At 41.0% G+C, this 1,153,433-nt stretch overlaps 1 protein-coding gene across 1 annotated transcript; it reads right to left on the minus strand.

Annotated features, from left to right (window-relative positions):
- Window positions 1–257,852: 257,852 nt before the first annotated feature.
- Window positions 257,853–910,820, minus strand: LOC126418849 (uncharacterized). Its single transcript, XM_050085837.1, has 5 exons — window positions 910,782–910,820; window positions 518,574–518,651; window positions 280,788–280,874; window positions 264,877–264,941; window positions 257,853–258,140 (listed from the first exon to the last, which is right to left on the minus strand). The coding sequence occupies exons 2-5, from the start codon at window positions 518,617–518,619 to the stop codon at window positions 258,030–258,032; spliced, it is 309 nt and encodes a 102-aa protein (XP_049941794.1). The 5' UTR covers window positions 518,620–518,651; window positions 910,782–910,820; the 3' UTR covers window positions 257,853–258,029.
- Between the last annotated feature and the right edge of the window lie 242,613 nt (window positions 910,821–1,153,433).

Below are 1,153,433 nucleotides of genomic sequence, written 5' to 3' on the forward strand. Positions count from 1 at the left end.
TATATGCGTCGTAGACGACAAGTTAAAAGTCGTGTGCTTATAGCACCAGACAATATTTCACCAGTCCGTTCACAGTACAACAATAAATTCCGTAACTCAAAATCGTGGTTTCGTCTTGATTCCAAATATAAGATAACAAGCTTAGCTTTTCCAAATGCAGTCTTATACCAGAGCTAGAATCCTGTGACCAGGCCTTCCTGCCTGGGGCAACTTCGAGAAAATCTGAAAGTGAATCTCATTAAATTATTTGCAACGACCGCCAGGCTCGTAGAATCTGAAAGAAATGTTTAGTTTTGTAACCGGCGGCACGTCTTTACGATGAGCTAAAAGAATTTCTGTTAAGGCCCATGTCTACTGTGGACAAGCAAGGTTTGGATTACAAATTATTTCAACAGGGATACAGTTTTTAAGTCACAAACAACTCTATTTTCAGTTTTGTTAATAATTTACATTGGCTGATAAAACCTTCGTTCAACGCTCCTTACGATTCGCGTCCGGGTCATAAGCCAAGAAGAAGAATAGTAATGACAAAAGAGGTCTGAGTTCAAAGACAAAATCTCAATTCCATGGAATAGGCATACATTGTAACTTAATATACTGTTCCGTGGTAAAACTCGCAAGTTACTCGTACAATATTTATTGTAAATACATGTAATCTATACATTTCACATTCATGTCCATCCAGGGGAAACAGTACACTGGCTGAAGGCAAGTTTGGGAAATACAAAGTTAACATAACACATAATAACAGTAGTAATATCACGATCTAAATTAACGATCAAAAAATGATGTAGGTCACACAGTTGCGATTTGACTAGAATAATGTTTATTCAGAAAGCAAACTAACAGCAAAAGTGGTCGTATTTAGAGTTACTGTTACACTCGATCGCATTTCGATTTGACACAGTTCGATCATTGACAATCTCATTGTGAATTACGCATCGTTAACTATGCGAAAAGTTAGAGTTCATACCAGGCGCGCGGATGCTCACCGCTCAGAGACTAAGTAGCGCGATACCACACAACGCGAAATTTTGTAAGTCGTTTCACTTCCTAGATACCTAAAGACCGACCGTCCGCTTTCGTGTCTCCACCAACACTGTTCCCTTCGGCGTCTGCACCAGCACTGTCTCTGCCCGTCCCCGATCGTGTTCTCCCGCGCACCGAACATCTTCGCTAAACTGACTAGGGCAGTTTCCGTTCCTGAAGCCGTCCATCTGATTGGCTACAGCTTATCCTACATTATTTTACATTTTAACATAGTAAATAATCAAAGCTTGACCACTTTCACGTTCTAAATAAAATGGCAACAATATCCATTGTTAAATTCTTTTACATTAAACCAACACATTTTCCTTCTTAACTATGAATGCCACGGCCAGTAGCTTTGCACCAATGTGCTTTCTGATAAATAAATAGAGAACAAAAGTAACTATTATGCACTAAACCTTACAGCAAATAATCTATTACCTAGTGATTCAATAAGGTGTCATGCTGTCGTCGTTCAATGTGTTTTGTGTAGAGGAAATGATAATCTGATGCTAAACTGAATACACTGATAATTTAAATTTACTATATCTTTTAAACAAATAAAATTACGGAGTTGATATTTACATTGTCTTTCATTTTAATGATGGGCTTCTATACGAAATGTAGATCGTTAAGATCGACCAAAGCGTTCAGATTTTTGCATTCAGGTCTTTGTTACAAAACCTGTTAATATCACTTTGACAGTAAATCCTAAACTATTATAGATATGATCAATCTTCAAGTTTTATTGGGATCACGATCGAAATTTATGGAGGATGGCAGATTAAAATTACTGTGGCTTGATTCCCTGCATTACTACAGAATTAAATAGTTTTCATAAATGTTTCCCTTTATGGCCGATTTTAGGTCCGCCATACTAAACACTGCTACGTCTCCTTGGCCACAAACGGCTTCTACTGGATTTCCCTATGCCTCACTCGCACACAAACAGCACTTAGGCCTCAATACACAATAGACGCCTTTGAGTTCGCCACCTCATGGTGAATCTGCACCCATTGTGGCACGCGGTCCTGAACGACTTGATTCGGTTCACAATTCCTGTAGGCTGACTCTTTCAGCCATATATTTAATGACAGCAAAATACTCGTTAACTCAAACACCTCCACTTCATAATATGTTGGCGTACCATATATGTTATGAAGTAGCACCCAAATGTACAAGACATAAATTCATAATACAATAACATAAATGTCCTAAGCGCCAGATCAATAGTGTAATTATTTGTAGCGGTCGAAGCGTTGGCTTGTTGTTGTTAGGTAATTTATCTTATTATTATTTTAACTGCTTCATGATCAAATAATTAGGTTTCCACAGACCACTAATACTTCTGCAAGTACTGTAAAATGATTATTTTTTGATGATGTTATTGGCTATGTTAATATTTGTAAGGGAAAATGATATATTTGAAGAATTGTACTCAGAGAAACAGTTGTTAGGAAATTTCATGTAAATGATGTGGATTTGAGCTCAGTAGCCCATTTACGTTGTTAGTTCACATTTCCAGGTTTGCATTTAAGATATCCTTTACATACTGCATTACCCTTTCAATATCCCCATATACTTTCTCTATCTGTTCATCTTCAGCTTGCGACTTCGGCACGTATACCTGAACTATCGTTGTCGGTGTTGCTCTGCTGTCGATTCTGATTAGACCGGGTTGTTCTAATCAGAATCGACAGCAGACCAACACCGACAACACCGACGTCGCAAGCTGAAGATGAACAGATAGAGAAAGTGTATGAGGATGCTGTATGTAAAGGGGGACGAAAATCTAATAGTCATGGGCGACTGGAATGCAGTTGTAGGGGAAGGAGTAGAAGAAAAGGTTACAGGAGAATATGGGCTTGGGACAAGGAATGAAAGAGGAGAAAGACTAATTGAGTTCTGCAACAAGTTTCAGCTAGTAATAGCGAATACCCTGTTCAAGAATCACAAGAGGAGGAGGTATACTTGGAAAAGGCCGGGAGATACGGGAAGATTTCAATTAGATTACATCATGGTCAGACAGAGATTCCGAAATCAGATACTGGACTGTAAGGCGTACCCAGGAGCAGATATAGACTCAGATCACAATATAGTAGTGATGAAGAGTAGGCCGAAGTTCAAGACATTAGTCAGGAAGAATCAATACGCAAAGAAGTGGGACACGGAAGTACTAAGGAATGACGAGATACGTTTGAAGTTCTCTAACGCTATAGATACAGCAATAAGAAATAGCGCAGTAGGCAGTACAGTTGAAGAGGAATGGACATCTCTAATAAGGGCCATCACTGAAGTTGGGAAGGAAAACATAGGTACAAAGAAGGTAGCTGCGAAGAAACCATGGGTAACAGAAGAAATACTTCAGTTGATTGATGAAAGGAGGAAGTACAAACATGTTCCGGGAAAATCAGGAATACAGAAATACAAGACGCTGAGGAATGAAATAAATAGGAAGTGCAGGGAAGCTAAGACGAAATGGCTGCAGGAAAAATGAGAAGACATCGAAAAAGATATGGTTGTCGGAAGGACAGACTCAGCATACAGGAAAGTCAAAACAACCTTTGGTGACATTAAAAGCAACGGTGGTAACATTAAGAGTGCAACGGGAATTCCACTGTTAAATGCAGAGGAGAGAGAGCAGATAGGTGGAAAGAATACACTGAAATCCTCTATGAGGATGAAGATTTGTCTGATGTGATAGATGAAGAAACAGGAGTCGATTTAGAAGAGATAGGGGATCCAGTATTAGAATCGGAATTTAAAAGAGCTTTGAAGGACTTACGGTCAAATAAGGCAGAAGGGATAGATAACATTCCATCAGAATTTCTAAAATCATTTGGGGAAGTGGCAAGAAAACGACTATTCACGTTGGTGTGTAGAATATCTGAGTCTGGCGATATACCATCTGACTTTCGGAAAAGCATCATCCACACAATTCCGAAGACGGCAAGAGCTGACAGGTGCGAGAATTATCGCACAATCAGCTTAACAGCTCATGCATCGAAGCTGCTCACAAGAATAATATACAGAAGAATGGAAAAGAAAATTGAGAATGCGCTAGGTGACGATCAGTTGGGCTTTAGGAAAAGTAAAGGGACGAGAGAGGCAATTCTGACGTTACGGCTAATAATGGAAGCAAGGCTAAAGAAAAATCAAGACACTTTCATAGGATATGTCGACCCTGAAAAAGTGTTCGACAACATAAAATGGTGCAAGCTGTTCGAGATTCTGAAAAAAGTAGGGGTAAGCTATATGGAGAGACGGGTCATATACAATATGTACAACAACCAAGAGGGAATAATAAGAGTGGACGATCAAGAACGAAGTGCTCGTATTAAGAAGGATGTAAGACAAGGCTGTAGCCTTTCGCCCCTACTCTTCAACCTGTACATCGAGGAAGCAATGATGGAAATAAAAGAAAGGTTCAGGAGTGGAATTAAAATACAAGGTGAAAGGATATCAATGATACGATTCGCTGATGACATTGCTATCCTGAGTGAAAGTGAAGAAGAATTAAATGATCTGCTGAACGGAATGAACAGTCTAATGAGTACACAGTATGGTTTGAGAGTGAATCGGAGAAAGATGAAGGAAATGAGAAGTAGTAGAAATGAGAACAGCGAGAAACTTATCATCAGGATTGATGGTCACGAAGTCAATGAAGTTAAGGAATTCCGCTACCTAGGCAGTAAAATAACCAATGACGGACGGAGCAAGGAGAACATCAAAAGCAGACTAGCTATGGCAAAAAAGGCATTTCTGGCCAAGAGAAGTCTACTATTATCAAATACCGGCCTTAATTTGAGGAAGAAATTTCTGAGGATGTACGTCTGGAGTACAGCATTGTATGGTAGTGAAACATGGACTGTGGGAAAACCGGAACAGAAGAGAATCGAAGCATTTGAGATGTGGTGCTATAGACGAATGTTGAAAATTTGGTGGACTGATAAGGTAAGGAATGAGGAGGTTCTACGCAGAATCGGAGAGGAAAGGAATATGTGGAAAACACTGATAAGGAGAAGGGACAGGATGATATGACATCTGCTAAGATATGAGGGAATGACTTCCATGGTACTAGAGGGAGCTATATAGGGCAAAACCTGTAGAGGAAGACAGAAATTGGAATACGTCAAGCAAATAATTGAGGTCATAGGTTGCAAGTGCTACTCTGAGATGAAGAGGTTAGCACAGGAAAGGAATTCGTGGCGGGCCGCATCAAACCAGTCAGTAGACTGATGCAAAAAAAAAAAAAAAAAAAAAAAAAAAAAAAAAAAAAAAAAAAAAAAAAAAAAAAAAGAGGAATTATGTGATTTATCAAGTAATTATGTTTGATGATGTTTGGCTTGTGGGGCGCTCAACTGTACGGTCATGAGCACCCGTACAAAGTTCCAATTTTTACACAGTCTACTTTTTTACACAGCCCGGCTCTATCTACTACCATGAGTGATGATGATGATGATGACGAAATGATGAGGACAACACAAACACCCAGTCTCCAGGCAGAGAAATCCCCAACCCAGCCAGGAATCGAACCTGGTATCCCGTGATCCAGAGGTAGCAACGTTAGCCACTAGACCACGAGCTGTGGACAAGGAATTATGTGATTCAATTAACATTAACGCCTTAGCACACGGGTAGCGAAGAGTCGGCTGAGGGACCGTGGCCTGGTACGAGTGCCATAGCGCTGAACCTGGCTGGCACATTTCCCCTTCCCCCTCCCCCCTCCCCGCCGTGCCACCCTCTCTGAGCGTAAGGAAGGGGACACTGCACACTTGCTGCTTTTAAGTCAGTATTACCTAGTTTTGCCGTGATGAAGACACATATTTTTTTATGGTACAAACTGTCAACATGCGGACGGACACAGACAGTTTCTCAGTTTTTCGCACTCAAGTTGTCACGTTATCGCTTGTTATTTAGTTTCATAAACGGAAAAACGTCTTTCACAGACATATGTTGGTAGAAATATACTATGGCAGCACTTTTTCAACCTCATTACGGAAAGGTTCAAACCCTACCTGAGGAAAGCAATATAGACGTGCTGGTCAGTTTTAACGCACATGATGAGCGGCTTACATTGTTTATCCACGTTTGCGACATTCAATTGTCACCTGGAGATGGACTGAGAAGCCGAAAGCTGGATCATGTGAAAACAAATGCAATTTTTCAGAATATTAGAAAATGTGTGATTCTTCGATTTCTCCAGGCGTAGTTTATGACGAAATAAATCTCGGGTGAACAGCCTGGTATGAGTGTGCATAGGACACAATATTTCGGCAATCGACCACGTTGCCATCATCAGGTGCGCTTGTGTACTGACCTGCGGTGGGCCGGCGCTAGATATATACAGGACAATTCCCATCCTCCCTCAGGCGCTTCCTATGAGTCGGTGCGGTCCGCGCCCCGCGCGCGGTCCAGGTATAGCGTCCGTTCTCCCGCCATCTGGGCGCTGCGTCCCAGGTCTTCTCGTTCAGGAGGGTCTGCCGGCACCGCTCACGTTATTCTTCCCTCCTCCCCGGAAGTCGGTACACTCTGGGAAATGTCCTTTTTCTTCTTAATCTGTATATTGAGCAAGCGGTAATGGAAACAAAAGAAGAATTCGGATTAGGTATTATAATCCATGGAGATGAAATAAAAACTTTGAGGTTCGCCGATGACATTGTAATTCTGTCATAGACAGCAAAGGACTTGGAAGAGCAGTTGAATGGAATGGAAAGTGCCATGAAAGTTAGGTACAAGATGAACATCATAAAAAGCAAAACGAAGATAATGGAATGTAGTCGAATTAAATCGGGTGATGCTGAGGGAATTAGCTTAGGAAATGAGACACTTAAAGTAGTAAAGGAGTTTTGCTATTTTGGGAGCAAAATAACTGATGATGGTCGATGTAGAGAGGACATAAAATGTAGACTGGTAATGGCAAGGAAAGCGTTTCTGAAGAGGAGAAATTTGTTGACATCGAGTATAGATTTAAGTGTCAGGAAGTCTTTTCTGAAAGTATTTGTACGGAGTGTAGCCATGTATGGAAGTGAAACATGGACGGTAAGTAGTTTGGACAAGAAGAGAATAGAAGCTTTCGAAATGTGGTGCTGCAGAAGAATGCTGAAGATTAGATGGGTAGATCACATAACTAATGAGGAGGTATTGAATAGAATTGGGGAGATTAGGGGTTTGTGGCACAACTTGACTAGAAGAAGGGATCGGTTGGTAGGACATGTTCTGAGGCATCAAGAGATCACCAATTTAGTATTGGAGGGCAGTGTAGAGGGTACTGGGAGATGAAGCAGCTTGCACAGGATAGAGTAGCATGGAGAGATGCATGAAACCAGTCTCAGGACTGAAGACCACAACAACAACAACTTCTTAATCTGGGTGATTGCGGGTTCCCACGCCTTGCTAAGGATGTAACCGCTGTCACGATTTAGTTGTGGCTCCCTTACTCTAATCTCTATGGCTTCTTTGATGACACAGTCCCAGTATTTGGAAGTCTGTGTCAGGACTTTGGTTTGGTCGTAATCCATGCTGTGGATTTCCGACTGGCAATACTCAGCGTTTGTCGACTTACTGTGCTGTTGCAGTCTAGTGTGCCGTTGATGTTCTCGGCATCGGTCCTCAATGTTACGAATAGTGTGACCTATGTATACACTCCCGCATTCGAAAGATATCTGATAAACCCCTGATTTACGTAGACCAAGGTTGTCTTTGATACTACCAAGAAGGCCATTGGTTTTGCTTGTAGGACGGAAGATGGTTTTCACTTGGTGTTTACGTGAAATGCGTTCACTTTTTCCGGATAAAGCCCCACAAAACGGAATAATAGCCAAGGCCGCCTCCTGCTGAGGTTCATCCTCAGTTTCCGCCGGTGCTGCAGGTGTGGGATGCGAAGCCTTCCGAATTTGTCCTTCCTTGTAACCGTTTCTCCGAAACACGGTCTTCAGATGGTCCAATTCTTGTTGGAGACTGTCCCTGTCGGAGATGGTGTGAGCTCTGTATACAAGAGTTTTGAGCACGCCATTCTTTTGTGCCGGTTGGTGGCAGCTATCCGCATGTAGGTACAAATCGGTGTGCGTCCTCTTCCTATACACGCTGTGGCCCAAAGTGCAATCAGCTCGTCATCTAATCAAAACATCTAGGGGAGGAAGCATCCCACCAGTCTGGATCTCCAGGGTGAACTTAATATTCTCGTGTATGGAGTTGATGTGAGTGAGGAAGTCTGCCAGTTTATCTCTTTCATGTGGCCAGATAACGAAGGTATCAACAACATATCTAAAGAAACAGATGGGTTTTAGATGTCCTAATTCAAGAGCTTCCTCCTCGAAATGTTCCATGTACATATTTGCGACAACGGGTGAGAGTGCACTCTCCATGGCTTCTCCTTCTGTCTGCTCGTAGTATTCACCGTCAAATAAGAAGTAAGTTGATGCCAGAACATGTCTGAAAAGGTTGGTGGTCTCTTCGTCAAATTTATGACTGATGAGTTCCAAGGATACTTGTAACGGAACTTTAGTGAATAGAGATACCACGTCGAAGCTCACCAGTATGTCAGATTCCTTCAGCGTAAGGTTGTTAATGCGTCCCAGGAAATACGCGTAGTTACGGATATGGTGTGTACATCTCCCAACGTAAGGGCTAAGCAGTTGTTTGAGGTGCTTGGCGAGATGGTACGTTGGGGCACCAATATTGCTGAAATGGGACGTAACGGAATCGATTCCTTGTGCACCTTCGGTAGTCCGTAAAATCTTGCAGGAACATTAGCCCTCGGCCGTAGCTTCTTGGTAATCTCGTAAGGGAAGCCGGAATCCTTGAGAAGGGCCAGAGCCTTCCTCTCGACCCTCTTGGTAGGATCGGTGTCAATCTTGCGTTATGCGCTGTCAAAAAATAGCCTCCACATCTTCTCAGCGTAATCCTGTCGGGATAGGATCACTGTTGCGTTGCTCTTGTCTGCAGGTAATATTACTATGTCTGGATCTTCTCTTAGCTCCCGTATGGCGGCCCTTTCCCTGTAGGAAATGTTCGGTTTCATCAGCTTCGGGGGAGGAGGGAAGAATAACGTGAGCGGTGCCGGCAGACCCTCCTGAACGAGAAGACCTAGGACGCAGCGCCCAGACGGCGGGAGAATAGCCGCTGTAGCTGGACCGCGCGCGGAGCGCGAACCGCACCGCCTAATAGGAAGCTGGTTCAAATGGCTCTGAGCACTATGGGACTTAACATCTATGTTCATCAGTCCCCTAGAACTTAGAACTACTGAAACCTAACCAACCTAAGGACATCACACAACACCCAGTCATCACGAGGAAGAGAAAATAATAGGAAGCGCCTGAGGGAGGAGGGGGATTGTCCTGTATATACCTGGCGCCGACCCACCGCAGGTCAGTACATCAGCGTGCCTAATGATGGCAACGTGGTCGATTGCCGAAATATTGCGTCCCATGCACACTCATACCAGGCTATTCACCTGAGATTTATTTCGTCATTAGAAAATGTGTCCCTCTTGAATATTTTATCATGTTCTGCCAAGCGCCAACGGAAAATTTAGTAAATCTTAAAGGGATTTGTCTTTAAAAGGGACTTACCTTGCAGATCAGTCAGTTACATCTGCACATGCTCAGGGGTGTTTTCGACAGAAACGAAAACGGTCTCGCAAACAACTCAGACACAAATGTTAGATTGGCAGTGTTCAAAAATGGTTCAAATGGCTCTGAGCACTATGCGACTTAACTTCTGAGGTCATCGGTCGCCTAGAACGTAGAACTGTTTAAACCTAACTAGCCTAAAGACATCACACACATCCATGCCCGAGGCAGGATTCGAACCTGCGACCGTAGCGGTCGCTCGGTTCCAGACTGTAGCGCCTAGAACCGCACGGCCATTCCGGCCGGTTTGGCAGTGTTCTCAAAACTTTTAAGAATATCTCCTTGTAATGGTTTGAAGGCTACAATGAATCGTCGAAATTTTGCATTTCCTTTAACACCAGTCAGCTTAGGAAATTGGACTGTGTTTGTCTGAATTGTCACTTCTACGAAGAGATTTTCGTTTTAAATGCATCCCCATCAGATCAGAAGAAAGTTGTATGTCACCTTGCAATATCTTACTGTAGACAGTGTGCAGGCAAGCCCACTGAAAATACGAGGTCTGTAAATCATTGCAGATGTTCCAATTTTCGTTCCTGCACTCCTTTTTCCTCCATAGATTCAACAATAGCTAGTTTGAAATAAAAAAATCGCCCCACACGTGCCCCTTGGCTCTACGAAAGTACTTTACTGTAATATAGAAATTTTACATACTCCTCGTTCAGAGTCGGCCGCAGTGGCCGAGCGGTTCTAGGCGCTTCAGCCCAGGACCGCGCGACCGCTACGGTCGCAGGTTCGAATCTTGTCTCGGACATGGATGTGTGTGATGTCCTTAGGTTAGTTAGGTTTAAGTAGTTCTAAGTTCTAAGGGACTGATGACCTCAGATGTTAAGTCCCATAGTGCTCAGAGCCATTTGAACCAGTTTTTTCACTCACTCACTCACACACACACACACACACACACACACACACACACCACTACTACGAAAAAAAGGAAACATGTTTCAAATACAGTTCACCGAAGACTGAATAGAGCACTCATCACCTGGAGAGGTCGGCGAGAAGTAGGTTCACATGACGAGGCAGACCACGTTGCCGACGATTAGTCGTCTGAGAGAGCGGCCGACGTTGGAATTAGCGGCGCTGACGACGCCGTTGGTCGACTGCAGATGCGTTGACGTTATGGTTAGGAGTTGAGTAAGCAACTTCGTCCGCAGCTCGTGCTCGTGCGGTAGCGTTCTCGCTTCCCACGCCCGGGTTCCCGGGTTCGATTCCCGGCGGGGTCAGGCATTTTCTCTGCCTCGTGATGACTGGGTGTTGTGTGACGTCCTAACGTTAGTTAGGTTTAAAGTAGTTCTAAGTTCTAGGGGACTGATGACCATAGATGTTAAGTCCCATAGTGCTCAGAGCCATTTGGACCATTTGACTAAGCTACTTTGGGCTGATTCGCGTGTTGCTCTTCCCACTCATGGACTTATTTACTTCCTTAATTGACTCGCTGTTGAGGGATTCAGCAATTTTCGTTCACATATTTACTTTTTATGGAATCTGTGCATTTTAAGCTTAAATAACAGCTTATAAGCTGCTGAAAATTGAAATGGCTGCGGACGACGACATCGTCTTCTGATGAAACAATTCGTCTTTGACCCTTTATTTGCGTTTTAAATCAAACTTATTTCTTCTTCTCAATAAAATATTTTTATCCGCTGCCACAAACCCGCGCCAAGTCCATGCCAACAGGAAATCTCAAACACTGGTCACTATAAAATGAATTCAGCTCCTGCTTCTTCATCGCGCATGAATTTCACCTCTGTTATTAATCCCACGTAGGATTTTGCTACAGCAAAGGTTTCACAAAGCTCACAATAAATACAAGCCTCTGTCATTTAGCTCTGCCTGACTCCTATGAGTCTCCCTTGACAAGTGACTCTTGACCATTATTGCACGGCGATGTTCTGTGGTCACAACTATGAGGCTCACATCTCGATGCAGCTGCCACCAATCCCAAAGTTTTGTGAAGCAAGGGATGTACCACTCGCCTTGTGAGAAAATTAAGGATATAACTCCAAGAGCTGCAGGAAGAAGTTGTCCTCAACTTGATATCCAACAAAATCTGGACACCCGTGGCGAATTCCACTGCAGAGTGAACACCCAGAGATTCTGCACACATATCCTTTCCCAAATGATGAAAACATCATGTACAAACTAGCGGACGGCACCATTTGTGCTAAAACAATACTCTGAAAAGCGTACCTTCTGTGATTATTATAGGAACAGGCCAAACGTATCCTGGTGATCACAACTTTTTTCGGGTTATTACGGTACAACAAGTTGCCATTTGGGGACATAAAGTACACCCGCTATTTCGCAGCGCTATCTGGAACAGCTGACATTGGATGTCCAAGAAACTGCGGACTATTTAAACAACCTTATAACCACAGGACAGGACACAAGACATCTGTCGCGGAATCAGGAGACGTTACTGGAAGTTTTGGAAAAAGCCAACCTCACATGCAATAAAGATAAATGTGTATTTTTTGTCAGACCGCTAGAATAGGTTGGATTTATTTATAGAGTTTCAGGGGTCCATTCTGCACCTTGACATATGGAGACCATAGAAACACTCCGGCGCCCACTTATACCAAATAATTCAAGTCAGTTCTCAGACGCTTGAACTATTATCAGAAATATGTTCTCCTCATTGGAGCGCATGCACAGCCTTCTGTGAAGGATGTATGTGGTATTGGTCATCTGTCTGCCGAAAATCATTCCACGATCACAAGCAGGCTCTCTTCCAGCCCACGTCTCACAGTATCTGTTCCTCAGAGATTCTTAATAGTAATTGTGGACACATCACATTATGGGCTAGGAGGGATTGTTGTTGTTGTTGTGGTCTTCAGTCCTGAGACTGGTTTGATGCAGCTCTCCATGCTACTCTATCCTGTGCAAGCTTCTTCATTATAGCCCACAAATTAAACAACAAGGAAAGCCCTACGTCTCTTGCTTCAGAAATTCTGATGACTGCCCAATGCACCTACGGCCAGAGAGGGAAAGAATCCCTAGCAATCACTTTTATACTAAAAAAATTCTGTGATTGCATCAGTGGCAAATTGTTCACCCTCTTAACCAATCACAAGACACTGCTGTCTTTTTTTTTCATAAGAGAGCCAGTGTTCCATAGGAAATCGTAAGCCATATTTTTGTCCGTATACCTACATTAAGACTTCAGTATAGCTCTATGACACAACATACAAAGGTCAACGTATTCTGCTGCTTTCCAGCAGGGCAGAACATGGATTTGGACATGGCGTCACAACCGTGTTTTGGTACAGATTTGGTGTCCATTGAAGGGGTCACCTTGTTTCCCTTTCGCTCTAGAACCGTCAGCAGTTTAATTCTGAGCGACCCCATTCCATGCGTTGTGGTGCCTCATGCCTGACACGAGCAGCCAGTTGACGAAATGTTAATCAGCAAGCACGACATTGCAGCATACTGGCATTGTCATTATGAACATCACGTTTTTTGAAGAGGTCATCCTCCGAGGGGGAAAGGGGCGTCAAAACTAGGGTTATCATTACCACAGTCCTGCAACGACATGCGCTAGGACTACACTCTCAAGAGCATTGGGGCTGAAGATATCGAGCATATCCTCGCCAACTGTCGCCCTTGCCAATAGCACCAGGCAGCTCCTGCAGGGAAATACTTCCTGTGGCCTCCTCCATTTCAGCTATGGTCATCGTTTTATCTAGGTTTTGCAAGCGTTCAAGGGCAGACTATGGCTCATCTTCATCGATACCTATCTAAATTTCCATAAATCTCAAACATGTGGCCCATAACTGCAACACAGTCTATTGGAGCTCTGGCTCAGGTCCTCTCCATTGAATGGTTACTTGCTGCGATCGTCACAGACAGGACCCCAGTATTCTTCCACAGACTATCAATAGTTTCTTAAAACTACTATATTTCATCATGTGTGTATGGTCTCTTCGATTCTGCTTCTCTCGCGTGGGATAATAGTTTATGTGCACTTTTAAAATACAAACGGACAAGCAACATCAGGATTGAAATATGGAAGACTTTCGCATGCTGTTCTTTGTTTCAAATTGGATCACATCTCAGGATGGAGTTAGCCTGGCCGAAGAGCTCCACGGTCATCCTCACTGGACCAAGCCATCGACAATGAAGACCGCCGCCCACAGTGACAAGCTGCCAGCAGAACGACCCATGGTTTTAAGCTCCGTGAGGACGTTTGTGCGATGGTATCCTAACATCAACTCAAGTCAATATTTCGGTTGTCCAACTATTCGCCATCTTCAGGAGAACGCTGCTTCTGCTAATGAGACCCTCTAATAACCTCTCAGCATCAGCAGAAGTAGCGTTCTCCTGAAGATGGCGAACAGCCGGATCGCCGAAATATTGAACCGAGGTAGTGCCATCATCTGTGACTTCGTAGGCTTTCCCGACGTAATAAGCCTTGAAATTGAAAGTCTCTTCGGGTTTGCTGCGGGATTCTAAAATCAACTAGATTCAATGTTTCGGCATTCCAACTGTTCGCCATCTTCAGGAGAACGCTGCTTCTGCTAATGAGTCCCTCTGAGAACTTCTCATCGTCAGCAGAAGTAGCGTTCTCCTGAAGATTGCGAACAGTTGCAGCGCCGAAATATTGAATCGAGTTGATTTTAGGATCCGGCAGCAAACCCGAAGACACTTTCTGTTCCATCATCTATCTACTACGGCCGAGTGATGTTACATCATACAGCTCCAGCTAGCCACAATAAGGACAATACGGACACGTTGTCTTAACTCAGTCCCCTGTCGGCTTCACGATACATCACGATACAGGCTGGAGTCTGCATCAACACAGCAGCTGACCAAAACATGCCAGTCTGCTTACAATGAGATTCCAGAGGACAACATGGAGATCTGCGGCGCTAGCAGCTTTATCACTCACCAGGCTTATTTTACCACATGCACCCTACACGAGAGATGCTACTTCCCTCTGCAGATAAGTATCTATAGGAACACCGAGCTAGTAGCAGTCTGACTAGTCTTTACTTAAGAGGCTGTCTGGCCATAAAGTCGAATGTTCCATCTCCGGCACCACTGGCACCAACCTATCCGGGTCGCCACAGTAGCACCACAACGAGCCACCAGCTGTCCCAACCAGAGTCATCACCTGCAGCAACCTCAGCCTCAATCAAGCAATGTATTCCTATAGTGGTATGCGACAGATGGTTTTGATTTTTTATAGTACTAAGTAACGCTAATGTATAATAGATACACGACTGGACTTTGAAATAATTTAGTGCTTTGGATATCACGAATGAACTATTATCTCTAAGACTTCATATTTCATTTGTAAAAGCAAATGAGAACGATTATCATTTAGGCATGTTTGCCTCAGTAGAATGGTTTCATTTTGTGTGTTTTTATAATAAAGTGTTGAGGATTAGGATATCTTATCTGCACCTGTGGATTCACTCACGTCCTTCAGTTACCGTAACTGCAGCCTGGTTAATACACAGGTTATAGAAAACCACTGTCATTTAATTTGGGAAATCAATACAGAACAGAATCAGTACTAAGACATTAAGCGTTTAAAAACCAAAGCTCCAATGAGGAACGAAAACTTTGTATGCTTCATAAAATAGAAATATGACATCAGGTGTACAACATAACAAATAGGTACAGATATGTGTCATGAATTAAACGAGAGTCAAGGAGGTCGTATATGACTAAAATGGAGATTTAATTTCAGTGTGACTGGATGAAACGTGGACCAAACGGGTTGTCATGAAAATGGAGAAGACTATTTAAGATTTAAGGACAAGAAAAGTATTAAGCTGAGAGAAAAGACCATTTGCGGCACTAATCATATTGAGAACTTTATCAGTGTCTGGACTGATTAGGATTTTCAATATAATATGTTGTCCGAAAATCTGTTTAATGTTGTTACAGTCGCTTTATCAAAAAACCAAACGAAAAAGATTGTAAGGATTATAGAACAGTTAGTTTTATATGTCATATTACATTGTCTGTATGTTCCGCTAGTAAAATTTTAAATCAAAATTTTGGAATTAATTGGAGAGTACCAACATTATTTCATGAAGAAAGAGGAAGAAGAATTGATAACAGATGTCTGAGAATCACAGACCGAAGAATATTGGATGTTAACAACGCCATGTGTATCTGTTTTGTTGATTAGGAAAAGGAGAGTGACAAAACTAACACAAATATTCTCTTAAAGACCTTAAAAGGTACTGGCGTAGACTGGAAGAATGCAAAGGTGATAAAAGAGCTGTGTACATGAGAAAAGATGATTGTGAAGACTGATGAGACGGGAACAAATGAGCCTAGTATTGGAAGAGCTTCTGCACAAAGCACTGATGCTCAAATCGTTACAGGCACTGAAAGATAGCTAAAGCCGGATATAAGCTCAGCCGAAATTTTTGCCATAAACCTAACGGTGCTCCGAAAGGATAGGCTAAACACGGTTGGCGGTGGCGTGTTTGTTGCTGTTAGAAGTAGTTTAACTTGTCACGAAATTGTAGTTTCTGTGAGTTAGTATGGGCAGAGGTCTTGGTTGGCAACCGGAATAAAATAATAATAGGATTCTTTTACTGACCTCCCAATTCAGATCATACAGTTGCTGAAAGGTTCAAAGAAAACTTGAGTTTGTTTTCAAACACGTAACCGACTCATACGGTGATAGTTGGTGGTGACTTTAATTTACCGTGGATATGTTGACGAAAATACATTTTTAATTCCGGAGGTACGTATAAAATATCATCCGAACTTGTGCTAAACGCATTCTCTGAAAATTATTTCCAGCAGTTAGTTCAAGAGCCCACGCGAATGGTAAACGGTTGTGAAAACACACGTGACCTCTTAGCAACAAATAAACCTGAGTTAATTACGAGCATCAAAACCGATACAGAGATTAGTGAACACAGGGTTGTCGTAGCAAGATTGAATATTGTAATCCCCCAATTCCTCCAAAAATAAGCGAAAAATATACCTATTCAAAAAAGCAGATAAAAATACACTTCACGCCTCAGAGTAGTGAAACAGCTTAAATCACTTAATAGAAGCAAGTGTTCTGGTCTAGACTGAATAACATTTAGGTTCCTTTCGGAGTATGCTGATGCATTAGCTCCATACTTAAAAATCGTATACAACCGTTCGCTCGACGAAAGATCTGTACCCAAAGCCTGGAGAGTTCCACAGGTCGCACCAATATTCAAGAAAGGTAGTAGGAGTAATCCACTAAATTACAGGCCCATATCGTTAACGTCGATATGCAGCAGGATTTTGGAACATATATTGTGTTCAAAGATTATGAAATACCTCGAAGAAAACTGTCTACTGACAGACAGTCAACATTGGTTTAGAAAACATCGTTCCTGCGAAACACAACTCGCTCTTTATTCACATGGAGTGCTGGGTGCTATTGACAAGGGATTTCAGATCGATTCCGTATTTTTGGATTTCCGGAAGGCTTTTGACACTGTACCACACAAGCGGTTTCTAGTGAAACTGTGTGCTTATGGAATATTGTCGCAATTATGTGACTGGGTTTGTGACTTGCTGTCAAAGAGGTCACAGCTGGTAGTAATTGACGGAAGGTCATCGAGTAAAACATAAGTAATTTCTGGCGTTCCGCAAGGTAGTGTTATAGACCCTTTGCTGTTACTTATCTATATAAACTATTTGAGAGACAATCTGAGCAGCCGTCTTAGGTTGTCTGCAGATGGCGCTGTCGTTTGTAGACTAATAAAGTCATCGGAAGATCAATAGAAATTGTAAAACGATTTAGAAGCAATATGGGAATGGTGCGAAAAGTGGCAGTTGACCCTAAATAACGAAAAGTGTGAGGTCATCCACATGAGCGGTAAAATGATTTCGTTAAACTTCGGTTACACGATAAATCAGTCCAATCTAAAAATCATAAATTCAACTAAATATCTAGGTATTACATTTACGAACGACTTGAATTAGATGGAACACACAGAAAATGTTGTGGGGAAGACTAACCGAAGACTGCGTTTTAATGGCAGGACACTTAGAAAATGTAACAGATTTAGTAAGTAAACTGCCTACACTACGCTGCTGCGCGTTGTGGGATCCTTACCAGATAGGACTGACGGAGTACATCGAAAGCGTTCAAAGAAGGGCAGCACGTTTTGTATTATCGCGAAATATGTGAGAAAGTGTCGCAGAAATGATACAGGATTTGGGTTGGACATCATTAAATGAAGTAGTTCATGGTGTGGGTTCCTGCAGTCGTGTCCTAGTTCATGAACCACGGGCAACGTATGAGTGGCCAAGTAAGTGGTCCCGACAGTGGGGATACCAGTTACTTTGGAATAAGGCTGGACATCTCGGACATATTCTGAGGCGTGGTCACCTTTGTGCTCATACGGCAAAGACTACCTAATCCACCGGTTAGTCCCTCAACCGTTAGGGGTAAACCCCAATGGGACTCGGGGCAAGTAAGGCTAGCAATCTGCTTCCCTGGTACTTTAAATATGATGCTGGCAACAATCAGAGCAAAATGCCTCGGACCTTTGGAGGTGACGGAGTCCCACCTCTAACTGACATACCAGGGACTCCTAAGATACGACTTGTCAAACAAATGGTAATGAGATGGGGAGCTATTAATATCAGTGGGGGCTACTCTGGGAAGAAGGTAGAGCTGGCAGAGGCTGCAAGTAAGATGGGGCTGGACGTTTTAGCTGTTAGTGACATTCGGGTAAGGGGTGAGGAATAAGAGGAAGTGGGAGAATACAAGGTCTACCTGTCAGGAGTCAAAGCAGGAATAGCACAATGGGGTGTAGGGCTTTACATCAGGAAAGAAATGGAACCCAGCGTAGTTGCAATAAGGTATGTAAACGAACGACTGATGTGGATAGATTTGACAGCGTCCAGCAAGAAAATTAGGATTGTGTCAGTATATTCGCATTGTGAAGGGACAGATCAAGATAAGATGGATAGTTTTTATGAGGCACTCAGTGATGTAGTTGTTAGAGTAACGGACAAGGAGTGTTCTGCTCATGGGTGATTTTAACGCCAGGATTGGAAATCGAACAGAAGGGTATGAGAAGGATATGGGTAAATTTGGAGAGGATATGGAGGCCAACAGGAACGGGAAACAACCCTTGGATTTCTGTGCAAGTATGGGCTTAGTAATCACAAACTCCTTTTTTAAACATAAGAACATTCACCGGTATACTTGGGAAGGCAGGGGATTCAGATCTGTCATAGACTATATAATAACAGATCAGGAATTCAGGAAGGCTGTGAGGCACACACGTGTATTCAGGGGATTCTTTGATGACACTGATCATTATTTAATCTGCAGTGAAATTGGGATTGTGAGGCCGAAAGTGCAGGAGGTCAGGTCCATATGTAGGAGGATAAGAGTGGAGAAACTTCAGGATAAGGAAATCAGGCACAAGTACATAACAGTGATCTCAGAAAGGTACCAGTCAGTTGAATGTAGTCAATTACAGTGATTGGAAAAGGAATGGACAAGGTACAGGGACACAGTACTAGAAGTGGCTGAAGAATGTCTTGGAACAGTAGTGTGTAAAAGTAGGATGAAGCAAACAGCTTGATGGAATGACACAGTCAAGGCAGCCTGTAAAAGGAAAAAGAAGGCGTATCAAAAATGTCTACATACTAGAACTCAGGTAGACAGAGAAAGTTATGTTGAAGAAAGAAACAAAGCCAAACTTATAATTGCAGCATCCAAGAAGAAATCTTGGGAAGACTTTGGAATCAGGTTGGAGACTATGGGTTAAGCTGCTGGAAAACCATTCTGGAGTGTAATCAGCAGTCTTCGAAAGGGAGGTAAGAAGGAAATGACAAGTATTTTGGACTGGTCAGGAAAACTGCTGGTGAATCCTATGGATGCCTTGGGCAGATGGAGGGAATATTTTGAAGAGTTGCTCAATGTGGGTGAAAATACGATCAGTAATGTTTCAGATTTCGAGGTAGAATGGGATAGGAATGATGACGGAAATAGAATCACATTTGAGGAAGTGGAGAAAATGGTCAATAGATTGCAGTGCAATAAAGCAGCTGGGGTGGATGAAATTAAGTCGGAACTCATCAAATACAGTGGAATGTCAGGTCTTAAACGGCTACACAGGATAACTGAAATGGCCTGAGAGTCGTGACAGGTTCCATCAGACTGGACAAAAGCAGTAATCACACCAAACTTTAAACATAGAAAGAGAAAAGTTTGTAACAACTACAGAGGTATCTCTTTAATCAGCGTTGTGGGTAAAATTTTCTCAGGGATTGTTGAAAGGAAAGTGCGAGTATTAGTTCAGGACCAATTGGATGAAAATCAGTGTGGGTTTAGGCCTCTTAGAGGTTGTCAGGACCAGATCTTTAGCTTACGGCAAATAATGGAGAAGTGTTATGAGTGGAAAAGGGAATTGTATCTATGCTTTATAGATCTAGAAAAGGCATATGACCGGGATCCTAGGAGGAAGTTATTGTCTGTTCTACGAGATTAGGGAATAGGAGGCAAACTTTTGCAAGCAATTAAAGGTCTTTACATGGGTAGTCAGGCAGCAGTTAGAGTTGACGGTAAATTGAGTTCATGGTTCAGAGTAGTTTCAGGGGTAAGACAAGGCTGCAACCTGTCTCCACTGTTGTTCATATTATTTATGGATCATATGTTGAAAACAATAGACTGGCGGGGTGAGATTAAGATACGTGAACACAAAATAAGTAATCTTGCATATGCGGATGACTTAGTTGTGATGGCAGATTCGATTGAAAGTTTGCAAAGTAATATTTCAGAGCTGGATCAGAAATGTAAGGACTATGGTATGAAGATTAGCATCTCCAAAACGAAAGTAATGTCAGTGGGAAAGAAATATAAACGGATTGAGTGCCAAATAGGAGGAACAAAGTTAGAACAGGTGGACGGTTTCAAGTACTTAGGATGCATATTCTCACAGGATGGCAGCATAGTGAAAGCACTGGAAGCGAGGTGTAGCAAAGCTAATGCAGTGAGCGCTCAGCTACGATCTACTCTCTTCTGCAAGAAGGAAGTCAGTACCAAGACTAAGTTATCTGTGCACCGTTCAATCTTTCGACCAACTTTGTTGTATGGGAGCGAAAGCTGGGTGGATTCAGGTTATCTTATCAACAAGGTTAAGGTTACGGATATGAAAGAAGCTAGGATGATTGCAGGTACTAGTAGATGGGAACAATGGCAGGAGGGTGTCCACAATGAGGAAATCAAAGAAAAACTGGGAATGAACTCTATAGATGTAGCAGTCAGGGCGAACAGGCTTAGATGGTGGGGTCATGTTACACGCATGGGAGAAACAAGGTTACCCAAGAGACTCATGGGTTCAGCAGTAGAGGGTAGGAGGAGTCGGGGCAGACGAAGGAGAAGGTACCTGGATTCGGTTAAAAATGATTTTGAAGTGATAGGTTTAACATCAGAAGAGGCACCAATGTTAGCACTGAATAGGGGATCATGGAGGAATTTTATAAGGGGGCTATGCTCCAGACTGAACGCTAAAAGGCATAATCAGTCTTAAATTATGATGATGATGATGATGATGATCATTAAAAGAAAAGCATTTTCCTTATGACGGAATCTTCTCACGTAATTTCAATCACCAAACTTCTCCTCAGAATGCGAAAATATTTTGTTGAACCGACCTACGTAGGGAGAAACGGTCACCACGATAAAATAAGGGACATCAGACTCGTACGGAAAGATATAGGTGTTCGTTCTTTCCGCGCGCTATACGAGATTGGAATAATAGAGAATTGTGAAAGTGGTTCGACGAACCCTCTGCCAGGCACTTAAATGTGATTTGCAGAGTATTCATGTAGATGTAGAGGTTGATGTCTCTCGATATATATGCTAAAATGTTACATGTAAAGGATGGGAAAAGCAACATTGAGGAAGAATAAAGACGATTTAGAATTAAATTTATTAACCAATATAGCATTATCAAAGGACGAACCACAGTTATCGACGAAAAAGCTTATCAGAATGGGTGAAAAAGTGACAGAAATAGGAAATATTGAAGTGTGACTGAAAGTAACATTGTAAAAAAAATTCACGGACCAAGTAAATTTTTTAAGCCACTTAGGAAGCTTAGTGACAGAAAGCAGATTTTGTGCGGAGAAAATAAGAAGCAGAAAATCTTTACGAAAAAATATTTTCGATAGCTCAAGGATACGTTGAAAGCAAAACGTATTCATAAAGATCTAAGAAAGAGTTTCAGAAATAGGTTTATTTGTAATATAGCCAGTTGTGGGAATGAATCAACGGCCGTTAAAACGTTATTTGAAATATAGTTGGGTATTATTGGCACTTTGCTTTCGAAGAAACTGCTTACAATAAATACGAATGAACAAATAATTAGAATATAGGAAGACTAGTGAAGCTCAACTCTGTGGTCGCGAGATATTTCGTGACGAATCTGCCTGCAACGATAGCCGCTGAAAGTATAGTTATGTAGCTCTGGTCAGACGTACTGGAGGCTGCCACAAGTACGCTGATGCCGCACTTGTGCCTAGTATCCCACAGCTCTTTCTCTCTCTCTCTCTCTCTCTCTCTCTCTCACACACACACACACACACACACATTCTCTCGCCATCTCTCTAAAATTCAAAAACTGCAGCAGTGAGCATTCGTAGTTGCCTAGTTCGAGCGCAAGTAGATCGTCAGTAGCGAGACTGCCTGTAGATGTTCGTGCTGTTCATGCTTTTCTATTCCTTATTGAGTTACTAGTTTAGACCGTTTGACACGAAGTCAAAAAATGAATTTCGTGGCATTATTTGTGCAATTTACTTATTGAGTGGAAGCGTTTGTCTAAGCTGAAAATGGGAAAGCAGAAAGAGAGAAAGATTTCTTCTGAGCCGTTTGGGTACGCTTTACAAACAACTCCAACAGCAGAAGGAATATAAAACATCTTGTGGACAACGGTGGTGGAGTTTTAGCATGTACATGCACGCTGGTTATGATAGATTTGTAAAAAGTAGGTATAATCAATAGTTATGATATCAAGGAATGCAGTGATACGTTACTTAAAAAAACAACCATTTAAGACAAGACCTTGCTAACGTACAGGCTGTTTGTGCAGCAGCTTGTCGTGTTGGTTTAAGAACTATGCGGCGGATGTGGCGTGAGGAAAAATCCCCAACTATTGATCCCTTCAATGAAACGTTTAAGCAGCACGGCCCTTTCATCAAGCTAAACGACATTGATAAAGACGTCTTCAGCAGCCAGTCCATGAACTTCACGACAACGGGGAGTACCCAAAATCAGAAAAATTGAGAAAAAGTTAACTTAAAAAATAAATTTTACTGGACCTGCTAGATATGTGGGACACGTACTAAACGATATAGGATTTAAAAACTGTAGTCAGAATGACGGTAGACAATTTTTACTTAAGCGCAACATTGTGGGCTCCATAAATAATTTTTTATGGTCAATGAATTCGTTGCATACCTTACGTGACATGCGACATAAATACTATTTGGATGAAACAGGGGTTACTCAAACCTATTCACTGAAGTACATCTGGCAGAATACGTCCAAAATGGTGGCCTTATGATATCTGTTGGTTAACGGGCCAGGTTGATTGTTGTGAATGTGGGGTCAGAGAAGACTGGTTTTCTTAATGGAAGTGAATATTTTATGCATTTTCGTTAATGTGCTTACTTGTTTGAACTTCCAATATTCACATTTCATTTTACCCTGCTAAGCGCTTTTGTTACTGAATTAAGTCACTTACACATCATATAAATATATAATACCTAAGGGTTGTCTATAATAGTTTTACGTACTTTGGACTACAAGCAACGAATTGAACGATAAGACCTTTAAAATGTTTTTAAATTAAAATAATGTACACGTACATTGCTTCTGCCAAGATATGATCGGCATGTCCCAAATCAATATTTCCCAGCAAAAACGTAATTATATTGGTTTTTACCAAATCAGAAACTATTACAACCAGTAATGACTGAGCATGGGTCAACTGTCTGGCAACAGCGCAGTAACAACCACTTTCCAGTGCGCCTCAGCAGACCTGTAGGGAGTGTTCAGCCGGTTTGCTTATCAGGATTTGCTAGCGCGTCGCTCATATGCCGAGACAGTGTCATGTAATGACTGTCGGTTTCCCTTATTAGAAAACCGCAGTGCTGAACATACGTCAGAGGCCTCTTGCTCATTAGCTAAAAGAGTAAGGCACTAACAAAAGAACAACACCACCATTTGTACGATTTGAGATTAGGTATTTATCTCTTGTGCTATCATTCCTTAGCACTCCTCGTTGATTTTGCTGTACCATTTCTCAGATGCCTCTACCCACGATATGCTTTACAAGCTGTAGTCCTATTTGTAAAGAACGAACTTATTCTTAAACACAAACACTGTATCTGTGTGTGTGTGTGTGTGCGTGTGTGTGTGTGTGTGTGTGTGTGTTTGTGTATGTAAGTGAGTGTATGTATTTGCAGGAGTGAATGTGAGTGATGAAGTGTTGTAACGTACAGGGGCTACCCCTGTCCAGCCGAGTAACACAGAAGAAGGTAGGTTCCCATCTCCAGTGGGAAACTGTGTCGGCGATCTCGCGTTTGAGTGATGATGTGTGACAGTAAGATAAAATCTTCCGGAGTTAAATTTGCCCTTCATTTGGATCTCAATGCGAACATCAACGAAATGCATTCGACAACTGCGAGTACGTTTATACACGAGCTGTATACATGATTAGTGGCAGGTGAAATTTGTGCCAGACAGGGGCCCGAACCCGGATTTCTCGCTTAACGTGATCGGTGGCCTTAACCGCTTTGGCTGTTTATGCGCGTCTCCTGGAGCGACCCATATATCAGATTTTCTACGTACGAAGCTCGCAAATATTCCTGTGATTCCCAAACAGTGAAAGACAATTTTACGTCGTATTGCAAGAGATTGAAATGAGTCCGAAGTAGTCCTAATATACAAGAAAGGAAATTCTAAAGATATAAATAACTGCTGCCCTCTACAAAGTTTTCACTAGAATTTTCACCGCCAGGATGAGCGCTATCCTTGACCTATAATAACCCCTTCAGCAAATTGGGCATCATACCGTGCCTGTACGGATTCTTGAAAGACATTTGCTTGGACCTGTCATACTGGTGCGTTTGAGGCTCCGACAGAACAGAGAGTAGGTGAAGGCTTTATTAAAATCATATATATATATATGATTTCCACAGACCGAACGTGAGGAGAGGGACCAGTGTAATTGGTGTTAATACAAACCATAAAAAAATGCACGGAAGTATGTTTTTTAACACAAACCTACGTTTTTTTAGATGGAACCACGTTAGTTTTGTTAGCAAATCTGAACATATGAACAAATATGTAATCAGTGCCGTTGGTTGCATTGTAAAATGTTAATTACATCCGGATATATTGTAACCTAAAGTTGACGCTTGAGTACCACTCCTCCGCTGTTCGAGCGTGTGTATCGGACAGCACCGAATTACGTAGGGATCCAAACGGAACGGTGATGGACCTTAGGTACAGAAGAGACTGGAACAGCACATTACGTCCACATGCTAACACCTTTTCATTGGTCTTTTTCACTGACGCAAATGTACATTACCATGAGGGGTGAGGTACACGTACACACGTGGTTTCCGTTTTCAATTACGGAGTGGAATAGAGTGTGTCCCGACATGTCAGGCCAATAGATGTTCAATGAGGTGGCCATCATTTGCTGCACGCAATTGCAATCTCTGGCGTAATGAATGTCGTACATGCCGCAGTACATCTGGTGTAATGTCGCCGCAGGCTGCCACAATACGTTGTTTCATATCCTCTGGGGTTGTAGGCACATCACGGTACACATTCTCCTTTAATGTACCCCACAGAAAGAAGTCCAGAGGTGTAAGATCAGGAGAACGGGCTGGCCAATTTATGCGTCCTCCACGTCCTATGAAACGCCCGTCGAACATCCTGTCAAGGGTCAGCCTAGTGTTAATTGCGGAATGTGCAGGTGCACCATCATGCTGATACCACATACGTCGACGCGTTTCCAGTGGGACATTTTCGAGCAACGTTGGCAGATCATTCTGTAGAAACGCGATGTATGTTGCAGTGCTCTCTGATACACACGATCGAACAGCGGAGGAGTGGTACTCAAGCGTCAACTTTAGGTTACAATATCTCCGGATGTAATTAACATTTTACAATGCAACAAACGGCACTGATTACGTATTTGTTTATATGTTCAGATGTGCTAACAAAACTAACGTGGTTCCATTTAAAAAACGTAGGTTTGTGTTAAAAAACATACTTCTGTGCATTTTTGTATGGTGTATATTAAACAGTTACACTAGCCCCTCTCCTCACGTTCGGTCTGTGGAATCGGTTCGTCAGTATTTGATGTGGTTCACGAAATATATCCAGCGGTAACGTTAGGTGACCCACACTGTATATCCTCAACATAGTTTGCGAGGTTCTTGAAGAAAACTACGGATTTGTTATAGAAAAGGCTGTGAAATAAGCTGACAATATATGTAGATAACTATCCTCAGCACTCCGAGAAAAATTAATCTCTAAATTGAATTGGAAAATAGAGGGAATCCAATATCTGCAAATGAGATTAAGTAACCAGAGACTAGCTGAAAAATAGTTCTGTTTTCAAATCATGTAAAACAACTTCAAATTTTAATTAACAAACTTTCATTGGTCTGCTATAAATTGGTCAAACATGAACTATAGCAAAACAAAGTGACGAATGAAAGGACAGCTGGGGGAGATATGCATGTTCGAAGTGCCCACCTACTGAATGTCACAGAATGTGAATTTGAAACGAGACATACAGCCAGAAATATTCCGACACACAGAATGGGACTGGCAAGGTTAAGAAAGACATTCTTTAGGCTTCAAGTCTTAGGAGTTTGCTGGGCCGAAGGAAACAGTTATTGACCACTATATAGTGTCAGTAATAATTAATGGCTGTTTCTCGCTGACCACTCACCTATCAAGGCGAAATGACATGGGATTATTGTAAGGAAACTCATAGGAGGTCAAAGAGGAATTAAAAGATTAATATTAGGATACACAAAGCAAGACAGAGAGATAGTAGTAGATGTAAGAAATACAACAACGGACAGTGATCTAATGTAAAGAGTTAATACCTTGAAATGGCAGTGGGCTGATCATGTCGCTTAAATAAAGAATGGCAGGTTGCCGAAACAAACGTTAGACTGAAGAATAATGAAAAAAAAAGGATGAGAGATAGACTTACGAAAGAAAGCTGGACTCAATTGGCAGCCTCACGAAGCCAGTCGATGAGCAACTTGACTGAAAAGTAGCGGCACCAGTTTCTCTGAAGCTGTCAACGGCGCAGAGAGCGTAGTGTTAATTCGACACCTTCCATACCGCATCCCAATGACGCCACTGACAGAGGTTGATGAGATAGCGTCATTTCGGCTCTGAATGTTCCGTGAGGGTTCGAAACGTGGAACTGGTATATTCATAAATGCAGATGCCTGTAAATAAGTCTTAATATACTAAATATGGAAGAGTGATTTGCTGTTGTCGTTACTGCTTTTTTAGCCTTTGAAAGTGACCTACTACAATGACATACACTGGCGTGACAAAAGTTACGGGATACCCCCTAATACTGAGTCGGACCTCTTTCGCCCACCGTAGAGCTGCAACTCGACAGGCGGCTGGTAGTCCCCTGCGGAGATATTGAGCTATGCTGCCTCTACAGACGTCCATAACTGCGGGAGTGTTGGTGGTGCTGGATTTTGTGCATGAACTGATCTTTCGATTGGCCCTATAACTGTTAAATGGGATTCATTTCGGGTGATTTGGGTGGCCAGATCATTCGCTCGAATTTCCCAGAACGTTCTTCAAACCAATCGTGTACAATTGTAAACCGGTGACAAGACATTGTTGTTTGGGAGCATTAAGACCATAAATGGTTGAAAATGGTCTCCAAGTGGCCGATCGTGACAATTTCCAGTCAGTGGTCGGTTCATTTTGACCGGAGGACACATCTTATTCCATGTAAACACAGACCACACCGTTGTGGAGCCATCACAAGCATGCCGGCAGTTTGGTTCCTCGGCTACGTGATGTCTGACCCACTTAACAACTGAAATCTGGACTTATCTGACAAGGTGACGGTTTACCAGTCGCCCAGTATCCAACCGCTATGGTGACGAGCTCAGGAGAGACGCTGAAGGCGATTTCGTGCTGTTAGCAAAGGCTCTCGCATTGGTCGTCTGCTGCCAAAGCCAATTACGGCCACATTTCGCCACACTGACTAAGAGATACGATCGTCGCATGTCCCACATTAATTTCTGCAGTTATTTCAAGCAGTGTTGCCTCTCCGTTAGCAGTGACACCTTTACGCAAACGTTGCTGATCTCAGTCGCTAAGTGAAGGTCGTCAGCCACTGTGTTGTCCATGGTTAGAAGTAATGCCTGAAATGTGGTATTTTTGGCACGCTCTTGATACTGTAGATTTCGGAATACTGAATTTGGTAATGAAATGGAATATTCCAGCGTCTAGCTCCAACAACAGTTCCGCGCTCAAAGTGTTAGTTCCCGCTGTGCAGCCATAATCACGTCGGAAGCTCTTCACATGAATCACCTGAGCACAAATGAGGCTCCGCCAACGCATTGTCCTTTTATACCTTGTTTACACGATTCTACCACCTGTATAGCTGCGTATCGCTATTGTAAGAGGTATGCGCTATATGCGCTGCCTGCAACAGGCAAGACTTAAGAGAGTCTCTGACCAGAGAGCAGTATGTAGTTAGTTGTTGCTTGTCGCTAGTCGACAGTAGTCTTGAGTAGTCTGCGTGAGTCGGCAGTAGTCGGTAGTAGTCAGCAGTAGTCTGCACGTGTGTGCAGTCTGCTCTGGTCGGGACTCTAGAGGATGAGTATTATTGTAGAAGGTAAAGAAGCAGCCTTGCGCTTATCTAGTAATGTATGTTAACTGTCATCATTTTCTTTTAAAAAATGCCCTATAATAATTTTTATAATATAAAGCATTTTTTTAAGAAAAAAGCATTCATTTCAATTTAAAGATTTTATCCAATGAATAATTAATTCCTTTCACGAGTCACAAAGCATAGGCCAGCACTGCACGGAGCTGTGCCGAAAATTTTTTATGTAAGAGCAGATATATTCACAGTTTTTATTGAGGTACGAATTTTTGCTTTTTTCATTCAGAATACAGGGCCGTGGCGCAGCGCTGCTGTCGTCATAAAATTTAGCAGGTTACTGAATTTTCCTTTTTATTATTTCGGGGTTTAGGAATTGAATTTTGTGAGTACATTAAATGTGAATGCATTTCTGCACAGAGATTAAGAATGGGAACCAATTTTGTTCAGAGGTTACCATATTAAAAGATTCATTTAATTATTATTTACGTGGGGAGGTTACACTATGGTTCATTATTATATAATATTTTTGTGGGGAGGTTACACTTGGCGACATCCGGCCAGGATAGTATTTCTTTGTGAATCTTCTGAGAAGTAGTCATATATCTGCTCTTATTTACTTAAATGTAGTTTGCATCTGGCCCAACGCATTTACTAATTTGTCACTCTTTCTTTCTCAGATCATCGGCAATTTGTTGCTCTTTCTTGTAATTGTGTTTGTTGCATTTTTGCATTGTCCTTGTTTCATTTGTACTTAATTTTGATTTGTGTAAAATGCCGCGAAAAACTGGTAACAGTGGATCGCGATGTGCAATGAGAGAAATAGCTGACTCGAATAGTTTGACCGATAATACCTGCGACACTCAGTGTAATAGTGACAGCCCTCCATTTACAGACAATCAGTGCGTACCGACCACTAATATTGACTTTGATCCTAATGATGAACAAACAAATTCAATTGTGTCCTCTGTTAATTTAACGACAATTGATGACGCGGGACGTTCTGTTACAATGAATGCTGCCCAGCTTGACACACCCGGTTTGCGAAATTTACGTAATGAACAGACAAATTTTTCTAACGAAACTGAACAATGTACTCAAAGTACGACAGATTTATTTGATTATGGTGTAGTGACCAACAGTGGACATCCGATTGGCAAACCTTTTCGAGAATCACAGAATGACCAAATGTTTACACAAAACGTGACAATTGCAGGTATGCCATCAAACAGCACAGAGAATAGAGTAGGTAATATTGGCTTGGATCAAATTACGGCAGTATTGCTACGACTTGATGAAAAACTCAAACAGTGGAATGAAAACTAGACAACAATTTTAAATAGTTGAATGAAAGTTTCAAACAGTCAAATGAAGAACACGACAACCTTAACGAACAGAACAAACAATTTAGTGAACAGATTACAGCAGTTACCGTGCAACATCATGATACTAAAGAACAATTACGTGAGGAAATTAAGGCTTGTGCTAGTAACAGTAGTGAAGAAATTAGATCTGTTGCACAAGAATTAGGTAATAGACATGCAGGCACAACAGAATTACTTAGAGATGAAATTAATGCAGTCTCTGAACAATGTTCTGGAAATGCGACACAGTTACGCGACGAGTTTAATTTAAAGTCACCAGAACTTTCACGCACTCTGAATACGGAAGTCGATAAGAAATTTGAACAACAGATCAGCCAAATTGACGAACGTGTTAAAGTGACAGTAATGAAAAATGTTTCAGTCACTAACACGTCACAGCATACACCACATTCGGAACATTTGTCACACTCACACAGCCAGTGTAAGTTAGGAAATTTACAGAGACCACACGACTTAGAATCCGAAGTGACACAGACAAACAGATTCTTATGCAATCCTGAACCTGTTCACACATTCAGAGACGATAACGTTGATTATAAGCAATTATTATCCGTAAGAAAATCTTAGGTATTTAAAAATGACAGAGCACAGGTACACGCTTTGAACTGGACACGACAATTTGCTCTTGAATTTTTACCGGGATTTCGTGTAATGCAGAAACTAGAATTAGCATGGATACAGCAATTTGCTTTTGAATTTTCAGCGGCATTGCCTGCAATGCAGAAGCTAAAGTTTATTTGTAGCGCGTAACAGACCTCAGGGGATTCATTACGCTTTAATGAATATGTGCCGTAGCGTGCACAGGGCCCCGAGCCGTAGTAGTGCTGTTTCATCTTTAGCTTTCTGCACTGCTGCCTTCTCTTCTACTATCCTTTATATCTATCAAAACAGCTCTTCAACTATCGATCTATCTATAATTAAGAATGAGTAAAGAAAACCTGATATGACAAATTTTACCGAAAGTGAGAGTTCTCTTTAGAGACTCCAGAAATGACAACTATCGCCGTAATTTTAATAACGGATAAAATTGTAATGATCAGTAAGTACAGCATTTTCAGTATCGTCAAAATTATCAGCAACAGGAACCACATTTTGGTAACAATAGAGGTTTTTCACCGCAATAGCAACAAAACCAGCCAGTTAGCATACCTAACCAACAATGTAATGTAGAAGGTCAACCAAGCTTTAATGTTTCGCCGCCTGCACGTATAGCTTCAGCTACAACAAATATTAATGCATAGCAACAAGGAAATAACTATGTACAGAAAACACACCATTTCAATTCCTATCGCAATGCACCGTATAGAAATGATTATCATGACAGACGTAAAAGTAATGAGCACAATTTTCAGCGTACGTGTAATAACAGTCGGTCTTATCAGCAGCAGACTCATCCGCAACAACATATAATCATGAATGAACCAGACAGTAGATATCATCCCGAACGTAATACGCCAGGAAGAAATAACAGAACAGTACAAATAGTCGAAATGCCACAGCATCCTCCCGCAAATAATAGCACGTCAGATAGAATTTGACTAGATACAGCACAGGTTGCATCTTCCAGTAACGCAAGCAATACTTTTGACATGCAGAATCTTGTACACGAAAATGTTATTTGAAACATGCCTTGTTGAATGCACCACTTTCATCGCACCCAGATCTTACCAGAAATTTTTCCATTGCTACAGACAGTTCTAACACCGCTTTAGGCGTCCACATTTTTCAGGAAATTGAAGAAGATGGTTCTACAGTAATTAAAAACATAGCCTTTGCGAGTAGCATTCTGTCACCTGCTGAACGCAATTATTCTGATACAGAACTTGAAACATTATGTGTTGTATGGGCATTTACGAGATTTCGGCATTTTTTTTATGGAAGACACAATACCGTTTATACAGATCATAGAGTGATATAGTTTTTACTTTCCGCTAAATTTACACACGACAGATTAAGTAGATGGAAACTTTATTTGCAGGAATTTAATTTTACAATTGTTCACATTCCCAGTACACAAAATATTGTAGCAGACGCACTATCCCGTTCTATCAGCAACAATCAGCAAGACATCGCAACCAACTTCTGCAAAGCAAATTTCAGCGTCATGTACATTCAACAAGTTGCATTTGAGAATTTCATTTCGTCGTCATTACAAGACATAGCACAAGAGCAGAGTAAAGACAATGTATGGAAAGAAATTAAACACCTTTGGCAAGATAGGAATAATGTTACCATTAGAAACCATTACACTGTACGCAATGACATTCTGTTTCGCCGCTCTCACCCTGACACCAACAATTGGTTATTACGCATTCCTGACGAGCTTGTTAACAAATTAATCTGGTATACTCATTTAAGTTACGCACATTACGGAGCCAGAAAATGTTTTCTTATACTGAGACAGAACTGTTATTTTACTAACATGGAGAAACGTATTTGACGAGTTTTAGCGTCATGTAGAATCTGCCAGAAAGCTAAGTCAGATACGAGTTCACATATTCCTCCATTACATCCCATTGTACCTGTTAAATTGAGACACATGGCCGCTGTAGACATTTTTGGTCCGATTCCCAGAACTAATAGAGGTTTTTGCTACATCTTTGTCGCTGTTGAACTCACTTCAAAACTTGTTACCTTCACTCCGTTACGCAAAGCTACTGCTAAAACTGTTTCGGAAGCATTTGTAGAACATTTTCTATTTCGTGTAGGGCATGTATTGAAAGTAATTTCCGACAATGGATCACAGTTTCGATCTGCTATATGGACACGTATGTTACGAGCTAGAAACATTTCTCCGATCTATATATCCAGGTACCATGCTTCTTTGAACCCTTGTGAACGACTAATGAAAGAAATTGGTAAACTATGTAGAATATACTGCCATAAGAAACATATTGATTGGGACACACACATACTCTCATTCCAGGATGTAATTAATTCCATACCAAATGAATCTACTATGCTATCTCCGTCTGTTATACTGAAAAATGTTGAACCACCTAACAAAATTAAAGAATTAGTAACCTTTCCTACATCTCGTCGACTACGACACCGTGAAATAATTGACATTGCGCTGAACAACATCAAACGTGCCGCAGAGCGCCGGAGAAGACAGCAAAATCAGGTTTGTACACGCCGTGACTTTCACATTGGACAGAAGATATTAGTACGCACACATTATTTATCTAACAGAGGAAAAAGTAGATATAGTAAATTTGAGCTTCTATATGCAGGTCCATATCGAATTCGCAGCATTCCTCACCCCAATGTAGTACACGTCGAAACTTTGAGAACCAGAAAAACCAAAGGCAATCACCATGTGTCCAACATCAAACCCTTAATTGAATGAACATACTTCATGATTTATCACACTGTAATGCTATTTCCTGAATTTTTTTTTATGACCACTTATGCAATTATATTCACATGAACACTTACTGATGATTATCGTATTTTTTCTTGGCAAGTGCCCGGCAAGGTAAGGTTAGCAGGTCGCTTTTCTTGTCGTTACACATCAGACTGTGCACATTTTCTATTCTTCATGTATGTATGATTGTTTTACTGTTTTGTTCGTATGCACTATGAAATAATTAAGATGTAACAAACACCAGTTGACTTTGGCATTTTGCCTTATGATATCTCAACATCGTGACTATTTTACATTTTTTTTGCTGCTACATTGTGATACTCTGTGTACATTTTTTGCACCTGCACACTGTCTATGTTTTTGACATGTTACGTTTTCTGTCATGCTATGCTGTATGCTCAATTATATCACTAGAAACCAGCTTTTATTTAATGGGTATATGATTTAAATGCAAGACATTAATCATTGTTTATCATTTTCAGAAAGAAATAACGTGTAAAAGAAATAAATTAAACAGAAATGGGAATTTTACCTTCTGAATGAACGAAAGAAGATACAATACCTCGTCACGAAGAGTAAATGGATCAGAATTAACAAGCATTAACAAGAATATACTATACACATCGTATGATAGCAGTTTTAACCAATTTTTTCTTTCAGAATACGAGGCGATTGATGCAGGCTGTCAGACAGAACTACACATCTTAGTTTTAGTGATGAAATACGCTAGAAATAAGGAACTTTATACTATGAATAGTTGTATAATGAAGTGTCTTTTTGCAGATGATAATGAATGATGATGAATAGTGATGCAGAATATTCTAATATGGATAATGCAGTTTTTGTTTATAGGTGATGATGCATGGGGGCTTAATTATATTATGAATGCAAATACTTTTTAATTTTAGTAGCTGCATGTCCGGCTACGAAGTCTCGTAACCGGTTGACCCTGACTAGTATTTGTACGCAATCTGACTGCATAGAACAACAACAAAGAAAGAAACGAAATTTCCGTTAACATAATCAATTAATTAAGTCCCCAGCAACTATGAAAGCTGCGAAACAACAAGGCACAAGTGTCGCTGTTCTGTGTGTGGAAGTGTGATTCAACGTACACATCTGGCACGGTTCTTCCTCAATAGGACAAGATATTTTAAATACCATTTATACTGAAGTAATTAAAAAAATAAACAGAAAAACTATAATTGCACATAGTAACCAGAAATACAGTCTAATACAAGAACACGAGCCAGATGCTTTGTTGACTGAACCTGTGACCAAGAGGCACTATTGTTTAAGACATTGAAATAATAAAAAAAGAGGAATTTTTTACCTTCATATATATTGACGAAAAGCACACTCTAATCATTACAGCATCCCCAATCCAACAATATCTGGTGTCTAGCCCATCAAAACAATATGACAACATCTGAACAAGCACTCTCCATGGGAACTTCTCAACAACGACTCACCACTGCTACATCTCAACAAGCACTCTCCACCACGACTTCTCGTCAAGAACTGCCAGTGGAGGCGGCTGAATAATAGTCTTTGGCGCAATCTCTGGCGCTGTGGCTCAGTGTAGCCACCTTTCAATGATAATAATGGAGTTATGATGATATGGATAATGAAGGTTTTCTTTGCAGGTGATGATAGTAATGAAAAAGAAGTTTTTCTTTGCAGATGAGGATAATGTTGAAGTTTATGTGTTTATGCTATGTAGTTAATTAAGTATTTGTAGCAGTTCGTTTTGACAGTATGTCTTATGTCGCATGGTATGATGATGAAGGTTTTGGAAAGGACAGCTAGAGAACATATATATTTAATACACATTTCGTTACCTGTTAATTCGAAGTTCACTACTTTTCAGCATAAAATGCGTTTCTTCTTTCAGCTTAATAATCCATTTTGTATTTTTTGCAGGAGAAATTATTCACGAAATTAATGTACTATAAGCAGTTGGTCATTAAACCTGTGTCATTCATGAATGTGATCACATATACTCTATTTGTTTCATAACCTTGCTACAGCTGACTCATGGCGAATGACGTTACACATCTTCATTTGCAGCAATAAGTCAAATGCAAATATTGTTGAGCCCCAGCAATTAATTATCGATCCCAACGCAATGCATTTCCAGCACACTAAAAAAAGTATTACCAGCCCCAAATAATAATACCAATTTAAGAGAGTTATGAGTAATACTGAATGATGTTTTCTAATCACAGACTTTGAGTAATAGCTACAGTACGTTACATTTTAATTATGTCTTATGACACTTAAATGATGAGTTCTGAGTAATAGTGAATAATATTTTGTAATAATGCATGCATGCTCTACGCTCTTTAACTCCTGTTTTGAAGGATGACTTCTGATGACTTGTAACTGACCACTGAGTGCCAATAATTAGTGCCAATAATTAATTTTAAATATGTCATATATCACATGAATGATGAAAAATGTTTTGTAATATTCAATACTTGCTGACCAATGAATGCCACTGTTTCTTATACTTTAAATTTATATTATGTTACTTTTATGCTATATATTTGAATACCAGTAGCTTGATGCTACACTCATTAGCTCCTGTTTTGACTGATGACTTCTGATGTTTTGTAACTGGCCAATGAGTGCCAATAATTATTTTAAACATGTCGTATGTCACTTGAATGATGAAAAATGTTTTGTAATATTCAATACTTGCTGACCAATGAATGCCACTGTTTCTTATATCTTAAATTTATATTATGTCACTTTCATGCTATATATATATATATGATTACCAGTAGCTTGATGCTACACTCATTAGCTCCTGTTGACTGATGATTTCTGATGTTTTGTAACTGGCGAATGAGTGCCAATAATTTTTTTTAAATATGTCATATGTCGAAACTTCCTGGCAGATTAAAACTGTGTGCCCGACCGAGACTCGAACTCGGGACCTTTGGCTTTCGCGGGCACGTGCTCTACCAACTGAGCTACCGAAGCATGACTCACGCCCGGTACTCACAGCTTTACTTCTGCCAGTACCTCGTCTCCTACCTTCCAAACTTTACAGAAGCTCTCCTGCGAACCGCACTTGAATGATGAAAAATGTTTTGTAATACTCAATACTTGCTGGCCAACGAATGCCACTGTTTCTTATATTTTAAATTTGTATTATGTCACTTTTATGCTATATACATGAATACTAGTAGCTTGATGCTACACTCATTAGCTCCTGTTTTGAATGATGACTTCTGATGGTTTGTAACTGGTCAATGAGTGCCAATGTTCTCTGTAAATAGATAACTTATGAACATTATTCTGTAATGCGTCATACATGGTACAGAAATGTTCAGTAACTGGGCGATGAGTGCCTCCAATTAATCAAATCAGTTGATAGACTAGTAATTATCAATGATGACTGGCATAAGACTTAATGTCCTTCACTTTCAGATCTAATTACCAGAAATTATTGTAATATCCGTTTGTCCTGTCTATCCTCATGCTCATGGAGCACTATATTTGGTTTTTGCACTAATTCTACCTTGGTGTACCTTACAAGAACGTGGTGTTGACACGACATGCTGTCCACCACCTTGAGCGATGGAGATGTTATTATGGTCCCACTGTTTGGTCTACCTAATGTACTACCAAAATGATAACATGGAATATTACTACGACATTTCAGTGTCTTGGCTACACTGATTAATACTTCAGGGAAAAGAACTTCAGATTGTCTCACTTGGTGTTGTGCTTCTGTAGAAAGATATGGACTTTCAGTGCAGCTGCGTGCAACCTAATGTGCTACAACCATGATGCAATCCGTCCCTTTCCTATCCTAGTTCTTGTAAAACAGTAAAACAAAAACTACAGTGCGTGTGCACTTTATGTCATTTGTTAATATGATTTGTACTCATTCCGTATACATTTTGTGATTTCCTGATATATTCTGAGCTACTGTGCGTGGGCACTTTATGTCATTTGTTAATATGATTTGTACTCATTGTGTATACATTTTGTGATTTCTTGATATGTTCTGTACTACAGTGCGTGTGCACTTTTGTCATTTGTTAATATGATTTGTACTCATTGCCTATACATTTTGTGATTTGCTGATATGTTCTGAACTACAGTGCGTGTACACTTTATGTCATTTGTTAATATGTTTTGTACTCATTGCGTATAAATATTGTCATTACTTGCTATGTTCTGTACTCAGTGCATCTGAACTATATTTTATTTAATGTTCTGCACTTATATACACGTATATATATATATATATATATATATATATATATATATATATATATATATATATATATTCTGTGATTGTAAACATAGTTAATTAGGAAAAATTTGTTGCTCATGGCAAGTCCAATTGACTCTCCATCGCTGCCAAATTTTTGCCCCCCCTCCCCAGTGGAGGGTTATGTAAGAGGTATGCGCTATATGCGCTGCCTGCAACAGGCAAGACTTAGGAGAGTCTCTGACCAGAGAGCAGTACGTAGTTAGTTGTTGCTTGTCGCTAGTCGACAGTAGTCTTGAGTAGTCTGCGTGAGTCGGCAGTAGTCGGTAGCAGTCAGCCTTAGTCTGCGCGTGTGTGCAGTCTGCTCTGGTCGGGACTCTGGAGGATGAGTATTATTGTAGAAGGTAAAGAAGCAGCCTTGCGCATATCTAGTAATGTATGTTAACTGTCATAAATTTCTTTTAAAAAATGCCCCAACAATAATTTTTATAATATGAACTAATTTTTTTTAAATAAAGCATTCATTTCAATTTAAAGATTTTATCCAATGAATAATTAATTCCTTTCACGAGTCACAAAGCATAGGCCAGCATTGCACGGAGCTGTGCCGAAAATTTTTTATGTAAGAGCACATATATTCACAGTTTTTATTGAGGTAAGAGTTTTTACTTTTTTCATTCAGAATACAGGGCCGTGGCGCAGCGCTGCTGTCGTGATAAAATTTAGCAGGTTACTGAATTTTCCTTTTTATTATTTCGGGGTTTAGGAATTGAATTTTGTGAGTACATTAAATGTGAATGCATTTCTGCACAGAGATTATAAACGGGAATCAATTTTGTTCAGAGGTTACAATATTTAAAAAATGATTTTAATATTTATGTCCGTGGGGAGGTTACACTTGGTTCATATTTAATATTTCCGTGGGGAGTTTACACATGGTTCATTTACCTAATAAATTTTGCGGGGAGGTTACACTATCTCATGACTTATCACCTCACTGGACTACAATTTAGTGACAGGGCCAACCATGTTAACTGAAGTTTCATTACGCATCCGTTGAAATCTAGAAATGCATTTTGGCTGCGGAGAAACGAAGATATCGATTCCGCTTCCTTGTCTTCCGTGTCTTTCATGGCTTCGCAATGGCTGCATTGCATGACGTTGCACCAGAATTTTCATGAGGCAACGAAGTTCACATAGCTAACACTTTATATCGGTTTGACAACATGGGGTTCTAGTAGGTTTGTCATTAAATGTTTGAAATCGCTGCGATTCAGAACCAGCTGGTACATCTCTGGAATCCGCCTTGGGTGCGACACTAGTGTAGCAGACATCTTCAGTTAAGTCTCTCCTGAGCACAGATCTTCTTAAAGGAAACTCCTCCACAAATTCGGTGGTAGCTTAGCTCTTTATCCACTTCTTTCAGACGTTAGATGTCCGTTGGTAAGGTCTCTTCCTGTATGGTTGTCCTCCTTGCTGTTTTAAGAACATATTATTTCGACTGCAGGTGTGGCCATCTGGCGGGATTGTGGAATATGGCACTTCGTCTTGGTAGCTAGGCTGTGCGCATATCGGTTGTGTAACGTCCTACATTACTGGCAGAAGTAGTTGGCCTATCCCGCAAATCTCTTCCGAAGGTGAATTTTCCGGCTGCCTGAGGGGGTTGCACTTTCAGAAAACTCCAAGGTACTTGCTAAATGAGTTTGAGAGCGCGATTTGGCACCTCCTGAGTTTCCCTAGGCGACAGCTCCATGTTCCAGGACTAGCCTTCCTATCACTTTTCTCCTCAGTTTTTCGGTGTGTAGGAGCCGTATTACATTGTAACACCAGATTCATGATATCGTATGCTACTTTTATGGTTGGATCTTCCACTGAGCAGATGAGTTAATAGTTCCCGTCCGAAGGCACAATGAACTCAGAGCACACCTGTTTCTCGGCTCGGAGAACAGCAAAAAACTGGGCTGTCATAATCGTGACTTCCTTAAGGAATTTTAAATTCATTTTACTATGATAATTGCTACTCCATTAAATGTGTTTGGGAATCCATGCTCTTTGTTCGATGCGTCAAGGAGGAAGAATTTTGTGTTATGTTTGGAAATGTACTGCGTCACAATGCAATAATTTGGATAACCACAGCCATATACAACTTGCGGTTCCAGTGCATTGTTACAGTAGCGTGCTTCAAAGCACAGTAATCGTTGTGCGGACACACTTCATTTGCGAAATGCACTGGTTTCAGTGTATGCGGCAAAACGAGGAAGAAGACTTTTATTGAGAGCGTATATGGACATGTAGCACAACATGGTCTCGTGCTAACTGCGACTGTCTGAGTAAAAATTTTGCCGTGAGATATTCGCGACGTAGATATGGGAGAGGCTTATTTGCTTCAACTAAAACAGCGCTAAGCGGTGTAGAATGCGTTTTCCCCAGGCACACTCTAAGTGCTCTGTTCTTACATTTGACTGATCGTCTTAGACTTGTGTCTGGATCTAACCCAAAACCAACACAGGCATTGTCCATGTATGGTAATATTGTCTGTCTCACACACACGATGGCTCGCAATATATTACAGTACTTCTCTTCTGTAATGTGTGTCCTGCATCAAAGTTTATGACCGATATGGCGTCCAAGATATTTGACTACTGTCATGGTGGTAATTCATACGGCCTGAGCTTCAGTTTCTGTGGGAAGAACCCTGCGTCTGGTGAAGAGTAGAGCCGAAGTCTACGTAGGTGGTATAACGAAAACATTTGTCGCCATACACAAGCGTAATCTTGACATACCATGATTTATTTTCTGCAGGCCGCAAGGAAGGGAGTCACCAGGTAAATAAATACACACATCGTCAGTATACCTTAAAACTGTGACATTTTGTGGCCAACTGTCTTTTATGTCTGAAGTAAATATACTTAAAAACACTTGTCAACCTTGGGCCTGGACTATCATTACCACTTCTTACTACCAGTGATCGATGTTGTGAGAGTACAAGCTGTGGGGGGTGAGTAGAGCGGTGGTTTCCCGCCGCAGAGCACGTGGCTGGCGGTTGCTTCAGGGCCGTGGTAAGCGGTTAGCGTTTACGAGGCCTTGGAAAAACCGAGTAGGGGCTAGATAGGGGATAATATGGCCGTGTTTTCGCGCTTGGAGGAATTTATATGCCAGAAAAAAGTTGATAAAAACGAAACTAAGAGTGACACAGAGTTGCGAGTTGGCACTCACGCACAGAAAAATATGTAAGGCACGACTAAAATATATAAAAGTTTCTGTCATCTTAAAAATTGTAAATTTATGCAAGTTCAAAAGCTAATATCTCGGCAATGCTTTGCCGATTAATATGAACAGACTATTTATGGATGCGGCTAGTAGAGCTGCATCGAGCAATCATAGCCGATTTCGCTGAAAATGAACATTTTTGAACGAGAGGCCGGAATATGGAATTCGACTGAGATAAACTGTGCTTTTGGTAATAAATAAATTTAAAGAGACAGAACTAGAGGCAGCATTCTAAAGTTTAAAGAGGTAGGTGATTAATTATATACGTATTTTTATTTGTTTATTTATGTTAAGTATAAGAAATCTGGGAAAAGTAATATCACACCACAAGAACATTATTTGTGAAAAAACGGTGGCAGATACAGAAAATTGGACCTTAAATTGTTATTGCCCGCAAATTTTCCATATTTTGCAATGTATAACATGAGTTTTTGTGTTTAGTTTTAGAATATTCATGATTATTGTGAAACATTGTTTTCGGTTAGACAGTCGTTTCGAGGGTGGATAGGACGGCCATCTTTGAGGACAATACAGTTGGTTTTGAGCGACGCTAAGAGCTGGACGTACCGCCCATCTTGGGGTAGTAGTGGGTTGGTAGCCACGTTCGAGGACAAATATGTATGTAGCGACCTTCGAAAGCGATCAAGTGGAGCTCAAATATAGTGGTTTGGGACAGCAGACAAGAGTCTGTTCTGCGAATTGTGAACAGACTGTCGAGTGCAGTGATCGCGACATTTGAATTTTATAGTGAAGTGTTGTAGCATCAGTTGTTAAAGGCCGCCCTTACGTAAAAATCCCTAAGACTACATTTTAAGTGTTTAGTGAATATATTGAAAAATAGAAGTAAACGTGTTCAAATTATAAATCAACGTGAGTGGCTCAATATTTTAAATTTCACCGCTATGCCTGCCTGCATTGTTTTTTATATTCTGTTTCAGCTTAAAAATTGAATTTTGCGACAGGTGTGAGCTGGCACTCTATGACGAAAAACGTAGCCAAACATTGAGACCGGCCACATCTCTGGGCCGCTCAATTATGCATTCGAGCCATAGCGCGCCGGGGCTCGAGCCAAAATATTCGAACTTCAATATGTAGTGCCAAGTACCGTTGTAATAGAAAAGTTTGCTCTCGAAGCTATTGGAAATACTCTGCTTATCATCTTTTGGCAGGCAGTATTGAAAAGGTGACACTGTCATATATGTTGCTTATGTCATCAAAAACAGTAATACAGGGTGGCGCAGGGGAACGGGAAATTTTGAGCGTTACAGTTGGCAGCGCTGTAGCGCCGGCAGATGTTCGAAACTTTGCACAATTGATGTGAACGCATTGCCATTTAGTAATCATGGAGAGTTGGACTGGTACTGAACGTGCAGTAGCTGTGAGAGCGTTTTACAAAAATGATGATAGTGCGACTGCCGCGCAGAGAACATTTCGACAGCATAACCAGCTTGGACGTCATGGACGTGTCCCATCTGCGCAGCGATTACAACGTGGGTGCGTAATTTTGAAGAAACAGGATCTGCCTTGAAAAAGAAACCTCCAGGTGGCATTCCAACGGTTCGTACCCCAGAGAACATTGTAGCTGCTAGAGCTGCCCCGTTCGACACCATGCATCTTCGCTAGGGATTAAGCGGCGAAGCTTACAAAGAATAGTGCACGAATTAGACTTCCATCCCTATAAGTTGCAGATTGTGCAACACTTACATGAACGAGACCCAGCGTCACGTATTGAGTTTAGTAGCCAGATATTGGCTAAAATCAAGGAGGACGCGAATTTCCTTGGTAACTTATGGATATCAGATGACGCCCATTTCCGCCTGAACGGATTCGTGAACAAACAGAATTTTCGTTATTGGACACAGGACAATCCTTGTGAGTTTCACCAGCGACCACTACATAGCGCCAAGGTCACAATATGGTGCGCTGTGTCATGTCATGGTGTTATCGGCCCTTATTTTTTTGAACGTGTGGATGGTAGTGCAGTAACAGTAACATCCGCTCGATATGTTGAAGTGCTTCAAACATTCTTTATACCGAGACTGTACGAGCTTAATCTTAACGGCGAAAACATGTGGTTTCAGCAGGACGGAGCCACGTCACACACTGCTCGACAATCGATGGCAGCAGTTCGTCAATTGTTTGTAAGACGCATATTCCACGTAACGGTGACATTGCATGGCCTTGCGAGATCCCCTGATCTTAGTGTGTGCGACTACTTCCTGTGGGGATATCTTAAAGGCAAAGTGTACCGTACACGTCCTGCAACAATCCATTAACTGAAGGAGAACATTGAAAACGAAATCACTGTCATTCCCCAAGATTTGCTACACCGCGCATTCCAGAGTTTTCATAACAGGCTGTTAGAGTGTGAACGCCGAATGGGAGCACATCTTTCCGATGTCATCTTTATAAAGTAAAGAGACACTTTTCGACATTTTGATTGTAAAGACATACTGAATAATGGCATACTGAATACATTTACTGTCGTTGATAAATTACTAGTTTTATGAATTTATTCATGAAAATGACGTTATTTCGAAATTTCCCGTTCCCCTGCGCCACCCTGTATATCTGTTGTCCCTGAGAATGGATATGGGTTATAAATTTTACCAGTGTTGATTTCGTGCCACGTCTTCTCCTAAAACCAAATGGGTTTTACCGAACTGATTGTGGTGCTCATACCTCAACTCATGTCTGTGTTTCGACATTCTTCCAGCACTTTGTGTACATAGCTCAGGTGGGTTATTGGCGTATAAGATGCTGCTTCACCACATTTTCCTACAGCACTATTTGTGATTTCTCCCATTAGGGTTGGTTCAAATGGCTCTGAGCACTATGGGACTTAACATCTGTGGTCATCAGTCCCCTAGAACTTAGAACTACTTAAACCTAACTAACCTAAGGACATCACACACATCCATGCCCGAGGCAGGATTCGAACCTGCGACCGTAGCAGTCGCGCGGTTCCTGACTGCGCGCCTAGAACCGCTAGACCACCGCGGCCGGCTCCCATTAGGGGATATCAGTTCTTTTGTTCCGAATATTATCAAAAATGCGACGAAGATGGTACCTCCCTTCCATCGTCAAGGAAGAGAGCTTGCAGAAACGTACAATGAGGTGACAAAAGTCACGGGTTACCTCCTAATACCGTCTCGGGTCTCCTTCTTCCCGGCGTAGTGCAGTAACTCGACGTGGCATGGACGCCACAGCTCGAAGTGCAAAATGTCACTGAAAGTCCCCTGCAGAAATACTAAGGCCTGCCGCCTCTATAGCCGTCCATAATGGAGAGAATGTTGCCGGTGCTGGATATTATGAACTGATCTCTCGATTACATCCCATGAGTATTCGGGCGATATGGGTGGCCAAATAATTCGTTCGAATGGTCCAGAATGTTCTTCAAACCAATATCAAACAATCGTGGCCCGGTACCATGACATCATTGTTTGGGAGCATGAAGAGCAAGAATGGCTGCAGGTGGTCTCCCAGGAGCCGAACATAACCTTCTACAGTAAAGGACGGTTAGTTTGTACCAGATGCCCAGTCCCTCCGTGTAAACATATCCCACACCATTATGGAGTCACCATTGCCTTACATAGTGACTTGTTGGCAACCTATACCATGGCTTTGTGGGGTCTGTGCCGCACTCGTACCCTATAATCAGCTCTTACCAACCCAGATCGGGACTCATCTGACCATGCCACGGTTCTTCAGTCATCTAGGCTTGAACTGATATAGTCAAGAGCTCAGGAGAGGCGCTGCGGTCGGCGATTTGCTGTTAGCAAAGGCAATCGCGTCAGTCGTCTGCTGCCAAAGTCCGTTAACGACACATTTCGCAGCACTGTCCTAACGGAAACGTTCGGCGCACGTCCCACATTGATTTCTGCGGTCATTTCAGGCGGTGTTGCTTGTGTGCAGCATTGATTACTACAGGCAAACGCCACTACTCTCGATTGTTTTGTGATGACCGTCGGCCACTACTTGTACGTGGTGAGAGGTAATGCCTGAAATTTGGTACTGTCGGCACATACTCGACATTGTCTATCTCGGAATATTGAATTCCCTTACGATTTCTGTCCATGCGTCTAGCTCTAAACCGAGCGAGGTGGCGCAGTGGTTAGCACACTGGACTCGCATTCGGGAGGACGACGGTTCAATCCCGTCTCCGGCCATCCTGATTTAGGTTTTCCGTGATTTCCCTAAATCGTTTCAGGCAAATGCCGGGATGGTTCCTTTGAAAGGGCACGGCCGATTTCCTTCCCAATCCTTCCCTAACCCGAGCTTGCGCTCCGTCTCTAATGACCTCGTTGTCGACGGGACGTTAAACACTAACCACCACCACCATCTAGCTCTAACTATTATTTCGTATTCAGAGTATATTAATTCCCATCGTGGGGCCATAATCATGTCGAAACCTTTCCACATGAATCTCCTGAGTACAAATCACAGCTCTACCAGTGACCTTTCTTTTTATAGCTTGGTTGGGTTGGAGGGAAGAGACCAAACAACGAGCTCATCGGCCCCATCGGGTTAGGGAAGGACGGAGAAGGAAATCGGCCTTGCCCTTTTGAGGGAACCCTCCCGTCATTTGCCTGAAGCGCAGGATGGCCGAACGCTGGTTTGAACGGTCGTGCCCCCGATTGTGAGTCCAGTGTGCTAACCACTGCGCCATCTCGCTCGGTTTTATACCTTGTGCACGCGATACCACCGCCATCTATACAGGGGCGTACCGTTATGCCATAACTTTTGTCACCTTGGGCACTACTTTTCCAGATAACAGGGCTCTTTTGAGCACCTCAGCAGTTACGCATTCGTTTCGGAAATTGCCTTATTCATCTTGTCATCAGTGTACTGTTCAACTGAGACGTTTCAAGCAGTCATTCACTAATTTGTTCGAAAAGCTGTTGCACAGTTTTAGTTACGGGCTATACGTAAACATTTAATCCGTTTCCAAACGTTAAACAGGTTTTTTTATGTTTATCCAAGCAGATTTCTTCTTATTTTTGCGTAGTCGGTTTAATTTAAAGTCTATTGAAGTTTCAAGCAGTCATTCACTAATCTGTTCGAAAAGCCGTTGCACAGTTTTAGTTACAGCTATACGTAAACATTTAATCCGTTGACAAATGTTAAACAGGTTTTTTTAAGTTTATCCAAGCATATTTCTTCTTATTTTTGCGTAGTCGCTTTAATTTGGTTTATGTAATTTTCTTCCGATGCGCGCTTTTTGCACAATTTAATGCTTCTAGTCGTCCAAACACTCCATTATTGCATTCCTCACCCCGTCATATTAGTAATGTTTTAGTTTTCGGAACACATGGTTTATGTCGTGGGACAGATACCATCGCAAATACCAGTACAAGCAATAAAATCCGAGTAGTCGGTTCTTGTTCCTCCACATTCAGAAAACGTTTTCCGAAACATTAGCCGACTTGTTCAAGTCTGCTGTCAGAATGTTTCACTTGTGGACAGCCCATATAATACCTCGTCACATATGAGAACGGTGCGTAGATCATCAGATCAAAGGATTTTGCGACTACCTTCCACATCAAATCTAATATTAAACTCGGTGACACAATATCTACAGTGTTCTTTCGTTGGTTTGCTGCAGTTATCCTCGTCGGGGATCCGTCATTTAAAACGATTAAATTATCTTGGTCGACAATGTCCTCTTTTACTTTGCCGACGCTGTTTTCTTGGTCTGAGCTACAAGCGGAGTGATGAGCAATAAAAACGCCTGATATTATCTTCGGATGTGACACAGAATGAAACACGTTACTGAGTTGTTGCTTCTTTACGGTCTTCCTGTGCTGTTTGGAAACAGATATTACGTTAATTTGACTCCCATTCCAATGCAGCTGAAGCAGCTTGAAGTTGTATCTCTTGTCCACTTTTAATGTAACGAGCGTTCCTGTGCGCTATATCCTTAACATATCCCTCCACTGTTGGGACCAAGACTTAATAACGATTCTGCGATACATTCTTTTATGTTGCTGTTGGTCGATCCTGTAATGTGAATAAAAGCGAAATGTAGCTAAGTCTTGCACGATTGTAAGATGTATCTAAATTGTTGATTGGAATATGTCAAGAAAACACTCGTTTTCAGAACAAACAGAACATCTTAACGACTAGAGACAGGACGTCCATATTCACAAGACACGTACATTAGAATGTTGTGTAGAACATCGATATCACCGAGCAACATCACCTACTAGTAAACTGTGACTGCAGCTCTAGTTGTAATAGTTCAATGTTACTTGAGAAGATGTGCAAGATGCTTCACAAACGTATGCTCGAACCGTAACGTCAAATCAGTGACTTTCAAACAGGGCGCATTATTGGCATGAGTGAAGGTGATGCACCTGTCAGAAAAACTGCTGCTCGTGTGGGACGAAGTGTTTCACCAGCGCAACCTGTGTGTGCAGATCTGTTCACGGAAGGCTGTAGAACACGGTCATGACGAGATGGGTCGGGTCACACCATTCAACCAACCCGCCCCCGAGAAGATCGACACATCATTTGACCGCCATTGCGGTACAGATATGCGTCTTCCTCGACTCTGGCGCAACAGCGGAACACATCGTACATTGTCAGGGGTGAGAGTCCGTCACCGTTTTTAACTGCATGGGCATCTTGCGCGTCGTCCACTTTTCCGCCTACCTTTGACGAATGTACAGAAACATGCTTGATGGCAACGGTGAATGGAACAACATCAGTGAGAACAGATACGGCTTCAGATAGTGTTTTTGGCCGAATTCAGGTTCTCTTTCTTTGAAAATGAAGGCCTCATTTTGGTTCCCCACAGACAGGAGGAGCGGCATCACAGTGACTGCACTCGCGCAAGATATACAGCCCCAACTCGAGGCCTTATGATGTGGGGTGCTATTGGGTTCAACCACAAATCACAGTTGGTGGGTCTCCAGGTTACTGTGACCAGTGTGACCTACGTGAATGACGTCTTGTGACCCGTAGCCATACCCCCGCAAAATGGACAACACCCCAGATGCAATTTTTCAGCAAGACAATGCACGATCACATATTGCTTCATGAACATGTGGCTTCTTGGTATCACAAGACATCAACCTTTTTCCCTGGCCCACCAGATCACCAGAATTGTCACCAATCGAAAATTTATAGGATATGGTGAAACGACGGGTGCAACACTGTGACCCAGTGTCAACCATCACAGATGAATTTTGAAACCAGGTGACTGCAGCGTGGATGGCTATGCCACAGGACGCCATTCGCACCTTATATGCGTCGATGCCATCATGCATGGGACAAGTTATCAGGGTCCATGGCGGACCCTGTGCCTTCTTTCCAACGCAACACATGCTGAACTGGGGTGACTGAAATGATAATCATTGTTGCAGAACATACTAATGTATATGTCTTTTGATTGTGAACGTCTTGTCTCTAGTCATTCAAGGTGTTCTGCTTTTCTGAAAATGGGTGTATTTTAGCAATTTCGGGAAACTTAAGCTGTGAATAAAGAGTAAGAGTCTACTTAAAACACTGACATACACCTAGGTTATTCGTAAGGTGGTGGTGGGGCTCCGTCAGTGTGCGCCATGGCGATGTTCTTGCCGTTGAGGCACTAGAAACGTTATCAGAATCGGAAGGTTATTAGTATATGTAAAGAGCTGTCACGACTTGAGACTGAAAATGTGGACTTTTTAACTGCGTAACTATGCCGGCATGTGATGAAACACGTGGTGGAGCCTTGACTACTTTTTCGTTGTGTGGGAGATCCTAGATTCCACAATGGTGTGGCCGAGAATTTTGGAGTCGCGTGGACAGCAGTATGTGAAACACTCAGCGGCGTAACGGATCAGATAGTTTTAAAAACACACGAGTGGACTCGATTCACGTCTAAATTGCAAGAAATTAATAGGGATAACCTAGAATGGTAAAATATATTTCGAGTGCCTACTGTAATACGGGCTTTGGATTTTACCCAAGTAGAAATTAGAAAACCAACATTACATGATGAAGAATTCATCAGTCGGGGAAGTTACGCGTCTGTTAATGTGCATACTACCGTAGATGCAGTGAGAAATTTACTAGAATAAGTGCAAAATTGTTTGGTAGCGTGCGTATTGCTATCATATGGAGACGTAGCCCATTTGAAAATATAATTTCTGGGTGCAAAGGGGATGATTGATTACTTGTTGATTCAGGGTGTGGAATATCTCAACAGTTACTCACTCCATTTAAGTCAGCAAGGAATGATAACAGCGACGTCAGAGGAAGAGCGATCGATAGTGGAGAGAGCCTTGGCCAACTGAAGCAACGGTTTCCAGTCATCGGTAAATATGTAAAACTGTTTTTAGAGAGAGTCCCCAAACTAATAGTAACGTGCGCTGTACTGCACATAACCTCTGAGCACCAGCAAGGTACATCTCCATTGTCATTTGGAGGACGGACAGATGTGGAAGAAGACGACGGCGAATGTGGGAGTCCTGATGAAGACGAGTCTGCCGACAGACAGCTGGAAAGCAGTGAAAGCAAGGTTCGCTCGTCGTGAACAGAAGCGGCAGGAAACACTCTGTTCTTTTTTCCTTGAATTAATTATGTACAATTCTAATGAAATAAGCAACAGATTAGAATTGTAATTACAATTGAACGTAACATAATTACAAGACACCAAGAAAAATGCTCAAAACATACATTTACTTCCTTCCTTCACACTATAAAAGGATATAGTAACACAAAAGTTTAACAATATAGTATTTATGTTTCATACTAATAATTCGCCTGTGTAGATTTGTCCCCCGCAGTTTTCTCTAGCTTTTTTTTTTCGCTTCTATTTCAAGGTATGTAGTCCCAGCTGTCTCAACAATGCAACTCTCTGAAGTTTCAGTAAAGACAAATCTTTTGTATTTTCAGTTTCATATGTCGCAAGGGTTTCACTCCAGATCGAACGTATGTTGAGGTTGTCAGTTTTGCTGTTGCAGGAGCAACAATTAGCCGCGTACGTAAGTATGACATTGCCATCTGATCTTCATTTCTATTGCTGTCTTTAGAGGTTTTTGATGAGTGCTTGACACCAACCGACATAGCTTCTTAAACCTTTCTAAAAAAGGATTATTTTCCTGGGAAAGCTATACGGCTATGTCTTTTTCCCAATCTTTCACTTTATTTGGTTATTTCCTGTTTCCTTCAGATAGAATTTCTTTATAATGTGACTCTTCATATCAGTGAAGAGTTTATTAAGCTGTGCTGCACTGTACCGTTTGCCAGTTCAGTGGAAGTATTCCTGTGCTAGATTCCTGCAGCACAACTATTTTCTCGAATGTCAAATGGACGAAAAGTGTTGTTAATGGTGGTTTTGTTGGCTTCTCCACCTTCACTTACTTCAAGACATGTCGATAACAGGTTCATAAACTACCACGGCATGCGCGTAGCTCAAAAATGGTTCAAATGGCTCTGAGCACTATGGGACTCAACTTCTGAGGTCATCAGTCCCCTAGAACTTAGAACTACTTAAACCTTGCTAACCTAAGGACATCACACACATCCATGCGACCGTAGCGGCCTCACGGTTCTAGACTGTAGCGCCTAGAACCGCACGGTCACTCCGGCCGGCTGCGGGTAGCGATCATTTACATTCAGGCGCTACAGTCTGGAACCGTGCGACCGCTACGGTCGCAGGTTCGAATCCTGCCTCGGCCATGGATGTGTATGATGTCCTTAGGTTAGTTAGATTTAAGTAGTTCTAAGTTCTCGGGGACTGATGACCTCAGAAGTTAAGCCCCATAGTGCTCAGAGCCATTTGAACCATTATTTGTTGCTTGTTTTGTTAACTGGCAACGCCAAATAATGTGAAAGAAAAATTATATGTGGTGACAGATTGATCTGTAACATAGGTTAGCTTGAAAGGTAAGAAATTATATGTAACTTGACAAAGCCAACGAATGTAAAAAGAAAAACATGGTTGTGCTTACAGACTGAACTGTAGTTTAGACTGTTTGAAAAATCGCCTCTATAGTCGCCATTATATTTATGGGATTTTCCGTGGTTTTCGTACGTCACTGGTCGAAGGCGAAGACTCATACTGAATTTTACTCGTTATCCTATCTATTATCACCTGCTGTCTGATAATAATAGTAGATATATATACTGCAAGACCCCCAAGTCCGAAAATAACATTTTGAACCATATAATTAGCAGGTGCTGCTGTCTTTAATTCGGCTACATGTAATTTGGGTAACACTACTAGAGATCTAAGGACCCAGCTTACATATCAGTAGACCTATAGCCATCGGATGTAACCTACATTTGTTCCCTTTTTATGTACGCTTTCAATAAATAAAATGCAAGGCGAGCATCGTAGCGCTCAAGAAATTTTCAGAAGTGCTTCCTACCCATCGCCGGTGACGTTGTTTATTTTCAATGATGGACCTAACCGTCGCTGCGCTCGTTGCTTGATGCGAAACTGCCTTGTGATCATCTGTCGCTCGTGGAAGTTTATCGGCCTTGTTGAACAGCATGTGTCTCATGTTGCTGTTACATAGGTGTATTGGTGTCAGACGTGTCTTGGTTGTCGGTAAGATGACTTCACCGGTAGATTCTTCCATACGGATTTCGTAAATGTTCCGGAGTGCAATACCTAAATGGTTTGGAAAAACCCCGAGAAGCTACTGACAAACGGTCCATAATGGACCATTTCCCTCCTTCACTGTACTTCACTGTCCATCTCTCACCGGGACAGGATGAACACGCTGAAAACTCTCAAGTTGTCACCAGGAAACCGGAATAATAATTCAAAGTCAGTTATGACCTGAATCGCGAATTCTAATTGTGAATTCCGCGCAACGTTTGTTGCTAGGCAACTTTGGTGCATCTCTTTGTATATTCTATAGTTCTTTCGCTTGCAGCAGATAAAAGGTATCATAGAATCTTCCTTTTCTTCTGAATAGTCTCAAGCTCTTACAACACCTTTAAACAGCATTCGTAATGGAATACAGTGCTACGCAGTATTACACTCCAGTCCTTATAAATAATGTAAGAAAACTCCTTAATTCTCTTTGATTTACAGCGGCGACTATTCAACTAACGTCACCTTTTGTTGGCTTTTTTCATTCATTACATTTTCTCCTACTGTTTCCTCTTAGGTGCTTTGCTATGTGTTTTTGTTTAAACTATCTACGATGATTCATTCTTAACATGTTTGTAGTTAAATCATTTTCCAGTTGTATCTCTCTCCAAATATTCGTATCATCTACTGCCGTTGATATTAATAAAGAAATATCAATATACTATTTAACCATTATTAATCTGTCCTTGATATGAGATATGTGGTCTGAAATGCGGGAGTGTGGTATAACCGCTGTTGATAATGCAGTTATTGTTATTATTATTATTATTATGCGCTATTATATCTTGTTGTTCATTTGGACAACAGATATCGTACGTTATTGTGTGGACCAAATATTGTAGAGGATGCCTGCATAGAGGAGATTACAGGGAAGGCAACACGTTCCAATATTACGACGTGCATTGTGGGTGTGTATGTTTTATGAAGAGTGACGCCAATCATGGCTGGCCAGATCACTAATCATTGACAGATGAATTTATATTAGAGGGTCTCTAAAAATGTGGAAGATCGATACATTAACCATGAAAAAACGTCGCTGGTGGTAAGGTCACACCATAATGCCTGTTAATAGATGGTTTTATTCTATGACACGTTAGTTTATATAGATGGTGCTCAGAAACCGTCTGTCGTTTTGCAAGGGTGTTGGATGGTACGTTGTTCTGATAAGTAATTGTTAAGAACACAGTTCGATATGTTGCGGCGTTTCCGATTTAATTGTTATTGAAGCTGACCAAGCAGGTCGTTTCGCCTAGAAATTCAAGCAGCCTGCAAGAGACTGCATGTCAAACGTGTTTTTCGTTTTGTTTCCTAGAACCAAAAAAAGAGCAAAATAAAAATTGGACATGGTACCGTAGGAAGAAGAGAAATCAGACTGCGTTCAGAGTAAAGACACATAAATTGTCAACATTTTATCAGTAGACCTTTAAAGGATTCGTAACAAAGTTGCCGATTTCCCTACCTTCCGGGAAATTCGTCGCGTTCAGATTATTGCTGAGACAGAAAGCTGGCTGAAACCCGAAATAGAAAGCTCTGAGGTACTTATTGAGTCATGGAACGTTTATCGGTAAGGCGGATTAGACATTGTAGGAGGGGGAGTGTTCATCGCAGTTGACAAAAGTATTGCTTCTAATGAGGTCGAAGTTGAGTGTGATAGTGAAGTTATCTGGCTGAATGTATCGTGAGTCTGTGAAAGGGTCTATGCGTTAAGAATAAACAACTACCACCGCCATAATTTAGCCAAACATCTGGCCGAGAACTCTGGTCCTACTAAAACTGCTAAACAAAACTATGATTTTCACCCAATCACTCGTTGACCAGTCTGGTGTGGCAGTTGAAGATAAAAAAAAGTTTTAAGCTTAACGTTTAAGAAATCTTTCAAGCAAAAGAACTGTGCAAAAATACCTTCGTTTGACTAGCGCACAGACTCCCACACGGTGCACATAGTAATAATGATACCTGGCGTAGAGAAACAACTGAAAGAGTCTAAAACAAATAAGTCGCCAGGTCCCGATGGAATCGCAATTCGGTTTTACAGAGAGTACTCTATGGCACTGGTTCCTTACTTATTGTTAGATGACATTTATCGGGAATCTGTCGTCTAGTATAAAGTCCTAAGGGACTGCAAAAAGTGCAGGGGACTTCTGTACATCAGAAAGTTGATCCGCTAAATTCCACACCAATATCCTTAACACCGGTTTGCTTCAGAATCCTTGAACATACTGTGACCTCGAATATATTAAATTTTCTTGAGAGCAAAAATCTGATGTCCGCGAATCAGCACTTTTTTAAAAAGCATCGCTCGTGCGAAACTCAGCTTGCCCTTTCCTCACATGATATCCTATATATCATGAATGAAGGGCAACAGGCAGATATAATATTCCCAGATTTTTTTAATGTATTTGCCACTGTGCCCACAGTACACTGTTTATAAAATTATGAACACACGGAATACGTTCCCAGACATGTGACTTGCTCGATGACTTATTAATTAATAGAACGCAGTATATTGTCCTCTGTGGTAAGTGTTAATCGTAGTCAAGAATACCTGCAAGCTGCAGGAGTGCGTCGGTAAGTGTGATAGGAGCGCTATTGTTGTCTACAGACAAAATGATTTGCCAGCCAGGGCGTGCAACAATACGCGGTTGTTTGCTGATGGAGCTATGATGTACGGAAAGTATCGAAGTTGTGTGACTAGAAGGATACAAGGTGACGTCGACAAAATTGCTAGTTGATGTGATGAGTGGTACCAGGATGCAAATATAGAAAAATGTAAGTTAATGCGGATGAATAGGAAAAACTAACCCGTAATAATAGGATACAGCATTAGTAGTGTCTAGCATTACACGATCAAGTCGTTCAAATATCTGGACGTAATGCTGCAAAGCGATATGAAAAGGAGTGAGCATTTGAGGATTGTGGTAGGGAAGACGAATGGGAGACTTCGGTTTATTCGGAGAATGTTGGGATAGCGTGGATCATCTGTAAAGCACACAGCGTATAGAACGCTGATGGCGCGTATTTTTGAGTAGTATTCGAGTGTTTGGGATCCCCACTAAGTCTGTTTAAAAGGAGTCGTCGAAGTAGTTCAGAAGTGGGCTGCTAGATTTGTTACCGGTAGCTTCGAACACCAATAAGGTATTGCGGAGATGCTTCGGGAATTCAAATGGGAATCCCTGGAAAGAGGGCAACGTTCTTTTCGAGGATAACTGTTGAGAAAATGTAGATAAGCAGAATTTGAAGCTGACTGCTGGATAATTCTACTGCAGCCAACATACTTTTCGCACAAGGACCACGAAGATAAGATTCTAGAAATTAGGTCTCTTGCGGAGGAATATAGACAGTCGTTTTTCCCCTCTCCCTAGTTGCGAGTTAATGAGGAAAGGAAAATACTACTAGTGATAGAGGGTTCTCTCAGGCATACTCCGTACTGTGGTTTGTGGATTATTTATGTAGATGCACAAATACAAACCGTGCCAATGGCTGAACAGTGTCATGCGCTATCATCTTCGCTACGGGAACAACTGACACTAATTTTATTTGGCAGACATCTTGAATTTGAGCCTGATTGGCTAACTTAAATGCTAATTAAATTGGAAACGGCGCAACGTATCGAATTTTTTCGTTTACAGTTATTTCTCAACACAACATACTCTGCAACACCGTTACAAGCTTTACAGACTGTTGCTGACCACCTTCTATATTTAAACAAACCAAATGAGTTAGCTACTTGTCCCGCAAGGAAAATTCTACACTATGTGATCAAAAGTGTGCGCACACCTGGCTGAAAATGACTTATAAATTCGTGCGCCCTTCATCGGTAATGCTGGAATTCACTATGGTGTTGGTCCGCCCTTAGCCTTGATGACAGCTTCCACTCTCGCAGGCATACATTCAATCAGGTTCTGGAAGGTATCTTGCGAAGTGGCAGCCTATTCTTGAGTGCTGCACTGAGGAGGGGTATCGATGTCGGTCGGTGATGCCTGGCACGAAGTCGGCGTTCCAAAACATCCCAACGGTGTTCTATAGGGTTAATGTCAGGACTCTGTGCAGGCCAGTCTCTTACATGGACGTTATTGTCGTGTAACCACTCCGCCACATTATGAACAGGTGCTCGATCGTGTTGAAAGATGGAATTGCAATCCCCGAATCGCTCATCAACAGTGGGACGCAAGAAGGTGCTTAAGACATCAGTGTAGGCCTGTGCTGTGATACTGCCACGCAAAACAACAAGGGGTGCGAGACCCATCCATGAGAAACACGACCACACCATAACACCACCGCCTACGTATTTTACTGAGGGCACTACACACGCTGGCAGATGAGGCTCACCGGGCATTCGACATACCCACACTCTGCCATAGGATCGCCACATTGGATGCCGTGATTCGTATTTTCACTGTTGAATCGTCCAATGTTTACCCTCCTTACACCAAGCGAGGCGTCGTTTGGCATTTACCAGCGAGATGTGTGGCTTATTGAGCAGCCGGTTGACCACCTCCCACCTAACTGTCATAGAACTTGCAGTGGATCATGATGCAGTTTGGAATTCCTGTGTGATGGTATCGATAGATGTCTGCCTATTACACATAACGACCCGCTTCAACTGTCAGCGTTCTCTGTCAGCCAACAGACGAAGTCCTCCTGTACGATTTTGTGTTGTACTTGTCCCTACCACATCGGAAACAGTGGACCTAGGGATGTTTAGGATTGTGGAAATCTCGCGTATAGACGTATGGCACAAATGACACCGAATCACCTGACCACGTTCGAAGTCCGTAGGTTCGACCGAGCGCCCCATTGTGCTCTCTCATGATGTCTAGTGAGTACTGAGATCGCTGATATGGAGTACCTGGCAGTATGTAGCAGCACAATGCTCCTAATACGGAAAACGTATGTTTTTGGGGGTGTCCGGATATTTTTGATCACATAGTGAATATGGAAACGGTCAAACACCAAACTTTGACACAGATTATTCTTTGTAAACTCTCCTCCTTTTTTTCGAAATACTACATTCATTTAATTTGAAGACAACCGGATCGTTCGAAGAGAGAAACTTGGAACAGATCACGCCTCGCAAATATTGAGACCATCTGCCTACTGTCGGCGATTTGCTTGGAATTAACTGCAATACAAAATAATAACTAATGATGACAAGGGTCCTCTGGAACAAACGACGACGTCATTGACTTTCTGCAGTCAGTGCTAAACGGCGATTGTGGCGGTGTAACGGCGACGCCAATGGGCAACGGATGACTGGAAACAAAAAAAAGGTTCAAATGGCTCTAAACACTATGGGACTTAACATCTGAAGTCATCAGTCCCCTAGACATAGAAATACATAAATCTAACTAACCTAAGGACACCACACACATCCATGCCCGAGGCAGGATTCGAACCTGCGGCCGTAACAGGTGCGTGGTTCCGGACTGAAGCGCCTAGAACCGCTCGGCTACAGTGGCCGGTCGACTGGAAACAATAGAACACGTCTACACTATGTAGTTAAATATATGAATCCCCTATGTAATGCGGAATTGATACAAGGTGTCACGACTAGCCAGTGTAAAACGACTCGGGGAGTTTTGTACTGATAGTTGTGCTATTAGTAAAGAAAGAGTAACTGTAGAACGGGTCTCTCGGGAGAGCTCAGTGACTTCGAAAATCTATCTCTCCTAGGTATGAAATCCATCAGAGACTTTTCAGCCCATCTAAAGCTTCCAAAGTTGACTGTTAGGGATGTGACTGTGAAATGGTGAAAGAGTACAGTACTACCCGATATAGAAAAGATTTGCCTCATTGGGTACAGTAATATTCGTTGTGTAACAACATACTTCGTTTTCCTTGTCTGAAGAGCTGTTTTATAGTAACACAATTTTATTCAATACACTGAAACCGGATGCTGACGTAGAAAAGAAGGAACATTTTTATCTTTAGTTTTTCATATGTGCACTTCCTTCAAAAATAGATCCCTCTATCCAGTTTTGTGACGTTTGAGAAATGAGTGAATGGTTTGTTCTCTGCTGACCACAGACAGTCGATGCAGTATCTGTAATTGTTTTCCTGAAGTTGAAACACCTATTTTCAGTGTGGCAATGGCTCTGAGCACTATGGGACTTAACATCTGAGGTCATCAGTCCCCTAGAACTTAGATCTACTTAAACCTAACCAACCCAAGGACACCACACACATCCATGCCCAAGGCAGGATTCGAACCTGCGACCGTAGCGGTCGCGCGGTTCCAGACTGACGCGCCTAGAACCGCTCGGCCACACTGGCCGGCTTTCAGTGTGATCCGTAAAACTATAGAATATGGAAATGGTATGCATGTGGATTTTTAAGAGCAGCTAGAGATAATGATTTCCCTTTGCAGAATGTCGACGAGAAAAAACTTTTTGATTTAAGATGCGTGTAAAGGTAGGCAGGCAAAACTCATGGGGAACTTAGGATTCTTTGGTAGTGACAATGAAACCACTTGTGGTGAGTTTAAGGTGAGATAATTGCATGTGGTATTTTTAAGCTGGAATACTTGCGTTTGTAAATGTAAGCTGAGAGTATTTAAGGAGTGCGTGTGCAGAATTTTAATTAGGAACAAGCACTTCCACAAGGTGAGTACTGACTTTGTCTCAATCTGACCAAGAGACAATGGGAAACAGAGGTGCTTGTTCAAACTTCCAGTGGAGGATCCATATGTGACATAATTAAGTAATAATGATACCAAAATTACCCTTGTTAATTACATTCGTGTGAAGCAAGTTAGAAATTTTGATACTCTGAGAGAGAGAAAGGTGAGTTGGCCATCTGCCCAGCAACACAATGAGGGTTACCTTGTGGTGGGAGATGAGCGTAAATCCTGCAGATTATGTGGTAGGTCCGTAGGAATGGTTACGTGTGAAATTTAATCTGAAGGTCTGTGACTTGTTAATCTGGTTTGAAATTTTGTTGGGGAAGATTTCATACGTACTGGATAAAGTCGGTTATTCTGTTTTATTTTACAAGTATAATCTGTGTAATTTGAATGTGGCGACTTAGTTACAAGTAGTGTACCAAAAAATTAGAATTTTCTTCGAATAGCCTGACCGCTAGTAAATTCTCTAGGTTATAAATGTATGAGCCTATGAGAGTGTGTGTGTGAGAGAGAGTGAAGTAGTGGATATCCGTACCGATCCAGAACGTGCACTATAGTAACAAGAAGAAACATTAAGAGCCGGTCGAAAGGCGCTGCAGTCTGGAACCGCAAGACCGCTACGGTCGCAGGTTCGAGCCCTGCCTCGGGCATGGATGTTTGTGATGTCCTTAGGTTAGTTAGGCTTAACTAGTTCTAAGTTCTAGGAGACTAATGACCTCAGCAGTTGAGTCCCATAGTGCTCAGAGCCATTTGAACCATTTGAAATATTAAGAGACCGTAGGGTATTGAAATGTGTGCGTAATATACCCACTGTGCAGAGAATTCGTTGTTTTCTTTTATGTTTAAGTGTATTGGAAGAAATTTTGTAGCAATACGCGGGTACAATCTCAGAAAATAAAAGAGATGTGAAACAAAACGGTGGACACGCTCATTCAGTAGAGGGTAGCCATTTTGTTCAGACATTTTTGCCATTAGCTCCTAGTCCTAGAACAGCCAAGCTCTGATTAAAATGAATGCAATAGAATGGGAATGTGGTCTTGCCAAGGTGGAGTGAGTCCACCGGATATGTTTACAGACAGTGCCATATTTAAAATTTAATAATCAGATGCGTTTAATTCCGACGCGTTGAGACAATTAAAACGAAAAAATTATAGCAAACAGTTGGGAGATGGGACTATGCTACCAATGCACTGTAGCAGTGGCTACGACAAATCATATCAACATCTCCGACGCACACGTATTAAAAGCGCTCACTTGGCAGGCCACACATCTAGTAGGCCTGACTGCAAGATGCAACAGGTGGGGGAGTTGCGACAGGAAAAGATAACGGTAGTAACCTATTAGTGGAAACGCGAAGGAACAAACACAGCTGAACCAAGGCCAGGTAGACCTCATGTACTAACGGACGGCAACGAGCACTTGCGGAGACTGGTCGTAAAAAGTCGCATGACGTCAGCGCTAGGAATGTCTCATGGTTTCCAAAGCACTACTAACAGTATAACTAGCGCACTGAGCGTGCGTAGGGAGTTAAAAAGAATGTAGCCAATGGTGCAAAGAACAATGCTACTCGACAGTGTATGACTGAATACGAGTGATTTTGTGTGATGGATCATGCCGTAGCCTGTACCAATTCGCTGGAACGCTATGAGTTGAATGATGACTGGAGGACGCTAAGTACCGTCATGTGTAGTGTCATCAGTGGAAGTACGGAAGAGTTGGCATTACAGTATGCGGGTGTTCTTCGTGGCTATGGTCGCCATATTGTGCTTTAGAAAATGCTAAGTGCGGTTTGATGTGAACACGTATGGCAGCTGATAGAATTACATTTTCCTGTTGACATATGCGTCTCAACTTAATCTCTGATAAGGACAGCAGCTGAAGTAACGAATTAGAACTGGTGTTATAGCAGGAACTTGAGCCCAGATATCCTGCTTACTACACAGAGGTCTAACGAGTACACCACCATAGCACTGTGACTAGCACATATGCAGGTGCTGGCCCAGTCCAATGCCCTCCCTAAATGATGAGTTAGGAAGGGGAAGCAGATTTCTGTGAACATTAACACAGCTACTAGGTTAATAATGCGTGAAGATTTAATGGGTGAAGGTTCTCTTTATATTTTGTAAAAAGAATTTCTTCAAGCAGATCAATTTACTAAAACAGAAAATTGAAGCCTTGAGTTCACTGGTCTTCACCCCAATTGGAATTGACGGCTCTTATCTCCTTTGTATCGCTACAACTCACTTAACTTTTCTTCTTTCTCCTTTTTCGTTTGGGTCATATAAGGATCACGCACCAATTTCAATGCTTCTTTCTTTGTTATTCTTTCGTTTTCCTCCAGTATTCTTTCATATTTTCACTATGTATTCTTTTTCTCTCCTCGGACCCTGTCTTCTTCTCCCCCTTGCCTCGGAATCCTTCCATTTTTAAGACTTTCCTCTTGATACTCTCTCTTTCTGTTGCATATTTTTTACTTATATTTTTTCTTTCCAAATCTTTCCTAACTTCCTGAATCCAGTCTATTGTTGACTTCTTGACCCAAAGATATTTAAAAATCTGTATGGTTAATCTGTTGCTATTCATTCTGTATAAGTGCCCAAAAAATAGGAGTTGCCTCCTTTGTAGTGTTTCATTTATGTTTTCTATGTTGCGATAAACTTCTTCATTGCTTCTTAATTTCCATTCCTCTGTATTTTTTGGTGGTCCAAGTATTTTTCGCATGATTTCTCTTTCTAGGGCTTCAAGTTTGTGTACTTTGTAGTTCAGTACTAAACATACAAAGATATTCTGGCTTTACTACTGTGTTGTAGTGCTGTATCTTCAAATTTTTGGACAGACACCTTCTGTTGTAGACATTCCTAGTTATTCCATAAGCTCTCTCGACTTTATGTACTCTTTCTTCTATAGCGAATTTCTCTAACCCATTTTGTGGATAATTTCTCCCAAGTATTTAAATTTATTTACACTTTTTATCTGGCCAATGTCTGTTGCTAGGGATTCTGGAACATTTTTTATGTTTGTCATAAATTTTGTTATTTTTCCACAGATATTCTTAAACCTTCTTTGTTGGCTATTTCTGCAAAGAGATTGATTTACATTCCACAATTTGCTAGGTTTTCAGAAAGAATGGCAAAATCATTCGCATTTGCTAAACAGTGAATTTCAGTACCTTTGTTTCTAGTTCCGAGTATGATTGGTGATAGCTTCTCTCTTTTAGTTATTGTTTGCATTCTCTTACTATTTTCTCTAGAAAACAGTTAAAGAGGAGTGGAGACAGGCTATCACCTTGTCTTGCACCTGTTTTTATGTTGCATGCCTTCGATATTTCACACTGAAACTTTACTATTGGTTTGGTGTCTGTGAGCGTTTCACGAATAAGGTTTGCTAATTTAGATTTGATGCCGAATTCTCTGATCACTTTATCTAGTGTTTCCTATCAACTGAGTCAAATGCCATTTTGAAATCTATAAATGCTACAACTATATCTTTGGAGTTTGTCAGTGTGTGACGATTTATGGACTTTAGGTAGAAAAACTGTTCTGAATAAGATCAGTTAACTTTTATGTATTACTAAACTATTTATTCATATTTCAAGGTAGAGGTACATCTAGTACCAAATAAAACTGTTACAGACATAAGAAAATCAGACTGCCACATGCTTCTTGTGTGAACACCACCACTAAGGATTGTAATATCCACGCACATATTTATTAAGAAAATACGACATCATTGTGTGTGGAATCTGAGCGACCATTACCGTGATATTAATGAAAAAGGACTTCATCGTTACTAAAATATAAATAATAATTGTCAGTGACTTAATTTATAATTCTGTGGAAACCTGTATCTCAGACAATACCTATGGAAAAAATCATAAAAATCTCCATCCTTTGTTGTATATGATTCTTCTAGAATATTCCTTCTTCTTGTTCGAACTGTTGTAATGATCGGATGTCATTGCTGTCTTGTAGCACTGAGGTCTTTAAAACACTGTATTTTTTTGCTAATTTAATATTTGAAAAATATAGTTTATGTGTCATTCAAAAGAATCTTCTTTGTTGGAATTTTATTTCATTGCGATTCTCGTCGTATATAAATGTTAAGTTTCCCGATGAGCTACAAAGGAGCGCAGCCATTAGCGCTATTAATCTACAGCCAGGATTATTGGTAAATGCTGAATAATTAGTGATTAACATTCAGAAATAGTTTCAAACGTTAATGCATATACAGGGTGTTACAAAAAGGTACGGCCAAACTTTCAGGAAACATTCCTCACACACACATAAAGAAGAGATATTATGTGGACATGTGTCCAGAAACGCTTAATTGTCATGTTAGAGTACATTTTAGTTTCGTCAGTATGTACTGTACTTCCTCGATTCACCACCAGTTGGCCCAATTGAAGGAAGGTAATGTTGACTTCGGCGCTTGTGTTGTCATGCGACTCATTGCTCTACAGTACTAGCATCAAGCACATCAGTACGTAGCATCAACAGGTTAGTGTTCATCACGAACGTGGTTTTGCAGTCAGTGCAATGTTTACAAATGTGGAGTTGGCAGGTACTCATTTGATGTGTGGATTAACAAAGGGCAATAGCCGTGGCGCGGTACGTTTGTATCGAGACAGATTTCCAGAACGAAGGTGTCCCGACAGGAAGATGTTCGAAGCAATTGATCGGCGTCTTAGGGAGCACGGAACATTCCAGCCTATGACTCGCGACTGGGGAAACCTAGAACGACAAGGACACCTGCAATGGACGAGGCAATTCTTCGTGCAGTTAACGATAACCCTAATGTCAGCTTCAGAGAAGTTGCTGCTGTACAAGGTAACGTTGACCACGTCACTGTATGAAGAATGCTACGGGAGAACCAGTTGTTTCCATAGCATGTACAGCGTGTGCAGGCACTATCAGCAGCTGATTGGCCTCCACGGGCACACTTCTGCGAATGGTTCATCCAACAATGTGTCAATCCTCAATTCAGTGCAAATGTTCTCTTTACGGACGAGGCTTCATTACAACGTGATCAAATTGTAAATTTTCACAATCAACATGTGTGGGCTGACGAGAATCCGCACGCAATTGTGCAATCACGTCATCAACACAGATTTTCTGTGAACGTTTTGGGCAGGCATTGTTGGTGATGTCCTGATTGGGCCCCATGTACTTCCACCTACGCTCAATGGAGCACGTTATCATGATTTCATACGGGATAGTCTACCTGTGCTGCTAGAACATGTGCCTTCACAAGTACGACACAACATGTGGTTCATGCACGATGGAGCTCCTGCACATTTCAGTCGAAGTGTTCGTACGCTTCTCAACAACAGATTTGTGACCGATGGATTGGTAGAGGCGGACCAATTCCATGGCCTCCACGCTCTCCTGACCTCAACCCTCTTGACTTTCATTTATGGGGGCATTTGAAAGCTCTTGTCTACGCAACCCCAAATGTAGAGACTCTTCGTGCTCGTATTGTGGACGGCTGTGATACAATACGCCATTCTCCAGGGCTGCATCAGCGCATCAGGGATTCCATGCGACGGAGGGTGGATGCATGTATCCTCACGAACGGAGGATATTTTGAACATTTCCTGTACCAAAGTGTTTGAAGTCACTCTGGTACGTTCTGTTGCTGTGTGTTTCGATTCCATGACTAATGTGATTTGAAGAGAAGTAATAAAATGAGCTCTAACATGGAAAGTAAGCGTTTCCGGACACATGTCCACGTAACATATTTTCTTTTTTTGTGTGTGAGGAATGTTTCCTGAAAGTTGGGCCGTACCTTTTTGTAACACCCTGTAGTAAAGGTACAGAAAAGATGTAATGTATATTATTTGTTGATCGTAAAACAATGCCTGAACCAGATCCAATAAGTGGTTGTCTTACGTTAGCCGCCATCTTAGTGAAATATTGCAGCGGCAGTTTTAAATCAATCTTTTAAACAGACGTAAATCTTGATGGTCAATTTTTTGGAAAATAATTGTGTATTACTGGCCCAGAACCCACTCAGAAACAATAACGTCGACTTAGGATGTGAAGAATGTTTAAATATAGTGCAAACAGAACCTTATGTGATAAAAGAGTTCTCTGCTAATGTATGGAGCCTGATTATTTCGTGAGAACTTTTATTAAATATTTTTGACAGGAAAGAATACATTTAGTGTTGTGCTTGTGTGCTATTTAAGTGTAAAAACTGTTCATTCTGCTTAAGGAAAAGTGTTGCCACCTTGAATAACAGTTCGATAAATTGTATGACATGACTCTTGTGCATGAACTTATGGCCATTTACACTGCTTGACAGACAACATTGCTACACGATCCCAGGTGGATATTTCTTCAACAGAATAACTATCATCAGCCGGGAGAGGCCGCAATTAAATGAGGCCTCACGTTGCGCTAATAATAAGTAATTGGTTTTGTTGTAGTCCCGCCCACAATTTGTAAAATACCGCAGTCTAACCGCACGCCCCAGGATCTACCATAAAGTCTATGACGAAACATTTGAGCCCCGCACTAAATATACGTTTGGCCACAAAACTAACTAGTATATTTCAAGAAAAGCGATTTATGGCGTATCTTAATACTTAAACTATTCATTACATTATTTCCAAGTACTTGCAACAATAGGGCATCCTTAGGTTAAACATGACAACATAAAAAGGTTTAGAAACAGGTTTGGCAATAACAAACCACAAATAAATTGTAATCTATTCAAGTGCAGCTCCTCAGATGCAATGTGATATTTTTGTAAGACGTCATTATCCAACATTTACAAACAGTATCGAAATTGCCACATTTAGTAAAAAAACATGAAAGTATTCCCAGTTGTGAATTCTAACAACCATAAGTTTTAAAAAGGAGTGCCGGCATTGAAAATTTGTGCCTGATCTGAACTCGAAGTCCCGAAGCCCCATTCCCTATTTTAAGCGAGCAATCACCTTCACCGCCTTTTCTTTACTTTTTTGTATTCAACCACTTTCTCTTCCCAAAGCAAGCTTCCTGGCTCCCAAAGGGAGTGGTGGGGGGCAAAGTGGGCAGGAGTCGCAGCCCAAGGCCTGAACACTATGTCGTCCCCCCCCCCCCCCCCCCCAGGGATCAAGGATAGCATGGGGAACATGGAACCGAGATGCAAAGAACATCAGTGATTTATTTAGTTATTTTTCTTTGTTTTTGTTATTTTTTGTTTATTTTTTAATTACCATTAATACCACGAACAACAACAGGAAACGAACGTCGCGAGGAAGAGGGCTAGGGAAGACAGCAGACTCAGTGAGACTATCGACTCATAGTTCTCTGGAGAAGAAGATTCCGATGACCAGAGAATATAGAGGTTCTAAGAGTGGAACAGGCGGGGATCAACTCCTCATGGCAGGAACACCCCAACTGTGGGGTAGATTAAGGAAGGCACTACAAAGAAAATTGTCTGTATTTGGGATTAAGGACAGATCCACAATGGCGTTCATTAAGGAAGTGCCAAAATCAAGGAAATTTTTCTCGTCGTCACCAAACGAGTACTGAAATGCGTGTCCACAAATACACGCCACGGAGTACGTCTTCGTTTGTGGGAAGTATCCCGATTACAGGAAAAGGAGTAGGTGAGGAGGTATCTGATGAAGTGTCGTACGGGTAATTAAGACCGTCATCACACTCATACCCAATCTTACATATGTTGTCGTTCCTGTGTCACAATCTGTACCCGTACACAAGTTACGTAATTCCCGTACAGAGAAGGACATCTTGATTGAAAGTCGCAGCCTGGAATCGGCGGATAAATACAATACTGCAGTGTCTGTGTTGTTAAAAAGAACGAGACAATGTTCCTTTGTATACCCATTCATGTCGAAAGGAACAGGCACTGCGCTGACAACAGCCTTTACGGAGTACATGGAATAAATTGGCAGTTGCCAATATGAACATCCATCAGCTTTATAAGGGTATGACGACAGTGATAATTGGTGCGACGGCCGCGGTGGTCTAGCGGTTCTAGGCGCTCAGTCCGGAACCGCGCGACTGCTACGGTCGCAGGTTCGAATCCTGCCTCGGGCATGGATGTGAGTGATGTCCTTAGGTTAGTTAGGTTTAAGTAGTTCTAAGTTCTAGGGGACTGATGACCACAGATGTTAAGTCCCATAGTGCTCAGAGCCAATTGGTGCGACAGTGGGACTCGAACCCAGGTTTCCCGCTTTACGGTTTACCAGGCAGCGACTTTCGATTATACTGTCCTTCCCTGTATGGGAATTACATAAAATGCGTAGTTGTACAGGTTGTGACGCAGCAACGACGACATATGGAAGGTTCAGTGGGGCTGCGGCTCATGCGCGAATAGCCAAACTGGTTAAGGCGATTGCTCGCGTTAAGTCGGGAAAACCAAATTCGAGTCCAGGTACGGCGCAAATATTACTGTTGTCATTCTCTTATAGAGCTGATGGTTGTTCTCTTTGCAACTGTGAGTACATGTATGCATTCTTCACGATTCCATTGTTCTTCTTAACAACACAGGGAATGCAGAATCGTACGAATAAAAAAAGGTGATCCTGTAATTCACATATTCTGTCGATTTTCACTCCTTTTGGTGCACAGCACAAAGCCATTGCAAAATCATCCATATCGTCTAACGTCAGATTACCGTTATCGTCTACTGCGCGATTGAAGCTAGGCGTCTAGTGATTCGTCCGCTCAACATATTATGGTTTGCTTCCAAGGCGTTTTTTGAAGCATATGGTATTATTTGACATGCCACACAGAGATTAGCAGGATTTCATCGTCATTATTTTCTCTTTTTTTTGCGTTCGAGACAGGAGACTGCATTTCATTTCTTATCTTACTCGCTGCTTGTCTTGTATGTTTCGAACAATGTATTGTTGCTTTTTGTATCTTCACAATGAAGATTTGGACGACTTTCGCACTCTTAAAGAGGCTCTGTATCCGTTGCCCACGGATTTATCCATCATAGTGTCCTCATGGATCCAAGATTCAACGTCGCATTAGATTGATTCATGTTCCGGATAGCTAGATCCATTGTGTTTCAGTTTCGCCACACTCTCATTAACACTTGCTGCAATGTCCATATGCTGTTTCATGTCCATAGCCGCATTCTGACGTTGCTTATCCTGTGAGGTGTCAGTGGCGATTACAATATCCTCGTCATTAGATTTACTTTTATCCTTTGCTATGTCACTCTCCATTCCGTTCCTTTGCTCTTTGGCAATAGATTCACTAACGCTCGCTGCCATGTCTACATGGCGTTCCACTTCCATAGGAGCATTCTGAAGTTCAGTAAGAGGTCTACACATAGCCCGTTTAACCTGCCAATGATTGCCTGTTAGCCAGGCAGGCAAGTTGCCGCACGTTGACAGCGCAGCGGGCCTGCTGCCTGCCCTACCCAGACCAGCTTAAGGACTCTAGCTTGCCTTTCCGTCTTCCTGCTGTGCTACGCTACGAGACAGTTTATCCTGTACGCCCTCATTGTCGTGTTATGAGTAGGGCTCAGAAGTTGCTGAAAAGTATTTTTGTGTCCATGTATGACAAGGTGAAGCACAATCACTATTAAATCATTTTGGGTCATTGTAGGCCAGAAAATCTTGGATTTTGTAATTTTTTGCTTTCCTTTCTGGCATATTTCGGACATATTCATTTATTTCGATATGAAGAGTTTTCTCTCAATTCGTGCCGTCGTCAAGTCATCTCTAACATATGTTTCCTGTAGTAAGCAAAACCATCTCTGAAAGTCGAGACCCTTTGCAGCTAAGAACGTGAGGATGTCTATTACACTGCAACACCAACTAAAGTGAGGTACCGAAAGTCAGGTTTCTATAACCTTCACGTGTTTCAGCTAGATATGATACCCGTTATATCTATTTTAATTACTTTTTCCAGGATGTGCATTGTGTGTTAACTGAATGTATTCAGTGGCCAAAATAGTTCACTCTGCGCTCCCCAAGTGCATTCGAGAGAATACGAAGTCTTTTAATATTACGTTAATCTAAAAAGTAGGTGTCTCAAAGAAGAAATTTTTCTATTATACTAAGCCTTCTTTGCACTGCGATGCATTCCACCAAATGTGATATTTAATATCCACTGACGCACTTTTTTCCAAATATTAATCAATGTTAGCCCTAAATTAAGAAAGCCTATGTACTTCTAAATGGCCTTAAGTCCTTAGCACACCTTTACATACATTTGCCAGCCCTAAATCTTTGTCCTCTACCAAAATATTCATGGAGTGAGGAGAATGTTTATCAAATTTACTAACATGTAATAACATAGTCGGAGTAACCGAATGAGTGTTCTCACACAATTTTCATTGCGGGACACCTACCGATTTGACTGAAACCGCCACGTAAACTCGTGAATAGTTTCGCCCTGCTGGACTTGGACTCCGTTTCGTGACTCCAATATATTCCTCAATTGTTAATTCCTGTTCAGTCTCCTTTACGTTTAATTTGTTCATTTTACTGCCACGACCGTTATGATAAATGAGCTGCAGTGGAACTATCTACGTGGACATACGAGTATACGAGGCTAGTCAGGTTGGATTGATAGCGTAACCTGTTGGCCGGATCAGCAGGCTTAACCGGTCCCGTGAAGCTTGCCAGACTTGCGGAAAACAAAAATGGCCTGCTTCAACTTCTGTCCTTCAAAACAAATGTACTCTTGTGTCTCGTTGCTGCTTTGATAGTTGCAGCGGAGATAGGAGGAGGCGGAGTGGAAGGAAAATTTGTAGTGTTCAGCGTGACGTATATTATCATATGGTTCAAATGGCTCTGACCACTGTGGGACTTAAGATCTGAGGTCATCAGTCCCCTAGAACTTAGAACTGCTTAAACCTAAATAACCTAAGGACATCACACACACCCATGCCCGAGGCAGAATTCGAACCTGCGACTGTAGCGGTCGCGCGGTTCCAGACTGTAGCGCCTAGAACCGCTCGGCCACCCCGGCCGGCACGTATATTATCACTGACATTGAAAGCAACATCATAGGATAACTTATATTTTTTTGTCAGCATCATCGCTCACCTTGATGCTGCCTTGCTCTTAGGTGACAGTCTCAGTAACTTTGATGTACACATTTCTCCAATTTCAGACAGTTGTGCATTCACAGTTCGGTCAGATAACCCTAACAGAACAGTTGCATATTTTATTACTGCCTGGCCGAAAAGTTTCAGTGGCCATATGTGCAGGGCGTCTATGGGCACAATTTTCCGTCAGTTGTTGAGTGAAAGTGGACATGGAGTATGTTCTGGGATGGTTTTTATACACAACGTACGACTCATGACCGCAGACAGTTACGTAATAAGGCATGTGCTTTTGTAATTCTACTTTATCTATTCGACTGCCATTTAAATTTCCATGCCAAAAGTTTTCAGAGCACACTTCTTCACTGAAACTATAATCTGTCCCATAAGCACTTTTCTGGTCATTTCGAGTGACTCTTCGTACGGCATATTACAGACCCTCACACATCTCAAGCCAATATCTGATTAAATTATTAAGACTGTGCTCACAGATCCAAGGCCGCCCATACTTATGGGCAAGTGCGGCCGTCCCCCCTAGCTCTCAGGGAAAGGAAAAAAGTAGTGTATCCGGTGTTATTCTTCCAAGAAACGATTTAAAAGTCGGTATTACACAGGTTTTTAACATGGTCGGTTTTAAAAACTGTATGGTTACTTACAAGTCACCATTCGTCTTTCAGATTATTACAAATATACCGTACCCGAAGGTCTAACCCCCCCCCCCCCTCGCAGCCTTGAAACGGGCGCCCTGGCACAGATCCATCACTACAATCAAATTTTTCGCTATCATTGTTCCTGACTCTTTGCCTACAAACTGGGTGGCATGGCACGTTAAATGGCTATAGAATAGCTAAGGTAAAAGTACAAAAGCAGATATCTTCTTACATAACTATCTGCGATGGTAGAACGTATGTTATGACAAAGACCAACCCAGAACATGCTTCTTGTCCAATTCCACTCAATATCAGATGTCCTGTACATTTGCCTGCTGAAATAAGTCAGCCGGGAGTAATGACTTATGCAACTGTTCTACGAGGGATATTCGGAAAGTAAGGAACGATTGGTCGCGAAATTGAAACTACAGTAAAAATCCAAACTGTTTTTTTTCCATGGTTAGCTAATCTTTCCAGCTATTAATCTACATAGTCGCCGCTCACATTTAGACATCTGTCGTAGCGTTGTACCAACTTTTCAACACCCTCGTCATAGAAGGTAGCCTCCTGTGTTTTCCGACAACTTTCTACGCTGTACTGCAACTAGTTCTCTGTGCCAAAATGTTGTCTTCATATCCAGCGGTCCCTTTGAGCGGAGATGAAACTCGGAGAGAGCCGGGGCCGGGCTGTATGATGGGTGATCAAGCATTTCCCAATGGAAATCTTGCACGGCCATCTTCATTGCCCCTGCAGTGTGGGGCCGAAAACTGTCATGAATAAGGTGCTGCCTGACAGATAAGTTATGTGTTTTTGCATAACATCAGGCGAAATCTCTCGGCAGACACTCATACTTAGCGGGATAGACTATTTCCTACACGTCTCTACGCGCTCTCTGTGCGCTCAGAAATAAGAATAACGACGCGATACTATCCATGGGCTTACTAGAGATGCTGTCCAGCACGTCAATGCAAAGTTTAATCGGTTTTCACTGTGGTTTCCATTTCACGATCGATCGTTCCTTACGTTCCGAATAGCCCTCGTATTAGAACGCTCTGAACAGGCAATGAATACATACACCCAGTTCACTGCGATGTTAATTTAATACGTAACATCTCCGCATCAAGAAACTTTATTTACGTCATCAGTCATCCAATTCCGAATAGCGAGGGGCGTAGGCTTTCCGAATTTATTCTCAAAACCGAATGTGAAGTATTGTCTCCTTGAGGAGGCCATGTTACTCGAAGTTCATTCAGTTCACACCTCCCTTCAGCGCAACCAGAACTTCACAGTAAACAAGTGCTCTGATGCCTACAGCCGGCCGGAGTGGCCGTGCGGTTAAAGGCGCTGCAGTGTGGAACCGCAAGACCGCTACGGTCGCCGGTTCGAATCCTGCCTCGGGCATGGATGTTTGTGATGTCCTTAGGTTAGTTAGGTTTAACTAGTTCTACGTTCTAGGGGACTAATGACCTCAGCAGTTGAGTCCCATAGTGCTCAGAGCCATTTGAACCACTCTTTTTTTATGCCTACAGCCGCAGTATACTTCGTACGCAACAGCTGCCAGGCATCGACTGCTAACGAGACGCTGCTGGCAGCAGCGCTGTCTCATTGTGATATAGGTCTCTGAGCCTCGTAATACAACGTTAAAGATAACAGCAGTTGTGAAGAACGACATTCTTGGAGTCTAAAATTTAAATTTTCTATCTCAGCATCTCATCTTACAGGAGGATTATACAGCATGAGTCATCAAAGTGGAAACGGGATACAAAGCGAATTTAGAGGGAAGATTCATGACCACAAGAGGAAGAAAAAGCACAATCTCAGGGTTGAGAGTGCCGACCGTTGGCACATTTGTGGCCTTGTGGCTTCGTTTGGTTGCAACGGTGGTGTCACCTGTTGTCCATGCTAGGAAGGCATGAGCCCAGAGGGAGACAGTCGGTGGCAAGCCAATAACGAGATAGGTGGGCAAGCACTTCTAATGTGGACTGGACCACGAGTTGCCCAGTTAGTTATAGGAAAAGTGTGTTTTACTCGGTCTGATATACGATCTTGTGACTTACTAGATTGCAGTTATACGGCCATTTGAAAACATAATGGAAACATTACCACTTTTACAGGTAATTCGTGGTTTTACAATCCCATTCATTTAAAGCCAAAGATATTGCTCGTGTACTCGTTCGTCTGTAATGCCAGCATTGCCTGGATCTCTGCACCCACCCACTTTTACAAGGCCCTCCAAATCCTCATATACCATGTGCTCTGCCTGGCCTTCTGTATCCACCTTCCTTCCCCCACACGGCTCCTGTACGACCTCATCCCCTTTCCCTACCTACTCCTTTTCCTCCAACATCGCCGCAATGATTACACTGTCTGCAGGCTTCATCCCCCCCACCCAATGGTTTCCTCCTTCCTCTCCACCGCCCGACTGTTGCCGCGCCTCTATCGCTGTATCCCTCCCTCTCTCCTCTTCCACACCCTCCATCTCCTTCATCAGGGCAATTTCCGCCAACTCCCCCTCCTGGATGTTGAACTCCGCCATGACATCTACCCTTCCTTCCGACTGTAACCAAGCCTTGTTCCCTCCCCTCACTAGGGCCCCCCTTTTCCTCTCCCCTTCTTCTCACAGATTGGATTTGCCTCCCTCCCCCCCCCCCCCCGAGTCTCTGCACCTTCTCCTCAATTGTGTCCCTCCCACATCCTTCCCTCCCCAGCCCTCTTCGACACACCCCGCCTGCCACCCCCCATCAACCCCCCCCCCTTCTTCCCTTCTCGCTGATCTCCATGCCCCTGGCAGATCCTGTGTTTTGCTCATCATCATCAGTGTGCTACGTCAGTGTTGTGTTTGGTGCTGTTCTCCTGTGTGTTGAGAGCTGTGATTTTAATTGTGTGCTGGACTTGTACATAGTGTTACTGTCAGTGACTGTTATGTGCTGCGCCATCCGTCGACAGTTTTATGCTCTGGTCATACATCGCCTTGTGTTGTTTTAAGTGTCCCAGTGTGTGGTTTTTTGTGTGTGCTACTTTTTTACGGTTTTTATCTCCATTTCACAGTCACTCCCTTTTTGTCTATTTTTTCCATAAAGTTCCCCCTCTTTTTTTATCTATGTACACCATACTTCCCCCTTTATGTTATTTTTAAATGTCTTCTATTGTATGTTCTATCTCTTTCAGATGAAGAGGAGCACATATGCTGCTGCCAGCCTGCCCGATAGGGAATTGAAATGCAATAAAGAAAAAGAAATCATGTACTTGTTTGTTAACAGGATCTCTTCAACGTGATGCAGCACGGCCTCCTCGGGTGTGCTGTGTCTTCTTGGAGCATCACATTCACACCCGCTAACGGCGAAGGTACCCTTTCCTCGAAGCAATTAGGTAATTGTAACGAAAAGGCTATGCAATGGAGTCTGACGTTGTCGAGAACGATCTTGATACAGGCAACGAGCAGTTATTCCAGTAACGCCGTTCACAAGGATCATGTCAGTGTATTTTGCAATCGCGTACTCATCCATGTTGCTCTGACACTCACATACACATGAATAGGCTCGAACCAGATCAGTGAAGCAGGACAGAAATCATGCTGCATACGTCAGGTGAAACATTGAGGTATAAAATTTTCTATCGTGATTACAACTTCCCCAAAATACAAAGGAATAAAACGCTTGCACTGATAGTTTCCAACGAAGGATTCTTTCAGTGTAATAAAAAGTAATTACTAATCACCCTTCTCCCATTCATTACAAAATAGTGATACATCAAACACTTTGCACCTAGAAATCGAATGCGTCTACATGCAGGCTTGTGCAATATACAGATAGAATTTCACGACTACCAAGAGATTACGGAAGTATGTTAGTGGAGATGGATGCAAGAAGAAACATTTTTAACTAATTATTCCATGGCATGCCGTAATCAGTTCATCTGTGGATTCAGAAGACAAAAAGCTGAAAACTATGTTCATTAACACAGAATCTAAAGTTTTGATGTAGGCAAAACGCAGCTCTACACCTTCAAACGTTTTATACGTTGACATCTATATTAATCAAATGGCTCTGAGCACTATGGGACTTGACATCTGTGGTCATCAGTCCCCCAGAACTTAGAACTACCTAAACCTAACTAACTTAAGGGCATCACTCACAGCCATGCCCGAGGCAGGATTCGAACCAGCGACCGCAGCAGTCACGCCGTTCCTCCAATCAAGAACATTACAATTAGCTGGGATGTTATGAATCAGTTTCTTGTCCAGTCATTTACGATAGTTGTCCCCATTCATAGCCGGCCGAAGTGGCCGTGCGGTTAAAGGCGCTGCAGTCTGGAACCGCAGGACCGCTACGGTCGCAGGTTCGAATCCTGCCTCGGGCATGGATGTTTGTGATGTCCTTAGGTTAGTTAGGTTTAACTAGTTCTAAGTTCTAGGGGACTAATGACCTCAGCAGTTGAGTCCCATAGTGCTCAGAGCCATTTTCTTTTCCCCATTCATATAATCGCAATAATATTGGGATTTAGATTTCAAATCACTAATTAACTCTGCTCGCTATATGAAACCCGTTGCTTCTCCACGGTGGACAAAAACAGCTCTTTAGCCACCCCTACTATTACTCATTATAGCTGGAACTTCGTCATGCTTGCTGCTGTTTCTCATGGTGCAATGCTTACGCACCCACTATTCGTCCGTAGTATGTTTGTCCCTTTGTCAATATTTCTGAATGCGCTCAAGCGTTCTGCATGGTTTGAAACAATGTCGGAACGTTCTCTTACGATGTTTCTCTTATTTTTCCATTTTTCGAAGCGAAAGAACTTTAGTAATTTTCCTATCTCAACCTTGGGATTTCCTTCTTCTGCTCGGAATACACAAAACTAATTCTTCGAATAAGTGGTTCATTGAAGTCACCTAGAGAAACTACTATTACAGGAATCCTTTATCTTTCTGGAGTTTTAGCTTTTATCTGGTTTCCTGCGCTTTCTAAAAGTCTTTCAGAATGTATTTTACTGTTATTCTGAAATTCCCTACCATGTCTGCAGGCCGCAGGATTGCTTTCTGTAGAGGTATCACTTCCTGATTCTGTTTGTGTTGTTTTTTTCTGGCAACATTGTGAAACATTGAATATAAGCTCTAGTGGATCTGAATGTGTCCTTTTTCGCCACATCTTCCTCTTGTTTTCCAATTTCAGGGGTATTCACGACTATGGATATCACAGCACCGTGCTACTGACATCTCGCGAGATTACGCTAAACCATTTGATGGTGTGTGAAGAACTGACATTAAAGCATTGTCAGTGCGATGCGTTTTCCTTATTCAGCTCGGTACTTGTTTACTGCGACACCGCCGCGCGTTTCTGATAACGGCCATGAGAAGCCAAGAGCGGTAACAACTTAGCTAGATAGGACACAATCGTACGATGTATACTAAGTAGCCTGTTCATTGCCTTCGTACAGTTCCCCTCGTTTTTGGTCGCTAAATGAACAAAAGAATCCGAACATGTCACTGCATGTCACTGAAGGGTCCTTAGCAACTTTCCAGAGACCTCTTTGTGTGTTATTGTTTGATATTCGTAAAGCAGACCTCTTGCTGCCCACATGTGGTATTTGATTGAGGTTGCCAGAATGCTAACGAATTGTATTCGATGTCGAATGTAACAACAAAAGCAGGAATTTCTATATTAGTTTACATAGTGTTGGAAATAAAGGAAGTAATCCAGATTTAGCCACTGGGTAACTCATTCGGACAGAAGAACATTTCTCAAACGTAGTCTTCCATTTGCGGTTGTAACACTATAACCAACTGCTGAGCCAATATTAAACCACGATTGTGCTCACAAATTTATGACTACATGAAGAAGTGGCCGACGCAGCGTGTATTTATCTGTCGTCGTGGTATTTCTGCAGAGTTCTGAGAGCATCCCCTGTCTCCCATTGTTGCCTTTTCTTATTCGTCTTTTCCTACTGTCATCAACACACGTTGCCGAGATAAAAGATGTGATACTCCATTCCTGCAGATCCACTGGTCATGAGCATCGGTACCAAATACGGATAGGAATGCTCTTGCAAGATACCTAGCGACAACAATAGTGTGTAATACCATAGTCACTTTCGCCAACTCGCCACGAGTGGCCGTGGAGGAGGAAGGGGCCGGACTCCCTGGGGCGAGCCCCCGAGAAGCGGGACACTGCCGTAATTCTGGACGCACACAGCAGGAAGCCAGGCGGACGTCCTCGCCTCGCTCAAGGACGGCACTATGCGAAGGACCTGTCTGACAATGAGAAACGTGCCGTGACGAGAACTGATGGACACCTACAGTCATTAGAAAGGAATGCCAAGAATGTAGGCGAGAAAGCATTTGAGTTCTTCTGGCCTGGTGGCAGTCATTTTACCTGCCTTAGAAAGCAGGGATGTGCTGACAATTCCAGTACCCCACAAGCAACGGGAGAAGCGTGAAAAAAGGGCGGGAAATTCGCGCAGGGAGGCGTGTGAAAGAATCCAGCATTCTTAAGAAGATGTTTTACGCGTCAGTGCGGACATTCCTTGTAAATGACGGACGCCAGCAGATTTTGAGACGGAGCCCAAACATGACTCTGTCCAGGGCTCACGCAGAGAGAGCAGTTATAAAGAAGTGTTGTGTAGCTGCTCTCCCAACAGTCTCAGAATGCAGGAAAACATCTTAAGAATGTGAAATCGTGAGGAAGATACCGACTCACGAGCCATACCCCAGCACACGCCTGATAGCAAATTTCCACACTGCACAGAGAGGCGTGGCTATGAAACGGCGATCTGTCATTGGGATACACTGAAAATTTCGTCCGCCAATGCTAAAGCTGAAAGGAAAAATATTTTGAGGAGGAGTTGAGCTGAGAGAGGGAGAAGAAGCGAGAGGGGAGTCGTGGAGACATCGCGGAAGCGAGAGGAGATGGGCGCTCCACCACCCATCACCAACGTCCGCCTTCCGACACTGTGACAGCACAGCTTTGTCCACGCAACTGACAACGGGTGACAACGCGGAGATCGTACCAGGGGCCCGCTGCAAATCCGCGATTTTTGACGAGGGCAGTCGACTTGCGCCACACAGCCCCGAGGCGACACGCCGCACCGATGCAGCGCCTGCCGCCGACAGCAGTATGTGGCTGTGTCCTACGTGAGCGACAGAAGCTAGCGACAGCGCGCGACAGCTTCAGGCGACAAAACACAACCGCAGGTGTAGTTATGGAAGTGTCGTAAGTGAACGACATCTGTGTCGCTGCCTGTCTCCCGCTGCATCCTGCGACGTTTGAATTCAAACATGTTTGAATCTTGTCGCTGCAGCACGCGCGCCGCAGAGCGACAGCCACGTGTCTTCTTGGCAAAGCAGTGGAGCTCACGAGGCGGCAGCTATGAATTACTTAACATCCCTTTTTAAGAAAACTATTCGGTGAAAAAATTTGATTCTTCCACAACCTATAGCTTTATATCCTTAAATGATAAAGGTCGGATTTTTATTCGTTATTCACCATAGTTACTGTGCTGCACGAAATTGAGTACATGGCTGAACGAAATTTTTAAGAATTTGCAGAAGTAAAATTGCATTGTATAGACTTTGCGTATAGTTCATTTAAGGCCATACATTATTCAGCATGAAATGTAACCGATATATCTAAATTATATTTAAAGTTGAGACCAGAACGATACCTCTTTTCATTCTTGAGATATTGGTTGTTATATCTGCAGACAGATCGCTCATGTCGAGTCCGAACCGTTCCTGCGCTTCGGGAATCAAGTGGTCGTAAAAATCGTCGTATCTCATAAAAGGTTCAAGATACCGAAAAGACGATATTAGGAAATGACAGCACGCAGAAAGTTAATTTGCAGAAGTAAAATTGCATTGTATAACCTTCCGTATAGTTCATTTAAGGCCATACATTATTCAGTATGAAATGTAACCGATGTATCTAAATTATATTTAAAGTTGAGACCAGAACGATACCTCTTATCATTCTTGAGATATTGGTTGTTATATCTGCAGATGGATCGCTCATGTCGAGTCCGAACCTTTCCTGCGCTTTGGGAATCAAGTGGTCGTAAAAATCGTCGTATCTCATAAAAGGTTCAAGATACTGAAAAGACGATTTTTGGAAATGACAGCACGCAGACAGTCTTATCGTATGATTAACACTCGATATGTTTTTGTAAACGCGTGAGCAGAGCCAAAAGAAGACTCCCTATAACTTACATCATGAGGTTTTGTCCAAATTTTCATAGGCAAACAAAGGGGGAGAAATAGGTAGACGGGGTATCAAGGTGACCAGCATGAGGTCTAGTTTGGCATGAAAATGTTTAACTGCTTGAAAGTAATCACGGTAATGAACGAAAAATTAATTAAAAAGCTGAGGAAAAATTAAAATATTTCACAAAAAGCTGCTTTAAATGAAGTGTCAAAAATGTCATTTGTTCAAGACCTAGCTATTTTGCACATAAAAAGATACATTGGTTCGGTATTTAAACGTCAAAAAGGCTTCCTTGGAATCAAGTACGTCAGGAAGGCAAACGAAGAGTCAGTCTTTCTGAATGAAACTTGAAATTAAAAAATGGAAGAAATCACTCAAATATTTTATGAAATTATTTGTGTAAAAGAAATAAGTAGAACAGAGAAACATTCTACATGCCTTTGAATGATGCTCGAAATCATGACCAGAAAGTGAGGTGCACCAAATGTTTCCATAATATTTTTTGTTTCATACTTTTAGACAAATCATTACACAAAATATTTGACTCTTTTCAAAAATTTTGTAAGCTTTAATTTTACAGAGTATTTACAGTAATTGAAACGCTTGGCCTTAACACTGACAGCAGGTGAATTACGTTTGCAACATGAAATATCTGTAAAATATCATAGTTCATTGTAATTTTTTAGGAATTAGATGGGTGTCATATACTGGGATAGGTGTGAAACCTAAAAAATATGCTTTGCGATGCAGTGTAAACAGTATACATAAAACTTACTATACAGAATCATAATTGAGTCAGTAAAAATATAAGAATTACGTAGAATCGAACTCAGTACCTTATCCTTAACGCAATTACAAACAGTATACACTACATCTACAGCACAGCTACCAATTGTCCGTGCATACTTTCCTTGTCCTCATGTTTGTATTTAGCATAGTTAGTCATGTAATAATTATTCTTCTGCATTTATTGGCGGTTAAAAGTTCTTGATCACGTAAAAAAACATTCGTATTTAATTTATTGTTGAGATAGTCGAATGCTCCTCTGCTCATTCACGTGTATTCGAAGAACTTGTCTGGTGATCTTTGTAGTTGACGATACTTATGAAATTCTCCATGGAGATTCCTTCATTTGTAAATTTCATGCAGAGCATTTCTTTTCGCTTTGTTTTCTTAAGTAAACCTAATTCTGTAGCCTTATTCTCTAGCTACAGAATTCTACAGGTTAAGGACGCCGTTTTATAGGAACAGCTGGTTGGCTCTAAGCAGCCACCTTGTAGCGCGACATGGTCGCTTGCACGCAGGACACCCGAGGTTGTGGCCCAGTGTTGCTGCTTGTCACTGGAGTGTCGCGTATCTGAAAGTCGCTCGCTGTCGCTCGCTTTTGTCGCTCACATAGGACAAGGCCTAAGACGAACGATTACGAAAAATAGTGAGACGATTCGTTTCCTCCCTTCCCGTTAATAAACGAGTTGTGTCTACGCTCAGTCAAATCGGCCCTGAGATTCGTAATTTTGTTTTGTTTTGTATAATCAGCACGAAAATAAATACATTACTGTTATGGTTTGGTCACATAAGCAATCCTTGACATTCATACATGAACACCTTAATGTCGTACCATTTGTGTTTGATTTTATTTAATTATTGATATCAATTAGTTTTTGGCGCCCAATGCGGAGCGCGCTCATGGGTAACGTTCATTGTATCTGATGTCACAAAATAATTTCACGAGTTCACTACAAGTGATAACAGTAATAAACTAATAGTGAATGAAGTATGCTACAGTACAATGAAGGCTGATGAAGGTGTTCTTAGCAGTTCGTTACTCAATTCCGTTCTGAGTATTTGCTGAGAAAATGAAGAAACCGAAGTGACACATCTCTTTTATCTAACAAGACCTTGCCTTAGATCACGAGACAAGCACGCCGCCTAGGAGCTAACAATACACTGCTGCATTCATCTCTCTGACATTGCTTCCGCGATAGTTAAGGCAGGTAGTTCACAAAATGAAACACAAAAACAGTTGCAATTTAGCCACAGAATGAAAATTAAATTTGCGATCTCGATGTTAATAGAAAAAGAAGATGTTACGGGAATTTATCCTGCTCGGCTTTCAGTGACAGCTCATTACAAAAAAAACTAAAAATGAATGTAAAATGACCTTGTCCGAAACTAAAAACAGTATGATACTGCACACCCTTGACCTTAAATGGAATGTATTTACAGCCAATGTTATGCTATATACACTCCTGGAAATTGAAATAAGAACACCGTGAATTCATTGTCCCAGGAAGGGGAAACTTTATTGACACATTCCTGGGGTCAGATACATCACATGATCACACTGACAGAACCACAGGCACATAGACACAGGCAACAGAGCATGCACAATGTCGGCACTAGTACAGTGTATATCCACCTTTCGCAGCAATGCAGGCTGCTATTCTCCCATGGAGACGATCGTAGAGATGCTGGATGTAGTCCTGTGGAACGGCTTGCCATGCCATTTCCACCTGGCGCCTCAGTTGGACCAGCGTTCGTGCTGGACGTGCAGACCGCGTGAGACGACGCTTCATCCAGTCCCAAACATGCTCAATGGGGGCAGATCCGGAGATCTTGCTGGCCAGGGTAGTTGACTTACACCTTCTAGAGCACGTTGGGTGGCACGGGATACATGCGGACGTGCATTGTCCTGTTGGAACAGCAAGTTCCCTAGCCGGTCTAGGAATGGTAGAACGATAGGTTCGATGACGGTTTGGATGTACCGTGCACTATTCAGTGTCCCCTCGACGATCACCAGTGGTGTACGGCCAGTGTAGGAGATCGCTCCCCACACCATGATGCCGGGTGTTGGCCCTGTGTGCCTCGGTCGTATGCAGTCCTGATTGTGGCGCTCACCTGCACGGCGCCAAACACGCATACGACCATCATTGGCACCAAGGCAGAAGCGACTCTCATCGCTGAAGACGACACGTCTCCATTCGTCCCTCCATTCACGCCTGTCGCGACACCACTGGAGGCGGGCTGCACGATGTTGGGGCGTGAGCGGAAGACGGCCTAACGGTGTGCGGGACCGTAGCCCAGCTTCATGGAGACGGTTGCGAATGGTCCTCGCCGATACCCCAGGAGCAACAGTGTCCCTAATTTGCTGGGAATTGGCGGTGCGGTCTCCTACGGCACTGCGTAGGATCCTACGGTCTTGGCGTGCATCCGTGCGTCGCTGCGGTCCGGTCCCAGGTCGACGGGCACGTGCACCTTCCGCCGACCACTGGCGACAACATCGATGTACTGTGGAGACCTCACGCCCCACGTGTTGAGCAATTCGGCGGTACGTCCACCCGGCCTCCCGCATGCCCACTATATGCCCTCGCTCAAAGTCCGTCAACTGCACATACGGTTCACGCCCACGCTGTCGCGGCATGCTACCAGTGTTAAAGACTGCGATGGAGCTCCGTATCCCACGGCAAACTGGCTGACACTGACGGCGGCGGTGCACAAATGCTGCGCAGCTAGCGCCATTCGACGGCCAACACCGCGGTTCCTGGTGTGTCCGCTGTGCCGTGCGTGTGATCATTGCTTGTACAGCCCTCTCGCAGTGTCCGGAGCAAGTATGGTGGGTCTGACACACCGGTGTCAATGTGTTCTTTTTTCCATTTCCAGGAGTGTACATCTATAACGTGGAGATATTGTAGATAATAGACTAATGCAGCGTTGGAAAACTATGAATTCGCAAGGAAAAGTTGAATGTAGGACTATTGAAGCACAAAGGAAGTAGAATAAGTAGGTAAATGTGCATCTGTTCAGTTTAACACAGATATACCACTGACAACGTACCCTAACAGGCTTCATTTCACTTCCATAATTTATCAGCTATTGGCAGCCAATTGTTTTTTTTTTTTTGTTTTACATCAGGTGTCATAAGGTATTTGTCCACATACCATAAATGGACTATTACTCTTAATACTTCATTCCCTAATCTCATTCCCTGATCATCGCCTGACTTAATTCGACTACAGTTCGTTACACCCCTACTTAAGTGTACACATGAAATGAACTAAAATTATAGTCTACATATAATGTTTACTGCTTAGTGACTCAGGAGGCCTTGCGAATAAAAGTGAACTGCGTTTGGAGAACGATCTTTTCTATTTGCTGTACACTTCACAGCGATAGAAGTAGGAGAAAAGCGGCAGGTCAGGTTTATCATACTGAGCGTCGGTAGAGTAGACGCAGCGCCCTGACGTTGGTGCATTTTTCCCCGAATTAAGTTTCTAATATCTCAAATAGCGAAGTTAGTTGAAAAACATCAGTGTATTCATATGAGAATTACTATAGAGATGTAATTGTTAGAATAATTTGCTACCTTACGTGGCATTTCAAATGCGACTAAATTCAATGATACATTGTTGTTGTTGTTGTGGTCTTCAGTCCTGAGACTGGTTTGATGCAGCTCTCCATGCTACTCTATGCTGTGCAAGCTTCTTCATCTCCCAGTACCTACTGCAACCTACATCCTTCTGAATCTGCTTTGTGTTTTGATCTCTTGGTCTCCCTCTACGATTTTTACCCTCCACGGTGCCCTCCAATGCTAAATTTGTGATCCCTTGATGCCTCAAAACATGTCCTACCAACCGATCCCTTCTTCTAGTCAAGTTGTGCCACAAACTTCTCTTCTCCCCAATCCTATTCAATACCTCCTCATTAGTTACGTGATCTACCCACTTTATCTTCAGCATTCTTCTGTAGCACCACATTTCGAAAGCTTCTATTCTCTTCTTGTCCAAACTGGTAATCGTCCATGTTTCACTTCCATACATGGCTACACTCCATACAAATACTTTCAGAAACGACTTCCTGACACATAAATCTATACTCGATGTTCACAAATTTCTCTTCTTCAGAAACCATTTCCTTGCCATTGCCAGTCTACATTTTATATCCTCTCTACTTCGACCATCATCAGTTATTTTACTCCCTAAATAGCAAAACTCATTTACTACTTTAAGTGTCTCATTTCCTAATCTAATCCCCTCAGCATCACCCGATTTAATTTGACTACATTCCATTATCCTCGTTTTGCTTTTGTTGATGTTCATCTTATATCCTCCTTTCAAGACACTGTCCATTCCGTTCAACTGCTCTTCCAAGTCCTTTGCTGTCTCTGACAGAATTACAATGTCATCGGCGAACCTCAAAGCTTTTACTTCTTCTCCATGAATTTTAATACCTACTCCGAATTTTTCTTTTGTATCCTTTACTGCTTGCTCAATATACAGATTGAATAACATCGGGGAGAGGCTACAACCCTGTCTCACTCCTTTCCCAACCACTGCTTCCCTTTCATGCCCCTCGACTCTTATAACTGCCATCTGGTTTCTGTACAAATTGTAAATAGCCTTTCGCTCCCTGTATTTTACCCCTGCCACCTTCAGAATTTGAAAGAGAGTATTTCTGCTAACGTTGTCACAAGCATTCTCTAAGTCTACAAATGGTAGAAACGTAGGTTTGCCTTTTCTTAATCTTTCTTCTAAGATAAATCGTAAGGTTAGTATTGCCTCACGTGTTCCAACATTTCTACGGAATCCAAACTGATCTTCCCCGAGGTCCGCTTCTACCAATTTTTCCATTCGTCTGTAAAGAATTCGCGTTAGTATTTTGCAGCTGTGACTTATTAATGATACATTGTCTCTATTGAAAGGATTCAGAACTTCTCTCATTGTCGCTTGATTTCGTAAGACTTTACGTCGTCTGGCAGTCAGAATTTATTGCAGACGTACAGAAAGCTATTCATTATCGTACAGCTTCAAATCGTTTTATCTGCAATTTCTACGAACAGTGATCCCAAAAAAAGAGAGACCACTTCTGATGAAGGGCATGATGACATCATGCCCTAGAATTAAAAAAAAACAAAGCATGCCTGGAATTAAATTATTCTTTAGAAGCATGTAAAACTCCTGGCCTTTTGTACAGATTAAAAAGAATCCTTGTATTTTTGGCTGTCACATAAAGCTGTAGCTAAATGAATTCGCATTTTGACGTCAGCTGTTTGCGACACATGAAAATTTGTGCCGAACTGGGACTCGTTCCCGGATATCCTGCTTATCGTGCTGAATCATTAGACTTTGTGTACAAAAACGTGCGACGTCATAAATAAAACTATAGAAACCTGGAAGAACCTATTGTTGCACTGGTTTTTAACACTCTCAATCCAATGACGATCTTCAGCTATCGTATGGAGTGTAGTGCGTGTCGCGACACCAAATCTCTCTGTCATGGTCATCCGTAACCGTACATAAATAAGTCGCTACCATTGGTCGGTATTCTATAATATCACTACATGAGAAAGTAGAAATAGGTGTCACCGTTATTCGGTGGTTTTGGAGTGAGGTTTCGTATAGTACACCAACTATAATATGCTAATTGCGTCTGCAGTTTTAATTATTTTTCTGCAAACTAAGTGCAAACTTTAACACTAATTACTATTAAATAGCCAGTTTATTCACCGACACTTGGCACCCTATGACAGGTAATATAATAAAACTCTAAAACATGCTTATTCCTCTTGATTCGACATCAACCCCATCGCCACACAGAAATATTTCACGAATAGTTATTTTTTGTGTGCTTTGAATACCACATGGGACGCTTTCTCCTACTGATTTTCCGATACATGCACTTATACAATTAACCGACACCATCACGACGAATATTGTTCATTAACACATACTTTACGATATGGTCGAACAACGATTAACACGTCCTGTTCATTGACATAGTTTGTCCAACTCAATACATATTGGGTACCGCAAACCTCCTATGTTTGCAACACTTGGAGATGCTTTACAAATACCTTCTGTAACGACCCTTGAGCGGTGAATGTTAACGAAACAACCAGTCAAGCTAGCTAATCATACACTGGCACTGCTGCTGTTGCTGTCGAAGACAATGAGATGTAAGTGGATCTGGTTGACAACTGCTCAACGATATAAGTAAAACTGCTGTACAGTTGCTCCCACAATATATGAACAAGTCTCATCTTCGTACGTCGCTGTACATTATCTATTTCTATCATCACTCGGAAATCATGTCAGATGCTATTGGCGAATAGCAACATCGTTTTGACAGATACGTATATAATTGGAAACTCGGATTTATAAACCCTCACGCCTTACAATTGCTGTGTACTAATCACGACAAATGGCTCTGAGCACTATGGGACTTAACATCTTCGGTCATCAGTCCCCTAGAACTTAGAATTACTTAAACCTAACTAACCTAAGGACATCACACACATCCATGCCCGAGGCAGGATTCGAACCTGCGACCGTAGCAGTCCCGCGGTTCCGGACTGCAGCGCCTAGAACCGCATGGCACTAACCACGACAGTCCACATCTGTCTGGAATGGTTGTAATAGCTAACAGGTTCAACCTGTAGGTCTACGTTGGGTTGGTTGGATGGAGTGGTGCGGGGCGATGCTATACTGAATTTCCTGTATGTTATTAAAAAAGAATAGAACACAAATTATATCATGAACCGCTTTTATAAACAAGCTGGTAAGCTCGAAATTGCCAGTACTATGTAAATAATACAGAGGGCGTCGATTTTACGTTAACTCCTGTATGGAGAGGGAATTCTACAGAATGCATTCTTTATCGTAATATGTAAAGGTTAGCCACAGATGATACAGTTATCTAAAAGAAAAATATTGCAGAGCTGGAAGACTGTAGAGTACGGCAGATATGCCGAGGTTTGATGCAAAGAGAACCGTGGAGTTGGCACTGGTCGCAGTGTACACAACGGAAGAAATCCAGTGCTATTTTACTACACAATGGCCGGACACAGTAGTTATCGTAAAATACCAATAGTTGAATTAAATTGTTATGGGTACATAAGGTAAAAGAAGACACAGGACTGTGCGTAATACACACATCAGAAAACGTTTTGCATCACCCAGGTTCCCAGAGCTCCTGAAGATAGACGATGACTGTGGATATTGTATCACAGACACAAGGAAGGAGGTAGACGGCTCATGTTGTCTGTAGTTCATCCATGCCTAGACGGTCAACACCGCGGTTCTATTGCTTCCGCATTGTTACACTGTGCCAGGAAGGGCTCTCAGCAAGGGCAGTATAGATGCGTCTCGGGATGAATCAAAGCCGTGTTTTTCGGACCAGGAGGAGATACACAGAGACAGGAACTGTCGATTACACGCTTCGCTCAGGCCGCCCAAGAGCTACAACTGCAGTGGACGACCGCTTCCTAAGAATTATGGCTCGAAGGAGCCCTGACACCAACGCCACCCTGTTGAATTATGTTTTTCGTGCAGCCACAGGACGTCGTGTTACGATTCAGACTGTGTGCAGTAGGGTGCCTGATGCGCAATTTCACTTCCGACGTCCATGGCGAGGTCCATCTTTGGAACCACGGCACCACGCAGCGCGGTACAGAGGGTCCAACAACATGCCGAAGGGACCGCTCAGGATTGTCATCACGTTCTCTTCACCGATGAGTGTCGTATATGCCTTCAGCCAGACAATCGTCGTAGACGTGTTTAGAGGCAACCCGGTCAGGCTTAACGCCTTTGACACAGTGTCCAGCGTGTGCAGCAAGGTGAAGGTTCCCTGATGTTTCGGCTGTACGATACGTAAATGCCATCCTCCGAACGATAACGCAACCATATCGGCAGCATATTGGCGAGGCATTCGTCTTTATGGATGATAATTCGCGCCCCATCGTGCACATCTAGTGAACGACTTCCTTCAGGATAACGACATAGCTCGAGTGTAGCCAGAATGATCTCCAGACATAAACCCTATCGAACATGCCTGGACACATTGAAAAGGGCCGGCCGACCGAAGTGGCCGAGTGGTTCTAGGCACTACAGTCTGGAACCGCGTGACCGCTACGGTCGCAGGTTCGAATCCTGCCTCGGGCATGGATGTGTGTGATGTCCTTAGGTTAGTTAGGTTTAAGTAGTTCTATGTTCTAGGGGACTGATGACCTCAGAAGTTAAGTCCCATAGTTCTCAGAGCCATGTGATCTACCATCCAACCACTCCGAGGAATCTATGCCGAATCGCCGTTGAGGAGTGGGGCAATCTAGACCAACAGTGCCTTGATGAACTTGTGGATAGTATGCCACAATGAATACAGGCACGCATCAGTGCAAGAGGACGTGCTACTGGGTATTAGAGGTACTAGTGTGTACAGCCATCTGGACCACCACTTCTGAAGGTCTCGTTGTATGGTGATGCAACAAGCAATGTGTGGTTTTCATGAGCAATAAAAAGGGCAGAATTGATTTTTATCTTGATCTCTATTCCAGTTTTTTGTACAGGTTCAGAAACTCTCCGAACCGAAGTGACGCAAAACTTTTTTTGATATGTGTATAGTTCATACCCTAAGGTGTGGTTTCCCGAACACTACTATTCATAAAATTGCGTTAGGTGATTGTTTGTGCCTGAACCCCGAAGCAGATACACGTAGTAGGCCTGTAGTAGCATGTATACTACAGTCTCTCTCTTTAGTAGGTTTCCAACATCTTACGACTGTTTATGGATGAAATGAAATGTCGTGTGGCTAAGGCCCCCCGTCGGGTAGACCGTTCGCCTGGTGCAGGTCTTTTGATTTGACGCCACTTCGGCGACCTTCGCGTCGATGGGGATGAAATGATGATGATTAGGATAACACAACACCCAGTCCCTGAGCGGAGAAAATCTCCGACCCAGCCGGGAATCGAACCCGGGACCTTATGATTGACATTCTGTCACGCTGACCACTCAGCTACCGGGGCCGTTCGGGTACTACTGATGTGACATATAGGAAAACGAAATATTTTACATGATCCCTTAAGCATGGAGACTTACGATTAGATAACCATTTAATAGACAGCATCCTGACCAAAGATATTTAGGTCTAATTTAGAAACCTATGCAGTTTTCTGTTATTTCACAGGTCTTAAGAAAAAGAACCAATATTCTGTATACTTAAAGCATATCCTAATCAGAAATAACCTTTTTAACTGCTGTTGATGTGTTCTGTGTGCAAAAAGGAAAAGTGTAAACGGAAGAGAACGAATAAAAAAATGAGAACTTGAGTATATGGTGAAGACAAGTGCTATGATGGAATAACATATAAATTGCTAAAGTAAAAAGAAGAAGCTGTTGTAAATCTGTTGGTAAGTTTCACATGTTAAATTAAACGTAGTCTAAAGAGAAATCTGCATACAGATGGAGAATATCAAACTTCGGCATTAGGCGTAAATAGCAATGATAAGAGTCCATGCTTTGAAGTTCTGGTCGAAAAAAATGTATGTTTATTATGTTAACGGAGGCATGTAAAAATTATTTATATACCTGCAGTCCTGTTCGGATCTGCTAAAGAATGATTATATTGTATCCCAATGTAGAGGACTGCATCTTGTGCACCTAGCATCAGAGCTGTCCTATGCAGTGTTAAAAACTGAATAGTAACTAAGTGTAATGGGCACTCATTTGCAGAAGCTGGAAACTTAAAACCTTATTTTGATGGTTTTCGGGAATTTGGAGTAAAAGGGCTGCCAACAAACGCCCAGCAATATATGGAATATTTTGGTAATACTGTGGAGCATTAGATATGAAACAAATTTAAAATTACCGAATGCACCAGCTAAAGCAATGGAAAGCAAAAGATATCTCCAAAGCATTGAAAAAGAATATAATGGGTATATATTACAGTTCGAGACACGCAGTAGCTTGTTCGTATGTATTAATTACTCATTGGAGAAAGAACTGGATTATTTGGAGGTAGATATAAATTATAAGTTAAAAATTAATATGGATGTTTATGGTGAGTTGCTTGCTGATGATGCTGTGGTATTCGGTAAGGTGTCGAATTTGAGTGACTGTAGGAGGATACAAGATGACCTAGACAAAATTTCATGTTGGTGTTACGAACGGCAGCTGGCTCTTAACGTTGAAAAATGTAAGTTAATGCAGATCAGTAGGAAAAACAAACGCTTAATGTTCGGTACAGCATTTGTAGTGCCCCGCTTGCACAGTCAAGTACTTTAAATATCTGTGCGTAACATTGCAAAGTGATATGAAATGGAACGAGTATGTGAGGATTGTGGTAGAGAAGGGGAATGGTCGTCTTCGGTTTATTGGGAGAATTCTTGTAATGTGCGGTTCTTCTATAAAGGAGATCGCATATAGGAAGCTAGGGCGGCCTGCTGTTGAGTACTACTAGAATGTTTGGCATCCGCACCAGGTTGGAGTGAACGCAGACATCGAAGCAATTCAGAGCCGGGCTGCTAGATCAGTTACCGTTTGCTTAGAACATCATATAAGTGAAGCAGAGGGGTTTCGAGATCTCAACTGGGACATTCTTTCGAGCAACGCTGTTGTGAAAATTTAGAGAACCGGCATTTGAGCTGACTGCAGAACGATCCTGTTGCCTCCAACTACTTTGTGAGTAAGGATCACGAAGATAAGATACGGGAAATTAGGGCTCATACGGTGACATACAGACAGTCGTTTTTCATTCGCCTTATTTGCAAGTGGAACAGACTAGTAGTTGTACGGGGTACCTTCCGCCACGCGCCATATGATGTATTTCGGGGTTCGAAAATGGTTCTAATGTCTCTCAGTACTACGGGACCTAACATCTGAGGTCATCAGTCCCCTAGAACTTAGAACTACTTAAACCTAACTAGCCTAAGGACATCACACACATCCATGCCCGAGGCAGAATTCGAACCTGCGACCGTAGCGGTCGCGCGGTTCCAGACTGAATCGCCTAAAACCGCTCGGCCACACCGGCAGGCTATGTCGGGGTATCGGTGTAGATGCATACATACATGTTCCTGAAATTACTCCTAGCAAGTATAAAAAAGAATAATTTTCTTTGGGCAAATGAATATCCGATGATAAATAAAGGTTTTGCACAGGTATAATCGATATTTTTTTCACAACCACAACAAAAAAGAACCCTATTTACAGTTATCTATATGCGTCTATACTGAATATTGACGCTTTAGTGTAGCTGCAAGTGGACTGTTTCAAGGACAATTCGTAGAGTCAAGTTTTGTAGTTTTGAACAGTCCCTGCGAAACATATGGCCGTGGCAAATGCATCTCTTTTCTACCTCAGCAGGACTATGTGTGACAGTGATAGGAACCTTAAGTAATGCATAATTAAAGACGAGGCAGCGAGGTTTATTTGAACATTGCGACGGAGAACTACGACGTTTTCGTTAATATAATTTTCGTCCACTATAGATATACAGCACTTCTCGTCTTCCATATTTTGCGGAGAAACTTGCTTACAGTCGCCAGCACTCCCGTTCCTTAACTGTCACATCACAATTCGGCAATTATCCAGCATTACACCCAACTTGTACGTGATACCTGAAAACTGCACACAGCACGCTGGCAGCCATAACATCTCAGAAACTATATCACCTAGCACACTTATGAACCGTAAAGGAAACCGGTAAGCTGACATGGATAGATTAGCGCTGTGCTATGCTTCACTGTCCCGTAATAGTGGCTATCCTCCTAGTTTTGTTGTCCTTTTTAGTACATGGCGATTAAACGAACATTGAGGTAGACTATTTCGAGAGCTCTCTACCGAATAACAATTTCAAATCATTTTATCACAGCGAGAAACAAACCGAAGCTTTCCATAGCATTAAAGACCTCTTGGGCAGTATTTCTTCGTGCTGACTGCAATTACATGTTGGAAATATTTGTCAAATTACCTGAGAAAATGCAACTGACTGCTCTTACGAGGTAGATGCAGAATCTTCGACCTCTATGGTATTGTGTTACTGCTCTTAATATGTGTGCGGATACTGTTGATCAGATAGTTGATGCATATCACTGAGAGTGTGGGAAACTCAGCTGCATCAGTTTAGAAGTTAGACTGATGGTGGCTAGCACTAATAGGAAGGTTGTATCTGCGGCTACTCCATTACAGTTGACGTTATCTGACTGGCCAAATTTGCTGAAGGTATGGCCAATCATGATAGCGAAGTACTGGGTACTTTGGCACCACAGACAGTGGAAGGCATCTATGGTACGTGTGAACACATTATCTCTGGTTGAGTCGGGGGACGACGATGTACAGTGGCTGCCAGACGCCAAAGTGTTGGTGGTAGCCTAGAGAGGTAGTGCAGAGGTCGTACGCACTGAAGTTGTGGGTCACAGAAGTTAATTTTTTTCGTTTTTCTTTGCTTGTTTCTGAATACCACTTCCATTTCTATCGTAGTGGTAACAGTAGTGCAGTTTAGTGAAGTATATCCACAGTGAGATTTTCACTCTGCAGCGAAGTGTGCGCTGATGTGAAAGTTCCTGGTGGTTTAAAACTGAGTGCCGGACCGAGACTCGCCGAACTCGGGACCTTTGCCTTACGCGGGCAAATGCTCCACCATCTGAGCTACCCAAGCACGACTCACGCCCCATCCTCACAGTTTTACTTCTGCCAGTACCTCGTCTCCTAACTTCCAAACTTTACAGAAGCTCTCCTGCGAACCTTAAAGAACTAGCACGCCTGAAAGAAAGGATATTGCGGAGACGTGACTTAGCCAAAGCCTGGGGGATGTTTCCAGGAGATTCTCACTCTGCAGCGGAGTGTGCGCTGATGTGAAACTTCCTGGCAGGTTCGCAGGGGAGCTGCTGTAAAGTTTGGAAGGTAGTACACGAGGTACTGGCAGAAGCAAAGCTGTGAGGACGGGGCGTGAGTCGTGCTTGGGTAGCTCAGATAGTGGAGCACTTGCCCGCGAAAGGCAAAAGTCCGGAGTTCGAGTCTCGGTCCGGCACACAGTTCTAATCTGCCAGGAAGTTTCAGACCAGCGCACACTCCACTGCAGAGTGAAAATTTCATTCTGGAAACATCCCCCAGGCTGTGACTAAGCCATGTCTCCACCATATCCTTTCTTTGAGGAGTGATAGTTTTCCAAGGTTCGCAGGAGAGCTTCTGTAAAGTTTGGAAGGTAGGAGACGAGGTACTGGCAGAAGTAAAGCTGTGAGGACGGGGCGTGAGTCATGCCTGGATAGTTCAGATGGTGGAGCACTTGGCCGCGAAAGACAAAGATCCCGAGATCGAGTCTCTGTCAGGCACAGAGTTTTAATCTGCTGGTGAAGTATATGTTTGTGGCCTACAGTGTGTGATATGGCTGTAGAAAAGTTCATAATTCCCACCATTATTCAACAGTCCACCCTTACGTTACAATGTGAGGCTCCTATGAGGAAATGGCCTGTATGCCATTGCTTCGGTACACCTAAATTACAATGTAGTTCGTATCTAACCGTTGTCAAGCAATAGTTTCCAACGCTACTCCAAGCCAGGAATTATTTAAAAGTTTGATATTAGTATTATTCCTTTAAATAATGTAGCCTACTGTAATAATTGTTAAACATTTCGAGTCTTGTATTTGTGGCCTGAAAATGTGTTTTGAAAAATCAGAAAAAATTGTAACAGGTACCCCAAAACAGTAGATGGCAGTGGAAGAAGGTGGTGGAGCGCTTGCAGAAATTTCATCGGCATGATTACTGCAGACTGCAAAAATAAAATTGTATAAAGGCCTGAAGCATATGCTTGGTGTGCAGGTAAGATGAGCGAGGAGTCCATCTGATGGTTAGTCATGATGATGTATTAACAGAACGCAAGTGATGCACATTTGATCTACAGAGTAGCGGATATGGGGATGGGGAGGAAGAGGGAAGTGTTGGTGGTGGTGAGGCGGGCGATTGACTTTGGAGATGACTCACACAACTACCTAAGGGCGTTCTCCTTAGAGGACCTTGATTTTTGACGTTGCTGATAAGAAGAACGCTGTGTTTTGGTAACCACGTTGATTCACTGCTACTATTGTCTGTGGAGTATTTTCATTTGTGGCGGCCTCTCCTTCATAGACGATCGCCCCGCACAGGTTTCTGAAACACTTGTGCGTGCACTCTCATTATGCTCTTTCGACATAGATGCCACAGATCACGATGTACCCTAATTTACGGAGCAGTCAAGCCTCCGAACCGAACGTTCTGTGAAGAGTCGTGGACGTCCAACCACTTAGCGCCTAGTGGCAGTTTCCCTGTCCTTCTATCTCCTTCCGCAGATGCTCACGAGGGTAGCATACGAACATTCGACCAGCCTCGCGGTTTTCAAGATTCCCTTTCACAGGCTCCACGTGATAGTAATGTGTCCTTGGTCAAAGCCGCATTAATAAGTAAGGTAACCGCCAGAATACTGCATTCAACAAAGGAAACTTGCATGCCTTAAGTTGTAGAGGTGCAGGGTGTCAGTTCACGGGATGAAATTCTACGTCATCGACATCTACATGGATACTCTGCAAATCACATTTAAGTGCCTGGCAGAGGGTTCATCGAACCACCTTCACAATTCTCTATTATTCCAGTCTCGTATAGCGCGTGGCAAGAATGAACAGCTATATCTTTCCATACGAGCCCTGATTTCCCTTATTTTATCTTTGTGATCGTTCCTCCCTATGTAAATCGGTGTCAACAAAATATTTTCGCATTCGGAGGAGAAAGTTGGTGATTGGAATTTCGTGAGAAGATTCCGTCGCAACGAAAAACGCCTTTCTTTTAATGATGCCCAGACCAAATCATGTATCATTTCAGTGACACTCTCTCCCATACTGCGCGATAATATAAAACGTGCCACTCTTCATTGAACTTTTTCGATGTAGTCAGTCACTCATATCTGGCAAGGATCCCACACCGTGCAACAGAATTCTAAAAGAGGATGGACAAGCGTATTGTATGCAGTCTCCTTGGTAGGTCTGTTACATTTTCTAAGTGTCCTGCTAATGAAACGCAGTCTTTGGTTAGCCCACCCCACAACATTTTCTATGCGTTCCTTCCAATTTCCAATTTCATGGCTGTTGTACTTGCTTGGTCAATACAGGGACGGTTAATGCCGGTTGTGAATGGCGCTGGAGTTGTCGTCCAGTGATGTTCCACATTTTTTCGACTGGAAACAGACCTGGTAACCAAGAAGGCGGAGGCAACACCCTATGCAAAGCTGCTCGTGAATGGGAGCACAACAGGTCGAATCACTGGACTGACGTGCAGTTTTCCAGTCAGGGAGCATGGAGTAACCACGAGAGTGCTCCTGCTGTCATCCGAAATCGCACCAGAGACTCCTTGCGTAGGTCCATTGTGCCTAGCACGCGGACAAGTTGGTTGTTAGTTGTAGGCTCTCAAATGGCCTCCTCCTAACCAACAAACGCCCATTACTGGCACCTAGGCAAAATCAACTTTCATCCAGCTCTCCAGTGAGCTCTCGCTTGACAGCGCTGAAATTGCAAATGGTGGCGGGGTTCTGTGATATTCACGCTTCAGGGCGTCTGACCCGGAGTTGTCTTTAAAGTAACAGATTTGTGAAAGTTCGTTGTACCACTGTGGTGTCGTCTGCTGCTCAAGCTACTGCGACAAATGCAATACAATACGCCATATGCCGAGCACTGCGAGAAAACATCCCAAAGATGTTCGGACTCACATGCGGTTCCCCTTCATCAAAATGTCTCGGCTCAAACTGGTCTAGGGTTTGAAGCGCACGTGTCGCATTACGCGCCCTAAATTAGACACTTGCGACCCTTTGGTTGAATTGTCTGGCTGGCGGCAAGTGTTCTAAATAGAAAGTTAATGTAACATAGAATAACAGTAATAATAATATCGGGAATTAAATTAACGACCCATAAATGATGTAGGCCACACACTTGCGACTTGGTTAGAGTAATGTTTATTCAGAAAGCAAACTAATAGCGAAAGTGGTCGTATTTAGAGTTACTGTTAAACTGAAGCACATATCCGTTCGATACAGTTCGATCATTCACAATCTCATCGCGAAATACAAGACCAATACTCCAGCTCGTTAAGTACCCGAAAAGTTTCAGTTGACACCAGGCGCGCGGTTGCTCACCGCTCAGAGACTAAGTCTCGCGATACCACACAACGCGAAATTTTATAAGTCCTAGCTGCCTAAAGACCGATTGGCCGCTTTCGGGTCTCAATCCGAACTGTATCTTTTGGTGTCTCCAGCCGAGCTGTCCGCTTTCGCGTCTGCACCAGCACTCCCTCTGCCTGTCCATGGCCGCGTTTCCCGCGCGCCGACTATCCTCGCGCAACAGACTATCGCTCAACAGACTAGGGCAGTTCCCTTTCTTGAAGCCGTCTATCTGATTGGCTACAACTTATTCTACATTATTTTACATTTCCACATATTTAAGTAATCATATCACTTTCGAGGTCGTGCGGTAGCGTTCTCGCTTCCAGCGCCCGGGTTCCCGGGTTCGATTCCCGTCGGGGTCAGGGATTTTCTCTGCCTCGTGATGACTGGGTGTTGTGTGATGTCCTTAGGTTAGTTAGGTTTAAGTAGTTCTAAGTTCTAGGGGAATGATGACCATAGCTGTTAAGTCCCATAGTGCTCAGAGCCATTTGAACCATTTTGAACTTTCACTTTCTAAATAAAGTAACAGTAATATCCATTGTTAAATTCTTGTACATAAAACCAATACAATTTCCTTCTTTACTTTGAATGCCACGGCCAGTAGCCTTGGAGCAATGTGCTTTCTGATAAATAAATAAAGAAAAAAGTAATTGTTATGCACTAAACTTAACAACAAATATAGTATTACCTAATGATTAAATAAGGTGTCATGCTGTAATCGCTTAATGTGTTTTGTGTGGATGAAATGACGATCTGAAGCTTAACTTTAAATACTGATAATTTAAATTTACTGTATCTTTTAAAGAAATAAAGTTACAGAGTTGATATTTACAATGTTTGTCATTATAATTATGCGCTTATATACGAAATGTCGATCGTTAAGATCGACCAAAGCGTTCAGATTTTAGCATTAAGTTCCTTGATCTAAAACCTGTTAATTTCTGTTTAACAGTTAATCCTAAACTATTATAGATATGATCAATATTCAAATTTTATTGGGGTAACCACGAATGTTTATGGAGGATGGCAGATTAAAATTACTCTGGCTTGATATCCTGCGTTACTACAGAATTAAATAGTTTCCATCAATGCTTCCCTTTACAGCCGATCTTAAGTCCGCCATGTTTAACACAGATACGTCTCCTCGGCCACAAACGGCTTCTACTGGGTTTCCTTATGCCGTAGATTCTCGTCTGTCTCACTCGCATACTACAGCGCTTTGGCCTCAATAGACAGTAGACGCCTGTAAGTCTCCCCATCTCGTGGTGAATCTGCGCCCTTTGTGGTACGCGGTCCCGGGCGACAGGGTTCGTTTGACAATTCCTGTAGGCTGACTTTTTCGGCCCTGTATTTAAATGAGAGAGCAATGCTTGTTAACTCGCAACACGATGATAGCGCCGCATAGTTTTCTGAATATTAAAGCTCGGCAAGCGGTTTGTATCTCTCTTGGTTGATGGGGAATGGCTAAGACGTGTTGCGGAGTGCCCTCGTCTAGGGTACGGCAATGGGCTTTGTCCCAAAGGTCGGCTATAATCGTCTGAAACTGAAGCACGAATAGAACTGTTGTGATGGTTCACTTCTGGCAGCGTAGTACTTGTCGCAAACTAGTTTTCTTTCTGTGCATTAGTGTGCATGTTGACCAGGAGGTCGACAATTGAAGCACACTGGAGTGTTGTCGTCTCAACTTCTGTTCTTCTACGTGGCATTATATTTGGCGTGGTAGTTGGTCGAACCTGGGTTGGTCGGGTACTGGCTTGTTGTTTGATGGCTACACCATAAGTTTACGATGGCCGAGTCCATTCATCCTGACACGTTCGACTGGGACAGAGATTGATGCTGAAGATTAATACGTCTCTGCTTCAACGTTTTCTGCAACCGTCTGACACATCGAACCGTGATTCAAGGCTGCTGTCTCGTGTGTACTCGGTCCGACATTTCTGGCTGTGATACATTGCTGTTTCTTTTCTGTTACTGCTGGCTAATGAGAGTGACGAACTTAAGGTGGCTTTCACAAGAGCCATAGGAAATAAGTTCTGCAATCACTCATACCTCTGTCGTCCGACTCTTTCATATTGCACTTTTTTGGTTCGCTGGAGCCAACTGATAAATTTTTCTGGCGTTGTGACTTTGTTTACCAGAAGTTCTTGGTACATCTTCCTAGCGACTTCTTCCATTGGCTGTGAGGTTTTGTCGGCTCTGTCATGTTGGGATTCACAATGTGGCGCAAGGCCAAAACATTCTGTATGTACGACTGTGTTGTTTGCTGTTGACGTTGGGCCCCGTTCGTCAATTTTTCTTCCACCGAGCGAACTTCCTGCTGATTGTCGTCAAACGTTTTCTTCCGTTCTGCCTGGGATTTGTTTCAACTACAGAGTTTCTCTTAGTTGCTCTGGAATCATAGCTGTGCTACAAAGTAAGAGCACCCATTTTTCGAATAAATCACGTCATCATACGTGTTGTGTTTGGCGACTCGGTCGAATTTTTTCAGTCTCTTCATTGGGTCCTGACCAGCGTCTCCTGAGAACCCTGATAGATGCCTGACGTGCAGCTAACTTACTGATGTTTTGTGATCTACCTGCCTACTGAATGTAGTTAATTTAGCAACGATGTACAGCTCTAGCTTGTATTCTGTGTACTGTACATGCAGACGACGGTTCTTACACTGCCTAATTGGAGCTGCGGCAATAAAGATGTTTTGAAGTACCCGCTGTCTCCACAAAAAATGTCACATTCAAACCAGAATCAAGTCGAAATCCAAAGGAAGAGTCTTCAGTGAAGTACAGAACTGAAACATTTATTAGTGGCATGAACATGCAGCCAGAATTCAACTGGTCTCGTGCGGGAAGTGGGCTGCTCTTTCCAGAAACACAGAATATTCAATATTACAATCTAAACGGCATCCGTCCATCCTTGAGGGATGGTGGTGTAGCATGCTTGGTTCAGAGTCTGCAGCGTCTGCTGTGACTAAAAAGTCCCACTCGAGGTTGGTTGTCCCTACTGCAGTTTGGACATGTGAAATTTGAGGGACTTCGAACAGAAGCCGCTCTGTCTCTTCGCTTTGTCCTTTTCTTGATTTGTTCCCGTGTGCGTTCGTCCTCTGAGAGCTTGACGACGTTGCGCACAGTTACTCGCCACTTGACACGGTCATCTGCAATGCTTTCCCAGCGACTTGGGTTGATTATGGTCTTGGTCAGGTCTCTCTTGCAGACATCCTTGAAACGAAGATGCGGTCGTCCCACTGGCCTCACACCTTCCTGAAGTTCGCCGTACAGCAGCTGTTTCGGTATCCGTTCAGGATCCATGCGCCTGACATGTCCCAACCATCTTAGATGTCGATGACTCAGGAGTGCAATGATGCTGGTTGTGCTTGCACGATGAAAGACTTCGGTGTTGGGTACTCTATCTCTCCAAGAGATCTGAAGGATCTTCCGGAGACAGCGGAGATGGAAGCTGTTGAGTCGAGATTCACGCCTAGAAAGAGTTGTCCATGTCTCACAGCTATAGAGATGGGTGCTTATAACACAAGCGTTGTAGACTTTTGATTTAGTTTTTGTGGTAAGCAGTCCGTTGATCCATACTCTGTTTTTCAATCTAGCCATGGCAGATGATGCCTTTGCGAATCTGTTAGTAAGTTCAGTGTCCATGGACAAGTTGCTACATATTGTGGATCCCAAGTAGGTACAGTCATCAACTATCTGGAGAGGATTGCCATCAATGCTAATGGATGGAAGGTTGGTCGTGCTCTGCGCCATGATCTTAGTCTTCTGAAGGCTGATGAGTAGACCAAACTTTTCACAGGAATTTGATAATTTGTTGATTATAAACTGCAGCTCATCTTCTGTGTTCGCTACTAGTGTTGCATCGTCCGCATATAACAAATCACGGATAACAACTGTATTTACTTTGGTATTGGCCTTGAGGCGAGCAATGTTGAGAAGATTTCCATCAGACCTCGTATGTAGATACACTCCTTCCTCAGTCTTCAAGGCAAATCTGAGCAGAAGGGAAAAGAAAATCCCCAATAATGTAGGAGCTAATACACACCCCTGTTTCACACCGCTATTAACAAGAAATGCTTCTGATGTTTTACCGTTGAAGCAAATTGTTGCTTGTGTTTTCTCATGGAAAGAGACAATTATCTGCAGTAGTTTAGGTGGGCATCCAATCTTCTGCAACAGTTTGAAAAGCCCATTTCTGCTCACTAAATTAAACGCTTTAACAATGCCAATGAAAGCAATATAAAGTGGCCTCTGCTGCTGACGACATTTGTCTTGTAGCTGTCTTAAGGAGAAGATCATATCTACGGTTGATCGGCCGGGCCTGAAGCCACACTGAGATTCTGGGTAGATTCTGGAAGCTAAGATCTGTAATCGCATGAGCTTTCCCGGCTACACTTTGAAATGCCTCGATAATTGTTACAGTCACTTCTGTTCCCTTTCTGTTTGTATAGAGTAACTATCCTCGAATTCCGCATACTCATCGGGACATAACCTTCTTCCCAGCTCGTTGTGATAAGTGAATATAAATGTTTGAGAAGAACAGACTTCTTATACTTAATAACCTCTGCAGGGATCACATCTTCACCTGGGGCCTTACCGTTAGCAAGAGAATCTATTTCTCTACTAAGTTCCTCCATAGTAGGCATTGCATCTAGTTCTTCCATAACTGGCATTTGTTTGATGGCGTCACATGCATCCTTGCTGACTTCATTCTCGGCTGCATACAACTCGAGGTAGTGTTCAACCCAGCGTTCCATTTGTTTGCCTTCATCAGTAATGACTTCACCCGTCTTGGACTTCAGAGGAGCTGTTTTTCTGACAGTTGGTCCAATTGCTTTCTTAATACCATCGTACATTGCCTTAGCATTCCCAGAGTCGGACGCTTTCTGTATACCTGCACATAAATTCAGCCAGTAGTTATTTGCGCATCTCCTGGATGTTTGCTATGCCCTGTTCTTTGCTTTTCGTAGGTCATCTCGAGTTCTTTCATTTGGGTTTCTTTTGTAAGCAGGCAGGGCTTTCCGTTTAGCCTCAGTGACTGGTTCCATTTCTTCCAAATTTTGCTCGTACCAGTCCTTATTTCTTTTTCCTTTTATTCCATAGGCCAATACTGCTGAGTTGTAGATTGCACCGTAGAGTTTTGCCCATTTCTTATCAACATTCCTTTCTGCTTGCACGTTTCCTGGGAAAGCACTTTCAAAATTACTGGCAAAATCCTGCTTTCTTTGTGTGTCATGAACATGACCTGTGTTGATACGGGGATGACCTCTCGGTTTAGCGTGGTGAAATTTCTTAGGAGTGAGCCTCAATGTGCACGCCACTAGTGCGTGGTCTGTGTTGCAATCAGCACTATGATAACTTCGTGTCAGTAGCACATTTTTGAGACCAGTAAGCCTAGCTATGACTAAGTCAAGTTGATGCCAGTGATGAGAGCGCGGGTGTCTCCAGGACACCTTGTGCTGATCCTTAAACTGGAAATATGTGTTTGTGATACAGAGTCCATAAAAGCAGCAAACTTCAAGCAGTCTCTGGCCATTTTCATTCATTTTTCCAACCCCATGATGTCCCAGGCAATTCGGTCATTTGTCGTTATCTGATCCAACTCTAGCATTAAAGTCCCCTAGGAAATACAGTGTCTCGGTGCTAGGTACCTTGGCTATTCTGTCACTGAGTAAGTCATAAAACAGATCCTTCTCTTCCATGCTGGATGATAAGGTAGGAGCGTACACATTTAGGATGTTGACAGTGCCACTTGAGGAGCATATTTTCAAATCAATAATTCGCTCTGTTCCACCGGATGGTGGCGCAGTACAGTCCAGGAGAGCGTTTTTAAAAACAAATCCTACGCCATGAAGTCTTGGCTCGTCTTGAGACTTCCCCTGCCAGAAGAATGTGTAATTATCCTCCCTAATAGAGCCCGCGTCTGGAAGCCGCGTCTCCTGCAGTCCCGCGATGTCTACATTCAAACGATGGAGCTCTCTGTCAATTACGGCAGTCTTACGGATGAAATCAACCTCTTGGGCATCGTCAATGTACCTTGGACACATGGTCCTAACATTCCAGGTGCCAATACGAAATAGTGATTTCTTTATTATTTCATTTTTGTTGTTGGTAGGTGTACTATATCAACCTGCTTGTCGAAGATTACTTCTGAACTTCACACACCCCGTGAAGCAGGCGGATAGTGGCGGGACAGCACCTTATTGGCTGGGGGCTGCCCAGCTTGAGGCGGGCGGTAGCTGTCCAATGAGATGCAATGATCTCTCCCACCGTCGGAAATGGCCCCTGGCACTCGAGTCTTACGCCAATCAGACAGAGCTTATAACCGGTAACTGCTTCTTCCCGTGTTGTGCCGAAGTCCTTGGACGTCGCTGAAGTGTCCCCCTCCAGGATGCTACAAGCCTGAGCGATAAATATGAAGACACGTGAGTTGCCCAATCATCACGGTCTCCCTCTCGACCAAAATGATAATATCCAGAGGAAAGGCAAGCCAATACGTCTGGTATCACCTCGGTTGCAGGAACTGCCGAAAGAGGACGTAGTACGCCTTCCAACCGCCTTTGGGGCCCCACTCCACATATTCCTTCTGGCAGGTCCAACCTAGCCGGGCAGGTCTCAGCAGAGGAGCCAGACAAAGTGTGCCTGACAACGACCCGTCTTATATCCTATATCCTATATATCATATTCCCTACCCTCTCCTCAGTTACCATTCCTTTCCTTTCTCTAATTACCTTAACACACCACTGCCTTGTGGTTGGTCTCGGGAGGGACGAAGGCTAAGGGAGCAAACCCTGAAAGAAAAAAAAAAAAAAACTCAATATTACACTAACATCACAAAAAGAAGGTATTTCAAGAAAATTCCAGAAATTATAAGCGCTAGATAAGAATAATTATTGGTGGTCGGGTTGTAACTAGAGCACACCAGTCAGCAACACTAACCACTACGCTATACTGCAGTACGCCGGCCAGCAGCAGTATGTTATAACACTCAATAAGTTAATGTAGCACAATTTTACATAAAACATTTGTTGTATGTAAGCACCACGTTATAGTAGGATTACTTTGATACATGTTAATCACTGATTAATTTACGAGGGTTGTTCATAAAGTAAGTTGCGATTGGTCGTGAAATGGAAATCACTGGGAAAATCTAGTAAAGCTTTGCACAGATATGTTGGGCAGCGTCTCTAGTATGCCCGTCGATCGTGTCGCGTCGCTCTTCCCAGTTTTGAGTGAACAGTGAGCACGTAAAGATGCGTACGGAATACCGTCTCCCGCCAAGTATAAAGGCCTGGGTAGAGATTTCGCCTGTCTCACGCAACCCACATAATACAACTGTCGAGCAGTTCCTTCTTCATGCCAATACTCAAATGCACACTGCAGGGGCAATGAAGACGCTTCTGCAGCGTTTCCTATGAGAAGTGTTTGATCACCCACAATACAGTCCGCAATTGGCTCCCTCTGAGTCTCACCTCTACTCACAAGAACCGCTGGCTATGAAGGCAAAATTATTTCACAGATAACGAGCTACAGACCAGTGCAGGTAACTGGCCAAAAGCACAGGCGGCTGCTTTCTATGACGTGGATATTGGAAAACTGATACAACACTACGACAAAACTCGAAGCTAGAATGGCGACTATGTAGGAATTAGGTGGAATGCGTACTTAACTGTTGCAAATAAAACGTTTCTAGTTTTCACTGTGGTTTCCATTTCGCGAGCGATCGGAACTAACCCTCGTATATAGCTTAAACTTTGTGTATCTGTTTGTTTGACTTATTACTACATGAATGTAAATACAGAATGCCCCAGAAATGCTGCGCAAACTTTGAAAGATTGTAGAGGATGTCCGGAGTAGCAAATCAATGACTGGAAACCGCGTGCGGAAACCTCATCCAACGATATCCCAGAGCGTCGAAGTTCTAGGCGCTGCGGTCTGCCACTAGACCACTCCTCTGGCAGCAAACGTGACTGTATCCTGACGGACCGTAGTCGGAACGTCTCGCAAAGTTGTTTTTCAGTGATCGCGCTGAATACACAGTCGCCAGTGCCAGTTTCCTCGATGGATGACGGTTTCGGAATCGGGTCTCCATCTGTAGTTTATTTTTTTCCTGTATACCAAAGCATATGAGATTTTAGAAGGTTCAAGGAGAAAAATAAACTACGAATGAAAAGCCGTATCCGAAACCGTCAACCACTGAGGCGACAGAGCATCGCATTCACAGGAGTCAAAGACTTTCTACGCAGCAGCTACCTCCATCTTCTCCACTGGCGCTCGTGGCGATCAGTCGCGGTCACTGAATAACAAACATCATTGCGAGACTTCCCACCTACGGTTCGTCAGCGTCTAAAGTCACGTTTTCTGCCAAAGTCAAGGACTTGCGGCAGGTGCAGGCGCCTATAACTTCGATGCTCTGTAGCGTCGTTGGATGACGTTTCCGGATGCGGTTTCCAACCCTCCATTTGCCCCTCAAGACATCCGCTAGTCTCTCGAAGTCTGTTGCAGCATTTTTAGGCACCCTGCACGTGTATATGATTTTGGCGTTTATTAGCGACATAGTTTTCACGTTGTGATTTCATTTCCTGACTCACCCATTTAAGGCCTACTGCAACAATTTTGTGGCCTTATGTTGTCTTCGAGGGAGCCGAAGGAAATATGGTTGCAGTGTTCTTCGAACCCACAGTCACAGCAGAGAGATGAGATTGTATTCATTATATACATGAGTTGCCAGAACCTCTTCTGCTGAATCGTGTGGCATGATATTGTCATTTGGAAGTTAATGTTACAATTAACAGTGATACATCGGCAGACTGGGGACCATTCTGCATAACATCTTCCTTTGTTCTCATATGAAAGGTGTAGCCTATCGTTCTACTTATTCTGAATTGGTCTGATGGTACACAGGAAGCCACAGTGTAGTACTCAGTCGTATCTTATTGATGCCAAGTACACTGCTTCTTCGGTCCAACCTTATATTGCTTCGTCGGCTTTAGTTCTACTGTGCTTCTGAACGCAAAACATGATGATAGCTGAGTAAACTTAGACAATTTGGAATTGTTACGCATTACATTCTATTCGCTGACTAGCATGTCCATGACATTGGTGGTCTATGGTACATGGAAATAACATTATGTGGAAACAGTGACGAGGTGGCCATTAACATTGCGGCTGTTTGCAGCAAAATGTAACTAACATTTCATAGTTACATGAGTACCTCCGACGACAACTCATGAAATCCGGCGGCTTTCTCGGTCATTTGGAATGCTTCATTGCTCCTGTTACCTGAGATAAAGTCTGTCCGGAAATGGAGCTATATTTTTACCTCTCTATCTTTTTATAAGAATAAGACTATACTATCAGGCCGACTCCACTTTCCATAGTCGGGAAAAGTCAGCTCATGGTCTATTCCGCAGCCGTTTATCTCAATATCTTTTGGTGCGACAGCTAAAAGGAGGAACCATGTATTTCAATGTGTTGTGATACATTTTCGCAGTACCACATTTAGTTTCCTTGCTTTCTTTGGAGACATCTTTTGCAATGGACGTATAATGCCACTGAGTGTATGTGTACACGGCTTTTATCTGCGACTTGCTTTATATAAGACCGAAATGTCTTGTGATTTTGGTCAAATCTGTTGCAAAATTTTACACTAGAATTAAGGAAACTTTTCATTTGTTCCTCTGCTTACGCCGTTAACTTACTCAGAGGGCTTTACTAAACTTGTTAACCTGTGTTTTGTTCTGGTGTAGGCTTCATAATAGATATCTTTCCTGCCACATTCTGCTCACATCTTTCTGTAGTGCTTATCTGTCCGATCAGTTTTGAACATACTTTACCATAGGTTTGTTTATAAATAAATAAATCTTCTGCTACCAGTCACGATTTTCTTTATTTTACTATATGCACGACGCGTTTCGAGAAATAATTCCCATTTTCAAGTGCGTTTTTATGATGTGTGTTAAGCCATTTCTTTTGATGTTGTCAGTGTGTGTGAGTCTGCTTCACTTTGTTGACTTTTACTGTAATATATAAGAAACGCGATTTTTAGTTGGGTGTCAATATTTTCTAAGAGGTTAGTGGCTAAAGTTTGAGAACAATTTGTACTTACAATTTTCTAATGGTCCATTTGTGTAGAGAGTCACACACACTTAACATCACACACAACTTGTACATTTTACACATCGAAAATATCTGATATAAACAAAACAGTTACAAAGATCTTCTTATAGGTAGTTCACAGAGATAACATTATAGGTCTTCCACAGATTATGATATGCTTTTGTACAGAGGTTAATTTATCTTTACAATTTGGCTCATGAATTACTTATACTGATTTTACATTTGTGCTTATTTCTATGTTTTACTATTTTTATTTAAGTATATTATCAAAACATCTGAAGAAATTCACTGATTCATTTTCAAGTTTTTCATTTAATATTTTATCTTCATATTTTCTATAATGTGAATATATCTCCAGTTCTTCAAGCAAATCCATTTTATGTCCTTTATCTAGTCGGTGGAGTACTTTGACATTTTGCTCTATTTTTCCAAATGGGTGTCCTGTATTATGTATGTGTGTTGCTATTGCTGATGTAGCGTGTTTGTTGTGGGTGTATGCTCTAATGTGCTCTGTGTACCTGGTGTTGATATTTCGGCCTGTTTGTCCTATGTAGAACTTGGAGCATTCCTGGCATGTTACCTTGTATATTCCAGAGTCTGAATATGGATCATGATTACACTTTATATTATGTATTAGTTTTTGGTGTAGTTTATTGGATGTAGAAAACCCAATTTTTACTCTGTGATTTTTGAAAATATTTGCAATCTTCTGTGATACATTGCCTATGTATGGAATGCTAGATATATATTTGTTTTTCTCTTTTTCTTCTGTGGTGCAGTTTGTACCTGGGTTTCTCTTCATTTTGTCTAAGATTGTGTCAACCATGGAAGCATTGTAACCATTGGCAACTGCAATCTTCTTCACTGTGTTTATTTCTTGTTGCATATTTTCTTGGTTCAATGGTATTTTTGTTGCCCTATGCAGCATTGACCTGTAAGCTGCCTGTTTATGAATATTTGGGTGACATGAGGTTGCAGGGATTGTGGTGTCAGTCATTGTGTTTTTCCTATAAATTTTGAATGTGCATGTGTTGTTGTGTCTTGTAATATTTAGGTCCAGAAAGTTGATACTTTTATTTTGCTCATGTTCCACTGTAAATTTGATTTTCTCAGTGGACCTAAATATTACAAGACACAACAACACATGCACATTCAAAATTTATAGGAAAAACACAATGACTGACACCACAATCCCTGCAACCTCATGTCACCCAAATATTCATAAACAGGCAGCTTACAGGTCAATGCTGCATAGGGCAACAAAAATACCATTGAACCAAGAAAATATGCAACAAGAAATAAACACAGTGAAGAAGATTGCAGTTGCCAATGGTTACAATGCTTCCATGGTTGACACAATCTTAGACAAAATGAAGAGAAACCCAGGTACAAACTGCACCACAGAAGAAAAAGAGAAAAACAAATATATATCTAGCATTCCATACATAGGCAATGTATCACAGAAGATTGCAAATATTTTCAAAAATCACAGAGTAAAAATTGGGTTTTCTACATCCAATAAACTACACCAAAAACTAATACATAATATAAAGTGTAATCATGATCCATATTCAGACTCTGGAATATACAAGGTAACATGCCAGGAATGCTCCAAGTTCTACATAGGACAAACAGGCCGAAATATCAACACCAGGTACACAGAGCACATTAGAGCATACACCCACAACAAACACGCTACATCAGCAATAGCAACACACATACATAATACAGGACACCCATTTGGAAAAATAGAGCAAAATGTCAAAGTACTCCACCGACTAGATAAAGGACATAAAATGGATTTGCTTGAAGAACTGGAGATATATTCACATTATAGAAAATATGAAGACAAAATATTAAATGAAAAACTTGAAAATGAATCAGTGAATTTCTTCAGATGTTTTGATAATATACTTAAATAAAAATAGTAAAACATAGAAATAAGCACAAATGTAAAATCAGTATAAGTAATTCATGAGCCAAATTGTAAAGATAAATTAACCTCTGTACAAAAGCATATCATAATCTGTGGAAGACCTATAATGTTATCTCTGTGAACTACCTATAAGAAGATCTTTGTAACTGTTTTGTTTATATCAGATATTTTCGATGTGTAAAATGTACAAGTTGTGTGTGATGTTAAGTGTGTGTGACTCTCTACACAAATGGACCATTAGAAAATTGTAAGTACAAATTGTTCTCAAACTTTAGCCACTAACCTCTTAGAAAATATTGACACCCAACTAAAAATCGCGTTTCTTATATATTACAGTAAAAGTCAACAAAGTGAAGCAGACTCACACACACTGACAACATCAAAAGAAATGGCTTAACACACATCATAAAAACGCACTTGAAAATGGGAATTATTTCTCGAAACGCGTCGTGCAAATAGTAAAATAAAGAAAATCGTGACTGGTAGCAGAAGATTTATTTATTTATAAACAAACCTATTGTATCTACAGTCGCAGGCTTTCAAAAACCGTTTATAATGGATCAAATCAGATACTTTACCATAGATTGCCTATGCCTTAATCTTTTCGAATAGTTCTTGTGGTCCCAATTGAGGAGTCTGAAGGACCAAGGGCATAAATCCGAAAAGTGTATTTCCGGTAAAAGTGAGTTCAAGGTTTGTATGTTTATATCTTATTGAAAAACAGTTATATTTCAATGATGTAATAATTTTGTCTTAGACCATACTTTTAACATACAGAATCAATCCTTGCAACTCAAGAAATTTCTTCCATTTGTGATATATTATACAAAATATAATGAATGGTTTACGCCCTTTTTCCATCAGACCATGATACCTCTATAAAATATCACGAAAATTTAGTTGAAAATTGCTTTTATTGTTTTATTATCCAATTAAATTGTACATTGACAAAAATATATGTTCATGGCCATTGTAATTTATGTCCCGTTCAGGATCAGTAGGTTCTTCACTGATTACTCCGTCTAGAAGTTCTCCGTAGCATCCTTTTACTGTATCAGGAAGAAAGCGCAACAGATCTTGAATGTCCTTCAACTTTGCTACTGCTGCAGTTGGTTTCTCTATTAATGACAAAAATGAAATATCTTCTCGGATTCTTGTTGTTTCTTAATGAACTTAGATGGTATAAAGACCTTCCAATACGATTTTGAAGCACAAATTGCGCCATCACTGACAAAGTGCATCCTCACATATGGCTGAAACTGCAAAGGAAGTTTCCCCTGTGTCTTTGATGAGAAGAGGCCCATTAAACTTTTCTTCCAATCCTTAATAAGCTCACTTCCGTCAATGACTTGAAATGGCTCTGGTTTCACTGTTTAAGGATTATGACAAACTCTTCTTCTGAATGTACAGTTTCCTTCTTCTTCAACTTTCTTCCGTAGATGCCAAAATTCCGGTCACACTGACTCCTTTTTGTCTGTAAAATCATTTTCTGACTCATTACCACTCACTTCAGTCATTATACCACACAAGTTAACACGCAACGCAGGTCGGAGTCAATACAATAACCTAAATGCAGTAAACAAGGTGACAACTGCCTGTCATCCACTGCCTTCTTAAGATGATTGCTTAGCCTTCACCAAAAATATGGAGCTGAAATTTTCAGGGTGGGTAATTCAGATATGAAGGTATCGATTTAGCACTTTGATGGAAGAAAGGGGAAAATACAATTACGCCCATAGTCCATCACAACCCTCAATTGAGCTTGCATTCTTTACTGAGCTAAAGAAGATCGTTTGAAGTATCTTCTTTGCTAATTTCGCGTCTGTATCGCGAAGAAAAATTTCAGTTTTACATAGAATGTCTCCCAATAATTGTTGCCATCAAGTCCTGTCACGCAGTGACGACGCCGGCAAGACTACTAGGAAAAATAACAGCTGAAGGGGACTTATCTTCTAGAAGGCATGCTTCCTATCTGCATAGCTAATGACTCTCAAGTGCATGAAAAGGTAAACGTTGGTAATTATAGCTGTTAGAGGCATTTTCTAAGAAAAATGCAGCAAACAGATAGGGACACTAGAAACGTCCAAGCACTTTGCGTGTCTCCTAACTGCTCAGACACACGACAGTGTTCATTTCTCTCACTCCGTTGTCATTTCGAACCTTATGCGTTCTATCTAACATGGAAGGTCGAATTAGGAATACTCAGTGGAGGCCAATCGAAACAGAGGGCCTACTACACGGAGGTAATTTTCTCCAGTTTGATCGTAGTAGATTGTAATATACTGTTTCAGATACGCTACAAACAAGTTTCAGTGCAGTTACATCATCTTCAGTCAATGCTCTTACGAAGGTAACATCAATAGTCTGTAATCTTTCTTGTATTAGTTTCAGAAATGCTTTCTATAGGCCCTACTTGTGTTTCTGCGTGTGAATGTCTCTCATATCCCTCCCTCGATGCTGAGCTACTTTTAACGTATTGCTAAACATTTTATATATTGTGTAATATGTTTGTCTCTCAATTACAATATGTTCCTACTACATAAATAGTGTTAAATATTTGTACTACTGAAGTCAGTTTGGAAAGGAGAGTGAAAATGTTACAGCCATTGATATTGGTCTGTGTCAAAGCAATACATTTCTGGGACAGTTCACAGGAGTTGTTTTTGGTCACAATAATAATGTACGTCGATTATCGTATACGTAACCTGAGATGGCTGAGGCTGACTAAGAGCTCCAAACGATGTATTTTCTTCCTACTGCAATTGCTTTTAAGTAGAGCAGAGTATTGAATCTTGGCGCACTTTCAACTTCTCGGAACAGAAATTTAATATATTTTCTTATTCCATTTGTAACTGATGGCATTCGCTTTCTGTGTGCTCCAGTCTTTTACTGAAATCACAAAAATTACTCCATAATATGAAGATTTTTTTTTCCAAATGTAAAAACGTGTCCCAAGGTGCAACGTGGTCATACACCTAGCAACAGATATTCTATTGAAATTTAAAAGCATTAGCAGCCGAGTAAATCTTGCGAGCACTTTATTCAATAGGCTGTTACATTGTTACTCCGCTACACACTAATAATCAGTAAGTAAAATCAAACGGACCAGAATTATTATAAAAAAAACAGTTAGAAGTTAAATGTATTTCGGAATAGAAGCTATAGAAAATTAACATTAATTTCTATTTTCAAGACAGGTAAAATGAGTGTATGAGTACGATATTGCTAGGTGGAGGAAAATAACACGTGGAACGAAGAAAATGGAGGAGGTGACAGGCGAGGCCAAAGGCCTACTTCTGTTTGTTTGGCCAATCCAGTAAGTAAGTAAAAAAGTTAAAATTTATATTAAATAGGCAACATTTCCTAATGTTTGTGTAAGTTATGTTTAATAAGTCACGATTTCGGCTTCATAGGCATCCTCAGATGACAACTGATCGTCGCAAATATAAGTAAAGTGAGGTGCGACTTACACAGATATTCGTGCAGAGGATACCAAAATGACACAGAACATCTCCAAAGCTAAAAATTATATTTTTTTGTCGCTTATAAATAATTCTACAGGGTATCAGAGACCTTTTGCGTGAATTGAAACATGTGATAGCCAGGGTCCTCTTTAACCTATTGGAAGCCCTGAGCACATTAGGATAATGGGGCCCCTATGACTTTGACAGAGCACTATTTTGTTAGAATGGAGAAAGAAATTAGATAAGCGAGGTTCTAGATATATTTTTATTTCTTTGCAGTCACGTTAAATGAATAGGTTATATAATATAATCATAAAAGTAACTCATTTAGAATTCACATGTAAGTGCTTAAAAATCAATGTTGATTGAAGATGTACTCTTCCAGATTTGAGATGGGCAAAATCGTTAAGCAATTGATTAAAATCCATATTTTTGAAACATATCACATTCTATGGACATCAGCGATAAACTAGTCAATCTCTCTTGAAGCATGTTGTTGTTGATGTGGTCTTCAGTCCAGAGACTTGTTTGATGCAGCCCTCCATGCTGCTCTATACTGTGGAACCTTCTTCATCTCCAAGTAACTATTGCAACCTAAATCCTTCTGAATCAGCTTAGTGTATTCATCTCTTGGTCTCCCTCTACGATTTTTACCCTCTACGGTGTCCTCCAATGCTAAATTGGTGATACCTTGATGCCTCATAACGTGTCCTACAAACCGATCCCGTCTTCTAGTCAACTTGTGCCACAAATTCCTCTTTTCCCCCATTCTATTCAGTGCCTCCTCATTAGTTACGTGATCTACCCATCCAGTCTTCAACACTCTTCGGTAGCACCACATTTCGAAAGCTTCTATTCTCTTCTTGTCTAAACTAGTTATCGTCCATGTTTCACTTCCATAAATGGCTACGCTCCATACAAATATTTTAAGAAAAGACTTCCTGATACTTAAGTCTATGCTCAATGTCAACAAATTTCTCTTCTTCAGAACCGCTTTCCATGCCATTGCCAGCCTACATTTTATATCCTCTCTACTTCGACCATCAGCAGTAATTTTGCTCCCCAAATAGCAAAACTCATCTACCACATTAAGTGTCTCATTTCCTAATCTAATTCCCTCAGCATCACCTTATTTAATTCGGCTACATTCAATTATCCTCGTTTTGCTTTTGCTGATGGTCATCTTACACCCTCCTTCAATCTTTTCAAGTGCTCTTCCAGATCCTTTGCTGTCTCTGACAGAATTACAGTCACCGCCAAACCTCAAGGTTTTATTTCTTCTCCATGGGTTTTAATTACTACTCCAAATTTTTCATTTGTTGCCTCTACTGCGTGCTCGATATGCAGATTCAAAAACATCGGGGATAGGCTACAACCCTACCTCACACCCTTCCCAACCCCTGTTTCCCTTTCACGCCCCTCAAAGCATCGTACTTCTTAATTAATTTTTTATTCTTTTCAAATTGCAGAAGGACCATTCTGCACTGCAGTTGATTAACACCATCCTTAAAAAGACTCTCAGTACGATTTCTACAATTGTAAATGTCTCTTCAGTTTTGTTTTCTTTCAAAAAGTGATATACTGGGTGGTCAAAAAGTCAGTATAAATTTGAAAACTGAATAAATCACGGAATAATGTAGATAGTAAGGTAAAAATTGACACACATGCTTGGAATGACCTGGGGTTTTATTAGAACCAAAAAAATACAAAATTCCAAAAAATGTTCGACAGATGGCGCATCATCTGATCAGAATAGCAATAATTAGCATAACAAAGTAAGACAAAGCAAAGATGATGTTCTTTACAGGAAATGCTCAATATGTCCACCATCATTCCTCAACAATAGCTGTAATCGAGGAATAATGTTGTGAACAGCACTGTAAAGCATGTCCGGAGTTATGGGGAGGCATTGGCGTCGGATGTTGCCTTTCAGCATCCCTAGAGATGTCGGTCAAATGGTTCAAATGGCTCTGAGCACTATGGGACTTAACTTCTAAGGTCATCAGTCCCCTAGAACTTAGAACTACTTAAACCTAACTAACCTAAGGATATCACACACATCCATGCCCGAGGCAGGATTCGGACCTGCGACCGTAGCGGTCGCGCGGTTCCAGACTGTAGCGCCTTTAACCGCTTGGCCACCCCGGCCGGCAGAGATGTCGGTCGATCACGATACACGTGCGACTTCAGGTAACCCCAAAGCCAATAATTGCATGGACTGAGGTCTGGGGACCTGGGAGGCCAAGAATGACGAAAGTGGCCGCTTAGCACACGATCAACACCAAACGACCTTTCACGCGTCTAGCAATATAGGGTGGAGCGCCATCCTGCATAAAGATCGTACGTTCCAGCAGGTGTTTATCAGCCAGGCTGGGGATGATGCGATTCTGTAACATATCGGGGTACCTCTCACCCGTCACGGTAGCAGCTACAAAACCAGAATCATGCATTTCCTCGAAGAAAAAAGGCCCGATGACGCTAGATGTGGTAAATTCAACCCATACCGTGACTTTGTCGTCGTGCAATGGAGTTTCCACGACAGTTTTAGGATTTTCGGTAGCCCAAATTCTGCAGTTGTGGGCGTTGACAGACCCTCGGAGCGTGAAATGAGTTTCGTCGGTCCATAACACGTTACTCAACCAATCATCATCTTCCGCCATCTTTTGAAAGGCCCACACCGCAAATTCCGCCCGCTTCACTAAATCGCCAGGTAACAGTTCATGATGCCGATGGATGAGGTATCGAATATATTGCTTCCCCCTACTTATACTTCCCGAGGAGATCACGAATGTAAAATTAGAGAGATTAGAGCGCGCACGGAGGCTTTCAGACAGTCGTTCTTCCCGCGAACCATACGCGACTGGAACAGGAAAGGGAGGTAATGACAGTGGCACGTAAAGTGCCCTCCGCCACACACCGTTGGGTGGCTTGCGGAGTATCAATGTAGATGTAGATGTAGATTTCGTACGGATAGTATCGGAGGGTACGCCTATGTGCCAACCAAACAGTAGTGTATGGAATGCCGGAGCGACATGCAACTGCTCGAGTGCTGAATTCCCCGTGCATAGACGAACCCGCTACAGTCTCCATTTCATCCTGAACTGTCTCAGCAGCATTAAGCCTTGTGCTCGGTCGGCCACTACGGGGTCTGTCGTCTAAACAACCCGTGGCTTCGAACTTCGAAATCATTCTCGCCACAGCTGCATTTGTCAACGGACCTTTACCCGTTCGAATCCCTTTCCTATGGCGATAGGATCGTAACGCTGAACTAGCACATTCCCCATTCTGATAATACAGCTTCACTAAAAGCGCCTTTTCAGGTAACGTCAACATGCTGCGACTGCTGGCGCATCTGATTCTCTCTCTCACTACAGCTCCTTTTATACACGATTGTCATGCGCAGTCACTGACGTTTTGCTGTCTAGCGCCATCTGTCGGACATTTTGCAAACTTTGTTTTTTAATTGTTCTTATAAAACCCCATGTCATTCCAAGCGTGTGTCAATTTTTACCTCTCTATCTACATTATTCCGTGGTTTATTAAGTTTTAAAATTTATACTGACTTTTTGATCACCCGATATTTCCAAACGACTATTAGTTCCCCCATTTTTACTGTGAACAGTTTTCAAGTATTCTGTTAAATGCAGACAATCCGTGTCCTACTCTTGCTCGTTGAAGTTTTCAAACTGAACTTCAGAAAATTCTTTGGAACTTTGTCTCAGCTCTTCGGAATACAAAGTTTTCAAGCGAAAAACAAACCAAAACGCTGACTAATGGTCTCATACCAACTTAATCACTGTTTCAGATGGACGCTCAAGGTATAACTTATGGGAAGAAACGTTTCTACGTTGAATTTCTTTCTTCCATTCAGTTAGACTGATGGTGCAGAGCCATCAAAAAAACTCTGGCCTGAGCTTTTACGTTGTGTTCTTTGAGATAGGTCTTTGTATTCAGATTCCGAGTTCCTTTCTTTGGCGAACGATTTGAAGTTAATGACAATATCATCAAGTTGAAGCAAAAAATTAGATGCAGCGTGTATTGTTATTGTCTATTCTTTCCAATATAGAGCCTCAAATTTCCGTTAATATAATAAATTCTAGCTACCCATTTTTCTGGACAGACTAAGGGCTTCGTCTCTATTTTCTATTGCCTGTTCTTATCTTCTGCGATACACATCACACTTTTTATAATTTGTTTATGACCTTCGTGCAAGACGCTTAGTGCATCAGCTTGGGCTGACCATCTCGTTTGAGAAAGACTTTTAACGACATCTTTCGGACCTAAATATTCTGTCAATATATCCCGTCAATGGGTGGAGATTGACAAAAAGTTGTACACTTTCTGAACCATTTAAAAAAACTTTGTTGTCTCTGATACACAACAGTAGCTTGGACATTTGTCAAGTTCAGTGAATGTCCCGCACATAGTACAAAGGTGGCAAATTCACATTTCTCCTTGATTCTTGCTTGTAGACCAGTATACATCCCCGACATGTTTGAAGCACTGTCATAGCTTTGCTCTCTGCAGTCTTTTATGGGAATATCATGATTCTCTAAAAAATTCAAGATGGTTTCCGATAAATACTCAGATTCATGCGCTTCAATAGCTTCAAATATCAGTAACCTTTCAAAAGGAACACGGTCTTCTACGCATTGAATTATAAAAGGTATCTGGTCACCATGACGCAGATCGGACGTACTGTCAACGCTAATGGGAAGATAATTTGCTAATTTAACTTGATTTACAGTTTCTTAGGCCCTGTTTACCGGTTATGTCTGTAAACTCATTACAGACATTCATTGGTAAATAGGGTGTGTTACCTTTCCAGGATTCCAAAACTTTTGTTAGTGATCTGCAAGAAATGAATCGAATTCACTCAGTAATTCCACACATCCTGAATAATTTAATTGTTGGGATATCCTATGATTTCATTGTCACTGCGAAATGGAAGCCCTCTCGAGGCCACAGGTTTTACAACAGCTACTGTCCGTGTATATACATTTCTCCAGTAATCCACTCCATTTTTATGTTGAGGTAGTAAGTTTTTATCTATTCTACCAATCGCTTTACTTCGTGCTAGGTATGTCATCATAGATTTCCTATGTGCTGGGCTATTTTCATGTGTAAAAATTATGCGATTAATGTGCTTATAATCATTTCATCCGCTCCGAGAGCACAGATTTACATCAGAAGGATTAAATAAGTAGCATGAAAAACGAAATACGGAGTACAACAACCATTTCCTTTCCATGCTTTCATTGTTCTTTAATGTGCGAGTAAATAATGCTTTATTGAAATACTTTGTTACTGATTTATTATTATCTTTGCAGGTTCTGGATGCCTCGGAGAAGTCAGAATCATTTTTTTGAAAATATACAGGCCCCTTATGAATCAAAATTTTGCGATTTCTCTCTGCAAAATTTTCAAGTAAATAATCAGCGGGGTCATGCGATATTTCTTCTGTGTTAGAAAACTATTGTTCAGCTGACACAGTTGTCGTTGTTGGTGAAGTCACCGAAGTTGTTGCACTTTCGTCATAGGGACGGAGGCTTTCTGATTCAATCTCGTTTGCTAAATTGATATAAATCTGAAATTAGTGTAGATCATGAACATTCAGAAATTTCCGTAATTTGTGGTCGACACGAATCATCATGTGAAGATTTTCTTATTTGATTGCTACTTACGGATGTTGCTCTAGTAGTAGCAGTAAAATATGCTGTTCATTTTTGTAACTTTTCAGTTACTTCCTTCTGATGTTCAGCTTTTTCCTTTCTGCTAGGATATGACCGTTTTGACATTTTATATTATAATTCAGCATTTACGTTTACACCGAAATTAGTCGCTAACGCAAAACAAAACAAGGAAACGACTATTTAATCAAAGAATACCTCAGAGCACAGTCAATAACAACTACGAACGTAGCAAACGTCACAACACTGCAGACAAAAGCAGGTAATTTCCCAACTGTTGAGTCGGTTTATTGAAGTCGGCCGGTGACTAATTTCACTTCGCAATTCGCTCCGCGCAGAACTGCGCAAAGCTAATAAGCAAGTAGGTACTGTAGTCGCTCATTATCGTTCATTTCTTTTCGAAATAAATTTGTTTTTTGGTAATAAATACCGGTTATCATTTAGTGATTGGCAGGAACTAGGAGGCCCCTATCGATCGCGGGGCCCTGGGCACGTGCGCAGAGTGCCCAGTGGAAAAGAGGGCCCACAATTTCTTGTATTGAGATAGGGAACCAATGTTCGGAAATGCATATTTACTGGGTTATGGACATACACAGTGTACACCGCATAATAGCAATGCAGCTTACAGTAACTGTACAAAGCGACTATCGCCCGTCTCAGTTCGTGAGTTGAAACGACGCATGCAGTTGTGTTGCACTCTCGCTAGCATCCCGGGTGTCTGTCACGCTTGAACAGGCAGCGGGCAACAAATAGCGTACTTCCCAGAGCACCAAGCAGACATTCTGCGCACAGCTTCGCTCATAGCACGTATGACTTGTGACGACCACATGAATCGCACTGCCGCATCAACCTGTGCCACATGCACACCACTGCCCCTGGTGTCAGTTATCCACTGCATTAGACAGCTTGTGGTACGTCCATGGTCAGATGTATTACTATACACAGTGCATGACGTGCAGTCAGAGATATTACTCGTCAGGAGAGTTGGCAGACACGTATTTTACTTTGCGGCAGAATGTAGTGACCGTAAAGCAGCATGAATGTACAGAAAACGCTTTCCCAACAGGCGTCATCCTAACTGGAAGAAGTTTATCTGCGTGGATACTAACTTACGAGAGACGTGGTCGTTCACGCCACAGAAAGCCCGCCAAGGTTCCCTCCAAAGACACATCCGAACACCAGACTTTGAGGAGATGGTCTCGGATCGTGTGACCCAGCACCCAGTGCCCAACAATAAACACCGATCAACTTGCCCGTGAAAGTCACACCTCGAGGGATGCATTGTGGAGAGTACTGGTGAAACAGAAGCACTGGGATCAACGAAATTTGAACCCCACTTTCACTTCTGTCAATGGATTATCCACCACAGTACTGTAGTGCCGAACTCCGTGCAGTTCGTACGTTCACCCGTGATGGTGTTTTCAACCGCTGCAACAGCCATGTCTGGAATGAGGAAAATCACCATTCCACCCACATCGGTGGGCAGCAGCGATTCTCTGTCAACGAATAAGAAGGCGTTGTTGAAGATCCCAGAATAGGATATTATCTGATGCTTCCCTGAATTACTGGTCCACGTTACGTTTTGTTCCTGCGAGATGTGCTGCCACAGTTCTCGGAGAATGTATGCCCAGTTGTCCGCTAAAGGATGTGGTTTCAACACGACGGTGCACGAGCCCACTGCGATCTATACACCTCTGTAGTTCTTGCTCTGGGGCTACGCCCAGCCTTTGTGTATGAAACACAGTAGACATGGATGAAGATATGCTTGCTAAGGTCCAAGCTGGCTGTCTCCCAGCACAATAGATATCTTTCAGAGAGTGCGACAGAACTTCATGCCACGCAGCCATGCAACCATTGCGACTGCGGTCGTCAATTTGGTTCAAATGGTTCAAATGGCTCTGAGCACTACGCGACTTAACTTCTGAGGTCATCAGTCGCCTAGAACTTAGAACTACTTAAACCTAACTAACCTAAGGACATCACACACATCCATGCCCGAGGCAGGATTCGAACCTGCGACCGTAGCAGTCGCTCGGCTCCAGACTGTAGCGCCTAGAATCGCACGGCCACTTCGGCCTGTGGTCATCAGTTTGAACAATTACTATAAGCTATGTTATTGTTCTTATGCGGTGTTTGCTGAATATGTCCAAAAAGCAATAAAAATGCATTTCCGACCATTTGCTACCTGTCTCTATATAAAATGTTGTGGATCAACTATCACCTGTCTCATTTTGATATCCTGTATTAACTAAGTAGAGAGGCCACAAAGTTTTTATCTTTAATAACTGATGAGAAATACATCACATGGAAGCTGTGTGGGAAAGTATATATATTAGACAGTCAGGCAGAGCAGTAGCAATTAGATTAGCTGAATATGCTGAAGATTAAGGAAGAATAAATAAAATTTTGCTGATTGCCTTTCAGCAGAAGACCATTCCTATGAAATACTATGTTCAGAAAAGGTGAAAGTTGCCCTACAGCAAATACTGAAAGTCAACAAATGTATGATCTAAGATGCCAGCTTAGTACTGAATGATCAGATTGAATTTCGTTTTTCATGTATATTGAATTAAGTTTTCTTCACAAATACTAGATTGAAATTGTAAATTCTATTTATCCCTCAGCAGCTGTTAAATATACAATAGCTCCATACAAAGAATTATCTTTGCCCCTACTTTGTAAATGTTTCTATTTCTAATGAAAAGAAATGTGCTTATTTTCCTATGTAATCACTCTACGTAATTTTTGTATCTTCCTTACAAATCATATGTGTGTAAGTCGGACATCATTTTACCTGTATTTGCGACATTAATTTTCAAGCGCAAGATGGCCTAAGATATCTAAAGCCTATTCGTGATCAAATAAATATAGATTTGCAGAAGATTAGGAAGAGTTTCCTACTTCACCGTTGAGTACCAGTAGTCTCTGCTTGAAACCACCATTTCTTTTATTTGGTTTTGGAGTACCACTGCCTTTTGCATGAAACCATCAGTGCTGGAGCAAGACAGAGACATCAGTTTGTACACTGAGGTACTTCTACAGATGTGGTAGCATCCCAGCAGTATATAACGTTCAAAGCAACATGTAGGGCGGAGACTGTGCCGTATATTTGCAGAAGATTGTGACTTGTGACATGTGTGTTTATACTTTTTTATTTTATTTAATTTTTTTATAGTGATCATATTAAGAAGATCATTGACACTGAAAGTAAGTATATCATAAATTATTGTAAAGTAAACTTGACATTGTACTACAGAATTTATGGGTGACTTCGAAGTGGAACTTAATGGAAGTTTCGAGATGTGGAGTTTCTATAGAAAAATGCGAATTTGCAGGTAAATACATAAAACTAAACGATGCGAAACGTTGTATGTTTCGTAGATGACGGGCACGGCTTATTTTCGTGACTGTGTCTGCTTGGAATATTTTAAGTGCGCCCATAAGTGTTCGTACGAGCAAGTCGGACTTCATAATTTAAATTGCAAGCAGGTACTGATAATTATTACCATTTCTACCGCTCTCAGTGGGACAGCAGCATTGACGGCTAATCACACTTCGTCTTAGACAGCTATTTTATGCAGTAAGACTCACCGGCATTTCGTTACAAAACCTATTAATAAGACATAAAAATGATTATATAATCATGAAGAATTAAAGTATTTACATATTGTGGAAAATAAATTTACTGGTTATTGCCTTTCGTATGTACTTACATTAACATATAAATTTTAACCGTACACGGCCAGGAGGACGAAAGGTAAAAAAGGGAAAGTCAAGTGAAGTACGTCAAACAAAAGTCGAATATTGCTTTACAAAGATAACATATAAATTTTAACCGTACACGGCCAGGAGGACGAAAGGTAAAAAAGGGAAAGTCAAGTGAAGTACGTCAAACAAAAGTCGAATATTGCTTTACAAAGATAACTTATTTAGTAAACTGCTTACTCGAGCCTTAACATAATATGGCTGTATGTTTCATGTACATGAGCCTTTTCTTCATTATAAATAACGTACTTTGTAGTAGGCTATTGCGTTTTTTTTTTTAAGAATTTCACTAACTCCAAACCTCTACAAATGGTAAGTATTTAGTATCTTAAATAGACCAAGAGTTCAAATATGTGTCTATCAGTGACTTGAAGTAAACTATTTCCCTTTGTTCTTGATCAGGCCCACACCTTTTTCAAATACATATAGATAAAAGATAATACTGTCCTTCATTACACTGAGTTGTCAGTTGGGTAAAGAGTTTTCTAAGCTTCAAGAGTGACATCAGTCGCAGAATTGTCACCAGTAATAGCTGTACATTACACTTAGTTCTTTTGATTAAACAACTTGTAACACCAAAACACAAGTTGCTTCGTTACTGTCTTAGTATTTTCTTTAAAAGTTTGCGATAAACATCTATTAGTCGTAACATTAAAATAAATTTTAAATGGGAGTTTCAGCTGGATAGAACTGGTGACATGGGCTTTTCAGACGGCGAAGCAGATGCTGTAGTGTGATGTCTCAGGAACCACCATCGGAGGCCGAGAACATCCAGGAAGATATTTTCACAAGTAATGGACAGTATACAGTGATGAGCCAAAACTTTATGACCTCCTGTTTGATAGCTTGTTTGTCCATCATCAAAATACTTGCATATCAGGCATTCGACAGTGTGCTGTTAAGTTTGTGGAGGTATGTGTCATTAGATGTTTACACACAGGTCATGTAATTCGCTTATATAACAGGCCGATGGTATGGCTACGCGATGATGGAGCCCAATAGCGACCCAGTGGCGCACCACTGTAGACCTCGTGGAGACGACTAGCGACGTAGTGTAGCACAAATGTGATCCATCCGAAGAGCCGACGTGTTTCCTTTGATCGACGGTGTATCTCGACGGTCCCCTATAATATGGGATGGGGCCCCTCCACGCCCGCACCACGTGGTGACCAGACCAAAAGTTCTACTGTCACCTCCGTCAACATGTTAGTTATCTAGTAAGTGGATCACAGGATGCTGGGCTGTGATGTTATCCGTGCGTCTGGTAAGACTACGCATTAACACGGTCCATCAGGTGATAGATAGTGGACGAAACGCGAGTGAGGGTAGCAGTTTGAAGAGCAGAGGGGAAAAAAGTGCCAAGGCTCGTGCCGTGGGAAAGAAATCTCTGCGACAGTGGGATGGGTAGTAAGAGCAGTAGTGGCTTACTGGCTGCGATAGTTCATGCAAGGTTGGGTTTGTTAGTATGGGTATCATGCATCATTACCGTGGCAAGCGATTGCGATGTATCCCAGTTGCTGCAGCCGCTACATTCCAGGAACAATCAAGATCGTTATATAGTAATGGGAGATCGGCCATAGATCATCTCACTGTGTGTGTGTGGGGGGGGGGGGGGGGGTTGTGGAGCTTGTCAGCATGCAGTGTACGGTACGGCTTCCCTGCGTGGTGCCAGTTATTCGGCAGTGTGTTCCAGCTGGATATCCAGTAATGGCGTCTGATTAACAGGGGCCCACCTGTACCGTTGTGTTTGGGTGTGGTTGGCCATAGACCTTAGGTCCGTACAAGTATGTGTTTTGGTCTTTTATGTTTCCATCTATGGTTGTGGTCGTAGATTCAGAATAAACGGGTTCTGCGAGTGTCTGGAGTTTCTGTATAGTCTTGTGGTGAGTTTGTGGATTACCTCCGTGAGAGTCTCAAGTCGGTATTCCCGGTGAAGATCCGCGATGCGTGTGTATCGTGGATCACTGCTTATGATTTTGAGTACTTTGTTTTGTATGAGCTGCAGACGGCGCAGGCGTGTAGGAGCAGCGTAACCCCAGACAGGAGCTGCGTACTTCATCAGGGGTCGAATAAGTGTCATGTACATGGACCTCGACACCCTTCTGTCCAGTGTGCTACTCCTGTTGAGCATAGGGTAGAGCTGTTTGAGCCTCGCGCTTGCTCGGTTGGTCATGTGTTGTATGTGGTCCCCCCAGAGTAATTTCCGGTCCAGCCAGACACCGAGGTATTTGAGTTTCTCACGGAAACGTATTGGGCTGCAGTCTTAATTGGCCATGTCGTTCGGCCAAAATGTGAAGACGTAGGTGTGGTCTGCCGCGGTGCTCTATTTTCAACTATGAATAATGAACAGTGTGCTCCGCAACACTGATGCTTTCACCAACATTGTGCTCTTGCGGCAGAGATGCCACGGATCAACATGTACCCTACTTTACAAAGCAGACCAGCCTCCGAACCCGACGTTCTGTGAAAAGTCGTGGACGTCCAAACTTTTAGCGCCTAGTTGCAGTTTCACTATTCTGCTGCCTCCTTCCGTAGATTTTCACGACGGTAGCATGTGAACATTCGATCAGCCTCGCAGTTTTCGAGATACTCTTTTACGCGCTCTACTTAATAATAATCTGTCCTTCGTCAAAGTCACATGTAACCACCAGAATATTGAACTCAAGCATGTAGACTTGCTTGCCTTAAGTGTACAGGCGCGGGGGTCAGTTAGTGCCATGAGGTTCATGCCTGTTGTACTTGGTCGGTCAACACAGGGACGATTTATGCTGGCCGTGGATGGTGCTGGTGTTGTCCAGTGATGTTCCATTTGTACTCGACTGCAGACAGATCTTGTGACCGAGAAAGCCACGGCAACACTCTTTTCAGTGCTGCTCGTCAATGGGAGCAAAACAGGTCGGATCACCAGACTGACGTACAGTTTCCAGTCAGGGCGCGTTGGATAACCACTTGAGCGCTCCCGCTGTCATACGAAATCGCGCCGCAGACCGTAATTCTACTGTATATCCAGTGTGTCTAGCACGCAGGCAGATTGGTTGTTGGTTGAGGCTCTCAGCTGGCCTCCTTCTAGCCAACAGTCAACCATCACTGGGACCAAGGCAGAACGAGCTTTCATCAGAAAATACAACAGACTCTCATCGTGCCCTCGAACGAGCTCTCGCTTGACGCCACTCAGATAGCTATTGGTGGTGGTTTCGGATCAGTGGGATGCACGCTACAGGGCATATGGCTCGTCTATGTCTTTGAAGCAACCGATCTGTAACAGTTAGTTGTAGCACTGTGGTGCCAACTGCTGATCAAATTGCTGCCGCGGATGCTGCACGATGCGCCAGAGCCATATGCCGAATACGATGGTCTTCTCTCTCTGTACAGCCATGTGTCCTTCCAGAGTCCAGTCATCTTGTGACTGTACATTGTCGTGACCACCACTGCCATCAATCACGTACAGCGGGTACATTTCTAACAAGTCTTTCTGCAATATCGCAGAAGGAACATTCACCTTATCGTAGCCCTGTTACACGACTTCTCCAAAAATCAATAAGGGGTTGATACTGGGATCTTTGTCGCCTTAAAGCCAATCTTGACTAAGATAAACTCACTACATCCAGTCTCAAAGGTATCTAATTCTCACAAACATTGCATCGTAGTTTTAAACCAAACGTGATACGCGTCTTCTTAATTATGTAATCAGTGCCAATTTCATGCGACTGGCACGAGATTTGAATACACATCATTTTTCAGCTTTCGTTTATGTTTCTCAGCTCCTTCTAGATGTTGCCCTTCGTTTCGTCGATGTAGATAGGCATTACTAGAATAGCTGCATACAGGAGAACTCCGTGTGCGACAATAAAAGATTATTTTATGGTAGAGTTCATGTGTTTTATCTTTATCCGATAATGGTTGCTCCTACTTGTAACAACATATATTTATAGTGAACTCCCGTGGATATAAATTTAACGCCGCTGTGTTCTTGCATTGCTATGGCAGTCTTGTTTTAGCACGGTTGATTTACTGTGTATTGTAGATGGTTCTTAGATCATTTTCATTAGTCAGTGTTCAGTCTAAGAATAACTAAACATAGGCAAGGCATATAGTGAATATGAAACACCTTTTATATGTTGGTTGAACATTACAAATACTGGGGCGTGAATCAAAACACCGACAACAACTGAGTCTTACGTCTCCACACCCCGCAGACGACAGTTTGAACTGGGTCTCGATGCCAGACTTACTGGCGCGAACAGACATGCTGTTGATGTAGTAGACGTTCAAGACATGTATATCACCAGCATTTCTCAGTGTTTGACGTTATTCACTGAACGAAGCAAAGGCTCCTCTTGTGATTGGAATTACCGCTTGCTGGCGCAACGTCCCAGTACTTGTAAATGAAATGTAATTACATATTTACATAGTTTATCCAGAGTGTGATAGAATTACCACGCACCGTCACCTATCACCGTTTCATTTATTATCCATGGAAATGGGAATGTGCGTTTGGCGCCATAGGCCGGGAGGCCCCTTACGGAGCAGGTCCGGCCGCCTTGGTGTAGGTCTTACTACATTCGACGCCACATTGGGCGATCTGTGCGCCGGACAGGGATGAAATGATGATGAAGACAACACAATACTCACTCCCTGAGCGGAGAAAATCCCCGACCCAGCTGGGAATCTAACCCGGGCCGTACGACGGCAATTCGCCACGCTGACCACTCAGCTATGGGGCCGACATTTTTTATCCATGACAAACAGTCTTTGATGCACAGAATCAAACAAATTTACTCTCCCCTAGTCGCCTTAATTACAGAACATTTTATACGCATTTAGACCTCGCTCACGAGTAGTTGACCACTATTTAGTCAAGACGTCATCTGATGCTTTTACATTATGTTACAAAATTTGATACAATCACAGTTTCCTTTTTATGTGCAGGGAGATCATCCGAGTGATTGGAGTGTTAATGTTTCGTGCTTCAACTCTGCTAACATGGGAACACGGTTTAGTGCGTATAGTGTCCTCGTCAATCGTAATTAACAAGACAATATCAGACATTTATTCGTCAAAATTGAAGGCAATAAATGCTCAGTATCATTACAAGAACCAGTGTGTACAAAAATCGGTTTCATGCAAGGGTGAAAATAATGAAAATTTTAGCTATGGGCCTTACTGAAGGGAAAATAGAAATAAAATCTAGTTATCTCAGATTTGTACATGGAATTTCGTAGGACCTCTCATTTTCACATTTCTCTACCAGGATAAGTGTGAAGCCGGCGCTGTGGCCGATCGGTTCTAAGCGCTTTAGTCCGGAACCGCGCTGCTGCTACGGTCGCAGGTTCGAATCCTGCCTCGGGCATGGATGTTTGTGATGTCCTTAGGTTAGTTAGGTTTAAGTATTTCTAAGTCTAGGTGACCGATGACCTCAGATATTAAGTCCCATGGTGCTTAGAGCCATTTGAACCATTTGATAAGTATGAAACACTAGTATAAATTCATTTCGTCTGGTTGTTTTCAGTCAGCATTTTGACATCATAACTTTAGTCTTTACTTACAATTTAGGTGATAGTCTAATAGCTGTTTTAGAGCGAAATTATTTACTACCTAACTACAAATGTAAATGTACATATTTAAATAACTCGTGGAAGTAAGATATAGCCCACTCATGAAAACTATGCACTTATTTTAACATCTTAGAGATACATTCGTAGTATACCAAGCATCATGTTGAATTTTTCTGCATATTAACACCAACTGACAAATTCTTCATTACCTACTCTATACACAGGACTGAATGTAAGATTACTCAGTCAGTGCATTTCTATAACATTAGAAGATCATCATGTACTCACAACTTTTCATTAGTGGGTGATCGTTTTAAGTTCATGCATATACTCATAATAGTATAGTTACAACTTCTAGGTAGAGCACAGCTCATTACTAGTGATTATAGTGACTAAAGGCTCCGTACAGTCTTGATTACATTACCCACACAAATGGTTTATTCTCAGGATTAATTATAAATGCATTTACGACTTTCGTTTGTTAACATGAGGTAGTGAAAGAGATCCTCATATCATTGCAAGATTGCATTCTATTAATTAAATGACTGACGGTTTACTTGCTTCTGTATTTTTACCGCTATGTGGTGAGAACCTTCCTTGGGCCTAAGTTTAGAAATGGAATATCTTCGGTTATTGGATTGTAAGTGAACAATACTTGAAGTTTTATGATCCAAGTTTCAGACTTGAATAATCATATTTATTTCACCAGTTGATACAGTTGAACTTAGATCCGTATAGGCGGTTGTTACCACAATAGTCATTCATTCAGACCCCTGAGACGGCTATTATTTATATTCTACCTACCGTCAGTTGATAAATTTACCTATTCTGCGTGGCAGACTATCTGTTTTATTACACACTAATTTAAAAAAAAAATCCTTACACACCTATTCGCATGTCCCTAAATCAAATTCCGCTCCTTATGGAAGGTAGAGCATACGCCCCCTCCCAGTATTACATACTGTCGACAAACCTGCATCCGAATACTTATTTCGGCCGTGTCGTTTGACTCCGATTCCCTTTTACAAACTTATCGTAAAAATTACAGTGGTCGTATACCTACCCGTACTCATCACAGGCGTGTACCTACTGAATAACAGGAACTGGCCACCAATGGATTACACTTACGGCCAAAATGAAGAATCATTTAATAGAACACAGATAAAGCATCTCAGAGACAATCTGGGACGTTATTCACTTCAAAAGAAGAGTACAATACCTTATCACTTTAATTTTGTCTTAGCTAAACCATAATTTGAAAGCATTCAGCTGTGCCTATCTGACCTCACATAAAGAGCTGTAACTTCGAGCTCGTTGTGTATTTTCCACTACTGTATTTAGTGAAATTATTTCTTAATGTCTCTTTGCGAATAAATTGTTTTAATAGATTTTGTAGTGGGACATGCCAACAAGTAACTGATTTACAGTTAAGTTGCCCCTACCCATTGTGGTTGTTCGTTGTTTGTGTAATGTTTAGTTTATTTGCAAATATCAGATTTCCGTTCTAAAAGACCTCTTGCTGTTTCAAGATGCAAGATGGTGCACTACTGAAGAAGTACGGCTTTGCTGTCTGTATGTTATGTAAATAGTTCTAAAGATATACATCATTTTACTCATTATAAAATTTTGTAGCTGAAGAACTAAAATATATTACAAATAGCTGTAATGTAGTACACACTGTTTAAATGTGCAGCAAGAGAAGTATTTGCAGATGCGGCGCTAAACAGCCTCATGTATAGCAACAACAAAATCTGTTGAAAATGGCGGAAACTGCTTATGTCAGTCTCTAGTACGTATACCGTCAATGTTTCTAAAGTCAGTCACTAGACTGAAACACCGATAAAAACGTCCTATGTTACTAGGTACATTATCGTCTATGGAGAACACTCTCCCCTATAGTGATACAAACAATGTTTCTGTGGTGTGATAACGTTAATGTATGAAAACTGGCAGTCAGTGGTATATGCTAATAATTCTTCACTATGGCCACTGATATTTTCTGTGCCGAGGAAACAGCAAATGTTTGCTAATTTTACCGTATTAGAGATATTCCAGACTAGGAATACTCATGTAAATGTACGTATTGAACATATTGGATGGCAATCGTTAAAGAGCCACCAACTTGGAGATGTGTATGTCATTTGCCACAGCAAAATGAATATGAGTTTTAAAATCATCTGAAAATCTTTAGTATAGTGTATGTGAGGAATAAATGTTGATTTTGGTGTGTATTGCCCCTCACTGGTAAACTATTTGCTCTATTTATATGTTGCGTTAATCAGAATCAGTTTATTGCATGGAGATTTATAAATGAAATTCATAATAATGTGTGTTCCTCTCTGACAGCTATATTTTAATCGGTTTATTCTTTTCAATAATCAGATAGTTCCCACCAGTTTAAAATTCCATTCAGTTATAAAGCTAATACTTTTATCTATTCATTGACCTTGTGTACATAGTACGCTAATGTAATTAACTATTTTGTGGAAGGAGAAAAAACTTGAAAGACCTCAATGACAGTATTGTGAGAACGAAAATGCTGTAATTTTAACTGAAGAACAGAATTTTGAGTGGCAGATTTATACAGAAACTTAACACAGAAGAGGAATGCGCAATTGCTGAAGAGTATGGAGAAGAACCCAGAACCATACGAGAGACAAGATTTTCCAGATCCACCACAGAAGATGATGGAAAGAGAAAGCCAAAATACACCAAACAGTCAATAATAAGTTATCGCATTAAGAATGCGCTGTTTCATTGCGATTTATTCGAGCAGCAAACCGAACAACTTTCCATGGACTTTATGACAAACAGAGACTCCAAATTTTGCTTTTTTATTTACTTATGTGTGGCAATGAACAGATACCATTTTGTACATCGAATTATTTATTTTCAAAATAAAGGATCTAAGCTTCCGATAATATATGCTGAATGAGAAAGAATAATCTGATGACTCAATTTTTAAACACATAGATATCCAGTTATAACCTTTGGAAATACTAAATCAGTGTCTATAATATTGACTAACTTAATATATCCTATCACGCTTCCTATCGAATAACTGTTTAAGTCGTACGTACAATGTGCTCTGCTACAAAACGGTATGCCATAGCAGCCATGAGGTTTTATGTCAGATTTGGTAGTTAATTCTAAAGTTCAGGAGACAGCCATCGTCGTCTTTTCGAGGTCCAGTGGTATTAAAAGAAAAACTGCATCACATTGACAACCAACAGTTTATTACGCTTCGGTTCATCGCAAGTGAGTGATATCAGTAATTTAGAGATTAGATGTCAGCCACAATCATGGTTGCTGTATAAGCCAAAGGAAACATTCGAGGAGGAGGAGGATATTAGCGTTTAACGTCCCGTCGACAACGAGGTCATTAGAGACGGAGCGCAAGCTCGGGTGAGGGAAGGATGGGGAAGGAAATCGGCCGTGCCCTTTCAAGGGAACCATCTCGGCATTCGCCTGAAGCGATTTAGGGAAATCACGGAAAACCTAAATCAGGATGGCCGGAGACGGGATTGAACCGTCGTCAAAACATTCGACAAACAATTAAGTTAAAATATACTGAATTAAATGCGCACGTCATAAAGAGGTATGACCTGTCTCGTATCTGTTACCGATTCACTTTATCACAATCTATATCATTTTATTATCAATAGACGAATATCTGAAGCTATAATACAGGTGATGTCTCTGGCTGCTAAGAATGAGACATCAACACGTCTTCAATGACTTTTATCTCTGTAATCAGTTACATTTCCGGTATTTTTGGTGCTGAACGTATCTGAAAGGTTCTTGGGTTGGACTCACAGTAGGAGGGCTACAGGTGGAAAGACACCAGGGTTCCCTAGGGGGAATAGCCAGCTCTTCAGAACTTGGTCAGTTGGAGCAGGGGTAGTGGCATAAACACTAACGTCAGATGGGCATTTACGGGCCACTGTATTCTCTGGTTCGGCACCGGTGGGGCGTTAACACCGTGCAGGCTGTGGCCAGACGATGTGTGATCCTGAAAAGGGCGAGTATACTGTGCGCTCAGCCAGTGCAGGACAGATTAATTTTAAGAGTCAGTCTCTCTGCTCATAGACCAGCTTTTTGGAATGTTGTTTTTTTTCCCCAGTAACAGTTTTCTGAGAAAACCACAGGGTGCTCAGCTGGTCGGCCGACATTCACCTCTGATCCCCCATGAGAAGCTTTGCGGGTGTATATTCTAAAAAGAGGTGGATTAATCTTCCACTCAGGTTTTCTGCAAGGCAGAAAAGAGATTTTTTGGAAACTCTGGATGGAGACACGGAAGAGGATAAGCGCTAGAGACGTGGAAAAGTGGACCTTCCGACTTCGGTGATGTGGAAGAAGCTGGACTTGCATTTCGGAGTGTCAGCCCATAACACAGCAGCTGATGACTAGGGGCTGGCTGCAGGCCACACAGTTTGCATGGTTTGATTCTACGACTCGTCAACGATGGTCAGATTATCTTGCAGCACCAACTGCTTGGGAAGGAAAGCAGTTAGGCATATTTTCCCACATTCCTTGTAAATTTGACTACGTCCTGTGATTTAATAACAGGTGAGTGATTCGAGGGTTGTGCCATGTCTGAGCAGACTTTGTTATATGCGTGTCGATTTCATACGTCTTTCTGGCACGAGTGGGCCAGTGACTGAATTCCCATCCACAGTTATGCTCTTTTGAGACTGACCTGTTGAGACAATGGTCAGCATTGTCACATTTGTTCCTTTTGGGCTTTGCCAAAACTACCTCGATCTGATTTAAATGCCTTTCAATGTTCTTAAATTGCAGGTCCTTTGTCATTGTAATTTTTTTTGCACACATAATATCTACTTATTGCTGTCTTTTCTATGCATGTGCTTTCAAGGATTAATTGTAATGAACTGAGGCTAAATTGGACCAAGATTTTTTGTTCAGTAGTTACGTAAGTCCCCTTCTAATTATTGAAACCTAAATGCCTTTATAAGAATGAACATCTAGAGCTCATCTACGAAGGCGTCTCTATTCATATTGTCCAATATATTGCACGACAGATCTATTTTAGTATTGGGATTCGCAGAAAGCGATGTGGCTCCTCATTGGCCAAGCTGTGAAGTTCATTATAGAAGCCAAAAGGCTTGTCAGTTGGGTTGGGGTCTTGCGCAGTATTAGCTAGCCTTAAGAAAATGCTTAACAGTGTTCCAATGAATACAGGTATCAGTACGTTAGCAGCACGTAAGGCTCTTTCGCAGGGAGATTTTTGCAATTATTTTATACAACAGAACTGAGTTAATAAAAAGAGTTCGTGGATGGAGCACGATGTTTTTTCATTCCTATGCCTCAGTTTGTTATTAGTGGAATAGTTTTCTTAAATTTATTCGAGGAAGTGGTAAATGAGTTTAAAATGACAGTACGTTTTGCTTAAACGTGAAACAGAACTTGGTGTGAAATATAACTGAAGTTTACATTTAGCTGACATCAACAATGAATTTAAAAGTCAAACAAAAGCGAGAGTATCATTTGGTGCTCTGTTCCATCACAATTAATTTATTCTAGTTAGGATTCACAACGTCATATTCAAAAGCATTTACAAAACTGAAAATTAAGTTATCTCATTTGAACCTAATATTGTATGCTACACCAATCTGTTAACACATATCAGTAAAGCATTTCTTTTCTTTTGCTTTTGCATAGTGCTTAATCCACACCTAATTAAGTTACTTTCCCACATATATACGCTTTTAATAGCAAACAGTGCACCATCGGTAAATACCATACAACCGATGTTCTAACATTTGTGTATTTATACCTACATACTTATTTATTTGTATTCATTATCTTGTAAGGGGGAGTGCGAGGGCGTAATTGTGTTACATTTCTCGACTCTTTCCAGCATATGAAGCAAGCTAGGCGCTGAGCAGCTGCATAGATTTATTTAGTAGCATCTCAGACTTCTTCTGTTAGAGACATCTGCCAACTAGATGCTGCTGTGGACTCATTGTTTACTGATTGTTGCATAATATTGTGACATCCTAAACTCTCATTCTCAGTCATTAAAAACAGTGTGGGGAAAAGTATTGCTTATGAAAACATTACACAATTACCATTCGAGATATTGTGGTTCTACTCAGCGAATTTCATGCTTAATTAAAAGTTTGTGAAACAGTTCTAACTAACCTAGTAACTGTCGTGATAGACAATTTGAAGGAAGTATTATGTAGCAATGCATAGGAATATTTCAGCAAATTTGCTCAAATTATATACGCAGTTTCCGATAAATATTGTCTTTTCAATAAACTATCTTCCTAACTGCAAAGTATTTTATAGGATGTCCCTTTGTATGTGTGCGTATGTAAGTTTAGAGCTGTTTGTTTCAAAATCTGAGTACCACAATCTTACATTCGAATAAATTACCACGTACTTAGCTTCAGCCATTAGCATTAGCATTACCGCGGTCACTTTCGGACAATCGTATCACAGCACTATTATTAGTGGAACTTTCTTACAGAGCCGACTCTTAGAATATGACAGATAGAATGTTAGTTTAAACAGCAGACATGTCATATAACTGTCTTTTCGAGTCAGTAGGTAAACGTGTACAACACTTCACTTAATGTATTTAAATTTTATTATCTAACACGCAGAGTAGGAAAGTAGGGTGGAGAGTATGTTACTGTGAACAATTCAGTGATAGGGTTATTCTTATCAGAATCGAAGGAAAACCAACACCGACAACGACAGTTGACTAATTGAGTTCGATAATAAATTTCAGCTAGTAATAGCGAATACTCTGTTGAAGAACCATAAGAGAAGGATCTATACTTGGAAAAGTACGGGTGGTACGAGAAGATTTCAGTTAGATTACATCATGTCAGGCAGAGATTCGGAAATCAGGCACTGGATGGTAAGGTGTACCCAGGAGCAGATAGAGACTCAGATCACAATGTAGTAGTGATGAAGAGTAGGGTGAAGTAAAAGAGATCAGTCAGAAAGAATCAGTATGCAAAGAAGTGGAATAAGGAATTACTAAGGAATGACTCCTCTAAGCTAATAGATACACTAACGAATAGCTCAATAGGCAATACAGTTGAAGAGGAATGGACATCATTAAAAAGGGCAGTCACAGAAGTTGCAAAGGAAAACATAAGTACAAAGATAGTAACTAAGAAGAAACCATGGGTAACAAAAGAAATACTTCAGTTGATCACTGAAAGAAGAAATTACAAAATTATTCAGGAGCAGTCAACAACACAGAAATACAGCTCGTTGAGGAATAAAATAAATAGGACGTGCAGCAAAGCTAAGCGGAAAATTCCGAGGACTGCAAGAGCTGACAAGTGCCAGAATTATCGCACAATCAGCTTAAAATTTCATGCATCCGAGCTGCTTACAAGAAAAATATACATAAGAATGAAAGAGAAAATTGAAGAAGTAATAGATGACTATCAGTTTGGCTTGAGGATCGTTAAAGATACCAGAGGCAATTCTGACGCCATTGATAGTGGAAGCAAGACTAAAGAAAAATAAGGACACGTTATTAGGATTTGTCAATCTTGAAAAAGTGTTCGACAATGTAAAATGGTGCAAGGTGTTCGAAATTATGATAAAAATAGGGGTACATTATAGGGAGAGATGGGTAGTATACAATATGTAAAAGAACCAAAAAGTGATAATAAGAGTGGACGACCAAGAACGACGTGCCCTGATTAAAAAGGGTGTAAGACAGGGATGTAGTCTCTCGTGTCTACTGTTCAATCTGTACATCGAAGAAGCAATGATTGAAATGAAAGAAAGCTTCAGGAGTGGAATTAAAATTCAAGGTGTGAGGCCATCGGAGGAATGGACATCTCTAAAAAGGGCAGTCACAGAAGTTGCAGAGGAAAACAGAAGTACAAAGATAGTAACTGAGAAGAAACCATGGGTAACAAAAGAAATACTGCAGTTGATCACTGAAAGAAGGAAGTACAAAATTATTCAGGAGCATTCAGCATCAGTGACACGATTCGCTGATGACATTGCAATTGTCAGTGCAAGTGAGGAAGATTAAATGATCTGCTGAATGGAAGGAACAGTCTGATGAGAGAATGTGGACTGAGAGTAAGTCGAAGAAAAATGAAACTAATGAGAAGTAGCAGATATTAGAACAACGAGAAACTTAACATCAGAATTGATGGTCATGAAGCAATGAAGTTAAGGAATTCTGCTACCTAGGCAGCAAAATAACCAATGACTGACGGAGCAAGGAAGACATCAAAAGCAATCTAGCACTGCCAAAAAGGGCATGCCTGGTCAATAGAAGACTACTGGTATCAAACATGTAACTTAATTTGAGGAAGAAGTTTCATAGCCTGTACGTTTCAAGCACAGCATTGTATAGTAGTGAAACGTAGGCTGTGGGAAAACCGGATCGCAAGAGAATCGAAGCATTTGAGACATGGTGCTACAGAAGAATGTTGAAAATTAGGCGGACTGGTAAATTAAGGGGGTTCAGTGCAGAATCGGGGAGGAAAGGAAGATGCGGAAAATACTGAAAGGAGGTGGGACTGGATGATGGGATATCTTTTAGGACCTCAGGGAATGACTTCCACGGTACCAGAGGGAGCTGTAGCGGGCAAAAATTGTAGAGGAAGACAGAGACTGGAATATATCCAGCAAATAACTGAGGACGTATGCTGCAAGTGCTACTCCGAGATGAAGAGATTGTCACAGGAGAGAAATTCGTGGCGGGCCGCGTATATTTATAATTTTTTTTACCGAACTAACTATTACTGTAGTAGAATTCTATAGTAACTCGTGTAGTAATAAATCAGGCTTCCAATCTGGAGATGACTGCATTAAGTTTGGAATTCTTTCTAGGTTTTGTTACAAGGTTAAATTATAACTACATGAGGACGTGCTGAAAAGTAATGCCCGTTCTCAATATCGGTTGAGGTATTATACATCATGTATGTTACTCGGTCAACCTTCCGGCTTCGCTGACGCAAGCTGCAATCCTCTGCCGCTAGAGGACTCCGAAATGTAGCGTGTAATATGGCAGTGTGTAAAGCAGCATGTCGGTACGTGAGAGATAACGTGCTGTAATCGTGTTTCACGAATTCGAATAGCTCGTCCACACACAGAGCATCCTTTCCATTTGTAGACAATGCCGCACCACCCGTGAGCGCTACGACATCTGCCATCGTCCGACGCCTAGGGTTCACTGTCATCGACCGTTCTCCATATAGTCCCGACTTCAGCCCGTACGATTTTCATCTATTTCCCAAAATTAAGGAACACCTTCGTGGCCTTCACTTTGATAGCGATGAAGCGATGCAAGCTGAGATGAGGTTGTGGTTCCGTCAACAAGGTCAAACATTCTACAGTGACGATATCTACAAGCAGGTCACTTGTTGGGAGAAATATATTCATCGTCAGGGTGACCCTGTTGAGAAACAAATATACAGACTTGCAGAATAAAAATATAGACTACTAATAACATTTATTTTATTTAAAAAGCTTTAATGCTTTAATATTAAAGATTCAGAGGAATTACTTTTCAGCACGCAGAAGTAACTGCAGATTAGGAGAGACCTAATTCCATTACAACCATTACCTACTGGTGCAGGGTTTTCTTCCTGAAATATTATAACTCGTTTGATGGAAACTAGTCGTATTTGAGGATAGTTTGCAGTCTTTTCCCACTGTAATTATCAACTCCATGTGGATGAGTGAAAACAAAATTACCTGCGCAGGGTCACTCCATGATGATTGATGATGTTGCAGACCATCAGTGATGGTGGGGAAGAGTAGATATATCAACGTGAGGGACCCTGGTCCGGAAACGACCTAGTCGGGAAGCTGTAAGAGAAAGTCATTCTGATTCCTCTGAGAATGGAAAACCATATATACCGGTACTGTTGTTGCTAATATTGTAGGGTTAGGCAACTTACAATGGTGATGGTACGGAAGAAAACAAGAAAAAAATCTGGTAAATATGGGCTCTCGATGCATATCTTGATAGCTGTAGGCACTTATTCAGTAGCTGTGTTTCGCGGGAGGGAATATGAACAAGTGTTCATAGCTCTTAAATTACTTCTTCTTGAGCTCATATTTACTGGACTGTTTTATCTCTTTTGGTCCATACAACCTCCTCCAGAAATGTGAATGCTAAAGAACTGTGTTTCATACTATCGGGATTGAAGAAGGGTTCTTAGCTCTTAAGGTATGCATTTGAGTGATAGGCTTCTTTCTTGCTTAGGCCCATACTATCACCTCGGAAAGTTTCCTAGCTACCCTACAGTGTTGAGTAGCAACAACTGTGCAGTACAAGTATTATACTGTCAGAGGTATCAGAACGAATGTCGCTTATAAATTTCGACTCGGTTGTTTCCGGACCAATGACCGTTACATCAAATTGACACATTTAGACCTCTGTATCATCCCTAAAAGTTTGTAACAGAGAATCACCCTGTATAACCTTTTCAATGACTATTTTCAGATACTTTATTAAAGAAGAAAGCTATTTGGTTTGTTATGTGTGTCGTATTTCGAAGACCTACTTAACTCTAAGATAATATTTTGTAGTGATTTGAACTATATGTCCAAAGTTCTGCTACACTGACCATGATGTCAGGAGTAATACCGCTTTTGCTCTCTTTGGAAAAATGAGACTTTTCCCCATGTCACCGTCATAATCGATGATAATGTTCATCAATCATTAGCAACCCGTGCTTCGAGGTCACGCAGCCGTCTGTGTTTCCGCTGATATTTGTTTCATGGGTATTGGGCGATGGGTCAAGCCATAATTCTGTGCCTAAAGTTTCGTTTTCAAATATTGGAGTCATCTTCAGAGGCTTTAACGACACAGAAAGCCGTTACAAAAAAGCTGATGAAGCCGAACTGTTCAAATGTAACAACGCAACGTTCGGTTTGTCACGATATGAGACTGCTGCCCAGTATCGCAGAGTCGCAAACGTTGGGCAGGGAATTATGCCTTGAACCACAGTCTAATGCTTGTAAGAGGTCTAATAATAAGGGATTTATTGTAGCTCTGGCAGCAGTAGGAGTAGTAGCTTTCAGTTGGGCGGTTGGGCGCTCGTGGAGAGCGATGGTGGTGCCTGAACCATGTAGTGTAAGGTAAAAGCAGCCGCGCGCATATGTACTTCGTAAAAACTGATTTGGCACTATTGTTATATCAAGCCCCATGTAAATGTTTTTAAAAATCTTTTAATAATAATCTTGCATATAAAGATAATTTTTGACAATCATTCATCTGAATTTAAAGATTTTACTAATTTCTCCTATCCATGGTAACCCCGATTATCATAAAGAAAAATCAATTGTTTCTTTTTATACATGAGAAATCTAGCGGTCAGCATTGCACTGGGTTGTGCCAGAGAAATTTCTTATGGGAGCAGATACATAAGCATTATACGGCGACTTCATTGAGGTAAGAATTTTCAATTTATTCAGAATGATTTTTCAGGTACATGACACAGCATTGCTAATGTCCAGATTTACCACTTTAAGTTCAGAGTCAGCTAATTATTGACAGGTTATATATGAGTCACAACTTTATTGAGAGGTTAGTCACATTATTATTCCGAGGTTACGGAAATAATTTAATCTGTTGGGAGGCTACACTTGGTGACCCTACCAGGATAGTATTTTTGGTGCATTTCTGAGAAGTAGTCAGTTAGATATCTGCTCTTATTTACCTAATCTTAAATGCACACTCCTGGAAATTGAAATAAGAACACCGTGAATTCATTGTCCCAGGAAGGGGAAACTTTATTGACACATTCCTGGGGTCAGATACATCACATGATCACACTGACGGAACCACAGGCACATAGACACGGGCAACAGAGCATGCACAATGTCGGCACTAGTACAGTGTATATCCACCTTTCGCAGCAATGCAGGCTGCTATTCTCCCATGGAGACGATCGTAGAGATGCTGGATGTAGTCCTGTGGAACGGCTTGCCATGCCACTTCCACCTGGCGCCTCAGTTGGACCAGCGTTCGTGCTGGACGTGCAGACCGCGTGAGACGACGCTTCATCCAGTCCCAAACATGCTCAATGGGGGACAGATCCGGAGATCTTGCTGGCCAGGGTAGTTGACTTACACCTTCTAGAGCACGTTGGGTGGCACGGGATACATGCGGACGTGCATTGTCCTGTTGGAACAGCAAGTTCCCTTGCCGGTCTAGGAATGGTAGGACGTTGGGTTCGATGACGGTTTGGATGTACCGTGCACTACTCAGTGTCCCCTCGACGATCACCAGTGGTGTACGGCCAGTGTAGGAGATCGCTCCCCACACCATGATGCCGGGTGTTGGCCCTGTGTGCCTCGGTCGTATGCAGTCCTGATTGTGGCGCTCACCTGCACGGCGCCAAACACGCATACGACCATCATTGGCACCAAGGCAGAAGCGACTCTCATCGCTGAAGACGACACGTCTCCATTCGTCCCTCCATTCACGCCTGTCGCGACACCACTGGAGGCGGGCTGCACGATGTTGGGGCGTGAGCGGAAGACGGCCTAACGGTGTGCGGGACCGTAGCCCAGCTTCACGGAGACGGTTGCGAATGGTCCTCGCTGATACCCCAGGAGCAACAGTGTCCCTAATTTGCTGGGAAGTGGCGGTGCGGTCCCCTACGGCACTGCGTAGGATTCTACGGTCTTGGCGTGCATCCGTGCGTCGCTGCGGTCCGGTCCCAGGTCGACGGGCACGTGCACCTTCCGCCGACCACTGGCGACAACATCGATGTACTGTGGAGACCTCACGCCCCACGTGTTGAGCAATTCGGCGGTACGTCCACCCGGCCTCCCGCATGCCCACTATACGCCCTCGCTCAAAGTCCGTCAACTGCACATACGGTTCACGTCCACGCTGTCGCGGCATGCTACCAGTGTTAGACTGCGATGGAGCTCCGTATGCCACGGCAAACTGGCTGACACTGACGGCGGCGGTGCACAAATGCTGCGCAGCTAGTGCCATTCGACGGCCAAAACCGCGGTTCCTGGTGTGTCCGCTGTGCCGTGCGTGTGATCATTGCTTTTACAGCCCTCTCGCAGTGTCCAGAGCAAGTATGGTGGGTCTGACACACCGGTGTCAATGTGTTCTTTTTTCCATTTCCAGGAGTGTAGTTTGCATGTGGCGCAACGCATTTACTAATTCATCACGCCTTCTTTCGCAGATCAATCGGCAATTTATTGCTCTTTGTTGTTATTGTATTTGTTCCATTCTTGCTTTGTCTTTGTTTGATTTTGTGCCTACCTTTCAGTTGTGAGAATGCCCCGAAAAACTGCTAACAGTACATCGCGATGCGTAGTGAGTAAAAAAGCCGACGTGAATAATTTGACTGATAATAGTAGCGACATTCAGTTTCATAATGATAAACCTCCAGTTACTGATAATCACTGCAAGCCGACCACCAGTAACGATTTTAATCCAAATGATAAACAAACAAATTCAGTTACGTCCACAGTAAATTTAACGACAATTGACGACGTGGCACGTTCCGTTACAAGGAATGTCGCCCAGTTTGACACACCTGATTTGCAAAATTTAAACAGTGAACAGATAAATGTTTCAAAGGAAGATGAACAATTTATTCAAAATACATCAGATTTATTTGATTCCTATGTAGTGACCAACAGTGCACATCGTATTAGCAAACTTTTTCGTGAATCAGACAACGACCAAATGCTTACACAAAACGTGACAAATGCAGATACACCATCACGCAACACAGAGAATAGAGTCGCTAATTTTGGCATGGATGAAGTTGTGGCATTATTGCTACAACTTAATGAATCGAACATACAACTTAATGAAAATCTCGAACAGTCGAATAAAAGACAAGACAACAATTACAAACAACTAATTGAAAGTTTCAAACAGTCGAATGAAAAACACGACAGGTCCATCAAACAAATTAGTGAGAACTTTAAACAGATTAATGAACAGATTACAGCCGTTGCCATGTAATGTCATGACACTAAAGAACAGTTACGTGAGGAAATTAATGCTTGTGCTAGGAATAGTAGTGAAGAAAATAAATCCGTTGCACAAGAAATACGTAATTCACATACAGCCACAACAAAATTACTCAGAGACGAAATCAGTGCAGTTGCTAAACAATGTTCAGAAAACACAACCCAGTTACGCGACGAGTTTAAATTAATGTCAGCAGAACTTTCACGCACTCTGGATGTGAAAATCGACAAGAAATTTGAGCAATAGAGCTGCCAAATTGACGAACGTTTTAATCACCACCTACAAAACAGTGACACGGGTGACCTTAGATTCATACAGGAACAGAATAAAGTAAAGAAAAAGTCACGGAAACAATTACTGCACAGTGACAGGAACATAAGCGTAAGTTGTTCACGAAAGCAAAAACATACGTAGACAATAACATTGCCACAGTATCAGACGTAATCAATAGTATCAAACAGTTGAGCGCCGAATTGCATGGTGAAACCTCCGATCTAAAAATAAAAGCAGACACTAATATTCAGACATTGGAAAGTAAATACACAGCAGACTTTCAGGCCAGCAGACTTGAACAATCGGAATTAATGCAGGATTCCGATGCCATTAAGGCAGACACCAAGAAATTAAACAAAGCCACATGCAAAATGCAAAAACAAATTAATGCTTGTGACACTAAAAATGACGATCAGGTAAAAGCACTGACTGAGAAATTTGATGAATTGACCAGTCGTATTGACGTTATCGAAAATAACAATGACACCAAATCAGACGATAAGTCACCAGTTTCGTTTAATCAAACAACCGCATTCCAAAACATACAGCAGATAATCAGTGAGATCGGTTCGTCCAATAATATATTACGTAGAAAATTGTCATGTTTACAGCAAGAAGTGACAGAAATGGAAAATGTTTCAGCGTCTAACACGTCACAGCATATGCCACATTCTGAACATTTATCACACTCACTCAGCCAAATAACTTAGGTAATTTACAGAGCGTACGCGACTTAAATTCCAAACAGACACAGGCAAACATATTATCATAAAACCCTGAACATGCTGAGACATTCAGAGACGGTAATTTTGGATTATAAGCACTCTCTATCCATGAGAAAATTTAAGGTATTTAAGAATGACAGAACACAGATTCACTCATTGGATTGGACAAAACAATTTAGTTTTGCTTTTCCACCAACTTGGCCCATAACACACAAACCTGAATTTAGGAAGGCGAAGGCGAACCGGCAAATCATATGAGACCGATCGCGAGACAATGTTACTCGGTAGAAGAATTTCAGAATGCTTTTCTGTCAGCGTATTGGTCGATGACGACGCAGCGTGGAATCAAGGATCAGTTAATTAGCTAACCAAATTATGAGAACTCAAATTTTTCCACTGTTACGCAATTTTTTGAGCACATGGTACAGCAAAACCAATACTTATGTGAGCCATACAGTGAATCAGCACTTATCCGATTACGTATTTCAAAATTACCACGATCGTTAAGAGTGTCACTTTTAACAGGACAGCAGAAAGAAAGTATTTCGGCAATTAGAGATCTGCTACAGCTTTTGGAAGTTCAGCAATCAGATTATTCCTTCACAAACAAAAATTTTTCACAACATAACCAAGGGCAACAAGCATACAGTAATTACGATCAGCCACGCTATTTTAATAGCAAAGGTGATAGACGCTCCAGAAATGATAACCACCAGAACTTTAATAACAGACATAATTTTAATTATCAGTATCGCCAAAATTATCAACAACAGCAAACACATTTTGTAAACAATAGAGGCTTTTCCCCACAACAGCAAGAAAACCAATGTGCAAGGTCAACCAAGCTGTAATGTTTCGCCGCCTACACGTATAGCGTCGGCTCCGCCAAATAGTAACCCACAGGAACAAGGAAACCACTACGTACAGATAACACATCATTTCAACTCCTATCGCAACGCACCGTATAGTAATGATTATCATGACAGACGTAAAAGTAATGAGTACAGTTTTCAGCGCACATTTAATAACAGTAGGTCTTATCAACAGCAGAATCATCCACTACATCAGATTATCATGAATGAACCAGACAGCCGATGTCATCCCCAACCTAATACGTCAAGACCAAATGACAGAACAGTACAAATAGTCGAAATGTCACAGGATCCTCCTGCAAATAACAGTAAGTCAGAAAGAATTTTGCTAGGTGCAGTACAGGTTACATCTTCCAGCAACGGAAGCAATACTTTTGGCACACAGGATTTTGTTCACGAAAATGTTATTACTTTTGACGATATCCGAGACACGTTTTTAAATGAAAAACCAGTTATACAAAAGAAAAAGAAAACATTTACCACCCTGTTATTGAAGTAAAAATTGGATCATCCACATTTTCAGCAGTAATCGATTCTGGATCACCTATGTCAATAATAAATGAAGAGACTTTCAACAAATGTAACAAAGAGAGTACTTATCCTACTTACCACTAGGAAAAACTAAAGTAAAGGAGTAGATGTAAAATTACAGACATACTTATAATTTTTTATTGCAGGTCATATGTTTCACACAAATTTTTGGATTGTTCCCTTACTGACAACATACGTTACTCTATGTACGAATTTTTTGGTGCAACATGACGCAATTATTGACTTCACAATTCCTATTTAATGTTAAATGATGAAAAAGTACAACTGGCATTAGAATTTCAGCACACTTTATCATCAGAGAAGCAAGCAGTTAATCGTACAGAAGTCATTTCTACATCGCGTAACATAGACTGTCATTCCACATTGTTCACAGATACGTATGTACACAATTACAATACACCAGACGAAGCCGACTATGATGATATGCAAAAGATTTCTGATAAAGTAAAACAGAGCAGTGCAAATACAGATTACGAACGTACTCAGCCACGCAAAACTCTTTTGCTGCAAGCTACAGTTTTTGACAATATCCCTGGTACTGTGTCCGGTTTTATGTACAAATTTCACGTTAAACAGCATGACACATTTAAAGCCAAAAATTACCCTATTCCATATATCCACACAGAACAGGTTAAGATAGAATTGCAAGCTATGCTTGACCAAGAGATTATTGAACCGGCAGTTAGCCCTTAGTCCGTACATAAACCCGCTCCATATTGTTAAGAAAAAGAATGGCTCACTTCACCTCGAACTTGATTCACGTCATGTCAACGACATTATTATTAATGAAACAGATCGCCCATAGACCCGGGAAAACTTCAAGCTTTACGTGACTTCACTGTTCCAACGACCAAGAAACAACTACGTAGCTTTCTGTGATTAAGTAACTTTTTCCGTAAATGTATTCATTACTCTGCTTTAGACAGCCCTAGATTATGCCAATTGACGGGTAAAAACGCTATTTGGTCCTGAGATAGCCAAGCACAGTCCGATTTTGTTAATCTGAAACATGCCTTGTTGAATGCACCACTTTTATCACACCCAGATCCTACCAGAAATTTTTCCATTGCCACCGACATTTCCAACACCGCTCTAGGTGTACACATTTTTCAGGAAATTGAAGAAGATGGTGCTACAGTAATTAAAAACATCGCCTTTGCAAGTCGCATTCTGTCACCTGATGAACGCAATTATTCTGTTACAGAACTTGAAACATTATGTGTTGTACGGGCATTTACCAGATTCAGGTATTTTCTTTATGGTAGACATACTACCCTTTATACGGAACATAGCGCTATACAGTTTTTTTCCGCTAAATTTACACATGACAGGTTCAGCAGATTGAAGCTTTATTTACAGGAATTTAATTTTGCAATTGTTCATATTCTCGGTACACAAAATATTGTAGTAGACGCACTATCCCGTTCTCTCAACAACAATCAGCAAGACTTCGCAACCGAGTTCTGCCAAGCAAATTTTAGCCTCATGTATATTCAACAAGTTGCATTTGAAAATTTCATTTCGTCGTCATTACGAGACATAGCACAAGAGCAGAGCAAGAAAAACGTATGGAAAGAAATTAAACACCTTTGGCAAGATAGGAATAACGTTAGCATTAGAAACCATTATACTACGCAAGAACATTCTGTTTCGCCGCTCTCACCCTGACAGCAACAACTGGTTGTTATGTATTCCTGACGAACTTGTTAACAAATTAATTTGGTATACTCATTTAAGTTACGCACATTATGGAGCCAGAAAAAACTGAGACAGAACTGTTGTTATGCCAATATGGAGAAATGTATTCGGCGAGTTTTACCGTCATGTAAAATCTGCCAGAAAGCTAAGTCAGACACGACTTCACATATTCCTCCATTACATCCCATTGTACCTGTTAAATTGAGACGTATAGCCGCTGTAGACATTTTTGGACCGATTCCCAGATCTAATAGAGGTTTTTGCTACATCTTTGTCGCTGTTGAACTCACTTCGAAATTTGTGACCATCACTCCGTTACGCAAAGCTACTGCTAAATCTATTTCGAATGCATTTGTAGAACATTTTCTATTTCATGTAGGGCATGTACTGAAAGTTATTTCCGACAATGGAACACAATTTCGATCTGCGATATGGACTCGTATGTTACGAGCTAGAAACATTTCTCTGATCTATATATCCAAGTACCACGCTTCTTCGAACCCTTCTGAACGACTGATGAAAGATATTGGTAAACTATGTAAAATATACTGGCGTAAAAGACATATTGATTGGGATACACACATACTCTCATTCCAGGATGTAATGAACTCCATACCAAATGAATATACTATGATATCTCCGACTGTTATATTGAAAAATGTTGAACTGCCCAGCAAAATTAAAGAATTAGCATCTTTTCCTACATCTTGTCGACTACGCCACCATGAAATAATTGACATTGCGCTCAACGTCAAACGTGCCGCATAGCGCCGGAGAAGACAGCAAAAACAGGTTTGTACACGCCGTGACTTTCACATAGGACAGAAGATATTAGTACGCACACACTATTTATCCAACAGAGGAAAGGGTAGATGCAGTAAATTTGAGCTTCTTTGCGCAGGTCCATATAGAATTCTTATCATTCCTCACCCCAATGTAGTACACGTCGAAACTTTGAGAACTAGGAAAACCAAGGGCAATCATCATATTTCCAATATTAAACCCTTTATTGAATGAATATACTTTATGATTTGTCACACTGTAATGCTATTTCCTGATATTTATATCACTACTTACTGATGATGATCATATTTTTTGTTGGCAAGTGCCCGGCAGGGTAAGGTTAGCAGGTCGCTTTGCTTGTCGTTTTATATCAGACCGCGCCCATTTTCCATTTTTTATGTATATATGATGGTTTTCCTATCTAAAGTGGAATTTTCTCTGTATGAACTATGAAATATTTAATATATAACAAACACCAGTTCACTTTGACATTTTGCCTTATGATATCCCAGTATCATGACTATTCTACATTTTTTGCTACTACATTATGACGTTGTATTTACATTTCTGCACTTGAAAATTGTCAATGTGTTTGACCTAATACGTTTTCTGTCATGCTATGCTGTATGCTTAGTCATATCACTAGAGACAAGTTTTGATTTAATGGGTGTATGAATTAAATGCAAGATATTAATCCATATTCATCATTTTCAGAAAGAAATAACGTGTAAAAGAAATAAATTAAACAAACACAGTGGTTTACTATGAAATGGAAATTTCACCATCGGAATGAACGAAAGAAAATGCAATACCTTGTCATGAAGAGTAAATGGATCAGAATTAACGAGCGTTAACAAGAATATACTATACGCACTATATGATAGCAGTCTTGACTAACTATATCTCTTTCAGAATACGAGGCGATTGTGGCAGGCTGTCAGACAAAACTAAACATGTTAATTTAGTGATGAAATAGGCTAGAAGTAAGAAACACTATAATATATGAAATAATGAATAGTTGTACGAAGAAAATGGTAATATGAATAATGAATATTGAAGTGTCTATTTTTTGCAGATGATAATAAATGATGATGAATAGTTATATGCAGAATATAGTAATATGAATAAAGAAATGTTTCTTTGCAGATGATGATAATGATGAAGTTATTTTCTTAGTCAAGAGATGCTGTGTAGTTATTTAAGTATTTGTTGCAGTTCTTTTTGGCGGTATGTCATATGTCGCATAGTATAATGGCTATTTTGGGAAGGACACCTACAGTACATAAATATTAAGAACACGTTTCATTAGCTGTTAAAACGAAGTTTACTACTTTTCAGCATAATATGAATACATTTTTTCTTTCAGCTCAATAATCCACTTTGAATTTTTTCCAGGAGAAGCTTTTCGTGACGTTAAAATGGTTTCTGAAATATGTCGTTATGTTATATGCTACAACCACTTAGTTATTAAACCTGTTCTGGTACTTGCATTTTTTTTTACCCAGTTTTCTCTGTCATTCATGAACGTGGTCACATATACTCTACTTGTTTAATAACCTTGCTACAGCTGTCTCACGACGAATGACGTTGATAGTCCTTATTTCCAGCAATAAGTCGAAAGCAAATATTTTCGTGTCCGAGCAATTGACTATTTATCCCAATGCAATGCATTGCTAGCAAAGAAAATTTATTACCGGTCCCAACTATTACCAGTATACAACTAAATAATGCTACCAGTTTAAGCTATATTTCTAGTCCTTAATATAACGCAAATTTTTCTGATGTATTAATTCCATTATGCCTATATATTGTTGGACAACACACCTTGAGTACTAGTTCCAACGACTTACATTTCAAATATGTCTTATGTCACTTGCATGATATCAAATATAATCACCAGCAGTTTGATTCGACACGCAATAACTCCTGTTTTGAATGATGACTTCTGAATAATACTGAATGATGTTCTACAGTACTGCATAAATGCTTATGCCAATAATTTCTGTAATGAGATGACTTATGAATAATGCACAAATTCAGTGCCAATAATTACTGTAATGTGATGACTTATGAATAATGTTTTGTAATACTGGAGAAATGTTATGCCAATAAGTTCTGTAATGATATGACTTATGATGCCAATAATTACTGTAATGAGATAATTTATGAATAATGTTCTGTAATACTGCATACATACTACATAAATGTTTTATAAGTAGCCAACGAGTGCCAATAATTACTGTAATGATATTACTTATGATGCCAATAATTACTGTAATTAGATGAGTTATGAATATTGTTTTGTAATACTCCATATGTACTACATAAATGCTTTGTAACTGGCCAACGAGTGCCAATAATTATTCGAATCGGATGATACACTAGTGTAGTTCTGAATGATGACTAGCATAAAACTTAATGTATCCTTCACCTTCTGACATAATTAACACCAATTACTGCGATATCCGTATGTCCTGTCCATCCTCATGATCATGAAGCACTACATTTGATTTTTGCACTAATTCTACGTTGATGCAAGATTATGGATTCTACAAGAATGTGGTGTTGACATATCAAGCTGTCCACCACCTCGAATGACGGAGATGTTAGTACGGACCTAATGTTTGGTGTACCTAACGTACTACCAAAATGATAACATAAAATATTAAAACAACATTGCAGTGTCTTGGCTACACTGATAAATACTTCAGGGAAGAGAACTTCAGATTGTCTCACGTGGTGTTGAGCTTCTGTAGAAAGATGTGATCTTTTAGTGCAGCTATGTGCAACCCACTGTGCTACAACCATGATGCTATCCTTCCCATTCCTTTCCTAGTTCCTGCAAAAATGCTAAAGAGTTATACAGTGTGTGTGCATTTCATTTCATTTGTTAATATGATCAGTTCTCTTAAAATTGCAAAAGACTTTTACAGTGTGTGTGCACTTTATTTCATTTCTCAATATGTTCAATTCTTGTAAAAATGCTAAAGACTTTTACAGTGCGTATGCACTTCATTTCACTTGTTAATATGATCAGTTCTCGTAAAAATGATAAATACTTTTACAGTGCGTGTGCACTTTATTTTATTTCTCAATGTGTTCAGTTCATGTTAACTGTTAAGGACTTATACAGTCCGTATGTACTTTATGTCATTTCTTAATATGTTCTGTACTTATATTATTTCTCAATAATGTTATATATATGTATATACTCTGTGACTGTAGACTTAGTAAACTAAATAGCTTATAGAAAAATTTGTTGCTCATGGCAAGTCCAATGGACTCACCATCGCTGCCAAATTCTAACCCCCCCCCCCCCCCCCCAGTGCAGGTTATGTAAAAGGTCCATTAATAAGGAATTTATTGCTAGCGCACTCGAGCAGATGTAACTTCGATGGAATGCTCACGTGGTGCCTGCGATATGTATGCTACAACAGAATCGCAGACCAGAGAGCAGTGTCCGCAGCAGTAGTAGTTGTAGCTTCGCCAGCAGTAGGAGTAGTAGCTTTCAGTTGGGCGGTTGGGCGCTCGTGGAGAGCGATGGTGGTGCCTGAACCATGTAGTGTAAGGTAAAAGCAGCCGCGCGCATATGTAATTTGTAACAAGTGTTCCATCGAAGTTACATCTGCTCGAATGCGCTAGCAATAAATTCGTTGTTAATGGACCTTTTACATGTTCAAAATACAAACATCAGCAATATCAGAAATACCGGTCGTGAAAGCAAGCAGCTTTTTGTGTTGTAGTGGTAACGGCAAGCCATGCGTGGGGCCCAAATGCCTACACCGGCTGCTACGGGTGTACGACGATGATGCAAGATGTAACATAATGTTACAGGGAGTTCATCACTTGCTCCCGGATGGGTTATGGTGGTCGGACGTGGTCGGCTGGAACCATGGTGACCAGTATCCCTGTCCTCAATTCCCCATGCCGTCCTACATCGGGGCACTGTCACGTACATATGCCTCACAAATCTGGATACTGCACTATTCGACCAGCCTGCCAACTGGAGACTCACAATGAGTCGACTTTCAAGCTCTGCCAGGTGCTGATAACGCTGCCTCACATGTGTATGCGGCATATACGTGGCCTTCACAGCTATCACTCACCATCTGATACACCCTGCCAGTCCTGTTGACACTCTGGTGCCCAGTCTACCTTTTGCGGAGATTTGCGACTCTAATCACTTACATACACGCCTATGATGTGTGCGTGTACGAAAGTACATTCACATCCGTCCATGTTTTCTAACTACTTCACATTCTCTTTGACAGGGACTGTATTCAGAGATTTCTTTCAAACTAGAAGCTATGATTAATTTTGCACTCTCGAGGTGTATAGAAACAACAGCGTTAATAATATCCAACGTTAGAAGGCAACACGTGTAGCATTTACACGAACTGCAAAAATGTTTCTTCAGAAAGGTTAGATTGTAGTTCAGTTTTCTGTCGCTGTGAGAGCAGTGCAAAACCTAACTTCAGTTGACCAATGAAATTTACCATAAAATCAACGTTAAATGGGAAAATATTGTGACTTTCTGGGTTCCATTTCTTTATAGTAATCATGCGTTGTAGAAGAAACTGCTTAAAATTTTCAACACCCTTTCGTTACGACACATCTGTATGTGAAGCTTTCTTTGGGGGAATTTGCACGAAAAATAAACACATGGAAAGACCAAAATAATGGATTTTTGTTACATGATACCACTTACTTTAACCTGATACTAACATACTGTAGCGGGTTGATATTTGTAATTATAGACACTCTCGAAATATTGATTATCCTTGAATTAATGTTTTATATTCCATGATGTACGTTCCTTGGAGAGAAATAAATTAATGTTGTATTGGAATCACGATGTTGTGTGTCCGTAATATTTTGGTGCCGAAACCCGGGAAGAAATTGCGATTTCCTGCGTGATTTCAACAATTAACGGCTTACTTCACGCTGTAGGAAACAAGAGATGACGTCGGACCGCATCATAAGCTAAGTCCATTACAATATAATATGATCGCATGAACTGGTTGCTTCAAAACAATTTCTGCGCTTTGTATTGGAAGCCTGAAATTTACACTCAGAGTAGCTAGTTTGTTAAAAGGTTTTCGATCACTTACGTTTGCGCATACGCTGCTTGTTAAACGTTTAAGCTATTCACAAGCGCACTCGTAAACAATCTTACAACAGCCGTCTTTAGTAAGACATAATGCAGGACGAATCAGAGATACAGTTAGCATACTCCAAGAGAGCTACGCGGTTTTGTGCGGCTGTTGACGCTCTTACCACAGAAAGCCCGCTTGATGATTTTGAACATTACATGGAACGTCTTCAAGAAACTCTAGAGAAGCTCGTTTCATTAGATGACGCTATTCATAATTTTCTGTCTGACGATGAGTACAATGCAGACGTGCTGAGCTGTGAGGAATACACTCCTGGAAATGGAAAAAAGAACACATTGACACCGGTGTGTCAGACCCACCATACTTGCTCCGGACACTGCGAGAGGGCTGTACAAGCAATGATCACACGCACGGCACAGCGGACACACCAGGAACCGCGGTGTTGGCCGTCGAATGGCGCTAGCTGCGCAGCATTTGTGCACCGCCGCCGTCAGTGTCAGCCAGTTTGCCGTGGCATACGGAGCTCCATCGCAGTCTTTAACACTGGTAGCATGCCGCGACAGCGTGGACGTGAACCGTATGTGCAGTTGACGGACTTTGAGCGAGGGCGTATAGTGGGCATGCGGGAGGCCGGGTGGACGTACCGCCGAATTGCTCAACACGTGGGGCGTGAGGTCTCCACAGTACATCGATGTTGTCGCCAGTGGTCGGCGGAAGGTGCACGTGCCCGTCGACCTGGGACCGGACCGCAGCGACGCACGGATGCACGCCAAGACCGTAGAATCCTACGCAGTGCCGTAGGGGACCGCACCGCCACTTCCCAGCAAATTAGGGACACTGTTGCTCCTGGGGTATCGGCGAGGACCATTCGCAACCGTCTCCATGAAGCTGGGCTACGGTCCCGCACACCGTTAGGCCGTCTTCCGCTCACGCCGGAACATCGTGCAGCCCTCCTCCAGTGGTGTCGCGACAGACGTGAATGGAGGGACAAATGGAGACGTGTCGTCTTCAGCGATGAGAGTCGCTTCTGCCTTGGTGCCAATGATGGTCGTATGCGTGTTTGGCGCCGTGCAGGTGAGCGCCACAATGACTGCATACGACCGAGGCACACAGGGCCAACACCCGGCATCATGGTGTGGGGAGCGATCTCCTACACTGGCCGTACACCACTGGTGATCGTCGAGGGGACACTGAATAGTGCACGGTACATCCAAACCGTCATCGAACCCATCGTTCTACCATCCCTAGACCGGCAAGGGAACTTGCTGTTCCAACAGGACAATGCACGTCCGCATGTATCCCGTGCCACCCAACGTGCTCTAGAAGGTGTAAGTCAACTACCCTGGCCAGCAAGATCTCCGGATCTGTCCCCCATTGAGCATGTTTGGGACTGGATGAAGCGTCGTCTCACGCGGTCTGCACGTCCAGCACGAACGCTGGTCCAACTGAGGCGCCAGGTGGAAATGGCATGGCAAGCCGTTCCACAGGACTACATCCAGCATCTCTACGATCGTCTCCATGGGAGAATAGCAGCCTGCATTGCTGCGAAAGGTGGATATACACTGTACTAGTGCCGACATTGTGCATGCTCTGTTGCCTGTGTCTATGTGCCTGTGGTTCTGTCAGTGTGATCATGTGATGTATCTGACCCCAGGAATGTGTCAATAAAGTTTCCCCTTCCTGGGACAATGAATTCACGGTGTTCTTATTTCAGTTTCCAGGAGTGTATATAGACAAAGTCAAACGCGCTATACAGAAGGCTACAAAAGCAATTGATTACAAGCTTTCAGCCACAACGTCGCAGATGAGTATCACGTCACCACCAGTGCTCACACAACCAACTGTATTCCACTCTGTCAAGCTACCAGCAATTAAGCTTGAGTCATTTTGTGGAGATGTCGAAATGTGGTCCTGCTTCTGGGAACAATTTGAATCGATCATTGATAAAGACTCATCCCTTTCTACAGTAAACAAACATGTTTTCCTTTGAGGGTATCTGTCAGGCGAACCGAAGTTGCTAGTAGATGGAATTCCTATGACGGTTAACACGTATGAAGAAACAAATAAAATTTTATTGAATAGATACGGAGATAGCAATCGCATTACACAGGCGCACCTCGATCATTTGGATGCGCTAAAGCCTGTACAGTCAGCGACACCTGAAACGCTGAACAGTACATTCCTGGAATGTAACCGTCGTATTCAAGCACTGCGTGCCTTAGGAGAAGACGTCGTGCCATACGGTAATATTCTTACTCCGAAAATTCTGCGTGCATTTCCCGCTGAAATGTGCCAGAACTGGGTCATTCATGCTAGAAGAACCGAAGTAACGGAAGGAGATGTACTGAAACTACTTAACTTTTTGGAAGAAGAAGTTCGTGGTGCTCTCATTGCACAAAAGATTCGTACAGAATATCAGTCATCTCCTAGCTTCACGCCCACTGCAGCAGCGCTTCACATAAATTCAAAGCAAGCGAAAAATCCGCGTAAGCCTAAACGAGAAGTACCGGTACAACCATATTGCGTATTTTGCGAAGCTCGCTCTCATTGGGCCCAAGACTGCAACACAGTAACTGACAGCCAACAACGTATCGATAGACTAAAGCAAGATAATCGCCGTTTTATATGTGTAAACCGAGGTCATAATGCTACAAACTGCAGTAAGAAGGTCAAGGTCTCGTGTTCTAAGTGCAAGAAAAGTCGTCACAAAGCTATCTGTACTGACTTTTCTGCCTCTTCTTCATCTTCTCAGCCAATTAGCTCTACATCTGTAGGGAGAATCGACGTAAGTTCAGCAGGTTTTACTTATCTTCAGACAGCCCTAGTTTGGGGCAGTGGACCCGCAGGATTAAGCAAACTTACTCGCTGCGTTCCGGATAGCGGTAGTCAGTCAAGCTTCATCTTCAACTTCCTGACTGATGAGCTAGGTTTAAGAACTACAGAACATCGTGATCTATCTGTCAACGCCTTTGAAATGCCATCCGCAACTTCAACGCATCGTAGAGTCGTAGAATTCACACTACAGGGTACATGGACTAATTCCAAGACGTCTATGACTGCGTTTGAAAGCACATACTCATATTCCGCGCACCGAACTGTGCCTTTCGATTTAAGAAAACTTGTACGCACACGAGGACTTCAGTTTGCGGACCTAAGGGATGGTACAGAAGATCTTCCCATCGAGATTCTTAGCGGAGCAGATTACTATTGGAAAATAGTTAATGATTCCCCTCCGATTCGACTAACGTCATCAGTTGTTCTGGTATCTTCCATTCTAAGTTGGATTCTTAGTGGAAGCAAATCAATCGCCACGGCTAACCTTGTGACGGCAAACTACATCAGTTTAGAGACAGCGACAACAACAGACGATACTTTACGACGTTTCTGGAATTTAGAAACAATGGGAATCACAGAAGATGAAACAACAACTCTGAATCAGAAGGAATTGGCGTTATTGCAAGATTTCTCAAGATCCTTCTGCATCGAAAACAAAAGGAGAGTGGTGTCTTTCCGCAGAAAACCCAACTTTATGCTATATAACAATCTTCAGCAAGCTGAGAGGAGATTTGCTCCACTGGAGAAAAAATTTACAAAGGACAGGAAACTGAAACAAATTTACGAGGCGCAAATGATAGAACACATCAAGAAGAAACATGTGGAAGTCACGCCTTCTGGACGGAAATTGCGCGACACATGTTATCTGCCACATCGTGCAGTAAAGAAAGAAATGCTAGGTGACATAAAATGGAGGATTGTATTTGATGGTTCGTCGCACGACCCGAATGCACGTTCATTGAATGACTTCAGGAATAGGTCATAATTTACTTCCTGACATTATTTCAATTTTACTGATATATCCTCTACAATTGCCCATATCAAACAAGCATTTCTACAGTTAGTTCTTCAAAGGAAAGATAGAGATCTCTCGATGTTTTTAGGTAGGAAGTAATCGTAGATCAACAAGGAAACTATATTACAGCTGACGAAAGGATAACATACCACTTCACTCGGCTACCTTTCGGACTTACCTGCAGTCCGTTTCTTCTTGCAGCCACGCTGAAAGAACTTGCTGTAATGCACAAAACGAATTTTCCGCAAGCTGCTTAATTTGTTGAAGATAATATGAACATGGATGATTTTGTAGCAGGTGCTAAAGATGACAATGCCGTAATTAACTTATATTATGAGCTTACATCACTCATGGGACAGATCAGTCTACCAATGGCAAAGTGGGCCACAAATTCAAGCCAACTGATCGGAATATGGCAATCAGAAGGTGTCATAAACACTACAGATACGGAGGTAGTGGGAGTCCACTGGAGCACACAGACTGATACGCTCAGTGTTGTTCACAACAATGCTACCGGCAATGTTATAAATCGTCCTGCCACTAAGCGAGAAGTACTACGAAACACTGTTAGATTCTATGACCCACTGGGTTTGTTGTCGCCTGTGTCCCTCACTGCAAAAATTATTTTTCAAGAAATTTGGTCAAGAGGAATTGAATGGGAAGAGCTTTTACCCCTTCATCTTAGCAAACGCTGGCGAATGTGGGTATCAACATTGCCATCATGTTCACCCATAAAAATGCCCCGATGGGTTGGTGTATCTGAAAACACTCAGCCAGAAATCCATGTCTTTTGCGACGCATAGGAAAAGGTTTACGGAGCAGTCCTTTATGTCCGGTGCACCACAACAAATATGGTATCAGTTTATTTAGTTTGCAGTAAAAACCGACTAGCTCCCATCAAAAAAATTACTCTTTCACGGCTGGAACTTCTAGCGACACTTCTTGGACCAAGACAACTTCATTATTCAAGTAAGTCCACGAGCTATAATGCAAGTCGTGCAACATTGTGGACTGACTCAACTGTAGCCTTAGGGTGGATACAACATGACCATAATCGATGGAAAACCTTAGTGTCAAACGGTGTTACGGTAGTACAATGACTAACGAATCCGTTACAGTGGAGGCACTGCCCTGGTGACGAAAATCCAGCTGATCTAACCTACAGAGGTAGCACAGCAGATAAACTTCCCCATGATTCTGTGTGGTTCCATGGACCTGCTTGGTTAACAAAGAACAGAACACAGTGACCTCGAATTTTACAGACGGAAGAGCACTCCTTGCCAGAAAAGAAGAAATTAACAGACCAAGTCTTCATGGTACAAACAACGATTCCTATTTTAACAGCTACATGGTAAAAGCAGTGGTTCAAAATGGTTCAAATGGCTCTGAGCACTATGGGACTTAAACATCTATGGCCATCAGTGCCCTAGAACTTAGAACTACTTATACCTAACTAACCTAAGGACATCACACAACACCCAGTCATCACGGGGCAGAGAAAATCCCTGACCCCGCCGGGAATCGAACCCGGGAACCCGGGCGGTAAAAGCAGTGGCTCGTTTGATTTTACAGGTTACTATCCCTCTGTGTAGGGGCTGTAATTTTTTATACTCCTTTTTTTTAAACCAGCAAGGTAAAACAGAGGCCACTACTTCTACCAGATCAAGTGGATTTAGTGCTCACGTACTCACACTGAGCCGTGAACACTTCCCAGTTTATCAATGGGGGATGATTGAAAATTATTATTACTATTATCGATGCCATGCGTGCAATGGTCGTGCCAGGCGCGCGATATTGAGTCTTGATCCTATCATTAATGGCGCGAGACCTGCACGACCTTGTAGCAACCGTTATAGTTCTTCATTATTCTACTGTGACACTAAGGATGGTTTCACGCAATGAAAGGGAGAATGTACAGATTAAAGGATTCATTTATTTAACAGTTGAATACTGAACAATTATACAATCAAAATGGGGTGGGGGAAGAAAGAATTGAGTTCATCAGCTTGCCCCAACGCTCGTTCATAATAAGCCACAATAGCAGGAGACAAGGAATTTTAGGGACGATCGCCGATCATATGGGGTCCAATTTACTAAAGGAAGGGGTTGCAGGCATGCAACGACCACCACCATGAATGGAAAATGGAAATGAGCGTTTGGCGTCATTGGCCGGGAGGCCCCTCGCGGGGCAGGTCCGGCCGCCATATCGCAGGTCTTATTACAGTCGGCGCCACATTGGGCGACCTGCACGCCGGATGGGGATGAAATGATGATGAACACAACACAACACCCAGTCCCTGAGCGGAGAAAATCTCCGACCCAGCCGGGAATCGAACCCGGGCCCAGAGGACGGCAATCCGTCACGCTGACCACTCAGCTACTGGGGCGGACCACCATGAATCATCCAAAGACTAAGAAAGATGCTACTGTGGGTGAATCGCTAGGTAGCCTCCTGTACTAAAGGAATGCCACAAGCAAGACGCGAAACTATTCATATAACTTTGGCTCGCGGTCCGACCACGTTAAGGAAACATGAAGGGGTGCCAGAGGGAGGAGATTACTGTTTAACGTCCCGTCGACAACGAGGTCATTAGAGACGGAGCGCAAGCTCGGATGAGGGAAGGATGGGGAAGGAAGTCGGCCGTGTCCTTTCAAAGGAACCATCCCGGCATTTGCCTGAAGCGATTTAGGGAAATCACGGAAAACCTAAATCAGGATGGCCGGAGACGGGATTGAACCGTCGTCCTCCCGAATGCGAGTCCAGTGTGCTAACCACTGCGGGGGCGCCAGACACTCACCACGTGGTGTGGGACAAAGGGCACAAGTTTTCAAGCTAGGAAGGCATAAATACTGAATTTTACACAGGAGAACTGAAAGGGCTACTATCGGACGAAGTGGAAAAGTGAGCATGAATGTATGCACTTTAGTACCGTACTGCAAGCTTCTGTGAGTAACCAACACTTCTCGCACGTTATGCCCGACGGTATAAGGAAAATCCTACAGTCTTATAACACGGAAAACATTGCATAAACCGTAATTCGAGGAGCGCACATCAGTACAGTGACCTATAAGATTCCCTCTGGGGCGCAGGGTGCGAATCTACAGTGCACGTCGGCGCTCATGCTTACCGAACTTCATCTCCTAGAAGCAGCACCTCCGGCCTCAGGCACGGTCACACTAGAACTGACTACTGCCCCCTTTGTCCACTATCCATCCGCGGAGGTCGGTTGGCGCCCGCCCGCGAAAAACGGGCGCGCACCTGAACTGGCCAATCATAGGGCCGGAATTTCACAGGGAGGCGACCTCGCGACGTTAAAGTTGAGAAGAAATATCAGTTACAAGGTTGGTAAGGCAGGTTGGGGAACTGAGAGCAGGAGAAACTACTGAACTTTCAAACGCCACCAGGTGCTACCCTGGCGATCGGAAAAACGGTAGGAAATGGGGAGCCATCATGGCTGCTAGGAAGACTGCTGCCCTCGGCCATAAATAAAGAAAATTCCTGGCGCCAAGCTCCTCTCACAGATCAGTGTGAGATAAGCTGTAAAAATCGTCAAATAACTCAGGCAACACGTAGAAATTATTAAAATTACCTGAATTATTAGTTTACCGAATACCAGAATGCGTGGATTAGAAATCTGAAATGCGAGCACTGAATGGTGAATGAAGTGCACGTCTTTCAACGGTACAGTAGCTACTTCAAGCTGTTAAGAGTTACAGGATGGGTACTTCGCTTTAAACGGCACTTACTGAAAGAAAACGGAACATCTGGAGAACTAACAGCATCAGATTTTGGCGAAGCACGCACTTACTGTATTCAAGTTGTTCAACAGCAACATTTTGCGCTCGAACTGCATGCACTATACAACAACATGCGTCTACCACGTGATTCTCAGATAGCTCGCTACAACCCATCACCTTGGAGTAAACATAGTGTTATCTGAACTGAGAACAGAATTCTGGATCCTTGGAGCTCGACATGTTCTACACCGTTGCCTACCTTGTATATGACTTTGCTGGTCCATTATATGTCAGACAAGGACATATTACGAAGAAAGCGTATATTGCTCTATTCACATGCGCAACAAGATGAGCCATAAACGTGGAACTATGCTCAGACATGTCAACTGACAGATTTCTTCAAGCCCTACAAATGTTTGTCGGAAGACGAGGAGTGCCCAGCACAATTTACATTGATAATGCAGCTACCTTCCATGCCACGCACTTACAGCTGAAGGAGCTGTGGCAGGCTCTCATGGCAAGCAAGACCCACAAGCACCTCGGCCAGCAAACCATCACTTGGAAACTCATCGCCCCACACGCGCCTTGGTGGGGAGGATTATGGGAACGGATGGTGGGATCTGTCAAACGCTGCCTGAGAAAAGTTTTAGGTCAGTCTCAGTTGGACGAAGAAGGTCTCAGCACAATCTTGGTCAGCATAGAAGCAGCACTAAACTCTAGACCAATTACGCAAGGGGGAGAGGAATCTGAGCCACTGACGCTCGCACATTTCCTTGTAGGTGATCGACTCACAACACTACCTACTGGTCCAGAATCACCAGTTAGAAAGGACTTGTCCAAGGAATTTCAACGGCTGCAAAAGATGGTAGAACACTTCTGGGACAGGTGGAAGAAAGAATATCTGATCCTGCTCAAAAACTTCCATGAAACTCATCAACCAAGGCCGGGTTCAGGAAGACTCCAGCTGGGTGATGTCGTTCTTCCACAAGAGGATGTTCGTCCACGACACATGTGGAGGAAGGCGCGGATAGAAGATCTTCATGATGGAAGAGATGGGAAAATACGAACTGTAACCTTACGAACTTCTGAAGTATCCATAATCTCACTTCCCGTTCAACTGGTCATTCCTCTAGAAGTTGACCTGGGTGGGGAGGGTGTTGCGGGTTTATATTTGTAGTTATAGACACTCTGGAAATATTGATTATCCTTGAGTAATGTTTTATATTCCATGATGTACGTTCCTTGGAGAGAAATAAATTAATGTTGTATTGGAATCACGGCGTTGTGTGTCCGTAATACATACTGTTCAATGAGCTGCAACGTAACATCCACGCCGATTTACACTTACGATTAGCACTGTATTTAGCCAAACCCAGAGCAGTCGGGAAGCTAACCTAGATGTCCTGTTTCACCTCATACCTAGGCTAAACTATCTGTAATGAATACTATTACCACGGGAAGTTTAACATTTTATTATATTTCAACAATGAGTGCCGTAATGAAAATTTTCAAAGATTTACATTTTAAGAAGACTGCTTTTATCCAAGTAAGTTCTTGCTTTCCACAAAATTTCCTGGGGATATTAGCTTCTAACACGAGATACAGTTTGTGCTTATGCTGTATGTGGGGTGATACGTAGACGGATTATCCATCGTGAGAAAAATGTCGGTGAAGACAGAGACCATGATTTAAATATCGCTGAGATACTAACAGGTAACCAGTTTAGAATATATTTTTACTGTGGAATCTTTCGATGGTAACGAATGTGGCAGTTCACTGCGAAGTACCGAAAAGGCTGCGTCACAGTTTCATCATGCGAACAAAGAAATCACAGGCAAGCAGTCCGCGGCTCGTGGTCTTGCGGTAGCGTTCTCGTTTCCCGCGCACGGGGTCCCGGGTTTGATTCCCGGCGGGGTCGGGGGTTTTCTCTGCCTCAAGATGACTGGGTGTTGTGTGTCTTTCATCATCATTTCATCCTCATTCACTCGCAAGTCGCCGTAGTGGCGTTAAAGAACTTGTTGAGCGGCGGCCGAACCGCCCCGCGAGGTGCCTCCCGGCCACCAATCCCATACGCTCATCATCATCACAGGCAAGCATGCGGGAGCAGCTGGAACATTACTAGCGCTTCTATTTTACCTTGTTATACATTCAAAGTTGTTTCGATTTCCTTCTTTTTATTCACTGATTTCAGTCTGGTGAAACAGAAATGTGCAAGGTGAGCAGCATAATATCACGGAAACAGAGGAACCTGTATTTAAGCAAAGATTGGTATGAATTACCAATGAAAAGAACGGATACCATCCCACTGCCGCGAACTATCTGCTACGATCGACACGTCTGAGGTATATTAAGGGCACTTGTAAAATGAAGGGACGTGGGGGAGGGTGGAAGGTGTGGGGGAAGAGGGTCAGTGTCTGAGAATAGTGATGGGAGAAGCACGTGCTTTGTGTAATCTAGAATCTAGCCAAGAAAAGCAGATAACTTTGTCCAGTTCGCTGTCTCTGAAAACTTTCAATTGCTTGTACCGAACTGCCAAAATATCCTTCAGACAGCTGGTTATTTGATGTTATGGGGATATGCTTCGTAACAAGACTTGGATCCACTAATTTAGCTAATAGTGAATATGAACCAGGATATCTACTTCAACATCACGCTGAACAACTGTTGCCCCTTCTTTTACGTACTCGTGATAAGTGTGCCAACTTCCAGGACGAAAAGTGTCATGTCCACAGGGCTACAAGTATACATTTCTGCTTCGATTGACGCAGAGACCTTGTCGTGCCATGAAGAACGATGGATTGATGATGATGATGAAAAAGAAGGAGAAAAAACTTGGGTGCAAATTTAATAGTGACAGAGTTGAGCTCTTATGGACCGTTCGTAACATATTTTTATTTTGGAAACGAGAACTTTACATATTGCGATTTTCTGGAGTGGCTGCATCTCGGACTCTAAATTATAGCTCATGAGAAAGGGTACCCCATCTACTATGATTACAAAGAAACAAATATAATCTTAAGTTCGACCCTATGCACTGGGTATTCTTAGAAATGAAATGACTCCTATTTCACGCTTTCTTCTCAGAGGGTACTTAAAGGCAATACGATACTGTGGCAGATATCTAGACTAGTGATGACTGTCGAGTAGGACAGGGTATTACCAGCGTGAATGACATACGGGTCTAGCTTGTACCGTCTCCATGGCAAAGCATTGGCGTGTGAAGCCGCTTCACAATGACAGTAACAGCAGATATGGTTCCCAAGGGAGGCGATGTTTCCACCTTACGATTGCGAAGATTTTGAAGTGCGTAGTAATCAAATAACTGAACGAAATTCAGGTAATGCTCTGTATCTTCTTTTCATTGTTGTGAACAACCTTTGGTAATATCTTAGCAGAACTAAAGTTTGTTCAGAGATTTTGCCTGCTATTCTCACGTCAAATCATTACAGTCGTGTTCGAAAGACAATGAAATACTTTTCGTATAGTACTGGTTAAAGCCGTAACGGAAACTGCAAGAAGCGTCATTATCTATACGATCGAGGTTACTGTTCAGTTCGGCTCCTGTGTTAACAATTCCTCCATCAGAGGTCAGAACATTTATAACTAATAAATAAGTGATGAATTTCAGCAGTTGCCAATTACTTCAGATGGCGAATTACTTGCGATTCTAGTTGTCGACTTACATATGGAATGTTTTGATCCTATAGCACTAGCATTTAACACATGCAAACCAACATATTTCTACCGGATGTTGAAGACTCATTTCTAGTGTGAAGACATGGACTGACTGCAGTACAAATGTGCCATTAGGTTTCTCTACGGGAAGAGAGCAAGAGGGCGTCCCCTGCGTTCTGGTTAACGAGAAGACAGGTCCTCAATGCTTTATAGCAAGACCATTGATTCTGATTCCACACCAGAACCCTCCCACTCGCTGTCTATCTCAGCATCTTCCCCATCTCTGGCTATTTCCTCCTCTCTTTCCAACTTTTCATGCCCTCCTCTTCCCTTTCTCTGTCCATTTCTTTCTTCCACATCTTCGTCCATTACTTTCTCCAGTCTAGCTATGTCCATGTCTTCCTTCCCCTTCTCTGTCTGCCCGTATTCTTCCCCCCCCCCTCCCATATCTCTCTCTATCATGATGTCATCATCCTCACTCCAATAGGAAGATCGTGGTTCTGGCCCCCACAGTACTCTTTTTTTTCCACGCAGGACATAGCATGTCATCAAGTTTGACGGAAATCGATCCAGATCTCTTTACCCGCGGTTTAGAACGGGTTCACATTTACTTCACCAACATTTGAAATATTTCGCACTTATTTGTACATACATTTCTCCTGTACTTCTAGCGAATTTCGCCCTGCAGTTCCGTTTCTATGCAGCTCGCTATTTATGGCGACGTATCTCCTCAAGTAAGTGTCGTGCAACGAAATAAAATTGTAGGTACATTAATTGGTTTGTGTAGTTAATGTCCGCGAAGTTTGTTGCAAATAGAGTTAGTAGTAAAGAAGTAATAAATTAAATCTCCATGCCTGACGCGGCAGTTTTTCACGCATCTCAGTGTTTATGACCTCATATCGCTTGAACAATACGTCATAAAATGAAAGTGATATATTTTCGCAGGTATATTCAGTGGTATATGTGAATAGCAGCTTCAAAATCGTGAGCGAATAAGGTCTGTAGTAAAGACGTAATAAATTTAAATGTCATTCCTGATTCTGAAATTTTAAGGCATGAACACCGAAAATGTAGTAAGCGAGATACTTCTTTCATCATTTTTACCGGCTGTAAGCGAGCATGAGTCTCGAAAAATTTGAACTCATGTGGAAAGTTGGTTGTAAGTCCTTAAGTGCTTTCCATCCCATATAGTTGATGAATATATTCTGGCTATTTGCGTGTCGTCAGCTGCGCTTCTTTTCCACCCCAACCCACCTCTCTGAGAAATACATAGTTCTTACATCCCACAGTGGTTCATTCCAGACAGTAAGTTATATGTGTACGAAGTTTGACTGAAACAGACTGAGCGCTTTCGGAGTAGATAAAAGTACAAGTACTTCATACAAATAGATATGATGCGCCGTAGGTCCCGCTTAGCCGATCGGCAACGTCGAACGTGTTGTTTTCGAAACAGGCGGAATGCTTCACAAGTAAAGACAATGGGACAAAGCAGTCCAAGTTGAAGATGCCACCAGTACAAATCGAGTTAAAGGGTACAGTTCTTCATACTCAGGCCCACAAATGTCTACGTGTAGTTCTATGTTTATATTGTAAGTAGGCTGTTTAGGTTTTCTTATTGGTAACGCCACGTAGCACTCTGTGTGAGAATCACTGCCTGTGCTGTGTGCAGTTTGTGGCTAGTTTGCATTGTTGTCTGCCATTGTAGTGTTGGGCAGTGGCAGCTGGATGTGAACAACGCGTAGCGTTGCGCAGTTGGAGGTGAGCCGCCAGCAGTGGTGGATGTGGGGAGAGAGATGGCGGAGTTTTGTAATTTGTTATGAACTGCTATATATATATATTATGACTATTAAGGTAAATACATTGTTTGTTCTCTATTAAAATCTTTCATTTGCTAACTATGCCTATCAGTAGTTAGTGCCTTCCGTAGTTTGAATCTTTTATTTAGCTGGTAGTAGTGGTGCTCGCTGTATTGCAGTAGTTCGAGTAACCAAGATTTTTGTGAGGTAAGTGATTTGTGAAACGTATAGGTTAATGTTAGTCAGGGCCATTCTTTCGTAGGGATTTTTTTGAAAGTCAGATTGCGTTGCGCTAAAAATATTGTATGCCAGTTTAAGCACAGTCTTGTATAAATTGTTCAAAGGGGACGTTTCATATGTCGACCCTTAGCCGAGGATACCTCACGGGAATCTTCTGATTTTTTCTTGTAGTTTGTGTAATTAGTGTAGATTTTGTTTATTGCTGGCGCGTAATTGTAGAGAGAATCTCCTTTGTAGTTGCAGTCTTTCATTGTTGTACAGTAAAACAGGTGTGGCATGCATGTAGATTTGTACCAAGTATTTCGCAGCTGCGCTTGCAATTAAGTAGACATTATATCCATTGCTATGTTATTTTGTTTTGCTCTTCAAATTGTGCTTTTCTGTGTTATCGTGTGAAATATTGTGACAATTATGGCGTGTGAAAAACGTAATACTAGGCTCCAAAGTAAGCTGAGAAATGACACTGAAGACGAAAGCAGTGTGTTAGCGCCACCGAGTAATGAATTAACTGATGTTCAAAGTAGTAATTTGGTAATTGTGCATAGGGAAATGGAGCGGGCTGCAAACAATGGTATAGACAGTGAAACAGGTAGTGAACAGGGAAGCATTATCGATCGATCGGTTGGCAACAGCTTGCCTCAGGAATCCGAAATGACAGGACACAATTTCACAAATACTGTAGATTCAGGTTTTGGGTCATCACCGTTTTCTAAATAAGTCAAGACACATTTTCTGCTTGTCAAAATGTGAATGTTGCCGGTGCAAATGCACTGCCGAAAAGCGTAGAGAAACAGATTCCAGACACTAATACATTATTATTGCAATTAATGCAACAAATGGAACAAAATCAGAGACAAATGGGACAAAATCTTAAAAAGTTAGACACAGTGGAACGAAATCTTAAAAAGTTAGACACAATGGAACAAAATATTCAAAAGTTAGACACAATGGAACAACACCAGAGACAAACACAGCAACGGTTAGACACAATGGAACAAAATCTTCAAAAGTTAGACACCACACTTGAACAAACACGTGAAGATTTAACTACTGAGTTACATAACATCGAATCGAAATGTCAAAAAGTCTGTAATGACGTAAAAACACAAATTTGTGAGGATTTCCAACCTATTTTTTCGCGTCATGAAAATGCATTACAGAATCACGAAGCAGCCATAAAAGAACTGCAAACTATTGTTCATGAAAATCACAACACCTTGCAAGCTAAAATTGACTCAGTTGCATCTACCGATTCGGTTACGCAACTTGCAAAAACTCAGAAAACTTGAAGGACACAGTAGATTCGATTTCAACACAAACGGACACTCTGAAACATAGTTCAGAAAAACACTGAGGAAATGTGTTCACTATCGGAGAAAGTAGCCGAACTTTCGGATCAGGTCACTAACTTATATACAAAGGTAGATGATGATCTGAATGACACAAGACCTGTAGCCTTCACTGACACAGAAGAGTATGAACAAATTAGAAAATTCAAACAGAATCAAAATCAAATCAATACACAGTACAAAAGAGAAATCCGGGAAGTACAAGATCAGCTGACACAGGTAATACAAGAATTACGTATTTCAGAGGACACTCGCGCCCCAATACGGGAGGAGGGACATAGAAATACGGAACAGCCACAAAATAATGACATAGGGCATTTCGGAAGTTATGAAAGAAATTGGCAATGTGCACCGAATTTTGAGATGGAACGGCCGACACGACCTAACAATGACCGATATGCGACTCGCCGACATGATGATTTTGACTATAAGCTGTTCATTACTACACGTAAATTCAAAACATTTAAGAATTCTGGCAACGACATTCATCCAAAAGCATGGCTCCATCAATTCTCTCATTGTTTTCCTCCCAACTGGTCGTTAGAACACAGATTAGAATTTATATGTGGCTACTTGGAGAATGAACCAGCTGTAAGAATGCGATCGGTCATACACGATTGTCACAGTGAAGGAGAATTTTATCATGCCTTCCTCTCAGCATATTGGTCTCAAGCTACACAAGACCGAGTAAAACATAGCATCATAATGATGAAACGTTTCGAACAATCTGAATTTTCCAGTCTCATGAAATATTTTGAAGACATGTTGAATAAGAATCAGTATCTTTCAAACCCATACAGCCCCTCAGAACTCATCCGCATTTGCTTAATCAAATTACCTGAACATTTACTGCATATTATTTTAGCAGGGCGTTGCAAAGACGACATTGAAGCTTTTCAGGGACTGTTACGAGAATTAGAAATTGACACTGATAATCGCGGAACGCGAAAACAAGAACACAACAATTACAGGTCACATCCGTCGCAATTCCGCGATGAAAGAAATAATAACCGGACACGACAAGGCTATTCTCACAACACAAATCGTGACCAAAACAGACACCACCCGTATGACAACCGTTGGCAGAGTAGTAATAATTACAGGGAAAGATCACCTCTCCGCGGTAATGAATATCGCAGAGACAATCAGAGAAACAGACAATATGGGAACCAAAATAATTATTATCAAGGGAGACAGAATAACTTCAGACGCAACAGTTCAGCGAGCAGGTACGATTCAGGGAGAAATTCTCCACCACGTGACCGACAAGAAAGAAACTATGGCATCTACCGACAGGACGACAGACGATATGATCGTAACGACAGACCTGAATTGCATCAGAACTGGTGGGATTCCAACAGAGCAGGGCCCTCTCGAGGAGGTGAATTTGTAGAAGATAGATCTCCAAATCCCAATAACGACACGTGCCAACAAAGAGACAATAGGCAATGACTCATACCGCTGGCAGCCACAAAACGTACTTATGAAACTGACGACGCCGCTGCCGTAGCTAGTAATTAAGTAAAAATGGAAGATATTAGGGACATCTTACTCTAGGAACACGACGTAAAACATAACAACATTGCATATCCTGTGATTCACATTACAGTAAATGACGTAAAATTTACGGCACTACTTGACTCTGGCAGTCCCATTTCAGTAATTAGTGAAACAGCTTTTAGCAAGTGCAACAAATCGAACGATTGCCCTACACTTCCGTTACGTAAGATTAAATTACAAGGTGCAATCTTTGGAAAAAGTGTAGATGTACGCCAACAAACCAACTTAGAATTCTTTTGTCAAAGCCACAGCTTCTCTATGAGCTTTCTTATTGTTCCATTATTGGCGACGGAAATTATATTGGGAGTAAACTTTTTGAATGAATACAAAGCAATCTTAAACTTTCACGATGCTGAAATAAGTTTAGAGAAAGAAGGTAAGTCAATAGATTAGAAACTTGAAGATTGGCTCTCAAACCATGATGGGGAAATTAATCGGCTTTACCTTCTGTTAGACAACAGTTCGGAGTTTTCTACGGAACTAGACACTAACAATCACTCTGCAAGTACTGACAGGGATGATATAGACGACACATTTGATACTAATGTGTTAATTCAGAATAAAATTCAAACAATTGAGAATTGTAATGACACTGATAGGCAAGACCTTTTTGAGATTTTACAAGCACATTCCACAGTTTTTACTCACAAAACAGGAACAATCAAGGGATTTCAATACCAATTTCGTGTTCGTGAGCATACTAAATTTTGTGTTAGACCATACGCAATTCCGGCACATTATAGGGACCGTGTTAGAACAGAAATACAATCTATGCTTGACGAGGGCATTATTGAGCCTGCAGTAAGCTCATACAACAATCCATTACATGTTGTTGAGAAGAAAAATGGATCGATCAGGCTTGTCTTAGATTCGAGGCAAATCAATACTATCATTATTCCTGAAACAGACAGGCCGCAAACGTTGGAAGAACTTCTTCAAAATTTTAATGGTATAAAAGTGTTGTCTTCCATTGATCTCAGATCCAGCTTTTATCAGATCGAACTTCATCCAGAATGTAGAAAATACACAGCTTTCCTTTGTTTCGGCGTTTGTTATCAGTTTCGGAAACTTCCTTTTGGTTTGAACATTTCTTCGGCAGCATTCATTCGCGGGCTAAATTCCATATTACCTGAGTCCTTAAAACGTCACGTCACCTTATATGTGGACGATATTCTAATAGCAGAAGCTTCATGGGAACAGCATAATCGCATCCTAAACAGTTTGTTACGTATTTTTGCAGAATCTGGAATTACAGTTAACTTGGAAAAGTCTGAATTCGGTAGGTCAAAGGTGAGGTTTTCGGGACATATTATTTCTTCTGAAGGCATTCAGCCGGATCCTGAAAAGTTAGAAGCAATCAGAGCCATTCCAGTACCATGCACAAAAAAACAAGTCCGCAGTTTTCTAGGTCTCGTAAATTTTTACCGTCGTTTTCTGAATATGCAAATTCTTGTTACACGAAAACTTTGTTCTCTCACTGGAAAAAATACTATTTGGAACTGGGACGAACAATCACAGTTGGAATTCAATTCTTTGAAAGAACCGTTACTTAACGCGCCAATACTAGCTCATGCAGATCTGTCACAAGATTTCTGCCTTAGCACGGATTCTTCTAAAGTCGGTCTTGGTGCCCATTTATTTCAAGAAGCCATAGAAAATGACACTACTGTTCAGAAAACCATTGCTTTTGCTAGCCGAGTGCTAACAAAATCTGAAAAAAATTATTCCGTTGCTGAATTAGAAGCTTTAGCTATCGTTTGGGCATTTAACAAATTCCGTTTCTTTCTTTCTGGTAAGCACGTAAAAGTATACAGTGATCATCGTGCATTACAATTTCTTACGTCTTCAAAATTAATTCGTGACAGGTTAAAACGTTGGGCATTGTTTCTGCAAGAATTCCGCTTCACAATAGTCTACATTCCCGGCAAGGAGAACATTGTTGCGGACGCACTGTCACGCGCACCGGCTGGGCTTGAGAAAAGTAACACAGAAGGCAACCTCGAGAAAAATTTCAGTATTCTTTACATTCAGAAAGTCGCCTTTGAAAACTTCATCACCACATCTTTAAAGGACATTGCTCATGAGCAAGATAAAGATCCGATTTGGAAAGACATCAAGAGAAAATGGCATGGAAAGACACACACACACAGATTCGGCATTATTACCTGGTTAGAAACAACATACTCTTCAAACGCTGCACTGTTGATGACAAGCTATGGGTACTTTGCATTCCAGACGATTTTGTTAATAAGCTCATTTGGTACATTCATTTCAGCTACGCACATTTTGGTCCACGAAAATGTTATCATATTCTTCGAACGACTTGTTATTTTAACAATATGGAAAAAAGAATTCGAAGAGTCTTGTCTATTTGTAAACTTTGTCAAAAGGCGAAACCATCCACTGTCTCACATAGTGCTCCGTTGTTTCCTATTATTCCTTCTAAATTAAAAGAATTTGCTGCTGTTGATCTCTTGGGACCGCTTGTCAGAACATCCAATGGATTTTCGTACGTTCTAGTCGCTGTTGAACTTACTTCAAAATTTGTTTCTTTCACTCCGTTACGTAAAGCCACTGGACGGTCTGTATCCAACGCCTTTGTTAAAAATTTCTTACGTGAAGTTGGACACGTTAGTAAAGTCATTTCAGATAACGGACCGCAATTCGGATCTGCTGTTTGGTCACACACGCTTCGGAATCATAAAATCAAACCTGTTTTTATTTCATTGTACTCACCACATTGTAACCCGTCTGAACGGATTATGAAAGAAATCAATAAGCTTTGCAGACTTTATTGTCACAGAAAGCATCAGCATTGGGACAGATATTTGCACTTATTTCAAAACGTGCTGAATGAAATGCCTCACGACTCCACTGCTTTACCACCTACTCTTGTACTAAAGAATGAAGAACCACCGAACAGAATCAGAGAGCTTGTACCTTTCCCGAATACACGTAAACTTCGACACAAAGACATAATTGATTTGGCTATTAAAAATATAAAATCTGCAGCAGACAAAAGGAGAAAACTACACGGTAAAGCAAATGCAAAGAAATTATTCATTGGTCAGAAAGTTCTCATTAAAGCTCATTCATTGTCACATAAGAAGAAACACTTGAGTCACAAATTCTTTCTAGTTTACAATGGACCATACAGAATCTGACGTATAACACATGATAATTGCGTTGAAGTTGAAACTCTGCGTACTAGGAAGAGCAAAGGTTTACACCACATTTCACATGTAAAACCATTTATTGAGAGATAATCTGCTTTTTAACTTTGTCTTTGCCATAAAACTTTTCACTTCACATTTCTAGTATGCTTTGTCAGACTTAAGAAACTGTTAACATGCAACAATGTTTGAAGTGGAATATCCAGTCTAGAACCTAGGGAACATTTTTAAACAGAAATTACGATTGCATTGTTATAGTGAACAGACGACACAGTGTTGTATTTGTACATTCTTGCTTGTTAGTTGCACGATTACATAACAACTATCAGGCTCACATTCTTGGAACACATACCGGCACTGCTAATGAGATTTTAGTGTAACATTTTGGTTTACTTGAAAAGACATTCTTTATCTGAAGTACTTTCTGTGGGATTAAAGATGACTTAGCAGTTGGTTTCTTTGACAGCTACACAATTATATCACGACGCTACTAATGTGTGACACAATTTACATTGTTGCTTTTGTGCTGTATCTGCTTTATATCTGCACAGTTTTTTTGAATTCTTCTGCAAAGTAAAATATGTTTTAGTAGTAACTTTTGTGGTATAGCTACAATGAGACTGCCTTTTCCATAGCACAACAATACATTACAGAACAGTACTTTCTTCATCATGGCAATAAGCGTAATAACTAAGATATCTATACGCAAAGCATTTCACTTTTGTTTATCATGAGGTAAGTACATTGACTTCTGCAGAACTTAGCTTTCGGAGGACGACTACGGTAAGGAATAATGAATAGTGGTTAGGGACTCTGACTTGTGAAAAAGGTTGTTGGAAACCAAGAATCATACTTTAAGAGTTATGAAATGTGTGTAAAAGCATGAACGTATCACAATGCCGACGAAAACGTTTTGAACACTGTTATATTCATAGGATTTTGTTTCTACACATTTGCAATGCAAATTCTCGACCGGTGAAATTTTTTATATGAGACTGTCACTGTAATCCAAACTGGTGTCGTAAATATTTCGGTAAGAAAGTTAAGTGACCATCTGCACCTAATGCGTCGTGGGCACCCAGCTGGGCGACAGTCGCCTTGAAAAAAGCCATTAGCGTGTGCCTTCCAGAGGCACAGGTGAAAAAAAAAGGGGGGCCATATCCTCGCTATTGATGTTCCTTTGTAGAAAGCATCGGAAAAACGACACGGTCGAACTTGATAACATATGATTACACTGTGGAGCTCTTAATTTATGATTTACTGAAATGCCTAATGAAATGACGAGAAATATTTTTATGTCTATACACCTGATTATGACTACTGTCTCTCTAGGTGAGAGATTTTTCTACTAACTTATGAAATGCCTAATGACTACTGAATGATGTTCTTATGCTTTACTTTGTACATAGTTGCTTATTTCATTTGATATCTAGTTTCTAGCTGCACTGCAGCATTGGTCAAAATAAAATTTTATAGATGTACTAATATAAATATTTTCTGTCTACAGATCGAGTAAATAATAATTTTTTCAAAAAAATGAGGGAGCACAAAACGGCATTTACCTTCACAGGAACTGCATTCATAATTTTCTTTTCAAGTACTTGGTAATTTCTTTTGTAGAATAAATTGTGATGCATCACTCTAGTATTAAGATGTGACATAGGTATTAGACATGGCCATTTTTAGTGTAATATTTTTTCTGCTTGAGCTATGTCATGTTTAGATATATGTTTTTTTTTATTTGCTGCTGCAGTTTGCCAGGCATAATGTTACAGAATTTGACTTTGTATTACGCTGTTGAGCCAGTTTTACTACGGATTTAGTTTTCTTGTTTGCTGCTCATTGCCTTATATTAGTTGTAATTTATGCTGCTTGCTTCGCCATTTGTATTTTTTATCATTGCTGTTTGTGTTAATTGTTTTATGCTGCTGCATTGCCTCGTCCCTTAGTTTAGCATCTGAGCTCAGTAGATTTAAGTTAGCTTAAGAGGGGGTAGACTATTTAAGAAACTGACTATGGACAATAGGAAAAAAATGCATTGAGAAGTTATATGAAAAAGATTTGGGCCAAGATGAGTATTGTACACTGAGAAATAATTATTTTGAAAGAAATATGAATAGAATACAGAAAGCAGGTACAGATAGGACCTTTTGGAAATAATGAGGAACAAAGGGAGATCTCCGAGAAGTAAAGAAAGTTTTGTTTGCAAAATATTGCAGTAAAAGAAACCCTGTCCTTTCCTTGTGTTATCCCACTATGTGTTTGTGTACTCTTGTATATTTGTGTTTTTCCTGTCTTTATGTGTTTAGCTGATGTTGTTCTGTTGTAGAATTTTTCTAATACTGTGTTATTTACTTTGTAAAGATGTTTAGACATTATTTATTCTATTTTGTTTTAATGCTCATGTGTGAAGTTGATGTTTCAAAATTTATTCTGATCTTTTATGTATCTACTTATCTCATAATTCCTGTAACAGTGATGAATATGTTTATTTCTATTCTGTTGTAAAGCCTGTACTACAAATGTTATCTGTATTGTTATGTTCTTTAATGATGTATTTTGTGCCTTTGTAATTGTATTCTTATGTTACAAAATTGTAATTGACACCAGTTCATCATATTATTAACTTGTAAGTTACATTTCACTGCACACGTTTCTGTTGGTCATAGTATATGGACAATATGTGAGAAGTAGGGACTGTTAGTGTTTGCACATGTGTTAATAATTCAGCAAGGGACTGGATAACAGCATTGCTGGTTCTAAGGACAATTCCAAAAACTTTGTGAGTGCACAAGTGGTGGTTATGGACTTGCTATACTATCCGCAAGACTCTTCAATGGTTATTGTGCACCTGCACAGTCACAACAGATGGCTGCTGGCCATCTCTACAAGGACTACAGTGGGTCTGCATCTTTGATGACCCACCAATACCATTATTTCTACAAGGACCGCAGTGGGTCTGCACCTCTGGTGGCCCACCAATACCATACTCTCTACCAGGACTACAGTGGGTCTGCTCTGTGATGACCTACCCACCAATACTCTTCAAAACTTCGACTGACTCCACTGTGGGTTTGCTCTGTTGTGGCCCATGACCTGTCTGCATGTCGACAGTTAGCACTGTCTTTCCGTTGGAAGGACAACGCTACTTCTTCAAGACTGCATGGAAATCCACTAATTCCGTGTGCATTTTCTTTTACTGCTCAGACCTTGAGAAAAACACTGAAACGTTACTGTGATGAATGATCAGGACTGTCTTTATGGACTGTGAGAAAATTTTAGCTTTTGACCAACAATGTATCAATAAGTGTGTGCATTTGATATCTTTGTTATTGTAATTTTGAAAAATTTAATCAAATCATTATTGGCCACTGCCCAAAATAATTTGTAAATTTTTTTGTGGGGAGCATGGGGGCTATGTAAGTAGGCTGTTTAGGTTTTCTTATTGGTAACGCCATGTAGCGCTCTGTGTGAGAATCACTGGCTGTGCTGTGTGCAGTCTGTGGCTAGTTTGCATTGTTGTCTGCCATTGTAGTGTTGGGCAGTGGCAGCTGGATGTGAACAGCGCATAGCGTTGCGCAGTTGGAGGTGAGCCGCCAGCAGTGGTGGATGTGGGGAGAGAGATGGCGGAGTTTTGTAATTTGTCATGAACTGCTATATATATATATATATATATATATATATATATATATATATATATATATATATATATATATATATATATAATGACTATTAAGGTAAATACATTGTTTGTTCTCTATTAAAATCTTTCATTTGCTAACTATGCCTATCAGTAGTTAGTGCCTTCCGTAGTTTGAATCTTTTATTTAGCTGGCAGTAGTGGTGCTCGCTGTATTGCAGAAGTTCGAGTAACCAAGATTTTTGTGAGGTAAGTGATTTGTGAAACGTATAGGGTAATGTTAGTCAGGGCCATTCTTTCGTAGGGATTTTTTTGAAAGTCAGATTGCGTTGCGCTAAAAATACTGTATGCCAGTTTAAGCACAGTCTTGTATAAATTGTTCAAAGGGGACGTTTCAATATAGAAGGCCGCTGTGTTAGATACTCCACTGAAACTATAATGGACATTGACGCAACAGCCCGAAGAACTTAATGTATCGTTTACTTCCCCTTGGCGGATCAAGAGAAGACTGGAATGAGAACAAGCGACTCAACCCTCGACTTTTTAAAAGCATCATCTCTGTTCACAGGTTTTCTTGCTTCATGTCAACCTCCGCTAATGAAGAGAGGGAAAGCAATGGTGCGCAAAGGACGTAAGCATGAAGCAGGAAAACCAGAGAACACAGAAGATGCTTTGTAAATAAAAGCGAAACCGTCTGGTGTGAAATTCTTTTTCATTAGTTGCAGTAAGCTTAAGACGGCAAAGGTAACAATAATTAATTCTACATATCGTTTAATATAGTGGTTCTTACAGGGTGTTTCAAAAATGACCGGTATATTTGAAACGGCAATAAAAACTAAACGAGCAGCGATAGAAATACACCGTTTGTTGCAATATGCTTGGGACAACAGTACATTTTCAGGCAGACAAACTTTCGAAATTACAGTAGTTACAATTTTCAACAACAGATGGCGCTGCGGTCTGGGTAACTCTATAGTACGATATTTTCCACATATCCACCATGCGTAGCAATAATATGGCGTAGTCTCTGAATGAAATTACCCGAAACCTTTGACAACGTGTCTGGCGGAATGGCATCACATGCAGATGAGATGTACTGCTTCAGCTGTTCAATTGTTTCTGGATTCTGGCGGTACACCTGGTCTTTCAAGTGTCCCCACAGAAAGAAGTCACAGGGGTTCATGTCTGGCGAATAGGGAGGCCAATCCACGCCGCCTCCTGTATGTTTCGGATAGCCCAAAGCAATCAGACGATCATCGAAATATTCATGCAGGAAATTAAAGACGTCGGCCGTGCGAAGTGGCCTGGCACCATCTTGCATAAACCACGAGGTGTTCGCAGTGTCGTCTAAGGCAGTTTGTACCGCCACAAATTCACGAAGAATGTCTAGATAGCGTGATGCAGTAATCGTTTCGGATCTGAAAAATGGGCCAATGATTCCTATGGAAGAAATGGCGGCCCAGACCAGTACTTTTTGAGGATTCAGGGACGATGGGACTGCAACATGGGGCTTTTCGGTTCACCATATGCGCCAGTTCTGTTTATTGATGAAGCCGTCCAGGTAAAAATAAGCTTCGTCAGTAAACCAAATGCTGCCCACATGCATATCGCCGTCATCAATCCTGTGCACTATATCGTTAGCGTACGTCTCTCGTGCAGCAATGGTAGCGGCGCTGAGGGGTTCCCGCATTTGAATTTTGTATGGATAGAGGTGTAAACTCTGGCGCATGAGACAATTCGTGGACGTTGGCGTCATTTGGACCGCAGCTGGAACACGGCGAACGGAAACCCGAGGCCGCTGTTGGATCACCTGCTACACTAGCTGCGCGTTGCCCTCTGTGGTTGCCGTACGCAGTCGCCCTACCTTTCCAGCACGTTCATCCGTCACGTTCCCAGTCCGTTGAAATTTTTCAAACAGATCCTTTATTGTATCGCTTTTCGGTCCTTTGGTTACATTAAACCTCCGTTGAAAACTTCGTCTTGTTGCAACAACACTGTGTTCTAGGCGGTGGAATTCCAACACCAGAAAAATCCTCTGTTGTAAGGAATAAACCATGTTGTCTACAGTACACTTACACGTTGTGAACAGCACACGCTTACAGCAGAAAGACGACGTACAGAATGGCGCACCCACAGACTGCGTTGTCTTCTATATCTTTCACATCACTTGCAGCGCCATCTGTTGTTGAAAATTGTAACTACTGTAATTTCGAAAGTTTGTCCGCCTGAAAATGTACTGTTGTCCCAAGCATATTGCAACAAACGGTGCATTTCTATCGCTGCTCGTTTAGTTTTTATTGCCGTTTCAAATATATCGGTCATTTTTTAAACACCCGGTAGCAACATTAGCAGTTTCAATGCGCATCATGTGTGTCCAGTAATACATCTGCAGATTCACGGACACGGAAAAAGTATCGAGGTACATCGCGTGTCAGTGATCACACTGAGAAGGCGAGACAGCCGCGGACGCCCTTGCTAGAGAAATATTCAGCACAGGGCGTGCTCGGCCAAGCGTCGAACTCAGAAGCAGGCAATGGTCCGTGGGGACAGCCATTAGCGCAAGTACCAGGATTAGGCGGCCTCAACGGCACACTCGACCCTGCTAGATGGAAGCACGGCTGCAGCTGCCAAAGGGTTCATTTGTAAATTTAAACACCGCACTGAAACTCTGGAGGTAATGTATTATTGTAATCTTGTACACATGCCCTACTCCTGATGGTTAGAATGTGCCAGTTCCAAAGACTGCTTTATCTCTCTTCATATCTGAGATAACTGGAATTATCAGAGGCAGAAGATTGGTTACCGCAATCTTTGCTGTTCAAGGCGTCTCTGCTCGACCTGTACAAGGATAATATGTTTCCTGTTCTCAATTAAAGCATGGGAATTATTTTCAATTAACTGCTTAAAAAGCAATTAATTAACATAAAAGATATTGAATCACTTTAGGAGAGATATGTGGTCAAGGTGCAGCGAGTTATTTCGTGAAAGACACGCAAACTACCTATAGTCAACAATGGCCAACCACGTAATTATATATTATAGCTGGCAGAGTTTGCTCTTATTTTATAGCTTCCGGTTCGACTCAAATTTGTGCTACAGCCTCACAGTAACGTTTGTGACTTATTTGTCTGGCATAAATGTTCAATTAACAGTCACTTCCTGTGCATACATTCACTCGTCACTCACAGTTCACCTATGCTTCTCTTCTCTCTGTCGAATAAATACCAGCTTCACTCCCCATTGCCTTTTCTATCATCCCATCCACCCACAACTTTTGAAAGAAAGTCCAATCAACTCTCGCTCTTCTTATATCCTCATTCATCTCATCTTTCTGAGTAATCTTCTGTGTCGACAAATTTTAGCCCAGTCTTCGTTATTCTCCTGGTCTTCTTCTCTTTTCATTCGCCGTGAAATTTTCTCTGTTGAATGCCTTAGAAATATAAACTTTCGCAGAGAAATTTCAATATCTCATTTTAATATGATGCCACTACCCTGTCTTTGGCAACATCTTCGTTACTCTCATCTCTTATCTTCCGAAACTCCTTCAGTTTAAGTAATAGTCGTAATAATGTTCCAGCAGCTATCTTCTCGACAGTTTACCTTCCGTCTGTTGGCACAAAATACGTCTTCAATCCACAAAATACGTCTTCAGTCCACAAAATACAAATCTTTCCTGTGTCAAGAGACTGTAATATCTCAGTCTCTCTTCTGCCTCCCGCTGCAACTATGAATTATTCTCCTGTTCGTCTTTAAAACGGAGGGAATCTTTTATCCTTGTGAATAAATTTCGTGTAATAATTTTATCTCAGCAGTTCGTGAACTGCTCTATTGAAATGCTAACCGAAGTAGGTATAAAACCTGCAACCACTCGGGGTTGTGTGGCTGACAGATATTACATTAAAATCTTCTTCCCAATAATTGTGGTAGCAGGACAGATGTTTTGAAATATTTTGAAAGTCGTACCACATTCGTCTAAATGGTTCAAATGGTTCTCAGCACTATGGGACTCAACATCTTAGGTCATAAGTCCCTAGAACTTAGAACTACTTAAACATAACTAACCTAAGGACATCACACACACCCATGCCCGAAGCAGGATTCGAACCTGCGACCGCAGCAGTCCCGCGGTTCCGGACTGCAGCGCCAGAACCGCTAGACCACCGCGGCCGGCCAACATTCGTCTGATCGTCTGGTTAAGTAGAGGGCAGTTCTGATCGTCAACTTGCCTCTACCGTCTTTTCTGGACGTAATAGAGATTCTCTAAAATGTGGCAGAGTACTTTTCGAACGACTTTACACCACAAGCACCACATATGGATGGTTCCTCTCGCCAGACTTTCTCTTGCGTCATTGGCCTATTTCGACTGTGGTCTATCCGTGGGCAAATGAAATGGACATCACATGATTGGGCGGAAAGAGGTATACTATGGCTGAGTAGCTAATGTTAGTAACAGCAAAATCATTTCGCTCAGTGACTCTACCTTTGAGAATGCTGCCGTAATGTGCGATCAGGCATGAACGTCACAACAAAGCCGTTAGAGTCGGCGAACAGACGATACCACTGTTATTTTGCAAAGGAAACCAACGAGGTAATTTACTTTCTCCGACTGAGGCAGATCATGGAGTTCCAACATTTGGATTGGCGGAGGGTGCATGAAGCAGTCAAAGTATGTTGTCTTAGAATCAACTACTATAGAAGAAACTGTCATCCGTATGACTAGTCAGTGGAGTTTTTGAAATGTATGGAATTCTCAGTTCCCTGTAGGCCATGACATAAATTACCCTTCGAATCGTGGCTATACACCTCAGTTCTAGGACTGGACGCTATGGTAAATGTTAACTGTATCATACGATGGTAAGTTAGTTATTATACGCCAAGTAGTTACAAAATTTTTTTGTAATAAAATGTTAAATTTACAAGAACACCATTTTTCGACTTAGTCTCCTTGCCTTTCAACGCATTTGGTCCATAGTTGTACAAGCTTCCTGATGGCCTCATAGAAGAATGTTCACGATTGAGCTGCGACCCAGGAATGCAGCGCTTCTTTCACTGCTTCGACCGAGGCAAATCGACCGGCCCTTAATGCCTGTTTGAATGGACCAAACAAGTGATAGTCAGAAGGGGCAAGATGGGAACTATATGGAGGATAATCCAGTATTTCAAAATTGAGTTACTAGAGCGTTTCAGCAGTGTGGGCAGTATGATGTATCATGGAGCGTAACGCGCTGTGACAGTGCGAGAGAGAGAGAGAGAGAGAGAGAGAGAGAGAGAGAGAGAGAGAGAGAGAGAGAGAGACAAAGATATTGTTTATTACTCTGTGGCGGTCAGCGCTCACATAATTATTCTTAGGATATAGAGCTTTTGTTCTTCTTAAGAGTAAATTTTACGAGCGGCGAGCCATTCTTGTGATGTAAAAATCGAAGCCATTGCGAGTTTTTGATTCACATTGTAAAATATATGTGTATATGGAAGGAAATCAGTTAACAGAACAATAAAATATTGCTCATTTCAAGAAGGTACGTGTTATTATACACCCAGCGTATACTTCTATTGTGATTTAATAATAAATACCATCTTGAGAACAGTTCCGGCGGGAGCGTTCAGTTGTAGTGAAATATTTCGATGTTTTCTTCGGAAAAGAAGCCATTTCATGGATCATTCAAATCCACAATAGTACGTGGACATTTCTCAGAACTGAGAGCAATCTGATTGCTATGCAACAGAGCCCCAAAGAATATTTCTCCGTACTTTGGTTACCACTTTCAGCTCAACGCGGTATCTGCAGCATCTGGAGCAGATTTCTACAACAACGGAAGCGTGTAATCGCTATCAGTTTCACACATCGCCCTGTGTACGCTGTATGTATTTACCCACAACAGTGAACATACTCACATACACAGAAAGACAATACAAGGTGGTGTGGGAAACATTTCAGTATAAAGGTCCTGTAGAGCTAAACAGTAATTGGCCTAGTAGTAGTAGTGGTAAACAAAACAAAAATTTCTTTTTTTTCAAAGGAGCCTTTATATATGGTGACCGTGACAGGACACGATCCTGATACAACACTCACAGTGAACCTGCAATATAAGTGTGTTAGTAATTTAGTAATTAATGTCTCACTGTATGTATATGTGTCTAGTCTTATAGAGTAACTACATTACGGTCCTTTGTATGTTTCATGCTAACGGAACGTGCGGGAGTATCTTGTGAAGCGAAAGAGTACGCCGCCCCAGCAGCCGAGCAGAAACTTCAAAAAGGGAATAAAATTTGAATTACTAGCTTTCTTGAGCATTTATGCATTGTAGTGACCTTTCACGTACTGATTTTCTGAGTATAAATAGCGTTGCTACATTAATTTTACTAGAATTCCAGTATGTCAGTAGTAAGACAATATTTTATGTGCTATCTAAGTACTGTGTTTGTGTCACACTGTAAAGTCTACATTAACAGCATTAGGACATTAACGTTTTTTGCGTGTGTAAAATGTAATAGTCACTTTTGTTGGACTTATTTAGCGGAGAAACTGTAAATTGCTTATTTACATGGTGATTACTAGATCTATGTTCAAAGCCAATAAGCAAGCACGCATCACAATGTCACAAAATGAATTAAATAGTGTGAATGCATCGTCAACTAGTGCCACAGAATTTAATACCGCCGTAGTTAGCGATATGTCGATTACGGCAGAGCATCCAGCAGTAATTAATGCGCTCACGCCGTCGACACAAACGGTTGGTAGTTCCGACATTCATATGTCGAAAGAAGTTCAGAGAAATATGTAGCAACCAACAAACTACACGAATTTCATCTCTGACACAGACGCGTGCGGAAACGAAATGACTGTACCGAAAATTGTGTCGGTACAATCCTCGTTAAGCCCAGTGCAATCGTCAATTGTTGAGAATACCGATTTGTTATCCCAGCTGATGTAAAGTTTGACTGTCATAACACAAGGAATTAAAGCATTGGAAACCACGCAATCCACGTTTGCAAATGACATGAATCGCAGATTCCAGGTATTGGAAACCACGCAATCTCATCTTGCAACGCCACAATCCACGTTTGCAAACGACATGAATCGTACATTCCAGGCATTGGAAACCACGCAATCCACGTTTGCAAATGACATTAATCGTAGATTGCAAGTATTGGAGAGTGCGCAATTTAATTTGGCTCAGGAGCAATGTAATAAACTAAAAGAAGTATATGATAAGATTATTGAAAAATTCCAGAGTTTGGAAACAAAGCAGAGTCACTTGATGGCCAGTCAGGCACAACTCATAGTTACACAAGAATGACAGTATCAGGAATTAACAACCAAACACAAAGACATCTTATGTCGTCAAGATACACAAAATTATCAAGTGCAAGAAGTTATTCATGTACAGAACACTATTGCGCAGGACGTGAATACAATTAAGCACGATAACGAGCAAGCTGTCATTGAGCTTACTCGGAGGATAGATACTCTCAGTCTCGAAGGCGAGAAACACATAGAGAAACTTTTCAATGAACATAAGATCGCATTCTCTAAGGACATTGAAGATTGGGCGAAAGAGCAAACCGAGACAGTGCGATATTATGTTGACCAAACCTTGAAAGAAACGGTTTCTAACGTGCAAGTTAACAACGAAACTGCACAAGAACAAATTAAAGCAGATGTCAAAGAGATTAAGGAGAATATAGGAGATGAATTTCCTGCTTGGAAAGCAAAGATAGAAAATACATTAAAAGCATGCCAGCAGGGTCGAGTTGATACTAGAGGGTCAGATACTGCTTGCAGTTTATCAAAAGCAGACATTATTCCTGATGAAACCAGTGAAATCGAATCCATGCAACAATATCCATGTATTGGTGCATATTCACGTAATCAACCAGAAACAAACTATCGAGATTATCGTTCACCGCGAAGTAGCCACCAGAATACACCGGCGACTATGAAAGAAGAAAAAATGCTTAATATCGTCAATTCCAGGTATTTATTCCCGAAAGGAAGTCGATCAATCCCGTGGTATTTATCAAGCAATTTAAAGGGATATTGCCACGAATGTGGACTGAGCAACAAAAAATTATGTACGTTGCAGGATTTATACATGGAGATGGATCGATGTGGGCGTCAGAAGCATCCGAGTGGTGTCAAGATTATGACCAATTTGAACGCGCTTTCTTGCACAAATACTGGAATAAGGGAGTACAAGAAAGACTACCTAAGTGAGTTTTTGACCCACAACCTTTTTCTTTCAAAAATGGATCTTTAAGAAAGTATTTCGAGAAGTATATAAATAAAAGCAAATACTCGAATGAACAAATCCCGACGCAGAATATCATTCGAGTATTAAAGGGGCAACTTCCACTAGAAGTTAAGGAAAAACTTCTACATGTGGCTGAACAACATGTGGAAGAATTTCTAGCCACATTGGATTCAATAGACATTCTGTTTGAAGAATCACGTGTGCACTATAACCAACCAAGTTACCAACGTGACAAATACAATAGTAACAAGAAACAGTATGGAAACAAACCTTTTGCACACAATTCACCAAACCCACAGGTGAATTATTTCCAGAAAAACGTGAAATTTGATAACGAAAATCCCGACCAGTGTAATCATGACCAACAATGTGAAGAAACATATAAACGGAAACGGAGGAAGAAGAATAAGAAGAGGAAAGGATACTATCAAGAGGGGAATAATCAGCAAAAACGCCGATATCAGCAACCAACCCAAGAATATCACAACCAACCACAAACTTCAGGTTGGGCACCAAATTCTAATGCAAATGAATGGAGAAATCAACCACCAATAATAACTGACGTAACGGAGCAGACATCTACTAATAATGGACAATCGTCAAACTAAACTCGACTGTCAGAAGCCCCGACGGTGCAGTCGAGGAAGTTTTCAGGGGCGAAAATTCAAGCGTCAATTTTTTTCGGTACAATGATGGCAGATTATTAATAGAAGAACTTCAGCAGGATATGATGCTTGTCAAGAGGAACATATCACTGAACCTGTTGCGAAAATTCAGGCGGCAATTGAAGGCATTACTGTGCAAGTTACTTTAGATACAGGAGCAGCAGTAAATGTCGTTTCTGAGAAGTTATTTCAAAGAATACTTCAGAAAGCAAATCCACCGATTTTTCCTGTTCAATGTTGTAGAATTGTAGGTCCTACTGGTCATAAGTCTTCTAAGGTTAAAGTGCAGACTCACCTCCAGTTAGATACAGAAAATGTAGCTATAAATTGCACGTTCCTTGTAATAGAAAAATTGGTTGAGGACTGTATCCTGGGTATAGATGAATTTAGAGAGAGAAACTGGCATATCGATTTTTCTCTAGGCCGTGCCAGTTTTACAATAACGGATCAGAAACATCAAGTGAATCTTCTCAGGGAATGTAGTACCCATGGAAAGTATTGTCAGAGACGAAAGGTGCAAATAAAGTGGATACATAGCAAACCTGCACGGTGTTACCAAATTAATTACTTGCAACCAGTCTTAAACCCTGAAGACAGGGTATATGAAAAGGTGCAAGAGCCTGAATATTTGCAACAACACCAAAGAAAGCAATTATATGATCTTCTACAGGAATATTATGAAGTCTTTCAAGAAAGACCTGGTGTAATCAAGGGATACACATTCCATTTAGATGTGACACCACACCAAGTTTTCTGCCGTATTTTTTATCAAGTACCGTGGCACCAACGAAAGGCAGTTGACGCGGAAATCCACCAGATGCTTGAATGGGATATGATCGAACCTTCGACGAGTCCATACTGTAGTCCGCTTCATATTGTCCCTAAAAAGGGAGGAAAAGTTCGTCTCGTGCTAGACGCACGGCAGATAAATAAGATTATCGTGCCCGTGCGAACTCATCCGGAAAATATCGATGAGTTAATTCAAAAGTTCGAGGGGATAAAATACTTAACAAATATTGATCTGATAAGTTCATTTTGGCAGGTGGCTCTAGACGAACCATCAAAAAAGTACAACGCGTTTGTACATCCAGGTAGAAGCTATCATTTTAAGGTTTTACCTTTCGCACTAAACGTGAGCTCAGGAGTTTTTATAAATGCTCTACATTACGCATTGGGACCTGCACTTCGAAGCAATTTAACTTTGCTTCTGGACGACATGCTCATAGCTACGACCACATGGAAGGAGCACGTTGGTCTATTGAGAAGAGTGTTAGAACGTCTCAAGGCATAACCGCAAATCTGCAAAAGTCCCATTTTGATCGAGGTACAATCAAATTTCTGGGTCATCTTATAAATGGAAAAGGCATCTTACTGGACTCCGAGAAACTAAAGGCAATCAAAAACTTGGCAGTTCCAACAACAAAAAGGCAATTAAAGGGCTCCCTCAGAGTTGTCTCTTTTGCCAGGCATTTCACTCACGATCACTCTATTAATGCAGAACCGTTGTACAGCTTGTTGAGCAAAAATACTCCGTGGGTGTGGACGCAATAATGCCAGAATGCATTTGAAGCAATAAAACATGCCTTAGTCAATTCATAAATATTATATCATCCAGATATGAGCCAAGAATTCGGGTTAATGACAGATGCTTCGGAAATTGGAATAGGTTCATGCCTCTTCCAAGTAAAGATGATAGATAGAAAATCAACTTTCTATCCAATAGCTTTTGCTAGCCGACTCTTAACTGCTTGTGAAAGAACATATACGACTACCGAAAAGGAAGCATTGGCCGTAGTGTGGTCATTTAAGAAATTTTAGTACTACTTATACGGAGCGAAGACAACAGTGCACTGTGACCACAAAGCGTTAAGTTTTTTGCAAACATGTAAATTATTACATCCAAGATTAGCAAGATGGACGCTCTCACGCCAAGAGTTTCAGTTTGAAATTAAATACATAAGTGGACAGGATAATTTCAACACCGATGCACTGTCTAGAATGCCAGATGGAGATTTGTCAACCATCAACATCACGGACAATCTGTCCCGATTTAATGTTCTTATAATGACTGATAGAATATATAGGAAACATTTTCTTGACATGTGTAATAACATGGGAAAACTACAGAATGAAGATCCTCGTTGGCATTCAATGAAGGAAACCTTAGCAATGCCTGGAAACGATGATCTGAAGAGACTGTACAAAGTTGAGGACGAGGTCTTATTTTTCAAAGGGCATCTTGATTCAGATAATTGGAAGGTGTGTATTCCCGATATTAATGAGAGTGACTTAATTTTGCACACGCACATCACTTGGGGACATTTTGGAGTATTAAAGTGTGCTCAGAAGATTCAAGCATATTGCTACTTCCCAAATATTCGCAGGAAAGTACACAGACAGTTAAGGAAATGTAAAATTTGTCAGCTAGCCAAACCAGGAAATTTTAGTGTGAAAGATTTCCTACATCCTATTATACCCACTAAACCGCTGTCAATCATTTCGGTCAACGCCTGAGGTCCTCTACCATCATCAAGGGGAGGATGCAAATATATTGTAGCTTTTCTTGATATATTCACTAAGTATGTCAAACTTTATTCGTTAAAATCAGCTACTGCTGCATCCATAGCCAAGAAGCTGGTCAAGGATTATATAGTCAAGGTAGGCAAACCAGAGGCTATTCTTTCTGACAATGGGTCATTGTTCACTGGATTTCGTTGGAGGCAAACATTAACCAGTTTTGGTATAAAACAAATTCTAACATCAGTGTACCACCCTTCAGCGAATCCCGTGGAACGAATTTTTCGTAATTAAACCGGTTCATGAGAGCATATTGCCACAACCAGCAACCCAAATGGATCGATTATCTTGACGATTTTCAGGAAATTGTAAACAATATGCCACATACTACGACAGAATATACCCCATACGAACTGATGTTTGGAAAACAGGAAGAGAATGACTGGATTCGACCAAGTACTAAAGTAGCTATTAACAAAATAGACCTACAAAATAAAGTACGACAATCCTTACTCAATATACTGGACAAGGCAAGAGAAAGGCATATATATTTTGACAATCGACTTGGAAAAATGAAAACATATAAAGTGAAAGACCAAAGTTTTAGTAAAAACTCATCCTATGGCTTCAGTTATACAGAGGAAGAACATAAAATGGCAATTATTGTATCAAGGACCATTTGTGATTACCAAAATATCCCATCCAGGAACTTATGTTCTGAAGGATGTGAAGAATGGAAAGGTGAAAGGAATGTATCCTCATCACTTGTTAAAGGAATATCATGATAACTGAAGATTCTGAAGATTGAAGATACTATTCTTATGAAATAATACTGATTAGAGAATTTTCTTTAAACCTATGAATCATACTTAGGATAGTTTCTTTCTTTTTCTAATTTAGTAGTTAGTTTTTCTTTCCAGGCATAATGTATGAGAGATATGCAGACATTATGTATTTGTTTTCCACTGTAAAGATAAGTTTTCTTTTCAGTATGCAGATAATTTAGCTATAGTATGAATGATTTCTTTTAAAATTTTTTTATTCAGTTGATAGTAACTTCAATCAGGTTTCACAATGCACAATGACCATGGGTTAGTGACTCAAATGAATCTGGTCTATGGCAAGATATTTTTTCCTTATGTCAATTTGACAATGTCAGTGTATGTTTGTATTTTTTTTTTTTAAATCTCAGAGCTAAAGTCATGGTGTTTGGAAGGGATAACCCGTTCTCAGTTTAAAAAAAAAACCCACCACTTTGTTTCAACCTTTTGTGATGGATATTGTCTTTATAATTGTACTATTGTTGTAGCATACATGTGTATGTAAATTATGTCAATTGTTGCTCGCGAATTTACCAACCAAGCGAATGCCTTTCAGTTACAAGCACATCAACAAGTATTAAAGTCCATCTGAAAGATGACGAGCATAATTTGACACGGCATCACCAGTTGGATTTGTGTTAGTGGATTCTATGGTTGTTGATAGAAATGAAGAACACCTTACGACTTCCGAATATTTAGAATTCAGGACAGAGAATTAGAAAGAACTTTAGTTTAGATTCTATTTCAGCTCAGCATAGATCAAACACCTTTTCCACGGAACTTATACTGACTCTTATTTTCATGTTAACCATATGTGGAAAACTATAATACCCACGAGGAAACGGTGAAATGGCAATAGAATTCAATCAGTTACCCGGAGATGACAGATAGAAGGGAATCGTAGATGGACGTAAACCAACGCGTCGACGGTTCAGCTCAAGACACAGAAGATTAACAATGTTGTGTTTCTTTTGTGAACAGTGTTTAAATTCATTTAAAAAAATCCATTGTAAATATTTTTTTCCATTGTAATTCAATTAATTTTCTTTGCAAATGAGAAATATGAGGCTGGTAAAACTACCCCGAGATTTTCCTTGGTTTTCCTTTGTAGGGCTTGGCCGAATGGCTGGATTACCCGTTTGAGACATCCCAAGGCGAGTGACAGAAGCTCTCAGTGATGATGAAAAAGGTTTCTGATCACATCTCATGCCATCCTCGACAAATGAATAAAAGCAAGCAAGTAAGCTATGCATATAAACTGCATCAGGAATTTTCAAGCAGCACAGGCTTTGTCAGCAGTATAGGCACCCAAATCTATAATTTCCATTTAGATAATCATTCACTAATACCAAAATATCATAAGAAATATAGTGGACATTAATACTCTAGTACAGAATCATAAACAATCTCCGATATAGTGTTCTGTGAACGCTCGTGTTTCGTTATGCCCTAAAACGTTCGTCCACAAGAGAGGCATATTTCATGTATCATGCAGCGTAACTTGCAGTCACAGTGCGAGAGAGAGAGAGAGAGAGAGAGAGAGAGAGAGAGACAAAGATAATGTTTATTACTCTGTGGCGGTCAGCGCTCACATAATTATTATTAGGATATAGAGCTTTTGTTCTTCTTAAGAGTAAATTTTACGAGAGGAGAGCCATTCTTGTGATGTAAAAATCGACGCCATTGCGAGTTTTTGATTCACGTTGCAAAATATATGTGTATATGGAAGGAAATCAGTTAACAGAACAATAAAATATTGTTCATTTCAAGAAGGTACGTGTTATTATACACCCAGCGTATACTTCTATTGTGATTTAATAATAAATACCATCTTGGGAACAGTTCCGACGGGAGCGTTCAGTTGTAGTGAAATATTTCGATGTTTTCTTCGGAAAAGAAGCCATTTCATGGATCATTCAAATCCACAATAGTACGTGGACATCTCTCAGAACTGAAAGCAATCTGATTGCTCTGCAACAGAGCCTCAAAGAATATTTCTCCGTACTTTGGTTACCACTTTCAACTCAACGCGGTATCTACAGCATCTGGAGCAGATTTCTACAACAGCGGAAGCGTGTAATCGCTATCAGTTTCACACATCGCCCTGTGTACGCTGTATGTATTTACCCACAACAGTGAACATACAGTTACTCACATACATAGAAAGACAATACAAGGTGGTGTGGGAAACATTTCAGTATAAAGGTCCTGTAGAGCTAAACAGTAATTAGCGAAGTAGCAGTAGTGGTAAACAAAAACAATTTATCTTTTTTTTCAAAGGGGCCTCTATAGCAGCAGTATGTGGACGGGCATTGTCGTCTGACAACACCACGCCTTTTGACAGCAATCATTGGCGTTTGCTTCGAATTGCTGGCTTTCGACTGGTAGTAAGCAGCTCACTGTAACGTACACTGTTTATTGTTGTGCCTCTTTCCCAGTAATGTTCCAGTACTGGATCTTGTGCGTCCCAAAAAACTGTACGCACCAGTTTTCCTGCGGACGGTTTGGGTCTTGGACTTATTCTTGCACGGCGAATTTGGATGTTTCCATTCAATACTCTGCCGTTTACCCTACGGCTCGTAATGATGGTTATATGTTTCGCCACCAGTAATGATCCTGTCTAAGAAGTTCTACCCTTCGTTGAAATAGTGATGCAAATGTTTTTTGAAGATGTCCAAGCGCGCTTGTTTATGCAACTGTGTGAGTTGTTTCGTTACCTATCTTGCAAAAACTTTGTGAAAACCAAGTCTGTTGTGGATGATTTCGTAAGCAGAACAGTGACTAATTTGCAGACGATAACCCACTTCGACATTAGTTAATCGTCTGTCTAAGGGAATACTTCATGTGAAAGCTTAATGGTTTCTTCATTTGTGGCGGTAAACTGTCGTCCGGCTCCTTCATCGTGCGTAACACTTGTGCGGCCATTTCGGAATTTTTCAGTCCATTCGTAGACACTCCGTTGTGGCGCTACACTGTTCCGTACTGGTCTTCGATGAAATTAGACCCCTGATAAGGACTTCCGGCCGCAAAAAAAGGATTACTGAACGTTGTTCTTCTTTGGTGCAAATAGACAGCCATGATTAACAGCACGGCAGCGATAACGAAACTAACGTAGCAATACGTAAATTGCAAAGATATAATAACAAATAAACAAAGCATGCACCATCAACGTAAACCGTCAATAGTAACAAAACAGACACAAGAATACAACTCAATTGCGGATAATAATTCACTTACCCTAGCACTTTATTTAGTCAAGTTCGTACTGGATACCACTGACCGTAACGAATTAAACGATAGATTGTTCAATCTTATACATGGGTGTGAGACAGCAACCGTACACGAATATGATTTGTATACACTGCTGTATTTATGTCAGCAGTGACAAAAGGCGAACGACATTCCTCGAACTCTTTTTATTGGGAAAAACACCACTAAACAAGAACTTTGCTGATGTCGACAAAGTAATAGAAAAAAAACACAATTTAGGCAAAAAGAAAGTAAAATGTTTTCCTCACAAGTCACTTGCTCGAGAATATTCACCAAATAAAGGACGGAAACAGAACTACTACAGAGTGGTCAGCATGGCAATACTACAAAGTTGTCCTTGGAGGCCAAACAAATGTTACACGACACTCTTGGGTCACAGTCGTAATTGGAAATTTGTCGTAAGGTCTTATGGGACCAAACTGCTGAGGTCACTACTTATTGTAACTTAAACTAACTTACACTAAGGACAACACGCACACCCATGCGCGAGGGAGGACTCTAACCTCCGACAGAGGTGCGAGGGGGGGGGGGGGGGGGGGAGCCGGGCGGACTGTGACAACGCGCCTCGGACTACAACTCCTGGCGATCCGGCACTACCAGCAGACGAGGCGCTTGGACCTTGCAGCCGGAATGGCAGATCCATATAACTCGAAATGTCTTCTGTCCGGCTGATAAGGCCGATTGGCGGATGGATCTTCTAGGAGCATTTCCAATCACATGATTGACGTAGGAAAACAGTTCGCTTGTTGATCACGACCTCTGGCACTGCTGTCGATCCGTAGTGCTGAGGTAATTGGCCGTTGCGGCGGCTGTCTGAGACAAGAAGCTGTATTTTCCTCTGCAGCAGCGACCTCGGTCGCACCGTAACTATCTGCTTTGGTTTCACGCGCTGTAATGAAGGCATCCCAGATCCCTGTTCCGTCGAGCGGGTAGCCAGTGTCGCAGGCGGACGGGATGGACGATGCAAAACAGCCAGCCGGTTGTAACCAAATTTTACTTTTACCAGGTGTCTTGATCACATAATCGAAAAGTACCTACACAATTTAAAAGTAAAAATCAACTTAGAGAAAATCTACGGAGTAAACAGTTTTTATTTCGAGTAGATTTTGTGAAGACTGTACTCACGTGCAGTAACTGGCGAATATATTTAAGAGCAATAATGTTCGTCACTTAAAATACTTCTTAATGAAATTATTATTAAGTTCACATAAAATTAAAAACACTGGAACAGATATAAGCTGGTAACTGATAGTGAAACTATAGCTATGTGGCGTAGCACAGTACACGCCGCTAAGGACTGCAAGAGGTAAGACATTGGAAGAGAAATCAGATTAAGAGACTCACATGACGAAGTCGCCACAACGCGGACAAGAAACATGTTGCGCCATCTAGTAACACCCGATAAGACCAGTTGCTTACCGTATTTTACTGACTTAGATGCTACGGACTGTAAGGCACATCTTAATTTTTAGCAATTAAAAAATTAAATATTTACCATTTATATTATTAGATTTCAAAGTCAGACCAACAAAATTTCTTAGTTTTAAAAACCGAACTGACTTTCAAAATCCCTGAAAATTGTCATCTGAACTTTCTTCTTCATCCTCTTCGTCGTCATCGTTGTCCTCTTCGATTACGAGACGATCTTCACTGCCATCGAGTGCATTACTTACCCCGCAATTCTTGAAAGATTTGACAATAATGTCTATTCTCACTCTAAACTACTATTGTATTATCCAATGAGAGACTTGTTTGATTGTAGGTCGTTTTAAAGCCTCCTAGGGCCTGAATTCGTGTTATGTTTCATCCATAATCGATTCGTTCCATTCCTCACTCATATACACTTCAGTTCTTTTTATTTTTTTTTTCCCGTGACGTGAAGGTGTTGCAGTTGTGGAGACCTCCCAGAATAACAGCAAGCCCTGCATTTCCCTGTCTCAACTTCTCTTTTACAGAATTTTTCAAATGACAACTAAACTTATCTAGTACAAGTAGAGAACTCTTTTTCAATGAAACACCCCCTTTCCTTCTCTTCCATACTTTGTTAATCGATAACTACATACCAACCTCGTCGATCAATCCCTAATCATGTACATAAAGAATAACGCTTGGCATTGTTTTTCGCTTTAAAGTAATCATTGAATTAAGTTTAGTAGCACGAACGCAAATTAAAAGGACAACTGTGTAGTGCATTATTTTTATGTTCACTTGTTTTCGTAATTACGGTTTCAGCAACTTTCATGACGACAGTTCTATTATCGTCACATCAAATGTCAGAGGAGTTTCGTCCCTATTCGCTATTTCGCTTAGTTCCACAGTGATTTTCTTTCAATGTTGAATAATAAAGCTATGGAAACATAATATATTCTTATCATATTCTTGTGGCATCTTCTGAGATATTTTGGGTTTGGTCGCATGCTGAGTCCATGACGCTTCATAAACTTGTGGCACTAACAACTCCACCCTTAAAGTCTGTTGTTCCACTGTAGCGCTATGTTACAAGCGTGTAACTAAATCATTTTTTATTAATTCCAATCTCACGAGCGTGTAACTGAATCATTTTTGTATTAACTGCAATACCGTTTCGACGGTTCCTTGCATCCGTTTCTTCTGGTTTTGGTCATTTTGTATTTAGTCTTCATCTTCTTCAGTTCTTCTTTACTAGCGCGCCATTCTCGAATGTGTCGTTTTTTTTTTTTTTGTCGGAGAGGCGAAATGCTGCTCAGCTTCTCGTTCTCCATGTTCTTCTACATATGCTATTATTTTAAATTTATCGCCCGCATAACGCGAATATCTTTTATTTTTTTCCATTACGAAACCAGCTACTAACAAAACCATGAGACTGTTGCCGATAGCACAAATCATTTTTAATTCAAGCTGACTGCTACCGTAGAATGTAATGACGCATCATTAGCTAGACAGTGTTCTGGGTTTGTGGTGGCGGGACGGAAGGGATACTGGGCGGCCGCTGGTGGCCGAGCGTTTCTAGGCGCTACAGTCTGGAACCGCGCGACCGATACGGTCGCAGGTTCGAATCCTGCCTCGGGCATGGACGTGTGTGTTGTCCTTAGGTTAGTTAGGTTTAAGTAGTTCTAAGTTCTAGGGGACTTATGACCTCAGCAGTTGAGTCCCACAGTGCTCAGAGCCATTTTTTGGAAGGGATACTGTGTTAGCAAGCTTGTCATTCCCCACAGCTCTTGTTCGTCGCCTAGCTGCAAACACTAGACATTTTCGTATTTATCTTATTTTTGAGACAATTTTTCGAAGAGAAAAGGGTGTCTTATCATCCGTGAAATACGGTAATGCTGAGAAATGTTTTAAATATCATTCAGATGTTCATCTCACGTATCAACAGCCAGTATTACGCAAAAAGAAAAAAAATGTGTAGGACAATGAAACAGCAAATATTAGTAACTTTTTTATATGAAACGTTTACAGTGTCGTAAATGAAGAAGGGAGGGGTAAACTTGATTTTCAGTCTACTCTGAGGAAAAGGGGAGTGAATTTAAACACATCTAACGGCTTTATCACGATAGAAGAACAGTATTACCTAACTGCAACATTGAATTACGAAGAAAACCATCGTTAAAGGAAATGTGTTGGAAAATTTTTAACTCCTCAAGAATATTAATTCTGTAGCTTCTCCTCTCTGTCTGCTAGCCACAGACATCATGATCTTCCTTAGGCTTATGGCCTGTAATTAATAAATGATTGGCAAAGGACGAGTTGTACGTATATTTATATCTTTCTTCCGAAGGGATGTTCTTTGTATCTAACAGAAATTGCTGATCCTGTTTTTCTTATATAATAGGCTGGATATGTGTCACAACTAATTTTACAGACACCTGAGTTTCGTAAAGGAGAATTCTCTAGCTTCAAATTATCAATCGGATAATTTTTAAGCTAGTGTCAGTTAAAGATTGTACGTTACAATCATAATTGTTCTCCTGTAAGATACGGGTCCTAAAAACGGCACAGAATTTTTTTTCTTTTTCAGTTACTTTCCTCATTAAGAGAAGTGTCAAGAGTGGTTGTTCAGTTACTGGTTTTATTTTTGAAAATGTTGTCCTCTATGATTGGCTCATATCCATTATTACCCGCATTAGTTTTAATGAAATGGAACTCAGCTTCGAGACTTTCATCGGATAAAGGAGTAGAAATAGCTCCATCGATGAAAGATTGAAAAGAAAAGCTTTTTTTGTGGATGACGTTGTTTTCAACAGGACAGCGCCATTTGATAAGTTAATGCTTCTTGGCAAAAAATATTGAATGAAAGAATGTTTTCATCAACTATTGTTAATGTTGAACCTAAAAAATTTAGGTCCATATGTAGTATTCGATTTCTTTAACTACTTTTGTCCACTATATGACTATATACATCAGTCTGTGGAAGCTTAACTTCTCTGAGAGATAGATCGTAGATACATTTTTTCTTGGTACTATTTCCGCATATTCCAAAAAAAGAAAAATAATTATATTTCGGAATAGTGTCATAGAGCAACATTAATAGTCACTTTACGATTGTAGTCATAACATTCCAAAATGTTTCATAACAGCAGGTGAACTGTGTCTTAGTCTAATGTCTATGAAGTGCAGCCGTCCCCTAGGAACTGAATATTTAACACAATTCTATTTGGAAATATGCGTCTGAAACGAGACTTGACGGCATTTAAAATGGTAGTACTCGTTCTAATAAATTAAGACTGAAAACACTTTGTCAGACGATCAATAGAGAACCTCTTGCATGAAGAGGAAAATTACGCAGGCAAAGATGGATACATAAGACACCTTACAATGCATGCGCTTTCCCATATGTTAATTGGGTTTGGACACCGTGTCCTTCACTTTCTTAACATTTAAGTGTTGTGCTTGAAACAGTTTGGTCTGAAGTGATAGGAAATGGTGTGCGAAAATCAAATGGATCAAATGGTTCAAATGGCTCTGACCACTATGAGACTTAACATCTGAGGTCATCAGTCCCCTAGAACTTAGAACTACTTAAACCTAACTAATCTAAGGACATCACACACAGCCACGCCCGAGGCAGGATTCGAACCTGCGTTCGTAGCGGTCGAGCGGTTCCAGACTGAAGCGCCTAGAACCGCTTGGCCACACCAGCCGGATTGCGAAAATCAATGAAGACATTAATCGCCACTGTTAAATCTCGCTTCACGTCTTAACATAGCTTATCTTGCCTCGGTGGTAGAAGATTTGCTGAAAGCATATTCAGCTCTTCCCTTTCACCTCTTAGTTTAGCTTCTCTGAGAGGTAAAGAATTTGCACAAATGTTCTCATTCCTTTATTGACGGTTCTTTGTAGACTACCTTCTTCTGACTCCTGTATTATGAATCAGGCTCGTTATTCATTTCTTGTTGTCATTTAGTTTCAGTAACAGAATATCACCTATTTTCTGTGAGATATTACAGTTTATTTCAAATAATGAACTTTGTTGCTTAAATACGTGTCAACTTCCGTAAACCACTGTTATTATTCACCTTCTTACTGTGGCGAAGCTAACAATCCTAAAACACAAAGAACTCAGTAAGCTAATAGTGGCTGCACACATAGTGCATAACTGCACTATTATGCACTTACATGAGAACAAGTTACTGCTTGGACGATAAATTGTCCGTTTAGTCCTCACGTGAAGAACATTTTGCGTCGATTTTATGCGGCATCAGTTCCGAAGCATGTATTAGTTTCGGTAATAAAATAGCAGATTAATAATTCTACAAATAGACGCTTATCTTTTGACGTATTAGAAACGAAATTAAACGATTCAGAGGTGTAGTGCCAGACACACATACTCAAAACTTAGTGTTGTGAAGGGGCAGGTACCTGTACCAACAGATAACAAGCTGGTTTCTGTGATCGTAACAAGAAACCGGTTTGCCAGTTTCTCAATTGTATTATCATTATTTTTAGAAGACGAGTTCTGTTTTCTAGTCTTAGGGTAATTCTTTTGCTATACAAAGTGTGAGCATGTGGGTTAGCGCTATAATTTACAAGCCGCTGAAATAAAGGTTCTTTGAAAGCTAATTTTAAGTTTCTTTTTATTTTCCATAGAGAGCAATCAGATTATAGTGCATGTGCAACCAGATTACAACGTATAACAACAATCGTATAACTCCTGAAGGCGCAGTCTATGATTTGAAACCCTTTAACTATGGATTCAAAAATCTGTGACTGTTTCATTATGAGGTCTAACAATTAACAAAAGGAATGTTCCTAAATTCAGCCTTTCATCATTATTCTTGTAGCTATGCTAGCTATAACATTTGTCAAGTAGCTTCACTACTGGCAATTTCTTTCTTTATATCAGTGTTAAACGATGACGAAAACCCTAGGGCTTTGACTTACGTGTACGATGTAAGAGTAATTATTTCGTTCCAAAAGATAGACCGCATTCATGTGTTTAAGTCTCTTTAAATTATTCATTCAACATACTGCTGTACGTCACTCTATACGTATGACATTCGATAGTATGTCGTTAACACGATAGCAATAAACACATTCGATCGAGCTACACTGTATATTCAGATTCCAAACTGTTAACCTGAATCGTGCTGAAACAAGAGCAATTAAATGCGAGCGACCGGAAATAAAAGCGATATTATTTTTGCAGCCGGACATTCTAGAAACGAAAACAGCATCTAAAAACGTTGATTGCATTTCATTGAGGCGTTCCGTTCTAACAACAAGTGGTTGTCGCAGGCTGTAATTTTATCTGAAAAACGAAAACCGGGAAGTGCCTATTTTATCCCTAAGAGAAAGACAGGAATCTCAATTGGATTCATTTGATAGTGCATTACATTCATACTAAGTGACACCCTTTAGATGGTTGCTAAATTAGCTAAAACATTATTAATCTTGGTCTCATATAGCTAAATACCTCCCATGTGAATGTTAAGTCACTATTGGGACAGAAGCTCTTGTATTTGCACTGTGATAATGGGATGACAAGCAGATTGTCCCTTCTGGAACGCATTTTTCACAAATATTGGTGTAACATCGTGTAGTATCAAAGAGATATTGTTTCCAACTGTCCTTCAATATTTCCAGAAGTAGTTTACGCTATGCGGTGGAGTATGCGCTGATTAGAACATACCTGGCAGATAAAACCTGTGTACCGGGCAGGTATTGGAATCGCCGGCCTTTACCTTTCAAGGACAAGCATTCATCGGCTTAGCCACCAAAGTACGACTCACAACTCGACATCACCTCATCTCCAACCTTTTAAACTTCACAGCATTTCTCCTGCATACCTTGCGGGACTAGTACTTCTGGAAAAAATAATCGTACGATGAAATGGCGTAATCACCATGCAGCAGATTGTCTCCATAGCGAATTTTGACTCTGCAGAAGGGTGCAGACTGATTTGAAACTTCTTGGCAGATTAAAACTCCACTCCTATCGAGACTCGAACTTGGGACTTATCACGGCCAATAGCTCTCCGATCTGACTCGTGAATAATAGCTTAGTTGGCTGAGTACTTTGCCGCAAAAGACAAAACTCTAAGGTGTGATACTCGGTCCTGTACATACTTTTAATGTGCCTGGAAGTTTCAAATCGTAGTACACTCCGCAATAGTGACATTTCATTCTGGAAACAATCCCCTAAGTTGTGGCTAAGCCAAGTCTAGGCTATAGCCTTTCTTCCAGGAGTGCTAATCCCGAAACGCATGCAGGAGAACTTCTATAATTTTCGGAAGGTAGGAGACGAAGTAGTGGTAGACGCGAAACTGTGAGGGGGAGTTGTGTGTCATGCTTGGATACATCAGTCGGTGAGCTTTTCCCCGTGAAAGGCACACGTCCCACCTTCAAGTCCCAAGTACAACGTCCTTTGTCATAATTATAAACAAGGATGTATTTTAGCATTCTCGATTGAAGTTTATTTGCTTTTTACGTCAATCTAACGTTTTCTGTCCCTACAGTAATGAGTGTAACAATTAATTCACGAAAGCAACTGCACAAGGTAGTTTCACTTATCCAATACTGGGAAAGCTGAGTGCAGTGTTTCCTCATGTAAACTTTTTCAGTGGTGATACAAAACAGGCAAAGCATCACTTCTGAAAGTTGGAACACGGTGAAGGTCGTGTCCAACTAAAATATGGTTTACGCCACAAATTAGGCACATATCACTCCATGCGTTGGACCTACAGAACTGTGCATCATTCGTAGCTTTGAGAATTCAGTGTGGTGTGACGACCGCACGAGCTCGAATCAGAGCCCATAACATTGCGAAAAGGAAGCATGTGCTGGATTTGTTTGCAGAGAATTTCATTTAGTGCCATTTGTGTGACGATTAGCAATGCGTAAATAACTTACTGGAGGACGGCGGTGGATAACATGTCGTCCAGTCATAATCCAGACGTGACGTTCTGCCTGTTTGCTCCTGTTTTGTGATATCGGGCGACGTCAGTTTAACCTTTCACGTGACGTTTCGCTTGTGACGCATTGTCGGATATTCACCCTAGGGATCGCGTTTATTGCTGAAACAACCGTTTTTCGGTTATACCCCAGGCCCAGGAGAAAGACAAGCCGCGGTGTGTAAGCAACAGCATGTGACACTGCAGGTGTTACGTGAAGTATCCTGCCCACTGGTGTAATAACGCAACTGGCGTGTCGCAAGCAGCTGATGACTTGCAAATAATCACTGTCCTTTAATGTACACAATTTCCATGTAAGCAATTAACGACAGATCACACAAGTTCGCAAGTCACTCCTCGTCTTCTAGTGCAGCTCTTCTAGTGCCGCCGAGGCTAGACAGCGCGTCGCTTTTATTCTCTTCGTGTAGAGCCCGCTCCAGCCGTGGTGACGTCTCAGTCAGCTTGCTATTGGCTGACGTCGTCTCACAGCCCTCTCCGCTGCATCGTTCTTGATTTGCGTGCCGGCGCTAGTCGTTATGCCAGAATGCCAGCAACCGTTTCAAACGGGGAGCGAGTAACTATGTAAGTAGGCTGTTTAGGTTTTTATGTTGGTAACGTCACCTAGCGCTCTTTATGAAAATCACTGGCCGTGCTGTGTGCAGTCTGTGGCTGCTTGGCATTGTTGGAATATTCGCCATTGTAGTGTTTGGCAGTTGGATGTGAACAGCACGTAGCGTTGCGCAGTTGGAGGTGAGCCGCCAGCAGTGCTGGATGTGGGGAGAGAAATTGCAGAATTTTGAGAGCGAACGATCTGGACCTGTGACCATCAGAAATAGTAAATTTGTAATATTGGATATCATGAACTGAGATATATATGACTTTTGAACACTATTAAGGTAAATACATTGTTTGTTCTCTATCAAAATCTTTCATTTTCTGAATATGCCTATCGGTAGTTAGTGCCTTCAGCAGTTAGAATCTTTTATTTAGCTGGCAGTAATGGCACTCACTGTATTGCAATAGTTCGAGTAACGAAGATTTTTGTGAGGTAAGTGATTCATGAAAGTTATGGGTAATTGTTAGTCAGGGCCATTCTTTTGTAGGGATTATTGAAAGTCAGACTGCGTTGCGCTGAAAGTATTGTGTGTCAGTTTAGTGGTGATCAGAATAAGTTAAGAGAGAAATGTCTGAGTACGTTCAGTTCTCATCGGCTGTTTGAAAATGAAATAACGTAAGGGGTTTATCGGCACAGTCATTCATAAATTTTTCTAAGGGGACGTTTCAACTATTTCACCTGACTTTAATAATTCTTGACTGACTTCTTAACTGTGTGCAAGTTTTCGATAGCACACGACAAAATTAGTATCTTTAGTGGGTGCCTGTGCAGTCAAATTTTCATTTCCCATGGTCCCTGCGCAGAGCCGAGCGTTCACGGGTGTGTGGTGGAGAAGCACCCTAGTGTGACGTGACATGTTCGTAGCAGGACCCGTGTATCTCGTTGGACCATCTTATTCCTGTTCTTTTTTTTCACCTACAGATTAACCTGGCTGTTAAAATGGGTCCGAATAACTATTTACGGCTATAACCAATTTTCAGTTTTTTGTTGCTTTTATCTCCAGTAATAAATGTAGACACCGAACAAAAGTGGAAAAGTTCTATCCCTCCTCAGACTTTTGCATTACACGTTTCGAGATGCGTAGAGTCAAAATATCACATAAAACACGTAAATGAAAGGGAATTTGGACCGCCCACCGCCCCATTCGTTCTCAAGAAGTAATGAGGGGCTGAATAAGACAAAAATTGCCTGTATTCTCCTATTTATGTGGAGTTTTAGAAACTCTGCTCGAAAATTACGTTGTAATCGAGGTTTATACTACTCTTTGGGGATTACAAATAATCAGTGCTAAGGGATGCAAAATTAGTTTGGACAGCTGTTGTTTTTCGTGCTAATTTGTTCGTCTCCAAAGGTTATACGCAGATAAAGGCACATTATATAAACACAGGCACATCAACTACTTCCAAGTACTTCGTCTTTCGTTTTACCCTACTTGGGGTTCCTTAAATCAATGAATTTTTAATGTTCTCTCCCTTTCTATAAGCCCAATTTTGTTTCATTGTTTCTGATCTTGCATTCCTTTCTTTTCCAGAGATTTTGCAGTTTTATCCATTGCCATATTTTCTGTAATTGGGAGTTCTCTTATGTCCTTCTCCGTTTCGTTAAACCAATTATTTTTTGTTTGTTTTTGTTTTTTTTGTTACTGAAGTAGACACATTATTTTCACTATTGTATTGGGATTCAGGATTCATTCTGAGGAAACCAGCTGTTCTTTTCCTGAAGTCTGCCTGAGAGCTTTTCCTTGGTTTGGTAGTGAGTTTCACTTTTGATGTGAACCAATTAGTGCTGTGGAATCTGGAGCCAAGAATGTATTTTGATATCTTCCTGTCTTTAATGTCCAGCCTTTCAACTGGAACATGTTGGGGACATGCAATGTTTCGGCTGCAAACAGGGCATCCGGTTTAATTACTGTATTGTAACGTCTTTTTTTTACGTTCCATGTCAGGTACCTCCTGTTAAATGTCTTTTTGGTGAGTTGAAAGGATAGTTCAACTTTACTACTTCTTGATTCCCTGGCCATTTTCGCAAGAGCATTCCAGCTGTTCCATTCTGTAAAATATTTGAATTCTTTGACGATCTCAGTTTTTTGTTTCCCAATTTAAAATGTTTTGGTGGTTTTCTTATATCATTATCTTCTTCTTTAAAAGCAGATTTTGAGACCTATTCTTCCTGCTTGTTTCTGAAGCTCGAGGCTTTGATCTCTGGTTTCTTCCCAAGTCTCGGCGAATAGGGCTACATCATCCGCAACGGCTCGACAGTTAACATTGTTGCCTTTGTTTCTTGTTCCTGTGTCTTCACGTTCCACTCTTTGGCTACTTTCTCTAGGCCTCAGCTAAACAGCCTTGGAGAGCAAGTCTTGTGTACACCAGCTTTTATTTCAATAGTGTCAGATAATTCTGTCATGAACTTACTTTGTATTTTCTTGTTTTTACATTTTATTCTTTTGGTATAGAGATGAGTGATTCCTGATGCCGTCAGTGAAAGTGATAACATATGATTTTTCTCTAAATTTTTTGGTAGGCCATTGAGTTTTTGAGGCTTAGGATATGTTCCGGGCAGGTTCTCCACATCTAGAAACTCGCTTGATATTTTCCAAGTTGATAGTCTAATTGGGGTTCTGCCCTGTTTACTAAGACTTTAGACAATATTTAGTATGTTTTGTGTGAGATCCCTCTGTAGTTACCGAGTGAGGTGGCGTAGTGGTTAGCACACTGGACTCACAGTTCAGGAGGACGACGGTTCAAACCCGCTTCCGGCCATCCTGATATAAGTTTCCTGCGATTTCCCTAAATTGCTTCAGAAAAATGCCGACATGGTTCCTTTGAAAGGGCACGGCCTATTTTCTCCTCCGTCCTTTCCTGATCCGATGCGACCTATGACATCGCTCTTTCGTCCCCTCCCCCAGATCAACCAGCCAATCTCTGTAGCTGTTGGTGTCTATTTTGGATTCTTCCTTTGGGGGTGTGTGGGTGAGAGCTGTCTTTCATTCATCTGAGATTCTCTGACATTGGGTGTGACGAGTAATAGAAGTGTCATCATGAAAGATGCTAAAACCGTAACTATGAAAACAAGTGGACATAAGAAAATGCACTACACTGTTGTCCTTTTATTTTGTGCTGATGGTACTAAACTTAATCAAATGATTACTTTAAAGCGCAAAACAATGCCAAAACTTTCCGAAATAATACCAAGCGTTGCTGTTTATGTACATGATTAGGGCTTGATGGACGAGGCTGCTGTGAAGTTATCAATTAACACAGTATGGGAGAGAGGGAAAGGAAGTGTTTCACTGAAAAAGAGTTCTCTACTTGTACTAGATTAGTTTAGTAGTCTTTTCAAAAATTCTGTAAAATACAGGGCTTGCTGTTGTTCTCGCAAGTCTTCTCAAATGCAACACCTATATTTCATAAAAAGAAAAAAAATTGAAGTGTATAAGAGAGAGTAATGGAACGATGAGAGAATGATGGATGAAACCCAACACTAATTCACGCCGAAGGAGGCTTTGAAACGGCCTACAATCAAACAAGTCTGTCATTGGATAATACAACAGTAGTTTAGAGTGAGAATAGACATAATTGTCAAATCTTTCAAGAATTGTGCGGTAAGTAATGCTCTCGATGGCAGTGAAGATCGTCTCGTAATCGAAGATGACAACGATGACGATGAAGAGGAAGAAGCTGAAAGGTCAGATGACGTTTTTAAGGGATTTTGAAAGTCAGTTCGGTTCTTAAAACCAAGAAATTTTCTTAGTCTGGCTTAGAAATCTAATAATAAAAATAGTAAATATTTCATGTTTTAATTGCTTACAAATTAAGGTGCGTCTTATAGTCCGTAGCGTCTAATAGTCAGTAAAATACGGTATGTAACTGGTGTTATCGGTTGTTACTAGATGGCGCAACATGTTTCGTGTCCACGTTGTGGCGACTTCGTCATGTCAGTATCCTAATCTGATTTTTCTTCCAGTGCCTTACCTCTTGCAATCCTGCAGTCCTTAGCGGCGTGTACTGTGCTACGCCACATAGCTGTAGTTTCACTATCAGTTACCAGCTTATATCTGTTCCAGTGTTTTTAATTTTAAGTGAACTTAATAATAATTTCATTAAGAAGTATTTTAAGTGACTGGAACATTATTGCTCTTAAATATGTTCGCCAGTTACTGCACGTGAGTACAGTCTTCACATAATCTGTTCGGAATAAAAGAGGTTTATTCCTTAGATTTTCTTGAAGTTGATTTTGATTTTTAAACTGAGTAGGTAATTTTGGATTTTAAGGTCAAGACACATGGTAAAAGCAAATTTCGTTGCAACCGGTTGGCTGCTTTGAAGCGTCCATCCCGTACGCCTGCGCAGTGGCATCCCGCATGACGGAACAGAGATCCGGGATGCCTAAATCACAGCGGATGAAACCAAAGCAGATAATTACGGTACGACCTAGGTCGCTGCTGGAGAGAAAACGCAGCTTCATGTCTCAGACAGCTGCCTCCAGGGCCCATTACCTCAGCACTACGGATCGACAGCAGTGCCAGAGGTCGTGATCAACAAGCGAACTGTTTTCCTACGTCAATCATGTGATTGAAAATGCTCCTAGAAGATCCATCCGCCAATCGGCCTTATTAGCCGGTCAGAAGGCACTCCGACGTACCACCCGGACTTATGTGGATCTGCCATTCCGGCTGCAAGATCCAAGCGCCTCGTCTGCTGGTAGTCCCGGATCGCCAGGAGTGGTAGCTTTGGACTCATAAAGAGTGTCATGTAACAGTTCAAAATGGCTCTGAGCACTATAGGACTTAACATCTGAGGTCATTAGTCGCCTAGAACTTAGAACTACTTAAACCTAACTAACCTAAGGACGTCGCAAACATCCATGCCCGAGGCAGGATTCGAACCTGCGACCGTAGCGGTCCCTCAGTTCCAGACAGTAGCGCCTAGAAACGCTCGGCCACTCCTGCCGGCGTGTAACAGTTGTGTGGCCTCCTTGGACAACTTGTGGTTATGCCGTGCAGACCACTTTCTAGTAGTTCCGTCTTTTCTTTGGCGAAATTTCACGAGCGAGAGACTTGTGAGGAAAACATGTTACTTTCTTTTCCTTTTATTATAAGATCCGAATCGGGATCCATACTTTGTTTCTTGCTTCAACTGTGATTTTTTTCGACTACTTTGTCGCCATCAGCAATGTTCTTGTTTATTGTTTTTTTTCAATAAAAAGAGGTCGAGGAATGTTTTTCGCATATTGTTATTGATGGCACAAATCAGCAGTGTTATACGTATCATATTCTTGTACGGTTGCTATCTCGAACCACCGGCCGGAGTGGCCGAGCGGTTCTGGGCGCTACAATGTGGAGCCGCGAGACCGCTGTGGACGTAGGTTCGAATCCTGCGTCGGGCATGGATGTGTGTGATGTCCTTAGGTTAGTTAGGTTTAAGTAGTTCTAAGTTCTAGGGGACTGACGATCTTAGAAGTTAAGTCCCGTAGTGTTCAGAGTCATCTGAACCATTTGTCTCACACCCATGTATGGGTTTGTTCAATCCATTGTTTAAATCGTTATGATCAGTGGTATCCAGTACAGACTTGACAGAAGAAAGTGCGAGTTCAAGTGAATTACTATGCAAAATTTAGTTATATTCTTGTTTTTTTGGTGGTACTCTCGTTTTACGCTGATGACGTATGCTTTGTTTGTTTGTTGTTCCTATCTTTGCAATTTGCAAACGGCTATGTTAGTTTCATTATCGCTGCCGTGCTGTTAATCATGGCTGCTCTACTGTCTATTTGCACCAAAGAGGAGCAACGTTTAGTGACCCTTTTTTGTGGGCGAAAGGCGTATCAGGGGCCGAAATTCATTGAAGACTTTCGGTACAGCACGAGAACAGTAGATTGAAAAATTCCGAAATGGTCGCACAAGCGTTACGCACGATGAAGGAGTCGGACGACAATTTACCGCCACAAATGAAGAAACCATTAAGCGTTCATGTGAAATATTCTCAAAGGTAGAGTGACTTATCTTGCTGTACTAAAATTAGCTACTCGGCCATACAATACCACTTTCCGCCCAATCATGTGATATCCTTTTTATTCGCCCACGGATAGACCATAGTCCAAATAGTCCAATGACGCAAGACAAAAGTTTGACTAGAGGAACTACCCATATGTGGTGCTTGTGGTGTAAAGACGTACTAAAAGTGGTCTGTCGCATTCTAGTGAATCTCTATTATGTTCAGAAAAGACAGCAGAGGCTAGTTGACGATCAGAACTGCCCTCTACTTAACCAGACGATCAGACGAATGTGGTACGACTTTCAAAATATTTTAAAATGTCTTCCCTGCTACTACAATTATTGGGGAGAAGATTTTAATTGATATGAGATTGGCTGGCACATCATCGGTTGTGTAACTGGTCAGTCAGCCACACAATCACATTGCAGCTTTTATATCTACTTCGGTTAGCATTTCAATAGAGCAGTTTACGAACTGCTAAGATAATACTTTTACACGCAAATACTAATAACCACCAGCTGTTTAAGGGAACGAATATCTGTGCCATATCGGCTCTCGAACACGGATTACGCACTTTACGCGTGCAGTCACCGTAATTTCTACTTCCTTATTGTTATTATTATTATTGTTTGGAGGCCATTGTACTCATAATTTGGTTTGAGCGGACGTCACGTGACACGCTTTCAGGCTCATCGCCGATAACTTCTCTCAGGTTTTTTTTTTTAATTACCGAGGGCAGTCAGCTCTCTGACCGAGCACGTTTAGCTACCGTGCCGGCACCGCTTTCGTTATCTGTGCATGACATGCTGCCAGATCCAAACATCCATGTGTCATCGCTCCTGCGTCACAACATGCTAGCATGTTCGTAGGAATGTCTGCCTCGTTCATCTTAGTAACACAGGCATTGCAATATCGTATCAAAATTTTACGTTCTGCATGATTGAGTATTGTGTCGGAGTTTTTTCTCCAAGTAAATTCAATTAGTATCTTTCGTTTATGCTTTACGATTGTAATGCTGATTATATGTAATTCAATGATGATATATGGAAATGTGTTTTGGTACATTTTATGTAAAGTTAACTTAAATTTTGTGTAATTGTGATACAAAGGAAGTGCTGTTGTCCAGTAGGATAAGAAATATTCCCTCCTTATTTAAAGACGAGAAGGAGAATAATTCAGAGGTGCAGCGGGAGGTAGAAGAGGGACTGAGATATTACAGTCTGTTGACAGAGGAGAGATTTGTATTTAGTGGATTGAAGACTATTTTGTGGAGTGAAGACGTATTTTGTGCCAACAGAAGGAAGGTAAATGTTCGAGAAGATTGTTGCTGGAATATTATTACCACAATTACTTACACTGAAGCAGGTTTGGAAGGTAAGAAATGAGAGTAACGAAGATGTTGCCAAAGACAGGGTAGTGGCATCATATTACAATGAGCCATTGAAATGTATCGGCGAAAGTTCATGTTTCTAAAGCATTCGACAGAGAAAAGTTCACGGCGAATGAAAAGAGAAGAATACCTGAAGAATAACGAAGACTGGGCTAAAATTAGTCCACACAGAAGATTATGCTAAAGGTGTGATGAATGAAGATATAAGATGAGCGAGAATGGATTGCACTTTCATTCAAGAGTTGTCAATGAATGGGATGATAGAAAAGACAATGGGGAGGTGAGGTGGCGCCGGTGGCGCAGGTGGCGGAGTGGCTAGAACACTGGACTCGCATGCGGGAGGACGACGGTTCAACCCCGTGCCCGGCCATCCTGATTTAGGTTTTCCGTGATTTCCCTAAATCGCTCCAGGCAAATGCCGGGATGGTACCTTTGAAAGGGCATGGCCGGCATCCTTCCCCGTCCTTCCCTACTCCGATGAGACCGATGACCTCGCTGTCTGGTCTCCTCCCCACAAACAATCCAATCCAATCCAGTTAAGCTGATACGGAGCGAAGCATAGGTGAACTATGAGCGACGAGAGAGTGTGTACAGAAAGTGACTGTTAAACGAACATTTATGCCAGGAGAGACGAATTAGAAACCAGGCAAATAGGTCAGGAACGTTATTGTGAAGCCGTATATAAAGGCACATTTGCATGCCGAGCGTGAGTTTCCTCGGAAACGCGAGATATTAATTAAATAAATAATCAGTGACAAATAAATAAAGCCTATGGCACACAACTGCAGCGCTGTGTCGCTGATAAAACAAAAGCACATTTTCGTTACTCGTATGTTTGATTAAAAAAGGGAGCTCTGGTTGAAGTGGTGCGAGAAGCATGTATTTTAGTTTATTGTCTGGCACACCGCCATATTTCATGTTATAGAAAATTACTGCGAGTTGCAACCATACTAGGCACTCGATTCTGAAAAGAATTTATATTTATAAAAGTAAGTAGGATTATGAACTGTAGGCTTATTCATTGAATATATATGATTTAACTAACTGTGTAATTTTTTGTTTAGTAGACAATCACCTCTGTACGACGTTTTGGCATGGCTGGCAAATTATTGTAATATTGAGATTTAGTTTATGAGTCCGCACCTACCGCAGCAGTCTTTGGAAACGATTTAATTACGAAGTCCGATTATTTCAGTTTTATTTCACGGTCAACTACGAATAACATTACATTTACGAAAAAGCCATTGTCAAGCGTCTGAAACCGAATAATTAAACGTCACGTAAATATTAATTACAACCAATCACTATCATACAATAATACATAATTAATATTTTATTTTATTTTATTTTATTAATTTTATATTGGCGACCGTGACAGGACGTTGTTCAATTTGGCATTTGTTACACTGTTCTCTTTGTTTCATGTGAAAAATTAACTATCTGGACCTGGACGTGAATGTATGAGAAATAACAAAGATCTGAAGATATTTTCCAATTCTAAAATTTTGCGGGAAGACGCAATGAAGCTTCCAGCAAAATAAGGTAAGACGCAGCATCTTTGTATTGGCAGGCTTGACCAGACGCATAATTCAGTGTATTAGCTCTTCAGTAGATTCTGTAGTATTTCTTTCGCGCGTAGCAGTTTTCAGTGATAAATTTCATTCTCAGTACTTTTCCTTAAACAATAACTTCTGCAACAATACCAATACACGAGTGTACAATATGGCCGACTTCTGTACGATACGTTGTAACATGGACAGCAGCCATTAACAATAATCCCATATTCAGTTTACATTTTTAAATTAACAAACAGCCATTGTTGCTACGAGCGAGTCATGCTCAACTGCATTTTATTTTAAAACCAGTGTCAAACATTAATTTCTTGAAATATATATCACGTGTGGCATGGTCATAACTAGAAAACAATACGCAAAGATGGAACAGCAAAGACATACTATTCAGACGCAATACGACTCGGACGAGAGACAAGTGTTAGAAAATGACTTTACGACAGCAACCGGTAGTGACAATTCATCAAATATTGACGCAAGTGTTAACGGAAGTTTTGACAATAGGCCGTCCACCACAAAAATTTCAAAGTCTCAGTCAGAGCCCATGTTAATACATGACGTCACGTCTAATGACGCGGCGGGGGCAGAGACCTTGCAAACAGTAAACATTGCCTACATGTTACAAGTGCTAATGAAACAGAACGCGGAAAACATGGCAACCTTAAAGACACAAAATTACGAAATTAAATCTGACCTCATAGCAATCAAGGCATGTAATGACACTTTGTGTAAACGTGTGGAACTTATAGACGCCACACTGACCAAACAGATGACTGAACTCAGTACGAAATTTTCCAAGCTTAATACGAGACAAGAAAAGACTACAAATGACGTAGCACTTTTACAGACACAATTAAAAAACCTTAATGTCACGTGTGAAGCTCTTACTGAACAAATTCAAACATATCCTTCAGTACACGACAACCTTGAAACACGAATTACTGACGTACAGAATAAATTTGACGATGTTGAACAACACCTGACTGACATCTTACAATCTGATGCCACAGCTCATTTTCAAAATATTAATAAAGAATTTCATGATTGGGTAGAGAACAAAGACAAACATTTTGATAGATGCATACGTGAAAATTTACCAACAATTGTGCACGACTCCGTAGCGCAATACATTACTAATAACAAACAGCTGATTAGTGACGCAGTACAATCCGTCACTGCACCCATGAGACAATTCACCGATCAACCACAGTCTGAATGTAACGAAAATATCAGTCAAAATGTAAGTTCAGAAACCAATATACATACGAGTGTGACGCACACATACCGCACACAACATACACACAAGAACAAAACACACCACGACAACAACACATACCACAACGTGCAAACACAAACACAAGCTATTATCATGGTAAACTACAGCAACATTATCGTAATTACTCGCCAGCTGAGCATTGCAGTAATTACAGTGGAACAAATCCATATCATAATGCAAAGGAAGAAGAAAGCTTAATAAAACACAGGCAATTTCAGGCTTTTATCCCAGAAAAACGAACCATTCATCCGGTGATTTTTCTTAAATCTTTTAGTAGCGCATTTCCACGCACTTGGAGTGACCGGAAAAAGATTTCATATATGGTCGGTTACATCCAAGGCGATGCAGCTGTCTGGGCATACAGTCAAGCTGACGTATGTACCACGTACAGTGAGTTTGAGCGTGCTTTTCTGAACAAATTCTGGTCGCAATCCGTCCAGGAGCGACTCAGAAGACAAATTTTAGAACCTGAAACTTTTAACAGTAAAAATGGTAACTTACGCAGATATTTTGAAAAATACTTGAACATGGGACATTTTTTAGACGAACCAGTCGCAACGCGTGATATACTCCGAGCGTTGAAGGCCAAATTGCCTTTCAACATTAAGGAAAAACTTCTACATATCCCGGATGACGATTCAGATTATTTTTTAACAGCTTTAGATTCAGTTGACATGTTACTTGAAGATCAGCGCTTCGCGCGGCAAAACAGCAGCCACAATGTTTACACTAGTGGTATGCAAAACATGCAGGCTTGCCAACACAATTCTGGCGCGCCCACAGTTGGATACGCGGTACAACAAAAACAGCAAACTCACATGCCGTCTCAGTACGGAAATCAAAATCAACACGCGTATTCCAATGCAAACAACAATTACAACAGTAATAACATTTCATGCGGCAATCCATACAAAAGGCACCGCGGTAATAACAACAACGGTAACAACGGATACAAATGTAACAACAAAAACACAAACAGAAATAGAAATAATAATAACTACGAGCCAAGACAGCATCAAGGCTGGACTCGTAGCGATCAATACTTTCATTCAAACACTGCTTTACCACAGCAGCCACCAGGACTAAATTGGAGCATACCTTACGACCGACAGGTAAGTTATAATGCGCAACAGCAACAACAACCGCAAAAGTTTGGAGATCATAATAGGCAATATCCGAATGTGAATATAATAGAAATGACACCTGATGCACAACCCCAATCTGTGTCAGTACCTAGTACAAATGATAATCCAACAAACTAGAAACAGTCACTACTTTGCCCCAGGTCGTGGCTGAAGAATTCTTGGGGGGCGACTTCAATGTTAATCAGTTATTTGACACCACAATTGAACAACAAAATATTGATGTGCCTAATAATTCTAAACAAAAGCTACCTGTTTTATTTATAAGATACAACCACAATGACAATATATCAGATGAACTTTTACAAGACAGTACACAATGTCGCTTAAACACAAATGAAATTGTTTTAGCATCTACTACTGGTGTAGTAGGTGGGATTCCAACTACTATTATCTTAGATACAGGTGCAGCTGTGAGCGTTTTGTCTTTTAATTTCTATAAAAAGATGTGTGAATTGGAGCCTGTGCCTGAGTTTCCTGCCCAAAACTGTAAAATAACTACCGCTCTAGGTAATAAGTCATGTAGGGTTACAAAGCAAGTTTTTGTAAACGTTAAAATAGGTAATGGAACCGTACAATGGCCATTCCTGGTTGTACAAAACCTTGTGACAAATTGCATATTAGGAATAGATATTATGAGCGAGAAGGACTGCATTATAGACTTCTCCAAAGGTAAATGTATTTTAAATGATAAAGGCAGTGTAATTATTATTGATTTGGACAGGAGAACTCTAAAGCATGACAAACACTGTACAGGGTACAAGGTTCAGTTAGTACTTGACAAAGACATTCAAGACATGCAAACACACTCATCTGACACAGAGCTAATGGACTTGAAAACATTGCTTGATCATAAGATAAGTGAAGCTACAGCTCTCAGTGTACATGAACGTATAAAACTACAGGAAGTGTTATCCAAATATTTACAAGTTTTTACCAAACGATTAGGTGTTATCAACACGTATGTGTACAAGATTGAAGTTAAGCCTCACAAGATCTTCTACCATAAGACATATAACGTACTGTTATCTCAACGACCTGCTGTGTGGCAAGAATTAAAACAAATGTTAGACTGGAAGGTCATTGAACCATCCACCTCACCTTATTGTAGTCCTCTACTCGTTGTCAAAAAATCAAATGGAAGCATTAGGTTAGTGTTAGACGCACGAGCTATTAATGAAATAATTTTACCGGTTCACACAAAACCTGAAAATTTAGAAGAGCAATTACAGAAATTTCTAGATGCAAAATATTTTTCCACAATAGATCTCGCTAATTCGTTTTGGCAGGTGGGTATCACTCCTGATTCTCGGAAATATACTGCATTTATGTTCGGGGGGCGAACCTATCAGTTTTGTGTTCTACCCTTCGGACTGAATGTCAGCTCTGGGGTATTCATTACAGCCCTGGATACCGTGCTTGGCGACGATTTAGTTGAGACAGTCACACACTATGTAGATGATATACTGATAGCTACACAATCTTGGAATGAACACGTTGACGCTCTTCAAAGTATTTTAAAATAATTTGCACAAGCTGGAGTCACAGCCAACCTAAGAAAATCAAAATTTGGTTGCAGTGAGATAAAGTATTTAGGACATATCATTAATTCACAGGGCATACGTCCGGATCCCAGTAAATTAGATGCTATCAGAAACTTTCCTAGCCCTCGAACTAAAAAGCAGTTAAAATCATTCCTTGGGCTATGTTCATTTTTCAGACGTTTTTTGCCACAACCACTTTTGAACAGTAACCATCTGCTAGATCTACTCAGAAAGAATCAAGTTTGGATCTGGTCGGAACAGTGCCAGAATGACTTTAATACAATTAAACATGCTTTAGTGAATGCTAACATATTGAGCCATCCAGATTTCAATTTAGATTTTTGTATGACTTGTGACGCTTCACGTACTGGCTTGGGCTGTTGCTTATTTCAAGTTGTAAAGAATAAAGAGGAGGAACAGATAAGAATTATTGGGTTTGCGAGTCGCACTCTAACTGAATGTGAGCGTACATACTCCACTACTGAGTTAGAAACACTTTCCATAGTATGGGCATTCAAGAAATTCAATTATTATTTATTTGGAAAACATACGGTAATTTACACCGATCACCAGGCCTTGACATTTTTGTTAACTTGTAAACTTGTACATCCTAGACTATCACGATGGGCAGTTACACTTCAGAACTACTGTTTTGAAATTAAGTACATAAGAGGTAAGGACAACACCATTGCAGACACTTTGTCTAGACTTCCACAAGGTATGAATGATACCAACAGTGACTTAGAAAATATAAATGACTACAGGATTCTCTTAATGCAAGACAAGCAGTATCACCAATATTATATTGATATGTGCAGAAACATGGCTGAATTACAAAAATCTGATCCTCACTGGTATAAGATAATAACATTACTGGTAGAAAAACACAACCATCCTTTGACTAAGTATTACAAGTTACACAATGATGTGTTATTTTACCGCCAACATCCAAATGCTACTAACTGGTGTGTATGCATTCCCAAAGAGCCTGAACGTAATCTAATTTGGCACACACACTTAGTTTGGGGTCATTATGGGACAAAAAAGTGTTTAGCGAAGCTCAGTACATACTGTTATTTTAGCAATATGAGAAGAAAAATTTATAGGGAACTAAAAACATGTGTCATATGTCAAAAATCAAAACCTCAGAATTTATCCACAGATTTACATTCTATTTTACCTAGTAAACCCCTGGAAATTCTGTGTACTGACATCAGTGGACCGCATCCAGCAAGCTCTGGAGGCGTCAAATATATCTTAGCTTTTTACGATATATTTTCTAAACATGTTAAACTTTATGCTTTAAAATCCGCCACTGCAAATGCTATAATACGAAGATTCTCAAGTGATTACCTGACGCACGTGGGAAAACCTAAAGCAATTCTGTCAGATAATGCAGCATACTACTCTGGGTACAAATGGAGAAATTTCTTGAAGGACAATAACATTAAAAGTATATTTATTTCAAAGTTTAGTCCACAATGTAACGCGACTGAGAGACTTTTCCGAGAACTAAATCGATTCATGAGGACCTATATTTCATCAAAACATACTAATTGGGTGTCCTACCTAAGTCTTTTCAAGGACGTACACAATAACTTACATATTTACAATACAAATTACACACCTAACGAGATCATGTTCAGTTGCAAACAGAACGATCAATGGATAGAACCATTACCTAAGTTGTCAGACAAGGAAATCACACCTGAACAGAAAATAAAAGAGGTATTGACTACACTGACACATCACGCACAGATACGAAACAAACATCACAGAAACATAATAAAAAGAAAACAAAAATTCGAGGTAGGAATGCTTGTACTACTTCGTACTCATCATAAATCTGTAGCACTCAAACGACGCAACGCTAAGTGGCGTCTGCTATATGAAGGACCTTATATAATTGTTAACATACCGCATCCTGGTGCGTATCTGTTACAACATCCTAGAACTAACAAAATTATTGGGCTATACGCACACCGAGATCTTAGAGCATTTCATGCCAAATAATGTCAAAGTCATACCCATGAAAACATTGCTAAGCAACTCGCAAAACTCTGTTTGCTACAACACAGATAATAAGCAGTACAGAAATTTTCATTTCAGCGGTTCCAGTGACGCAGTTGAAGACAGAAGAACTTTTCTTTCAACGCCGCGGCACCACCGAGAAGACTGAATATTAAAGTAAAATTTATGATTACGTAGCAGTGAATGACATATTAATTTTTCACGGTACATTTGTTATTGTAGGTACCACTGACTTGGTATGACACCTGACGAACTGACAGACGTCATCTGTGAAGCGATCTTTTACTTTGAGAAATAGATTAGACGCACATCTCTCAACACGAAAAGCATCTATCAGTAGTCAAGGCCACACAGACACTCTACACACACGCACAAAACACGAGGAATCGAACATTTTCACTCTCTTACTATTTTGAATATTTATTGAGTAGTGAAAACGCCTGGTCTTGCCTACTGATGTAATGAATGTTGTGTCTAACCTATCTTATTTTCAGATGACATCACAAAAAACATCGATAATATCCCAGCAAAACCGCTAAAGAGGATGTAAATATCTGCAATTCATGTAATCAAATGTGACACAATGTAATAACCTATAGCTATGTAATGATGATGTAAACATGTTTATGTGCAACTGTATTATGTTTATGCTAAGAAAATATGTGACGTGTGTATGTATTATTACTTTTTTTTTTTAACTGATGTATCATGTAAAAATTTGAACAAAACGAGTGCCAAAAAGACATTGCATAGTGAACCTCTGTTCACGGACATCAACGAACATTTAGGTGAGCTATATTTAAAAAAAAAAAAACAAAAAAAAAAACTGAATATGTGAAGTGCATAATTCGTGCATCGTCTAGTGACATTACTACAGTACCCAACTTCAAGATGTTAACTGGATTAAATGGACACAAAGTGCCTGTCCAGAAAATAACACGACGGGTGGAAGAATTCTGGTTGGAACTTCAGGGAATGAAATGTTCTCGAAATGTGACGGACACTCTTACCTGGACTGTCCAAGGATCGACGCCAACTATGTTCCGTCCGAGGTTCTGCAACCAAGCTTCCACGGAATATCGAAAACGAACTGCATATGGACTAATTACTAGACGGGTCACGTCTGATCTGTAATAAACAATGCTTTTAGTCACAACGAACTGCATCACTACGACTATAAGGGAAATGGGAAATGGACACGCTTATGTATTAATCACGTTGTTATACAACGATGTTACTGTGATCAAAAAACTTTACCACGACGACACTAACCTGTGAAACAGTACTGTGCAGTAGATGAATATAAACTGTAATAACGACACGATGTGTATAGGTCAACGCACCTGAAACATCAGAACATTTTTCGTTGAAGCATTTCATTGCAATGCTATGTAACTAAGAACATTCAACAATCTAAAGTTGTATTGTATTATAAAAAATATTGTAATTTTGAAACTAAATTACCTGTCATAGAATGTAGTCTTCATATGTAATCTTGGTGGAATATTTTCTTTGTGCAACGACTAAGAAATGCGCGCGCACACGAACAATATGAACTGCAATACTGTGCCGCGTGATCTAAATTTACGAAATAACGGCAGTGCCGTAGTTACACAGACGCTTCTGCGCATGCGCGCACTCTATCTGCCAACATAAGAACTTTTACGGCGCACCCGCGTCATTCAAATTTTGTATATAATGTGTATAATGTGTAATGTAAGTCATGTAAATAGTTGTAGATAACTTAGATTTTCTTGTGCCTTTAGGTGAATTGCTCGCCTGCAGGTGTGTCCTTTCGCCTCGCAATTCAGGGGGCAATATAAAGGCACATTTGCATGCCGAGCGTGAGTTTCCTCGGAAACGCGAGATATTAATTAAATAAATAGTCAGTGACAAATAAATAAAGCCTATGGCACACAACTGCAGCGCTGCGTCGCTGATAAAACAAAAGCACATTTTCGTTACTCGTATGTTTGATTAAAAAAGGGAGCTCTGGTTGAAGTGGTGTGAGAAGCATGTATTTTAGTTTATTGTCTGGCACACCGCCATATTTCATGTTATAGAAAATTACTGCGAGTTGCAACCATACTAGGCACTCGATTCTGAAAAGAATTTATATTTATAAAAGTAAGTAGGATTATGAACTGTAGGCTTATTCATTGAATATATATGATTTAACTAACTGTGTAATTTTTTGTTTAGTAGACAATCACCTCTGTACGACGTTTTGGCATGGCTGGTAAATTATTGTAATATTGAGATTTAGTTTATGAGTCCGCACCTACCGCAGCAGTCTTTGGAAACGATTTAATTACGAAGTCCGATTATTTCAGTTTTATTTCACGGTCAACTACGAATAACATTACATTTACGAAAAAGCCATTGTCAAGCGTCTGATACCGAATAATTAAACGTCACGTAAATATTAATTACAACCAATCACTATCATACAATAATACATAATTAATATTTTATTTTATTTTATTTTATTTATTTTATACATAGCAGAAATTTAAGTTGAACCGAAAATTATAAAATAAAAGCAAACTCTGCCAGCTAAAATAAAGAATTATGTGGTTGGACATTGTTGACTATACTATGTTTGCCTGTCTTTCACGTAACAACTCGCTGCATCCTGTCCACATATCCCTTCTGAAGTGATTCAGTGTGGTTTATGTTCATTAATTGCTTTTAAGTATTTACTTAAAGAAATTTACAATGCTTCAAATATTGAGAGCAGGAACTATATTGTCATTGGACGGGTAGAACAGAAACGCATTGAACAGCAAAGATTGCGGTAACAGATAATTACAGTTATCTCAGATATGAAGAGAGATAACTCACATCTTTGGAATTGCCACATTCAAACCATCAGGAACAGGGCATATCTACGAGAATATAATAACACATTACTTGCAGAGTTTCAATACTTACTCTACCAGTGTTCAAATTTACAAATTAAATAATAAAAACCAACACTTTTGTATCCCCAGAAAACGTACCAATAAATTCATATTATGAGTACTCTACATACAAGTAAGTGGATACACTGTGATATGATCTTTCTCGCAGTTAATAGACAGTATACAGGATGATTTTTTCCACCGTGGTGTTTAATGGATGAGAGAACCTTGTTGTTGTTGTTGTTGTGGCCTAGAGTCCAAAGACCAGCTTGATGCAGCTCACCATGCTACTGTATCCCGCGCAAGCCTCTTCATCTCCGAATAACAACTGCAATCTATACCTCTGAATCCGCTTAGTATATTCATATCTTGGTCTCCCTCTATGATTTTTACCCTCCACGCTTCCCTACAATACCAAATTGGTGATCCCCTGGTGCCTCAGAACGTGTATTACCAAACGATCCCATCTCCTAGTCAAAATGTTCCACATATTCTCCATCTCCCCAATTCTGTTCCGTACCTTCTCATTAGTTACGTGATCTTCTAACATTCTACGTGGTGTCTGTTTGTTCTATATCGTGTCTCCCTACCACTTTTGCGCAACGACGATCTGAGCGTGTTTTTTAGGGAGTTGACTAGTTTGAACCTGGGACCTGTTGCTGGTAAGGAGACGCCAGACCACACATGACATGTAGAGTTCAGAAGAGTTCAGTGAGACTAGCAATGATATAACCAAATACTTAATGATTTCAGCGTCAACTCCACTGCACTCCCTGTAAAAGAATCTTATTACTAACCACATTTAGTGGAAGGGGTTCAAGGCCTTCCTATTTTTAGTTAGCTGGTAAAAATAACGTCGAAAAAGCAGTTAAGTTTACCATTGGAAATTTTATTCTACTCACAAAACATTGATTATGAATTGCACTATTAATAAAAGGAAATGATTTAATGCAGGATGGTAAAAACCAACTGCGTTCAACAAAAATGTGAACGAATATTCCCTGAATGGGTTTCCAAGTTTTACAATGGATCAAAGGATGACATATTCCATATCACATCTATAATCTAGGTTTAAATTAAGTTTCACGAAAGAGAAAAGTATCAAAATGGTCTACAGTGACCCTCAATTATCTCTAATTACGTATCTAACTTGGCGTAAATTACAGTGGCTGATGTGGCTTCTCAATAACTATATAACAGAAAAATCATCGCATTTCAGATTTTTACTTCAAGTGACAAATGTGAACACCATGAGCTTTAATTGACGATCGACACTAGTATTACGCAAAAAGGGGGTGTGACAGATGAGACTTCTGCAGTTCTGAGTGAAGCTTTATGCGCTGATATGCGGCATCGCGTGCGTTCATTACCTTGTCGGTGTTCGTCAGGGGGCGGCGGGCAGCACAGCTCCACTCACCTCGCCGTCTCGGAAGCAACTCTCCCCTAACTTCTCCTTACTACAATTTACCAAAGTTGGTTTAAAAAAACTATTTGGCTGTGTTTTCATCTGACCAGTCAGGGTCTCAATGTTAACCTTAAGCTCCGCCTACAAAAATTCTGTCTATCCAATGAGAAACGTTATACTTTTCGTGGTGGGGCAATGTTTCTAAAGTTTGCAACATAACAGAGATGCGAAAAAGTCTCACGCTAAAACTTGCGGCTGGGGTGGTCCTTTTACTGTTATCGTAAGATCTACACTGTTCTTCTTTCTAGCTTTTAACATGGGCTGGGGAGTGGTTGTAGTGATTAGCTGGCGACACGGGTGTCCATCCCTTATCGTAGGGCCTTCGAGCTTAACACAGTTCTGCTCTCAGCTTCTGTTCTCGTTTCTCCCCTCAGAACTGCGTCTGTCTCACGGTGGGAAGGTATGACATGCATTTAGGCATTCTTGTGTTAGTCTGCAGTATTCCATTTTCTCACTAGTTACTCGTATTACTTTGGTTAATTTAATGTCACGATTTATTCGGAGCTATGTGACATACTACTGCATTTGCTTATCATGCCAGGGTTTTCATGGAAGGTGTTGGATTTGCCTGACACCTTACATATCACCACCCTTCAGACTTAATTTTTGCACTGAAGTTAGGCAATGATTGAATCATTGTCTAAGCCAGTCAAAATTTATTACATTATCTAAATTTTGTTGCCTACTGTTCAGCCATGTTATTCTGTTCTATGCTAGTTTGTATTACTAATTTATATTTTTATATTCTTCCACATTATCAAAAATACGTTTATATCGAGAAGGGAAAAGCATGTTATTCAGTTATAATTATTGTTTATTAATTATTTTCTTTCTTTATTTATTTGTGAAGTTTGTTCTTTAAGAAGTTTGTTATCGAAAGTGAGGAGTCTTTCACATCGATTTTCTTGGACATATTGTTTTTATAAATGTAGTAGTTAAGTAAAATCTATTCCTAACACATGTTCTAGATATCATGTACAAGTAAAATGTTTTTGTTTCTAGACACTCATTTCAACAGTGTTACAGTAACAAAGAATTGCTTTGACAAAGAAATATACATACACAAGTATTGAGATATAATCCTAACAAATGGTACAAATGCTAAAAAAAAGGGAAAACTTCCAACAAGATAATTTTTTTATTCTTTGTTTTTAAGAGGAGAAAATAAGTAAAATATATTTATTCTTTTATTTTTATGAGTAGATAATAAGTGGCATATAGTTTTAGTGTTTATTATATCTTATTTTTGTTCTTTATATACTGTCCATTTCAGAACTAATAACTTATTTTTGTCGTTAGTCTAATTTTTACTTAAGTCCATAGTCAATGACTGTTATTTTGTAGTTTATTAGCTGTCTGGTGTGCTTAACTTATTTAGTTTTTCACATGTTTCTTTTGCACAATTCCTACATCACACAATTTGTTTTCACACATTCACACAATCCTATGAATGTTTAAGCATGAGGTTGGCGAATGTTTTTGCATGAAGATGATGGACTTGAGCGAGATGGATGTGGGCAAGTTTATGATGTACAGCTTTGTTCGTCGTTCCTTGTTGGCTTTGCAAGTGTGTGTTGCTGTTGTGGAGGTCCCATAATGGAATGGAGCTGTGAGTGCAGAATCTCGTGGTTTACTGGCTATGTATGTGTGAAAGTCATCGTTATGTGTCGCTGAAAGCGGTTGGTTCTCGTTGTAATACTTCGCAGACGACTAGTATACAATAGGATAGGGATTTGGGAAGGTATGTCGTCTGTTCATCACCCATCTTTGTTTCTTGGTCTCAATCTTGCGAATCTTCAACTTCTGTTCTTCCTGCTTTTTCTCTGCTTCTTACTTGCTTCTAGGTTCTTCTCTGGGCAGGATATTGAAATTTTTATTGATAACTAGTCGCTTTGAAGTTCTCCTCTTAGTAACAGTTTGATAAATTGTTTGGGTGTGTCATTTTTATTTTGTGGAAGTTTTCTTCAGTTTCGTGCATCAGCGTGCTGTTTAATAGCAGTAGTTTGACATTTACACATTTTTTTTGCCAGTGGTGTCTTGCCCAAGCAGTCTTCTCATCGGGCCGTTTTTTGCTCACTCCACTGAGTTGGACCATTCGGAGACCCTTCTGGCATTTGGTGTCCTGTCGTGTCTCTGTAGGGTTCCGCCACTGTGTGGTTCCGTGTTCTGTCCCAGCAGGGTTCCGCCACCCTGTGGTTCAGCTTGGCAGCAGATTTATTTACTGCCCACTTCGGCTACAAGGGCCTTCTGTTGGTCTCGCTGTCCTTTCCCTTCTCTCGGCGCTTCAGCCTTGTAGGAATCGTGTCTTGCTAATTACGTCCTTTCCTTTCTTAATACTTCTCGTGTTGCAACTTGTGGGTCGTTGCATCTTGTCCTTGCTGGAGTTTTTACAATGGTTCTTTCAAAAAGTTTTACTTATAATCATCTAACATATGTCTAATACCTACATTGTTTTACGCCTTCTTAAAAAGCATTACAAATTTCGGCCCCCTTTCCATGTTACAATTCTACGATATTTTGAGTCTTAACTTCTAAAAGAATCCTCAAATTCGTTTTTTTTTTTAGTGTAGTGTTGTGGTGTATAGCATTTTAGTATTTCATGCCGTTAGACTATCTACACTCTATTCCTACACCTTAATCTATGGTACTATTGGGGATATTATTGAAACTACTTTCTTTTTACCACCTTCCTCTCTCTTCATTCTTCTTTCTCCTGACGATCTTTTCTGCAACATAATCTTGAAATATTGTGCTGATTATTTACCAGTAATAAAATTAATCTTCAAACTTGTACTGAAAGTGTTTAATACTGCCACTCATAGGTAAAAGTACCTCTGCTTCATCTCGTAAAATACTCTCTAATTCTCTTTTATTGTGTTCCAAAATACCTTGAACTTCTTGCAATTTTTCGTCGATTTCTCTATGGACTTCTAACATGAGTTGAGGCGATTCCCCCTTTTGTGCATACCATTCAAATTCTTCATTGTCTTTATCTCGCATCATTCTTAATTGTTTGTTTATAACTGGTATTTCTTCTAATTTTAGCTTTTGCTCAAAGAGAAGTGTGACATTCCCGAATGTTGCGCGACCTTTCCCCATATCAATTATCGCTCGTCTCTCATTTAAAAAATCTGCACCTATAATCAAATCTACAGTTGGTTTAGGTATAATCACGAAGTTGGCTTCGATCTTTTGACCTTGACACGAAAGAGTTAACCTTGTTTGTCTCGTAACTTCCGCAGCACTGTTTCTAATAGGATCTTTTACTTTAATCTTACGTGTTTTCAGAACTGGCAATTCCTCATTGGCATTACACTGCATGAATAAATTATCTGAGATCGCAGTCAGTTCACTTCCGCTATCAATTACAATATTGACTGGGATATGCTTTACCATGGCCTTCACAATTGGTTGAATTTGAAATGGTTGGTTCTGTTCTTCTTTTTCTTCTTGCGTCAACGAATCCTCCACTGAATCATACATGAGTTTTTTTAGGAATTTCCCTTGTGAATTCGAACTTTCTGTGGGATAAGCTTCGACTGCTACTTCTCTCTCTTTTATTTCCTCTTCTCTATTTCTTCCTACATTTACACTTTCTTCAACATCCTCTACTTTTTCCTCATCCTCGTCTATCTTCTCCTGCTTCGTCGCTACTTCCACATAATCGCTTCTAAATGCTCTAATTATCGCTTTATAGCTTCCTTCATTATATACGTTAGGTTGTGTGCCCACTCGTAACTTATTTTCAATTTCTGTCGGCTATGCATTATCCTAATTGAATTCGCTTTCCCTGGTTTCCATCTCAAATAGCTCTGCAATACTCATTACTTCGTCCTTTCCTCCTACATTCGTTGTGCATGCCTCTGGTAATTCATCTTCCTCGTCAGTATTCTCCCAATTATTTCGTCCCAACACGATATTGTTATTTTCTTGTCTTCATTTTCATCTGGTCCCTGCGGATTTGTTTCTTCCTTCTTCTCTTCTCGTGATAAGGTATTTACTTCTCTGTTCAAGGTGCTGCAGTTGTCCTGGGTAGGTGCGTCATTCTCTTTGGCATGGGCGCTTAGCTGTCAATTCGAACGTTTATCGGGGTTTGGTGGTGTTTCCTCCACCTCTTCTCTCTGTATTCTCTTTTCTTGTTCAGCTGGTTGATAGTGGTTTCTTTGTTGATAATTTGTCGGTCTATTGGTTCTCCACTACCTATTCCGGTTGTCGTTATTCCCTCTGTAATAGTTGTTGCCGTTCCTGGGTGAATTATAGTTATTGCCATATCCTCTTCTAAATCCATAACCGGTTCTTTGTTGAAAATTATTGTCGTTTCTTGGTGTGAAGTTATCACATGGTTCGTAATTATCGTTTCTTCGTACTGTGTCTTGTGGATTCCACTGCTTTTTGCTTTCGTTTTCACGTGCGCTTCGTCTTTTTCTTGCGTCATCTTCCGAAAATATGAACTCTAGTTCCCTTAGAATACCTTTAAATGCTTCGACGTCATTGCCTCTGCGACCTACTAATGATTGCTTGTATTTCAATGGTAGCTCCATCGCGCGTAATTTAATCAACTCTCCATCACTGTTAAACGTCCCCTTTGAACATTTTATACAGGACTGTGCTTTAACTGACACACAATATTTTGCTAGCGCAACGCAATCTGACTTTCAATAATCCCTACAAAAGAATGGCCCTGACTAACATTAACCTATACGTTTCACAAATCACTTACCTCACAAAAATCTTGGTTACTCGAACTACTGCAATACAGCGAGCACCACTACTGCCAGCTAAATAAAAGATGCAAACTACGGAAGGCACTAACTACTGATAGGGATAGTTAGCAAATGAAAGATATTAATAGAGAACAAACAATGTATTTACCTTAATAGTCATAATATATATAGAGGTTCATGACAAATTTCAAAACTCCGCCATCTCTCTCCCCACATCCACCACTGCTGGCGGCTCACCTCCAACTGCGCAACGCTACGCGCTGTTCACAGCCAGCTGCCTAACACTACAATGGCGAGTATTACAACAATGCAAAGCAGCCACATACTGCACACAGCACAGCCAGTGATTTTCATACAGAGATGGCGTTACCAATAAAAAAACCTAAACAGCCTACTTACAACTGTATGGTACATCTAAGCATTGATTTTTCTTTGCCATTAATTCGACAAATTTCACGGGGCTCTTCTCTCCTGAATTTTCGAAATACGGGTTCTGTAGTAATTCTTAATTCACTCTGTTCTGTGCTTCGCTGGACCAATATCGTGAGAGAAACTTCTCTCTGAAATCTTCGTACGATCGGCATGTCGCTGCAACATTCTGCATGGTTTCTGCGACTGTTCCTGACATGTGTGCACATATAAAGTCTAATTTGTGTGCTAGCGTCCAGTGTTCTGGTAATCCTACTCGGAATTGATCAATAAAAGTTCGTGGATGTAAGGAGTTTCCTTCTCGAAAGTGTTGAAATTTTATGACTGTGGGGAAATGATCGTTGTCGTACTTCGTCATAGTTCCATATGAAATTCGCGATTTTAGCCACTTTTGTTTCTGATTATTTCTCCCGTCGTTCTTTCCGGTTGTGGTAGATCCATTGGATATTGTCCACTGTAACTTTCGCCTACCCTTGCGTAGTATCGTTGGAGTGGTACGCAATAATTTTCTTCTATCGGTTGTGAACGTGTAGCTGAATGCATTGCACTGTACTCTTCGCGACCCGGCTCTCCATTGTCAGGTATTGGTGCGGTATCCTGTCTGGCTAACCCTGCTGCTTCATTGCACGATCCAAACTGTCTTGAAACATACATTTGTGGTTCCGCATGTGTGATGACGTGTGTTCATCAAGAATTTCGAAACGTGTTTGTTGATATGCTTGCTGTCTGAATTCACGTATGTTACTTTCCGCCAGTGATTGGAATCGCAAATGCGTAATATCTTCGTTAAATGCTTGTTTTTCCGGTGGTGTTACAGATAAGGATGTGGTTGCAGACTCTGTGCTTGTTCGATCCTGTTCACTACGCTCTTCAATGGTTTGCAACAACTCTGTTCGCAATTTCTGAAATTGTCGCATCGTTTGCGCTTCTATTTTGACTATGCGGTTATCATATCTTTTCAGCGCTGCTTTTGTGATACGTTTGTGTAACACACTGTTCTCAACAACTTCACGCGCTGTACCTGCTGCTTGTCTAGTGATTTCTTTTATCTGTTTCTCTAGTTTCTTGACTTCTCCCTGAGTGCTGTTTCGTAATGTTTTGATCTCGTCCTGAAAATCATTACGCAATGTTTGTACGTCCGCTTGTACCTCGTCAATGTCTGTTTTCAATTGATTGTGACCTGTTATTAAGTTTCCTATCACATCTCGAGATTCTTTTGCCTCGTCTTCAATATGACTTAGGTGTAACTGATTTTTTTTTGCTTTGTTCTTTAATCGCACGCATTTGTCTCGTGGTTTCTGCATTCTGAATTTGAATTTGGTTCGCTATGTCTTTATTTTGCCTTGTCATGGTTTCCGTAATTTGTTGTAATAATTCTGCCAGATTGGTGAGTCCTATTGCGTTTTCTTCCGACGTCCTACACTCTGTGTTTTCCCCCAAGTGTTGGTTTGCAACCGATTGCATTGAACTGTGCTGTGACACGTTTCTGCTCGCATTGCTTGTACTCTGATTACTTGTCCTATGGGTTCTACGTATTCAAGACGCAAGTTAGAATCCTCATCGACTGTCTCTCTACTTCCCTGCTCCTCTGTCGTATGCTGACTTATGTTTTCTATGCCTTGACGTTCATAATCCTCGTTATAGTGCGTTATGTGTCCTATTTCTCGCGATACTGCGTCGTCTGTTGTACTGTCCTCTATTCTCTGTCCATTTTCATGCTGGGTCTCTACCTCAAGGTCTCGATCTGCCATTGCTAATCTTTCCGAATCTCTTATTTTCTGTTTTAAAAGCAATTCACACGACCTACTTCGAGTCAACATGCGCTCATACGATCTCACGCATTTCATAAACTTTTTGTTCAGACGGCTTGACACTTATTATACCCAAAACTGACAATCCATTCACTTACTTGTTGGGTCAGAACCAACTTGTCAACGATGTATCCGCCACCTATGCGCTTGCATTGAAGAGAAAACTTAATTCTAACAATTTTTAAAATTCATAACTTAATTATGCTATTGTCTCTGCTAGAATGTCTCACTATCTATCGCTGCAGCTACTGTTTTCAACTATTTATGCCTTTCAAAAAAAATTTTTTTTTTTATTACGAAAATTTTATAACAGAATATTTTTCTGACCTAGTTAGGTATATGGCCAACCTTCAATCATGGTACTTTACCATCCTGGCAGGGTCGCCATTCTCTAACATTCTGCATGGTGTCTGTTTGTTCTATATTGTGTCTCCCTATCACTTTCACGCAACGACGCTCTGAGCGTGTTTTTTAGGGAGTTGACTAGTTTGAACCTGGGACCTGTTGCTGGTAAGGAGACACCAGACCACACATGGCATGTAGAGTTCAGAAGAGTTCAGTGAGACTTGCGATGATATAACCAAATACTTAATGATTTCAGCGTCAGCTCCACTGCACTCCCTGTAAAAGAATCATAATACTACCTAAATTTAGTGGAAGGGGTTCAAGGCTTTCCTATTTTTAGTTAGCTGGTAAAAATAACGTCGAAAAAGCAGTTAAGTTTACCATTGGAAATTTTATTCTGCTCACAAAACATTGTTTATAAATTGCACTATTGATAAAAGGAAACGTTTTAATGCAGGATGGTAAAAACCAACTGCGTTCAACAAAAATGTGAACGAATATTCCCTGAATGGGTTTCCAAGTTATACAATGGATCGAAGGATGACCTATGCCGTATCACATCTATAATCTAGGTTTAAATTAAGTTTCACGAAAGAGAAAAGTATCAAAATGGTCTACAGTGACCCTCAATTATCTTTAATTAGTTATATAACTTGTCGTAAATTACAGTGGCTGATGTGGCTTCTCAATAACTATATAACAGAAAAATCATCGCATTTCAGAATTTTCCTTCAAGTGGCAAATGTGAACACCATGAGTTTTAATTGACGATCAACACAAGTATTACGCAAAAAGGGGGTGTAACAGATGAGACTTCTGCAGTTCTGAGTGAAGCTTTATGCGCTGATATGCGGCATCGCGTGCGTTCATTACCTTGTCGGTGTTCGTCAGGGGGCGGCGGTCAGCACAGCTCCACTCACCTCGCCATCTCGGAAGCAACTCTCCCCTAACTTCTCCTTACTACAATTTACCGAAGTTGGTTTTAAAAAAAACTATCTGGCTGTGTTTTCATCTGACCAATCAGGGTCTCAATGTTAACCTTAAGCTCCACCTACAAAAATTCCGTCCATCCAATGAGAAACATTATACTTTTCGTGGTGGGGCAATGTTTTTAAAGTTTGCAACGTAACAGAGATGCGAAAAAGTCTCACGCTAAAACTTGCAGCTGTTGTGGTCCTTTTAGTGTTATCGTATGATCTATACGGTTCTTCTGGATGGCTCTAGCCTGTAACATGGGCTGGGGGGTGGTCCTAGTGGTTAGTTGGCGACGTGGGTTTCCGTCCCTTATTGTAGGGCCTTCCAGCTTAACAAGGTTCTGCTCTCGGCTTCTGTTCTCGTTTCTCCCCTCGGAACTGCGTCTGTCTCACGTTGGGAAGGTATGACATGCATTTAGGCATTCTTGTGTTAGTCTGTGGTATTCCATTTGCTCACTCGTTTCACGTATTACTTTTGTTAATTTAATGTCACGATTTATTCGGAGCTATGTGACATACTACTGGATTTGCTTATCTTTCCAGGGTTTTCATGTAAGGTGTTGGATTTGCCTGACACCTTACTATCTATCCATCTAATCTTCAACATTCTTCTGCCTTAATCTGGCATGTATTAGTTTCTTTTATGTTTGTGAAGAAGGCTAGATTACTCTAGCTGAAACCTGGGTAAAGACCAGAAACATTTCGTAACTGAGGCGGATTTTCGACATATTGATTTCTAATACATGTTTACTGTACTGTGTAAATAAAAATAGTGTCTATGTACAGCTCTTTACTGGACAGTTTTCCACCCTTAAACTAACATTTTCCATTTTCTGATTAACCGAAATTACGGATCACCTGGGTTCGGATTAGCGAGACTTCGCTGCGCTGTATAATATTCCCGCTTACTGGAATTTGTCATAATTGCAGGACGTTTTTCTGAATGGTAAACGTGTTTGGAGTGCTTTATTACAGTTCTTCGTTGCTCTGAAAATATTTTTTGACGTATTTACTTGTAAATGCAAATTCTGCCACATTTATTGATATTATTATAATCGACGTATATAGTACAATATTAATTTGCTGGTATCACTTACGTCCGAAGACTAACTATTCAATGAGTGGCTTACATAATCGACTTTTGCGGTCAAATCGGAGACATCATTCACCTACTGGCAGTCATTAATTACTCTGTACGTCAAATACCCGGTGCTTCAGACATCTTCGATTGGATGAAATTTCCTGCTCAATACTGGGCATACGATGATGGGCTGCGAGCTGTTTACCGTTCTCAATGACTGCCCTGTACTCAGTTCTGATCCTGTTCTGTATAAACGAGCGTTCAAGAGGGCTGTTCCCTTTGTGTCAATTTGGTGCTGGAGTCTCCGGGGAGAGATATCTCGGGCTGTCGTTTATCACAGACGTTACCTAAGGTTCTATCTTCGATTTAAGGTACGAATCTAAACTACTATGATATTTTGTTTACTGTAAAGTATGATTTGACATTTATTTGGAAGTACACTTACTATGAACAAAGTGTAATTAGCGGAGCAACGAAAAACTTATATTTAACTGATCGAATTTGGTTGTGATCTATTTCTTTAGTCTGAGTGTGTTCTATTTGTCTACACGTAACATACCTTTTCATGGGCCAGTATGTCAATAAAGTATATCATTCATGTTTGAAGTCTCTGTGTTCGTTTAGCATTTCATGTGGACACTCTCTCGTGTATATGTATATATACTCAGTTCTTCATGTATGTTCATTGAGCCGTGGTAAAAATTGCTGTATTGAAGAGCGCGCCGCAGCATGTAGTGTGAAGCAGTCACCCTCCGTTTCTGGCGGTGGCGCCGCTGTGGCAATCGCAGCTTTGGTGTCTCCCTCTGGTGGGAAAGTGTTAAGGTTGCCTGCTCACGCGCATTTAAGGGGCGCTATGAGCTCGCCAGTCGGTCAGTCTGAGTCTGGGTCAGTCTCTCGTCCGCATTGGTTAGGCAGTTAGTGTCTGCCTGTCGTTCGGATCAACCTTTAAAGCCGGCAAACGCGAGCCTTTCCAGTCCGCAAGTAAGAGAACTCAGCGAGTGGTCGCCCGGTCGGGGCTTAGTTCCTGCATCTGAGTCTGCGCGTTAGGCCGCCACTCTGCTCGAGTTTGCTCAGGCAATGGTCATTGGCGGTTGGATCGATCGGTTGGTCGGTCGGGCACTGAGACACAAGATGACTTGGTCGTCTTGAGCGTCGGCGCATGTGAGGTCGCCACGTGAGTCCAGTGGGCCGCGGCGTTTAGCGAGGGGTAGTGACTTCGCGGTCGACACTAGAGCAACAGGAGTCAACCCATGACATCAGCCTGGCCGGTGCGAGCTGCGACGCCGTGAGACGGGAGATCAGCGCGCCTTCCTGCGTTCGTTGAAGCGGCCGGCAGCTGACGGTTCGGGAGAGCGATTTAGGGGTGCTGCGCCAGGTCTTCTCGAGAAATCGCAGTTTACTAGAGATTAAGTGATTGGTGACAAGTTGTTTGATTTACTCTTGTTGAATTCTACTTGTTTTCTTGGTGATGTCACCGGCCATTTTGCTTTGGGTTCGTCCCACCATTCTTCTCCGTATGCCAACCCGCGGAAAGGTGGTTGTTTATAAACTGGGTGGTCCATTTTTCCCTTGTGGAGTAGGGGCGTGTTAGAGCAACCTGAGGTTCGGGTTGTTCGGTAATCTCCCTATCAATCTACCGTACGTTAGTAACTGCATCTTTCATGTTTGTCGGATTTGGTGTGTTAACGAATTTATTGCTTGGAGTGTATCGGCCTAATACCTGAAATATATTTTGATCTTTGGAAACTTGCCTATGATCTTGAGAGGCAGTATCTGTGTACTTTAGAGCATGTTAACTATTGTTTGGCCAACCTTGTAGAATATTATGTAAGATTTCATTTCATGGGCTTTTATTTAAATGATCATTTTAGTACATAAAGTGGCCACCATTTCATCGTAAGTCTTTCCTTAGAAGTTAAAATGAAGTTGCACCTTCGGTGGAAAGGTTAATATATTAATTGTTAGTGTTATGTTGAAAGGAGGATATAAGATGAACATCAACAAAAGCAAAACAAGGATAATGGAATGTAGTCTAATTAAGTCGGGTGATGCTGAGGGAATTAGATTAGGAAATGAGGCAATTAAAGTAGTAAAGGAGTTTTGCTATTTGTGGAGCAAAATAACTGATGATGGTCGAAGTAGAGAGGATATAAAATGTAGGCTGGCAATGGCAAGGAAAGCGTTTCTGAAGAAGAGAAATTTGTTAACATCCAGTATAGATTTAAGTGTCAGGAAGTCATTTCTGAAAGTATTCGTATGGAGTGTAGCCATGTATGGAAGTGAAACATGGACGACAAATAGTTTGGACAAGAAGAGAATAGAAGCTTTCGAAATGTGGTGCTACAGAAGAATGCTGAAGATTAGATGGGCAGATCACATAACTAATGAGGAAGTATTGAATAGGATTGGGGAGAAGAGAAGTTTGTGGCACAACTTGACCAGAAGAAGTGATCGGTTGGTAGGACATGTTCTGAGGCATCAAGGGATCACCAATTTAGTATTGGAGGGCAGCGTGGAGGGTAAAAATCGTAGAGGGAGACCAAGAGATGAATACACTAAGCAGATTCAGAAGGATGTAGGTTGCAGTAGGTACTGGGAGATGAAAAAGCTTGCACAGGATAGAGTAGCATGGAGAGCTGCATCAAACCAGTCTCAGGACTGAAGACCACAACAACAACAGTGTTATGTACCATTTCCATCCCTCCTATGGGGGGGGGGGAGTTTGTGTGCTTGTGTAAATTGTTAGAACTCTTAGTTCAAAGTTATTTGTTGTGTTGCAGATTTGTACCAGTGTATTCATTTAGAGGCTGTTGTTAGCGGTCGTAACTACGGCCGTGTCGAAAGGGAGCGGTAAGGTTCTCTGCCCGAAAGCTAATACATTCAAAACTTGTTTCTTTCTGCCTCTGAATAAATTGTAACTTTGATATTTAGAGGTTGCTTTCTGATTATAATTTTAAATCAGTTTCTTTTTAAAAATTCTTTTAGGCACTATGAAAGTGAATAAAATTCCCATTTGTTAAAAGGAATTTGGTTATGATTTCATCAGTTACTCCCTGGCAACTACTGCCATGCTAACATAGTGTGATTAAATGTGTTAATGTTCTTGAAGAATCGCTAGTAAATAAAATAAATTCCTAAGGATATTCTTTGAAAATATATCACGGTTCATATCGAGTTCTTTCGGTATTCTCTGTAGTATTTGTAATGGAGTTTCCATTTTCTCACCTGTATGGTATCAGCTTTTTAGATGTAAAAAAACACTGGACTGATTACTGTCGCTGTTTTTTGTGTGTTCTTGAAACTGATACTGAAACTTTGCCCTGTTTGGCCGATATGGAAATAGCCTGACAGACGTAAATCCATGAGTTCTCTTTCACAACATCCAGGGAACCATCATGAATCGCAATGACTTCAGCGTAATTACTTTCTTTGAATAAAAGTGTCATTTCTGTTCGTCATCTTGCGTATTTCTTTCTGGTACATTCTTTACAATACAGTAGCACTTTCTTCTACGTATGGTACAAGTTTGCCCACTAGTGTATTATCTTGACGCGTACGATTGCTATCAAACTGTTAAGTGATGATATTTATTTATTTACTCGGTTTTTCGTCACTTCATTCGATTCTTGAAAACTGACTTTGATGCTCTACAGCTATTTGTTCGAGGAATCTTGCGTCAGGCAGGTCAATTCTCAGATATTTCACATATCGCGTAAGTGCAGAAATACTGATGTAAAGAAAAAAAAAAGAGCTATTATCGTATTGTACGCACTAGCCGTTCTCCTCTCCTCCATGACGTTACTTAATATAAACATTTTAAAAAATACTCACCACGATAATAACAAGAGCTACGGTAGATTCCAGAAGTGCGATGACGACGGTAGTTCCAAGCTGCTGCCGTGCGAAGTTGCTGCTGATTGTCTTCTCACTGCGACCAACCGTCGCACCTGTGTGCAACTGGGGTAGCCCTCATCAGAGACGGAACTACATGGACCGTCCAGGATTTCAGACAAATCTCATTCCAATGAGGTTCAGTCTACACACTGATGCACATTATTCTCTCCGCCACTGGCTAATCGTCGCTGTACTTTCCTCTCGCACTATGCCATGCTGTCAGTACTCACGGTTTGGAAACGACGTAATTTCGAAGTAAAGATTACATTGCAGTCGATTTTCCGGTCATTTCTCTCTCTCTCTCTCTCTCTTATTTTCTTCAGCTTTATGAAAACTTTGGGAGGAGTTTGAATCTCCAAAAGTCTCCCTCTGACTACGCTAATGTTAACTGGAAAACTTTATTGACATACTATAATACGACAAGGGATAGTATATGTGGACAAAAAACAGTACTCAAATCAAAGACATAGTGCATAGCAAAATTCCGCCAGTGAAACAGAACATTATCGTTGCTTATGTAATTATAATTTATAAACGTACAGCATATACTTTGTAAACATACAGTATCAATGTAAATTCACTGTCATTTACATGAAACCGAACTGTGAAATAAGAGTCAAAACATATTCTATGCGTTTGTAATAAATGCATATCACGGAATTGCTGGAATTAGACAATGATAGTTTACTATAGAGGCAATATAGACGACAATTGATACTATTGGTAAGTACCAATGTATAATTTCATTGTATAACTATTCACATGGACAACGATCATATATGTAGATTGTCTAAGCATGTTGTATTCCCAGGTTATTTGAGAACATCAAGAAAGCCTAAACAGCTGTCATAACAAAATATTGAACTAACTGCAGCTAGTCTCGACGCTTCCTTTTCAGATTATCATTTTATGACTTGTACTGTACTACGGGCTCAATCGAACGAAAAATATTAATCATATCGTCGTATGAAATAATGGGGAACGTTCTGCGATATCTACACTAAAAATTGCTCACACTCACTGGTCATACCGGACTCGAGAGTCCATTACCGCAGCAACGTACTTTCGCCATCTGTCCCTGTCTTGGGCTATTTCCTTCCATTCACCTTCAATACCTAGGCTCCTCTAATCAACCATCACATTGTCCTCCCATCTACGCCTCGGTCTCCCTACAGGACGTTTTCCTTATAAGTTCCCTACCAGTACTCCGCACACTGCCCTGCCCTCATCCATTCGAGCTACGTGACCCGCCCATCGCAGCCTACATGATTTAATAATAATGATCATGTCAGGGCTTGAATAGAGTTCTTGAATCTCATAGTTATGCAGTATTTCGCCACTCTCCGCTAATGTCATCCCTTTTTACTCCAAAAAATTTTCTCAAATTTTCCTAAAAATTAAATTACTAAATTTAAATGAGGCCATAAGTAACAACAAACGAAGTCTATAACACAAAATTATTTTGTCATATGTCTGCGTTCAAGAAACAGCAAAATCCAGCCCAAAAATACAAAATAGAACTACAGAGCAAGAAAGTGGATAAATCAAGAATTAAAGGACAAACCACAATATGCACATTGCGCACTTATGATTCAGTAACAGCGTAACCCCACTGACATTTGATTACATTAACAAATACATACATGCCAAATAAACATATCGCATACTAGTAGCAAAATTCGAAATATATACAAATTTAATAATCTAACTCATTACAATAATTTTTTTAAAGAAGCCTTGTTATTTGTTTCAATGTCTATTAATTTCATGACAACAGATTATTTAAAATTTAGTTAATTATTAAAGTCTATGTTTATCCTTTAGTTAAATTGCATTAACATCATGAAAGATGAATTGCGTTTGTTGAGGCTAACATATATTAAAACTGGCTAAGAATCATTGTGGTGGATTCTGAAGAGCTCTTAGTTCACCAGCGACTCTGCTGAACTTTCTCCAGTCGCCTGTAGATTGCATCGACACAATAGATGATATAACCATAGCATACAAAACACTGAAGAGGGAAATCTACACAAAATCATCAATATCAATTTCAGTTTAACACACAGATACAAAACTCTAACAAGTATGATGAATCAAATCTACTTACCAAAGATTTGTAATGAAATACAGAAGCAAAATTGTAAAAAACTTCTATAAATCATCTAATAGCTACAACAAATGTTGCATTTGATATGGCAAACCCAGTAATGAAAAAACAAAATGAATTAACAGTTAGAGTTACAAACACCATGGACAGGTAATCACGTAATAAGTTAATACATAATAAACAACCAAAGGTGGAATACACAAATCTCGAAAGTACATATCAAAAATTACTTGCAACGATGCAATAGCATTCAAACTAAACAATGCAAATAGCACTATTAAAAGGAGTCACAATGTTGATGAACTACCAAATAATCCAACAAATAAATATGCAGTATAAACTGGGGAAAAGTATTGAAAATTTTAATGGGTACTAACAGACTGTTAACATACAACATGTGTTATAATAAATCAAGCCATGCCATCATTATGTGCTCATTCAAAAATACATAGGCCTTTAGAATTAAAAGGTCATAAACTTTTGGTAGAGCGCATTGCCCCATATTGAACAGTAGCAATAATCCAACATACCTCATCTATAAGAAACTAAGCAAAATACTATCACAGCTGTATACTTACATAAAGAAATACAGAATGAATATCTCACATAGTTTAGCAAAACGAATAAAATACGTACAGATCCCATATAAAGACATATTTATTTCTTTTGATATATCAAACATACATACAAATATACCAGTAAAAGTAACTAAAACGATTATGTAGCTCAATCTTTTATAATACAGAAACACATCTTCAAAAGAAACTCAGGAAATTATAGACTTTCTAAAAATTTAATTAGCTCGTAATTATTTTGAACTCAATTACAAAATGTACACCCAAGCAGATAGAGTAGCTACGAGAAAATGTGTAGCTACCACAGCAGCTGAAAATTTCCTGAAAAAAACTGCAAAACGTTTTATAACTCTCAGTTACCAATAATTAACATAATTATTTACTATGATAAATAAGTAATGCTAATTGGTGGAAATGATAAAATATTCCAAGAAATGTACCAAATACCAAACAACCTACAGTCCAAAATCAGCTTTACTGTGGAAATAGAAACAAGTAGTTCAGAAAACTTTATTGACCTAAACATTATCAGAAACAACAACCTCCACACATTTGACATTTCCAGAAATATTACCATTACAGATAACGTTATAAAAGCCAGTTACTGTCAACTGAAACCACAAAAGCATGCATAGTTCCACCCAGCGATCAATATATTAATTAATTTACCACCATAAAAAGCAGCAACTAAAAAGAAACTAAAAATATTCTGTTCGTTGATCATAAATATGAATTTGACTCATCGTAGTAAAAAAATTGCACAAAAAGCACACGAAACCCAAACACAACCTAATAGACAACAGCATCTAAGTGGACAAAACTTAATCCAGCTGTAATGCACGTACCTAGAATTTATCTAGGATGAACGCCAAACAAGGTAAATGCACTATTCAAAATTATGTACATCCAACTAGCCTTCAGCACCAACAGCAATCCCGCAGCAAAACTGCACTCAGACAATACCGAAGTCCCAGAATATATTGATCTGGGAATACACAAAATCACTTCTGACCAATGTAATGATTTCTATATCGGCGAAACAGGACGATATTTTAGTATCAGATTCAAATAACACACCAGAAATCGCGTTAGTAATCAATCTAGCTACTATCTGCGTCTAAAAAGCCAGTACAACTTAGCTGAGGAAATTGAAACTGCATTATAAATATGACACAGAATATCAAAAGGACTTACTATGTACATGCTTGAAGAACGGTAGATACATTAGTATGCATGTATGCTTATAAGAGGCGATCCAAATTCTAAAAGAACATGAAGATTTTAAATGTAAACTTTATCTGGAAAACATTAATGACATATTGGAACATTTAAAGGGATCGCACATGTGGACCTCGTACGCTTTCACTCATGTCAGTTTTCACTACTAACGGGATTCTTGACTTTCATACTTATTATTTCTTTGCTATGAATTATACTTTGAACATATTTCGCAGACTGTATTAACATATGCTGCTCAATGTATATACACAATTATATCATTGTACGACAGATAGATCAAGAAATATCAGACCATAAACACTGAGATGCGTGGAAAATGCCGCATTATGCATAAAGCTTTTATACAGCTGTTCTTTATTAATAAGACACTCCTACAGTGGAGTCAACTTCAGGAAATCCCTGACACCTTGCAGCGCGTCTGATAGCGCTTTTGGATCTAACTTCCCCATTTACATAGTGTGCTGTAGTGCACACTATGTTGTGTCTCAGTTTATCTTTGTGGCTACACAATTACGGAGAGACACACTTAATCAGAACTCCACATTTATTACACTTACTGTTCTGAATCATATGAAGATTTTTAATGTAAAAGGCACAAGCCAACTAAAGGTCATTTAGTCACAAAGTTCTGAATAATATTATTTATCCGTCCCAGATTATAAATCCGTTCGGGGGTTGCTGGCTTGCAGGTACTCGTCCAGGAAGTGAACATTTGTGTATCACAATAGAACTCTCGGTGACACTTGTATACAGCTGCCTAATAACTCGCAAACAACTAACAGAAATCTCATAGACAACTTACAGACAACTCGAAAGCGTCACGAAGACATCTCCCTTTCGAAGCCTTTAAACTACCCGATGAACAGAAGCAAACTGTCACGCTCTAGTTCAGTGCACACGATTTGTGTTGAAAGTAGAGCAGTCATATTGGAGAAATCTGTCGGAGTAGCACCATCCATGAGCTTGACCTTGAGTAACTTGTGGATACTCTGTTAACGTCTCTATGTCTGCAGTGGAGGCAACTCTAGAGGCATGACTACTAGAGGAGCTCGCAGTGTTCCTCGTGCACAGAAATCTTCCCCCTCCTAGGGGAGGGATGGTGGAGCAACGTCGATGTTGTGGGTATCACTTCGGAAGGAGTGTCGGTGGCAATCATCGCCTTGGGGTTGACGACATCGACCTCCATTGAGACGATGTTGAAACGCTCAGGCCTGTGTATAGAGACATGTTCCTGAGATAAGAGAGTCTATTGCTGCATGAGGTGCGGTTGATCAGGAGAGAGAGCCGAATGGAGTTGTCCTGAAGAAGATAACGTGGGAGCATTCTCTTCGGTATAGAACACTCCCTGTCGTGGACGGAACAAGTCTTTTGTGCCGTTTGATTCTCAAATATGGAGCGACCCAAGAGCTTGGTCATGCATGATTGCAACCACAGTCACTTGCCCCGTAGAAATATGGAAGCAAACACCTGGTCATACCACCCGAATTTGTGTCTGCACGACCACTACAGTCAAATATTTTGACAATAGACGGAAGGGTCCTTTGTCGTCGACGATGTAACCTCTCCGCTAGAAATCGATAGTCTTGAAGTGTGCTGCGATATGAGGATAAAAATTCAGTTAAGGTACAATCTAGATTGTGTTGATTAAGCAACTGATTATTTCGCGTCATGTCCTCACAAACTTGACAGCAGAGAATTGGATTCTGGGTGAAATGGTACCGATCGAATGTGTGTGATGCGTTTGCCTCGTAGTATGTCTGCAAACTCCACAGACGAGAGTTGGGTACCGTTATCAGGAACCAGTTGGTAGATATCATTCCTGATAACGCTTGAATCGTTTTTCAGGAGGTAATGGAATCTTACCAAGCATTCACGACAAAGAGCACTGAGTCCATCCCTTTCACCCCCCCCCCCCCCCCTACCCTACCTGCACTCCAATAACGACCCTGCAAAATCAATGTCAACCATTGCCCAACGTTAAGCGGGGAAATGGATAATACTTCTTAGGCGATGTGCTTGGTGGCATTGGTAGAGTGCAAAGTTAGTAAGGCTGGGCTCCATATCTTTGTCACTTTCAGCCCAAAAAAGATATTCACGGGCAATCCGTTTGGTGAGAACGACGCCCCCAAGAACTCTGGTATAATAAATGCAGCACACGTTGCAAGAGGGCCCTAGGAAGGACGACTCTAGTTTCCCCATTCTCATCGAGTAAGTGGAGAAACACCTTAAAAATTGTTACTTCATACCTTGTGTGTTAATATGAATTATCCATGGGTTACCAAGTATCTTCTTATCTAACTGACACTGTGTTTCGGCGTGAAATTTGATATCCTGCTGAACAGGGTCGCTGGGGGAACAGATCAGCAATGGAAGTAGCACTAAAAGAAAACGTTCCACTGTTACTTTCGTATCAGTGTCTGTGCAGATGCATAATTCGTTTGTAGCATTGAATGAGGCGTCCTGCTCTGCCGGAAGGCAGAAAAGTGTGCAGGAGTAGGATGAGGCGTGGTGATATGGTACAATATCTCGTTGCTATACACACATAAGAATACAGCCCACCATTGAAGAAGCGTTAGGATTATCTGTGGAATGCCATTGCCGGCATTGAAGATGGGGAGCAAAGGCTTGTGGTTCGTTAACAGGAGAAATCTTTGCCCACATACGAAATCATGAACCGTATTGAGAGAAAAAACAAGTGCCAACGACTCTATTTTTGTTTTATTTGGAAATAGTTTGTTGGCACCACACTGATTCTGATGCGCCGTTCCACACTACTTACTTTGTGCGAAATTACAACTTTAAGCTCATTGTCTGCAACATCAGAAGTCACAATAAGGAGGTTCTTGCAATTGTAGTTAATTAAGTGGTTTTAGTGAGCACAAGACTAAGCTTTTGAAATCCACATTGACATTTGGTAAACGAGTGATATCAAGATTTTTCGTAAAATGTAGTGTATGGATCAGAAACGGCCGTAACTTTCGGAATAAGACTACTGTAACAGCTGAGCTGACCCAGAATGGGTTTCAGCTGCTTCGTGTCAGTGGAAGGAAGGAGCTTCTGAATGGCCTAAATATCTTAAGATCTTATACCATCAATAATTTATATGTGTCCCAGAAAACCTAAAGTGTGGTAGTATACGCTAACGCTAACGAGGAAGTCTCACTTTTACATGTTGCACATAATATTAGCTCATTCTAATGCTGGAACCTGTGCTCCAAAACTCCCTGAAAAATCAATCGTGTCTTCGCCCATGACGATGATAAGACCAAGACAATTGGCAGTTGCCTGAACGCCACTAGATAACAGTTCTAGATATTGCTGGAAAATGACTGGGTACTTGAATGCTAGAGAAAATGCGAACTTTTATACCAGAAAAATCCAAAGGGAGTATTAATCGCGAAAACATGTTGCGACTTTTCGTCTAATGGTAATTGTGGGTAAGCTTTTTTTAGTTTATATGTGGAAAAATTTATACTTCCGGGCAACGCGGCAATAATATTCTCCTCTTTGCGGACTAGATACGTATCCACAATCATTTGTGCGTTAATTGTGGGTGTAAAACTTCTACAGATTATCAGGAATGCTTTTCCCTGCCACATTGTAATTCCAAGTAAAGTTCATCTCTCAAAGATAAAGGCATATACACCCATTGCGAACCTTGGGTACTGCTGTAGGCTTCAGCGTGATATGTACTTCATAATCCCTCACACTAATAGTTTTTCCATCAAATATCGTCGTGTACTTTCTTAATTGTTTCTAAGGACTAGTGTAGGTATTGCAGTCCAGAACTATTTTGGGCGGTCGTGCACAGTTAGACACAGCTTAGATAATACATCCAGACTAATGGTATTATTAATTCCTACGACTTAACAACCCCATGAACCTTCCTGTGATTGTGGTATCCCTATACCGCACATTCAGGCAGAATTGACAACATACACTGATGTGATGAAAGTCAGTAATTCCTCTTAATATCGCGTAGTACCCCCTTTTTCCCGGCGTAGTGCAGCACCTCAACGTGTCATATACTCAACAACTCACAATTTTTCTTCCACCAGTACATCGTCTCCTACCTTCCAAATTTCACAGATGTTGTCCCGTGAAACTTGCAGGACTAGCACTACTGGAATATAGAATATTGCTGAGACATAGCTTAACCACAGCCTGGGGGATGTTTCCTGAGTGAGATTTTCACTCCGCAGCGGAGTGAGCGCTGATTTGAAACAGTTTTAATCTTCCAGGAAGTTTCAAATAACTCGTTTGAAGTTCTCTGCAGAAATATCGAGCCTTGCTACTTCCACAGCCGTCCATAATTATGAAAGTGTCACCGGCGTAAGATTTTATGCACGATTTGACATCTCGATTATGCCCCATTAATGATCAACGGGATTCATATCGGCCGATCTGGATAGCCAAATCATTCGCTGGAACTGCCCAGAATGTTCTTCAGACCAATGCGAACAATTGTGGACGGTTGACACGGCGCACTGTAATCCACAAATATTCCATCGTTCTTTGGGAACATGAAGTCCTGAATGGCTGCAGATTACCTCAAGTAGCCCAATATTCAGTTGGACTAGAGGACCCAGTTTATTTCACGTGAACACAGCCTACATTATTATGGAGCTACCACCAGCTTGTACAGCTCCATGTTGACGACTAGGGTCCACCGCTTCGTGGGGTCTAAGCCACACTCGACCCATACCAGCAGCTCATGCCAATTGGAATCGGGACTCATCTGACCTGCCCACGGTTTTACAGGCGTCTAAGATCAAAACAGTATGGTCGCGACCCAAGGAGAGGCGCTGGAGACTGTGCCGTGCTGTCTGGAAAGGCACTCGCGTTGCTTGTCTGTTGGCATAGCCCAGGGGTTCCCAACAAGATTTTCCCGAGGACCCCCTCATCGAGCATGATTGGTACCTTGTCATATCACAGTATCGAATACCTGTTGTTTGTGGTCTTCAGTCCTGAGATTGGTTTGATGCAGCTCTCCATTCTACCCTATCCTGTGCAGGTTTCTTCATCTCCCAGTACCTACTGCAACCTACATCCTTCTGAATCTGCTTAGTGTATTCATCTCTTGGTCTCCCTCTACGATTTTTACCCTCCACGCTGCCCTCTAATGCTAAATTTGTTATTCCTTGATGCCTCAGAACATGTCCTACCAACTGGTCCCTTCTTCTCGTCACGTTGTGCCACAAACACCTCCCCAATTCTATTCACCTCTTCTCCCCAATTCTATTCAATACCTCCTCATTAGTTATGTGATCTACCCATCTAATCTTCAGCATTCTTCTGTAGCACCACATTTGGAAAACTTATATTCTCTCCCTGTCCAAACTATTTATTGTCCATGTTTCACTTCCATACATGGCTACACTCCATAGAAATACTTTCAGAAACGACTTCCTGACACTTAAATCTATACTCGATGCTAACAAATTTCTCTACTTCAGAAACTCTTTCCTTGCCATTGCCAGTCTACATTTTGTGTCTTCTCTACTTCGACCATCATCAGTTATTTTGCTCCTCAAATAGCAAAACTGCTTTACTACTTTAAGTGTCTCATTTCCTAATCTAATTCCCTCAGCATCCAGTCAATTATCCTCGTTTTGCTTTTGTTTATGTTCATCTGATATCCTCCTTTCAAGACAAATTAAGAGTCTTTTTATGCGTTTTCTATTTTTGGTACTTAGAAAAAACGTTGACATATTCATTATCGAAAAAATATTGTTGAGCTTAAAACTTTTTCAATTTAGCCATCACTGTTATTATTAAATTTTCGATTATTGCTCAAAATCCTTGTCTTCAAATTTGGGTGTTTAGTACAACAAACTCCTTAAAAAAGTAAAAATTGAGTATGAACTAAAAATGACAGGAAAAATTTACAACTGAGTGTATTAGTCTTTCAGGTGTTCTACGCTTGAGATAGAATTGAGCAGACACGTGTGAAAAGTAAGAAAACACTAATTTCTTAGAATGTATTGTTTATTTGAAAAAATAGTTACAACAGAGCACTCCATCAGTATACAGTCAGTTGTAATTTTCAGTTCTTAATCAGATGAGTTGAATCTGACCTTTGAGTCCATCATTTCTGAAATATTAAGTTCATAATTTGAAACTTTCACTATGAAATCCGACCACATGTCTAGCCGATTCCTATATTTGTTTTTGATGAAACACATGGAAGAAAATGCTTGCTCACACCCATATGTGGTTGCAAATGGAAGGATCTTTTTCATTGACTTATCTGCAAGTTTCCTGTAGTCCTTGCGTGGTGATGCCCAGAAGTTCGTAATTTTATCACCGATGAATATGTTTATCGTCGTACCACAGCTGGACAGACCCACAAGTTGATCTTGCGCTTCTTCAGTGAGGCCTTGGATTTTGTCTATATGTTCACAGCTGAATGGATTCGAATCCGTCTGTCGTCAGGGTCACGTTCAGGGAAATACTCTCTAAAAGTGGTGGCTACGCTGCATCGATGCTCGGCTACGTTGATCTTGATCTGATGACGCAAACTCTCCTCTGATGACTCCAAGAATTGTCTTTAGGAAGAAAAGTTAGTTAGTGACTCGTTTTCTATCCTTGACGGCCAGATCTGACACTTTTTGACCATAGCACTAATCTTATCCTCAACTTTGAACATGTCTACATTTTTTCCTTGTAAACTCAAGTTTAACACATTCAAGTGTTCAAGCACATCAGCTAAGTACGCAACTGAGCAATGCCAAGAGTAGTTAGTGAGAAAATCCGCGTACTTTGTGTCAAGAAGGAAGATACGAACGTCGTCTCTAAGTTCAAAAAATCTTGACAAGATCTTACCTCGAGGAAGCCATCTTACTTCTGTATGAATAAGAAGTTGCTCATGCTCACTGCCGATCTCTTTACACAACAAAGAAAATGATCTGGATTGCAAATGTCGGGTTTTAATGATGTAGTTGATGATTTGAACTGCTTCGTTAAGTATCTTTCGCAAAGGTTCAGTCAATCTTTTGGCTAATAAGGCTTTAAGGCTTCACGACGAATACAACAATGAGTCCTTTTCACCTCGGGGGCTACTGCTTTGGTACGAGCTAGAAGTCCTTTTTTTTTCTTTTTTTTTGCTTTTTTGCCAGCCATTGACTTTCCTCCATCCGTCGACAAGCCTACACATTTCCCCAGGTGACTTCGCATTCATTGAGATAATTACTTAATGCATTAAAAATATCGTCTGCTATTGTATGCAATAGTTTGCATGGAAGAACATGATCTTCGAACACTTGGTCCCGTAAGAACCGCGCGAAGCGAAAACCGACATTATAGCTTTCTTGGATATGTCTGTGCTTTCATCCAATTTTAGAGCGTACATGTCACTCATGCAAAGTCTACCCAGCGATGTTTCTTCGATGTTAGTTGCCATATCAGTAATTCGTCTTTGTACAATATTATTTGAGAGCGGGACAGTTCCTATTACCTTAGCAGCTGCATCACCTAACATTCTCTTGCTAAGTATTTATGCTGATGGAAGTATACGTTCCTGAGCAATGGTGTTGTTTTCTCCACACTTAGCAACAATCTGAACCACCTCGTAAGACGCAAGGGTTGCATTTTCATTTACATTTGCACCACAGTGTTTGGTAATTGTTGTACGAGATATTTTCAACTCTCCTAATTTATTTTTGAAAAATCTAATGACTTACTGTTGTACTCTGTGTGCTTTGTTTCATGATGGTACCGGAGTTTTGCTAGTTTTATACATTCATTCGAAAGGCTTTCATAGCAAATTACACATTGAGGTTTAGGCTGTTGCTCAGTTCCAATGAACGTAAAACCGATTTCCAAGTAATCAGAGTTATATTTTCTAATTTTTTCAGTAAGGTTAACACTGATCTTGGAAGGGTTAGGTTCAAGGGACGCCGACGATTTACGTTCAATGGACACTGTCAACTTCGGTTCGACAGCCACTGACTTACTTGCTTGAACATCAAATGCATTATCATGCCCTTCATCTGTAGGCCTTTCTCGTTTCAGCGAACCACTTTCTAACCAACAATCCATTTTTAACCACGCGAACTGTAACATCCGCCAGAAACAACGCTTTACAAACACTACTGTCTTAATACAAGATATCGAATATGTAAACAAAACGGTCTGTGAAAGCACTGGCAATAAATTAACAACGGCCAATTGTCGTCTGAAATGCGAGATTCTGTGTAAAGTGACTGTTAGTTGTCAGCTGCAAAGAGGCAGCGCGCGCAGTCTAACAGCATACAGCTGAACTATTTGCCTCTATCTAATTCTAGTTTTGCGCTAGAGTGTGCTAGTGTCCGTTGGCCCTAGGAAGACGCTAGACGCAGAAGTTAGCGTTGCTGAAGCTCTGCTCTAGCAGGAAGCGGCCAAAACAAAAAAAAATCTGTTATGATAAGAAGTATATTTAATATATTTCTTATTCTAATAGCATCTTGCGGACCCCTCTGGCATAGCTCGCGGACTCCTGGGGGTCCGCGGAGTACCTGTTGGGAACCACTGGCATAGCCCATTAACGCTGAATTTCGCAGCACAGTCCTAACTGATACGTACGTTGTACATCACACATCGATTTCTGCTGTTATTCCACGCAGTGCTGCTTGTCCGTGAGCCCAGACAACTGTACACAAACACTGGTGCTCTCTGTCGTTAAGTAAAAGCCATCGAGCACTGCATTATCCGAAGTGAGTGTTAAGGCCCGACATTTGGTATTCTCAACTCACACTTGACACTATGGATCTCGGAATATTGAATTCCGTAACGATTTTCGAAATGGAATGTCCCACGCATCCAGCTCCAACTACCATTTCGCGTTCGAAATCTTTGAATTCTCGTCTTGTGACCGTAGTCGTGTTGGGAACCATTTCACATGAAGCACCTAGGTAAAAATGACAACTCCGTCAAATCTCTGCCGCATTATACCTTGTGTACGCCATCCTACAGCAATCTGTATACGTGCATTCCGCTATTCAGTGACTTGTCGCCCCAGTGTAATACTATGCTGTAGATAGTGCAACTCGTTAACACGTTCCTAAATATCCATAACTGCGTCCCGCCTAACACCTGTAAGCCTGTAAATTTAAAACTGTGTGACTGAGCCTGTATGAATGCGAATTGTAATTGAATTCCGTTGACAGCCATGTGTAAATTTAAAGGTTTAGTGCTACATGGCAAGATTGCAGCGACTTAAATATTTTCGGGAAACGAGCACCCTTAAGTCTTGGGCAGTGCATAGACCTACCCCCTTAAGATGTGTGTCATTCACTTTCAGTCTCCTTCTAGAACTACAAACGTCGACCTTATGAATTTTTATCACAGGAGTTTACTTAGCATTGGCAAAACAGCAGTTCGCAAGCTTCTGAATAATGATACCGTACATAAGATTGCCATAGCGTGGACTTTGTAGGCAATATTGCTTCGAAAACGGAAAAAGTTATTTAAGAAACACAAAGTTAATGGCAACTTCTGTTCACCAATGGAACCGAAAGCTCTTCTGGGCTCAGACTATGTTGTTTTCTGAAGGCTTATTGGGTATAAGGTTCTTTGTAGCTGTGTGAACATCTTCGACACACTCGTCTGGGCCAGCCACAGAAATCCGCAGTGGTCAAGCGTTGTCTCAGTGGGGCACAATGTGGGCTACTAAAATACCAGAATCCTCTTGCCGACTGCTTAGTGCTGGGACAGCGTAGTTAAGCATGAGGTGAAAATTCATAGTTCGACATCTGATGAAGAGAGGCACAGGATACCAACGAAGAAAAACATGGGATCGAAAGCTGGAAAACTGAAAGTCTCATCGATCAGAAAGGGAAGCTGTTGGTCATACAAGGGATGAGCTACGGTAAATCGGACGACGAAGGCAAGGATAGTCACGTCAGCGCGGATGCGTGTGTCATGCGGCTCACGACAGAGGGAGTTGGGTAGGTCGAAGGCAGAGCACAATATGACCAACCACTATTTCGAGTGCGCCCAGGCTCTTGCTTCATCGTCCGACATTTGGCGTAGCTGTCAGTCCTGTACCAACTCATCCACTTCCCACCTTCCTGTCCTAGAACACGTTCGGATCCGCTACATTAACAGCAAAATTGCGTCCCAGCACCCAACTTTCCCACCCATTAATCACAAATCGAGGTATGCGGCTGAGCCACTGCACCTATATGCCACCTTCCACGCACCTTCATGCCTCATCCATCCTGTCCGGACGGAATTTCAACCAACTCCCACGATGAAATCCGTCACGATATATACCCGTCTTTCCCACCCTACAAACCACGTTCCGCATCTCACCTTTCTTCTACTTTGCTCCCTCCCACTTCCTCCACCTTGCTGATTTTCAGTCGCTTCCTGTGGTACCACAGAGCCCCATCGTCATACTCATCACTCCATCTTCTTCATAATCTTGATCATTTTATATGCATCACCAGCATCATCAATACACAATACAATCCACAGTATCATCGGTAATCTTATTTTCAACGTAATACGAAAACATTTAGAAAGTGTTCGATAACCTTCAATGTTGTCTACCAGTGTTCTTAAAAAATTTTAAAATTTTCATCTTTTTCTCTATAAGAAACGTACATATTGTCCACCATTACGCATCTTTTTAAGAAATCATCTCTTAGTGTCATCTATTTTCATGTATTTTAAACCATGTTTTCAATTTGTATTATCTATGGCAGAAGAGCAGTTTTCACCAGTTGCCAGCCCGACCCTTTTTGGAAAACTAAAATAACAGTAAAGGAAAGAAACATAGATGAGGAGTGTGTTCGTCGTACCAGAAGGTGTTGGTCCGTTGCGCCCGTTAAATACTTAGGCGATTTCACAACGACGTCTGACATCTGGTCGAAGAACCATTTCTCAAACAACATAATGTTGGGTGAAGTAAAAATGCTGCACTTGGAGGTCGGCACGCTATCTCTCATTTAAGTTGAAGACGAAAGTGTATTTAACACAATCAGATCGGGTGCATTTTAAAAACAAATATATGAAAACGTGGAGCTGGCAACACTGTCACATAGTACTGCGCATAAGAATGTACACAGCGACGTGCATCATCCCAAATTACGGTACCAGCCATCGCGGCTCGCTGGGTAGACTGCTGGAACATCAAACCCACATCCACCTTTGAGCTATCGTTCGAATCATCGTCAGGCTGCTTTGGATTCTTCGAATTGCATACATGTGTCTACTAACCGTTCGGTGCGCACCGATAACTGATTCTCTCAAGTTTAGGTAGGGCGGCCTCCCGATGCGGTAAGCAAAAAAGACTACGCCGATGTTCATTTGGTGCTAGGTGTACCCGACAACCAAGTAGCTGTTGCTGCTCGTGCGTACGCTGCATGGTACCCGCAAAGGCGCCATCCCGTTAAGAATGCTTTTCATCGCCTGGTGCAACTCCTATGAGCAACGTAATCTTCGTCCACAAGTAATGGACACTGGTCGTCTGAGGACTAAATGTTAACCACGAACAGGGGACGTCGTTCTTGAAACAGTTCACCAAATCACCTCGGCGAAGTACCCATGATATTGCAAAACTGTTTCAGATATCTCAGACTCTGGCTGTTGAAGTGTTGTATGAAGAAGAACTCTTTCCGTATCATTACACGGTAATTCAACACCAGCTGTAAGAAGACTGCATCCGACGCGTACAGTTTTGTGAATGCTTTTGCACCAAGTGGAAGATAACGAACATTTTATAATTGACGCGATACGGACTGACGAAGCCAGTTGCACTCGTTTAGATACACTACTGGCCATTAAAATTGCTACACCATGAAGAAATGCAGATGATAAACGGGTATTCATTGGACAAATATATTATACTAGAACTGACGTGTGATTACATTTCACGCAATTTGGGCGCATAGATCCTAATAAATCAGTACCCAGAACAACCACCTCTGGCCGTAATAATGACCTTGATACGCCTGGGCATTGAGTCATACGCAGCTTGGATGACGTGTACAGGTACAGCTGCCCATGCAGCTTCAACACGATACCACAGTTCATCAAGAGTAGTGACTGGCGTATTGTGATCAGCCACTTGCTCGGCCATCATTGACCAGACGTTTTCAATTGGTGAGACATCTGGAGAATGTTCTGGCCAGGGCAGCAGTCGAACATTTTCTGCATCCAGAAAAGCCCATACAGGACCTACAACACGCGGTCGTGCCTTATCCTGCTGAAATGTAAAGTTTCGAAGGGATCGAATGAAGAGTAGAGCCACGGGTCGTAACACATCTGAAATGTAACGTCTGCTGTTCAAAGTGCCGTCAATGCGAACAAGAGGTGACCGAGACGTGTAACTAGTGGCACCTCATACCATCACGCCTGGTGATACGCCAGTATGGCGATGAGGAATACACGCTTCAAATGTGCGTTCACCGCGATGTCGCCAAAAAAGGATGCGATCATCATGAAGCTGTAAACAGAACCTGGATTCATCCAAAAAAATTACGTTTTGCCATTCGTGCACCCAGGTTCGTCGTTGAGTACGCCATCACAGGCGCTCCTGTCTGTGACGCAGCGTCAAGGGTAACCGCAGCCATGGTCTCCGAGCTCATAGTCCATGCTGCTGCAAACATCGTTGAACTGTTCGTGCAGATGGTTGTTTTCTTGCAAACGTCCCCATCTGTTGACTCAGAAATCGAGACGTGGCTACACAATCCGTTACAGCCATGCGGATAAGATGCCTGTCATCTCGACTTCTAGTGATATGAGGCCGTTGGGATACGGCATGGCGTACCGTATTACCCACCGATTCCGTATTCTGCTAACAGTCATTGGATCTCGACCAATGCTAGCAGCAATGTCGCGGTATGATAAGCCACAATCGAGATAGGTTACAATCCCACCTTTAGCAAAGTCGGAAACGTGATGGTACGCGTTTTTTCTGCTTGGATGAGGCATCACACCAACTTTTCATCAGGCAACGCCAGTCAACTGCTGTTTGTGAATGAGAAATCGGTTGGAAACTTTCCTCATGTCGGCACGTCGTAGGTGTCGCCACCGTCGCCAACGTTGTGTGAATGCTCGGGAAAGCTAATGATTTGCATATCACAGCATCTTATTCCTGTCAGTTAAATTTCGTGTCTGTAGCACGTCATCTTCATGGTGTAGCAATTTGAATGGCTAGTAGTGTATTTTCTACCTCGTCAGCAGCCATTATAGATGAAAACAAAACCCGCATGTAAGCCGTGAATGTGGCTTAGAGGCTCGTTTTCACATAAACACATGTACTGGAATCGTGGGACGAGTACTTTTGGGCCCTTACGTTCTGCTGGACAAGTTGAAAGCGCTCCCGTATCTTACTTCTCTATGCGATACTCTGCCTGACGCATTAGAGAACATTCCACTCGGTGTCACGCTAGAATGCCCAGTGGGTATCGCAAAGTCCCTAGATCGCCGCACATAGTACACTGGCATATCTAAGCAACTGGCAGCAACGCCTTCTCCTTATTGTAATACTGATTCACCAACAGACACTCACATCTAAGAAGGGGAAACCATGGCAATATGGGGAGCTGTGCTCCCATCTTGGATTATACACTCCTGGAAATGGAAAAAAGAACACATTGACACCGGTGTGTCAGACCCACCATACTTGCTCCGGACACTGCGAGAGGGCTGTACAAGCAATGATCACACGCACGGCACAGCGGACACACCAGGAACCGCGGTGTTGGCCGTCGAATGGCGCTAGCTGCGCAGCATTTGTGCACCGCCGCCATCAGTGTCAGCCAGTTTGCCGGGGCATACGGAGCTCCATCGCAGTCTTTAACACTGGTAGCATGCCGCGACAGCGTGGACGTGAACCGTATGTGCAGTTGACGGACTTTGAGCGAGGGCGTATAGTGGGCATGCGGGAGGCCGGGTGGACGTACCGCCGAATTGCTCAACACGTGGGGCGTGAGGTCTCCACAGTACATCGATGTTGTCGCCAGTGGTCGGCGGAAGGTGCACGTGCCCGTCGACCTGGGACCGGACCGCAGCGACGCACGGATGCACGCCAAGACCGTAGGATCCTACGCAGTGCCGTAGGGGACCGCACCGCCACTTCCCAGCAAATTAGGGACACTGTTGCTCCTGGGGTATCGGCGAGGACCATTCGCAACCGTCTCCATGAAGCTGGGCTACGGTCCCGCACACCGTTAGGCCGTCTTCCGCTCACGCCCCAACATCGTGCAGCCCGCCTCCAGTGGTGTCGCGACAGGCGTGAATGGAGGGACGAATGGAGACGTGTCGTCTTCAGCGATGAGAGTCGCTTCTGCCTTGGTGCCAATGATGGTCGTATGCGTGTTTGGCGCCGTGCAGGTGAGCGCCACAATCAGGACTGCATACGACCGAGGCACACAGGGCCAACACCCGGCATCATGGTGTGGGGAGCGATCTCCTACACTGGCCGTACACCACTGGTGATCGTCGAGGGGACACTGAATAGTGCACGGTACATCCAAACCATCATCGAACCCATCGTTCTACCATTCCTAGACCGGCAAAGGAACTTGCTGTTCCAACAGGACAATTCACGTCCGCATGTATCCCGTGCCACCCAACGTGCTCTAGAAGGTGTAAGTCAACTACCCTGGCCAGCAAGATCTCCGGATCTGTCCCCCATTGAGCATGTTTGGGACTGGATGAAGCGTCGTCTCACGCGGTCTGCACGTCCAGCACGAACGCTGGTCCAACTGAGGCGCCAGGTGGAAATGGCATGGCAAGCCGTTCCACAGGACTACATCCAGCATCTCTACGATCGTCTCCATGGGAGAATAGCAGCCTGCATTGCTGCGAAAGGTGGATATACACTGTACTAGTGCCGACATTGCGCATGCTCTGTTGCCTGTGTCTATGTGCCTGTGGTTCTGTCAGTGTCATCATGTGATGTATCTGACCCCAGGAATGTGTCAATAAAGTTTCCCCTTCCTGGGACAATGAATTCACGGTGTTCTTATTTCAATTTCCAGGAGTGTATATATAAATAATCATTTTCTGCCAGTTGCTATGATATATCTTCGATATGCTAGTGTATTATGTGCGGCGTTAAGGTACTTTGCGATGCCCACTGGACGTTCTAGCGCGAAGCTACTAGTATTACTTATCGCCGGGCGCTAAAAACGCCAGAGCGGAAGTAGATAAGGGACTCGGCTCGCTGCTGGCGGCCGGAAGTTGCGATGTGATAACTGGCAGCTATGTAAGTGACGTTTCTGGTAAGGCAGCGTCAGTCGTCGAGCAGCCGCACGTGCAGCAGCATCGACACAGACTAGTTATGCCGTGTTATTTTAGGAGGAGAAGGCAAGGCACGTGAGTTTATTATTTAGACGTTCGTTCCGTATTTCTCTTTTTAAGCAGGACATCATTTTGCATTTTGTCACATGTCAGTAGCCCATCATATGACTCTGCTATCCATTAATCTGCCTATAGCCCAGCAAAGAATGATCTTGCGACTGACGATTTTTTTGCAAACAAAGTGGTCATTTAAGTCTGTAATAAGTTCACGATATTCTTAATGTTTAACTAAAGTAACAGAAAGAAATACACAATATATCGCATTGTCGAGATGTAATTTGGATACAATTTGATGCTTGGACAAAAAAAAAAAAAGTAGGTTTGGTGCTAACTCGACTCGCACATCAGCAAGTATGCATATCCATTCGCCATGGCAGTGCTGCTGCTATAGTCACGACGTAGCAGTAATATAAATCTTCTACAAACACCATTGTAGTCACTTGCAATAGATATTAACATCCGTCTCGTTTTGTATCTAGATTTGTAGAAATTTCTAGATGCCATGTATGTGTACTGTTATTCATCATTTGGATTTACAACTCCTTGTGTTGACCGTGTTTGCAGTTAAAATTGTAGGATGTGAGGTCCGCTAGTTCCGCAAAACACCGTTTGTTCTCAGTACCCAAACAGGTTGCAGCGATACTGTGCCATCATCATTTGATATCCGCTTTATTTATTCTGTAATGTGAACATTTTTATTAAATCATTACAAAATTATATATATGCTTAGTTCAAACAATAGTTCATATCTTTTTGTTAATACTTTTACACTTGGTGTGCAATATTTTTCCGGATCACTTGTGAGTTATTTACCAAAAGTAACTTGTCATCTGCAACAAAACGACGTTGATGATTTTACAAAACCACACACAAACACACACACACATACACACACACACACACACACACACACACACACACACACAGGAGAAATGGATACACAACAGTCTGCAAAGACATCACAAACAGCTAAGAAGCGTACAGGAAACACAAACACACACAAAGTTAAAATGTAAACAAAATTAAAATTTGGCCCTGAAATCTCCGGGGAACAAATGAACACTGACTGGGCTGGGAAACACAACTATCACTATCACACTGTGTTTTGGTGAAGTTAAAAGTTCTTTTACGACTTTATTTGTGGAAAATAGTTTTATATTTACGTATGCATCACGACACCTCACCATGATGCGGAAAATAAAATGGCTTGCCACATGAAAAACTAAGTAGCAACTAATATAGGCACGAAATGTCGCGACAAACTAAATTACGTTCTAGATGACAGGTTAACTCCCAGCATAATTTCTCATCAACGTTGTTTGGTTGCTCGTTTGGTTGCAGATGACAAACGTGTCGTAAGTAATACACAAGTGATCTGGAAAAATTAAGAACACCAATTGTTAAGGTATTAACAAACGGTAACGAACTATTGTTTGAACTAAACATCCACATAATTTTGTAATCATTGAATAAAAGTGTTAACATTACAGAATAAATAAAACGGAAACCCACTGATGATGGCACAATGGTACTGAAACCTGTTCCAGCACCGAGAAAAACGATGTTTTGCATAACTGGCGGACCTCACATCCTACAATTTTATGAGTAGTGTGTTTAGATGCAAATTGAGTCACAAAACTGAATCAGAAAAAAGGTATATTCATTACCATCTATGAGCAAGTCTCGGTGTGTGTCTCAGACACGTTCCGAATCAATTTTTCGACCTGAAACAACATGGTGTTTTCCTAAAATATTTGGATGAGTGGTGTACAACTTGAATGTGCAAACCTATAGACAGTGAATAATTGAAAGTCTTTTCCAGAGTAAACCCTAAACTAAAAGATAGTGACCTGTCCACAATATTTTCAAACACACCATTTTGTTTTTAGAGATATGTGTCTATAATAAAAAGTCTTGCAGTTGTAGAAGAAGACAACATGCAAACGGCTATTAGGGATACCACTGAAATCTATATCATCTGCAGCTGGACTAACTGGAAAGTCTGAGTACCGTAAGATCAGTTTTGAAAAACAGAACCATGAACGCCAATATGTCTGTGACGAAGGTAATATATGCAACACTTTCGTATTCAGCCAAGCGACTCTGACTCTTTGTTCGTCATTCACAAAAACATTTTGTAAGATTGATAATTGTACTAGTAACTAAAAGAATAGTTTTTCCCTCCCTGCAGCACTGTTTACGTTTTTATGCGTCATGTATCACCAGGTGGTACCTTAAGATGACCCGGAAGTGCTATTGCGTTAGGTAATTTCTTATTTTGTGGTTAGCAAACCTGTAGCTAATGGTATACCATGTTGCGCAGAAACAGCTGTAATGTTGCCAAAGGTTCATCCAGTCAGTTTTCAGGTAGGTGCTAGCCATAGTTGATATATTATACAGAAGTCTGAAATTCTCAAGGCACAGGGCCTGTAGGTCTTTGGTTGCATATGTCTATTCATTAGTGATGAAAAAACTTGAAGACTCACATGAGAAATTTTAATAATTCTCCCTTTTCAATTAATCAGTTGCACGCAACAAATGTGGGCTCATGTTTTGTATCATTGTATTAACCAATCATTTCATTCGTTAATTATTGTGCCTCACGAATCTGGTAAAGCTTACATGGTGTTCTATTTCTACAGTAATGTTCTCATAAAACTGGAATTCCCTCTTCATGTAGCCTTGGTTAGCTGTCACACTGGTATACAGTTACTTTGACTCTCCCCTATGAGTTCTCTCTCTTCCTACTTCTCTAACTTGCTTTCCAGTTATGACTATGCCAGATTTTATGCGTGGGAATAAGATAGTCTTGGGGTCGATATTATTCGGCGTTACTCGAAGGTAGTATGCTGACATTTGCCTCGCTAAGTGCCACACTGCCGTAGACTCGCCACAGCTAAGACGGTGTTCATCGTTGTCTTGAACGCCACAGATCGTGCACGTGGGTGAGTCTACCATATGGATCGCATGTAGCCTTGATTTGGTCACCTGCTTACTGTTGACAGTGATATACCACATCGCTGAGACGTCAGTGTCCAGAGTTACGTGGCGAATTGTCCTCCATACTACTCGCCAGTTGACGTTTGGGTGCTTCCCCTCCACGACGTTATCGGGTCGTCCACGTTGCAGGACCCGGTAAGCCGTCTTTGCCGTCGCCGGTTGAGTCGCTGGTAATGCAAGTCGAACGTAACTGAGTTCGAGGTAAAAGACACCGATGTAGAAGAGCGAGGAGGGGACGTGGTGTATCCGCACAGGTGGCAACAGGGAGGGCGGTGCTAGTTCTTCTATTAACAAACCCGTCAGACTGTCCGGACGGCGGTGCCATTGCTTGACTAATGTGCTCACATATAGGTCTACCCCTCTGTCATGAACGTGATAAAGGCCAAGCCCTCCCCGATCCGGGGGAAGGGTGAGATTCTCATATTTTATCTTGAAAAGCGTTCCTGAACTCACGAAGGACCCAAAAGCCGCAAGTATACGGAGAGCTAACACCACCGGTGTAGGTAATATCTGGGCGATGTGCGGACGCTAAATGTGTGTTAACATACTGGGCCCGTTGTACGACGTCCAGGGCTCGTAGGCGGCATTTCGTAAAAGCCGTCGAATGTTGTGAGCAGCAGTTCGTCGTATATCGTCTGTAAAATCAATGCCGAGACATTTCAAAGTATGTCTGAGCTGTAAGGGGTTGACACTGTCCTCAGACAATCCGACCCCGATGTTCATCACTACCGATTCTGCGACGTTGATACGACTACCAGCGGCCATGCTATATGTCGCTATCCAATTCACTGCGCTAGCGGTGTCGTCGCCGTTGCGGATGACAATCACCACGTCGTCAGCGTACGCTTTACATCGGAAAATGTGGCCTCGTATCGTCATACCCGTTAGTCGTTGGCGCAGGTCGCATAGGAGTGGTTCCATAGCCACAGCGTACAGTAAAGTGGAGAGAGGGCAGACTTGGCGTATCGATCGAGAAATTGTGAGGGGCTGCGTAGGTCGGCCGTTGACGATCACCTTGGATGTCGCGCCACGGAGTAGTCGCATGACGACAGTGGCGAATGGCTGTGGGTACCGCTTACGTTGGAGGACCGCTTCCAAATAGTCGTGGTCCACTTGGTCGAAAGCTTGGCTGAAATCGATTGCCGCCAGTGCACCCTTCAGACGACATGCTCTCGCCAGTGAGATCAAGTCACGATATTCACTGAGTGCTGTTTGAATATTATTGTCGCCTCATAATGACGTTCGATCGGGTGAGATAGCGTTTCGTAAGGTCTGGTGTATCCGCGCCGCCAACAGGCGAGAAAAGGTCTTAAATTCGCAGTTCAATAGCGTCAACGGGCGGTAGTCCTGCAGTCGTGAGCCACCGGATGGTTTTTGAATAGGAATAATCATCCCTTCCACAAGGGCGGCAAGGAGTGGCACTGCCGGGGATAGTAGCTCGCGACAGATGTCCGTCCATCGGGTGGCTAATAAATATTGAAAAGTCCGGTAAGATTGCAAGGGGAGGCTATCAGGATCCGGAGACTTGTTGACAGCCTCTTTTCTAATGGCGTCGATCACTTCTTCTTCGGTAATTTCTTCCATCAAGGCCGCTTCCATTGCCGGGGTGACGGTGTCGGAAATTGTGTGTGAGACGTCCTCCAGTGCTGTCGGATCAGGGGTCTGAGCGGAATAGAGCTGGTAATAATGATCGTAGAACGCTGTGTTTATGTCTTGTTGCGTGGTGAGGCGACTACCGTCCTCCGTGTCGATGAAGCGTATCAGCGCTCGTTGGCGTCGTTTACGTTCACGAAGTACGTGGAACATCGACGGGCGTTCGCTCGTTGTCCGATCCTGCGTCCTCGAGCGGATGACCGCCCCCTCCAGGTGGCGTCATATATTAGCGATGATCTGAGCCTTAGCATGGTAGACCAACGTTTGTCGTTCCGGAGATGGCGTCATAGCATCGCAGTCGCGCAGTACCCTGAAGTAAAAGTCGAGTGTATGTCTGCGCCAAGCAGCGTGGTCGTGACCGTAGGTTATCAACGTTCGCCTCAGTGCCGGTTTGGCGCAGTCCAACCACCAGCGGATCGTCATGGGATATGCATGGAGGCGAGGTTCATATGAATGCCACGTATCCTCAACGGCTTGGCGGTAATCCGGGTACGACAGGCTTCTCCACAATTGTTCCCGCCGCAGGGTGACGGCACAAATGTAAGCTGAGTGGCCCGAGAAAGCTGCAGGCCACAGTTCCGCATCCTGTGTTCCAGCGACGAGCGAACGTGAGACATAGATCAGGTCGATGCGACTGGAAGAGTGACTCGTGAAGTGTGTGAGTCCCGGTCGGTGGCCGTGAAGATGTTCCCAAGTGTCCACCATCTGCACGTCTCGAATTAGCGTCTCGAGTTCCGGGCAGGGATCATGTCGTGGGAGTTTGTCCCTGGGCGCCAGTAAGCAATTGTAGTAACCTCCAAACACCAGATGGTCGTGGAGGCCATGGAAGAGCGGGGCGAGGCTTCCGCAAAGAATCGTGAACGTTCACGACGTTTGTCCGTCCCGGATGGTGCGTAGATACTGAAAAGGCGGACACCCAATACTGTGAGTGCCATTTCTCTTGCACCAGGCAGAAAGACGATATCGTCCGCCACTATCCCTTCCCGAAGCAGTACAGCGACACCGCTGCCTGCGGAGGAAGCTGGAGAGACGCAAGCATCGTAACCGTACATGCCTGGGAGGTTGTCGACGAACATCTCCTGGTGAAGGGGTATATCGATGGAAGCAGAATTCCACATATTCCTTATAGTGTTGATGTTTATAGTCGCAACGCGATAATTTTGAGGTCTATCCATAGCACCCGTGTTGGCCATCAATACCCTTGTAAGGTTGTCTCGTCACTGTATCTGATGGCGTGAAAGGATCAACACTGGTGGGGTAAACTCCCCCTCGTGTTGTCCGACACGGTGGGTAAGGAGCTTTCCTCACTGTCGTCCGCCCAGCCGCCAAGAAATTCCATCGGCTGTTGGTGGCTGTTTGTGGCTGCTGTGGCACTCGGCGCTGACTCCATCGGCTCTACTGATAGGGAATCGGCAGCGGCTGTCTGCTTGTAATCCTGCTGTTCTGTGAGGTCGGACGAACTGAAGCCGTCACCATGGCGATTTGTAGGGTAGGATTCTACTGCGGCTTTTGTACCGCCGGTACCGTCGTCGGAGTGTCCACAGTCCATGTCAGACGATCGCTGCAAACACTCGTCCGATGGAGCACGCCGCCGTCTCTTGTGTTTCCGCGGGGAACGCTGTTTACGGACGTGTGTTTCAGTATCCGAATGTGGGTGGATTTCGTCCTCTGCTCCGGTGTCTGGAAGAAAAGCCTCTGACGGCACATCCCATAGGTCAATGTCCATCCTGGCATCCATGCCTTCTTGCAAGGTCGTCCGGTGATTACCTTCAGATGGGAGCGCCGTTGTAGAGGCCGGATCCGGTACTGGAGAATCCATCATGGACTCGCTATCGGGGGCGGCTATCGGACTGATGTGGTCACATCGGAAAGGGTTGCTGCCCTTGCAACCTCGGCATAATTTGAGAGGAAGGGTCGTCACCGTAGAAGGGGTCATAGATTCACCTGTCGGGATTTGAGTAAGCCGTCGGCGGAGACAATGCGACCGGACGTGCCCTTCTTGGCCACAACCTGAGCAAGTGCGTCTGACCGTCATACATAATGGTCGTCCAACATCCGCCGATGACAAGATATGATGGTACATGTTTGGCCAGTTCAATTTTGATCTGTCGTACCTCGTTAAGAACGGGGTACGTGGTAAAGGTGGTCCATTTTTCGGCCATATGGCTGACCACTCTGGCGTAAGGCTGGAAAGCCGCGGTGACTACGTCCGGTGGTACTTCGAAACGGAGTTCGAAGACGCGTATCGTACGGAGGCCAAGCCCCGCGTGATCGATAGAGACCGCCCCAATATAGACATCAGAATGTTTGAATTTAAGATCGTTCGCATGTGCGCTCACGATTCTGTTGTACACCTCGTCACTTACTAACTTGACGTAGACAACACTGCTCGAGACGGAGAGATGGATACCAATTATGTCCCGCGGTTCAATTTTAACGTCGTCAAGTAGAAAAAGTTCCACTTCAAAACCTCGCGGTCGTGCATGATCGGGTTGAAAACTGATCTTGATGGTGGTTTGTCTCTATGACTGTGCCATGCTGCGTCGGTAGTGATGGACTCTGAACTAGCGACAACGATGTAGTAAACAACTACGGGCACTCACGACCGAGCAGACGGGTCGTAAACAAGACGTCCTCGCCGCAGCGCTGCGGATAGCAGACTGCACCACTCAGCTATCGGGGCGGACACTGCTGCTCCGTGTGGGACGCTCACCAGATTGAATCAACGGAGTACATCGAGAAAGTTCAGAAACGAGCAGCACGTTTTGTGTTGTCGAGCAATAGGAAAGAGAGTGTAACTGACATGATACAGCGGTTGGGATCGGGCACCGTTAAAACAAAGGCGTTTTTCGTTGCGGTGGTACCTACTCACGAAATTTCAATCATCAACTTTGTCCTCCGAAAAGGAAAATATTTAATCGTCGCCGATCTACTTAGGGAGAAACGACCATCAAAGTAAAATCAGGGAAATCAAAGCGGGCTGGGAAAGACATTTGTGTTCGTTTTCTCCACGCGCTTTTCGAGATTGGAATAACAGAGAATTATTGTGAAGGTGGTTCGATGTACCCTCTACCAGACAAGTGTGTTTTGCAGAATGCCCATGTAGATGAGAGTCTTTTGCTCACCAACAGCGTTGATTTGTGTGTACGATCATTTTTATGCAAGATCGCGCTCCACCGCACATTGAAAAGCCAGTGAAGCAGCTGACGCAGAGGCCTTTTCGAAAAGCTAGAATTATCAGCCATCATTTCACCACAGCCTAGCCGTCCCCATCACCTGATCTTAATCCGTGTGACTTCTGAGACTCCGGTCTGTTGTGGAGGATGCTGTTTCTCGATTTCAACCTCTGGCAGATAACGGTGGACGGAATGGCTGGAGCTAGTCTCTCGGCAGTTAATAACCGATTTCGTGTTGCTTTTTTTGCGGTTTTTCGGTTCAGGACCATTAAAAACTGATTTAATTGATGTTTTTATGAATTTTTCAAATCAAGACAATTAGAAACGTATTGTATCCGATGAGGTATGACTCTACCGCGGTTGATGGGCTTTCTTAAACTTACTTAACTATCAGTGTCACAACTGTTGAAAGTCAAACTTGAGTGCATCGTTCTGCATAGTACGGTCGTTTGAGTAAGCATTTCACATCACAGTCGTATTATTGCGAGTCGTCTGTCAATTCAAGTCGAACTTATTTACATTATGACGTTTTCAACAACATCTTGTGGGAATTCTTTTTGGTAAAGTTTACCCCTTCTTTGATAAATTTTTGTTCCAATTATATGTCACACGGAGCAGTGGTTGTTTTTTTACAGCGATTTGAAGCTGGAATGTTAATTAGTATTACTCTGCATCCGTTCCTTCATCTTTCCTGATATTTATTGTTAGTCCCTCCAATTGCTTCACATCGTCCTTTATTGACGTAACGTCAGATTACAGGCAGTTAACTCTGTACAGTTTAACTAGCTGTACATTACAGGTAGTTAACCTCTCTCTCTTTCTCTTTCTCTCTCTGTATCTCTTTCTCTCTCTCTCTCCCTCTCTCCCTCCCTCCCTCCCTCTCACTCTCTCTCTCTCTCTCTCTCTCTCTCTGTCTCTCTCTCTCTCTCTCTCTCTCTCTCTCTCTCTCTCTCTCTCTCTCTCTCTCTCTCTCTCACACACACACACACACACACACACAAAATTCGTATGATAAAAAATTACCAGTTTGCAATTTTATTTGCGATAGATTTCCTAGCCTGATACCGAAAAATTCAATCTAATTTTTTACGAAACGTACAATAATTTTTATGTTGGTTACTAAAAACTGTATTAATAATATAACTGATAGATTCTCCTCAAATAGATACACATAAAAGTTACTGTGCTGTGAATTTTTACGAAGTGATGTCTCTGATGGAATTTGTCACAATGTAGTAGAGAGCTCTTTTGTGAGAAACAAGGAGAGAAACTGCTTGTAAAGCATGTACTACTTACATCCTCTGAAAAGGGCTGAAAGTTATCGTTTTGGCAGATGTCAGTAAATTAATAAAGGTCTACACACTTTCTACTGGATTGATTTTATTTAATGCTGGTGCTATATATTCTTACAGTGAAATCAGTGGTTTAAATTGGTGCATCTTTATTGTAAATACCACACAAAATCTGCGTTGACCGGGATGATATTGTCACAGGCGTTGTTTGTAACGTGCATTATGCCATGCAAAGTGTTGTTCTGCAAAACTTTAGCATATTAACCAGATTTGATACGCGGTTCCTGCGCAGTTGTTGTTGACATTATTCTTGATGTTGTTGTCGATGGTGTTGCTGTATTTGTAGTTGTTCTGGTTGTCGTAGTTGTAGTCTGGAATATAGAAGAATAATTTTAATCATCCAGAAACGAATATTTACTTCGCACACAAACAGGCATTTGTATTTTGCCTGCAATAAATATGATTCAGTTACCTCGGCTTCAGCAGTTTACTTAAATGTGTAAAAACATCTATTCATTCTACACTGCAAAAATGTAGTTACATACTGGCAGTTTCAGAGGCTTGGTTTCTGAAATACAACTATCTGCATCGAGACAACATTATATGGCCGTGAGCGATTACGTTATGTTATCCTCTTGTAGTGGAGGGAGAATAAAATTTCAGTTAATATTTGTTCGCTGTATTCTCCTACAGACGTGGTCCACTAGGTAATCACGTAATTTTGCTATTCGCACAGAGTGAATGGCTGACATTTTCCAAGAACTCATTTACTTTGTTGGTACATATGACAAAAGCTTTTTGTGATAAGCAGAAGCGTATTGGAACGGGCCGTAAATACAGCGAGCTGCCTATTGGTTAGCAGTGATCTACCGACATCCAAGCACATGGGCATGGATGAAGTGAACGGTAGTTTCAACTAGCGATTGATTCTTCTTAATTTTTGCTGGACTACGGTACACAGTTTCAGTTTGTCAAGTAAAGGGATGTTCTGAATAAGGTTCGAGTTGTTTTACGTTAGTGACATAGAAGTTTCGATGAATTTGCCTCCACATTTCCCCACGACACTGGGACGTTACGAGCAACCGGATTGTATTGTCACGGTCACTGGTCTGGATTTGACGCTCGGCCAGCAGGCCTAAGTGGCAACTAGCAGGGCAAGGAATGTGAGGCGTTTAAGTTCCTGAACAACTGGCTGACGGGTTTTTCCGAGTCCACAACGTGTTCGCTATCTGAAAGGGTAAAGACGACACAATAGCAGCAAAGATAGACGAAATGCAAGACGAAACACTTATATTTTCAACGAAAGCGTTACAGATCCTAAACGCATTATACAGATATACCATGTACACCAGAAAAAGCTTCAAGCTAGACTCTAGACTGGTTATTATAGAATTTAGTATTCAAAATGAAATATTTAGTCTGCCGGGGATTGTGTGCTGGTATGGAATTGTATGTTGTTGTTGTTGTTGCGGTCTTCAGTCCAGAGACTGGTTTGATGCAGCTCTCCATGCTACTCCATCCTGTGCAAGTATCTTCATCTCCCAGTACCTACTGCAACCTACATCCTTCTCAATCTGTTTAGTGAATTCATCTCTTGGTCTCCCTCTACGATTTTTACCCTCCACGCTGCACTCCAAAACTAAATTGGTGATCCCTTGATGCCTCAGAATATGCCCTTCCAACCTATCCCGTCCTCTAGTCAAGTTGTACCACAAATTTCTCATATCTCCAATTCTATTCAATACCTCCTCATTAGTTATGTTATCTACCCATCTAATTTGCAGCATTCTTCTGTAGCACCACATTTCAAAAGCTTCTATTCTCTTCTTGTCTAAACTTTTTATTGTCCACGTTTCAATTCCATACATTGTCACACTCCATACAAATACTTTCAGAAACGACTTCCTGACACTGAAATCTATACTCGATGTTAACAAATTTCCCCTTCTTCAGAAACACTTTCCTTGCCATTGTCAGTCTACATTTTATATCCTCACTACTTCGACCATCATCAGTTAATTTGCTCCCCAAATAGCAAAACTCATGTACTACTATAATGTCTCATTTCCTAATCTAATTCCCGCAGCATCACCCGATTTAATTCGACTACATTCCATTATCCTTGTTTTGCTTTAGTACATGTTCATCTTATATCCTCCTTTCAAGACACTGTCCATTCCGTTCAAATGCTCTTCCAGATCCTTTGCTGTCTCTGACAGAATTACAATGTCATCGGCGAACCTCAAAGTTTTTACTTCTTCTCCATGAATTTTAATACCTACTCCGATTTTTTCTTTTGTTTCCTTTACTGCTTGCTCAATATACAGATTGAATAACATCGGGGAGAGGCTACAACCCTGTCTCACTCCTTTCCCAACCACTGCTTCCCTTTCATGCCCCTCGACTCTTATAACAGCCATCTGGTTTCTGTACAAATTGTAAATAGCCTTTCGCTCCCTGTATTTTACCCCTGCCACCTTCAGAATTTGAAAGAGAGTATTCCAGTTAACGTTGTCAAAAGCTTTCTCTAAGTCTACAAATGCTGGAAACGTAGGTTTGCCATTCCTTAATCTTTCTTCTAAGATAAGTCGTAAGGTTAGTATTGCCTCACGTGTTCCAACATTTCTACGGAATCCAAACTGATCTTCCCCGAGGTCCGCTTCTACGAGTTTTTCCATTCGTCTGTAAAGAATTCGCGTTAGTATTTTGCAGCTGTGACTTATTAAACTGATAGTTCGGTAATTTTCACATCTGTCAACACCTGCTTTCTTTGGGATTGGAATTATTACATTCTTCTTGAAGTCTGTGGGTATTTCGCCTGTCTCATACATCTTGCTCACCAGATGGTAGAGTTTTGTCATGACTGGCTCTCCCAAGGCTATCAGTAGATCTAATGGAATGTTGTCTACTCCCGGGTCCTTGTTTCGACTCAGGTCTCTCAGTGCTCTGTCATACTCTTCACGCAGTAACTTATCTCCCATTCCATCTTCATCTACATCCTCTTCCATTTCCATAATATTGTCCTTAAGTACATCGCCCTTGTATAAACCCTCTATATACTCCTTGCACCTTTCTGCCTTCCCTTCTTTGCTTAGAACTGGGTTGCCATCTGAGCTCTTGGTATTCATACAAGTGGTTCTCTTCTCTCCAAAGGTCTCTTTAATTTTCCTGTAGGCAGTATCTATCTTACCCCTAGTGAGACAAGCCTCTACATCCTTACATTTGTCCTCTAGCCATCCCTGCTTAGCCATTTTGCACTTCCTGTCGATCTCATTTTTGCAGGCAGAATAAAACTGTGTGCCAGACCGATACCGTACTCGGAAAGTTTCACTTGCAGAGAAGTGCTCTACCTACTGACCTACCCAGGTGCGGCTAACAACTCGTTCTCACAGATTGACTTCTGCTAGTACCTGCCTCCTACCTTCCAAACTTCGCAGAAGTTCTCCTGCGAAACGTGCAGGGCTAGCGCTCGTGGAAGAAAGGGTATTCCCGAGATATGGCTTAGCCACAGCCTGGGGGATGTCTCCAGATTGCAAATTTCTCTCACCAGCGGTGTGTGCGCTGTTATGAAACTTTCTGGCAGATTAAAACTGATTGCCGGAGTGTTGGAGACCAGGTACTGCTGGAAGTAAAGCCGTGATGACGGGTGTTGAGTCGTGTTTAGATAGTCCAGTTAGTAGAGCACTTAATCGTGAAAGACAGAGGTCCCTAGTTTAGGTCTCGGTCCGACTGACAGTTTTAATGTGCCAGGAAGTTTAATCTCAGCGCTTGCTGCGATACTGAAGTGAAGATGTGAGGACGGGTCGTGAGACGTACCTGGGTAGTTCAGTCGGCAGAGCACTTGTCAGCAAACTGTATAATTCCCGAGTTTTAGTTTCGGTCCGCCACACACTTTCAATCTGACAGGGAGTTTAAAATGGAGTATTGTTATTCATTGAATCAGATTATAAAATTATTGACAAGTAACCTACTAGGGCATTCTGATCACATGATACATCGTCAGTAAACACCACAAGAAGCTACATTTAAAATCAGGCATATCTGTAATGTGTAAGTTGATATTCAAATTTAGCGGTTCACACTTCAACGTAACTCGAAGGGAGCATGAGCTCCTAGATCCTTACCGAATAATGCTAGAGGAAGAGTAACCACATTCTCTTTTTTTATTTCGTAAGTGTATATAATGCTCCAAAACCTTTTTACCTTGGAAAACCGGATGTTGGCATACATTCGTGACTTTGTTAATAACTTAGTAACTACGTTGATATTTTAACGATTTCTTGTAAGATGGCCACAATAACTTTGTCTGTTTCTTAGCGTTATACGTCTATGTATAACTGGCATTAGTTTGAATGGTTGCCATTATTTAAGCAACTACTTTAGATTAAATAGTGTGATGTGACAAAGAGCTTGTAAGGGAGAATGAAAGAGTGAGTCTTTTGTTTGTTATCTTTTTTTGGCGGGCCCTTTGCGGTGTTTTTGCCGTGTGACTGTACATCCAAGGAGTCACAGGCGAGCTAAATACTTCACCATTTTAGTGGACTTAAGGAATTACTGGACGTAGGTTATTTGACTTGGCTTTCTGTGATTTACTTTGCGTTACCATATGAACATTTTGTTTATGGGATTGACGGCAGCTGTGAAATCATTTTATCAACTGCAGTTAACACCTGTATTCATGTCTTACAGGTTTTTGCTTGTTTTTCACACTGTCTGTCCACAAGATTTGAGTTGAAGTTGCGATTTACAGTCGGGAACTGCGTATTCGGATTCGAAATGTTTATGTTGTCTTCTCTTGAATTACTGTGCTCTTAATGCATTTTGCTCACACATATTTTTGTATACAATATTCTGCTCTCACTACATGCTGTTAAAATACATAATTATTTAATATTTAATTATTTTGCATTTGAATATGTAATCACTGTGAGGCCACCATTATGGTATGTGAGATTAACGAACATTTATTTGGTTTCTAATATAACCTTATAATTTCTTCAACAAGAATAATCCTATTGTACTCATCCAGTCATTTTTCCGCCTCATTTCTACTTCTCGTTAACTTGCTTATATGTGTACTCTCACCAGGAGCAGCCTGCCGCCAAAGGCCTCCATTCAGCTTATGGACACTAAATGGTAAGATGTATACCTCGGTGGTGAGATGTATTTTCCCAGGATCTCGAGTCCAGTAAGGTACAACTGCTACCATATGCTAGTATTCCTCGTTGGTTATTTCTGCACCATGACAATGGACATGACAAATGATAGGATTCTCGTAATGCCAACGGTTGATGGGAATCTGTTCATTTCCATCCGGTGGAAAGAATATCAACGATTCTTTAAAGTAAATTTTTAATTTATAATGCTTTTATGTTAAGTATTTCCAACAAATTTCAGTTAGCCCTCGCAATAAAGGTCAACAAGCTGCCCGCTTGACCTTCACAGAATGATCTCCGTACTTGGTTGAGTACAATACTAACTCAAACGACAAAGCCTCATAAATCTCAGTAGCATGAAAAGAATTTGCACACTTCAGTACCTATCTTTTGATAGTATTAGACTGTTATGATTTTTAGATAACCCTCTGTGCAACACATACGGTCTCCAAAGTAGGTCAAATATCTTTATATGTTCGTTGTTTTTTAATAGAAGTAATTATTTTTAATTATCGTGCCGAAGTCTGTCAGTAGTTACGGTTTAACTAACGTTAGAGATCCCGCAGATTATTCCATATATCATCCAACAGATCTTGAAATGGCTAAAGAACAGTAAATGTAGCCACATGTGCTCTAAATCAGTCCCTGTCAACTGGTGCTTTAAATTTGGAAACATTTTAATGGTGCTACATTGCTCGTTTGGCGTACGCGAAAATAATTTTGATACGTTATACATAAGTTAAGTGTTATTAGTTTCTAATAATTTTTCACGATGGGTCATTTCTATTGAAGGTACCAAAAGGATGTTAATTATTGAGAATGAACGTTTGAACAACATATATTTGACGTACACGTTCTCTCTAAAATTTTCTCTGCTTGGATTTGAATAATATTTGGATAAAGTTTTTATTTTCCAATGGAATAAACATTCAAGGACGTGTAATTTTCTTTTTCCAAGATAGGAAATTCGTATTAAATGGACACAAGTTATACATTAATAACAAAATGAAATTACGTTGCTAAACACAAATAATAACTCCAACAAAATCAAGTATTTTCTTTTTCATGTATTTTTCTCTACTTGCATGAATTGTACAATATAGGAGTGAGGCCTATGCTCCTCTCCTAGCATCTAATATAATACTGAATTGTCTACAAGTAACAGCAGAAATCGTGCTCAACGCTCCGATGCCTTAAAACAGACCCATTTCAGAGGAAAATAGATGAAAGGTAAAAACGGAGATTGCTCGGTAATGTATGACAAGCAAAATTCACTCGAAGGTACTACAATTTAATTCTTCTTAAGTGCGGAGTGTCTAGCTTAAATTAATATAAACTCCGTAAGGTTTGGGATTGATATTTTATCGTTCACTGCGAACAGAGATGCTCAAATCCCATACAGCTACTTCAAACCCAGTACAAGCTTTGATATCACTGAGTGCCCAAATGTTGAACATAGCACCTTTTAAGCCACGTATCTAGGTGAAAACCACTACTTCACATTCAGTACGAGCTAATTTAGCAATGAGGCTCTAAATTTTATGTGAATAGGATCTAATCCATATTATACATATGTGGCGAGTCAGGTGAGCTATTAACTAATACTGATGACCATAACGTGAACGATCATAAAAAAACTAAATCAAAAAGAAAGAGAGAGGAAATCCCAGTAATCAGCAAAAAAGTTACTTTGTGGTATGGCGAAATATAAATTGTTAAAGTTTGGAACGTTCATCATTTTGAGAAAGGCGGTTGTATCTTTTATAAATGTTGTACACAGTAAATCAAATTGAGTTTAAAAATTTAGATACAAAGCCTTCAATACATTACCAGAAGACACATATTATTGCTTCTACGTTTTCATATAAGTTTAGAAGCATAAACGGCGAATATCTTAGTAAATAAGACACTAGGTGAGTCGAGAAATATGAGTTTTACTTATAATTCGTACCTGTGTTCTTTGGTTTAGGCACTGGATATTGCAACCATCGATGAAAAACTCGCTATAAAGGGAAGCTGCAAAATGAAAAAAAAACTTTGTTATTCACTTCAGTAAGCCACTTAATTAGTCTGTAATACTAGAGACAATCCTATGTACAACTTCATAATAAAACATGACGTCATCGAAGCCGTTTCTGGTATCGAAACCCCGATTCATACTCAGAATTAAATACATAAGGCAAGATCTGTAGCTTCTGGCATATTTTTAAAATCGTAGTCATTCAACTCCATATCTGAGAATTTCGCATCGACAAAATTACAACGAGAATTAACTGATACACAGAAACAGTGTTCCTCTTTCAGCTTCTTGATACATTGCACTACAGCGAGTTCAGAGTTTATAGATGAAAAAAATGGAAGTACGTTCTGCCGGTTAAATTTTTCCTCCTGAATTTTTGACAGTTTGCCATTGCCTATCGTTTTAAAAAGCTGTTTCCTGTTTTGCACTACGGAATCAATGGAGCGAGACATGAAATCAACATACACATTCTTAGATGAGGTAAGAGTCTTTTCGATGAAAGCCTGGGCCATTTCGCGAAATATTATGTCTTATTTGCATTGAGAATAAGCACTACAACAAGTATTATTACAGTTTAGAAGAATCAGAAAAATTACAAGGATTATTAGAGATGATAACGCCTGACTAGGAAGGTTTCGCAAAACTTGAAGATAAAACCTGCAAGTTACTTCTGTACTCATGTGCTGGTGATGCAAATATAAAGCCGTTCCAACTCAAATGGTGACTTCACCTTCTAGATGTGAACCCTGCCTGTTGAGGCTCTGATGGCTGAGTATAGCTGGTGGAACCGCAACACCTGGTGCAGAGGAAATAATGTAGCACTCCGCAACTCGAGGGAGCTTAGATTGGCATCCCTGTCACTAGCATTATTTATTATCGTTTGGCCTTCCATACACAGATATGTCAAGTCCCACACAGTTAAAATAGGTATAGCTATGTGAGTTAACGAGCATTGGGCTCTCATTTAAAAATATGGCTGAAGAGTGAGCCTTCAGGAATTGTGAAACGAACCCTGAACTGTGTGCCATAAAGAGCGCAGATTCGACCGGGACGGGGAAATTCACAAGTGTCTATTGTGCTGAATGAGGCCTAGGCGCTGTAGATGTGTGAGTGAGACACAATAGGGAAATCCCGTAGAAGCCGCTTGTGGCCGCAGAGACGTAGCAGTGTTAAATATGACGGACTTAAGATCGGCCGTAAAGGGAAACAATTATGAAAATTATTCAGTTATGTAGTAATTTAGGGAATGAAGCCACAGTAATTTTAATCTACCATCACCCACAAATTTTCATGGTGATCTCAGTAAAACTTGAATATTTATCATATCTATAATAGTTTAGGATTTACTGTTAAAGTGAAATTAACAAGTTTTGCAACAAAGACCTGAATGATCAAATATGAACGCTTTGATCGACCTTAACGATCGACGTTTCCTACAGAAGCGCTTCATGAAAATGACAAATTTTGTAAATATCAACACTGTAGCTGTATTTGCTTAAAAGATATGATAAATTTAAATTATAAGTATTTTCAGTTAAGCATCAGGTCATTATTTCCGCTACAATTCTTACCCCCTACAGTCCCCTCCAATATCATGGAAGTTCTTCCTTGATGTCGCGTAACTGCATAAAGGAGAGACTGATATCTGAATGAACAGAAGAGGTGGTTAATGTGTAACAATGTAATTACTGATATATGATGGGGCGGTCATAATTGTAAAGATTACGCCTCATATAATTTTCTAGTAATAACTTTGAAACATAGTGTGTCACAGTCCGAGCACTGGAAGTTTACGACTTTCGACAACTACAGCATCACTTGAATGTAGAAGTGACTCGTAGAGCGTGTAATAATTTAAATCTGAAGGTACTGAACCATCTGAAGATGTAAATTTTTCTGCAATATGGTATTTCGTAGCAGTGTAAACTATGTGTTAAACTACATTATTGACCTGTGTCTTTATCGTCACGAATAGGTCCCTGCCTCCAAGAAACCTACTGACATGTCCAGTATCATAAATATCTAACAATATTTAACAGTTACATCACATTTGGTTTCTTTGAAAAATTCTTCTAATTCTTCTGGAAATTTAATTTAACTAAGAGCCATTTTTCCGTGTACCGACCTTCAGTTTAGTGTTATTTTATTTGAAAGCAATTAATCTATTTTGTTTGAATCCTGGCACTAAACAGGTCGAATATTGAATGAAAATTAATTTTTCTTCTGATATAACTGTGTGTTGATTGCTTGGTGTGCAATATTTGAATGTTGTTTATGGGGTTGGTATATCATAATGCCATAATTCATTTAGTTGGTGGGAAACTTCCGTTTTTTATGTTGTGTTTAACATGTTGTTGTTGTTGTTGTTGTGGTATTCAGTCCAGAGACTGGTTTGATGCAGCTCTCCATGCTACTCTATCCTGTGCAAGCTTCTTCATCTCCCAGTAGCTACTGCAGCCTACATCCTTCTGAATCTACTTAGTGTATTCATCTCTTGGTCTCCTTCTATGATTTTTACCCTCCACGCTGCCCTACAATGCTAAATTTGTGATCCCTTGATGCCTCAGGACATGTCCTACCAACCGATCCCTTCTTCTAGTCAAGTTGTGCCACAAGCTTCTCCTCTCCCCAATTCTATTCAATACCAATTCATTAGTTACATGATCTACCCACCTAATCTTCAACATTCTTCTGTGGCACCACATTTCGAAAGCTTCTATTCTCTTCTTGTCCAAACAATTTATTGCCCATGCTTCACTTCCATACATGGCTACACTCCATACAAATGCTCAGTCCGGAACGGCGCAACTGCTATGGTCGCAGGTTCGAATCCTGCCTCGGGCATGGATGTGTGTGATGTTCTTAGGTTAGTTAGGTTTAAGTAGTTCTAAGTTCTAGGGCACTGATGACCACTGATGTTAAGTCCCATAGTGCTCAGAGCCATTTGAACCATTTGAACCATTCCATACAAATACTTTCAGGAACGACTTCCTGACACTTAAATCTAAACTCAATGTTAACAAATTTCTCTTCTTCTGAAACGCTTTCCTTGCCATTGCCAGTCTACATTTTATATCCTCCCTACTTCGACCGTCGTCAGTTATTTTGCTCCCCAAATAGCAAAACTCCTTTACTACTTTAAGTATCTTATTTCCTAATCTAATTCCCTCAGCGTCACCCGCCTTAATTCGACTACATTCCATTATCCATGTTTTGCTTTTGTTGATGTTCATCTTACACCCTCCTTTCAAGACACTGTCCATTCCGTTCAACTGCTCTTCCAAGTCCTTTGCTGTCTGTGACAGAATTATAATGTCTTCGGCGAACCTCAAAGTTTTTATTTCTTCTCCATGGATTTTATTATCTACTCCGAAATTTTCTTTTGTTTCCTTTACTGCTTGCCCAATATACAGATTGAATAACATCGGGGATAGGCTACAACCATGTCTCACTCACTTCGCAACCACTGCTTCCCTTTCATACCCCTCAACTCTTATAACTGCCATCTGCTTTCTGTACAAATTGTAAGTAGCCTTTCGCTCCCTGTATTTTACCCCCGCCACTTCCAGAATTTGTAAGAGAGTATCCCAGTCAACATTGTCAAAAGCTTTCTCTAAGTCTACAAATGTTAGAAACGGTCAGCTTGCCTTTCCTTAATCTTTCTTCTAAGATAAGTGATAGGGTCAGTATTGCCTCACGTGTTCCAACATTTCTACGGAATCCAAACTGATCATCCGCGACGTCGGCATCTATCAGTTTTTCCATTCGTCTGTAATGATTTCGTGTCAGTTTTTTGGAGCTGTGACTTACTAAGCTGATAGTTCTGTGATTTTCACACCTGTCAACACCTGATTTCTATGGGATTGGAATTATTATTTTCTTCTTGAAGTCTGAGGGAATTTCGCCTGTCTCATACATCCTGCTCACCAGATGGTAGATTTTTGTCAGGACTGGCTCTCCCAAGGCTGTCAGTAGTTCTAATGGAATGTTGTCTACTCCCGGGGCCCTGTTTCGACTCAGGTCTTTCAGTGCTCTGTCAAACTTTTCACACAGTATCTTATCTCCCATTTCATCTTTATCTACATCCTCTTCCATTTCCATAATATTGTCCTCAAGTACATCGCCCTTGTATGGACCCTCTATATACTCCTTCCACCTCTCTGCTTTCCCTACTTTGCTGAGAACTGGGCTTCCATTAAAGCTCTTGAAATTGATGCAAGTGGTTCTCCTTTCTCCAAAGGTCTCTTTGATTTTCCTGTACGCAGTATCTATCTTACCCCTAGTGAGATAAGCCTCTACATCCTTACATTTGTCCTCTAGCCATCCCTGCTTAGCCATTTGGCACTTCCTGTCGATCTCATTTTTGAGACGTTTGTATTCCTTTTTGCCTACTTCATTTACTGCATTTTTATATTTTCTCCTTTCATCAATTAAATTCAATATTTCTTCTGTTACCCAAGGGTTTCTACTAGCCCTCGTCTTTTTACCTATTTTATCCTCTGCTGCCTTCACTATTTCATCCCTCAAAGTTACCCATTCTTCTTCTACTGTATTTCTTTCCCCCATTCCAGTCAGTTGTTCCCTTATGCTCTCCCTGAAACTCTGTACAATCTCTGGTTGTTACAGTTTATCCAGGTCCCATCTCCTTATATTCCCACCTTTTTGCAGTTTCCTCAGTTTTAATCTACACTTCATAACCTGTGGATTGTGGTCAGAGTCCACATCTGCCCCTGTAAAAAGTCTTGCAATTTAAAACCTGGTTCCCAAATCTCTGTCTTACTATTAAATAATCTATCTGATACCTTTTAATATCTCCAGGGTTCTTCCATGTATACAACCTTCTTTAACGATTCTTAAACCAAGTTTTATCTATGATTAAGTTACGCTCTGCTAGGCGGCTTAATCTTTCATTTCTTAGCCCCAATCCATATTCACCTACTATGTTTCCTTCTCTCCCTTATCCTACGCTTGAATTCCAGTCACCAATGACTATTAAATTGTCGTCTCCCTTCACTTCCTGAATAATTTCTTTTCTCTCATCATACATTTCATTAATTTCTTCGCCATCTGCAGAGCTAGTTGGCATATAAACTTGTACTACTTTAGTAGGCGTGGGCTTCGTGTCTATCTTTGCCACAATAATGTGTTCACTATGCTGTTTGTAGTAGCTTACCCGTACTCCTATTTTTTTATTCATTATTGAACCTACTCCTGCATTACCCCTACCTGATTTTGTATTTATAACCCTGTATTCACCTGACCAAAAGTCTTGTTCCTCCTGCCACCGAACTTCACTAATTCCCACTATATGTAACTTTAACCTATCCATTTCCCTTTTTAAATTTTCTAACCCATTTGGCTGATTAAGGGATCTGACATTCCACGCTCCGATCCGTAGAACGCCAGTTTTCTTTCTCCTGATAACAATGTCCTATTGAGTAGTCTCTGCCTGGAGATCTGAATGGGGGACTATTGTACCTGCGGAATATTTTACACAAGAGGACGCCATCGTCATATAATAATACAGTAAAGCTGCATGCCCTCGGGAAAAATTACGGCTGTAGCTTCCCCTTGCTTTCAGCCATTTGCAGTACCAGAAGAGCAAGGCTATTTTGGTTAGTGTTACAAGGCCAGATCAGTCAATAATCCAGACTGTTGCCCCTGAACTACTGAAAAGGCTGCTGCCTCTCTTCATGAACCACACGTTTGTCTGGTCTCTCAACAGATACGCCTCCATTGTGGTTGCACCTACGGTACGGCTATCTGTATTGTTGAGGCACGCAAGCCTCCCCACCAACACCAAGGTCCGTGGTTCATGGAGGGAGGGTGTTTAACGTATTTAAAAATAAATTTGTCTACGTAAAGGCTAGTGTGCAACGGCGTTTGTGTTGTAAATAGGCTGTATAGATTTTTTATTGGTAACGCCACGTAGCGCTCTGTATGAAAATCACTGGCTGTGCTGCGTGCAGTCTGTGGCTGTTTTGGATTGTTGTTGGCTATTGTAGGGTTGGGTAGTTGGCTGTTAATAGTTCGTAGTGTTGTGCAGTTGGAGGTGAGCAGCCAGCAGTGGTGGATGTGGGGAGAGAAATGGCGGAGTTTTGAAATTTGTAAGACTGGGTGTCATGAACTGCTATATATATAATGACTATTAAGGTAAATATATTGTTTGTTCTCTATCAAAATCTTTCATTTGCTAACTATGCCTATCAGTAATTAGTGCCTTCAGTAGTTTGAATCTATTATTTAGCTGGCAGTAGTGACGCTCGCTGTATTGCAGTAGCTTGAGTAACGAAGATTTTTGTGAGGTAAGTGATTTGTGAAAGGTATAGTTTAATGTTAGTCAGGGCCATTCTTTTGTAGGGATTATTAAAGTCAGATTGCGTTGGGCTAAAACTATTGTGTGTCAGTTTAGTGTTGAACAGAATAGGTAAAGAGCGAAATGTCTCAGTGCGTTCAGTTCTGCTCAGCTGTTTGAAAATCAAATAACGTAAGGGATTTACCAGCACAGTAATTCACTAATTTTACTAAGGGGATATTTCATATGTCGACCCTTAGCCGATGATACCTCACTGGAATCTTCTGATTTTATCTTGTAGTTTGTGTAATTAGTGTAGCTTTTGTTTATTGCTAGCGCGTAATTGTAGAGAAAATCTCCTTTGTAGTTGCAGTCTTTCATTGTTGTACAGTACAACAGTTGTGGCATGCATGTAAATTTGCACCCACTATTTCGCAGCTGCGCTTGCCATTAACGAGATATTATTTTCAGTGCTATGTTCTCTTACTTTTGCTCTTCAAATTGTGCTTCTCTGTGTTATCGTGTGAAGTATTGTGACAATAATGGCGTGTGAAAAACGTAACACTAGGTTCCAAGGTAAACTGAGAAATAATAGTGACGACGAGCGTAGCTTAGCAGCACCACTGTGTAATGAATTAACTAATGTTCAAAGTAGTAATTTGGTAATAGTGCATAGGGAAATGGAGCGGGCTGCAAATAGTGGCGTAGGCAGTGAAACAATTAGTGGACAGGGAAGCATTATCGATCGATCGGTCGGCAACAGCTTGCCTCAGGAATCCGAAATGACATGACACAATCTTGCAAATACTGTAGATTCGGGTTTTGCGTCCTCGCCGTTTTCTCAAATAATTCAAGGCACATTTTCTGCTTTTCAAAATGCGAATATTGCCGGTTCAAATACATTGCCGAATAGCACTGACGAACATGTTTCAGGCACCAGTGCATTGTTATTACAATTAATGCAACAAATGGGACAAAAGCTTCAAAAGGTAGACACAATGGAACAAAATCTTCAAAAGTTAGACACAATGGAACAAAATCAGAGACAAACACAGCAAATGCTTCAAAAGATAGACACCACACTTGAACAAACACGTGAAGATTTAATTACTGAGTTACACAACATTGAATCGAAATGTCAAAAAGTCTATAATGACGTAAAAACACAAATTTGTGAGTATTTTCAAGTTATTTTTTCGCGGCATGGAAATGTATTACAGAATCAAGAAGCAGCCATAAAAGAACTGCAAACCATTGTTCATGAAAATCATGAGACCTTGTGGGCTAAAATTGACTCAGTTGCATCTACCGATTCGGTTACGCTACTTGGAAAACTCAGGAAAACTTAAAGGACACAGTAGATACTCTGAAAATTGGTTCAGAAAGACACATGGAGAAAATTAGTTCATTATCAGAGAAAGTAGCCGAACTTTCGGATCAGTTCACTAACTTACCCACAAAGGAAAATGATAATCTGAATGACGCAAGACCAGCAGTCTTTAATGACCCAGAAGAATATGAACAAATTAAGAAATTCAAAGAAAATCAGAATCAAGTTAATACGCAACACAAAAGAGAAATCCGGGAAGTACAAGATCAGTTGGCACACGTAATACAAAATTACATATTTCAGAGGACACTCGCGCTCCAACACGGGAAGAGGGACTTAAAAATACGGAAAAGCCACAAAATAATAACACAGGGCATTTCGGAATCTATGAAAGAAATTGGCAAGGGGCACCGAATTTTGAGATGGAACCGCCGACACGAAGTAACAATGACCGATATGCTACTCGCCGACACGATGATTTTGACTATAAGCTGTTCATTACTACAAGTAAATTCAAAACATTTAGGAATTCTGGCAACGACATTCATCCACAAGCGTGGCTCCATTAATTCTTTCATTGTTTTCCTCCCAAATGGACATTAGAGCACAGATTAGAATTTATGTGCGGCTACTTAGAGAATGAACCAGCTGAAACAATGCGATCGGTCATTTACGATTGTCACAGTGAAGGAGAATTTTATTATGCCTTCCTCTCAGCATATTGGTCTCAAGCTACACAAGACTGAGTAAAACATAGCATCATAATGATGAAACATTTCGAACAATCTGTATTTCCAGTCTTGTGAAATACTTTGAAGACATGTTGCACAGTAAGGTACCTGTCAAACCCTTACAGCCCCTCAGAACTCATCCGCATTTGCTTAATCAAATAGCCTGAACATTTACGACATACTATTTTGGCAGGACGTTGCAAAGACGACATTGATGCTTTTCAGGGACTCTTACAAAAATTAGAAATTGACACTGACAATCGCGCGATGCGAAAACAGGAACACAACAATTACAGGGCACATCGGTGACAATTCTGCGATGAAAGAAATAATAACTGGACACGACATGGCTATTCTTACAACGCAAATCGTGAACAAAACAGACAGAACCCATATGACAACCACTGGCAGAGTAATAGTTACAGAGAAAGATCGCATTTCCGTAGTAATGAATATGACAGAGACAATCATAGAAACAGACAATACGGCAACCAGAACTATTATTATCACGGGAGACAGAATAACTTCAGACGCAACGATCCACCGTGCAGTGGTAATTCAGGGAGAAATTCTTTACCACTTAACCTACAAGAAAGAAACTACAGGAACTACCGACATGACGACAGACGATATAATCATAACGACAGATCTGAATATCATCAGAACTGGCGGGATTCAAACAGTGCTGGGCTCTGTCGGCAAGGTGAAGTTGTGGAAGTTAGGTCTCCTAATCCCAATAACGACGCACGCCAACAATGAATTAGCAGACAATGACTTGCACCGCAGGCAGCCACGTGCGCCGGCTGGTTCAGAGAAAAATTACATAAACGCTAACCTTGAGAAAAATTTGAGCATTCTTTACCGATGTACCATATAGCACATGAGAATTCCGTTGAAGCTGGAGCTCTGCATAGTAGGAAGAGTAAAAGATTGCACCACATTTCACATGTAAAACCGTTTATTGTGAGATAATCTGATTTTTTAAATTAGTCCTTGCTATAAAATTTTTCACTTCACGCTACTCATACAATTTGACACACTGAGAAACTGTTAACATGCAAAAATGTTCTGAAGTTAACTATCCAGTCTAGAACCTAGGGAACATATTTAGACAGTATTTACGAATGCATTGTTATAGTGAACAGACATCACAATGTTATTGTGTGTGTACATTCTTGCTTGTTAGTTGCAGGATTACATAACGACTATAAGGCTTACATACTTAGAACATATACTGGTACTGCTAAGGACATTTTAATGCAACATTTAGGTTTACTTGAAAATACATTCTGGATTTAAGGTACTTTCTGAGAGATAACGGATGACACAGTGGTTAGTTTATTTGACAGCTACACGATTATAAGTTGACGCTACTAATGTGTGACAAAATTTACATTGTTGCCTTTACAGTGTATCTGCACAGTTATTCTGAATTCTTGTGGAAAGTAAAACATGTTTTAGTAGTAACTTTTGTGGTATAGCTGCAATGAGACAGCCTTTCTCGTAGCACAACAACACGTTACATTATAGTACTTTCTTGATCACAGTAAGGTATGTAATAACTACGGTATCTATACGCAAAGCATTTCACTTTTGTTTATTACGAGGTAAGTACATTGACTTCTACAGAACTTTGCTTATGGTCGACGACAATTACTATACTTAGCACATTTTTACCGTTAAGTAGTGACAGAGATTATCTTACAACAAGGCGCACAGTTTAGCGCTACAGTACACGTATTTTAGTGATTGATTTTGTACTTAAAACATTTATTTTTAAAGATTTTTGAATTAAATGATACAAACGATTTCTGTGATACATTTCATTCCATTGCTGTAATCTGTAACACCTGACGGTATAATTACAATAATCCTCAGGGGGGTACATGCCTACACTGTGTACCATGTGTTTGGCAAGCACAAGGAGCCCTAGCTAATGTGGTATTTGCTTATACAACTTTACACATCGGTGCTATATTTCTCTAACACATAAATTACACAGCTATGTGATCATTTAACTGAGAGAAACAAACATTTATCTTACTACATCAGTGACAGATGTTTATGTAATTAGACAGTTAGATAACTTCACACTTATGATATTGTATTTTGTATGTACTTTGTGAACTCTTCATATTCTTTCAAAACCATTGTGATGCTATGAGAGCTTTGAATGATGTATTTGGTATGAGATCATGATTTTTAAAGTACGTTTGAGGTGGATGACGCTATTGAAATGAGCAGAGAATATTTTTTAGGATTTGAAATTATTGCAAAAGCTACGACGGTTTTGAGATTTGGCTGAGTTTTTATGATGTTATTATTACGATGACAATGTGTATTATGCTGTTGAGGTATGTTTATGATGAATAAGCTTATGCTATATGAGGAATTTAATTATGTTACATATTTCTTATGAAGAAATACTGAAGAAGTGTCGACGAACATGTATCTGTGTAACAAGGTAAAGAATAATGAGTAGTGGTTAGGCACCCTGATTTGAGAAAAAGGATGTTGGAAACCAAGAATTGTACTTTAAGAGTTATGAAATGTGTGTAAATGCGTGAATGTATCACAATGCCAGCGAAAAGTTTTTGGACACTGTTACATTTATAGGATTTTGTTTCTACACATTTCTACTGTAATTTCTCGACTTGTAAAATTTTATTTGTATCGTGTCACTGTAGCGGAAACTTCTGTTGTAAATTTTGGACAGAAAACTAAGTGACCTCGACGTAATGCGTCGTTGACGCCCAGCTGTTCGTCGCATGGAGAAAAAGCCACTAGGTGGTGAAAAAGCAGGTCATTAACCTCCATATTGACAGTTCTTTGTAGAAAGCATCACAAATACGACACGCTCAAACTTGAAAACATGATTACACTGTAGAGTTCTTAATTTATGATATTTACTGAAATGAAATGATGAGAAACATTTTACATCTATTGTCTTTCTAGTTGAGAGATTGCTCATTTTGTTTAATATCTGGTTTCCAGCTGTGTTGCAACATTGGCTTTATAAAATAAAATTAAGTGCATTTGCTAATGTGAACACTTTCTGCCAACAGAGCTATTAAATAATAATTTTATGATCCAGATTCTTCGAAACAGGAGCACTTGGAATGGAGAGAACAATAAGAAAGGATTAATAACAGTAACTGCATACATAATTTTCTTTTCAACTACTTGGTAATTTTTTTGGTAGAGTAAGTTATCGTGATGCATCACTCTAGTGTTAAGATGTGACATAGGTATTAAATATGGCAATTTTTACTGTAATATTTTTTCTGCATGTGAGTTTGTCATGTTTAGATATAAGTTACTGCATTTGCTGGTGCTGTTTTTTCCAGGCATAGTGCTACTAAATTTCACTTTGTATTACTCTGTTAAGCCAGTTTTACTACTGATTTATTTTTCGTGTTGCTGCACATTGACTCATATTAGTTGTAATGTTGCATTTTCTCTGTTAATTTATATTTACTTCTGCTTGCTTTGCGAATTTGCATTTTTTTGTCATTGCTGTTTGCGTTAATTGTTTTGTGCTGCTGCATTGCCTCGTCCCTTAGTTTAGCATCTGAGCTCATTAGATTTAAGTTAGCTTAAGATGGGGTAGGCTATATAAGAGAACGAGTTGTGATGAATTGAAAGAAGTGAATTGAGAAGCTGTAAGAAAATGGTTTGGCCAAAAAAGTATTTTGAAAGAGGATATGAACAAAAAAGTAGGGGTTAGTTTAGGTAGGATTTTCTTGGAAATAAATGATGAGGTAAGATAATGGAAAATAAATAATGAGGTAAGAAATATGTGAACATATAAATACAGAAAGCATGCTTGGATAGGATTTTTTTTGGTGGAAGCAAATGTTGAAATATGACGAAAGATCTAGGGAAAGAAGTTTTGGGTTGGACTGCAGTACCAAATCTTACACTGAAAACAAACCCTGTCCTTTCCCCTTGTGTTATCCCACTATGTGTTTGTGTACCCTTGGGTATTTGTGTTTTCCTGTCTTTATGTATTTAGCTAATAAGATTTATGTTGTTGAATTTTTCTAGTACTAAGCTACATTCACTATGCTGAGGAATACTGTTATCCTCAAATATAATTTGCATTAATAATATGTTATTTTCTTTGTAAAGATTTTTATAGACATTATTAATTCTGTTATGTTTCAATTCTCATGTGTGAAATTAATGTTTCGAAAACTATTCTCATTATTTTATGTATTTACTTATATCATAATTCCTGTAACACTGATGTGTCTGTTTATTTGTATTTTTTTGTAAAGCCTGTACTACTACAAATGTTATCTGTATTGTTATGTTCATTAATGATGTATTTTGTACCTTTGTTATTGTATTCTCATGTTATAAAATTTTAATTGGCACCAGTTCATCAAATTAAGTATCATTTAACTGCGCACGTTTCTGTTGCTCATAATATATGCACAGTATGTGAGAAGTTGGGACTGTTAGTGCTTGCACGTATGTCGATAATTCAGCAAGGGACTGGTTAACAGCATTGCTGGTTCTAAGGACAACTAAAAAAAAAACTTTGTGAGTGCACAAGTGGTGGTTTATGGACTTGCTATATTCTCTGCAAGACTCTTCAATGGTGATTGTGCACCTGCACAGTCACAGCAGACGGCTGCTGGCCATCTCTACAAGGACTACAGTGGGTCTGCATCTTTGATGGCCCAACAATACCATTATCTCTACAAAGACTGCAGTGAGTCTGTACCTCTGGTGGCACACCAATACCATAATCTCTACCAGGACTACAGTGGGTCTGCTCTGTGATGACCTACCTACCAATATTCTTCAAAACTTTGACTTACTCAGCTGTGGGTTTGCTCTGTTGTGGACCATTACCTGTCTGCATGTCAAGAGTCAGCACTGTCTTTCCGTTGGAAGGACAACACTACTTCTTCAACAGTGCACGGAAATCCACAACTTCTGTGTGCGTTTTCTTCAATGCTCAGACTTTGAGAAAAAAAAAAAAAGAAACACTGCAATTTTACTGTGATGAATAATCAGGACTCTCTTTATGGACTGTGAGAAAATTTTAGCTTTTGAACAACATCGTATCAGTAAGTGTGTGCTTTGATTTCTTTGTTATTGTAATTATGAAAAATTTTTTCAAATCTGTATTGGCCAGTGCCCAAAACAATTTGTAAAATTTTTTGTGGGGAGCATGGGGGATATGTAAGTAGGATGTATAGGTTTTTTTTAATTGGTAACGCCACGTAGCGCTCTGTATGAAAATCACTGGCTGTGCTGCATGCAGTCTGTGGCTCGTTTGCATTGTTGTTGGCTATTGTAGCGTTGGGCAGTTGGCTGTTAACAGCACGTAGTGTTGCGCAGTTGGAGGTGAGCCGAAGCAGTGGTGGATGTGGGGAGAGAAATAGTGGAGTTTTGAAATTTGTAAGACTGGATGTCATGATCTGCTATATATATTATGACTATTAAGGAGAATATATTATTTGTTGTCTATCAAAATCTTTCATTTGCTAACTATGCCTATCAGTAGTTAGTGCCTTCAGTAGTTTGAATCTTTTATTTAGCTGGCAGTAGTGGCGTTCGCTGTATTGCAGTTTCTTGAGTAACGAAGATTTTTGTGAGGTAAGTGATTTGTGAAAGGTGTAGTTTAACGTTAGTCAGGGCCATTCTTTTGTTGGGATTATTAAAAGTCGGATTGCGTTGTGCTAAAAATATTGTGTGTCAGTTTAAGCACAGTCGTATACAGTTTTTCTAAGGGGACGTTTCAGTGTGCTGTCGTGTTCAAGGTCATTTCATCGTAACGGTAATCACTGAACATTTTATGCATTAAGAATGTTCCTTCCAAATATTTGAACTGTGTTTCGAACATACTAAATTGAGTAACCACATTGAATATTTAGGCAGTATGATACAAAATTACTTAATCGAATTGTTCACACTATCGTAGATTATGTATGTGACTGCTATAATCAAATGATACTGTCGTGGTGTACTGGGGCTGTATTATTTCACATACACCATTGTTCATGTCAAGCATCTAGGTTATTTGGGCAAATAATAATAGTTATTTCCCTGTAAGATCTGTACCACATTTAACCCTTTTATCAATCAATAATATCATATCAAAAATATTCTATTTGAGAGAGTTGTCATTGCTATTCTCAGCAGGCAGTTCTGTAGATTTGACCATTTGTGTTCGGCAGTTTTCGGAACGATGGCGTTGCTCCAGTAGTCCTTAGGTGCGCGCTCGGTCAGCCTAGTGATTTAGCTAGGTGTGGGAATGTTACAAAGGAACTTCATTGTCTCAGTAGGAGGCTTTAATGCTAGAACTCTTAATGAACTGTTAGATAATGTAAGAGATGTAATGGAAGATATATCTTATATTCGTACCTTATCTCAGATAATAATTACTAATTGTTGTTCTCAGCATCAAATGATTCCTGATATGGACAGTAAGAGGTCAGACATAACGGAAAACACCAAAATAGTTCACAGACCTCAGAGCTGATAGAAAAGGTGACTTATACAATGATCACGGCTTAGCGAATTCAGAAAAAAAAAACATTTGCTATGGATGTGGTAGAAAGATAAACAAACGAATAGAGATTACGGGTAGGAAACATATTGTCTACAAGAAAAGTCTGTATGACATCTATATCAGAAGCAAATAATAGTAACAGCCATTTCAGTAGAACTAGTTAATGACTTTGAAGAGAAATGTAAGAATATGATGAACATAAACGAAATCGTTGAAAGTTTTGGGACAAAAAAAAAAAAAGTCTGTAAAATGATGGCATGAAAGCGTTGAAAGTAAATCAAAGAACAGAAATCTGTCAAATGAGGCTAAACGATGTATTAATAGAAGCTGCAACAGGTAAGCTGTGATACATACAATTCTCACACAACTCTAACATAAAAACACACGTATATGAGCGTCGGAATGCAGCTTTTGTGATATTAAAAAACATCTCACATTTCAGGTGAGAGGCACAGCAACAATCCACATAATATTAGAGGAACAATGCAGGAAGAAGTAGGATCAGATATAGGAGAAAATACTGCAGAGTATAAAAAAGAGCAGGAAAAATCAGTACAACATCCAAAAATGAAACGAAAAGAAAAGAACCAGGAGGCAGCAATACTATTAATGATGAATAAGTTGCATACCTACTAAACAAAAGTGGACTTTGGTGTATCACTTCACATTACTCTAGAGTTTTCTTTGTTGATATAGACTTTTAAAGTAACATGCTAAATTTGATCTGAAGATTCCTAGATAGCAATTAAATAAGCGAATTAAACTAGAAAGTACTGAGGACTTCCACATTACCTCTGCTGTAGTACCTTTCGTGAGACACTGAAAACACATCTCTGTCATATCAAGTACCAAAATTAAAATTATTATTATTTAGTGAATCCTTATTTAACAGGTAAATAGCATCAATCATACGCAAGAACATCAAACAATTATTGAATTGTGCATAACTATACATACCTGCAGTGAAAATACTGTCGGCGTTGCGAATCTGAGTTGCCAGGTTCAAACATTCTGTAGAACAGGACACCTGTGCGGTGCTGATGCCTAATAAAAAAGAAAAACATTGTAACTCTTCAGGCTTTCCCGGCGAGATCTTGACATGTGGAATAATCGGGTCTACTGCCGGATGTTTGTGTCGCTTTGGCACAACATTTCGGTCACGAAACTCGTTGCCTTCTTCAGGTGCTACCTGAGACTGCTGTATTGGAAGATATTGTCCAGTATTTATGCCCAAAGGGTGCTGGGTGCTCTCTGGGAATAAATACTGGGCAAGATCCTCCAATACGGCAGTCTCAGGTAGCACCTGAAGAAGGCAACGAGTTACGTGACCGAAATATTGTGCCAGAGCGACTCAAACATCCGGCAATAGACCCGATTATTCCACACATCAAGAAAAACGTTGTGTAAACGTTGTGAAAAAGACTACATGGCACTTGCAGACTGTACGGTGTACAACGGGTACATGCGCAGGTATTTCTATTGATAACCGAGGATGGTGTACTGATAAACATTACTTCAATATTTATGTGATTTACAGAATAATAATTAGAACTATTACAAGTTATGTATTTTTTGGTTGGCTAGTACCTTCAACAACATGTGCCAAGAGCCAACCATTATGCTTATGTTCCCCTGAGCAGCAGGTCATGTCTTAAAGTGTGGCTGTGTGGATATAAAACGGTCAATCTACACTAACAGGCATAGTCCTCTCAGTGGTGCATATACGGTAGTATAGAAAACATCAGCTCATAAAGCTTGTGATATGTGTGGTAGAAGACCATTCGATGTAGAGAAATAAGAAAACCACCACATTAATCTATATGCATATCAAGGCACCACATATAAAAACATCTGCGCTTACACTCTGCATCGTCACTGGGAACATAATTTAATTTGTTACTGACACAAATTTAATTTGTTACTAACACAACCTCCCCCCAAATCAACCATGGACTTTGTCGTTGGTGGGGAGGCTTGCATGCCTCCGCGATGCAGATAGCCATACCGTAGGTGCAACCACAACGGAGGGGTATCTGCTGAGAGGCCAGGCAACCATGTGGACCCTAAAGAGGGCCAGCAGCCTTGTCAGTAGTTGCAGGGGCAACAGTCTGGACGATTGACTGATCTGGCCTTGTAACACTAACCAAAACGGCCTTGCTGTGCTGGTACTGTGAACGGCTGGAAGCAAGAGGAAATTACAGCCGTAATTTTTCCCCAGGGCATGCAGCTTTACTGTATGGTTAAATGATGATGAGGTAATAGTCCCCCATTCGGATCTCCAGGCGGGGACTACTCAAGAGGACATCGTTATCAGGAGAAAGAAAACTGACGTTCTACGGAGCGGAGCATGGAATGTCAGATCCCTTAATCGGGCAGGTAGGTTTGAAAATTTAAAAAGAGAAATGGATAGGTTATAGTTAGATATAATGGGAGTTAATGAAGGTGGCAGGAGGAACAGGACTTTTGGTCAGGTGAATACAGCGTTATAAATAAAAATTCAATCAGGGGTAATGCAGGAGTAGTTTTCGTAATGAACAAAAGATAGGAGTGTAGGTACGCAACTACAAACAGCATAGTGAACGCCTTCCTTTGGCCAACATAGACATGAAGCCCACGCCTACTACAGTAGTACAAGTTTATATGCCAACTAGCCCCGCAGATGACGAAGAATTTGATGAAATGTATGATAAGATGAAAGAAATTATTCAAATAGTGAAGGGAGATGAAATGTTAATAGTCATGGGTGACTGGAATTCGTTAGTAGGAACTGGGAGGGAAGGAAACGTAGTAGGTAAATTTGGATATGGGGTAAGAAATGAAGGAGGAAGCCGCCTGGTAGAATTTTGTGCAGAGCATAACTTAATCATAGCTAACACTTGGTTCAAGAATCATGAAAGAAGGCTGTATACATGGAAGAAGCCTGGAGATACTGGAAGGTATCAGACAGATTGTATAATAGTAAGACAGAGATTTAAGAACCAGGTTTGAAATTGTAAGACATATCCATGGGCAGATGTCTACTCTGACCACAATCTACTGGTTATGAACTGTAGATTAAAACAGAAGAAACTGCAAAAATGTGGGAATTTAAGGAGATGGGACCTGCATAAACTGACTAAACCAGAGGTTGTACAGAATTTCAGGGTGAGTATAAGGGAACAATTGACAGGAATGGGAGAAAGAAATACAGTAGAAGAAGAATGGGTAGCTTTGAGGGATGAAATAGTGAAGGCTGCAGAGGATCAAGTAGGTAAAAAGATGAGGGCTAGTAGAAACCCTTGGGTAACAGAAGAAATATTGAATTTAATTGATGAAAGGAGAAAATACAAAAATGCTGTAAATGAAGCAGGCAAAAAGGAATACAAACCTCTCAAAAATGATATCGACAGGAAGTGCAAAATGGCTAAGCAGGAATGGCTAGAGGACAAATGTAAGGTTGTAGACGCTTACCACACTAGGGGTAAGATAGATACTACCTAAAGAAAAATTAAAGAGACCTTTGGGGAAAAGAGAACCACTTCTATGAATGTGAGCTCAGATGGAAACCCAGTTTTAAGCAAAGAACGGAATCAGGAAGGTGGAAGGAGTACATAGAGGGTGTATCCAAGGGCGATGTACTTGAAGACAATATTATAGAAAAGGAAGAGGATGTAGATGAAGATGAAATAGGAGATATGTTACTGTGTGAAGAGTTTGACAGAGCACTGATATACCTGAGTCGAAACAAGGCCCGTGGAGTAGACCACATTCCATTAGAACCACTGACACCCTTGGGAAATCGAGTCCTGACAAAACTCCACCATCTGTTGAGCCAGATGTATGAGACAGGCGAAATACCCTCAGACTTAAAGAAGAATATAATAATTCCAATCCCAATCAGGTGTTGACAGATTTGAAAATTACCGAACTATCAGTTAAATCAGTCACATCTGCAAAACAGTAACACGAGTTCCTTACAGACGAATGGAAAAACTGGTAGAAGCCGACCTCGGGGAGGATCAGTTTGGATTCCCCAGAAATACTGGAACACGTGAGACAATACTGACCCTACGACTTACCTTAGATGATAGATTAAGGAAAGGGAAACATACGTTTCTAGCATTGGTAAACTTAGAAAGAGCTTTTGACAATGTTGACTGGAATACTCTCTTTCAAATTCTGAAGGCGGCATGGGTAAAATACAGGGAGCGAAAGGCTATTTACAATTTGTACGGAATCCAGACGGCAGTTATAAGTGTCTAGGGACATGGAAGGGAAGTAGTGGTTGGGAAAGGAGTGAGACAAGTTTGTAGCCTCTCCCCGATGTTATTCAATCTGTATATTGAGCAAGCAGTAAAGGAAACAAAAGAAAAATTCGGAGCAGGTATTAAAATCCATATAGAAGAAATAAAAATTTTGAGGTTCGCCGATGACTTTGTAGTTCTGTCAGAGACAGCAAAGGACTTGGATGAGCAGTTGAACAGAATGGACAGTATCTTGAAAGGAGGATATAAGATGAACATCAACAAAACAAAACGAGGGTAATGGAATGTAGTCGAATTAAGTCGGGTGATGCTGAGGGAATTAGATTAGGAAATGAGACACCTAAGTAGTAAAGGAGTTTTGCTATTTTGGGAGAAAAATAACGGATGATGATCGAAGTTGAGAGACTGGCAACGGCAAGGAAAGCGTTTCTGAAGAAGAGAAATCTGTTAACATCGAGTATAGATTTAAGTGTCAGGAAGTCGTTCCTGAAAGGATTTGTATGGAGTGTGGCCATGTATGGAAGTGAAACGTGGACGGTAAATGGTTTGGACCAGAAGAGAATAGAAGCTTTGGAACTGTGGTGCTACCGAAGAATGCTGAAGATTAAATGGGTAGAACAGATAACTAATGAGGAGGTATTGAATTGAATTGGAGAGAAGAGAAATTTGTGGCCCAACTTAACTAGAAGAAGGGATCGGTTGGTAGGACATGTTCTGAGGCATCAAGGTATCATCATTTTAGTATTGGAGGGCAGTGTGGAGGGTAAAAATGGTAGAGGGAGACCAGGAGATGAATACACTGAGCAGATTCAGAAGTATGCAGGTTGCAATGGGTACTTGAAGATGAAGAAACTTGTACAGGATTGAGTAGCATGGAGAACTGCATCAAACCAGTATCAGGACTGAAGACCACAACAACAACACAAACTCAACACAAAGTATGCAAAAAGCCCAATTGAACGTAAGAAGATTTGTCTCCTAAATGGCTTCTTTTTGGACCCACATTCACTGGAACGTACTGTTTGCATTACCTGCATCATACTGGGTTGAAGTAACAGAACCAGTTGATGAAATTTAGTTGTTAAGTTTGCTACGAAGAACAACTACATGGACAGCAAAAATAGTGAACTGGATAGTAAGAATAACAACCAATAATTTGATGCATCAAATAATATGTGAAAAAGAAAAACAGAACTTGCAATGTGGCTGTTACGGAAATCTTACGAGTAGTCTGCATTAGTGTATTGCCAGTTTGACTTACTGTAGTGACACATCTACTTCAAATGGGAGAACTGCTCAGGAACTGATGGTCGCTCAGTGAGCAGTCGATAGATGCACGTTGACAGTTACTAGGAAAGATCGGAAAACAATCAATTCTAACAATGAACAGGTGGGAGAGCAACACGTAGTCACGATGTAATAAAAATGAAATGACAGCGACGTGTAGCCAGAGGAATGTATGTTAGGCGGACAAAGAGAGTTCCTTACTAAGATACAAGAGAATAAGAAGACGACACCCTTCCGGAAGGTGTGATGGCATTGTTTGGCCGTTAAAAGAGTCTCCATTGAGTACTGAGTGAAAGAGGTAGGGAGAGCTTAAATACACCCCTGTGATGGTTAAGTGTACCAGCTGGGCTAGACTCCAATATACATTTCAAAAACCTACGACATAAAGTGTAAGCATCCGCACAATTGCATTGAGATGTTATATGCACCCAGGCCATTTTTTGAAGTCTGGGGTTTCAGACTAATAGAAACCAAAGCGACTGAATCGTTGGCCAAGGTTATAAAAGCCTGTCCCAACGTACGGGAAGTTGATAGAGCAGAATAACGAGCTGTAGTTTATGTACTATGACCTAACTATCTGGAGACAATGGGTGAGGTTGACAGAAAACATGTCGTTCACAACTCACACGTTAACTTAAAGAAAAATTTTTGCCTGACATTGTAGCGAACCACAGGGAAGGGGATATAATTTCACTGCTGTTTACGACATGCCTAGCAGGTACGAGATTGTAAATGTTTTGGTGCGAATGGAGAGCCAGAAATCTACTGTAGTACATCTCTGTTAAAAACGCCCTGAGACTTTTTGTTTTATGCGTGTAAGTAGAGATTTCTGGCTCTCAATTTACAGAAGTAGAAAATGTAGAGCTATCCGAGTGAAAAACATTGTGTGCCCAGATGAATACCTACCACTTTTAACGTTAGTCCTTGACTCTTATTTATAAGCATTCCGATAATATCTCAGTCCAATATACACTACGTGATCAAAAGTAGGCCTATACGCACACTCTCAAAAACATAGTTGTATTGTGTTGTCACCAATGGCCAGGTACTCCATATCAGGGACCTCAGTTGTCATTAGACATCGTGAGAGACGAGAATGGGGTGCTCCGCGGAACTCGCGGCCTTCGGACGTGATCAGGTGATTGGGTGTCACTTGCGACATACGTCTGTACGTGAGATTTCCACATTCCTACACATCCCTAGGTCCACTGTTTCCGATGTGACAGTGAAGTGGAAACGTGAGGGGACACGTACAGCACAAAAGCGTACAGGCCGACCTCGTCTGTTGACTGACAGGGACTGCCGACAGTTGAAGAGGGCCGTAATGTGTAATAGGCAAACGTCTATCCAGACCACCTCACATGAATTTCAAACTGCCTCATGATTCACTGCTAGTTCTATGACAGTTAGGCGGGAGGTGAGAACACTGGGATTTCATGGTCGAGCTGCTGCTCATAAGCCACACATCACGCCGGTCAGTGCCAAACGACACCTCGCTTGGTGCAAGAAGCGTAACCGGCCGAAGTGGCCGAGCGGTTCTAGGCGCTGCAGTCTGGAACCGCGAGACCGCTACGGTGGCAGGTTCGAATCCTGCCTTGGGCATGGATGTTTTTGATGTCCGTAGGTTAGTTAGGTTTATCTAGTTCTAGGTTCTAGGGGCTAATGACCTCAGAAGTTGAGTCCCATAGTGCTCAGAGCCATTTTGCAAGAAGCGTAAACATTGTACGATTGAAGAGTAGAAAAACGTTGTGTGAAGTGACGAACCACGGTACGCAATGTGGCAGTCCTATGGCAGGGTGTGGGTATGGTGATTGCCCGGTGAACCTCATCTGCCAGAGTGTGTAATGCCGCCATTAAAATTCGGAGGCGGTGATGTTGTGGTGTGGTCGAGATTTTCATGGAGTGTGCTCGCACCCCTTTTTGTTTTGGGTGGCATTATCACAGCACAGGCCTACACTGATGTTTCAAACACCTTATTGTTTCCCACTGTTGATGAGCAATTCGGGGGATGCAACTGCATCTTTCAAAAATGGTTCAAATGGCTCTGAGCACTATGGGACTTAACATCTATGGTCATCAGTCCCCTAGAACTTAGAACTACTTAAACCTAACTAACCTAAGGACATCACACAACACCCAGTCATCACGAGACAGAGAAAATCACTGACCCCACCGGGAATCGAGCCCGGGAACCCGAGCTCGGGAAGCGAGAACGCTACCGCACGACCACGAGCTGCGGACTTGCGCCTTTCAACACGACGGAGTACCTGTTCACAATGTCGCGGAGTAGTTACACCACAATAACATCCCTGTAGTGAACTGGCCTGCACTGAGTTCTCACCCGAATCCTACGGAACTCCTCTGGGATATTTTGGAACGCCGACTTCATGTTAGGACTCACCGACTGACATTGATACCTCTTCTCAGTGCTGCACTCCGTGAAGACTTGGCTACCAGTCCCCGAGAAAACTTCCAGCACGTTATTGAAAGTATGCCTGCGAGAGTGCAATCTGTCATCGAGGCTAAGGATGGGCGAACACCATACTGAATCCCCGCAATACCGATGGAAGGCGCCACGATCTTGTAAGTCGTTTTCGGCCAGGTGTCCGGATACCTTTGATCACATAGTGTACTTCCGAAATTTTCTGTATGCTACGAAATATTAGCATGTTACATGTTATGGAATTTTGATTTTATTCTACAGGAATACTTCTGCTATGCCGGATTTATGTACGTGCCGACTTCATTTGTCAAAACAGTTAAAAACTGATCTCTACTTAATGCACTCAAGCAGTAGTGATATTTTTCACGTTACCCGTGCCACGTGAACAGTACTCACGTTGACCATCCCACGGAAACAGTGGTTATTTCGGAACAGAGTGTAAACTAAAAAAAAAACTATACTGCCCCCGAATCGGCCATGAAGGCCTATAGGAACTGACCGGCCGCCGTGTCATCCTCAGCCTACAGGCTTCACTGGATGCGGATACGGAGGAGCATGTGGTCAGCATACCGCTCTCCCGGTCGTATCCCAGTTTCGAAGACCGGAGCCGCTACTTCTCAATCAAGTAGCTCCTCAGTTTGCCTCACAAGGGCTGAATGCCTGAGTGCACCCCGCTTGCCAACAGCGCTCGCCGACCATCCAAGTGCTAGCCCAGCCCGATAGCGCCCAACTTTGGTGATCTGACGGGAACCTGTATATCCACTGCGGCAAGGCCGTCGGCGGAATAGAGGGTAGGCTGTGTGTTAATTCATTGCATAGACTATCCCCATTTGAAAATTCACCCAAACCAGTCCAGCTGCTTCAACGTGAAAGAGTACCAATGACCTATCTTAACGACGGAAGGTAGTAAGCAACTTCTAGTTTGGTGCGGCGTAAATTTTATTATATTTGTACATGCAATACCGTCGTCTGCACTCACGTGTCTGCCTGTTACCGGCGAATACCTTTGCGTATCATAATCAAATCCAGCTTCACCACGCCCTACTTACAACGTATGAAGGCACGGCATCTTTGCGTCATAAAGCATATAAATGACACCGTCGTCGCGAGTCTCCAAGTGTCTCAGAAGCTGTATTGTACGCCTGACGCCCAGCGTTTAAAATGCAACGGGCTTGTATGAAAATACGAATTTAGGACTTTGAGGACTGTATAAGCATTATATTCATTTCGTTGAGTCGTACTATGTAGTACTTGTGAACTAGTAAAAGCGTTTTCACAAGCACTACACCCTGCGGACGTTCGAGTCCTCCCTCGGGCATGGGTGTGTGTGTTTGTCGTTAGGATAATTTAGGTTAAGTAGTGAGTAAGCTTAGGGACTGATGACCTTAGCAGTTAAGTCCCATAAGATTTCACACACATTTGAACATATGAACAAACACTACACAATTAAAATATCAAAGAGTAAAATAACTTTGTCTAAGAGTAATTATGCCCGCTCGGTTGGTCGTGAGGTCTAACGCACGGCTTTCCGTGCGGGAAGGAGCGCCTGGTCCCCGGCACGAATCCGCCCGGTGGATTTGTGTCGAGGTTCGGTGAACCGGCCAGTCTGTGGATGGTTTTTAGCCGGTTTTCCATCTGTCTCGGCGAATGCGGTCTGGATCCCCTTATTCCGCCTCAGTTAAAATATGTCGGCGATTGCTGCGCAAACAAGTTCTGCACGTACGCGGACACCACCATTACTCCACCACGCAAACATAGGTGTTACACTCGTCTGGAGTGAGACGTTCTCTGGGGAGTCCACCGGGGGCCGCACAGAACAATAACACTGGGCTCGGTGTGGGGCGGCGGAGGGGTGAAGTGGACTGCGGTAGTCATCGTGGGGTTGTGGACCACTGATGCTGCGGCGGGGACAGAGCCTCTGCGTTGCTTCTAGGTCCCCCGTTAACATACAATACAATACAATAAAATGCAAGAGAAATTATTGTCCCACTTTTCGTGTTATATTCTTAAAAACAATAATCATCTTGTACTACACACTTCTGAAGGTAGCCTGTGTGTTAATTGAGGATATAAGCTGATTCCAAGTTTCTTCCACGTTTAGGGGCGAAGGACTAACAAACATAATCACACATAAACTTTCGCATTTGTTCTATTGTTTTACATATGCGATTTAGAAGGAAGTAGAAGGATTTAGAAGTATATTCTCTTGAAGCGTATTCCACTAGGGAAAAGTAGATACCGCCTACATTAAGAGAATTGTGGAGAAAAGAGTAGCAGCTCTATGACAGTCAAGAGCTCAAATGTCAACCCAGTGCCAAGAAAAAATGGGATCTGAAAGATTTGAGGAGTATATAGAGGCTGCAATTAGGAAATATGAATTTGAAGGCTGTTTCATAGAAACGGAAGAGGATGTCGATGAAGATTAGATGGAACCAATGTGAAAAAATTTGGCGGAGCACTGAAAGAACTACTTTGAAGCGAGGTCCCTTGAGTGGACGACATCCCGTGAGAACTACTGATAGCCTTTGGAGAGCCAGCCATGAGAAAACTATTCCATCTGCTGAGCAAGATGTATGAAACAAGAGGAATACCCTCAACTTTAAGAAGAATTCAGTAATTGCAATTCCAAAGAAGGCAGCTGCTCACTCGTGTGAAAATTACCGCACTATCAGCTTAATAGGTCACTGTTGTTCAATATTAAGAGAATTCCTTACAGAAGAATGAAAAAACTGGTAGAAGCTGACCTCAAGGAAGATCAGCTTGGATTTCGCGGAGATACAGGAACACGGGATGTAGTATTGACGCTACGACTTATTTTAGAAGATAGGTTAGAGAAAAGCAAACCTGTGTTTATAGCATTTGGAGACTTAGAGAAAGCTTTTGACATTTTTGACTGGAATACTCTCTTTGAAATTCTGAAGATAGCTGAGATAAAATACAGGCAATGAAAGACTATTTCTAACTTGTATTAAACCACATGGCAGTTTTCAAAGTCATGGGCATGAAAGGGAATCAGAGGTCTGAAAGAATCGAGACAGGATTACAGCGTAACCCCAGCGTTATTCAATCTGTACATTGACAAGAGGAAAAGGATAGCAAAGAAGAAACTGGAGTAGGAGTAAAGGTTCATTGTAATTCTGGCAGGGACAGCAAAAGATTTGGAAGAGTACTTAGACAGAAAGGACAGTGTCTTGAAATGGGGATAAGAGACTACAACGTCAACAAAAAACAAGACTATGATAACGGAATGTAGTCGAAGTAAATCCGGCGATTCTGGGGGAATTACATTAGGAAACGAGATACTCAAAGTGGTAGTTAGGCATTTCTATTTGGGAAGCAAAATAGCTCATGATGGAGAAGTAGTGAGAATACAGAAAATGGCAACGAAAGCAGTCGGAAGCAGAGGAATTTGTTTACATCGATTATAAAATTAAGCGATAGGCAGTCATTTCTGACGGTATCTGTCTGGAGTGTAGCCATATGTGTATGAATGTGAAACATGGGCGACAATCAGTTCACATAAGAAGAGCGTAGAACCTCATGCAATGTGGACCTACAGGAGAATGCTGTAGATTAGATAGGTAGATCACGTAACTAATCATAGGGTAGTGATTATAATTTGGGAGACAAGAAATTTGTGGAGCTACATGATAAAAGAAGCGAACGGTTTATAGTTCTTAGACATCAAGGAGTCACCAGTTTAGTACTGGAGGGACGTTTGAGGGGTAAAAGTTGTAGAGGGAGGCCAAGAGATGATTACACTAAGCAGATTCAGAAGGATAAAAGTTGCAGTAATGAATCAGAGATGAAGAGGCTTGCACTGGATAGAGTAGCATGGAGAGCTGCGTCAAACCAGTCTTTGGAGTGAAGACCGCAACAACAACAATACATGCGATAAAGACTGCATATCTCTATGAGTGAGATTTTCCGATTATGCTTCAAGCCACTACTAAAGCATGCAATGAAAATTTATTGGAGACGTACATTAGTTTGATTGGAAAATCAACAAAAATGAAGGGAAACTTGTTAAAATTGATACTTTTTGAGAGAATTTGTCTTTGCTGTAAGATAACATCAACCAGCAACAAGATTCCGTTGGCTGTCGAAATCAATTTTTAGCTTGCTGCCCTCATTCATTATCAATATCCAAGAAAGGAAACAAGTAATGAGAATGAAGATTGATAAATTTGATCATTATCTACACGATATTTCTTTTATTTGTTTAACTGCCATATAGCTTCATAAAATGGAAAATGTTTCAAAGTACCACGATAGATAAATGACATTCTCTGTCCAACATATCGCTGGTGCCAGTAGCTATTCTTGCTTCTGCTGCTGATCACGGTTTTAACGAGATTAAACGTCTCAGAACGAAACCCGATCTGCTGCGCCTAAATTAAATTCTGTGTACAAATATGAGAAAGTTTTCTAAACGTTTGCGTATCGTATATCTGAGGAGGACGTGGGTGCCAGTCCGGTATTGACCTCGTGAGATGTGGGATGTGGGAAACCGCGAAAAAAGCGCAGTCAAGTCGGTCGTCACACCGGCCCTTGTCGATAATCCGCCGGGCAGATTCGAAAGGGGGCCCTCTTTCTAACCCCGGAAGGGAGCACATTAATACTCATGGCTACCCGGGTGGGTATGTTTCCGTATACAAATCATCTTGTTTAGCAGTTAATCTAGAAATTAACTCCCACATGAGGTGTCTAGAAGTTCACCTGCGTTTTTGATAACTGACCACAAGAGAAAAGTATTTTTAGGTTATCTGAAAAACAAATGTGAGTAGTAGCTCATTTCAAAATAGTTGGAATAAAACTTCCCAACAAACACACATGCCGATGTGCAACTTCGTATTTTCGTGATATATTTACCGATCTTTATTTTGGGTCTGCAGCGGCACAAACTTAAATACTCGCGTGTAAACTAATGGATGCCTCTGGTGTAGATTTAGCGGGTCGGCGCACTCAGAAGACGGCAGGAAAATGTATGGCCATTATATTCATTGATGTGCTGTGGCCGTACTCCCAAAATCAAATGGATAATTTAGTGTATTATTTCGGGCGTCTCATAGTGTAATCCGTAATTAGCGTAACTGCTATAGTATTGTAAGACGGTGCAAATTACTGTTTACCGTCTTCCACGAGGTAACTGCCTATTGGGAAGTATTTGTCCTGTTTGCAGCAAAAGGAAATCGCATAAAATGGAAAAGTGTTATACTGGACAAAAAGATCGTTTGCCATCAAACGACGTACGTATGTACGCAAGTGAGAAATTACGCTCTTACATATGAGAAACCAGTTTTCATACAGTGAAGAAAAACTTGAAACGAAAGAGAAATAAGGTGGACGAGTATACTACATACTACTTCATTTAGCCTGTAAGGAAAATAAATTATTAAATAAAATTGGCTTTCGGGACATTCCCGTGCAACCATCTCAACAGCAGACGATACGGCAATGTGTTTCAGCAATTTAGAACTTTCATAAGGACCAAGCCGTACCTTAGTACGAGGTTGCATAGGCTTAGACTAGTCCTCCCACGCAATACATGCGATCTTTTTGTCGCAAATGACGGTAGGATTATAGGGATAACACAATACTCAGTAGCTGTGCGGATAAAACCTCCTACCCCGATGGGAATCGAACACGGACCCCTTCATCAAACAATTTTGTAGGTTTTGTAAGTATTTCTATTAGACTTAAAAAACAGTTTTCAAGCGACAGGGTTACACTTCATACTTTCACCCCTTATTGACACTGACCGAAAACATGATCTGTTCTCCATATATTCACTGCAGCAAGCTGCGTGAGACATTTGCACGTTTACTGCTCAACTTCGAGTCACACTTTTTAATTTTAATGCTTCTTGAAGCAGTTTATAAATCGTTAACACAAAAATAATGAATACCTGGGGGCACCGACGTTTGGCTGCTTTATGAAGTAATGATTCGCATGGGGCTAGTGGTCAATTTAGATGGCAACAGAGCTATAGAGACCTACATCTACGATAACGAAAGTACTCAGAATTATTGCTTTTTAAAAACAAGACTCAAATGTCTTTTAATGACAGACGAAGACCAAAAATTATGTTTCTCTTGACCGGACCGTAATTAAGCAATGGTGCGAAAAAGAAACAGTTACTTACCTACGCAAGCAGTGACTACGAGAACGGTAAACAGTGTTTTCTGCATCGCGGAAAGTATAGTGGCGTCCGGAACAGTGCTCTTTAAATACTTTTCACCGTCCATTGTTTTACAGAGGTCACCGTGATAGTTATTATCTGTCAAAAAAAATGTCGTGAGTAAACCTTATACGTGCGTATCACCTAATTAGCGACCTGATATTCTATTAACTTCCTGATAAGGCAGGGGAATGCACCAACGGGAAGTCCATTATCTATTCATTTATGTCAATAAAACCGGTAAGACCAGTGTCTCAGCCCTGGCCAACTGAGACAGTTGACCGAGCGAGATGGCGCAGTGGTTAGCACACTGGACTCGCATTCGGGAGGACGACGGTTCAATCCCGTCTCCAGCCATCCTGATTTAGATTTTCCGTGATTTCCCTAAATCGTTGCAGGCAAATGCCGGGATGGTTCCTTTGAAAGGGCACGGCTGATTTCCTTACTCATCCTTCCCTAATTCGAGCTTGTGCTCCGTCTCTAATGGCCTCGTTGTCGACGGGACGTTAAAAAACACTAACCTAACCTGATACAGTTGATTTGTTGGAAACGCAGAACTTCCGTTGTCAAGGCCGAGAGAACAGTAAGACTAGTCACTATGTTCGCATTTGCCACATCTAGATCGACGGTGAATGACGTATGTGACAATCATCTGCAATGTTGTCGAGACGCTGAACATTTTAGGCGACATAATGTAGATGCGACGTCCATTTTGAACGTCACAAGCCACCAATCAACTCGTATGTATACATTTTTTGGAACATTTTCTCACTTTAAAATATTGTATACCAGAAAGTAAATGCAGCAAACGGGCTGTCCATTATGGTTCATAAAAAATGAGTTTTCGTGTTTCTAAAAATAATTATTTTGATTTTCTGCCATTGTAATAAGTGATGTTGTTGACAAACTTGTTAGGTGCGTTTTTTCCGTAATCCCCGAAGTGAAGAAATATCTAAAAAAAAAAGAATTTTGGGGTTTTCTGGGAAATGCTATCAGGCACATCACAAGCTCAGATTTTCACAAAAACAGATCTGTGAATACCTGAAGAATACAAGTGCCTTGATTTGTCTCATTTACCGAAGCTGGTATGAATTCACAGAAGTCCTCAAGTCTGGGACTCTCAATAGTTGCAGATTCGGTTACACGGTTTGATCGTCCAAATCTCTTGAGTCAAACCATCATACAGTAGTTTTTCATGACTGTTACTATGTGCAATAAATTACAGCTTTAAATTTCTTTTCTTCCTGTTCTTTCTTAGAATAGTGTAAAGGCAATGTCAATGGAATAAAAGTAGAATAAAAGTTGTATACGTCAGTTACTTGATTTAACAATTATCCCATTTGTTATCGGGTTACTCAACTATTGTATTATAAATGTACTCTTTCTTTTCTTTGATTAGGTGGTAATCCTATCTCGGTGTTATTGGGTCCATTAATTTTGAAATGATAAATTTCTTGCTTAAAGTAAGAACATATCTACGAAACGAATTTACAGCGTTTACTCGAAATTATGCTATTGTTGAGGAACATCGTAGTATTGCTCTACGAAAGTTATCTTTGGTATTATTTTTTAAGATATGAATTTCACTTGTCCAAAATCACATGAAAGCAGATTGTAAGCAAGAGATGCGCGCGATTAGCCGAGCGGTCTGAGGCGCTGCAGTCATGGAGTTTGCGTCTGGTCCAGGTGGAGGTTCGAGTCCTCCCTCGGGCATGGGTGTGTGTGTTTGTCCTTAGGATAATTTAGGTTAAGTAGTGTGTAAGCTTAGGGACTGATGACCTTAGCAGTTAATTCCCATAAGATTTCTCACACGTTAGAACATTTGTAATCAAGAACACAGCAAAAAATTAAATTTAATTTATTTCAATATTCTCAGTCTGAATTAAGATGGGGATTTAACAGTCATTGTTCGTTATGCTGCCGTTAATGTACGTTCCTATACGCAGTTACGGGGCTAATGACTCTGTTGATGCCTTTTTATTTTGGCGCAAAAACAAATGAGGTCAAAAGCCTCATGTCATTGCCTTAGAACACTAATACCAAAAATGTTATGTGCGTTCACAATGATTAAATATATTGAGGGACACATAACAATATACACCACTCAAGGCTGTTTATGTCTTATGCTTTCCAAAGAAACGAATGAAACAGTACTATAAAACAAATAATTAATATTATTTTTCATTTACCCGGATCTTCCATTTGTACCCAACATTTTATTGCACCCAGTTTGCTGTTTCAATTTGAATCACTTGTTTTGTTTACACATTTACTAATAGTCAGCGATTTGGTGTCGCTGTGTTTATTTTACTGTATGGTTTTTGTGTTTTGGTCAGGTATAGGTATTGACCAGCTACTGCGTTCGTAATACTGTATTGTTTTGATAATAAATTATACTTTGTCACAAAATTTCATACGAGTACGTAACCGCTTGAAACATCCATATTAGTGGAACAGTGTTCTGTTTTTCGATTTTTACTTACTGAAGGCGAGAAACCAGTGAATATATATTGCAGAATGTAAAAGTTTATGGTGAGGGTTGTATGAATTATGGAAATTTTTACATGTGGGTAGAGCAGTTCGAAAATGTTCGCGACTCAGTGACTGACGAGCACCGTTCTGGCAGACCAGTTGCAGTGCAAGGTGGGTCCCAAAGGATTTGATGCTGCTACTCAAGGAAACAAGCTTTAGAATGTGCACAGAGCTAAAGGGACGTTATGAAAGAGAAGGTGAACACTTCCTCAACAAAATTTTAACTTGTGGTGGAACTTGGATTCATATTATGAGCCAGAATCAAAAAGACAAAGCATGGAGTGGAACACACCAACTCACCTGTCACGACAAAATTCAAAACCCAAGTATCAGCAGGAAATGTCACGTTGACGGTGTTTTGGGATGCTAAATGTTCAGTTTTTTGTGATTATCTCGAAAAGCAGCGTGCAATGAACAGCTAGTATTACCCGGATTTCCTTTTAAACAAGGTGAAACCCGCCATGAGAGAGAGACGTCTTGGATCTCAGAGGAGAGCCGTGATTCTCCAGCAAAACAACGTACGTCCTCATATTGCTCAATTAACCCTTGAAACCATGAACAAAATGTTTTGGGAAGTACTACCTCATCTCCCTTACAGTCCTGTCTAGGACATGAAGAAGTTTGTGGGGAGTTGGCTCAAACGTGAAGACAAAGAGTTCTTTGCAGCCGAAAAAAAAAGCTTGTATCCCGTTGGAACAAGTGCATAAATGCTCAAGGGGATTAATCTGAAACACAGAAAAAGTATTGTTTTGTAAAAATAAATGTTTTTTCCTCAAGATCAATTTGTGTCGATTATTAATTAACACTCGTATATACATATATATAAGATTATGTATTTTAATTATACTGTTCGTTGCCTAACATTTAATTTACAATGTTAAATATATGTTCCTTGTATGACATAAACGAAAAGTACTCTGTTTAGCGGTTTCTCAGCCAACTTCAAGACTTCACAAGAAAACAAGCGTTATAACCATTTAACCTGTAACACTATGTTGTTTAATTATTTACTGTGCTCGACATTGTCCTTTGTTTAAAGTGTAATTTCAATGTTACGTAACAATTCTCATACACGACACTCGATGCAAATGAATGTATCCTTGCCAATAACGTTCACTTACCTAAGAATCAGTGTCCCTTTAAGAGGCTAGTCAGTTGATTCACGATGATCGGATCGTGTAATAAGCCAAAACTAGTTTGAAATAAACAATAGTCAGTAGAACAAAAACGATGTGTTTGGTACTCAACCTTAAGTATGGAAGTGTTCAACCAAAAAATAACAGAAGAATCTGTAAACGGGAGGAAATTATTAGAGTATATAATATCTGTCGACAAAGCTGTCCAAGTTGATACGTTGAAGCGTGATTTACGTACATCAGTTCGTTAGCTATTGATACAATACAACGAGATAGCAAAAGAAATACAGGGATTAGCAGTTCTCGAGAATCGCCAAATCCCAGTATTACTGTCAATGAGTTGACAAACGTACCCGAAGTACCAGCCTCGGCAGCACCTAACTATCATTCACCCAGCGAGTCAACTGGCATTAATGCTGACTTGAAATTTTACTTAAAGTTTAAAGCTCTCATATATTTAAACAGAATGGAAAAATGTCACCCACTGCATTTCTTTCCCAATTCAACGACGTATTTGTGCTTCATAGGGGAGAACGACGAAAATCATACTGCTTGATGAGTTTCTTGGACGTTTCAGACCTACTTGAGATGGAATTTTTAAACAAGTACTGATAATCTGACTTGTAAGTATATATTCGCTCAGAAATTTATTTAACAAAACTGTTCTCCGATAATTTCACAGCTTTGTGCGAAACCAATTCACCATCAAGATTTCATGACATACGTTAAGGATATTGTTCCGAAACTATGTACACCTAAAACTATAAGGGAAGTTCAAAAGGAACGTGCTGGAGGCATAATTACAGAAACCAGTACCTGTTTGTTAGAAGTATTGACCACGGCTGTTGAGACACTTGTCCCACTGTGACACAAGGCTGTGATGGCTGTCTCAGAAAATTCCCGTGGCTGCGATGTTAACCATTTCTGCACGTACAGCTGGACGTCGCCATCCGACCACAACATCCTAAGCAGCGTGATCATGTGAATCCAAATGTTCAGACACAAGACGTTCAAGGTGATGCAGACAGACAATTCTAGGAATCATCTCCTCAACACTAGAAGTTAAAAGACTAACGCGCTTCCACGACAGAACATCGGGATTCGGCAACAATTCTTACAATAGTTATTTTATAACAAACTTCGATAATGCTATCTAAATATCGAGAGCAAATATCTAACATAAAATACAGGTAAGTTAGACTCAAAGCTATTTTAATAAAAACAATGTGATTGTTGTTATTTTTTAAAAGTTTTGCTGGCTTGCAGTGTAAGCTGTCTGTAAGCTTACGTAAACTTTCAACACAGGAATTCGTAAACTTTGAACATGAGGATTCGACTGCAAGAATATGTTGCAAAATCTGACAGTGAGACAGTAGCTTAAAATGGCGTATTTAATCATTCGTAGTAGTAATATTCAATTAATATTTCTCCTCTCTCATTCTTTGTCCCAAGACCTTAATTGAGTTGTGTAACCAGTTTCGGCTATTAATAGCGAATACTCTGTTCAAGAATCACAAGAGGGGAAGGTTTACTCGGAAAAGACCGGTTAATACGGGAAGATTTCAGTCAGATTACATCATGGTCAGACAGAGATTTCGAAATCAGGTACTGGATTGTAAGGCGTAGCCAAAAAAAGATATAGACTGAGATCATAGTGTAGTAGTGATGAAGAGCAGGCAGACGTTTGAGACATTAGTGAGGAAGAAACAATACGCAAATAAGTGGGATACAGAAATACTAAGGAATCACTAGATACGCTAGTAGTGTGTCTACGTTGGTTCTGGAAAACTTTGAAGACGTATATACGCAACGTGGACGCTTACTACACCGCACCATACACATGTCAGTCATCGCTCTCTGGCCCTTGTCCAAGGTCGGGCAGCCGTCCAGATGAGTCGGTTACATACACGCACACACACACACACACACACACACACACAATGTTTACAATTACAGTTTGCTTTGTGATCAAACACATTTGATTTGTTTCTTTAAAGGATACACACACACACACACACACACACACTCACTCACACACACATGCACATACACTCACACACACACACACACACACACACACACATGCACATACACTCACACACATACACACACACACACACACACACACACACACAGACATGCACATACACTCACACACATACACACACACACACACACACACACACACACACACAGACACACACACACACACACGCACATTGTTTACATTTACAGTTTCCTCTGTGATCAGTACACACACACACACACACACACACACACACACACATACACAATGTTTACAATTACAGTTTTCTCCGTGTGTGTGTATAAGAGGTTAAAATTTGCATAATATAATATGGGAATGTTGTGAACTTCCCTTTCTTACGAATTATCAGTTCAAGTATTAAAAGGGTCGGTTTAGGCCGGTTGAGGTGGAAAAAAACACCTTGCCTGTGTCGTTTTTCCAGTGTGTTGTGAAAGTATAGGTAGGTTCGATTTGTGTACCACTGAAATAGGTCGATTGGTCAACCACTAACAAAGTTCGTTTTAAGTATCACAGAGATATTCCGTTCTGTGCACCACGTCCTGTGTACCACGATTGATCAAACTGTTGCCATCCTTCGACTTTACCAGAAGAGTGGCGGCGGCAAGGAGAACTGGAGCGAAGTGTAGCAGCCAAGTTTCCTCACCCCTTGCAATAATGGGAACTAAACCAAAAAGGTAGCAGGTAAGAGCTACCCTGCGAGCTTGCAAATTTTGGAAATGGAAGACGTACCACCAATATCTGCTGATATTTGGTAGCATTTGCTGAATGATCGTCGAAGAAGCACTGTTGGTACACATATAAGCCCCTTGGTTCATCTGGCCGGTCAGCTGCTCCACAGCTGCACGTCTACTCGCCTGTACACATCTCCACAGCTGTCATTCACCTCCGTCATCTATGGCCCGTAATGCACTACAGCTGCTTCGTCCCCGGTTTTGCGTAGTGCCTTTTTGCCGTGCACGGTATACTTTAACCATGGCAGCAAGCAAACTCAGCCGTTTCGGTAATGCTTCCACCCCTGGCAAAGAAACCAATGATGGACGTCAGATAAATCATTCCGTTTCCGCATTATGCCAACGACTGCACTGTTTTCCGCTTCATATACCCTCCACTGCTAGTGCCCCCAGCTGCCGTCTGTGAGTGGTTATTGCACGTTGACGTCGAACGTAGCCGGTGGTCACATTATTGTCACTGGAGCATGTATTTTGGGCATTGCCATGTATAATAGTTGTGGTGCCGTTGAAAATCTATTAGTAATTATTATGTAAGACGTACGGAAACGTGTATGACGCTCCGTCTCTCACAATAGTGGAATTCTTAATGCAACAAAGTGACTTTTCCTTTCATATGGTCTGGAGGTCGACTATCCCTGTATTTCAGAAAACGTTCGTAGGTAATTACTTACAGTTTGCTGTGATCTGCGTTTCCTCTCATCTAGTCTGGAGGTCTCACTACCCCTATATTTCCGAAATAAAATTTAGTGTTCCGAACTGAGTGGCGATAGGTGGCCTTTGCAGATGAATCATGTTCCATCAGACACATAGCCGTGGGCGTGTATGGCGAGATACGTCTGAGAGCAACACTTACAAGCTGGAGGAGGGAGCTTTATTCTCTGTGGAATGATTTTGTGGCATACCTTGGGTGATCTCGTCATTCTGGAAGGCGTAATGGATCAACAAAAGTACGCATCTATCCCTGGAGGACCATGTCTTCTCATAAAGGCAATTTGTTTTTCCTAGGTATGATGAAATCTATGAGCAGGACGATGCAACATGTCACACAGCTCGCAGTGTACGTGTGTGGTTTGAAGAGCACCAGGATTTGTTTAGCCTACTCCCATGGCCACAAAACTCTCAGATTTTAAACGCAATTGAGAATCTATGGAACCACCTAGATTTGGGAGTTCGCGTCATGAATTCTAACGTAAAAATCTATCGCAGCTGACCCAGTGTGCGATTTGTGTTTTTACCAGTGGGGGGGGGGGGATGTCTTAGGGGGATAGTATAATTAGATATGTTACTAGCTTGGACCGTGGCGTTACCCATGGTTAAACAGTTATTTATAAATAGATTTTAATGCCGAAACTCACTATTCACGCGTATGCACTATCGGAAAAGCCATCCCTTGTTGTATCTTTAAAAGAACATTATAGGTAAAGCTTATTTACAAAATCTTCTACATACAGGTATACGAGGGTAATTCAAAAAGTAAAGGCCCATTTGTGAAAAGCTGTACGTATTCTGATGATAGAATGAAACATGTTGTTTTTCGGTTGCATCTGTAATCAATTTTGCACCGCAGCAATGACGTCTTCATCACTTTCAAATCTTCTTCCCTGTAGTGCTTCCATTAAGGGTCCAAACATGTGAAAATCGCTTGGAGCCAGGTCTGGACTGTATGGTGGATGTTCCAGCACCTCGAATCTCAACTCCTTTATAGCGTCGGCTGTCCGTTTGGCAGAATGTGGGCGAGCGTTATCTTGCTGCAGGATGACACCTCTTCACAATTTTCCACGACGTTTGGATCTGATTGCAGGTTTGTTTCGTACGCAACACATCACATCCACCATACAATACAGACCTGGCTCTAAAGCCTCGTTTACGCTGGGGCGGCGTCTTTCAACATTGTCGCATGCAACGGAAATATGGCGTGCGTCGTCTTGTAGCATGCTACAACAGCAACGTCTTGCGGCGTATGTTGCATGCGGCAGATTAATTTATACCAAAGCAACAGAATTTGTGCCAAACTTGGGTCGGTCTTGCAGTATAATGGATGATAAAAGTGATCGAAGCGGCGACTTACTTGGTACTAGCACATGCAGCTAACAACGGAAATGAAAACCAAAGGAAAAGAAAACGATGGTGAAAGACAAGAGTATTTAAAGAAGGTCCACGAAATAGTATCCTAGGAACTAGAAGCAGACGATGGTGAGTTATTTAGTAATTTTACGAGAATGTCGACTGAAGACTTTAATTACTTACTGCAGTTAACTACACCTCTTATTGCAAAGAAAAATAACAAGACAGTATTTCACCAAGAATTCGATGGGCCATCACATTACGATTTTTAGCCACTGGCGATTCATACAAGTCACTAATGTACTTATTTAAAGTATCATATTCTGCTATTTCCCTCAAAGTGCCAGAAGTATGTGAAGCTATTTCATTGGTGTTGAAGAATTACATAAAGGTAAGCACGCAACATTCAATACTTATTTCATTTAAGTAATGTTTTATTGACATTTTTAAACAAATTAAAATGGATATTAAAGAACTGTTAAAAATACTTATTTCTAAAATCGAATTAATTCGAGCTCTTCTGTTTCTGTTTGAACAAATTCGTCACAATTATTATTGTCCACATATACAATTTCACAGCTAGGTTTTGTAACCAATGTTTCGATGCTCGGAGTTTGCTGTTCATACTACCCCAAGGCCGCTTTAAAAAGAACATTTGAAAATAAGTGCTTGACATATGTGGGAGGTACATGTTCTTCAAGAGCTATATCGCCGTCATCTTTTGATACTGTGACCTCTGTGTCATCAGTCTGAAAAAATAGGGAAAGTAATGAGTATCTTTTACTTTTCAGATTCCAAAGGATACTGAAGAATGGCAGAAGGTAGCAAGAAATTTCGAAGTGAAGTGGAATTTCCCTCACTGCACAGGAGCCATATATGGCAAACATGGGCAAATTATGTGTCCTCCGAATACTGGAAGTGAATGCATCAACTGCAAAAAAACATTCAGCATTGTCCTTATGGCAATTGTAGACGCAAATTTCTGTTTTCAATATGTAAATGTTGGATGTCACAGGGACAGAAAGAGAGGGGAGGAGGAGATTGGCTTAGAGGCGGAGAGAAATTGACCTTAGTGAAGGGGAGAGTGACGGAGGGGGTCGGAGGTGATAGAGGAAAAGAGCAGATGGACAGAGAGAAGGGCAGGAGAAAATGGGGAGTGGGAAAAGAAGGAGATGGACATAAGGGGAAGGTAGAGACATCCGGCCAATGCCGAGTTTACTTACCTCATTTACAAAATTAACAAATCTTCATATGTTGTTAAATAACAACTTTGTAAATGATTCATGTAATGTACGATACTCAAATTATACTAAAATATGAGCTGAACGAAATGTAAAATTAAAATTTTTGTGTTGTTTTGCGCTTAATTTTAACACTCTGATATTGTAAGTGAATGTTAATTTGTTAAGTTATCGTATTATGACAAAGCCACAGTAAAGTGTGGCCGGTTCAGCTAGTACTACAGTATATAATTAACCTACAGAGTTTAGTTGAAGACACGAGATGAATGAGACTGCTCCTGAGGATTCGAGTGTTTGCCTGTTGGTTTGTCAAGGGCGCTATGCTGCTGAGACTTGATCCACCTTCCTGGAAATTTTTCTGCATCGAAGCAATGCAGTGGAGGTCCATTTATTGAAATGAAAAGTAGATTTGAAAGGGTCGGAATTTGTAAGTGATTTCTCTGATCAGTCGGTGTTAAATTCATGGCACTAAATCCGCGTTCATTTTCAGTCGTAGATATAGGTATAACTTCGACTGCTTCCACAAGTTCTTTCACAGAATTGGGCATGTGTTGAGGATTTTTTTTTATAGATTCGAAAATCTTTAACAAGTGATGCACACGTGCTTTCACGTAATTTAAAATCTACCTTATTACACAAGCGAGAAATTGACGTGTCACCATAAAACAGACGTTCATAATCATCTGAAGGCCATGTATCTGAATTTAATACGGCGACATCTGAAAAGAAATCCAGGTCCTCAAAACGGCTTTTTATATTGTCTACCAGAGACTGAAAAAATTTCTTCCGAAATGTCTGAAATCTGTTATATTCATCACAAGATGGTTCTTTAATTAATACCCCTTTGAAAGTACGATTTTTCTCCAACTCTTTCACTATCATACTAATTCGTGGCGAGTCATTTGTTTTCAGTGTTTCAAGAGTTCTTATAGTCACGTCAATTTCCTGTTTTGCTTTAAGGACTGAAGAACTTCTGTTCTGCATAAAGAATGATAATACTTGCAGAACTTCTAGGGCCTCATAAAGCATAACTAATTCCATTAAAAGCAACCACTTTGTGAGATGTTTTAGTAAACCTTCAAATTTAGATCTCTCCTGAGTTGATCTGGAACCATCATGACTCAGTTTTTCAAAAGATGGACAAGAGAATTGTGACTTTCAATAAGAGCTCGAACAGCATTAAATGAGGAAGCAACCCAACGTACGTGAAAAATAGGGCCTAGGATTAATAGTTGCGAGGATAATTGTTGTGAAACACTTTGTAGTAGTCTCTGATTTTTGGGACTTCGAGAAAACACAGAATATAAGGAATCTAAAAAAAACTTGTATATGGTATACATCTGCTACATCATTCATAACATCGTGGACAGCTAATTCCATTTTTTGGTTCATACAATGAACGACAGTCAAATCCTTATGTAAATGACTACGCAGTAGAGCGGCTACGCCTTTGTAAGGTGCAAGCATTGTTGAGGCACCATCTGTTGCGATACCTACAAGGTGGTTTTTTAGTACATCATTTGTAATGGCATACTTTTCAAGAGCTGCTAACAGTGTGCTGAAAATGCATTCTCCGGTCCCATTTTCTAATTCAACAATGTCAAAAAAATAATTGCAAGCAACTCCCTCAAAGGACAAACGTAAATATATTATTAAACAAGTTTTATGGGAAACCGTTGTACTTTCGTCCATCATGATACTAAAGTTTGTACCCGATTCTATAAGGAAGTGAGCAAGATTCTTTTTCATTTCTTCTCCTACAAACATAAAGATATTTCGGCATGCATGGTCAGAACGAAGCATATTACCGACTGATAAAACATTAAGCTTTTGTAGTTCAATTACTGCAGGATACGATTTGAATGATAATTTCTGTTTAGCTGTTACATATGCAGATCTGAACAACGAAGCAGTTGCGATTACTTTTTCTTGATGCTGCTTTCCCCACAACTTTTCACTTTCACTCACGCATTATCTAAACTTTTCTTTTCTTTTATACTCATGATTTCTACGCACTTCATGTGTGATTTGCACTTTGCATGATTCCCGATTTTATCATTTAGTTTCTTGGCGTTCTTAGCAGAAACACCAGCTAAAAACGCGTTATCGCTACGCACACGTTCACTGCTTTACACCTTAAGTTCACGAACTTGTGAACACACTGTGCATATTACTAAGTTTTTGTCATTTACGGATAGCCACGGCTTAGTCTTTTGCCAGTTTTGAAAATGTGATAAGGCAACACAATTTCCTACTGTAATTTTAAAAGTACTTTACCGCCGCTCCTACCTTGAGATGTGTCACAGTTTTCACTCACCGGAGATTCAGTCTCTTCCCCTGTATTAGCCCCATAATTACCGATTTCATTTTCATATTCACTGTCTATTTTAACTCTTTTAGCACCACTGTTAGAATCCTGACTGTCAGAGTTTGTACATGTATCAGGTGGTGCACTGCTCTTAAGGAAATCAGAAATTTTGCTTTGATTGAATGACATCCTGAAATTCCGTAGTTCTTACAGGCCCGGACGCACTCAACTCACTAATGAAGCTACTGAAGTGGGAACGTGTGAAGATCGCCGTGTGTTTGGCAGGCGCGAGGCACTAATTAATTTGGAGTAGGCGATGCTGCGGAGCCTGTGTTAAGCTCCACCCACGTGGTTCCCGGTTAGCGAAGTCAGACTGTCCGATCCCGTCTGGTAGGTACCGTTGCTCACTTCGCACTACTTTGTGCTTTCGTCCCAGGCGCGTTAGTCCGCACCATACCGTTGACTAAAGGTGGCCTAACGGTAAATGTTCGCACAGGTACCGGGCCGGTCACCACCCTGTGTCAGGGCCCGGGGTGGGAATTTCAGCCCCCAGCTCACCCAAGTCTGCGGTACGACTGTCACACAACTTCCCTCGGAAGCTTGCAAGTAAACGGATGTCGCACCTTAGACGAAAGCAACAATGACAACATGAGAATGATCATCTAGTTCTAAATGTTTTGAAATGCTTAACTACTACATAACACTTTTTCAAAATTAATAAGCAAACATATTACAAGTATTAATAGTAAGACTGTATTAAAAACTTTCAGTGTTTGGCTCCACAAATTTAAATTACACGCAAAGTTTTACTCCAGTGCGTGGGAAATAAACATCCCAGGTTGGGATGCATAAACTAAAACCAGAGGAGGGGATGTTTTGATGCAGAGGGGGGGGGGGGAAATCCTCCCCCCCATCCCCCCCTGCAAATCGCACACTGAGCTGACCACAGCACTGGAGTTGGCAAGACTCCACATCCCTGTCAGTACCGCACAAAACCTAGTTGACTCTCTTGCTGTATATGTTCTCGCAGTAGTCTGCTCTGCAATAGGTGGTTATTCAGGCTTTTGACAGAAGGTCACATTAATTTGACTGGAAAGTACATTGTGTGGTCTTTGGAATGAAGGCGCACGAGTTCACGCTAGTATATCCTGTGCGAACCTCTTCTTCTCTGTAACTACGCAGTTTGCACCCAGCTGAACATGCTTAATACAGGCAAGTCACGGTATTCCTTTTCAATTTTTACTCCTGAAAGTTACCATAATTATCAAAATGATATTTCTGTGATGCCTCAGGATGGGCTTACTAGCTGATTTCTTCTTCCAGCGAAATTATGTCGTAATTTTGTATACTCAGCAATACAAGTTAAAATGTCTTACTTGGTTATCAAATGTACCTGCATAATCCATTGCGTTCTTCTATAAAACTGTCGTTGTGTTATTGTGGTCTTCTGTCCAAAGATTGGTTTGATGCAGCTCTCGATGGTACACTATTTTGTGCAAGCTTCTTCATCTCTCAGTAACTAATGCAGCCTACATCCTTCTAAATCTGCTTACTGTTTTCAAGCCTTGGTCTCCCTCTACGATTTTCACTCCCCACGCTTCTCTCCAGTACTAAATTGGTGATCCCTTGATGCTTTGGATTGCGTCCCATCAACCGATCCCTTCTTTTTGTCAGGTTGTAACACAAATATCTCTTCCCCACAAACCAAACCAAACAAATATCTCTTCTCCCCAATTCTGTTCAGTACCTCCTCATTAGTTACATGATCTACCCATCTAACTTTCAGCATTCTACTGTAGCACCACATCTCAAAAGCATCTATTCGATTTTTGTCTAAACTGTTTATCGTCCACGTTCCACATCCACAGATGGTCACATTTCAGACTATTACTTTCAGAAACGACTTACTGAGACTTAAATCTATATTCGATGTTAACAAATTTTTCTTCTACAGAAACGCTTTTCTTCCTATTGCCAGTCTACATTTTGTATCCTCTCTACTTCGACCATCATCAGTTATCTTGCTTAACAAAAAGCAAAATTCATATGCTACTTTAAGTGCTTCATTTCCTAGTCCAATTCACTCATCACCACCTGATTCAATTCGACTACATTCCATTATCCTCGTTTTGCCTTTGTTGATGTTCATCCTATATCCTCTGTTCAAGATACTGACCGTCCCATTCAATTGCTCTTGCATGTCCCTTGCTGTCTCTCTGCTAATTGCAGTGTCACTACCTAACCTCAATTTTCTTATTTCTTCTCTCTGAACCTTAATTACTATTCCAAATTTTTCTTTTGTTTCGTTTACAGCTTGCTTATTATACATTTTGAATAACATTGGGGATAGGCTACAACCCTGTCACACTCCCTTCTCAACCACTGCTCACCGTTTGTGCCTCTCGACTCTTATAACCGACTTCTGGTTTCTGTACAAATTGTAAATACCCTCTTGCTCCCTGTATTTTACCCTTGCAACCTTTAGAATTTGAAAGAAAGTATTCCAGTCAACATTGTCTAAAGCTTTCTCTAAGTCTACAAATGCTATAAACGTAGGTTTTATCTTTCCTTAACCTATCTTCTGTAACACCTGTCAACGCCTGCTTTCTTTGGGATTGGAAGTATTATATTCTTCTTGAAGTCTGAAGGTATTTTGCCTGTCTCATACGTCTTGCCCACCAACTGGAAGAGTTTTGTCATGGCTGGCTCACCCAAGGCTAACAGTAGTTCTAACGGAATGTTGTCCACTCCCGGGACCTTGTTTCGACTTCGGTCATTTAGTGGTCTGTCAAATTCTTCACGCAGTATCATATCTCCCATTTCATCCTCATCTACGTCCTTTACATTTCCATAATATTGCCTTGAAGTACATCACCGTTGTATACACTCACTGTATACTCCTTTCTGCTTACCCTTCCTTGTTTAGGACTGGTTTTACATCTGCCCTCTTGATATTCATACAAGTGGTTCTCTTTCCTTCGAAGATACCTTTAAGTTTCTTTTATGCAGCATCTATCTTACCACTAGTAATATACGCCTCTACATCCTTACATTTGTTCTCTAGCCATTCCTGCTTAGTCATTTTGCGTTTCCTGTCGATCTCATTTAGACGTTTGTATTCCCTTTCACCTGCCTCATTTACTGCATTTTTTAAATATTTTCTCCTTTCATCTATTAAATTCAATATCTCTTGTGTTAGACATGGACTTCTACTTGCCCTCATCGTTTTACGTACTTGGTCCTCCGTTGCCTTCACTATTTCGTCTCTCAAAGCCACCCGTCCTTCTTCTACTGTATTCATTTCCCCTGTTCTTGTCAGTCGTTCCCTAATGCTCCCTCTGAAAGTCTGTACACCCTCTGGCTCTTTTAGTTTATCCAGGTCTTACCTCGTTAAATTCCAGCGTTTTTGCAGTTTCTTCGCCTTTAATCTGCAGTTCATAACCAATAAAATGTGGTCAGAGTCCACATGTGTCCCTGAAAATGGCTTACAATTTAAAATCTGATTCCGAAATCTCTGTCTTACTGTTATTTGATCAACCTGAAACCTTCTAGTGTCTCCAGATATCTTCCACGTATATAACTTTCTTTCTGTAACACTATTGTTCAAACATTCTCTCCATGTCTGAACTGTGAAATGAATTCATAGCAGTTTAATTCATATTCGATGTACGCAAACTTTGTGTTTTGAGAAATGTTAATATTGGTAACTCGATAGTTTTCATTTCTTCTCTTTGAAGTTTAATTCCCTTTTCAAATGTATCCTTTTTTGTCTATACTATTTGCTCAATGTACAGATACAGTATAATAGAAGATAGATTTGTTCTTATATCAATGCGGACTGTTCAACGTGCCTACGAAGCTCTAAAATTTTAAGGAATTTCTGTTGGCAGTGAACGCAGATATGTTTCAACGAGTTTTCGAGCGAACATTGTGAATAGATATTCGTTTTATAAACAAAAACTGCCTTTTCTTGCTGCATTGTATTTTATTTCCTTTAGACGTGTCTTGCATTTTACTTTAATGCATCTTCAGGGGGATAGTTCTTGGAATCGGCGTTTCTTCTCATCTGGTCACATTCTGAAGGTGGCACTTTGACTTGAGTTACGAAAAATAAGCACGTTTTCATATTCCGCATTTTTTCTTGGCAATTTTCATGTTGTTTGCCCTTATTGCTGTGGAGCCCTAGTAGTCTTCTGTCACTAGTTGTAGATATTTCAATTAATTTTGTGACTTAAAGTCGTAACTTCTGTGAGTTCTCAACTCACAGCATAAATTTCATTACGCAAATTCTCTTTACTGAATGCGACTGACTATTCGTCACTGCCAGTACTTATGTTACGGATTTTGTCTTCTTCATCGTTGAATTCGTTGCACTAGATCCGTACGCCGCTAACCATTATACTCATCGATTTTTGTCGTTCTTGCTGGTATTATTGATTTTAATGATCTCATCATTTTGTGCCTGTGTTTTCTCAAGAGCTTTACTAACCAGTCCAATTATTTGCTTGCGTTTGTTTGTCAACGTGGGTCTGAAATTCTTGGGTTTCCGTTTCGATTTCTTCGCGTTTGACTTCACATCCCTCTCTGAGCTGATGATGTTTTTCATCGAACATCTCAGTTAGCTTGGATCGCAAATTAGTGACGGTATTTGTTAACGTCTTCAATTCAGATTTGATTTTCTCCTGAAGATGTTTGTTTTCCTCCCACATTTCTTTGTTTTCCTCCCGAACAGATTGTAATTGCCTTTGCGATTCTTTCATTTTCTCGTCCATCACTAATTCCATTTCCCCTAATACCCGAGTAGAGACGTTATTACTAACAGTAGTGGTCCCCTTTTGTTGAATAGCCAACGGCGTTGAACCAGAATTGGGCAGTTGTTTTCAATAAGCATCAAGTTAAAGAGAGATGCAAACTGCGATTGCTGATGACCTGCCCATTGAACGTATCCTAGGTGGTCAGTTATCACAAAAGGATTTGGCAACCTCCATCAAGCATACTTAATTGACATGATTGCATATTCGAAATGGAAATCTGGATATAAATGTTTATTAACAGTGGTTGATGTTTATTCCAAATACGCATGGGTTGCTGCTCTGAAGACTAAAGGCGGCGTTGCAGTTCCAAACCGGGTAAAAAAAATGTATACAGGAAGCAGGCGGGTTCCAGTACACTTACAAACTGATCTTGGGAAATAATTCTACAATACAACTTTCAAAAAGTTTATGCAACATCTCACAATTGATCAATAGCCCACATTTTCAAACATGAAAGCTTCTGTAGTTGAACGTTTCAGCAGAAGTCTCAAGAGTCTTATGTTCAGAAAATCACTGATCAAAGAGAAAAGTGTAATTGTAAACATTGTGTGTGTGTGTGTGTGTGTGTGTGTGTGTGTGTGTGTGTGTGTGTGTGTGAGGGTATACGTAACCGACTCACCTGGACGGCTGCCCAACCTTGGACAACGCTCAGAGTGCGATGACTCAGATGGGTACGGTGCAGTGTAGTAAGCGTCCTCGTTGCGTATATACGTCTTCAAAGTGTTCCAGAACGAGCATAGACATACTACTTACGCTTGATGTTCTCTAAGGTTATAGATACAGCAATAAGAAATAGCTCAGTAGGCAGCACAGTAGAAGAGGAATGGAAATCTCTAAAACGGGCCATCACAGAAGTTTTGAAGGAAAACATAGGTACAAAGAAGGCAAATGCGTAGAAACCATGGGTAACAGAAGAAATACTTCAATTGATCGATGAAAGGAGGAAGTACAAAAATGTTCCGGGAACCTCAGGAATACGGAAATACAAGGCGCTGAGGGACGAAAGAAATAGGAAGTCAGGGAAGGTAAGACGAAATGGCTGCAGGAAAAATGTGAAGACATCGAAAAACAAAAGATTGTCGTAAGGACAGTCTCAACATACAGGAAAGTCAAAACAACCTTCGGTGACATTAAAAGCAAGGTTGATAACATGAAGAGTGTATCGGGAATTTCACTGTTAAATGTAGAGAAGAAACCGGATTAGTGGAAAGAATATACTGAAAGTCTCTATGAGGGGGAAGATTCGTCTGATGTGATAGAAGAAGAAACAGGAGTCGATTTAGAAGAGATAGGGGATCCAGTATTAGAATCAAAATTTAAAAGAGCTTTGGAGGACTTAAGTTCAAATAGGGCAGAAGTTATAGATATCATTTCACCAGAATTTCTAAAATCATTGGGGGTGGGGGTGGGGGTGGGGAGTGGCGACAAAACGCCTATTAACTTTGTTGGATAGAATGTAAGAGTCTGGCGACATACCATCTGACTTTCGGAAAAGCTGTATCCACACAACTCCAAAGACGCAAAGAGCTGACAAGTGCGAGAATTATTGCACAATCAGCTTAACAGCTCATGCATTCAAGTTGCTTCCAAGAATAATATACAGAAGAATGGAAAAGAATATTGAGGAGGTGCTAGATGACCATCAGCTTGGCTTTCGGAAAGGTAAAGGCACGACATAGGCAATTCTGACGTTGCGGTTAATAAAGAAGCAAGATTAAAGGAAAATCAAGACACGTTCATAGGATTTGTCGACGTGAAAAAAGCGTTCGACAATGTAAAATGGTGCAAGATGTTCGAAATTCTGAAAAAAGTAGGGGTAAGCTATAGAGAGAGACAGGTTATATACAATATGTACAACAGCCAAGAGGGAATAATAAGAGTGGACGACCAAGAACGGAGAGCTCGTGTTAAGAAGGTTGTAAGACAAGCATGTAGCCTTTCGCCCCTACTGTTCAATCTGTACATCGAGAAAGCAATGATGTAATAAAAGATAGTTTGAGAATTGGAATTAAAATTCAAGATGAAAGGAAATCAACGATACGCTTTGCTGATGACATTGCTATCTTGAGTGAAAGTGAAGAAGAATTACATGATTTGCTGAACGGAATGGTCTAATGAGTATAGAATATGGATTGAGAGCAAAACGAAGAACGACGAAGATAATGAGGAGTAGTAGAAGTGAGAACAGCGAGGAACTTAACATCACAATTGATGGTCACGAAATAGATGACGTTAAGGAATTCTTTTACCTAGGTAGTAAAATAAGCAATGGCCGATGGAGCAAGGAGGACATCAAAAGCAGACTAGCAATGGAAAAAAGGGCATTCCTGGCAAAGAGAAATCTGTTATTATCAAATATTGGCCTTAATTTGAGGAAGAAATTTCTAAGAATTTACGTCTGGAGTACACCATTCTATAGTAGCTAAACGTGGACTGTGGGCAAACCAGAACCGAAGAGGATCGAAGGATTTGAGATGTAGCGCTACAGTGAATGTTGCAAATTAGGTGGACTGATAAGGTAAGGAATGAGGAGATTCTGCACAGAATCGCAGAGGAGAGAAACATGTGGAAAACAGTGATTACGAGAAGGAACAGAATGATTGGGCACTGTTAAGACATGAGGGAATGACTTCCATGGTACTAGAGGGGCTGTAGAGGGCAAAAACTGTAGAGGAAGGCAGAGATTGGAATGCATCCAGCAAATAATTGAGAAAGTAGGTTGCAAGTGCTACTCTGAGGTTAGCACAGGAGAGGAATTCATGGCAGGCCGCATCAAACCAGTCAGAAGACTGACGCAAGAAAAGGCATTAATGCTGTCTGAATTCAGCAGTGTGAATCATTAAACTTCTAAACTGATAAATTGGCCCTAGAAAAAACACAGTGTCCTTTTTTTTACTATTTTATTTTTCAACAATGACATGGGATAAATCATAGCATGAAACTTAATTAGCTTCCTGTTGAGGAAAGTTCTATACTGAAAAACTATCTCTTTCTTTGCTTCAAAAACATTAATACACAAAATCTACCGTTCTCGAGCGGACAAACGTAAGTAATGTCAGTAAATTAGCACTGACATACAACGACATCAGCAATGAAAAAAACATGGGATAAATCTCAGTTAGAAAAAATGTATATGCCTTATAGCGTCATGAATTAATGTGTTTCTGCTTAAAACTATCTTAAATAATGTGAAACATCGACAATAATTGTAGCTAAGGCATGCTACTTTCTGAGGAATTTTACGAGCTCATCTGTTGGTAAGGAAAGTAGATGAAACAGAAGAAAAAGGGTTCATTAGGTTGGTCCTGTTGAAAGAAATATGTTGTTAGAGAGTCAGTCTTCAGTCTGTCAAACATTGTGTAAAGAAAATTTGTTGCCACATGGTTATCTGATCTACCTATGTACTGACTAAGGAATTTTATCCAAGAAGTATTTGCTTAATGTACTCAAAACATGTGTCAGGTAGAGGGTAACCAATGAAGAGTTGGTGTACAAAGATTACTTTGTAACGTCACTGAATAAACAGAAATGATGAGAAACAAAATGTTGCTGACGTGCTGAGAAAAATAACTTACAATTGCGAGCATGAACACAGCTTGAATCTCTCATAACGAGAGAGGACGAACAGTTATCTAAAGCAACAAAAATAATTTTGAACATCACGACAAATCAAATGTAGCTCTCTCTCGAAAACCTTCTCAACAAACTCCCTTCTCATTGCATATGGAATCCCTTTCCAGGCAAAAATGTTACTGAATCTGAAAAATTACAAAGTTTGCATGGTAGGCCAAACACAAGTTCGTTAACCATATACGCATCCTCCTATGTATCATCAATACATCACATGATCATATATCGCACGAAGCCACTCAACTGTATTAAAATAAAATCTTTATAACATCATGTCATATTCACTACTAAAATTTCTTCAATATGTCATCATTCATCTTCAAACCAATATAAACGCACCTAAAACATTTTGTGACTTCGTTCAGAAATGCATCCTTTGCCATAATTGGACTCAGTAGACCTATCTGAAAATTGCAAATTCTTCCAGTTTTCAACAACTCCTTGGGACAAATGCTACCTGATCTGGACAAGCGTCCAACCTCATTTACCTTTACCTGTAATTTCAGTTGTATAACACTGTCTCCCTGTAAGAAATATCACTAGAGTATTCTAGTTACTGTGAAACAATTTTTTTGTGTGTTCACCATTTGCTTCATCTACATTTCATTTTATTTTATTTTCCTGGGTATTTCTTCAAAAAATAAATTGCATGACGCGTAATGTGTGAAATGTAATCTGCAACAGTGAAGTAAATTGTATTAAGAGATTTATGCACAGCAGAAATACAGCAGATTGTTCACAGTATCTCATCAAATTCTACTCTCTGTCGCTTCCACTTACATCTAACAAAATGAATGGTTAGGTTAGTGTTTTTTTAACGTCCCGTCGACAACGAGGTCATTAGAGACGGAGCACAACCTCGGGTTAGGGAAGGATGGGGAAGGAAATCGGCCGTGCCCTTTCAAAGGAACCATCCCGGCATTTGCCTGAAACGATTTAGGGAAATCACGGAAAACCTAAATCAGGATGGCTGGAGACGGGATCGAACCGTCGTCCTCCTGAATGCAACAAAATGAGTGATGAGATGCATAAGGACAGGTTGATATAAGGATTTGTCTTCATTCTACCTATGTACAAATGTTCCAAAATACGATTGAAAAATACTCTTGTTGGTTGCAGTCTCTCTCCATCAGTGTGTTTGGAGAGAATAAAAAGTGTGAAAGCAGAAGTTCTTCATGAAAATGTTTGACATTGCCAATGTTTTGAGCACCTAGATTGCACTTAGTCCGAATGAATGCATCTGGGGTGACAAATTCGACCAATGTGATGAAACAGCGATTAAGCCTCCTGTTTACACTTTAGGTCTATAAATGAATGGAATGTTGTAACGTCTTCCTACTAAAGTGTTGTTTGGTTTAACCTGAAATTCATAAGGAAATCCCCAAATGGTTCCTGGAATGTCTTCAAAAGATGAGCATGTGTTTGAAGAATCTGCTGTAATTGTTGTTTTTGTGGTCAGATGTGGTTTCGCAACTGTCTACTTTAATCTGTATAACCTCTAGAGCCTTTGTTGGTGATTCATTATATTTATTTTTGCAAGAAAATTCTGTGTTGTTTAAATGTGTGGTGTGACAACCAACTCTTTTCTTTGAAGAAAAGTAGTCTGTGGATGTCCTGCTCTTCTCTCGATAAGCTTTCTTGAAATCTGAATATCATTGTTGTACAATGATAAGCAAGAATTGCCTGTGATGGGAAATCGAAAGATTCAAGCGATGTTTCTGGTTTAGAAAGTGGCAGATCAGTCGTACTGAACATGATTACTGTTCAGCAATCTCCTGTAACTGAACCAAACTTTTTTTAACCACATTTTTGCAAGTTCCTATTTGATGAAAGAGCTCTTCGAAATTACAGTAAGTGTAACTGGTACTTCCCAAATCGTCCCAATCAATAACAGTCGCCTATAAAGTGACCACAGCATGAAAAAGGAACAAAGAGGAATGTACGACTACAGATTTTACAAGAACAAGAGGATAATGGCAATCTTGTGGAAAGATAACAAGTGTGTAAAAGTCTTGTCAAGTCACGAGATAGCGCATCCAGGAATCCAAGTAAAGAGATCGTGCAAGGCAGAGAATCAAGAAGTACAAGATTCACAACTAAGAATGATAACGAAGTACAACCAGCACATGGGAGCCGTGGACAAATTGGAGCCGATTGTGCAGAAGTACTGTGTGAAAATATGTAAAAAATAGAACTTCCAGTAAGTAGTGGGGCAAAGATGGTATGAGGGCACGCTGCATTGTTGCCAAATTTATTCAAGATGGCGTCGATGACGTCATCCTAGCTGGCGGCATGTAGACTTGGCAACAGCGCATGGCGTCATCCAAGATGGTGGATTTTGGCGGGAAAATAGGCCAATTGTGCTACGTCCACTGACCTAACCTCCAGAAAAAATGGTGGGAAGTTTGAATTTTGGCCGAAAAATAGACCAATTGTGCTAGGTCCACTAACCTAAGCCTCCAGAAGAAAAAAAATCGTGGCAAGTTTGAATTCCAACAGGATAATGCATGCAAAACCATACTTGTCTGTATTATTATTGGTTATCATTGATTATCTTTTATTAACATTCATTATTATTTATTATTTTTACTATAATTTATTATTATTTATTATTATTGACCTGCCTCCACTAGAAAATTCTCTCCAAATTCAAATTCCAACACGAAAATGGCCTACCTCCACTAGAAAATTTCGCCAAATTCCAACACAATAATGTCTCGAAAACTGTACTTCTATTTATTATTATCATCTATCATTTATCCAAGATGTCCGATTTTCTCGGCGAGAAAGCCATTTTCCTTACATCCATAACAAAAATTGATCACAAGTTCAAATTCCAACAACATAACACGATGTGCTTACTTCATCGATTTCTTAGCCACTGGTGCCCCCAATACTTATCTTCTCACATTAAACACCTATCATCATTCCACAACCGCAATACCAGATCGGATACGTCTAGCATCTTGGCTGTACCTTTACATAACACAAAATCTTTCTCCGTGTCATTCTCCATCTCAGCCATACGACTATGGAACGCGCTCCCCCGTGATCTGCGTCTTATCCAAAACCACTCAACATTCAAGAGGGAACTTAAGACTTACATATTAGGGACGGTATAGCCACCATTGTTGTGCCCCCCCCCTCCCCCTCATCTTTTTCTTTCTCCTCTCCATCATAGCTTCGAATTTTACCATTCTATTTCTCTTCCTCTAACCTATCTACCTCTTCTATATCTCTTTCACCCCATTCCATCGTCTTATGTCTCTGCTTGATGAGAATAACTCACAAGCTGCAAGAATATAACGAGAAAATTCCCAACTAGCAATAGGACTGACACTCATATAAGAAAAATATGTTTACTTTCATATATATAGTCATTATCATTATTATTATTATCATTATTATTATTATTTTTATTATTCTTGATTGTTATAATTATTTTTTGATTGTTATAATTATCATTGTACTACTTTTATAATCTCTATTTTTTTCTTTAACATTAATACTGTATAACATGTTATATGTCCTAATTTTCTGTAGACACTGAAATTTGTTGAATCTGAGTATGCCTGGTTAGGTGTAAGAGAGGGCCTGAAGGCCCTAATCTTGCCAGGTAAAATAAATGCATAAATAAATAAATAAATAAATAATCGATCACATGTACGAACTTTCTTGGTCATCAGAATCGCGTCAAATAATAAACTGCACTTATAGTAACGTAAGTCATGTCCTTTGATTTTGCAGGGGGGAAGGGAGTGAAGACTTTATTTCAAGCAGTGTGGTCATCACTTGTTCTCCAACACAATAAGCACACATCTTTGATATCGCAGTGCAGTCGCCGCGACGTCCGCGCTCCAACTGAATTAGTTCAAATCCTCGCCACCCCCTGGCCAGCGCGGAGACACTGCCGGCGCCTGTCACGTGAGGCGGCCGGCCACTCGCGCTGGACTGACGGTACGCTGGGAGCGAGCCCAGCGATCGCTCGCACATCGTAAACATGTTTTCGCTGGACAGGCTGGAACTTACGGAGTTTGACATCACAGCGGTCCCTGATCCGCTCACCACGTGTAATCGTCGCCTCCGCACGTTTCCCGCCAAAATTTTTTGCCTCGGAGATGAATCACACAACGGTCGGCCGTCCCCTGCCACACTTTTGGCGCAAAAGTTGTTTTCCTGGGCACATTCAAACCTGTCGATGCCGACCACTCACCGTCCACCTGGTGTCCTTGTGCGAGCGAGAACGCAGTGCTACACTTTTGGCGGCAAAGTCTGCTCGACAGTGTAATCCGCCATGACTGAATAACAGCAGTTTGGTTCACGCTAGAACGCTCGCAAATTGACTCTCTCTCGAGCGCGCGTTATAACTTTACAATCGCTATGCCGCCGCCCTGCTTACCTCACACACCATCCATACATGAGACGGACATAGTCTTCTGTAAATACCTAAGTACTTAATTCCATTTCGGTTTTATTCTTATTAAATAATTCAATTAATAATTTCATATACATATGGAAAGGTGTTCAACTACCTAATTTCAACTACTTTTCGAGGACCAGACAGCCACCTCTTCCTAGGAACCAGCGCCGAGTTTGAATTCTGGCAGTAAAGAAAGGTCACAACCTAACAAAGTTATTGGAAAGAAAGGACACTTGTACTAACCTCAGCCACCCGACCGCCACTTCCTATTAGGAACCAGCGCCAAGTCTGAAATCTGCCAGTAAACAAAGCCCACTTGCACTTCCACCACCAACCTAAGAAAATTGTAGCAAACGAAGCTCATCACCACTAAACTAAGCCACCAGCACCAATCTCTTCCTATACTTTTTGGGTAAAAGGACTCACCCTTCACTAGGCCGATGGGTGGAGGAACCAATTTACTTTATTTGGGAATGGGGTATATGTATCACACTGACATGTTCCACACCATACAGACCTGCAAAACACTCCTACATAACTCATTTATCATGCTCTAGACACACACTTGCCAGCCGGCCGGAGTGTCCGTGCGGTTCTAGGCGCTACAGTCTTGAACCGAGCGACCGCTACGTTAAGTTAAGTCGCATGGTGCTCAGAGCCATTTGAACCATTTGAACACACACTTGCTATTTGGAAACAGTTAAAAATAACTCATAGCACAGCCTACAGACATGCGAACCGCTCGTATATAATGCAAAACATTTACCTCCAAATAGCCAAACAACTCCTAATTTTCGGAAATAATTTCAGTCCATAGGCTGATGGAATGTTGGAAGAGTGTATTTTATTTATTTGGGACATGTCCTTTTGAAACTTTTGCATCTCATAGGTTTCGATATGTAAGGCTGACATAAGGCTGGTTCAGAACTAAAGTAATGCACTACACTTGGCAACACAACCACACGCACCAAGATATTCATTCCAATCCAGACCTCTGACTCCTCTACAGATAAATTTGTCCAATTATTTGTTGACTCGCTCACAGTCTGACCAGGTTGCAGTTTTTGCGCAAAAACCACTCAGACTGCGCTGTGTTGCTCGGGGATGTAAGGAAGGACTGCACTCTACTTATTTGGAGCCCTTTCATTTAGTCATGGGGTATATTTGTCACAAAAAACCCGCACCGATCCGGCTGTGGTCATCTGACACAGGCCACAAACTAGTAAACAACTATTAATATCACCACACAATACCAACAGCTGTTAAATAAAGCCGTACACAATATCAGTGGACGAGTTCTGTACTCTTAAACTCTCCAAATAAAGCACCCCACAGTGCACAGACATGCTCGCAAAATAGTGCAACAGACGCGCCCAAACACCCCCAGCTGCCAAACCGACCAAAAGTCTCTGCTCGGCCTCCCCCAAACATGACCTCAACACAGTCGCATTCGCGCCTAACACCGGAGAAATTGATATCGCCTATGCGCCTTAGATTACGCTCCAAGGCAGGCCGCTCGTGTGTGCGGTCGGCGGGGAAGGGGGTTCCAGAGTCTCCAGCCAAGTTCAGCTTCTGAGCGCTCGTGACAGCCGACCAGAAAGCGCACTCTTCTCTGACACATGTCAAAGCTACATTGTTCTTCTCATGTTTACTGCCAGCGTCTCAGGTCTGGACCTGCCTTCACGTTTATTGTCAGAATAGCCCATAGCTCATTGACTCACACGATTAACACGGCCAGGAAAACATTTACTACTCATATGCAACCGAGATGATGATGGAAAACCAATCACTCTGATCTGTGCTGCAGGCGTGTGTAATCACTGAGAACACTCTATTTATTTTTTCGAACAACTTATTTAACCATACAGTATATCTATCACGCTATCACAAAACACCCACACAGGTGTGCCCTGGGCCATGTTGCACAGTCCACAGACACACACCCAATCATAATGTCACTACACACTATAGCAAACTGCTACTAAATAATTCTTCACACAGATGTATATATACGCTCAGTACTCATAAACTAACCTAATAACGCATAGCAGAGCCTGCAGATCCGCTCGCAAAATACCTCATATTGGTACGAGAAGGGGTTCGCTACGCTTTCAACTACCTAGTTTCAACTACTTTTCAAGGTCATCCAACGGTTCAGTTCCACATCCGAAATACAGGATCATAGATCATTGTATATGGAAATATCTGACGGTTTTCGCTAGCTTAGCAAATAAGAGAGGTCTAAATTCTCGTATAAAATATTTATTACCTTTGCATGTTCATCTACACACAGAAAACAATTCTTTCCTTATTTTTCTTAGGTGTAGTATTAATAATGTCGAATTTAATTTTTAACTTATAACTTAAATCCACATATGGATCACCTATTTCTTTCTCCAACCAGTAATTTGACAAATACAGAGAAGGTATATTCTCGAATTCTAATACATATCTAATTTTCTTCCTCTAAAATACTTGTTTTATTGGTTTAACTATTAGCTCTGTTCCCTCCTGCAGCTCTTCTAGCCGAGAGGATTCGGGGATTTTAATTTTTCCTTGTATCTCCTCCATGACGCTACCGTTAAAGCGTTCCACGTCTTCCTGTGTGTATGTCAACTCTTCTCCACATTCTTGCGGGATTTCTGTGTAGAACATTAAGTTTGAAACTTTTGCAAACGAGTATTCATTAAATGTAGTTATTGGATCAGTTTTAAACTCGGCAAATGGCTGTTCTGTTGCTAGGTGGACAACATCTAGTTCACCACACTTAGATATAATATAACCATCCTTTATAAGCCGATCCAAATGGGAACAGAGCTTAATAAACACATTTTTCGTCTATCCCTTGATATAGTAAACGTTCTCGACTCAACTGATTTCGGCCAGTACTCCAGCACATGACCAGTTTCCATGGCTGTTTACTGTAAATGCCAATATTTTGTGTTCCCTCTTCGTAGAGAGATTTTTCCGTACACTGTGTTTACCTGGCCTGCACATCCGCAATACCCTCCTCCTTTTCCATTTGAAGCTTATATTCTTTGTTTATGGCAGCTGTCTTCTCTGTATACTCCAGTTTTCTTTTCTTTAGCTCGATGTTATCCATTTCCAGTTTCCTTTTTCGTGCACATAAAACATTAACTGCACTTAAAAGAGTAATTTCTTTAGTGGGGAATGGTTTAAGTCTGTGTGATACATTTGCTCTTTTTCTTAAGACTTGGGGTATAACCAGTCCCAATTCGGCGATAACTATATCGTACGGTATTGTGGAGAACAGGGTTCTAGATTGAGAAAAATAAGTTTCTCCTGCTTTAACATAACACTTCTGCGTATTACTAATATTGTCTTTGTTGGTGTCTGTGTTAAGAACCTCTACGTAGTTTACAGGCAGATAATTAAAACTGTTAGCAGACAGAGCATAACTTATAAGCTTTTCTCGGTCCTGAGAGTCCGGCATAATTACGTGCACACCAGTCAATTTTGGAGTGTTCTTATTAGCCCAGTAGACAAATTGCAGAACGTTGTTAAACACCACAAAGCAACTGTTCTGTAAATTATTAGTTAGCCGACGCCATATAGACGCAATTGGCACAGAGGGAAGTGGAGCACATTGCAAATACCGCTTTTTAGTGTCTAATACGCGTAAACAGCTCTGCACTGGGTCGAACACACGATCCATTCTGTAGTTGTATGTAGTAGCCTCTCCTGACCCTAACCTGCATGCTACAGTAAAATTCCGACTTCGCTTTAGTCACACCCTACACGTTCAGCTGATCCCATTTCCAGATCTTTGCGCATCTGATATCTGCAATTTAAGTCCGAGAAAGACATATCCATTACCTTCTGCAGCCTGTTTAGAAACAGGACGACCTCATTTACTGCAACAGGACCTTGTCTTGACCATTCGCCGGAAATGCGAGCGCCGTCGGCGGCATTTCAAAGCCACATATCTGTCCATCTAAACAGCCGTCCACTCAGCCCCAGGACCAGCATGCCGAAGTGGGCTCTCTGTATACCTGCTCTGCAGCTATTGTCTAACCACATACACTGCACAAATGGATTCCTGAATAGCGCAGATCTCTATCCTCCCTTGCATCTCCAATGTAAACTCTGTCTCTCCCCCATCCAGCGAACCCGACGTCATTAACGCTGTGCTGACAATTTCCACTCACAAATCTCAAACTCTCTCATATATAAAAGCCTATTCACTACTGACAAAACTCACTTATAATAGAAAAAAAAACATTCTCTCTCTCTAAGCATATATATGTATGCATTTAGGACATATAGACAAATATAATTCCAAGCAGAAGTCGTGCATATGATACATGAAGTCAAATAAGCAATTACTTTTACATACATACACACCCCTGTCACTGAAGATAGGGCATAACATTTGATGATTTTAAATAAAGGACAGCCACAACACAAGGAAACTAGAAGAGCCTGGTGGCGTTGCGGCGACTTTCCAAACTACCCTCCCGAAAGTGATTGACGGCCTCTACATTTAAACTCATATGACACAATGACTGAATAGTTGATAACTCTGCCTTCCACCCCTAGCGGTTGTTCATTTTGCGCACAAGTACGGGATCACCGTTTTCGGTGCTAGCAACTCGAGAAGTTGCGGTCCATGAACCAAAATTTGTTCCCCAACTCATACAAGCAATGTCACTCAATCATTATATGGTATCCAATGCAGGGCTGGTATGGATAATACACCACGGATATACTGTAACATTAACCATCATATCTGATCAATTTTACAGCAAGTCCAACACTGGCCAATCATGTGGCAGCATGTTTTCCCAATTTCAGTATCATAGCTAAACCCTACCTCGTCCACTTTGCAAGTATCATTGCGAGCATTGATATATGACTGCTCAATACATCCATTCAAATTTAATTCTCGAACACATAAAAACGATCCAAGTATATCAGACCACGCTATACATATTTCAGAGACCTCGCGCATAGTACATGATCAATCTCCCTGTGTGTGGCGGTCACAGAGCAATCTCGCCCTCCTATGTTAAAAGGCCATCTTCACGTTGGCATTGACCAGTCCACCCCGCAACATCGCTACCCAATTAACCCTCAACCGAGCAGACGAATATAGCTACACTTCACCTTTCTTGCCTGAATAGAGCTTTCCTAGTCCTAACCCCTCCAAGTGCACCATATTTCTCGAGATGTAACCAAGTATTGGAACTTAGCCCACCATGTCGATCTATAGTAACAGATCTCAAAGTGCCTTAATTTAATAGCATACGGTTAAGAAGAACAATAACGGAGTGATATTTATACGCAACGTAGTTGGACCTATTTTTATATAAATCCTCCAACGTATCATGTGTGAAGTATTCCAGCTGCAACATTTAAGTACGAATGAAACCATCGTTAAAGGAAATGTGTTGGAAAATTTCTAACTCGTCAAGCATATTAGTTCTGTAGCTTCTCCTCTCTGACTGCTAGATACTGACATCATGATCTTCCTTAGGCTTATGGCCTGTAATTAATAAATGATCGGCAAAGGATGAGTTGTATGTGTATTTATACCTTTCCTCGAAAGGGATGTTCTTTGCATCTAGCAGAAATTGCTGATCCTGTTTTTCTTATATAATAGGCTAGATAAGTGTCACAGCTAATTTTACAGACACCGGAGTTTCGTAAGGGAGTATTCTCTAGCTTCAAATTATGAGTCGGATAATTTTTTGAGCTATTGTCAGTTAAAGATGGTACGTTACAATCATAACTGATCTCCTGTAGGATACGGCTACTAAAAAGGGCAAAGAATTTTTTTCTTTTTTAATTACTTTCCTCATTAGGAGAAATTCCAAAAGTGGTGATTCAGTTACTGATTTTATTTTTGAAACTATTGCCCAGTATGGTTGGCTTATATCCATTATTAACCGCAATAGTTTTAATTAAATTGATCTCAGCTTCGAGACTTTTATCGGATAAAGGAGTAGGATTAGCTCTATCGATGAAAGATGGAAAAGAAAAGGTTTTTTTTTAGTATGAGGTTGTTTTGAGCAGAACAGCGCCATTTGATAAGTTAATGCTTCGTTGCGGAAAATATCGAAAGAAAGAATGTTGTCATCAACTATTGTTATTGTTGAACCTAAATAATTTAGGTCCGTATGAAGTATTCGATTTCCTTAACTACTATTGTCCACTATGTGAGTATTTACATCAGTCTGTGGAACTGGCTTCCACAGGGAATAAAGCTTAACTTCTCTGAGAGATAGATCGTAGATACATCTTTCTTCTTACTATTTCCGCATATTCCTACAAGAGAAAGTCATTCTATTTAGGAATAGTGTCATAGAGCAACATTAATGGTCACGTTACGATTGTAGTCATAACATTTCTTAACATCAGGTGAACTGTGTCATAGTCTAACGTCTATGAAGTGCGGCAGTCCTCTGAGAACTGAATATTTAACACAATACTATTTGGAAACATGCGTCTGATATAAGACTAGACGTGATTTCTATTGGTAGTACTCGATCCAATAAATTAAGACTGAAAACATTTTGTCAGACGATCAATAGGGAACCTCTTGCATGAAGAGGAAAATTACGCAGGCAAAGACGGATACATAATACACCTTACAGTGCATGCTATACCCCATATGTTAATTGGGTTTGGACCCGTTTACACTACTTTTTTAACATTTAAGTGTTGTCCTTGAAACAGTTTGGTCTGAAGTGAAGTGATAGGAACTGATGTGCGGAAATAAGTGAAGACATTAAAAGCCACTGTTAAATCTCACTTCACGTCTTAACATAGCTTATCTTGCCTCGGTGGTAGACGATTTGCTAAAAGCATATTCAGCTCTTCCTTTTCACATCTTTGTTTAGCTTCTCTGAGAGGTAGACTATTTGCACAAATGGTACTGATCTAGTTCCCTTATTGACGGTTCTATTACGAGCTTACACGAGAACAAGTTACTGCTTGGACAATAAATTGTCCGTTTAGTCCTCACGTGAAGAATATTTTGCGTCGATTCTATGCGGCATCAATTCGCAAACATGCATTAGTTTCAGTAATAAAATAACAGATTAATAATTCTACTAACAGATGCTTATCTTTTGACGTATTAGAAACGAGATTAAACGATTTAGAAGTAGAGGTGTAGTGGCTGACACACATACTCAAAACTTAGTTTCATGAAGCGGCAGGTACCTGTACCAACAGATAACAAGCTAGTTTCTGTGATCCTAACACGATATCGATTTGCCAGTTTCTCAAATTTATTATCATTATTTTTAGAAGACGTGTCCTGTTTTCAAGTCAGAGTAATTGTTTTGCTATGCAAAGTGTGAGCATATTGGTTAGCGCTATAATCCACAAGCCGCTGAAATAAAAGTTCTTTGATAGATAATTTTAGGTTTCTTATTCATTTCCTTAGAGAGAAACCAGATTATACTGTATGTGCAACCAGATTATAATGTATGTGCAGTATAATCGCGTAACTCCTGAAGGCGCCGTCTATGATTTGAAGCCCTTTAACTATGGATGTAAAAATCGGTCTAAAATTAATTTGTCCCCTCTGGAGTGCATTTTTCACAAATATTGGTGTAATATCGTGTAATATCAAACAGACATTGTTTCCAGCGGTCCTTCTTTATTTCCAGAAATAGTTTACGCTATGCGGTAAGGTATGCGCCGATTACAAGATTACTGGCAGATTAAATCTATGTACCGGGCAGGTATGGAAATCGCGGACCTTTACCTTTCATGGACAAGCGTTCATCGACTTAACCACCAAAGTATGACTCACAGCTTTACCTCCGCCAGCACATCATCTCCTACCTTTTAAACTTCACAGCATTTGTCTTGCATACCTTGTGGGACTAGTACTTCTGGAAAAAGTAATATTGCGATGAAATGGTGAAATGGCGTAATCACCACCGAGCAGATTGTTTCTATAGTGAATTTTACTCTGCAGAAGTGTGCAGACTGATTTGAAACTTCTTGACATACTAAAACTCTGCGCCTACCGAGACTCGAACTTGGGACCTACTACGGCCAACAGCTCTCCGATCTGACTCGTGATGAATAGTTCAGTTGGCTGAGTACTTTCCCGCAAAAGACAAAACTCCAAGGTGTGAGACCCGGTCCAGTACATTCTTTCAATGTGCCGGGAAGTTTCAAATCATCGCACAATCCGCAGTAGTGACATTTCATTCTGGAACAATGCTCTAGGTTGTGGCGAAGCCAAGTCTGCGCTATAGCCTTTCTTCCAGGAGTGCTAATCCCGAAACGCATGCAGAAGAACTTCTATCATTTTTTGGAAAGTAGGAGAAGAAGTACTGGTAGACGCGAAACTGTGAGGTGGAGTGGTGTGTCATGCTTGAATACCTCAGTCGGTGAGCTTTTCCCCGCGAAAGGCACACGTCCACCTTCAAGTCCCAAGTACAACGTCCTTTGTCATAATTATAAACAAGGATGTATTTTAGCATTCTCGGTTGAAGTTTATTTGCTTTTTACGTCACTCCAACGTTTTCTGTCCCTACAATGATGAGTGTAACAATTAATTCACGAAAGCAACTGCACAGGGTAGTTTCACTTATCCAATACTGGGAAAGCTGAGTGCAGTGTTTCTTCATGTAAACTTTTTCAGTGGTGATACAAAACAGGCAAAGCATCACTTCTGAAAGTTGGAACACGGTGAAGGTCGTGTCCAACTAAAATAAGGTTTACGCCACAAATTAGGCACATATGACTCCATGCGTTGGACCTACAGAACTGTGCATCATTCGTAGCTTTGAGAATTCAATGTGGTGTGACGACCACACGAGCTCAAATCAGAGCCCATAACATTGCGGAAACCAAGCATGTGCTGGATTTGTTTGCAGAGAATTTCATTTAGTGCCATTTGTGTGACGATTAGCAATGCGTAAATAACTTACTGGAGGACGGCGTAGCACAACCTGCCGTCCAGTCATAATTCAGACGTGACGTTCTGCCTGTTGGCTCCTGTTTTGTGATATCGGGCGACGTCAGTTTAACCTTTCACGTTACGCTTCGCTTGTGATGCATTGTCGGAGATTCACCCTAGGGATAACATTTATTACTGAAACAACCGTTTCTTGGTTATACCCCTGACCCAGGAGAAAGACAAGCCACGGTGTGTACGCAACAGCACGTGACACTGCAGATCTTGCGTGGAGTATCCAGCCCACTGGTGTAATAACGCAACTGGCGTGTCGCAATCTGTTAATGACATGCAAACAATCACTGTCTTTCAATGTACACAATTTCGATGTAAGCAATTAACGACAGATCACACAAGTTCGCAAGTCACTCCTCGTCTTCTAGTGCAGCTCTTCTAGTGCCGCCGAGGCTAGACAGCGCGTCGCTTTTATTCTCTTCGTGTAGAGCCCGCTCCAGTCGTGGTGACGTCTCAGTCAGCTTGCTATTGGCTGACGTCGTCTCACAGCCCTCTCCGCTGCATCGTTCTTGATGTGCGTGCCGGCGCTAGTCGTTATGCCAGAATGCCAGCAACCGTCTCCGGCGGGGAGCGAGTAACTATTTCACACGAATTTAATAATTCTTGACTGACTGCTTAACTGTGTGCAAGTTTCCGATAGCACACGACAAAATTAATACCCTTAGTGGGTACCAATGCAATTAAATTTTCATTTCCCATGGTCCCTGCAGAGAGGACACGATGTGTGGTGGAGAAGCTGCCTAGTGTGACGTGACATGTTCGTTGCAGGACCCGTGTATCTCGTTGGACCCTCTTATGCCTGTTCTCTTTTTTTTATTTTTCACCTCCAGATTAACCTGGCTGTTAATACGGCTCAGAATAACTATTTACGGCTATAACCAATTTTCAGTTTTTTGTTGCTTTTATCTCCAGTAATAAATGTAGACATCGAACAAAAGTGGAAAAGTTCAGTCCCTGGCTCAGATTTTTGCATTGCACGTTTCGAAATGTGTAGAATCAAAATATCACATACAAAACGTAAATGAAAGGGAATTTGGACCACTCACCACCTGCTGCTTTCTCAAGAAGTAGTGAGGGGCTGAATAAGACAAAAATTGCTTGTATCCTTCTATTTATATAGAGGTTTAGAAACTCTGCAAAAAATTACGTTGTAATCGAGGATTATACTACTCTTTGGGGATTACAAATAATCAGTGCTAAGGGATGTAAACTTAGTTTGGACAACTGTTGTTTTCCGTGCTAATTTGTTCGTCTCCAAAGGTTACATGCAGATAAAGGCACATTATATAAACACAGGCACATCAACTACTTCCAAGTTTTTCGTCTTTCGTTTTACCCTACTCGTTGTTCTTTAAATCAATGAATTTTTAATGTTCTCTCCCTTTCTATAAGACCAATATTGTTTCATTGTTTCTGATATTGCATTCCTTTCTTTTCCAGAGATTTTGCATTTTTATCCATTCGCATATTTTCTGTAATTGAGAGTTCTCTTATGTCCTTCTCCGTTTCGTTAAACCAATTCGTTTTTTTTACTTTGTTTTTTTATTACTGAAGTAGACACATTATTTTCATTATAGTATTGGGATTCAGGATTCATTCTGAGGAAACCAGCTGTTCTTTTCCTGAAGTCTGCCTGAGAGCTTTTCCTTGGTTTGGTAGTGAGTTTCATTTTTGATGTGAACTAATTAGTGCTGTGGAATCTGGAGCCTAGAATGTATTTCGATATCTTCCTGTCTTTAATGTCCAACCTTTCAACTGGAACATGTTGGTGACGTGCAATGTTTCGGCTGCAAACAGGGCATCCGGTTTAATTACTGTATTGTAACGTCTTTTTTTTACGTTCCATGTCAGGTACTCTCTGTTAAATGTCTTTTTGGTGAGCTGCAAGGATAGTTCAACTTTACTACTTCTTGATTCCCTGGCCATTTTCGCGAGTGCATTCCAGCTGTTTCATAATGTAAAATATTTGAATTCTTGGACGATCTCAGTTTTTTGTTTCCCAATTTAAAATGTTTTGGTGGTTTTCTTATATCATTTCTTCTTCTTTCCAAAGCAGATTTTGAGACCTATTCTTCCTGCTTGATTCCGCAGCTCGCGGCTTTGATCTCTGGTTTCTTCCCAAGGCTCGGCTAGTAGGGCTATATCATCTGCAACGGCTCGACAGTTAACGTTATTGCCTCTGTTTCTTGTTCCTGTGTCTCACGTTCCACTCTTTGGCTGCTTTCTCTAGGCCTCAGATAAACAGCCTTGGAGAGTCAGTCTTGTGTACACTAGCTTTTATCCCAATAGTGTCAGATAATTCTGTCACGAACTTAACTTTGTATTTTCTTGTTTTTACATTTTATTCTTTTGGTGTAGAGGTGAGTGATTCCTGGTGCCGTCAGTGAAAGTGATAACATATGATTTTTCTCTAAATTTTTTGGTTGGCCATTGAGTTTTTGAGGCTTAGGATATGTTCTGGGCAGGTTCTCCATATCTAGAAACTCGCTTGATATTTCAAGTTGTTAGTCTAATTGGGGTTCTGCCCTGTTTACTAAGACTTTAGACAATATTTAGTATGTTTTGTGTGAGATACCTCTGTAGTTACCGAGTGAGGTGGCGTAGTGGTTAGCACACTGGACTCACAGTTCAGGTGGACGACGGTTAAAACCCGCGTCCGGCCATCCTGATATAAGGTTCCTGTGATTTCCCTAAATCGCTTCAGAAAAATGCTGACATTGTTCCTTGAAAGGCACGGCCTATTTCCTCCTCCGTTCTTTCCTGATCCGATGCGACCTAAGACATCGCTCTTTCGTCCCCTCCCCCAGATCAACCAGCCAATCTCTGTAGCTGTTGGTGTCTATTTTGGATTCTTCCTTTGGGGGTGTGTGGGTGACAGCTGTCTTCCATTCATCTGAGATTCTCTGACTTTGGGTGTGACGAGTAATAGAAGTGTCATCATGAAAGGTGCTAAAACCGTAACTATGAAAACAAGTGGACATAGGAAAATGCACCACACTGTTGTCCTTTTATTTTGTGCTGATGGTACTAAACTTAATCAAATGATTACTCTAAAGCGCAAAACAATGCCAAAACTTTCCGAAATAATACCAAGCGTTGCTGTTTATGTACATGATTAGGGCTTGATGGACGAGGCTGCTATGAAGTTATCGATTTACACAGTATGGGAGAGAGGGAAAGTAGGTGTTTCAATGAAAAAGAGTTCTCTACTTGTACTAGATTAGTTTAGTAGTCTTTTCAAAAATTCTGTAAAATACAGGGCTTGCTGTTGTTCTGGAACGTCTTCTCAAATGCAACACCTTTATTTCTCAAAAAAAAGAAAAAAATTGAAGTGTGTAAGAGATAGGAATGGAGCGAGTGGATGATGGATGAAACCCAGCACTAATTCACGCCGAAGGAGGCTTTGAAACGACCTACAATCAAACAAGTCTGTCACTGGATAATACAACATAGTTCAGAGTGAGAATAGACATTATTGTCAAATCTTTCAAGAATTGTGGGGTAAGTAATGCTCTCGATGGCAGTGAAGATCGTCTCGTAATCGAAGATGAGAACGATGACCACGAAGAGGAAGAAGATGAAAGTTCAGATGACAATTTTAAGGGATTTTTAAAGTCAGCTCGGTTTTGAAAACTAAGAAATTTTGTTAGTCTGGCTTTGAAAGCTAATAATAAAAATAGTAAAAATTTCATGTTTTAATTGCTTACAAATTAAGGTGCGTCTTATAGTCCGTAGCGTCTAATAGTCAGTAAAATACGGTATGTAACTGGTGTTATCGGTTGTTACTAGATGGCGCAACATGTTTCGTGTGCACGTTGTGGTGACTTCGTCATGTTAGTATCCTAATCTGATTTTTCTTCCAATGTCTTACCTCTTGCAGTCCTGCAGTCCCTAGCGGCGTGTACTGTGCTACGCCACATAGCTATAGCTTCATTATCAGTTACCAGCTTTCATCAGTTCCAGTGTTTTTAATTTTATGTGAACTTAATAATAACTTCATTAAGAAGTATTTTAAACGACTGGAACATTATTGCTCTTACATATATTCGGCAGTTACTGCACGTGAGTACAGTCTTCACATAATCTGTTCGGAATAAAAAAGGTTTATTCCTTAGATTTTCTTGAAGTTGATTTTGATTTTTAAGCTGTGTAGGTAATTTTGGATTTTAAGGTCAAGACACCTGGTAAAAGCAAATTTCGTTGCAACCAGTTGGCTGTTTTGAAGCGTCCATCCCGTCCGCCTGCGACAGTGGCATCCCGCATGACGGAACAGAGATCCGGGATTCCTTCATCACAGCAGATGAAACCAAAGCAGATAATTACGGTAAGGCCTAGGTCGCTGCTGGAGAGAAAACGCAGCTTCATGTCTCAGACAGCTGCCTCCACGGCCCACTACCTGAGCACTACGGATTGCCGGCCGAAGTGGCCGCGCGGTTCTGGCGCTGCAGTCTGGAATCGCGAGACCACTACGGTCGCAGGTTCGAATCCTGCCTCGGGCATGGATGTGTGTGATGTCCTTAGGTTAGTTAGGTTTAACTAGTTCTAAGTTCTAGATGACTGATGACCTCAGCAGTTGAGTCCCATAGTGCTCAGAGCCACTACGGATCGACAGCAGCGCCAGAGGTCGCGATCAACAAGCGAACTGTTTACCCACGTCAATCATGAGATTGAAAATACTCCCAGGAGATACATCCGCCAATCTGCCTTATCAGCCGGTCAGAAGGCAGTCCGACGCACCAGCCGGACTTATATGGGTCTGCCATTCCGGCTGCTAGATCCAAGCGCCGCCTCTGCTGGTAGTCCCGGATCCCCAGGAGTAGTAGCTTTGGACTCATCAAGAGGGTCGTGTAACAGTTCAATATGGCTCTGACCACTATAGGACTTAACATCTGCGGTAATCAGTCACCTAGAACTTAGAACTACTTAAACCTAACTAACCTAAGGACATCACAAACATCCATGCCCAGGGCATGGATGTTGTATCCCCAGAAAACGTACCAATAAATTCATGTTATGAGTACTCTACATACAAGTAACTGGGTACACCGCGATATGGTCTTTCTCGCAGTTAATAGACAGTATACAGGATGATTTTTTCCACCGTGGTGTTTAATGGATGAGAGAACCTTGTTGTTGTTGTTGTGGCTTAGAGTCCAAAGACCAGTTTGATGCAGCTCACCATGCTACTGTATCCCGCGCAAGCCTCTTCATCTCCGAATAACAACTGCAATCTATCCTTCTGAATCCGCTTAGTATATTCATATCTTGGTCTCCCTCTATGATTTTTACCCTCCACGCTTCCCTACAATACCAAATTGGTGACCCCCTGGTGCCTCAGAACGTGTATTACCAAACGATCCCATCTCCTAGTCAAAATGTTCCACATATTCTCCATCTCCCCAATTCTGTTCCGTACCTTCTCATTAGTTACGTGATCTTCTAACATTCTGCGTGGTGTCTGTTTGTTCTATATCGTGTCTCCCTACCACTTTAGCGCAACGACGCTCTGAGCGTGTTTTTTAGGGAGTTGACTAGTTTGAACCTGGGACCTGTTGCTGGTAAGGAGACGCCAGACCACACATGACATGTAGAGTTCAGAAGAGTTCAGTGAGACTAGCGATGATATAACCAAATACTTAATGATTTCAGCGTCAACTCCACTGCACTCCCTGTAAAAGAATCTTATTACTAACAACATTTAGTGGAAGGGGTTCAAGGCCTTCCTATTTTTAGTTAGCTGGTAAAAATTACGTCGTAAAAGCAGTTAAGTTTACCATTGGAAATTTTATTCTACTCACAAAACATTGTTTATAAATTGCACTATTAATAAAAGGAAATGTTTTAATGCAGGATGGTAAAAACAGACTGCGTTCAACAAAAATGTGAACGAATATTCCCTGAATGGGTTTCCAAGTGCCACAATGGATCGAAGGATGACATATTCCATATCACATCTATAATCTAGGTTTAAATTAAGTTTCACGATAGAGAAAACTATCAAAACGGTCTACAGTGACCCTCAATTATCTTAAATTACTTATCTAACTTGTCGTAAATTACAGTGGCTGATGTGGCTTCTCAATAATTATATAACAGAAAAATCATCGCGTTTCAGATTTTTACTTCAAGTGGCAAATGTGAATACCATGAGCTTTAATTGACGATCGACGCTAGTATTACGCAAAAAGGGGGTCTAACAGATGAGAATTCTGCAGTTCTGAGTAAAGCTTTATGCGCTGATATGCGGCATCGCGTCTGTTCATTACCTCGTCGGTGTTCGTCAGAGGGCGGCAGACAGCACACCTCACCGTCTCGAAAGCAACTCTCCCCTAACTTCTCCTTACTACAATTTACCAAAGTTGGTTTAAAAAAACTATTTGGCTGTGTTTTCATCTGACCAATCAGGGTCTCAATGTTAACCTTTAGCTCCGCCTACAAAAATTCTGTCTATCCAATGAGAAACGTAATAGATTTCGTGGTGGGGCAATGTTTCTAAAGTTTACAACGTAACAGAGATGCGAAAAAGTCTCACGCTAAAACTTGCAGCTGGGGTGGTCCTTTTACTGTTATCGTAAGGTCTATACTGTTCTTATTTCTAGCTTTTAACATGGGCTTGGGAGTGGTCTAGCGATTAGCTGGCGACGCGGGTGTCCATCCCTTATCGTAGGGCCTTCCAGCTTAACACAGTTCTGCTCTCAGCTTCTGTTCACGTTTCTCCCCTCAGAACTGCGTCTGTCTCACGGTGGAAAGGTATGACATGGATTTAGGCATTCTTGTGTTAGTCTGCGGTTATCCAATTGCTCACTCCTTACTCGTATTACTTTGGTTATTTTAATGTCACGATTTATTCGGAGATATGTGACATACTACTGCATTTGCTTATCAAGTCAGGGTTTTCATGGAAGGTGTTGGATTTGCCTGACACCTTACATATCACCACCCTTCGAATTTAATTTTTGTACTGAAGTTAGGCAATGATTGAATCGTTGTCTAAGCCAGTCAAAATTTATTCCGTTATCTAAATTTTGTTGCCTACTGTTCAGCCATGTTATTCTGTTCTATGCTAGTTTGTATTACTAATTTATATTTTTATATTCTTCCACATTATCAAAAATATTTTATTCAGTTATAATTATTGTTTATTAATTATTTTCTTTATTTATTTATTTGTGAAGTTTGTTTTTTAAGAAGTTTGTTATCGAAAGTGAGGAGTCTTTCACATCGATTTTCTCAGACATATTGTTTTTATAAATGTAGTTATTAAGTAAAATCTATTCCTAATACATGTTCTAAATATCATGTACAAGTAAAATGTTTTTGTTTCTAGATACTCATTTCAACATTGTTACACTAACAAATATGAATTATTTCCAAGAATTGCTTTGACAAAGAAATATACATACACAAGTATTGAGATATTATCCTAACAAATGGTACAAATGCTAAAAAAAGGGGGAAAACATCCAAGAAGATAATTTTTTTATTCTTTGTTTTTAAGAGCAGAAAATAAGTAAAGTATAGTCATTCTTTTATTTTTATGAGTAGATAATAAGTGGCATATAGTTTTAGTGTTTATTATATCTTATTTTTGTTCTTTATATACTGTCCATTTCAGAACTAATGACTTATTTTTGTCGTTAGTCTAATTTTTACTTAAGTCCATAGTCAATGACTGTTATTTAGTAGTTTATTAGCTGTCTGGTGTGCTTAACTTATTTAGTTTTTCACATGTTTCTTTTGCACAATTCCTACTTTACATAATTTGACTTCACACATTCACACAATCCTATGAATGTTTAAGCATGAGGTTGGCGAATGTTTTTGCATGAAGGTGATGGACTTGAGCAAGATGGATGTGGGCAAGTTTTTGATGTACAGCTTCGTTCGTCGTTCCTTGTTGGCTTTGCAAGTGTGTGTTGCTGTTGTGGAGGTCCCATGGAGCTGTGAGAGCAGAATCTCGTGGTTTACTGGGTTTGTATGTGTGAAAGTCATCGTTATGTGTCGCTGAAAGCGGTTGTTTCTCGTTGTAATACTTCGGAGAAGACTAGTTTACAATAGGATAGGGATTTGGGAAGGTATGTCGTCTGTTCATCACCCATCTTTGTTTCTTGGTCTCAATCTTGCGAATCTTCAACTTCTGTTCTTCCTGCTTTTTCTCTGCTTCTTACTTGCTTCTTGGTTCTTCTCTGGGCAGGATATGGAAATATTTATTGATAACTAGTCGCTTTTAAGTTCTCCTCTTAGTAACAGTTTGATAAATTGTTTGGGCATGTCATTTTTACTTTGTGGAAGTTTTCTTCAGTTTCGTGCATCAGCGTGCTGTTTAATAGCAGTAGTGTGACTTTTACACATTTTATTTTGCCAGTGGTGGCTTGCCCAAGCAGTCTTCTCGTCGGGCCATTTTTTGCTCGCTCCACTGAGTTGGGATGTTAAGAGACCCTTCTGGTGTTCGGTGTCCTGTCATGTCTCTGCAGGGTTCCGCCACTGTGTGGTTCCGTGTTCTGTCCCAGCAGGGTTCTGCCACCCTGTGGTTCTGCTTGGCAGCAGATTTATTTACTGCCCACTTCGGCTACAAGGGCCTTCTGTTGGTCTCGCTGTCCTTTCCCTTCTCTTGACGCTTCTGTCTTGTAAGAATTGTGTCTTGCTAATTACGTCCTTTCCTTTCTTGATACTTCTCGTGTTGCAACTTGTGGGTCGTTGCATCTCGTCCTTGCTGGAGTTTTTACAATGGTTCTTACAAAAGTTTTACTTATAATCATCTAACATATGTCTAGTACCTCATTGTTTTACGCCTTCTTAAAAAACTTTACAAATTTCAGCGCAATTTCCATGTTACAATTCTAAGATATTTTGAGTCTTAACTTCTAAAAGAATCCTCAAATTCGTTTCTTATTTTTTGTGTAGTGTTGTGGTGTATAGCATTTTAGTATTTCATGCTGTTAGACTATCTAGGCTTTATTCCTACACCTTAATCTATGGCACTATTGGTGTTATTATTGAAATTACTTTCTTTTTCCCACCTTCCTCTCTCTTCATTCTTCTTTCTCCTGACGTTCTTTTCTGCAACATAATCTTGAAATATTGTGCTGATTAATTACCAGTAATAAAATTAGTCTTCAAACTTGTACTGAAAGTGTTTAATACTGCCACTCTTAGGTAAAAGTACCTCTGCTTTATCTCGTAAAATACCCTCTAATTCTCTTTTACTGTGTTCCGAAATACCTTGAACGTCTTGCAATTTTTCGTCGACTTCTTTAAGGACTTCTAACATGAATTGAGGCGATTCCGCCTTTTGTTTTGTGCATACCATTCTAATTCTTCATCCTCTTTATCTCGCATCATTCTTAATTGTTTGTCTATAACTGGTATTTCTTTTAATTTTAGCTTTTGCTCAAAGAGAAGTGTGACATTCCCGAATGTTACGCTCCTTCCCCCATATCTATTATCGCTTGTCTCTCATTTAAAAAATCTGCACCTATAATCATATCTACAGTTAGTTTAGTTATAATCACGAAGTTGGCTTCGATCTTTTGACCTTGACACGAATGAGTTCACCTTGTTTGTCTCGTAACTTCCGCAGCACTGTTTCTAATAGGACCTCTTACTTTAATCTTACGTGTTTTCAGAACTGGCAATTCCTCGTTGGCATTACACTGCATGAATAAATTTTCTGAGATCGCAGTCAGTTCACTTCCGCTATCAATTACAATATTGACTGGGATATGCTTTACCATGGCCTTCACAGTTGGTTGAATTTGAAAGGGTTGGTTCTGCTCTTATTTTTCTTCTTGCATCAACGAATCCTCCACTGAATCATACATGAGTCTTTCAGGAATTTCCCATGTGAATTCGAACTTTCTGTAGGATAAGCTTCGACTGCTACTTCTCTCTCTTTTATTTCATCTCCTCTATTTCTTCCTTCACTTACGCTTTCTTCAACATCCTCAACTTTTTCCTCACCCTCGTCTATCTTCTCCTTCTTCGTCGCTACTTCCACATAGTCGCATCTAAATGCTCTAATTATCGCTTCATAACTTCCTTCAGTATATACGTTAGGTTGTGTGCCTATTCGTAACTTATTTTCAGCTTCTGTCCACTGCACATTATCCTCATTGAATTCGCTTTCCCTGGTTTCCATCTCAAATAGCTCTGCAATACTCATTACTTCGTCCTTTCCTCCTACATTCGTTGTGCATGCCTCTGGTAATTCATCTTCCTCGTCAGTATTCTCCCAATTATTTCGTCCCAACACGATATTGTTATTTTCTTGTCTTCGTTTTCATCTGGTCCCTGCGGATTTGTTTCTTCTTCCTTCTCTTCTCGTGATAAGGTTTTTACTACTCTGTTCAAGTTGCTGCAATTGTCCTGGGTCGGTGCGTCATTCTCTTTGGCATGGGCGCTTAGCTGTCAAATCGAACGTTTATCGGGGTTTTGTGGTCTTACCTGCACCTCTTCTATCTGTATTCTCTTTTCTTGTTCAGCTTGTTGATAGTGGTTTCTTTGTTGATAATTTGTCGGTCTATTGGTTCTCCAGTACCCGTCCGGTTGTCGTTATTCCATCTGTAATAGTTGTTGCCGTTCCTGGGTGAATTATAGTTATTGCCATATTCTCTTCTAAATCCATAACCGGTTTTTTGTTGAAATTTATTGTCGTTTCTTGGTGCGAAGTTATCACATGGTTCGTAAGTATTGTTTTTTCGTACTGTGTCTTGTGGATTCCACTGCTTTTTGCTTTCGTTTTCACGTGCGCTTCGTCTTTTTCTTGCGCCATCTTCCGAAAATATGACCTCTAGTTCCCTTAGAATACCTTTAAATGCTTCGACATCATTGCCTCCGCGACCTACTAATGATTGCTGGTATTTCAATGGTAGCTCCATCGCGCATAATTTAATCAACTCACCGTCACTATATGGTACATCTAAGCATTGATTTTTCTTTGCCATTAATTAGAAAACTTTCACGGGACTCTTCTCTCCTGAATTTTCGAAATACGGCTTCTGTAATAATTCGTTGTCATACTTCATCATAGTTCCATATGAAATTCGCGATTCTTGGCCACTTTTGTTTCTGATCATTTCTCCCGTCGTTTTTTCCGGTTGTGGAAGATCCATTGAATATTGTCCACTGTAACTTTCGCCTAACCTTGCGTAGTATCGTTGGAGTGGAACGCAATAATTTTCTTCTATCGGTTGTGAACGTGTAGCTGAATGCATTGCATTGTACTCTTCGCAACCTGGCTTTCCATTGTCAGGTATTTGTTCGGTATCCTGTCTGGCTAACTTTGCTGCTTCATTGCACGATCCAAACTGTCTTGGAACATACATTTGTAGATCCGCATGTGTGATGACGTTTGTTCATCAAGAATTTCAAAACGTGTTTGTTGCTATGCAGGCTGTCTGATTTCACGTATGTTACTTTCCGCCAGTGATTGGAATCGCAAATGCGTAATATCTTCGTTAATTGCTTGTTTTTCCGGTGCTGTTACAGATACGGATGTGGTTGCAGACTCTGTGCTTGTTCGATCCTGTTCACTACGCTCTTGAATGGTTTGCAACAACTCTGTTCTCAATTTCTGAAATTGTCGCATCGTTTGCGCTTCTATTTTGAGTATGCGGTTATCATATCTTTTCAGCGCTTCTTTTGTGATACGTTTGTGTAACACACTGTTTTCAACAACTTCACACGCTGTACCTGCTGCTTGTCTAGTAATTTCGTTTATCTATTTCTCTAGTTTCTTGACTTCTCCCAGGGGTGTTGTTACGTAATGTTTTGATCTTGTCCTGAATGTCATTACGCAATGTTTGTACGTCCGCTTGTACCTTGTCAATGTCTGTTCTCAATTGATTGTGACCTATTATTAAGTTTCATATCACATATCGAGATTCTTTTGCCTCGTCTTCAATCTGACTTAGGTGTAACTGAATTTTTTTGTTTTTTTCTTTAATCGCACGCATTTGTCTCGTGGTTTCTGCATTCTGAATTTGAATTTGGTTCGCTATGTCTTTATTTTGCCTTGTCATGGTTTCCGTAATTTGTTGTACTAATTCTGCCAGATTGGTGGGTCCAATTGCGTTTCCTTCCGACGTCCTACACTCTGTGTTTTCGCCCAAGTGTTGGTGTGCAACCGATTGCATTGAACTGTGCTGTGACATGTTTCTGCTCTCATTCCTTGTACTCTGTGGTGATGGAGCTCTGATTACTTGTACTATAGGTTCTACGTATTCAAGGCGCAAGTTAGAATCCTCATCGACTGTCTCTCTACTTTCCTTGTCCTCAGTTGTATGCTGACTTATGTTTTCTATGCCTTGACGTACATAATCCTCGTTATGAAGCGTTATGTGTCCTATTTCTCGCGATACTGCATCCTCTGTTGTACTGTCCTCTATTCTCTGTCCATTTTCATGCTGGGTCTCTACCTCAATTCGGTCAAGGTCTCGATTTGCCATTGCTAATCTTTCCGAATGCCTTATTTTCTGTTTTAAAAGCAAATCACACGCCCTACTTCGAGTCAACATGCGCTCATACGATCTCACGCGTTTCATAAACTTTTTGTTCACACGACTTGACATTTATTATACCCAAGACTGACAATCCATTCACTTAGTTGTTGGGTCAGAACCAACTTGTCAACGATGTATCCGCCACCTATGCGCTTGCATTGAGGAGAAAACTTAATTCTAACAATTTTTAAGATTCATAACTTAATTATGCTATTGTCTCCGCTAGAATGTCCCAGTATCTATCGCTGCAGCTACTGCTTTCAACTATTTATGCCTATAAAAAAAAAATTATTACGATAATTTTGGAACAGGATATTCTTCTGACCTAGTTAGGTACGTGGTTGACCTTCAATCATGGTATTTTACCATTCTGGCAGGGTCGCCATTCTCAAACATTCTGCATGGTGTCTGTTTGTTCTATATCGTGTCTCCCTACCACTTTCACACAACGACGCTCTGAGCGTGTTTTTTAGGGAGTTGACTAGTTTGAACCTGGGACCTGTTGCTGGTAAGGAGACGCCAGACCACACATGGCATGTAGAGTTCAGAAGAGTTCAGTGAGACTAGCGATGATATAACCAAATACTTAATGATTTCAGCATCAGCTCCACTGCACTCCCTGCAAAAGAATGTTAATACTAACTAAATTTAGTGGAAGGGGTACAAGGCGTTCTTATTTTTAGTTAGCTGGTAAAAATAACGTCGAAAAAGCAGTTAAGTTTACCACTGGAAATTTTATTCAACTCACAAAACATTGTTTATAAATTGCACTATTAATAAAAGGAAATGTTTTAAGGCAGGATGGTAAAAACATACTGCGTTCAACAAAAATGTGAACGAATATTCCCTGAATGGGTTTCCAAGTTCTACAATGGATCGAAGGAGGACCTATTCCTTATCACATCTATAATCTAGGTTTAAATTAAGTTTCACGAAAGAGAAAATTATCAAAATGATCTACAGTGACCTTCAATTATCTTTAATTACTTATCTAACTTGTCGTAAATTACAGTGGATGATGTGACTTCTCAATAACTATATAACAGAAAAATCATCGCGTTTCAGATTTTTACTTCAAGTGGCAAATGTGAACACCATGAGCTTTAATTGACTATCGACGCTAGTATTACGCAAAAAGGGGGTGTAACAGATGAGACTTCTGCAGTTCTGAGTGAAGCTTTATGCGCTGATATGTGGCATTGCATGTGTTCATTACCTTGTCGGTGTTTGTCAGGGGGCGGCGGACAGCACAGCTCAACTCACCTCGCCGTCTCGGAAGCAACTCTTCCCTAACTTCTCCTTACTACAATTTACCAAAGTTGGTTTAAAAAAACTATCTGGCTGTGTTTTCATCTGACCAATCAGGGTCTCAATGTTAACCTTAAGCTCTGCCTACAAAAACTCTGTCCATCCAATGAGAAACGTTATACTCCTCGTGGTGAAGCAATGTTTTTAAAGTTTGCAACGTAACAGAGACGCGAAAAAGTCTCTGGTGTGGTCCTTTTAGTGTTATTGTATGATCTATACTGTTCTTCTGGAGGGTTCTAGCTTTTAACATGTGCTGTGGGGTGGTCCTAGCGGTTAGCTGGCGACGTGGGTGTCCGTCCCTTATTGTAGGGCCTTCCAGCTTAACACGGTTCTGCTCTCGGCTTCTGTTCTCGTTTCTCCCCTCGGAACTTCGTCTGTCTCACGGTGGGAAGGTATGACATGCATTTAGGCATTCGTGTGTTAGTCTGTGGCATTCCATTTGCTCACTCGTTACTCGTATTACTTTGGTTAATTTAATGTCACGATTTATTCGGAGCTATGTGACATACTACTGGATTTGCTTATCTTGCCAGGGTTTTCATGTAAGGTGTTGGATTTGCCTGACACCTTACTATCTATCCATCTAATCTTCAACATTCTTCTGCCTTATTCTGGCATATATTAGTTCATTTTATGTTTGTGAAGAAGGCTAGATTACTCTAGCCGAAACCTGGGTAAAGACCAGAAACATTTCGCAACTGAGGCGGATTTTTGACATATTAATTTCTTGTACACGTTTACTGTACTGTGTAAATTAAAATAGTGTCAATGTACAGATCTTTACTGGACATTTTCCTCCTTGAAACTAACATTTTCCATGTTCGGATTAACCGAACTTACGGATTACCTGGGTTCGGATTAACGAGACGTTGCTGCCCTGTATAATGTTCTCGCTTACTTGTCATAATTGCAGGACGTTTTTCTGAATGGTAAACGTGTTTGGAGTGCTTTATTACAGTTTTTCGTTGTTCTGAAAATATTTTTTAACTTATTTACTTGTAAATGCAAATTCTGCCACATTTATTGATATTATTATAATCTACGTTTATAGTACAATATTAATTTGCAGGTATCACTTATGCCCGAAGACTAACTATTCAATGGGTGGCTTACATATTCGACTTTTGTGGTCAAATCGGAAACATCATTCACCTACTGGCAGTCATTAATTACTCTGTACGTCAAATACCCGGTGCTTCAGACATCTTCGATTGGATGAAATTTCCTGCTCAATATTGGGCATACGATGATGGGCTGCGAGCTGTTTACCGTTCTCAATGACTGCCCTGTACTCAGTTCTGATCCTGTTCTGTATAAACGAGCGTTCAAGAGGGCTGTTCCCTTTGTGTCAATTTGGTGCTGGAGTCTCTGGGGAGAGATATCTCAGGTTGTCGTTTATCACAGACGTTACCTACGATTCTATCTTCGATTTAAGGTAACAATCTAAACTACTATGATATTTTGTTTACTGTAAATTATTATTTGACATTTATTTGAAAGTACTCTTACTATGAGCAAAGTGTAATTAGCTGAGCAACGAAAAACTTATATTTCACTGATCGAATTTGGTTGTGATCTATTTCTTTAGTCTGAGTGTGTTCTACTTGTCTACATGTAACATACCTTTTCACGTGCCAGTATGTCAATAAAGTATGTCATTCATGTTTAAAGTCTCTGTGTTCGTTTAGCATTTCGTGTGGACACTCTCTCGTGTATATGTATATATACTCAGCTCTTCATGTATGTTCATTGAGCCGTGGTAAAAATTGCTGTTTTGAAGAGCGCGCCGCAGCATGTAGTGTGAAGCAGTCGCCCTCCGTTTCTGGCGGTGGCGCCGCTGAGGCAATCACAGCTTTGGTGTCTCCCTCTGGTGGGACAGGGTTAAGGTTGCCTGCTCACGCGCATTTAAGGCGCGCTATGAGCTCGCCAGTCGGTCAGTCTGAGTCTGGGTCAGTCTCTAGGCCGCATTGGTTAGGCAGTTAGTGTCTGTCTGTCGTTCGGATCAACCTTTAAAGCCGACAAACGAGAGTCTTTCCATTCCGCCAGTAAGAGATCTCAGCGAGTGGTCGCCCGGTCGGGGCTTAGTTCCTGCATCTGAGTCTGCGCGTTAGGCCGCCACTCTGCTCGAGTTTACTCAGGAAATGGTCATTGGTGGTTGGATCGATCGGTTGGTCGGTCGCGGACTGAGACACAAGATGACTTGGTCGTCTTGAGCGTCGGCGCACGTGAGGTCGCCACGTGAGTCCAGTGGGCCGCGGCATATAGCGAGGGGTAGTGACTTCGCGGTCGACACTAGAGCAACAGTAGTCAACCCACGACATCGATGTGGCCGGTGCGAGCTGCGACGCTGTGAGACGGGAGATCGGCGCGCCTTCCTGCGTCCGTTGAAGCGGACGGTTCGGGAGAGCGATTTGGGGGTGCTGCGCCAGGTCTTCTCGAGAAATCGCAGTTTACTGGAATTTAAGTGATTGGTGATATGTTGTTTGATTTACTCTTGTTAAATTCAACTTGTTTTCTTGGTGAGGGCACCGGCCGTTTTGCTTTGGGTTCGTCCCACAATTCTTCTCCGTTGGCCCACCCGCGGAAAGGTGGTTGTTTATAAATTGGGTGGTCCATTATTCCCTTGTGGAGTAGGGGCGTGTTAGAGCAACCTGCGGTTCGGGTTGTTCGGTAATCTCCCTATCAATATACCGTACGTTAGTAACTGCCTCTGTCATGTTTGTCGGATTTGGTGTGTTAACGAATTTATTGCTTGGAGTGTAACGGCCTAGTACCTGAAATATCTTTTGATCTTTGGAAACTTGCCTAAGATCTTGAGAGGCGGTATCTGTGTACTGTAGAGCATGTTAACTATTGTTTGGCCAACCTTGTAGAATTTTATGTAAGATTGCATTTCATGGGGTCTTATTAAAATGATCATTTTAGTACATAAATTTGCCACCCTTTCATCGTAAGTCTTTTCTTAGAAGTTAAAATCAAGTTGCACCTTCGGTGGAAAGGTTAATATTTTAATTGTTAGTGTTATGTACCATTTCCATCCCTCCTATGGGGGAGGGGGGGTGCATAGTTTGTGCGCTTGTGTAAATTGTTAAAACTCTTAGTTCAAAGTTATTTGTTGTGTTGCAGATTTGTACCAGTGTAGTCATTCAGAGGCTGTTGTTAGCGGTCGTAACTACGGCCGTGTCAAAAGGGAGCGGCAAGATTCTCTGCCCGAAAGCTCATACATTTAAAACATGTTTCTTTTAGCCTCTGAATAAATTGTAACTTTGATATTTAGAGGGTGCTTTCTGATTATAATTTTAAATCTGTTTCTTTTTAAAATGCTTTTAGGCACTATTAAAGTGAATAAAATTCCCATTGGTTAAAAGGAACTTGGTTATGATTTCATCAGTTACTCCTTGGCAACTACTTCCATGCTAACATAGTGTGATTAAATGTGTTAATGTTCTTGAAGAATCGCTAGTAAATAAAATAAATTCCTAAGGATATTCTTTGAAAATAAATCACGGTTCATATCGAGTTCTTTCGGTATTCTCTCTCACCTGTATGGTATCAGCCTTTTAGATGTAAAAAAACACTGGACTGATTACTGTTGCTGTTTTTTGTGTGTTCTTGAAACTGATACTGAAACTTTGCCCTGTTTGGCCGATATGGAAATAGCCTGATAGACGTAAATCCATGAGTTGTCTTTCACAACATCCAGGGAACCATCATGAATCGCAATGACTTCAGCGTAATTTCTTTCTTTGAATAAAAGTGTCATTTCTGTTCGTCACCTTGCGTATTTCTTTCTGGTACATTCTTTACAATACAGTAGCACTTTCTTCTACGTATGGTACAAGGTTGCCCACTAGTGTATTATCTTGACGCGTACGATTGCTATCAAACTGGTAAGTGATGATATTTATTTATTTACTCGGATTTTCGTCACTTCATTCGATTCTTGAAAACTGACTTTGATGCTCTACAGCTATTTGTTCAAGGAATCTTGCGTCAGGCAGGTCAATTCTCAGATATTTCACATATCAAGTAAGTGCAGAAACGCTGATGTAAAAAAAAAAAAAAAAACGAGCTATTATCGTATTGTACGCACTAGCCGTTCTCCTCTCCTCCATAACGTTACTTAATATAAACATTTTAAAAAATACTCACCACAATAATAACAAGAGCTACGGTAGATTCCAGAAGTGCGATGACGACGGTAGTTCTAAGCTGCTGCCGTGCGAAGCTGCTGCTGATTGTCTTCTCACTGCGACCAACCGTCGCACCTGTGTGCAACTGGGGTAGCCCTCATCAGAGACGGAACTACATGGACCTTCCAGGATTTCAGACAAATCTCATTCCAATGAGGTTCAGTCTACACACTGATGCACATTATTCTCTCCGCCACTGGCTAATCGTCGCTGTACTTTCCTCTCACACTATGCCATGCTGTCAGTACTCACGGTTTGGAAACGACGTAATTTCGAAGTAAACATTACATTGCAATCGAATTTCAGGTCATTTCTCTCTCTCTCTCTCTCTCTCTCTCTATCTCTCTCCCTCTCTCTCTCTCTCTCTCTCTCTCTCTCTCTCTCTCTTATTTTTTTCAGCTTTATGAAAACTTTGGGAGGAGTTTGAATCTCCAAAAGTCTCCCTCTGACTACGCTAATGTTAACTGGAAAACATTATTGACATACTATAATACGACAAGGGATAGTATATGTGGACAAAAAACAGTACTCAAATCAAAGACATAGTGCATAGCAAAATTCCGCCAGTGAAACAGAACATTTTCGTTGCTTCTCTAATTATAATTTATAAACATACAGCATATACTTTGTAAACATACAGTACCAATGTAAATTCACTGTCATTTACATGAAACCGAACTATGAAATAAGAGTCAAAACATATTCTATGCGTTTGTAATAAATGCTTATCACGGAATCGCTGGAATTAGACAATGATAGTATACTATAGAGGCAATATAGACGACAATTGAAACTAATGGTAAGTACCAATGTATAATTTCATTGTATAACTATTCACATGGACAACGATCATATATGTAGATTGTCTAAGCATGTTGTATTCCCAGGTTATTTGAGAACATCAGGAAAGGCTAAACAGCTGTCATAACAAAATATTGAACTAACTGCAGCTAGTCTGGACGTTTCCTTTTCAGATTATCATTTTATGACTTGTACTGTACTACGGGCTCAGTCGAACGAAAAATATTAATCATATCGTCGTATGAAATAATGGGGAACGTTCTGCGATATCTACATTAAAAATTACTCACACTCACTGGTCATACCGGACTCGAGAGTCCATTACCGCAGCAACGTATTTTCGCCATCTGTCCCTGTCTTGGACTATTTCCTTCCATTCACCTTCAATACCTAGGCTCCTCAAATCAACCATCACATTGTCCTCCCATCTACGCCTTGGTCTCCCTACAGGATGTTTTCCTTATAAGTTCCCTACCAGTACTCTGCACGCTGCTCTGCCCTCATCCATTCGAGCTACGTGACCTACCCATCGCAGCCGACATGATTTAATAATAATAATTATGTCAGGGCATGAATAGAGTTCTTGAATCTCATCGTTATTCAGTTTTCGCCACTCTCCGCTAATGTCATCCCTTTTTACTCCAAAAAATTTCCTCAAATTTTCCTAAAAATTAAATTACTAAGTTTAAATGGGGCCATAAGTAAGAACAAACGAAGTCTGTAACACAAAATTGTTTTGTCGTATGTCTGCGATCAAGAAACAGCAAAATCCAGCCCAAAAATACAAAATAGAACTACAGAGCAAGAAAGTCGATAGATCAAGAATTAAAGGACAAACCACAATATGCACATTGTGCACTTATGATTGAGTAACAGCGTAACCCCACTGACATTTGATTATATTAGCAAATACATACATGCCAAATAAACATATCGCATACTAGTAGCAAAATTCGAAACATATACAAATTTAATAATCTAACTCATTACAGTATTTTTTTTAAAGAAGCCTTGTTATTTGTTTTAAAGTTATTAATTTCAGGACCACAGATTATTTAAAATTTAGTTAATTATTAAAGTCTATGTTTATCCTTTAGTTAAATTGCATTAACATCATGAAAGATGAATTGCGTTTGTTGAGGCTAACATATATTAAAACTGGCTAAGAATCATTGTGGTGGATTCTGAAGAGCTCTTAGTTCACCAGCGACTCTGCTGAACTTTCCTCAGTCGCATGTAGATTGCATCGACACAATAGATGATATACCACAGCATACGAAAAACTAAAGAGAGAAATCCACACAAAATCATCAATACCAATTTCAGTTTTACACACAGATACAAAACTCTAACAAGTATGATGAATCAAAACTACTTACCAAAGAGTTGTAATGAAATACAGAAGCAAAATTGTAAAAAAATTCCATAAATCATCTAATAGCTACAACAAATATTGCATTTGATATGGCAAACCCAGTAATGAGAAAACAAAATGAATTAACAGTTAGAGTTACAAACACCATGGACAGGTAATCACGTAATAAGACAATACGTAATAAACAACCAGAGGTGGAATACACTAATCTTGAAACTACATATCAAAAATTACTTGCAAACGATGCAACAGCATTCAAATTAAACAATGCAAATAGCGCTATTAAAATGAGTGACAATGTTGATGAACTACCAAATAATCCAACAAATAAATATGCTGTAAAAACTAGAGAAAAGTAATGAAAATTTTAATGGGTACTAACAGACTGTTAACATACAACATGTGTTATAATAAATCAAGCCATGTCAGCATTAAGTGCCCATTCAAAAATACATAGGCCTTTAGAATTAAAGGCTCATAAACTTTTTGTAGAGCGCATTGCCCCATATTGAACAGTAGCAATAATCCAACATACCTCATCTATAAGAAACTAAGCAAATCACTATCACAGCTGTATACTTACATAAAGAAATACAGAATGAATATCTCACATAGTTTAGCAAAACGAATAAAATACGTACAGATTTCACATAAAGGCATATTTATTTCTTTTGATATTGCAAACATATATACAAATATACCAGTAAAAGTAACTAAAAAGGTTATGTAGCTCAATCTTTTGTAATACAGAAACACATCTTTGAAAGAAACTCACGAAATTATGGACTTTCTAAAAATTAAATTAGCTCGTAATTATTTCGAATTCAATTACAAAATGTACACCCAAGCAGATGGAGTAGCTACGAGAAACTGTTTAGCTACCACAGCAGCTGAAAATTTCCTCAAAACAACTGCCAAAACATTTCTCAACTCTCAGTTACCAATATTTAATATGATTATTTACTATGATAAATATGTAGCCTGACACTGTAATGCTAATTGGTGGAAATGATAAAAAATTCCAAGAAATGTACCAAATACCTAACAACCTACAGTCCAAAATCAGATTTGCTGTGGAAATAGAAACAAGTAATTCAAAAAACTTTCTTAACCTAAAAATTATCAGAAACAACAACCTCCGCACGTTTGACATTTCTAGAAATATTACCATTACAGATAACATTATAAAAGCCACTTACTGTCAACTGAAACCCCAAAAGCATGCATAGTTCCACACAGCGATCAATAGATTTATTAATTTACCACCATAAAAAGCAGCAACTAAAAAGAAACTAAAAATATTCTGTTCGTTGATCATAAAAATGATTTTGACCCATCGTAGTAAAAAAATTGCACAAAAAGCACACGAAACCGAAACACAACTTAATAGACAACAGCATCTAAGTGGACAAAACTTAAACCAGCAGTAATGTACGTACCTAGAATTTATCTAGGATGAACGCCAAACAAGGTAAATGCACTATTCAAAATTATGTACATCCAACTAGCCTTCAGCACCAACAGCAATCCCTCAGCAAAAGTGCACTCAGACAATACCGAAGTCCCAGAATATATCGGTCTGGCAATACACAAAATCACTTCTGACAACTGTAATGATTTCTATATCGGCGAAACAGGACGATATTTTAGTATCAGATTCAAATAACACACCAGAAATCGCGTTAGTAATTAATCTAGCTACTATTTGCGTCTAAAAAGCCAGTACAACATAGCTGAGGAAATTGAAACTGCATTACAAATATGACACAGAATATCAAAAGGACTTTCTATGTACATGTTTGAAGAACAGGTGATACATTAGTATGCATATATGCTTATAAGAGACGATCCAAATACTAAAAGAACACGAAGATTTTAAATGTAAACTTTATCTGGAAAACATTAATGACATATTGGAACACGTAAAGGGATCGCACGTGTGGACTTCGTACGCTTTCACTCATGTCAGTTTTCACTACTAACTGGATGCTTGACTTTCATACTGATTATTTCTTTGCTATTAATTCTACTTTGAACATATTTCGCACACTGTATTAACATATGCTGCTCAATGTATATATTCAATTATATCATTGTACGACAGATAGATCAAGAAATATCAGACCATAAACACTGAGATGCGTGGAAAAATGCCGCGTTATGCATAAAGATTTTATGCGGCTGTTCTTTATTAATAAGACACTCCTACAGTCGAGTCAACTTCAGAAAATTCCCGACACCTTGCAGCGCTTCTGATAGCGCTTTTGGATCCAACTTCCCAAATCACATAGTGTGCTGTATTGCACACTGTGTTGTGTCTCAGTTTATCATTGTGGCTACACAATTACAGAGAGACACACTTAATCAGAACACCACATTTATAACACTTACTGTTCTGAATCTTATGAAGATTTTTAATGTAAAAGGCACAAGCCAACTAAAGGTAATTTAGTCACAAAGTTCTAAATAATATTATTTACCCGTCCCAGATTCTAAATCCGTTCGGGGGTTGCTGGCTTGCTGGTACGCGTCCAGAAAGTGGACATTTGTGTATCACAATAGAAATATCGGTGACACTTGTATACAGCTGCCCAATAACTTGCAAACAACTAACAGAATACTCATAGACAACTTACAGACAATTCGAAAGCGTCTCGAAGGCATCTCCCTTTCGAAGCCTTTAAACTACCCAATGAACAGAAGAAAACTGTCACGCTCTTTTCAGTACACACGATTGGTGTTGAAAGTAGTGCAGTCATATTGGAGAAATCTGTCGGAGTAGCACCATCCATGAACTTGACCAGAAGTAAGTTGTGGATACTCTGTTAACATCTCTATGTCTGCAGTGGAGTTAACTCTAGAGGCATGACTACTACAGGAGCTCTCAGTGTTCTTCGTGTACAGAAATCTAACCCCTCCTAGTAGAGGGATCGTGAAGCAACGTCGATGTTGTGGGTATCACCTCGGAAGGAGTGTCGGTGGCAATCATCGCCTTGGGGTAGACGGCATCGACCTCCATTGAGACGATGTTGAAACGCTCCGGCCTTTGTATAGAGACATGTTCCTGAGATAAGGGAGTCTATTGCCGCATGTGCTGTGGTTGGTCAGGAGAGAGAGCCGAATGCAGTTGTCCTGAAGATGATAACATGACAGCATTTTCTTCGGTATAGAACACTCCCTGTCGTGGACGGAACAAGTCTTTTGTGCCGTTTGATTCTCAAATATGGAGCGACCCAAAAGCTTGGTCATGCATGATTGCAACCACAGTCACTTGCCCCGTAGAAATATGGAGGCAAACACCTGGTCATACCACCCGAATTTGTCTCTGCACGACCGCTACAGTCAACTATTTTGACAATAGACGGAAGGGTCCTTTGTCGTCGACGATGTAACTTCTCCGTTAGAAATCGATAGTCTTGAAGTGTGCTGCGATGTGATTGGTGGCATTGGCAGAGAGCAAAGTTAGTATGGCTGGGCTCCATATCTTTGTCACTTTCAGCCCAAAAAAGATATTCACGGGCTCTCCGTTTGGTGAGAACGACGCCCCCAAGAACTCTGGTATAATAAATGCAGCACACGTTGTAGGAGGGCCCTAGGAAGGACGATTCTAGTTTCCCCATTCTCATCGAGTAAGTGGAGAAACACCTTAAAAATTGTGATTTCATACCTTGTGTGTTAATATGAATTATCCAAGGGGTACAAAGTATCTTCTTATCTAACTGCCACTGTGTTTCGGCGTGAAATTTGATATCCTGCTGAACAGGGTCGCTGGGGGAACAGATCTGCAATGGAAGTAGCACTAAAAGAAAACGTTCCACTGTTACTTTCGTATCAGTGTCCGTGTAGATGCATAATTCGTTTGTAGCATTGAATGAGGCGTCCTGCTCTGCCGGAAGGCAGAAAAGTGTGCAGGAGTAGGATGAGGCGTGGTGATGTGGTACAATATCTCGTTGCTATACACACATAAGAATACAGCCCACCATTGAAGAAGCGCTAGGATTATCTGTGGAATGCCATTGCCGGCATTGAAGATGGGGAGCAAAGGCTTGTGGTTCGTTAACAGGAGAAATCTTTGCCCACATACGAAATCATGAAACGTATTGAGAGAAAAAACAAGTGCCAACGACTCTACTTTTTTTATTTGGATATAGTTTGTTGGCGCCACACTGATTCTGATGCGCCGTTCCACACTACTTACTTTGTGCGAAATTACAACTTTAAGCTCATTGTCTGCAACATCAGAAGTCACAATAAGGAGGTTCTTGCAATTATAGTTAATTAAGTGGTTTTAGTGATCACAAGACTAAGCTTTGGAAATCCACATTGACATTTGGTAAACGAGTGATATCAAGATTTTTCGTAAAATGTAATGTATGGATCTGAAATGGTCGTAACTTGCGGAATAAGTATACTGTAACAGCTGAGCTGACCCAGAATCGGTTTCAGCTGCATCGTGTCAGTGGAAGGAAGCAACTTCTGAATGGCCTAAATATCTTAAGATGGGGGTCTTATACCATCAATTATTTATATGTGTCCCAGAAAACCTAAAGTGTGGTAGTATACGCTAACGAGGAAGTCTCACGTCTACACGTTGCACATAAAATTAGCTCATTCTAAAACTGGAACCTGTGCTTCAAAATTCCCTGAAAAATCACTCGTGTCTTTCCCCATGACGATGATAGGACCAAGACAATTGGCAGTTGCCTGAACGCCACAAGATAACAGTTCTCGATATTGCTGGAAAATGAATGGGTACTTGAATGCTAGACCTTTGCCTTTGCCTTTGCCTTTTCGGGGCAGTTGCACTACCAACTGAGCTACCCAATCTCGAATCACGCCCCGTCCTGACAATTTTACTTCTGCCAGTACTTCGTCTCCTACCTTCCAAACTTCACAGATGTTCTCCCGTGAAACTTGCAGGACTAGCACTACTGGAATATAGAATATTGCTAAGACATAGCTTAACCACAGCCTGAGGGATGTTTCCAGAGTGAGATTTTCACTCTGCAACGGAGTGAGCGCTAATTTGAAACAGTTTTAATCTTCCAGGAAGTTTCAAATCAGTGCACACTGCACTGCAGAGCGAAAATCTCATTCTGGGAACTCGTTCGAAGTTCCCTGCAAAAATATCGAGCCTTGCTACTTCCACAGCCGTCCATAATTATGAAAATGTTGCCGGCGCAAGATTTTGTGCACGACCTGACGTCTCGATTATGCACCACTAATGATCGACGGGATTCATATCGGCCGATCTGTGTAGCCAGATCATTCGCTCGAACTGCCCAGAATGTTCTTCAGACCAATGCGAACAATTGTGGACCAGTGACACGGCGCACTGTTATCCACAAAAATTCCATCGTTCTTTGGGAACATGAAGTCCTGAATGGCTGCAGATAATGTCTAGTAGCCCAATATTCATTTGGGCTATAGGACCCGGTTAATCTCACGTAAACACAGCCTACATTATTATGGAGCTACCACCAGCTTGTAAAGCGCCTTGTTGACAACTTGGGTCCACCGCTTCGTGGGGTCTGCGCCACACTCGACCCCTTCCAGCAGCTCATGTCAACTGGAATCGGGACTTACCTAACCAGCCCACGGTTTTACAGTCGTCTAAGATCCAAACAGTATGGTCGCGACCCAAGGAGAGGCGTTGGAGACTATGCCGTGCTGTCTAAAAAGGCACTCGTGTTGCTTGTCTGTTAGCATAGCCCAGGGGTTCCCAACAAAATTTTCTCGAGGATCCCCTCATCGTGCATGATTGGTACCTTGTCATATCACAGTGTCAAGTATCTGAAAAGCCAAATTAAGAGGATTTTTATACGTTTTCTGTTTTTGGTACTTAGAGAAAACATTGACATATTCATTATCGAAAAAATATTGAGCTCAAAACTTTTTCAATTTAGCCATCTCTGTTATTATAAAATTTTTGTTTATTGCTCAAAATCTTTGTCTTCAAACCGGGGTGTTTAGTATAACAAACTCCTTAAAAAATTAAAAATTGAGTATGAGCTGAAAATGACATGAAAAAATTACAACTGAGTATATTAGTCTTTCAGGTCTTCTACACTTGAGATAGAATTGAGTAGACACATGTGAAATGTAAGAAAACACTAATTTCATAGAAGGTATTATTTAAAGGAAAAAATAGGTACTACAGAGCACTCCATCAGTATACAGTTAGTTTTAATTTTCAGTTCTTAATTAGATGAGTTGAATCTGATCTTTCAGTCCAATATTTCAGAAATATTAGGTTCCGAATTTGAAACTTTCACTATGAAATCCGACCACATGTCTAGCCGATTCCTGTATTTGTTTTTGATGAAACACATGGAAGAAAATGCTCGCTCACACCCATATGTGGCGGAAAATGGAAGGATCTTTTTCATTGACATATCTCCAAGTTTCCTGTAGTCCTTGCGTGCTGATGGCCAGCAGTTTGTAATTTTATCACCGATGAATATGTTTATCATTGTACCACAGCTGGACAGATCCACAAGTTGATCTTGCTCTTCTTCAGTGAGGCCTTGGATTTTGTCTATATCTTCACAGCTGAATGGATTCGAATCCGTCTGTCGTCAGGGTCAGGTTCAGGGAAATACTCTCTAAAAGTGGTGGCTACGTTGCATCGATGCTCGGCTACATTGATCTTGATCTGATAAGGCAAACTCTCCTCTGATGACTCCAAGAATTGTCTTAAAGAAGAAAAGTTAATTAGTGACTCGTTTTCTATACTTGACGGCCAGATCTGATACTTTTTGACCATAGCACTAATCGTATCCTCAACTTTGAACATGTCTACATTTTAACCTTGTAAACTCAAGTTTAACACATTCAAGTGTTCAAGCACATCAGCTAAGTGCGCAACTGAGCAATGCCAAGAGGAGTTAGTGAGAAAATCCACGTACTTTGTGTCAAGAAGGAAGATACGAACGTCGTCTCTAAGTTCAAAAAATCTTGACAAGATCTTACCTCGAGGAAGCCATCTTACTTCCGTATGAATAAGAAGTTGCTCATGCTCACTGCCGATCTCTTTACACAACAAAGAAAATGATCTGGATTGCAAATGTCGAGTTTTAATGATGTAGTTGATGATTTGAACTGCTTCGTTAAGTATCTTTCGCAAAGGTTCAGTCAATATTTTGCTACTAAGGCTGTAAGGCTTCACGACGAATACAACAGTGAGTCCTTTTCACCTCAAGGGCTACTGCTTTGATACGAGCTAGAAGTCTCTCTTTTTTTTTTTTTGCCAGCCATTGACTTTCCTCCATCCGTCGACAAGCCTACACATTTTTCCCAGGTCACATCGCATTCATTGAGATAATTACTTAATGCATTAAAAGTATCGTCTGCTAATGTACGCAGTAGTTTGCATGGAAGAACGTAATCTTGGAACATGTGGTCCCATAAGAACCCCGCGAACCGAAAACCGACATTATAGCTTTCTTTGATATGTCTGTGCTTTCATCCAATTTTAGAGCGTACATGTCACTCATGCAAAGTCTACCCAGCGATGTTTCTTCGATGTTAACTGCCATATCAGTAATTCGTCTTTGAACAGTATTATTTGAGAGCGGGACAGTTCCTATTACCTTAGCAGCTGCATCACCTAACATTCTCTTGCAAAGTATTATTACTGATGGCAGTATACGTTCCTGAGCAATGGTGTGGTTTTCCCCACACGTAGCAACAATCTGAGCCAACTCGTAAGACGCAAGGGTTGCATTTTCATTTACATTTGCACCTGAGTGTTTGGTAATTGTTGTACAAGTAATTTTCAACTCTACTAATTTATTTTTGAAAAATCTAATGACTTACTGTTGTACTCTGTGTGCTTTGTGTCATGATGGCACCGGAGTTTTGCTGGTTTTATACATTCATTCGAAAGGGTTTCATAGCAAATTACACATTGAGGTTTAGGCTGTTGCTCAGTTCCAATGAACGTAAAACCGATTTCCAAGTAATCAGAGTTATACTTTCTAATTTTTCCAATAAGGTTAACACTGATCTTGGAAGGGTTAGGTTCAAGGGACGTCATCCATTTAGGTTCAATGGACACTGTCAACTTCGGTTCGAGAGCCACTGACTTACTCGCTTGAACATCAAATGCATTATCTTGCTCAGCTGCAAAGAGGCAGCGCGCGCAGTCTAACGGCATACAGCAGAACTATTTGCCTCTATCTCATTCTAGTTTTGCGCTAGAATGTGCTAGTGTCCGTTGGCTCTAGGAAGACGCTAGACGCAGAAGTGAGCGTTGCCGAAGCTCTGCTCTAGCAGGAGGCGGCCAAAACAAAAAATCTGTTATGATAAGAAATATATTTAATATATTTTTTATTCTAATAGCATCTTGCGGACCCCTCTGGCATAGCTCGCGGACTCCTGGGGGTCCGCGGAATACCTGTTGGGAACCACTGGCATAGCCCATTAACGCTGAATTTCGCAGCACAGTCCTAACTGATACGTACGTTGTACATCCCACATCGATTTCTGCTGTTATTCCACGCAGTGTTGCTCGTCTGTGAGCCCAGACAACTGTACACAAACACTGGTGCTCTCTGTCGTTAAGTAAAAGTCATCGAGCACTGCGTTATCCGAAGTGAGTGTTAAGGCCCGACATTTGGTATTCTCGACTCACTCTTGACACTATGGATCTCGGAATATTGAATTCCGTTATGATTTTCGAAATGGAATGTCCCACGCATCCAGCTCCAACTACCATTCCGCGTTCGAAATCTGCAAATTCTCGTCTTGTGACCGTAGTCGTGTTGGGAACCGTTTCACATGAAGCACCTAGGTACAAATAACAGCTCCGTCAAATCTCTGCCGCTTTATACCTTGTGTACGCCATCCTACAGCAATCTGTATACGTGCATTCCGCTATTCAGTGACTTTTGTCACCCCAGTGTAATACTATGCTGTAGATAGTGCAACTCGTTAACGCGTTCCTAAATATCCATAACTGCGTCCCGCCTAACACCTGTAAGCCTGTAAATTTAAAACTGTGTGACTGAGCCTGTGTGAATGCGAATTGTAATTGAATTCCGTTGACAGCCATGTGTAAATTTGAAGGTTTGGTGCTACATGGCAAGATTGCAGCGACTTAAATACTTTCGGGAAACGAGCACCCTTAAGTCTTGGGCAGTGATAGACTTACCCCGTTAAGATGTGTGTCATTCACTTTCAGTCTCCTTCTAGAACTACAAACATCGACCTTATGAATTTTTATCACAGGAATTTACTTACCATTGGCAAAACAACAGTTCGAAAGCTTGTGAATAATGATACGGTACATAAGATTGCCATAGCGTGGACTTTGTTGGCAATATTTCTTCGAAAACGGAAAAAGTTATTTAAGAAACACGAAGTTAATGGCATCTTCTGTTCACCAACGGAACCGAAAGCTCTTCTGGGCTCAGACTATATTGTTTTCTGAAGGTTTATTGTCTATAATGTTCTATGTAGCTGTGGGAAATCATACTGTGGCAACAAATGTGTCGAACATCGTCGACACACACGTCTGGACCAGCCACAGAAATCTGCAGTGGCCGAGCGTTGTCGCAGTGAGGGCACAATGTGTACTACTAAAATACCAGAATGCTCTTGTCGACTTCTTAGTGCTGGGTCAGTGTGGTTAAGCATGAGGTGAAAATTCATAGTTTGACATCTGATGAAGAGAGGCACAGGATACCAACGAAGAACAACATTGGATCAAAAGCTGGAAAACTGGAAGTCTCATCGATCACAATGGGGAGCTGATGGTCATACAAGGGATGAGCTACGGTAATTCGGATGACAAAGGCGAGGATAGTCACGTCAGCGATGGTGCGTGTGTCATGCGGCTCACGACAGAGGGAGTTGGTTAGTCCGAAAGCAGGGCACAACATGACCAACCACTATTGCGAGTGCGCCCGAGCTCTTGCTTCATCGTCCGACATTTGGCGTAGCTGTCAGTCCTGTACCAACTCATCCACTTCCCAAACTGAGCACTATGGGACTTAACGTCTGAGGTCATCAGTCCCCTAGAACTCAGAACTACTTAAACCTAACTAACCTAAGGACATCACACACATCCATGCCCGAGGCACGATTCGAACCTGCGACCTTAGCGGTCGCGCGGTTCCAGATGAAGCGCCTAGAACCGCTCGGCCACAAAGGCCGGCATCCACTTCCCACCTTCTCGTCCTAGAACACGTTCGGATCCGCTACATTAACAGCAAAATTGTGTCCCAGCACCCAACTTTCCCAGCCATTAATCACAAATCGAGGTACACTGCTGAGCCACTGCACCTCTACGCCAACTTCCACGCACCTTCATGCCTCATCCATCCTGTCCGGACGGAATTTCAACCAACTCTCACGATGAAATCCGTCACGATATATACCCGTCTTTCCAACCCTACAAACCACGTTCCGCATCTCACCTTTCTTCTACTTTGCTCCCTCCCACTTCCTCCACCTTGCTGATTTTGAGTCGCTTCCTGCGGTACCACAGAGGCCCATCGTCATACTCATCACTCCGTCTTCTCCATAATCTTGATCATTTTATATGCATCACCAGCATCATCAATACACAACATAATCGACAGTATCATCGGTGATCTTATTTTCAACGTAATATGAAAACATTTAGAAAGTTTTCGATAAACTTCAATGTTGTCTACCAGTGTTCTAAAAAAATCTTAAAGTTTTCATCTTTTTCTCTGTAAGAAACGTACATATTGTCCACCATTACGTATTTATTTAAGAAATCATCTCTTAGTGTCATCTGTTTTTATATATTTTAAACCATGTTTTCAATTTGTATTACCTATGGCTGAAGAGCAGTTTTCACGAGTTGCCAGCCCGACCCATTTTGGAAAACTAAAATAACAGTAAAGGAAAGAAACACAGATGAGGAGTGTGTTCGTCGTACCAGGAGGTGTTGGTCCGTTGCGCCGGTGAAATAGTTAGGCGATTTCACAACGACGTCTGACATCTGGTCCAAGAACCATTTCTCAAACAACATAATGTTGGGTGAAGTAAAAATGCTGCTCTTGGAGGACGGCACGCTATCTCTCATTTAGATTGAAGACGAAAGTGTATTTAACACAATCAGATCGGGTGCATTTTAAAAACAAATGTATGAAAACGAGGAGCTGGCAACACTGTCACATAGTACAGTGCATCAGAATGCACAGTGCGATACAGTGCGACGTGCACTATCCCACGTTACGGTACCAGCCGTCGCGGCTCGCTGGGTAGACTGCAGGAACATCAAACCGACATCCACCTTTGAGCTATCGTTCGAATCATCGTCAGGCTGCTTTGGATTCTTTGAATTGCATACATGTGTCTCAATAGGTATGGGAAGAGGAGGCTGTTTAAGCTTATAGGTGACAGTGTAGTGGGTGGTGGTGGTGGTAGTGGTATCACTCATGGAAAAATTCGTGTAGTAGTTGGTGTTTGAGCTGCACCTTTTTTAGACTGATGTCAGCTGATAGGTATACCTGCTTAAAGGAAGTGCCTGTAACTAAGGGTTCACCTCCAGAGGCTGTAATGCTTCCAAGTAGAGAAGGATTTAGCATATTTCATTAAAATATAAGAGGTATACGAGATAAAGTTAGTGAACTGTTAATAGATGTTAACTCTGAAATTATTGGTATATCAGAGCACCACTTAAATAATTTGATAATTCTGAGGCTTCCTTTACCAGGCTACAGATTAGCTGGCTGTTTCTCAAGGAGTTCCTTGCGGGGTGGGGGACTGCCTCTGTACGTAAAAAAACAGTATTTCATTTGAGTCCATAGACGTATCACCACACTGTACTGAACAGATATTTGAAAGTTGTGCAGCATTATTTGAATTTAGTGAAACTAAACTTCTAAGTGCTGTTGTTTATATGTCCCCTAACTCTGACTTCAGAGCATTTTTGCTAAAGCTAGAGAGGGTTCTTGATTCACTTTGTAGGAAGTACCAGAAAGTAGTTATATGTGGTGACTTCAATATTAATTTTGTACATGATTGTGTAAGAAAAAGGATGTTGGTAGATCTCCTAAATTCATATGATCTGATGCAAACTGTGGTTCTTCCAACTAGGGTGCAGGGGAACAGTAGCACAGTCATAGACAATATTTTTATTCATTCTTCATTACGAGGTTGGCATTCTGTTAGTAAAAGGGCGAATGGTCTTTCAGACCATGATTCACAAATTTTAACACTAAAAGGTTTTTGTACTCAAACCAATGTATTTAATTACAAACTACGAAGGAAAGTTAATCCAACAGCAAGAGAGAGTTTTTCAAAACTTGTCAAGGAACAAGAGTGGCAAGATGTTTATAGTGTCGATAATATAGATGATAAATACAATGTTTTACATAACACATTTCTGTCGCTCTTTGAGAGTTGCTTTCCATTAGAACATTCTAAACGGGGTACTAGCAGTAATGGACAGCACGTTTGGCTGAGTAGTGGGATAAGGATATCATGTAGAACAAAGCAGGAATTATATAAAAATGTTAGAAGTAGTCACAATCAAGGTACAGTAGCCCATTACAAACAGTATTGTGAGATGCTTAAAAATGTTATTAGCAAGGCAAAAAGTATGTGGTATGCAAATAGAATAGCTAATTCACAGGATAAAATTAAAGCCATATGGTCAGTTGTGAAGGAAGTGTCAGGTCAGCAGCACAAAGTTAATGATATAAAGTCAGTTTGCAGTAATAATATTTCTGTTATTGATAAATCATATTTATGTAAAGTATTTAACAACTATTTTCTGAGCATTGCTGGTGAATTAAATAAAATTTCAGTTTCTACAGGATATCATATAAATTTCTTAGCAAATGCCTTTCCGAGATTGACGTCTGATATACTCCTCTATGATACAGACAAGAGGGAGATTGCGGGGTCAGGGATTTTCACCCGCCTCGAGATGACTGGGTGTTTGTGTTGTCCTCATCATTTCATCATCATCCAGGAAAGTGGCGAAATTGGACTGAGCAAAGATTGGATAATTGTACGGGCGCTGATAACCACGCAGTTGAGCGCCCCACAAACCAAACATCATCATCATCATCATCATCAAGAGGGAGATTGAGTCAATAATTAAACCACTGAAGACTAAGGACCCTCATGGTTATGATGGAGTGTCTAGTAGAATATTAAAGTACTGTGCTGCACATGTTAGCCCTGTATTTAGCCATATATGTAATTTTTCCCTTAAGAATGGTCAGTTTCCTGAGCGATTAAAGTACTCAGTAGTAAAGCCGCTTTATAAAAACGGAGAGAGGGATAATGCAGATAATTTTAGAGCTATCTCTATGCCATCAGTGTTTGCAAAAGTTATCGAAAAGGCTGTGTATGTAAGGTTAATGGATCATTTAATATCACACGATTTGCTATCAAATGTACAGTTTGGCTTTAGAAGTCGTTTGACAACTGAAAATGCTATATTCTCTTTTCTCTGTGAGGTACTGGATGGAATAAACAAAAAGTTTCGAACGCTTGGCGTATTTTTTGATTTAACAAAGGCATTTGACTGTGTTCATCTCACAATATTGCTCCAGAAGTTGGACCATTACGGAATAAGGGGAGTAGCTCACAATTGGTTCACCTCTTACTTTAGCAACAGGCAGCAAAAGGTCATTATTCACAATACTGATAATTACTGTGATGTGCGATCCAATCGGGTTACTGTCAAGTGGGGGGTGCCCCAGGGATCAGTGTTAGGGCCACTCCTGTTCTTTATTTATGTAAATGATATGCCCTCTAGTATTATGGGGAACTATAAAATATTTCTGTTTGCTGATGACACTAGCTTGGTAGTAAAGGATGTTGTGTGCAACATTGACTCAGTTTCAAGTAGTGCAGTACATAACCTCAGTTCATGGCTTGTAGAAAATAAACTAACGTTAAATCACAGTAAGACTCAGTTTTTACAGTTTCTAACAAACAATTCAACAAAACCTAACGTTTTAATCTCACAGAACGGGCATATGATTAGTGAAACTGAACAGTTCAAATTCCTAGGTGTTCAGATAGATAGTAAGCTGTTGTGGAAAGCCCACGTTCAGGATCTTGTTCAAGGACTTAGTACTGCCATTTTCACTATTCGAACAGTATCGAAAGTGAGTGATCCTTTGACACGTAGATTAGTCTACTTTGATTATTTTCATTCACTTGTGTCGTATGGTATTATGTTTTTGGCCCGCATCTCGTGGTCGTGCGGTAGCGATCGCGCTTCCCACGTCCGGGTTCCCGGGTTCGATTCCCGGCGGAGTCAGGGATTTTCTCTGCCTCGTGATGGCTGGGTGTTGTGTGATGTCCTTAGGTTAGTTAGGTTTAAGTGGTTCTAAGTTCTAGAGGACTGATGACCATAGATGTTAAGTCCCATAGTGCTCAGAGCCATTTGAATCATTTATTGTGTTTTGGGTAACTCTTCCCATTCTAGAAGGATATTTTTGGCTCAGAAACGGACGGTTCAGGCAATAAGTGGTGTGAGTTCACGAACCTCTTGTCGACCTCTGTTCACGAGTCTGGGTATTTTGACATTGGCCTCTCAATATGTATATTCCTTATTGTCGTTTCTTATTACCAATATTAGTCTATTTCCAACAATAAGCAGCTTTCACTCGGTTAATACTCGGCAGAAGTCAAACCTCCATTTGGATCGGACTTCCTTAACTCTTGTGCAAAAAGGTGTGCAATATACTGCTGCTACTATTTTCAATAAGCTGCCACTCGAATTCAAAACTCTAAGCAGTAATCCACGCGCTTTCAAATCAGAACTGAAGAGTTTCATCATGGGTCACTCCTTCTATTCTCTCGAGGAGTTCCTTGAAAAATGAAGCTGATTCTCATTCTATAGCTGATAGCGTTTGTTTAAACTTACGGACAGATTTTCTTGCAGGTTCATGAATATTTATTTTTATCTGTTATTACTTTTATGTTGTAAGTGCATGTACTGACACATTCCATGACCTTGGAGATTTGCTCCTCAATTTGGTCCTACGGAACTTGACGTGTAAATAAATAAATAAATAACCGTACAGTGCGCACCCATAACTGATTGTCTCAAGTTTAGGTAGGGCCGCCTCCCGATGCGGTATGCAAAAAAGACTACGCCGATGTTCATTTGGTGCTAGGTGTACCCGACAACCAAGTAGCTGCTGCTGCTCGTGCGTACGCTGCATAGTACCCGCAAAGGCGCCATCCCATTAAGAATGTTTTTCATCGCCTGGAGCCACTCCTACGGACAACGTAATCTTCGTCCACAAGTAATGGACACTGGTCGTCTGAGGACTAAATGTTAACCACGAACAGTGGACGTCGTTCTTGAAACAGTTCACCAAATCACCTCGGCAAAGTACCCATGACATTGCAAAAATGTTTCAGATCCCTCAGACTCTGGTTGTTGAAGGGTTGTATGAAGAAGAACTGTATCCGTATCATTATACGTTAACTCAACACCAGCTGTACAGTTTTGTGAATGCTTTTGCACCAAGAGGAAGATAACGAACATTTTATAATTGACGCGATACGGACTGACGAAGCCAGCTGCACTTGTGTAGATACACTACTGGCCATTAAAATTGCTACACCAAGGAGAAATGCAGATGATATATGGGTATTCATTGGACAAATATATTATACTAGAACTGACATGTGATTACTTTTTCACGCAATTTGGGTGCATAGATCCTGAGAAATCAGTACCCAGAACAGCCACCTCAGGCCGTAATAATGACCTTGATACGCCTGGGCATTGAGTCATACCCAGTTTGGATGGCGTGTACAGGTACAGCTGCCCATGCAGCTTCAACACGATACCACAGTTCATCATGAGTAGTGACTGGCGTATTGTGACGAGCCAGTTGCTCGGCCACTATTGACCAGACGTTTTCAATTGGTGAGACATCTGGAGAATGTGCTGGCCAGGGCAGCAGTCGAACATTTTCTGCATCCAGAAAAGCCCGTACAGGAGCTACAACATGCGGTCGTGCCTTATCCTGCTGAAATGTAGGGTTTCGCAGGGATGGAATCAAGGGTAGAGCACGGGTCGTAACACATCTGAAACGTAACGTCCACTGTTCAAAGGGCCGTCAATGCGAACAAGAGGTGACCGAGACGTGCAACCAGAGGCACCCCATACCATCACGCATGGTGACACGCCAGTATGGCGATGGCGAATACACGCTTCCAAATTGCGTTCACCGCGATGTCGCCAAACACAGATGCGATCATCATGATGCTGTAAACAGAACCTGGATTCATCCAAAAAAATTACGTTTGGCCATTCGTGCACCCAGTTTCGTCGTTGAGTACGTCATCACAGCCGCTCCTGTCTGTGATGCAGCGTCAAGGGTAACCGCAGCCATGGTCTCCGAGCTGATAGTCCATGCTGCTGCAAACGTCGTCGAACTGTTCGTGCAGATGGTTGTTTTCTTGCAAACGTCCCCATCTGTTGACTCAGATATCGAGACGTGGCTACACAATCCGTTACAGCCATGCGGATAAGATGCCTCTCATCTCGACTTCTAGTGATACGAGGCCGTTGGGATACAGCATGGCGTTCCGCATTACCCTCCTGAACCCACCGATTCCATATTCTGCTACCAGTCATTGGATCTCGACCAACGCGAGCAGCAATGTCGCGATACGATAAGCCGCAATCGCGATAGGCTACAATCCCACCTTTATCAAAGTCGGAAACGTGATGGTACGCGTTTCTTCTGCCTAGATGAGGCATCACACCAACTTTTCATCAGGCAACGCCAGTCAACTGCTGTTTGTGAATGAGAAATCGGTTGGAAACTTTTCTCATGTCGGCACGTCGTAGGTGTCGCCACCGTCGCCAACGTTGTGTGAATGCTCGGGAAAGCTAATGATTTGCATATCACAGCATCTTATTCCTGTCAGTTAAATTTCGTGTCTGTAGCACGTCATCTTCATGGTGTAGCAATTTGAATGGCTAGTAGTGTATTTTATACCTCGTCAGCAGCCATTATAGATGAAAACAAAACCCGCATGTAAGCCATGAATGTGGCTTAGAGGCTCGTTTTCACGTAAACCCTTGTACTGGAATCATGGGACGAGTACTTTTGCGCCTTTACATTCTGCTGGACAAAGTTGAAAGCGCTCCCGTATCTTACTTTTCTATGCGATACTATGCCTAACGCATTAGTAAACGTCCCACTCGGTGTCGCGCTAGAACGCCCAGTGGGTAACACAAAGTACCTAGAACACCGCACATAGTACACTAGCATATCTAAGCAACTGGCAGCGACGCCTTCTCCGTATCGAAGTACTGATTCACCAACAAACACTCACATCTCAGAGGGGGAAACCATGGCAATTTGGGGAGCTGCCAGTTGCTATGATATATATGTTCGATATGTGCGGCGTTCTACGTACTTTGCGTTGCCCACTAGACGTTCTATCGCGAAGCTACTAGTATTACTTATCGCCGTGCACTAAAAACGCCAGAGCGGAAGTAGATAAGGGACTCAGCTCGCTGCTGACGGCCGGAAGTTGCGGTCTGATAACTGGCAGCTATGTAAGTGACGTTTCTGGTAAGACAGCGTCAGTCGTCGATCAGCCGCACGAGCGGCAGCGTCGACACAGACTATTTCAAATGGTTCAAATGGCTCTGAGCACTATGGGACTTAACATCTGTGGTCATCAGTCCCCTAGAACTTAGAACTACTTAAACCTAACTAACCTAAGGACATCACACACACCCATGCCCGAGGCAGGATTCGATACTTCGACCGTAGCAGTCGCGCGCACAGACTATTTATGCCGTGTTATTTTAGGAGCAGAAGGCAAGGCACGTGAGTTTATTATTTAGACGTTCGTTCCGTATTTCTCTTTATAAGCAGGACATCAATTTGTCGCATGTCAATAGCCCATCACATGACTCTGGGATCCATTAGTCTGCCTATAGCCCAGCAAAGAATAATCTTGCGACTGACGATTTTTCTGCAAACAAAGTGGTCATTTAAGTCTGTAAGAAGTTCACGATATTCTTAATGTTTAACTAAGGTAACAGTAACAGAAAGAAATACACAATATATCGGATTGTCGAGATGTAATTTGGATACAATTTGATGCTTGGACAAAAAAAAAAAGTTTGGTGCGAACATGACTCGCACATCAGCAAGTATGCATATCCACTCGCCATGGCATTGTTGCTGTTATAGTCACGATGTAGCAGTAAAATTAATCTACTACAAACACCATGGTAGTCACTTGCAACAGATATTAACATCCGTCTCGTTTTGTACCTACATTTGTAGAAATTTCTAGATACCATGTATGTGTACTGTTATTCATCATTTGGACTTACAGCTCCTTGTGTTGACCGAGTTTTCAGTTAAAATTGTAGGATGTGAGGTCCGCTAGTACCGCAAAACACCGTTTCTTCTCAGTACCAAAACTGGTTTCAGCAATACTGTGCCATCATCATTTGGTTTCCCACTTTATTTGTTCTGTAATGTGAACATTTTTATTAAACCATTACAAAACTATATATATGCTTAATTCAAACAATAGTTCGTTTCTTTTTGTTAATGCTTTTACACTTGGTGTGCATCATTTTTCCGGATCACTTGTGAGTTATTTACTACAAGTAACCTGTCATCTGCAACAAACGTTGATGACTTTACAAAACCACACACACACACACACACACACACACACACAAACAGGAAAAATGGATACACTACAGTCTGCAAAGACATTACAAACAGCTTAGAAGCGTACATGAAACACACACACACACAAAATTAAAATGTAAACAATATTCAGATTTGGCCCCGAAATCTCCGGTGAACAAATGAACACTGACTGGGCTGGGAAACACAACAAGCACTAACACACTGTGTTTTGGTGAAGTTAAAAGTTCTTTTATGACTTTATTTGTGGAAAATACGTTTTATATTTACGTATGCATCACGACACCTCACGATGATGCGTAGAATAAAAGGGCTTGCCACACGAAAACCTAAGTAGAATCGAAAATAGGCGCGAAATGTCGCGACAAACTAAATTACGTTCTAGATGACAGGTTAACTCCCAGCAAAATTTATCATCAACTTCGTTTGGTTGCAGATGACAAGCCTGTGGTAAGTAATACACAAGTGATCTGTAAAAATTAAGCACACCAAGTGTTAAGGTATTAACGAAAGGTTAGGAACTATTGTTTGAACTAAGCATCAACACAAATTTGTAATCATTTAATAAAAATGTTAACATTATAGAATAAATAAAACGGAAACCCACTGATGATGGCACAATGGTACTGAAACCTGTTCCAGCACTGAGAAAAACGGTGTTTTGCATAATTGGCGGACCTCACATCCTACAATTTTATGTGTAGTGTGTTTAGATGCAGATTGAGTCACAAAACTGAAACAGAAAGAAGGTATATGCATTGCCATCTATGAGAAAGCCTCGGTGTGTGTCTCAGACACGTTCCAAATCAATTTTTCGACCTGAAACAACCTGGTGTTTTCCTAAAATATTTCGATGAGTGGTGTATAACTTGAATGTACAAACCTATAGACAGTGAATAACTGAAAGTCTTTCCCAGAGTAAACCCTAAACTAAAAGATAGTGATCTGCCCACAATATTTTCAAACACACCATTTTGTTTTTAGAGATATGTGTCTATTGTAAAAAGTCTTGCAGATGTAGAAGAAGACAACATGCAAACGGCTATTAGGGATACCATTGAAATCTATATCATCTGCAGCTGGACTAACTGGAAAGTCTGAGTACCGTAAGATTAGTTTTGGAAAACAGAACCATGAACGCAAATATGTCTGTGACGAAGGTAATATATGCTACACATTCGTATTCAGCCAAGCGACTCTGACTCTTTGTTCCTCATTCACAAAAACATTTTGTAAGATTGATAAGTGTACTAGTAACTAAAAGTATAGCTTTTCCCTCGCTGCAGCACTGTTTACGTTTTTATGCGTCATGTATCACCAGGTGGTACCTTAATGTGATCCTGAAGTGCTATTACGTTAGGTAGTTTCTTATTTTGTGGTTATCAAACTAGTAGCTAATGGTATACCATGTTACGCTGAAACAGCTGTAATGTTGCCAAAGGCTCTTCCAGTCAGTTATCAGGTAGGTGCTAGCCAGAGTTGATATATTATACAGAAGTCTCAAATTCTCAAAGCACGGGCCTGCAGGTCTTTGGTTGCATATGTCTGTTCATTAGTGATGAAAAAACTTGAAGACTCACATGAGACATTTTAATATTTCTTCCTTTTCAATTAATCAGGTGTAAGCAACGAATGTTTCCTTATGTTTTGTATAATTGTATTAGCCAACCATTTCATTCGGTAGTTGCCTCACGAATCTGGTAAAGCTTACGTAGTGGTCTATTTCTGCAGTAAAGCGCTTCTCCAACTGGAATTCTTTCTTCATGTAGCCGTGGTTGGCTGCCACACTGGTATACAGTTACTTTGACTCTCCCCTATGAGTTCTTTCTCTTCCTACATCTCTCACTTGCTTTCCAGTTATGATTATGCCAGAGTTTATAGTCATTCTCAGAAACTGTTTTCTTTATGATATCCACAGACGAAAGATGTTAAACTAAACTAAACTCCGTCCGAACAGGCCATGAAGGTCCAACGGTACTGACCGGCCGCCGTGTCATCCTTAGCCTACTGGCGTCACTGGGTGCGGATGTGGAGGGGCATGTACTCAACATACCGCTCTCCCGACCGTATGTCAGTTTACGACACCGGAGGCGCTACTTCTCAATCAAGTAGCTCCTCAGTTTGCATCACAAGGGTTGAATGCATCCCGCTTGCCAACAGCAATCGGAAGACCGGATGGTCACCCATCCAAGTGGTAGACCAGCCCAAAAGCGCTCAACTTCGGTGATCTGCCGGGAACCGCTGTTACCACTGCGGCAAGGCTGTTGACAAGATGCACGCTACAAAGACCTCTGTACACACTCTGTATCATGATTAATATTTTTCAAAGCCTAAAATAATAAGCAACAAATGTGAGACTCCCATAAATGTAATGATTAAATTATCATAATAATTATCTTAAATGAGAAAGAGCAAATAATGACGAAAGAAAAGGAAAATCGCCATCCATTGAGCATCTCGTATGAAATGAAGATTGCGTAGCAGAAAAGTTCCTCTCCAACTAAAGCCTAGGTAAAATGGGCATTTGTCTGTTTTATCGAACTTTCATCACCAGTTTTAATATAATAAGCTACTTTAAAGTATGATTCATCTGAAAATTTATTTTGGCACCAATGCACGCGATCCAGTCGAAGACGCACCTCGTACACGTATATTAATTCGTGATTACCTATTGTCGAAGCACTCAGAAATGCCGTCAGTATTGTAAGAGGTCTGCAGGACCGGTAGCTTAGGCACAGAACTGTAAATTGACACTTCCTGGTCACGTGATGTTCAGCAGGTGACGTATGCCTTCCGTCACGTCTCTTTCGTTGGTCCTGGTAAATTTAGGAATGACGTTATCGTTTGCTCAAAGCTTCACATGAGTGGAAATATTTTTCCAGTGAGGGATTGTTCAACAAATAATTTTTCACTCATCAGGGAAATGCAGTAGTCATGACCCGCACTAGTGATCAGTGAATGATTGCTTATACGAATCAGTAAGGCAGTGGAACTTGTAGTCAATCCTGCAACTTTGTCCGTTATTCGTTACAGCGCCATAGAAATTTGCTAGTCGTAAGAGTCTGCCAGTTTCTCCTCAAACTTCAAGTAGGTTAATTCACTAGGGTGTCACCTGAATTACCTCGTTATAGATCTGTACAGAAGCGCCCCAGCACAGGCCACTAATATCCCTGCACTCACTTGACCAGAAATCCTGTTCTTCCTAACACCGAAATACTACTTATTCCGCTATATCTAATTTCAATACATCCACTTCCCTTTTTTAAATTCTCTAGCCTACCTATCCGATTAATGGGTCCAACACACCACAATCCGACACGCTGAATGTCACTTTTGTTTTATCCTGATCACGACATCCTCCTGAGAAATCCTAGCGCGGATACCTGAATGGGGTACTATTTTACCTCAGGAATATTTTCCGCAACACGATGCCATCACCATTTAACGATAAGGTAAAGCTGCATGCTCTTGTCAGAAATAGCCACTGTACTTTCCCCATGCTCTGAGACGTTCGCAGTGTCACCATAGGATAGCAGTGTTGGCTAGTTTTACAAGGTCAGATGAGTCACTCATCCAGACTGTGGCCCTTACATTATCATCCAGACTGCTGTGCCTGCATATGTAAGAAATTTGAAAGTAGGCATTGTGGGTAAACAAATAAGAGTTGTGGGTGATATAAATAGGTGTGTCGTCAGATAGCAAAGTTAAATTTATGGCACATTTTGTGTTATTTACACTCGGGTGCTAGGGAGCGCAAGTGCTGCATATAATAATACATGAAATACTGCTACTGATTCGTAAAATACGTTAAATGCATTGTCTCATTATAAATAATTTTCGCTCGGTAAGTAGTAAAATTAACCGCGCGCTGAACGAGCACGTCTACCGATCATTACTGGACTGCATGTACCACAGTGATTTGTTGTTTTAAACACAGATGGTCTACATCTTTGGTAGAACTGCAGTATTCGAGAAAGTAATTACATTAAATGATTAAATAAAGGTAAAAGTTATAATTTAAGTACAAAGTACTTTTTTGACAAGTTGCAACATTGTTGAGGAAACGAACATCTCTGAAATGGCTGGGCTAGCAGGACAGAGCAGATTAGATTGTAGAAAGGGACAAAAATAAGTTGCTGTCAGTTGTACTCAACGTACAAATTCTATTTATCAACACACAATATTACACGGATGCAAAACACTCAAAATTTTAAACGAACTCCTTTGATTATCTTTAGATCTGCTAAAGGCCAAACTCAAAATCCAAGACGCAAGGCCTAAGCAAGAAACTGAAATACACGGTTCTTCTGGAGGTTTCACCCAAAATTATTTTCTAAATCCTCAATCTCGTAAACAGGCTGAAGGCCTTAGCAATTTAATTTTAGTGGAACTGTGCTGGACGCTGCATATTAAGCAGTAAGAAGAGTATTAATCAAAAGGCAGAAGGCCTTATATTAAACCATTAAATGCTAAATTCGGCTGAAGGCGCCATACAAAAGCATATCAATCTGATGCCTTAAGGGCAAGACAACAATGCTAATTTAAGAGACGTTAAATCTGGGCTGAAGGGCGCACAAGAGCAAATAATTTAACGGCTTAAGCCCCAGAAAGAAGAGTCTCAATTTTGAAAAGCAGAAGGCCGTATCTTAAAACATCTCATGTAAAATTCGGGTGAAGGTCCCATATAAAAGAATAACAATCTCATGCCTTAAGGCAAAGACAAGAACATTAATATAAGAGATATTGATACTCGGCTAAAGGCCACACTTCAGTCAAATAACTAAAACCCAGACAGGGAAATTACTATGTAACACACAAGGAACGGCGCTCAGACGTTTCAGGGGTTGGGCTGAGAGTGTAACACTAACGCCCGTTTAGGTGAGACAGGCAGCCTGTCCAACGACTTCTTAATCTGAAGGCAACCCACTCGGTAGACAGCCAAGCGACCAATCAACAAGATCAGTTTCGATCCACGCAAGCTGCAACACGACCACAAGATTTCAATACAATGAAACACAGAATACTGGTGCCCACAACGACCAACAACAACTCAGCAGTTGAACTACACGCCACACTGGACAGCAGCAACAAGACGAGGAAAATACACTGCCGAAAATGACGTCAATGACCATGGCAGGTAACCGGAACGTCAACGGCCACAAGGCTGAAAATACCACTGGTCAACATCAATAACATGGAATAAATTAGCTTAAGTTAAACTCCACCGGAAGACAGCTGGAATCTTGACCGACTCGAATACACACACGTTGTTGTTCGTGGGAATTTCAAAAAACCGAAAACCAGGATCAAACGAAGAAATGTAAACAGTTGAGGCTGTATAGTAGGTTAAATGAGGACTCAACTTTCATGTCCAAGATCGGTGGGCGACGAACTTCGTAGCACTCGCAAGCAGCACCTCATACTCCAACCGCGCGTGCACACCGCCAGCAGCCCCGGCCAGACTTGCTTGCTGCTCCACGCGAACCGACCGACTGGTCACGCACCGCCCAACCGCAAACTATATCTTCCACACCAAAGAGAGTACAGCAGTATTAGTATCGATACACGCTGCTGCTGTCACTCATGGAGAGGTCAGCAACATAACCACGGGAGAAATAAATCCACAGGACTGCAACCAAGGTTTAAGCCAAGACAAGGATGACTCGAGCCAGCCACGGCTCAGCCTCTTTAGCTGAAGTGAATAAATATTAACACTCAAAATTGGACCTCGTTTCATTCTATTTCTTGGTCAAAATGATGATAATACATAAACTGTAGTACGTAAATTTCACAGCCTATGCCAGTGTACGGTTTAGACTATCGTGATGTATACAATGCGACTGTAATTAATGCTCCAGTTTCAGAACGCTATAAAAGACGATCCACTGCTCAGAATTACGTAACATTTGTGCTAAATAATATCAAAAAACGGGAAACGTTATGCAAGCAACAAAAGAACGAAAATAAAGCAACAAAAATTTCACTAATAGATGCTGCAGCAAGCAGAACACTATGAAAAATAAAAGGAGTGGAATACAAGGTTATTTCTCAGTTTGCGACTGATTGTGAGACTGTCTCAATGCAGGATCGCGCGCAAGAAGTGCGACAGAGCACCAGTAGCTCTGCGGAAGATCTGGGTCCTGAAGGGTACGAGAAATAGCGTTGATCTGATGTCTGCCAAGGGTCTGGAGGAAATTATTACGAAATTCAGAAAGAGAGGTTCTATTAAAGTTCAGTCAGATGGAGGAAAACAATTGATCTGGATTCAGTAGAAGATATGGCCACAGCACTGTAGGGGGGATCGAGTGGTGACGTGCAAACACGCCGTGTACGTGTAACACTTACATCGATTAGAAGTAGGCTTGGATTATGTAACTGTGTATCAGCAGTTATGAAGTGTGTTTTCTGTGTTATTTAAACTCCTTGATCTTTGGCAAGAATATTAAAGTTTTTTCATGTATAAATGGAAAAAAAATATGTTAAAATGATAAATTATTACAGTATATGTATGTTCAAAAAAAGAAAATATTTATTGAAAGCTGTTTCAAGCTTAGGGCACTTGTATTTGTAACATGTAAAAGCTGTAGGGAAGTCCCCCCGCAACGGAAGTGGAATGGCGCGATGTAAAACGTGGTTTTGGCGGTCGAACTGAGCTCTGTCCCTTTGTGTGAACAGCACGCCGTATGTGTTTAGCCGAAACACGGAACACTTCGACGGAGCTAAGAGAGGCAATTGGAAGTTGCTTTACAAAGGATTTGCCTCGGATGTCGATCTGGCTGTTATTTGATATTCTCTAACATGTTGAAAATCCGACGCCACGAAGAGATTTTATAGGGCATTCGAACATCAAGAGCTGTGAGTACAGTCAGCCGCCATGCCGTTTGCCACCAATCTTTGCCACTGGTTCACTAACTTTATACATTCAGTAACGTATATGGGCATGGACCAGCTAACTTGTGTGTTTTTTTAATAATAATCACAAAAACATAAATTCGTGGGCGTAACTATACTTTCTATCCTGATCACGAACCTATGCAGGGTCCTCACCTAAGTCCTACTAAAATCGAGTATCCTGATTCAAACGAACAAAGTGCTTAAAAGTAATTTTTTGTCTAATGTGAAAGAAATACTAAAAGCTAAAGCTAAAACAACAAAAGTGAAGTTGGACAGGCTATTGTTAAAGTATGCTCAGTTTATCACAAAATATAGCTTTGTGGGATTACAGCGCAAGACTGTGTAAATATTGTTGTCTAGAATACTTGCTTATCAGGTGATAAAAAGGCAACTAAGTTATGCTCATTTTCAAAAATATTGTGGTTTGGATTTCTATCATGAAAGTGAAAGTAAATTATCAATTACTCTAAGTGAAGTGAATGATTAGCTTTTTCAATCAGTCTTTCCTATTCTAAAATAGCATTGACTAGTGAAACTAAACTAGTTTATGGGTCTTCATCATATTCTCCACCTATTAGGAAAAAAGTGAACTGTTAATATTGCTAAGGAAAACTGAAATGTGTAGAAGAGTTTAAACAGTGTATTTATGATATTATTGATGTTAATTGTGTTTTTTTTCACGTCGGTCAAGATAAAAGCCGCTCATGTCCCAATTTAGTTCTGCACTTCAGTATTTGATTAAGTAATGCCCTTATTGGTAACTGCTGCTACACGCAGTTCAGGGTGCACTGAGTAAGTTTGTATCCTGTTCGCTATTCAAAGGAAAATCTCAACGAAAATAACTTCAGTAACCAATATTAAATTTTCTTAAACATATATTTCCATATTAATGCGCCTAATTGGACTGGCGACCGTTCATTTTTTTCATTCATTTAAGATTTTACCACTTTCAGTAACTCCCAAGGTTAAAGTCGGTCTGGTTTTCCTGTTAACTTCACCAAATTCAAAATTATAGTCCAATGCTTTTGCCCATTAGACACACGCGCGGTCAATCTTCTAAATCCTCTCAGAGGGTAACATTAGCATGTTTCACGTTAAAGTGATGTACGTTAGTGTTACACATGGTTATCTGCCGGAACTGACGACACGCGTGTCAGTACGGTACGCAAAAGCATCCGTATTACTATCCATTCAAAATTACCCCTTCTCATGAGTTGCCTCATGCTGTCCTACCAGTAAGACCAACATTCGCTCTAGAATTTCTTGCTCGCATGGAGGTGCACAACGAATGGTCAAGGAACATTCGGCGGAAAGACCAAGCTCATATCCTTTTCCAAGGAGATGTAAATACTTCGTGTTGCCTTAGTAGGGCTCAGCTTTGCGCCTTGAAGTAAAGATTAAAACATTATGGTAACACCTTAGGATATACCAGCATAGTATGAACTCAGTTATAAAATATGGACAATGGATAATCCGCTCTCTCATAAACCGGTACCCTTTCATTCTACTGAGATAGCTGTGTGGAGCGGCTTGACGGCATCGTTTATTGTGGAGGAGATGGGTATTATTACATGTACCGTCATCAATAAACGCTGAGAGACATTCTGTAAATGTTATAATCAAGAACAGATGCCAACAGGTGTAGCTTAGTAGTAGATATCCTCACAGTAGTGAAGCAACTTAATCATTTAGGAAAAACAAGTCTTTCTGTGAAGACTAAATACCAATTAGATTCCTTTCAGAATATGCTGATGAAATAACTCCACTCCTAATGATCACATATAACAGCTCGCTCGACGAAGATCCCTACCCAAAGACTGAAAAGTTGCACAGGTCACACTAATATTCAAGAACGGCAGTTGAAGCAACCCACTAAACTACATATTGTTAACGTCGATATGCAGCGGGATTTTGGAACATATATTGTGTTCGAACATCATGAACGGGTTATTGACACACAGTCAACATGAACTTAGAAAACATCGATCTATGAAACTCAAACAGTCCTCTACTCACACGAAGTGTTGAGTACTATTGGCAAGGTATTTCAAATTGATTCCGTATTTCTAGATTTTCAGAAGGCTTTTCACACTGTACCTCACAAGCGACTTGTAGTGAAATAGCGTGATGTGAAATATCTTCTCACTTATGTGACTGGATTCGTGATGTCCTGTCTGAGAGATCACAGTTCGTAGTAATTGACGGTAAGTCATCAAGTAAAACAGAAGTGATTTCTGGCCTTCCAAAGGTAGTGTTATAGCCCCTACCGTGTTAGTTATCTATATAAATGATATAGGAAACAATCTGAGCACCCGTCTTTGGTCTTTATAAAAGGTATTTATGTGTACGGTGCGAAAATTGGTGATTGACTCCAAATAATGAAAAGTGTGAGGTAACCCACACAATTGCTATGAGTAATCCATTAAACTTCGGTTACTCGTTAAATCAGTGAAACCTAAAGGCCATAGATTCCTAGGGATTATAATTACGAACAAGTTAAATTGGAAAGAACACGTTATAAGTGGTGTGAGGAAGGTGTTATATTGGCAGAACCACTGAAACATGCAACAGAGCTATTAAAGAGACTGCCTACATTACGCTTGTCCGTCCTCTTTTGGAGTACTGCTGTTCGGTAAAAAATGGAAGTGAGCGTTTGGCGTCATTGGCCGGGAGGCCCCTTGCGTGGCAGGTCCGGCCGCCTTTGTGCCCGTCTTGTTACATTCGACGTCACACTGGGTGATCTGCGTGCCGGATAGGGATGAAACGAAGATCAAGAGAGCACAACACCCAGGCCTTGAGAGGAGAAAATCCCCGGCCCAGCCGAGAATCGAACCCGGGCCCGTAGGACGGTAATCCGTCACGCAGACCACTTTTTTTTATTTGTCGTGTTGGGACGCAGATAACTAAAAACATGCTTATGGTTGTAGCAAAAGTCATAAAGAAAGGGAGCAAAGTGTGGGGCTAAGGAAGCCATGAAACAAATCCTTAGGGTGGAATCCATACCACCATTAACAGGTGCTACATTTTGCACCGGATGGGAAACAAAAACTGCGAAGACGTCTTCGCACCGGGGATAAAAAGAGGAAATGGGGCACATACTACTATAGAGTACATTGTACCGTGTAGTGTTCTATCATCGTATTGTAATTTTAGTTTCTCTTACCCGTGATGTTCCAGCTATGTGGAGGGTAGTGGAACGCACTACACAAATAATTGGAAAAATATTGTCTATACTTTGGGTTACGGAGCATTTTGTAATATCGTTCCTGCAAATTGTTCCAAAAGTCTAAAGTGTCTTTAGTGCCGTCTTGAAACAAATAATGCACCACATGTTCACGATGCCACGTCATGGCATTAGTTTTCGTGTGTGGATAATACGTCTCATCCGGCAATAATATAGTCTTGGGGTCGATATGATTCGTTACTCGAAGGAAGTATGCTGACATTTGCCTCACTAAGTGCCACACTGCCGTAGACTCGCCACAGCTAAGACGGTGTTCATCGTTGTCTTGAACGCCACAGATCGTGCATGTGGGTGGGTCTACCATATGGATCGCATGTAGCCTTGATCTGGTCACCTGCTTAACGTTGACAGTGATATACCACATCGCTGTGACGTCAGTGTCCAGAGTTACGTGGTGAATTGTCCTCCATACTACTCGCCTGTTGACGTTCGGGTGCTTCCTCTCCACGACGTTATCGGGTCGTCCAAGTTGCAGGACCCGATTAGCCGTCTTTGCCGTCGCTGGTTGAGTCGCTGGTAATGCAAGTCGAACGTAACTGAGTTCGAGGTAAAAGACACCGATGTAGAAAAGCGAGGAAGGGACGTGGTGTATCGGCACAGGTGGCAACAGGGAGGGCGGTGCTTGTTCTTCTATTAACAAACCCGTCAGACTGTCCGGACGGCGGTGCCATAGCTTGACTAATGTGCTCACAAATAGGTCGACCGCTCTGTCAAATGGTTCAAATGGCTCTGAGCACTATGGGACTCAACTTCTGAGGTCATTAGTCCCCTAGAACTTAGAACTAGTTAAACCTAACTAACCTAAGGACATCACACACATCCATGCCCGAGGCAGGATTCGAACCTGCGGCCGTAGCGACCGCTCTGTCATGAACGTGATAAAGGCCAAGCCCTCCCCGATCCAGGGGAAGGGTGAGAGTCTCATATTTTATCTTGAAAAGCATTTCTGAACTCACGAAGGACCCAAAAGCCGCAAGTATACTGCGATCTAACACCACCGGTGTATGTAATATCTGGGCGATGTGCGAACACTAAATGTGTGTTAACATACTGGGTCCGTTCTACGACGTCCAGGGCTCGTAGACGGAATTTCGTAAAAGCCGTCGAAAGTTGTGAGCAGCAGTTCGTCGTATATCGTCTGTAAAATCAAAGCCGAGACATTTCAAAGTATCTCCGAGCTGTAAGGGGGTGACACTGTCCTCAAACAATCCGACCCCGATGTTCATCACTACCGATTCTGCGACGTTGATACGACTACCAGTGGCCATGCTATATGTCGCTATCCAATTCACTGCGCTAGCGGTGTCGTCGCCGTTGCGGATGACAATCACCAGGTCGTCAGCGTACGCTTTACATCGGAAAGTGTGGCCTCGTAACGTCATACCCGTTAGTCGTTGGCGCAGGCCGCATAGGAGTGGTTCCATGGCCACAGTGTAAAGTAAAGTGGACAGAGGGCAGACTTGGCGTATCGATCGATAAATTGTAAGGGGCTGCGTAGGTCGGAGGTTGACGATCACCTTGGATGTCGCGCCACGGAGTAGTCGCATGACGACAGTGGCGAATGGCTGTGGGTACCGCATACGTTGGAGGACCGCTTCCAAATAGTCGTGGTCCACTCGGTCGAAAGCTTGGCTGAAATTTATTGCCGCCAGTGCACCCTTCAGACGACATGCTCTCGCCAGTGAGATCAAGTCACGATATTCACTGAGTGGTGTTTGAATATTATTGTCGCCTCATAATGACGTTCGATCGGGTGAGATAACGTTTCGTAAGGTCTGGTGTATCCGCGCCGCCAACAGGCGAGAAAAGATCTTAAAGTCGCAATTCAATAGCGTCAACGGCGGTAGTCCTGCAGTCGTGAGCCACCGGACGGTTTTTGAATAGGAATAATCATCCCTTCCACAAGGGCGGCAAGGAGTGGCACTGCCGGGGATAGTTGCTCGCGACAGATGTCCGTCCATCGGGTGGTTAATAAATATTGAAAAGTCCGGTAAGATTGCAAGGGAGGCTATCAGGATCTGGAGACTTGTTGACAGCTCCTTTTCTAATGGCGCCGATCACTTCTTCTTCGGTAATTTCTTCCATCAAGGCCGCTTCCATTGCCGGGGTGACGGTGGCGGAAATTGTGTGAGAGACGTCCTCCAGTGCTGTCGGATCAGGGGTCTGAGCGGAATAGAGCTGGTAATAATGATCGTAGAACGCTGTGTTTATGTCTTGATGCGTGGTGAGGCGACGACCGCCCTCCGTGTCGATGAAGCGTATCAGCGCTCGTTGGCGTCGTTTACGTTCACGAAGTACGTGGAACATCGACGGGCGTTTGCTCTTAGTCCGATCCTGCGTCCTCGAGCGGTTGACCGCCCCCTCCAGGTGGCGCCGCATATTAGCGATGATCAGAGCCTTAGCATGGTGGACCGCCGTTTGTCGTTCCGGAGATGGCGTCATAGCGTCGCAATTGCGCTGTACCCTGAAGTAGAAGTCGAGTGTATGTCTGCGCCAAGCAGCGTGGTCGCGACTGTAGGTTATCAACGTTCGCCTCAGTGCCGGTTTGGCGCAGTCCAACCACCAGCGGATCGTCGTGGGATATGCATGGAGGAGAGTTTCATATGAATGCCACGTATCCTCAACGGCTTGGCGATAATCCGGGTACGACAGGTAAGCGATTTTTTATTTTCCACTGGCTGCGGCTTATCCACACTTGTTCCCGCCGCAGGGTGACGGCACAAATGTAAGCTGAGTGGTCCGAGAAAGCTGCAGACCACAGTTCCGCATCCTGTGTTCCAGCGACGAGCGAACGTGAGACATAAATCCGGTCGATGCGACTGGAAGAGTGACTCGTGAAGTGTGTGAATCCCGGTTGGTGGCCGTGAGGATGTTCCAAAGTGTCCACCATCTGCACGTCTCGAATTAGCGTCTCGAGTTCCGGGCAGGGATTATGTCGTGGGAGGTGGTCCCTGGGCGCCAGTAAGCAATTGTAGTCACGTCCATACACCAGATGGTCGTGGAGGCCTTGGAAGAGCGGGGCGACGTCTTCCGCAAAGAATCATGAACGTTCACGACGTTTGTCCGTCCCGGAAGGGGCGTAGATATTGAAAAGGCGGACACCTAATACTGTGAGTGCCATTCCTCTTGCCCCAGGCTGAAAGACGATGTCGTCCGCCACTATCCCTTCCCGAAGAAGTACAGCGACACCGCTGCCTGTGGGGGAAGCTGGAGAGACGCAAGCATCGTAACCGTACATGCCTGGGAGGTCGTCGACGTACACTTCCTGGAAAAGGGCTATATCGATGGAAGCAGAATTCAATATATTCCGAAGCAAGCATAACTTAGCGCGAGTCCATATAGTGTTGATGTTTATAGTCGCAACGCGATAAGTTTGAGGTCTATCCATAGCACCTGTGTTGGCCATCAATACCCTTGTAAGGCTGTCTCGTCACTGTATCTGATGGCGGGAAAGGATCAACACTGGTGGGGTAAACTCTACCGCGTGTCGTCCGACACGATGGGCAAGGAGTTTTCCTCACTGTCGTCTGCCCAGTCGCCATGAAATACCATCGGCTGTTGGTGGCTGTTTGTGACTGCTGCGGCACTCGGCGCTGACTCCATCGGCTGTACTGATTGGGAATCGGCAGCGGCTGTCTGCTTGTGATCCTGCTGTTCTGTGAGGTGGGACGGACTGAAGCCCTCACCATGGCGATCAGTTGGGTAGGATGTTACTGCGGCCTTTGTACCGCCGGTACCGTCGTCGGAGTATCCACAGTCCATGTCAGACGATCGCTGCAAACATTCGTCCGATGGAGCACGCCGCCGTCTCTTGTGTTTCCGCGGGGAATGCTGTTTACGGACGTGTGTTTCAGTATCCAAATGTGGGTGGATTTCGCCTGCTGCTCCGGTGTCTGGAAGAAAAGCCGCAGACGGCACAACCCATAGGTCAATGTCCATCCTGGCATCCATGCCTCCTTGCAAGGTCGTCCGGTGATTAGCTGCAGGTGGGGGCGCCGTTGTAGAGGCCGGATCAGGTATTGGAGAATCCACCATGGTCTCGCTATCGGGGGCGGCTATCGGACTGATGTGGTCAACAACGGAAAGGATTGCTACCCTTGCAACCTCGGCATAATTTGAGAGGAAGGGTCACCACCGTAGAATGAGTCATAGATTCACCTGTCGGGATTTGAGTAAGCCGTCGGCGGAGACAATACGACCGGACGTGCCCTTCTTGGCCACAACCGGAGCAAGTGCTTCTGACCGTCATGCATAATGATCGTCCAACATCCGCCGATGACTATATATGATGGTACATGTTTGGTCAGTTCAATTTCGATCTGTCGTACCCCGTTAAGAACGGGGTACATGGTAGAGGTGGTCCATTTTTCGGTCATATGGCTGACCACTCTGCCGTAAGGCTGGAAAGCCGCGGTGACTACGTCCGGTGGTACTTCGAAAGGGAGTTCGAAGACGCGTATCGTACGGAGGCCAAGCGCCGCGTGATCGATAGAGACCGCCCCAATATAGTCATCAGAATGTTTGAATTTAAGATCGTTCGCATGTGCGCTCACGATTCTGTTGCACACCTCGTCACTTACTAACTTGACGTAGACAACGCTGATCGAGATGGAGAGATGGATACCAATTATGTCCCGCGGTTCAATTTTAACGTCGTCACGTAGAAAAAGTTCCTCTTCAAAACCTCGCGGTCGTGCATGATCAGGTTGAAAACTAATCTTGATGTTGGTTTGTCTGTATGACTGTGCCATGCTGCGTCGGTAGTGATGGACTCTAAACTAGCGAGAACGATGTAGTAAACAACAACGGGCACTCACGACCGAGCGCACGGGTCGTAAACAAGACGTCCTCGCTGCAGCGCTGCGGAAAGAAGACTGCACCACTCAGCTATCGGGGCAGACACTGCTGCTCGGTGTGGGATCCTCACCAGATTGGATCAACGGAGTACATCCACAAAGTTCAGAAACGAGCAGCACGTTTTGTGTTGTCGAGCAATAGGAAAGAGAGTGTAACTGACATGAAACAGGAGTTGGGATCGGACACCGTTAAAACAAAGGCGTTTTTCGTTGCGGTGGTACCTACTCACGAAATTTCAATCATCAACTTTGTCCTCCGAAAAAGTAAATATTTAATCGTCGCCGTTTTACTTAGGGAGAAACGACCACCAAAGTAAAATCAGGGAAATCAAAGCGGGCTGGGAAAGACATTTGTGTTCGTTTTGTCCACGCGCTTTTCGAGATTAGAATAATAGAGAATTATTGTGAAGGTGGTTCGATGTACCCTCTACCAGACGAGTGTATTTTGGAGAATGTCCATGTAGATGAGAGTCTTTTGCCCACCAACAGCGTCGATTTGTGTGTACGACCTTTTTTATGCAAGATGGCGCTCCACCGCACATTGAAAAGCCAGTGAAGCAGCTGATGCAGAGGCCTTTTCGAAAAGCTAGAATTATCAGCCATCATTTCACCACAGCCTAGCCGTCCCCATCACCTGATCTTAATCTGTGTGACTTCTGAGACTCCGGTCTGTTGTGGAGGATGCTGTTTCTCGATTTCAACCTCTGGCAGATAGCGGTGGACGGAATGGCTGGAGCTAGACTCTCGGCAGTTAATAACGGATTTCATTGTTGCTTTTTTTGCGGTTTTTCGGTTCAGGACCGTTAAACACTGATTTAATTGATGTTTTTATGAATTTTTTAAATCAATACAATTAAAAACCTATTTTATCCGATGTGATACGACTCTGCCGTCGTTGATGGGCTTTCTTAAACTTACTTAACTAACAGTGTCACAACTGTTGAAAGTCAAACTTGAGTGCATCGTACTGCATAGTACGGTCGTTTGAGTAAGCATTTAACATCACTGTCGTATTATTGCGAGTCGTCTGTCAATTCAGGTCGAACTTATTTACATTATGACGTTTTCAACAACATCTTGTGGGAATTTTTTTTGGTAAAGTTTACCCATTATTTGATAAACTTTTGTTCCAATTTTATGTCACATGGAGCGGTGGTTGGTTTTTTTTAATTTTTTAATTTTTTTTTTTTTTACATCGATTTGAAGCTGGAATGTTAATTACAATTACGCTGCATTCGTAGCCGGCCGCGGTGGTCTAGCGGTTCTAGGCGCGTAGTCCGGAACCGCGCGACTGCTACGGTCGCAGGTTCGAAGCCTGCCTCGGGCACAGATGCGTGTGATGTCCTTAGGTTAGTAAGGTTTAAGTAGTTCTAAGTTGTAGGGGACTGATGACCACAGATGTTAAGTCCCATAGTGCTCAGAACCATTTTTTTTTCTGCATTCGTACCTTCATCTTTCCTGATATTTATTGTTAGTCCCTCCAATTGCTTCACATCGTCCTTTATTGAAGTAACGTCATATTGCAGGCAGTTAACTCTGTTTAGTTTAACTAGCTGTACATTACAGGTAGTTAACCTCTCTCTCTTTGTCTCTCTCTCTTTCTCTCTCTCTCACTCTCTCTCTCTCTCTCTCTCTCTCTCACACACACACACACACACACACACATACACACACATACGCACAAGCAAACACATAGTCTGACAGATACAACAGATACTGGTATCAAATGAATGTTCCACTCACATCGCCCAAAATAAGTGAACACAACTAACGGCATCCCCTTCATAAGGCGTACTGTCGCTCGTACCGTATGAGACTCAGAGGACATTTCCTGTTCTTTATCAGAGAACGAAGTCCGTCGTCACTGGCGTACAGATAGGATCAACAGTTCTCCAATTTAAATTATCTTCCAATCTTTTCTATTTAAACTATCTTCCAGTCATTTGTGTAAGCCCTTAGTTCTGAATCGCATAAATTTACATCTGTCTTCCACAATTGCACAATGAACTGACCATTTTGCTCCTCCTTCGTCATTCCAGGAAAACTGTGTGTTTGCAACTACAATGCTGGGTGTCATACCTATCCAGACCTCTCGCTTGTCTCTAAGGGGTGTCAGTCATTTCTACAAATCTTATGTTCATATTTGGTAGACAGATAAATCCCTTTCCGCCCACGGCAACAATTTTGACTTCAAGAAATAAGTTTGCCCAAATTAATTTGGAAACTCTTCTATTTGAAAAATCAACTCTCTCTCTCTCTCTCTCTTTCTCTCTCTCTCTCTCTCTCTCTCTCTCTCTCTCTCTCTCTCTCTCTCTCTCTCTCTCACACACACACACACACACACACACACACACACACACACACACACAGTCAGACAGATTTGTTGCAATTCAGATCCATATGTTATATTTGCAGCCCTGCTAAATTGGTATGATAAAAAATTACCAGTTTGCAATTTTATTTGCGATAGATTTCCTAGTCTGATACCGATAAATTCAATCTAATTTGTTACGAAACGTACAATAATTTTTATGTTCGTTTCTAAAAACCGTATTAATAATACAACTGATAGATTCTCCTCAAATAGATACACATAAATGTTACTATGATGTGAATTTTTACGAAGTGATGTCTCTGATGGAATTAGTCACAATGTAGTAGAGTTCTTTTGTGAGAAACAAGGAGAGAAACTGCTTGTAAAGCATGTAACACTTACATCCTCTGAGAAGGGCTGAAACTTATCGTTTTGGCAGATGCAAGTAAATTAATAAAGGTCTACACACTTTCTGCTGGATTGATTTTATTTAATGCTGGTGCTATATATTCTTACACAGAAATCAGTGGTTTAAATTTGTGCATCTTTATTGTAAATACCACACAAAATATGCGTTGACCGGGATGATATTGTCACAGGCGTTGTTTGTAACGTGCATTATGCCATGCAAAGTGTTGTTCTGCAAAACTTTAGCATATTAACCAGATTTGATACGCGGTTCCTGCGCAGTTGTTGTTGACATTATTCTTGATGTTGTTGTCGATGGTGTTGCTGTATTTGTAGTTGTTCTGGTTGTCGTAGTTGTAGTCTGGAATATAGAAGAATAATTTTAATCATCCAGAAACGAATATTTACTTCGCACACAAACAGTCATTTGTATTTTGCCTGCAATTAAATTGATTCAGTTTCCTCGGCTTCAGCAGTTTACTTAAATGTGTAAAAACATCTAATCATTCTACACTGAAAAAATGTAGTTACATACTGGCAGTTTCAGAGGCTTGGTTTCTGAAATACAACTATCTGCATCGAGACAACATTATATGGCCGTAAGCGATAACGTTATGTTATCTGCTTGTAGTGGAGGGAGAATAAAATTTCAGTTAATATTTGTTCACTGTATTCTCCTACAGACGTGGTCCACTAGGTAATCACGTGATTTTGCTATTCGCACAGAGTGAATGGCTGACACTTTCCATGAACTCACTTACTTTGTTGCTACATATGACAAACGTTTTTTGTGATAAGCTGAAGTGTATTGGAACAGGCCGTAAATACAGCAGTGATCTACCGACATCCAACCACACGGGCATGGATGAAGTGAACGGTAGTTTCAACTGGCGATTGATTCTTCTTAATTTCTGCTGGACTACGATACACAGTTTCAGTCTTTCAACTTAAGGGATGTTCTGAATATGGGTACGAGTTGTTTTACGTTAGTGACATAGAAGTTTCGATGATTTTGCCTCCACAATTCCTCACGACACTGGGACGTTACGAGGAACCGGCTTGTATTGTCACGGTCACTAGTCCGCATTTAACGCTCGGCCAGCAGGCCTAAGTGGCAACTAGCAGGGCAAGGAATGTGAGGCGTCCAAGTTCCTGAACAACTGGCTGAAGGGTTTTTCCGAGTCCACAACGTGTTCGCTATCTGAAAGGGTAAAGACGACACAATGGCAGCAAAGATAGACGAAATGCGAGACGAAACAGTTATATTTTCAACGGAAGCGTTACAGATCCTAAACGCATTATACAGATATACCATGTACACCAGAAAAAGCTTCAAGCTAGACTCTAGACTGGTTATTATAAAATTTAGTATTCAAAATGAAATATTTACTCTGCCGGGGATTGCGTGCTGGTATGGAATTGTAGGCAGAATAAAACTGTGTGCCAGACCGATACCGTACTCGGAAAGTTTCACTTGCTGAGAAGTGCTCTACCTACTGACCTACCCAGGTGCGGCTAACGACTCGTTCTCACAGATTTACTTCTGCTAGTACCTGTCTCCTACCTTCCAAACTTCGCAGAAGTTCTCCTGCGAAACGTGCAGGGCTAGCGCTCGTGGAAGAAAGGGTATTCCCGAGATATGGCTTAGCCACAGCCTGGGGGATGTCTCCAGATTGCAAATTTCTCTCTCCAGGGGTGTGTACGCTGTTATGAAACTTCCTGGCAGATTAAAACTGATTGCCGGAGGGTAGGAGACCAGGTACTGCTGGAAGTAAAGCCGTGATGACGGGTCGTGAGTCGTATTTAGATAGTTCAGTTAGTAGAGCACTTAATCGTGAAAGACAGAGGTCCCTAGTTTAGGTCTCGGTCCGACAAACAGTTTTAATGTGCCAGGAAGTTTAATCTCAGCGCTTGCTGCGATACTGATGTGAAGATGTGAGGACAGGTCATGAGACGTACCTGGGTAGTCCAGTCGGCAGAGCACTTGTCAGCAAAAGGTATAATTCCTGAGTTTTAGTTTCGGTCCGTCACACACTTTCAATCTGACAGGGAGTTTAAAATGGAGTATTGTTATTCATTGAATCAGATTATAAAACTAATGACAAGTAACCTACTAGGGCATTCTGATCACATGATACATCGTCAGTAAACACCACAAGAAGCTACATTTAAAATCAGGCATATCTGTAAAGTGTAAGTCGATATACAAATTTAGCGGTTCACACTTCAACGTAACTCGAAGGGAGCATGAGCTCCTAGATCCTTACCGAATAATGCTAGAGGAAGAGTAACCACATTCTTTTTTTTATTTCGTAAGTGTATATAATTCTCCGAAACCTTTTTACCTTGAAAAACCGGATGTTGGCATACATTCGTGACTTTGTTAATAACTTAGTAACTACGTTGATATTTTAACGATTTCTTGTAAAATGGCCACAATAACTTTATCTGTTTCTTAGCGTTATATGTCTATGTATAACTGGCATTAATTTGAATGGTTGCCATTATTTAAGCAACTACTTTAGATTAAGTAGTGTGATGTGACAAAGAGCTTGTAAGGGAGAATGAAAGAGTGAGTCTTTTGTTGTTATCTTTTTTTGGTGGGCCCTTTGCGGTGTTTTTGCCGTGAGACTATACATCCAAGGAGTCACAGGCGAGCTAAATACTTCACCATTTTAGTGGACTATGAATAATTTCGTGAGCACGATTTAAGGAATTACTGGACGATAGGTTATTTGACTTGGCTTTCTGTGATTTACTTTGCGTAACTATATGAACATTTTGTTTATTGGACTAAGGGCAGCTGTGAAATCATTTTATCAACTGCAGTTAACACCTGTATTCATGTCTTACAGATTTTTGCATGGTTTTCACTCTGTCTGTCCACAAGATTTGAGTTGAAGTTGCGATTTACAGTCGGGAACTGCGTATTCGGATTCGAAACGTTTATGTTGTCTCCTCTTGGTTTACTGTGCTCTTAATGCATTTTGCTCACACATATTTTTGCATACAATATTCTGCTCGCACTACATGCTCCAAAACTACATAATTATTTAATATTTAATTATTTTGCATTTGAATATGTAATCACTGTGAGGCCACCATTATGGTATGTGAGATTATCGAACATTTATTTGGTTTCTAATATAACCTTATAGTTTCTTCAACAAGAATAATCCTATTGTACTCATCCATTTTTCCTCCTCATTTCTACTTCTCGTTAACTTGCTTATTTGTGTACTCTCACCAGGAGCAGCCTGCCGCCAAAGGCCTCCGTTCAGCTTATGGACACTAAATGGTAAGATGTATACCTCGGTGGTGAGATGTATTTGCCAGGATCTCGAGTCCAGTGAGGTACAACTGCTACCATATGCTAGTATTCCTCGTTGGTTATTTCTGCACCATGACAATTGACGTGACAAATGACAGGATTCTCGTAATGCCAACAGTTGATGGGAATCCGTTCATTTCCATCCGGTGGAAAAAACATCAACGATTCTTTAAAGTAAATTTTTAATTTATAATGCTTTTATGTTAGGTATTTCCAACAAATTTCAGTTAGCCCTCGCAATAAAGGTCAACAAACTGCCCTCTTGACCTTCACAGAATGATCTCCGTATTTGGTTGAGTACAATACTAACTCAAACGACAAAGCCTCATAAATTTCAGTATCATGAAAAGAATTTGCACACTTCAGTACCTATCTTTTGATATTATTAGAATGTTATGATTTTTAGATAACCGTCTGTGCAACACATACGATCTCCAAAGTAGGTCAAGTATCTTTATATGTTCGTTGATTTTTAATAGAAGTAATTATTTTTAATTATCGTGCCGAAGTCTGTCGGTAGTTACGGTTCAACTAACGTTAGAGATCCCGCAGATTATTCCATATATCATCCAACAGATGTTGAAATGGCCAAAGAACAGTAAATGTAGCCACATGTGCTCTAAAGCAGTCCCTGTCAACTGGTGCTTTAAATTTGGAAACATTTTAATGGTGCTACATTGCTCGTTTGGCGTCCGTGAAAATAATTTTGATACGTTATACATAAGTTAAGTGTTATTAGTTTCTAATAATTTTTCACGATGGGTCATTTTTGTTGAAGGTACCAAAAGAATGTTAATTATTGAGAATGAACTTTTGAACATTATAAATTTGACGTACACGTTCTCTCTAAAATTTTCTCTGCTTGGATTTGAATAGTATTTGGATAAAGTTTTTATTTTGCAATGGAATAAACATTCAAGGACGTGCAATTTTCTTTTTTGAAGATAGGAAATTCGTATTAAACGGACACAAGTTATACATTAATAACAAAATGAAATTACGTTGCTAAACACAAGTAATAACTCCAACAAAATCAAGTATTTTCTTTTTCATGTACTTTTCTCTACTTGCGTGACCTGTACAATATAGGAGTGCCGCCTATGCTCCTCTCCTAGCATCTAATATAATACTGAATTATCTACAAGTAACAGTAGAAATCGTGCTCTGCTCTCCGATGCCTTAAAACAGACCCATTTCAGAGGAAAATAGATGAAAGGTAACAGCGAAGATTGCTCGGTAATGTATGACAAGCAAAATTCACTCGAAGGTACTACAATTTAATTCTTCTTAAGTGCGGAGTGTCTAGCTTAAATTAATATAAATTCAGTAAGGTTTGGGATTGATATTTTATCGTTCACTGCGAACAGAGATGCTCAAATCCCATACAGCTACTTCAAACCCAGTACAAGCTTAGAAATCACTGAGTGCCCAAATGTTGAACATCGCACCTTTTAAGCCGCGTATCTAGGTGAAAACAACTACTTCACATTCAGTACGAGCTAATTTAGCAATGAGGCTCTAAATTTTATGTGAATGGGATCTAAACCATATTATACATATTTGGCGAGTCAGGTGCGCTATTAACTAATACTTGTGTCCATAACGTGAACGATCATAAAAAAACTAAATTAAAAAGAAAGAGAGAGGAAATCCCGGTAATCAGCAAAAAAGTTACTTTGTGGTATGGCGAAGTATAAAGTGTTAATATTTGGAACGTTCATCATTTTGAGAAAGGCGGTTGTATCTTTTATAAATGTTGTACACAGTAAATCAAATTGAGTTTAAAAAATTAGATACAAAGCCTTCAATACATTACCAGAATACACATATTATTGCTTCTATGTTTTCATATAAGTTTAGAAGCATAAACGGCGAATATCTTAGTAAATAAGACACTAGGTGAGTCGAGACATATGAATTTTACTTATAATTCGTACCTGTGTTCTTTGGTTTAGGCACTGGATATTGCAACCATCGATGAAAAACTCGCTATAAAGGGAAGCTGTAAAATGAAAAAAAAACTTTGTTATTCACTTCAGTAAGCCACTTAATTATTCTGTAATACTAGAGACAATCCTATGTACAACTTCATAATAAAACATGACGTCATCTAATCCGTTTCTGGTATCGAAACCCCGATTCATACTCAGAATTAAATACATAAGACAAGATCTGTAGTTTCTGGCAATTTTTTAAAATCGTAGTCATTCAACTCCATATCTGAGAATTTCGCATCGACAAAATTACATCGAGAATTAACTGAAACACAGAAACAGTGTTCCTCTTTCAGCTTCTTGATACATTGCACTACAGCAAGTTCAGAGTTTATAGATACAAAAAATGGAAGTACGTTCTGCCGGTTAAATTTTTCCTCCTGAATTTTTTACAGTTTGTGTTAGCCTATCGTTTTAAAAGGCTGTTTCCTGTTTTGCACGACGGAATCAATGGAGCGAGACATGAAATCAACATACACATTCTTAGATGAGGTAAGAGTCTTTTCGATGAAAGCCTGGGCCTTTTCGCGAAATATTATGTCTTATTTGCAATGGAGATAAGCACTACAACAAGTATTATTACAGTTAAGAAGAATCAGAAAAATTACAAGGATTATTAGAGATGATAACGCCTGACTAGGAAGGTTTCGCAAAACCTGAAGATAAAACCTGCAGGTTACTTCTGTACTCATGTGCTGGTGATGCAAATATAAAGCCGTTCCAACTCAAATGGTGACTTCACCTTCTAGATGTGAACCCTGCCTGTCGAGGCTCTGATGGCTGAGTATAGCTGGTGGAACCGCAACACCTGCTGCAGAGGAAATAATGTAGCACTCCGCAACTCGAGGGAGCTTAGATTGGCATCCCTGTCACTAGCATTATTTATTATCGTTTGGCCTTCCATACACAGATATGTCAAGTCCCACACAGTTCAAATAGGTATAGCCATGGGAGTTAACGAGCATTGCGCTCTCATTTAAAAATATGGCCGAAGAGTGAGCCTTCAGGAGTTGTGAAACGAACCCTGAACTGTGTGCCATAAAGAGCGCAGATTCGACCGGGACGGGGAAATTCACAAGTATCTATTGTGCTGAATGAGGCCTAGCCACTGTAGGTGTGTGAGTGAGAGACACAAGAACCTACGTAATAGGGAAATCCCGTAGAAGCCGTTTGTGGCCACGGAGACGTAGCAGTGTTAAATATGACGGACCTGAGATCGGCCGTAAATGGAAACATTTATGAAAATTATTCAGTTATGTAGTAATTTAGGGAATGAAGCCACAGTAATTTTAATCTACCATCATCCATAAATTTTCATGGTGATCTCAGTAAAACTTGAATATTTATCATATCTATAATAGTTTAGAATTTACTGTTAAAGTGAAATTAACATGTTTTGCAACAAAGACCTGAATGATCGAATATGAACGCTTTGATCGATCTTAACGATCGACGTTTCATACAGAAGCGCTTCATTAAAATGACAAATTTTGTAAATATCAACACTGTAACTGTATTTGCTTAAAAGATATGGTAAATTTAAATAATAAGTATTTTCAGTTAAGCATCAGGTCATCATTTCCGCTACAATTCTTACCCTCTACAGTCCCCTCCAATATCATGGAAGTTCTTCCTTGATGTCGTGTAACTGCATAAAGGAGAGACTGATATCTGAATGAACAGAAGAGGTGGTTAATGTGTAACAATGTAATTACTGATATATGATGTGGCGGTCATAATTGTAAAGATTCGCCTCACATAATTTCCTAGTAATGACTTTGAAACATAGCGTGTCACAGTCCGAGCACTGGAAGTTTACGACATCGACAACTACAGCATCACTTGAATGTAGAAGTGACTCGTAGAGCGTGTAGTTATTTAAATCTGAAGCTACTGAACCATCTGAAGATGTAAATTTTTCTGCAATATACACTCCTGGAAATTGAAATAAGAACACCGTGAATTCGTTGTCCCAGGAAGGGGAAACTTTATTGACACATTCCTGGTGTCAGATACATCACATGATCACACTGACAGAACCACAGGCACATAGACACAGGCAACAGAGCATGCACAATGTCGGCACTAGTACAGTGTATATCCACCTTTCGCAGCAATGCAGGCTGCTATTCTCCCATGGAGACGATCGTAGAGATGCTGGATGTAGTCCTGTGGAACGGCTTGCCATGCCATTTCCACCTGGCGCCTCAGTTGGACCAGCGTTCGTGCTGGACGTGCAGACCGCGTGAGACGACGCTTCATCCAGTCCCAAACATGCTCAATGGGGGACAGATCCGGAGATCTTGCTGGCCAGGGTAGTTGACTTACACCTTCTAGAGCACGTTGGGTGGCACGGGATACATGCGGATGTGCATAGTCCTGTTGGAACAGCAAGTTCCCTTGCCGGTCTAGGAATGGTAGAACGATGGGTTCGATGACGGTTTGGATGTACCGTGCACTGTTCAGTGTCCCCTCGACGATCACCACTGGTGTACGGCCAGTTTAGGAGATCGTTCCCCACACCATGATGCCGGGTGTAGGCCCTGTGTGCCTCGGTCGTATGCAGTCCTGATTGTGGCGCTCACCTGCACGGCACCAAACACGCATACGACCATCATTGGCACCAAGGCAGAAGCGACTCTCATCGCTGAAGACGACACGTCTCCATTCGTCCCTCCATTCACGCCTGTCGCGACACCACTGGAGGCGGGCTGCACGATGTTGGGGTGTGAGCGGAAGACGGCCTAACGGTGTGCGGGACCGTAGCCCAGCTTCATGGAGACGGTTGCGAATGGTCCTCGCCGATACCCCAGGAGCAACAGTGTCCCTAATTTGCTGGGAAGTGGCGGTGCGGTCCCCTACGGCACTGCATAGGATCCTACGGTCTTGGCGTGCATCCGTGCGTCGCTGCGGTCCGGTCCCAGGTCGACGGGCATGTGCACCTTCCGCCGACCACTGGCGACAACATCGATGTACTGTGGAGACCTCACGCCCCACGTGTTGAGCAATTCGGCGGTACGTCCACCCGGCCTCCCGCATGCCCACTATACGCCCTCGCTCAAAGTCCGTCAACTGCACATACGGTTCACGTCCACGCTGTCGCGGCATGCTACCAGTGTTAAAGACTGCGATGGAGCTCCGTATGCCACGGCAAACTGGCTGACACTGACGGCGGCGGTGCACAAATGCTGCGCAGCTAGCGCCATTCGACGGCCAACACCGCGGTTCCTGGTGTGTCCGCTGTGCCGTGTGTGTGATCATTGCTTGTACAGCCCTCTCGCAGTGTCCGGAGCAAGTATGGTGGGTCTGACACACCGGTGTCAATGTGTTCTCTTTTCCATTTCCAGGAGTGTAGTATTTCGTAGCAGTGTAAACTATGTGTTAAACTACATTATTGACCTGTGTCTTTATCGTCAGGAATGGGTCCCTGCCTCCAAGAAACCTACTGACATGTCCAGTATCATAAATATCTAACAATGTTTAACAGTTACATCATATTTGGTTTCTTTGAAGAATTCTTCTAATTCTTCTGGAAATTTAATTTAACTAAGAGCCATTTTTCCGTGTACCGACCTTCAGGTTAGTGTTATTTTATTTGAAAGCAATTGATCTATTTTGTTTGAACCCTGGCGCAAACAGGTTGAATATTGAATGAAAATTCATTTTTCTTCTGATATAACTGTGTGTTGATTGCTTGGAGTGTAAAACTCGAATATTGTTTGAGGGGTTGGTATATCATAATGCCATAATTCATTTAGTTGGTGGGAAACTTCCGTTTTTTCCGTTGTGTTTAACATGTTGTTGTTGTTGTTGTTGTGGTGGTGTTCAGTCCCGAGACTGGTTTGATGCAGCTCTCCATGCTACTCTATCCTGTGCAAGCTTCTTCATCCTCCAGCACCTAGTGCAGCCTACATCCTTCTGAATCTGCATAGTGTATTTATCTCTTGGTCTCCCTCTATGATTTTTACCCTCCACGCTGCCCTCCAATGCCAAATTTGTGATCCCTTGATGCCTCAGGACATGTCCTACCAACCGATCCCTCCTTCTAATCAAGTTGTGCCACAAGCTTCTCTTCTCCCCAATCCTATTCAATACCTCCTCATTAGTTACGTGATCTACCCACCTAACCTTCAACATTCGTCTGTAGCACCACATTTCGAATGCTTCTATTCTCTTCTTGTCCAAACAATTTATTGCCCATGCTTCACTTCCATACATGGCTACACTCCATACAAATACTTTCAGGAACGACTTCCTGACACTTAAATCTAAACTCGATGTTAACAAATTTCTCTTCTTCAGAAACGCCTTCCTTGCCATTGCCAGTCTACATTTTATATCCTCCCTACTTCCACCATCATCAGTTATTTTGCTCCCCAAATAGCAAAACTGCTTTACTACTTTAAGTATCTTATTTCCTAATCTAATTCCCTCAGCATCACCCGACTTAATTCGACTACATTCCATTGTCCTTGTTTTGCTTTTGTTGATGTTCATCTTATTCCCTCCTTTCAAGACACTGTCTATTCCGTTCAACTGCTCTTCCAAATCCTTTGCTGTCTGTGACAGAATTATAATGTCTTCGGCGAACCTCAAAGTTTTTATTTCTTCTCCATGGATTTTAATACCTACTCAAAACTTTTCTTTTGTTTCCTTTATTGCTTGCTCAGTATACAGATTGAATAACATTGGGGATAGGCTACAACCATGTCTCACTCCCTTCGCAACCACTGCTTCCCTTTCATACCCCTCAACTCTTATAACTGCCATCTGCTTTCTGTACAAATTGTAAGTAGCCTTTCGCTCCCTGTATTTTACCCCCGCCACTTTCAGAATTTGAAAGAGAGTATTCCAATCAACATTGTCAAAAGCTTTCTCTAAGTCTACAAATGCTAGAAACGTAGGATTGCCTTTCCTTAATCTTTCTTCTAAGATAAGTGGTAGGGTCAGTGTTGCCTCACGCGTTCCAACATTTCTACGGAATCCAAACTGATCATCTGCGAGGTCGGCTTCTATCAGTTTTTCCATTCGTCTGTAAGGATTTCGTGTTAGTATTTTGCAGCTGTGGCTTACTAAACTGATAGTACTGTAATTTCCACATCTGTCAACACCTGCTTTCTTTGGGATTGGAATTATTATATTCTTCTTGAAGTCTGAGGATATTTCGCCTGTCTCATACATCTTGCTCACCAGATGGTAGATTTTTGTCAGGAGTGGCTCTCCCAAGGCTGTCAGTAGTTCTAATGGAATGTTGTCTACTCCCGGGGCCCTGTTTAGACTCAGGTCTTTCAGTGTTCTGTCAAAATCTTCACACAGTATCATATCTCCCATTTCATCTTCATCTACATCCTCTTCCATTTCCATAATTTTGTCCTCAAGTACATCGCCCTTGTATAGACCCTCTATATACTCCTTCCAACTCTCTGCTTTCCCTACTTTGCTGAGAACTGGGTTTCCATTAAAGCTCTTGATATTCATGCAAGTGATTCTCCTTTCTCCAAGGGTCTCTTTAATTTTCCTGTACGCAGTATCTATCTTACCCCTAGTGAGATAAGCCTCTATATCCTTACATTTGTCCTCTAGCCATCCTTGCTTAGCAATTTTGCACTTCCTGTCGTTCTCATTTTTGAGACGATTGTATTCCTTTTTGCCTGCTTCATTTACTGCATTTTTATATTTTCTCCTTTCATCAATTAAATTCAGTATTCCTTCTGTTACCCAAGGGTTTCTACTAGCCCTCGTCTTTTTATCTATTTGATCCTCTGCTGCCTTCACTATTTCATCCCTCAAAGTAATCCATTCTTCTCCTACTGTATTTCTTTCCCCCATTCCTGTCAGTTGTTCCCTTATGCTCTCCCTGAAACTCTGTACAATCTCAGGTTCTTACAGTTTATCCAGGTCCCATCTCCATATATTCCCTCCCTTTTGCTGTTTCTTCAGTTTTAATTTACACTTCATAACCAGTAGATTGTGGTCAGAGTCCACATCTGCCCCTGTAAATTTCTTACAATTTAAAACCTGGTTCCCAAATCTCTGTCTTACTATTATATAATCTATCTGATACCTTTTAATATCTCCAGGGTTCTTCTATGTATAGAACCTTCTTTAACGATTCTTAAACCAAGTGTTAGCTATGATTAAGTCACGCTCTGCGCAAAATCCTACTAGGTGGCTTCCTCTTTCATTTCTTAGCCCCAATCCATATTCACCTACAATGTTTCCTTCTCTCCCTTTTCCTATGCTTGAATTCCAGTCACCCCTGACTATTAAATTGTCGTCTCCCTTCACTACCTGAATAATTTCTTTTATCTCATCATACATTTCATTAATTTCTTCGTCATCTGCAGAGCTAGTTGGCCTATAAACTTGTACTACTTTAGTAGACGTGAGCTTCGTGTCTATCTTGGCCACAATAATGTGTTCACTATGCTGTTTGTAGTAGCTTACCCGTACTCCTACTTTTTTATTCATTATTGAACCTACTCCTGCATTACCCCTATTTGATTTTGTATTTCTAACCCTGTATTCACCTGACCAAATATCTTGTTCCTCCTGGCACCGAACTTCACTAATTCCCACTATATCTAACATTAACCTATCCATTTTCCTTTTTAAATTTTCTAACCCATTTTGCTGATTAAGGTATCTGACATTCCACGTTCCGATCCGTAGAACGCCAGTTTTCTTTCTCCTGATAACAGTGTCCTCCTGTGTAGTCTCTGCCCAGAGATCCGAATGGGGGACTATTTTACCTGCGGAATTTTTTACCCAAGGGGACGCCATCATCATTTAATCATACAGTAAAGCTGCATGCCCTCGGGAAAAATTACGGCTGTAGCTTCCCCTTGCTTTCAGCCGTTTGCAGTACCAGACGAGCAAGGCTATTTTGGTTAGTGTTACAAGGCCAGATCAGTCAATAATCCAGACTGTTGCCCCTGAACTACTGAAAAGGCTGCTGCCTCTCTTCATAAACCACACGTTTGTCTGGCCTCTCAACAGATACCCCTCCGTTGTGGTTGCACCTACGGTACGGCTATCTGTATTGTTGAGGCACGCAAGACTCCCCACCAACACCAAGGTCCGTCGTTCATGCGGGGAGGGTGTTTAACATATTTAAAAATAAATTTGTCTGCGTAAAGGCTAGTGTGCAACGTCGTTGTGTTGTAAATTGGCTGTATAGATTTTTTATTGGTAACGCCACGTAGTGCTCTGTATGAAAATAACTGGCTGTGCTGCGTGCAGTCTGTGGCTGTTTTGCATTGTTGTTGGCTATTGTAGCGTTGGACAGTTGGCTGTTAACAGTTCGTAGTGTTGTGCAGCTGGAGGTGAGCAGCCAGCAGTGGTGGATGTGGGGAGAGAAATGGCGGAGTTTTGAAATTTGTAAGACTGGATGTCATGAACTGCTATATATATAATGACTATTAAGGTAAATACATTGTTTGTTCTATATCAAAATCTTTCATTTGCTAACTATGCCTATCAGTAATTAGTTCCTTCAGTAGTTTGAATCTATTATTTAGCTGGCAGTAATGGCGCTCGCTGTATTGCAGTAGCTTGAGTAGCGAAGATTTTTGTGAGGTAAGTGATTTGTGAAAGGTATAGTTTAATGTTAGTCAGGGCCATTCTTTTGTAGGAATTATTAAAAGTCAGATTGCGTTGGGCTATTGTGTGTCAGTTTAGTGTTGAACAGAATAGGTAAAGAGCGAAATGTCTGAGTGCGTTCAGTTCTGCTCAGCTGTTTGAAAATCAAATAACGTAAGGGATTTACCAGCACAGTAATTCACTAATTTTACTAAGGGGATATTTCATATGTCGACCCTTAGCCGAGGATACCTCACTGGAATCTTCTGATTTTATCTTGTAGTTTGAGTAATTAGTGTAGCTTTTGTTTATTGCTAGCGCGTAATTGTAGAGGAAATCTCCTTTGTAGTTGCAGTCTTTCATTGTTGTACAGTACAACAGTTGTGGCATGCATGTAAATTTGCACCAACTATTTCGCAGCTGCGCTTGCCATTAACGAGATATTATTTTCAGTGCTATATTCTCTTACTTTTGCTCTTCAAATTGTGCTTTTCTGTGTTATCGTGTGAAATATTGTGACAATAGTGGCGGTTGAAAAACGTAACACCAGGTTCCAAGGTAAACTGAGAAATAATAGTGACGACGAGCGTAGCTTATCAGCACCACTGTGTGATGAATTAACTAATGTTCAAAGCAGTAATTTGGTAATTGTGCATAGGGAAATGGAGTGGGCTGCAAATAGTGGTGTAGGCAGTGAAACAATTAGTGAACAGGGAAGCATTATCGATCGATCGGTCGGCAACAGCTTGCCTCAGAATTCCGAAATGACAGGACACAATCTTGCAAATACTGTACATTCGGGTTTTGCATCCTCGCCGTTTTCTCAAATAATTCAAGGCACATTTTCTGCTTTTCAAAATGCGAGTATTGCCGGTTCAAATACATTGCCGAATAGCACTGACGAACATGTTTCAGGCACCAGTGCATTGTTATTACAATTAATGCAACAAATGGGACAAAAGCTTCAAAAGGTAGACACAATGGAGCAACATCTTCAAAAGTTAGACACAATGGAACAAAATCAGAGACAAACACAGCAAAAGCTTCAAAAGTTAGACACCACACTTGAACAAACACGTGAAGATTTAACTACTGAGTTACACAACATTGAATCGAAATGTCAAAAAGTCTATAATGACGTAAAAACACAAATTTGTGAGCATTTTCAACTAATTTTTTCGCGGCATGAAAATGTATTACAGAATCACGAAGCAGCCATAAAAGAACTGCAATCCATTGTTCATGAAAATCATGAGACCTTGTGGGCTAAAATTGACTCAGTTGCATGTACCGATTCGGTTACGCTACTTGCAAGAACTCAGGAAAACTTAGAGGACACAGTAGATACTCTCAAAATTGGAGAAAATTGGAGAAAATTGGAGAAAATTGGAGAAAATTAGTTCATTATCAGAGAAAGTAGCCGAACTTTCGGATCGGTTCACTAACTTATCCACTAAGGTAGATGATAATCTGCATGACGCAAGACCCGTAGCCTTTAATGACCCAGCAGAATATGAACCAATTAAGAAATTCAAACAAAATCAGAATCAAATTAATACGCAACACAAAAGAGAAATCCGGGAAGTACAAGATCGGTTGGCACACGTAATACGAAAATTACATATTTCAGAGGACACTCGCGCCCCAACACGGGAAGAGGGACTTAAAAATACGGAAAAGCCACAAAATAATAACACAGGGCATTTCGGAAGCTATGAAAGAAATTGGCAAGGTGCACAGAATTTTGAGATGGAACCGCCGACACGAAGTAACAATGACCGATGTGCTACTCGCCGACACGATGATTTTGACTATAAGCTGTTCATTACTACACGTAAATTCAAAACATTTAAGAATTCTGGCAACGACATTCGTCCACAAGCGTGGCTCCATCAAAGACGCAGACCGGTAGTCTTTAATGACCCAGAAGTATATGAACAAATTAAGAAATTCAAACAAAATCAGAATCAAATTAATACGCAACACAAAAGAGAAATCCGGAAAGTACAAGATCAGTTGGCACACGTAACAGAAAAATTACATATTTCAGAGGACACTCGCGCCCCAACACGGGAAGAGGGACTTAAAAATACGGAAAAGCCACAAAATAATAACACAGGGCATTTCGGAAGCTATGAAAGAAATTGGCAAGGTGCACCGAATTTTGAGATGGAACCGCCGACACGAAGTAACAATGACCGATATGCTACTCGCCGACACGATGATTTTGACTATAAGCTGTTCATTACTACAAGTAAATTCAAAACATTTAGGAATTCTGGCAACGACATTCATCCACAAGCGTGGCTCCATCAATTCTTTCATTGTTTTCCTTTCAAATGGTCATTAGAGCACAGATTAGAATTTATGTGTGGCTACTTAGAGAAGGAACCAGCTGAAACAATGTGATCGGTCATTCACGATTGTCACAGTGAAGGAGAATTTTATCATGCCTCCCTCTCAGCGTATTGATCTCAAGCTACACAAGACAGAGTAAAACATAGCATCATAATGATGAAACATTTCGAACAATCTGAATTTTCCAGTCTTGTGAAATATTTTGAAGACATGTTGCACAGTAAGGTACCTGTCAAACCCTTACAGCCCCTCAGAACTCATCCGCATTTGCTTAATCAAATTGCCTGAACATTTACGACATACTATTTTGGCAGGACGTTGCAAAGACGACATTGATGCTTTTCAGGGACTCTTACAAAAATTAGAAATTGACACTGACAATCGCGCGACGCGAAAACAGGAACACAACAATTACAGGTCACATCCGTGACAATTCTGCGATGAAAGAAATAATAACTGGACACGACATGGCTATTCTTACAACGCAAATCGTGAACAAAACAGACACCACCCATATGACAACCACTGGCAGAGTAATAGTTACAGAGAAAGATCGCATTTCCGTAGTAATGAATATGACAGAGACAATCATAGAAACAGACAATATGGCAACCAGAACTATTATTATCACGGGAGACAGAATAGCTTCAGACGCAACGGTCCACTGTGCAGTGGTAATTCAGGGAGAAATTCTTTACCACTTAACCGACAAGAAAGAAACTACAGGAACTACCGACATGGCGACAGACAATATAATCATAACGAGAGACCTGAATTTCATCAGAACTGGCGGGATTCAAACAGTGCTGGGCTCTGTCGGCAAGGTGAAGTTGTGGAAGTTAGGTCTCCTAATCGCAATAACGACGCACACCAACAAAGAAGTAGTAGACAATGACTCGCACCGCAGGCAGCCACGTGCGCTGGCTGGCTCAGAGAAAAATAACATAGACGCTAACCTTGAGAAAAATTTGGGCATTCTTTGCCGATGTACCATATACCACATGAGAATTCCGTTGAAGCTGGAGCTCTGCATAGTAGGAAGAGTAAAAGATTGCACCACATTTTACATGTAAAACCGTTTATTTAGAGATAATCTGTTTTTTTAACTTAGTCCTTGCTATAAAATTTTTCACTTCACGCTACTAGTACAATTTGTCACACTGAGAAACCGTTAACATGCAAAAATGTTTTGAAGTTAACTATCCAGTCTAGAACCTAGGGAACATATTTAGACAGTATTTATGAATGCATTGTTATAGTGAACAGACATCACAATGTTATTGTGTGTGTACATTCTTGCTTGTTAGTTGCACGATTACACAACGACTATAAGGCTTACATACTTAGAACATATACTGGTACTGCTAATGACATTTTAATGCAACATTTAGGTTTACTTGAAAATATATTCTGGATTTAAAGTACTTTCTGAGAGATACCGGATGACACAGTGGTTAGTTTATTTGAAAGCTACACGATTATAAGGCGACGCTACTAATGTGTGACAAGATTTTCATTGTTGCTTTTGCAGTGTATCTGCACAGTTTTTCTGAATTCTTGTGGAAAGTAAAACACGTTTTAGTAGTAACTTTTGTGGTATAGCTACAATGAGACAGCCTTTTTCGTAGCACAACAACACATTACATTATAGTACTTTCTTGATCACAGTAAGGTATGTAATAACTACGATATCTATACGCAAAGCATTTCACTTTTGTTTATTACGAGGTAAGTACATTGACTTCTACAGAACTTTGCTTATGGACGACGATAATTACTACACTTAGCACATTTGTACCGTTAAGTAGTGACACAGATTATCTTACAACAAGACGCACAGTTTTGCGCTACAGTACATGTATTTTAGTGACTGATTTTGTACTTAAAACATTTATTTTTGAAGATTTATGAATTAAATGATACAAAGGTTTTCTGTGATACATTTCATTCCATTGCTGTAATCTGTAACACCTGACGGTATAATTACATTAGTCCTCAGGGGGGTACATGCCTACTCTGTGTAACATGTGTTTGGCAAGCACAAGGAGCCCTAGCTAATGTGGTATTTGCTTATACAACTTTACACATCGGTGCTATATTTCTCTAACACATAAATTTCACAGCTATGTGATCATTTAACTAAGAGAGACAAACATTTATTTTGCTACATCAGTGACAGATGTTTATGTAATTAATCAGTTGGATATCTTCACACTTATAAAATTGTATTTTGTATGTACTTTGTGAACTCTTCACATTTTTTTCAAAACCATTGTGATACTATGAGAGCTTTGAATGATGTATTTGGTATGAGATCATGATTTTTAAAGTACGTTTGAGGTAGATGACACTATTGAAACGAGCAGAGAATATTTTTTAGGGTTGAAATTATTGCAGAAAGCTGTGACGTTTTTGAGATTTGGCTGAGTTTTTATGATGTTATTATTACGATGACAATGTGTATTATGCTGTTGAGGTATGTTTATGATCAATAAGCTTATGCTACATGAGGAATTTAATTATGTTACGTATTTATTATGAATAAATATTGAAGAAGTGTCGACGAACATGTATCTGTGTAACAAGGTAAAGAGTAATGAGTAGTGGTTAGGCACCCTGATTTGAGAAAAAGGATGTTGGAGACCAAGAATTGTACTTTAAGAGTTATGAAATGTGTGTAAATGCGTGAATGTATCACAATGCCGCCGAAAAGTTTTAGGACACTGTTACATTTATAGGATTTTGTTTCTACACATTTCTACTGTAATTTCTCGACTTGTAAAATTTTATTTGTATTGTGTCACAGTAGCGGAAACTTCTGTTGCAAATTTTGGAAAGAAAGCTAAGTGACCTCGACGTAATGCGTCGTTGACGCCCAGCTGTGCGTCGCATGGAGAAAAAGCCATTAGGTGGTGAAAAAACAGGCCATTAACCTCCATATTGACAGTTCTTTGTAGAGAGCATCACAAATACGACACGCTCAAACTTGAAAACATGATTACACTGTAGAGTTCTTAATTAATGATATTTACTGAAATGAAATGATGAGAAACATTTTACATCTATTGTCTTTCTAGTTGAGAGATTGCTCATTTTGTTTAATATCTGGTTTCCAGCTGTGTTGCAGCATTGGCTTTATAAAATAAAATAAAATAAAGTGAGTTTGCTAATGTGAACACTTTCTGACAACAGATCTATTAAATAATAATTTTATGATCCATTTTCTTCGAAAAAGGAGCACTTGGAATGGAAAGAACAATAAGAAGGGATTAATAACAGTAACTGCATACATAATTTTCTTTTCAACTACTTGGTAATTTTTTTGGTAGAGTAAGTTATCGTGATGCATCACTCTAGTGTTAAGATGTGACATAGGTATTAAATATGCCCATTTTTACTGTAATATTTTTTCTGCATGTGAGTTTGTCATGTTTAGATATAAGTTACTGCATTTGCTGCTGCTGTTTTCCCAAGCATAGTGCTACTAAATTTCACTTTGTATTACTCTGTTAAACCAGTTTTACTACTGATTTATTTTTCGTGTTGCTGCACATTGACTCATATTAGTTGTAATGCTGCATTTTCTCTGTTAATTTATATTTACTGCTGCTTGCTTTGCCAATTTGCATTTTTTTTGTCATTGCTGTTTGCGTTAATTGTTTTGTGCTGCTGCATTGCCTCGGCACTTAGTTTAGCATCTGAGCTCATTAGATTTAAGTTAGCTTAAGATGGGGTACGCTATATAAGAGAACGAGTTGTGATGAATTGGAAGAAGTGCATTGAGAAGCTATAAGAAAATGGTTGGGCCAAATAAGTATTTTGAAAGAGGATGTGAACAAAAAAGTAGGGGTTAGCGACAACTGATTAAGGTAGGATTTTCTTGGAAATAAATGATGAGGTAAGATAATGGAAAATAAATAATGAGGTAAGAAATATGTGAACATATAAATACAAAAAGCATGCTTGGATAGGATTTTTTTTGGTGGAAACAAATGTTGAAATATGACGAAAGATCTATGGAAAGAAGTTTTGCGTTGGACTGCAGTACCAAATGTTGCACTGAAAACAAACCCTGCCCTTCCCCTTGTGTTATCCCACTATGTGTTTGTGTACCCTTGGGTATTTGTGTTTTCCTGTCTTTATGTGTTTAGCTAATAAGATTTATGTTGTAGAATTTTTCTAGTACTAAGCTACATTCACTATGATGAGGAATACTGTTATCCTCAAATATAATTTGCATTAATAATTTGTTGTTTTCTTTGTTAAGATTTTTATTGACATTATTAATTCTGTTGTGTTTCAATTCTCATGTGTGAAAATAATGTTTCGAAAACTATTCTCATTATTTTATATATTTACTTATGTCATAATTCCTGTAACACTGATGTGTCTGTTTATTTGTATTCTTTTGTAAAGCCTGTACTACTACAAATGTTATCTGTATTGTTATGTTCTTTATTGATGTATTTTGTACCTTTGTTATTGTATTCTCATGTTATAAAATTTTAATTGACACCAGTTCATCAAATTAAGTATCATTTAATTACGCACATTTCTGTTGCTCATAATATATACACAGTATGTGAGAAGTTGGGACTGTTAGTGCTTGCACGAATGTTGATAATTCAGCAAGGGACTGTTTAACAGCATTGCTGGTTCTAAGGACAACTAAAAAAAAACTTCGTGAGTGCACAAGTGGTGGTTTATGGACTTGCTATATTCTCTGCAAGACTCTTCAATGGTGATTGTGCACCTGCACAGTCACAGCAGACGGCTGCTGGCCATCTCTGCGAGGACTACAGTGGGTCTGCATCTTTGATGGCCCAACAATACCATTATCTCTACAAAGACTGCAGTGAGTCTGTACCTGTGGTGGCACACCAAAACCATAATCTCTACCAGGACTACAGTGGGTCTGCTCTATGATGACCTACCTACCAATATTCTTCAAAACTTCGACTTACTCAGCTGTGGGTTTGCTCTGTTGTGGACCATTACCGGTCTGCATATCAAGAGTCAGCACTGTCTTTCCGTTGGAAGGACAACACTACTTCTTCAACACTGCATGGAAATCCACTACTTCCGTGTGCGTTTTCTTCAATGCTCAGACTTTGAGAAAAAAAAGAAACACTGCAAATTTACTGTGATGAATGATCAGGACTGTCTTTATGGACTGTGAGAAAATTTTAGCTTTTGATCAACATTGTATCAGTAAGTGTGTGCATTTGATTTCTTTGTTATTGTAATTATGAAAATTTTTTTCAAATCTGTATTGGCCAGTGCCCAAAACAATTTGTAAAATTTTTTGTGGGGAGCGTGGGGGCTATGCAAGTAGGATGTATAGGCTTTTTTTTGGTAACGCCACGTAGCGCTCTGTATGAAAATCACGGGCTGTGCTGCATGCAGTCTGTGGCCAGTTTGCATTGTTGTTGGCTATTGTAGCGTTGGGCAGTTGGCTGTTAACAGCACGTAGTGTTGCGCAGTTGGAGGTGAGCCGAAGCAGTGGTGGATGTGGGGAGAGAAATAGCGGAGTTTTGAAATTTGTAAGACTGGATGTCATGAACTGCTATATATATTATGACTATTAAGGAGAATACATTGTATGTTCTCTATCAAAATCTTTTATTTGCTAACTATGCCTATCAGTAGTTAGTGCCTTCAGTAGTTTGAATCTTTTATTTAGCTGGCAATAGTGGCGCTCGCTGTAATGCAGTTTCTTGAGTAACGAAGATTTTTGTGAGGTAAGTGATTTGTGAAAGGTATAGTTTAATGTTAGTCAGGGCCATTCTTTTGTATGGATTATTAAAAGTCAGATTGCGTTGCGCTAAAAATATTGTGTGTCAGTTTAAGCACAGTCGTATACAGTTTTTTTAAGGGGCGTTTCAGTGTGCTGTCGTGTTCAAGGTCATTTCATCGTGACGGTAATCACTGAACATTTTATGCATTAAGAATGTTCCTTCCAAATTTTTGAACTGTGTTTCGAAAATACTAAATTGAGTAACCACATTGAATACTTAGGCAGTATGATACAAAATTACTCAATCGACTTGTACACACTATCGTAGATTATGTATGTCACTGCTATAATCAAATGATTCTGCAGTGAAGTCTGTCGTGGTGTACTGGGGCTGTATTATTTCACATACACCAATGTTCATGTCAGGCAACTAGGTTATTAAGCCAAATATTAATAGTTATTTCCCTGTAAGATCTGTACCACATTTAACCCTTTTATCAATCAATAATATCATATAAAAAATATTCTATTTGAGAGAGTTGTCATTGCTATTCTTAGCAGGCAGTTCTGTAGATTTGACCATTTGTGTTCGGCAGTTTTCGGAACGACAGCGTTGCTCCAGAAGTCCTTAGGTGCGCGATCGCTCAGCCTAGTGATTTAGCTAGGTGTGGGAATGTTACAAAGTGACTTCATTGTCTTAGTAGGATGCGTAATGCTAGAACTCTTAATAAACTGTTAGATAATGTAAGAAATGTAATGGAAGATATATTTTAAATTCGTAACTTATCTCAGATAAGAATTACTAATTCTTGTTCTCAGCATCAAATGATTCCTGATATGTACAGTAAGAGGGCAGACATAATGGGAAACACCAAAATAGTTCACAAACCCCAGAGCTTAGCGAATTCAGAAAAAAAACATTTGCTACGGATGTGGTAGAAAGATAAACAAAAGAATAGAAATTACAGGTAGGAAACATATTGTCTACAAGAAAAGTCTGTATGACATCTATATCAGAAGCAAATAATAGTAACAGCCACTTCAGTAGAACTAGTTAATGACATTGAAGAGAAATGTAAGAATATGAAGAACATATACGAAATCGTTGAAAGTTTTGGGACCAAAATAAATAAGTCTGTAAAATGATGGTATGAAAGCGTTGAAAGTAAAGCAAAGAACAGAAATCTGTCAAATGAGGCTAAACGATTTATTAATAGAAGCTGCAACAGGAAAGCTGTGATACATACAATTCTCACACAACTCTAACATAAAAACATACATATATGAGTGTCGGAATGCAGCTTTCAAGATATTAAAAAAAAAACTCACATTTCAGGTGAGAGGCACAGCAACAATCCACATAATATTAGAGGAACAATGCAGGAAGAAGTAGGATCAGATACAGAAGAAAATACTACAGCGGATAAAATAGAGCAGGAAAAATCAGTACAACCTACAAAAAGGAAACGAAAAGAAAAGAACCAGGAGGCAGCAATCGTATTAATGATAAATTAGTTGCATACCTACTAAACAAAAAAGTGGACTTTGGTGTATCACTTCACATTACTCTAGAGTTTTCTTTGTTGATATAGACTTTTAAAATAACATGCTAAATTTGATCTGAAGATTCCTAGATAGCAATTAAATAAGCGAATTAAACTAGAAAGTACTGAGGACTTCCACATTACCTCTGCTGTAGTACCTTTCGTGAGACACTGAAAACACATCCCTGTCATATCAAGTGCCAAAATTAAAATTGTTATTATTTAGTGAATCCTTGTTTAACAGGAAAATAGCATCAATCATACGCAAGAACATCAAACAATTATTGAATTGTGCATAATTATACATACCTGCAGTGAAAATACTGTCGGCATTGCGAATCTGAGTTGCCAGGTTCAAACATTCTGTAGAACAGGAGACCTGTGCGGTGGTGATGCCTAATAAAAAAGAAAAACATTGTAACTCTTCAGGCTTTCCCGGCGAGATCTTGACATGTGGAATAATCGGGTCAATTGCCGGATGTTTGTGTCGCTTTGGCACAATATTTCGGCCACGTAACTCGTTGCCTTCTTCAGTTGCTACCTGAGACTGCTGCATTGGAAGATCTTGTCCTGTATTTATGCCCAAAGCGTGCTGGGTGCTCTCTGGGAATAAATAATGTGCAAGATCCTCCAATACGGCAGTCTCAGGTAGCACCTGAAGAAGGCAACGAGTTACGTAACCGAAATATTGTGCCAGAGCGACACAAACATCCGGCAATTGACCCGATTATTCCACACATCAAGAAAAACGTTGTGAAAACGTTGTGAAAAAGACTACATGGCACTTGCAGACTGTATAGTGTACAACGGGTACATGTGCAGGTATTTCTATTGATAACCGAGGATGGTGTACTGATAAACATTACTTCAATGTTTATGTGATTTACAGAATAATAATTAGAGCTATTACAAGTTATGTATTATTTGGTTCGCTAGTACCTCCAACAACATGTGCCAAGAGCAAACCATTATGCTTATGTTCCCCTGAGCAGCAGGTCATGTCTTAAAGTGTGGCTGTGTGGATATAAAACGGTCAACCTACACTAACAGGCATAGTCCTCTCAGTGGTGCATATACAGCAGTATAGAAAACATCAGCTCATAAAGCTTGTGATATGTGTGGTAGAAGACCATTCGATGTAGGGAAATTAGAAAACCACCACATTAATCTACATGCATATCAAGGCACCACATATAAAAACATCTGCGCTTACACTCTGCATCGTCACTGGGAACATAATTTAATTTGTTACTGACACAAATTTAATTTGTTACTAACACAACCTCCCCCCACATCAACCATGGACTTTGTCGTTGGTGGGGAGGTTTGCATGCCTCCGCGATACAGATAGCCGTACCGTAGGTGCAACCACAACGGAGGGGTATCTGTTGAGAGGCCAGGCAACCATGTGGTCCCTGAAGAGGGCCAGCAGCCTTGTCAGTAGTTGCAGGGGCAACAGTCTGGACGATTGACTGATCTGGCCTTGTAACACTAACCAAAACGGCCTTGCTGTGCTGGTACTGCGAACGGCTGGAAGCAAGAGGAAATTACAGCCGTAATTTTTCCCCAGGGCATGCAGCTTTACTGTATGGTTAAATGATGATGAGGTAAAATAGTCCCCCATTCGGATCTCCAGGTAGGGACTACTCAAGAGGACATCGTTATCAGGATAAAGAAAACTGACTTCTATGGAGCGGAGCATCAAATGTCAGATCCCTTAATCGGGCAGGTAGATTTGAAAATTTAAGGGAGAAATGGATAGGTTAAAGATAGATATAATGGGAGTTAGTGAAGGTGGCAGGAGGAACAAGACTTTTTGTCAGGTGAATACAGCGTTATAAGCAAAAATTCAAACAGGGGTAATGCAGGAGTAGTTTTCATAATGAACAAAAAATAGGAGTGCAGGTATGCTACTACAAACAGCATAGTGAACGCCTTATTGTGGCCAACATAGATATGAAGCCCACGCCTACTACAGTAGTACAAGTTTATATGCCAACTGCCAGCCGAAGTGGCCGTGCGGTTAGAGGCGCTGCAGTCTGGAACCGCAAGACCGCTACGGTCGCAGGTTCGAAACCTGCCTCGGGCATGGATGTTTGTGATGTCCTTAGGTTAGTTAGGTTTAACTAGTTCTAAGTTCTAGGGGACTAATGACCTCAGCAGTTGAGTCCCATAGTGCTCAGAGCCATTTTATATGCCAACTAGCCCCGCAGATGACGAAGAATTTGATTAAATGTATGATAAGATAAAAGAAATTATTCAAATAGTGAAGGGAGATGAAATGTTAATAGTCATGGGCGACTGGAATTCGATAGTAGGAACTGGGAGGGAAGGAAACGTAATAGGTAAATATGGATATGGGGTAAGAAATGAAGGAGGAAGCCGCCTGGTAGAATATTGTGCAGAGGATAACTTAATCATAGCTAACACTTGGTTCAAGAATCATGAAAGAAGGCTGTATACATGGAAGAAGCCTGGAGATACTGGAAGGTATCAGACAGATTGTATAATAGTAAGACAGAGATTTAAGAACCAGGTTTGAAATTGGCAGATGTTTACTCTGACCACAATCTACTGGTTATGAACTGTAGATTAAAACTCAAGAAACTGCAAAAATGTGGGAATTTAAGGAGATGAGACCTGCATAAACTGACTAAACCAGAGGTTGTACAGAATTTCAGGGAGAGTATATGGGAACAATTGACAGGAATGGGAGAAAGAAATACAGTAGAGGAAGAATAGGTAGCTTTGAGGGATGAAACAGTGAAGGCTGCAGAGGATCAAGTAGGTAAAAAGATGAGGGCTAGTAGAAACCCTTGTTTAACAGAAGAGATATTGAATTTAATTGATGAAAGGAGAAAATACAAAAATGCTGTAAATGAAGCAGGCAAAAAGGAATACAAAACTCGCAAAAATGATATCGACAGGAAGTGCAAAATGGCTAAGCAAGAATGGCTGGAGGACAAATGTAAGGTTGTAGAGGCTTACCTCACTAGGGGTAAGATAGATACTGCCTAAAGGAAAATTAAAGAGACCTTTGGGGAAAAGAGAACCACTTCTATGAATATGAGCTCATATGGAAACCAAGTTCTAAGCAAAGAACGGAATCAGGAAGGTGGAAGGAGTACATAGAGGGTGTATCCAAGGGCGATGTACTTGAAGACAATATTATGGAAAAGGAAGAGGATGTAGATGAAGATGAAATAGGAGATATGTTACTGTGTGAAGAGTTTGACAGAGCACTGATATACCTGAGTCGATACAAGGTCCATGGAGTAGACCACATTCCATTAGAACTACTGACGGCCTTGGGAGATCGAGTCCTGACGAAACTCCACCATCTGGTGAGCCAGATGTATGAGACAGGCAAAATTCCCTCCGACATCAAGAAGAATATAGTAAGTTCAATCCCAATCAGGTGTTGACAGATGTGAAAATTACCGAACTATCAGTTTAATAAGTCACAGATGCAAAACACTAACGCGAATCCTTTACAGGCGAATGGAAAACTAGTAGAAGTCGACCTCGGGGAGGATCAGTTTGGATTCCCCAGAAATATTGGAACACGTGAGGCAATACTGACCCTACGACTTACCTTAGAAGATAGATTAAGGAAAGGCAAACATACGTTTCTAGCATTAGTAAACTTATAGAAAGCTTTTGGCAATGTTGACTGGAATACTCTCTTTCAAATTCTGAAGGCGGCATGGGTAAAATACAGGGAGCGAAAGGCTATTTACAATTTGTACGGAATCCAGACGGCAGTTATAAGTGTCTAGGGACATGAAAGGGAAGTAGTGGTTGGGAAAGGAGTGAGACATGGTTGTAGCCTATCCCTGATGTTATTCAGTCTGTATATTGAGCAAGCAGTAAAGGAAACGAAAGAAAAATTCTGAGCAGGTATTAAAATCCATATAGAAGAAATACAAATTTTGAGGTTCGCCGATGACTTTGTAGTTCTGTCAGAGACAGCAAAGGACTTGGATGAGCAGTTGAACGGAATGGACAGTATGTTGAAAGGAGGATATAAGATGAACATCAACAAAACAAAACGAGGGTAATGGAATGTAGTCGAATTAAGTCAGGTGGTGCTGAGGGAATTGGATTAGGAAATGAGACACCTCAGTAGTAAAGGAGTTTTGCTATTTTGGGAGAAAAATAACGGATGATGGTCGAAGTTGAGAGGCTGGCAATGGCAAGGAAAGCGTTTCTGAAGAAGAGAAATTTGTTAACATCGAGTATAGATTTAAGTGTCAGGAAGTCGTTCCTGAAAGGATTTGTATGGAGTGTAGCCATGTATGGAAGTGAAACGTGGACGGTAAATGGTTTGGACCAGAAGAGAATAGAAGCTTTGGAAATGTGGTGCTACCGAAGAATGCTGAAGATTAAATGGGTAGATCACAAAACTAATGAGGAGGTATTGAATTAACTAGAAGAAGGGATAGGTTGGTAGGACATGTTCTGAGGCATCAAGGTATCATCATTTTAGTATTGGATGGCAGTTTGGAGGGTAAAAATGGTAGAGGGAGACCAAGAGATGAATACACTGAGCAGATTCAGAAGTATGCAGGTTGCAATAGGTACTTGAAGATGAAGAAACTTTCACAGGATAGAGTAGCATGGAGAGCTGCATCAAACCAGTCTCAGGACTGAAGACCACAACAACAACACAAACTCAACACAAGGTATGCAAAAAGCCCAATTGAACGTAAGAACATTTGTCTCCAAAATGGCTTCATTTTGGACCCACATTCACTGGAACGTACTGTTTGCATTACCTGTATCATACTGGGTTGAAGTAACAGTTCCAGTTGATGAAATTTAGTTGTTAAGTTAGCTACGAACAACAACTACATGGACAGCAAAAATAATGAACGGGATAGTAAAAATAACAAGCAATAATTTGATGCATCAAATAATATGTGAAAAAGAAAACCAGAACTTGCAATGTAGCTGTTACGGAAATCTTACGATTAGTCTGCATTACTGTATTGCCAATTTGACTTGCCGTAGTGAGACATCTACTTCAAAAGGGAGAACTGCTCAGGAACTGATGGTCGCTCAGTGAGCAGTCGATAGATGCACGTTGACAGTTACTAGGAAAGATCGGAAAACAATCAATTCTAACTATGAACAGGTGGGAGAGCAACACGTAGTCACGACTGTAATAAAAATGAAATGACAGTGACGTGTAGCCAGAGGAATGTATGTTAGGCGGACAAAGAGAGTTCCTTACTAAGATGCAAGAGAATAAGAAGACGACACCCTTCCGGAAGGGGTGATGGCATTGTTTGGCCGTTAAAAGAGTCTCCATTGAGTACTGAGTGAAAGAGGTAGGGAGAGCTTAAATACACCCCTGTGATAGTTAAGTGTACCAGCTGGGCTAGACTCCAATATGTACTATGACCTAACTCTGGAGACAATGGGTGAGGTTGACAGAAAACATGTCGTTCACAACTCACACGTTAACTTAAAGAAAAATTTTTGCGTGACATTGTAGCGAACTACAAAATTTGCCAGGGAAGGCGATATAATTTCACTACTGTTTACGACATGCCTAGCAGGTACGAGATTGTAAATGTTTTGTTGCGAATGGAGAGCCAGAAATCTACTGTAGTACATCTCTGTTAAAAACGCCCTGGGACTTTTTGTTTTATGCGTGTATGTAGAGATTTCTGGTTCTCAATTAACAGGAGTAGAAAATGTAGCGCAATCCGTGTGAAAAACATTGGGTGCCCAGATGAATACCTGCCACATTTAACGTTAGTCCTTGACTCTTATTTATAAGCATTCCGATAATATCACAGTCCAATATACACTACGTGATCAAAAGTTGGCCTATACGCACACCCTCAAAAACATATGTTTTTCATTTTAGTTGCATTGTGTTGTCACCAACGGTCAGGTACTCCATATCAGGGACCTCAGTAGTTATTAGACATCGTGAGAGAGCAGAATGGGTTGCTCCGCGGAACTCACGGCCTTCGGACGTGGTCAGGTGATTGGGTGTCACTTGCGTCATACGTCGGTACGTGAGATTTCCACATTCCTAAACATCCCTAGGTCCACTGTTTCCGGTGTGATAGTGAAGTGGAAACGTGAAGGGACACGTACAGCACAAAAGCGTAATGGCCGACCTCGTCTGTTGACTGATTGGGACTGCCGACAGTTGAAGAGGGCCGTAATGTGTAATAGGCAAACGTCTATCCAGACCATCTCACAGGAATTTCAAACTGCCTCATGATTCACTGCAAGTTCTATAACAGTTAGGCGGGAGGAGAACACTGGGATTTCATGGTCGAGCTGCTGTTCATAAGCCACACATCACGCCGGTCAGTGCCAAACGACACCTCGCTTGGTGCAAGAAGCGTAACCAGCCGAAGTGACCGAGCGGTTTTAGGCACTGCAGTCTGGAACCGCGAGACCGCTACGGTCGCAGGTTCGAATCCTGCCTCGGGCATGGATGTTTTTGATGTCCGTAGGTTAGTTAGGTTTATCTAGTTCTAGGTTCTAGGGGCTAATGACCTCAGAAGTTGAGTCCCATAGTGCTCAGAGCCCTTTTGCAAGAAGCGTAAACATTGTACGATTGAACAGTAGAGAAACGTTGTGTGAAGTGACGAACCACGGTACGCAATGTGGCAATCCTATGGCAGGGTGTGGGTATGGGGATTGCCCGGTGAACCTCATCTGCCAGCGAGTGTAATGCCGTCAGCAAAATTCGGAGGCGGTGATATTAGGGTGTGGTCGTGTTTCTCATGGAGTGTGCTCGCACCCCTTTTTGTTTTGGGTGGCATTATCACAGAACAGGCCTACACTGATGTTTTAAACAGCTCATTGCTTCCCACTGTTGATGAGCAATTCGGGGAATGCAACTGCATCTTTCGAAATTGGTTCAAATGGCTCTGAGCACTATGGGACTTAACATCTATGGTCATCAGTCCCCTAGAACTTAGAACTACTTAAACGTAACTAACCTAAGGACACCACACAACACCCAGTCATTACGAGACAGAGAAAATCACTGATCCCGATGGGAATCGAACCCGGGAACCCGGGCTCGGGATGCGAGAACGCTACCGCACGACCACGAACTGCGGACTTGCGTCTTTCAACACGACGGAGTACCTGTTCAAAATGTCGCAGAGTAATTACACCACAGTAACATCCCTGTAATGAACTGGCCTGCAATGAGCCCTCACCCGAATCCTACGGAACTCCTCTGGGATATTTTGGAACGCCGACTTCATGTCAGGACTCACCGACTGACATTGATACCTCTTCTCAGTGCAGCACTCCGTGAAGACTTGGCTACCATTCCCCGAGAAAATTTCCAGCACGTTATTGAAAGTATGCCTGCGAGAGTGCAATCTGTCATCAAGGCTAAGGATGGGCGAACACCATACTGAATCCCCGCAGTACCGATGGAAGGCGCCACGATCTTGTAAGTCATTTTCACCCAGGTGTCCGGATACCTTTGGTCACATAGTGTACTTCCGAAATTTTCTGTATGCTAAGAAATATCAGCATGTTACCTGTTATGGAATATTGATTTTATCCTACAGGAGTACCTCTGCTATGCTAGATTTATGTACGTGCCGACTTCATTTGTCAAAACAGTTAAAAACTGAACTCTACTTAATGCACTCAAGCAGTAGTGATGTTTTTCACGTTACCCGTGCCACGTGAACAGTACTCACGTTGACCATCCCACGGAAACAGTGATTATTTCGGAATAGAGTGTAAACTAAAAAAAGACTATACTGCCCCCGAATCGGCCATGAAGGCCTAAAGGAACCGATTGGCCGCCGTGTCATCCTCAGCCTACAGGCTTCACTGAATGCGGATACGGAGGAGCATGTGGTCAGCATACTGCTCTCCCGGCCGTATCCCAGTTTCCAAGACCGGAGCCGCTACTTCTCAATCAAGTAGCTCCTCAGTTTGCCTCACAAGGGCTGAATGCCTGAGTGCACCCCGCTTGCCAACAGCGCTCGCCGACCATCCAAGTGCTAGCCCAGCCCGATAGCGCCCAACTTCGGTGATCTGACGGGAACCTGTATTACCACTGCGGCAAGGCCGTCGGCGGAATAGAGGGTAGGCTGTGTGTTAATTCATTGCAAAGACTATCACCATTTGAGAATTCACCCAAACCAGTCCAGCTGTTTCAGCGTGAAAGAGTACCAATGTCCTATCTTAACGACGAAAGGTAGTAAGCAACTTCTAGTTTGGTGCAGCGTAAATTTTATTACATTTGTACATGCAATAACGTCGTCTGCACTCACGTGTCTGCCTGTTACCGGCGAATACCCTTGCGTATCATAATCAAATCCAGCATCACCACGCCCTACCTACAACGTATGAAGGCACGGCATCTTTGTGTCGTAAAGCATTTAAATGACATCGTCGTCGCGAGTCTCCAAGTGTCTCAGAAGCTGTATTATACGCCTGACGCCCAGCGTTTAAAATGCAACGGGCTTGTATGAAAATACGAATTTGAGACTTTGAGGACTGTAAAGCATTATATTCATTTCGTTGAGTCGTACTATGTAGTACTTGTGAACTAGTAAAAGCGTTTTCACAAGCACTACACCCTGCGAACGTTCGAGTCTTCCCTCGGGAATGGGTGTGTGTGTTTGTCGTTAGGATAATTTAGGTTAAGTAGTGAGTAATCTTAGGGACTGATGACCTTAGCAGTTAAGTCCCATAAGATTTCACGCACATTTGAACATATGATCAAACACTACACAAGTAAAATATCAAAGAGTAAATAGCTTTGTCTAAGAATAATTATGCCCGCCCGGTTGGTCGTGAGGTCTAACGCACGGCTTTCCGTGCGGGAAGGAGCGCCTGGTCCCCGGCACGAATCCGCCCGGTGGATTTGTGTCGAGGTCCGGTGAACCGGCCAGTCTGTGGATGGTTTTTAGCCGGTTTTCCATCTGTCTCGGCGAATGTGGGCTGGATCCCCATATTCCGCCTCAGTTACAATATGTCGGCGATTGCAGCGCAAACAAGTTCTCCACATACGCGGACACCACCATTACTCTACCACGCAAACATAGGTGTTACACTCGTCTGGAGTGAGACGTTCTCTGGGTTGTCCACCGGGGGCCGAACAGCACAATTACTCTGGGCTCGGTGTGGGGGGGGGGGGGCGGAGGGGTGAAGTGGACTGCGGTAGTCATCGTGGGGTTGTGGACCACTGCGGCTGCGGCGGGGACAGAGCCTCTGCGTTGCTTCTAGGTCCCCCGTTAACATACAATACAATAGAATATAATACAAGAGAAATTATTGTCCCACTTTTCGTGTTATATTCTTAAAAACAATAATCATCTTGTACTACACACTTCTGAAGGTAGCCTGTGTGTTAATTCAGGATATAAGCTGATTCCAAGTTTCTTCCACGTTTAGGGGCGAAGGTCTAACAAACATAATCACACATAAACTTCCGCATTTGTTCTATTGTTCTACATATGCGATTTAGAAGGAAGTAGAAGAATTTAGAAATATATTCTCTTAAAGCGTATTCCACTAGGGAAAAGTAGATACCGCCTACACGGTAATTAAAGAGAATTGTGGAGAAAAGAGTAGCATCTCTATGACAGTCAAGAGGTCAGATATCAACTCAGTGCCAAGCACAAATGGGATCTGAAAGATATGAGGAGTATATAGACGCTGCAATTAGTAAATATGAATTTGAAGGCTGTTTTATAGAAACGGAAGAGGATGTCGATGAAGATTAGATGGAACCACTGTGAAAAAATTTGGCGGAGCACTGAAAGAACTACTTTGAAGCGAGGTCCCTTGAGTAGACGACATTCCGTCAGAACTACTGATAGCCTTTGGAGCGCCAGCCATGAGAAAACTATTCCATCTGGGGTGCAAGATCTATGAAACAAGAGGAATACCCTCAACTTTAAGAAGAATTCAGTAATTGCAAGTGCAAAGAAGGCAGCTGCTCACTGGTGTGAAAACTACCGCACTATGAGTTTAATAGATCTCTGTTGTTAAATATTAAGAGAATTCCTTACAGAAGAATGAAAAAACTGGTGGAAGCTGACCTCAAGGAAGATCGGCTTGGATTTCGCGGAGATACAGGGACACGGGATGTAGTATTGACGCTACGACTTATTTTAGAAGATAGGTTAGAGAAAGGCAAACCTGTGTTTATAGCATTTGTAGACTTAGAGAAAACTTTGACATTGTTGACTGGAATACACTCTTTGAAATTCTGAAGATAGCTGAGATAAAATACAGGCAATGAAAGACTATTTATAACTTGTATTAAACCACATGGCAGTTTTCAAAGTCATGGGCATGAAAGGGAATCAGAGGTCTGAAAGAATCGAGACAGGATTACAGCGTAACCATAGCGTTATTCAATCTGTATATTGACAAGAAGAAACTGGAGTAGGAGTAAAAGTTCATGTAAATCTGGCAGGGACAGCAAAAGATTTCGAAGAGCACTTAGACAGATAGGACAGTGTCTTGAAAGGGGGATAGAAGACTACAACGTCAACAAAAAACAAGACTATGATAACGGAATGTAGTCGAAGTAAATCCAGCGATTCTGTGGGAATTACATTAGGAAACGAGATACTCAAAATAGTAGTTAGGTATTTCTATTTAGGGAGCAAAATAGCTCATGATGGCGAAGTAGTGAGAATACAGAAAATGGCAACGAAAGCAGTCGGAAGAAGAGGAATTTGTTTACATCGATTATAAAATTAAGCAATAGGCAGTCATTTCTGACGGTATCTGTCTGGAGTGTAGCCATAGGTGTATGAATGTGAAACATGGACGACAATCAGTTCACATAAGAAGAGCGTAGAAGCTCTTGCAATGTGGACCTACGGGAGAATGCTGTAGATTAGATAGGTAGATCACGTAACTAATCATAGGGTAGTGATTATAATTTGGGAGACAAGAAATTTATGGAGCTACATGATAAAAGAAGCGAACGGTTTATAGTTCTTAGACATCAAGGTGTCACCAGTTTAGTACTGGAGGGACGTTTGAGGGGTAAAAGTTGTAGAGGGAGGCCAAGAGATGATTTCATTAAGCAGATTCAGAAGGATATAAGTTGCAGTAATTAATCAGAGATGAAGAGGCTTGCACTGGATAGAGTAGTATGGAGAGCTGTATCAAACCAGTCTTTGGAGTGAAGACTGCAACAACAACAATACATGCGATAAAGACTGCATATCTGTATGAGTGAGATTTTCCAATTATGCTTCAAGCCACTACTAAAGCATGGAATGAAAATTTATTGGAGACGTACATTAGTTTGATTGGAAAATCAACAAAAATGAAGGGAAACTTGTTAAAATTGATACTTTTTGAGAGAATTCGTCTTTGCTGTAAGATAACATCAACAAGCAACATGATTCCGTTGGCTGTCGAAATCAATTTTTAGCTTGCTGCCCTCATTCATTATCAATATTCAAGAAAGGAAACAAGTAATGAGAATGAAGATTGATAAATTTGATCATTATCTACACGATATTTCTTTCATTTGTTTAACTGCCATATAGCTTCATAGAATGGAAAATGTTTTCAAGTACCACGATAGATAAATGACATTCTCTGTCCAACATATCGCTGGTGCCAGTTGCTATTCTTGCTTCTGCTACTGATCACGGTTTTAACGAGATTAAACGTCTCAGAACGAAACCCGATCTGCTGCGCCTAAATTAAATTCTGTGTACAAATATGAGAAAGTTTTCTAAACGTTTGCGTAGCGTATATCTCAGGAGGACGTGGGTGCCAGTCCAGTATTGACCTCGTGAGATGTGGGATGTGGGAAACCGCGAAAAAAGCGCAGTCACGTTGCTCGTCACACCAGCGCTTGTCGATAATCCGCCGGGCAGATTCGAAAGGGGGCCCTCTTTCTAACCCCGGAAGGGAGCACATTAATACTCATGGCCACCCGGGTGGGTATGTTTCCGTATACAAATCATCTTGTTTAGCAGTTAATCTGGAAATTAACTCCCACATCAACTGTCTAGACGTTCCCCTGCATTTTTGATAACTGACCACAAGAGAAAAGTATTTTTAGGTTATCTGAAAACCAAATGTGAGTAGTAGCTCATTTCAAAATAGTTGGAATAAAACTTCCAAACAAACACACATGCCGATGTGCAACTTCGTATTTTCGTGATATATTTACCGAACTTTATTTTGGGTCTGCAGCGGCACAAACTTAAATCCTCACGTGTAAACTAAGAGATGCCTGTGTTTAGATTTAGCGGGTCGGCGCACTCAGAAGACGGCAGGAAAATGTATGGCCATTATATTCATTGATGTACTGTGGCCGTACTCCCAAAATCAAATGGATAATCTAGTGTATTATTTCGGGAGTCTCATAGTGTAATCCGTAATTAGCGTAACTGCTATAGGATTGTAAGACAGCTCAAAATACTGTTTACCGTCTTCCACGAGGTAACTGCCCATTGGGAAGTATTTGTCCTGTTTGCGGCAAAAGGAAATCGCATAAAATGGAAAAGTGTTATACTGGACAAAAAGATCGTTTGCCATCAAACAACGTACGTAGGTACGCAAGTGAGAACTTACGCTCTTACATATGAGAAACCAGTTTTCATATAGTGAAGAAAAACTTGAAACCAAAGAGAAATAAGGTGGACGAGTTTACTACATACTACTTCATTTAGCCTGTAAGGAAAATAAATTATTAAATAAAATTGGCTTTCGGGACATTCCCGTGCAACCATCTCAACAGCAGAAGATACGGCAATGTGTTTCAGCAATTTAGAACTTTCATAAGGACCAAGCCGTACCTTCGTACGAGGTTGCATAGGCTTAGACTAGCCCTCCCACGCAATAAATGCGATCTTTTTGTCGCAAATGACGGTAGGATTATAGGGATAACACAATACTCAGTAGCTTTGCGGATAAAATCACCTACCCCGATGGGAATCGAACACGAATCCCTTCATCAAACAATTTTGTCGGTTTTGTAAGTATTTCTATTAGACTTAAAAAACAGTTTTCAAGCGACAGGGTTACACTTCATACTTTCACCCCTTATTGCCACTGACCGAAAACATGATCTGTTCTCCATATATTCACTGCAGCAAGCTGCGTGAGACATTTGCACGTTTACTGCTCAACTTCGAGTCACACTTTTTAATTTTAATGCTTCTTGAAGCAGTTTATAAATCGTTAACACAAAAATAGTGAATACCTGGGGGCACCGACGTTTGGCTGCTTTAAGAAGTAATGATTCGCATGGGGCTAGTGGTCAATTTAGATGGCAACAGAGCTATAGAGACCTACATCTACGATAACGATAGTATTCAGAATTATTGCTTTTTAAAAACAACACACAAATGTCTTTTAATGACAGACGAAGACCAAAAATTATGTTTCTTTTGACCGAACCGTAATTAAGCAATGGTGCGAAAAAGAAATAGTTACTTACCTACGCAAGCAGCGACTACGAGAACGGTAAACAGTGTTTTCTGCATCGCGGAAATTATAGTGGCGTCCGGAACAGTGCTCTTTAAATACTTTTCACCGTCCATTGTTTTACAGAGGTCACCGTGATAGTTATTATCTGTCAAACAAAAAATGTCGTGAGTAAACCTCATACGTGCGTATCACCTAATTAGCGACCAGATATTCTATTAAGTTTCTGATAAGGCAGGGGAATGCACCAACGGTAAGTGCATTATCTATTCATTTATGTCAATAAAACCGGTAAGACAAGTGTCTAAGCCCTGGCCAACTGAGACAGTTGACCGAGCGAGATGGCGCAGTGGTGAGCACACTGGACTCGCATTCTGGAGGACGACGGTTCAATCCCGTCTCCAGCCATCCTGATTTAGATTTTCCGTGATTTCCCTAAATCGTTGCAGGCAAATGCCGGGATGGTTCCTTTGAAAGGGCACGGCTGATTTCCTTACTCATCCTTCCCTAACTCGAGCTTGTGCTCCGTCTCTAATGGCCTCGTTGTCGACGGGACGTTAAAAAAACTAACCTAACCTGATACAGTTGATTTGTTGGAAACGCGGAACTTCCGTTGTCAAGGCCGAAAGAACAGTAAGACTAGTCACTAGTCACTATGTTCGCATTTGCCACATCTAGATCGACGGTGAATGACGTATGTGACAATCATCTGCAATGTTGTCGAGACGCTGAACATTTTAGGCGACATAGTGTAGATGCGACGTCCATTTTGAACGTCACGAGCCAGCAATCAACTCGTATGTATACATTTTTTGGAACATTTTCTCACTTCAAAATATTGTATACCAGAAAGTAAATGCAGCAAACGGGCTGTCCATTATGGGTCATAAAAAATGAGTTATCGTGTTTCTAAGAATAATTATATTGATTATCTGCCATTGTAATAAGTGATGTAGTTGACAAACTTGTTAGGTGCGTTTTTTCCGTAATCCCCGAAGTGAAGAAATATCTAAAAAAATAAAAAAAAGAATTTGGGGGTTTTCTGGGAAATGCTATCAGGCACATCACAAGCTCAGATTTTCACAAATACAGATCTGTGAATACCTGAAGAATACAAGTGCCTTGATTTGCCACATTTACCGAAGCTGGTATGAATTCACAGGAAGTCCTCAAGTCTGGGACTCTCAATAGTTGCAGATTCGGTTACACGGTTTGATCGTCCAAATCTCTTGAGTCAAACCATCATACAGTAGTTTTTCATGTCTGTTACTATGTACAATAAATTACAGCTTTAAATTTCTTTTCTTCCTGTCCTTTCTTAGAATAGTGTAAAGGCACGATTTGATGCAATGTCAATGGAATAGAAGTAGAATAAAAGTTGTATACTTCAGTTACTTGTTTTAACAAGTATCCCATTTGTTATCGGGGTACTCAACTATTGTAATATAAATGTACTCTTTCTTTTCTTTGATTAGGTGGTAATCCCATCTCGGTGTTATTGGGTCCATTAATTTTGAAACGATAAATTTCTTGCTTAAAGTAAGAACATATCTACGAAACGAATTTACAGCGTTTACTCGAAATTATGCTATTGTTGAGGAACATCGCAGTATTGCTCTACGGAAGGTATCTTTGGTATTACTTTTTACGATATGAATTTCACTGGTCCAAAATCACATGAAAGCAGATTGTAAGCAAGAGATGCGCGCGATTAGCCGAGCGGTCTGAGGCGCTGCAGTCATGGACTGTGCGTCTGGTCCTGGTGGAGGTTCGAGTCCTCCCTCAGGCATGGGTGTGTGTGTTTGTCCTTAGGATAATTTAGGTTAAGTAGTGTGTAAGCTTAGGGACTGATGACCTTAGCAGTTAAGTCCCATAAGATTTCACACACGTTAGAACATTTGTAATCAAGAACCCAGAAAAAAATCAAATTTAATTTATTTCAATATTGTCAATCTGAATTAAGATGGGGATTTAACAGTCATTGTTCATTATATTGCCGTTAATGTACGTTCCTATACGCAGTTACGGGGCTAATGACTCTGTTGATGCGTTTATTGTTTTGGCGCAAAAACAAATGAGGTCAAAAGCCTCATGTCATTGCCTTAGAACACTAATACCAAAAATGTTATGTGTGTTCACAATGATTAAATATATTGAGGAACACACAACAATATACACCACTCAAGGCTGTTTATGTCTTATGCTTTCCAAAGAAACGAATGAAACAGTACTATAAAACAAGTAATGAATATTATTTTTCATTTACCCAGATCTTCCATTTGTACCCAACATTTTATTGCACCCAGTTTGCTGTTTGAATTTGAATCACTTGTCTTGTTTACACATTTACTAATAGTCAGCGATTTGGTGTAACTGTGTTTATTTTACTGTATGGTTTTTGTGTTTTGGTCAGGTATTGGTATTGACCAGCTACTGCGTTCGTAATACTGTATTGTTTTGATAATAAATTATACTTTGTCACAAAAGTTCATACGAGTACGTAACCGCTTGAAACATCCACATTAGTGGAACAGTGTTCTGTTATTCGATTTTTACTTACTGAAGGCGAGAAACCAGTGAATATATATTGCAGAATGTATAAGTTTTGGTGAGGGTTGTATGAATTATGGAAATTTTTACATGTGGGTAGAGCAGTTCAAAAATGTTCGCGACTCAGTGACTGACGAGCACCGTTCTGGCAGACCAGTTGCAGTTTCAACTACGTCATTTTAAAGTCGAACTGATGACATTATTTGTGCCGACCGACGTGTAACTGCGGAAGGTATAGTTGATAAGGTCCAAGTTAGTTCTGGTACAGTTCATAACATTATCTGTATGAAGCTGAAGTACCGCAAAAAACGTGCAAGGTGGGTCCCAAAGGATTTGATGCTGCTACACAAGGACACAAGGCTTAGAATGCGCACAGAGTTAAAGGGACGTTATGAAAGAGAAGGTGAACACTTCCTCAAAAAAATTTTAACTTGTGGTGGAACTTGGATTCTCTATTATGAGCCAGAATCAAAAAGACAAAGCATGGAGTGGAACACACCAACTCACCTGTCACGAGAAAATTCATAACCCAAGTATCAGCAGGAAATGTCACGTTGACGGTGTTTTGGGATGCTAAATGTTCAGTTTTTTGTGATTATCTCGAAAAGCAGCGTGCAATGAACAGCTACTATTACCTGTATTTCCTTTTAAAGAAGGTGAAACCCGCCATGAGAGAGAGACGTCTTGGATCTCAGAGGAGAGCCGTGATTCTCCAGCGAAACAACGTACGTCCTCATATTGCTCAATTAACCCTTGAAACCATCAACAAAATGCTTTGGGAAGTACTACCTCTTCTCCCTTACAGTCCTGTCTAGGACATGAAGAAGTTTGTGGGGAGTTGGCTCAAACGTGAAGACAAAGAATTCTTTGCAGCCGAAAAAAAAGCTTGTATCCCGTTGGAACAAGTGCATAAATGCTCAAGGGGATTAATCTGAAACACAGAAAAAGTATTGTTTTGTAAAAATAAATGTTTTTTCCTCAAGATCAATTTGTGTCGTTATTTATTAATTAACACTCGTATATACATATATATAAGATTATGTATTTTAATTATACTGTTCGTTGCCTAACATTTAATTTACAATGTTAAATACATGTTCCTTGTATGACATAAATGAAAAGTACTCAGTTTAGCGGTTTCTCAGCCAACTTCAAGATTTCACAAGAAAAAAAGCGTTATAACCATTTAACCTGTAACACTATGTTGTGTAATTATTTATTGTGCTCAACATTGTCCTTTGTGTAAAGTGTAATTTCACAATTGATAAATTGATTGTAAAATTGCACTGAATAATTTCGATGTTGTTTAGGTTGCATGGAATGTGAGACGCTTTTAAATTATCTGTTATACCCTGTAGTATACAAATGGAATTTTGTACCCATATATTTGCTCAGTTTTGCTACTTTTGTATGCATTGTACTTTCAAAATTTTTTAAATGTTGCTGCTGATAGACATCCTGTTGATAGTTAATAACCAAAACTGGTAGATAAACAATAGGACAAATAAACAGCTGATGGTTAAAATGTATTTTATAAAATGCATTACTGTTGTCTTAAGACTACTGAACAAGTTGAGTTTTTAAAGTCGATTATCTTGTTATGATTATTTTCTGCTTGTTTTGAATTATGAATTAAAATTTCAGTTTCTTTCAAGATATCCATTCTATTTCGTTTTCTGATTTTGTGCAAAATTTTATAGTTTTCAGCAAATTTAAAAGGACTGCCTGTGTCTTTAAAGCGTGTTGGTACTGCTGATTCGTTACATTTATCCAGTCTTTAGCAGTCTATATGTTCTTTAAAAGGACATCTGGAATTTCTGAATGTTCCGCCAATATAATATTTGTTGGCTTAGCTGGAGGTGATTTTGTATATTCCAGATGCATCAAGCTGTTTTTCAGTATTTACAAGAAATCTATGGCTTTTCAGAAAAAAGCTACATGTGTATGAGTGCTAGATGCAATTTTCCACTTCATCATATAGAATTCCAAAAAGAAATGGAGACTATAATATCTTCTTCAATACACAGTGGGTCTTATCCTTTACTCTTTAATACAATATCGCAACAGGCAAACAATACCTGAATGAACAACAACGAAATACCCTCAAAACTGATAACAATGCAGCAGTTAAATATGAAAAAATTAATATGTTAGTGTAACGCCTGAGATCTTAGCAAGGCTTTTCGGAACCACAGATGTAAGATTCAGCTTCAACATTAAGAAGGACCTTAGTGTGTAGTATGAAGATTATTCGCAATGTAAAACCACTAAATTCAGATTTTGATGCCCTGGCGTTTACAAAATTACCTGCAGTCAATGCAACAAATATTCTATAGGCTATAACAGACAAATTTCAAGACACAATGTAAAGAGCTCAGACATTGCTACTATCAGGATAAATGTAAGAAATCACCAGTAGCAACACACATCAATAACAGACAGCACCTTTTGACAGCCAACAACAACCTTCGTAATTTATAGAGAATGTAAAAGAACTGATATCATGGAAGAAATAGAAATTTTCTTTCATAATACAAAATAAGCAGCTAGAGTTCTTAATGAGATAATTGGTTGAAAAAAATGGAAATTCTTCAGCATCCTTAAATCAGATGTAATGCAATAAATTTAATATATCCAATGCAGACAAAGCCAAAAACCAGTATGTCAATGTTATGACATCTAGCTCTTCTTCTGTGAACTGAAATATTAGGTTATATTTGTCTATTTAGTCATATTTGAAACTTCCTTTCATATTTTTAGCATGAACAATGAGACTGTTTATTTCCTTTGTATGCATGTCTATGATTTCTTGACTCACAAAATGTGCATAATAATTGATTACTCTGATTATTTAAAACGCAGCACCAGAATTCACAAAGTTTATGATTCATTTTAGCTTCAGGCACTGTTTGTTAAATCTGATGCCTCCAATAGTTCAACAGTTTAATTTTTTGTGTTGATAATGTTGGATTTTACCCCTTTGCCGTTCATGGTGGGATGTCACACATCTTTTCCAAATTGGGTGCTACAGTAATGAATTAATTAAAAGATATGCCATTTACCACTTCTGATATCCCAATTTTATTATACAAAACTAGTTTCAGCTTTCTGGGCCATACTCAAGTGATTTTATGATTCTGTACAAAGCCGAATACCTTTCATTACCTCAGTGAATAGAACGTAATGATGTAAATGTAAAAGTATTGGAAATACATTTACGTACAACGTAAAAATACGAAATGTGTAATGAAACAGCAGCATTGTTAATTTTGTTTCTTTTGTTTATGTTTTCTCAGATGTCCTGTGGTGGTGGTGGGTAGTGTTTAACATCCCATCGACAACGAGGTCATTATAGACGGAGCGCAAGCTAGGGTTAGGGAAGGATTGGGAAGGAAAGCGGCCGTGCCCTTTCAAAGGAACCATCCCGGCATTTGCCTGAAACGATTTAGGGAAATCACGGAAAACCTAAATCAGGATGGCCGGAGACGGGATTGAACCGTCATCCTCCCGAATGCGAGTCCAGTGTGCTAACTACTGCGCCACCTCGCTCGGTCTCAGATGTCCTGTCTTGCTGGTGAAACAGCTTGACAATTTGACACTTACAAAGAAATTATGTTGATCAGAGAGTAGAGCTAAGCATTCAATAAGTGGAATAATAGTTTCGAATACTATGACTGTACATTTATGTGTTTATTTGATGAAGTTAAACGTATTAAGATGTAAAACAGTATGAAATATAAAGTAAAATAAAAAATATTTAAATACAAAGTAAAAAAAAGCACTCTGTCTTCAGGCCACAAGTGGCCCATCGGGACCATCCGACCGCCGTGTCATCCTCATGTTGAGGATGCGTATAGGAGGGGCTTGTGGTCAGCACACTGCTCTCCCGGTCGTTATGATGGTTTTCTTTGACCAGAGCCGCTACTATTCGGTCGAATGGCCTCAATTGGCATCACGAGGCTGAGTGCACCCCAAAAAATGGCAACAGCCCATCCAAGTGCCGGCCACGCCCGACAGTGCGTAACTTCGGTGATCTCACGGGAACCGGTGTATCCACTGCGGCAAGGCCGTTGCCAAATACAAAGTAAGGTGTGATTAAATTATTAAATTTCATTTTATTTAATAGATTACTCTTGATTGGTCATTAGCAGAAAATATGAATCAAGTTGCTGTGAGATTTTTTGTTCTGTAGATCTGTTTGCACATTGATAAGTGTACTAGTCTGACTTTTTAAATAGCTGAAATTTTCTATATCGTCTAAGATACTCATTTGCTTCCATTTATTAGGGTAATGCAAGATTTCATGCTTGTCATTAATATTTTTGTATGTATGTTTGTTGGTTAATGCACTTCTATGTTCTTGTTGGCGTTCATATGCTCTTAGGTGGTTGGTTTTCGAAAATTTGGAATTGTGCGTCTCGAATTTTCTTTCTTTCTTCAGATATCTATTTCTTACCATTTTTAACTCTCCACAAATACACACACAAATATACAGTCACAGTATTTGAAATTATTATTCCATTTATTCCTGGCTTAGCTTTACATTTAGATTGAGGTAATATCCTCATAAATGTTAAGCTGTCATCGTATCAGCAAGGGAGCATATATGAACTAGCACAAATATAAGATTCAGATTTAAATGTGCTGTCAATTCAGCACAATTGCCTACTTTTCCTTGCAGTTAAATATATTGAAAACAATTTTGCATTCACATCAATGAATTTCCATTTGTGGAGGTAGTGTAATACATTCTATTTTATTCAAGATCAAGCTTGTTGGATGGAAATATTGATAAAGCCTATGTGTCGATTCTTTTTACAAAATTGAGTTACCCATGATTTTGTACTGTAGTCATATAGCCAAATCATGATACAGGGAAATCCCATATGTTTTGGCATTTTTGCTTTGTTATGCCCACTGTATCACTGTAACTGAAGGAAAACCTCAAAAGCATAAAAGATACGGGCTTTCTCGAAATTTTAAATTTTAACTTTTTTTGCGCTGTTTTAAACAGAGAGAATAATCGACATTGGCTCTTACACTTTCGTTTCACTATCTTACGTTGTTATGGTGGTAAAATATCAGACTGAGGTGTTGCTAGTGACAAATGTCAGAAAGTAATGAAAGAAAGAAAGAATACACTAGATTTTCGGAAACATATAGCCATAAGACGAGCAATAGTGCAAAATGAAATATATGTAAATTGTGAAGGAAATAGAAATCAATCGAAAATCATAGCTATTACTGCAGGTTAGTTATAACCTGAAACTCAGGATTGCCTCAAAATTAACGTTTAATTAGAACATTAAATTCAGCTGAATATGTAATTTCATTTCCAGTTACCAGATGATATCCATGACAGGGAGATAACAGAAGGCAGCAAGATACTTATAAGCTAAATTTATAGAGTTCCAAAAGTAGAAATGATTAGAATGTATTCCTTCAAGGACTCACAGCTGTAAAACCAGTGACACAAAAGAAACCTAGAAGCGATAAGGAATTTGTGAGGAAGAAACCAAAGAACAGTCGTAAAAGCATTGGCACTAGGTTCTCTACATTCATTTTAACTAAAAATTAGGAGAAAAACCGAATTTGGGCATCATTTTAAAACTTGCAATGTTTTCGTATCTTCTGAGAAGTTTAGTTTCTAGGAAATGTTAGGTTTCCCAGTATCCCCATTCATACAGAACAAGTGGAAAATACCATGGTCTTTCAATATATTCTTTGCTGTTATGCCAATTATGAAGGAAATAGTAATACTTCGTGTTGGGCTGTCCGCTTTCCATCTTTCGGTTTTCAGTAAAATATAAGGGGACCGGTAACCATATCACAGACACATTCAGCTGCATGTCTGAGGTCCCTCAAATTAATCTAGAGGCGTTTCTGGTACTGAATCATGCAGCGTGAGACATGATGCGTCAGGGAATGCGTAAATAAATTGTTGTCCCCAACAAGGATTCTGGCGGCTCACAGCAGTGAATTGGGCCTGCACTGACGGCGACAGACAGCAACAGCATTTGCCCCCGCAAGTGATTACGGCTGGGTAGCTGGATCGCCTGTAGGTGAACCGGAATAGGTGGTTAGCAATGGTCGGAAGTTATCCAGTAGGTGATCTGCACTTAAGAGGCAGCAAGTCATCAGTATTAATTAAGACTTGGTGCGAACAGCATGCCCACAGGTAGTGGGAAATGTGTATGTTATGCTTGTCTAAAATTGTCTATATTAGGTAAGCATGGCCTGCTGTGGTTTCTGAAACGCTAGCTCTTTTGTCGTCAAACTTACAACAAGACTGAGGTGCAAGATGTAACCTTTGAGCAACAATGATGTCGTAGACCCATCACTCCCATTGTGTCAGCAACTTTACAGCACAATTTTCACGAGTGGTTTTCATAGTGTCATCATAATCCTCATACAGTGTTTTACACGGAAACTGTTAATGAGTGCCATATTGTGTTTCTTGTCACCTACGTGTGACATCATCTGCTAAATCTTCCATAGAAATTTTCTGCTGGTAGAGGCGAAGCTGGGGCGCAATAACAACAACCAACTGACGATACTTCAGTAATTAAGAAATGTAACTTGTACGTGAATCAAATAAGCTGTCTCTATTTTAGCTGCTGCAGAGGACTTTACATACTAAGATGGTGCAATGATACCTCTTTTCTAACATTTTTGCACTTTTCCTCCAAGATTCGAATGAATTACATAGCCACCTGTAAACACCAAGTAACTTTTGTTTTCTTAATTTTGGAGAACCTGGTTGAAAAATGAAAATAAAGAAAGCTGGTTTTGTCTGGGCTATCATGCTCTCTGTTGCGACCATGATAGATACATAAAAACAACAGGTAAGTATTGGTCAGATTTATATATTTTCTCCCGGGGCAACTATGAATACACTGTGTGTCTTGCGCTATTAGAAGATACATATGTATATAAGGCTGACTGACGTGCATACGCACGCACAGTGTCGTCTGCTATCGATGTGACCTTCATTTGCAATAACTCGCTGAATTTCTGCAAGGGGAACGTTCCTGGTTCGACCTTAACACCGTCATGCAGAAACCACTGTTTCCTGTCGTTGTGGTCGCCACATGTATAGGTAAGTAACCAGTTCCAAGCGGCTCTAATATTGCATTGTCTACATTGTACATTTTCCTTTGCGGATAGTCAGCAATATATAAATTCCTGGTTTCACGACACTTTTGCTTCATTTTAAAGTAGATGGAACATGCGTTGTAAATCACACAACTCTTTTTCAACCACGTTTAAGTTCACTGTATACTTCCTGTGCTCTAGTTTATTTTGTGTTTTCATACAACAGCAGTAGTAGTGAACTGTTTTTCCTACTGTATTTTACTTTTGTGCATCCAGTGTGAGTCTAGTCCTTGTTCTACAAAACGTGTGATGAGTTACCAATGATTTTTATTTCGACTATCGTTTTCGGTAACATTCTGACCTCCCTCGGCCCATTAAAGGAGAATTTAACTGTGCATTCCCAGACTGCAATAGCTATAATTCATACAACCTTCACCATTAACTTTTACATTCTGCAATATTTATTCGCCGGTTTCTCGCCCTCAGCAAGTAAAAATCGAATAACAGAACACTGTTCCACTAATGTGGACGTTTCAAGCGGTTACGTATTCGTATGAACTTTTGTGCCAAAGTGTAATTTATTATCAAAACACTACAGTATTACGAACGCAGTAGCAGGTCAATACCTATATCTGACCAAAACACAAAAACCCTACAGTAAAATACACACAGCGACACCAAATCGCTGACTATTACTAAATGTATTAACAAAACAAGCGATTCAAATTCAAACAGCAAACTGGGTGCAATAAAATGTTGGGCACAAATGGAGAATCCGGTTAAATGAAAAATAATATTCATTATTTATTTTACAGTAGAGTTTTATTCGTTTCTTTGGAAAGCATAAGACTTAAACAGCCTTGAGTGGTGTATATGGTTGTGTCTCCCTCAATATTTCTAATCATTGTGAATACACATAAAATTTTTCGTATTGGTGTTCTGAAGTTCTGACATGCGGCTTATGACCTCAATTGTTTTTGCGCCTAAAAAAAAAAAAAAAAGAAATATCAATAAAGTCGTTAGCCCCGTAACCGTGGGTAGGAACGTACATAAACGGCAGCACAACGAACAATGCCTGTTAAATCCTAATCTTAATTCAGATTGGGAATCTTGATATAAATTAAATTTGATTTTTTGCTGGGTTCTTGATTACAATTTGCTTTCATGTGATTTTGGACAACTGAAATTCATATCGTAAAAAATAACACCAAGGATAACATCCGTTGAGCAATACTGCGATGTTCCTCAACGATAGCATAACTTCGAGTAAACGTTGTAGATGCGTTTAGTAGATTTGTTCTTACTTTAAACAAGAAATTTAACGTTCCAAAATTAATGGATCCAATATCGGAGATATAGGATTACCACCTAATCAAAGAAAAGAAAGAGTACATTTATAATACAATAGTTGAGTACCCCGATAACAAATGGGATACTTGTTAAAACAAGTAACTGACGTACACAACTTTAATTCTACTTTTATTCGATTGACATTGCGTCAAATCGAGTCCTTACACTTTACTAAGAAAGGACAGGAAGAAAAGGAATTTAAAGCTGTACTTTATCGTACACAGTAAGAGACATGAAAAACTACTGTATGATGGTTTCACTCAAGAGATTTGGACGATCAAACCGTGTCACCGAATCTGCAACTATTCAAAGTCCCAGACTTGAGGACTTCCTATGAATTCATACGAGCTTCGGTAAATGAGACAAATCAAGGCACTTGTATTCGTCAGGTATCTACAGATCTGTTATTGTGAAAATCTGAGCTTGTGATGTACCTAATAGCATTTCCCACAAAAAATGGCTCTTGGCTCTAAGCACTATGGAACCTAACTTCTGTGGTCATCAGTCCCCTAGAACTTAGAACTACTTAAACCTAACCAACCTAAGGACATCACACAGATCCATGCCCGAGGCAGGATTCGAACCTGCGACCGTAGCAGTTGCGCGGTTTCAGACTGAGCGCCTTAACCGCGAGACCACCGCGGCCGGCTCTCCCACAAAACCCTCAATTTCTTTTACTTTAGATATTTCTTCACTTCGGAAATTGCTTACGGAAAAAACGAACCTAACAAGCAAGTCAACAACATCACTTATTAGAATGGCAGATAATCCAAATAATTATTCTTAGAAATACGAAAACTCAGTTTTTATTAACCATAAGGAACAGCCCGTTTGCTGCATTTACTTCCTGGTATACAATATTTTACAGTGAGAAAATGTTCCAAAAAATGTATATGTACGAATTGATTGGTGGCTTGTGACGTTCAAAATGGACGTCGCATCTACACTATGTCACCTGAAATGTTCAGCGTCTCAACGACATTACAGATGATTGTCACATACGTCATTCACCGTCGATCTAGATGCGGCAAATGCGAACTTAGTGACCAATAACTAGTTTTACTGTTCCTTCGGCCTTGACAACGGAAGTTTCCCCTTTCCGACAAAACAAGTGTCTCAGTTGGCTAGGGCTGAGACACTGGTCTTACCTGTTTTATTGACATAAATGAATAGATAATGCACTTCCCTTTGGTGCATTCCCCTGCCTTATCAGGAAGTTAATAGAATATCTCCTCGCTAATTAGGTGATACGCACGTATAAGGCTTACTCACATTTTTTTTTTTTTGACAGATTATAACTATCACGGTGACCTCTGTAAAACAATGGACGGTGAAAAGTATTTAAAGAGCACTGTTCCGGACTCTACCATACTATCCGTGATGCAGAAAACACTGTTTACCGTTCTCGTGGTCGCTGCTTGTGTAGGTAAGTAATTGTTTCTTTTTCGCACCTTTGCTTAACTACGGTTCGGTCAAGAGAAACTTCATTTTTGGTCTTCGTCTGTAAGCTGCTATTTCATGAAAAGACATCTGTGTCTTGTTTTTAAAAAGCAATAACTTTGAGTACTTTCGTTATCGTAGATGTAGGTCTCTATAGCTCTGTTGCCATCTAAATTGGCCACTAGCCCCATGCGAATCATTACTTCTTACAGCAGCCAAACGTCGGTACCCCCAGGTATTCATTATTTTCGTGTTAACGATTTATAAACTGTTTCGAGAAGCATTAAAATTAAAAAGTTTGACTCGAAGTTGAGCAGTAAACGTGCAAATGTCTCACGCAGCTTGCTGCAGTGAATATATGGAGAACAGATGTTTTCGATCTGTGCCAATAAGGGGTGAAAGTATGAAGTTTAACCCAGTCGCTTGAAACCAGATTTTGAAGCCTGATAGAAATACATACAAAATCTACAAAATTGTTTGGTGAAGGAGCCCGTGTTCGATTCCCCGGCGTCGTAGGAGATTTTATCCGCACAGCTACTCAGTGTTGTGCTATCCCTATAATCGTACCGTCATTAGCGACACGAAGATCGCATGAACTGCGTGGAAGGGCTAGTGTAAGCCTATGCAACCTCGTACTAAGCTACGGCTTGGTCCTTATGAATGTTCCAAATTTTTAAAACACATTGCCGTATCTTCTGCTCTTGAGAAAGTTGCATGGGAATGTCCCGAAAGCCTATTTTATTTAATAAATTATTTTCTTTACAGGCTACATGAAGTAGTATATGATATACTCGTTCATCTTATTTGAAACATTTCTCTTTCGTTTTTTCTTCACTATATATAAACTGGTTTCTCATATGTAAGAGCGTAAGTTCTCACTTGCGTACATATGTACGTTGTTTGATGGCAAACGATCTTTTTGTCCAGTGTAACACTTTTCCATTTTATGTGATTTCTTTTTGCTGCAGCGAATGGTCCGAAATATCAATGTGTCATTCCCATCCCAAATAGGACAAATACTTCCCAATAGGCAGTTACTTCGTGGAAGCCGCTGAACAGTATTTTCCACATTGTCACCCTCAATCTTACAATCCTATAGCAGTTACGCTGATTACGGATTACACTATGAGACGCCCGAAATAATACACGAGATGATCAATTTGATTTTGGGAGTACAGCCACATCAATGATTATAATGGCCATACATTTTCCTGCCGTCTTCTGAGTGCGCTGACACGCTAAATCTACACCATTGGCATCCATTAGTTTACACGTGAGAATTTAAGTTTATTGCGCTGCAGACCCAAGATACAGATCAGTAAATATATCACGAAAATACGAAGTTGCACATCGGCATGTCTGTTTGTTGGGAAGTTTCATTCCAACAATTTTGAAATGAGCTACTACTCAAATTTGTTTTTCAGGTAACCTAAAAATACTTTTCTCTTGTGGTCAGTTATCGAAAATGCAAGTGAACTTCTAGACAGCTGATGTGGGAGTTAATTTCTAGATTAACTGCTAAACAAGATGAATTGTATACGGAAACATACCCATGAGTATTAATGCGCTCGCTTCCGGGGTGAGAAAGAGGCCCCCCTTTCGAATCCGCCCGGCGGATTATCGACAAGGGCCGAGGTGACGACCAACTTGACTGCGCATTTTAGGCGGTTCCCACATCCCACGAGGTCAATACCGGACTAGTACCCACGTCCTCCTCAGATATACCCTACGCAAACGTTTAGAAAACTTTCTCATATTTGTACACAGAATTTAATGTACGCGCAGCAGATCGGGTTTCGTTCTGAGAGGTGACTAGGAGACTGGTGATCTTATTTTCCATTCTCTGAAGCAGTTAAACAAGTAAAAGAAATATCGTGTAGATAAAGATCAAATTTATCAATCTTCATTCTCATTACTTGTTTCCTTTCTTGGATATTGATAATAAATGAGGGCAGCAAGCTAAAAATTGATTTCGACAGCAAAGACAAATTCTCTCAAAAAGTATCAATTTTAACAAGCTTCCCCTTCATTTTTGTTGATTTTTCAATCAAACTAATGTACGTCTCCAATAAATTTTCATTGCATTCTCCAGTAGTGGCTTGAAGCAACATCACAAAATCATTACTTGTGATCTCACACATACAAATAAGCAGTCTTTATCGCATATATTGTTGATGTTGCGGTCTTAACTCCAAAGACTGGTTTGATGCAGCTCTCCATGCTACTCTATCGTGTGCAAGCCTCTTCATCTCTGATTAATTACTGCAACCTATATCCTTCTGAATCTGCTTAGTGTAATCATCTTAGGTCTCCCTCTACAACTTTTACCCCTCAAACGTCCCTCCAGTACTACACTGATGACTCCTTGATGTCTAAAAACTATAAACCGTTCGCTTCTTTTAACATGTAGTGCCATAAATTTCTTGTGCCCCCAATTCTAAGCAATACCCTTTCATTAGTTACGTGATCTACCTATCTAAGCTACAGCATTCTAATGTAGGTCCACATTGCAAGAGATTCTATGCTCTTCTTATGTGAACTGATTGTCGTCCATGTTTCACTTTCATACACATATGGCTACACCCGAGACAGATACCGTCAGAAATGGCTTCCTATCGCTTAAGTTTATAATCGATGTAAACAAATTCCTCTTCTTCCGACTGCTTTCGTTGCCATTTTCTGTATTCTCACTACTTCGCCAAAATGAGCTATTTTGCTCCCCAAATAGAAATGCCTAACTACTACTTTGAGTAGCTCATTTCCTAATTCAATTCCCTCAAAATCGCCGGATTTACTTCGACTACATTCCATTATCATAGTCTTGTTTTTTGTTGACGTTGTAGTCTATTATCCCCCTTTCAAGACATTGTCCTTTCTGTCTAAGTGCTCTTCCAAATCTTTTGCTGTCCCTGCCAGAATTACAATGAGCTTTTACTCCTACTACAGTTTCTTTTTTGCTTTCCTTTTCCTCTTGTCAATGTACAGATTGAATAACGCTGGGGATACGCTGTAATCCTGTCTCGATTCTTTCAGACCTCTGGTTCCCTTTCATGCCCTTGGCTTTGAAAACTGCCATGTTGTTTAATACACGTCAGAAATAGTCTTTCGTTGCCTGTATTTTATCTCAGCTATCTTCAGAATTTCAAAGAGAGTGTTCCAATCAACATTGTCAAAAGCTTTATCTAAGTCTACAAATGCTATAAACACCGGTTTGCCTTTCTCTAATCTATCTCCTAAAATAAGTCGTAGCGTCAGTACTGCATCCCGTGTTCCTGTATCTCCGCGAAATCTGAGCCGATCTACCTTGAGGTCAGCTTCTACCAGTTTATTCATTCTTCTGTAAGGAATTCTCTTAATATTTAAGAACAGTGACCTATTAAACTGAATGTGTGGTAATTTTCACACCAGTGAGCAGCTGCCTTCTTTGGATTCGCAATTACTGAAATCTTCTTAAAGTTGAGGGTATTCCTCTTGTTTCACACGTCTTGCACACCAGATGGAATAGCTTTCTCATGGCTGGCTCTCCACAGTATCAGTAGTTCTGACGGAATGTCGTCTACACAAGGGACCTCGCTTCGAAGTAGTTCTTTCAGTGCTCCGTCAAATTTTTTCACATCTGTTCTTCATCGACATCCCTTTCCGTTTCTATAAAACAGCCTTCAAATTCATATTTCCTAATTGCTGCCTCTATATACTCCTCAAATCTTTCAGATTCCCCTTTTTTCCTTGGCACTAGGTTGACATCTGACCTCTTGACTGTCATTGAGCTGCTACTATTTTCTCCACAATTCTCTTTAATTATCGTGTAGGCGGTATCTACTTTTCCCTAGTGGAATACGCTTCTAGAGAATATACTTCTAAATTTTTCTACTTCCTTCTAAATCGCATATATAGGACAATAGAACAAATGCGAAAGTTTATGTGTGATTATGTTTGTTAGTCCTTCGCCCCTAAACGTGGAAGAAACTTGGACTCAGCTTATATTCTGAATTAACACACAGGCTACCTTCAGAAGTGTGTAGTACAAGATGATTACTGTTTTTAAGAATATAACACGAAAAGTGGGACAATAATTTCTCTTGTATTATATTCTATTGTATTGTATGTTAACGGGGGACCTAGAAACAACGCAGAGGCTCCGCCCCGCCGCAGCCGCAGTGATCCACAACCCCACGACGACTACCGCAGTCCACTTCACCCCTCCGCCGCCCCACACCGAGCCCAGTGTGATTGTGCGGTTCGGCCCCCGGAGGACTCCCCAGAGAACGTCTCACTCCAGACGAGTGTAACCCTTATGTTTGCGAGGTAGAGTAATGGTGGTGTCCGCGTACGTGAACTTGTTTGCGCAGCAATCGCCAACATATTGTAACTGAAGCGGAATAGGGGGATCCAGCCCACATTCGCCGAGACAGATGGAAAACCGGCTAAAAACCATCCACAGACTGGCCGGTTCACCGGACCTCGACACAAATCCACCGGGCGGAATCGTGCCGGGGACCAGGCGCTCCTTCCCGCACGGAAAGCCGTGCGTTAGACCTCACGACCAACCGGGCGGGCATAATTACTCTTAGACAAAGCTATTTACTCTTTGATATATTAATTGTGTAGTGTTTGATCATATGTTGAAATGTGCGTGAAAACTTATGGGACTTAACTGCTAAGGTCATCAGTCCCTAAGCTTACTCACTACTTAACCTAAATTATCCTAACGACAAACACACACACCCATGCCCAAGACTCGAACGTCCGCAGGATGTAGTGCTTGTGAAAACGCTTTTACTAGTTCACAAGTACTACATAGTACGACTCAACGAAATGAATATAATGCTTATACAATCCCCAAAGCCTTAAATTCGGATTTTCATACAAGCCCGTTGCATTTTAAACGCTGGGCGTCAGGCGACACAATACAACTTCTGAGACACTTGGAGACTCACGACGACGGTGTCGTTGAAATGCTTCACGACTCAAAGATGCCGTGCCTTCATACGTTGTAAGTAGGGCGTGGTAAAGCTGGATTTGATTATGATACTCAAGGGTATTCGCCGGTAACAGGCAGACACGTGAGTGCAGACGACGGTATTGCATGTACAAATATAATAAAATTTACGCTGCACCAAACTAGAAGTTGCTTACTACCTTTCGTCGTTAAGATAGGACATTGGTACTCTTTCACGTTGAGGCAGCTGGACTGGTTTGGGTGAATTTTCAAATGGGGATAGTCTATGCAATGAAGTAACACACAGCCTACCCTCTATTCCGCCGACGGCCTTGCCGCAGTGGTAATACAGGTTCCCGTCACATCACCGAAGTTGGGCGCTATCGGGCTGGGCTAGCACTTGGATGGTCGGCGAGTGCTGTTGGCAAGCGGGGTGCACTCAGGCATTCAGCCCTTGTGAGGCAAACTGGGGAGCTACTTGATTGAGAAGTAGCGGCTCCGGTCTTGGAAACTGGGATACGGCTGGGAGAGCGGTATGCTGACCACATGCTCCTCCGTATCCGGATCCAGTGAAGCCTGTAGGCTGAGGATGACACGGCGGCCGGTCGGTACCTTTGGGCCTTCATGGCCAATTCGGGGGCAGTATAGTTTTTTTTTAGTTTACACTCTATTCCGAAATAATCACTGTTTCCGTGGGATGGTCAACGTGATTACTGTTCACGTGGCACGGCTAACGTGAAAAAAATCACTACTGCTTGAGTGCATTAAGTAGAGATCAGTTTTTCACTGTTTTGACAAATGAAATCGGCACGTACATAAATCTAGCACAGCAGAAGTATTCCTGTAGGATAAAATCAAAATTCCATAACAAGTAACATATGCTAATATTTCGTAGCATACAGAATATTTCGGAAGTACGCTATGTGATCAAAGGTATCCGGACACCTGGCTTAAAATGACTTACAAGACCGAGGCGCCTTCCATCGGTATTGCGGGGATTCAGTATGGTGTTCGCCCATCCTTAGCCTTGATGACAGATTGCACTCTCGCAGGCATACTTTCAATAACGTGCTGGAAGTTTTCTCGGGGAATGGTAGCCAAGTCTTCACGGAGTGCTGCACTGAGGAGAGGTATCAATGTCAGTCGGTGAGTCCTGACATGAAGTCGGCGTTCCAAAATATCCCAGAGGAGGCCAGTTCATTACAGGGATGTTACTGTGGTGTAATTACTCCGTGACATTGTGAACAGGTACTCCGTCGTGTTGAAAGACGCAAGTCCGCAGCTCGTGGTCGTGCGGTAGCGTACTCGCTTCCCGAGCCCGGGTTCCCGGGTTCGATTCCCCGCGGGATCAGTGATTTTCTCGGTCTCGTGATGACTGGGTGTTGTGTGATGTCCTTAGGTTAGTTAGGATTAGTCCATAGTGCTCATAGCCATTTGAACCATTTCTGAAAGATGCAGTAGCATTCCCCGAATTACTCATCAACAGTGGGAAGCAATGAGGTGTTTAAAACATCAGTGTAGGCCTGTGCTGTGATAATGCCACCCAAAACAAAAAGGGGTGCGAGCACACTCCATGAAAAACACGACCACACCACAACATCACCGCCTCCGAATTTTACTGACGGCATTACACACGCTGGCAGATGAGGTTCACCGGGCAATCGCCATACCCACACCCTGCCATAGGATTGCCACATTGAGTACCGTGGTTCGCCACTTCATACAACGTTTTTCTACTCTTCAATCGTACAATGTTTACGCTTCTTGCAAAATGGCTCTGAGCACTATGGGACTCAACTTCTGAGGTCATTAGCCCCTAGAACCTAGAACTAGATAAACCTAACTAACCTACGGACATCAAAAATATCCATGCCCAAGCCAGGATTCGAACCTGCGACCGTAGCGGTCTCGCGGTTCCAGACTGCAGCGCCTAGAACCGCTCGGCCACGTCGGCCGGTAACGCTTCTTGCACCAAGCGAGGTGTCGTTTGGCACTGGCCGGCGTGATGTGTGGCTTATGAGCAGCAGCTCGACCATGAATTCCCAGTGTTCTCACCTCCCGCCTAACTGTCATAGAACTTGCAGTGAATCATGAGGCAGTTTGAAATTCCTGTGAGATGGGCTGGATAGACGTTTGCCTATTACACATTACGGCCCTCTTCAACTGTCGGCAGTCCCTGTCAGTCAAGAGACGAGGTCGGCCTGCACGTTTTTGTGCTGTACGTGTCCCCTCACGTTTCCACTTCACTATCACATCGGAAACAGTGGACCTAGGCATGTTTAGGAATGTGGAAATCTCACGTACAGACGTATGACGCAAGTGACACCCAATCACCTGACCACGTCCGAAGGCCGTGAGTTCCGCGGAGCACCCCATTCTGGTCTCTCACGATGTTTAATGACTACTGAGGTCCCTGATATGGAGTACCTGGCCGTTGGTGACAAAACAATGCAACTAAAATGAAAAACATATGTTTTTGAGGGTGTGCGTATAGGCCTACTTTTGATCACGTAGTGTATATTGGACTGTGATAATATCGGAATGCTTATAAATAAGAGTCAAGGACTAACGTTAAAAGTGGCAGGTATTCATCTGGGCACACAATGTTTTTCACACTGATAGCTCTACATTTTCTACTCCTGAAAACTGAGAGCCAGAAATCTCTACATACACGCATAAAACAAAAAGTCTCAGGGCGTTTTTAACGGAGATGTACTACAGTAGATTTCTGGCTCTCCATTCGCACCAAAACATTTTCAATCTCGTACCTGCTAGGCATGTCGTAAACAGTAGTGAAATTACATAACCTTTCCTGGCAAATTTTGTAGTTCGCTACAATGTCACGCAAATATTTTTCTTTACGTTAACGTGTGAGTTGTGAACGATATGTTTTCTGTCAACCTCACAAATTGTCTCCAGATAGTTAGGTCATAGTACATAAACTACAGCTCGTTATTTTGCTCTATCAACTTCCGGTACGGTGGGGCAGGCTTTTATAACCTTGGCCAACGATTCAGTCGCTTTGGTTTTTATTAGTCTAAAACCCCAGACTTCAAAATATGGCCTGGGTGCATATAACATCTCAATGCAATTGTGCGGATGCATACACTTTATGTCGTAGGTTTTTGAAATGGATATTGGAGTCTAGCCCAGCTGGTACACTTAACTATCACAGGGGTGTATTTAAGCTCTCCCTACCTCTTTCACTCAGTACTCAATGGAGACTCTTTTAACGGCCAAACAATGCCATCACACCTTGCGGAAGGGTGTCGTCTCCTTATTCTCTTGTATCTTAGCAAGGAACTCTCTTTGTCCGCCTAACATACATTCCTCTGGCTACACGTCACTGTCATTTCGTTTTTATTACAGTCGTGACTACGTGTTGCTCTCCCACCTGTTCATTGTTAGAATTGATTGTTTTACGATCTTTCCTAGTAACTGTCAACGTGCATCTATCGACTGCTCACTGAGCGACCATCAGTTCCTGAGCAGTTCTCCCTTTTGAAGTAGATGTCTCACTACAGTAAGTCAAACTGGCAATACACTAATGCAGACTACTCGTAAGATTTCCGTAACAGCCACATTGCAAGTTCTGGTTTTCTTTTTCACATATTATTTGATGCATCAAATTATTGCTTGTTATTTTTACTATCCCGTTCATTATTTTTGCTGTCCATGTAGTTGTTGTTCGTAGCAAACTTAACAACTAAATTTCATCAACTGGTTCTGTTACTTCAACCCAGTATGATACAGGTAATGCAAACAGTACGTTCCAGTGAAAGTGGGTCCAAAAAGAAGCCATTCTGGAAACAAATCTTCTTACGTTCAATTGGGCTTTTTGCATACTTTGTGTTGAGTTTGTGTTGTTGTTGTGGTCTTCAGTCCTGAGACTGGTTTGATGCAGCTCTCCATGCTACTCTATCCTGTGCAAGTTTCTTCATCTTCAAGTACCTATTGCAACCTGCATACTTCTGAATCTGCTCAGTGTATTCATCTCTTGGTCTCCCTCTACCATTTTTACCCTCCACACTGCCCTCCAATACTAAAATGATGATCTCTTGATGCCCCAGAACATGTCCTACCAACAGAGCCCTTCTTCTAATTAAGTTGGGCCACAAATTTCTCTTCTCTCCAATTCTGTTCAATACCTCCTCCTTAGTTATGTGATCTACCCATTTAATCTTCAGCATTCTTCTGTAGCACCACATTAACAAAGCTTCTATTCTCTTCTGGTCCAAACCATTTACCGTCCACGTTTCACTTCCATACATGGCTACACTCCATACAAATAATCTCAGAAAGGACTTCCTGACACTTAAATCTATACTCGATGTTAACAAATTTCTCTTCTTCAGAAACGCTTTCCTTGCCATTGCCAGTCTCTCAACTTCGACCATCATCCGTTATTTTTCTCCCAAAATAGCAAAACTCCTTTACTAATTAAGGTGTCTCATTTCCTAATCTAATTCCCTCAGCATCACCCGACTTCATTCGACTACATTTGTTTTGTTTTGTTGATGTTCATTTTATATCCATCTTTCGAGATACTGTCCATTCCGTTCAACTGCTCATCCAAGTCCTTTGCTGTCTCTGACAGAACTACACTGTCATCGGCGAACCTCAAAATTTTTATTTCTTCTACATGGATTTTAATACCTACTCCGAATTTTTCTTTTCTTTGCTTTCCTGCTTGCTCAATATACAGATTGAATAACATCGGGGAGAGGCTACAATCCTGTCTCACTCCCTTCCCAACCACTACTTCCCCTTCATGTCCCTAGACACTTATAACTGCCGTCGGGATTCCGTACAAATTGTAAATAGCCTTTCGCTCCCTGTATTTTACCCATGTCGCCTTCAGAAATTGAAAGAGAGTATTCCAGATAACATTGTCAAAAGCTTTCTCTAAGTTTACTAATGCTAGAAACGTATGTTTGCATTTCCTTAATCTATCTTCTAAGGTAAGTCGTAGGGTCAGTATTGCCTCACGTGTTTCAATATTTCTGCGGAATCCAAACTGATCTTCCCCGAGGTTGGCTTCTACCAGTTTTTCCATTCGTCTGTAAGGAATTCGCGTTAGTGTTTTGCAGCTGTGACTTATTACACTGATAGTTCGGTAATTTTCACATCTGTCAACACCTGATTGGGATTGGAATTACTATATTCTTCTTGAAGTCTGAGGGTATTTCACCTGTCTCATACATCTGGCTCACCAGATGGTGGAGTTTTATCAGGACTCGATCTCCCAACGCTGTCAGTAGTTCTAATGGACTGTTGTCTACTCCAGGGGCCTTGTTTCGACTCAGGTAATCAGTGCTCTGTCAAACTCTTCACACAGTAACATATCTCCTATTTCATCTTCATCTACATCCTCTTCCATTTTCATAATATTGTCTTCAAGTACATTGCCTTTGTATACACCCTCTATGTACTCCTTCCACCTTCTTGATTCCGTTCTTTGCTTAGAAGTGGGTTTCCATCTGAGCTCATATTCATAGAAGTGGTTCTCTTTTCCCCAAAGGTCTCTTTAATTTTCCTTTAGGCTGTATCTATCTTACCCCTAGTGAGGTAAGCCTCTACAGCCTTACATTTATCGTCCAGCCATTCCTGCTTAGCCATTTTTCAGTTCCTGTCGATATCATTTTTGAGACGTTTGTATTCCTTTTTGCCTGCTTCATTTACAGCATTTTTGTATTTTCTCCTTTCATCAATTAAATTTAATATATCTTCTGCTACCCAAGAATTTCTACTAACCCTCATCTTTTTACCTACTTGATCCTCTGCAGCCTTCACTATTTCATCCCTCAAAGCTACCTATTCTTTTTCTACTATATTTCTTTCTCCGATTCCTGTCAATTGTTCCCTTATGCTCTCCCTGAAACTCTGTACAACCTCTGGTTTAGTCAGTTTATGCAGGTCGCATCTCCTTAAATTCCCACATTCTTGCAGTTTCTTGAGTTTTAATTAACAGTTCATAACCAGTAGATTGTGGTCAGAGCAAACATCTGCCCATGGAAACGTCTTACAATTTAAAACCTGATTCTTAAATCTCTGTCTTACTATTATACTAATCTGTCTGATACCTTCCAGTATCTCCAGGCTTCTTCCATGTATACAGCCTTCTTTCATGATTCTTGAACCAAGTGTTAGCTATGATTAAGTTATGCTCTGCACAAAATTCTTCATTTCTTACCCGTATCCATATTAACCTACTACGTTTCCTTCCCTCCCAGTTCCTACTATCGAATTCCAGTCACCCATGACTATTAACATTTCATCTCCCTTCACTATCTGAATAATTTCTCTTATCTCATCATACATTTCATCAAATTCTTCGTCATCTGCGGAGCTAGTTGGCATATAAATATGTACTACTGTAGTAGGTGTGGGCTTCGTGTCTATGTTGGCCACAATAAGGCGTTCACTATGCTGTTTGTAGTAGCGTACCTGCACTCCTATTTTTTGTTCATTATGAAAACTACTACTGCATTACCCGTGTTTGAATTTTTATTTATAACCCTGTATTCACCTGACCAAATGTCTTGTTCCTCCAGCCACCTTCACTAACTCCCACTATATCTAACTTGAACCTATCCATTACTGTTTTTAAATTTTCAAATCTACCTGCCCGATTAAGGGATCTGACATTCCACACTCCGCTCCATAGAACGTCAGTTTTCTTTCTCCTGATAACGATGTCCTCTTGAGTAGTCCTCACCTGGAGATCCGAATGGGGAACTATTTTACCTCTGGAATATTTTACCTAAGAGAACGCCATCAACATTTAACCGTACAGTAAACCTGCATGCCCTCGGAAAAATTACGGCTGTAATTTCCTCTTGCTTCCAGCCGCTCGCAGTACCAGCACAGCAAGGCCGTTTTGGTTAGTGTTACAAGGCCAGATCAGTCAATCGTCGAGACTGTTGCCCCTGCAACTACTGACAAGGCTGCTGCCCCTCTTCAGGGACCACATGGTTGCCTGGCCTCTCAGCAGATACCCCTCCATTGTGGTTGCACCTACGGTACGGCTATTTGTATCGCGGAGGCATGCAAACCTCCCCACCAACGACAAAGTCCACGGTTGATTTGGGGGAGGTTGTGTTAGTAACAAATTAAATTTGTGACAGTAAAAAATTAAATTATGTTCCCAGTGACCATGCAGAGTGTAAGCGCAGTTGTTTTTATATGTGGTGCCTTGATATGCATATAGATTAATGTGGTGGTTTCCTTATTTCTCTACATCGAATGGTCTTCTACCACACATATCACAAGCTTTATGAGCTTATGTTTTCTATACTGCCGTATATGCACCACTGAGAGGACTATGCCTGTTAGTGTAGATTGACTGATTTATATCCACACAGCCACACTTTAAGACATGACCTGCTGCTCAGGGGAACATAAGCATAATGGTTTGCTCTTGGCACATGATGTTGGAGGTATTAGCCAACCAAAAAATACATAACTTGTAATAGCTCTTATTATTATTCTGTAAATCACGTAAATATTGAAGTAATGTTTATCAGTACACCATCCTCGGTTATCAATAGAAATACCTGCACATGTACCCGTCGTACACTGTACAGTCTGCAAGTGCCATGTAGTCTTTTTCACAACGTTTTCACAACGTTTTTCTTGATGTGTGGAATAATCGGGTCTATTGCCGGATGTTTGTGTCGCTCTGACACAATATTTCGGTCACATAACTCGTTGCCTTCTTCAGGTGCTACCTGAGACTGCCGTATTGGAGGATCTTGCCCATTATTTATTCCCAGAGAGCACACAGCACGCCTTGGGCATAAATACTGGACTAGATCTTCCAATGCAGCAGTCTCAGGTAGCACCTGAAGAAGGCAACGAGTTTCGTGGCCGAAATATTGTGCCAAAGCGACACAAACATCCGGCAGTAGACCCGATTATTCCACATGTCAAGATCTCGCCGGGAAAGCCTGAAGAGTTACAATGTTTTTCTTTTTCATTAGGCATCACCACCGCACAGGTGTCCTGTTCTGCAGAATGTTTGAGCCTGGCAACTCAGATTCGCAACGCCGACAGTATTTTCACTGCAGGTATGTATAATTATGCACAATTCAATAATTGTTTGATGTTCTTGCGTATGATTGGTGCTATTTACCTGTTAAATAATGATTCACTAAATAATAACAATTTTAATTTTGGCACTTGATATGGCAGAGATGTGTTTTCAGTGTCTCACGAAAGGTACTACAGCAGAGGTAATTTGGAAGTCCTCAGTACTTTCTAGTTTAATTCGCTTATTTAATTGCTATCGAGGAATCTTCAGATCAAATTTAGCATGTTATTTTAAAAGTCTATATCAACAAAGAAAGCTCTAGAGTAATGTGAAGTGATACACCAAAGTCCACTTTTTTGTTTAGTAGGTATGCAACTAATTCATCATTAATATGATTGCTGCCTCCTTGATCTTTTCTTTTCGTTCCCTTTTTGTAGGTTGTACTGAATTTTCCTGCTCTATTTTATCCGCTGCAGTATTTTCTTCTATATCTGATCCTACTTCTTCCTGCATTGTTCTTCTAATATTATGTGGATTGTTGCTGTGCCTCTCACCTGAAATGTGAGATTTTTTTTTTTTTTAATATCTTGAAAGCTGCATTCCGACAGTCATATTGGTGTTATTTTATGTTACAGTTGTGTGAGAGTTGTATGTATCACAGCTTTCCTGTTGCAGCTTCTATTAATAAATCGTTTAGCCTCATTTGACAGATTTCTGTTCTTTGCTTTACTTTCAACGCTTTCATACCATCATTATACAGACTTATTTTTTTTTCGTCCCAAAACTTTCAACGATTTCGTTTATGTTCATCATATTCTTAGATTTCACTTCAAAATCATTAACTGGTTTTACTGAAATGGCTGTTACTATTATTTGCTTCTGATATAGATGTCATACAGACTTTTCTTGTAGACAAAATGTTTCCTACCTGTAATCTCTATTCGTTTGTTTATCTTTCTACCACATCCATAGCAAATTTTTTTTTCAGAAATCGCTACGCTGTGATCGTTGTATAAGTCACCTTTTCTATTAGCTCTGGGGTTTGTGAACTATTTTGGTGTTTTCCATTATGTCTGCCCTTATACTGTCCATATCAGGAATCATTTGATGCTGAGAACAACAATTAGTAATTCTTATCTGAGATAAGTTAGGAATTTAAAATATATCTTCCATTACATTTCTTACATTATCTAATGGTTCATTAAGAGTTCTAGCATTACGCATCCTACTAAGACAATGAAGTCACTTTGTAACATTCCCACACCTAGCTAAATCACTAGGCTGAGCGATCGCGCACCTAAGGACTTCTGGAGCAGCGCTGTCGTTCCGAAAACTGCCGAACACAAATGGTCAAATCTACAGAACTGCCTGCTGAGAATAGCAATGACAACTCTCTCAAATAGAATATTTTTGATATGATATTATTGATTGATAAAAGGGTTAAATGTGGTACAGATCTAACAGGGAAATAACTATTAATATTTGGCTGAATAACCTAGTTGCCTGACATGAACATTGGTGCATGTGAAATAATACAGCCGAAGTACACCACGACAGACTTCACTGCAGAATCATTTGATTATAGCAGTGACACACACAATCGACCATAGCGTGTACAATTCGATTAAGTAATTTTGTATCATACTGCCTAAATTTTCAATGTGGTTACTCAATTTAGTATGTTCGAAACACAGTTCAGAAATTTGGAAGGAACGTTCTTAATGCATAAAATGTTCAGTGATTACCGTCATGATGAAATGCCCTTGAACACGACAGCACACTGAAACGTCCCCTTGGAAAAATTGTATACGACTGTGCTTAAACTGAGACACAATATTTTTAGCGCAACGCAATCCGACTTTTAATAATCCCTACAAAAGAATGGCCGTGACTAACATTAAACTATACCTTTCACAAATCACTTACCTCACAAAAATCTTCGTTACTCAAGCCACTGCAATACAGCGAGCGCCACTACTGCCAGCTAAATAAAAGATTCAAACTATTGAAGGCACTAACTGCTGATAGGCATAGTTAGCAAATGAAAGATTTTGGTAGAGAACAAACAATGTATTCATCTTAATAGTCATAATATATATAGCAGTTCATGACATCCAGTCTTACAAATTTCAAAACTCCGCTATTTCTCTTCCCACATCCACCACTGCTTCGGATCACCTCCAACTGCGCAACACTACGTGCTGTTAACAGCCAACTGCCCAACGCTACAATAGCCAACAACAATGCAAACCAGCCACAGACTGCACGCAGCACAGCCAGTGATTTTCATACAGAGTGCTACGTGGCGTTACCAATAAAAAAAACCTATACAGCCTACTTACATAGCCCCCATGCTCCCCACAAGAAATTTTACAAATTGTTTTGGGCACTGGCCAATACAGATTTGAAAAAATTTTTCATAATTACAACAACAAAGAAATCAAATGCACACACTTATTCATTCAATGTTGATCAAAATCTAAAATTTTCTCACAGTCCATAACGACAGTCCAGATCATTCATCACAGTAAAATTGCAGTGTTTCATTTTCTTCTCAAAGTCTGAGCATTGAAGAAAACGCACACGGAAGTAGTGGATTTCCATGCAGTGTTGAAGAAGTAGTGTTGTCCTTCCAACGGAAAGACAGAGCTGACTCTTGACATGCAGACAGGTAATGGTCCACAACAGAGCAAACCCACAGCTGAGTAAGTCGAAGTTTTGAAGAATATCGGTAGGTAGGTCATCACAGAGCAGACCCACTGTAGTCCTGGTAGAGATTAAGGTATTGGTGTGCCACCAGAGGTACAGACTCACTGCAGTCCTTGTAGAGATAATGGTATTGTTGGGCCATCAAAGATGCAGACCCACTGAAGCCCTTGTACAGATGGCCAGCACCCATCTGCTGTGACTGTGCAGGTGCACAATCTCCATTGAAGAGTCTTGCAGAGAATGTAGCAAGTCCATAAACCACCACTTGTGTACTCACAAAGTTTTTTTTTTAGTTGTCCCTAGAACCAGCAATGCTGTTAACCAGTCCCTTGCTGAATTATCAACATACGTGCAAGCACTAACAGTCCAAACTTCTCACCTACTGTGCATATATTGTGAGCAACAGAAATGTGTGCAGTTAAATGATACTTAATTTGATGAACTGGTGTCAATCAAAATTTTATAACATGAGAATACAATAACAAAGGTAGAAAATACATCATTAAAGAACATAACAATACAGATAACATTTGTAGTAGTACAGGCTTTACAAAAGAATACAAATAAACAGACACATCAGTGTTACAGGAATTATGACATAAGTAAATATATAAAATAATGAGAATAGTTTTCGAAACATTAATTTCACACATGAGAACTGAAACACAACAGAATTAATAATGTCTATAAATATCTTTACAAAGAAAATAACATATTATTAATGCAAATTATATTTGAGGATAACAGTATTTCTCATCATAGTGAATGTAGCTTAGTACTAGAAAAATTCTACAACATAAATCTTATTAGCTAAACACATAAAGACAGGAAAACACAAATACCCAAGGGTACACAAACACATAGTGGGATAACGCAAGGGAAAGGACAGGGTTTGTTTTCAGTGTAACATTTGGTACAGCAGTCCAACCCAAAACTTCATTCCATAGATCTTTTGCCATATTTCAACATTTGTTTCCACCAAAAAAAAATCCTATCCAAGCATGCTTTCTGTATTTATATGTTCACATGTTTCTTACCTCATTATTTAATTTCCATTATCTTATCTCATCATTTATTTCCAAGAAAATCCTACCTAAATCAGTTGTCCCTAAACCCTACTTTTTTGTTCATATCCTCTATCAAAATACTTTTTTGGCCAAACCAATTTCTTATAGCTTCTCAATGCATTTCTTCCAATTCAGCACAACTCGTTCTCTTATATAGCCTACCCCATCTTAAGCTAACTTAAATCTAATGAGCTCAGATGCTAAACTAAGGGACGAGGCAATGCAACAGCACAAAACAATTTATGCAAACAGCAATGACAAAAATATGCAAATTGGCAAACCAAGCAGCAGTAAATATAAATTAACAGAGAAAATGCAACATTACAACTAATATGAGTCAATGTGCAGCAACACGAAAAATAAATCAGTAGTAAAACTGGCTTAACAGAGTAATACAAAGTGAAATTTAGTAGCACTATGCGTGGAAAAACAGCAGCAGCAAATGCAGTAACTTATATCTAAACATGACAAACTCACATGCAGAAAAAATATTACAGTAAAAATGGCCATTTTTAATACCTATGTCACATCTTAACACCAGAGTGATGCATCACGATAACTTACTCTACCAAAAAAATTACCAAGTAGTTGAAAAGAAAATTATGTATGCAGTTACTGTTATTAATCCCTTCTTATTGTTCTTTCCATTCCAAGTGCTCCTTTTTCGAAGAAAATGGATCATAAAATTATTATTTAATAGATCTGTTGGCAGAAAGTGTTCACATTAGCAAATGCACTTAATTTTATTTTATAAAGCCAATGCTGCAACACAGCTGGAAACCAGATATTAAACAAAATGAGCAATCTCTCAACTAGAAAGACAATAGATGTAAAATGTTTCTCATCACTTCATTTCAATAAATATCATAAATTAAGAACTCCACAGTGTAATCATGTTTTCAAGTTTGAGTGTGTCGTATTTGTGATGCTTTCTACAAAGAACTGTCAATATGGAGGTTAATGGCCTGTTTTTTCACCACCTAATGGCTTTGTCTCCAGGCGACGCACAGCTGGGCGTCAATGACGCATTACATCGAGGTCACTTAGCTTTATTTACCAAAATTTACAACAGAAGTTTCCGCTACAGTGACGCAATACAAATAAAATTTTACAAGTCGAGAAATTACAGTAGAAATGTGTAGAAACAAAATCCTATAAATGTAACGGTGTCCAAAAGCTTTTCGCCAGCATTGTGATACATTCACGCATTTACACACATTTCATAACTCTTAAAGTACAATTCTTGGTTTCCAACATCCTTTTTCTCAAATCAGGGTGCCTAACCACTACTCATTATTCTTTACCTTATTACACAGATACATGTTCGTCGACACTTCTTCAATATTCCTTCATAACAAATACATAACATAATTAAATTCCTCATATAGCATCAGCTTATTGATCATAAACATACCTCAACAGCATAATACACATTGTCATCATAATAATAACATCATAAAAACTCAGCCAAATATCAAAAACGTCGTAGCTTTCTGCAATAATTTCAAACCCTAAAAAATATTCTCTGCTCATTTCAGTAGTGTCATCTACCTCAAACGTACTTTAAAAATCATGACCTCATACCAAATACATCATTCAAAGCTTTCATAGTATCACAATGGTTCTGAGAAAATATGAAGAGTTCACAAAGTACTTACAAAATACAATTTCATAAGTGTGAAGATATCCAACTGTGTAATTACATAAACATCTGTCACTGATGTAGTAAATTAAATGTTTGTCTCTCTCAGCTAAATGATCAGATAGCTGTGTAATTTATGTGTTAGAGAAATATAGTACCGATGTGTAAAGTTGTATAAGCAAATACCACATTAGCTAGGGCTCCTTGTGCTTGCCAAGCACATGGTACACAGAGTAGGCATGTACCCCCCTGAGGATTAATGTAATTATACCCTCAGATGTTACAGATTACAGCAATGGAATGAAATGTATCACAGAAAACCTTCGTATCATTTAATTCAAAAATCTTTAAAAACAAATGTTTTAAGTACAAAATCAATCACTCAAATACGAGTACTGTAGCACTAAACTGTGCGCCTTGTTGTAAGATAATCTCTGTCACTACTTAACGGTAAAAATGTGCTAAGTGTAGTAATTATCGTCGTCCATAAACAAAGATCTGTAGAAATCAATGTACTTACCTCGTAATCAACAAAAGTGAAATGCTTTGCGTATAGATATCGTAGTTATTACGTACCTTACTGTGATCAAAAAAGTAGTATAATGTAACATTTGTTGTGCTACGAAAAAGTCTGTTTCATTGTAGCAATACCACAAAAATTACTACTAAAACATGTTTTACTTTCCACAAGAACTCAGAAAAACTGTGCAGATATAAAACAGATACACCGCAAAAGCAACAATGTAGATTGTGTCACACATTAGTAGCGTCGTGTTATAATCATGTAGCTGTCAAATAAACTAACCACTGTGTCATCCGGTATCTCTAAGAAAGTACTTTAAATCCAGAATGTATTTTCAAGTAAACCAAAATGTTGCATTAAAATCTTATTAGCAGTACCAGTATATGTTGTAAGTATGTAAGCCTTATAGTCGTTATGTAATCGTGCAACTAACAAGCAAGAAGGTACACACACAATAACATTGTGATGTCTGCTCACTATAACAATGCATTCGTAAATACTGTCTAAATTTGTTCCCTAGGTTCTAGACTGGATAGTTAACTTCAAAACATTTTTGCATGTTAAGAGTTTCTCAGTGTGACAAATTGTACTAGTATCGTGAAGTGAAAAATTTTATAGCAATGACTAAGTTAAAAAAACAGATTATCTCTCAATAAACAGTTTTACATGTGAAATGTGGTGCAATCTTTTACTCTTCCTACTATGCAGAGCTCCAGCTTCAACGGAATTGATGTGGTATATGGTACATCGGCAAAGAATGCTCAAATTTTTCTCAAGGTTACCGTCTATGTTATTTTTCTCTGAGCCAGCCAGCGCACGTGGCTGCCTGCGATGTGAGTCATTGTCTGCCAATTCTTTGTTGGTGTGCGTCGTTATTGGGATAAGGAGACCTCACTTCCACAACTTCACCTTGCCGACAGAGCCCAGCACTGTTTGAATCCCGCCAGTTCTGATGAAATTCAGGTCTGTCCTTATGATTATATCGTCTGTCGTCATGTCGGTAGTTACTGTAGTTTCTTTCTTGTCGGTTAAGTGGTAAAGAATTTGTCCCTGCACTACCACTGCACGGTGGACCGTTGCGTCTGAAGTTATTCTGTCACCCGTGATAATAGTAGTTCTGGTTGCCATATTGTCTGTTGCAATGATTGTCTCTGTCATATTCATTACTACGGAAATGCGATCTTTCTCTGTAACTATTACTCTGCCAGTGATTGTCATATGGGTGGTGTCTGTTTTGTTCACGATTTGCGTTGTAAGAATAGCCTTGTCGTGTCCAGTTATTATTTCTTTCATTGCAGAATTGTCACGGATGTGACCTGTAATTGTTGTGTTCCTGTTTTCGCGTCGCGCGATTGTCAGTGTCAATTTCTAATTTTTGTAAGAGTCCCTGAAAAGCATCAATGTCGTCTTTGCACCGTCCTGCCAAAATAGTATGTTGTAAATGTTCAGGCAATTTGATTAAGCAAATGCAGATGAGTTCTGAGGGGCTGTAAGGGTTTGACTGGTACCTTACTGTGCAACATGTCTTCAAAATATTTCACAAGACTGGAAAATTCAGATTGTTCGAAATGTTTCATCATTATGATGCTATGTTTTACTCGGTCTTGTGTAGCTTGAGACCAATATGCTGAGAGGAAGGCATGATAAAATTCTCCTTCACTGTGACAATCGTGAATGACCGATCGCATTGTTTCAGCTGGTTCATTCTCTAAGTAGCCACACATAAATTCTAATCTGTGCTCTAATGACCATTTGGGAGGAAAACAATGAAAGAATTGATGGAGCCACGCTTGTGGATGAATGTCGTTGCCAGAATTCTTAAATGTTTTGAATTTACGTGTAGTAATGAACAGCTTATAGTCAAAATCATCGTGTCGGCGAGTAGCATATCGGTCATTGTTACTTCGTGTCGGCGGTTCCATCTCAAAATTCGGTGCACCTTGCCAATTTCTTTCATAGTTTCCGAAATGCCCCATGTGATTATTTTGTGGCTTCTCCATATTTTTAAATCCCTCTTCCCGTGTTGGAGCGCGAGTGTCCTCTGAAATATGTAATTTTTGTATTACATGTGCCAACTGATCTTGTACTTCCCGGAATTCTCTTTTTTGTTGCGTATTAATTTGATTCTGATTTTGTTTGAATTTCTTAATTTGTTCATATTCTTCGGGGTCATTAAAGACTACCAGTCTTGCGTCATTCAGATTATCATCTACCTTTGTGGATAAGTTAGTGAACTGATCCGAAAGTTCGGCTACTATCTCTGATAATGAACTAATTTTCTCCATGTGTCTTTCTGAACCAATTTTCAGAGTATCTACCGTGTCATTTAAGTTTTCCTGAGTTTTTGCAAGTAGCGTAACCGAATCGGTAGATGCAACTGAGTCAATTTTAGCCCACAAGGTATCATGATTTTCATGAACAATGGTTTGCAATTCTTTTATGGCTGCTTCGTGATTCTGTAATACATTTTCATGGCGCGAAAAAATAAGTTGAAAATGCTCACAAATTTGTGTTTTTACGTCATTACAGACTTTCTGACATTTCGATTCAATGTTGTGTAACTCAGTAGTTAAATCTTCACGTGTTTGTTCAAGTGTGGTGTCTAACTTTTGAAGCTTTTGCTGTGTTTGTCTCTGATTGTGTTCCATTGCGTCTAAGTTCTGAAGATTTTGTTCCATTGTGTCTACCTTTTGAAGCTTTTGTCCCATTTGTTGCATTAATTGTAATAACAATGCACTGGTGCCTGAAACACGTTCGTCAGTGCTATTCGGCAATGCATTTGAACCGGCAATACTCGCATTTTGAAAAGCACAAAATGTGCCTTGACTTATTTGGGAAAACGGCAAGGACGCAAATCCTGAATCTACAGTATTTGCAAGATTGTGTCCTGTCATTTCGGATTCCTGAGGCAAGCTGTTGCCGACCGATCGATCGATAATGCTTCCCTGTTCACTAATTGATTCACTGCCGCCGCCACTATTTGCAGCCCGCTCCATTTCCCTATGCACAATTACCAAATTACTACTTTGAACATTAGTTAATTCATTACACAGTGGTGCTGATAAGCTATGCTCGTCATCACTATTATTTCTCAGTTTACCTTGGAATCTAGTGTTACGTTTTTCACACGCCATTATTGTCACAATATTTCACACGATAACACAGAAAAGCACAATTTGAAGAGCAAAAGTAAGAGAACATAGCACTGCAAATAATATCTAGTTAATGGCAAGCGCAGCTGCGAAATAGTTGGTGCAAATTTACATGCATGCCACAACTGTTGTACTGTACAACAATGAAAGACTGCAACAACAAAGGAGATTTTCTCTACAATTACGCGCTAGCAATAAACAAAAGCTACAGTAATTACACAAAGTACCAGAGAAAATCAAAAGATTCCAGTGAGGTATCCTCGGCTAAGTGTCGACATATGAAATATCCCCTTAGTAAAATTAGTGAATTACTGTGCTGGTAAATCCCTTACGTTATTTGATTTTCAAACAGCTGAGCAGAACTGAACGCACTCAGACATTTCGATCTTTACCTATTCTGTTCAACACTAAACTGACACACAATATTTTTAGCGCAACGCAATCTGACTTTTAATAATCCCTACAAAAGAATGGCCCTGACTAATATTAAACTATACCTTTCACAAATCACTTACCTCACAAAAATCGTCGTTACTCAAGCTACTGCGATACAGTGAGCGCCACTACTGCCAGCTAAATAATAGATTCAAACTACTGAAGGCACTAATAACGGATAGGCATAGTTAGCAAATGAAAGATTTTGATAGAGAACAAACGATGTATTTACCTTAATAGTCATAATATATATAGCAGTTCATGACATCAGTCTTACAAATTTCAAAACTCCGCTATTTCTCTCCCCACATCCACCACTGCTGGCTGCTCACCTCCAACTGCACAACACTACGAACCGTTAACAGCCAACTGCCCAACGCTACAATAGCGAACAACAATGCAAAACAGCCAAAGGCTGCACGCAGCACAGCCAGTGATTTTCATACAGAGCGCTACATGGCGTTACCAATAAAAAAACCTATACAGCCTACTTACAACACAAACGCCGTTGCACACTAGACTTTACGTAGACAAATTTATTTTTAAATATGTTAAACACCCTGTCTCATGAACCACGGACCTTGGTGTTGGTGGGGAGGCTTCCGTGCCTCAACACTACAGATAGCCGTACAGTAGGTGGAACCACAACGGAGGGGTATCTGTTGAGAGGCCAGACAAACGTGTGGTTCCTGAAGAGAGGCAGCAGCCTTTTCAGTAGTTCAGGGGCAACAGTCTGGATGATTGACTGACCTGGCCTTGTAACACGAACCAAAATAGCCTTGCTCTTCTGGGAGTGCGAACAGCTGAAAGCAAGGGGAAACTACAGCCGTAATTTTTCCCGAGGGCATGTAGCTTTACTGTATGATTAAATGATGATGGAGTCCTCTCGGGTAAAATATTCCGGAAGTAAAATAGTCCCCCATTCGGATCTCCGGGCGGAGACTACTCAGGAGGACATTGTTATCAGGAGAAAGAAAAATGGCGTTCTACGGATCGGAGCATGGAATGTCATATCCCTTAATCGGACAAGTAGGTTAGAAAATTTAAAAAGGGAAATGGATAGGTTAAAGTTAGATATAGTGGGAATTAGTGAAGTTCGGTGGCAGGAGGAACAAGCCTTTTGGTCAGGTGAATACAGGGTTATAAATAGAAAATCAAATAGGGGTAATGCAGGAGTAGGTTCAATAATGAATGAAAATAGGAGTATGGGTAAGGTACGACAAACAGCATAGCGAACACATTATTGTGGCCAAGATAGACACGAAGCCCACGCCAATACAGTAGTACAAGTTTATATGCCAACTAGCTCTGCAGATGACGAAGAATGTATGATGAGATAAAAGAAATTATTCAGGTAGTGAAGGGAGACAACAATTTAATAGTCATGGGTGACTGGAATTCAAGCGTAGGAGAAGGGATAGAAGGAAACATAGTAGGCGAATATGGATTGGGGCTAAGAAATGAAAGAGAAAGCCGCCTAGTAGGATTTTGCGCAGAGCGTGACTTAATCATAGCTAACACTTGGTTTAAGAATCGTTAAAGAAGGTTGTATACATGGAAGAATCCTGGAGATATTAAAAGGTATCAGATTATATAATTGTAAGACAGAGATTTGGGAATCAGGTTTTAAATTGTAAGACATTTACAGGGGCAGATGTGGACTCTGACCACAATCTACTGGTTATGAACTGTAGATTAAAACTGAAGAAACAGCAAAAAGGTGGGAATATAAGGAGATGGGACCTGGATAACCTGTAAGAACCAGAGGTTGTACAGAGTTTCAGGGAGAGCATAGGGGAACAACTGACAGGAATGGGGGAAAGAAATACAGTAGAAGAAGAATGGGCAACTTTGAGGGATGAAATAGTGAAGGCAGCAGAGGATCAAATAGGTAAAAAGACGAGGTCCTGTAGAAACCCTTGGGTAACTGAGGGAATATTGAATTTAAATGATGAAAGGAGAAAATATAAAAATGCAGTAAATGAAGCAGGCAAAAAGGAATACAAACGTCTCAAAAATGGGATCGACAGGAGGTGCAAAATGGCTAAGCAGGGATGGCTAGAGGACAAATGTAAGGATGTAGAGGCTTATCTCACTAGGGGTAAGATAGATACTGCATACAGGAAAATTAAAGAGACCTTTGGAGAAAGGAGAACCACTTGCATGAATATCAAGAGCTTTAATGGAAACCCAGTTCTCAGCAAAGAAGGGAGAGCAGTATATAGAGGGTCCATACAAGGGCGATGTACTTGAGGACAATATTCTGGAAATGGAAGAGGATGTAGATAAAGATGAAATGGGAGAAAAGATACTGTGTGAAGAGTTTGACAGAGCACTGAAAGACCTGAGTCGAAACAGGGCCCCGGGAGTAGACAACATTCCATTAGAACTACTGACAGCCTTGGGAGAGCCAGTCCTGACAAAAATCTACCATCTGGTGAGCAAGGTGTATGAGACAGGCGAAATACCCTCAGACTTCAAGAAGAATATAATAATTCCAATCCCAAAGAGAGCAGGTGTTGACAGATGTGAAAATTACCGAACTGTCAGTTTAGTAAGTTCAAAAATGGTTCAAATGGTTCGGAGCACTATGGGACTTAACATCATAGGTCATCAGTCCCCTAGAACTTAGAACTACTTAAACCTAACTAACCTAAGGACATCACACACATCCATGCCCGAGGCAGGAGTCGAACCTGCGACCATAGCAGTCTCGTGGTTCTGGACTGCAGCGCCTAGAACCGCAAGGCCACTGCGGCCGGCTAGTTTAGTAAGTCACACCTGCAAAAACTAACACGAAATCTTTACAGACGAATGGAAACTGATAGTAGCCGACCTCGCAGACAATCAGTTTGGATTCCTTAGAAATGTTGGAACGCGTGAGGTAATACTGACCCTACGACTTATCTTAGAAGAAAGATTAAGGAGAGGCAAACCTACGTTTCTAGCATTTGAAGACTAAGAGATAGCTTTTGACAATGTTGATTGGAATACTCTCTTTCAAATTCTGAAAGTGGCAGGGGTAAAATACAGGTAGCGAAAGGCTATTTACAATTTGTACAGAAAGCAGATGGCAGTTATAAGAGTCGAGGGGTATGAAAGGGAAGCAGTGGTTGGGAAGGGAATGAGACTTGGTTGTAGCCTATCCCCGATGTTATTCATTCTGTATATTGAGCAAGCAATAATGGAAACAAAAGAAAAGTTCGGAGTAGGTATTAAAATCCATGGAGAAGAAATAAAAACTTTGAGGTTCGCCGAAGACATTATAATTCTGTCAGAGACAGCAAAGGACTTGGAAGAGCAGTTGAACAGAATAGACAGTGTCTTGGAAGGAGGATATAAGATGAACATCAACAAAGGCAAAACGAAGATAATGGAATGTAGTCGAATAGGGACAGGTGATGCTGAGAGAATTAGATTAGGAAATGAGACACTTAAAGTAGTAAAAGAGTTTTGCTATTTGGGGAGCAAAATAACTGACGATGGTCGAAGTAGAGAGGATATAAATGTAGACTGGCAATGGCAAGGAAAGTGCTTCTGAAGAAGAAAAATTTGTTAACATCGAGTTTAGATTTAAGTGTCAGGAAGTCGTTCCTGAAAGTATTTGTATGGAGTGTAGCCATGTATGGAAGTGAAGCATGGACAATAAATTGTTTGGACAAGAAGAGAATAGAAGCTTTCGAAATGTGGTGCTGCAGAAGAATGTTGAAGATTAGGTGGGTAGATCACGTAACTAATGAGGTATGGAATAGGATTGGGGAGAAGAGAAGTTTGTGGCACAACTTGACTAGAAGAAGGGATCGAATGGTAGGACATGTCCCGAGGAATCAAGGGATCACAAATTTAGCATTGGAGGGCAGCGTGGAGGGTAAAGATCATAGAAGGAGACCAAGAGATGAATACACTAAGCAGATTCAGAAGGATGTAGGCTGCACTAGGTACTGGGAGATGAAGAAGCTTGCACAGGATAGAGTAGCATGGAGAGCTGCATCAAACCAGTCTCTGGACTGAACACCACAACAACAACAACACCAACAAGTTAAACACAAGAGAAAAAACGGAAGTTTCCCACCAACTACATGAATTATGGCATTATGATATACCAACCCCTCAAACAACATTCAAATATTGCACACCAAGCAATCAACACACAGATGTATCAGAAGAAAAATGAATTTTCATTCAATATTCAGCCTGTTTTGCGCCAGGGCTCAAACAAAATAGATTAATTGCTTTCAAATAAAAGAACACTAACCTGAAAGTCGGTACACGGAAAAATGGCTCTTAGTTAAATTAAATTTCCAGAAAAATTAGAAGAATTTTTTAAAGGAACCAAATGTGATGTAACTGTTAAATACTGTTAGATATTTATGATACTGGACATGTCAGTAGGTTTCTTAGAGGCAGGGACCTATTCCTGACGATAAAGACACAGGTCAATAATGTAGTTTAACACATAGTTTACACTGCTACGAAATGCTATATTGCAGAAAAATTTACATCTTCAGATGGTTCAGTAGCTTCAGATTTAAATTACTACACGCTCTACGAGTCACTTCTACATTCAAGCGATGCTGTAGTTGTCGAATGTCGTAAACTTCCAGTGCTCGGACTGTGACACGCTATGTTTCAAAGTCATTACTAGAAAATTATATGAGGCGTAATCTTTACAATTATGACCGCCCCATCATATATCAGTAATTACATTGTTACACTTTAACCACCTCTTCTGTTCATTCAGATATCAGTCTCTCCTTTATGCAGTTACACGACATCAAGGAAGAACTTCCATGTTATTGGAGGGGACTGTAGAGAGTAAGAATTGTAGCGGAAGACAGATATTGAAATACATCTAACAAACAACTGCAGTTACGAATGTTTCTCTGAGATCGAGAGGTTGGTACAAGAAAGGAATTCGTGGCAGGCCGCAACAGTCCAGTCAGAAGTGGAAAAAAAGATTAAGTTTCGCCATTTGTTGTTCATTAATATTGCATGTCTCCACTCTATATCACAGTATACTTGGTAACAAGCGTGTTTCTTCGTTGTAGTTATTCCGTGCTTTCTATAAGTACAGCATTTTATAATTTTCTTCTTGCTGATGTATTTAGCAACTCTTATTTTCCCTGGGTAGTGAACTAATATTCCATGTAGACATTTATCTAACTTCCCAAAGATTCTTCGCGCTCACATGCGATTTCTCTTAGTCGAAATGTCTTGGCTCAAACTCATCTAGGTGTTAAACTGCACGTGTCGCATTACACGCCCTTAATTAGACACTTGTGACCGTTTGGTTAAATTGTCTGTCTGACGGCAGGTTTGCGGGATTGTATGAACCAAAGAATCTTAATATAAAATATTACAATAGTGCTAATAATATCAGGTGTTAAATTAACAACCCACAAATGATGTAGGTGACACAGTTGCGATTTGGTTAGAATAATATTTATTCAGAAAGCAAACTAAAAGTGAAAGTGATTGTACTTAGAGCTACTGTTCTACTGGAGCACATATCCATTTCACAGAGTTCGATCATTCACAAACTCATCGCGAAACACAAGTCCAATACTCCACTTCATTATTTACACGAAAAGTTAGAGTTCACACCAGGCGTGCGGCTACTCACCGCACAGAGACTAAGTCCCGTGATACCACACAACGCGAAATTTCCTAAGGCGTTTCACTTCCTAACTACATAAACACCGACTGTCCGTCTGCCCGTCTCCGGCCGCGTTTTCCCGCGGGAAGGACATTGTCGCTCAACTAATTAGTGCATTTCCCTTCCCTGAATCTGTCCATCTGATTTGCTACAGCTTATTCTACATTATTTTACGTTTTAACATGTTTCACGTTCTTTCACGTTCTAAATAAAGTAACAATAATATCCATTACATAATAAACAGTGAATTCTTACACAATTTCCTTCTTAGCTTTGAATGCCACGGCCAGAAACCTTGCAATAATGTACTTTCTCATAAATAAATATAGAACAAAAGTGACTATTATGCACTAAACTTTACAACAAATATTCTATTACCTAATGATTCAACAAGGAGTAATGCTACTATCGTCCAATGTGTTCTGTGTGGAGGAAACGATGACCTGATTCTTCATTGAAAATACTTATAATTTAAATTTACCATATCTCTTAAGCAAATACAGCTACAGTGTTGATATTTACAAAATTTGTCATTTTAATGAAGCGCTTCTGTATGAAACGTCGATCGTTAAGATCGATCAAAGCGTTCATATTTGATCATTCACGTCTTTGTTACAAAACTTGTTAATTTCACTTTAACAGTAAATCCTAAACTATTATAGATACGATAAATATTCAAGTTTTACTGAGATCACCATGAAAATTTATGGATGATGGAGATTAAAATTACTGTGGCTTCATTCCCTAAATTACTACATAGCTGAATAGTTTTCATAAATGTTTCCCTTTACGGCCAATCTTAGGTCCGTCATATTTAACACTGCTACGTCTCCGTGGCCACAAACGGCTTCTACGGGATTTCCCTATTACGTAGGTTCTTGTGTCTCTCACTCACACACCTACAGCGCCTAGGCCTCATTCAGCACAATAGGCACCTGTGAATTTCCCCGTCCGGGTCGAATCAGCGGTCTTTATGGCACGTAGTTTAGGGTTCGTTTCACAATTCCTGAAGGCTGACTCTTCAGCCATATATTAAATGAGAGCGCTATGCTCATTAACTCACATGGCTATACCTATTTGAACTGCGTGGGACTTGACATATCTGTGTATGGAAGGCCAAACGATAATAAATAATGCTAGTGACAGGGATGCCAAACTAAGCTCCATCGAGTTGCAGAGTGGTACATTATTTCCTATGCACCAGGTGTTGCGGTTCCACCAGCTATACTCGGCCATCAGAGCCTCGACAGGCAGGGTTCACATCTAGAAGGTGAAGTCACCATTTGAGTTGGAACGGCTCTATATTTGCATCACCAGCACATGAGTACAGAAGTAACCAGCAGGTTTTATCTTCAAGTTTTGCGAAACCTTCCTAGTCAGGCGTTATCATCTTTAATAATCCTTGTAATTTTTCTGATTCTTCTAAATTGTAATAATACTTGTTATAGTGCTTATCCCCAATGCAAATAAGACAGTAATATTTCGCGAAATGGCCCAGGCTTTCATCGAAAAGACTCTTACCTCATCTAAGAATGTGTATGTTGGTTTTATGTCTCGCTCCATTGATTCCGTCGTGCAAAACAGGAAACAGCTTTCTAAAACGATAGGCTAACACAAACTGTAAAAAGTTCAGGAGGAAATATTTAACCGGCAGAACGTACTTTCATTTTTTTTATCTATAAACTCTGAACTCGCTGTGGTGCAATGTATCAAGAAGCTGAAAGAGGAACACTGTTTCTGTGTTTCAGTTAATTCTCGATGTAATTTTGTCGATGCGAAATTCTCAGATATGGAGTTGAATGACTACGATTTTAAAAATATGCCAGAAACTACAGATCTTGTCTTATGTATTTAATTCTGAGTATGAATCGGGGTTTCGATACCAGAAACGGATTAGATGACGTCATGTTTTATTATGAAGTTGTACATAGGATTGTCTCTAGTATTACAGAATAATTAAGTGGCTTACTGAAGTGAATAACAAAGTTTTATTTTTCATTTTACAGCTTCCCTTTATAGCGAGTTTTTCATCGATGGTTGCAATATCCAGTGCCTAAACCAAAGAACACAGGTACGAATTATAAGTAAAACTCATATTTCTCGACTCACCTAGTGTCTTATTTACTAAGATATTCGCCGTTTATGCTTCTAAACTTATATGAATGCATAGAAGCAATAATATGTGTATTGTGGTAATGTATTGAAGGCTTTGTATCTAATTTTTTAATTCAATTTGACTTACTGTTTACAACATTTATAAAAGATACAACCACCTTTCTCAAAATGATGAACATTGCAAACTTGAACACTTTATATTTCGCCATACCACAAAATAACTTTTTTGCTGATTACCCGGATATCCTCATTCTTTCTTTTTAATTTAGTTTTTTTATGATCGTTCACGTTATGGACATCAGGATTAGTTAATAGCTCACCTGACTCGCCACATATGTATAATATGGTTTAGATCCTATTCACATAAAATTTAGAGCCTCTTTTCAAAATTAGCTCGTACTGAATGTGAAGTAGTTGTTTCCACCCAGATACGTGGCTTAAAAGGTGCGATGTTCAACATTTGGGCACTCAGTGATATCAAAGCTTGTACTGGGTTTGAAGTAGCTGTATGGGATTTGAGCATCTCTGTTCGCGAACGATAAAATATCAATCCCAAAACTTACAGAATAAATATTAATTTATGCTAGACACTCCGCTGTTAAGAAGAATTAAATTGTAGTACCTTCGAGTGAATTTTTCTTGTCATACATTACTGAGCAATCTTCGCTGTTACCTTTCATCTATTTTCCTCTGAAATGGGTATGTTTAAAGGATTGGAGCGCAGAGCACGATTTCTGCTTTTACTTGTAGACAATTCAGTATTATATTAAATGCTAGGAGAGGAGCATAGGCGGCACTCCTACATTGTACAGTTCACGCAAGTAGAGAAAAATACATGAAAAAGAAAATACTTGATTTTGTTGGAGTTATTATTTGTGTTTAGAAACGTAATTTCATTTTGTTATTAATCTATAACTTGTGTCCGTTTAATACGAAATTCCTATCTTCGAAAAAGAAAATTGCACGTCCTTGAATGTTTCTTCCATTGGAAAGTAAAAACTTTATCCAAATACTATTCAGATCCAAGCAGAGAAAATTTGAGAGAGAACATGTACGTCGAATTTATGTTGCTCAAAAGTTCATTCTCAATAATTAACATTCCTTTGGTACCTTCAATAAAAATGACCCATCGTGAAAAATTATTAAAAACTAACAACACTTAACTTATGTATAACGTGTCAAAATTATTTTCGCAGACGCCAAACGAGCAATGTAGCACCATTAAAATGTTTCCAAATTTAAAGCACCAGTTGACAGGGACTGATTAAGAGCACATGTGGCTACATTTATTGTTCTTTAGCCATTTCACCAGCTGTTGGATGATATATGCAATAAATCTGCGGGATATCTAACGTTAGTTGAACCGTAACTGCTGACAGACGTCGGCAGTATAATTAAAAATAATTACTTCTATTACAAAACTACGAACATATAAAGATATTTGACCTACTTCGGAGATCGTATGTGTTGCACAAAGGGTTATCTAATAATCATAACAGTCTAATAATATCAAAAGACAGGTACTGAAGTGTGCAAATTCTTTTCACGACACTGAGATTTATGAGGCTTTGTCGTTTGAGTTAGTACTGTACTCAACCAAGTACGGAGATCATTCTGTGAAGGTCAAGCGGGAAGTTTGTTGACCTTTATTGCGTGGGCTAACTGAAATTTGTTGGAAATACTTAACATAAAAGCATTATAAATTAAAAATTTACTTTAAAGAATCGTTGATATTTTTTCCACTGGATGGAAATGAACGGATTCCCAACAACCGTTGGCATTACGAGAATCCTGTCATTTGTCATGTCAATTGTCATGGTGCAGAAATAACCAACGAGGAATACTGACAATGTGAATTTTTAGGCTTTTAATTAATACCAATGCACCAATTCCTCCTAGCATATGGTAGCAGTTGTACCTCACTGGACTCGAGATCCTGGGAAAATACATCTCACCTCCGAGGTATACATCTTACCATTTAGTGTCCATAAGCTGAATGGAGGCCTTTGGCGGCAGGCTGCTCCTGGTGAGAGTACACAAATAAGCAAGTTAACGAGAAGTAGAAATGAGGAGGAAGATGACTTTATGAGTCCAATAGGATTATTCTTCTTGAGGAAACTATAAGGTTATATTGGAAACCAAATAAATGTTCGTTAATCTCACATACCATAATGGTGGCCTCACAGTGATGACATATTCAAATGCAAAATAATTAAATATTAAATAATTATGTAGTTTTGGAGCATGTAGTGCGTGCAGAATATTGTATACAAAAATATGTCTGAACAAAATGCATTAAGAGCACAGTAATTCAAGACAAGACAACATAAACATTTCGAATCCGAATACGCAGTTCCCGACTGTAAATCGCAACTTCAACTCAAATCTTGTGGACAGACAGTGTGAAAAACATGCAAAAATCTGTAAGACATGAATACAGGTGTTAACTCCAGTTGATAAAATGATTTCACAGCTGCCCTCAATCCCATAAACAAAATGTTCATATAGTGACGCAAAGTAAATCACAGAAAGCCAAATCAAATAACCTACGTCCAGTAATTCCTTAAATTGTGCTCACGAAATTATTCATAGTCCACTAAAATGGTGAAGTATTTAGCTCGCCTGTGACTCCTTGGATGTACAGTCTCACGGCAAAAACACCGCAAAGGGCCCGCCAAAAAAAGATAACAAACAAAAGACTCTCTCTTTCATTCTCCCTTACAAGCTCTTTGTCACATCACACTACTTAATCTAAAGTAGTTGCTTAAACAATGGCAACCATTCAAATTAATGCCAGTTATACATAGACATATAACGCTAAGAAACGGATAAAGTTATTGTGTCCATTTTACAAGAAATCGTTAAAAAAATATCAACGTAGTTACTAAGTTATTAACAAAGTCACGAATGTATGCCAACATCCGGTTTTCCAAGGTAAAAAGGTTTCGGACATTGTATACACTTACGAAATAAAAAAAAGAATGTGGTTACTCTTCCTCTAGCATTATTCGGTAAGGATCTAGGAGCTCATGCTCCCTTCGAGTTACGTTGAAGTGTGAACGGCTAAATTTGAATATCGATTTACACTTTACAGATATGCCTTATTTTAAATGTAGGTCCTTGTGGTGTTTACTGACGATGTATCATGTGATCAGAATGCCCTAGTAGGTTACTTGTCATTAGTTTTATAATCTGATTCAATGAATAACAATACTCCATTTTAAACTCCCTGTCAGATTGAAAGTGTGTGGCGGACCGAAACTAAAACTCGGGACTCATGCCTTTTGCTGACAAGTGCTCTGCCGACTGAACTACCCAGGTACGTCTCACGACCCGTCCTCACATCTTCACTTCAGTATCGCAGCTAGCGCTGAGATTAAACTTCCTGGCACATTAAAACTGTTTGTCGGACCGAGACCTGAACTAGGGACCTCTGTCTTTCACGGTTAAGTGCTCTACTAACTGAACTATCTGAACACGACTCCCGACCCGTCCTCACGGCTTTACTTCCAGCAGTACCTGGTCTCCTACCCTCCGGCAATCAGTTTTAATCTGCCAGGAAGTTTCATAACAGCGCACACACCGCTGGTGAGAGAAATTTGCAATCTGGAGACATCCCCCAGTTGCAAGTTTCGCAGGAGAACTTCTGCGAAGTTTGGAAGGTAGGAGACAGGTACTAGGAGAAGTAAATCTGTGAGAACGAGTTGTTAGCCGCACCTGGGTAGGTCAAGAGGTGGAGCACTTCTCTGCAAGTGAAACTTGCGCACAGTTTTATTCTGCCTACAATTCCATACCAGCACGCAATCCCCGGCAGAGTAAATATTTCGTTTTGAATACTAAACTCTATAATAACCTGTCTAGAGTCTAGCTTGAAGCTCTTCTGGTGGACATAGTATATCTGTGTAATGTGTTTAGGATCTGGAACGCTTCCGTTGAAAATATAACTGTTTCGCCTTGCATTTCGTCTATCTTTGCTGCTATTGTGTCGTCTTTACCCTTTCAGATAGCGAACACGTTGTGGACTCGGAAAAACCCGTCAGCCAGTTGTTCAGGAACTTCAACGCCTCACATTCCTTGCCCTGCTAGCTGCCACTTAGGCCTGCTGGCCGAGCGTCAAATGTAGACCAGTGACCGTGACAATACAAGCCGGTTCCTCGTAACGTCCCAGTGTCGTGAGGAAATGTGGAGGCAAAATCATCGAAACTTCTATGTCACTAACGTAAAACAACTCGTACCCGCATTCAGAACATCCCTTAACTTGACAGACTGAAACTGTGTACCGTAGTCCAGCAGAAATTAAGAAGAATCAATCGCCAGTTGAAACTACCGTTCACTTCATCCATGCCCGTGTGGTTGGATGTCGGTAGATCACTTCTAACCAATAGGCAGCTCGCTGTATTTACGGCCCGTTCCAATACACTTCAGCTTAACACAAAAAACGTTTGTCATATGTACCAACAATGTAAATGAGTTCATGGAAAGTGTCAGCCATTCATTCTGTGCGAATAGCAAAATTACGTGATTACCTAGTGGACCACGTCTGTAGGAGAATATAGAGAACAAATATTAACTGAAATTTTTTCTCCCTCCACTACAAGAGGATAACATAACGTAATCGCTTACGGCCATACAATGTTGTCTCGATGCAGATAGTTGTACTTCAGAAACCAAGTCTCTGAAACTGCCAGTATGTAACTACATTCTAGCAGTGTAAAATGAATAGAATGTTTTTAGACATTTAAGTAAACTGCTGAAGCCGAGGAAACTGAATCATTTTTATTGCAGGCAAAATACAAATGACTGTTTGTGTGCGAAGTAAATATTCGTTTCTGGATGATTAAAATTATTCTTCTATATTCCAGACCACAACTACGACAACCAGAACAACTACAAATGCAGCAACACCATCGACAACAACATCAAGAATAATGTCAACAACAACTGCGCAGGAACCGCGTATCAAATCTGGATAATATGCTAAACTTTTTCAGAACAACACTTTGCATGGCATAATGCACGTTACAAACAACGACTGTGACAATATCATCCCGGTCAACGCATATTTTGTGTGGTATTTACAATAAAGATGCACAAATTTAAACCACTGATTTTTGAGTAAGAATATATAGCACCACCATTAAATAAAATCAATCCAGCAGAAAGTGTGTAGACCTTTATTAATTTACTTGCATCTGCCAAAACGATAACTTTCAGCCCTTTTCAGAGGATGTAAGTGTTACATGCTTTACAAGCAGTTTCTCTCCTTGTTTCTCACAAAAGAACTCTACTACATTGTGACAAATTCCATCAGAGACATCACTTCGTAAAAATTCACAACATAGTAACATTTATGTGTATCTATTTGAGGAGAATCTATCAGCTGTATTATTAATACGGTTTTTAGAAACCAACATAAAAATTATTGTACGTTTCGTAACAAATTAGATTGAATTTTTCGGTATCAGACTAGGAAATCTATCGCAAATACGAATTGCAAACTGGTAATTTTTTATCATACGAATTTTGCAGGGCTGCAAATATAACATATGGATCTGAATTGCAAGAAATCTGCCTGTCTGTGTGTGTGTGTGTGAGAGAGAGAGAGAGAGAGAGAGAGAGAGACAGAGAGAAAGAGAGAGAGAGTTGTTATTTCAAATCGAGGAGTTTCCAAATTAATTTCGGCAAACTTATTTCTTGAAGTCAAAATTGTTGCCGTGGACGGAAACGGATTTATGTGTCTACCAAAAATGAACATTTGTAGAAATGACTGACTCCCCTTAGAGACAAGCGAGAGGTCTGGATAGGTATGACACCCAACATTGTAGTTGCAAACACACAGTTTTCCTGGAATGACGAAGGAGGAGCAAATTGGTCAGTTCATTGTGCAATTGTGGAAGACAGATGTAAATTTATGCGATTCAGAACTAAGGGCTTACAGAAAGGACTGGAAGATAGTTTAGATAGAAAAGATTGGAAGATAATTTAAATTGGAGAACTGTTGATCCTATCTGTACGCCAGTGACGACGGACTTAGTTCTCTGATAAAGAACAGGAAACGTCCTCTGAGTCTCATATGGTACGAGCGACAGTACGCTTTATGAAGGGGATGCCGTTAGTTGTGTTCACTTATTTTGGGCGATGTGAGTGAATCATTCATTTGATATCAGTATCTGTAGTATCTGTCAGACTATGTGTTTGTTTGTGCGTATGTGTGTGTGTGTGTGTGTGTGTGTGTGTGTGTGTGTGTGTGAGAGAGAGAGAGAGAGAGAGAGAGAGAGAGAAAGAGAGAGAGGTTAACTACCTGTAATGTACAGCTAGTTAAACAGTACAGAGTTAACTGCCTGTGATATGACGTTACTTCAATAAAGGACGATGTGAAGCAATTGGAGGGACTAGCAATACATATCAGGAAAGATGAAGGTACGAACGCAGAAAAAAATCGTTCTGAGCACTATGGGACTTAACATCTGTGGTCATCAGTCCCCTACAACTTAGAACTACTTAAACCTTTCTAACCTAAGGACATCACACACATCTATGCCCGAGGCAGGATTCGAACCTGCGACCGTAGCAGTCGCGCGGTTCCGGACTGCGTGCCTAGAACCGCTAGACCACCGCGGCCGGCTACGAATGCAGCGTCATTGTAATTAACATTCCAGCTTCAAATCGCTGTAAAAAAAACAAAACAACAACTGCTCCATGTGACATAAAATTGGAACAAAAGTTTATCAAATAAGGGGTAAACTTTACCAAAAGAACTTCTCACAAGATGTTGTTGAAAACGTCATAATGCAAATAAGTTCGACTTGAATTGACAGACGACTCGCAATAATACGACTGAGTTGTGAAATGCTTACTCAAACGACCGTACTATGCAGTACGATGCACTCAAGTTTGACTTTCAACAGTTGTGGCACTGTTAGTTAAGTAAGTTTAAGAAAGCCCATCAACGACGGCAGAGTCGTACCACATCGGATAAAAAAAGGTTATTAATTTTGTTGATTTAAAAAATTTATAAAAACATCAATTAAATCACTTTTTAATGGTCCTGAACAGAAAAACCGCAAAAAAAGCAACAATGAAATCGGTTATTAACTGCCGAGAGACTAGCTCCAGCCATTCCGTCCACCGTTATCTGCCAGAGGTTGGAATCGAGAAACAGCATCCTCCACAACAGACCGGAGTCTCAGAAGTCACACGGATTAAGATCAGGTGATGGGGACGGCTAGGCTGTGGTGAAATGATGGCTGATAATTCTAGCTTTTCGAAAAGGCCTCTGCGTCAGCTGCTTCACTGGCTTTTCAATGTGCGGTGTAGCGCGATCTTGCATAAAAATGATCGTACACACAAATCAACGCTGTTGGTGGGCAAAAGACTCTCATCTACATGAACATTCTGCAAAATACACTTGTCTGGCAGAGGGTACATCGAACACCATCACAATAATTCTCTATTATTCTAATCTCGAAAAGCACGTGGACAAAACGAACACAAATGTCTTTCCCAGCCCGCTTTCATATCTCTGAGTTTACTTTGATGGTCGTTTCTCCCTAAGTAAATCGGCGACGATTAAATATTTTCCTTTTCGTAGGACAAAGTTGATGATTGAAATTTCGTGAGTAGGTACCACCGCAACGAAAAACGCCTTTGTTTTAACGGTGTCCGATCCCAACTCCTGTTTCATGTCAGTTACACTCTCTTTCCTATTGCTCGACAACACAAAACGCGCTGCTCGTTTCTGAACTTACTCAATGTACTCCGCTGATCCAATCTGGTGAGGATCCCACACCGAGCAGCAGTGTACGCCCCGATAGCTGAGTGGTGCAGTCTGCTTTCCGCAGCGCTGCAGCGAGGACGTCTTGTTTACGACCCGTGCGCTCGGTCGTGAGTGCCCGTAGTTGTTTACTACATCGTTGTCGCTAGTTTAGAGTCCATCACTACCGACGCAGCATGGCACAGTCATACAGACAAACCAACATCAAGATCAGTTTTCAACCTGATCATGCACGACCGCGAGGTTTTGAAGTGGAACTTTTTCTACGTGACGACGTTAAAATTGAACCGCGGGACATAATTGGTATCCATCTCTCCATCTCGATCAGTGTTGTCTACGTCAAGTTAGTAAGTGACGAGCTGTGCAACAGAATCGTGAGCGCACATGCGAACGATCTTAAATTCAAACATTCTGATGACTATATTGGGGCGGTCTCTATCGATCACGTGGGGCTTGGCCTCTGTACGATACGCGTCTTCGAACTCCCTTTCGAAGTACCACCGGACGTAGTCACCGCGGCTTTCCAGCCTTACGCCAGAGTGGTCAGCCATATGACCGAAAAATGGACCACCTCTACCATGTACCCCGTTCTTAACGGGGTACGACAGATCAAAATTGATCTGACCTAACATGTACCATCATATGTAGTCATCGGCGGATGTTGGACGATCATTATGTATGACGGTCAGACGCACTTGCTCCGGTTGTGGCCAAGAAGGGCACGTCCGGTCGTATTGTCTCCGCTGATGGCTTACTCAAATCCCGACAGGTGAATCTATGACTCCTTCTACGGTGACGACCTTTCCTCTCAAATTATGCCGAGGTTGCAAGGGTAGCAATCCTTCCCGTTGTTGACCACATCAGTCCGATAGCCGCCCCCGATAGCGAGACCATGATGGACAGGCTATTGCTAAAGTATCCTTAGTTTATTACAAACTATATCTTTGTGCGATTACAGCGCAAGACTGTGTAAATATTGTTGTCTAGAATACTTGCTTATCAGGTGATAAAAAGGCAACTAAGTTATGCTCATTTTCAAAAATATAGTGGTTTGGATTTCTATCATGAAAGTGAAAGTAAATTATCAATTACTCTAAGTGAAGTGAATGATTAGCTTTTTCAATCAGTCTTTCCTATTCTAAAATAGCATTGACTAGTGAAACCAAACTAGTTTATGGGTCTTCATCATATTTTCCACCTATTAGGAAAAAAGTGAACTATTAATATTGCTAAGGAAAACTGAAATGTGTAGAAGAGTTAAAACAGTGTATTTATGATATTATTGATGTTAATTATGTGTTTTTTCATGTCGGTCAAGATAAAAGCCCCTCATGTCCCAATTTAGTTCTGCACTTCAGTATTTGATTAAGTAATGCTCTTATTGGTAACTGCTGCTACACGCAGTTCAGGGTGCACTGTGTATCTTTGTATCCTGTTCGCTATTCAAAGGGAAATCTCAACGAAAGTAACTTCAGTAACCAATATTCAATTTTCTTAAACATATATTTCCATATTAATGCGCCTAATTGGACTGGCGACCGTTCATTTTTTTTCATTCATTTAAGATTTTACCACTTTCAGTAACTCCCAAGGTTAAAGTCGGTCTGGTTTTCCTGTTAACTTGACCAAATTCAAAATTATAGTCCGATGCCTTTGTCCATTAGACACACGCGCGGTCAATCTTCTAAATCCTCTCAGAGGGTAACATTAGCATGTTTCACGTTAAAGTGATATACGTTAGTGTTATACATGGTTATCTGCCGGAAGTGACGACACGCGTGTCAGTACGGTACGCAAAAGCATCCTTATTACTATCCATTTAAAATTACCCCTTCTCATGAGTTGCCTCATTCTGTCCTACCAGTAAGACCAACATTCGCTCTAGAATTTCTTGCTCGCATGGAGGTGGACAATGAATGGTGAAGGAACATTCGGCGGAAAGACCAAGCTCATATCCATTTCCAAGGAGATGTAAATACTTAATGTTGCCTTAGTAGAGCTCAGCTTTGAGCCTTGAAGTAAACATTACAACATTATGGTAACACATTAGGATACACCAGCATAGTATGAACTCAGTTATAAAATATGGACAATGGATAGTCCGCTCTCTCATAAACCGGTACCCTTTCATTCTACTGAGATAGCTGTGTGGAGCGGCTTGACGGCATCGTTTATTGTGGAGGAGATGGGTATTATTACATGTACCGTCATCAATAAACGCTGAGAGACATTCTGTAAATGTTATAATCAAGAACAGATGCCAACAGGTGTAGCTTAGTAGTAGATATCCTCACAGTAGTGAAGCAACTTAATCATTTAGGAAAAACAAGTCTTTCTGTGAAGACTAAATACCAATTAGATTCCTTTCAGAATATGCTGATGAAATAACTCCACTCCTAACGATCACATATAACAGCTCGCTCGACGAAGATCCCTACCCAAAGACTGAAAAGTTGCACAGGTCACACTAATATTCAAGAACGGCAGTTGAAGCAACCCACTAAACTACATATTGTTAACGTCGATATGCAGCGGGATTTTGGAACATATATTGTGTTCGAACATCATGAACGGGTTATTGACACACAGTCAACATGAACTTAGAAAACATCGATCTATGAAACTCAAACAGTCCTCTACTCACACGAAGTGTTGAGTACTATTGGCAAGGTATTTCAAATTGATTCCGTATTTCTAGATTTTCAGAAGGCTTTTCACACTGTACCTCACAAGCGACTTGTAGTGAAATAGCGTGATGTGAAATATCTTCTCACTTATGTGACTGGATTCGTGATGTCCTGTCTGAGAGATCACAGTTCGTAGTAATTGACGGTAAGTCATCAAGTAAAACAGAAGTGATTTCTGGCCTTATAAAGGTAGTGTTATAGCCCCTACCGTGTTAGTTATCTATATAAATGATATAGGAAACAATCTGAGCACCCGTCTTTGGTCTTTATAAAAGGTATTTATGTGTACGGTGCGAAAATTGGTGATTGACTCCAAATAATGAAAAGTGTGAGGTAATCCACACAATTGCTATGAGTAATCCATTAAACTTCGGTTACTCGTTAAATCAGTGAAACCTAAAGGCCATAGATTCCTAGGGATTATAATTACGAACAAGTTAAATTGGAAAGAACACGTTATAAGTGGTGTGAGGAAGGCGTTTTATTGGCAGAACCACTGAAACATGCAACAGAGCTATTAAAGAGACTGCCTACATTACGCTTGTCCGTCCTCTTTTGGAGTACTGCTGTTCGGTAAAAAATGGAAGTGAGCGTTTGGCGTCATTGGCCGGGAGGCCCCTTGCGTGGCAGGTCCGGCCGCCTTTGTGCCCGTCTTGTTACATTCGACGTCACACTGGGTGATCTGCGTGCCGGATAGGGATGAAACGAAGATCAAGAGAGCACAACACCCAGGCCTTGAGAGGAGAAAATCCCCGGCCCAGCCGAGAATCGAACCCGGGCCCGTAGGACGGTAATCCGTCACGCAGACCACTTTTTTTTATTTGTCGTGTTGGGACGCAGATAACTAAAAACATGCTTATGGTTGAAGCAAAAGGCATAAAGAAAGAGAGCGAAGTGTGGGGCTAAGGAAGCCATGAAACAAACCCTGAGGGTGGAATCCATACCATCATTAACAGGTGCTACATTTTGCACCGGATAGGGAACAAAAACTGCGGAAAAATATTGTCTATACTTTGGGTTACGGAGCATTTTGTAATATCGTTCCTGCAAATAGTTCCAAAAGTCTAAAGTGTCCTTAGTGCCGTCTTGAAACTAATAAAGCACCACACGTCCACGAAGCCACGTCATGGCATTAGTTTTCGTGTGTGAATAATACGTCTCATCCGGCAATAAGATAGTCTTGGGGTCGATATGATTCGGCGTTACTCGAAGGAAGTATGCTGACATTTGCCTCACTAAGTGCCACACTGCCGTAGATTCGCCACAGCTAAGACGGTGTTCATCGTTGTCTTGAACGCCACAGATCGTGCACGTGGGTGAGTCTACCATATGGATCGCATGTAACCTTGATCTGGTCACCTGCTTACCGTTAACAGTGATATACCACATCGCTGTGACGTCAGTGTCCAGAGTTACGTGATGAATTGTCCTCCATACTGCTCGCCAGTTGACGTTCGGGTGCTTCCTCTCCACGACGTTATCGGGTCGTCCAAGTTGCAGGACCCGATTAGCCGTCTTTGCCGTCGCTGGTTGAGTCGCTGGTAATGCAAGTCGAACGTAACTGAGTTCGAGGTAAAAGACACCGATGTAGAAAAGCGAGGAGGGGACGTGGTGTATCGGCACAGGTGGCAACAGGGAGGGCGGTGCTAGTTCTTCTATTAACAAACCCGTCAGACTGTCCGGACGGCGGTGCCATAGCTTGACTAATGTGCTCACAAATAGGTCGACCGCTCTGTCATGAACGTGATAAAGGCCAAGCCCTCCCCGATCCAGGGGAAGGGTGAGAGTCTCATATTTTATCTTGAAAAGCATTTCTGAACTCACGAAGGACCCAAAAGGCGATGTGCGAACACTAAATGTGTGTTAACAAACTAGGTCCGTTGTACGACGTCCAGGGCTCGTAGACGGCATTTCGTAAAAGCCGTCGAAAGTTGTGAGCAGCAGTTCGTCGTATATCGTCTGTAAAATCAAAGCCGAGACATTTCAAAGTATCTCCGAGCTGTAAGGGGGTGACACTGTCCTCAAACAATCCGACCCCGATGTTCATCACTACCGATTCTGCGACGTTGATACGACTACCAGTGGCCATGCTATATGTCGCTATCCAATTCACTGCGCTAGCGGTGTCGTCGCCGTTGCGGATGACAATCACCAGGTCGTCAGCGTACGCTTTACATCGGTAAGTGTGGCCTCGTAACGTCATACCCGTTAGTCGTTGGCGCAGGCCGCATAGGAGTGGTTCCATGGCCACAGCGTAAAGTAAAGTGGACAGAGGGCAGACTTGGCGTATCGATCGAGAAATTGTGAGGGGCTGCGTAGGTCGGCCGTTGACGATCACCTTGGATGTCGCGCCACGGAGTAGTCGCATGACGACAGTGGCGAATGGCTGTGGGTACCGCATACGTTGGAGGACCGCTTCCAAATAGTCGTGGTCCACTCGGTCGAAAGCTTGGCTGAAATTTATTGCCGCCAGTGCACCCTTCAGACGACATGCTCTCGCCAGTGAGATCAAGTCACGATATTCACTGAGTGGTGTTTGAATATTATTGTCGCCTCATAATGACGTTCGATCGGGTGAGATAACGTTTCGTAAGGTCTGGCGTATCCGCGCCGCCAACAGGCGAGAAAAGATCTTTAAGTCGCAGTTCAATAGCGTCAACGGCCGTAGTCCTGCAGTCGTGAGCCACCGGACGGTTTTTGAATAGGAATAATCATCCCTTCCACAAGGGCGGCAAGGAGAGGCACTGCCGGGGATAGTAGTTCGCAACAGATGTCCATCCATCGGGTGGCTGATAAATATTTAAAAGTCCGGTAAGATTGCAAGGAGAGGCAATCAGGATCCGGAGACTTATTGACAGCTCCTTTTTTAATGGCGTCGATCACTTCTTCTTCGGTAATTTCTTCCATGAAGGCCGCTTCCATTGCCGAGGTGACGGTGTCGTAAATTGTCTCAGAGACGTCCTCCAGTGCTGTCGGATCAGGGGTCTGAGCGGAATAGAGCTGGTAATAATGATCGTAGAACGCTGTGTATATGTCTTGTTGCGTGGTGAGGCGACGACCGCCCTCTGCGTCGATGAAGCGTATCACCGCTCGTTGGCGTCGTTAACGTTCACGAAGTACGTGGAACATCGACGGGCGTTCGCTCTTAGTCCGATCCTGCGTCCTCGAGCGGATGAGCGCCCCCTCCAGGTGGCGCCGCATATTAGCGATGATCTGAGCCTTAGCATGGTGTACCGCCGTTTGTCGTTCCGGAGATGGCGTCATAGCGTCGCAATAGCGCTGTACCCTGAAGTAGAAGTCGAGTGTATGTCTGCGCCAAGCAGCGTGGTCGCGACCGTAGGTTATCAACGTTCGCCTCAGTGCCGGTTTGGCGCAGTCCAACCACCAGCGGATCGTCGTGGGATATGCATGGAGGAGAGTCTCATATGAATGCCACGTATCCTCAACGGCTTGGCGATAATCCGGGTACGACAGGTGAGAAATTTTTAATTTCCACTGGCTGCGGTTTCTCCACACTTGTTCCCGCCGCAGTGTGACGGCACAAATGTAAGCTGAGTGGCCCGAGAAAGCTGCAGGCCACAGTTCCGCATCCTGTGTTCCAGCGGCGAGCGAACGTGAGACATAAATCCGGTCGATGCGACTGGAAGAGTGACTCGTGAAGTGTGTGAATCCCGGTTCGTGGCCGTGAAGATATTCCCAAGTGTCCACAATCTGCACGTTTCGAATTAGCGTCTCGAGTTCCGGGCAGAGATTATATCGTGGGAGTAGGTCCCTGGGCGCCAGTACGCAATTGTAGTCGCGTCCAAACACCAGATGGTCGTGGAGGCCTTGAAAGAGCGGGGCGACGTCTTCCGCAAAGAATCGTGAACGTTCACGACGTTTGTCCGTCCCGGAAGGTGCGTAGATATTGAAAAGGCGGACACCTAATACTGTGAGTGCCATTCCTCTTGCCCCAGGCAGAAAGACGATATCGTCCGCCACTATCCCTTCCCGAAGAAGTACAGCGACACCGCTGCCTGTGGGGGGAAGCTGGAGAGACACAGGCATCGTAACCGTACATACCTGGGAGGTCGTCGAGTACACTTCCTGGAGAAGGGCTATGTCGATGGAAGCAGAATTCAACATATTCCGAAGCAAGCATAACTTAGTGTGAGTCCATATAGTCTTGATGTTTATAGTCGCAACGCGGTAAGTTTGAGGTCTATCCACAGCACCCGTGTTGGCCATCGATACCCTTGTAAGGCTGTCTCGTCACTGTATCTGAGGGCGGGAAAGGATCCACACTGGTGGGGTAAACTCCCCCGCGTGTCGTCCGACAAGATGGGCAAGGAGTTTTCCTCACTGTCGTCTGCCCAGTCGCCATGAAATACCATCGGCTGTTGGTGGCTGTTTGTGACTGCTGCGGCATTCGGCGGTGACTCCGTCGGCTCTACTGATTGGGAATCGGCTGCGGCTGTCTGCTTGTAATCCTGTTGTTCTGTGAGGTCGGACGGACTGAAGCCGTCACCATGGCGATCAGTTGGGTAGGATGTTACTGCGGCCTTTGTACCGCCGGTACCGTCGTCGGAGTATCCACAGTCCATGTCAGACGATCGCTGCAAACACTCGTCCGATGGAGCACGCCGCCGTCTCTTGTGTTTCCGCGGGGAATGCTGTTTACGGACGTGTGTTTCAGTATCCAAATGTGGGTGGATTTCGCCTGCTGCTCCGGTGTCTGGAAGAAAAGCCGCAGACGGCACAACCCGTAGGTCAATGTCCATCCTGGCATCCATGCCTTCTTGCAAGGTCGTCCGGTGATTAGCTGCAGGTGGGGGCGCCGTTGTAGAGGCCGGATCAGGTACTGGAGAATCCACCATGGCCTCGCTATCGGGGGCGGCTATCGGACTGATGTGGTCAACAACGGAAAGGATTGCTACCCTTGCAACCTCGGCATAATTTGAGAGGAAGGGTCGTCACCGTAGAAGGAGTCATAGATTCACCTGTCGGGATTTGAGTAAGCCGTCAGCGTAGACAATACGACTGGACTTGCCCTTCTTGGCCACAGCCGGAGCAAGTGCGTCTGACCGTCATACATAATGATCGTCCAACATTCGACGATGACTACATATGATGGTACATGTTAGGTCAGATCAATTTTGATCTGTCGTACCCCGTTAAGAACGGGGTACATGGTAGAGGTGGTCCATTTTTCGGTCATATGGCTGACCACTCTGGCGTAAGGCTGGAAAGCCGCGGTGACTACGTCCGGTGGTACTTCGAAAGGGAGTTCAGAATGTTTGGATTTAAGATCGTTCGCATGTGCGCTCACGATTCTGTTGCACAGCTCGTCACTTACTAACTTGACGTAGACAACACTGATCGAGATGGAGAGATGGATACCAATTATGTCGCGCGGTTCAATTTTAACGTCGTCACGTAGAAAAAGTTCCACTTCAAAACCTCGCGGTCGTGCATGATCAGGTTGAAAACTGATCTTGATGTTGGTTTGTCTGTATGACTGTGCCATGCTGCGTCGGTAGTGATGGACTCTAAACTAGCGACAACGATGTAGTAAACAACTACGGGCACTCACGACCGAGCGCACGGGTCGTAAACAAGACGTCCTCGCTGCAGCGCTGCGGAAAGCAGACTGCACCACTCAGCTATCGGGGCGGACACTGCTGCTCGATGTGGGATCCTCACCAAATTGGATCAACGGAGTACATCGAGTAAGTTCAGAAACGAGCAGCACGTTTTGTGTTGTCGAGCAATAGGAAAGAGAGTGTAACTGACATGAAACAGGAGTTGGGATTGGACACCGTTAAAACAAATTCGTTTTTCGCTGCGGTGGTACCTACTCACGAAATTTCAATCATCAACTTTGTCCTCCGAAAAAGAAAATATTTAATCGTCGCCGATTTACTTTGGGAGAAACGACCATCAAAGTAAAATCAGAGATATGAAAGCGAGCTGGGAAAGACATTTGTGTTCGTTTTGTCCACGCGCTTTTCGAGATTAGAATAATAGAGAATTATTGTGAAGGTTGTTCGATGCACCCTCTGCCAGACAAGTGTGTTTTGCAGAATTTCCATGTAGATGAGAGTCTTTTGCCCACCAACAGCGTTGATTTGTGTGTACGATCATTTTTATGCAAGATCGCGCTACACCGCACATTGAAAAGCCAGTGAAGCAGCTGACGCAGAGGCCTTTTCGAAAAGCTAGAATTATCAGCCATCATTTCACCACAGCCTAGCCGTCCCCATCACCTGATCTTAATCCGTGTGACTTCTGAGACTCCGGTCTGTTGTGGAGGATGCTGTTTCTCGATTTCAACCTCCGGCAGATAACGGTGGACGGAATGGCTGGAGCTAGTCTCTCGGCAGTTAATAACCGATTTCATTGTTGCTTTTTTTGCGGTTTTTCGGTTCAGGACCATTAAAAACTGATTTAATTGATGTTTTTATGAATTTTTCAAATCAACACAATTAGAAACCTGTTTTATCCGATGTGGTACGACTCTGCCGTCGTTGATGGGCTTTTTAAAACTTACTTAACTAACAGTGCCACAACTGTTGAAAGTCAAACTTGAGTGCATCGTACAGCATTGTACGGTCGTTTGAGTAAGCATTTCACATCACAGTCGTATTTTTGCGAGTCGTCTGTCAATTCAAGTCGAACTTATTTACATTATGACGTTTTCAACAACATCATGTGGGAAATTTTTTTTTTTTTTTTGGTAAAGTTTACCGCTTATTTGATAAACTTTTGTTCCAATTTTATGTCACATGGAGCAGTGGTTGTTTTTTTTTTACAGCGATTTGAAGCTGGAATGTTAATTACAATTACGCTGCATTCGTAGCCGGCCGCGGTGGTCTAGCGGTTCTAGGCGCGCAGTCCGGAACCGCGCGACTGCTACGGTCGCAGGTTCGAATCCTGCCTCGGGCATAGATGTGTGTGATGTCCTTAGGTTAGAAAGGTTTAAGTAGTTCTAAGTTGTAGGGGACTGATGACCACAGATGTTAAGTCCCATAGTTCTCAGAACCATTTTTTTCTGCATTCGTACCTTCATCTTTCCTGATATTTATTGTTAGTCCCTCCAATTGCTTCACATCGTCCTTTATTGAAGTAACGCCATATTACAGGCAGTTAACTCTGTACAGTTTAACTAGCTGTACATTACAGGTAGTTAACCTCTCTCTCTTTGTCTCTCTCTCTTTCTCTCTCTCTCACTCTCTCTCTCTCTCTCTCTCTCTCTCTCTCTCTCACACACACACACACACACACACACACACACACACACACATACGCACAAGCAAACACATAGTCTGACAGATACACCAGTTACTGGAATCAAATGAATGTTCCACTCACATCGCCCAAAATAAGTGATCACAACTAACGGCATCCCCTTCATAAAGCGTACTGTCGCTTGTACCATATGAGACTGAGAGGACATTTCCTGTTCTTTATCAGAGAACCAAGTCCGTCGTCACTGGCGTACAGATAGGATCAACAGTTCTCCAATTTAAATTATCTTCCAATCTTTTCTATCTAAACTATCTTCCAGTCCTTTCTGTAAGCCCTTAGTTCTGAATCGCATAAATTTACATCTGTCTTCCACAATTGCACAATAAAATGACCATTTTGCTCCTCCTTCGTCATTCCAGGAAAACTGTGTGTTTGCAACTACAATGCTGGGTGTCATACCTATCCAGACCTCTCACTTGTCTGTAAGGGGAGTCAGTCATTTCTACAAATGTTCATTTTTGGTAGACACATAAATCCGTTTCCGTCCACGGCAACAATTTTGACTTCAAGAAATAAGTTTGCCCAAATTAATTTGGAAACCCTTCGATTTGAAAAAACAACTCTCTCTCTCTCTTTCTCTCTCTCTCTCTCTCTCTCTCTCTCTCACACACACACACACAGACTGACAGATTTGTTGCAATTCAGATCCATATGTTATATTTGCAGCCCTGCAAAATTCGTATGATAAAAAATTACCAGTTTGCAATTTGTATTTGCGATAGATTTCCTAGTCTGATACCGAAAAATTCAATCTAATTTGTTACGAAACGTACAATAATTTTTATGTTGGTTTCTAAAAACCGTATTAATAATACAACTGATAGATTCTCCTCAAATACATACACATAAATGTTACTGTGTTGTGAATTTTTACGAAGTGATGTCTCTGGTGGAATTTTTCACAATGTAGTAGAGTTCTTTTGTGAGAAACAAGGAGAGAAACTGCTTGTAAAGCATGTAACACTTACATCCTCTGAAAAGGGCTGAAAGTTATCGTTTTGGCAGATGCAAATAAATTAATGAAGGTCCACACACTTTCTGCTGGATTGATTTTATTTAATGCTGGTGCTATATATTCTTACACAGAAGTCAGTGGTTTAAATTGGTGCATCTTTATTGTAAATACCACACAAAATATGCGTTGACCGGGATGATATTGTCACAGGCGTTGCTTGTAACGTGCATTATGCCATGCAAAGTGTTGTTCTGCAAAACTTTAGCATATTAACCAGATTTGATACGCCGTTCCTGCGCAGTTGCTGTTGACATTATTTTTGATGTTGTTGTCGATGGTGTTGCTGTATTTGTAGTTGTTCTGGTTGTCGTAGTTGTAGTCTGGAATATAGAAGAATAATATTAATCATCCAGAAACGAATATTTACTTCGCACACAAACAGTCATTTGTATTTTGCCTGCAATAAAAATGATTCAGTTTCCTCGGCTTCAGCAGTTTACTTAAATGTGTAAAAACATCTAATCATTCTACACTGAAAAAATGTAGTTACATACAAACAGTTTCAGAGGCTTGGTTTCTGAAATACAACTATCTGCATCGAGACAACATTATATGGCCGTAAGCGATTACGTTATGTTATCCTCTTGTGGTGGAGGGAGAATAAAATTTCAGTTAATATTTGTTCGCTGTATTCTCCTACAGACGTGGTCCACTAGGTAATCACGTAATTTTGCTATTCGCACAGAATGAATGGCTGACACTTTCCATGAACTCATTTACATTGTTGGTACATATGACAAACGTTTTTTGTGTTAAGCTGAAGTGTATTGGAACGGGCCGTAAATACAGTGAGCTGCCTATTGGTTAGAAGTGATCTACCGACATCCAACCACACGGGCATGGATGAAGTGAACGGTAGTTTCAACTGGCGATTGATTCTTCTTAATTTCTGCTGGACTACGGTACACAGTTTCAGTCTGTCAAGTTAAGGGATGTTCTGCATATGAGTACGAGTTGTTTTACGTTAGTGACATAGAAGTTTGGATGAGTTTGCCTCCACATCTCCTCACGACACTGGGACGTTACGTGGAACCGGCTTGTATTGTCTCGGTCACTGGCCTGCATTTGACGCTCGGCCTGCAGGCAGAAGTGGCAGCTAGCAGGGCAAGGAATGTGAGGCGTCCAAGTTCCTGAACAACTGGCTGACGGATTTTTTCCAGTCCACAACGTGTTCGCTATCTGGAAGGGTAAAGACGACTCAATAGCAGCAAAGATAGACGAAACGCAAGACGAAACACTTATATTTTGAACGGAAGCGTTACAGATCCCAAACGCATTATACAGATATACTACGTCCACCAGAAAAAGCGTCAAGCTAGAGTCTAGACTGGTTATTATAGAATTTAGTATTCAAAACAAAATATTTACTCTGCCGAGGATTATGTGCTGGTATGGAATTGTAGGCAGAATAAAACTGTGCGCAAGTTTCACTTGCAGACAAGTGCTCCACCTCTTGACCTACCCAGGTGCGGCTAACAACTCGTTCTCACAGATTTACTTCTGCTAGTACCTGTCTCCTACCTTCCAAACTTCGCAGAAGTTCTCCTGCGAAACTTGCAACTGGGGGATGTCTCCAGATTGCAAATTTCTCCCTCCAGCGGTGTGTGCGCTGTTATGAAATGCCTGGCAGATTAAAACTGATTGCCGGAGTGTAGGAGACCAGGTACTGCTGGAAGTAAAGCCGTGAGGACGGGTGGGGAGTCGTGTTCAGATAGTTCAGTTAGTAGAGCACTTAACCGTGAAAGACAGAGGTCCCTAGTTCAGGTCTCGGTCCGACTAACAGTTTTAATGTGCCAGGAAGTTTAATCTCAGCGCTCGCTGCGATACAAAAGTGAAGATGTGAGAACGGGTCGTGAGACGTACCTGGGTAGTTCAGTCGGCAGAGCACTTGTCAGCAAAAGGCATAAGTCCCGAGTTTTAGTTTCGGTCCGCCACACACTTTCAATCTGACAGGGAGTTTAAAATGGAGTATTGTTATTCATTGAATCAGATTATAAAATTAATGACAAGTAACCAACTAGGGCATTCTGATCACATGATACATCGTCAGTAAACACCACAAGTACCTACATTTAAAATCAGGCATATCTGTAAAGTGTAAATCGATATTCAAATTTAGCCGTTCACACTTCAACGTAACTCGAAGGGAGCATGAGCTCCTAGATCCTTACCGAATAATGCTAGAGGAAGAGTAACCACATTCTTCCTTTTATTACGTAAGTGTATATAATGCTCAGAAACCTTTTTACCTTGGAAAACCGGATGTTGGCATACATTCGTGACTTTGTTAATAACTTAGTAACTACGTTGATATTTTTTTAACGATTTCTTGTAAAATGGACACAATAACTTTATCTGTTTCTTAGCGTTATATGTCTATGTATAACTGGCATTAATTTGAATGGTTGCCATTATTTAAGCAACTACTTTAGATTAAGTAGTGTGATGTGACAAAGAGCTTGTAAGGGAGAATGAAAGAGTGAGTCTTTTGTTTGTTATCTTTTTTTGGCGTGCCCTTTGCGGTGTTTTTGCCGTGAGACTGTACATCCAAGGAGTCACAGGCGAGCTAAATACTTCACCATTTTAGTGGACTATGAATAATTTCGTGAGCACGATTTAAGGAATTACTGGACGTAGGTTATTTGATTTGGCTTTCTGTGATTTACTTTGCGTAACTATATGAACATTTTGTTTATGGGATTGAGGGCAGCTGTGGAATCATTTTATCAACTGCAGTTAACACCTGTATTCATGTCTTACAGATTTTTGCATGTTTTTCACACTGTCTGTCCACAAGATTTGAGTTGAAGTTGCGATTTACAGTTGGGAACTTCGTATTCGGATTCGAAATGTTTATGTTGTCTTCTCTTGAATTACTGTGCTCTTAATGTATTATGTTCACACATATTTTTGTATACAATATTATGCTCGCACTACATGCTGCAAAACTACATAATTATTTAATATTTAATTATTTTCCATTTGAATATGTAATCACTGTGAGGCCACCATTATGGTATGTGATATTAACGAACATATATTTGGTTTCCAATATAACCTTATAGTTTCTTCAACAAGCATAATATTATTGGACTCATCCAGTCATTTTTCCTCCTCATTTCTACTTCTCGTTAACTTGCTTATTTGTGTACTCTCACCAGGAGCAGCCTGCCGCCAAAGGCCTCCGTTCAGCTTATGGACACTAAATGGTAAGATGTATACCTCGGTGGTGAGATGTATTTTCCCAGGATCTCGAGTCCAGTGAGGTACAGCTGCTACCATATGCTAGGAGGAATTGGTGCATTGGTATTAATTATAAGCCTAAAAATTCCCATTGTCAGTATTCCTCGTTGGTTATTTCTGCACCATGACAATTGACATGACAAATGACAGGATTCTCGTAATGCCAACGGTTAATGGGAATCCGTTCATTTCCATCCGGTGGAAAAAATATCAACGATTCTTTGAAGTAAATTTTTAATTTATAATGCTTTTATGTTAAGTATTTCCAACAAATTTCAGTTAGCCCACGCAATAAAGGTCAACAAACTTCCCGCTTGACCTTCACAGAATGATCTCCGTACTTGGTTTGGATCAATACTAACTCAAACGACAAAGCCTCATAAATCTCAGTATCGTGAAAAGAATTTGCACACTTCAGTACCTATCTTTTGATATTATTAGACTGTTATGATTTTTATATAACCCTCTGTGCAACACATACGATCTCCAAAGTAGGTCAAATATCTTTATATGTTCGTAGTTTTGTAATAGAAGTAATTATTTTTAATTATCGTGCCGACGTCTGTCAGCAGTTACGGTTTAACTAACGTTAGAGATCCTGCAGATTTATTCCATATATCATCCAACAGATGTTGAAATGGCTAAAGAACAATAAATGTAGCCACATGTTCTCTATATCAGTCCCTATCAACTGGTGCTTTGAATTTGGTAACATTTTAATGGTGCTACATTGCTCGTTTGGCGTCTGCGAAAATAATTTTGATACATTATACATAAGTTAAGTGTTATTAGTTTTTAATAATTTTTTACGATGGGTCATTTTTATTGAAGGTACTAAAAGAAGGTTAATTATTGAGAATGAACTTTTGAACAACATAAATTCGACGTACACGTTCTCTCTCAAATTTTCTCTGCTTGGATCTGAATAGTATTTGGATAAGGTTTTTACTTTTCAATGGAATAAACATTCAAGGACGTGTAATTTTCTTTTTCGAAGATAGGAATTTCATATTAAACGGACACAAGTTATAGATTAATAACAAAATGAAATTACGTTGCCAAACACAAATAACAACTCCAACAAAATCAAGTATTTTTTTTACATGTATTTCTCTCTACTTGTGTGAACTGAACAATATGGGACTGCCGCCTATGCTCCGACCCTAGCATTTAATATAATACTGAACTGTCTACAAGTAACAGCAGAAATCGTGCTCTGCGCTCCGATGCCTTAAAACAGACCCATTTCAGAGGAAAATAGATGAAAGGTAACAGCGAAGAATGCTCAGTAATGTATGACAAGCAAAATTCACTCGATGGTACTACAATTTAATTCTTCTTAACTGCGGAGTGTCTAGTTTAAATTAGTATAAATTTTGTAAGGTTTGGGATTGATATTTTATCGTTCACTGCGAACAGAGATGCTCAAATCCCATACACCTACTTCAAACCCAGTACAAGCTTTGATATCACTGAGTGCCCCAATGTTGAACATCGCACCTTTTAAGCCACGTATTTAGGTGAAAACAGCTACTTCACATTCAGTACGAGCTAATTTAGCAACGAGGCTCTAAATTTTATGCGAATAGGATCTAAACCATATCATACATATGTGACGAGTCAGGTGAGTTATTAACTAATCCTGATGTCCATAACGTGAACGATCATAAAAAAACTAAATTAAAAGGAAAGACAGAAGGAATCCGGGTAATCAGCAAACAAGTTATTTTGTGGTATGGCGAAATATAAAGTGTTCAAGTTTGCAACATTCATCATTTTGAGAAAGGTGGTTGTATCTTTTATAAATGTTGTAAACAGTAAATCAAATTGAGTTTAAAATGTAGATACAAAGCCTTCAATACATTACCACAACACATATTATTGCTTCTATGCTTTCATATAAGTTTAGAAGGATAAACGGCGCATATCTTAGTAAATAAGACACTAGGTGAGTCGAGAAATATGAGTTTTACTTATAATCCGTACCTGTGTTCCTTGGTTTAGGCACTGGATATTGCAACCATCGTTGAAAAACTCTCTATAAAGGGAAGCTGTAAAATGAAAAAAAACTTTGTTATTCACTTCAGCAAGCCACTTAATTAACTACTTCATAATAAAACTTGATGTCATCTAATCCGTTTCTGGTATCAGAACCCTGATTGATACTCAGAATTAAATACATAAGACAAGATCTCTAGCTTCCGGCATATTTTTAAAATCGTAGTCATTCAACTCCATATCTGAGAATTTCGCATCGACAAAATTACAACGATAATTAACTGAAACACAGAAACAGTGTTCCTCCTTCAGTATCCTGATACATTGCACTACAGCGAGTTCAGAGTTTATAGATAAAAAAAATGGAAGTACATTCTGCCCGTTAAATTTTTCCTCCTGAATTTTTGACAGTTTGTCATTGTCTATCGTTTTAAAAAGCTGTTTCCTGTTTTGCACGACGGAATGAATGGAGCGAGACATGAAATCGACATACACATTCTTAGCTGAGGTAAGAGTCTTTTCGATGAAAGCCTGGGCCATTTCGCGAAATATTACTGTCCTATTTGCATTGGGGATAAGCACTACAACAAGTATTATTACAGTTAAGAAGAATCAGAAAAATTACAAGGATTATTAGAGATGATAACGCCTGACTAGGAAGGTTTCGCAAAACTTGAAGATAAAACCTGCAGGTTACTTCTGTACTCATGTGCTGGTGATGCAAATATAAAGCCGTTCCAACTCAAATGGTGACTTCACCTTCTAGATGTGAACCCTGCCTGTCGAGGCTCTGATGGCCGAGTATAGCTGGTGGAACCGCAACACCTGTTGCAGAGGAAATAATGTACCACTCCGCAACTCGAGGGAGCTTAGATTGGCATCCCTGTCGCTAGCATTATTTATTATCGTTTGGCCTTCCATACACAGATATGTCAAGTCCAACACAGTTCAAATAGGTATAGCCATGTGAGTTAACGAGCATTGTGCTCTCATTTAATATATGGCTGAAGAGTCAGCCTTCAGGAATTGTGAAACGAACCCTGAACTGTGTGCCATAAAGAGCGCAGATTCGACCGGGACGGGGAAATTCACAGGTGGCTATTGTGCTGAATGAGGCCTAGGCGCTGTAGGTGTGTGAGTGAGAGACACAAGAACCTACGTAATAGGGAAATCCCGTAGAAGCTGTTTGTGGCCACAGAGATGTAGCAGTGTTAAATATGACGGACCCAAGATTGGCCGTAAAGGGAAACATTTATGAAAACTATTCAGTTATGTAGTAATTTAGGGAATGAAGCCACAGTAATTTTAATCTACCATCATCCATAAATTTTCATGGTCATCTCAGTAAAACTTGAATATTTATCATATCTATAATAGTTTACGATTTACTGTTAAAGTGAAATTAACAAGTTTTGTAACAAAGACGTGAATGATCAAATATGAACGCTTTGATCGATCTTCACGATCGACATTTCATACAGAAGCGCTTCATTAAAATGACAAATTTTGTAAATATCAACACTGTAACTGTATTTGCTTAAAAGATACGGTAAATTTAAATTATAAGTAATTTCAAGTAAGCATCAGGTCATCATTTCCTCCACACAGAACACATTGAACGATAGTAGCATTACTCCTTGTTGAATCATTAGGTAATAGAATATTTGTTGTAAAGTTTAGTGCATAATAGTCACTTTTGTTCTTTATTTATTTATGAGAAAGTACATTGGTGCAAGGTTTCTGGCCGTGGCATTCAAAGCTAAGAAGGAAATTGTGTAAGAATTTTAATGTTTATTATGTAATGGATATTATTGTTACTTTATTCAGAACGTGAAAGTGGTAAAGCTTTGATTATTTAAACATGTTAAAACGTAAAATAATGTAGAATAAGCTGTAGCCAGATTCAGGGAAGGGAAATGCACTAGTTAGTTGAGCGACAATGTCCTTCCCGCGGGAAAACGCGGTAGGAGATGGGTAGACGGACAGTCGCTGTTTATGTAGTTAGGAAGTGAAACGCCTTAGGAAATTTCGCTTTGTGTGGTATCACGGGACTTAGTCTCTGTGCGGTGAGTAGCCGCACGCCTGGTGTGAACTCTAACTTTTCGTGTAAATAATGAAGTGGAGTATTGGACTTGTGTTTCGCGATGAGTTTGTGAATGATCGCACTCTGTCAAATGGATATGCGCTCCAGTAGAACAGTAGCTCTAAGTACGATCACTTTCGCTATTAGTTTGCTTTCTGAATAAATATTATTCTAACCAAATCGCAACTGTGTGGCCTACATCATTTATGGGTTGTTAATTTAACACCTGATATTATTAGCACTGTTGTAATATTTTATATTTAGATGCTTTGCTTCATACAATCTCGCAAACCTGCCGTCAGACAGACAATTTAACCAAACGGTCACAAGTGTCTAATTAAGGGCGTGTAATGCGACACGTGCAGTTTAACACCTAGATGAGTTTGAGCCAAGACATTTCGACTAAGAGAAATCGCATGTGAGCGCGAAGAATCTTTGGGAAGTTAGATAAATGTCTACATGGAATATTAGTTCACTACCCAGGGAAAATAAGAGTTGCTAAATACATCAGCAAGAAGAAAATTATAAAATGCTGTACTTATAGAAAGCACGGAATAACTACAATGAAGAAACACGCTTGTTACCAAGTATACTGTAATATAGAGTGGAGACATGCAATGTTAATGAACAACAAATGGCGAAACTTAATCTTTTTTTCCACTTCTGACTGGACTGTTGCGGCCCGCCACGAATTCCTTTCTTGTACCAACTTCTCGATCTCAGAGAAACATTCGTAACTGCAGTTGTTTGTTAGATGTATTTCAATATCTGTCTTCCGCTACAATTCTTACCCTCTACAGTCCCCTCCAATATCATGGAAGTTCTTCCTTGATGTCGTGTAACTGCATAAAGGAGAGACTGATATCTGAATGAACAGAAGAGGTGGTTAATGTGTAACAATGTAATTGCTGATATATGATGGGGCGGTCATAATTGTAAAGTTACACCTCATATAATTTTCTAGTAATGACTTTGAAACATAGCGTGTCACAGTCCGAGCACTGGAAGTTTACGACATTCGGAAACTACAGCATCGCTTGAATGTAGAAGTGACTCGTAGAGCGTGTAGTAATTTAAATCTGAAGCTACTGAACCATCTGAAGATGTAAATTTTTCTGCAATATAGTATCTCGTAGCAGTGTAAACTATGTGTTAAACTACATTATTGACCTGTGTCTTTATCGTCAGGAATAGGTCCCTGGCTCCAAGAAACCTACTGACATGTCCAGTATCATAAATATCTAACAATATTTAACAGTTACATCACATTTGGTTCCTTTGAAAAATTCTTCTAATTCTTCTGGAAATTTAATTTAACTAAAAGCAATATTTCCGTGTACCGACCTTCAGGTTAGTGTTATTTTATTTGAAAGCAATTAATCCATTTTGTTTGAACCCTGGCGCAAAACAGGTTGAATATTGAATGAAAATTCATTTTTCTTCTGATATAACTGTGTGTTGATTACTTGGTGTGCAATATTTGAATGTTGTTTGGGGGGTTGGTATATCATAATGCCATAATTCATTTAGTTGGTGGAAAACTTCCGTTTTTTCTGTTGTGTTTAAATTGTTGTTGTTGTTGTGGTGGTGGTGTTCAGTCCAGAGACTGGTTTGATGCAGCTCTCCATGCTACTCTATTCTGTGCAAGCTTCTTCATCTCCCAGTACCTACTGCAGCCTACATCCTTCTGAATCTACGTAGTGTATTCATCTCTTGGTCTCCCTCTATAATATTTACCCTCCACGCTGCCCTCCAATGCCAAATTTGTGATCCTTTGATGCCTTGGGACATGTCCTACCAACCGATCCCTTCTTCTAGTCAAGTTGTGCCACAAACTTCTCTCCTCCCCAATCCTATTCAATACCTCCTCATTAGTTACGTGACCTACCCACCTAATCTTCAACATTCTTCTGTAGCACCACATTTCGAAAGCTTCTATTCTCTTCTTGTCCAAACAATTTATTGTCCATGCTTCACTTCCATACATGGCCACACTCCATACAAATACTTTCAGGAACGACTTCCTGACACTTAAATTTAACACAATGTTAACAAATTTCTCTTCTTCAGAAACACTTTCCTTGCCACTGCCAGTCTACATTTTATATCCTCCCTACTTCGACCATCATCAGTTATTTTGCTCCCCAAATAGCAAAACACCTTTACTACTTTAAGTGTCTTATTTCCTAATCTATATCCCTCAGCATAACCCGACTTAGTTCGACTACATTCCATTATCTTTGTTTTGCTTTTGTTGATGTTCATCTTATACCCTCCTTTCAAGACACTGTCTATTCCGTTCAACTGCTCTTCCAAGTCCTTTGCTGTCTCTGACAGAATTATAATGTCTTCGGCGAACCTCAAAGTTTTTATTTCTTCTCCATGGATTTTAATACCTAATCCGAACTTCTTTTTGTTTCCTTTATTGCTTGCTCAATATACAGATTGAATAACATCGGGAATAGGCTACAACCATGTCTCACTCCCTTCCCAACCACTGTTTCCCTTTCATACGCCTCGACTCTTATAACTGCCATCTGCTTTCTGTACAAATTGTAAATAGCTTTTTGCTCCCTGTATTTTACCCCCGCCACTTTCAGAGTTTGAAAGAGAGTATTCCAATCAACATTGTCAAAAGCTTTCTCTAAGTCTACAAATGCTAGAAACGTAGGTTTGCCTTTCATTACTCTTTCTTCTAAGATAAGTCGTAGGGTCAGTATTGCCTCACGTGTTCCAACATTTCTACGGAATCCAAACTGATTATCCGCGAGGTCGGCTACTATCAGTTTTTCCATTCGTCTGTAAAGATTTCGTGTTAATTTTTTGCAGCTGTGACTTACTAAACTGACAGTTCGGTAATTTTCACATCTGGCCACACCTGCTTTTCTTTGGGATTGGAATTATTATATTCTTCTTGAGGTCTGAGGGTATTTCGCCTGTCTCATACACCTTGCTCACCAGATGGTAGATTTTTGTCAGGACTGGCTCTCCCAAGGCTGTCAGTAGTTCTAATGGAATGTTGTCTACTCCCGGGGCCCTGTTTCGACTCAGGTCATTCAGTGCTCTGTCAAACTCTTCATACAGTATCATATCTCCCATTTCATCTTCATCTACATCCTCTTCCATTTCGATACTATTGTCCTCAAGTACATCGCCCTTGTATGGACCCTCTATATACTGCTTTCCCTTCTTTGCTGAGAACTGGGTTTCCATTAAAGCTCTTGATATTCATGCAAGTGGTTCTCCTTTCTCCAAAGGTCTCTTTATTTATCCTGTACGCAGTATCTATCCTACCCCTAGTGAGATAAGCCTCTACATCCTTACATTTGTCCTCTAGCCATCCCTGCTTAGCCATTTTGCACTTCCTGTCGATCTCATTTTTGAGGCGTTTGTATTCCTTTTTACCTGCTTCATATACTGCATTTTTTTATATTCTCCTCTCATCATTTAAATTCAATGCTCCTTCTGTTGTCCAAGGGCTTCTACTAGACCTCGTCTTTTTACCTATTTGATCCTCTGCAGCCTTCACTATTTCATCCCTCAAAGTTACCCATTCTTCTTCTACTGTATTTCTTTCCCCCATTCCTGTCAGTTGTTCCCTTATGCTCTCCCGGAAACTCTGTACAACCTCTGTTTCTTACAGTTCATCCAGGTCCCATCTCCTTATATTCCCACCTTTTTGCAGTTTCTTCAGTTTTAATCTACAGTTCATAACCTGTAGATTGTGGTCAGAGTCCACATCTGCCCCTGTAAATGTCTTACAATTTAAAACCTGATTCCCAAATCTCTGTCTTACAATTATATAATCTGATACCTTTTAATATCTCCAGGATTCTTCCATGTATACAACCTTCTTTAACGATTCTTAAACCAAGTGTTAGCTATGATTAAGTTACGCTCTGCGCAAAATCCTACTAGGCGGCTTCCTCTTTCATTTCTTAGCCCCAATCCATATTCACCTACTATGTTTCCTTCTATCCCTTTTCCTACGCTTGAATTCCGGTCACCCATAACTATTAAATTGTCGACTCCCTTCACTACCTGAATAATTTCTTTTACCTCATCATACATTTCAATAATTTCTTCGTTATCTGCAGAGCTAGTTGGCATATAAACCTCTACTACTGTAGTAGGCGTGGGCTTCGTGTCTATCTTGGACACAATAATGTGTTCACTATGCTGTTTGTAGTAGCTTACCCATAATCCTTTTTTTTTATTCATTATTGAACCTACTCCTGCATTACACCTATTTGATTTTGTATTTATAACCCTGTATTCACCTGACTAAGAGGCTTGCTCCTCCTGCCACCGATCTTCACTAATTCCCACTATATCTAACTTTAACCTATACATTTCCCTTTTTAAATTTTCTAACCTACTTGGCCGATTAAGGGATCTGACATTGCACGCTCCGATCCGTAGAACGCCAGATTTCTTTCTCCTGATAACAACGTCCTCCTGAGTAGTCTCCGCCCAGAGATCCGAATGGGGGACTATTTTACCTCCGGAATATTTTACCCGAGAGGACTTCATCATCATTTAATCATACAGTAAAGCTGCATGCCCTAGGGAAAAATTACAGCTGTAGTTTCCCCTTGCCTTCAGCCGTTAGCAGTAACAGAAGAGCAAGGCTATTTTGGTTCGTGTTACAAGGCCAGATCAGTCAATCATCCAGACTGTTGCCCCTGAACTACTGAAAAGGCTGCTGCCTCTCTTCAGGAACCACACGTTTGTCTGGCCTCTCAACAGATACGCCTCCGTTGAGGTTGCACCTACGGTACGGCTATCTGTATTGTTGAGGCACGCAAGCCTCCCCACCAATACCAAGGTCCGTGGTTCATGAGGGGAGGGTGTTTAACATATTTAAAAATAAATTTGTCTACGTAAAGGCTAGTGTGCAACGGCGTTTGTGTTGTAAGTAGGCTGTATAGGTTTTTTTATTGGTAACGCCACGTAGCGCTCTGTATGAAAAAGACTGGCTGTGCTGCGTGCAGTCTGTGGCTGTTTTGCATTGTCGTTGGCTAATGTAGCGTTTGGCAGTTGACTGTTAACAGTTCGTAGTGTTGTGCAGTTGGAGGTGAGCAGCCAGCAGTGGTGGATGTGGGGTGAGAAATAGGGGAGTTTTGAAATTTGTAAGACTGGATGTCATGAACTGCTATGTATATTATGACTATTTAGGTAAATACATTGTTTGTTCTCTATCAAAATCTTTCATGTGCTAACTATGCCTATCCATAATTAGTGCCTTCAGTAGTTTGAATCTATCATTTAGCTGGCAGTAGTGGCGCTCGCTGTATTGCAGTAGCTTGAGTAACGAAGATTTTTGTGAGGTAAGTGATTTGTGAAAGGTATAGTTGAATGTTAGTCAGCGCCATTCTTCTGTAGGGATTATTAAAAGTCAGATTGCGTTGCGCTAAAAATATTGTGTGTCAGTTTAGTGTTGAACAGAATAGGTAAAGATCGAAATGTCTGAGTGCGTTCAGTTCTGCTCAGCTGTTTGAAAATCAAATAACGTAAGGGATTTACCAGCACAGTAATTCACTAATTTTACTAAGGGGATATTTCATATGTCGACACTTAGCCGAGGATACCTCACTGGAATCTTTAGATTTTTTCTTGTTGTTTGTGTAATTAGTGTAGCTTTTGTTTATTGCTAGCACGTAATTGTAGAGAAAACCTCCTTTGTAGTTGCAGTCTTTCATTGTTGTACAATTAAACAGTTGTGGCATGTATGTAAATTTGCACCAGCTATTTCACAGCTGTGCTTGCCATTAACTAGATATTATTTTCAGTGCTATGTTCTCTTACTTTTGCTCTTCAAATTGTGCTTTTCTGTGTTATCGTGTGAAATATTGTGACAATAATGTCGTGTGAAAAACGTAACACTAGATTCCAAGGTAAACGGAGAAATAATAGTGATGACGAGCGTAGCTTATCAGCACCACTGTGTAATGAATTAACTAATGTTCAAAGTAGTAATTTGGTAATTGTGCATAGGGAAATGGAGCGGGCTGCAAATAGTGGTGTAGGCAGTGAAACAATTAGTGAACAGTGAAGCATTATCGATAGATCCGTCGCCAACAGCTTGCCTCAGGAATCCGAAATGACAGGACACAATCTTGCAAATACTGTAGATTCAGGTTTTGCGTCCTTGCCGTTTCCTCAAATAAGTTAAGGCACATTTTCTGCTTTTCAAAATGCGAATATTGCCGGTTCAAATGCTTTGCCGAATAGCACTGAAGAACATGTTTCAGGCGCTAGTGCATTGTTATTACAATTAATGCAACAAATGGGACAAAAGCTTCAAAAGGTAGACACAATGGAACAAAATCTTCAAAAGTTAGACACAATGGAACAAAATCAGAGACAAACACAGCAAAAGCTTCAAAAGTTAGACACCACACTTGAACAAACACGTGAAGATTTAACTACTGAGTTACGTAACATTGAATCGAAATATCAAGAAGTCTGAATCAGAGGCTGAGACGGTTCTGCGACCGTGTGGGCTGCAGATTCCTCGACTTGCGCCATAGGGTGGTGGGGTTTCGGGTTCCGCTGGATAGGTCAGGAGTCCACTACACGCAACAAGCGGCTACACGGGTAGCAGGGGTTGTGTGGCGTGGGCTGGGCGGTTTTTTAGGTTAGATGGCCTTGGGCAAGTACAGAAAGGGCAACAGCCTCAACGGGTGTGGGGCAAAGTCAGGACATGCGGGGACCAAGCAGCAATCGGTATTGTAATTGTCAACTGTCGAAGCTGCGTTGGTAAAGTACCGGAACTTCAAGCGCTGATAGAAAGCACCGAAGCTGAAATCGTTATAGGTACAGAAAGCTGGCTTAAGCCAGAGATAAATTCTGCCGAAATTTTTACAAAGGTACAGACGGTGTTTAGAAAGGATAGATTGCATGCAACCGGTGGTGGAGTGTTCGTCGCTGTTAGTAGTAGTTTATCCTGTAGTGAAGTAGAAGTGGATAGTTCCTGTGAATTATTATGGGTGGAGGTTACACTAAACAACCGAACTAGGTTAATAATTGGCTCCTTTTACCGACCTCCCGACTCAGCAGCATTAGTGGCAGAACAACTGAGAGAAAATTTGGAATACATTTCACATAAATTTTCTCAGCATGTTATAGTCTTAGGTGGAGATTTCAATGTACCAGATATATACTGGGACACTCAGATGTTTAGGACGGGTGGTAGGGACAGAGCATCGAGTGACATTATACTGAGTGCACTATCCGAAAATTACCTCGAGCAATTAAACAGAGAACCGACTCGTGGAGATAACATCTTGGACCTACTGATAACAAACAGACCCGAACTTTTCGACTCTGTATGTACAGAACAGGGAATCAGTGATCATAAGGCCGTTGCAGCATCCCTGAATATGGAAGTTAATAGGAATATAAAAAAGGGGAGGAAGGTTTATCTGTTTAGCAAGAGTAATAGAAGGCAGATTTCAGACTACCTAACAGATCAAAACGAAAATTTCTGTTCCGACACTGACAATGTTGAGTGTTCATGGAAAAAGTTCAAGGCAATCGTAAAATGCGTTTTAGACAGGTACGTGCCGAGTAAAACTGTGAGGGACGGGAAAAACCCACCGTGGTACAACAACAAAGTTAGGAAACTACTGCGAAAGCAAAGAGAGCTCCACTCCAAGTTTAAACGCAGCCAAAACCTCTCAGACAAACAGAAGCTAAACGATGTCAAAGTTAGCGTAAGGAGGGCTATGCGTGAAGCGTTCATTGAATTCGAAAGTAAAATTCTATGTACCGACTTGACAGAAAATCCTAGGAAGTTCTGGTCTTACGTTAAATCAGTAAGTGGCTCGAAACAGCATATCCAGACACTACGGGATGATGATGATGGCATTGAAACAGAGGATGACATGCGTAAAGCTGAAATACTAAACACCTTTTTCCAAAGCTGTTTCACAGAGGAAGACCGCACTGCAGTTCCTTCTCTAAATCCTCGCACAAACGAAAAAATGGCTGACATCGAAATAAGTGTCCAAGGAATAGAAAAGCAACTGGAATCACTCAATAGAGGAAAGTCCACTGGACCTGACGGGATACCAATTCGATTCTACACAGAGTACGCGAAAGAACTTGCCCCCCTTCTAACAGCCGTGTACCGCAAGTCTCTAGAGGAACGGAGGGTTCCAAATGATTGGAAAAGAGCACAGGTAGTCCCAGTCTTCAAGAAGGGTCGTCGAGCAGATACGCAAAACTATAGACCTATATCTCTTACGTCGATCTCTTGTAGAATTTTAGAACATGTTTTTTGTTCGCGTATCATGTCATTTCTGGAAACCCAGAATCTACTATGTAGGAATCAACATGGATTCCGGAAACAGCGATCGTGTGAGACCCAACTCGCCTTATTTGTTCATGAGACCCAGAAAATATTAGATACAGGCTCCCAGGTAGATGCTATTTTTCTTGACTTCCGGAAGGCGTTCGATACAGTTCCGCACTGTCGCCTGATAAACAAAGTAAGAGCCTACGGAATATCAGACCAGCTGTGTGGCTGGATTGAAGAGTTTTTAGCAAACAGAACACAGCATGTTGTTCTCAATGGAGAGACGTCTACAGACGTTAAAGTAACCTCTGGCGTGCCACAGGGGAGTGTTATGGGACCATTGCTTTTCACAATATATATAAATGACTTAGTAGATAGTGTCGGAAGTTCCATGCGGCTTTTCGCGGATGATGCTGTAGTATACAGAGAAGTTGCTGCATTAGAAAATTGTAGCGAAATACAGGAAGATCTGCAGCGGATAGGCACTTGGTGCAGGGAGTGGCAACTGACCCTTAACATAGACAAATGTAATGTATTGCGAATACATAGAAAGAAGGATCCTTTATTGTATGATTATATGATAGCGGAACAAACACTGGTAGCAGTTACTTCTGTAAAATATCTGGGAGTATGCGTACGGAACGATTTGAAGTGGAATGATCGTATAAAACTAATTGTTGGTAAGGCGGGTACCAGGTTGAGATTCATTGGGAGAGTACTTAGAAAATGTAGTCCATCAACAAAGGAGGTGGCTTACAAAACACTCGTTCGACCTATACTTGAGTATTGCTCATCAGTGTGGGATCCGTACCAGGTCGGGTTGACGGAGGAGATAGAAAAGATCCAAAGAAGAGCGGCGCGTTTCGTCACCGGGTTATTGGGTAACCGTGATAGCGTTACAGAGATGTTTAATAAACTCAAGTGGCAGACTCTGCAAGAGAGGCGCTCTGCATCGCGGTGTAGCTTGCTGTCCAGGTTTCGAGAGGGTGCGTTTCTGGATGAGGTATCGAATATATTGCTTCCCCCTACTTATACCTCCCGAGGAGATCACGAATGTAAAATTAGAGAGATTAGAGCGCGCACGGAGGCTTTCAGACAGTCGTTCTTCCCGCGAACCATACGCGACTGGAACAGGAAAGGGAGGTAATGACAGTGGCACGTAAAGTGCCCTCCGCCACACACCGTTGGGTGGCTTGCGGAGTATCAATGTAGATGTAGATGTAGATGTAGACGTAAAAACACAAATTTGTCAGCATTTTCAACTTATTTTTTCGCGCCATGAAAATGTATTACAAAATCACGAAGCAGCCATAAAAGAACTGCAAACCATTGTTCATGAAAATTATGAGACTTGTGGGCTAAAATTGACTCAGTTGCATCTACCGATTCGGTTATACTACTTGCAAAAACTCAGGAAAACTTAAATGACACAGGAGATACTCTGAAAATTGGTTCTGAAAGACACGTGGAGAAAATTAGTTCATTATCAGAGAAAGTAGCCGAACTTTCGGATCAGTTCACTAACTTATCCACAAAGGTAGATGATAATCTGAATGACGCAAGACCGGTAGTCTTTAACGACTCAGAAGAATATGAACAAATTAAGAAATTCAAACAAAATCAGAATCAAATTAATACGCAACAAAAAAGAGAAATCCGGGAAGTACAAGATCAGTAGGCACACGTAATACAAAAATTACATATTTCAGAGGACACTCGCGCTCCAACACGGGAAGAGGGATTTAAAAATACGGAAAAGCCACAAAATAATAACGCAGGGCATTTCGGAAACTATGAAAGAAATTGGCAAGGTGCACCGAATTTTGCGATGAAACCGCCGACACGGAGTAACAATGACCAATATGCTACTCGCCGACATGATGATTTTGACTATAAGCTGTTCATTACTACACGTAAACTCAAAACATTTAAGAATTCTGGCAACGACATTCATCCACAAGCGTGGCTCCATCAATTCTCTCATTGTTTTCCTCCCAAATGGTCATTAGAGCACAGATTAGAATTTATGTGTGGCTACTTAGAGAATGAACCGGCTGAAACAATGCGATCGGTCATTCACGATTGTTACAGTGAAGGAGAATTTTATCATGCCTTCCTCTCAGCATATTGGTCTCAAGCTACACAAGACCGAGTAAAACATAGCATCATAATGATGAAACAATTCGAACAATCTGAATTTTCCAGTCTTGTGAAATATTTTGAATACATGTTGCACAGTAAGGTACCTGTCAAACCCTTACAGCCCCACAGAACTCATCTCCATTTGCTTAATCAAATTGCCTGGACATTTACGACATACTATTTTGGCAGGACGTTGCAAAGACGACATTGATGCTTTTCAGGGACTCTTACAAAAATTAGAAATTGACACTGACAATCGCGCGACGTGAAAACAGGAACACAACAATTACAGGTCACATCCGTGACAATTCTGCAATGAAAGAAATAATAACTGGACACGACAAGGCTATTCTTACAACGAAAATCGTGAACAAAACAGACACCACCCATATGACAATCACTGGCAGAGTAATAGTTACAGAGAAAGATCGCATTTCCGTAGAAATGAATATGACAGAGACAATCATAGAAACAGACAATATTGCAAGCAGAACTACTATTATCACGGGAGACAGAATAACTTCAGACGCAACGGTCCACCGTGCAGTGGTATTCCAGGGAGAAATTCTTTACCACTTAACCAACAAGAAAGAAACTACAGGAACTACCGACATGACGACAGATGATATAATCATAACGACAAACCTCAATACATCAGAACTGGCGGGATTCAAACAGTGCTGGGCTCTGTCGGCAAGGTGAAGTTGTGGAAGTTAGGTCTCCTAATAGCAATAACGACGCACGCCAACAAAGAAGTAGCAGACAATGACTCGCACCGCAGGCAGCCACGTGCGCCGGCTGGCTCAGAGAAAAATAACATAGACGCTAACCTTGAGAAAAATTTGAGCATTCTTTGCCGATGTACCATATACCACATGAGAATTCCGCTGAAGCTGGAGCTCTGCATAGTAGGAAGAGTAATAGATTGCACCACATTTCACATGTAAAACTGTTTATTGAGAGATAATCTGTTTTTTTAACTTAGTCATTGCTATAAAATTTTTCACTTCACGCTACTAGTACAATTTGTCACACTGAGAAACTGTTAACATGCAAAAATGTTTTGAAGTAACGCCACGTAGAACTCTGTATGAAAATCACTGGCTGTGCTGCGTGCAGTCTGTGGCTGGTTTGCATTGTTGTTGGCTATTGTAGCGTTGGGCAGTTGGCTGTTAACAGTTCGTAGTTTTGCGCAGTTGGAGGTGAGCCAAAGCAGTGGTGGATGTGGGGAGAGATATAGCGGAGTTTTGAAATTTGTAAGACTGGATGTCATGAACTGCTATATATATTATGACTATTAAGGTGAATACATTGTTTGTTCTCTATCAAAATCTTTCATTTGCTAACTATGCCTATCAGCACTTAGTGCTTTCAGTAGTTTGAATCTTTTATTTAGCTGGCAGTAGTGGCGCTCGCTGTATTGCAGTAGCTTGAGTAACGAAGATTTTTGTGAGGTAAGTGATTTGTGAAAGGTATAGTTTAATGTTAGTCAGGGCCATTCTTTTGTAGGGATTATTAAAAGTCAGACTGCGTTGCGCTAAAAATATTGTGTGTCAGTTTAAGCACAGTCATATACAATTTTTCTAAGGGGACGTTTCAGTGTGCTGTCGTGTTCGAGGTCATTTCATCAGGACGGTAATCACTGATCATTTTATGCATTAAGAATGTTCCTTCCAAATTTTTGAACTGTGTTTCGAACATACAAAATTGAGTAACCACATTGAATATTTAGCCAGTATGATACAAAATTACTTAATCGAATTGTACACGCTATGGTAGATTGTGTATGTCACTGCTGTAATCAAATGATTCTGCAGTGAAGTCTGTCGTGGTGTACTGGGGCTGTATTATTTCACATACACCAATGACCATGTCAGGCAACTAGGTTATTCAGCCAAATATTAATAGTTATTTCTCTGTAAGATCTGTACCACATTTAACCCTTTTATCAATCAATAATATCATATCAAAAATATTCTATTTGAGAGAGTTGTCATTGCTATTCTCAGCAGGCAGTTCTGTAGATTTGACCATTTGTGTTCGGCAGTTTTCGGAACGATAGCGTTGCTCCAGAAGTCCTTAGGTGCGCGATCCCTCAGCCTAGTGATTTAGCTAGGTGTCGGAATGTTACAAAGTGACTTCATTGTCTTAGTAGGAGGCTTTAATGCTAGAACAGTTAATGAATTGTTAGATAATGTTAGAGATGTAATGGAAGATATATCTTAAATTCGTAACTTATCTCAGATAAGCATTACTAATTCTTGTTCTCAGCATTAAATGATTCCTGATATGGACAGTAAGAGGTCAGACATAATGGAAAACAAAATAGTTCACAAACCCCAGAGCTAATAGAAAAGGTGACTTATACAACGATCACAGCTTAGCGATTACTGAAAAAAAACATTTGCTATGGATGTGGTAGAAAGATAAACAAACGAATAGAGATTACAGGTAGGAAACATATTGTCTACAAGAAAAGTCTGTATGACATCTATATCAGAAGCAAATAATAGTAACAGCCATTTCAGTAGTACCAATTAATGACTTTGAAGTGAAATCTAAGAATATGATGAACATATACGAAATCGTTGAAGGTTTTGGGACAAAAAAAAAAAGTCTGTATAATGATGGTATGAAAGCGTTGAAAGTAAAGCAAAGAACAGAAATCTGTCAAATGAGGCTAAACGATTTATTAATAGAAGCTGCAACAGGAAAGCTGTGATACATACAACTCTCACACAACTGTAACATAAAAACAAACCAATATGATTGTCGGAATGCAGCTTTCAAGATATTAAAAAAAAAAATCTCACATTTCAGGTGAGAGGCACAGCAACAATCCACATAATTTTAGAGGAGCAATGCAGGAAGAAGTGGGATCAGATGTAGAAAAAAATACTGCAGCGGATAAAATAGAGCAGGAAAAATCAGTACAACCAACAAAAAGAAAACGAAAAGAAAAGAACCAGGAGGCAGCAATCATATTAATTATGAATTAGTTGCACACCTACTAAACAAAACAGTGGACTTTGGTGTATCACTTCACATTACTCTAGAGCTTTCTTTGTTGGTATTGACTTTTAAAATAACATGCTAAATTTGATCTGAAGATTCTTCGATAGCAATTAAATAAGCTAATTAAACTAGAAAGTACTGAGGACTTCCACATTCCCTGTGCTGTAGTACCTTTCGTGAAACACTGAAAACACATCTCTGTCATATCAAGTGCTTAAATTAAAATTGATATTATTTAGTGAATCATTATTTAACAGATAAATAGCACCAATCATACGCAAGAACATCAAACAATTATTGAATTGTGCATAATTATACAAACCTGCAGTGAAAAAACTGTCGGCGTTGCGAATCTGAGTTGCCAGGCTCAAACATTCTGTAGAACAGGACACCTGTGCGGTGGTGATGCCTAATAAAAAAGAAAAACATTGTAACTCTTCAGGCTTTCCCGGCGAGATCTTGACATGTGGAATAATTGGGTCTACTGCCGGATGTTTCTGTCGCTTTGGCACAATATTTCGGCCACGTAACTCGTTACCTTCTTCAGGTGCTACCTGAGACTGCTGCATTGGAAGATCTTGTCCAGTATTTATGCCCAAAGGGTGCCGGGTGCTCTCTGGGAATAAATAATGGGCAAGATCCTCCAATACGGCAGTCTCAGGTAGCACCTGAAGAAGGCAACGAGTTACGTGACCGAAATATTGTGTCAGAGCGACACAAACATCCGGCAATAGACCCGATTATTCCACACGTCAAGAAAAACGTTGTGGAAACGTTGTGAAAAAGACTACATGGCAGTTGCAGACTGTACAGTGTACAACGGGTACATGTGCAGGTATTTCTATTGATAACCGAGGATGGTGTACTGATAAACATTACTTCAATATTTATGTGATTTACAGAATAATAATTAGAGCTATTAAAAGTTATGTATTATTTGGTTGGCTAGTACCTCCAACAACATGTGCCAAGAGCAAACCATTATGCTTATGTTCCCCTGAGCAGCAGGTCATGTCTTAAAGTGTGGCTGTGTGGATATAAAACGGTCAATCTACACTAACAGGCATAGTCCTCGCAGTGGTGCATATACGGCAGTATAGAAAACATAAGCTCATAAAGCTTGTGATATGTGTGGTAGAACACCATTCGATGTAGAGAAATAAGAAAACCACCACATTAATCTATATGCATATCAAGGCACCACATATAAAAACATCTGCGCTTACACTCTGCATGGTCACTGGGAACATAATTTAATTTGTTACTGACACAAATTTAATTTGTTACTAACACAACCTCCCCCAAAATCAACCGTGGACTTTGTCGTTGGTGGGGAGGTTTGCATGCCTCCACGATACAGATAGCCGTACCGTAGGTGCAACCACAACGAGGGGTATCTGCTGAGAGGCCAGGCAACCATGTGGTCCCTGAAGAGGGGCAGCAGCCTTGTCAGTAGTTGCAGGGGTAACAGTCTGGACGATTGACTGATCTGGCCTTGTAACACTAACCAGTACGGCGTTGCTATCCTGGTACTGCGAACGGCTGGAAGCAAGAGGAAATTACAGCCATAATTTTTCCCGAGGGCATGCAGCTTTACTGTATGGTTAAATGATGATGGCGTCCTCTTAGGTAAAATATTCCAGAGGTAAAATAGTCCCCCATTCGGATCTCCAGGCGGGGACTACTAAAGAGGACATCGTTATCAGGAGAAAGAAAACTGACGTTCTATAAATAAAAATTCAAACAGGGGTAATGCAGTAGTAGTTTTCATAATGAACAAAAAATAGGAGTGCAGGTACTCTACTACAAACAGCATAGTGAACGCCTTTTTGTGGCCAACATAGACACGAAGCCCACGCCTACAACAGTAGTACAAGTTTATATGCCAACTAGCTCCGCAGATGACGAAGAATTTGATGAAAAGTATGATGAGATAAAAGAAATTATTCAGATAGTGAAGGGAGCTGAAATGTTAATAGTCATGGGTGACTGGAATTCGATAGTAGGAACTGGGAGGGAAGGAAACGTAGTAGGTAAATATGGATACGTGTAAGAAATGAAGGAGGAGGCCGCCTGGTAGAATTTTGTGCAGAGCATAACTTAATCATAGCTAACACTTGGTTCAAGAATCATGAAAGAAGGCTGTATACATGGAAAAAGCCTGGAGATACTGGAAGGTATCAGACAGATTGTATAATAGTAAGACAGAGATTTAAGAACCAGGTTTTAAATTGTAAGACGTTTCCATGGGCAGATGTTTACTCTGACCACAATCTACTGGTTATGAACTGCGGATTAAAACTCAAGAAACTGCAAAAATGTGGGAATTTAAGGAGATGCGACATGCATAAACTGACTAAACCAGAGGTTGTACAGAGTTTCAGGGAGAGCATAAGGGAACAATTGACAGGAATCGGAGAAAGAAATACAGTAGAAAAAGAATAGGTAGCTTTGAGGGATGAAATAGTGAAGGCTGCAGAGGATCAAGTAGGTAAAATGATGAGGGCTAGTAGAAATCCTTGGGTAACAGAAGATATATTTAATTTAATTGATGAAAGGAGAAAATACAAAAATGCTGTAAATGAAGCAGGCAAAAAGGAATAAAAAAGTCTCAAAAATGATATCAACATGAAGTGCAAAATGGCTAAGCAGGAATGGCTGGACGACAAATGTAAGGTTGTAGAGGATTACCTCACTAGGGGTAAGATAGATACTGCCTAAAGGAAAATTAAAGAGACCTTTGGGGAAAAGAGAACCACTTCTATGAATATGAGCTCAGATGGAAACCCAGTTCTAAGCAAAGAACGGAATCAGGAAGGTGGAAGGAGTACATAGAGGGTGTATACAAGGGCGATGTACTTGAAGACAATATTATGGAAATGGAAGAGAATGTAGATGAAGATGAAATAGGAGATATGATACTGTGTGAAGAGTTTGATAGAGCACTGATATACCTGAATCCAAACAAGGCCCCTGGAGTAGACAACATTCCATTAGAACTACTGACAGCCTTGGGAGATCGAGTCCTGATAAAATTCCACAATCTGGTGAGCCAGATGTATGAGACAGGCGAAATGCCCTCAGACTTCAAGAAGAATATAGTAATTCCAATCCCAATCAGGTGTTGACAGATGTAAAAATTACCGAACTATCAGTTTAATAAGTCACAGCTGCAAAACACTAACGCGAATTCCTTACAGACGAATGGAAAAACTGGTAGAAGCCGACCTCGGGGAAGATCAGTTAGGATTCCGCAGAAATATTGGAACACGTGAGACAATACTGACCCAACGACTCACCTTAGAAGATAGATTAAGGAAAGGCAAACATAAGTTTCTAGCATTAGTAAACTTAAAGCAAACTTTTGACAATGTTGACTGGAATACTCTCTTTCAAATTCTGAAGGCGGCATGAGTAAAATACAGGGAGCGAAAGGCTATTTACAATTTGTATGGAATCCAGTCGGCAGTTGTAAGTGTCTAGGGACATGAAAGGGAAGTGGTAGTTGGGAAGGGAGTGAGACAGGGTTGTAGCCTCTCCCCGATGTTATTCAATCTGTATTTTGAGCAAGCAGTAAAGCAAACAAAAGAAGAATTCGGAGCAGGTATTAAAATCCATGTAGAAGAAATAAAAATTTTGAGGTTCGCCGATGACAGTGTAGTTCTGTCAGAGACAGCAAAGGACTTGGATGAGCAGTTGAACGGAGTAGACAGTATCTTGAAAGGTGGATATAAGACGAACATCAACAAAACAAAACGAGGATAATGGAATGTAGTCGAATGAAGTAGGGTGATGCTGAGGGAGTTAGATTAGGAAATGAGACACCTAAGTAGTAAAGGAGTTTTGCTATTTTGGGAGGTTAATAACGGATGATGGTCGAAGTTGAGAGACTGGCAATGGGAAGGAAAGCGTTTCTGAAGAAGACAAATTTGTTAACATCGAGTATAGATTTAAGTGTCAGGAAGTCGTTTCTTAAAGTATTTGTATGGAGTGTAGCCATGTATGGAAGTGAAACGTGGACGGTAAATGGTTTGGACCAGAAGAGAATAGAAGCTTTGTAAATGTGGTGCTACCGAAGAATGCTGAAGATTAAATGGGTAGATCACATAACTAATGAAGAGGTATTGAATAGAATTGGAGAGAAGAGAAATTTGTGGCCCAACTTAATTAGAAGAAGGGCTCTGTTGGTAGGACATGTTCTGGGGCATCAAGAGATCATCATTTTAGTATTGGAGGGCAGTGTGGAGGGTAAAAATGGTAGAGGGAGACCAAGAGATGAATACACTGAGCAGATTCAGAAGTATGCAGGTTGCAATAGGTACTTGAAGATGAAGAAACTTGCACAGGATAGAGTAGCATGGAGAGCTGCATCAAACCAGTCTCAGGACTGAAGACCACAACAACAACACAAACTCAACACAAAGTATGCAAAAAGCGCAATTGAACGTAAGAAGATTTGTTTCCAGAATGGCTTCTTTTTGGACCCACTTTCACTGGAACGTACTGTTTGCATTACCTGTATCATACTGGGTTGAAGTAACAGAACCAGTTGATGAAATTTAGTTGTTAAGTTTGCTACGAACAACAACCACATGGACAGCAAAAATAATGAACGGGATAGTAAAAATAACAAGCAATAATTTGATGCATCAAATAATATGTGAAAAAGGAAACCAGAACTTGCAATGTGGCTGTTACGGAAATCTTACGAGTAGTCTGCATTAGTGTATTGCCAGTTTGACTTACTGTAGTGAGACATCTACTTCAAAAGGGAGAACTGCTCAGGAACTGATGGTCGCTCAGTGAGCAGTCGATAGATGCACGTTGACAGTTACTAGGAAAGATCGTAAAACAATCAATTCTAACAATGAACAGGTGGGAGAGCAACACGTAGTCACGACTGTAATAAAAACGAAATGACAGTGACGTGTAGCCAGAGGAATGTATGTTAGGCGGACAAAGAGAGTTCCTTACTAAGATACAAGAGAATAAGGAGACGACACCCTTCCGCAAGGTGTGATGGCATTGTTTGGCCGTTAAAAGAGTCTCCATTGAGTACTGAGTGAAAGAGGTAGGGAGAGCTTAAATACACCCCTGTGATAGTTAAGTGTACCAGCTGGGCTAGACTCCAATATCCATTTCAAAAACCTACGACATAAAGTGTAAGCATCCGCACAATTGCATTGAGATGTTATATGCACCCAGGCCATATTTTGAAGTCTGGGGTTTTAGACTAATAAAAACCAAAGCGACTGAATCGTTGGCCAAGGTTATAAAAGCCTGTCCCACCGTACCGGAAGTTGATAGAGCAAAATAACGAGCTGTAGTTTATGTACTATGACCTAACTATCTGGAGACAATGGGTGAGGTTGACAGAAAACATGTCGTTCACAACTCACACGTTAACTTAAAGAAAAATTTTTGCGTGACATTGTAGCGAACTACAAAATTTGCCAGGGAAGGGGATATAACTTCACTACTGTTTACGACATGCCTAGCAGGTACGAGATTGTAAATGTTTTGTTGCTAATGGAGAGCCAGAAATCTACTGTAGTACATCTCTGTTAAAAACGCCCTGGGACTTTTTGTTTTATGCGTGTATGTAGAGATTTCTGGCTCTCAATTTACAGGAGTAGAAAATGTAGCGCAATCCGTGTGAAAAACATTGGGTGCCCAAATGAATACCTGCCACATTTAACGTTAGTCCTTGACTCTTATTTATAAGCATTCCGATAATATCACAGTCCAATATACACTACGTGATCAAAAGTAGGCCTATACGCACACCCTCAAAAACATATGATTTTCATTTTAGTTGCATTGTGTTGTCACCAACGGTCAGGTTCTCCACATCAGGGACCTCAGTAGTTATTAGACATCGTGAGAGAGCAGAATGGGGTGCTCCGCGGAACTCGCGGCCTTCGGATGTGGTCAGGTGATTGGGTGTCACTTGCGTCATACGTTGGTACGTGAGATTTCCACATTCCTAAACATCCCTAGGTCCACTGTTTCCAATGTGATAATGAAGTGGAAACGTGAAGGGACACGTACAGCACAAAAGCGTACAGGCCGACCTCATCTGTTGACTGACAGGGACTGCCGACAGTTGAAGAGGGCCGTAATGTGTAATAGGCAAACGTCTATCCAGACCATCTCACAGAAATTTCAAACTGCCTCATGATTCACTGCAAGTTCTATGACAGTTCGGCGGGAGGTGAGAACACTGGGATTTCATGGTCGAGCTGCTGTTCGTAAGCCACACATCACGCCGGTCAGTGCTAAACGACACCTTGCTTGGTGCAAGAACCGTAACCGGCCGAAGTGGCCGAGCGGTTCTAGGCGCTGCAGTCTGGAACCGCGAGACCGCTACGGTCGCCGGTTCGAATCCTGCCTCGGGCATGGATGTTTTTGATGTCCGTAGGTTAGTTAGGTTTATCTAGTTCTAGGTTCTAGGGGCTAATGACCTCAGAAGTTGAGTCCCATAGTGCTCAGAGCCCTTTTGCAAGAAGCGTAAACATTGTACGATTGAACAGTAAAAAATCGTTGTGTGAAGTGACGAACCACGGTACACAATGTGGCAATCCTATGGCAGGGTGTGGGTATGGCGATTGCCCGGTGAACCTCATCTGCCAGCGTGTGTAATGCCGTCAGTCAAATTCGGAGGCGGTGATGTTGTGGTGTGGTCGTGTTTTTCATGGAGTGTGCTCGCACCCCTTTTTGTTTTGGGTGGCATTATCACAGCACAGGCCTACACTGATGTTTTAAACACCCTATTGCTTCACACTGTTGATGAGCAATTCGGGGAATGCAATTGCATCTTTCAATAATGCTTCAAATGTCTCTGAGCACTATGGGTCTTAACATCTATGGTCATCAGTCCCCTAGAACTTAGAACTACTTAAACCCAACTAACCTAAGGACATCACACAACACCCAGTCAACACGAGACAGAGAAAATCACTGACCCCGCCGGGAATCGAACCCGGGAACCCAGACTCGGGAAGCGAGAACGCAACTGCACGACCACGAGCAGCGGATTTGCGTCTTTCTACACGACGGAGTACCTGTTCACAATGTCGCGGAGTTATTACACGACAATAACATCCCTGTAATGAACTGGCTTGCACTGAGTCCTCACCTCAATCCTACGGAACTCCTCTGGGATGTTTTGGAACGCCGACTTCATGTCAGGACTCACCGACTGACATTGATACCTCTCCTCAGTGCAGCACTCCGTGAAGACTTGGCTACCATTCCCCGAGAAAACTTCCAGCACGTTATTGAAAGTATGCCTGCGAGAGTGCAATCTGTCATCAAGGCTAAGGATGGGCGAACACCATACTGAATCCCCGCAATACCGATGGAAGGCGCCACGATCTTGTACGTCATTTTCAGCCAGGTGTCCGGATTATCACATAGTGTACTTCCGAAATATTCTGTATGCTACGAAATATTAGCATGTTACATGTTATGGAATTTTGATTTTATCCTAAAGGAATACTTCTGCTATGCTAGATTTATGTACGTGCCGATTTCATTTGTCAAAACAGTGAAAAACTGATCTCTACTTAATTCACTCAAGCAGTAGTGATTTTTTTCACGTTACCCGTGCCACGTGAACAGTACTCACATTGACCATCCCACGGAAACAGTGATAATTTCGGAATAGAGTGTAAACTAAAAAAAAGAAAAAACTATACTGCCCTTGAATCGGCCATGAAGGCCCAAAGGTACCGACCGGCCGCCGTGTCATCCTCAGCCTACAGGCTTCACTGGATGCGGATACGGAGGAGCATGTGGTCAGCAAACCGCTCTCCCGGCCGTATCCCAGTTTCCAAGACCGGAGCCGCTACTTCTCAATCAAGTAGCTCCTCAGTTTGCCTCACAAGGGCTGAATGCCTGAGTGCACCCCGCTTGCCAACAGCGCTCGCCGACCATCCCAGCCCGATAGCGCCCAACTTCGGTGATCTGACGGGAACCTTTATTACCACTGCGACAAGGCCGACGGTGTAATAGAGGGTAGGCTGTGTGTTAATTCATTGCATAGACTATCCCTATTTGAAAATTCACCCAAACCAGTCCAGCTGCTTCAACGTGAAAGAGTACCAATGTCCTATCTTAACGACGAAAGGTAGTAATCAACTTCTAGCTTGGTGCAGCGTAAATTTTATTATATTTGTACATGCAATAACGTCGTCTGCACTCACGTGTCTGCCTGTTACCGGCGAATACCCTTGCGTATCATAATCAAATCCAGCTTCACCACGTCCTACTTACAACGTATGAAGGCACGGCATCTTTGTGTCGTAAAGCATTTAAATGACACTGTCGCCGTGAGTCTCCAAGTGTCTCAGAAGCTGTATCGTACGCCTGACGCCCAGCGTTTAAAATGCAACGGGCTTGTATGAAAATCCGAATTTAAGACTTTGGGGATTGTATAAGCATTATATTCATTTCGTTGAGTCTTACTATGTAGTACTTGTGAACTAGTAAAAGCGTTTTCACAAGCACTACACCCTGCGGACGTTCGAGTCTTCCCTCGGGCATGGGTGTGGTGTTTGTCGTTAGGATAATTTAGGTTAAGTAGTGAGCAAGCTTAGGGACTGATGACCTTAGCAGTTAAGTCCCATAAGATTTCACGCACATTTGAACATATGATCAAACTCTACACAATTAAAATATCAAATAGTAAATAGCTTTTGTTGGTCGTGAGGTCTAACGCACGGCTTACCGTGCGGGATGGAGCGCCTGGACCCCGGCACGAATCCGCCCGGTGGATTTGTGTCGAGGTTCGGTGAACCGGCCAGTCTGTGGATGGTTTTTAGCCGGTTTTCCATCTGTCTCGGCGAATGGGGGCTGGATCCCCCTATTCTGCCTTAGTTACAATATGTCGGCGATTGCTGCGCAAACAAGTTCTCCACGTACGCGGACACCACCATTACTCTACCACGCAAACATAGGGGTTACACCCGTCTGGAGTGAGACGTTCTCTGGGGAGTCCACCGGGGGCCGAACCGCACAATAACACTGGGCTCGGTGTGGGGCGGCGGAGGGGTGAAGTGGACTGCGGTAGTCGTCGTGGGGTTATGGACCACTGCGGCTGCGGCGGGGCGGAGCCTCTGCGTTGTTTCTAGGTCCCCCGTTAACATACAATACAATAGAATATAATACAAATTATTGTCCCACTTTTCGTGTTATATTCTTAAAAACAATAATCATCTTGTAGTACACACTTCTGAAGGTAGCCTGTGTGTTAATTCAGAATATAATCTGATTCCAAGTTTCTTCCACGTTTAAGGGCGAAGGACTAACAAACATAATCAAACATAAACTTTCGCATTTGTTCTATTGTTCTATATATGCGATTTAGAGGGAAGTAGAAGAGTTTAGAAGTATATTCTCTAGAAGCGTATCCCACTAGGGAAAAGAAGATACCGCCTACACGATAATTAAAGAGAATTGTGGAGAACAGAGTAGCAGCTCTATGACAGTCAAGAGCTCAGATGTCAACCCAGTGCCAAGCAAAAAAGGGGTATCTGAAAGATTTGAGGAGTATATAGAGGCTGCAATTAGGAAATATGAATTTGATGGCTGTTTTATAGAAACGGAAGAGGATGTCGATGAAGATCAGATGAGAAAAAATTTGACGGAGCACTGAAAGAACTACTTCGAAGCGAAGTCCCTTGAGTAGACGACATTCCGTCAGAACTACTGATAGCCTTTGGAGAGCCAGCAATGAGAAAGCTATTTCATCTGGTGTGCAAGATGTATGAAAGAAGAGGAATACCCTCAACTTTAAGAAGAATTCAGTAATTGCAATTCCAAAGAAGGCAGCTGCTCACTGGTGTGAAAATTACCACACATTCAGTTTAATAGGTCACTGTTCTTAAATATTAAGAGAATTCCTTACAGAAGAATGAAAAAACTGGTAGAAGCTGACCTCAAGGAAGATCAGCTTAGATTTCGCGGAGATGCAGGAACACGGGATGCAGTACTGACGCTACGACTTATTTTAGAAGATAGATTAGAGAAAGGCAAACCTGTGTTTATAGCATTTGTAGACTTAGAGAAAGTTTTGACAATGTTGATTGGAATACTCTCTTTGAAATTTTGTAGATAGCTGAGATAAAATACAGGCAACGAAAGACTATTTCTAACGTGTATTAAACAATATGGCAATTTTCAAAGCCAAGGGCATGAAAGGGATTCAGAGGTCTGAAAGAATCGACAGGATTACAGCGTATCCCCAGCGTTATTCAATCTGTACATTGACAAGAGGAAAAGGAAAGCAAAGAAGAAACTGGAGTAGGAGTAAAAGTTCATTGTAATTCTGGCAGGGACAGCAAAAGATTTGGAAGAGCACTTAGACAGAAAGGACAATGTCTTGAAAGGGGGATAAAATACTAAAACGTCAACAAAAAACAAGAGTATGATAATGGAATGTAGTCGAAGTAACTCCGGCGATTCTGAGGGAATTACAATAGGAAACGAGCTACTCAAAGTAGTAGTTAGGCATTTCTATTTGGGGAGCAAAATAGCTCATGATGGTGAAGCAGTGAGAATACAGAAAATGGCAAGGAAAGCAGTTGGATGAAGAGGAATTTGTTTACATCGATTATAAACTTAAGCAATAGGAAGCCATTTCTGACGGTATCTGTCTCGGGTGTAGCCATATGTGTATGAAAGTGAAACATGGACGACAATCAGTTCTCATAAGAAGAGCATAGAAGCTCCTGCAATGTGGACCTACAGGAGAATGCTGTAGATTACATAGGTAGATCACGTAACTAATGAAAGGGTAGTGCTTATAATTGGGGACACAAGAAGTTTATGGCAATACATGATAAAAGAAGCGAACGGTTTATAGTTCTTAGACATCAAGGAGTCACCAGTGTAGTACTGGAGGGATGTTTGAGGGATAAAAGTTGTAGAGGAAGACCTTAGATGATTACACTAAGCAGATTCAGAAGGATATAGGTTGCAGTAATTAATCAGAGATGAAGAGGCTTGCACAGGATAGAGTAGCATGGAGAGCTGCATCAAACCAGTCTTTGAAGTTAAGACCGCAACATCAACAATATATGCGATAAAGACTGCTTATTTGTATGTGTGAGATCAGAAGTAATGATATTCCGATGTTGCTTCAAGCCACTACTGGAGAATGCAATGAAAATTAATTGGAGACGTACATTAGTTTGATTGGAAAATCAACAAGAGTGAAGGGGAAGCTTGATAAAATTGATACACTTTGAGAGAATTTGTCTTTGCTGTTGAAATCAATTTTTAGCTTGCTGCCACCATTCATTATCAATATCCAAGAAAGGAAACAAGTAATGAGAATGAAGGTTGATAAATTTGATCATTATCTACATGATATTTCCTTTACTTGTTTTACTGCTTCATAGAATTCAAAATTAATTTCAAGTACCACGATAGATAAATGACATTCTCTGTCCAACATATCGCTGGTGCCAGTAGCTATTCTTGCTTCTGCTGCTGAACACGGTTTTAACGAGGCTAAAGGTCTAAGATCGCCAGCCTCCTAGTCACCTCTCAGAACGAAACTCGATCTGCTGCGCCTACATTAAATTCTGTGTACAAATATGAGAAAGTTTTCTAAACGTTTGCGTAGGGTATATCTGAGGAGGACGTGGGTACCAGTCTGGTATTGACCTCGTGGGATGTGGGAACCGCCTAAAAAGCGCAGTCAAGTTGGTCGCCACCCCGGCCCTTGTCGATAATCCGCCGGGCAGATTTGAAAGGGGGCCCTCTTTCTAACCCCGGAAGCGAGCGCATTAATACTCATGGCTATCCGGCTGGGTATGTTTCCGTATACAATTCATCTTGTTTAGCAGTTAATCTAGAAATTAACTCCCACATCAGCTGTCTAGAAGTTCACTTGCATTTTCGGTAACTGACCACAAGAGAAAAGTATTTTTAGGTTACCTGAAAAACAAATGTGAGTAGTAGCTCATTTCAAAATAGTTGGAATGAAACTTCCCAACAAACAGACATGCCGATGTGCAACTTCGTATTTTCGTGATATATTTACTGATCTGTATCTTGGGTCTGCAGCGCAACAAACTTAAATTCTCACGTGTAAACTAATGGATGCCAATGGTGTAGATTTAGCGTGTCAGCGCACTCAGAAGACGGCAGGAAAATGTATGGCCATTATAATCATTGATGTGGCTGTACTCCCAAAATCAAATTGATCATCTCGTGTATTATTTCGGGCGTCTCATAGTGTAATCCGTAATCAGCGTAACTGCTATAGGATTGTAAGATTGAGGGTGACAATGTGGAAAATACTGTTTAGCGTCTTCCACGAAGTAACTGCCTATTGGGAAGTATTTGTCCTATTTGGGATGGGAATGACACATTGATATTTCGGTCCATTCGTTGCAGCAAAAAGAAATCACATAAAATGGAAAAGTGTCTCACTGGACAAAAAGATCGTTTGCCATCAAACAACGTACATATGTACGCAAGTGAGAACTTACGCTCTTACATATGAGAAACCAGTTTATATATAGTGAAGAAAAAACAAATGAGAAATGTTTCAAGTAGGGTGAACGAGTATACCATATACTACTTCATGTAGCCTGTAAAGAAAATAATTTATTAAATAAAATTGGCTTTCGGGACATTCCCATGCAACTGTCTCAAGAGCCGAAGATACGGCAAAGTGTTTTAACAATTTGGAACATTCATAAGGACCAAGCCATACCTTAGTACGAGGTTGCATAGGCTTAGACTAGTCCTTCCACGCAGTTCATGCGATCTTCGTGTCGCTAATGACGGTAGGATTATAGGGATAACACAGCACTCAGTAGCTGTGCGGATAAAATCTCCTACGATGCCGGGGTATCGAACACGGGCTCCTTCACCAAACAATTTTGTAGGTTTTGTATGTATTTCTGTCAGGCTTAAAAAACTGGTTTCAAGCGACTGGGTTACACTGCATACTTTCACCCCTTATTGGCACCGACCGAAAACATCTGTTCTCCATATATTCGCTGCAGCAAGCTGCGTGAGACATTTGCTCGTTTACTGCTCAACTTCGAGTCACACTTTTTAATTTTAATGCTTCTTGAAGCAGTTTATAAATCGTTAACACGAAAATAATGAATACCTGGGGGTACCGACGTTTGGCTGCTGTAAGAAGTAATGATTCGCATGGGGCTAGTGGTCAATTTAGACGGCAACAGGGCTATAGAGACCTACATCTACGATAACGAAAGTACTCAAGGTTATTGATTTTTAAAAACAAGACACAAATATCTTTTCATGTAACAGCGCCTTACAGACGAAGACCAAAAATAAAAGTTTCTCTTGACCGAACCGTAGTTAAGCAAAGGTGCGAAAAAGAAACAATTACTTACCTACACAAGCAGCGACCACGAGAACGGTAAACAGTGTTTTCTGCATCACGGAAAGTATGGTGGCGCCCGGAACAGTGCTCTTTAAATACTTTTCACCGTCCATTGTTTTACAGAGGTCACCGTGATAGTTATTATCAGTCAACGAAAGTCATGTGGAAACCTTATACGTGCGTATCACCTAATTAGCGAGGAGATATTCTATTAACTTCCTGATAAGGCAGGGGTATGCACCAACGGGAAGTGCATTATCTATTCATTTATGTCAATAAAACAGGTTAGACCAGAGTCTCAGCCCTAGCCAACTGAGACACTTGTTTTGTTGGAAAGGGGAAACTTCCGTTGTCAAAGCCGAAAGAACAGTAAGACTACTCATTGGTCACTATGTTCGCATTTGCCGCATCTAGATCGACGGTGAATGACGTATGTGACAATCATCTGTAATGTTGCCGAGACGCTGAACATTTCAGGCGACATAGTATAGATGCGACCTCCATTTTGAACGTCACAAGCCACCAATCAATTCGTATGTATACATTTTTTGGAACATTTTCTCACTTTAAAATATTGTATACAAGGAAGTAAATGCAGCAAACGGGCTGTCCCTTATGGTTAATAAAAACTGAGTTTTCGTATTTCTAAGAATAATTATTTGGATTATCTGCCATTCTAATAAGTGGTGTTGTTGACTTACTTGTTAGGTTCGTTTTTTCCGTAAGCAGTTTCCGAAGTGAAGAAATATCTAAAGTAAAAGAAATTGAGGGTTTTGTGGGCAATGCTATTAGGTACATCACAAGCTCAGATTTTCACAATAACAGATCTGTAGATACCTGACGAATACAAGTTCCTTGATTTGTCTCATTTACCGAAGCTCGTATGAATTCTTAGGAAGTCCTCAAGTCTGGGACTTGCAATAGTTGCAGATTCGGTGACACGGTTTGATCGTCCAAGTCTCTTGAGTGAAACCATCATACAGTAGTTTTTCATATCTGTTACTGTGTACGATAAAGTACAGCTTTAAATTTCTTTTCTTCCTGTCCTTTCTTAGAAAAGTGTAAGGACGCGATTTGATGCAATGTCACTCGAATAAAAGTGGAATATAAGTTGTGTGCGTCAGTTACTTGTTTTAACAAGTATCCCATTTGTTATCGGGGTACTCAACTATTTTATTATAAATGTACTCCTTCTTTTCTTTGATTAGGTGGTAATCCTAAATCACCGACATTCCATCCATTAATTTTGAAACGTTAAATTTCTTGTTTAAAGTAAGAACAAATCTACTAAACACATCTACAACGTTTACTCGAAATTGTGCTATCGTTGGGGAATATCGCATTATTGCTCTACGAATGTTATCCTTGGTGATATTTTTTACGATTTGAATTTCAAATGTCCAAAATCACATGAAAGCAGATTGTAATCAAGAACCCAGCAAAAAATCAAATTTAATTTATATCAAGATTCCCAATCTGAATTAAGATTAGGAATTAACAGCCATTGTTCGTTATGCTGCCGTTAATGTACGTTCCTACCCACGGTTACGGGGCTAACGGCTTTATTGATGAATTTTTTTTTTTTTTGGCGCAAAAACTATTGAGGTCATAAGCCGCATGTCAGAACTTTAGAACACTAATACGAAAAATGTTATGTGTATTCACAATGATTAGAAATATTGAGGGACACACAACCATATACACCACTCAAGGCTGTTTAAGTCTTATGCTTTCCAAAGAAACAAATAAAACTCTACTGTAAAATAAATAATGAATATTATTTTTCATTTAAACGGATTCTCCATTTGTGCTCAACATTTTATTGCACCCAGTTTGCTGTTTGAATTTGAATCTCTTGTTTTGTTAATAGATTTAGTAATAGTCATCGATTTGGTGTCGCTGTGTGTATTTTAATGTAGGGTTTTTCTGTTTTGGTCAGATATAGGTATTGACCTGCTACAGAGTTCGTAATACTGTGTTGTTTTGATAATAAATTATACTTTGTCACAAAAGTTCATACGAATACGTAACCGCTTGAAACGTCCACATTAGTGGAACAGTGTTCTGTTATTCGATTATTACTTTCTGAAGGCGAGAAACCTACGAATAAATATCGCAGAATGTAAAAGTTAATGGTGAAGGTTGTATGAATTATAGCTATTGCAGTCTGGGAATGCACAGTTAAATTCTCCTTTAATGGGCCGAGGGAGGTCAGAATGTTACCGAAAACGATAGTCGAAATAAAAATCATTGGTAACTCATCACACGTTTTGTAGAACAAGGACTAGACTCACACTGGATGCACAAAAGTAAAATACAGTAGGAAAAACAGTTCACTACTACTGCTGTTGTATGAAAACACAAAATAAACTAGAGCACAGAAAGTATACAGTGAACTTAAACGTGGTTGGAAAAGAGTTGTGTGATTTACAACGCATGTTCCATCTACTTTAAAATGAAGCAAAAGTGTCGTGAAACCAGAAATGTATATATTGCTGAATATCCGCAAAGGAAAATGTACAATATAGACAATGCAATATTAGAGCCGCTTGGAACTGGTTACTTACCTATACATGTGGCGACCACAACGACAGGAAACAGTGGTTTCTGCATGACGGTGTTAAGGTCGAACCAGGAACGTTCCCCTTGCAGAAATTCAGCGAGTTATTGCAAATGTAGGTCACATCGATAGCAGACGACACTGTGCGTGAGTATGCACGTCCGTCAGCCTTATATACATATGTATCTTCTAATAGCGCAAGACACACAGTGTATTCATAGTTGCCCCGGGAGAAAATATATAAATCTGACGAATACTTACCTGTTGTTTTTATGTATCTATCATGGTCGCAACAAAGAGCATGATAGCCCAGACAAAACCAGCTTTCTTTATTTTCGTTTTTCAACCAGGTTCTCCAAAATTAAGAAAACAAAAGTTACTTGGTGTTTACAGGTGGCTATGTAATTCATTCGAATCTTGGAGGAAAAGTGCAAAAATGATAGAAAAGGGGTATCATTGCACCATCTTAGTATGTAAAGTCCTCTGCAGCAGCTAAAATAGAGACAGCTTATGTGATTCACGTACAAGTTTCATTTCTTAATTACCGAAGTATCGTCAGTTGCTTGTTGTTATTCCGCCCCAGCGTCGCCTCTGCCAGCAGAAAAATTGTATGGAAGATTTAGCAGGTTACGTCACACGTAGGTGACAAGAAACACAATACGGTACTCATTAACAGTTTCCGTGTAAAACACTGTATGAGGATTATGATGACACTATGAAAACCGCTCGTGAAAATTGTGCTGTGAAGTTGCTGACACAATGGGAGTGATGGGTCTACGACGTCATTGTTGCTCAAAGGTTACATCTTGCACCTCAGTCTTGTTGTTAGTTTGACGACAAAAGAGCTAGCGTTTCAGAAACAACAGCAGGCCATGCTTACCTAATATAGACAATTATAGACAAGCATAACATACACATTGCCAGCAGTCTATCACCACTACCTGTGGGCAAGCTGTTCGCACCAAGTCTTAATTAATACTGATGACTTGCTGCCTCTTAAGTGCAGATCACCTACTGGATAACTTCCGACCATTGCTAACCACCTATTCCGGTTCACCTACAGGCGATCCAGCTGCTCAGCCGTAATCACTTGCGGGGGCAAATGCTGTTGCTGTCTGTCGCCGTCAGTGCAAGCACAATTCACTGCTGTGAGCCGCCAGAATCCTTGTTAAGGGACAACAATTTAATGACGCATTCCCTGACGCATCATGTCTCAAGCTGCATGATTCAGTACCAGAAACGCGTCTAGATTAATGTGAGGGACCTCAGACATGCTGCTGAATGTGTCTGTGATGTGGTTACCGGTCCCCTTATATTTTACTGAAAACCGAAAGATGGAAAGCGGACAGCCCAACACGAAGTATTACTATTTCCTTCATAATTGGCATAACAGTAAAGAATATATTAAAAGACCATCGTATTTTCCGCTTGTTCTGTATGAATGGGGATACTGGGAAACCTAACATTTCCTAGAAACTAAACTTCTCAGAAGATACAAAAACATTGCAAGTTTTAAAATGATGCCTAAATTCCGTTTTTCTCCTAATTTTCAGTTAAATTTAACGTAGAGAACCTAGTGCCAACGCTCTTACGACTGTTCTTTGGTTTCTTCCTCACAAATTCCTTATCGCTTCTAGGTTTCTTTTGTGTCACTGGTTTTGCTGCTGTGAGTCCTTGAAGGAATACATTCTAATCATTTCTTCTTTTGGAACTCTATAAATTTAGCTTATAAGTATCTTGCTGCCTTCTGATATCTCCCTGTCATGGATATCATCTGGCAACTGGAAATGAAATTACATATTCAACTGAATTTAATGTTCTAATTAAACGTTAATTTTGAGGCAATCCTGAGTGTCAGGTTATAACTAACCTGCAGTAATAGCTATGTTTTTCGATTGATTTCTATTTCCTTCACAATTTATATATGTTTCATTTTGCACTATTGCTCGTATTATGGCTATATGTTTCCGAAAAATCCATTGTATTCTTTCTTTCTTTCATTACTTTCTGACATTTGTCACTAGCAACACCACAGTCTGATATTTTACCACCATACCAATGTAACCTAGTCAAACGAAAGTGTAAGAGCCAATGTCGATTATTCTCTCTGTTTAAAACAGAGCAAAAAAGTTAAAATTTCGAGAAAGCCTGTAGCTTTTATGCTTTTAAGGTTTTCCTTCAGTTACAGTGATACAGTGGGCATAACAAATCAAAAATGCCAAAACGTATGGGATTTCCCTATTTCATGATTGGGCTATATGACTACAGTACAAAATCATGGGTAACTCAATTTTGTAAAAAGAATCGACACATGGGCTTTATCAATATTTCCATCCAACTGGCATCAGCCATTATCAGGTCTTTTGTGATTTTGAATAAAACAGAATGTATTACACTACCTCCACAAATGGAAATTCATTGATGTGAATGCAAAATTGTTTTAAATATATTTAACTGCAAGGAAAAGTAGGCAATTGTGCTGAAATGACAGCACATTTTAATCTGAATCTTATATTCGTGTTAGTTCATATATGCTCCCTTGCTGATATGATGACAGCTTAACATTTATGAGGATATTACCTCAATCTAAATGTAAAGCTAAGCCAGGAATAAATGGAATAATAATTTCAAATACTGTGACTATATTTGTATGTGTATTTGCGGAGAGTTAAAAATGGTAAGAAATAGATATCTGGAGAAAGAAAGAAAATTCGAGACGCACAATTCCAAATTTTCGAAAACCAACCACCTAAGAGCATATGAACGCCAACAATAATATAGAAGTGCATTAACCAACAAACATACATACAAAAATAGTAATGACACGCATGAAATCTTGCATTACCCTAATAAATGGAAGCAAATGAGTATCTTACACGATATAGAAAATTTCAGCTATTTAAAAAGTCAGACTAGTACACTTCTCAATGTGCAGACAGATCTACAGAACAAAAAATCTCACAGTAACTTGATTCATATATCCTGCTAATGACCGATCAAGAGTCATCTATTAAATAAAATGAAATTTAATAATTTAATCACACCTCACTTTGTATTTGGCAACGGCCTTGCCACAGTAGATACACCGGTTCCCGTGAGATCACCGAAGTTACGCACTGTCGGGCGTGGCCGGCACTTGGATGGGTGACCATCCAGTCGCCATGTGCTGTTGCCACTTTTTGGGGTGCACTCAGCCTCGTGATGCCAATTGAGGAGCTACTCGACCGAATAGTAGCGGCTCTGGTCAAAGAAAACCATCATAACGACCGGGATAGCGCTGTGCTGACCACAAGCCCCTCCTACACACATCCTCAACATGAGGATGACACGGCGGTCGGATGGTCCCGATGGGCCACTTGTGGCCTGAAGACAGAGTGCTTTTTATTTACTTTGTATTTAAACATTTTTTATTTTACTTTATATTTCATACTGTTTTGCGTCTTAATACGTTTAACTTCATCAAATAAACACATAAATGTACAGTCATAGTATTCGAAACTATTATTCCACTTATTGAATGCTTAGCTCTACTCTCTGATCAACATAATATCTTTGTAAGTGTCAAATTGTCAAGCTGTTTCACCAGCAAGACAGGACATCTAAGAAAACATAAACAAAAGAAACAAAATTAACAATGCTGCTGTTTCATTACACATTTCGTATTTTTATGTTGTACGTAAATGTATTTCCAATACCTTTACATTTACATCATGACGTTCTATTCACTGAGGTAATGAAAGATATTCGGCTTTGTACAGAATCATAAAATCACATGAGTATACCCCAGAAAGCTGAAACTAGTTTTGTATAATAAAATTGGGATATCAGAAGTGGTAAATGGCATATCTTTGAATTAATTCATTACTGTAGCACCCAATTTGGAAAAGATGTGTGACATCCTACCATGAAAGGCAAAGGGGTAAAATCCAACATTATCAACACAAAAAATTAAACTGTTGAACTACTGGAAGCATCAGATTTAACAAACAGTGCCTGAAGCTAAAATTAATCATAAGCTTTTGTGAACTCTGGTGCTGCGTTTTAGATAATCAGAGTAATCAATTATTACGCACAGTTTGTGAGTCAAGAAATCATAGACATGCATACAAAGGAAATAAACAGTCTCATTGTTCATGCTAAAAATATTAAAGAATGTTTCAAATATGACTAAATAGACAAATATAACTTAATATTTCAATTCACAGAAGCAGAGCTGGATGTCATAACATTGACATACCGGCATTTGGCTTTGTCTGGATTGGATATATTAAATTTATTGTATTACATCTGATTTAAGGATGCTGAAGAACTTCAATTTTTTTCAACCAATTATCTCATTAAGAACTCTAGCTGCTTATTTTGTATTATGAAAAACAATTTCTATTTCTTCCATGATATCAGTTCTTTTACATTCTCTATAAAATTCGAAGGTTGTTGTTGGTTGTCAAAAGGTGCTGTCTGTTATTGATGTGTGTTGCTACTGGTGATATCTTACATTTATCCAGAAAGTCGCAATGTCTGAGTTCTTTACATTGTGTCTTGAAATTTGTCTGTTTAGCCTATAGAATATTTGTAGCATTGGCTGCAGGTAATTTTGTCAACGCCAGGGCATCAAAATCTGAATTTAGTGGTTTTACATTGTGAATAATCTTCATACTACATACTAAGGTCCTTCTTAATGTTGAAGCTGAATCTTACATTTGTGTTTTCGAAAAGCCTTGCTAAGTTCTCAGGTGTTACACTAACATATTAATTTTTTCATATTTAACTGCTGCATTGTTATCAGTTTTGAGGGTATTTTGTTGTTGTTCATTCAGGTATTGTTTGCCTGTTGTGATATTGTATTAAAGAGCAAAGGATAAGACCCACTGTGTATTGAAGAAGATATTATAGTCTCCATTTCTTGTTGGAATTCTATATGATGAAGTGGAAAATTGCATCTTGCACTCATACACATGTAGCTTTTTTATGGAAAGTCGTAGATTTCGTGTAAATACTGAAAAACAACTCGATGCATCTGGCATATACAAAATCACCTCCAGCTAACCCAACAAATATTATACTGGCGGAAAATTCAGAAATTCCAGAACTCCTTTTAAAGAACATATATACTGCTAAAGACTGGATAAATGTAACGAATCAGCAGTAAAACACGCTTTAAAGACACAGACTGTCTTTTTAAAATTGCAGAGAACCATAAAATTTGCACAAAATCAGTAAACGAAATAGAATGGATATCTTGAAAGAAACTGAAATTTTAATTCATAATTCAAAAGAAGCAGGAAATAATCATAACGAGATAATCAACTTTAAAAACTCAAATTGTTCAGTAGTCTTAAGACAACAGTAATGCATTTTATAAAATACATTTTTACCATCAGCTGTTTATTTGTCCTATTGTTTATCTACCAGTTTTGGTTATTAACCATCAACAGGATGTCTATCAGTAGCAACATTTAAAAAATTTTGAAGGTACAATGCATACAAAAGTAGCAAAACTCAACAAATATATGGGTACAAAATTCCATTTCTATACTTACAGGGTATAACAGATTATTTAAAAGCGTCTCACATCCCATGCAACCTAAACAACATCGAAATTATTCAGTGCAATTCTACAATCAATTTATCTTATAATACTGACAGTCATGTCTTATTGCAAACAGACAGACATCACATGGGAAACAAGAGGAACAATTACTGGAAGAACCCCTCAGCAGTCAAGTTATATCAAATATAGTACATTTGTACTGTACAGATAACCTAACAACAGACTTTTGCATCATTGGTAAGGTGGAGGAACAGAACATTTAAACCAACATCTTTTTCCTAAACGTAAACAAAAACAGAGAAACATTAATATTGAAAGTTAAAGCAAAAAAAGTCGCCTCATAAAAGAGGAACCACATATCTGTGAACCTAGATCTGTTTACAACAACGAATGTGTACAACTGCTTCAGGGTGCAAAACAAATTATATAATAAAATCAGTAATGTTATTCTAAAGTGCAACACCGAATTTCAGCGCTACTTCACCTACAGCAACACTCTTTATGCAATAACACATGTCAGACAGGGTATAATTCAGAAATATGAAGTATCTTTCTTTATCTAAACGATATTTATCAAAATGAGCTGTATTTAACGTACTAAATTAAAACAAAGGGTGGTATATGATTGTGAAGATCGTCAGTCATATAATCCCAGGTAATGCAACAACAAACTTAATACGTAATTATCTACTGACAATCATAAAATCATCTATACCTCAAGTTATAGGGCCTAGTCTTAAAAGGCCAAGGACAATCACCAGATGAGTAAATAGAGATTATCGTGGAGGCATGTGAAACAAATGACGTAAATGGTTCGTAGGAGGCCAGTAATCAATACACAAGAAATAATTGTACTATTAACAAACATAACGGTAAAAATATGTGTTGCTCGATGTGATAGAAATACAGTGCCAAGAACCCACCTAGGCTTCAGGTTACACATAATCGTTATTAACTATGAGGGATATATGGAGCAGTAAATATGATGACATACCAATGACATTTGTTTCTAAATTGTCAATATAGAAACAGCATGTAATCATATAACATGTCATTGGAAAGTTATGCCATCAAAATAATCCATGGCTAATCGTGATACTACAACCTATTTCAAAATAACAGCTAACACAGATGAACGCACTCAAATTAAATGTAACAGAAAATACAGGAATTTTACGTCACATGTGGGTTAACCTAAGTGAATCGACAACAAATCTAAAATCATAGTAAGTGTAGTGATTACAACTTAAACTAAGCTGTGAGGAGTAAAATTCTAAAGTGAAGCGCGATCTACTAAAACTTGAAGAGATCATGGGTTATTGAAATGCGCGTGCAGGTAGTGTGCACACCTTGTCGACAACCGTGCAGGAAGCTGAGGAAGTGCGGTCCCTGCTAAGACTCCAGTGAGGACAATGGTAACTTAACAGGATACAGGTGCGCCTCGGAGGACCTAAACGAGCACCAGTCTTGGAGAATTACCTCAAATGCAATAATACGAGAGATACACATTCAGTGATATTGGTAGGCGATACAATGGAGATAGACATTCGGGTCATGAGGCCAACCTTGACCCGAGACGCGAAACCGAAATGGTGCTTGGGAGGACGAATATCTGTCATTTTAGCGAGCGCTCTCCGAGACGGGAATCGAACAACTTTGACTGCAAGCATCTCCTCTCTGTCACGCAATTAGTTGTCTTCAGAGACGAAAAGGATGGATTTCACTCACAAGCCTGGGCTGACCAGTTTCGGATTTCATTACCTCCCTCTTGGCCTCAAGCACTTAAGGTCCAATTCATGTGCACTATCTAGAACTAGAACCTGCATTCCGAATGCGATTACTTGGCGGAACTGCAACACAGTTTATAAATTTGTTGAGGCATTCCTTTCCGCTTATTCCTGAGAAGCGGTTCAGGAACAAGTCAAACATGGTATAATAATGCTACAACACCTGAACCAGCTCGGTTTCACGAGTCGTGGGCGCTTTGTTGACAACATGGTGCAGAGAAACTAATTCCTGTACAACCAGCATAGAGGAGTGGAGCTCATCTGCATCTGTATCACAAAGTTTCTACTGCATCCTCGTCGCGTGCTCCTAGCAAACAGATGCAAAGGTGACCTAGAAACATTCAAAAAACTAATACAAGAGCTAAAATATGACGCGAGTGACTGCGGAACAAGCAGTGGGCAAGCGCCACGGAACAATTCCGGACCACACCCGGGCGATAACAGTCGCGGTCGCCGTAGAACGAGGACAGACCGTTCGCGGCAGGAAGAACAGCACGACAGCCGACAATACCCATACCGAAACAATTGATACCTCAACGGAAGCAATGATCGGAATGCCGATACGAGGGATAATAGGTGCTATGAACGTAACGCACCAAAGAGCAATAGAGCCAGTTACAGAATCAACATCGTTTCCCCAATGAATGTGGCGAGCAACAAAATCACAACGTGTCTAGGGGGCCTGCCCTTGCAATAAAGTCAGACGATCACCGCCACAATCGGCCAAACGACGGACCACGCGGGCAACAATGACGCTCGCCAAATGCAGGGGGCGTTATCGTTAGCCACAACAAACCGGAAATCGACAATCTATGGCATCTTGCTAAAGAAGATGTGAGGGAAGAATTACTCCGCGAAACAAACTATCATGACAGTCCTAGGCGTTAACCCGGTGGTTATCGTTTCAATTAAAGAAGTGTCACTTACCTGCGTAATAGATACAGGGAGTCCCTTTAGCATTCTGAGCGAAATGCGTTTCTAAGATGTCAGGAGACGGGGGCTTAGCCCACTCTTCCATTGCGTGGAACGAAGGTGAGGGGAGCAGTCTATGGCAAGAGCACTGAAATCAGGAAGCGGACTCGCATTATACACTCCTGGAAATGGAAAAAAGAACACATTGACACCGGTGTGTCAGACCCACCATACTTGCTCCGGACACTGCGAGAGGGCTGTACAAGCAATGATCACACGCACGGCACAGCGGACACACCAGGAACCGCGGTGTTGGCCGTCGAATGGCGCTAGCTGCGCAGCATTTGTGCACCGCCGCCGTCAGTGTCAGCCAGTTTGCCGTGGCATACGGAGCTCCATCGCAGTCTTTAACACTGGTAGCATGCCGCGACAGCGTGGACGTGAACCGTATGTGCAGTTGACGGACTTTGAGCGAGGGCGTATAGTGGGCATGCGGGAGGCCAGGTGGACGTACCGTCGAATTGCTCAACACGTGGGCCGTGAGGTCTCCACAGTACATCGATGTTGTCGCCAGTGGTCGGCGGAAGGTGCACGTGCCCGTCGACCTGGGACCGGACCGCAGCGACGCACGGATGCACGCCAAGACCGTAGGATCCTACGCAGTGCCGTAGGGGACCGCACCGCCACTTCCCAGCAAATTAGGGACACTGTTGCTCCTGGGGTATCGGCGAGGACCATTCGCAACCGTCTCCATGAAGCTGGGCTACGGTCCCGCACACCGTTAGGCCGTCTTCCGCTCACGCCCCAACATCGTGCAGCCCGCCTCCAGTGGTGTCGCGACAGGCGTGAATGGAGGGACGAATGGAGACGTGTCGTCTTCAGCGATGAGAGTCGCTTCTGCCTTGGTGCCAATGATGGTCGTATGCGTGTTTGGCGCCGTGCAGGTGAGCGCCACAATCAGGACTGCATACGACCGAGGCACACAGGGCGAACACCCGGCATCATGGTGTGGGGAGCGATCTCCTACACTGGCCGTACACCACTGGTGATCGTCGAGGGGACACTGAATAATGCACGGTACATTTATTTATTTATTTATTTATTTATTGTTCCGTGGGACCACATTTAGGAGAAGTCTCCATGGTCATGGAACGAGTCAATACATGAAATTATAACACGATTGTAGAAACAGATAAAATGAAACAAGTCGTTAGTTTAAATAAAGAAAATCAAGAATGTAACACTGGAATTTGCTTAATTTTTTATCTCTTCCAGGAGCTCCTCGACAGAATAGAAGGAGTGAGCCATGAGGAAACTCTTCAGTTTAGACTTAAAAGTGTTTGGGCTACTGCTAAGATTTTTGAGTTCTTGTGGTAGCTTATTGAAAATGGATGCAGCAGTATACTGCACTCCTTTCTGCACAAGAGTCAAGGAAGTGCATTCCACATGCAGATTTGATTTCTGCCTAGTATTAACTGAGTGAAAGCTGCTAACTCTTGGGAATAAGCTAATATTGCTAACAACAAACGACATTAAAGAAAATACATACTGTGAGGGCAATGTCAAAATTCCCAGACTATTGAATAGGGGTCGACAAGAGGTTTTCGAACTTACACCATACATAGCTCGAACAGCCCGTTTTTGAGCCAAAAATACCCTTTTTGAATCAGAAGAATTACCCCAAAAAATAATACCATATGACATAAGCGTATGAAAATATGCGAAGTATACTACTTTTCGTGTTGAAATGTCACTTATTTCAGATACTGTTCTAATGGTAAATAAAGCGGCATTTAGTTTCTGAACAAGATCCTGAACATGGGCTTTGCACAACAGCTTACTATCTATCCGTACGCCTAGGAACTTGAACTGTTCCGTCTCGCTTATAACATGCCCATTCTGTCTGATTAAAATGTCAGTTCTTGTTGAATTGTGGGTTAGAAACTGTAAAAACTGAGTCTTACTGTGATTTAGCATCAAATTATTTTCCAAAAGCCACGAACTTACTTCATGAACTACATTATTTGATAATGTTTCAATATTACACACAAGATCCTTCACTACCAAGGTGGTGTCATCAGCAAACAGAAATATTTTTGAATCACCTGTAATACTAGAAGGCATATCATTTACATAAATAAGGAACAGCAGTGGCCCCAGCACCGACCCTTGGGGAACGCCCCATTTAACAGTGCCCCATTGGGACTGAACATCATTACCACTCTCAATATTGCGGAGGATTACCTTCTGCTTTCTGTTCTTAAAGTAGGAGGCGAACCAATTGTAAGCTACTCCCCTTACTCCATAATGTTCCAACTTCTGCAGTAATATTTTGTGGTCAACACAGTCAAAAGCCTTCGTTAAATCAAAGAAAACACCTAACGTTCTCAACCTTTTATTTAATCCGTCCAAAACCTCACAGAGAAAAGAGAATATAGCATTTTCAGTTGTTAAGCCATTTCTAAAACCAAACTGTACATTTGACAGCAAATTATGTGAATTTAAATGCTGCAGTAACCTTGTATATACAAGCCTCTCGATAACTTTAGCAAACACCGATGGCATAGAAATAGGTCTATAATTGTCAACATTATCCCTGTCTCCCTTTTTATAAAGTGGCTTCACTACCGAGTACTTTAATCGGTCAGGAAACCGACCACTGCTAAAGGAAAAGTTACAGATATGGCTAAGTACTGAGCTAATATACGTGGAACAATACTTCAGTATTCTGCTAGATACCCCGTCATATCCATGAGAGTTCTTGGTCTTTAGTGATTTAATTATTAACTCAATCTCCCTCTTGTCAGTATCATGGAGGAGCATTTCAGGTAACAGTCTCGGAACACTTTTTTCTAAGAGCGCTGTATGATTCCCTGTTGGGACTAGGTTTCTATTTAGTTCACCTGCTATATTCAGAAAGTGATTATTAAGTACTGTACATATATGCGACTTATCAGCAACACGGACATCCCCACTACGCACTGATTCTATATCCTCGACCTGTCTCTGCAGACCAGCCACTTCCTTTACGACTGACCATATGGTTTTAATTTTATCCTGAGACTTAGCTATTCTATCTGCATACCACATACTTTTTGCCTTCCTAATAACTTTTTTAAGCACCTTACAATACTGTTTGTAATGGGCTGCTGCATTTAGATTTTGACTGTTTCTAACGTTTTGATATAATTGCCACTTTGTTCTACAAGATATTCTTATCCCTTTAGTCAGCCACCCAGGCTGCCTGTTTGTGCTAGTACCCTGTTTTAAACGTTCTAACGGAAAGCAACTTTCAAAGAGCACGAGAAAAGTCTTGAGGAAAGCATTATATTTATCGTCTACTGTATCAGCACTATAAACATCTTGCCAATCTTGTTCCTTGATAAGGTTTACAAAAGTCTGTACAGCAACTGGATCAGCTTTCCTAAAAAGTTGGTAACTATATCCAAACCGTCATCGAACCCATCGTTCTACCATTCCTAGACCGGCAAGGGAACTTGCTGTTCCAACAGGACAATGCACGTCCGCATGTATCCCGTGCCACCCAACGTGCTCTAGAAGGTGTAAGTCAACTACCCTGGCCAGCAAGATCTCCGGATCTGTCCCCCATTGAGCATGTTTGGGACTGGATGAAGCGTCGTCTCACGCGGTCTGCACGTCCAGCACGAACGCTGGTCCAACTGAGGCGCCAGGTGGAAATGGCATGGCAAGCCGTTCCACAGGACTACATCCAGCATCTCTACGATCGTCTCCATGGGAGAATAACAGCCTGCATTGCTGCGAAAGGTGGATATACACTGTACTAGTGCCGACATTGTGCATGCTCTGTTGCCTGTGTCTATGTGCCTGTGGTTCTGTCAGTGTGATCATGTGATGTATCTGACCCCAGGAATGTGTCAATAAAGTTTCCCCTTCCTGGGACAATGAATTCACGGTGTTCTTATTTCAATTTCCAGGAGTGTATTTATGTGTCGTGGGAGCGAATGGAACTTTTTAATGTGCCGCTGCTAAATGTAGAAGCAATCCTAGGAACCGATTTTCTGCATACCCAGCAGACGGTAATTTACCTCGGTGAAGGAACAATGACGGTTAAAACTGGGGAAGACCCCACTGTACTCGTGTTTGCTCAGTGGGTCCTGCGTGACGAGTCGGAGGTGAGCTGCTTAAAATTTCGTGACACGAACTGCATTTCCTTGTGAATTACATTAGTGAGATAAGCTATCCGTCTGACGAGCGTCGAAAAGATTCCATTGTCGTAAAGACTGCGGAGAGATCTACTGCCAGCGTCGGAGCACTGAAAGTTGACCGGCAGAAAATGTACCATATTTTGCGGAGTCATGAACGGGTATTTTCATACGAGCCGGCGCGATCCAAGCTTTCGTTTATCAATTTAGGGGCTTGAACACAATCCATTTTCTTTTGAAGCCATACCCGATTCTGCTGACATATAAAACTCAAGCTGAAAAATAAATCAACGACGTGCTGGACCAAGGCGTGATTCAACGGGTGTTGAGCTCGTACAATTCACTGCTACTAGTAATTCCTAAGCGTGATGGGTCTGCGCTGTTAGCGTTAGACTCAAGGCAGGTGAACACTGTTTTTATACCGGAAACAGATAGACACCAGATTTTGGACTAGCTTCTACAACTTTTCCATGACGAAAAATTTTTGACATCAATTGATTTACGTGAAAGCTTCTATTAGGCAATTCTTCACCCCTCGTGCAGGCTGTACAAAAGATTTGTCCCTTATGGGAACTGTTACCAGTTCAAACGCCTGACATGAGTGCTAAGTGTATCATCAGCTGCTTTTATTAGAGGGCTGGACAGTATCACTCCAACAAAATTACAATCACGTGCAACACTATGTGGATGAAATTCTCATGGCAGAAAAGTCGTGGGCTGAGCACAATGAAGTTCAAAATGGCTCTGAGCACTATGGGACTTAACATCTGAGGTCCTGACTCCCCTAAAACTGAGAACTACATAAATCTAACTAACCTCAGGACATCACACACATCCATGTCCAAGGCAGGATTCTAACCTACGACCATAGCGGTCGCGTGGTTCCAGACTGAAGTGCCTAGAACCGCTCGGTCACACCGGCCGGCCACAATGAAGTGGTGCATCGTTTATTGGAAACCTTTGAACAGGCGGGAGGAAGTGAGACACATCGCATCTGCAGATCGGATACTAACCGACCCGGACAAGATTAGTTCGATTGCGGAATGCGCAACTCCAACCTGTAAAAAACAATTACGCTGTATTCTCGGACTATGTATCTCTAGAATCTCTTTGCCAATCTAAACTTGACCTCCACACCACGTCTTTGTGCCCTGACAGGAAAAATGCTCCATGGATTTGGGACCAGCAGGCACAAGATGAATTCACGAAACTTAAAGAGATATTAGTCAAGGCACCGATTCTGTCACACCCTGACCTAGTGAAAAATTGTCGGGTTTGGGTGTCATTCTATTTATTCTATTTCAAGAGGATCACCGATCCATCCTCTTGCGAGACGACTTCTTTCGCAAGCCAGGTGCCCACTCGCTATGAAAGAAATTACTCGGTCACGGAATTGGAGGCACTCACAATTGTGTGGGTGTTTACCACATTCCGATACCACCTTTGTGGTCAAACGACAGGGATATTTATCGACAATCGATCTGTGCAATTCGTAATGAGCGCTAAGTTATCCCACAAGAGACTGGCGCGGTGGGCACTATACCTGGAAGAAATCCGGTTTACGTTGGAGTACATTCCCGAGGACAAACACATCATTGCAAACGTCCTCTCATGTGTACCTGTAGGATTAGTAAGTGCAGAAGAGGGAGAACCTGGGGACAACAACTTCAGCATCCTGTATCTAAATTGTGTGGCTAGAGAAAGTGCTATTAGAACCTCTCTTAGGAACATTGCACACGAGCAGGACAGAGAGGAGGTGTTGAGAGATATTAAAGAAAGACGCGAAGATAGCGACAATGCGGCGATTCGTCATTTCTGCTTTTAAAATACGGCGTTCTCTTTCAAAGACGTGGTTCAGACGATGAACGCTGGCCGTTCGCAATTCCAGATGTACCCGTAGACAAATTAGTGTGATACACACCTAAATTACGGGCCTTTCGGTGCAAAAAACTGCTTCGAAAAATTCCGTCAAACGTGCTACTTTAACGACATGCTCAAGCAAATACGCCGTGTCATTAGAGTATGCGGGCCATTCCAGCGAGCCAAACTTGCCGCAGTGACGTACGCTTCACTTCTCCACCCAATACTCGTCACAAAAGTGTGTGTCATCGCCGCTGCCGATTTGTTCGGATCAGTAACCCGCACTATGTCAGGCTTTGCCTATACGCTGGTGGCTGTTGAACTAACGTCCAAGTTTGTTTCCTTTACACCACTTAGGAGAGCAACGGGCAAAAATATGGCGAAGGCTTTCTCTAAACAACTTCTTGTGAGAAGCAGGACAGGTGAAGCGGGTAATTTCAGACAATGGGCCGCAGTTTCGCTCGAAAGAGTGGTCACAAATGCCGAGGCATGGGAAAGTAAAGCTGATACTCATTTCAGTGCTCCTACCGAGCTGTAACCCCTTGGAAAGCGTTATAAGGGGACTTGTAAAACTATGGAAGATCTACTGTCACAGGAATGACAGAAACTGGGACACGCACCTGAAACCGGTTCAGTACATATCAACGAATTGTAACGTTCATCGACCATGCTACCCCCCATTTTGGCACTGAAACGCAAGGAACCACCCAGTAAGATCAAAGAGGCGGTTTACTGGCCGAAAGAGCAGATACTCCGGCGTCAAGTAATCATAGACGTAACGCTCAAGAACATTAACAGGCTGCCGAGGCTAGAAAAAAAGGCTTATAAAAAAAGGTGTTAGGAATATTGAGTTTCAAACAGGACAAAAGGTCCTCATCAGAAACCACAAACTCTGATATAAACATTCCTACCCCTCCAAAAAAATTTTCAATGTCTTCGATGGACCATATCGGGTGCGGCGCATTCCACATCCCAACGCGCTGGAGGTAGAGACACTTCGATCCAAACGATCGAAAGGATTTCAGGACATCTCCAATGCAGGGCCATTCCCCGAATTAACAGGCTCTGAAAAGGAGACAATCGCCGGATGTTGGGGTAACATCGAAGTTAATCATTGCATTTTTCTCACATTTTACTCTTTGTACAGTGTAATCAGAATTTATGGAGTTTTTGCGACTTAGTGTACCAACAGCTAATGTATTAATTTATGTATACGCAGGGAGATGCAGCGAATGTTTGTTCTTGAGCTTAAGATATTATTCCTATAGATAATTGTGCCATAATTCTGTCGCCCATTCACCATCTGCACGTGAATCCACTAGCACCACAACAACCAACGAGACAGAGACCAATCCATGGACAAAGACTAATGGTAACAGACGGTGTATTACGTGCGAGAAAGCATGGTAGTATGTGTTTAGGTACTGTACTACAGGGTGTTGTGTACCTGTACACATCATAAGGTACTTGGGATTAGATAATATTTGCTTTATGTCGTACCATAGCTGTGTTATGTGTGTGTACGTACAGAAGTAGTTAGTACTAACTAGTACGTGTTGTTTGGTGTGTAGATAGCAGTATTTAGTCTGAACGAATGCTGAACAAGAGACACCATGAATCCAAACAGTATCCCTGTTCCCTTCTCCATGATTCCAAGGAGATTTTCCTTTATAAAAAAATAAGAGGCATTCTGCCTGACTCCATTGCTATATAAATATATAATCAATTAAATCCAAAATTAAGAGTTCAGCTTTAATCTTATTTAATTTTTTCTCATTGTAAATCATTGTACTAATTCCTTATTTGATACCACATCATGGTAAATAGATTGAATTTAATTTTTATAATTTGTTAAGTTATTGTGTTTCACACCGCATCACTGTACGTAGATAGAATTTTTTTCTCATTTGTAAAGATATTCTGTTGTTCACCACATCCCAGTACATAGATGGAATTAAATTTTTCTCCTTTGTAAAGTTCATTAAGTTATTTTACAGCGTTGAGGCATCGACTGTCTTACACCGCTTCACAATAATTAGACTACTGTTATTTTACTGCCCAAATTTTAACGTTTCTAGATCAGTGTACAATAATGTTATCCTCATTACTCAGGAGATTAGTTTAGTTTTTCCTTATTTGTTCTGTCTGTCTTTTGATGTCGAAAGAACGGACTACTACTAATTTGTATAAACATGACTCGTGTCCCATCTGTGATTCCAGCTCTGATATCGCAAGGCGACGCCGCAGACGGAAGTCCAAAGCAGATGGCGCTATCATTCGCCCTGTAATAACTCGGCAGTCAGTGATTCCTGTGAATGGGGAGCTCCGCGGCCATACACCGGTCAGCCTGAACCGATTGGAGCAGCGGCTGCCCGGAACGAATGTCGCACGCGGCCACATCCTTTACTATGAGCGCCTTGTCTGCCTGGACACACTTTCAGTACTCCGGCCAGAAGAGGAGAACAGACGGCCAACAGAGCGCGGTGATGGGGTGCCCGCAACACCATAAGGCACGCGTGTTTGACACATACCAATAACAGCGCAGACAGTGTTGCGACACGATCCGTCCACCCGCAATATCCGTAGAGGAGAGTAAAGGCGGCGCGGACAGCGCTACTGCACAACCCCTCCGCCCGCCATATCAACGGAAGAGATCGCGTAGGCCACCCAGACTCACCCACGCACTCACTCATTGCACGAGGCTCGGTGTGCCGAGAGGGTGCCCGATGCATAGCTGGCGCCATTCCGAGTCGATAGATGACACTAAACGGCACAGTGGGAGTGGGAGGGGGGGACGCAGAACAGTTTACTAAGTGCCACCCTTACGAGGGAACCTGCCACGGAAGACATACGGGACATCACTGGGCATGCCTGCCAGCAGCAAAAGAGGGTCCACACGAGCCGTCGTCGAGAGGACTACGGAGCTGGATTAGAGATGGGTCGAGTCTTGTGCATAAACGGTCTTGCATAGTAACAGTTGCGAGGATGAAAAAATTATCTACCTCTACATCTACATCCCAACTCGGCAAGCCACCTGACGGTGTGTGGTGGAGGGTACTTTGAGTACCTCTATCGGTTCTCCATTCTATTCCAGTCTCGTATTGTTCGTCAAAAGAAAGATAGTCGGTATGCCTCTGTTTGGACTCTAATCTCTCTGAGTTTATCCTCATGGTCTCCTCGCGAGATACACGTAGGAGGGAGCAATATGCTGCTTGACTTTTCGGTTAAGGTATGTTCTCGAAACTTCAACAAAAGCCCATACCGAGCTACTGAGCACCTCTCGTGCAGTGTCTTCCACTGGAGTTTATCTATCATCTCCGTAACGCTTTCGCGATTACTAAATGATCCTGTAACGAAGCGCGCTGCTCTCCGTTGGATTTTCTCTATCTCTTCTATCAACCCTATCTGGTACGGATCCCACACTGGTGAGCAATATTCAAGCAGTGGGCGAACAAGTTTACTGTATTTAGAATGAGATTTTTACTCTGCAGTGGAGTGTGCGCTGATATGAAACTTCCTGGCAGATTAAAACTGTGTGCCGGACCGAGACTCGAACTCGGGACCTTTACCTTTCGCGGGCAAGTGCTCTACCAACTGAGCTACCCAAGCACGACTCACGCCCCGTCCTCACAGCTTTACTTTGCCCGCGAAAGGCAAAGGTCCGGAGTTCGAGTCTCGGTCCGGCACACAGTTTTAATCTGCCAGGAAGTTTCAAGTGTACTGTAACCTATTTCCTTTGTATGCGGATTGCATTTCCTTAGGATTCTTCCAATGAATCTCAGTCTGGTATCTGCTTTACCGACGATCAACTTTGTATAATCATTCTATTTTAAATCACTCCTAATGCCTACTCCTAGATAATTTATGGAATTAACTGCTTCCATGTGCTGACCTGCAATGTTGTAGCTAAATGATAAAGGATCTTTCTTTCTATGTATTCGCAGCACATTACGCTTGTCCACATTGAGATTCAATTTCCATTCGCCGGCCGCGGTGGTCTCGCGGTTCTAGGCGCGCAGTCCGGAACCGCGCGACTGCTACGGTCGCAGGTTCGAAACCTGCCTCGGGCATGGTTGTGTGTGATGTCCTTAGGTTAGTTAGGTTTAAGTATTTCTAAGTTCTAGGGGACTGATGACCACAGCTGTTAAGTCCCATAGTGCTCAGAGCCATTTTTTTCAATTTCCATTCCCTGCACAATGCGTCAATTCGTTGCAGATCCTCCTGCATTTCAGTACAAATTTCCATTGTTACAACCTCTCGACATACTACAGCATCATCCGCAAAAAGCCTCAATGGACTTCCGATGTTATCCACAAGGTCATTTATGTATACTGTGAATAGCAACGGTCCTGCGACACTTCCCTGCGGCACACCTGAAATCACTCTCACTTTGGAGGACTTCTCTCCATTGAAAATGAAATGCTGCGTTCTGTTACCTACGAACTCTTCAATCCAATCACACAATTGGTCTGATAGTCCATATGTTTTTACTTTGTTCATTAAACGACTGTGGGGAACTGTATCGAACGCCTTGCGGAAGTCAAGAAACACGCCATCTACCTGGGAACCCGTGTTTATGGCCCTCTGAGTCTCGTGAAGGAATAGCGCGAGCTGGGTTTCACACGATCGTCTTTTTCGAAACCCATGCTGATTTCTTTAGAGTATATTTCTAGCCACCAGAAAAGTCTTTGTAATCGAACATAATACGTGTTCAAGAATTCTACAACTCCTTCCCCTTCCTTCCCCTCCCCCCCCCCCCCCCCCCCCCACCGAACGAAGGACTCACAACAAAGTGCTACGTCTGCTCTTTTTTTTCCCATGCTTTATCTGAGATGAATAAGACATATGCCAATTTTGCTGCGCGTTGCTCTCCAACAGACATTCACAATTCAACAATGTGTGTGTGTTTCTGGTTTTTGCCATGAACTCACTGATATGAGTTGGGCAAAGGTCAATTTTGTTCTTTCCTAGCGTCATATTTATTCTTTCATTATAGTCAATTTTCATATTTTATTCAACACTTTCTTTTACATATAACCCTCACTGTACACAACCGAGGTTTTCATGTACCATTTACGTTTCTGATCATAAGTGGAAGCATTCCAATAATTTCAGTAATATGATAGTGAAAACTAGGTTTTGAGGATAGTTACTTAAATTGAAATTATTTATGTCGTTCCCAAACTAATTGACGTTGCAAACTTTCATTATTCACATTCCATGATTACAACATTACATTTTACGTTGATTATCGGGATTTAATATACATTTCTTACCAGGGTTTATCGCTCTTTAATTCAGTATTAGCTAACGGCACACCAGAACAGAATCTCATTTAGTCAATAACATAATGTCGTTTATTCAATTTTCAATTAATTGTTTCGTAATTTCAGCTGTGGTGAAATCGTCGTAAATTAATTAACCCACAGTAACGCCATCCGCGTCCAACCACATCAATGCCTGTACAGTGGTTGCGAATAATTGTGTCGGATTTGATTATTTGCGTAGGTGATTGTCATTGTAAAAAATCCTTTATTCATGTTGTAAACTTTCAACGATCATTTCTTAGAGATTGATGTTACACACGTTTTGTAAATGAAAAGAGCTGTGTGCATAGTTTAAGACACCATATACCTTATTAGAATAACTATTACCTAGTCATTTCTGGTTATGGAACGTTTGATTACGCATAATATACAAGATTACTACAGTGATAATAGAGAGCTCAAAGTAGTTTAACCGTTGCCAAGAGACTGAAGGCTAACTGGCTCAAGAAACTGCTTTTTAAATTCTTACTTATTTGAAAAGTCCTCTATTCCCATGGTAAAACAGTTTTTGTTTCATGCACATACTAAAATTTGTTTGTGAGCTATGATTGCCTTACTGTTGCCCTGTTCGATCTGGTTTAAAGCTATTTGCTGCTTATATTGTTTTATCATACCACGTTGTCTTACTCTGTGACTACATACCAATAATAAGTGGGTAGTTATTTAAATTAAAATTATTTTAATGTCAACAACTTGCAGACATATTTCGCAAACTGATCGACAGCCACCGTTTGGTTCGTGTTTGTTATTGCTTTCGAGTGCCATTATTTGTACTTGATGATGTTTGTTGTGAGTGAAGTAAGTGTTCATTTATATTTTCTCTGGTTTTATATAAACTTGCCACGAATAAAAAAATTATCACCTAAAATAAAATTGAGAGGTACTAAATAATAAAGGTAACTGACGTTAGTAGGCCACAGAAACAAAGATTGTCAGATGAAAAGAAAATCATTATCTCAAGGAGGACACTGCTGCATCTTCAAGGCGATCCCTTGAAGTCTGCTTGTGAAGATGAACACTCATTTTAAAATGTTTGGGTGAAATTCAGCAGGCTCTGTGATTTTATTTACTAAAATACTTGGTGCAGAATTTGTGGTGGTGACATATCTTGGGGAGAAACAGTGGCTTTCGAAGGGATTGTGTCAAATCTGACATTGAAATGTGCAAAGAGTGAAGCATTTGGTGCAACTATGAAATCACAAATGGCAATTTTATGGTCTCAGATCAACTGGTCTAGAGACAGAAGGAGGAAAACTGTTTTAGTAAAGGTTGAATTTCCAAATGCACCTGTATAATATACGACCTATAATGAAATAACTGGAACTGTTGTTGCTAAAGTCTTTAAAGTTTCACTGGAGGAGGCAGCTGAAGAAGCACGCAAGGAAACTGAGGAAATGTGGGTGGTGATGTTTGTGTAATATTTTGATGGTAGCTGGCAGAAACGTGGATACATGTCACTAAATGGTGTTGTGACAATTACATCATTTGATACTAGGAAGGTAACTAATACAGAGAGTCTAATCAAGTACTGTATTACTTGTAGCAGTGAAAGTGAGGAATAGAATTAACACATCTGTCAGAAGAAGTAGTAACAGTTCTCCTGAATTTTAATCGTTCAGTATTTTGGGGACGAATGAAAATCCTCAGAATCATTCTAGCCCAAATGATCGTGGCACTTGGATCAAGAAAAGGAGAAGTGTAGTATTCGACCACAGACATTCCTTACATGCTGCAGTAATGATTGAAATGAAACCTAGAAGTCTTTGGAAATACACTTTGTTGAAGAAATTTCTTTGGAGGAAAGCACAAAGTTTAAATGAATGAGTAAATTCTGTCATCTGGACCCAGTTATCAAAAACTGCATTTGCTCAGATTACAACCCCCACATTTGGTGTTCATGATGCAAATTTATGGTTCAGTTAAGATGCAACAAGGAAACTGGCTGTTTTGGAAGTGTTGGGAATAAGAACGAGTGGAATAATTACAAAATCCTTGATGGATATAGATGAAGAAAGAATTTTCAGGGCAGAAACTCGTTATTGAAATGCACAACAGAACCACGACAGAAAGAAGAGGGACCAGAAGAAGAGTAGAATAAGAGTACGACTCAGATGATGCTCAGAATGGTGACGGAAAATATTAAGTATGAGAAATTAGCGTAATTAACTGTAATAAAATTTAAACTTTGAATTGATTATTCTCTGAACTACATTTTATGAGTTTCAGGTACCATTATTTTATGAACTAAAATACTTAGAAATATAAAAGTTGTTCAGCTTGTACTTAGGATGGCCATAAGTTATTATAAGTAAATCGAGAACCACCAACTCATCAAAACTTTTTTTATGATAAGTAATGTATAGGGTGGAACAGTTAAAAGTATCCCGGCTCAACCTCTGAATGCGAATGCAATATTTCCATTTCTGAAACAGAGTAAACAGATATGTACAAGAATGGACAGTTTTATGCAATAATCGACTATCAGCATTCTTCTGTCAGAATTTCAATTTATTTCATCAGTGAAAATAGATGTTTCTCTTTATAGTCTACAAAATGACTTTCTCGATACAAGAAGGAATTGAAATTGTGGAAGCAAATGTTATCATGTTCGATTAGGTGAACTAATGAAATTTCTGGCGTCTAGTATCCAGATAGAGGACTACCAATAAAGACTCTTTAAAAAAAAAAAAAAAAAAAAAAAAAAAAAAAAAAAAAAAGAAAAAAAAGAAAATGGCGCACCTACGAATCTGTGATCTGTACGAAATATAAAACGACAAAAAATTACTTCACTTCGGAGACCAAGAGCTATTGAAGACGCTCGCCAAAGAATTATTCAGAGCCCAAAGAAGTAAATTGAGCCAACAGCCGCATGTAAGCAGAAGTTGCCAGCAGATAGTGAGAAGTCTTGATCTGAAGCAACATCGTGTAATGATTATGGAACAACTACGGGAACATGAGTCAGAACGTGCAAATTACTGCATTTAGCTTTTGAATAACATCAACAATAGTTTGTTAGACCCTTTCCACTACATCGCGAGTGATGAAGCATGCTCTCATTTTTTTGGTAATGTGAATTCTCAGGACACGAGGATTGGGCAACTTTATTTTTCACTGCATTTTTCACTTTAAATAAATGATAAGTCCATTTCAGTTCTTTGTTTCTGTAATTTTACTGCATAACCTTTATACTTATACGGGATACTTTTATCTGCGCCAGTCTGTAGAAAAATATGAGATTTTATTGGAGAAAGATTAAAATAAGTTTTCCATGAAATCCATGAGAGGTATGTTCTTCATTTAACTTGTAAATGCAGGTATATATGTTACATAAAGTAACCAAAATTCATTAAAACTTCCTGGCCGATTAAAACTGTGTTCTGGACTGAGACTCCAACTCGAAACCTTTGCCTTTCGCATACTGGTAGAAGTAAAGCTCTGAGGAGGGGGCGTGAGTCGTGCTTGGGTAGCTCAGATGGTAGAGCACTAGCCCGTGAAAGGCAAAGGTCTCGAGTTCGAGTCTCGGTCGGGCACACGGTTTTAATCTGCCAGGAAGTTTCATATCAGCGCACACTCCATTGCAGAGTGAAAATCTCACTCTGAAAAATTCATTATTTTAACACTTAGAGAAGTTTTGAAAAGTGCTACTCAAAGGATGTAATATCATTGGAAGAATAGGGATAAAAGTGGCCTTCTGTCTACCCTTAAGGCCTGACAGACCTGATGAGACCCATTTATGGAATCACTTCTGGTGTAGCTACCAATTTTTTAATCATATTCTACGTTACCCTTTGTTAAGATCGTATGTGTCACGCAGAAGGCTATCTGGAAATCTTAACAGTCTAATAATATATTATGATATGTTCCACAGTCTTCGAATTCCTTTAATGATATCAGCATTTATCAAATTTCTAACTTTGAAACTGATTTATTTTCGAACTCTGACAAGTGCGGAGACGAGTCTGTGAAGATCGTGGGTGCACTTCCTTGATCAGTGTTGTGTGAAGTAACTGAAGTTTTTCTGATTCACTAGACATCACGAAAATTTGTGATCACATTTTCGAGACAACAGATTGTGAATAACTTTTTCATTCACATGAAATAACAGAATGTTTTCAACCTTTTGTCTGTCATTCGTCACGACAAGTGTGAGGTTGCGAAAACAAACAACGAGGGATACAGAGAAGGAAAATTAACACCCATACACAGATTATTCCTACCATATAGGGACAGCTGTAATTCCTTGGACTGAAAAAGTTGGAAAAAACGAGCGTAGCGTCGAGCTATACGTCTAAGTTACTTGTTTCGTAAGTTGAGGCAATGCATGTGGCGGTAGGCTGCTTCTAGTAACTGTGAGGTGACATCATGATGTGTGGAAATTTTGGATCAAGTTGGAAGAAACTTCCAAGACCTAAATATAAAACTTCCTGTACGTTTATTCAACAAATGAATTTACTTGACAAATTAAAACTGTCTACCAGGAATTTAATAGAACCAATGGCCAATTGAAACCGTTGGGTGTTGTAGTCTTCAGTCCAAAGACTGGTTTGATGTAGATCTCTATGCTCCCTAACCTGTGCGAGCCTCACACACTCTGAACAACTCCGAATAATCTCCGAATAACTACACTCTTCTGAATCTGCTTTCTGTCTTCATCTATTGGTCCCCAATTACCAATTTTATCCCCATTCTCACCTCCAAAATTGAATTTGTGATCTCTTGATGTCTCAGAATGTGTTCTGTCAACCGATTCCTCCTTTTGACGAAGTTTTGCTACAAATTTCGTATCTCCTCTATTCTGGTCAGTACCTCCTCCTTACTTACGTGATAACTCATCTGCAGCATCACAATTCGAAAGCTTCTATTCTATTTTTGTCTGAATTGTTTATGGCGCATGTTTCACTTCCATACATGGCAACACTCCCTAGAAGTACCTTCAGAAAAGGCTTCCTAACATATAAATCTATATTCGATGTTACCAAATTTCTCTTATTCAGAAATCTTTTTCTTGAGACAGCAAATCTACGTTTTATAATTTCCCTTCTTGGATCACCATTAGTAATTTTGCTGCCCAAATAGCAAAACTCACCTGCTACGTTAAGTGTCTCATATCCTAATCTAATTACCCTAGCTTCCCTTGATTTAATTCGACTACATGCATTATCGTTGCTTTGCTTTTGTTGGTGTTTATCTTATATCCACCTTTCGGGACACTATACATTCCGCTCTAAAAATGTAGGTCATCGGAAGCCTTAAAGATTTAATATCCTCTTTCTGAACCTCAATTCCTTGTCTACATTTTTCCTGGGCTTGCTTTGCTACTTTCTCAATGTACAGAATGAATAACGAGGATAAGATGCAACCAGTCTCACTCCATTCTCAATCAAGGCTTCCTTTCCGTGCCCTCTACTCTTATAACTGCAGTCTGGTTTCTGTACAAGTTGTAAACAGTCTTCCACGCCCTGTGCTCCACCCCTGCTACCGTCACAATTTCAAGAAGAGTATTGCAGCCAACATTGTCAAAAGCTTTCTCTAAGTCTAGAAATTATATAAACTTAGGTGGAGGAGGAGGAGGAGATTAGTGTTTAACGTCCCGTCGACAACGAGGTCATTAGAGACGGAGCGCAAGCTCGGGCGAGGGAAGGATGGGGAAGGAAATCGGCCGTGCCCTTTCAAAGGAACCATCCCGGCATTTGCCTGAAGCGATTCAGGGAAATCACGGAAAACCTAAATCAGGATGGCCGGAGACGGGATATAAACTTAGGTCTGTCTTTTCTTATCCTGTCTTCTAACATAAGTTGTAGGGTCAATATTGTCTATCATGTTCTTACATTTCTCCGGAATCCAAACTGATCTTCCCCGAGCTCGGCTTACATCAGTTTCCTCGTACTTCTGTAAAGAATTCGTTTTAGTATTTTGCAACCATGACTCATTAAACTTATAGTTTGGTAGTATTCACACCTCTCCGCAACTGCTTCCTTTGGAATTGCAATTACTACATTATTCTTCGCGTCTGAGGGTATTTCGCCAGTCTCATACATCTTGCACATCAAATGGAACAGTTTTGTCACGGCTGGCTCTCCCAAGGTTATCTGTAGTTTCATTTATTTATTGATTCACATGTCCAGTTCCGTAGAACCAAAATGAGGAGCGGATCTTCCCGGTCATGGAACATGTCAGTACATGAATTTACAACATATAATAACAGACATAATAAAATGTTTATGAACCCAAAAAAGTAAAACCATCACTTTAAGTAAACGCAATCAACAATATAACATGAGAATCGGCTTAATTTCTTGAGGAACTCCTCAACAGAATAGAAGGAGTGATCCATGAGGAAACTCCTCAGCTTAGAAAAGGAAACGTGTGCAGTAATGGTAAGATTTTGGAATTCTCATAGTAACTTATTGAAATGGATGCAGCAGTATACTGCACACTTTTCTGAACAAGTTTTAAGGAAAACCAATCCAATTACAGGTTGGATTTGTGCCGAGTATTAACTGATTGAAAGCTGTATATTTTTGGGAATAGGCTGATATTGTTAACAAGAAACGACAATGAAGAATGTATATTTATCAAGAGGCAAAAATCAAAATATTCAGACTAGTGAACAGGGGTCAATAAGAGGTTCGTGAACTTACACCACTTATTGCCCGAACCACCCGTTTCTGAGCCAAAAAAAAAAAAAAAGAACTACCCTAATATATAATACCATACGACACAAGGGAATGAAAAAAAGCGAACTAGACTAATTTTCGTGTCGAATGCTCACTTACTTCAGATACCGTTCGAATAACAAGAATGACAGCATTACCTCTTTGAACAAGATGCTGAACTTGGGCTTTCCATAACAGTTTAATACCTATCTGAACACGTAGAAATTTGAACTGTTCAGTTTCACTGACAATATGTCCATTCTGTGAAATTAAAACGTTGGGTTTTGTTAAATTGTGTGTTAGAAACTGTAAAAACTGAGTCTCACTGTGATATAGCGTTAGTTTATTTTCTACAAGCCATGAACTTATGTCGTGAACTGCACTATTTGAAACCGAGCCAATGTTGCACACAGCATTCTTTAATACTAAGCATATGTCTTCACCAAACAGAAATATTTATATAAATAAGGAACAGGAGTGGCCCCAACATTGATCCCTGGGGCACCCCCCATTTGACTGTACCCCATTCAAACCCCACATCAGAGTCAATCTCAACACTGTGAATAACGACATTTTGCTGTCTGTTGTTAAAATAAATGGTGAACCAATTGTGAGCTACTCCCTGTATTCGGTAAAGGTCAAACTTCTGGAGGAATATTCTATGATCAACACAATCAGATGCCTCCGTTAAGTAAAAAAATTGGCCTAATGTTCGAAACCTGTTGTTTAACCCATCCAGTATCTCACACAGAGAATAGAATATAACTTTTTCAGTTATTAAACGACTTCTAAAGGTGAACTGTGCATTTGATAGCAAATTATGTGATACAAAATGATCAATTATAAATTATAAAATTGTCTACATTATGCTCTTCTCCCTTTTTATAAAGCGGCTTTCCTACTGAGTACATTAATCTTTCAGGAAACTGACCATTCCTAAAGGAAATTGTACAAATATGGCTACGGGCAGGGCTAACATGTGCAGCACAATACTTTAATATTCTGCTAGGCACTCCATCATATCCATTAGAGTCCTTAGGCCAATGAGTTAATTATTGACTCAATCTCCCTCTTCTCTGTTCACTGAAGAGTATCTCAGACATCAATCTCAGAAAGGCATCTGCCTAGAGAGTTATAAGATTCCGTGTAGAAACTAAATTTTTATTTAATTCACCAGCAATGCTGAGAAAATGGTTGTTAAGTACTGTACATATTTCTGGTTTGTCAGTAGCAGAAATATTTTTACTACAGACTGAGTTTATATCGTCGACCTTGTGCTGCAGACCAGACTCTTCTATCACAACTAGCCATATGGTTTTAATTTTATCCTGTGAATTAGCTATTCTATTTGTGAACCACATGTTCATTGCCTTCCTAATAATATTTTAAGCGCCTTACAACACTATTTGTAATGGGCTACTGTAGCTTGATTGTGACTACTAACATTTTGATATAATTCCTGCTTTGTTCTACGTGATATCCTTATCCTACTAGTCAGCCACCCAGGCTGCCCTTTATCGCTAGTACCCCGGTTAGAACGTTCTAATGGAAAGAAACTCTCAAAGAGCATGATAAATGTGTTAAGGAAAGCATTACATTTGTCATCTGTTATCAGCAAAATAAACATCCAGCCTATTTTGTTCCTTGACGAAATTTAAAAAACTCTGTTGCCAATGGTTTAGCTTTTCTATATAGTCTGTAATTGTAAGTGATTTTTGAGTACAAAAGCCTTTTAGTCTTAAGACTCGTGCATCATGTTCGGAGGGCCATACACCTTTTTACTAACAGAATGTCCACCTACTAATGAAGAACGAATAAAAATATTGTCTATGCCTGTGCTAATGGTCCCCCGCACCCTAGTTGGAAAAAAAAATAGTTTGCATCAGGTCATATGAATTTAGGAGACCTGCCAACGTTCTTTTCCTTGCAAAAAAATGGTTCAGATGGCTATCAGCTCTATGGGACTTAACATCTGAAGTCATCAGTCCCTGAGAACGTAGAACTACTTAAACCTAACTAAACTAAGGACACCACACAAATCCATGCCCGAGGCAGGATTAGAACCTGCGACCGTAGCAGTCGCGAGGTTCTGGACTGAAGCGCCTAGAACCACTCGGCCAAAACGGCCGGCTCTTTTCCTTGCACAATCATACACAAAATTAATATTGATGTCACCACACGTAACTTATTTCTGGTACTTCCTATAAAGTGAATCAAGAAGCATCTCTAGCTTGAACAGAAATGCTCTGAAGTCAGAGTTAGGGGACCTGTAAACAACGACAACTACAAGTAGACTTTCGCTAAATGCAATTGCCTCTACTCCACATTCACATATTCCTTCAGTGCAGTGCGGTCATACTTCTATGGACTCAAACGGAGTAATAATTTTTTAAGTACATGGCCACTACCCCACTCTACAAGGAACTCCTAGAAAACAGCCAGCTAATCTGTATCCTGGTAAAGAAAGCCTTCCATTTGTCAAATTATTTAAGTGGTGCCTTGTTATGCCAATAATTTCAGAGTAAACATCTACAAGCAGTTCACTAACTTTATCTCTAATACCTCTTATAATTTCTACATCAACGTCTACATCCATGCTCCGCAAGCCACCTAACGGTGATGACATAAGCTAATTCCTTCTCTACTTGGAGGCATGACGTTCTCTGAATGTGATTTCTTAGTTAGAAGACTTCCTTTAAGCAGATATACTTATCAGCTGACATCAATCTAAAAGAAGGTGTAGCTCTCACACCAGCTTCTACTGGATTTTTTCCATGAGTGATCCCACACTCACCCACTACACTGTCACCTATAAGCTTGGCCAGCCTCCCCTTGCCACTCCTATTGAGGTGCTGGCCATACCTAGTGAAACCTGATCTACTGACAGACGCAACTGGTACCACTGAAATGTGGCCCATGCGCTCTGCCATCAGTGCCTTCTCTAGACCCATGTTAACACGTCCAACAGCCGCATTAAAATGGAGCCGATCATGACGCTGAAACAGTTGCACGAAATGCACACTAGTTTCACCAGTCTGAGTAGCTACCTTTACCAGGTCACCACCTACATCATATTCCCCGACCCTATGAAGACTATTCCCTGCTCCACCCACTAACACTATCGCATTCTCCTTTGTAAAATTCCTGCATAACCCCTCTATGGTGTCAGACACCTGAGCCAACCCTGTACTAGGTTTCAAAATGCTGGTGACCTGGTATTCACTCCCCACCACTTCCTGCAACTGTTGACCCATACCTCTACCGTGTGAACTACCTAGCCACACAACTTTCTTCCTTCTGTTAGACTTTGCAACTGACTGAGGCCTCCTAACTGCTGAGGACTGCTGCATGTTTCCTACACCTATAGCCACTGATGAAATATTGTCAACCCCCAGGGCCTTGTTTCGACTTAGATCTTTCAGGGCTCTGTCAAATTCTGAAACTATAAGTCTTTTATTGGTCCTTCGTGGTTGAGTGTCTGTGCATCATTACTAACGACTGGTGGCTGACAATGCTCGTATGTACTGTCAATTCCAACACATTTCAGCTTATCACAAGAAATTATTCTTGCCAGTTCGTAAATTAATGCGTTTAAGAAGTATTTCAGTCCGCGTGAATAGAAAAGTTACATCCTTCCCTACCGACAAAAATCTCTAGGAGAATGCAGTGATTTAAATATTAATTGACAATGTTTATTCTGTCTCTACCACAAGATGATAACTGCACATTACCGACTTTGGCCGTCAACTGCCGTAGGGATACTTTATTATTTCAAAGCAGTTAGTGGCATTACAGAAACCTAACTTGTTTGACTACGGTAATATGTAATTATGTTTTAGCAGCGTACAATGTTCAGACATATCTACTGGTGAAAAATATAAAGCATTGTTTGTACCCTTAGTAGATTTATGTTAATTGCTTCAAAATTCTGAAAATTAATTCTTCTTTATTCCAGATGAGAGAAATAGCTGCGCCAGAAACGCGTGTCAATTCAGATGAAGATGCTAAGGTTTCGCGGAACATCTTTCCGCACGGGATCACGTATGCTAAAAACCACATCTGTGACAGAATAAGACTGGTATCAGCAGAGAATCTATCTTGTATTATAATACCTGTGCACCAACTTAACATCTGATAATGTAATAATATATTGCACCAGAAGTAAATAAAATCATATCAGCATAATATGTCTCAAAACACTAATTTTAAGCCATAATCATTAGGTAAAAGGGTGACATGCTTTACATTCACTTTCTCCCCTTGTTTCTCACAGAATGACTCTAATTATCGGATTTCAACACAAACAAGAAAAATTAGGCATGGGATTCATTGTGACACATTCCACCAAGGATTTCACTTTGTAATGCAGTTGAGCAACCTTCATAACGCAGTAATATTTATTCATTGCCTCCTTTTTGAGTTCATGGCTCTGAAGACAGCTTTGCAGTTCGGGAGGATGTCATAAATAAAGTATCAACAGCATTTTTAGAAACCGACATACCGTTTATCAAACATTTTTGTAACGTATCAGTTTGAATTTGGAGTTATGGAGATCGGAGATCAATCACAAACATATATTTTAAACTGATGAATTTTTACCATTCGAATTTTCTCGCGCTGCAGGTAGAAAAAGTGTGTCAGAGTTATAATAAACCTGTCTGTGTGTTTTGTCTAGAAAATTAACGACTTTGCAATTAATCTGCCTATACATATTTCTTCTCACCAATGTTGCTGTTTAGGAAGAAGCATAGGTTAATGCATCTGCCAAATAATAAATATGTATATAACTTGCACAAAGGCAAGCGATATACATCTGAGGCAAGCGAGGCATCTGGATAGGCATGGCATACAGCAATGTACTTGTCAAAATGTAAGGGGCAGGCAAATGAAAACGAGTCACATGGAAAAACTAAGATAATCTTTTTGTCACTTCAAAAGTAATTACCGTAATAGTTAATACAACTATACCACTGTGAGACAAGATGGTTCATGCCTTCATGGAACATTTTTAGCGGTTGCCTACGAAAACATAATTGTACGCAGGCGTCCATCTCTTAGTCCGAAGCAAATCAATGGCCTTGAACGTCTTTCTTCAGGTCTCCAAAGGTGTGAAAATCGCTGCGGGAGAAATAGGGACTGAATGGAGGATGTGTAAGAATTTCCCAGGGCAACATCTGTAGCTTAGTCGATACAACCTTGGCACCATGTGGGGCCACCAGTATGTTGCCAAGATGTTTAGATTACGCTGAAGACGATTCACTGGTAAGCTCTTAACACGTGTTCTATACACTCCCAACTCTCCCCCTCCGATTTCCAAACTTTCCCAGCCCCGAAAAAAAGACAGAGATGGCCGTCGATATGTTTCAGATGAGGAGTTGCACGCCTGAGTACAATCATATTTCCGTAGGCAACCGCAAACAAGTTTCCATTAAAGCATGAACCATCTTCTCTCACCGTGGTATAGTTGTATTAACAGTTACGACGATTACTTTTAAATGATTAACAGTTGTTTACTCTTGACTGCCCATTACAGAATGTTCTATTATTGAAAAAAGACGAGACAAATGAATAGTTTGTAGTCGGTTTGTGGATGAAATGCACACATGTTTGAGATTAAGGAGTAAGATGTTACAGAAGGGACTAGCGTATAGTTTAATATTGAGGAGCATTTGACCTGTCTGCACACCAATGACGATGGATATGGTTCTCTAATGTAGAACAGGAGATGCCCTATGAGAATCTCTTTGTGAAAACCATAGTACCGTCTGAGATGGAGATACCGTTAATGGTGTTAAAAGATAAATTTTTCATGGCACGAAGTACCATTGTACCCAGCATTCACCAGGCTATGTGCGTGTCAGCTTGCGCTCGTGTGTGTGTGTGTGTGTGTGTGTGTGTGTGTGTGTGCGCGCGCGTTTATATGGATAGTAAGTTGACTATGCGTAACCAGAGTTTCAATCAACACAAAGGGTTGAGAAGCAACGTGAAGGACTAACAGTCTCAGAAAGTACGAATAAGTGAACTTATACGAGGACAGTCTAACAATGTTCAACATCTCCACGAGATGTGATATCTTCATATTAGTCTTTTTAATTACAAGTTTATTCAATGAAATACAAGTAACTTAGACCTACAATTCAATGTCAATAGTTCTTCGCTTCAACACAAGAAAACTGATTATTATCCCTCTGTACCCTCAACTACGTTGGTGCTTATCATATGCAACGTGCAACTATTACTATTATTTAATCAATTTACGAAATTATTTTCAAGAATTTTACAGTTCTTCCACTATCTATCCCTTCACTGCTTGAAGCAATACATGGTTGCGGTACAAGCAGTTCAACAACAACCACAATATGTGCTGTGTTACCATGTGATTAATTCCCGGAAACTATTCATTCTTTAATCAGCGCAATGATTTATCGTAAGTCAAAGTATTTATTGATTCTATACATCAGTAGCAACGCTTTGTGTATTATTATACGTAGCACTTCTCCGGAATCCCATTGCAAATACAGTACTTACATTAAACTGAAATTTTCTATGTCATGATACTTTGCACTAGACTCTAATAATAAAGATACACTGAAGAGCCAAATAAACTGGTACACCTGCCTAATATCGTGTAGGGTCAGCGTGAGCACTCTGAAATGCCAGAGCACGACGTGGCAGGACTCGATTAATGTCTGAAAGAGTGCTGGAGGGAAGTGACGTCATGAATCCGGCAGAGCTGTCCATAAATCCGTAAGAGTACGAGGGTTGGAGAACTCATCAGAACAGCACGTTGCAGGGCATCCCAGATATGCTGAATAATGTTCATGTCTGGGGAGTATGGTGGCTAGCGGAAGTGTTTAAACTCGGAAGAATGTTCTTGGAGCCACTCTGTTGAAATTCTGCTCGTGTGGCGCGTCGCATTGTCCTGCTGGAATTGCCCAAGTCCGTCGGAATGCACGGAGGACATGAATGGATACAGGTAATCAGACAAGATGCTTATGGACATGTTACCTATCAGAGTCGTATCTAGACGTATCAAGGGTCCCATACCACTGAAACTGCACTCGCTCCACACCATTACATAGCCTCCGCCAGCTTGAACAGACCCCTGTTGACATGCAGGGTCCATGGATTCATGAGGTTGTCTCCATACCTGTACATGGCCATCCGCTCGATACAATTAGAAGCGACACTCGTTTGACAGGTAACATGTTTCCAGTCATGAACAGTCATTGTCGATCTTGACGGGCCCAGAAGAGGCGTAGAGCTTTCTGTCGGACAGTCATAAAGGGTACACGAGTGGCTGTTCGCCTCCGAATGCTCGTATCGAAGATATTTCGTTGAATGATTCGCACGCTGACACTTGCTGATGAGGCGGCACTGAAATCTGCAGCAATTTGCTGAAGGGTTGCACTTCTGTCACGTTGAACGATTCTCTTCAGTCGTCGTTGGTCCTGTTCTTGCAGGGTCTTTTTTCAGCCTCTGCGATTTCGGAGATTTGATGTTTTACCTGATTCCTGATATTCACGGTACACCCGTGAAATAGTCGTACGGGAAAATTCCCACCTCGGAGATGCTGTGTCCCATCGCTCGTGCGCCGACTATAACACCACGTTCATACTCATTTAAATCTTGATAACCGGTCATTGTTGCTGCAGTAATCGATCGAACAACTGCGCCAGACGCTGGGTGTCTCATATAGGGGTTGCCGACCACAGCGCCGTATTCTGCCTGTTTACATATCTCTGTATTTGAGTAGGCGTGCCTATACCAGTTTCTTTGGAGCTTCATTGTATATTGTAAATTACTGGTACAAGCGTATATCACCCACAACTGATATTTGTCAGCAGACAACATTTAATTTAAAATCTCTTACTGGCAGATTTCAGATAGATTATATAATGGTAAGACAGATATTTAGGAACCAGGTTTTAAATTGCAAGAGATTTCCAGAGGTAGATGTGGACTCTGACCACAATCTATTGGTTATGAACTGTAGATTAAAACTGAAGAAACTGCAAAAAGGGGGGAATTTCAGGAGATGGGACCTGGATAAACTGACTAAACCAGAGGTTGTACAGAGTTTCAGGGAGAGCGTAAGGGAACAAATGGCAGGAATGGGGGAAAGAAATACGGTAGAAGAAGAATGGGTAGCTTTGAGGGATGAAGTAGTGAAGGCAGCAGAGGATCAAGTAGGCAAAAAGACGTGGGCTAATAGAAATCCTTGGGTAACACAAGAAATATTGAATTTAATTGATGAAAGGAGAAAATATAAAAATGCAGTAAATGAAGCAGGCAAAAAGGAATACAGACGTCACAAAAATGAGATCGACAGGAAGTGCAAAATGGCTAAGCAGGGATGGCTAGAGGATAAATGTAAGGATGTAGAGGCCTATCTCACTAGGGGTAAGATAGATACTGCCTACAGGAAAATTAAAGAGACCTTTGGAGAAAAGAGAACCACTTGTATGAATATCAAGAGCTCAGATGGAAACGCGGTTCTAAGCAAAGAAGGGAAAGCAGAAAGGTGGAAGGAGTATATAGAGGGTCTATATAAGGGCGATGTACTTGAGGACAATATTATGGAAATGGAAGAGGATGTAGATGAAGATGAAATGGGAGATACGATACTACGTGAAGATTTTGACAGAGCACTGAAAGACCTGAGTCGAAACAAGGTCCCGGGAGTGGACAACATTCCATTAGAACGACTGACAGCCTTGGGAGAGCCAGTCCTGACAAAACTCTACCATCTGGTGAGCAAGATGTATGAGACAGGCGAAATACCCTCAGACTTCAAGAAGAATATAATAAGTCCAATCTCAAAGAAAGCAGGTGTTGACAGATGTGAAAATTACCGAACTATCAGTTTAATAAGTCACGGCTGCAAAATACTGACGCGAAGTCTTTGCAGACGAATGGAAAAACTAGTAGAAGCCGACCTTGGAGAAGATCAGTTTGGATTCCGTAGAAATACTGGAACACGTGAGGCAATACTGACCCTACGGCTTGAGGATAATAGAATGTAGTCGAATTAAGTCGGGTGATGTTGAGGGTATTAGATTAGGAAATGAGACACTTAAAGTAGTGAAGGAGTTTCGCTATTTGGGGAGCAAAATAACTGATGATGGTCGAAGTAGAGAGGGTATAAAATGTAGACTGGCAGTGGCTAAGAAAGCGTTTCTGAAGAAGAGAAATTTTTTAACATCGAGTATAGATTTAAGTGTCACGAAGTCGTTTCTGAAAGTATTTGTATGGAGTGTAGCCATGTATGGAAGTGAAAAGTGGACGATAAATAGTTTAGACAAGAAGAGAATAGAAACTTTCGAAATGTGGTGCTACAGAAGAATGCTGAAGATTAGATGGGTAGATCACGTAACTAATGAGAAGGTGTTGAATAGGATTGGGGAGAAGAAAAGTTTGTGGTACAACTTGACTAGAAGAAGGGATCGGTTGGTAGAACATGTTCTGAGGCATCAAGGTATAAAATAAAATAAATAAATAAAAATATATTGTTATTTAGATATTGATTATTCTATCTGTATGATGGTGATTGTGATTGCAATTGTATTTGCTTATCTGGAACGTGGACGCTTAATTATTCGATATCAGACGCTTGACCATGGCTTTTTCGTAAGGGCAATGTTACTCGTAGTTGACCGTGACATAAAACTGAATAATCGGACTTCGTAATTAAATCGTTTCCAAAGACTGCTGCGGTAGGTGCGGACTCATAATCTAAATCTCAATATTACAATAATTTGCCAGCCATGCCAATAGGTCGTACAGAGGTGATTGTCTACTAAACATAAAAAAGTTACACAGTTAGTTAAATCAGATATATTCAATGAATAAGCCTACAGTTCATAATCCTACTTACTTTTATAAATATAATTCTTTACAGAATCGAGTGCCTAGTGTGGTTGCAACTCGCAGTATTCTTCTATAACATGAAATATGGCGGTGTGCCAGACAATAAAAAAATACGTGCTTCTCGCTCCACTTCAACCTGAGCTCTCGCTTTGTTAATCAAACATAAGAGTAACGTAATTGTGCTTTTGTTTTATCAGCGACACAGCGCTGCAGTTGTGTGCCATATGCTTTATTTATTTGTCACTGATTATTTATTTAATTAATATTTCGCGTTTTCGAGGAAACTCACGCTCGGCATGCAAATGTGCCTTTATATTGCCCCCTGAATTGCGAGGCGAAAGGACACACCTGCAGGCGAGCAATTCACCTAAAGGCACAAGAAAATCTAAGTTATCTACAACTATTTACATGACTTACATTACACATTATACACATTATATACAAAATTTGAATGACGCGGGTGCGCCGTAAAAGTTCTAATGTTGGCAGATAGAGTGCGCGCATGCGCAGAAGCGTCTGTGTAACTTCGGGACTGCCGTTATATCGTACAGTTAGATCATGCGGCACAGTATTGCAGATCATATTGTTCGTGTGCGCGCGTTTTTTAGTCGTTGCACAAAGAAAATATTCAACCAAGATTACATATGAAGACTACATTCTATGACAGGTAACTTAGTTTTAAATTTACAATGTTTGTTATAACACAATACAACTTAGATTGTTGAATGTTCTTAGTTACATAGTATTGTTTTGAAATACTTCAAAGAAAAATGTCCGTATTTTTCAGGTGCGCTGACCTATACACATCGTGTCGTTATTACAGTTCATATTCATCCGCTGCACAATAATTTTTTACAGGTTAGTATCGTCGTGGTAAAGTTTTTTGATCACAGTAACATCGTTGTATAACAACGTGATTAATACATAAGCGTGTCCATTTCCCATTTCCATTATAGTCGTAGTGATGCAGTTCGTTGTGACTAAAAGCATTGCTTATTACAGATCAGACGTGACCCGTCGAGTAATTGGTCCACGTGCAGTTCGTTTTTTACATTCCGTGGAAGCTTGGTTGCAGAACCTCGGACGGCACATAGCTGGCGTCGATCCTTGGACAGTCCAGGTAAGAGTGTCCGTCACATTTCGAGAACATTTCATTCCCTGAAGTTCCAACCAAAATTCTTCCACCCGTCGTGTTGTTTTCTGGACAGGCACTTTGTGTCCATTTAATCCAGTTAACATCTTGAAGTTGGGTACTGTAGTAATGTCACTAGACGATGCACGAATTATGCACTTCACATTTTCAGTTTTTTGCTGAATATAGCTCACCTAAATGTTCGTAGTTATTAATCAAGGAAATCGTTCATCGCGTTTACATAGATACGCTGCATAATGAATAGCATTAACAGTTTCTTTCACATAGGTTTCCGCGTAGTTGCAGAGTTAGTAATGTTCGTTAATGTCCGTGAACAGTGGTTCACTATGCAATGTCTTTTTGGCACTCGTTTTGTTCAAATTTTTACATAGTAACAATTGCACTACACATCAGTTAAAAAAATAAGTAATTTTACATACACACGTCACATATTTTCTTAGCATAAACATAATATAGTTGCACATAAACATGTTTACATCATCATTACATCGCTATAGGTTATTACATTGTGTCACATTTGATTACATGAATTGCAGATACTTACATCCTCTTTAGCGGTTTTGCTGGGATATTATCGATGTTTTTTGTGATGTCATCTGAAATTAAGATAGGTTAGACACAACATTCATTACATCAGTAGGCAAGACCAGGCGTTTTCACTACTCAATAAATATTCAAAATAGTAAGAGAGAGAAAATGTTCGAATCCTCGCGTTTTGTGCGTGTGTGTAGAGTGTCTGTGTGGCCTTGACTACTGATAGATGCTTTTCGTGTTGAGAGATGTGCGTCTAATCTATTTCTCAAAGTAAAAGATCGCTTCACAGATGACGTCTGTCAGTTCGTCAGGTGTCACACCAAGTCAGTGGTACCTTCAGTATCAAATGTTCCGTGAAAAATTAATATGTCATCCACTGCTACGTAATCATAAATTTTACTTTAATATTCCGTCTTTCAGGTGGAGGCGCGCGCTGAAAGAAGAGTTCTTCTGTCTTCAACTGCGTCACTGGAACCGCTGAAATGAAAATTTCTGTACTACTTATTATCTGTGTTGTAACAACAGAGTTTTTCGAGTTGCTTAGCAATATTTTGATGGGTATGACTTTGACATTATTCAGCATGAAATGCTCTAAGATCTCGGTGTGCGTATAGCCCAATAATTTTGTTAGTTCTAGGATGTTGTGACAGATACGCACCAGGATGCGGTATGTTAACAATTATATAAGGTCCTTCATATAGCAGACGCCACTTAGCGTTGCGTCGTTTGAGTGCTACAGATTTATGATGAGTACGAAGTAGTACAAGCATTCCTACCTCGAATTTTTGTTTTCTTTTTATTATGTTTCTGTGATGTTTGTTTCGTATTTGTGCGTGATGTGTCAATGTAGTCAATACTTCTTTTATTTTCTGTTCAGGTGTGATTTCCTTGTCTGACAACTTAGGTAATGATTCTATCCACTGATCGTTCTGTTTGCAATTGAACATGATCTCGTTAGGTGTGTAATTCGTATCGTAAATATTTAAGTTATTGTGTACGTCTTCGAAAAGACTTAGGTAGGACACCCAATTAGTATGTTTTGATGAAATATAGGTCCTCATGAATCGATTTAATTCTCGGAAAAGTCTCTCAGTCGCGTTACATTGTGGACTAAACCTCGAAATAAATATACTTTTAATGTTATTGTCCTTCAAGAAATTTCTCCATTTGTACCCAGAGTAGTATGCTGCATTATCTGATAGAATTGCTTTAGGTTTTCCCACGTGCGTCAGGTAATCACTTGAGAATCTTCGTATTATAGCATTTGCAGTGGCGGATTTTAAAGCATAAAGTTTTACATGTTTAGAAAATATATCATAAAAAGCTAAGATATATTTGACGCCTCCAGAGCTTGCTGGATGCGGTCCACTGATGTCAGTACACAGAATTTCCAGGGGTTTACTAGGTAAAATAGAATGTAAATCTGTTTTTGTGGATAAATTCTGAGGTTTTGATTTTTGACATATGACACATGTTTTTAGTTCCCGGTAAATTTTTCTTCTCATATTGCTAAAATAACAGTATGTACTGAGCTTTGCCAAACACTTTTTCGTCCCATAATGACCCCAAACTAAGTGTGTGTGCCAAATTAGATTACGTTCAGACTCTTTGGGAATGCATACATACCAGTTAGTAGCATTTGGATGTCGGCGGTAAAATAACACACCATTGTGTAACTTGTAATACTTAGTCAAAGGATGATTGTGTTTTTCTACCAGTAATGTTATTATCTTATACCAGTGAGGATCAGATTTTTGTAATTCAGCCATGTTTCTGCACATATCAATATAATATTGGTGATACTGCTTGTCTTGCATTAAGAGAATCCTGTAGTCATTTATATTTTCTAAGTCACTGTTGGTATCATTCATACCTTGTGGAAGTCTAGACAAAGTGTCTGCAATGGTGTCGTCCTTACCTCTTATGTACTTAATTTCAAAAGAGTAGTTCTGAAGTGTAACTGCCCATCGTGATAGTCTAGGATGTACAAGTTTACAAGTTAACAAAAATGTCAGGGCCTGGTGATCGGTGTAAATTACCGTATGTTTTCCAAATAAATAATAATTGAATTTCTTGAATGCCCATACTATGGAAAGTGTTTCTAACTCAGTAGTGGAGTATGTACGCTCACATTCAGTTAGAGTGCGACTCGCAAACCCAATAATTCTTATCTGTTCCTCCTCTTTATTCTTTACAACTTGAAATAAGCAACAGCCCAAGCCAGTACGTGAAGCGTCACAAATCATACAAAAATCTAAATTGAAATCTGGATGGCTCAATATGTTAGCATTCACTAAAGCATGTTTAATTGTATTAAAGTCATTCTGGCACTGTTCCGACCAGATCCAAACTTGATTCTTTCTGAGTAGATTTAGCAGATGTTTACTGTTCAAAAGTGGTTGTGGCAAAAAACGTCTGAAAAATGAACATAGCCCAAGGAATGATTTTAACTGCTTTTTAGTTCGAGGGCTAGGAAAGTTTCTGATAGCATCTAATTTACTGGGATCCAGACGTATGCCCTGTGAATTAATGATATGTCCTAAATACTTTATCTCACTGCAACCAAATTTTGATTTTCTTAGGTTGGCTGTGACTCCAGCTTGTGCAAATTTTTCTAAAATTCTTTGAAGAGTGTCAACGTGTTCATTCCAAGATTGTGTAGCTATCAGTATATCATCTACATAGTGTGTGACTGTCTCAACTAAATCGTCGCCAAGCACGGTATCCAGGGCTGTAATGAATACCCCAGAGCTGACATTCAGTCCGAAAGGTAGAATACAAAACTGATAGGTTCGCCCCCCGAACATAAATGCAGTATATTTCCGAGAATCAGGAGTGATACCCACCTGCCAAAACGAATTAGCGAGATGTATTGTGGAAAAATATTTTGCATCTAGAAATCTCTGTAATTGCTCTTCTAAATTTTCAGGTTTTGTGTGAACCGGTAAAATTATTTCATTAATAGCTCGTGCGTCTATCACTAACCTAATGCTTCCATTTGATTTTTTGACAACAAGTAGATGACTACAATAAGGTGAGGTGGATGGTTCAATGACCTTCCAGTCTAACATTTGTTTTAATTCTTGCCACACAGCAGGTCGTTGAGATAACGGTACGTTATATGTCTTATGGTAGAAGATCTTGTGAGGCTTAACTTCAATCTTGTACACATACGTGTTGATAACACCTAATCGTTTGGTAAAAACTTGTAAATATTTGGATAACACTTCCTGTAGTTTTATACGTTCATGTACACTGAGAGCTGTAGCTTCACTTATCTTATGATCAAGCAATGTTTTCAAGTCCATTAGCTCTGTGTCAGATGAGTGAGTTTGCATGTCTTGAATGTCATTGTCAAGTACTAACTGAACCTTGTACCCTGTACAGTGTTTGTCATGCTTTAGAGTTCTCCTGTCCAAATCAATAATAATTACACTGCTTTTATCATTTAAAATACATTTACCTTTGGAGAAGTCTATAATGCAGTCCTTCTCGCTCATAATATCTATTCCTAATATGCAATTTGTCACAAGGTTTTGTACAACCAGGAATGGCCATTGTACGGTTCCATTACCTATTTTAACGTTTACAAAAACTTGCTTCATAACCCTACATGACTTATTACCTAGTGCAGTAGTTATTTTACAGTTTTGGGCAGGAAACTCAGGCACAGGTTCCAATTCACACATCTTTTTTATAGAAATTAAAAGACAAAACGCTTACAGCTGCACCTGTATCTAGGATAATAGTAGTTGGAATCCCACCTACTACACCAGTAGTAGATGCTAAAACGATTTCATTTGTGTTTAAACGACATTGTGTACTGTCTTGTAAAAGTTCATCTGATATATTGTTATTGTGGTTGTATCTTATAAATAAAACAGGTAGTTTTTGTTTAGAATTACTCGGCATATCATTATTCTGTTGTTCAAGTGTGGTGTCAAATAACTGATTAACATTGAAGTCGCCCCCCCAAGAATTCTTCAGCCACGACCTGGGGCAAACTAGTGACTGTTTCTAGTTTGTTGGATTATCATTTGTACTAGGTACTGACACAGATTGAGGTTGTGCATCAGGTGTCATTTCTATTATATTCACATTCGGATATTGCCTATTATGATCTCCAAACTTTTGCGGTTGTTGTTGCTGTTGCGCATTATAACTTACCTGTCGGTCGTAAGGTGTGCTCCAATTTTGTCCTGGTGGCTGCTGTGGTAAAGCAGAGTTTGAATGAAAGTACTGATCGTTACGAGTCCAACCTTGATGCTGTCTTGGCTCGTAGTTATTATTATTTCTATTTCTGTTTGTGTTTTTGTTATTACCTTTGTATCCGTTGTTACCGTTGTAGTTATTACCGCTGTGCCTTTTGTATGGATTGCCGCATGAAATGTTATTACTGTTGTAACTATTGTTTGTATTGGAATACGCGTGTTGATTTTGATTTCCGTTCTGAGACGGCATGTGAGTTTGCTGTTTTTGTTGTACCGCGTAACCAACTGTGGGCGCGCCAGAATTGTGTTGGCAAGCCTGCATGTTTTGCATACCACTAGTGTAAACATTGTGGCTGCTGTTTTGCCGCGCGAAGCGCTGATCTTCAAGTAACATGTCAACCGAATCTAAAGCTGTTAAAAAATAATCTGAATCGTCATCCGGGATATGTAGAAGTTTTTCCTTAATGTTGAAAGGCAGTTTGGCCTTCAACGCTCGGAGTATATCACGCGTTGCGACTGGTTCGTCTAAAAAGTGTCCCATGTTCAAGTATTCTTCAAAATATATGCGTAAGTTACCATTTTTACTGTTAAAAATTTCAGGTTCTAAAATTTGTCTTCTGAGTCGCTCCTGGACGGATTGCGACCAGAATTTGTTCAGAAAAGCACGCTCAAACTCACTGTACGTGGTACATACGTCAGCTTGACTGTATGCCCAGACAGCTGCATCGCCTTGGATGTAACTGACAATGTATGAAATCTTTTTCCGGTCACTCCAAGTGCGTGGAAATGCGTTACTAAAAGATTTAAGAAAAATCACCGGATGAATGGTTCGTTTTTCTGGGATAAAAATCTGAAATTGCCTGTGTTTCATTAAGCTTTCATCTTCCTTCGCATTGTAATATGGATTTATTCCACTGTAATTACTGGTATGTTCAGCTGGCGAGTAATTACGATAATGTTGCTGTGGTTTACCATGATAATAGCTTGTGTTTGTGTTTCCACATCGTGGTATGTGTTGTAGTCGTGGTGTGTTTTGTTCTTGTGTATTTGTCGTGTGCGGAATGTGTGTATCATACTCGAATGTATATTCGTTTCTGAACTGTACATTTTGACTGATATTTTCGTTACATTCAGACTGTAGTTGATCGGTGAATTGTCTCATGGGTGCAGTGACGGATTGTACTGCGTCACTGATCAGCTGTTTTTTATTAGTAATGTATTGCGCTACGGAGTCGTGCACAATTGTTGGTAAATTTTCACGTAAGCATCTATCAAAATGTTTGTCTTTGTTCTCAACCCAATCATGAAATTCTTTATTAATATTTTGAAAATGAGCTGTGGCATCTGATTGTAAGATGTCAGTCAGGTGTTGTTCAACATTGTCAAATTTATTCTGTACGTCAGTAATTCGTTTTTCAAGATTGTCATGTACTGAAGGATATGTTTGAATTTGTTCAGTAAGAACTTCACACGTGACATTAAGGTTTTTTACTTGTGTCTGTAAAAGTGCTACGTCAGTTGTAGTCTTTTCTTGTCTCGTATTGAGCTGGGAAAATTTAGTACTGAGTTCAGTCATCTGTTTGGTCAGTGTGGCGTCTATAAGTTCCACACGCTTACATAAAGTGTCATTACCTATCTTGATTGCTATGAGATCAGATTTGATTTCGTCATTTTGTGTTTTTAACTGTTCATTTTGTGTCTCTAATTGTGCCTTTAAGGTTGCCATGTTTTCGGCGTTCTGTTTCATTAGCATTTGTAACATGTCGGCAATGTTTACCGTTTGCAAGGTCTCTGCCCCCGCCCCGTCATTAGACGTGACGTCATGCATTAACATGGGCTCTGACTGAGATTTTGAAATTTTTGTAGTGGACGGCCTATCGTCAAAATTTTCGTCAACACTTGCGTCAATGTTTGATGAATCGTCACTACCGGTTGCTGTCGTAAAGTCATTTTCTAACACTTGTCTCACGTCCGAGTCGGATTGCGTCTGAATAGTACGTCCTTGCTGTTCCATTTTTGCGTATTGTTTTCTAGTTATTACCATGCCACACGTGATATATGTTTCAAGAAAATTTTTGACACTGATTTTAAAATAAAATGTAGTTGAGCATGAATCGCTCGTAGCAACAATGGCTGTCTGTTAATTTAAAAATATAAACTGAATTTGAGATTATTGGTAATGGCTGCTGGCCATGTTACATGATATCGTACAGAAGTCGGCCATATTGTACACTCGTGTATTGGTATTGTTGCATACGTTATTGTTTAGGGAAAAGTACTGTGAATGGAATTTATCACTGAAACTGTTATGCAGAAAAGAAACACTACAGAACTTACTGAAAAGCTAATACACTGAATTATACGTCTGGTCAAGCCTACCAATGCAAAGATGCTGCGTCTTACCTTATTTTGCTGGAAGTTTCATTGCGTCTTCCCGCAAAATTTCAGAATTGGAAAATATCTTCAGATTTTGTTATCTCTCATACATTGACGTCCAGGTCCAGAAAGTTGATTTTTTACATGAAACAAAGAGAACAATGTAACAAATGACAAAATAACAAGTCCTGTCATGGTCGCCAATATAAAATAAATAAAATAAATAAATAAAAATATATTGTTATTTAGATATTGATTATTCTATCTGTATGATGGTGATTGTGATTGCAATTGTATTTGCTTATCTGGAACGTGGACGCTTAATTATTCGATATCAGACGCTTGACCATGGCTTTTTCGTAAAGGCAATGTTACTCGTAGTTGACCGTGACATAAAACTGAATAATCGGACTTCGTAATTAAATCGTTTCCAAAGACTGCTGCGGTAGGTGCGGACTCATAATCTAAATCTCAATATTACAATAATTTGCCAGCCATGCCAATACGTCGTACAGAGGTGATTGTCTACTAAACATAAAAAAGTTGCACAGTTAGTTAAATCAGATATATTCAATGAATAAGCCTACAGTTCATAATCCTACTTACTTTTATAAATATAATTCTTTACAGAATCGAGTGCCTAGTGTGGTTGCAACTAGCAGTATTCTTCTATAACATGAAATATGGCGGTGTGCCAGACAATAAAAAAATACGTGCTTCTCGCACCACTTCAACCTGAGCTCTCGCTTTGTTAATCAAACATAAGAGTAACGTAATTGTGCTTTTGTTTTATCAGCGACACAGCGCTGCAGTTGTGTGCCATAGGCTTTATTTATTTGTCACTGATTATTTATTTAATTAATATTTCGCGATTCCGAGGAAACTCACGCTCGGCATGCAAATGTGCCTTTATAAAGGGATCACCAATTTAGTATTGGAGGGCAGCGTGGAGGGTAAAAATCGTAGAGGGAGACCAAGAGATGTATACACAAAGCAGATTCAGAAGGAGGTAGGTTGCTGTAGGTACTGCGAGATGAAGAAGCTTACGCAGGATAGAGTAGCATGGAGAGCTGCATCAAACCGGTCTCAGGACTGAAGACCAGAACAACAACAACATAATGCAAAGGCAACAGTCTCGATGATAATGCAGGTGCAACAGTGGGGACGGTTGACTGATGTGGATTGGTAATATTAGAACACATGTTCTTGTTAATTGGTACTGCGAATAGCTGAAAGGAGCCGTTATATTCCCTGAGGGTAACTTTGCTGTACTGTTACATGATCATGGCTGCGTTTGAGTAAAATATTTCCCAAGTAAATTCGGAACCTCAAAGTAGGGTTACTAAGGAGGCTGTTGTCGTATGCAATAAAATAAATAAATAAATAAATAAAAAATAAAACTGGCATTCTATGCATCGGAGCGGGAACGTTAGATCACTTAATAGGGTACGTAGGCCAAGGAAATGCAGAAGATAGAAGCAGTAGGGTTTAGCGAAATGTGGAGCCAGGAAGAGCACGACTTCCGGTCAGATGAATACAGCGTTATAAAAACGAATGAAGGTAACACAGCACTAAGTGTAATAATGAATAAAAGAAATAATAACACAGAGTTCTTCAACAAACCATGAAGTCCCAAGGGATGGCTACTGGCCGCTGTGTGTCTCTCCGTGCAGGAGCGTCATGTGAATGCGATATGGAGTGGAATGTTGTCAGCAGTTCAGTACACAGCACTCCCGAAGGTTTTGCAGACCTTCCAGACCGAGGAGCCCTTACTACTCGGTCAAGCAGCTCCTAATTTGGCATCACGAGGTTGAGTGCATCCCCTACCAGTCCTCTCACCAAGGTAAACTCGTTGGCAGTATCGTAAATGGAGCCGGCCAGTGTGGCCGAGCGGTTCTAGGCGCTTCAGTCTGGAAACGCGCGACCGCTACGGCCGCAGGTTCGAATCCTGCCTCGGGCATGGATGTGTGTGATGTCCTTAGGTTAGATTGGTTTAAGTAGTTCTAAGTTCTAGAGGACTGATGACCTCAGATGTTAAGTCCCATAGTGCTCAGAGCCATTCGAACCGTAAATGGAAACCTGGTCCTTGAGACGGTATCCATTTACGCTGATCACTCAGCTACGGAGGTAGAGAGCACTGAATAAGAAAACAAGAATAAATGTGAGATTCTATGTACAACATTTTACGTTTGTCGTAAAACTGTCAACACCCTCCACAACAGTACTAGAATATATCCCAGCCAGCTCCGCATGTGATGCAGAATTTAAAGGAATATATGATGAGATGGAAAAGTATTGTACACATACCTAAAGGAGAAGAAATTTTAATTGTGTTGGGGGAATGGATTTCAACAGTATGAAAAGGAGCAGAGGAAAAATACTACGATAACAAGGACCGAGGCAAAGTAATCTATTTATATAGCCTATATCACTATAAAAGAAATACAGTCAAAAGTAGAAGGAGAAAACAAGACGTCATTACAAATGGTATACTAAAGTATCAAATATTTGTTACTTTTGCCGCGGTAGGACCTCAGATTACACACTTATAAAAGGTACTATATGGTCTGGTTCGGTGATTCACAATCACATCTTGGGCTTGACTGCTTACACAATTTATGGAGGCTCACTGTATACCCTACATTTCCTGTTCGAATGCAGCTTACATTCTTCCACTCACTCCGTGAGAGTTCAAAGCTCCTGGGCCTCTGAAGAGTGTCAACGGCATGGTACGCTCAGATGGAGCACTAGTAGTCTATGTTTCACGCCATTTGCTGTCAATGGTGAAGGGGCTATCAGCAAGCTGCTAGGGCAGTCGCAGGAGTGGATCTGTGGAACAAAATCAGTTTGTTTCCAATACAAGAGTAACTAATCTTCGTTCTGACGTTAGCTTGAGGGCGAAATGTACTATTTTATTGTTTAGTGGTCTAAATTTTTGAAGCGATATGTAGTTAGCATCACATTTAGTTTCCGGTTTCTGCTATACTATATTATTACGGTTTCGTGCCATATGCAGCAAGCAGTTGGTTACATATTAATGGTTGTGTTGTTTTCTCTCTAACATCTGAGCCATTTTACAGCATCACAAAATAAAACGTTTAGAGCCTAGTGTGCATTAGTACTGCCGAAAATAGCACCTACTATTAAAAAAAAAAGGTAGAGTCAGTGATGAACACCTCTGAATATGTAAGTGCTATGACTGAATGTCGCTTGTATATAACATCTAAACACATCCACATACCTGCATTTGTGCAGTTATATACTGCACAGATCTACACCATTTTTCTTCATTTACCCTGGAATGTGTAGAGATTATAGATACGACTAACAAGTAAGGTATGTTTCAACTAATAAACATACAATGTTTGACCTGTGCCTTTAAATACCACAGTAGCCACTAACTTGCCGGAATCTTATCACCACAGTAGCGTTCAATCGAATGTTCAAGAACTCCACGCCTACATCATCCTCGGTGAGTCCATTTTATTTTATAATGTCTTTTCGTATAAAACACCATGGTGAAAGACGATGAAGAAAGGAGATTTCACACAGAGATATCAGTTCGATATCTCAAACATGGAATCTTTGCACCCATACAAAATTATTTCTCAAAATACATAAGATTTCGAGCACAACCACGGTAACTTAACTGTTCGTTACCATTAAAGAAATACTCATGGCTCACAAATTTACATTCTAAGGTACATTCGTTGATGAATGAAGTTCGATGCCTGGCATTCAAGGCAAAGTGGAACCTCAAATGAAGTGTTTCCCTACCTAAATTATCTGCATTACTGGCCAAAATACTTGCGGTTCCTTTACTGTCACTAGTAATGTAACTTTCAGTTTAGTTTACGATCATAGTTTAATCGCTGTTCGATGCATAAAATTTATACAAATAACATATCCATTTGTTGTAAATACACATGGACATTACTCTCACCTAATTTACAGCTAAAAGAACACTTATCAACGAGAATATTTTGATCTTTCTACCAAAGTAAACCCCATCATTCCCATGTTTCATTTTGTCAAACATTTGATTCAGCTAAGACTGATGTCAGTGTCAGGCGAACATTTTAGTAGCCCCATTATAGGATTTTAACTTTATGTTGTAATACAAAAGCTTCGTAAGCTTCTGCTGATAATGCTAACGTATGCTACCACACAGTGGGTGATATATGACGCTTTGCTTAAATAGCGTACTGAACAGCAATATTACACATTTGCAAGAAAAGAGTGTTTCCATGCTTTCAAAACTTCTCAGAGCCACCCAAAAATTAGTGATCTTATGTTAGAGCATTGGCTTTGTTCTGCTGTAAGTAATAACTGGTTGCAGCTGAGTAAATATTAAGACACCCATCACGGCTGATACAATAGGCCACATAAGTGGATCAGACCAGAGCTGACCAAACGTTTCTTCTTTGGTGACTGCTGTTCATACTACAAGTACTATGCTACAGTGCCGAATGGTTACCAAACCGCAAGGTTCATCTGAAGTAGAAATATCAAAGACGCAGCAAGAAGGCAGAGACATTCAACTTCGGTGACCTAGTGACTCCACATATAGCCGCAGATGTGTTGTCGCTTACATGATAAAAAAAATTAATTCTGTAGCAAACCAAGGACAGATCAAGACTGTATAAACACTTGTCAATTTCAGTCAAATCTATGATAGTTTGCCTGTCACAGGCACCAAGGAGAGAGGTCTAAATTGATCCAAGTGTACATGAGTCTACGAGTCTACAATATTACGACTCTATGCATCTGTTGTGTATGACTTTGTAGATGACTGTAAAGAGAGGTGGGCTATAGAGTGGTGCACCGACTGTTGTCATAGAAAAGCTGGATAGGAGCACAAATGATTAGCTAACAAGATAACGCAGTAAACTGAAGATTTACTTAAATTGTATTTCTTCAAGCGTACGAAAACACTTTACAAATAATGCAGCATGAAATAGAGTGAAAATGTCAACAAGAATGAGATTGTCTGAACTAAGCATGATCGATATTGTCGCAACAAAGAGGCTCCAAGTGCGAGAGGGCTGTGTCGCTCCCACTGGTCGCCCTATAAACTGCGCCAGCAGAGGACGCTCGTAGTCCAAAGCTGTAAGAGACGTAGTTCAGTGGGTGTGCACTATTGGGTCTGCCGGATCCGGCACGACCGCTGTCGGCGTGTAACAGAAACTTGCAATTCTGTTGCCACCTTTGATACCCCGTGGAGTGGTATCGATACGTGATATGACAGAATGTACGTGCCTCAACCTGTCACGCTCTCTGACCTCTGCCGTTGTTAGTTGCAGTGCTACTACTGGTTCCAAACCAGGTGCTGTGGACTTATCACCTTCTAACTGGGGGGGAAACCGCGTGAGCCTACATCAGCTGCTGCCGATTTTTCATCCTGAATGTCTCTGGCTCTTGTCCACGACCGTGCAGTCACTCATCTGCCGCCATCTTGGCAGGAAAACTCATGCGTAACAGCCTCTGGTAGTGCTGTCCGATATTGCTGTGGTGGGCTGCCCTTACTACGCTGGATCCACTTCATCATCTCGGACACCGTGGCCCGCCTCATACAAGACTATTCCACCGCCTGCAGGTATCACAGCTACCACGGAAGGACGCTGAAGCGTTTGTGTTAGGGATCTTTCTTTGCCGTTCGTTGCCTCACTTCCTCGTTGTACGACACCGCCGAACTACACTATGTGATCAAAATGGTCTGGACACCACAAAAATATATGTTCATCATATTAGGTGCATTGTGCTGCCACCTACTGGCAGGTACTCCGTATCAGCGACCTCAGCAGTCATTATAAATCGTGAGAGAGCCGAATGGGGCGCTCCGCGGAACTCAAGGACTTCGAACGTTGTCAGGTGATTGGGTGTCACTTGTGTCATACGTCTGTACGCGAGATTTTCACACTCCTAAACATCCCTGGGTCCACTGTGTCTGATGTGATAGTGAAGTAGAAATGTGAAGGGACATGTACAACACAAAAGTGTACAGACCGACAATGTCTGTTGACTGACAGAGACCGCCGACAGTTGAAGAGGGTCGTAATGTGTCGTAATGCAGACATCCATCCAGACCATCACACAGGAATTCCAAACAGCATCAGGATCCGCTGCAAGTACTATGACAGTTAAATGTGATTTGAGACTTTCTCGGCGTATTCCATTCGTGAAATCTTCTCGGGTGATCAGCCGAGTAAAGGCGTCGTCTTCTCGCAACTTTTCGAAGGGTTTCGTACCCATCATCTTGAAGATGATGGGTACGAAACCCTTCGAAACGTAGCGAGAAGACGACGCCTTTACTCGGCTGATCACCCGAGAAGATTTCACGAACTATGACAGTTGCCCACCCGGCTAGCCGCGCGGTATAACGCGCTAATTCCCGACAGGGAAGGTGGGCCGGTCCCCCGCACGTATCTGCCTGACAAATTAGTGTCGAGGTCCGGTGTGCCGGCCAGCCTGTGGACGATTTTTAAGGGTCGGCGAATGCGGGCTGCTTCCCCTTATTCCGCTTCAGTTATTCTAGGTCGGAAATTGCTGCGCAAACACTGTCTCCACGTACGTGTTCACCATCATTAGTCTGCCATACAAACAGTTGGGGTTACACTCGTCTGGTATGAGACGTTCCCAGGGGGAGGGGGGGGGGGTCTACTGGGGGCCGAACCGCACAATAGCGCTGGGTTCGGTGCGGGGGCGGCCGTGAGGTGGGTAGACTACTGTGGCCTGTTGTGGGGTTGCGAAGCCCTGAGGGTTGTGGCGGGACGAAGCCTCTCCGTCGTTTCTATGTCCCCGGTTTAATACATACTATGACAGTTAGGCGGGAGGTGAGGAAACTTGGATTTCATGGATGATGGATGAGAGGCTGCTCATAAGCCACACATCACACCAGTAAATGTCAAACGACGCCTCGCCTGTTATAAGGAGCGTGAACATCGGACGATTGAACATTGCAAAAACTTTGTGTGAAATGACTAATCACGGTACACAGTGTGGCGATCGGATGGCGGAGTGTGGATATGACGAATGCCCGGCGAACGTCGTCTACCAGCGTGTGTTGTGCTAAAAATAAAATTCGGATTCGGTGGTTATATGCTGTGGTCGTGTTTTCATAGAGGGGTCTTGAACCCCCTGTTGTATAGCGTGCCACTATCACAGCACAGGCGTGCACTGATATTTTAAGCACCTTGTTGCTTCCTCACTGCTGAAGAGCAATTCGGGGATGGCGATTGCATATTTCAGCACGTTCAAGCACCTGTTCATAATGGACAGACTGTGGCGGAGTGGTTACACCACAATAACATCCCTGCAGTTGACTAACCTGCACAGAGTCCTGCCCTGAATCCTATAGAAGACCTTTGGGATGTTTTGGAACGCCGACTACGTGCCAGGCGTCACCGAAAGATATTGATACCTCTCCTCATCGCAGCACTCCGTGAATAAATGGATAACATTCCCCAAGAAAGCTTCCGGCACCTGACTGAACGTATACCTGCAAGAGTGGAAGCTGTCATCAAGGCTAAGGGTGGGACAACATATAGCATTCCAGAATTACCAAGACAGGATGCCGCGAACCTGTAAATCATTTTCAGCCAGGTGCCCGGATACTTTTGATCACATAATGTCCACGCCGGCCACAGCACATTACCTGTCGGCTGTGTACTGCTTACATTGGTTCTCTGGGCATTGACACATCTGTTGTAGTACTTTGTAATAAAAGTGTGCTTTATCAGTGCATGTTCACTGAGGACACGATGGAATCTACCAGCATCCACTGACCATAGTATTGCTACCCACTCGCTGGTGTTGAACTTCAGACATACTGACTACAGTTTGACATTGGCCGGGTAAGCGGGCACGATATGCGACATGGGGTGAGCACAGCCTAACTGGATAAGCTGCCAGCACCAGTAACTGTGCCAAAAATATGGTTAAAATTGCTCTGAGCACTATGGGACTTAACATCTGAGGTCATCAGTCCCCTAGACCTTAGAACTACTTAAACCTAACTATCCTAAGGACATCACACACATCCATGCCCGAGGCAGGATTCGAACCTGCGACCGTAGCGGTCACGCGGTTCCAGACTGTAGCGCCTGGAACCGCTCGGCCTCCACGGCCGGCTGCCAAAAATAGATGCCATGACTGAATCCCAGGTAATGTCTGATTACAAGACGTGAAACGTACCTCACCCGTGCTAAACTACTGCCAGCAGAGGTTTCTCATTCGTGTTGCGTCTGTCTGTAATCATGTAGCGTGAGAAAGTCTGTGCAGTAAGACTGAGATCTATGTGAAGACACTGAAGAAAATATAGCGAGTTATGAAACACATTCCTGCTGGATGTAGACGAATACAGTAGCTCTGCTGGGTACATATCGTACATGAACTGCCGTACGTTATTGTGTTTCCAGTCTGGAACGGCTTAATTAAAGAAACACAGTTGGAGGGAATCCCTCACTGACACAGCTCCTTCAGAGTTATCGACAGTAATAAAAACAGTATATTTGGAGAGGTTGAGAAACTCAGTCAACCAGTTGCAAATAAGGTTTATCGGCGCCCTTGCTCATATGAACACGTAATCACAAGCCACGCCATAGCACTGCAGCACTACAGTAATGCAAGGAACTACCAGTGATGGCCGCACTTGTAAGACGTATTTTACGTATCTTAGCAAGAAGTGTACCTAATGAACGGTACTGCAGTAAAGCTGGCATGTCATTAGCAAATTGGCACAGCCAATGAAACCTACAGTGCCTCAGTTATGCACTGCTGGTAACTACAAATTTTCTTCGAGTAAAAAGTGTGAAAAGCTAGATCCGCGAACGTATAATTTTTTCTAATGTTTCCTTTATTCAGACAGACGTTTATTTGATTTCAGAGCTAGTATTTATTTAACATGTAGAGGGTTTCCTGTTACTGACAAGCTTCTCTTCGGTAATGAATCTTCTTGTCTGTACCCGTACTGAATATAAAATTACTTTTCGCATGATGTATGATGTTGACTGCATCGCCTAAGCTCTGTCGAAAACGTTACCTTTGTGTTGAGAGAAAGAGAGCGAGAGGGAGGGGGGAGAAGAGGCATTGGTGTGTGCAGTGCGGTGACACGAGGTGTGACGTCAGCGAGGATCGGTGTTGTTCGGTTATTCGCATGTCCGGAGTCCGGACAACAGTCAGAGAGCGACTGTGTGGCCAGCAAAGTCATGTGGGACCGGACACGAACGGCTCCCTCCCCAATTCAGCAGGAGCACTGCAACTGGTCAAACATTCAGCGTTGCACTACTTTGATCCTGATCTCATAGTACCGTACTCCACAATCCACCGTAGTAATTAAACCACCCTCCTCGCTATAAAACGGTTTCAGGTTATCATTGATTTCAACGGGGGAAGGGGGACGGAGTCGAGGACCACGTTTGCGACCGTAGCGTGCACCTCAGCATTACGGTATTGGTGAGTCTTTATGGTTTTCTTGTGTTTACAGCCATGCTAGATGGAGAGGATGTGCGTAGCAAGGTGAAGGTGCAGTACGATAAACCGAAAGGACCTGCGGAAGCATCACAGTTTAAGGAGAATTTAAAGAATAATATTTATGGCCGGTGAAGCGCCAGAGTAGTAATTTAGCAGGTAATGAATTACCGTGTATGCAGGCAGTGTCAGATACGTGTTTCACATACCGACGTTATGAGAATGAAGCATATCAGTGCTCAGCGTGCCCACTGCCTATCTCCCGTCTTAGCAGTTAGTGTCATTTTCCTTGTACCTCTGTCGGACAAAAATATGAAATCACAGCGATAACTGCATATTTGCAGATAAATGCTGCTACTAGACAAGCCTGCTGGTCGCACTGTTATGTTTGACCATGAACGGCACCTGCATGATGTTCTCGATGCGTTACAAGTGACGGTCATGATGCGAGCATTGTTCTGTGTAATTGTATGTGCATTATGTCGGAGCTCAGTACGTTCGAACGTCAGAAAATGGTAGATGCTCCTAGGGTAGATGCTCCGATAACAAAGCTAGCCCAAGAGTTTGTTGTTTCAATGTGCTTCATATCTACGATTAATACGCTATACAAGGAATGTGGAAAAGCATCCGCTAAATCACAACACGAACGAAAGTGTGTGTTAAGTCATGGTGACAAATGGTCGTTGAAGAGGAGTGTGACGAAATATAAGAAGACGACAGCTGCAAAAGTCACTGTAGAACTTAACGTCGCATTCGCAAGCCTGGTCAGCATTAAAACTATACGTCCGCAGCTCGTAGGCTAGTGGCTGGCGTTGCTGCCTCTGGATTACGGTGTCCCGGGTTCGATCCCCGGTCGGATTGGGAATTTTCTCTGCCCAGGGACCGGGTATTTGCAATGTCTTCATCATTTCATCATCATCATTCGTGTCAGTGGCTACATTGGATTGTGTCGAAATTGGACTCTGTAAAAATTAGGACTTTGTACGGGCGCTGATGACAACGCAATTAAGGGCTCCACAAACCGAACATCATCACCAAATCTACACGAAGGGAATTCCAGAAGCAGGAAATTGAGGACTGGACTCCCAAAACCAAAATGACCGTAACAGGAAAACGTGGTGCCGAAGTCATAAAACCTGTAGTGTTGAGCTATGGAAGAATGTCATTTGGTCAGAAAAGTACTGTTTCACATTGTTTACATCTTTTGACAGCGCTTCCGTCTCAAGAGTGAAGCATGGTGGGGCTTCGGTGATGATTTAGACAGCCATATCGTGGTATTCCATGGTCCTCATGGTTGCTCTGCAAGGCCACATTCATACTGGTATTATGTGATCAGCCGGTACGGTTGAGACAAAAGCTTTAGTCGGTATACCAGTTCATTATGTTTATCCTAGTGCTGCTACTGTAGTGGCTCCTTTTTCGGATATACCAACTCAGGATGTGTCAGCGTTTATAATCTGGAAGATGGTGTTCGTCTGTGTAATGGATCCATGACTACCGTTTCCTTATGGCTAAGTTAGGATTAGCGGTCAAAACAAAGAGGTAAGTCACGTATCATAAACGGTTAAAAAAGGCTTGTACGCTTGAGCAAATTATCAGCGGTAGCTCAAACAGAATATTGATAGATTCCTCAGGGAACATTTTAACAGGGTCTTACGAATCGAGTCGGTGGACGTATTCTTCGATGGAATCAGGAAAACCACTGCATAAACCCATCAGCTGACGCAAAATGACAAGATATTTTTGCAAGGGAGTGGACACAAGGCGCTAGTTGTATTTTTTTATTTGGCTTCCATTTGATATATCTAGCTGAATACAAGTGGTAAATCCAAAGGATTTGGCTGTTGCCGTTAAGATTGCTACGCAGCGCGAGGAAGCGGACTTAGCGAATCGGGAACAAGATAAGCGGAGTGTTCTATCCACAGAGGTAAAATACTATAGGTGTGGACGAACAGATCTTACGAATGTCGAGTAGCGGGGCATCGAATGCGTGAAATCAGAAAGCAAAGTGAACGGCGACGTTATAAGAACTCGTTAAACGCCAACAGGAACTGATCAACAGCTGGACAGCGTTCCCAGCAAAGCAGAATGCTCAAAAGGAACATAAAGCAGTTTTTTCGTGGACACAGGGGCTCTTGAGCAGATAATTAAACTGCACTTCCAGGGTAGAAATAGACAGAAGTCTCCACGATACAGATTACATGGAATAGCGAAGAATGTGGCGTCACTGGGACCACCAATGTTGCTCCATTGGACCAATGAATTTCCAGGAATGCGTGTAAGCATAACACCGGGTCGTCGAGGGACACTACGCATACCTAGGACTTCATTTTCTGAATAATCTTTCCCGTCTGAATTGATCTTTCCCAGTATACAGGGCTATTACAAATGATTGAAGCGATTTCATAAATTCACTGTAGCTCCATTCATTGACGTATGGTCACGACACGCTACAGATACGTAGAAAAACTCATAAAGTTTTGTTCGGCTGAAGCCGCACTTCAGCTTTCTGCCGCCAGAGCGCTCGAGAGCGCAGTGAGACAAAATGGCGACAGGAGCCGAGAAAGCGTATCTCGTGCTTGAAATGCACTCACATGTCAGTCATAACAGTGCAACGACACTTCAGGACGAAGTTCAACAAAGATCCACCAACTGCTAACTCCATTCGGCGATTGTATGCGCAGTTTAAAGCTTCTGGATGCCTCTGTAAGCGAAAATCAACGGGTCGGCCTGCAGTGAGCGAAGAAACGGTTGAACACGTGTATCTGGACATGCTGGAAAATTGGCTCATGCCACAACTGGAGACCGACAGCGCCGACTTCATCTTTCAACATGGTGCTCCACAGCACTTCCATCATGATGTTCCGCATTTCTTAAACAGGAGATTCGAAAACCGATGGATCGGTTGTGGTGGAGATCATGATCAGCAATTCATGTCATGGCCTCCACGCTCTCCCGACTTAACCCCATGCGATTTCTTTCTGTGGGGTTATGTGAAAGATTCAGTGTTTAAACCTCCTCTACCAAGAAACGTGCCAGAACTGCGAGCTCGCATCAACAATGATTTCGAACTCATTGATGGGGACATGCTGCGCCGAGCGTGGGAGGAACTTGATTATCGGCTTGATGTCTACCGAATCACTAAAGGGGCACATACTGAACATTTGTGAATGCTTAAAAAAACTTTTTGAGTTTTTGTATGTGTGTGCAAAGCATTGTGAAAATATTTCAAATAGTAAAGTTATTGTAGAGCTGTGAAATCGCTTCAATCACTTGTAATAACCATGTACTATGGAACTGTTTGGGGCGCTTGTTCCAGCAGGGAACGACAGATGAAAGTGTGAAATCGTTGAAGGTTAGCCGGTCACGAAGTCCGAACCGAGTAAACTGCACACACATTCATTAACGCTCAATAATTTTCGTGTCCTGGGTACTGTAGGATATTTACTTTGGGTGAGTGTGGTCTACGAGTAGGATCTGTAACAAGTGATCAAGACGTACTGGTTGCCGGGTTCGAACCAAGCAGTGCTTTAATTTTGAATAAAAATTATAGGCAATGGCGGCCAAGGACTTCCACTATAAGGAGTCCTACTTGAACTGTCAACGGCATTGTCGAAGAGAGCTGAGATGTCTACAGAGGTTCACGGTACTGTTCTCTCATTGGAGTGAGAAACTCCCATAAAAAGGCGAAGAATCAGCAAAAATCAATGGCATGAGGATGCAGAAGGCAATGAAAAAACACTGCACTAATGACACATGATGTATCCACAGTCCATCCGGCAAGTAATAGGAAAAGGGTCTTATTCGTCTCTCTATTGGCCAAATATTCCGAATTATACCCACGCTCTGTTTTCTGGGAGGGGACAGCATAGGGTGAGGTGGCCAGGGAAGAAAGAGGGAATAACCAACGATTGGATGATATTCTACTAGGCGGAGCATGGAATCTCGCAAGATTGAAGGTAGCAGGATAGCAGGAAAATCTGAAAAACGAAATGCAGGTTCTATACCTAAATACTATGGGGGCAGTGAAATGGAAAGAAGATAGGGATGTATAGTCAGATGAATGCAGAACAATGTCAACAGCAGCAGAAAATTGTATAATGGACCAGAATTGTTTATGAATAGGGAAGTGTGGCAGGGAGTGGGTCACTGTGAACAGTTCAGTTATAGGGTGGTTGTCATCAGATTCGACAGCAAACCAATGCCGTCAATGATAGTTTATACATATATGCCAACTTAGCAAGCAGAATATGAAGAGGTACAGAATGTGTATGGGGATACTGAACGGGTAATTCACTATGTAAGTGGACACGAATACCTAAGAAAAGGGAGGATTGGAGTCCGGTTGTAGGGAAAAGAGTGGTAGACGACGTTACTGCAGTATATGCACTAGGCAGTAGGAATAAGAGAGGAAAAAGTCTAACTGAGTTAGCAATATCAGCTGTTAATACTAGCGAATACTCTGTTCAATAATCAAAAAAGGAGGAAGTGTACTTGGCAACACAAGCAGACGCCGGAAATTCCTTCTGGATTACATTATGATCAGAAATCCAATACTCGAATTAAGGCGTACCCTAGTGCAGATACATACTAAGATTAAAATTTAGTAATGACGAACAATTGACAGAAGTTCAAGAGAATTAGTGTGAAAAGAAGTGTGATACTGAAGCACTGAGAAAAGAAGAGACACGCATTTGATATTCACTACGGATATGGGTATTGCGATAAGGAATACCAGTGTAGTCAGTTCAGTTGAAGAGGAGTGGACGTTCTTGAGAGTGGAATGACAGATGTGGAAGAGATCAGGACAATTACAAGGAACGTAATTCCAAAGAAACTTTGCGTTACTGAAGAAATACTTCCATTGGTAGCCGGAAAAAGAAAGTACAAAAATGTTCAAGAGAGGTCAGAAATACAGCAATGTATATGCCTTAGGAAAAGAAATAGAAAGTGCTAGAGTCAGAATTTAAAAGAGGTTTGGGTGATTTGAGATCAAATAAAGCAGGTGGGATAGATAACATACCTTCAGAATTTCTAAAATCATTGTGTGAAGTCGCAACCAAATTAGCTCAAGTTGGTGCGTGGTATCAATTAGACTGTCGACGTACTATCAGTCTTCTATCATCTATACAATTTCGAAGTTAGCAAATGTAGATAAGTTCGAGAACTACCGCACAATCAGATTAAAAACTCACGCATTGAAGCTGCTGAGAATAATATTATACTGAAGAATGGAAAAGAAAACAGGATCTGTTAGATGTCGATATACTTGACTTTAGAAAAGGTAAACGCACGAGAGACAAAGTTCTGAATTTGTTCTTGATAACGGAAGCAAGACTGAATAAAATAAAGACACATTCATAGAATCTGTTGACCTGGAAAAAAATTTTCGCTACTGAAAATTTGTGTAATATGTTCGTAGTACTGAAAAAGACAGGAGTAGGCTATTTGGTAAGACGTGTAATAAACACGGTGTCCATAATTAAAGTTCCAGATTCAAATCGGTGTAGAGACAGATCCACGGCTCAGAATGACATCAATTTGAACAGCATACACTGAAGTGAAAAATGTCATGGGAGTCCTACTAGTACCATGTCGGGAATAATTTTTCCCGGCGTAGTGCAGCAACCCTTCGTGGCATTCAAATTCAAAGGGCTCTAAGCACTATGGGACTTAACATCTGAGGTCATCAGTCCCCTATACTTAGAACTACTTAAACCTAACTAACCTAAGGACATTACACACATCCATGCCCGAGGCAGGATTCGAACCTGCGACCGTATCGGCAGCGTGGTTCCGGACTGAAGCGCCTAGAACCACTCGGCCACAGTGGCCGGCGACGTGGCATTGATTCAACAGCTCGTTGGAAGCCCCCTGTAGAAATATCCAGCAATGCTGCCTTTATAGCCATCCCTAATTGCGAAAGTGATGGCAATGTAGGATTTTGTGCACGAACTGACAACTCGTTTGTGTCTCATTAATATTCAATGGGATACATGTTGGGCGATCTCGATCTGTCCGGAATGTTCTTCAAACTAATAGCAAACAGTTGTGGCCCGGTGACATGATGTGTTGTCATCCATAAAAATTACATCATTGTTTGGAGTATGAAGTCCATGTAGTTTAACATAATCATTTCCAGTCAACGATCGGTTCAATTGGACCACAGGACCCAGACCATTCCATGGAAATACATTCCAAACCATTATGGAGCCACTACCAACATGCACAGTGTTTTGTTGACAACGTGGGCTCATGGCTTCGATGGGATCTGCACCACACTCGAACCCTACCATCAGCTCCTACCTACTGAAATCATGGCTCTTAGGCCATGATTTTCCAGTCGGCTAGGATCCAACCGGTATGCTTGTAAGTGCAGGAGAATCACTGCATACGAAGTCCTGCTGTTTGTGAAGGCTCTCATGTCGGTTGTCTGCTGTCATAGCCCACTGACGCGACATTCCGCCCCACTGTCCTAACGGATACGTTCGGTGTACGTCCCACACTGATTTCTGCGGTTATTTCACGCAGTCTTACTTGTCTGTTAGCACTGACACCTAATCGCGAGAACCGGTAACGATTTACAAAATGGCTTGTCCTACGCGTCTAGCTCAAAACACCGTTCCACGTTCAGACTTTTAATTTCCGTCGTGCTGCCATATCCACGTCGGAAACCTTTTCACATGAATCTCCTGAGCGCAAATGACACCTCCGCGGAAGCACCGCCATTTTATTCCTTGCGTTGCGATACTACCGCCATCTGTATATGTGCGTACCGTCACAGTATGACTTTTGTCCGCAGGGGGAAAAGCCACGAAAAAATAAGATATCGAAAATTTGAATAATAAATTGCACTGTATCCGTCAAAATACGCACATCTCAAACAAGCGTCACACGGCTGTTCCTCAGTTTGCGTCCGAGGCGCCCAGCATGACTGTCTCAATGAAGAATAGCGCGCTGCCGGTAAAGCTCTTTTCCAAGAACGGTGGCTTCACGTCATAGACCTTCGGAAGTTCCGGACAGTCAAGAGTATGAAAAAAGGCATTGGTCTAGTGTCAGCTGTGGGTATGGAAAAATTCTTACAAAATTCTAAAAGACATATCCTCTTGATGTGCAACGTGGCAAATGGAGGAAAATTGTTGATCCGACGTCGGTCGAAGATGTGGCCGCTGCGTTGCAATCTTCAAATACATATCAATACTCAGAATTGCGGAATATGGACAACCTAAGATCTGCACGCTTATCAACAGGTGCCACTTTGTTCTGGAAATGTGTTTCTGTGGTACGCGCTGACGGCATCGTTTATCGTGGGGCCGTATTATTTCGAGGAGATAAGTCCTGCGGCCTTTGGTACCTGTATTGTCACTGTAAATGTTATGAGAGTCTTTTGCACACTAACGTCATTTCAACCATGAAATAGCGTGGATGTGTGAGTAGTCCCCCCCTCCCTTCCATAAACACACACACTACACAGCCAGTGAAGCGGCTTTCGCGGAGGCATTTCTGATATCACCTGATCTTCATCAGTATGACTTCCGGCTGATGGGTTATCTGAAAAACGTTGTGCTTACTGCTTCAATTACGAAGGTATCTGAATTGAAGAAACACACTGTGCAACGCATTCTGAACGTTGTTCCCGAGACACTCCAATCTGTTTTGGTACTATCATGTGCAAAAGTATCCGAACGACCTGAATTGTGATCCGCCTGATTTACATGCAACCAACATAACGTAGCTGTTCAGCGGGTCCTCTAATCGCTTTGCGGTACAATAGTCCGACTATACAAAATGGATACGACGAGAGACCACTAGACAACACTCTTCATTAAGGGAATGAGTGCGATGTAACATCACACCATGATACTGCAAAAACTAGAAAAACACGTAATTAGAGACGAGTTAATCCCTAACGTTTGTACAGGTTTCAATGATTTTCTAAAGCGTTACCAAGTCATTACAATATGAAACAGCTAACTATGGCACATAAACTATGTAGAAATCCTTAAACAAAGTAAATGTTTGTATGAACAAGATATTCTGAGACAATACCTGGACTAATAAAGGTCTATGGTAGTTCGAAGTATTTTTCCTTTGTATAAGGTTTTCCCGCACCTGGTAAATGTCCCAGTGACGACTGGGTTTTGCATAATCTGGTTGTTAAAGGACCTAGTTAAAGAAAACGTGATAAAAAGCTGTAAGCGCTCTGTAGAAACAGCAACATTAATGGAGTTTAATCAGTAACGTCTCTGTATTAATTATTCATGAAGAATTATTTGCCCACATGTTTGAACTATAAATGAAATGTCGAAATTTTTTGTTCTCAATCTGAACAGAAACCCAGCAGACGTAGCCAGTAATAACTAAAATACACTTTCGCACCTACCCGGTACTTGATCAATGCAACGCTCATCAGTGCTGACTAGCCCTAAAGAGACGTGAAATATAAAGGTCTTCACCAGTATTGGTTAACACATCTGAACTTGAAAAGAAATGACGGAATTATTTCTACTGCACCAAAACCATTATCGCCCTGTTAACTAACCACGAAAGACGTTTAATATACTCTCCTTCACAAGTAACCAAGTATGAATCTGCTGAAAACTGGAATGCTATGATTTAAAATGTTGTGACGGGATTGTCTACCCAGCACGTCATCGGATTGTTAACTAAGTGAAATGAGATGTTAGAAATCGAATTTATTTACTATCAGCGAGCTGCATTAAATTTAGATGAGGGCACAATTTGTTTTGGTTGCCCGGGAATCTAACCCGGCGCGTACTGTCGCTGTTTCCCATCCAGAAATAGACGTTACGCATCAACTGCTTGCTTACCAGTAGTGAGATGCTAGCATGGGTGGATGTGTGGATGATTATTCATTAACAGACATTAAATACGCAAATTATTTTTCGGAGGTAGGTCAGTGTGCACATGCTAGGGCGTAAAATGAAATTAAGAATATGGTTGTGCTGGACCAGGATTGCAACCCAGATACGTTCCATTCCTTGAGATCCGTATTCGAATTCCAATCGAGGACCAAACATTGCAACGTCTCAAGTTCAAATTAAATACCAACATTGCGAACGAAATAACGATTCCTAAATTAAATGAAATAAACATTTTAGTGCTAGGTTACTGGCAACAGAGCTTGTGCCTTCTGAGGATGCCGCCTTTGTTATGGCGCCATTTAAACCGGCTCTTACGCTGTTGGTAGTGAAGGAATATTGTGTTTAATGCCGATCCTGAACCACTACACAATCCAACATTTTGGACTTGGCGTTACCATAGGTGATTTAGGCATTATCGTGAATGTTAAAAATGGAAGCCGTGAGTGAGAATCGAACCTACAACCCGCAATTATCAAACTACGAGCAACCCAGCAGAAACTGCAATTCACAGTTGGCAACGTCCTGATTGTATTGTAGTGTTCGACTATGCGCCTACAAGCTGTGAAAAAAATCCGGCTCTCTTGATTAACTGGTTAATTACTTACTAGTTTCAAATGCGTGTATTATTCTAATCACTCGACTGCGTGATATAACGACCATTCTAGTCTTCATAGCTCCGATTTGATGCCAATATGAAAGTCTTTCTATGACAACCAATATTTTATTTCGAGAAATGCAACTGCAGCGTGTGAGATTACCAGTTTATTCGATGATGACTCTCATGATTGCTATTATTATTTTCGTTATGCTACTACACATGTGACTGAAGGAAAGGTATATGGTCTTCGATCATTTTCAGAACAATCTGCCTAAATATAGTAATTATGTAGTTACTTTCATGTATAGGGAATACTTTTCGATTTAATTTCGGAAATCTCCAATTCTTCGTTAATCACATTAAAATTAAATTAATTGCTGAAACTTTTATTTGAGTGCGGAAATCGTGTTGCTTTTCTTTATTTATTTGCGCTTAGCAATGATGATTGTAAAATGCGAAATCTGGAGATAAAACGCTATTCAAATTGCAGGGATGTTGATGTCTGCCATTAAATGTCAAGTGTATGCTTTACAGATGACTTGGTCAGACTGTTGTGAATCATATGGGAGTTACATTGCTGCTGATTAATATCTCCCTCATTTTTGTGTGTCGTGTTTAATAAACTACCGAAAAGACCATATGTATATAGTAATAAAAATTGATTACAGCTTATCGTGATAACGGTACAAAAAAGTCTGACTTCTTAAATCAAAATACCCCAAATCATTCGAATTAGCAAGAGAAATTAAAAAAAAAAGTCATTCAGTGCCACACTTAAGTCAATATTATTGATAGAAGCAGAAAAAAAGGAATTAACCTATGTGCAATTCTGTAAATGTTGTGTCTATACATCAATGGACTAGAGAATAGAGGTAGCGATATAATGGCGGAGAGGTTTTCATTTGACGTCTTTACTAATTGTTGATCTGCATTCGAGATTCTATTTTACAGATGAAGAAAAACTATTGTTGCCACCAGTATCTGAACCGACAGCAAGCGCAGTTTGCTATTTCACGTCCAAACACTTTACCCCTATGCTAGCAGCCATCTGCATAAAGTTTTGCCTCCTTGTCTCCTCAATCGTAGATTCATGAGCTAAACAGCGACGTAAATAGCAAAACCAGCTGCAGTTTCTGTTGAAACGAGCTTCCTGGGATCAAAATTATTCATTCGATACCATTTATATCATCCTTTTAAGGGAGAATCATTCACGATATTTAATGAGAATGATAAGATATTAGTGTGTGAATTTAGAAGGAAACTTTTGCACCAGTCCAGGAAGTAATTCGAAGGTCACATTGCTGCCAAATTTATGCTAAAATGTTCCCAATTATCCGTTAGACTGGTGACAGGCAGAAAACGGCTGCTAACGCGAAAAGCCTCTTCAGTTTGTAACCATAGGACAAGCTCGCACAATACAGACGTGGCAGGACCGGCGTTGGCGCTAGCGCCAGCTACTACCACTTTGACTGGGACCTGAATTAACAGACGTAAAGGCCAATTAGCTACCAATTGCAACTTGAACATCAGATGTAAATATCGTGGGAATAATTTACGGAGCCCTCCTTTTAAGTAGCTGTTGTAGCTATTTTTGTTATTATATCTTATAAAAACTGCAAACTAAAACAAATTATTCTCCAGAAGCGATTAGGTTCTGTGGTATCACCTGACGCCATTAACAGAATGAGTAAATAATATTCTTTTGCTATGAAATACGTGAAAATAATTTTTATTACGTAGGATTTCTTTGGCACTACTGCTGATACATAATAAACCAGATGAAACCACAACCTGACACTGGTTACAAACCGCGAACATCAACAAAGACATTTCATAAACTGCGAATAACACATTGTTTCATCTACATCTGACAAGCCGTGTTACAGTGTGTGATAAAGGGCACTTTCTAAATCACTATCACTTCTCCAATGGTTTACTCCATGCACGAATGTTTCGTGGGAAGGACGATTGGTGGTAAGCATCTATGTGCATTCTAATGTCCATAATTTTATCTTCACGGTCTTTCTGCGAGATATTAGCAGGAAAAAGCAATTTTTTTGCCCGACTATTCAAGTTACCTACAACTTAGGTATTAAACCGTTGACCACACCGCCGTGGAGGCAACCTCTTTAGCAGCATCTACACCTGGAATTGAATGAGCAACTCGCTGACGCTTTCGTGCTTTCTGATTAATCCAGTAACTAAAGGGTTACTCTGATCTTCTCTCTAGTTTGGCTATCCTACCTGGTATGGATCTCAGAATGATGAGCAATATTTAAGTATTGTTCAAACGATGGTAAGAAGTCAAGATTGTAAGAAGACAAGGAACATGACATCTACCCGGTAACCTGTGTCTACTGTTTTTTGGAATCTCGTGGGCGACCAGATCGTTGTGAGCTGCACACGATCCTTATTTACGGAAGTAGTGTTGATTCTTACAGAGTAGATTTTGAAACTCCGAAACTTGTTTAATGTGCGAGCATGAAACATATTACGAAGTTGTACAACAGACCGACGTCAGAAATGTAGACCTATAGATTTGTGCATCTTTCCGGCGACCCTTCCTGAAAATGAGAATAATCTGTGCTTCTTCCCAATCATTAAGATGGCTCATCAGGACATCTATGGTAAAATGATGTTAGGAAAGGAGCAAGTCCTTTCGCATACTTTATGTATAATCCAGTTGCTATACTTGCAGGTGCAGTGCCCATTATTCTGATGAGTGATTTCTGTAGCTTTACAATTCCGTGGTCACGTAGTTTATCGTACATACGGCGTTTTATAGGGGTTACGATGTTTGGTTTACAGAAGTAACTAAAGTCCATATTTAGTATGCACTATACTCAGAAAAATGATATACAAAAAATTTCGTCATGTCATTTATAGTTTTATCGTAAGTGCGACGATTTATAGGGGCTACGATGTTTGGTTTAAAGAAGTAACTAAAGTCCATATTTAGTATGCACTATAGTCAGGAAAATGAAATACAAAAAATTTCATCATGTCGTTTACAGTTCAAACATGTGGGCAAATATTTCTTCATGAATAATTAGTACAGTGACGTTAATGATTATACTCCATTAATATTGCGGTTTCTACATAGCGTTTACCGCTGTTTATCACGTTTTCTTTAACTAGTTCCTTTACCGACCAGTTTAAGCAAAAACCAGTCGTCACTGGGACATTTAGCAGGTGCGGGGAAACCTTATACAAAGGAAAAATACTTCGAACTGTCGTAGACCTTTATTAGTCCAGACATTGTCTCAGAATATCTTGTTCATGCAAACATTTACTTTAAGGATTTCTACATAGTTTATGTGCCATAGTTAGTTGTTTCAGATTATAATGAGATGGTAACGCTTCAGAAAATCATTGAAACCTGTACAAGCGTTAGGGACTAACTCGTCTCTAATTACGCGTTTTTCTAGTTTTTGCAGTATCATGGTGTGATGTTACATCGCACTGATTCCCTTAAAGAAGAGTGTTGTCTCGTGGTCTCTCGTCGTATCCATTTTGTATAGTCGGACGATTATACCGCAAAGTGATTAGAGGACCCGCTAGACAGCTACGTTATGTTGGTTGCATGCAAATCAGGCGGATCACAGTTAAGGTCGTTGGGAAACTTTTGCGCATGGTAGCACATGCTGTTTCTCGATTTCACCTTGTGGCAGAAAACAGTTTACACGATACTGAACATGTCTTGTGGCGGACACACTACAGGTAAAAAACCACGTCAATTTCGTTTTTTCGATTTTTGGGCTCAGAACAACCAAAGACCGATTTCTCCAGTTCCATGCCTTGTGGATGGCCTTACCGAACAAAGAGTGCCACAGCTCTTGTGCACTTTTACCGGCATGCGCACTCAACATGTGGTTTAAGGTCAACTCAAATCGTAGCCGTCATACTGAGATTCATCTGACATTTGTAGCCCACTCCACTGGTTCTCTTTCTACAGCGTCGTCAACCTGAAACTTTATTTATGGACACCCTGTAAAATATGTTCAAGAACCAAGAGGAAGCAATAAGAAGAATGAAGTGCTCGTATAGAAAAGATTGTAAGAGAGAGGTACAGGTTTCCGCCTCTAACTGTTCAGTCCATATTTCGAAGAAGCAGTAACAGAAATTAAATAAAGTTTCAAGGGTGGGATTTAAATTCACTATACTAGGATACGAATGATGTAATTCACTAATGGCATTGGTATCCTCACTAAAAGTCAACAGAACTGCAGGCTCTGTTGAATGAAATGAGCCGTCTAATGAATGCAGTATATGGACTGAGGAAAAACCGGAAAAAACGAAAGAAATGAGAAGTGGCAAATAGGCTAATAGGGAGAAAACTTTACATCAGAACTGCTAATCACCAGGTACATGAAGTTAAAAAAATTTTGATACCTTGGAAGCAAAAGAATCATAACGGACGAAGCAAGGAAGATGTAAAAAGCAGAGTTGCACAGCCAATGACGGCATTCCTGGCCAAACGAACGATACTAGTATAAAGCATACAGAATAATTTGAAGAAGTTATTTCCGAGAATTTACGTTTGTAGCACAAAATTGTATGGTAGTGATTGGTGGACTGTAGAAAAACAGGAACAGAAGAGAATCGAAGCACTAGAGATGTGATACTACAGAACGATGTTGAAAATTGTAATTTGTACCCCATTTCACGTGTAATAGTGGTTTCTACAGCATTTTCTCTGACTATTTTCCACCCACCTCGATAAATCATCCTTCTGTGTATCATTACCATCTTCGAAAACAATTCAAATTGGCTCTGAGCACTATGGGACTTAACTTCTGAGGTCATCAGTCCCCTAGAACTTAGAACTACTTAAACCTAACTAACCTAACGACATCACACACATCCATGCCCGAGGCAGGATACGAATCTGCGACCGGAGCGGTCGCGCGGTTCCGCACTATAGCTCCTAGAACCGCTCGGCCACTCCTGCCGGCCAGAAAACAATTCAAAAGCTGTTTTGCATCTGAGATGCGATGCATCAATTACTACGTATTTTGGTGTTTATAATCCTAGTCTACATTTCAAAATATTCTGGTGCACAAGATTTTTGTGTTTTTAACTGATTTACTTCTTATTGCTTGTTTGCGTATTTCGCTGCTTACTGTTCTTTTGTTTGGATGCCATTTTTTTTATTTTTTGCGTGCGGGTTTGCTATAATATCCACAAATCAGCAGTAGATGGCAGGTACGAGCAACATTGTGAACGTTACTCATCATGCAAGGTAATCGATAGTGCGGAAGAGACTTCCTGGTCTAATACGTGTTGAAATACGAATGGCGTAGTTCTCATCATACTTACCACAGCGCAACAGTATATCGTGAGATTTTGATACCTCAGTGAGAGTTTCCTGTGAGAGACAGTGGGGCGTTGTGGAACTTAAAACCTACACTTAGTAAAAACGCCAGGGCGCAGACGTCGTCGCTGTCTAATCCAACCCGATAAGTTTTGTTTTGTGTATGAGAAATTCTTCCCAAAATTTCAAAGCAAATAAATCACTGGTTTTGTTACGAAGGCACATAAACTATATTTTGATTGTCCTGTTGGTGATCAAGATAAAAGTCTAGCACTTGTTGCCTGTATATCCTGTACTAATACTTTAACCAAATGGTTGAAAGGAAAACGTTGAGCTATCCAATTCGCTGGTGCAATGGCATGGTGTGAGACTGCTCCGCAATGACTGCAGGGAATTCGAGCCAAACTAGAAGTAAAATAATGTATCCAAATATTTCTTCACTTCATTTCCCTGTGCCACGAGATCAAGCCTTGCCTATTCGTCTCTAACTTGCAAGGTTTACAGAGTGGGTTCACTAAATACTGCTGTTTCATGAGCCTATATAACAGCTGTGTTACTAAGAACCACCAGACAGCCAACCAATGGTCTACGAAACCTTATATAACCGAAAAAAATGTGAAAAACACTCAGTTGGTCGAAAACGATAAATACGAGTTGCTTCCATTTTTCTCAAGTTTGGCCTCATGAAGAACTTTGTAAAAGCTGTGGATACAGGAGGTCCAGCCTTCACTCATTTCTCAGAAACTTTTCCTAATATGAGTGAAGCGAAGCTGAAAGATGTGTATGTTTTTGGACTACAGTTATGATAATTGATGAAAGGTCCTACCTTTGATACGAAACTCACAAATATCGAATTATCTGCTTGGTGCTGTTTCAGAGCAGTTCTGAAGTGCTTTTAGGGGAACAGATGTGGTGAAACGACATTTTCATTGTGAATGATCTATTAGACAGCTACAAGAACATAGCGTGTAGCATGTCACTTACAGTTCATTTTTCACAATTTTTCCGGAAGGTGGGGGAGCTGCAAGGAGTGAAAAGGGGTGAATTCTTAACCAACACAATCGTACGTTGCAACACCGTTATCAGTGTCACTGGAACCCTTCGATGATAGGCGACTACTGGTAGAGTCTCGTTATGGAGAGTGGTGTAAAGGCAAACAAAAGAAAATCGTCGTTGAGGTGGGGTCTCGTAACGGAGAGTGATGAAACGGCAAACAAAAGAAAATTATCGTTGTGACATTTTCGAAAACCAGAAAAGATGAAAGTTGAAAATACGCTGTGAACTAATGTAGACCTTCTTCTGGCGTTATGTCCACACATACATATGAAATAGTACTGAGTTATAAAGTTCGGAATATGTATTACCTGTTTGTTTTAGTTCTGTCAGTGTTGCCAGTACTGAACGTGATTCTGTTGCGTATCTATCGAATGGGACTCAAAAGAGAAAACCTGATTTTAGCAGTGCATTCACTACCCCATAATTAGATTAATCCACTCACTTGCAAACTAGATGCAGAAAAGTGCTTTAAATTTTTGACTAGTGTAACCCGAAGAAACAGAAAAAAATATTGCAAAAACTGTGGGATAAGATGGGATAAATTCGCACCATTCTCCATAGAAAAAGTCTTTGTTCGACTGATAAGTTGTGGAGTCAGACTAATAGCAATTGTAATGTATGTAAAACAATTACTAAAAAGAACGGCTTTCAGGAGTATATTCAAGGCTTCAGTTAATGAATGTATGTTATCTGTATTTAGCACCAGACTGCAGCTCGGTGAAGAAACATTTCAGGAAACGTCACGCCAACCGAGAGAAGCACATGTTTACAAGGTAAACTAACAGATCAGAATAGCTGCAGCTTACACATATTCTCTTTCTCCACCCCTCATAGCAGTATGGGCGTTTTACACTAGATCGCAGCACTAACTGATCCAGATGGTCTAGTACCGAATCTTACCCAATCTCCCCGTCTTAATCCACTCCCCACACATCTACTGTGCAGGTAAGGCATATTAGATGATTTTTCTGCGTATATACGTTACTATTTGTGTACTGCTAGACGTATTAAGATAGTTAACACTTTAAATTTACTTGTCAGATTATGGAAACTGAATAACACAAAATATACTGATATAAAAAGTATTATGTAATAGTAGACTTCCCACATCAGAAAAGTTTTGCATCACCTCGGTTCCGAGGGTTCCGGAACGTGCATAGAAAATTGGAACAGAGATCAACATGGACATCATTTCAGCCCTTTTTATTGATCATGAAAATCACACATTGCATGTTGTACTACCATACAGCGACACCTTCAGAGATGGTGGTTCAGATTGCTGTACACACCGGTACCTCTAATATCCAGTAGCACGTTATCTTGAATTGATCATTCCTGTATACGTCGTGGCATAGTATCCACGAGTCCATCAACGCACTGTTGGTCCAGATTGTTCCACTCCTCAACGGCAACTCGGCGTAGATCCCTCAGAGTGGTCGGTAGGTCACGTCGTCCATAAACAGCCCTTTTCAATCTCTCCCAGTCATGTTCGATATGGTTCATATCTGGAGAACATACTAGTCGAGCGATGTCGTTATCCTGAAGGAAGTAATTCACAAGATGTGCACAATCGGGGGCGAATTGTCGTCCTTGAAGAAGAAGGCCTCGCCAACATGCTGCCGATAGGGTTCGAATATCGGTCGGAGGATGGCATTCCATGACCGCCAGTGGCGTACGTCGGCCCCACATAATGCCCACATAAGGCTCAGCAGGGAACCTCCATCTTGCTTCACTCGCTGGAGATGTGTCTAAGGCGTTCAGCCAGGCCGGACTGTCTCCAAACACGTCTCCGACGATTATCTGGTTGAAGGCATAGCGACACTTATCGGTGAAGAGAACGTGTTGCCAATCCTTAGCGGTCCATTCGGCATGTTGTTGGGCCATCTGCACCGCGCTGCATGGTGTCGTGGTTGCAAAGGTGGACCTCAACATGGCCGTCTGTAGCGAAGGTGCGGATCATGCAGCCTATTGCGCACAGTTTTTGAGTCGTAACACAACGTCCTGTGGCTGCACGAAAATCATTATTCAATAAGGTGGCGTTTCTGTCAGGTTTCCTCCGAGCCATCATCCGTAGGTAGCGGTCATCCACTGCAGTAGTAGCTCTTGGCCGGCCTGAGTGAGGCATGTCATCGACAGTTCTTGTCTCTCTGTATCTGCTTCATGTCCGAACAACATTGCTTTGGTTCCTCTGAGACGCTGGATACTTTCATTGTTGAGAGCCATTCCTGACGCAGAGTAACAATGTGGACGCTATCGAACCGCGGTATATACCGTCTAGGCATGGTTGAGCTACAGACAACACGAGGCATGTACCTCCTTCCTAGTGGAATGACTGGAACTGATAAGCTGTCGGACCCCCTCCGTCTTATAGGCATTACTGATGCATGATCGTTTACATCTTTAGGTGGGTTTTGTGACATTTCTGAACAAACAAAGGGACTGTGTCTGTGATACAGTATCCACAGTCAACGCCTGTCGTCAGGAGTTCTGGGAAACAGGGTGATGCGAAACTTTTTTTGATGTGTGTATTTCCGTTCTGTACTGACTATTTTCAAAGGTACGCTGAAGAGATGGACTACTTTTTACGGATAAATCAATATCATCTAGGACTGTGTCGCAACAGAGGTATGAGTGACAGGAAATAATTCTCGTATAACCTGGAGAATCGTTTTAATGTTGGTGTATATTTTCTAAATCTATTGTGCATAAAATGTAACATTTGTTTGTAACCAAGCGTCACCAGAGATATTATTCCCATTACACTGTGCAGCAATGAAAATGTAAATCGAATGAAAATAGCAAATTCCTATCAGTTCTAATGTGCTGATCGCGAATACCACAAAGACAACTAAAAATTTGTTCTAGTTTCCATTTTACACCGTTTTATTTCGGTGAGAAAACTATAAACGGATTTTTATGTTAAGTTTAAAAGCAGATATTATAATGGTTTGTCAAAGTCATGTAACTAGTAACAATGGATTATATTATTGTCCCTGTTCTTACTTGTGTGCAATATTTTAGATATAAACATTCTGTACCAGTTTTAGTGATCTTTTTGTCTCTCTCCTCTTCAGCTTCATTGACTTTATAACGCATGTAATAATTTTTGCACTGTTGTTTCCTGATTAACTACCAGTTGTTCAATTTGATTGCTATTGAAGTGAACGGAAGTGCCACGAGTTTCTGTTAACAGTGCTGCCATATTTTGCTATGTGTGTGTAGAGAAGTGACATTTGCTTCACAAAAACAGCAAATAACTCCACTGATTAAAAAAGCTTACAGTTGTTATTCTGGGTGCAAAATAGGTGGTCAGGACAAGCCCTGTTCCAACATGTGATCTACAACACTTTTGCCAGCAGCCTCGTGAACTGGATGCATGGGAAAGGACAATCAGTGCCTTTGCAGTGCCCGTGATGGTGGTTCCTCCTATGAAGATGGGAATATCTAAGAAGGGGAAGCGGGCAGTGATCTATCCTAAAATTCCATCTACCTTACGTCTGATTATATATGGGGAAGGATTGCCAATACCTGAACAAACTACAGAGTACGAGATTACTTCTGATGGCATTCTGAATGTTCTGAACCATGTACATCATAAAATCCAGAGTTTCTTCCAAATATATCATGAACTAATAATCCACAAAAATAGTCTCAAAATTAGTTAAGTCATCTCATTAGAGGTTTGGAACTCTCTATAGCTAAGGCTAAGATCCCAGCATCAAGACTGCAGCAGCACAATTTTCTGGAAAGCATTGTAAATGTAGGCAATTACATCTCTATCATTAAAACTTTCAAGCCCAGGTACACTAGAAACTCCGCTACCACCTCTTGCTAAGGCAACGGTGAACCATCCATTTCCATGTGAGAAAGTGTCGTTTATATCCAAGCTAAAATTAAGAGAACATCCAAGGAATACACAAGGTCCATCGACAAGGGCGTGGGCTGCAACACTCTTCACTGGAATGCGATTTTTCTTGTCTCCTGAAGTTGTTGTAAGTTCTATATTTTCTATGGTTTTGTAGACTGTTGCGCGGGTACGACGATACCTCCTCGTCGATGGACCTTGTGTATTCCTTGGATGTTCTCTTACTTTTAGCTTGGATATAAACGACGCTTTCTGACATGGAAATGGATGGTTCACCGTTGCCATGGTAAGAGGTGGTAGCGGAGTTTCAAGTGTACCTGGGCTTGAGAGTTTTAATGATAGAGATGTAATTGCCTATCGTACCCATCATATGTTTGAAATTGGTAGTAAATATTTTGGAAAATCAGCTTATGATTCAACCTCTCCACTTGTCTTGTATACCCGTAGCAAAAGAAAAATTAATCAAAATGAATCTGTATTGATTTGGGTTAACGCTAAAGGTGTATGTGAATATGTAAAATTTGTAGCTGATTGTAATTTGTATTTTCATAAACAAAGGTCTGTAGCGCCAGCCACTAACCGGACAAGGGCACATCTAGGACCGGAGGCTCAGGGATGCAACAGTTATGTTATGTAAACACTCTTATCGCTTGGCGTTGGCGGCGCGCCAGCGGGGACGCGCACACCTAGTGATGCTAGTGTGCGCGTCCGGGGTAACGTTCCGCTGGCCACTGCGAAAACGCCAAGTCCTTATCCAAGGTCAAAGTCCTCGCACAGTATATAAGCGACCGCGCTCTCACTCTACGCTCAGTCTGTGTCTTGCTGCTGCACAGGCAACTGCATTGAACGCCGCCAACATGCCCTACAGGAGGTCTCGTCGTACCCGCACAACAGTCTACAAAACCACAGAAAATTATTGAACTTACAACAACTTCAGGAGACAAGAATAATCGCATTCCAGTGAAGAGTGTTGCAGCCCACGCCCTCGTCGATGGACCTTGTGTATTCCTTGGATATTCTCTTCATTTTAGCTTGGCCAGTTGGGCATAATGTGCATATGAAAGAGTCATACCAAAACATGAAAATTTTACTAGAAGCTGCCAAGTGGAATGACTCTCAATGGCACATTTGTGGCGATTTGAAAGTGGTTGCACTGCTATTAGGTATGCAGTTAGGGTATACTAAATACTCTGCTTCTTTCCCTGTGCATCTAATTACAGTAAACATGAATGGCCGATCAGAAAATCTCTTCGACCAGGTATAAATAACATTAAGAGTGCACCTCTAGTAGACCCTAAAATGATTCTGCTCTTGCCCTTGCACATCAGGTTGAGTCTCATGAGAAATTGTGTTAAGGGGATGAACAAAAATGGTGATGCGTTGAAGTAGTTAAGGCCAAAATTCCCTTACTTAAGTGAAGCCAAAGTAAAGGAGGGCATCTTTGTTGGGCCACAGATTCGAGAGCTTTTAGGATACCATACTTTTGATGGACTCATATTAGGTGATGAGAAGGATGCATGGGAATGTTTTAAGGCAGTCTGTTTACAGTTCTTATGGAGAAAACTAACAATAAATTACAAGGAGATTGTAGATAATATGTTGTCATCTTATGAAAAACTTAGTTGCAACATACCATTGAAAATGCATTTCTTATGTAGTCATCTTGACTTCTTACCCAAAGGTTGTGGTCCAGTGAGTGATGAACATGGGGAGCGATTTCATCAAGATATTGCCACATTTGAGAAGAGGTTTGTCAAAAAGTGGAGCCCTACTATTTTAGCAGATGACTGCTGAACTGTCACAAAGGATGTTCTCGAGTATGTGTATAAACGTCAAGTCAAGCGAAAAGGTCATCTTCTGCATTTATCTCTGAACAAAATACGTAATTTTATATACTGTACATATGATACTCGACATTTTTAAACCTTTATATAATTAGTGACCAGGTAATTTATATATTTTCCTTTGTGCTTCGCTTCTGGTACAAAGTAGACTTACATGTATTTTCATTCGTGTAATATTATCTTAATTTTTTCTTAATGTTTTAGTTTTGTACTTCCAGAACGGCACTGAAATTTATCAGTGCATAACACGTAACATAATTAACGGAATTTTTCACTTAAAATTTATTATGCTGAATCTTGGAACATGAAAAAAGAAGAGCTAAATATTTATGAAGATGATGATTTTGTATCATTTTATACTGAAATAAACATAACTATCTCAAAATCATGCAATTTACACATATTCACTTCAAATTTGTTGTTCAGTGTTACCAGCGTTTTTGACTCGTCAAGAGTCACTCCTGTGCAGAGAAGGACGTGTGATGTGATATTCTGCTGCCCTCCGCAGTTGCTCCCGAGGGTTGACGCGCGCCCATGCAGCTGCCTCTGTCTTCGTCGAGTCTTCAGCGGACATTTCAGCAGGTGTGTGTGAGGCACGCGCCTTCGTTGTTTCCGTGGCAGCTGCTCCACTTGTCGCTGAAGATGGTGGTGTTGTAGTCGATGTAGTAATTTCTGTTGATGTCCTCGATGGCTTTGATGTAGAATAAAGCAAAAATTACTTTACAGCACTGCAAGTATGTCAGGTGGTGACTCCAATATTGAAATCGGGCTTTAGTTTCCGCTCAGACATTGTATAAATAACATACAACATACGTGGTGTGATTACATAAATATCTCATCATATATTACACCTGCCTTGAAGTACTGCACATACTGTGAACACTGACTCAAATTTAAGGAACTATATGGGACAGTAATATGTGATCAAGAGCTAGTAGTAGGAATGAACATTTAGTTTTTATTAATAAAGGAAGTGTACCTATTAACAACAAATCAGCATTATACAAACCATTCAAAATGATGCCCATCAATGAAAACCCTGCATTATTTTTTGTAATACCCTCTTGTCTGTTACTCAACGTAACTAGTAGCTAGGATTTGATCAACTAGTTCCCTTTTGTACCGAGCTTCCTTAAACCATGTGCGTTGTAACAAAGCATTCGATTTCTTGTCCTTGTTATGATATACTTCCGAGGAATCATTTTTATTATTATTTCTGCAACTACCTTAGAGACTATCACTTACATGGCATGTGCACAGCATAAAATATCTCAAATATTAAATAAGGGTTTAGCCAACTCGCTTTTGTTACCGACTACGTTCATTTGGTTTATTAGAATCTGTAGGTGTAATTAGTTTAGCTAAGAACTGTGCTGATTGGAAATGGCAGTAATTGCAAACTTCGTTATCATTGTTCACATATAAACATATACCCAGTTACTAACTAATTCCGCAGCAGCAATGGCTACAGCTTATTGTTACTAAGAATGAGTTTAATAAAAAGCAGTTTCCTTGGGTCCTATTAACTATTAAATAACTTGTGAGAAGGGATTTCATAATTAAGTCAATTGAAAAACATCAGACTCATCACGAAAAAGTATTAATAATGACAATGAGAATCACATATGTGGCAATAATGACTGAGTGTCAGATTAAAATATTATTTCAATTTCAAAGTTACATTAACATTTAGTAACCACAGCAGTTATATATTAATTAGATTTGGAGCATTAATAAATATTATTTGAAGGATAAGGAGGGTTCTTTAACTGCAAAGCAAAACAGGGATTATTGCAAACTCGGACTAACAATTATGAGACTAACCCTGCAATTGATTTTGCGATACTCTTGCGAATTTTACCTGGCTACATAAATGAAATCAGATCTTCAGTGTGATGAGATCTGCCATCACCAACGTGAGGGCAGTGTGACACATCTTCTGTCTCCGAGCTCTCGACCGACACTACTACTTCCACTCTCGCAGGCAGACCTCGTCTCACAACAATGCTTAGAGTCGCGCTCCCATATTTCGCCCTCAGATTGTTACTATCGATACCTGAGTGCTTACAGAATGCAAATAATAGCGTTAAGTAGGATATATTGTTTTATGTAATGGAGAGTTATGACACACTCCTTACATTAGGGCATTTATTGTTAGGTTACTGCAGTAGGAAAATCTCAAGTTTCAACATCAGTCGAGAGTAGAATGCGTTTATCTGTACAAAATTTAATACTGAGAGAAACTCGATCTGTCCATGTACCACAGATAATTTAACAAGAAGTTACAATTAAAGTATTTAGATTGAAAAACCGGTATGGACCGCGTCATTTGAAATAGCCTGCTTTAGACAAGTACCTTCCAGCCAGATTCCACAGAGACGCAGCTAACGGGGGCATATTAGCACAGGTAATGCAGCTATGCTTCAAGCTTACAGGTAAATACGGCTACACGTCGACCTATCGATAGGCCTGGGACTAGGAAATCTTTCTGACTATAACGCAGGACATTCACCTAATCCAGCGAATGGGATATCTGTTTCTCAGGTGCTAAAGAACATCCACTACAAGGTGGTTTCCTCTGGCGGACTTCATGAAGTGGAGTCAGCAACAGGTATGGTAGCGCGTTCCGAATAAGCAGCAGATGCCATGCATCTTTCACAAAGGAGTGCAAAAAATGTCTGTCCTTCTTGTAGGCCGTTGCTGGGAATCAGATGAGCGTGACGTATGGACATTCATTATCCGACATAAAACTATCGCGGGAGTTCAATATACGGGGATGACTGAAAGAACCTTCATAGAAGACCAATACAAACTGTAACAATCGGAGGACTGAGTGTTACACTGGGAACCCACTGACAGAACTGGATTCAAAATCATTCACCACCTTGCTTGCACATGTTGTTTGTGATAGTGGTGTAATTTCTGTTCCCGCAGTGAGCGCTGCACAAATAATTCGACAAGCGGCTCTAGATTAATCTTCTCTCATACATTCACATCGGATTTTGCAATACGAAAAATTCTTTGTTGAGAACGTTGTCAGGCGTTCAGCTCTAGTTTTCAGGAAGTCTCTTCATGATAAATTTCTTCCCGATAGAATGACAGCTGTCGCGAGACTTTTCTCTCTACGTTATTACGACAAAGCACTAAAATAAGATGTACAGTCAGGCCATCTCTGCAAGTTTCTACTAACAATAATTCAAGGTGTCCACAAGAAACCTACCTAATTTCCGAATGCAATTGAATAATAAAAACTATGGGAAAAATGTTTGACGTTTGCAGCATCATGTAAACCAATTGCTAATTTTCGCGTAGTTACATTTATAAACGATTTATTTTCTTTTGCCAGAAAAGACAACACCTCAAGAGACAGCCTAATGTGTTGAGTGGTATTATACGTAAACGAAATCGCCCATTCATGTCCAAAGAAGTTTCCGAGGTGAATTTTAGAGGATGTCACCAGGTGTTGATCCGATTAAGTCTTGATATGGTTTTCAGGAACATGCCAGAGACTGGGTAAAGATGTACGGTAACTGTGCGCTGTATAAAGCCAGCATAGTTGGACCGTTTCTCTTCATAGAGTGAACAGCAATGGAAACACTTTCTCTGAACATGCTTGAGCAATTTGCTGTCTCTCAGCTTCTTTCCCTTCAGCTAGATGTGATCTTCAAGCAGTATGGTGCACCACCACACTGGAGTTTACATGTTTGTGACTTCCAGGACAGAAAACTCCCACAGCGATCGCAAGGACGCGATGGGCTAACAAATTGTTCAACGCGATCTCCAGACTTAACGCCCCTGGATTTCTTCCTGTGGGGCTATGCCTCGCCTGTGCGTTACCTTGGTGATCTCTACGGAAGAATTGTTAATGCAATAGCCTCCACCTTCCCAGACATGTCTGATCGCACATCTTGTAGACAAATTACATACCACGAAAAGAGCCCATGTTGAAGTGTTACAAGTTTTGGTACAAAACAAAAGTTCGTGAGTTACTTTGTAACCTCCCAATCACTTATCGACCTTAATGACAGTGAAAAATTAAACCTCGTGTACCTAATGGAAATTTGGGAAAAAGCAATCGTCACCGAAGTTAATTTGTCGGTAAAGAGGGAGGAAAGGGTTACATCTAAATGAAAGGAAAAATGCAAGTGAAACTGGTGGAAATTAACTTTGAAAAGGGGTAAAGTTAATAAATAAAGTGAATGTGCGGCCGTTACGTTAACAATTAACTAGCGGTAATTAGATATTTGAGATTTGGGGGAAATTACGGTCGCCAGTCCTAAGGACAATTACTATAGTAACTGAAAGAAGAAAGGTTATTACACATATAATTAGTACTAGAAGCGTGGCAACTGAAGGTTGAGACGTGTAGTGTGAAAACTGAAAGTTTGTCAGAAGTAATAAATTTCGCTACACTCTGACTTATTTTAGCAAAAGAATTAATAAAACCGGAAAATCGAAAGTTAATTTAGTGACTGAAATTAATAGTGAGCTTTCCTTCTGAAGCACATCGAAATTCAGTAAAATACGGTTAGTCTACGACTACCTCAATAATCATTTCAAAAGATACTTGAATCTACGCAATTTAGCAATAAGAGATTTAACTTTGAACTTGAATTAAATGATTCTGAACAATTAACAATAGTAAAATTTAGTACGTACCAAGTTGAGCTGCAGTCACAGGTAACTAAAATACGGTAACAAAACTCACACTCTTAATTTGTGCTTGTGCAATTGAAATATTGTAGCCAGCTATGAATACCTTAACTGAACTTTGAAATTAAAGCAGTGAAATCGAATGATGCTGGCGTTTGAATTTCAACGACACTCGGGCTCATTTCGGAAAAGGAAGGGACCCTGCTTGGCAATGCAATTGGGACAATGAGCAACAAAGGTTCATGCTAAGTTGCTGTAATTTTGTGATGCAGCAATTTTAAAAGTTTGAAAAGCTGAGGTCTGCCATACAGTTCTAAAACTTTACGAGCTTCCAGTCTTCCTTGTTGGCTGATTGAAGGTTTGAAGCCGTCGATCGCGGAGGTGGCGACAGTCACTCATTGTCGGCCGTCGCTGTTGCAGAAGCTGGATGTTGGCGCGCCTTCTTCTCGACACGGTCACCAGGCGAAACGGGCTCTTGTTGTGCGCCAGCTAATGCTTCCCGTCCGCGACACCATGTCAGAAACTATCATCGCACGTCGAGCGCAATTACATGCTGCCAAACCCCGAAAGCGAGGCAACTTCCGGGAGCTTCACACAACACACCTGCTCCACTGCTCCACCCCAGCCAGACTCCGTCTGCCCTGCCCGCGCTCCACGCGGCAGAGTTAACACTACCAAAGATCTTAAACACTTTGGTTCTCCACACGACCTATCAATGTATTCGTTCGATAGCATAGTTTTCCCTAGTCCAGACCCAGCGTATAAATATAAATAATATTAACAAAACAAACCAATTATACATCGACATAAATGCATATATATTCAAATAGTAAAACAATTACAATATACAAAGACACAGAAATGTTATATCTTTAGGTAACAAAATAAGGAAAAGAATTTGCAGTGCAATAGATGGAAATAGGAGAATATGCATTTCCGGCGTTACACGTGCCCCACATTGTCTGAGGATGTTCGTGTAACCTAAACAGACTCAGAAAATGTCCCAAAAAGGAAAAAAAACCAGCGGAAATGCATATGCTCAAAACATCAAGAAAATTTTAGCATTAGGCTGATTAACCATAAACCAATTTTTAGACCATAATAATCGAGTGGAGACACTCCTAATCTTATTCCACTGTGTCATCTTACACAAAGGAAAACAGGTTGACAACATATTAAAATTCATAGAAAACATAGAATATGGTTTAGCTATCCAAAAAATCAAAATTCCTAACAGTATCAAGAAATGGAATACTATTTGCAAAATTAATCAGAGTACATGGTCATAAAAAACAGGTACAAAAAAACACCCATTAATAATTAATTACATACAATACACGTTTTATATAACTTTTTCATTATTAATATTCTCGCCATGAGAGTCCACTTAACGCTAAACAAGAAAATAATATACAGTACATCATCAAAAACATAAATATTGACCGCAGAATTCTTTCAACTCCGCCTTCCGTCCCCTCAAGTGCAAAGAATGCCGACAGCGGCACAAGAGCCGACAGCGGCTCCGCCTCGCCAATATTGTTGCGCCCACCTGTGCGGCACGGTTGATCTCACTCGCCTGTGTAACGGCATTTCCAGAACGTCCGTTTCACTGAATTCTTTTGGAAAAACTCACTCCCGAGTAATCTCACGGAGTCCATTGCCACTATCACAGCGGATAACTCGACACTGTCCATCATCACACGCATGTACTAGCCTGAAACTTAAAACAGCGTCTAAGTACATTGGCAGTAACTAGTAAATCACACATTCATGAAATCTTACAGCTAGTTACAAAATCATATTTACATTCCTTAATCTACTGTGACTCAGCTGAAAACTTAAACTAACAGCTTGGATTTTTCGATTGATTTATAATGACTCTCTCTTAAATCATTTAGTAAGAATTAATTACTTAAAAATTACAACTTCTTTACTGTCCTCTTGGTCAGGCAAAAGCATGGCAATCTAGCAAATCGTTTAAATCTTACACTCTATACTTACATACTGTAAAAATTGCCCATTCTATGGTATTAATCAATCCTAGGTTGGTATAATTTCAAGTCTACAATGTTCGGTATACCTAATAGTTTTCCAGAGCTTGGATACTCTAAGCAATAAGCATTTGTGTGAGGTATACCAATGACTTTATATGGTCCATTATAAACAAACTTAAATTTGAGAATTCATTGTCTATCTCGCTCGATTTCTCATGAGCTTTTACAAGTACTAAGTCTCCGATTGCAAACTTAGCAAAACGCGCTTTAGCGTCATGACGACGTATGCGAGCATCGGCTTTTAGCTTCATTATTTCTCGCAAACGATCATTTTTCACACCAATACTAATGTCAATCCGTGGAGGGAATTTGATTATCTTTTGCACAAGTTCCGGTATGTCTGAAAACACACTCTTATTCCTCATTATTACTTCATCCAGGGCTCGTCCTTGTTCGTGTGTTACGTTTGACACACCGTCTACAATACTTTCCAATTCACTTTCTACACTATTCTCAATGCTGAGATTCCTCACGTTACAGTAGTTAGAATTCATACCTACGTCAATGGCATCCGGCCAGTTAACAATGTGTATAGGCTGGTATTGCCTATGCACCCCCTCTCCTGCCTCGTCAAAACTGACTACTACTGTTTCATCTTGTGACGTACATGTCAAAGTTTTGCTTTCGCAATTAACCACTGCACGGCACTTTAATAGCCAATCTAACCCGATAATTACTTCCGTAGTTAAGTCTGGCACGACGACAAACTCTTGTTCAAATCGTGCCCACATATCTCGAAGTTGACAAAAATCTGTTTTGTGACCGGTTTGCTGGCCTTCCCAGTAGCACCGATAATTTTCACTCCTGTTACTGGCATAACTACGATACCAGGTCTGTCTTTCAGTAACTCAAATATTTTCCCAGATACAGCACTCAATTCTGCACCGGTGTCAATGGACACGTTTAGTTGTAGGTCGTGCATATTAACAGACACTACTATCTGTCCTGGTCGTGCGGTAGCGTTCCCGCTTCCCGCGCCCGGGTTCGATTCCTGGCGGGGTCAGGGATTTTCTCTGCCTCGTGATGACTGGGTGTTGTGTGATGTTCTTAGGTTAGTTAGGTTTAAATAGTTCTAAGTTCTAGGGGACTGATGACCATAGATGTTAAGTCCCATAGTGCTCAGAGCCATTTGAACCATACTGTCTGTCTAAACTTGTCCTCGACTGTTTGTTTACTTTCCCACATTAAATCCTCGTCTATATCCAGGTCATTCGAGAAAAAACCATCCGGCTTTGATCCTAAATCCGGCTTATCTGACGGCCTTTTCAGCCTCTGTTCACATACAGTTTTAATTTCAACACGTTTGTCCTGAGGCTTAGTCTGTAGCTTCGCCTCCAATACCGAAACCTTTTCCTGTAACACGTCAACTAGTGAGTGTTGCTTTGCTATCAGTTCACTAATTGTCACCTTCGTTGATTCCTCTTTGGTCAGATAGATCTCATCTGCCAATCTGCCTGGAGGAATGTGCCCAGTAGTATCTGCAATTACATCCTCTAGATCTGCGCAACCCACACTGCTATCGTCTGACCGTGTAATGTCAGCTCTAACCTCATACACGCTGTAATCTATGTGCTTTTCTACCAATCGTGTCCGGCTATCAATAAAATTTTCGTAATCTTTCTCCTTAGTACTCTCGCAATGTTTAAACTGGAGGTTCGCGTCGGATGGGTCGGCTACTTCTACCACTACAACTTACGGTAAGGTCTGCCGGTTAGGGTCAGAACTTTCCGTTACTACTTCAACATCTAACTCCTGCGGGGCGAAACACGACGAATCTTGCTCGTGCTCCCTATTAACATCAACTGTTTCTGGTAAAGTCTGCCGGTTAGGGCCAGAACTTTCTATCATTTCACAAACACTATCTTCCTGCGAGACGAGAAATGGAAAATCCTGCACGCGCTCCCCATAAACACTTCTCCCATACAGGCCCCTATAATCTCTTAGTTCGTCGTACAAGCGACCGAACTGCCTTAACCAGACCTCATCCCTCTCTGCATCCCCTCGCTCGATGACGGACGTTTTATCCGACATCTGATCTTCTCTCAACACTTGCGAATCATTCTTAAACTCAATCTCCAGTTCCGCTGTGGGTATTACAGCTGCCACTTTATAATCGATTTCCGGAACACTACTTAAATTGTTCTCACTGACAGTGAATGTATTTTCTACTGCCGTGTCTACAGCTGATCTACTACTCGTGGGCGCACTCCTTTCTCCTAACACTGGCACGCTCTCCCGCCGTTGATTATTCCATACGGAATTGTCATAACGACGACACCTGGGTTTTCTCTTGTTATTGGGCCTCCAAAATTTCTCCACGCCCGGTGGGCCCCTCACCGGCGCGGCTAATGGTTTCCCTGTCCCGTCTCAGCAGATACGCTCCCCGGATGCTGCTGAGGCGGCTTATCGCACCCTCTGTGAAGCCCGTATCACGTTAGTATGATACTGGTTTCCGTCATTCCTGTTATTATTTGCATTGTACCGATTGTTATTACGGTCCGAACACTTATTGTTATTGCTGCCATGGTTGCGGTATGCATTATTCCCATAGTTATCGTTGTTGTGGTTGCTGTGGTACCCGTTGTTGTTACCACGGCCTCTACCACTATCGCGATTATTGCGCCAACTGTCCTCGTCCTCAACTCTTTCCAGGAAATCATTGATTGTCCTGTAATTGCTTCCTATGTAGCGTTTTGTATCATCTGTAAGCTTCTTGTAGAGTTCCCAGACTATTTCTGATTCCGTGCGGCGATCAAATATTCCAACTTGCGGATCCAGCCCTCACAAAACTCCTTCATCGAGCCGCGTGAATTCGCATCGAAAGGCCTCGATACTACAAATTCGCGCCAGACACTTTGCTGTTTTTGCTCTGACCAGTATTCAGCCTGAAACAAATTTTTAAACTCGTCAAAAGTCAGGATGGTAATGTTGAGGTTTAAGCCCCAACGCTTGGCATCACCAGCCAACACATCAATAACCGCATTAATTTTTCTCTCATTAGTCCATGATCTGGGTAAAACTCTTTCACAATTTTTAATGAAATCCGTCGCGTGTATACCGCCTTTTTTCAAGGGGTCGATCCGCTCCTCTTTCGTCAACAATTCCGAACTATGTGCACAGATTGGCACATAGCTCTGTTTTTCGTCAAGTTTCTTTTCTAATTCTGACACTCTCGTAATTACTTGGCATGTGGTTGTCGCAAGCGTTTCTACTTCCCTTTATTTCTCTTCGCAGGTATTAGCCTGCTTCGTCACTTTGGTATCTACTTCGGATACTAAAGCCTTTAAAGTTTCCACCTTCTTTTGATCCTCCTTTTTCACTAATTGAATTTGTTCCGTCACGTTATTCTCGATGATCGGAGCAACTGCTTCTCCTACACTTTTCTCGATTCTGCTAATTTCGGAATAAAAACGAGTATTTATGCTCGCAATTTCCGCCTGAACGCCTATCATTTCCTGTTTAAGATTACCGATTTCGGTATTAATCACAACAATATCTTCTTTGATTTTATCAACTTTTGTGTTAACAACTCCAACATTGTTGTTAACAACATTAATAGCTTTGTTCTGATTGTCTAGCCTTCGTTCAATTTTTTCAGACTGAGCTTCTTGCTTGGCAGCCTGAGCTTCTCGCTTGGCAGCCTGAGCTTCTTGCTTGGCAGCCTGAGCCTCTTGCTTGGCAGACAGAGCTTTAATTTCTGCCGATTGACTCTTGATTTCGTTAATCAAAACATTCAATAAATCAGTAAAATTCCCGGAAACTACCGGTTTTACTTCCGTAGCGGCTTCCTCTTTAATTGTCCCCCCCCCCCCCCCCCCGTATTCGTCATCAAGGGATTCAGATTTGATTTTCACTTCCGATTCCGAAACATTTTCTAAAGTTTGGAATTCCATTTCTGCTCTTTGTTGCGTTTCGGCGGTCTCGTCTTTCATGCTAGTCGCCTCCCCTGAACAATGGGTACCGCGGTGCGCGTTTCCCACTGTTCGACCGATTGTTCCGTATCCAAGTCTACCAAATTGTGGAAATTGTTGCCTTCACTCATTTTAATAATTTTCAATATAAATCCCAAATCTCAAATCTAATTAGGATTCCTCACACTAATATTCTCGCTGACGTATCGACCATTTCGTAACCAGTACTTTGTTACGAAATTTGAACAATGCATAATTCGTGTCCAGAACAACGTCAAATCCGAAGATTGTCCTGTCACCAGGTCGCCACGTGTAACCTCCCCCTCACTTATCGACCTTAACGACAGTGAAAAATTAAACAGCGTGTACCTAATGGAAGTTTGGGAAAAAGCAATCGTCACCGAAGTTAATTTGTCGGTAAAGGGGGAGGAAAGGGTTACATCTAAATGAAAGGAAAAATGCAAATGAAACTGGTGGAAATTAATTTTGAAAAGGGGTAAAGTTAATAAAGAAAGTAAATGTGCGGCCGTTACGTTAACAATTAACTAGCGGTAATTAGATATTGGGGGAAATTACCGTCGCCAGTTCTAAGGACAATTACTATAGTAAGTTAAAAAAGAAAGGTTATTACACATATAATTAGCACTAGAAGCATGGCAACTGAAGGTTGAGACGTGTAGTGTGAAAACTGAAAGTTTGTCCGAAGTAATAAATTTCGCTACACTCTGACTTAATTTAGCAAAAGAATTAATAAAACTGGAAAATCGAAAGTTAATTTAGTGACTGAAGTTAATAGTGAGCTTTCTTTCTGAAGCACATCGAAATTCAGTACAATATGGTTAGTCTAGAACTACCTCAACAATCATTTCAAAAGCGACTTGAATCTACGCAATTTAGAAAAAAGAGATTTAATTTTGAACTTGAATTAAATGATTCTGAACAATTAACAATAGTAAAATTTACTACGTACCAAGTTGAGCTGCAGTCACAGGTAACTAAAATACGGTAACAAAACTCACACTCTTAATTTGTGCTTGTGCGATCGAAATATTGTAGCCAGCTATGAATACCTTAACTGAACTTTGAAATTAAAGCAGTGAAATCGAATGATGCTGGCGTTTGAATTTCAACGACACTCGGGCTCATTTCGGAAAAGGAAGGGACCCTGCTTGGCAATGCAATTGGGACAATGAGCAACAAAGGTTCATGCTAAGTTGCTGTAATTTTGTGATCCAGCAATTTTAAAAGTTTGAAAAGCTGAGGTCTGCCATACAGTTCTAAAACTTTACGTGCTTCCAGTCTTCCTTGTTGGCTGATTGAAGGTTTGAAGCCGTCGATCGCGGAGGTGGCGACAGTCACTCATTGTCGGCCGTCGCTGTTGCAGAAGCTGGATGTTGGCGCGCCTTCTTCTCGACACGGTCACCAGAGGAAACGGGCTCTTGTTGTGCGCCAGCTAATGCTTCCCGTCCGCGACATCATGTCAGAAACTATCATCGCAAGTCGAGCGCAATTACATGCTGCCAAACCCCGAAAGCGCGGCAACTCGCGGGAGCTTCACACAACACACCTGCTCCACTGCACCACCCCAGCCAGACTCCCTCTGCCATGCCCGCGCTCCACGCGGCAGAGTTAACACTACCAAAGATCCTAAACACTTTGATTCTCCACACGACCTATCGATGTATTCGTTCGATAGCATAGTTTTCCCTAGTCCACACCCAAACAACCAAACAAACCAATTATACATCGACATAAATGCATATATATTCAAATAGTAAAACAATTACAATATACAAAGACACAGAAATGTTATATCTTCAGGTAACAAAATAAGGAAAAGAATTTGCAGTGCAATAGATGTAAATAGGAGGATATGCATTTCCGGCTTTACAACTTCATGTAATATTGCAAATCGCAAGTATCGATGGCTGACATTTTTTTAATGGCATTTGGAGATGAGGGAGGTTTTATGTGGTCGCCCTCGAATACATCTTCAGCAGTCAGTCACAGAACCGCAAGATATGGCAACTTGCTCCGAGTGCACTTTACAGACGATTCTTCACTACTTGTACAGATAGTGCAACCAACGTCGTAACGGCGCTTTGGCCAAGTTGTGGAACAGGACTTGCAACATCTCGTCTCACATCCGTTCCTTATTCGAAATCTGGTACCGCCGGGAATATTCAATTTGCGCAATGGTTCCTTATCTGAAGATGCTGAGGAAAAATTTGAGTGCTTGTGACAGAATAAATAATGAGAAGTTGACGGTATCTGCGTAGTCAGATGTATGGAGGTAAACTCATTGATATTACTATTTTGAACATCTTCCAACAAATCGCAGAATAACATGGTAACTAAAATTAGTGAGGTTGTTATGATGGACTGGAAGGCACACCAAGCTGAATTTTATGCTTATCTAAGGAAATTTGTGTACCCGAGGTAAGTTACAAAGGAAGAATTGTGGAGCATGGTTTAAGCGCTCCGGTTAGCCAGCGTTAGTGGCACTTGATCAGTTGCCTGTTACGTTTCTCAGGATTCAACGGGAAAGAATCCGCTGCCGACACACAAGTTTTTGCAGAGTGTAGTCTGACACATATCAAGTTTTTGCAGAGTTAAGTCTGACCGGCACTTTTTTCTCTTAGCATTACTGCAGTAGTTGAATTAGCTGCTACATTTAATTATATGTACTAGCACTCTGTTCTTCGTACATATTGAAGCTGTTATCTGTAAGTAAATTCCCTGTCATTCTGTTCTTTATTAATAGAACTACATGTGCACAAAAAAGTAATTTGGTAATTAACGATTTAACACCAGAAATCGTTTACAAATGTCGGTGTGATTATAAATTAAAGGCAAAGCAATGAAGACTCGGCTATACAACTGGAAAATTAACCTACCTGAAAAAGCTACTTTGAATTCAGAAATGATAAGGTGATCGACCTCTCTCTGTGTAAATGAATTTATTCACTTCACAAATCCCGAAGTCTAGGATCCACCATCATATCAGTAGTACAATTAATTGCACTAGAATTTGTATCAGAGTCAACCTTCCAAAAACCAAGAAGGTAATATTTACTTATTCCTTGTTCTGACAGATGATGAGGCCAAAATGTGGGGAAAAGGAATTTTACATACATTTGTCCAACGTCCCGTCATCACATAGGAAGCAGATGCCGCTTTCCAAAAATGTATATCGACGTACATTATTTATAATGGTACATCTAATTGAAATTACCATTGGAGTATTATCACTTTTCCAAAACGATAGTGGATAATTGCGATTTTTCAAAATGAGCCTGCAAGTGTCCATCATACGACAACTAACATTGAAGAGACAGTGCACATCGCAACCGGCGTCGAAAAAGGCGTTGATTCGTTGAACTAGAGAACAAAAAAACACAAAAATTTTACAGGTTTAGACTAAAGATTTCTGCTAAGTATAAACACGCTTAGCCGATCTGAAGTTATTAGCATTAAATGTAACATTCTCCAGAACAAAACATGCTGAACAAATAAAATTCTTCGTATGTCATCACTGCATAAGAAAGCTTAGTGTAATAGTTCAGTTAGCAATGTTGTTCACTGTTCCGTCAGTATATTATGAAAATCTATGTAAAGAATACGAATGATGGCTTGGGAAAAAAGTTCTGGCCATTAAAATTGGAATACCATGAAGGATAAATAATAACGAAATACGTGCTTATTGTGCGAATGCCTTATAGTATGAAGAATATACTGGTAAATTTATATATGATGTGGAGTATACGAGGTGTGAAATTCCGCACACACAGCTTCTTGCTCTGCCACCAAAATATGGTCTAGCCTGGCTGAGGATCTAGTCGCAGTGACACAGAGCTGTCTTCAATTGGCGAGGGGTCCGAAGAACAAGCTGGTCAGGTCTACAATCGAAACGAGCTCTGCACTGAGCTAGGTGATGAAGTTACAGGCAAATTAGGTCTACCGTTATCTTGTTCTCTTGTTCTAAGATAACTTTGGTTAGAAATTCGATAGGTCACATCTACAGGCCCAAAGAAGTCGGAAATGGTCGCTTGCTAACTAACTTACCCGCTATACTGTCAGAGACGATTATGTTGTGTACTAGATGGCACACCAAACCGCTACGCAAGGTGTTGGGCTCCTATGACAATAACGAAAGCAATTTGTTTCGTTGCTCACAGAGCCTTCACGTGATTGTACACCTCTATGTTGTACACGAAACCGGAATTCTTCCAAAATGAGTTGTCGACGTTACTGTGTCCACTGTCTGGTAAGCGCTATGGTGTCCAAAATTTATGCTGACACCAACTTAGCGGCATATCCGACTAAATGTACGGTGCTTCTCGTTTATTTGTGTTGATTTTATTGACGGTAATGCATTTGCATTGCGTTTATTAATAGAAAAGTATCGCACAAGCATGACAGCGCAGGGTGCCAGTATGTTCCAAAAATCTGTGCTCGAAAATGCCATTGCTCAGGGTTACATAACTCAGGTTCTGCTGGTCACAGACATAAGGTGTCAACTGTTTTGAATAGCCTTTGGCCTATCGACTATTTACATACCTATCGGAAGCACGGCCATACCGTAGCTATAAGTACAGTATAGGATCAACATTTAAACATTACACCTTCCTCCCCGACCAGGAAAATTGAGCAAATAGATTGGTTCTTTCGCATTGCGTGTGCTCTAGCGTGGACCTTAGGCGACTTAAAAAAGGCACCATTTGTTCATAGGCGATTCCTGAGAAAGCCCCGAAAAACGAAGACTTGAGTGCCAAAGGTATTAATTGTGGGGATGGCCACTTCAGTAATTTCTATACATGACAAATCGTCGAATGTTTACCATATATTTCTACGATGATCGTTTTCACGATATCATTATCCATTGCTGAGGTCCATATGTTCGAAGTTATTGTAAGTATACACGTACTGTCCGGTCTGAGCAGTGAATGTTGTTTCAACTGACGTAGTTAACAAATTTCACGGGTTCTACGGTCATGCGCCGTATTTATACTGTTGAAACTTTATGACGCGCTGTCTCTGTATAATTAATCCTGTCAATAAAGGCAAATTTACGGGAAAATTCGTGAAGTTCCAAATTTTTGTCTAGTAGTAGGAAGAAGTGTCACGAACTACATACCAGAAGTCCTGCTCTGGGGGCTGTAAGCATTATGGTGCTGGGGGGGGGGGGGGGGAGGGGAGAGAGAGACGTTTGGATGTCACTTTCTAAGGTTTTTATTGAAATCTGTGGCTTGTAGCGATAATATTTCCCAGTACAAAATTAAAGTATATTACCTTCCCTCCAAGAAAGATCCTACTGGTCTATTCTCTACGATTAATAGATTCCGAATTTCAGAGGATAGAAAAATTTCGTATTATTAAAAGTAGGACATTAGTGTTTACTGTTAAATGAAGTGCCTTAAGAAGAAATGTTAAATGCGTATACCGAATGTAAGTGCAGTTGAGTCGTATTATGGATAAACTTTGTTCTGGGAGTGCAACAGGGTAAAGGAGCAGGGAGCGGAGTATAGAAGTGCGACAGAAAGTATGTCGCCGGATTGTGGTCATGCACTTCTCTGTTTCATTGGTCTGCAAACTGAAGAATGCTTAGGTGATTTCCTACTCTGTTCACCCAACAACGTCACACGAAGCAACTCCAGGAGATTCATTAAAGCTATACCTATTCTCCACAGTGCACTTTTTAGTAGTGTGCGATTTGATACGCTGCAATAAGGAAATTACTAATCCTAGAAAAAAAAATGAATGGTCCTTTTTTGTAGGAGATTTACAGTACTTTCATGGTACTGGGAAAATTTTTCGCAACAAGTCGCTGTTTTCGAGTTATTAAAGAAAATTATAGAAAAGGGTCATTAAATGCTCGTAACCCTCGAGTCATGAATTTTAGTATGTTCCTCATGACACTCGCTCCTACGTTTGTGCAAACATTTGTGACTACATGATTTTTCCCTATTCGACATTTTTTTGGTCCTAGTTGACTGGGCAGTAAAAGGCACTTCACTCCTGTATAGGCTGTCTTGATCTGGAAATAATTCGACGGTGCCACTTGGCGATGCAAGCAAATTGTAATAAATTATTTTGTCATACGAAATAATTTGTACTTGTAAATCAAACACCAAATTTTTTTGTATACTCTAGGTCTAGCTTAAAACTGTTGTGCATTCTTACCTAATGCAAAAATGGTTCAAATGGCTCTGAGCACTACGCGACTTAACTTCTGAGGTCATCAATCGCCTAGAACTTAGAACTAATTAAACCTAACTAACCTAAGGACATCACACACATCCATGCCCGAGGCAGGATTCGAACCCGCGACCGTAGCGGTCGCTCGGCTCCAGACTGTAGCGCCTAGACCCGCGCGGCCACACCAGCCGGCTACCTAATGCAGTGTAAAGAAAACGTCAGTTGGAAGGGAGACGATTTTGCCTCAATCATATATTATGCGTGCTTGTTTGTTGTTTGTATGTGTTAAAGTATTTATACATATACCTGAGTATACAGGGTGCAGAAAAATTGTGTCACAAAATTTTAACCCTGGATGGCTGATACCAGCTGAGACCAAAATTATTAATGTTATGTAGGTCGACAACGCACCATTTTTAAACTACCGAAACTGGCGATACGAGCTCCGATTGGCTGTGGGATTGCCCTGTTGCTGTTCGTCGGTTGACGGGCAGCGCTATGGTTATCGGTTCACATATACAACCGTCCCTCGCCCGTCACTGCCCCAACGTGGTAATGATGATGATGACGTTCGGTTTGTGTGAATGCTCCACTGCACCGTCATCAGCGCCCGTACAAAGTCCCGATTTTGACACAGTCCATATTTTTACTCAGTCGAACCGAGCCACTGACACTATTGATGATGATGATGATGATGATGATGATGATGAAATGAGCACCAAAGTGATACGCACACGTGTCTAAGGTACTGCTGTCTGTCTCCACCTCACGTCTCAGGCATCCCGCGGCCAATAGGATTGCGGGGCGCCAAGTTTCCGTAGTTTAAAAATGGTGCGTTGTCGACCTTCACAACATTTGTAATTTTGGTTCCTCCTGGCATCAGCTTTCTTAGGTTAAAATTTCGTGACAGTTTTTCTCCACCCTGTATAAATAAATTGTCAAAACTGTACTAACTTACAGAATTCTTGTTGCGCAAGCAGCACAGCCTGCTGTAATAGGGAAATGAAGGGAATCTGAGGTAACATGCTTCTTCTGAAGCACAAAAATGTGATATACTCATTAAAAGACTTCACTGGAAAGAGGAGGAGCAGCTGTCTCAGTCCTAATTCCGCCTCGTTACTAAGAATTTTGGTTTGCAAACTATTCGTCCATTTCTGTGGTAAAGAGAATGCAAGAGAGACTGTGATGGCGTAAGAGACAGGGGAACGTGCCAGTGGGAGAAAAAGAGAGAGGAGACAGTGATGGTGGGAGAGACAAAGTGGCAGTCAGAGCTAAAGACAGATAGATGAAACCGATAGGAATGGGAGCCAAAGAGAGAATTCAGTGACGGACTGTGGCAGTAAAAGAGAAAGAGATGGATGGTGATAGTAGCAGCGGGACAAAGAGGAGAGAGGAGACGCTGGAAATGAAAAAGAAAGATGAGCAGAGACCATTCATAAGCTCTCTGGACAGCTCCCACGCTCCTACCCCTCCCCCCGCCCCACAGTCTCCCACAATCGCCTAAAACTGACAACTGACACGAAAAAATTTGCACACATTCCCCCATTTCATACTGTATACCAAAGTGTTAAGCTTTTCTGGTCCAGGGATCAAAACCCCGAGAAAAGCATCTGTAAGACGTGTGGAGAGAAGCAGATTGTATCCGAGAAAGACAGAAAGACAGAGACAGTGGTAATAGAAGAGAGAAAACTGGATCAAAGACAGTAATAATAGAACAGAGATACAGAAAAATGGCAGACGAGGGAACAGTGCTAAGGCAGTGTGAAAGAAGGAGTTGAAGACGTGATAGTGGGAGACCGAAAGGAGAAACTGCGATTGGGAAACAAAGGAAAGAGTAGAAGAGAGATATGCACAGGGTGATTCAACTGGCCCTACCGATGTCGTTTTATTCAACTCGTAATGTTATATCTGGCCTTCAGAAACTACGTGCGAGATGTTCATCGTCTCTTGGTTTCTACGCGAAATGCCTTAGTCCTATAGAAACTATGAACACTACGTATTTCTTGGTAACGTAATGTTGTTAAAATTATCGCTGGGATACGTTTACGCTAGAAACCGTAGTTTGCGAGTTATTCAAGGAAAACGCGAGTTTCAAACGTATTCCGACGAACAGCTCCCACCGGTAGGCATTCCTAGTATGCAGTCCCTCCTATGAATACAAAATATCAAACCAGACGAATGATTTCCCACATTCGATCTTTATTGGTCTTCATTGACTGGTCTTACTAAGACATCGGCTTCGTCAAGCACTTAAAAATTGTGAAAATAACGTGTGTGTAAATTTAACCAGCCTAAAATTAACAGTTACATCGTTGTATTCATCAGGCCTTCTGACTGCTGTGGTTGTAAAGCTTAAGTTTGGATCGAATTGTATAAGTAATTAGTTTTAGACTAACGTATTCAAAAGTCGTTTTCTTTCATTACATTCACGGCTCAAGTTCATATTGGTAATGTCAACGAAATAGCTGACTATGCTGGTGGCCTGATAGCCGAATCGACAGAGAACAAAACAGGCCGAATAACGGGAATAGTTCGTGTACTCGGATTTTTTTTTTTCTTTCTTTTTTTTTTTTTTTTTTTTTTTTTTTTTTTTTTTTTTTTTTTTTTTTTTTTTTTTTTACAGCGGTAGGAGGGTGTGGTACGAACAACTACTAGAAATCCTGACAGGTGAAGGATGAGTGTGGGGGTGCACAGGTGCGTTTTAAGATCACTTCTGTAACATTTTCTTGAATAACTCGAAAACCGTGGTCTGCAGTGCAGACGTATCCCAGTACAAAATTAAACTACTTTAAATGTCCCAAAAAAGGTCCGCTTCGTTTGTTTTTCTTTTTTTTTTGGGGGGGGGGGCAGAGGACTTATAGTTGGTTCGTGGCAAACGAGAGAATATAAAAGGCCAGAAATAACAATGTGGACTACATAAAACGACATCGTTAGGGGTAGTTCAATCGCCCTGTACAGACAGTGGCAGTGAGAGGCAGATGCTGAGTATGAATGCTTCACTACAGAGAGAGACTGGGCAAAATGATTTATAATATCCTCTGTTAAAAGTGCATGAATATATTCGGATGCCAAAATTTTTGGTCAGGAAGGCGGAATGAGGATCGACACAGTTGGTTCTTTACTTTTCAGTCATAGCCTTTCAAATAGGGCCCTATGGATTATCTGCGCTCCGACAAGATCATTTTTCAGCTGCTTTACATGTGTTACTACAGAAGAGGAAGTTCTTCTCAGTTTCACATGTTTGGATGACGAGGACGAAGCACGGTGCATCGCGGGAGCAAGCCAGGGTGCATGTATGTGGCCACCAGCCACTGTGAGCTGAAGACCGCCGCGGGCCAGACAAGTGCACACGTTGTGCTGGCCAGGGCTCGAACCCAGGTTCTTTGCTTGCACGGGCCAGTGCTCTACCAACTGATACATCGAAGCACAACTCAAAATCGATCCTTACAGCTTTACTTACGTCAATAGCTCGTCTCCTGCCTTTCAGTCTGCCAGGAAGTTTCATACCAGCGCGCAGTCCGCTGCAGAGTGACAAATTCTCTCTGGCGTATTTTATTTATTTGGTATGCAATAAACAGATATGCTGAACTCTAGTTCTAGAGTTATTACTGCTAAAACAGTGAAACATAAGGGTAATTTGAGTTTGGTTTTAACCAACCACAAGGGAGATTCAAGGTGTTCCTAATCTGCGGCGTTTACAGAAACTTGTTCCAGATTACTTGCGACAGAAGTTCGGTAGAGTGTGCTTATCAGACAAAAAGAAAATATTCTAGCTACAGAGAAAATTAAGAAAGGTTTCTGAGGTATGTATAAGAGCTCAATACCAACATTGCACTTTGCTGGCGGAGAGAGTTGACGGCAGAAATAATACGGAGTTCTTACTGCACTGCCGCTCTCCATGTTTCTTCTCGTATGAAGCAGTCGGCTCGTGCAGTAAAAGGAAAACCTGCACGTGGTTTACTTGAACACCCAAGTACGCGGATGGAACAGTACAAAAAAACCGAAAATATTCGTGCGAAGTACTCATCTCCGTGCACTGTGCGGTGGTTTTCAGAGTGTAGTGGGCGTCCCTCCTGAGAGTCGTCAGCCGCATTTTCCCTGATGTTTCGGCAGATATTTGCAGTCGCTGTTGGCATGTCTTTCATGTCCCAGAGCCAACAGAAAGCGTAGATTCGTTTCCCCATCAAAAACCAAATTATTTTTTAATCGGAAATTCACGAGCCCATTCCACCGACCGCTCCAAAATGAGTCTAGGCTGAAATAGATTTTGTAAGTACTAAGAGCCACAGTAAAACTCGAAGAACAAACAGTAGTCCAAAAGCTATTCAGTAACGCTCATGTTTTGCGGTAGCAAAATCCCTAATCCTAAATTCGGAATTTGTTGTGGAACATCGTGTAATATTTCCGCCTCAGCTTATATTTTTATGAGTTTCAAATACACGTAGTCTCCAAAGGGAAGTGGGTTCCAAGCAGGGACCTGTCACTGGGTGTCTTTTGGCGGTAAACCACAGCTTCTCAGATATTCATACGTGCATGCAGAATGTCTACTGAGACCTGGCAGCCTAGCAGTGAACGAAAGCACCATGAATCGTCGAGCGAGGCGTCTCATTATCTCAAAAACGTCACCCAAAAGCATAAAAATTGTTTCACTGAATCAAAACGTTTAGTATTCCATACAGATGCACTCATTCAAATCATAGGGTGATTCTTATATTTATACACTGCTTGAAAAAAAAAATTATGACCTCGCTTTAGAGGTTTCTAATTCAATCAAGCTTTATTTTTGCCACAGTACACATGGAGTACATGAAATTGTAGCATTTCCAGCATCTACAGACGTTAACTTAACCTCTGGCGTGCCACAGGGGAGTGTTATGGGTCCATTGCTTTTCACAATACATATAAATGACCTGGCAGATAATGTCGGAAGTTCCATGCGGCTTTTCGCCGATGATGCTGTAGTACACAGAGAAGTTGCAGCATTAGAAAATTGTAGCAAAATGCAGGAAGATCTGCAGCCGATAGGCACTTGGTGCAGGGAGTGCAACTGACCCTTAACATAGACATATGTAATGTATTGCGAATACATAGAAAGAAGGATCCTTCATTGTATGATTATATGATAGCAGAACTAACATTGGTAGCAGTTACTTCTGTAAAATATCTGGGAATATGCGTACGGAACGATTTGAAGTGAAATGATCATATAAAATTAATTGTTGGTAAGGCAGGTGCCAGGTTGAGATTCATTGGGAGAGTCCTTAGAAAATATAATCCATCAACAAAGGAGGTGGCTTACAAAACACTCGTTCGACCTGTACTTGACTATTGCTCATCAATGTGGGATCCGTACATGGTCGGGTTGACAGAGGAGATAGAGAAGATCCAAAAGAAGAGCGGCGTGTTTCGTCACAGGTTTATTTGGTAAGCGTGATAGCGATACTGAGATGTTTAGCAAACTCAATTGCGGACTCTGCATCGCGGTGTAACTTGCTCGCCAGCTTTCGAGAGGGTGCGTTTCTGGATGAGGTATCGAATATATTGATTCTCCCTACTTATACCTCCCGAGGAGATCACAAATGTAAAATTAGAGAGATTCGAGCGTGCACGGAGGCTTTCCGGCAGTCATTCTTTCCGTTAACCATACGCGACTGGAACAGCAAAGGGAGGTAATGACAGTGGCACGTAAAGTGCCCTCCGCCACACACCGTTAGGTGGCTTGCGAAGTATAAATGTAGATGTAGATGTAAATGAAGCAGTTCTGAGCTACCCAACCTGAAACACCCATATTAGTACGTTGTCTAGCCTCCACAGGCAGCAATGCAGGCGTTGATTCTAGCATACAGTCGATGGTATAGATTTTGAATATTGTCTAGGGATACGTAATGCCACACCTGTTCCACTTGCTCACGTAGCTCTGTAAGAGTTGTTGTTTGACACGTCTCATTATATCCCACAAGTCCGAAGACGGTGCTGGCCAGGAAAGTTGCTGCACATCTTGCAGAACACGTTGAGTTTCACGGGTAGTGTGTGGCGAGCGTTATCCTGTTGAAACAAAACACCACCTCCCTGTTGCAAGAACGGAACCAGAACTGGTATGACAACATTTTGCGTGTACTGAGCGCTGGTAAGTATACCCTCCAGAAACGCAAAACGTGAACAACAGTTGTAATTTATCACATCCAATACCATAAGGCCTTTGATGGGGTCAGGACGTCTTGAACGAATGCGCTCTACGAGACAGCAAGACAGCACTCATCAGGTCTACTTCGAATGCGCAAAAATCATACCGCATAAGTTAATAAGAGACTGGACTGATCCACCATGGCACACAAAACACGTCAGAACACTGTTGCAGAAGCAAATCCCTAAGGCTGGCTAAGTTTCACGGAAGCTCGAAGTTTAGTGTGGACGTCAATGCGAGATATTTAAAATAGTTTCCACAATGAAACATTGTCTCAAAATATGGTAGAAAACACAAAGGATTTCTGGTCGTATGTAAAGTACACCAGTGACAGAAAACAGTCAACATCGTCACTGAGCGATAGCGATGGAAATGTTACCGATGATGGTGCCACTAAAGCGGAGTTACTAAATACAATTTTCCGTAATCACTAATATTCCAGAATTCGAAACCAGAACACCTGTTAGCGTGAGTGACATAAAAGTACATATCCTAGGTGTTGCGGAACAACTCAAATCAGTTAAAAAAGGCAAGTCTTCCGGTCCAGACGGGTCACCAATCAGGTTCCTTTCAGAGTATGCTGACACAATAGCGCCTTTCTTAGAAATCATATACAACCACTCACTTGACGAAAGGTCTGTTCCTAAAGACCAGAACATAGCACAGGTAGCCACAATATTCAAGAAAGGAAATAGGAGTAACCCACTGAATTACTGACCCATATCACTGACCTCAATTTGCACTAGGATTTTGGAGCACGTACTGCACTCTAATATTATGAACCACCTTGAAGAAAATGACTTATTGATACATAACCAACGCCATTTCAGAAAATTTCGTTATTGTGCAACACACCTAACTCTTTATTCCCACGAAGTAATGAGTGATGTCAACAAGGGATCTCAGATCGATTCCATATTTCTGGATTTCCGGAAGGCTTTTGATACCGTACCTCACAAGCGACTATTAATCAAATTGCGTGCATATGGACTACCGTCTCAGTTGTGTTATTGGATTCGTGATTTCCTCTCCGAAAGGTCACAGTTCGTAGAGATAGACGGTAAATCATCGAGTAGAACAGAACTGATATCTGGCGTTCCGCAAGGTAGTGTCATAGGCCCTCTGCTGTTCCTCATTTACATAAATGATCTAGGTGACAATCTGAGCAGCCCCCTTGGATTTCTTGCAGATGATGCTGTAATGTACCGTCTAGAAAAATCATCAGGCGATGAATTCCAGTTACAAAATGATCTAGAGAGAATTTCTGCATGGTGTGAAAAGTGGCAATTGGCACTAAACAAAGAAAAGTGCGACGTAATCCACATGGGTACTAAAAGAAATCCGATAAATTTTGGGTATACGATAAATCGCACAAATGTAAAGCCTGTCAATTCGACTAAATACCTAGGAATTACAATTACGAGCAACTTAAATTGGAGAGACCACATAGATAATATTGTAGGGAAGGCGAAACAAAGACGGTGCTTTGTTGGCAGAACACTTAGAAGATTCGACAAACCCACTAAAGAGACAGGAATATTGCTGCGTGGTGTGGGATTGACGGAGGACATCGAAGAAGTGCAAAGAAGGGCAGCTCGTTTCGTGTTATCGTGCAATAGGGGTGAGAGTGTCACTGATTTGATACGCGAGTTGGGATGGCAGTCACTGAAACAAAGGCTGTTTTCTTTGCGGTGATATCTGTTTACGAAATTCCAATAACCAACTTTCTCTTCCGAATCCGAAAACATTTTTTTGACACCCACCTACATAGGGAGAAATGATCATCACAATAAAATAAGAGAAATCAGAGCTCGAACGGAAAGATTTATGTGTTCCTTTTTCACAAGCGCCATTCGAGAGTGGAATGGTGGAGAAGCAGTACGAAAATGGTTCGATGAACCTTCTGCCTGGCACTTAAGCGTGATTTTCAGAGTATCCATGTACATGTTGATGTAGACTAGCGTGCAGGCAGAATGTACTTTTATCCCTGAAGACCACGGCACGGAATCAAGCTGTGCACGCCGATGCTGCGACGAACCCCCAGTCCCATTGTTGATAACTCGTTCGCAACGGTTCGTGTTGACACATCTGGGCAAACAAACCATGTTATCTAAGCTACGGTAGCTGTTGGATCCGCCACAACTGCCCTTACAGTACGACGATCCTGGACGTCGTTGTACTGCGTGGACGCTCAGATTCTGCTCTACGGGTATGAGAACGTTCACGGGAGCAGTGACGCCAGCATCGTTGCACAACTGACGCAGCACGTCCAACTTGTGTGATAGTTCTGTGCAAGGATCATCCCGCCTCACGAAAGGCCACAATTTGACCCTTTTCCTACACGGTCATTAGTCTGTAGGAAACACGAGTGCGTTTCCGTGGCACGGTTTCCTGGTTATTTCGCGAATTTGCACCACACTGAGCCTTCTGGCTATGACCCCTGCCTGTTCAAGGATAGACAGATGGTACTCCGGTAGCTATGTCACTACCCTGTCTGTTGGCGGATGACGATGAAACCATTTTCAGTACGTCTTCTATCCCTCAGGTGGCATATGCTGTCATCGGATCAAACTCGAAATCTTATTTCCAGGTGCACTAATTTATTTATGTATTTATTTTTCAAGGAGAGGCACGCTTCATTTGCTCCTTTCTTCGCAGTGTAAATTTCACATGAAGTCAAAACAAATACATGGCCAAAACTGCCTGTAGAGGTGATACTTTCTTTTCAGAATTTATGGGTATATATGTATTGTAACTATAACATGAAGGAAAATGAGGTGTATTGCATGAACATGAAGAAGGCTTTGCGAAGAAAGGAGCAAATGAAGTGCGCCTCTCCTTGTCTGATTATGCACTGCCATAAAAATAAATAAATAAATAGTGGGTCATAATTTTTCCTTTTTCCTGAGTAATTTCCACGCTCTTTGAGAAATTATCAGGTTCGTTTTATGCACAGCCAACTAAGTGGCAGGTACTGTTTCAACAGTAACGTTGACGATAACATTTCATTTTTAAATTGAGTTCTTCGCATTTCGTGCACGTAGCAAACTGATGGACAGACTGAAATATTTCCTGAAATTATTGACGTAGAACTTGTCTGTAATGCCAGAATTGGATGTTTCCTTTGAAACAAGCCTGGATTGTTAGCATGGGGTCCAAACATCTTTTCAGTACAGGAAATGACTGTTTGTGATGGTAAATGTGTTTCGCGAACGCAGATGTCATAGCACCGTTGTTGTTGCCAATCCTCCGCGTAACTTGTGGACTCTTCTTCCAAAACATTTATGACTGAAGCCTCCTTACTCTTGACACTGTTATATCAAAGAGAGAAACGAAAAGTATACGGGCCACTTTAAGTCGCTCAGTTTTTGCTGGCACAAAATAATCATGGGAAGACGTCTGTTACCATTTCCTAGCAGACTCATCCCCCTGGCAGACCATCCATACATACTCTTTTGTTTTTCAACAAAAGAGTGAGTTAAGCAATGTGTCCTGCTCCTTTTCTGTTAAAGTCCTGGAAGTGGTGCAATATATGACACAGTCATTCTTTCTCAGCTTTTCAGAACACTTGTGACGGAGGCAAAACTAATAAAACATTACTTTGTCATCCAATTTTGAGACGCCGTATGCAGCAATAGAAGAAATAATATATTTTGATAAAGCTGTGATAGAATTGTACTGATATGCCGGTTTTTATCTCAGTAATATGTTTTAATTTACTGGCAGTATACTCATGACCTTTCACGATTGCTGCTTTTATAGCATTTTGTTCGTAATTTCCAACATTACGTTCTCCTTTATTTCTTTTCTTGGCTCGTTCACTTCCCTCTAAATCAATTCTTGACGGCAGACGGCATGTGGAGATAATCACCATTGGAAGGTCATTTTTCCAGGAGTACAGTTCTTTAAGTAATGACGTTGCTTTAACAAAGTCTCAAAAACTTGCTCACAATGGATGGTATCAGGCCCTTTTTATGCCGAGGACGTATCTATAGCCATAGACTCTGGTGCTGTGCTGAATTCTGTTGTACAGTAGAACAGTAAGTAAGAGCAAGAATAAAACACTGTTGAGAACCAACGGACAAGGCTAAGTGGGTTGCGTCTGCCAGTTACGCAGGTGTCGTAAGAGAATGTCAACGCAGGGCACCGCAAGTATAAACAAGCCATTAAAACGTTTCATAAGATTAAGTGAGAGGGAAGCCAAGAACAACTGAGTCAGCACTTCGACAACAGTTCGGAATGCACAGGGCTTGCCATTGTAACGAGATTTAATGTCGTTACATTACTTAGAGCTCTCAGAAGAACACCTTTCAGCACGCAAATTTCACATGAACGAACGTTCTGAAACCCTGAAGTAGAACACTAGAGCAGCCGAGAGCACTGACAGACTCAGGAAACGAGAGTACGTTCGGTCACCAGCGCGAGGAGGAGGGGTCACGTCACCGCGAGCTATGAAACCTCTACTCTCCTCAAGCTTAGTCTCACAGTTAGACAATTCCATTTTGGTTACGAATACCGATGAAAGACCAGCTCTGTTAAGTTACAGGACTCTGTGGTGAATTCAGAGAATGCCTACTAACTGGCGCCAGCTTGGAGTGCACTGCTACCAACCCACAACTATCCGGCCGTGGAGGAGGACTTCTTATCTACAATCCGCATTCCTGAGGATCACAACGGTGATTGACTGAAGTTGGGGGCCGGGCCGATATTCGTGGACGAAGAACCGATCGGTTCGTCTGCAAGCTGTGCAGCTTGGACGCTAGACTCCTGTTTTGCTGGTACTGGGGTAGTACAAGTACTGCCTTACAGGCTGTACTCTGTATGCTGGGACCGACATTCGGACTGTCCTCCGGGTTGCTGCTGGGTCTTCGGCCTACATGCCACCTCGACGGCCGACAACTGGGGTATACTGATTTCTCGGCCGAGCTTAGGTGCAGCTTCACTCATCAAGAACGCTGGAGCACTGACGGATGTCCACAGCATCCTCCTGCGATGCCGCCTCGAGAGTCACCACGAGCAATGCGCGACCCGTGCTCAGCAAGTTCCCAACGTGCCACCTCGAGCTTTCAAGCAGTGCTTACTCAGCACAGTCCCAGCAAGGCACCGCCACGGAGAAGGCGAAGTGATCGTAAAACTCACGTCAATAAAAGAATGTTAACTGAACGATGCTTCATTATCACCTCGATGCTCTACAGTAACAGTCACCCACGCTCTTCGCTAGAATTCCTGATAGCAAAGTGAAACCAGATCGGGTGCAACAACTAATTCTGTCAAAAGCCCTTCCGAAATGACTACACGAATCGTTATAAACCTGACAAATAATGCCCCCGAGCTGATTAGAAACAAGGCGAACTATCGCGTTTGTTAGTTACACCAAGAACTCTGGTACTGAAGAGTACTTGTTTTCGCCATAAAGATATTCATGAACTAATATTGGACTCTCCAAATGCATCTGCTCGAAACCAAATAGAAAACTTACTTGGTTAGTTACAGACATCATGAAACATTCATGATAGATATAAAGAGCTATCGTGGTGAGTACTGTGACTCAGAAAAGTTTATAGTTAAAATTAAATCCCTTGTTTCATTATCCTAAACGAGACAGCTAAATATTGTAAGCAACCTTAAATATGTTACGTCAAAATTCATTGACCTCAGAATATATGGTGAATTCGTAGAGGACTGAAGAAGTAAATGTACTACTTCTATAACAGGTCAACCTGATAGTACAGTTAAGGATTAATGTATATCCTTAAGGCACGCAGTAATAGATACCTCAAAGAAAATTTTAGAATTGGAGAAACAGAGAAAGAATACATGGCTTAATGAGGATTGAAGTGAAGCAGTTACTGACAGAATGATTGCAAGAATTAAATTTATACCAAAACATAAAGATGAGAACACACTCATCTGTCCTCAAAAACTAAAACCCTGTCGCGCATTAATCAGAAAGAGAAAGATCTAGTCACGGAAATATCGAATAAAAAAGGAAACGGTAAGAGGACTGACATTAATTAATTTTTTTTGCTTTCTTTTAGTATATTCAAACTACATAAAAGAAATAACGGTAATTATTCTCGCAACCACACGAAAGATACTAATGAGAAACTGGTAACCGAACTGACACATATTAAGGCCAGACGTACGTACTATTTTGAAGCTCTACTAAATGTTAATAGTCACATTAACTCAGACAATAATAATGCAGCGTTTCGAACCGCTGAAATAGTAGCTGAGGAACGCCCTCTAAAAGAAGTGAAACAAAATGTACAGAAACTTGTAAGATGTGAAGCAGCTGCCCGTGTCTCAATACCCACATATCTGGAAAATAAACAATCTGCATGTACTGGAAACATTTAGTAACTGAAGATGTCATTGCGGAAAGGTACCTAAGTCACTTTTTGGTATCTGTGCATCCATTTTCGATACCCATGCACAAAGATACGCATTAAATAGAAAGATACCTGTACCGTTAATTGTGGCAAAACGTATGCGAAAAAAGGCTGCACTGCAGAAACGTTCCTGAGTAACTGACTTGGGTACTTTTCTGCTTTCCCACGCATGAGTGTTAGTATCGCCAAAACATTCACAAAGCTATAAAATGGCGGAAAACGAGGCTGTGCTAGATGTTTCTCAAAAGAAAAGGAAGATGAGTGTTGTAAGAAGTGAAGAATATAAAAGAAACTTTATTAAGAAAGCTTGTGGAAGTAGTGAAGCATACACTTCCTACAGTGGAAAGAGAGTACTTCACCGAGAAATACGCTCAAATATCAAGACGTTTGAGTCACTGATTTGTCGCTTTAAACTGTAGTTGTAACAATTAGTATGTCCCAGGAACAACTTACGTTGTTTGTTATCTCTCAAACTATTTTAAAGTTAACTAATAGATAATTGTCAGACATTGTTCAAAGGCCGACTTTCAGATTGTTGTAAGGGTAGACCTAATTTATGCCTTCGTTCAAACAAACAAAGGAAAATCGGAATAACAAGAATAAAGTAACAGCACAGATTGCTACTCACCGTAATGGTGACCTGTTGAGTTTCAGAGATGCACAATGAGAAGATTGTTACACACGCAGCTATCGGCCAAAGCCTTCCTCAGAAAGGAAAAAAATACACGTATTTACACAAGCAAGCACACGCCAAGCACTCTCGGCTGCCATCACTGGCAGCATTGTTTGTGCAATATTAGTCGCTGTCACGGTGGCAACATTCAATACTTAAATGCGCAATAAGAATAAACAAATTAAATTTAAAATTATACTACGTCTGACTTCTTTTCCCCAAGTAACAACGTGACATTACAGCTTTTCAGTTTTAATATGCAAAACTATATAAGCCACGTAATTTTATGGGATTGTGTTTGCTATCTTAACTTACGGGTGCGGTAACAAATTTTTTGAAATTTTCACTGAAGAGGGACAGGAAGGAATAATGTAAACTCTGTATAGAGTAAACACAAAAGATGAATAGGATGTTCATTTGAAACGAATCATTGAAGTGGTAGATCCAGCACAACGAAGACCACGCGAAGAACACCCACACCTTAGAGACAAAGCATTTGAAGACAATACACTCCTGGAAATTGAAATAAGAACACCGTGAATTCATTGTCCCAGGAAGGGGAAACTTTATTGACACATTCCTGGGGTCAGATACATCACATGATCACACTGACAGAACCACAGGCACATAGACACAGGCAACAGAGCATGCACAATGTCGGCACTAGTACAGTGTATATCCACCTTTCGCAGCAATGCAGGCTGCTATTCTCCCATGGAGACGATCGTAGAGATGCTGGATGTAGTCCTGTGGAACGGCTTGCCATGCCATTTCCACCTGGCGCCTCAGTTGGACCAGCGTTCGTGCTGGACGTGCAGACCGCGTGAGACGACGCTTCATCCAGTCCCAAACATGCTCAATGGGGGACAGATCCGGAGATCTTGCTGGCCAGGGTAGTTGACTTACACCTTCTAGAGCACGTTGGGTGGCACGGAACACATGCGGACGTGCATTGTCCTGTTGAACAGCAAGTTCCCTTGCCGGTCTAGGAATGGTAGAACGATGGGTTCGATGACGGTTTGGATGTACCGTGCACTATTCAGTGTCCCCTCGACGATCACCAGTGGTGTACGGCCAGTGTAGGAGATCGCTCCCCACACCATGATGCCGGGTGTTGGCCCTGTGTGCCTCGGTCGTATGCAGTCCTGATTGTGGCGCTCACCTGCACGGCGCCAAACACGCATACGACCATCATTGGCACCAAGGCAGAAGCGACTCTCATCGCTGAAGACGACACGTCTCCATTCGTCCCTCCATTCACGCCTGTCGCGACACCACTGGAGGCGGGCTGCACGATGTTGGGGCGTGAGCGGAAGACGGCCTAACGGTGTGCGGGACCGTAGCCCAGCTTCATGGAGACGGTTGCGAATGGTCCTCGCCGATACCCCAGGAGCAACAGTGTCCCTAATTTGCTGGGAAGTGGCGGTGCGGTCCCCTACGGCACTGCGTAGGATCCTACGGTCTTGGCGTGCACCCGTGCGTCGCTGCGGTCCGGTCCCAGGTCGACGGGCACGTGCACCTTCCGCCGACCACTGGCGACAACATCGATGTACTGTGGAGACCTCACGCCCCACGTGTTGAGCAATTCGGCGGTACGTCCACCCGGCCTCCCGCATGCCCACTATACGCCCTCGCTCAAAGTCCGTCAACTGCACATACGGTTCACGTCCACGCTGTCGCGGCATTCTACCAGTGTTAAAGACTGCGATGGAGCTCCGTATGGCACGGCAAACTGGCTGACACTGACGGCGGCGGTGCACAAATGCTGCGCAGCTAGCGCCATTCGACGGCCAACACCGCGGTTCCTGGTGTGTCCGCTGTGCCGTGCGTGTGATCATTGCTTGTACAGCCCTCTCGCAGTGTCCGGAGCAAGTATGGTGGGTCTGACACACCGGTGTCAATGTGTTCTTTTTTCCATTTCCAGGAGTGTATATTATTGTGTGAGAAAAGGTGCGGATTGGCAGGGAATCGATCTTCTCCTTATGCAGTGTGTCCGATAAATGCATAAGAAGACTTAACGATTGCCACTTCTGGAACAGTCACCACATGATGCAACAGGTAAGAGATCCAGTGGATATGCTATAAAGGTACAGCAACTGGGGCATATCTGGGAACATACTGAAATGTTTCCAGTGAAGTAATGCCATTACTCAGGCATAAAATCCTCTGTATAGATATTCCCCTGTCCTTCAGCAAGATTTATTCACTTTTTAAAGAGACACATCCAAATACTAAGACAAGCCATAAGTTTTACAACAGATACTTCAACGAAAACTTGACACTGCGGTTGGCACGCCCACAAGTAGATGTGTGCTGTGTTTGTGAACAATGAAACAATAAAATCAGAAACCCCATTCCGAATCAAACACCCAAACGGGCGGTAGTAGCTGAACTAATGATTCACAAAACGAGAAGTATTAAATTTTACAGTGCTTTAAAGGAAAGTAGGGAAGAAGCATGAATAATGAAAACTCGGTGGCCTCCGTGTTTGGTTCTGCGGTATCGGCCACTATCCAGATGGCCACTCCTTCAAATATACGCGCCGCCAGCTGCACCAACCTGTTTCCTACAGCCGCCACCGCGGCTCGAGGGCTCCGCCGTCAACGATTGTGCTACTGCCGATGACACTCAAACATAATTTTTCCGAGGCTCCTCCGGCGGGTGTACTTGAGTTCGAACATTCATGCCGTGACACCATTTGTACGTGGTTGCCGGTTGAATAACCTTTACAGACTTTCATAGTGGCCAGGCCTCGACATCTTCTGAGTTGACATTATACTGAAAAATGACAGATTTATAAATCCTCTGTACAGGTATAAACTTCTACATTCAAATCCACTGTCAGTAAGAATGTTATGTATAATTTTATTTGTTTGATATTAGATACAGAATATACCAATATTTGAATTCTCTTTTCTTCAACAGCATCTGCTCCTCGCTCATATATCCACTAAAAAACCACACAGTGTGCAAGGAAGAGATAGCAGACTTCATGCAAAACCTTTAGCTGCAGCACTACCTATTCATGACATATTCTGTTTGCTTTTCATGCACAATTTGAAGACAAACCAACATATTCCTATGAGTACCGCGAAGGACAAGGGAGAAAAGATGCAGATGAAGTGGTGTTATTTCTTAATGCTGATGTTGACAAATTTGTCCTAGTGAACATATCACAAATAGACTTAATGAGCAACAACTGCAGTGGACAAAAGAAGAATACGTTGAAATGTCTGTATAAGCAGAAGAAACTAACGATGAAAGTCCGAAACAATTTATTGGACTGTTCAATTAACCAAAACAAATTCTCCAAGTATAACAAATGGTTCAAATGGCTCTGAGCACTATGGGACTCAACTGCTGAGGTCATTAGTCCCCTAGAACTTAAAACTAGTTAAACCTAACTAACCTAAGGACATCACAAATATCCATGCCCGAGGCAGGATTCGAACCTGCGACCATAGCGGTCTTGCGGTTCCAGACTGCAGCGCCTTTAACCGCAAGGCCACTTCGGCCGGCTCCAAGTATAACACCAACACAAAACAGTGATCCATCTTCGAATCACAACTACATACAAGAATAATATAGAAAACAACTGAAATAATTTCCTACTAGTCTCCGCCAGAGACTTCTCCGATATACCAAGCCAAATCCAGAGATCAGCGAGAAGATGCAAGCCGGGCTGCCGGGGCGGCAGCTATCCAACTTTACTGGCGGTCGATGAACTGCCGATGTGCGGCCGAGCGCCAGCCTTTATAGCGCTTCGGCGGATGAGTAACTCGGAACAATTTTCCATCACGTGGTTTGACATGTGAAAATAGTTCTGGGGTCTGCAGCGACCAATTCCTTATGTTTATTTGGCCAGTAGTGGCCCCTGGTGGCCGCTGGTGTCTGTACTGTGTTGTTGTTGTTGTTGTTGCGACCGTTCATAAATACTGCTTGTCGGTTGTGTAGTGCTTCGCTGTGCCAGCTAAACGGGCAACGCGCGGCTGCAGGCTGTCAGTTTGGTTGCTGATACTCTAGGCGCCGTGATGTCTGGTGGAGAAGGCCACAGCATAAGTCTTCTAAGATTTTGCTTGGCATTAACTGATACTATTATCCCTTACTATCCACTAAGAGGACATTCATTCCTGCCGTATGATGAGAAGTTTGGGATGATAAAACGTGCTGTTAAGGAGAGAGAGTGGATTTACACTCGCTATTGCTATTGCGATCTTATTGTTGCACCTTCAAAATCCGGCACTATTATTTTGAAAATGGTTGAAACAGGTGATATTAAGGATTTTACCAAATGGTGCCCTCAATTTCATAAGAAGATGTCGGCATCCCTAGAAACGTCAGGTGCTTCTCAAGAAGAAAAATATATTTCTATGTATTCCAGTTTAGCTTTTTCAAGAATTCCTCGAAAAAGATAGGGTGTATAGTAACAGGCACCAGGATTTGTGGATTGATCGAACACAACTTTCATCGGCCTCATTCAGGAACAGCTGTTTCACACACATTTCCCACTCAAGCACTACATCAAGAGGATAAAGTTCCTACGAAACTGAGTAAGATAAAAGATTTTAAACATGGCTGAAACAGCAACTGTTGAAATTCTTCACCTTAAATGATAACAGCCAAACAGTTGCAGGATAAAGACTTATTAAAATTCTTGACCACGGTTCAGGTATATCTAAATATACCTTCATCAGAAGTAAAATACACTAAAATCACATCCTGCAGTGGAGATATATAAAACAATTATGCCAAAGGCGTCGTCAGTAATTATGCCCTTGGCATATTTGTTTTATGTATCTGCACTGCATGATGTGATTTTGGTGTATTTTACTTCCGATGAAGGTATATTGAGATATACCGAATGAACTGACTTTATCCTGGCTAAATTTTGACACTCAAACATTTTGCAAACGGCAAAGTACAGCTCTTAGGTTCAGTATAAGCAAAAACTTATCAAGAAAATGCAAAGCCAGTTTGTCTATAGTTATGATTTTTTGCGTATAGCAAACTGAAATAGTAATTTTTTGAAATTCTGTGTTACTACCTGTGATGTTGCCCTATTAATGTTTGAAGATAATAACAATGTTCTTTAAGTAATAAAGTTAAAATGCGAAAATAATTTCATTTGTGAACTGTGTCTAATACTTTCAATGCAGAAAGCAATCTAAGACAATCGATTTTGTATATTTTTCAACACTAAATTATTTCATTATCGAACACTTATTTACAGAATATCAACCTCATTTTATCTGAAAATTAACTAGTACTTCTTTCTTTGACCGTATATTCATAAGTTGTCAGCTGAACAGATTTTTCTCGTTCCCAGGAATTTGCATCAACTGACTTTGGCATCTTTTTGCAATGACGCATTCAGTTTGACTGTAAAGACTTGGAAAAAAGAGAAAATTCGAGATAAATGGAAAGATCTATTAATTTATAGAATATACAAAATAGGAGACCCATCTATCTGAAACTACTGTGGAATATCGTAAATCAGCAAACTAAACACCTACTCACATAAATTTACAAAGGACAGAACAATATCTGGAAGAAATAATCGATGATGCACAAGTTGGTATTAGGAGAAGCAATCAAAAGTGAGTAACAGAATCACTTTATAAATCCTACTACAAAATCAATTTGAATGTGCTGACGGTGTACATATACTGATCAGCCAGATGATCATTACAATCTGCTTAATAGCTGGCATTTCCGCCTTTGGCACAGATAACAACGGCGTGGCATCTTGGCATGGAAGCAGTGAAGCTTTAGCAGGGCCCTGGGGGGGTGTTGGCACCACATTTGCCCACACAACTCACCTAATTCACACAAATTCCGAAGAGCGGGGGGAGGTCTGAAACCACGTTAGATAACATCCCAGCTGTGTTTGATCAGTTTACGACCAGATGCATTGAGGGACCAGCACATCAATTGACACTCGCCACTGTGTTCCTTGAACCACACTTTCACACACTTGGCCTTGTGGCATGGAACATTTCCTTGCGGCAAAGTCCAGCTGCCGTCGGGAAATACAATACTGGCCACTAAAATTGCTACACCGAGAAGAAATGCAGATGATAAACGGGTATTCATTGGACAAATATGTTATACTAGAACTGACATGTGATTAAATTTTCACATTGGGTGCATACATCCTGAAAAATCTGTACCCAGAACAACCACCTCTAGCCGTAATAACGGCCTTGATACGCCTGGGCATTGAGTCAAACAGAGATTGGATGGCGTGTGCAGGTACAGCTGCCCATTCAGTTTCAACACTATACCACAGTTCATCAAGAGTAGTGACTGGCGTATTGTGACCAGCCAGTTGCTCGGCCACGATTGACCAGACGTTTTCAATTGGTGAGAGATCTGCAGAATGTGCTGGCCAGGGCAGCAGTCGAATATTTTCTTTATCCAGAAAGGCCCGTACAGGACCTGCAACATGCGGTCGTGCATTATCCTGCTGAAATGTAGGGTTTCGCAGGGATCGAATGAAGGATACAGCCACGGGTCGTAACACATCTGAAATTTAACGTCCACTGTTCAAAGTGCCGTCAGTGCGAACAAGAGGTGACCGAGACGTATAACCAATGCAACGTGAACGAGACATGTAACCAATGCAACCCCATACCATCACGCCGGGTGATACGCCAGTATGCGATGACGAATACACGCTACCAAAGTGCGTTCACCGCGATGTCGCCAAACACGGATGCGACCATCACGATGCCCTAAACAGAACCTGGATTTATCAGAAAAAATGACGTTTTGCCATTCGTGCACCCAGGTTCGTCGTTGAGTACACCATCACAGGCGCTCCTGGCTGTGATGCAGCGTCAAGGGTAACCGCAACCGTGGTCTCCGAGCTGATGATCCATGCTGCTGCATACGTCGTCGAACTGTTCTTGCAGATGGTAGTTGTCTTGCAAACGTCCCCATCTGTTGACTCAGGGATCGAGACGTGGCTGCACTATCCGTTACAGCTATGCGGATAAGATGCCTGTCATCTCGACTTCTAGTGATACGAGTCCGTTGGGATCCAGCACGGCGTTCCGTATTACCCTCCTGAACCCACCGATTCCATATTCTACTAACATTCATTGGATCTCGACCAACGCGAGCAGCAATGTCGCGATACGATAAACCGCAGTGGCGATAGGCTACAATCCAACCTGTATCAAAGTCGGAAACGTGATGGTACGCATTTCTCATCCTTACTCGAGGCATCACAACAACGTTTCACCAGGCAACGCCGGTCAACTGCTGTTTGTGTATGAGAAATCGGTTGGAAATGTCATGTCAGCACGTTGTAGGTGTCGCCACCGGCACCAACCTTGTGTGAATGCTCTGAAAAGCTAATCATTTGCATATCACAGCATCTCATTCCTGTCGGCCATGGTACCTTGCGCAAGCTCCACTTGACCATGGACGCCCACGTGGATGGTCCCCAGAGCGTAATGAAACCACCGACAGCTTGTCTCCGTCTTGCAATGATGTTGTCAAGCAGTTGTTCCGCTAGAAGACGAGGGATTCACGCCCTCCCATCGCCATGAGGAGGATGGTATAGAGATTCATCAGACAGTGCTATGCCCTATCAGTGCTGATGGTCACGTCCCCATTTCAGTCGAGTTGCCGATGTCGTAGTGTTAACATTGGCACATGCAAGAGTCGTCGGCTGACAGCCCCATCGGTAGGAGTGTTTGGTGCACTGCGTATTCAGACACACTTGTACTCTGCCCAACATTAAAGTATGATGTTAGTTCCGCCCCACGTAGCAGCCTGTCCTGTTTTGCCAGTTGTACGTCGTCCGAGATTTGTAATGAGGGGTGGCATTCCAACCCCAAGAAGTTTTGAACATGATTTCGCCCTGGTTTCGGCACGTGTTGAAGACTCTCACACAGCACTCCTCGGACACCCGACCAGTTGTGCAGTTTCTGAAATGGTCGCACCGAGCCTCCAGGCCATCTCAATCTGCCCACGGTCAAACTCACATAGACAGCGCCTTCCCCATTCCACAAACGGACAACGCGCTCACTGATATTACATGCACCGTACTTGTGTCTTACTAGCAGTCGCCAGGTGACGTTGCTATCGCCTGCACTGGGTTATATTGATGGTAGGTCTGTGGGCAGAATGTTTTGTCTGATCAAAGTATGTTAATACGATTGACAGAAACTATCTGTGGTTGAATACGAAAGAATTTGAAATACCAAATAATTCGATACCGCTGGCAGATAGGTGAATTCAAAGTACAAAATTTGGAGCAACAGAGGGGAACAGTATCTCGGTATTCTTCCATGATACTTGGACTAGAAATTCTTTCGTCACTATACTTTTCAATCTCGTTATGGAGCAGATTATCAGAAAATAAAACTGTCAAAACTCGGGTGAAAAATAGAGCATGGTTTTAACATCCTGCCATTTGCCGATGACGCCGAAGCTTTAGAAGAAAATTAAAAAGAAATTAACTTACTCATCACAGCATTGTGTAACAGATTACATGGAACAGAACTAGAAATAAATAGCAGTAAAACCAAAAACTGCATTGCCTCGTGCCAAACTAGAGCAAATCGTACCATTAACATTGATGGTGATATCGTAGAATCTGGTTAACTACAGAAAACAATGCCAGAGAAGAAATAAATATTAGGAAAAACTTAGTGTATGTTATTTCACATTACTGGACATATTGCAAAGCAAACTTATTTCAAGGTATTCATAGATTCACGCGTATAAAACTCTTATCAATGATTTTCTGACTTACGCTTCCAATACATTGATAAAATCTGAAGAGGCAAAGTTAATAAATTTTCAAAGGAAAATTTGGAGGAACATACCTGCCAGAATTAAGTATAACAGCACAGTCGGTTAGAGAATATTAATAAAGAAAGAAGTATATGGTATGTGTAGGAAACCAGACATTATTTGCAAAGTCAAAGCTAGGAGACATCAGAACACACGTGGATAAATATCATACCAACATCACAAATTTTCTTGAGTGGTTACCAGTTATGTCTCATTACTGAGCCAGCAGATCAATTTAAATTGTTGTTCAGTATATGACACTAATTACGTATCCTGGTATTTTTTACAGTCTACAGCTAAGCCGCCTTAGTTAAATAAAAGATCCTGAGTGAATAACGTAGATGGTAATGTAAACTGTTGCTAATCAGACGTTGTTATACGACCCATTTTGCTACACATAAGAACAAACCGTCAATAACAGTGATAGTTGCATCGCCCAAGAGATATCACTTCTAATAGCATATAAAAAAGTAAGAGCGCGACAGCTGTCAGCCAGGTTGGCTGACAATGTCAAGAAAAACAGAAGGAGACTTCATTGAATTGGATACGTACTTCGAGTTCCAGAAGAACGAAAAATCTATCAAGTATGTACTGAACTTCCTCAAGGATGAGTGTCCCTTGGATACCCAAGACAACGCTACTTCGTGATCATTAAAGAAGATAATTACGAAAATTTTACAAGTGATGACTTGGAAAATTAAAAGCCAAGACACAACAACTTGATTATATGTAAACTCAAAGTGGAGAGGGGAAGGAAGGAATAGAAAGGAACGGGAGAGGTTTACTGCTGTCAGCAGCATCGGGAAATTACGCGGAATCGACAGCGACGTCTGAAAATTTGTACTGCACTGGGATTCGAACCTGCGATCTCCTGCTTACTACGCAGGTGCGTTAACCCCTGCTCCATCCGGGACCCAGCGTTATCGCAACAGCGTGGAATATATAGGCATACGTATAACCGGTTCACACTCCCATCGAGCACCTCCTGTCGGTAGTCCCTGTCCATTTCCTGCATGATTGCTATTCTGAGATTCCCACAGAATGTTGGACGTATTTGTGCATCCGCAATGAAGAGGATTGATCCACTGTTCAGCTAGGCATGTCAGTTATATGAATGTGGGGTGTCTGTTCTTTCGGAGATGTACGAAAGCACAGACACAATGCATTCATATAATTAGTATAATACAAAAGAACTACTTAGCAAAGCATTGTAACGTAAGCAGCGTAGATCTTTCATAGCTTGTGGAGCTATTTAGTTAGTTACTTAGTTATTTGTTCCACTGATCAACCTCACGATGATTGTTGTGACGTGAAATGTGTCAAGTGCATAAGAAATGCACACATGAATCAAGGTTTTTTTAAGCTTAAAACTTTTATTACCTACCCCATACCCTTAAAGAACACAAAACGCATATATTATACCCATAGAGTCATTTATTCCTATTCAAGAAATCATCTATAGTATAGAAGGAGTTGGCAAGAAGATGTGATTTCCATTTATTTTTGAAACTACTACTGCTGTCTGTCAGACATTTTATTTCATCTGACGGTTTATTGAAAACTTTTACTACAGCATATTTTAACCTTATCGGTGCCTTCTGATATTATAATAGAGAATGTATACTGTTGTTTTTATACTGGTCCATGTTGCTGAGAACAAATTTCATTACTAAATAAATGACCTGTGAAGCTGTTGTAAGAATTCCTCACCTTGCAAATACATGCCTACAACATGTGCGACTATGAGCTCGACACATTATTGTAACCACTTATTTTTCAGCAGTGAATACTTCTTGCTTGACTGTTGAGTTACCGCGAAATATTATTCTGTATGACATCAGAGAGTGAAAGCATATGAAGTACGTTAGCTTTCAAATTTCAATATCCTCAGAATTGGCAATTACTTTGATTGCAAAAGTTTCTGAACCTAGTCTCTTTTGGACATCCAAAATATGAATTTCACAATTAAGATTGTCGTCTGTATGTACACCCAAAAACTTAGTACGCTCTACACTGAATACTGACTTCTGTTGCTGTGTTATATTTATTGAAGGAACTGTACTGGTTGCAACAGAAAATTGAATGTACTCTGTTTTTTTTCAAAGTTCAGAGCAAGACCATTCACAGAAAAACAATCAATAACATTTCCAAACATATTATATGTGTGATTTTCTGTTGGAGTTTCTTTTACTAGATTAATAATGATGCTTGTATCAGCAACAAACAGTGTCTGTTTAGCTTCTTGTGCCAGATAAGAAGGGAGGTCATTCACATACATTGAGAACAGAAGGGGAACTATGATACAGCCTTGTGGAACACCTAACGTAATTTCACCCTAGTTAGATGAAGTGGGAACTTCGTTATATCACTGAAAGCATATAAAGAAACTTTTTGCTTCCTGTTCTGTAGATATGGCTTAAACCACTCATGTGCTGTTCTATTTATACCACAGAATTGTAGTTTCTGTGACATAATGTCACGGTTCACACAATCAAATGGCAATGATAAGTCAGAGAAAATTCCTATTGGTGACATTTTGCTATTTAAAGACTCTATTAAATGAGTAGTGAAATTGTATATTGCTGTCTCAGTGGAACAGCATTTTTGAAATCCGGACTGTGATTTATAAGTATACCAATAATGCTGAGGTGGCGAACCACGCTTAAATACATTACTTTATCGACGATATTTGAAAACGCTGTAAGCAAGGATACTGGCCGGTAATTATTCATAACTGTGGTGTCCCCTTTTTTGTAGGGAGGCTTAAAAATGGCACAGTTTGACGTGCTTGTGAAAATACCTTGAATGAGTGATGCATTACATACATGACTCACAATATCTACTGTATCTGCTCCATATTGTTTTAATATCTTGCTAGAGATGTCATCTACTCCGAAAAACATTTTCTTTTCTAAAATTTCATGATTTGCCTTATTTAACAAGAGGTTGCTAGGTGAAAATTGAACTATCATTTCTCAAAACGGACTTTTCCATGTGATGCCTGGCTTTTCCTTCTGAACTATTCTGATCAATTCTTTCACCTGAACTTGGGAAAAGGTTGTTAAATACATTAGCTACTTGTTTACTGTTGGTTAAGATGGTCTCATTCTCTTTAATAGTAATATTACCTACCCTAGTGATTATTGTTCCAGTCTCCCTTCTAACAAACCGAGCGAGTTGGCGCAGTGGTTAGATACTGGACTCGCATTCGGGAGGACGACGTTTCAATCCCGCGTCCGGCCATCCTAATTTAGGTTTCCTGTGATTTCCCTAAATCGCTCCAGGCAAAAGCCGGGAGGGTTCCTTTGAAAGGGCACGGCCGGCTTCCTTCCCCATCCTTCCCTAATCCGATGAGACCGATGACCTCGCTGTCTGGTCTCCTTCCCAAACAGCTCAACCCAACCCAAACCATGCCTTCTAACAACATTCCATGGTGATTTGCTTTGTTAGTTTCATCTCTAATATACATACTTCTTGATTTTATGACAACTTTTCACAGTATGTTACAATAATTTTTGTGTAATGTAAAAATACTTCTGGGTCTTTACTAATTCTTGCTGTCTCATACCGTTTTCTTTTTCTTTCTGATGACACTTCAATACCTGTAGCAACCCATGGTATCTTTGAAAACTGTTGTTACATTTAGGAATATTTTGGGCAAGAATGTTCAAAAAGAGATATAAATTTATCAAGAAATATGTTGCATTTATCATTAGCATTTGGCTCATTATATACATCTCCCCAATTAATGTGTCTTAAACTTTCTCTGAAGTGCTCTATAGATACTGGAATGAGCAATCTTATACTTTTTCTTGATGCTTTCTGAACTGAACACCCTGCTAGGTTTTGTAAGTTAATCAATTATGCATCATGGTCTGATAATCCATTTATCACAAGGAAAGCGTGTGTTAGTTTTACAGCCTCTTCCTGTACAAATAAATCATCTATTACAGTTCTACCATCTTGAGCTATTGGTGTAGGGAAACTGATAACTGATTCTAAGTTATACGTCATTAATAACGCTTATAGTAAACTTTTTCCACCAGAATTCCTTAGAACGTTTACACTGAAATCACCACAGAGTAATAACTTCTTCTTTTTGTCCCACAGGCAGCATAATAGGGACTCAAACTTTTTTATGAATAGCTCCTAGTCTCCTAATGGGGCCCTGTTCACTGTTGCTAATATCAACACTACGATATGCAGCTGTCGTTCACATGCACAAACTTCAAACTGCTGATCGACACAAAATTTGCTTACTTTTACAATTTTATATTTATACCCTTTTTGTGTAAATGGCAACTTCTCCTTAATCCATGCTAGATCTGCAAGTGTTAGTAGCTAAATTATACCCGCTTATACTGACACTTTCCATCCCCACAGTTATATGGTGTTCAGACAGATAAAGTATATCAATATCATTTTATATTTTTGAGATAATGTAAACACACCAACAGCTCATCGACTGTATTTCTTATTCGCTTCTTTTATTCTATTTTTCTTGCTTGTTGTCTGTCTGGACATTGGCTTTAACCTAAAAAGCCTGTCTGCCTGGTCCCATTAACCACAGGGATCACCCTTATGTGACTGTGGCCCCGCTCACAGTATCTGTGAATAGAGGAGCTAACTTATCTTTCCCCTTCCTATTTAGATTCAGGTCATGTGTAATGTATGTCCACTTACCAGTAGCCTCAACTGGAACAACACCTATGTGAGATTTTGCCGGTGTCTGGAGCACCTTATTCAGCTCAATGTTGACATGCCTTACAGCAGCTTACTAATAATAGTAATAATAATAATAATAATAATACGAACCAAAACCATTAGTAACAAAGTAACTTCACTGACACACATCAAAATGATGCCCACCAGTCCAGTTCTTACATCTTTTCTAATATTCCTGTTGTCTGTTTGCAGAACGAAATTGGTAGCTGAGATACTACCAACTAGTTTTGCTTCGTACTGGGCTTTCAAGGACTATGGAACGCTTTAAAAAAAACAATACGTAATCGTCAGATTAGGAAATCACCATGGTTGTAAGAAACGACACTTCCTAGCAGCGAACAGGGCATCCATCGTTCAGGTTCTCAGGACTTCAGTGGCAAGGTGGAGTTATATCGTCTATAACTGCGGGAATAATCTCATCTACTGGTACAGCACATCTTGAATGAGCAGCAGCTGACGCACAGTGTTCAGAAGGTGTGGCAACTACATGGGTCCCAAGAAGTACGTCGTTGATGATAATCAGAGACGAGTGTGGCATGTGAATATTCATCGTCCCTATGTCTATTGAGGTAGGTGATAACACCTTCGCGACTGAAAGAGCTCTCGTCTGTGAACAGCACAGGCAGTACGAATTTGAGCACATGAGTACGATGCTGGAGAACCGACTGACTGGGCTTAACTCCGGATTCAAAACAGTTTAGCTGATTTTTTGCAGACGTTTTTGTGGCACAGGTGCAGCTGCTATTTACAGGGGCGCTCTACACAAATAATGTGACAAGTAGTCATTAACAGTAACAGAGTAACATCTAATTCTACAGTACAACCTATGGCGACTTCTTTCTGTCACCAAACTTTTGCTGGCGTGGGTGCTTGAAAAGCCAACTATCTCAGCACCACAGCCACAGACGGCATGGCGGCCTTGGGACCAGGGGACCCAAGGGGGGGGGGGAGGAAGGAGATCGACTGTATGGTCAACATGAATCATGTCGCACGTGCGGCCGCACATGTGCGTCGATTCGTTGACCATACACTCGATCTCCCCCTAGGTCCCTTGGTCCCAAGGATACACTTGATCTCCCCCCCCCCCCCCCCCACTGGTTCCCTTGATCCCAAGGTCGCCATGGCGTCTGTGGCTGTGGTGCTGAGATAGTTGGCTTTTTAAGCTGGCTATCTGGGCAAGCACCCACGCCAGCAAAAGTTTGGCGACAGAAAGAAATCGCGCGTAATCGGTCACAGCCATTTGCGCCGTGCAGTGACAGATGTTGCTGTTACGTATATGAATGCAGAAACTAGTAACATTTATTTTGTCAGCACAATGTCTTTGTTAAATGAGTATTTAAGCACGGGACAACATGGTTCAATACAGTACGACGGAGGAACTTTATATCCAGGACCAGTGGACGATATGGATTTTGGCGGAATGGGGAAACGTTTTTAATGTTAATAGGAGTAATAGATATGGACAGTGTTTCGCAAAGATGCTGCAGATGAAATTAGGTATGGAGAAAATCAAGCATACGATGATTTAGACGAAGAAGTTGTTGAATTTGAAATGGAGCCAAGGCCAACAGCGTCGTCCATATCAGTACGGTGAAGAAGGTCATACAGGAATAGAAATAGATGCATCTGACAATACGCCACTTTTATCTGGGGCAGCTGAAACAGCAGTTGATGGTGCGACCTTAAGCACCTCGTTATCTACAGATCAAAATAGCTGGAGCTGCTGGTGTAACAGCTTTAGCAGGCGTAGGAGTAGCGTACGGCGCTACAAAATTCGTTGAAAAAGTAAAAAATAAAGGATTAACATTACCTGGTAGTGATTACGTGGGACCTGGATATCCTATAAATAGAGACTCACCACGAAGTGGAGCTGATGCCATTGCTAAAGAACACGACGTTGGGTACGATCGTTTATTGAAGGAAGCTCGAGAACGTGTTTTTAAGGAAGAAGAATTTAGACAACGAGTGCAGCAGTTGGATACTAAAGCCATTGTATGCTATTGATTGGAGTCATACACGCAATTGGCATTCTTTTGCAGGAAATTACGGACTAAAATTGAAAACATTTGTGGAAAAGAAACTTGACAAAGTGCTATACCCGAAAAAACCTGATGCCAAACAACAAGGTATGTACATTTATTTATGTTTTACATATACAATGTATATATAATATTGAGATAATAGTAATAATAACGTTTCTTGCCTTCACCAGAATTACGATTGGCCTCCTTGGGAACGTCCAAATTGGAATGGAATGCATGAAGGCCAGAAACGTTATGCTTATGAACAGTGGCTTATGTCGCGTGTACGTCTTGGTTCGCCTGCAGATCACGAGCGGCCATCAACGTCAGTAACATCAACGAGCGATGGAGGGACGGATCACGAAGACGACGACGTCGAATATTCCGAAGACCAACCAGAAGATCACAATCCAGGTGTTCCATTAGTGCCATATTCTGACTCTGATATAAATATGAGTGCTATGGATGTAGATACAGGAAAACGTGCTGGACAATCGCAAAAGGGAAACAGTGCAAATAAAAGTAAAAAGACGCTTCCGGGTACTGCAGCGCCATCAGCTAATGGAATTGGTGATTCGGCTAACACACGTGATGTACCGTTACCTGCACCATCAATATTAGATACTGGCAATATTACTACGCATAGAAAAGTGCACAGATTTTTTAAAATATGGCGTAGCATTCTGATGCTGTATTTATGATTACTCCTTTGGCTGAAATTCCTGTTGATAGAACCATTTTTGTACATGACTCCGTCTGGCTACGATTTATTGCCAAATTGTAGTAGAATTGTTCACTGTTCAGCAAAAGTAATTACCCGAAATCCTAGGATTGCTTTTCCTACCAATTCCAGTGAAACAGAACTCGCAACTTTAAATAAAAATAAAAATATGGTTTCTAGTGTGTGTATTAATTTAAAAATACCCGGTGTTAACGTAAAGCCTACTGCATTTGGTAACTGAGCTCCTATGGAAACAACTAGTATAGAACATAAACGTGATATTTCGCCTATTTGGAAATCATGGTACGGGTATAAAAATGATGAGGACGACTTTTTAACTACAGTTCCTGCACATCAACTTAGGCAACCCATTAATTTAAAATACTATTATGCGTGTGTAACAAATACAAATGAAAAAGGTCTACACAATTGGGGTTGGAAATGTATACAATCATGTGTTTCCGAGGTAGATGCAGAGGCTCGTACTGGCAGTATTATTGTTAATTACGAATACAAACCTACTTTAGGTTTTCTTAAAATCCCAAAACCAACTAATATTGATATTTTCCCAATAACATCTACTGCTCAGGGTGTACCTCAACGGTACACAATCAATGGTGATAAGCACTCCATTCTTAACATGTGATAATTTTTCTGGAACACAATTTGAACCAGCACAAATTCAACAACAATTAGTAGGAGCAATTTCTCCAGCAACAAACACTGATTCATCTGGATATAATAACTTGTTGAGAACCTTCACCAGCTTTCTTTAGTTTGGACGACCCAGTCTCTCGTACGGTTCTTGACACAGCGACAAATTTCGTTTATACAGCTGTAGCGAAACTTTTCTCCGTAGTTATTACAACCAAGCTCTACATCTAGTTGTACCATACGGTAAACGAAATCAGTGTTACTACCATTTCGTACAATTACCAACTAATTATAGAGTAATTACGTGACTGGAGTTCGCAACTAGTTATTACGGTGTGCTGAAATACATACGGCGTTTAATTTTATGCTTTTCTAAGGAAATTTGTGTTAAGTAAGAAACAAAAGAAGGATGGAAGATCAGTAATTAAATAGTCAGTCAAAGATATGGCCGGCATTAGAGCTACTCAATGAATTATCCGTTACCCTTCCGAAAGTTCAACTACAATGAATTCGCAGTCTACGGAGATCAAATTGGTTGCGAGGTAAGCCGTTGTTCAATATACAGGCTAGTTTCACGGTATTTTGTATTACTGACGTAGCTGCATGAACTACACAACTGCTGCTGCGTTGGTAGCTTGTATACTGTTCTTCGTACTCTTCGACAACATACTGTTCATAGTAAATCATCTATCAGTCAGTTTTTTATTAGAAAATCGATTTGTGCCCTGAAACGTCGTTGAGAAGTTAATAATTTCACACCAAAATTGTTTACGGGAAACTTAGTATTCATTTGTTGGGAGAAAAAACCCTGTAAAATTAATCTGTCCGCAGATGTCAATACGAATTAAAAAATAAAAATATGATTAATCTGTCCTTCTGTAAATGAATTTATTCAGTTTATTAGTTCTGGACGTCTAGATGTTATCGTCAGGTGCTGTCGTGGAATTAATTAGGCTATTCCCATAACCCTCTCGCTGTCTATTTTCGGTGAAATAACTATTAAAATATATCGCAGTAGAATTTTCTGTGGGATAGACCATTCACTCCCACGCAGACTAGCATTTACGTAAGTCTTGGTCTGTCCAGTGGGGACCATACGATGGACCCAGTCAAACCGAAATGTTTCTAGACAAGATTAATCAAAAATTTATAAAAATTAAGACAGTAGTTCTAACGCTTTAGGTTCTGTACATAGTGTCTAACTCTCTACTTGCCCCTCCCCGCCATTACATCGCTTGAAAACGGCTCATAGAACGATGATACAACCGTGTGAAACTGTCAGCTGTTATTCAATTAGCACTTCAAATTGAACTGAATGTCGTTTATGTCGTCAAAGCGCCAAAATTTCATGTAAATTTCTGCACTTGGTCGTTTTGTGGCAGGTTCGCATCGGTAACATGGAGTCCTGCCACCCTTGATGATTGTGTGCAAGTAATAATTGTCCACGTTTTGGTTCTCAATTACGTCACAGCAGGGAATCGAGGCATGCGGGACAAGCTTTACAAATACTTTTCTCTTCATCGAAACAAGTCTCGAACACTTTATTTAGAGATGTTGCTCTTCTGTGATTTCTGGTATAACAACGTAAACACAATCCGGCCGCATGTGCACTGCTTAACAAGGCCTGCTTGCAAAAGACTGGTCGAATGCACATCTGTTGGTTAAGGCTGTTGGTTCAAGCTGCCTGGACTGACTTCATTTAACGCCAGGAACGAAAGCAGTCACGGAATCTTTTGAATGACCGGTGAACATTCACGCAACCTCGCGCCATTAAGTAGGAAGCAGGAGCCAGTTTGAATACGTACATACGTTAGTAGTAGTGATACACCCAATTAGAACAATGACTAACGTATTACCACTTTTACAAAAAAATGGAGGATAGCGGCACAAATGCCATTTGTAGACTGACAATTATGGCTTTTGCAAGCTAATCCTATAAATGGCCATCATAGAAAAACTTACTTGGCTGAGACATCGTACACCTTAGCCAGAGCTGAAGAACGCGTGGATTAGTAGAGCCGCCAAACAAGAGAGAGATATTTTACAGGTTTTAAGTAAGTGTTTTCTTGATATGTATAAAAACGCAAAATATCTCGGAGTATGAGAGGCAGTCAAATGAAAACCGAACACCCGCCACAACGGGGCTATGGAATGGTTCCATTGAAAAGTAGTAGGCAAAAGCGTTATGACATTTATCTCACTCGGAGATGATTAGTTCTTGTATCGTAGAACGTGATCGATCGCTGATGAGTCCACAACCGTAACCACTCTTGCGTTTCCTCGCCCGACTGAAATCGACGTCCACGCATGGTTTTCTCCAAGTCGCCAAAGATATGAGAATCACACGGTGAACGACCCAGGCTGTTAGGGGAATGTTGCCAAATCGCTGAAGAGTAGTTTTCATCCGACTGTGGATCCACGCGCGAGTAACTTGTTCCGATCTGATCGCAGGAGTCCGTGTAACGAGCTGGCGAGGAATGCAGGTCATGTCTGCTACACAGCTGCCTGAAGGGTAATCTAAACGTAGGCGCAACACGTACCGCAGTATGACACCTAGACGGACAGAGTAGACCAGTCTGGCGACGACGAAGGTCTAACCCAACAACCCCGTTCATCTGTCATGCGGCACTCAAACTTTCCCCTACCACACAGGTCATAACATCGAAAGGTAATAAGAGTGGGGCTACCCGCAGCGCGGAATGTTTATTACGACTGGTGTCCGGCTTTCATTAGATTACCCCATATGTCAGAACTATATATAACATTCTCCTACACCAAAATTGTTGAACATGCTAAATCATTTAACTCTGAGGACTCATGTATAAGAAAATGAGGCAAAATATTTTTCATCGCGAATATCCTTCGTTGCTCCAGCAGTGTATTACGTGATGCTTTGAATAACATACAGTTGCGTACATTACAAATGGAATGACAAAAAGGATAAACAATTAGGTAATTTTTCTTTTTGTGAGTATACAGTACAGTTTAATGAATATTATTCAATTTGTAGGTGATTTGAAGGTGTACAGGGTGGTAAATTCAGTAGAGACAGCTGCCACCACTGGCATCAACACTTTCTCTAGCCTAGTTAGGTATCGAGTTGAAGTGAGCTTCGATGACAGGTTTGCATAGGTCATTCCACGCACCTTTCGCTCTGTGCCACATTGCATCAATCGTAGTCGGTGGCAAAAAGTCACGTGTCAGTCTCTTAACAACAGAAGCTAGTCATTTTCAATAGTTCAAGATCTGAAGAATGCACTTTCTAGGAAGACAGTCGAAATACTTCTCAGTATTGAGCTAGATGGTGTCATTGTAGACAGCCTGTAGTATAACATCACCTTGTTGAAAGACAATTTCACAGGGACCTAACATATGGAGCACAGCCACCGGCCCTGACAAGTCAGGGACATAACACTTTGTTACCCAATATAGACTGAAATGACGAAGGTCATGGGATACCTCTTAATATCGTGGCCGACATCCTTATTCCCAGCGTAGTGTAGCAGCTCGACGTAACGCGGACTCAGCAAATGTTCGGAAGTCCCCTGCAGAAATATTGAGCCATGCTGCCTCTTTAGCCGTCCATGATACCAACAGGGGTGCCGGAGTAGGATTTTGTGCTCGAACTAACCTCTCGGTTATGCCACATAAATGTTAGGTTGGAGTCACGTCTGGAGATCTACGAGGCCGAATCTTTCTCTCGAATCGTCCAGAATGCTCTTCAAACAGACCACGAGCAATTGTGATCCATAAAAATTGCATCGTTTTTTGGAAACGTGAAGTACATCAGTTGGACGATAGGACTCAGTCCAGTCTACGTAAACACAACCCACATCATTATGATCCACCACCAGCTTGCACAGTGCCTTGTTGACAAGTTGGTTCATGGACTTGTGGGGCCTGCGCTACACTCGAACCCTGCCATCAGCTCTTACCGTCTGAAATCGGGGCTCATTTGACCAGGCCATTGTTTTCCGGTCGTCTAGCGTCCAACCGATGCGGTCACGAGCCCAGGAGAAGCGCTGCAGACAATGTCGCGCTGTTAGCGAAGGAATTTGCGGCGCTCGTCTAATGCCATAGACCGTTAACGCCAGATTTCGCCACAGTATCCTTACGGATTCGTTCGTCGTCCTGAGGTCTGGAAGGCAGAAGTCAAGGCTGTGCATGTTTTGTGAAGACAGGCTTCATCCGTCGGTCTCAGGGGGATTTCATTTCTTCGGTTATTTCACGCAGTGTTACTTGCCTGTGAGCTGTGACAACTCTACGCGAACTCCTCTACTCTAGGTCGTTAAGTGAAGGCCGTCCGCCACTGCCTTTACTGTACTAGAGAGGTAACGTCAGAAATCTGGTACACTCAGTACACTCTAGACACTGTACCTCTCAAAATACAGAATTTCCTAACGATTTCCGAAATCGAAATCGAATGTCGCATTCAAAGTCTGTTAAACCCCGTCGTGCGGTCATAATAACGTCGGAAATCTTTCCACAAGAATCACCTGAGTACAAATGTCAGCTTAGCCATTGCACTGCACTTTTACACATTGGATACTCGTTACTACCGCCATCTGTGTACGTTCATATCGCCGTCGCATTCCTTTTGTCACCTCAGTGTGTACTAAGCGATCAGGGATGACCGTAGTGTGTATTCAATGGCGACTCGTCCCACGTCTCCAGTTGCTGGCCTCCTGTGACGATGATTAGTGCAGTCTGGTCAGTTTCTTCAGAGGGCCTACACCAGTGTCCATTTTCATATTATACTCAGAACCGATACTTATCTCGTTCAATGTTGTCACTTGGTGCACCTCTGTCACCCTACCTCACTTTGCTGTATGTCAAGGGAAGGTACAACAATGATCCCCTGAAGCCGATGGATGAGGCCTGTCTTCTCGAAAACTAGTCGCCCAGAGACATTAAAGTCATGCACACCCTTGACTTCTGCTTCGTGACCTCATTGTTTCCTTGTTCGCACCTGATGTGTCATCCTGAGCAACACTGTCACCTTCGTCACATAACAATAAACCGTTTCCTCGACTAACTACTATCCTCTTGCTGCCGGATTTAGATACGTGCTGCTGCACGGTTTTCTTACTTACGCGAGGCATAACACATTCTCAAAACCTACCAACACCCAAATGCCTTTTCTGAAAGAGAAACAGGCTGATCAGTCTTATACACAGAATGTAAATGGGTAGCTCAATAATAGGGAAGCACTAAAATCGCAACGGGTTTCCATGTTTACTACGGTGTAGAAAACCCGATGGCATTGAAAATAGTTTATAGTCGTCGCGTAATGTATAAATACATGTCCAGTAAGGTTCTGAATGAAATCCTAGGCATTAAAGGAACCTAACAGGCCTCGGAAGGCCCAACGGTATTGGCTGACCGCCGTGTCATCCTCAGCACATAGGCGTCACTAGTTGCGTATATTCAGGGCATGTGGTTAGCACACCGCTCTCCAGGCCGTTGTCACTTTTATCATGCACCATTATTCCTGCAAAATAATGGCAAGTTCACTTAACGTTGATGGAGATGGGTGGCGATCACACACTCTTCTCTCCAAAGTAGACCACAAAGGCTTAATAATATTGGTATCGGGTGACTGTGATGGCTAGGGTATATGCGAACCGAGCTCACAAAACCAGTCGTGGAGGAGACGAGGTCTGTAAATTGGGGTCCTGTCAAGGAACACAGTGTTACCATTTGAGAAAAAAACTTCCTAACATGGAATGACTTGACCGGCCGATATAGTCACATCATTCTTGGCAGCAAGGCGACCTTGCACAGTAACTGTGCAGCATATGGGATACCACAATATGGCTGCCAAATTATTCCTTCAATCCAGCGTCTCACGAACTTCAACGCCTACTGTTGTAATGAAGAACGTAACTGTAACCATCCTTCTACTGACTTACCTTTCTCTTCTACCGCGACAATTCTATTTTTTCTTTCCGAAACAATAGAGCTAAGAGATACACATCGTGATTAAAAATATATGTAAACATTTGTCACAAACGACGAATTAATCACAATATTTTAGACTATTAAAGAATGAATTGGAGAATTTACGTCGGAATTAGTAAATCGATTATGAAAAGTTGCCTTACGAAAAGAAAACCGTACTCAGCACTTTTCAAATCTGTAAATTTTGGCAAGGTTTTAATTTTTTCAGTGGGCAATAAAATATGTCACTCGTAAAGCCTTAACGTCTGGAGGCCCAGTGTCCTGTCGACTACACCTTGACGGGAGCGAGGGTAGGGTGGCAAGTATTTATATAAATAGTCCTGAACTCATTTAAATTGCATACGTTAACACCAAGCCACATCATTTAATGTTTCGTTATCAAGTGTTACGTGATCTGCAGTGATTAACAGCTTGCTGTAAATGTCGTAATAAAGAAAACAATCGCTTTATTTAAACATGTAATGTGTCAAAAAATACCTTGTTAGCTAGATGTGACACTATGTTCCTATTGCATTTCATGCTAAATCCACATATCAATGTTATGTCATGTTTGAGACTAGAATTGACACAAATACTAAGTCCCTGTCTGAATTACAGCGAATGGTGGAAACAAATTATTGTAGGACACAGTATAGCGAATCACTGTGGCCGATCGGATCATTTTCAGTTTATAGCAGAACTTATATCTTTGCCGCTAAACACATCTATGCTCGGTTTTCGTTCATCTTACCTCTTGTAATAATCCACGCCTTCATGCTGAGAGGTCTTGTATATCTTGACATCCGTAATTTGATTTCAGTAAGAATAAATGAATTCAACGGCGTTTTTATTTATTGACAAAGTTGTCAGTGTCTTCAACTAATATTATTTGAATTTGCGTTTGTATGTTCCAGTTAATTAAGCCATTGGAACTGGACGGTTAGGTGGCGTCATAATCGCGTCCTATCAGCGTGCAATCGAATGTACATCTACATTTCCGTAAGTAGAACGTGCCGTCTAATTTTCTTGTTTACGAAGACTGAATGTCGTTGTTTTTGTTTTCAAATCATTTATTACATAGCAGTTTAATATTTTTACGGTCCTACGTCACCAAACGTTTCAGCTCTTTCTAATCGCTAACCAAAAAAGTGTACAGTTCCGTGTTACTCTTATCATATTCCTACTTTTGCCAATCTGATTTGTCCCACATCTCTAACAGTCAATGTTAAAATATTTCACTTTATTAAGTTTGTTGTCTTTCAGGGATACATTGCAGAAGGTTGGCACTATACATAAAACTGTTATCCTGTTTAACATGTGCTGGAAGCAATAGAATGTACCACTAACTTGGAAGCAATATCGATATATAGGAAAGGATAATAAAATAATGTGAAAAGTACAGACGGATAATATTTCTCGACACAACATATAAACTATAAGCAAGAATGTTAAACACAAGACTAAAGCCAATAGCAGAATATTTGCTGTAAAAAAACTGGTCGCTTTTGGAAACGGACGAAGAGAATGATACAGTTCTCATTTTACGACAGTTTGTTGAAAAGTAGGAAGATTTGAACAAAGAGATAGATATGCCTTTATATATTTTGAGAAAGCTGCTTGTAATGAGGTTAAAGGGAGGTTGTGGAGAATAATGGAGTACACAGGTTACAGTTTATAGTTTATGTTAGATGTCTAATGTCTATATAGAGAAACCTCAGTAACCACAGTTACAGAAGGCATATATACAGAAAATATACAAATAAATGAAGGGGTAAGGCAAAGCTGTTTTTTGTACCGTGGGCTGTTTAATAATTACAATGACGATGCAGTTCGCAAAGGGGCTTTAAGGCTTAACAATGGGGTACAACTGAACTACTTGAGAAAGCTAAAATCAGTCCAGTACGGTGATAACCTTACACAGACTTTTGTAAAAGAAGACGATTTTTAAAAACGAATTTGTGAACTAAATAAAATACGTAAATTGTATAGTACGGAAAAATCTTCTAGTACAATAAGTCAATGGCTTTTCTCGGAAAATATTTTGTTACAACTACGATAGATGTTGACGGAAACTTAATAGAACACGTACAATATTTCAAATATCTTGAAAGTAATGTATGGTATGAATACGAAGAAGATAAGCAGATTAACTTCATTAGATGAGGAAGTATCTGTGGAACAATTAATAAAGCTTAATGTATAAAATACACTAAGAAACAAGACTGCAGTATTATAAAACAGTCTCACTGCTAACCCTAACGTCGGGAAGCGAACCGAGTGTGGAAAATAAGAGACAAGAAAAACATTAGCAAGGAGCAGAAATGAGATTTCTTACAGCAGTGAACGGATGTAGGAGAAAAGATAAAATAAGGAATGCAGGTATTTGAAAGGAGTTGAAAATTTGGAGTGTGAAGGAAAAACTCGATGAAAAAGAAAAGAAATTGAATGAACACTTGCAACGAATGGATCCAGAGACACTACCACATCAAATAAAGAATGTTAACCAAAAGGGAATGAGAAACATAACAGGACACTATTGACCTGATGTAAAAATTAGCAGAAGAATAAGAAGACCTTTGGATTGAAAGAAAATGAGAGATTGTTAGTTTATAACAGCAGTACCTTTTTTTGTATCGAGAAAAAATACAGTGCACTTATCGAACAGCTTGCTTACTAGCACAGATGACGACAAAGACTACAAGGAGTGTTTTCTGCTTGCCAGATAATAGGCAGAGCTGTGCAACATCGCGCTTTATATTAGTTAGCACCGATTTTTCCGGGAAATCGAAGCATGTGTACGAAAATAAAGGTCGCAGTGACACTGAAAAGTCGTGGCATGCCCTTTACGCTTATGCTTGAGAGTTCTTACCTGCTAACTATGCTGTGTTTGGAAGTGTCAATATGTTATAACACAGGAATAGCCAAAATACCTACGACCAACACCGTTTCTTTGTCTGACAACCCAGACTGAACTCCAAATGCACTAGGCCGAAGATGGAACACACAGGAGCGGGTCTGGTGGGCGCGGACCGCAGAGGAAACGCCCAGAACAGCAGCGAACGGAAAAAGAAACAGCAGCGCTCCAGCTGGTCGCAGGGACCGCGCGCGGACCGCAGAGGGAACGCCTGCCACTGCCGATGGAGGGGGAGGGCCACAGACATAAATACTGGACCAGGTCTACTCGAGGAGCTGTCTCAGGTCGTGGTTAAGAAAAATAACAATGGTTAAGCATTCAGTTCGCTATAACCTCAGAGAAATCTTCATGTATTATGTTCTTTATATTATTTAAAAATATCATTAACAACTGTATTCCAATAAGACTGTAAATATGAGAAGTACTTGTTATTAGATTCAGAATCATCCGACCCACCTTAGATTTCAAGGCGGTGGGTTTCTCTGTACTGTTAATGAAATAAATAAATAATGAATGAATGAATGTCTCACGTCGCACCAGATGAACGTTGCGAGATACGTTACCGAAATATCGTACAAGAGCGACGCTGATATCCAGCAAGCACCTGACAACCCAAGATGTTATGTAAAATGTGTTAGCAGTAGAAGACACTATAATACCAATGCTTGATCACAACGTTCTATCGTATCGAGATCTGTTGTGATGTGTGCATCGTAGAGATGTAAACTATGTAACAGTATTTTGTCACGTGTCCACTCTTTTATAAAAAGAGGACACTGTGCACCTAGAACCTGAGGAACCATGTGCTGAGTTTTTAAAGCTGGTGTAAAAACTACACCTAACAACAATTCGTATGTTATAGTGGTCAAATTACATGTAGATTACGTGGAACTCAATTATTCGGACTACAACAGTATTTATGACTCTATAGTCAACTTAACCATTTTATAAACTACCTGAATAAGAAGCAGTTAGAATTAAGGTGCGATTTAAAACTACAACGTTTGCGGCAGAGAGCAAAAGCGTGTGAGGTATTTGAACTCCCCAACCCCCCAAACTGAGAAACCATTAAGACTGCTTACAGCGAAAAAGGCACAAAGCACTAACGGAATTCGTGTTAATTCTTACAGTGGATACGACATGGAATTACCTCCTTCCTACGTTAATATTTATTGAGAATGACTTCCTGAGGGTACTTTTTTGTGTGACTGAAAAATAACACTGAAAACTCATGTTTACAGAACGTGTGCAATATCGGATACGTAGAAGTACAGACCTATATAGCGGATGGCACTCTATTACAGGATCCTAGCGAATTTTATGAGCTAAAAGCTAGGATTTTTCCTGAGGGAAACTGACTTCTCTCAAAGTACACAATACGCACGAAAACCAACAGAGAACAATAAGAATCGAAACCCAACAAAGAAGCACTCGCATTAATTAGGGTGTAAGACAGGCACATAACATTTCGCCACAACTGTTCAGTCTACTCATCGAAGAATCAATGACGGATATAATGAAAGGTTCATGAGTGGTCTCACGCATCGAACGGAATGAGCAACCCAATAGCTAAAACTATAGCGGATGACAGAGACTGGAAAGTCGAGCGAGAGTTAATCGAAGGAAGACTAAAGTAATGCAGAATACTAGAAACAAGACTAACGATAACCTCCACGTCCAAATTAGGGATCACGAAGTTGACGAAGTTAAGGAACTCTGATACTTTGGAGACAAAATAACATATGACGGGAAAATGAAGGAAGACGTAAAAGGCAGATTAACACAGGCAAGGAGGATATACCTGGCTAAGAGAAATCTGTTATTATCAAATATCAGCCGTAATCCGAGGAAGAAATTTCTGATTAGGTACGTTTTGAGCAGAACAGCATTGTATGGTAGTGAACTATGAACCAGAAAATGAGGAAAAAAGGAAATCGAGGCATTTGATATAAAGGTGCTATATAAGGAGGTTAAGAATTAGGTGGAGTGATAAGATAATGAATGAGGAAGTTCTCTGCAGAATCGACGAAGAATTGAAGAAATTGAAAATAGTGACCAGAAGAAGGGAAAGGAAGGCAGGGCTTCAAGGAATAACATCCATGATATTAGAGCTGTAGAGAGGTAAAACTGTAGAGGAAAACAGACTGTGAGTAAGTCCAACAAATAACTGAGGACGTATAGCGTAACCTGTATGGTGAGATGTCGTGGTGGAGGAACGCATCAAACCAGTTGGAAGAGTGACGACTGTGAAGAAAAGAAATATTTAGATGAAAATATTGTTTTACTAACGACATGTTGTAGCAGGCGATACCTTAATCCAGAGACTTTAGAATGAATTACTTTCATAATGCTCTATACACATCATTAGGTGTGAAATTGACACCTTGTCCGTTATCTTGCCGTATTTCGAACATAATGCTATTCTATAAACGAGGCGCAGTGGCCGTGCACGCCATGTCCATAAAGGCTAGAATAAACTACTTCCATGTTGCTCGCTACTTATCACTAGAAGCGAAGCTGACACCCCGTCCATTAGCTTGTCGTGAGCATGAATTATTTTTGACATTGGGTACTTACAAATTAATGTCTCAAATACAACGTACTAGATAAATGCGAACATCGTGTCCAATTACGATGAAAGCTCTTCGTGTCACTTCTACTTAATGCTGACATCTCGTCCATTAGCTTCTCGTGAGCAGAATTTATCTTTTACATTGGGTAATTAGAAATTACTGTCGCAGATGCCACGAAGTAGATAATAATGAACGTCAGGTTCGCTTACGAATAGTTCTCTTCGCATCACTAAATACTTCGTGCTAAAGATTGCCTTTTTCTGCACAGTGCCTTTTATGTTATTAGCAAACGTAGGAACGTTCATCTGTGACACTTGTGGACAGCTTCAGGCATCGTTGTTATCACTCTAGATGAAACTGTTTTATCGGGGACAAAATACCAGCTCGGAAAACTGAAAGCAGGGTACAGTCTTACACCTCGCAACGCTTTTCAGAGTTTCGCTTCGAGCCAACCTGCAATAGAAATGTAATATACTTTCCCATTCTGTATTGAAAAGATAGCATTCATTTTTTGTGTGCTGAGTTTTTTCCGAAATTACAAAATTTTCTATTGAAAAGTAAGAATTTTCCACTTGTGAAGATCTAATGTAGGATACAACATGCCGATGTACCTAGGAACCAATATTCGAAACAAATTCAAAAGAAAATCCTGTCAGTACTGTATTTAACACCGTGCATATTGAATAGTATTACAGTACCACGCACCTGTAATCAGTAAGTGAAATAAATTTTGGAAGATGTATTATCATAAACCAGTTACAAGGTAAAAATATTTTGAAAAAGAAACTATTGGAGACTAACACAAATTTCCATTTTCAACATGGCTACAACTGTTAAGGCATTGAAGAAATTGAGGTCATTTGCAAGTATCACATGTTAAATGGTAAAAAACATTCTTCTGTTTCAAGTACAAGATGATGCATGACTGATGAACTTTAACTGTCCATACGTTATACAAATACACGACCACTCACATTAATGTGATCACCGCTTATGTTCGACGTCAACGTACAACAACGACCAGTCACAGACGGCATGTGAAGCACTAACAGTGGAGGGCAATTGAAGTGTCTCGACCGGTCGGTTTTCTCATGCCGCCATGGTCGAAGTATACCGTGCATAGCAAAATGGCTCCATCAAAAATCGGCGCCGAGGCAACTCTGATGCGTCACGAGCCCTAGACGACAAGGGTGAACAGTGGTTGCGGAAACGTGTACGGGGGAAAACATCTACATCTACATGGATACTCTGCAAATCGCAATTTCAGCTCCTGGCGGAGGGTTCATCGAACCAACTTCACAATTCTCTATTATTCCACTCTCGTACAACGCTCGGAAAGAACGAACACCTATGTCTTTCCGTACGCGCTCTGATTTCTCTTATTTCATCGTGGAGATCGTTTCTCCCTATGTACTGTAGGTCGGCGTCAACAAAATATTTTCACATTCGGAGGAAAAAGTTTGTGACTGGAATTTCGCGAGAAGATCCCTCTGCAACGCCTTTGTTTTAATGATGTCTCTCCCAAATCTTGTATCATTTCTGTGACACTCTCTCCCCTACTTCTCCATAACACAAAACGTGCTGCCCTTCTTTGAACGTTTTCGATGTATGGCGTCAGGCCTATCTGGTAAGGATCCCACACCGCGCAGCATTATTCTAAAAGAGCAGGCACAAGCGTAGTTTAGGCAGTATCCTTAGTAGATCTGTTACATTTTCTAAATGTCCTGCCAATAATACGCAGTCTTTGATTAGCCTTCCCCACAACATTTCCTATGTATTCCTTCCAATTTAAGTTGTTCGTAATTGTAATTCCTAGGTATTTAGATAAATTTACGGCCTTTAGATTTGACTGATTTATCGTATAACGGAAGTTTAACGGATTCCTTTTAGCACTCATGTGGATGGCTACACAATTTTCGTTATTCAGGGTCAATCGACAATTTTCGCACCATACAGATATCTTTTGTAAATCGTTTTGGAACAGCGTCATCTGCAAACAACCTAAGACGGCTGTTCAGATTGTCTCCCAAATCGTGTATACAGATAAGGTACAGCAAAGAGCCTACAACACTCCCTTGGGGAAGCCAGAAATCACTTCTGTTTTACTTGATGACTTTCCGTCAGTTACTACGAACTGTGACATCTCTTACAGAAAACCACCAATCCAGTCACATAGCTGAGACGGCATTCCATAAGCAGGCAATTTCACTACGAGCCGCTTGTTTGGTGCAGTGTCAAAAGTCTTCCAGAAATCCAGATATACCGAATACATTTGTAATCCCTTGCCAATAGCACTAAAGAGTGCGTGCGAGTAAATAGCTAGTTGTTCTTCACAGCAACGCTGCTTTCTGAACCCATGTTGACTGTGTGTCAGTAGACCGTTTTCTTTGAGGTAATTCGTAATGTTCGAGCACAGTATATGTTCCAGAATCCTGCTGCATATCGACGATAATGATATGGGCCTGTAATTTAGTGGATTACTCCTGCTACCTTTCTTGAATACTGGTGTGAACTGTGCAACTTTTCAGTCTTTGGGTACAGATGTTTCGTGGAACGAATGGTTGGATATGATTGTAGAGTATTGAGCTATTGCATCAGCATACTCCGAAAACAACCTAATTGGTATACAGTCTCGACCAGAAGATTTGCTTTTATTTAGTAATTTAAGTAGCTTCACTACTCCGAGGAAATTTACTTCTACGTTACTCTATTTGGCAGCTGTTCTTGATTCGAATTCTGGAATATTTACTTCGTCTTCTTTTGTGAATGCATATCGAAAGGCTGTGTTTAGTAACTCTGCTTTGGCAGCACTGACTTCGATAGTATCTCCATTGCTATTGCGGAGAGAAGGCACTGATTGTGCCTTGCCGCTGGCATACTTCACATACGACCAAAATCTCTTTGAATTTTCTACCAGATCTGGAGACAAAGTTTCGTTGTGGGAACCATACTTTTTTCATTGTTTGTGCAACAGTGTTCTGACCCGTTTTGTGTACTAAGGAGGATCAGCTCCATCGTTTGTTAGTTTATTTGGTATAAATCTCTCAGTTGCTACCGGTGCCATTTCTTTGAACTCAAGCTACATTGATCTACACTTACATTGTTAATTTGGAAGAAGTGGAGATTGTCTCTCAGGAAGGCGACAAGTGACTTTTTATCTGATTTTTTGGATAGACATTTTTCGTTTATATTTGTGGGATTTTGGAGGCGTAATATTCAATCTCGCTACAACCATGTGTTCACTAATTCCTGGCTCTGTTCTGAAGCTCCTTATTAACTCAGGTTTATGTGTTGCCAAGTGGTCAAGTGTGTTTTCACAGCCGTTTACTATTCGTGTGGGGTCATGAACTAGCTGCATGAAATAATTTTCAGATTATGCGTTTGATACAATTTCGCATGAAATTCACTTCCCGAAACTAGACATGTGCAAGTCTTTTGCAACTGTTAATATTTAGTTAGGCTGGAGCCACAATCATGGTAATTTTTTTTTTAATCATGCTGCCGTCATTTGACAGTAATAACTTTTATCTCACTGTTATGTGATCCAGATATTGGCCTTAGTCCACTTTCAAGTAGGAAAATTGGGATAAATAACTAAAGTATAAACCACAAAAGCTAGAAACAGGACAAACATGAAAAACAATATACAAATACCAAAATTTTCTACATTATTAAAGTGTGAAAAGGACATCAAACGCGTATGAAGTACAAATACTTGTGAAAAAAGCATCTACGTTGTATCACAGTTAATTATGCAAAACATGGTGTACTGTAAAGGCGAGCAGTAATAGATATCGTTACAAACTGCACCAACAATATGTAAATACCTGAGCAAATGATCGCCCAAGTAAACCAAGGGCTACCACTTTCTCCTCAATGAGAGTTAAGCGAACGTTGCTGCGTATGGCCTCGGACAGTCTGCAGGCACTTGATTCATGCACCCATGCTGAGTGTTGTACATCAGCGACGAAGGTTGGAGTTTTCACGACAATACTAGCGATAGTGAGTGGCGACAGGTGGCGTTTCCAGATGAATCACATTTTACACTCCATCGGACAGACGGCCATTGGCGTGTACTGCGTGAAACGTCAGAAAGAAAACACATTGCAACAATCATTGGAAACGATCTTGGCTGGAGGAGGGAACGTTATAGATCGTCAAATAAACCGGCATCATACTCCGCAAGCCATCTAACGATGTGAGTGGAGAATACTTCTCGTACCACTAATTGAACACCCTAAACTGGTCCAAACGTGAATGCCGCGTTGGGAAAATGACTGTCGGTAAGCCTCTGTATGAGCTCTGATTTCCCATATTTTCTCGTCATGATAATTTCCCGAGAAGTATGTCGGAGGAAGTAAAACGTTGTCGGAATCTTTTAGGAAATCTTTCTCTCGAAACTTCAATAGTAAACGTCTTCGAGATACACAACGCCACTGGTGTTTTCAGAACATCTTTGTGACTATGCCATCTTATGCAATTTATAACTAATAGAACACTTTATAATTACACCTTGAAGCAGAAATCATGCTTATGTAAGTTTAAATGTAACACTGTAAATAAATAACAGTCTAATGGCGGTACTGACTTTAAAGAAACCTCTGTGGCGCTCAGGCGCGGGCTAAACGATCTTCTAACGAACGTCTCGCTGTTCTTTGGATAGTCTCTATCTCTTCTATCCATCCTAACTAGTAATAGCCCCAGATTTATGAACAATACTCAAGAATCGGTCGAACAAGTGCCTTGTATGTCACTCTTTTCGCAGATGAGCTATACACTACTGGCCATTAAAATTGATACACCAGGAAGAAATGCTGATGATAAACGGGTACTCATTGGACAAATATATTATACTAGCACTGACATGTGATTACATTTTCACGCAATTTGGGTGCATAGATCCTGAGAAATCAGTACCCATAAGAACCAGCTCTGGCCGTAATAACGGCCTTGATACGCCTAGGCATTGAGTCAAACAGATCTTGGAAGGCGTGTACAGGTACAGCTGCCCATGCAGCCTCAACACGAAACCACAGTTCATCAAGAGTAGTGACTGGCGTATTGTGACGAGCCAGTTGCTCGGCCACCATTGACCGGGCGTTTTCAATTGGTGAGAGATCTGGAGAATGTGCTGGAGAAGGGCAGCAGTCCTGACCAGCACGCTGTAGGTGTCGCCACCGGCGCCAACCTAGTGAGAATGCTCTGAAAAGCTAATCATTTGCGTATCACAGCATCGTCTTCCTGTCGGTTAAATTTCGCGGCCGGCCGGGGTGGCCGAGCGGTTCTAGGCGCTACAGTCTGGAACCGCCCGACGGCTACGGTCGCAGGTTCGAATCCTGCCTCGGGCATGGATGTGTGTGATATCCTTAGGTTAGTTAGGTTTAAGTAGTTCTAAGTTCTAGGGGACTGATGACCTCAGAAGTTAAGTCCCATAGTGCTCAGAGCCATTTGAACCATTAAATTCCACGTCTGTAGATGGTCATCTTCGTGGTGTAGCAATTTTAAAGGCCAGTAGTGTATTTCCTTCAGATACCTCCTACGTATCTCAGTCTGGCATCTGCTTTTCATTCTGTTTGATTTATATGGCCCTCCCAATTAAGATCGCTCTGGATAGTTACTCCAATCTTGGGGCCAAGTCCACTCCTAAATGGAGTTTGTTTCTCCTCGGCACGTGTCAGACAACCCTCAGATTATGTGATTGGTTCAATGAGCACTGTGATAAGTTTACTGTACTCCCCTGGTCACAAGCCTCCACAGTCTTAAGCCTAGTCGAAAATCTATGGGACAAAGTAGGTAGACTGTTCGCATCATGGATCCACAGACGAGAAATCGAGCGCAGCTGGCCACGACACTGTATTCAGCGTAGCTCCACATCCCTTCCAGTACCTTCCAGACCCTCACTGACTCTCTTGCTGCACATCTCACGCTGCAGGAGCTGGTTACTCAGTATTCTGTGGTCATATTAATATGGCTGGACATTGTTGTTCTACAAATATATAGCATTTTTGTCACTTTAAGATTATGTACCTGAAGAATTACCAACGTATTCCAAACAGATGTAACATATTACATGGCATTTTAATGTGCAGAATTCGTAATATTTACAAACGCAGCACAAAACACAACCTCATCTCCTAGAACAACAGAAACAGTAGAAAATGCTATAAAGTGCTCATGGTGGTCTCTGGTGGACTGTCCTTCGAGTGATTTTAAAATCGGTCACTAAACTGAAATACATTGACGAAGAAACATCACTATGTGTTCCCAGGTGCACTTTTCTCCAGGTATAGCACTCTGTCTTACTCCGGAGTATAAAATCCTGCAGTGTTACCACTCTGCCTCTTCACATTAGTACAATGCTACTAAAATTTATACCGACTGCCTCTTCGGTCGTCTGCGCAGTGAAGATTCTGGAAATTTACGATAACGTAAAACTGTGGTTAACTTTTCACGTAGAGTACCAGCATGAAATTATGTCGATAAAGACTTCGAACGCATTTAATAAATCTTTAAACCTGAAGCATATATATTACCGATAGAAGAAATTTTTAAAGAGAATTGATAGTTAGCCTTATTCTAGAAATTAGATAATGACGAGGCCTAAAAGGTACCTAAAATACATCTTACAAATAGAATTTGATTACCGACTTTTTCATGATCTCACACGCTGACAGTTTGAACCGTGTAAAGCTATTAAGCTGTGTCATACGAGTCTTTTAACTTCATAGCATGGAATCAAATAGAATATGTGCATTATTCACGGTTATCTTTTTTAATGCAATTTTTACTGTACTGTTACTTCTGTTATACAGGGTGGTCCATTGATCGTGACCGGGCCAAATATCTCACGAAATAAGTATCAAATGAAGAAACTACAAAGAACGAAACTCGTCTAACTTGGAGGGGGAAACCAGATGGCGCTATGGTTGGCTCACTAGGTGGCGCTGCCATAGGTCAAACAGATATGAACTTCGTTTTTTAAATAGGAACCCCTATTTTTTATTACATATTCGTGTAGTACGTAATGAAATATGAATGTTTTAGTTGGACCACTTTTTTCGCTTTGTGACTGATGGCACTGTAATAGTCACAAACGTATAAGTACGTGGTATCACGTAACATTCCGCCAGTGCGAGCGGTATTTGCTTCGTCATACATTACCCGTGTTAAAATGGACCGTTTACCAATTGCGGAAAAGGTCGATATCGTGTTAATGTGTGGCTATTGTGATCAAAATGCCCAACGGGCGTGTGCTATGCATTCTGCTCCGTATCGTGGACGACATCATCCAAGTGTCCGGACCATTCGCCAGATAGTTACGTTATTTAAGGAAACAGGAAGTGTTCAGCCACATGTGAAACGTCAACCACGACCTGCGACAAATGATGATGCCCAAGTAGGTGTCTTAGCTGCTGTCGCGGCTAAATCAGCACATCAGTAGCAGAAAAACTGCTCGAGAATCGGGAATCTCAAAAACATCGGTGTTGAGAATGGTACATCAACATCGATTGCACCCGTACCATATTTCTGTGCACCAGGAATTGCATGGCGACGATTTTGAACGTCGTGTACAGTTCTGGCACTGGGCACAAGAGAAATTACGGAACGATGACAGATTTTTTGCACGCGTTCTATTTAGCGACGAAGCGTCGTTCACCAACAGCGGTAACGTAAACCGGCATAATATGCACTATTGGGCAACGGAAACTCCACGATGGCTGCGACAACTGGAACATCAGCTACCTTGGCGGGTTAATGTATGGTGCGGCATTATGGGAGGAAGGATACTTGGCCCCCTTTTATCGATGGCAACGTAAATGGTGCAATATATGCTGATTTCCTACGTAATGTTCTACCGATGTTACCACAAGAAGTTTCACTGCATGACGACAGAATGGCGATGTACTTCCAACAAGATGGATGTCCGGCACATAGCTCGCATGCGGTTGAAGCGGTATTGAATAGGTTAGTTCATGACAGGTGGATTGGTCGTCGGAGCACCATACCATGGCCCGCACGTTCGCCGGATCTGACGTCCCCGGATTTCTTTCTGTGGGGAAAGTTGAAGGATATTTACTATCGCGATCCACCGACAACGCCTGACAACATTCGTCAGCGCATTGTCAATGCATGTGCTAACATTACGGAAGGTGAACTACACGCATTTCAGAGGAATGTCGTTACACGTATTGCCAAATGCATTGAGGCTGACGGACATCATTCTGAGCATTTATTGCATTAATGTGGTGTTTACAGGCAACCACGCTGTAACAGCATGCGTTCTCAGAAATGATAAGTTCACAAAGGTACATGTACCACATTGGAACAATCGAAACAAATGTTGAAACGCACGTACATTATGTATTTAAATTTAAAAAACCGACCTGTTACCAACTGTTCGTCTAAAATTGTGAGCCATATGTTTGTGACTATTACAGCGCCATCTATCACAAAGCGAAAAAAGTGGTCCAACTAAAACATTCATATTTCTTTACATACTACACGAATATGTAATTAAAAATGGGGGTTCCTATTTAAAAAGAAACGCAGTTGATATCCGTTTGACCTATGGCAGCGCCTTCTAGCGGCCCAACCATAGCGCCATCTGATTTCCCCCTTAAAGATAGACCAGTTTCGTTCTTTGGAGTTTTTTCGTTTGACGCTTATTTCGTGAGATATTAGGTCCGGCCACGATCAATGGACCACCCTGTATATGGGCGTCAAGTTGAGGTGTAATTCCTAGGCCAGGTAGGTACGTGGCAACCGAGCAGCGATGTGAGTCGGTAGAGGGAGCCGTGAAAGGAACAATATTGCACAAATTTTATCTACTTACTGAAAATACAACGCGCCAAAGACACTTGTGAATGCGGAGCAATGGACACCCCAAACAACGTTATCTGGGACTGTGCTATTAGACTAGATGTTACAGACTAGGGTAAGAACGTCTTTGCTAAAGCAACCCTACGTAACATAAGGAGGTAGAAGCTTTATCACTAGCTTAACTGGTTGACAACAAAAATATCAGCTTACGAATTGCAGGCCTCCAGGGTAGAGATACAACGAAGAAGAGGCCGTACACCACAACAACGACAAGGCCCACGATAGCCCATCGACCTACAGCAAGCTAACGGAAGCAGCGAGCAGCTGAGCCTCGAAGAGGACAGGCAATAATTTCCTGATCTCCTGACAGCATTCTTCCAAACTCCATAATTTCGGTTGTAGCAGCACAGCGCTTGTGAATCCTGAGTTGTGTCTCAGCGTGGTGGGGACTAACTATCAAGACTGATAAGAAAATCTCGCTAGGGTCTGCTACCAAGCACAGCAGTGCAGCATAGTGTAGTGTAATGTAGTGCTGCGTAATGTAATGTAGTTTAGTTCACGACAGTAAACTACAAAATCTCTGATATAGCAATGCAGCATAGTAGAGTAGACCAGTAGCACGTGCTTCTGCATTCCAGATGAACATATATCTGTGCAAAAGATGACCAAAGGTTAGAATTTATATTTTTTTTAGTTATTACTTGATTATGTGACTATGTCATGTAGGTAATATTTAAGTATGCTAATATTTTCAATTATTTTATAATATTACGTGCCATATTCAGAACAATTTATGTGCAACATTTTATTTGTTCTCGTATCTAGATATGAGACTAAAAGAAAATAGCAAATAAATAAATAATTTCACATACGTCACCCGTGTTGGTTTTCGTTGTTAATTATGATACACCCAGTGTACAACGAGTTGACAAAAGTCGTGGGATAACGATATGCACATACAGAGATGGCGGTAGTATTGCGGACATAAGGTATAAAGGCCAGTGCGTTGGTGAAGCTGTCATTTGAAGTCAGTTCATTCATGTGAAAAAGTTTCCGACGTGATTATGGTCGCACGACGGGAATTAACAGACCAACGCGGGATGGTGGTTGGAGCTAGACACGTGGGACACTCCATTTCGGAAATCGTTATGTAATTCAGTGCTCCAAGAACCACAGTATAAAGAGTGTGCCGAGAATACCAAACTTCAGGCATTACCTCTCACCACAGACAACACAGTGGCCGACGCCTTCACTTGACTATCGAGAGTAGCGTCGTTTGCGTAGAGTTGTCGTGGCTGACAAACAAGCAACACTACCTGAAATAACAGCAGAAACCAATGTGGGACATACGACAAACGTATCCGTTAGGACAGTGCGGCGAAGCATGGCGTTAATGGGCTATGGCAGCAGACGACCGACACTAGTGTATTTGCTGGTAGCACTTCATGGGTTGCAGTTCCCCTCCTGTGGACGGCCAGAGCGGCTGAGCGGTTCTAGGCGCTACAGTCTGGAATCGCGCGACCGCTACGGTCGCAGGTTCGAATCCTGCCTCGGGCATGGATGTGTGTGATGTCCTTAGGTTAGTTAGGTTTAAGTACTTCTAAGTTCTAGGGGACTGATGACCTCAGCAGTTAAGTCCCATAGTGCTCAGAGCCATTTTAACCTCTCCTGGGCTCGTGACTGTACTGTCTGGAGCCTGGTCAGATGAGTCCCATTTTCTGTTGGTAAGAGCTGATTGTAGGGTTCGAGTGTCGCACAAACTCCACGAACCTACGTACCCAAATTATCCACATCGCAATGTGCAATCTGGGGGCCTCGGAATTTTTGCCCATTACAATGCACCATGTCACTAGGCCACAATTAGTCGCAATTAGTTTGAAGGGAATTTGAGCGAATGATCTGCCCATCCACGTCTCCCGGCATGAATCCCATCCAACATCTACGGGACGTAATCAAGAGGTCAGTTGTCAGTTCGGGGACCGGCAACACATTCACAATTATGCACGGCTACAGAAGTGACTTGCTTAGTATTTCGATTTGTTTAGTCCATGCCACGACGAATTGCTGCAGTGTGTCGGGACAGAAAAGATCCGACACGATATTAATAAGTATCCTATTACTTTTGTCCCTCAGTGCACAGTTTTTTTACGTGAGTGGCCCTCTCAGCTTGGCACCACATACTACCGCTTGCGTCGCTTTGACCTTGATTCGACCTTGAATATGTCTGTAGTCAACAGCAGCATTTCGCCTTGCAATCGCTGGCCGCTGTCGTAACCACGTTTGAAACAAACTAACAACAGTTTAAGCAATCCCCCGATGTAGTTTCCCTTCCCTGGTCATTAACATGCGATGCGTGTAAAAGTCTATAGTGTAATTAGCAGATACATATGCTACATTGGTAATCTGACGGGCGCCCAGACGATTAACCGCTATCGCTGTTACCTTCATTAACAACTTACTCTTGTTTCCTTAGCCGGGGGTATCGGCTGGTACATAAAGGGTGACGTTTCTGACTCGGGCTGTAGTCCGCCATGCAGAAAACACTCCTCGTCGTCGTGCTCGCGGCCTTTGTCGGTAAGTCCCCTCTCCGAAAACTGTCGGCGGGAAATGAATCTCTGCTTCGACTATATTTTATGTTTGGCTCACAAGGGGACCCCATAGCAATCAGTTTCTTGTAACGATTTATATTCATGGTGTGTAAAGTTCAGGAACCCAGTATACCTCTCCCAAACCATTTCGGTGCAAGTCTCAAAAATACTCGACAAAGATAGATTTTGAAATTTTGCTACCAGCATTAGAATGCTCAGCTAATGTGATGTTATTTCGACAAGGAACTAGTGTGCTCACCTACTGCATGGGAAAATGGATTCGACACTTGGTGAAATCAAATTTTCAAGCAAGGGTGCATGTTCTGTGTACACTTCCGTGAAGGGTAAAAGAAATGTTTTTGTAATTTATTAGTGATACAATCTTTTATAAAAGAAACGTAACTAAGAAATATTGTTTCCAAACAGAACTAGATCTTCGTAATTAGAACTAACAAGACATGCTTTTTTTATAAATATTCTAATAGTATATTTTCATTAGCATGTTGTTGTTGTTGTGGTCTTCAGTCCTGAGACTGGTTTGATGCAGCTCTCCACGCTACTCTATCCTGTGCAAGCTTCTTCGTCTCCCAGTACCTACTGCAACCTACATCCTTCTGAATCTGCTTAGTGTACTCATCTCTAGGTCTCCCCATACGATTTTTACCATCTACACTTCCCTACAATACTAAATTGGTGATCCTTTGATGCCTCAGAACATGTCCTACCAACCGATCCCTTCTACTGGTCAAGTTGTGCCACAAGCTTCTCTTCTTCCCAATCCTATTCAATACTTCCTCATTAGTTATGTGATCTACCCATCTAATCTTCAGCATTCTTCTGTAGCACCACATTTCGAAAGCTTCTATTCTCTTCTTGTCCAAACAATTTACCGTCCATGTTTCACTTCCGTACATGGCTACACTCCATACAAATACTTTCAGAAATGCCTTCCTGACACTTAAATCTATACTCGAAGTTAACAAATTTCTCTTCTTCAAAAACGCTTTCCTTGCCATTGCCAGTCTACATTTTATATCCTCTCTACTTCGACCATCATCAGTTATTTTGCTCCCCAAATAGCAAAACTCCTTTACTATTTTAAGTGTCTTATTTCCTAATCTAATATTCTCAACATCACCCGACTTAATTCGACTACATTCCATTATACTCGTTTTGCTTTTGTTGATGTTCATCTTATATCCTCCCTTCAAGACACTGTCCATTCCGTTCAACTGCTCTTCCAAGTCCTTTGCTGTCTCTGACAGGATTACAATGTCATCGGCGAACCTCAAAGTTTTTATTTCTTCTCCATGGATTTTAATACCTACTCCGAATTTTTCTTTTGTTTCCTTTACTGCTTGCTCAATATACAGATTGAATAACACCGGGGAGAGGCTACAACCCTGTCTTACTCTCTTCCCAACCACTGCTTCCCTTTCATGTCCCTCGACTCTTATTACTGCCATCTGGTTTCTGTACAAATTGTAAATAGCCTTTCGCTCCCTGTATTTTACCCCTGCCACCTTTAGAATTTGAAAGAAAGTATTGTCAAAAGCTTTCTCTAAGTCTACAAATGCTAGAAACGTAGGTTTGCCTTTCCTTAATCTTTCTTATAAGATAAGTCGTAAGGTCAGTATTGCCTCACGTGTTCCAGTATTTCTACGGAATCCAAACTGATCTTCCCCGAGGTCGGCTTCTACTAGTTTTTCCATTCGTCTGTAAAGAATTCGTGTTAGTATTTTGCCGCTGTGACTTATTAAACTGATTGTTCGGAAATTTTCACATCTGTCAACACCTGCTTTCTTTGAGATTGGTATTATTATACTCTTCTTGAAGTCTGAGGGTACTTCGCCTGTTTCATACATCTTGCTCACCAGATGGTAGAGTTTTGTCAGGACTGGCTCTCCCAAGACTGTCAGTAGTTCTAATGGAATGTTGTCTACTCCCGGGGCCTTGTTTCGACTCAGGTCTTTCAGTGCTCTGTCAAACTCTTCACGCAGTATCTTATCTCCCATTTCATCTTCATCTACATCCTCTTCCATTTCCATTCATATGCATATATTTCATTAATTTCATGTTTAGATGACGGGGTATTCGAATAAAACGAAAAAGAACAATGACCAAAACACGACTCGATCTACCGATTTGCAGTCTTCCACACTTAATATACACCGCGGCGACGAAAGCCATGGGAGACCTCCTGATATGGTGTCGCACCTCCTTCTTAGGAGAGTAGTGCATCATCTCGACGTGACATGGACTCAAGTCGTTGAAAATGCCCTGCAAATATACTGAGCTATGCTGCCTTCAGTAGCCTTCCGTAACTATGAAAGTGTTGCCGCTGTACGATTTTGTGCCCTAAATGATGGTTCAAATGGCTCTGAGCACTATGGGACTTAACATCGGAGGTCATCAGTCCCCTAGAACTTAGAACTACTGAAACCTAACTAACCTAAGGACATCACACAGATCCATGCCCGAGGGAGAATTCGAATCTGCGACCGTAGCAGCTGCGCGGTTCCGGACTGAAGCACCTAGAACCGCTCGGTCTCATCGGCCGGCTGCTCAAAATGCCCTCTTGAGTATGTCCCATAAATGATCGATAGGGTTCATCAGGGTGGCCAAATCATTCACTCGAATTGTCCAGAATGTTCATTTAAACAATCGTTAACAAAAGTGGCCCAGTGACGTGGAATACTTTCACCCAGAAAAATACTGTCGACCTTTGAGGACGTGACTGGCTGCAAATGGTCTCCAAGTAGCCGAGCATAGCCATTTCCAGTCAATGATCGGTTCGACTGGACCAGAATATCCACACCACTATGGAGCCACCACCGGCTTGCACAGTCCATTTGAGTTTTTCTGAAGTTCACGTGCCATAAATACAAGACATTAGGAAGATATGACTGTCGGGTGATCGCCTTGCTAAACAGAGACAATGAGCGGGACGTTCCGTTCATTCTACGACTTTCGAACTTCATCTGTCTCTGTGAAATTTAATTACCAGAATATGTAATTATCATTACTTACCATACCAGTTTCACAACAGTGTCCCACTTATTATGCTCATTTCTTTTGCACTGATTTTCCTTTCCGGTAGATAAGAGTAATTAGAAATAATACCTGGGTTCTTACAAGTTCACAGTTATTAACACTGTATTATAGAAAATGTCACCATACTCATCACAAACCCATATTACGATATTAATAAATAAATAATAAGCACTTGACAATGGCAGAGGAAATCTCTAAAGAAAGCTCGTGGGTTCAAATGGCTCTAAGCACTGTGGGACTTAATTTCTGAGCTCATCAGTCCCCTAGACTCAGAACTACTCAAACCTAACTAACCCAAGGGCATCACACACATCCATGCCCGAGGCAGGATTCGAACCTGCGCCGTAGCAGCAGCGCGGTTTCGGACTGAAGGGCCTAGAACCGCTCGGCTATAGTGGGCGGCGAGCTCGTGGGCAGCTAAGCACTTGATACGGCTTGAAACCGGAAAATACTTTATTAATAAGGCCGGCCGAAGTGGCCGTGCGGTTAAAGGCGCTGCAGTCTGGAACCGCAAGACCGCTCCGGTCGCAGGTTCGAATCCTGCCTCGGGCATGGATGTTTGTGATGTCTTTAGGTTAGTTAGGTTTAACTACTTCTAAGTTCTAGGGGACTAATGACCTCAGCAGTTGAGTCCCATAGTGCTCAGAGCCATTTGAACCATTTTTTATTAATAAAATCATACATTAATTCATAGTATCCCCAGTAGTTTTTCATAATTCGCAGTTTTGAACAATTCTCTTGAGTTTAGAGATACTCCATGAATTTGAGATATTAGGAATCATATGCATCACAATGGAAAAATAATTCAGTAAAATGATTCGTAATATAATAAGGTATATGTGGAGTTAACCGCAGATCAAAGTAAGGGAAGATAATAATTTTACACAGTTTAGAACTGTGTATGATCAATATGATTTTCGTTACACTAGAAGACCTCTATGCCGTGAAGTATTCCGAAAATCGTGGTTCCCACTGATTCTTCATTCGGTGAAAAGAATGATAAATAAAATAAATTTGAATGTCAGATGGTATGCTGGAGTGATATTCCATGAGAAAAGTTAAATAATTGATTGAAAGGCCACCAAATATTAGAGTAAAATGAAATTAAAAACAGAAATTTTAGTTTTATGGGCAAGACACACAGAAACACCTGTCATTCAGCACACACTTAATATTCCTGACGAGTACTTTACACGGTATTGACGAAAGATGAATCAATGGAAAATGATGGAGGTGTGATATCAGCCCCCACTCTAGCATTCTTCCGGGAACACAGATTTTAATACTTACAGTGTGCAAAAGGGCTTAATTTTATGGACTGAAGTAGTATAGTAACACAATTCATTTGGTGGTTTTCAGAGCTTCATGTATTCCGCTGCAGATGAGTGAGTTGCTGCTACTCTTAATTTTAGATACTGAGCTGTATCTGGGTGTTGAATCCTGAGTGGCAATAGGGGGTATGTTTTGGGAGGTACTGGAGTTGGTAAAACAACCTCGATTTTCTGCGAAGAATGGAATGAGGAGGACTGTAAATGAGTTGAAGTAAACATTTATTTAAGTAATTCTTAATCAGAAAGTGGGGGTTTCTTAACATAACCTTGTAATAGGGTTTGAAGTTGGTGGATATGAAGAGAATGAAGTATATGATACCAGTGTGAGAGAGGGGCGCGGTTTGGTTGAGGAGTGGGGACTGTATGGTATTTAGTTTATTAATTCTCGCAATACCGGAGGGGGGGAGGGGGAGGGGGTGTATTTCATGCCTATCTTTTGCAAAATTGTCATGTAATCGCTTTTTTGTATTTTATAAATCTAGAAGAAATGTTTGTTGTCTTTAACGAACTGTTCTACCAGATTCCAGAAATATCTAAAATTCTTCAGTTACACTTAATCCACGAATCTAATTCCTACTGGCAATTATCACTCTTCCCAAAGATTGCCATACTGAATATTTTCAAGCTGAGGACCCTACTTACGCATTAATACTTATTTAAAAAGTATGCTATGAGTAAAAGTCAGCAACAATTACCGACATTTTCATTTTAAATTTTTTTTTTTGTGGTCATAGTTCCGTTGTTAATACATTTTACTCACAGTGCCTTAATATCACTAAGAGGGTGCTAAGCAATATTTAGATGTTCTGGACCCTAAGTACACACCATTTCCTCTTTAAAGAGAATGCTGTTAGCACAAATAAACAACAGTTAACGAATTTTACCTTTCTTGGACTATAAAGTATGCACACCCTTTGGTAACGCGCTTTATGGAAAATGCGTTGGTATTGGTAGGATTAACACCTTGAGATGTATAGGATTTTTGGAGTTGTTCTAGGAACCTGAGGAGTGCTGGCAGCTCAATTAGATGATGACGGGTACATTCACAGGAAGGTAGACGAATGTGGAATGTAAGAGTTTTTTCTTGTAAAGAGTGGGATATTGGAGGGTGGCCAGAAATCCTAGCAACAATGCCAAAGGTAAAGATTGGTCATATAAGAACTTTGTAGATACGGTGGAAGGAAGTGGTCTCCATTATGAACCAGTTTGCAATTTTAACCTGTTTTTGTCACAGAGTAACCTAGTGGATTTACAAATTAGTTCACAGTTGAAAGATAGACAGGTATTCTAGTATTTTAGGACGTTGGGTGAGATGCCTTTGTGCTTTCAAAGAGGACTCATGTGGGTCGTCCTATAATTATTGCGAGAGTTTTGACAGGATTGATTGTTAGGTACCATACGTCGCACTAGGAAAATTTATTGTTTCGGAGTCACTGGAATCTTCAGTTGCTGGACGGAGGGCCACGAACCCAGCAAAGTGGTTTCGCCGTAATAGAGCACGAGGACTGGTGATGACCTGGTTATTTCGGGACAATAAAGAAGGTATAGCAGTGGGAAGCTGTCAGACACTTCTGCGCATAGATGATTGAAGATGAAGAGAGTGTAAACATGGATGACGAACGAAGGTATTAAATTGGTCTTTACTGGTTAATATACAGGATGTTCCATCAATTGACTTCTGATACCGCTTATGATATCGCAATTAATCGTTCCCTTGCTGGAAGTCTGCAGAAGTTGTCAGTAAATCACGGTAAGCCTCTTTTTATAGCTATATTGATTACAGAGATATTGGTATAAGATTTTTCAAATATAACTATAGTTCCCTCTGATGCTGGTATACTAGTTCTAAAAGGAACAAATTCAACGGCGTTTCGCTCTTGAAAATCCGATTAGCAGTTCCGGAGAAATTACAATATTTAGAACCGGATTAATCTGTTTTGAATATGAAAGCAATTAGTGTTGTGGGTAAGCGGTTTCCTTCTACGGGACCGTCGTTTTACACTGCTGGTGTGCTGCAACTATACTCAGCTAAGAAAGAGCACTTAAAAAAACAGAATAGTGATGAAATGTTTACGTTTACGTCACAAAATAACATCCGAAACAGCAACAAAAGGATATCGCAAAAGAATCTGGTAATAAACACCTTATTATTCCATATATATATATATATATATATATATATATATATATATATATATATATATATATATAATTAAAAGTGCTAAAAATCTATCGTCGGCTGCAATACAATTTGGCAGACGGTGGTGTAAATACTTCTGGGCTGACATGAAATTCCATCATCATCATTATACATACTGCAACAATACATTCTCTTCAATCCTGTGGAGTATTTCGCACTTACGAATAAGCTTCATTTTTGAGTTTACACCAGAGAAAAAGTTGCAGTACCGACAAATCAGGTGAACGTGCTGACCACTGATGACGCTTTCATGTACTACGCAGCCACCAGGAAAAAACTAAGTTAGCGCTTCCGTGGCCACAAGGGAATAGTGAATCGGTTACCACATTCCTCTATACATTTCGAACTTCACTTGGTCTAGGAGAGCCGGTAGCATTCCGATAGGAAATTGGACGTCATCTCCAGTTCGTTAAGGTATCTTCGATGAAGCAAGGACCAATCACATTCTTGAATAATCCCACACTAAACGTTGCCATCACACAGCCTGTGATGTCTAACATTTATCAGCCTGTGTAGATTTTAAGCGTCCCAATAATATATATTTTCAACACTCATTTCCATGATTTGTAAAGGTATTTTTATAACGAGGATTCTTTGAAGAAAAATTCTTCTGTGCTTAGGTCGCATCAGAAACGATCGACAGAATTCCATGCATGTACCACAAGCCCACCAATTAATCTGTTAGTGAAGTGAACATGGTAAGGATGGACGCTGTTGGCGAGCTAAATTTGAATAATGTTGGTCTGACTTAATACAGAAGCAGTCGTAGTTTCTCTGAAGGTACCATTCGCATTCCGAGCAACAGCTGCCAGAACACCTGTTTCACTGATCTCGCACGGTGCACCTTAGCCTCTGTCTAGTATTCCAGTGCCCTTCCCCTAATTACTTTTGGTACATGCGACATAAGTTCATTCTTGTTGGACATCATGTGTTCGGATATCTTCGTGCATACAACTAATCTGTTCTCTTTGCTTTCCTTTTGCAATCTCAAGAAGGAAGTATCCCATAAAAGCTCTCTTGGTTTGCGCAAGATGTTTGTACTATAGCCAAGTTAACCACGACTCGACACGCTTGAATGGAATAGCCACGGTGAAAGCTATAATTCTTCTGTACACCTTTTATACCGTTATCCGACGTGACATATTTTCTTGTTAAGTAAGAAATCGCTATTATCTGCGTCATAGAGCAAACGATTTTATGTTCAAATTAGAATAATGCCGTACTGTAAATATTGTAACCACACTGAAACTACTAATCGAATTTTGAACTTTAAAACGTCATTTAATTTGTGTCTTCTAGGTATACGGTTCTAGTACCAAAAAGTACCATACACTGAGAAGAAAAGAAGTCATGCGATAACGACATGCACATGTACATATTTGGAGCTGGACGCAAAGGACATTCCATTTCGGAAATCGCTAGGGAATTCAATATTCCAAGATCCACTTTGTCAAAAGTGTGCCTATAGCGCCGCTATTCATACATTACATCTCACCACGGACAACGCTGATGCCAAAAGCCAACACCTGACTACCGAAAGCCGCGGCATTTGCGTGTAGTTGTCAGCTGACACACGAGCAACATTTCGTGAAATAGCCGCAGAAATGAACGCGGGCCATACGACGAACGTATCCGTTAGGAGAGTGTGGCGAAATCTGCGTTTATGGGCTATAGCAGGAAGCGACTGGCGCGAGTGACGTTGCTAAAAGTACAACACCGCCTGCAGCGCCCCTCCTGGGCTCCTGACCATATCAGGCTGGACCCTAAACGAATGGAAAATTGCGGCCAATCAGGTGAGTCCCCATTTCAGTTGGTAAGAGCTGATGGTAGGGTTCGAGTCTGTAGCAGACGACACGATGCTGTGGACCTACGTTGTCAACAATGAGCTGTAGAAGTTGGTGGTAGCCCGATAATGGTGTGGGCTCTGTTCACATGGAACGGACTGGGTCGTGTTGTCCAATTGAACCGTTGACGGGAAATGGTTATGTTCGGCTACTTGGAGACCACTTGCATCCATTCATAGATTTCATGTTCCCAAACAACGACGGAAATTTTATGGATGACATTGTGCCAAGTAATCCGGCCACAATTATGCGACACTGGTTTGAAAGATACGCTGGAAACTTCGAGAGAATGATCTCGCCACCCACATGGCCCTACATGAATGCCATAGAACACTTACTGGACATGAACGGAGGGGGGGGGGGAGGGGGGGGGAGGGAGGGGTAGTTCCTGAACACACTTCGCAATTATGGACGGCTATAGAGGCAGCATGGCTTATTTCTACAGGGGACTTCCAACGTCTTGTTGAGTCCATGCCACACAGAGTCATTGCACTACGCCTCAAAAGGAGATCTGACACTATAGTAGGAAGTGTCCAATGAATTTGGCACCTCAGTGTAAGTCTGTTTGAAAATTGATGTTGATAATGATATCAGTGTAATCAGTACCCTTATGAAAAACGGCCAGACGTCATTCGCTGAAGACCTGTTAAGTGTTCAGGTGATTGCAAACAAAATTACGATATTTTGAATGATTCCGCAAATGTTTGAGACTAAGAGCTCAGGTGACTTAACGTATAGATACATGCATATACCTTCAATGAAACTGTCTGAAGTCTTCAAAAGTTAAAACAATCAGCGAGCGGATTTTAGCTATAGAACCTAACCCATCAGTGCCCGGACTGTCTATGTGGGGGCAGAATTTTGTAAGTATACTGTTGAATCCCGACGCTTCAAGCCTTACACCGTGGTGCTAACTACACTCATGTTAGTATTTCACCTTAGCTGTGCCTTGATTTATTGTCCGTTTTCCGAAATCATGCGGCACGCTGTAGGGAATACTGACGTTTAATCTCCAGCACAAGTTAAAAACAGTGAAACTTTTTTGATATAAAGGCACAAAATATTTGATCAGACGAACGTATTCATAGAATAAAACATCATATTCAGTAGTCAGTAGTTTCTTCATTTACAGCAAGACCGGTTTCGGAGCCTAAAGCTTCATCACCAAATAATTCAGCAGTGCAATAAATTAAGAAATTACTGGAAACTAAAGCGCGATTTTTGTTTTATAAATATAAGCTGAAGGCATAGCAATAGTATTTCATATCACGACAGCGTAGTCCTCACATAGCCCCAACAACCAGATGTTTAGAAACATCTTTTCTCTCGCACACATACCCTCTCCACACATAAAATCGAGCATGTTGATCACATTTTGCAGTTCATACTGCCTTCGAAGATATCCCACACATCCAAAACTAATTGGCATACCTTTTCTCCGTTTCACTGTAGTACTGATCCTTCACAATTTTCGCGAAATGTACTTTGTTTTCTGTTCACCATGGACGGTATGGCACTATAGGCCCCAGACATTCTACGAGATGACACAGACGAGAAATCTAAGCAAGGACAGTGAAGCTTGACACCATTGCCTTTTTCTTTCTCGGCTGGGGCTCTGGATACGAACGCAAAGGGCGATGGTTTTACAGCCCCATCTCGTGGAAGCTTCATTTTTGCCGGCGAACTAGCGTGTAAATTGGCAAGCTGCAATGGCTAGCCACAATAGCATCTGAAGATGACGATCAGTTATCTGGTAGAAATATTGTGCAGTTTAAACAGCATGATACAATGATTTGCTCTAGACCTTTTCAAGCAGTCGCTATATCGAGAAAAGTTCAAATAGGCCCTTTTGAAACGTCACAAATAATCACCACGGCCTACCTTTGTCTTACTGTGCCTTTTCTCTCCCATAGCATTAATAACTAGCAGCGGCGATATGTTTGTGTCCACGTCTTCTGACAAAACCACATACATCTCATAAATTACGGAAAATATAATTTGATGGTCTATTCCATGACGATTTATTAAAAAAAATTCTCTAAAAGCATCAGCTATAAAGGCATGCTGTTAACTCTGCACAGACAGGAGACTTTAAAGGCTATACGTGCGGAAACGGTTAGCATCACAGCCCCGGGAATTTTATGAGACAGCCATTCACCACCTTTTGTCACAGTGGGACAAGTGTCTCAACAGCCAGGGTCAATACTTCTGACATACAGGTATTGGTTTCTGCTAATACGCTTCCGGTTCGTTTCATTTTGAACGCCCCTTAGAGGTAGGTTTCAGTAAAAGCAGATTCTAACAGAGGTCAAATTTCATAACTACAGTCCTGGGCAGAGCTGGTAGTTCCTGTAAAGGTATGACAGTATAAATATTAATCTTCTGTTGCCGAGATCAGTGGTTGAATGTAAAGAACCAATGTAAACCAGTCTCAGCGGCATAGTACACACATGTTCAGGAAAATCAGAATACCTTGAACGAATAGAGATAGGCCGTTCGTATTCACAAGACATGTAAATAAATATGTTCTGCAGAGAGGATTAGCATTTGAAACGTGTCGGCCCGTGGGTTCGAGGTCAACATCGATATCGCGGCCCAACACCACCTACCAGTAAAATTTTCCTGCGGCTCCCGTTGTCGCTATAAAACAGAGGTAACGGGTCAGTGTGACTTTAGTAGACGTACAGGACGCCTCGCAGACGTATGTGTGAACAGTTAAGTCAGTGAGTTTGAAAGCGGACGCATTATTGGCATGAGAGAATATGATCCAGCCATTCGGAAATTTGCTGCTGGTGTGGGATTAAGTGTTTCGGCAAGTGCAACGGCTGACTGAAGAATGGTTCTCGGAGAGCTGAAGAATACTACGAGATGGGGCAGAGAATTCGAATGGCGTTGCAGGACAGTTCTGTGTTATTCTCGGCTCCATCGCAACAGCGGAACAGTGCAATACATCATACACGATGAGGTGTGACAGTCCGTCGTCGTTTATTACGGCATAGGTTACGTGTGCATTGTCCGCTTCTCCGCCTGCCTTTGCCAAATGTGCAGATAGATACTAGATGGCAATGGTGTGTGGAACAACGAATCCAGGTTCGGTTCGTTTGAAAATGATGGCCACATTTTGGTTCGCCGCAGACAAGGTGTGCGGCATCACTGTGACTGCATTCGCACAAGACATACAGCGTCAACTCGCGGCCTTATGGCGTGGGGTGCTCTTGGGTACAGCCACACATCACACTTCGAACGTGTCCAGGGCACTATGACCAGTGTGACCTACGCGACTGACATCCTGCGACCTGTAGCCACACCCTTTCTGCTCAACACCCCACATACCATTTTTCAGCAGGAGAATGCACGACTACATGTTGGTGCATGATCCGTGTCTTATTGGTGTCACAGGATATCAGCCTTTTGCCGTGGCCTGCAAGATCACCAGACTTGTCGCCAATGGAAAATTTTTGGGATATGGTGAATGTCTGGTGCAGTGCTGTGACACATTGCCAACCACCAAAGACGAACTCTGTAACCGGGTGAAGGCAGCATGGATGGCTATAGCACAGGACGCCATTCGCGCCTTATACACGTCGATGTCTTCACATATGGAGCAAGTCATCAGAGCCCATGGCCGCCCCAGTGCCTACGAGATAACATGACACATGCTACCGGCCGGGGTGGCCGAGCGGTTCTAGGCGCTACAGTCTGGAATCGCGCGACCACAACGGTCGCTGGTTCGAATCCTGCCTCGGGCATGGGTATGTGTGATGTCCTTAGGTTGGTTAGGTTTAAGTAGTTCTAAGTTCTAGGGGCTGATGACCTTCGAACTTAAGTCCCATAATACTTAGAGCCATTTCAACCATTTTTTTTTTTACACATGCTGAATCGAGGTGACTGAAATGCTAATCATTTCCGCAGAATATACTAATGTACATGTCTTGTGAATATGAACGCCCTACCTCTATTCGTTCAAGGTATTGTGCTTTATTCTGAACATGAGTATATTTGCATTGAAGATGCATTTTTGTGAGCAATGAGCATCAACAGTCGTTGCAGTGTCCCTCCGGAAGCGTTTCCGCGGCATGCTGAATGCAAGTACTACGTGGGACAAGCACTTAGGTCTCTTCAGTCGTCATATCGCTGCAGGAAGGACTGTACATTAGGGCTTCACGACCCGCCGATATTGTGGTATTAGAGATCATAAGCTTCGAATATTTCAAGGATGGGGAAGGAAGTCGGCTGTGTCTTTTCTACATAAAGATCACGGGGATTGAATGGAGCGACTTTTGAAAATCACCGGAAACCTAAATGGCTCTGAGCACTATGGGACTTAACTTCTAAGGTCATCAGTCCCATAGAACTTAGAACTACTTAAGCCTAACCAACCTAAGGACATCACACACATCCATGCCCGAGGCAGGATTCGAACCTGCGACCATTGCGGTCGCGCTGTTCCAGACTGTAGCGCCTAGAACCGCTCGGCCACCCCGGCCGACTGGAAACCTAAATGAAAGCTGTGTGACTCCAGAATTCGAGTCCAGTGTGCTAACCACTTTTTTTTTCTCCAGTGGAACATTTCCGCCGCCTGAAGGGAGGGACGGGGTAAAAGTCGGCATGGGCCGCAACCCGAGGCGTAGCCACCATCTCCTGTCTCAACTGCAAACAAGGAAAGTGTAGGGGACGAGGAGCAGAATTACAAAGTATATCAATGACACAAGGTTTTTTTTTTGTTTTGTTTTGTTTTTTTTTTCTTTTTTTTTTTTTGTTACACTAATATGCGTAGCAGGAAACTGGCATCGCGAGGAGGAGGGAACCTCAATTCGTACACTCGGTGAGACTATTGATGCATATTTTCTGGGAGAAGACCTTTCCAGTGGCCAGAGGTCCATCGTAATGAGCAGTGGAAAATGCGTGAATCAACTGCTCAGTGCAGTAACAGTCCAACTCCAGAGTGTGTTAAAAGCAGTACTAGAAAAAACACACACACACAGAAAAATTATTGGGATTGCGGCAACTACAAAATGTTGATCACTAAGGAAGTCCCAAATTAAGGACGTTTTCCTTGCCATCAGCAAAGAAGTAATGAAGTGAGTCTCTACAAACCCAAGGAGTTCGTAATCGCTTGTCCCGAGTCCATGGAGTTCTGAGTCCAGAAAGAGGACCAGGAGAGGAAATATTTGATGAGGAGTCGCACAGGTAATAAAGGCCAGTATCCGTCGCACCGAGATCCAGACACCTATCGCCGATCCCCACACCAGGCGATGCTAGTCACTGTCCGGAACACCACAGGCGACACAGTGGAGTGACTGCAACGTGAATCCCTTGGAAGTGTGACAGTGACAGGCATACCTTCCTCCTATCGACCATAAGGTACGAGGAGTATAGGAGATAAGGAGTGCACACGGATCGCCAGACGGCGCTCCAAGCGTCGTGGGACTGCTTCCCTTCTGCCACATCCACTGTCGTGTTCTGCTGCAGACAGCCCTAGATAACCTTCGTGGACACCAAGCGCATTGGCATTAGCGCTTCACGGATACAGTTGAGTTCGAGTGCGAAAAAAAGCGAAAGTAATAGATGGGTAGCAGGATGTCCTAAGGCTAGATAAGGATTGAAAGCGTGGAGCAAGAGTCTCCAACAACAGGCTGGTTAGGCTCGTCGGGCAACGGCGCCACCATACCATTTGAAAGCTGATGAAGAAGGCTCTCGCCCTATCACGGACATGATGCAGGACTAAACCGTCTCTGCAGCGTCGGAGGGTGAAGGTCTCGTACCGAAACTTGAACAGTAAGACGTGGCAAACATGCGAGCCCAATGCTGCTACTATACAACGGGCTATGTAGGGATGAATGGGAAGTGTCTCTTTCACATAGGGGACACTTGACGCCAAAATTCATTAATATATTGCGTCCATTGCATAAGATCGAGAGCTCGTAAACGATGATGTAGGAGCCCAGCACGTAATTACGCCAGTAAGCCTCAGCAGTTGACGGTAGTAGTGCACCGCAGATCACCTACTATAGCCATAGCGCTCGATTTATGTACATTGAAGCAGCTACCACAAGCTACACCGCAGGTGGTAAACCATATTAAAACTCGCTGATCTTAGCAGCGCTATGAAGAAAGAGGACGAGATCTTCTGCGTAAGCTGTTCAGCTAAAGACATGTCCACCGAGAGACATCCCAGGCAGGCGTTGACAGAGCAACGGTTCCATGGCGGAAGACTACAACAGTGTAGACACCGGACAACTTTGTAGCAAGGCACTGTGGATTAAGATTCGAATAGTGAGACAGCCATTGTAGAGTACACGGGACGTCGCTCCGCGAAGGAGACATTTTACGACGTCGACGGTAGTATAAGGCTGTCCCATACTGCAGACCACCCCTCCCAGTAGTTGTGATCAACCCAGCCGGCCGGAGTGGCCAAGCGGTTAAAGGCGCTACAGTCTGGAACCGCGCGACCGCCACGGTCGCAGGTTCGAATCCTGCCTCGGGCATGGATGTGTGTGATGTCCTTAGGTTAGTTAGGTTTAAGTAGTTCTAAGTTCTAGGGGACTGATGACCTTAGAAGTAAAGTCCCATAGTGCTCAGAGCCATATGAACCATTTGATCAACCCAATCAAAAGCCTAGCTGAAGCCTAGAGCAGCCGAAAGCCCATGCAAACGATGAACGTGATCAAGCGACAGAGAACCGTGATTATAGCGACAGAGGACAGTTGGCGACAGAAAGGGTATCAGATCACCCCTTAAAACTAACATGCCACATACGATTAACCAGCAGACACCGCAAGTCGGGATAATTGCTTGGTAAGAGAGAGAGTGACAGAGGACAGTGCGGATGTTATTGGTACTACCCAAAGATGTTTGACCCGGGGAAACTTCGTACTGGGCTGTCTGTTTAAGCCATACATCCAATAGCTGAGTGAAGATCTTTGTGTCGCTGTTGAGAAACGTCATGTAGCAATGATCATAATTCCAGTTTATGAATGGGAATAAGGGACGACTGAGGAAACCGTCAGGAATCTGCACAATGGGCAACAGAAGGTCTCGACAAATTTCCGTCCAAACTGGCACCAGTAGGTGACGAAATTTCCAATACCGTGGGAGCCCGTCAGAGCTCGGCGACTTTTTTATAGAACGCGCCTTGCTAGCATAATGGACTTCGTCCTCCACCATATCGCCCAGCAGATCCAACGTTTCATCCCCAGGAGCTAAGGGCAGTGGACAGGTTGCTCATTGTTGGTGGGTTGGTGATGTACAAAGGACTGTGTAAGATAATGTGCATGTAGGGAAGACTCTTTATCGCATTGTGTATCTAAACGCTGTCCATTGTCTGTCATAAGAACATTAGCCAAAGTCCTTCGATGATGGCACTTTTCTGCTATCATGTGGTACATATACGGACTCCCTTTCTGCTATCATGTGGTACATATACGGACTCCCCTGCACTAACCCATCGTGTGTGTGCAACCTGACTGTAGTTCCTTTAAAGTGGCGTCGAGAGAGTATAGTGAGTTGCGCTTTGGCACGATTCAACATTTCCTAATGCTCTGGCGATTACAGTGACATATGATATTCCTGGATAACGGTGAAGTAGAAATCGTGGATTCGTCACCTCCACAGCGTGAGCTCCCTTCTGTATCAAGTCAAGGCTTTGTGGAGGAAGGTTTGCGCAGAGGACCCACCATGTTAGGGCATACTACCTACGTGGGCGATTTCCATGAACATGTCCCCAAGAGACCACAAGGCTGAGGCGCTGGACAATTGTAGCCAGTGCCGCTCGTGGAAAGTAGTCAACAGTTGGTCTTTGGCCACCTGGTGGAGCTGAAGTCGTCTGAGAACGCAGGAAGAGGTGCGTGACCGCCCTGAAGGAGAAAGTAGAAGGTTCATGGTGGTGACCTGAAACAGATGCTGCTTAAACGTTGATCATCCTGACGCCATCAAATGTGAGAACGACATCTCGAGGGTCTGGGAGATCGGCTACTGCATCAGAGTGTATAGTGTCATCTAAGAGGATCGCCACCTACCACTAGTGGGGGAGCGTAGAAGTCGTCTGATTTAAAGACATGGGGAGCACAAAGAGCTGCAACAAGCAACTCCTGAAGGAGGGCAATGTCATCACCTGCACCATGTAGAATTTCATGGAGTAATGCCAGCTTATGGCGTTTGTAAATGGCATTGACATTGACTGTGGCTACGCAATAGGTTGGAAAAGCTATATCCAGTTGGGCGGGTGATGAAAACATAGAAGAAGCATTGGGAGTTCCCTGCTCAGCCCCAGTGGAAGTGCGCATCACTCTGACAGAAAGGAAGTCCAAACGATCAAGAGGGCCCCATCACCCTGTACACCTCCAGAACGTCCATCCTCGGAATCAATGGGACGTTTCTTGCAACGCATAGCGAGGTGTGCTCATAAGTAGCATAAGACACAGAAAAGAGGGCAACTGCATCAGACGCAGGTGGGTGAAGGCTGGCGCCCTTACTTGTATGCTGAATGAGAGGGAGAGACATCGTGTTGTATGGTACCAAGGCGTCGGAGGACAGAGCATCATCCTGGTCATCATCCCATCCACTCATCTGATGGAAGCAGTCATCAGAAGGGAGAAAGTTGTCTCTTCCGCTTCCGAGGTGTCCATTACTTTCTAATATGCTGTCCCATTTTGGATGGCAGACAACTGTAGTCCAATATGAAAGACAGCAGAACAGTGGAGGTCGGTACAGTTAGTTGCATGATCAACAAAGGAGGTGTCCCGTTGCTTCTGACGGCCATCGTCTGTTAGTACTTCCGCCGACGGCAGAGTAGGAAAGACAGGCAAAACGTCCATCTCGTTTTTGAGAGGAGTTGACGCCAGTGTCGACTGATTCAGTGAGGGTATAGCGGGCAGCCCCGTTGCAGACGTGTACGATAGAGGTAACACAGTGGGTGCCATAGGTAGATTGACGTCTCCGATCGGCTGCTGAGCCAGTCTGCGTCAGAGACATTCCGAACGGACTTGGTGTATATGTCGACAGCGCCGCAGCCGGAAATAATCAAGTAAGAAGGCAATTGTTTCCTCCGTTCAATTTTTATCTCACATTCACCACTGAGGACATGGCAGGTATCGAATGTCTTCCACGTTTCAGCAACGCAGCTCATGTCAATGCTGTAAGGTTTAAAGGCGACCATGACACCTCAAACAGAAATTCTAACAATTCAAACACCTTCAATGTTCCGTGGCCAAAACCGGCTCGATCTATCACGACAGCCTCTATGTGGCCGTCACTGTATCGAACTAGAGATAGTGGGCATGGCGCTGCACAACGTTGATGCACAGCTCTTCATTCCCCATCCTAATATGCACAGTACTACTAATGACAGAAAAATTAATCCTGAGACTATCTTGAAGAGGCTGCCCCATTTTATCCCACAAAAACCGTTCATTTCATACGCTTTTGGTCCTGCATGCTCCAACGGAAAAGATAATTTAATCGTGGTTTGGCGATCAGATAGTGGATTAATACGACACGGAGACAAACCATTATGTGGACGTAGACGGAAGCGAGCTCGCTCGCAAGCAGCACAACAGGTGGGAAAATAAACAAGATGTGCTCGCCTTACCACTGGCGAAGGCAGACTGACCACTTCTGCTTCAATGTGATATCGCCGTGAAGGTTGACCATTCAGGATCTCAGTTATGACCAGACATGTTAGATAAACTCAACCAGAACACGAGACTTTGCACACTTGAGTAACTTTTGTGGCAAATACACTGATCAGCCAGAACATTATGACAACCCGTCTACTACCGATATAAAAAAAAATCCAGGCGATAGCAGCGTCATCGGCGGGGAATAACTGCTAGTTAAACACGCACATGGGCATGTAGTAACAGCGACCGTGCTGTGTGTGAGTAAACTGGGAAGGCGCGCAATCAACTTTAATTGACCAAGGACAGATTGCGATGGCCTGGAGGCTTGGCACGAGCATTTCGGAACCGTACGACTTGTGTTCGAGAAGTGCTGTGGTGACTGTCTTCAATGCGTGGGGAAACCAAGGTGAAACCACGAGCAGACGTCGGAGGGCTGGGTGGCTATTCCTCATTACAGATGTCGGACGTCATAGGCTGGGCAGACTGTAAAACAGGACAGGAGGAGAACTGTGGAAGAACTAACATCATTCTTTAATGCCGGGCAGAGTACATCTGTGTCTGAATAGACAGTGCACTAAAAACTCCAAACAATGGGTCACCGTAGCCGACGACCAATGAATGTGTCAATGTTAACACCAGGACTTCGACAACTACGACTGAAACAGGCACGTGACCATCGACACTGGACATTGGCGCAGTGTTAGAGCGTTGCGTCTCCATTAAGCTATGGGGAACGCTTCAGTTGGGCATTCATGGATACAGTGGAACTCATGCAAGGCACCATGATGAGCAAGGAGAATCGTACCCTGGTTGCATGTTTTCCGAAGGCAGTGGTGTTTTTCAACAAGATAATGCTCCATGTCTCAAGGCCAGCCGTGTGATGGAGTGATTAGAGTAACGTAGTGGCGTGTTCCAATTGATGTGCTGGTCCCCCAACTTGCCAGATCTGAACCCAGTCGAACAAATCTGGTTTGTGTTTGAACGTGGCGTCAGAGTTCATAGCCCTCTCTCCGGAGTTTACTTATGTTTGCAGATGTGATGCCAACTTTCTGTAGCGAACTACCACGACCTCACTGCTTCCACGCCACGCCGTGTCCCCGCTGTTATCAGTGCCAAAGGTAGACATACCGGTTATTAGATAGGTGGTAATCATGTTATGGTTGATCAGTGCATACCTCAATATTCATCATAAGAAGAGTATATGTGAATTCGCTAAGGAAGATGGAGAGAAGATTCTCACGCCGAAGACTTCTGAGAAGATGCACTTCCTGAAGCTTTCACTTCACGTTCCAATCATTCCTATCGAATTTCCACAAAGTGAAAATAATCCACCTCCCTCAATAATCACCTCTCCGGTTTTCTATCAAAGGAGAACATAGAAATCCTGACAAAACCTCACAACTGATCTCGAAGAAAAGACTTGATATGTGTAGACAAGTGAGAATTCTAAAGAACGCTAGGTTTTTTGGTGGCTATTTGCTCAAGCTTTTTCCAAAATATACGCTGAAGCCTTGAAAATCATTAAGTTGTCCTAAAACCGAAAACCAATGCTAGAAACACAATTAGTATGTTATATCAATCACAAAATTCTAATCGCCTTAAATTGACATCATTAAGGGTTACTATTCTGATACATATAAAAATCTACGAAGCATTATTGCTACACCCAACCTAACGATTTGGCTGACTGTAGCAGCATAAAGATAATGGTTTCATCTCACATACACCGCAGCGTCTCTAGACGAAAAATAGTTCCAAAGCAAATACTTTTTCTCGTTGAGAATAATCTCTATCACCAGCTGTGTTCTGTTCTACCTCAGCTCGCTATTCATTCCCCCCAAAATGTATGACACTGGAGCAATTGTTGCACGGGGAATGAAAAAGACTTCTTCTGGAAATACTGGATAAAATCATCAACGATTTGCCGTATTATTGTTCTGGATAATAACTCTCTCCCAACTTCGCTGCACCATGCTATTCTGACACCCTCAATTTTACCATTATATCCCTTAACTCAATTATAATATATATGTATTACTCTGAAACTATGCTTGCAAGGGTTTTTCATGTTATGACGTCCAGAACTTGTATTTTCTGTATTGGTCTCGTCGTCAAGATTATATCATTTCCTTACTGTGGATGTACAAACTATGTAGGCGCTAATTCAAAACATGCCTGCTTGAGTTACTGCTTTTTTAATTTCTGGACATGAGCAGTTGATTTTCTTCAGAAAACAATTGTTTTTATTTTCTCAGGCAGCAGCTACGCACAGGAGAGATGCTCCCCGCAATGCATGGACCTGGCAGAGAGAGTTCACAGTGCCAATTTCATTATCAGACGTAAGTATCGAACATCCGGTTATTAGTAAATTTACTCTTTCATAAGTAATAATTTTTGTAATCGCTTTAGAGAGGTAAATAAGCAGAAAGAAAATTTGCATGTGGTTCCTAGATGTTGCTTCTTCGTATTAATAAAAACGTTTGTCAATTATTTTATTTACGTATTTATAGTTAAATAGTCATCTCGCAATGCTTCGTAACTGCTAAATATGTATGGGTAAACCTCACGATTTCCTTCTCTTCTTTTCCTCCGTCCTTCTCCCCCATATGTAATACATATATACAAGTATGGGAATTGGATAACGCTTCTAATTTAATCATATACATATATAGTGAATTAGGGGGAAAGATACATGCTGTGACGGGTGATACTACTGGTGATCCTGAACAAAACATTTCTAACAAACGTGTGCCTGAAACGACTGCTAAACCCGCTGGGCGGAATGGGGAATTGGATTGTGGAAGGGGCCAAAGGTTGAGGTCAGTTTCTCCTTCTAATTGTCATTTACTGTAATTTAACAACCTTTACAACCAAATCGGCACACAGCCGGACCTTTACCGAATGCAACTCTTTCACGGCTGAAAGCCTCCAAACAAGAAATCTTAACAAATCAACAAGTCAAAAATCCAATTAAGATACAAATAGAATAATTTAAAAAGAAAACCAGCAAACATATGCAGAGTGCAATACAAATGGCTGACGGCCACAATAAAACCTCAAAATTTTTAAATATCTGACCATAATCTTTTAAAGGCAGAAGGCCGAAATTTTTAAGCTTTAAAGATATTTTTAAAAATTAATTTTGCAAAACTTTAAAAATTGAAAGATATAACTGTAAGCCTTGAATTTAAAGTAGCTGACAACAAATAATTAAACACCAATGGCGCTCAGAAACCTCCAGGGAGGTCGGTCTGCCCTCGTTCACTTAGACGAGACAGGTGGTGAGCCCAACTGTTTTTGATACGTCGGAACCCAATGACTTCCTTCCAGTCCATCAGTACATGAGAACTCAAACCGGAAAGGTTACAGATGTGATAATCGACAATGGACTACGTATTAGCTGTCAAAATGGCACACCATGTTGGGCGGCGACAACAGGTGAGGAAAGGACGCTGCCTGAAGTTATGTCAGTGCCCAGGGCAGGTCAGCAGAACACTAACGGCCACAAGACAGAAAAATTCCACTGGTGCAATCAAATTGCAGTCGACCAAAATAGTTAATTGCACCGCATGGCGGATAAATTTCAGCAGTGGAGACACTCTGTGTTGCTCACACGAAAACCTCCCCAACAGCAAACCACCGAAACGAACCACCACAACATGAATGATCGTGGCTTGGGTAGTTGAAACTACTATTCAGCTTTGACGTCCTGGGTCGGTGAACCACGAAGCTCGTAGCGATCGGACAGCTCTACACACGCCCCGACACTGCGCAGGGGGTGTCAGCGGCCCCAACCGACTGCACCGCGCGGAGATAATCTCCCTTGCCCGCAACAACCGACCGACTGCCTGCTGGTCCGTCGCGACTGCTGCTCCGTCGCGACTGCACTGCTGGTGCGTCTCCCACTCACTCCCAGACACACGACGGTGGATATACGGGCTCGGACCCAACCATGCAGAGGAAACACGCCCACTGGCTACCCGACTTCCCTGCCCCGGTAAGAGACAGAGCTAAGTTCCACAAGATGGTATTTGTAGGGGTCCAGAAGCGCTCAGAGAACCAGTTACACGTCGCCCGATTAGACGACCCATCTCTCAGATACAATACACCGACGACGTTTGAAATAACTTGCCTGTCAAAATTACACAAACAACGCCCACAACCTTACAAACAAGTGCACGAAGACGGGAACGATAAGCAACAGTAACTAAGCACACGCGAAGACAAATTGGTAGTCGATGCACACACACACACACACACACACACACACACACACACACACACACACAGCCGACTCATGAACGATCGGCGAGCCCAAACGCGTCGTCCGGTTGGACGACCGACCGACTATCTGCTAGGACCGTGGCCCGGCTCGTGATGCGTGGCTGCAATGGTTGAGCGAGCCGTGTCAACGCAGGCCTCACTGCTGCCCCACCCAGACTGCACTAGCTTCGCATTGCAACTCCCGACTGGCAGGTCCGGACTGCTCTCCAGACACGTTCCAACTGACTGGCATACCAGTACTTGCAACCCGAACTCGCGACGAACTGCCCTACGACAGACTACGGCCAGGAAGTAATAGCATTCAAGCGAAGATACTACGAGAGGAGATGTGTCGATACGCGCTGCTAACGCGCCTCACGGTCAGGCAAAGCAGCAACTCATTGACAGTAGTAAATTAAATTAACATAGTGAGGTGGAAGTACGTTAAAAACAGGGTGTAAAATAAATGATGGTGGGAACACGAGCCACGCACGGCTCAGTGCTCTTTTCTTAACCGTCTCCAGGTAAACCAATGAAATCAGCTAGGAACGGGAAAGGTGCAGAGGACGGTAAATTATGATACTGTTGTGTTATGGTTTGTTTAATTGTATATGTTTCCTCACAGTGCACCGTCCACTTCAATGCATTTTGCTACTCTTGTAGACAGGTGTTGTGTAGCCGATTGTAGCTCAGTATTGAAAGCCTTTACCTGGGCTCAAGCATGTAAAACACTAAAATGCGAGCGAGAAGTTCCTCTCTTGTGTCCACTCTGCGCTTGTAGATGGCGCTCTTCAGCCACCCCCACAAACAGTAACCCAATGCGGGAAGATCGGTTGACCTCGGTGGCCAAGCAATGTCTCCACGGCAACCTATCCAACGACCAGGATACGGTTGTGTTGAGATACTGTATCACTGGCCGTACGGAATGTGTAGGTGCTCCGTTATGCTGAAGGTACAAAGGAGCTCGTGTTGCCAAAGGGATATCCTCCAAGTATTCTGGTAACACAATTTGAAGAAACTCAAGATCTCGTGTCCAAGCAAGACGGTTATCTAAAACAACTGCACCGATGAGTTGGTCATTGATAATACGGCACCACACGTTGACTGAGTCGTTGAAAACTCGTTTCCGCAGTAGCGTGCACATTTTCATTTGCCCATACATGAGAGTTGCGCGTGTGTGTTGATTCTGTTTCGGGTAAATTTTGACTCATCAGTGAAGGAATTAATCGCTCATTGGCAATGATCTGTCGACAGAATTCTTGCTAATCGGCAGAATCTCCTTCATGCAGATGTTGTACACACTGCCGATGAAAGGGATACAGACCGTGCTCGTGTACTGTGACTATCGTATTTGTGGAATACCAGATTGGGCAACAATTCTTCTACAGCTAGTTCCACCACTTGAAGAACGTTCTAATCTTTATTAAGAGTTTGTTGCATGGGACGTTCTGAGACAACATTTACGCTGGGAAGCATACCACGCTCACGCAATCCGCGAAACACGCTGCTGAACACCCTGCTATCTGGCACTCTGTGATTCGGAAATCGTTGTTGGTATTCTCACACAGCAGTACTGGAATTCCCATTGGTCACACCATAGAAAAACACCATGTTAGCATCCTCTGCATATGTGCAAATCCGTGGCATTTTCACTACAAAAAATTGTATTTGTTGCTCACGTAACAGCACTGTAGTACCGTGCACTAGGACAAGAACTGTCGGACTGAGACTTGGCCGGCCGGTGTGGACGAGCGGTTCTAGGCGATTAAGACTGGAACCGCGCTACCGCTACGGTCGCAGGTTCGAATCCTGCCTCGGGCATGGATGTGTGTGATGTCCTTAAGTCAGTTAGGTTTAAGTAGTTCTAAGTTCTAGGGAACTGATGACCTCAGATGTTAAGTCCCATTGTGCTCAGAGCCATTTGAACTGAGACTTCAGGTAAAGAACTGGACCATGCGTAAGTGAACTGCGTACGGACACGATTAGTAATGACGACTGTACACGTCTCCCGTTCCTAGTTGTTTTCATTGGTTTACCCGGAACCGGTTAAGAAAAGGGCATGTGTTCATCAGGTGTTTCTTGTTCAGAGTCACCACTAGTAACGCCCTTCAAAGCATGTACCTTTCCTCCTGACTCACAGTATATATATACACAGAGAGGGAGAGATACAGTAGGTATATATAAACATGTAACCATGTATGTATTTTAATGCAACACTGAGTCCAAAGTCTAAATTTCAAAGCAGTCGTTGACGAACTTTCCGCAACTTAAGAATTTGAACTAACGAACATTTACATTTGTTTTTTAGTAGATTTTATTGACACTTTATTCCATTAGACCAAATGCAAAACAGTGTCTTGTTGCGGATTTCTGCATAGTAAACCGACAACAGCTGCTAACTGAAATGTGTTTCCACATAGTCCAGTGAGTAAATTCAAAATATTGGCACTATTATCTTGTTCGCAAGTCATTTAGTCGAAGCAATTAGAAACTATCAAAAATATCCAACATATTGTGCTCACGTTATACTTCTTTAATTTGCGGAAACCAAATAGAATTGGTCTGCGAAATCAAATAGAGTACGTTGCTGATTCGCATAGAGGAAATGCAGTTCCGCTTAAGGTTTTCTGCTCGACTTGAGTCAAATGTAGCCAATACGTTTTATGGACAGCATGCTAAATTACAAAGAATCTAATCAGCGAAATTTAGCTTATTGTCGTTACGATACACTGAACAAAAAAATTTATGTAATGATGACATAACAATGCTGAGATGCCTGTGTAATGATCCAGTCGTCGTATCTTTTAATATTTACATAATGAATAAAAATGTGAAATACATATGTGGTGGCTGGTGTTTCTAACCTGTCCGATAGAACGGTCACTACATATATATAATTAATGTGACGGCGGCCAATGGTCTCTTCAGTGCGGATGTCCTCCGGAATCGAACTCTTACGGGAAACGGCGAAATGCCGCGAGTAATGAGAATAATGGGCAAGGGGCACTACGTTAGTGGGGTCTGGATAGGTTGAGAATTTGTGTATGGCTGGAGGCGTGCTAGGGTAGACGGTACAGTAGCGCTGACCAATGTGTCGGGAGGCTTAACGGTCAGCTTCTGCCTAGTAAGCAGGAGACCTGGGATCCAATGCCGGCCTGGCACAAATTTTCAACTTTTAAATCAGTGCCAACTTGCAGCCAATGCCAGTAATTCCTGTGTGTCTTGAAAAATGTAACTGTACATCTTGTATTAATAAAAAATACAAATAAATTACCAGTAAAAACCGCACAGACACTGGTTAACATCTCTCTCAACTTAATGTTCTAGTTTGATGCTAACATCGCGACAGGTTTACAATAAAATAATAACTTTTAAGATCATCTGGCGTCTTTTCCGAGAATTTGTTGTGATGTATACACCATCAATACGAAAAAGACTATCTCTTTAACAGAACTGTGTAGACGGGAAACTGTAAGCATGCAAACATGCACCAGTTATATTGTACAAGCGCAGGATGTCAGTCTGTGGGACTTCCATATCTATTGCACTTGGTCATTCAATGCATTTAACCCGATTAGGGCCTTCAAGCCCTCTCTTACATCGCACCAGTACTCCACACGTACAGAACTTTTTGTATACCTAAGAAACCTTAGTATCTTTCTCTCACCCATTCCCCCCTATTCTTGTTTTGAAATATTCTTACCTATTATTCGTTTCTTGATCATCCCGTAAGTTGAATAACGTCAGTAACAACTCCTTGTATTTCGTCATACAGTACTGCGGTGTTGTTCATGAGAACATTGCAGATTGCCATTCCATGTAACGTTTTCCATTTCTTAATGGCTATTAATAAGAGCTGAAATTAACTGACTGACATTATGTTAATGGATCTGGTCTGCGGTTTAAATGTAAAAGAAATTCAAAATAATTTTTATTTGCAGCTATACGTTACCTTGAATTCTGGTTGGCCGGCTGCGATTCCCAATGCCTGAACGATCCTGGAGGAATGCAGGTATGTCTCAGTACATTAGGTGTGGATACTCTGGTTCACTTTCCAAAGCGTTATTTACGCTTCAAATTTAGATTCGAACACACTCATACTAAATGTCAAATAATATTTTACTCGTTTTAATTGATGTAAAGGTAGGTTAAAAACCTGACAGGTTATCTGTAAAAAAAGTGACAGTCAGACGTATGGGGATGAAACACAATCAACAGTGAGTAAAATAGAGTGTATTTTGATGTCCATATCACAATCCGATTATAAAGAAATAGAATTTATGATTAAAATGGGGAATTGTGGAAACATATGAATGGGAATAAAAATTTGATAGTCTTGTTGTTTGTGTGGTCTTCAGTCGCGACATGAGTCTGTTGCAGCTCCCCATGCTACTCTGTCCTGTGTAGGCCTTCTCATCTGTGAATAACTATTGCAACTTATATCCTTCTTCATATGCGTATTTCATTCATGTCTTGGTCTCCCACTACGAAGACTTTTTTAATTTTTTCTACTCAGAACATATATTTCTAATACAAAATTGTTGACCCCTTGATATCTCAAAATGTCTCCCACTGACCGATCCCTTGTTCTAGCAGTTGTGTCATGAAAATCCTTTCTCCCCAGTTCTCTTCAGTACTTCCTCACTAGTTCATGATGGCCCAGTATTCTCTTGGAGCAACACATTTTAAAAGCTTCTATTCTCTTCTTATCTAAATTACATACTGTCCACGTTTCACTTTCACACGCGGCTATACTTCATACAAATACTTTATGAACACAGTTCTTAACACCGAGATCTGTACTCGATGTCAGAAAATTTCTCTTCTTCAGAAAAGCTTTTCTCGCCATTTCTAGTCTACATTTTATACACTCTCTACTTCGGCCGTCATCAGTTATTTTACTGCCAAAGTAGCAAAAGCGATCCACTTCTTTGTCTCCTTTCCTTATCTAATTCCCTGCACATCAACTGCTTTAATTTGAATACACTCCATTATCGTTGTTTTGGTTTTGTTGGTGTTCACCTGATACCCACCTATCAAGACACTGTCCATTCCGTTCAACTACTCTTTCAAGCCTTTTTCTGTCTCTGAGAAAATTGCTATGTCATAGCCAAACCTCAAAGTTTTTAATTCTTCTCTTTCAACTTTACTTCCTTCTCCAAATGTTTCTTTGGGCTCTTTTACTGATACTCAAGCTTAGGAATTTAATAACATCAGGGATAGGTTACAATCCCTTCTGACCCTTCTTCTGAACAACAACTTCATTTTCATGTCCTCGTCTCTTGTCACTGCTGTCTGGTTTCTATAACAGTTTGGAAATAGCCTTTCGTTCCATGTATTTTGTCTCTGCTACCTTCAGAATTTCAAAAACAGTATTACACTCAACATTGTCAAAAGCTTTCTGCAAGTCTACAAATGCTATAAAAGTAGGTTTGCCTTTCCTTAACCAATGTTCGAAGATACCTTGTAGGGTCGGTTGTGCCTCGCGTGTGCCTACATCTCCGGGAATTAATACTGATCTTCCCCAAGGTGGGCATCTACCAATTTTTCTTCCCTTTTGCAAGGAATTCGGGCTTCTTTCTTGCAACCACGACCCATTAAACCGATAGTTCGGAAATATTCACACATGTCTACACCTTCTATCTTCGGCATTGGAATTATTACATTCTTCTTGAAGCCTGGGTGGCTCTCCCAGGACTATCAGTTATTCTCACAGAATGTCGTCTGCTTTCGTGGACTAGTTTTGACTTACGTCTTCCAGTGATCTGTCAAATACTTCTCGCAGTATCATATGTCCCATATCGTATTCATCTACGTCCTCTTCCATTTCTATAATACTGCCTTCAAGTTCATCTCCCTTGCACTGACCGCCTACACGATCCTTCCATCCTTCAGATCTCTCTTCTTTGCTTAACACTGGTTTTCCATCTGAGCTCCTGACTTTAATACACTGCTTCTCTTTTCTACAGATGTCTCTTTAATTACCTTGTAGGCGGTATCTATCTTTCCCCTAGTGTTATTTGCTTCTAAATCCCTACATTTCTCGTCTAGCCATTTCTGCTTAATCATTTTGCGCTTCCTGTGGATCTCATTTCTTAGACGTTTATATTCCCTTTCTCCCTTTCGTTGCTGCATTTTTATGTTTTCTCGTTTCATCACCTAAATTTAATATCTCCTGTGTTATACGAGGACCACTAGGCCTTGTCCTGTTACCTATCAGATCCTCAGCTGCGTTCATCTCCAAGGTACATATTCCTGTTGCACGGTATTCCTTTCCCTTTCGTTGCCTTATGCTCCTGATGAAATTTTCAACAATCCCTGGTTATTTCCACTTACCCAGTTTCCATCCCATTAATTTCCTAACTTTCGGAAATTTCTTCAATACAATGAGGCGAGAGTCAACATCAGCACCTTAAAATGTCGTACATATTAAAATCAGGTTCAGAAATCACTGTCTTACCATTATATAACCTTCCGGATTGTCCAACCTCTTTCCGTTATTTTTACAGCAAATGTTAGCGATTGTTGAAATACGTGCAAAATTGTACCAGGTGGCTTCCTCTTTCATTCCTTTCTCCCGCCCATTTACTCTTTCTACGCTCCCTTCCCTTCCTTTGCCTACAATCGAATTCCAGCCCAACATCAGAGTTAAATTTTCGTCTTCCATAACTACCTGAATAATTTATTTCATCTCATAATATATTCCTTCAAACTCTTCATCAATTGCGGAACTAGTTGGCATATATATTTGTACTACTTGGATGTGTGTGGGCCTCTTGTCTGTCTTGGCTACGATAATGCGTTCGCTTGCTGTACATAGTAGCTTACCCTCGTCCCTGTTTACTTATTCATTATTAAACCTACTTCTGTATTACCCCTAAAATGCTTTTGTAGTTGTAACACTGTTCCTCCCGCCACCGATCTTCATAATTTCCACTATATCTAACTTCAACCTATCCTTTTCCCTTATTAAATTATGTAACATACCTGCCCAAGTAAGAGATCTGACATTCCACTCTCCGATCCATTGAACGCGTCTCCAGACGAGGGAAAGCTCTTGAGTATTCCCCGCTTGAAGATCCGAATGGAGGACCTGTTTTACCTCAGGCATATTTTACCTAGGAGATCGCCGGCATAATTTAAAAACACAATTAAAGTGGCATACCTTCGGCAGCAATTACGGCTGTAGTTCCCCATTGCTTTCAGCCATTCGCAGTTGCAACACAGTAAGGCCGTTCCTGTGTATGTTACAAGGCCAGATTAGTCAACCATCCAGAGTGTTACCCCTGCAACTACTGGAAAGGATCCCCTTCAGGAACCACACTTTTGTCTGGCTTCTCAACAGACACCCCTTCGACGTGATTGCACCTACGATACTGCTATCTGTATCACTGAGGTACGGAAGCCACCACACGAACGAGAAGTTCCATAGTTAAAAAAAAAAGTTCGAATGTGTGTGAAATCTTATGGGATTTAACTGCTAAGGTCATCAGTCCCTAAGCTTGCATACTAGTTAACCTAAATTATCCTAAGGACAAACACACACACCCATGCCCGAGGGAGGACTCAAACCTCCGCCGGGACCAGCCGCACAGTCCATGACTGCAGCGCCTTAGAGTTCCATAGTTCATGGGGGGTGTTATGTGATTGCAATGCTTTAATAAGGCAGAGATTCTGAGGCAGAAAAATTATTACTATGGAAAGGGAAAATAAATATGTAGGGTAGCTGACTCTGAGACGATAAGTTCTTCCGAAATCCTAAACAATGAAAACATATTTCAAAATCCAAACATGAAAGACGATAATATTTGTACCGAATCAAGAATTGACAGAGATTTAGGAAGAATGTACTAGCATTGAAGTCCATACAAGTGCAGAACAGGACTCCACTTGTATCAGAGTAACTATGAACAATAAGCTAAAATTCAAAGTCACCAAAATCCAAGAATAAATGATGAAATGTCAGTACAGTTGAGAGAAGGTAGGAATTTTCCTTCATAGTCACCAATGGGCTACCCAGATACTATTGAACCACTTCAACAGAAGATGAATGGCATGTGATAGACAAATTGTTAGAGAGGGAACGAGAAATATAGAAATCTCAAACAAATGAGAACGTATATGGGAGATAGATGGTAAGAGTAAAAGTAAAAAGTCTGCATGATGGATCAGAGTTATAGAAGACTATGCCAGACGATGAGAACACGAGTGCTGTGGATGAAAAGAGGGGACCATAAATTCGATCAAAGTTTTACTGGACACTGATCTTTCTGACATCTCGTAAACCAGCGGAATGCAATTACACTCTTCGGAAATAAAATGAGCAATGGAAAAGCACGAAATGGAGAAACTGTGAAATGTCTATTGCAAAAAGCCTCGAAAGATTCATAGTAAGTAAATGTACGAAATGAAGGTGTGCAAGAAATAGTAGACGAGCAAAGAAACCTTTGCAAATTTTTACCATAAGAAGTGACACTTTAATGAGAGAACATTCACGGCAAGCATGCATAGTTAGCTAATCCGACTGCAGCAGCTGCATGAAAGTCGCAAAATGATTGCATTTCGACTTTCTTAGGTAACTGTCGTATGTCTCAAAAATAAGGCAACGAGCACTTCTGAGCCCATGGCCCTCGGCACCTCAAGTCGATAGGTCAATTATTGGGAAATTGAGCAGTGAAATGTAATCACACCGAGGCTGAGCTCGGGAAAATGTCGCTACGACAATGAAGAGAAGGCTAGATTTATGGGCTAGGAGAGGCAAAATATACTAAATTTCAATCCTTCTTCTTATACCTGAAAGAGAAAAAAAGATACGAAAAACAAAGTAAATGGCATTCATAATAAGCTACTCAATAGAAGAAGAAAGCAGCTCCTATAACAAAAGATTGATAAACTGATACCTAACGACACATTTCATGGTAGGTAATAACAAAGAACTTCAGATTAACACAGGAAGGAAGGCAGGTACATTCCTGGTCAAGGATACACGTTATTATGAACAACAAGCACACCGCTGTGTAAAACTCTATCAAAACCTCGATAACGTTTACTCTTTGGTAACTGTCGTCATAAAGTTGATCATGTGCGAGATGAGTATTGTAAGTGGAGTGCAGCTCAGACTGCCACTGGATACTCTCTCAGAACTAAGATAACTTATACTGGATTCTTGTGTTTCATGTTGGTATGAATACGTTATAAAGTAATGATGCAACAGACATGTCTTACCAACAGGTTAAGGCTCAGTCTGATTGTAGTGACTTTGTATTCAGAATATTCATGTTGGATGAAATGAAAGGTTAGATATTTCTATCTGTTTGCTTTTACATTAATTGACTTTTAAAGTGAGTGCACTTATTTATTCCCCGAGAGCTTCACATGAGAACATCTGTTTGCCAAATCTGAATGGATATCTTAGTCGTCTCTGAACTCCGTTAGAGAGGTGTAATACGCACTCTATGGATGAGAAGAACTCTTAAGGACTTACAGGATAGTGTAGATGAGAATACCTTTCGCAAGCCTCATCAGTGAATGTTACGCGTCTGCTGTGTGCTTCCAAATTGGTATCACATTACAGTGCTTGTAATGTTTCCTGAGACAAATGGCTACGCGTTATTGTCACTGTGAGGATAAAAGTTCATAGCACATAGGGTGTATCTTAAATGGTAGCAAAAATTATTCGTATGAAAGTAGACGGTAATACAATCCAAACATAGAGATGTGTACGCAGTTGGGTAAACACTTTCTTCGGCATGATGCAATGTCCTAGTTAGTACTAATTCACTTGAGATGTAACTGTTCCAAGAAGCCCTCACTGTATACGGACCGTCATAATACACTGATGGGGAAAAAATCGCAACACCAAGAAGCAGTTGTGCGACATAAACAAAGATGGAATGCGTATTTCTGCATCTGACAAATGATGCATAGTAGCACCACGATTGGGATTCAAATCTGGGTTTCTCACGCTGTAAGGGTCATGAGCGTTAGTTAACTTTCAGATGGGACGTGGTGATTTGAAGCTAGTCAAAAAAGCCTTTGAGGCGACAAAGACGCCATTATCAACACCTCGCTGACTTTGAACGAGGTGGTGTAATATGGCTACAAGCCGGATGTTCCTCCTGAGATGCTGCAGAAAGACTTGGCAGGAATGTGGCCAGTGTACATAGTTGCTGCGCGGGGGCCACGAGAATGTACAGGCGCAAGAACACTGGGCTCCCGAAGGCCACTTACCACTACAGAGAGAGAAAAAAATGGTTCAAATGGCTCTGAGCACTATGGGACTCAACTGCTGTGGTCATGAGTCCCCTAGAACTTAAAACTACTTAAACCTAACTAACCTAAGTACATCACACACATCCATACCCGAGGCAGGATTCGAACCTGCGACCGTAGCGGTCGTGCGGTTCCAGACTGTAGCGCCTTTAACCGCTCGGCCACTCCGGCCGACACAGAGAGAGAAAACCAAGGTGTTCCACGTATGGCTCTGGCGCATAGTATTGCATCAACATCCAAAATTGCAGCAGCATTTGACGCCAGTATGGCACAACGAAGTGTTACAAATCGCTTGCTTTAGGGATAGCTTCGTTCCAGACGCTCTGTAGCGTGTATTCCACCGACCCCACATCACCACCATTTGCGACTTCCGTTGTGTCAAGCAAGAGCTCATTGGAAGGCAGGGTGGACATTTGTAATGGTTTCTTATGAAAGCTGGTTCTTCCTCGGTGCCAGTGATGGCCGTGTGTTGACTAGAAGATGGACAGTTTAATGTCTGCAACCAAACTGTTTGCGTGCTAGACACACTGGACCCACACATAGGGTTTCGGACTGGGATGCGATTTCGTATGACAGGAGTACTCTCGTGATTATCCCACGGACCCTGACTGCAAATTTGTACATCAGTCTGCTAGTTCCATCTGTTTTGCTTTCATTCATAAACAGCATTCAATGGAGTGTTTCACAACAGCATAACACTCCACCAGATTCCACTGTTATAACCCAACATGCTCTGTAGATTGTTGACGTGTTACCTTGGGCTGTTCGATCACTGGACCTGTCTCCAATCAAGCACATATGTGACATCTTTGGACGACAACTTCAGCATCACACACAAACAGCATTAACCGTCCCTCTATCGACAGATATCACACAAACTCACTTACTCCAGCTGTACAACATTACGCATAAACATCTGCATGCTTACATTCAACATTCTGCAGCTACACTGGTTATTAATGTACCAGCATTTCACATTTGCTATGGCTCACCTCGCGCTTACATTAACTTGTTTTTATGCAATTTACATAAAATAACCTTGAATATTTTACTTATACAAACGTATTCTCGAGATTTCATTACTCTACATTAATTATTTTTTTAGTGTTCGAACTTTATTCCGTCAGTGTACTTGCCGAGAGTGTTTTATGGAAATCTCATAAACTACCGACTGTCATTTGATGATCTGATGCTCGCTCGTGTGGATAACATATGCCTGAACTGATTTCTAACTGACATGAGACCCCACACTGTAGATGTGGTGTTTACAATAGCTACTTTATAGATAAATATGTCATAAAATTCCCTTGCGTAATTCATCTTATAAAACTCAAATCGTTAGAAGAAACTCCAGTATGAAATACTTATGATTGAATCTCTTGTATAGTCTATGTCTACGAATACCAAAGTCTAAGAGAATGTTTTCCAAAGGAAACTATGTCTTTATTCATTTTTTAATTGAAGCTTATAATAATTCTGTCTTAATGTCGGTATAGTTACACCTATGAAACTATATCGAATTATATAAAGGAACAATAAGCTAAAATGAAGAGACATGATACTCTCAGTTCTCAAACACTACAGTAGCAGCTGATGGCGGGATAATGAGTCACGTACTGGATTTACGACAATTTAATAACTGCAAAGAAATGGTACTGGTTTATAGGATAGAAGGGATGGGAAAGTCTCAAAGAAAACTTCTCTAAATTTTAATCTCACTTAAAACAAAAGTTTGATCAAGTTACTTAAAATGTTGAAATAAAACTGAGGTATTCACGTCAAGTTCAGACTCTAATAACAACTGTTATACTTCAATTGTTTCCCTTTGAATTGCAATGAGAGAAACAGTTATGTCGTCAGTGACGCAATTTGTAATTAAATTTGCACGTTGGCAAATTTATATTTCCAAATTTGTGTTAAATTCTCAGTGACAGCTCTTGATAATAGTCGTAAAGCATTTCGCCTTTCGCGGGCAAGTGCTCTACCAATCCAGGTTCTGTTTACAGCATCGTGAAGGTGGCGTCCGTGTTTGGCGACATCGCGGTGAACGCACATTGGAAGCGTGTATTTGTCATAGCCATACTAGCGTATCACCAGGCATTATGATATGGGGTGCCATTGGTTACACGTCTCGGTCACCTCTTGTTCGCATTGACGGCACTTTGAACAGTGGACATTACATTTCAGATGTGTTACGAGCCGTGGCTCTACCCTTCATTCGATCCCCGCGAAACCCTACATTTCAGCAGGATAATGCACTACCGCATGTTGCAGGTCCTGCACGGGCCTTTCTGGATACAGAAAACGTTCGACTGCTGCCCTGGCCGGCACATTCACCAGATCTCTCTCCAACTGAAAACGTCTGGTCAATGGTGGCCGAGCAACTGGCTCGTCACAATACGCCAGTCACCACTCTTGATGAACTGTGGTATCGTGTTGAAGGTGCATGGGCAACTGTAACTGTACACGCCATCCAAGCTCTGTTTGACTCAATGCCCAGGCGTATCAAGGCCGTTATTACGGGCAGAGGTGGTTGTTCTCGGTACTGATTTCTCCAGGATCTATGCACCCAAATTGCGTGATAATATAATCACATGTCAGTTCAGGTATAATATATTTGTCCAGTGAGTACCCGTTTATCATTTGCATTTCTTCTTGGTGTAGCCATTTTAATGGCCAGTAGTGTACATCTCTCCATAGATGCTCACGACTGTATCACTTCAACATTCCACCAGCTTCGCCGTTTTCGAGGTACTCGTTCACAGGCTCCGCATAATAATAACACCAATCTGCATTTTAACCTTATTTGTAAGGTGATTAATTGGGTGTAGGTGTCCTTGAATCAATTTATTATGGTGATTCCAGAAATAACTTCCGGTTTGGACTATCACGTCAAGTATTTACACAAAATAAGACGTAATATTTTAACGATTTTTTCTTTTGGACCCGCAAATATATTCAAACACCATTTCACATAAGGTGAGCTCTTAATCAGAATACATTTAAAACATAAAATACATTTAAGAAATATTCTATAGGATCCCCTAATTTATTTCGTGACTACCTTGTCTAAAAACATGAAGTCAAGAGTGTTACATCAATTTTTTATCATTCTCTTCTTTGACTTCCTTGCAGATCCTTGTATATGATGACTCTCCCTTTTCATCATCGAACAATATTCGGCCATAACATCTGATTTCCAGTTCCGCTGGAATCTCCTCGCCATCTCCTTAATGACTTGGTGAAAACGTTCGCCTTGCGCTTCACTATAAAGAATCAACGTTTCCGGAAAGTAGTCGGTAAGTGAGTGTAGAAAAGTGGACTTTCAAACTCAAAGTACATCCTATCTTCTCGAAATTTTGCAGCATTTTTTCAGCAAATGCCTTGAAATTAGGATGTTTGTTACTCCCAGAAAATTGTCATTAACTGGTGGCAAGGCGGACTATGCGTCTTTTTCTCTCCTTTTCATTGTGTTGTCAAAATCTTCATCCTTTTACTGAGGATCAACAATAATTGTCTCGTGTGTTGAAAGGAAATTTCTCTGGAAAGTTGCCTGAAGCAGCGTCCTTCCTGTGGTAGAGCCTTTACAAACTGCTTCATCAAACCCAATTATGTGTGTAGTGGTGGAAGCAGGATTTTACTTTTTTTTGTGTGTGTTTCTACAAGCGGTCCGTGCAAAATACTACTAGTTCCATGCACAAACCTTCTCCGTTATGGACAAACTCTCGCTCTCCAGTATGTTTTCCTAGCACGACTCTCCCATTCGTGTATATAGCAAAGCGTTTTTGTGAACTCAACTTGTTGTAATAATACTATTCCGATAATTTTGAAGTCATCACAGATTAGCCATTTAAGTTCCTCATAATGGATAGTTGAAAACAGTATCTTCATGTTCTCATACGCCTCTTTCAGTTGAACTGAATGGGCCACAGGAATGGACCCATACACTTTCCCATAATGCAGTAACACGTCTTCAGGCTTCTCGTTGGTGAACTTAAGAAAAAGTCCCCAATAGGCAGGATCATGTTCAGTGCCATAGAAGTACATTAAATCTTTTACGTTACTGCAGTAAACTAAGGAATCGCTCTGTGAGAATAAAATCACTAGCTCTTACTCCCTATGTCTGTACCATGAGTAATGTGTTACTGGTTCCGGAAGATTCTTACTTTTTAACCGGGAGCCAAGTAGTTCCGCAGATTCCTGAAGCAAATTTGAATCTCCTACGAGAACATTACATTCACTCTGAGAGAATAATTGTGGAGTAAAGTCGTATACAGGTTGGCAGACATCACTATAGTCTTCGGTAATTGCATCAGCTTCATTTTCATCATAATGTTCTACCATTTTCTCTGAAACAGCTTGAAGAAGAGGATCAATCAGTTCTTCTCCATGTGTAACTGGTCTAATGGCTGAAAAAAAATTAGTATACACAATGCGTTTGTTAGTTTTGGAACTACTTCCCTGAACGTTTACTAAACAGAAGTATCAATCATAAGGCGACTTTTAGGCTAGCTCCACACCACTGGAATCGCAAATGTCATGCGTGTTTTCTTTTCTCAATAATCAACACAACAGCGGCAAACTCTCTTTGGCACCCCATCATCTACATCTACATCACACTCGGCAACCCACCTGATAGCGTGTGGCAGAGGGTACTTTCGGTACCACTATCTGATCCCTCTAACCCTGTTCTACTCGCGAATAGTGCGGTGGCAGAATGATTGTCGGTAAGCCTCTGTATTGGATCTAATTCCTCGAATCTTTCTCCTCCCTCTCAATACACGAGATGTATGTAGGGGAAAGTAATATGTTGTCTGATTCCTCCTGAAAAGTGCTGCCCCGAAATTTCAGTAGTAAGCCTCTCCTTGGTGCACAGCGTCTCTCTTGTAACGTCTGCCAGTGGTGTTTGCTTGGTATCTCCGTAACGCTCTCACGGCAGCTAAGCGGTGCCGTGACGAAACGCGTTGCTCTTCGTTGGATCTTCTCTATCTCCTCTATCAGTCTTACCTGGTGGGGATCCCAGACAGATGAACAATACTCAAAAATCGGGCGAACAAGCGTCTTATGAGAGTCTTATTTTGTTCATGAGTTACATTTCAGATCCTTCCGAAGAATCTGAGTCTTTGTCCCACTATCTGTTGTATATGGTCATTCTACTTTAAGGCGCTGTGGATAGTTACGCCTAGATATATTACGCAGACGCTGTAGCCAGCTATTTGTCATCGATAGGGTAGCTGTACAGTAGTGGATTTCTTTTCCTATTTATGCGCAATATGTTACATTTACTTACGTTCAGAGTCAACTGCGACTGCACGATTCATCAATTCTCTGCAGGTCGTGCTGCAAATTCTTACTATCTTCCTGCATTGCTACGTTGGTATAAACAACTGCATCATCTGCGAGTAGCCTTAAAGAGCATCCAACGCTTTCTACTAGATCATTTACATACTGGGTGATCAAAAAGTCAGTATAAATTTGAGACCTTAATAAACCACGAAATAATGTAGATAGAGAAGTGCTTGGAATGACATGATGGGGTCTTATTAGAGCAAAAAAAAAAAAAAGTTCACAAAATGTCCGTCAGATGGCGCTGGACAGCAAAACTGCGCATGACAATCGTGTATAAAAGGAGCTGTAATAAGAGAGAGAATCAGAGGCGCTAGCAGTCGCAGCATGTTGTGTGCTAGTTCAGCGTTACGATCCTATCGCCATAGGAAGGGGGCTCGAACGGGTAAAGGTCCGTTGACAAATGCAGATGTTGGGAGAATGATTTCGAAGTTCGAAGCCACGGCTTGTTTAGACGATAGACCTCGTAGTGGCCGACCGAGCACAAGGTGTAAAGCTGCTGAGACAGTTAAGGAAGAAATGGAGACTGTAGCGGGTTCGTCTGTGCACGGGGAATTCAGTGCTCGTGCAGTCGCACGTCACACCGGAATTCCATACACTGTTTGGTTGGCACTGAGGCGTTCCCTCTGTTGCTATCCGTACAAAATCCATCGGCATCATGAACTGTTACCTGGCGATTTAGTGGCGGATGGCATTTGCGGTATGGGCGTTTCAAAACATGGCGGAAGATGACGATTGGTTGAGTAACGTGTTGTGGACCGACATAGCTCATTACACTCTCCGAGGATCTGTCAACGCCCACAACTGCAGAATTTGGGCTACCGAAAATCCTAGAACTGTCGTAGAAACTCCATTGCACGACGAGAAAGTCACGGTATGGGTTGGATTTACCACATCTACCTTTATCGGGCCTTTCTTCTTCGAGGAAATGCGTGATTCTGGTTTTGTGACTGCTACTGTGACGAGCAAGAGGTATGCCGATATGTTACAGAATCGCATCTTCCCCAGCCTGGCTGATAAACACCTGCTGGAACGTACGATGTTTATGCAGGATGGAGCTCCACCCCATTGCTAGACGCGTGAAGGGTCTCTTGCGCGCGTCGTTTGGTGATGATCGTGTGCTCAGCCGACACTTTCGTCATGCTTGGCCTCCCAGGTCCCCAGATCTCAGTCCGTGAGATTATTGGCTTTGGGGTTACCTGAATTCGCAAGTGTATCGTGATCGACCGACATCTCGAGGGATGCTGAAAGACAACATCCGACGCCAATGCCTCACCATAACTCCGGACATGCTTTACTGTGCTGTTCACAACATTATTCCTCGACTACAGCTATTGTTGAGGAATGATGGTGGACATATTGAGCATTTCCTGTGAAGAACATCATCTTTGCTTTGTCTTACTTTGTTATGCTAATTATTGCTGTTCTGATCAGATGAAGCGCCATCTGTCGGACACTTTTTGAACTTTCGTATTTTTTTGGTTCTAATAAAACCCCATGTCATTCCAAGAATGTGTGTCAATTTTTAGCTCTCTATCAACATTATTCCGTGATTTATTCAGTTTCCAAATTTATACTCACTTTTAGATCACACGGTATACTGTGTAGACCAACGGCCCTATCACACTTTCCTGTGGTACTCCGGATATTACCTTCGCATCTGTTCCGTTAAGAGCGACTGTTGAGCACTATCTGCAAAGAAAGTCTGGAATCCAATCGCAGGTCTGCTCCGATACTCCGTAAGCTCGTACTTTTTTTAAATTAAAGGGCATTGCAGGCCGGTGTCAAATGCTTTACTGAAATAAAGGAACACGGCATCAACCTGAGCACCGTTGTCCACTGCGCTGTGGATCTCATGGAGGAACAGAGCGAGCTTAGTTTCGCGGGATCTGTGATTGCGAAATCAATATTGATTTTTATAGAGGAGATGTTCATTTTTCAAGAACGTCATAATTCTTAATTCTTGTTATGGTCACCACGCTTCATGTTATAATAAGCATGGTAAGCTTGTTTCACAACGTCTGTTTAACCCACTCTCCACTTCCACAAACGGAACAGAAAACATTTAGGTCGTTCAGGCATTTGAGCGTTAACGTTGTAGAAACTACAAATAGTAGGTGAACTGTTTTATTAATAGTGTCTTAAATACACAGATTAATCAAATTATATTACTGGTAACACAAGGCAGCGAGATAAAATCACTTTTAAGGTCGCACAATAACAACTAGCATCAACGGGTGTAGCAACCGAGATGTATACAGTGCGAATTGACAAAATTTCTCTCCAACAATAGGCATTACGTAGCACAGAAACATACGGTGAAGCAGATTGCTCCAAAACTTTACGTTACAGGAAAAAACTGAAAACAGATTTAGAATCAGAATAGAAAGTAGAAGTAATATCAAATATTAGTTTTCAGTCACCTAGTACCATGCAGACTAGTGTAATATGCCCTTTGTCAAAATCGTTTATCTCAACTCATTTCCCCATTTGCAACCCATATCTTCTCTAGGGTGAGCCCACATACGAGTCTGCTCCACTTACATACTGTTGTCACCGCGTCAAAGTCCCGCAACGCCACTGGACGGCATCCAACGCCGCGGTGGGCAACGGTCATAATACTTTGACTTACCAGTGTTTACAGGGTGTAGACAATGACATTCCAGGTTCAAAACGCATGTAGGAAGAGAAGTATTCTTCAGAAAGACCTCAAATTTTAACAGCATATTACTGACGCAGGGAGAATGGTCAGTGGACAAAAATACATGTAACAAAAATTTGACCAACAGATGGCGCTGTAAGAGTGAGAATATGCACGCAGACAGACACGTGACACACAGCTGCTCCTCAGTTTGCGTTCGATACGCCCAACATGGCTGTCTGCACTTACGATCCCGCGCTGCTGGTGAGACTCTTTTGCAAGAACGATGTCTGTGCGCCAGCGTTCATGCAGGAGTTCCGGACACTCAAGGGTATGAGAAAGGGCATTGGCTCGATGTCTCCTAAGGCTCTGTAGAAAACGATTATGAAATTGGAAAAGACAGATTATTTTGAATTCCTTTTTTGGCAGAGGGAGAAAAGCAGCTATTCCGGTGTGTGTCGAAGATGAGATCACAGCATTGCAGGAATGGTCGAGCAGTTGTGTGGAAACATCCAGTGCACGAGTAATTGCCCGAACGTTCAACGTGCGTGAAAGCACGGTGCATAAAATCCTGCGAAGCATCCTGCATAGTTATCCATACAAAATCACACTTGTTGAGGAGTTGCTTCCGGCTGACCTGCCACCAAGACAAACATTCGCTTCGGAAGTTCTTGCTGACATGGAAGTGGCCACTGAATAACCATGGAACATTTTGTCGACAGACCAAGTAAATTTACATCTCCAAGGACCCTCAGTACGCAGAAATGCGTAATATGGAAAACATAAATTCCGCACGCACGTCATTCTGCAGCGTTAACAGTGTAGTTAGGTTTCACGGCGCAGTTTATCGCAGGGTAGTGCGTTTTCGAGGAAATGCGCACTGCGGATCCAGTAACCTGTGCCGTCACTGGTTAACGCTATGGGAGTCTTTTCCCCACCAACGTCATTCCAACCCTTCAACCGTGTATGGTTAGCATTATTTTCAATCAAGGTGGTGTTCTTGCCCACGTTACGAGGCCAGTGAAGCTGCTGCTATAGAGACATTTCGGAAATGCTAGAATTTTCAACCGTCATTTTCCGGCATTCTCTCCGTTCAGAACACCTGACAATCCATGTGTTACCTAGGCTGTATGTTATCTCAAAGATGTTACCTTCGGTGCTCCGGCTATGAACGTAGATAAACTGAAGCCACGCATTGCGTAAGGGATTCTGAATGTGATCCCCGACACGCTCCGATCCAATGTGGAAGCTGCTGTCTATTTCATTTTGTGACAAAAACGTTAGACATCACATTGAACATACCTTGCGACACTCTCACGACAGTTAAAAAACGGCATCGGTTTGCTTTTTTTGCAGTTCTCGGCCTCACGACCATTAAAAACTGATATCATTTTGCTCATTATTCGCTGTTTGGCTGCAGTACATTGTAACCACCCCACAAAATATAATTTGGGCTCAGGACCATTAAAACCAATATTTCCTTAGGACTCGGGACGACCTTGTCGCGATGAATCAGTTTACCTAAGTAAAGTGGCACAAATGTTAACTGTAAAGTTGCTCATTCAAGATAGTGTGGACTACAATTCAAATCGCTCTCGTAATTTTCGGGTAACTCAGTCATTTGCAGCCTACCCAATTCAAGGTAAAATGCTTATAGCGTCCTCTACTGCTAAAATTTTTGTAAAATTTATTTTCGTTCCTTGGCGTTTCACCCTGCATCAATAATTTGGAATATTAATTATGTGACTAGTATCCCGAGTGTGTCTGCTCCTGAAACTTGAAGGGTAGGCCGAGTGTAGGAAGCTAGGAGGAGCAGGTGAGGTTGAACATGTGGTACTGCAATTGAAAGTGGTTTTACTCTGTACTTAACTTTGGCTCAGATGAGCATGTAGGTGCGATGCTGTACAACAAGTTAGTTACAAGTAGTGGCTCTCCCATTTTGATATAGAAACAATGTCGCTTGGTCGTCTGCTCGGCATCAAATGGGCTGAATCTGGAGCTGAGCTCGTAGATGTGCACAGCGCCGGCGAGAGGGTGCCATCGTCGTTGTCGGTGTCGTAGTGCCAACCTAAGAAGTAGCAACTACGCCGTGCCATCCCTCCCCTCTGAAACAGCGCACCGTCGTTGAGTCGGACTTCGGACGGCGGGTGGAGGGGACCCAGGTTCGGCGCAGCTGAGGAGCTGGACCGCGGAACTGTCGGGGAGCGCTGTCCATCCACGACCCCTAATAGCTCGCGAGGGGGCGAGGAAAACGCCGCGTGGAAAACCTTGCCATGCCGCACACCGCCACTGGGTATGCTCGGATGAGGAGGTGGAGCAACGACCTCCATGGGCGACGGAGGAGGCGGCGTGACGGCAGCCTCAGTGTCCATCGGTTCCGGCACCGTGGAGGAACACGGAGGCAGCGGCGACGTCGACGGCCGGAGGTGGGGCGGTGGCGGCGGCGAGAAGCTCCCACCCAGAGTTGGTGACTGGACCGGCAGCGGCGACGACGGCAGGCGCGCCCGCGGCGCAGGCGCGAGCGACGGAGGCGCCGTCGGTGGAGTGTGTTGGCTGAGACGGTGGAAGCCGCGAAGCCACCAATTCTGCCGGAAAACTACCAGCGGCAGAAAACCGAGGACGGCACAAACGGATCTGGTTACGGTGTCGCTTGACAGTGTCGGAGGGACCAGAGATGACAAATAAGTAGCGGCCAAGCTGGCAAAGAATGGGCCCCTGCTCACAGCGCTGCCTGCCAGAGAAAAAGCGATAGAAGACCAAATCCTGCGGTCCCAAGCCAGAACGAGGTGAAACAGCGGGAGCGCGCGGCGACGGGTCCAATAACTGCTGGAGCGACTGATGGGGGCTGCCATGTAGCAATTCCGCTGGGGATCGGGTGCCGCGCGGCTGGGAGCAAGATGTAGCAAGGAAAGCCCCGAGTGCGCGCTCGCGAGAGTGCGTGGCGAGCAACTTGCACATTCGCACAAAGCGTTCAGCCTCGCCGTTCAACGGGGGGTGGAACGAGACTGCGGTGAGATGGCGAATGCCATCAGCAGCACAGATCGCTTCAAACTCTGAGGACACGAATTGGGAGCCATTGTCGGAGACAGTAACTTCAGGAAGGCCCTCGATACAAAAAATAAACATCAAAGCCTGAATAGTACTGGCAGACGTAGTAGAAGACATAGGCACTACAAAAGGAAACTTGCTGTACGCATCAATGACTATCAACCAACAAGTGTCCCAGAAAGGACCCGCAAAATCAATATGAACGCGCTGCCAAGGTGCAGTAGGAGTCGGCCAGGTAAAGAAGCGCTGGCGGGGAGCAGCTTGATGCTCCGCGCAAGAGCGACAGTTAGCGATCAAATTCTCAATTTGTTTGTCAATGCCGACACAAGGGCAGTGACGACGCGCTAATTGCCTCGTCTGCACAATACCCCAAATGACCAGCGTGCAGCAATCTGAGGATTTCCGGCTGCAACGAACGAGGTACAACCACACGAGACAGATCATTGTCAGTTCGTAACAAGTTAACACCGTGGTGCACAGACAAGCTGTGACGTTGCGCAAAGTAAGGTCGAACAAGTGTATCACGAATCTGCGTAGCAGATGGAGGTCATTGGATACGAATATACTGCAAAAGAATCTGCAAAGAAGCATCGGGGGCCGTCGCGGAAGCAATGCGACGAAAATCCACCGGAAAACCATCAGCTAATTCCTTACCTTGCAAATCAGTAAATATACAGGGCAATTCGGAAAAATCAAAAACGTCCTCAGGACCGATAGGGCGACGAGACAAAGCATCAGCATTGCCATGCTGGGCCGTAGGCCGAAACAAAATTTCGTAATTCCAGTTAGACATAAACAAAGACCAACGTTGCAACTTTTGAGTAGCACGGGCCGGAACTGGCTTTGAAGGGTGGAACAACGAAACAAAGGCTTATGGTCGGTGACCAAATAGAACTTGCGACCCTACAAAAAATCACGAAACGTTTTCACTCAATATACAATAGCTAAAGCTTCTTTCTCGATTTGAGAATAGTTTTGCTGGGCAGAATTTAGCAACTTAGACGCAAAAGCTATCGGGCGATCGATGGAATTAAGGCGGTGTGAGAGAATCGCTCCGATGCCAAGAGAAGATGCATCGACAGCCAAAACAACTGGTTTGGAGGGATCGAAAGGAATTAAACAGCGATCACTCAACAAAGCAGATTAGAGCTGGTAGAAAGCATCATCACATTTCGAAGACCAAACAAAAGGAACGTTCTTACGCCGAAGGTGATGCAAAGGCGCTGCAATCTGCGCTGCATTTGGTATAAACCGAATATAATGTGTAATTTCGCCCAACACAGACTGAAGTTCTTTCAAGTTCCTGGGCGCTGGCAAGTCTCTAGTCGCACTGAGATGTGATGGCGAGGGGTGGACACCCTGTCCGTTAATCATATGTCCTAAATAGTGGGTCTCAGTGAAAAAATGCCTACTAAAGTACAGTAAATAAGGCACGCAAATTCTGCAAATGTTCGTAAGGAGTGCGACTTGATACGACTAAATCGTCCAGATAGTTGGAAGAACCAGGAACAATGGCACAAAACTGCTGCAAGTAAAACTGAAAAACAGCAGGACCTGAAGCACAACCGAACGGAAGGCGGCGAAACTTGAACAATCCAAAGTTGTTGTTGATCACAAAATAGTGGGTCGAGAAGAATCTGAAAGTATGCGTCCTGCAAGTCAATCATGGAAAACAATTTTCACGCACCAAACTTATCGAAAATGTCTTCAGGACACGTTAACGGAAACGTAGCTACACTGTCTGGGGATATACAGCAGACTTAAAGTCAGCACAAATACGGAGACGACCGTTTGGTTTCTTCACACAGACTATAGGCGAAGCCCATGGCGGAGCAGAAACAGATTCAATGACACAACTGTCTCGCAAATGCTACGGCGTTGCGCAGTTCGTGCGGTACCCTGCGTGTGCACCGGAATACAAGTATGGCACTGTCTTTAACTACAACATGCGCTGCAAAGTCTGTGGCACAACGAAGGCCATCAGAAAAAGAGTTCAGCAAAATCATCGCATAGTGCGGCAACATTGTCTGCATGGTCACTAGCGTTGATGCAAAATACATCGTCCTGAACTGAGAGGCCAAAAAGTTCAAATGCGTCCATGCCAAAAATGTTCGTAGCATCACTAGAGCGGAGCACAAGGAAAGACACTGTACAGGTCGTTGCACCATATGTGACTAGCAAACTACACATGCCGAGCATCGAGATTTCCTGTCCAGTAAATGCAGTCAGTGTGGAATGCGAACGACGAAGCAGGGTCGAACCAAGCAAGTCGTACGTTGATTTGTTCAGTAAAGAATCTGACACACCAATGTCCTGCTGCATGCGAACAGAACATTCACAAATGTGCAAAGTAACAAAAAGTTGCCGGCCGGGGTGGCCGAGCGGTTCTAGGCGCTGCAGTCTGGAACCGCGCGACCGCTACGATCGCAGGTTCGAATCCTGCCTCGGGCATGGACGTGTGTGATGTCCTTAGGTTACTTAGGTTTAAGTAGTTCTAAGTTGTAGGGGACTGATGACCTCAGAAGTTAAGTCGCATAGTGCTCAGAGCCATTTAAACCATTTGAACAAAAAGGTTCCTCGCATCCCGCTAAATGCGAGAGGAAGTGTCTGGCTAAACTTGATCCACTCGACGAGCTGTTGACGCACGTGAAACAGAAGGCTTTGAATAAATGGTATTAACGTCCATAGGCTGATGTGAATCATGATCATGACGGTTGCCGCTGCGGTGACGCCCACGCGAGTCGCGTGAACGGGAGACAAGTTGTGAATTAAGAGTTTCTCTTTCACGTGTTCTGCTGCGCTAACAGTACACACACCAGGGGTCACGTCGAACGCGGAAGTAGCCATATCTGATGTATCTTGTCTGTCTAGCAAGTACACTACTTCCTGCAAAGACAGGTTTTTAAATTTGAGGATTTGCTCGCGGATGCGGTGATCCACTACATTCTGCGTAATAGCGTCTCTCATCATTATATCCAAATATGAGCGTCCACACAAGCAATTGAAGTCTGAATCAGAAGTTAGTCCCTCAAGGTCCCTAACCAAGATCTATTGAACTGAGTAGGGCCACGCCGGAGACGAAAGAATTTCTACTGTGCAGTCATCAGATTTACACTGTCACGGAAGTGGGAGTTAAAAGCATCAATCTCTTCGTCGTAAGTTTTAGGTTCTGGGCGGGTGGTGGAAAACAGTTTTACGAGCACACGATAATAACACATCACCCGCACTGACAATGAAAAATGCAAGCCGCTCTGTACCTGGAATGTTGTAAACTGCGGAGTGTGCCTCGAGCTGGGCAATGTATTCTGACCAGCGTTCAACGTCAGGATTGAAGGCACGAAATGGCGGCGGCGAAATGGTGGCGTCGGTACTGGCAGTGGCGTCGGAGGCGCCGAAGTAGATGCAGCAGTAGTATAGTGTGACCAGTCCATTTATGGCAGCAAGCACCTGCGTCATTTGTCGAGCCTCAAAACGTACAAGATCGGATAGCGTAGCCTGTTCCCGTGGTGAAACCATGGCTTACACAAATGTAAGTCTTATTGGGAAGGGTGGGAACGCACATTCACTCAGTCACACGGAGAGAGCTCAAAAAAGATAAAGCAGTACCGAGCAAAAAACAAACAGAGGAAAAGGAAATTCCATCCTCGTCGCCAGTTTTAGTATCCCGCCTGGATAGGCGGCGCTTGGGTCTGCTCCTGAAACTTGAAGGGTAGGCGGAATGTAGGAAGCTTGGAGGAGCAGGTGAGGTAGAACACGTGGTACTGCAGTTGAAACTGGTTTTACTATGTACTTAACTTTGGCTGAAATGAGCATGTAGGTGCGAATCTGAACAACAAGTTACAAAGTTACATGTAGTGGCTCTCCCATTATGAAACAGGAACAATGCAGCTTGGTCGTCTGCTCGGCATCAAATGGGCTGAATCTGGAGCGGAGCTCGATGTCTGCACAGCGTTGGCTAGAGAGAGTTGTCGGCGGGGTTGGTGTCGTAGTGATAACCTAAGAACTTGCACCTAGGCCGTGGCATCGTAGCTATCGATACCACAATGTGCACCATATATATATATATATATATATATATATATATATATATATATATATGTGTGTGTGTGTGTGTGTGTGTGTGTGTATACAGGATGAGTCACCTAACATTACCGCTGGATATATTTCGTAAGCCACATCAAATACTGACGAATCGATTCCACAGACCTAACGTGAGGAGAGGGGCTAGTGTAATTGGTTAATACAAACCATAAAAACAATGCACGGATGTATGTTTTTAAACACAAACATACGTTTTTTTTAAATGGAACCCCGTTAGTTTTGTTAGCACATCTGAACATATAAACAAATACGTAATCAGTGCCGTTTGTTGCACTGTAAAATGTTATTTACATCCGGAGATATTGTAACCTAAAGATGACGCTTGAGTACCACTCCTCCGCTGTTCGATCGTGTGTACCGGAGAGCACCGAATTACGTAGGGATCCAAAGGGAACGGTGATGGACCTTCGGTACAGAAGAGACTGGAAGAGCACATTACGTCCACATGCTAACACCTTTATATTGGTCTTTTTCACTGACGCACATGTACATTACCATGAGGGGTGAGGTACGCGTACACACGTGGTTTCCGTTTTCAATTACGGACTGGAATAGAGTGTGTCCTGACATGTCAGGCCAATAGATGTTCAATGTGGTGGCCTTTATTTGCTGCACACAATTGCAATCTATGGCGTGATGAATGTCATACACGCCGCAGTATATCTGGTGTAATGTCGCCGCAGACTGCCACAATATGTTGTTTCATATCCTCTGGGGTTGTAGGCACATCACGGTGCACATTCTCCTTTAACGTACCCCACAGAAAGAAGTCCAGAGGTGTAAGATCAGGAGAACGGGCTGGCCAATTTATGCGTCCTCCACGTCCTATGAAACGCCCGTCGAACATCCTGCCAAGGGTCAGCCTAGTGTTAATTGCGGAATGTGCAGGTACACCATAATGCTGATACCACACACGTCGACGCGTTTCCAGTGGGACATTTTCGAGCAACGTTAGCAGATCATTCTGTAGAAACGCGATGTATGTTGTAGCTGTTTGGGCTCCTGCAATGAAGTGAGGACCAATGAGGTGGTCGCCAATGATTCCGCACCATAGATGTACTGTCCACGGTCGCTGTCGCTCTACCTGTCTGAGGCAGTGAGGATTGTCCACGGACCAGTCATGCATGTTCCGTAGATTCACTGCCCCGTGGTTTGTGAAACCCGCTTCATCGGTAAACAGGCAGAACTGCAACGCATTCTCTGTTAATGCCCATTGACAGAATTGCACTCGATGATTAAAGTCATCACCATGTAATTGCTGATGTAGCGACACATGACACGGGTGAAAGCGGTGACGACGCACAATGCGCGTGACACTACTTTGACTCAGTCCACCGGCTCTCGCAATGTCCCGGTACTCATGTGTGGGTTCATGGCAACAGTAGCGTGCTACGACCATACCTGTCGCATACAGTTGGCAGTAGATGTTTTGCAATGTGCGGCACGCTGGATGCTCTCTGTCTGGGTACCGATCTGCATACACCCTGCAGGCTACAGCTGCATTTCGTCGACACTCGCCATAGATGAGTGTCATCTCCGCCTTTTCAGAGTTCGAATACACCATGGTCACAGTTCCTACAACACTACACTATCACAGATGTCTGGTAACACGGTGAACTACAGTTGGTCTGCGTGCGGAGACGAATGCAGAATAACGATAGCAGCAAGCGCTACATGCGGACACTGCGACAGCTAGACCAAACCACAACAGTGCACTACAGCCACACTCGTAAACACGGTCGTCATCGTAAACATGTCCCTGCAGATGCTGCTCGCCGACCGTGGCCCGTGTTTGTTACAACACGCAACTGAACGTCTGAGGTTTCAAGCGTCAACTTTAGGTTACAATATCTCCGGATGTAATTAACATTTTACAATGCAACAAACGGCACCGATTACGTATTTGTTTATATGTTCAGATGTGCTAACAAAACTAACGTGGTTCCATTTAAAAAACGTAGGTTTGTGTTAAAAAACACACTTCCGTGCATTTTTGTATGGTTTGTATTAAACAATTACATATATGCTCGGGTCCAAACCAAAAGCAACAAACGGAAAATTTGCTAGGTCGTGTTAAATTTTTTCCACAAATAAAAACAAGGGATAGTAAAGAAACAACAATGTAAAGAACGCTGAGTGTATAGAACCGCAACATGCACAACGATGGACAAAAATGGTCTTCGTTTTATCCAACTTAACCTATTTGCACACACATTTCGACAACTGATTAATATGCTCCTTGTGTGGTGTGTCCACGTCTGGCAGCAACACCGGCCTGACAACAACGGGGAATTCTGTGAATGATGTCATCAACCTCTTATTGAGGCAATAACGCCCATTCTCCCAGCTGAGCTGCTCGCAAGTCTTAGGAAGCGCTTTGTGGGTACTGATGTGATGCAATCCGTCTCCGCAGTGCACCCCAGAGATGCTCTGTGCGATTCAAATCGGAAGAGCGAGCAGGCCACCTCTTGTATGCAGTATATTCCGTTTCCAAGAAAACATCAGATACCGGTACCCTACGGAGTCGAGCATTATTGTACATCGATACAAAGTCTGAGTCCACAGCTGCTCGCAACAATCTTACGTGAGGTCCGGAGACCTCGTCACGATACCATACAGCAGTTAAGCCTCACGCGATCCGTCCGTACAATTTCAAGTTCGAGTGGTCAGCGCAATCCCTGCTTAGACCATTAGAGATCCATCTCGATACCGGTCTATTTCCACAATATTTGGGTCCCGAAATAGCGTTCCACGTTCGTTCCAGAGGCGATTCCGTCGAGAATCACTCTCCAGACCAAATCGGGACTCATTTGTGAGAAGAACATTTGCCCATTGTTCGACCGTCCAGGCGGCATGTTGACGACTCCCACTCTGCCGACGGCTTCTCTACACTCTTTACCTCGATACGACACGTCCAGTGGATGCTGCGACGTCAGATGCCCGTCACTGTGCAGTTCTAAGACGATAGTGTCGTACCCTCATAGCCAACTAACGGTCTTCTCTTTCTGATGCCATGTGTGGTTGGCTCTGCCCTTGTCTTTGGGATACAGTTTCCGTCTTTATAAACCCTCGCCACATCCGAGAAACAACAGAACAATTCACCTCAAGCCATCGGGCTACAACAATTTGGGACTGTCCTGCTTCCATTCTTCCCATGCCTCTCCACTACACAGAGTCTCGTATGCGTCTTCTCTCTGCCATACTCCACCATCTGTGATTGTGTATACAGCGTTTGTGAATGCGAGACAAATAATACCCCGTTTCATCAGTACACTGATGTCATCGCTGGCGTGGCTGTCCGTTGAGTGGAATGACATCTTCCGTACAGAACACTATCTTACGGACTTCTGTTGAAGCCGGACAGTGTGGCCGAGCGGTTCTAGGCGCGTCAGTTTGGAACCGCGAGACCGCTACTGTCGCAGGTTCGAATCCTGCCTCGGGCATGGATGTGTGTGATTTCCTTAGGCTAGTTAGGTTTAAGTAGTTCTAAGTTCTAGATGACTGATGACCTAAGATGTTAAGTCCCATAGTGCTCAGAGGCATTTGAACCATTTGAACTTCTGTTGAAAGTTGGTACGATCATATCGTGACTTACACACAGGACGGGGAAAGAGCGGTTATTTGCTTTATTTTGGACATCTATATGCGGTGGAAAGAGTCTCCATTATGAATAACACAAGAGTGCAGAAGAGATGGCATAAAAATGTTGTCATTGTTAGTGGGTTGTCGTTCGGTATACAGTTAGTATCAGCAAAAGAGACCGCAAGAAGTATTAGAACAGCAGGCTAGTATATCAGATAGGGAGTACCTGAAACATTCGTAAAAACATAATTATTATAACAACAACATCTAAAACTAAATGAGAGATAAACATCATCAGCACATAGAGGCAGAGGTACACTATGTGATCAAAAGTATCTGGAGCCCCCAAAAACATACGTTTTTCGTATTAGGTGCATTGTGCTGCCACCTACTGCCAGGTACTCCTTATCAGTGACTCAGTAGTCATTAGACATCGTGAAAGAGCAGAACAGGGCGCTCTACTGAACTCACGGACTTCGAACATGGTCAGGCGATTTGGGCGTCACTTGTGCCATACATCTCTACGAGGTATTTCCGCACTCCTAAACATCCATAGGTCCACTGTTTCCGATGTGACAGTAAAGTGGAAACGTGAAGGGACACGCGCAGCACAAAAGCGTACAGGCCGACCTCGTCTGTTGACTGGCTGAGACTGCCGACACTTGAAGAGAGTCGTAATGCGTAATAGCCAATCTATCCAGACCATCACACAGGAATTCCTAACTGCATCAGGACCCACTGCAAGTACTATGACAGTTAGGAGGGAGGTAAGAGAACTTGGATTTCATGGTCTAGTAGCTGCTCATAATCCACACATCACGCCGGTAAATGCGGAACGACACCTTGCTTGATCCGATGACTGGCGCCAGCCGCCAGGTTCATCACAGCATCGGCAGGGCAGCCACCCTGTCCAGGACGTCGCACCCTCGGCCTGCTCCGTGGGTCCGGCGCGGACCGTCGGTGCACAGAGGCCCCGACGCCCTCGCCAGCACCGCCAGGCCCTCCGGCTGCCGTCCTGCCCGGGATGGTTTCAGGACCATGCACGGGAAGACTGCCCTGACAGCTGGGCATATTGTACAGTGTGTACCAGTAACGGACATGTCAGTTCGGTCTGTTGCACTCGGCAGCCTTCTCCTACTCCTCCTCCTCCGGCCATTGACCGTCAGGGACCTCTACCCATGGACGTCAAACAGTTTCAGTCTTTGGGATCTCTTCCAAGCTGATGATCAACGTTCAAGTCAACGGTCGGTCGCTGCAGATGCAGATGGATACCGGAGCAGCGGTCTCTCTGATCAACTATTCCTCTCATTACTCATAATAAGCAATCTAGGACTCTTTTGGATCAGTTCACGGCTTCCGTCCTGTATAAATCGATTCTCCAGGAAGTTACCTTCCTTGTGGTCAACAATGCAGCCACTGCGGACCTCTTTGGGTTGGATGCCCTCTGTGCCTTTGGCTTCACCATCGACGACAATGTTCATCTAGTGTCTTCCCAGGTTCCGGTTCTGGCAGTCGATACCTTATGCACGTAATTCCAGGACCTCTTCTCGCCGGGCGTTGGCCGTGCTCAAGACTTTCAGGCGTCGCTCCAGCTGAAATCGTCTGCCCACCCAAAGTACTTCCGGGCTCGGGAGGTCCCCCTCGCTCTCCAGCAACCTCTTAAATAGAAACTGGACCGTCTCACCTTGGAGGGAGTCGTCACTCCAGTTCGTTACCGATCGTGGGCGACACCCTTGGTCGTCCTCAAGAGACCCAATGGGCATCTTTGGGTTTGTGGCGACTTCAAGGATATGCTGAAAACCTTCAGCTACAGGTTGAAGATTACCCCTTCCCTGTCGTGAGGACGTGTACTCCAAGCTCGCTGGGGGACAATTTTTTTCGAAGATCGATCTTGCGGATGCCTACCTCCAAATACCTTTTGATGGGCTTTCTACGCACCTGGCCGTCGTCAACACACCGTTTGGGCTGTTCCGGTTGAACCGCCTCGTCTATGGCGTCGCTAGTGCACTGGCCACCTTTCAGCGTTACATGGAACAGCTCTTGCGGAATGTGCCCGGATGTATCAACTAACTCGAAGACATCGTCGTCACCGGCCGTACTGTGGATGAACATCACAGTCATCTGCGACACCTGTTCCGGCGCCTGCGGACTGCAGGCCTAAAATGCAACTTTGCTAAATGCTCGTTTTTTCGACCTGTTATTTCCTACCTTGGTCACATAATTTTCAGCTATGGCATATCGCCTATCTCCTCCCACATCGCAGCTATAACGGTCCTTCCTCGTCTGCGCGACGTCAACCAATTGCGGTCTTTCCTTGATAAAACTGCTTACTATCGAAAGGTCATTCCCTCCGCCGCCAACATTGCGGCTCCCCTCAATCACCTATGCCGAAAGAACGTGCCTTTTCATTGGTCCTCGGCTTGTGAATCGGATTTCTAAACCTTAAAGCGGAGGCTGCACTCTGCAGAGTGTCTCATTCTGTATAACCCCACTCTTCGTCTCCTCTTGGCTACGGACGCCTCAGACTATGGTGTTGGAGCTGTCTTATCGCACCATCTACACGATGGATCGGAACGCCCGATGGCGTACTTATCTAAATCCCTTACCGAGGCCCAATGCTAATATTCTCAAACTGAAAAGGAGGCCCTAGCCATCATGTTTACTTGTACCCAATTCCTCCTGCACCTTTATGGTAGGTCTTTTCGCTTGATCACTGACCGTACGCCCCTCGTGACCTTATTTTCTCCGTCAACCCAGTTACCCATGAAGACTTGCCGCCGCCTGCAGCGATGGGCACTATTCCTTTCACGTTTTAGGTACACCATCAATTGACAAACTGCCTATTAGCTTCTGTCCCGGATTCTTCGGCCGACGTTCGTCTAATGATTTTACAGACGTTTCACCAGCACGAGTGGCTGGCATTATCAAAGCTTCACCGTCCATTGCCGTGACGGCAATGTTTAGAACCTTCGTTTAATTGAATATTGATGTAGTATATTAGTTTAGTGTGGGAAAGTGGTCATCTTGAGTCAGATCATGTTGATAGAGTTTAAGATCGATATATTTTTGAACAGAACAGCCTTCAGCCCTTGGATAAGCAGACAGTAAGCAGAACACTACAGCAGTCAAGTGGAGACTGTATATAGCATTTATTTTATTTGAATATTTTTGTAATATATTAGTTTAGTGCCGGAAAGTTGTTATGTTGATTCAAATCATGTCTGTAGAGCTTAATAACAAAGTGTTTTTTGTGGGAACAGCCTTTAGTCAATGGAAAAGCAGACAGTAGCAGAACACTACCGGAGTCAAGTGACAACAGACTTCCTGAATGAAGAGCTCAAGGGAGCAATTCTGCACATTCGGATTATCGTTCTGAAACAGGGCAGACCTGTGTGTGATAACATGTAATATTCGCTCATGTCAGTGATCGACTCTGGCTGGTGAGCAGTCACTACTATACTTTAACTTCTGAAGGGTCTTTATATTTGCAGAAGTTTGAATGTGCTTTAGAGTGGTAATTACACTGTTTCTTTTAGAATTACGAAACTGAGGGTATCACGTGTGTTAGTTTGTATATGAATGTGTTGAACGCCGAACTGTTTTAAGCCAGTGAGTTCATGTACTGTGATCAGAAAATGGACTTCATTTTTTCGAGTCTTTGATGACTACTTAGTTTGGGGATTTTGCTACCATTGTCATAACACTATCAACGTAACTTTACTGAATTTGATAATAATACTTTCTGTCTGCTTTTTAGTTGAGTATCGCAGGACAGCACCATTTATTTGAGATATTCTTTTTTTGAATAAACATAGTTCAACATAATTTTCTCTCGTGTACATCAATTACAGAGAGTAGAAAAGAACACGTTATTAAATTATTCATTTAACTTTTATATTCTGTTCCTGTCTGTTTTATTAACTCACCTTTCTAGCCATTGCGTACACCGTTTGACAGCAGGATCACAGCTGCAGATATGCACTTCTGGAAATGGAAAAAAGAACACATTGACACCGGTGTGTCAGACCCACCATACTTGCTCCGGACACTGCGAGAGGGTTGTACAAGCAATGATCACACGCACGGCACAGCGGACACACCAGGAACCGCGGTGTTGGCCGTCGAATGGCGCTAGCTGCGCAGCATTTGTGCACCGCCGCCGTCAGTGTCAGTCAGTTTGCCGTGGCATACGGAGCTCCATCGCAGTCTTTAACACTGGTAGCATGCCGCGACAGCGTGGACGTGAACCGTATGTGCAGTTGACGGACTTTGAGCGAGGGCGTATAGTGGGCATGCGGGAGGCCGGGTGGACGTACCGCCGAATTGCTCAACACGAGGGGCGTGAGGTCTCCACAGTACATCGATGTTGTCGCCAGTGGTCGGCGGAAGGTGCACGTGCCCGTCGACCTGGGACCGGACCGCAGCGACGCACGGATGCACGCCAAGACCGTAGGATCCTACGCAGTGCCGTAGGGGACCGCACCGCCACTTCCCAGCAAATTAGGGACACTGTTGCTCCTGGGGTATCGGCGAGGACCATTCGCAACCGTCTCCATGAAGCTGGGCTACGGTCCCGCACACCGTTAGGCCGTCTTCCGCTCACGCCCCAACATCGTGCAGCCCACCTCCAGTGGTTTCGCGACAGGCGTGAATGGAGGGACGAATGGAGACGTGTCGTCTTCAGCGATGAGAGTCGCTTCTGCCTTGGTGCCAATGATGGTCGCATGCGTGTTTGGCGCCGTGCAGGTGAGCGCCACAATCAGGACTGCATACGACTGAGGCACACAGGGCCAACACCCGGCATCATGGTGTGGGGAGCGATCTCCTACACTGGCCGTACACCACTGGTGATCGTCGAGGGGACACTGAATAGTGCACGGTACATCCAAACCGTCATCGAACCCATCGTTCTACCATTCCTAGACCGGCAAGGGAACTTGCTGTTCCAACAGGACAATGCACGTCCGCATGTATCCCGTGCCACCCAACGTGCTCTAGAAGGCGTAAGTCAACTACCCTGGCCAGCAAGATCTCCGGATCTGTCCCCCATTGAGCATGTTTGGGACTGGATGAAGCGTCATCTCACGCGGTCTGCACGTCCGGCACGAACGCTGGTCCAACTGAGGCGCCAGGTGGAAATGGCATGGCAAGCCGTTCCACAGGACTACATCCAGCATCTCTACGATCGTCTCCATGGGAGAATAGCAGCCTGCATTGCTGCGAAAGGTGGATATACACTGTACTAGTGCCGACGTCGTGCATGCTCTGTTGCCTGTGTCTATGTGCCTGTGGTTCTGTCAGTGTGATCATGTGAAGTATCTGACCCCAGGAATGTGTCAATAAAGTTTCCCCTTCCTGGGACAATGAATTCACGGTGTTCTTATTTCAATTTCCAGGAGTGTATTATTTGTTGCAAATTATCTGCGGGTCTCGAAATCAGACACTCGTTGCTCAACAGTGTGACTATATTGAGCTGTTCTTTTTGAAACAGAGACGTGCGTAGCCAAAGAACCTAAAATACGTGTGACCGAAGCAAACACGCAACTGGTCTGCTCGTATAGGATGATGTTAGGAAGAGCAGCTACACTTCCAGTGACTGTTAGGTACTGCCGCATTTCAATATACAGGGGGTTTGAAAGAGAATTTACGTATTTGGAGTGCACATATTTACTAAATTGTAAGCCATACAGCTATGAAGCTTGAGACACATATTTGCAAATATTTTAAGTTTAGATTACAGATGTTGATCGCGAGGACGATGGTTCAATCCCACGTCCGGCCATCCTGATTTAGGTTTTCCGTGATTTCCCTAAATCGCTCCAGGCAAATGCCGGGATGGTTCCTCTGAAAGAGCACGGCCGACTTCCTTCCCCGTCCTTCCCTGATCCGACGAGACCGATGACCTCGCAGTTTGTTCTCTTCCTACAAGGAACTCAACCCAACACTTGTTGAGTTCATCCTCCAGATGCAACACTTTACAGCGGTACTCGAATTCTTCTCATACTCGGATAGACATGTCGATCGTCAGTGACGCAATGGCAGCTCATATTCGGTTCTTCAACTCCTCTAGGTTCTGTGGTAGTACTAGTGCACAAACGTTACCCTCAGTGAAAACCCACAGGAAGACAGGAGGAAGCCACAGTGCGTCAAATGTGGTAACCGTGAAGGCCGGCTGAAAAGCGTTATGTGAGCACTTGCTTGATGACATAGCCAACGGCCCCGTAGAGTTTCGTTCAGATATTTACCTACTTGGTGACACCAGCGAGGTGGTGCCCCCTCTTGTTGAAATATGAAGTTGTCCTCTTCAGCCTTGGAAACAAGCAGTTTTGTAATATAACAAGATACTGCCGATTATTAATTGTGTTTCTACCAAATTAAAATGGGCCGTAAGCAGATACGGGGGGAAAGTCCCTTCATCACTGAATACGATACGTTGTTCGAAACTATTATCATTGTAAACAGCATTTTGAAACTCGTCAGAAAATATCAATTATTTGCGTTTGTCGTCATGAGGTAGAACCTGTAACATCTGTAACTTGCACAGATTCATAAGCGACCGACATCAGAGAGCAAATTGTTGTTGGAGGCAGTTGCAACTCCTGACTAGGACGAAGATTTGATTTTTTAGGACTGCGTTGGAAAGAGGTTTGAGTCCGTGCGGCATTGTCGTCGGAAACACTAAGGACGCCAGGACTCTTTTCTTCAGATACGCATCCTGTGTCTGTACATTGTCGATACCATCTGAGAATATTCACGCATTCGGAGGATCAGTTGGCTATTTCATCCTGAAAATTCATTCCATTGTACTTACGGAAATACAGTTCGAAAACTCAAGAACACAAAACGATTGCTGCTGTGGAATAGCCATTCTGCAACATGTGACGGTAACCAGGGAAACAGAAAACAACCGACATTTAGCAGCAATGAATACAAACTAGACTATGAATTCGTTCATCCAATAACCGAGCTGTAAACAGCGATATTTAATTTTGACAACATAATACATTGAAATCGTATATTGTTTTCAGAACACACTGTATTTCCCTTTAATGTCTCTACAGTTGTCATTCTTTGTTGCAATGAACGGAGTGTCGATTGTGGCTGGGTGCATATGCCTATGATGCACAGGACCAAAGCTGCGCGGGATTAGCCGAGCGGTCTTAGGCGCTGCAGTTATGGACTGTGCGGCTGGTCCCGGCGGAGGTTCGAGTCCTAACTCGGGCATGGGTGTGTTGTTTGTCCTTAGGATAATTTAGGTTAAGTACTGTGTAAGCTTAGGGACTGATGACCTTAGCAGTTGAGTCCCATAACATTTCACACACACACACACACACACACAGGACCAAACTCTGGTGAGCACTAGAGTGAGGAATCTGGTGAGCAGTAGAGTGTGGAATCACCCGAAACGATCAAGCGAATTAATTTAATATAACAATAAAGTCACGCAAACGAAATATCTTATTTAAATGAATATTACTATGGGTAGCCCAATGAAGAGTTAAAGAAATAGGTGCCAAACTGCTATTCACACAGATGTATTAATTGGAGTAGGTATCTTCTACCTATGAATGGAAACGAATGATCACTATTGTCTTTACACGTGAGAATTACACATTGATATAGTCTAGGACATCTAAAGTCTTGGGATACCTCCTAATATTGTGTCAGATCTATTTTTGGCCAGCTTAGTGCAGCAACTCGATGTGACATGGACGTCGTTTAAAGTCCCCAGCAGGAGTACTGTCTCATGCTGCCTGTATTGCCGTCCACAACTGCGAAAGTGTTGGCGGTGCAGGGTTTCGTGCACAAACTGACTTCTCTATTACGTCCATATACGTTCGGTGGGCTTCATGTCGGGCGATCTGGTTGGAAAAATAGTTCGCTCCTAATGGCTTGGACGTCCTGCACAGCAATCGCAACCAACTGTGGTCCGATGACAGGGCGCATTGTCAGCCATAAAAATTCCATCGTTTTAGGAACATGAAATCCATGAATGGCTGAAAGTGGTCTCCAGGTAGCCTAAAATAACCATTTTTAGTGAATTACCCATGTATTCACAGCCCACACAATTATCGAACCGCCACCGACTTGGTGCAGAGCGTGGTGACCGAGAGGTTCGAGGCACTTCAGTCTGGAACCACGCGGCTGTTGCGGTCGCAGGTTCGAATCCTGCCTCGGGTATGGATGTGTGTGATGTCCTTAGGTTGGTTAGGTTTAATTAGTTCTAAGTCTAGGAGACTGGTGAGGTCAGATATTAAGTCCCATAGTGCCTAGAGCCATTTGTACAATTTGGACCAACTTTGTCCATGGTTTCGTGGAGTCTACACCACATTCGAAACCCACCACCAACGCTTACCAACCGAAATAGGGACTCATCCGATCAGGCAACGGTTCTCCAGCCGTCTGGGGTCCAACCGATGCAGTCACGAGCCCAGGAGAGACAATGCAGGCTGTTAGCAAAGGCACTCGCGTCGGTCGTCTGCTGCAATGGCCCATAAACTAAAAACTTCGACACTTAATTCTAACGGATACCTTCGTCGTACGTCCCACACTGATTTCTGTGGCAATTTCATACCGAGTTGTTTTCCTATCAGCTGTCAGTGAGGCCTCGCCACAGACTCTGTCAACATCTGAACTGGGCCCTTAACTGACACCAGCGTCTTGCGTTCCTGACAGGCCGGCCTTTCCACTGACCATGCTCCAAAAGTTACCTTCCTGTAACTCGTTAAGGCTAGCAGGCTGATCAGTTTCCTGTTGACTCTCTAAATCAACTCCATTGTCCACTTTCTCCAGATTACCGTCATCTTCTTCCACTAGATTCATTCTAGCTATACTTCTTGCTCATGTCGATTTCAACTTAGGTATTCCCCAGCAAGTCTACAAATATTAATCAACAAGAAGTTGTACCCTTGAACAGAAGAATCTAAGATTAAAAGCTCCCTCTAATTTGTTATTGTACATACAAAACCACATTAGCCCTTAGCGGGAAGAATGATTTTTATAACCTTAATTGGAAATACGTTTCAGACAGACACTATAAAATAAATAAAATAATTTAAAAAAATGTTATTTTAAATATGTTAATTATTCTATCTGTATGATGGTGATTGTGATTGCAATCGTAATTAATATTTTGCTTATCTGGAACGTGGACGTTTAATTATTCGTTATCAGACGCTTGACAATGGCTTTTTCGTAAAGGCAATGTTACTCGTAGTTGACCGTGAAATAAAACTGAAATAATCGGACTTCGTAATTAAATCGTTTCCAAAGACTGCTGCGGTAGGTGCGGACTCATAATCTAAATCTCAATATTACAATAATTTGCCAGCCATGCCAATACGTCGTACAGAGGTGATTGTCTACTAAACATAAAAAAGTTACACAGTTAGTTAAATCAGATATATTCAATGAATAAGCCTACAGTTCATAATCCTACTTACTTTTATAAATATAAATTCTTTACAGAATCGAGTGCCTAGTGTGGTTGCAACTCGCAGTATTCTTCTATAACATGAAATATGGCGGTGTGCCAGACAATAAAATAAAATACGTGCTTCTCGCACCACTTCAACCAGAGCTCTCCCTTTCTTAATCAAACATAAGAGTAACGTAATTGTGCTTTTGTTTTATCAGCGACACAGCGCTGCAGTTGTGTGCCATAGGCTTTATTTATTTGTCATTGATTATTTATTTAATTAATATTTCGCGTTTTTGAGGAAACTCACGCTCGACATGCAAATGTGCCTTTATATTGCCCCCTGAATTGCGAGGCGAAAGGACACACCTGCAGGCGAGCAATTCACCTAAAGGCACAAGAAAATCTAAGTTATCTACAACTATTTACATGACTTACATTACACATTATACACATTATATACAAAATTTGAATGACGCGGGTGCGCCGTAAAAGTTCTTATGTTGGCAGATAGAGTGCGCGCATGCGCAGAAGCGTCTGTGTAACTGCAGCACTGCCGCTATATCGTACAGTTAGATCACGCGGCACAGTATTGCAGATCATATTGTTCGTGTGCGCGCGTTTTTCAGTCGTTGCACAAAGAAAATATTCAACCAGGATTACATATGAAGACTACATTCTATGACAGGTAACTTAGTTTTAAATTTACAATATTTGTTATAACACAATACAACTTAGATTGTTGAATGTTCTTGGTTACATAGTATTGTTTTGAAATACTTCAAAGAAAAATGTCCGTATTTTTCAGGTGCGTTGACCTATACACATCGTGTCGTTATTACAGTTCATATTCATCCGCTGCACAATAATTTTTTACAGGTTAGTATCGTCGTGGTAAAGTTTTTTGATCACAGTAACATCGTTGTATAACAACGTGATTAATACATAAGCGTGTCCATTTCTCATTTCCATTATAGTCGTAGTGATGCAGTTCGTTGTGACTAAAAGCATTGCTTATTACAGATCAGACGTGACCCGTCGAGTAATTGGTCCACGTGCAGTTCGTTTTTTACATTCCGTGGAAGCTTGGTTGCAGAACCTCGGACGGCACATAGCTGGCGTCGATCCTTGGACATTCCAGGTAAGAGTGTCCGTCACATTTCGAGAACATTTCATTCCCTGAAGTTCCAAACAAAATTCTTCCACCCGTCGTGTTGTTTTCTGGACAGGCACTTTGTGTCCATTTAATCCAGTTAACATCTTGAAGTTGGGTACTGTAGTAATACCACTAGACGATGCACGAATTATGCGCTTCACATTTTCAGTTTTTTGCTGAATATAGCTCACCTAAATGTTCGTAGTTATTAATCAAGGAAATCGTTCAGCGCGTTTACATAGATACGCTGCATAATGAATGGCATTAACAGTTTCTTTCACATGGGTTTCCGCGTAGTTGCAGAGTTAGTAATGTTCGTTAAATTCCGTGAACAGTGGTTCACTATGCAATGTCTTTTTGGCACTCGTTTTGTTCAAATTTTTACATAGTAACAGTTGCACTATACATCAGTTAAAAAATAAGTAATTATGCATACACACGTCACATATTTGCTTAGCATAAACATAATATAGTTGCACATAAACATGTTTACATCATCATTACATCGCTATAGGTTATTACATTGTGTCACATTTGATCACATGAATTGCAGATATTTACATCCTCTTTAGCGGTTTCGCTGGGATATTATCGATGTTTTTTGTGATGTCATCTGAAATTAAGATAGGTTAGACACAACATTCATTACATCAGTAGGCAAGACCAGGCGTTTTCACTACTCAATAAATATTGAAAGTAGTAAGAGAGAGAAAATGTTCCATTCCTCGCGTTTTGTGCGTGTGTGTAAAGTGTCTGTGTGCCCTTGACTACTGATAGATGCTTTTCGTGTTGAGAGATGTGCGTCTAATCTATTTCTCAAAGTAAAAGATCGCTTCACAGATGACGTCTGTCAGTTCGTCAGGTGTCACACCAAGTCAGTGGTACCTTCAGTAACAAATGTTCCGTGAAAAATTAATATGTCATCCACTGCTACGTAATCATAAATTTTACTTTAATATTCCGTCTTTCAGGTGGAGGCGCGCGCTGAATGAAGAGTTCTTCTGTCTTCAACTGCGTCACTGGAACCGCTGAAATGAAAATTTCTATACTACTTATTATCTGTGTTGTAACAACAGAGTTTTTCGAGTTGCTTAGCAATATTTTGATGGGTATGACTTTGACATTATTCAGCATGAAATGCTGTAAGATCTCGGTGTGCATATAGCCCAATAATTTTGTTAGTTCTAGGATGTTGTAACAGATACGCACCAGGATGGGGTATGTTAACAATTATATACGGTCCTTCATATAGCAGACGCCACTTAGCGTTGCGTCGTTTGAGTGCTACAGATTTATGATGAGTACGAAGTAGTACAAGCATTCCTACCTCGAATTTTTGTTTTCTTTTTATTATGTTTCTGTGATGCTTGTTTCGTATTTGTGCGTGATGTGTCAATGTAGTCAATACTTCTTTTATTTTCTGTTCAGGTGTGATTTCCTTGTCTGACAACTTAGGTAATGGTTCTATCCACTGATCGTTCTGTTTGCAATTGAACATGATCTCGTTAGGTGTGTAATTTGTATCGTAAATATTTAAGTTATTGTGTACGTCTTCGAAAAGACTTAGGTAGGACACCCAATTAGTATGTTTTGATGAAATATAGGTCCTCATGAAACGGTTTAATTCTCGGAAAAGTCTCTCAGTCGCGTTACATTGTGGACTAAACCTCGAAATAAATATACTTTTAATGTTATTGTCCTTCAAGAGATTTCTCCATTTGTACCCAGAGTAGTATGCTGCATTATCTGATAGAATTGCGTTAGGTTTTCCCACGTGCGTCAGGTAATCACTTGAGAATCTTCGTATTATAGCATTTGCAGTGGCGGATTTTAAAGCATAAAGTTTTACATGTTTAGAAAATATATCGTAAAAAGCTAAGATATATTTGACGCCTCCAGAGCTTGCTGGATGCGGTCCACTGATGTCAGTACACAGAATTTCCAGGGGTTTACTGGGTAAAATAGAATGTAAATCTGTTTTTGTGGATAAATTCTGAGGTTTTGATTTTTGACATATGACACATGTTTTCAGTTCCCTGTAAATTTTTCTTCTCATATTGCTAAAATAACAGTATGTGCTGAGCTTCGCTAAACACTTTTTTTTTGTCCCATAATGACCCCAAACTAAGTGTGTGTGCCAAATTAAATTACGTTCAGACTCTTTGGGAATGCATACACACCAGTTAGCAGCATTTGGATGTCGTCGATAAAATAGCACATCATTGTGTAACTTGTAATACTTAGTCAAAGGATGATTGTGTTTTTTTACCAGTAATGTTATTATCTTATACCAGTGAGGATCAGATTTTTGTAATTCAGCCTTGTTTCTGCACATATCAATATAATATTGGTGATACTGCTTGTCTTGCATTAAGAGAATCCTGTAGTCATTTATATTTTCTAAGTCACTGTTGGTATCATTCATACCTTGTGGAAGTCTAGACAAAGTGTCTGCAATGGTGTTGTCTTTACCTCTTATGTACTTAATTTCAAAAGAGTAGTTCTGGAGTGTAACTGCCCATCGTGATAGTCTAGGATGTACAAGCTTACAAGTTAACAAAAATGTCAGGGCCTGGTGATCGGTGTAAATTACCGTATGTTTTCCAAATAAATAATAATTGAATTTCTTGAATGCCCATACTATGGAAAGTGTTTCTAACTCAGTAGTGGAGTATGTACGCTCACATTCAGTTAGAGTGCGACTCGCAAACCCAATAATTCTTATCTGTTCCTCCTCTTTATTCTTTACAACTTGAAATAAGCAACAGCCCAAGCCAGTACGTGAAGCGTCACAAGTCATACAAAAATCTAAATTGAAATCTGGATGGCTCAATATGTTGGCATTCACTAAAGCATGTTTAATTGTATTAAAGTCATTCTGGCACTGTTCCGACCAGATCCAAACTTGATTCTTTCTGAGTAGATTTAGCAGATGTTTTCTGTTCAAAAGTGGTTGTGGCAAAAAACGTCTGAAAAATGAACATAGCCCAAGGAATGATTTTAACTGCTTTTTAGTTCGAGGGCTAGGAAAGTTTCTGATAGCATCTAATTTACTGGGATCCGGACGTATGCCCTGTGAATTAATGATATGTCCTAAATACTTTATCTCACTGCAACCAAATTTTGATTTTCTTAGGTTGGCTGTGACTCCAGCTTGTGCAAATTTTTCTAAAATTCTTTGAAGAGTGTCAACGTGTTCATTCCAAGATCGTGTAGCTATCAGTATATCATCTACATAGTGTGTGACTGTCTCAACTAAATCGTCGCCAAGCACGGTATCCAGGGCTGTAATGAATACCCCAGAGCTGACATTCAGTCCGAAGGGTAGAACACAAAACTGATAGGTTCGCCCCCCGAACATAAATGCAGTATATTTCCGAGAATCAGGAGTGATACCCACCTGCCAAAACGAATTAGCGAGATCTATTGTGGAAAAATATTTTGCATCTAGAAATTTCTGTAATTGCTCTTCTAAATTTTCAGGTTTTGTGTGAACCGGTAAAATTATTTCATTAATAGCTCGTGCGTCTAACACTAACCTAATGCTTCCATTTGATTTTTTGACAACAAGTAGAGGACTACAATAAGGTGAGGTGGATGGTTCAATGACCTTCCAGTCTAACATTTGTTTTAATTCTTGCCACACAGCAGGTCGTTGAGATAACGGTACGTTATATGTCTTATGGTAGAAGATCTCGTGAGGCTTAACTTCAATCTTGTACACATACGTGTTGATAACACCTAATCGTTTGGTAAAAACTTGTAAATATTTGGATAACACTTCCTGTAGTTTTATACGTTCATGTACACTGAGAGCTGTAGCTTCACTTATCTTATGATCAAGCAATGTTTTCAAGTCCATTAGCTCTGTGTCAGATGAGTGTGTTTGCATGTCTTGAATGTCATTGTCAAGTACTAACTGAACCTTGTACCCTGTACAGTGTTTGTCATGCTTTAGAGTTCTCCTGTCCAAATCAATAATAATTACACTGCTTTTATCATTTAAAATACATTTACCTTTGGAGAAGTCTATAATGCAGTCCTTCTCGCTCATAATATCTATTCCTAATATGCAATTTGTCACAAGGTTTTGTACAACCAGGAATGGCCATTGTACGGTTCCATTACCTATTTTAACGTTTACAAAAACTTGCTTCGTAACCCTACATGACTTATTACCTAGTGCAGTAGTTATTTTACAGTTTTGGGCAGGAAACTCAGGCACAGGTTCCAATTCACACATCTTTTTATAGAAATTAAAAGACAAAACGCTCACAGCTGCACCTGTATGTAAGATAATAGTAGTTGGAATCCCACCTACTACACCAGTAGTAGATGCTAAAACAATTTCATTTGTGTTTAAACGACATTGTGTACTGTCTTGTAAAAGTTCATCTGATATATTGTTATTGTGGTTGTATCTTATAAATAAAACAGGTAGTTTTTGTTTAGAATTACTCGGCATATCATTATTCTGTTGTTCAAGTGTGGTGTCAAATAACTGATTAACATTGAAGTCGCCCCCCAAGAATTCTTCAGCCACGACCTGGGGCAAAGTAGTGACTGTTTCTAGTTTGTTGGATTATCATTTGTACTAGGTACTGACACAGATTGAGGTTGTGCCTCAGGTGTCATTTCTATTATATTCACATTCGGATATTGCCTATTATGATCTCCAAACTTTTGCGGTTGTTGTTGCTGTTGCGCATTATAACTTACCTGTCAGTCGTAAGGTATGCTCCAATTTTGACCTGGTGGCTGCTGTGGTAAAGCGGAGTTTGAATGAAAGTACTGATCGTTACGAGTCCAACCTTGATGCTGTCTTGGCTCGTAGTTATTATTATTTCTATTTCTGTTTGTGTTTTTGTTATTACCTTTGTATCCGTTGTTACCGTTGTAGTTATTACCGCGGTGCCTTTTGTATGGATTGCCGCATGAAATGTTATTACTGTTGTAACTATTGTTTGCATTGGAATACGCGTGTTGATTTTGATTTCCGTACTGAGACGGCATGTGAGTTTGCTGTTTTTGTTGTACCGCGTATCCAACTGTGGGCGCGCCAGAATTGTGTTGGCAAGCCTGCATGTTTTGCATACCACTAGTGTAAACATTGTGGCTGCTGTTTTGCCGCGCGAAGCGCTGATCTTCAAGTAACATGTCAACCGAATCTAAAGCTGTTAAAAAATAATCTGAATCATCATCCGGGATATGTAGAAGTTTTTCCTTAATGTTGAAAGGCAATTTGGCCTTCAACGCACGGAGTATATCACGCGTTGCGACTGGTTCGTCTAAAAAGTGTCCCATGTTCAAGTATTTTTCAAAATATCTGCGTAAGTTACCATTTTTACTGTTAAAAGTTTCAGGTTGTAAAATTTGTCTTCTGAGTCGCTCCTGGACGGATTGCGACCAGAATTTGTTCAGAAAAGCACGCTCAAACTCACTGTACGTGGTACATACGTCAGCTTGACTGTATGCCCAGACAGCTGCATCGCCTTGGATGTAACCGACAATATATGAAATCTTTTTCCGGTCACTCCAAGTGCGTGGAAATGCGTTACTAAAAGATTTAAGAAAAATCACCGGATGAATGGTTCGTTTTTCTGGGATAAAAATCTGAAATTGCCTGTGTTTCATTAAGCTTTCATCCTCCTTCGCATTGTGATGTGGATTTATTCCACAGTAATTACTGGTATGTTCAGCTGGCGAGTAATTACGATAATGTTGCTGTGGTTTACCATGATAATAGCTTGTGTTTGTGTTTCCACATCGTGGTATGTGTTGTAGTCGTGGTGTGTTTTGTTCTTGTGTATTTGTCGTGTGCGGAATGTGTGTATCATACTCGAATGTATATTGGTTTCTGAACTGTACATTTTGACTGATATTTTCGTTACATTCAGACTGTAGTTGATCGGTGAATTGTCTCATGGGTGCAGTGACGGATTGTACTGCGTCACTGATCAGCTGTTTGTTATCAGTAATGTATTGCGCTACGGAGTCGTGCACAATTGTTGGTAAATTTTCACGTAAGCATCTATCAAAATGTTTGTCTTTGTTCTCAACCCAATCATGAAATTCTTTATTAATATTTTGAAAATGAGCTGTGGCATCTGATTGTAAGATGTCAGTCAGGTGTTGTTCAACATTGTCAAATTTATTCTGTACGTCAGTAATTCGTTTTTCAAGATTGTCATGTACTGAAGGATATGTTTGAATTTGTTCAGTAAGAACTTCACACGTGACATTAAGGTTTTTTACTTGTGTCTGTAAAAGTGCTACGTCAGTTGTAGTCTTTTCTTGTCTCGTATTAAGCTGGGAAAATTTAGTACTGAGTTCAGTCATCTGTTTGGTCAGTGTGGCGTCTATAAGTTCCACACGATTACATAAAGTGTCATTACCTATCTTGATTGCTATGAGATCAGATTTGATTTCGTCATTTTGTGTTTTTTACTGTTCATTTTGTGTCTCTAATTGTGCCTTTAAGGTTGCCATGTTTTCTGCGTTTTGTTTCATTAGCATTTGTAACATGTCGGCAATGTTTACCGTTTGCAAGGTCTCTGCCCCCGCCGCGTCATTAGACGTGACGTCATGCATTAACATGGGCTCTGATTGAGATTTTGAAATTTTTGTAGTGGACGGCCTATTGTCAAAATTTTCGTCAACACTTGCGTCAATGTTTGATGAATCGTCACTACCGGTTGCTGTCGTAAAGTCATTTTCTAACACTTGTCTCACGTCCGTGTCGGATTGCGTCTGAATAGTACGTCCTTGCTGTTCCATTTTGCGTATTGTTTTCTAGTTATTACCATGCCACACGTGATATATGTTTCAAGAAAATTTTTGACACTGATTTTAAAATAAAATGTAGTTGAGCATGAATCGCTCGTAGCAACAATGGCTGTCTGTTAATTTAAAAATATAAACTGAATTTGAGATTATTGGTAATGGCTGCTGGCCATGTTACATGATATCGTACAGAAGTCGGCCATATTGTACACTCGTGTATTGGTATTGTTGCATACGTTATTGTTTAGGGAAAAGTACTGAGAATGAAATTTATCACTGAAACTGTTATGCAGAAAAGAAACACTACAGAATTTACTGAAAAGCTAATACACTGAATTATACGTCTGGTCAAGCCTACCAATGCAAAGATGCTGCGTCTTACCTTATTTTGCTGGAAGTTTCATTGCGTCTTCCCGGAAAATTTCAGAATTGGAAAATATCTTCAGATTTAGTTATCTCTCATACATTGACGTCCAGGTCCAGAAAGTTGATTTTTTACATGAAACAAAGAGAACAATGTAACAAATGACAAAATAACAAGTCCTGTCATGGTCGCCAATATAAAATAAATAAAATAAATAAAAAAAATGTTGTTTTGAATATGTTAATTATTCTATCTGTATGATGGTGATTGTGATGGCAATTGTAATTAATATTTTGCTTATCTGGAACGGGGACGTTTAATTATTCGTTATCAGACGCTTGACAATGGCTTTTTCGTAAAGGCAATGTTACTCGTAGTTGACCGTGAAATAAAACTGAAATAATCGGACTTCGTAATTAAATCGTTTCCAAAGACTGCTGCGGTAGGTGCGGACTCATAATCTAAATCTCAATATTACAATAATTTGCCAGCCATGCCAATACGTCGTACACAGGTGATTGTCTACTAAACATAAAAAAGTTACACAGTTAGTTAAATCAGATATATTCAATGAATAAGCCTACAGTTCATAATCCTACTTACTTTTATAAATATAAATTCTTTACAGAATCGAGTGCCTAGTGTGGTTGCAACTCGCAGTATTCTTCTATAACATGAAATATGGCGGTGTGCCAGACAATAAAATAAAATACGTGCTTCTCGCACCACTTCAACCAGAGCTCTCCCTTTCTTAATCAAACATAAGAGTAACGTAATTGTGCTTTTGTTTTATCAGCGACACAGCGCTGCAGTTGTGTGCCATAGGCTTTATTTATTTGTCACTGATTGTTTATTTAATTAATATTTCGCGTTTCCGAGGAAACTCACGCTCGACATGCAAATGTGCCTTTATAACACGGTAACAAAAACAAGCAAATGAATGTTTATTTTCTGACGTAGTGGCACATAAATATGTAAATACTATGAACGAACATGTTTATTATTTTCATGAATAGTCGTGTAGTGTAACTCTACAAAATTATATGAATTGTGCCACGAAATCAAGGGATAAGCTATAAATTTAGAAATATATTTAGTTAATTATTCAATTAAACACTAATCGCAAATTTTTCTTTAACTTTCCTGGCATAATTGTCTATCAGAATTCGCACACTTACATGGAGTATTACTGTGGTTCTGGCAAGTACCAGTACTGCACTTCGTCTTTCCTTGCAGTTTGTCGCCTTTGAACTTCTCTTATACTGTTTATTTTTTCCTCGAGTCGTTTCCAGGAACATTTTCAATTATTATCTCAAAACGTCCTCTCAAATTGGAGGCAGCTAGCCTATCTTCAAGGTACGCTCACGTCAGATTTACAGACAGTTCCTTGATGGCTCTATACCTAGAGATACTTTTACTGTTTCTAGAGGAAATGTAGAGAATACAGCTGCTGCTGTACTGATGCTTTTTTAATGTAAAAAACCTGTTGGTCGACAGCGTCTACATCTTCTGTTAGATGAATGGTTCACACAGTTTTGATTCTATGTGTCTATTCCACTCTTGGCCCTCTCACAGAAGCACACAAATTCAGGTTCCCTCGCGACTTCCTCCACTGCTATTGATAAATGGATACCGGTCAATAGTACTAGTCTTTTACTGTTTTCAGGATTTCTGGCCACAGAGTAATTTTGTAACAAAACCCATAAAATGAAGGGCTAACCACCCTATTCTTAGGAGATAAGCAATCGATTGACATTTCTGGTTTATTATTCTTCAACGTACCTATGTTTGTTACCCCTTGCTCTGCAGTTTTCTATCCGGTTCTAAGGAGGAAAACCAATTGTTATAATATTAATAATTAGTTATTTCCTTTTAACTGCTTAAACGTCCTTAGTCATTCGTACTATGAGCTTATTTCGGCGTTATTTTCTAGTACAACCTGCGAGCATTACACATAGAATCGATGTCGCCAGTCAGATAGAATTTTACATAGAATACGTACAAAGATTTAATTAAGTTGAGTTGTGCATAAAGTATGTAAGGAATGCATCTCTGTCTAGTCGCAATTTTTTCTGTCTTATCATTAACAAGCAATTATTTTCCATGTAGTTGGCCTGTTGACTTGATCCATGTTTATACTGTGCTAAGTTGTTATAAGGCATTTATGTCCTTCATCCGTATATGGTCGTAATTTTCTTGCTGTCGTATGTTGTGAATAATTCCGTATTTTCCTTAAGATTTGACGGTCAGTAGTTTGGTCCAGAAACGCTATATAGTTACATTTGTTTATTTTTATCATAGATACTCTAGTTTGACTTGTTTGTGCAATATTTGGCATACACTGCAATTGGTATATCGTTTGAAAATGGTAATGAATTTTTTCTAAGAGTGTTTATGATTTGGGTCTGTTTATTCATTTACAATTTCTTGTGGATTGTCATTTATGTGGAGGTTTTTCATGGATTGTTCATACTAATTCCATTTGCAATAGTGTCTAGTACCTGGATTGCTGATTCAATGACCTCTCTTTTATGATCGTGGGCTTTTACATGAAGAAAGAAGGTGAATGATTTAATGTTGAAATATCCTGTGTAGTGCCTTTATGAGATGTGGAAGTTACGTCCTGTTTGTCCTATGCAATATTTTTCGCAGTTTGTGCTATTAATTTTATATATTGCAGCATATGGGTATTCTGGTATTGTGGCTTTTGCCGAATGATTTTTGTGTTTAAGTTGTTAGAAATTTGGAACCTTAACGTGGCATTTAGTTTGTTTTAGATATTCCCATTTATAAATGACAGGCATGTAAATGCTTTTCTTTTCTTTGGTAGAATTTCTCGTGAGTGTTATTTTTTAGTTTATAGGCTGGTGTTTTGGCTCCTTTCAGTGCATAATCGTTTTACTGAGTACGGATCAAAGTCGTTTTTATATGCTCCACATTCTAGTGTTTTTATTTCATTGCTTATGGTCTGTGGTTCAGGTAGCAGATGTATAATTCCGTTTCTCAGAGAATGGAAGAACACATACTTAAGGGATTTTGGGTTCCAGGGATTGTAATTTATTAGGGTGTCAGTTGTGGTCGGTTTTTCTATAAATTCGGAAGTGTGCTTGTTTTTAGTGTAGCTTATTTTTAGGTCCAGAAAAGCAAGGGATTTGTTTATTTCCATTTCAATAGTCAATCTTATTTTATTGTGTTGATTGTTATGCTCTTGGTGGATTAGATGTCCATCCTTTTCTGTTCCTTGCATTAGCAGTAGTGTATCACCTATGTAGCTATAATAATATATAATTTTGATTACGAGTGGACTGTGTGATTTGAAAAATATTTCTTGTAGTCTGTCTAAGAAGACACCAGCTATTGTTCCAGTTATTCTGCGATCTATAGCTATCCCATCACCTTGTCAGTAGACTTTGTTGTTAAATACAATGTAGCTTAGTGTCAATGTGAGTTTGAGGAGATCTTGTAAGTAGGCTGTTTACGTTTTCTTATTGGCAACGTTACGTAACGCTCTGTATGAAAATCACTGGCTGTGCTGTGTGCAGTCTGTGGCTAGTTTGCATTGTTGTCTGCCATTGTAGTGTTGGGCAGCTGGATGTTAACAGCGTTGCGCAGTTGGAGGTGAGCCGCCAGCAGTGGTGGATGTGGGGAGAGAGATGGCGGAGTTTTGAAATTTGTAAGACTGGATGTCATGAACTGCTATATACATTATGACTTTTGAACACTATTGAGGTAAATACATTGTTTGTTCTCTATCAAAATCTTTCATTTGCTAACTATGCCTATTAGTAGTTAGTGCCTTCAGTAGTTTGAATCTTTTATTTAGCTGGCAGTAGTGGCGCTCGCTGTATTGCAGTAGTTCGAGTAACGAAGATTTTTGGTGAGGTAAGTGATTTGTGAAAGGTATAGGTTGATGTTAGTCAGGGCCATTCTTTTGTAGGGATTTTTGAAAGTCATATTGCGTTGCGTTAGAAGTATTGTGTGTCACTTTAGTGAATGTTAGAGTACGTTCAGTTTTTCCCAGCTGTTTGAAAAGCAAATAGTGTAAGAGTTTTATCAGCACAGTAATTCATGAAGTTTTCTAAGGGGACGTTTCATATGGCGACTGTTAGCCGAGGATACCTCACTGGAATCTTCTGATTTTCTCTTGTAGTTTGTGTAATTAGTGTAGCTTTTGTTTATTGCTAGCGCGTAATTGTAGAGAGAATCTCCTTTGTGGTTGCAGTCTTTCATTCCTGTAAGTAGGATGTTTATGTTTTCTTATTGGCAACGTTACGTAGCGCTCTGTATGAAAATCACTGGCTGTGCTGTGTGCAGTCTGTGGCTAGTTTGCATTGTTGTCTGCTGTTATAGTGTTGGGCAGCTGGATGCTAACAGCGTTGCGCAGTTGGAGGTGAGCCGCCAGCAGTGGTGGATGTGGGGAGAGAGATGGCGGAGTTTTGAAATTTGTAGGACTGGATGTCATGAACTGCTATATACATTATGACTTTTGAACACTATTGAGGTAAATACGTTGTTTGTTCTCTATCAAAATCTTTCATTTACTAACTGTGCCTATTAGTAGTTAGTGCCTTCAGTAGTTTGAATCTTTTATTTAGCTGCAGTAGTGGCGCTCGCTGTATTGCAGTAGTTCGAGTAACGGAGATTTTTGGTGAGGTAAGTGATTTGTGAAAGGTATAGGTTGATGTTAGTCAGGGCCATTCTTTTGTAGGGATTTTTGAAAGTCAGATTGCGTTGCGCTAGAAGTATTGTTTGTCACTTTAGTGAATGTTAGAGTACGTTCAGTTTTTCTCAGCTGTTTGAAAAGCAAACAATGTAACAGTTTTATCAGCACAGTAATTCATAAATTTTTCTAAGGGTACGTTTCAATCTATTAACTCTCATATTCCTGTGGTTGGTAATTTTCGGTATTTGAAGAGCTTCTGATGGATGATGTCTATTGTTCCTTGTATGGGAATATTCGTGTGTAGGGTTGTAATGCCGAACGATACAAATTTGGCTTGGTTCAAGATTTATATATATTTTACTTTATTGGTAGGTGTTTCAGAATTTTTAATTATGTATTTACTTTCATGTGCGTTTAGATTGTTGATCTGTCTGACCTCTAAGTTTACATCATTGTGTCTTGATGATGATGTATTTCATTTCGTAATTTGTTAGTAAAGTATGCTAGTTCATTATTAGTTTATTGATTTGGGTTGTATATTGATTTGTTTAATCATGTGATATTTCTGTTAAGTAATTTATTTCAAAGAAATTTAGAACTTAATTTGTTTAGCCCGTACGGTTGCTGATTACCGAGCTATTTCCTTTGTCAGATTCTATTCCTATGGCGTTGTTATTTCTCAGTTTCTGGTTAACTGCTAGTTAGTGTGCTTTGTTTGTCTCTGCTCATAGGCAACTTTTCTATTCTTCTCACTACTTTCGTTTGTCTTCTATTTTATGAGGTAGATGGAACACGCATCACGTTTAACATCTGTATAACACATTAAGAAAGTCCTAGGAATCGAAACTTCAAAGAATGTCTCAGAGCAAAGACAGTTATCTATATCTAGTTCTATGAACGAGGATTAAAAGTATCGCTAATGGATGTACTTTTGTAATAGACATGCAGCAATACTTTTGTTATTTGAAATACGTGTTAGACATAAACATCGAGATATTTCAGAAAAAAGCTCGTACCGCACGTATAACAGTCACTATGAAGAATGACTCACACCGCAAGACTCGCAAAGGAATTGTATGAAGCTATTCACAAAAATAACGTAAACAGTAATGTATACCTAATAAAAGAAATGTATGGCTGTCCTTCAGGCACATACTTGCTCTTTTGCGCTGGCAGTGTCTACGATCATTGAATAATTATTGCTCCGAAAGTAACACGTAGATGACAGCAAGATGGACACATAACAACAATCACAAAATTAAACGAACCCTTCAAGGATATTACATTAATTAATTCTAAGTGCAAGCCACTTAAATTTTTTCTCAGTTTCTAACGATTATCAAAGTCATGATTCGAATTCATTAAAATGTGATCTCAGTGACTCTAATTATTCCATCAGATATCAAATATCAGTCAATTTTTTTTACTTAATTTCCAAGAACCCATTAGGTCGTGGAAAGCACAGTCTAGATTTACAGGCTGAGTCACGTAAGACGTAACAGTCATTTCGTTTCGTGAATGGCTGCACATATCGAAACGAGGTTACAGCGTCGAAGGATTCGTATGCTTTTGTTTGGTTAATGTTGTTAGCACTGACATCAACGGAGATATTGAAGCAATTATGTTTTTTTAATGGAACCGTATGCTTCTTATAACTGTAATCGATATCTCTTGAGAAGAGAATTACAGTGATATAGCATTTGTTAATTTTGACGTTGAAACCTGTGATAAACAAATTCGATAAATGTCCTAGAATTTTAGAGCACTGTGGCCGGAATCGGCATAATCTGTTCTAACACCGCCACAAGGAGAGCTTTCGTGTTATGTTGTGACAGAATGTCAACACCTTTTTCCTGTTTACCTGTGTGCACTGCAGGCTGCTCACTTCTGATTCAACATTTGTAGCGTGTAGACACGTATACCAATGAGGAGAAGTTGGATACGACACATTTATATGGTAAATGTAAAAGAAATGCCGTAAAAAGAGTACAACGGTATAGGGTTGTCTATCTGGAACACTAGTGTCCGATGCGTCAGGTACTTGAACGAATTATTAAGACGCTAGTGCGGACAGGCTGCTAGAACGGCAAAGGGAGGACAAGGAAGAAACCTGCAACCGACAGAGAATACAAAAAACCTGCTCGGGCTACGACACTAATGAATCTGTACAGTGGTACGAAGCATATTGCCAAGGAATGTGGAAGCACGAGCGTCATTCGCATCCTGCATCGACAGAATTTCAATCCCTGTCACCTGTCGCTACATTAGGCACTCGACGACCATGATTTCGAACGTCGTTCAGAGCTTTGTCGGTTTTCCCTTCAGCACTGATACACGCCGCACCTTTTTTCCAACGCTTGCTCTTTAACATTCTCAGGTGCTCCAAACAGACGTTAGTACGCACTCTTTCTGACAAACATTCATCCGGTTCTTCTAGAAGAGGTACCACTGGATATGCGGCAGTGTACGTGGCTGCAACACAACGGTTGTGCAGCTCACTCGACCTGTGGTGCATCGCAAATACTGAATAAGAACTTTCCTGGATGTCGGATAGGATGAAATTCTCTTGTCAAATGGCCTACGAGGTCCCCAGCTTTCTCACCATATCTTTCCTTGGGAAACACTCAAAGATGCGATCCACGACGAGGCCTCAACTACGTCAAAAGGTATGTCTCGTCGAATCACCAATGCACGCTCTCCCGTATCATCCACTGCAATTATATGTGTCCATCGTTCTTTCGAACGGCGGTTTCAAATATGACTTTCAGTCGATGGTCAACAGTTTGGAGAAAAGCTTAAATAAAGGATAAGGATATTTTTAAAGACAAAATCCACGTTATCTGTTTGGATGGTTAATAAATCATCGTTAGTGATTTCTTTATTTCAGTTACTTCTGTACGACATTGCATTCCATTGTCAAATAAGTCGACAGCGTGTATTGCACGTACCTAGTAGCACTGTCATTAGGCGCTTACGTTCAGCATGAAACAACGTTTCTTTACGCAGAGTCGTCCGCTGTGGTGGAGCGGTTCTAGGCGCTTCAGTGCGGAACGACGCCGCTGCTACGGACACAGGTTTGAATCCTGCTTCTGGCATGGATATATGTGATGTCCTTAGGTTAGTTAGGTTTAATTAGTTCTAAGTCTAGGGGACTGATGACCTCCGATGTTAAGTCCCATAGTTCTTAGAGCCATTTACATATTTAATACGGTAGTCGCTTTTTGGATTGTGTATTTTTGAAGAATGAACTTTGATATCTCTGTTTCAGCTCATGTAAATCTGGCAGGATAAGCAAAAATAAAATAGTTTTTCTAAGCTGTTTTTGTTACTCTAGATTCTAGCCGACGTCGTATTTCCATACACAACATTCGCAGGTGGACCTACACCTAGGTCGTAAGTCGAGACGAGTGGAAATAAAAATTTATTCTCTCAGCCGTGGCCTACCTTACGGAATGCCACTACTCAGCCTAGTCCGAGACGCCTGCTTGGCAGCGTTTGAACAATAAATGCCATTTCCGACCACGGTGCTCTCACATTCTACGACATTTCTTCAATTCTTTACGACAGATCGCTATATCGCTGTAATTGTTGTCTCAAGAGCTGTCGAATGCAGTTGTAGAACGTATACAGGATCATTTAAATAAATTACTAACTTCAATATCTCATTTGTTACCAGTGCTAAAAACATTAACCAAACAAAAATACTTTCTCATCGACGTTCTACCATTTGCCGAAACCCGTGTTTTCCTATATGTCATCGTAAAAATTTGTGTCTCCCAAATATTTGATGGGATTCGCGTTGACGATCTGGATAGCCAAATCATTCCCTCGAGTTGTCCAGAATGTGCTTGATATCAATAGCGAACAACTGTGGTCCGGTGACATGACGTCGTTGTTTGAGGACATGATGTCCATGACTGACTGCAAAGGATCTCCAAGTAGGTGAACACAACCATTTCCAACTACTTGGACCAGAGGACCAGTGCTTTCCACGTAAACACAGCCCACTGCATTGAGGAGCCACCACCAGCTAGCACAGTGTTCTGTTGACAACTTCCGTCTATGGCTTCGTGGGGTATTGCCTTACTTCCACCTGCTCTTACAAACTTAACTCGGTACTCATCTGACCAGGTCACAATTTTCCATACGTCTAGGGTGCAACTGACACCGTCACGAGGCCAGGAGAGGAGTTGCAAGCGATGTCGTGCTATTTGCAAAGGCACTCTAGTCCAACGTCTCCTGCCACAGCCCATTAATGCCAATTTTCGCCGCACTGTTCTAACGAATACGTTCATCGTACATCCCGCATTGATATGTGCGGTTATTTTAAGCAGTGTTGTTTGTCTATTAACACTTTCAGCTCTACGCAACTGAGTTGACCGTGGTGAGAGGTAATGCCTGAAATTTTGTATTCTCGGCATTCTATTTATACTGTGGCTCAAAGAATATTGAATTCCCAAAGGATTTCCAAAATGAAATGGTCCATGCGTCTAACTCCAACTACCACTCTGCGTTCAAAGTCTGTTAGATTCCATCGTGCGGCTATAATCAGGTCGGAAACCTTTTCACGTGAATCATCTGCCTTTTTATAACTTGTTAATGCTTATGATCATCTGTAAATATGGGTAGCGACGTCCATCTACCCTTTTATAACTTGTGAATGCCGAATTACCACCATCTGTATTTGTGGATATCGCTAATTCATCGATATATATATATATATATATATATATATATATATATATATATATATATGTGTGTGTGTGTGTGTGTGTGTGTGTGTCCATAAACTCCTGTTTTTTTGTCGTCAGTCACTGCACGCAGTTTTGATAGTCAAGCAGTTCTTATGGTATCAAGGTGATTTTACTAGGCCACATACACCGCCATCATTAACTCTATATACTCATTACTGGGCCAAGCCGTGTGGCTCCCAAAGGTGACAGCAACACCACAGGTCTGAGGATGTTAAATTTTGTAAATGGAGTCCTAGCATGAATGTGTTAATGCCAGAATGAATGTACCGACTGAAATCTTCTGCTACGTCGCCAGGAGTCTTCAATACTGACTGCTGCATGCGCCTGATAACCATAGGCAAGGAGATTGTGCACGTTACGTGTGGCTGCTTCAGCCCTTCCTCAGAAGGTATCGGCGTCCAAGTGGTTTTCTCATGAAACTGAGCGCGGAGTGTCGTTATGGTGCAGCTTCTAGCGACTCTCTTACATAAGCTGGCCATGCAGTGTGGTTTGGATTTAAAACGATATTTTTTACAAGACCTGCAATATCTTCTTTTCCCAAGCCTCCAATTCTCCTACCTCATATACTTTGTTGACAAAGTTGTTTACCGTAATGTCATATGATTTTTACAATATAATACAGTAAATACCTTCCTACTTGACGTTTTGTGTTTCAGATTTGTATGAGGAAGCTTCTGAGTTTATGAAAATATGAGAAAGGATTAGATTTTCAGAGGATAGAGGAGAGATAGAGTGTGAACTAAGGCGTCGTCAGAGACTGGAACATCCGCTACAAATAGCTACTATTAATTGTATACTGTCATTCAGATTATTTCCGATAATAGCAGCAGTCAGTGGTTACATGGTTTTCCAAACTGGCCTAGTACAAAATTGGGGCTTAGGTTTCATAGGAAACCCTATGTATTTATTTTGAGGAGGAGGTCCCATGAGCGAAATGCGTTCAGTCAACTGAAATAGCACCTTAAGCAAATCAACACGGCAAGGCGTGCTGCCGTTTATGATATAGTGATTTCAGATGGCGCTCTAGTTGGATTTTTCTGTGTTAACCCTCTGATGGGCATTATTTTGGTTCTCCTACCGTTTACGACCCTATAACTAATGCCCTCGGTGTATACATTCATCGTAAATAAAATTTTCTGTTTTCTGACGAATTTTTTGGCATTTAAGTCTATATTTTTTTGCTGGATAATACCATCCATCAAACGGTCGTATTCTGATGTGGCACTTCGCTGCCTGTTTCGTTGTACTGGGTGAAATCCAGGTATCTATGTGTGTCATTACAATTTTTAACACCTCAGTAATGATCTACCAGTGTTATTGTTAATCACAGTCAAGAATTTTTGTTCTGTTAACTTTGTATTGCACAGAGAAAGGATCCAGTCGTTTATGACCGAACTTGTGTGTAAACGAGGATATTTTGTTGTAGGCAGTTAGGAAAAATGTGAAGGGAAGAGCTTCTTTATTGAGACTGAAGTTTTGGGATGAATTAACAAAATAAATCAAATCATCATGAGGAAAAGAAGTAGTTTATTTGCAATAAAATTGCGGGAATTAATATTCATGCGAGCTATTTCTGCACATGGTGCTGTTATTACTCAATTTATGGAAAGAGCGATAGATATCTTAGCAAATATTCTGCATTGATTGGTGAAGATGTTATCATTTATTACGGTGGTGAACAGCAACACGCCTGGAATGGTCAGTAGCCGTTTTACGTCAGTGTGGTCGTGGGCTGGTACGAGCTCATCCACCTTCCTGCGTCGTGGTTTAGCCAAGACTTGAGATAATCATTTGAATCTAGAGAGGAGGAGAAGACAAAAGAAAACTATTTTGTTACTTTGTTTCTATCGTATCTCGAGTCATCATTACGTTCCACAATTAACATCATAAATCAGTGAATGTAGCATATGAATTGCAGAGAATACACAAGCCTATTAGGATCTGTTTGTGACGTCGGCAGGCAGTGCCTCCTCAGCTATTTAGATGCTGTACACGTCTCTAGAAGGGAGGTAGGAAAAGCAACAGACTGTCTGTACGCTCATAATGCACAGTCGTCAGTCAGTATTTTATAAATGAGGGCGTTTGCGAAGTTCTCACGCATCTTTGTTGAGAAAGAGTATGAATACTGCATAGGTTTCAAGTGCAAAAGACGGCCTAAATCAGTTAACTTACTTTAACGAAAGCTTAGCCTTTTAATATCTCTTCATAGTTTGACACAACAGACAGTTTCTGTGTCGAGGAGGCATCACAGACACAACACTTGGTTCAAATAAGTGTTATGTTACAGTCGTGGGTGAAGAGTTTACAATTAATTATTTCGAACTGACAATAGGCAAAAACTCATAATTTACATTGTGCAAGCGTTAAGAATTATGTCGCGATGGAGATGATACCGTTCCGTTGGTGCCGGATTTGAATTTATTATGATGTTCAAATGCTTAGTCTGTGATTTCTGTTCCTGTTTACTGTATTTGAAGCGTATCTTATTCATGAGTTGAATGACTGCGAATTTGTTTTTATACTAAGCAGTGGATCTTAATAAATATTGTGGATCCTAATATATATAATCAACTAAGTACTTCCACTCTCCTTCGTTGAGTTGTGTAGTGGCAGCTGAGTGTGGCTGAGAACATTGTGTGCCTTATGTATTGCAATAAATTTACATTTTATTTATTCTATTGTTAAGACATGCGGCAGGGGTGCTATTTGAAGTGTTCTGTTTCAGCGTGTCTACTTGAGAGCAATTAGGGGTAATCCCCCGAGGAAAGTAGAACTCGCTTAAGAACTAAAAATAAATATGAATGTTACTACTTTGGATGTTTAAGGGAAGTGTTGTGTCGAGCGGTACTGCTGCCGACGTCGGGCGGGGAAGATACGACTGCAGCCGTGTCTGCTACTGAAAAGACATTTGTAGACATGTTTGCAATACTTTCATTTTTCGAAGTACGGTAACCATCCTTCCTGCAGCTAATTTCCACCAGTACCAACGGGGAAGGCGCACTTTACAGCCATCTCTCTCTCATATGTATTATAATCTATCATTTACTTCACATTCTAAAATTTTGAAAAAATATGTACTGGTTCCAATTAATTCTTCTACCGTATTCTACATTTTTTTAAAAATATTTATCAGTTAAAGTTAATCCTAAAATTTAAGTTGTAGCTGTAGTACTAGTAGCAGTACTAGCAGTACACTGGAAAATGGTGGTAAGGTCTTATGGGGCCAAATTGCTAATGTCATCTGTCATTAAGCCTAGACACTACTACATGTTCCGCTAGTTATGGCAGGTGTTATTTTCGTACTGCATACTGGTACGCGGAAACGAAGCACCATTACCGCTACTCTCGTAGTGGGGGTTTATGTTATGATAAATATTTAATAATTGGAACCAGATGAGGATTCTTCCATTACACCCCACCAACCTCACTGGCTGCGACGCATTCTTATACACGCAAATCCACTGAAAAAGAATAACAGTGTATGAGTTATAGGTAAAACGACAACTCCTGCCATATCGACCGTGGATCTCTAGTGCGTGTTGCTCAAAAACGCTGTAACATAAAATAATCAGTAAACCAGCAACTGAGCAAAGAGCCCTTAACTTATTAGTAAGTTTATGGGTCCTATAGAAATAATCCAAAACTCTGAATTACGAGAAATATTAATCCACAGGTATGATGCCAACTGGTGCTACGAAGGATACAGAAAATTGCTCAAACGGGGAAAGCAATAAGTCTGCAACGCCAAAATATGGCATACCTTAGGTGCCACTGTACGAGCTCTTGGGTGAAGGACAGAAAAAGCCAGCTGACAAGGTGAACAAGTTTTTTCAGCTTCAGTCAGCCCAAATGCTAATAAGAACTACATTCTGAAAGAAAATGAAGGCTACATGACCCTGAAGCTTACTACTTAAACCACATTACAGTACGTGAAATAAGAAAAGCTATAATGAGAATCCTTTCTGAAGCAAGAGGTATCGACATTATTATGCGTACCATAATCAAATATATTCCAGACGGCATCGTGCCAGCCTCAGCAGACATACACCGACGGAAAATAAAGTCGCAACACCAAGAAATAATTGTGTGATGTGGGAACTGCTTTTAATACACGCAGGAGCTGCCGCGAGCTCTAGTTACTTTTGATAGTGAACATGGTGGACTCATGTTGGTGAAGAATACTTTTATGGTGACAAAGACGCCAGTATCCTTACTAAGTTTGGACGAGGTCGTGTAATATAGTACTAGAAGCTGGATGCTCCGTCTTCAATAATGTAAGAAGACTTGGAACAAACGTAGCCACTCTGCATGACTACTGACAGATGTGGTCACGAGATTAGACAATCTCAAGAAGATCGGGCTGCGGATGGCTACGTGGCAGTACCAAGAGGGAAGACCACGTGTTCGGCGTGTGGCTCTGGGGCATAGTACTGCGTTTGCAGCAGCAATTTGAGCAGCAGTTGGCATCATAGCGACATAGGAAGCTGTCATAAATCTGTTACTTCAAGGACAGCTCTGAGGCAGACGCCTTGTAGCGTGCATTCCGCTGTGCCCAAACCATTGGAGAGTGCGGTGGAGGTCTCTTGTTCTTCTGATGAAAGCAGGTACTGTCTCGGTGCCAGTGACGGCTGTGTTTCGGTTACAGGGAGATCAGTTAAGGACCTGCAGCCTACCTGACTACGTTCTAGACGCAATGGACCTACACTTAGAGTCATGGTCTGCAATGCGATTTCATATAACAGCTGGGGTACTCTTATGGCAATCGCACGCACTTTGACAGACAATTTGCACAACAACCCGTTGATTCGACTTATTGTGCTGCCATTCATGAACAGCGTTCCAGGGAGTATTTTCCAACAGGATAACGCTCGGCCACATACTGTTGTTTTTACCCAGCATGCTGAACAAAGTGTCGACATGTTGCCTCGGCCTGATCTATCATTACATCTTTCTCCAATCGAGCACATATGGAATATCATCAGACGACAACTACAGCGTCATCCACAAACTGCGTTCATCATCCCTGTATTGACCGACAGAGTGCAACAAGCGTGGAACTCTATCGAATAAACTGACATCCGGTACCCGTAAAACAAAATACATGTGAGTGTTCAAGCAACATTCTGGAAATCACAACGAATATTAATGTACCAGCACTTCAGATTTTCAGTGGATCATCTCGCGCTAACATTAACCTGTGATCTTGCACTGTTAATAACATATCAAATGTATTCGAAGAATGTCATTACTCTACGTCCATTTTTTTTGTGTCGTGATGTTTTCTTCCGTCAGAGTATTTAAATTTTCCTGCGAGTATGGGACACAACATTCTTAATCGGTAAGGACTATAGTCCACCCTACTCCTAAAAACAAAAAGCCACATGCACCTAGTGATAAACTAATTACCAGAGAAGACCATCCTAGATTATTCGTTTCGGTTTTGTTCCTTGCCCGGTCTACCGGCATGCCCCTTGCTGCGGTCGCTGAGGCAGGAAATGGCGCTTGTCGACGTTGACGGAGGAGGTTCCTTCCATGGTGTCCTGTGCAGAAAAGTTGAGTTAGTTACTGCTGAGTATTTTCCTGGAAGTAAAATTGTTTACAATCGTCGTTTCTTTCAGATATCCGATGGCGTGGTAATCCACTTACAAATTGTGAAAGTGTGAATAGAGTCACCTACATTCTACCAGCTTTGTTTAGTTTCTCCTTAATTTGGTCCCACGGAACAATAAATAAGTAAATAAATAAAAGATAGCCTATATCAGGGATTCAATAAGTTCACAGAGATCACTGACGGAGAATGAATTACATAATTCTGGTGGAAATGGGACTTTGTCCCCCTTGTTTTTCTGTTTAAAAGTTTAAGGAGCCGCGACTGAACAGGGATGTACTGATTGTAATCAGCTCCACCATTGTTGCTTATATTGTCACTGGATTAAGTTTGTATCTGTTTGGATTGACCGAGAACTTGTGGTTCATTGTTGCCATGTCCGAGCGCGCACCGAGTTTCGCTGGCCGTATTTTATGAAGTTTTCTTAATGCTGTTAGCTGTATGCGTATTCAAGTGTTGCCTTTTGTTGGCAAGAGTCTACGATGAGTACTACGTTGTGTTTTCGCATTGCACATTGTTTACTGTCAAATACTGAAGTGTGGCAGTGAGGAAAAACGTATGTTCTTTACAGCGTTTCATCCGGATAAGCTATGGTTAGTGATGTCTTAAAATAACAGGGTTATTGAACGACAGTTCTAAGTGACATCTTATGACAAACGCCCTTACATATAAGGGACGGATAGGTTAAGAGTCAGTTTCGTTGTAGTTTGGTGAATTTCCACTAGTACGTCTATAAATTCATAGCGACCATTACTACTAACCATGCTCATGGTAATACCTGTTTAGTGTGCAACTAATTCTGCTAATGTTTGTGTTAACTGGTAGCTGTGCTAACCATTTAACCCGTTAAATAATCAATACCACCAGGCTTGAGACTTCCATCCACCGTCAGTGGTACTGAGGCCCGTGGCGTCCCTGATGCCGAAGCCACACTGAACGATGGGGGTGAAGATCTGAGGTTTGGAGCAGGGTTCACTCTATAGACGTTGGACGGTCGACATTTTACTCAGATTCGTAACACCCAAAATTTGTATTTATGAAGTACAAAATTGAAGGATTGAATGAAAAAATTGTTTCCACACAACTGAATCCCAGTCCCAAATTGCCAGCCGGCCGGTGTGGCCGTGCGTTTCTAGGCGCTTCAGTCTGGAACCGCGTGACCACGACGGTCGCAGGTTCGAATCCTGCCTCGGGCATGGATCGGTGTGAAGTCCTTAGGTTAGTTCGGTTTACGTTGTTCTACGTTCTAGCGGACTGATGACCACAGATATTAAGTCCCATAGTGCTCAGAGCCATTTAAACAATTTTTAAACCCAAATTGCAAGTGCTCCTCTCCCAAATAACATCGCTCTGCTCACCAGTGGTAGCTGCAGAGCGTGCTGGGTGGTACCGCGGGTATGGGGTGGGTTTGGACTGAGACACTGCATGGTAACTCGCTGTAAAGTTGGTCTTTGTGTTTCAGGATGTGTGGTCGAACTGTTCGTGAACCTCAGTTGCTGAGGATAGATGAACTGCTCGACAAGCTGCGTGTCAGGGTCGGTAGCAGTGACGGTAGCGTGGCTGACCAACTCCAGTTATTATAACACCTGACCGTGGTACCGACCACAAACCCAGAGGGGTTGGCAAAAGTTGCCATTTGAGAGCTGTGGAGTGCTGTTGCTTTTGTATGCTGCTATTAAACAGATGCACGCCTGTTAAGAGTTATTTGATGGATTATCACTACCGTCACGACAGCAGTGCAACAGCGCACGCTTAAGACTAGACGAACACAAAATAGATGGCATTATTTAATCAGTGATAGCAGAGGACGGAAAAGTTAACACACAGAAAACCGTCGGGTAAAAATGGACGCATATGGGACGGTACAGGTGAATTGCTAGGTAGGGCACATAATTTGAATTTTGATGAACCGTTTGGATAATATAGTTAAGATGTTTGCCGAAATCACCAAACCCTTTCAGAATTTTCTTAAAATGCGATTATCAACACAGTTGAATTTTTGTATGTATTGTAAGATCTCGAGGATAAGAATGACGGAGTTTACACTCAGAAATTGTTAAAGAAGTAGTACATTCTCCATGTGGTAAATAACCAGGTTTGAGTGTAACTGTCGGGGATTATATTAGTATGGTCAAGCGAAGTTTGAGAGCCCTGAATTTTGGGTGTAGTAATGACAAGTGTTTATCCTATTCTGAGCATTTAAGTCCGAACGATGAACGAAGAGCAGCTTTGTGTTCCAAGCCAGCCACTTCTGAACAGCCAGATCAACTGGTCATACACATTCAGTGTCCTATGTATACTGACCAACTATTAGTAATTGGTGTGAAACTTTTTCGGTGTGGCAAAGAAGGCCACATTAGCGGCTGTTGTAATCAGTCCATAACAACTAGTAATTGGTGCCAAGTAAAGAACGGAGGGTTAGGTCGGCTAGCTTGTGTCCAACGAACAGCGGGCGTCATAAATAAGCCTGTACGTAAATTACAATTTATCTGTTGTCATATTAATAATGAGAAAGTATGTGCGCTTTTAGATTCGGTGGTAGTTGCATTGGTTACTGATGATTTTACATGGAAGAATTGGTTTCAGGTAATCGAGAATCTCGTGGTAGATGCTATCATTGGATTCAAGGATATTGCGCAGGCAGGATTAAATCGCAGTTGGTCGGATCGCTGTGTTGAATTCAAGATAAGGCAAGCAAGCATTTTTCGTTTCGTTGACATTCGACAGCCGCGTGTATAATAGTCACGTTCTGGTGCCGGAACTTCAGCGCACTGATTAAGATCAAAGGCAAAATTTACAGCATTTACCAGCTAACGGTAGACCGAGGATTCAAAGCCTTTGTGACAAATTTCCGGATGAATCGACTCGGTAATTAAGTCTTACACACCTAATCAGGTACAAAGTTCACGTAACGGATTCTGTACTAGGTGGGAAGCCCCATTACCGGTTGATGTAAGTGGAACACGTGGTAGAAAGAAAATTGAGTCAGGCGTCATTTGTTCCTCGTAACCATCCTATTCAGCCCCGATATTTACTGTGGATAAGGCACAAGGTGGAGTTCGAATGGTCACTGACTACTGCTAACTCAAGAAGAAAGTTATTTTTCATTCGGTTCCTCTTGGTTATCTCCGCTCATGGTTTCCTTAGTTCAAGGGGCTCAGGTTTTTAAAACTCTGGACATGAACCAAGTGTACCATCAGATAAATTTAGATGAAGCCTTTAAGAGAAGATTTAGTTTGTTTCTCCATCGGTACGTTTTTTAGAGCATGTAGATTCTGTGGAGGGCATGACCATAGACATTGAGAGAATAAACTCAATAATAAATTTTACTAAACTATGAGACAGGAAACAAGGTGAATGCTTTGTCCAGGCGGCTAACTTTTTCTAGAGATTTGTACCGGGTGTAAGACAAAGGTGGGGACTCTTAACCAGTCACAACGGTAGATAGTTTTGCAGAAAGTGGCCTTTGTAGGCCCTTCGGGCCCCTGTTGTCATTACCAGGTTTTCAAAAAGTTTTACTGTTTAGACTGATGCATCACAGCTGCATTAGGTGTAGTATTGCATGAATAACATGAGAATGGGTGTAAGTCAGTTTCTTTCACTTCTCGCTCATTAAATCACTCAGAACAAAAGTATCCCACTTACGAACTGGAGGCATTAACACGGTTATTTCCACTTGAAAATTTTAATGCATGTCTTGAACCCACAACCTTGATATTGAAAACTGTCACCGAAGCCATTAGTAGGACATTATGCTACCCACGATGAGTGTTGAGGAGAGACAGATGGGATATCCCGTAAACTAGTCTTTAAATATCTAGTAAGGCATACGTATGGTATCGATAACGTCAAGGTTGATACACCTTGTAGAATGTTCGGACCTCAAGATCAACACGATCACGAACTGTTACCTATAGATAAGTCTAAACTGGTACGTATTGTCAGCGCTACAGTGTCAGAAGTCCCCATGCTCTATGATGGAATAGAGAAGAGTCGCAAACATGATGCAGAATAAACGGGGTTAGAGGGAGAGAATAGTTATCCAATTTTCCTAGAGGAGGAGAATCTTCTGTAGTAGTCTAGGTGATGGTAAATGTAAGGTCGTTGTTACAATAGGGGTACAGACTGACGTGTTACAATACATTCACTTGTCGTCGGTATTTATAAAACTACCGAAGTGGTCATGGAGCACGTCATTGGGCCCGAGGTGACATAGATGTTAAAAATTTCGCAAGAAGTTGCTAAAATGTGTAATGAGTAAACCAGCTCAGAATACTTAAGCGGGGTATTTGACCTGTAGACCGGATGCTTAATCTGTCTACATCATTTTTCGACCTAGGTTAAAAATTTTCCTATTAAGTTTACATAAATTAGGACAAAGTAGCACATTGTGACTACAATGGGATATCTAATGATTTTATAGGCTGCTTGCCGCGATCGAAATTTGGACAAAAGTATGTATTCATAGCAGCGGATACCTTTTACATATTCATGCGTTTTTTCCAAGAAGAACAGTCATGTTTAACCACAAATCTGAATTATTATTAACTGAACAGCTTGTCTTGGCGTTATATCACTACATTTAATAAGTCTGTATTAGTATAATGAATTAAACGGAACTCAAGTACTCTCTTATGAATAGTACAAACTGTAACTTCTGTGAATCCTATTTTCATGAAACTACAAAAGTTTCGTAAAATCAAACACAGATATCACAACATTTAATATGTCTGTATTAGTATAACGAATTTAAGGGAACTTAAGTACTCCCTTAAGAATAGTACTGAAATGTAACTTTAGTGAATCCCATTTTCATGAAACAACACATGTTTCGCAAAATAAAACACAAATAGCCTTGAGGCACAAATGGTGATATCGTGTAAACACACAACTGTTCTCGAGTCCTGGGGCACATCTGCAGATGCTTAATCTGTCTACATCATTTTTCGACCTAGGTTAATAATTTTCCTATTAAGTTTACATAGATTAGGACAAAGTAGCACTTTGTGACTACAATTTTTACAGAACTAAGACAAATGAAAAATTACTTAATATTATCAGTCATGATTACATGTTTTTAAATAAAATATGAGAGTCGTATGGTCATAAATATACACACAGTTCGTCCAACAGCACATATCTAAAAACCATTCAGAGTAAATCAGGGAATATCAAAATGTTAACATATTTTTGACAGTTTCAAACAGGTATTGATCGCGTTCATGCAGGTGTACGAAATTTATAACATTTATCCGAGATTGCAAAATCCTTCTGACATTAGTTGCAGTGGATGTACGCAAATAAAAATGTAAAGATGTTACCATTCTACACACACACACACACACACACACACACACACACACACTCACACACATACACACACTCCCACTGAGATGTTATTTCTAAGAAGAAGGTAAAGTTGTTACATTAGTAGTAACACATAGATGTCAACCTAAAATATTTATTTGTATAGATATCAGGTGTAACTGTACGGTAAGAAATGGGGGAGCTATTAAGTAATTGGCTCCTTAGGGAAAAATATTATAAAATTTCTTTAAAATCCGTGGAAGTGAAATGTACTTTGTTCGTTTAACATATTTTAGGAAGATGTTTGTTCGTGTAAGGTTATCTTTCTAATATGTCTAGTTGGTTATACTTTCTACCATTATGTTCTATGTGGTCTACAGTTAGGCTGCTGCGCATGTCACTTACTGTGTGTTTTTAAGGTACATGTGGTTAGTTACATGGTTGAGTCAAAAAGCATCAGTGAATTCATCGTAAATGTAGACAGAGTTCTTTTGCTTTGCCTATCCACAATGGGAGGCTGTTATTGGAGTGTTTATGATCACTGAGGCACGTGGTGTTCAAGTTCGTTGTTTTGGAGAAATTTATTTTTATGTTGGTTTTTCTAAGTAGGTTTTTTGTGATTTTGTGTTAAAACAGGAAACGCTTGTGAAAGTTTGCGCTGACAGTTAGTTTTCCTAATTAGTTTTTCTATTACTGACGTTAGCTTGTATTTTGCTGGGTAGTTCATCGATTGCTTTTACTTAATACACAATATTTGTTGCAATTACTTTAAATTTTCTATTTTAAATTTTTTTTAGGTTTCAAAAGCTGACAAAGGAAACTCCACAGCTGTACTCTACAAAAATAATTGCATTACTAAATCTCTTATTTCTTCTCAGAACACAATACTGGACTGAACCATGATCCAACCACTAAATTACAGGAAAATATTAAACAAAATGCCTAACCAACGTAGCGTCCTAAAATCCAATAAACAGATAAAAATTGCACATCAATGAAGCGAATTGCTCCCACACTCATCGTGTAACTGAAAATCTACGAGCTGAACTCCACAATTCCGTGGATGGCAACAGCCGACAAGTGAGAGAATTTCCGCACAAGCAGCTTAAGGGTTCATGGAAGCAATTGGTGACAATAATAATTTACAGAATAATGGAAGAGAAAATCGACTATGTGTCAGATGTCGATCAGTTTGGCCTCAGGAAAGGCAGAAGCACCAGAGAGGCAACTCACAATGACCCTGCGGTTGATAGTGCATGCAAGACTGAAGAAAAGTCAAGACATGTTCATAGGATTTATCGGCCAGGAAAAAGCGTTTAATGAACAAACTAAGACCATATGGACTATCAGACCAATTGTGTGATTGGATTGAAGAGTTCCTAAATAACAGAACGCAGCATGTCATTCTGAATGGAGAGAAGTCTTCCGAAGTAGGAGTGATTTCAGGTGTGCCGCAGCGAAGTGTCATAGGACCGTTACTATTCACAATATACATAGATGACCTTGTGGATGACCTCGGAAGTTCACGTAGGCTTTTTTCAGATGGTGCCGTGGTGTATCGAGAGGTTGTAACAATGAAAAATTGTACTGAAATGCAGGAAGATCTGCAGCGAATTGACGGATGCTGCAGGGTATGGCAATTGAATCTCAGTGTGGACAATTGTAATGTGCTGCGAATACATAGAAAGATAGATCCCTTATCATTTAGCTACAAAATAGTAGGAGAGCAACTGGAAGCAGTTAATTCCATAAATTATCTGGGTGTACGCATTAGGAGTGATTTAAAATAGAATGATCATAAAAAGTTGATCGTCGGTAAAGCAGATACCAGACTGAGATTCATTGGAAGAATCGTAAGGAAATGCAATCCGAAAACAAATGAAGTAGGTTACAGTACAGGTTTGATGGAAGAGATAGAGAACATCCAACGGAGAGCAGCCCGCTTCGTTATAGGATCATTTAGTAATCGCGAAAGCGTTACGGAGATGACAGATAAACTCCAGTGGAAGACTCTGCAGGAGAGACGATCAGTAGCTCGGTACTGGCTTTTGTTAAAGTTTCGAGAACATACCTTCACCGAAGATTCAAGCAGTATATGGCTCCCTCCTACACATATCTCGCGAAGAGACCATGAGGATAAAATCAGAGAGATTAGAGCCCACACAGAAGCATACCGACAATCCTTCTTTCCACGAACAATGCGAGACTGGAATAGAAGGGAGAACCGATTGAGGTACTCAAGGTACCCTCCGCCACACACCGTCAGATGGCTTGCGGAGTATGGATGTAGATGTAGATGTAGATGCTTAAAAACGGCGTAAAACAGTAATCTTTCGCCCCTACTGTTCATTCTATACATCGAGAAGTAATGACGGAAATCAGAGAGGGCCGGCCGTGGTGGCCGAGCGGTTCTAGGCGCTTCAGTCTGGAACCGCGCAATCGCTACGGTCACAGGTTCGAATCCAGTCTCAGGCATGGATGTGTGCGATGTCCTTAGGTTAGTTAGGTTTCAGTAGTTCAAAATTCTAGGGGACCGATGACCTCAGATGTTAAGTCCCATAATGCTCAGAGCCATTTGAACCATTTTTGAAATCAGAGAACTGTTAAAGGTTGTGATTAAAATTTAAGGAAAAAGGATATCAGTGGTAAGATTTGCAGATGACACATCTATCCTCTGCGAAAGTGAAAGAGAATCACAGGATCTAATGAATGGAGTGAGCGGAGTACTCATATAGAATATGGATTGAGACTAAATTGAAGAAAGACGCAAGGAATGAGAAGTACCAGAAATGAGAACAGCGAGAACTTTATCAACTGAAATGGTGATCGTGAAGTACATTAAGTAACACCTAGGCATCAAATTAAGCCATGACGGACGGAGCAAGGAGACATAAAAGGCAGAGGAGCAGTGGACAATAGAATTGTACTTGTATCAAACATAAGCTTCAATTTGAGGGAGGAATTTCTGAAAATGTACTTCGAAGCACAGCATTCTATGGCAGTGAAGAATGACCGTGGAAAAACCGGAATGGAAAAACTAGTAGAAGCCGACCTCGGGGAAGATCAGTTTGGATTCCGTAGAAATATTGGAACACGTGAGGCAATACTGACCCTACGACTTATCTTCGAAGCTAGATTAAGGAAAGACAAACCTACGTTTCTAGCATTTGTAGACTTAGAGAAAGCTTTCGACAATGTTGACTGGAATACTCTCTTTCAAATACTGCAGGTGGCAGGGGTAAAATACAGGGAGCGAAAGGCTTTTTAGAATTTGTACAGAAACCAGATGGCAGTTATAAGAGTCGAGGGACACGAAAGGGAAGCAGTGGTAGGGAAGGGAGTGAGACAGGGTTGTAGCCTCTCCCCGATGTTGTTCAATCTATATATTGAGCAAGCAGTAAAAGAAACAAAGGAAAATATCAGAGTAGGTGCTAAAATCCATGGAGAAGAAATAAAAACTTTGAGGTTTGCCAATGACATTGTAATTCTGTCAGAGACAGCAAAGGACCTGGAAGAGCAGTGGAATGGAATGGACAGTGTCTTGAAAGGAGGATATAAGATGAAGATCAACAAAAGCAAAACGAGGATAATGGAATGTAGTTGTGTTAGCTCCGGTGATGCTGAGGGATTTAGATTAGGAAATGAGACACTTAAAGTAGTAAAGGAGTTTTGCTATTTGGGGAACAAAATAACTGCTGATGGTCGAAGTAGAGAGGATATAAAATGTAGACTGGCAATGGCAAGGAAAGTGTTTCTGAAGAAGAGAGAATTGTTAACATCGAGTATATATTTAAGTGTCTGGAAGTCGTTTCAGAAAGTATTTGTATGGAGTCTAGCCATGTATGTAAGTGAAACATGGACGATAAATAGTGTGGACAAGAAGAGAATAGAAGCCCTTGAAATGTGGTGCTACAGAAGAATGCTGATGATTAGATGGGTAGATCACATAACTAATGAGGAGGTATTGAATAGGATTGGGGAGAAGAGAAGTTTGTGGCTCAACTTGACTAGAAGGAGGGATCGGTTGGTAGGACATGTTCTGAGGCATCAAGGGATCACCAATTTAGTATTGGAGGGCAGCGTGGAGGGTAAAAATCGTAGAGGGAGACCAAGAGATGAATACACTGAGCAGATGCAGAAGGATGTAGGTTGCAGTAGTTACTGGGAGATGAAGAAGCTTGCATATGATAGAGTAGCATGGAGAGCTGCATCAAACCAGGACTGAAGACCACAACAACAACAAGAAAATTGAAGCATTTGAGATGTGGTGCTGCAGAAGAACGTTGAAAATTTGGTGGACTGATCAGGTAAGAAATGAGTAGGTTCCTCGCAACATCGACGAGGAAGGGTATATATGGAAAATAACTACAGTAAGAAGGTATAGGATGACAGGACATCCGTTAAGCTATCGAGGAAAACAGAGAGTCAAATACCCCCAGCCGATAAATTGTGGGGTAAGGTGCAGGGATGAGAACGTTAAGCACAGGAGAGGTGTTTGTAGTGGGCCGCATCAACGCAGCAGCAAGACTGACGGCTAAGAAATACTCTGCTCATAGTGTAGTTGAAAGCCATTTAACCACAACTGCAAACAGTAAATAAGATTTGGATATTGTCTTGGCTTCGTAAAAAATTTAGTCACAATGTACTGTTTTATAATATACCTATGCAATCGCAACAGGACGAGTTTCAACATAAAATCAAAGTATGATGTCGACTCATCAAGCACCTCAAAAGGGGCACAAGTTAGTATCAAAATTTTTTTCTAGGGCGCTTCTTTATGTTCAAGAGGCACTGAAAATTTTATTTAATTAATAATCGTGCTCAAAAAGTAAGGATTGACATAAAATGGGCCCTTAAAAATAAAATCGTAGCTTAAAAGCAAATAAACATATGTAAATTTTCATTGTATAAATGTGCCCTTGGGAATGTATTTAAAATGTACCAGTAAATATTTGAGACTACCATAAGCATCAACAAATTTCCACACTCAATTAATTTAAAAATATTTGGTTCAGCAGTTTTTTTTTCAGACACATGTATTGGTAATATACAAACCAGACTGCAGTTTGTCTTCTGTAACAGGAGACCCTCCTGCCAGCCCGAGGCACTCCTCGGGACAGACCACCTGTGCAGAGATGGCCACTGCGCAAAGGAAATGTTTCGTTGTTTCAATAAGTCATACAATGCCACTACAACAGTAATTCATCGTTCACACCTGAAAAGTAAATTTATTTAGATGAGAGACCTAAAGAGGTTCTAAATGTTCATTGTCTACATCAAAAGTCTCATGGTACTATATCTCGATGCTTTGCCTGTATTTACTATGGCCAACTGACCACTGAGTTATGAGAAAACAGTTCCATAATCTGCAATAATTTACCACACTGTCATCCATTCAATGGGAATTAGATTCACATAATTGTCTATAAAATTAATTCTATGTAATTTGAGGTGTGAACAGGAACTTAACTAGGAGACACTCTCTCAACAATATAGCTAAGAAGATTGAGTACTCGTAACATTGTGAGATTGTTGCTGTTACATCCCACGCATCTCACTGCATACAATATACTGTTACAGATGTAGCTGCAGCGAAAGTTTGACACTGTAGAAGGTACGGTAAAATTTCAGCACCAGAACTCTGAGGACATAATTTAATATCCGATGTCTACACCACACAGCAGAAATTATCGTCGTGACAGTCCAAAGCGGAATGGATACAGGATGATTCACGAAGATATGCAAATATTTTTATATGTTATCCAGCAAGTACAACTAAAGAAAAAAGTTTACATGAAGATAGGTCCTCGTATGTTTAGTTACGGAGTTATGGGTAATAAAGGATTTTACGAGAAATCTAGCAACTTTGTTAATATGAAGCAATCGCAAAACTGTACGACGTTAAAGTACAATTTCAATTTTGTTGTTGTTATTATTGGTCTGGTGAATCTAATAAAACATGTCCCAGACGTCTATCCGCAGTGGTTTTCGAGAACATCCAACATGAATTCACGCGTGCTACGATGTTAATGATAGCTGATTATCTGACACATTCACACAGTTTCAGGTAACTTCATTAGCATCATTTCTCCAAAATTAATTTCTCTACAACTTCTGTTGAAAGCGTTGTGCATTGTCTGGAATTTAAAAAAAAATGGGCCAAGTAGTTAATAAATTAAAATTTTACCAAATTACGTCTTTACTTCTTTGCACTTTCTGAAAAACTATTGCAGATACACGCCTGGTGCATGTTTTATTAGAACCACCGGATCAATAACAACAAAATAAATGGAAATCGTGCCTTACTTTAAACAGTTATAGACTTGCAATGGCTACAAATTAGCGAAGTGGCTAAATTTCAGACAAAATCTTCTATTAGCCGTAATTCCGTAACTAAACATTTGCGGACGTAGAATTATCTGAAGATCTTTTCTTTTGTTTTACTTGTAAAATAACGCATTAAAATATTTGCATATCTTCGTGAATCACCCTGTAGAAATATAAAGGTTCCAAATAAACAGTGTCTCCAAGAAAGTTGCAAATTTCGTGAGCATCTGGCTTATGACTCCATACGACAAACATTCTATTCACTATAACAATACGAGCCCCGCGTCCTGTTAAAGGATTTCTGTAACTTTGGTGAAAGATAGAAAATATCATTAGCTGTATATCACATCATAGCTGGTAAACTTGTACAACTTCTGCTACAAAGATCAGTCTGGATTTCGTAAGCATCACGGCACCATGGGAACCTAAAATATGCCACTGGCAAACATGCGGCTACAATAACGACACTGCTTGAGTTCGGCAAAGCATTTGATGCACAAGAAAGTGGTATAATGACCCGAAAACACGCGGCAGCTAAATTTTTTGGATAGTGTGCTGTAGTTACGTGAAAGTTTCGCGAGAAACAGAGCCCTACGTGCTGTCTGTGGGAAGGAAATTCGTCCTAGGAGCAAGGGGTTCAATCCAAGGCTCACTAGTGGTTCTCTTCTACGTCGGGGATACCTAACTCATTCTGTCATCCTGTAAATACCATTTCTGTGCCGATGACCACCACCTTTAAGTAAGAGATACGCCATTTACATCTACGTGGCTACTCTGAGTTTCAAATTAAGGTTGTACACAGAGGGTTCTTCGAACCACCTTCAGACTATTTCTCTACCGTTCCACTCTCTAACAGCGCGTTAGAAAAATAAACATTTACATACTTCTGTAGCTACTCTGATTGCTCTTGCTTTATTAAGATGGTCATTTCTCCCTACGTAGGTACGTGAGAGTAAAATAGTTTCACATTAAGGGAAAATATTGTTGACTGAAATTTCGTGAAAAGATCTCGTCGCAGTAAAAATCGACTTTCGTTTAATGACTTGCAAAGGACGTACAGCCGCACTGTAAGCAGTCTCTTTAGTAGAAATGTTATATCTTCTAAGTCTTAGTTAAACGCAGTCTATGTGTTGTCTTCCCCATAATATTGTCTATCTGGTCTTTCCAATTTAAGTTGTCCTTAACAGTAATTCACAGATATTTAGTTCAATTGAGAGCCTTTAAATTTGTGTAATTTCTTGTGTAACCGAAATCTAATGCCTTTCTTTTCTTAATCATTTGGATGACTTTATGGTTTATCTATTCCAAGAAAATTGTCGCTTCTCGCACAATACAGATACCGTGTCTATTTTGGAATTGGTTTTGATCTTCTGACGACTTCACTACAGAGCAAACGAAGGAATCATCTACAAACAGTCCAACAGGGCTACAAAGATTGCCTCCTGAAATTTTTACATAGGTTAGGGAGAGCAGAGAGACCATAACTCATCTTTTGGGAATGCCAGATAATAGTACTGTTTTATAAAAACTGGATGTGTTTTTCTTCGTAGGGTTGCCTCGATCGTTACTGAAGAAAAGGAGGAAGATTAGATTTGAATACTGCCACCTTACTCGATGATTTTCTGTACGTTATTACGAACTGTGACCTATTTTACAGGAACCCATGATTATAGTCGCGTAACTGAAGTGAAATTTATAGACAGGAATTGATTAGAAGTCTGTTTGAAGGAACGGTGTCAAAAGCCTTCTGGAAGCCTAGATATATGGAATGAGCTTGAGATCCCCCGTCGATAGCACTCATTATTTCTTGCGAATTAAGAGCTATTTGTGTTTCACAAGAACGAATTTTCTGAAAACACGCTGGCATTGCGTCAATGAATATCATATATACGCGTATCGATCTTTCGTCAGTGTTTCAAAAACTACAACTACATGCGACGACGACCCTGGTATTTTTAGTAACCGATCAGAAATTGCTCACTTTCAGGTTGCACAAACTACTGATTTTGTTTTGTCTTGACGGTATCGAAATACCATGTATCACAAAACGGTAAAAATGAATAGTGAAATTTCGCAGTGACAGCTCAACTGGACACAAATGCTGCCGCCACGTCCAAGAAGACGTACCTTACACAAAGAGTTGTTTGAACGAAACTGCCCTACTATGATGTAATCCAAAACGGCATCAGTAGTGGTAACGAAAGATAAACAGAACTGACCATGAACGAGTGTGTGTGTTACATCTAACATGTCCAATATGAGCACGTCCAGTGCTTCACATCCTTGTTAATGGCTTCGTCTAAACAAGTTGCGTGACAAAAATAACCTTTGTCTACATCACCAACTCCCCAGAGTGCAAGCACACATTTTACCTCGTGTGAAGTCGGGCGCTGTCGATACTACGCCACCTGAGTCCACATCTAGAACTTGGCGGTAGCCCATGTGACTACACCACCAATTTATGGCCGGCTCAGAGACACGCCCTCCTCAGCCCATGCGCCCAGTACCGCTACGAAAATGACTTAATAGACAACCCACCGCTCTCTAGAATAGTCTAGTATAGTCTTGCTGTAGTTCCTCCGTCTCTGTCTAGTCTAAGCGTTGTCATTCAGCCTTCGTTACTACTGCGGACATTGGACTCGGCCTATCTCACAGACTTACGCTGGACATTGCACCGGACTTGCTGAGAATCACGTTAAGTATAGAGATGTATCAATGACTACGTATGAATCTCGTTGTTAGTCTCCCTGCCACAGAAGCCACCACCTCCTTGACCTCCACAAGTTTATGGTCGACCAGACACCTCACTTGAGAGGCCACGCGTTTTCACTGAGGCGGAAAAAGTCATGGGATATCGTGCCAGATGTCCTTTTACCCAGTGTAGTGCAGTAACTCGAAATAGCATGGACTCAAAAAGTCGTTGGAAGTCCCCTGCAGTAAAACTGACCCATGCTACGTCTATAGCCGCCCACAACTACTAAAAGGTTGGTAGTGCAGTATCTTGGGCTCGAAGTGAACCCTTGATTATGTCCCATAAGCGCTCGATTGTATTCGTGTCGGACGATCTAGGTGACGAATGTATTCGCTATAACTGTGCAGAATGTTCTTCAAACCAAACGCGAGCAATGGCGGAATGGCGCATTGTCACCCATAGTGATTCCACCACTGACAGACCGCAAATGGTCTTCAGTTAGCCGAACATAACTATTGCAAACATCCAACTTTCAATTGCAATCATGGCTTCAATAAAAATACAGTAAAGATAATGTTGAATCATAACACTAGGAGCATTTGTGGTATAAATAACACAGTTTTATTCATTCTTATAATCACCAGACAAAAAAAGTGGTTAAAGAAACGTACACATTTCATTTGTACAAACGCTATTAATGATATGCGGTCAATGGTGAACAAAGTGATCAGCTGGGCAACAATACACGACTCAAACCAGAACACTAATCGCTTTTCCTGACTTCATATATGTCAATCCGTGGCATGGCCCAAAAACTACTCAACAGTGAAGCATCTGTACTGTACTATTCCATAAAGAAGAATATGGCTCCAAAGGCTGCTGTGAAGCATACATTGGAGACCCACGCCATAGCAGCGAATACTTTTCTCTCCTGCTGGTCAGGGCGGCACACCCCGATGCGCTCGGCGACTGGAGACATGGGCGGCAGCAATCTGTTATTAATGGCGTGCGCCCGAAAGATGCAAGTACGCGGATTCGCGTTTGGCTGATTTGGAGGCTCTCAAACCCTGGTGGACTCCAGTGTGCAGGTGGACCCGTTTGCTGTCCTGCCAAACCAATTTGACTCCATACAACAACTATGCGTGACGGAATATGTGAAATGTTTAGACGGCTGACTCAAAACAAATAAGTGCACCCACGCGTCACTAGTTGTGTGCGTGATGCTAGAAGGTGTACCTCTGACAGTTCAGATGATAACTGGCACAGGCTCTAAGTGGCACGCTAGCAAAGGACACAAGTCTCACCATTTAGGTATCATCTGCTGTTCTTCACTAGCGAAGCGCCAGTACAAGAGTGTCCCCTTCTCTTTCTCTCAGCTTTCCTCTCCAGCTCGGTAGTTTAGCACAGTTACATGTTAGACTACTCCCACTTTAGCCCAAGCCAATCACGAGCTGGAGTGCAGCACTTGAAGCTGGGAGACCACTCCTTGCTCTGCATACACAGATTGGACCATTTTTTTAAAATTGATTGGGGGAAAAGGAAAAACTGATTCTGCTTCGCGGCCTGTTTCCCTCACGTTTACGCCGTATCTTTTGCTAAAATCATGACCACGATGGAAACACAGCACTCCATAAAAGATTGTTATCTCCCTTGTTGTGTCCATCTCGAACTTTCCAATGAATGGCCATAAACTCGCTAAAAGCCTTGTGCCTTCACAAATATGTCTTGTAGCAGAGTATGGATGTCTGGGCGCCACTGACCCGTCCCATAGAAATTCGCAGAAACACAAAGTCGTCCCATAGGCTTCGTGTCTAACAAGGACCCACCCTCTGCATTATTTGCCGATCATCAATGCTCTGCCCATAGCAGCTGCGACTCCTTGGCGCTAGTCAGCCTATGTGGACGCAGCCGACGACCGACCGGTGCCATCCAACGTGTCTGCACAATGAGACTGAGGAGCTGGGCAGTCCGCAACGTTTTTGCCCAAGTTCCTAAAAAAAAAAAAAAAAAATAAACCATCCCCTCAGCCGCCGTACGCTTTTACTACAGTCGTTTGCATCACCACTCTCTTCCTTTGAATGCAGGTAAGGCTTACCGCTATTCGTTCACTAGAGCACACAAGCAAGAGCGTTAAATACTGCCAACCCCCTCATACTATGAATGAAGTAAGATCATCTCCAGGTATAGCAACCAAGTAAGAAAGATCAACTTCTCTAAGAACATTATGCAGCATGACACCGTATCAGAAGTGAGAGAACCTGCAATCTCTCACCGTCTCCTCTCAATGAGCCGTTGAGTTGAACTAGGACAGTTCTCACCATTGTGGAGCCACAACTATCTTTCACGGTGCCATGTTGAAAACTTCGTTCTGTGGCTACGTGGGGCCTGTGTCACACTCAAAAATCTAGCATGAGCTCTTACGAACTGAAATTGGCACTCGTGTGACATGACCATCGTTTCCGTGTCATCTATGGTCCAACCGATATGGTCACTAGCTCAGGTGAGACAATGGAAGCGATGTCATGATGTTAGCAAAGGCATTCGGGTCGGTCGTCTGCTGCCATAGCCCAATAACGACATTTTTTGCAGCAGTCGTACGTTTCACACTGATTACTACGGCTATTTCACGTATTCTTATTGCCTGTTACTACTAACCAATCAAACGCAGTCGCTGTCGGTCGTTAAGTGAAGGCCCTCAACCACTGCATTGTCCACCTGAAATGTCATATTTTCGGCTCCCTCGGCATTCCCAAACGATCTCCAGAATGTACTTTCCCAACCGTCTCGTTCCAAATATCTTTTCGCGATCAAAGTATGCTGATTACCGTCTTGAGGCCATAATCACCTTGGGGAAATATTTTACATGAATAACATCAACATCTACATTATACTCGGCCAGCCACCTAATGGTGTGTGGCGGAGGGCACTTTTGGTACCACTATCTGATCTCTCCAACCCTGTTCCACTCGCGAATAGTTCTTGCAAAGAATGATTGTTGGTAACCACCTGAGCACAAATGACAGCTCCACCAACGCACCGTCCTTTTATGCCCGGTGTACCCGATACTACCGACACCTGTATGTGTGCAGGTCGTTATTCCATGACTTTTGTTACCTTAGAGTAGTACCTTATCACAATCTGGTCTGCCCCACGAACTTCCTTCTACTTTGTTCTGCTTATCGCCATACAAACAACCGGCCACGATATGAATTGTTTGTCTTTTATGCAGGATTTTGGACATTAACTGTGCTTGCCCGCCTCATTGCTGTGTGTTTTCCAGAACATTCTCCTTGCGACTGCCCGTGGTTCACGCCCATTTCAGAGGCTGGTATTTCTAGCGACTTTAACTCGTACATTATTGCAGTATAGTTTCGTGGTTGGGCGCTATTATTATACAAGTATAATTTCTGTATCTATTGACCATGGCCACCTCCACAAGAACTGTCAGTAAATCAGATAGCTGAACTTGAGGAGTAGCAGATGCTGCAGCTCAGATAAGTCGTGATCAGACTGATCGCCGCGTAAGTAAACAAAACGGCGCACCACCGCCTGTTTCCGTACCGCCATTCCCACATTTGATTCTCAACAACTGGAATGTTTCGAGTACCACCTACTTCACGGCGTATCACAATGAAGCTCGAGGCAGGTAACCATATTTTCTTGGAGCGGTCCTAGTCCCAGTGTACTGATTATGAGACTGCAATTTTTTTCTGCCGCTCACCCTGAAAGTCTTCCTTACGAGGAACTAATTCCTGCAATACCGGAGTACTTTGATAAACAGTAAAATGCGGCAGTTTAACGTCACAAATTAGTTTGCTTTCATCAAAAACCCAAGTACACACATAAGCACAGGGTAGCTGACGCCATTGCAAATTCAAGTGTGAGTGTGAACGTTAGTGATGCAATGATAAAGGACACCATGACTCCAAATGGTCAAATCCTCGCATACGTGACCAGGTTCACTAGTATCCTGACCCTAGCTTAAAACAGGTTTTCGAATTAGTAGAGCGTCAGGTGCCGTATGGCAGCCTAGCAGTAGACTTGGATTCTGCTCATATTTGTGCTGTTCAAAGTAACTGTAAACAAGTTTTGGCCTTCGTTTGCGAGCTCCAGCACGTGAAGTCTCGTCCAGAGCAGCACCGCAAACAAACCCACTGTTCAAGGTACCAGGTAATCGAAGTTCAATCCCGCCTACGGTGTTTCACGGCACACAGTTATCAGGTGTGCCCCAACCGTAATGCTAACTGCTGTCCCCGTGGCAAGTACAGCCACGTTCAGTCTGTGTTATCCTATAGCGCAGTACCCGCGTTAGTAGGTCCCCAGTTAAATACATACATACATACATACCCATGATAGTTCGACGTCCTCTGTAATGTCCTTCATACATGCAAGGAGCGTTCACTGCTGCGATCGTGAGCTGTATGAGATGCAAGAATTACACTGTGCAGTCCAATTAAGGTGAGCACCTGTTTCAGCCTTGCCAGACATGCAGGAAGAGAGTCAACGAGGTTCTCAAATATATTGAAAATATATTGATAATGATGTGGAGCCACACAGACTGCAGTGCCATATACAGCGCACTTGGTTTCTCAGTTGAGGATCCAAAGCGGGCGCCGGTCGTTGTGGCCAAGCACTTCTAGGCGCTTCAGTCTGGAGCTGTACGACCGCTAGGGTCGCAGGTTCGAATCCTGCCTTGGGCATGGATGTGTGTGATGTCCTTAGGTTAGTTAGGTTTACGTGGTTCTAAGTTCTAGATAACCGATGAGCTATGATATTGATTCCCATAGCGGTCAGAACCATTTGAACCACCTAAAGAGCGAACAGCTCAATCAACGTAGGCCACAGACTCTCGACTGGATTGTAATCGGTGAGTTTGGTTACCAGAGAGGTACAGCAAAGTCACTACTGTGCTCTTCGATCGACAAACATTCACTGCTAGATGTGTCACACGTTGTATTGTCCTGCTGGTAGACGGCATACTGCAAACAAAAACAATCTGCACGTGAGGGTTGGATATGGTCACCAAGGTTAGATGCGTAATTGTATTAAGCAACTGTGCCTTGCTGAATGACGAGATCACCCAAGGATTTACACTAAATCCTTTCTCAGACCCTAATACTCTCTTCACTGGGTTAAACGTTTTGCTTCCAAACATTTCACGCCATACATGGCAATGGCCATCTCTCTGATGGAACATAAAACGTGATTCATCTGAAAATGCCATCTCTCGCCGCTCAGTGGGAGTCAAGGTGTGCTTTGGCATGATGAAGAGCAGTCAGGTTGCGTACATGAACTAGTCGCCTGCTGTGGTGATCCATAAGCAGCAAGATTACCTCAACGTTCGTTGAGGAGATACTATTGGTAGCCCCTCAGTTCATCTGGATGGTCAGTTGCAGAACAGCTACATGTCCGATCGACCATACACGTGTCTGCAGCTGTCGTTAACCCCTGTCGTCTATGGGCTGAGACGCAACACAGATGCTTCAACGCCTGTTTTGGGTAGAGCCATTTTGCCACTCATAGACGAACAGTTAACAAACCTGCCGTTTGGGAAACGCCTCCGCACTTTGCCCGAAAGCCAATGATCGTGTCCTTTAGACGTTAGATAAATCATTCGATTTCCGCATTACGACAAAGACTGCACTATCTTCCGTGTTCCCCCTGAATGCACGAGGGTCTGACGTCAGTCTTTTGGATCAAAGGCTTCCCTGAAGTAGTGGTTTTGGACACTGGACCATGGATCACATCGGCAGAATTTCAGCAGATTTCTGACTCCAATAGCATTAAGCATTAGCACAGGGTTCCACCCTCAATCCATTGGAGAAGCGGAACGCTTCATCAGGACTTTCAAGCAACAGATGCACTTTTACTCACTTCACATATGTGAGGGCAAGCAAACCGTCGCCAGCAGACAATGACTAATCGCTGGAAGACCTCTAGCATGGACGTCGATACAGAACACGGCCTAAACAGCTGTGTCATCCGCAGCGGTCTGCCCATCCTCCGTATCGCTCTAAGTTTATTGTGCTTAAAAGAAAAGCATTTGTTAGCTCCTTCTTTGTTGCTGCTGGCCACCTTGTCAGGACATAATTCAAGAAAAAATGAAGTATTTCGTTTTGCCCACCAAATAACATTTTCCCAAATAAGTAACAAAAAAGTCCAGTCCGCGCTGTGAAACAGTAAGCGAGTGCTTCCAACATCTACCAGTTCTTCCCCCCTTTCTTCTCGTTTCTCTGTCACTCGCGCCACGCACCAAACCCACCAACCCACTCTCCACTATAATCGTTATATTCAGCCACTTGCTTTTTTTCCCTCAATTCTGTCGTCGCCACGTTCTTCAATTTAAACCTATAATAGATCTTTGTCATTCTTTAACAAATGTAAACCATTCTTTTCTGCTATTGCTACGGTTGTTCCCCGCCATGATACAGTTATTTCTGATTTACTTAATATAAGAATTCCCATCACGTGCATCCTAGTGGACATATAGTATAATGCCTAGGTGAATATATATATATATATATATATATATATATATATATATATATATATATGTGTGTGTGTGTGTGTGTGTGTGTGTGTGTGTCATGTTATGGAATCCGCAATATTATATCTGACCTTCAAAATCCACGCACAAGATTTTCATATCCTCTTGCTCGTTACGCACAACCTACTATTCCTACAGAAACATTGAAGACGACTTTTTGAAGGAAACTTGATATAATTAAATTTTGTACTGGAATACGTTTCCTCATGAGGGCATGGTTTCCGATATTCAACAAAAAATACAAGAGTGATATTCAAATGCCCCTCCACCCCCACACTCATCAGTCACTGTTCAGAATTTCTTGTATATTGTTCGTGGCTCTCCCTCCTGCCACTGTAAACAAATTTCCGACTACTCGAACTATTTCCAATATTCGACCTTTTTTGGTCCCCATTGATTGGGCTCTTACGCCACTAGCATCGTCAGCTATTTCGTTAACATTATTAATTTAATCATGCCTTTGTGGGCAACGAAAGGAAAAATTTACGGTAAAACTAGTTACCGCGACAGTTCGATCCAAACATAACCCTTACAGAGACAGTAGCGTAAGGCATACGAATACAACGATATAATTCTTCATTTTATGCACCTAAAATTCACTAACGTCTTTAGTGCTCCACTAAGCCGGTAGCGTAATAAGACCAGTCAATGAAGACCAGAAAAAGTCATATTTGGGAAATAATTAGCGCCGTATCAGACTTTTATGCAGCGGTAGGTGTGCCGGGAGCAACATACTAGAACTCTGAATAGTGTGGGATGAGTGCGGGTGTGGAGGGGCATTTAAAGCTCACGTTTGGACGTTTTTCTTCAATAACTTGCAATTCGGAGCCTCCAGCGAAAACTAATTCCGATACAGAATTGAACTACATGAAGTTTCCTACAAAAAGATCCTGTTAATTTTTTCTGTCAAACCTCGTTCGTGGATTTTGAATGCCAGTTCAGGTTGGCTGGCTGCATAAAACTACAGCGGTTGGGGCAGCTGAGAATGAAGCTCACAAACTGATATTCCTAAAGCTATGGAGGAAAGTGCAAAATATTCTCAGCCGACTGATGAATTTGTGATTTGTGACTTCACCGCGCAGCCGGCAAAGGCACAAACAGTAAATGGGGGACATATCGACACCAAGATATGTAGTCTTTGGGACTTGTATTCCGGTATTCAGTTGGACAGAAAACATGCCTTACAGACAGGTGGGTGATGTATCAGGATTTGGGAGAGCAGTTGTAGTTGGGCTCAAAGAAGCTGGTTCGAGTAATCACAGAATCGCTCGAAATTTGAAGAGCAGCGATGCCACTAAATTATGATGTTAGGAATGGGGAACCATGTCGACCACAGCATCAAGAAGGAAGCACTCGACCTGGAGAGACAACAGAACGTGAGGCCCAAGATATCGTCAGAGATGCACTCACAGTCACGGTGTCCTAATTATCATGGATCCGACGTGCAACTGGTGCTTCGGCGACCACAACGACCTGTAATTGGTGGCTCACAGAAAGGGGGCTCAGCTCACCGCGACCCTTGGCCAACAGCCATAGACCTCTGTTCACCAACAGGCCCGTTTTCAGTGGTGTCGGGCACATTCGACCTGTAATTTCACTGACTGGATTAGAAGTGTCTACAGTGATGAGTCCCACTTCGAACTGAGCCCTGATGACCAGTGAAGACGTTCTTGCAGATGCCCATGGATGGGTGTGTCATTTAATTTCGTAGCAGGACCCCTTTGAGTGTCATCCACGGCAACCTTATAGCACATTCTACGCCCGTTTTATTGCCATTAATGGCACGTCAACATGGGCTTTCATGTCAACTAGATAACGCCCTCCCGCACACGGCGAGACCTTCTGCTGCTTGCCTTCGTGCTTTCCAAAACCTACCTTACCCAGCAAGTTCGGCTTATCTCACCCCAGTTGAGGAAGTTTGGAGCATTATTGGAAAAACCCTCCAAGCGAGTCGGTATTTTGTAGATCTAAAGCGCAATTTGGACAGCATTTGCCGAGGTATCCCTCAGGAGGACATCCAATAACTCTATCAAACAATGTAAAGACTAATAACTGCATACGTAAGCGCCAGAGGTGGGCCAAAGCATAAAAGACTTGCTCAGTTTATGAAGCTTTTCCTCTTGAATGAACTATCGAATTTTTACTTCAGCTGCAATCATTTCTTTGGCTGTACACGCACTTTACATCAACCGATTTCGGTCCCATCCCTTCGTGGTATATCCCTCTTTGACTTAGAGTATATTCGTAAAGTAATTCTGGCGCCGAGATTGTCCGTTTTGGGAGCAGTAGCAGTTAATTTCATAACAAATGACGTCTTTGTTCTAAATCAAGGCGGGAGGAATATGAGAATCTTTTATCTTCAAACGTGAGAACTAAAATTATTCGACACAATGGAAAAGACGCCAAAGACTTAGAGCCAGTATGGTAGTGCTGTTAGTACTAAGTTAAAAGCCCTCTCCGGTAAAGAAGCAGCACATGAGCCACACTCCGTCACGGATGACCGAATATGTGAAAAATAGGTTTAGTTTCTGAACTGACTACCGCAGGAACGCCTGCAGACCTATGTGGCGAACGTACGAACAATACCATACAGCTACCATAATCGCTCGTCGTCTCTTTGTGTCGCATTAAAATGGAACTAACTCTTCATTTAACGAAACTGGAATATAAACACACCCATGGAGCTCAAAACGACTAAAATTTATATATTCATTAAAGGTATTTACGAAATATCAAGGTAGCTAATTTACTGTTTAGCTTGTGCAAATTTGTATGGTATCTATGTCATAAACGCTACTTTAAATCACCACAATAAATAATCCGTAGTTTAGCCAATATGTTTTAGAAGAAAATTCTTTTCCATCGTCTTGTCATCGAAACGATATGTAAGGACAGCGTTCATTACATTATTGACATTTAGTGACAGCACTTCAAGGAACCGTCCCTTAGATGTTGGTCAAACGAACTCCACTTAATTAAATCTCTAAACGTGAATGCTACCACAGCTCATAATATGTGATCATAGCAACTTAATGCTCCATTTCATTCCAAATGGCTGCTGTTTTTGGAGCTTGCAGTTACTGACTGGGACTATTAATCTCCTTTCCCAGAGTTTATTTCTAGGTAATTAAGTGCACATAGTCTCACTTCACTAAACGCGACGCTTGCCTCCTTTATCCTATACCTTTTCCGTACTTTACACATCAGATATCAATAGAAAAAGGTATGCCTATGGTTACACCTGTAATAATTTCTGTCCAGCAGTATGATACAGTTGAGTCCGACCTGTCAGACAGTATACAAGAACAAATGAATAAAAGCTTGTGTACTGGTTAACGCATCCAGTGCAGTTCGGTGAAAGGTGGTGCATATGGAGAACGAATGGATGAACGGAGTGTCTCAATGATTAGCATCAAGTAATTCGTTTCCAGCTGTTCGCCTCTTCGAAACTTAGAGGTCAAACATCGTTATTGGTATATCTGTTACAAATTAAAAATACGTGTAAGACTCAATTGTAAACAAAGTTACGTTGCTCTTTTCGGCGAACTGGCTTACCTACACAGGCGGCGACCACGACGATGACAATGAGTGTCTTCTGCATGGCGAATAGTAGCCAGGAGTTAGGAACATCGCCCTTTATAGGCTAGTAAGCTCCCGTTGTTACGTAAAGAGAAAGTCCTCAGATAAATGCGAATTGTAGTGATAAAAGCTACCAGGCTTTTGTACGTCACTGAAAATTATCCGTTGTTCCCCAAAGTGGGTGATAATAGCAGTCTGATAAGTAAAAGGGAAATGAATTTACATGACATTGGTTGAAGGAGACGTGGCTACGCGAACGACCCAGAAAATAAAACGTTTACGAGATACGACGTCTGGTTACGTAAAGTTTTAATTTTTTCATTTATTTATTTATATAATGCTTTGAATTAAAGGAAATACTATCGACGGCTGTCGAGTAACATATGCCAAATAAATGAATAAGAAATGCTACTGATCCCCCACGTTACACAATACAGGGCGGAACACTGTTGCAGAAGCGACGAAAAAAGCATATCACATTTGAAAGAACGCGAAATCTCCTAGAGTAGCGAAGTCTTACAGAAGCTAGAAATTTAGCGCGAACTCGAATGACAAATGCTTTTAATAGTTTTCACAACGAAACTCAGTCTATAAATGTGGCAGAAGATCCAAAGACATTATGGTCGTATATAAAGTACACAAGCGGAAAGATGATATGAATATCTCCACTGCACTATAACAGTGGCGACGCTACTGATGACAGCACCAGTAAAGCAGAGTTACTAAAAGCGACTTTACCAAATTCTTTCCCGAAAGAAGACGAAGTTAATGATTCAGATTCGAATCAACATCGGCTGCAATCATGAGTAACTTAGAAGCAGTTATAATTGGTGTAACACAGCAGCTTAAATCAATAAAGGCAAAGCCTCCGGTGCATACTGTATACTTTACAGGTTCTTCTCAGAGTATGCTGATAAAATAGCTTCATATTTATAGAAGCATACACAGCCGCTTCCTCGACGAATCATTCTTACCAAAACATTGGGATGTTGCACAACTCACACCAATATCAAAGACAAGAAATATCCTTAATCCGCTGAATTACAGACCCATATCGTAAAAGTCGATTTGCCGTAGTACTTAGGAACATATATACTGTTCGTAGATTATGAGTTACTTCAAAGCAAACAATTTATTGACAAACGGATAACGGCTTGTGAAACACAACTACCAATTTATTGTCAGGAAGTAATGAGCGCTTTTGACGGGGTTGTCATAGTGTCTCCGTAGCTATAGGCTTCCAGAAATTCCGTATATTTAGGTTTCCTGGAAGTTATTGACACCGTTCTCCACGGGCAGGAGCTGCTTCTGTTCAAATTGCGTGACTGCGGAGAATCGTCCCAGTTGTGTGACTGGATTCGTGATTACCTGCCAGAAAGGTCACAGTTCGTAGTAATAGACGGAAAGTCATCGAGTAACACAGAAAAAATACCTGGCGTTAACCAAGAAGTGTTATAGGCCCTGTGTTGTTCCTAGTCTACATGACCGATTTAGGAGACAATCTGAGTAGCACTCTTAGATTGTTGGAAGATGGAGCTGTCATTTATCGTCTTATAAAGTCAAGCGCAAAACAAATTCCACTACAATTTAAACGAGGTATCTATATGGTGTGAAAAGTGGCAATTGACTCTAAATAATTAAATATGTGAAGTCGACAACATAAGTACTACAAGAAATCGGCTAAATTTCGGGTACACTAAAATTCACACAAATATAAAAGCTATAAACTCAACTAAATACTTAGGGATTTCTATTACAAATAACTTAAGTTGGTTCGATTACATAAATTATGTGGGTAAAATAAACCGAAGACCACAATTTATTGACAAAACACTTAAAACGTGTGACGGTGCCTCTAAAGAGACTGCGTACACTACGCTTGTCCGTGCTCTTCCGGAGTAGTCCTGTGCGGTGTAGGAGCCGCATCATATTGGATCTACAGAGAACACTGAGAAAGTTCAGAGAAGGGCACCTCGTTTTGAATTGTCACGAAATAGCGAAGAGAGTGTCACGGATATGGCACGCGAACTGGTGCGGCAATCACTAAACGAAAGTCGTTTTCCTTGCGGCTGGATCTTGTCATGAAATTTCAATCACAAATTTTCTCCTCCGAGTGTGGAGATTTTGGATCACGACCACCTACATAGGGAGCAATGATCATCGTAATGAAACATGAGAATTCAGAGCTCTCACGGAGAGAAGTACTCGTATGTACACTCCAGGAAATTGAAATAAGAACACCGTGAATTCATTGTCCCAGGAAGAGGAAACTTTATTGACACATTCCTGGGGTCAGATACATCACATGATCACACTGACAGAACCACAGGCACATAGACACAGGCAACAGAGCATGCACAATGTCGGCACTAGTACAGTGTATATCCACCTTTCGCAGCAATGCAGGCTGCTATTCTCCCATGGAGACGATCGTAGAGATGCTGGATGTAGTCCTGTGGAACGGCTTGCCATGCCATTTCCACCTGGCGCCTCAGTTGGACCAGCGTTCGTGCTGGACGTGCAGACCGCGTGAGACGACGCTTCATCCAGTCCCAAACATGCTCAATGGGGGACAGATCCGGAGATCTCGCTGGCCAGGGTAGTTGACTTACACCTTCTAGAGCACGTTGGGTGGCACGGGATACATGCGGACGTGCATTGTCCTGTTGGAACAGCAAGTTCCCTTGCCGGTCTAGGAATGGTAGAACGATGGGTTCGATGACGGTTTGGATGTACCGTGCACTATTCAGTGTCCCCTCGACGATCACCAGTGGTGTACGGCCAGTGTAGGAGATCGCTCCCCACACCATGATGCCGGGTGTTGGCCCTGTGTGCCTCGGTCGTATGCAGTCCTGATTGTGGCGCTCACCTGCACGGCGCCAAACACGCATACGACCATCATTGGCACCCAGGCAGAAGCGACTCTCATCGCTGAAGACGACACGTCTCCATTCGTCCCTCCATTCACGCCTGTCGCGACACCACTGGAGGCGGGCTGCACGATGTTGGGGCGTGAGCGGAAGACGGCCTAACGGTGTGCGGGACCGTAGCCCAGCTTCATGGAGACGGTTGCGAATGGTCCTCGCCGATACCCCAGGAGCAACAGTGTCCCTGATTTGCTGGGAAGTGGCGGTGCGGTCCCCTACGGCACTGCGTAGGATCCTACAGTCTTGGCGTGCATCCGTGCGTCGCTGCGGTCCGGTCCCAGGTCGACGGGCACGTGCACCTTCCGCCGACCACTGGCGACAACATCGATGTACTGTGGAGACCTCACGCCCCACGTGTTGAGCAATTCGGCGGTACGTCCACCCGGCCTCCCGCATGCCCACTATACGCCCTCGTTCAAAGTCCGTCAACTGCACATACGGTTCACGTCCACGCTGTCGCGGCATGCTACCAGTGTTAAAGACTGCGATGGAGCTCCGTATGCCACGGCAAACTGGCTGACACTGACGGCGGCGGTGCACAAATGCTGCGCAGCTAGCGCCATTCGACGGCCAACACCGCAGTCCCTGGTGTGTCCGCCGTGCCGTGCGTGTGATCATTGCTTGTACAGCCCTCTCGCAGTGTCCGGAGCAAGTATGGTGGGTCTGACACACCGGTGTCAATGTGTTCTTTTTTCCATTTCCAGGAGTGTATTTGTGTTTCCCGCGGGATGTAACAGAGTGGCACGCTAGAGAAACAGAATGAAAGTGTGAAACGTCCCCTTAGAAAAATTATACATGACTGTGCTTAAGCTGACACACAATATTTTTTTTAGCGCAACGCAATCTGACTTTCAAAAATCCCTACAAAAGAATGGCCCTGACTAACATTAATCTATACCTTTCACAAATCACTTACCTCACCAAAAATCTCCGTTACTCGAACTACTGCAATACAGCGAGCGCCACTACTGCCAGCTAAATAACAGATTCAAACTACGGAAGGCACTAACTACTGATAGGCATAGTTAGCAAATGAATGATTTTAATAGAGAACAAACATTGTATTTACCTTAATAGTCATAATATATATAGCAGTTCATAAATCCATTCTTACAAATATCAAAACTCCGCCATTTCTCTCCCCACATCCACCACTGCTGGCGGCTCACCTCCAACTGCGCAACGCTACGCGCTGTTCACATCCTGCTGCCCAACAGTACAATGGCAGACAACAATGCTAACTAGCCACAGCACACAGCACAGAGAGTGATTTTCATACAGAGTGCTACGTAACGTTGCCAATAAGAAAACATAAACAGCCTACTTACATAGCCCCCATGCTCCCCACAAAAAATTTTACAAATTGTTTTGGGCAGTGGCCAATATTGATTTGATAAAATATTTCATAATTACAATAACAAAGATATCAAATGCACACATTTATTAATACAATGTTGGTCAAAAGCTAAAATTTACTCACAGTCCATAAAGACAGTCCTGATCATTAATCACAGTAAAACTGCCGTTCCTTTTCTCAAAGTCTCAGCAGTAAAAGAGAATGCACAAGGAAGTAGTGGATTTCCATGGAGTCTTGAAGAACTAGTGTCGTCCTTCCAATGGAAAGACAGTGCTGACTCTTGACATGCAGACAGGTAATGACCCACAACAGAGCAAACCCACCGCAGAGTCAGTCGAAGTTGATGAATATTGGTAGGTAGGTCATCACAGAGTAGACCCACTGTAGTCCTGGTAGAGATTGTGGTATTGGTGGGCCACCAGAGGTGCAGACCCACTGCAGTCCTTGTAGAAATAAAGGTACTGGTGAGTCAGCAAAGGTGTAGACCCACTGTAGTCCTTGTAGAAATAATGGTATTGGTGAGTCAGCAAAGGTGTAGACACACTGTAGTCCTTGTAGAAATAATGGTATTGTTGGGTCATCAAAGATGCAGACCCACTGTAGTCCTTGTAGAGATGGCCAGCAGCCATCTGTTGTGACTGTGCAGGTGCACAATCACCATTGTAGAGTCTTGCGGATAATGGAGCAAGTCCATAATCCCCACTTGTGCACTCACAAAGTGTTTGGAATTGTCCTTAGAACCAGCAATGCTGTTATCCAGTCCCTTGCTGAATTATTAACACACATGCAAACACTAACAGTCCCTACTTCTCACATACAGTCCATATACTATGACCAACAGAAACGTGTGCAGTGAAATGGAACTTACAAGTTAATAATATGATGAACTGGTGTCATTACAATATTATAACATGATAATACAATAACAAAGGTACAAAATACATCATTAAAGAACATAACAATACAGATAACATTTATAGTACAGGCTTTACAATAGAATCGAACTAACATATACATCAGTGTTACAGGAATTATGACATGAGTACATACATAAAAGATCAGAATAACTTTTGAATCATCACCTTCACACATGAGCATTAAAACAAAACAGAATAACTAATGTCTTGACATCTTTACAAAGTAAATAACATATTATTAATGCAAATTGTATTTGAGGATAACAGTATTCCTCATCATAGTGTATGTAGCTTAGTATTAGAAGAAGAAAAAAATTCTATGAAACTACACAGAGACAGGAAGAAAACAAATACGCAAGGGTACACAAACACTTAGTGGGATAACACAAAAGGAAAGGACAGGGTTTGTTTTCAGTGTAACATTTGGTACTGCAGTCCAACCCAAAACTTCATTCCGTAGATCGTTCGTCTTATTTCAACCTTTGCTTCCACCAAAAAAATCCTATCCTAGCATGCCTTCTGTATTTTTCTCGTATAACCTCTCAGTGCATTTCTTCAAATTCATCGCAACTCATTCTCTTATATACTCTACCCCTTCTTAAGCTAACATAAGTCTACTGAGCTCAGATGCTAAACTAAGGGACGAGGCAATGCAGCAGCACAAAACGATTAACACAAACAGCAATGACAAAAAATTCAAAATGGCAAAGTAAGCAACAATATTAGAACTAATATAAGGCAATGAGCAGCAAACAAGAAAAATAAATCAGTAATAAACTGGCTTAGCAGAGTAACACAAAGTCAAATTCTGTATCACTATGCCTGGCAAACAGCAGTAACTTATACCTAAACATGACATAGCTCTAGCAGAAAAAATATTACAGCAAAAACAACAATGCAGATAAGGGAAATGTATATTCACATCTTAAAGTCTATGTAATTAAAGTGGTGCACCACAACTTATTCTACGAAAAATATTACCAAGTAGTTGAAAAGAAAATTCCATATGCTATTCCTGTGAAGGGAATTGTGTTTTTATGCTCCTTCGTTTTTTGAATAGATCATAAAATTATTTACTGGATCTGTAGGCATAAAATATTTATATTAGTACATCTATTAAACTTTATTTTAACCAATGCTGCTGCAGCTAGAAACTTGATACTAAACAAAATGAGTAAATAAATATATAAAGCAAGCCATATGACATTTCTCTCAACTAGCAAGACAATGGACGTGAATTATGTCTCATCGTTTCATTAAGCATTTTAGTAAATATCGTAAATTAAGAGCTCCACAGCATGAACCTATTATGTTTTCAAGTTTGAGCGTGTCTTTTGCGATGCTTTTTTACAAACGAATGCCAACAGCGAGGATAATGGCCTCCCTTTTTTTTCTACCTGTGCCTCTGAAAAGGCATACCCTAATGGCTTTTTCTCCAGGTGTCTGACACAGCTGGGTGCCCATGACGCATTACGTGCAGGTGGTCACTTAACTTTCTTACAGAAATATACTCCTGGAAATTGAAATAAGAACATCGTGAATTCATTGTCCCAGGAAGGGGAAACTTTGTTGACACATTCCTGGGGTCAGATACATCACATGATCAGACTGACAGAACCACAGGCACATAGACACAGGCAACAGAGCATGCACAATGTCGGCACTAGTACAGTGTATATCCACCTTTCGCAGCAATGCAGGCTGCTATTCTCCCATGGAGACGATCGTAGAGATGCTGGATGTAGTCCTGTGGAACGGCTTGCCATGCCATTTCCACCCGGCGCCTCAGTTGGACCAGCGTTCGTGCTGGACGTGCAGACCGCGTGAGACGACGCTTCATCCAGTCCCAAACATGCTCAATGGGGGACAGATCCGGAGATCTCGCTGGCCAGGGTAGTTGACTTACACCTTCTAGAGCACGTTGGGTGGCACGGGATACATGCGGACGTGCATTGTCCTGTTGGAACAGCAAGTTCCCTTGCCGGTCTAGGAATGGTAGAACGATGGGTTCGATGACGGTTTGGATGTACCGTGCACTATTCAGTGTCCCCTCGACGATCACCAGTGGTGTACGGCCAGTGTAGGAGATCGCTCCCCACACCATGATGCCGGGTGTTGGCCCTGTGTGCCTCGGTCGTATGCAGTCCTGATTGTGGTGCTCACCTGCACGGCGCCAAACACGCATACGACCATCATTGGCACCAAGGCAGAAGCGACTCTCATCGCTGAAGACGACACGTCTCCATTCGTCCCTCCATTCACGCCTGTCGCGACACCACTGGAGGCGGGCTGCACGATGTTGGGGCGTGAGCGGAAGACGGCCTAACGGTGTGCGGGACCGTAGCCCAGCTTCATGGAGACGGTTGCGAATGGTCCTCGCCGATACCCCAGGAGCAACAGTGTCCCTAATTTGCTGGGAAGTGGCGGTGCGGTCCCCTACGGCACTGCGTAGGATCCTACGTTCTTGGCGTGCATCCGTGCGTCGCTGCAGTCCGGTCCCAGGTCGACGGGCACGTGCACCTTCCGCCGACCACTGGCAACAACATCGATGTACTGTGGAGACCTCACGCCCCACGTGTTGATCAATTCGGCGGTACGTCCACCCGGCCTCCCGCATGCCCACTATACGCCCTCGCTCAAAGTCCGTCAACTGCACATACGATTCACGTCCACGCTGTCGCGGCATGCTACCAGTGTTAAAGACTGCGATGGAGCTCCGTATGCCACGGCAAACTGGCTGACACTGACGGCGGCGGTGCACAAATGCTGCGCAGCTAGCGCCATTCGACGGCCAACACCGCAGTTCCTGGTGTGTCCGCTGTGCCGTGCGTGTGATCATTGCTTGTACAGCCCTCTCGCAGTGTCCGGAGCAAGTATGGTGGGTCTGACACACCGATGTCAATGTGTTCTTTTTTCCATTTCCAGGAGTGTATTTAGGACAGCAGTTTCCGCTACAGTGACAGTCTCATATAAAAATATTTCACAGGTCAAGAATTTACGTTACCGATCTGTAGAAACAAAATCCTATGAATATAACATTGCCCAAAATATTTTCGTCGGTATTGTAATACATTCACGCATTTACATACATTTTATAACTCTTAAAGTACGATTCTTGGTTTCCAACATCCTTTTCATAAATCAGAGTCCATAACCGCTACTCCTAATTCTTTACCTTACTACACATGTACATATTCGTCGACACTTCTTCAATATTTCATTTTAATAAATATGTAGCATAACAAATTCCTCGTATAACATCGGCTTATTGATCATAAACATACCTCAACAGCATAATACACATCGTCGTCATAAAAATAACATCATAACACCTCAGTCAAATCTCAAAAACGTCGTAGCTTCCTCCAATAACTTCAAAACCTAAAGAAAATTCTCTGCTCTTTTTAATAGTGTCATCTACCTCAAACGTAGTTTAAAAATCATGATCTCATACCAAATACTTCATTCAATGCTCTCATAATATCACAATGGTTCCGAAAAAATATGAACAGTTCACACAGTACAGACAAAATACAGTTTCATAAGTGTGAAGTTATCCAACTGTGTAATTGTGTAAACATGTGTCACTGATGTAGTAAAAAACGTTTATCTCTCAGTTAAATGATCAGATAGCTGTGTAATTTATGTGTTAGAGGAATATGGATGTGTAAAGCTGTATAAGCAAATACCATATTAGCTAGGGCTCCTTGTGTTTGCCAGACACATGGTACACAAAGTAGGCGTGTACCCCCCTGAGGATTAATGTAATTATACCCTCAGGTGTTACAGATTACAGCAATGGAATGAAATGTATCACAGAAAACTTTCTTTGTAATTCAAAAATCTTTAAAAATAAATGTTTTAAGTACAAAATTAATCACTCAAATACGTGTACTGTAGCGCTAAACTGAGCGTCTTGTTGTAGGATAATCTCTGTGGAAGTGCCGTAGGTTTCGTCCTCCGAAAGCTAAGTTCTGCAGAAGTCAATGTACTTACCTCATGATAAACAAAAGTGAAATGCTATGTGTATAGATAGTCATTACGCTTATTTTTGTGATGATGAAAGTACTGTGCTGTAACGTATTGTCTCCTTATAGTTATACCACAAAAGCTACTACTAAAACATGTTTTACATTCCAGAATAATTCAGAAAAACTGTGCAGATATGAATCAGAAACACTGCAAACAGATTCAAAGTCTGACAAAGCATACTAGTAATGTAAAGTAACAAGTTATATGGCAAAGACGAAGTTAAAAGGCAGATTATCTTTCAATAAACGGTTTCACATGTGAAATGTGGTGTAAACCTTTACTCTTCCTAGTACGCAGAGTTTCAACTTCAACGCAATTATCATGTGGTATACGTCAGATTCTGTAAGGTCCATTGTAAACTAGAAAGAATTTGTGACTCAAGTGTTTCTTCTAATGTGACAACGAATGAGCTTTAATGAGAACTTTCTGACCAATATATAATTTCTTTGCATTTGCTTTACTGTGTAGTTTTCTCCTTTTGTCTGCTGCAGATTTTATATTTTTAAAAGCCAAATCAGTTATGTCTTTGTGTCGAAGTTTACGTGTATTCGGGAAAGGTACAAGCTCTCTGATTCCGTTCGGTGGTTCTTCATTCTTCAGTACAAGAATAGGTGGTAAAGCAGTGGAGTCATGAGGCATTTCATTCAGCACATTTTAAAATAAGTGTAAATATCTGTCCTAATGCTGATGCTTTCTGTGACAATAAAGTCTGCAAAGCTTATTGATTTCTTTCATAATCCTTTCAGACGGGTTACAATGTGGTGAGTACAATGAAATAAAAACAGGTTTGATCTTATGATTCCGAAGCATGCGTGACCAAACAGCAGATCTGAATTGCGGTCCGTTATCTGAAATGACTTTTGCAACGTGGCCCACTTCACGTAAGAAATTTTTAACAAAGGCGTTGGATACAGACCGTCCAGTGACTTTACGTAACGGAGTGAAAGAAACAAATTTTGAAGTAAGTTCAACAGTGACTAGAACGTACGAAAATCCATTCGATGTTCTGACAAGGGGTCCCAAGAGATCAACAGCAGCAAATTCTTTTAATTTAGAAGGAATAATAGGAAACAACGGAGCACGATGTGAGATAGTAGATGGTTTCGCCTTTTGACAAAGTTTATAAATAGAAAAGACTCTTCGAATTCGCGTTTCCACATTGTTAAAATAACAAGTCGTTCGAAGAATATGATAACATTTCCGTGGGCAAAATGTGCATAGCTGAAATGAATGTACCAAATGAGCTTATTAACAAAATCGTCTGGAATGCAAAGTACCCATAGCTTGTCATCAACAGTACAGCATTTGAAGAGTATGTTGTTTCTAACCAGGTAATAATGCCGAATCTGAGTGTGTGTCTTTTCATGCCATTTACTTTTGATGTCTTTCTAAATCGGATCTTTATATTGTTCATGAGCAATGTCCTTTAAAGATGTGGTGATGAAGTTTTCGAAGGCGACTTTCTGAATGTAAAGAATACTGAAATTTTTCTCAATGTGCGCGTGACAGCGCGTCCGCAACAATGTTCTCCTTGCCGGGAATGTAGACTATTGTGAAGCGGAAGTCTTGCAGAAACAATGAACAACGTTTTAACCTGTCATGATTTAATTTTGAAGACATAAGAAATTGTGATGCACGATGATCACTGTATACTTATACGTGCTTCCCAGAAAGAAAGAAACGGAATTTGTTAAATGCCCAAACGATTTCTAAAGCTTCTAATTCAGTAATGGAATAATTTTTTTCAGATTTTGTTAGCACTCGGGTAGCAAATGCAATGGTTTTCTGCACAGTAATGTCATTTTCTATGGCTTCTTGAAATAAATGGGCACCAAGACCGACTTTAGAAAAATCCGTGCTAAGGCAGAAATCTTGTAACAGATCTGGATGAGCTAGTATTGGTGCGTGAAGTAACTCTTCTTTCAAAGAATTGAACTCTAACTGTGCTTGTTCATCCCAGTTCCAATAGTATTTTTTCCAGTGAGAGAACAAAGTTTTGGTGTAACAAGAATTTGCATATCCAGAAAACGACGGTAAAAATTTACGAGACCAAGAAAACTGCGGACTTGTGTTTTTGTGGATGGAACTGGAATGGTTCTGATTGCTTCCAACTTTTCAGAATCTGGCTGAATGCCTTCAGAAGAAATAATGTGTCCCAAAAACTTCACCTTTGTCCTACCGAATTCAGACTTTTCCAAGTTAACTGTAATTCCAGATTGTGGCAAAAATATGTAACTCGCTGTTGAGGATGCGATTGTGTTGTTCCCATGAGGCTTCTGCTATCAGAATATCGTGCACATATAAGGTGATGTGACGTTTTAAGAACTCAGGTAATATGGAATTTAGCCCGCGAATGAATGCTGTCGAAGAAATGTTCAAACCAAAATGAAGTTTCCGAAACTGACAACAAACGCCGAAACAAAGAAAAGCTGTGTATTTTCTACATTCTGGATGAAGTTCGATCTGATAAAAGCTGGATCTGAGATCAATGGAAGACAACACTTTTACACCACTAAAATTTTGAAGAAGTTCTTCCATCGTCTGTGGCCTGTCTGTTTCATGAATAATGATAGTATTGATTTGTCTCGAATCTAAGACAAGCCTGATCGATCCATTTTTCTTCTCAACAACATGTAACAGATTGTTGTATGAGCTTACAGCAGGCTGAATAATGCCCTCGTCAAGGATAGATTGTATTTCTGCAGTCCCTATAATGTGCTGGAATTACGTATGGTCTAACACAAAATTTAGTATGCTCACGAACACGAAATTGGTATTGAAATCCCTAGATTGTTCCTGTTTTGTGAGTAAAAACTGTGCAATGTGCTTGTAAAATCTCAAAAAGGTCCTGCCTATCAGTGTCATTACAATTCTCAATTGTTTGAATTTTATTCTGAATAAACTCATTAGTTTCAAATATGCCGTCGATATCATCCCTGTCAGTACTTGCAGAGTGATTGTTAGTGTCTAGTTCCGTAGAAAATTCCGAACTGTTGTCTAACAGAAGGTAAAGCCGATTAATTTCCTCATCATGGTTTGACAGCCAGTCTTCAAATTTCAAAGCTATTGACTTACCTTCTTTCTCTAAACTTATTTCAGCATCGTAAAAACTGTGGAATGTACTTGTAAAATCTCAAAAAGGTCCTGCCTATCAGTGTCATTACAATTCTCAATTGTTTGAATTTTATTCTGAATTAACTTATTAGTTTCAAATATGCCGTCGATATCATCCCTGTCAGTACTTGCAGAGTGATTGTTAGTGTCTAGTTCCGTAGAAAATTCCGAACTGTTGTCCAACAGAAAGGTAAAGCCGATTAATTTCCTCGTCGTGGTTTGAGAGCCAGTCTTCAAAATTCAAAGCTATTGACTTACCTTCTTTCTCTAAACTTATTTCAGCATCGTAAAAGCTTAAGATTGCTTTGTATTCATTCAAAAAGTCTACTCCCAGTATAATTTCCGTCGACAATAATGGAACATTAAGAAAGTTCATAAAGAATTCTAAGTTGGTTTGTTGGCGTACATCTACACTTTTTCCTAAGATTGCTCCTTGTAATTTTATCTTATGTAACGGAAGTGTGGGGCAATCGTTCGATTTGTTGCACTTGCTAAAAGCTGTTTCACTAATTACTGAAATGGGACTGCCAGAGTCAAGTACTGCCGTAAATTTTACGTCATTTACAGTAATGTGAATCACAGGATATGCAATGTTGTGAAGTTTTACGTCGTGTTCCTGGAGTAAGATGTCCCTAATGTCTTCCATTTTTATGTAATTACTAGCTACGGCAGCTGCGTCGTCAGTTTCATAAGTACGTTTTGTGGCTGCCAGCGTTGTGAGTCATTGCCTATTGTCTCTTTGTTGGCGCGCGTCGTTGTTGGGATTAGGAGACCTAACTTCTACAAATTCACCGTGACGAGAGGGCCCTGCTCTGTTTAAATCCCGCCAGTTCTGATGCAGTTCAGGTCTGTCGTTACGATCATATCGTCTGTCGTCATGTCGGTGGATTCCATAGTTTCTTTCTTGTCGGTCACATGGTGGAGAATTTCTCCCTGGGTCGTAACTGCGCGCTGGACTGTTGCGTCTAAAGTTATTCTGTCTCCCTTGATAATAACTATTTTGGTTCCCATATTGTCTGTTTCTCTGATTGTCTCTGTGATAGTCATTACTGCGGAGAGGTGATCTTTCCCTGTAATTATTACTACTCTTCCAACGGTTGTCATACGGGTGGTGTCTGTTTTGGTCACGATTTACGTTGTAAGAATAGCCTTGTCGTGTCTTATATTATTTCTGTCATCGCGGAATTGTGACAGATGTGACCTGTAAATGTTGTACTCCTGTTTTCGCGTTCCGCGATTGTCAGTGTCAATTTCCAGTTCTTGTAACAGTCCCTGAAAAGCTTCAATGTCGTCTTTGCAACGTCCTGCTAAAATAATATGTCGTAAATGTTCAGGCAGTTTCATTAAGCAAATGCGGATGAGTTCTGAGGGGCTGTATGGGTTTGGAAGATACTGATTCTTATGCAACATGTCTTCAAGATATGTCATAAGACTGGAAAATTCAGATTGTTCGAAACGTTTCGTCATTATTATGCCATGTCTTACCCGGTCTTGTGTAGCTTGAGACCAATATGCTGAGAGGAAGGCATGATAAAAATCTCCTTCACTGTGACAATCGTGAATGACCGATCGCATTCTTACAGCTGGTTCATTCTCTAAATAGCCACACATAAATTCTAATCTGTGCTCTAATGACCAGTTGGGAGGAAAACAATGAGAGAATTGATGGAGCCACGCTTGTGGATGAATGTCGTTGCCAGAATTCTTAAACGTTTTGAATTTACGTGTAGTAATGAACAGCTTATAGTCAAAATCGTCATGTCGGCGAGTCGCATGTCGGTCATTGTTACGTCGTGTCGACGGTTCCATCTCAAAATTCGGTGCACCTTGCCAATTTCTTTCATAATTTCCGAAATGCCCTGTGTTATTATTTTGTGGCTTTTCCGTATTTCTAAGTTCCTCTTCCCGAGTTGGAGCGCGTGTGTCCCCTGAAATATGAAATTTTTGTATTACTTGTGCCAACTGATTTTGTACTGCCCGGATTTCTCTTTTGTATTGCTTATTAATTTGATTCTGATTTTGTTTGAATTTCTTAATTTGTTCATACTCTTCTGTGTCAGTGATGGCTACAGGTCTTGTGCCATTCAGATCATCATCTACCTTTGCAGATAAGTTAGTGAACTAATCCGAAAGTTCGGCTACTTTTACCGATAGTGTACTTATTTCCTCAGTGTGTTTTTCTGAACCAAGTTTCAGAGTGTCCATTTGTGTTGAAATCGTATCTACTGTGTCCTTTAAGTTTTCTTGAGTTTTTGCAAGTTGCGTAACCGAATCAGTAGATGCAACTGAGTCAATTTTAGCTTGCAAGGTGTCGTGATTTTCATTAACAATAGTTTGCAGTTCTTTTATGGCTGCTTCGTGATTCTGTAATGCATTTTCATGCCGCGAAAAAATAGCTTGGAAATGCTCACAAAGTTGTGTTTTTACGTCATTACAGACCTTTTGATAATCGATTCGATTTTACGTAACTCAGTCGTTAAGTCTTCATGTGTTTGTTCCACTGAGTCTAACTTTTGAAGCTCTTGTTCCATTGTGTCTAACTTTTGAAGCTTTTGCTGTGTTTGTCTCTGATTTTGTTCCATTGTGTCTAACTTTTGAAGCTTTTGCTGTGTTTGTCTCTGATTTTGTTCCATTGTGTCTAACTGTTGCTGTGTTTGTCTCTGATTTTGTTCCACTGTGTCTAACTTTTGAAGATTTTGTTCCATTGTGTCTAACTTTTGAAGCTTTTGTCCCATTTTTTGCATTAATTGTAATAACAATGCACTGGTGTCTGAAACATGTTCCTCAGTGCTTTCCGGCAGTGAATTTGCACCGGAAACAATCACATTTTGACAAGCGGATAATGTGTCTCGACTCATTTGAGAAAACGGTGAGATCCCAAAACCTGAGTCTACAGTATTTGCAATATTGTGTTCTGTCATTCCCGATTCCTGAGGCGAGCTGTTGCCGACCGATCGATCGATAATGCTTCCCTGTTCACTACCTGTTTCACTGTCTACACCATTATTTGAGGCCCGCTCCATTTCCCTATGCACAGTTACCAAATTACTACTTTGAATATTAGTTAATTCATTACATGGTGGCGTTAACACACTGCTTTCGTCTTCACTCTCATTTCTCAGTTTACTTTAGATACTAGTATTACGTTTTTCACACGCCATTATTGTCACAATATTTCACACGACAACACAGAAAAACACAATTTGAAGAGCAACAATAAGAGAACACATTAACATAGCACTGAAAATAATATATCGTTAATTGCAAGCGCAGCTGCGAAATACTTGCTGCAAATCTACATGCATGCCACAACTGTTTTACTGTACAACAATGAAAGACTGCAACTAAAAAAGGAGATTCTCTCTACAATAACGCGCTAGCAATAAACAAAATCTACACTAATTACACAAACTACAAGAAAAAATCAGAAGATTCCAGTGAGGTATCCTCGGCTAAGGGTCCACATATGAAACGTCCCCTTTGAAAAATTTATACATGACTGTGCTTAAACTGACACACAATATTTTTTTTAGCGCAACGCAATCTGACTTTCAAAAATCCCTACAAAAGAATGACCCTGACTAACATTAATCTATACCTTTCACAAATCACTTACCTCACCAAAAATCTCCGTTACTCGAGCTACTGCAATACAGCGAGCGCCACTACTGCCAGCTAAATAACAGATTCAAACTACGGAAGGCACTAACTACTAGTAGGCATAGTTAGCAAATGAAAGATTTTAATAGAGAACAAACAATGTATTTACCTTAATAGTCATAATATATATATAGCAGTTCATAACATCCATTCTTACAAATACCAAAACTCCGCCATTTCTCTCCCCACATCCACCACTGCTGGCGGCAGTTGTATAAGCAAATACCATATTAGCTAGAGCTCCTTGTGTTTGCCAGACACACGGTACACAAAGTAGGCGTGTACCCCCCTGAGGATTAATGTAATTATACCCTCAGGTGTTACAGATTACAGCAATGGAATGAAATGTATCACAGAAAACTTTCTTTGTAATTCAAAAATCTTTAAAAATAAATGTTTTAAGTACAAAATTAATCACTCAAATACGTGTACTGTAGCGCTAAACTGAGCGTCTTGTTGTAGGATAATCTCTGTGGAAGTGTCGTAGGTTTCGTCCTCCGAAAGCTAAGTTCTGCAGAAGTCAATGTACTTACCTCATGATAAACAAAAGTGAAATGCTATGCGTATAGATATCTTAGTCATTACGCTTATTTTTGTGATGATGAAAGTACTGTGCTGTAACGTATTGTTGTGCTATGGAAAAGGCTGTCTCCTTATAGCTATACCACAAAAGTTACTACTAAAACATGTTTTACTTTCCAGAATAATTCAGAAAAACTGTGCAGATATGAAACAGAAACACTGCAAACAGATTCAAAGTCTGACAAAGCATACTAGTAATGTAAAGTGAAAAGTTATATGGCAAAGACAAAGTTAAAAGGCAGATTATCTTTCAATAAACGGTTTCACATGTGAAATGTGGTGTAAACCTTTACTCTTCCTAGTACGCAGAGTTTCAACTTCAACGCAATTATCATGTGGTATACGTCTGATTCTGTAAGGTCCATTGTAAACTAGAAAGAATTTGTGACTCAAGTGTTTCTTCTAATGTGACAATGAATGAGCTTTAATGAGAACTTTCTGACCAATATATAATTTCTTTGCATTTGCTTTACCATGTAGTTTTCTCCTTTTGTCTGCTGCAGATTTTATATTTTTAAGAGCCAAATCAATTATGTCTTTGTGTCGAAGTTTATGTGTATTCGGGAAAGGTACAAGCTCTCTGATTCTTTTCGGTGGTTCTTCATACTTCAGTACAAGAATAGGTGGTAAAGCAGTGGAGTCATGAGGCATTTCATTCAGCACATTTTAAAATAAGTGTAAATATCTGTCCTAATGCTGATGCTTTCTGTGACAATAAAGTCTGCAAAGCTTATTGATTTCTTTCATAATCCTTTCAGACGGGTTACAATGTGGTGAGTACAATGAAATAAAAACAGGTTTGATCTTACGATTCCGAAGCATGCGTGACCAAACAGCAGATCTGAATTGCGGTCCGTTATCTGAGATGACTTTTGCTACGTGGCCAACTTCACGTAAGAAATTTTTAACAAAGGCGTTGGATACAGACCGTCCAGTGGCTTTACGTAACGGAGTGAAAGAAACAAATTTTGAAGTAAGTTCAACAGCGACTAGAACGTACGAAAATCCATTCGATGTTCTGACAAGGGGTCCCAAGTGATCAACAGCAGCAAATTCTTTTAATTTAGAAGGAATAATAGGAAACAACGGAGCACGATGTGAGATAGTAGATGGTTTCGCCTTTTGACAAAGTTTATAAATAGAAAAGACTCTTCGAATTCGCGTTTCCACATTGTTAAAATAACAAGTCGTTCGAAGAATATGATAACATTTTCGTGGGCAAAATGTGCATAGCTGAAATGAATGTACCAAATGAGCTTATTAACAAAATCGTCTGGAATGCAAAGTACCCATAGCTTGTCATCAACAGTACAGCGTTTGAAGAGTATGTTGTTTCTATTCAGGTAATAATGCCGAATCTGAGTGTGTGTCTTTTCATGCCATTTACTTTTGATGTCTTTCCAAATCGGATCTTTATATTGTTCATGAGCAATGTCCTTTAAAGATGTGGTGATGAAGTTTTCAAAGGCGACTTTCTGAATGTAAAGAATACTGAAATTTTTCTCAATGTTGCCTTCTGTGTTACTTTTCTCAAGCCCAACCGGTGCGCGTGACAGCGCGTCCGCAACAATGTTCTCCTTGCCGGGAATGTAGACTATTGTGAAGCGGAATTCTTGCAGAAACAATGAACAACGTTTTAACCTGTCATGATTTAATTTTGAAGACATAAGAAATTGTGATGCACGATGATCACTGTATACTTATACGTGCTTCCCAGAAAGAAAGAAACGGAATTTGTTAAATGCCCAAACGATTTCTAAAGCTTCTAATTCAGTAACGGAATAATTTTTTTCAGATTTTGTTAGCACTCGGGTAGCAAATGCAATGGTTTTCTGCACAGTAATGTCATTTTCTATGGCTTCTTGAAATAAATGGGCACCAAGACCGACCTTAGAAAAATCCGTGCTAAGGCAGAAATCTTGTAACAGATCTGGATGAGCTAGTATTGGTGCGTGAAGTAACTCTTCTTTCAAAGAATTGAACTCTAACTGTGCTTGTTCGTCCTAGTTCCAATAGTATTTTTTCCAGTGAGAGAACAAAGTTTTGGTGTAACAAGAATTTGCATATCCAGAAAACGACGGTAAAAATTTACGAGACCAAGAAAACTGCGGACTTGTGTTTTTGTGGATGGAACTGGAATGGTTCTGATTGCTTCCAACTTTTCAGAATCTGGCTGAATGCCTTCAGAAGAAATAATGTGTCCCAAAAACTTCACCTTTGTACTACCGAATTCAGACTTTTCCAAGTTAACTGTAATTTCAGATTGTGCAAAAATATGTAACACGCTGTTGAGGATGCGATTGTGTTGTTCCCATGAGGCTTCTGCTATCAGAATATTGTGCACATGTAAGGTGATGTGACGTTTTAAGAACTCAGGTAATATGGAATTTAGCCCGCGAATGAATGCTGTCGAAGAAATGTTCAAACCAAAATGAAGTTTCCGAAACTGACAACAAACGCCGAAACAAAGAAAAGCTGTGTATTTTCTACATTCTGGATGAAGTTCGATCTGATAAAAGCTGGATCTGTGATGAATGGAAGACAACACTTTTACACCACTAAAATTTTGAAGAAGTTCTTCCATCGTCTGCGGCCTGTCTGTTTCATGAATGATGATAGTATTGATTTGTCTCGAATCTAAGACAAGCCTGATCGATCCATTTTTCTTCTCAACAACATGTAACGGATTGTTGTATGAGCTTACAGCAGGCTGAATAATGCCCTCGTCAAGGATAGATTGTATTTCTGCAGTCCCTATAATGTGCTGGAATTACGTATGGTCTAACACAAAATTTAGTATGCTCACGAACACGAAATTGGTATTGAAATCCATTGATTGTTCCTGTTTTGTGAGTAAAAACTGTGCAATGTGCTTGTAAAATCTCAAAAAGGTCCTGCCTATCAGTGTCATTACAATTCTCAATTGTTTGAATTATATTCTGAATTAACTTATTAGTTTCAAATATGCCGTCGATATCATCCCTGTCAGTACTTGCAGAGTGATTGTTAGTGTCTAGTTCCGTAGAAAATTCCGAACTGTTGTCTAACAGAAAGGTAAAGCCGATTAATTTCCTCGTTATGGTTTGAGAGCCAGTCTTCAAAATTCAAAGCTATTGACTTACCTTCTTTCTCTAAACTTATTTCAGCATCGTAAAAGCTTAAGATTGCTTTCTATTCATTCAAAAAGTCTACTCCCAGTATAATTTCCGTCGACAATAATGGGACAATAAGAAAGTTCATAAAGAATTCTAAGTTGGTTTGTTGGCGTACATCTACACTTTTTCCTAAGATTGCTCCTTGTAATTTTATCTTATGTATCGGAAGTGTGGGGCAATCGTTCGATTTGTTGCACTTGCTAAAAGCTGTTTCACTAATTACTGAAATAGCACTGCCAGAGTCAAGTACTGCCGTAAATTTTACGTCATTTACAGTAATGTGAATCACAGGATATGCAATGTTGTGAAGTTTTACGTCGTGTTCCTGGAGTAAGATGTCCCTAATGTCTTCCATTTTTACGTAATTACTAGCTACGGCAGCTGCGTCGTCAGTTTCATAAGTACGTTTTGTGGCTGGCAGCGGTGTGAGTCATTGCCTATTGTCTCTTTGTTGGCGCGCGTCGTTGTTGGGATTAGGAGACCTAACTTCTACAAATTCACCGTGACGAGAGGGCCCTGCCCTGTTTAAATCCCGCCAGTTCTGATGCAGTTCAGGTCTGTCGTTACGATCATATCGTCTGTCGTCATGTCGGTGGATTCCATAGTTTCTTTCTTGTCGGTCACATGGTGGAGAAGTTCTCCCTGAGTCGTAACTGCGCGCTGGACTGTTGCGTCTAAAGTTATTCTGTCTCCCTTGATAATAACTATTTTGGTTCCCATATTGTCTGTTTCTCTGATTGTCTCTGTGATAGTCATTACTGCGGAGAGGTGATCTTTCCCTGTAATTATTACTACTCTGCCAACGGTTGTCATACGGGTGGTGTCTGTTTTGGTCACGATTTACGTTGTAAGAATAGCCTTGTCGTGTCTTATATTATTTCTGTCATCGCGGAATTGTGACAGATGTGACCTGTAAATGTTGTACTCCTGTTTTCGCGTTCCGCGATTGTCAGTGTCAATTTCCAGTATTTGTAACAGTCCCTGAAAAGCTTCAATGTCGTCTTTGCAACGTCCTGCTAAAATAATATGTCGTAAATGTTCAGGCAGTTTCATTAAGCAAATGCAGATGAGTTCTGAGGGGCTGTATGGGTTTGGAAGATACTGATTCTTATGCAACATGTCTTCAAAATATGTCATAACACTGGAAAATTCAGATTGTTCGAAACGTTTCGTCATTATTATGCCATGTCTTACCCGGTCTTGTGTAGCTTGAGACCAATATGCTGAGAGGAAGGCATGATAAAAATCTCCTTCACTGTGACAATCGTGAATGACCGATCGCATTCTTACAGCTGGTTCATTCTCTAAATAGCCACACATAAATTCTAATCTGTGCTCTAATGGCCAGTTGGGAGGAAAACAATGAGAGAATTGATGGAGCCACGCTTGTGGATGAATGTCGTTGCCAGAATTCTTAAACGTTTTGAATTTACGTGTAGTAATGAACAGCTTATAGTCAAAATCATCATGTCGGCGAGTCGCATGTCGGTCATTGTTACGTCGTGTCGACGGTTCCATCTCAAAATTCGGTGCACCTTGCCAATTTCTTTCATAATTTCCGAAATGCCCTGTGTTATTATTTTGTGGCTTTTCCGTATTTCTAAGTTCCTCTTCCCGAGTTGGAGCGCGTGTGTCCCCTGAAATATGAAATTTTTGTATTACTTGTGCCAACTGATTTTGTACTGCCCGGATTTCTCTTTTGTATTGCTTATTAATTTGATTCTGATTTTGTTTGAATTTCTTAATTTGTTCATACTCTTCTGTGTCAGTGATGGCTACAGGTCTTGTGCCATTCAGATCATCATCTACCTTTGCAGATAAGTTAGTGAACTGATCCGAAAGTTCGGCTACTTTCATCGATAGTGTACTTATTTCCTCAGTGTGTTTTTCTGAACCAAGTTTCAGAGTGTCCATTTGTGTTGAAATCGTATCTACTGTGTCCTTTAAGTTTTCTTGAGTTTTTGCAAGTTGCGTAACCGAATCGGTAGATGCAACTGAGTCAATTTTAGCTTGCAAGGTGTCGTGATTTTCATTAACAATAGTTTGCAGTTCTTTTATGGCTGCTTCGTGATTCTGTAATGCATTTTCATGCCGCGAAAAAATAGCTTGGAAATTCTCACAAATTTGTGTTTTTACGTCATTACAGACCTTTTGATAATCGATTAGATTATATGTAACTCAGTCGTTAAGTCTTCACGTGTTTGTTCAAGGGTATGTTCCACTGAGTCTAACTTTTGAAGCTCTTGTTCCATTGTGTCTAACTTTTGAAGCTTTTGCTGTGTTTGTCTCTGATTTTGTTCCGTTGTGTCTAACTTTTGAAGCTTTTGCTGTGTTTGTCTCTGATTTTGTTCCATTGTGTCTAACTGTTGCTGTGTTTGTCTCTGATTTTGTTCCACTGTGTCTAACGTTTGAAGATTTTGTTCCATTGTGTCTAACTTTTGAAGCTTTTGTCCCATTTTTTGCATTCATTGTAATAACAATGCACTGGTGTCTGAAACATGTTCCTCAGTGCTTTCCGGCAGTGAATTTGCACCGGAAACAATCACATTTTGACAAGCGGATAATGTGTCTCGACTCATTTGAGAAAACGGTGAGACCCCAAAACCTGAGTCTACAGTATTTGCAATATTGTGTTCTGTCATTCCTGATTCCTGAGGCGAGCTGTTGCCGACCGATCGATCGATAATGCTTCCCTGTTCACTACCTGTTTCACTGTCTACACCATTATTTGAGGCCCGCTCCATTTCCCTATGCACAGTTACCAAATTACTACTTTGAATATTAGTTAATTCATTACATGGTGGCGTTAACACACTGCTTTCGTCTTCACTCTCATTTCTCAGTTTACTTTAGACACTAGTATTACGTTTTTCACACGCCATTATTGTCACAATATTTCACACGACAACACAGAAAAACACAATTTGAAGAGCAACAATAAGAGAACACATTAACATAGCACTGAAAATAATATATCGTTAATTGCAAGCGCAGCTGCGAAATACTTGCTGCAAATCTACATGCATGCCACAACTGTTTTACTGTACAACAATGAAAGACTGCAACTACAAAGCAGATTCTCTCTACGATTACGCGCTACCAATAAACAAAATCTACACTAATTACACAAATTACAAGAAAAAATCAGAAGATTCCAGTGAGGTATCCTCGGCTAAGGGTCGACATATGAAACGTCCCCTTTGAAAAATTTATACATGACTGTGCTTAAACTGACACACAACATTTTTTTTAGCGCAACGCAATCTGACTTTAAAAAATCCCTACAAAAGAATGGCCCTGACTAACATTAATCTATACCTTTCACAAATCACTTACCTCACCAAAAATCTCCGTTACTCGAACTACTGCAATACAGCGAGCGCCACTACTGCCAGCTAAATAACAGATTCAAACTACGGAAGGCACTAACTACTAGTAGGCATAGTTAGCAAATGAAAGATTTTAATAGAGAACAAACAATGTATTTACCTTAATAGTCATAATATATATAGCAGTTCATAACATCCATTCTTACAAATATCAAAACTCCGCCATTTCTCTCCCCACATCAACCACTGCTGGCGGCTCACCTCCAACTGCGCAACGCTACGCGCTGTTCACATCCTGCTGCCCAACAGTACAATGGCAGACAACAATGCTAACTAGCCACAGCACACAGCACAGCCAGTGATTTTCATACAGAGCGCTACGTAACGTTGCCAATAAGAAAACATAAACAGCCTACTTACAAGTGGTTCGGTGAACCCTGTGTCAGGCACTTCATTGTGAATTGCAGAGTAATGAAGCAGCTGTGAATGTATTTTCACAGACGTTAAGTGACTACCTGCACCAACAGAGTGAACAGGACAGAAAAAAAGCTGTAAGCCCAGTTGACTCTAAACACCTGATTCGCAAGTTTTTCTTCGTTAAATAAAGGCTAAACGTATAAATACAGTCGTAGTGCTTCACTGGTTCATTTTTGTTGTTACAAGCTCAGTAATAAGTATTATGTAAAAGGCGAGATACTCACTTGATAGGTAAACTTCGTTATTGATTTGTAGGTAAGGGTCTATATCTCGCCTTCATGCAAGAGCCGGTAAATTAATCTTCTCTTGTATTTGAAGACACTAGGAAGAATATGAGATCATATCATTAACCTCGATGCGAATATATTATCGGTCAGCATTTAACAGTTATTTTTCAATGTCCACGAAACACAGTCCTCAAGGTAGTACGTAACGAAATTCGTTTCAAATAGTAATATAAACCCTTCAGTTGCCAAGAAAATCATATACGATCCACGCAAACCTTGTTCTTCACTTATAACACTACCTCAGTTACCTACTGCGTCTCCATCGTAACAGTGTGAGTCTCACGTAACAGAGGGACTCTCACGGAAAGGAAATGGGCCACTGAATAATTTTTAACACCACACACTAAAAAGTATTGTACTAATCAGCCTCACTAACCACTGAAATTATGTTTTTCGTCCCCATGTCCTGCAAAGTATTGGGAAGCTGGTTTACAGACTCTACCAAGGTCCTAGAGGGTTTCACGAATTATCGACTGCAGGGAAAATCTTGAGTAACTTTCGTCCACATATCTTCTGCTGCATCATTTACTTCTACCGGAGATATGAACATTGCTATAGCTACACAGACTCTTCAGCAGACTACACGGCTCAGAAGCTGTTTCACTCAGAGCACGACACACTTACGCGACACATAGGCGACCATAGAATTACGTAAAAATATGAAATCTTTTTTCAAAAGCTTTCCTCAAGTCATGTCTCTGCCACTCTTCGCATATGGAATATGCACACAGAGGTTGGCATTCCAGAGCACCCACTGGTGGCCTGTATCTCTCCCGCAAGAAGCCTTTTCTTCTCTGTGACAGAAAAATCCCACTGCTGTAGAAGTCTGCGTTTAAATCAAATACACTCGCTTCCCGAAACTGCTTTTGATCGGATAATCTACCGTTATGAATTTTCAATACAACTGCAAATGGTATAAAAGACAATTACTTATCTGCGTTATCGGATAATTTATCGGTTAACAAATTAGAGGTGACAAAGCATTTGGAAGAAAAAGTAATCACTGATTGTTTAGTCATACAAAGGGAGTACAGGAATTATTATTAGAAAATAGAAACTGTGATGTAGTGCAATAACGGGTTAACCCCGGGGGGTGACTTCGACTCTGCCGTTACCTTGCTCTGTGGCCGCGGTCGAACTCTTGAAAAGATCGATTAATATGTTTCTCACCACGTACTGGATATCGAGAAACTTGCGCTTGTAAAGTAACTGTTGCCTTTTCCGGTCTCTGACTCGCCAGCACTCGAGAAATCCTTACAGGTAGCCGTGTCTTGGCAGCTGGAGTGCGGAGGTGCTTGGAAAAAGACGTCCAGTACACATTCAGCGTTCGTATGTGAAACAAAGGTGTTACCTCACAGATCATATCATACAATTCGGTAGTCTCACTGTATATTGGTGGAACGATTTCAAGCGATTAAAACGGTGAATTTATAGTTTGTAGTGATTAGTTGCCAATCCTCTCAGTTCGTAGCTTGTAACCGATTATTTCTTAGTTTAGTTGGACATCATCAGTTGTGACGGTCACATCATCCGTTGTTTTGTGTATATTTGTCTTTATACTTTCAAATGTTCGCTGTAACAAGATAAGGACAAACAGTCTTCACAAACAGCAAATACGGAGACTTACAAGCAGTCGTTCTTCCCACGCACAATTCGTGAATGGAACAGGGAAGGGGGGATCAGATAGTGGTACAATAAGTACCCTCCGCCACACACCGTAAGGTGGCTCGCGGAGTATAGATGTAGATGTAGATTATAAACATGCCTCAGTCTTCCGCATTATCGTCGCCAGGGAAGAACAGCTTTTGATAAGTGTCAGGCAAATTGCTTATGTAGAGCTGTCGGAACAACAAAACCGGCCTACCTCAGACGGTGTGGACTTCCTTGTCAAACCTCTAGTTATCTCATCAGGGAACTCTACTTACTTGCGAAAATTGTGAAACTCTTTGTTTAAGACGGTCGCGTGGAAATAAACGTTAAAAGCAGTCTTCTCTGCAGTTATTAAGCAGTGGCTTTTCTGTATTTGTATCGGTTATCCGAAACAGGTTGCCACATTTTGCTGGTTGAAAGGGAAATAAGGTGAGTGACAAGAAAAGTAAGTTCAGAAAGTAAGGAGGAGAAAAACTAAACGTCTCATGTTGAGCGGCTGTACGCCTTTATTCCTGTGACTGAAAAATCAAATGAAACGAATAATGATGCAGGAAGCCTACGCGCACTTTTGGTCCTCTGTCAGTGCTATGATGTAGTAGCCCTGGCAGTGAAGGATGGAGGGCAGTCGGAAGAAATGTCACGGTTCATTTCTGCCATCCGTCGGCACTGCTTGCACGCAAAATGACCGTGTTAGCGTAGTTACGGAGTTACGGATGGTTCAGTCACAACTGCTGAAACTGATTCTTCCACGTCAGAGGAGACAAACGCTTCAACCTCTACTGCCTCAACTGCAGCAGGCACCTCAAGGAAACTTAATGCAATTGCATTGGGTAAGAGAAGCCAGCACCACGACTCACGCCATGGCTTTATGCGTCACTTTAAACACGCAAAACGCGGGGGACACGGAGAACATGTGAAAATTGGGAAACATGGCTCTTTTCACAGGCAACAGAACTGAGTATTTCACAAGCGGTGTAACAAGAATTTTAACTAACCGTACTAATAATCTTTTACTTTTACATGGATGAACTGAAAACTTGCAATTAGAAAGTCGTAAAACACTAATAATTGGAGGGTTGATGCAGATATTGCACTGCAGAAGTGAAAGCATAGCATGATGCTACGATAACAATTTAAAAAAACCAGTCGTACTCATTCATGGCACTAGATTACTAATCATGCACTGAACAATAATTAAAGTAGTACATACACAACTATGAAAATAATAAATCTATTCGTCTACTGTAATTGCTGACTTTAAATAACAACCAATGTAAATGCAGGTTTCAAATTCCGTAACTTGAACGAAAAATTGTCATCGAGGAGTAGTACTTTACAAAAGATCGTCGAACTTACGTAGACTGTTGGAATGTGGATGTGGACTTTGCGTGTTTGATTGGCATTTCCATGACCTAATTATATCTCGTAATACAGGACAGTAAATTCCTTCATCCCGCATTAATAAATCACCTCTCAATTACGACAAGCCCGGCTTTCCATACAGATAAAAAATTTCCATAGCACTGCAGTTCAAGCAACACATATCATCACAGTGCCAGCAACTACTTCCCACCGGTACGGTAATGAAGTTTATGTCTAGCTAGTGCAGTTCTCTTACAGCTGTAATGTAATGTTTTGCATGTTTTAGTATTTTACTATGCATTCTGCTGTTCTCAAAAGTTTAACTTTTGAGGGAGGTGATGACAAAAACATTGCATTTTTCGATACATGCGAACCAAGGGACACTAATCTCTAGCAGATGTGCGTCAGATGGATATGTAGTGAACATGATGGTTTAGAGACTCTATTAACAGTAATCATCAAACGTAACGTCTAACGTCTGTTACGCTAGAAAAGGTCTGTTAAGTTGTTCTTACTATTAAAATATAACTTACCAGCTAATAAATGCTCCTGTCAGATCACAAAAAAGCCACTATACTCTTCTTTAATAGAAGAGTGTTGTCAATCAGCAAAGATTCACAGCTATATTTTCTTGTCTGCTGTGAAATGACGAGAAACTGAACGAAATACGTTCACTTTTACAAATACAGAGAAAGGCAAACAATACTCACACATTCAGTGCCAACAACCTGTTTAACACGAACTTTTGTATTTATATAGGTTCCGTAGGTATCATGGCGTTGCTCTCAGTGGCATATTAAGTCCAACAGCTAATTGTTAACGACCTGAATTGCAAAGGTAATTAGCAACGAATTTAAATCTTTACTACGTGAGAAACCATACGTCACATACAAAAAAACTTTACCAACATTGCTATTTGTAGCATACTTGATGTCTAAATAATAATGCATCAGAAGTCTGAGTAAACAATATAATTATGTGGTCGTTGAAAATTTGTGCCACTGGGTATGCTTCAGGGAAAAGCTGGAACCAGTTTTGAATTTGAGTATAGTTATTCTAATTTCTGAAAATATATCAGAAAGTTTACATAATACACAGTATCGAGACGACATGGTTTATGTACAAAGGTGATAATGGCAGCTTCACCAAATGGAGAGTCACGAACAATGCACTGAACGATCTCCATAAAAATGTAGTTCACTAAAACTACAGAATTGTATTAATTTTAAGTAATCTGATTAAGTGACTTGCCATGAGTACCACGGAATATTCACAAAAATTCTCTCTAATACTAATATGGCTTTTATGTTTCTACTAAATTTTAAATAATCCAGAAATATTTTCCTTTTGATCACGTAAATCTGCCAGTATTAATGTAACACACCTGGGTCGCTGATCTGATCATCATTACGTGAAATATCTAATGACACGGATGATAAAAGAAAATGTGTAAGCAGTGATTCAAAATCGCAACTTCATTCAAAGGATAACGTCATTAAAGAAGAATGTTCGACTTTAATAATGAAATAAATTACAATAGAGCACCTACATGCTCGAGCCTTCGGTCGGCAGATAAACCACGAAACAATTCAGAGAAAAAAACTTGAAGAAAGCCAAAGTTCCTAATATACTTGGTGGCAGAAACATATATCGTAAATACGAAATGCCGTAATATTTAAATATTTATGCTATCGTCGTAGCGTATTTATTACGTACAAGAATAAGACAATGGCGCGAGCATGCACTTGTCTCACTTGCAGTCACTGAGCGAATTGGGCAATGGTTGGGGCCGATGACCTAGCTGTTTGGTTCCCTCCCCCAATCACTTCCGTCTGCTAGGCTCAAGACGTAGGGAGAAGATGAGTGTTCTAAAGAGCGTCCGACATATTTATTAGCTCTTATCAAAAAAGTTGACAATTACGTAGATAAACATGCAGCCTACGAAACCTCGCCTGAATGCAGCCAGTTATTACAGAGTTATAAGAAAGCGAATAAGTATGTCAATTTAATTTTGTATATAAATATTATTCTGTTAACAGGACTTTTGATATTCTGTAGCCTTCCATTTATATCAGTTTATATGTTCAGCCAAAAGCTTCTCTTACATACCACACATACAGTATTGTAATGTGTCTGTTTGCATAACAAGTAGGATAGAATCCGGGCCGCAGAAGTTCAAGTTGTTGGTTCGTCGGATTACAATCTAGTGAATATACATGAGTCCAGTCCGTATTTGAGTCTGAGAAAAAAGTTTATATATTAATATTTTTATTACATCTAGCTGTGGTTGAGGCACATCTTTCAATGCAGGGTTCTTACAATTTAGTGTACTTTTACGCAAGATGTACTGCTAGAGGTTGGGTTATTTTTAACCTTAAATTAATATTTTCTTTCTTACGCCATCTTTGGGTCGTGATCCGCTGAAAACCAAAGAAAAACTGCGAACAGGGCCTTCAGACTGTCATGGTTATTAAAGAAGAATTTCGTTCTTTGGTGTACTTGCCTAAGTTTCGCATTTGATCATCCACACATACGTTTCACTGCTACTAAGTAGAAAGTTTATTTTCCAAAGCAATACATATACAGAGATCAATGTCATTACATTGTAAGCAGAATAACATACATATTAGCTTTGTGATTTGTTTGTAAATGCGGATTCGTTATAATCATAAAAATTATATAGACACTGAAGAGCCAAAATATAATGTCTCCCTGCTTAACAGCCTGTTTGTCAATCTTTGGAACGAAAAACATCACTGATTCTGGGTATCAGGAATCCGACAGTTTGTTGCTAGGTTTGCGTAGATAGCCGGCTTTAGACCTTACGCACAGGTCACGTAATTTGGGTACATAACGGGACACTGATTTGCGCACGCTGCGATGACACCCAATAGTGTCCCACACTTTACCCATAGCGTTTACATTAGGCGATTTTCGCCGCCGAGACATCAACTAATGCTCTTCATACCACTGTGGCACGGTTCTGGCTCCGAGACACGGTGAATTTCACTGCTGAAAGATGAATCGGCGACGAGAATGCATCAAACGTGAAGGGGTGCAGGTGATTCGCAGCAGTCTTCCCATGCAAGCGTAGTCCAAAGTCTCCAACTGCATAATACTGCTCCCACCACCCTGTGCCTGTTGCTCGCTGCACGTTTCGAGTCGCCGTTCACCTCGATGACGGCGTTTGTCGAGACTGTCAGCTACCTAGTGTAGCAATAATGTGATTCACCCGAAGAACTGATACTTTTACATTGATCGACGGTCTAATCCCGATGGTCCCGTGCTCTTTGCAGTTGTAATTGAGGGTGGCGTTGGGTCAACATGTCAACACGAGGAGGTTGCCTGCTGCAGAGCTCCATGTTCAACAACGTACAATGGACGGTGTCCTCCGAAAAACTTGTGCATGAACTAGCATTGTGCTCTCTCGATAGAGATACCAAAGACCACCATCTATCTTGCCTTACTGAGTAGACAAGCTTTAGAAACTCACGTTCTGTAAAGAGTCGTGGACGTCCAACCATTTACCACCTAGTGGTAGTTTCACTGTCCTCCTATATCTTTCCATACATGCTCACGACTATATCACGTGAACATTCGACCAGCTTCGCCGTTTTCGAGGTACAATTCATAGGCTCCGCATAATAATAACGCTAGTCTGCATTTTAAACGTTTTTGTAAGTTGATTATGTGGGTGTAGGTGTCCTTGAATCAATTTTCTATGGTGATTCTAAAAACAACTTCCGTTTTTGTCTATCACGTCCGGTATTTGCACAAAGTAAGACGTAACATTTTGACGATTTTTACTTTTGGACCCACAAATATATTCAAACACCAGTTCACACAAGGTGAGCTTTTAATCAAAACACATTAAAGAAATATAATACATTTAACAAATCTTCTACAGAATACCATAATTTATTTCGTGACTACCTTGTCTAAGAACATGAAGTCAAGGGTGTCCCATCAATTTTTTAACTCTCTCTCCTTTGACTCCCTTGCAGATCCTTGTATATGATGACTCTCCCTCTTCGAACATCAAACAATATTCGGCCATAATAGTGACTTTCCAGTTCCCCTGGTACCCCCTCGCCATCTTCTTAATGTCTTGGTAGAAACGCTTACCCTGCGTTTCACTATAAAGTCCCAACTTTTCCGAAGTCGGTAAGTGGGTGTAGAAAAGTGGAATTTCAAACGCATATTGCATCCCGTCTTCTCGAAATTTTGCAGCTTTTTTTCAGCAAATTACTTGCAATTAGGATGTTTGTGATTCCAAGAAAGTTTTTAGTAACTGATCGGAAGGCGGACCATGCATTTTCTCCTCTCCTTTTCATTGTCTTGTCAAAATATTCATCCATTATCTGAGGATCAACAAAAATTGCCCAGTGTGATTAAAGGAAATTTCTGTGGAAAGTTGATTAAAGCAGGGTCCATCCTGTGGTAGAGCCTTTACAAACTGCTACATCAAGCCAAATTGTGTGTGTAGTGGTAGAAGCAAGATTTTATTTCTTTGTGTGCTTCTACAAGCTGTCCGTGCAAAATATTACTAGTTCCAGGCACAGTATTTCTCCGTTATGGACAAACTCTCGCACTCCAATATGTTTTCCTTGCCCGTCTCTCCCATTCGTGCATATAGCAACGCATTTTTGTGAACCCAGCTTGTTGTCATAATACTATTCCGATTACTTTGAAGTCATCACAGATTAGCCATTTGTGTTCCTCATACTAGATACTTGAAAACAGTATCTTCATGTTCTCATACGCCTCTTTCAGTTGAACTGAATGGATCACAGGAATGGGCACATAAAATTTCACTTTGTGCAGTAACACGCCTTCCGGCTTCTCGTTGGCGAGCCTAGAAAAAGTCCCCAATAGGCAGTATCATGTTCAGTGCATTAAATCTTTTACGTTACTGCAGTAAAATATGGAATCGCTGTGTGAGAATAAAGCCACTAGGTCTTTCTCTCTACGTCTGTACCATCAGTAATGTGTTACTGGTTCCGGAAGATTCTTAGTTTTTAACCGGGAGCCAAGTAGTTCCGCAGAATCCTGATTCAAATTTAAATCTCCTACGAGAACATTAAGTTCGCTCTCAGAGAATAATTGTGGAGTAAAGTCGTATTCAGGCTGGTAGACATCACTGTAGTCTTCGGTAAATGCATCAGCTTCATTTTCATCATCGTCTTCTGCCATTTTCTCTGAAACAGCTGGAAGAAGAGGAGCAGTCAGTTTTTCTCCATGTGCAACTGGCCTAATGGCTGAAAAAAAACTAGTATACACAATGTGTTTGTTGGTTTTGGAACTACTTCCCTGAACGTTTACTAAACAGAAGTATCAATCATTAAGGCGACTTTCAGGCTAGCTCCACACCGTTGGAATCGCAAATGGCATGCGTGTTTTCTTTCCTCAATCCTCAACACAACAGCGGCAAACTGTCTTTGGCGCCCGTCATCTACATTTACATCATATTCGGCAAGCCACTTGATGGTATGTGGTGGAGGATATTTTCGGTACCACTATCTGATCCCTCCAATCCTATCCCACTCGCGAATAGTGCGTGGGCATAATGATTGTTGGTAAGCCTCTGTAATGGATCTAATAACGCGATTTTCTCCTCCTGTCAATACGCGAGATGTATGTCGGGGGAAGTAATATGTTGTCTGACTCCTCCTGAAAAGGGCTGTCTCGAAATTTCAGTAGCAAGTCTCTCCGCGATGCACAGCGTCTCTCTTGCAACGGCTGCCAATGGAGTTTGTTTATCATCTCCGTAACGCTCTCTCGCCAGCTATACGATCCAGTGACGAAACGCGCCGCTCTTCGTTGGATCTTCCCTATCTCCCCTATCAGTCCTACCTGATTAGGATCCCAGATACAGCAACAATACTAAGGAATCGGTCGAACAAGCGCCTTATTAGAGTCTTCGTTCGTGGATGAGTTACATTTCCTTAAGCTTCTTCCGATGAATCTGAGTCTGCTGTCTGCTTTTCCCACTATCGGTTGTATATGGTCATTCCACTTTAGGTCGCCCTGTATAGTTACGCCTAGATATATTACGGCAGAAGCTGTCTCTACCTGTTTGTCATCGATAGTGTAGCTGTAAAGTAGTCGATTTCTTTTCCTATGTATGCGCAATATGTTACGTTTATTTGCGTTGAGGGTCAACTGCCAGAGTGTGCACCATTCATCAATTCTCTGCAGGTCGTTCTGCAAATTCTTACTATCTTCTGGCGTTGCTACGTTGTTATAAACAACTGCATCATCTGCGAATAGCCTTAGAGAGCATCCGACGCTTTCTACTAGATCATTTATATATATTTTAAACGCCAACGGCCCTATCACACTTTCCTGTGGTACTCCGGATCTGTTCCGTTCAGAGCGACGTGTTGAGTTCTATCTACAAGAAAGTCTTGAATCCAATCGCAATCGTTGTTTTGCTTGGCACTATCACAACCCAGGTCTACACTGATGTTTTAAGCTCCTACTTGCTTCCCAATGTTGAAGAGCAATTCGGGGATGGTGACTGCGTCTTTCAGCACGATCGAACACGTGTTCATAATGCACGGCCTGTGGCGGAGTGGTTATACGACAATAACATCCCTGTAATGGGCTGGCCTGCACAGAGTCCTGACCTGAATCCTATAGAACATCTCTGGGATGTTTTGGAACGTCGTCTACGTGCCGTGCCTCACCCGCCTACCTCCATGCCTCACCTCAGTGCAGCACTCCATGGAGAATGGACTGCCATTCCCCAGGAAACCTTCCAGCACCTGACTGAAGGTATGCCTGCCAGAGTGGAAGCTGTCATTAAGGCTAAAGGTGGACCTACATCATATAGCATTCCGGCATTACCGATGGAGGGCACCACAAACTTGTAAGACATTTTCAGCCAGGTGTTCTGATACTTATAATCACATAGTGAATATGATCTTACAAATTCAAGGTCTTCATTCAACGCAGACACACATTTGAACTTTATATGCCATTAAGAAAAAAAATCGATTTTTATCTGGAGTAGATCACCATCCGTCAGATCACCATACATACTTCCACAAGCAATGTTTCGTAGTCGTCTATAACGACCACAGTTGCATTCACTTAAAGTTACTGTAGAGTTAATCGCATTACATAAACTGTACATTTCAAATCAACGATGGAAACGTGTGTGTGTGTGTGTGTGTGTGTGTGTGTGTGTGTGTGTGTGTGTGTGTGTGCTGTTTGCGTAAGATTTAAATGGCACCTCGAAACCCGTGATGATAAACAGTTCTGCGATTCACAATCACACACACAGCACAGTTCACAAATCAAGCCACTGTTAAAAGGTAAGTGGCAAAGTACACTCCTAAGCATGCATAAAAAATTTGTTATCCGTGGCATCACTCGTCAGTATTTTTATCAAATAAATTGTTTCTCAGATTCGAGCGTGTAATGTATGTTAATTGATAGCGCTAAAGTTCCCTTTACCACCAATTTTTAACAGCCCCACCCCTTTCCTCATGGGCAAAACACCTAATGTCACTAGGAATGACTAAGTTAAGTTCAAACAATACTAAATAAATCTAAATTAATAACTACCATCTCTCCTTCAAGCTTTAATTTATGATTCACAAACTTACCTGAATATCACAGGAACACTCATATACATACATAACAGGCAATACAGAGAGCGCCAGACATCGTAGTTCATTTCTGGAAGTGGCTATCCGTGCTCGCATTAAAGCTCAACGGACAATAAGAACCAGAGCCTAACTCAGAAACGTAAAGCAACCAGAACGCACACTCGAAAACAGAGAAAAACACATGCTAGCAGCCTATCCTATATAAGCCTAACTCGTCCTACACTGTTCATTACTCAAATAGAATTAATTCATTGTAACTAGATAACTGAGCACATGTGTTAAAAGAATCATAAAAATCTCCTACAAACATCAGTAGTCGTAGGATGTGCATAACCTTCCGTTTCATAATATACACAATTCAACTGTTTGCTCAACTCTAGTAGCATCCTTGCCACTGCTTTGATGGAAAAAATAATTATAAACACATGAAAAATAAGAATTTACTGCAGAAGCGCTTTTTAGTTTAACAACTACGTTCTTCTACCCAAAAGGTATTGTACACATACATACATAATCAGCTGCTTCGTCTATATCGCTTCTGAGAGAACTAGGTACTGTTATCTTAGTATAGTAAGTTGCCAACATGTATCTGTACGAAACAGATTTCAAAATGAATAGAATACACACTTAACGTCACTTTTCATACATTTCCTAGTGTTATATCTGTGTTCCATAACTGCGGAGAAAACCGTTGTTAATACAGCTACATACATTATATGTGCAGATTGACCTGTAGATACTTACCATGTACATAAATACATTAATAGCATATTTTTAGATTCTGTTTCCTTCTGAAAGTGAAGTGGAGTGTATATTTGTATTTACATAATAGTAAAATATCCACAAATCTCATGTCTCAACAAATGTGTACAACATTGCGGGAAATACTTCTTCAAATACTTAAGAGGGTACAGCCGCATGACTCTCCCAGTTCTAGGATATGTTAATAGGATTATGAAATCCTGATAAACTCGAGAGGTCGTAGTTTCCTAGTTGGCACTGTCTGCTTTTCTTGGTTAGGAGAGATTACCAACGATAATCTCTCAGGAACACCCTGTCTCCCAACTGCAACATCTGCGTGATAAACACCTTCATTTAAAAATGTTTTATCTCTGGGTTTCTTTTTTCTGTCAGTGTGATAATAGTTCGCCTCCCTATCTCGTCCCAGGAAGTGTTACTTCTAAGACTTTGACGAACTGGATCCATCCATTCACTTCTATCTAATCTCATCAGCATTATCTCGTGAAAGTATGAGGTAGATTACAATATTAGCCACCACTACAGTATGGTTACATGGGTGCCTTAATAATATTTATGATAACATCTTACGTATCTCTTAGGTCACAGCCGATCTTTTGGAACGCAGAATGGAGTACGAGATTTGACGACAGACCTGGTGGGGGATGACATCTATATTCTACTCTTAACCGTGAATAGTAGCAGGCTTCTGTTCAAACACTTTTGAGTATTTTAATAGTACATTTTAAGACAGGATTTCCGTTCTGCTGTAAGGTATTTCGATACCTTAGTCATAATAGATTCTCCAGGACTAGGTACCTTAGTAATGTCAGGTTCCTGGCTACGTAAGTAGCTGTTTCCTCCACTGATCAGTTTCATATTTTAACCTCGGTGGTATTTATAATGTATTTAGTTCGATTGTCAACAGGTCAACATAAATCATCACTACATCAGCAAACATGTGGCTTTTGCTAGTAGAGAGGTTAATCTCGGAGTTTCTCTCCTTGGAACTCAACGCCCAGGATACAGTCCACCATCGGCAATCGACAACTTTCGAAGTGTCCACGTGCTATCGTAACAATTTTGATGCTCAAGTATAAGTTAAAACGTAGATTATGAGGGCCTGTGGAACCTGCCAAAGACAAAATACTTTAGCTCACGTTCTATTGTGGTTTTCAGTAGCGAATTCATAGTGTTTGTTACAATAACGTTAGCATTTGACTCTAGGTAAGGAAATTGTAAAGAATGCTATAGCTACAAGCAACGTTAATATTTAGAAAACTGTAGTCTCTGACGTCATTGCCACTAAGAACTATGAGCAATGCAGCAACTCGACATTGTCAGAGAAGAACCGTACGGATGTGTGCCAAGTGTCATTTTGTTTGTACTGTACATTTTGCTTTGTTAATGCAGTTACCGGGCTAGTAAAGTTGTCTAAGTAAAGTCGCACAGGTAGTGAACTCTAAGACTATCTCATACGTGTATTTCTGTTGGTAACCAACTGTTATCACTTAGACGCAAGCAGCTAATGAGCAAAGCTTGTGATGTGTGCTATGCGTGTCTCCCGCATGTGAAAGTAGGTTGAGCGCGGCTGTCAACAACTCAAGTGGTGATACTGTCGACGCTGATGACGCTTTGACCACAGCTCGCAAGTGGTGAGATTTGTTGACTTCGACAATTGTTTACAATTTTAGCAGCACACACCCATTTGAGGGGGCTGTATGATTTCTGATAAGCGCTCTTTTTGATTTTGTTTCGATGCCATTTCGAATGTATTACCACATACTTTGAGGACATTGGGCCCCCACCACATAGTTCACTTCTACTAGAATTAGTTTCTCCTCATATATATTTATATTAATAGTTCCCAACTACGGAAATTTGTAAATTTGTGTTGACAGCTGGGGTGGCCGAGCGTTTCTAGGCGCTACAGTCTGGAACCGGGTGACCGCTATGGTCCCAGGTTCGAATCCTGGCCCGGGCATGGATGTGTGCGATGTCCTTAAGTTAGTAAGGTTTAAGTAGTTCTAAGTTCTAGGGGACTGATGACCTCACAAGTTAAGTCCAATAGTGCTCAGAACCATTTGAACCATTTTTGTTAAGTTACTATGGGACCAAACTGCTGAGGTCATCGGTCCCTAGGCTTAAACATTACTTAATCTAACTTAAACTAAATTACGCTAAGGACAAAACACACACCCATGCCTGAGAGAGCTCTCAAACCTCCGAGGGTGGGAGCCGCGCGAACTGTGGGAAGGCGCCTTGGACAACGCGGCTACCCCGCGTGGCTCCCAACTGTGGTTTTGTTGAAAACTTACTAGGCAGAACTCACATATTGGAGTGCAGCGTACTGATAACTGTCCTAGAGGTAAGTTCAAGTGAGTTTCACATATTAGAGAAGTACGACAGGCCTTCAGCGGCGCAGTACTGGCATGTAGATCAGTGTCATTATAGTTTCAGGCATCCTTGTACGCCGCTTCTTCCTGGAACAGGGCGTTATTTCCAACAGTACGTTGACAATTATTGTCTGTCATTCAGTATTCTCTGAGAGTCTGCCGATGTTTTTTTGTTGTGTACGGCACCAACATAGTTGTAAAATCCGTAGTGACCATCAGAGGATATAGGAAATGTCACAGAGTGTGAACGTGTATTTTAGCGATTAATTTCCTAGTGTAACTGAAAAGCTGATATGCATCCTCCCACTGAGTTACCTGGTAACAGCGTCTCCGAGAATCATACAGCTCTGGACCGACAGAGCCGTTTCATTAACAATTTCACGAATCTCTTTGAAAACATTAGTGGAAACAACATTTCCAGCTGCTCATTTGTCTAGCAAAATAGTAATTGTTATATAATAAATTAAAGAACTTTGTGGCATGTGACACGACGTTACACTGTTTACTGCACTGGTTGATATCTAAATATAGCTCAACCCTGGTCTCTGTCCCACTGTTATAACGTTATGGATGTAACTGTGTGTCACTTTTGACGCTCTGTTCTGCAACCAGTATTTCAGAGCTAAATTTTGCCTCATTAAGTTGTACGGATTCAGCTCCACTGAATGACTGTTGTCAGCCATCTCAACGGCAGTTGCTACGGATTCTGACTGTGGCAGTTGTGATTGATATTCTGTTCTGGTTTTCGTTCAGTCATGTATTATTTACATTTACTTGTCTCTGATTTCCAGAAGCACCATTTCATTTGTTTCTGAGCTTGTTTGCACGCTGGTTACCATGATTAACCTTGCATCCCAGGTTGTATCTTCACGTCTGCCACTTCCTTTTACACCTTGTGATAAAATTCATATCATTTTGCTGGCAGAGTCACCCCTAAGTCCGGCGGGGTTGCCGTAGGTACGCGGCATTCGATTCTAATGTTTTGATTGCTGCTTATATTGTCTATGGACGGATGCTGGCCTCTCCTCTTCATTAATAAGATCAATTGAGTCTCGTAGCGAAGTAGTATGGCTGTGGCGATCCTGATCCACTTTGTTCAAACTGGATATTTCGGCGTACTCTGTCTACATCACATTACCGACGTCATCAGTGACGTTATTATCTTTATCAGTGACATCATCCATTTAGTGGTAAGCCGAGTTACCTTTCCCTCTGCTCTCCTTACCAAAAGTCAATCATTCTAACAAGTGAAAAATTCAAATTTTCAAAGTATCGCAGCTGTGGAGCTTTTCGCAAAACTCCATAAATGCTAGAGATAAAGTTTTCCATAACGAGTTTTTTTGTTTTTAGCTGCGTAGTTATGTTTGAACATTTAAATTTTTACGTGATTAGTACCTCACACTGAAAATAAAATGTTATAATGAAATACACTGTACTTTAATTATTACAAATGTTGTTGTGTGATTTTTCCAGCTATTTCTAAGAGTCGATACGTGCGTACAATTATTGGAGGCATAAGCTATTTTGCCTTTTATAGTTCCCTGTGATTTTATAATCTTTCACAACTAATTTTTAACGCTCTTAAGTTGTTGTACAATGCATATTTTTGGATATCTTATTATCTATTGCAATTGTCGTTTTTAATTTATAGTTTTTAACTTTAGTACGAAATCACACAACACCACTAGAAATATAGTGGTATACTACAATGTTAACAACGATGATATTTTAACACAATTGTTTACCCTATATTTTTATTATCAGTACTACATAAAGTAACAGATGAGTAATAGTGCAACAACAAGTATTGGATATCATACTTACAGTGTTGTTATCTCTACATTATTTACCTAGGGCGTCTTTGTAAAACTCCTTTGCATCATCTGTAATTTCAAAGTATTTGGTCGAGGCAGAAGTAGACATGTCTTTCTTCTTTCCTTCAGTAACCATATTTTGTTTTGGTAAATAGGTATGTATTATTACTGTTGGTTGATGTGCTTCCTGTCTTCTCAGGATATCAACGTTTACTGGATCTCCAAATTACGTATTACTTGCTGAGTCTTTAACAGATTTCTTTACTTTATTGTACAAGTTAACACGCCCATTAAATGACATCTTGAATTTTAATACTTTCATGTGCAGTATCTTTTAGATTTTTAACACTCCATTCTGAGTTTAGAACTATGCGAGTAAAATGCTGTTGTAAAATAATAACATTTCTTACGAATTGTGAATGCTGCATAGTCTTTAAGCTACTTACCCAATGTAACCTGTATATTGCGATATGTTTATCACACGACTGTGCATCTTTCTGCAAAAGGATAAGTGCCCATGCAACACTAACAGTGTAGGAGGGTGCAAAATTTTCTAAAACCAATGTCCTGCATGTGAGAGAAGTTTGGCATAGCAACTGTGGGTGATATCCTTGCAACAATTACGATTGTAGTGTTAATTGAGAAAAATGTGTTTCTCATGGCCCTGATAATAATTATTACCATTGCGACAAGTATCCAGTACTCAGCTCTGCTCTGCTATCCTGCCTGTAGTGTAACACTTTGCTGCACGTTGACCTGAAATAAATTATGCAGCTTTTGCTAAAACAACTGTTAAGCAATCTCAGTTCAGTAAATGAGGCTAGTGCAATGCATGCGAGAATTAATACATTAGATAATCCACAAGTCATCATACGAAAAGATGGAATCTCAGGGTAAAGAGAATAAAACTCGGTTTCAGTTTCATGTTACAGATACACAGCTGCAGTATTTGATTTACATTTTGAGTGAAAGCTGCGAATCTCTTTTAGGAATTGCTAGTAATAATCACATGGAAATTAATATGAAACGGAAAGATGTACTGCCACATTATAACGTTATAACAAAATATTTATTCCCAATTAGATACATTCAAGTGGGTGAAGAGTGATGTGAAGATTTACAGAGTCCACGCATCGTAATCGAGAAGTAGCTACGCAGACAGAGTTATGTTAACCAAGATTTGAATTTCTGCATTACCCCTCGTGTAATGAAAAACCTTCCCCAGCCATAATACCCAAACATTTGCCACCGCAGCAGACGTAAATGCCCCAGGGGACGTTACCTGATCCAGCATACCCCAGGATGGAAAGAACGGCATCTCCAAGCGTCCACATTATCTCTGCCTACAGTGTAAGGAGCAGAAAACTGAGCGCCCAGAAAAAAGCAGGGCAGAAGAGACGTCATTTACCCATAACAACAGAAAATCTCATCGCCCAAAGGGATCTCCTCAGACCATATGAACATGAAATAAGCTTTCTGTGGCAATGATTACTAAACTGCTGCCACATTTCGTCAAATAGACTCCATAAAATGTTTTTGAGTAAAAGAAAATGCGTACAGTTATATCACTTATTTTGCACTTAACAACGATACCTAGAAAACGCTATAACCAATGGTAAATGGCAAGTCGGGAATCTGAAGACTTTAATGTGTTTAGTTAAATATTTTGGTAATGCTTTACGGATTCGAAATGACTAACTTCTACTGTTTAAATTAGACCAAACAGAGAAAAGCTGCTGAAGTTTGTATTGTTGTCTTTACAATATTTGGCTTTCAACGTGGTCCTAGTCCAGAAACTCAGAGTTGGAAGAAACTGAAATTTTCACAGCAATTTAAAAAAGCCCTGTGATCTCTCATATTACTGGAATTAACGTGAAATTGTCGCAGCATTAATATAAATTTACGGTCCAACTGAACAGTCTGTAACAGATGGAAACGTCACATCAGGTGCAGATGCAATAAACCTAGCATACATCCAAAAATTCAGTGAAATACCAGTTCCAGTAGTCTGATTCAGCAAAGACTGCGATTTGGAGTGATCTTCCTCGCCCGAAAATACACAACGGATCTACTCGTCCGGTAAGCTAGTGCACATAATTGGAGCCCAAATATCTAGGTGCTTAAATATTTACTTTTTGCCTCCTACGCTCATGAAAAGTGTAAATTTCCATGAATTACTTTGCCAGTATTGATATACTTCAAATCACTTGTACGTATTTTTACATGTGTCGCTATAATTAAATGTTGAAACATAGTAGTTTTGACTTCACGCAACACAAAATTACATATTATTGCTTTTTACCCTTCTTTGTGTTCCCCCATAGTTTACATCTTCTGATGGCAGGTCTCTTACAAATATTACCGATTCTGTCGTACAACCATGCGTATATTTTGAGTATTTGAGATGGTTACATTTACAGATCAATAGCAGAAGCGGGTCTTTGGTACCAGGTGTCGACTTATGCCGAAACACCCATATTAGTGTGGTGTAGACTCCATGGCGGCAATGCTGGCGGTGACTCTGGCATCAAATCGATCGTACACATCGCGTATACTGTGCTGGAAATTGTTCAAGTAGTTTGTTGGTTGGCGAGTCGCACTAATCACTTCTCATCGCATCATATGCCACAAGTGTTCGACTGGTGAAAAGTCTGGAGAGGGTGCTGGCCTGGGTAGTTGCTGCACGTCTGGCGAAACACGTTAAGACGTGGGATGGGGCCAGTGGGTCTCGGACGATTGGACTGTACGAGGCAGCGCTCACCATGCCTACGTCGTATGCACGGACGACCATCACTTGCCCGCTTTCGTAGCCGTTCCATCTTCCAAATGATCCTCTGATGGCACCAATTGAGTCGTGCACGTCGATGCTGTATCGCCAGTGGGAGACGGGCTATTCCTAATAACTGCTTCGCAACAGTTCATGTTCACACGTCTGTGCTCAAAAGCCCTGTTATCTGTCCTATGTAGCTGTACTATCTGCCATTGCTACCCTTCCCAGACGACGATCCTGGTGAGATTATGTGCTGTGTGTGTGCCCAGAACATCCTCCCAGCGCGTGATAGTATTTGCGTAACCACTGATGCCAATATAGTTGCACAGCTGGCGCAACGCAACCGAAAGTTGCACTACTCGAATATCACGGTCCATTCGACTAAAACTCGCTGAATCCGGTCCTTGACGTGGTTGTGCACTCTCGAGACCACATCCTTCCGTCGGACAGTGCATGTGTGTCGCCAGCAGTCGGGAGAGTACTGGCCGTCCGGACCTCAATGTTGCTCTGTCCCAACTCAACTCACTGGACACACGACGACCCGGAAATACTAGAGGCCGCTCCAAAGATGGTACCACTCGCAATCGATAAGCGCCGCTGCTGCCACTCACAGATAGACAAGTTGAGCAAACGCAGTGGCGTCAGTGAACACGCTAAGAAAACGAGACGCCACTATCGCTATTACAAGATGCCAATCTAAGAACAGCAACATCGCAAGCCGCACACGGCTCATACACCATCCCACCAGACAATACCTGCATCTCTGCATCTTCGTCCGTATCAACCCTCCATTATGGTTCTTCCTTTGGCTGTTCCGAAACACCTTCGCCGTTGTGTCTCCTCTTCTACGTCGTGCCGAACCCATGCATATTCCACGTACGTACTTTTCTCTCCTTTTGGTGACTAATCCTTGCAAACGTTTTACTATATCCCTTTCTGCACCTCCTTTATCCACTCAATAGCTTACTATATCCCATGAGTTTCTGCACAACAAACATATCAGACATACTTTCACTAAACGTCATTCTCTATCCACTGCTTCTGCATGACATATATCCCTCCCAAGTGCTTATGCACATAATATTTCCCTCCCAGGTGCTTCTGCATAATGTAATTTTATTTCAAGTGCTTTCACACAGAAAGAATTTATACCTAGTGGTTCTGGACAACAAAGGCTTATCCCACGTGCTTCACACAACTCAACCATATCTCAGGTGCTTCTGCAGAACAAATTTTCATCTAAAGTGGATTCTCATGTGGATTTTTGCTCACTAGTGCTCCCGTGAAATGATTCCTCCACATCCTTTCCATGATTTCTCTCACACTTTTCTGCTCTCTATTTCCACTCCTTTGCTTACGCTGTATCATCTCCTTACGGATTGGCTACGGCTGGCCTGTTTCTTGGCTGCTAATAACTTTGCCGGCTGCTGGGAGTCCACCTTCAGCAGTTCCTTGGACACAGCCACTGGACATCCCAGATGCTGCTAACCTGTTCTGCACTGTTGGTTGTATGACTGAAAGTAGTGGCTACGGTATTCTGGTACCCAGCTCATGATGGTTATTGCACTTGGAGTGGGCTTCCTGGGCCGGGCACTAGTAGCAGTAACATTCTATCAGTCAGGAATTTGCACTGATGTTCAGAAAAAGAAACAATATACCTTGAATAACTATCATAAGCTGCTCAACGGCATAGTAGATGAGAGAAGTAGCCCTAGGCGTGCTGGAATTGTAATTGTGCTGACGAAGTGCATAGACAGGTCGGGAAAATATCGATTATGACGAAACTACCAGAATTTTAACAGTACGACTACGACTGATGCTTACCCCATTCCAGTCATTATGGAAACTAGTGATAATCTTAGGCAGTGTCAGTATTTCTCGACGTAGGACTTGGGGATTTGGTGTCATCAATTACAGATGGCTGCAGAGGATAGAGCAATGTCCCCAGTACCATGAGGATACAACAGGTATAGAGGAATGCTGTTTTGTTTAAAGAATGCATCAGCAACATGCCAGCATTTCTTCGATGGAGTGTTGAAAGGATTGAAGCCTCATCATTGTTTAGTGTATCTAGGTCACTTTATGTTTGCCAAGAGATATACAGGAACATATACAACCACTGAGGGAAGTATTAAAGGGACTATGGGCAGTCCCTTTAACACTGCGTACTGAATAATATCACTTTGCATTGTAAGAAGTCAATTGCATGGGTAATTAAATTAGTAAGTATGATGTGAGGATTTATCAGATGTTGATTCTGACAATGATGGATTTTCCAGTATCAGGGTCAAGGAAACAGTTACAGTCTCCCCATCACCAAACAAATTATTATAGAAAATTTCTTTATGGGTTTGCATTAAGAGTACAACAGCTTGCTCAATTACTAAGGAAAAGCATCAAATTTGTGTTGTCTGAGAAGTGTAGGAAGGTATTTGTTGAGTTAAAGGATGTACTGTCGTTGAGTCCATTGTTGATGTCTCCAGATGTTTGGAGGGAATTTATGTTATCACATCATGCATTGAAACTTGCACTTGAATGCGTTTTGAGCCAGGAGGTCAATGGGGAACAACATCCTATTACTTTCGGATCGAGACAATATAATTGAGCTGAGAGGAGTTATTCTACCATTGAGAAAGATATGCTTACTCTGATCTATGGACTAACATACTTCTGGTGTTACCTGAACGGTAGAAAGTTAAAATCAGTGGCTGACAATGGTCGTTTGAGGCGGTTACTAGGTTCGAAAGACCATCCAGTAGATTTACAACTAAGACATTAAAACTTATGAGTACAAAGTAATCCACTAATCAGGGTGGAAACACAAAAAATGCTCACACACTAAGCAGGAAGGTAGCTGTGATACGAGTACAAAGTCAACACTTTGTTAAGTGTTGTCAGGCAGTGGAGGGTGAAGATTGACGAAACAGAGGTTTGCTGTTAAATACCGATGGAGAAACAGAAAAAGTCATGTCGATCAGTACGGTAAAAATTGTGTACGGAGTTGGCAGCAGGTAGATTTGAGCTGGAGAGAAGTATTATTGCAGAGGTTGCCATAAGCAATGGAACAATGCGTTTTATTGAGATGGCTGTGTTATGGCCATTCAGCTGAACGTCAACAAGGAATGGTTTTGTGCTGACTATAACACACCATTTTTCTCACTATACAGGGGTCGTACCGATGGCAGAGCAGTAGGCTGTCACAGTCGCGCAATCTTTGGAGAATAGATGGATATTGAAGTTTGGGGTGCTAGAGATGATGATTATGGATCAAGGGCAAGTCCGATGTCACACCTGGTGAAGGAATTGTGTCGACAATTGAGAGTGAAGAAATTAAGAACTAGACATCTGTATCCTCAGCCAAATTGAAGAACGAAGCAAGTTCATCAGACGACTGGGTGGATGCTTAGTTATTACTTTATTTCCCATCATCGAGATTGAGGTACATATTTATCTTTTGCGGTAAGTGCGTATAATTCGAAGGTACACATCAGCACAATTCGAGTTGGCCTATGAGGAAAAAGTGCCCTCACCATTAAATATGATTAAGGAGAAGGGGAGAAGGAAGAGATAGTCAGTCCGAGAATTTGTGAGAACTGTGAGAGAGCAGTTAAAGAATGTCCAGCAAGTGCACGCCAAGACATTGAAATTGCAGGAGGAGGCTGTGAAGTGTGTGGAAACTACACCTCAGTACGGAGTGGGCAAGTGGGTGATGTTGTGGAGTCCATATATTAGGAAAGACAAGACAAACAAGTTTGTACCAGCGCCCGTACAAGGCGGCTCAAACCGTGTCACCCGTGCATGTGAAGCTACATTTGTCAACTAGATCAGCGGTTATACATGTGGAATGTTTACGGCTATTCTACAGTACGCCAGAAGTGATCCTAGAGGGACAATTTGGAAAGCCAAAAACGAAGCAAAAAGGAAGGAGCGGAAGAATGTGCAAGAGGTGGAGCAAGTTAAGGTGTTAAGACCCGGAAGGTAGTCAACGTGTTTAGTGTCTGTTATGATTCTTGCGGTTTTCTTTATTTTCTTGTTGTGTGTTGTGTAAGTTATTAAATTAATTTTCGAGTATGATTCTATGTACATGTTGGGGTAAGGATTCTCTTTAATTGTTTAGTGAGTTGTGCTGTTCGGAGACAGCAGGCTTCTGGGCAGACGGGAGGCGTTAACAGTCCCTGTGCTCGGGTTACCATCTGGTGAAGGCAAAGGAACAACAATTTAGATTTGGTGGTGTGATATCCTTTTTCCCGGGGCGCAGTGGGGTTGCTGCAAGATCATGAACTTGGTAAGGGTCTTTTTTATTAATTTTTTACTTTTTTTTTTAGACAGGAGGGCATGATACTCTCTTGTCAGAATTTGTCCCAAGGTTGGTAATTAATGCAGCACGTCATGAGGAGGTCAAATGATGTGTTTCCCGGTTAGCAACACTTAGCAAGCAGTAATGGAGTACTCAGAGATGAGTTGGAAGAACCCAAGAAGTTACTTATGGCGTATGTACGATTAAAGGAGAAGATGCAATAAGAAGTCGGGACAGTACTGCTTGAGTCAGAAAGGGTAGAAAGGGAACGGATAGATGCTGGAGGTAGGATACTCAAGCCACCTCCCTTTGCGTGCTAGTGGTTTTGCTTCATTTTTAACCTATTACCCAACCTCCTGCTTAACACTGCCAACAAGCGACTGCGTCCTGTTACCTCATTGCACACTTGCTCCACACAATGTACGTAAGCTTCTTTATTTAGTACTACAGATTGCACCCTATGTTTACACTGCTGCATTTCTCCGTCCTGTCTTTCCAAAAAGTTTCACTGAGTTCCTTTTGCGCTTTACTGATTTCAGATTCTATCTTCTCAAAGTGTTTCGTATACTCTTCAACCTTTTGATCTAACCGTATTGTAAGGGCAGCTGCCTACTGGTTTGTAAAGATTCTGTTCCATTTCCTTGGTGTTGTGTTCGATTCTACTAGCGCTTCCATTCAGAAGCATTTTCATTAGTGTTGTTAACATCTCAGACTCAGATGTGCACTCCTCTAGTTTAGGTATAGCTAGGATAGGTGACAGTTCAGCACCAGCACTTCCCATGTCTACCGACAAACTGCAGTCCCCTATCCTGAGTTTTTTGACAACTCACTATCGCATGCCTTATTTTTTATCTGTATCGGATTATTATCTCCTGGTGAGCCCACTTATATATCTCTTGTAATTGCAGCTTGGTCTCGATGTCTGACGTCATGAACTAAAAATTCCTCAAGAGCAGAAAAAAATAATTTGGAAACTTAATCACACTAACTCTCCTACAGTACACAAAACAGAGCAATAACTGAAATCACAATGCTCTATTCAGTTCAGCATCGTATTCAGTGCTGAGAAGCACACCAGACATGCACACAAAGAAATGACATAAGAATAAGCTTATATTTACACAGTAGATTCAATTCTGAATGAGAACTGCATTATCAAATTAGTCTGGACTACTATGGCAAGGCTGGGCAACGAGATTTATGTTACTGATGACTAAGTGTCACGGCCTAATACCAATATCATAAGTTCCCATCACTACATTCATTTATGGTTCTTTACATCTGCTGAAATTATGTGATCAATGTCTGTATTGCGTCGGTTACTCTCTGGTGCTTCGACTGTGCTAGACATCTCAGAACTGCAAAACTCTTGCACTAGACAGCTGTCGGCTTTGCCGCGGGTGTGTGTCCATGACGTTGCACCCCATGTCGACCCATTGACATGCGGCAGTGCCGACCTCTGGCTATCCTCTCTACCACTGCAATACTCGCCTTGCAGTTCTTTGCGTTGTTAAGAGGTGTTTCCTGCATCGCAGCCAACAGTAGCGTGAATAGTAGAGCGCTCCACGATGGACGTTCTTTGCACTGCACAAAAACAAATAGTGTTTCTGCAAGCAGAGTCCCTCGTTTCATGCCACACTCGGCCTCTCACATGCTGTCTGACGTCACAAAGCCATCAGAATACTGCTTACTGTTTACTCTAAGCCATTCGCTATTTTTTAATTACGCAGTCTGTCTTACACCACACAACAACCAGAAATACGATCGCAGTTTATGCCCACATTTTTACATTCAGAAACAAAAGGGCCCTTCTTCACTGAGGATTTTGGGTCCTAAACCGCATGTCGCGGTGTAAGATGATGAGGGATAAAACAACGAATCAGTACTAGACATGGTATACATGTAAACACAAAAATAAGATTACAATTTCGGAAAAACTGAATGATTTATTCAGGTGATAATACTTCGCACACTGAGCAAGTCAATAACGCTTTGGTTCACTTCTGGCCCTTAGGCAAGCAGTTGTTCAACTTTACGTTTTCTAATAGAATGGTTTGGTTAATTCTGTTTCACCTGTTCCTGGTTTTACGAGGCTGGTTTCTCGCACGCCACTATGGAATTTTAAACTTTGTTCTTCTGGCTTCAAGTGAGTTTGTACGAAACATACAGGCTTTCTTATACCATCTCCATGATCGACTCCAGAATTATGTAACAACCGATGGAACTTGCTAATATCATTCATACCTCTGCGCATGATTGTGATGTCTCTCTAAACTGGGTATGGCAATTTTTTCAGGCGGATCTTAATCAATTCCTTCAGCTCGTTAGGTGCTTCTAGCAACTGGTTATCTCACACCATCTCTCTGAAATACTACATCGCATCTTAGTATTGCAATTCACTGTTCGGTTCCACTATTGAGTGCTCAATTTCATCTTGCTCTTACTAACCTTCCAGCCAATACCCATTTAAAAACGCACACTGAAACTCCTCACTCGCGGTCCACCTAACTGAAATTACTCACATATTTGCTGATGCCTCCTCTCTGGGATGTGCACAAATATAAATTATTTTATACCCCATGGATCATGCCCTCAACAACGCATCTTCAAGGTGTTCAGTCCATATTATTGGATGAAGACTGTTCGGATGGGCAGGAATTTATACGTAGTTTTTCCGAGAAGCAGAGTGTGTTCATATCCTGTCTTTCTCAGTTTTCTAATAAGCCACACCTTCTCATACTGATGGCTGTACACGTGGAGAATAGTTATTTGTGTCGCCACGTACAAGGTAGAGTCCGTCAGTCAACTGACACAGATTTTCATCTTTTTGTCTCCTCCTATTTTCCCTCACGACTTTTCCCTTCTATACCCCGTATCTAACAACTCAACACACACTTAATGGATTCCATTGTTAATATCTTTTTGAAATACTTTGACTTGAAATGAGACTTTAATTTCATCATAGCCTTAGACTATTGTTGTTTTTGAAAGTCTCTTCTGGGTTCCTGCCGGATCCTAAGATCAACATGATTCAATATTTCGGCAATCCAGCTCTCCGTCAGGATCAGGAGAATGCTGCTGATACTGATTCCCACTGAAGACTGATCCCAAAACTGCAATTCGTCGTCCTGTATACATTGCGCACGCGGTGCCCATCATAGTTTCTGCCCTCCCAGACTTCGCAATTGGTGCCTCCCTTAGTAGAACACTGGCGGCGGTGATACATCTCACTCAAAGACTTCTTTCAAACACTAGGGCTGACGGCACCGAAGAACGTTCTGTTTTTATGAGGCATAATACAGGATTCCACATTTTGCTAAGAGGAAAACCATTGTCTCTATTAATCAAACTGTCTGCCGGCCTTATTTCAATTGCCTCTTTATAAACATTGTTCCAAAAACCGAATGTGTTGGCGACCGACACAGTCTCATCGAAATTCATTCTATGTCCCTCGATTAAGGAATTTCCTGCTACCGCCAGTTTTTCCGGATTTTTCCTCGTATGAGGTCGATAACCCACGCTTCTGTCACGAACTGTCGCAAAGTGTGTGGCCGATGTAAGCCTTTCCACACTGACATTGAATTATAAATATGCCAGGATTCCTAAGACTCACATCTTCTGCCACAAAGTAGAGTGGCTCCTTTTCTTTGAAGGTGGACGGAAGACCCTCATCATATTAATACTCCGCAAAATTCTCCCAGTCTTAAACGGTAATCCCCCAGCATAAAGACTAAAGACCACAGATCCATGCTCCTCTTCATTCATCTCCGAGGATGATCCATACATAAATCTCACTCTGGGGCTGCCGTTCCGCCTAGATTTATAAGTAGCCTGTTTATGTGTTTGTATATTGGCAGCGCTATGTAGCGCTCTGCGTTAATAACTCTGACAGCGCTGTGCGTCTCTAGGAGACTCTGTGGCTAGTCGGACGCGGTTGGAAGTTAATAGTCAGCGGTGATGGAAGTTGGTGGTGAACAGCCAGCAGTGATGGAGGTTGTAAGTGAGTAGTTAACATTGATGGAGGTTACAGGTTTGAAGTGTTAGCGAAAGCAGACGATCTGGACGTGTCCGACTTGGAGATTGAATATTATTCATGATTATATAATTTTTGGAACTGGATGTCACGGACGATTATATGTTTCTTTGAACTAAATGTTACATTATTAAGGTAAAAATACATTGTCTGCTTTGCAACAAAATCTTTCTTTTGCTAACCACATACCCATTGGTAATTAGAGCCTTCAGTAGTTCGAATATTTTATTTAGCTTGTAGTTGCTGTAGTTCGTGTAATGAAGATTTTTGTGACTTATGATATGTATGGATTATTGTTAGGATTTCTTCTATTTCAGGGCTATTTTTTGTGTTAATTATTTGAAGTCAGATTATAATTTTTAGGCAGACAGATTACGTTATCCTTGAATATTGTGGGTAATTAATGAATAGGAAAAGTTTGAGTTCTGTTTGTCAGGACAAATTCTGTAGGTCAGTGTTGAAATAATAAAGACAAGCAAAGAGACACCTGTATTCAATCTCACTTATTTCAATTTAAGTAAATAACTTTAAGAAGTTTCACCTTTTCAGGTATTGCAATTTAAGTAAAAATTTAATAAATAAGTTTCAATGTGCGCAGTGTTCCAGAGTTACACAAGGATGGGGCTCCGCTGCCCCGTATTGTTAATTCATTACAGCCTTCCACACGTGTTACAACATTAATGCGCTATTAAAGTATACATTGCAGAGAGAGAGAGAGAGAGAGAGAGAGAAGCGTTTGTCATGTTTCTACACACACAATAAAATTCGCCACCTCCCCTACCTGAACACTTATCATCACTGGTTTGAGGTGCAGAAGGTAGTACCTTGGTTGATATCCTGCCACCTCCTCATATTTGCCTGAAGTAATAATGTCTGTTACATGTAGTCGAAACAGAGTAATGTGCTGGAGTTAGCTAAAATCACCGTTCCAATGGCGATTAGTATGTCGAAGACGAGATTTACTCTTCTAAGCTCAATGACATCAATATCTCGTTAAAAACAACGCTTCTTTGAAAATTTGGCAGTTCGTGCAGCAAGCATGAGCCGACTTTTGCATTTATCCGTAAGATACTGACAGCTGGAGCTGAAATGCAACAAGAAAATTACTCTGCTCCTGCCCCTTCTAGTGAATCCAGTAGTCGGATTTCACGCATGTAGGTACATATGAGTCTCTTTCTGCCTCTGTTATATTTGTGGAGTAATCGTATCTGCTATTAGGATATTTTAGGCATTAATAAAATCATGGAGGGACCTTGACGCAAAGTCACCTGCTAGGAGAGTGGTATGCAGCCCCATTTCTTAGCAGATATTTACGTTTGGATAGCAGCCCTTCTACAGCGTTTCAGAATGGACTTTTCCAATCCACACAGATCAGACCTCTGGTCTCCCGCCGTGGAACGCTGGCCCAAACCAGCTGGTGCAGGCCGCAAAATCCCTGTCAGAGACCACCGTTTTCAGCGCTAACCCATTTGTGAAGCATTTAGCTTTCTACCAACGCAGCCCTTTATGTCCTTAGAGTCAGCAACTGAACTCAATTGCACAGAAAAATTACACACTTCCTCTTACCCCAGAATGAAATGTTGTTTTCGCAGCCACTGGTATTAATTTTCGTTACCTGCGTACGCTTTTGCGTTACTAGACATTAACTTCAATTTAGTTGGCTTTTTGAACTGGATAAATTATTAATCAAGTAAAGGAGAATTAATGTCAAAAACCATTCAATAATAGTTGGTAGAACTAAACCACGGCTACGGTTTTCAGGAAAACGTACCGCTGCGTAAGAGGCGATTAACTGGTTGATGTTCTTGCGAAGGAAACAGCTGTACATCTAAACTACCCTGAATGGCCGATTTGCTACATAGCTTAGCTGGAAGGTGCGCCATTACTACGCTTAATATGGTCTCATGGAAACGCCTGTGGATGTCGATGTCATTACAGATAGAGATGTAGTTTGCTCTTACACTCTGGACACATGTTGTACCTAATGTTATTTCCTAGGAGGATTTCCTGCAACAGAGTTTCTGCATTCAAGTTGGGACACTATAAAATTTAACAAAATTCCTGCAGAAAATATGTGTCAGAGAAACGTTGTAGTCAACTATTTTTCAGCCTCTAACATTTAGTACTGCTTTGAACTCTAGTAGCCACACAGTACCAGCTTTCAGCAGAAAGTGTTGACTTCGTAAAGTCATTACCACTAAGCACTTAAATACTGCTTAACCAACAGTCCAGGCTATAGAGCCTCGTGACATCTGAACAAGCGTTTGCGGACAGTCACACACACACACACACACACACACCGACGACCAATCTGTGCAAGCAACAGTCGACTCATAGGGGTGATTTTCTGTGATATTGGATTTTTTATTCCAGCAAAAGAACGCCGTGTTCCGAGTGTCAAGGTTCATTGCAATGACGGATTAAAATGGACAATACGTCCAACTTCTGTTGACAGAATAACTTTCAATGACAAAGCATACTCTCAGAAAATGCTGTTTTAACAAAATTCAGCAATAACTACTGCGGCATAACTTATTGCAGCAGATGTAGATTTTGAGAGACTTGAACTTGAAATTGAGAAAACTACACCAACAAGTCAATACCCAACAGACACCATCGGATTCCGGAGCTGTCCTCCGTCTTTTCCTGTGGCCACCGCGAAGATGTTTCCCAGGCGTTTGTCAGTTAACGAAAACTGATCACCAAAATGGGATAAATTTGCATTGCCCAGAATTGATGAAAGGGTGAACTCTCTAGAGGGAGCGAAGTTCAATGAGGTGACAAAAGTCATGAGGCAGCGATACACGTATATGGAGAAGGCTGTAGTATCGTATACGCATGACATGAAAGCGAAGTGGATTGGTGGACCTGTCATTTGTAGTCATATGATTCATGTGGAAATGTTTAGAACGTGATAATGGCATGGATTTTACAGTCTTTGAACTCGAAATGGTAGTTGGAGCTAAAAGCATGAGACATTCCATTTCGGACATCGTTCGCGAATTCAATATTCCTAGATCCACAATGTGAAGAGTGTGTCTGAGGTACCAAATTTCAGGGATTACCTCTCACCACGGACAACGTAGTGGCCGACAGCCTTTACTTAACGACCGTGAGTGGTGGCGTTTGCGTACACTTATCACTGCTATCAGACAAGCAACGCAGCATGAAATAGCCACCGTGCCGAGGTGGATACACCGGTTCCCTTTGGATCAACAGAATTAAGCACCGCCTGGCGTGGCCAGTAGTTGGAGGGGTGATCGCTGTTGACATTTTCCCCTTTGCCTTTACTGGATAGGGAGCATGTGGGGTGGTGACGTGCAGTCTCTGAACATCAGTTCTTGTGACATATGTCCTAGATTGAAATTGGTACCTCTATCCAGTGTCTCATGAAGTGAGTGCATGGGAAACTGTTGATGTGACCCTTCCGTCAGATGGGGACATTAGGCTCAGCGACTCTGTTGTTGCTCTTCGAGAGGAGCAGGCTACGTGCTGGCACTAGGTTTCACCTTCTCACGTCTTTGATCATTTGCACTATGAACAATACGCTAGCCCCAAATTCATCACAGTCACCTACACTCAGCAGATGCACTTATGTACACAGCTCTCATACTTCGTGAAGGAAAGGTATGTGCGTCTGCGAAGGATGGGAAAACCTTTCCAATTGGATGACAGGAGCCTCTCCTTCAGGGTCTCCTAGTCTTTCCAGCAATAGGAGTTCAGGACTTCACTTCATCACAGAAATCAAAGGGGGACGTACGACGAACGTATCCGTTAGGACAGTTCGGCAAAATTTGACGTTAATGGGTCGTGGCAGCAGACGACCGACAGGAATGCCTTTGTCAACACAGCATGATTTCGCCTGCAGCGCCTCTCCTGTGCTGGTGATCATATCGTCTGGAAAACTCCACGAAACCATGGACCCAAGCTGTCAACAAAGCACTGTGCAAGCTAGCGGTACCTCGTAACCGGGTGGGCTCCGTTTACATGTCCTCTGGTTCACTTAATCAATCATTGACTCGAAATGGCCATGTTCGGCTACTTGGAGACTATAACCAACCTTTCATGGACTTCTTGTTCTAAAACACGATGGAATTCTTATGAATGACAAGCGCCATGTCACCAGGTCACATACAATTTTTCGCGATTCTAGACAATTCGAGCGACTGATTTGACCGCTCATCTCGCCCGACATCAATCCCATTGATCATTTATGGGACATAATGGGAGGTTATTTCGTGCACAGAATCCTGCATCGGCTACACTTTCACACTTATAGTGGCATATAATTGTCCTACGCTACATTCAACATGATCACCATTCGCATTCCGACACAACTTCTATCTCCCAGCCGTGGCACAAAGCACATTTCAGAGTCTATGTGGTTTTCCAGCTGCAGCAGTCAGTCGCATTCGTTCTCTTAATTCCGCAAATGAGCTGATTTGGTGACGTCGAAACAGACGTCTCTTGCTAAATCCTCAATCTATGATTTACATAGGATAACCAGCTACCGAGATCATGGGTCCTGCGCCCCTAATCCATCTACCAGGAGACACACCATTTAAAAACGTATTCACATCTATGGCATAATGGCGTGGTATCCTGTCCTGTTGGTAATATGTGCACGGTTATCCTGCACAAGCTATGATAAAAGAAACTTTTGGCGCATATCCATATGCGGTGATGAACAGGCTGTATATTTGTTTAAATCCATTCCATACATTAACCTATGTTTTGTCTCACTGGAAATCTATTCCTTCCAGTGGTGGTAAGTCAATCCAGCAATTATGGAAGCTAACCCGTCCAATAATGGGGACGTTTGGCTCATCTGATTGAGGATGTTGCAACTTGCATCTGTCTCAAGCAAATGCTGGCACATGTTCATCGTGCTGCCACATCTTCGTCTGCAGAACACATGTTTAGAGGTGCCTTGAAGCCACACAATTGTTTTTCAGCAAGAACTACAATTTTTACATCTGCATTGCACTGCCATACACACATTCCCTTCACACGACCGATTACTACATAATCGATACTTCAATTCTGATACCTTGTATATATGCAGGATAGTCACAGAAAGATAGAGAATGACGAATCTTACTGATGACAGAATGTTTGCATTTGTTAGTTAACAGTGTGGCTGTATAGTATTTGCAACTCTGCAGCAAACTTAAATGCCTGATGGAGTACCTGCATAGCCGGCTAAAATCGATGACATACACTAAAGAGCCCAAACATTATGAACCACTTGCTTAATAGCTCGTTTGTCCGTCTTTGCAATGAAATACATCACAGAGTCTGCGTATCAGAGAGACGACAGTTTCTTAGTAGGTTTGTAGATGTACGTGGCATTAGACGTCTATTCTAGTAAGTAACGGGCCACCGATTTGTGTTCGCGGTAATGGTGATCGATACGGACCCAGATGAGTTCCATGGGATTTACAACAGGTGAATTTGGTCGCCGGACGTCAACATTAGTTTATTATAATGATCCTCAGACCACTCTAGCACGGTTCTGGCTCCGAGACATGGCAGTTACAATGCTGAAAGACGATATCGCCGTCGGGGAACAAATCGAGCATGAAGGAATTGTCATAAACGTATTTAAAATGAATTCCCACTATAGAGGATTTCATTTGCAAGGTATGACCAGTGCCAGAACTGCTGCAGAGTAATGACAGAAATTCTTGGAGTGGGGAGAAGAACAGATTTTTCTGTGCCCTTAAGTTGCCGCTCAAGTTTTCACCAGTCATTGTGATGAGAATTCCAAGATGGAAATGAACGTTGATGTTAGTGGGTGCCAGACGACGGCCACTGACAGAATGCGAAAGAGGAAGCTACAACCGTTGTGAAAAAGTGGGTAGCATTTTTTGAGCAATTTCAAACGTTGCTCGTGGTACTCAATAACCTTCAATGGTAATAATCGCTGAATGGTGACGATGAAGCCGGCAGTTGGAAACCCACATGCCGCAATCAATTATGGTTTAAAGTTTCTGATATTCAGGAGATTCTGCGACCGCATATTGAAATAGTTTCCTAATCAAATTTCCCCAGCATCACATAACTTAATTTGATAACCTTCCATTATTCTTGGCTTTCTTTTGTTGATGTTCATAGTAAGTCCTCCTTTCAACATACAGTTTACTCCATTCAGATGCTGGTCCAAGTCATTTGCTGTCTCTTTCAGAATTACAGTGTCATGTGTAAACGTCGAAGATTTTATTTCTTCTGCATAAACCTTGCTTCTTACTCCGTTTGTTGATTAGAGTTCCCTTACTCCTTTCTGAATGTACGGACTGAATAACATCTGTGAGAGGCTACAACCATATCTCAAACCTTTCTCAACCAGTGCTTTCCTTTCATGCCCCTCGACACCTATAACTGCCGTCTAGTTTCTGTACCATTTCCAAAAAGCCTTCCTCTCCCTGTATTTTACTCCTGCTAGGTTAGTCAGTTTCCACCAGTTTTTCTATTCTTCCACACACAATTCGTGTTCGTATTTTGCAACCATTACTTATTAAACTAATAGTTCAGTAATTTCCACACGTGTCAGAAACAACTTTCTTTGGAATTGGAATTATTTAATCTTCTTGAAGTGTGAGGCTATTTCGTTTGTCTGATACATCTAACACACCAGACAGAAGAGGTTTGTCACGGTTGTCTCTCGCAGGACTACCAACAGATATGACAGAATGTCATCTACTCCCAGGGTCTTGTTTAGACTTAGGTCTTTCAGTGTTCTGTGAGATTCTTCTCGCAGTATAAAATCTTCCATTTCATCTTCATCTACATTCTTTTCCATTTCTACAATATTTCCTTCAAGTTCACCTCCATCCTATAGTCCCTCTACATAATCCTTCCACCTTTCAGCTTTCCATTCTTTGCTTAAGACTGGTTTTCCGACTGAGCTCTTGACATTCACACAGCTGCTTCTGTTTCCTCCAAAGGTTTCCTGAATTTTCCTGTGGGCAGTATCTATCTTTCCTCTAGTGAAATAAGCTTCCGAATCCTTAAACTTGTCCTCTGGTCATTACTGTTAATCCATTTCGGACACGCCGTAAGTTTTATTTTTTTATGCGTTTATACTCCCTTTCGTCTCCTTTATTTGCCGTATTTTTATATTTACTCCTTTCATAAATTAAATTCAACATCTAATGTGTTATCGAAGATTTTCTACTGGCCATTATCTTTTAACCTATTTGATCCTCAGCCTCGTTCAATATTTCACCTCTCAATTCTTCACATATGACTTCTTTTATATTTTTCCCCTTTGTTGCCTAATTCTCCCTTTGAAACTCTCTAAAACCTCTGGTTCTTTTGACTTATCCAGGTCTCCTGTCCTTGATTTCCTAAACTTGTCAAATTCTTCAGTTTATAATCAATAAATTTTGGTCAGAGTTTACAACTGATCGAGAAAAATTACAGCAAGTAGAAATGTGGTTCCAAAATCTCTGCCTTGTCCTTATGTAACAAAATGTGAAACCTTCCAGTGCCTCTATGTCTCTTCCGTGTATATTCACGATTTTTTTACCTAGCGTTGGCGATGATTAAATTAATCACTGAGCAAAATCTTTCCAGGTAGCTTACTCTTTCAATCCTTTCCCCAATCCATATTCATCTACTATATTTCCTCTACTTCATTTTCCTATTGCCGATTTCGAGTCCTACAACACAATAAAATTTTTGTCTCCCTTAACTATCCCAATAACTTCTTTTACCTAACAATACACTTCTTCAATATTTCATCACGTATGGAGCTAATTGGCATGTAAATTTGTATTACTGTAATGGGTATATTCTTCGTGTCTGTCTTGGATACATTAACGGGATCACTATGCTGTTCATAGTCTTACCAAGATTCCTATTTTCATAATAACTGTTAAACTCACCTCTACATTACCACCATTTGACTTTATGCGTATCCCCTGCTTTCACCTGACCATAGGTACTTTTCCTCCTGCCACCGGAATTCACTACTTCCCACTACATCTAACTTAACCTTACCCATTTCCTTTTTTTAGCTCTAACGTACCTGAGAGATATAACAATTTACACTCCGGTATGTAGAATCCCAGTTAAGTTTCTCCTGATGACGAAATGATCCTGGAGATCCCAATGAAGGTCTATCTTAGCTCCAGAACATTTTACCCAAGTGGAAGCCATCAGCATTTATCTATACAGTAAAGCTGCATGACATTGGAAAAAAATACAGTTGTAGTTTACCTTTGCTTTCAGCTGTTTCTGTACGAGTGCAATAAGGCCTTTTTGGTTGAAGTTACATGGCTGTATCAGTTAATCATCCAAACCGTTGTGCCTGCAGCTTCTGAAAATGCTGCTGCCCCTCTTGAGGAACCACACATTATTTCTTTCCGGTCAACACATACTCCTCCGTACTTTTCACATACGGTTCCTCTTCGTCGAAATGTCTTGGCTCAAACTCGTCTAGGGGTTGAACCGCACGTGTCGCATTACAGGCCCTAAATGAGACACTTGTGACCCTTTGGTTAAATTGTCTGGCTGATGGCAAGTTTGCAAATACAAAGTTAATATAACATATATTAACATCGGGAACTAAATTAGAGACCATAAATGATGTAGGGCACACAGTTGCGAATTGTTTAGAGTAACGTTTATTCAGAAAGCAAACTAATAGCGAAAGCGGTCGTATTTAGAATTACTATTACACTCGAGCGCATATCCATTTGACAGTTCCAACATTCACAATCTCATCGTGAACCAAACGTCCAACACTCCACCTCGTTAACTACGCGAAACGTTAAAGTTCACACCGCGGGCGCAGCTGCTCACCGATCAGAGACTAAGTCCCGTGATACCACAAAACGGGAAATTTTCTAAGTCGTTTCACTTCCTAGCTACCTAAAGACCAACTGTCCGCATTCGTGTCTCAATCCGAACTGTACCCTTTGGTGTCTCCAGCCAAACTGTCCGCTCCGGCGTCTGTTCGGCACTATCCTCTGCCACTCTCCGACCGCGTTTCCCGCCCGCCGAACATATCCACTCAACTGACTAGCGCAGTTCCCTTTCCTGAAGCCGTCCACCTGATTGGCTACAGCTTATTCTATATTACTTCACATTTTAACATAGTTAAATAATCAAAGCTAGACCAGTTTCACATTCTAAAGAAGATAACAATAATATCTATTACATAATAAGGGTTAAAATCTTTTACACAAAACCAATAGAGGCCAGTAGCCTTGCACCAATGTGCTTTCTGATAAATAAAAAATGAGCGAATGTAACTATTATGCACTAAACTTAACAACAATTTTTCTACTACTTAATGATTCAATAAGGTGTCAAGCTGTCATCGTTCGGTGTCGTTTTTGTGGAGAAAATGATAACCTCATACTTACATGAAAATACTGATAATTTAAATTTACTTTATCTTTTAAACAAATGAAGTTACAGAGTGGTTATATATAACATTTGTCACTTTAATGATGCCCTTCTATATGAAATATCGATCGTTAAGATCGACCAAAGCGTTCAGATCTTAGCATGCAGGTCTTTGTTATAAAACTTGCTAATTTCACTTTAATAGTAAATCCTAAACTGTTATACGTATGATCACTATTCAAGTTTCTTTGGGACGGTAACAAAAATTTATGGAGGATGGCAGATTAAAATTACTGTGGCTTCATTCCCTGCATTCCATAAGGGTTGCCGTTTATGGACAATCTTAGATCCGTTATAGTCCGCAGCTCGTGGTCGTGCGGTAGCGTTCTCGCTTCCCGCGCCCGGGTTCCCGGGTTCGATTCCCGGCTGGGTCAGGGATTTTCTCTGCCTCGTGATGACTGGGAGTTGTGTGATGTCCTTAGGTTAGTTAGGTTTAAGTAGTTCTAAGTTCTAGGGGACTGATGACCATAGATGTTAAGTCCCATAGTGCTCAGACCCATTTGAACCATTTGAGATGCGTTATATTTGACACTGCTGCGTCTCCTCAGCCACAATCGCCTTCTGTTTCACCAGGAGAGGGACCAATGGCATATGTCGTAGGGCATGCAGTGTAGTTAGAGGTTTCGCACGTTGCCTGGCGTTCTCCAGGTCGCTATTTCAAACGAAACCATCAGTATTTTTTTGTCATTTACTATTCATCATTCCCGGAAAGTTCCTGAAAGGTCCTATGTTTGTGATGCTTGTATATTTTGCCTCATTCAGTGTTTGTGTAAATATCTGCACTCTCCATACAGGATGTCTTCATTGACAAGCCTGCTTTCATATTTGGGCTTCATTCTGGTGATGAGATGCTAATGTTGTTCAGGTCTGAGTTATACATATTACGAAAAGAATTAAGTCTTAGGTATTTCACTTCGTTGAACAATGTTAAATCGAAATCGTAATTCCTGCCTAGCCAGTTTGCCAAAGACACTGAAGACCCCATTCAAAATTATAAGACAAGAGATAGTCCTAATGATGATTTAAAATTAAAAATAAATGTATCAAAAATATTGTAAGTAGGCTGTTTATGTTTTCTAATCGGCAACGTTACGTAGCGCTCGGTATGAAAATCACTGGCTGTGCTGTGTGCAGTCTGTGGCTAGTTTGCATTGTTGTCTGCCATTGTAGTGTTGGGCAGCGGCAGCTGGATGTGAACAGCGCGTAGCGTTGCGCATTTGGAGGTGAGCCGCCAGCAGTGGTGGATGTGGGGAGAGAAATGGCGGAGTTTTGAAGTTTGTTATACTGGATATTATGAGCTGCTATATATATTATGACTATTGGGGTTAATACATTGTTTGTTCTCTGTTGGATTCTTTCATTTGCTAACTATCCCTGTCAGTGGTTGGTGACTTCCGTGGTTTGAATCTTTTATTTGGCTGGCGGTGGTTGCGATCGCTGTGTTGCGGTGGTTCGAGTAACGAAGATTTTTGGTGAGGTGGGTGATTTGTGAAGTGTGCAGGTTGGTGTTGGTCAGGGCCATTCCTTTGTGGGGATTTCTGAAGGTCGGATTGCCTTGCGCTAAAAAAAAGTATTGTGTGTCAGTCTAAGCACAGTCTTGTATAACTTTTCTAAGGGGACGTTTCATATGTCGACCCTTAGCCTAGGATACCTCACTGGAATCTTCTGATTTTTTTCTTGTAGTTTGTGTAATTAGTGTAGCTATTTTTTATTGCTAGTGCGTAATTATAGTGAGAATTTCCTTTGTAGTTGCAGTCTTTCATTGTTGTACAGTAAAACACGTGTGGCACGCATGTAGATTTGCACCAAGTATTTCGCAGCTGCAATTAATTAGATATTATTTTCAGTGCTATGTTAATGTGTTCCCCTATTTTTGCTCTTGAAATTGTGTTCTTCTGTGTTGTCGTGTGAAATATTGTGACAATAATGGCGTGTGAAAAACGTAATACTAGGCTCCAAAGTAAACTGAGAAATGACAGTGAGGATGAAGAGCGTAGCTTATCAGCACCACTGTGTAGTGAATTAACAGATATTACACGTAGTAATTTGCTACTTGTGCTTAGGGAAATGGTGCGGGCGGCAAATAATGGTGTAGACAGTGTAACAGGCAGTGAACAGGGAAGCATTATCGATCGATCGGTCGGCAACAGCTCGCCTCAGGAATCCGAAATGACAGAACACAATATTGCAAATACTGTAGACTTAGGTTTTGGGTCCTCACCGTTTTCTCAAATGAGTCAAGACACATTTTCTGCTTGTCAAAATGTGAATGTTGCCAGTAAAAATGCAATGCCTAAAAGCATAGAGAAACAGATACCAGACACTAATGCATTGTTATTACAATTAATGCAACAAATAGGACAAAATCTTCAAAAGTTAGACACAATGGAACAAAATCAGAGACAAACACAGCAAAAGCTTCAAAAGTTAGACACAATGGAACAAAATCTTCAAAAATTAGACACAATGGAACAAAATCAGAGGCAAACACAGCAAAAGCTTCAAATGTTAGACACAAAGGAACAAAATCTTCGGAAGTTAGACACCACACTCGAACAAACACGTGAAGATTTAACTACTGAGTTACATAACATTGAATCGAAATGTCAAAAAGTCAGTAATGACGTAAAAACACAAATTTGTGAGCATTTTCAACCTATTTTTTCGCGGCATGAAAATGCATTACAGAATCACGAAGTAGCCATAAAAGAACTGCAAATCATTGTTCATGAAAATCATGAGACCTTGTGGGCTAAAATTGACTCAGTTGCATCTACCGATTTGGTTACAGAACTTGCAAAAACTCAGGAAAACTTAAAGGACACACTAAATTCGATTTCAACACAAATGGACACTCTGAAACTTGGTTCAGAAAAACACACTAAGGAAATGTGTTCACTATCGGAGAAAGTAGCCGAACTTGCGGATCAGTTCACTAACTTATATACGAAGGTAGATGGTAATCTGAACGACACAAAACCGGTAGTCTTTAATGACACAGAAGAGTATGAACAAATTAGAAAATTCAAATAAAATCAAAATCAAATCAATACACAGTACAAAAGGGAAATCCGGGAAGTACAAGATCAGTTGACGCAGGTAATACAAGAATTACATATTGCAGAGGACACTCGCGCTCCAGTACGGGAAGAGGGACATAGAAATACGGAACAACCACAAAATAATAACACAGGACACTTCGGAAATTATGAAAGAAATTTGCAAGGCGCATTGGATTTTGAGATGGAACTATGGAATCTACCGACATGACGACAGACGATATGATCGTAACGACAGACCTGAATTGCATCAGACTGGCGGGATTTAAACAGGGCAGGGCCCTCTCGTCACGGTGAATTTGTAGAAGTTAGGTCTCCAAATCCCAATAACGGCGCGCGCCAACAAAGTAACACACAATGACTTGCACCGCAGGCAGCCACTTGCGCCCGCTGGCTCAGGGAAAAATAACATTGACGCTAACCTTGAGCAAAATTCCAGTATTCTTTACAGACGAATACCACATGATAATTGCATTCAAGTTGAAACTCTGCGTACTGAGAAGAGCAAAGGGTTACACCTCATCTCACATGTAAAACCGTTTATTGAGAGATAAACTTTTTTTTTAATTTAGTCTTCGCTATAAAATTTTTCACTTCACATTTCTAGTATGCATTGTCAGACTTAGAAACTGTTACCATGCAACAATGTTTGAAGTTAAATATCCAGTCAAAACCAAGAGAACTTATTTAAACAGAAATTATGAATGCATTGTTATAGTGAACGGACGACACAGTGTTGTTATTTGTACATTCTTCCTTGTTAGTTGCACAATTACGTACCGAATATACGGCTTACATACTTAGTACATACACTGTTAATGAGATTTTAATGCAACATATTGGTTTAGTTGAAAAGACATTCTTTATTTGAAGTACTTTCTGTGAGATTAAAGATGACTTAGTATTGGTTTCTTTGACAGCTACACAACTATATCATGACGCTACTAATGTGTGACACAATTTACAATGTTGCTTTTGTGGTGTATCTGTTTTATATCTGCACAGTTTTTCTGAATTCTTCTGGAATGTAAAACATGTTTAATAATAACTTTTGTGGTATATCTACAATGAGACAGCCTTTTCCGTAGCACAACAATACATTACAGCACAGTAATTTCTTCATCACAACAATAAGCATAATAACTAAGATATCAATAAGCAAGGCATTTCACTTTTGTTTATCATGAGGTAAGTACATTGACTTCTGCAGAACTTAGCTTTCGGAGAACAATAACTATGACACTTCCACAGAGATTATCTTACAGCAAGATGCACATTTAGCGCTACAGGACACGTATTTGAGTGATTAATTTTGTACTTAAAACATTTATTTTTAAAGATTTTTGAATTACAAAGAAAGTTTTCCATGATACATTTCATTCCATTGCTGTAATCTGTAACACCTGAGGGTATAATTACAATAATCCTCAGGGGGGTACACGCCTACTTTGTGTACCATGTGTTTGGCAAGCACAAGGAGCCCCAGCTAATATGGTATTTGCTTACACAACTTTACACATCGGTACCATATTTCTCTGACACATAATTACACATCTATCTGATCATTTAACTGAGAGAGACAAATTTTTTTACTACGTCAGTGACAGATGTATACACAATTACACAGTTGGGAAACTTCACACTTATGAAATTGTATTTTGTCTGTACAGTGTGAACTGTTCATTTTTTTTTTGGACCCATTGTGATATTATGAGAGCTTTGAATGATATATTTGGTATGGGATCACGATTTTTAAAGTACGTTTGAGGCAGATGACACTTTTGACATGAGCAGAGAATTTTTTTTAATTATTGGAGGAAGCTACAACGATTGTGAGAGTTGACTGAGGTATTATGATGTTATTATTACTATGACTATGTGTATTATGCTGTTGCGGTATGTTTATGATCAATAAGCTGATGCTATATGAGTTATTTGATTAAGCTATGTATCTGTTATGGTGAAATATAGAAGTAGTGTCGACGAATAAGGTAAGGAATAATGAGTAGTGTTTAGGGACTCTGACTTGTGAAAAAGGTTGTTGGAAACCAAGAATCGTACTTTAAGAGTTATGAAATGTGTGTAAATGCGTGAATGTACCACAATGCCATTGAAAAGTTTTTGGACACTGTTATATATATAGGATTTTGTTTCTTGACCTGTGAAATATTTTTATATGAGACTGTCACTGTAGCGGAAACTGCTGTCGTAAATATTTCTGTAAGAAAGTTAAGTGACCACCTGCACGTAATGCGTCGTGGGCACCCAGCTGTGTCAGACGCCTGGAGAAAAAGCCATCAGGGTGTGCCTTTCCAGAGGCACAGGTAGAAAAAAAAAGGGAGGCCATTATGCTCGCTGTTGACATTCCTTTGTAGAAAGCATCGTAAATACGACACCCTCAAACTTGAAAACATGATAACACTGTGGAGCTCTTAATTTATGATATTTACTGCAATGCCTAATGAAATGACGAGAAATATTTTTATGTATATACACCTGATTATGACTACTGTCTTTCTAGTTTACAGAAATGCCATATGGCTTGCTTTATGTATTTATTTGCTCATTTTCTTTAATATCTAGTTTCTAGCTGCACTGCAGCATTGTTTAAAATAAAATTTTTTTGAATGTACTAATATAGATATTTTATGCCTACAGATCCAGTAAACAATAACTTAAAAAAAAAGGCGAAGGAGCACAAAAAGACATTTCCCTTCACAGGATTTGCATACATAATTTTCTTTTCAACTACTTGGTAATATTATTCGTAGAATAAGTTGTGGTGCACCACTTTAATTACATAGACATTAAGTTGTGAATATACATTTCCCTTATCTGCATTGTTGTTTTTACTGTAATATTTTTTCTGCTTGAGCTATGTCACGTTTAGGTATAAGTTACTGCTGTTTGCCAGGCATAGTGTTACAGAATTTGACTTTGTGTTACTCTGCTAAGCCAGTTTATTACTGATTTATTTTTCTTGTTTGCTGCTCATTGCATATTAGTTGTAATATTGTTGCTTACTTTGCCAACTTTAATTTTTTGTCATTGCTGTTCGTGATAATTGTTTTGTGCTGCTGCATTGCCTCATCCCTTAGTTTAGCATCTGAGCTCAGTAGATTTAAGTTAGCTTAAGAAGGGGTAGACTACATATGAGAATGAGTTGCGATTAATTGGAAGAAATGCATTGAGAAGTTATACAAAAAAAGTACAGAAAGCAGGTATAGGTAGGATTTTCTTGGAAATAAATGATGAGGTAAGATAATGGAAAATAAATAATGACGTAAGAAAAATGTGAATATATAAATACAGAGAGCATGCTTGGATAGGATTTTTTGGTGGAAACAAATGTTGAAATAAGACGAAAAATCTATGGAATGAAGTTTTGGGTTGGACTGCAGTACCAAATGTTACACTGTAAACAAACCCTACCCTTTCCTCTTGTGTTATTCTGCTATGTGTTTGTGTACTCGTGTATATTTGTGTTTTTCCTGTCTTTATGTATTTAACTGATATGAGTTATGTTGTAGAATTTTTCTGATAATATGTTATTTACTTTGTAAAGATGTTTAGACATTATTTATTCTGTTCTATTTTAATGCTCATGTGAGAAGTTGATGTTTCAATAATTATTCTGATCTCTTATGTATTTACTTATGTCATAATTCCTGTAACACTGATGTATATGTTTATTTCTATTCTGTACTACAAATGTTATCTGTATTGTTATGTTCTTTAATGATGTATTTTGTACCTTTGTAATTGTATTCTTATGTTATAAAATTGTAATTGATACCAGTTCATCGTATTATTAACTTGTTAGTTACATTTCACTGCACAATTTTCTGTTGGTCGTAGTATATGGACAGTATGTGAGAAGTAGGGACTGTTAGTGTTTGCACGTGTGTTGATAATTCAGGAAGGGACTGGATAACAGCATTGCTGGTTCTAAGGACAATTCCGAAAACTTCGTTAATGCACAAGTGGTGGTTTATGGACTTGCTATCTTCTCTACAAGACTCTTCAATGGTGATTGTGCACCCGCACAGTCACAACAGATGGCTGCTGGCCATCCCTACAAGGACTACAGTGGGTCTGCATCTTTTATGACCCACCAATACCATACCCTCTACCAGGATTACAGTGGGTCTGCTCTGTGATGACCTACCCACCAATCTTCTTCAAAACGTCGAATGACTCTGCTGTGGGTTTCCTCTGTTGTGGCCCATTACCTGTCAGCATGTCAAGAGTCAGCACTGTCTTTCCGTTGGATGGACAACACTACTTCTTCAAGACTGCATGGAAATCCACTACTTCCGTGTGCATTTTCTTTTACTGCTCAGACTTTGAGAAAAACACCGCAATTTTACGGTAATGAACAATCTGGACTGTCTTTATGGACTGTGAGAACATTTTAGATTTTGACCAACATTGTATTAATAAGTGTGTGCACTGGATATCTTTGTTATTGTAATTATTAAAAATTTTATCAAATCATTATTGGCCACTGCCCAAACAACTTGTAAAATTTTTTGTGGGGAGCATGGGGGCTATGTAAGTAGGCTGTTTATGTTTTCTTATCGGCAACGTTACGTTACGCTCGGTATGAAAATCACTGGCTGTGCTATGTGCAGTCTGTGGCTAGTTTCCATTGTTGTCTGCCATTGTAGTGTTGGGCAACGGCAGCTGGATGTGAACAGCGCGTAGTGTTGCGCAGTTGGAGGTGAGCCGCCAGCAGTGGTGGATGTGGGGAGAGAAATGGCTAAGTTTTGAAGTTTGTTTTACTGTATATTATGAACTGCTATATATATTATGACTATTGGGGTAAATACATTGTTTGTTCTCGCTGTGTTGTGGTGGTTCGAGTAACAAAGATTTTTGGTGAGGTGGGTGATTTGTGAAGGGTGCCGGTTGGTGTTGGTCAGGGCCATTCCTTTGTGGGGATTTCTGGAGGTCAGATTGCGTTGCGCTTAAAAAAAGTATTGTGTGTCAGTTTAAGCACAGTCTTGTAGAATTTTTCTAAGGGGACGTTTCATAATATGAAGAAAGAAGAATCAAAATTTCAAAAACAGGTACAGGGAATGCTATTTTATTTCTGATTGAAGACAAGTACAAGTTAACGTTTTAAACTCTAAATTAAGAAAGCTTTGAAATGACATTGGATGTGACACACATATTTACTTGGCCGATTAGTTGAAGCTTTGAGATTATACAAGAAGAAAAAGCTACTTAAATGTGTTAAAGCAGGACATGCAGGACTAATTCAGCTCATTCAACTGTTAAGTACAGAGCTGTTGAATAATTACTTTTCATTCATTGGGAGAGTTACTAATAAAATAAGGAATTAAGAATGATTCACTATCTTGCCACCACACTGGTATCTGTACATTATCAGTAGTGATTCAGTACTCAAGTCTGCTAGGATTAAGCTGATAGTATGGGAAAATCCTGTAGCTTTCATGACCATAAAGTGATATGGAGAGTTACTGGTGAATCAAAAACTCTTACCAGTTACCATATAACATAGGGAGCTCTACCATTATCCAAAACCTTTCTCGATTATAGACTTATTTAGCTAGTGTGTACAGCAACGTAACTATGTGGAGCTACTTTTAATGATATATACCACATGTAATTCCGTTTTCAACATAAAATGAATACACGTCCTACGTTTAATGAATACCATTTGCTGCTTTAGCGGAATATACGCACCAAAACACGTATATTTGATAGCCAGTTTGAGATTAATTATTTACTTCTATGGTGAATGATTCTGAGTTTCTGCCACGTTAAACTATGGTTTTGAACGAGAATATAAGCCGTCATATTGAGATAATCCATCTTAAGAGTTTGATATCAGCCTCTTAATGAAAACGTAAACGTAGTGCTAAACTCATGCTATTGCCTTGAGTAGTCACTAAACTCCACACAAAAAGTTGTACCCTTTTCGAAATAAATAGGCCCCAAAGAAAGTAGTATGAAGTTATCTGACTATGCTAAGGTGTTTTTCATCACTGACTTTCGACCCGGAACATATTTTAGCATCCAAAATGTTTGAAACATGATCATTGACTAACTTTCTCTTTACTGAGCCCTAGTTCGAAACCTGCAGACCTCACTTTGTATTCATCTGATCAGGAAGATATGTATTAATTTATTTACAATTTCATCATTCTTTAATCTTCATTACGACAGGGTCCGCACCTGCAATGAATTTTTTAAATGATTTCGTGATGCCTTCAGCTGCCATTCTAATCATGTACATCAAATAAAGACAATGGAAACTGAAAGTATAACGAAATCATTCAAACAATTATGAAACTTTGTTATTGTGCCCTGGTACATCTCACTGTCACAAAAAGTCGAACCAGAATGTCTAGAAATTTGCTCTCCAGAAGATATCGAAGCAACCTTACCATCTGTGATTTGTAAAAACAAAATACACTAATCGAAAATAATGTTTACTTGGTCCATAACAACTATGGGCGGAAATGTTTAGATTGACCTATAGATTGAATCAAAAGCACGGAGATATTAAATTAGTTAGTTCCGTACAAATGTGGGGTGCAAGGCTTCATGACAATTATGGCTATTCACTACTATCATCTTGCCCAATTTTTACTTCATTTCATAACTTTGATGACGAAAGAAATGAATTTGAAGTAAGTATATGAGTTTTCATTAAAATTCATTTTTATTATTAGATCTCAAGAACGTATGAATTTTAAACAGAATAAAGAATTTGTGGTTAGATAAGATATGTGATGCATCCAGCACAGACATATAAAGTACTCATCAATAACGTGCATTTCAAAAACAATGTAACATGCAAAACCTGTTTGGTGAATGAAATACCGTCCTAGTAAACCCAGGCATAAATCAAACATGGTTCACAAACTAGACGGAATCAGCCAACTTGATCGCAACTGTTAATGCCAGTTTGCATAAGAAATCTTTCCAATCCAGTGGGACTCAGCAGACATTTACTTGTGCAAGAATGTAACCGTCTGACCAAGAATACTTGCATAATTCTCTATATTAACATAGCACTTCCTTAACCCAAACCCATTGCTGCTTTAGCACAGTGTGATGAATATAAGCCCAGATAATATTTTTGGTGACTGAGAGTACTATACTGAACCTCATTACATCAGAATTTACTTCATTTACAGACTAGTAATTATAGCTGTTACGAACGGTAAATTTTTATGTTGTTTATAACCTCCAAGTACATTTGGCAAGAGCAAGGCATTAATCCTTATTTTCCCTTGGGCAACATGTCTGGTACTGAAGCGTCAACGCGTAGACACAGAACGGTTAGTACATTCTGATAAGCGTAGATCACCTAGTCACGCAGTTATGACTGCGCAGTAAACATTAGGTGATACTTTGTGAGGAGTGTTTGTAGAAGACTGTTCGACGCAGAGAAGAAAACCTACACACAAATGTGTGTGTCTACAGCTGAAGTTCGCGCACATAAGAATATCTGCCCTGATTTCCATTACACCTTGTACATAGTCCCCTGTCTCACTCCTCAACATATTTAAAAAGCAGCCACACCGTAAGCAAAATACACCTTCGCTCTATTATGGCCTTGACCAAAGAGGAATGAACAAGAACGCTTTTCCGTCATTCAGATCTCGGAAACCATAGCCAGCACCTAAGCGACATGAGTAGCTATACGCGCACTCGCCTCAAAGAGCGTCGACACTGAAATCTACCGCAGTAGACGTACGGGAATCGAGCAGTGGGTTCAGAGAAATCAGAAAAAGTTGCTCTCGAGTAACTGACACGTAATAAACAGTTTATCGGGAATTAGGCAAATTTAACAGACAACTTGCAATGTCTTGTGCTTAGATCACAAGATAACCCATAGGTATCGATCACGCTGAGTTTCAGTTTCTGAAAGAAATAGTAAAAAGCTTTACGAGAGTCTTAATACCGAATAGGTCTACTAATGCTGTTGTTGCTGTTGAATGATGATGAGCTGATGACAATTCGTTGAGGGTGGTGGCGGTGGTGTAAGGCAAAGTCTTCTGAACTTGCTTTCAACAAACTTTAAGACAAAGTGAATGGAATTCTGAAACGGAAAGTTTGGTAATTATATAACACTTCGGTTTCTTTTAGAGGTGATGGAATGTGACGACTTTCGCAAGAAATGCACACCTGACACACAACGTTGTTGTCGCTACCTTTATTTTTGTATACCTCACCAGTTTAATTTAATAAATTCCTTAGTCTGCGACCTGAAATAAGCAAATGAAAGAATGAATAAGATCATATTTCACAAACCTGTAAAGTAAGATGGGGGTCCCAGGTATTGTGAAGTAAAGTATATAGTGGGGAACCAGATGGAGCAGATCACAGTATAACCACCTCCTATCAGGCAGTGCTCGTATCACCCTAGATAGAGTGGGCGATAACCTCAGAATAAAGTTTGGTCAATTCATGTCGGTGGTCAGTGCCCGATAGAGTGTAGACATTAGTGAAGTGTGTCCTCATGGCAGCAAGTATCATGCCCCAGGCTGATGGAAGAAATGTGTCATCGGTGACAGAAGTCCCTTCACAGATGTAGATGTCCATACCACTTCCCATGGGATTATCTGTGGAGGTGTGAGCGGTATAACCACTGACGTCTGGGAGACAGGTCTTTTGAAATTTCTGCAGAAGAGTGATATTAATATCAGAAGCCCATAACGTGTCCTGTGTAAGGTGAATTGATGTTGTTTAAGTTACTGTTGCTGTCTGATGGACCTGATGGCGGACTGCTTGAGATTGATCCCCCGTGGCGTCTGCGGAGGACGTGGTAGTCTCAGTGGAACGTCGTCCTGCTCCTCCAGAGGGTTCAAGGGAGAGAATGATTAGTGGAGTGGCGCCGACGACGCAGGTCCCGTAACGCTCACACGGAAACCCTGTACCGAGTCCCCACTGTTGCCCTGCCAAAGACAGTCTGTGCAAACCCAGAATCCGAAAGCAGAAACCGAAAAATTCAATAATTACACAACACTTCTGTTTCTCTCTGAGGTGATGGAATGTGATGGCATTCGAAAGAAACGTACACCTAACATACAATGTAGTTGTGGGTAGCATTATTATTGTACACTACGCTACGGTTAATTTCAGATCAATTTAGTCTAAGACCCGAAATATGCAAATGGCGGAAGAATAAGATAATACTTTAAAAACCTCTAAAGCAAGATTTGGTCATGCTTTTAGAGGCATAGTAGAAGACAACACCCATACAACTACTCCTCTGTGTTTCTTTTTATATAAAACAAGATTACGGCTTCTCCATTCTACGACATTTTTCATTTCCCTTTGAAATCACGTCATTTCCAGAATGAAATTTTCATTCAGCCATCAAGCGTGCGCTGATTTGAAACTCCCTGGTAGATTAAAGTTGTGCCCCGAACCTAGACTCGAATTCGGGATCTTTGACTTACGCAGGCAAATGGTCTACTGACTGAGCTACCCAAATACGACTCACGATCCCTCTTCACAGCTTTACTTCTACAAGTACATCTCCTACCTTTCTCGTCATTTAACTATAAATAGGATAGGTGAACCAGTTCTGCAATATTTCATGTTTCTTCAAATAATTTAAAGGCAGCACAGAGTAGTTTCCTACGTTGTAAATTGATGTGTTTTCCCTCATAAAATCAATACCTTTGCCATTTTCAGACAGGAAAAGTGCGTAGTTACGACTATCTTGGATATTTTACAGACCACAAGTGGCTAATTCCCACTGCTAGGATTTCCTACATCCGAAATATGGTTACACGTCATATTTCAACGGATTGTATGAGGGGGAGAAAGCTTGCCAAAGCAGATAGCAACACACATGCGATACACGAATTTCTAATTGTCACGTCCTTAATATGAACAAGTGGAGTAACTTCCATACCAGTATTTTCTGCACAAAACTTTCGAATAATGGCAAAGGCTTCATAAACGAACGTTCTGATAAGCATTTGTGTTGATATCAGTTGTATATACCATTCATTTCAAGTTAAAAACCAATATTGTGTAGCACGGATCAAGGAAACGGCATACCGCAGAACGGGTATACGAAGCCACACATTCAGTCGAGTCTGCAATGAAGTTTCTGCTTAATCATAGGTTTACTGAACTAACATGCTATATACTACCTTGTCTTTCTCATACATCAGATTAATCTTATTACAAATATAGATCCAGTTTACGAAAAACGGTTAACCATTCATATTTGATTCCAAAATGTAGTATCAGATTAATTCCAAATTCCAAATTGTGCTTCATTTGCGTGATATGTAAAATTTCAATGGAAACCTAGGGCGAAATAATGAATACACATATATATGTAAGGATAAGGAAGTGATAGTTCTTCTTGTGCTGGTGTATAAGACATGAACAAGAGTATTTACTTGAAATAAGAAATATTCCTAGTTTTCTTTCTTCTATGAGTGCAGTTACACGCTGCGTAAGCGGTAGGCCTACTTTCGAAAAGATATTAGGCAGTTACTTATACTACACGTTCCCACACATACTCTGCTGCTTTCAAATGAATTGCAGAACGCTTTCAGAAATCATGGCAGCTAAATGCAGAGCGTCGCTAAATAAATGTTCATGTAAGCTCGCCGAACAAAAATTAGTCCTCCAGTGCGCACGCACAGATGAACCGTTAAACCTTTACAGATGAAGCAGCAATCGTGTTACGTACTCATCCGCTAGCGATCAGTGAGACGTTTATGTTTCAACCAGACATTGTACGTATACATCTAAGGACGTGACACAGTGACAGAATGGTGCAATCATCTTTCGCCGTGCCCCTGGCAAACAGTGTCTGAGGAAGTTGCTGGATTTGTTGATGTTTCGCGGTGCACTGTTCGATGTAGCCTACAAGCAAAGGTGTGACGTACCTGGCCACGAAACAAGTCTTCAGAATTTTGGCTGGGAAGAGATCCTGACCTGAAAAGTGTTTCACGTATAGAGAATTACGACCGCTTCCAAAACCGACATGAACTGCTGCATTAAGGACTATCCTAACCTTTTAGCGAGAGAACATTGCGATGGCAACTGGAAACACTGAACATTTGGAGTCTGTCACCTCGGAAAAGGTCATTGCTTAAACAGGCATACATATCTGTGCGTATTAAGTGGGCTGCAAATCACTGAACGTAGACAGCAGCTGACTGGCAGAAAGTAATTTGGCCTGGAGAGTCGAGTTCTTGCATACATTCAAATTATGTTCTTCGTCAAGAGCTCCGAAGGTCAGATGATGCACTTCATCCTGAATGCGTAGATGGTGCATTCAAGCTGGTGGTGGGTGTCTGATGTTTTGGGGGTATCTTTCTCATCATGAATTGGGCCTCCTAACTCAGGTTGTTGTTGTTGTGGTCTTCAGTCCTGAGACTGGTTGGATGCAGCTCTCCATGCTACTCTATCCTGTGCAAGCTCCTTCATCTCCCAGTACCTACTGCAGCCTACATCCTTCTGAGTCTGCTTAGTGTATCCATCTCTTGGTCTCCCTCTACGATTTTTACCCCCCACGCTGCCCTCCAATGCTAAAGTTGTGATCCCTTGATGCCTCAGGACATGTCCTACCAACCGATCCCTTCTTCTAGTCAAGTTGTGCCACAAATTTCTCTTCTCCCCAGTCCTATTCAATACCTCCTCATTAGTTACGTGATCTACCCACCTAATCTTCAACATTCTTCTGTAGCATCACCCAACTTCATTCGACTACATTCCATTATCCTCATATCGCTTTTGTCGATGTTCATGTTATATCCTCCTTTCAAGACACTGTCCATTCCGTCAACTGCTCTTCCAAGCCCTTTGCCGTCTCTAACAGAATTACAATGTCATCGGCGAACCTCAAAGTTTTTATTTCTTCTCCTTGGATTTTAATACCTACTCCAAATTTTTCTTTTGTTTCCTTTACTGCTTGCTCAATATACAGATTGAATAACATCGGGGAGAGGCTACAACTCTGTCTCACTCCCTTCCCAACCACTAACTCAGGTGACCACTAACAAAAACCAGCATGTTTAGTTAAACGTTCTCAATGGTAAGATTTTGCCTTTTAGTCAACATCTGCATGACGAGTATACTACTGATACTCCTATTTTTTAAAATTACAGCTTAGTTCATATGGGCGGAAGTATATGTGACCTGTTTTCAGAACTCTTCCACATCCTATTGCAGCTTTATTGGCCTGTAAAATCACCTGAATTGAATCCCATAGAAGCATATGAGACAATTATGAACACCGGTTAAAATGTCGACATCATCATCCGCGCAAGTTTCAGGAATGAAGGATCAAATCCTCAGGGAATGGCTAACCTGGAAACGACGTAACTGCACAGTCCAGTTGGCTCACTTCCTAACTGAATGCAGGTGATTACTCAAGTCCAGAGGCGGATTTGCACGGTAATAAATGATGCTTCAAATGATTCCTCTACGAGCGATTAATGTTTTGTCCTGTGAGCTTACATTCTGGCTCTTTGGCGGAGACTGTTGATACAGTATGTTTCGCAGCTCCGCCACATGCAGCAGTAATTACGCACGTGATCGCTGCCGATGCACGTCAGCCGGCTGTGGAGAAATTAAGACGGAATTAGCAGAAGCCGGGGATAGAGAGACATCATTTTCTCTTCAGGCACCCTCCACACTTTTGTCTTCCCACGCAAAAGCCGATGTGCTGTACTTATCGGACATCCCTATTGAACGACGTCAAATGCATCACCCAGTAACGAGGAAGCTTATTGAACGCAAAAAACGTGCGTGGCGAAGCCACAACGTCTTTCCACTCCAGTACCTAACACAAGGAAGAGAGCGGAATGAAACTGATTTCAGACGCAAGTTATAATCGCTTCCAAGCATGTTGATAGTCATCACGCTCTTAATTAAACGTACAAACTGCGTAAGATGGAGAAAATGCGCAAAATTGAGGGCTAATACATTCGAATTTATGTTGGAGCCCCACCTGCATGGAGGATCGTTAAGTCCGCCTGCATCCTGAGGGTTGGTGGCAAGACAGATCTTCCAAATTACCTGCGGATACCCACTAAGATTGTTGATATTTTTAAAAATATCTGGAATCCGGTATTTCGATATTTAATATAATGTCGTTATGTGGGCTAGATAAATGAAGAAAACTATCAATATATCAATACATCGACAAGCAAGATATCGACTTACCGGTCAAAAAAAAAAAAAATATCGGCTGCACGTTGTAAATGTACTGCCAGTTTTGGGGTTGTGTGTTTTAGTATCGATTTATTATTAAATATTCTGTACATGAACAAGCTAGCAGCCTGCTTACCCCCCTTAGAGCTACAACTGAAAAGAAAACGTTCCACGTTCACGCTTGATGATAACCACTTTCCTAACAATCGTAACTGTAGGTAAGTGATAGAATTAAATATATCCGATGGGTCCTTCCTTTGGTTTCGTCCAGTTTCGGATTTGTTTGGAACATTACATAATGACTTTCCTTTTTTTCATATCAGCAAGCGCCAACGACCTAGCAGTTGTACTGCCAAAAATTGCGTGGAGAAGTTAAACGTTGTAGTTTCTGTTTGTAGCACCAAGCGCGGATTCCTTCAGCATTTCCCTTCGCACGTCTCCGCCCGCCGCAAAGACCAGTCTGGTCATCTCACCAGTTTCCGCAACAGTTTTTCAAGGGTGACAGTGTAAAGAGATAGTGCACTAGTTGCGCTATAATTGGTTTTTTTAACGCAACTGGTGTCCTGTTTCTTCACACCGGTTGTCTTGTTATTCCATTCGCACCGCCACCCATCAGTGCCTCCTTTCTTCCTCCCACACTTGCTTCACACAATCAAAGAGAGAGACTGGACTTCATGAAAGCTCAAAAAGCAGCAAGACTCCTTCGCACGTGAAAGTAAAATTATGTTCAACTAACAACTTTAAATATTTGTCGAAGATTCCGTACAAAATATAATAAAAAATTATCGGCACTCGATATTGCCATTTTGATGTCAATATATCGACATAGGATGAAAGAAATATCGCCAATATATATCTATATACTCTGGAAAAAAATTCGATATATGTATCAATATTTCCTCAAGTGCCCTAATGCCCACCACGGCAGGATTCCAAGTTTACGAAGGTACGCAGATAATGCTCCCCGAGGCCATTCAGTTCCATATCCTGGCATCGTGGATAGTATTACAGTCATTTCGATATTAGTGATTAGTAGCTTTCTCTCTCTCCCCTTTCCTTTACTTACATAATCAGTTTAGGTGATCAAACGCTTGAAGTTTGTGACGAGTATCCCTATCGTCCGATGGCAGAAAATTACAAGGTGAATGCAGAGTCCTGACTGACAGAAAATTAATGTTAAAAGGCGGGAAAAGAGACTCCGGAAAAATCATTTGTCACCATCCTGTGGCAGTAGTCTCCTTATCTTCGGAGTCATGGTTCAATGTCCTAACGCAGTTACATCTAAATTATACTCGGCAAGCCACCTCATGGCGTGTGACGGAGGATACTTTCGGTACAACTATCTGATTCCTCCAACCGTGTTCCACTCGCGAAAAGTGTGTGAGAAGAAAGATTGTCGGTAAGCCTCTGTATTGGCTCTAATGTCTCGAATTTTCTCCTCGTGGTCAATACGTGAGATTTATATGAGGGGAAGTAATATGCTGTCTTACTCCTCCTGAAAAGTGATATCCCAAAATTTCAATAGCAAATCTCTCCGTGATGCACAACGCCTCTCTTATATTGTCTGCCACTGGAGTTGTTATAACGTCTCCGTAACGCTCTCTCGACTGATAAAGGATACTGTGATGAAAGGCGCCACTCTTCATTGGATCTTCTCGGTCTCGTCTATCAGTCCTACCTGATAGGAATCCGAGACAGATGAACAGTACTCAAGAATCGGGTGCACAAGTACCTTACAGGCCACTTCTATCGTCGATGAGTTACGTTTCCTTAAGATGCTTCCGATGAATCTGAGTCTGGTGTCTGTTTTTTCCTATTGTCTATTTTATATTGTCATCTGGCTTAAGATCAATCTGGGTATTTACGTCTAGATATATTTCGGGAGACGCTGTCTTCAATTGTTTGTCATCAATTGTGTAACTGTACCGTAGTCGATTTGTTTTCCTATTGACGCACAATATGTTACATTTATTTATGTTATCTTCCTTATGGCTTAAGTTCTATGTCTTTTTTGGTCAAATTCCTGATGCCTCCTTATCACATATAAAAATATTTCAGTTAAAATAATTCTCTATCGATGTCTCTTCTCGCCATCGTTGTACTGATTTATTACCAAAACGAAAAAAAAAAACATCACTACAATCATCAGGCGGACTCCTCACTTGTGTTCAGTACATTATAGTGAGGGCATCAGTGAGAAAACAAACATGGATTTTGCTCTCCAGTTAATTTTACCGAATTTACACTAATACATTCTCTTTTCTCATATGTGGTGCAACAGGAAGTGTGATTGGGTCTGAGGAGTCAAGATGCGATTTTGCAACTAATAACAAGGGAAAAGTGTAACAAATTTTCCAGACAATTTTAAAAAATAATGTTCTCAGTTAAACTACATAATACTTTCTTGTGGTAGTATGTTCTTGGTTACAATGTCAGATAGCACTTGAAAACGATCTTTGATATCATTTTTTCATTGGTAGCAATATGTACACAGACGTATTAATAATAATGACAGGAACCTACTGCAGCGATATTTTTATTTATGGTAAACTTTTAAACGTTTGATACCATTTCAATAAACAATATCTCAGACGATAGCATTACACATTAGCTATCGTTTCTGTTAGCCACTCATCTGTATCAATTCTGTATATTTACTTATGACGCTTTAATATCTTTTTATTATGCAAAAAGTTGTCAGAACATTGTATTATCCACAGATACAAAGTAAACCAATAGAGTATGAACACCTCGTGTTTTTTCATACTTGTATTTATTTAAGAATATTTTATTATTTTAAAAGGTATTTTATTTAAATGCTGACTACAAGTGCAAAACTGGGCTAATTCTAAGGGGTTAATCGCATGTGCTAGCGGTCACCACCATTGAAAAGAGAGCCTAAAGAAGCTTCTAGCAACAGAAAGAGTGTTCTAAATAATTATTAATGATAATCTGTTCTCAGTTATTACGATGGGATTTCACAAGAATGTTGACTTTTTTATAAATGAACCAATCTGTAGTTATATTCATTGTGCATATTCTGAGTGCAACCAAATGTTTAGAACCTTCTTTTAATTGAATATTGTTGTAGTATATTAGTTTAGTGTGGGAAAGTGGTCATGTTGAGTCAAATCATGTCGATAGAGTTTCAGATCGATGTATTTTTTTTAGAGAACGCCTTCAGTCCTTGTATCAGCAGACAGTAGCATAACACTACAGGAGTGAAGTGGAGACTGTATATATAGCATTTATTTTATTTCTTATGATATATTAGTTTAGTGCAGGAAAGTTGTCATGTTGATTCAAATCATGTCTGTAGAGCTTAATAACAATGTATTTTTAGAGGAGACAATGGAAAAGCAGACAGTAGCAAAGCAATACGGGGTTCAAGTGCGACTGGGACTTCCCGAATGAAGAGCTCAGGGGAGCAATTCTGTACATTTGGATTTTCGTTCTGGAAGAAGGCAGACCTGTGTGTGATGACATGTAATATTGGCTCATGTCAGTGACAGGCTCCGTCTGGGGAACATTCACTACTATACTTTAACTTCGGAAGGGACTTTATAATTCCAGAAGTTTAAATGTGCTTTAGAGTGGGACTTAAACTGTTTCTCTTAGTATTGCTGAACTGAAGGTATCATGTGTGTTAGTTTGTAAATCAATGTGTTGAAAGTTGAACTGTTTTAAGCTGGTGTTTTCATGTACTGTGATCAGAAAATGAACTTCATTTTTGCGAGTCTTTGATTACTAGTTAGTTAGGGGATTATTCTACCATTCTCCTAACAAGGCCAACGTAACTTTACTGAATTTGACAATGATATTTTCTGTCTGCTTTTTAGCTGAATATCACAGGACCACTCCATTTATGTAAAATTTTTTTTGAATAAACATGGTTCAACGTAATTTTCTCTCAGGTACATCCATTACAGACAACAGAAAAGAACACGTTGTTAAATTACTCATATAACTTTTATTTTTCGTTTCTGTGTGTTTTATTAACTCACACTTGTAGCCAGTGTGTACACCGTTTGACTGCAGGATCACAGCTGCAGATATATTATTTGTTGCAAATGAGCTACGGGTCTTGAAATCAGACATTCGTGGCTCGACCGTGTGACTATATCGAGTTAATCTTTTTGAAACAGAGAAGTGCATAGCCAAAGAACGTAAAATACGACTGACCGCTGTAAACACGCCACTGCTGTGATTGTATGGGATGCTGTTAGGAAGGGCAGCTACACTTGCAGGGTGAGTCACCTAACGTTACCGCTGGATATATTTCCTAAACCACATCAAATACTGACGAACCGATTCCACAGACCGAACGTGAGGAGAGGGGCTAGTGTAATTGTGTAATACAAACCGTACAAAATGCACGGAAGTATGTTTTTTAACACAAACCTACGTTTTTTAAATGGAACCACGTAAGTTTTTTTAGCACATCTAAACATATAAACAAATACGTAATCAGTGCCGTTTGTTGCATTGTAAAATGTTAATTACATCAGGAGATATTGTAACCTAAAGATGACGCTTGAAACCTCCGACGTTCAGTTGCGTGTTGTAACAAACACGGGCCACGGTCGGCAAGCAGCATCTGCAGGGACATGTTTACGATGACGACCGTGTTTACGAGTGTGGCTGTAGTGCACTGTTGTGATTTGGTCTAGCTGTCGCAGTGTCCGCATGTAGCGCTTGGTGCTATTGTTATTCTCCATTAGTCTCCGCACGCAGATCAACTGTAGTACACCGTGTTACCAGACGTCTGTGATAGTGTAGTGATGTAGGATCTGTGACCATGGTGTATTCGAACTCTGAAAAGGCGGAGATGATACACATCTATGGCGAGTGTCGACGAAATGCAGCTGAAGCCTGAAGGGTGTATGCAGAACGGTGCCTGGACAGAGGGCATCCAACGTGCCGCACATTGCAAAACATCTACCGCCAACTGTATGCAACAGGTATGGTCGTAGCACGCAAACGGGTCCGTAACAGGCCCGTCACAGGAGAAGCGGGTGCAGTTGGTGTGTTAGCTGCTGTTGCCATGAACCCACACATGAGTACACGGGACATTGCGAGAGCCGGTGGACTGAGTCTAAGTAGTGTCATGCGCATACTGCATCGTCACCGCTTCCACCTGTATCATGTGTCGCTACATCAGCAATTACATGGCGATGACTTTAATCATCGAGTGCAATTATGTCAATGGGCATTAACAGAGAATGCGTTGCAGTTGTACCTGTTTGCCTATAAAGCGGGTTTCACAAACCACGGGGCAGTGAATCTACGGAACATGCATTACTGGTCCGTGGACAATCCTCGCTAGCTTAGACAGGTAGAACGACAGTGACCGTGGACTGTAATGGTGCGGAATCATTGCCGACCCCCTCACTGGTCCTCACTTCATTGCAGGGGCTCAAACAGCTGCAACATAGATCGCGTTTCTACAGAATGATCTGCCAACGTTGCTCGAAAATATCCCACTAGAAAGGCGTCGACGTATGTGGTATCAGCATGATGATGCCGCTGCACATTCCACAATTAACACTAGGCTGACCCTTGACAGGTTGTTCGACTGGCGTTTCACAGGACGTGGAGGACACATAAATTGGCCAGCCCGTTCTCCTGATCTTACACCTCTGGACTTCTTTCTGTGGGGTACGTTAAAGGAGAATGTGTACCGTGATGTGCCTACAACCCCAGAGGATATGAAACAACGTATTGTGGCATCCTGCGGCGACATTACACCAGATGTACTTTGGCGTGTACGACATTCATTACGCCAGAGATTGCAATTGTGTGCAGCAAATGGTGGCCACCACATTGAACATCTATTGGCCTGAAATGTCGAGAGACGCTCTATTCCACTCCGTAATTGATAACGGAAACCACGTGTGTACGTGTACCTCACCCCTCATGGTAATGTACATGTGTGTCAGTGAAAAAGACATATAAAAAGGTGTTAGCATGTGGACGTAATGTGCTGTTCCTGTCTCTTCTGTACCTAAGGTCCATCACCGTTCCCTTTGGATCCCTACGTAATTGGGTGCTCTCCGATACACACGACCGAACAGCGGAGGAGTGGTACTCAAGCGTCCACTTTAGGTTACAATATCTCCGGATGTAATCAACATATTACAATGCAACAAATGGCACTGATTTTGTATTTGTTTATATTTTCAGATGTGCTAACAAAACTAACGGGGTTCCATTTAAAAAAACCTAGGTTTGTGTTAGAAAACATACTTCCGTTTATTTTTTTATGGTTTGTATTAACCAATTACACTAGCCCCTCTCCTCACCTTCGGTCTGTGGAATCGATTCGTCAGTATTTGATGTGGTTTACGAAATATATCCAGCGGTAACGTTAGGTGACTCACCCTGTATACAAGGTGTTTGAAAAAAACTTACCTATTTCGAATGCACATATTTGCTAAACTGTAAGCCGTACAGCTATGATACTTGAGACACATATTTGCAAATATTTGAAGTTTAGATTACAGATGTTCAGTTCATTCTCCAGATGCAAGACATTACATCGATACTCGAATTCTTCCCATACCAGGATAAACATGTCGATCGTCACTGACGCAATGGCAGCTCGGGTACGGTTCTTCATCTCCTCTAGGTTCTGTGGTAGTACTGGTGCACAAACGTTGCCCTCAATGAAAACCAGCAGGAAGGCAGGAAGAAGCCGCAGTGCTTCAAATCTGGTAACCGCGGGGGCCGGCTGAAAAGCGCTATGTCAGCAGCAACGGCCCTGTAAAGTTTCGTTCAGATATTTTGGCACTAGGTGACACCAGTGAGGTGGTGCGCCCTCTTGTTGAAATACGAGGTTGCCTTCACCCTTGGAAACAAGCAGTTTTGTAATATAACAAGATACTGCTGATTATTAATTGTGTGTCCACCAAATTAAAATGGGCCATAAGCAGATTTGTGGGTAAAGTCCCTTCATCACTGAGTATGATACGTTGTTCGAAACTATTATCATTGTGAAGAGCATTCTGAAACTCGTCAGAAAAATCCACTTATTTGCTTTTGTCGTCATGAGGTAGAACCTGTAAGAGCTGTAACTTGCACAGATTTATAAGCGACCGACATCACAGAGCAAATTGTTGTTGGAGGCAGTTGCAACTCCTGACTAGGACGAAGATTTGATTTTTTAGGACTGCGTTGGAAAGAGGTTTGAGTCAGTGCGGCATTGCTGCTGTGGAATAGCCATTCTGCAACATGTCACGGTAACCAAGGCAACAGAAAACAACTACATTCAGCAGCAATGAATACAAACTAGACCATGAATTCGTTCATCCAATAACTGAGCTGTAAAACAGCGATAGTTAATTTTGACAACATAACACATTGAAATAGTATATTGTTTTCGGACCACACTGTACTTCCCTTTAAATTCTCTAATTTTGTCATTCCTTGTTGCAATGTACGGAGTGTCGATTGTGGTTGGGTGCATACCCCTATGATGCACAGGACCAAGCTCTGGTGAGCAGTAGAGTGAGGAACCACTCGAAATGATCAAGCGAATTAATTTAATACAAGAATACAGTCATGCAAACGAAACATCTTATCTAAATGAACGTTACTAGAGGTAGCCCAATGAAGAGTTAAAGAAATGGGTACCGAACTGCTATTCCCGCAGATGTATTAATGGGGGGAGGTACCTTCTGCTTACGCATGGAAACGACTGATCAGTATTGTCTTTACACATGCGAATTACACATTGATATAGACCAGGACAACTTAAGTCATAGGATACCTCCTCAAATCGTGTCAGATCTATTTTTTGCCAGCTTAGTACAGCAGCTCGACGAGACATGGACGACGTTAAAAGTCCCCAGCAGGGGTAATGAGTCATGATGACTGTACTGCCGTCCACAATTGCAAAAGTGTTGGCGGTGCAGGGTTTCGTACGCAAACTGACCTCTCGATTACGTCCATAAATGTTCGATGGGGCTCATGTCGAGCGATCTGGGTGGAAAAATAATTCGCTCGAAATGTCCTGGACGTCCTGCACACCAGTCGCAAACAAGTGTGGTCCAACGACAGGGAGCATTGTCAGCCATATAAATTCCATCGTTGTTGGGAACATGAAGTCCATTGAAACGTCCTCTTTCAACAATTATACAAGACTGTGCTTAAACTGACACAAAATATTTTTTAGCGCAACGCAATCTCACTTTCAGAAATCCCTACAAAGGAATGGCCCTGACTAACATTAACCTGTACCTTTCACAAATCACTTACCTCACAAAAATCTTCGTTACTCAAGCTCCTGCAATACAGCGAGCGCCACTACTGCCAGCTAAATAAAAGATTCAAACTACAGAAGGCACTTACTACTGATAGGCCTAGTTAGCAATTGAAACATGTCAATAGAGAACAAACAATGTATTTACTTTAACAGTCATAATATACTTAGTAGTTCATGACATCCAGTGTTACAAATTTCAAAACTCCGCCATCTCTCTCCCCACATCCACCACTGCCGGCGGCTCACCTCCAACTGCGCAACGCTTACGCGCTGTTCACATCCAGCTGCCCAACACTACAATGGCAGACAACAATGCAAACTAGCCACAGACTGTACACAGAACAGCCAGTGATTTTCATACAGAGCGCTACGTAACGTTGCCAATAAGAAAACATAAACAGCCTACTTACATAGCCCCCATGCTCCCCACAAAAAGTTTTACAAATTGTTTTGGGCACTGGCCAATAACGATTTGACAAAATTTTTCATAATTACAATACCGAAGATATCAAATGCACACACTTATTGATACAATGTTGGTCAAAAGCTAAAATTTTCTCACAGTCCATAAAGACAGTCCTGTTCATTCATCACAGTATAATTGCGGTGTTTTTCTCAAAGTCTGAGCAGTAAAAGACAATGCACACGGAAGTAGTGGATTTCCATGCAGTCTTGAAGAAGCAGTGTTGTCCTTCCAACTGAAAGACAGTGCTGACTCTTGACATGCTGACAGGTAATGGGCCACAACAGAGCATACCCACAGCAGAGTCATTCGACGTTTTGAAGAATATTGTTAGGTAGGTGATCACAGAGCAGACTCACGGTAGTCCTGGTAGAGATTACGGTATTTGTGGACCACCAGAGGTGCAGACCCACTGCAGTCCTTGTAGAAATAATGGTACTGGTGGGTCATCAAAGATGCAGACCCACTGTAGTCCTTGTAGAGATGGCCGGCAGCCATCTGTTGCGACCGTGCAGGTGCTCAAACACCATCGAAGAGCCTTGCGGAGAATATAGTAAGTCCATAAACCACCACTTGTGCACTCACAAAGTTTGTGGAATTGTCCTTAGAACCAGCAATGCTGTTATCCAGTCCCTTGCTGAATTATTAACACACCTGCAAACACTAACAGTCCCTACTTCTCACATATTGTCAATATACTATGACCAACAGAAACGTGTGCAGTGAAATGTAACTTACAAGTTAATAATATGATGAACTGGTGTCAATTACAATTTTATAACATAAGAATACAATAACAAAGGTACAAAATACATCATTAAAGAACATAACAATACAGATAACATTTGTGGTACTGGCTTTAGAACATAATAGAAATAAACATATACATCAGTGTTACAGGAATTATGACATAAGTAAATACATAAAAGATCAGAATAACTTTTGAAACATCAACTTTACACATGAGCATTAAAAGAAAACAGAATAAATAATGTCTAAGCACATTTACAAGGTAAATAACATATTATTAATGCCAATTATATTTGAGGATAACGGTATTCCACATCATAGTGAATGTAGCTTAGTATTAGAAGAAGAAAAAATTCTATGAAACTACACAGAGACAGGAAGAAAACAAATACACAAGGGTACACAAACACATAGTGGGATAACACAAAAGGAAAGGACAGGGTTCGTTTTCAGTGTAACATTTGGTACTGCAGTCCAACCCAAAACTTCATTCCATAGATCTTTCGTCTTATTTCGATATTTGCTCCAGCCAAAAAAATCCTATCCAAGCATGCTTTCTGTACTTTTCTCGTATATCCTCTCAGTGCATTTCTTCAAATTCATCGCAACTCATTCTCTTATAGGCTACCCCCTCTTAAGCTAACTTAAATCTACTGAGCACAGATGCTAAACTAAGGGACGAGGCAATGCAGCAGCACAAAACAATTAACACGAACAGCAATGACAAAAAAATTCAAATTGGCAAAGTAAGCAACAATATTACAACTAATATAAGGCAATGAGCAGCAAACAAGAAAAATAAATCGGTAGTAAACTGGCTTAGCAGAGTAACACAAAGTCAAATTCAGTAACACTAGGGCTGGCAAACAGCAGCAGCAAATGAAATAACTAATATCTAAACATGACATAGCTCAAGCAAAAAAAAATGTAATTAAAGTGGTGCACCACAAGAAGTTATTATACAAAAAAAATTACAAAGTAGTTGAAAAGATAATTCCGTATGCAATTCCTGTGAAGGGAAATGTCTTTGTGCTCCCCCATTTTTGGGAAATGTATTACAAAATTAGTACTTACTGGATCTGTAGACAGAAAATATTTATATTAGTACATCTATTAAATTCTATTTTAACCGATGCTGCAGTGCAGCTAGAAACTAGATATAAAAAAAATGAAAATATGTACAAAGGAAGGCATGAAACATCATTCATTAGACATATGGCATTTCATAAGGTAGTAAAAAATCTCTCAACTATAAAGGCAGTAGTCATAATCAGGTGTATAGACATAAAATATTTCTCGTCATTTCATTAGGCATTTCAGTAAATCATAAATTAAGAGCTCCACAGTGTAATCATATGTTTTCAAGTTTGAGCATGTCGTATTTGGGATGCTTTCTACAAAGGAATATCAATAGCGAGGCTAAGGGCCTCCCGTTTTTTTTCTACCTGTGCCTCTGAAAACGCACAGACTAGTGGCTTTTTCTCCAGGCGTCTGACGCAGCTGGGTGCCAACGACGCATTACGTGCAGGTGGTCACTTAACTTTCTTACGTAAACATTTACGCCAGCAGTTTCCGCTACAGTGACAGTCTCATATACAAAATTTCACGGGTCGAGAATTTGCGTTGCAAATGTGTAGAAACAAAATCTTATGAATATAACAGTGTCCAAAAAATTTTCGCCGGCATAGTGATACATTCACGCGTTTACACACACTTCATAACTCTTAAAGTACGATTCTTGGTTTCCAACAACCTTTTTCACAAACCAGAGTCCCTAAACACTACTCATTATTCCTTACCTTATTCGTCGACACTTCTTCAATATCTCATCATAACAGCTACGTGGCTTAATCAAATAACTCTTATAGCATCAGCTTATTGATCATAAACATACCGCAATAGCATAATACACATAGTCATCATAATAACAACATCATAACACCTCAGTCAACTCTCAAAGTTTTCATAGCTTCCTCCAATAATTAAAAAAAAAAATTCTCTGCTCATGTCAAAAGTGTCATCTGCCTCAAACGTACTTTAAAAATCGTGATCCCATACCAAATACATCAGTCAAAGCTCTCATAATATCACAATGGGTCCGAAAAAATATGAACAGTTCACAAAGTACAGACAAAATACAGTTTCATAAGTGTGAAGTTATCCAACTGTGTAATTGCGTAAACATGTGTCACTGATGTAGTAAAAAAAATGTTTATCTCTCAGATAAAAGATCAGATAGCTGTGTAATTTATGTATTAGAGAAATATAGTACCGATGTGTAAAGTTGTGTAAGCAAATACCATATTGGCTAGGGCTCCTTGTGCTTGCCAAACACATGGTACACAAAGTAAGCGTGTACCCCCCTGAGGATTAATGTAATTATACCCTCAGGTGTTACAGATCAGAATGGAATGAAATGTATTACGGAAAACCTTTGTATCATTGTACTTCAAGTACAAAATTAATCACTCAAATACGTGTCCTGTAGCGCTAAATGTGCGTCTTGCTGTAAGATAATCTCTGCGGAAGTGTCGCAGTTGTTGTCCTCTGAAAGCTAAGTTCTGCAGAAGTCAATGTACTTACCTCATGATAAGCAAAAGTGAAATGCTTTGCGTATAGATATCTTAGTCATTACGCTTATTGTTGTGATGAAGAAATTACTGTGCTGTAACGTATTGTTGTGCTACAGAAAAGGCTGTCTCATTGTATCTATACCACAAAAGTTACGACTAAAACATGTTTTACTTTCCAGAATAATACAGAAAAACTTTGCAGATATGAAACAGAAACACCGCAAAAGCAACGTTGTAAGTTGTCACTCATTAGTAGCGTCGTGATAAAATCGTGTAGCTGTCACATAAACTAACCACTGTCTCATCTGGTATCTCACAGAAAGTACCTTAAATCCACAATGTATTTTCAAGTAAACCAAAATGTTGCATTAGAATCTCATTAGCAGTACCAGTATATGTTCTAAGTATGTGAGCCTTATAGTCGCTACGTAATCGTGCAACTAACAAGCAAGAATGTACACACAAAATAACACTGTGTCGTTTGTCGCAATAACAATGCTTTCGTAATTTCTGTTTAAATAAGTTCTCTTGGTTCTTGACTGGATATTTAACCTCAAACATTGTTGCATGGTAACAGTTTCTAAAGCATACTAGTAACGTGAAGTGGAACCTTTTATGGCAAAGACAAAGTTAAAAAGCAGATTATCTTTCAATAAAGGGTTTTACATGTGATATGTGGTGTAAACCTATACTCTTCCTAGTACGCAGAGTTTCAACTTCAACTCAATTATCATGTGGTATACGTCGGATTCTGTAAGGTCCATTGTAAACTAGAAAGAATTTGTGACTCAAGTGTTTCTTCTTATGTGACAATGAATGAGCTTTAATGAGAACTTTCTGACCAATATATAATTTCTTTGCATTTGCTTTACCGTGTAGTTTTCTCCTTTTGTCTGCTGCAAATTTTGTATTTTTAAGATCCAAATCAATGATGTCTTTGTGTCGAGGTTTACGTGTATTCGGGAAAGGTACAAGCTCTCTGATTCTGTTCGGTGGTTCTTCATTCTTCAGTACAAGAGTAGGTGCTAAAGCAGTGGAGTCATGAGGCATTACATTCAGCACGTTTTGAAATAAGTGCAAATATCTGTCCCAATGCTGATGCTTTCTGTGACAATAAAGTCTGCAAAGCTTATTGATTTCTTTCATAATCCGTTCGGAGGGGTTACAATGTGGTGAATACAATGAAATAAAAACAGGTTTGATTTTATGATTCCGAAGCATGCGTGACCAAACAGCAGATCTGAATTGCGGTCCGTTATCTGAAATGACTTTAGCAACGTGGTCAACTTCACGTAACAAATTTTTAACAAAGACGTTGGATACAGACCGTCCAGTGGCTTTACGTAACGGAGTGAAAGAAACAAATATTGAAGTAAGATCAACAGCGACTAGAACGTACGAAAATCCATTCGATGTTCTGACAAGGGGCCCCAAGAGATCAACAGCAGCAAATTCTTTTAATTTAGAATGAATAATAGGACACAACGGAGCATGATGTGAGATAGTAGATGGTTTCGCCTTTTGACCAAGTTTACAAATAGACAAGACTCTTCGAATTCGCTTTTCCATATTGTTAAAATAACAAGTCGTTCGAAGAATATGATAACATTTTCTTGGGCCAAAATGTGCGTAGCTGAAATTAATGTACCAAATGAGCTTATTAACAAAATCGTCTGGAATGCAAAGTACCCATAGCTTGTCATCAACAGTGCAGCGTTTGAAGAGTATGTTGTTTCTAACCAGGTAATAATGCCAAATCTGAGTGTGTGTCTTTTCATGCCATTTACTTTTGATATCTTTCCAAATCGGATCTTTATCTTGTTTATGAGCAATGTCCTTTAAAGATGTGGTGATGAAGTTTTCAAAGGCGACTTTCTGAATGTAAAGAATACTGAAATTTTTCTCAATGTTGCCTTCTGTGTTACTTTTCTCAAACCCAGCTGGTGCGCGTGACAGCGCGTCCGCAACAATGTTCTCCTTGCCGGGAATGTAGACTATTGTGATGCGGAATTCTTGCAGAAACAGTGCCCAACGTTTTAACCTGTCATGATTTAATTTTGAAGACATGAGAAATTGTAATGCACGATGATCACTGTATACTTTTATGTGCTTACCAGAAAGAAAGAAACGAATTTATTAAATGCCCAAACGATAGCTAAATCTTCTAATTCAGTAACGGAATAATTTTTTCAGATTTTGTTAGCACTCGGCTAGCAAAAGCAATGGTTTTCTGAACGGTAGTGTCATTTTCTATGGGTTCTTGAAATAAATGTGCACCAAGACCGACTTTAGAAGAATCCATGCTAAGGCAGAAGTCTTGTGACATTCTGGATGAGCTAGTATTGGCGCGTTAAGGAGCGATTCTTTCAAAGAATTGAATTGCAACTGTGCTTGTTCGTCCCAGTTCCAAATAGTATTTTTTCCAGTGAGAGAACAAAGTTTTGGTGTAACAAGAATTTGCATATCCAGAAAACGACGGTAAAAATTTACGAGACCTAGAAAACTGCGGTCTTGTCTTTTTGTGGATGGAACTGGAATGGCTCTGATCGCTTCTAACTTTTCAGGATCCGGCTGAATGCCTTCAGAAGAAATAGTATGTCCCAAAAACTTCACCTTTGTCCTACCGAATTCAGATTTTTCCATGTTAACTGTAATTCCAGATTCTGCAAAAATATGTAACACGCTGTTGAGGATGCGATTGTGTTGTTCCCATGAGGCTTCTGCTATCCGAATATCGTCCACAAATAAGTTGATGTGACGTATTAAGAACTCAGGTAATATGGAATTTAGCCCGCGAATGAATGCTGCCAAAGAAATGTTCAAACCAAAAGGAAGTTTCCGAAACTGATAACAAACGCCGAAACAAATATAAGCTGTGTATTTTCTACATTCTGGATGAAGTTCGATCTGATAAAAGCTGGATCTGAGATCAATGGAAGACAACACTTTTACACCATTAAAATTTTGAAGAAGTTCTTCCATCGTCTGCGGCCTGTCTGTTTCATGAATAATGATAGTATTGATTTGTCTCGAATCTAAGACAAGCCTGATCGATCCATTATTCTTCTCAACAACATGTAACGGATCGTTGTATGAGCTTACTGCAGGCCCAATAATGCCCTCGTCAAGGATAGATTGTATTTCTGCAGTCCCTTTAATGTGCTGGAATTACGTATGGTCTAACACAAAATTTAGTATGCTCACGAACACGAAATTGGTATTGAAATCCCTTGATTGTTCTTGTTTTGTGAGTAAAAACTGTGGAATGTGCTTGTAAAATCTCAAAAAGGTCCTGCCTATCAGTGTCATTACAATTCTCAATTGTTTGAATTTTATTCTGAATTAACTCATTAGTTTCAAATATGCCGTCGATATCATCCCTGTCAGTACTTGCAGAGTGATTGTTAGTGTCTAGTTCCATAGAAATTTCCGAACTGTTGTCTAACAGAAGGTAAAGCCGATTAAGTTCCTCGTCATGGTTTGAGAGCCAGTCTTCAGATTTAAAAGCTGTTGACTTACCTTCTTTCTCTAAACTTATTTCAGCATCGTGAAAGCTTAAGATTGCATTGTATTCATTCAAAAAGTCTACTCCCAGTATAATTTCCGTCGACAATAATGGAACAATAAGAAAGTTCATAGAGAAGCTGTGGCTTTGACAAAAGAATTCTAAGTTGGTTTGTTGGCGTACATCTACACTTTTTCCAAAGATTCAACCTTGTAATTCAATCTTACGTAATGGGAGTGTGGGGAAATCGTTCGATTTGTTGCACTTGCTAAAAGCTCTTTCACTAATAACTGAAATGGGACTGCCAGAGTCAAGTACTGCCGTATATTTTACGTCATTTACAGTAATGTGAATCACAGGATATGCAATGTTGTTAAGGTTTACGTCGTGTTCCTAGAGTAAGATGTCCCTAATGTCTTCCATTTTTACGTAATTACTAGCTACGGCAGCTGCGCCGTCAGTTTCATAAGTACGTTTTGTGGCTGCCAGCGGTGTGAGTCATTGCCTATTGTCTCTTTGTTGGCGCGCGTCGTTATTGGGATTTGGAGACCTAACTTCTACTAATTCACCGTGACGAGAGGGCCCTGCCCTGTTTAAATCCCGCCAGTTCTGATGCAGTTCAGGTCTGTCGTTACGATCATATCGTCTGTCGTCATGTCGGTAGATTCCATAGTTTCTCTCTTGTCGGTCACGTGGTGGAGAATTTCTCCCTGAGTCGTAACTGCGCGCTGGACCGTTGCGTCTAAAGTTATTCTGTCTCCCTTGATAATAACTAATTTGGTTCCCATATTGTCTGTTTCTCTGAATGTCTCTGTGATAGTCATTACCGCAGAGAGGTGATCTTTCCCTGTAATTATTACTACTCTGCCAGCGGTTGTCATACGGGTGGTGTCTGTTTTGGTCACGATTTACGTTGTAAGAATAGCCTTGTCGTGTCCATATCTTATTTCTGTCATCCCGGAATTGTGACAGATGTGACCTGTAATTGTTGTACTCCTGTTTTCGCGTTCCGCGATTGTCAGTGTCAATTTCCAGTTCTTGTAACAGTCCCTGAAAAGCATCAATGTCGTCTTTGCAACGTCCTGCTAAAATTACATGTCGTAAATGTTCAGGCAGTTTGATTAAGCAAATGCGGATGAGTTCTCAGGGGCTGTATGGGTTTGAAAGATACTGGTTCTTGTGCAACATGTCTTCAAAATATTACATAAGACTGGAAAATTCAGATTGTTCGAAACGTTTCATCATTATGATGTTATGTTTTACTCGGTCTTGTGTAGCTTGAGACCAACACGCTGAGAGGAAGGCATGATAAAATTCTCCTTCACTGTGACAATCGTGAATGACCGATCGCAATCTTACAGCTGGTTCATTCACCAGGTAGCCACACATAAATTCTAACCTGTGCTCCAATGACCAGTTGGGAGGAAAACAATGAGAAAATTGATGAAGCCATGCTTGTGGATGAATGTCGTTGTCAGAATTCTTATATGTTTTGAATTTACGTGTAGTAATGAACAGCTTACAGTCGAAATCATCGTGTCGGCGAGTCGCACATCACTCATTGTTACTTCGTTTTGGCGGTTCCATCTCAAAAGCCACTGCGCCTTGCCAATTTCTTTCATAATTTCCGAAGTGTCCTGTGTTGTTAATTTGTGGTTGTTCCGTATTTCTATGTCCCTCTTCCCGTATTGGAGCGCGAGTGTCCTATGAAATATGTAATTCTTGTATTACCTGCGTCAACTGATCTTGTACTTCTCGAATATCTCTTTTGTACTGTGTATTGATTTGATTTTGATTTTGTTTGAATTTTCTACGAGGGTCGGTCAAAAAGTAATGCCTCCCATTTTTTTTCTACTTAAAGAAATTAAGTTAAGTGAAAAATTTGAATTTGGCGCCATTCCTCAAACCTTCTTCTGCAATCCACTGCAGTAGTAACTTTCTGTGTCAACAGGTGGCAGCACAGCAGAAGTTTGTAAGATGGCCGACATCGATGTTCGTTTGAGACAGCGGTGTGTGATTGAATTCTTGAATGCAGAAGGTGAAACGCCCATACGCATTCATGAAAGACTGAAGAAGGTGTATGGTGTTGTGACAGTGGATGTCAGCACTGTTAGACGATGGGTTCGTCGTTGTAAGGAAGCTGAAGGGCAAACACCGTTGACTGACGAAAAGCGGAGCGGCAGGCCGGTGAGTGCAGTGACTCCACACAACATTCAGCAAGTTGATGACATCATTCGTGGTGACCGTCGGGTGACTGCAGATGAAGTGTGTCGCATTATTTCTCTTAGTAAAGGCAGTGTGATCACGATTATTAAACAATTGGGGTACTCAAAAGTTTGTGCACGGTGGGTTCCAAGAATGTTAACCGATCAGAATAAAGAGGCAAGGAAAACAATAGCCTCCCAACACTTGCAGCGCTTCCGTTTGGAGGGAGATGAGTTTCTGAAAAAAATTGTGACCGGGGACGAAACATGGGTGCATTTTTTTGAACCCGAATCAAAGAGGCAGTCAATGGAGTGGCGTCACACAAGCTCGCCGAGGAAGAAAAAATTCAAAACTGTGCGATCGGCAGGGAAAGTTATGGCAACAGTTTTCTGGGATACAGAGGGTGTGATTCTGGTTGATTTTTTGGAGCAGGGATGCACAATAAAGTCTGTTCAATACGTCACAACCCTCAACAAACTTAAAGCACGTCTTCAGCGAGTTCGCCCAACAAAATCAATGGCAGATGTTCTTCTTTTGCATGACAATGCAAGACCACACACCAGTCGTCACACCTCTGACGAGATTGTCAAAATTGGATGGGAAGTTTTGCCTCATCCCCCATACAGCCCTGACCTGGCACCATCAGACTTCCATCTGTTCGGGCCACTAAAAGAAGCTCATCGTGGGATTCATTTTGAAGATGAGGAGGCCGTCAAAACATCCGTGCGTCAATGGCTTAGGAAGCAGAGCTGTGATTTTTACCGTGCTGGGATACATGCCCTTGTTCAAAGATGGACCAAAACTGTAGAGATGGGCGGAGATTACATTGAAAAATGACAAAATGATCCTCAATGTTGTGGTTTTCAACCTATGTAATTGCATTTAAATTTCCTGACAATTAAACGTAGAAAAAAAAATAGGAGGCATTACTTTTTGACTGACCCTCGTAATTTGTTCATACTCTTCTGTGTCAGTGAAGGCTACGGGTCTTGTGTCATTCAGATCATCATCTACCTTTGTAGATAAGTTAGTGACCTGATCCGAAAGTTCGGCTACTTTCTCCGATAGTGAACACATTTCCTCAGTGTGTTTTTCTGAACCAAGTTTCAGAGTGTCCATTTGTGTTGAAATCGAATCTACTGTGTCGTTTAAGTTTTCCTGAGTTTTTGCAAGTTGCGTAACCGAATCGGTAGATGCAACTGAGTCAATTTTAGCCCACAAGGTCTCATGATTTTCATGAACAATGGTTTGCAGTTCTTTTATGGCTACTTCGTGATTCTGTAATGCATTTTCATGCCGCGAAAAAATAGGTTGAAAATGCTCACAAATTTGTGTTTTTACGTCATTACAGACTTTTTGACATTTCGATTCAATGTTATGTAGCTCAGTAGTTAAATCTTCACGTGTTTGTTCAAGTGTGGTGTCTAACTTCCGAAGATTTTGTTCCATTGTGTCTAACTTTTGAAGATTTTGTCCCATTGTCTCTAACTTTTGAAGCTTTTGCTGTGTTTGTCTCCGATTTTGTTCCATTGTGTCTAACTTTTGAAGATTTTGTCCCAGTTGTCTCTGATTTTGTTCCATTTGTTGCATTAATTGCAATAATAATGTGTTAGTGTCTGGAATCTGTTTCCCTATGCTTTTTGGCAGTGCATTTTCACCGGCAACATTCACATTTTGACAAGCAGAAAATGCGTCTTGACTCATTTGAGAAAACGGTGAGGACCCAAAACCTAAGTCTACAGTATTTGCAATATTGTGTTCTGTCACTTCGTATTCCTGAGGCGAGCTGTTGCTGTCTCACTGTATACACCATTATTTGCCGCCCGCTCCATTTCCCAATGCACAATAACCAAATTACTACTTCGAATGTCTGTTAATTCACTACACAGTGGTGCTGATAAGCTACGCTCGTCGTCACTATTATTTCTCAGTTTACTTTGAAGCCTAGTGTTACATTTTTCACATGCCATTATTGTCACAATATTTCACACGATAACACAGAAAAGCACAATTTTAAGAGCAAAAGTAAAAGAACACATTAACATAGCACTGAAAATAATATGTAGTTAATTGAAAGTGCAGCTGCGAAATACTTGGTGCAAATCTACATGCATGCCACAACTGTTTTACTGTACAACAATGACAGACTGCAACTGTAAAGGAGAATCTCTCTACAATTACGCACTAACAATAAACAGTAGCTACACTAATTACACAAACTACAAGAAAAAATCAGAAGATTCCATTCGACATATGAAACGTCCCCTTTCAACAATTACACATGACTGCGCTTAAACTGACACACAATATTTTTTAGCGCAACGCAATCTGACTTTCTGAAATCCCTACAAAGGAATGGCCCTGACTAACATTAACCTGTACCTTTCACAAATCACTTACCTCACTAAAATCTTCGTTACTCAAGCTACTGCAATACAGTGAGCGCCACTACTGCCAGCTAAATAAAAGATTCAAACTACAGAAGGCACTTACTACTGATAGGCCTAGTTAGCAATTGAAACATGTCAATAGAGAACAAACAATGTATTTACTTTAACAGTCATAATATGCATAGTAGTTCATGACATCCAGTGTTACAAATTTCAAAACTCTGCCATCTCTCTCCCCACATCCACCACTGCTGGCGGCTCACCTCCAACTGCGCAACGCTACGCGCTGTTCACATACAGCTGCCCAACACTACAATGGCAGACAACAATGCAAACTAGTCACAGACTGCAAACAGCACAGCCAGTGATTTTCATACAGAGCACTACGTAACGTTGCCAATAAGAAAACATAAACAGCCTACTTACACCATGAATGGCTGAAAGTGGTCTCCTGGTAGCTTAAAATAACCATTTTCAGTGAATGATCCATGGAATCACAGCCCACACCATTATCGAACCGCCATCGTTTTGGTGCCGGCCGTGGTGACCGAGAGCTTCTAGGCACTTCAGTCTGGAACCACTTGGCTGCCCCAGTCGCAGTTTCGAACCCGGCCTCGGGCAAGGATGTGTGTGATGTCCTTAGGTTAGCTAGGTTTAATTAGTTCTAAGCCTAGGAGACTGGTGAGGTCAGATATTAAGTCCCATAGTGCCTAGAGCCATTTGTACAATTTGGACCAACTTGGTCCATGGTCTCGTGGAGTCTACACCACATTCGAAACCTACCACCAACGCTTACCAACTGAAATAGGGACTCATCTGATCAAGCAACGGTTCTCCAGCCGTCTGGGGTCCAACCGATGCATTCACGAGCCCAGGAGAGGCACTGCAGGCGATGTTCTGCTGTTAGCAAAGGTACTCGCGTCGGTCGTCTGCTGCAATGGCCCATAATCTAAAAATTTCGCCACTTAATTCTAACGGATACCCTCGTCGTACGTCCCACATTGATTTCTGTGTTTATTTCATGCAGAGTTGTTTCTCTATCAGCTGTCAGTGAGGCCTCGCCACAGACTTTGTGAACATCTGAACTGGGCCCTTAACTGACACCAGCGGCTTGCTTTCCTGACAGGCCGGCCTTTCCACTGACTATGCTCCAAAAGTTACCTTCCTGTAACTCGTTAAGGCTATCCAGCTGATTAGATTCCTGTTGACTCTCTAAATCAACTCCATTGTCCACTTCCTCCAGATTACAGTCATCTTCTTCCACTAGATTCATTCTAACTATACTTATTGCTCATGTCCATTTCAACTTAGGTATTCCCTAGCAAGTCTACAAATTTTAATCAACAAGAAGTTGTACCCTTGAACAGATGAATCTAAGATTAAAAGCTCCCACTATTTTGTTATTGTACATACAAAACCTGCTTAGCCCTTAACAGGAAGAATGATTTTTATAACCTTAATTGAAGATACGTCTCTGACAGACACGGTAACAAAAACAAGCAAATGACTGTTTCTTTTCTAACAAAGTGGCACGTAAATAAGTAAATACAGTCAACGAATTGAATAATAATTCACAAACATATTTATTATTTTCATTAATAATCGTGTAGTTTAACTCAATAAAATTATATGAATTGTGCCAAGAAATCAAGGAATAAGCTGTAAATTTATAAATATTTTTAGTTAATTATTCAATTAAACACTAATCGCAAATTTTTCTTGAACTTTCCTGGCATAATTGTCTATCAGAATTCGCACACTTACATGGAGTATTAGCGTGGTTCTGGTAAGTACCACCCTATTCTTAGGAGATATGAAATCAATTGACATTTCTGGTTTATTATTCTTCAACGTACCCATGTTCGTCACCCCTTGCTCTGCAGTTTTCTAACCGGTTCTAATGAGGAAAACCAATTGTTATAATTTTAATAATTAGTTGTTTCCTCTTATCTGCTTAAACTTCCTTAGTCATTCGTACTATAAGCTTATTTCGGCGTTATTTTCTAGTACCATCTGCGAGCATTACACATAGAATCGGTGTCGCCAGTCAGATAGAATTTTACATAGAATACGTACAAAGATTTAATTAAGTTGAGTTGTGCATAAAGTATGTAAGGGATGCATCTCTGTCTAGTCGCAATTTTTTCTGTCTTATCATTAACAAGCAATTATTTTCCATGTAGTCGGCCTGTTGACTTGATCCATGTTTATATTTGTGCTAAGTTGTTATAAAGCATTTATGTCCTTGATCCGTATATGGTCGTAATTTTCTTGCTGTCATATGTTGTGAATAATTACGTATTTTTTTTAAGATTTGACGGTCAGTAGTCTGGTCCAGAAGCGCTATATATTTACATTTGTTTATCTATATCATAGATACTGTAGTTTGACTTGTTTGTGCAATATTTGGCATACACTGCAATTTGGTTTGTCGTTTCTAAATGATAATGAATTTTTTCTAAAAGTGTTTATGATTCGGGTCTGTTTATTCATTTACAATTTCTTGTGGATTGTCATTTATGTGGAGATTTTTCCTGGATTGTCCATACTAATTCCTTTTGCAATAATGTCTAGTGCCTGGATTGCTGATTCAATGACCTCTCTTTTAAGATCGTCGGCTTTTACATGCAGAAAGAAGGTGGATGATTTAATGTTGAAACCTCCTGTATAATGCCTTTACGAGATGTGGAAATTACGTCCTGTTTGTCCTATGCAATATTTTTCGCAATTTGTGCTATTAATTTTATATATTGCAGCATATGTGTATTCTGGTTTTGTGGCTTTTGCCGAATGATTGTTGTGTTTAAGTTGTTAGAAATTTGAAACCTTAACGTGGCATTTAGTATGTTTTAGATATTCCCATTTATAAATGACAGGCATGTAAATGCTTTTCTTTTTTTTTTTTTTTTGTAGAATTTCTCGTGAGTGTGATTTTTTAGTTTGTAGGCTGGTGTTTTGGCTCCTTTCAGTACATAATCGTTTTACTGTGTATGGATCAAAGTCGTTTTTATATGCTTTACATACTAGTGTTTTTATTTCATTGCTTATGGTCTGTGGTTCAGGTAGCAGATGTATAATTCCGTTTCTCAAAGAATGGAACAACACATACTTAAGGGATTGTGGATACCAGGGATTGTAATTTATTAGGGTGTCAGTTGTGGTCGGTTTTCTATAAATTTCGGAAGTGTGCTTGTTTTAGTGTAGCTTATTTTTAGGTCCAGAAAAGCAAAGGATTTGTTTATCTCCATTTCAATAGTCAATCTTATTTTATTGTGTTGATTGTTATGCTCTTGGTGGATTAGATGTCCATCTTCTTCTGTTCCTTGCATTAGCAGTAGTGTATCACCTATGTAGCTGTAATAATATATAATATTGATCACGAGTGGACTGTGTGGTTTGAAAAATGTTTCTTGTTGTCTGTCTAAAAAGACACCAGCTATTGTTCCAGTTATTCTGCTATCTACAGCTATCCCATCACCTTGTCAGTAGACTTTGTTGTTAAATAGAATGTGGCTTAGTGTCAATGTCAGTTTGCGGAGATCTTGTAAGTAGGCTGTTTATGTTTTCTTATTGGCAACGTTACATAACGCTCTGTATGAAAATCACTGGCTGTGCTGTGTGCAGTCTGTGGCTAGTTTGCATTGTTGTCTGCTATTGTAGTGTTGGGCAGCTGGATGTTAACAGCGTTGCGCAGTTGGAGGTGAGCTGCCAGCAGTGGTGGATGTGGGGAGAGAGATAGCGGAGTTTTGAAATTTGTAAGACTGGATGTAATGAACTGCTATATACATTGTGACTTTTGAACACTATTGAGGTAAATACATTGTTTGTTCTCTACCAAATCTTTCATTTGCTAACTATGCCTATTAGTAGTTAGTGCCTTCAGTAGTTTGAATCTTTTATTTAGCTGGCAGTAGTGGCTCTCGCTGTATTGCAGTAGTTTGAGTAACGAAGATTTTTGGTGAGGTAAGTGATTTGTGAAAGGTATAGGTTAATGTTAGTCAGGGCCATTATTTTGTAGGGATTTTTGAAAGTCAGATTGCGTTGCGGTAAAATTATTGTGTGTCACTTTAGTGAATGTTTGAGTATGTTCAGTTTTGCTCAGCTGTTTGAAAAGCAAATAATGTAAGAGTTTTATCAGCACAGTAATTCATAAATTTTTTTAAGGGAACATTTCAATCTATTACCTCTCGTATTCCTGTGGTTGGTAATTTTCGGTATTTGAAGAGCTTCTGATGGATGATGTCTATTGTTCCTTGTATGGGAATATTCGTGTATAGGGTTGTAATGCCGAACGATACAAATTTGGCTTGGTTCAAGATTTATATATATTTTACTTTATTGGTTGGTGTTTTAGAATTTTTAATTATGTGTTTACTTACATGTTCGTTTAGATTGTTGATCTGACTAACCTCTAAGTTTACATCATTGTGTCTTGATGATGATGTATTTCATTTCGTAATTTGTTAGTAAAGTATGCTAGTTCATTATTAGTTTATTGATTTGGGTTGTATATTTATTTGTTTAATCATGTGGTATTTCTGTTAAGTAATTTATTTCAAAGAAATCTAGAACTTTATTTGTTTGGCCCGTACAGTTGCAGATTACCGTGCTATTCCCTTTGTCAGATTCTATTCCTATGGCGTTGTTATTTCTCAGTTTCTGGTTAACTGGTAGTTAGTGTGCTTGGTTTGTCTCTGCTCATGGGCAACTTTTCTATTCTTCTCACTACTTTCGTTTGTCTTCAATTTTATGAGGTAGATGGAAGTCGCATCACGTTTAACATCTGTATAACACATTAAGAAAGTCCGAGGAATCGCAACTTTAAAAAATGTCTCAGAGCAATGACAGTTATCTATATCTAGTTCTATGCACGAGGATTAAAAGTATCGCTCATGGAAGTATTTTTCCAATAGACATGCAGCAATACTTTTGTTATTTGAAATACGTGTTACGCATAAACATCGAGATATTTCAGAAAAAAGCTCTTACTGCACGTGTAACAGTCACTATGAAGAATGACTCATACCGCAAGACTCGCAAAGAAATTGTATGAAGCTATTCACACAAATAACGTAAACAGTATTGTATACCTAGTAAAAGAAATATGTGGCTGTCCTTCAGGCACGTACTTGCACTTTTGCGTTGACAGTGTCTACAATCATTGAATAATTATTGCTCCGAAAGTAACACGTAGATGACAGCATGATGGACACATAACTACAATCACAAAATTAAGCGAACGCTTCAAGGAAATTGCATTAATTAATTGCAGTGCAAGCCACTGAAATTTTTTCTCAGTTTCGACCGATTATCAAAGTCATGATTCGAATTCATTAAAATGTGATCTCAGTTACTCTAATTATTAGATCAGATATCAAATATCAGTCAATTTTTTCTACTTAGTTTCCAAGGACCCATTAGGTCGTGGAAAGCACAGTCTAGTTGTACACTGTGGGTCACGTAAGACGTAACAGCTATTTCGTTTCGTGAATAGCTGCACATACCGAAACGAGGTTACAGCGTCGAAGGACTCGTATGCTTTTGTTTGGTTAATGTTGTTAGCGCTGACATCAACGGAGATATTGAAGGAATTATGTTATTATGTTTTTTTTTTTTTTTTTTTTTTTTTTTTTTTTTTTTTTTTTTAACGGAACCGTATGCTTCTTATAACTGTAATCGATATCTCTTGAGATGATAATTACACTGATAAAGCATTTGATTATTTTGACGTTGAAACCTGTGGTAAACAAATTCGATAAATGTCCTAGAATTTTAGAGCACTGTGGCCGGAATAGTCGTAATCTGTTCTAACACCGCCAAAAGGAGAGCTTTCGTGTTATGTTGTGACAGAATATCAACACATTTTCCTGTTTACCTGTGTGCACTGCAGGCTGCTCACTTCTGATTCAACATTCGTAGCGTGTAGACACGTATACCAATGAGGAGAAGTTGGATACGACACATTTATGTGGTAAATGTAAAAGAAATGCCGTAAAAAGAGTACAACGGTATAGGGTTGTCTACCCGGAACACTAGTGTCCGATGCGTCAGGTACTTGAACGAATTATTAAGACGCTAGTGCGGACAGGCTGCTAGAACGGCAAAGGGAGGACAAGGAAGAAACCTGCAACCGACAGAGAATACAAAAAACCTGCTCGGGCTACGACACTAATGAATCTGTACAGTGTTACGAAGCATATTGCCAAGGAATGTGGAAGCACGAGCGTCATTCGCATCCTGCATCGACAGAATTTCAATCCCTGTCACCTGTCGCTACATCAGGAACTCGACGACCATGACTGCGAACGTCGTTCAGAGCTTTGTCGGTTTTCCCTTCAGCAACTGATACACGCCCCACCTTTTTTCCAACGCGTGCTCTTTAAAATTCTCAGGTGCTCCAAACAGACATTAGTACGCACTCTTTCAGACAAACATTCTTCCGGTTCTTCTAGAAGAGGTACCACTGGATGTAGAATGAAGGCTTTCCCGACCGGGTGACATGGCTGTTGTTATACTTTCCGGGAAGTGAGTTCGTGGTCCAAGAACTTTTCTGCTCCTTTCGTTTCGTCCAGGACTGCTCTGGACTTCCTCAGAGGCGTTGCTCCGCTGAGTCTTGCCGACTGACTGGTCGGGTGCCTGAGTGGCTCAGGTGACACGTGATGAGCAGTGATAATCTATAGCAAAGATAAGGTTGACTATGGATTACCACCTTGTCAAAGATAAAAATTGTTAGCAATTTTGTAGAGTCACTGTCCATATATCGCTAAGTTCTTGGACCACGACCTCACATCCCGGAAAGTATATCAACAGCCGTAACACTGAATATTCGGCAGTGTATGTGGCTGCAACACAACGGTTGTGCAGCTCACTCGACCTGTGGTGCATCGCAAATACTGAATAAGAACTTTCCTGGATGTCGTATAGGATGAAATTCTCTTGTCAGATGGCCTACGAGGTCTCCAGCTTTCTCACCTCTTCATTTCTTTCCTTGAGAAACACTCAAAGATGCGATCTATGACGAGGCCTCAACTACGCCAAAAGGTATGTCTCGTCGAATCACCAATGCACGCTCTCCCGTATCATCCACTGTAATTATATGTGTTCATCGTTCTTTCGAACGGCGGTTTCAAATATGACTTTCAGTCGATGGTCAACAGTTTGAGGAAAAGCTTAAATAATGGATAAGGATATTTTTAAAGACAAAATCCACGTTATCTGTTTGGATGGTTAATAAATCATCGTTAGCAATTTGTTTATTTCAGTTACTTCTGTACGACATTGCATTCCATTGTCAAATAAGTCGACAGCGTGTATTGCACGTACCTGGTAGAACAGTCATTAGGCGCTTACGTTCAGCATGAAACAACGTTTCTTTACGAAGAGTCGTCCGCTGTGGTGGAGCGGTTCTAGGCGCTTCAGTCCGGAACGACGCCGCTGCTACGGACACAGGTTTGAATCCTGCCTCTGGCATGGATGTATGTGATGTCCTTAGGTTAGTTAGGTTTAATTAGTTCTAAGTCTAGGGGACTGATGACCTCCGATATTAAGTCCCATAGTTTTTAGAGCCATTTACATATTTAATACGGTAGTCGCTTTTTGCATTGTGTGTTTTTGAAGAATGAACTTTGGTTTCTCTGTTTCAGCTCATGTAAATCTGGGAGGATAAGCAAAAGTAAAATAGTTTCTCTAAGCTGTTTTTGTTACTCTAGATTCTAGCCTACGTCGTATTTCCATACACAACATTCGTAGGTGGACCTACACCTAGGTCGTAAGTCGAGACGAGTGGAAATAAAAATTTATTCTCTCAGCCGTGGCCTACCTTACGGAATGCCACTACTCAGCCTAGTCCGAGACGCCCGCTTGGCAGCGTTTGAACAATAAATAACATTTCCGACCACGGTGCTCTCACATTCTACGACATTTCTTCAATTCTTTACGACAGATTTCAACGCCAACCTTACCAAACGCTATATCGATGTAATTGTTGTCTCAAGAGCTATCGAATGCAGTTGTAGAACGTATACAGGATCATTTAAATAAATTACTAACTTCAATATCTCATTTGTTACCAGTGCTAAAAACATTAACCAAACAAAAATACTTTCTCATCGACGTTCTAACATTTGCCGAAACCCGTGTTTTGCTATATGTAATCGTAAAAATTTGTGTCTCCCAAATATTTGATGAGATTCGTGTTGGACGATCTGGATAGCCAAATCATTCCCTCGAGTTGTCCAGAATGTTCTTGATATCAATCGCGAACAACTGTGGTCAGGTGACATGACGTCGTTGTTTGAGGACATGATGTCCATGACTGACTGCAAAGGATCTCCAAGTAGGTGAACACAACCATTTCCAACTACTTGGACCAGAGGACCAGTGCTTTCCACGTAAACACAGCCCACTGCATTGAGGAGCCACCACCAGGTAGCACAGTGTTCTGTTGACAACTTCCGTCTATGGCTTCGTGGGGTATTGCCTTACTTCCACCTGCTCTTACAAACTTAACTCGGTACTCATCTGACCAGGTCACAATTTTCCATACGTCTAGGGTGCAGCTGACACCGTTACGAGGCCAGGAGAGGAGTTGCAAGCGATGTCGTGCTATTTGCAAAGGCACTCTAGTCCAACGTCTCCTGCCACAGCCCATTAATGCCAATTTTCGCCGCACTGTTCTAACGAATACGTTCATCGTACATCCCGCATTGATATGTGCGGTTATTTTAAGCAGTGTTGTTTGTCTATTAACACTTTCAGATCTACGCAACTGAGTTGACCGTGGTGAGAGGTAATGCCAGAAATTTTGTATTCTCGGCTTTCTATTTATACTGTGGCTTAAAGAATATTGAATTCCCAAAGGATTTTCAAAATGAAATGCTCCATGCGTCTAGCTCCAACTACCACTCTGCGTTCAAAGACTGTTAGTTTCCATCGTGCGGCTATAATCAGGTCGGAAACCTTTTCACATGAATCATCTGCCTTTTTATAACTTGTTAATGCTTATGACCATCTGTAAATATGGATAGCGACGTCCATCTACCCTTTTATAACTTGTGAATGCCAAATTACCACCATCTGTATTTGTGGATATCGCAAATCCGTCGATATATATATATATATATATATATATATATATATATATATATGTGTGTGTGTGTGTGTGTGTGTGTGTGTGTGTGTGTGGGCGTGTGTGTGTGCGTGTGTGTGTGTGTGTGTGTGTGTGTGTGTGTGTGTCCATAAACTCCTGTTTTTGTGTCGCCAATCACTGTACGCAGTTTTGATAGTCAAGCAGTACTTATGGTATCAAGGTGATTTTATTAGGCCACATACACCGCCATCATTAACTCTATATACTCATTACTGGGCCAAGCCGTGTGGCTCCCAAAGGTGACAGCAACACCACAGGTCTGAGGATGTGAAATTTTGTAAATGGAGTCCTAGCAGGAATGTGTTAATGCCAGTATGAATGTACCGACTGAAATCTTCTGCTACGTCGCCAGGAACCTTCAATACTGACTGCTGCATGGGCCTGATAACCATAGACAAGGAGATTGTGCACGTTACGTGTGGCTGCTTCAGCCCTTCCTCAGAAGGTATCGGCGTCCAAGTGGTTTTCCCATGAAACTGAGCGCGGAGTGTCGTTATGGTGCAGCTTCTAGCGACTCTCTTACATAAGCTGGCCATGCAGTGTGGTTTGGATTTAAAACGGTATTTTTTACAAGACTTGCAATATCTTCTTTTCCCAAGCCGCCAATTCTCCTACCTCATATTCTTTGTTGACAATGTTGTTTACCGTAATGTGATATGATTTTTACAATATAATACAGTAAATACCTTCCTACTTGACGTTTTGTGTTTCAGATTTGTATGAGGAAGCTTCTGACTTTATGAAAATATGAGAAAGGACTAGATTTTCAGAGGATAGAGGAGAGATAGAGTGTGAACTAAGGCGTCGTCAGAGACTGGAACATCCACTGCAAATAGCTACTATTAATTGTATACTGTCATTCAGATTATTTCCGATAATAGCAGCAGTCAGTTGGTACATGGTTCCCCAAACTAACCTAGTACAAAATTGGGGCTTAGGTTTCATAGGAAACCCTTTGTATTTATTTTGAGGAGGAGGTCCCATGAGCGAAATGCGTTCAGTCAACTGACATAGCACCTTAAGCAAATCAACACGGCAATGTGTGCTGCCGTTTATGATATAGTGATTTCAAATGGCGCTCTAGTAGGATTTTTCTATGTTAACCCTCTGATGGGCATTATTTTGGTTCTCCTACCTTTTACGACCCTATAACTAATGCCCTCGGTGTATACATTCATCGTAAATAAAATTTTCTGTTTTCTGACGAATTTTTTGGCATGTAAGTCTATATCTTTTTGCTGGATAATACCATCCATCAAACGGTCGTATTCTTTTGTGGCACTTCGCTGCCTGTTTCGTTGTACTGGGTGAAATCCAGGTATCTATGTGTGTCATTACAATTTTTAACACCTCAGTAATGATCGACCAGTGTTATTGTTAATCAGTGTCAAAAATTTTGGTTTTGTTAACTTTGTATTGCACAGAGTAAGGATCCAGTCGTTTATGACTGAACTTGTGTGTAAACGAGGATATTTTGTTGTAGGCAGTTAGGAAAAATGTGAAAGGAAGAGCTTCTTTATTGAGACTGAAGTTTTGGGATGAAATAACAAAATAAATCAAATTATCATGAGGAAAGGAAGTAGTTTATTTGCAATAGAATTGCGGAAATTAATATTCGTGCGAGCTATTTCTGCACATGGTGCTGTTATTACTCAATTTATTGAATGAGCGATAGATACCTTAGCTAATATTCTGCATTGATTGGTGAAGATGTCATGATTTATTACGGTGGTGAACAGCAACAGGCCTGGAATGGTCAGTAGCCGTTTTACGTCAGTGTGGTCGTGGGCTGGTACGAGCTCATCCACCTTCCTGCGTCGTGGTTTAGCCAGGACTTGCGATAATCATTGTAAACTAGAGAGGAGGAGAAGACAAAAAAAACCTTTTTTGTTACTTTGTTTCTATCATATCTCGAGTCATCATTACGTTCCACAATTAACATCATATATCAGCGAATGTAGCATATGAATTGCAGAGAATACACAAACCTATTAGGATCTGTTTGTGACAGGCAGTGCCTCCTCAGCTATTTAGTTGCCGTGCACGTCTCTAGCAGGGAGGTAGGAAAAGCAACAGACCGTCTGTACGCTCATAATGCACAGACGTCAGTCAGTATTCTATAAATGAGGGCGTTTGCGAAGTTCTCACGCATCTTTATTGAGAAAGAGTATGAATACTGCATAGGTTTCAAGTGCAAAAGACGGCCTAAATCAGTTAACTTACTTTAACGAAAGCTTAGCCTTTTAATATCTCCTCATAGTTTGACACAACAGACAGTTTCTGTGTCGAGGAGGCATCACAGACACAACACTTGGTTCAAATAAGTGTTATGTTACAGTCGTGGGTGAAAAGATTACAATTAATTATTTCGAACTGACATTAGGCAAATACTCATAATTTACATTGTGCAAACGTTAAGAATTATGTCGCGATGGAGATGGTACCGTTCCGTTGGTGCCGGATTTGAATTTATTATGATGTTCAAATGCTTAGTCTGTGATTTCTATTCCTGTTTACCGTATTTGAAGCGTATCTTATTCATGAGTTGAATGACTGCGAATTTGTTTTTATACTAAGCAGTGGATCTTAATAAATATTGTGGATCCTAATATATATAATCAACTAAGTACTTCCATTCTCATTCGTTGAGTTGTGTAGTGGCAGCTGAGTGTGGGTGAGAACATTGTGTGCCTTATGTATTGCAATAAATTTACATTTTATTTATTCTATTGTTAAGACATGCGGCAGGGGTGCTATTTGAAGTGTTCTGTTTCAGCGTGTCTACTTGAGAGCAATTAGGGGTAATGCCCCGAGGAAAGTAGAACTCGCTTAAGAACTAAAAATAAGTAGGAATGTTACTACTTCGGATGTTTAAGGGAAGTGTTGTATCGAGCGGTACTGCTGCCGACGTCGGGCGGGGAAGATACGACTGCAGCCGTGTCTGCTACTGAAAACACATTTGTAGACATTTTTGCAATACTTCCATTTTTCGAATTACGGTAACCATCCTTCCTACAGCTAAATTCCTCCAGTACCAACGGGGAAGGCGCACTTTACAGCCATCTCTCTCTCATATGTATTATAATCTATCATTTACTTCACATTTTAAAATTTTGAAAAAATATGTACTGGTTCCAATTAATTCTTCTACCGTATTCTACATTTTTTAAAAATATTTTTCAGTCAAAGTTAATCCTAAAATTTAAGTTGTAGCTGTAGTACTAGTAGCAGTACTAACAGTACACTGGAAAATGGTGGTAAGGTCTTATGGGGCCAAATTGCTAATGTCATCGGTCATTAAGCCTAGACACTACTACATGTTCCGCTAGTTATGGCAGGTGTTATTTTCGTACTGCATACTGGTACGCGGAAACGAAGCCCCATTACCGCTACTCTCGTAGTGGGAGTTTATGTTATGATAAATATTTAATAATTGGAACCAGATGAGGATTCTTCCATTACACCCCACCAACCTCACTGGCTGCGACGCATTCTTATACACGCAAATCCACTGAAAAAGAATAACAGTGTATGAGTTATAGGTAAAACGACAACTCCTGCCATATCGACCGTGGATCTCTAGTGCGTATTGCTCAAAAACGCTGTAACATAAAATAATCAGTAAACCGGCAACTGAGCCAAGAGCCATTAACTTATTAATAAGTTTATGGCTCCTATAGAAATAACTCTGAATTACGAGAAATATTAATCCACAGGTATGATGCCAACTGGTGCTACGAAGGATACAGAAAATTGCTCAACCGGGGAAAGCAATAAGTCTGCAATGCCAAAATATGGCATACCTTAGGTGCCACTGTACGAGCTCTTGGGTGAAGGACAGAAAAAGCCAGCTGACAAGGTGAACAAGTTTTTTCAGCTTCAGTCAGCCCAAATGCTAATAAGAACTACATTCTGAAAGAAAATTAAGGCTACATGACCCTGAAGCTTACTACTTAAACCACATTACAGTACGTGAAATAAGAAAAGCAGTAATGAGAATCCTTTCTGAAGCAAGAGGTATCGACACTATTATGCGTACCATAATCAAAAATATTCCAGACGGCATCGTGCCAGCCTCGGCAGACATACACCGGCGGAAAAAAAAGTCGCAACACCAAGAAATAATTGTGTGATGTGAAAACTGCTTTTAATACACGCAGGAGCTGCCGTGAGCACTGGTTACTTCTGATAGTGAACATGGTGTACTCATGTTAGTGAAGAATACTTTTATGGTGACAAAGACGGCAGTATCCTTACTAAGTTTGGACGAGGTCGTGTAATATAGTACTAGAAGCTGGATGCTCCGTCTTCAATAATGTAGGAAGACTTGGAACAAACGTAGCCACTCTGCATGACTACTGACAGATGTGGTCACGAGATTACAAAATCTCAAGAAGATCGGGCTGCGGATGGCTACGTGGCAGTACCGAGAGAGAAGACCATGTGTTCGGCGTGTGGCTCTGGGGCATAGTACTGCGTTTGCAGCAGCAATTTGAGCAGCAGTTGGCATCATAGCGACATAGGAAGCCGTCATAGATCTGTTACTTCAAGGACAGCTCTGAGGCAGACGCCTTGTAGCGTGCATTCCGCTGTGCCCAAACCATTGGAGAGTGCGGTGGAGGTCTCTTGTTCTTCTGATGAAAGCAGGTTCTGTCTCGGTGCCAGTGACGGCTGTGTTTCGGTTACAGGGAGATCAGTTAAGGACCTGCAGCCTACCTGACTACGTTCTAGACGCAATGGACCTACACTTAGAGTCATGGTCTGCAATGCGATTTCATATAACAGCTGGGGTACTCTTATGGCAATCGCACGCACTTTGACAGACAATTTGCACAACAACCCGTTGATTCGACCTATTGTGTTGCCATTCATGAACAGCGTTCCAGGGAGTATTTTCCAACAGGATAACGCTCGGCCACATACTGTTGTTTTTACCCAGCATGCTCAACAGAGTGTCGACATGTTGCCTCGGTCTGATCTATCATCACATCTTTCTCCAGTCGAGCTCATATGGAATATCATCAGACGACAACTCCAGCGTCATCCACAAACAGCGTTCATCATCCCTGTATTGACCGACAGGGTGCAACAAGCGTGGAACTCTATCGAATAAACTGACATCCGGTACCCGTAAAACAAAATACATGTGAGTGTTCAAGCAACATTTTGGAAGTCACTACGGTTATTAATGTACCAGCACTTCAGATTTTCAGTGGATCATCTCACGCTAACATTAACCTGTGATCTTGCACTGTTAATAACATATAAAATGTATTCGAAGAATGTCTTTACTCTACGTCAAATTTTTTTTTGGTGTCGTGACGTTTTCTTCCGTCAGATTATTTAAATTTTCCTGCGAGTATGGGACACAACATTCTCCATCGGTAAGGAGTATAGTCCACCCTACTCCTAAAAACAAAAAGCCACATGCACCTAGTGATAAACTAATTACCAGTTTAGACCAAAATCCTGGATCATTCACTGCGGTATTGTTATTTGCCCGGTCTACCGGCTTGCCCCTTGCTGTGGTCGCTGAGGCAGGAAATGGCGCTTGTCGACGTTGAGGGGGCAGGTTCCTTCCATGGTGTCCTGTGCAGAAAAGTTGAGTTAGTTACTGCTGAGTATTTTCCTGGAAGTAAAATTGTTTGCAATCGTCGTTTTTTTCAGATATCCGATGGCGTGGTAATCCACTTACAAAATCTGAAAGTGTGAACTAGATTCAGCATCAGTCTACCAGCTTAGTTTAGTGTTTGTTTCTGCTGCAGGCAACCACACACCGATATCTACGCTATTTTGCTGTGAGTTTTGTGAGCGTCGTTGCATTTCTGTCAGTTGAAGCAACACGTCTTGGAAAGTGCGTTCCGATTAGCTTACGATGTTACCGCAATGAAGTGTAATTTGTGATTCTGGACTTTGCGTTTTCTTTCTCCATGTGAACTGCCAGGAGTATAAGATTGTCTGCCTGGTGTTTTGTGCTATCAGTTGGCTATTGAGATCTCTGAATTTGCGGAATCTGCCCGATAACTTGTACTGATATAGTAGGCAGAAATCCTATCTGCATGTGGAATGCACTTCCTTGACTCTTGTGCAGAAAGGAGTGCAGTATTCTGTTGCATCCATTTTCAATGAGGTACCACAAGAACTCTTAGCAGTAGCCCAAACTCTTTTAAGTCTAAACTGAAGAGTTTCCTCATGGCTCACTCCTTCTATTCTGTCGAGGAGCTCTTGGAAGAGCTAAAAATTAAGCAAATTTCAGTGTTACATTAATGATTTTCTTTATTTAAATTTACGAGTTGTCACCTGAATATCTTTTTTTATATTTAATTTTATCTGTTTTCATAATCGTGATATAATTTCATGTATTGACTCGTTCCATGACCATGGAGATTTCTCCTTAATTTGGTCCCACGGAACAATAAATAAATAAAGAAATAAAAGATAGCCTATATCAGGGATTCAATAAGTTCACAGAGATCACTGACAGAGAATCAATTACATAATTCTGGCGGAAATGGGACTTTGTCCCCCTTGTTTTTCTGTTTAAAAGTTTAAGGAGCTGCGACTGAACAAGGATGTACTGATTGTAATCAGCTCCACCATTGTTGCTTATTTTGTCACTCGATCAAGTTTGTATCTGTCTGGATTGACCGAGAACTTGTGGTTCATTGTTGCCATGTCCGAGCGCGCACCGAGTTTCGCTGGCCGTATTTTATGAAGTTTTCTTAATGCTGTTAGCTGTATGCGTATTTAAATGTTGCCTTTTGTTGGAAAGAGACTACGATGAATACTACGTTGTGTTTTCGCGTTGTACATTGTTTACTGTCAAATACTGAAGCGTGGCAGTGAGGAAAAACGTATGTTCGTTACTGCGGTCCATCCGGATAAGCTATGGTTAGTGATGTCTTAATATAACAGGGTTATTGAACGACAGTTCTAAGTGACATCTTATAACAAACGCCCTTACATATAAGGGACAGATAGGTTAAGAGTCAGTTTCGTTGTAGTTTGGTGAATTTCCACTAGTATATCTATTAATTCATAGCGATCATTACTACTAACCATGCGCATGGTAATACCTGTTTAGTGTGCAACTAATTCTGCTATTTTTTGTGTTAACTGGTAGCTGTGCTAACCATTTAACCCGTTTAATAATCAATTTCACCAGGCTTGGGACTTCCATTCACCGTCAGTGGATCTGAGGCCCTTGGCGTCCTTGATGCCGAAGCCACACTGAACGATGGGGGTGAAGATCTGAGGTCTGGAGCAGGGTTCACTCTATAGACGTTGGACGGTCGACATTTTCCTCAGATTCGGAAGACCCAAAATTTGTTATTATGAAGTACGAAATTGAAGGATTGAATGAAAAAATAGTTTCCACACAACTGTATCCCAGTCCCAAATTGCCAGCCGGCCGTAGTGGCCGTGCGGTTCTAGGCGCTTCAGTCTGGAACCGCGTGACCGCTACGGTCGCAGGTTCGAATCCTGCCTCGGGCATGGATCTGTGTGATGTCCTTAGGTTAGTTCGGTTTACGTAGTTCTACGTTCTAGCGGACTGAGGACCGCAGATGTTAAGTCACATAGTGCTCAGAGCCATTTAAACCGTTTTTAAACCCAAATTGCCAAAGCTCCTCTCCCAAATAACATCGCTCTGCTCACCAGTGGTAGCTGCAGAGCGTGCTGGGTGGTACCGCGGGTATGGGGTGGGTTTGGGCTGAGACACTGCATGGTAACTCTCTGTAAAGTTGGTCTTTGTTTTTCAGGATGTGTGGTCGAACTGTTCGTGAACCTCAGTTGCTGAGGGTAGATGAACTGCTCCACAAGCTGCGTGTCAGGGTCGGTAGCAGTGACGGTAGCGTGGCTGACCAACTCCAGTTATTAAAACACCTGTCCGTGGTACCGACCACAAACCCAGAGGGGTTGGCAAAAGTTGCCATTTGAGAGCTGTGGAGTGCTGTTGCTTTTGTATGCTTCAATTAAACACATACACGCCTGTAAAGAGTTATTTGATGGATTATCACTACCGTCACGACAGCAGTGCAACAGCGTATGCTTAAGACTAGACGAACACAAAATAGATGGCATTATTTAATCAGTGATAGCAGAGGACGGAAAAGTTAACACACAGAAAACCGTCGGGTAGAAATGGACGCATATGGGACGGTACAGGTGAATTGCTAGGTACCCCGCAGAATTTGAATTTTGATGAACCATGTGGATAATATAGTTAAGATGTTTGCCGAAATCACCAAACCCTTTCAGAATTTTCTTAAAATGCGATTATCAACACAGTTGAATTTTTATAAGTACTATAAGATCTCGAGGATAAGAGTGACGGAGTTTACAATTAGAAATTGTTAAAGAAATAGTACATTCTACATGTGGTAAATAACCAGGTTTGAGTGCAACTGTCGGGGATTATATTAGTATGGTTAAACGAAGTGTGAGAGCCCTGAATTTTGGGTGCAGTAATGACAAGTGTTTATCCTATTCTGAGCATTTAAGTCCGAACAATGAAGGAAGAGCAGCTTTGTGTTCCAAGCCAGCCACTTCTGAACAGCCAGATCGACTGGTCATACACATTCAGTGTCCTATGTATACTGACCAAAGACGAAAGGTTAACTGTCGAGTAACTCCCAAGGAAAAGAAAAGATCACAGCCGCACTGCACTATTAGTATGTGGTGTGAAACTTTTTCGGTGTGGCAAAGAAGGCCACATTAGCGGCTGTGGTAATCAGTCCAAAATAACTAGTGATTGATGTCAATTAAAGAACGCAGAGTTAGGTCGGGTGGCTTGTGTCCAACGAACAGCGGGCGTCATAAATAAGCCCGTACGTAAATTACAATTTATCTGTTGTCATATTAGTAATGAGCAAGTACGTGCGCTTTTAGATTCGGTGGTAGTTGTATTGGTTACACATGATTTTACATGGAAGAATTGGTTACAGGTAATCGAGAATCTCGTGGTAGATGCTATCATTGGATTCAAGGATATTGCGCAGACAGGATTAATTCGCAGTTGGTCGGATCGCTGTGTTGAATTCAAGATAAGGCAAGCAAGCAATTTTCGTTTCGTTGACATTCGACAGCCCCGTGTATAATAGTCAAGTTCTGGTGCCGGAACTTCAGCGCACTGATTAAGATGAAAGGCAAAATTTACAGCATTTACCAGCTAACGGTAGACCGAGGATTCAAAGCCTTTGTGATAAATTTCCGGATGAATCGACTCGGTAATTAAGTCTTACACACCTGAGCAGGTACAAAGATCAAGTAACGGATTCTATACTAGGTAGGAAGCCCCATTACCGGTTGATGTAAGTGGAACACGTGGTAGAAAGAAAATTGAGTCAGGCGTCATTTTTTCCTCGTAACCATCCTATTCAGCCCCGATATTTACTGTGGATAAGGCACTAGGTGGAGTTCGAATGGTCACTGACTACTGCTAACTGAAGAAGAAAGCTATTTTTCATTCGGGTCCTCTTGGTTATCTCCGCTGATGGTTTCCTTAGTTCAAGGGGCTCAAGTTTTTAAAACTCTGGACATGAACCAAGTGTACCATCAGATAAATTTAGATGAAGCCTTTAAGAGAAGATTTAGTTTGTTTCTCCATCGGTACGTTTTTTAGAGCATGTAGATTCTGTGGAGGGCATGGCCATAGACATTGAGAGAATAAACACAATAATAAATTTTCCTGGACTATGAGACAGGAAGCAAGGAGAATGCTTTGTCCAGGCGGCTAACTTTTTCTAGAGATTTGTACCGGGGGTAAGACAAAGGTGGTGATTCTTAACCAGTCACAACGGTAGACAGTTTTGCAGAAAGTGGCCTTTGTAGGCCCTTCGGGCCCCTGTTGTCATTAACAGGTTTTCAAAAAGTTTTACTGTTTAGACTTATGCATCACAGCTGCATTAGGTGTAGTATTGCATGAATAACATGAGAATGGGTGTAAGTCAGTTTCTTTCGCTTCTCGCTCATTAAATCACTCAGAACAAAAGTATCCCACTTACGAACTGGAGGCACTAACACGGTTATTTCCACTTGAAAATTTTAATGCATGTCTTGAACCAACAACCTTGATATTGGAAACTGTCACCGAAGCCCTTAGTTGGATATTATGGTACCTACGATGAGTGTTCAGGAGAGACAGATGGGATATCCCATAAATAAGTCTTTAAATATCTAGTAAGGCATACGGATGGTATCGATAACGTCAAGGTTGATAAACCTTGTAGAATGTTCGGACCTCAAGATCAACACGATCAGGAACTGTTACCTATAGATAAGTCTAAACTGGTAAGTGATGTCAGCGCTACAGTGTCAGGAGTCCCCACACTCTATGATGGAATAGAGAAGCGTCGCAAACAGGATGCAGAATAAACGGTGTTAAAGGGAGATTAAACCTTGGAGAGAATAGTTATCCAATTTTCCTGAAGGAGGAAAATCCTCTGTAGTATGTCTAGGTGAAGTTAAATGTAAGGTCGTTGTTACAATAGGTGTACGGACTGACGTGTTACAGTACATTCATTTATCGTCGGTATTTATAAAGCTACCGAAGTGGTCATGGAGCACGTCATTGGGCCCGAGGTGACGCAGATGTTAAGAATTTCGCAAGAAGTTGCTAAAAATGTGTAATGAGTAAACCAGCTCAGAATACTTAAGCGGGGTATTTTACGTGTAGATCGGTGGAGATAACCACGAATGGGATATCGGGATATCGAATGATTTTATAGGCTGCTTGCCGCGATCGAAATTTGGACACCAGTATGTATTCATAGCAGCGGATACCTTTTCCATATTCATGCGTTTTTTCCAAGAAGAACAGTCATGTTTAACCATAAATCTGAATTATTATTAACTGAACAGGTTGTCTTGGCGTTATATCACAACATTTGATAAGTCTGTATTAGTATAATGAATTAAACGGAACTCAAGTACTCTCTTATGAAAAGTAAACACTAACTTTAGTGAATCCCATTTTCATGAAACTACAAAAGTTTCGTAAAATCAAACACAGATATCACAACATTTAATAAGTCTGTATTAGTATAACGAATTTAAGGGAACTTGAGTACTCCCTTATGAATAGTACTGAACTGTAACTTTAGTGAATCCCATTTTTATGAAACAACAAATGTTTCGCAAAATAAAACACAAATAGCCTTGAGGCACAAATGGTGATTTCGTGTAAACGCACAACTAGTCTAGAGTCCTGGGGCACATCTGCTGATGCTTAATCTGTCTACATCATTTTTCGAGCTAGGTTAATAATTTTCCTATTAAGTTTACATAGATTAGGACAAAGTAGAACATTATGATTACAATTTTTACAGAACTAAGACAACATGAAAAATTACTTAATATTTTCAGTCGTCGTTACATGTTTTTAAGTAAAATATAAGCAGACATATTAACATAAATATACATTCCCTACGTCCAACAGCACATTTCTAAAAATTGTTCAGAGTAAATCAGGGAATATCAAAATGTTAACATATTTTTAACAGTTTCAAACAGGTATTGATAGCGTTCATGCAGGTGTACCTAATGTATTACATTTATCCGAGATTGCAAAATCTTTCTGACATTAGTTGCAGTGGATGTACACGAATAAAAATGTAAAGAAGTTACCATTCTACACACACACACACACACACACACACACACGCACACACACACACACACACACACACACACACACACACACACACACACACATACACACACACACGCACACACTGAGATGTTATTTCTAAGAAGAAGGTAAAAGTTGTTACATTCGTAGTAGCACATAGATGTCATCGTAAAATATTTATTTGTATAGATATCAGGTGTAACTGTATGGTAAGAAATGGGGGAGCTATAAAGTAATTGGTTCCTTAGGGAAAAAATGTTATAAAATTTCTTTATAATCCATGGAAGTTAAATGTACTTTGTTCGTTTAACATATTTTTGGATTATGTTTGTTCGTGTAAAGTTATCTTTCTAATATTTCTAGTTGGTTATACTTTCTACCATTATGTTCTATGTGGTCTACAATTAGGTTGATGCGCATGTCACTTACTCTGTGTTTTTTAAGGTACATGTGGTTAGTTACATGGTTCAGTCAAAAAGCATCAGTTAATTCATCGTAAATGTACAGAAAGTTTTTTCTGCTTTGCCTATCCACAAGGGGGGCAACTGTTGACTATGATTTATATATTCCACTATGTTCTGTTACTGGAGTGTTAATGATCACTGAGGCACGTGGTGTTCAAGTTCGTTGTTTTGGAGAAATTTATGTTTATGTTGGTTTTTCTAAGTGGTTTTTTGTGATTTTGTGTTAAAACAGGAAACGCTGGTGAAAGTTTGCGCTGACAGTTAGTTTTCCTAATTAGTTTTTCTATTACTGACGTTAGCTTGTATTTTGCTGGGTAGTTCATCCATTGCTTTTACTGAATACACAATATTTATTGCAATTACTTTAAGTTTTCTATCTATTGTGTTAATATTTTAGGTTTCAAAGGCTGACAAAGGAATTCCACAGCTGTACTCTACAAAAATAATTACATTACTAAAACTCTTATTTTTTCTCAGAACACAATACTGGACTGAACCATGATCTAACCACTGAGTTACAGGAAAATATTAAACAAAATGCCTAACCAACGTAGCGTCCTAAAATCCAATAAACAAATAAAAATTGCACATCAATGAAGTGCATTGCTCCCACACTCATCGTGTAACTGAAAATCTACGAGCTGAACTCCACAATTCCGAGGGTGGCAACAGCCGACAAGTGCGAGAATTTCCGCAGAAGCAGCTTAAGAGTTCATGCAAGCAATTGGTGACAATAATAATTTACAGAATAATGGAAGAGAAAATCGACTATGTGTCAGATGTCGATCAGTTTGGCTTCAGGAAAGGCAGAAGCACCAGAGAGGCAACTCACAATGACCCTGCGGTTGATAGTGCATGCAAGACTGAAGAAAAGTCAAGACATGTTCATAGGATTTATCGGCCAGGAAAAAGCGTTCGACAATTTAAAATTGTGCAAAATGTTCGAAATTCTGAGAAAAATACGGTTGAGCTAAAGGGAAAGATGGATAACATAGAACATGTAAAGGAACCAAAAGAGTACACTGAGACTGGAAGAGAAGTGGTCGCGTTATTCGTACACGAGACTTAGAGGGCCACAGACACAGGTAGATGCCCTGTTTCTTGACTTCCGCAAGCCGTTCGATACAGTTCCCCACAGTCGTTTAATGAACAAAGTAAGAGCATATGGACTATCAGACCAATTGTGTGATTGGATTGAAGAGTTCCTAGATAACAGAACGCAGCAAGTCATTCTGAATGGAGGGAAGTCTTCCGAAGTAAGAGTGATTTCAGGTGTGCCGCAGCGAAGTGTCATAGCACCGTTGCTATTCACAATATACATAAATGAGCTTGTGGATTACATCGGAAGTTCACTGAGGCTTTTTGCAGCTGATGCTGTGGTGTATCGAGAGGTTGTAACAATGGAAAATTGTACTGAAATGCAGGAGGATCTGCAGCGAATTGACGGATGGTGCATGGAATGGCATTTGAATCTCAAGGTAGACAAGTGTAATGTGCTGCGAATACATAGAAAGATAGATCCCTTATCATTTAGCTACAAAATAGCAGGTCAGCAACTGGAAGCAGTTAATTCCATACATTATCTGGGGTTACGCATTAGGAGTGATTTAAAGTAGAATGAGCATAAAAAGTTGATCGTCGGTAAAGTAGATGCGAGACTGAGATTCATTGGAAGAATCACAAGGGAATGCAATCCGAAAACAAAGGAAGTAGGTTACAGTACGCTTGTTCCCCCACTGCTTGGATACTGCTCAGCATTGTGGGATCCGTACCAGATAGGGTTGATAGAAGAGATAGAGAAGATACAACGGAGAGCAGCGGACTTCGTTACATGATCATTTAGTAATCGCGAAAGCGTTACGGAGATGATAGATAACTCCAGTGGAAGACTCTGCAGGAGAGACGCTCAGTGGCTCGGTACGGGCTTTTGTTAAAGTTTCGAGAACATACCTTCACCGAAGATTCCAGCAGTATAGGGCTCCCTGATACGCATATCTCGCGAAGAGACCATGAGTATAAAATCAGAGAGATTAGAGCCCACACAGAAGCATACCGACAAACCTTCTTTCCACGAACAATACGAGACAGGAATACAAGGGAAAACTGATAGAGGTACTCAAGGTATCCTCCGCCACACACCGTCAGGTGGCTTGTGGAGTATGGATGTAGATGTAAATGTAGATGTAGATGGTTAAAAACGGCGTAACATAGGAATGCAATCTTTCGCTCCTACTGTTCATTCTATACACCGAGAAGCAATGACGGAAATCAGAGAGGGCCGGCCGTGGTAGCCGAGCGGTTCTAGGCGCATCAGTCTGGAGCCGCGCAATCGCTACGGTCACATGTTCGAAGCCGGTCTCAGGCATGGATGTATGTGATGTCCTTAGGTTAGTTCGGTTTAAGTAGTTCAAAATTGTAGGGAACCGATGACCTCAGATGTTAAGTCCCATAATGCTCAGAGCCATTTCAACCATTTTTGAAATCAGAGAACTGTTAAAGGTTGTGATTAATATTTAAGGAGAAAGGATATCAATGATAAGATTTGCAGATGACACATCTATCCTCTGCGAAAGTGAAAGAGAATCACAGGATCTAACGAATGGAGTGGACGGTGTACTCATATAGAATATGGAATGAGACTAAATCGAAGAAAGACGCAAGGAATGAGAAGTACCAGAAATGAGAACAGCGAGAAAATTGTAAACTGAAATGGTGATCGTGAAGTACATTAAGTAACACCTAGGCATCTAAATAAGCCAAGACGGACGGAGCAAGGAGACATAAAAAGCAGAGGAGCAGTGGACAATAGAATTGTACTTGTATCAAACATAAGCTTTAATTTGAGGGAGGAATTTCTAAAAATGTACTTTGAAGCACATCATTCTATGGCAGTGAAGAATGACCGTGGAAAAACCGGAATGGAAAAACTAGTAGAAGCCGACCTCGGGGAAGATCAGTTTGGATTCCGTAGAAATATTGGAACACGTGAGGCAATACTGACCCTACGACTTATCTCAGAAGCTAGATTAAGGAAAGACAAACCTACGTTTCTAGCATTTGTAGACTTAGAGAAAGCTTTTGACAATGGTGACTGGAATACTCTCTTTCAAATACTGCAGGTAGCAGGGCTAAAACAGGGAGCGAAAGGCTGTTTAGAATTTGTGCAGAAACCAAATGGCAGTTATAAGAGTCGAGGGACACGAAAGGGAAGCAGTGGTTGGGAAGGGAGCGAGACAGAGTTGTAGCCTCTCCACGATGTTATTAAATCTGTATATTGAGCAAGCAGTAAATGAAACAAAAGAAAAAATCGGAGTAGGTGTTAAAATCCATGGAGAAGAAATAAAAACTTTGAGGTTTGCCGATGACATTGTAATTCTGCCAGAGACAGCAAAGGACTTGGAAGAGCAGTTGAACGGAATGCATAGTGTCTTGAAAGGAGGATATAAGATGAACATCAGCAAAAGCAAAATGAGGATAATGGAATGTAGTCGAATTAAGTCGGGTGTTGCTGGGGGATTTAGATCAGGAAATGAGACACTTAAAGTAGTAAAGGAGTTTTGCTATTTGGGGAACAAAATAACTGTTAATGGTCGAAGTAGAGAGGATATATAATGTCGACTGGCAATGGCAAGGAAAGTGTTTCTGAAGAAGAGAGATTTGTTAACAGAGAGTATAGATTTAAGTGTCTGGAAGTCGTTTCAGAAAGTATTTGTATGGAGTCTTGCCATGTATGGAAGTGAAACATGGACGTTAAATAGTGTTGACAAGAACAGAATAGAAGCCCTTGAAATGTGGTGCTACAGAAGAATACTGAATATTAGATGGGTAGATCACATAACTAACGAGGAGGTATTGAATAGGATTGGGGAGAAGAGAAGTTTGTGGCACAACTTGACTAGAAGAAGGAATCGGTTGGTAGGACATGTTCTGAGGCACCAAGGGATCACCAATTTAGTATTGTAGGGCAGCGTGGAGGGTAAAAACCGTAGAGGGAGACCAAGAGATGAATACACTAAGCAGATTCAGAAGGATGTAGGTTGCAGTAGTTACTGGGAGATGAAGAAGCTTGCGCAGGATAGAGTAGCATGGAGAGCTGCATCAAACCAGGACTGAAGACCACAACAACAACAAGAAAATTGAAGTATTTGAGATGTGGTGCTACAGAAGAACGTTGAAAATTTGGTGGACTGATCAGGTAAGAAATGAGTAGGTTCCTCGCAACATCGACGAGGAAGGGTATATATGGAAAATAACTACAGTAAGAAGGTATAGGATGACAGGACATCCGTTAAGCTATCGAGGAAAACAGAGAGTCGAATACCCCCAGCCGATAAATTGTGGGGTAAGGTGCAGGGACGAGAACGTTAAGCACAGGAGAGGTATCTGTAGTGGGCCGCATCAACGCAGCAGCAAGACTGACGGCTAATAAATAGTCTGCTCATAGTGTAGTTGAAAGCAATTTAACCATAACTGCTAACAGTAAATAATTTTTTGATATTATCTTGGCTTCGTAAAAAATTTAGTCACAATGTACTGTTTTATAATATACCTATTCAATCGCGACAGGACAAGTTTCAACATAAAATCAAAGTATGATGTCGACTCATCAAGCACCTCAAAAGGGGCACTAGGGCTCTAAATGCATCAAGCGTTGATGTAAAATCACGTCTTGTGACTGAAGGGGGTTTGTGTTTTATTTTACGAGTGTAATACAGTCACAGAAGGAAGACTCAGTTTCCTCATTAGCAAATATAGTCTCACAAGTTAGTATCAACATTTTTTTCTAGGGCGCTTCTTTATGTTCAAGAGGCACTGAAAATTTTATTTAATTAATAATCGTGCTCAAAAAGTAAGGATTGACATAAAATCATCCCTTAAAAATAAAATCGTAGCTTAAAAGCAAATAAACATATGTAAATTTTCATTGTATAAATGTGCCCTTGGGAATGTATTTAGAATGTACCAGTAAATATTTGAGACTACCACAAGCATCAACAAATTTCCACACTCAATTAATTTAAAAATATTTGGTTCAGCAGTTTTTTTTTCAGACACATGTATTGGTAATATACAAACCAGACTGCAGTTTGTCTTCTGTAACAGGAGACCCTCCTGCCAGCCCGAGGCACTCCTCGGGACAGACCACCTGTGCAGAGATGGCCACTGCGCAAAGGAAATGTTTTGTTGTTTCAATATGTCATACAACGCCACTACACCAGTAATTCATTATTCACACCAGAAAAGTAAATTTATTTAGATGAGAGACCTAAAGAGGTTCTAAATGTACATTGTCTACATCAAAAGTCTCATAGTACTATATCTCGATGCTTTGCCTGTATTTACTATGGCCAACTGACCACTGAGTTATGAGAAAACAGTTCCATAATCTGCAATAATTTACCAGTCATCCATTCAATGGGAATTAGATTCACATAATTGTCTATAAGATTAATTCTATGTAATTTGAGGTGTGAACAGGAACTTACTAGGAGACACTCTCCCAACAATATAGCTAAGAAGATTGAGTACTCATAACATTGTGAGATTGTTGCTGTTACATCCCACGCATCTCACTGCATACAATAAAGTGTTACAGATGTAGCTGCTGCGAAAGTTTGACAATGTAGAAGGTACGGTAAAATTTCAGCACCAGAACTCTGAGGACATAATTTAATATCCGTTGTCTACCCCATACAGCAGAAATCACCGTCGTGACAGTCCCAAGCGGAATGGATACAGGATGATTCACGAAGATATGCAAATATTTTAATCTGTTATCCAGCAAGTACAACTAATGAAAAAAGCTCACATAAAGATAGGTCCGCGTATGTTTAGTTACGTAGTTATGGGTAATAAAAGATTTGATGCGAAATCTAGCAACTTCGTTAATATGAAGCCATCGCAAAACTGTACGAGGTTAATGTACGATTTCAATTTTGTTGTTGTTGTTATTGGTCTGGTGAATCTAATAAAACGTGTCCCAGACGTCTATCCGCAGTGGTTTTCCAGAACATCCAACATGAATTCACGCCTGCAACGGTATTAATGATAGCTGATTATCTGACACATTCACACAGTTTCAGTTAACTTCATTAGCATCATTTCCCCAAAATAAATTTCTCTACAACTTCTGTTGAAAGCGTTGTGCACTGTCTGGAATTAAAAAAGAAATGGCCCAAGTCGTTACTAAATTAAAATTTTATCAGATTACGTCTTGGCTTCTTTGCATGTTCCGAAAAACTATTGCAGATACACGCCTGGTACATGTTTTATTACAACCACCGGATCAATAACAACAAAATAAATGGAAATCGTGCTTTACTTTAAACTGTTATAAATTTGCGATGGCTTCAAATTAGCGAAGTTGCTAAATTTCAGACAAAATTTTTTATTAGCCGTAACTCCGTAACTAAACATTTGCGGACGTAGATTTACCTGAAGATCTTTTCTTTTGTTTTACTTATAAAATAACATATTAAAATATTTGCATATCTTCGTGAATCAATCTGTAGAAATATAAAGGTCCCAAATAAACAGTGTCTCCAAGAAAGTTGCAAAATTCGTGAGCATCTGGCTTATGTCTCCATACGACAAACATTCTGTTTAGTATAATAATACGAGCCCCGCGTCCTGTTAAAGGATATCTGTAACTTGGGTGAAAGATAGAAACCATCATTAGCTGTATATCACAACATAACTGGTAAACTTGTACAACTTCTGCTACAAAGATCAGTCCGGATTTCGTAAGCATCACGGCACCATGGGAACCTAAAATATGCCACTGGCAAACATGCGGCTACAATAACGACACTGCTTGAGTTTGGCAAAGCATTTGATGGACAAGAAAGTGGTATAATGCCCAGAAAACACGCGGCAGCTATATTATTTGGATAGTGTGCTGTAGTTACGTGAAAGTTTCGTGAGAAACAGAGCCCTACGTGCTGTCTGTGGGAAGGAAATCCGTCCTGGGAGCATGTTCTATTCAGAGTGCCAAGGGGTTCAATCCTAGGCACACTAGTGGTTCTCTTCTATGTCGGGGACATCTAACTCATTCTGACATCCTGTAAATATCGTTTCTGTGCCGACTACCACCACCTTTAAGTAAGAGATACGCCATTTACATCTACGTGGCTACTCTGCAGTTCAAATTAAGGTGGTACATAGAGGGATTTTCGAACCACCTTCAGACTATTTCTCTACCGTTCCACTCTCTAACAGCGCGTTAGAAAAATAAACATTTACATACTTTTGTAGCTACTCTGATTGCTCTTGCTTTATTAAGATGTTCATTTCTCCCTACGTAGGTACGTGACAGTAAAATACTTTCACATTAAGGGAAAATATTGTTGACTGAAATTTCGAAAAGATCTCGTCGCAATAAAAATAGACTTTCGTTTAATGACTTGCAAAGGACGTACAACCGCACTGTAAGCAGTCTCTTTAGTAGAAATGTTATATCTTCTAAGTCTTAGTTAAACACAGTCTGTATGTTGCCTTCCCCATGACATTGTCTATCTGGTCTTTCCAATGTAAGTTGTCCTTAACAGTAATTCACAGATATTCAGTTCAATTGAGAGACTTTAAATTTGTGTAAGTTCTTGTGTAACCGAAATCTAATGCCTTTCTTTTCTTAATCATTTGGATGACTTTATGGCTTATCTATTCCGAGAAAATTGTCGCTTCTCGCACAATACAGATACCGTGTCTATTTTGGAATTGGTTTTGATCTTCTAAAGACTTCACTACAGAGCAAACGAAGGCATCATCTGTAAACAGTCCAACAGGGCTACAAAGATTGCCTCCTGAAATTTTTACATAGGTTAGGGAGAGCAGAGAGACCATAACTCTTCTTTTGGGAATGCCAGATAATAGTACTGTTTTATAAAAACTGGATGTGTTTGTCTTCGTAGGGTGGTTGCCTGAATCGTTACTGAAGAAAAAGAGGAAGATTTGAATTGAATATTACCATTTTACTCGATGATTTTCTGTACATTACTATGAACTGAGACCTATTTTACAGGAACGCATGAGTCTAGTCGGGTAACTGAAGTGAACTTTATAGACAGCAATTGATTAGAAGTCTCTTTGAAGGAACGGTGTCAAAAGCCTTCTGGAAGCCTAGAAATATACAATAAGCTTGAGATCCCCCGTCGATAGCACTCATTATTTCTTGCGAATTAAGAGCTGTTTGCGTTTCACAAGAACGAATTTTCTGAAAACACGCTGGCAATGCGTCAATGAATATCATATATTCGAGTATCGATCTTTCGTCTGTGTTTCAAAAACTACATCTACATGCGACGACGACCCTGGTATTTTTAGTAACCGATCAGAAATTGCTCACTTTCAGGTTGCACAAACTACTGATTTTGTTCCATCTTGACGGTTTCCAAATACCATGTATCACAAAACGGTAAAAATGAAGAGTGAAATTTCGCAGCGGCAGCTCAGCTGGACACAAATGCTGTCGCCACATCCAAGAAGACGTATATGAGTTGTTTGAACGAAACTGCCCTACTATGATGTAATCCAAAAAGGCACCAGTAGCGGTAACGAAAGATAAACAAAACTGACCATGAACGAATGTGTGTGTTACATCTAACATGTCCATCAATTTGAGCACGTCCAGTGCTTCACATCCTTGTTAATGGCTTCGTCTAAATAAGTTACGTGACAAACATAACCTTTGTCTACATCACTAACTCCCCAGGGTGCAAGTACACGTTTTACCTCGTGTGACGTCGGGCGCTGCCGATACTACGCCACCTGAGTCCACATCTAGAACTTGGCGGTAGTCCATGTGACTACACCACCAGTTTATGGCCGGCTCAGAGACACGCCCTCCTCAGCCCATGCGCCCAGTACCGCTACGAAAACGACTTAATAGACAACCCATCGCTCTCTACAATAGTCAAGTATAGTCATGCTGTAGTTCCTCCGTCTCTGTCTAGTCTAAGCATTGTCATTCAGCCTTCGTTACTACCGCGGACATCGGACTTGGCCTGTCTCACAAACTTACGTTGGTTATTGCACCGGACTTGCTGAGAATCACGTTAAGTATAGAGATGTATCAATCACTACGTATGAATCTCGTTATTTGTCTCCCTGTCACAGAAGCCACCACCTCCTTGACCTTGTAAGACGTATGTTTTGCCGGCGATGGGCGAGGCATGACAGAGTCTCTGACCAGAGAGTAGTTGTCGTTAGTTGTTGCTTCGCTAGTCTGCGCTTGTCTGCGCGAGTGGACAGTAGTAGTCTGGTGTAGTCCGCGTGAGTCGGCGGGAGTCGGCATGTGTCGGCTGTGTGCTGTGCTCGCAACTCTGGTCAGGACTCTGGAGGATGAGTATTATTCTAGAAGGTAAAGAAGCAGCCTTGCGCATATTTAATAATGTATGTTAATTGTAATTTAATTTGTTCCACAAAATGCCCCAATAATAATTTTTATAATATAAAGTAACTCCTTTAAAGAAAAGCATTCATTTCAATTTAAAGAATATTTCCAATGCATGATCATTCCTTCCAAGAATCAAAAAAAAATATACGGCAGCATTGCACGAAGATGCGTCGAAAAATATCTAATTAAGAGCAGATATATTTGCAGTATTTATTGAGGTAAGAATTTTTGATTTTTTATTCAGAATACAGGGCCGAAGGGCAGCGCTGATGTCCACATAAAATTTATCAGGTTACTAAACTTTTTATTATTTCGGTGTTTAGGAATTTTTCTGTTTCGAACTTGACATTAAATAAGAAAAGAATTTTGTGGTAACATTAAATGTGAATGCATTTCTGCACACAGACAATAAATGGGAGCCAATTTTGTTCAGAGGTTACAATATTAAAAAATTCATTTAGTTATTATTTTGTGGGGAGTTTACGCATGGTTCATATTTTAAATATAAACAATTCTTTGGGCAGGCTACACTTGGCTCCTTTTCATGTAACATTTTCTGTGGGGAGGTTACACTTGGCGACATCCGGCCAGGATCGTATTTATTTGTGAATCTTCTGATAAGTAGTCATATAACTGCTCTTATTTACTTAAATGTAGTTTGCATCTGGCGCAGCACATTTACTAATTTGTCACTCTTTCTTTCACAGATCATCGGCAAGTTGTTGCTCATTCTTGTGATTGTGTTTGTTGCATTTTTGCGTTGTCTTTGTTTCATTTTTGTGCTTAATTTCGATTTGTGTAAAAATGCCGCGAAAAACTGTTAACAGTACATCGCGATGTGCAATAAGCGAAATAGCTGACTCGAATAGTTTGACCGATAATACTTGCGACACTCAGTGTAATAGTGACAGTCCTCCATTTACAGACAATAAGTGCGGACCGACCACTAATATTGACTTTGATCCTACTGATGAACAAATAAATTCAATTGTGTCCTCTGTTGGTTTAACGACAATTGATGACGCGGGACGTTCTGTTGCAATGAACGCTGCCCAGTTTAACACACCCGGTTTGCAAAATTCGCATAGTGAGCAAATGAATTTTTCTAACGAAAATGAACAGTGTACTCAAAATACGACAGATTTATTTGATTCCGAGGTAGTGACTAACAGTGCACATCCGAGTGGAAAACCTTTTCGAGAATCACAGAATGACCAAATGGTTACTTAAAACGTGATAATTGCAGGTACGCCATCAAACAGCACAGAGAATAGAGTAGGTAATTTTGACTTGGATCAAATTATGGCAATACTGCTACAACAGAATGAAAATTCCAAACAACAGAATGAAAGACAAGAGAAAAATCACGAACAACTTAGTGAAAATCTCAAACAACAACTTAATGAAAATAATGAAAATCTGAAACATCAAATTAATGAAAAACAAGACAACTTTAATGGAAATTTTAAACAACTTAGTGAAAAACATGACAACCTTAATGAAAAATTAGACAACAATTCCAGACAGCTTAGTGAACAGATTGCAGCCGTTGCCGCGCAATGTCATGATACTAAAGAACAATTACGTGAAGAAATTAAGGCTTGTGCTAGTAAAAGTAGTGAAGGAATTAGATCTGTTGCACAAGAATTAAGTAATATACAAGCAGCCACGACAGAATCACTTAGACACGAAAGTAGTGCAGTCGCTAAAAAATGCTCTGAAAACACAGCACATTTACGCGAGGAGTTTAAATTAATGCCAGCAGAACTTTCGCGCACACTGGATGCAAAAGTAGATGCGAAATTCGACCTACAGAACAGTCAAATTGACGAACGTTTTAATCACCACCTACAAAACAGTGAAACGCGTTACCGTCAATTCATACAGGAACAAAATAAAGTAAAACGACAAGTCATGGAAACAATTACCGCACAGTGACATTAAGATAAACGTAAATTGTTTACGAAAACAAAAACATACGTAGACAACAATATTGCTACAGTATCGGACGAAATTAATACTATCAAACAGTTGGAAACCGAATTTCGTGATGAAATTTCCGATGTTAAAACAAAAACAGATACATATACAGTAGACTTTCAGACAGTGACCGACAGACTTGAACAATTAGAATTAATACAGGATCCCGATGCCATCAAAGCAGACGTTAAAAACTTGAACGAAACCACACGTAAGATACAAAAACAAATTAATGCTTGTGACACTAGAAACGATGAACAGGTAAAAATACTGACTGAAAAATATGATGAATTGGCCAGTCGTATTGACGTTATTGAAAGTAATAATGACAGCAAATCAGACGATACTTCACCGATTTCGTTCAATCAAACACCTGAATTCCACACACCGTTCGGTGGCTTGCGGAGTATAAATGTAAATGTAGATGTACTACAGTAGGTCTGCGTGCGGAGACGAATGCAGAATAACAGTAGCAGCAAGCGCTACATGCGGACACTGCGACAGCTAGACCAAACCACAACAGTGTACTACAGCCACACTTGCAAACACAGTTGTCATCGTAAATATGTCCCTGCAGTTGCTGCTCGCCGACCGTGGCCCGTGTTTGTTCCAACACGCAACTGAACGTCGGAGGTTTCAAACGTCAACTTTAGGTTACAACATCTCCGGATGTAATTAACATTTTGCAGTGGAACAAACGGCACTGATTACGTATTTGTTTATATGTTCAGATGTGCTATCAAAACTAACGAACGGGGTTCAATTAAAAAAAACCGTAGGTTTGTGTTAAAAAACATACTTCCGTTCATTTTTGTATGGTTTGTATTAAACAGTTACACTAGCCCCTCTGCTCACGTTCGGTCTGTGGAATCGGTTCGTCAGTATCTACATCTACATCTACATCTATACTCCGCGAGCCACCTTACGGTGTGTGGCGGAGGGTACTTATTGTACCACTATCTGATCCCCCCTTCCCTGTTCCATTCACGAATTGTGCGTGGAAAGAACGACTGCTTGTAAGTCTCCGTATTTGCTCTAATTTCTCGGATCTTTTCGTTGTGATCATTACGCGAGATATATGTGGGCGGTAGTAATATGTTGCCCATCTCTTCCCGGAATGTGCTCTCTCGTAATTTCGATAATAAACCTCTCCGTATTGCGTAACGCCTTTCTTGAAGTGTCCGCCACTGGAGCTTGTTCAGCATCTCCGTAACGCTCTCGCGCTGACTAAATGTCCCTATGACGAATCGCGCTGCTTTTCGCTGGATCATGTCTATCTCTTCTATTAATCCAACCTGGTAAGGGTCCCATACTGATGAGCAATACTCAAGAATCGGACGAACAAGCGTTTTGTAAGCTACTTCTTTCGTCGATGAGTCACATTTTCTTAGAATTCTTCCTATGAATCTCAACCTGGCGCCTGCTTTTCCCACTATTTGTTTTATGTGATCATTCCACTTCAGATCGCTCCGGATAGTAACTCCTAAGTATTTTACGGTCGTTACCGCTTCCAATGATTTACCACCTATGGCATAATCGTACTGGAATGGATTTCTGCCCCTATGTATGCGCATTATATTACATTTATCTACGTTTAGGGAAAGCTGCCAGCTGTCGCACCATGCATTAATCCTCTGCAGGTCCTCCTGGAGTACGTACGAGTCTTCTGATGTTGCTACTTTCTTGTAGACAACCGTGTCATCTGCAAATAGCCTCACGGAGCTACCGATGTTGTCAACTAAGTCATTTATGTATATTGTAAACAATAAAGGTCCTATCACGCTTCCCTGCGGTACTCCCGAAATTACCTCTACATCTGCAGATTTTGAACCGTTAAGAATGACATGTTGTGTTCTTTCTTCTAGGAAATCCTGAATCCAGTCACAAACCTGGTCCGATATTCCGTAAGCTCGTATTTTTTTCACTAAACGTAAGTGCGGAACCGTATCAAATGCCTTCCTGAAGTCCAGGAATACGGCATCAATCTGCTCGCCAGTGTCTACGGCACTGTGAATTTCTTGGGCAAATAGGGCGAGCTGAGTTTCACATGATCTCTGTTTGCGGAATCCATGTTGGTTATGATGAAGGAGATTTGTATTATCTAAGAACGTCATAATACGAGAACACAAAACATGTTCCATTATTCTACAACAGATTGACGTAAGCGAAATAGGCCTATAATTATTCGCATCTGATTTATGACCTTTCTTGAAAATGGGAACGACCTGCGCTTTCTTCCAGTCGCTAGGTACTTTACGTTCTTCCAGCGATCTACGATAAATTGCTGATAGAAAGGGGGCAAGTTCTTTAGCATAATCACTGTAGAATCTTAAGGGTATCTCGTCTGGTCCGGATGCTTTTCCGCTACTAAGTGATAGCAGTTGTTTTTCAATTCCGATATCGTTTATTTCAATATTTTCCATTTTGGCGTCCGTGCGACGGCTGAAGTCAGGGACCGTGTTACGATTTTCCGCAGTGAAACAGTTTCGGAACACTGAATTCAGTATTTCTGCCTTTCTTCGGTCGTCCTCTGTTTCGGTGCCATCGTGGTCAACGAGTGACTGAATAGGGGATTTAGATCCGCTTACCGATTTTACATATGACCAAAACTTTTTAGGGTTCTTGTTTAGATTGTTTGCCAATGTTTTATGTTCGAATTCGTTGAATGCTTCTCTCATTGCTCTCTTTACGCTCTTTTTCGCTTCGTTCAGCTTTTCCTTACCAGCTATGATTCGACTACTCTTAAACCTATGATGAAGCTTTCTTTGTTTCCGTAGTACCTTTCGTACATGATTGTTATACCACGGTGGATCTTTCCCCTCGCTTTGGACCTTAGTCGGTACGAACTTATCTAAGGCGTACTGGACGATGTTTCTGAATTTTTTCCATTTATGTTCCACATCCTCTTCCTCAGAAATGAACGTTTGATGGTGGTCACTCAGATATTCTGCGATTTGTGCCCTATCACTCTTGTTAAGCAAATATATTTTCCTTCCTTTCTTGGCATTTCTTATTACACTTGTAGTCATTGATGCAACCACTGACTTATGATCACTGATACCCTCTTCTACATTCACGGAGTCGAAAAGTTCCGGTCTATTTGTTGCTATGAGGTCTAAAACGTTAGCTTCACGAGTTGGTTCTCTAACTATCTGCTCGAAGTAATTCTCGGACAAGGCAGTCAGGATAATGTCACAAGAGTCTCTGTCCCTGGCTCCAGTTCTGATTGTGTGACTATCCCATTCTATACCTGGTAGATTGAAGTCTCCCCCTATTACAATAGTATGATCACGAAACTTCTTCACGACGTTCTGCAGGTTCTCTCTGAGGCGCTCAACTACTACGGTTGCTGATGCAGGTGGTCTATAGAAGCATCCGACTATCATATCTGACCCACCTTTGATACTTAACTTAACCCAGATTATTTCACATTCGCATTCGCTAATAACTTCACTGGATATTATTGAATTCTTTACTGCTATAAATACTCCTCCACCATTGGCGTTTATCCTATCCTTGCGGTATATATTCCATTCTGTGTCTAGGATTTCGTTACTGTTCACTTCGGGTTTTAACCAACTTTCCGTTCCTAATACTATATGCGCACTATTTCCTTCAATAAGAGATACTAATTCAGGAACCTTGCCCTGGATACTCCTGCAGTTTACCAATATTACGTTAACTTTTCCTGTTTTTGGTCTCCGAGGACGGACATTCTTTATAAACGATGATAATGTCCTCTCTGGTAAGCCGTCAGGTATTTTATCGTTTCGCCCAAGGGGGGGTCCCTCTAACCTAAAAAACCCCCGTGTGCACGCCACACGTACTCTGCTACCCTAGTAGCTGCTTCCGGTGTGTAGTGCACGCCTGACCTGTCTAGGGGGGCCCTACAGTTCTCCACCCAATAACGGAGGTCGATGAATTTGCAACCATTATAGTCGCAGAGTCGTCTGAGCCTCTGGTTTAGACCCTCCACACGGCTCCAAACCAGAGGACCGCGATCGACTCTGGGCACTATGCTGCAGATATTAAGCTCAGCTTGCACTCCGCGTGCGATGCTGGTTGTCTTCACCAAATCAGCCAGCCGCCGGAAGGAACCAAGGATGGCCTCAGAACCCAAGCGGCAGGCGTCATTCGTTCCGACATGTGCTACTATCTGCAGCCGGTCACACCCAGTGCGTTCAATAGCTGCCGGAAGGGCCTCCTCCACATTACGGACGAGACCCCCCGGCAAGCACACCGAGTGCACACTGGCATTCTTCCCCGACCTACCCGCTATTTTCCTGAGGGGCTCCATAACCCGCCTAACGTTGGAGCTCCCTATAACTAATAGGCCCGCCCTCTGTGACTGTCGGGACCTTGCCGGAGAATCGGCCACTGGCCCAACAGGCGAGGCACCCTGTGGTGGCTCGGAAACGATGTCATCACCACTAGGAAGCACCCCGTACCTGTTGGAAAGGGGTAAGGCAGCTGCCACGCGGCCAGATCCCACCTTCGCCTTTCGGCCAGGCACGCGCGAGCCCACCACTGTCCGCCATTCACCCTGGAGTGATGGCTGACCGGTAAGATGCTCACTGCCGGAAGACGCAGCGACATCAGGGGTTCCATGTGATTCCAAGGCCACCGAAGTAGGCATAGGTCTCACCACAGTTGCCCCAACGCCACTACGAGCCGACGCCTGCGCCTCGAGCTCGATGAGCCTAACAGACAAAGCCTCCACCTGCCCCCGAAGAGTGGCCAATTCTCCTTGCGTCCGCTCACAACAACCACAGTCCCTACACATGACTATGTTTACCCTACTCTATAAGGTGACAAATTCCCAAGATAATCTTCTGATGAGCTACTCTGATAATCAAGAAACACTCACTGAAATACGAGACGCGAAAACTACGCTAGGTTTTCCCAGAAAAACTATTTAAAAGCTAAGCGCAGCAAATAAGTACAAAAACGCTTTATACAAACAGTACTCGCTGCTGCTGGTGCTGTCGCTCTGGCTGTCACAAGACAACTGCTGATTCAGGTGACTAGTGGCTAACGGCCGCGAAACAAACAAAAGACGGTTTTAGGGCGCTTTCTGTTCTAAACGATCAAGAAAACACTAAGAAATCTAACACGAAAACTACGTAAAGTTTTATCAAGAACTGTTAGTTACTATGCAGAGCAGATAAACACAAATAGAATCCCTTCCTTAGTGGAAGGTCGTAAACAAAATGCAAAATAAACGCTTTATACAAACAGTACTCGCTGCTGGTGGTGCTGTCGCTCTGGCTGTCACAAGACAACTGCTGATTCAAGTGACTAGTGGCTAACGGCCGCGAAACAAACAAAAGACGGTTTTAGGGCGCTTTCTGTTCTAAACGATCAAGAAAACACTAAGAAATCTAACACGAAAACTACGTAAAGTTTTATCAAGAACTGTTAGTTACTATGCAGAGCAGATAAACACAAATAGAATCCCTTCCTTAGTGGAAGGTCGTAAACAAAATGCAAAATAAACGCTTTATACAAACAGTACTCGCTGCTGGTGGTGCTGTCGCTCTGGCTGTCACAAGACAACTGCTGATTCAAGTGACTAGTGGCTAACGGCCGCGAAACAAACAAAAGACGGTTTTAGGGCGCTTTCTGTTCTAAACGATCAAGAAAACACTAAGAAATCTAACACGAAAACTACGTAAAGTTTTATCAAGAACTGTTAGTTACTATGCAGAGCAGATAAACACAAATAGAATCCCTTCCTTAGTGGAAGGTCGTAAACAAAATGCAAAATAAACGCTTTATACAAACAGTACTCGCTGCTGCTGGTGCTGTCGCTCTGGCTGTCACAAGACAAGAGGTTTACGAAATATATCCAGCGATAACGTTAGGTCACTCACCCTGTATTATATATATATATATATATATATATATATATATATATATATATATATATATATGTGTGTGTGTGTGTGTGTGTGTTTATTAAGCTCCCATTAAACATAATGCTGTCATTTTATGGAATCCGCAATATTATATCTGATCTTCAGAATCCACGCACAATATTTTCATATCCTCTCGCTCGCTACGCACGACCTACTATTCCTACAGAAACATTGAAGAGGACTTTTTTGAAGGAAACTTGATATGGTTAAATTTTGTACTGGGATACGTTTCCTCATTATGGCATGGTTTCCGATATTCAAAAAAAAAAAAAAAGAAATACAAGACTGGTATTCAAATGCCCCTCCACCCTCACACTCATCAGTCACCGTTCAGGATTTCTAGGATATTGTTCGTGGCTCTCCCTCCTGCCACTGCAGACAAATTTCCGACTACTCGAACTATTAGCAATATTCGACCTTTGTTTGTCCCTATAGATTGGGCTATTACGCTACTAGCATCGCTAGCATCGCAGCTATTTCGTCAACATTATTAATTTAACCATGCCTTTGTGTGTAACTAAAGGAAATCGACTTTTGTAAAATTTACGCTAAAACTAATTACTTCGACAGTTCGATCGAGACATAACCCTTACAACGACAGTAGCTTAATATTCAGAAGGCCAGACGAATACAACGATATAATTGTTCATTTTATGCTCCTAAAATTCACTAACCTCTTACCTAAAATCTACACAGACGTTAATTTTATAATTTGTTATTGCTCCACTAAGCCGGTAGCGTAATAAGACCAGTCAATGAAGACCAGAGAAATCTGAATAATGAGGGATGAGTGGGGGTGTGAAGGGGCATTTGGAGGTCACGTTTGTACGTTTTTCTTCAATATCTTGCAAATCGAGGGCTCCAGCGAAAACGAATTCCGGTACAGCATTTAACTACATGAAGTTTCCTACAAAAAGGTCTCTTCATTTTTTTCTGTCAGACTGATACTTTCTGCATAGCGACCGATAAAATATCAAACCTCGTTCGTGGATTTTGAAGGCCAGTTCAGGTTGGCGGGCTGCATAAAACAGCAGCGGTTGGGGCAGCTGAGAATGAAGCTCACAAACTGATATTCCTAAAGCTATGGAGGAAAGTGCAAAACATTCGCTGCCGATTGATGAATATTTGATTTGTGACTTCACCGCACAGCTGGAAAAGGCACAGATAGTAAATGGGAAACATATCGACACCAGGACATGCAGTCTTTGGGAACTGCATTCCGGTACTCAGTTGGATAGGAAACATGCCTTACAGACAGGTGGGTGATGTATCAGGATTTGGGAGAGCAGGTGTAGTTGGGCTCAAAGAAGCTGGTTCGAGTAATCACAGAATCGCTCGAAATTTGAAGAGCAGCGATGCCTCCATATTACGATGTTGTTAGGAATGGGGAACCATGTCGAACACAGCATCAAGAAGGAAGCACTCGACTTGGAGAGACAACAGAACGTGAGGCACAAGAAATCGTCAGAGAGGCAAACAGTCCCGGTGTCATCATTATCATGGACCCGACGTGCAACTGGTGTTTCAGTGACCACAACGACCTGTAATAGGTGGCTCACAGAAAGGGGGCTCAGCTCACCGCGACCCTTGTGCCAACAGCCATAGATAGCCCTCTGTTCACCTACAGCCCGTTTTCAGTGGTGTCGGGCAAATTCGACCTGTAATCTCACTGACTGGATTAGAAGTGTCTACAGTGATGAATCCCACTACGAACTGACCCAGATGACCAGTGGAGACCTTCTTGCAGACACGCATTGATGGGTGTGCCATTTAATTTAATAGCAGAACCACTTTGAGTGTCATCCACGGCAACCGTACAGCACATTCTATGCCCGTTTTCTTGCCATCTATGGCACGTCAACATGAGCTTACATGTCAGCTAGATAACGCCCTCCTGCACACGGCGAGACTTTCTGCTGCTTGCCTTCGTGCTTTCCTAAACATACCTTACCAAGCAAGGAGAATTATTGGAAAGACATCCTAGCAAGTCGGTATTTTGAAGATCTAAAGCGCAATTTGGACTGCATTTGCCAAGATGTCCCTCAGGAGGACATCCAACAATTGTGTCAAACAATGTCAAGACTAATAACTGCTCACGTAAGCGCCAGAGGTGGACCAAAGCGTAAACGACTTGCTCAATTTATGAAGCTTTTCCTCTTGAATCAACTATCAAATTTTTCCTGAAGCTGCAATCATTTGTTTGGCTGTACACGCACATTACATCGACCGATATCCGTCCCATCCTTTCGTGATAGATCCCTCTTTGTCTTAGAGTGTATTTGTGAAGTAATTCTGGCGCAGAGATTGTTTGTTTCGAGAGTAGTAGCAGTCAATTTCATAACAAATAACCTTTTCGTTCTAAATCAAGGCGGGAGGAATGTAAGAATTTTTTATCTGCAAACGTGAGAACTAAAATTATTCGACTCAATGGAAGAGACACCAAAGATTTAGAGCCAGTATGGTAGTGCTGTTATTACTCAGTAAAAAGCCCTCTCCGGTAAAGAAGTAGCACATGAGCCACACTGCGTCACGGATGACCGAATATGTGCAAAATGGCTTTAGCTTCCGAACTGACTGCAGCAGGAACGCCTGTAGACCTAAGTGGCGAACGCTGCGAACAGTACCATACAGCTACCATAATCGCTCGTCGTCTCTTTGTGTCGCATTAAAATGGAACTAAATCTTCATTTAACGAAACTGGAATATAAACACACCCGTGTGAGCACAAAATGACAAAAATTCATATGTTCATTAAAGGTATTTACGAAATATCAAGGTAGTTCATTTACTGTTTAACTTGTGGGAATTTGTATGATACCTATGTCGTAACTGCTACTTTAAATCACCACAATAAATAATCCGTAGTATAGCCAATATGTCTTAGAAGAAAATTCTTTTCCATCGTCTTGTCATCGAAACGATATGTAAGCACAGCGTTCATTGCATTATTGAGATTTAGTGACAACACTTCAAGGAACCGTCACTTAGATATGGGTCAAACGAACTCCCCTTAATCAAATATCTAAACGGGAATGCTACCACAGCTCAGAAAATGTGAACATAGCAACTTCATGCTCCATTTTATTCCAAACGGCTGCTGTTTTTGGAGCTTGCATTAACTGACTGGTATTATTAATCTCCTTTCCCAGAGTTTATTTCTAGGTAAATGGGTGCACATAGTCTGAATTTGCTCTACGCGACCCTTGCCTCATTTACCCATTACCTTTTCCTTTCTTTACACATCGGATATGGTCAGAAAATGTTAGGCCTATGGTTCCACCTGTAATATTTTGTGTCAAGCAGTATGATGCAGGTGAGTCCGACCTGTCAGTCAGTATACAAGAACAAATGAATAAAGGCTTATGTACTGATGAACGCATGGAGTGCAGTTCAGTGAAAGGTGATACATATAGAGAACGAATGGATGAACGGAGTGTCTCAAATATTAGCATCAAGTAATAAGTTTCCAGATGTTCGCCTCTTCGAAACTTAGAGGTCAAACATCGTTATTGGTATATCTGTTTCAACTTAAAAATGCGTGTAAGAGTCAATTGTAAACGAAGTTACGTGGCTCTGTTCGGAGAACTGGCTTACCGACACAGGCGGCGACCACAATGACGACAAGGAGTGTCTTCTGCATGGCGAATAGTAGCCAGGAGTCAGAACCATCGCCTTTTATAGGCTAGTAAGCTCCCCTTGTTACGTAAAGCGAAAGTCGTCAGATAAAAGCTACCAGGCGGTTTGTACGTCACAGAAAATTATCCGTTGTTCACAAATGTGTGTGATAATAGCACTCCGAAAAGGAAAAGGGAAATGAATTTACATGACACTGTTTGAGGGACGCGTGGCTACGCGAAAGAGCCAGAAAACAAAACGTTTACGTTTTACGAGATACGAAGTATGGTTATGTAAAGTTTTTAGTTTTTAATTTATTTATTTATATGATGCTTTGAACTAAAAGAAACACTATCGACAGCTGTCGAGTAACATACACCAAATAAATTAATACCTAATGCTACTGATCCGCCACGTTACACACTACAGTTCGGAACACTGTTGCAGAAGCGACGAAAAAAGCATAACAAATTTGAAAGAACGCGAAACCTCCAAGAATGGCGAAGTTTTACAGAAGCTAGAAATTAAGAACAACCACCTCTAGCCGTAATAACTAACGGCCTTGATACGCTTGGGCATTGATTGAAACAGAGCTTGGATGGCGTGTACAGGTACAGCGGCCCAAGCAGCTCCAACACGATACCACAGTTCATCTTCAGTAGTGACTCACGTATGGTGACGAGCCAGTTGCTCGGCCACCATTGACCAGACGTTTTCAGTTGGTGAGAGACCTGGAGAATGTGCGGGCCAGGGCAGCAGTCGAACATTTTCTGTATCCAGAAAGGCCCGTACAGGACTTACAACAGGCGATCGTGCATTATCCTGCTGAAATGTAGGGTTTCCAGGGATCGAATGAAGGGTAGAGCCACGGTTCGTAACACATCTGAAATGTAGCGCAAACTGTTCAAAGTTCCGTCAATGCGAACAAGAGGTGACCGGGACGTGTAACCAATGGCACCCATACCATCACAATGAGTGATACGCCAGTAAGGCGATGACGAATAGACGCTTCCAATGTGCGTTCACCGCGATGTCTCCAAACACGGATGCGACCATCATGATGCTGTAAAGAGAGCCTGAATTCATTCGACAAAATGACGTTTCGCCATTCGTCCACACAGGTTCGTCGCTGAGTACACAATCGCTGGCGCTCCTATCTGTGATGAAGCGTCAATGGTAACCGCAGCCATTGTCTCCGGCCTGATAGTCCATAATGCTGCAAACGTCGTCGAACTGTTCGTGCAGATGGTTGTTGTCTTGCAAACGTCCCATCTGTTGACTCAGGGATCGAGACGTGGCTGGACGATCCGTTACAGCCATGCGGATAAGATGCCTGTCATTTCGACTGCTAGTGATACGAGGCCGTTGGGATCCAGCACGTCGATCCGTATTACCCTCCTGAACCTACCGATTCCATATTCTGCTAACAGTCATTGGATCTCAACCAACGCGAGCAGCAATGTCACGATACGGTAAACCGCAATCGCGATAGGCTGCAATCCGACCTTTGTCAAAATCGTAAAAATGATGGTGCGCATTTCTCCTCCTTACACGAAGCATCACAACAACGTTTCACCAGGCAACGCCGGTCAACTGCTGTTTCTGTATGAGAAATCGGATGGAAACTTTCCTTATGTCAGCACGTTGGAGGTGTTGCCACTGGCGACATCCTTGTGTGAATGCTCTGAAAAGCTAATCATTTGCATATCACAGCATCTTCTTCTTGTCGGTTAAATTTATCATCTGTAGCACGTCATCTTCGTGGTGTAGCAATTTTAACGGCCAGTAGTGTATTATGCAAGTATAATTTCTGTGCGTATTGACCATGGCCACCTCCGCAAAACTGTCAGTAAATCAGATAGCTGAACTTCTGGAGTAGCAGATGCTGCAGCTCAGAGAAGTCATGATCAGACTGATCGCCGTGAAAGTGAACAAAACGGCGCACCACCGCCTGTTCCCGTACCGCCATTCCGACATTTGATTCTCAACAAGGGGAACGTTTAGAGTAGCACCCAGAGTTCGTCTCCCACTTCATGGTGCATCACAATGAAGGTCGAGACAGGCAACCATATTTTCTTGGAGCAGTTCGAGAGCCAGTATACCGATTATTAGCCTGCAATTCTTTTTCCAACGTCACCATGAAAGTCTTGCTTACGTGGAAGTAATTGCTGCAATAGTGCAGTACTAAGATAAACAATTTAATGTGGTAGGTATGCGATACAAATTGGTTTGCTGTCATCAGTAACACAAGTAGACACATAAGCATAGGGTAACTGACGTCAGTGCAAATCCATGTGTGAATGTGAACATTAGTGATGCCATGATAACTGATACCATTACCCCAAAAGGTCAAATCCTCGCATACTTGATCAGGTTCTTAAGCATCCTGACCCTATCTTAAAACAGATTTTCAAATTAGTAGAGCGTCATGTATCGTATGATAGCTCAGCAGTAGACTTTGATGCTGCTCATATTTGTGCCGTTCAAACTAATGATAAACATGTTGTGGCCTTCGTTTGTGAGCTCCAGCACACGAAGTCTCGGCCAGGACAGCACCGCAACCAAACCCACTGTTCAAGGTACCAGGTCATCGAAGATAAATTCTGCCTACGGTGTTTGACGGCACCCAGTTACCAGGAGTGCCGCAACCGAAATGCTAACTGCTGTCCCCTTGGCAAGTACAGCCACGTTGCCGGCCGCGGTGGTCTAGCGGTTCTGGCGCTGCAGTCCGGAACCGCGGGACTGCTACGGTCGCAGGTTCGAACCCTGCCTCGGGCATGGGTGTGTGTGATGTCCTTAGGTTAGTTAGGTTACCATAGTGTTACAGTAAACTCATTCTTGAGCTCTTCGATCCACAAACATACACTGCTAAATGTGTCACACGTTGTATTGTCCTGCTGGTAGACGGCATACTACAAAGAAAAACAATCTGCACGTGAGGGTTGGATATGGCCACCAAGGATAGAAGCGTAACTGTGTTAAGCCACTGTGCCTTGCTGAATGATGAGATCACCGAAGGATTTACACTAAATCCTTCCTCAGACCCTAATACTCTCTTCACTGGGTTAAACGTTTTGCCTCCAAACATTTCACGCCATACATGCCAATGGCCATCATTCTGATGAAACATAAAACGTGATTCATCTGAAAATGCCACCTCTCGCCGCCCAGTGGGAGTCCAGGTGTGCTTTGGCATGATGAAGAGCAGTCACGATGCGTACATGAACCAGTCGCCTGCTGTGGAGATCCTTAAGCAGCAAGATGTCCCCAACGTGCGTTGAGGAGACACTAATCGCAGCCCCTCAGTTCATCTGGACGGTCAGCTGCTGAACAGCTACATGTCTGTTCGCCTGTACACGTGTCTGCAGCTGTCGTTAACCCGTGTTGTCTATGGGCTGTGGCGAAACACAAGTGCTTCAACGCTTGCTTTGGGTAGCGCCATTGTGCCTCTCACACACGAACAGTTAACAAACCTCCCGTTTTGGAAATGCCTCCGCACTTTGCCCGAAAGCCAATGGTCATGCCCTTTTAGACGTTAGATAAATCACTCCATTTCCGCATTACGGCAAAGACTGTACTATCTTCCGTGTTCCCCCTCCATACACGAGGTTCTGACGTCAGTCTTTTGGATCAAAGGGTAACATGAAGTAGTGGTCTTGGACCCTGGACCGTAGATCACATCGGTAGAATTGGAGCAGCCTTCTGACGCCAATAGCATTAAGAATATGAGTAGCACAGGGTTCCACCTTCAATCTATTGGGAAAGCCGAAAGCTTCATCAGGACTTTCAAGCAACACATGCACTTTTACGCACTTCTCATATGTGAGGGCAGTTCGTAGTAATAGACGAAAAGTCATCGAGTGAAAGAGAAATAGTACCTGGCGTTCCCCTGGAAGTGTTATAGGCCCTCTGTTGTTCCTCGTATACATGACCGATTTAGGAGACAATCTGAGTAGCACTCTTAGATTGTTGGAAGATGGAGCTGTCATTTATCGTCTTATAAAGTCATGCGCAAAACAAATTCCAGTACAATATAAACGAGATATCTGTATGGTGTGAAAATTGGCAGTTGACTCTAAATAATTAAAAATGTGATGTCGACCACATAAGTACTAAAAGAAATCGGCTAAGTTTCGGTTACACTACAAATAACACATATATAAAGGATATAAACTCAGCTACATACTTAGGGATTTCAATTACGAGTAACTGAAGTTGGTTCGATTACATAAATGATGTGGGTAAAATAAACCGAAGACCACAATTTATTGACAAAACACTTAAAACGTGTGACGGGGCCTCCAAAGAGACTGCGTACACTACGCTGGTCCGTGCTCTTCCGGAGTAGTCCTGTGCGGTGTAGGAGCCGCATCATATTGGATCTACGGAGAACACTGAAAAAGTTCAGAGAAGGCACCTCGTTTTGTACTGTCACGAAATAGCGAAGAGAGTGTCACGGATATGGTATGCAAACTGGTCGGCAATCACTAAACGAAAGTCGTTTTCCATTGCGGCTGGATGTTGTCATGATCCGACAGATTGTTGCTAGGTTTGTGTACGTAGGCGGCTTTAGACTCTACGCACAGGTCACGTAATTTGCGTACATAACGGGACACTGACTTGCGCACGCTGCGATGACGCCCAATAGCGTCCCACACTTTTCCCGTAGGGTTTACATCAGGCGATTTTGGTGGCCGAGACATCAGCGTCAGTTTAATAGTGCTCCTCATACCACTGTGGCACTGTTCTGGCTCTGAGATACGAAGAATTACACTGCTGAATGCATCAAACATGAAGGGGTGCAGGTGATTCCCAGCAGTCTTCCCATGCAAGCGTAGTTCAAAGTCTCCAACTGCACAATATTGCTCCCACCACCCTGTGTCCGTTGCTCGATGTACGTTTGTCGAGACTGCCAGCGACCTAGTGCAGCAAAACTGTGATTCACCCGAAGAGCTGGTACGTTTCCATTGACCGACGGTCGAATCCCGATGGTCCCTTGCCCGTTTGCAGTTGTAACTGACGGTGGCGTTCGGCCAACATGTCACCACGTGGGGGTTGTCTGCTGCAGAGCTCCATGTTCATCAACGTACAATGGACGGTGTCCTCCGTAGCACTTGTGCATGAACGAGCATTGTGCTCTCTCGATAGAGATGCGAAGGATCACCATCTATCCTGCTTTACAGAGTAGACAAGCTTTAGAACCCCACGTTCTGTGAAGAGTCGTAGATGTTCAACCACATAGAACCTAGTGGTAGTTTCACTGTCCATCTACATCTCTCCATACGTGCTCACGACTGTATCACGTGAACATTCGACCAGCTTCACCGTTTTCAAGGCACTCGTTCACAGGCTCTGCATAATAATAACACTAGTCAGCATTTTAAACATCTTTTTAAGGTGATTAGTTGGGTGTAGGTGTCCTTGAATCAATTTTTTATGGATATTCTGGAAATAACTTCCATTTTTGTCTATCACGTCAGTTATTTACACAAAATAAGATGAAATATTTTGACGATTTTTACTTTTGGACCCTCAAATAGTTTCATACACCATTTCACACAAGGTGAGCTTTTAATCAAAACGCATTTAAAAAAAATACATTGAAGAAATATTGTACAGAATCCCCTAATTTCTTTCGTGACTGCCTTGACTAAAAACATTAAGGGAATAGCGTTTTATCAATTTATTTACGTTCTTTTCTTTGACTTCCTCGCAGATCCTTGTATATGATGGCCCTCCCTCTTTAACATCGAACAATATTCGGCCACAATACTTCCTTTCCGGTTCCCCTGGTACCCACTCGCCATCTCCTTAATGTCTTGGTGGAAGGGTTTATCCTGCGCATCACTACAAAGTTCCAGCTTTTCTGGAAAGTAGTCGGTAAGTGAGTGAAGGAAAGTGGAATTTCAAACTCATATTACATCCCATCTTCTCGAAATTTTGCCACATGTTTTCCGCAAATGTCTAGAAATTAGGATGTTTTTTATTCCCAGAACATTTTCAGTAACTGATCGGAAGGCGGGCCATTCGTTTATTTCTATCTTTTTCATTGTCTTGTCAAAATTTTCATCCTTTATCTGAGGATCAACAAAAATTGTCTCGTGTAATGAAAGGAAATATCTTTGGAAAGTTGCTTAAAGCAGAGACTTTAAAAACTGATACATCAAGCCCAATTATGTGTGCAGTGGTAGAATCAAGATTTTATTTCTTTGTGTGCTTCTACAAGCGGTCCGTGCAAAATATTACTAGTTTCAGGCACAAAATTTCTCCGTTATGGACAAACTCACTCACTCCAATATATTTTCCTTGCCCGTATCTCCCATTCGTGTACGTAGCAAAGTATTTTTGTAAACCCTAATACTATTCACATAATTTTGATGTCATCACAGATTAGCCATTTGTGTTTCTCATAATGGGAAACTTGAAAACAGAATTTTAATGTTCTTATACGCCTCTTTCAGTTGAACTGAATGGCCCACAGGAATGGGCCCATACACTTTACCATAATGCAGTACCACGCCTTCAGGCTTCTCGTTGGCGAGCCTAGAAAATATTCATGATGTTGTTCAATGCCATAGAAGTTCATTAAATCTCTCGGGTTACTGCAATAAATGAAGGATTCGCTGTGTGAGAATAAAGCCACTAGGTCTTTCTCACTATGTCTGTACCATGAGTAATGTGTTACTGGTTCCGGAAGATTCATAGTTTTTACCCGGCAGCCACGTAGTTCAGCAGATTCCTGAGGCAAATTTAAATCTCCTACTAGAACATTAAATTTACTCAGAGAGAATAATTGTGGAGTGAAGTCGAATTCAGGCTGGTAGACATCACTATAATCTTCGATAAATGCGTCAGCTTCATTTTCGTCATCGTCTTCTCTGAAACAGCTGGAAGATGAGGAGCAATCACTTCTTCTCCATGTGCAACAGTCCTGATGGCTGAAAAAAGGCTTGGATACACGATGTGTTTGTTAGTTTCGGATCGGCTTCCCTGAACGTTAACTAAACAGAAGTATGAATCATTGAGGCGACTTTTAGGCCAGCTCCACACCACTGGAATCGCAAATATCATCCGTCTTTTCTTTTCTCAATCCTCAACACAACAGCAGCAAACTGTCTTTGGCGCCCATCATCTGCATCTACATCATACTCGGCCAGACACCTGATGTGTCGCGGACGGTACTTTCGGTACCACTATCTGATCCCTCTAACCCTGTTCCATTCGCGAATATTTCTTGGGAAGAATGATTGTCATTCCACTTGAGGTCGTTCTGGAAAGTTATACCTAAATATATTACGGCAGACGCTGTCTCCAGCTGTTTGTCATCGATAGTGTAGCTGTACAGTTGTGTATATATTTTCCTATGTATGCACAGTATGTTACATTTACTTACGTTCAGTGTCAACTGCCAGAGACTGCACCATTCATGAATTGTCTGCAGGTCGATCTGCAAATTCTTACGATCTACATTGTTATAAACAACTGAATCATCTGCGAATAACCTTAAAGAACATCCGACTCTTTCTACTAGATCAGTTATATACTGGGTGATCAAAAAGTCAGTATAAATTTGAGACCTCAATGAACCACGGAATAATGTAGATAGAGAGGTGCTTGGACTGACATGATGGGGTTCTATTAGAGCAAAAAAAAAAAAAAAAAAAAATTCACAAAATGTCCGACAGCTGGCGCTGGACAGTAAAACTGCGCATTACAGTCGTGTATAAAAGGAGCTGTAATGAGAGAGAGAATCAGAGGCGCCAGCTGTCGCAGCATGTTGGGTGCTAGTTCAGCGTTACGATCCTATCGCCATAGGAAGCGGACTCGAACGGGTAAAGGTCCGTTGACAAATGCAGATGTGGCGAGAATGATTTCGAAGTTCGAAGCCATGGATTGTTTAGACGATAGACCTCGTAGTGGCTGACCGAGCACAAGGTGTAATGCTGCTGAGACAGTTAAGGAAGAAATGGAGATTGTAGCGGGTTCGTCTATGCACGGGGAATTCAGTGCTCGTGCAGTCGCACGTCACACTGGAATTCCATACACTGTTTGGTTGGCACTTAGGTGTACCCTCCGGCATCATGAACTGTTACCTGGCGATTAAGTGGCGGAGGGCATTTGCGGTGTGGGCGTTTCAAAACATGGCGGAAGATGACGATTGGTTGAGTAACGTGTTGTGGACCGACGAAGCTCATTTCACTCTCCGAGGATCTGTCAACGCCCACAACTGCGAAATTTGGGCTACCGAAAATCCTAGAACTGTCGTGGAAACTCCATTGCACGACGAGAAAGTCACGGTATGGGTTGGATTTACCACATCTACCGTTATCGGGCCTTTCTTCTTCGAGGAAATGCGTGATTCTGGTTTTGTAACTGCTACTGTGATGAGCAAGAGGCACGCCGATACGTTACAGAATCGCATCATCCCCAGCCTGGCTGATGAACACCTGCTGGAACGTAGGATGTTTATGCAGGATGGAGCTTCACCCCATTGCTAGACGCGTGAAGGTTCTCTTGCGTGGGTCGTTCGATGATGATCGTGTGCTCAGCCGACACTTTCGTCATGATAAGCCTCCCAGGTCCCCAGACCTCAGTCCGTGAGATTACTAGCTTTGGGGATACCTGAATTCGCAAGTGTATCGTGATCGACCGACATCTCTAGGGATGCTGAAAGACAACATCCGACGCCAATGCCTCACCATAACTCTGGACATGCTTTACTGTGCTGTTCACAACATTATTCCTCGACTACAGCTATTGTTGAGGAATGATGGTGGACATATTGAGCATTTTCTGTGAAGAACAACATCTTTGCTTTGTCTTACTTTGTTATGCTATTTATTGCTGTTCTGATCAGATGAAGCGCCATCTATCTAACATTTTTTGAACTTTTGTATTTTTTTGGTTCTAATAAAACCCCATGTCATTCCAAGAATGTGTATCAATTTTTACCTCTCTATCTACATTATTCCGTGATTTATTCGGTTTTCAAATTTATACTCACTTTTTGATCACCCGGTATATTGTGAACACCAACGGCCCTGTCACATTTTCCTGTGGTACTCCGAATATTACCTAAACATCTGTTACGTTAAGAGCGACGTGTTGAGGTCTATTTGCTACGAAAGTCTTGAATCCAATCGCAGGTCTGCTCCGATACTCAGTAAGCTCGTATAATTTCATTAAACGGCATTGTGGGACGGTGTCAAAAGTCTTACTGAAATCAAGGAACACGACATCAGCCTGAGCGCCGTTGTCCACTGCGCTGTGTATCTCATGGAGGAACAGAGCGACCTTAGTTTCGCAGGACCTCTTTTTGCGGAATCAGAGTCGATATTTATAGAGGAGCTGTTCATTTTCCAAGTACGTCATAATGCATAATTCTAGTTCTGGTCACCACGTTCCATTTTAAAATAATCATGGCTAGCTTTTTTCACAAAGTCTGTTTTAGCCCCTTTCTGCTTAGACATGGTATAATTTCCACAAACTCAACAGCAAACACTTGGGTCGTTCACGCACTTGAATGTTGACATTGTAGAAACTACAAACAGTAGGCGAACTGTTTCATTAATAGTGTCTTAAATACACAGACTAATCAAATTATATCACTGGTAACGCATGCCTGTGAGATAAAAGCACTTTCAATGTCACACAATAACAACTTGCATCCACAGCTGTAGCAACCGAAAGGTATACAGAGCGAACTGACAAAATTTCTCTCCAACAACATGGATTACCTAGCACAGCAACATACATTGAAGCAGATTGCGCCCAAACTGTACGTTACAGGAAAAAAACTGTCAACAGATTTAGAAAAAGAACAGAAAGTAGAAGTAATATCACATATTAGTTTTCAGTCACCTGGTACCATGCGGACTAGAGTAATATGCCCTTTATCAAAATCGGTAAATCTCAACTGATTTCCCCTTTTGCAACCCATATATTCTCTAGGGTGAGCCCACATACGAATCTGCTCCCCCTACATATTGTTGTTAGCGCGTCAAATGGCCGCAACGCCTCTCGGCGTCATCCGACGCCGCGGTGGGCTGCAGTCGTAATGCTTTGACTTACCAGGGTGTAGACAATGACATTCCAAGTTCAAAACGCATGTAGAATGAGAAGCATTCTTGAGAACTACCTCAAATTTTAACAGCATATTACTGACACGGGGGGAATGGTCAGTGGACAAAAAAACATGTCACAGAAATTTGACCAACAGATGGCGCTGTAAGTCAGACACACGACTGCATCACGGTTGCTGCCCTCCAAGACAGGGAGGTGGCGCCGCCCTAGGTCTTGGAGGGCAGCAATCGTAATGGGCGTCGCATGCGCCGTCTACTGAACGCTGGCCTATATAGCACGTCGATTTGCAGCCCGGCGTCAGCTCTCAGCGCGACTCATCAGCAGAAACAGCATTTTCCTTTAGACGGCGACCAGTTGGATCGCCGAAATATCGAGTCAAGATGATTCTAGGATCGGGCTGCAGATCCGAAGAGACTTTCAAGACTTATTACGCTTGGAAAGCCTACGTAATAGAAGGGAGAACCGATAGAGGTACTCAAGGTACCCTCCCCCACACAGCGTGAGGTGGCTTGTGGAGTGTGGATGTAGATGTTGATGTAGATCACATGTAGACTAGTTTCTTACTTGTAAATTGATGTGTTTTCCCCATATAAAATCAAAACTTTTGCCATTTTCACACAGGACAAATGAGTAGTTACGACTGTCTTGGTTATTTTACAAACTACAAGAGGCTAGTTCCCACTGCCAGGATTTCCTACATCCGAAATATGGTTACATGTCGTATTTCAAGAGATGGGATAATGGCTAGGAAGCTTGCCAAAGCACATAGCAACACACATGCGAACATGAATTTATAATTGTCACGTCCTTAATATGAACAAGTGGAGTAACTTCCATAGCAGTATTTTTTCATGTTGAGCAATTCATGACTCCATAGAATTTAAAGCTTCCTTTTTCATGACAGAAGCAGTTTCTGGTATAGCGTAAGTCCAAAGGATAGGAAATATTTGTAATATCTTCTCCACTCTTTTGAAAAGTATCTCACATTGTTATAACTTTGAAGCCAGTGGACGGAGATACGTCGGTTATAGAGACCAAAGAGTTAAAAATGAAATTAATAGAAAACAGCCCTCGGTCACTAATTTTTAACGAATTAACCGGGTTTCGACACTGCTAGGAGTGTCTTTCACAGAAGTTGAACCAAAGAATGGTCTGTAACATGGTCTCAGAATTGTGACTAAAAACGTATGATACAAATTAAGAGTATGGAATTACCGTGAAAGACTGGCCGTACTTATATTTCATTTATAAAATAATAAATATGTCAAAAGCGCATTAGTCACAAGATGCCCTTTTGACCAATTTTTGACACTATGCATCACGGAATATTGAATTCCAGAACGATTTCCGAAACGGAATATCCCATGTGTCTAGCTCCTACCACCACTGCGTGTTGAAAGTCTGTTAACTCTTGTTGTGCGACCATCATAACGTCAGAAAGCTATTCAAATGAATCGCCAAAGTACAAATGACAACTCTGGCAACGTAATGCCCTTTTATTCCATGTGTACGCGATACTACTGCCATTTGTATACGTGCATTTAGCTAATTCATGATCTTCGCCACCTCAGTGTATTAAAAGAAACTATTGACAATCGGACGAGAGATTATAGCTCAGAAGTATATCCTTGGTACATATGGGTGGGGAGGATGAAACACAGTTACGTTAATAATTTGCCGATAAGACCAGTGACCACGTAAGTTGAATAGTTAAATCTAGCAAGCACACAGAAACTTAGGAGCGAACACCATACGTTTGCCAAAACGTGCAAGCGAGGGCAACAAGCTTGATTCGTGGCCTTAAAATCCGCACTCGTCTGCTGAAGGAACTGAATGAACTTCGCGTCTGAAAGGCGACCAAGCGGGCAACGGAGATTCGTCTTACCAGGCGGGCAAAGAGCGAAAAAATCGGAAGACAGCACCAACAACTCGAGTGTCAGATTCAGCAGTCCATTTGTACTTAAAGATCAAGTGCTGAAATCCTTCCAACGGCAGCAAGGTTCAGATCATCAGTTACCTCTCCTGTCCTAGCCTGAAGCTGCAACTCTGCAGAAACCTGAAGTGAAGTGACAACTCTGCAGAAACCTAGAGCGAATTCATTACTCTGCTGAAATGTACAGGTGATCTCCTTATGCTTCTCTTTGGATCTTCGCTGCATTTCGCCAGAGAAGAAATTCGTTGGACAATGGTGGCGAAGATTGCAAATGCCGACCAGAAAAAGCCTAATGAAGGTGTTAAACGATCTCCTATTCGTGTAGATTTTTCTCTTTTTTGACCCAATAGAGCTCTTAGGTGTTGAGGAAGGCAGAAGAACTCCCCTACCACATGGTACAATTCTCAAAAACGCCTGTCCAATGTTGCGCAAGTAGAAAGAACGAAAACGTGTGGGCATGCCAGAAATTAATAGCATGACCGAGCAAGAAATCTACATTCTCTATGTTTAAACCGGACGTTATTATGAGACGTTGTATTGAAAATTTAGACGGCATGAGGGAAACCACACCCGGCTAGCGGTCTCTTATATGACTAAATGGCTTCTGTGGAGAATTCTATGATTCTTACGACAAAAAAAGTGCTTGTTGGTCTGCCGGCGGAGGGAGAAAGAGGGGTAGGGTTGTTAGAGTGGTCATGAATACCTATCTGCCCACCTTAGGCCGCGCCTCTCACAGGGCTTAACATTTTTATGGTGGCCAATCCTCTTCACAGGACTGATATCTCGTGCAGCCAGCTGGAAAGCTTTCAGTTCTTGGAAACCTCTACTGTATTATCTAGCAAATGTAAAGAAATAAATAGTGAAATGAAAACAGCCACTGTCATGGCCAACCCAAACCTGCTATTTCAGAGCCATAGAAATGAACGAGTATGTTTGGTTTCACAACTTACCAGCCACGCCCAAGTACCATCTAGCGGCATTTTGCAAACTGGTCAGGTTAGTCTGCCCAGTATAGTCTGCTACCTGTAGCGATTAATTGAAACTTTGTTTGTCCAGAATTAGACATACTCGTCCCCTGTTCACTCAGATACTGGCGAACATCCGTTGAGGAGACACTGCAGCTAGCAGATGCGTGTCTCGACCAGTCAACGACCGCAGCTCTTGCGGAATTTCTAATGTATTACTGAATACCATCTTGGTCGCTTGTAAGACGATATGGAATAAAGTATTTTCATATCGCCCTCTGAAAAATGTTAGTGGCAACTTTCAGAGACTAATGCCCATGTTAGAAGTGGAACAGTTCTTTAAAATGTCATTCCAAAAAAACTATAACCAATGTTGACAAAATTCAGAATTAGCATGGGAAATGTCACACAAAAAACTATAGAATTTGCTGGCTAAGAGCAGGGGACAAAGCAGGGGACAAACCTTATGTACATTCTCGAGTGTGTACTCAGAGCACCAGCACAATACATTATACATACATACACACACACACACACACATATATATATATATATATATATATATATAAAGGGTGGTCCTTAAAACTACAAAGAACGAAGCTCGCCTAGCTTGAAGTGGGAAACGAGATGGAGCTATGGTTGGCCCGCTAGGTGGCGCTGCCATAGGTCAAACGATATCAACTGTGTTTTTTTGAATAGGGACCCCCATTTTTATTATACATATATAAAAGCAGTACTAACGTTCAAAGAACCAAGGTGAATTTATTAGTTCACATGCAACACCATGATATACACAATTTACTCACCTTTGGGCCATGCCGTGTGGCTCCCACAGGTGACAGCAACACCACAGGTCTGAGTCTGGCAAGCTAGATGTTAAAATTTGTAGATAGAGTCCTAGCGTGAATGTGTTAATCCCAGAATGAATGCACTCAATAAAATCTTCTGCTAAGTCGCCAGGTACCTTCAATAGTGAATGCTGTATTCGCATGATAAACATAGGCATGGAGAGTGTGCAGGTTGTGTGCGTCTACTTCAGACCTTCCTCAAAAGGTATCGGAGTCCAAGTGGTTTTGCCATGAGATTGGGCGCCGAGTGTCATTATGGTGCAGCTTCTAGCGACTCTCTTACGTAAGCTGGCCTTGCAGTGTAGTTTGGATTTAAAACGGTTTTATTTACAAGACCTGCAATATCTTCTTCTCCCAAATCGCCAAGTATCCTATCTCATATACTTTGTTGACAATGTTGTTTACCGTAATGTCGGATGATTTTTACAATACAATACAGTAAATACCTTCCTACTTGACGATTTGCATTTCAGATTTGTTATGAGGAAGTTTCTGACTTTATGAAAATATGAGAAAGGAGTAGGGTTTCAGAGGACAGAAGAGAGATAGAGTGTGAATTAGGGCGTCGTCAGAGACTGGATCATTCGTTGCTGATAACTACTATTAATTGTATACCGTCATTCTGATTATTTCCGACAATAGCAGCAGTAAGGGTTACATGGTTCCCCAAACTGACCTAGTACCAAACTGGGGCTTAGGTTTGATAGAAAACCCTATGGATTTAGTTTGAGGAGAAGGTCCCATGAGTGAAATTGCGATCTGTCAACTGAAATAGCACTTTAAGCGAATTAACAAGGCAAGGTGTGCTGCTGTTTACGAAATAGCGATTTCAGATGGCGTTCTAGTTGCATTTTTCTATCTGAACTCTCTGATTGGCATTATTTTGGTTCTCCTACCTTTTACGACCCTTTAACTAATGCCCTTGGTGTGTATATTCACCGTAAACAAAATTTTCTCTTTTCTAACGAATTCTTTTTAATGTAAGGTTGTATTTTGTTGCTGGATAATATCTTTCATCAAACGGTCGTATTCTTTCTGTGGCACTTCGCTGCTTCTTTAGTTGTACTGTTTCTGTGGCACTTAGCTGCTTCTTTAGTTGTACTGGGTGAAATCCAGGTATCTATGTGTGTCATTACAATTTTTTAATACCTTAGTAATGATTGACCAGTGTTATTGTTAATCACAGTCATAACTTCTATTTTGTTAACTTCTTATTGCACAAAGCAAGGATCAGTCGTTTATGACTGAACTTGTGTGGAAACGAGGATATTTTGTTGTAGGCAGTTAGGAAAAATGTGAAAGGAAGAGCTTCTTTATTGAGACTGAAGTTTTGGGATGAATTGACAAAATAAATCAAATCATCATGAGGAAAAGAAGTAGTTTATTTCCAACAGAATTGTGGAAATTAATATTCGTGCGAGTTATTTCTGCATATGGTGCTGCTATTACACGTATTATTGAAAGAGCGACAGATATCGTAGCAGTCTGCATTTATTATTGAAGATGTTATCATTTATTACGGTGGTGAACAGCAACAGGCCTGGAATTGTCAGTAGCCGTTGTACGTCAGTGAGGTTGTTGGTTGGTAAGAGCTCATCCACCTGCTTGCGTCGTGGTTTAGCCCCTAGATGGACCAAGCGTTGTTCGCTAGAAAGGAGGGCAAGAAAAAGAACTTGGTTATTACTTTGTTTCTATCATATCTCGAGCCATCATCACGTTCCACAATTAACTTCTTATATCAACGAATGTAGCATAAGAATTGCAGAGAATACACAAGGACCTGTATGTTACGTTTGCAGGAAGTGTCTCCTTAGCTATTTTGTTGCTGTGCACGTCTATAGCAGAGAGATAGGAACAGCAACAGACCGTCTGTACACTCATCGTGCACAAATGTCAATCAGTATTTTATAAATGGGGTTGTTTGCTTCGTTCTCACCCATCGTTGTTGGCAAAGTGTATGAATACTGCATAGCTTTCAATTGCGAAAGGCGGCATATATCAGTAAACGTTCTTGACCAAGGCATAGTCTTTTAATATCTCTTCTTACTTTGACACAACAGAAAGTCTATGTGTCGAGGAGGCATCACAGAAAAACTATTACGGTTCAAGTAAGTGTTGTATTATCGTCGTGGGTGAAGAGGTAACAATTAACTATTTCAAACTGACAATAGGCAAAGATTCATGATTTACATTGTGGAAACGTCAAGAATTATGCCGCGATGGACATGGTACCGTTCCAGTAATGCCGGATTTTAATTTATTATGATGTTCAAGAGCTTATTGTGTGATTTCTTTCCCTGTTTACCGTCTCTGAAGCTTATCTTATTGAGGAGTTGAATGACTGCGAGGTTGTTTTTGTACCAAGCAGTGGATTTTAATAAATATAGCGAAACCTAACACACACAGACACACACACACACATATACATATATGAAACCAACTCAGTACTACCACTACTACCACTCTCCTTGGTTGAGTTCTGTAGTGGCAGCGGTGTGTGGTTGAGAACACTATGTGCCTTATATTTTATAATAGCTTTACATTCTATTAATTCTATGTTTAAGATGCGTGGCCGGCGTTCTATTTGAAGTGGTCTGTTTCACCGTGTCTGCCTCAGAGCTGTTACGTTTAATGCTTCGAGGAAAGTAAAACTGAGTTCAGAATTAAAAATAAGTAGGAATGTTACTATGTCGGAAGTTTAAATGAAGTGTTGTATCAACCGGCATGCTGCCGACGTCGGGCGGGGAATGTATGACTACAGCCGTGTCTGTTACTGAAATGACGTTTGTAGACAAGTTGACATTACTTTCATTCTTCGAAGAACTGGAACCGTCCTCCCTACAACTAAATTCCTCCGGCACCAACGGGGAAGGTGTACTTTACACCCATCTCTCGTAAGTACTATAATCTAGTCATGTACTTCATATTTAAAAATTTTGAAAAAAATGTATACTGGTTCCCAAGAATGCTTGTGCCATATTCTACAGTACTTTTAAACTTTTATCGTTTAAAGTTAATTCAGAAATTTAAGTTGTAGTGATAAATGTAGTTGTAGTAGTATACTAGTAGTCCATACGACTTGCTACAACGACAGTCATATTAAATATTTTCAACTTCTGAACGCTAGTTACACGTCATCTATTTAAAATGTAGGCTGTTAGTAAAAGTCCACAACAGTTAAGATTATCTGTACTTTTTTTTAACTTTTGTTTTCGTGGTGCTGTTGATGAACAAGATAGAATCGAGTTTAATAAGCTGTAGGTAGAGACATCATTGGGTAAGGGCGGTAATGAGAATAGAATTAGTGCAGAAATGTTTCGGGTGAGTGAGTACCAACCATGTAAAGTGAGTTTGCCAGCTGGTACGTAAGGGAAAATGTGCAATGTCTTAGTGACTAGCTGCACGGAACGGAAACTGTTTTAATTATTATGTCTGACATGTGCAGTAGGACAGCAGGATTTACTGCTACTGTTCCCTTCATTTGCGTTATATGCGGAAAAAAGCTGTGTATGCTTGGACTCACGCAGTTAAATTTCCCTAGTCAGCGAGAATTGTTACCGGAATAACGATTCAACTTGAAAAATTCCATCATTGGTTTCAGATGTGGGTACATGTAAGATGGAAATTTCGGACGAGATGTTATTACTAAGCGACTCCGATTAAATACCACTATTTAACTTCAAATTCCGCGTGAGAGGGGGAAGTCATTTGGCAGTATCGCAAACTTTGGGTTGTTATTTGATAAAACATTCGAGCCAGAGGGTAGCTTTACAAAGCACAAACATGTAAATTTTGTGAGCTTACGATACCATTGGTAATTCCGTTGGGGGCAAGGAAGACGTCGAGATCGATCACTTGTCAACCGAGAAGGCCATATACTTACTGGATTTCTTTCCTGACGTTCCCACTGATGACTTGGGAGCGACGAAACTGATGGCAGTTATAACGTGAAGAAAAGGTAACAGTCATACCGACTCTTTCAATCACGGATGACACAACCTTAGCCAATATCGGTTAGTTGATACGTGAAGGAATAATTAGACTTTGTGTCATCATTATATTGACTAATAGTTTTAGTTCTGAGAAGATGAGGCGGGGTTTGGCCAGCAGCTGATTAAAGAGACCTGAATTACAAAGTAATCCTCCAGTCTATTTCACTACGAGACTTCCATTCATGTTTTCGTGCTACGATAAGTCAGAGATATTTATTACACTGAACCTAAACCAGGCTTATATCAGATACCGTTTGCAGAAGCGTCTAAGACAATCACAGCCTTCACAATGCACTAAAACTTATATGAATTTAACTGAGTTTTGTTCAGGCCTTCAACAGGAGCTGCGGTGTTGTTACGTTTCCTGGGCAACATTTTTTGACACAGCTAGGTGTTGTGCCTGCATTTACCATAATGAAATGAAGTCAGAGTTACACAGATACGGTTCCAGGATTCCTTTATAAATAGCCTTTCAAACGCGATTACATTCACTTTATTGTGAATACGAGGAAGTCATTGTAACTAGAGACTGATAAACGATCTTAGTGATACACTTTATACATAAAATAATTTTTTTTTCGAGTCATTCCTGTCGCGATTTGCATATTTTTCAGCATCGATCAAGATCGATTCAAGAGAGTTTCACGTGCGCATTTCAAACATCACTGTAATCATTTTCGTGACTACTAGATTTTTAAAAAAGAAGACACTATAGCCAATTTATGAAGCACATGCAGCGATAGACCACTTCGGCGAGAAATGTTTCTCAGGTTTCACTTCAGCATATGCACTTACTGAGTCGTTTAAACAAAATAAGTTTTGAGAATTATTTCACAGTAAAGGTTCAGCCTCTTATTCATTTACACAGCATCACTTCTAGTCATTTCTTTCCCTGTTGCACTCGCAAATAGAGCGAGGGCAAAACTACTGTCTACAAGCCTCCACACGAGACCCAGCTTCTGTTGTCTCATCTTCGTGGTCCTTGCACGAAACGTACGATGGCGGCAATAGAATAGTTCTGCTGTCAGCCTTAAAACCGAGTTCTCTAAATTTCTGGGATGGTGCCTCGAGGGAAGTGCGCCGTCTGCCCTCCGAGGTTCTCATTTGAGTCCACAAAGTATATTTCCCTGCTGATCGAACCATCCGGTAACAAATCTAACAGCACGAATCTGAATTATTGCGATGTTTTCCTTTAACCCGACCTGGTGAGTATCCCAAGCACATGAGCAGTACACAAGAAAGGGTCGCACCAGCGTTCTATATGCCACCTCCGTTATAAATGAGCTACATTAACCCAAAATCCTTCCAATAAACCGAAGTCGACCATTCGCCTTTCCTGCTAAAAACCTGACCTGATCGTTCCATTTCATATTGCTTTGTAAATTTTCGCCTAGATGTTGAATCGATGAGTGTCTTATGCAGCACACGACTAACTCTGTATTCTAAAGTTACAGGAATTGTTTTTTTCCTACTCGATCACATTATCTTGTATCTTTCTAAATTTAAAGCACGTTGCAACTCATCACACCAACTAGAAATTCTGTTTACGTCATCTTGCGTCGTCCTACAGCCAGTCAACGTCGACACCTTGCCGTACATCACAGAATCATCAGCAGAAAGACGTAAATCTCTGTAGCATGTCCGATCACTTACGTATATAGAGAATAAAAGCTGTGAAATCATGCTCCCCAGACACATTCCTGACAATGCAATTGTCTCTGGTAAACGCTTGCCGACAAGGAAAACGTACTGGGTTGTATTACTCAAATAGTACTGGCGCAAATGGCTCTGAGCCTATGGGACTAAACATCTGATGTCATCAGTCCCCTAGAACTTAGAACCAGTTGAACCTAACTAACCTAAGGACATTACACACATCCATGCCCGAGGGAGGTTTCGAACCTGCGACCGTGGCGGTCACGCGGTTCCAGACTGTAGCGCCTAGAACCGCTCGGCCACCTGTGGCCGGCCACGCAGCTTATGGGAACATTAATCATATTGACCGTGGATCTCTGGAGCGTAGTGCTCATAAACGCTGTAACATCAAATAATCAGTGAACCAACAACTGAGCAAAGATCCCGAAACTTACTAATAAGTTCTTGGCTCATATACGAATAATACAAAATTTCAGTTATGTCAAATATTCATCCACAAGTATGATGCTAGCTGGTGCTACGAAGGATACAGAAAATTGCTCAACCGGGGAAAGCAATAAGTCTGCAATGCAAAAATATGGCATACCTTAGGTGGCACTGTACGAGAGCTTAGATTACGTGGAAGATTCTCCGTAGCTTGGGTGAAGGACAGAAAATGCCAGCTGACAAGGTGAACAAGTTTTTTCAGCTTTAATCAGCCCAATTGCTAATAATAACTACTTTCTGAAAGAAAATTAAGGCTAAATGACCCTGATCCTTAGTACTTAAACCACGTTACAGCACGTGAAATTAGAAAAACTGCAATGAGAATCCCTTCTGAAGCAATAGGTATCGACACTATTAGGCGTACCATTTTCCAAAATATACCACACGGCATCGTGCCAGCCTCGGCTAACCTTCACTGGCGGAAAAAGTCGCAACACCAAGAAATAGTTGTGAGACATCAGAGCTACTCTAAATACACGCTGTAGCAGCCGTGAGCACTAGTTACTTTTGATAGTGGACACGGTGTGCTGCTGTTAGTCAAGAACGCGTTTATGGTGACTAGGTTTGAACGAGGTCGTGTAATATAGTACTAGAAGCTGGATGCTCCGTCTCCGATACTGTAGAAAAACTTGGCAGGAACGTAGCCACTCTGCGCTACTGCTGACGTCGGTCGTCACGAGATTAAACAGTCGCAAGAAGATCGGTCTCTGGATGGCTACGTGGCACTACGAAGACCATACGTTCGGCGTGTAGTTCTGGGGCATATTTCAGCAGCGGTTGACATCATGGCGCCATAGAAAGCTGTTATAAATCTGTTACTTCAAGGACAGCTCTGAGCCAGACGCCTTGTAGCGTGCATTCCGCTGTGCCCAAACCATTGGACAGCGCGGTGGCAGTCTGTCGTGTTTTCTGGTGAAAGCAGGTTCTGTCTCTTTGCCAGTGACGGCTGTGTGTTGGTTACTGGGACATCATTTGAGGGCCTGCGGCCAACCTGTCCACTTTCTAGACGCAATGTACCTATACGTAGAGTTATGGTCTGCGATGCGATTTCATATATCAGATGGAGTTCTCTTACGGCTATCCAACGCACTCTGACAGCAAATCTGTACGTCAACCTGTAGATTGAACCTATTGTGTTGCCGTTCATGAACAGCGTTCCAGGGTGTATTTCCCACATACAGTTGTTTTCACTCAACATGCTCTACAAAGTGTCGACATGTTGCCCCAGCCTGCTCTATCATCACATCTGTCTCCAATCGAACCCATATGGAGCATCATCACACAACAGCTCCACCGTCCTCCACATTAATTATTCTTGGTATTGTGACATTTTTTCCGTCAGGGTATTTAAATTTGCCTTCGAGTTTGGGACACAACGCCTTCAATGAGTAAGAAGTAAAGTTCAGACTACTCCTAAAAAAAACCACATACACTTAGTGATAAACTAATTACCAGATAATACCAAGACGATGGATTATACACTTCGCTAATGTTGCTTTCCTGGGGTATCGGCTTGCTATTTGCCCTGGTCGCTGAGGCGGGAAGTGGCGCTCGTAGACTTTGACAGGGCAGGTCTGTGATGTTTCTGACAGGAAATCACGAATCCAGTCGCACAACTGAGGCGATATTCCATAGGCACACAGTTTGGTTAGAAGACGCTTGTGAGGAACGGTGGCGAAAGCGATCTGGAAACCTAAAAATATGGAACCAATTTGACATCCCCTGTCAATAGCACTCACCACTATCTCAGTATATAGAGCTTGTTGTGTTTCACAAGAACTATGTTTCCTGAATTCGTTCTATATGTCAACAAATCGTTTTCTTCGAGGTACTTCACAATGTTCGAGTACAGTATATGTTCCTAAACCCTCTTGCAAATTGACGTTAGTTATATGGGCCTGTAATTCAGCGGATTGCTCCTATTTCCATTTTGGGTATTGATGTGACTTGAACAATTTTCCAGTCTTTAGGTACGAAACTTTCTGTGAGCGAGCAGATGTATATAACTGCTATATATGGAGCTATTGTATCAGCGTAATCTGAAAGGAACCTGATTGGTATACAATCTGGACCGGAGGCTTACCTTTATTAAGTGATATAAGCTGCTTTACTACACCGGGGTTATCTACTCCTACGTTTCACATTTTCGTAGTTGTTCTTTATTGGAACTGAGGAATGTTTACTTCGTCTTCTTTGGTGCAGGAGTTTCGGAAAGCAGTAGTTAATAACTCTCCTTTAGTGGTACTGTCATTAGTGGCTTCACCGTTGTTATTGCGCAGTGAAGGTATTGACTGCATCTTGCCACTGATGTGCTTTATGTGTGACCAGAATATCTTTGGGTTTTCTGCCAGATCACGAGGCAGAGTTTCGTTGTGGAAATTATTAAAAGCATCTCGCACTGAAGTACAGGCTATATTTTGAAGTTCTGCAAAACATTGCCAATCTTGATGATTTTGCGTTCTTTTAAATTTGGAGTGCTGTTTTCGTTGCTCCTGCAACAGCGATCTCACCCGTTTTGTGTACCATGCAGGTCCCCTACCATCACTTATTTCTTTATGAGGTACATATCTCTCAACAGCCTTCGATACTATCTCTTTGAAATCAATCCACATCTTTTTTACGCTAACATGATCAGATCGGAAAGAGTGGAGACTGCCTCTTAAAGAGGCATGAAGAGCATTTTTATCAGCTTTTATAAACAAATGTACTTTGCGTTTCCTTTTGATGGTTGTGGGTGTTACGGTATTCAGCCTAGCAGAAACCGCCTTGTGGTCGCTAATCCCTGTATTCGTCATTATACTCCCAATTGGTACGGGATTATTTGCTTCTAAGAGGTCAAGTATGCTTTCGCAACCATTTATGCATCGAGTTGGCTCATGAACTACATGTTGAAAATAATTTTCAATACAATTTCGGATGACGTTGTGTGCCTGTCACCGGCTTTATATGTATAATTTTTCCAGCATATCGATGGTAGATTTAAGTCATCTCCGACTACAATTGCATGACTGGCGTACCTATTGGAATGAGACTCAAGTTTTCATTGAATTGTTCAGCAATATATGTTCTGAGTCGGATGGTCGGTAAGACGATCCAATTAATAGTTTAGTCCGACATACTACTTCGCAGGAAATATCTAGTTCAATTTCACTACAAGGTAAACAACTTCTGACGTCAATAATTACGCCATCGCAAGAATATTTAATATATCCTTTCTGATCACTGTTAAATCATTTGAAATAATTTCTGCTAAACTTATTTCCGGCTTTATCCAGCTTTTCGAACTTGTAACTATTTGAGCTTCAGTCCTTTCTATTAGGGCTTGGAACTCTGGTTCTTTCCCAACACAGTTATGACAATTCACATTTACAACACCGATCGTTTCTGCAACTACCTTTCTGTGTTTTAACCTGCCCCCATTTAGACGGACGCCATTTCTGTGGTTTCCCTAGACCCTCTAACCTAAAAATTTGCTTCGGAAGGCGTTCTCGTTTAAAATTACTCGGCTTTGCTCCGTTCTTGTTTCTCGTGCTCCGCACACCCATTGGCGTCTTCGAAGAAGCCCCAGTGGAACAGCCCCACTTATTTTCTCAATTTTAACTAAAATAGTCCCGGCCCTGACAGCTCCCCGCAGAAATACATTAAAGGGCCCTACACAGAGTAGCAGTAGCACAATAAAAGTTGTACATGGATTGTTTATATGATCTTGAAAGAACGCAGCTACATTTTGTTCACTATCGTCAGTTTCTTGGGATTACTCTGTCATCTGTTTCTCTACGAAGTCTTTCTTACGTCACTATTTTGTCATTTGTCCTCCTTCTCGCAACGGTAATTCGATTTCTCTGATGAACTCACTACAGTCGTCCTCTTAGAAAGAGAAAACAGTAGTCACCACCTCAAATATCATCAAATTAATTCTTATACAAATGTTGCAACAATCACATTCGGAACAACGCAAAGATACAACATCTATTATAACTAAGGTTTTACTTAGGATATGTAGCAATGGGACATTTTTAGACCCTTTCTTGGCTTTCCATTTCGATCTACTCCTTACCTATGGTTTTGGAAATTTTCTCTACTCTTTTGACGGGTATTCTTAAATCAACAGATTCGATGTTACATATTTCAAAGTCAAATATAATCGTACCTGTCAGGCAGTAATGTTTGTTTCCAGGCCCTCACAACATCTGTGCTCAAAGCCATATTTGGTATTACTTCTTTCCAATTATAGTTTGTTGTACCACTTTGTCCAACTGAATATAAGAGGACCCTACCTTTCACCATTCATCCAGATTTCATTTACTTCAACAGCTTGAAATGAACACGTATTACAAAATGTGGTATTATCTTCCTCACTAGAAACTACATACAACCATTTGTTGGCACATAAATGTGTCCATTAACTTATAACTAATGAATTAGTTTTTATTTAATACAATTATTAGGATAATGCCTGTCTCGTTGTAAGGTCTTTTCACTTTTCTCGGTCATAAATCGTAATTTCCACAAAAGTTTCATTATAAATTTTCTTCCTTTCGTCTCTCTCCTTACATAATTTCTGTTCCTTACCTGCTGTTGTAACAAATGGTCAACATAAAATTTTAATTGTCTAGAATTCTCACTTAAGGGAATATCAATTAAATATCCTTAAACATCAAGATCCATGACATTCAATAGACTATACCTGTAAAATCTACAATTAGATATAATGGAAACCTTACATCTCTCTTCAGCTTGGATTAACCTTAGGTATTTAACATTCTCTAGTGAATTTACTACATGTGGTGCAGGTGGTCTTTCTGTGTGTGAACTACAGCACTCACTAACTGTTCATATTCTATACTTATCTCGCTCAATGAGGTGTAGTTCTTTTCAGAGTCACGTCTGTAGTTCTCAGACAGTACGTGTGAACTGTTCCATTTCTGTCATACTATTCTTAAGCAACTTCCCAATTCTGGCGATCGAATTTACCATCCAGTTCAGACCAGACAAGGGGAATTTATTACAGTCACTTGCTCTTTGATAATTTCCACAGTTGTTCTGATCTAGATTCGATCATATGCATGTGCATTTTGTAATAAGCGACATTCTCCTCGTCCAAGGTTCCGAACAATATTTTGCTAAATTCTCATACAAAGTTAAGGATTCTTTACTTTATGATTTTATGGATCTCGTTACTTGCAACCTTTCCACATTGTGTGTGACCCCATTTATCAACATATTACAATTCGTTTTACTAATATTTAGCTGCTATTGTTTATCCTTGTCTTGTTGAACAACCTTCAAATCAGCTCTCTTTGTGCTACTAAGGTTTCATGAATAGTTCTAAGATTTACTTACGTTACCAACTTTCAGGTGATACTGATAACTTTGACGATCCTTGATGATGGTAATATTATCCTGAGGAAACCCATGCGCTTGAACATCCCAGGCATAATAAATTCAAGTAATGATCCAGAGCCAAGTCATCACTGCGCACGCTAACATGATGATTTGGTATTCAATAGGAGGACACCTCACCTAAATTTAGTTCAAAGTTTATGCCATACACTTCTATTTTAATAGTATGTCTTCTGCCTATTGACGTATACCTACAATTTTGCTTTCTCTCGGTCTCCTTTACTACATTAGTCAGTGCAACCCTTAGTACGAGTGTGATATGCCCATTTTATACCATTCACAGATCCTAAGGTAAGGATGGGAAGGTTTCCTGCTGCTAAGCGTCGGATAACATGATGAAAGGCAAACGAATGATGTCTTCACTGAATCATCTGGATCGGTACTCCAAGGAGTGTGAAGATCTCCTGGAGCTCAAAAAAAAAAAAAAAAAAATCTGTTGAGACCCATCGGTCAGGAAAGTGATGTTAGCGGCCTTCTGGGCTGCCATCAGACGAAGGCGTCGAAGGATACAAAATGTGGACAAAGTGATTCTCATCCACGACAATCCGATGCCACATGTGGTATTCAGAACTGCTGACAAACTACCAGGCTAAGGTTTTCCAGTCGTCTAGGGTCCAGGCGATAAGATAACGAGCCAAGGAGAGGTGCTGCACGTGATGGCGTCTCGTGGCCATAAACGCGAACTTTCGGCGCTTTGTGCTATCGGATACGTTCGTTGGACGTCCCACACTGATTTCAGGGTCTGTTTCATGCAATGTTGCTTGTCTGTTAGCACTGACAACTATTGCAAACGCCACTGCTCGCGGTCCTTAAGTGAAGAGCGTTGGCCACTGCGTTCTTAGTGGTGAGAGGTAATACCTGAAATTTGGTTTTCTCGTGACATTCTTGACATTGTGGATCTCTATGTATTAAATTCCCTGACGAAATCCGAAATGGATTGTCCCAGGCTTCTAGCTCCAACAACCATTCAGCGTTTAAAGTTCGTTAATTCCCGTCGTGCGACCATAACCACATCGGACACCCTTTCACCTGCATCACATGAGTACAAATGACAGTTTCAACAGCGCACTGCCCTTTCATACCTTGTGTATGTGACACTACCGCCATCTGGATTTGTGCATATCGCTACCGCATGACTTATGTCACCTCAGTGCATAATTTGACCATTATGTTCTGCTGATACCGGATGTATATGCCTCATAGTATCAGTAAATGACTATCTGTCACCCTTTAAATGAAGCACAATGAGATATGCACAAACGGCCGGTGTGGTCGAGCGTTTCTTGGCGCATGAGTCTGGAACCGAGCGACCACTACAGTCGCGGGTTCGAATGCTGCCTCGGGCATGGACGTGTGTGATGTCCTTACGTTAGTTAGGTTTAAGTAGTTCTACCTTCTAGGGGACTGATTTTCTCAGATGTTAAGTCCCATAGTGCTTAGAGCCATTTGAACCATTTTCAGATCTGCACAACAGAACGTTTGTAAAAATGGTTCAAATGGCTCTGAGCACTACGGGACTTAACTTCTGAGATCATCAGTCCCCTAGATGTTAGAACTACTTAAACCTAGCTAACCTAAGGACATCACACACGTCCATGCCTGAGGCAGGATTCGAACCCGCGACCGTAGTGGTCGCGCGGTTCGAGACTGTAGCGCGTAGAACCCCTCGGCCACTCCGGACGGCATAACTTTTATCATTCATGTTTTCCGTGTCATTTTATGTCCCCTGTTCGCGAAGCGTGCGTGACTTGCGCGATGTGAGCATTATTATATTGGACCACGTCTGAGGTTTCTACATCTTACTGTTTTTTCCCAGCATATTGATTCAGTACAGATCTTATATCACACTCCTCTTCGCTCGCATTCATATCATTTATAATTCATTCTCCTTGTATGATTGGTAGTAGGGCTTCTGTTTCGACACTATCATTACTTCGCCTTCTGCAGTAATGCAGTATTCCTTTATTCGATTCCACATGACCTTCGCGTCCCTTGATCCGATTGTTTCCTTTCGGCCGCGAAGCTTGCTTTTTCTTTCGCCACCTAACAACTGCATTGGTCCGTAATTCTCGCTGACAATGTTCCACCATTAGAAATTCCTTTGCTGCAACTCGTCCCATTGTCTCTTCTCATTTATTACATTCCTATAGTCCTGATGGCCAATTCGTGCTCCCAATTGTCCAGTAACATTTCGTGGTTTCGTTTGCTCTTTCAGTATCTTATCGTCGTGTACTTTCCACAAGGGTATATTACTCTCAGTCACTTCTAACTGTCTATCAATATCGGTAATGACCACTAAGTCTCTTGTGAGGAAATATGTTCCTACTAAACTATTGTAACGGACGTTTCTTCCCTTCTTCAGATTTGAAATTTGTTTCCTCCTAAAACATTTATGGCTATTTTAAGCGTCAAATTCACCATCCCAAGCATGTTCTAAGTGCCATGTGTCACACTTTTCAATCTTCGCACATCATGCTTGTCAGCTGGTACACATTTGGATGTAGCTTCCCTGTAACTAATTTGTAAATACACTCAGATGACAAAAGTCATGGTAAAGCGATATGCACATATAGAGATTGCGGTAGCACCACGTACACATGGGGTGAAAGGGCAGTGTGAGTGCGGAGCTGTCATTTTGACTCGAGTGATGAATGTTGTAACCTCCCCACAAAATAATTTAAAGGAACCAAGAACCAAATATAACCTCCCCACAAAATTGGCTCCTATTTATGATCTCTGTGCAGAAACGCATTCACATTTAATGTACCCACAAAATTCTTTTCTCATTTAATGTTAAGTTCGAAACAGAAGAAATTCATAAACACCGAAAGAATAAAAAAAAAATCAGTAACCTGGTAAATTTTATGACAGCAGCAGCGCCGCGCCTCGGCCCTGTATTCTGAATAAAAAAGGAAAAATTCTTACCTCAATAAAAACTGCGGATATATCTACTCTTATGTAGAAATTTTTCGGCACAACTTCGTGCAATGTTGGCGTATACTTTTTTCTGATTCTTGAAAGGAATGATCATGCATTGGAAATATTCTTTAAATTGAAATGAATGCTTGTCTTTAAAAATTACTTTATATTATAAAAATTATTATTGGTTTTTTTTAAAGAAATTAATGACAGTTAATATACATTACTAGATATGCTCAAGGCTGCTTGTTTACCTTCTACAATAATACTCAGCCTCCAAAGTCCCGACCAGAGGAGACTGCCGACCCGCGCAGGCACGCGCCGACTACTGCAGACTAACGCAGACTACTCAAGACTACCGCAGACAACTGAACGCTACTGCTGACTGACGACAAGCAACAACTAACTACATACTACTCTCTGGTCAGAGACTCTGTCATGCCTCGCCCATCGCCAGCAACGCATACGTCTTACATAACCCTCCACTGGGGGGCAAAAATTTGGCAGCGATGGTGAGTCAATTGGAATGGCCATGAGCAACAAATTTTTCCTAATTGACTAAGTTTACAAGCACAGAATATATACATATATATAAGTGCAGAACATGAAATATAATATAGTGCACATGCACTGAGTACAGAACATATCATGCAATGACAAAATGTATACACAATGAGTACAAATCATATTAACAAATGACAAAGGTGCACACGCACTGTAGTTCAGAACATATCAGCAAATCAAAAAATGTATACGGAATGAGTACAAATCATATCAACAAATGACATAAAGTGCACATTCACTGTAGTAGTGAACATATCAGGAAATGACAAATGTATACGGAATGAGTACTAACCATATTAATAAAATGACAAAAGTGCACACGCACTGTATATACTTTTTTTACTGTTTTACAAGAACTAGGATAGGAAAGGGAAGTATTGCATCATGGTTGTAGCACTTTAGGTTGCACGCAGCTGCATTGAAAGTCCATATCTTTCTACAGAAGCACAACACCAAGTGAGACAATCTGAAGTTCTTTTCCTTGAAGTAGTAATCAGTGTAGCCAAGACACTGAAATGTCGTAGTAATACTCCATGTTATCATTGTGGTAGTACGTTAGGTACACCAAACAGTGGGACCATAATAACATCTCCATCGCTCAAGGTGGTGGACAGCATGTCGTGTCAACATCACGTTTCTGTAAGGTACACCAATGTAGAATTAGTGGAAAAACCAAATATATTGCTGCATGATCATGAGGATAGACAGAACAAACGGATATTGCAGTAACTTCCGGTAACTAGGTCAGAAGGTGAAGGACATTAAGTCACACACAAGTCTTCATTGAGAATCAATCTAGTCTAACAACTGATTTGAGTAATGGGTGGCACTCATCGTCCAGTTACTGAACATTTCTGTACCATGTATGAAGTATTACAGAATAATTTTCATAAATCATCTGATTACAGTGAACATCGGCACTCATTGACCAGTTACAAACCATCAGAAGTCATCATTCAAAATGGAGCTAATGAAAGGCATAGTATTAACATAATTCACTTAGTTATAGTAATCATTGGCACTCATTGGCCAGTAACTAAACATATAGCAAGTATTGAATATTTCAAAACATTTTTCATCATTAAAGTGACATATGACATATTTAAAATAATTATTGGCTCTCATTGGCCAGTTACAAAATATTCTTAAATTTTTATAAAACCTTATTCAGTATTATTCAGAAGTTATCATTCAAAATGAGAGTCAATTATTGGCATAGCATTTATAGAGTATAACAAAAATATTATTTACAGAAAATATTGGCATAGTATTTATGCATTATTACAAAGCATCATTCAGTATTACTCAGAACTGATCATGCCAGTGACATAGGACAAATTGAAAATGCAACATACTGTAACTATTATTCAAGGTCTGTGACTAGGAAACATTATTCAGTATTACTCAGAACTCTCTTAAACTGGTAGCATTATTTGGGACTGGTAATAATTTTTTTTTTTTTGTGCTAGCAATGCATTGAGTTGGAATCGATAATTAATTACTGGGGCATAACAATATTTGCTTTTGAGTTACTGCTGCAAATGAAGATGTGTAACGTCATTCGTCATGAGTCAACTGTAGCAAGGTTATGAAACAAGTAGAGTATATGTGATCCCATTCATAAATGACACTGGTTTAATTATCAACTGCTTATAGCACATTAATTTCATGAATAATTTCTCCTGCAAAAAATACAAAATGGATTATTAAACTGAAAGAAGAAACACATATTATGCTGAAGAGTAGTGAACTTCGAATTAACAGGTAATGAAATGTGTATTAATTATATATGTTACCTAGTTGTCCTTTCCAAAACCTTCAGTCATCATAACATGCGACATAAGACATACAGTCAAAAGGAACTGCAACAAATACCTAAATAACGACATAGCATTTCTTAACTAACAGTAAATATATGAACTTCATCATTATTTTCATCTACAAAGAAGAACTTCATTATCATTACTATCATCACCTGCAAAGAAAAACTTCATTATCCATATCACTATAACTCCATTATTATCATCACCTGCAAAGAAAAGCTTCATAATCCATAGTAGCATACTCTTCATCGCTATTCATCACCATTCATTATCATCTGCAAAAAGACACTTCATCATACAACTATTCATAGTATACACTTCCTTATTTCTAGCATATTTCTTCACTAAAACTAAGATGTGTAGTTCTGTCTGACAGCCTGCAACAATCGCCTCGTACTCTGAAAGAAAAAAATAGTTAAGACTGCAATTCTACGATGTGAATAGTACATTCTCGTTAATGCTTGTTAATTCTGATCCATTTACTCTTCGTGACGAGGTACTGCATCTTTTTTCGTTCATTCCGAAGGTGAAATTCCCATTTCATAGTAATCCACTGTGTTTCTTTCATTTATTTCTTTTATACGTTATTGCTTTCTGAAAATGATGAACAATGGTTAATGTCTTGTATTTAAATCATATACCCCTTAAATAAAAACTGGTTTATAGTAACACAATTGAGCACACAGCATAGCATGACAGAAAACGTAATATGTCAAAAACATAGACAGTGTTCAGAGGCAAAAATGTACACAGAGTATCACAATGTAGCAGCAAAAAAAAAAAAAAAAAAAAGTAAAGTAGTCACGATGTTGAGATATCATAAGGCAAAATGTCAAAGTCAACTAGTGTTTGTTACATCTTAAATATTTCATAATGCATACGAACAAAATAGTAAAACAATCATACATACATGAAAAATAGAAAATATGCACAGTCTGATATATAACGACAAGAAATGACTTTCTTTGTGTTCAGCTTGTATGTTGTGTAGTTAATAGAGGCGAGAATTGAAGACTTTAATGGAGAGAGAATTACATAAAATTAATATGTCACTAGATAGAACTGCATAATTATTCATAAAATACGTAAGTATATCTGGAAAAGTGAGCACAGTCTGATGTGTAACGACAAGAAAAGCGACTTGCTAACCTTACCTTGCCGGGTACTTGCCAAGAAAAAATACGTTAATCATCAGTTAGTAGTCACATAAATATAATTGCATAAGTGGTCATAAAAAAATTAGGAAATGGCATTACAGTGTGATAAATCATAAAGTATGTTCATTCAATACACGGTTTGATGTTGGAGACATGGTGATTGCCCATACTTTTTCTGGTTCTCAAAGTTTCCACGTGTACTACATTGGGGTGAGGAATGCTGCGAATTCTATATGGACCTGCGTATAAAGCTCAAATTTACTGCATCTTCTCTTTCCTCTGTTCGATATACAGTGTGTACGCACTAATATCTTCTGTTCAATGTGAAAGTCACGCGTGTACAAACCTGTTTTTGCTGTCTTCTCTGGCGCTCTGCGGGCCGTTTGATGTTGTTCAGCGCAATGTCAATTATTTCATGGTGTCGTAGTCGACGAGATGTAGGAAATGTTACTAATTCTTTAATTTTGTTAGGTGGTTCAACATTTTTCAGTATAACAGACGGAGATAGCATAGTAGATTCATTTGGTATGGAATTAATTACATCCTGGAATGAGAGTAGGTGCGTGTCCCAATAAACATGTTTTTTATGGCAGTATATTCTACACACATTACCAATTTCTTTCATTAATCGTTCACAAGGGTTCGAAGAAGCATGGTACCTGGATATATAGATCGGAGAAATGTTTCTAGCTCGTAACATACGTGTCCATATAGCAGATCGAAACTGTGATCCATTGTCGGAAATTACTTCCAACATATACCCTACATGAAATAGAAAATGTTTTACAAATGCTTTCGAAACAGTTTTAGCAGTAGCTTTGCGTAACGGAGTGAAGGTAACAAATTTTGAAGTGAGTTCAACAGCGACAAAGATGTAGCAAAAACCTCTATTAGTTCTGGGAATCGGACCAAAAATGTCTACAGCGGCCATAGGTCTCAATTTAACAGGTAAAATGGGATGTAATGGAGGAATATGTGAAGTCGTGTCTGATTCAGCTTTCTGGCAGATTTTACGTGACGCTAAAACTCGTCGAATACGTTTCTCCATGTTGGTAAAATAACAGTTCTGTCTCAATATAAGAAAACATTTTCTGGCTCCGTAATGTGCGTAACTTAAATGAGTATACCAGATTAATTTGTTATCAAGTTCGCCTGGAATGCATAATAACCAATTGTTGCTAAAAGGGTGAGAACGGCGAAACAGAATGGCATTGCGTACAGTGTAATGGTTTCTAATGGTAACATTATTCCTATCTTGCCAACGGTGTTTCATTTCTTTCCACACGTTGTCTTTACTCTGCTCTTGTGCTATGTCTTGTAATGACGACGAAACGAAATTTTCAAATGCAACTCGTTGAATGTACATGACGCTGAAATTTGCATTGCAGAAGTTGGTTGCGATGTCTTGCTGATTGTTGCTGAGAGAACGGGATAGTGCGTCTGGTACAATATTTTGTGTGCCGGGAATGTGAACAATTGTAAAATTAAATTCCTGCAACTAAAGTATCCATCTGCTTAAACTGTCGTGTGTAAACTTGGCGGAAAGTAAAAACTGTATCGCTCTATGGTCGTATGGCTTCCATAAAGGAATTGCCGAAATCTCGTAAATGCCCATACAACACATAATGTTTCAAGTTCTGTAACAGAATTATTGCGTTCAGCAGGTGACAGAATGCGACTCGCAAAGGTGATGTTTTTAATTACTGTAGAACCATCTTCTTCAACTCCCTCAAAAATGTGTAGCCTAAAGCGGTGTTAGAACTGTCGGTGGCAATGGAAAAATTTCTAGTAAGATCTGGGTGAGATAAAAGTGGTGCACGCAACAAAGCATGTTTCAGGTTCATAAATTCAGAATGTGCTTGCTTATCCCAGGACCAAATAGTGTTTTTACCTGTCAGTTGACATAATATAGGGGTGTCTAAAGCAGAGTAATGAATAAATTTACGAAAAAAGTTAATTAAACCCAAAAAGCTGCGTAGTTGTTTCTTCGTCGTAGGAACAGTAATGTCACGTAAAGCTTGAAGTTTTTTCGGGTCAGGCGTAATGCCCTCTGCTGATATTATATGTCCAAGAAATTTTATAGAAGTTTTACCAAAGTGCGATTTACTGAGATTAACTGTGAGTCCTTCTGCACGAAAAGTTCGTAACAGTTGTTCAAGAATCAGATTGTGCTCAGACCAGTTAGCTTCTGCAATAAGAATGTCGTCTACGTACGTTGTGATTCTGTCTTTCAATGCAAAAGTGTGTATCGGATGTCATCAAAAGTAATAACATTTTCGTGAACAACATTCTGCGTGTCAAAAGTAGTGCTTACGTTACTTGAAGATGCAACCTGTACTGTATCTAGCCAAATTCTATCTGACGCGCTATTATTTTCAGTAGGATGCTGTGGCATTTCAACTATTTGTACTGTTCTGTTATTTCTTCCTGACGTATTATGTTCGAGATGATATCTACTGTCTGGTTCATTCATGATATGTTGTTGTGGATGATTTTGCTGCTGATAAGACCGACTGTTATTAAACGTACGCTGAAAATTGTGTTCATTACTTTTACGTCTGTCATGATAGTCATTTCTATACGGTTCATTGCGATAGGAATTGAGGTAGTGTGTTTTCTGTACGTACTGATTCCCTTGTTGCTGTGCGTTACTACACTCCTGGAAATGGAAAAAAGAACACATTGACACCGGTGTGTCAGACCCACCATACTTGCTCTGGACACTGCGAGAGGGCTGTACAAGCAATGATCACACGCACGGCACAGCGGACACACCAGGAACCGCGGTGTTGGCCGTCGAATGGCGCTAGCTGCGCAGCATTTGTGCACCGCCGCCGTCAGTGTCAGCCAGTTTGCCGTGGCATACGGAGCTCCATCGCAGTCTTTAACACTGGTAGCATGCCGCGACAGCGTGGACGTGAACCGTATGTGCAGTTGACGGACTTTGAGCGAGGGCGTATAGTGGGCATGCGGGAGGCCGGGTGGACGTACCGCCGAAATGCTCAACACGTGGGGCGTGAGGTCTCCACAGTACATCGATGTTGTCGCCAGTGGTCGGCGGAAGGTGCACGTGCCCGTCGACCTGGGACCGGACCGCAGCGACGCACGGATGCACGCCAAGACCGTAGGATCCTACGCAGTGCCGTAGGGGACCGCACCGCCACTTCCCAGCAAATTAGGGACACTGTTGCTCCTGGGGTATCGGCGAGGACCATTCGCAACCGTCTCCATGAAGCTGGGCTACGGTCCCGCACACCGTTAGGCCGTCTTCCGCTCACGCCCCAACATCGTGCAGCCCACCTCCAGTGGTGTCGCGACAGGCGTGAATGGAGGGACGAATGGAGACGTGTCGTCTTCAGCGATGAGAGTCGCTTCTGCCTTGGTGCCAATGATGGTCGTATGCGTGTTTGGCGCCGTGCAGGTGAGCGCCACAATCAGGACTGCATACGACCGAGGCACACAGGGCCAACACCCGGCATCATGGTGTGGGGAGCGATCTCCTACACTGGCCGTACACCACTGGTGATCGTCGAGGGGACACTGAATAGTGCACGGTACATCCAAACCGTCATCGAACCCATCGTTCTACCATTCCTAGACCGGCAAGGGAACTTGCTGTTCCAACAGGACAATGCACGTCCGCATGTATCCTGTGCTACCCAACGTGCTCTAGAAGGTGTAACTCAACTACCCTGGCCAGCAAGATCTCCGGATCTGTCCCCCATTGAGCATGTTTGGGACTGGATGAAGCGTCGTCTCACGCGGTCTGCACGTCCAGCACGAACGCTGGTCCAACTGAGGCGCCAGGTGGAAATGGCATGGCAAGCCGTTCCACAGGACTACATCCAGCATCTCTACGATCGTCTCCATGGGAGAATAGCAGCCTGCATTGCTGCATAAGGTGGATATACACTGTACTAGTGCCGACATTGTGCATGCTCTGTTGCCTGTGTCTATGTGCCTGTGGTTCTGTCAGTGTGATCATGTGATGTATCTGACCCCAGGAATGTGTCAATAAAGTTTCCCCTTCCTCGGACAATGAATTCACGGTGTTCTTATTTCAATTTCCAGGAGTGTATATATATAAGTGTGTGTGTGTGTGTGGTGGGTGTGGGTGTGTGACATTTGTAAGACTGCTACTCATGCTACTCATCTATCAGATGTAGCACTGGCCACTCATAGGCTAAGTAATACTGTTCCTTCATCAACTGCTGTGTCCTAGACGCTGGCGCTTACTGCGTCCAAACTCACTGACTCTATAAATGTGACTTTTGCGACTTGGAACTGTGTACACACGACACTCTTCACTGTTTCTGGAATATTCAATCTACGTGTGGTAATATCCATGTGTTAGCAAAATCCAGAGAGGACGTTTCATTGTCATGAGTTTGGTGTCGACCATCGACTCATTTGACATGGTGACAAGTGTCACCCATGTGGTGTGGCTATAGCAGGTTGTCAAATGATAAAGAGTATTCACCTGCTTCCGAAAGTGTTACCGTTTACAAGTGCTCTGGTTCTCCCCGTCGTTGTCGCGTCTGCCGGTACAGACCCATGTGTGTCTGCCAAGAAGTTCCGTTCAGCAACACAGTACCTACTTCATCAACAACAGAAAAGACTGATCCCAGTGAAACAACTGAGTGAGCTGTGGAGACAACATCAGAGGGGACAACTTCTTCGGCCGTCACTGTGGCTGAGCGGTTCTAGGCGCTTCAGTCTGGAACTGCGCGACCGCAACGGTCGCAGGTTCGAATCCTGCCTCGGGCATGGATGTGTGTGATGCCCTTAGGTTAGTTAGGTTTAAGTAGTTCTAAGTTCTAGGGGACTTACAACCACAGATGTTGAGTCCCATAGTGCTCAGAGCCATTTGAACCATTTTTGTATAATTATTCTAATATCGGAAATTATATTAGAAAGTTTACATAATACACAGTATCGAGACGACATGGTTTATGTACAAAGGTGATAATGGCAGTTTCACCAAATGGAGAGTCACGAACAATGCACTGAACGATCTCGACATAAATATGTAGTTCACTAAAATTGATGAATTGTATTAAGTTTAAGTAACCTGATTAAGTGACTTGTCATGAATACTACGGAATATTGAAAAATACTGATCTTCATTACGTGAAATATCTAATGACGGGGATGATAAAAGAAAATGTATAAGCAGTGATTCAGAATCGCAACTTTATTCAAAGGATAACGTCAGCAAAGAAGAAGGTTCGACTTTAGTACTGGAATAAATTACAATAGAACACCTACATGCTCGATCGTTCGACCGGCAGATAAATCACGAAACATTTCAGAAAAAAAGCTTGAAAAAAACCAAAGTTCCTAAGGTTATTGGTGTCAGAAACATAAATCTTAAATAAGAAATGGCGTAATATTTAAATAGTTCTAGTATCATGGTTGCGTATTTATTACATACAACAAGAAGTCAATGGCGCGAGTACGTACTGGTCTCACTTTAGTCACTGAGAAAGGTGGCGCAGTGGTTGGCACAATGGACTTGCACTCGCGACGACGTCGGTTCAAAACCGCACTCGGCCATCTTCCTTCCGATGTTCCGTGATTTCTCTAAATCGCCTCAGGCCAATGCAGGGTCGGTTCCTACGAAAGGGTACGGCCGACATCTTTCCCCATCCTTCCCTACTCTGATGGGTCCGATGACCTAGCTTTTTGGTTCCCTCCCCCAAATCACTTCAGTCTGCTAGGCTCAAGACGTAGGAACAAGATGAGTGTTCTAAAGAGCGTCCGATACATTTATGAGCTGTTATAAAAAAAAGTGGACAATTACGTCGATAAACATGCAGCCTACTAAACCTCGCCTGAATGCAGCCAGTTATTACAGAGTTATAAGAAAGCGAATAAGTATGTCAATTTTTTTTTGTATGGAGATATTACACTGTTAACAGTACTTTTGACATTCTGTAGCCTTCTGTTTATATCAGTTTATATGTTCAGCCAAAAACTTCTCTTACATACAATAGATATAGTATTGTGTTGTCTTTGATTACATAACAAGTAGGATGGAATACGGGCCACAGAAGTTCAAGTGGTTTGTTCGTCGGATTACAATCTAGTGAATATACATGAGTGCAGTCCATATTTGAGTCTGAGAAAAAAGTGTATATATAAATTTTTTATTACATCTAGCTGTGGTTGAGGCACATCTTTCAATGTAGCGTTCTTACAAATAAGTGTACTTTTACGCCAGATGTGCTGCCAGAGGTAGGGTTATTTTTAACCTTGGACTAATATTTTCTCTCTTACACCGTCTTTGGATCATGTTTAGCTGAAAACCAAAGAAAAACTGCGAACAGGGCCTTCAGACTTTCATGTCAATGGTTATTAAAGAAGAGTTTCGTTCTTTGGTGTACTTGCTTAAGTTTCACATTTGATCATACACACATACGTTTTATTGCTACTACAGTAGAAAGTTTATCTTCTAGCGCAATACATATACAGACATCAATGTCATTACATTGTAAGCAGAATAATATACATATTAGCTTTATGATTTGTTTGTAAATGCGAATTCGTTATAGTCATAAGAATTATACAGACACTGAAGAGCCAAAACATGTCTTCCTGCTTAACAGCCTGTTTGTCAATCTTTGGAAAGAAAAACATCACTGATTCTGGGTATCAGGGGTCCGAGAGTTTGTTGCTAGGTTTGTGTAGGTACATCTACATCTACATGTACATCTACGTGGTTACTCTGCAATTTACATTTAAGTGCTTGGCAGAGGGTTCATCGAACCACAATCATACTATCTCCCTGCCATTCCACTCCCGAACAGCTTATTTTGTTTTGATGATCACTTCTACCTATGTAGGTTGGGCTCAACAAAATATTTTCGCATTCGGAAGAGAAAGTTGGTGACTGAAATTTCGTAAATAGATCTCGTCGCGACGAAAAACGTCATTGCTTTAATGACTTCCATCCCAAGTCGCGTATCATATCTGCCACACTCTCTCCCCTATTACGTGATAATACAAAACGAGCTGCCCTTTTTTGGACCCTTTCGATGTCCTCCGTCAATCCCACCTGGTAAGGATCCCACACCGCGCAGCAGTATTCTATCAGAGGACGAACGAGTGTAGTGTAAGCTGTCTCTTTAGTGGACTTGTTGCATCTTCTAAGTGTCCTGCCAATCAAACGCAACCTTTGGCATTCCTTCCCCACAATATTACCTATGTGGTCTTTCCAACTGAAGTTGCTCGTAATTTTTTCACCCAGGGGTTTAGTTGAATTGACAGTCTTGAGAATTGCACTATTTATCGAGTAATCAAATTCCAGCGGATTTCTTTTGGAACTCATGTGGATCACCTCCCACTTTTCGTTATTTAGCATCAACTGCCACCTGCCACACCATACAGCAATCTTTTCTAAATCGCTTTGCAACTGATACTGGTCTTCGGATGACCTTACTAGACGGTATATTACAGCATCATCTGCGAACAACCTAAGAGAACTGCTCAGATTGTCACCCAGGTCGTTTGTATAGATCAGGAACAGCAGAGGTCTCAGGACGCTTTCCTGGGGAACACCTGATATCACTTCAGTTTTACTCGATTATTTGCCGTCTATTACTACGAACTGCGACCTCTCTGACAGGAAATCACAAATCCAGTCGCACAACTGAGACGATACCCCATAGGCCCGCAGCTTGATTAGAAGTCGCTTGCGAGGAACGGTGTCAAAAGCTTTCCGGAAATCTAGAAATACGGAATCAACTAGAGATCCCCTGTCGATAGCGGCCATTACTTCGTGCGAATAAAGAGCTAGCTGCGTTGCACAAGAACGATGATTTCTGAAACCATGCTGATTACGTATCAATAGATCGTTCCCTTGGAGGTGATTCATAATGTTTGAATGCAGTATATGCTCCAAAACCCCACTGCAAACCGACGTCAATGATATAGTTCTGTAGTTCGATGGATTACTCCTACTACCCTTCTTAAACACTGGTGCGTCCTGCGCAATTTTCAAATTTGCAGGTACAGATCTATCGGTGAGCGAGCGGTTGTATATGATTGCTAAGTAGGGAACTATTGTATCAGCGTAATCTGAAATGAACCTAATCGGTATCTACATCTACATCTACATTGGTACTCCGCAAGCCACGCAACGGTGTGTGGCGGAGGGCACTTTACGTGCCACTGTCATTACCTCCCTTTCCTGTTCCAGTCGCGTATGGTTCGCGGGAAGAACGACTGTCTGAAAGCCTCCGTGCGCGCTCTAATCTCTCTAATTTTACATTCGTGATCTCCTCGGGAGGTATAAGTAGGGGGAAGCAATATATTCGATACCTCATCCAGAAACGCACCCTCTCGAAACCTGTCGAGCAAGCTACACCGCGATGCAGAGCGCCTCTCTTGCAGAGTCTGCCACTTGAGTTTATTAAACATCTCCGTAACGCTATCACGGTTACCAAATAACCCGGTAACGAAACGCGCCGCTCTTCTTTGGATCTTCTCTATCTCCTCCGTCAACCCGACCTGATACGGATCCCACACTGATGAGCAATACTCAAGTATAGGTCGAACGAGTGTTTTGTAAGCCACCTCCTTTGTTGATGGACTACATTTTCTAAGCACTCTCCCAATGAATCTCAACCTGGTACCCGCCTTACCAACAATTAATTTTATATGATCATTCCACTTCAAATCGTTCCGCACGCATACTCCCAGATATTTTACAGACGTAACTGCTACCAGTGTTTGTTCCGCTATCATATAATCATACAATAAAGGATCCTTCTTTCTATGTATTCGCAATACATTACATTTGTCTATGTTAAGGGTCAGTTGCCACTCCCTGCACCAAGTGCCTATCCGCTGCAGATCTTCCTGCATTTCGCTACAATTTTCTAATGCTGCAACTTCTCTGTATACTACAGCATCATCCGCGAAAAGCCGCATGGAACTTCCGACACTATCTACTAAGTCATTTATATATATTGTGAAAAGCAATGGTCCCATAACACTCCCCTGTGGCACGCCAGAGGTTACTTTAACGTCTGTAGACGTCTCTCCATTGATAACAACATGCTGTGTTCTGTTTGCTAAAAACTCTTCAATCCAGCCACACAGCTGGTCTGATATTCCGTAGGCTCTTACTTTGCTTATTAGGCGACAGTGCGGAACTGTATCGAACGCCTTCCGGAAGTCAAGAAAAATAGCATCTACCTGGGAGCCTGTATCTAATATTTTCTGGGTCTCATGAACAAATAAGGCGAGTTGGGTCTCACACGATCGCTGTTTCCGGAATCCATGTTGATTCCTACATAGTAGATTCTGGGTTTCCAGAAATGACATGATACGCGAGCAAAAAACGTGTTCTAAAATTCTACAAGAGATCGACGTAAGAGATATAGGCCTATAGTTTTGCGCATCTGCTCGACGACCCTTCTTGAAGACTGGGACTATCTGTGCTCTTTACCAATCATTTGGAACCCTCCGTTCCTCTAGAGACTTGCGGTACACGGCTGTTAGAAGGGGGGCAAGTTCTTTCGCGTACTCTGTGTAGAATCGAATTGGTATCCCGTCAGGTCCAGTGGACTTTCCTCTATTGAGTGATACCAGTTGCTTTTCTATTCCTTGGACACTTATTTCGATGTCAGCCATTTTTTCGTTTGTGCGAGGATTTAGAGAAGGAACTGCAGTGCGGTCTTCCTCTGTGAAACAGCTTTGGAAAAAGGTGTTTAGCATTTCAGCTTTACGCGTGTCGTCCTCTATTTCAATGCCATCATCATCCCGTAGTGTCTGCATATGCTGTTTCGAGCCACTTACTGATTTAACGTAAGACCAGAACTTCCTAGGATTTTCTGTCAAGTCGGTACATAGAATTTTACTTTCGAATTCAATGAACGCTTCACGCATAGCCCTCCTTACGCTAACTTTGACATCGTTTAGCTTCTGTTTGTCTGAGAGGTTTTGGCTGCGTTTAAACTTGGAGTGGAGCTCTCTTTGCTTTCGCAGTAGTTTCCTAACATTGTTGTTGTACCACGGTGGGTTTTTCCCGTCCCTCACAGTTTTACTCGCCACGTACCTGTCTAAAACGCATTTTACGATTGCCTTGAACTTTTTCCATAAACACTCAACATTGTCAGTGTCGGAACAGAAATTTTCGTTTTGATCTGTTAGGTAGTCTGAAATCTGCCTTCTATTACTCTTCCTAAACAGATAAACCTTCCTCCCTTTTTTTATATTCCTATTAACTTCCATATTCAGGGATGCTGCAACGGCCTTATGATCACTGATTCCCTGTTCTGTACATACAGAGTCGAAAAGTTCGGGTCTGTTTGTTATCAGTAGGTCCAAGATGTTATCTCCACGAGTCGGTTCTCTGTTTAATTGCTCGAGGTAATTTTCGGATAGTGCACTCAGTATAATGTCACTCGATGCTCTGTCCCTACCACCCGTCCTAAACATATATACAATCAGGACCTGAAGACTTGCCCACACCAAGCGATTTGAGTTGCTTCGCAACCCCTAAGGTATCTACTTCTAAAAAACTCATGCTAGCAGCTGTTCGTGTTTCAAATTCTGGAATATTCCATTCGTCTTCCCTGGTGAAGGAATTTCGGAAAACTTCGTTCAATAACTCCGCTTTAGCGGCACAGACGTCGGTAACAGTACCATCGGCACTGCGCAGCGAAGGTATTGACTGCGTCTTGCCGCTTGTGTACTTTACATGCGACCAGGAATTTCTTCGGATTTCCTACCAAATTTCGAGACAATGTTTCGTTGTGGAACCTATTAAAGGCATCTCGCATTGAAGTCCGTGCCAAATTTCGCGCGTCTGTAAATTTTAGCCGACCTTCGGGATTTCGCGTTCTTCTGAACTTCGCATGCTTTTTCCGTTGCCTCTGCAACAGCGTTCGTACCTGTTTTGTGCACCATGGGGGATCAGTTCCCTCTTTTACCAATTTAAGAGGTATGAATCTCTCAATTGCTGTTGCTACTATATCTTTGAATTTGAGCCACATCTCGTCTACATTTGCATAGTCAGTTCGGAAGGAATGGAGATTGTCTCTTAGGAAAGCTTCTAGTGACACTTTATCCGCTTTTTTAAATAAAATTATTTTGCGTTTCTTTCTGGTGGATTTGGAAGAAACGGGTGATCACTAATCCCTGTATCAGTCATGATGCTCTCTATTAGCTCTGGATTGTTTGTGGCTAAGAGGTCAAGTGTGTTTTCGCAACCATTTACAATTCGCGTGGGTTCGTGGACAAACTAGTCGAAATAATTATCGGAGAAAGCATTTAGGACAATCTCGGAAGATGTTTTCTGCCTACCACCGGTTTTGAACAAGTATTTTTGCCAACATATCGAAGGAAGTTTGAAGTCCCCACCAACTATAACCGTATGAGTGGGGTATCTGTTTGTTAAGAGACTCAAATTTTCTCTGAACTGTTCAGCAACTATATCATCGGAGTCTGGGGGACGGTAGAAGGAGCCTATTATTAACTTAGTTCGACTGTTAAGTATAACCTCCACCCATACCAATTCGCACAAAGTTCCTACTTCGACTTCACTGCAGGACAAACCACTACTGACAGACACAAACACTCCACCACCAATTGTGCCTAATCTATCTATCCTAAACACCGTCTGAGACTTCGTAAAAATTTCCGCAGAACTTATTTCAGGCTTCAGCCAGCTTTCTGTACCTATAACGATATCAGCTTCTGTGCTTTCTATGACCGCTTGAAGCTCAGGGACTTTCCCACCACAACTACAACAATTTACAACTACAATTTCGACTGTTCTTTGATCCAAGCACGTCCTGTATTTGCCATGCAGCCTTTGAGATTGCAGCCCACCCCGTACTTTCCCGAGGCCTTCTAACCTAAAAAACCGTCCAGTCCACGCCACACAGCCTCCGCCACCCTTGTAGCCACCATCTACGTGTAGTGAACTCCTGAACTATCCAGCAGAACCCGAAACCCTACCACGCTATGGCGCAAGTCAAGGAATCTGCAACCAACACGGTCGCAAAACTGTCTGAGCCTCTGATTCAGACCCTCCACCCAGCTCTGCACCAAAGATCCGCAGTCTGTTCTGTCAACGATGTTGCAGATCGTGCACTCAGCCTTCATCTCGTAAGCAAGACCGGCAGCTTTCACCAAATCAGATAGCCGCTGTAATCCCGAGAGAATTTCCTCAGATCCAAAGCGACATACGTCATTAGTCCCGACGTGTGCCACCACCTGCAGCTGGCTGCACCCTGTGCTCTTCATGGCATCCGGAAGCACCCTTTCCACAGCAGGAATGACTCCACCCGGAATGCACACAGGATTACTTCTCCTCCTTAGCAGCCATATCCTGAAGGGCCCCATTACGCGCCTGACATTGGAGCTCCCAACTACCAATAAGCCCACCCTCTGTGATTGCTCAGCCCCACTGCGGGCAGCAACCGGGGCAACCACAGCGGCAGACCGACCTGGGGACAGATAGGACGAGGTTGACATCCCCGTGATACCCAACTCCGGCTTCCCACAGTGGTGCCTGTTGGCAACAGCCTCAAGCTGCAGGACCTAAGTCAGCGCCACCTGCAGCTGTGAGCGAAGCGATGCCAGCTCAGCCCTCATCCGAACACTGCAATCACAGTCCCTGTCCATTCTAATCGCTGTTGAACACAGTTACTGAAACACGAGTCCGTGCCTAGATAACGCAAGGGAAACACACAAAGAATGTATGAACTAACTTGAACACGGCTTTAGAATCTACGCACAGGTCACGTAATTTACGTACATAACGGGACACTGATTTGCGTACGCAGTGATGACGCCCAATAGGGACCCACACTTTTCCAATAGGGTTTACATCAGGCGATTTTGTGCGCCGAGACGTCAACTAGCGCTCCTCAAATCACTGTGGCACGGTTCTGGCTCCGACATACGAAGAGTTACACTGCTGAAAGATGAATCGCCGACGGGAATGCATCAAACATGAACGGGTGTAGGCGATTCGCAGCAGTCTTCCCATGGAAGCGTAGTTCAAAGTCTCCAACTGCATAATATTGCTCCCACCACCCTGTGCCTGTTGCTCGCTGCACGTTTCGAGCCGCCGTTCATCTCGATGACGGTGTTTGTCGAGATTGTCAGCTACCTAGTGTAGCAATAATGTGATTCTCCCGAAGAGCTGATACTTTTCCATTGATCGACGGTCGAATCCCGATGATCCCATGCCCTTTGCAGTTGTAACTGACGGTGGCGTTGGTTCAACATGTTAACACGTGAGGGTTGTCTGCTGCAGAGCTCCATGTTTAACAACGAACTATGACTGGTGTCCTCCGTAACACTTGTGCATGAAGGAGCATTGTGCTCTCTCGATAGAGATGCCAAAGATCACCATCTATCCTGCTTTACAGAGTCTTGGACGTCCAACCACATAGCACCTAGTGGTAGTTTCACTGTCCTTCTACATCTCTCCATACATGCTCACGACTGTATCACGTTAACATTCGACCAACTTCGCCGTTTTCGAGGTACTCGTTCAGAGGCTCTGCATAATAATAGCAGTAGTCAGCATTTTAAAAATTCTTTTAAGGTGATTAGCTGGGTGTAGGTGTCCTTAAATCAACTTTCTATGGATATTCTAGAAATAACTTCCGTAAGTGAGTGAAGAAAAGTGGAATTTCAAACTCATATTACATCCCATCTTCTCGAAATTTTGCTACTTATTTTCAGCAAACGACTAGCAATTTGGATGTTTGTTATACCCTGAACATATTCAGTAACTGATCGGACGGCGGACCATTCGTTATTTTCTTTCGTTTTCATTGACTTGTCAAAATTTTCGTCCTTTATCTGAGGATCAACAAAAATTGTCTCGTATGATGAAAAGAAATATCTCGGGAAAGTTGCTTAAAGCAGGGTCCATCCTGCGGCAGGACCTTTAAAAACTGCTACATCAAACCCAATTTTGTGTGTAGTGGTGGAAGCAAGATTTTATTTCTTTGTGTGCATCTACAAGCGGTCCGTGCAAAATATTACTAGTTCCAGGCACAAAATCTCTCCGTTATGGACAAAATTTCTCACTCCAATATGTTTTCCTTGCCCGTATCTCCCATTCGTGTACGTAGCAAAGCATTTTTGTAAACCCTAATACTATTCAGATAATTTTGAAGTCATAACAGATTAGCCACTTGTGTTCTTCATAATGAGATACTTGAAAACAGTACCTTCATGTTCTTGTACTACTCTTTCAGTGGAACTGAATAGGCCACAGGAATGGGCCCATACACTTTCCCATAATGCAGTACCACGCCTTCCGGATTCTCGTTGGTGACCCTAGAAAAAGTCTCCAGTAGGCAGGATCTTGTTCAGTGCCAGAGAAGTGCATTAAATCTTTCACGTTACAGCAGTAAACTAAGGAATCGCTGTGTGAGAATAAAGCCACTAGGTCTTTCTCTCTATCTGTACCATGAGTAATGTGTTACTGGTTCCGGAAGATTCATAGTTTTTCCCCGGGAGCCACGTAGTTCAGCAGATTCCTGAGGCAAATTTAAATCTCCTACTACAACATTAAATTTACTCAGAGAGAATAATTGTGGAGTGAAGTCGAATTCAGGCTGGTAGACATCACTATAATCTTCGATAAATGCGTCAGCTTCATTTTCGTCATCGTCTTCCGCCATTTTCTCTGAAAGAGCTGGAAAAAGAGGAGCAATCAGATCTTCTCCATGTGCAACTGTCCTGATGGCTGAAAAAAGGCTTGGATACACAATGTGTTTGTTAGTTTCGGAACGGCTTCCCTGAACGTTAACTAAACAGAAGTATGAATCATTAAGGCGACTTTTCGGCCAGCTCCACACCACTGGAATCGCAAATATCATCCGTCTTTTCTTTTCTCAATCCTCAACACAACAGCAGCAAACTGTCTTTGGCGCCCGTCATCTGCATCTACATCATACTCGGCCAGACACCTGATGTTGTGTCGCGGAGGGTACTTTCGGTACCACTATCTGATCCCTCTAACCCTGTTCCATTCGCGAATTGTTCGTGGGCAGAACGATTGTCGGTAAGCCTCTGTATTGGCTCTAATTTCTCGACTTTTCTCCTCCTGGTCAATACACGAGATGTATGTGGGGGGAAGTAATATGGTTGGGATCTTTTGTATCACCTCTGTCATTCCTACCTGATGGGGATTCCAGACATATGAACAACACTCAAGTATCGGACAAACAAGCGCCTTCTTTTGTGGATTACTCACATTTCCTTTAGATTCTTCCTATGAATCTGAGTCTAGTGTCTGCTTTTCTTACTATCTGTTGTATATGGTCATTCCACTTGAGGTCGTTCTGGAAAGTTATACCTAGATATATTACGGCAGACGCTGTCTCCAGCTGTTTGTCATCGATAGTAAAGCTGTACAGTAGTGTATATATTTCCCTATGTATGCGCAGTATGTTACGTTCAGTGTCAACTGCCAGAGACTGCACCATCATGAATTGTCTGCAGGTCGTTCTGCCAATTCTTACTATCTACGTTGTTATAAACAACTACATCATCTGCGAATAGCCTTAAAGAACATCCGACTCTTTCTACTAGATCAGTTATATACTGGGTAATCAAAAAGTCAGTATAAATTTGAGACCTTAATGAACCACGGAATAATGTAGATAGAGAGGTGCTTGGACTGATATGATGGGGTTCTATTAGAGCAAAAAAAAAAAAAAAAAGATTTCTCAAAATGTCCGACAGCTGGCGCTGGACAGCAAAACTGCGCATGACAGTCGTGTATAAAAGGAGCTGTAATGAGAGAGAGAATCAGAGGCGCCAGCAGTCGCAGCATGTTGGGTGCTAGTTCAGCGTTACGATCCTATCGCCATAGGAAGCGGACTCGAACGGGTAAAGGTCCGTTGACAAATTCAGATGTGGCGAGAATGATTTCGAAGTTCGAAGCCACGGATTGTTTAGACGATAGACCTCGTAGTGGCCGACCGAGCACAAGGTGTAATGCTGCTGAGACAGTTAAGGAAGAAATGGAGACTGTAGCGGGTTCGTCTATGCACGGGGAATTCAGTGCTCGTGCAGTCGCACATCACACCGGAATTCCATACACTGTTTGGTTGGCACTTAGGTGTACCCTCCGTTGCTATCCGTACAAAATCCATCGGCATCATGAACTGTTACCTGGCGATTTAGTGGCGGAGGGCATTTGCGGTGTGGGCGTTTCAAAACATGGCGGAAGGTGATGATTGGTTGAGTAACGTGTTGTGGACCGACGAAGCTCATTTCACTCTCCGAGGATCTGTCAACGTCCACAACTGCAGAATTTGGGCTACCGAAAATCCTAGAACTGTCGTGGAAACTCCATTGCACGACGAGAAAGTCACGGTATGGGTTGGATTTACCACATCTACCGTAATCGGGCCTTTCTTCATCGAGGAAATGCGTGATTCTGGTTTTGTAACTGCTACCGTGATGAGCAAGAGGCACGCCGATATGTTACAGAATCGCATCATCCCCAGCCTGGCTGATGAACACCTGCTGGAACGTAGGATGTTTATGCAGGATGGAGCTCCACCCCATTGCTAGACGCGTTAAGGTTCTCTTGCGCGGGTCGTTCGATGATGATCGTGTGCTCAGCCGACACTTTCGTCATGATAAGCCTCCCAGATCCCCAGACCTCAGTCCGTGAGATAATTGGCTTTGGGGATACCTGAATTCGCAAGTGTATCGTGATCGACCGACATCTCTAGGGATGCTGAAAGACAACATCCGACTCCAATGCCTCACCATAACTCCGGACATGCTTCACTGTGTTGTTCACAACATTATTCCTCGACTACAGCTATTGTTGAGGAATGATGTTGGACATATTGAGCATTTTCTGTGAAGAACATCATCTTTGCTTTGTCTTACTTTGTTATGCCAATTATTGCTGTTCTGATCAGATGAAGCGCCATCTATCGGACATTTTTTGAAATTTTGTATTTCTTTGGTTGTAATAAAACCCCATGTCATTCCAAGAATGTGTGTCAATTTTTACCTCTCTATCTACATTATTCCGTGATTTATTTGGTTTTCAAATTTATACTCACTTTTTGATCACCCGGTATATTGTGAGCACCAACGGCCCTGTCATATTTTCCTGTGGTACTCCGAATATTACCTAAACATCTGTTACGTTAAGAGCGACGTGTTGAGGTCTATTTGCTACGAAAGTCTTGAATCCAATCGCAGGTCTGCTCCGATACTCAGTAAGCTCGTATAATTTCATTAAACGGCATTGTGGGACGGTGTCAAAAGTCTTACTGAAATCAAGGAACACGACATCAGCCTGAGCGCCGTTGTCCACTGCGCTGTGTATCTCATCGAGGAACAGAGCGACCTTAGTTTCGCAGGACCTCTTTTTGCGGAATCAGAGTCGATTTTTATTGAGGAGCTGTTCATTTTCCAAGTACGTCATAATGCAAAATTCTAGTTCTGGTCACCACGTTCCATTTTAAAATAATCATGGCTAGCTTTTTTCACAAAGTCTGTTTTAGCCCCTTTCTGCTTAGACATGGTATAATTTCCACAAACTCAACAGCAAACACTTGGGTCGTTCACGCACTTGAATGTTGACATTGTAGAAACTACAAACAGTAGGCGAACTGTTTTATTAATAGTGTCTTAAATACACAGACTAATCAAATTATATCACTGGTAACGCATGCCCGTGAGATAAAAGCACTTTCAATGTCACACAATATCGAGTCAAGATGATTCTAGGATCGGGCTGCTAATCCGAAGAGACTTTCAAGACTTATTACGCTTGGAAAGCCTACGTAATAGAAGGGAGAACCGATAGAGGTACTCAAGGTACCCTCCCCCACACAGCGTGAGGTGGCTTGTGGAGTGTGGATGTAGATGTTGATGTAGATCACATGTAGACTAGTTTCTTACTTGTAAATTGATGTGTTTTCCCCATATAAAATCAAAACTTTTGCCATTTTCACACAGGACAAATGAGTAGTTACGACTGTCTTGGTTATTTTACAAACTACAAGAGGCTAGTTACCACTGCCAGGATTTCCTACATCCGAAATATGGTTACATGTCGTATTTCAAGGGATGGGATAATGGCGAGGAAACTTGCCAAAGCACATAGCAACACACATGCGAACATGAAATGAGGCACTGAGAGCACAAGCGGACTAACCCCGGAGAAGTCAATATGGAGGAAACAGGTCTCATAATACGGGCCCACAAATAATGTATGTTTGTGATACATTGCAGCCTTGTAACATGCATATGATGTAACTGTGGTTTTATTGAACAATATTTTGACATAGATAAATTACAAAAGTACTATATAGTAGAATATTAGCAGTTTTGTTGTGGCTTAGTCCATTTTCGCTCCAAGTAGTTGAACATTCTCAATGACAGGTCCGTTAGTACGCTGATGCATGTGACAATAGTATTCATTACTAGTATACATTGTACACATTACATGTACCATTTTACATTGGTTTCTGTAATGTTACGCATTGTGTTACATTTCAAAATCATCCACAGGCAATGTTTCTACAGCATTTGATGACGTTTGTAAAGTTTTGTAGAAATCATGATGAAGTGGAGGTACATACGGAAGCAAACTTAGCAGATCCTTCTTTTTTGCCTCTGTAATTACATTTCCATTAGGATAAAGCAGTTCGAGATTGCTGATGCATGTGGATGTTCGTTTGGCCACATCAATTTCCTGAAATGGCTCTTGGTTTTGGTTCGAGTATTTATACAATATTTTGAATCTGTTGGTTGCTTCATACCGCAGCCACTGTATGTTCAACCATTGTACTTTACAATTGCCAGAAGACATTTTTCGATTCGTGATGTTTCTTTCGAGTTGTTTTGTTGAAAAGAAACATTCCGCATTCATATTAATTACCTTGAATGGATTCCTTTTTCTGGCACTCACTACCACATCATTCCAGTGTTTAGGACGGTAAATATTAGGAAAATACTTTTTTCGTTTCTGAACTAAGCCAAAATCCTGATCACAGGGCAGGTACGAGTGTCCGCTAACTAAAAATTTATGGTCTATTTCCTTCACAGAGAACTCTGAGCTGTTGACAATGTATTGGCACAGTACAGCAACCTTTATGTTTCTATTCTGGCCTCCGCACTGATCAGAGTACATAATTAGTTTTTCAGTCCTGACAAAATTGCGTATGAAGTACAGCAAACAAGAACCAATTTCTTGTGGCCCTCTCGACGCAATGGATTCATGCCACAGAAACATGTATACATCATCATTGTGCATATTGTGGATGCCAAAGCAATATGTCCGCAACTGACGTTTGTAATAGCAAACTCCAGTTGAGATGATCGGTGTAGGCAAAGTTTTCATCAAATCAAATGTTATCACTGTAACGTTACCATCTGATTTGCTAAGCAATGTATCACTATGTAAACCTGCCCGTGCATACTCAGCTTTTTGCTGATGGAATTCACGTTCTGCAATTAACTCCGTCCTCTCCTTATCATTATCGGCAGCTGTTATTTTTACCTGCAAAGCATCACATGTTCGACAAGAGTCGGACACTGGTGGATGAAATGACAAATTGAAGTTTTCGTACAAAATTTTGCGGAAAATAAAATGAGAAACGGGCATTTGCTCCTCTGCACAGTACAGTGAATACATGACTGATAAATTTAAATCTGGTCCTAAATACTTTCTACCGTTATTTTTATGATACGCATAATGGCTTTCATACGCCGGGAATTTTTCTATGAAACGTTTTACAACATCAACTTTGTGGCGAGGTGTTTTATTACCAGGTTCACCTTTACCTCTACCATCACGAGGAGGGGTGGCTTTTTCCCCTTTATTCTTGAGTACCCTATCGATTCTTCCAGCAAATACGGCTAAAGTATTCTGAAAGAATCTTTTGCACACCCTCGTTTCAGACCCATTTGAATTGAGCAAGTAATACAATCTCGTCTTCTCCCTACGTGAATGTTGCTGACCTACGTAAGACCGTGCTTTATCAACGACTTTAATCATGGTAAACAGGAAAGCCGACTGCAGATCGTGGCTGCCTAAATTATAAAACTCATTGAACACTTGTTCCTGCTGTTCTTCGTTGATGTGTTTGTGGCACTCATACCGGCACGTACACTCGCTGATTTTCCGCAATTCCTTTCGAGGTACAAGGTTACCCTTACGGTTTACATACTCTTGACCTAGAGCTCTCCGTTCTTTCCTAACGTTACGAAGCCATTTATCTTCGTTTCTAAGGCACTTCTTTCCTCGGCTCCGTACCACGGCATCGTCGTTCGTCTCTGGCACGTCCTCTGGAACAGTTGTTGCTGCAGCCGTGCTCGCTCTCGCGTCTCCCGGCACTTCCCCATCGGACGCAAACATCTCTGTAATAACAATATCCATCCCTCAATGTAATATTAACTACACTACAGTAATGGTCAACGTGTGCATTGGTATCCACAGGCGAAGCAATTGCTCAACACAACTCGGCGGGCGGTAAAACATTGTTGTACACATAACATTACAAGTGATCGTTACTTGATTACACAAAATAGCAATACATAAAGTATTGTTTGTATGTCATTCTGTTTTCGTATGGAAAACAACCTGCATTTTCTGAACAAAGTCACCATTCGAGATACGGTACATCTAGACGTGTTTGCATATGAACGCGTTAGTGTACAATCGACAATGTTATCCGCAAAAAAGGAATGGAACACAATACAAACTAACCTTCCAATTGCTCCTCCACGCTTTTCGCAGGGGCTGCCATGCTGATCAACTGAAATACACGTCCACGTGGTCACTGGTCCAATACGTTGTTCCACACTAAATACACAAGTCTTTCGTTCGCCGGCGTCACGCGCAATGGCAGTGGACGGAGAGCATAGAGCACAAATGGACTATGACGCATAGTCCACTCCTGCTCTCAACGGTATCTATCGGCGGTTGAGTGCAACAGCAATATTTACGTTGCTACATTAGACAAACCTTCAGATAAACAAACAGATCAACATGCATTGCATAATACTCGTATACTGTTATCACAACATGTCAATACCTCAAATTCACAAAAAGTGTGGGTTAGTCCGCTTGTGCTCTCAGTGCCTCAAATTATAATTGTCACGTCCTTAATATGAACAAGTGGAGTAACTTCCGTAGCAGTATTTTTTCATGTTGAGCAATTCATGACTCCATATAATTTAAAGCTTCCCCTTTCAAGACAGAAGCAGTTTCTGGTATAGCGTAAGTCCAAAGGATAGGAAATATTTGTTATTTCTTCTCCACTCTTTTGAAAATTATCTCACATTGCTATTACTTTGAAGCCAGTGGACGGAGATACGTCGGTTATAGAGACCAAAGAGTTAAAAATGAAATTAAAAGAAAACAGCCCTCGGTCACTAATTTTTAACCAATTAACCGTGTTTCGACACTGCCAGGAGTGTCTTCCACAGAAGTTAAACCAAAGAATGGTCTGTAACATGGTCTTAGAATTGTGACTAAAAACGTATGATACAAATTAAGAGTATGGAATTACCGTGAAAGACTGGCCGTACTTATATTTCATTTATAAAATAATAAATATGTCAAAAGCGCATTAGTCACAAGATGCCCTTTTGACCAATTTTTGACACTATGCATCACGGAATATTGAGTTCCAGAACGAATTCCGAAACGGAATATCCCATGTGTCTAGCTCCTACCACCACTGCGCGTTGAAAGTCTGTTAACTCTTGTTGTGCGACCATCATAACGTCAGAAAGCTATTCAAATGAATCGCCAAAGTACAAATGACAACTCTGCCAACGTAGTGCCCTTTTATTCCATGTGTACGCGATACTACTGCCATTTGTATACGTGCATATAGCTAATTCATGATCTTCGCCACCTCAGTGTATTAAAAGAAACTATTGACAATCGGACGAGAGATGATAGCTCAGAAGTATAACCTTGGTACATATGGGTGGGGAAGATGAAACACAGTTACGTTAATAATTTGCCGATTAGACCAGTGACCACGTAAGTTGAATAGTTAAATGTAGGAAGCACACAGAAACTTAGGAGTGAACACCATACGTTTGCCAAAACGCGCAGCGAGGGCAACAAGCTTCATTCGTGACCTAAAATCCGCACTAGTCTGCTGAAGGAACTGAATGAACTTCGCGTCTGAAAGGCGACCAAGCGGGCAACGGAGATTCGTCTTACCAGGCGGGCAAAGAGCGAAAAAATCGGAAGACAGCACCAACAACTCGAGTGTCAGATTCAGTAGTCCATTTATACTTAAAGATCAAGTGCTGAGATCCTTCCAACGGCAGCAAGGTTCAGATCATCAGTTACCTCTCCTGTCCTAGCCTGAAGCTGCAACTCTGCAGAAACCTGAAGTGAAGTGACAACTCTGCAGAAACCTAGAGCGAATTCATTACTCTGCTGAAATGTACAGGTGATCTCCTTTTGCTTCTCTTTGGATCTTCGCTGCATTTCGCCAGAGAAGAAATTCGTTGGACAATGGTGACGAAGATTGCAAATGCCGACCAGAAAAAGCCTAATGAAGGTGTTAAACGATCTCCTATTCTTGTAGATTTTTCTCTTTTTTGACCCAATAGAGCTCTTAGGTGTTGAGGAAGGCAGAAGAACTCCCCTACCACATGGTACAATTCTCAAAAACGCCTGTCCAATGTTGCGCAAGTAGAAAGAACGAAAACGTGTGGGCATGCCAGAAATTAATAGCATGACCGAGCCAGAAATCTACATTCTCTATGTTTAAACCGGACGTTATTATGAGACGTTGTATTGAAAATTTAGACGGCATGAGGGAAACCACACCCGGCTAGCGGTCTCTTACATGACTAAATGGCTTCTGCGGAGAATTCTATGATTCTTACGACAAAAAAAGTGCTTCCTGGTCTGCCAGCGGAGAGAGAAAGAGGGGTAGGGTTGTTAGAGTGGTCATGAATACCTATCTGCCCACGTTAGGCCACGCCTCTCACAGGGCTTAACATTTTAATGGTGGCCAATCCTCTTGACAGGACTGATGTCTCGTGCAGCCAGGTAGAAAGCTTTCAGTTCTTGGAAACCTCTACTGTATTATCTAGCAAATGTAAAGAAACAAATGGTGAAATGAAAACAGCCACTGTCTTGGCTAACCCAAATCTGCTATTTCAGAGCCATAGAAATGAACGAGTATGTTTGGTTTCACAACTTACCAGCCACGCCCAAGTACCATCTAGCGGCATTTTGCAAACTGGTCAGGCTAGTCTGTCCAGTATAGTCTGCTACCTGTAGCGATGAATTGAAACTTTGTTTGTCCAGAATTAGACATGCTCGTCCCCTGTTCACTCAGATACTGGCGAACATCCGTTAAGGAGACACTGCAGCTAGCAGATGCGTGTCTCGACCAGTCAACGACCGCAGCTCTTGCGGAATTTCTAATGTATTACTGAATACCATCTTGGTCACTTGTAAGACGATATGGAATAAAGTATTTTCATATCGCCCTCTGAAAAATGTTAGTGGCAACTTTCAGAGACTAATGCCCATGTTAGAAATGGAACAGTTCTTTAAAATGTCATTCCAAAAAAACTATAACCACTGTTGACCAAATTCAGAATTAGCATGGGAAATATGTCACACAAAAAACTATAGAATTTGCTGGCTAAGAGCAGGGGACAAAGCAGGGGACAAATCTTATGTACATTCTCGAGTGTGTACTCAGAGCACCAGCACAATACATTATACATACATACACACACACACACACACACACACATATATATATATATATATATATATATATATATATATATATGAGGGTGGTCCTTAAAACTACAAAGAACGAAGCTCGCCTAGCTTGAAGTGGGAAACGAGATGGAGCTATGGTTGGCCCGCTAGGTGGCGCTGCCATAGGTCTAACGATATCAACTGTGTTTTTTTGAATAGGAACCCCCATTTTTATTAAACATATATAAAAGCAGTACTTACGTTCAAAGAACCAAGGTGAATTTAATAGTTCACATGCAACACCATGGCAAACACAATTTACTCACCTTTGGGCCATGCCGTGTGGCTCCCACAGGTGACAGCAACACCACAGGTCTGAGTCTGGCAAGCGAGATGTTAAAATTTGTAGATAGAGTCCTATCATGAATGTGTTAAACCCAGAATGAATGCACTGAATAAAATCTTCTGCTAAGTCTCCACTTACCTTCAATAGTGAATGCTGTATTCGCCTGATAAACATAGGCGTGGAGAGTGTGCAGGTTGTGTGTGCCTACTTCAGACATTCCTCAAAAGGTATCGGAGTCCAAGTGGTTTTGCCATGAGATTGGGCGCCGAGTGTCATTATGGTGCAGCTTCTAGCGACTCTCTTACATAAGCTGGCCTTGCAGTGTAGTTTGGATTTAAAACGGTTTTATTTACAAGACCTGCAATATCATCTTCTCCCAAATCGCCAAGTATCCTATCTCATATACTTTGTTGACAATGTTGTTTACCGTAATGTCGGATGATTTTTACAATACAATACAGTAAATACCTTCCTACTTGACGATTTGTATTTCAGATTTGTTATGAGGAAGTTTCTGACTTAATGAAAATATGAGAAAGGAGTAGGGTTTCAGAGGACAGAAGAGAGATAGAGTGTGAATTAGGGCGTCGTCAGAGACTGGATCATTCGTTGCTGATAACTACTATTAATTGTATACCGTCATTCTGATTATTTCCGACAATAGCAGCAGTAAGGGTTACATGGTTCCCCAAACTGACCTAGTACCAAACTGGGGCTTAGGTTTGATAGAAAACCCTATGGATTTAGTTTGAGGAGAAGGTCCCATGAGTGAAATTGCTATCTGTCAACTGAAATAGCACTTTAAGCGAATTAACAAGGCAAGGTGTGCTGCTGTTTACGAAATAGTGATTTCAGATGGCGTTCTAGTTGCATTTTTCTATCTGAACTCTCTGATTGGCATTATTTTGGTTCTCCTACCTTTTACGACACTATAACTAATGCCCTTGGTGTGTAAATTCATCGTAAACAAAATTTTCTCTTTTCTAACGAATTCTTTTTCATGTAAGTTTGTATTTTGTTGCTGGATAATATCTTTCATCAAACGGTCGTATTCTTTCTGTGGCACTTCGCTGCTTCTTTAGTTGTACTGTTTCTGTGGCACTTAGCTGCTTCTTTAGTTGTACTGGGTGAAATCCAGGTATCTATGTGTGTCATTAGAATTTTTTAATACCTTAGTAATGATTGACCAGTGTTATTGTTAATCACAGTCATAACTTCTATTTTGTTAACTTCGTATTGCACAAAGCAAGGATCAGTCGTTTACGACTGAACTTGTGTGGAAACGAGGATATTTTGTTGTAGGCAGTTAGGAAAAATGTGAAAGGAAGAGCTTATTTATTGAGACTGAAGTTTTGGGATGAATTGACAAAATAAATGAAATCATCATGAGGAAAAGAAGTAGTTTATTTCCAATAGAATTGTGGAAATTAATATTCGTGCGAGTTATTTCTGCATATGGTGCTGTTATTACTCGTATTATTGAAAGAGCGACAGATATCGTAGCAAATAGTCGGCATTTATTAGTGAAGATGTTATCATTACTACGGTGGTGAACAGCAACAGGCCTGGAATTGTCAGTAGCCGTTGTACGTCAGTGAGGTTGTTGGTTGGTAAGAGCTCATCCACCTTCTTGCGTCGTGGTTTAGCCCCTAGATGGACGAAGCGGTGGACGCTAGAGAGGAGGCCAAGAAAAAGAACTTGGTTATTACTTAGTTTCTCTCATATCTCGAGCCATCATCACGTTCCACAATTAACTTCTTATATCAACGAATGTAGCATAAGAATTGCAGAGAATACACGAGGACCTGTATGTTACGTTTGCAGGAAGTGTCTCCTTAGCTATTTTGTTGCTGTGCACGTCTATAGCAGAGAGATAGGAACAGCAACAGACCGTCTGTACACTCATCGTGCACAAATGTCAATCAGTATTTTATAAATGGGGTTGTTTGCTTCGTTCTCACCCATCGTTGTTGGCAAAGTGTATGAATACTGCATAGCTTTCAATTGCGAAAGGCGGCATATATCAGTTAACGTTTTTGACCAAGGCATAGTCTTTTAATATCTCTTCTTAGTTTGACACAACAGAAAGTCTATGTGTCGAGGAGGCATCACAGAAAAACTATTACGGTTCAAGTAAGTGCTGTATTATCGTCGTGGGTGAAGCGTTAACAATTAACTATTTCAAACTGACAATAGGCTGATTCATTTAATAAATATAGCGAAACCTAACACACACACACACACACACACACACACACACACACACATATATATATATATATAAAACCAACTCAGTACTACCACTACTACCACTCTCCTTGGTTGAGTTCTGTAGTGGCAGCGGAGTGTGGTTGAGAACACTATGTGCCTTATATTTTATAATAGCTTTACATTCTATTATTTCTATGTTTAAGATGCGTGGCCGGCGTTCTATTTGAAGTGGTCTGTTTCACCGTGTCTGCCTCAGAGCTGGTACGTTTAATGCTTCGAGGAAAGTAAAACTGAGTTCAGAATTAAAAATGAGTATGAATCTTACTATGTCGTAAGTTTAAATGAAGTGTTGTATCAACCGGCATTGCTGCCGACGTCGGGCGGGGAATGTATGACTACAGCCGTGTCTGTTACTGAAATGACGTTTGTAGACAAGTTGACATTACTTTCATTCTTCGAAGAACTGGAACCGTCCTCCCTACAACTAAATTCATCCGGCACCAACGGGGAAGGTGTACTTTACACCCATCTCTCGTAAGTACTATAATCTAGTCATGTACCTCATTCTTAAAAATTTTGAAAAAAATGTATACTGGTTCCCAAGAATGCTTCTGCCATATTCTACAGTACTTTTAAACTTTTATCATTTAAAGTTAATTCAGAAATTTACGTTGTAGTGATAAATGTAGTTGTAGTAGTATACTAGTAGTCCATACGACTTGCTACAACGACAGTCATATTAAATATTTTCAACTTCTGAACGCTAGTTACACGTCATCTATTTAAAATGTAGGCTGTTAGTAAAAGTCCACAACAGCTAAGATTATCTGTACTTTTTTTTAACTTTTGTTTTCGTGGTGCTGTTGATGAACAAGATAGAATCGAGTTTAATAAGCTGTAGGTAGAGACAACATTGGGTATGGGCGGTAATGAGAATAGAATTAATGCAGAAATGTTTCGGGTGAGTGAGTACCAACCATGTTAAGTGAGTTTGCCAGTTGGTACGTAAGGGAAAATGTGCAATGTCTTAGTGACTAGCTGCACGGAACGGAAACTGTTTTAATTATTATGTCTGACATGTGCAGTAGGACAGCAGGATTTACTGCTACTGTTCCCTTCATTTGCGTTATATGCGGAAAAAAGCTGTGTATGCTTGGACTCACGCAGTTAAATTTCCCTAGTCAGCGAGAATTGTTACCGGAATAACGATTGAACTTGAAAAATTCCATCATTGGTTTCAGATGTGGGTACGTGTAAGATGGAAAATTCGGACGAGATGTTATTACTAAGCGACTCCGATTAAATACCACTATTTAACTTCAAATTCCGCGTGAGAGGGGGAAGTCATTTGGCAGTATCGCAAACTTTGGGCTGTTATTTGATAAAACATTCGAGCCAGAGGGTAGCTTTACAAAGCACAAACATGTAAATTTTGTGAGCTTACGATACCATTGGTAATTTCGTTGGGGGCAAGGAAGACGTCGAGATCGATCACTTGTCAACCGAGAAGGCCATATACTTACTGGATTTCTTTCCTGACGTTCCCACTGATGACTTGGGACCGACGAAACTGATGTCAGCTATAACGTGAAGGAAAGGTAACAGTCACACCGACTCTTACCCTCACGGATGACACAACCTTAGCCAATATCGGTTAGTTGATACGTGAAGGAATAATTAGACTTTGTGTCATCATTATATTGACTAATATTTTTAGTTCAAAAAAGATGAGGCGGTGTTTGGCCAGCAGCTGATTAAAGAGACCTGAATTACAAAGTAATCCTCCAGTCTGTTTCACTACGAGACTTCCATTCATGATTTCGTGCTACGATGAGTCAGAGATATTTATTACACTGGCCCTAAACCAGGCTTATATCAGATACCGTTTGCAGAAGCGTCTAAGACAATCACAGCCTTCACAATGCACTAAAACTTATATGAATCTAACTGAGTTTTGTTCAGGCCTTCAACAGGAGCTGCGATGTTGTTACGTCTCCTGGGCAACATTTTTTGACACAGCTAGGTGTTGTGCCTGCATTTACCATAATGAAATCAAGTCAGAGTTACACAGATACGGTTCCAGGATTCCTTTATAAATAGCCTTTCAAACGCGATTACATTCACTTTATTGTGAATACGAGGAAGTCATTGTAACTAGAGACTGATAAACGATCTTAGTGATACACTTTATGCGTAACATATTATAACATAATTTTTTTTTTTCGAGTCATTCCTGTCGCGATTTGCATATTTTTCAGCATCGATCAAGATCGATTCAAGAGAGTTTCACGTGCGCATTTCAAACATCGCTGTAATCATTTTCGTGACTACTAGATTTTTAAAAAAGAAGACACTATAGCCAATTTATGAAGCACATGCAGCGGTAGACCACTTCGGCGAGAAATGTTTCTCAGGTTTCACTTCAGCATGTGCACTTACTGAGTCGTTTAAACAAAATAAGTCTTGAGAATTATTTCACAGTAAAGGTTCAGCCTCTTATTCATTTACACAGCATCACTTCTAGTCATTTCTTTCCCTGTTGCACTCGCAAATAGAGCGAGGGCAAAACTACTGTCTACAAGCCTCCACACGAGACCCAGCTTCTGTTGTCTCATCTTCGTGGTCCTTGCACGAAACGTACGACGGCGGCAATAGAATAGTTCTGCTGCCAGCCTTAAAACCGAGTTCTCTAAATTTCTGGGATGGTGCCTCGAGGGAAGTGCGCCGTCTGCCCTCCGAGGTTCTCATTTGAGTCCACAAAGTATATTTCCCTGCTGATCGAACCATCCGGTAACAAATCTAACAGCACGAATCTGAATTATTGCGATGTTTTCCTTTAACCCGACCTGGTGAGTATCCCAAGCACATGAGCAGTACACAAGAAAGGGTCGCACCAGCGTTCTATATGCCGCCTCCGTTATAAATGAGCTACATTTACCCAAAATCCTTCCAATAAACCGAAGTCGATCATTCGCCTTTCCTGCTAAAAACCTGACCTGATCGTTCCATTTCGTATTGCTTTGTAAATTTTCGCCTAGATGTCGAATCGATGAGTGTGTTATGCAGCACACGACTAACTCTGTATTCTAAAGTTACAGGAATTTTTTTTTTCCTACTCGATCACGTTATCTTATATCTTTCTAAATTTAAAGCACATTGCAACTCATCACACCAACTAGAAATTCTGTTTACATCATCTTGCGGCGTCCTACAGCCAGTCAACGTCGACACCTTGCCGTACATCACAGAATCATCAGCAGAAAGACGGAAATCTCTGTAGCCTGTCCGATCACTTACGTATATAGAGAATAAAAACTGTGAAATCATGCTCCCCAGAGACATTCCCGACAATGCACTCGTCTCTCGTAAACGCTTGCCGACAAGGAAAACGTACTGGGTTGTATTACTCAAACTCATAAACGCTGTAACATCAAATAATCAGTGAACCAACAACTGAGGAAAGATCCAGAAACTTATTAATAAGTTCATGGCTCATATACGAATAATACAAAACTTTCAGTTATGTCAAATATTCATCCACAGGTATGATGCTGGCTGGTGCTACGAAGGATACTGAAAATTGCTCAACCGGGGAAAGCAATAAGTCTGCAATGCAAAAATACGGCATACCTTAGGTGGCACTGTACGAGAGCTTAGATTACGTGGAAGAATCTCCGTAGCTTGGGTGAAGGACACAAAAAGCCAGCTGACAAGGTGAACAAGTTTTTTCAGCTTTAATCAGCCCAAATGCTAATAAGAATTACTTTCTGAAAGAAAATTAAGGCTAAATGACCCTGATCCTTACTACTTAAACCACGTTACAGCACGTGAAGTTAGAAAAGCTGTAATGAGAATCCCTTCTGAAGCAATAGGTATCGACACTATTAGGCGTACCATTTTCCAAAATATACCACACGGCATCGTGCCAGCCTCGGCTAACCTTCACTGGCGGAAAAAGTCGCAACACCAAGAAATAGTTGTGAGACATCAGAGCTACTCTAAATACACGCTGTAGCAGCCGTGAGCACTAGTTACTTTTGATAGTGGACACGGTGTGCTGCTGTTAGTCAAGAACGCGTTTATGGTGACTAGGTTTGAACGAGGTCGTGTAATATAGTACTAGAAGCTGGATGCTCCGTCTCCGATACTGTAGAAAGACTTGGCAAGAACGTAGCCACTCTGCGCTACTGCTGACATCGGTCGTCACGAGATTAAACAGTCGCAAGAAGATCGGTCTCCGGATGGCTACGTGGCACTACGAAGACCATACGTTCGGCGTGTAGTTCTGGGGCATATTTCAGCAGCGGTTGACATCATAGCGCCATAGAAAGCTGCTATAAATCTGTTACTTCAAGGACAGCTCTGAGCCAGACGCCTTGTAGCGTGCATTCCGCTGTGCCCAAACCATTGGACAGCGCGGTGGCAGTCTGTCGTGTTTTCTGGTGAAAGCAGGTTCTGTCTCTTTGCCAGTGACGGCTGTGTGTTGGTTACTGGGACATCATTTGAGGGCCTGCGGCCAACCTGTCTACTTTCTAGACGCAATGGACCTATACGTAGAGTTATGGTCTGCGATGCGATTTCATATATCAGATGGAGTACTCTTATGGCTATCCATCGCACTCTGACAGCAAATCTGTACGTCAACCTGTAGATTGAACCTATTGTGTTGCCATTCATGAACAGCGTTCCAGGGTGTATTTCCCACATACAGTTGTTTTCACTCAACATGCTCTACAAAGTGTCGACATGTTGCCCCAGCCGGCTCTATCATCATATCTGTCTCCAATCGAACCCATATGGAGCATCACCACACAACAGCTCCACCGTCCTCCACATTAATTATTCTTAGTGTTGTGACACTTTTTCCGTCAGGGTATTTAAATTTGCCTTCGAGTTTGGGACACAACGCCTTCAATGAGTAAGGAGTAAAGTTCACACTACTCCAAAAAAAAACCACATGCACTTAGTGATAAACTAATTACCAGATAATACCAAGACGCTGGATTATACACTTCGCTAACGTTGCTTTCCAGGGGTATCGGCTTGCTATTTGCTCTGGTCGCTGAGGCGGGAAGTGGCGCTCGTAGACTTTGACGGGGCAGGTCCCTCCCATCGCGTCCTGTGCAGGAAAGTTGAGTTAGTTACTGCTGAGTATTTTCCTGGAAGTAAAAGTGTTTACAATCGCTTCTTTAGCTACCCGATGACGTGGTAATCCACTTACGGATGCTGAAAGCAGGAGCTACAATCAGCTACATTCTACCAGCTCTACTTTAGTATTCGTTTCTGGTGCAGGCAACAACACGCCGAAATTTACATCTTTTGCTGTGAGTTTTGTGCGCGTCGGTGCGTTTCCGTCAATTAAGGAAAGTGCGTTCTGATTAGCTTACGATGTTAGTGCAATGAGGTGTAATTTGTGGTTCGGGACGTTTACCTTTATTTTCTGCATGCAAATTGCCCGGAGTATATGTTATCATTAGTTTGTCTGTCTGGTGTTTTTTACTATCCATTGTGCATTGAGATCTCTGGATTTGCGGAATTAGCCTGATAGCTTGTACTGATAGCCTATATCAGGGATTGCACGATTAGTTGAGAGAGTGTACTGACGGGGAATCAATTACGCACATCACTCTGTGGTTCTGTTTAAACGGTTAAGGAACCGGGACTGAGCAAGGATGTACTATTTTTTGGAAATTTGTGGTAAGTTCCTATATGACCAAACTGCTGACGTTATCGGTTCCTAGGCTTACACACTACGGAATATAATTTAAAATAAGTTACGGTAAGGACTACACATACACCCATTCCCAAGGGAGGACGCGAACCTCTGACGGATAGAGTCGCGCGAACCTCACTCGATCAAGTTTGTATCTGTTTGGATTCACCGAGAACTCGAGTTAATGATATCCATGTCCGAGCGAGCACTGAGCTTCACTGTATGTGTTTTATGAAGTTTTCTAAACGCCGTTAAGTGTGTGCGTATTTAAGTGTTACCTTTTGTTGGCAAGAGTATGATAAGAACTGCTTTGTGTTTTCGCATTGCACGTTATTTACTGTCAAATACTGAAATGTTGCAATAAGGAAAAACGTATGTTGGTCACTGCGGTTCAGCTGGATAAGGTAAGGTTAGTGCCGTCTTTTGGTAAATGGGTTTTTGTACGAAAATTGTAAGTGATATCTTACGACAAACGGCCTTACTTGTAAGAGGCGTTTACGTTAAGAGTTAGTTTGGTTGTAGTTCGGTGAGTTTCCACTAGTGTATCTACTAATTCATAGCAACGATTACGACAAACCGGGATCAGGCAATACCTGTTAAGTGTGCAACTTATTCGGCTATTGATGGTGTTAATTGTTACCTGTGATAACCATTTAACCCATGTTATAATCAATACCACGAGGCAGCTGTGTTTGTTCGAAACAGCTTAGACCGATTTGCGGACACTAATAATTACCAACTATAAGATAAGTAACTGAAGTGTGTTGTCTGCCTTACTATTTGGTATTCTTTGATGTCAGAATTTTACTTTCTTTCAAATATAGTTTCACAAGTTAGTGTCAAAATTTTTTTCTAGGGCATTTCTTTACGTTTTAAAGGTGCTGCAAATTTTATTTAATTAATAGTCGTGCTCAAACTGTAAGGATTGACATGAATTCATCGCTTGAAAATAAAATCGCTGATTAAAAGCAAAGTAACATATGTAATTTTTCATCATAAAAATATGACCTTGAAAATACATTTCAAACTTAGCAGTAAATATTTTAAACTACCACAAGCACCAACAAATATAAGTACTTATTAATTGTATAATAATAGCAACGAAGAATTGAAAAGAATATGAGCATAAAAATCGCATAATTTTTGGAGTACTCAATTAATTTTGAAAAATATTTCTTTTAGTTTATTTTTCAGACATATGTTGTGCTAATATACAAACCAGACTGCAGTTCGTCTTCTGCAACCGGAGGCCCTCCTGCCAGCCCTAGGCACTCCTCGGGACATACCACCTGTGCAGAGATGGCTCCTGCGCAAAGGAATTGTTTTGTAGTTTTAATATGTTTCATACAACGCAATTGCACCAGTACATTCATCATTGACAACAGAAAATTGAACTTATTTAGATGAGAGACCTAAACAGATACTAAATGTTCACTTTACATATCAAAAGTCTCACAGTACTATATCTCGATGCTTTTCCTGTTTTTACTGTGGTCAACTGACCTCTGAGTTATGAGAAAACAGTTCCAGAATCTGTAATAATTTACCAAACTGTCATCCATTCAATGGGAATTACATTCACTTCTGTGTCTATAAGAGTAATTTAACTTAATTCGAGGCGTGAACAGAAACTTACTAGGAGAAACTCTCTCCATAATATAGCTAAGAAGATTGTGTAGTCGCAACATTTTGAGATTGTTGCTGCTACACCCCACGCATCTCACTGCACGCAATAAACACTTACAGATGTAGAATGAGAATTTCACTCTGCAGCGGAGTGCGTGCTGATATGAAACTTCCTGACAGATTAAAACTGTGTGCCAGACCGAGACACGAAATCGGGACCTTTGCCTTTCGCGGGCAAGTGCTCGACCAGCTGAGCTATCCAAGCACTGCTCATGCCTCGTCCTCACAGCTTTACGTCTGCCAGTACCTCGTCTCCTACTTTCCAAACTTTACAGAAGCAATCCTGCGAACCTTGCAGACTGAAAATCTCATTCTGGAAACATCCCCCAGGCTTTGGCTAATCCATGTCTCCGCAATGTCCTTTCTTTCAGGAGTGCTAGATCTGCAAGGTTCGCAAAAGGGCTTTCGTAAAGTTTAGAAAGTAGGAGACGAGAAACTGGCAGAAGTAAATCCGTGAGGACGGGGCGTGAGTCGTGCTTGGGTAACTCAGATGGTAGAGCACTTGCCCGAGAAAGGCAGAGGTCCCGATCGAGTCTCGGTCAGGCACACAGTTTTAATCTGCCAGGAAGTTTGTTACAGAGGTAGCTGCAGCGAAAGTTTGACAGTGTAAAAGATATGGTAATATTTGAGCAACAGAACTCTGAGGGCATAATTTAAAATCCATTGTCTACTCCACACAGCACAAATTTTGTCACACAACTTGGAGGAACGTTAGATATATCGATCGTGACAGTCCAAAGCGGACTGCCTACAGCATGGTTCACAAGGATATGGAAATATTTTAATATGTTACTCTGCAAGTACAAGTAAAGAAAAAAGTTCAAATGAAGATAGGTCCGCAAATGTTTATTTACGGCTAATAATAGCTATTCCGTGTAATTTAGCACGTTCGTTAATGTGAAACCATAGCAAAACCTTTTTTAGATTAAAGTAAGGCACGATTTCAGATTTTTGTTGTTGTTATTGGTCTCCTGAATCTGATAAAACATGTCCCAGACGTGCAGTAGTTTTCCAGAACATCCAACATGAATTCACAGGTGCTATTGTATTGATGAAAGTAGATTATCAGACATATTCACACAGTTTCATTTAACGTTATTACCCCGTTTTTTTTTTTTTAATTAAGTTCTCTACTACTTCTGTTGAAAACGTTGTGCATAATCTGGAATTTAAACAACGAATTAGGCCAAGTATTTAATAAATTAAAATTTTACGAAATTACGTCTTTACTTCTCTGGATGTTATGGAAAACTACTGCAGATACACGTCTGGTACATGTTTTATTAGATCCACTTGATCAATAGAAACAAAATGAATGAAAATCACGCTCTTCTTTAACCTCGTACAGTCATGGCTTCAAATTAGCGAAGTTGCTAAATTCCCGACAAAATATTTTACTAGCCACAACGCCGTAACTAAACATTTTCGGACGTGTGTTTATCTGCACTGTTTTCTTTAGTTATACATATGGAATAACATAGGAAAATATTAGCATATATTCGTGAATCACCCTGTAGAAATACAAAGGCTCCAAATAAACAGTGCTTCCAAGAAAGTTGCTAAATTTTTGAGCTTCTGTTTCATGGCTCCATACAAAAAACATTCAATTCAGTATAACAATACGAGCCCTGCGTCCTGTTAAAGGATTTCTGTAGCTTTGGTAAAAGTCAGAAAAAATCAATAGCTGTATATCACAACATAGCTAATAAACTTGTACAACCTATACCGCAAATATCAGTCGGAATTAAGTAAGCACCCGGTACCAACTGATGACCTGAGATATGCCACTGACAAACGTGCGGCTACCATAACGACACTGCTTGAGTTCGGCAAAGTATTTGATGCACAAGAAATTGGTCCAGCGAATGAGAAAAATAGACAATTACATACACATACTTCTGTAGCTACTCTGATTTCTCTTACTTTATTAAGATGGTCATTTCTCCCTATGTAGGTAGGTGACTCTAAAATAATTTCACATTAAGGGAAAATATTGGTAACTGAAATTTCGTGAGGAGATCCCGTCGCAGTGAAATCGCCATTCGCTTAATGACTTGCAAAGGACGTATAAGGGTACTGTAAGCAGTCTCTTTAGTAGAAATGTTGTACCTTTTAAGCTTGTGTAAGTACAGTCCATGTGGTGTCTTCCCCATAACATTACCCTTCTGGTCTTTCCAATTTAAATTGTCCTTAACAGTAATTCACAGATACTTAGTTCAACTGGTAGCTTTTAAACTTGTGTAATTTCTGGTGTAACCAAAATTTAATGGTTTTCTTTTCTTACTCATTTGGGTGACCTTATAGTTTATCTATTCTGAGACCATTGTCACTTTTCGCACAATACAGATACAGTGTCGGTTTTGGAAATGGTTTGGATATTCTAAAGACTTCACTAGAGGGCAAACGATAGCTTCTTCTACAAACAGTCTAACAGGGCTACCAAGATTGCCTCCTAAAATGTTTACATAGGTTAGGGAGGGCAGAAGACTATAACTCTTATTTTGGGAAAGCCAGATAATAGTTCTGTTTTATCGAAACCGGACGTGATTTTCTTCATAGAGTTACCACAATCGTTACTGAAGAAAAAGAACGAGATTGAATTGAAATAGTTCTATTTAACTCGATAATTTTCTGTGGATTACTACGAACTGTGAGCTATTTGATAGGAACGCACGAGTCTAGTCACGTAACTGAGGTGATACTTCATAGACAAGCAATTGATTAGAAGTCTTTTATGAGGAACAGTGTTAAAAGCCTTCTGGAAGACTAGAAATATGGAATCAATTTGAGATCCCTCGTCGACAGCACTCATTATTACTTGCGAATGAAGAGCTGGTTGCGTTTCACAAGAACGAATTTTCTGAAAACACGCTGACAATGCGTCAATGAATATCAGGCATATGAATATCGATCTTTCTTCAGTGTTCCGAAAACTACGACTTAGAGTACGTGTGTTGACGTCGCAGGTATTTTTTGTAACTGACCAGAAACTATTAAGTTTCATGTAACACAAACAACTGATTTCGTTTCATCTTGACGGTATCCAAATACCATGTATCAGAAGATGGTAAAAATGAAGAGTGAAATTTCGCAGCGGCAGCTCAGCTGGACAGAAATGCTGCCGCCACATCCAAGAAGACGTACATTACGCAATGAGTTATTAGAACGAAACTGCCCTATTATGATGTAATCCATACCGGCACCAGTAGTTGTAATGCTAGATGATTAGAACTGACCATGAACGAATGTGTGTTACATCCAACTTGTCCCCAATATGAGCACGTCAGTGCTTCGCTGCCCTGTTAATGATTTCGTCTAAACAAGTTACGTGACTAACATAACCTTTGTCTACATCACCAACTCCCCAGGGTGCAAGCACTCTTTTTACCTCGTGTGACGTCGTGTGCTGTCAATACTACGCCACCTGAGTCCACATGTAGAATTTGGCGGTAGCCCATGTGACTACGCTGCAAATCTACGGTCGGCTTAGAGACAAGAACTCCTCAGCCCACGCCGCTAGTACCGCCACGAAACCGACTTAATAGACGACCCACTGCTCTCTAGAGTAGTCTAGTCTAGTCTTTCTGTTGTTCCGCTCTCTCTGTCTAGTCTAAGCGTTGTCATTCAGCCTTTGTTACTACTGCGGACATCGGACTTGACCTATCTCACCGACTTGTGTTGGATATTACGCCGGACTTGCTGGGAATCACGTTCAGTTTAGAGATGTATCAAACACTACCCTAAGAATCTCGTTATTTGTGTCCCTGTCACAGAAGCCACCACGTCCTTGACCTCCACAAGTTTTTGGTCAACCAGACATCTCACATGAGAGGCCACGCGCTGTCACTGAGGCGGAAAAAGTCATGGGATATCGTGCCGGATGTCCTGTTGCCCAGTGAAGTGCAGTAACCCGTTTTAGCATGGACTCAAAAAGTCGTTGGAAGTCTCATGCAGTAAAATTGACCCATACTACGTATATAGCCGTGCACAACTGCAAAAACGTTGCGAGTGCTGGATTTTGTGCTCGAAGTGAGCCCTTGATTATGTCCCATAAGCGCCTGACTGTAATCGTGTGGGACGATCTAGGTGACCAATCTATTCGTAGAATGTTCTTCATACCAAACTAGAACAATGGCACATGGCGCATTGTCATCCATAATGATTCCACCACTGAATGACTGCAAATGGTCTTCTGTTAGCCGAATATAACCATTGCAAACATCCAACTTTCAATTTCAATCATGACTATAGTAAAAATATGGCAAAGGTAATGTTGAATCATGTCACTCGGAGCAGTTGTGATCTAAATAAGAATAGATTTATTCATTCTTAACATCACAAGACAAAAAATGACTAAAGAAACGACACACACATTTTTTATTTGGACAAACGCTATCAAAGATATGCGGCCTAAGGTGAACAAAGTGATCACCTGGGGATCAACACACGACACAAACCAGAACACTAAACGCTTTACCTGACTTCATACATGTGAATCCGCGGTATGGCCCAAAAACTACGCTACAGTCAAGCATGGTGCTGAGAAGAATATATTGGAGCCCTACGCCATAGCAACGAACACTTTACCCACCTGCTCGACAGGGCGGCACCCCGCGATGCGCTCGGCGACCCGAGTCATGGACGGCAGTAAACTGTTATTAATGTCGCGCGTCCGAAAGATGCAAGTAGGCGGTCTCGCGTTTGGCTAATTCGTAGCCTTTCAAACCCCGGTGGGTTCTAGTGTGCAGGTGGACCAGTTTGCTGTTGTGCCAAACCAATTTCACTCCCTGCCACAACTATGAATGACGGAATATGTCAAATGTTTAGACGGATGACTCAAAACAAATAAGTCCACCCACGCACCACTCGTTGCGTGCTTGATGCTAAAAGCAGTACGTCTGACAGTTCAGATGAAAACTGGCACAGGCTCTCCCTTTCTCTGCATACACAGATTTGACCAATTAGTAACTTTAAGAATTAATTGGGAGAAAAGGAGAAACAGACTCAGATTATAGGCCTCTTTCTCCCACGTTTACGCTGTGACGTTTGCTAAAAGCATGAACTCGATGGAACCACAGTCTTACATACAAAGATTGCTATGTACCCTGTAGCGTCCATCTCGAACTTTCCAAAGAATGGCCATAAACTCGCTAAACCCTTGTGCCTTTACAAATATGTCTTAAAGTAGAGTCTTAACGTATGGGCGCCCCTGGTCATGGAAATTCGCAGAAACGCACAGTCGTCTCATTGCCTTCCTGCCTAACAAGGGCCCATCCTCTGATTTATTTGCTGATCATCAATGCTCTGCCCATAGCTAGTTGGCCGATGTGAACGCGGCCGCCGGCCGACTGGCACCATCCAACGAGTCTGCACAATGAGACTGATTAGCAGCACGTTTTCACCCTGCAGAAAAAACGTCCCCTCGGCTCTGAGCCACCGTACGCTTTCACTGCAGTCGTTTAAATCGGCACCCTCTTCCTTTAGATGCAGGCAAAGTTTACCGCAATTCCTTCAGTAGAGCACACAAGCAAGAGCGTAACTACTGCCAACCATTTCATGATATGAATGAAGTCAGATAATTTCCAACTATAGCAACCATGTAATAAAGATCAACTTCCCTAGGAACACAACACCGTATCAGAACTGACTGTACCCTGCAATCTCTCACCATCGCTAGTCAATGAGAGGTTCAGATGAACTAGACTACCCAGTCCATTGAATCGAAACAGAGCTCTCACCATTATTGAACCACTACCAACTTACACTGTGTCTTGTTGAAAACTTGGTTTTGTGGATAAGTGGGGTGTGTGACACACTCAAAAACTAGCATGAGCTCTTACGAACTGAAATAGGCACTCGTCTGACATGACCACCGTTTCCCTGTCGTTTAGGGTCCACCCGATATGGTCATCGGCTCAGGAGAGGCACTGCAAGTGATGTCATGCTGTTAGCAAAGGCACTCAGGTCGGTCGTCTGCTGCCATAGCCCGTTAACGACATCTTTCGCAGCACAGCCGTAACAGATACGTTAGTCGTACGTTTCACACTGATTACTACGGCTATTTCACGTATTGTTATTGCCTGTTAGTACTGACCAATCTAACTCAGTTGCTGTCGGTCGTTAAGTGAAGGCCATCAACCACTGCATTCTCCGCCTGAAACGTCATATTCTCGGCACACTCTGAATTCCCAAACGATCTCCGGAATGTACTTACCCAATCGTCTCGCTCCAAATGCCTTTCCGCGTTCAAAGTATGCTAATTACCTTGTTGAGGCCATAATTAACTTGGTAAATTATTGTACACGAATCACATCTACATCTACATCATACTCCGCAAGCCACCTAATGGTGAGTGGCGGAGCGTACTTTTGGTACAACTATCTGATCCCCACAACCATGTTCCACTCGCAAATAGTGCGCGCAAAGAATGATTGTCACTAACCACCGGATCACAAATGAAAGCTCCGCCAACGCACTGCCGTTTTACGCCTTGTGTACCCGATACTGCCGACACCTGCATGTGTGCATGTCGTTATCTCATCACTTTTGTTACATTAGAGTTATGTTGCGTACATGATCCAGTCGCCTGCTGTGGAGGCGACCCTTGAACCGACATCCATTGACCTCTGTACAACAACAGGTCCATTATTAGTGGTGCCGGGCATATTCGACTTGTAATCTCACTAACTGGAGTAGAGGTGTTTACAGTGATGAGTCCCGCTTCAAACTGAGCCCCGATGACCAGTGGAGACGTACTTGCAGACACGCATGGATGGATGTGCCATATCATATCATAGCACGACCCCTTTGAGTGTCATCCACGCAACTTTACAGCATGTTCTAAGCCCGTTTTATTGCCCTTTATGGCAAGGCATTATGGGCTTACATCTTAGCTAAATAACGCCCTCCTGCACACGGCGACACTTTCAGCTGCTTGCCTTCGTGCATTCCAAAACATACGTTACACTGTAAGGTCACCTTATCTCACCCCAGTTGAGAAAGTTTAGAGCATTATTGGAAAGACCCTCCAAGCAACTCGGCATTTTGAAGATCTAAAGAGCAATTGGGACTGCATGTACCAAGGTATCCTTCAGGAGGACATCCAACCATTCTATCAAACAATGTCAATACCAATAACTGCTTACATAGCGCCAAAGGTGGACCAAAGCGTAAACGTCTTCCTCGACTTATGAAGCTTTTCCTCTTGAATTAACTATCGAATTCTTTCTCAAGTTGCAATCATTTGTTGACTGTACACGCACATTACATCAACCGAGTTCCGTCCCAGCCCTTCGTGATGCATCACTTTTTGTCTTAGAGTATATTCGTAAAGTAATTCTGGCGCAAGGATTGTCCTTTTTAGGAGCAGTAGTGGTCAATTTCATAACAAATAACCTTTTCGTTCCAAATCAAGGCGGGAGGAATATGGGAATCTTTTATCTGCATACGTGAGAACGAAAATTATTCGACACAATGGAAGAGACACAAAAGATTTAGACCTTGTATCGTAAAGCTGTTAATACTCAGTAAAAAGCCCTGTCGGGTTAAGAAGCAGCACATGAGCCACGCTGCCACACGGATGACCCAATATGTGCAAAATGGGTTTAGCTTTAGAACTGACTGCCGCAGGCTCGCCTGTCGAGCTATGTGACGAACGCTACGAACAATACCATACAGTTACCGTAATCGCGCGTCATCTCTTTGCATCCCATTAAAATGGAACTAACTCTAAATTTAACGAAACTGGAATGTAAACGCAGCCATGGAGCACAAAACGACAAAAATTTATGTATTCATTAAAGTTATTTACGAAATATCAAGGTAGTTAATTTACTGTTTAGCTTGTGGAAATTTGTATGATATCTATGTCGTAACTGCTTCTTCAAATTATCACAATAAATAATCCGTAGTATAGCCCGTATATTTTGGAAGAAAATTCATTTCTATAGTCTTGTCATCGCAACGATATGTAAGCACAGCGTTCATTGAGTTATTGAAATTTTGGAAACGTCTGTTAGATATTGGTCAAACGAACTCCACTTACCTAAACATCTAAACGGGAATGCTATCACAGCTCTGAATATGTGAACATAGCAACTTCATGCTGCATTTTGTTCCAAATGGGTGCTGTTTTTGGAGCTAGCAGTTACTGACTGGTAACATTAATCTTCTTTCCCAGAGTTTATTTCTAGGTAATTAAGTGCACATAGTGTCACTCTGCTGTACGCGACGCTTGCCTCATTTATCCTTTACGTTTCCCTTTCTTCACATATCAGATACTACTAGAAAAAGTTATGCCTATGGTTACACCTTTAATATTTTCTGTCAAGCAATATGAGGTGAGAGCAAAAACTATGACGCTGTTGAGTCCGTCCTGTCAGTCAGTGTACAAGAACAAATGAATAAAGGCTTGTATACTGGTGAACGCATACAGTGCAGTTCGATGAAAGGGGATGCATATAGGGAACGAATGGATGAACGGAGTGTCTCAAAGATTAGCAACAAGTAATTCGTTTCCAGCTGTTCGCCTCTTCGAAACGTAGTTAGAGGTCAAACATCGTTATTGGTATATCTGTTACAAATTGAGCCGGCCGAAGTGGCCGCGCGGTTCTGGCGCTGCAGTCTGGAACCGCGAGACCGCTACGGTCGCAGGTTCGAATCCTGCCTCGGGCATGGATGTGTGTGATGTCCTTAGGTTAGTTAGGTTTAACTAGTTCTACGTTCTAGGGGACTAATGACCTCAGGAGTTGAGTCCCATAGTGCTCAGAGTCTGTTACAAATTGAAAATGCGTCTAAGAGTCGATTACAAACGAAGTTACGTGGCTCTGTTCGGCGAATTGACTTACCGACACAGGCGGCGACCACGACGATGACAATGAGTGTCTTCTGCATGGCGAATAGTAGCCAGGAGTTAGGAACATCGCCTTTTATAAGCTAGTAAGCTTCCGTTGTTACGTAAAGCGAACGTCATCAGTTAAGTGCGAATTGTAGTGATAAAAGCTACCAGGCGTTTTGTACTTCACAGAAAATTATCCGTTGTTCCCTCCTGTGGATGTTAATAGCAGTCGAACAAGGAAAAGGGAAATGAATTTACATGTCACTGGCTGAGGGAGGCGTGGCTACTCGAACGAGCCAGATAACAAAACGTTTACAACATACGAAGTCTGGTTACGTAAAGTTTTTAGTTTTTCATTTATTTATTTATATAATGCTTTGAATTAAAAGAAATACTATCGACGGCTCTCGAGTAACATATACCAAATAAATTAATAAGAAATGCTACTGATCCCCTACATTACACAGTACAGGTCGGAACACTGTTGCAAAAGCGACGAAAAAAGCATATCAAATTAGAATGAACGCGAAACCTCCAAGAGTGTTGAAGTTTTACAGAAGCTAGAAATTTACTCCGAACTCGAATGACAAATACTTTTAATAGTTTGCACAACGAAACTAAATCTAAAATGTGGCAGAAGATCCAAAGACATTCTGGTCGTATATAAAGTACGCAAGCGGAAATATGCAATGAATATCTCCATTAGACTATAACACCATACTGATGACAGTGCCATTAAAGCTGAGTTACTAGAAGCGGATTTAGCAAATTCTTTCCCCAAAGAAGACGAAGTAAATATTCCAGATTCGAATCAAGATAAGCTGGAAACGTGAGTAACTTACAAGCAGATATCCTTGGTGTAACACAGCAATTTAAATCATAAAAGCAAAGCCTCCGGTATTTACTGTATACCAGACAGGTTCCTCTCAGAGTATGTTGATAAAGTAGTTTCATATTTATAGAAGTATGTACAAGCGCTTTCTCGTCGAGTCATTCTTACCTAAACACTGGAAAGTTGCGCAGCTCACACCAATATTTAAGAAAGGAAATGGCTTTAATCCGCTGAATTACAGACCCAAATCGTAAACGTCGATTTGCCGTAGTGCTTAGGAACATATATTCTGTTCGAAGATTATGAGTTACCTCAAAGCAAACAATTTATTGAAAAACGGATAACGGCTTGTGAAACACAGCTACCAATTTATTGTCAGGAAGTAATGAGCGCTATTGACGGGGTTGTCATAGTGTTCCGTAGCTGCAGGTTTCCAGAAATTCCGTATTTTTAGGTTTCCTGGAAGTTATTGACACCGTTCTCCACGGGCAGGAGCTGCCTCTGTTCAAATTGCGTGACTGCGGAGGATCGTCCCAGTTGTGTGACTGGATTTGTGACTTCCTGCCAGAAAGGTCACAGTTCGTAGTAATAGACGGAAAGTCATCGAGTAAAAGAGAAAAAATACCTGGCGTTCCCCAGGAAGTGTTATAGGCTTCAAAAAATGGTTCAAATGGCTCTGAGCCCTATGGGACTCAACTTCTGAGTTCATAAGTTCCCTAGAACTTGGAACTACTTAAACCTGGCTAATCTACGGGCATCACACACATCCCTGCCCGAAGCAGTATTCGAATCAGCGACCGTAACGGCCGCGCGGTTCCAGACTGTAGCGTGCTATAGGCCCTCTGTTGTTCCTCGTCTACATGACCGATTTAGGAGACAATATGAGTAGCACTCGTAGATTGTGGGAAGATGGAGCTGTCATTTATGGTCTTATAAAGTCATCAGATGCTCAAAACAAATTCCACTACAATTTAAACGAGGTATCTATATGGTGCGAAAAGTGGCATTTGACTCTAAATAATTAAAAAGGTGAAGTCGACCACATGAGTACTAAAAGAAATCGACTAAATTTCGGTTATACTAAAAAATCACACAAATATAAAGGCTATAAACTCAACTACATACTTATGGATATCTATTACGAATAACTTAAGTTGGTTCAATCACATATAATGTTGTGGGTAAAATAAACCGAAAACCCCAATTTATTTACAAAATACTTAAAACGTGTGACGGGGTCTCTAAAGAGACTGCGCACACTACGCTTGTCCGTGCTCTTCCGGAGTAGTCCTGTGCGGTGTAGGAGACGCATCATATTGGATCTACGGAGGACACTGAAAAAGTTCAGAGATGGGCGCCTCGTCTTGTTCTGTCACGAAATAGCGAAGAGAGTGTCACGGATATGGTACGTGAACTGGTGCGGCAATCACTAAACGGAAGTCGTTTTCCTTTGTGGCTGGAAGTTGTCACGAAATTTCAATCACAATTTTTTTCCTCAGAGTGTGGAGATTTGGGATTATGCCCACCTACATAGGGCGCAATGATCATCGTAATGAAAGATGAGAAATCAGAGCACTCACGGACAGATGTACTCGTATGTATTTGTGTTTCCCGCGGGCTGTAACAAAGTGGTTCGTTAGAGAAAAAGAATGACAGTGGTTCGGTGAACCCTGTGTCAGGCACTTCATTGTGAATTGCAGAGTAATGAAGCAAATGTGGATGCATTTTCACAGACCATAAGTGACCACCTGGACCAACAGAGTGAACTGGACAGAAAAAAAGCTGTAAGTTACCCGTGGTCTAGGGGTAGCGTCTTTGATTCATAATCAAAACTTCTTCGGTCCCGTGTTCGATCGCCGCCACTGCCTAAGTTTTGATAAATAATCAGCATTGGTGGCCGAAAACTTCCGGCATAGAAGTCAGCCTCATTCTGCCAACGGCCTTGTCAAAGAGGGCGGAGGAGCGGATAGAGGTTCAAGGCACTCTCTTGTCCTAGGGGTGGGAAATTGCCCCTAAAGGCGGAAGAATCAGCAATGATCAACGACATGAGGATGCAGAAGGCAATGGAAACCACTGCATTAAAGACACGTAACGTGTATCCACAGGACATGTGGCCTGTATTAGAAGAAGTGTCATGATGATCTCTCCATTGGCAAAAGATTCCGGAATAGTCCCCCATTCGGATCTCCGGTAGGGGACTGCCAAGGGGGAGGTTACCATGAGAAAAAGATTGAATAATCAACGAAAGGATAGCGTTCTACGAGTCGGGGCGTGGAATGTCAGGAGCTTGAACGTGGTAGGGAAACTAGAAAATCTGAAAAGGGAAATACAAGGCTCAATCTCGATATAGTAGGGGTCAGTGAAGTGAAGGAAGCCAAGGATTTCTGGTCAGATGAGTATCGGGTAATATCAACAGCAGCAGAAAATGGTATAACAGGTGTAGGATTCGTTATGAATAGGAAAATAGGGCAGAGGGTGTGTTACTGTGAACAGTTCAGTGACCGGGTTGTTCTAATCAGATTCGACAGCAGACCAACACCGGCAACAATAGTTCAGGTATACATGCCGACGTCGAAGCTGAAGACGAACAGATAGAGAAAGTGTATGAGGATATTGAAAGGGTAATGCAGTAAGTAAAGGGGGACGAAAATCTAATGGTCAAGGGCGACTGGAATGCAGCAGTAGGGGAAGGAGTAGAAGAAAAGGTTACGGGAGAATATGGGCATGGGACAAGGAATGAAAGAGGAGAAAGACTAATTGAGTTCTGTATCAAGTTTCAGCTAGTAATAGCGAATACCCTGTTCAAGAATCACAAGAGGAGGAGGTATACTTGGAAAAGGCCGGGAGATACGGGAAGATTTCAATTAGATTACATCATGGTCAGACAGAGATTCCGAAATCAGATACTGGATTGTAAGGCGTTCCCAGGAGCAGACATAAGATACTGGATTGTAAGGCGTTCCCAGGAGCAGATATAGACTCAGATCACAATATAGTAGTGATGAAGAGTAGGCTGAAGTTCAAGACATTAGTCAGGAAGAATCAGTCCGCAAAGAAGTGGGATACGGAAGTACTAAGGAATGACGAGATACGTTTGAAGTTCTCTAACGCTATAGATACAGCTATAAGGAATAGCGTAGTAGGCAGTACAGATGAAGAGGAATGGACATCTCTAAGAGAGGGCCATCACAGAAGTTGGGAAGGAAAACATAGGTACAAAGAAGGTAGCTGCGAAGAAACCATGAGTAACAGAAGAAATACTTCAGTTGATTGATGAAAGGAGGAAGTACAAACATGTTCCGGGAAAATCAGGTGTACAGAAATACAAGTCGCTGAGGAATGAAATCTGTAGGAAGTGCAGGGAAGGCTCTGAGCACTATGGGACTTAACATCTATGGTCATCAGTCCCCTAGAACTTAGAACTACTTAAACCTAACTAACCTAAGGACATCACACAACACCCAATCACGAGGCAGAGAAAATCCCTGACCCTACCGGGAACCGAACCCGGGAAACCGGGCGTGGGAAGCGAGAACGCTACCGCACGACCACGAACTGCGGACGAAGTGCAGGGAAGCTAAGACGAAATGGCTGCAGGAAAAATGTGAAGACATCGAAAAAGATATGATTGTCGGAAGGACAGACTCAGCATACAGGAAAGTCAAAACAACCTTTGGTGACATTAAAAGCAACAGTGGTAACATTAAGAGTGCAACGGCAATTCCACCGTTCAATGCAGAGGAGAGAGCAGATAGGTGGAAAGAATACATCGAAAGCCTCTATGAGGGTGAAGATTTGTCTGATGTGACGAAAGAAGAAACAGGAGTCGATGTAGAAGAGATAGGGGATCCAGTATTAGAATCGGAATTTAAATAAGCTTTGGAGGACTTACGGTCAAATAAGGCAGAAGGGATAGATAACACTCCATCAAAATTTCTAAAAACTTTGCGGGAAGTGGCAAAAAACGACTGTTCACGTTGGTGTGTAGAATATAAGAGTCTGGCGATATAACATCTGATTTTCGGAAAAGCCTCATCCACACAATTACGAAGACGGCAAGAGCTGACAAGTGCGAGAATTGTCGCACAATCAGCTTAACAGCTCATGCATCGAAGCTGCTTACAAGATTAATATATAGAAGAATGGAAAAGAAAATTGAGAATGCGCTAGGTGACGATCAGTTTGGCTTTAGGAAACGTAAAGGGACGAGAGAGGCAATTCTGACGTTACGGCTAATAATGGAAGCAAGGCTAAAGAAAAATCAAGACACTTTCTTAGGATTTGTCGACCTGGAAAAAGCGTTCGACAATATAAAATGCTGCAAGCTGTTCGAGATTCTGAAATAAGTAGGGGTAAGCTATAGGGAGAGACGAGGCTTATACAATTTGTACAACAACCAAGAGGGAATAATAAGAGTGGACGATCAAGAACGAAGTGCTCGTAATAAAAACGATGTAAGACAAGGATGGAGCCTTTCACCCCTACTCTTCAATCTGTACATCGAGGAAGCAATGATGGAAATAAAAGGATGGTTCAGGAATGGAATTAAAATTCAAGGTGAAAGGATATCAATGATACAATGCGCTGATGACATTACAATCCTGATTGAAAGTGAAGAAGAAATAAATTATCTGCTGAACGGAATGAACAGTCTAATGAACACACAGTATGGTTTGAGAGTAAATCGGAGAAAGACGAAGGTAGTGACAAGTAGTAGAAATGAGAACAGCGAGAAACTTAGCATCAGGATTGATGGTCACGAAGTCAAAGAAATTAAGGACTTCTGCTACCTAGGCAGTAAAATAACCGATGACGGACGGAGCAAGGCGGACATCAGGAGCAGACTCGCTATGGCAAAAAAGGCATTTCTGGCCAAGAGAAGTCTACTAATATCAAATAACGGCCTTAATTTGAGGAGGAAATTTCTGAGGATGTGCGTCTGGAGTACAGCATTGTATGGTAGTGAAACATGGACTGTGGGAAAACCGGAACAGAAGAGAATCGAAGCATTTGAGATGTGGTGATATAGACGAATGTTGAAAATTAGGTGGACTGATAAGGTAAGGAATGAGGAGGTTCTACGCAGAATCGGAGAGGAAAGGTAAATGTGGAAAACACTGATAAGGAGAAGGGACAGGAGGATAGGACATCTGCCAAGACATGAGGGAATGACTTCCATGGTACTAGAGGGAGCTGTAGAGGGCTAAAACTGTAGAGGAAGATAGAGATTGGAATACGTCAAGCAAATAATTGAGGAAGTAGGTTGCAAGTGCTACTCTGAGATGAAGAGGTTAGCGCAGGAAAGGTATTCGTGGCGGGTCGCATCAAACCAGTCAGTAGACTGATGACCAAAAAAAAAAAAAAAAAAATTAAAAAGCCCAGTTTACTCTAAACACCGGATTTGAAAGTATTTCTTCGTTTAATAAAGGCTAAACGTATAAATACCGTCGAAGTGCTTCACTGTTTTTTTTTTTTTTTTTTTTTTTTGTTACAAGCTCAGTAATAAGTATCATGTTAATGGGGAGATACTCACTTTATTGGTAAGCTTCGTTATTGATTTGTAGGTAAGGTTATATATCTCGCCTTCATACAAGAGCCGGTTAATTAATCTTCTCCTCTATTTGAAAACACTAGGAAGAACATGAGATCATATCATTAACCTCGTTGCGAATTATATAATTGGTCAGCATTTAACAGGTTTTTTTAATGTCCGCAAAACAAGGAAATGCACAGTCCTCAAGGCAGTACTTAAAGAAATTCTTTTCAAACAATAATATAAACCCTGTAGTTGTTAAGAAAGCCATTTGCATTCTAAAAATTTTCACAAACCTCGCTGTTTACTTAAAACACTACCTCCAGTTATCTATTGCGTTTCCATCGTAACAGTGTGAGTCCCACGTAACAGAGTGACTCTCACGGAAGGTAAATGGGCCACTGACTTGTTTTTACACCACACACTAAAAAGTATTGTACTAATCAGCCCCACTAATGTGGCGTTCGCTGTGTTATTCAGTGGTTTGGTATTTAACTAATTTGTAAATGGAAATGACAATCTTATTTTATTACATTGGGTAATTACTAAATAATTTTTCTCCCGGCTAAAGATTTGATCAAGTTGCTAAAGATCTCCAAGTTAACGTCGTGTTAAAGTGTTGTCTGTAAGTTGTGTGTCACTAAATCACAGTTCATACAACAGATTCAATACAACTATGGATTACGATGGAAACAGTTATCTTCAGCAAAATGATCATTAAAACCACCGAATATCAGCCGCGCATAGCACTGACGTATGTTACCTGAACCAATATTCTTCGCAACTCGTGCGTAATTAATTTCGGCTCCATACATCAGCTAGAAAAATTTCTTATAAGGATCGTGCAATGAGCACTGTTTTTAAAGAAACAATCTGATTCGAATCATTTTCATATAAAATGAGTTCGGAACCACCAGTGCACATTTATTTTTACACATTTGTATTACGTTCGGCATTTATGTCTGCAGAGTTGCGTGATTTAAATTAGTATTTGCCGCTGAGATAATTGTTGAGATGGCGGCAGGCAATTGATAGAGGCTTTCTATTGTTAGAGCAAATAAGTAAATATTTAAAATGCTTATTGAACGCTATAAAATCTATTTTCGTATTGTGCACTATTTAGACTTCATCAAGGAAACATTCGATTTGTTTCAAAGGAAAACACAGACAAAAGCGCGATACAAATCGCTATCATCAATGGCTGCGCTCCTTTCAGCAGAAAGAAATAATTAACACAGATAATGCTTACTGAGAGAGGAATTACAGTTACAAATAATTATTCACTCATGTTCATAATTATAATGAACTCTATTTTCAAGTAATAATTAACAAATAATTACACTTTCTTAACAGACCTCAGTTTGATATGCGTCTTGCGTGCTGAACCTATAAAAGCCATCCAACAAAAGGTACAAACAAAGGAAGACAAACGCAGATCATAAAAGGAATTTACAAATATCATTGTCTTTGTATTGTACACATAGATATGTCCAATTATATCATAGAATATTATGTAAATAATTAATATTTAAAAATTTTCACTGTTTTTTGATACGTCGAATAGATAATGTTTGTAACTGTTAGAGGCATAATTTCCTCTCGCCGCACTGTAGCCAAAAATTTATCACGGGAATGTTACACCAACCACTGACATGTTTTTCGCCCCCCTGTCCTGCATGGTACTGGGAAGCTCTTTTACAGACTCCACGAAGGTCCTAGAGGTTTTCACGAATAATCGACTGCAGAGAAAATCATGAGTAACTTTCATCCACACACAAATTCTGCAGCATCATTAACTTGTATCCGAGATATGAACACTGCTATAGCTACACAGACTCTTGAGCAAACTATACGTCTCAGAAGCTATTAACTCAGAGCACAACACACATACGCGACACAAAGGCGACCATAGAATTACCTAAAATATGAAGTCTTTTTTGTAAAAAAGCTTTCCTAAAGTCATGTGTTTTCCGATTATGAGTTTCCACCCTTCGCATCTGGAATATGCACACAGAGGTGGGCATTCCAGAGCACACACTGGTGGCCTGTATCTCTGCCGCAAGCAGCCTTTTCTTCTCTGTGACAGAAAAATCCCACTGCTGTAGAAGTCTGCGTTTAAATCAAGTACACTCGCTTCCCGAAACAGCTTTTGATCGGTTAATTTACCATTATGAAATTTCAATACAGACTGAAAATGATATGAAACACAACTACTTATCAGTGTTATCGGCTAATTTATTGGTTCACATATTACAGGAGACAAAGAATTTGGAAGAAAAAGTAATCACTAAATCTTTAGTTATACAAAGGGAGTACAGGAATTATTATTAGCAAAAACAAACTGTGATGTAGCGCAATAACGGGTAAACGCAGGTAAACGCAGGTAAACGACTCAGCCGTTACCACGCACAGGGGGCACAGTCGAACAGTTGAAAAGATCGATTAATACGTTTCTCGTAATGGATGTCGAGAACATGCGCTTGTAAATTAACTGTTGGCTTTTCCGGTCTCTGCCTGGCCAGCACTCGAGAAATCCTGACAGGTAGCCGTGTCTTGGTACTTGGAGTGAGAAGGTGATTGGAAAAAGACGTCCACTACAGATTCAGCTGACTCTATGACCGGAAACTACGGCCCATAGCTCACCCTTTATAGGTTTTCAGAGTGACTGTTTTTCCACTCGAATATAGTTGTCCATGAGCCTCTTCTTTATTTTTCTCGATCACTGCATCTACGCATCTAGTAACCACAATTAGAACATGGCTTTTTCCTGTCATGAGTTTATTTCTCTATCCTCGACTCATTTGATGGGTTGATAAGTTTCATCCATGTGCTGTACCCATGACAGGCAAGCAGATCACTTCTGGGAGGATGTATCTACATCTACATCTACGTGATTACTCTACTAGTCACAATAAAGTGTCTGTCAGAGGGTTCAATGAACCACCTTTAAGACGTTCCTACCGTTCCACTCTCGAACGGCGCGCGGATAATATAATCACTTATATTTTTCTGTGCGACCCCTGATTTCTTATTTTACATCGTGATGAAATTTCTCCTATTTAGGTGGGTGCCAACAGAATGTTTTCGCAATCGGAGGAGAAAACGGGTGACTCAAATGTTTTACGAAGATCCCGTCCCAACGAAAAACACTTTCGTTTTAATTATTTCCACTCCATTTCGCTTATAATGTCTGTGGCATTATCTCCCCCTATTTACAGCCTAGAGATATGCGTGACTTATCGCGTAATCGAAATGCAGCGGATTTCTTGTAGTACTCATTTGAATAACTTCACACTTTTCTTTATTCTAGGTCAATTGCCACTTTTGGCACCATACGGATAACTTATGTAAATCATTTTGGAATTCGTTTTGGTCATCTGATGACTTTACGAGAGGGTAAATGACACCATCATCTGCAAACAAGCTTATAGCGCTACTCAGATTGTCTCCTCTGTAGTTAATATAGATCGGGAATAACAGAGGGCTATAGCACTTCCTTGGGGAATGCCGGATATTTATTCTGTTTTACTCGATGATTTTCCGTGTACTACTACGAACTGTGATGTTTCTGACAGGAAATCACGAATCCAGTCGCACAACTGAGGCGATATTCCGTAGGCACACAGTTTGGTTAGAAGACGCTTGTGAGGAACGGTGGTGAAAGCGATCTGGAAACCTAAAAATATGGAACCAATTTGACATCCCCTGTCAATAGCACTCACCACTTTCTCAGTATAAAGAGCTTGTTGTGTTTCACAAGAACTATGTTTCCTGAATTCGTTCTATATGTCAACAAATCGTTTTCTTCGAGGTACTTCACAATGTTCGAATACAGTATATGTTCCTAACCCTCTTGCAAATTGACGTTAGTTATATGGGCCTGTAATTCATCGGATTGTTCCCATTTCCATTTTGGGTATTGGTGTGACTTGAACAATTTTCCAGTCTTTAGGTACGAAACTTTCTGTGAGCGAGCAGATGTATATAACTGCTATATATGGAGCTATTGTATCAGCGTAATCTGAAAGGAACCTGACTGGTATACAATCTGGACCGGAGGCTTACCTTTATTAAGTGATATAAGCTGCATTACTACACCGGGGTTATCTACTCCTACGTTTCACATTTTCGTAGTTGTTCTTTATTGGAATTGAGGAATGGTTACTTCGTCTTCTTTGGTGCAGGAGTTTCGGAAAGCAGTGTTTAATAACAATCCTTTAGTGGTACTGTCATTAGTGGCTTCACCGTTGTTATTGCGCAGTGAAGGTATTGACTGCGTCATGCCACTGATGTGCTTTATGTGTGACCAGAATATCTTTGGGTTTTCTGCCAGATCCCGAGGCAGAGTTTCGTTGTGGAAATTATTAAAAGCATCTCGCACTGAAGTACAGGCTATATTTTGAAGTTCTGCAAAACATTGCCAATCTTGATGATTTTGCGTTCTTTTAAATTTGGAGTGCTGTTTTCGTTGCTCCTGCAACAGCGATCTCACCCGTTTTGTGTACCATGGAGGTCCCCTACCATCACTTATTACTTTATGAGGTACATATCTCTCAACAGCCTTCGATACTATCTCTTTGAAATCAATCCACATCTTTTTTACGCTAACATGATCAGATCGGAAGGAGTGGAGACTGCCTCTTAAAGAGGCATGAAGAGCATTTTTATCAGCTTTTATTAACAAATGTACTTTGCGTTTCCTTTTGATGGTTGTGGGTGTTACGGTATTCAGCCTAGCAGAAACCGCCTTGTGGTCGCTAATCCCTGTATTCGTCATTATACTCCCAATTGGTACGGGATTATTTGCTACTAAGAGGTCAAGTATGCTTTGGCAACCATTTATGCATCGAGTTGGCTCATGAACTACACGTTGAAAATAAATTTCAATACAATTTCGGATGACGTTGTATGCCTGTCACCGGCTTTATATGTATAATTTTTCCAGCATATCGATGGTAGATTTAAGTCACCTCCGACTACAATTGCATGACTGGCGTACCTATTGAAATGAGACTCAAGTTTTCATTGAATTGTTCAGCAATATATGTTCTGAGTCGGGTGGTCGGTAAAACGATCCAATTAATAGTTTAGTCCGACATACTACGTCGCAGGAAATATCTAGTTCAATTTCACTACAAGCTAAACAACTTCTGACGTCAATAATTACGCCATCACAAGAATATTTAATATATCCTTTCTGATCACTGTTAAATCATTTGAAATAATTTCTGCTAAACTTATTTCCGGCTTTATCCAGCTTTTCGAACTTATAACTATTTGAGCTTCAGTCCTTTCTATTAGGGCTTGGAACTCTGGTTCTTTCCCAACACAGTTATGACAATTCACATTTACAACACCGATCGTTTCTGCAACTACCTTTCTGTGTTTTAACCTGGCCCCATTTAGACGGACGCCATTTCTGTGGTTTCCTGAGACCCTCTAACTTAAAAATTTGCTTCGGAAGGCGTTCTCGTTTAAAATTACTCGGCTTTGCTCCGTTCTTGTTTCTCGTGCTCCGCACACCCATTGGCGTCTTCGAAGAAGCCCCAGTGGAACAGCCCCACTTATTTTCTCACTTTTAACTAAAATAGTCCCGGTCCTGACAATTCCCCGCAGAAATACATTAAAGGGCCCTACACAGAGTAGCAGTAGCACCATAAAAGTTGTACATGGATTGTTTATATGATCCTGAAAGAACGCAGCTACATTTTGTTCACTATCGTCAGTTTCTTGGGATTACTCTGTCATCTGTTTCTCTACGTAGTCTTTCTTACATCACTATTTTGTCATTTGTCCTCCTGCTTGCAACGGTAATTCGATTTCTCTGATGAACTCACTACAGTCGTCCTCTTAGAAAGAGAAAACAATAGTCACCACCTCAAATATCATCAAATTAATTCTTATACAAATGTTGCAACAATCACATTCGGAACAACGCAAAGATACAACATCTATTATAACTAAGGTTTTACTTAGGATATGTAGCAATGGGACATTTTTAGACCCTTTCTTGGCTTTCCATTTCGATCTACTCCTTACCTATGGTTTTGGAAATTTTCTCTACTCTTTTGACGGGTTTTCTTAAATCAACAGATTCGATGTTACATATTTCAAAGTCAAATATAATCGCACCTGTCAGGCAGTAATGTTTGTTTCCAGGCCCTCACAACATCCGTGCTCAAAGCCACATTTGGTATTACTTCTTTCCAATTATAATTTGTTGTACCACTTTGTCCAACTGAATATATGAGGACCCCACCTTTCACCATTCATCCAGATTTCATTTACTTCAACAGCTTGAAATGAACACGTATTACAAAATATGGTATTATCTTCCTCACTAGAAACTACATACAACCATTTGTTGGCACATAAATGAGTCCATTAACTTTTAGCTAATGAATTAGTTTTTATTTAATACAATTATTAGGATAATGCCTGTCTTGTTGTAGGTCTTTTCACTTTTCTCGGTCATAAATCGTAATTTCCACAAAAGTTTCATTATAAATTTTCTTCCTTTCGTCTCTCTCCTTACATAATTTCTGTTCCTTACCTGTTGTTGTAACAAATGGTCAACATAAAATTTTAATTGTCTAGAATTCTCACTTAAGGGAATATCAATTAAATATCCTTAAACATCAAGATCCATGACATTCAGTAGACTATACCTATAAAATCTACAATTAGATATAATGGAAACCTTACATCTCTCTTCAGCTTGGTTTGACCTTAGGTATTTAACATTCTCTAGTGAATTTGCTACATGTGGTGCAGGTGGTCTTTCTGTGTGTGAACTACAGCACTCACTAACTGTTCATATTCTATACTTATCTCGCTCAATGAGGTGTAGTTCTTTTCAGAGTCACATCTGTAGTTCTCAGACAGTACGTGTGAACTGTTCCATTTCTGTCATACTATTCTTAAGCAACTTCCCATTTCTGCCGATCGAATTTACCATCCAGTTCAGACCAGACAGGGGGAATTTATTACAGTCACTTGCTCTTTGATAATTTCCACAGTTGTTCTGATCTAGATTCGATCATATGCATGTGCATTTTGTAATAAGCGACATTCTCCTCGTCCAAGGTTCCGAACAATATTTTGCTAAATTCTCATACAAAGTTAAGGATTCTTTAATTAATGATTTTATGTGTCTCGTTACTTGCAACCTTTCCACATTGTATGTGACCCCATTAATCAACATATTACAATTCGTTTTACTAATATTTAGCTGCTATAGTTTATCCTTGTCTTGTTGAACAACCTTCAAATCAGCTCTCTTTGCGCTACTAAGTTTTCATGAATAGTTCTAAGATTTACTTACGTTACGAACTTTCAGGTGATACTGATAACTTTGACGATCCTTGATGATGGTAATATAATCCTGAGGAAACCCGTGCACTTGAACATCCCAGGCATAATAACTTCAAGTAATGATCTAGAGCCAAGTCATCACTGCACATGGTAACATGATGATTTGGTATTCAATAGGAGGACACCTCACCTAAATTTAGTTCAAAGTTTATGCCATACACTTCTATTTTAATAGTATGTCTTCTGCCTATTGACGTGTACCTACAATTTTGCTTTCTCTCGGTCTCCTTTACTACATTAGTCAGTGCAACCCTTACTACGAGGGTGATATGCCCATTTTATACCATTCACAGATCCTAAGGTATGGATGGGAAGGTTTCCTGCTGCTAAGCGTCGGATAACATGATGAAAGGCAAACTAATGATGTCTTCACTGAATCATCGGGATCGGTACTCCAAGGAGTGCGAAGATCTCCTGGAGATCAAAAAAAAAAAAAAAAAAAAAATCTGTTGAGAGCCATCGGTCAGGAAAGTGATGTTAGCGGCCTTCTGGGCTGCCATCAGACGAAGGCGTCGAGGGATACAAAATGTGGACAAAGTGATTCTCATCCACGACAATCCGATGCCAAATGTGGTATTCAGAACTGCCGACAAACTACCAGGCTAAGGTTTTCCAGTCATCTAGGGTCCAGGCGATAAGGTAACGAGCCAAGGAGAGGTGCTGCAAGTGATGGCGTGTCGTGGCCATAAACGCGAAATTTCGGCGCTTTGTGCTAACGGATACGTTCGTTGGACGTCCCACACTGATTTCAGGGTCTGTTTCATGCAATGTTGCTTGTTTGTTAGCACTGACAACTATTGCAAACGCCACTGCTCGCGGTCCTAAAGTGAAGAGCGTCGGCCACTGCTTTCTTAGTGGTGAGAGGTAATACCTGAAATTTGGTGTTCTCGTGACATTCTTGACATTGTGGATCTCTATGTATTAAATTCCCTGACGAAATCCAAAATGGATTGTCCCATGCTTCCAGCTCCAACCACCATTCCGCGTTTAAAGTTCGTTAATTCCCGTCGTGCGACCATAACCACATCGGACATCCTTTCACATGCATCACATGAGTACAAATGACAGTTTCAACAGCGCACTGCCTTTTCATACCTTGTGTATGTGACAGTACCACCATCTGGATTTGTGCATATCACTACCGCATGACTTATGTCACCTCATTATGTTCTGCTGATACCGGATGTATATGCCTCATAGTATCAGTAAATGACAATCTGTCACCCTTTAAATGAAGCACAATGAGATATGCACAAACGGACGGTGTGATCGAGCGGTTCTTGGCGCATCAGTCTGGAACCGAGCGACCGCTACAGTTGCGGGTTCGAATGCTGCCTCGGGCATGGACGTGTGTGATGTCCTTACGTTAGTTAGGCTTAAGTAGTTCTAACTTCTAGGGGACTGATGTTCTCAGATGTTAAGTCCCGTAGTGCTTAGAGCCATTTGAACCATTTTCAGATCTGCACAACAGAACGTTTGTAAAAATGGTTCAAATGGCTCTGAGCACTATGGGACTTAACTTCTGAGATCATCAGTCCCCTCGATGTTAGAACTACTTAAACCTAGCTAACCTAAGGACATCACACACGTCCATGCCTGAGGCAGGATTCGAACCTGCGACCGTAGTGGTCGCGTGGTTCGAGACTGTAGCGCGTAGAACCCCTCGGCCACTCCGGACGGCATAGCTTTTGTCATTCATGTTTTCCGTTTCGTTTTATGTGCCCTGTTCGCTAAGCGTGCGTGACTTGCGCGAAGTGAGCATTATTATATTGGACCACGTCTGAGGTTTCTACATCTTACTGTTTTTTCCCAGCATATTGATTCAGTACAGATCTTATATCACACTCCTCTTCGCTCGCATTCATTTCATTTATATTTCATTCTCCTCGTATAATTGGTAGTAGGGCTTCTGTTTCGACACTATCATTTCTTCGCCTTCTGGAGTAATGCAGTATTCCTTTATGCGATTCCACATGACCTTCCCGTCCCTTCATCCGATTGTTTCCTTTCGGCCGCGAAGCTTGCTTTTTCTTTCGCCACCTAACAACTGCATTGGTCCGTAATTCTCGCTGACAATGTTCCACCAATTGATATTCCTTTGCTGCGACTCGTCCCATTGTCTCTTCTCATTTATTACATTCCTATAGTCCTGATGGCCAATTCGTGCTCCCAATTGTCCAGTAACATTTCGTGGTTTCGTTTGCTCTTTCAGTATCTTATCGTCGTGTACCTTCCACAAGGGTATATTACTCTCATTCACTTCTGTCTATCCATATCGATAATGACCACTATGTCTCGTGTGTGGAAATATGTTCCTACTAAACTATTATAGCGGACGTTTCTTCCCTTCTTCAGATTTGAAATTTGTTTCCTCCTAAAACATTTATGGCTATTTTAAGCGTCAAATTCACCATCCCAAGCATGTTCTAAGTGCCATGTGTCACACTTTTCAATCTTCGCACATCATGCTTGTCAGCTGGTACACATTTGGATGTAGCTTCCCTGTAACTAATTTGTAAATACACTCAGATGACAAAAGTCATGGTAAAGCGATATGCACATATAGAGATGGCGGTAGTACCACGTACATATGTGGTGAAAGGGCAGTGTGAATGCGGAGCTGTCATTTTGACTCTAGTGATGAATGTTGTAACCTCCCCACAAAATAATTTAAAAGGAACCAAGCACCAAATGTAACCTTCCCACAAAATTGGCTCCTATTTATGATCTCTGTGCAGAAACGCATTCACATTTAATGTACCCACTAAATTCATTTCTCATTTAATGTTAAGTTCGAAACAGAAGAAATTCCTAAACACCGAAAGAATTAAAAAAAAATCAGTAACCTGGTAAATTTTATGACGGCAGCAGCGCTGAGCCTCGGCCCTGTATTCTGAATAAAAAAGGAAAATTTCTTACCTCAATAAAAACTGCGAATATATTTGTTCTTAAGTAGAAATTTTTCGGCACAACTTCGTGCAATGCTGGCGTATATTTTTTTCTGATTCTTGAAAGGAATGATCATGCATTGGAAATATTCTTTAAATTGAAATGAATGCTTGTCTTTAAACAATTACTTTATATTATAAAAATTATTATTGGGGGATTTTTTAAAGAAATTAATGACAGTTAATATACATTACTAGATATGCGCAAGGCTGCTTGTTTACCTTCTACAATAATACTCAGCCTCCAAAGTCCCGACCAGAGGAGACTGCCGACACGCGCAGGTACGCGCCGACTACTGCAGACTAATGCAGACTTCTCAAGACTACTGCAGACAACTGAACACTACTGCCGAATGACGACATGCAACAACTAACTACATACTACTCTCTGGTCAGAGACTCTGCCATGCCTCGCCCATCGCCGGCAACGCATACGTCTTACATAACCTTCCACTGGGGGGGGGGGGGGGGGGGGCAAAAATTTGGCAGCGATGGTGAGTCATTTGGAATGGCCATGAGCAACAAATTTTTCTTAATGAACTAAGTTTACAATCACAGAATATATACATATCTATAAGTGCAGAACATGAAATATAATATAGTGCACATGCACTGAGTACAGAACATATCAAGCAATGACAAAATGTATACACAATGAGTACAAATCATATTAACAAATGACAAAAGTGCACTCGCACTGTAGTTCAGAACATATCAGCAAATCACAAAATGTATACGGAATGAGTACAAATCATATCAACAAATGATATAAAGTGCACATTCACTGTAGTACTGAACATATCAGGAAATCACAAATGTATACGGAATGAGTACTAACCATATTAACAAAATGACAAAAGTGCACACGCACTGTATATACTTTTTTTACTATTTTACAAGAACTAGAATAGAAAAGGGAAATATTGCATCATGGTTGTAGCACTTTAGGTTGCACGCAGCTGCATTGAAAGTCCATATCTTTCCATATTTGTTCTTGGCGCATCAGTCTGGAACTGAGCGACCGCTACAGTCGCGGGTTCGAATGCTGCCTCGGGCATGGACGTGTGAGATGTCCTTACGTTAGTTAGGTTTAAGTAGTTCTAACTTCTAGGGGACTGATGTACTCAGATGTTAAGTCCCGTAGTGCTTAGAGCCATATGAACCATTTTCAGATCTCCACAACAGAACGTTTGTAAAAATGGTTCAAAAGGCTCTGAGCACTATTGGACTTAACTTCTGAGATCATCAGGCCCCTAGATGTTAGAACTACTTAAACCTAGCTAACCTATAGACATCACACACGTCCATGTCCGAGGCAGGATTCGAACCTGCGACCGTAGTGGTCGCGCGGTTCGAGACTGTAGCGCGTAGAACCCCTCGGCCACTCCGGTCGGCATAGCTTTTGGCATTCATGTTTTTCGTTTCATTTTATGTGCCCTGTACGCGAAGCATGCGTGACTTGCGCGAAGTGAGCATTATTATATTGGACCACGTCTGAGGTTTCTACATCTTACTGTTTTTTCCCAGCATATTGATTCAGTACAGATCTTATGTCACACTCCTCTTCGCTCGCATTCATATCATTATAATTCATTCTCCTCGTATGATTGGTAGTAGGGCTTCTGTTTCGACACTATCATTTCTTCGCCTTCTGGAGTAATGCAGTATTCCTTTATTCGATTCCACATGACCTTCCCGTCCCTTCATCCGATTGTTTCCTTTCGGCCGCGAAGCTTGCTTTTTCTATCGCCACCTAACAACGGCATTGGTCCGTAATTCTCGCTGACAATGTTCCACCATTTGAAATTCCTTTGCCGCCACTCGTCCCATTGTCTCTTCTCATTTATTACATTCCTATAGTCCTGATGGCCAATTCGTGCTCCCAATTGTCCAGTAATATTTCGTGGTTTCGTTTGCTCTTTCAGTATCTTATCGTCGTGTACCTTCCACAAGGGTATATTACTCTCAGTCACTTCTAACTGTCTATCCATATCGATAATGACCACTATGTCTCTTGTGAGGAAATATGTTCCTACTAAACTATTATAGCGGACGTTTCTTCCCTTCTTCATATATGAAATTTGTTTCCTCCTAAAACATTTATGGCTATTTTAAGCGTCAAATTCACCATCCCAAGCTTGTTCTAAGTGCCATGTGTCACACTTTTCAATCTTCGCACATCATGCTAGTCAGCTGGTACACGTTGGGATGTAGCTTCCCTGTAACTAATTTGTAAATACACTCGATATGACAGAAGTCATGGTAAAGCGATATGCACATATAGAGATGGCGATAGTACCACGTACACATGGGGTGAAAGAGCAGTGTGAGTGCGGAGCTGTCATTTTGACTCTAGTGATGAATGTTGTCACCTCCCCACAAAATAATTTAAAAGGAACCAAGAACCAAATGTAACCTCCCCACAAAATTGGGTCCTATTTACGATCTCTGTGCAGAAACGCATTCACATTTAATGTACCCACTAAATTCATTTCTCATTTAATGTTAAGTTCGAAACAGAAGAAATTCCTAAACACCGAAAGAATTAAAAAAAAATCAGTAACCTGGTAAATTTTATGTCGGCAGCAGCGCTGAGCCTCGGCCCTGTATTCTGAATAAAAAAGGAAAAATTCTTACCTCACTAGAAACTGCGAATATATCTGCTCTTATGTATAAATTTTTCGGCACAACTTCGTGCAATGCTGGCGTATATTTTTTTCTGATTCTTGAAAGGAATGATCATGCATTGGAAATATTCTTTAAATTGAAATGAATGCTTGTCTTTAAACAATTACTTTATATTATAAAAATTATTATTGGGGGATTTTTTAAAGAAATTAATGACAGTTAATATACATTACTAGATATGCGCAAGGCTGCTTGTTTACCTTCTACAATAGTACTCAGCCTCCAAAGTCCCGACCAGAGGAGACTGCTGACACGCGCAGGTACGCGCCGACTACTGCAGACTAATGCAGACTTCTCAAGACTACCGCAGACAACTGAACACTACTGCCGAATGACGACATGCAACAACTAACTACATACTACTCTCTGGTCAGAGACTCTGCCATGCCTCGCCCATCGCCAGCAACGCATACGTCTTTACATAACCTTCCACTGGGGCGGGGGGGGGGGGGGGGGGGGCAAAAATTTGGCGGCGATGGTGAGTCATTTGGAATGGCCATGAGCAACAAATTTTTCTTAATGAACTAAGTTTACAATCACAGAATATATACATATCTATAAGTGCAGAACATGAAATATAATATAGTGCACATGCACTGAGTACAGAACTTATCAAGCAATGACAAAATGTATACACAATGAGTACAAATCATATTAACAAATGACAAAAGTGCACACGCACTGTAGTTCAGAACATATCAGAAAATCACAAAATGTATACGGAATGAGTACAAATCATATCAACAAATGATATAAAGTGCACATTCACTGTACTACTGAACATATCAGGAAATCACAAATGTATACGGAATGAGTACTAACCATATTAACAAAATGACAAAAGTGCACACGCACTGTATATACTTTTTTTACTATTTTACAAGAACTAGGATAGCAAAGGGAAGTATTGCATCATGTTTGTAGCACTTTAGGTTGCACGCAGCTGCATTGAAAGTCCATATCTTTCTACAGAAGCACAACACCAAGTGAGACAATCTGAAGTTCTTTTCCTTGAAGTATTAATCAGTGTAGCCAAGACACTGAAATGTCGTAGTAATATTCCATGTTATCATTTTGGTAGTACATTAGGTACACCAAACAGTGGGACCATAATAACATCTCCATCGCTCAAGGTGGTGGACAGCATGTCGTGTCAACATCACGTTTCTGTAAGGTACACCAATGTAGAATTAGTGCAAAAACCAAATATAGTGCTGCATGATCATGAGGATAGACAGAATAAACGGATATTGCAGTAACTTCTGGTAACTAGGCCAGAAGGTGAAGGACATTAAGTCACATACAAGTCTTCATTGAGAATTACACTAGTCTAACAACTGATTTGACTAATAGGTGGCACTCATCGCCCAGTTACTGAACTTTTCTGTACCATGTATGAAGTATTACAGAATAATTTTCATAAATCATCTGATTACAGTGAACATCGTCTCTTATTGACCAGTTAGAAACCATCAGAAGTCATCATTCAAAACAGGAGCTAATCAATGGCATAGTATTAACATAATTCACTTAGTTATAGTAATCATTGGCACTCATTGGCCAGTAACTAAACATATAGCAAGTATTGAATATTTCAAAACCTTTTTCATCATTAAAGTGACATATGACATATTTAAAATAATTATTGGCTCTCATTGGCCGGTTACAAAATATTCTTATATTTTAATAAAACCTAATTCAGTATTATTCAGAAGTTATTATTCAAAATGAGAGTCAATTATTGGCATAGCATTTATAGAGTATAACAAAAATATTATTTACAGAAATTATTGGCATAGTATTTATGCATTATTACAAAGCATCATTCAGTATTACTCAGAACTGATCATGCCAGTGACATAGGACAAATTGAAAATGTAACATACTGTAACTATTATTCAAGGTCTGTGACTAGGAAACATTATTCAGTATTACTCAGAACTCTCTTAAACTGGTAGCATTATTTGGGACTGGTAATAATTTTTTTTTTGTGCTAGCAATGCATTGCGTTGGAATCGATAATTAATTACTGGGGCATAACAATATTTGCTTTTGAGTTACTGCTGCAAATGAAGATGTGTAACGTCATTCGTCGTGAGTCAATTGTAGCAAGGTTATGAAACAAGTAGAGTATATGTGATCCCATTCATAAATGACACAGGTTTAATGATCAACTGTTTATAGCACATTAATTTCATGAATAATTTCTCCTGCAAAAAATACAAAATGGATTATTAAACTGAAAGAAGAAACGCATATTATGCTGAAGAGTAGTGAACTTCGAATTAACAGGTAATGAAATGTGTATTAATTATATATGTTCTCTAGCTGTCCTTTCCAAAACCTTCAGTCATCATAACATGCGACATAAGACATACAGTCAAAAGGAACTGCAACAAATACCTAAATAACGACATAGCATTTCTTAACTAACAGTAAATATATAAACTTCATCATTATTTTCATCTACAAAGAAAAACTTCATTATCATTACTATCATCACCTGCAAAGAAAAACTTCATTATCCATATCACTATAACTCCATTATTATCATCACCTGCAAAGAAAAACTTCATTATCCATATCACTATAACTCCATTATTATCATCACCTGCAAAGAAAAGCTTCATAATCCATAGTAGCATACTCTTCATCGCTATTCATCACCATTCATTATCATCTGCAAAAAGACACTTCATCATACAACTATTCATAGTATAGAGTTCCTTATTTCTAGCATATTTCTTCACTAAAACTAAGATGTGTAGTTCTGTCTGACAGCCTGCAACAATCGCCTCGTACTCTGAAAGAAAAAAATAGTTAAGACTGCAATTCTACGATGTGTATAGTATATTCTCGTTAATGCTTGTTAATTCTGATCCATTTACTCTTCGTGACGAGGTATTGCATCTTTTTTCGTTCATTCCGAAGGTGAAATTCCCATTTCATAGTAATCCACTGTGTTTCTTTCATTTATTTCTTTTATACGTTATTGCTTTCTGAAATTGATGTACAATGATTAATGTCTTGTATTTAAATCATATACCCCTTAAATAAAAACTGGTTTATAGTAACACAATTGAGCACACAGCATAGCATGACAGAAAACGTAATATGTCAAAAACATAGACAGTGTTCAGAGGCAAAAATGTACGCAGAGTATCACAATGTAGCAGCAAAAAGAAAAAAAAAAAAAAAAAAGTAAAGTAGTCACGATGTTGAGTTAGCATAAGGCAAAATGTCAAAGTCAACTAGTATTTCTTACATCTTAAATATTTCATAATGCATACGAACAAAATAATAAAACAATCATACATACATGAAAAATGGAAAATAAGCACAGTCAGATATATAACGACAAGAAATGACTTTCTTTGTGTTCAGCTTGTATGTTGTGTAGTTAATAGAGGCGAGAATTGAAGACTTTAATGGAGAGAGAATTACATAAGATTAATATGTCACTAGATAGAACTGCATAATTATTCATAAAATACGTAAGTATATCTGGAAAAGTGAGCACAGTCTGATGTGTAACGACAAGAAAAGCAACTTGCTAACCTTACCTTGCCGGGTACTTGCCAAGAAAAAATACATTAATCATCAGTTAGTAGTCACATAAATATAATTGCGTAAGTGGTCATAAAAAAATTAGGAAATGGCATTACAGTGTGATAAATCATAAAGTATGTTCATTCAATACACGGTTTGATGTTGGAGACATGGTGATTGCCCATACTTTTTCTGGTTCTCAAAGTTTCCACGTGTACTACATTGGGGTGAGGAATGCTGCGAATTCTATATGGACCTGCGTATAAAGCTCAAATTTACTGCATCTTCTCTTTCCTCTGTTCGATATACAGTGTGCACGCACTAATATCTTCTGTCTAACGTGAAAGTCACGCGTGTACAAACCTGTTTTTGCTGTCTTCTCCGGCGCTCTGCGGGCCGTTTGATGTTGTTCAGCGCAATGTCAATTATTTCATGGTGTCGTAGTCGACGAGATGTAGGAAATGTTACTAATTCTTTAATTTTGTTAGGTGGTTCAACATTTTTCAGTATAACAGACGGAGATAGCATAGTAGATTCATTTGGTATGGAATTAATTACATCCTGGAATGAGAGTATGTGTGTGTCCCAATCAATATGTTTTTTATGGCAGTATATTCTACACACTTTACCAATTTCTTTCATTAATCGTTCACAAGGGTTCGAAGAAGCATGGTACCTGGATGGAATATGTGAAGTCGTGTCTGATTTAGCTTTCTGACAGATTTTACGTGACGCTAAAACTCGTCGAATACGTTTCTCCATGTTGGTAAAATAACAGTTCTGTCTCAATATAAGAAAACATTTTTTGGCTCCGTAATGTGCGTAACTTAAATGAGTATACCAGATTAATTTGTTAACAAGTTCGCCTGGAATGCATAATAACCAATTGTTGCTGTCTGGATGAGAGCGGCGAAACAGAATGGCATTGCGTACAGTGTAATGGTTTCTAATGGTAACATTATTCCTATCTTGCCAAAGGTGTTTCATTTCTTTCCACACGTTGTCTTTACTCTGCTCTTGTGCTATGTCTTGTAATGACGACGACACGAAATTTTCAAATGCAACTCGTTGAATGTACATGAAGCTGAAATTTGCTTTGCAGAAGTTGGTTGCGATGTCTTGCTGATTGTTGCTGAGAGAACGGGATAGTGCGTCTGGTACAATATTTTGTGTGCCGGGAATGTGAACAATTGTAAAATTAAATTCCTGCAAATAAAGTTTCCATCTGCTTAATCTGTCGTGTGTAAACTTGGCGGAAAGTAAAAACTGTATCGCTCTATGGTCTGTATAAACGGTCGTATGGCTTCCATAAAGGAAATGCCGAAATCTGGTAAATGCCCATACAACACATAATGTTTCAAGTTCTGTAACAGAATAATTGCGCTCAGCAGGTGACAGAATGCGACTCGCAAAGGCGATATTTTTAATTACTGTAGAACCATCTTCTTCAACTTCCTGAAAAATGTGTACGCCTAAAGCGGTGTTAGAACTGTCGGTGGCAATGGAAAAATTTCTAGTAAGATCTGGGTGAGATAAAAGTGGTGCACGCAACAAAGCATGTTTCAGGTTCATAAATTCAGAATGTGCTTGCTTATCCCAGGACCAAATAGTGTTTTTACCTGTCAGTTGACATAATATAGGGGTGTCTAAAGCAGAGTAATGAATAAATTTACGAAAAAAGTTAATTAAACACAAAAAGCTGCGTAGTTGTTTCTTCGTCGTAGGAACAGTAATGTCACGTAAAGCTTGAAGTTTTTTCGGGTCAGGCGTAGTGCCCTCTGCTGAAATTATATGTCCAAGAAATTTTATAGAAGTTTTACCAAAGTGCGGTTTACTGAGATTAGCTGTGAGTCCTTCTGCACGAAAAGTTCGTAACAGTTGTTCAAGAATCAGATTGTGCTCAGACCAGTTAGCTTCTGCAATAAGAATGTCGTCTATGTACGTTGTGATTCTGTCTTTCAATGCAAAAGTGTGTATCGGATGTCGTCAAAAGTAATAACATTTTCGTGAACAACATTCTGCGTGTCAAAAGTAGTGCTTACGTTACTGGAAGATGCAACCTGTACTGTATCTAGTCAAATTCTATCTGACGCGCTATTATTTTCAGTAGGATGCTGTGGCATTTCAACTATTTGTACTGTTCTGTTATTTCTTCCTGACGTATTACGTTCGGGATGATATCTACTGTCTGGTTCATTCATGATAATATGTTGTTGCGGATGATTTTGCTGCTGATAAGACCGACTGTTGTTAAACGTACGCTAAAAATTGTGTTCATTACTTTTACATCTGTCATGATAGTCATTTCTATACGGTTCATTGCGATAGGAATTGAGATAGTGTGTTTTCTGTACGTACTGATTCCCTTGTTGCTGTGCGTTACTATTTGTTGAAGCTGATGCTATACGTGTAGGCGGCGAAAGATTAAAGCTTGGTTGACCTTGTACATTACATTGTTGGTTAGGTATGCTAACCGGCTGGCTTTGATGCTGTTGCGGTGAAAAACCTCTGTTGTTACCAAAATGTGGTTGCTGACAATTTTGATGAATGCTAAAAATGTTGTACATACTGATGATTACAATTTCATCTGTTATTAAAATTACGGCGGTAGTTGTCATTTCGGGAGTGTCTAAAGAGAACTGTCACTTTCGGTAAAATTTGTTCTATCAGATTTTCTTTACTCATTCTTAATTCTAGATTGATCGATAGTTGAAGAGCTGTTTTAATAGGTATAAAGGATAGTAGAAGAGAAGGCAGCAGTGCAGAAAAGTAAAGATGAAATGGCACTACTATGGCTCGGGGCCCTGTGCACGCTACAGCACATATTCATTAAAGCATAATGAATCCCTTGAGGTCTATTACGAGCTGCAAATAAATTTTAGTTTTTGCGTTACAAGCAATGCCGATGAAAATTCAAAAGCAAATTGTTGTATCCAGTCCAATTCTAGTTTCAGCATTACAGGACAAACTGGTGAAAGTACAAAAATAAATCGGCGTATCCACTTCAAAGTGTGTACCTGTGTTCTGTCATTTTTAAACACTTTAAATTTTCTCACGGATAGAATATGCTTGTAATCAAAATAATCGTCTCTGTATGTGTGAACAGGTTCAGGATTGTATGAGAATCTATTTGTCTGTGATTGTTCGGAATTTAAGTCACGTACTCTCTGTAAATTACCTAAATTATACTGGCTGTGTGAGTGTGACAAATGTTCGGAACATGCCGTATGCTGTGACGTGTTATTGACTGAAATATTTTTTATCTCTGTCACCTCTTGCTGTAAAGTTGACAATTTTCTACGTAATGTATTATTGGACAAATCTATCTCACTGATCGTCTGCTGTAAATTTTGGAATTTATGTGTTTGATTAAACGAAACTGGTGACGTATCGTCTGATTTGGTGTCATTATTACTTTCGATAACGTCAATACGACTGGCCAATTCATCATATTTTTCAGTCAGTATTTTTACCTGATCATCGTTTTTAGTGACACACGCGTGAATTTGTTTTTGTATTTTACGAGTGGTTCGTTCAATTTTTTTACGTCTGCTTTGATGACATCGGAATCCTGTATTAGTTCTAACTGTTCGAGTCTGTCGGTCACTGTCTGAAAGTCTACTGTGTGTCGTTTTACTTTATTTTGTTCCTGTATGAAATTACGGTAACGCGTTTCACTGTTTTGTAGGTGGTGATTAAAGCGTTCGTCAATTTGACTGTTCTGTTGGTCGAATTTCGCATCTACTTTTGCATCCAGTGTGCGCGAAAGTTCTGCTGTCATTAGTTTAAACTCGTCGCGTAACTGTGTTGCGTTTTCAGAGCATTGTTTACCGACTGCACTAATTTCGTCTCTAAGTGAATCTGTTGTAGCTGTTTGCATATTCCTTAATTCTTGAGCAACAGATCTAATTTCTTCACTATTTCCTAGCACAAGCCTTAATTCCCTCATGTAATTGTTCTTTAGTATCATGACATTGCTCAGCAACGGCTGTAATCTGTTCACTAAGTTGTTTGTTGTGTTCATTAACTTATTTAAAATTTTCACTAAGTTGTTTGTTCTGTTCACAAAGTTGTTTGAAATTTTCATTGAGGTTGTCTTGTTTTTCATTAAGTTGTTTGAAATTTTCACTAAGTTGTTTGTGATTGTTGTCTTGTCTTTCATTCTGTCGTTTGGAATTTTCGTCTTGTTTTTTATTATGTTCATTAATTTGTAGCAACAATGCCATAATTTGATCCAAGCTAAAATTAGCAACTCTATTCTCAGTGCTGTGTGATGGTGTATCTGCAATTGTCACGTTTTGTGTATCCATTTGGATATTCTGTGATTCTTGAAAATGTTAGCTAATCGGATGTGCACTGTTAGTCACTACCTCGGAATCAAATAAATGTGACGTATTCTGATTACACTGTTCATTTTCGTTAGAAAAATTTGTCTGTTCATTACGTAAATTTTGCAAACCGAGTGTATCAAGCTGCGCAGCATTCACTGTAACAGAACGTCGCGCGTCATCAATTGTCGTTAAATTAACAGACGACACAATTGAATTTATTTGCTCATCACTTGGATCAAAGTCAATATTAGCGGTCGGTACGCAATGATTGTCTGTAAATGGAGGACTGTCACTATTACACTGAGTGTTGCAAGTACTATCGGTCAAATTATTCGAGTCGGCTATTTCACTCATTATACATCGCGATGTACTGTTAACAGTTTTTCGCGGTGTTTTTTAAAAATCAGAATTAAGCATAAATGAAACTAAGACAAAGCAAAAAAAATGCAACAAACACAATTACAACAAAGAGCAACACATTGCCAATGATCTGTGCAAGAGAGAGTGACAAATTAGTAAATGCGTTGCGCCAGATGCAAACTACACTTAAGTAAATAAGAGCAGATATATGACTACTTATCAGAAGATTCAAGAGCTTGCCAAGAATAGCAAACTGCAGACATTACCGATCACCACGAACGATACATCGGCTGTCGGCCTTCACTTAACGACCGCGAGCAGCGACGTTTTCGTAAAGGTGTCAGTGCTAACAGTGAACACCACTGTGTGAAATAGGCGCAGAACGCAATGTGGGACGATATTATTGATAAGGACTTTACGGTTTTTTGAAAGGATAGGCTAAACACCGTTTGTGGTGGCATGTCTGTGGCTGTTAGAAGTATTTAATCTTGTACCGAAATTGAATTAATTTGGGTAGAGGTCATTCGTGGCAACCGGAATAAGGTATTAATTGGATCCCTTTAGCGACTGCCAACTCAAATAATATAATAACACCTACCCGACTCATACCGTTATAGTTGGTGTTGACTTCAGTTTACCCTCTATATCTTACCTAAAATACATGTTTAATACGGAGGTACGGATAAAACATCATTCAGAATTGTGCTACACGCACTCTCTGTATATTATTTCCATCTGTTAGTTCACAAGCCGACTCGAATAGTAAACGTTTGTGAAAACATACTTGACATCATGGCTGCAAATAATTATGAGCAAATAATGAGCATCAAAACGGATAAAGGGATTAGTGAACACAGGTAGTCGCAGAGAGACCAAATACCCTAAAAATAAACGAAAAGTATACGTATTCAGAAAACAGATAAATGTTCTCTTGACGCATTCCTGAAACACAAGTTCTAATCCTTCCAAATGAGGCTTGAATTCAAAGAAATAGTATCTGCAATTCAGAGATTTACACTAAATTAGTTAACGAACGATGGAGCTGATGGAGCTGATGGAGCTGATTCCTCTGGGTACATGAAACGGGTAGGAACACTGTTGCAGAAACAACGGAAGAAACATGCCAGATTTAAATGAAAACAAAATCTCAAAAATTTGGGATCTTCTACAGAAGCTCGAAACTTAGCGCAGAGTTCAATGCGAGATGCTAATAACAGTTTCCACAACGAAAGTTTCTCTTGAAACCTGGCATAAATTCGAGAGTTATTCTGATGGTATGTAAAGAATGCTAGCGGCAAGACGCAATCCCTATCTTTACTGGAAAATGCTAATGGTACCGATAAAAGGGACACTAAGACGGTTATTAGACTTAATCCTCGAAATTCCTTCACGAAAGAAAACGAAGTAAATATTCGTGAATTCCAATCAAGAACAGCTGTCAACATATGAAAATTAGAAGTAGATGCCCTCCGATTAGTGTAGAAGCCTAAATCAATAAAAGCAAGTCTAGCTGTGCAGGGCCCTTTCTGAGTACGCTCGTGCAGTAGACCCCTAATGTACAATGTACCTCTAATGTGCAATGTACATTCCGTCTCTTCACGAAAGAACCTTACCCAAAGACTGGAAAGTTGCACAGTCTCACCAGTATTCAGGAAAGGTAATAGGAGTAATCCTGTAAATTAGAGGCCCAAATCATTAACTCTCATATGCAGCAGGATTTTGGAATGTATATTGTTTTCGAACATAATGAATTACCTTGAAGAGAACTGTCTATTGACACAGTCAGCACGGATTTAGGAAACATCCTTGTTGTGAAACACAACTAGCTATTTACTCACACGAAATGGTCAGTGCTATTAACAAGGGATTCCAAATTGATTCCGCATTTCTAAATCTGCAGAAGGTTTTTGACACTGTACCTAAAAAGCGGCTCCTAATCAAACCGCATGTTTACGGATATCGTCTCGCTTACGTCAATGGATTCCTGATTCCCTGCCAGAAAGTTCGCAGTTCGTAGGAAAGCGACGGAAAGTTATCGAGTAAAACGGAACTGATTTCTGGCGTTCCCGAAGGTAGTGTTATAGACATCTGCTGTTCCTTTTCAATATAAATGATTTAGGAAACAATCTGAGAAGCCCTCCAGGTTGTTTGCAGATGATGCTGTCGTTTGGCGTCTACCAAAGTCATCAGAAGATCAAAGTACATTGCGGAACGACTTAAAAAAATATCTTTATGATGCGAAAAGTGGCCATTGACTATAAAAAATGAAACGTATGAATCATCCACATGAGTGCTAAAAAGAATCCGGTAAAACTTCTGTTAAACGAAAAATAAGATCTGACGGCCGTAAATTCAATTGATATCTAGGGATTACAATTGCGTACAGCTTAAACTCAAAAGAACAACAGCAAATGTGTGATAAGCGAACCAAAGTCTGCGATTGATTGGAAAAACACTTTGAAAAAGTTGCATATCTGCTCAAGAGACTTCCTACACTACGCTTGTCCGTCTTGTTTTGGAGTACCTCTACGCGGTGAGGGGTCATTACCAGATAGGATTAACGGAGAACATCGAGAAATTTCGAAGAAAAGCAGAACTGTAAAACAGTCGCCTTGTCAGATGAGTTTCAGTTTCATTTGGTAAGAGCTCACGGTTGATTTCGAGTGGTGCAGACCTCACGAAGCCATGGACCCAAGTTATCAACAAGGCACTCTGCAGGCTGGTGGCTGTTCCATAATGGTATGGGCTGTATTGACATGGAATGGACTGGATCCTCTGGTCAAACTGAACTGCTCATTGACAGGAAATGGCTATGTTTGGCTACTTGGAGACCATTTGCAGCCATTCATGGACGTCATGTTCCAGGATAACGATGGGATTTTTATAGATGACAATGCGCCATTCACCAGGCCACAGCTGTTCGTGATTAGCTTGAAGAAGATTGTGGACAATTCGAAAAAATGATCTTGCACTAGGGCCACCTTCTTAAATCCCGTAAAAGATTTACGACATATACTGATGAGGTTAGTTCTTGCACAATACCCTGCATGATCAACACTTTCGTAATTGTAGACGGATATGGAGGCAGCATGGTTCAATATTTCTGCAGAGGACTTCCAACGACATTTTGAGTCTATGCCAGGTCCAGCTGCCTTAGCACTGTGCCAGCCAAAGGGAGGTCCGAAACGATATTAGAAGGTATCCCATGGGTCTGTCACCTCAGTCATTTTCTGCTGTGCGTGTTACTACCCTAACATTGTGCCATATTTGACAGTGGCCACGCATGACTGCCACACGAGGCAGCTATTGAATATCCCATCATTTTCTCAGGAGTGTTCCCGAGTTTCTCTCCACACCGGTGTGCTGCTTGCCAGTATTTAGTACATAAATAACATCTGGAAGTCTCAGAGGACTTACGGTGAGGTCTCTGACTTTTTAATAGTTCAACTATGCATCTGTTTGCTCTGACTCGTCACAATAGTAGCAGAAATCTAGAAATTTTCTAGCTAACTCTGCCATAGTATGTGTCTGCACCCATCTTACTTTGATCACAGTATCAGCATACATGCCTCCGATTCCCACAACTGTAATGTTACTTATCACGTTTCTTTACTGTTACCCTCCCAAAATTTTACTGTTGTCACTTTACTTTCCACTACCTTTGGCATATTCGCACTTTCGTCTTACAGCACGAAATGAAATGAGTCACTTAAACTAATGTTCTCGCCCTTCTCCAACATGCTGCGCTCCGTAGTCTGTCATTTTCCAATCTCTGAAGGAAATATGCACGGCCTAGTGCATAAACCTATTCTATTATGGCGCTTAAATTTACAGTTTTAGTCACACTCTAATTGCAACCCCAAGGGACTTTGATTGCTAATTCATCCCATTTCCCCTTCAGGCTACAATTCTCCTGAATGTTGTCTGGCTTGAAATACTATACCCGTGTAAAAATCTGTCGGACGTTTATCGGAAGTTTTTTCTCTGTTACCTCTGACTACCAAATTAGGTCTTGTATCACCAGTAATTTTATAATTGAGCTATCTAAATAATAACTCTTGGTCCTTACCTTTAGCTACCTCAAATGCAACATGCATATTCTCAGTAACTCCAGCACTTCCCCTTTGTTGCTCTGAAATGTTCCTGAAACTATTACTAGCGGTTTCTCAGAACGTATACCGCTCCTATCGCTGCTGGAGGACGTCTTTTTACACACGGGGTTTCAAATATCTTGGCGCCATGTGGCTCGTTCCACCAGCGGGCCTCCTCTGCTCGTCTGCTTCTTGGGGCAACCTCTGGCATGGATCTCAGTCTGGTGGCCTATATGTCTTCTGTTTCTCCGGCACTGCAACACATACTGACTTGAACTGGTATCATTTTGTTTATAACTGCCCAACGTCAATCATACTGGGACTACGTTTAAACGGATATACATCGTAATCTAGATAATTATGTGCCTAGTAAGTGGGTTAAGGACAAAAGACCAACCATGGTTTGATAACAAGATTCGAGAAAATTTGAGGAAGCAGACGATGTTGCGCTCTAAGTTCAAAAGACAACTTGTAAATGACTGCTAGCAAAGGATAGTAAAGATTGAAGCGTCTGTGAAAGATCTATGCTTGAAGCATACAACAACTACCACCGTCATACATTTGCAAACCATATGACAGAGAACTCATGAAAATCTTGGTCTTAATGTAAAATCGCTGAGCGGGTAAGAGAGTATTCCATAGCAGTGGCCTCTTACCTAGCTTGCATCTACCGCGAATCTCTCTCCCAGCGAAAAGACGCCAGTTACTGGAAAAGAGCGCAGTTAATTCTTACATATAAGAAGGACAAAAGAACGGACCACTAAAGTTACAGACTGCTATTCCTGACATCGGTATGCAGCAAAATCCTTGAACACATTCTCAGTTCTTATATAATAAATCTTTGAACACTTTTATTTTCACAAGTTCTTCTTGATCACACAGATTTCTTTACACTTTATGAGGGTTTTCGGCTTATCGAGATCTTCGGATATGTTGTAAATATAAATACTGTGTAAGCGGCCAAGTTCTATTTATTAAGATTAAATCTATTCAAGTCTTAGAGATGCATGTAATATAAAATATTAAATATTTATATCCATGCATAACAGTCATACATACCGTCAAAGTATTCTGATATAAATCATCGTCAAGTTAAAAATGTGCTTGCTAATACTCAGACTGCGTCAGTATTTATACAAAAACCTAATGCCGACAGAGGGAAATTTAGCCAGAGTACATAGTAAACCAAAGTCGCCAATATAAAGATTAAAATGCGGTACGCATTGTCTTTAGTTAAAAGTTTTTCCCCCTTTGGCTAAACGAGCGCCTATCATTAAAAACATATACTGATATACTATATGTGAAATTAGACTCTCACTTGAAATTCATAAAAAGTACAAATAATATGCGATACAACCCTTAGCCTGGTTAGGTAACGTACAACTTTTATGAATGCCAGTATAAAAAATGGCCCTAACCAGGCGAGAGTTGTACTGAATATAATTGGTACTTTTTATTGATTTCAACAACGAGTATATCAGTATATGTTTTAATTACAGACGCTCGTTTAGCCAAGGGAGAAATTTTTTTTACTAAAGACAATGCATACTGAATTTTAATCTTTATATTGGCGGCACTGGCTTACTATGTACTCTGGCTAAGGGGCCGCCTGCTGGCATTAGGATTTTGTTTAAATACTGACGTAATCTGAGTGTTATCGAGCACATGGTTAACTTAACCATGATTTATATCAGAATATTTTAACGCTATGTATGAATGTGGTACATGGCTGTAAATATTTTATATTTCATGCATCACTAAGACTTGTATAGATTTAATCTTAATTAATTGAACCTCGTCGCTTAGACAGTATTTATAATTAAAACAGGTCTGAAGATGGCGATAAGCCGAAACCGGTCGTAAAATGGATAGAAATATATGTGATCAAGAAGGACTTGTGAAAATAAAAGTGCTCAAAATAAAATGATCGTGGACTCATATACGGACTTAATGTCTTCAATTGATAATACATTTTCTGGAGACTGAGAATCTTATCTCAACGAATCAGCATGCTTTCCGAAAGTATCGCTAGTGCGAAGCTCAGCTTGCCCTTTTCTCACATGATATGCTGCGAATTATGGATGAAGCGCAACAGGCAAATCGCATACTTCTAGATTTCCGGAGAACGTTTGGACCGGAATCCCTTCGAAGCCTGTTAAAGAAGGTACGAGCATATGGATTAGTTTCACAGATACGTGAGTGTCTCAAATATTCCTTAAGTTATAGAACCCAGGATGTGGCCTTCGACGGCCAGTTTTCGTCAGAAACAAGGATATCTTCAGGAGTGCTCCATGGAAGTGCGACAGGTCCACCGTTGTCCTCTACATAATATACAAATGATTTGGCGGACCGGGTGAACATCAATTTGCGGTTGTTTGCAAACGATGCTGTGGTGTAAGGCAAGTGTCGAACGTGAGTGACTGTAGGAGGACAAAATATGACTTAGACAAAATTTATAGTTGGCGTGATGAATGGCACTAGCTCCAAATGTAGAAAAATGAAAGTGAATGTGGATGATAAACCGTAATACTGGGATACAGCGTTAATAGTGCCCTGTTTGCCACAGTCACGTCGTTTAAATACATAGGCGCAATGCTGCAAGCGATATGAGACGGAACGAGCATGTGAGAATTGTTGTGAGGAAGGCGAATGGTCGAATTCTGTTTATTGGGACAAACATAAGTAAATGAGACCACATATAGGACGCTAGTGCAACCTATTCTTGGGTACTGCTCCTGTTTTTGGAGCCATACTGGGTCACATTAAAGTAAGACATCGAAGCAATTCAGAGACGGGCAATTAGATATTTTACTAACAGGCCCGAGCGTCGAATAAGTGTTCCGGACAAGGTGCAGGATCTAAAATGAGGATTCTGGGAGGGAAGGAGACGTTATGTACCAGGAACACTATTGAGATTATTTAGAGAACCAACATTTGAAGGTGACAGAAGATCGGTTCTACTGCCGCCACAGTATTTTGCCCACAAGGACCGTGAAGATAATATACGAGAAATTAGCACACATACGAAGGCACATACACAATCATTTTCCTCTCGAACTGTTTTTGAGTGGATCAGGAAAGGGGACGACTGACAAGGGTACGGAGTACACTCCACCACTCGTCGTATGGTGGATTGCGGAAACAGAAAAGAATCTTTGATAAGGATGGAGACATGTGAAAGTAGCAAGATAATACGCACTCCTTAAAAAAAAGTTTCTTTATTCCTGATTATATGTGAGGTGTTTGACCATCTGCTATACAAGGTAAATGGGTGTAAGTGCAGACATGTCTACTGGTGACTGAGGACGGTGTACTGAAGAATATTGAATCAGTATTTAAGTCGATTGTAGACTAATAATTACGGCTATTATAATTCTTACTTTTTCTGTCACGATAGTAGTACCTCCACGGAAGTGTTGTACAAGTACGCCACTAACATTCATTTTCACCCTGTGTAACAAGTCAGTTATCGATTTGTGTACGTGTGGAAGCAAAACGGATAGTATATACCGAAAGGCATAGTCCACTTTGTTGTGCAGTTGCGACCATGGAGAAAACATGAATTATTGTTCGTGGGTAGACTGATGCAGAAGAAAAAACCAACACATTGATGTGTGTACGTATAAAGGTACCACATATAAAAATATCTGCATTGATAACTTCCACACCCTGTACATTCCTGAGCCACTCCTCGAACCAACATTTTACTGTCGTAATTTCTTTACTGTGATTTCATATAATTACAAATGGCATTCCCATTGTGAAGAGACGAGCCATCTGTCTCTTGTTCTAATCTATATAAAATGCACTACCTAGGGTGCTTAGCTTGGACCTGTTCTGTCATCTAATGAATCAATGGCCACTTGGCCTAACTGCTAAATCAGCTTCTACCTGACCAGTTATTACATCACTGGCCTCTTCGCACAACTCTCGCAGGGACAGTTACTGTCCAAAACATTGCTAACTGAGATGATGTGTTGTCGTGAACATTACACTAAATGAAAAAAAAAATATATATATATATATATATATATATATATATATACACACACATAAGTGTGTGTGTGTGTGTGTGTGTGTGTGTGTGTGTGCGTGTGTGTGTGGGTGCGTGTGTGTGTGTGTGTGGGTGTGTGACATTTGTTAGACTGCTACTCATGCTACTCATCTATCAGATGTAGCACTGGCCACTCATTGGCTAAGTAATACTGTTCCTTCATCAACTGCTGTGTCCTAGACGCTGGCGCTTACTGCGTCCATAATTACTACTCACTGACTCTATAAATGTTTACTACGTCCCATTTCTGGCCATTTATACGATTCTTAAGTGACTTTTGCGACTTGGAACTGTGTACACACGACACTCTTCACTGTTTCTGGAATATTCAATCTACGTGTGGTAATATCCATGTGTTAGCAAAATCCAGAGAGGATTTTTCATTATCATGAGTTTGGTGTCGACCCTCGACTCATTTGACATGGTGACAAGTGTCACCCATGTGTTGTGGCTGTAGCAGGTTTTCAAATGATAAAGAGTATTCACCTGCTTCCGAAGGTGTTACCGTTTACAAGTGCTCTGGTTCTCCCCGTCGTTGTCGCGTCTGCCGGTACAGACCCATGGGTGTCTGCCAAGAAGTTCCGTTCAGCAACACAGTACCTACATCATCAACTACAGAAAGGACTGATCCCAGTGAAACAACTGAGTGAGCTGTGGAGACAACATCAGAGGGGACAACTTCTTCGGCCGTCACTGTGGCTGAGCGGTTCTAGGCGCTTCAGTCTGGAACTGCGCGACCGCAACGGTCGCAGGTTCGAATCCTGCCTCGGGCATGGATGTGTGTGATGCCCTTAGGTTAGTTAGGTTTAAGTAGTTCTAAGTTCTAGGGGAATGATGGCCTCAGAAGTTAAGTCCCATAGTGGTCAGAGCCATTTTAACAACTTCTTCAACCACAACAAATGCATCGACCTCAGCAGAAGAAGAAACAACAGTTGCTGACACAGCAACAATTGGTTCAGTCACAACTGCTGAAACTGATTCTTCCACATCAGAGGAGACAAACGTGTCAACCCCAACTGCGTCGTAATGCTATCGCATTGGGTAAGATAAGTTAGCACCACGACTTACGCCATCGCTTTATGCGTCACTCTAAACACGCAATACGTGGGGCACACGGAGAACATGTGAAAAATGAAGAACATGGCTCTTTTGACAGATAACGTATTTCACAAGCGGTGTAACAAGAATGGTTCAACCAAATTTTAACTAACCATACTAATAATCTTTTACTTTTACGTGGATGAACTGAAACCTTGCAATTAGAAAGACGTAAAACACTAATAATAGGTTGGTTGATGCAGATATTGCACTGGAGAAGTGAATGCATAGCATGATGCTACGATAACAATTTAAAGAACCCAGTCAAACCCATTCATGTCACTACATTACTAATCATGCACTAAACAATAATGATAGCAGTACATACACAACCATGGAAATAATAAATCTATCAGCCCACTGCAATTGCTGAAATCGATGTTTGTGAAGCAACATTACGTTATGATGCCAGACTTTAAATAACAACCAAGGTAAATTTAGGAAAATGAGGTGTAACCAAGCCTATTCAAAATTGTAGCTCTCTGCAACATATTCAGGTTTCAAAGTCCGTAACTTGAACGAAAACCTGTCATCCAGGTGAAGTACTTTACAAAAGATCGTCGAACTTACGTAGACTGTTGCAATGTTGATGTGGACTTTGCGTGTTTGATTGGCATTTCCATGACCTAATTATATCTCGTGATCCAGGACAGTAAATTCCTTCTTCCCGCATTAATATATCTCCTCCGCAATCACGACAAGCCCGGTTTTTCATCCAGATAAAAAATTTCCATACCACTGAACTTCAAGCAACACGTATCATCACAGTGCCAGCCGCCCACAGAATACTACTCCGCACCGGAACGGTAAAGAAGTTTATGTCTAGGTAGTGCAGTTCTCTTACAGCTATAATGAAATGTTTTACATGTTTTAGTATTTTATTATGCATTCTGCTGTTCTGAAAAGTTTAACTTTTGAGCTAGCTGATGACAAAAATATTGCATTTTTCGATAAATGCGAACCTAGGAACACTTATCTCCAGAAGATGTGCGTCAGATGGATACGTAGTGAACATGATGGTTTATGAGACTCTACTAACTGTAATCATCAAACATAACATCTAACGCCTGTTACACTATAAAAAGTCTGTTAAGTCGTTCTTACTATTAAAATGCCTTATAACCCCCCAGCTGATAAACGCTCCTGTCAGATAAGAAACAAGCCCCTATACTCTTCTTTAATAGAAGAGTGTTGTCAATCAGCAAAGATTAACAGCAATATTTTCTTGTCTGCTGTGAAATGAGGAGAAACTGAATGAAATACGTTCACTTTTAGAAATGTAGAGAAACGCAAACAATACGCACACTTTCAGCGCCAGCAAGATGTTTAACACGAAGTTTTGTATTTATATAGGTTCTGTAGGTATCATGACGTTGCTCTAAGTGGCATATTATGTCCAACAGTGACTTGTTAACGACCTGCATTGCAAAGCTAATTAAGAATGAACTAAAATCTTTACTAGGTGAAAAATACCTTATATACAAAAATCCTTTACCAACATTGCTATTTCTAGCATACCTGATGTCTAAATAACAATGCATCACAAGTCTGAGTAAACAATATAATTGTGTGGTCGTTGAAAATTTGTGCAACTGGGTATGCTTCAGGGAAAAGCTGCAACCAGTTTTGAATCTGTGTATAATTATTCTAACCGGCCGCGGTGGTCAAGCGGTTCTAGGCGCTCAGTCAGGAAACGCGCAGCTGCTACGATCGCAGGTTCGAATCCTGCCTCGGGCATGGATGTGTGTGATGTCCTTAGGTTAGTTAGGTTTAAGTAGTTGTAAGTTCTAGGGGACTTACGACCACAGATGTTGAGTCCCATAGTGCTCAGAGCCATTTGAACCATTTTTGTATAATTATTCTAATTTCGGAAATTATATTAGAAAGTTTACATAATACACAGTATCGAGACGACATGGTTTATGTACAAAGGTGATAATGGCAGTTTCACCAAATGGAGAGTCACGAACAACGCACTGAACGATCTCGACAAAAATATGTAGTTCACTAAAATTGATGAATTGTATTAAGTTTAAGTAACCTGATTAAGTGTCTTGTCATGAATACTACGGAATATTGAAAAATACTGATCTTCATTACGTGAAATATCTAATGACGGGGATGATAAAAGAAAATGTATAAGCAGAGATTCAGAATCGCAACTTTATTCAAAGGATAACGTCAGCAAAGAAGAAGGTTCGACTTTAATAGTGGAATAAATTACAATAGAACACCCACTTGCTCGATCGTTCGACCGGCAGATAAATCACGAAACATTTCAGAAAAAAGCTTGAAAAAAACCAAAGTTCCTAAGGTTATTGGTGTCAGAAACACAAATCTTAAATAAGAAGTGGCGTAATATTTAAATAGTTCTAGTATCATGGTTGCGTATTTATTACATACAACAAGAAGTCAATGGCGCGAGTACGTACTGGTCTCACTTTAGTCACTGAGTAAGGTGGCGCAGTGGTTGGCACAATGGACTTGCACTCGCGACGACGTCGGTTCAAAACCGCTCTCGGCCATCTTCCTTCCGATGTTCCGTGATTTCCCTAAATCGCCTCAGGCCAATGCAGGGTAGGTTCACGAAAGGGTACGGCCGACATCTTTCCCCATCCTTCCCTACTCTGATGGGTTAGATGACCTAGCTGTTTGGTTCCCTCCCCCAAATCACTTCAGTCTGCTAGGCTCAAGACGTAGGAACAAGATGAGTGTTCTAAAGAGCGTCCGATACATTTATGAGCTGTTATAAAAAAAGCGGACAATTACGTTGATAAACATGCAGCCTAAGAAACCTCGCCTGAATGCAGCCAGTTATTACAGAGTTATAAGAAAGCGAATAAGTATGTCAATTTTTTTTGTATGGAAATATCACACTGTTAACAGTACTTTTGACATTCTGTAGCCTTCTATTTATATCTGTTTATATGTTCAGCCAAAAACTTCTCTTACATACAATAGATATAGTATTGTGTTGTCTTTGATTACATAACAAGTAGGATGGAATACGGGCCACAGAAGTTCAAGTTGTTTGTTCGTCGGATTACAATCTAGTGAATATACATGAGTGCAGTCCATATTTGTGTCTGAGAAAAAAGTGTATATATAAATTTTTTATTACATCTAGCTGTGGTTGAGGCACATCTTTCAATGTAGCGTTCTTACAAATAAGTGTACTTTTACGCAAGATGTGCTGCCAGAGGTAGGGCTATTTTTAACCTTGGATTAATATTTTCTCTCTTACACCGTCTTTGGATCATGTTTAGCTTAAAACCAAAGAAAAACTGCGAACAGGGCCTTCAGACTGTCATGTCAATGGTTATTAAAGAAGAGTTTCGTTCTTTGGTGTACTTGCTTAAGTTTCACATTTGATCATCCACACATACGTTTTATTGCTACTACAGTAGAAAGTTTATTTTCTAGCGCAATACATATACAGACATCAATGTCATTACATTGTAAGCAGAATAATATACATATTAGCTTTATGATTTGTTTGTAAATGCGAATTCGTTATAGTCATAAAACTTATACAGACACTGAAGAGCCAAAATATGTCTTCCTGCTTAACAGCCTGTTTGTCAATCTTTGGAACGAAAAACATCACTGATTCTGGGTATCAGGGGTCCGAGAGTTTGTTGCTAGCTTTGTGTAGGTACATCTACATCTACATGTACATCTACGTGATTACTCTGCAATTTACATTTAAGTGCTTGGCAGAGGGTTCATCGAACCACAATCATACTATCTCCCTGCCATTCCTCTCCCGAACAGCTTTTTTTTTTTTATGATCATTTCTACCTATGTAGGTTGGGCTCAACAAAATATTTTCGCATTCAGAAGAGAAAGTTGGTGACTGAAATTTCGTAAATAGATCTCGCCGCGACGAAAAACGTCATTGCTTTAATGACTTCCATCCCAAGTCGCGTATCATATCTGCCACACTCTCTCCCCTATTACGTGATAATACAAAACGAGCTGCCCTTTTTTGCGCCCTTTCGATGTCCTCCGTCAATCCCACCTGGTAAGGATCCCACACCGCGCAGCAGTATTCTATCAGAGGACGAACGAGTGTAGTGTAAGCTGTCTCTTTAGTGGACTTGTTGCATCTTCTAAGTGTCCTGCCAATGAAACGCAACCTTTGGCTCTCCTTCCCCACAATATTACCTATGTGGTCTTTCCAACTGAAGTTGCTCGTAATTTTTACACCCAGGAATTTAGTTGAATTGACAGTCTTGAGAATGGTACTATTTATCGAGTAATCGAATTCCAGCGGATTTCTTTTGGAACTCATGTGGATCACCTCCCACTTTTCGTTATTTAGCATCAACTGCCATCTGCCACACCATACAGCAATCTTTTCTAAATCGCTTTGCAACTGATACTGGTCTTCGGATGACCGTACTAGACGGTATATTACAGCATCATCTGCGAACAACCTAAGAGAACTGCTCAGATTGTCACCCAGGTCGTTTATATAGATCAGGAACAGCAAAGGTCTCAGGACGCTTTCCTGGGGAACACCTGATATCACTTCAGTTTTACTCGATTATTTGCCGTCTATTACTACGAACTGCGACCTCCCTGACAGGAAATCACGAATCCAGTCGCACAACTGAGACGATACCCCATAGGACCGCAGCTTGATTAGAAGTCGCTTGTGAGGAACGGTGTCAAAAGCTTTCCGGAAATCTAGAAATACGGAATCAACTAGAGATCCCCTGTCGATAGCGGCCATTACTTCGTGCGAATAAAGAGCTAGCTGCGTTGCACAAGAACGATGATTTCTGAAACCATGCTGATTACGTATCAATAGATCGTTCCCTTGGAGGTGATTCATAATGTTTGAATGCAGTATATGCTCCAAAACCCCACTGCAAACCGACGTCAATGGTATAGTTCTGTAGTTCGATGGATTACTCCTACTACCCTTCTTAAACACTGGTGCGACCTGCGCAATTTTCAAATTTGCAGGTACAGATCTATCGGTGAGCGAGCGGTTGTATATGATTGCTAAGTAGGGAACTATTGTATCAGCGTAATCTGAAATGAACCTAATCGGTATACAATCACGACCTGAAGACTTGCCCATACCAAGCGATTTGAGTTGCTTCGCAACCCCTAAGGTATCTACTTCTAAAAAACTCATGCTAGCAGCTGTTCGTGTTTCAAATTCTGGAATATTCCATTCGTCTTCCCTGGTGAAGGAATTTCGGAAAACTTCGTTCAATAACTCCGCTTTAGCGGCACAGACGTCGGTAACAGTACCATCGGCACTGCGCAGCGAAGGTATTGACTGCGTCTTGCCGCTTGTGTACTTTACATGCGACCAGGAATTTCTTCGGATTTCCTACCAAATTTCGAGACAATGTTTCGTTGTGGAACCTATTAAAGGCATTTCGCATTGAAGTCCGTGCCAAATTTCGCGCGTCTGTAAATTTTAGCAGACCTTCGGGATTTCGCGTTCTTCTAAACTTCGCATGCTTTTTCCGTTGCCTCTGCAACAGCGTTCGTACCTGTTTTGTGCACCATGGGGGATCAGTTCCATCTCTTACCAATTTATGAGGTATGAATCTCTCAATTCCTGTTGCTACTATATCTTTGAATTTGAGCCATATCTCGTCTACATTTGCATAGTCAGTTCGGAAGGAATGGAGATTGTCTCTTAGGAAGGCTTCTAGTGACACTTTATCCGCTTTTTTAAATAAAATTATTTTGCGTTTCTTTCTGGTGGATTTGGAAGAAACGGGTGATCACTAATCCCTGTATCAGTCATGATGCTCTCTATTAGCTCTGGATTGTTTGTGGCTAAGAGGTCAAGTGTGTTTTCGCAACCATTTACAATTCGCGTGGGTTCGTGGACTAACTGGTCGAAATAATTATCGGAGAAAGCATTTAGGACAATCTCGGAAGATGTTTTCTGCCTACCACCGGTTTTGAACAAGTATTTTTGCCAACATATCGAAGGAAGTTTGAAGTCCCCACCAACTATAACCGTATGAGTGGGGTATCTGTTTGTTAAGAGACTCAAATTTTCTCTGGACTGTTCAGCAACTATATCATCGGAGTCTGGGGGACGGTAGAAGGAGCCTATTATTAACTTAGTTCGACTGTTAAGTATAACCTCCACCCATATCATTTCGCACAGAGTTCCTACTTCGACTTCACTACAAGACAAACCACTACTGACAGACACAAACACTCCACCACCAATTGTGCCTAATCTATCTATCCTAAACACCGTCTGAGACTTCGTAAAAATTTCCGCAGAACTTATTTCAGGCTATAGCCAGCTTTCTGTACCTATAACGATTTCAGCTTCTGTGCTTTCTATTAGCGCTTGAAGCTCAGGGACTTTCCCACCACAACTACAACAATTTACAACTACAATTCCGACTGTTCTTTGATCCAAGCACGTCCTGTATTTGCCATGCAGCCTTTGAGATTGCAGCCCACCCCGTACTTTCCCGAGGCCTTCTAACCTAAAAAACCGTCCAGTCCACGCCACACACCGTGAGGTGGCTTGTGGAGTATGGATGTAGATGTAGATATAGATGACATGTAGACTAGTTTCTTACGTGTAAATTGATGTGTTTTCCCCATATAAAATCAAAACCTTTGCCATTTTCACACAGGACAAATGAGTAGTTACGACTGTCTTGGTTATTTTACAAACTACAAGAGGCTAGTTCCCACTGCTAGGATTTCCTACATCCGAAATATGGTTACATGTCGTATATCAAGGGATGGGATAATGGCGAGGAAGCTTGCCAAAGCACATAGCAACACACATGCGAACATGAATTTATAATTGTCACGTCCTTAATATGAACAAGTGGAGTAACTTCCATAGCAGTATTTTTTCATGTCGAGCAATTCATGACTCCATATAATTTAAAGCTTCCTCTTTCATGACAGAAGCAGTTTCTGGTATAGCGTAAGTCCAAAGGATAGAAAATATTTGTAATATCTTCTCCACTCTTTGAAAATTATCTCACATTGTTATAACTTTGAAGCCAGTGGACGGAGATACGTCGGTTATAGAGACCAAAGAGTTAAAAATGCAATTAAAAGAAAACAGCCCTCGGTCACTAATTTTTAACGAATTAATCGGGTTTCGACACTGCCAGGAGTGTCTTTCACAGAAGTTAAACCAAAGAATGGTCTGTAACATGGTCTTAGAATTGTGACTAAAAACGTATGATACAAATTAAGAGTATGGAATTACCGTGAAAGACTGGCCGTACTTATATATCATTTATAAAATAATAAATATGTCAAAAGCGCAATTTTTGACACTATGCATCACGGAATATTGAGTTCCAGAACGATTTCCGAAACGGAATATCCCATGTGTCTAGCTCCTACCACCAATGCGCGTTGAAAGTCTGTTAACTCCTGCTGTGCGACCATCATAACGTCAGAAAGCTATTCAAATGAATCGCCAAAGTACAAATGACAACTCTGCCAACGTAGTGCCCTTTTATTCCATGTGTACGCGATACTACTGCCATTTGTATACGTGCATATAGCTAATTCATGATCTTCGCCACCTCAGTGTATTAAAAGAAACTATTGACAATCGGACGAGAGATTATAGCTCTGAAGTATAATCTTGGTACATATGGGTGGGGAGGATGAAACACAGTTACGTTAATAATTTGCCGATAAGACCAGTGACCACGTAAGTTGAATAGTTAAATGTAGGAAGCACACAGAAACTTAGGAGTGAACACCATACGTATGCCAAAGCGCGCAGCGAGGGCAACAAGCTTGATTCGTGACCTTAAAATCCGCACTAGTCTGCTGAAGGAACTGAATGAACTTCGCGTCTGAAAGGCGACCAAGCGGGCAACGGAGATTCGTCTTACCAGGCGGGGAAAGAGCGAAAAAATCGGAAGACAGCACCAACAACTCGAGTGTCAGATTCAGCAGCCCATTTGTACTTAAAGATCAAGTGCTGAAATCCTTCCAACGGCAGCAAGGTTTAGATCATCAGTTACCTCTCCTGTCCTAGCCTGAAGCTGGAACTCTGCAGAAACCTGAAGTGAAGTGACAACTCTGCAGAAACCTAGAGCGAATTCATTACTCTGCTGAAATGTACAGGTGATCTCCTTTTGCTTCTCTTTGGATCTTCGCTGCATTTCGCCAGAGAAGAAATTCGTTGGACAATGGTGACGAAGATTGCAAATACCGACCAGATAAAGCTTAATGAAGGTGTTAAACGATCTCCTATTCTTGTAGATTTTTCTCTTTTTTGACCCAATAGAGCTCTTAGGTGTTGAGGAAGGCAGAAGAACTCCACTACAACATGGTACAATTCTCAAAAGGGCCTGTCCAATGTTCCGCAAGTGGAAAGAACGAAAACGTGTGGGCATGCCAGAAATTAATAGCATGACCGAGCCAGAAATCTACATTCTCTATGTTTAAACCGGACGTTATTATGAGACGTTGTATTGAAAATTTAGGCGGCATGAGGGAAACCACACCCGGCTAGTGGTCTCTTATATGACTAAATGGCTTCTGCGGAGAATTCCATGATTCTTACGACAAAAAAAGTGCTTCCTGGTCAGCCGGCGGAGGGAGAAAGAGGGGTTGGGTTGTTAGAGTGGTCATGAATGCCTATCTGCCCACCTTAGGCCGCGCCTCTCACAGGGATTAACATTTTTATGGTGGCCAATCCTCTTGACAGGACTGATATCTCGTGCAGCCAGCTAGAAAGCTTTCAGTTCTTGGAAACCTCTCCTGTATTATCTAGCAAATGTAAAGAAACAAATAGTGAAATGAAAACAGCCACTGTCTTGGCTAACCCAAATCTGCTATTTCAGAGCCATAGAAATGAACGAGTATGTTTGGTTTCACAACTTACCAGCCACGCCCAAGTACCATCTAGCGGCATTTTGCAAACTGGTCAGGTTAGTCTGTCCAGTATAGTCTGCTACCTGTAGCGATGAATTGAAACTTTGTTTTTCCAGAATTAGACATGCTCGTCCCCTGTTCACTCAGATACTGGCGAACATCCGTTGAGGAGACACTGCAGCTAGCAGATGCGTGTCTCGACCAGTCAACGACCGCAGCTCTTGCGGAATTTCTAATGTATTACTGAATACCATCTTGGTCACTTGTAAGACGATATGGAATAAAGTATTTTCATATCGCCCTCTGAAAAATGTTAGTGGCAACTTTCAGAGACTAATGCCCATGTTAGAAATGGAACAGTTCTTTAAAATGTCATTCCAAAAAAACTATAACCACTGTTGACCAAATTCAGAATTAGCATGGGAAATATGTCACACAAAAAACTATAGAATTTGCTGGCTAAGAGCAGGGGACAAAGCAGGGCACAAACCTTATGTACATTCTCGAGTGTGTACTCAGAGCACCAGCACAATACATTATACATACATACACACACACACACACACACACACACACACACACACACATATATATATATATATATATATATATATATATATATATATATATAAGGGTGGTCCTTAAAACCACAAAGAACGAAGCTCGCCTAGCTTGAAGTGGGAAACGAGATGGAGCTATGGTTGGCCCGCTAGGTGGCGCTGCCATTACTTCGTGCGAATAAAGAGCTAGCTGCGTTGCACAAGAACGATGATTTCTGAAACCATGCTGATTACGTATCAATAGATCGTTCCCTTGGAGGTGATTCATAATGTTTGAATGCAGTATATGCTCCAAAACCCCACTGCAAACCGACGTCAATGGTATAGTTCTGTAGTTCGATGGATTACTCCTACTACCCTTCTTAAACACTGGTGCGACCTGCGCAATTTTCAAATTTGCAGGTACAGATCTATCGGTGAGCGAGCGGTTGTATATGATTGCTAAGTAGGGAACTATTGTATCAGCGTAATCTGAAATGAACCTAATCGGTATACAATCACGACCTGAAGACTTGCCCATACCAAGCGATTTGAGTTGCTTCGCAACCCCTAAGGTATCTACTTCTAAAAAACTCATGCTAGCAGCTGTTCGTGTTTCAAATTCTGGAATATTCCATTCGTCTTCCCTGGTGAAGGAATTTCGGAAAACTTCGTTCAATAACTCCGCTTTAGCGGCACAGACGTCGGTAACAGTACCATCGGCACTGCGCAGCGAAGGTATTGACTGCGTCTTGCCGCTTGTGTACTTTACATGCGACCAGGAATTTCTTCGGATTTCCTACCAAATTTCGAGACAATGTTTCGTTGTGGAACCTATTAAAGGCATTTCGCATTGAAGTCCGTGCCAAATTTCGCGCGTCTGTAAATTTTAGCAGACCTTCGGGATTTCGCGTTCTTCTAAACTTCGCATGCTTTTTCCGTTGCCTCTGCAACAGCGTTCGTACCTGTTTTGTGCACCATGGGGGATCAGTTCCATCTCTTACCAATTTATGAGGTATGAATCTCTCAATTCCTGTTGCTACTATATCTTTGAATTTGAGCCATATCTCGTCTACATTTGCATAGTCAGTTCGGAAGGAATGGAGATTGTCTCTTAGGAAGGCTTCTAGTGACACTTTATCCGCTTTTTTAAATAAAATTATTTTGCGTTTCTTTCTGGTGGATTTGGAAGAAACGGGTGGTCACTAATCCCTGTATCAGTCATGATGCTCTCTATTAGCTCTGGATTGTTTGTGGCTAAGAGGTCAAGTGTGTTTTCGCAACCATTTACAATTCGCGTGGGTTCGTGGACTAACTGGTCGAAATAATTATCGGAGAAAGCATTTAGGACAATCTCGGAAGATGTTTTCTGCCTACCACCGGTTTTGAACAAGTATTTTTGCCAACATATCGAAGGAAGTTTGAAGTCCCCACCAACTATAACCGTATGAGTGGGGTATCTGTTTGTTAAGAGACTCAAATTTTCTCTGGACTGTTCAGCAACTATATCATCGGAGTCTGGGGGACGGTAGAAGGAGCCTATTATTAACTTAGTTCGACTGTTAAGTATAACCTCCATCCATATCATTTCGCACAGAGTTCCTACTTCGACTTCACTACAAGACAAACCACTACTGACAGACACAAACACTCCACCACCAATTGTGCCTAATCTATCTATCCTAAACACCGTCTGAGACTTCGTAAAAATTTCCGCAGAACTTATTTCAGGCTATAGCCAGCTTTCTGTACCTATAACGATTTCAGCTTCTGTGCTTTCTATTAGCGCTTGAAGCTCAGGGACTTTCCCACCACAACTACAACAATTTACAACTACAATTCCGACTGTTCTTTGATCCAAGCACGTCCTGTATTTGCCATGCAGCCTTTGAGATTGCAGCCCACCCCGTACTTTCCCGAGGCCTTCTAACCTAAAAAACCGTCCAGTCCACGCCACACACCGTGAGGTGGCTTGTGGAGTATGGATGTAGATGTAGATATAGATGACATGTAGACTAGTTTCTTACGTGTAAATTGATGTGTTTTCCCCATATAAAATCAAAACCTTTGCCATTTTCACACAGGACAAATGAGTAGTTACGACTGTCTTGGTTATTTTACAAACTACAAGAGGCTAGTTCCCACTGCTAGGATTTCCTACATCCGAAATATGGTTACATGTCGTATATCAAGGGATGGGATAATGGCGAGGAAGCTTGCCAAAGCACATAGCAACACACATGCGAACATGAATTTATAATTGTCACGTCCTTAATATGAACAAGTGGAGTAACTTCCATAGCAGTATTTTTTCATGCCGAGCAATTCATGACTCCATATAATTTAAAGCTTCCTCTTTCATGACAGAAGCAGTTTCTGGTATAGCGTAAGTCCAAAGGATAGAAAATATTTGTAATATCTTCTCCACTCTTTGAAAATTATCTCACATTGTTATAACTTTGAAGCCAGTGGACGGAGATACGTCGGTTATAGAGACCAAAGAGTTAAAAATGCAATTAAAAGAAAACAGCCCTCGGTCACTAATTTTTAACGAATTAATCGGGTTTCGACACTGCCAGGAGTGTCTTTCACAGAAGTTAAACCAAAGAATGGTCTGTAACATGGTCTTAGAATTGTGACTAAAAACGTATGATACAAATTAAGAGTATGGAATTACCGTGAAAGACTGGCCGTACTTATATATCATTTATAAAATAATAAATATGTCAAAAGCGCAATTTTTGACACTATGCATCACGGAATATTGAGTTCCAGAACGATTTCCGAAACGGAATATCCCATGTGTCTAGCTCCTACCACCAATGCGCGTTGAAAGTCTGTTAACTCCTGTTGTGCGACCATCATAACGTCAGAAAGCTATTCAAATGAATCGCCAAAGTACAAATGACAACTCTGCCAACGTAGTGCCCTTTTATTCCATGTGTACGCGATACTACTGCCATTTGTATACGTGCATATAGCTAATTCATGATCTTCGCCACCTCAGTGTATTAAAAGAAACTATTGACAATCGGACGAGAGATTATAGCTCTGAAGTATAATCTTGGTACATATGGGTGGGGAGGATGAAACACAGTTACGTTAATAATTTGCCGATAAGACCAGTGACCACGTAAGTTGAATAGTTAAATGTAGGAAGCACACAGAAACTTAGGAGTGAACACCATACGTATGCCAAAGCGCGCAGCGAGGGCAACAAGCTTGATTCGTGACCTTAAAATCCGCACTAGTCTGCTGAAGGAACTGAATGAACTTCGCGTCTGAAAGGCGACCAAGCGGGCAACGGAGATTCGTCTTACCAGGCGGGGAAAGAGCGAAAAAATCGGAAGACAGCACCAACAACTCGAGTGTCAGATTCAGCAGCCCATTTGTACTTAAAGATCAAGTGCTGAAATCCTTCCAACGGCAGCAAGGTTTAGATCATCAGTTACCTCTCCTGTCCTAGCCTGAAGCTGCAACTCTGCAGAAACCTGAAGTGAAGTGACAACTCTGCAGAAACCTAGAGCGAATTCATTACTCTGCTGAAATGTACAGGTGATCTCCTTTTGCTTCTCTTTGGATCTTCGCTGCATTTCGCCAGAGAAGAAATTCGTTGGACAATGGTGACGAAGATTGCAAATACCGACCAGAAAAAGCTTAATGAAGGTGTTAAACGATCTCCTATTCTTGTAGATTTTTCTCTTTTTTGACCCAATAGAGCTCTTAGGTGTTGAGGAAGGCAGAAGAACTCCACTACAACATGGTACAATTCTCAAAAGGGCCTGTCCAATGTTCCGCAAGTGGAAAGAACGAAAACGTGTGGGCATGCCAGAAATTAATAGCATGACCGAGCCAGAAATCTACATTCTCTATGTTTAAACCGGACGTTATTATGAGACGTTGTATTGAAAAATTAGGCGGCATGAGGGAAACCACACCCGGCTAGTGGTCTCTTATATGACTAAATGGCTTCTGCGGAGAATTCCATGATTCTTACGACAAAAAAAGTGCTTCCTGGTCAGCCGGCGGAGGGAGAAAGAGGGGTTGGGTTGTTAGAGTGGTCATGAATGCCTATCTGCCCACCTTAGGCCGCGCCTCTCACAGGGATTAACATTTTTATGGTGGCCAATCCTCTTGACAGGACTGATATCTCGTGCAGCCAGCTAGAAAGCTTTCAGTTCTTGGAAACCTCTCCTGTATTATCTAGCAAATGTAAAGAAACAAATAGTGAAATGAAAACAGCCACTGTCTTGGCTAACCCAAATCTGCTATTTCAGAGCCATAGAAATGAACGAGTATGTTTGGTTTCACAACTTACCAGCCACGCCCAAGTACCATCTAGCGGCATTTTGCAAACTGGTCAGGTTAGTCTGTCCAGTATAGTCTGCTACCTGTAGCGATGAATTGAAACTTTGTTTTTCCAGAATTAGACATGCTCGTCCCCTGTTCACTCAGATACTGGCGAACATCCGTTGAGGAGACACTGCAGCTAGCAGATGCGTGTCTCGACCAGTCAACGACCGCAGCTCTTGCGGAATTTCTAATGTATTACTGAATACCATCTTGGTCACTTGTAAGACGATATGGAATAAAGTATTTTCATATCGCCCTCTGAAAAATGTTAGTGGCAACTTTCAGAGACTAATGCCCATGTTAGAAATGGAACAGTTCTTTAAAATGTCATTCCAAAAAAACTATAACCACTGTTGACCAAATTCAGAATTAGCATGGGAAATATGTCACACAAAAAACTATAGAATTTGCTGGCTAAGAGCAGGGGACAAAGCAGGGCACAAACCTTATGTACATTCTCGAGTGTGTACTCAGAGCACCAGCACAATACATTATACATACATACACACACACACACACACACACACACACACACACATATATATATATATATATATATATATATATATATATATATATATATAAGGGTGGTCCTTAAAACCACAAAGAACGAAGCTCGCCTAGCTTGAAGTGGGAAACGAGATGGAGCTATGGTTGGCCCGCTAGGTGGCGCTGCCATAGGTCAAACGATATCAACTGTGTTTTTTTGAATAGGGACCCCCATTTTTATTATACATATATAAAAGCAGTACTAACGTTCAAAGAACCAAGGTGAATTTATTAGTTCACATGCAACACCATGATATACACAATTTACTCACCTTTGGGCCATGCCGTGTGGCTCCCACAGGTGACAGCAACACCACAGGTCTGAGTCTGGCAAGCGAGATGTTAAAATTTGTAAATCGAGTCCTAGCATGAATGTGTTAATCCCAGAATGAATGCACTGAATAAAATCTTCTGCTAAGTCGCCAGGTACCTTCAATAGTGAATGCTGTATTCGCCTGATAAACATAGGCATGGAGAGTGTGCAGGTTGTGTGTGTCTGCTTCAGACCTTCCTCAAAAGGTATCGGAGTCCAAGTGGTTTTGCCATGAGATTGGGCGCCGAGTGTCATTATGGTGCAGCTTCTAGCGACTCTCATACATAAGCTGGCCTTGCAGTGTAGTTTGGATTTAAAACGGTTTTATTTACAAGACCTGCAATATCTTCTTCTCCCAAATCGCCAAATATCCTATCTCATATACTTTGTTGACAATGTTGTTTACCGTAATGTCGGATGATTTTTACAGTACAATACAGTAAACACCTTCCTACTTGACGATTTGTATTTCAGATTTGTTATGAGGACGTTTCTGACTTTATGAAACTATGAGAAAGGAGTAGGGTTTCAGAGGACAGAAGAGAGATAGAGTGTGAATTAGGGCGTCGTCAGAGACTGGATCATCCTTTGCTAATAGCTACTATTAATTGTATACCGTCATTCTGATTATTTCCGATAATAGCAGCAGTCAGGGTTACATGGTTCCCCAAACTGACCTAGTACCAAACTGGGGCTTAGGTTTGATAGAAAACCCTATGTATTTAGTTTGAGGAGACGGTCCCATGAGTGAAATTGCGATCTGTCAACTGAAATAGAACTTTAAGCGAATTAACAAGGCAAGGTGTGCTGCTGTTTACGAAATAGTGATTTCAGATGGCGTTCTAGTTGCATTTTTCTATCTGAACTCTCTGATTGGCATTATTTTGGTTCTCCTACCATTTACGACCCTATAACTAATGCCCTTGGTGTGTATATTCATCGTAAACAAAATTTTCTCTTTTCTAACGAATTCTTTTTCATGTAAGTTTGTATTTTGTTGCTGGATAATATCTTTCATCAAACGGTCGTATTCTTTCTGTGGCACTTCGCTGCTTCTTTAGTTGTACTGTTTCTGTGGCACTTCGCTGCTTTTTTAGTTGTACTGGGTGAAATGCAGGTATCTATGTGTGTCATTACAATTTTTAATACCTTAGTAATGATTGACCAGTGTTATTGTTAATCACAGTCATAACTTCTATTTTGTTAACTTCGTATTGCACAAAGCAAGGATCAGTCGTTTATGACTGAACTAGTGTGGAAACGAGGATATTTTGTTGTAGGCAGTTAGGAAAAATGTGAAAGGAAGAGCTTATTTATTGAGACTGAAGTTTTGGGATGAATTGACAAAATAAATCAAATCATCATGAGGAAAAGAAGTAGTTTATTTCCAGTAGAATTGTGGAAATTAATATTCGTGCGAGTTATTTCTGCATATGGTGCTGTTATTACTCGTATTATTGAAAGAGCGACAGATATCTTAGCAAATAGTCGGCTTTTATTAGTGAAGATGTTATCATTACTACGGTGGTGAACAGCAACAGGCCTGGAATTGTCAGTAGCCGTTGTACGTCAGTGAGGTTGTTGGTTTGTAAGAGCTCATCCACCTTCCTGCGTCGTGGTTTAGCCCCTAGATGGATGAAGCCGTGGACGCTAGAGAGGAGGACAAGAAAAAGAACTTGGTTATTACTTTGTTTCTATCATATCTCGAGCCATCATCACGTTCCACAATTAACTTCTTATATCAACGAATGTAGCATAAGAATTGCAGAGAATACACAAGGACCTGTATGTTACGTTTGCAGGAAGTGTCTCCTTAGCTATTTTGTTGCTGTGCACGTCTATAGCAGAGAGATAGGAACAGCAACAGACCGTCTGTACACTCATCGTGCACAAATGTCAATCAGTATTTTATAAATGGGGTTGTTTGCTACGTTCTCACCCATCGTTGTTGGCAAAGTGTATGAATACTGCATAGCTTTCAATTGCGAAAGGCGGCATATATCAGTAAACGTTTTTGACCAAGGCATAGTCTTTTAATATCTCTTCTTAGTTTGACACAACAGAAAGTCTATGTGTCGAGGAGGCATCACATAAAAACTATTACGGTTCAAGTAAGTGTTGTATTATCGTCGTGGGTGAAGAGTTAACAATTAACTATTTCAAACTGACAATAGGCAAAGATTCATGATTTACATTGTGGAAACGTCAAGAATTATGCCGCGATGGACATGGTACCGTTCCAGTGGTGTCGGATTTTAATTTATTATGATGTTCAAAAGCTTATTGTGTGATTTCTTTTCCTGTTTACCGTCTCTGAAGCTTACCTTATTGAGGAGTTGAATGACTGCGAGGTTGTTTTTATACCAAGCAGTGGATTTTAATAAATATAGCGAAACCAAACACACACAGACACCCACACACCCACACACACACACACACCCACACACACACACACACACACACACACACATATATATATATATATATATATATATATATATATATATATATATATATATATATATATATAAAACCAACTCAGTACTACCACTACTACCACTCTCCTTGGTTGAGTTCTGTAGTGGCAGCGGAGTGTGGTTGAGAACACTATGTGACTTATATTTTATAATAGCTTTACATTCTATTAATTCTATGTTTAAGATGCGTGGCCGGCGTTCTATTTGAAGTGGTCTGTTTCACCGTGTCTGCCTCAGAGCTGTTACATTTAATGCTTCGAGAAAAGTAAAACTGAGTTCAGAATTAAAAATAAGTAGGAATGTTACTATGTCGGAAGTTTAAATGAAGTGTTGTATCAACCGGCATGCTGCCGACGTCGGGCGGGGAATGTATGACTACAGCCGTGTCTGTTACTGAAATGACGTTTGTAGACAAGTTGACATTACTTTCATTCTTCGAAGAACTGGAACCGTCCTCCCTACAACTAAATTCCTCCGGCACCAACGGGGAAGGTGTACTTTACACCCATCTCTCGTAAGTACTATAATCTAGTCATGTACTTCATATTTAAAAATTTTGAAAAAAATGTATACTGGTTCCCAAGAATGCTTGTACCATATTCTACAGTACTTTTAAACTTTTATCATTTAAAGTTAATTCAGAAATTTAAGTTGTAGTGATAAATGTAGTTGTAGTAGTATACTAGTAGTCCATACGACTTGCTACAACGACAGTCATATTAAATATTTTCAACTTCTGAACGCTAGTTACACGTCATCTATTTAAAATGTAGGCTGTTAGTAAAAGTCCACAACAGCTAAGATTATCTGTACTTTTTTTTAACTTTTTGCTTTCGTGGTGCTGTTGATGAACAAGATAGAATCGAGTTTAATAAGCTGTAGGTAGAGACAACATTGGGTAAGGGCGGTAATGAGTATAGAATTAGTGCCGAAATGTTTCGAGTGAGTGAGTACCAACCATGTTAAGTGAGTTTGCCAGCTGGTACGTAAGGGAAAATGTGCAATGTCTTAGTGACTAGCTGCACGGAACGGAAACTGTTTTAATTATTATGTCTGACATGTGCAGTAGGACAGCAGGATTTACTGCTACTGTTCCCTTCATTTGCGTTATATGCGAAAAAAAACTGTGTATGCTTGGACTCACGCAGTTAAATTTCCTTAGTCAGCGAGAATTGTTACCGGAATAGCGATTCAAATTGAAAAATTCCATCATTGGTTTCAGATGTGGGTACATGTAAGATGGAAAATTCGGACGAGATGTTATTACTAAGCGACTCCGATTAAATACCACTATTTAACTTCAAATTCCGCGTGAGAGGGAGAAGTCATTTAGCAGTATTGCAAACTTTGGGCTGTTATTTGATAAAACATTCGAGCCAGAGGGTAGCTTTACAAAGCACAAACATGCAAATTTTGTGAGCTTACGATACCATTGGTAATTCCGTTGGGGGCAAGGAAGACGTCGAGATCGATCACTTGTCAATCGAGAAGGCCATATACTTACTGGATTTCTTTCCTGACGTTCCCACTGATGACTTGGGAGCGACGAAACTGATGTCAGTTATAACGTGAAGAATAGGTAACAGTCATACCGACTCTTACCCTCACGGATGACACAACCTTAGCCAATATCAGTTAGTTGATACGTGAAGGAATAATTAGACTTTGTGTCATCATTATGTTGACTAATATTTTTAGTTCTGAAAAGATGAGGCGGGGTTTGGGCAGCAGCTGATTAAAGAGACCTGAATTACAAAGTAATCCTCCAGTCTATTTCACTACGAGACTTCCATTCATGTTTTCGTGCTACGATAAGTCAGAGATATTAATTACACTGGACCTAAACCAGGCTTATATCAGATACCGTTTGCAGAAGCATCTAAGACAATCACAGCCTTCACAATGCACTAAAACTTATATGAATCTAACTGAGTTTTGTTCAGGCCTTCAACAGGAGCTGCGGTATTGTTACGTCTCCTGGGCAACATTTTTTGACGCAGCTAGGTGTTGTGCCTGCATTTACCTTAATGAAATCAAGTCAGAGTTACACAGATACGGTTCCAGGATTCCTTTATAAATAGCCTTTCAAACGCGATTACATTCACTTTATTGTGAATACGAGGAAGTCATTGTAACTAGAGACTGATAAACGATCTTAGTGATACACTTTATGCATAACATAATATAACATAATTTTTTTTTTTCGAGTCATTCCTGTCGCGATTTGCATATTTTTCAGCATCGATCAAGATCGATTGAAGAGAGTTTCACGTGCGCATTTCAAACATCGCTGCAATCATTTTCGTGACTACTAGATTTTTAAAAAAGAAGACACTATAGCCAATTTATGAAGCACATGCAGCGATAGACCACTTCTGCGAGAAATGTTTCTCATGTTTCACTTCAGCATATGCACTTACTGAGTCGTTTAAACAAAATAAGTCTTGAGAATTATTTCACAGTAAAGGTTCAGCCTCTTATTCGTTTACACAGCATCACTTCTAGTCATGTCTTTCCCTGTTGCACTCGCAAATAGGGCGAGGACAAAACTACTGTCTACAAGCCTCCACACGAGACCCAGCTTCTGTTGTCTCATCTTCGTGGTCCTTGCACGAAACGTACGATGGCGGCAATAGAATAGTTCTGCTGTCAGCCTTAAAACCGAGTTCTCTAAATTTCTGGGATGGTGCCTCGAGGGAAGTGCGCCGTCTGCCCTCCGAGGTTCTCATTTGAGTCCACAAAGTATATTTCCCTGCTGATCGAACCATCCGGTCGACACCTTGCCGTACATCACAGAATCATCAGCAGAAAAACGTAAATCTCTGTAGCCTGTCCGATCACTTACGTATATAGAGGATAAAAGCTGTGAAATCATGCTCCCCAGAGACATTCCTGACAATGCACTTGTCTCTGGTAAACGCTTGCCGACAAGGAAAACGTACTGGGTTGTATTACTCAAATAGTATTGGCTCAAATGGCTCTGAGCCTATGGGACTAAACATCTGATGTCATCAGTCCCCTTGAACTTAGAACCAGTTAAACCTAACTAACCTAAGGACATTACACACATCCATGCCCGAGGGAGGATTCGAACCTGCGACCGTTTCGGTCACGCGGTTCCAGACTGTAGCGCTTAGAACCGCTCGGCCACCTATGGCTGGCCACGCAGCTTATGGGAACATTAATCATATCGACCGTGGATCTCTGGAGCGTAGTGCTCATAAACGCTGTAACATCAAATAATCAGTGAACCAACAACTGAGCAAAGATCCAGAAACTTATTAATAAGTTCATGCCTCATATACGAATAATACAAAACTTTCAGTTATGTCAAATATTCATCCACAGGTATGATGCTAGCTGATGCTACGAAGGATACAGAAAATTGCTCAACCGGGGAAAGCAATAAGTCTGCAATGCAAAAATATGGCATACCTTAGGTGGCACTGTACGAGAGCTTAGATTACGAGGAAGAATCTCCGTAGCTTGGGTGAAGGACACAAAAAGCCAGCTGACAAGGTGAACAAGTTTTTTCAGCTTTAATCAGCCCAAATGCTAATAAGAATTACTTTCTGAAAGAAAATTAAGACTAAATGACCCTGATCCTTGCTACTTAAACCACGTTACAGCACGTGAAGTTAGAAAAGCTGTAATGAGAATCCCTTCTGAAGCAATAGGTATCGACACTATTAGGCGTACCATTTTCCAAAATATACCACACGGCATCGTGCCAGCCTCGGCTAACCTTCACTGGCGGAAAAAGTCGCAACACCAAGAAATAGTTGTGAGACATCAGAGCTACTCTAAATACACGCTATAGCAGCCGTGAGCACTAGTTACTTTTGATAGTGGACACGGTGTGCTGCTGTTAGTCAAGAACACGTTTATGGTGACTAGGTTTGAACGAGGTCGTGTAATATAGTACTAGAAGCTGGATGCTCCGTCTCCGATACTGTAGAAAGACCTGGCAGGAACGTAGCCACTCTGCGGTACTGCTGACATCGGTCGTCACGAGATTAAACAGTTGCAAGAAGATCGGTCTCCGGATGGCTACGTGGCACTACGAAGACCATCCGTTCGGCGTGTAGTTCTGGGGCATATTTCACCAGCGGTTGACATCATAGCGCCATAGAAAGCTGTTAGAAATCTGTTACTTCAAGGACAGCTGTGAGCCAGACGCCTTGTAGCGTGCATTCCGCTGTGCCCAAACCATTGGACAGCGCGGTGGCAGTCTGTCGTGTTTTCTGGTGAAAGCAGGTTCTGTCTCTTCGCCAGTGACGGCTGTGTGTTGGTTACTTGGACATCATTTGAGGGCCTGCGGCCAACCTGTCTACTTTCTAGACGCAATGGACCTATACGTAGAGTTATGGTCTGCGATGCGATTTCATATATCAGATGGAGTACTCTTATGGCTATCCAACGCACTCTGACAGCAAATCTGTACGTCAACCTGTAGATTGAACCTATTGTGATGCCATTCATGAACAGCGTTCCAGGGTGTATTTCCCACATACAGTTGTTTTCACTCAACATGCTCTACAAAGTGTCGACATGTTGCCCCAGCCTGCTCTATCATCACATCTGTCTCCAATCGAACCCATATGGAGCATCATCACACAACAGCTCCACCGTCCTCCACATTAATTATTCTTGGTGTTGTGACATTTTTTCCGTCAGGGAATTTAAATTTGCCTTCGAGTTTGGGACACAACGCCTTCAATGAGTAAGAAGTAAAGTTCAGACTACTCCTAAAAAAAACCACATGCACTTAGTGTTAAACTAATCACCTGAAAAAACGACAACCATCGATTATACTCTTCGCTAACGTTGCTATCCAGGGGTTTCGGCTTGCTATTTGCTGTGGTCGCTGAGGCGGGAAGTGGCGCTCGTAGACTTTGACTGGGCAGGTCGCTCCCATCGCGTCCTGTGCAGGAAAGTTGAGTTAGTTACTGCTGAGTATTTTCCTGGAAGTAAAAGTGTTTACAATCGCTTCTTTCAGCTACCCGATGACGTGGTAATCCACTTACGGATGCTGAAAGCAGGAGCTACAATCAGCTACATTCTACCAGCTCTACTTTAGTGTTCGTTTCTGGTGCAGGCAACAACACGCCGAAATCTACATCTTTTGCTGTGAGTTTTGTGCGCGTCGGTGCGTTTCCGTCAATTAAGGAAAGTGCGTTCTGATTAGCTTACGATGTTAGTGCAATGAGGTGTATTTTGTGGTTCGGGACGTTTACCTTTCTTTTCTGCATGCAAATTGCCCGGAGTATAAGTTATCATTAGTTTGTCTGTGTGGAGTTTTTTACTATCAATTGTGCATTGAGATCTCTGGATTTGCGGAATTAGCCTGATAGCTTGTACTGATAGCCTATAACAGGGATTGCACGATTAGTTGAGAGAGTGTACTGACGGGGAATCAATTACGCACATCTCTCTGTGGTTCTGTTTAAACGGTTAAGGAACCGGGACTGAGCAAGGATGTACTATTTTTTGGAAATTTGTGGTAAGTTCCTATATGACCAAATTGCTGACGTTATCGGTTCCTAGGCTTACACACTACTGAATATAATTTAAAATAAGTTACGGTAAGGACTACACATACACCCATTCCCAAGGGAGGACGCGAACCTCCGACGGAGAGAGTCGCGCGAACCTAACTCGATCAAGTTTGTATCTGTTTGGATTCACCGAGAACTCGAGTTAATGATATCCATGTCCGAGCGAGCACTGAGTTTCACTGTATGTGTTTTATGAAATTTTCTAAACGCCGTTAAGTGTGTGCGTATTTAAGTGTTACCTTTTGTTGGGAAGTCTACGATAAGAACTGCATTGTGTTTTCGCATTGCACGTTATTTACTGTCAAATACTGAAATGTGGCAATAAGGAAAAACGTATGTTGGTCACTGCGGTTCAGCTGGATAAGGTAAGGTTAGTGCCGTCTTTGGGTAAATGGGTTTTTGTACGAAAATTGTAAGTGATATCTTACGACAAACGGCCTTACTTGTAAGAGGCGGATACGTTAAGAGTTAGTTTGGTTGTAGTTCGGTGAGTTTCCACTAGTGTATCTACTAATTCATAGCAACGATTACGACAAACCGGGCTCAGGTAATACCCGTTAAGTGTGCAACTTATTCGGCTATTGATGGTGTTAATTGTTACCTGTGATAACCATTTAACCCATGTTATACTCAATACCACGAGGCAGCTGTGTTTGTTCGAAACAGCTTAGACCGATTTGCGGACACTAATAATTACCAACTATAAGATAAGTAACTGAAGTGTGTTGTCTGCCTTACTATTTGGTATTCTTTGATGTCAGAATTTTACTTTCTTGCAAATATAGTTTCACAAGTTAGTGTCAAAATTTTTTTCTAGGGCACTTCTTTACGTTTAAAAGGTGCTGCAAATTTTATTTACTTAATAGTCGTGCTCAAACTGTAAGGATTGACATAAATTCATCGCTTGAAAATAAAAGTAACATATGTAATTTTTCATCATAAAAATATGACCTTGAAAATATATTTAAAACTTAGCAGTAAATATTTTAAACTACCACAAGCACCAACAAATATCAGTACTTATTAATTGTATAAAAATAGCAACGAAGAATTGAAAAGAATATGAGCATAAAAATCGCATAATTTTTGGAATACTCAATTAATTTAAAAAAATATTTCTTTTAGTACATTTTTCAGACATATGTAGTGCTAATATACAAACCAGACTGCAGTTGGTCTTCTGCAACCGGAGGCCCTCCTGCCAGCCCTAGGCACTCCTTGGGACATACCACCTGTGCAGAGATGGCTCCTGCGCAAAGGAATTGTTTTGTAGTTTTAATATGTTTCATATAATGCAATTGCACCAGTACATTCATCATTCACAACAGAAAATTGAACTTATTTAGATGAGAGACCTAAACAGTTACTAAATGTTCACTTTACACATCAAAAGTCTCACAGTACTATATCTCGATGCTTTTCCTGTATTTACTATGGTCAACTGACCTCTGAGTTGTGAGAAAACAGTTCCAGAATCTGTAATAATTTACCAAACTGTCATCCATTCAATGGGAATTACATTCACTTCTGTGTCTATAAGAGTAATTTAACTTAATTCGAGGCGTGAACAGAAACTTACTAGGAGAAACTCTCTCCATAATATAGCTAAGAAGATTGTGTAGTCGCAACATTTTGAGATTGTTGCTGCTACACCCCACGCATCTCACTGCATGCAATAAACACTTACAGATGTAGAATGAGACTTTCACTCTGCAGCGGAGTGCGTGCTGATATGAAACTTCCTGACAGATTAAAACTGTGTGCCAGACCGAGACACGAAATCGGGACCTTTGCCTTTCGCGGGCAAGTGCTCGACCAGCTGAGCTATCCAAGCACTGCTCATGCCCCGTCCTCACAGCTTTACTTCTGCCAGTACCTCGTCTCCTACTTTCCAAACTTTACAGAAGCTCTCCTGCGAACCTTGCAGAGTGAAAATCTCATTCTGGAAACATCCCCCAGGCTGTGGCTAATCCATGTCTCCGCAATGTCCTTTCTTTCAGGAGTGCTAGTTCTGCAAGTTTCGCAAAAGAGCTTTCGTAAAGTTTAGAAAGTAGGAGACGAGGTACTGGCAGAAGTAAACCCGTGAGGACGGGGCGTGAGTCGTGGTTGGGTAACTCAGATGGTAGAGCACTTGCCCCAGAAAGGCAGAGGTCCCGATCGAGTCTCGATCAGGCACACAGTTTTAATCTGCCAGGAAGTTTGTTACAGAGGTAGCTGCAGCGAAAGTTTGACAGTGTAAAAGATATGGTAATATTTAAGCAACAGAACTCTGAGGGCATAATTTAATATCCATTGTCTACTCCACACAGCACAAATTTTGTCACACAACTTGGAGGAACGTTAGATATATCGATCGTGACAGTCCAAAGCGGACTGCCTACGGCATGGTTCACAAAGATATGGAAATATTTTAATATGTTACTCTGCAAGTACAAGTAAAGAAAAAAGTTCAAATGAAGATAGGTCCGCAAATGTTTATTTACGGCTAATAATAGCTATTCCGTATAATTTAGCAAGTTCGTTAATGTGAAACCATAGCAAAACCTTTTTTAGATTAAAGTAAGGCACGATTTCAGATTTTTGTTGTTGTTATTGGTCTCCTGAATCTAATAAAACATGTCCCAGACGTGCAGTAGTTTTCCAGAACATCCAACATGAATTCACAGGTGCTATTGTATTGATGAAATTAGATTATCAGACATATTCACACAGTTTCAATTAACGTTATTACCCCGTTTTTTTTAAATTAAGTTCTCCACTACTTCTGTTGAAAACGTTGTGCATAGTCTGGAATTTAAACAACGAATTAGGCCAAGTAGTTAATAAATTAAAATTTCACGAAATTACGTCTTTACTTCTCTGGATGTTATGGAAAACTACTGCAGATACACGTCTGGTACATGTTTTATTAGATCCACTTGATCAATAAAAACAAAATGAATGGAAATCACGCTTTGCTTTAACCTCGTACAGTCATGGCTTCAAATTAGCGACGTTGCTAAATTCCCGACAAAATATTTTACTAGCCACAACACCGCAACTAAACATTTTCGGATGTGTGTTTATCTGCACTGTTTTCTTTAGTTTTACTTATAGAATAACATAGGAAAATATTAGCATATCTTCGTGAATCACCCTTTAGAAATACAAAGGCTCCAAATAAACAGTGCTTCCAAGAAAGTTGCTAAATTTTTGAGCTTCTGTTTCATGGCTCCATACAAAAAACATTCAATTCAGTATAACAATACGAGCCCTGCGTCCTGTTAAAGGATTTCTGTAGCTTTGGAAAAAATCAGAAAAAATCAATAGCTGTATATCACATCATAGCTGATAAACTTGTACAACTTATACCGCAAATATCAGTCGGAATTAAGTAAGCACCCGGTACCAACTGATGACCTGAGATATGCCACTGACAAACGTGCGGCTACCATAACGACACTGCTTGAGTTCGGCAAAGTATTTGATGCACAAGAAATTGGTCCAGCGCGTGAGAAAAATAGACAATTACATACACATACTTCTGTAGCTACTCTGATTTCTCTTACTTTATTAAGATGGTCATTTCTCCCTATGTAGGTAGGCGACTCTAAAATAATTTCACATTAAGGGAAAATATTGGTGACTGAAATTTCGTGAGAAGATCCTGTCGCAGTGAAATCGCCATTCGTTTAATGACTTGCAAAGGACGTATAAGGGTACTGTAATCAGTCTCTTTAGTAGAAATGTTATACCTTCTAAGTCTTGGTGAAGTACAGTCCATGTGGTGTCTTCCCCATAACATTACCTATCTGGTCTTTCCAATTTAAATTGTCCTTAACAGTAATTCACAGATACTTAGTTCAACTGGAAGCTTTTAAACTTGTGTAATTTCTGGTGTAACCAAAATTTAATGGCTTTCTTTTCTTACTCATTTGGGTGACCTTATAGTTTATCTATTCTGAGACCATTGTCACTTTTCGCACAATGCAGATACAGTTAGTAGTAGTTTATCCTGTAGTGAAGTAGAAGTGGATAACTCCTGTGAATTAATATGGTTGGAGGTTACACTAAACAACCGAACTAGGTTAATAATTGGCTCCTTTTACCGACCTCCCGACTCAGCAGCATTAGTGGCAGAACAACTGAGAGAAAATTTGGAATACATTTCAGATAAATTTTCTCAGCATGTTATAGTCTTAGTTGGAGATTTCAATTCACCAGATATAGACTGGGACACTGAGATGTTTAGGACGGGTGGTAGGGACGGAGCATCGAGTGACATTATACTGAGTGCACTATCCGAAAATTACCTCGAGCAATTAAACAGAGAACCGACTCGTGGAGATAACATCTTGGACCTACTGATAACAAACAGACCCGAACTTTTCGACTCTGTATGTACAGAACAGGGAATCAGTGATCATAAGGCCGTTGCAGCATCCCTGAATATGGAAGTTAATAGGAATATAAAAAAAGGGAGGAAGGTTTATCTGTTTAGCAAGAGTAATAGAAGGCAGATTTCAGACTACCTAACAGATCAAAACGAAAATTTCTGTTCCGACACTGACAATGTTGAGTGTTTATGGAAAAAGTTCAAGGCAATCGTAAAATGCGTTTTAGACAGGTACGTGCCGAGTAAAACTGTGAGGGACGGGAAAAACCCACCGTGGTACAACAACAAAGTTAGGAAACTACTGCGAAAGCAAAGAGAGCTCCACTCCAAGTTTAAACGCAGCCAAAACCTCTCAGACAAACGGAAGCAAAGTTGGCGTAAGGAGGGCTATGCGTGAAGCGTTCATTGAATTCGAAAGTAAAGTTCTATGTACCGACTTGACAGAAAATCCTAGGAAGTTCTGGTCTTACGTTAAATCAGTAAGTGGCTCGAAACAGCATATGCAGACACTACGGGATGATGATGGCATTGAAACAGAGGATGACACGCGTAAAGCTGAAATACTAAACACCTTTTTCCAACGCTGTTTCACAGAGGAAGACCGCACTGCAGTTCCTTCTCTAAATCCTCGCACAAACGAAAAAATGGCTGACATCGAAATAAGTGTCCAAAGAATAGAAAAGCAACTGGAATCACTCAATAGAGGAAAGTCCACTGGACCTGACGGGATACCAATTCGATTCTACACAGAGTACGCGAAAGAACTTGCCCCCCTTCTAACAGCCGTGTACCGCAAGTCTCTAGAGGAACGGAGGGTTCCAAATGATTGGAAAAGAGCACAGATAGTCCCAGTCTTCAAGAAGGGTCGTCGAGCAGATGCGCAAAACTGTAGACCTATATCTCTTACGTCGATCTCTTGTAGAATTTTAGAACATGTTTTTTGCTCGCGTATCATGTCATTTCTGGAAACCCAGAATCTACTATGTAGGAATCAACATGGATTCCGGAAACAGCGATCGTGTGAGACCCAATTCGCCTTATTTGTTCATGAGACCCAGAAAATATTAGATACAGGCTCGCAGGTAGATGCTATTTTTCTTGACTTCCGGAAGGCGTTCGATACAGTTCCGCACTGTCGCCTGATAAACAAAGTAAGAGCCTACGGAATATCAGACCAGCTGTGTGGCTGGATTGAAGAGTTTTTAGCAAACAGAACACAGCATGTTGTTATCAATGGAGAGACGTCTACAGACGTTAAAGTAACCTCTGGCGTGCCACAGGGGAGTGTTATGGGACCATTGCTTTTCACAATATATATAAATAACTTAGTAGATAGTGTCGGAAGTTCCATGCGGCTTTTCGCGGATGATGCTGTAGTATACAGAGAAGTTGCAGCATTAGAAAATTGTAGCGAAATGCAGGAAGATCTGCAGCGGATAGGCACTTGGTGCAGGGAGTGGCAACTGACCCTTAACATATACAAATGTAATGTATTGCGAATACATAGAAAGAAGGATCCTTTATTGTATGATTATATGATAGCGGAACAAACACTGGTAGCAGTTACGTCTGTAAAATATCTGGGAGTATGCGTGCGGAACGATTTGAAGTGGAATGATCATATAAAATTAATTGTTGGTAAGGCGGGTACCAGGTTGAGATTCATTGGGAGAGTGCTTAGAAAATGTAGTCCATCAACAAAGGAGGTGGCTTACAAAACACTCGTTCGACCTATACTTGAGTATTGCTCATCAGTGTGGGATCCGTACCAGGTCGGGTTGACGGAAGAGATAGAGAAGATCCAAAGAAGAGCGGCGCGTTTCGTTACCGGGTTATTTGGTAACCGTGATAGCGTTACGGAGATGTTTAATAAACTGAAGTGGCAGACTCTGCAAGAGAGGCGCTCTGCATCGCGGTGTAACTTGCTCGCCAGGTTTCGAGAGGGTGCGTTTCTGGATGAGGTATCGAATATATTGCTTCCCCCTACTTATACCTCTCGAGGAGATCACGAATGTAAAATTAGAGAGATTAGAGCGCGCACGGAGGCTTTCAGACAGTCGTTCTTCCCGCGAACCATACGCGACTGGAACAGGAAAGGGAGGTAATGACAGTGGCACGTAAAGTGCCCTCCGCCACACACCGTTGGGTGGCTTGCGGAGTATCAATGTAGATGTAGATGTAGATGTAGTGTCGGTTTTGGAAATGGTTTGGATATTCTAAAGACTTCACTAGAGGGCAAACGATAGCTTCTTCTACAAACAGTCCAACAGGGCTACCAAGATTGCCTCCTAAAATGTTTACATAGGTTAGGGAGGGCAGAAGACTATAACTCTTATTTTGGGAAAGCCAGATAATAGTTCTGTTTTATAGAAACCGGACGTGTTTTTCTTCATAGAGTTACCACAATCGTTACTGAAGAATAAGTACGAGATTGAATTGAAATAGTTCTATTTTACTCGATGATTTTCTGTAGATTACTACGAACTGTGACCCATTTGATAGGAGCGCACGAGTCTAGTCACGTAACTCAGGTGATGCATCATAGACAAGCAATTGATTACAAGTCTTTTATGAGGAACAGTGTTAAAAGCCTTCTGGAAGACTAGAAATATGGAATCAATTTGAGATCCCTCGTCGACAGCACTCATTATTACTTGCGAATGAAGAGCTGGTTGCGTTTCACAAGAACGAATTTTCTGAAAACACGCTGACAATGCGTCAATGAATATCAGGCATATGAATATCGATCTTTCTTCAGTGTTCCAAAAACTACGACTTAGAGTACGTGTGTTGACGTCGCAGGTATTTTTTGTAACTGACCAGAAATTATTAACTTTCATGTTACACAAACTACTGATTTCGTTTCATCTTGACGGTATCCAAATACCATGTATCAGTAGATGGTAAAAATGAAGAGTGAAATTTCGCAGCGGCAGCTCAGCTGGACAGAAATGCTGTCGCCACATCAAAGAAGACGTACATTACGCAATGAGTTATTAGAACGAAACTGCCCTATTATGATGTAATCCATACCGGCACCAGTAGTTGTAATGCTAGATGATTAGAACTGACCATGAACGAATGTGTGTTACATCCAACTTGTCCCCAATATGAGCACGTCAGTGCTTCGCTACCCTGTTAATGATTTCGTCTAAACAAGTTACGTGACTAACATAACCTTTGTCTACATCACCAACTCCCCAGGGTGCAAGCACACTTTTTACCTCGTGTGACGTCGTGTGCTGTCAATACTACGCCACCTGAGTCCACATGTAGAATTTGGCGGTAGCCCATGTGACTACGCTGCAAATCTACGGTCGGCTTAGAGACAAGAACTCCTCAGCCCACGCCGCTAGTACCGCCACGAAACCGACTTAATAGACGACCCACTGCTCTCTAGAGTAGTCTAGTCTAGTCTTTCTGTTGTTCCGCTCTCTCTGTCTAGTCTAAGCGTTGTCATTCAGCCTTTGTTACTACTGCGGACATCGGACTTGACCTATCTCACCGACTTGTGTTGGATATTACGCCGGACTTGCTGGGAATCACGTTCAGTTTAGAGATGTATCAAACACTACCCTAAGAATCTCGTTATTTGTGTCCCTGTCACAGAAGCCACCACGTCCTTGACCTCCACAAGTTTTTGGTCAACCAGACATCTCACATGAGAGGCCACGCGCTGTCACTGAGGCGGAAAAAGTCATGGGATATCGTGCCGGATGCCCTGTTGCCCAGTGAAGTGCAGTAACTCGTTTTAGCATGGACTCAAAAAGTCGTTGGAAGTCTCATGCAGTAAAATTGACCCATACTACGTATATAGCCGTGCACAACTGCAAAAACGTTGCGAGTGCTGGATTTTGTGCTCGAAGTGAGCCCTTGATTATGTCCCATAAGCGCCTGACTGTAATCGTGTGGGACGATCTAGGTGACCAATCTATTCGTAGAATGTTCTTCATACCAAACTAGAACAATGGCACATGGCGCATTGTCATCCATAATGATTCCACCACTGAATGACTGCAAATGGTCTTCTGTTAGCCGAATATAACCATTGCAAACATCCAACTTTCAATTTCAATCATGACTATAGTAAAAATATGGCAAAGGTAATGTTGAATCATATCACTCGGAGCAGTTGTGATCTAAATAAGAATAGATTTATTCATTCTTAACATCACAAGACAAAAAATGACTAAAGAAACGACACACACATTTTTTATTTGGACAAACGCTATCAAAGATATGCGGCCTAAGGTGAACAAAGTGATCACCTGGGGATCAACACACGACACAAACCAGAACACTAAACGCTTTACCTGACTTCATACATGTGAATCCGCGGTATGGCCCAAAAACTACGCTACAGTCAAGCATGGTGCTGAGAAGAATATATTGGAGCCCTACGCCATAGCAACGAACACTTTACCCACCTGCTCGACAGGGCGGCACCCCGCGATGCGCTCGGCGACCCGAGTCATGGACGGCAGTAAACTGTTATTAATGTCGCGCGTCCGAAAGATGCAAGTAGGCGGTCTCGCGTTTGGCTAATTCGTAGCCTCTCAAACCCCGGTGGGTTCTAGTGTGCAGGTGGACCAGTTTGCTGTTGTGCCAAACCAATTTCACTCCCTGCCACAACTATGAATGACGGAATATGTCAAATGTTTAGACGGATGACTCAAAACAAATAAGTCCACCCACGCACCACTCGTTGTGTGCTTGATGCTAAAAGCAGTATGTCTGACAGTTCAGATGAAAACTGGCACAGGCTCTCCCTTTCTCTGCATACACAGATTTGACCAATTAGTGACTTTAAGAATTAATTGGGAGAAAAGGAGAAACAGACTCAGATTATAGGCCTCTTTCTCCCACGTTTACGCTGTGACGTTTGCTAAAAGCATGAACTCGATGGAACCACAGTCTTACATACAAAGATTGCTATGTACCCTGTAGCGTCCATCTCGAACTTTCCAAAGAATGGCCATAAACTCGCTAAACCCTTGTGCCTTTACAAATATGTCTTGAAGTAGAGTCTTAACGTATGGGCGCCCCTGGTCATGGAAATTCGCAGAAACGCACAGTCGTCTCATTGCCTTCCTGCCTAACAAGGGCCCATCCTCTGATTTATTTGCTGATCATCAATGCTCTGCCCATAGCTAGTTGGCCGATGTGAACGCGGCCGCCGGCCGACTGGCGCCATCCAACGAGTCTGCACAATGAGACTGATTAGCAGCACGTTTTCACCCTGCAGAAAAAACATCCCCTCGGCTCTGAGCCACCGTACGCTTTCACTGCAGTCGTTTAAATCGGCACCCTCTTCCTTTAGATGCAGGCAAAGTTTACCGCAATTCCTTCAGTAGAGCACACAAGCAAGAGCGTAACTACTGCCAACCATTTCATGATATGAATGAAGTCAGATAATTTCCAACTATAGCAACCATGTAATAAAGATCAACTTCCCTAGGAACACAACACCGTATCAGAACTGACTGTACCCTGCAATTTCTCACCATCGCCAGTCAATGAGAGGTTCAGATGAACTAGACTACCCAGTCCATTGAATCGAAACAGATCTCTCGCCATTATTGAACCACTACCAACTTACACTGTGTCTTGTTGAAAACTTGGTTTTGTGGATAAGTGGGGTGTGTGACACACTCAAAAACTAGCATGAGCTCTTACGAACTGAAATAGGCTCTCGTCTGACATGACCACCGTTTCCCTGTCGTTTAGGCTCCACCCGATATGGTCATCGGCTCAGGAGAGGCACTGTAAGTGATGTCATGCTGTTAGCAAAGGCACTCAGGTCGGTCGTCTGCTGCCATAGCCCGTTAACGACATCTTTCGCAGCACAGCCGTAACAGATACGTTAGTCGTACGTTTCACACTGATTACTACGGCTATTTCACGTATTGTTATTGCCTGTTAGTACTGACCAATCTAACTCAGTTGCTGTCGGTCGTTAAGTGAAGGCCATCAACCACTGCATTCTCCGCCTGAAACGTCATATTCTCGGCACACTCTGAATTCCCAAACGATCTCCAGAATGTACTTACCCAATCGTCTCGCTCCAAATGCCTTTCCGCGTTCAAAGTATGCTAATTACCTTGTTGAGGCCATAATTAACTTGGTAAATTATTGTACATGAATCACATCTACATCTACATCATACTCCGCAAGCCACCTAATGGTGAGTGGCGGAGCGTACTTTTGGTACAACTATCTGATCCCCACAACCATGTTCCACTCGCAAATAGTGCGCGCAAAGAATGATTGTCACTAACCACCGGATCACAAATGAAAGCTCCGCCAACGCGCTGCCGTTTAACGCCTTGTGTACCCGATACTGCCGACACCTGCATGTGTGCATGTCGTTATCCCATCACTTTTGTTACCTTAGAGTTATGTTTCGTACATGATCCAGTCGCCTGCTGTGGAGGCGACCCTTGAACCGTCATCCATTGACCTCTGTACAACAACAGGTCCATTATCAGTGGTGCCGGGCATATTCGACTAGTAATCTCACTAACTGGAGTAGAGGTGTTTACAGTGATGAGTCCCGCTTCAAACTGAGCCCCGATGACCAGTGGAGACGTACTTGCAGACACGCATGGATGGATGTGCCATATCATATCATAGCAGGACCCCTTTGAGTGTCATCCACGCAACTTTACAGCATGTTCTAAGCCCGTTTTATTGCCCTTTATGGCAAGGCATTATGGGCTTACATCTTAGCTAGATAACGCCCTCCTGCACACGGCGACACTTTCAGCTGCTTGCCTTCGTGCTTTCCAAAACATACGTTACACTGTAAGGTCACCTTATCTCACCCCAGTTGAGAAAGTTTAGAGCATTATTGGAAAGACCCTCCAAGCAACTCGGCATTTTGAAGATCTAAAGAGCAATTGGGACTGCATGTACCAAGGTATCCTTCAGGAGGACATCCAACCATTCTATCAAACAATGTCAATACTAATAACTGCTTACATAGCGCCAAAGGTGGACCAAAGCGTAAACGACTTCCTCAACCTATGAAGCTTTTCCTCTTGAATTAACTATCGAATTTTTTCTCAAGTTGCAATCATTTGTTGACTGTACACGCACATTACATCAACCGAGTTCCGTCCCAGCCCTTCGTGATGCATCACTTTTTGTCTTAGAGTATATTCGTAAAGTAATTCTGGCGCAAGGATTGTCCTTTTTAGGAGCAGTAGTGGTCAATTTCATAACAAATAACCTTTTCGTTCCAAATCAAGGCGGGAGGAATATGGGAATCTTTTATCTGCATACGTGAGAACGAAAATTATTCGACACAATGGAAGAGACACAAAAGATTTAGACCTTGTATCGTAAAGCTGTTAATACTCAGTAAAAAGCCCTGTCCGGTTAAGAAGCAGCACATGAGCCACGCTGCCTCACGGATGACCCAATATGTGCAAAATGGGTTTAGCTTTAGAACTGACTGCCGCAGGATCGCCTGTCGAGCTATGTGACGAACGCTACGAACAGTACCATACAGTTACCATAATCGCGCGTCATCTCTTTGCATCCCATTAAAATGGAACTAACTCTTAATTTAACGAAACTGGAATGTAAACGCAGCCATGGAGCACAAAACGACAAAAATTTATGTATTCATTAAAGTTATTTACGAAATATCAAGGTAGTTAATTTACTGTTTAGCTTGTGGAAATTTGTATGATATCTATGTCGTAACTGCTTCTTCAAATTATCACAATAAATAATCCGTAGTATAGCCCGTATATTTTGGAAGAAAATTCATTTCTATAGTCTTGTCATCGCAACGATATGTAAGCACAGCGTTCATTGAGTTATTGAAATTTAGGAAACGTCTGTTAGATATTGGTCAAACGAACTCCACTTACCTAAACATCTAAACGGGAATGCTATCACAGCTCTGAATATGTGAACATAGCAACTTCATGCTGCATTTTGTTCCAAATGGGTGCTGTTTTTGGAGCTAGCAGTTACTGACTGGTAACATTAATCTTCTTTCCCAGAGTTTATTTCTAGGTAATTAAGTGCACATAGTGTCACTCTGCTGTACGCGACGCTTGCCTCATTTATCCTTTACGTTTCCCTTTCTTCACATATCAGATACTACTAGAAAAAGTTATGCCTATGGTTACACCTTTAATATTTTCTGTCAAGCAATATGAGGTGAGAGCAAAAACTATGACGCTGTTGAGTCCGTCCTGTCAGTCAGTGTACAAGAACAAATGAATAAAGGCTTGTATACTGGTGAACGCATACAGTGCAGTTCGATGAAAGGGGATGCATATAGGGAACGAATGGATGAACGGAGTGTCTCAAAGATTAGCAACAAGTAATTCGTTTCCAGCTGTTCGTCTCTTCGAAACGTAGTTAGAGGTCAAACATCGTTATTGGTATATCTGTTACAAATTGAGCCGGCCGAAGTGGCCGCGCGGTTCTGGCGCTGCAGTCTGGAACCGCGAGACCGCTACGGTCGCAGGTTCGAATTCTGCCTCGGGCATGGATGTGTGTGATGTCCTTAGGTTAGTTAGGTTTAACTAGTTCTACGTTCTAGGGGACTAATGACCTCAGGAGTTGAGTCCCATAGTGCTCAGAGTCTGTTACAAATTGAAAATGCGTCTAAGAGTCGATTACAAACGAAGTTACGTGGCTCTGTTCGGCGAATTGACTTACCGACACAGGCGGCGACCACGACGATGACAATGAGTGTCTTCTGCATGGCGAATAGTAGCCAGGAGTTAGGAACATCGCCTTTTATAAGCTAGTAAGCTTCCGTTGTTACGTAAAGCGAACGTCATCAGTTAAGTGCGAATTGTAGTGATAAAAGCTACCAGGCGTTTTGTACTTCACAGAAAATTATCCGTTGTTCCCTCCTGTGGATGTTAATAGCAGTCGAACAAGGAAAAGGGAAATGAATTTACATGGCGTGGCTACTCGAACGAGCCAGATAACAAAACGTTTACAACATACGAAGTCTGGTTACGTAAAGTTTTTAGTTTTTCATTTATTTATTTATATAATGCTTTGAATTAAAAGAAATACTATCGACGGCTCTCGAGTAACATATACCAAATAAATTAATAAGAAATGCTACTGATCCCCTACATTACACAGTACAGGTCGGAACACTGTTGCAAAAGCGACGAAAAAAGCATATCAAATTAGAATGAACGCGAAACCTCCAAGAGTGTTGAAGTTTTACAGAAGCTAGAAATTTACTCCGAACTCGAATGACAAATACTTTTAATAGTTTGCACAACGAAACTAAATCTAAAATGTGGCAGAAGATCCAAAGACATTCTGGTCGTATATAAAGTACGCAAGCGGAAATATGCAATGAATATCTCCATTACACTATAACACCCTACTGATGACAGTGCCATTCAAGCAGAGTTACTAAAAGCGGATTTAGCCAATTCTTTCCCCAAAGAAGACGAAGTAAATATTCCAGATTCGAATCAACATAAGCTGGAAACGTGAGTAACTTACAAGCAGATATCCTTGGTGTAACACAGCAATTTAAATCATAAAAGCAAAGCCTCCGGTCCTCACTGTATACCAGACAGGTTCCTCTCAGAGTATGTTGATAAAGTAGTTTCATATTTATAGAAGTATGTACAAGCGCTTTCTCGTCGAGTCATTCTTACCTAAACACTGGAAAGTTGCGCAGCTCACACCAATATTTAAGAAAGGAAATGGCTTTAATCCGCTGAATTACAGACCCAAATCGTAAACGTCGATTTGCCGTAGTGCTTAGGAACATATATTCTGTTCGAAGATTATGAGTTACCTCAAAGCAAACAATTTATTGAAAAACGGATAACGGCTTGTGAAACACAGCTACCAATTTATTGTCAGGAAGTAATGAGCGCTATTGACGGGGTTGTCATAGTATTCCGTAGCTGCAGGTTTCCAGAAATTCCGTATTTTTAGGTTTCCTGGAAGTTATTGACACCGTTCTCCACGGGCAGGAGCTGCTTCTGTTCAAATTGCGTGACTGTGGAGGATCGTCCCAGTTGTGTGACTGGATTTGTGACTTCCTGCCAGAAAGATCACAGTTCGTAGTAATAGACGGAAAGTCATCGAGTAAAAGAGAAAAAATACCTGGCGTTCCCCAGGAAGTGTTATAGGCTTCAAAAAATGGTTCAAATGGCTCTGAGCACTATGGGACTCAACTTCTGAGTTCATAAGTTCCCTAGAACTTGGAACTACTTAAACCTGGCTAATCTACGGGCATCACACACATCCCTGCCCGAAGCAGTATTCGAATCAGCGACCGTAACGGCCGCGCGGTTCCAGACTGTAGCGTGTTATAGGCCCTCTGTTGTTCCTCGTCTACATGACCGATTTAGGAGACAATATGAGTAGCACTCGTAGATTGTGGGAAGATGGAGCTGTCATTTATGGTCTTATAAAGTCATCAGATGCTCAAAACAAATTCCACTACAATTTAAACGAGGTATCTATATGGTGCGAAAAGTGCCAATTGACTCTAAATAATTAAAAAGGTGAAGTCGACCACATGAGTACTAAAAGAAATCGACTAAATTTCGGTTATACTAAAAAATCACACAAATATAAAGGCTATAAACTCAACTACATACTTATGGATATCTATTACGAATAACGTAAGTTGGTTCAATCACATATAATGTTGTGGGTAAAATAAACCGAAAACCCCAATTTATTTACAAAATACTTAAAACGTGTGACGGGGTCTCTAAAGAGACTGCGCACACTACGCTTGTCCGTGCTCTTCCGGAGTAGTCCTGTGCGGTGTAGGAGACGCATCATATTGGATCTACGGAGGACACTGAAAAAGTTCAGAGATGGGCACCTCGTCTTGTTCTGTCACGAAATAGCGAAGAGAGTGTCACGGATATGGTACGTGAACTGGTGCGGCAATCACTAAACGGAAGTCGTTTTCCTTTGTGGCTGGAAGTTGTCACGAAATTTCAATCACAATTTTTTTCCTCAGAGTGTGGAGATTTGGGATTATGCCCACCTACATAGGGCGCAACGATCATCGTAATGAAAGATGAGAAATCAGAGCACTCACGGACAGATGTACTCGTATGTATTTGTGTTTCCCGCGGGCTGTAACAAAGTGGTGCGTTAGAGAAAAAGAATGACAGTGGTTCGGTGAACCCTGTGTCAGGCACTTCATTGTGAATTGCAGAGTAATGAAGCAAATGTGGATGTATTTTCACAGACCATAAGTGACTACCTGGAGCAACAGAGTAAACTGGACAGAAATAAAGCTGTAAGCTACCCGTGGTCTAGGGGTAGCGTCTTTGATTCATAATCAAAACTTCTTCGGTCCCGTGTTCGATCGCCGCCACTGCCTAAGTTTTGATAAATAATCAGCATTGGTGGCCGATAACTTCCGGCATAGAAGTCAGCCTCATTCTGCCAACGGCCTTGTCAAAGAGGGCGGAGGAGCGGATAGAGGTTCAAGGCACTCTCTTGTCCTAGGGGTGGGAAATTGCCCCTAAAGGCGGAAGAATCAGCAATGATCAACGACATGAGGATGCAGAAGGCAATGGAGACCACTGCATTAAAGACACGTAACGTGTACCCGCAGGACATGTGGCCTGTATTAGAAGAAGTGTCATGATGATCTCTCCATTGGCAAAAGATTCCGGAATAGTCCCCCATTCGGATCTCCGGTAGGGGACTGCCAAAGGGGAGGTTACCATGAGAAAAAGATTGAATTATCAACGAAAGGATAGCGTTCTACGAGTCGGGGCGTGGAATGTCAGGAGCTTGAACGTGGTAGGGAAACTAGAAAATCTGAAAAGGGAAATGCAAGGCTCAATCTCGATATAGTAGGGGTCAGTGAAGTGAAGGAAGCCAAGGATTTCTGGTCAGATGAGTATCGGGTAATATCAACAGCAGCAGAAAATGGTATAACAGGTGTAGGATTCGTTATGAATAGGAAAATAGGGCAGAGGGTGTGTTACTGTGAACAGTTCAGTGACCGGGTTGTTCTAATCAGATTCGACAGCAGACCAACACCGGCAACAATAGTTCAGGTATACATGCCGACGTCGAAGCTGAAGACGAACAGATAGAGAAAGTGTATGAGGATATTGAAAGGGTAATGCAGTAAGTAAAGGGGGACGAAAATCTAATGGTCAAGGGCGACTGGAATGCAGCAGTAGGGGAAGGAGTAGAAGAAAAGGTTACGGGAGAATATGGGCATGGGACAAGGAATGAAAGAGGAGAAAGACTAATTGAGTTCTGTATCAAGTTTCAGCTAGTAATAGCGAATACCCTGTTCAAGAATCACAAGAGGAGGAGGTATACTTGGAAAAGGCCGGGAGATACGGGAAGATTTCAATTAGATTACATCATGGTCAGACAGAGATTCCGAAATCAGATACTGGATTGTAAGGCGTTCCCAGGAGCAGACATAAGATACTGGATTGTAAGGCGTTCCCAGGAGCAGATATAGACTCAGATCACAATATAGTAGTGATGAAGAGTAGGCTGAAGTTCAAGATATTAGTCAGGAAGAATCAGTCCGCAAAGAAGTGGGATACGGAAGTACTAAGGAATGACGAGATACGTTTGAAGTTCTCTAACGCTATAGATACAGCAATAAGGAATAGCGTAGTAGGCAGTACAGATGAAGAGGAATGGACATCTGTAAGAAAGGGCCATCACAGAAGTTGGGAAGGAAAACATAGGTACAAAGAAGGTAGCTGCGAAGAAACCATGAGTAACAGAAGAAATACTTCAGTTGATTGATGAAAGGAGGAAGGACAAACATGTTCCGGGAAAATCAGGTATACAGAAATACAAGTCGCTGAGGAATGAAATCTGTAGGAAGTGCAGGGAAGGCTCTGAGCACTATGGGACTTAACATCTATGGTCATCAGTCCCCTAGAACTTAGAACTACTTAAACCTAACTAACCTAAGGACATCACACAACACTCAATCACGAGGCTGAGAATATCCCTGACCCTACCGGGAACCGAATCCGGGAAACCGGGCGTGGGAAGCGAGAACGCTACCGCACGACCACGAACTGCGGACGAAGTGCAGGGAAGCTAAGACGAAATGGCTGCAGGAAAGATGTGAAGACATCGAAAAAGATATGATTGTCGGAAGGACAGACTCAGCATACAGGAAAGTCAAAACAACCTTTGGTGACATTAAAAGCAACAGTGGTAACATTAAGAGTGCAACGGGAATTCCACTGTTTAATGCAGAGGAGAGAGCAGATAGGTGGAAAGAATACATCGAAAGTCTCTATGAGGGTGAAGATTTGTATGATGTGACGAAAGAAGAAACAGGAGTCGATGTAGAAGAGATAGGGGATCCAGTATTAGAATCGGAATTTAAAAGAGCTTTGGAGGACTTACGGTCAAATAAGGCAGAAGGGATAGATAACACTCCATCAAAATTTCTAAAAACTTTGCGGGAAGTGGCAAAAAACGACTGTTCACGTTGGTGTGTAGAATATAAGAGTCTGGCGATATAACATCTGATTTTCGGAAAAGCATCATCCACACAATTACGAAGACGGCAAGAGCTGACAAGTGCGAGAATTGTCGCACAATCAGCTTAACAGCTCATGCATCGAAGCTGCTTACAAGATTAATATACAGAAGAATGGAAAAGAAAATTGAGAATGCGCTAGGTGACGATCAGTTTGGCTTTAGGAAACGTAAAGGGACGAGAGAGGCAATTCTGACGTTACGGCTAATAATGGAAGCAAGGCTAAAGAAAAATCAAGACACTTTCTTAGGATTTGTCGACCTGGAAAAAGCGTTCGACAATATAAAATGCTGCAAGCTGTTCGAGATTCTGAAATAAGTAGGGGTAAGCTATAGGGAGAGACGAGACTTATACAATTTGTACAACAACCAAGAGGGAATAATAAGAGTGGACGATCAAGAACGAAGTGCTCGTAATAAAAACGATGTAAGACAAGGCTGGAGCCTTTCACCCCTACTCTTCAATCTGTACATCGAGGAAGCAATGATGGAAATAAAAGGATGGTTCAGGAATGGAATTAAAATTCAAGGTGAAAGGATATCAATGATACAATGCGCTGATGACATTGCAATCCTGAGTGAAAGTGAAGAAGAAATAAATTATCTGCTGAACGGAATGAACAGTCTAATGAACACACAGTATGGTTTGAGAGTAAATCGGAGAAAGACGAAGGTAGTGACAAGTAGTAGAGATGAGAACAGCGAGAAACTTAACATCAGGATTGATGGTCACGAAGTCAAAGAAATTAAGGACTTCTGCTACCTAGGCAGTAAAATAACCGATGACAGACGGAGCAAGGCGGACATCAGGAGCAGACTCGCTATGGCAAAAAAGGCATTTCTGGCCAAGAGAAGTCTACTAATATCAAATACCGGCCTTAATTTGAGGAAGAAATTTCTGAAGATGTGCGTCTGGAGTACAGCATTGTATGGTAGTGAAACATGGACTGTGGGAAAACCTGAACAGAAGAGAATCGAAGCATTTGAGATGTGGTGATACAGACGAATGTTGAAAATTAGGTGGACTGATAAGGTAGAGGGAGCTGTAGAGGGCTAAAACTGTAGAGGAAGACAGAGATTGGAATACGTCAAGCAAATAATTGAGGAAGTAGGTTGCAAGTGCTACTCTGAGATGAAGAGGATAGCGCAGGAAAGGAATTCGTGGCGGGCCGCATCAAACCAGTCAGTAGACTGATGACCAAAAAAAAAAAAAATTAAAAAGCCCAGTTTACTCTAAACACCGGATTTGAAAGTATTTCTTCGTTTAATAAAGGCTAAACGTATAAATACCGTCGAAGTGCTTCACTGTTATTTTTTTTTTTTTTGTTACAAGCTCAGTAATAAGTATTATGTTAATGGGGAGGTACTCACTTTATTGGTAAGCTTCGTTATTGATTTGTAGGTAAGGTTATATATCTCGCCTTCATACAAGAGCCGGTTAATTAATCTTCTCCTCTATTTGAAAACACTAGGAAGAACATGAGATCATATCATTAACCTCGATGCGAATTATATCATCGGTCAGCATTTAACAGGTTTTTTTAATGTCCGCAAAACACGGAAATGCACAGTCCTCAAGGTAGTACTTAAAGAAATTCTTTTCAAATAATAATATAAACCCTTTAGTTGCCAAGAAAGCCATATGCATTTTAAAAATTTTTACAAACCTCGTTGTTTACTTAAAACACTACCTCCAGTTATCTATTGCGTTTCCATCGTAACAGTGTGAGTCCCACGTAACAGAGTGACCCACACGGAAGGTAAATGGGCCACAGACTTGTTTTTACACCACACACTAAAAAGTATTGTACTAATCAGCCTCACTAATGTGGCGTTCGCTGTGTTGTTCAGTGGTTTGGTATTTAACTAATTTGTAAATGGAAATGACAATCTTATTTTATTACATTGGGTAATTACTAAATAATTTTTCTCCCGGCTAAAGATTTGATCAAGTTGCTAAAGATCTCCAAGTTAACGTCGTGTTAAAGTGTTGTCTGTAAGTTGTGTGTCACTAAATCACAGTTCATACAACAGATTCAATACAACTATGGATTACGATGGAAACAGTTATCTTCAGCAAAATGATCATTAAAACCACCGAATATCAGCCGCGCATAACACTGACGTATGTTACCTGAACCAATATTCTTCGCAACTCGTGCGTAATTAATTTCGGCTCCATACATCAGCTAGAAAAATTTCTTATAAGGATCGTGCAATGAGCACTGTTTTTAAAGAACCAATCTGATTCGAATCATTTTCATATAAAATGAGTTCGGAACCACCAGTGCACATTTATTTTTACACATTTGTATTACGTTCGGCATTTATGTCTGCAGAGTTGCGTGATTTAAATTAGTATTTGCCGCTGAGATAATTGTTGAGATGGCGGCAGGCAATTGATAGAGACTTTCTATTGTTAGAGCAAATAAGTAAATATTTAAAATGCTAATTGAACGCTATAAAATCTATTTTCGTATTGTGCACTATTTAGACTTCATCAAGCAAACATTCGATTTGTTTCAAAGGAAAACACAGACAAAAGCGCGATACAAATCGCTATCATCAATGGCTGCGCTCCTTTCAGCAGAAATAAATAATTAACACAGATAATGCTTACTGAGAGAGGAATTACAGTTACAAATAATTATTCACTCATTTCATAATAATATTGAACTCTAATTTCAAGTAATAATTAACAAATAATTACACTTTCTTAACAGACCTCAGTTTGATATGCGTCTTGCGTGCTGAACCTACAAAAGCCATCCTACAAAAGGTAAAAACAAAGGAAGACAAACGCAGATCATAAAAGGAATTTTCAAATATCATTGTCTTTGTATTGTACACACCGATATGTCCAATTAAATCATAGAATATTATGTAAATAATTAATATTAATAAATTTTCACTGTTTTTTGATACGTCGAATAGATAATGTTTGTAACTGTTAGAGGCATAATTTCCTCTCGTCGCACTGTAGCCAAAAATTTATCACGTGAATGTTACACTAACCACTGACATTATGTTTTTCGCCCCCCTGTCCTGCATGGTACTGGGAAGCTCTTTTACAGACTCCACGAAGGTCCTAGAGGTTTTCACGAATTATCGACTGCAGAGAGAATCGTGAGTAACTTTCATCCACACACAAATTCTGCAGCATCATTAACTTGTATCCGAGATATGAACACTGCTATAGCTACACAGACTCTTGAGCAAACTATACGTCTCAGAAGCTATTAACTCAGAGCACAACACACATACACGACACAAAGGCGACCATAGAATTACCTAAAATATGAAGTCTTTTTTGTAAAAAAGCTTTCCTAATGTCATGTGTTTTCCGATTATGAGTTTCCACCCTTCGCATCTGGAATATGCACACAGAGGTGGGCATTCCAGAGCACACACTGGTGGCCTGTATCTCTCTCGCAAGCAGCCTTTTCTTCTCTGTGACAGAAAAATCCCACTGCTGTAGAAGTCTGCGTTTAAATCAAGTACACTCGCTTCCCGAAACAGCTTTTGATCGGTTAATTTACCATTATGAAATTTCAATACAGACTGAAAATGATATGAAACACAACTACTTATCAGTGTTATCGGCTAATTTATTGGTTCACAAATTACAGGAGACAAAGAATTTGGAAGAAAAAGTAATCACTAAATCTTTAGTTATACAAAGGGAGTACAGGAATTATTATTAGCATATACAAACTGTGATGTAGCGCAATAACGGGTAAACGCAGGTAAACGACTCAGCCGTTACCACGCACAGGGGGCACAGTCCAACAGTTGAAAAGATCGATTAATATGTTTCTCGTAATGGATGTCGAGAACATGCGCTTGTAAATTAACTGTTGGCTTTTCCGGTCTCTGCCTGGCCAGCACTCGAGAAATCCTGACAGGTAGCCGTGTCTTGGTACTTGGAGTGAGAAGGTGATTGGAAAAAGACGTCCACTACAGATTCAGCTGACTCTATGACCGGAAACTACGGCCCATAGCTCACCCTTTATAGATTTTCAGAGTGACTGTTTTTCCACTCGAATATAGTTGTCCATGAGCCTCTTCTTTATCTTTCTCGATCACTGCATCTACGCATCTAGTAACCACAATTAGAACATGGCTTTTTCCTGTCATGAGTTTTTTTCTCTATCCTCGACTCATTTGATGGGTTGATAAGTTTCATCCATGTGCTGTACCCACGACAGGCAAGCAGATCACTTCTGGGAGGATGTATCTACATCTACATCTACGTGATTACTCTACTAGTCACAATAAAGTGTCTGTCAGAGGGTTCAATGAACCACCTTTAAGAAGTTCCTACCGTTCCACTCTCGAACGGCGCGCGGATAATATAATCACTTATATTTTTCTGTGCGACCCCTGATTTCTCTTTTTACATCGTGATGAAATTTCTCCTATTTAGGTGGGTGCCAACAGAATGTTTTCGCAATCGGAGGAGAAATCGGGTGACTCAAATGTTTTGCGAAGATCCCGCCCCAACGAAAAACACTTTCGTTTTAATTATTTCCACTCCATTTCGCTTATAATGTCTGTGGCATTATCTCCCCCTATTTACAGCCTTGAGATATGTGTGACTTATCGCGTAATCGAAATGCAGCGGATTTCTTGTAGTACTCATTTGAATAACTTCACACTTTTCTTTATTCTGGGTCAATTGCCACTTTTGGCACCATACGGATAACTTATCTAAATCACTTTGGAATTCGTTTTGGTCATCTGATGACTTTACGAGAGGGTAAATGACGCCATGATCTGCGAACAAGCTTATAGCGCCACTCAGATTGTCTCCTCTGTAGTTAATATAGATCGGGAATAACAGAGGGCTATAGCACTTCCTTGGGAACGCCGGATATTTATTCTGTTTTACTCGATGATTTTCCGTGTACTACTACGAACTGTGATGTTTCTGACAGGAAATCACGAATCCAGTCGCACAACTGAGGCGATATTCCATAGGCACACAGTTTGGTTAGAAGACGCTTGTGAGGAACGGTGGCGAAAGCGATCTGGAAACCTAAAAATATGAAACCAATTTGACATCCCCTGTCAATAGCACTCACCACTTTCTCAGTATAAAGAGCTTGTTGTGTTTCACAAGAACTATGTTTCCTGAATTCGTTCTATATGTCAACAAATCGTTTTCTTCGAGGTACTTCACAATGTTCGAATACAGTATATGTTCCTAAACCCTCTTGCAAATTGACGTTAGTTATATGGGCCTGTAATTCAGCGGATGGTTCCTATTTCCATTTTGGGTATTGGTGTGACTTGAACAATTTTCCAGTCTTTAGGTACGAAACTTTCTGTGAGCGAGCAGATGTATATAACTGCTATATATGGAGCTATTGTATCAGCGTAATCTGAAAGGAACCTGACAGGTATACAATCTGGACCGGAGGCTTACCTTTATTAAGTGATATAAGCTGCTTTACTACACCGGGGTTATCTACTCCTACGTTTCACATTTTCGTAGATGTTCTTTATTGGAATTGAGGAATGTTTACTTCATCTTCTTTGGTGCAGGAGTTTCAGAAAGCAGTGTTTAATAACTCTTCTTTAGTGGTACTGTCATTAGTGGCTTCACCGTTGTTATTGCGCAGTGAAGGTATTGACTGCATCATGCCACTGATGTGCTTTATGTGTGACCAGAATATCTTTGGGTTTTCTGCCAGATCCCGAGGCAGAGTTTCGTTGTGGAAATTATTAAAAGCATCTCGCACTGAAGTACAGGCTATATTTTGAAGTTCTGCAAAAGATTGCCAATCTTGATGATTTTGCGTTCTTTTAAATTTGGAGTGCTGTTTTCATTGCTCCTGCAACAGCGATCTCACCCGTTTTGTGTACCATGGAGGTCCCCTACCATCACTTATTACTTTATGAGGTACATATCTCTCAACAGCCTTCGATACCATCTCTTTGAAATCAATCCACATCTTTTTTACGCTAACATGATCAGATCGGAAGGAGTGGAGACTGCCTCTTAAAGAGGCATGAAGAGCATTTTTATCAGCTTTTATAAACAAATGTACTTTGCATTTCCTTTTGATGGTTGTGGGTGTTACGGTATTCAGCCTAGCAGAAACCGCCTTGTGGTCGCTAATCCCTGTATTCGTCATTATACTCCCAATTGGTACGGGATTATTTGCTTCTAAGAGGTCAAGTATGCTTTCGCAACCATTTATGCATCGAGTTGGCTCATGAACTACATGTTGAAAATAAATTTCAATAGAATTTCGGATGACGTTGTATGCCTGTCACCGGCTTTATATGTATAATTTTTCCAGCATATCGATGGTAGATTTAAGTCACCTCCGACTACAATTGCATGACTGGGGTACCTATTGAAATGAGACTCAAGTTTTCATTGAATTGTTCAGCAATATATGTTCTGAGTCGGGTGGTCGGTAAAACGATTCAATTAATAGTTTAGTCCAACATACTACTTCGCAGGAAACATCTAGTTCAATTTTACTACAAGGTAAACAACTTCTGACGTCGATAATTACGCCATCACAGGAATATTTAATATATCCTTTCTGATCACTGTTAAATCATTTGAAATAATTTCTGCTAAACTTATTTCCGGCTTTATCCAGCTTTTCGAACTTATAACTATTTGAGCTTCAGTCCTTTCTATTAGGGCTTGGAACTCTGGTTCTTTCCCAACACAGTTATGACAATTCACATTTACAACACCGATCGTTTCTGCAACTACCTTTCTGTGTTTTAACCTGCCCCCATTTAGACGGACGCCATTTCTGTGGGTTCCTGAGACCCTCTAACCTAAAAATTTGCTTCGGAACGCGTTCTCGTTAAAAATTACTCGGCTTTGCTCCGTTCTTGTTTCTCGTGCTCCGCACACCCATTGGCGTCTTCGAAGAAGCCCCAGTGGAACAGCCCCACTTATTTTCTCACTTTTAACTAAAATAGTCCTGGTCCTGACAGCTCCCCGCAGAAATACATTAAAGGGCCCTACACAGAGTAGCAGTAGCACAATAAAAGATGTACATGGATTGTTTATATGATCCTGAAAGAACGCAGCTACATTTTGTTCACTATCGTCAGTTTCTTGGGATTACTCTGTCATCTGTTTCTCTACGAAGTCTTTCTTACGTCACTATTTTGTCATTTGTCCTCCTGCTCGCAACGGTAATTCGATTTCTCTGATGAACTCACTACAGTCGTCCTCTTAGAAAGAGAAAACAATAGTCACCACCTCAAATATCATCAAATTAATTCTTATACAAATGTTGCAACAATCACATTCGGAACAATGCAAAGATACAACATCTATTATAACTAAGGTTTTACTTAGGATATGTAGCAATGGGACATTTTTAGACCCTTTCTTGGCTTTCCATTTCGATCTACTCCTTACCTATGGTTTTGGAAATTTTCTCTACTCTTTTGACGGGTTTTCTTAAATCAGCAGATTCGATGTTACATATTTCAAAGTCAAATATAATCGTACCTGTCAGGCAGTAATGTTTGTTTCCAGGCCCTCACAACATCCGTGCTCAAAGCCACATTTGGTATTACTTCTTTCCAATTATAATTTGTTGTACCACTTTGTCCAACTGAATATATGAGGACCCCACCTCTCACCATTCATCCAAATATCATTTACTTCAACAGCTTGAAATGAACATGTATTACAAAATGTGGTATTATCTTCCTCACTAGAAACTACATACAACCATTTGTTGGCACATAAATGTGTCCATTAACTTTTAGCTATTGAATTAGTTTTTATTTAATACAATTATTAGGATAATGCCTCTCTCATTGTAGGTCTTTTCACTTTTCTCGGTCATAAATCGTAATTTCCACAAAAGTTTCATTATAAATTTTCTTCCTTTCGTCTCTCTCCTTACATAATCTCTGTCCCTTACCTGCTGTTGTAACAAATGGTCAACATAAAATTTTAATTGTCTAGAATTCTCACTTAAGGGAATATCAATTAAATATCCTTAAACATCAAGATCCATGACATTCAATAGACTATACCTATAAAATCTACAATTAGATATAATGGAAACCTTACATCTCTCTTCAGCTTGGATTAACCTTAGGTATTTAACATTCTCTAGTGAATTTGCTACATGTGGTGCAGGTGGTCTTTCTGTGTGTGAACTACAGCACTCACTAACTGTTCATATTCTATACTTATCTCGCTCAATGAGGTGTAGTTCTTTTCAGAGTCACATCTGTAGTTCTCAGACAGTACGTGTGAACTGTTCCATTTCTGTCATACTATTCTCAAGCAACTTCCCATTTCTGCCGATCGAATTTACCATCCAGTTCAGACCAGACAAGGGGAATTTATTACAGTCACTTGCTCTTTGATAATTTCCACAGTTGTTCTGATCTAGATTCGATCATATGCATGTGCATTTTGTAATAAGCGACATTCTCCTCGTCCAAGGTACCGAACAATATTTTGCTAAATTCCCATACAATGTTAAGGATTCTTTAATTAATGATTTTATGAATCTCGTTACTTGCAACATTTCCACATTGTGTGTGACCCCATTAATCAACATATTACAATTCGTTTTACTAATATATATGGCTGCAGGAAAAATGTGTAGACATCGAAAAAGATATGATTGTCGGAAGGACAGACTCAGCATACAGGAAAGTCAAAACAACCTTTGGTGACATTAAAAGCAACAGTGGTAACATTAAGAGTGCAACGGGAATTCCACTGTTTAATGCAGAGGAGAGAGCAGATAGGTGGAAAGAATACATCGAAAGCCTCTATGAGGGTGAAGATTTGTCTGATGTGACGAAAGAAGAAACAGGAGTCGATGTAGAAGAGATAGGGGATCCAGTATTAGAATCGGAATTTAAAAGAGCTTTGGAGGACTTACGGTCAAATAAGGCAGAAGGGATAGATAACACTCCATCAAAATTTCTAAAAACTTTGCGGGAAGTGGCAAAAAACGACTGTTCACGTTGGTGTGTAGAATATAAGAGTCTGGCGATATAACATCTGATTTTCGGAAAAGCATCATCCACACAATTACGAAGACGGCAAGAGCTGACAAGTGCGAGAATTGTCGCACAATCAGCTTAACAGCTCATGCATCGAAGCTGCTTACAAGATTAATATACAGAAGAATGGAAAAGAAAATTGAGAATGCGCTAGGTGACGATCAGTTTGGCTTTAGGAAACGTAAAGGGACGAGAGAGGCAATTCTGACGTTACGGCTAATAATGGAAGCAAGGCTAAAGAAAAATCAAGACACTTTCATAAGATTTGTAGAACTGGAAAAAGCGTTCGACAATATAAAATGCTGCAAGCTGTTCGAGATTCTGAAATAAGTAGGGGTAAGCTATAGGGAGAGACGAGACTTATACAATATGTACAACAACCAAGAGGGAATAATAAGAGTGGACGATCAAGAACGAAGTGCTCGTAATAAAAACGATGTAAGACAAGGCTGGAGCCTTTCACCCCTACTCTTCAATCTGTACATCGAGGAAGCAATGATGGAAATAAAAGGATGGTTCAGGAATGGAATTAAAATTCAAGGTGAAAGGATATCAATGATACAATGCGCTGATGACATTGCAATCCTGAGTGAAAGTGAAGAAGAAATAAATTATCTGCTGAACGGAATGAACAGTCTAATGAACACACAGTATGGTTTGAGAGTAAATCGGAGATAGACGAAGGTAGTGACAAGTAGTAGAAATGAGAACAGCGAGAAACTTAACATCACGATTGATGGTCACGAAGTCAAAGAAATTAAGGACTTCTGCTACCTAGACAGTAAAATAACCGATGAGGGACGGAGCAAGGTGGACATCAGAAGCAGACTCGGTATGGCAAAAAAGGCATTTCTGGCCAAGAGAAGTCTAGTAATATCAAATACCGGCCTTAATTTGAGGAAGAAATTTCTGAGGATGTGCGTCTGGAGTACAGCATTGTATGGTAGTGAAACACAGACTGTGGGAAAACCGGAACAGAAGAGAATCGAAGCATTTGAGATGTGGTGATATAGACGAATGTTGAAAATTAGGTGGACTGATAAGGTAAGGAATAAGGAGGTTCTACGCAGAATCGGAGAGGAAAGGTAAAAGTGGAAAACACTGATAAGGGGAAGGGACAGGAGGATAGGACATCTGCCAAGACATGAGGGAATGACTTCCATGGTACTAGAGGGAGCTGTAGAGGGCTAAAACTGTAGAGGAAGACAGAGATTGGAATACGTCAAGCAAATAATTGAGGAAGTAGGTTGCAAGTGCTACTCTGAGATGAAGAGGTTAGCGCAGGAAAGGAATTCGTGGCGGGCCGCATCAAACCAGTCAGTAGACTGATGACCAAAAAAAAAAAAAAAAAAAAAAATTAAAAAGCCCAGTTTACTCTAAACACCGGATTTGAAAGTATTTCTTCGATTAATAAAGGCTAAACGTATAAATACCGTCGAAGTGCTTCACTGGGTTTTTTTTTTTTTTTTTTTTTGTTACAAGCTAAGTAATAAGTATTATGTTAATGGGGAGATACTCACTTTATTGGTAAGCTTCGTTATTGATTTGTAGGTAAGGTTATATATCTCGCCTTCATACAAGAGCTGGTTTATTAATCTTCTCCTCTATTTGAAAACACTAGGAAGAACATGAGATCATATCATTAACCTCGATGCGAATTATATCATTGGTCAGCATTTAACAGGTTTTTTTAATGCCCGCAAAACAAGGAAATGCACAGTCCTCAAGGTAGTACTTAAAGAAATTCTATTCAAATAATAATATAAACCCTTTAGTTGCCAAGAAAGCCATATGCATTCTAAAAATTTTCACAAACCTCGCTGTTTACTTAAATACTACCTCCAGTTATCTATTCCGATTCCATCGTAACAGTGTGAGTCCCACGTAACAGAGTGACTCTCACGGAAGGTAAATGGGCCACAGACTTGTTTTTACACCACACACTAAAAGGTATTGTACTAATCAGCCTCACTAATGTGGCGTTCGCTGTGTTGTTCAGTGGTTTGGTATTTAACTAATTTGTAAATGGAGATGACAATCTTACTTTATTACATTGGGTAATTACTAAATAATTTTTCTCCCGGCTAAAGATTTGATCAAGTTGCTAAAGATCTCCAAGTTAACGTCGTGTTAAAGTGTTGTCTGTAAGTTGTGTGTCACTAAATCACAGTTCATACAACAGATTCAATACAACTATGGATTACGATGGAAACAGTTATCTTCAGCAAAATGATCATTAAAACCACCGAATATCAGCCGCGCATAACACTGACGTATGTTACCTGAACCAATATTCGTCGCAACTCGTGCGTAATTAATTTCGGCTCCATACATCAGCTAGAGAAATTTCTTATAAGGATCGTGCAATGAGCACTGTTTTTAAAGAACCAATCTGATTCGAATCATTTTCATATAAAATGAGTTCGGAACCACCAGTGCACATTTATTTTTACACATTTGTATTACGTTCGGCATTTATGTCTGCAGAGTTGCGTGATTTAAATTAGTATTTGCCGCTGAGATAATTGTTGAGATAGCAGCAGGCAATTGATAGAGACTTTCTATAGTTAGAGCAAATAAGTAAATATTTAAAATGCTTATTGAACGCTATAAAATCTATTTTCGTATTGTGCACTATTTAGACTTCATCAAGCAAACATTCGATTTGTTTCAAAGGAAAACACAGACAAAAGCGCGATACAAATCGCTATAATCAATGGCTGCGTTCCTTTCAGCAGAAAGAAATAATTAACACAGATAATGCTTACTGAGAGAGGAATTACAGTTACAAATAATTTTTCACTCATGTTCATAATTATAATGAACTCTATTTTCAAGTAATAATTAACAAGTAATTACACTTTCTTAACAGACCTCAGTTTGATATGCGTCTTGCGTGCTGAACCTACAAAAGCCACCCAACAAAAGGTAAAAACAAAGGAAGACAAACGCAGATCATAAAAGGAATTTACAAATATCATTGTCTTTGTATCGTACACATCGATATGTCCAATTATATCATAGAATATTATGTAAATAATTAATATTTAAAAATTTTCACTGTTATTTGATACGTCGAATAGATAATGTTTGTAACTGTTAAAGGCATAATTTCCTCTCGTCGCACTGTAGCCAAAAATTTATCACGTGAATGTTACACTAACCACTGACATTATGTTTTTCGCACCCCTGTCCTGCATGGTACTGGGAAGCTCTTTTACAGACTCCACGAAGGTCCTAGAGGTTTTCACGAATTATCGACTGCAGAGAAAATCGTGAGTAACTTTCATCCACATACAAATTCTGCAGCATCATTAACTTGTATCCGAGATATGAACACTGCTATAGCTACACAGACTCTTGAGCAAACTATACGTCTCAGAAGCTATTAACTCAGAGCACAACACACATACGTGACACAAAGAGGACCATAGAATTACCTAAAATATGAAGTCTTTTTTGTAAAAACCTTTCCTAAAGTCATGTGTTTTCCGATTATGAGTTACCACCCTTCGCATCTGGAATATGCACACAGAGGTGGGCATTCCAGAGCACACACTGGTGGCCTGTATCTCTCCCGCAAGCAGCCTTTTCTTCTCTGTGACAGAAAAATCCCACTGCTGTAGAAGTCTGCGTTTAAATCAAGTACACTCGCTTCCCGAAACAGCTTTTGATCGGTTAATTTACCATTATGAAATTTCAATACAGACTGAAAATGATATGAAACACAACTACTTATCCGTGTTATCGGCTAATTTATTGGTTCACAAATTACAGGAGACAAAGAATTTGGAAGAAAAAGTAATCACTAAATCTTTAGTTATACAAAGGGAGTACAGGAATTATTATTAGCAAATACAAACTGTGATGTAGCGCAATAACGGGTAAACGCAGGTAAACGCAGGTAAACGACTCAGCCGTTACCACGCGCAGGGGGCACAGTCGAACAGTTGAAAAGATCGATTAATATGTTTCTCGTAATGGATGTCGAGAACATGCGCTTGTAAATTAACTGTTGGCTTTTCCGGTCTCTGCCTGGCCAGCACTCGAGAAATCCTGACAGGTAGCCGTGTCTTGGTACTTGGAGTGAGAAGGTGATTGGAAAAAGACGTCCACTACAGATTCAGCTGACTCTATGACCGGAAACTACGGCCCATAGCTCACCCTTTATAGGTTTTCAGAGTGACTGTTTTTCCACTCGAATATAGTTGTCCATGAGCCTTTTCGTTATTTTCCTCGATCACTGCATCTACGCATCTAGTAACCACAATTAGAACATGGCTTTTTCCTGTCATGAGTTTTTTTCTCTATCCTCGACTCATTTGATGGGTTGATAAGTTTCATCCATGTGCTGTACCCATGACAGGCAAGCAGATCACTTCTGGGAGGATGTATCTACATCTACATCTACGTGATTACTCTACTAGTCACAATAAAGTGTCTGTCAGAGGGTTCAATGAACCACCTTTAAGAAGTTCCTACCGTTCCACTCTCGAACGGCGCGCGGATAATATAATCACTTATATTTTTCTGTGTGACCCCTGATTTCTCTTTTTACATCGTGATGAAATTTCTCCTATTTAGGTGGGTGCCAACAGAATGTTTTCGCAATCGGAGGAGAAAACGGGTGACTCAAATGTTTTGCGAAGATCCCGTCCCAACGAAAAACACTTTCGTTTTAATTATTTCCACTCCATTTCGCTTATAATGTCTGTGGCATTATCTCCCCCTATTTACAGCCTTGAGATATGTGTGACTTATCGCGTAATCGAAATGCAGCGGATTTCTTGTAGTACTCATTTGAATAACTTCACACTTTTCTTTATTCTGGGTCAATTGCCACTTTTGGCACCATACGGATAACTTATCTAAATCACTTTGGAATTCGTTTTGGTCATCTGATGACTTTACGAGAGGGTAAATGACACCATCATCTGCAAACAAGCTTATAGCGCTACTCAGATTGTCTCCTCTGTAGTTAATATAGATCGGGAATAACAGAGGGCTATAGCACTTCCTTGGGGAATGCCGGATATTTATTCTGTTTTACTCGATGATTTTCCGTGTACTACTACGAACTGTGATGTTTCTGACAGGAAATCACGAATCCAGTCGCACAACTGAGGCGATATTCCGTAGGCACACAGTTTGGTTAGAAGACGCTTGTGAGGAACGGTGTCGAAAGCGATCTGGAAACCTAAAAATATGGAACCAATTTGACATCCCCTGTCAATAGCACTCACCACTTTCTCAGTATAAAGAGCTTGTTGTGTTTCACAAGAACTATGTTTCCTGAATTCGTTCTATATGTCAACAAATCGTTTTCTTCGAGGTACTTCACAATGTTCGAATACAGTATATGTTCCTAAACCCTCTTGCAAATTGACGTTAGTTATATGGGCCTGCAATTCAGCGGATTGTTCCTATTTCCATTTTGGGTATTGGTGTGACTTGAACAATTTTCCAGTCTTTAGGTACGAAACTTTCTGTGAGCGAGCAGATGTATATAACTGCTATATATGGAGCTATTGTATCAGCGTAATCTGAAAGGAACCTGACTGGTATACAATCTGGACCGGAGGCTTACCTTTATTAAGTGATATAAGCTGCTTTACTACACCGGGGTTATCTACTCCTACGTTTCACATTTTCGTAGTTGTTCTTTATTGGAATTGAGGAATGTTTACCTCGTCTTCTTTGGTGCAGGAGTTTCGGAAAGCAGTGTTTAATAACTCTCCTTTAGTGGTACTGTCATTAGTGGCTTCACCGTTGTTATTGCGCAGTGAAGGTATTGACTGCGTCATGCCACTGATGTGCTTTATGTGTGACCAGAATATCTTTTGGTTTTCTGCCAGATCCCGAGGCAGAGTTTCGTTGTGGAAATTATTAAAAGCATCTCGCACTGAAGTACAGGCTATATTTTGAAGTTCTGCAAAACATTGCCAATCTTGATGATTTTGCGTTCTTTTAAATTTGGAGTGCTTTTTTCGTTGCTCCTGCAACAGTGATCTCACCCGTTTTGTGTACCATGGAGGTCCCCTACCATCACTTATTTCTTTATGAGGTACATATCTCTCAACAGCCTTCGATACTATCTCTTTGAAATCAATCCACATCTTTTTTACGCTAACATGATCAGATCGGAAGGAGTGGAGACTGCCTCTTAAAGAGGCATGAAGAGCATTTTTATCAGCTTTTATAAACAAATGTACTTTGCATTTCCTTTTGATGGTTGTGGGTGTTACGGTATTCAGCCTATCAGAAACCGCCTTGTGGTCGCTAATCCCTGTATTCGTCATTATACTCCCAATTGGTACGGGATTATTTGCTACTAAGAGGTCAAGTATGCTTTTGCAACCATTTATGCATCGAGTTGGCTCATGAACTAGACGTTGAAAATAAATTTCAATACAATTTCGGATGACGTTGTATGCCTGTCACCGGCTTTATATGTATAATTTTTTCAGCATATCGATGGTAGATTTAAGTCACCTCCGACTACAATTGCATGACTGGCGTACCTATTGAAATGAGACTCAATTGGTCGGTAAAACGAACCAATTAATAGTTTAGTCCGACATACTACTTCACAGGAAATATCTAGTTCAATTTCACTACAAGGTAAACAACTTCTGACGTCAATAATTACGCCATCACAAGAATATTTAATATATCCTTTCTGATCACTGTTAAATCATTTGAAATAATTTCTGCTAAACTTATTTCCGGCTTTATCCAGCTTTTCGAACTTATAACTATTTGAGCTTCAGTCCTTTCTATTAGGGCTTGGAACTCTGGTTCTTTCCCAACACAATTATGACAATTCACATTTACAACACCGATCGTTTCTGCAACTACCTTTCTGTGTTTTAACCTGCCCCCATTTAGACGGACGCCATTTCTGTGGTTTCCTGAGACCCTCTAACCTAAAAATTTGCTTCGGAACGCGTTCTCGTTTAAAATTACTCGGCTTTGCTCCGTTCTTGTTTCTCGTGCTCCGCACACCCATTGGCGTCTTCGAAGAAGCCCCAGTGGAACAGCCCCACTTATTTTCTCACTTTTAACTAAAATAGTCCCGGTCCTGACAGCTCCCCTCAGAAATACATTAAAGGGCCCTACACAGAGTAGCAGTAGCACAATAAAAGTTGTACATGGATTGTTTATATGATCCTGAAAGAACGCAGCTACATTTTGTTCACTATCGTCAGTTTCTTGGGATTACTCTGTCATCTGTTTCTCTACAAAGTCTTTCTTACGTCACTATTTTGTCATTTGTCCTCCTGCTCGCAACGGTAATTCGATTTCTCTGATGAACTCACTACAGTCGTCCTCTTAGAAAGAGAAAACAATAGTCACCACCTCAAATATCATCAAATTAATTCTTATACAAATGTTGCAACAATCACATTCGGAACAATGCAAAGATACAACATCTATTATAACTAAGGTTTTACTTAGGATATGTAGCAATGGGACATTTTTAGACCCTTTCTTGGCTTTCCATTTCGATCTACTCCTTACCTATGGTTTTGGAAATTTTCTCTACTCTTTTGACGGGTTTTCTTAAATCAACAGATTCGATTGTTACATATTTCAAAGTCAAATATAATCGTACCTGTCAGGCAGTAATGTTTGTTTCCAGGCCCTCACAACATCCGTGCTCAAAGCCACATTTGGTATTACTTCTTTCCCATTATAATTTGTTGTACCACTTTGTCCAACTGAATATATGAGGACCCCACCTTTCACCATTCATCCAGATTTCATTTACTTCAACAGCTTGAAATGAACATGTATTACAAAATATGGTATTATCTTCCTCACTAGAAACTACATACAACCATTTAGTGGCACATAAATGTGTCCATTAACTTTTAGCTATTGAATTAGTTTTTATTTAATACAATTATTAGGATAATGCCTGTCTCGTTGTAGGTCTTTTCACTTTTCTCGGTCATAAATCGTAATTTCCACAAAAGTTTCATTATAAAATTTCTGCCTTTCGTCTCTCTCCTTACATAATTTCTGTTCCTTACCTGCTGTTGTAACAAATGATCAACATAAAATTTTAATTGTCTAGAATTCTCACTTAAGGGAATATCAATTAAATATCCTTAAACATCAAGATCCATGACATTCAATAGACTATACCTATAAAATCTACAATTAGATATAATGGAAACCTTACATCTCTCTTCAGCTTGGATTAACCTTAGGTATTTAACATTCTCTAGTGAATTTGCTACATGTGGTGCAGGTGGTCTTTCTGTGTGTGAACTACAGCACTCACTAACTGTTCATATTCTATACTTATCTCGCTCAATGAGGTGTAGTTCTTTTCAGAGTCACATCTGTAGTTCTCAGACAGTACGTGTGAACTGTTCCATTTCTGTCATACTATTCTTAAGCAACTTCCCATTTCTGCCGATCGAATTTACCATCCAGTTCAAACCAGACAAGGGGAATTTATTACAGTCACTTGCTCTTTGATAATTTCCACAGTTGTTCTGATCTAGATTCCGAACTATATTTTGCTAAATTCTCATACAAAGTTAAGGATTCTTTAATTAATGATTTTATGGATCTCGTTACTTGCAACCTTTCCACATTGTATGTGACCCCATTAATCAACATATTACAATTCGTTTTACTAATATTTAGCTGCTATAGTTTATCCTTGTCTTGTTGAACAACCTTCAAATCAGCTCTCTTTGCGCTACTAAGTTTTTATGAATAGTTCTAAGATTTACTTACGTTACGAACTTTCGGGTGATACTGATAACTTTGACGATCCTTGATGATGGTAATATAATCCTGAGGAAACCCGTGCACTTGAACATCCCAGGCATAATAACTTCAAGTAATGATCCAGAGCCAAGTCATCACTGCATATGGTAACATGATGATTTGGTATTCAATAGGAGGACACCTCACCTAAATTTAGTTCAAAGTTTATGCCATACACTTCTATTTTAATAGTATGTCTTCTGCCTATTGACATGTACCTACAATTTTGCTTTCTCTCGGTCTCCTTTACTACATTAGTCAGTGCAACCCTTACTACGAGGGTGATATGCCCATTTTATACCATTCACAGATCCTAAGGTATGGATGGGAAGGTTTCCTGCTGCTAAGCGTCGGATAACATGATGAAAGGCAAACGAATAATGTCTTCACTGAATCATCGGGATCGGTACTCCAAGGAGTGCGAAGATCTCCTGGAGCTCAAAAAAAAAAAAAAAAAAAAAAAAAAAAATCTGTTGAGAGCCATCGGTCAGGAAAGTGATGTTAGCGGCCTTCTGGGCTGCCATCAGACGAAGGCGTCGAGGGATACAAAATGTGGACAAAGTGATTCTCATCCACGACAATCCGATGCCACATGTGGTATTCAGAACTGCCGACAAACTACCAGGCTAAGGTTTTCCAGTCATCTAGGGTCCAGGCGATAAGGTAACGAGCCAAGGAGAGGTGCTGCAAGTGATGGCGTGTCGTGGCCATAAACGCGAAATTTCGGCGCTTTGTGCTAACGGATACGTTCGTTGGACGTCCCACACTGATTTCAGGGTCTGTTTCATGCAATGTTGCTTGTCTGTTAGCACTGACAACTATTGCAAACGCCACTGCTCGCGGTCCTAAAGTGAAGAGCGTCGGCCACTGCGTTCTTAGTGGTGAGAGGTAATACCTGAAATTTGGTGTTCTCGTGACATTCTTGACATTGTGGATCTCTATGTATTAAATTCCCTGACGAAATCCGAAATGGATTGTCCCATGCTTCTAGCTCCAACCACCATTCCGCGTTTAAAGTTCGTTAATTCCCGTCATGCGACCATAACCACATCGGACACCCTTTCACATGCATCACATGAGTACAAATGACAGTTTCAACAGTGCACTGCCTTTTCATACCTTGTGTATGTGACACTACCACCATCTGGATTTGTGCATATCACTACCGCATGACTTATGTCACCTCAGTGCATTATTTGACCATTATGTTCTGCTGATACCGGATGTATATGCCTCATAGTATCAGTAAATGACAATCTGTCACCCTTTAAATGAAGCACAATGAGATATGCACAAACGGACGGTGTGATCGAGCGGTTCTTGGCGCATCAGTCTGGAACCGAGCGACCGCTACAGTTGCGGGTTCGAATGCTGTATCGGGCATGGACGTGTGTGATGTCCTTACGTTAGTTAGGCTTAAGTAGTTCTAACTTCTAGGGGACTGATGTTCTCAGATGTTAAGTCCCGTAGTGCTTAGAGCCATTTGAACCATTTTCAGATCTGCACAACAGAACGTTTGTAAAAATGGTTCAAATGGCTCTGAGCACTATGGGACTTAACTTCTGAGATCATCAGTCCCCTCGATGTTAGAACTACTTAAACCTAGCTAACCTAAGGACAGCACACACGTCCATGCCTGAGGCAGGATTCGAACCTGCGACCGTAGTGGTCGCGCGGTTCGAGACTGTAGCGCGTAGAACCCCTCGGCCACTCCGGACGGCATAGCTTTTGTCATTTCTGTTTTCCGTTTCGTTTTATGTGCCCTGTTCGCTAAGCGTGCGTGACTTGCGCGAAGTGAGCATTATTATATTGGACCACGTCTGAGGTTTCAACATCTTACTGTTTTTTCCCAGCATATTGATTCAGTACAGATCTTATATCACACTCCTCTTCGCTCGCATTCATTTCATTTATAATTCATTCTCCTCGTATGATTGGTAGTAGGGCTTCTGTTTCGACACTATGATTTCTTCGCCTTCTGGAGTAATGCAGTATTCCTTTAATCGATTCCACATGACCTTCCCGTCCCTTCATCCGATTGTTTCCTTTCGGCCGCGAAGCTTGCTTTTTCTTTCGCCACCTAACAACGGCATTGGTCCGTAATTCTAGCTGACAATGTTCCACCAATTGATATTCCTTTGCTGGGACTCGTCCCATTGTCTCTTCTCATTTATTACATTCCTATAGTCCTGATGGCCAATTCGTGCTCCCAATTGTCCAGTAACATTTCGTGGTTTCGTTTGCTCTTTCAGTATCTTATCGTCGTGTACCTTCCACAAGGTTATATTACTCTCATTCACTTCTGTCTATCCATATCGATAATGACCACTATGTCTCTTGTGAGGAAATATGTTCCTACTAAACTATTATAGCGGACGTTTCTTCCCTTCTTCAGATTTGAAATTTGTTTCCTCCTAAAACATTTATGGCTATTTTAAGCGTCAAATTCACCATCCCAAGCATGTTCTAAGTGCCATGTGTCACACTTTTCAATCTTCGCACATCATGCTTGTCAGCTGGTACACATTTGGATGTAGCTTCCCTGTAACTAATTTGTAAATACACTCAGATGACAAAAGTCATGGTAAAGTGATATGCACATATAGAGATGGCGGTAGTACCACGTACACATGGGGTGAAAGGGCAGTGTGAATGCGGAGCTGTCATTTTGACTCTAGTGATGAATGTTGTAACCTCCCCACAAAATAATTTAAAAGGAACCAAGCACCAAATGTAACCTCCCCACAAAATTGGCTCCTATTTATGATCTCTGTGCAGAAACGCATTCACATTTAATGTACCCACTAAATTCATTTCTCATTTAATGTTAAGTTCGAAACACAAGAAATTCCTAAACACCGAAAGAATAAAAAAAAAATCAGTAACCTGGTAAATTTTATGACGGCAGCAGCGCTGAGCCTCGGCCCTGTATTCTGAATAAAAAAGGAAAAATTCTTACCTCAATAAAAACTGCGAATATATCTGTTCTTAAGTAGAATTTTTTCGGCACAACTTCGTGCAAAGCTGGCGTATATTTTTTTCTGATTCTTGAAAGGAATGATCATGCATTGGAAATATTCTTTAAATTGAAATAATGGTTGTCTTTAAAAAATTACTTTACATTATAAAAATTATTATTGGGGTATTTTTTAAAGAAATTAATGACAGTTAATATACATTACTAGATATGCGCAAGGCTGCTTGTTTACCTTCTACAATAATACTCAGCCTCCAAAGTCCCGACCAGAGGAGACTGCCGACACGCGCAGGTACGCGCCGACTACTGCAGACTAATGCAGACTACTCAAGACTACCGCAGACAACTGAACACTACTGCCGAATGACGACATGCAACAACTAACTACATACTACTCTCTGGTCAGAGACTCTGCCACGCCTCGCCCATCGCCGGCAACGCATACGTCTTACATAACCTTCCACTGGGGGGGGGGGGGGGGTGGGGGGGGCAAAAATTTGGCAACGATGGTGAGCCATTTGGAATGGCCATGAGCAACAAATTTTTCTTAATGAACTAAGTTTACAATCACAGAATATATACATATCTATAAGTGCAGAACATGAAATATAATATAGTGCACATGCACTGAGTACAGAACATATCAAGCAATGACAAAATGTATACACAATGAGTACAAATCATATTAACAAATGACAAAAGTGCACACGCACTGTAGTTCAGAACATATCAGAAAATCACAAAATGTATACGGAATGAGTACAAATCATATCAACAAATGATATAAAGTGCACATTCACTGTAGTACTGAACATATCAGGAAATCACAAATGTATACGGAATGAGTACTAACCATATTAACAAAATGACAAAAGTGCACACGCACTGCATATACTTTTTTTACTATTTTACAAGAACTAGGATAGGAAAGGGAAGTATTGCATCATGGTTGTAGCACTTTAGGTTGCACGCAGCAGCATTGAAAGTCCATATCTTTCTATAGAAGCACAACACCAAGTGAGACAATATGAAGTTCTTTTCCTTGAAGTATTAATCAGTGTAGCCAAGACACTGAAATGTCGTAGTAATATTCCATGTTATCATTTTGGTAGTACATTAGGTACACCAAACAGTGGGACCATAATAACATCTCCATCGCTCAAGGTGGTGGACAGCATGTCGTGTCAACATCACGTTTCTGTAAGGTACACCAATGTAGAATTAGTGCAAAAACCAAATATAGTGCTGCATGATCATGAGGATAGACAGAACAAACGGATATTGCAGTAACTTCTGGTAACTAGGCCAGAAGGTGAAGGACATTAAGTCCCATACAAGTCTTCATTGGGAATTACACTAGTCTAACAACTGATTTGACTAATAGGTGGCACTCATCGCCCAGTTACTGAACTTTTCTGTGCCATGTTTGAAGTATTACAGAATAATTTTCATAAATCATCTGATTACAGTGAACATCGTCTCTCATTGACCAGTTAGAAACCATCAGAAGTCATCATTCAAAACAGGGGCTAATCAATGGCATAGTATTAACATAATTCACTTAGTTATAGTAATCATTGGCACTCATTGGCCAGTAACTAAACATATAGCAAGTATTGAATATTTCAAAACATTTTTCATCATTAAAGTGACATATGACATACTTAAAATAATTATTGGCTCTCATTGGCCGGTTACAAAACATTCTTATATTTTAATAAAACCTAATTCAGTATTATTCAGAAGTTATTATTCAAAATGAGAGTCAATTATTGGCATAGCATTTATAGAGTATAACAAAAATATTATTTACAGAAATTACTGGCATAGTATTTATGCATTATTACAAAGCATCATTCAGTATTACTCAGAACTGATCATGCCAGTGACATAGGACAAATTGAAAATGTAACATACTGTAACTATTATTCAAGGTCTGTGACTAGGAAACATTATTCAGTATTACTCAGAACTCTCTTAAACTGGTAGCATTATTTGGGACTGGTAATAATTTTTTTTTTTTGTGCTAGCAATGCATTGCGTTGGAATCGATAATTAATTACTGGGGCATAACAATATTTGCTTTTGAGTTACTGCTGCAAATGAAGATGTGTAACGTCATTCGTCATGAGTCAACTGTAGCAAGGTTACGAAACAAGTAGAGTATATGTGATCCCATTCATAAATGACACAGGTTTAATGATCAACTGTTTATAGCACATTAATTTCATGAATAATTTCTCCTGCAAAAAATACAAAATGGATTATTAAACTGAAAGAAGAAACGCATATTATGCTGAAGAGTAGTGAACTTCGAATTAACAGGTAATGAAATGTGTATTAATTATATATGTTCTCTAGCTGTCCTTTCCAAAACCTTCAGTCATCATAACATGCGACATAAGACATACAGTCAAAAGGAACTGCAACAAATACCTAAATAACGACATAGCATTTCTTAACTGACAGTAAATATATAAACTTCATCATTATTTTCATCTACAAAGAAAAACTTCATTATCATTACTATCATCACCTGCAAAGAAAAACTTCATTATCCATATCACTATAACTCCATTATTATCATCACCTGCAAAGAAAAACTTCATTATCCATATCACTATAACTCCATTATTATCATCACCTGCAAAGAAAAACTTCATAATCCATAGTAGCATACTCTTCATCGCTATTCATCACCATTCATTATCATCTGCAAAAAGACACTTCATCATACAACTATTCATAGTATAGAGTTCCTTATTTCTAGCATATTTCTTCACTAAAACTAAGATGTGTAGTTCTGTCTGACAGCCTGCAACAATCGCCTCGTACATTCTACGATGTGTATAGTATATTCTCGTTAATGCTTGTTAATTCTGATCCATTTACTCTTCGTGACGAGGTATTGCATCTTTTTTCGTTCATTCCGAAGGTGAAATTCCCATTTCATAGTAATCCACTGTGTTTCTTTCATTTATTTCTTTTATACGTTATTGCTTTCTGAAATTGATGTACAATGATTAATGTCTTGTATTTAAATCATATACCCCTTAAATAAAAACTGGTTTATAGTAACACAATTGAGCACACAGCATAGCATGACAGAAAACGTAATATGTCAAAAACATAGACAGTGTTCAGAGGCAAAAATGGAAAATAAGCACAGTCGGATATATAACGACAAGAAATGACTTTCTTTGTGTTCAGCTTGTATGTTGTGTAGTTAATAGAGGCGAGAATTGAAGACTTTAATGGAGAGAGAATTACATAAAATTAATATGTCACTAGATAGAACTGCATAATTATTCATAAAATACGTAAGTATATCTGGAAAAGTGAGCACAGTCTGATGTGTAACGACAAGAAAAGCGACTTGCTAACCTTACTTTGCTGGGTACTTGCCAAGAAAAAATACGTTAATCATCAGTTAGTAGTCACATAAATATAATTGCGTAAGTGGTCATAAAAAAATTAGGAAATGGCATTACAGTGTGATAAATCATAAAGTATGTTCATTCAATACACGGTTTGATGTTGGAGACATGGTGATTGCCCATACTTTTTCTGGTTCTCAAAGTTTCCACGTGTACTACACTGGGGTGAGGAATGCTGCGAATTCTATATGGACCTGCGTATAAAGCTCAAATTTACTGCATCTTCTCTTTCCTCTGTTCGATATACAGTGTGTACGCACTAATATCTTCTGTCCAATGTGAAAGTCACGCGTGTACAAACCTGTTTTTGCTGTCTTCTCCGGCGCTCTGCGGGCCGTTTGATGTTGTTCAGCGCAATGTCAATTATTTCATGGTGTCGTAGTCGACGAGATGTAGGAAATGTTACTAATTCTTTAATTTTGTTAGGTGGTTCAACATTTTTCAGTATAACAGACGGAGATAGCATAGTAGATTCATTAGGTATGGAATTAATTACATCCTGGAATGAGAGTATGTGTGTGTCCCAATCAATATGTTTTTTATGTCAGTATATTCTACACACTTTACCAATTTCTTTCATTAATCGTTCACAAGGGTTCGAAGAAGCATGGTACCTGGATATATAGATCGGAGATATGTTTCTAGCTCGCAACATACGTGTCCATATAGCAGATCGAAACTGTGATCCATTGTCGGAAATTACTTCCAACATATACCCTACATGAAATAGAAAATGTTTTACAAATGCTTTCGAAACAGTTTTAGCAGTAGCTTTGCGTAATGGAGTGAAGGTAACAAATTTTGAAGTGAGTTCAACAGCGACAAAGATGTAGCAAAAACCTCTATTAGTTCTGGGAATCGGACCAAAAATGTCTACAGCGGCCATAGGTCTCAATTTAACAGGTAAAATGGGATGTAATGGAGGAATATGTGAAGTCGTGTCTGATTTAGCTTTCTGGCAGATTTTACGTGACGCTAAAACTCGTCGAATACGTTTCTCCATGTTGGTAAAATAACAGTTCTGTCTCAATATAAGAAAACATTTTTTGGCTCCGTAATGTGCGTAACTTAAATGAGTATACCAGATTAATTTGTTAACAAGTTCGCCTGGAATGAATAATAACCAATTGTTGCTGTCTAGATGAGAGCGGCGAAACAGAATGGCATTGCGTACAGTGTAATGGTTTCTAATGGTAACATTATTCCTATCTTGCCAAAGGTGTTTCATTTCTTTCCACACGTTGTCTTTACTCTGCTCTTGTGCTATGTCTTGTAATGACGACGAAACGAAATTTTCAAATGCAACTCGTTGAATGTACATGAAGCTGAAATTTGCTTTGCAGAAGTTGGTTGCGATGTCTTGCTGATTGTTGCTGAGAGAACGGGATAGTGCGTCTGGTACAATATTTTGTGTGCCGGGAATGTGAACAATTGTAAAATTAAATTCCTGCAAATAAAGTTTCCATCTGCTTAATCTGTCGTGTGTAAACTTGGCGGAAAGTAAAAACTGTATCGCTCTATGGTCTGTATAAACGGTCGTATGGCTTCCATAAAGGAAATGCCGAAATCTCGTAAATGCCCATACAACACATAATGTTTCAAGTTCTGTAACAGAATAATTGCGCTCAGCAGGTGACAGAATGCTACTCGCAAAGGCGATATTTTTAATTACTGTAGAACCATCTTCTTCAACTTCCTGAAAAATGTGTACGCCTAAAGCGGTGTTAGAACTGTCGGTGGCAATGGAAAAATTTCTAGTAAGATCTGGGTGAGATAAAAGTGGTGCACGCAACAAAGCATGTTTCAGGTTCATAAATTCAGAATGTGCTTGCTTATCCCAGGACCAAATAGTGTTTTTACCTGTCAGTTGACATAATATAGGGGTGTCTAAAGAAGAGTAATGAATAAATTTACGAAAAAAGTTAATTAGACCCAAAAAGCTGCGTAGTTGTTTCTTCGTCGTAGGAACAGTAATGTCACGTAAAGCTTGAAGTTTTTTCGGGACAGGCGTAGTGCCCTCTGCTGAAATTATATGTCCAAGAAATTTTATAGAAGTTTTACCAAAGTGCGGTTTACTGAGATTAACTGTGAGTCCTTCTGCACGAAAAGTTCGTAACATTTGTTCAAGAATCAGATTGTGCTGAGACCAGTTAGCTTCTGCAATAAGAATGTCGTCTACGTACGTTGTGATTCTGTCTTTCAATGCAAAAGTGTGTATCGGATGTCGTCAAAAGTAATAACATTTTCGTGAACAACATTCTGCGTGTCAAAAGTAGTGCTTACGTTACTGGAAGATGCAACCTGTACTGTATCTAGTCAAATTCTATCTGACGCGCTATTATTTTCAGTAGGATGCTGTGGCATTTCAACTATTTGTACTGTTCTGTTATTTCTTCCTGACGTATTACGTTCGGGATGATATCTACTGTCTGGTTCATTCATGATAATATGTTGTTGCGGATGATTTTGCTGCTGATAAGACCGACTGTTATTAAACGTACGCTGAAAATTGTGTTCATTACTTTTACATCTGTCATGATAGTCATTTCTATACGGTTCATTGCGATAGGAATTGAGATAGTGTGTTTTCTGTACGTACTGATTCCCTTGTTGCTGTGCGTTACTATTTGTTGAAGCTGATGCTATACGTGTAGGCGGCGAAAGATTAAAGCTTGGTTGACCTTGTACATTACATTGTTGGTTAGGTATGCTAACCGGCTGACTTTGATGCTGTTGCGGTGAAAAACCTCTGTTTTTACCAAAATGTGGTTGCTGACAATTTTGATGAATGCTAAAAATGTTGTACATACTGATGATTACAATTTCATCTGTTATTAAAATTACGGCGGTAGTTGTCATTTCGGGAGTGTCTAAAGAGAACTGTCACTTTCGGTAAAATTTGTTCTATCAGGTTTTCTTTACTCATTCTTAATTCTAGATTGATCGATAGTTGAAGAGCTGTTTTAATAGGTATAAAGGATAGTAGAAGAGAAGGCAGCAGTGCAGAAAAGTAAAGATGAAATGGCACTACTACGGCTCAGGGCCCTGTGCACGCTACAGCACATATTCATTAAAGCATAATGAATCCCTTGAGGTCTATTACGAGCTGCAAATAAATTTTAGTTTTTGCGTTACAAGCAATGCCGATGAAAATTCAAAAGCAAATTGTTGTATCCAGTTCAATTCTAGTTTCAGCATTACAGGACAAGCTGGTAAAAGTACAAAAATAAATCGGCGTATCCACTTCAAAGTGTGTACCTGTGTTCTGTCATTTTTAAACACTTTAAATTTTCTCACGGATAGAAAATGCTTGTAATCAAAATAATCGTCTCTGTGTGTGTGAACAGGTTCAGGATTGTATGAGAATCTATTTGTCTGTGATTGTTCGGAATTTAAGTCACGTACTCTCTGTAAATTACCTAAATTATACTGGCTGTGTGAGTGTGACAAATGTTCGGAACATGCCGTATGCTGTGACGTGTTATTGACTGAAATATTTTTTATCTCTGTCACCTCTTGCTGTAAAGTTGACAATTTTCTACGTAATGTATTATTGGACAAATCTATCTCACTGATCGTCTGCTGTAAATTTTGGAATTCATGTGTTTGATTAAACGAAACTGGTGACGTATCGTCTGATTTGGTGTCATTATTATTTCGATAACGTCAATACGACTGGCCAATTCATCATATTTTTCAGTCAGTATTTTTACCTGATCATCGTTTTTAGTGTCACAAGCATTAATTTGTTTTTGTATTTTACGAGTGGTTTCGTTCAATTTTTTTACGTCTGCTTTGATGACATCGGAATCCTGTATTAGTTCTAATTGTTCGAGTCTGTCGGTCACTGTCTGAAAGTCTACTGTGTGTCGTTTTACTTTATTTTGTTCCTGTATGAAATTACGGTAACGCGTTTCACTGTTTTGTAGGTGGTGATTAAAGCGTTCGTCAATTTGACTGTTCTGTTGGTCGAATTTCGCATCTACTTTTGCATCCAGTGTGCGCGAAAGTTCTGCAGTCACTAGTTTAAACTCGTCGCGTAACTGTGTTGCGTTTTCAGAGCATTGTTTACCGACTGCACTAATTTCGTCTCTAAGTGATTCTGTTGTAGCTGTTTGCATATTCCTTAATTCTTGAGCAACAGATCTAATTTCTTCACTATTTCCTAGCACAAACCTTAATTCCCTCATGTAATTGTTCTTTAGTATCATGACATTGCTCAGCAACGGCTGTAATCTGTTCACTAAGTTGTTTGTTGTGTTCATTAACTTATTTAAAATTTTCACTAAGTTGTTTGTTCTGTTCACAAAGTTGTTTGAAATTTTCATTGAGGTTGTCTTGTTTTTCATTAAGTTGTTTGAAATTTTCACTAAGTTGTTTGTGATTGTTGTCTTGTCTTTCATTCTGTCGTTTGGAATTTTCGTCTTGTTTTCTATTATGTTCATTAATTTGTAGCAACAATGCCATAATTTGATCCAAGCTAAAATTAGCAACTCTATTCTCAGTGCTGTGTGATGGTGTATCTGCAATTGTCACGTTTTGTGTATCCATTTGGATATTCTGTGATTCTTGAAAATGTTAGCTAATCGGATGTGCACTGTTAGTCACTACCTCGGAATCAAATAAATCTGACGTATTCTGATTACACTGTTCATTTTCGTTAGAAAAATTTGTCTGTTCATTACGTAAATTTTGCAAACCGGGTGTATCAAGCTGCGCAGCATTCATTGTAACAGAACGTCGCGCGTCATCAATTGTCGTTAAATTAACAGACGACACAATTGAATTTATTTGCTCATCACCTGGATCAAAGTCAATATTAGCGGTCGGTACGCAATGATTGTCTGTAAATGGAGGACTGTCACTATTACACTGAGTGTTGCAAGTACTATCGGTCAAATTATTCGAGTCGGCTATTTCACTCATTATACATCGCGATGTACTGTTAACAGTTTTTCGCGGTGTTTTTCAGAAATTAGAATTAAGCATAAATGAAACTAAGACAAAGCAAAAAAAAAATGCAACAAACACAATTACAACAAAGAGCAACACATTGCCGATGATCTGTGCAAGAGAGAGTGACAAATTAGTAAATGCGTTGCGCCAGATGCAAACTACATTTAAGTAAATAAGAGCAAATATATGACTACTTATCAAAAGATTCAAGAGCTTGCCAAGAATAGCAAACTGCAGACATTACCGATCACCACGAACGATACATCGGCTGTCGGCCTTCACTTAACGACCGCGAGCAGCGACGTTTTCGTAAAGTTGTCAGTGCTAACAGTGAACACCACTGTGTGAAATAGGCGCAGAACGCAATGTGGGACGATATTATTGATAAGGACTTTACGGTTTTTTGAAAGGATAGGCTAAACACCGTTTGTGGTGGCATGTCTGTGGCTGTTAGAAGTATTTAATCTTGTACCGAAATTGAATTAATTTGGGTAGAGGTCATTCGTGGCAACCGGAATAAGGTATTAATTGGATCCCTTTAGCGACTGCCAACTCAAATAATATAATAACACCTACCCGACTCATACCGTTATAGTTGGTGTTGACTTCAGTTTACCCTCTATATCTTACCTAAAATACATGTTTAATACGGAGGTACGGATAAAACATCATTCAGAATTGTGCTACACGCACTCTCTGTATATTATTTCCATCTGTTAGTTCACAAGCCGACTCGAATAGCAAACGTTTGTGAAAACATACTTGACATCATGGCTGCAAATAATTATGAGCTAATAATGAGCATCAAAACGGATAAAGGGATTAGTGAACACAGGTAGTCGCAGAGAGACCAAATACCCTAAAAATAAACGAAAAGTATACGTATTCAGAAAACAGATAAATGTTCTCTTGACGCATTCCTGAAACACAAGTTCTAATCCTTCCAAATGAGGCTTGAATTCAAAGAAATAGTATCTGCAATTCAGAGATTTACACTAAATTAGTTAACGAACGATGGAGCTGATGGAGCTGATTCCTCTGGGTACATGAAACGGGTAGGAACACTGTTGCAGAAACAACGGAAGAAACATGCCAGATTTAAATGAAAACAAAATCTCAAAAATTTGGGATCTTCTACAGAAGCTCGAAACTTAGCGCAGAGTTCAATGCGAGATGCTAATAACAGTTTCCACAACGAAAGTTTCTCTTGAAACCTGGCATAAATTCGAGAGTGATTCTGATGGTATGTAAAGAATGCTAGCGGCAAGACGCAATCCGTATCTTTACTGGAAAATGCTAATGGTACCGATAAAAGGGACACTAAGACGGTTATTAGACTTAATCCTCGAAATTCCTTCACGAAAGAAAACGAAGTAAATATTCGTGAATTCCAATCAAGAACAGCTGTCAACATATGAAAATTAGAAGTAGATGCCCTCCGATTAGTGTAGAAGCCTAAATCAATAAAAGCAAGTCTAGCTGTGCAGGGCCCTTTCTGAGTACGCTGGTGCAGTAGACCCCTAATGTACAATGTACCTCTAATGTGCAATGTACATTCCGTCTCTTCACGAAAGAACCTTACCCAAAGACTGGAAAGTTGCACAGTCTCACCAGGATTCAGGAAAGGTAATAGGAGTAATCCTGTAAATTAGAGGCCCAAATCATTAACTCTGATATGCAGCAGGATTTTGGAATGTATATTGTTTTCAAACATAATGAATTACCTTGAAGAGAACTGTCTATTGACACAGTCAGCATGGATTTAGGAAACATCCTTGTTGTGAAACACAACTAGCTATTTACTCACACGAAATGGTCAGTGCTATTAACAAGGGATTCCAAATTGATTCCGCATTTCTAGATCTGCAGAAGGTTTTTGACACTGTACCCAAAAAGCGGCTCCTAATCAAACCGCATGTTTACGGATATCGTCTCGCTTACGTCAATGGATTCCTGATTCCCTGCCAGAAAGTTCGCAGTTCGTAGGAAAGCGACGGAAAGTTATCGAGTAAAACGCAACTGATTTCTGGCGTTCCCGAAGGTAGTGTTATAGACATCTGCTGTTCCTTTTCAATATAAATGATTTAGGAAACAATCTGAGAAGCCCTCCAGGTTGTTTGCAGATGATGCTGTCGTTTGGCGTCAACCAAAGTCATCAGAAGATCAAAGTACATTGCGGAACGACTTAAAAAAATATCTTTATGATGCGAAAAGTGGCCATTGACTATAAAAAATGAAACGTATGAATCATCCACATGAGTGCTAAAAAGAATCCGGTAAAACTTCTGTTAAACGAAAAATAAGATCTGACGGCCGTAAATTCAATTGATATCTAGGGATTACAATTGCGTACAGCTTAAACTCAAAAGAACAACAGCAAATGTGTGATAAGCGAACCAAAGTCTGCGATTGATTGGAAAAACACTTTGAAAAAGTTGCATATCTGCTCAAGAGACTTCCTACACTACGCTTGTCCGTCTTGTTTTGGAGTACCTCTACGCGGTGAGGGGTCATTACCAGATAGGATTAACGGAGAACATCGAGAAATTTCGAAGAAAAGCAGAACTGTAAAACAGTCGCCTTGTCAGATGAGTTTCAGTTTCATTTGGTAAGAGCTCACGGTTGATTTCGAGTGGTGCAGACCTCACGAAGCCATGGACCCAAGTTATCAACAAGGCACTCTGCAGGCTGGTGGCTGTTCCATAATGGTATGGGCTGTATTGACATGGAATGGACTGGATCCTCTGGTCAAACTGAACTGCTCATTGACAGGAAATGGCTATGTTTGGCTACTTGGAGACCATTTGCAGCCATTCATGGACGTCATGTTCCAGGATAACGTTGGGATTTTTATAGATGACAATGCGCCATTCACCGGGCCACAGCTGTTCGTGATTAGCTTGAAGAAGATTGTGGACAATTCGAAAAAATGATCTTGCACTAGGGCCACCTTCTTAAATCCCGTAAAAGATTTACGACATATACTGATGAGGTTAGTTCTTGCACAATACCCTGCATGATCAACACTTTCGTAATTGTGGACGGATATGGAGGCAGCATGGTTCAATATTTCTGCAGAGGACTTCCAACGACATTTTGAGTCTATGCCAGGTCCAGCTGCCTTAGCACTGTGCCAGCCAAAGGGAGGTCCGAAACGATATTAGAAGGTATCCCATGGCTCTGTCACCTCAGTCATTTTCTGCTGTGCGTGTTACTACCCTAACATTGTGCCATATTTGACAGTGGCCACGCATGACTGCCACACGAGGCAGCTATTGAATATCCCATTGTTTTCTCAGGAGTGTTCCCGAGTTTCTCTCCACACCGGTGTGCTGCTTGCCAGTATTTAGTACATAAATAACATCTGGAAGTCTCAGAGGACTTACGGTGAGGTCTCTGACTTTTTAATAGTTCAACAATGCATCTGTTTGCTCTGACTCGTCACAATAGTAGCAGAAATCTAGAAATTTTCTAGCTAACTCTGCCGTAGTATGTGTCTGCACCCATCTTACTTTGATCACAGTATCAGCATACATGCCTCCGATTCCCACAACTGTAATGTTACTTATCACGTTTCTTTACTGTTACCCTCCCAAAATTTTACTGTTGTCACTTTACTTTCCACTACCTTTGGCATATTCGCACTTTCGTCTTACAGCACGAAATGAAATGAGTCACTTATACTAATGTTCTCGCCCTTCTCCAACATGCTGCGCTCCGTAGTCTGTCATTTTCCAATCTCTGAAGGAAATATGCACGTCCTAGTGCATAAACCTATTCTATTATGGCGCTTAAATTTACATTTTTAGTCACACTCTAATTGCAATCCCAAGGGACTTTGATTGCTAATTCATCCCATTTCCCCTTCAGGCTACAATTCCCCTGAATGTTGTCTGGCTTGAAATATTATACCCGTGTAAAAATCTGTCGTACGTTTATCGGAAGTTTTTTCTCTGTTACCTCTGACTACCAAATTAGGTCTTGTATCACCAGTAATTTTATAATTGAGCTAGCTAAATAATAACTCTTGGTCCTTACCTTTAGCTACCTCAAATGGAACATGCATATTCTCAGTAACTCCAGCACTTCCCCTTTGTTACTCTGAAATGTTCCTGAAACTATTACTAGCGGTTTCTCAGAACGTATACCGCTCCTATCGCTGCTGGAGGACGTCTTTTTACACATGGGATTTCAAATGTCTTGGCGCCATGTGGCTCGTTCCACCAGCGGGCCTCCTCTGCTCGTCTGCTTCTTGGGGCAACCTCTGGCATGGATCTCAGTCTGGTGGCCTATATGTCTTCTGTTTCTCCGGCACTGCAACACATACTGACTTGAACTGGTATCATTTTGTTTGTAACTGCTCAACGTCAATCATACTGGGACTACGTTTAAACGGATATACATCGTAATCTAGATAATTATGTGCCTAGTAAGTGGGTTAAGGACAAAAGACCAACCATGGTTTGATAACAAGATTCGAGAAAATTTGAGGAAGCAGACGATGTTGCGCTCTAAGTTCAAGGGACAACTTGTAAATGACTGCTAGCAAAGGATAGTAAAGATTGAAGCGTCTGTGAAAGATCTATGCTTGAAGCATACAACAACTACCACCGTCATACATTTGCAAACCATATGACAGAGAACTCATGAAAATTTTGGTCTTAATGTAAAATCGCTGAGCGGGTAAAAGAGTATTCCATAGCAGTGGCCTCTTACCTAGCTTGCATCTACCGCGAATCTCTCTCCCAGCGAAAAGTCGCCAGTTACTGGAAAAGAGCGCAGTTAATTCTTACATATAAGAAGGACAAAAGAACGGACCACTAAAGTTACAGACTGCTATTCCTGACATCGGTATGCAGCAAAATCCTTGAACACATTCTCAGTTCTTATATAATAAATCTTTGAACACTTTTATTTTCACAAGTTCTTCTTGATCACACAGATTTCTTTACACTTTATGAGGGTTTTCGGCTTATCGAGATCTTCGGATATGTTGTAAATATAAATACTGTGTAAGCGGCCAAGTTCTATTTATTAAGACTAAATCTATTCAAGTCTTAGAGATGCATGTAATATAAAATATTAAATATTTATATCCATGTATAACAGTCATACATACCGTCAAAGTATTCTGATATAAATCATCGTCAAGTTAAAAATGTGCTTGCTAATACTCAGACTGCGTCAGTATTTATACAAAAACCTAATGCCGACAGAGGGAAATTTAGCCAGAGTACATAGTAAACCAAAGTCGCCAATATAAAGATTAAAATGCGGTACGCATTGTCTTTAGTTAAAAGTTTTTCCCCCTTTGGCTAAACGAGCGCCTATCATTAAAAACATATACTGATATACTATATGTGAAATTAGACTCTCACTTGAAATTCATAAAAAGTACAAATAATATGCGATACAACCCTTAGCCTGGTTAGGTAACGTACAACTTTTATGAATGCCAGTATAAAAAATGGCCCTAACCAGGCGAGAGTTGTACTGAATATAATTGGTACTTTTTATTGATTTCAACAATGAGTATATCAGTATATGTTTTAATTACAGACGCTCGTTTAGCCAAGGGAGAAATTTTTTTTACTAAAGACAATGCATACTGAATTTTAATCTTTATATTGGCGGCACTGGCTTACTATGTACTCTGGCTAAGGTGCCGTCTGCTGGCATTAGGATTTTGTTTAAATACTGACGTAATCTGAGTGTTATCGAGCACATGGTTAACTTAACCATGATTTATATCAGAATATTTTAACGTTATGTATGAATGTGGTACATGGCTGTAAATATTTTATATTTCATGCATCACTAAGACTTGTATAGATTTAATCTTAATTAATTGAACCTCGTCGCTTAGACAGTATTTATAATTAAAACAGGTCTGAAGATGGCGATAAGCCGAAACCGGTCGGAAAGTGGATAGAAATATATGTGATCAAGAAGGACTTGTGAAAATAAAAGTGCTCAAAATAAAATGATCGTGGACTCATATACGGACTTAATGTCTTCAATTGATAATAAATTTTCTGGAGACTGAGAATCTTATCTCAACGAATCAGCATGCTTTCCGAAAGTATCGCTAGTGCGAAGCTCAGCTTGCCCTTTTCTCACATGATATGCTGCGAATTATGGATGAAGCGCAACAGGCAAATCGCATACTTCTAGATTTCCGGAGAACGTTTGGACCGGAACCCTTTCGAAGCCTGTTAAAGAAGGTACGAGCATATGGATTAGTTTCACAGATACATGAGTGTCTCAAATATTTCTTAAGTTATAGAACCCAGGATGTGGCCTTCGACATCCAGTTTTCGTCAGAAACAAGGATATCGTCAGGAGTGCTCCATGGAAGTGCGACAGGTCCACCGTTGTCCTCTACATAATATACAAATGATTTGGCGGACCGGGTGAACATCAATTTGCGGTTGTTTGCAAACGATGCTGTGGTGTAAGGCAAGTGTCGAACGTGAGTGACTGTAGGAGGACAAAATATGACTTAGACAAAATTTATAGTTGGCGTGATGAATGGCACTAGCTCCAAATGTAGAAAAATGAAAGTGAATGTGGATGATAAACCGTAATACTGGGATACAGCGTTAATAGTGCCCTGTTTGCCACTGTCACGTCGTTTAAATACATAGGCGCAATGCTGCAAGCGATATGAAACGGAACGAGCATGTGAGAATTGTTGTGAGGAAGACGAATGGTCGAATTCTGTTTATTGGGACAAACATAAGTAAATGAGACCACATATAGGGCGCTAGTGCAACCTATTCTTGGGTACTGCTCCTGTTTTTGGAGCCATACTGGGTCACATTAAAGTAAGACATCGAAGCAATTCAGAGACGGCCAATTAGATATTTTACTAACAGGCCCGAGCGTCGCCTAAGTGTTCCGGACAAGGTGCAGGATCTAAAATGAGGATTCTGGGAGGAAGGAGACATTATGTACCAGGAACACTATTGAGATTATTTAGAGAACCAACATTTGAAGGTGACAGAAGATCGGTTCTACTGCCGCCACAGTATTTTGCCCACAAGGACCGTGAAAATAATTAGCACACGTACGAAGGCACATACACAATCATTTTCCTCTCGAACTGTTTTTGAGTGGATCAGGAAAGGGGACGACTGACAAGGGTACGGAGTACACTCCACCACTCGTCGTATGGTGGATTGCGGAAACAGAAAAGAATCTTTGATAAGGATGGAGACATGTGAAAGTAGCAAGATAATACGCACTCCTTAAAAAAAAGTTTCTTTATTCCTGATTATATGTGAGGTGTTTGACCATCTGCTATACAAGGTAAATGGGTGTAAGTGCAGACATGTCTACTGGTGACTGAGGACGGTGTACTGAAGAATATTGAATCAGTATTTGAGTCGATTGTAGACTAATAATTACGGCTATTATAATTCTTACTTTTTCTGTCACGATAGTAGTACCTCCACGGAAGTGTTGTACAAGTACGCCACTAACATTCATTTTCACCCTGTGTAACAAGTCAATTATCGATTTGTGTACGTGTGGAAGCAAAACGGATAGTATATACCGAAAGGCATAGTCCACTTTGTTGTGCAGTTGCGACCATGGAGAAAACATGAATTATTGTTCGTGGGTAGACTGATGCAGAAGAAAAAACCAACACATTGATGTGTGTACGTATAAAGGTACCACATATAAAAATATCTGCATTGATAACTTCCACACCCTGCACATTCCTGAGCCACTCCTCGAACCAACATTTTACTGTCGTAATTTCTTTACTGTGATTTCATATAATTACAAATGGCATTCCCACTGTGAAGAGACGAGCCATCTGTCTCTTGTTCTAATCTATATAAAATGCACTACCTAGGGATCTTAGCTTGGACCTGTTCTGTCATCTAATGAATCAATGGCCACTTGGCCTAACTGCTAAATCAGCTTCTACCTGACCAGTTATTACATCACTGGCCTCTTCGCACAACTCTCGCAGGGACAGTTACTGTCCAAAACATTGCTAACTGAGATGATGTGTTGTCGTGAACATTACACTAAATTAAATATATATATATAAATATATATATATATATATATATATATATACATACATAAGTGTGTGTGTGTGTGTGTGTGTGTGTGTGTGCGTGTGTGTGTGGGTGCGTGTGTGTGTGTGTGTGGGTGTGTGACATTTGTTAGACTGCTACTCATGCTACTCATCTATCAGATGTAGCACTGGCCACTCATAGGCTAAGTAATACTGTTCCTTCATCAACTGCTGTGTCCTAGACGCTGGCGCTTACTGCGTCCATAATTACTACTCACTGACTCTATAAATGTTTACTACGTCCCATTTCTGGCCATTTATACGATCCTTAAGTGACTTTTGCGACTTGGAACTGTGTACACACGACACTCTTCACTGTTTCTGGAATATTCAATCTACGTGTGGTAATATCCATGAGTTAGCAAAATCCGGAGAGGATTTTTCATTATCATGAGTTTGCTGTCGACCCTCGACTCATTTGACATGGTGACAAGTGTCACCCATGTGTTGTGGCTATAGCAGGTTTTCAAATGATAAAGAGTATTCACCTGCTTCCGAAGGTGTTACCGTTTACAAGTGCTCTGGTTCTCCCCGTCGTTGTCGCGTCTGCCGGTACAGACCCATGGGTGTCTGCCAAGAAGTTCCGTTCAGCAACACAGTACCTACATCATCAACTACAGAAAGGACTGATCCCAGTGAAACAACTGAGTGAGCTGTGGAGACAACATCAGAGGGGACAACTTCTTCGGCCGGCACTGTGCCCGAGCGGTTCTAGGCGCTTCAGTCTGGAACTGCGCGACCGCAACGGTCGCAGGTTCGAATCCTGCCTCGGGCATGGATGTGTGTGATGCCCTTAGGTTAGTTAGGTTTAAGTAGTTCTAAGTTCTAGGGGAATGATGGCCTCAGAAGTTAAGTCCCATAGTGGTCAGAGCCATTTTAACAACTTCTTCAACCACAACAAATGCATCGACCTCAGCAGAAGAAGAAACAACAGTTGCTGACACAGCAACATATGGTTCAGTCACAACTGCTGAAACTGATTCTTCCACATCAGAGGAGACAAACGTGTCAACCCCAACTGCGTCGTAATGCTATCGCATTGGGTAAGATAAGTTAGCACCACGACTTACGCCATCGCTTTATGCGTCACTCTAAACACGCAAAACGTGGGGCACACGGAGAACATGTGAAAAATGAAGAACATGGCTCTTTTGACAGATAAAGTATTTCACAAGCGGTGTAACAAGAATGGTTCAACCAAATTTTAACTAACCATACTAATAATCTTTTACTTATACGTGGATGAACTGAAACCTTGCAATTAGAAAGACGTAAAACACTAATAATAGGTTGGTTGATGCAGATATTGCACTGGAGAAGTGAATGCATAGCATGATGCTACGATAACAATTTAAAGAACCCAGTCAAACCCATTCATGTCACTACATTACTAATCATGCACTAAACAATAATGATAGCAGTACATACACAACCATGGAAATAATAAATCTATCAGCCCACTGCAATTGCTGAAATCGATGTTTGTGAAGCAACATTACGTTATGATGCCAGACTTTAAATAACAACCAAGGTAAATTTAGGAAAATGAGGTGTAACCAAGCCTATTCAAAATTGTAGCTCTCTGCAACATATTCAGGTTTCAAAGTCCTTAACTTGAACGAAAACCTGTCATCCAGGTGAAGTACTTTACAAAAGATCGTCGAACTTACGTAGACTGTTGCAATGTTTATGTAGACTTTGCGTGTTTGATTGGCATTTCCATGACCTAATTATATCTCGTAATCCAGGACAGTAAATTCCTTCTTCCCGCATTAATATATCTCCTCCGCAATCACGACAAGCCCGGTTTTTCATCCAGATAAAAAATTTCCATACCACTGAACTTCAAGCAACACGTATCATCACAGTGCCAGCTGCCCACAGAATACTACTCCACACCGGTACGGTAAAGAAGTTTATGTCTAGGTAGTGCAGTTCTCTTACAGCTATAATGAAATGTTTTACATGTTTTAGTATTTTATTATGCATTCTGCTGTTCTGAAAAGTTTAACTTTTGAGGAGCTGATGACAAAAATATTGCATTTTTCGATAAATGCGAACCTAGGAACACTTATCTCCAGAAGATGTGCGTCAGATGGATATGTAGTGAACATGATGGTTTATGAGACTCTACTAACTGTAATCATCAAACATAACATCTAACGCCTGTTACACTATAAAAAGTCTGTTAAGTCGTTCTTACTATTAAAATGCCTTATAACTTACCAGCTGATAAATGCTCCTGTCAGATAAGAAACAAGCCCCTATACTCTTCTTTAATAGAAGAGTGTTGTCAATCAGCAAAGATTAACAGCAATATTTTCTTGTCTGCTGTGAAATGAGGAGAAACTGAATGAAATACGTTCACTTTTAGAAATGTAGAGAAACGCAAACAATACGCACACTTTCAGCGCCAGCAAGATGTTTAACACGAAGTTTTGTATTTATATAGGTTCTGTAGGTATCATGACGTTGCTCTAAGTGGCATATTATGTCCAACAGTGACTTGTTAACGACCTGCATTGCAAAGCTAATTAAGAATGAACTAAAATCTTTACTAGGTGAAAAATACGTTATATACAAAAATCCTTTACCAACATTGCTATTTCTAGCATACCTGATGTCTAAATAACAATGCATCACAAGTCTGAGTAAACAATATAATTGTGTGGTCGTTGAAAATTTGTGCAACTGGGTATGCTTCAGGGAAAAGCTGCAACCAGTTTTGAATTTGTGTATAATTATTCTAACCGGCCGCGGTGGTCAAGCGGTTCTAGGCGCTCAGTCAGGAAACGCGCAGCTGCTACGATCGCAGGTTCGAATCCTGCCTCGGGCATGGATGTGTGTGATGTCCTTAGGTTAGTTAGGTTTAAGTAGTTGTAAGTTCTAGGGGACTTACGACCACAGATGTTGAGTCCCATAGTGCTCAGAGCCATTTGAACCATTTTTGTATAATTATTCTAATTTCGGAAATTATATTAGAAAGTTTACATAATACACAGTATCGAGACGACATGGTTTATGTATAAAGGTGATAATGGCAGTTTCACCAAATGGAGAGTCACGAACAACGCACTGAACGATCTCGACAAAAATATGTAGTTCACTAAAATTGATGAATTGTATTAAGTTTAAGTAACCTGATTAAGTGACTTGTCATGAATACTACGGAATATTGAAAAATACTGATCTTCATTACGTGAAATATCTAATGACGGGGATGATAAAAGAAAATGTATAAGCAGAGATTCAGAATCGCAACTTTATTCAAAAGATAACGTCAGCAAAGAAGAAGGTTCGACTTTAATAGTGGAATAAATTACAATAGAACACCCACTTGCTCGATCGTTCGACCGGCAGATAAATCACGAAACATTTCTGAAAAAAAGCTTGAAAAAAACCAAAGTTCCTAAGGTTATTGGTGTCAGAAACACAAATCTTAAATAAGAAATGGCGTAATATTTAAATAGTTCTAGTATCATGGTTGCGTATTTATTACATACAACAAGAAGTCAATGGCGCGAGTACGTACTGGTCTCACTTTAGTCACTGAGTAAGGTGGCGCAGTGGTTGGCACAATGGACTTGCACTCGCGACGACGTCGGTTCAAAACCGCTCTCGGCCATCTTCCTTCCGATGTTCCGTGATTTCCCTAAATCGCCTCAGGCCAATGCAGGGTAGGTTCCTACGAAAGGGTACGGCCGACATCTTTCCCCATCCTTCCCTACTCTGATGGGTCCGATGACCTAGCTGTTTGGTTCCCTCCCCCAAATCACTTCAGTCTGCTAGGCTCAAGACGTAGGAACAAGATGAGTGTTCTAAAGAGCGTCCGATACATTTATGAGCTGTTATAAAAAAAATTGGACAATTACGTCGATGAACATGCAGCCTACGAAACCTCGCCTGAATGCAGCCAGTTATTACAGAGTTATAAGAAAGCGAATAAGTATGTCAATTTTTTTTGTATGGAAATATTACACTGTTAACAGTACTTTTGACATTCTGTAGCCTTCTATTTATATCTGTTTATATGTTCAGCCAAAAACTTCTCTTACATACAATAGATATAGTATTGTGTTGTCTTTGATTACATAACAAGTAGGATGGAATACGGGCCACCGAAGTTCAAGTTGTTTGTTCGTCGGATTACAATCTAGTGAATATACATGAGTGCAGTCCATATTTGAGTCTGAGAAAAAAGTGTATATATAAATTTTTTATTACATCTAGCTGTGGTTGAGGCACATCTTTCAATGTAGCGTTCTTACAAATAAGTGTACTTTTACGCAAGATGTGCTGCCAGAGGTAGGGCTATTTTTAACCTTGGATTAATATTTTCTCTCTTACACCGTCTTTGGATCATGTTTAGCTTAAAACCAAAGAAAAACTGCGAACAGGGCCTTCAGACTGTCATGTCAATGGTTATTAAAGAAGAGTTTCGTTCTTTGGTGTACTTGCTTAAGTTTCACATTTGATCATCCACACATACGTTTTATTGCTACTACAGTAGAAAGTTTATTTTCTAGCGCAATACATATACAGACATCAATGTCATTACATTGTAAGCAGAATAATATACATATTAGCTTTATGATTTGTTTGTAAATGCGAATTCGTTATAGTCATAAAACTTATACAGACACTGAAGAGCCAAAATATGTCTTCCTGCTTAACAGCCTGTTTGTCAATCTTTGGAACGAAAAACATCACTGATTCTGGGTATCAGGGGTCCGAGAGTTTGTTGCTAGCTTTGTGTAGGTACATCTACATCTACATGTACATCTACGTGATTACTCTGCAATTTACATTTAAGTGCTTGGCAGAGGGTTCATCGAACCACAATCATACTATCTCCCTGCCATTCCTCTCCCGAACAGCTTTTTTTTTTTATGATCATTTCTACCTATGTAGGTTGGGCTCAACAAAATATTTTCGCATTCAGAAGAGAAAGTTGGTGACTGAAATTTCGTAAATAGATCTCGCCGCGACGAAAAACGTCATTGCTTTAATGACTTCCATCCCAAGTCGCGTATCATATCTGCCACACTCTCTCCCCTATTACGTGATAATACAAAACGAGCTGCCCTTTTTTGCGCCCTTTCGATGTCCTCCGTCAATCCCACCTGGTAAGGATCCCACACCGCGCAGCAGTATTCTATCAGAGGACGAACGAGTGTAGTGTAAGCTGTCTCTTTAGTGGACTTGTTGCATCTTCTAAGTGTCCTGCCAATGAAACGCAACCTTTGGCTCTCCTTCCCCACAATATTACCTATGTGGTCTTTCCAACTGAAGTTGCTCGTAATTTTTACACCCAGGAATTTAGTTGAATTGACAGTCTTGAGAATTGTACTATTTATCGAGTAATCGAATTCCAGCGGATTTCTTTTGGAACTCATGTGGATCACCTCCCACTTTTCGTTATTTAGCATCAACTGCCACTTGCCACACCATACAGCGATCTTTTCTAAATCGCTTTGCAACTGATACTGGTCTTCGGATGACCGTACTAGACGGTATATTACAGCATCATCTGCGAACAACCTAAGAGAACTGCTCAGATTGTCACCCAGGTCGTTTATATAGATCAGGAACAGCAGAGGTCTCAGGACGCTTTCCTGGGGAACACCTGATATCACTTCAGTTTTACTCGATTATTTGCCGTCTATTACTACGAACTGCGACCTCTCTGATAGGAAATCACGAATCCAGTCGCACAACTGAGACGATACCCCATAGGCCCGCAGCTTGATTAGAAGTCGCTTGTGAGGAACGGTGTCAAAAGCTTTCCGTAAATCTAGAAATACGGAATCAACTAGAGATCCCCTGTCGATAGCGGCCATTACTTCGTGCGAATAAAGAGCTAGCTGCGTTGCACAAGAACGATGATTTCTGAAACCATGCTGATTACGTATCAATAGATCGTTCCCTTGGAGGTGATTCATAATGTTTGAATGCAGTATATGCTCCAAAACCCCACTGCAAACCGACGTCAATGATATAGTTCTGTAGTTCGATGGATTACTCCTACTACCCTTCTTAAACACTGGTGCGACCTGCGCAATTTTCAAATTTGCAGGTACAGATCTATCGGTGAGCGAGCGGTTGTATATGACTGCTAAGTAGGGAACTATTGTATCAGCGTAATCTGAAATGAACCTAATCGGTATACAATCACGACCTGAAGACTTGCCCATACCAAGCGATTTGAGTTGCTTCGCAACCCCTAAGGTATCTACTTCTAAAAAACTCATGCTAGCAGCTGTTCGTGTTTCAAATTCTGGAATATTCCATTCGTCTTCCCTGGTGAAGGAATTTCGGAAAACTTCGTTCAATAACTCCGCTTTAGCGGCACAGACGTCGGTAACAGTACCATCGGCACTGCGCAGCGAAGGTATTGACTGCGTCTTGCCGCTTGTGTACTTTACATGCGACCAGGAATTTCTTCGGATTTCCTACCAAATTTCGAGACAATGTTTCGTTGTGGAACCTATTAAAGGCATCTCGCATTGAAGTCCGTGCCAAATTTCGCGCGTCTGTAAATTTTAGCAGACCTTCGGGATTTCGCGTTCTTCTAAACTTCGCATGCTTTTTCCGTTGCCTCTGCAACAGCGTTCGTACCTGTTTTGTGCACCATGGGGGATCAGTTCCATCTATTACCAATTTATGAGGTATGAATCTCTCAATTGCTGTTGCTACTATATCTTTGAATTTGAGCCATATCTCGTCTACATTTGCATAGTCAGTTCGGAAGGAATGGAGATTGTCTCTTAGGAAGGCTTCTAGTGACACTTTATCCGCTTTTTTAAATAAAATTATTTTGCGTTTCTTTCTGGTGGATTTGGAAGAAACGGGTGATCACAAATCCCTGTATCAGTCATGATGCTCTCTATTAGCTCTGGATTGTTTGTGGCTAAGAGGTCAAGTGTGTTTTCGCAACCATTTACAATTCGCGTGGGTTCGTGGACTAACTGGTCGAAATAATTATCGGAGAAAGCATTTAGGACAATCTCGGAAGATGTTTTCTGCCTACCACCGGTTTTGAACAAGTATTTTTGCCAACATATCGAAGGAAGTTTGAAGTCTCCACCAACTATAACCGTATGAGTGGGGTATCTGTTTGTTAAGAGACTCAAATTTTCTCTGGACTGTTCAGCAACTATATCATCGGAGTCTGGGGGACGGTAGAAGGAGCCTATTATTAACTTAGTTCGACTGTTAAGTATAACCTCCACCCATATCATTTCGCACAGAGTTCCTACTTCGACTTCACTACAAGACAAACCACTACTGACAGACACAAACACTCCACCACCAATTGTGCCTAATCTATCTATCCTAAACACCGTCTGAGACTTCGTAAAAATTTCCGCAGAACTTATTTCAGGCTATAGCCAGCTTTCTGTACCTATAACGATTTCAGCTTCTGTGCTTTCTATTAGCGCTTGAAGCTCAGGGACTTTCCCACCACAACTACAACAATTTACAACTACTATTCCGACTGTTCTTTGATCCAAGCACGTCCTGTATTTGCCATGCAGCCTTTGAGATTGCAGCCCACCCCGTACTTTCCCGAGGCCTTCTAACCTAAAAAACCGTCCAGTCCACGCCACACACCGTGAGGTGGCTTGTGGAGTATGGATGTAGATGTAGATATAGATGACATGTAGACTAGTTTCTTACGTGTAAATTGATGTGTTTTCCCCATATAAAATCAAAACCTTTGCCATTTTCACACAGGACAAATGAGTAGTTACGACTGTCTTGGTTATTTTACAAACTACAAGAGGCTAGTTCCCACTGCTAGGATTTCCTACATCCGAAATATGGTTACATGTCGTATTTCAAGGGATGGGATAATGGCGAGGAAGCTTGCCAAAGCACATAGCAACACACATGCGAACATGAATTTATAATTGTCACGTCCTTAATATGAACAAGTGGAGTAACTTCCATAGCAGTATTTTTTCATGTCGAGCAATTCATGACTCCATATAATTTAAAGCTTCCTCTTTCATGACAGAAGCAGTTTCTGGTATAGCGTAAGTCCAAAGGATAGAAAATATTTGTAATATCTTCTCCACTCTTTGAAAATTATCTCACATTGTTATAACTTTGAAGCCAGTGGACGGAGATACGTCGGTTATAGAGACCAAAGAGTTAAAAATGCAATTAAAAGAAAACAGCCCTCGGTCACTAATTTTTTACGAATTAATCGGGTTTCGACACTGCCAGGAGTGTCTTTCACAGAAGTTAAACCAAAGAATGGTCTGTAACATGGTCTTAGAATTGTGACTAAAAACGTATGATACAAATTAAGAGTATGGAATTACCGTGAAAGACTGGCCGTACTTATATTTCATTTATAAAATAATAAATATGTCAAAAGCGCATTAGTCACAAGATGCCCTTTTGACCAATTTTTGACACTATGCATCACGGAATATTGAGTTCCAGAACGATTTCCGAAACGGAATATCCCATGTGTCTAGCTCCTACCACCACTGCGCGTTGAAAGTCTGTTAACTCTTGTTGTGCGACCATCATAACGTCAGAAAGCTATTCAAATGAATCGCCAAAGTACAAATGACAACTCTGCCAACGTAGTGCCCTTTTATTCCATGTGTACGCGATACTACTGCCATTTGTATACGTGCATATAGCTAATTCATGATCTTCGCCACCTCAGTGTATTAAAAGAAACTATTGACAATCGGACGAGAGATTATAGCTCTGAAGTATAATCTTGGTACATATGGGTGGGGAGGATGAAACACAGTTACGTTAATAATTTGCCGATAAGACCAGTGACCACGTAAGTTGAATAGTTAAATGTAGGAAGCACACAGAAACTTAGGAGTGAACACCATACGTTTGCCAAAACGCGCAGCGAGGGCAACAAGCTTGATTCGTGACCTTAAAATCCGCACTAGTCTGCTGAAGGAACTGAATGAACTTCGCGTCTGAAAGGCGACCAAGCGGGCAACGGAGATTCGTCTTACCAGGCGGGGAAAGAGCGAAAAAATCGGAAGACAGCACCAACAACTCGAGTGTCAGATTCAGCAGCCCATTTGTACTTAAAGATCAAGTGCTGAAATCCTTCCAACGGCAGCAAGGTTCAGATCATCAGTTACCTCTCCTGTCCTAGCCTGAAGCTGCAACTCTGCAGAAACCTGAAGTGAAGTGACAACTCTGCAGAAACCTAGAGCGAATTCATTACTCTGCTGAAATGTACAGGTGATCTCCTTTTGCTTCTCTTTGGATCTTCGCTGCATTTCGCCAGAGAAGAAATTCGTTGGACAATGGTGACGAAGATTGCAAATGCCGACCAGAAAAAGCCTAATGAAGGTGTTAAACGATCTCCTATTCTTGTAGATTTTTCTCTTTTTTGACCCAATAGAGCTCTTAGGTGTTGAGGAAGGCAGAAGAACTCCCCTACTACATGGTACAATTCTCAAAAGGGCCTGTCCAATGTTCCGCAAGTAGAAAGGACGAAAACGTGTGGGCATGCCAGAAATTAATAGCATGACCGAGCCAGAAATCTACATTCTCTATGTTTAAACCGGACGTTATTATGAGACGTTGTATTGAAAATGTAGACGGCATGAGGGAAACCACACCCGGCTAGTGGTCTCTTATACGACTAAATGGCTTCTGCGGAGAATTCTATGATTCTTACGACAAAAAAAGTGCTTCCTGGTCAGCCGGCGGAGGGAGAAAGAGGGGTTGGGTTGTTAGAGTGGTCATGAATGCCTATCTGCCCACCTTAGGCCGCGCCTCTCACAGGGATTAACATTTTTATGGTGGCCAATCCTCTTGACAGGACTGATATCTCGTGCAGCCAGCTAGAAAGCTTTCAGTTCTTGGAAACCTCTCCTGTATTATCTGGCAAATGTAAAGAAACAAGTAGTGAAATGAAAACAGCCACTGTCTTGGCTAACCCAAATCTGCTATTTCAGAGCCATAGAAATGAACGAGTATGTTTGGTTTCACAACTTACCAGCCACGCCCAAGTACCATCTAGCGGCTTTTTGCAAACTGGTCAGGTTAGTCTGTCCAGCATAGTCTGCTACCTGTAGCGATGAATTGAAACTTTGTTTGTCCAGAATTAGACATGCTCGTCCCCTGTTCACTCAGATACTGGCGAACATCCGTTGAGGAGACACTGCAGCTAGCAGATGCGTGTCTCGACCAGTCAACGACCGCAGCTCTTGCGGAATTTCTAATGTATTACTGAATACCATCTTGGTCACTTGTAAGACGATATGGAATAAAGTATTTTCATATCGCCCTCTGAAAAATGTTAGTGGCAACTTTCAGAGACTAATGCCCATGTTAGAAGTGGAACAGTTCTTTAAAATGTCATTCCAAAAAAACTATAACCACTGTTGACCAAATTCAGAATTAGCATGGGAAATATGTCACACAAAAAACTATAGAATTTGCTGGCTAAGAGCAGGGGACAAAGCAGGGCACAAATCTTATGTACATTCTCGAGTGTGTACTCAGAGCACCAGCACAATACATTATACATACATACACACACACACACACACACACACACACACACACACACACACATATATATATATATATATATATAAGGGTGGTCCTTAAAACCACAAAGAACGAAGCTCGCCTAGCTTGAAGTGGGAAACGAGATGGAGCTATGGTTGGCCCGCTAGGTGGCGCTGCCGTAGGTCAAACGATATCAACTGTGTTTTTTTGAATAGGGACCCCCATTTTTATTATACATATATAAAATCAGTACTAACGTTCAAAGAACCAAGGTGAATTTATTAGTTCACATGCAACACCATGATATACACAATTTACTCACCTTTGGGCCATGCCGTGTGGCTCCCACAGGTGACAGCAACACCACAGGTCTGAGCCTGGCAAGCGAGATGTTAAAATTTGTAAATCGAGTCCTAGCATGAATGTGTTAATCCCAGAATGAATGCACTGAATAAAATCTTCTGCTAAGTCGCCAGGTACCTTCAATAGTGAATGCTGTATTCGCCTGATAAACATAGGCATGGAGAGTGTGCAGGTTGTGTGTGTCTGCTTCAGACCTTCCTCAAAAGGTATCGGAGTCCAAGTGGTTTTGCCATGAGATTGGGCGCCGAGTGTCATTATGGTGCAGCTTCTAGCGACTCTCTTACATAAGCTGGCCTTGCAGTGTAGTTTGGATTTAAAACGGTTTTATTTACAAGACCTGCAATATCTTCTTCTCCCAAATCGCCAAATATCCTATCTCATATACTTTGTTGACAATGTTGTTTACCGTAATGTCGGATGATTTTTACAGTACAATACAGTAAATACCTTCCTACTTGACGATTTGTATTTCAGATTTGTTATGAGGAAGTTTCTGACTTTATGAAAATATGAGAAAGGAGTAGGGTTTCAGAGGACAGAAGAGAGATAGAGTATGAATTAGGGCGTCGTCAGAGACTGGATCATCCGTTGCTAACAGCTACTATTAATTGTATACCGTCATTCTGATTATTTCCGATAATAGCAGCAGTCAGGGTTACATGGTTCCCCAAACTGACCTAGTACCAAACTGGGGCTTAGGTTTGATAGAAAACCCTATGTATTTAGTTTGAGGAGACGGTTCCATGAGTGAAATTGCGATCTGTCAACTGAAATAGAACTTTAAGCGAATTAACAAGGCAAGGTGTGCTGCTGTTTACGAAATAGTGATTTCAGATGGCGTTCTAGTTGCATTTTTCTATCTGAACCCTCTGATTGGCATTATTTTTGTTCTCCTACCTTTTACGACCCTATAACTAATGCCCTTGGTGTGTATATTCATCGTAAACAAAATTTTCTCTTTTCTAACGAATTCTTTTTCATGTAAGTTTGTATTTTGTTGCTGGATAATATCTTTCATCAAACGGTCGTATTCTTTCTGTGGCACTTCGCTGCTTCTTTAGTTGTACTGTTTCTGTGGCACTTCGCTGCTTCTTTAGTTGTACTGGGTGAAATGCAGGTATCTATGTGTGTCATTACAATTTTTAATACCTTAGTAATGATTGACCAGTGTTATTGTTAATCACAGTCATAACTTCTATTTTGTTAACTTCGTATTGCACAAAGCAAGGATCAGTCGTTTATGACTGAACTAGTGTGGAAACGAGGATATTTTGTTGTAGGCAGTTAGGAAAAATGTGAAAGGAAGAGCTTATTTATTGAGACTGAAGTTTTGGGATGAATTGACAAAATAAATGAAATCATCATGAGGAAAAGAAGTAGTTTATTTCCAATAGAATTGTGGAAATTAATATTCGTGCGAGTTATTTCTGCATATGGTGCTGTTATTACTCGTATTATTGAAAGAGCGACAGATATCGTAGCAAATAGTCGGCATTTATTAGTGAAGATGTTATCATTACTACGGTGGTGAACAGCAACAGGCCTGGAATTGTCAGTAGCCGTTGTACGTCAGTGAGGTTGTTGGTTTGTAAGAGCTCATCCACCTTCTTGCGTCGTGGTTTAGCCCCTAGATGGATGAAGCCGTGGACGCTAGAGAGGAGGACAAGAAAAAGAACTTGGTTATTACTTTGTTTCTATCATATCTCGAGCCATCATCACGTTCCACAATTAACTTCTTATATCAGCGAATGTAGCATAAGAATTGCAGAGAATACACAAGAACCTGTATGTTACGTTTGCAGGAAGTGTCTCCTTAGCTATTTTGTTGCTGTGCACGTCTATAGCAGAGAGATAGGAACAGCAACAGACCGTCTGTACACTCATCGTGCACAAATGTCAATCAGTATTTTATAAATGGGGTTGTTTGCTACGTTCTCACCCATCGTTGTTGGCAAAGTGTATGAATACTGCATAGCTTTCAATTGCGAAAGGCGGCATATATCAGTAAACGTTTTTGACCAAGGCATAGTCTTTTAATATCTCTTCTTAGTTTGACACAACAGAAAGTCTATTTGTCGAGGAGGCATCACAGAAAAACTATTAGGGTTCAAGTAAGTGTTGTATTATCGTCGTGGGTGAAGAGTTAACAATTAACTATTTCACACTGACAATAGGCAAAGATTCATGATTTACATTGTGGAAACGTCAAGAATTATGCCGCGATGGACATGGTACCGTTCCAGTGGTGTCGGATTTTAATTTATTATGATGTTCAAAAGCTTATTGTGTGATTTCTTTTCCTGTTTACCGTCTCTGAAGCTTACCTTATTGAGGAGTTGAATGACTGCGAGGTTGTTTTTATACCAAGCAGTGGATTTTAATAAATATAGCGAAACCAAACACACACAGACACACACACACCCACCCACACACACACACACACACACACACACACACACACACACACACACACATATATATATATATATATATATATATATATATATATATATATATATATATAAAAAACCAACTCAGTACTACCACTACTACCACTCTCCTTGGTTGAGTTCTGTAGTGGCAGCGGAGTGTGGTTGAGAACACTATGTGCCTTATATTTTATAATAGCTTTACATTCTATTAATTCTATGTTTAAGATGCGTGGCCGGCGTTCTATTTGAAGTGGTCTGTTTCACCGTGTCTGCCTCAGAGCTGTTACGTTTAATGCTTCGAGAAAAGTAAAACTGAGTTCAGAATTAAAAATAAGTAGGAATGTTACTATGTCGGAAGTTTAAATGAAGTGTTGTATCAACCGGCATGCTGCCGACGTCGGGCGGGGAATGTATGACTACAGCCGTGTCTGTTACTGAAATGACGTTTGTAGACAAGTTCACATTACTTTCATTCTTCGAAGAACTGGAACCGTCCTCCCTACAACTAAATTCCTCCGGCACCAACGGGGAAGGTGTACTTTACACCCATCTCTCGTAAGTACTATAATCTAGTCATGTACTTCATATTTAAAAATTTTGAAAAAAATGTATACTGGTTCCCAAGAATGCTTGTGCCATATTCTACAGTACTTTTAAACTTTTATCATTTAAAGTTAATTCAGAAATTTAAGTTGTAGTGATAAATGTAGTTGTAGTAGTATACTAGTAGTCCATACGACTTGCTACAACGACAGTCATATTAAATATTTTCAACTTCTGAACGCTAGTTACACGTCATCTATTTAAAATGTAGGCTGTTAGTAAAAGTCCACAACAGCTAAGATTATCTGTACTTTTTTTTAACTTTTTGCTTTCGTGGTGCTGTTGATGAACAAGATAGAATCGAGTTTAATAAGCTGTAGGTAGAGACAACATTGGGTAAGGGCGGTAATGAGAATAGAATTAGTGCCGAAATGTTTCGGGTGAGTGAGTACCAACCATGTTAAGTGAGTTTGCCAGCTGGTACGTAAGGGAAAATGTGCAATGTCTTAGTGACTAGCTGCACGGAACGGAAACTGGTTTAATTATTATGTCTGACATGTGCAGTAGGACAGCAGGATTTACTGCTACTGTTCCCTTCATTTGCGTTATATGCGAAAAAAAACTGTGTATGCTTGGACTCACGCAGTTAAATTTCCTTAGTCAGCGAGAATTGCTACCGGAATAGCGATTCAACTTGAAAAATTCCATCATTGGTTTCAGATGTGGGTACATGTAAGATGGAAAATTCGGACGAGATGTTATTACTAAGCGACTCCGATTAAATACCACTATTTAACTTCAAATTCCGCGTGAGAGGGGGAAGTCATTTAGCAGTATTGCAAACTTTGGGCTGTTATTTGACAAAACATTCGAGCCAGAGGGTAGCTTTACAAAGCACAAACATGTAAATTTTGTGAGCTTACGATACCATTGGTAATTCCGTTGGGGGCAAGGAAGACGTCGAGATCGATCACTTGTCAATCGAGAAGGCCATATACTTACTGGATTTCTTTCCTGACGTTCCCACTGATGACTAGGGAGCGACGAAACTGATGTCAGTTATAACGTGAAGAAAAGGTAACAGTCATACCGACTCTTACCCTCACGGATGACACAACCTTAGCCAATATCGGTTAGTTGATACGTGAAGGAATAATTAGACTATGTGTCATCATTATATTGACTAATATTTTTAGTTCTGAAAAGATGAGGAGGGGTTTGGGCAGCAGCTGATTAAAGAGACCTGAATCACAAAGTAATCCTCCAGTCTATTTCCCTACGAGACTTCCATTTATGTTTTCGTGCTACGATAAGTCAGAGATATTAATTACACTGGACCTAAACCAGGCTTATATCAGATACCGTTTGCAGAAGCGTCTCTAGACAATCACAGCCTTCACAATGCACTAAAACTTATGTGAATCTAACTGAGTTTTGTTCAGGCCTTCAACAGGAGCTGCGGTATTGTTACGTCTCCTGGGCAACATTTTTTGACACAGCTAGGTGTTGTGCCTGCATTTACCTTAATGAAATGAAGTCAGAGTTCCACAGATACGGTTCCAGGATTCCTTTATAAATAGCCTTTCAAACGCGATTACATTCACTTTATTGTGAATACGAGGAAGTCATTGTAACTAGAGACTGATAAACGATCTTAGTGATACACTTTATACATAACATATTATAACATAATTTTTTTTTCGAGTCATTCCTGTCGCGATTTGCATATTTTTCAGCATCGATCTAGATCGATTCAAGAGAGTTTCACGTGCGCATTTCAAACATCGCTGTAATCATTTTCGTGACTACTAGATTTTTAAAAAAGAAGACACTATAGCCAATTTATGAAGCACATGCAGCGATAGACCACTTCTGCGAGAAATGTTTCTCATGTTTCACTTCAGCATATGCACTTACTGAGTCGTTTAAACAAAATAAGTCTTGAGAATTATTTCACAGTAAAGGTTCAGCCTCTTATTCGTTTACACAGCATCACTTCTAGTCATTTCAAATAGGGCGAGGACAAAACTACTGTCTACAAGCCTCCACACGAGACCCAGCTTCTGTTGTCTCATCTTCGTGGTCCTTGCACGAAACGTACGATGGCGGCAATAGAATAGTTCTGCTGTCAGCCTTAAAACCGAGTTCTCTAAATTTCTGGGATGGTGCCTCGAGGGAAGTGCGCCGTCTGCCCTCCGAGGTTCTCATTTGAGTCCACAAAGTATATTTCCCTGCTGATCGAACCATCCGGTAACAAATTTAACAGCACGAATCTGAATTATTGCGATGTTTTCCTTTAACCCGACCTGGTGAGTATCCCAAGCACATGAGCAGTACACAAGAAAGGGTCGCACCAGCGTTCTATATGCCGCCTCCGTTATAAATGAGCTACATTTACCCAAAATCCTTCCAATAAACCGAAGTCGATCATTCGCCTTTCCTGCTAAAAACCTGACCTCACCGTTCCATTTCATATTGCTTTGTAAAATTTCGCCTAGATGTTGAATCGATGAGTGTGTTATGCAGCACACGACTAACTCTGTATTCTAAAGTTACAGGAATTGTTTTTTTCCTACTCGATCACATTATCTTATATCTTTCTAAATTTAAAGCACGTTGCAACTCATCACACTAACTAGAAATTCTGTTAACGTCATCTTGCGTCGTCCTATAACCAGTCAACGTCGACACCTTGCCGTACATCACAGAATCATCAGCAGAAAGACGTAAATCTCTGTAGCCTGTCCGATCACTTACGTATATAGAGGATAAAAGCTGTGAAATCATGCTCCCCAGAGACATTCCTGACAATGCACTTGTCTCTGGTAAACGCTTGCCGACAAGGAAAACGTACTGGGTTGTATTACTCAAATAGTATTGGCTCAAATGGCTCTGAGCCTATGGGACTAAACATCTGATGTCATCAGTCCCCTAGAACTTAGAACCAGTTAAACCTAACTACCCTAAGGACATTACACACATCCATGCCCGAGGGAGGATTCGAACCTGCGACCGTGGCGGTCACGCGGTTCCAGACTGTAGCGCCTAGAACCGCTCGGCCACCTATGGCCGGCCCCGCAGCTTATGGGAACATTAATCATGTCGACCGTGGATCTCTGGAGCGTAGTGCTCATAAACGCTGTAACATCAAATAATCAGTGAACCAACAACTGAGCAAAGATCCAGAAACTTATTAATAAGTTCATGCCTCATATACGAATAATACAAAACTTTCAGTTATGTCAAATATTCATCCACAGGTATGATGCTAGCTGGTGCTACGAAGGATACAGAAAATTGCTCAACCGGGGAAAGCAATAAGTCTGCAATGCAAAAATATGGCGTACTTTAGGTGGCACTGTACGAGAGCTTAGATTACGAGGAAGAATCTCCGTAGCTTGGGTGAAGGACAGAAAAAGCCAGCTGACAAGGTGAACAAGTTCTTTCAGCTTTAATCAGACCAAATGCTAATAAGAACTACTTTCTGAAAGAAAATTAAGGCTAAATGACCCTGATCCTTGCTACTTAAACCACGTTACAGCAAGTGAAATTAGAAAAGCTGTAATGAGAATCCCTTCTGAAGCAATAGGTATCGACACTATTAGGCGTACCATTTTCCAAAATATACCACACGGCATCGTGCGAGCCTCGGCTAGCCTTCACTGGCGGAAAAAGTCGCAACACCAAGAAATAGTTGTGAGACATCAGAGCTACTCTAAATACACGCTGTAGCAGCCGTGAGCACTAGTTACTTTTGATAGTGGACACGGTGTGCTGCTGTTAGTCAAGAACACGTTTATGGTGACTAGGTTTGAACGAGGTCGTGTAATATAGTACTAGAAGCTGGATGCTCCGTCTCCGATACTGTAGAAAGACTTGGCAGGAACGTAGCCACTCTGCGCTACTGCTGAAATCGGTCGTCACGAGATTAAACAGTCGCAAGAAGATCGGTCTCCGGATGGCTACGGTGCACTACGAAGACCATACGTTCGGCGTGTAGTTCTGGGGCATATTTCAGCAGCGGTTGACATCATAGCGCCATAGAAAGCTGTTATAAATCTGTTACTTCAAGGACAGCTCTGAGCCAGACGCCTTGTAGCGTGCACTCCGCTGTGCCCAATCCATTGTACAGCGCGGTGGCAGTCTGTCGTGTTTTCTGGTGAAAGCAGGCTCTGTCTCTTTGCCAGTGACGGCTGTGTGTTGGTTACTGGGACATCATTTGAGGGCCTGCGGCCAACCTGTCTACTTTCTAGACGCAATGGACCTATACGTAGAGTTATGGTCTGCGATGCGATTTCATATATCAGATGGAGTACTCTTATGGCTATCCAACGCACTCTGACAGCAAATCTGTACGTCAACCTGTAGATTGAGCCTATTGTGATGCCATTCATGAACAGCATTCCAGGGTGTATTTCCCACATACAGTTGTTTTCACTCAACATGCTCTACAAAGTGTCGACATGTTGCCCCAGCCTGCTCTATCATCACATCTGTCTCCAATCGAACCCATATGGAGCATCATCACACAACAGCTCCACCGTCCTCCACATTAATTATTCTTGGTGTTGTGACATTTTTTCCGTCAGGGAATTTAAATTTGCCTTCGAGTTTGGGACACAACGCCTTCAATGAGTAAGAAGTATAGTTCAGACTACTCCTAAAAAAAACCACATGCACTTAGTGTTAAACTAATTACCTGAAAAAACGTCAACCATCGATTATACTCTTCGCTAACGTTGCTATCCAGGGGTATCGGCTTGCTATTTGCTGTGGTCGCTGAGGCGGGAAGTGGCGCTCGTAGACTTTGACTGGGCAGGTCCCTCCCATCGCGTCCTGTGCAGGAAAGTTGAGTTAGTTACTGCTGAGAATTTTCCTGAAAGTAAAAGTGTTTACAATCGCTTCTTTCAGCTACCCGATGACGTGGTAATCCACTTACGGATGCTGAAAGCAGGAGCTACAATCAGCTACATTCTACCAGCTCTACTTTAGTGTTCGTTTCTGGTGCAGGCAACAACACGCCGAAATCTACATCTTTTGCTGTGAGTTTTGTGCGCGTCGGTGCGTTTCCGTCAATTAAGGAAAGTGCGTTCTGATTAGCTTACGATGTTAGTGCAATGAGGTGTAATTTGTGGTTCGGAACGTTTACCTTTCTTTTTTGCATGCAAATTGCCCGGAGTATAAGTTATCATTAGTTTGTCTGTGTGGTGTTTTTTACTATCAATTGTGCATTGAGATCTCTGGATTTGCGGAATTAGCCTGATAGCTTGTACTGATAGCCTATATCAGGGATTGCACGATTAGTTGAGAGAGTGTACTGACGGGGAATCAATTACGCACATCTCTCTGTGGTTCTGTTTAAACGGTTAAGGAACCGGGACTGAGCAAGGATGTACTATTTTTTGGAAATTTGTGGTAAGTTCCTATATGACCAAATTGCTGACGTTATCGGTTCCTAGCCTTACACACTACTGAATATAATTTAAAATAAGTTACGGTAAGGACTACACATACACCCATTCCCAAGGGAGGACGCGAACCTCCGACGGAGAGAGACGCGCGAACCTCACTCGATCAAGTTTGTATCTGTTTGGATTCACCGAGAACTCGAGTTAATGATATCCATGTCCGAGCGAGCACTGAGTTTCACTGTATGTGTTTTATGAAGTTTTCTAAACGCCGTTAAGTGTGTGCGTATTTAAGTGTTACCTTTTGTTGGGAACTGCATTGTGTTTTCGCATTGCACGTTATTTACTGTCAAATACTGAAATGTGGCAATAAGGAAAAACGTATGTTGGTCACTGCGGTTCAGCTGGATAAGGTAAGGTTAGTGCCGTCTTTGGGTAAATGGGTTTTTGTACGAAAATTGTAAGTGATATCTTACGACAAACGGCCTTACTTGTAAGAGGCGGATACGTTAAAAGTTAGTTTGGTTGTAGTTCGGTGAGTTTCCACTAGTGTATCTACTAATTCATAGCAACGATTACGACAAACCGGGGTCAGGTAATACCTGTTAAGTGTGCAACTTATTCGGCTATTGATGGTGTTAATTGTTACCTGTGATAACAATTTAACCCATGTTATAATCAATACCACGAGGCAGCTGTGTTTGTTCGAAACAGCTTAGACCGATTTGCGGACACTAATAATTACCAACTATAAGATAAGTAACTGAAGTGTGTTGTCTGCCTTACTATTTGGTATTCTTTGATGTCAGAATTTTACTTTCTTGCAAATATAGTTTCACAAGTCAGTGTCAAAATTTTTTTCTAGGGCACTTCTTTACGTTTAAAAGGTGCTGCAAATTTTATTTACTTAATAGTCGTGCTCAAACTGTAAGGATTGACATAAATTCATCGCTTGAAAATAAAATCGCTGATTAAAAGCAAAGTAACATATGTAATTTTTCACCATAAAAATATGACCTTGAAAATATATTTAAAACTTAGCAGTAAATATTTTAAACTACCGCAAGCACCAACAAATATCAGTACTTATTAATTGTATAAAAATAGCAACGAAGAATTGAAAAGAATATGAGCATAAAAATTGCATAATTTTTGGAATACTCAATTAATTTAAAAAAATATTTCTTTTAGTACATTTTTCAGACATATGTAGTGCTAATATACAAACCAGACTGCAGTTGGTCTTCTGCAACCGGAGGCCCTCCTGCCAGCCCTAGGCACTCCTTGGGACATACCACCTGTGCAGAGATGGCTCCTGCGCAAAGGAATTGTTTTGTAGTTTTAATATGTTTCATACAACGCAATTGCACCAGTACATTCATCATTCACAACAGAAAATTGAACTTATTTAGATGAGAGACCTAAACAGTTACTAAATGTTCACTTTACACATCAAAAGTCTCACAGTACTATATCTCGATGCTTTTCCTGTATTTACTATGGTCAACTGACCTCTGAGTTGTGAGAAAACAGTTCCAGAATCTGTAATAATTTACCAAACTGTCATCCATTCAATGGGAATTACATTCACTTCTGTGTCTATAAGAGTAATTTAACTTAATTCGAGGCATGAACAGAAACTTACTAGGAGAAACTCTCTCCATAATATAGCTAAGAAGATTGTGTAGTCGCAACATTTTGAGATTGTTGCTGCTACACCCCACGCATCTCACTGCATGCAATAAACACTTACAGATGTAGAATGAGAATTTCACTCTGCAGCGGAGTGCGTGCTGATATGAAACTTCCTGACAGATTAAAACTGTGTGCCAGACCGAGACACGAAATCGGGACCTTTGCCTTTCGCGGGCAAGTGCTCGACCAGCTGAGCTATCCAAGCACTGCTCATGCCCCGTCCTCACAGCTTTACTTCTGCCAGTACCTCGTCTCCTACTTTCCAAACTTTACAGAAGCTCTCCTGCGAACCTTGCAGAGTGAAAATCTCATTCTGGAAACATCCCTAAAGCTGTGGCTAATCCACGTCTCCGCAATGTCCTTTCTTTCAGGAGTGCTAGTTCTGCAAGGTTCGCAAAAGAGCTTTCGTAAAGTTTAGAAAGTAGGAGACGAGGTACTGGCAGAAGTAAATCCGTGAGGACGGGGCGTGAGTCGTGGTTGGGTAACTCAGATGGTAGAGCACTTGCCCGAGAAAGGCAGAGGTCCCGATCGAGTCTCGGTCAGGCACACAGTTTTAATCTGCCAGGAAGTTTGTTACAGAGGTAGCTGCAGCGAAAGTTTGACAGTGTAAAAGATATGGTAATATTTAAGCAACAGAACTCTGAGGGCATAATTTAATATCCATTGTCTACTCCACACAGCACAAATTTTGTCACACAACTTGGAGGAACGTTAGATATATCGATCGTGACAGTCCAAAGCGGACTGCCTACAGCATGGTTCACAAAGGTATGGAAATATTTTAATATGTTACTCTGCAAGTACAAGTAAAGAAAAAAGTTCAAATGAAGATAGGTCCGCAAATGTTTATTTACGGTTAATAATAGCTATTCCGTATAATTTAGCAAGTTCGTTAATGTGAAACCATAGCAAAACCTTTTTTAGATTAAAGTAAGGCACGATTTCAGATTTTTGTTGTTGTTATTGGTCTCCTGAATCTAATATAACATGTCCCAGACGTGCAGTAGTTTTCCAGAACATCCAACATGAATTCACAGGTGCTATTGTATTGATGAAATTAGATTATCAGACATATTCACACAGTTTCATTTAGCGTTATTACCCCGTTTTTTTTAAATTAAGTTCTCCACTACTTCTGTTGAAAACGTTGTGCATAGTCTGGAATTTAAACAACGAATTAGGCCAAGTAGTTAATAAATTAAAATTTCACGAAATTACGTCTTTACTTCTCTGGATGTTATGGAAAACTACTGCAGATACACGTCTGGTACATGTTTTATTAGATCCACTTGATCAATAAAAACAAAATGAATGGAAATCACGCTTTGCTTTAACCTCGTACAGTCATGGCTTCAAATTAGCGAAGTTGCTAAATTCCCGGCAAAATATTTTACTAGCCACAACGCCGTAACTAAACATTTTCGGATGTGTGTTTATCTGCACTGTTTTCTTTAGTTTTACTTATAGAATAACATAGGAAAATATTAGCATATCTTCGTGAATCACCCTGTAGAAATACAAAGGCTCCAAATAAACAGTGCTTCCAAGAAAGTTGCTAAATTTTTGAGCTTCTGTTTCATGGCTCCATACAAAAAACATTCAATTCAGTATAACAATACGAGCCCTGCGTCCTGTTAAAGGATTTCTGTAGCTTTGGTAAAAATCAGAAAAAATCAATAGCTGTATATCACATCATAGCTGATAAACTTGTACAACTTATACCGCAAATATCAGTCGGAATTAAGTAAGCACCCGGTACCAACTGATGACCTGAGATATGCCACTGACAAACGTGCGGCTACCATAACGACACTGCTTGAGTTCGGCAAAGTATTTGATGCACAAGAAATTGGTCCAGCGCGTGAGAAAAATAGACAATTACATACACATACTTCTGTAGCTACTCTGATTTCTCTTACTTTATGAAGATGGTCATTTCTCCGTATGTAGGTAGGCGACTCTAAAATAATTTCACATTAAGGGAAAATATTGGTGACTGAAATTTCGTGAGAAGATCCTGTCGCAGTGAAATCGCCATTCGTTTAATGACTTGCAAAGGACGTATAAGGGTACTGTAAGCAGTCTCTTTAGTAGAAATGTTATACCTTCTAAGTCTTGGTGAAGTACAGTCCATGTGGTGTCTTCCCCATAACATTACCTATCTGGTCTTTCCAATTTAAATTGTCCTTAACAGTAATTCACAGATACTTAGTTCAACTGGAAGCTTTTAAACTTGTGTAATTTCTGGTGTAACCAAAATTTAATGGCTTTCTTTTCTTACTCATTTGGGTGACCTTATAGTTTATCTATTCTGAGACCATTGTCACTTTTCGCACAATGCAGATACAGTTAGTAGTAGTTTATCCTGTAGTGAAGTAGAAGTGGATAACTCCTGTGAATTAATATGGTTGGAGGTTACACTAAACAACCGAACTAGGTTAATAATTGGCTCCTTTTACCGACCTCCCGACTCAGCAGCATTAGTGGCAGAACAACTGAGAGAAAATTTGGAATACATTTCACATAAATTTTCTCAGCATGTTATAGTCTTAGGTGGAGATTTCAATTCACCAGATATAGACTGGGACACTGAGATGTTTAGGACGGGTGGTAGGGACGGAGCATCGAGTGACATTATACTGAGTGCACTATCCGAAAATTACCTCGAGCAATTAAACAGAGAACCGACTCGTGGAGATAACATCTTGGACCTACTGATAACAAACAGACCCGAACTTTCCGACTCTGTATGTACAGAACAGGTAATCAGTGATCATAAGGCCGTTGCAGCATCCCTGAATATGGAAGTTAATAGGAATATAAAAAAAGGGAGGAAGGTTTATCTGTTTAGCAAGAGTAATAGAAGGCAGATTTCAGACTACCTAACAGATCAAAACGAAAATTTCTGTTCCGACACTGACAATGTTGAGTGTTTATGGAAAAAGTTCAAGGCAATCGTAAAATGCGTTTTAGACAGGTACGTGCCGAGTAAAACTGTGAGGGACGGGAAAAACCCACCGTGGTACGACAACAAAGTTAGGAAACTACTGCGAAAGCAAAGAGAGCTCCACTCCAAGTTTAAACGCAGCCAAAACCTCTCAGACAAACGGAAGCTAAACGATGTCAAAGTTGGCGTAAGGAGGGCTATGCGTGAAGCGTTCATTGAATTCGAAAGTAAAGTTCTATGTACCGACTTGACAGAAAATCCTAGGAAGTTCTGGTCTTACGTTAAATCAGTAAGTGGTTCGAAACAGCATATGCAGACACTACGGGATGATGATGGCATTGAAACAGAGGATGACACGCGTAAAGCTGAAATACTAAACACCTTTTTCCAAAGCTGTTTCACAGAGGAAGACCGCACTGCAGTTCCTTCTCTAAATCCTCGCACAAACGAAAAAATGGCTGACATCGAAATAAGTGTCCAAGGAATAGAAAAGCAACTGGAATCACTCAATAGAGGAAAGTCCACTGGACCTGACGGGATACCAATTCGATTCTACACAGAGTACGCGAAAGAACTTGCCCCCCTTCTAACAGCCGTGTACCGCAAGTCTCTAGAGGAACGGAGGGTTCCAAATGATTGGAAAAGAGCACAGATAGTCCCAGTCTTCAAGAAGGGTCGTCGAGCAGATGCGCAAAACTATAGACCTATATCTCTTACGTCGATCTCTTGTAGAATTTTAGAACATGTTTTTTGCTCGCGTATCATGTCATTTCTGGAAACCCAGAATCTACTATGTAGGAATCAACATGAATTCCGGAAACAGCGATCGTGTGAGACCCAATTCGCCTTATTTGTTCATGAGACCCAGAAAATATTAGATACAGGCTCCCAATGTAGATGTAGATGTAGATGTAGTGTCGGTTTTGGAAATGGTTTGGATATTCTAAAGACTTCACTAGAGGGCAAACGATAGCTTCTTCTACAAACAGTCTAACAGGGCTACCAAGATTGCCTCCTAAAATGTTTACATAGGTTAGGGAGGGCAGAAGACTATAACTCTTATTTTGGGAAAGCCAGATAATAGTTCTGTTTTATAGAAACCGGACGTGTTTTTCTTCATAGAGTTACCACAATCGTTACTGAAGAATAAGTACGAGATTGAATTGAAATAGTTCTATTTCACTCGATGATTTTCTGTAGATTACTACGAACTGTGACCCATTTGATAGGAGCGCACGAGTCTAGTCACGTAACTGAGGTGATGCATCATAGACAAGCAATTGATTAGAAGTCTTTTATGAGGAACAGTGTTAAAAGCCTTCTGGAAGCCTAGAAATATGGAATCAATTTGAGATCCCTCGTCGACAGCACTCATTATTACTTGCGAATGAAGAGCTGGTTGCGTTTCACAAGAACGAATTTTCTGAAAGCACGCTGACAATGCGTCAATGAATATCAGGCATATGAATATCGATCTTTCTTCAGTGTTCCAAAAACTACGACTTAGAGTACGTGTGTTGACGTCGCAGGTATTTTTTGTAACTGACCAGAAATTATTAACTTTCATGTTACACAAACTACTGATTTCGTTTCATCTTGACGGTATCCAAATACCATGTATCAGTAGATGGTAAAAATGAAGAGTGAAATTTCGCAGCGGCAGCTCAGCTGGACAGAAATACTGTCGCCACATCAAAGAAGACGTACATTACGCAATGAGTTATTAGAACGAAACTGCCCTATTATGATGTAATCCATACCGGCACCAGTAGTTGTAATGCTAGATGATTAGAACTGACCATGAACGAATGTGTGTTACATCCAACTTGTCCCCAATATGAGCACGTCAGTGCTTCGCTACCCTGTTAATGATTTCGTCTAAACAAGTTACGTGACTAACATAACCTTTGTCTACATCACCAACTCCCAAGGGTGCAAGCACACTTTTTACCTCGTGTGACGTCGTGTGCTGTCAATACTACGCCACCTGAGTCCACATGTAGAATTTGGCGGTAGCCCATGTGACTACGCTGCAAATCTACGGCCGGCTTAGAGACAAGACCTCCTCAGCCCACGCCGCTAGTACCGCCACGAAACCGACTTAATAGACGACCCACCGCTCTCTAGAGTAGTCTAGTCTAGTCTTTCTGTTGTTCCGCTCTCTCTGTCTAGTCTAAGCGTTGTCATTCAGCCTTTGTTACTACTGCGGACATCGGACTTGACCTATCTCACCGACTTGTGTTGGATATTACGCCGGACTTGCTGGGAATCACGTTCAGTTTAGAGATGTATCAAACACTACCCTAAGAATCTCGTTATTTGTGTCCCTGTCACAGAAGCCACCCCGTCCTTGACCTCCACAAGTTTTTGGTCAACCAGACATCTCACATGAGAGGCCACGCGCTGTCACTGAGGCAGAAAAAGTAATGGGATATCGTGCCGGATGTCCTGTTGCCCAGTGAAGTGCAGTAACTCGTTTTAGCATGGACTCAAAAAGTCGTTGGAAGTCTCATGCAGTAAAATTGACCCATAATAGATTTATTCATTCTTAACATCACAAGACAAAAAATGACTAAAGAAACGACACACACATTTTTTTATTTGGACAAACGCTATCAAAGATATGTGGCCTAAGGTGAACAAAGTGATCACCTGGGGATCAACACACGACACAAACCAGAACACTAAACGGTTTACCTGACTTCATACATGTGAATCCGCGGTATGGCCCAAAAACTACGCTACAGTCAAGCATGGTGCTGAGAAGAATATATTGGAGCCCTACGCCATAGCAACGAACACTTTACCCACCTGCTCGACAGGGCGGCACCCCGCATTGCGCTCGGCGACCGGAGTCATGGACGGCAGTAAACTGTTATTAATGTCGCGCGTCCGAAAGATGCAAGTAGGCGGTCTCGCGTTTGGCTAATTCGTAGCCTCTCAAACCCCGGTGGGTTCTAGTGTGCAGGTGGACCAGTTTGCTGTTGTGCCAAACCAATTTGACTCCATGCCACAACTATGAATGACGGAATATGTCAAATGTTTAGACGGATGACTCAAAACAAATAAGTCCACCCACGCACCATTCGTTGTGTGCTTGATGCTAAAAGCAGTACGTCTGACAGTTCAGATGAAAACTGGCACAGGCTCTCCCTTTCTCTGCATACACAGATTTGACCAATTAGTGACTTTAAGAATTAATTGGGAGAAAAGGAGAAACAGACTCAGATTATAGGCCTCTTCCTCCCACGTTTACGCTGTGACGTTTGCTAAAAGCATGAACTCGATGGAACCACAGTCTTACATACAAAGATTGCTATGTACCCTGTAGCGTCCATCTCGAACTTTCCAAAGAATGGCCATAAACTCGCTAAACCCTTGTGCCTTTACAAATATGTCTTGAAGTAGAGTCTTAACGTATGGGCGCCCCTGGTCATGGAAATTCGCAGAAACGCACAGTCGTCTCATTGCCTTCCTGCCTAACAAGGGCCCATCCTCTGATTTATTTGCTGATCATCAATGCTCTGCCCATAGCTAGTTGGCCGATGTGAACGCGGCCGCCGGCCGACTGGCGCCATCCAACGAGTCTGCACAATGAGACTGAGTAGCAGCACGTTTTCACCCTGCAGAAAAAACGTCCCCTCGGCTCTGAGCCACCGTACGCTGTAACGCCGGAAATGCATATCCTCCTATTTCCATCTATTGTACTATTATTTTTTTTCCTTGTTTTGTTACCTCAAGATATGACATTTCTGTCTCTTTATATATTGTAATTGTTTTACTGTTTGTATATATATATTTATGCACTCATGTCGATGTATAATTGGTTTGTTTCGTAAATATTATTTGTATTTTTACGCTGGGTCTTGCCTAGGGAAAACTGCTATCGAACGATTACATCGATAGGTCGTGTGAAGAATCAAAGTGTGTAGGATCTTTGGTAGTGTGAACTCTGCCGCGTGGAGCGCGGGCTGTGAGGGAGAGAGAGTCTGGCGGGAGTGGCGAGTGGAGCAGGTGTTGTGTGACGCTCCCGCGAGTTGCCGCGCTTTCGGGGTTTGGCAGCAAGTAATTGCGCTCGACTCGCGATGATAGTTTCTGACATGGTGTCGCGGACGGGAAGCATTAGCTGGCGCACATCAAGAGCCCGTTTCGCCTGGTGACCGTGTCGAGAAGGAGGCGCGCCAACATCCAGCTTCTGCAACAGCGACGGCCGACAATGAGTGACTGTCGCCACCTCCTCGATCGACGGCTTCAAACCTTCAATCAACCAACAAGGAAGACTAAAAGCACGTAAAGTTTCAGAACTGTATGGCAGACCTCAGCTTTTCAAATTGTTCCATTTGCCTCGCAAAATTACAGCAACTTAGCATGAACCTTTGTTGCTCATTGTCCCAATTGCATTGCCAAGCAGGGTCCCTTCCTTTTCCGAAATGAACCCGAGTGTCGTTGAAATTCAAACGCCAGCATTAAAATAATATAATTAGATTTCACTGCTTTAATTTCAAAGTTCAGTAGCTGGCTACAATATTTAGGTTACACGAGCACAAATTTAGAGTGCGAGTTTTGTTAGCATATTTTAGCTTACCTGTGACTGCAGCTCAGTTTGGTACGTACTAAATTTTACTATTGTTAATAGTTCAGAATCATTTAATTCAAGTTCAAAGTTAAATCTCTTATTTCTAAATTGCGTAGATTCAAGTAGTTTTTGAAATGATTGTTGAGGTAGTTCAAGACTAACCGTATTTTACTGAATTTCGATGTGCTTCAGAAAGAAAGCTCACTATTAACTTCAGTCACTAAATTAACTTTCGATTTTCCGGTTATTAATTCTTTTGCTAAATTAAGTCAGGGTGTAGCGAAATTTATTACTTCTGACAAACTTTCAGTTTTCACGCTACACGTGTCAACCTTCAGTTGCCACGCTTCTAGTGCTAATTATATGTGTAATAACCTTTCTTTTTCAGTTACTATAGTAATTGTCCTTAGGACTGGCGACCGTGATTTCCCCCAAATCTCAAATACCTAATTACCGCTACTTAATTGTTAACGTAACGGCTGCACATTTACCTTCTTTATTAACTTTACCCCTTTTCAAAATTAATTTCCACCAGTTTCATTAGCACATTTCCTTTCATTTAGATGTAACCCTTTCCTCCCTCTTTACCGACAGGTTAACTTCGGTGACGATTGCTTTTCCAAAACTCCCATTAGGTACACGCGGTTTAATTTCTCACTGTCATTAAGGTCGATAAGTGAGGGGGGAGGTTACACGTGGCGACCTGGTGACAGGACAATCTTCAAATTTGAGGTTGTTCTGGACACGAATTTTGCATTGTGCAAATCTCGTAACAAAGTACTGGTTACGAAATGGTCTATACGTCAGCGAGAATATTAGTGTGAGGAATCCTAATTAGATTTGAGATTTGGCATTTATATTGAAAAATATTAAAATGAGTGAAGGCAACAATTGCAAAAATTTGGTAGACTTGGATACGGAACAATCGGTCGAACAGTGGGAAACGCGCACAGCGGTAGCCATTGTTCCGGGGCAGGCGGCTAGCATGAAAGATGCGACCGCCGAAACGCAACAAAGAGCAGAAATGGAATTCCAGACTTTAGAAAATGTTTCGGAATCGGAAGTGAAAATCAAATCTGAATCCCTTGATGACGAATACGGGGGGACAATGAAAGAGGAAGCCGCTACGGAAGTAAAACCGGTGGTTTCCGGGAATTTAACTGATTTATTGAATGTTTTGATTAACGAAATCAAGAGTCAATCGGCAGAAATTAAAGCTCAGGCTGCCAAGCAAGAAGCTCAGGCTGCCGAGCAAGCAGCTCAGGCTGCCAAGCAAGTAGCTCAGTCTGAAAAAATTGAACGAATGCTAGACAATCAGAACAAAGCTATTAATGTTGTTAACAACAATGTTGAAGTTGTTAACACAAAAGTTGATAAAATCAAAGACGATATTGTCGTGATTAATACCGAAATCGGTAACCTTAAACAGGAAATGATAGGCGTTCAGGCGGAAATTGCGAGCATAAATACTCGTTTTGATTCCGAAATTAGCAGAATCGAGAAAAGTGTAGGAGACGCAGTTGCTCCGATCATCGAGAATAAGGTGACGGAACAAATTCAATTAGTGAGAAAAGAGGATCAACAGAAGGTGGAAACTTTAAAGGCTTTAGTATCCGAAGTAGATACCAAAGTGACGAAGCAGGCTAACACCTGCGAAGAGAAAAAGAGGGAACTGGAAACGCTTGCGACAACCACTTGCCAAGTGATTACGAGGGTGTCGGTATTAGAAAGGAAACTTGACGAAAAACAGAGCTATGTGCCAATCTGTGCACATAGTTCGGAGTTGTTGACGAAAGAGGAGCGGTTCGACCCCTTGAAAAAAGGCGGTATACACCCGACGGATTTCATTAAAAATTGTGAAAGAATTTTACCCAGATCATGGACTAATGAGAGAAAAATTAATGCGATTATTGATGTGTTGGCTGGTGATGCCAAGCTTTGGGGCTTAAACCTCAACATTACGGACCTGACTTTTGACGAATTTAAAAATTTGTTTCTGGCTGAATACTGGTCAGAGCAAAAACAGCAAAGTGTCTGGCGCGAATTTGTCGTATCGAGGCCTTTCGATGCGAATTCGCGCGGTTCGATGAAGGAGTTTTGTGAGGGCTGGATCCGCAAGTTGGAATATTTGCGTGACCGCCGCTCGGAATCCGAAATAGTCTGGGAACTCTACAAGAAGCTTCCAGATGATACAAAACGATACGTAGGAAGCAATTACAGGACAATAAATGATTTCCTGGAAAGAGTGGAGGACGAGGACAATTGGCGCAATAATCGCGACAGTGGTAGAGGCCGTGGTAACAACAACGGGTACCACAGCAACCACACCAACGATAACCATGGGAATAATGCATACCGCAACCACGGCAGCAATAACAATAATGGTTCGGACCGTAAAAACAATCGGTACAATGCAAATAATAACCGGAATTACGGAAACCAGTATCATACTAGCGTGATACGGGCTGCGCAGAATAGTAATAACGCCAGAGGGTGTGACCAGCCGCCTCAGCAGTAACCGGGGAGCGTATCTGCTGGGACGAGACAGGGAAATCATTAGCCGCGCCGGTGAGGGGCCGACCGGGCGTGGAGAAATTTTGGCGGCCCAATAACAGGAGAAAACCCAGGTGTCGTCGTTATGAAAATTCCGTATGGAATAATCAACGGCGGGAGAGTGTGCCAGTGTTAGGAGAAAGGAGTGCGCCCACAAGTAGTAAATCAGCTGTATACATGGCAGCAGAAAATACATTCACTGTCAGTGAGAACAATTTAAGTAGTGTTCCGGAAATCGATTATAAAGTGGCAGCTGTAATACCCACAGCGGAACTGGAGATTGAGTTTAAGAATGATTCGCAATTGTTGAGAGAAGATCAGATGTCGGATAAAACGTCCGTCATCGAGCGAGGGGATGCAGAGAGGGATGAGGTCTGGTTAAGGCAGTTCGGTCGCTTATACGACGAACTAAGAGATTATAGGGGCCTATACGGGAGGAGTGTTTATAGGGAGCGCGGGCAGGATTTGCCGCGTCTCGTCCCACAGGAAGATAGTTTTTGTGAAGTGATGGAAAGTTCTGGCCCTAACCGGCAGACTTTACCAGAAATAGTTGATGTTAATGGGGAGCACGAGCAAGATTCGTCGTGTTTCGTCCCGCAGGAGTTAGATGTTGAAGTAGTAACGGAAAGTTCTGGCCCTAACCGGCAGACTTTACCGAAAGTTATAGTGGTAGAAGTAGCCGACCCATCCGACGCAAACCTCCAGTTTAAACATTGCGAGAGTATTAAGGAGAAAGATTACGAAAATTTTAGTGATAGCCGGACACGATTGGTAGAAAAGCACATAGATTACAGCGTGTATGAGGTTAGAGCTGACATTATACAGTCAGACGATAGCAGTGTGGGTTGCGCAGATCCAGAGGAAGTAATTTCAGATGCTACTGGGCACATTCCTCCAGGTAGATTGGCAGATGAGATCAATCTGACCAAAGTGGAATCAACGAAGGTGACAATTAGTGAATTGATAGCAAAGCAACACTCACTAGTTGACGAGTTACAGGAAAAGGTTTCGGTATTGGAGGCGAAGCTAGAGACTAAGCCTCAGGACAAACGTGTTGAAATTAAAACTGTATGTGAACAGAGGCTGAAAAAGCCGCCAGATAAGCCGGATTTAGGATCTAAGCCGGATGGTTTATTCTGGAATGACCTGGATATAGACAAGGATTTACTGTGGGAAAATAAAGAAACAGTCGAGGACAAGTGTAGACAGATAGTAGTGTCTGTTAATATGCACGACCTATAACTAAACGTGTTGATTGACACCGGTGCAGAATTGAGTGCTGTATCTGGGAAAATATTTGAGTTACTGAAAGACAGACCTGGCATCGTAGTTATGCCAGTAACAGGAGTGAAAATTATCGGTGCTACTGGGAAGGTCAGTAAACCGGTCACAAAACAGATTTTTGTCAACTTCGAGATATGTGGGGCACGATTTGAACAAGAGTTTGTCGTCGTGCCAGACTTTACTACGGAAGTAATTATCGGGTTAGATTGGCTATTAAAGTACCGTGCAGTGATTAACTGCGAAAGCAAAACTTTGACATGTATGTCACTAGATAAAACAATGATAGTTAGTTTTGACGAGGCAGGAGACGGTGTGCATAGGCAATACCAGCCTATACACATTGTTAACTGGCTGGATGACATTGACGTAGGAATGAGTTTGAACTGCCGTAATGTGAGGAAGTTCGGCATTGACAAAAGTGTAGAAAGTGAATTGGAAGAGATAATCAAATTCCCTCCACGGATTGACATTAGTATTGGTGTGAAAAACGATCGTTTGCGAGAAGTAATGAAGCTAAAAGCCGGTGCTCGCATACGTCGTAATGACGCTAAAGTGCGTTTTGCTAAGTTTGCAATCGGAGACTTAGTACTTGTAAAAGCTCATGAGAAATCGAGCGAGATAGACCATGAAAACTCTAAATTTAAGTTTGTTTATAATGGACCATATAAAGTCATTGGTATGACTCACACAAATGCTTACGGAATATTGTAGACTTGAAATTGTACCAACCTAGGATCGATTAATACCACACAATGGGTAATTTATACAGTATGTAAAATAGAGTGTAAGATTTAACGATTTGCTAGATTGCCATGCTTTTGACTGACCAAGGTCATTAAAGAAGTTGTAATTAATAAGTAATTAATTTTGATTAATCAATTTAATTTTAATCAATTTAATCTTGATCGAATCAACTGAAAAATCCAAGCTGCTAGTTTAAGTTTTCAGCTGAGTCACAGTAGATTAAGGAATGTAAATATGATTTTGTAAATAGCTGTAAGATTTCATAAATATGTGATTTACTAGTCATTGCCGATGTACTTAGACGCTGTTTTAAGTTTCAGGCTAGTACATGCGTGTGATGATGGACAGTGTTGAGTTATCCACTGTGATAGTATTAAGGGACTCCTTGAGATTACTCGGGAGTGAGTTTTTCCTAAAGAATTCAGTGAAACGGACGTTCTGGAAACGCCGTCACAAGGGCGAGTGAGATCAAGCGTGCCGCACACGCGGGCGCAACAATACTGGCGAGGCGAGCCGCTGTCGGCTCTTGTGCCGCTGTTGGCTCTTGGGCCGCTGTCGGCATTCTTTGTACTTGCGAGTACGGAAGGCGGAATTGTTTTTCTTCCTGGACAGCTGAAAGAATGCTACTGTCAACATTTATGTTTTTTTTCGATCTGATGTGTGTTATTTTCTTGTTTAGCGTTTAATGGACTCCCATGACGAGAATATTAATTATGAAAGGGTTATGTAAAAATGTGTATTCTATGTAATTAATTATTAATTTGCGTATTTTGATCTACCTGTTTTTATGACCATGTACTCTGATTAATTTTGTGAATACTATTCCATTTCTTGATACTGTTGGGAATTTTGACAATTTTAGAATAGCTAAACCATTTTCTATGTTTTCTATGAATTTATATATGTTGTCAACCTGTTTTATTTGTGCAAGATGACAGAGTGGAATAAGATTAGGAGTGTCTCCACTCAATTATTATGGTCTAAAAATTGATTTATGCTTAATTAGACGAATGCTAAATTTTGTTGATGTTTTGAGCATATGCATTTCCGCTGTTTCTTTTTTGGGACATTTTCTGAGTCTGTTTACGTTACACGAACATCCTCAGACAATGTGGGGCACGTGTAACGCCGGAAATGCATATCCTCCTATTTCCATCTATTGTACTATTATTTTTTTTCCTTGTTTTGTTACCTCAAGATATGACATTTCTGTCTCTTTATATATTGTAATTGTTTTACTGTTTGTATATATATATTTATGCACTCATGTCGATGTATAATTGGTTTGTTTCGTAAATATTATTTGTATTTTTACGCTGGGTCTTGCCTAGGGAAAACTGCTATCGAACGATTACATCGATAGGTCGTGTGAAGAATCAAAGTGTGTAGGATCTTTGGTAGTGTGAACTCTGCCGCGTGGAGCGCGGGCTGTGAGGGAGAGAGAGTCTGGCGGGAGTGGCGAGTGGAGCAGGTGTTGTGTGACGCTCCCGCGAGTTGCCGCGCTTTCGGGGTTTGGCAGCAAGTAATTGCGCTCGACTCGCGATGATAGTTTCTGACATGGTGTCGCGGACGGGAAGCATTAGCTGGCGCACATCAAGAGCCCGTTTCGCCTGGTGACCGTGTCGAGAAGGAGGCGCGCCAACATCCAGCTTCTGCAACAGCGACGGCCGACAATGAGTGACTGTCGCCACCTCCTCGATCGACGGCTTCAAACCTTCAATCAACCAACAAGGAAGACTAAAAGAACGTAAAGTTTCAGAACTGTATGGCAGACCTCAGCTTTTCAAATTGTTCCATTTGCCTCGCAAAATTACAGCAACTTAGCATGAACCTTTGTTGCTCATTGTCCCAATTGCATTGCCAAGCAGGGTCCCTTCCTTTTCCGAAATGAACCCGAATGTCGTTGAAATTCAAACGCCAGCATTAAAATAATATAATTAGATTTCACTGCTTTAATTTCAAAGTTCAGTAGCTGGCTACAATATTTAGGTTACACGAGCACAAATTTAGAGTGCGAGTTTTGTTAGCATATTTTAGCTTACCTGTGACTGCAGCTCAGTTTGGTACGTACTAAATTTTACTATTGTTAATAGTTCAGAATCATTTAATTCAAGTTCAAAGTTAAATCTCTTATTTCTAAATTGCGTAGATTCAAGTAGTTTTTGAAATGATTGTTGGGGTAGTTCAAGACTAACCGTATTTTACTGAATTTCGATGTGCTTCAGAAAGAAAGCTCACTATTAACTTCAGTCACTAAATTAACTTTCGATTTTCCGGTTATTAATTCTTTTGCTAAATTAAGTCAGGGTGTAGCGAAATTTATTACTTCTGACAAACTTTCAGTTTTCACACTACACGTGTCAACCTTCAGTTGCCACGCTTCTAGTGCTAATTATATGTGTAATAACCTTTCTTTTTCAGTTACTATAGTAATTGTCCTTAGGACTGGCGACCGTGATTTCCCCCAAATCTCAAATACCTAATTACCGCTACTTAATTGTTAACGTAACGGCTGCACATTTACCTTCTTTATTAACTTTACCCCTTTTCAAAATTAATTTCCACCAGTTTCATTAGCACATTTCCTTTCATTTAGATGTAACCCTTTCCTCCCTCTTTACCGACAGGTTAACTTCGGTGACGATTGCTTTTCCAAAACTCCCATTAGGTACACGCGGTTTAATTTCTCACTGTCATTGAGGTCGATAAGAGAGGGGGGAGGTTACACGCTTTCACTGCAGTCGTTTAAATCGGCACCCTCTTCCTTTAGATGCAGGCAAAGTTTACCGCAATTCCTTCAGTAGAGCACACAAGCAAGAGCGTAACTACTGCCAACCATTTCATGATATGAATGAAGTCAGATAATTTCCAACTATAGCAACCATGTAATAAAGATCAACTTCCCTAGGAACACAACACCGTATCAGAACTGACTGTACCCTGCAATCTCTCACCATCGCCAGTCAATGAGAGGTTCAGATGAACTAGACTACCCAGTCCATTGAATCGAAACAGAGCCCTCACCATTATTGAACCACTACCAACTTACACTGTGTCTTGTTGAAAACTTGGTTTTGTGGATAAGTGGGGTGTGTGACACACTCAAAAACTAGCATGAGCTCTTACGAACTGAAATAGGCACTCGTCTGACATGACCACCGTTTCCCTGTCGTTTAGGGTCCACCCGATATGGTCATCGGCTCGGGAGAGGCACTGCAAGTGATGTCATGCTGTTAGCAAAGGCACTCAGGTCGGTCGTCTGCTGCCATAGCCCGTTAACGACATCTTTCGCAGCACAGCCGTAACAGATACGTTAGTCGTAAGTTTCACACTGATTACTACGGCTATTTCACGTATTGTTATTGCCTGTTAGTACTGACCAATCTAACTCAGTTGCTGTCGGTCGTTAAGTGAAGGCCATCAACCACTGCATTCTCCGCCTGAAACGTCATATTCTCGGCACACTCTGAATTCCCAAACGATCTCCAGAATGTACTTACCCAATCGTCTCGCTCCAAATGCCTTTCCGCGTTCAAAGTATGCTAATTACCTTGTTGAGGCCATAATTAACTTGGTAAATTATTGTACATGAATCACATCTACATCTACATCATACTCCGCAAGCCACCTAATGGTGAGTGGCGGACCGTACTTTTGGTACAACTATCTGATCCCCACAACCATGTTCCACTCGCAAATAGTGCGCGCAAAGACTGATTGTCACTAACCACCGGATCACAAATGAAAGCTCCGCCAACGCACTGCCGTTTTACGCCTTGTGTACCCGATACTGCCGACACCTGCATGTGTGCATGTCGTTATCCCATCACTTTTGTTACCTTAGAGTTATGTTTCGTACATGATCCAGTCGCCTGCTGTGGAGGCGACCCTTGAACCGTCATCCATTGACCTCTGTACAACAACAGGTCCATTATCAGTGGTGCCGGGCATATTCGACTAGTAATCTCACTAACTGGAGTAGAGGTGTTTACAGTGATGAGTCCCGCTTCAAACTGAGCCCCGATGACCAGTGGAGACGTACTTGCAGACACGCATGGATGGATGTGCCATATCATATCATAGCAGGACCCCTTTGAGTGTCATCCACGCAACTTTACAGCATGTTCTAAGCCCGTTTTATTGCCCTTTATGGCAAGGCATTATGGGCTTACATCTTAGCTAGATAACGCCCTCCTGCACACGGCGACACTTTCAGCTGCTTGCCTTCGTGCTTTCCAAAACATACGTTACACTGTAAGGTCACCTTATCTCACCCCAGTTGAGAAAGTTTAGAGCATTATTGGAAAGACCCTCCAAGCAACTCGGCATTTTGAAGATCTAAAGAGCAATTGGGACTGCATGTACCAAGGTATCCTTCAGGAGGACATCCAACCATTCTATCAAACAATGTCAATACTAATAACTGCTTACATAGCGCCAAAGGTGGACCAAAGCGTAAACGACTTCCTCAACTTATGAAGCTTTTCCTCTTGAATTAACTATCGAACTTTTTCTCAAGTTGCAATCATTTGTTGACTGTACACGCACATTACATCAACCGAGTTCCGTCCCAGCCCTTCGTGATGCATCACTTTTTGTCTTAGAGTATATTCGTAAAGTAATTCTGGCGCAAGGATTGTCCTTTTTAGGAGCAGTAGTGGTCAATTTCATAACAAATAACCTTTTCGTTCCAAATCAAGGCGGGAGGAATATGGGAATCTTTTATCTGCATACGTGAGAACGAAAATTATTCGACACAATGGAAGAGACACAAAAGATTTAGACCTTGTATCGTAAAGCTGTTAATACTCAGTAAAAAGCCCTGTCTGGTTAAGAAGCAGCACATGAGCCACGCTGCCACACGGATGACCCAATATGTGCAAAATGGGTTTAGCTTTAGAACTGACTGCCGCAGGATCGCCTGTCGAGCTATGTGACGAACGCTACGAACAATACCATACAGTTACCATAATCGCGCGTCATCTCTTTGCATCCCATTAAAATGGAACTAACTCTTAATTTAACGAAACTGGAATGTAAACGCAGCCATGGAGCACAAAACGACAAAAATTTATGTATTCATTAAAGTTATTTACGAAATATCAAGGTAGTTAATTTACTGTTTAGCTTGTGGAAATTTGTACGATATCTATGTCGTAACTGCTTCTTCAAATTATCACAATAAATAATCCGTAGTATAGCCCGTATATTTTGGAAGAAAATTCATTTCTATAGTCTTGTCATCGCAACGATATGTAAGCACAGCGTTCATTGAGTTATTGAAATTTAGGAAACGTCTGTTACATATTGGTCAAACGAACTCCACTTACCTAAACATCTAAACGGGAATGCTATCACAGCTCTGAATATGTGAACATAGCAACTTCATGCTGCATTTTGTTCCAAATGGGTGCTGTTTTTGGAGCTAGCAGTTACTGACTGGTAACATTAATCTTCTTTCCCAGAGTTTATTTCTAGGTAATTAAGTGCACATAGTGTCACTCTGCTGTACGCGACGCTTGCCTAATTTAACCTTTACGTTTCCCTTTCTTCACATATCAGATATTACTAGAAAAAGTTATGCCTATGGTTCCACCTTTAATATTTTCTGTCAAGCAATATGAGGTGAGAGCAAAAACTATGACGCTGTTGAGTCCGTCCTGTCAGTCAGTGTACAAGAACAAATGAATAAAGGCTTGTATACTGGTGAACGCATACAGTGCAGTTCGATGAAAGGGGATGCATATAGGGAACGAATGGATGAACGGAGTGTCTCAAAGATTAGCAACAAGTAATTCGTTTCCAGCTGTTCGCCTCTTCGAAACGTAGTTAGAGGTCAAACATCGTTATTGGTATATCTGTTACAAATTGAATGCGTCTAAGAGTCGATTACAAACGAAGTTACGTGGCTCTGTTCGGCGAATTGACTTACCGACACAGGCGGCGACCACGACGATGACAATGAGTGTCTTCTGCATGGCGAATAGTAGCCAGGAGTTAGGAACATCGCCTTTTATAAGCTAGTAAGCTTCCGTTGTTACGTAAAGCGAACGTCATCAGTTAAGTGCGAATTGTAGTGATAAAAGCTACCAGGCGTTTTGTACTTCACAGAAAATTATCCGTTGTTCCCTCCTGTGGATGTTAATAGCAGTCGAACAAGGAAAAGGGAAATGAATTTACATGTCACTGGCTGACGGAGGTGTGGCTACTCGAACGAGCCAGATAACAAAACGTTTACAACATACGAAGTCTGGTTACGTAAAGTTTTTAGTTTTTCATTTACTTATTTATATAATGCTTTGAATTAAAAGAAATACTATCGACGGCTCTCGAGTAACATATACCAAATAAATTAATAAGAAATGCTACTGATCCCCTACATTACACAGTACAGGTCGGAACACTGTTGCAAAAGCGACGAAAAAAGCATATCAAATTAGAATGAACGCGAAACCTCCAAGAGTGTTGAAGTTTTACAGAAGCTAGAAATTTACTCCGAACTCGAATGACAAATACTTTTAATAGTTTGCACAACGAAACTAAATCTAAAATGTGGCAGAAGATCCAAAGACATTCTGGTCGTATATAAAGTACGCAAGCGGAAATATGCAATGAATATCTCCATTACACTATAACACCCTACTGATGACAGTGCCATTAAAGCAGAGTTACTAAAAGCGGATTTAGCAAATTCTTTCCCCAAAGAAGACGAAGTAAATATTCCAGATTCGAATCAAGATAAGCTGGAAACGTGAGTAACTTACAAGCAGATATCCTTGGTGTAACACAGCAATTTAAATCATTAAAGCAAAGCCTCCGGTCCTTACTGTATACCAGACAGGTTCCTCTCAGAGTATGTTGATAAAGTAGTTTCATATTTATAGAAGTATGTACAAGCGCTTTCTCGTCGAGTCATTCTTACCTAAACACTGGAAAGTTGCGCAGCTCACACCAATATTTAAGAAAGGAAATGGCTTTAATCCGCTGAATTACAGACCCAAATCGTAAACGTCGATTTGCCGTAGTGCTTAGGAACATATATTCTGTTCGAAGATTATGAGTTACCTCAAAGCAAACAATTTATTGAAAAACGGATAACGGCTTGTGAAACACAGCTACCAATTTATTGTCAGGAAGTAATGAGCGCTATTGACGGGGTTGTCATAGTGTTCCGTAGCTGCAGGTTTCCAGAAATTCCGTATTTTTAGGTTTCCTGGAAGTTATTGACACCGTTCTCCACGGGCAGGAGCTGCTTCTGTTCAAATTGCGTAACTGCGGAGGATCGTCCCAGTTGTGTGACTGGATTTGTGACTTCCTGCCAGAAAGGTCACAGTTCGTAGTAATAGACGGAAAGTCATCGAGTAAAAGAGAAAAAATACCTGGCGTTCCCCAGGATGTGTTATAGGCTTCAAAAAATGGTTCAAATGGCTCTGAGCACTATGGGACTCAACTTCTGAGTTCATAAGTTCCCTAGAACTTGGAACTACTTAAACCTGGCTAATCTACGGGCATCACACACATCCCTGCCCGAAGCAGTATTCGAATCAGCGACCGTAACGGCCGCGCGGTTCCAGACTGTAGCGTGTTATAGGCCCTCTGTTGTTCCTCGTCTACATGACCGATTTAGGAGACAATATGAGTAGCACTCGTAGATTGTGGGAAGATGGAGCTGTCATTTATGGTTTTATAAAGTCATCAGATGCTCAAAACAAATTCCACTACAATTTAAACGAGGTATCTATATGGTGCGAAAAGTGGCAATTGACTCTAAATAATTAAAAAGGTGAAGTCGACCTCATGAGTACTAAAAGAAATCGACTAAATTTCGGTTATACTAAAAAATCACACAAATATAAAGGCTATAAACTCAACTACATACTTATGGATATCTATTACGAATAACTTAAGTTGGTTCAATCACATATAATGTTGTGGGTAAAATAAACCGAAAACCCTAATTTATTTACAAAATACTTAAAACGTGTGACGGGGTCTCTAAAGAGACTGCGCACACTACGCTTGTCCGTGCTCTTCCGGAGTTGTCCTGTGCGGTGTAGGAGACGCATCATATTGGATCTACGGAGGACACTGAAAAAGTTCAGAGATGGGCACCTCGTCTTGTTCTGTCACGAAATAGCGAAGAGAGTGTCACGGATATGGTACGTGAACTGGTGCGGCAATCACTAAACGGAAGTCGTTTTCCTTTGTGGCTTGAAGTTGTCACGAAATTTCAGTCACAATTTTTTTCCTCCGAGTGTGGAGATTTGGGATTATGCCCACCTACATAGGGCGCAATGATCATCGTAATGAAAGATGAGAAATCAGAGCACTCACGGACAGATGTACTCGTATGTATTTGTGTTTCCCGCGGGCTGTAACAAAGTGGTGCGTTAGAGAAAAAGAATGACCGTGGTTCGGTGAACCCTGTGTCAGGCACTTCATTGTGAATTGCAGAGTAATGAAGCAAATGTGGATGTATTTTCACAGACCATAAGTGACTACCTGGACCAACAGAGTGAACTGGACAGAAATAAAGCTGTAAGCTACCCGTGGTCTAGGGGTAGCGTCTTTGATTCATAATCAAAACTTCTTCGGTCCCGTGTTCGATCGCCGCCACTGCCTAAGTTTTGATAAATAATCAGCATTGGTGGCCGATAACTTCCGGCATAGAAGTCAGCCTCATTCTGCCAACGGCCTTGTCAAAGAGGGCGGAGGAGCGGATAGAGGTTCAAGGCACACTCTTGTCCTAGGGGTTGGAAATTGCCCCTAAAGGCGGAAGAATCAGCAATGATCAACGACATGAGGATGCAGAAGGCAATGGAAACCACTGCATTAAAGACACGTAACGTGTATCCACAGGACATGTGGCCTGTATTAGAAGAAGTGTCATGATGATCTCTCCATTGGCAAAAGATTCCGGAACAGTCCCCCATTCGGATCTCCGGTAGGGGACTGCCAAGGGGGAGGTTACCATGAGAAAAAGATTGAATAATCAACGAAAGGATAGCGTTCTACGAGTCGGGGCGTGGAATGTCAGGAGCTTGAACGTGGTAGGGAAACTAGAAAATCTGAAAAGGGAAATGCAAGGCTCAATCTCGATATAGTAGGGGTCAGTGAAGTGAAGGAAGCCAAGGATTTCTGGTCAGATGAGTATCGGGTAATATCAACAGCAGCAGAAAATGGTATAACAGGTGTAGGATTCGTTATGAATAGGAAAATAGGGCAGAGGGTGTGTTACTGTGAACAGTTCAGTGACCGGGTTGTTCTAATCAGATTCGACAGCAGACCAACACCGGCAACAATAGTTCAGGTATACATGCCGACGCCGAAGCTGAAGACGAACAGATAGAGAAAGTGTATGAGGATATTGAAAGGGTAATGCAGTAAGTAAAGGGGGACGAAAATCTAATGGTCAAGGGCGACTGGAATGCAGCAGTAGGGGAAGGAGTAGAAGAAAAGGTTACGGGAGAATATGGGCATGGGACAAGGAATGAAAGAGGAGAAAGACTAATGGAGTTCTGTATCAAGTTTCAGATAGTAATAGCGAATACCCTGTTGAAGAATCACAAGAGGAGGAGGTATACTTGGAAAAGGCCGGGAGATACGGGAAGATTTCAATTAGATTACATCATGGTCAGACAGAGATTCCGAAATCAGATACTGGATTGTAAGGCGTTCCCAGGAGCAGACATAAGATACTGGATTGTAAGGCGTTCCCAGGAGCAGATATAGACTCAGATCACAATATAGTAGTGATGAAGAGTAGGCTGAAGTTCAAGACATTAGTCAGGAAGAATCAGTCCGCAAAGAAGTGGGATACGGAAGTACTAAGGAATGACGAGATACGTTTGAAGTTCTCTAACGCTATAGATACAGCAATAAGGAATAGCGTAGTAGGCAGTACAGATGAAGAGGAATGGACATCTCTAAGAAAGGGCCATCACAGAAGTTGGGAAGGAAAACATAGGTACAAAGAAGGTAGCTGCGAAGAAACCATGAGTAACAGAAGAAATACTTCAGTTGATTGATGAAAGGAGGAAGTACAAACATGTTCCGGGGAAATCAGGTATACAGAAATACAAGTCGCTGAGGAATGAAATCTGTAGGAAGTGCAGGGAAGGCTCTGAGCACTATGGGACTTAACACCTATGGTCATCAGTCCCCTAGAACTTAGAACTGCTTAAACCTAACTAACCTAAGGACATCACACAATACCCAATCACGAGGCAGAGAAAATCCCTGACCCTACCGGGAACCGAACCCGGGAAACCGGGCGTGGGAAGCGAGAACGCTACCGCACGACCACGAACTGCGGACGAAGTGCAGGGAAGCTAAGACGAAATGGCTGCAGGAAAAATGTGAAGACATCGAAAAAGATATGATTGTCGGAAGGACAGACTCAGCATACAGGAAAGTCAAAACAACCTTTGGTGACATTAAAAGCAACAGTGGTAACATTAAGAGTGCAACGGGAATTCCACTGTTTAATTCAGAGGAGAGAGCAGATTGGTGGAAAGAATACATCGAAAGCCTCTATGAGTGTGAAGATTTGTCTGATGTGACGGAAGAAGAAACAGGAGTCGGTTTAGAAGAGATAGGGGATCCAGTATTAGAATCGGAATTTAAAAGAGCTTTGGAGGACTTACGGTCAAATAAGGCAGAAGGGATAGATAACACTCCATCAAAATTTCTAAAAACTTTGCGGGAAGTGGCAAAAAACGACTGTTCACGTTGGTGTGTAGAATATAAGAGTCTGGCGATATAACATCTGATTTTCGGAAAAGCATCATCCACACAATTACGAAGACGGCAAGAGCTGACAAGTGCGAGAATTGTCGCACAATCAGCTTAACAGCTCATGCATCGAAGCTGCTTACAAGATTAATATACAGAAGAATGGAAAAGAAAATTGAGAATGCGCTAGGTGACGATCAGTTTGGCTTTAGGAAACGTAAAGGGACGAGAGAGGCAATTCTGACGTTACGGCTAATAATGGAAGCAAGGCTAGAGAAAAATCAAGACACTTTCATAAGATTTGTAGAACTGGAAAAAGCGTTCGACAATATAAAATGCTGCAAGCTGTTCGAGATTCTGAAATAAGTAGGGGTAAACTATAGGGAGAGACGAGACTTATACAGTATGTACAACCACCAAGAGGGAATAATAAGAGTGGACGATCAAGAACGAAGTGCTCGTAATAAAAACGGTGTAAGACAAGGCTGGAGCCTTTCACCCCTACTCTTCAATCTGTACATCGAGGAAACAATGATGGAAATAAAAGGATGGTTCAGGAATGGAATTAAAATACAAAGTGAAAGGATATCAATGATACAGTGCGCTGATGACATTGCTATCCTGAGTGAAAGTGAAGAAGAAATAAATTATCTGCTGAACGGAATGAACAGTCTAATGAACACACAATATGGTTTGAGAGTAAATCGGAGATAGACGAAGCTAGCGACAAGTAGTAGAAATGAGGACAGCGAGAAACTTAACATCAGGATTGATGGTCACGAAGTCAATGAAATTAAGGACTTCTGCTACCTAGGCAGTAAAATAACCGATGACGGACGGAGCAAGGCGGACATCAGAAGCAGACTCGCTATGGCAAAAAAGGCATTTCTGGCCAAGAGAAGTCTACTAATATCAAATACCGGCCTTAATTTGAGGAAGAAATTTCTGAGGATGTGCGTCAGGAGTACAGCATTGTATGGTAGTGAAACACAGACTGTGGGAAAACCGGAACAGAAGAGAATCGAAGCATTTGAGATGTGGTGATATAGACGAATGTTGAAAATTAGGTGGACTGATAAGGTAAGGAATGAGGAGGTTCTACGCAGAATCGGAGAGGAAAGGTAAATGTGGAAAACACTGATATGGAGAAGGGACAGGAGGATAGGACATCTGCCAAGACATGAGGGAATGACTTCCATGGTACTAGAGGGAGCTGTAGAGGGCTAAAACTGTAGAGGAAGACAGAGATTAGAATACGTCAAGCAAATAATTGAGGAAGTAGGTTGCAAGTGCTACTCTGAGATGAAGAGGTTAGCGCAGGAAAGGAATTCGTGGCGGGTCGCATCAAACCAGTCAGTAGACTGATGACCAAAAAAAAAAAAAATTAAAAAGCCCAGTTTACTCTAAACACCGGATTTGAAAGTATTTCTTCGTTTAATAAAGGCTAAACGTATAAATACCGTCGAAGTGCTTCACTGGTTTTTTTTTTTTTTTTTTGTTACAAGCTCAGTAATAAGTAAGTATTATGTTATTGGGGAGATACTCACTTTATTGGTAAGCTTCGTTATTGATTTGTAGGTAAGGTTATATATCTCGCCTTCATACAAGAGCCGGTTAATTAATCTTCTCCTCTATTTGAAAACACTAGGAAGAACATGAGATCATATCATTAACCTCGATGCGAATTATATCATCGGTCAGCATTTAACAGGTTTTTTTAATGTCCGCAAAACACGGAAATGCACAGTCCTCAAGGTAGTACTTAAAGAAATTCTTTTCAAATAATAATATAAACCCTTTAGTTGCCAAGAAAGCCATATGCATTTTAAAAATTTTCACAAACCTCGCTGTTTACTTACAACACTACCTCCAGTTATCTATTGCGTTTCCATCGTAACAGAGTGAGTCCCACGTAACAGAGTGACCCACACGGAAGGTAAATGGGCCACAGACTTGTTTTTAACACCACACACTAAAAAGTATTGTACTAATCAGCCTCACTAATGTGGCGTTCGCTGTGTTATTCAGTGGTTTGGTATTTAACTAATTTGTAAATGGAAATGACAATCTTATTTTATTACATTGGGTAATTACTAAATAATTTTTCTCCCGGCTAAAGATTTGATCAAGTTGCTAAAGATCTCCAAGTTAACGTCGTGTTAAAGTGTTGTCTGTAAGTTGTGTGTCACTAAATCACAGTTCATACAACAGATTCAATACAACTATGGATTACGATGGAAACAGTTATCTTCAGCAAAATGATCATTAAAACCACCGAATATCAGCCGCGCATAACACTGACGTATGTTACCTGAACCAATATTCTTCGCAACTCGTGCGTAATTAATTTCGGCTCCATACATCAGCTAGAAAAATTTCTTATAAGGATCGTGCAATGAGCACTGTTTTTAAAGAACCAATCTGATTCGAATCATTTTCATATAAAATGAGTTCGGAACCACCAGTGCACATTTATTTTTACACATTTGTATTACGTTCGGCATTTATGTCTGCAGAGTTGCGTGATTTAAATTCGTATTTGCCGCTGAGATAATTGTTGAGATGGCGGCAGGCAATTGATAGAGACTTTCTATTGTTAGAGCAAATAAGTAAATATTTAAAATGCTTATTGAACGCTATAAAATCTATTTTCGTATTGTGCACTATTTAGACTTCATCAAGGAAACATTCGATTTGTTTCAAAGGAAAACACAGACAAAAGCGCGATACAAATCGCTATCATCAATGGCTGCGCTCCTTTCAGCAGAAAGAAATAATTAACACAGATAATGCTTACTGAGAGAGGAATTACAGTTACAAATAATTATTCACTCATGTTCATAATTATAATGAACTCTATTTTCAAGTAATAATTAACAAATAATTACACTTTCTTAACAGACCTCAGTTTGATATGCGTCTTGCGTGCTGAACCTACAAAAGCCATCCAACAAAAGGTACAAACAAAGGAAGACAAACGCAGATCATAAAAGGAATTTTCAAATATCATTGTCTTTGTATTGTACACATCGATATGTCCAATTATATCATAGAATATTATGTAAATAATTAATATTTAAAAATTTTCACTGTTTTTTGATACGTCGAATAGATAATGTTTGTAACTGTTAGAGGCATAATTTCCTCTCGTCGCACTGTAGCCAAAAATTTATCACGTGAATGTTACACTAACCACTGACATTATGTTTTTCGCACCCCTGTCCTGCATGGTACTGGGAAGCTCTTTTACAGACACCACGAAGGTCCTAGAGGTTTTCACGAATTATCGACTGCAGAGAAAATCGTGAGTAACTTTCATCCACACACAAATTCTGCAGCATCATTAACTTGTATCCGAGATATGAACACTGCTATAGCTACACAGACTCTTGAGCAAACTATACGTCTCAGAAGCTACTAACTCAGAGCACAACACACATACGCGACACAAAGGCGATCATAGAATTACCTAAAATATGAAGTCTTTTTTGTAAAAAAGCTTTCCTAAAGTCGTGTGTTTTCCGATTATGAGTTTCCACCCTTCGCATCTGGAATATGCACACAGAGGTGGGCATTCCAGAGCACACACTGGTGGCCTGTATCTCTCCCGCAAGCAGCCTTTTCTTCTCTGTGACAGAAAAATCCCACTGCTGTAGAAGTCTGCGTTTAAATCAAGTACACTCGCTTCCCGAAACAGCTTTTGATCGGTTAATTTACCATTATGAAATTTCAATACAGACTGAAAATGATATGAAACACAACTACTTATCAGTGTTATCGGCTAATTTATTGGTTCACAGATTACAGGAGACAAAGAATTTGGAAGAAAAAGTAATCACTAAATCTTTAGTTATACAAAGGGAGTACAGGAATTATTATTAGCAAATACAAACTGTGATGTAGCGCAATAACGGGTAAACGCAGGTAAACGCAGGTAAACGACTCAGCCGTTACCACGCACAGGGGGCACAGTCGAACAGTTGAAAAGATCGATTAATATGTTTCTCGTAATGGATGTCGAGAACATGCGCTTGTAAATTAACTGTTGGCTTTTCCGGTCTCTGCCTGGCCAGCACTCGAGAAATCCTGACAGGTAGCCGTGTCTTGGTACTTGGAGTGAGAAGGCGATTGGAAAAAGACGTCCACTACAGATTCAGCTGACTCTATGACCGGAAACTACGGCCCATAGCTCACCCTTTATAGGTTTTCAGAGTGACTGTTTTTCCACTCGAATATAGTTGTCCATGAGCCTTTTCGTTATTTTCCTCGATCACTGCATCTACGCATCTAGTAACCACAATTAGAACATGGCTTTTTCCTGTCATGAGTTTTTTTCTCTATCCTCGACTCATTTGATGGGTTGATAAGTTTCATCCATGTGCTGTACCCATGACAGGCAAGCAGATCACTTCTGGGAGGATGTATCTACATCTACATCTACGTGATTACTCTACTAGTCACAATAAAGTGTCTGTCAGAGGGTTCAATGAACCACCTTTAAGAAGTTCCTACCGTTCCACTCTCGAACGGCGCGCGGATAATATAATCACTTATATTTTTCTGTGCGACCCCTGATTTCTCTTTTTACATCGTGATGAAATTTCTCCTATTTAGGTGGGTGCCTACAGAATGTTTTCGCAATCGGAGGAGAAAACGGGTGACTCAAATGTTTTGCGAAGATCCCGTCCCAACGAAAAACACTTTCGTTTTAATTATTTCCACTCCATTTCGCTTATAATGTCTGTGGCATTATCTCCCCCTATTTACAGCCTTGAGATATGTGTGACTTATCGCGTAATCGAAATGCAGCGGATTTCTTGTAGTACTCATTTGAATAACTTCACACTTTTCTTTATTCTGGGTCAATTGCCACTTTTGGCACCATACGGATAACTTATCTAAATCACTTTAGAATTCGTTTTGGTCATCTGATGACTTTACGAGAGGGTAAATGACACCATCATCTGCAAACAAGCTTATAGCGCTACTCAGATTGTCTCCTCTGTAGTTAATATAGATCGGGAATAACAGAGGGCTATAGCACATCCTTGGGGAATGCCGGATATTTATTCTGTTTTACTCGATGATTTTCCGTGTACTACTACGAACTGTGATGTTTCTGACAGGAAATCACGAATCCAGTCGCACAACTGAGGCGATATTCCGTAGGCACACAGTTTGGTTAGAAGACGCTTGTGAGGAACGGTGGCGAAAGCGATCTGGAAACCTAAAAATATGGAACCAATTTTACATCCCCTGTCAATAGCACTCACCACTTTCTCAGTATAAGGAGCTTGTTGTGTTTCACAAGAACTATGTTTCCTGAATTCGTTCTATATGTCAACAAATCGTTTTCTTCGAGGTACTTCACAATGTTCGAATACAGTATATGTTCCTAAACCCTCTTGCAAATTGACGTTAGTTATATGGGCCTGTAATTCAGAGGATTGTTCCTATTTCCATTTTGGGTATTGGTGTGACTTGAACAATTTTCCAGTCTTTAGGTACGAAACTTTCTGTGAGCGAGCAGATGTATATAACTGCTATATATGGAGCTATTGTATCAGCGTAATCTGAAAGGAACCTGACTGGTATACAATCTGGACCGGAGGCTTACCTTTATTAAGTGATATAGGCTGCTTTACTACACCGGGGTTATCTACTCCTACGTTTCACATTTTCGTAGTTGTTCTTTATTGGAATTGAGGAATGTTTACCTCGTCTTCTTTGGTGCAGGAGTTCCGGAAAGCAGTGTTTAATAACTCTCCTTTAGTGGTACTGTCATTAGTGGCTTCACCGTTGTTATTGCGCAGTGGAGGTATTGACTGCGTCATGCCACTGATGTGCTTTATGTGTGACCAGAATATCTTTGGGTTTTCTGCCAGATCCCGAGGCAGAGTTTCGTTGTGGAAATTATTAAAAGCATCTCGCACTGAAGTACAGGCTATATTTTGAAGTTCTGCAAAACATTGCCAATCTTGATGATTTTGCGTTCTTTTAAATTTGGAGTGCTGTTTTCGTTGCTCCTGCAACAGCGATCTCACCCGTTTTGTGTACCATGGAGGTCCCCTACCATCACTTATTACTTTATGAGGTACATATCTCTCAACAGCCTTCGATACTATCTCTTTGAAATCAATCCACATCTTTTTTACGCTAACATGATCAGATCGGAAGGAGAGGAGACTGCCTCTTAAAGAGGCATGAAGAGCATTTTTATCAGCTTTTATAAACAAATGTACTTTGCGTTTCCTTTTGATGGTTGTGGGTGTTACGGTATTCAGCCTAGCAGAAACCGCCTTGTGGTCGCTAATCCCTGTATTCGTCATTATACTCCCAATTGGTACGGGATTATTTGCTACTAAGAGGTCAAGTATGCTTTCGCAACCATTTATGCATCGAGTTGGCTCATGAACTACACGTTGAAAATAATCTTCAATACAATTTCGGATGAGGTGGTATGCCTGTCACTGGCTTTATATGTATAATTTTTCCAGCATATCGATGGTAGATTTAAGTCACCTCCGACTACAATTGCATGACTGCCGTACCTATTGAAATGAGACTCAAGTTTTCATTGAATTGTTCAGCAATATATGTTCTGAGTCGGGTGGTCGGTAAAACGATCCAATTAATAGTTTAGTCCGACATACTACTTCGCAGGAAATATCTAGTTCAATTTCACTACAAGCTAAACAACTTCTGACGTCAATAATTACGCCATCACAAGAATATTTAATATATCCTTTCTGATCACTGTTAAATCATTTGAAATAATTTCTGCTAAACTTATTTCCGGCTTTATCCAGCTTTTCGAACTTATAACTATTTGAGCTTCAGTCCTTTCTATTAGGGCTTGGAACTCTGGTTCTTTCCCAACACAGTTATGACAATTCACATTTACAACACCGATCGTTTCTGCAACTACCTTTCTGTGTTTTAACCTGCCCCCATTTAGACGGACGCCATTTCTGTGGTTTCCTGAGACCCTCTAACCTAAAAATTTCCTTCGGAAGGCGTTCTCGTTAAAAATTACTCGGCTTTGCTCCGTTCTTGTTTCTCGTGCTCCGCACACCCATTGGCGTCTTCGAAGAAGCCCCAGTGGAACAGCCCCACTTATTTTCTCACTTTTAACTAAAATAGTCCCGGTCCTGACAGCTCGCCGCAGAAATACATTAAAGGGCCCTACACAGAGTAGCAGTAGCACAATAAAAGTTGTACATGGATTGTTTATATGATCCTGAAAGAACGCAGCTACATTTTGTTCACTATCGTCAGTTTCTTGGGATTACTCTGTCATCTGTTTCTCTACGAAGTCTTTCTTACGTCACTATTTTGTCATTTGTCCTCCTGCTCGCAACGGTAATTCGATTTCTCTGATGAACTCACTACAGTCGTCCTCTTAGAAAGAGAAAACAATAGTCACCACCTCAAATATCATCAAATTAATTCTTATACAAATGTTGCAACAATCACATTCGGAACAATGCAATGATACAACATCTATTATAACTAAGGTTTTACTTAGGATATGTAGCAATGGGACATTTTTAGACCCTTTCTTGGCTTTCCATTTCGATCTACTCCTTACCTATGGTTTTGGAAATTTTCTCTACTCTTTTGACGGGTTTTCTTAAATCAACAGATTCGATGTTACATATTTCAATGTCAAATATAATCGTACCTGTCAGGCAGTAATGTTTGTTTCCAGGCCCTCACAACATCTGTGCTCAAAGCCACATTTGGTATTACTTCTTTCCAATTATAATTTGTTGTACCACTTTGTCCAACTGAATATATGAGGACCCCACCTTTCACCATTCATCCAGATTTCATTTACTTCAACAGCTTGAAATGAACACGTATTACAAAATATGGTATTATCTTCGTCACTAGAAACTACATACAACCATTTGTTGGCACATAAATGTGTCCATTAACTTTTAGCTAATGAATTAGTTTTTATTTAATACAATTATTAGGATAATGCCTGTCTCGTTGTAGGTCTTTTCACTTTTCTCGGTCATAAATCGTAATTTCCACAAAAGTTTCATTATAAATTTTCTTCCTTTCGTCTCTCTCCTTACATAATTTCTGTTCCTTACCTGCTGTTGTAACAAATGGTCAACATAAAATTTTAATTGTCTAGAATTCTCACTTAAGGGAATATCAATTAAATATCCTTAAACATCAAGATCCATGACATTCAATAGACTATACCTATAAAATCTACAATTAGATATAATGGAAACCTTACATCTCTCTTCAGCTTGGATTAACCTTAGGTATTCAACATTCTCTAGTGAATTTGCTACATGTGGTGCGGGTGGTCTTTCTGTGTGTGAACTACAGCACTCACTAACTGTTCATATTCTATACTTATCTCGCTCAATGAGGTGTAGTTCTTTTCAGAGTCACATCTGTAGTTCTCAGACAGTACGTGTGAACTGTTCCATTTCTGTCATACTGTTCTTAAGCAACTTCCCATTTCTGCCGATCGAATTTACCATCCAGTTCAGACCAGACAAGGGGAATTTATTACAGTCACTTGCTCTTTGATAATTTCCACAGTTGTTCTGATCTAGATTCGATCATATGCATGTGCATTTTGTAATAAGCGACATTCTCCTCGTCCAAGGTTCCGAACAATATTTTGCTAAATTCTCATACAAAGTTAAGGATTCTTTAATTAATGATTTTATGGATCTCGTTACTTGCAACCTTTCCACATTGTATGTGACCCCATTAATCAACATATTACAATTCGTTTTACTAATATTTAGCTGCTATAGCTTATCCTTGTCTTGTTGAACAACCTTCAAATCAGCTCTCTTTGCGCTACTAAGTTTTCATGAATAGTTCTAAGATTTACTTACGTTACGAACTTTCAGGTGATACTGATAACTTTGACGATTCTTGATGATGGTAATATAATCCTGAGGAAACCCGTGCACTTGAACATCCCAGGCATAATAACTTCAAGTAATGATCCAGAGCCAAGTCATCACTGCACATGGTAACATGATGATTTGGTATTCAATAGGAGGACACCTCACCTAAATTTAGTTCAAAGTTTATGCCATACACTTCTATTTTAATAGTATGTCTTCTGCCTATTGACGTGTACCTACAATTTTGCTTTCTCTCGGTCTCCTTTACTACATTAGTCAGTGCAACCCTTACTACGAGGGTGATATGCCCATTTTATACCATTCACAGATCCTAAGGTATGGATGGGAAGGTTTCCTGCTGCTAAGCGTCGGATAACATGATGAAAGGCAAACGAATGATGTCTTCACTGAATCATCGCGATCGGTACTCCAAGGAGTGCGAAGATCTCCTGGAGCTCAAAAAAAAAAAAAAAAAAAAAAAAATCTGTTGAGAGCCATCGGTCAGGAAAGTGATGTTAGCGGCCTTCTGGGCTGCCATCAGACGAAGGCGTCGAGGGATACAAAATGTGGACAAAGTGATTCTCATCCACGACAATCCGATGCCACATGTGGTATTCAGAACTGCCCACAAACTACCAGGCTAAGGTTTTCCAGTCATCTAGGGTCCAGGCGATAAGGTAACGAGCCAAGGAGAGGTGATGCAAGTGATGGCGTGTCGTGGCCATAAACGCGAAATTTCGGCGCTTTGTGCTAACGGATACGTTCGTTGGACGTCCCACACTGATTTCAGGGTCTGTTTCATGCAATGTTGCTTGTCTGTTAGCACTGACAACTATTGCAAACGCCACTGCTCTCGGTCCTAAAGTGAAGAGCGTCGGCCACTGCGTTCTTAGTGGTGAGAGGTAATACCTGAAATTTGGTGTTCTCGTGACATTCTTGACAT

Source organism: Schistocerca serialis, chromosome 9, assembly GCF_023864345.2.
Source record: "Schistocerca serialis cubense isolate TAMUIC-IGC-003099 chromosome 9, iqSchSeri2.2, whole genome shotgun sequence".
Lineage (NCBI taxonomy): Eukaryota > Metazoa > Arthropoda > Insecta > Orthoptera > Acrididae > Schistocerca > Schistocerca serialis.

What these genes read in the sequence shown, in the direction of transcription:
- LOC126418849 (XM_050085837.1), bottom strand. Translation starts at nt 518,619, where the DNA reads ATGCAGAAACCACTGTTTCCTGTCGTTGTGGTCGCCACATGTATAG. An exon ending in TGTGGTCGCCACATGTATAG is followed by an intron (nt 280,875 to 518,573) that starts GTAAGTAACCAG and finishes CTTTTTTATTAG; the next exon opens with GCATCAGCACCGCACAGGTG. An exon ending in GCCTAAACCAAAGAACACAG is followed by an intron (nt 258,141 to 264,876) that starts GTACGAATTATA and finishes TCTATATTCCAG; the next exon opens with ACTACAACTACGACAACCAG.